We start from the raw sequence: 892,504 nt of genomic DNA, 5'->3' as shown, positions 1-892,504 counted from the left end.
AAGGGGGTGCCGCAAGGTCAGACGGCGAGACCTCCCGGGTTTGGCACTGGTGTCCGTCAGTCAGTCTGCCCGACAGAGGCGACTCGCTCAATGAGACAAAGCAAAATAACTGCAGTTCAACTTCAACTCACTCTCAGATTTCAGGCGGGAGTCTTTTTCCCGCCTGAAACATGAGCGTCTGTTCTTCAAAACGCCATCAGTGTGAAGATGTGATATGTGGCTCTGTTTATTTCCGAGCGGCATAAAATCTTACTTCGAGTCACGTTTGCTGTCTAAAGAGGCCAAATGATTATGTCATCTGACATTTAAAGAAGACTAACCCCTTCGGCAAGCATTTTAACGTGCTCTTTTATAGTGACTTGTGACTTATGCAGACTGCAGTTCACACGTAGGTCTTCTTTTTATAACCAGGTATATTTGGGAGAGTAAATAAAATATCACTGTGACCGTCTGTCTATCGGCGAGGTCGAGTTCTTGGACGGTGTCAGTTCCGATTCTGTCCACCAGAGGGCGGGCTTGATCGCGTGTTCGCTTCTGTTGATCTGTTATCAATTTATTACCCAAAACGAAAGAATTAAGAATAGGGGAGAGTGGGGTGAGTTGTGCCAGTTTTTACTCAAAGTGACTTTAAAGTGAGGCCATGACAGTAATGTCTTCAACTTAAGAATGTACATATATTTCAGGATGTGGTGCATCCCTGAGAACAATAACTTTGGATCTGAAATTAATAGTTTCAGAAATATAGCTTTTGGGAAAAAAGTGGTCTCGTGGCACAACTTGCTCCTGGTGAGGGGTAAGTTGTGCCTTTCGGGAGAATACGTTGGGGTAAATTGTGCCAGTGATTTCTGAAGTAAAACAGAACATTTTAATGTTATGAACTGTAATGCTATATGAAAGCAAGACACATTCAATACAAAATTACTCATTTTAGGTTTATTTAGATATTGTCATCCTATTAAACTGTTGGAATAAGTCATATTTTGTAGTTTTTGGGAAAACCCCAAAAAACTGAATTACACAATATTTGATAATTGTGAATCATTTCAGGCAAAAAGCCTTTGGCAATAAATGCCTGTTGACATACATAGAAAGCTGCCTCTTAATTATGTAACATATAAGAATAAAGTGAGGCTCATTTCTAAACATCCTATTGTGACTTAGGCCTCTTAAAAACGGAATAAAATGTATCTTTATTAACAAAACTGAAATCAGTGTTAGCTAAATTAAACAAATGGCAGCTGAGTCAAACACTGATGAGGCATGCCCATCTCCTCACTTCTCCGGATTATCTCCAGATTAAATTATATAGTATGTAGATCTAGCTGGTCTGGATGGCCCACTACTTAACATCCCACTTGTCAACGCTGCAGGGGCATCTATAAATTTCTGCTCCCTTCTGGCTGTACCACCAAGTTTTTGGGGTATGGGTAGTTTATTGAGCACATCACTTCTAGGGATGACCCCTTCATCGTTTTCTTTCGATGTAAAGATGGGCTTTCCATCCACAGACTTCTTTCAACTTTGGCACAATTTAACCCAGGCCCTTTGGCACAAATCACCCCAGACCCACAAGTTTGAAAAACTAGCATGATCCAGCAGCTAAGAGCTAACATCATGTTAACTGTATAGACTCATTGTGTAGCCTGCTAAAGCACTAAAACATGTGTGAAATGTTTTCAAACTTGTCTATAATTGTTCAGACACTACAATCAAAAAACCTTGATCATAGAAATTTTACTTTGAAAGAAAAAAAAAACAGTTTTTTGAGCTAAAATGTGCTAACCTGTTAGCCTGCACAAGGCCGTAACCAGAGTTTGAAAATGAGTGAGGTCCGGGGTGGGGTGTTAAGAATTGTGCTATAATAATTGTGCACCTTCGGGTGACTATCCGTTTACAGTTTTTTTCAATTGCTAACAAGCATTGTTCAATACTGAAACCACAGTTTCAAAACTTTTCACACATTCAGCGACACACAAGTGTACGGACCAAACTGGGAATAATTTTTCTTTGCTTTCAGACAAAATGCATTCAATCACCACATTTATCAAAATCCAAAAATACTTGTCATTCATACTCCACAAAGTCAAGTCAACTTTATTTATATAGCGCTTTTTACAATGCAGATTGTTTCAAAGCAGCTTCACAGTGTTAAACAGGCAAATAATGCAACAGAATTTTATTCACCTGTACAGCCCATTCAGCTCATTTCAACTATCATACAGTGACAATGTGGGCAGATCTGTAATTTAGTTTATATGGTTAATTTAGTTTATTATTGTTATTATTAGATAATTATTAGATTTATTTGGATATTTAGTAGAACATTTAGTGTCCCCAACTGAGCAATCCAAGCCAAAGGCAACAAACAGCAAAAAATATATATTTGCTGGATATTTTTCATATGCTAACACAGGGGTTTTCAAACTGGGGTCCGGGGACCCCCAGGGGTCCTCCAGATTGTTCTAAGGGGTCCCCAGCAAAGTTCAGAGAATAAAAGACAAAGCAAAAATTGATAAACGTCTACCAAACATTATAACTGTTTCAGTTCTAAATGTTTCTCACCTTTCTTGCCGTATACTTTCCAGAATTGTGTATGTTTGCTTTGTATCTTTCTATTGAGTTTCTCTCAGTCCCCTTCATCTCGCTCACTAGGTTGTAAAGCAGTATTCTTAACGCAGTACGCAAGCTATATACATTTATTGTGTATAAATTATTTTCCAACATTAAGTATAGCCAATTTAAGTTTGGAAACAATATGTTGTATTTAGAATGTCACACTTACTATTTATCTAACAGTTTGAATGTTTTTTCATACATCAAAAATATTAGGAAGGGGGTCCCTCATAAAAGATTCATCATATTTGGGGGTCCTTGGCATCATAAAGTTTGAAAACCCCTGTGCTAATACACTACTTTCAAAACTGATGAAAGCACATTCAAATCAGAATGATGGCAAATTTAAAGCATTTCTGCAGAAATTATTTTGAAATATATAAAAAAATCTAGCTCCCTGTTGTTAGTGTTTTTTAGGTCAGTGTGTTATGAGCGACATGCATGTTTTCTCAAGGAGAATTTGTTGCCAGTGATTGGTGGAACTAGCTTATTTTGAGACATGTATGAAGTGTTTTGTTGGTCTGAGTGAGTTTCGGGGGTTAGATTGTCCAAAATGAATCTTGAAAAATGCAGATTGTATGAAGAGTTTTGAAAATGTGGTTTCAGTATTGAACAATGCTTGTTAGCAATTGAAGAAACCTGTAAGATAGGCTACACAAAAAAAAAATAAAGAATATGACACTGATGATGAATAAACAGTAGGCCTATAAGGTAGCAGTCCCAAACGAGATTTTGTTAATACAATAATGTTAGTTGTAAGTTGGTATGATGAGATACCAAAGTAAAAATAAAATGGCATTTTGGGGTTACAGAAACAACAGTTACCATGGTAAATAAATAGTACACAATATGAACTGTTAATGAAGCATATGATTAGGCTACTGATCCTGAGGATGAATGAACAACATAAACCTGCATGTAAAACATTCGCTAACATACTAAGTGTAATTTACTGGTAGCCTACTTTTTGGTAATTTCATGACTTACTAATTAACATGCATTGTTGCATGCTCGTATTTTGCGCTTTATTTATAATCAAGTGAGATCCACCGTGTTTGCGCGTGCAATTGAAGAGTGCGCGCTACGAGCACAATATGAGAGCACAGGGAAATTCTGTAACCTGCTTGTTGTTATAATACAGATATGTATTATGCCACTGGTTTTGATTGTGTTGATACCTTTCTTACAGATAATAATTATTATCATTGCGTTTGTCTTACCGAATGTGGCATCTTCCTGTCAGCAATTGTCTATGAGATTTTTTTTATTAATGCCGGTGGCGCAGTGTTGCCAGATATTACTACGAAAGACAAGCAAAAACAAATAAACGAACAATATAAATCCGAAATAAATTTAAATAAAGCTTGTGTTTTGGGAAAAAAATAAATATATCACCTAACATGCAACTTACCACTTGATTAACTTCCTAAAGTGTCACGTTAAGTGGGAAAAACGAGTCCAAAACCGCTTATATTAACTGGATCTGGCAACACGGAGGCGGCACCCGGGTCCTCACTTACAAAAAGCTCTCGAGCCCCGTTCACTCTTCTCGCAGCGACATGAATCGCAAGCAGTCATATGAACCTATAGGAGGTGGTTCACACGGCTTATTAGTCATTTAGAGAGCTTGAAATTAAATTTTTTAATATGAAAAAAAATTACAGCTGGCTACGGCCGAGAGCCTGTACCCCCGCTTTTGAAAAAATCCTAAAAAATGGCATAATCAGACTAAAACCGTTGCAGTTAATGATTCCTTTTCACTAAAATCATAAGTATGGCGTCATTTGAAAGCAGACACTTGGCAGTTTACTGTAAATTCAAAATTATAATTATTTTCATGAACAAAAATAGCTATAATAAGCTTCAAAGTTTTGTAAAGTTATTAGAAATCAGGTCCTTCTAAATTCCCGCCACAAGGGGCAACAGAATTTACATAGCCAAGGGTATATAAGACCCTGTCTCACAAGGTTAGTCAGATTAATTCTTCTTCAGCGACTTGCCTTCACTGAGCTCTGGATCGAAGCCTGCCGTCGACACGCACCCAGCGGAACTCTGCAGCCTGAGGACGTCGGATTCTCCGCCTTCAGCCTGCCTTCCAGCTGCGCCATCCGGCATATATCCTTTTATACCATTCTGTGGTTTTTTACACATTCAAAAAGAGCCGAGACATTGTTACAAATGTCTCGTTCCTGCGCCTCGTGCAGAGGTTTTCTCGCGGACGAGGATCGGCACATCATCTGCGTCTCATGTCTTGGACGAGATCACACGCCGGCTGCACTCAACCAGGGCGGCTGCCCGGAGTGCGACGAACTGACGCTGCAGACCCTTCGGGCTCGGCTCGCCAGATTCGACCCGAATCCCGTCCCTTGCTCTCAGCCTCTCGAGCCACGGAAGAAGAAACGTCGCGACCAGAGGCCAGCCTCGCTGGTCGAGCATACGCCTCCGCCGGCCAGGCGGCCTCAGCGCTACACTCGATGGCGGTGCTTCAGGTCTTCCAGGCCAAACTCCTCCGTTCCCTGGATGAGTCTGTCCCTGATAACGAGGCTCTGAAGGATCTGCGCGGCGCCACTGACTTGGCCCTGAGCGCCACCAATGCCAACGCTCAAGCGATCGGCAGATGCATGGCCAGCTTGACGGTGTTGGAGCGCCATTTGTGGCTCAACCTAACCGAGATGAAGGACTCGGACAAGACCACTTTCCTGGACGCGCCCATGTCGCCTTCAGGACTATATGGTCCCTCCGTGGTTGGGTTTACGGAGCACTTCACCGAAGCACAAAAGGCTTCGCAGGCAATGCGACATTTCCTGCCTAAGCGTTCCAGCTCCTCTGCTAGCCGTCACGCTAAAGCTGGACTAGCCCAGCCCACCAAGGCGGCGCCATCAGCTCACCAGCCTCGCGCGGCTTCTAAGCCCGGACAGCATTCCCGCTCTACGAGCCGCAGCAGACCAGCATGTACCCCTACACTCAATCACTCCCCCATGTTCCCCAGCCCCCTGCACTCAGGTGGCTGGAAACACTATTCTCACAGTCAACGAGCCCGTGCTCAAACGCGCTCGCCTGTACACAAGCACCAATATTCTATGTCCCCCGGCCCCCTGCACTCAGGCGGCGGGAAACAATTCCCTCATAAGCGCCAGCTTGGCGCAAAATTATCGGGCCACCGAGTCCCTGTTACTCAGCGACTCGCCCCACAGATTAATTCAGCCCCTGGCTTCGAAGGCCGAGGCCTGGCAGGCCATTCCCGGCATTTCGAGATGGGTGTTGAACATAATAGAACAAGGTTACTCGCTACAGTTTGCTCGCAGACCACTGTGCTTTCGCGCCGTGGAAGAGACAACGGTGAGAAGCGACACAAGTCACGTGCTTCGAACCGAGATATCAAAACTGTTAATAAAAGGGGCGGTGGAAGCCGTACACCCCTCACAGAGCGAGTCGGGCTTTTACAGTCGTTACTTCCTTGTACCAAAAAAGGACGGTGGTCTCAGACCCATCCTAGATCTCAGACATCTGAACAAAGCCCTTATGAAGCGCCCGTTCAGATTGTTGAGAATTAAACAAATCCTTGCGCACATTCGCCCGGGAGATTGGTTTTTCACTGTGGATCTAGGGGATGCCTATTTCCAAATACAAATAGCCCCTCATCACAGGCCATTCTTGAGATTCACCTTCGAGGGGAAAGTATACCAATACAAGGTGCTACCTTTTAGTCTATCTTTGGCTCCCCGCACGTTTACGAAGTGCATGGAAGCAGCGCTAATCCCGCTGAGGCTTCGGGGAATGAGAATTCTCAACTATCTCGACGACTGGCTCATAATAGCTCAGTCAGAGATACAGTTATTAAACCACAGATCTTGGCTTCTCAACCATTTAGAATGCTTGGGACTCAACGTGGCAAAGAGTTCATTGTCTCCCACACAGAAAGTTTTGTTTCTGGGAACAGTATTGGACTCACTGCAGATGAACGCTCGACTGACGTCACAGCGCGCGCTCTCTGTTCAGAACCGAGCGGTTTCCCTCAGGTCCGGTACACTCACTCCTCTCAAACACTTTCAGAGGATGTTGAGTCTCATGGCCTCGGCGGCGCCAGTTCTCAGACTAGGTCTGTTACACATGCGCCCCCTACAGCGCTGGCTGAATCGCCACGTTCCAGCTCACGCATGGCTCTCGGGCCGATTGCAAATCAAGGTAGACCACAGCTGTGTGTTGGCTCTGGCCCCTTGGAAAAATCCCGTCTGGTACCAGACGGGCGTGAGTTTGGGCACTGTTACGAAGTGGAAAGTTATCTCGACAGATGCATCCAACCTAGGTTGGGGAGCCCTTCACGAGGGCAGGCCAGTCTCCGGTCTCTGGTCAGACTCGGAGAGGAGCCTTCACATAAACTGTCTAGAGATGAAAGCGGTCACGCTATCGCTAAGAGCTTTCCTTCCGTACATAAAGCACCACCATGTCCTGGTCCGAACGGACAGCAGGTCGGTGGTAGCCTATATAAATTGCCAGGGTGGTCTGAAATCTATCAATCTGCACACAATTGCGGAAGAAGTCCTAATATGGGCAGAGCACAACCTGAGCTCGCTGAGAGCGACTCATGTGCCAGGCATTCTGAATTTGGGTCCGGACATGCTGTCCAGGGGCAAAGTGTCCCCAGCAGAGTGATCTCTTCACCCACATACGATTCAGACAATTTGGGGCAGGTTTGGAGAGGCAAAAGTAGATCTTTTCGCCTCACAAGACAATGCTCAATGCCGAATATATTTCTCCAAGCACAAGGATTCGTTGGCCCACGAATGGCCCAACCTTCCTCTTTATGCTTTTCCCCCAATCTCAATGTTACCTCAGGTCATAGAGAGGATCAGGGAGAGCAAATGCGCTGTGCTTTTAATAGCCCCGCTTTGGAGAAGTCAACCTTGGTTCTCACTACTGAGTCAGATGTCAGATACAGCTCCGTGGCCGATCCCGCTGAGGAGAGACCTCCTCATGCAGGCGGAACGGCAGATCTGGCATCCCCGTCCCGATCTATGGGCGCTTCATGTCTGGGCCATCAACGGGTACATGAGAACCTCTCTGAAAATGTATTGAATACTATTACTGAAGCTAGAGCCCCCGCGACCAGGCGGCTCTATTCAGGCAAATGGTCAGTCTTTTCGGACTGGTGTAAAGCACGAAGTCTGACCCCACATGATTGTGTAGAGTCAGAAGGGCTCACTTTTTTACAAGAGCTTCTGGACGCGGGTCGTTCCCCTTCCACCCTCAAAGTTTATGTGGCCGCAATAGCAGCGTATCACATTCAAGTGAACAGACTGTCACTGGGAAAGAACGATCTTATTGTTCGCTTCCTTAAAGGGGCTAGAAGGCTTCACCCACCTCGCCCCCCTTCAGTCCCTATATGGGACCTGTCCACGGTCCTGGATGTCATGAAGAGCTCTACATTTGAGCCTCTGCATTCGGTGAGCTTAAAGCTCCTGTCACTAAAGACCGCTTTTCTGTTAGCGATCGCGTCAGTTAAGCGAGTGGGTGATCTGCAACGCGCTCTCAGTGAGCGCCTCTTGTCTGGAATTTGGGCCAAACGACTCCAAAGTCGTCCTCAAACCAAGACATGGATATGTACCTAAAGTGCTTTCAACTCCGTTCAGAGCACAGGTCATTTCACTTTCATCATCGTTAGATGAAGAAGATGCTAATTTGCTCTGTCCTGTCAGAGCGCTGAGGATATACATAGAGCGTTCCGCTGCTTACAGGCAAACTGAACAGCTCTTTGTATGCTTTGGCGGCCGCACCCGAGGGTGCGCGGTTACAAAGCAGACCTTGTCACGATGGATAGTGGATACTATCTCACTGGCTTATGAGTCTAAAGATCTCAGCTGCCTTTTAGGCATCAAAGCCCATTCTACTAGAGGCATGGCCTCTTCGTGGGCTTGGTCTACTGGCATTTCTCTGAATGATATCTGTGCGGCGGCAGGCTGGGCCTCCCCGTCCACTTTTATCAGATTTTATAATTTAGATGTCCCGGCCTTACAGGCTGGGCTTCTTGCTATGTAACAGATTTAACCCCTTAAGGCTCGAAAAATCCGGTCTGGGTTAAATATTTGTATAAGTCATATGCACATTCCTTATACGGCTCGAATTATCTGGCCATTCACTATTCTTGGCCCGACTATGTCTGGTCTATACATATATATTACTACACGTATCTCGTGTGTCATTCACATTAAGGGCCCGACTCAGGTCTGGCTCATATTGGGACTTCATGATATCATATTACGGGCCCACCGAGGTTGGCCTGGGTATGGTGTCTCCGGGCTTTAGAGCCGTTAAGCAAGCACGGCGTTTAACCTGACTAACCTTGCGAGACAGGGTCTTATATACCCTTGGCTATGCAAATTCTGTTGCCCCTTGTGGCGGGAATTTAGAAGGACCTGATTGGTCCGTCCCGCCCGCGGTCTCGCCATAGGTTGCTGCAGTTGCAGCGGCACAGCCAATCAGCACGCAGCTGCTTCCTGCTGAGAGCTGTGCAGCTGCACTGCGTGTATAAGGTATTTTTGGATAAAAATTTGCTTCAATATCTCGAGGAAAGGAATTCCCCCCATAGCGTTTAGCAAACGCAATACTCGTTCCCTCATCTCGTTTTTTATGAAGGAGAGCAGCTGAGGCTCATATTACAATCAAACGGTACCGACGCGGTTTTCATATTCATAACTCCTGACACATATTAACAAATTACTGTCACTATAAGACTTTGAGAATAAAACAGAGGGAAAAAATGGAAGCCTGACTCTTAGATCTTTTAAATGATGTATAGTTTGTCAAGGTAATTACTTACATCTGACAGTCATTTGAGCTAATTTAAACAAATAAAGCTTATGGACGAATTCGCCCTCAATCCGGTTACCTCTCATGCCACATGTCTCTCTTCTTTAGAGGATGAGTAAAATGGATGGCTTTTCAAAATGATGTGGTCACATGACCAATTTATTCTATGGTTTTTTAGAAACAATGGGTGGAACTACTTCCCCCCTGGCACAAATCACCCCACTCTCCCCTATAAGGGTGTCGCACCAAAGGACAACAGAAATATATTTTAATATTTGAACAATTCTGAGACAAAATCTAACCATGTGCACATGTTATGAGCTTCATAACATGGCCATGAATGGGGTCCTTCAACTGACTAAACTTGTCAGTGGAATTGCCTGATTTAAATGGAGTTAACTAAAGTTAACTGAGGTTCGGGAGCGTGGCCATGCCTCAACCAATCACCTGACTTCTCAAAACCTTCTTATATCGCGCCACCCCTTACAGTACTGTTTGTTTAGTTCTCTCGAACCCTCCCTCTCATATATTCAACCACCTTTACCATCCCCTGTTCTCTTCCATTCCAGTATCAGGGGAGTCCCAATCACTCTGCCAACATTTAACTGAAAATGCCCCCACTCTGAGTCTCCCGGTTGCCAACACCAGATGCCCAGATCTGACTGACATCCCTTTCTCTCTTTCTCTTCATCCTCTCCCTATTCATCCCCAACTTCTTCAATAAATAATTCTCCAACATTCATGGTTATGACGTGGTCCTTCCTTGCTCATGAAAATCAGGATATGTCACACCGGAGGACATGGTTTTCAGTAACAAAATGTATCAAGTTCCTACGCTTTTAGAAATATATGGATGACACTTGTAAAATTATGCCTGAGGTATTTATTAAAATGTTTATGCTGTTCTTTTTAATTTATTGAACCATACTCGAGAAAGTCACTCCATAGGACAATTGTGAGATTTGGCAAAAAAAAAAAAATCTAAAGACAAAGCAGTTTTTATATTAAGAGGTCCATGTAAGACAATTTTTTTTAACAATTTACTGCATTTTAAATGATGACAATACTAATTATATAAATTTTTCAACGTAAAGTCCAGGCCTGGTCCCCCTTCAGTAGTGTCGCTCGTCCTTATATAATCATTTGTTACATTTATAAAGCGCTTTTCTAGGCACTCAAAGCGCTTTACATAGAAGGGGGGAATCTCCTCATCCACCACCAATGTGCAGCATCCACCTGGATGATGCGACGGCAGCCATATTGCGCCAGAACGCCCACCACACACCAGCTGATTGGTGGAGAGGAGACCGAGTGATGAAGCCAATCGTAAATGTATATGGGGATGATTAGGAGGCCATGATGAACAGAGGCCAAGGGCAAATTTGGCCAGGATGCCGGGGTTACACCCCTACTCTTTATCGAAGGACATCGATATGGGATTTTTAATGACCACAGAGAGTCAGGACCTCGGTTTAACGTCTCATCCGAAGGACGGTGCTTGTTACAGTATCGTGTCCCCATCACTATATTGGGGTGTCAGGACCCACACAGACCACAGGGTGAGCACCCCCTGCTGGCCTCACTAACACCTCTACCAGCAGCTCCCTAGTTTTCCAAGTTGGTCTCCCATCCAGGTACTGACCAGGCTCAGCCCTGCTTAGCTTCAGCAGTCTTGGGCTACAGGGTGATATGGCTGCTGGCTAATATGCCTCCATGACGCAATGACGCAAGATGTCACAATAGAACACAAAATATTTGGAATTTGGACTTATGGAACCTTATAATAATTGAGATTAAGCATACTGCTTGTGTTGACTTTGTAACTTTGCATTGACCAATGTCTTCTTTTCAAGGGCGTACTTCAAGGATCAATATTTCCATCCTGATTAGAGAGAGCCCATGTGTCAGTTTTAGGAGTCATTGCGAGAGGACCAGGTAAATGGAACAGAACAGACGGCTTCATTCCAGCAGTGAGGGTACACAGAGGTAAACGATGCAGTTCCCATGGCAACAGCCACATTGGGGTCTTGACCTTTGTGACATAAATTTAATCAGCGTTTTCTGTTGGCCTTCTCAGTACTCACCATCTCCACACACACATAGACCACTTCCTTTTTCGCTCGCGCTCTCTCGCTCCCTTTAGCACAATGTCCATTATTATCCGGCAGGTTGTCAGCTTGATGCATAATGTGTTTAGAACAGAAGAGCGTAATATTTTGAATTACTGCATTGTGCCCATGCAGAGACTGAATGGTTTTATGCAGTGTGAAATAACAAATTCACACTATTACATTTGTGACAAAATACATAGCGGTGATGAAAGCATTAGGTATTGCATGCTGAGGAAATCTGCACCAGGCTGTCTCCTAGCAACAGACAGACCATGGTGGTGCACTATAAATATCTTTGTGTGTTTGTGTGGAAAAAAAAGCTGACAGGGACAAGGTCCTGGGATTGAATTTTAGGACATACCAAGAGACTACACTAGCTCATCATTGTGTGGTTACAAGAATGAAATACGTTCAGCATCTCTGCAAACAGCATCGGCTAGTGATGGAACAGAATCCAGTCGTTTGATCTTACAGTTACTCACAGTGTTCATGTAATCATATTAAATAATTAGTGGCAGTTAGTGTGAATGATTGTGCAGCAGCAGCTTAGGTTTAGTAGTTCAAATGTTGGTGGAGACATTTAATTGCTATATTTATTTAAACAATTATCCTAAATTCTTCATGGGGTTCTCTTCTGCAGTAGACCTGTTGGTGGCGCCCATGAGCCTGGCACAATCCAAGCCTGTGGACTTGAGCTTTGAGATTGTGCTCATGGGTGTAAAAGAGACTATGCCTATCACCACCAGAAGAGGGGAAGGACATTTTCCCTAGAGCTATATAAAGCTTCTGTGTTGATTTGGGTGGACAGAGTCGATACCAATTACCTCTGCTGTTTCCCTTCATGGTCTGTATTTCATCCTCTTATCTTAACGCACACAAACTCTTCCTCTAATTTTCTTTCTCTCTCTCCATCCATATGTGAAGCTCTCATTGCAATTATCATTCAATCAGACTGGCACAAAGTGGTGTTTCCTCTTTTGAAGCTGTGGTATAGAGTGACTGAGCATCTCCTTCTTCTTTCTCCAGGACCGTCTGGCTGAAGACACACTTAAAGCGGCACAGAGACATAATTACGTCCCTTGGGATTCAACCGCACTTCCTCCATGTTCCCTGTATTGCATACTATGATGTTGACAGTTTCGATATAAATAACACACATTGTGAATAGGTTGTAGTACTTTATATTGAAATAAGGGTACGTTTACACGACAACGATGTACTAAAAACAGAAAAATCTTTCGACAAGACGACACCATTGTCAAAATGATCCCCGCTCACACCTGAGAATGGTGTACTTGGATGGGGCAGAATAGGTTGGGCTGCAAGTGTCGCCTCACCCCATACCTACTCTGATTGGTAATTGCGAGATATAGGCTAATGTTTTGTTCTTCTGTGCATTATAATGAAGGTTTTGTGAAACTGCACAGCTTCTGGAGGATCTGACACACGGATGGATGTAGCGCTACTACCGCTTTCGTGAGGACACGCCCCCACTGTGCGCTCATTGGTCAGACGCAGAGGTTGAGAGGTTTTCCATCGGTGCACCCGAAATACTGTCTGAGTAGGTCCATTTGAATTTGAACTTACTTCACGACCGTTAAAAAGTATGTTCTATATAGTATGAATGTGCGTAGTATGAATGTAATCCAGATGTACAACATCCGCCATGTTGTCATTATCACATGACCTTGCGTCGCTTCATAAATCCTCTCCCGTGGCCTCATGGGATAGTAAAATGTCCATCGAATGCGCACTTCAGAATCTCGCCGGAAGTAGTAGGTACTATTTGTTGGCATACTATATAGTAGGGAAGTATTTGATTTCGGATGCAGCGTTTATCATATAGATTTGAACGAAATATACTCCATCCTACACCGACTATGAACACATTTCCAATCATGTATGCTTATGAAAGACGGCCGAGCCAATCAGAGTAAGTAAGAGTGAACACGCTTTCACAAATTCGTGTTTTTGTAGTTTACATGGAGACAATAACGGTATTGTTTTTAAAATTGCACACTTTGAAACCCATTTTCAAAAGCTCAGGTGTAATATTTTCATGTAAATGAATGTCCAAAGCGCAAAAAGTTTTACGTTTTTAGTTGAAAACGGTGTCGTGTAAACGGACCCTTAAACAATCACCTTACATTTAATCATGAATACTGTCCTTTTAGCAATGGATGGATGGCAGATACGTTTACCTTAGCTTAACATTCTCACATCATTTAATTCCTACGCTAACTGATCTCTGCTGGTATCCGATCAAGGTAGCAGTGTAATGTAGAAACGACAAAGCAGAAATGAAAAACAATCAAAAGCAAAAAGCTCCAGGTTGTAGTCATGAAAACTGTGGCTTTTAATGTAAACACTACATTCGATTGGTTTTCCAGCACGAACATCCCACATGAAAGAACAACCATTCACTAAAGAAGAGGGAGAAAAAGCAGCACAAAAGCATTCACTTGGAGAGGAAAAAGAAAGGATTTAAAAAAAGAAGGGAAGGAGATCAAAATCAACAGTGTAGGTAATTGTACAGTTTTTTTTTCTCTTTTTCATTGAATTTCAAACTGAGAAGGCAGAGAGGGAGGATAGATACATCTTTCCAAATCTACGTGTGATAGGTGAGAGCTGTGCTTTTCTATGCAGACCTGGAAGGTGTTTGAGTACAATTCTCAAAAAACCAAGAGAAAGCGCATGAATCTGTACAGCCGTGCACAGCCCCGCCCTCTCCAGCACCGGGGGCGGGGCCGTGCCACCAAAAAGTGGTTCGTTCAACAAAAACAAAAAAAACGAAACAAAAAAAATCAATACATATACTGTAATTCAGGCTAAGTAAAGACATTGCAATGCAGGGCGAACAGGCAAAAAGAATCGGTACAGTTCATCAACATCAACATGGGTAAGTCAGTAAGAACGGTTCAAGAGTGGATCACAGGAACCCTTGCAAAATTCTTTTTTTTTAAAAAAAGGGGGAGAGAGGGGAAAAAAAAGTTCTGTAGCTACAAAGCACAAGAAATATACCTTTTAATAATATTACAGAATAATCATTGATATTGGTATTATCATCATCATTGTCGTCGTCATCGTCGTTTGTTGTTATTATCGTCATCCTTTTTTTTTTTGCTTTTTTTCTCAATTATTTCTACTTGTAAAGATTCTAGAATTGGAGGATCTACAGCTTTCTACAAAGACTGACAGCCCAACGACCTTCGTCTGCAAGCCTCCACATCATTTCTCTGAGCCCCACATCTACCCACCCACCCCCTTAACCCCGCCCACACGATGCCCTTTCCTTTTGCTGCGTCTGTCTTTTCGGTTTTCTTTTTTCCTCTTTTTTTGTTCTTTTTATTTCACGTTTTATTCTTTATTTTCGCACCATTAGCTATGTGAAGCAGTTAGCTGTTTCTTTATACAAAGGCTGAGGGGGTCATGCTATCAGTGACGGGGACTCCATTACCCAGCCAACTAAAACAGGAAAAAACCTAGGAAAGAGGAGGAATGAAGAGGGAAGGGCGACAATGGACGAGAGGTAGAAGAATGGACAAGGTGTAGTAAGTACAAAGGAAGTGTGTGGGACAGATGATCAATAAATAAATTAATAAATTAATCAACAACAATACAAAAGTAAAAGTTCCTTACAAGACAAATGTTAATAAGTTCTCATAACAGTGACCTAGTGTTTCTAGTACTACTCCCAGACACGTCATTCTCAGAAGGTTGGCACTGATATGATACTTGCGATCATCGCACTGGTTCGACGGGCCTGGGGTCACGCGCCCAGCCGCCCCGGGACCTTCCCCCAGAGAGCTGACCTACGGAAGTGACGGGGATGGGTAGACGAAACGCAAGAAAAGCCTGGTGGGTTTCCATTCTCTACGATATCGAATGTTACTACAGTGATTACAAATCGGGAGCGGGGAACACGCTACAACTGACTTGAACCATAGTGCTCGAGGCTAGCACAACTGTGGATTTAGCTATCGTCACATTATCGTCAAAGTAAATTCATATAGCCAGGCAAACATGTACATCCCCCCCGACTGATATTCGTGTAATAAATATACATACAATGACATGAAACATAAAAAAATAGTAAAAGAAATACACATATCAAAAAAGGAAATGAGGGTTGTTTAGTTCAAACCATAAAGACACAGTGGAAAACGGGGGTAGAACGAAACGTACGACAGCAAAGGAAAACAAAAACACAAAAAAAGGTCCCAACTTTGTTCTAAAACCATAAAGGCTGGGTTTCTATAAGAAATCAGTTCTGTTGGCAGCTCTTTGAAAGACAAACTAAAAACATTTCATATATATATAATATATTTATATATTTGTATATGCCTATTTTAAAATTATCATTATCATTATTTACCAACTTGCATTTTCAATAATAATCATTTCCAAAGAAGTGGCTCGAGAGGGAGGGGGCGGGCCTCAGTACAAGCCGCAGCCTCGCAGGTTGTTGGCGATGATGATGTCGGTCACGGCATCGAACACCACCTGGATGTTTCCTGTATCCGTGGCACAGGTCATGTGACAGTAGATCTCCTTATTAGGCGAGCGGTTCTTGCTTTCAAATTGTGCTTGGATGTAAGCAGCTGCATCGTCGTAGGTGTTTGGACCTACAGAGGGGGAAGGAGATCAAATGAATATGCGAGAGAAAGTCGTTCTGATATTACGCCAAAATTAAAAACAAATTATCTTGTAATTTGTGCTTGTCACTCCGAACCAAACTCGGTCCTGCAGAGTTTGGCTCCACCTCGCCTCTGGAAGTTTATAGTATGCCTAGTAAGACCTTGATTATCTGGTTCAGGTGTGTTTCATCGGAGTTGGAGCTAAACTCTGCAGGACAGTGGCCCTCCAGGAGCAGGATTGGACACCCCTGCTCCAGACGCTCATTAACCCAATATTTAAAATGACCTCGGTGACTTCTGACATTCTCAAATGTCTCTTCTCTTCTGTTCTCTAACACATAATAGCAATGCACTTTTTTAACGTGGCTCCTTATGAAGCAAGAAAAGCTGCTGAATCAATGTATTATGTATGAGACTAAAAATTATTTGGACAATTCAAGTCACACTTAGAATGTCTGCATTTGTATTGCATTACAAAGAAAATATCAAACCAAGCAGCATCTACAGTACATACAAGTAATACTAGACGATGTTTTCTCAGGTGTCCTTGTAAAGTAACCACTGATGGACTTTATCACATTACGCACATGATCCACTAACGTTTGACAACCACAAAGGGCCATATTTTAATGATCTGAGCGCATGGTCTGAAGTGCATGGCTCAGGTGCACTAAGTCTGAATCCTCTTTTGCTAGTTTAACGACAGACACAGTTGACGCGCCAGGCGCATGGTCCAAAAGGGTTGTACGTAGTCTCTTAATGAGTCATGGGTGTGTTTTGGGCGTAACGTGCAATAAACCAATCAGAGTCTCCTCTCCCATTCCCTTTAAAAGCCAGTTGCGCTCGCACCACACTCCAAAAAAAAAAAAAAAGAGTACAAAATAGTACCTTTTAAGGTACAAGTGGCCGTCACTGGGGTGGTACCCTTAAGGGTACATTTTTGTACCACTAAGTCAGGGGTAGGCAAGTTCGGTCCTAGAGAGCTGATGTCCTGCAGAGTTTAGCTCCAACCCTACTAAGCCATCACAGTATAAAACGTATGGCTCCCAGCATGCATTGCAGCATTAAGTATGTCACCATTGTTGAGATTCATATGCTGATTCTTGATATCTGTGTGTGTCTAAAAGGTTTCCCCCCTAGAATGTATTTAAAAATCAGAATTCAGAATGTCTGATCTGTGGCAAGAAAGTATTGTTGGTGAATATTATTTATTCATAATTTTAGTCAGGGATGAGTTTAGTCAAACATGTTTCTTCATGACAATTTTTGTTTATGGCTTCTTTTGATTTGAACAGATTATGTGTTTTGTTAACACTGTAACAAAAACCACAAACTCGCATAAAAAGCCAAGAGTCAAACTGCCAAACTAAAGGAAACACTGATCACCATAATGGTTTTCAATAAAACATCAACATCAAACCTCTGTTAATTCTCAATAAGAGCTTCTATAGACGTCTTTCAGGGTTGGAGCCAAACTCTGCAGGACAGCGACTCACTAGGACCGAACTTGCCCGCCAATGGTTTAATTGTACCCTAAGGACCAATTGTGTGCCTTTAAAGGTACAGTTATACGTTTTGTTCCCCAAGGAACAAAATTGTACCTCCACTGTACCTTCTTTTCTGAGAGTGCCTGGCGGATTTGCTATTTACAACCTCAAATCAGAAAAAGTTGGGACAGTATGGAAAACGCAAAAAAAAAGAAAAGAAAAAAGTGATTTCTAAATTTACTTTGACTTGTATTTCATTGCAGACAATATGAACAAAAATATTTCATGTTTTGTTGGTCAACTTCATGTCATTTGTAAATATGCATCCTTTCCTGTCATTCAGACCTGCAATACATTTAAAAAAAAGTTGAGACAGTAAAGCATTTACCACTTTGTAATGTTGCCATTCCTTTTCACAACACTTAAAAGATGTTTAGGGACTGAAGACACCAAGTGATGAAGTGTTTCAGGTGTAATTTTGTCCCATTCTTCCTGCAAACAAGTCTTAAGGTGGGCAACAGTATGGGGTCTTCGTTGTCGCATTTTGCACTTCAAAATGTGCCACACATTCTCTATTGGAGACAGGTCGGGACTGCAGGCAGGACTGCAGCCTCTTCCTCCGCAGCCAGGACTTTGTAATGTGTGCAGAATGTGGTTTTGCATTGTCTTGTTGAAATATGCATGGACGTCCCTGGAAAAGATGTCTTCTTGAAGGCAGCATATTATCCTCCAAAATCTCTGTACTTTTCAGCATTAATGGAAAATAATGAAATAATGATAATGAAATAATTCACAGAAGTGCAAGTTACCTTTGCCAAAGGCACTGACACAACCCCATACCATGACAGATCCTGGCTTTTGGACTTGTTGCTGGTAACAGTCTGGATGATCCTTTTCTTCTTTGGTCTGGAGCACACGGCGTCCATTCCTCCCAAAAAATACCTGAAATACTGATTCATCTGACCACAGTACACGTTTCCACTGTGTGATGGTCCATCCCAGATGCCAGATGATTTTAAACATTTCAATAATTTTCTCACATATTTGTTGGCAAACTGGCGATCCTCTGCCCATCTTTGCTCCTAAAGGACATTTCTTGGATGCTGCTTTTGTACCAAATCATAATTACAATGACCTGTTGACATCACCTGTTTCAAATCGCATCATTATTTAACCATTTTACCTCATTACTAGCCCTAAATTGCTCCTGTCCCAATTTTTTTTGAAATGTGTTGCAGGTCTGAATGACAGGAAAGGATGCATATTTACAAATGACATGAAGTTGACCAGACAAAACATGAAATATTTTGTGTTCATATTGTCTGCAATGAAATACAAGACAAAGTAAATTTAGAAATCACTTTTTTTTAATTTGCGTTTTCCATACTGTCCCAACTTTTTCTGATTTGAGGTTGTACGTACATGGCGGAATTTGCTTGCGGAAAGACTGAACAGTTCTCCAGAGAGGAATACTTTTATTTTTAATATTTAAAAATGTTTGTGTGCTCCTGTGTCTGTAATAAGTAGAGTGTACGCACGTTGTGCACCCGCCTATAGGTGCATATTACTAACGCGCCCTTTAAGAAACAAAAAACACTGTGCTATTGACTTTAGACCAGGTTTTTGTTGGTCAATGGTGCAGCCAACAACGCGCCTGAATACACCTCGTTTTCAGACCAGAACATGGGCGAACAGATGGGCATGAATGCATTTGCAATTTAAACAAAATGGCGCTGGATATGAAAATGATAACTGCGTCGGGCTGAAACTACCAAAAAACGCTTCCGTCTCGCCTAGCGTTGCATTGCGCCGGGTGTATGATAGAACCCAATGCGTCCAAAATCTTCATTTTGAACAATATATCAAGATTAAATTACTTAATTTTAATAATTGAATGAACTATTAAATATAAATAATTTTTGTGCCAGGGGGCGTGATTTAGTGAGGTCTGTGACAGGAGAGAGAGTTGGGAGACGAGCGCGGCGTAAGTGAGTCAGGTTCAAATGATGAACACCCGTGTCTTGGTCCAGTAATGATTGCGGAGAGATTGCATAAAACCAGCTGGAAGAGGGCATTCGGGAGAGAGAGACGGACTGGAGATTTGGGCAAACGGAGAGAGTAACAAAGAAAGCGCCAGTGAGCGTGTGAAAGTATTGTTGGATCACGGATCTAAGAAAAATAAACTTTCCTGAGTCTCCTTAAAGCCAAGCCCATCTTCTTCCTTCCTTCACTGAACTGGACTTTGTTACAATTATAAAATTATTTACACATTTCATTTAAATTCATTTACTATTATTGTCCAAATACTTAATTTTTAACAATATATTAAGATATTGAATTAATGTATAATTATATTTAATAATCGATTTATTAAAGTTCATTATAATTTAAACATTTAATTTAATTACATATACTGTCATTGTCCAAATGATTTTGTCTTAATTTTGAACAATGCAAGACATTGTTGACTGTTTAATTATTCATATTATATAGTGTAACTAATTCCTTAATTAATATTTTGTCAAATGTTCTGTTTCAAAAGTGTGCTTTAAAAAAACACAACAATGGAAATACATTTTCACTGCGACTTCAGCGTCCAAATGCTTTTTAAAAAGCAACACTAAGGGTGGAAGGGGTCTAACGGAGGCAGTGAATTGTATTCTGTCGGAAGAGAATTTGACAGACCTGCAGACATCCCTCTGTGCCCACCTTTTACCCATGACCGCACATGCAAGATTCAGCTACTGCTCTCCATCCTTTGCCTCCCATGTTACAGTGACTTCAAAATGTAGGATGGTCTGAGTCTAGTGTTAAACCTGACCAATAAGAAACACCAGAACATCAGAGGGCATTCTTACCTGTGTACTCAGGGAAACAGATACTCAGGGGAGATTTCTTGATCTTTTCAGCGAACAGGTCTTTCTTGTTGAGGAAGAGAATGATGGAAGTGTCAATGAAGAATTTGTTGTTACAGATGGAATCGAACAGCATAAGAGACTCGTGCATGCGATTCTGCGAGAGGAAAAGAAACCAGAAAGGAGGATAGACAGAGAAAAAGAGGCAGAGAGAAAAACCCGAAAAAAAAGTTTAGTGGAGATATATATACAGCAAGAGTCAAGATAAGCAACTAGCTGAAGCCCACAAAAAGCAAAACATCAACTTATCACGAAAAAACATCTTCTTAGAGTCAAAGTATAGTTTCGATTCTCCATTAGCCACATCATGTGATCACAGATGAGTACAGATTATGAATATAAATCTTGGTAACAGTTTGGTGAAATGATTATAATCTGCTCACTCCAATAGTGATAATTAACCACATTTTGCAGAGGAAAAAATCTGTTTATTTGCAGAAGATGCAGGACTCAAAAATGAGTGCCACACACTGGATTTCATGACTACTTTATTCATTCATGTCATATAAATAGACATCAATTGTTCAATAAATAATCACAGCAGTGAGACACACATAAAAACAATAATTACAGGAATTTGACAAAAACAAACAAACCAACAAAAAATGTGATGGCTGGTAGGATTACAGTAAGATGTTTGATGGGAGAATATGGCTCCCGTTTGCTGGGTCCTGCTGTTTTTAATCAGAATCAGATATGAATTAAATACTACAAAGGATTTCATACGCAAGTACCATTTCAAGTGAATTATGCTATATTAGCATTACGTACTACATTTGTCGAAAGGATTCTGGGTACATCACCAACAGCCTATGGCTAAAGGCCAGGGAACAAATTGGCCTTTGTCCCTCAGCGACGGACAGACTCAATTACCCTTGAGTTTCTTTACCTTGGCCACTGAACTAATTACCCATGTGTCTGAGCTGACAATTGATGTACATTAGCCATCTGTCTTGTTACTCGACATTCGTTAAAATAATAATCCAAATTGTATGGCCGATCAATCTGGGATTAGGGTCAAAGGTGTTTACTAAGTGCTTTTTAGGCTCTTTGTTTGGCCTCTAGAATGAAAGTCAATACACGCCAACACATATGCACTGACCAATAATGTCTAAACTGACCAATAATTGACCTGAACAATGACTGAAATGTGCTCAGTACTGACACTGGCCTTAACAGTACACATAACTGCTTATAGTTGGCACAATTCAGCATGTTTTACAGTACACAAGGAAACCCTCATTTGTGATCAAGTTAAATCAAATGTACAATTGGTTACGGTTTTGGCTTGTCTGTATGAAAGGAATCGCTGTCCTTTGGCTCTCTGAGGCAAATGATTAAATTCAATCACATTCATTTCTCATAGATTAACAGTAGCTAATAACTGACTGAGGTTTAAAGGTCATACAAGATGATATTTGACTGAAGTGAGGGTGCAAATTATTAAGCTTGAACCCCCCCCCCAAAGGCAGTCAAAGCAAAAGGCTGAGGAAGTCTCAGTGGGAAAAAAGTGTTCGCACGGTTCGCCATTTAGTCCTGGTCCGCTTAGCGTTCACATTGGCATTTTAACACCGAACCTAAAGGCATAGGGATATATTTTTGCGTATATTGCGCAACGGCACTGACTGAACATCGAAAACAATGATGTGAGCTGGGATAAATGCGCTCATTGTATGTGTGTAGCTTTCAAAGAGGTGCAGGGACAACATAGCTCGTGAACAGCTTATAAAATGAGTAACGGAGTCACAACTGCGGCAGGAATCCCTCCATCATACACACAAATGAAGATCTGCTGCGAGAAGACGCGGTTCTGATGCCTGTACCGAACTGTGATGGGCAACATTGCGAATATGATGAGAAAAAACAGGCATGCTTGAGCGTTCTGTCCTTTTTAGGGTCGCATCTTGTGACATTAAGCTCCATTTTTGGTTCGTTTACATGTCTTTGGTCTGTGTTGCGTTCATATTTCATTTAAGCCGCACCAGAGTTCGCTTGGAAGTGGGCCGGGATCCATCTTTTCAGCGGCCTCGGCCCGCTTGTTTGGTGCACACCAGGGTTCAGATGGCAGCGTTCGCACTTGTTCAAACAAATCGTACTGACAGAGCAATCGCACCAGGGTTCGTTTTAATTGAACCAAACATGCCAAGTGTGAACACACCCTTACTTTAGTCATGCTGTGCCAAATTCCAATTTAGGTAACACTTTATGTAAATGTATTTAACTTTGCAACTGCATGTCAACTAACTCTCATTAGAGTATTTTAGTAGACTGTCTGCTTAATATCTGCTAACACTTTATTTTGATGCTCCTCCAACAGACATTCTACTGACTGTAACTTTGCAAGTACACGTCAACTCTACTGACCTGAACTTTAACACCTAAGCCTAACCTAATAGTCTACTAATTGTCTACTACCAAGTCTACTAATACTTTAATGAGAGTTCGTTGACATGTTGTTGCAAAGTTACAGTTAGTTTAATATCTAAAGTGGACCACCAAAACAAAGTGTTAACATAAAAAAAAACCTTTACGTTTACATTTAATAATTCATCAGACGTGTAAAAAAGGCAAAATTTATTTAAAATGGTCATCCTCCCTGAAAGTCACTGTAAAATTCACACACACTGACTAAAGTGATCGTTTAGAGAGATGAAGATTAAAAGTGCTGTACACACACATCCATAGCAGCAAACATCCAAAGCGTATATATGGCACTGTGAATTATTGTCAATTACAGATCTGTATTGTCACATACTCAAAGCAGGCCTAATGGTCAAGGCCTCAGTTTAATGCAATGCGCATGTCTGCCTATTCTAGAGCAAGCAACAGCTCATCAGCTCATCCGTCTTTTCAGCTCCGGTCCATTCCGTTCCTGTTACAGTCATATTCCTGCAATGACTAATAGCACAGCTTGTTGCTCTTGTTAAAACTGTCTCGCCCCTAGATTTGACAAGCCCTACTGCGTACTGTGACCAGTTAATCGAGCAAGATGGAATAAAACAGACAGAATTACACACAAAATAGCAACGTGTGGTGAGACAGCTCAGTGATTCTATCACTTTAGTCATACTGATATGAAGCACACATCTCAATTTGTTGCATGTGTGCGTGATTCTGGTGTTATTTGCATGTTTGTGTAACGTGTATACTGTTAAAAATGTTGTGGTCAGTAAGAGTTTTTTTTTAAATTTTTAAATAAAAGGAATTAATACTATTATTCAGCATGGATGCATTAAATTGATCAAAAGTGACAGTAGCCTAAAGACTTTTAAATTGTTACACAAAATTTTCAAATAACTGCTGTTCCTTTGAACGGTCTATTCATCAAATTATCCTGAGAAAAATATATATCACGGTTTCCACAAAAAAAAAAGTAATTTTACAAATTGTAGTAATATTTCACATTATTACTGCTTTTACTTTTTATCGACCCTAAATATGAATCTGTGTGTGTATATATATATATATATATATATATATATATATATATATATATATATATATATATATATATATATATATATATATATATATATATATATATATATATATATATATATATATATATATATATATATATATATATATATATATATATATATATTTAAAGGTACAGCTAAATATGACATTTACGGTTTATGTAATAATATTTTTAAAGTCTATTAACGTTCAAAATTGTGACTTTCAATTTTATATATATATATATATATATATATATATATATATATATATATATATATATATATATATATATATATATATATATATATATATATATATATATATATATATATATATATATATATATATATATATATATATATATATATATATATATATATATATTAGTGTATATATACAGTAGAGGCGAAAAGTGATGTTCAGACGGGATTGGTTTGGGGGTTTGTTTTTAATGACCCTACACGTTCAATTAAACCATCAAAATGTGATGAAAATTTGTTATATATTTAAATATTTTAAATGTGAGGGAAGAATAAAACACTAAACTTGTTTAAAGTATTTATCTGACAAAATTATTTGGCAAAAAAACGGGGTAAATTAAAGGTACAGGTTTTATTTTGCTATGCAAAAAAATGCATAGAAACCCCCCCAAAAAGCGTATTGACAACAACGTAGTCAGTTTTGTTGGTTCTCACGTGTTCATAATTATATCTGCACAATTTGGCATGTTTCATTGTGTTATCACAAATAAAACAATTGACTCCATACACAACTACGCAATATGCTTACAAAATCTTTAAATAAATGGTGAAGATATCCATTTTTTTCCTAGGCCAGACATCACTTTTGGCCACTACTGTATATATACATATTATAGTGCGTCATTCAATTTCAGTCAGATAAATGTGATAGGCCTATCGTGATATCATGTGTTTTTTCTCTCCTCATAAATCAGCTTTGTCTGTTCTCAACACAATACAAAAATCTCATAAAAAAGCCATATTTTGTATCTTTGGAATGCCCTGGGTGTCTGGTAAAAAAAGGTCCAAAATCCAATTTTGAAGAGTAACACGTCCTGCTGTTTTTTTTTTTGAATGCTAAAAGGCTAACATTTTTGTGGTTTGGCTCAGGGCATCGGACATTTGCACTCTCTTCTAAATGCCAAGTAAATGTCAAGCCTAGTGTTTCATCAACACTCTGAGATGCCAATCCAGAACACATGTAATATGAGCCAGCTCGTGAATATTCCTGGAATTCATATCCAAAATGCATTAATCTGAAAAAGTGAAATAGTGGCACCTACATAATCACTAGAATGTAAAACATTGCCATATAACCTCTGGTATCATTAATCTGCATAGTGTGCAATAAGGACAAGAGGATAGGGCTGAATTTACAAGTAGAGTTACAATAGGATAAAAGTAGCAAGTAGTGGAGGTTTGGCACCAATGTTCCTCAAAATATCTCCTGACACACCAGGAAGGTGTCGGGAAGGACATTCAAAGTACATTCCTATATTTGTAAAAACGAACCTAAATCAATAGTTGAGTTTAGACCTTCAGTTAAAATTTAGCACACAAATTAAAGAACAGCTTTGTGAGAACTATTACCAGATTTGAGTCAGTTCTCACCTTATAAAAAGATATCAAAAGGCCTGATGAACAACAATGGAGACAATTAAAAGTATAAAACAAAGACAAAATGTCACATATCCGACAACAGTTGCCACTGTATTGTGGGGCTGTAAAAGAGCTAAGCAACACACTGAGTTAGTAAAGACCACAGAAGCGGAGGTTGTTAGCGATGACGACATCAGTGACAGCGTCGAAGACAAACTGAATGTTGTCTGTGTCTGTAGCACAGGTGGTGTGCGAGTAGATCTCCTTGTCAACTGACTTGTTCTTACACTCGTACTGGGACTGAATGTAGTCCACCGCTTCCGTGAACGTGTCCACACCTGCAGCACAGGAAGAGTCAGGTAAGGATGGAAAAGCAGCACATGAAATAAGAGAAAGAGGGAATAAAAGAAAGCAGTGGGAGATACAGAATTTGTTTTAAATGAAAGACAGCAAAAGTGTTGTGGTAAATATAAATTGGAAACGTAACACTTATTATACACTGATCAGGCATAACATTATGACAGGTGAAGTGAATAACACTGATTATCTCTTCATCACGACACCTGTTAGTGGGTGGGATATATTAGGCAGCAAGTGAACATTTTGTCCTCAAAGTTGATGCGTTAGAAGCAGGAAAAATGGGCAAGCGTAAGGATTTGAGGGAGATGGACAAGGGCCAAATTGTGATGGCTAGACTGGGTCAGAGCATCTCCAAAACTGCAGCTCTTGTGGGGTGTTCCCGGTCTGCAGTGGTCAGTATCTATCAAAAGTGGTCCAAGGAAGGAACAGTGGTGAACCAGCGACAGGGTCATGGGCGGCCAAGGCTCATTGATGCACAAGGGGAGCGAAGGCTGGTCCGATAAAACAGACGAGCTACTGTAGCTCAAATTGCTCAAGAAGTTAATACGGATTCTGATAGAAAGGTGTCAGAATACACAGTGCATTGCAGTTTGTTGCGTATGGGGCTGCATAGTCGCAGACCAGTCAGGGTGCCCATGCTGACCCCTGTTCACCACCGATAGCGCCAACAGTGGGCACGTGAGCATCAGAACTGGACCAAGGTATTCCCTGGTGGCTGTGGTCTCTTTCAGCAGGATAATGCACCCTGCCACAAAGCAAAAATGGTTCAGGAATTGTTTGAGGAGCACAACAACGAGTTTGAGATGTTGACTTGGCCTCCAAATCCCCCAGATCACAATCCAATCGAGCATCTGTGGGATGTGCTGAACGAACAAGTCCGATCCGTGGAGGCCCCACCTCGCAACTTACAGGACTTAAAGGATCTGCTGCTAACATCTTGGTGCCAGATACCACAGAACACCTTCAGGGGTCTAGTGGAGTCCATGCCTCGACGGGTCAGGGCTATTATGGCCGCAAAAGGGGGACCAACTAAATATTAGGTCATAATGTTATGCCTGATCTGTGTATGTGCATATTACATTTTACTAAGCAATAAAACAACTGCTTCAAATCTTTATATAGCTGTATATAGTACTATATAATATAGCTTCATAATAATTTTAAATAGTACTAATTCTTTTAGCTGTCTGAAAGTGTTTACAGCAAAGTAACATTATAATCAAATCATTTTGCAATTCCAAATATATTACATAACTAGTGTTACAATTGCCTTTGATCTCACAGCCCAAGGATACAATCTTATAGTTGTGTTTTTAATGAATAAAAAACTTCCTCATGCAGAGAAAAAATGCTTTTTCTGACTACAGTTACTCAGCACATGCTAAGGGAAGTTATTTCTGTTTCTCAAACTTATTTGTGATTGTTTGTGCAGCTTGTCTCCCATATATCATTCAGTATAATGAGTTTAAGAGTTTGATGTTTAAGAGCAGCTATGGAGAAAGCTGGAGAGCTCAGGTGACTGTGTTGGCTGTTTCCCCTCAGTGCTGGAGAATAAAGAAATGCAGGCTGTCCAGATTATGGGTGAGAACACATCCAAAATGAATAAAATAACAGGATGGCTCTTCTCCTGAAGATTTATTGTGCTAATTGGCTTCTGGAGAGAGTGTGTCTTCAATCTCCTCCTCATCAATTATTTTGTCTTTTCATCCTATCTGTCCTTTCTTTCTATTGCTTAACACCAGGGTATAATGAGTTTACCTGTGTACTCAGGGAAGCAGATACTTAAGGGAGATTTCTTAATTTTCTCCTCAAAAATGTCCTTCTTGTTGAGAAAGAGAATGATGGAGGTGTTTGTGAACCATTTGTTGTTGCAGATGCTGTCAAACAGCTTCAAGGACTCGTGCATGCGGTTCTGCAGGAAGAAAAAGAAAACATTAACATCATTTACAGACATGCATCCACAAACACACAAGCATACACGTTTACTTAGCTATATTAGGGGACATACATATTCTATTGCTTTTTTTTTTAATCTAAAGCTTATAATTAGTATACATAATAACATGCATAACACTGCCTTTAAAAAATCTTTTAGCATGTTTAGAATAAAATATATAATAAAATAAAAATAGTTATCTTAAATTAAATATAATTTACTGCATTTATGAATCATAAAGTACACAAAATGTATACGTTTTGTCAGATTTAGCTCACAAAATTGTGCCCAAACTATAGCTAAGTAAACCCACATACACACTCTTTCTGGCGCTCTTATCCACACTCACACTCACACTCACACTCACACACATTCAGGTGTAATCGCACTTTGAGTGCAAAATTAGAATATGAAGTGAGACAGAAACAGAAAAAAAAGAAAGGAAATTTAACAGCCAAGCCAGAAAAGGAAACAAAATTTATTCCGCTAACTAAAGAATTAATTACATCTCGTCATGATGATATACAATGCATCTCATGTTAACAATAAAGGGAAAAGGTTAAAGATATATACTGTCCTTATTTCCATATGTGATTAATAAATTATTATTCTGCTCATTATTTGTTTGTCATCTGAATGGTAATGAATTCAGAGTTGGAAGCAGTGACTCTCTCTTTGATGTGTCCGATCATTTCAGGAGGAAAAGAGGTCAGACAATCAACTTGAACCAATAACAGCCAATTAAAAATTGTGGTTTTGGAAAGATCCAGCAACGCATCTAAATTTAATGACTGAAACTGGCATATTTCAGAAACAAGCACACAAGCAAACACTTAAAGGGATAGCTTGTTCAAATATGAAACATTCTGTCAAACAATTATAAACCTGTATGACCATTTGGGTGCCTCTCCTATTTGTGAGCCTATCTGGTTGCAGCAAATTACAGTTCTGCAGTAGCAATCTATTTGAGGAAGCCACAAAATAAAAGAATAAAAAGCTAATTTCAAGTTTATATTTCACAATTCTGACTTTCCCCTCTCAGAATTGTGATATAAACTCGCAATTAAGAGTTATAAATTCCAAATTGGGAGATATAAACTTGCAGAAAAAGTCAGAAATGTTAGATAAAAACATTATGTTTAAATGTTATCTATGTAAAATGTTATAGGTTTAAAGATTATTTCATGCTGTAACAGTAGGGCTAATCCACTATGTCCCCTACAAACTGCATTTGTGAATATTATGTAGACCTATTGTTAACATCAAATTCATACTTTAAAAGGGATAGTTCAAACATGAAAATTCAGTCATCATTTACTCACCCTCAAGTTGTTTTAAACCTGTATGAATTTCTTTCTTCTGCTGAACACAAAAGAAGACATTTTGAAAACCAAACAGTTGATGGGCCCCATTGACTTCTATAATATATTTTTTTCCATACTATGGAAGTCAATGCGCTCCATCAACTATTCGGATAACCACATTCTTCAAAATGTATTCTTTTGTGTTCAGGAGAAGAAAATTCATACATGTTTAGAACAACTCACAAGGGTGAGTAAATGATGACAGATTTTTCATTTTTGGGTGAACTATCCCTAGATTAATCATCGCAGGTTTCATCATTCCGTTTGTGGCTTGCATCTACGTTTAGCTTCAAATGGCGTTTTCGACGACGGTGGTTTTATTCTGTGGTGTATTCTGACGGTATACCTGTGACGTCTGCTCCCAAATGGTCTATTCTTTCATCTGCGAACTAAAAAAATATTATCTTCTGTTTTCGTCCATACAAAGAAAGTCAAAGAGGTCCAAAACAATATATGACCCCATTGATTTTTACTGTAAGGATGTAGAGAATGTTATAATGATGACAGGATTTCCATTTTTAGGTGACTTATTAAGTTACCGCAAGGCACAACATAAAGCCAACTGCTTCCAACTCTTTTTAGTATGTACTTCAACGGAGTTTGCTGATGATAATTTCATACCTGTAGAAGGGCCGTCTGTAGAGCTGGGCTGGATTGTTTAGCGTTTGGTTAGAGAAGAAAGCCGATGGCGAGAGATGACAGGAGAGCAGCTGAGACGTTTTGAAGGAGAGACACAGATGCAGAGGTAGCCGCTGGAGGCCACAGCAGCAGCCGAGCGGAACCGGACATGCACCAGAACCCAGCACTTCACCATTTCACTCACAATTCCCACCCCCAGATACCACTGCTTTTCAGATTCAGACACACACACACACACACTGAAATGCTAAACAATAGTGGAGCAATGCAGAATCGGTCCATGCTCATGAAGAAAGGAACAGCTCTAAACAGATGAAAAAAGTCTCACACAGGTCAAACTTGAAGGAACGCACAGTGTTTGAAGGACATAAATGCATGTTTGTGTTGAAATGGAGGATGAAAGGCCACAGGGTGCACAGGAGGGAATGTTGGGACAGAATGTCAGACGGCAAATGCGTAAACACTGATAGAGCGCTGAATGGACGGGCACTGACAGTAGACACGTTCTGAGAGTGTGTATTCATAGCATCTGTATGTGTGTTTATCTCTGTCCGTTTGTTTCGCCAGGATTTTCTTACAGAATAATAGAATCTGTCTTCTCTGTTTATCGCTTCCATAGATCAGGTGAATCTGGGCGTGTGAGAGTTGCTGTATTTATGGGCGTCCTCTTTTCTAACCATAAAAGCTCTTCTGTATCCAAAACACATCACCGTAAATCCCTCTGATGTTGTAAAAATTCTCTTATCGGAGTTTGTCGAGAGAGAGTGTGTCTGGGCAGATCTGAGGCCTGTGTCACACAGACGTCCAAACATGACTCATCACACCCGCCATGATTCAATTGCACGGTTGCAAATTCAATCAATAGTGTGAGGATATAAATAATTCTTCTTTTAAAAGGACACTGCAAAAGTGTTCATAGAACTTAAAAATAAGTTAGTATTGCTTTTTGTGTTGAATTTGTCTACTTAAAGGGTTAGTTCACCCAAAAATGAAAATTCTGTCATTAATTACTTATTTTTGGGTGAACTAACCCTTTAATGATTTTATATAAACATGTAATATATTAAGTTGGGACAACATAATTGTTATTTCCTTGATTTAGTTTTTTTAATACTTGTAAAGCATGTATTAATCTTAGTTAATTATATTTCAATACATTGTTGAAAGCAAAACACAAAATTTAACATTATTCAACGGCCTTGAGATAACATGAACTAGCATTAACAAAGATTAATAAACATTGTAACAAATGTATTGTTAATTGTTAGGTAATGTTAGTTGAGGCATTAACTAATGGAAACTAATGGAAACTTGCCTTTAAGAAATGGACATGGTGAGCAAAGTGCTTGTTGTCTTAAACTAATGACAACATCACATGAACACCCAGGAGACAAAACACTCAACTCAACCTACACTGACCTCAACACTTGACTAGGTTAACAATCAAAAAAATTACCATTTCATTTACATGTGTTGGATAAAAAACACACAAAAAAACCCAGAAAAACTGGAAAAATGTTGACCATTTAAAAAACACATTTGAACTCCAGCACTCTGAGAACCCATTATGTGAGCAGCTACTTAGCCCGGGATAAGCATTTGCAACACAGACAAGCTACTCAAAGCTATGCCATTATTAGACTTGTCCAAATAATTACAACACTGTTTTGTTTTTAATTACATTTTGCTTAAATTTGATGGTACAGTGCGTGGGGAATCAAAACATGACCCATTACTGAAACAGTTTAAAGTACATTTGCTAGCAGCTTGTCTCCAACATGCTTACAAAACTGAATAGAAATAATGATTAATATGTTAAATCAAAATGTTAATAATGTATCATCGCTATTGGGCGGAAACATTATATCTCCAAAAACGCTACTTTTCAGGAAATGGAAAAAACACTGTGTTTTTTATTTTATTTTTATCTTTTAACACTGCATTGTCAAAGTTGATATTGTGGCTTTATTCTGTATATGGTCAGACTCTTGAATGTGTCATTATATTATTAACATTTTACTAAAAAACAAGCCCAAATAGAGTTGCTAGCTAAATTCAGAGCATTTCGGGCATACATTCTTACTAGAGTGGCCGCATCTGAGGCAGTAAGTGCATAGCATTACATTTTCATCAACATACAGGTAATGAAGTTTACTGTAGCTGTGTGATTGTTCAGTTATATATAGTTATATATATATATATATAGTGTTTCTTGAGTAAAAAAAACACTGTACTTATTCAAAGAACCAGTTCTTTTTTTATTAATGCATTCCAAACAAGAGAAGATGGACCAAATGGGCCGAAAGTTTGAGGATCCAATGGAGTTAGGTTTAGTCATAAGCACTTTTTAATACTTTTCACTGGTTAAATATTTGTAAAACCCACAGACGGATGTAAAAGGTGACCAATAGTAATGGTTTCCATCCAACAGCGATGACATATTAAAAATTACTTTTACTCTAAATTAATAACACGTAGGACTGAATCAATGTTATACAGATTTTTTCCAGTATAAACCTAGCGTATTTGAACCTATAGTGAAACTTACAGTATATGGTAACAGGTATTCTTATTTTTCCATTATTATTGACTATTTCTAAGAATTTTACAGTATGCACAAGATGACACATACACAGTATAAGCATTACCTAATGTGTCGATTAGTGTGGGAGTTCATAATGGAGGCTGATTTATAAATGCCACTGACCCTAAAAATGTCTAAAAACCAGTTAAATAAAGGTTCTAAAGGTTCTCTCTCTAATTCTTATTTAATTATAAGGCTGTGGATGACAGCACACTATGATCATGGTCACTTGAATGGCAACATGATTGCAATTACAGTGTTCTGATCAACATGCAGATCATTAAGTCTGCACCAAGACGTCATGACCATCAAGATTTGTGATAAGCATCTCCTCTGAGGCAACTTACAAACCCTTTTAAAGCATGAGAAAACATGTTCAAACACCCGTGAACTATTTTTGTTAGTTTGTTAAGTGTGCGCACAGTGTATTTGAAACAGTGCATGTGAATTTTTTTATGAGTCTGTGTGTGTCAGAGCATGAGAACAGAAGTGCTTGTTTGTTTATGGATGCATGCCTGTGTGTGCGAGTGTGTATTTAGTTCTCACCGTGGTCTCGTCTTCATGGAGCACCTGGTCGTATCCACTCAGAGCCACACAGAAGATAATGGCTGTCACGTCCTCAAAGCAGTGGATCCATTTCTTCCTCTCCGACCTCTGACCTCCAACATCAAACAGCCTGAGAGGACACAACCCAACATGAGCTCACCACAATCACAATAATGCACTCCATCACAGTAGCAACATACACTACTGTTTAAAAGTTTGGGGTTAGTAAGATTTGTTTTTTGAATGTTTTTCTTTTCCTTGATGTATTTGTTTGTGCATGTATACAATCTGCAAAGCTCATAGTCTCCCAACACATCGATTTATTTCATATAACAGAGAACACTGATCCAGATCTGCCTAAAACGCCTCGATCGAAGTCCAAATATTACTTCCTAAAACATCCATGTCACAATGTGAAATAATAGCATAAAGCCGACCAAAGGTATACGGAAAAAAAAGTAGTACAGCTTGTTTCAGTGAATTTAAGTGTGTGTTTGGCGAAAGGTTTTGAGCAATGTTGAAGGGCAATGTTGCCGTCAACGGGCAACCAGGTGAGACACAGGGCCCACGACCGATCTAAAGTATCCAGATTGTAGCCCATTCTCAATGGGAAAGTGCCTTAAGCTAGTCCTAAACTAAAATGCCTGTTTGATCTGTTTTAACTGAAAGCAACTTGCAATGAGATATCTTGAAATGTATCAGTGCCATTGTTTGCCTCAAGATAACAATGTTATACATTTTGTTGACTTGTGTACTTACATTATCCCAAATGTTTCCAAGAATTTTTAAATCCAGAGAAATAAGCAAGTTTAACCAGGACACCAGGACACGGACCGTGTCCGTGTGTCGCTTATCAATGACTACGTTTACATGGACAGCAGTAATCTAATTATTGACCTTACTCTGAATAAGGCAATAATCTGATTAAGGTGTTTACATGAGTTGCTTTTAGAATATTACGTTCATGTTCCCGTTTTACATGTTACAGAACATAGTTTGATTAATGGTACGTCATTACGTCCCCATGCCACGCTACGCTGTCCGGGGTCCAATCATAGCGCGACTTTCGTGGGTGTGTTCAAATCAATGGGCTCAGGCAACCCACTGTAACTTTACCTGCGGGTGTCGCTGTTGGAAAGTGTGACTTTATAAAAACGAGTGATTTTTATACTTTTTTTATGATATTCGGATATATATATATATATATATATATATATATATATATATATATATATATATATATATATATAGTTTTATTTTGTGTAATATTAAATATTGTCTTTCAGGTTTTTTTAAGAGACACTGCCCATCTTGCCTCCTTCTTGACAGCCTACATTTCGAATAATAGTTTTGATAAATGATGAAAATGTGATGAAAAGGTTTCAAAATCGTGATTGTTTGGATTGTTTTTTTTCTGCCATCGAGCCACAAGCGTTCACTGAATGGCATATGGCTCGCAAGCCTAGAGGTTCCCGACCGCTGTTGTAAGCAGACAAATATGAATCTGGGATTACAGATACAAAACGATCGTATTTTACTTTTAAAATGAGCATTATTGCAACACAAAGAAAAAAAATATAGAGGAGGCCGTGTCCGAGTGAGCAGAGTTTTTACGGTCTATGAGCAAGACACGCAGTCACGCACCATAGCAACATCATGGCAACGACATTAACATTTCAGACTGAAAGATATTTAAACGGGAATTTAAGCGCATTGTTTTGTACGTGTGGTTATATTAATTATAATTCAAATTCTGTTTTATTTGTCACAATATTATTGATGATTGTTTAGAGGGGCACTTTATATACTTTTGATTCGAGCCCCCAAAGCCCTCCCCTCTGCACTTGCCTGGTGTGTGTGTGTGTGTGTGTGTGTGTGTGACCTGTCACAAAACGCGGCGGAAACTCCTTCACGACGTTAATAGTTAGATTAAGGTGTGTACATGTCTACAATGCACTTAGATAATGCGACTAAAACAGGCATACTCCACATGTCTTAATTCGATTTTTGTTTAATTCGAGTATGGCTTTAACCGGATTAAGGTAATTAGAAATCGCTGTTTACATGGTAGTTTCTTAATCAGAGTATGGTCTTAATCAGATTAATATCGGAGTATTGTTGTCCATGTAAACGTAGTGAGTGACTACATTTACAAGGACAGCAGTAATCTAATTATTGACCTTAATCTGAATAAGACAATATTCTGATTAAGGTGTTTACATGAATTGCTTTTAGAATATCCTGTTCATGTTCCCGTTTTACATATTATATAACATGGATCGATTAATGGCACACGTCATTACGCCCCCATGCCACGTAGTCCGACGTTCCCTCCAGAATTTTACGTATCAACATACAGTTTGTCTTCGTTATGGTACCATTTACAGTTTTGGGTGTTTCATTTTTACATTTTACGAAAGCAGTTGTGTTAAGCAGGAAGTGCAGTTAATTATTTGTCATGACGACGGTGGATACAAATTCTGCAGCAACCCTCTGTCCTCTGCCACCGCGACAAACTCGGAGGTACTGGATGACAGTACAAAGTGAGGACTAGTGGGAGAGAGTTGCTTGAAGCCAAGCTCTCTTGTTCGCCGTCAAATGGTTGACCAATGCCGCGTCCGTATGTGTCCCGTTGCAAAATTCAGCGAAAACTCCTACACAACGTTAATAGTGTGATTAAGGTGTATACATGTCTATAATGCACTTCGATAATGCAACTAAAATAGGAATACTCGTACGTACTGAATGACATCAGACCCGCATTATCCGGTTTTATTTTGTAGAAACCATGGAAACACCAAAGACGCTTTAATATATGATATGTTTTATTAGACATGTGAGCAGCTGTTTGGATACATTAATCGACAGAAAACGAATCATTGTTATATAGCTCAACACAGTTAGTCTTTTCATGTAAATCTTGTTTTCTTGATTTACAGCGAGTACCATGTTTTACCATGCCTAATATCGATCTAGCTTATCTGTGAAACAAGTGTCTCATAGTAGCCGCCGAGCGAATGCACAGAGTACCATTATAAAATAACTTTCAACACACTCAAATGTGTCTAATATGATAAAACAGCACTGCGTTACCCCACTTACACATGACCGGAAAATGCGGAAGTGGCAACTGTGGCATAATAAAAGCTCTGCGAAATCAAGGCGTCATCAATCTACGCCTTTGTTTTGAATAAGTGGCCTCTAGCAGTGGCCTCTGTGAAACCGGGCCTATATGTTCTAACAAACCCTAAATCTTCAATCTGTAATGATTTTCACCAATATAATGAGCGAATGTGTCATTCAGATGCTAGTATCAGATTCAGAACATGTAATTCAGCTGTGCACTGAGGTACTGCCCTTTTCTGTGAAAATGCTAGCTTCTCTCGTAACTGTAGTGTGACGTGATGCTAAATCAGTCTTCTGAATAATGTGGCAGCTCTGTCTGTCTAAACCCCATCAACACTTTTATTTTAGTCTTCTATTTTCACGTGCTATCAGATGAGAGAGTGAGAAAAAAAAACCTGTGAATGAGGAACTGATATGAAGTGAGAGGATGGCAGTGTTTGGAGATATTCATCTGTGTCAATCTCGGCCTATAACCACTCCAGTTGTAATGCGAGAGTTAAAAACCCTTTTTGCTTGAAAGTGTCTGAGTACACATATATTAGATCAGACTATTTTTCATCTAGACCATGGGCTGATTGTGAATCATGAATGAGTGAAAATTATAATAACTGTAGTACTCTAACAGCCAGCGCATGGCTCTGAATTACACGCTGTACCTTCAGATGCATAAATAACACATCAATCATTCTCACCTGAAGTGCAGGTTCTTGAAGGTGAAGTGGGTTTCTACAATCCCGGTGGTCTTCACTCGAGTTCGCAGAATGTCCTGCTCTGTGGGCTGGTAGTCTGGAGCACCGATCCGATCTAAACTGTCTAAGTAGCTGAAGGAAGAATGAAAGAAAGTCCATTAGGACCCACAGTTTCCCACAGAATCTGAGCAACTGTCATTCACATAAAGTAGAAAAGTCTCTTTAGAAATACTAGTAACTTCTCAACCAAAAAGATCCAGCAGTTGTTGTTTTCTCAAACATCATAAAAGCATCATGAATCAGCCTCTTAAGAGATTGTGGGGTGAATTCACTAAACAATGCTGCATTTCAGTGCAAAAACTTCACTAAACAGCCAAAAAATACCTTAAGTATTAATGCACTGAAATAGTGTTATGCTGTATTTAAAGTCAGTAACTGTCATTCTTTTTTTTTACCAAAAAAAGATGTACACATCTTCTCCATGTACATTATAGTTTGTGCCCTATTAAGAAAACTGCTTATATATAATGTTTATTGTGTTTACCATGGCATCAGTAATTCATCAGTAATTAAGGTATTATAATCAGGCATATGCTACCATTCAAAAGTTTAGGGTCAGTAAGATTTGTTTTGAAAGAAATCAATACTTTTATTCAGCAAAGATGCATTAAATTGATCAAAACTGACTGTAAAGAAAGTTACATTGCAAACGATAATAAGAAATAAATAGTACCAAAAAAATGTCTCAACAAAAATATTATGCAGCACTGTTTTCAAATATGATCGTAAGAAATGTTTCTTGAGGACCAATTCAGCATATAAGAATGATTTTTGAAGGATTGTGTACACTCTAAAAAAAAAAAGGTTCTATTTGGCACCAAAAATAGTTCTTGGCTCGTAATCATAGGGGAACCTTTTTTAGTGCTATATAGCACCATTTTTGGTGCTTCAGTGGTTCTTCAGCGGTTCTTCAGAGGTTCTTCAGCGGTTCTTCAGAGGTTCTTTGACTAAGGTGCTATATAGCACCTCTGAAGAACCACTGAAGCACCAAAATTGGTGCTATATAGCACTAAAAAAGGTTCCCTTATGATTATGAGACTTTTTTTTTAGAGTGTAACACTGAAGACTGGAGCTTTGCCATCACAGGAATAAGTTACATTATAAAACACAGACACACACAAAATAAATGTAGCTTTGCTAAGCATAGGAGACTTTATATTCTTAGGGTACGTTTACATGACAACAATATGCTAAAAGCAGTTTTTCCTTTGCGTAAAACGCCTAAGAGCGCTGTAGTATGCATGCCAGGCCAGTAGTCTGCAACTACATTTTTGTAGTTTACAGGGAGTAACATGCACTTTGAAACCCGTTTCAGGCCACCAAAACACCATTGTCATATAAATGAATGACCAACACGCATAAACAGTTTTCAATTTTAGTTGAAAACGGTGTGGTGTAAACGGCCCCTTAGTGAATTCCCCCATCATCTTTTGTTGACATATTCTCTTTTATCTTAGCTCTGACAGAAAAATTATTGCTTTTCATATAATAGTGAGTGTCAAAAAATCAGATGAGAGTCCACCCCACTAAAGACACAATCTTAAACACAGGACAGTCAATCAGACTATAGGACATAAAGCAAAATCAAAATAAAACATGAAACATCCTTCTTGTGCCACTCACAGCTGACATCCATATACACAAGCTATCCTCTTCAAAACACAACAGTGATGCAAGCAGACAGGGCGGACTGAGCCTGCATATCAACAATGTGCGATGTATATTCTCTAAGGCTGTGGATGTCATTTATCTTCCAGATGAAAGAAACAGTGAAATATGTGTGCTTCCAAATTGGATGCCTGTTGAATTGAAGGTTGAGTACCACGAGACGCCGAAACATCCATCAAAGCCTTTGGCTGGCAATACTGGTAGACAGTAGGCAGCTAATGGATGATTACATCAAAAATGCAATTTTACAAATGTTTTGACACATTTAGAGGAAAATTACTGCAATTATTCCTGCTGGAATTTCAGATCAGCTTGATTTTTAATTCTGTGCCTTGTGTAATTGTATCTTGTATACATTCTGCTCTTGCTTTTGATTTTGTTTGCCTCTCTCTCTCTCTTTCTTCTCTTCCTCCTTTTCCTGTCCATCTGTGGCGTTGAGATGCTGCAGCCGAAGGTTTCCTTGGTTGCAACAGAATTCTGCAGTGAAATGTGAACATTCCGCTGTCACTACTGTCTTCAGGGCTCAACTACAGCAAAGTCCCTTTAAGGCAAGTCAGTTCACTCATCTTGAAAATTTCCCCATCCACCTTATTTTTAACGTAAAAGCGAGCAAGGTCATTCGTAAATTGAATTTGTCGGGCTTCTGGTGTCATCCGCTTCCAGTTATTTTTAGCTGTACAAAACAGCTTATGCTGTTTGATATTGCAAACTGGTATTTCTTCCTATATTATTTTAATGTAAAAATGTGAGCACGGCCATTTCTCATGTCTACTTAATTTGGACTGAAATATCTAAAACAGTTTGTCAAGATTATGTGGCAATAATATACAGTATTAGATTCAAATCACGCTTTAAAAACCCAGTATTCTTCAGCTAATGCGCAAAACAAGTCTATCACAATGGCAAATGAAAGAAAAGCGGTACGCCCTACAGATGGAAATGAATTTTTCTACTGCAAGTTATCCATCTTTCCCCCTTTTACTGTCCCTGGCTACACTTACAGCCTTCTGACCTCATAACCTCCCTTCCACCAAATAATTCCACAGACTTACAACATCATGCAGCATCATTAAAAACTAAATCATGATAAACAGCAGTTAAATCTCTGATAATAATGTAAAATGCCCTGTGCCAAGTCTCCACAGATGTAGTGACATGGAGCCAGATTCAGCGGCTGATTCAGGCACAGGCTGAAATTGATATAAGGTCTGAAATAGAGGGAGAGAGAGCAGAAAGAGGACTGAAAAATAAAAAATAGCAATGAATAACACAGGAAGTAAGGGCAAGGTCTATGTCACGAGTCCTGGCACTCAAGTCTCAGACCACTGAGAAGATCTGGGAAACAAAATCTATTTTAAACCTGGAAATAAACAGAACGTTTTACAATTTTGGAGGTGCTGGAATGCTGGAGGTGGACGTAATTCCAACAAGTACAACATGTTCCTGCATCAACATCTTTGTTGATTCTGGAACAACATTCCAATCAACCAATCAGATTTGAGGGACAAGTTTACAGTTTATGTCAAGTTTAGACTTACACCCAGGGTTAGATGTTATTCACCAGTCATTTCCATCTGATTTTTAGGGATACGTTATGGGTAGGGTTAGGGTTAGGACTAAACTTTCAGACAAGAATGTTGTTCCAAGATTAACAAAATATGTTGATCCAGGAACATGTCTTCCTTGGCAAAATCACGGTGACACAGGTTTTTACACAAACCTGCTGTGATAAAACAAAAATCATAAAAAAATAAATAAAAAAGATTCTCAATTGTCTGGACCCACTGTATATTGCCAGCTCTATATGGAAACAATATAAAGAGCTTTTGAAAGAAACCTCAATGTGTATTTTGCATATTTCTCTTCTTATGGTTCACTACACTGACTCTAGGGGGTGCTGTTTGCTGTGACTGTGACTTGCTAAGTTGTATCAATGTTTATGAGTGGCACTTTTGAATTGCAGGATCACTTAGTCAGTGGCACTTAACTCACAGGTTCTTTCAAGTCTACCTGACACAGTATGTACTTAAGTATGAACTGATCTCATAGAGCACAGTCTCAAATGGGACATCACTTGAACAGCAGTAATAAGGATGACTGTAAACTGATGTATTCTCTTCTATTTGATAAGTGTTAGTGCTACCTCTCTCTCTGGGGCACGTTGCTTTGTGACCTGTATCTGCTGGCTGTGCACACACTCCTCTCACCATATTATCACCATATTGTCTATTAACAAATAGCAGATTTAGGGCAGCTATATTAACTGAGGATTTCCATAAGCTTTTTTTAGAAAGCAACTGTCCGCACTGGCCTGATAAAACCACAATAAGCGTCGGTAATCTTTCATTACATTTGACTAAAGGCAAATTTCACTAGAGTCATGGCTCAGAGACAAGTACGAGTGTTGCCTTTTGGTATGTATGCATGTATGTATGTATGTATGTATGTACTGTATGTATTATTGTCTTGTGTACACATAATATTATTATTATGTGTAGGTGTGTGTGTGTGTGTGTGTATGTATGCATGTATATATATATATATATATATATATATATATATATATATATATATATATATATATATATATATATATATATATATATATATATATATATATATATATATATATATATATGTATGCATGTATATATATATATATATATATATATATATATGTATGCATGTATATATATATATATATATATATATATATATATATATATATATGTATGCATGTGTGTATATATATATATATATATATATATATATATATATATATATATATATATATATATATATATATGTGTATATATATGTGTATATATATGTGTATATATATGTGTATATATATATATATATATATATGTGTATATATATATATATATATATATATATATATATATATATATATATATATATATATATATATATATATATATATATATATATATATATATATATATATATATATATATATATATATTGAGAATCATCTTCATCTTCATACAAAGTTTGGTATTGGTGATTTTTCCCATTGTTTTGCCTATTAATGTCTATTCAAGTGTCTATTCATTTCTTTAAATGTATTTATTTTTTAATTTAGTCCTTGTGAGGACATAGCATAACATGAATAAAATAGAATTTTCTGATCTTTCAGGTCAGTTTCTGATCTCATGCTCTAAACAATGTAATGGCACGAAACGATTTAATGATAATTATGTATATTATGTATATATAGTAAGTCCTTGTCTGCTTAGTTGGGTGTAAGTGCAGAAAATATATACAATAAGGAAGAATTGTTGGCTTTTATGTATAAGTACATGTGCGCAAGTGCATTTGGACATTGGCGGCAGCACTAATGTTTTTATCTCCTATGCACTCAATGCCCTGATGGTGTTCTGTGGAGTAGCTGTATGCACTATTGTAAATCTTTTATAAATATGACGTCACTATATGGACTTTACTCTGTCGTTTTAGGCCAAATGGACATGCGGGCGGGGTTGTGCTGTAGGGTTTCTTCACTTCTCTCTCTTTTTAGTATGGGAAGCTCGTATCTCTCTACCACTCAGGCTGCTTGCCAGCTCTGCCCTTCCCCCTGCTCGCTCTCTCTCTTTCATACACCATCTTTCTTTCTTTCTCCCTCCACCCTCCCTCTGTTTCCTGCTGCTGCTTGAGTGCTCTGCCTGGCAACACCTCTCAGTGGCCTGCCTGCTGTATGCTGCTCCCCATCACGGAGAGAGAGAGAGAGAGAGAGAGAGAGAGACAGAAAGATGTGCAGGAAAAGATCTACAGGACATTGGAGACATTGCTACCACATATATTGTGATAACAAAAAAGGTTTGGAAATTCAGGGTGCTGCAAGAATGTCACAATGAGCCAAATATCATGTAAAGTCAGAGAAATAAGGGAGATGCGCCTTCTGGAATTACTGTTCTGTTGCTTAAAGGGATCGTTTACCCCAACATTTTGTCAAATTAACCAGTATCTCTCATTGTTGAGAACGTTTCTTGACAATGACAAATTACCTATTTTGCCAGGATACACGTTATTTAGATTTTGGCAGTAATTTAGTGAAGATACACTATCACACTAAAAAAAAAGAAGGCAAAGCCAATGAAGGTTCATCTGAAAGATGATACATTTTCACAGGATGTCATCATCATACTGTCCAAAACTTAAATAAGAACATAGAGATTTCCTATATTTGCTCTGGAAACATCAAGAATGAAGGTGCTGAACTGAAATACACAAAATCTAGCAACTTTCAGTTCAGGCCAGTGCACTTCCACAAGCAATTATGACTTACAGTCAGAATGCAGCACACCTCTTTTAACCAGAAGTGGAACACGCTTCTCTTTAAAAGAAAGAAATACTTTAAAAAAATTAATTATCAGAACTTCAATTGAAAAGAAGAAGTCAAAAACAAAAATAAAACTGATCAGTAACAAAACTGAGAGGACAAGAGGAACACAACTGGGATGTTTGCGGTGTGAAAAGGGAGGAGCTTTTAAAACAGGATGAGAGTCAGTTAGGCTGGACAAAAGTGAATGGACTCATCCATGGCACCATGAAGTGGATGATATCAGAGTAATATAGAAGAAGGTGGTGAGTGTGAGAGAATGAGAGGAAGGACAGTAATAGTGGAAGACGTTCAGATAATGATAGAAGTTTTCAGATGACTATAAGGGCTGATCCAATCCTGTTACAGCATCTCACTCTGCAAAAGACTACTGCGCCTCAAATGTCTCCTGATATATTCAGCAGTTCACTGGACCCTTAGGGAAGAGAGACACAAGACTATAGCCAAAAGACAAGAGGAAGCCAGTGTGCTTCACACTGTGCACCAGCGGTGTGGATAAACAGCCCAAAGGAAATGATCTTGAATCTCTCTTGAACTCCTTTTCTTACAGTCAGTGATTGATGTGAAGAATGATTTAGACATACAAGTTGTACCTGTCAAGCTGGCCATGTCTTTAGTGTAAACACACACACACACATACATACACATACACGCAAGCTAAGAAACATAAACACTGGTGTAAGGTAGTGTTTCCTGTGAACTGTGCAGCTACAAAAACTAGAGCACAACCACCGGAAATATATTTTGCACTCATTTGTAACAGTCTGTAACAGAGTCAACAGTATGAAATAAATGTGATGGGATAAAAGAGTGTGTACGGCAAAATAAAAACAAAGACACTAAATAGACATGACTTCTTTATATTGGCACACACAAAAAACCTACAGTGTGACCAATATTACAATACATAATAGAATAAAATAAAAAAATAAAACATAATAAATATATACAAAATCAAATATAAAATTATATTAAATGATGTATGCAAGAAGGAAATAGTATTGTTTTAAACAGAATTAGTTAGGAAACACTGCTGAACAGTCGAAAATGTTGCAGACATTGTGACTAAATTGGGTCACCTGGAAAAAAAAGACTGTGTGAACAAATGCAGATTATGAATGGAAAAAGTGTGTGTGTGTGTGTGTGTGTGTGTGTGTGTGTGTGTGTGTGTGTGTGTGTGTGTGTGTGTGTGTGTGTGTGTGTGTGTGTGTGTGTGTGTGTGTGTGTGTGTGTGTGTGTGTGTGCAATCACAGTGTCTACTGAAATTAAATTCTTCCAAAAGAATAAAAACTTTTTAAATATTAGTAAGGTTATTGAATATGAAAAAAATACTACAACTAAATATAGTAATATTAAAAAAAAGCCTGTTAAGCAATGTCATATAGCCATATACTGTAGTTCAGTCGTTCATCTCTTTCAGCTCCTAACAGCAATCTATCACAAAACATACATAAATCCTAAAAATAAATGTATTGTCCTTCCACCATGTGGTATTTCTGTTTTCACCACTGGAAACTGTGTACTGGTCATTCAGGTGATATACTGGCTTGAACAAAAGACAGAACATTTATTTATAACTTGGTCATGTTTATATGCAAATATTGAAGAAAAACGTCTTTCCCTAAACTTATTTTAGGCACCCTAAACATAAGGTAGGCGATTTCAGAGAGGCTAGCAATAGCAAGCTAGCTTTAAAAGCACAAGATCCCACCCTCCCTTCAGAGCGTCTCCAAAGCCACGCCTCCTTCAAAACACATGAACAAACATCATGGGTTGCCATCTCTTAAGTACTGTACTTATGATATGGCGTGAAAGCAGCATAAGCTTGTTTTGGTTCAGGATGAACTGTAAAAGGTGGCTGCTGTTTGTTTGTGGTGCTCGTTTGACTGTCTGTCTACAACTCTGCATTGATGTCTGCGCGAGCCTGTGCGCAGAGGTATGCAAAAACATATGTTGACAGGCAGGTAGGGCATCCTATTATTGCATTCGTCTCAAATGCAATGATTGGACAAACATTTTTTGGTCCTGAGACTAATATCACAGAAGATATGTACATTTTTAATATTTAGACCACTTCTATTATTGATTGCTATCAGGATAAGAAGAAAGTTTCAACCCGTACAGCAAAAAGTGTTTCCAAAAAACACTGCTTACCCTACCCTAAGGTCGCGTGTCCACCAAAGCGTTTTTTCACGCGCCTGGCTGGCGTATTCAATTGTTTTCAATGGGAGCGCCGCGTTTCACTCTCAAGCGCTGAACGCTCAGCATTTTTTACTGGTCGCCGAGAGTTGAAGAATGTTCAACTTTGAGCAAAACGCAGCGCTCATAGTGAAGGAGGGGCGGGACAAATACAACACCGACCAACCGCCACATTCTGCTTTCCTTAGTACCTTAGTCTTTCTCCTCCCCACATGCGCTTCATTGCAACATAAACTATGTTGTCAATCTGTGAGCAAGTAATTTGTCTTCATCTAAACACCACTTGCCACAAGGACCGGCTTCCCAAACTATTACACTAAACCACAAAATACGAAATATAATGCTGACTAAACTCTTTCCATGTTATTACACATGCATACAGAACAAATGCTCAAGACCTTTCATAAGCAGATACTGTAATTGCATCTGTGAATTTATCTTTCAGAGTGACATTTTGCTGAGCTCATGTAATAAACTAAAAAAGTACAAATGGGGAATCCAGCAACACTTCTGGTAAGGGGAACTTTAATCAATTCTAAAAAATTACCAATAATTTGGTTCCCTGAAGAGGGCTCTTAAGCCGAATTGCGTTGGTAATTTTAGGAATGTACTGTATTAAAGTTCCTCTTACCACAACTGTTGCTGGATTCCCCTTTTGTACTTTTTATATTGTCTGCTTAAATGTAACTTGTGAGCAGGTAAAGTCGCTCCAGATTCTACCTTAAAAGTACTCATGTAATATCTAAAAGCGACCTGTTCAAACAAGCATTGAAAATAAAGATTATACATATTATAATAACGTAGACCTACCTAATTTACAGTCCATAAAATATATGCCCCATGCCTCTAAAATGAACTGGACTGCAGTGTGATATATATATAATTATATAATAAAAGATGCATATATTTAGGCAGAATGCTCTTAATGAAGCGTAAAAGCACTAATGGTTCTTCCAGCAGAGAGCCATACTCACTATTGGGCGGAGTCATTGAGCTGGTACTCGCGGGCACGGCTGAAGCACTCTTGGATGCCTGAATCAGACCACAGGCGGATCATGGCGGACAGCAGCTCTGGAGAGTAGGGTTCGGTATCCTCCATACGGCTCACAACATCACAGACCATCTTAGCATCAGCCTGTCAGAAAAAAACACACAAAACATCCATCAGTGTGATGAAGAGACTTGTCTCTAAGTCATAAACTGTGATCCAAATGAATAATTCCATAGTTTGCAATTAAGAGTCAATATGAACTCAAACATTTCACATTTTCAAAGCCCTCTTCAAGATTGTTCACAATGACTATTTTTTTGGCAACAAAGGACATTCATTTTGCAATTTTCCAGTGACATGAGCAACCACAACCGTTGGTAATGAGACAAAGTCAAGCAGAGTTCAACTTTATGCAAATAAGCAGTGATGCGATGTGGGAACGCCTACTAGTAACCGACAGCACTGAGAATCGTGACCTGCAGCTATTTTTTTCACTGCCATTGTGATTGTGGCTTTACTGTGTCAACAATTGACTCATTTGTGTCTATTTTTATTCCTTCCAAAGAAGTTTAGCAGAAACATTCGAGTCAACATTGATACTTGAGTGAAACTATAAAAACACTTACTTTCCAATAAACATGCTTGTTTGCTCACAAAATGGAGGCTTATATTTAAAACTTTTTTTTCTTTTTTCTGGCACTAAATGTTTTATAAAGCCCTCACCATAATCTGGCTCTTGCTAAAAATAAAAAAGACCTCTTTGGTCAGTTATCTTTGCATAACAACATTGGGTTATACAAACTTGTGCAAGGGCAGAATGAGAGAGCATAACGGAAATAAATGAGTTAGCAGAATCATTGACTCTTCTTGTACTAGCAACTGAAAGTGACATATTATTATAATACTTGAATCTTCTGTTCCTCATTTAAATACAGTTGTTCTGTTTGAAAGAGAAGAACTTTAAGGGCACTCTCAAATGTGTTGGATTTTTAGAAGGAGCAACTCAAAGCAGATTTTAAATGATGCTGGCAGTGCTGAGAATATACTGCATTTAAACCCACCAACCTGAGCCAAAAGTGCAAGAAACTGTGACTTCATAAGTAGAGTCTTGATCCCTTTGTTCCAATGTGCATTCTGTGATGATTAGCCTTTATTCTACAGTGAAATCTGATGCAGAGATACTGTCTGAGACACAGAACTCCCAGCTGACACGATTCACCATTTTAAGAGGGGGAAAGTTTATATATGCAGTATATATCAGTCTCACGTCTTTCCAATTCCGAGCCGGTCCGTTTTGTTTCCAGCGGCACAGGCAATAACGTCAACTGCATGTTCTCGCTCTCTTCTCTACGACGGCGAAGTGACACACACCCACCTCCTCTCACTCACGGTGCGTGTCCACTGCCACGGAGCGAGCGAGTATTTTCAGTTCATTCCTATAGAAGTTGAGCTTCACACTCGAGTTGCACGTGAGCATGATGATCAACTTTAATAGGAATGAATTGAAAACGCTCACTCTGCTCCGTGCCCCGGTAAAATAGTGCTTTCTTTCACACAGGTTTCGCGCTCACACCAAAAGCGCTTGCACCACTGACCTATATACCTAAGTGGAGTGAATAAGCCGCTGCTCAGTCTCAAACAGCTTGTGAGTCGAAAAAAAAAAATGAGTGGCTTACTGCACTTAAACGGTCAAATACTTACAAAATTATGTAAAAATGCCCGTCTTGGCGAGTATTCAGTTAAACAGTCCGTTTTGGAAAGTATAGTTGAGAAAGACAAGGCATGTTGTGTAACAGAATCCGTGCAAAAACTCTTAAAGTGACACCAGTCTAATTTTCCTGCTGCTGTCTGTCATGTTAATTCTCTTACTTTCTTTTACAGACTCTCTTTATTGTATTGCATTAGTGCTGGGAATGTTTTTTTTTTTTTTTTTACTCATTAAATCACATTTTCTGTAATTAATCGTGATTAATCGCAAGTTTTTCATATTTTAAGTTTTTAATATTTTGATATTGTAATAATTTCAGTTGCTCTCCAAATTAATGTAGAAACAATTTAAAGACAGTATATTTTAAATAATGTGTTGTAATGGCATCTTTTTATGAATGAAGGACAGTATCACTGATACTAATGTCTCTATGAAACATTAATGACTTTACACTCCCAATTTCGACATTTATTAGGCTTGAAAAAAACTACTTTTAATTTAAGTGAACTTAAAACAATCTTTACATAAACCCAAAATAATAAATGTCATATTTACCTGTGGCCTTCCCTGTTAGACATGTACAGAAATGTAATAGTTATCAAACACCTTTCTTAACTGCATAAATAATAAATGAAATCTAGATTAATCATCATTAAAGCTAAAATTGTCTCTGTTCCCGTTGTTCTTTGATGAACATTAATGACAGGCATCATCAGTGCTCCTGTCGCTTTAAGAACGGCCGCTGACGAACGCGCATCTCATTTCCTCACAACTCTTTAAGTTCATTTAAGACGTTATTTAACTAATTTAAGACTCCTAATATGAGAATACTCTAAATTCTCTGTGTTGTTGTTATTGTTTGTTCAAGAGCAAAAGAGAACTCGATGTGAGCAGGAGACTGATGCGAGTCTGTCTGTGTGTTGAGTGTGTGTGTGTGTGTGTGTGTGTGTCAGAGTGTCCCTCGATTAGCTGACATGAGACGCAGCCACACACACAGGACCTTGACATACAGCGCGTTCTCTTGTGTCTTGTCGCGCTTGGAAGCATTTACATGAACAGGAGCGTGAGCATGAACGCTAGGCCAAAATGGATATAAAAACGGACGCTGCGTTATTTGCGTTAAATATTTTTAATGTGTTAAGCTGAAAAAAATAATCGCCTGTGTTAACGCGTTAATTTGCCCAGCCCTAATATATATATATATATATATATATATATATATATATATATATATATATATATATATATATATATATATATATATATATATAATATATGGGTCTTTAACACAACCTGCTGACAATTCCACCGTTGACAACATGGCACAAGCTGATTGGTTCCTGTTGCATCTGTAGTCAATGAGCTTGCTGCCCAACATTTAAATAGTTGGTCAGTGTTTGCTATAGCGGTTTGCAGCACATTCCTCTGAAACCCTCCACCTGTATTGATCTGCTATGGGTACTTTCATAAGTGCTATTTCTGCAGCAGCAGCATTTCTTACATGCTGATAGCATCATGTGTGTGTATGTATTGGCAGCAGCAAGTCTCTGTACTTGCTCTGAAGTAGCAGCAGCAGCAGCAGTCGTGTAGCAGATCGATTCCGCCAGGACCAAATAAAAAAAAACATAATTGTCATATCCATTACCATGCTAAACTCTTCAGAGAGTTGTCATGATAGAAATGTACCATTATATATTATATACACATTACATTACAACTGACTTCCTGTTTCTCGTTCATTCTTCCCTCCCTCTTCCTCTGTCTTGCTCACTTATGACATCACTCCCTTTTACAAACACATTTAAAAAGCTTGACAGCAATAACGACTTCTGTGAAGAGCGTTTAGTTTCTTTTAAAAGACATCACAATCGAGCTTACAACCCGAAGGGGCTGGGTTCCGCCATCCCGCAAATCCACAACAGAGATGCAACTACGGAAGCCAAAAAAGGAGAGCGTGAGAAATGGACTGGTTGAGTGGAGTGAAAAGAAAAGAGCCATGTTAAATAGAGAGTGGAAGAGAAGATGGGGGTCAGTTCAAGAAGGCTGGTCTTGCACCCTCTCCATTATCTGCTGTGAGAAAGAGTAAAGCGTTCACACACTAAAAGGAGTGAGATGGGGGGGCCTGGGAATGAAAAACGAGGGGGAAAAACAAAACATGATGCCACTAATTAATCCTCAATTAATGCTATTTTGTGAAGTTTTTCTACTGTGAAGATGCAGACATATTCCTCTCAACTGAGAAAAATGGATGCATCTTCCGTATGACTTGTCAATAGGGACATATATTGCATCTCCATGGTGATGCAGCGGGGGCAGCATCAGCAGCAGGAGGCCGTATGATTGGCTGAGGGAGCCTCCCTTTCCTTCTCCCCCAGTGAGTGTGACCTTTGAGAGCAAGTCCTCTGAACTCAGCATGACTGAAACTTCTTGAGCCCTTATAACACACACACATCATACTCTAACTGCATTAAATCCTAATAGATGCTTCCATCAGATTAATTTTTTTACAAATGTAAAATGAATCTACTAATATTAGCAGAACAAAATATCCTATTAATGGTTATAAGAAGTCTAATAATCTATAATAATAATGAATTATTAGAGCTTTACAACACAATATGAACCAGAGGATTACCTCAACATTACCCCTTCCGGGGAATTATGGGACATCAAACTGGCGTCCAGAGGCTCTTTGAGCCTTTAAAGTGACAGATGCCTTGGTCCCAGGGCTGGAGGTTTGCGACGGGAACATTTTTGTCATGCATTTTTCTTTTGATTGAAAAAACTGCAAAAATAAACCCACAAAGCTGACAAGATTCAACAGGCATGCAGCTGTTTCCTGTCTCTCTGCGCATATCTTGCAGGTGGGTCTGTGTCTAATGTCACGACATTGGTCATGCCTCTCATTCTTCGTTCCTCTTTCTACCTCTGTTTTAGATTTATTTTGGGGGGAAGGTGCATGGCACCGAAGGACCATGTGATTCCTGAGTGATTGCCTATTGAATTTAGAACAGGCTCATAGAGACACATAATAGCTATTCATTATGGCCCTTGCGCAGACTAAAGAGAATGGACCAATCTTCATCAGCATTCATTTATTAGAGGAAACAGTGCGAAGAGAGAACTCAACGCACTGTAGATTTGAATCGCAGATCAGTCAGTAGCCCGGCGTGACGGACAGTATCCTTACAGACACCCTGACCCTGCACCTGGTGTAAATGCAATTATTGTAAGAGTGACGCAAGTAGGCACTGTGAACACATATACAATAGAACAGTCATTTTACAGAAAATGTTGGATTCCTCAGAGTATCATTAGGCTTTTGCACTGCTCATGTTGAGTTCTGAGGGCGTCGCTGGTTGACACAACATGATGGTGTCTGTGTCTGGCATTGTTAAGGCAACACAATAATGCTGGCTAGTTCAAACTGGATATCTGCAATTACCTTGTGATACGTTACACATCGCAACACACGTCACAATTAATTATGGGACATCTTATGTGGATCACAGTTGAGATGGACAAAGCGTGTCCAGGAGACAGGATATGGGATCAGTTTCAATGTCTCTCATGTGGCGATAGATGTATAGGTCAGTATATATACAAAGCCAATCAGTATATATGGGGATGTTTAGGAGGCGATGATAGACAGAGGCCAATAGGCAAATTTGTCCAGGATGCCAGGATTACACCCCTACTCTTTTTTTGAAGGACATCTTGGGATTTTTAATGACCACAGAGAGTCAGGACCTCGGATTTACGTCTCATCCAAAGGACGGTGCTTTTTTTGACAGTATAGTGTCCCATCACTATACTTGGTCATTAGGGCCCACACAGACCACAGGGTGAGCGCCCCCTACGGTCCTCACTAACATACCTCTTCCAACAGCAACCTAGTTTTCCCAGGAGCTCTCCCATCCAGCTACCGACCAGACTCAATCCTGCTTAGCTTCAGCGGGCAATGAGTCTTGGGCTACAGGGTGATAGCTGCCGGCTCAGTAGACAGTAGATAGATGAGTGTGCATGGTACTGTATGATGTACAGTGAAGGTCAACTGGAATATGGCATAATCAATCTAGTAATCTAGTTTTGTTGGTGTTCTAGTGATAGTTGTAGGTTGCTTCTAATCTTGCAATGAATAAGAGAGTAACATACAGTCCCTCATCAGCCCCAAGGGCTGTGGTCTAATAATCTATCACTGACAATGGCAACTTTTCCTTTTAAACTAGCACAGAGGAAAGAGAGATGCTCCGCTTTGCTGAAGATGTATAGACCCTGCTCAAGTACTTTATCAAAGTCCATGACACAACTCCCAAGACATGATTTTAAACTACAAATCTGCTTTTCAAGGTTACAACCACTGGCATGGGGTGGACTTAACATAAAAAACAAAACAGATTTTTAGTGTATTTCAATACGGACATGACCGAAAGAGATGCTCCGAGTGGGCGAGTTGCTAATTAATCCATTCGTTTCCACCATTTCTGTGAACATGGACCTTTACAGTCATGCCAAAATGTATCTATGAGAACTCAATGAATTCAAAAGAGCCAAAAGAGATGTTTCATCCTTCGTTATTCGCTAGTGTTTGCTGCTAGACACTAGTATTTGTTTTGGATTTATTTCAGTGTTAACTTAGTCAATTGCCTTCTCTGAGAAAACATCTGGGTTTCCTAAACCTTGTTATGATTTGAGTGTTAACAAAAGTACTCATAAGAAGTTTCAAATCAATTATTACTTTATCTAAATTAAGTTCCATGGCATCTTGTAAGAAATAAGGGAAATGCTACTAGCTGCACTTCCTTCAGTAAGTGTTGGTGATGTTAATGGCACAGAGGTGTGAAAGCCAGAGAAAGTCAAGCATGGAGGCAATGTCCCTTCAGAATGAGCTTTAATTACAAAACAGAATAGCAAGCTATTGATGAAATCTCCAATTCATCTCTCACTGACTCACAAGAGATTCCCTCGTTCATACACTTCATCGATTTATCCTGGTCTCTTCCAGACTGCAAACTGTATACCCCTACAGAGAAAGAACAGTGGATCCTAGAGGATCCCTGGTGTACTGTATGAAATGAGAAAACACTACTACTGTTACTGTATGTACTTCATTAGCTAGAACCACATTGGGTCTTCACCGTGTTTTATCAATCATGATAATGTATCATGCTAATCATGTTAATATATTTAAGTAATTTGGTGTTTGGGTCTATGTCCATGTACACACTGTACAATTTTAGTAGTGACAATCACATTTAAATTACCGAAATTGCATTGACTAACACTGTGGCATAGCAAGGTTCTGGCGTCCTGCAATATTTTGACCAAAGTAATACTAAGTAAAACAAAACTTGAATGCAATTCAAGTCGCTTTAGATAAGCGAATCTGCTAAATGCATAAATATTAACAAATATGAATCTAAACAATATGATCATAATCAGCCTGTATTTAAAACAGAGTGAGAAAAACACAAGCTCAAAAAGAAGGCCAAACTTATAGAGGCAGACCCGCTATTTCATCAAGTGGTTGTTGAGCTGTGTCTGTGGCAGAGAGGGAAACCCATGACAAGAAATTTGATGATGTAGATGAATAATGCTGTATGTTCCACAGAATGTCACGCTATGCAGTGATGACCGTTCATCTCCTGCCTTTATCTTCTTAAGACAGTGAGATGATCGTGTTATCACCAAGACAGACACACACGCAGACCTGCATTATTAAGCAGCTGCTGGGTTTTTCTGGTTCACACACAATGAGAAAGTCACATCAGGAGAGACTGTAGTACAGCACCATGGCATAAAAACACGAGGAGAGAACCAATCAGATGGGTCTGGTCATACTGAGGCCTGCACTGACTAATATTATAGTCCTCTAGGCCTAGGAGACTTAATATGACACCAGAAGGATGACAAACCACTGACTCATAAAGGTGATATGATTTGATTTGATTTGATATACAAGAGGCACACTGTTACTAACAAGCATTCTAGATCTACAACAGTCAGTTGTATTCAAACATCTTTTTAATCATACTAAAGCACATGTAAAGTACTTGATTATAATTTGAACTGTAATGTTTCAAGATTAGTATGTCGACCCTTAATTGCATGTTATTTGTAATTAAATGAAAATTAATTATAGTTTAAATTCATATTAAATGCAATTCGCTAAACTTTAGAGTAATTATTTTGACCCACTAATGTAGGTCTTAAAGGGATACCCAAAAATGAAAATTCTGTAATTTACTCAACCTCAAATTGTTCCAAACCTGGATGAATTAATTTTTTCTGCTGAACACAAACGAAGATATTTTGGAGAATATGGGTAACCAAACAGTTGATGGACCTCATTGACTTGTTCATCCTGGGCAAGACATTTCAAGAAAAGAAATTCATGCAGGTTTAGAATAAAAAATACTATGGAAATCAATGGTGCCCATCAACTGTTTGGTCAACCAACATTCTTCAAAATATCTTTAGGGTGTATCATTTTTGGGGTGAACTATCCCTTTAAACAGGACACAATTACTTCTGTTCTCTTTTGAAAGTGACAAGCATTTATGGTATACTAAAATATACTTGAATGTAATTTCCATTGCAACTAGTATTATATTAAATGTAATATCAAAAAGACAGATTTTTAAATCTTTACTTAAAACTCATTATTTTTCTATTGCTTTTAATGTCCTTTGATGGTCAATTTTTGCATTTGACTTCTGTTGTCTCTGATTTAATTTGTGAATTTATCTTTTTATTTCCTTTGCCTTTATTTTATCTCATTTATTGAAACTTGAAACACTACAGTTAAAATTATAATCAAGTACTTTACATGTCCTTTAGTATAAAAGTTGCATAAAAATAAGTGCACTACAAAAGATTATTTAAATATAATGATTTAAAATGTACTTTAAAGTAAAATTTTAAATTTGACATTATTACAAAAGGCATATTTCTTTAAGCGTGTTAAGAATCATAGTCGGGAATACTAAAAGAAGTAAATATAATTTAATCAATACAATTGCGTGCATATCTTCACAAGGGTAGATAGGCGGCTAACTATCACAGCAAAGTCAGTTCACCTTATAAGCAACTTAAGCCTTGTGAAAGATTCCAGAAGGCACCGCAAACAAACACTAAGGTAAATCGAAGTAGGCAGACATGATTAACATATATTTAATTCAATCTATTGATAAAAATGTGTTCAGTCAAAGTAAACATGCAATATTTTACCTAATATTTGTTTGCTTTGCATTTTTTGGCGTATTAGGGTACTTAGCTATTAGATTAGCATGCTAATATCAAATTGCTAGTTGCTATTTGTGTAGCGCACAAGCTACGGGTCGCTGCCTACACAGAACACTTCAAATCAGTGATTTATGGGGTTTGTATAGTGTATGGTGCCTTTGAAGGCAGCTTCCTATGTAGCCAATTGGCAGCTCACTAGGTTTTGGAATAGAGCTCCAGATTTTACTATATTACACAAATGATATATTGTGAATTATGTAACATGCTTGCCCTGAACATGATGTGTGTGGGAACTTGGATCAAAAACATCTAAATATTGCTAACTGAGTGTGCAGGATATTTCCCACAATTCCAGAGCAGCCTCATCAATACAGTGCTGCCAAGGGGAAAAAATGGAATTGCAACATAAACAGCCTCTTTTTGATGCTTATCTAGCACCACCATGGAAGGTGTTTCATAAAGCTAAATACAATTTGAGCAGAGCAAGGCCACCAAGGCTAACAGAAAATGGTCTTTCTTTGGTAATGCTTAGATGATAGATGCAGGATGAAACAACAAAAGAAAGATCGCGTCTTTGGTTTTCATTTTTTTCCATCCTCTGCCCCCTCCCTCATCCCAGTTCATCAGTCTTAACGTCTCTCTCTTTCTCTTCACAATTGTTATGTCACGCTCATAAGAAAGCAGTCTGGATGATGGGAAGGCTTTTGGCTTCTGCTGACATGAAGCAGAATTGAGGCAACACAGAACTCGACTCAATCTGCTCTCGACTCACTCCGTCCCGTGATTCTCATCTCTCCTCTTCCTTTCATAGGTCCCCTCCCTCTTGCTCCACTCCTCCGCATCATGTGACAGTCATCTCCTGTTACTATGGTTACTGGGCCTTTCTTGGGGAATGTGATTGCAGATTTGGTGTTCTCTCTTTCGTTTTCTCTGTATCTCACCCTCCCCTCCCACTTTCTCACTCTATCTCCTCCCCTCTTTCTCTCATCTCCATCTCTCTCTATTTGCCTCCCATGGCAGCTGTTAAATTATTGATTTGATGAAATATTTAGCTGTTATTCTGCTCTCCTGCTGAAGGCTCCAGTTGTGGCCTAATCGCAGGAGGTCCTCAAAAGCGGAGACCACACCTCTGTCGATCTACTCACCAACACGGACACGCCCTTCTTCGGGGAGGCCACACCCACCTGGCACAGTGACCAATCAAATGCTGTCTCTCTTACTGCTTCAGACATCATTCACATCTGTCATTCTCATAACATCATGCCATGTAGTTATTGAAGAAGGAAATCAATGCTCCTTAAGCAACAAGTCAATTTTAAGATCCATTTTCTCTTTTCTGGCATCCACAAACCCCTAATCCATCTCTGTGACAGGTTAATGTCTGTCTGCTGAGAATGAAAGGCTATTGGACTTTTTGGTACAATATCTTTCTACTACATCACTAACACTGAATACCAAATGCTGTCACTGCACTGTCACCAAAAAGTATGCTAATTAGAATTATAATAAGTAAAATTTGTACTGTAATTTCACACAATAATTGATTTTTTTAAGTATGTTTATTTTTTGAAAAGTCAAGTTCTATTACTTAACTGATTTACTTAATCTTTGTTCTATTGCCAATTAGTTTCTCTGCTTTTTTATTTATCAGGGCATTTTTACACCTGGTCACCATGCGTTTTTACTGATATTTGATATCTGATTTGTTAAAACAGTTCCATTTACACTTGGCCACAAAAATGTGTCTCTACAAAACGGATATAAATCTGATCTTCAATTCCCATGCTATATGCAAATTTAATGGAGTACACATCAACGAAAGCAACATATATGAGCTGCATTTTATTCATCATCAGCTTAACATTTATTATCATCAGAGAAAACGCATGAAGTGACCTGTAGGTGTAAATAGGCCCTTAAATAGGGCCATATATGGCACCCCATAGAGTGCAGAGATGTTAAACCTTCCGCATGTCAGCCTGACCTGTCCAAGATCTCCCAGAGAATAAAACTGAGCTGAAAAGCATTTGAAAGGAAAGGTGTGCAGTTCCATTACTGAGGCAACAACATCAAAATACCTCCATTTATTTTCCTGTCTCTCTTTCCCCTCTGCATCATCAGGGTTCTTCAATGACTCAGAGAAAGTGAGAAATTGACAGGCCACAATTTTTCTTGGGGTCAGACCACCCCTCCCTCTGCTCTCTGACCTGCCCTTACTAAACTCTTCCTGAAGTGGAGCACACCAACGCACTCATCACACGCTGGGGAATTCTCTGTTGGGATTTATGGAGGAATAATTACATTCACATTAATAATTACATTCTAAACCCTGCCCCCCACCTACCATCAGAAGCACTTATTTGATTAATGTCAGGTTGGAGAAAAATGGATTAGTTATGAAAGGGAAAAAAAATGTCTGGTTAAAGGAATAGTTCACCTACTCAAAAATTAAAACTCAGCCATTATTTTCTCACCCCTCATGTTGTTCCAAAGTTGAATGTATATATTATAGTGGAATGTTTTTTTTTCGTTGTCTCGTGTGCTCTATTCAAGTGCTTTAATTTAAGTCATTGTTGACTGATAATCTTCCTCTCTAGTGAGCTGGAGAACCGTTACAATTTGAACCAGTTGAATTTGAACCAAATCTTTTCAATGAACCAGTTGATACTGTTCACAATGAATGATTGAATGATCCGCTCTGGAATCAGACTGAAAATTCCTTTAGGAATCATACTGAAATATTCGTTCATAAATCAGATTGTTGCTCATGAATCAGAGTTTCCCTAGGACCGGTTTCGCGTGCATTCAGCCAACTAACATACACTTACATCACTGGTAGTTCCTATTGTGCTGGGTTAGACTCTACTCTGAAGTAGGAGCTAATTTAGTTCCCCCAAAAGGAGTTCCTAGAACTAAAATCGTTCCCAGGTCCTGCAGTGCGAACATGCGGGTATTTCCGCCAATAATTCTAGGAATTATGAAAAGGTTCCTCCAGTGCGAAAGCCCCTGGTTCTCGAATTCAGAACAGCTTGTTGGAAGACTAAGAATAATGACTTGTATTTTTGTCAGGGTCGCACAGAGCTATCATATGGCTTGAGAAGATTTACTGTATGGTGCACCATTGTATCAGCCACTTTTATAGTGTTCTTTTATTTATTTTTTATTTGTATGGAAAACAGCTACATAGGAGGTACATTGTTCCATAGTCAAAAGTGGTACATTTTTGGTTGAACTATCCCTTTAACAAGCTTATGTTTTCATGTGCTTCTTCTGCTGATTTTCACACTCTCTCTCGTCCACAGAGATACTGACACAGACAAGATGGAACTGTCTCTTTCCGCACCCTCTCTCTCTCTCTCCACAGGCCTGCAGGTTTGTGTGGAGTCTGCTGAGGCCTGGCATTTATTAAAGTGTGCTGTTCTCTCCTCTCTGCTGCATACCTGATCTGCCACCACTGCAGGCCTCTTTCAACTATATTTATTTTTAGCTGCAGGCCAAAAAAAGGCTATCATGATACCAAATACCACACATTTAACACTCTAGACCAAACCCGTAAAGTTTCCATTACACTTTAACCCCCATCAGTGCCCTGATCAACACACAGTCGTCCCCATCAGTAACCCGATTAACACAGGGCCCACTGGTACTCAAAGTTTTTTTTAAAGAAGGCTTTCACATCCATTTACAATGTGGTGGTGGATTTTTTTCAAATAATATTTCACATTGTTAACATAAGAATCTAAAAAATCTTACTGACCGTAAACCTTTAAATGGTAGTGTACATACTGTATATAATATAATATTTTAATAGTCACTTAAATCAACTTTCTTCCCCATTCTGATGCCCAGTTTCAGTTGGAACTTCCACAGATCATGTCTAAATGCTTTGATTTGCTGCCATCTGAATGGGGCCATTTACACGCCACTTTTTTCAACTAAAAACAGAAAACGTTTTACGTGATACCAGAAAACTTTTAAAAACGATTATTATCTCTGTGTAAATGCGAATTTGTGAAAACAGAGACATCATGCGCATGCGTATTGTGTTAAGTCTATAGGTGCGTAGCGTTTCTTTTCAAAGTGACATCAACTACTGCCAGCATAATAGAGCGTTGTTAGTCGTTTTCGTGGATCTGTGTGAACGGGGATAATTTTGACAACGTTGACATCTGCGAGTGAAAAATGCATTTCGTTTTTAATACATCGTCGTCGTGTAAATGCACTCAGTCTTAAAATTTGACAGGTCTGGCCACATCTCAATTATACAGGCCAAGTTCAGGCTTCAATTTAGTCCCAGTGTAGACCTTTGACTCCTTAGTCCCTTTTGCCCACATGTATAACAGCCAACAAGATGCTGAAATCCACTGCAACAGAGTCTGCGTATAACGACAGAATAAGGCATCAGGGTCCAGGCTGCAGTCAGAGCTGTATTGGCTTAGTAATTAGGCTGAGCTCAAGGTGCTCACACAGGAGGAAAAGTAAAGAAGTGTCTGACTTAAGCTGAAGTGAGGCTGACAAATACACAAAGCATATCGCCGCCCTATAGAATCCCTGCGGGTCGGCATGAGACAAGGGAGCAGTGCCACTGTGTGCCTCATTAGCTACGGCCTCACTGGGTCATTAGAGTGGGTTGTGCTAATTGTGGGTGGAATCTCTAAGCTGTCATCAGTTTTGTAAAGGACACTTGGGTGTGTTTGGAGAATTTGGAGGTGTAATGTCAATTACACAGGTGTACTGAAAGATCTTCTTAACGTGGCTTATATTACTATCTTTCAACAAAAACAAGTAAATTAGCAGTATTATTTATCACAAACATGATGCAAGATTATATTTCTTTATCAGCATCAACAAAATGAATACAGAAAAAGAGAGGTACAAGAAAGACAGAGAAAGAAAATGAATGGCATAAATGAAGCCCATAAATGGAGGCTAAAATGGCACATATGCAAACCCAGTCTTCCACTCCAAGTGGCCGATGAGCTGTCTCTAAGGCAACCGGTGGTTTCCTAGCAGCGCAACACAGCTTATGGAAAAATGAATGAAAATCTACCCACTGAGATAGAAAGTCCATGATAGAAAATAAAAGAATGGCAGTACAGAAAACAGAAAGACGATATGTTCCTGTCCATATTTTAAGAGGCAAACAGTATAAAATGACAAACAAAAGAGAAAAAAATAGGATAAAATTACCAGGCAATAATAAATCACATTCACACCCACACGAGTGTGCACAAACAGACACGCTATCATTAGTTGAACAAGAGCGCCTTGTTTGACGGGAGGCCTAAATATAAATGTAGCCCGACTGATTGCATTAGTTTGATAATGATAAGACTCATTAAGATAAGGGTTGTTGAATTAGATTATCGTACTGTCACAGTCAGATGAGAAAGCACACGTTGTGGTGCTACTGTAAGGATGCTAACACTGCTAGCTATAAATAACCAAGCAAAGTGTAGCACTCCATGAAACACTTTTCTGATGAGTATGTGTTGGACAGACAAAAACACAAATATACAAAATAACTTGTGCCTTTTATATTAACATCAGGGTTAAAAGGTTTCAATTTGCATTCATTTGGCATATGCATGCTGCAAAGGAAAATAAATGCAGGGAGGCAAAATAAATTAAATGAGAGGGTATATGAAGAGACTTTTATTTTGAAAGGCTACATTTACTAGACCAAAGAGGAAAAAGCTAACCATATAATTCCCTTTATCCTTAATGTCACTTGCTCGGCCTGCGCCAGACTCCCTAGAAATGCATTTGAAATCGGCATATTTGCTCATGATTGCAGGGTTGTTTTGCTAATATACTCAGTAGGAGTGGTAACCACTGCTCATACAAATATTTCACCCACCTAGGATTATCAAGGTTACAGAGGCCATTGCATCAATCTGTTTATTAATCTTCGATTTATAGCACACTTCGACATCGTACAGTACACTGCATTCTCATTCACATGTCGTTAATTTCCCTCTGCAGAAGCTTCCGAGTGATTAGAGTGGTTTATTTTTGACGTTTACAGTGTGGTCACTGGCTAATCTGCAAATCATTACACAAAATTACTGCAAACTCAGATTATCTATGGCTTTATTGTATTCCATTCAATCTGCATGGTGGCTAGATTAAGATATTTAGGATTAAGGTTTTTTTTTTTTTTACTCATTCGGTGTGACCGTCTGACGTGGTTAAACGGGTGATCTTAAATTCCCCTGGCTGCATTAAGGATTACACTGTGTCTACACCAGATGCGAGCAGCGGCAAAAGCATATACAACCCATTATAACCAGTGATGCTGTCTACACTGGATGTGGCGCGGCTTGTGACAAATTTCTGACAGTAAACTGAAGCTCCGTTCTATTTTTGACGTACTCCAAGCACTTGTGCTACTTCTGATATGAAGGACAAATGGATTTGCAACAGTCGCCTTGTCACGTCCACTGTGGACAGCTTTTATGTCATGTCCAATTTTTTAACATTTTAACGTTTGAGGATCCATTTGCACAAGTGATTGCTGCTATCACTTGGTAGTTATGTGCATCTTAATGTAGATCAAATGTAGTTCAAAATGAGGAAAAAATACTTCATTCATGAAATCAAAATTAAGCAAACTGAATTTCTGTGCAATTCATTCACAAACACACACAGTAGTGGCTAAAAGTGATGTCCGGCCTAGGAAAATTGGCATCTTCACCCCCCCTTATTCAAATCTTGTTAAAAATTTGTAAGCATATCACATAGTTGTGCTTGGAGTCAATTGATTTATTTGTGATAATGCAATGAAACATCCCAAATTATGTGGATATAATTTCTCACCAGGCTGTCATTCAAATCAATTATGAACGTGCAGAAACAAGAGAGACCCAACAAAATATTAACAACTGATTATGTTGTAGTCAATGTATGCTTTTTCCAGTGAGCTTTTTGTTTTTCTATGCATTTTTTTTTTCATAGTAAAAAAAAATTAAAAATCTGTAGCTGTACTTTTTTGACAAATAATTTTATCAGATACATACCTTAACCAAGTTTAGTGTTTTGTTGTTTACTCATATTTGTCATATTTAAATGTATACATAAAAAATGTCCTCAAATTTTTATAATTAAATCAAACTTGTAGTCTCATAAAAAAAAAATATCCCCTCCAGACACCACTTCTGGCCACTTCTTTTATTTAACATTATAAATGTCTTTATTGCCATTTTGGATGACAATTAGGGTTCATTCTTAGTGACCCCAAATTTTGAAAGGTAGTATTTACTTATACTTAATATTTACATTTCTCGCCAAGGGTCCCAAGTAAGCCAAGTCTGTCTCTGGTTCCCCCTCAGACAAAATACAGTACCGGAAAAAAGTTTGAAAACAAATGGTTTTATAATGTTTTTGTAAGTAGTCTCAATCTCACCAAGGTTGCATTTAATGGTTGCACTGAAGACTGAAGTAATGGCTGCTGAAAATTCAGCTTTGCCATCACAGGAATACATTACATTTTAAAATATATTGCAACAGAAGCCAGTTAATTTAAAGTGTAATCATATCTCACAGTATCACGGTTTTTACTGCATTTTTGATCAAATAAACGCAGTCTTGGTGAGAAAACGTAAAAAAACCCGTAATGTTTCCAAACTTTTGACCGGTAGTGTAGGTGCATGACATAACTGGATACCGCCCTTAGTGAAACTCAGATGCAGAGGAAATTATGCAAGATACAGAGAAATAATGATAAAAAGATAGACAGAGCTTGCAAGAAAGGCTGCTTGGCTCACTTCTGCTCTCTGTGTGTTAAATGGCTGGAAAGCAGCAGCTCTGCACCAGCAGTCTCACTGACTGAGCACTTTCAATGCACATCTCCCCCCTTTATATTCTATCCTTTTTCTTTTCTCCCCCTCTCTTCCATCCCCTCCCCCTCCAGCCATTACTGGTATTCAGTGCAGCTCTATTGAGGACCGTAGCCCCCTCTCTCCCTCTCTCCCTCTCTCCCTCTCTCCCTCCCTCCTCTCAATGCATACAGCACTGCTGAGGGCCACAGACACACAGAGATTATGAAGTACATTAACCCAGAGAAATCAACACACACACAAATACATACATGCAGGGCAATGCATTGAAGCATGTAACATGAAGTGATACACGGCGAAGCACATTGTTAGTTGCACACTAAACAAATCAGCCAATGACTTATATTGATTTTAAACAGAGCTACTCATTTTCTATCCCCTATTCCTTAATCTAACCCTCACAGAAACACAATATTTTTTCTACAAGGCAGTTTTCCTCTCAGGGACATTTGGCTGGTTTGTTAAATGTAGGTGAATTCAGTTTTTACTATCCTTGTGGAGATATCTGGTCCTCAAAATATAGGCAAAACCTCACCCACACACACAAAACAACTGAGCCATGAATGCTTATGAATTCTTCATACTTCAAATGGAAAATGATGACGGTCCGCCGTGAAAACACACACACACACACACACACACACACACACACACACACACACACACACACACACACACACACACACACACACACACACACACACACACACACACACACACACACACACACACACACACACACACACACACACACACACACATATATATAAATTAATGCTGAACACATGCAGAGAGCCTGATTACTGTGTGCATGAGAGCACACATACAAGGCTATCTACAAGAAACCCAGCACACTCACACACACACACACACACACACGCATTAAATCCATAGTGGTCTTTGGGTTCAAAAGCACATGCTAACAGAGGCGTTCCAGCAATAATGACGTGTGTTCAGTGAGCCGCTCCGCACATTTTCTCCTGTGCTGATATGGTGTTGGTTCGACCTTAATTTTACAGTCAATGCTCTCAGATAACAATTGACTAATCTAAAATGTAATTTTTGGTTTTAACGATGCATAAGATTGATAGTTAACATGGCCCACTTAGCCCCTGCTGGCAGACGCTGTAAATACACCAGGTTTTCCCTCAACCGGGGAGTGGAGATGATGGAAAACCATTAGGCCAGTGTTTTATATTTTGTTCAGTTGAGTACTTACAATATCCCAAATGTTTCACACTATTTGTTAGTTACCAACTATTAGGTTTCCGTTTTATTTTGCAGAAACGCTTTACTCTTACTGCAGTGTGCAACAAGCGTCATAGCGGCCGCAGAGTGAACACACAGAGTAACGTCATAACATCCTTTTCAACACACTCAGATGCATCTAATATGATAAACAGAGCTGCGTTACCTCATACTCATGACCGGAAAAGCGGAAGTGGCACCGGCGACTGTGGCATAATAAAAGTCCCGCTGCTCACGAGGCGTGTTGAGTTCATCTTATTAACAATCGCTCCAGTGGCCTTGCTCCGCTCCCACAACACTCGGCCCTACTCTGCTTCATACTACAGTAGCGTTAATAATCACATCCATGAACATGATTTCTGCCCGAGTCCTATCTCGATTCTTTTTCTTTTCCACTGTGAGCTGAAGACCACATGTCCCAAGATTCTGCGCTCAAACATGGCGTCATCAAACAATGCCTTTGTTTTGAACAGGTGACCTCTAGCAGACGGAAAAGTTACATAGTGCACCTTTAATACAAGGTAAAATATACTATACTATATTATATACTATACTATACATTATACATATATATATATTGAATTATTTACATTTAAAACACATTTATATATGAATTATTTACATTTAAAATGGGTCCCCCTGTCGATGGAGGGAGATGGGGAGGGGGTATTTGAGTGAGAGGTGGGATCAACTCGTTTATCAGTCCGCCTTGAACACAGATGGCAGGTGTTTTTATTGTACTTGTTTGTATATCGTAAATTTTCCTTGAAATTGAAATTGAAATTAGATTCTATTTAAATATAAATGCTATACACACACACACACACACACACACACACACACACACACACACACACACACACACACACACACACACACACACACACACACACACACACACACACACACACACACACACACACACACACACACACACACACACACACACACATAACATTAGGTTAAACATGTAATCTGACATAATCTGTTTTTATTCAATTTGTTTGCTCAACAACCTTCATAATTTTTATTTAAGCACCAGGGTTTCCATGGTCTTGGAAAACTAGAAATTAAATTGATATTGTAATTTCTAGACTTGGGAAAGTCATGCAAAAGTCTTGAAAATTTCTATAATAAATACGTGTTTCTAGTCAATCTCTAAAATATTGTTTCAGGTAGCAATTTCTGAGTAAAATGATAATTAAAAATAACAAGTTTCAGTTTGGAAATGAATTATTTATTTTGAAATGAATTATTCATATTTTTAAAAAATATATTACCATTCCTAAAAACTGTCAGAAATATCTCAGCCTACATGATCATGGTCACAATATTCTTGAGGCAATGCCGGGCCTTAGAGTCAGAAAGGATGAGAACTACTGAACTCTCTCTCCGTCCACCAACGGTCATTCAAAAGTAACCCTTGAAAAACATTTGATAAATATTTCATTATATTACAGAGACTTTTTTTGCCAGGCAGTGCCTTATTTGTTTTTGAGTTATACAGTATATATGGACTTATAGAACTCCAGTATGTTGCTTTTCACGTCACAGCTCAGAATAGTTGCTAGTGTACGCATTCTTGTGATGCCATTACCCAATCGGTATTGTCATGACATCAATATTCACATGACATTTATGAAACAGATTTTTGGCTGAATGGGGAAGTGTCCAAAAATAATTTATTTCCCGGTTTTCACAAACTGAATTTGTAATGAATGGAAATGCTATTGAATAGTTTCTCCAGATGTCCTTGTCATGTCCCACTGCAAATTAATATTGTGCATTTTTCCTCATGGAAGTCTTGACTATCTTTTTTTCCTACAACTGTGTCCCTATAAGGGGAACCATCTTCCTCTATATTCAATCAGAATGCCTTCACTTTACATCAGCTTCCATGAACTGTGATTTCTTTTTCCCTCTCCCCACTGTCCCCTTGTAAATAATTCAGCATGTGTGAAAAAGTCAACAGAGCAGCTATACTTGAGCTCACACAGATGGAGGTGTAGATATAGGTAGAGATGGATATGTTTGGAGTATGCGGCCTGTTTAAAGCGATGTAAACAGTTTGCGGCCTGGAGACTGTCACAAAACAATAGGAGTGAAAACAGTGAAATGGAGAAGAGGGGGGAGCTGGAGCGAGAGTGCATCGGATCAGTCCATTAGGAGCCCAGACACATTGGGGCCTTCCACTTGCATCGTCTCACAGTATCTCCCACCTCTCTGTTTCTCATCCTCTGCCATCTAATCAATAGATGAGCACTTAGAGTTGGACACAAAGGGAAGCTGGGGCTTCATTATGGGCCTAGCACCACAACAACACACACCTACAGGATTTGCATGTTCTCAAGAACCAAACAGCCGCACAGAAGCGAAGAGCTTTCTTAAAGTCGTCTGAGTGTTCCCAGTTGAGATGTGGATGTGAAGGAGAATTAAGGTGATTGTTAATGGGTGCTCGAAACACAACGCAGGTGGGAGGAGCTTGAAATTATCCAGCCAATCACAACAAAGAAGACAGGTAACAACCTCTTTCCTCAGCTCACTTATCAATTCTACTGGTATTCTCCACCTCAATTCCATATTCAATTTCATAATTAGTTCCGGAGGGAACTTTGAGCTCCAACTCCTGTACCCGTTTGCCCTCATTTCTTACTTAGATAATATGATTATTAATATGTTAATTCCTGCATTAAGTCCATTAAAAACTCAAATCCAACTACATTTAGATGGAAGGGTGTTTTTAATGAGGGTTAACTAAGTATCTTCATTCACAATGTCAAGTAGAGCAGTGGGTCATAACCCAAAAAATGGATCACAAGTGTGATGAACAGCAGGTTAAAATAATGTAAGTGCAAATAATAAAATATAACCAACTTTCAAAAATATGCATAGCTAGGACATCAAAATAAAAAGGATCATAAACTTTTAAAAGGCAAGGAAAATGCTTCCTGTATGATTTGTTGCTGATATCAAAATCCTGCTGTGCATCTAATCAAACTTTATTGCATTTTGGCACAATTTATATATACAAATATTTTTGAAGCTGAAATCTCACTTTTGCTGTTGCTTATGCTTTTATAAGATTTTAAGGACACTGTTTTACAATTAATATAAATTAGTTTTATTGAATGTGTTGGGTCACTACTTAAGAAAAAAATTGTTTGTGTGTGTGTGTGCTTGTATGTATATATATACACACACACACACACACACACACACACACACACACACACACACACACACACACACACACACACACACACACACACACACACACACACACACACACACACACACACACACACACACACACACACACACATATATATAATATTGTATAGCATTTATATTTAAATAGAATATAATTTAAATTTCAATTAGGGAAATTTACGATATACAAACAAGTACAATAAAAACACCTGCCATCTGTGTTCAAGGCGGACTGATAAACGAGTTGATCCCACCTCTCACTCAAATACCCCCTCCCCATCTCCCTCCATCGACAGGGGGACCCATTTTAAATGTAAATAATTCATCCACAGACAGATGCAGCTTTTTATTTGGAGTGAATAATTCAAAATGTGGTCTCTGCACTTCAGAGTGGAGGCCCGCTCCGTGAGTGGAACATTGTAGAAAGCAGGAAAAGAACCGACGCTTCTTTTTGTTCCTCTACGCTCGTAAAAGCTAGAGACAGATGCCACACCTTGCTGCTTAAGCATTGTCTATCTTGATTGGAGTGGGTCGATTTGAGGCGGGAAAGTAAAGTGTACATTCTTGAGCTGAAAAGATTTTCAGTGACCAATTGAGAGAAGAATGCATGTGTGCTTCACACACAGCATCTCCCAACTGGGCTTTGAACTATTCATACCGAGCTTATGCAAATGGAAATGCTTCAGGCATTATGCTGGGAGCCTCACAAATGCATTACCTAGGACACACGCATGCACATGCTCATAAACACGCATACATTTATGTCCACATAAATTCAAATATATACACATCCACAAATGTGTGCCCTTGTGGAGCTGCAGCCCATGATGCAACACCTCACAATGCCTAGACTGCTTGCGGAATATAATAGAGCCTGTCTCATAACAAATGGATTCCATTAAATGAAGACCTGCATTTCCAATCAAAAGACACTTGGTTGTATTTACACAAGCTTTGCTGAAGGGATTACACAAGCACACACAAACACCCTGTTCATCACCTGCTAGCTATCTCATTTTCATTTTTTTTTTTGCAAGGCTTGACATTAAGTTTTTTGCTTAACTTTTCCAAAAATACTAGCCACTCATTTTCACTGGCCACAGTTTTGATATTGATATCATGGGGGCAAAATAAATATTTTTAATATTATCAATCTGGCAGCAGGAATATTAGCCATTTCCCCGTCAGCATTTTTGAAAGAAGTTTTACAAAAGTTTCATGGCCGCCAGAATATTTTGTTCTGAATATGCAATATATCAAAAGAAAGAACAAACCCTTTGCTTTTAAGCAAAAAACATGTTTTATTCTAGTTTCCTTTTTTATCAACACTTGAATGTGGGTAAGTTTCATTAAAATAAATTTTTTCAAAAGAACAAAAGAACAAAAGCTCAGAAAATCACGTTTTTGTCAAAGACTACATCCAGATCATATTCATTATGATAATAACACAGATGGAGTAGATTGAGTCCATCAACACCCCCAAAGCTTCACAGTCCTATAGGTCCAGTGTTTCCCACAGATTAGAAACCAATTTTTGGTGGTGGGAGGGGGCGGGAGCAGGGGTTGGTGATTGGCACAAATATCGATTTCGATCTTGATTCAGTATCAATTCATATGTATATAGCCTACTGTACATATAAGGAAAAAAAATTTAGCACTATTTTAAACTTTTCTTGGGTTAAATTATATTTGCTTGCATTCATTAATATTCTCTTGTGTGTGCTTATATAAGTATCATTAAAAATATTAGGATGTAAATTATTAACGTTTTAAAATTTCACATTTAAAGAAATCTAGTGTTTGATCATGTCTAAATATGTATTCAAATGCAAAACCTTAAAATAAGTAAGTAGTTATAATCTGCAGTACTTTTTTGAGCAACTAGATACATGTATATTTTTTTATTGAGCCATATAGGAACCTAGTGGGTAAACCATGGCATTACAAATTAAATGTATTATTTTTCCAGCCACAAAATTACTCCAATTTGTTTCTTTGTATTGGAATTCTCTATTTAACCTTAATTACTACACTAATTGTAATATAAATAAGAAAAATATTAGAAGAAAAATATTTTAATTCATTAAATGGTCATTATTGGACCATAATTATTGCACAAATAGTAGGCCTATTAAGTAGCAAAAGATTTCCTCAAAACATTCAATAAATATTATTAAACTAAAATACAGAACACTTATTTGATCGAAAAATAGTTAAGGTGTATAGTCACATTTGACCACCAATGAGTATGAGTGTGACCAATTAATAAGGAATACCTGAGGGCTAAATACAAGAAAAACACTAACATTAATGTTAACAATGTTGCATCTCCATCACTCTCCATAATAAAATATTACTGTAAATATGGTTGACGTAACAATGCACACTATGCTGTACTGTTTACCAAAAATTGCTGCAAACATCTGTATAGTGAAACTCGTCTATCCATTCAAATGCATTGACAGCGCGGGTTTGTTTGGAACTATTGAGTGCTCCGTGAACCACGTGACCACGCGCCCCGCGGGAGATGAGAGCATGTCACAATTCGGTTTTTCAACGCCTCTGGCTTTAACTGTTATGCAACATTACATTTACATTTAGTCATTTAGCAGACGCTTTTATCCAAAGCGACTTACAAATGAGAGCAAAAGAAGCAACTAGAACAGTCAAGGGCAACAGTATGCAAGTGCTGTAACAAGTCTCAGTCTCAGAACACACAGGACAGAATTTATTTTCTTTTTTTTATAAATAAATTAGACAGACAGAAAATGAATAGAATGTAAGCGCTATTCTTGATTGGTCAGGTGCTGCTAATCAGACATTAGCACCAAAACACTATTTATTGTTTGAATTTCGTATTAAAACTTTAAAAAATGTAAAAGCTTAGACTTTGTTTCATATCAAAAGCAGGTTTGGCAATTTGAGAGCGAGAGACGCGCGTGAGTGACAGAGAGACGGAGGGAGAGCAGGGAAAGGAAATGCAGCTGAACGAATAAGTTTTAAATAGCATTAAAAAAAAAATAACGACACGCAATATGTGGCGGTCGGTGTTGATTCTGTGGCGCACCGCCAAAAAAGTAGTCTATGTGTGGGAAACACTGAGGTCGTCCTGGGTCAACATTTCATTCAGTAACATTAAAGGTCCCATGGCATGGCATTTTTCTATTATTTTATAGTGTTTTCTGAGGTGTACTTATATTATTAGTATGATTTTTACATCATAAAATGTCATAATTTAGAAATAAAAGGCATTTTTTCTATACTGCTGTTTGCCCTGTGGCTGAATGCCCTGCTTCAAGAGGCGTGTCTGCTGTGAGACTTCAGTAAAAACGCCCACTGTTGTGATTGGCTGACATCTTTGCATTTTAAATGAGCGGTGGGGGCGTGGTTTAACGAGGCACGAGTCTGCCAGAGAGACGGATGGACCTGTGTTCACTTCTCATCAGTTCTCTCAGCATGTCTCAGTTCAGGGTGAACTGTTGTAGTTACTAGCATATACTTCAGGTTATTAGTTTATTTCTAGTCGGAGGGGCTGTCACTCATGTCAGAAAGTTAGTAACTTTAGTAAATTATGGATCAGCGCTGACTCGAGACGCGAACCGTTTAGAACGATTCAGTCCGATTTGGTGAACTGGTTCGGTTCACTAAAAAGAACCGATTCAAAAGAATGATTCGTTCGCGAACCGGACATCACGGAGATGAAGCGATTGCTAACAAAGTTATTTATAGTAACTACTGAGTTATGAGAGCGCTGTCAGTCAGCGCGAGTTTATTGTGTTTGTATCTGAGAGTTCTGAATAAATACGAGTCCCAGTCACACCGAGTCCTCTTCATCATTATTCTACCAACTTTGTAACACATGCAATGTACCATTACAGCGAGATGAACGAGTTAGTAAGTGTTGAGTATTGCATTATTTCTAGATATGTTCCAATCATATGAATAGCGTCATTGACGCGCATTGAGTAACGTTACACAGCGCAAACAAAGACACAACAGCTGTAATCGAATGTAACGTTAATCCAGTTTATTGTGGGGAAAGCTGGCTAGCCTAGCCGGATACCCTCACGCTTACCCCCCTTCTGCTTAATCTCACGCCGCGTTTGGCTCCTCCGCTGTGGGCCAGATGCAGTACTGGGGGTCGGGGATGTTGGAGGCCGAGCTTCGGCGTGCGTGAAGTTTATCTCTAAAGATGTGACTGCTGATGTTAAACAGAAAAGACTGTATGCACATTTTAGAACAGATAAACGCGACAAGGACGTACAAAAACACTGACTCACAAGATAGAAAACATGAAAACACTGTTCTGTCGGGAGAGAGAGAAGCCGCTGCGTGTCCACAAATAATAAATAATAAGCTACACATAAGAAATCAATGATCACAGATCAGAAGGAACTGAAGAAAGACTTCTGTTTTCATTTGTACATCCAAACACTGAGAAACTGCCAGTGTTCACTCGTTCACAAGTAACGTTAATGATCTCGAGTGTTTGCATGGGCGTGCCAGATTCTCTGGGCGGAGGAAAGGGAGGAAACCGTTCCTGCTTGGACGTCAAACCAGGAGACTTCAGGATTGGCTCGTCTGGCCTGTCATTTTCTCAAAGGCAGAGAGAGACAGCCAGAACTCGGGTTTACACCGATCAACATTTCTATCCACTTGGGGACAATATTCAGGCTAGGGGAACTCATATTAATGTTGAAATACCTCATAAAATGAAAATTTCATGCCATGGGACCTTTAAGCAGTTTTGAATTATATGCTGTTTAATGTTGATGATCGCTTAATTTTACAAATGCATCTGCTTGCGTTTGCTATCGCTTGTTTCTACTTCTTCTTTCCTGTGTTTTGATTCAGTACTAGCATTTCAGAAGATGTGTAATAGCACCGTATAACAGTGAAAACACAGAAAGCTAAAAAGTTCTGTCAGTGGCGGGAAAGAGACAGGCTGCTGTCCTTCTAAGACCTGACGCAAAGATCCTTAGATGAGTGTGAGGGTTAGTGTGTATCTCGCTGTCGGAGAGATCATGAGAGAGCGAGAAAGCACAGCTGGTATTGTGAATCTATTCTGCAGAGTATTAGAAGCGTTTCAGATATTTCAGTATCGCTACATACGTTTTAAGAAATTGATATTTTTGATAAAAATGTATAGGCCTATATGATATATAATTTTCAACCAGCCAAGGTGGCTAGTAGAAGTGACTGTGTTACACGCCACTGCTGAAATCCACCCGCATTTGGCAGGTTGGTGAGTGTTAATGCCAAGCCCTGATTGTATGACAGATGGCAAATTGCGAAGAACAAAGGAGAAATACTTAGAACTTTCACAAAGCCTTTTCATTGATCTCTGACCAAGCAACAATGAATTATCTAATTACTCACCTCAAGGTCTGGGTTTCTCAGAATGAACAATTACTCACTTGGCATTTTAATCTTATTTTCAGAAATAACAGTAAGAATTATTCAAAAGAACTTGTTACAGCTTGTCCTTCACTTCCTTCAAATTCTCTCTCTGCAAAATGGTTCTTAGGATTAGCTCTAACATGGGAACATTTTCAAAAAGAGGAAAAAATGGTAAAATAATCTAGATAATCTAATCCAATCCAAACTAATGAAGGAATTATTAAACCTTAAACATAACTTCCACCTCTAGAATCACAAAAATGTATATCAAGTTTAAAAAAAATGTTCTCTGGGATTCTGGCAGAATCAATGTCTACCTTTTTTTTTTGGTTGTTTATTTTTTGCATAAAAGCTCTATTGGAAAAGCACTTTATGCAAGTATGACCAACCCACCCCAGCAGGAGCACTATAAAAGCTTAGGGTAACTTAGCAACAAGTACTTTTTCTGCCACGTAATGTACATTTATTCTGTAATTACCTATTCTCTAAATAGCTTAATGTTTGTATTCTATGATTTAAAGCTTGTGCTGTATGGTAAATATGTTCAGGTACAGTACAGTAGGTGTGGGTGTATTGATTGAGAGAGGGATTTTTAAAGGGCAGAGAAAGAGAGAGGAACGGAGCCTCTCTTCTGCATCAGCGCCATCTCAGGCTCACAGGTCTCTCATCTCTTAACCTTCAATTAGTGGCCACAGGCAGTGCAAGGCATTGATTAAGCGCTAAATGCCAGTGCGACACACACCGGCATACAAACACACACACACTGTACTGGCTCTTCCTCAGTCTCTGCATTATTGAAGAGCAGCCTCGCTAATTACAGCATGGAGGACACACACACAGCAGGAGGAAAACACCTACACACACCTGCGCGACAAGCACACATTTAAATGTGCATAGATACAAGTGATAACGAATAGGAGGATTGTGATTTTTACAGACAAAACCACAGACATGAATAAATTGAAAAACAGACCAATACACAGGCAGTATTTCCTGTAGTGAAAATAATTCATTACACACACAGTTACAAAACAAATGCCCAAACACACTCATATTTAGGCATATTATGGCTCTGTTTTGAAACCTAGTAAGCTGTTTACTGAGACAGCATTTTAAGGCATCATATGAAGGAAAGAACTACAATCCCATGAAGTATTGCAAATTAAATAATCAAATGATTAAATATAGAACTAATTATATCAAAACGTTTATGCTTATGGAACAAAAGTAGTTTGAGAGTGTAAGGAGTGGCCGGGTGCTAAAGAGTTCTTTTGGGTGTCTTTTAATTGGTTATAACTAAGTTAGTATTAAAAAATAAATTCCTTTATGAAAATCCACTGTTAGCTTTACCTCATGCTAACTCCAAACCCTGTTTTCATGAGTCACGTCTCCCGTTCAAAGAGCTATTTTTGTAGTGCGTGGAGTTGCTACCTGTGTAAAGTATTACAAATCAATCACTCATGAGAGTCCATTAGGATTACTGTAGGTTGCCTTAGTAGGCAGCAGCCTATGTAGGGAGCTCGCTAAGTTATGGAAGAGAGCTTGTGTGTATCAGGAGTTATTTGACTCATCGATGCGGTGCAAATAATAGCGATTTAATTAAATATGCTTTGCCTCCTTCCATACTAGCTGTGCTATACTTTACAAGAGCCTCTGTAAATCTGAGCTGCCTGCAAACTACAACAAGAGATTTAGGGGATGCTCTAGGTAGTATCTCACTGTTTACCAGAGCAATAAAGAAACTAAGAGCGCTAGAGAGAAACTAAGAGTGCTAGAGAGAGAGAGAGGGAGAGAGAGAGAGAGAGAGAGAGAGAGAGAGAGAGAGAGAGAGAGAGAGAGATGGAGAGATGGAGAGAGAGAGAGAGAGAGAGAGAGAGAGAGAGAGAGAGAGAGAGAGAGAGAGAGAGAGAGAGAGAGAGAGAGAGAGAGAGAGAGAGAGAGAGAGAGAGAGAGAGAGAGAGAGAGAGAGAGAGAGAGAGAGAGAGAGTGTATTGGACAAAGCACTGACTCAGTTTTTTTTTTTTCATTTCTTGCAACAGCAAAAGACCAAGGACCCTTAAAATTTGCTGAATCAACCACACACAGCAAAATGCCTTAAAGGTAAAGCGGGTAATTTCTAGACTACTATCACTAAAAGAAATTGCAAAAAAATGACAGGTTTTTCAAATACTGTAGGTTTCCAGGAACACTGTTTGCTGTTGACCGATCATTCTGACTTATTGTATAAACCAGTGTTGTTATATCTGGCCAAATCGAGAAACAGACAGTAATTATGTTTGTTGCCACTAGTGGTGCACAAATTACACACTGCGCCTTTAATGTTGGCATGAAACTAATATTGCAATCATCTTTTCTTCTCTGTTGTGTCACATATCATCCGAGTTAAACAGCCTCTCAAATTAGAAAAAATGTAGAGTGGGACTTGATTTTGTCCAGCTGGAATTTATTAGATCATTGGATCATGTTCATTTTTCCAATTATTGTGATCTCATGTGAGTGAGTGACAAGTTGCAGGAAGGAAATGATTATTGTCCCGCCTTTGTGTTGAAGATGTTGTTGCAAGGGGAGGGGAATTTAATATTTTTGATTAAAGATTATGAGGGCACATTTAAAAAAAAAAATGTAATTGTAATTTCTGATTTAATAATAACTTTCAGATAAACACACACTTCACAGAGTTCACGCTCACATTAAAACTGCCCTTTTAGTTGAACTAGCTCATTACACACAGTTTGATAATAATATCTTGCAGATTCTGATTTATCAGTAAATGTGAGAAAGAATATCTCCAAATGTCTGCAAAAAGAAAATGAACGTTCAGTGTTCAGTGCTTGACCTAAAATGGCTAGAGGCAGACAACTCTTCCTTAAAATAGACGGAGGTCGAGCAATACATGAGTAAACACTGAACACGTCATATTGATACATACACACAGGAAGAGACAGCTAACCCCTGACCTATAAACCAAAGAAACAAAGAAAAATCCTTGCTGAAATCAAGTCAGCAAATGTTGAAAAGTACATAAAAGCCATTTTTATTTAAACAATACAAAATAGAAAGATTCCCTAAATATAATAGGCATCCATTAAAGACAAGAGGAAATATATGACGACGTAACACAGAGCAACTGAACGAGAGAGAAGGACGTGACATCAAGTCATTGCTGATCATTTCTGATTCTGTTTTGAAAGGCTAATGTTAACTAAATGGTCACTAAATGTTTTATGCAGTGACAGGGATCAAAGTCACCACCTCTCAGGTGAAATGAACCTCAAAGCCTCCAGAGCTTCCTGGACAGTGGTTTTCTTGGGAGCCACATTTTTTAAAAATCCATTTATCTAGAAAACCCCAGTGAGGTCTTTGAACCTAAATGACTTGAAATAAGATTGAGGGGTATTTTAAAAATCCACAGAGACAAAAAACGTTCTACAGAAGGAATATTCAATCATTCAGAGGGAAAGAGTATTCGTATCTTACACTGCAGTGGCCTAATATTAGGAAACGTTACCATTCTGCTTTGCAAATGAACGCAAACATTTCTAGATATACAAGCTCAACTGTGCATTGTAACGTTCTGAAAGGTGCCAGACCTCAAAGACAAGTACATGAATCATTCTCAGATCAGCAGACTTTAGCATAAACTGCATTAACAGATTAGCATAAGCATATACTTCTATGGCCAGTTTTCAGTTTCAAGTGAACTACTGTCATAGCAGAGCATCAGTTTTAATGGACTCCAGCTAAACAAATTCATTAGTTCTAATTTAATGGCACAAAGAAGTTCTGAGATGTATTATTGTAATAGCACATGCTAACACTGACTACACTGAGTGGAAGACACGTCCAGTCAAAAGCAAACCGATTCCATTATAATTAGTGATGTTGTCTTTACTGGATGTGGCATGACGTGACGCGTTGCCAACAATAAACTTGTGGCCAGTTCTGTCATGCTCCAGGCACTTGCACTACTTCCGACAACAAGACAAATAGATTTGGATCATTCACTTTGAAGCATCCAGTGTAGAGTAGACAGTCTCAAGCTGTTGCGATGCGGTGCAAGGCGACAATGGTCACACCTGGTGTACCACATGTGCAGTTTTGTTCAACAAGAAATTGCACGGGATGCATTTTTAAAAACACTTCTAAGAAAACAGAAGTGTGTTTCTGACTGAGAACGTCACTTACTATCATTAGCTACATTCTTTCATGATTTTCACACAGAATACATGCATATGCAAGTTGCAGACAGAACCAACTTTACCCCAACACATTGAGACTCTTGTCACTATATTGTCTCAGTCTGTTGTGCTCCCTGAACCCCAAGCCCTCCCAGTTCAGTCTTCCCATCATAAAGCCATGCACAGTTCAGTCAAGTCCTATTCCTGCCAAAATCTTCAATTATAAATGCAAAACATGCTGTATTATTCAGAGCTACCAGCAAAATTGTCGTTCTTAGGCAGTTCTGGTGGGACCTGCACTGAGGGAAAAGAGGGGGGAAGTGGGGGTTGGGGATGCACACGTCACAAAACAAAAACTGGGACATGCTTGAGAGTGTGAGCAAAAAAGCTCCTGCGTTAAGAGATGCCCCAAATGCTGCCAGTCCCATCACAAACCAGGCCCATCCACCTCAGGACATGCAGATTGGAGGAGCATGCTGCTCTTAAACTCAATGGGCCAAGCTGCTCTTCTCTCTTTTATCTGCAGTCTCCACTACCTCTCTATCATCTTACTTCTTCATTACCATTCCCACCCTGACTTCCAGTTTTCTTAAAGCCATGGCCTGTGCAAAAAATGTTTTAACGTTTCATCTGTTTCCAACTTTAAATCCCAACATGGCTCCTTTGAGCACACACAAAGACATACACACCTAAAAACTTTAGTTTTAGTTATCTTTGGGGTACTTTGATAAAGCCTGGGGTGTAGACTAATTAATGACACACTCGTTTTATATTTAGCACATACAAGCCAGTGTCAGACTGCTGCATTATATATGCTTGTGCACCACATACACATAAAGAGTCCTCCATTTTGATTTAAAACAAGCGTTGCTAGATATGAAGAAAATAAGACAAATGCCCCACAATCCCTCACCTCCATAATTATAAATACAGATATGTACTAATTAACTTACATAGACAATAAACAAATCTTAAAGATGATGTAATACTTTATAGCTAAAATACTTTCTGTAATTTCTTTTGTTGATTTACCTGAAAAGTATAAAGACTGTGGCTGTGTAGTGTTATCAAAACATTACTCTGTTTGTTTGCAGGTGAAGTGTCCAGAAACCTGTTTGATCTAACTGAATTATATATATATAAATCAGCTTTGCGACAACAGTAAATTGCATATAATTAAGATCCACCAGCTCCAGATTAGACATTCAGACATTCTTTTTAAAAGAAGCCTCTTATCTTCACCAAGACTGCATTTATTTAATTAAAAATACAGAAAACATATTAATATTGTCTATTATTATTACAATTTAAAATGGCCGTTTTAATATATTTTAAATATTTTTTTTGTCTATGATGGCAAAGCTGAATTTTCAGCATCTCTACTCGTCTTCAGTGTCACATGATCCTTCAGAGATTGTTCTAATATGCTGATTTAGTGTTCAAGAAACACTAATATCAATGTTGAAAACAGTTGTGCTGCTTAATATTTTTGTGGAAACCATGATACCTTTTTTTCACGATTCAGAGCTTTCATTTATTTCTTTACTGTGACTGTTGATCTATTGAATGCATCCTTGGTGGGGGGGGGGGGCTTTGAGGGGGCTTACTGACCTCAAACTTTTGAATGATAGTGTATTTCTGTCTTGATAACTCTCTGAGTGTTTGGTATGGTAATGGCTATGACAATGTTGATTTGTTTGGCCTTGGTACACTGCTACTGCTGCCGTTATTGCTGCTATACGGGACTTCCTACTGTCAATACACACGACACGCTGCTGTGAGCAAGTAAGACATGCTGCTGCTGTACAATATAGCATACGTGAATTACCCATTGCAGATACAGGTGGAACTAGGAAAGATGGAGGATTCTTAAGGAAACTGCTACAGCAAATGCTGACCAAGTGTTTGAAAGTTGAGCAGTGAGCTCATAGGCTGCTGATACAGCAGGAACCAATCAGCTGTGCCCTAGAGAGAATGATGCGATTGCAAGCAGATTGAGTTAAGGACCTATCAGCCTTCGCCATCTGTTTCATGATAGAACTTTGTATTTCTTCAAAAACATCTACAGAACAGACTGCAACAATTGAACTTAATATGTTGTCGTAAATGCAATGCTTAAGTCATTGTATTTAAAAATAAATAAATGTTAAAAAATAAATAAAAAAAGTAACACAATGGCCAAAGACAGAATACGTACATAGATCAAAAGACCTACGGATCATGTATTGAAGTTCAACAGTAATCTTGAAATTTATTTTTAATACTATGAATTTGTTACACAAATGTTGCTGATTCAGCATTTTTGCCTCTGCTTTAAGGGGGATCAATATAGAAGCACGACTTCTGAATTTTTCACTGTAATAATAGTACGGGTAGTATGCTAAAATCCCTCTCACAGATGTTGCATCTCTTAATTCATCCATATTTTAGCACTATTGCTAAATGTGTGTGAACCACTGTTATTAAAATATATATATTTTTATATAATTTACACTAGCCAGCCACACTGTAAGGCAACTAGTTGACTCCTCCCTATCCCTCTTTTTTGCTGTTCTCCCCCCTTCCTCACCCCTCTGCAACTCCTAGTTACTCTGTCTGAAGCCCTGCCAGTGCCTTGGTATCCGTGTATGTGTGTGTGTGTGTGTGTGAAGCAAGCAGCTTCAATGAAAGAGCACTGTGGCCCCTTGTCTTGTCAGCTCCGGTTAAGAGCCGGACTGGTGGAGGCTCAGCTGTTTTCTGGCGGGATTAGTCCAGTTCAGCACACAGCGCTGTTTCCCAATGACTTGCCAGCCCTGGTGCAAGGACAAGATGGGAGTGGGGGCGGGGGTGGGTGTGGGTGTGCACTGCTCTTCCAGGCACGCAAAATGCCTTGACTCCACAGAGACACACAGGTCGAGGAGCTTTCATGGCATGGACATTACTGTGAGATGTTAACAGAATGGAGTGACTGACACAATGTGCTCAGGAGGCCCAGGGGAGAAAAGGGAATCTACTCCTGAAGGCATTTGTGAATACATAAGAATCTGTATATGCAAAAGCTGGTATTCAGCTAATATTAATTGAATAAAATAAAATAAAAACAACTCAAAAACAAAATTACATCATGTCAGTAAAATCAAGGCCCATAAGTAAAAAAAACTTCAGCAGTTAGACAAAAAAAAAAAAACACTTTTCCTTCCCTTAAGTGTGCACAGGTGACAGGACCGTGATTACCCTCCTAAAGAACCTCCACTAGAGATTCTGATTGAAATTACACAAGAGGGAACTCAGATTAGATGATTAAATCAGTCTAAAAAACTGAATCTGTTTTTCTCTAAATAATGTTGATATGGCAACTAATAAATACACAAAGTTTTGTCATCCTGGCATGTGTGGAAAGTTTTAAACCATGTGTGTTACAACTAACCCCGCGTTTGGTTGTGCCCCGCTCTCCTCTATGTCAACATTAATCTGAATACATTTCAAAACAGCGTGTCAACATTAGCGGTTTTAAGCATTTTCCAAAAGTTTCTTGTCAACACTGAAACCGCTAAAATCGGAAAAAGCTATATTTTTAAACTAAAACATATTAGTGTGTACAAGGCCAAAGCAACGCTAACAGGCTAGCTTGTAGCTAGCGCTTTATTGCCTATATCCTGCTCTGTACCCCTCAGTTCATTCTCAAGAGCCCATTATCTCAATACAGTATGACTGGGAGTATCAGATGGAGTCAGTGACATTACTTTGTATTCACAATTTACAGCATCAAACCTATCAAGGACACTATCCAGCAGATTCTCATGTCCGCCATTTTGACGCCTTCCTTTCAGTCACAAGAGCCATCAAAGGCCAAGTACGTCAAGTGAAAATCTGAAGCATTCTCACTTCTACCAGGAGCCTCCCAGTGTGAGCTGACAACTGATACAATAACACAAGTATCTGTACATACAGAGCTAGCTTCAGTCGGTACGAATGATAATTCATCTATTTATAATTTCATGTAAAAGCTTTAGTGTCACTGAATTGTCTGTGAGAAAGTGCATAAAGACTGTTCGCAGTGATTTTGTGCCTGGTTAGGTCATGGTATAAGATGATATACAGATAAACATGAAAAACATCTTGTAATTGTCATATATTTCTTTGAAGTTTATACTCCCTTTGTAGGCTTTAGGAAAGCTTGAACAGTGATCCAGCGCAGAAATCTCCTCTGAGCTCCTAACTCACCAAACACATTTTTTGCTTCCTGTTGAACACACTCGTGTTTGAGGTGAAGCCAGCTGATATATCGCAAGCAAATGGTGAAGAGAGTTTGCATTTGCCCTTAATAGGAAAAGCCTCTCTTAACTATCGTAATTCTTCTGAAAGACACAAACATACACACTATATCACTTTCATAAACAGCCGGAGTGAGACTCAGCAGAACAGCACTAGGGCCAGTCACTATCTGTAAAACTCTAAGCTGAGATGCCCGCTAATGCCTTGTTTATCCCTGATCCATCCACTATGAACATTGCGTGCTGCTCATGACGCTCTATAGAGATCATACTTCAGACATTTTCTGTTGCACTATTCTCTGACATGACAGCTGGCGGCAGCAAAGAGAAAATATCAGCTGAACCAGCATGAAGCAGAGGCCAAACCCTACTGAGGTAAAAAAAATATATGTATTATTATTATTATTGTTTAAATAGTAAAATGTTTCAAATGTATATTAATCTTTAACATTTAAAACATTTATTTTACTGTATAAAATAAACCAAAGTTGTTCAAGAACCGTAAATAATTAAAGTACAGTGTATTGTGTTCAAAAGGTACAAGATCTTTCTAAACAAAAAATGATAAGCTGTCTGTATCAAAGTCATCTAGCTTTTTAAATTAATGGTAGTTTTTCTCAACAAGTAATTGATATGCAGACGCATCTATGGAAGGATATCGCGGACAATTTTCAAAAGGAATTGCAAATGGTATTTGCAATTGCGTTTTCAATTTGTGGACGCATAATATGTGACACAATCCAAACGCAATTGCAAATCGCGCATTACCATTTGCATTTTCGTTTACGCAAACGCACAATGACTGCCAAATTTCAAATGGAAAAGCAAAGTCTGTTTGCAATTGCATTTCCAATGTCTTGCAAGTTATGACCCTGCCATTTTGGAATAGCAATAGAAAATCACCTATTTGCTCTTTTATTTCCTCCGTGTCCTGCCACAACCTGCACAAAATTCAAATGGAATCGCAATCCCCTTTGCGTTTGCATTTCCGATGCCTAACACAGTCAACTGTCAATCAGGCTTGAGGGCGGGGTTTATTGATGTAGTCGGAAAGTAGGCCACGCCCTCAAGTGGTAGAAAACCAAGGACTTTTTCATCATTATTCATTCCTAAGAACATGGGGAGAAATATCCAATGTGTCTATTTAGCAAAAACAACAAAAAAAGTCATAAAACTACTGTGTAGTTTTTTGCACTTCAAACAAAGCCAAATACCTGGAAATAGACTATTTATCACCTGCCAACCAAACAAAAAGAAACCAAAAGAAGACTGCTCTGGTTGCAAGCAAATTGTCAAGAAGCAATTAAGATAGGGATGCTTTAACCGTTGACCAAAAGTAAGAATTTTGACGGATTAATATACAGTTAAACGGTTTAAAATGTGTATATATATTTATTTTTTTATTTTTTTAAGGTTTGAAATTTTTATTTAATTTTTTTGCTGCATGGTTAAAGCAAAATATGCTAAATTCGGTTTAAAAATCAGTTTAATATATAATATAGGCCTATAATCTTTTAAAATAGGCCTATCCTTTTATTGAACCTGGGGCAAAAAGACATTTTGAAAGATTTCACCAGCTGGTACTTTCGGTTTTGCCGCGGAGATCCTTGTGATAAATAAATGTGTTGTATTTATGATAATCCGTGTAGATTTCAGTTGACGAAAATAAATAATAAAAGCGTGATAAGTCACGAAAGACAACTGAATTACTGACAGGATGCTGTGCGCGTGTTCCGAGCGCAACACGGACAAGTGTGCCCAAACGGCCAAATAAACACAGAAATAGGCTATATCAAAATGCCAAGTCGAGTATTCACATAAACACAGTAGATGTAAGCACTGTGTGCGTGCACTGCACACACATAAATTTATAACCGGACCTCAAAGTGAAAAATTTTAAATTAATCTGATGAGAAAAAAATGCCGGTTCTTTATAAGATTCAATCTGATTGAGTAGTTTTTCGTTTTGTCATCTTAATGTATTAATTATTTAGAATAAGTGAGAAATAGGCTATTTAGTATTTATTTATTTTATGCTTTTTATTTATATTAGCCTACTTTATTATATATTATTTCAGTTTTTCTCTGTTGTCAGAAACGCTGCAGGTGCGTGAAAATTTGTGTGAATCCAGGTTCTGTTGTTGAGCTGTTCTGTCAAATCTGTTAAATGTCAAAATAAAGATACAAATATAGTTCAATGAATAGGAATAGGCTACATATGATGAAAATAATAATGTTGAATAAAATGAAATGAAGAAGAAAATCAGATCATCAGAGGAGGTAGGCTACGAAACGAACATGAACTGCGATTGAATGTCACTAATGTAGTTTTCTTTTCTTTTTTGATCGCTTGGCTCTTGAGCACAGATATGGACAACACACAACTCACATCATGTCAAGTTTCTATAGATTTTCTGATTTTAACTCATCATGATAATTTACAGTGTCGGGTGCAATATGATGATATTCGTCTGATATAGGCTATAGCCTACCGAATGCAGTCATGTCACTTCTTATTTGCTGTTTTTTTTTTCTGGTTGCAGGTGAACATACAATCAGTTCTGCATTTTGACTTTGTTTGAACTAAAGAGTTTAAACTTGTTTTTTATTACAAAAATAGCCAAATCCCCCGTTTTCCACCACTTGAGGGCGTGGCCTACTTTCCGACTACATCAATAAACCCCGCCCTCAAGCCTGATTGACAGTTGACTGTGTTAGGCATCGGAAATGCAAACGCAAAGAGGATTGCGATTCCATTTGAATTTTGTGCAGGTTGTGGCAGGACACGGAGGAAATAAAAGAGCAAATAGGTGATTTTCTATTGCTATTCCAAAATGGCAGGGTCATAACTTGCAAGACATTGGAAATGCAATTGCAAACAGACTTTGCTTTTCCATTTGAAATTTGGCAGTCGTTGTGCGTTTGCCTAAACGAAAATGCAAATGGTAATGCGCGATTTGCAATTGCGTTTGGATTGTGTCACATATTATGCGTCCACAAATTGAAAACGCAATTGCAAATACCATTTGCAATTCCTTTTGAAAATTGTCCGCGATATCCTTCCATACGCATCTGCGCAGCCAACCTTCCAGCAAATGCAGATTACGATATGGCACGATTCCACTTTTAATTAGTACAGGAACTTTAATAATGAAAGCATTCTAATAAGAGCCTGCTTCAAAATCCACTTCATGGCAAGTCTTTAGTGAACGTAAACAGTTGAGAAAGAAATAGGATGTGTATCATTATATTGGATCCGTGCACGTCTTAAAGTGACAGAAGCCTAATATTCCTGCTGCTATCCGCATCATTATTAATCAAACAACAAAAGAAAATAGAAAAATCACCCACTGCTTGATTGATTAACTTCAATATATTTATTAAGAATCAGTGTACCTACCTGAAAAATTAAAAGCACTGTATATATCATTTGTATCTTTCTTATATTGTTTGTACAAAATAAAACTAAATAACTATATTAAGATATATGATTTTGGTCATATCACCCACCCTTCTCCCGACTTCTTCAGAATTGAAAGGTTACTCACACTGTGGCATGTAATTATTTTTTAAATAAAGGGGAGGGTATGGTCAAAAAGTAGGGAAGGAACACATTGGTCATGGGAGTTTTTTAGTTGTTTTTATTGTTTTACTGTACTGTTCTATTTTTTTGCCGTGGTATCAAGGTATCAGTATGGAGGTATTTTAGTCAGGTATCGTATCGAAGTCCTAATTTTGGTATCATGACAACTCTAATATACAGTATATACAATTTTGCAGTGAGAGAAATAGCAATTGCACAAAAGTATTTAAATCACATTTGATTGTTTTCTCTCATTATTTGTAACTTAGTGGATACAAACCAAAAGATTATTCATGAAGTCTGGCATCAGTGCAAAATAATAAAAAAGCTTCAAAATATATAATACTAAAACAAAAGACTCAAACTTATATCATAAAATGGACAGTTTTGACTAAAATTATGATTGGAAGAGCAGCTATTCTGCAAGATCTACAGTACTATTCAAATGCACAACGGCTTTTTTTGGAAAGTAGATCAAGAGTGTAAAGCATCATCACTGATCTCTCGACCAAACAAGGTGAGCTTAAGTGTAAATGATGTTCCACACTATGACCACAGGAAACCAGGCAATCACAGAGGCCTCACTGCAATATAATGTGCTATTTCTCTTCCAATTTTCCACTGGGTCCTTTCTCGCATCTCCAGTAATCTCACCCCCAAGAGCCATCAAGATCTGGCAAAATCTGTCAATTTTGAGGCTAAGTGCAGGAAATCATTGCTCCATTTGTAATTCGGAGGCTGGGTGCTATTCTAAACCGCATCGCTGCAGGTGCTGTTACATCACCAGAAGCGCCAAATCCCAATCTCCCAGTCCTGTTCCATTTTATTAATGGTGCTGGTAGTACCAGTCGCCAATTATATCTAAATCCAGAGCACTACAGAACCTCATTGCTCTCCAGCTTCAGCACGGTGTTTGTTTAATCTGACTGGGGTTGAGAAGGCTTTAACAAATGGGGAGGGACTGAAGGAAGGGGTGATGAACCTGTTTTTAGCCTGAATGTCCATTTTGGACATGCCGTTCATGAGACGGGTCATATGATGCGAAGGAGTCATTCTTGGTAACAAAGGCAAAGATGTCTCTGAGGGTGCTATGAGGAGAAATTCTGAAAAACAAGTCAAAGCGAATTCAGATCAAAACCAAAAGCCCCGAAGCCCTGGTTGTTATAGGATGAGTGCACAGGCATTTCTGAATGAGGCCAGAACTGAAAAATACTGCCATGTCAATTAGGCTGAAATCCACACACGCATGCGGATACAGGAGTATTACTGGGCCGAGAGTATCCAGCTTTTCTACTGTACATCTGAAACCTCTTCTGCTGCCTTGAACATAGAGTATCTGTATTTAAAAGCTATTATATAAGACCCATATAAGGATCCAAAGCTATATTCTTTTTAAGTATAAGGATGATGGAAAAATTGCTTCCCTATTTTGTTCTCAGCCATTTTATTGATTAGGATAATTATTTGGCTTGAAGATCTATTGTAGTAATGTCATTCTTAGGGTGCCGATCAATTGCTGATTGTTAGCTTGCGAATAAAGCCAGTTTGAATGGCATTCGTGTTTAAATCAGCAATGTGTAAAATATTAAAACAAAATCAAATAAAATCAACGCCAATAAGACCCCCTCAAGCCAAAATTTGTGCCTCCATTAAACAAAATTAGACATTCCTGTTATCCTTGGGGAGCTTTGTGGTTCGGGTTCAAGGCCACCAATCGATTTTATATTACAATTTTATGCTCTCATTCTTCCATTTGTGTCGTTTTTAAAGAGCACTTTCCAGGGTCATTTACTTTAATACAGTGTTACTAAAGAGCTTAACAGTGGTGGACAGTGAAATTTGGTTCTGGCTTAGCCAATAAGAAAAGTAATTGTATATATTTAAAAAAAAAAACAGGAGCTTTATCTCCTGTCTTCACTGTATTCCAGAGGTATATACAATGTGGGTGTCATGATGGGCATGTAAATATTCATGTGTTGGTCATACTTTCAACAAAACCATTATTCCTTTTCATCTGCCCAGAGGCTACAAGCAAAGGAAACCATGAGGAAAACCATCAGTGTTATGGAAATAATAATGAATAGGACAATTATATCATTTTTTACATTGATGGTGATCCTGTAACAATGGCAAAATAAGAAAATGTACTGGCCATAAATATTTCATGCAAGCCATGAAACTGTGTACTGCATGGCTCCAGACTGCAACAAATGGATACATTTTGCGAACTTTTTTCCTGCCAATGTGACTCAATTTTGCTAGAGGTCGCATTCGCATCCCAACTTAAGCTACTGCTACTGTCAGCATAAGTTACAGTCAAATGTACATTTACAAGAGACAAAACATGTAATATTATGACCCCCACCAAATCAGGTGCTGGTGTCACCTTCCATAGAACTGCCACTGCTCTGAAATGTAAGCCCTAATACTGCAATATTTTTACTAAAAAATATTTTGTCTCAATCATAATGGATTATTTATTGGATTTTTCATTCCACACAACTACCACTTTGTCATTACAAAAAGTTCATAAAGAGATCGTAAAAATAATCCATAGCGGTTTGGTCAAAATTTTCTGAAGAGACTCGATCGCTTTATATGATGAACAGATCTAAACCTCTCAAATCAAATGGATTAGTTTTACGATCTCTTCATTAACTTTTTGAAGTGTCAAAGTGATAGTTGTGTGGACTGTCAATGGAGGGACAGAAATCTCAGATTACAATTAAAATAAATTAATTTGTGTTTTGAAGATGAACGAAAGTCTTACCGGTTTGGAACGTCATGAGAGTGAGTAAATGATGACAGAATTTTAATTTCTGAGTGAACTAAACCCTTTAATATTTGACACTTTCTTCTAAGTTTGCAGCAAAAATTCTCTTCTTAATATCTCACACCATGGCAGAGTTTTAAAATGACGACTAATACCAATATTAAAGATATGTTAGGACTCCATACATCCGCCACTCTATGAAATTTAATGAATTGAGTGTAACCTTTGAAACTGCTGAGAGACATTATTCCTTCATGACTCTGCATTAACCATTTTACACTCTGATCTCAGAATGACTAGACTCGCTATGAGGGAATATACCAGCGACTCCATAAAGCAACATTTGTAGTGATTCTAAGGAGCAACAATAAACTCATTTATCCACTTTCTCTTCTTTTCCCATGGTGTCAAACAGCTTGTCAGGAAAGCTCTGATGTTGTAACAGTACTCAAGGGCAAACATCCAGCCTGTCACAATCACACACTCACATGTGCACTCTCATGCTTAAACACTCAAGTACACAAAGACTGATGTGTCTGTTGTAATAAGAGCTGGGCATATGCCGAAGACGTGGCCGGCTCACTAGCCCACTAACGGGGACCATCTGGCTGAGGTGATATTTGTTCCTGATCGCTTTATTTTTGGCTCGCCAATTAAAAACGGGCAGCAAAGATCTGCTAGAGAGTGACAGCAGCACAGTTGGGGCAAGGGCAGCACTGGAGAGACGCATTCATCACACCCCACTTCAATGATTGGCTTTTAGAACTTTGCCAACACATTTCGCTGGAGAAAGTAAAACTCAGATCACTAATGTTGAGCTGATTGCACAAACAACCTTGCTTGAACCAGCTAAAACGTGGACATACTATTCAGCTCAGTAGCATCACACCCATTCAAACACCAACCTCCCCAGATTTTTGAGCTGTGGGTTTTGAATGTGATTTCCGAAAAAAGTATTATAAAATACCCATTTACCCATTATTATTATCATCATTCTCATTTATTATAATTTTTTTTATTAAAGCTAAGCTCAAACTAACTGTAGGGTATGTAAATAGTTTAGGATTGTAAAGGGGTCCTTCGGAAACAATCGTGGGAAACAGCCCGGGAAACACATGTAGGTTCTCTGGTGTAAAGATTGACTGAGGTAAATTGATTAACCCAATACGTAATTAAAATGCGTCAGAAATAATTATATTTGGGATCTGTGTAGATGAGCTGTAAGGCTGGGGAGAAGGGACCCGACATCCTCTTACTGAATCCAAGCACCAGAGACATGACATAAAAGAGTCTCAATTAAAATGGAGGCTACAGTGTAATCTGCTGGGATAGATATCTGTTAATAAATCTGGAGGGCTGTCGTTCTGCCTCACGCAAAATTAATTTACACATCCTATAAATATACGCCTAACCTTCCCCTCTGATTTTTTAGCAATGGTACAGGCTGTCAGCAAACCAAACACCATCAGAAAGAATGTACCAAAATGCAGGGTGACCTGGACCAAAAAAATCTACCAATACCAAAATGCAAATATTTTCACAATCGCAATATTTAAAATGTCAATTTATGACTGTATAATGCTAGAACTACTTCCATGGCCACTGTTAGTCTATAAAATCTATACTAATGTTTTAAGACACTAAATTAAAAGCACTGCACAACATTTTAGAAGGAAACAAATGGAGGACAGGATGTGGGTCTCTCATGCAGTACCAAAATAGTGTGTACGTCAAACTGAGATGTTTTTTTTTCTCCTGAAACATCTCATTTAAAAGACACCATGAAACCAGTATGAACAATTCTTGTTTTTTTATGGAAAATTGCAGTACTTATTATAAATGATCTATCCGTGCACATCATTATTTTTAAAATCTTTAATCAAAATAACGTCCCCTGCTTCTCCGATGACATGTTTATGTGAGGACGGGACAACCTCAGTGACAACGGTCACTCACATGAGATTTTAGGAATAGCAAACGTCAACAATCTAGCAATCCAATCAATTCATGCCGATTTTACGTAAAAGCAAAAGTACTGTCCCTTCTGCATATTTTTCATCTTTTAGAGGTGTAGTTCTTAATATCTTTTATCATTACCAGATGTTTAGCACACAAGTGGGATATGCACCATGTTGACAAAAATAAACCTCTAATGACAATGCACAGTTCTCAAAACATTCATATGCAAAATTGAAATGCAGCACATTTAACCGCATCATTTGCATGTTTTTTTATGGCACCGTATCACTATGAACATCTAAAGGGGCTTTACCTTGAAGTTCTATTTGTAAAGTTCTGCGTCATTAGCCCTATTTGGATGTGACTACAGTTTTCCCGGAGGTAAATGTGTGTTTCACAGAGGTGCTTTGTGAATTAAATCCCACTTAAATAGGAATGTCTGTCATTTGCAGTATTATTATTATTTTACATTTTTCATCATCAAATCTCATAATGCTTGCTTCCAGATGATAGCAGTATGTGAAACAACAGATAGCCTGTGTTAGTAACTGTAACTTAGTAACTGTTGTTTTAATGTTGTCTTCAACATATAAGGTATTTTTCCTTATTTGAATACAGGTATATAAACCAGTTGTTGTTTTTTTCCAGGTCAGCCCTACATAAAGATTATTAGCTGATGATGAGGCTGTTCAGATGGGTTTTCTCTGGATAATAAGTGGGAGCGTGAGCACCACTGGGGCGGTGCCGGGACTGCAGGGAATAATCTGGGGCCAGCACCCTCTCTTCCTTATTCCCCAACTGTTTTCCCTCTATGACACACACACACACTGAAGCTCAGAGACTCTACTACAACTACACACTGAGAATGCTTGCTCACAGATTTATACTAGTTGCAGTAAATAATACAAGCGGCCTCGTAGAGGCTGGCTGTATTACACATTCATTTCAACAGAATATTTAAATGGAGATCTCTAAACTCCAACATACACATTTGTCTTTGGAAATCAGCGTTATTGTTGCAGTGCAGAGAGAACACGAGCACATTTTCAGCAGGTTGGGAAAACAGGTGAAAATGCACCCATTTAAAGGATTAGTTCACCCAAAAATTTAAATTAGCCCATGATTTACTTACCCTCAAGTCATCCTAGGTGTATATGACATTCTTCTTTCAGACGAATACAATCGGAGTTCTATTTAAAAAGTCCTGGCTAATTCAAGCTTTATAATGGCAGTGATGGTTGTTCTGTTTTTGAAGTCCATAAAAGTGCATCTATCCGTCATAGGATGCGCTCCACAAAATGCTTACACTATGCCCCGACAAGCGTAACTGGTGTGCAATGTTGTCAGACGTAGCGTAAGCTTTTTGAACTGCGAGAGGCACTTTCAACACTTTTCCGTAAGATGAATACGGAAGGCGATCGGCTGGAACTTTACTTTATAAAGTTTTAAATATGGATATTTTTCCTACACAAACGCATCGATTCGCTTCAGAAGGCCTTTATTAACCGTGTGGAGCATGTCATATGACGGACAGATGCACTTTTATGGACTTCAAAAACAGAACAACAATCGTTATAAATCTAAAGCTTGGATTGTTTTAATATAACTCCGATTGTATTCGTCTGAAAGAAGAATGTCATATGCACCTAGGATAACTTGAGGGTGAGTAAATCATGAGCTAATTTTCATTTCTGTGTGAACTAACCCTTTAAGTGAAAAGCTCTGATTGGGGGATTTAAATGTGGCAACCCAAAGTATGAAAGCTTTTGGAGGCTTGTTACCAAGGCAAAAAACAAAAAAGCCAATGAAAAAAGAACATTTTAAAATAAATAAACAGCAGGCCAATTATGCTTAATTAATCAAGAGAGGCAGAAATCGTGATCATGATTAAAAAACAATGAATCGTGCAGCCCTACTCAAGCTAAACACAAAGAATGCCAGTTTGCCTCAAGTCATGAACTGCTGCAAAAAGCCACCTATGGGATTTCCATGAAGATTAAAGAAAAAACAAACCATCATTAATGTCTCAATACTTTAAAAGCCACTATTTGTCGACATATTCCCAGTGGCCACAGACAGCAATTCATATGTGTGACTGCTCGCATCCAATCAGTTTTGCCTGAAAGAACAGATTTTTCACACGCTGCAGCACCCCATCCATAAAATCCTTGTATAACCCAGAAAATATATAGTAATTCAACACTTAATATGCATTAAATGGATTCTGCATGCACATATTTATCGTTGTAAGTGAATAAGTAATAGAAATGGCCAGAGAGGAGAGCTCTCACCAGAGTGTCAGCACTAATGCAAGATAAATCGCTTTAAATTTAGAGCTTTTCACTTCCCTCTCTCCCTCAAAGTCGTTCCATGAGCAAACACTCCTAATTCTGACTGCAATCCTATTGCTCAGTTCTATTTTGGGGCAGTTTTTAACAAATTTGCATGAGGTTAGCACGTAGTCTGGTGACACCCTATTGGGTTTGTAAAGTTTTTCACTCGATTCGTCATGATGCTGCCGCCGAAGCAGAGAGCTTGAATGGCAAAGCCCATCTGTGTCCATCTGGGTGCCAGGCACTGGGCTCACGGCCCTTGCCAACCACAGACTGCCATTTATATTATCAGTCGCGTTGTGGCTCAGGATGTGTGGAACCCTGGCAAGGTCACACCAACATGTTGGACCTTATGGAACCCATTCCGCTCCGAGCGGCAGCCATTTTGCTGTAATGTAGAGGACCATAGGCATGGTAGAAATGAGATCAACATCAGATAATGTGTTAAGTTGTGGTGAGCTCTGAATCAAACTAGGATGAATGGACTCTTCCTGCCACAGGCCTTAGCATCATCCACTATTACACTACAAAGCAATATAGAAAAAGGTTCCTGGGTGGTTACCAGGACAGCTGCATGGATAGATGACAAGAATGTACATGCAATATACAGAACATATAAAAATAGACAGCAGCTCCTGAAAATTGACTCCTGTAACAAATTATCACAGAGAGTAGCGCAACATATCTAGATACCGGCATAATTCGATGATGCTGGCAAATGTGTGGCGAGGCCGGACAGGGTGTTTTGTAGAAAAGTGTGTATGGATTTATAGAAAGGCATGAGGAAGATGCATGCTCTTTTCCAAAATGACAGACAGGATTGTAATACAAATACATAATTATAAAAACCCAGAATGCATGTTGAGTTGAGCAGTGTTATTTTAGTATTATTTAGCTACTATTATAGTATTTATTAATATTCTGAGTTAGCTTTTATTTTTTACATTTTTAATTTAAGTTAAATGTGCTTTTTTTATTAGTTCTACTAAGGGTTAGAAATGTATACTTCAACTTGAATTTATTTTATTTCAGTTAAATGCTAAGGCAACCGTTTTTTTATCCGTTTCAGGTTTTTCATCTAATATTTATATTTTATTTTATTTGATCTCAAGAGTATACATATGGACAGTATGTTTACAGTTCTACCACACGTACATTTACTTACATTTCTATAGACACTGAAACTTACAATATTGACGTATTGACAGCACTAAAATGTAAATTATTACGTATAAACAGCTTTACAGACGTACAAATGTGTATGAATCACTAATCATGAATATTAAAATCGTGGCATTGATATTTTGATTCTATTGTATTTGATTGTCATATCAAAGACTATGTTTTCAGACGCATTAATTAAATGCAGTTTACTCATCTACTTAATATGAAATTATAACATTTCGCTCTGTTCCGAGTGACATCTGCTGCAAATTCGTTTCAAAGGACTACATACTGTTAAACAAGACTATAACCGTAAAAATAATATATTTATTTGGTTTGCCATGGAGCGCAAAAGGGTTTTTTTCTCAGTATAGTTGTATGCTGTGACTGACAATAGAACCATAAAATACACCAAAAACGCAACACATTCCAAAATGCAATCAATTGTATTCATACACAGTAATCCACAAATGTGCGGAACAGACCCAAATTCCAGCCTTTATTCAGCGATCTTCATCTCCATTTTCAGTAGCGACCGTAAAATGTCAAATCCCGCCTCAAAAATTGCTGCCTCAAGAAGCTTTACGACACATTTTATGGCAGTAATATCAAATGCTCATTGGCTCTCGCCTGCTTCGTCACAGATTGTGACATTCCGTGTTTCGGTTAATGTACATTTGAATGAGAAATGCATTTCCTTATAAATCTACATATTTTTAAGAAATGGTTATGGGTAGGTTTATAAGTAGGAGTGGGATTAGTGGCTCAAAATATATTTTTAATTCTATATTGTAGTGTTGTAGTACTCGAGACCAGTCTTAAGACCATTTTTTGACGGTCTTGGTCTCGTCTCGGTCTCGACCACATTTGCACCCGGTCTTGTCTTGGTCTCAGACTAAGAGGACTCAGGATTTTGGTCAAGACCACAACTGCTCGGATACTATAAACTTGCCAGTGCATTGTCTGATTTATTTATTAACATCATTAATGTGACTGGATGTAAAACTTACTGCTTCAGATGCAAGCAATAACTTATTTCTAATTTGATTTATTTATTGTGCCGATTCAGAAATTAATTAGGGATTGTGTCAAAAATGTCACCAAAAATGAATACAATTGCTCACAAAATTCAAGATATTGTTGCAAAAAGCTATTGCAGGAAATCTGGATTTATAACTAATTTATAATTAACCAATATCACAAGAGCAAGAGAGCCGTTTTCACAAATTTGAGCATGACTGCAAACCTGATATTGCTTTAACAAACATTCAATAATTTTTTTTTTTAACATTATCCTCAACATTATTTATGCATTTGTAATTTACCAATTCAGATGCATCTTCTGTATCACCTCTGTAGCGCAAAGTGAAATTTTGTTGTCAATGATTTCATTTGATTGGTAACAGCTCTATACAGTGTCTTATTTAAATTATATTTATTATAAGTAATTTATTATAAGTAATGTCATTTAATTTATTATAAGTTATGGTGGTAATGTGGATCTCTATGAATTTAAGGAGTGCTGGTCTGGCCTTGGTCTTGACTCGGTCTCATCCTGCCTTGGTCTTGTTTTGGTCTCAACCCCTCAAAGTCTTGGTCTTGGTCTCAACAGACAATGGTCTTGGTCTTGACTTGGTCTCGGATTAGGCGGACTTGACTACAACACTACTATATTGCTACTAAAATTGTCATTTCCCTACACATTTCTGTCCATTACATTATATATATAATTTTTTTTATATCGATTAGATACGATATACGATAAGATATACTTTATTGTTTTCTCAGGCTCAGTGTATGCTGCATTTTCAAATCACATAAATAAATAAATAAATCACATTCCTCTATAAAATGGTTGTTTAGGTTTGGGGTTAAGGGATCTAAAATGTATCTATAAAATGGTAAAAGGGCAGAAAAAAATAAATATCTATAATATAAAAGATTCATAGATATTTTACGCTTGCTTACCTTTAAATACGTAATAATGTTTATGTTTAATATTGAACGTTTCAGCATATATTCAAACATACAACAATGTATGTTTTGTACCTGTAAATGTACAAATGTACCTACATATTAACAATGAGACCAGGCTGTTTTATTTCGGCTTCATTTCAATAAACAAAAACGATTTTGAATAGTTTTAGTTAACAATAGCAACACTGGATCAGAGTGTAAAAATAAACCCAAGATGGCAGATTATAAAATGGTTACAAAATTGTTTTGCTCAATATTAAAATTTGTGTTAAACATAGACTGGTGTAATATTTTAATATAATAAAATTGTGATTTTACTTTATTATAATGAAGTAATCCAACAAATAATATAATAATTACAAATAAAAATAATACATAATATAATCAAATGTTTCATTTTAATATTAAATTACCTACCCAAAACTATTACATGACAATTTTGCCCAATATTTCTGATTATCTAAGCAACATTATAGCATCAAACTGAAATTAAATGTATTGCAACCCAAGTCTCTCTATATAGAGCTTTTGAGTAGGCAATTCCCTATGTTTTAGGACAGGGCTCCAGCGTTGTACTCTTTGAGGGGCGTGGCCCACTTCTCATTCTAGTCACACATGCTGTGTGTATGGTCACATGAGATTGTTGCCTCTTTGGTGCTGGGCAGAGTGCATGCAAGTGACATTGCCCATGGACACAGACTTGTGGAATGCATTGAGAGAGAGGCGAAACAAGAGGTTGCCATGGCAACAGGGCCAGATTGGTGAGAGAGAAGAGGAGATATGGGAAGGGAGATATGGAGGAGAGAGGGCTGTGCATAGCTGCATACAAAGACGGACAGACAGAAGTGAGAGGGAAAGATGAAAGTGGGAAGCTGAGAAGGTATAAAAGCAAGAAACAGAGACTGAGAGAGAAAGGAAGGCCAAACAGATCTATAGAGGCTAGGTTGTTCCAATAAAAGCTTCACACCTCAGATTAAAAATGTGTGAGCCAGCTGGCCTCCGCAGCCTGGAGGAACAGAGGGCTGAAGAGTTTGTGTGGATGCGTGTGAGTGATCTGTTCTCAGGAATAACGTATACATAATGCATGCATTTACATTTAGTTATTTAGCGATTTACAGTGAGGAAAGTGTCATACAGGATCATCTTTCTATTAGGGCTGTGCAATTAATCGAATTTCGATTTCGATTTTGCCTCCCAACGATCACCAAAATAGTACAATCGAGAAAAAACAATTATTTTGTCTTGCGTTCTGAATGAAACGCGCACGCGCTCATCCGCCCCTCCCGAAGCCACAAACTTTCTCAGATCGTGAGTCTCGTGTGCATATCATCCGGAATTTAAAAACTCTGCGCGAGTAAAGATGGCAGAAGGAGGGCAGTTACAGCAGCGTTTGGTGAGCAAAAAAGGCAAAACCAACTCCGTTGTCTGGGAACAGTTTGGCTTCGAGGAATCAGACGACGAGCAGAAACATGCTACGTGCAAGATTTGCTACATGGTAGTGGCTGCAACGCAAGGGAACACCACGAATTTGTTTAACAACTTGAAAATTAAACAGAGTGACCTATGACAATCTAATAAAGAAACAAAAACTGACGAGAGCAGGGATGCCGTGTAAACGTCATTTTTTCCCCTCATATTTTTCAAATAATTCTCTCTTTGTAAACTTTGTTCAATGCATGCGAGTGCTGCCGTATGTTTGAATATGACAAGTCGTTTTCACCGTCATCACCCGGGTTTAGTGCCACAAGACGCGAATGAGAAGCCGCGCGCGCTGTGAGAAAATGTATCTCTGTGCGCTCATCCAAGAGCGCGCACACGTCTCACAGCGCGCAAATATTGAGTTCTCTTTCAAGTCTTGCTCTTGAACGGACAAACTCACACAAAACGTATGTCAACATGTCCATCTTGATGAGTATCCTAGCAGACATAGTCTGTATATGCCTTAAGTGAACTTTATACAGTCGAGAAAGACGACACATATCCGATCATTAGGTCTTAAAGGGGCAGTAGCCTTTACTGCTGTCGTTTTAATGTCAAACAACAAAAGACAAGGACATCACTCACCGCTCTTGATTGAATAGCTTTTGTAAGTTTAATAGGATTCATCTTTAATTTATGCACTCAAATATGCAATGTTATTTTACATTTGATACATTTCTGTACCTGAAAACTAATGTTAGACGTACCTGAAAAGCATATCTAGCCGAACCATATTGTTGATCTTATTTATTTGTGGTTATCATTTTTACGTGAATACTTTTATACTTTGATTTGAATATATGTTATATTATTTATTTTAATAGTTCAAAAAGTACAACAAATGTTACAATTTCAATTGAATTGTTGAATGGTGTATTTTTAATAAATACAACATTCCCAAAGTCATGTGAAATAATCGTGTTACATAATCGTGATTTCAATATTGACCAAAATAATCGTGATTATGATTTTTTCCATAATCGAGCAGCCCTACTTTCTATATAGCTTTGGTACACTTCACATACTGTATACCTCACATATTCTGATCAATTCCTTCCCTTGGCAATAGACAGAACTAAGCCCACATGGAATTGGTGCACAAAGAACTCTGTGAAGGATCTATGCAGAATTCGCTCAGGGCTGTATAGGAGGAATGTTCGGGGTTCAGTACAAGTTAAGCACAGCTGACAGCATTTGAGTACAATAAAATTTGTCATTCCTTTTCTTTAAAAAAGAAAAATCCGGTTTATGGTGAGGCACTTACGATGGAAATGAATAGGGCCATTCCTTAAACAGTATAGCCACCCACAAGACAAGCAATGTGTGTGTGATAACATGATTTTAGTGTATAAAATGTTCATAAAAAAAAGAAAAAAGATCGCTTAACATTTTTTGTAAAGTTATATCCAATTTCCAGCTTTGTTGCCATTACAACATAATGCTGTTAACCATAAAATCAATGTCATTTTTCTGTAAAATTATTTAACCAGCTTTAAAGCTCAAATAATACACAGGGAATGGTTTTATACACTTTTAAGCTTAAAGGGGGGGGGGGGGGTGCTGTTTCATGCATACTGAGCTTTTTACACTGTTAAAGACTTGGATTCCCATCCTAAACATGGACAAAGTTTTTTTTTTTTAAAGTTGGACGTTTGATGGAGTATTTCTGTGCCAAAAATACTCCTTCCGGTTTCTCATAAGTTTCGGAAAGTTTTTTTCAAGTATGGGTATATGTGACATCAGATGGGGCGGAATGTCCTTGTACGGGCCGTACGGGCTCTTCTCCCGGAAGGGGCGCGCGCGCGACTAGAGCGAGAGGGCAAACGCTTTAGGGAAGCCAGCTGCGCTGCAGTCACAGGACTTCACGAAATCAACAATGTCACCAAATATGTGTGTTTTGGTTGTCATGGCAAGACAATCATGTTTTTCCGGAGCAGCAACGGAGTTGTGCAAGTGTTTGTTTGTTCCCTGAATTTTGGTGACAATGGTTTATAAACAAGGTACAGTTCAACTCCGGATTTGTAGCTCGTCTAAGATGCTGAAAGATGGAGCAATCAAAGCGATTAAGGTTCACGTCGTGTGTTGGTAGCAGGCGGTGAGTAAAACTGCTTCAAATGTCTGTGTGTTGTTAGCTATCGATTCCATTGTTTTTCTATGTAAACATACATAGCTCAACGCAATAGCTGTGCGCGCTCGTCATTCTTTAGCTCCGCCCAAACGATACGCCCCCAGCCGCTCTGCTTTTTTCGGAAAGACTCGGTACAGCGTATCTTTCTTTTAGAAATATAATAAAACTAAAGACTTTTCGGAGCTATGAAAGATGCAATACTACTCTATAGGTACTCAAGAGATTGATAATGAGTGTTTCATTCACTTTCATTGTAATTTCCTTGCTGTAACTTTGGGTTTTGCTTTTTTAAGAAAACAAGGGATGAGTCAAACATTATTACAATCAATTATTTTCTTTCTTTTTTTGGGGGGGGGTCAACATTGTCACAAATGCTGTTGAATGAGCGTAACGTGTACTGAACCCAGAATAATCCCTTAACTGTAATATTCCTTTATCTGTTTAAATCAGAATTATGCCAATTGTGCCCCTCCCCAACAAAAAACAGCATAAATGCAGAAAAGTCTGATTCCATGTAGTCACATTCAAACACACTTACACATTATGCCCCATCGCTATCTGTAGCCTCTCTTAATTAGGTACATAGATCTGATGCCATTTGATTACAATACAATTTATGTCATTCCTTTTCTATGCCCTTCAAGGCCGGCTTCCTGAGATGTAACTCATCCTGTAAATGAAGACGTGTTCTATTTTTCACAAGAGAAAATATCTCAATCGATGGCTGCTAGATATTTCCGATGACTGTTCCCTCTATACTGATAGCTTTGGTTTGATTAAAATTAAACATTGCTTGCTGCTAAAGGTCAATGAGTTCACGGACACTGGCATTATAGTGAGAGAGCTTTTGGGAAAGGGCACAATGGGATTATGAGTCTTATATTGTCACTGATAGAACGCATTAGCAGAGAAATCTTAAACTGAAGCTTCCCATCAGCACCAAACCATTTTACTTATGTATTAGGCAGAGGGAAACGATATCTGCTGTGGCTGGATCGACATTTACCACATCTGTTATACTATAGATTAGATTACTGGTTGTGTCTTTAATGCATCTTTTGTAGAACGATTGTTTCTTATTAAAGGAATATACAATGTTCAGTATAAGTTAATATCAATTGAGACATGATGTTTTTACCACAAATATTAAGTTCTACTTGTCCCAAGCAAAAATATGGGTTCACAGTGAGCCACTAATCTGTACACATCAAAATGCTCAATGTTTCAACAGTATAGCCAAAGATGCAAACTATATGTGTGTTAAAATGATTGGAGTTTGAAAAATAAAACTCACAAACCTGTATAAAACTATATCCAATTTTACAACTTTGTTGCCATGATAATGCAAAACTATAAAAATTATTCTTTTTTTTACCAACAAAAAGCTGAAACAGCTCTACAGCTCAAATATTACAATATGTTTTAACAGATATTAATACTTAACAATTTTACAATAATACAATAAGTTTTAATAATTACTATATTATATAATTTATGAATTAGTTTATATAATCTCCACATTGCATGACCCCATTTACTTCCATTGCTCTATTTTTATACCAAATGTTAAAAGGTTTGAAGGTCTTTTTAAAACCACATGTAACCTACCGATTTCAATTCATTATAGTTCATAGTTGCTAAGGCTACAAGCCAATGTCATTGACCCATGCCATTCGATTTTCCTGAATCATCTTACACTTATATATTTGTCTTGCACAAATGTTCTTGGGTCTCGCTTTAAAGTAAAGTGAAATTACAGCTGACCATGAATGTTTTAATTATAATCCATGAGGTTATAGTCGCAATGGGAATGCCACTCCTTAACAAGGGTTTAAGCTTATCAGGGTGTGTGTTGTACTCACTTTACGCTCCTTGTCTCCATACTCCAGCCCCAGTGTGTCCATGGCACGCACGATAGCAGCCAGAGACTGGATGGTGTTGCTGTAGACCACTGGCTTGTACTGCTTCACATCATCCCCAGAGAAACCATCCTCATGGATAATCCTACACACATAACATAGGCCATGTTAGAGAGCTGCAGTTTGTGTGTGCGTTCGTGTGTGTGTTTGTGTGTGTGTGAGAACATCCCCCTGGCCGGAGGAAGCAAACTCCAGTCAGCAGACAGGGATCATGCCCTATTTCACTAAAATGTTCACCCTGGGCAATGTGGGCATCAGTTCTTCTCAAGATCACAAACCACACAGGACACTTCTTTAAAGCCGCAGTCACACTAGACTGTGAGCATGCGAAATTTCTTCGGCTTGACCTAGCTATGATGTTAATACTAAAGCAGAGGAAGGTTGGGGATGGAGGTAGAAAGCCAACATAGTGATGTTCAAGCATGTACAGATAGTGATGCAATATGTCTTGTTATCTGTGTGTCACGTCTTCAACAGGACTGCCGAGCCCTGCTCTCAATATTGATAAATTTAATTAAAGTTTGCTTTATCCCCATTAAAGTTAATATATGCATAATTTCCAAAGTCAGTGAGTGACAATTAGATGTAACATGATCTAAATCAGAGGCACTCAACTACATGAGACCAAGATGACCAAATACAATGATAGATTATAATCGTTTTAATGCAAAACTGAAAGCTATTCAGACTACATTAGTTTACACAAACATAATTTGTTATTTTAATCTCGTTCAAATCAAACATATTCCAACATTGTGTGTCACGCAACCTCTGTAAAATATTAACAGAGCAAATTCCACAGAGAAATCAAACATTTTGCTTCCCTTCATTGAATATCTTACAGTGACTGCCATAACTAACTAACTTTCAGGGTGAAATATGTAGTGGTTCAAACATTGTTGACATCTCATATAAACACACATTATCGTCCAATAGTTTCTACAACCTATTGGCAACACTCGCTTTCAGAAAACAAACACTCTCTTCTTAGTAATTACAGAGATACTAATACCATCCAGATCAATATATTTGACAGTAGCTGATGTGTCAGCCAGTCAGTAAAATAAATAAAAAACTGTGTTGCACCATTTGTTAAAGGTGCCAATACATTATGTTATGCAAAACAGTTCAAAAAAGCAATCAAGGACCTTTAAAGTCTGGATGACGCATTCACACAGGCATTCTCGTGATAAAAAGCCTACTTCAGATTCACATTGTCAGTGAATGATATTGGTGAGATGTGCAGTAAATTTAAAAGCACACAAACTTTTTCATTAAGTATACATTCATAACTACGCATGTAAAAAAGGCCACATGTTGAGTGCCTTCTAAATGATAGATACAAGAATTAATAATGATTTAACTTCACTAGTCAAATTGTTACATTTGCTGTACCCACATTTGCTGTACCAAATAGCTATTGTTTCCCAATGGTGTAGGTCGTTTATCTTCATTTTTGTGCTATTGAAAAACCAGTGGAAGGTAAAGTTTTGTGATGAGGAGGGGGTTTTGATCATCACTTTCAGTGGATTACAGCAGTAGCTGTGTCTCTATCATCCAAAATTGTGTTGGAGTGCAGCGTGTCCTTTGTTGATATCCAGCTGCGTCCTTGTCCTCCTGATTCATAAGGTATGTTGTATATTGTCGTGGGTCATACCGTCTCTTACTCAGTGCATTTTCCCTCACTGACTCTTCCATTTAATATTTGAACCTCATCGCCCATTATATGCAATAAAATGCTGTTATTTCTGCAATAGACAGCATGCCTGACTTTGATCTGGGGAAAGTAGAGCATTCAAAACAGCAGGGATTGGTTTCTCGCAGAGAATATGACCCTGCTGGAGCCAAACCACAAAAGGGGGCCCCAATGGCACTAGGTTCTTCTGTGGCTAAAACCCCTAATTCAATTGATTTAGCTGAAATTAGGTTTGGACATCTGTCGGTTCTGCAATACTGAAAGATGGCAAGTCATTTTTAGATCACGAGGCTTTGACCCCCTTTTCAAGTAATACGCATGCACATATTATATGCATTTCTTTGATGCATAATGGCATTGTCTGGCCTAAAAGCTAAAGCCAATGAATTATCACATCAGCGCTCGGCTGGTCTTAGTAAATGGTGTTAGCGTGGCATGAGAAAAGCCAGACAGACTGGCAAAGCCTGGCATTATGCAGACCCAGACATCACACTGGTTTATTAGACTGGTGCCAGAGAGAGGTGTGATGAAGCATGTGCTTGGGGATGATATTTTTGACCACTTGTATGCACGCACAAACACAAATACATACACACAAACCCAGATGACCTGAAGGCTGCTACCTGTCTATCATTAGCTCACCATTGCACTTGCTGTGAAATTATAGTTCTAAACCAGTTTATAATTCATTTTATAGAAGCGCCAGTAATATTATTGAATATTTTATTACTTTGTAAAAAATTGTTTTAAGTAATTAATCAAAATAAACGTTTGGAGCTTCCATAATTAATCTTAAGTGCTTAATTTGTTAACTTAATTTGGTGTACAAACTAAGTGTAAAAAACAAAGTGATGTTCAGTTTTAAACCATTTAGTGTCTTTGTTGAGGAATAAACAAATATGTTGTTTTATTAATGCCACTGGTGGTAAAATTCTAAAATAATAAAGAGATGGTTACTTAGACCTTAAAAAAGATCTAGAAAGTTCTGAAATATTAATTTCCTGGTGCTTATATCAAAATAATCTGAATCACAATAACACAAAAAAGATGCAATCAAAATAAAATCCTGAAAATGACCACTTGAAATCAAATGAATCAGACGAAACTGAACTGGGTTATAATAAAATGTTTTGTTTTATAATGATTCATCTGTTAATATGTTTACTTTGGCAGCAGTATAACTGTTCCTTTATTGGTAAAAACATCTTTATATATTTCCATTATGAGCAATTCAAGCTTCTTATCCAACAACAGCTGGTGCTAGCAAACCAATAAAAAACCAATTGAGATTGTATGGCCATTCCCAGAATCTCTCTCTATATACACATATCTGTTTGTCACTCTCACTCTTTCACTTTTCTCAAATGACCACTAAATAATTCAGGTGATTAAAAAAAAACAAATGTTTAGGGTCTTTTGAAAGTCGCAATATAAATAAGGACATCGGTTTTTGATTCCCGCAGGACGATGGAAACATTGATCTGTTTCAAATGTGAGACACTGAAAGTAGACTCTCACTCAGAGGGTTCCTATTCCAGTCGACCTGGCAAAGACCAAGGACCTGACACAAACACACACACACAAACTTGTTGGGTTTCAATGTTTTATGGGCACTTTCCATAGACATAATGATTTTATACTGTGCAAACTGACTATTCTATCCCTTAACCCTAAACCTACCCATCACACTTTTTTACATTTTCAAAAAAAACTCAAAAAACACTTAGTATGATTTATGAGCTGTTTTCCTCATGGGGGCCAAAAAATGTCCCAATTTCGGAAATTGCCATTTTTGTTGGGACATTTTGTCCCCATAACTTAGGGTATACCTGAACCACACATACACACACTGCCAACAGTTTTAGGCCCTGTTTACACCTGGTATTATTAAGATGCACTTTGGTCGATCGGATCACAAGTGCACGACGCTAAATACAGGTGTAAACGGGGTCTAAAATGTTTTGAGCTTGCCCACTTTCGACCACTTCCGATAGCCAAAAACTAATTTGACCATTTTGCTTTCATAGTGTAAACGCTCATGTTGTCGGATGCATTTGAATAACCACAAAAGACCGCCTACTCTCCACCTACTGACCTAATACATAAACATTATGGGAAGTGCACTAGCCAGACGGGATTTAAACTTTGACGGCTGAAGACCCAAATTTGGTTTCTATAATAACATTCGTGATTTCCAACACTCACTCACTTCGATCAGCGTGATCTTGCGACTATAAACAATCTGATATGGAGTTCACATACAAAATTGTTGCAATCTGCCCTGAAACTGAGAGACACAAGCAAATGGGCATGACAAACGACATGACAATGCAGCCAGCATGAATCTGGCAATGAAGATATGTGCGCTTTCGGCTCATCTGTGAGATTCTCTCCAATCACAAAGTCTCTGTGAACACAGTGCTGGACTTGCCAGAACCAACAAAGACCTCTGATGCTGCGTATGCAGAGTCATTTCAAAAAGGGGAATACGAACACGTCAACTAGCGGACTACTTTTCTGGACAGCTATTTGACTAGTAAAAATCAGATGTTGTGCCAGCTCTAGTATGTTTGCATCTCTGTGCTCAGCTCTAAGCTTGAATTTATGGTCAGACAGACACTTAATGTAAGCTATAATGTACTATAATTAGTGCTGTCAGTTAAACGCGTTATTAACGACGTTAACGCAAACCTATTTTAACGGCGTCAATTTTTTTATCGCGAGATTAACGTTCTTTTTGGTCTAACAAACTTTGTAGTTTTTTCACATGCTGTTGCAGCAACTAGTAACGTTAGAAAAACTACAACACCACTCCGGATGTAGCTAGACCGGAAACAAAACATCAGGCACGCTGCGGCTGCCCACACTTGTGGGCCATTAAAAGAGTAGACGTGGATGGCAAGCGTGAGACGCCGAAATGAGAAACGTATTATGCCATGGTTTAACTCAGGGGTCTTCAACTAAAAGTGCTTGTCTTGAGCGCTGCTTTCTGCTCTGGTGGTGCATTCACACCGGACGCGAATGAAGCGTTTTGCGCGAGTGATTTAAGTCAATGCAAAGACGCAAATAGACATTCTGCGGCGCGAATTAAGCGGCGTGCATGTCGCGTCATTCGCGTCCGGTGTGAACGCACCTGCATGCTTGACCGCGCGTCTGGGTCTGAACGTAACAGTGAGCATTGCAACGTTAACTGTTTCATTAGCCTACGTCAAAAGGCTTCGCGGTCCGGATTTGGACCGGAGTCCGCTAGTTGGCGACCCCTGGTTTAACTGCACTATAGGCGGAGTCCTAGTTTACCTTGCATGTGCACTTTGTAATTTTATTTTGTATCACCCTGTTTTGATCCCTTAGAAAGGGCTGTTGAAGGGGCTGTTTGTGCAACAAAGTATTTTTTTTCACCCTTTTATTGATGGACAGTGTTACATTGTGTGAGCGATTATTTGCTCCAAGTGTGAATGACTGCTTCAAGTGAGAATGTTGGTGTGAAATCGAACACTACAGTATGCCAATGTTGTTTTCAATAAAACAAACATTTGAACAAAGCAAGCCGATCCACTTTTCTATGTTGATAAGAGCATTAAAATAAGAAAAAATAATGGGACAAAAAGAAATCAAGGGACATTTAGAATAAAAAAAAATGTGCGATTAATTGTGATTAATTATGAGTTAACTATGGCATTAATGCGATTAATCGCGATTAAATATTTTAATCGTTTGACAGCACTAACTATAATATAAAACTATAATGTAAACAGAACAGCGAGTACTTCCTGATCAGAATACATGCATGTATAGGTAGATAGTCACTTCCTCATGGGTGTCTTTAAATATGTATACAATACATAAAAAGGAACATGAAAAACATGGTTCAGTCTAGGGCTGTTAAAAAAACAGAGATCTTCAACCTTTACAGATCCCGATCCCCAGGGACTGTTTTAGAGAAAAGACTGATTTTCTTGGTAACGCTTTATAATCCATTCAAGGATACCTTATTGAACATATATTACATTATTAAAGGCTTACCTATGTAACAAATGTATACATAAATGTTTGAAATACACTACTGTTGGGGTAGATCTGTACAGGGATAAAGTTTTATAGTTCAGATATAAAAACTGATGTCTACGGTTGGGATCAAAGTAGAGGAAATGACATTTGCACGTAACTTCACACTTCAAATAAAGTTTGGCAACAAGTGACTTAAAGGGGTGTTGAATTGAGAAATCAACTTTCCCTTGAGCCTTTGATATATAAAAGTTCATAGTGATGTAAGAATATCCTGTACGTTTCGGAGATGAAAACTTCCTTGTTAGTCAAAGAAAAGCTTTTATTGACACCAGGCCCAGAAAACGAGAGCTCTCAGAATATGTCGACCATTGACGTCATAGAATGCAGAAACGCCACCCCAACAGATAAATATGTACGCCTGCTTCTGTAGCCCCGCCCACCGACTCGTGGAGCCAAACGGATTGTGCTACCGAGCAATAAACATGCCGGTTCCAGCTCACCTGTGTAAGACATTGCACGTTTGTTCGCTTCATTTCACCGCAGAATCGTTTTTAAACAAGGTACAGGTTGTGACTGGATTTGTAGACATATTGAGATTAAAACACAATGCTGTGCCTTCTATATTGGATCCGAGAGGAATGGTGCAACACGCTTATGTGAGTAAAGCATGTTTTTTTATGTTATAGTATTGCATTGTTACAGATCGTATTGATTATGTGTACATGTCTAATTTAACATAACTTAGCAAGCGGTCACACTCTGGAGAATACTTTATTTGAGATGTTATTGGTTCATTCGTGATCAGACTCGGACTTGTAACGTTATGGACCAAGGCTCGTAAACCCCAACGTCCCGGGCCTATGTGTTTTTCAGACAGGCTACCAAAACGTAAGCCCAGCCTGCCGACGGGCTATCTTAAATAGTGAAATAACATTCCTTTCTTGCGGGTGCGCCGTGTGTGTGTGTACGGTCAGGGCTCCAGAGTGCGACTAAATGGTCGCATTTTGCGACTAAAATTTGAGAGTGTGCGACTGAATTTTAAATCCAGTCACACATGTGCGACCAGTAAATTTGCCTGCTGTCGGTACTGGAGAAATTAAGAAAATACACTTACTAATTATAATTGATAGACTTTATGTCTGGCAAATTCTATCTTTGCCAGCAGTTTCTATATGAGATAATATTAAACCATTTGTCCGTGATGCATTTTTGCTATTCGCAATCCAGAAGAGAGAGAAAGCGAGCTCTCTCACGTGGAGCTTCGGCGAACACAACACCACAGTCAGCTTAATGAGTGACGATGGCCAATAACTAAACTAAAGTTTAGTCTGCTTAAACTTTAGGGATGTGCTGTGATATTAATCTAATTTTATTTTTGATTTTGGCTTCCAAGAATTATAAAATTATATGAGGTAAAACTATTCCTATAGCCGTGTTCAGTCGAGCGCGACATCCTTCCCTTCACAGCCTTGCGCTGTCATTTCTCCTTAAACCTAAACTTAACGTCAGATCAGTGATTGTTGTAAACTGCAGTCTCTACTGTTGCTAAACTGCGGGATGTGTTTGATAATAAAGAGCTATTAAATGCACAATAATCCACGTAAGAGACGCTGTTTCCAACTTCAAGGCGGCGTGTGTGCTGCGAAATGGACCAACTTGTACTTAATATTTTAGGCTTTGTGTGCGCGTCTAAACCATCAAATAAACAAAAAATAGCCGGTGTCAAAATGACCGGATTGGAGAGTAGTTATTTTAACAGTTTATATCTTAAATGGGCGTAAATAGTTTGGAGAAATAGGAGAATATGATATTATTAGTTCTACATTCGATCGGTCTTAAAGGGGCAGCGTCTAATAAACCTGCTGATGATTGAGCCATTAATTCGAATCGAACAAAAGGCAAATAGAAAATATTCACATCTCTTGAATTAATAACTTTAGCTTTTATAAGCATTAATCTATCAATTTATACAGTGAAAACTATGCAACGTTATTTTACATTTCATTACTTTATTAGATTTCTTTGTAGGTTTGTTCTTTACTGTAATATTAATGTTAGCAGACCTTCTGAATGCCTGCACACTGGTCCATTTACAAATAGATGTTTTATATTTTTGTTCAAACTTTGCGGTTTCTTTTGCTATAGATATTTTACTTTTCAGATTATAAAGCCATGTTAATTATGTTCTTAATTATGTTTTTTTTTCCATAAAAAAATAAAAATAAAGTATATTAAAAAGAACCGGTAAGAATACTGTTAAAGTACCGGATCGATAAGCAGTATCAGTAAGAGTAGTAATACCGTTAAAACCTTAACGATACCCATCCCTATTAGTAATACAGTGGAAATTAGTAGATTTGGTTAGCATGTTGATTTACGGTGTGCGCCCCTAAAATTTCTGGTTGTGCCCCTAAAATTTTCAGTTGGGGGCCACTGTGCTCCTAGTGAAAAAGGTTAGTCTGGAGCCCTGACGGTTCAAGGTTATATTCACTGATCGGGCCGGCCAAGTAATACAAATAAAAAAAACATTCCAATCAATTGCAGGTGGATGAGAGTTAAATCATTGTGTTTGTTTGATAAAGGCATTTTGCAAGCCCTGTGAGAGTTTCTCCAGACGCTTTCAAAACAATTTCCACATGTACTGAGGGGAGCTGAAGCTCATTAATAATACAAATCTTATCCAGTCCTAGCCGTGGGCGTTTACTTCCAAGTCTTCAGTGCGGCACGCCCATTAAAACCGAGCGTTTTTCAGAGAGACTCAAAACCATGGCAGAAAATAGCCTATTACTTATTCATTATGATGTTTTTGAATGTTAAAACCACGTGAACGTCATAAGTTTAAACCTCAGACAACAGTATAACATTTTTTAAAAAGCCAGTTCATGATACCTTTAAAAACTAATTCATCATTTAAGAGAATAGCTATGATTGAGTCATTAAATCATTCAAATTTTTCGGTTCAAATTCAACAAATATGTTTTAAATACATTTTCTGTTATGTTATAAATACATTTTTTCTCAGAACATGTCATAAATTGCATGTTGTTTAGATTAGTTGTCTGTTCAGAATTGTGGGAGAATCCTGATCTCTATTTTAAACCGAAAAAAAAATTGTGATTCTTAATTTATCCAGAATTGTGCAGCTCCAGTGTAGGGTCTTTTTTTAAAGAAATTAATACTTTTATTCAGAGAGAATGCATTAAAGGGGCTATATGCGTTTTTCTGAAATTTAAACTCGCGACTGACACCTGTGGCCAAAAAATAGAACTGCTCTTATTTTCTGCTCGCTCTCGCAGCGGTGGTGACATCACATCCGCAGACAGCGCGAGAAAAACCTACCCGCCAGAAAATAGGAAAAATAGGATACAGGCTTATAGGTGCACCCACTGTGAGCGGACAAGGTGTCAGTATGCTCATCAGGAGATGTTTGAGTCATAAATGGTAAAATAAAAAGGCTATTGTTACGTTTATTTTGGGGAAAAAGTTGCATATAGCCCCTTTAAATTGATCAAAAGAGACAGTAAAGACTTTTAGATTGTAACAAAAATAAATGCTGTTCTTTTGAACTTTCTATTCATCACTTTTTAACAAAGATTAAGCAGCACAACTGTTTCCAACATTGATAATACATTTTTCTTGAGCAGCAAATCATCATATTAGAATGATTTCTGAAGGATGAGGTGACAGTAGTGATGCTGAAAATTCAGCTTTGCCATCATAGGAATAAATGTCTTAAAATAAATAACATTATTGATTTCTTTCAAAAACAAACAAAAAAACTTAGTGTATATGTACGGTAGTGTATATAAAACAGTACTGGTTCTAAATTTCATCAGATAAAAATAACATTACTTTATTTAGAGAATGGAGGAAGCTGAAAATGTGGGTAACATTTTTTTTCCTTTGTTAAAGGGTTAATAATGCATACAGTTTTATGAAAGTTTTAATGCAAGCAAATAAACAAATAAAAATATTTCTGATGCATTGCAACAAAGAACAGTATGTATCTTAATATTAAACTAATATAATACAAGCCCAGCAACTTAAATTATGGAACAAAGTTCACCCTAATTTGCAGCAAAAACCACCAGAGAAACTCACAAATATTTGAGAACCCAGTCATGTTCTGGGATCAAGTTCCAGGACCCACATGAAAAAGAGGATGACGAGTTATTACAAGAAGAGAGAAGACGAGAGGGTTTCTTAGAAAGTTTGTGTGAGGTTAACAGTCATTTTCATCTTCTCCACTCCACTGATAAAGGATGATCTCTGGAAGCCAGCATGTGGGCGGAGGACAGACATCATTACAGAAACCTTTCCTTCAGATGAACTTATTATAGAATAGCTCATTAAAGAAGAGAGAGAACAGAGTGAGAGAAAGGATCATCTCAGATTGGAAAACTTATGGCATTCATGCATGAAGACTAATTTCCCACATCTCGCTGCTGTCTGTAAGGTATGTGTTTGTGTGTGTGTGTGTGTGTGTGTGTGTGTGTGTGTCCTGAGAGGTGGAGGATCTGGCCAGCACAAGCTCATGCTGAGGTTATTACACAATCACGCCAACTGCGCTCTGTGACCTGTAACTTGGTTTGAGTACACTCAATCTTATTCGCACAAAGGGACAAATCACCATGGCATTCATCAACGTAAAGAGCATGTGCAGTACAACGGATAGCAGAGTTATTTAAAGGATTAATTCAAAATTCTGTCATCATTTATTCACCCTTGTGTCATTTCAAACCTGTATAGCTTTTCCTCGTGCTGTTCCAAACCCATGTGAACTCCTTACTCCCGTACAACACAAAAATAATGGTTTTGAAGAATTCTGAAGTTCCCCTTTTCCATTTAATGATCGTGACTGTCTTAAATTAAAACTAAAATTATTATTTAAAATAATTTTCGGAAACAAGTGAAACAATAAAATGTATATATTCTATGAAAAGAAGATTGAAGATTGTTAACAGCAATAAATAAGTGTAGAGTAAGTACTAAAATGACTAAAACTAAAATAAAAATACATTTAAAATACATTAAAAAAAAATTAATTAAAATGACAAAAACATTTAAAATAACTAAATTATTGAACTTATTCAATTTTAATTTAACTATAAACTAAACTGAAAATATGACAATAAAAGCAATAATACTAAAATTACACTGAAAGTGAAACATGACATTTGATTTTATTTCCCCAAAAATATTGTAATTTTTTGGGACCACCATCCAGTTTCACTGTATGAAAAAGAGCAGCATGAACATTCTGCTATATGTAAATTCTATAACATGAAAGGAAGTCATATGAGTATGGAATGAAAATATTTTTGGTAAACTAATACTTTAAAGGGGTCATGAACTGGCTTTTTTTATACTGTTGTCTGAGGTGACTTTTGCGTGGTTTTTACATTCAAAAACAGGCTATTTTCTACCCTGGTTTTGAGGCTCTCTCAAGAAACACTGGGTTTTGATGGGCGTGCCACACTGAAGACTTGGAAGTAAACGCCCACGGCTAGGATTGGATAACAGTTTTGCATATTTAATGAGCTTCAGCTCCCCTGTGAGTAGGCTACACGAGGAATTGTTTTGAAAGCACACGGCAAACGAAAAGATTCGTCCCACAGGGCTCGCAAAATATCTTATCAAACAAACACAATGATTTAGCTCTCATCCACCCGAGATTGATTGGAATGTTATTTTTGTATTACTTGGCCCACCCGATCGGTGGATATAAGCGTGACCGTGCATCACACACACACACACGGCAAGTACGTTGCAGACTGCATGATCAAAACTTCCACAATTGTATTTTTCCTTCAAATATAAAGTCAAGAGAGTGAACATACAAAAAGGAATGTTATTTTACTATTTAAGATAGCCAGTCGGCAGGCCAGGCTTACGTTTTTGTAGCCCGTCTGGAAAACACATATTCCCGCGATGTTGGACTTTGCGAGCCCTAGCCCATACATGTCTGAGTCTGATCCCGATTCGCAATGAACCAACAACACCACAAATAAAGGATTCTTCAGCCTTTGACAGCGTGCTAATGTTCAGTTAGACACGTACACATAATCAATAATCAATAGATATCAAACGATCTGTAACAATGCAATACTGTCACATAAAAACATTTTTACTCACATAAGTGTGGTTAATCTCATCCTGTCTGCAAATACAGTCTCTTGTTTACAAACGAATCCGGTGAAATGAAAGAACAGACACGCAATGTCTTCCCCACGTGAGCTGGATATTCATTAAAAATAAAGGTTCATCCATGCATTCATAATATTGGAATCCGAAAGAAGCTTATGCGGTATGTTGAGAAATTTGATGCGGTTTAGCTCTATGTAGGCCTGTGTTATGTTAGTGGCACGAGTCGGTGGGCGGGGTTACAGAATCAGGCGTTGTTCTTCTTCTGTTGAGGCGGTGCTTCACTAGGGGTTGCACAATTCAGAAAACCAACGGTTCGGTTCGTATCACGGTTTTAGGGTCACGGTTTTCGGTTCTGTATGGTTCTTGTTATTGTTTAAGACTACAGAAATGTACTTCAGCATATGATCTATAGCTTAATTATCCACAATTTAGGATACAGTACAGGGCTTTTTTCACTAGGAGCACAGTGGCCCCCAACTAAAAATTTTAGGGGCACAACCAGAAAATGTAGGGGCGCACACCATAAATCAACATGCTAACCAAATCTACTAATTTCCACTGTATTACTAATAGGGATGGGTATCGTTAAAAAAATAAAATAATTAAGGACATAATTAACATGGCTTTATAATCTGAAAAGTAAAATATCTATAGCAAAAGAAACAGCAATGTTTGAACAAAACTATAAAACATCTATTTGTAAATGGACCAGTGTGCAGGCATTCGGAAGGTCTGCTAACATTAATATTACTTAGAAAGAACAAACCTACAAAGAAATCTAATAAAGTAATGAAATGTAAAATAACACTGCATAGTTTTCACTGTATTTTCTATTTGCATTTTGTTCGATTAGAATTAATGGCTCAATCGTCAGCAGGTTTATTAGACGCTGCCCCTTTAAGACCGAATGCAGAACTAATATATCATATTCTCCTATTTCTCCAAACTATTTACGTCCATTTAAGATATAAACTGTTAAAGTAACTACTCTCCAATCCGGTAATTTTGACACAAGCTATTTGTTGTTTATTTGATGGTTTAGACGCGCACACGAAGCCTAAAATATTAAGTGCAAGTCTGTCCATTTCGCAGCACACACACATAAGCTGCCTTGAAGTTGGAAACCCCGTCTCTTGCGCGGATTATTGTGCATTTAATAGCTCTTTATTATCAAACACAACCTGCAGTTTAGCAACAGTAGAGACTGCAGTTTACAACAACCACTGATTCTGACGTTAAGTTTAGGTTTAGGGAGAAATGACAGCGCAAGGCTGTGAAGGGAAGGATGTCGTGCTCGATAGAACATGGCTATAGGAATAGTTTTACCTCATATCATCTTTTTATAATTCTTGGAACCCAAAATCGAAAATAAAATTAATATCACAGCACATCCCTAAAGTTTAAGACTAAACTTTTGTTTAGTTCTTGGCCATCGTCACTCATTAAAGCTGACTGTGGTGTTATGTTCGCTGAAGCTCCACGTGCGAGACCTCGCTCGCTTTCTCTCTCTTCTGGATTGCGAATAGCAAAAATGCATCACAGACAAATGGTTTAATATTATCTCATATAGAAACGGCTGGCAAAGATAGAATTTGCCAGATATAACGTCTATCAATTATAAATAGTTAGTGTATTTTCTTCATTTCTCCAGTACCGACAGCAGGCAAATTTACTGGTCGCACATGTGCGACTGGATGTAAAATTCAGTGGCACACTCAAATTTTAGTCGCAAAATGCGACCATTTGGTCGCAGTCTGGAGCCCTGCAGTATTAAAAAAAATTGTTGTCTCCTGCTTACGCTGTCTACCGAGTCCGACACATTGCCGTAACATTTTTCATGTTAATCATGTCAATTTTGATCAGAACAATGCACTGTGGCTTTAATTCAGCGTGAGCAGCTGACCTGATTAACATGAAGAATAACACATTTCACCATGAAATCATGTAGTGAAGTGTTCCATGTTTCACAATCACCATATGACATCCAGCCTGTTTAAATTATTAAAACTAGAAGTAGGGGTGCACCGATCCGACTTTTTCAGTCCCGATACCGATACCGATGCCTGGGCTTTGTGTATCTGTCGATACCCGATACCGATCCGATATATTGTTGAATTAATAATAAACTGTATATCTTCCACCTTATACCTTCCTTGAAGAGACTAAAGGCACCAGACTTTACTAACTAAACATAACTAAGACAAAATAACAGATGTATGTAAGGTGTTGAATTCTTATTTATTTAAAAAACAATTGTGCATTCAAATCTAAAATAGAATGTAATCTAACTTCTTTAAATAAATAAAATGTAGCAGTGGAAACAAAAAACAGTGTATTGGTCAAACATACAATAGTAATCTGACAGTTACCAAACATTTTTTACACTACAGATAATTGTTTTGGTATATAATCATATCAATATTAAAAAGTAGCATTACAAATTAACAAATAGTCTAATTTTCTACCATATGCAATTTAATAAAAATTTTCAGCTAGCTAATAACAACTTTGTTCTGGTTTCACCTCACTCCAGATTAAATGATTGTAGGCTAGGCCTATTTATTTTACTACACATTGTCAACAGAAATAAGATGAAATACTGTTGATAATTAAAAATAATTCTTACTACCCACTCTTGCTAAAATGGGTAAGCACACTTGTGTTCTCATTTCAGTTGCGTTCTGAGTAAATTAATAAACTGAGTTCATGAGTTCAGTGTTGGACAGATCAGTTGTTCTGGCCAGTCGTTAAAATGATTCGGTTCAAAGGAGTCATTAGGTCACGAATCGGACATTAGCAGACGCGTTGTGTGCGAATCCCGTCTGTTAGAACATCGCGAAAGATGTCAACACACAGAAAACACTTCATAACTGGATATAATTTGTCTCCCGCTTATTGAAAGTATGTTTTATGTCAGCTGGTCAGAGAAGAGTCAATGTTTTTTGAGCGCAATTCACACCCAGTGATAATTCAAGGACAAAATTGTCCGAATGTGTCACGTGCAACATGGTTTCGGTCTTCCGAGCTTTTGATTTGGATTAATATGTGAAATATGAGAGCGAACACTGATTATTTTGAAGACCCAGAGAGCGCGCGCGGGGGAGGAGCTCTCAGATCGGTCTCTCTGTCACTCAGTCACGAGCGCAGCATCTGTTCTACATCACTCGTAAATCACAATAACTCATCAAATTAGGCTTTGGCCGTCAAAAAAATGTCAATGCAGGAAAGACCCTGACTTTGCAGTAATACCCTCGAAACAGCGACGAACTAGTTGGCGTGGCAAGCGTGAAATATCTCCTCCACACAGCCGACTCTCTGGCTCGCTCCCTTCTAGCCTGCGACACACGTGAAGCTGACGAATGACGTAGGTTCTGCTGCGACGGAAAAAAACACATGGATCGGCTTGTGGATCTGTTAATTTTTCCGATCCCCGATCCAGCTATTTTGTCAGTATCGCGGCCGATATCCGATCCTAATATCGGATCGGTGCACCCCTAACTAGAAGCATATCTTAAAGGTCCCGTTTTTCCTGTGTTTTTGAAGCTTTGATTGTGTTTACAGTGTGCAATATAACATGTGTTCATGTTTCGCGTGTAAAAAAAACACAGTATTTTTCACACAATTTACCGCTGTTTTCACTCTCCTAAAAACGGCTTGAGGATTTCCTTATTCTATGAAGTCCCTCCTTTAGAAATATGTAACGAGTTCTGATTGTGCCAGCGGTTCCCGTGTTGAGATTCGACAGCAGCTTAGCGCACGTTGCCCGGAAAGGTCACGCCTCTTACCATAACAGGGAGATGCATGCGCTCAAAGTACAGCCCCTGAAGGCCAAACAAAGGTGATTTGACTCCAGGATGAAAATAACAGCGTCTGGACGACATGGCGACAAACACACTCTACAAACGCAACCGAACGCAACACTTCCTCTTCTCCACGTCGGAGAGCAACAAGACCACGCCCCCTTTTTTGCATATTCTTGTGGGCGGAGGTTAGTCAACAAACTGTTCTACTGACGTCATTAAAGCAGGGAGTACAGGGATGTAGTCCAAACCGGCCGTTCGCTGTAGGCTTTGAAAGGGAACTTCTGTTAAATAAAATATCTCGCTTGGCATTGAACTTTGAGCTTTATAATTTTACAGGTATTATTTATGCTCTAACAGCAACATTACACACTAACTAAAGTTTGAAAAATGGGATCACGAAGAACAGGACCTTTAACTTTAATGTTACATTTATCATGTGAACTACTTCTATACACAACACGTTATATGCATGTGTGTTTGGGACAGAGGGGAACACGGTCGCATTTGCAGCAGATATTTGCTGCCCATCATAAATCAAAGCACGAGACAGACAGGGGTCAGAGGAGAACACCGGAAAATGAGACCGAATGGATAATATTCGTCTGTATTTGCAATACACGAGCCGCGGTTCAGCTGCGCGAGACAAACGCTGCCAGTGTGTGAATGCACAACGGGCGCGCGTGGCTACCGCTCTCCATACGCACTGCTTCAGCCCTGCCAACACACTGCTTGCGCATGCGGTGTGAAGCCGGTGTGAAGCCGGCGTTCGCTGGCACATCGCATCCTCCAACTCCGGGCAGCCTTCCTTATCTCTCCCACTTGCCATTTCTACACGTGACGTGACCTGCAGCACTCCACTTTTACTGTCCACACACACCTCTTATTCGTGCGAAAAGGACACCCACTGTCTGAGGTAACATACGAGGCTACATTGCACATGCGTCAAACCGTACGACGCACACGCTCCGAACCGAGACAAGCGAACCGAATGTTTTTTTTCATGTACCGTGCCACCCCTATGCTTCACTACACTCTGACGTCATAGCCTGGCACATTCTGAGACTGATCGTTTGCTGGGCCTGGTGTCAATAAAAGCTTTTCTTTAACTAACAAGGAAGTTTTCAGCTCTGAAACTTACAGGATATTCTTATATTACCATGACCTTTTATATATCCAAAGCTCAAGGGAAAGTTGATTTCTCAATTCATCACCACTTTAAGGTAAATGTTTTTCGGCTGTCCTAATGGATTTAGAATGGTGGAAGGATGCCACAAAACGTGGCAGACATACATTGTGATTGACAGGACTAAATAAACATGCTCCTCCTGACCTTTGGTTTGGATGGAACTCCGTTTATCAGATCGATGAGATTAAGAAGAGAAGACGATCTAAAGAGCTACTCACCGATCTAAATGGCTACAACGTTGTACTTTAAAGCAGTGAGGTGGAATGTGATTTAAAGGATCTCAAGAGTGCACACCGGTAGCCAAAATAGAAATACAAAGAAAAACTCTCACGCACACACACATACACTCAACAACCCACACTACCTCTTGCTCCTATCTCCCAAAGCTGGCTCATGTCATCTGTAAGAGAATCCTTTGTCCTGATGGAGCTTTTGAGTGCCGTTTCTGTCATCACCCTCCGGACATGGACACTTATCCCACTAAACACCGGGAGGGACATCTATTTATAACAATAATAATCAAGGCTTCGCTTTCTCGATCACACAGAGAGTTCGCAGGTCAACCCTTTCCTGTCAAAGCCTAACATCTGCCCAACATGTACGCTGCCCATCCCTTCCGCTGTGCGCAGATGTATGCGAGTCATATTCTATTGGATCAATTCACAGAAACGCTTGTCAAAGAAAACGGAGGAAAACTACAGGGCGTAATTACAATTAGGAACAAGCTGAGTGTGATGGGTCTGTATATCCCTCCTTCTTTCTCTTCCTTCCTTATCAACTCATTTTCTCTCTCCCCCTTTCTCACAGAGACATGTCAATAGCAAGCTTTAAGAACAATGAAGAAGGGGAAGGTTTTTGAAAAGCAGTAACACAAGGCTCAATATACACTGCAAGGCCAAAAAAAATTATTTAGATTCATGTTTGGCAACAGTTACAATATACAAGATTTTGACCAAATATTGAAATATTGACCAAATATATGCACCTCTTGATGGAAATTACAACATTTACTTTTCAATAAATTTTTGGTCAAGATCTTGTATTGACAATGCAAGTGTTAATCACTCTGTAAAGTCTACTCCAGCACATCCCAAAGAGAATTTTTTATTATTTTATAATGTTTCCTGAGGTGCACTTATAGGGCCCTATTTTAACAATCTGAGCACATGGTCTAAAGTGCATGGCGCAGGTGAATTTAGGGCGTGTCCAAATCCACGTGCGCTAGTTTAACGACGGAAAAAACGGTCGGCGCGCGAGGTACATGGTCCAAAAGGGTTGTCCCTATTCTCTCAATGAGTCATGGGTGTGTTTTAGGCGTAACGTGCAATAAACCAATCAGAGTCTCATCTCCCATTCCCTTTAAAAGCCAGTTGCGCTTGCACCATGGTGGATTTGCTATTTACATGCCGGAATTTGCTTGCGGAAAGACTGAACGCTTCTCCAGAGAGGAATCCTTTTATTTTTTATATTTAAAAATGTTTGTGTGTAATAAACATAGTGTTTGCACATTGTGCACCCGCCTATAGGCGCATATTACTAACGCGCTCTTTAAATAACACAAAAAATACTGCGCTATTGTCTTTAGACCAGGTTTTTGTTGGTCAATGGCGCAGTTGTTTTCAGTGGCCTCAAAATAACAATGCGCCAACAATACGCCTGAACACACCTCGTTTTCAGACCAGCACGCCCATGGGCGAACAGATTGCATTTGCTATTTAAACAACGTGGCGCTGGACGTGAAAATGATAACTGCGTCGTGCTGAAACTACAAAAAAACACTTGCGTTGTGCCTGGCGTCGCATTGCGCATTGTATGATATGGCCTATAATGTTAATAGGATTTTTACATCATATGATTGTCATAATTTAGAAATAAATGGCTATTGTCCATCTTGACTTTAGCCCTCTGATTTGAACACGGTTTAAAGGGGTGTGTCTACTGTGAGACTTCAGTGTAAACACCCACTGCTGTGATTGGCTGACATTGCATATAAAATAAGTATTACATGTTGAACCCTCTCAAATAGTATTACTACATTTTTACTGTAACAGCTATTGAAATGAACGAATCGTGAAAAGTGTTGATTACTGCATTATATTTAGATCTATTCCAATCACATGGATGGTTGCGGTAATGAGCATTGAGCAGATGACAGACAGTCTGTTGATCGCGTGATCTGCAGCCCGTAGTGTCGGTTTCCCTCTTTGAATAACGAATATATCTGCAGAGATAGACTCATTTACACGGAGGCGCAGAACGCGCATGCTAGTTGAGTCACCTGTAGTTCTCTCTGTGTGTTCAAGTGCAGATGTTTTGGCCCGATGCGAGGCAACAACACAGCCTACTTTCATCAGCGCTAGTTCTTTGGTGTCGGTTTGGTGTGTCCCTACCCTTATATGCTTTGATTTTTCTTATGTCATGACCCCTTTAAGGTCTGGACTTGAGGTGCCAATTCATGTGTGAAAATGATTCTTCATGCTCCCTCCCAACCATTCTTTCGCAATTTGAGCCTGATGAATCTTGACATTGTCATCCTGGAATATGGCCGTGATGTGTCTTCCTTCATGGTTGTTTAAGAAGCTACACATTCTATAAATTAGGTTTGGAAAAACTGTTGCCAAACATATATAACATCCTAGAAACATAATAGTCACAGCAATAATGATCCAATCATAAACTCTTAAGCATTTGCCTATTTACATTCAAACAGCAACTTTTTTGGGGGGGCCGGGATATTTGCAATATTTGTGTTGCACAGTGAGTTCTATATTAATTTGATTGACTCGCCTGAAAATGTGACACTTTATACCAACATAATGAGATATTTAGGCCTAATATTACTTATTCCGCACCCACTCATCCTTGGTTATATAAGCAAAAATTAAAAGTTATTTCGTGAGTGGAGAAATTTACATTAACATTTTATTGTAAGCTTTTGAATACGACTCACTGATGAATCATACCAGTCATTTATTAAGAAAGTAAATTAGGTCAGTTTTGATTTCACGTTGCTTAAAAGCAGGAAGAGGTTAATAGTACCAGACAAGCAGATTACTATGGACTGGTTATGAATGCATAACATTACTCACACCCAAAAATGTTTAGCCGTCGCCCTGTACGCTCCCCCTGGCCAACCCCCTGGTTCACTCCCACTTTTCTTCTGATTCACGGTTCACAGTTACTACCCCTCCCCCTTATCTACTCAGGGTCATTTGTCATCGTCTAATTATGGCAGCCATTGTCATCTCCATGGAAACAGAGTGAAGAAAAGAGGGAGGGAATGCACACGGGTAAATGAAATGAGCTAGCACATCCTTAACATTCGCCAGAGGAACATGTACGCAGCAGCTGAACGCACCGAGCGCTTCACACATCATTCACTGTAAGAGTTAAACCGTCAGCTGTTCCTGACGAATGATGCTACGTGTCATTACCGTAAACGATGGGGCAACATCTGTACTTTTCAGTCAGTAAAAAGGAAGCGAACACTGCAAAAGCAGAAATGTTCCACTCCGTGTGTGAACAAAAGGCCACAGGCGGAGTCCCTACTGCATCTGCAATTATACCTTAATTAAAAGTAGCTTGTGTAATACCCAAGCTCCATTTGTGTATCTGTGTGTGTGCGCACGTGTCGGCTCCCGAGGGCCGCAGGTTGCTGGAAACCACCAACAGACAGACCAATTTATACCTACACGTAGTCACCAGGTAAAGGTTACAAGGATGCACACATGGCAAAACACAGTCACAGTAGAATGCAATTAACACTCTTCACCCCACAACACACTTTTCATCAGTATCTCACTAACGCTTGCAAATAAGCAAATTATTTGCACACAGCTAGGTGTGACAGACCAAAGCGTGTGACTTTCTAAAATTTAAAGGTACAGTTCACCTGAAAATTTAAATTCTGTTATCCAACCGTGTCATTTCAAACCTGTATGCTTTTGTTTTTCTGTGGAATACACATAAAACAATTAAATCTTCTAGATCTTAGATCTTCTCCATACAACAACATCAAGTAATTTTTGGCTCTTTTTGCCTCAAACAAAATCTCCTGACACATCTGACAAAAAAAAAAAAAATCATAAGGCGTCGCAAGGTTTGGAATACAGCACACAAGTAGGCCTGTCACGATAACTATTTTTTGTTTCGCGACATATCGTCCCAGAAATAATTGCGATAAACGATATTGTAATTTTAAGACTGTTTTATGCCACTGAATATATAATTCTATTATAACAGAATAATAATGCAAGTAGACCTACACACTTTCAAATGACAACCTTTTAATTCTTTAGATCATGGAAATTAAGGGTAAAAAAATATATCCTAAATAAAAAAAATTAAAAAATTGAATAAAGAGTAAATAAACATTTACCCTTGTAAAACAGCTTTAACACTCGTCATTCTGCGTTGACATTTATATGTTGCCCTGGAACACCGGAGCGGCGTTGAAATCAAGTCCATTTTTGCTTATTCTTCCAAACTGTCAGTAGTTGTCAGGAAAACACAATAACGTCTCAAATGGCGCTTTTTTTTCACCTGTCGATAACCGCTCTGTGTATGAATAAACTGCCCGAGAACCACTTTCGCCTCCGTCACGGAACACATACAAGATGACGAGTAAAATGTTGGTGACATTCATTATCATGTAAACATAATGAGCGATATATTGCATCACAAAAAGTTATTGAGGTCATGTACATATATTGTGCAATATATCGATATATTTATTATTGCGACAGGCCTACACACAATTTGTACAGACTAATTTTATGGTATTTTTATGGTACTTTATTTTCCAGAGCGTGACAGTACGAGCATTGTATGGAATCATTGTATGGAAAAGATAAATGTGAAAATATATAAATTATACAAGTAGTAAGATTCCTTTTTAAAATAAATGCTGTTCTTTTGAACTTTTTATTCATCAAAGAAAAAATCTATCAAGGTTTCTGCAAAAATATTAAGTGGCACAACTGTTTTCAACATTGATAATAACAATAAATAAACTTAAGCACCAAATCGGCATAGCAGAATAATTTAATGCAACACTGAAGACTGGAATAATGGCTAATGAAAATTTGGCTTTGCCATCACTGGAATAAATTACATATTAAAATACATTTAAATAGAAAACAGTTCTTTTCAATTGTAATAATATTTCACAATATTATTGTTTTTCTGTATTTTTGCTCAAATACATATAAACACACAAATCCAACATAATGCTTATGTTGGATTTGCTAACTTGCTAAAACAAGTTAAGGCTTTAAAGCTATTTATATTATAAAAATAAATAATATTTGAATTTAATATTTTATATTTCATCCCTTCTTATTTTGTATATTTTTTATAAACTCCATACCCAACATTGATGGAATTTTCCGGCTTTCATTGTTTTCACTGTTATTTGGTAGGGTCGCTATTACGCATCTTCTGAAAGAGTACTGAATCTCCAGATCAAGAAATAAATGATAAAAGCATTGTTTATGCACGTTGTAGTCCTAACCCTAACACAAAACTGATTCTCAGCTTTTTGTTCAAAATGTTGCTTTTTAATGAAACTTACACACATTGAAGTGTTGATTAAAAATGCATGAAGCTAGAATAAAACGTTTTGTTTAGGCAACTTTTTGAAAAAGTGCTGGAGGGGAAAGAGCTAAGGACTATGCCACAATGTGATCCAGATACACATTATGTAATCCGACCATAAGGGGAGTTCACACTGCACTGCCATGCTGTAAATCAGCTGACCTCAGATCAGATGAGCAGACCCACCCTGACTGCCTCCCCAATAAAGCTCTTTTGTGTTGGCGTTGAAGGGGCTGGCCTAGGACCTGCTTTATGACCCAACACAAACACCTCACTAAGACAAAGGCCTTTTGTGTGATCACCAGCACATGGCTCAGCCAGAACTCTCCCCACGGCAAGTACATATGGACCCACCACAGAGAGACCAAAAGAGATGGAAAGCGTAGAAAAGAAGAACCGGTGGGAGAACAAGGGTCACTGAGGGGTTCAGGGAAGCACTTGACATTCCGGCCCCACTGTTTCCCACTCTCCTGCCCAACTTCAGGCATCAACTCCATAACCATGTCACTGCCGTAAAGAGAAATGTGCTTGGGTGTGTGACTGAGTAAAACAAACAGAGAAAGAGACACTTTTTTGCCTGAGCTGAACACTTCCTCTCTATCGGTGTTTTTTACTCACAACAAGTGAGAATAGAATTACTGCGCAGTATCTTAAGTAGAAACACAGATATAAAGGATATACATTTTAGTTTTCATTACAGCATCAATATTCTCATTTCAATTAGTAGTTACATTAAAGAATACAATAAATTGACAATTATCCTCTTTTTCTCAATGACCAGATCTTCAATTTTCATATCTGGACACCACTTTTGAACAGGTTTCATACTTTTAGAAGACACAAATGTGGGCAAAAGTTTGAATTTAAATCCCCACTGAAGTCATGCTGAATTAAAGCAGCAAATATATATGTACAGTGGGTCAGTTTTTTTTACAATAGAAACCATGGTATACAAGATCTGAATGTTGCATGTTTAACTGAATTTGTGGGTTTGATAACTTTGCATGCCCAGATAGCGTTCACAAATGAGATGCAAAATACGTGCTGCCATGGCACAGGTATAGAAGCAAATATACACATTTAAAAATCCTCTCCAACCCAAAAAGAATTGAGGTGTGCATTGTTGAAAGTCACACTGTGTCTGCGGGCCCGAGCCAGAGGGGATCATGCCAGAGTATTACAGTCAAATCTCTGGGAAATCAACACATGAGAACCGTTTGTTCTCCCTGTGCTCAGTCAACTCCAATCACATCAGCTAGACACATAAAACCCCCTCTATTACAGAGGTACAGAGAGCCAGACAGACAGTCAAAAGATCACAGACAGAGAGAGAAGCAAAAATGGACGGTGAAACTATCATTTGTACTGTTCATTTCACCAGCCTGTGTGTTTCATCAGAGCTCCTTCCCTTTTTATAGTGACTCAGAGCTTCCCCAAACACACACACAAATTATGGTTGGCAAGTGTGTGCACTCAAAGCCCCACCCAAACCCACTGCACTTGAGGCATTCAAATATATAATCTTCCTATAGGAAGATTTCCCAATGGAAAATCAGACGTAAATCTGTAGCGTAAATGGTCTAGCGATCTGCATACTGCACACTATTGCAGTTGCCAATAACAGGGCCAGCAGTACTGCAGTCACAAGCAAGGGTGCTTTGTGTCAATGCTAATTTCCTTTCTTTGCATTAAAACAGCCCTCTCCAACTTACATCTGCGATGAACCTTTCAACAATACAAAATGTGCAGGGAGTTCAGTAAAGGTTCCGGTTAAACACAACGAGGTCAGAGAATACACCTACCACACTTAAAAGGCTAAAAAAGCAAGCAAAACACTGAATCTGTACTATTTTGAACCATATTTTACAAATGTGTATTCAAGTAATGAATTTTCAGGACTTAACTCGACGTTCCCGCACTTCATATTATGAAATATATCATATCCATCACTGATAATTATTTTCATGTTATGGCTGGTAACCAATAAATGGTCATAATTAAATATTTATTTATTTATTTTTATTAGTAAAAAAACAAAAGTTCTTTTAAATGCTACAGGCAAATTTAGGCATCACAATATTATATAATGTTCTCTATGAAAACCATACATTTTGACATTTGCCTAAAATTCAATTTAACAGTAATATTAAATAACACTGAGTGAGGTAATTAAGGTATTCAAAATCATATCAGCCAATAACCAAATATGGCACCGGTATACCGTGTATCCATACTGTGTGTGCGTGCGTGCATATTATATATATATATATATATTTATTTTTATTTTTTTTCCCACGTCATGTGTGGGGCTCCGTACAAAAGTCTTTTACTTTATTAAAAAAAAACTAATTTTCTTAACTCTTGAATTGCGCAATTCAAATTTACAATTACAGGAGAAGTGAAACTCATTTAAGCGTGCCACACTTATAGTAGTATCTTACAGTTTTCTTCATCAAAGTCTTCATCAGATACCAATCACTCATCACATGACGACCTCTAGACACTAGAGACATAATGTTTCATGCTCTGCTACTCGAGTGCGCGGCCACGGTTTAGCTCCATGGACGTACAGATGGAGTAAAACTGAACAGCTGGGTCCTCTGCTTCAACCCTTCAATTAGCCAGCTACAGGACAGCCCGGCATATTGCATGCTGCAGAGATCACTTTAGAAAAAAAACAAACATTTTTAATCCTATCCAGTCTATCCAGCAACAGAAGTCCGCTTTTAAAGGATAATATGACGAGGGGCCTTGGATTACAGATTAGACAATAAACCAGTTGATGATCAGACGGTAAAATACTGTCATTTTTACTAGACGGCTAGTTGTCCAGAAAAATAGTAATCCAGTCCATGTTTACCTTATCGGAGTTACAATATTACAGCGTCAGCGGCTTTTGGAAAATCCAACATTATTCACAAAGAGTTTGTTATTGAGATCACCCATTATTACATTCAGATTGCATTGTCATGTCCCATTCGTTTACAGTTTCTGTCAGTCTATGGATGACACTTGATTTGAATCAGGGTGGTTTGCAAGGATTTTGACTTGTATTTTCACTTCAAATGAACCCGGACCATCGCATATGTCTGCAACATCAGCACGGTTCCCGTTTTGCAGGATTTGTGAATGCAACAGCACTCAAAATTCTTTATATTCACTTCATAATATATTTTGGCGTTACAGTTTACTGCAGCTCTACCATTCAAAAGATTGGGGTCAGTAAGATCTTGTGTTTTTAAACATTTTTACATTAAAAAATATTAAAATATCTGTTTTCAGCTTCAAACATTACAGTGCTCATGATAACTTTTGTCAACTCTACAATGTGTAAATTCACTTCACCAGCCAATTAATACTCTGACAGCGATGCCATAGACAAATACAAAGTTCCCGAAAAAAAATGGAAGTTCAAAGATGTCTGCGCGCTTGTTTCTCTGGCGCGTAAAGTCTAGAGCAGCCAGAGCTTCTAATGGCAGCTGCAGTGACGCGATGACTTTATCAATCAGCGATTGGCTTTTAATTTAGAAGGCGCAACTTATTCCACCATATTACACATTGCACTTTCACCCATTCATAAGTAATATGAGTGCATCTTTCTATAAATAAAGTCCATGATCCTTCAGAAATCTTCTGATTTGGTTCTCACGAAAGTTTTCCTATTATTATCAATGTTGAAAACAGTTGTGCTGCTTAATATTTTTGACTGTGATACAGGATTCTTTAATGAATGGAAATTCATTTAATTATTTTTTTAGTTAAAAGAAAATTTAAAAGAACAGCATACACTCTAAAAAAAAAATGGTGCTATATAGCCGATTCTAGGATTTTGATTTTAGGGGGGCTCAGCCTAGCCTGACAAGCCAGACCCACATTAAAATGTTGGGTCTGGAAACTCACCATTGACAGGGCTCAATCCGAGGGGCGGGATAAACGGTTGTCTTTCTGAATGCTCTGCATGCAATTGGATAGCGCCAACCAACCAGAGCAAAGAAGATGGTGAAGCCGAGCTAATGTTAGTTGATAGACTTTCGCCATTTCCGGTCGGCAAAACTTCAAACATATCTTCTTTTCTTAAGCATGATTTCAGTGCCGTTCTATGTTCTTTTCTCAAAGAAAAGCTTAACTCCAAGTCTTCCAGAGTCACGACTTCCAGAGTCACCCTGTCTGCCGCTAGGGTGCGCCTAGATTTCTAGGCTAAGCTCAGCCCCCAGTGAGGGTATGAAAAAAAAAATTTGGTAAGTCTTTCGTTTAGGGTCCAATTTTCTTATTAGCTTATTAGTATGCATATTAGGATATTGCCTGTTTATTATTTCGTTTCAGGGGCATGGCCCCTCAAGAAAATTGACTTCTATGATCTACATATGTGCACTTTAAGATGTTCTGAACGCCAAAAAATTAGATAATAGCTTGAAAACCATGTCAGTGGGCAGATATGACTGATAAAGTTTTTCCATTTTTGTCAGTGAAGAAAGAAGCCCCCCTAAAAAGGGCCTAGTGATGCCCATGTATATAGCACTAAAAGTGGTTCTCGTAATCATAGGTGAACCACTTTTGGTGCTATATAGCACCATATCTTTAAAGGTGCTCTACAACCCATAAGAGGTGCCATAGCGCATTTTATTTCTTCAACAAAAATGGTGTTAAACAGCACCAACAGTGGTTCTTTGCTTCTTAAAAGGGGCATAACAGGTTCTTTGTACGGCAGTGGTGCTATATAGCACACTGACCATTCCAAAGAACCCCTGAAGAACCATACAGGGGCTTAACAGGTTCTGGAAAAGGGGTATATATGGTAGCGGTGCTATATAGCTCCGCAGTCATCCCAAAGAACCGCTGAAGCATCAAGATTTGGTGCTATACAGCACTTAAAGTGGTTCTCCTGTGATTACGAGCCAAATAACCATTGTTAGTAGTATAGTACAATTTTTTTAGAGTGATTTGAAACTATTTATAATATTATAAATGTCTTTACTGTCACTTTTGATCAATATAATGCATCCTAGCTTAATAAAAATATACATTTTAGGGCTGTCGACGTTAACACGTTAACGCATGCAAATAATTTAAAGTCCTTATTGCGTTAAAATAATTTAACGCAATTAAATTACAGAACTATGTGAAGCTGCATCGTTAACGTAATTTGTCACGCAGTTAGATGTTAGAAGACGGGAGTTTATCACAATCAGTGTGAGCATCAACAAGCACCTGTAACCCTGGTAGGAGGACATTTCCATTCTAACTCTTTAACTCGATTCTCCTTCTCTGTTTGTGATCAGGCCATTTAAAGCCGTTAAACTCTGGGAAAGTGTTCAGTGATCCAGTAATCGAATTCATTCAAACAGTCCAAAACAGCGCTAATGTAAAGAAGGCCAGGCTGATTACATCAGACATATCAGAGAGAATAGAGACTCACATTGCATTTTAGTGAATTATTCATTACAGTGTGTGCTTTGCTTTAAAACACAAGCTCTGTCGAATTCTACGATTGTTTCTGAAGAGCGCAAAGTTGATGATGTACCAGAGTCGTACAGTAAGCACACGACTGTCTGATGCAACAAACCGTGTGTGCGCGCTACAGATCACTGAACTCACGCTGCATTCATGTACAGACACACGGTACATTCACGTTGTTTCCACACACACAGGAAGGATAATGTTTGATTTGTCATATGTACGTTGCTGTGATTAGTAATCGTAGGTTTATTCAGTCAAAAGCGGCTGATTTAGGAGTTGTTTTGTCATCTCCGAGTGGTCCTGCTTGATGTCTAAAATTAAAGCAATCTCGTTGTTGCTCGGTACATATACTATAGTACACTGTGAAAGTGCAAAGTTTTTTTTGTAAAAAATGTTCATGGGTGCTTATGTGTGCTAATGTATTATATAATAGAAGTATATGGACTCCTTATATTTGGTGTCATTTTTGGAGTATCCAATGATCCTTGAAGATTGCAGAAAATACAGTTTTGTGAGAATCACCCTTCAATCTGATTGTTTACTTTGGATATAGCAAATTATGACAAAATGAATGTGTTTAATGAGATAAATGGCGTATGATTAATTTCACGATAAGTGTGCGATAAAAAAAAAAAATCCCATGAAAAAAAAAAAAAAAAACTTACTGACCACAAACTTTTAAATAGCAGAGTACAAAATTAGAATATAAATATTCAACTATAGTCAGTGCAACACCTTATAAACAAGAATCATATCCGGGACCTGACGACATATGGCTTTAATATGCCGCAATGGCATGTAAAGGGTGTTCGGTGCGCACAACTTTTCATATATACATTTTATCTGTTTTCTGAAGGCTTTTGATCATCCATGCATGACACGCGTGGGTGAGGAAGTGACATGCACGATGATGACACACATGGCTCCGTCTCCAGGGTCTCTAAAACGGTTCTCCATCTTCATATACTCAGATTTTGTTCTCTCTCCCCGTGACACACAAAATACATCTTCAATAGCTCATATTTCAATCCCATAGGACTAGGTGCCAGGAAAATGACCGCAGGAACAGAGAAAAAGAGAGAGAGTGCCGTGTATGTGTGATGTGATCAGCTACTGAGAGCAGCCTGCGCACACTTAAACACTCCCCTCTCACACTGAACTAATGAAGCAGATGGAAGCACTGTTGCCTGCCTAGAGGACCACACCATAATCACAGGGTTTACCAACATCTCCCCTCCTCATGCTGTGCCCTCTCTCTCTCACCATCTTTCACACATCTCCCAGTTCCCTGGTTTACTCTGACATGTTAAGTGCACACCTCCTTGTCTCATCCGCCCTTTTCAAGCCATGCAATTCAGAACACTGTTTAACTAAAGGCTAGAAACCATCTAGCACACAGTGGAGGTATTTGTGTAAGTGTCCGATTAGCTTGTTGCATTGTGAATGTTGTCATTCTGTTATGCCTCGTCAAAAAGGCCTGAGCAAAACCACTGATCTAGATTCAACATAGCTCTGCTATTATCGCATACACATAACATTTCCTGAAAAACGGCATGACCCATAAAGGCTTACATGCTTGTATACTTAACCGTTGTCTCTGGGGACACTTGAAGACATAATAAAATCAGCTCTGCCAACTGAATTACAACTTATAGACATATAAGTATGCCACTCAGATTTTAATTAGTTTGTTCTGTATTCTTATAACATATGGTAGAATTGATTTTATTGTACGCACTTTGCAATGCGACATAATTACAAATACATTAAATGCAATACATTATACTGAAGCTGCAATATCCTACAAAGCATTTCAAGTAAGTGACAGTGGCGGAACATTTAATGGTCTAGTTAAGCTCAACTAAAGCCCTGAAAAAGCAACTCATTCATGCCGTATTACAGTAAGAAGCCCAGAGCTGCATACTCCACTCCTTTAGGACCCAAACAGTTTAACTAGCTCCATCATGAGACACTCTTATTACCCAATTAAGCACATCAGAGCAACAATGATTCCTTAGAGAGGAAAGAGTCATCACTCTTTGGATGACTTAGAAATATGCCTGAGGCATTAGCTACAATGGCTTAAAAGCACATGTGGTGAATACAGTCATTAATTTGTTCAGCTGACCAAGCAGTTTGAAATTGAAAAATGACTATTTTGATTTCTCCATATACTCAAACTCAACTTGCAACATATTCCTCAGGGTTGACTTTCATCTTTCTCCCTTTTTGGGGGCATATATTGTTTAATAATAGCAAACTGTACAGTCAGATTTATTAGAAATTCTCAAATCTGAATAATAAGACATCATAACACAGATGTTACTTATGAGGAATTCACTGTGGGGACATTGTCTGCACCCACAAATTTAAATATGTGGGGTACTATTTGCATTTGCCCCGGAAATTTCTGCTTCTGCTCGTCAGCTGATTTTGCTATTGTCCCAAGCTGAGCTTTGTATTTATTGAGTAAAACATTCACACACATATAATACAAAAGAATCGAAGGCGGCAGGTGTTTGGGAAAATATAATAAACCGCATCTCTCCCTGAGCACGTGTGGGAAACGCGAAAGACACACAAATCCATCCCCTGTTTTCTCTCTCGCCGCAGGTTCAAGGCTCTTAACGACGGAGAAACCCGACAATTGCCGAAGAAAGACGATCACAGAAAAAAACTCTGCTGGGCGCTGTCCACCACTGAAACCGCCTGAAATCCTCCGATGCACAATTTCACACCATATCCGTGCTAACCACATGCGTTTTTCCATTTACAATTGCAAAAACACCGTGATATAATAACATAGCCAGCCCAGATATACAATGGTATTTTCCAAGGGCTACAGATTTCGATTCGACAAAGGCAGGGCTCGTGCACACACTTGAGAATGGATGCGTTTCTTCATCGAAAGCTTTGCACTGAGCAATAAACTGCGCTTGCTACAGCTCGACACATTAAAATCTCACTTACATTATAACGCATATTATCAGAAAGCATACATCATTATATGAATAACACACGCCGTGCCCGGATGAAGACAGCGACCATAAAAAAAATGATTATTGCAAAGCGAGTCAAATATAACTACAGGAGCTGCATTTAACATTCAAGTGAGCATATGACATCCAAACCACAAGGTAGATGAACAGATTGTTTTCAATGAAGCGTAAAGAGGACGTCAGTGCATAAAAATGGCCGTGAGGAAGTTGAGCTGGTTGGGTCTCAAACCTTCTCCCCTAACCATGAGCATCAACCCAACACAGACTACAAACGCATGAAGGCCTGTTCATGTTGCACCAACGCCGTGCACACACAGCCGACAGCATTATCTCCAGGCACCATTTGCCATATAAGCTCAGCCTTCACCATTCTCAATCAACAGAAGGCTCTTAACACCCTATTAACTGCATATACAACGACAGATAGTGGAGGGTTAATATATTTTACAGTGCTAAATAAAATATGCAGAACCTTTTTTAATTGTTGTATTCCTGCTTGTTGACACAAATAAAATCATAAATACAACATAACCTGCATAATGAATAAATTAATAGCGTTTATTTTACTATGTAGTTACATTTATGTGAATGTAAATGGCTGCAGAGCTATAAGCTTAAAATGCTACAGGACTATTCTTAATTGAAAATGAATGGTTGATATGTAAAAGCTTGCAAAGAGTGCTTTACTATTAAGGGGACGTCATTTATCAATAGACCCAATAGGCCTACCGAAGAACCTATAACTAGTTAAGTAGAAATGTGTGGATAAAATATATGGGTCAAACCAGTTATCAGTCTGCATATCGTTAAAAGAATTGTGCATCTGAAGCACAACCATTTAATTCTCTGCTAGAGGGTACAGAAGTATAGCCTATGTATGCATGTATACATATACATACATTTAAACACACACACACGTTATGGCCTATATTTGATTGATTTATGACGTTGTCATATCAACAAATGCACAGGAAGACATCCGTAATTGCCCACAGGGTGAAGTGAAATCGGGGTGGAGTGTGTCAGTGGACGCCAATATAGTATTACACTAGGAAATACGGTCCCCCAGTTGACTTTCAGCACCATTTTCGTGAACAGCACATCGAGGGCGCCTCATCTTCCCGAACCCACTAATATACCGACTGCGGATCTGCTACACCTATCATCATCATGTCACGGCTACAATGTATGTAACACGCTAGTGGAGAATGAACTCCTTGAAAATATGGCGGACCTAAGAATTCGCCGTCAAGCAATAGAGGGTGTGTGGGTGGGTGGGTGGTTTCGTGTGTGTCTCACACAGCAGCGCACACTGACTGATGGATGTCATTTAAAACATGCCACTTACTTCATCTGTTTCACGATGGTACTTTTCCCAGATTCCCCGGCCCCTGTGGAGAAGAGACAGACACAAGGGAGTAAGATCGCCTGTCACAATGAAGAGATCCCATATATGTGCATTCATCGGATGAGACACTGCGATGTGTAGGATAGGCTACAGCTAGATTTGAAGGGCTCCACTCCGCATTACCTAGCAGGAGCAATTTCACATCTTTAGCAGCAGTGATTCCGTCCTCTTTGAGGTTTTTCTCGATGGCTTTGCTCCTGTCCAGAGCCGCTCTTTCCTCTGCGCTCAGTGTACATCCCATGGCTAGATGAACCTCGGCTCTTTTTTACCTCCAAAATGGTCCGGGTGAGAAATATCCTCGGTGTTTCTTCCTTATTCCTCTCTATGGCTGTCCCTATCCCTCTCTCTCTCTCACACACACACTCTCTCTCTCCCTGTCGGCGACTAGCTAGAGCATTAAATCCCGCAAAAGACAACGTTGGGCTGGAACATAAGTCTCTGGCGCGCGCTCTCGGTCTGTGTAACGGGGTCGCGGTGCTCGGTCCTCGGGCTGGGAGGTCTCTACTGGGCGGCGGCGGCGACTGCTGCGAGCGCTGGCATCGTTAGCGTGCTCACAATGGAGGGTCAGTATGGAGAGAGAACGCGCTGGGCTCGACGCTCTCAGACAATCTCGCTGACGTCAGGAGCAGAGAAGGAGAGAGACCGCGGGCGCGCGCGCACGAGCGAGCATTCGAATCGCGTACCGCTAACTACAGCTAGATTTATAACGTTATCTGCAGACGGAATAAATGCGCTTCTCTTGGTATTTCACGCGACGTAAACGCTGTTAAACGGTGTGTGCGCGCGACTATATGGGATCAGTGTTGCGTTTCTGTGGGGAGCGGATGATTTAAAGCCGATGAGCGGGCCCTAGCCACAGGAAGAATCATAGAAAGGTGTGGCCATAAGCCTAGTGTTGACAACCTGTAACAGCAACGCCAAATGACTAGAAATCGGATGAGAATGGGAAATGTTTACATTGACACGAAATTAGAAACAAAATATTGCAACTGAAAATTTCAAAAGGCAAGGTTATTTAACAAAGCCAGTAGGCCTAAGTAAATTATATGACTTTCAGGAGAGTCGAATATAGTTACAATAAAGAAACATGTATAGGCTAAAGGTGTGGGCTAATAGCATATACTATATTAGCCTACATTAAATGTTTCTTTATTGTAACTATTTTAATGCTCTATAGCTAGTCGCAATATTCATATTTTCACAGCTGTTTTTAATCATATTTACATATACATACATATATACATTATATATATACACACACATTATATAATATATATATATATATATATATATATATATATATATATATATATATATATATATATATATATATATATATATATATATATATATATATATATATATATATATATATATATATATATATAAAATTGTTGGTACCCTTTGTAATAAATATGATCAAAAAAAGCTGTGAAAATAAATCTGCATTGTTAATCCTTTTGATCTTTCACCAAAAAAAGCTAACCTAAAAAAATTACACTGGGGGAAATCACATTATGAAAAAAAATGATCTAATACACTATGTCCACAATTGATGTTACCCCTAGAAATTCTTAGGAGTAAAAAATCTCTCCATTTCCACCACTGGGGCAATAGGCCTAATTTAGTTATCATCAACAGGAAATGTTACGAATCTGCCTGGAAGAGGAGTTTGAGTGGCCAAAGACTCTCCAAGGATCACAGCTGGAGAATTGCAGAGATTAGTTGAGTCTCTGAGTCAGAAAGCCTTTAAAAAAAACTGCACCTACATCACCACATGTTAGGGAGGATTTCAAGAAAAAACCTCCCCGCTCATCCAAAAACAAACTCCAGCATATTCCGTTGTCCGACACGATAAAATGGGACTGGTTCTATGGTCAGATGAAACAAACAAAAAAAAGAGCTTTTCTGCAGCAAACCCACCAGCTTTGGTGCACACAGGGATAGAAAAGTACCACATGTCCACAGTTAAATATACTGCTGTATCTTTAATGTTGAGGGCCTATTTTTTGCTGGAGGGTCCTAGACTTCAGATACACGGCATCATGTATTCTATCAGATACCAACAGATAAAAAGATATGTATAAATAAAAATAATTTATAACAAAATTAAATAAATCAATATATAAATAAATATATATATTCACTTTCATTTATAGGGATGGCTAGACGACTGGGTCAGAGCATCTCCAAAACTGCTGCTCTTGTGGGGTGTTCCCGGTCTGCAGTGGTCAGTATCTATCAAAATTGGTCCACTGAAGGAACAGTGGTGAACCGGTGACAGGGTCATGGGCGGCCAAGGCTCATTGATGCACATGGGGAGTGAAGGCTGGCCCGTGTGTTTTGATTAAACAGATGAGCTACTGTAGCTCAAATTGCTCAAGTTAATGCTGGTTCTGATAGAAAGGTGTCAGAATGCGTCGCAGTTTGTTGTGTATGTGGCTGCATAGCTGCAGACCAGTCAGGGTGCCCATGCTGACCCCTGTCCACCGCCGACAGCGCCAACAGTGGGCACGTGAGCATCAGAACTGGACCACGGAGCAAAGGAAGAAGGTGGCCTGGTCTGATGAATCATGTTATCTTTTACATCACGTGGATGGCCGGGTGCTTGTGCGTCGCTTACCTGGGGAACACATGGGGAAAACAGCCTGCGGAGGCAGTGTGATGCTTTAGGCAATGTTCTGCTGAAACCTTGAGTCCTGCCATCCATGTGGATGTTACTTTGACACGTACCACCTACCTAAGCATTGTTGCAGACCATGTACACCCTTTCATGGAAACGATACTCCCTGGTGGCCACAAAGCAAAAATGGTTCAGGAATTGTTTGAGGAGCACAACAACGAGTTTGAGGTGTTGACTTGGCCTCCAAATTCCCCAGATCATAATCCAATCGAGCATCTGTGGGATGTGCTGAACAAACAAGTCCGTCCATGAAGGCCCCACCTCGCAACTTACAGGACATAAGGATCTGCTGCTAACATCTTGGTGCAAGATACCACAGAACACCTTCAGGGGTCTAGTGGAGTCCATGCCTCGATGGGTCAGGGCTGTTTTGGCAGCAAAAGGGGGACTGACACAATATTTGGTCATAATGTTATGCCTGATTGGTGTATATATAGATGTCTCGGGTGGTTGCAGGAAAGCAGACGAAGACGATGATTAGAGAATTCCAACACGAAGTTTAATGGTACAAAATAGGGAGACAGTCAGGGCAAAACACACTTAATGTGACCAAACAGAGAATGAATGTGAGGGTTCAATTTATAAAGCAAACACAAACGAGACTAATTAATTACACACAGCTGAAAACCAATGACACGAATGAGGAGCGGGAAAACTGAACAAAGGAACCATGTGACAAATGAAAACAAACTGAAAGTCCATGAAAACAGATACTAACAGAACAAAACAGTGACAATAGGCCTTGTTAATGAGTTATGTTAATGAGTCAATTATCCAATTATCATCACATTTAAAAAAGTTATATTTGTGATATGTTAAACTATAATAAAGTGATGTATTCTTATCATGCTTTAAAGTTACTATGAAATCAAAATTGACAATTATTCTTTATTATTCTTTATTATTTATTTGTGTACATCATTTTCTTTTTTATTGAACCTCCTAATGACCTCCTAATCTCTAATCAAAAACATGAACTTTCCCTCCCTCTTAAAACAACATCTCTTCTCTGATGACGTGTACACCGCTGCAAGGGCCCCTCCAGCAACTGGGGCCTGTACCATGATGGTAGTTTAACAAACTCAGGGTTACAGGATTAGTTTTGAGTTGACAAAACCAAACCAATCTATTCAGGCTTTGTTGGTCCCATGATGCTGATCATCAACTTTCTCTGTCAACTCAGGCTTTGATCCTGAGTTTAGGAGTTTAGCTGTGACATCAGCAGTGAACAGCCAATCACAGGCTGTGGATCAGTGAAACTGAGATTCACTTCTCGCGGGAGAAGCAGTGTGATTAACTTCACTCATATACATGATTGAAAAATATTAAGAATTTAAACAAATTTACACAGAAGAAAAGAGCTGTCGAGGACAACTTTAAGAAAAATCTTATACGTCAATGCAAGTAAAAGTTATGAAGTTAGTATAGTTGATATATAGAGAGAATTGAACATTTATGCTCACATGTAATTTTTTATAGATTTAGTTATTGAATTTAAAGCTTATTTGTATGACCTTTACTGGCTATTTAGTTTAATATTAACAAAATGCCTATTAATGATTGATTTACTCAAATGATACATGTGTAATTGATTAAGGGTATAATAATTACATAAATTGTATTTAAATAATTCCAAATTATTATTATTTTAAATAAGCATTGTTAAAAGCCAGAGGCTTAAGTCTTTAATAGCCATTAGCTAGTGACCTTTAATTTGGAGTAGAAACAGAAGGAGTGTCTTTCCTGCATCAGAGGTGTGTCACTTTGCTCACAGCTGATTGGTCCAATTTCAGTTTGAGATCTCTTATCCAGAACATAACCTGCCCTGGAGCAGGTTAGCTGTGGAGCGTAAGTTACTATGGAGATGAACACTGCTAAAAGCCAAACCACTTTAATGGTACCTAAAACCCAGGATTGGCACAAACTAAGCTTAAACATATCTGGCTAGCTAGCTAGCTAAACCGGCTTCATGGTATAGGCCCCTGGTCACTCACATGAGATCTCAGCAATTAGCAAACAATAACAATCCAATCAATTCCCGATGGAGAAAAATCAAGTCCCGCCCCACAATCGAGAAGCTGTTTCACTCGGATATATGCGTCAAAATATGTATTTTACCATGACTGCTGTTTTATGGGACTCATATCCGAGTTTGTTTCATAAGTGGGCTACATAGGCTACATGAAGCTGGTTATGTGATGCAAACGGCAAGATATTTAGTTTACAAATCATGCACTGGTATAATATTTTGAGGTTATAACATAGTATTGTGCAAGGAACCACGCAAAAATAAGACCTAAAGCTTATTGGTGTTTTACTGCCTCTAGTGTTTATTTTTCCTAGAAAATGTAGCTAATGGCATCTATCAATATGTTTTTGGAGTTTTGCAAACATGTAGGTTTGTTAAAATGTCGTTTTTTTAGCCTACTAACCTGCTAATTTTACATTTGTCGTTACTAACACATTTGAAAACTATGTTGAAACCTATATATACTTAACCTATATTTAGTGCCCTGTTTACACCAAATATTAAAATACATTTTGCTGCATATTTCGCTAAATACAGGTCCATAATGTTTTAAGACCTCCCACTTTCAACCACATTTGGAGAAATTGTATTCAGTGTCAATGGTAAAATGCTTTCAAATAGCTTTGAAGGACCATTGTGGGACGTTACCTTTGTGGGGCGTGTTGTGAGAAAGCATGTCAAAACATGGGATTTAAACTTTACCAGGTGAAAAAAAAGAAGACGGGAAAGAAGAATTAAAGAAACTGGATCTCTGAGTTGGACAGCCAGCCAAACTGGGTGTGCGGCAGCCTTTTGGATCCTCCTGCTAGAATAACAATATACGATATAAGGAAATAAACATTTGTTAAAGGCATTCATGAATATCCAAAACTACTAACCTATTCTAAAACTATAAAACCCATGAGTGTGAGTATAGTCTAGAAATGGTCTGTATAATCTAATGAGCATGGAATTGAGTATGGAAGTCCTATTCCAATATTATTGTCTGCGTATTTCAATTTAACTCCCTCTGTCAGCACTTTCCAAGCCCCTATTATGGATATGAACTTATTTCTAATTGTCTGGGTTGATCAATGCTAAATAAAGTGTTTTTATTACAGGTCCCGGGAATTGTTATTATTATTATTATTAAAACGGAATACTTTAAAAAGCAGAATCTAAACACACCAGCCTCAATTATAAGCCATTAAATTGGCTTGAATCGACCCACTGAACCGTAGAGGAGTGTCTATTCACACATTACACACAAACTCAGTGGTGTGATATTGTTGGTATTGACTGTAATTTGCCATTATGACTTTGTGCTATTGCACTGCTAAAAAATGTGCCCTGGAATTATTCTAAAGGATCATCTTAAAAATAAATTTCCCTGCCACTATTGCTAATAGCAACCATTAAAATGCTTTGCAATAATATCCTATTATTGACAATTAGGCCTGTGAAGCTTTGTTGAATTGATTTGAAAAAAATGGAGGAGAGAGAGAGACCTAAAGAATAAGACTGAAGGGGGTGGATTTACAATCATCCTTCTTGTATTATAATGAATTGGAAATCATACTTTCCTTAAAATCAGATTTATTCTGGTATTTATGGTAGACAATGTTTGTATTTGGTATCTGAGAGGTGACTGAGGGACAAATGTTAGGAACGCAGTCACTGTAAACCCTAACGCTCAAAATACTTAATTGGTTTGTGTAGGAAAAACTCAAATTAAACAAATTTGTTCAGTTAAATTAACTGTTCAGAGTATTTAGAACGTTCTTTTTCTTTTAAGTTCACAGCACTGACATACTTTAAGTAAACTGAACTGTTTCATTGTTTTGAGTTGTATGAACTCATTTCCTTTTATTTAGACTAACTCAAGTTCAACTGGAACTGGGCTGGGATTTTTTATTTCCAAGCATGCTTTGCCCATTGTAAGGGAGAGTAAATGCTAAAGTTAAGTGTTATATAATGTTTTTTTGTTTGTTTGTTGTTGTTGCAAGATTAATGGTAATGGAGATTTGATTAATGTTTTGTTATGCTAGTTTAGAAGAGTTTCTGTTAATGTGGGTTTTTGGAGAGTTACCATCATGTTTTAAGTTGCTGTACTCATTCAGCAAGTGCTATACCATGTTATTGTTAACATGTAAGCAAATTAGCAATTTGGCATTTTCTGAATTAGTTTCTTATAGCTAGCAAAGTATTTATGTTGAGATAACCTGATAATTATAATTTAAATATATAAATTAGTGTACTAAAATATTTCAAGTTAAGAACAATAAAAATGTATGAGTACAAAATAAAAATCCTACTTAAACTTTGAGGGCCCTATTTAAACAATCTAAGCGTATCGTCTAAAGCACACAGCGCAAGTGCACTTAGGGCGGTCGTGTCCGTATCCATTTTTGCTAGTTTAACGACGGGAAAAATGGTCAGCGCTCACAGCGCATGGTCTAAAAGGGTTGTCCCTATTCTCTTAATGAGTAATGGGTGTGTTTTTGGATGTAACGTGCAATAAACCAATCAGAATCTCATTTCCCATTCCCTTTAAAATCCAGTTGCGCTTGTGTCAAGAATTCAAAATAAAAAAGTTAATCAACCAAATATTTTATGTTAATTGCTATCAAAATCTATGAGTTAACTCAAAACTTGACAGTTCTACTTACTTAAAATTGGGAACATTACTCTAACAGATTACTCAACTTATTCAGGTTTACAGTGTAACAGTGTTTACTCATTTAGCCTGGCTTCAAGAGAATAAATATGTACTTGTTTTGTAATTAATTAATTTGCTACAGCCAAATTAATAAAGAGTTATATTTTGCTGTAAGAGAATCAGTTTGAACTTTATTTTGCTCTTGTATGAGACATGTAAGACAACTGTGTCTAAGGTCATAAAGGTCAATACTGTATCTACTAACACAAAGGCATACTTAGCATATGTAATTATTTTTAGGATTTATAGCACCATTTGTCACTACATGTTAAACTATGACAGTTAATCATGTGTTGAAGTTTGTAGCATTGCTCTGTGGATGTAGTTATCATGTTCTGTTCCAGTCCTGACAAAACACAGCCTTGAAGCAAAAATATATCAACAATGTTTAATACAATTTTGCTTGCAAGGGTTGTTTATTATTAGAAGCATGTGACCATGCCAAGGTGTCAGGGTCCTGAGTTAGAGATGAGCAATGACAAGATTTATTGACAGGCAAGGCACAAGAAGGTAATTGAGGAGTGAAAGACTCCAAACAGTAGGGAAAACCAACAGGGAAACAGGCTGGTCGGGGGTGAGACCGCACCAGACATGATGGCCAATGATGGAGACAAGCCAGCAGCTGCGGGAACCAGAGGCTGGAGACTTGGTGATGAGACTTGACGTAGCACCAAACTAGCTGCCAGGCCGCGAGAAATCAACGACCAGGAAGGAACAGAAAGCAGGGCAGGGACCAACACGACAAGACAACAAGAGGGGAAAAAATGACCAGATAGCAACGAAACCAAAAACCCAAAAATAAGGCTTGGGAGAACTAGAGCAAAAATAAAGACTGGAAATTGACAGTTCAAAACAGGAACAAAGAAACACTAGACATGAAGGAAAGGAGCACAATATAGAGGGTATGCACTTCACATCACCATCGGCCGGAGTGACTGCGGTTACACCCACTGAGTGGCAAAAAGACTGAGTGGTAGCATTGTTTTTCAGCACGAATGCCCCGAAAAACATACAAAACACATCTAAAATGGGAAAGAGCTTTGAGATTGACTATATAAATAGATTTGACAAGAAATCTGAGGTATGTTTTAACAGACTGCTGAAAGCTACAGAATAGAGAACAAAACAAAACAGAAACAACTGGAATACATGCAGCGTAACGTGGATTTGCAGTTAATTTTGTGTCATTATCTTTATGATTTTGTGTAAAATCATACCCTATATATTGGCCTGAGGGGGCGTGTCCAGCGGGAAAGTGACGTCAAAGCATACCCTCTATAAAGAGAGCAGAGCACAAGCGGTACAGGTGAACACAATCAAGCAAACAAAGACTAGACAAGGGCTGAATCCGAAATCGCCCCCTAAACCCTCATTCACTATATCCCTATGTTAGTCCACTAATATAGTTCACCTGAAGGAGTGAATGAAAACAAGTGAGTGAATTCGGGCAGCTATTATGTGTACATCGGCTGTACACTCGTTATTGCGGTGCGATGTGGGATTGAATGAGTATACTCAATAACGTCCACAATGGTTTTGGACACTACTAAAAATGGCTTTCCCTTCAAATAATGCCCTATTTGAGGGTATAGGGGGAGATTTCTAGCCTAGGCGATTTCGGATTCAGCCAAGGTTTGGTAACGGGGAAACAAGGAGGCACACATGGACAAACAAAGACAATAGCATATGCTCAAGCACAAGACAAACTCATTAAACAGAGACAGAACAGGAAAGGAACAAAAGGAATAGTCTCCAGGAGAGAAGAGTCCTTCCAGAATTTATAACTCACCTGTGACCCCCAAAGTTTCTTATGTATATAGAACAATGTCTAAGGTAATATCTTAAAATAGCCTCATTTGTGTAAAGATCAGAATACTGAGTTCGGATGCTACTAGAATGATCTGTACTGTTAAACTATCCAAACCTGTAGAAATTACATCAACTGATTATCCATATGATTAAGTATTAGCGTTTTTGTATCCTAAGTTAGTTGGAGGCTGGATCCTCTAACTCATTTTTCTATGGCCTATGGAAGTGTGGAGAACTTTATCTTCGATAAACTGTCAACTGATTCAACTTCAAATTTGACTCCTGGTTTTCATTGAGCATACTGGTCTCTTTATGTGGTCTAAATGTTATTCCCCTACAAGACAGAGAAGAGGTGAGAGAGACAGTAGTAGGAGTGATTGAATCTGTGAATCTGGCAGTGGATATCCACCCACGCACCATTACGAAGCAGTTCGCCCAGGCTTGTTTTCAGCCATCATAAGAATGCACATAACTGCTGACATGCTCAACATCACTACACATACGACTCATAGCTGTTCCTTTGTTTATCTGTTTAAAATAGGGATCGAGAAGGGTTGAAAATTGTAAAGCCAATTATGATTGTTAGTCTAAGACGTGTTAATGTACCAGACACTGACCTGTTATAATATTTGTGTGTCTAAACAAGTCATGAGAAAATATGTAGAGACAGAAGTGAGACAACAGACTAGATTCAGTTCTTCTTATTTCCTATAATCCGTTAACTGAAAGTAAAATCTGTACTAAGCCTGAAATGAAACTACATGTAGGGCTGTAGTATACTAACAAATGTGCAATAGTATGATGTATTCACACTCCAGCTCTAAAAATGAAAAAAAAAAAAAAAATCTTCAGATGCATTTCAAACTTCATGAGTTACTCTGTGAAAACAAGACATATATTGAGTTTTATAGCAGTCAAATACTTTTTTACATTAACGATGAACAATGAAAAATACGATATATGACATATTTTTGTGGCTATTTGAAGCAGACATGCATCTACCACACTGCCATTCATTTCCTAACAACATTTGAATGATCTTACAGTGGGGACGCACCACAAATAACATCAGTATTTTAGGGTATTACTATCACTGCCATTGGAAAAGGATTGTTTCACTAGCATTCATTACAAAATGATGATAAGGAACATTACAAGTGTTCTGTTTTTGATACTGTTCTCAAATAACATGGACATCAGCATCATTAAAGTTCAAATCCATCATCAGAAACACTGATTGGAAGGAATTAGTGAACATCACAACCTTACACAATCAATGCATCTGCAACGCAGGGTGAAGTCAAAAACAAAGGGAGAGCTGGATCCAAATGTGCTATAGTTTAATAACAAAATAAACATAACAAAACCACAGAGATCAGAGAACCAAGGAACAGATAACAGAATGACTAGTGCAAAACAAACATCCGTGTAGGACAAGACCTGACAAAGAACACAGGAAACATAGCGGTTTAAGTACACGGGCAAACAAGCTTATCAAGTTAACAAGACAGGCCTGGGGAAGACTAATCAACACGGAAAACTACAAAACTACAGGAACAGGACACAGGAATGAAAACAGAAACAATGAGAACAGAGAACACTTCAACTTAAATGTTCTTAAGACAGGTAACACAAGACAGGAATCAAGACAGAGCCCCCCTTTTAGGAGCAGATTCCAGATGCTCCTTAACAGACAAACACAAAATTCCAGAAGAGGGGTGGAGCAGAGGCTGAACCGGGGGAGGGATGGAGGGCCAGGCCTGTGTGGTGGAAGGAGTGGTGGCTGAGACAGACAGAGGAACCAGGGTGGAGTAGGCAAAGTAGGTGGCCATGGCAGAGCGGGTTGAGTGGGTGGCCAGGTCAGAGCAGGCTTTGCGGGCATCCAGGGTGACCAGGGCGGAGCAGGCTGGGCAAGAAAGGCTGAAGCGGGCTCTGGAGCCTTCACTAGACTCTGGTCAGGACCATCACGGACGAGTTTGGGTTGGTAGTGGTTATTGAGTCCGTGGCAATAAAAGTCAATGAGGGCGAAGTCTGTGAAGTCTGTGAGGTTGGCAAAACTTTGGTGTGGTCCTCGAGGGAACGGTTGCCTTGTCAGAGCCGAATTAAACTAATTGCTGGATCCATTGTGGTCAGGTCTTCTGTAATGCAGGGTGAACTCAAAAACAAAGGGAGAGCTGGATCCAAACCCACAATATTTTAATAACAAAGTAAACATAACAAAATCACAGAGATCAGAGAACCAAGGAACAGATAACAGAATGAGTGGCACCCAACATACATCCGTGTAGGACAAGACCTGACAAAGATCACAGGAAACATAGGCGTTTAAATACAAAGGGGCGAACAAGCTTAACAAGTTAACAAGACACACCTGGGAAAGACTAATCAACAAGAAAACCTACAAAACTACAAACATGAAAAATGAAAATACATTTTTAAAATGTTAAGTTAACTAAGGGCCCTTTCACACCTACCTTGTTTGGTCCGGATTTTCTGACTTTTCAGTTTCATCCGAAAATCACACAAATTACAGGTGTGAAACCTCCCCCGGACCACGGTCCGGACCAAACAGACAAAATTTGGTCAGATGAAAAGAGGTAGTCTCTGGATTAAACTGAACAAGGTTTGGTTCATTTCTAGTGTGAAAACATTTTCTGTATGGTTCGGACTTTCAGACAATTTACAGGAAGTTCCAGTGGTTCTATTTATAATATTTATTTATAATTTATAATAAAACAATTATAAATCACCCATTACAACTCATCTTTTGAAACAGACAAAGAACAAATTGCGACTCACCTTGGTCTCTCCCAAATGAAGGTGCCAGGGCTCGCAGGATTGCTTGCAGTCTTCTCCTCCTTTCTTGCCGGAGATGATAAAATGTACGCACAACGAAGACATTGGCGGACTTGAACTAGCTTCGAGTATAGTTGGTGCTGCAGGTAGTAATGCCATAACAATAACAGTATAGTGGCAACGATATGCGTCTATTCATTCATTCTTGTCAAAGTTACCCGCCGAATTGACAACACGCTGATGTCAGGCGCAAGTCCCTTTATAAACCAATCAATGTCAAGATGCAGCTCACATAGATGATGACAACAGGACCCAAGTCATGTAAAGTTCTTTAGCGCGCTCGCATAATTGCAATGTGAAGCCAAACCAAAACTAACCGAATGTATAAAATGTATCATCTCACCTTGGTGCTGTTACAAACAGAGGTGACACGGAGAACTGATGGCAGGGTAAACAGAGTTTATTGAACAGAACCAGGAAGGGAGCAGATGAGGTGAGTAACAGAAGAGGTAATCCAGCGGAATGGTAAAGTCAATGGGTAATACTGTACGTCTGGTTGCAGGTGACTGGGTGAACAGGACAATTGGGCGATGGAGCAATGGGGAGATGGAGCGATGGAGACAGGGAGCCAGGAAACAAGACGAGGAGACACTCAGGAGACTGGGAGAACAGGTAGGTAATGCAGGTAAGTCCGTGGAAGCAAGCAGTAGCCAATAAAATCGAATTAGTAAACTAAATTAACCATATAAACTAAATTACTCTTCTGCCCACATTGTCTATTGTGTATGATAATCGAAATGAGCTGATGACTTCACCGTTTTCTCCGGAGCGGCTGTACAGCCGAATCAAATTCTGTTGCATTATTTTCCTGTTTAACACTGTAAAGCTGCTTTGAAACAATCTACATTGTAAAAAGCACTATATAAATAAAGTTGACTTGACTTGACTGTGTAAAAAATAAATTTCTGTTTGGACAGTATGAATAATTTTTGTTGGTATGCTTCGTATAGGGCTGGATTAGAAGAATAAAAATTGTAAATTAAGTACTATAATGTGTTTTTTAGTAAAGAGAGAGACCTGTTAATGTTTAATGTTCAGTTTTATTTGACATTTAAAATTATTTCTCTAATGTCGCTGAAGAGTAGAGCTTGTGTTTGTTGTGTGTGGCGACATAACATACAAAGATGCTGTACTCAATGAGCCATATATGTACTAATGCCAGTGACAAGTAGTTTGTTTACTTGTTTATTCCATTTACTTACTAATTACAGCTCAACTTAAGCATAAACTCATATAATGCACCTTTTTACCAGATGTAAAAGAAGTCTCTGATGTCCCCCGGGTGTGTATGTGAAGTTTTAGCTCAAAATACCCCTCAGATCACTTTTTTATAGCACGTTAAAATTGTCACTTTTGAGGGTGAAAAACGTGTGTCCCTTTGAATGCAAATTAGCTGCTGCTCCCGGCCCCCTTTTCAAGAAGAGGGCAGAGCTTCAAAAAATTGAGTTAGCAGCTCAGATTTCCTCATACAGACATTGCACTGAAAATGTCCAAAACTGTTCAGTCTTTTAAGTTCAAACCGGAGTCGGACAATGATGGAGAGACTCAAGAAGAAGTGACAACATGTAGAATGCAACAAGATGTTTCTGAATGCTTAGTTGATGAATTTATAGCTGATGTGGAGTTAACTATCTTCAAGTCATTGATTAGCATATTCTGTCATGATAATCTATAAATGGTTTGTGTGGAAACTGTTGTAAGATGCCTTCAGAGCCAGAGAATATATGCTGCAAGATGATAGAAAGTATAGTTTAGTTTAATTACGGTTATAGCTTATTAGGCCGAAAGTAAAATGAAAATGGCCACATGGGCATTCATTCACGGCTGCACAGTGCGCACAAATTTATGGCCGCACATGGTGCAAGTCCAGTCTGGCGTGTTTTCAGTTCATGGAAGCTTAACTTTCATAGGAATTCATTGAAAACACTCGCTTTGCTCCACACCGCTCCGTTATGAATGCCAGAGTGGCCGTGCGCATTTTACTTTCGGTTTAAAATGAGCAAATAATTAGCGATCAGTGACCGATTTTATCAATGTTGTGACTGTCAGGGTTCTGTCACTTCTGTCTAGTTTATTCATGGTTTTGTGACAGAGCCCTGACACTCCTGTATTGTTTGTCTTGTCTTGTGTGAGCGCGCAGCTTTGAGCATGCTCGAGCTGTGTGCTCTTCTGTCCTTGTGTTTTGTGTGCGGGGCGTGGTGTTCGGATCCCAGCACTTCGGTCTAGTTTGGGTTTCAGTTTTGTGTTGGGATTCGGACATTCATGCTCCGTGTTTGTTTTTTGTCACGAGCGCACGGAATGAGCATTTGCTCGTTCTCGTGCGCTCTGTCTTGTCATGTGAGCGTTTGGTCTTCTGTCTGTGTGTTGTGTTCTGTGTAGCACACGGTTCATATTTACATCAGCCGTGTGCTTTCATGTAATGTTTTGTGTTGTGTAGCACGTGGTTGGTGTGTTTCACTGGCTGCGTGCTTTCATGTTGTCAAGTTTTGTGTGAACATGCAGCTGATGAGTTTTCATTAGCTGCATGTTCATGTCACGTTTGGTGTGAGCACGTCTTGTCAAGTGTTTCTTTGTGCCATGTGCTCATGTCTATTGTCTAACCCCGCCCACCTTGTTTCCTGATTATTGGTTAATTTGCCCCACCTGTCTTCCCTCGTTACCCTCTTTTGTTTGTTCCCTATTTAATCTCCTTGGCTGCGTCCCAATTCGCCTACTTATACTACGTCCTAAAAGTATGTACTCTTTTTGTGAAGAAAAAGTACATACTTTTGAGTGTGTAGCAGAAGAGTTTGCAAGCTTTGGGACATACTACTTCGTCATCTTTAACGGACTCTGTTACGTGCGTCCCGTCACCGTTTAAACTGCCCTGTCAATCATCGTCACAGTTCAAATCCCCCACTTTCAATTTAATTTCCTACCGTATCGGAGAGAAATGTAGTCGCTCGTTGATCTGCCTTTCGTGGGTCTTTAATGCAGAGACTCCTCTCATGTGTTTGCAAAGTTAATGGCCAAACGTATCATTACAAAAGTTCTCAATGCTGCTGAAGGAGAAATATAATGTGGATAATACTGAATAAATATCTTTTCGTCAAGTTAAATACTGATAATTGCTCACTCAAACCACTTTATCTAATCCTCTCCACTTAACCATCAGACTCGCGTAACCGTCATGTTTGTAGTTTTTTAACACTTTTTATCCGCTTTTGTAGTTCTAATCGAATCCTCGTCCATCTCGCAATGGGTTGTGGGCAATATCAACCGTTAGAGTGCGCATCGATCTGCACTTCGGATTCTGACCGGAAATAGTAAACCATCCGGGAATCTTTGGAATACTTTTTTCAACATACTAAGATTTGGGACATACTAATTCTTTTTTCGAATACTATTTAGTACGGATAGTATGCGAATTGGGACGCAGCCCTTGTGTTTGCAGTCCAGTGTGGAATCGTCGTCTACCTCATGTTTCCCTGCTCAAGTCAAGTCAAGTCAAGTCAAGTCAAGTCAAGTCAAGTCAAGTCAAGTCAAGTCAAGTCAAGTCATTCCCCTTCAGGGTAGTTTGTTTTGTCTTGTTTTGTTTTATTATTATCATTAAAAAGACCATTCCTCTGCATCTCTGAGTCCTCGCTCCTTTCCCTTCAACAAACCCTGACAGTCACATGTCGATTAACCGGTGGAAAAATTTCCTCACCCTCACATTCCTATAACTTATGTTGTCATCTTGCTTTTATGACATGCTATTGCATTTGTGTTACATACTGTATTGCAATAAATATTAAAAGACAGATGTGACAGCTTGAGCAGACTCTCAAATGTACTACAACAACTCTTCCTCTTCTCTAAAGCAGCCCAACATGGCCTCACCCCCTTTGTTGCGTGTTCCTGGGGGCAGGGTTTATGTAAATTTTAGGGTTTGCGATGAGCATCGTAATGTTGTTTATGCTCCTCACCAAAGTTAAAAAAGTAAAATCATAGTCAACCACCCCTTTAAATGTCTAATATAACATTAAACACACAAAAAACTCAGCACAGCACTGGTTAAATCAACAAAGAGTGAATTATGTTAAGGGAATGCTCACAGAATATGCCAGATGAAATTGGTGTGATCTCATTGAATTAAGATGAATTTTACACATCAGTACAACTAGTTGAAGTTCAAATAAATATGTGGAAATGCATGACGTAATTTTATTAAGTTAGACCAACAAGGAGTGGATGTAACAGAGTGGCTTATAAACTGTTTTGTTCGTGCAAAGAGACTACATTCAGGAAAGAAAGAACAAACTGTGATAATAGAAAAAGAAAGAGTGTGAAAGCCAGAGAAATTCCACAATGTGAAACAGAATTGGGATTGCAATAACTTCAATGCTCACATTCTATCATTATCTGTTTCTGTCATAGTGAGTGATGTATGCGGTTAGCTGTAATGGGGTTTGCTTGAGGTTTTTATGCCATGATGACAGTCAGGATGTGGTGGAGAGAGAAGGGAAGAAGGGGAGAAGGGAAGCTCTCAGGCTACAATCTAACACAATATGCTCACTAGTGTAAAAGTCCGAACTGAGTTAACTCATGACATTTGCATTAATGAGGCAGTTTACTTGGTATGTTGCTCCCATACAGTGAACCATATAAATATACTAGTTGTAGAGACACAAAGAGATGAAAGTGTACTGAATGGTTAGACGAAGTGTTCTTTGTGTATTGATTTTGTATGAATTGCATTTCAAGCAAGCTCAATATAGCTACTATATGACTACATACAGTAGACTCTCCAATTTGTACAGGTAAATGGCCTAGGTAGGGGTAAGTGCAAAGGGCTAGAGGTCATCTGAAATGTTTTAGTGTCTCAAGTGCACTGAATGAACAGTAAACAGGAATTGAAAGAGAGAAACTGTTTTTTTTTTTCTTCTTCTGAGCAGTGCTCAAAAGCTGCTGAACAAATAATGCATTGAAGTCCTGTGTCTCCCTTGCACTGACTGACCCCTTTCAGGAGGTGATGAACTTGATGATTGCCTTCTAGAACTGGACCATCAAATCCTGCGCCAAATTGAATCTGCTCAGTTGTAGCCCGAAAGTAAATCCTCCGTTGAGACTTTTCTACAACAGAGTCAGGGTTCGTCTTCCATTTAAGGCCCTGTAAGATTATGGTTTGCAAGACCTTGGAGAAGACAATTTTAGACACAGTCAAGTGACTGACAGAAACTGAAGTTCACAATCATCTCTACAGTCTTCAAAGCACCAGCTTTGATTTGGTGTGACTGAACCAAGAAGGCTTACCATTTAGCTTCCTGTCTGTATGCAAATATGTTCCCATCTTTTGGATACAGCCTGTTGTCTTACACACCATTAAGACTTGTGAATATACAGTGGCACTACAATTATTTAGACACTTTTAGACAAGTTTATGTAAACAAATGATGTAAGAATCTCACTTTTGCAGGATGAAAGGAAAGATGCTTGAACATATGTCAGTAAGTCAGTTCCCATCAAATTACCCTGATGTTTGATAAAAACCTAATCTGTATGTGAAATGTTTTACACGAAAGTGTGTTTGTGGAAAACATTTCGCCCGAAAGTGTCTATTGTTAAAATAAATGCAACTCGGTTTGACATTTAAAGTGTGATTTAAAGGAACATTCCACTTTTTTTGAAAATTGTTAAACAGTTGAGTTTTATCGTTTTCAAATCCATTCTGCCGATCTCCGGGTCTGGTGGTATAGCACTTTTAGCATAGCTTAGCATAGATCATTGGATCTGATTAGACCGTTAGCATTTTGTTCAAAAATGACCAAAGAGTTTTGATATTTCGACCCCTCTGTAGTTACATTGTGAACTAAAGCACCATTTGCACAGGATTAGTATTATCTGGGGAGCTTGTGTGATTTAGAAATTACCTCTCCACATCTGAATTTTGCATGGTGCATTCGCACAGGATAATCAAAGCCTGTGATTTTACTCACACTGCACTAATATGCATTAATTCATGCTTAACTAATGCACAGATAATCATGAGTTAATGTATGACTCATGAAGAACTAAACCATTTATTAATGATTACTGCATCAGCAACTAATGAAGATTCTTAATAGATTAAGTAATATATTAATTGCTATTTATTAAATATGACATCATGTATTAATTCCCTAATAGCATATTATATTAACTAATAATGTAAATTAATGTGTTAATTCCCACAATGGGTCAAAGCCATGCATTTCAACTTCCAGTTGTGCTTTAATTAATCATTAGTTAGCAATTTGCAAAGATATCATTATGTTATGACTTTACTTGTTGAGAAAACGTTACATGACTGTTAACTAATTGTTAAGTAATATGTCATTATGGTTATGAGTTTTGAATTCATTTTTAATTAGTTAATAATAGTCATGTGCCTCAACAAGTAAAGTCATAACATAATGATACCTTTGCAAATCGTTAACTAATGATTAATTAAAGCAGACAACTGGAAGTTGAAATGCATGGCTTCAACCCATTGTGGTAATTAACATATGAATTTACACTATTAGTTAATATAATATGTTATTAGGGAATTAATACAATATTACACATTTACTAATTACAATTTAATGATTACTTAATCTATTAATCATATAGAATCTTCATTAGTTGCTGATGCAGTAATCATTAATAAATGGTTTAGTTCTTCATGAGTCATACATTAACTCATGATTATCTGTGCATTAGTTAAGCATGAATTAATGCATATTAGTGCACCCGTATTGTAAAGTGTTACCGTCTATGGTAATAATCAAGGAACTTTGCTGCCGTACCATGGGTGCACCGGTGAAATGATATTACGCAGCACCTGAAATAGTCCCCAGCACGCTCCCAGTGCAAGCAGGTTGTCACGTTGGTTATGTTGACGGAAGCCTATTTTCAGTTCCTAGCCATATCGACCTAGAAAATCGCAACTTTTAATTTTCCGTCGGTCTTAGTAAACCATATAACTAAATCAAATTTTAAATAGAAAAAATATTGAAACTCTTTGGTCATTTTTTAGCGAGATGCTAAAGGTCTAATCAGATTCAATGATCTATGCTAAAAGTGCTACCGCCAGACCCGCAGATCGCCTGAAAGGATTCGAAAACGGTAAAACTCAACTGTTTAACTCTAGGGGAGTTGTAAAATGAGCCTATTTTCAAAAATAGTGGTGTGTTCCTTTAAGGGGTTAGTTCACCGAAAAATAAAAATTCTGTCATTAATTACTCACCCTCATGTCGTTCCAAACCCGTAAGACCTTCGTTCATCTTCAGAACACAAATTAAGATATTTGTGATGGAATCCAAGAGCTCTTTGACCCCTCATAAACAGCAAAGTAATTTCAACTTGTAAGGCCCAGAAAGTAAAGACATGAAAAATAGTCCATGTGACTCCATGAGTTCAACATTAATGTTATGAAGTGACAAGAATACTTTTTGTGCAAACAAAACAAGCAAAAATAACTACTTTATTCAACAATCTCTTCTCTTCTCTGTCACTCTCTTAAGCTATTATATATTATAGCTAGGCTACTATATAGTAGGGAAGTATGCAATTTCAGATGTAGCCAGCATCTGTTTTCAAGTGCTTGGAAGTTCTCATTTCCCTCCAGGAAGCAATAAAACACTTCAAAATTGTTCACTCTTGCTCTGTGTCACGTGAGTTTGCAGGAAGGCAGATGAAGATGAAGAGCTACAATTCCAAAACTCAAAGTTTGATAATAATATTCAACTAGGCGGGCAAACAGGCAGAAGCAAAACCCACTAAATGTAAATGTGACGGGACAAAGAGTAAGTGAGATGGTACAACATAAATAGCTGAATAGAACAAACTCATAATTACGTGACCATGGTAACAAAGTAGTGGCGGGAAAATCAAACAAAGGAAGACGTGACTAAAAACAAACTGAACGTAACTGTGACACTTTTTTAATTGTATTGTTTACAGTGGCTAGGGCTGATCAGCATGATAACTATTTTACTTATTTGATGAATTATTTTACTGACCTCTTTTATGTAATTGGACCATCTGCGTACCCTTCCATTTATATATACAGTCAGTTTTTCTTTCCCCTATTCTCTCTCTGTAGCACTTGGCTGAAATTATATATTATTAACTTATGTTTAAGAAGCAACCTGAAATTCCAAAAGAATAGCACCCTGTTATGTAGGATGCAATATCTTTCCAGTTATTTCATTTTGTCAAGGGAACAAAAAAAATTTCACTACAGAAACCTTAAAAGACTGAATTCCTGATGTATTTCATGTATAAACCAGCGGTTCTAGAGGAGGCACCAGACTTCTTTTTTTTTTTTTTTACCAGAGCTCCACCAGGTGCCCTTGACAGTGATGAGCACCAGGTGGCAGTTTAACTGGTTGTCTTAGCAATTCTCTGGAGAAGGACTTCTTTATGAGATTTCATCATGCGCTAGCACTCATAATTCCATACATAACACATACACAGACGGATAAATGAAATGGTCTAATCTGAAAGGCAACCCAGTGTGAGATATGTCTCTGTCTCACACTGAGTTGCCTTTCAGATAGTACTGAGGATTGTCAATAGTCAAGAATGGATACTTCATATAAAAGCTGACGTATAGCCAGAAAGTACTCCAGTGAAAAAAAAAAAAAAAAAAAAAAATGTATATATATATATATATATATATATATATATATATATATATATATATATATATATATATATATATATATATTTAAAGTTTCAAAGATTTAAAATGTAAAACATTCTTTCTTTGAAATTGACTGATGAAATGGAGGAGATTAAAGCAATTTTGTTGCACAAACTTTCAAACTTTCTTTTTAAAAGTTACAGTTGCCCATACGGAAATGTAATACATGTACATTTGAAATATCGATATATGGAATATTATGTTCATATAAAATAAAAACATATATGAAAACTATTAGAAATTCGAACGATTCCATATAGTTACATATAAATACTGTTTATGTATGTATAATACATATTTTGACATACACTCACCTAAAGGATTATTAGGAACATTTGTTCAATTTCTCATTAATGCAATCTAATCAGCCAATCACATGGTAGCTGCTTCAATGCATTTAGGGGTGTGGTCCTGGTTAAGACAATCTCCTGAACTCCAAACTGAATGTCAGAATGGGAAAGAAAGGTGATTTAAGCTATTTTGAGCGTGGCATGGTTGTTGGTGCCAGACGGGCCGGTCTGAGTATTTCACAATCTGCTCAGTTACTGGGATTTTCACGCACAACCATTTCTAGGGTTTACAAAGAATGGTGTAAAAAGGGAAAAACATCCAGTATGCAGCAGTCCTGTGGGCGAAAATGCCTTGTTGATGCTAGAGGTCAGAGGAGAATGGGCCGACTGATTCAAGCTGATAGAAGAGCAACTTTGACTGAAATGACCACTCGTTACAACCCAGGTATGCAGCAAAGCATTTGTGAAGCCACAACACGCACAACCTTGAGGCGGATGGGCTACAACAGCAGAAGACCCCACCGGGTACCACTCATCTCCACTACAAATAGGAAAAAGAGGCTACAATTTGCACGAGCTCACCAAAATTGGACAGTTGAAGACTGGAAAAATGTTGCCTGGTCTGATGAGTCTCGATTTCTGTTGAGACATTCAGATGGTAGAGTCAGAATCTGGCGTAAACAGAATGAGAACATGGATCCATCATGCCTTGTTACCACTGTGCAGGCTGGTGGTGGTGTAATGGTGTGGGGGATGTTTCCTTGGCACACTTTAGGCCCCTTAGTGCCAATTGGGCATCGTTTAAATGCCACGGCCTACCTGAGCATTGTTTCTGGCCATGTCCATCCCTTTATGACCACCATGTAACCATCCTCTGATGGCTACTTCCAGCAGGATAATGCACCATGTCACAAAGCTCGAGTCATTTCAAATTGGTTTCTTGAACATGAGAATAAGTTCACTGTACTAAAATGGCCCCCACCAGATCTCAAACCAATAGAGCATCTTTGGGATGTGGTGGAACGGGAGCTTCGTGCCCTGGATGTACATCCCACAAATCTCCATCAACTGCATCAATATGGGCCAACATTTCTAAAGAATGCTTTCAGCACCTTGTTGAATCATTGCCACATAGAATTAAGGCAGTTCTGAAGGCGAAAGGGGGTCAAACACTGTATAAGTATGGTCTTCCTAATGATCCTTTAGTGTATATACAGCTCTGGAAAAAAGTCTCTTAATTTCACACACACACACACACACACACACACACACACACACACACACACACACACACACACACACACACACACACACACACACACACACACACACACACACACACACACACACACACACACACACACACACACACACACACACACACACACACATATATATATACTGTAAAAAAAATCCCCCGTAAAAAACGGCAGCTGTGGTTGCCAGAACTTTACTGTAAAAAATACGGCAGTAACGTTTTAGGTTTTTAGAGACAGCACCATATAATTTAAAGGTTTATAATGTAATAATTACGGTTAAAAAATGTTTTATTTTACAGTTCAAAACCGTATAATTTAAAGGTTTATAATGTAATAATTACGGTTTGAAAAAAAAAAATTGTACAGTTCAAAACCATATAATTTAAAGCTTTAAATTGTAATGATGTTTACAACTAAGAAGAAACAGTTATTGCAATGAAAATACATCAAATGCGAAGTGTCACGCAGGGAATTCTGGGAATGTCAATTTAGGGGTTTTCACTGTAAATTACACAATGACTTGTTCTTTTTCACTTCCAAAAACTGTAAATTTGACGGTATTTTACTGTAAAATTAAATGAAAAATAAGGTTTGATCTATTACAGTTATTCACCGTATATAGTCAGAAACTTTCTGTTAACCAATTAACTGTTTTTTACCGTAGCATTTTTACAGTAAAATACCGTTAAAATCACAATCATTTTTTACAGTGTGTAAACATATATGTACATACATGCACAGCCATATATATGTAACATATTAGAAATTGGAACAATCCCAAATATTGACAGATACATTTATCCCATTTATGTATGTATAATAAATATATTGACATATATCTCATATATGAAATATCCATATATCAAATATTTGCTCATATAGAGTGAAAACATGTATGTACATATATTACATTTCAGTATGAGCGGGAACATAATTTGATTGTCTTGTAAGCGCTGTAAAATGAAGATGAAGTACAGTTTTACTATTGTTTTGTGATTTATGTATGAAACTGAAAGTTCAAGCAGGTAAAGTAAAACTGCCTATCTGACTTTTTTTGAAGTGAGCCTTATAGCATTTGTTCACACTTCAGACTGTGAAACTCAAGAAATCTGTTACTTTAAGAAAACAGATGCATGACATCCTCTAACTGTTGGCTTTCAGTTCCTCCAGTGTAATTCCATCAGAGGACATTCCATCTTCCTGCGTAGCAAAGCCAGATTTCAGTACAAATGTCATGACGGTTAGGACTTTACCAACTAGTTCAGCTTTTACACAAAAACATATCATTTCTTTCATGCACAGGATGTCTCATCCAGAAGGATGGGGGTGGAAAAGGAGCTTATGGTACCAAAAAAGCACATGAAATAGGGAGAGAGACCAAAAAAGGTGTACAGCAACACATCGAAAGATGTGAAAGGATTTAATTCACACTAGCCAGACCCAGTCACACAGCGACTGACAGGCCACATTAAGAGACTTTGTCACTAAACATTATTTCATTTCATTTCAAGAAGGTAGACACTAAGCAAAAGCAATGGAATAACATGAAAACCACCAGAGCACTATTGCAGTGTTTGTTCTTTCTCTAAATATATTGAGAAAAACTTGGGCTCAGACACAAATAAACCAATTTTCAAGCTGTTCAATCATGGCCTATATCTGAAAGAAAATATTGTGTTGAACAGTTGTCTCAAGGTCAGTACAGTATTTCATTGAGAAAAAAAAATATGTTTGGTCTTCTAAAGCATGGGTTTTTTAAAGTGAGGCTGCAAGAAACTATACAGATGCCTTTTAGATTTTAGGATGGGGGTTCCTCGCAGGATGGATGATCATAGCTGGGGGTCTGTGGCATCTAACATTTTGTTTAAACATCTGTAACTCACAGTTTCTTTTGTGATTTGGGTCTCAGACTTGAATATAATATTTCCATATTCACATGCATCAGATTAAAGTTCAAAGTGTAAAGTATTCAAAGTAGCCTATTCCGCTTATCCCTAAACTAAAATAAAAAAATTATAATAAAAAAAACATTTGTGTCAAGTACAAAGTTATTACTAAAAATTCACCTTTTGTGCGCTACAGTTTTCAACTGAAGACTTTATGCGTTTTGGTCATCCATTTACACGACAACTGCGTTTTGGGGGCCTGAAAGCGCAGTTATTGATACTGTTTTTCCTCTTCATGTAAACTACAAAAACGGGAGAAAACAGTGCCACCATGCGTATTATGTGTTCAGTCTATAGATGTAGTGTGAAAACACTCATTTTCAGTCAATCTCATGTCAATCTTGAGTGCCTATAGAGTAGTACTGCATCCTTCATATCTCCAAAAAGTCTTTAGTTTTATTATATTTATAAAAGAAAGATACGCTGTACAGAGTCTTTCCGAAAAAAGCAGAGCGGCTGTGGGCGTATCGTTTCGCTAAAGAATGACGAGCGTGCGCAGCTATTGCGTTGAGCTATGCATGAAAAACAATGGAATCGATAGCTAACAACACAAAGACATTTGAAGCAGTTTTACTCACCGCCTGCTACCAACACACGACCGTGAACCTTAATCGCTGGGATTGCGCCATCTTTTAGCATTAGACGAGCTACAAATCCGGAGTTGAACTGTACCTTGTTTATATACCATTGTCGCCGAAATTCAGGGAACAAACAAACACTTGCACAACTCCGTTGCTGCTCCGGAAAACAATCTCCATCCACTGTCCCATTAACGCTGGGTTCTTTGGGAAGCTGTGCAGGGTTGTGTTGCCATGAGCTCTCTCGTTCTAGTCGCGCGCATGCGCGCGCCCTTCCGGGAGAAGAGCCCGTACGGCCCCTACAAGGACATTCCGCCCCATCTGACGTCACATATACCCATACTCGAAAAAAACCGGAAGGAGTAATTTTGATACACAGAAATACTCCATCAAACGTCCAACTTTTTTTTTTTTTTACTTTATCCATGTTTAGGATGGGAATCCAAGTCTTTAACAGTGTCAAAAGCTCAGTATGCATGAAACAGCATTTCACCCCCCCTTTAAAGAGTGACATCGCCAACTACTGGCCTGGCATGCATAATACTATCAATATTCACTGGAAATAACAGAACCCAAGCGCAGAGATGAGCAGTGAATGGTGATTTATTAACAATAAAGTGTGTAACAGTTGAACAGTTAAAAAACAGTCCCACAACAGAGGTCTAGACAGGAGACTTGGGCACAGGATTGAGCAGCCCAGAGACCAGTTGTCAGTGGAGTCACAGGACAGGATTCGAACACAAAACACAACAGGGGAAAAACAAGACACAAGAACAATACCACTCAAACATTAAATAATATAGTGCAAACACTAGAGTTGTGTGACTGAAAACCCCAAAGCAAACCGTGCAAGGATACAAGAAGCTACAAAGATAACTCTGGACAATCACACCTGGGTATGAACACGATACTAGAGAAAAACACAAAAATCCAGCAAAGACATGAAGCAAGGAAGCGGGAATCTATTATGTGAGAACGAGAAGTTTAAAGCTTACAGGCTTCCGTACGTCGACCACCCGCAGCGTCTTCTGGGATTTCTAATGGTTCGATTCTCTAAAGTCTGCGGCTGCGTCCAAAACCTGGAAAATGCTGCCTTCGGAGGACACATTTCAAGGCAGGAAGGCGCCGAGGCACGTCCGAGTCTAATGTTAGCTTCACTTTCTGTCTCCTGGGATACCTTCATCTGATAGATTTTTGAAGGCAGCATAGATGTATCCTTCGTAGATAAGATGGCGTCCGAGAATTGCGTTTGCTGGTCAGTTTGTTTGTAAATGTAAGTTTTTTTACGTCATTTCTAGCGAGAAATGACTAATGTAGTAATTCAATATTTGTTTAGTTCTCACCAAAGCTCTCTCTATTTTGCTGTAGATCATTAAACTGTTACACTGCCTAAGAAGTCTGTACGACATTAGTTTCGTGAGGTGCCTTCATGCACAAACGCCATTGTCTGATAAGGCAGCGAGGCAACGAGTCAGCTGCCTAGGTTTTCGGATGCAGCCTGGATCCGATGCATCCTCGATATCAAGAACACATCCGGGTACTTTTATGCGTCTGTACTTGCGTTCTTGAGTATTGTAATTGAACTTCGAAAGCTGATGATGACGCAAGAACACAAGGACGCAAGATCGCTGAAGAGCGCATAATGGCCCTGTCCCAAATGGCACCCTGAACCCTCACGGTCCTCCTCTGAGTCCACACTTTCACGACGTAACGCCACTTTGAGTGCCGAGAAGAAGTATATCCCCTGTGTAACCCACATCAGTGCAGGCTCGGCAGAAGTGCGCATCGAGGGCGCATATCGACCTCAAAGGGGGTGCTCGCGAACAGACCTAAAATGACAAATAGGACACCCTGCGGTCTCATGGAGTTAACGGACACATGCACGCAGCGGCCATTGTAAGTCCACAAGACGGAAAGTGCACATTAAGTGTACCATTTTGGACAGGGTCATTGAGAAACAGCCAAGGCCTAAACTAGGGGGCGTGGTAAAAGGAAACAAGGAGGCAAGACAAGGGGAGTACATGGCCAACATAAACAAAGACTAGGGCTGTGTCCGAAATCGCATACTCTCTTGAGTAGTCATTTTTTCACGACCGCTAAAAAAGTATATATATATGAGTGTCTATGTACAGCATGTTGCCCTTACAATGTGACCTACCAGCGTCAGTTGCGTCACAAATTCTCTCCAGTGTCCTCATAGGATAGTCAAGTGTCCATCGTATGCACACTTCAGAATCTTGCCAGAAAAAGTAGGTCATCCGGGTACTTTTGGCCTACTCTTTTATGAATACTGAGAATTCTAACATACTTCTTTTGTCACGTACTGTTTTTCACCCATATATAGTAGGGATGTATGCGATTTCGAATGCAGGCAAAGCCATGTGCTCAAGCACAGAACAAACATGGAAACATTAAACAAAGGCAGAACAGACAAGGATACCAGGGCAGAGCCCTGACAAATTCAAAGTTTTTAATTGTTTTTACAGATCCGTGTGAATGGGAATCATTTTGACAACATTGTCATCTGTGTGCAAAAATCGCGAAAGAAAACTTTTCACATGTTGTCATTTAAACACCCTAAGAAATGAGAATTTTCATTAAAAATCAGTGTTGGGTATGTTACTCTAAAAAAGCAATTAATTACTAATTACATCTTCAACAGTGTAATTAGATTAATGTACTAATTATTCTGTCTAAAAAGTATTGCATTACTTTCTAAATCTCATACCTTGACCATTGAACGATAGACATGCTCTTTTAACGTCAGAAGTAATGGTATTAGTAGGCCCGACTGATAGCATATGAGAATATTATGCATTTAACGTGCATCATGCAGCTCTTGTTTTCTGTTAGATTGATGATCAAACAAAATCGTCATACTTTCTTTTATAATCTCTCAAGCCTTTTAGAAATTACAGGCATTTACACTAAATCCACTCTAATCCTATGAAACACTGGAAGCATATGATTGGACCTTCAGCATTAACACATGACGGCAAATGCGTCCATGCCGCTTATACACTTCAAAGAAATGATTCTATACAACATTCAGCCGTTCCCTTAAACCATTCATTTATTTTGATCAAAAACACACTTTTTCATTTTGGCTGATTCTACATGTTCAAAACCACCCACATGAAGATGCACAGTAATGGCCAGTATCTACTAAAAAGCTCCCAAAAGCTTTAATTGAATAGAGTATTCAGGAAACAAGTGTTTTCCAGTTGAATGCAATGTGTTTTCCATGGTTTTGAGATTCAAGACTGCTTTATAGACAAAACTGACATTAAATTGCACTTTTCTTCAGAGAAGGCCCACTGAAGGCCTTTGATCTGGACAGATCAGGAGACAAGGTGTTGAAACAAGTGTTGTCATGGGCTCTGGTTGCTTTAGTGATCTGGCTTACATGGAATGGCTTATCTCAATCCTCTGTGTTTCCAGGAACACGTTGTCACCATTTAGTCCTTGCTGGGCAACTACTCAGACATAAAGAGAGGAACAAAAAGAGTGCAGTTTAATTTAGATATAAATGTCAATGCAGTTTAATTATGAGTTTATTATTGTTATTTAGCTTTATATATATATAAAAATAGTTTAAAAAAAATTGTGTATAGTATAAAGAAAAGCAGGAACAAGTGGATAATATGCCACAAATCCCAACGAAAGGGCTTAACTTATTGAACCGAGAATGTTCTTTTAAAAGGGCTGTTATTGACAACTAGACTGTTGCTGAAGCCTTCAGGTCTGTACACACATAATTCATTAATTCATTAAAAGGATGGCAATCAATGATCGTCAAAGATATTTAAAGGGTTAGTTCACCCAAAAATGAAAATTCTGTCATTAATTACTCACCCTCATGTCGTTCGACACCCGTAAGACCTCCGTTCATATTCGGAACACAAATTAAGATATTTTTGTTGAAAGCTGATGGCTGAGAAAGGCTTCAGATAGGCCTCCATTGGCATTCAGTACATTTACACTCCCAGGACCCATAAAAGGCACTTTTTGCGGACAAGACCCATCTTGCGGAAGCTCAATCGTGCTGCGGAACACGAGAATTAACCTCATTGGTTCTTGCTGAAACTCAAATGTGCTGCGGAACACAAGAATTAACCTCATTGGTGACCAGGATGCACTATGGGAAGGCAAGCCGGCGGAGGCAGTGTGATGCTTTGGGCAATGTTCTGCTGGGAAACCTTGGGTCCTGCCATCCATATGGATGTTACTTTCACACGTTCCACCTACCAAAGCATTGTTGCAGACCATGTACACCCTGTCAAGTATTCAATGGTGGCTGGGGTTTCTTTCAGCAGGAATATGTGACCTGCCACAAAGCAAAAAGGGTTTGGGAATGGTTTGAGGAGCATAACAACAAGTTTGACTTGTTGACTTGGCCTCCAAATACCCCAGATCTCAATCCTATCGAGCATCTGTGGGATGTGCTGAACAAACAAGTCCGATCCATGGAGGCCCCACCTCGCAACTTAAAGGACTTAAAGGATCTGCTGCTAACATCTTGGTGCAAGATACCACAGCACACCTTCAGGAGTCTAGTGGAGTCCATGCCTTGACGGGTCAGGGCTGTATTGGCAGCAAAAGGGGGACCAACACAATATTAGGTCATAATGTTATGCCTGATTGGTGTATATTAGGTCTTATTAATTGTTACATTTATCATACATTTTATGTATGAATGTAACTAATATAAGTGAATTGAGTCCAATATGATTAAGTAAAACATACTGGTAAAGTCTGATGACAAGTTGACAATGTTTGAGGCATAATTTCAAAGCTTTAAGCTGAACATTTTCTTTAAAAAACAAACAAAAAGAGTGCTATGGTACTTTTGTTTTCCGTTTACACCAGAGAAGGAAACCATCTGTGTTGAAATCCCCAGCAACAGTACTTTTAAAACAAGTCCAGAACCATGATGTTCAGCAGTCCGCCGCTGATATTATGTGTTGCTCCAACTTTTACATTGCCATGAATAAAAAGAGATTAGCTGCTTCAGCCACTGAGCTGTCTGAGAGGCAGCTGTGGTTCAGCAGCAGCTCTGTGGAGCAGAATGAATGTTACTTGGGGGACTTGGCTCTTACCAGCAATGTCTCTGAAATCTGAATAATGCACAGGCCTTGAGAGGAGGGGAGATAGAGCAGACAGGAGGCTTAGGCCACAAAAGTGCCTCTGTCATTCAGTTACCTCCTGAATAAAACACAGCCAGAACCACTTCAGCGAGAAGCAGCTAGCAAGGAAATAAAGAAAGGGAGAGTGAAAAAGTGGACAAAGCTAACTGAACAAAAACACACAGACAACAGCAAGATATAGTGGAGGTCCAATAAATTATTAGCAGAACAATTTGACACAACAAAGATGAACTGTGAAGTTAACAAAAAAAAAATAATGTTCACAACAGTGAATGGAGGAGTAATCTGTTTCAAAACCATAATTATTTTTGCAATTTAATTTTTCAATTCTAGGATGCACACTTCAGCTTTAGCATCAGCCAGATTAATCAATAATCACATCACACAATAATCTGCATTACCCAGGTTAATCAAACACAGCAGACTTGATAAAGGCACATTATGGATGCCTATTACAGTAAATGGATCTAATTTCATGCATTTACTTTTTTCAGACAGAATTATATGAGGTAATTCAAAAAACAGAGGTTTAAAATATTATGTACAATATGTACTAAGTAGAATCAAGGGTTCTGTGTCATCCATTTGAATTTCATTTGCAATCAAGAAATCGTAATCGAGTTGGTTTGTTGAAAACACAGAAGAACTGTTAACCTTACAAACGTGTAAGTGTCCTTTTGACCTGAAGTGGCTGCATTGTTTTTGTTTGCAACATGCCATGTGAGGGCCAGGGAAGTGTCTGAAATCATGTGGAAAGGCAAGCCAACAATCACATAGATGTTTCTACACACTTCTGCTCTGAACACACATGGTAGTATTGAGTGACAGCTGGTTGCATGCTCTCTGAGCCTGCAAGTGCAGAGAATGCGAAAGGGCTTTGCACACTTGTAAACATCACCTTCACTAGTCGGTCTTGCTGTTGGTTTGTGCGAAGGCAACAAACTGTCTTCACCATCTGTTAAACCAGACTATTGTTTGTGTTCATCCTCATTCTTCTTGTTTTATATATATATATATATATATATATATATATATATATATATATATATATATATATATATATATATATATATATATATATATATATATATATATATATATATATATATATATATATATATATATATAACCCTCCTGTTCTGTTCGAACCGCCCGCTCCAAGCGGGACTCGAACCCCGGGTCTGCCGGCATGAGAGCAAGACGCTCTAACAAGAAGGCTAAAGGCTGCAACCTCTAGCGAGGTTTACTCGCACAGCAACTACTAGCTGGCCTCCGTTACATTTATATTAGATTATATTGTTTATTTTACTTTTAGGTTACATTTTTTTTAAACATTTTAACATATGATAAAAGGAGGTAAATGTGTGTAGTGCTTGATGGCAAGAATCACTACTACGATGCATATTATGCTATTTAAAGGTTCACAATTTTGTTTTGGAGGTCTCCTACAATAGGTTGACATGCATCCAAGGTAAATAATAATAATAATAATAATAATAATAATAATAATAATAAAAAAACACTTTAAGTTTCTCATAATAAACATTGCACACATCATCTAATAAACCCCTCGTTTCCACCAGCCTACTCTGCTCTGATTGGTCAGACGGCCCAGTCTGTTGTGATTGGTCTAATGCTTACAGTTCTCACTGCTCATCAAAAACGAAACGCCTATGAACATATCTGAATTCCAGCTCTGAAGGCTTCCTCATTACTTGATACACAGTGATACGAACGGTGTCGTCTTTATCGATTCCAGCGCGAGACCTCATCCTTCTGAAGTGCATGAAAAGTGGATTCGCAGCACTAAAAAAAACACCATCTTCTCGACATGTTGACAACACGATCCATCTTCCAGGCTTCAGCTACAACTACAATTTTGGCATTGGCTGGCATTATGCACATTTGTTACAGTGTTACATAGCAAGGGCATCAATTGGGTATTGCAGCCGTCATACCATGTAAAGTTATATATATATATAACTAATGCTATTTCATGCATTCTGACTTATTAACACTGTTAAAGAGTTGGATTCTCATGCTAAACATGGCCAAAATGTAAAAAAACAAAAAACGAGTTAGGCGTATGACTGTACACTAGTGTTGGGTCCGAGTCCACCTTTGTCGAGTTCGAGTCAAGTCCAAGTCTTAAACAATCAAGTCCGAGTCCAAGTCCGAGTCCAAAAGGGGCCGAGTTGGACTCAAGTCCGAGTTCTTATTGACCGAGTCCGAGTCGAGTCCGCCCGAGTCCAGAGTGTAATTAAATTGAAAAAAGATTAGAAATTGCTATTGTACATTTTTATCTTCTATTAATATTTTAACCTTTCAACCCATTAAACCAATAGCAATATAAAATTTAACAAAAAATACCACTATTATATCTAGCCATTGCCATTTAACATTTTTATTTTATCAACAGATCAACTAGTTTCCAATCAAAAATGTTTCAAACAATAGAATGGACATAGATATATGTAGAACTTTTATTATTACAAGTGCAAGAAAAACACAAATTAACCATTGTATTTAAATTATTTAATGCCTCTGGTATCACCAAATGCTAATGTTTAAGGGTGGGCTATACTAAAATCTTATTTCACGATAATGATATATTTTCTCAACTATTATTCAAGTAAGAATAAATACTATAGAAATTGAATAAAACAATTAAATGTAAAATAAAAAAACTCAACTGTATTACATGTACAGTGATTCTTATTAAATTTACTAAAGTTAGTCAGGAGTGAGTGAGTGATTTTTTCTTTGTCTTTTGTTGTTTTATTAACATTAAAGGAATAGTTCACTCAAAAATGAAAATTCTGTCATCGATTACTCGCGCTCAAGTTGTTTTACACCTGAATAAAGTTCCTTCTTCTGTTGGACATAAAATATATTTTGGAGAATGTCGGAAACCAACCAGTTGGTCCCATTGTAGGAAATAATAATATGGATGTCAATGGCTACCATTCAACTGTTTGTGTTCAACAGAAGAAATGAATACAGGTTTGGAACAAAATTAGAGTGAGTAAATAAACACATCATTTTAGAGTTGAACTGTCCCTTTAAGGACAAGCGGCAGCGTGTTCACTATAGGCTGCGCTGCTGTCAATATAAGACCTCTACACATTTAATATACAGACACACGCAATTTTACTTTCACTTTAGACATAACTGACTGTGTTTATGTTAACCTTGTGTGTATTTGACAGTATTAGTGCAGTAAGACTACTTAGTCCAGTAATCACGTGTGGTTGACAGGCTTTTGTGCGCGCTCAGCGCATGTTAACACAGTGCACAAGTACGCGAATGAAACGTTTAACCAGCAAGGCTTTGAAACGCATGCAAATAATGAACTTTCTCAATTGTGAATAGCTATAGTGTTCCGTGAGTATAACTCTCTGACACCAGCATTGCAAGCGTGGCTAAAAACACCCCCTAACTTTAGTGCATATGATTGGATATTTGCTTATATCAGCGTGTAGACTCACAGGCACACTCAAACAGAGCCAAAATAAACTGAGAAAAATAATTAATTAAATGCAAAAAAAAAAGAAAGAAAAACGCAATTCCCAAGCGTGTATTCAAGATATTCAACCGTGAATGCCGTACCAAACGGTTCAATATTATATTAAGAATTGTGACATCCATAGTATGCACACAAGAATCCGATATATATATCGTCATATCACCGAGCCAAAGTTATTTGGTTTTAAGTTGGTATTAAAAGTTATAATAAGCAACTTACTTTTCTCTAGGTTTTCTTTGAACAAGTCAGAAAGTCGTGCCAGGCACATCAGTTGATTTGCAATCCGCAGAGTGCTTGTTTTTAATGGATTTCTTGCAAATAAATTCTTTATGATTTTCAAAAGCAAAACAAATTATTGCTGACTTTGAAGACATTGTCCTAGCCACGCATTGCGATCTGTGTGATGTGTGTATTGTCTGCAAGCATAAGATGATGCTACTGCTGCCTGCCGGTGTGGTGCAGTAAAATCACAGGCGGGGAGACGTTCATTAATTTCTTATCTTAGTTTTATGCCGGTTTTGTTGTTACACATGACGCAGACTCGACTGCACTCGGGATATTTTCAGAGTCCAAAATGTCCAAGTCCATGTCAAGTCCGAGTACAAATTCACCCGAGTGCGTGACAAGTCCGAGTTCATTCAAAATTGGACTCGAGTCCGAGTCCAAGTCCGAGTACCCCAACTCTACTATACACTCACTCCCGAATAAGTTTCGGAAAGTTTTTTTCGAGTATGGCTCTGTATGAGGTCATAAAGGGCGGAATTCCTTGTATGGTCATCTCTCCCGGATGAGCGTGTGCGCACATCAACCAGAGCGAGAGCAAGAGCGCGCCCATCAACGAGCTTCATTCGGGTTACGGGAGGCGTCGGCAGCGCTGTCATTTTGTTCTTATATCACAAAATCAACAATATCACTAAAGAAGTGTGGTTTTGATTGTGAGGGAAAGATAACCTTGTTCAGCTTCCCAAATAACCCAGCGTTAAGGAAACAAAGGGGTGCAGTTTGTTTTCCGGAGCAGCAACGGAGTTCTGCATTAAATGTCTGTGTTTTGTAGACAATCGTCGCATTAGTGCATTTAATGCAGCGTTACTCAAAGTGTGGGGCGCGCCCCACTGGTGGGGAATAGAGACGCGACAGGTGGGGCGCGACAAACGGGAGGAAATGTGGTCATTTTTGAGCCCATCTTTATTACCCTTTTGAGCGGTCCCACATGTGGGATTTTTATTTCGGTGCACCTGAGATGAGATGTGCTGCGCTGGTGGAAACAACATGAGACCATGACACCGCGACTGTCAAGATGACTCGCTCAGTGTTTAGAGTGCCGCGGGGCTGGCGCTATGCAACGCATCGCCACAAATGAGTAAAGCAAGCCAACACGCAAACGGCCGCAAGTGAAACAGAAAATAGGCTACGTCTTAGATGCTCAAAAACACAATCATCTTCATTAAAACGAATGAGACTAAATGCTCTTACCAGTGCTCAGGTCGCTCTCTCATTTTGTGGTCTTTGATCTTGAAATGAGCTGATGTAATGCAGCTCATCTGTTGCTTTCGTTGACGTGAACTCCGTTAAATGTGCATATAGCTCAGACCGGGAATTGAAGATCGGATTTATAATAATTTTGTAGATAGGTGTAAGGATAGGACAAACAGCATGTGTTTTGTGTGTGTGTGTGTGTGTGTGTGTGTGTGTGTGTGTGTGTTTTTTTTTTTTCTCGATCAGCCCGTTTTGTTTGTGAGCGCCGTTGCGAGCAGCCTGCCTCAGCTTGTAAAAAAATGCCTTTTTTAGGCTAAACGTTTAAATTAACATTGTGATGCTTGAAATGTTTTATATCTATGGATTTTATTATAAGCAAGAGACAAGTCCAGTGTTGATTTGAGAGGCTAAATTAATCAAACATGTGGTTAACTAACTGTCGGCTGCTGGCCGCTTGGTCGTTACTTAAAATAAAAAAAAGATTTAACAAACAAATAAATGCTTCAAACATTTTTCTAAATTAACTTAATAAAGAAACGAAACGAAATATAACTACTTTGACATTAAAAACAAAACCGAACTATTTTAATGGCTGCAACAATGTGTAGGCCTAATAGGGAGGATAAAAAATAGAAGGAAAAAAAACACGGGCTTCAGTCGGACTCAGGCTGAAAATTTTGATAAGCTGTCGGACACGGGCCGGGCTAGGGCCTCAGTGCTTGATAATAAAAGCACTCGCTCAGTGCTTGATAATAAGAATAATAAAAAAACCTACTTTAGCTTTTCTTCTAAAGCAAAATGTAGCCTATTTACGATTAGGCTATCACTAAAGCTTTGAAGCAATCCGTGTTGTAAAATGCGCTAAATAAATGAAGGTGACTTAACATATCATGCACACTGTTTATTTTAGGTTTCAAACATTTAAATACACATAAGTAGGCCTACTAGTAAAACAATACATTTAGAGTTTGTAGAATAGGCCTACACACTGGTGTCACTAGACGCAGCAATAACAATCCATTCAAAAATAATTTGCCTACGTTTTATTCATATCAGATACACGTATAGGTAACTAAAAAGTTTACTATATTCTTCTCCCAGTTCACCGGTCACTTACTTGCATGTATTTCGGGAGAAACTGATAAATTCACGCGAATCCGACTGACAGGACTCTCTGAACTGCGACGCAAACAAACATAGGCACCCATCTCACGTTATAGATCAAAATCAAGATAATTTATGAAGGTTTTTAAATGGCAAAACACACTCACTTGCACATATTTGAGAATTCGATTATTAGATTTTATGACATGGTAAGCAAGTTTGTCAAGTTCGTCTGATATATCGGCTGATATATATATATATATATATATATATATATATATATATATATATATATATATATATATATATATATATATATATATATATATATATATATAAACACAACGCATATAGATTTCCCTTACATTAGTTATTTGTAGTTATTCATGATCCCTCAGCCTCTCTAAAATAATGTGATAAAACAAACAAGTTTATTTTTAAACTGCATTATGGTCAAAACAGAGGAACATAAAAATATATTAAAGTTCTGATAAATAAAATGTATTAAAACTATGAAACACCAACACTCATAATGTGGTTGAGCGGTGTTTCATCCATTTTTATAATTTTGTCAAATATTAATTTATCGGCCATCATAAATACTGATACTGATAGTTTGGAAAAAATTTGTTGGGGCGATTGGGGACAGGTGGGGCTCGGAACCCTTCACTACCTCCAGAGTGGGGAATGGCAGAAAAAGTTTGAGAAACACTGATTTAATGTAAACAACACAAACCTATAGTGAATTGAAAGTTATCCAGGGGTAATGCGATGATGTGTGTGTGTGTGTGTGTGTGTGTGTGTGTGTGTGTGTGTGTGTGTGTGTGTGTGTGTGTGTGTGTGTGTGTGTGTGTGTGTGTGTGTCTGTGTGTGTGTGTGTGTGTGTGTGTGTGTGTGTGTGTGTGTCTGTGTCTGTGTGTGTGTGTGTGTGTGCTCGTGACTCTATAGCTCCGCCCACTGCACGCCTCCACAAGTTCGGCTGTTTTCGGAAAGAATCGGTACTGCGTACCTGTCTTTTATAAATATAAAACTAAAGACTCTTCGGTATGAAGATATGAGGCATTCAATACTACTCTATAGGTACTCAAGATTAACATGAGATTGGCAGAAACTGTGTGTGTCCCTTTAATAAGATAGAAAAGAAAGTCAATTAAAGCAATCTGGTTGTTATAGTCATGTCACGTAACAAGGGCGCTGCAAATGTGTCTATTTACAACGTGATTTTTGCAGCTTTGAGTTTTGTGGCCAATAACAGGCATTTCCATTTAAACATAATAACCAATCATACGTGTTTAAGTTACCGCTAGTGAGAATCTGCTCAGTATCTCTCAAAACGCAAAAGTTTACACCCGCACAAATCCTCTCTTTATAACAAACAGCGGAGACACAATGTATACACAATGTATATATGATTCATCTGGACACACCGCATACACACACTTGTCAGGTTCGAGGGAGTAAGATTTTATGATCAGAGTTCGCCATGCCTTGGCTTTTGATTAATTGACGCCACATGAAGTGAGACTGGAATTGCTGACAACTCGTTTCAGCAGTTCAGAATCACTTCTTTCTTTTTGTAGACAGTAACTTTATTTGTTGTGCACTTTGATCTTTAAAACTTTTGAAGACCTGTTACATTCACAAAAGGCTACTGTACATTACACACTGCATGAAAGGTAATATTCGAAACAGCATAATAGGGCCACTGAACCGCTATGCTATTTAGCATGTTTTCAAGACAGCCAGGAGAAAATCTGACAAGAGAAGTGCACCTGTCTTCTCAACCAGCTGTATAATTAATATGATGGGCCTTTGAAATCTGTGTGTGTATATACACCACCATTCAAAATTTTGAAATCCGTAAGATTTTCAGAAATTAACACTTTTATTTATATGTTATATGACATATGGAAATGATCAAATGTGACAGTCACAGAGACATTTATAATGGTACAAAAGTTTTCTATTTCAAATAAATGCTGTTCTTTTGAACTTTCTATTTACCAAAAAAAACTTGATTTGGTTTTCACACAAATATTCACCACAACTGTTTTTAAAACTGATAATAAGAAATGTTTCTTGAGCAGCAAATCATCATGTGATACTGAAGTCTGGAGTAATGATGCTGAAAGTTCAGCTTTACCATCAAAGGGATACATTTAAAATATTTCACAACCTCACTGTATTTTTGATCAAATTAATGCAGCCTTGATGAGCAAAAGTGACTTCTTTCAAAAAACTTTTCTTTTTTTTTTAAAGCAGCACTAGGTAGGTTTTGCTCTTGGGGTCCCCCTACAGTTGGGAAACAGTATTGACCTCTACTACTGTCGTAAACTCTGTCATCATCCTACATCAGGGGATGCATCACACGTGCATTTATTGACATGACAACCATGATAGCCCTGAACACTGCAGGAGGAGTTCACATGCAGGTGTTCTGCTCATAGATGGTTCTACTTGCGTCGCGTGTGAAATGCCAGGTAACGTTACAGTGGCATGTTTCAGCATGTCATATGAATATAATTTCATGGGTTTTATTTTTTTTCAAACGCCAAATGATCGCGATGCTCACGTTTACAAGCCAGCGTCATTATAGTAGCCTAGCCTATTGGTTCCCGTTTTACAGAATCTATATGATACTTCAATTCAATGTTTGAGTGTTAGGTAATAATAACCATATATCGTCAATATTATAATATCAAGCTACCATAGATGAATCTGCAAATTTGAAAAATCGATTTGCATTATAGTTTGAGGCAAGACAAATAAACAAATATCACAGACATGTTAGGTATCCTAAAATATGATTTAGTACGTCTTATGTATTTACTTGCAAGAATGTAGCCCCTCCTCCTTCAGCTCACGCCAACGAGCAAACGCTGGCCCAATGTTGATCCTCGTCCTGCCTTTAATTCGATCACTTTCTCGTTTCCTCTTTTTGCTTTCCTCCGACAAAACCTTTGCTTTCTTATTTTTCTATGCTGCTTCGGCCATGACTATAACATTCGGCAAACAAATGATAGTTGGGCTCGCACGTCCGAATTTAAGGAAGTGGGGGTGGTGGTGGAAGTGACGTATATGCCGTAAAGCAGTCGAATTTTGTAGTTCTTTTTGTTCTCGGGTTACTACCCGAAGTTTAAAAGTACGATTAAAAACGATACAGACCCCGTCAGGCTATGGCAGACGTGTCATTCAACCTATTGTAAGTCGATGTATCATCACAAGAGTCTTGAAAATATATTATAAAGGTTGAAAAGTTACCTAGTGCTGCTTTAAATCTTACAGACCCCAACATTTTTAAAGGTATAGGCTATATACAGTGTGAAGAATGGTTAAGATGATGCTAAAATAAATGGTAATACTTTAGAATAATGGTCTTTCATTAATAGGTAACTGCAGGAAGTAACGCAGGACTAATGAGTAGTACTACATTAACACTTCAGCTACTACTACTAACTAATATAGAAACAAGCTTAACTAATCAGTAAGTAATATCAAATTTAGGTCTAAGATAGTTCCTTATTAGGTAATCAATAATTACTGAATGGGATTGGCATCACTAAGAACTAATAGGTAACTATGACAAATTATAAAGAATTACTAATGAATTACATTAACGTGTCTGAGATGTGAGTAATTGTCTTTTTTTACTCTCAATGTGGTCATAAAATGCATCACTAATTACTCAAATGTTACCTAGTCACTATGCAGGAACTACTACTTTTAAAGTTTTTCACTTTAAAATAATGGTCCAGATTACTAGTAGTTCTTGAAGATTGTCCTTCTTTACTCTGAATAAAGTCATAAAATGCATCTGTAATCGCACAACTACCTAGTCACTCTTCAAGGACTACTAGTGATCTGGAACATTATTTTAAAAGGGGAAAAAACATATTTTTAACTTTAAAATAATGGTCCAGATCACTAGTAGTTCCTGCATAGTGACTAGGTAACTGTCACGGTTCACCAGTGAGAGTGCCCCTGATTACCACCAGAGGGCACTCCACCCGCGGACCAGAGTCCTGCAATATTGCTGAAACGGGTGAAAAACATCCTAACTGTATCGGATACGGGTGCGGGTCGGACAAGGGAGAAACACAGTTCTGTACACGGGTTTTAAACAGTCACGTGTAAACGAATATATATAAAAAATATATGCATGTATATTGTAGAAGTGTTCCTAAAAAAATATATGCATATTTTTAGGAACACATCTACAAAAATATGCCTTGCCTGTATTTCAAGTTGATAAAATAATTTCAAATCCATATCAGTTTATATGTTGCCGTGCGGCGCGCGCACGCCCTCCCAGGAGAATCACAACCACGTGCGCGCAATCTGCCTGCACTGCAGTCGTCGAGATGGATCCTGAGGAGTTAAAGAAAAGATAGCTGCAAATGTGGAACTTCATCGCTGAGGAAACACGCAGATAACTGTGGTAACAAACCAAGCTCAAGCAGTTCTATCGAACAATATTTTTCAAAAGGGGACAGAACTGAATGTGCCTCGTAGAGATGATAAGGACACATAACCATGTTTGACAGCTTCGGCTGAAGTTGTCCCCTTGTTAATGGTCGTGTAACAACTTCTGTATGCTGGCAATAAACATTTTTGTAAGCGTGTCTATAATGTGATATGCTAAACAGATTTTATTGTGGGTGCGGGTCGGGTTGTCGGTTCTATTTTAAGCGGGTCGGGTCGGGTGATTTTAATTAGTGCTGTTTTTGGAAAACGTGTCAGATGCGGTTTTAAGCACTGTGGGTGCGGGCAGGTGCGGGTTTACAAAATTGGACTTTCATTCCATCAAAGACTACATTACCCAGACTCATAAGCACTCATTGTTTACACCTGTGTCTCATTTACCTCATTACCTCAGCCTATATAAACCATGTTCACTTGTTTGTTGTAACACTGCCTTTCTGAGCATTCTCCCTGGTTTCTTGTCTCTTGGGCTTGGATTACTTGCCTGTTCTGTGGATAACCCTTTTGCCTGTCTCTCCTGCCTTGTTTGCCTGTTTGGACTGCTTGCCTGTGTATGACCTTTTGCCTGTTTTTGACTACGATTGTGGATTATCCCTTAAAAAAGCTGCGTTTGGATTCTCAGCCTTTGTGTCTCGGAGCAGTTACGTTACAGTAACCCTTGAGTAACTAGTGATGGATTTTATGAATTTATTCAGAGTAAAAAAGATGATTGATTACATCTCAGACACGATAATGTTCTTTATAATTTTTCAGTATTTACTAGTTTTTTTTACTAGTTGCCATATCAACATTAGAGAAAAAATTGCACCAAAATTAAAAAATCTCTGGAAGATATTACTGAACATTTATTTAACCATAGCAAAAGTAAATTTCTATAAGTAAATTTTTAATATCTTTTTTTTTTTTTTTTTATTTAAAATAAGACAAATCTGTCATTATTGTAATCTTATCAGTTATTTAACAGTTGAGATAGTTCTTCAATGACAGGAGACAGGAAGCCGCAATTTAAATCCCAATTGCGCTGGTGGGGTGCGTTGTAACACTGCGTTACAATGAGCCCCTATTAGAACTACGCTATTATATTCTATACTTTTATGAATTCTTTTGAGAACCCATGAGAAAAAGGGTGAATAATGACTGAGTTAATGTTCAGAAATGATTCGTTATTATTATGTTTTTAAATATGCTGTTTAGCTGTATTTAGCATAAATTAGTTTTTTTAATGATTAAAAACTACCATTATTTTATTTTAAAAAGTTAACTGCATTTTATTGACAAAATATTTTAGTTTGTCATTGATATTTTTTGATTATATCAGATAATATTTTAAGCTGTCATATGGTCATGTTACAATGTACCCCCCTATGGGGCATGTTGTCACATTTCACTTAAATTCTTTCGGGGTAAATCAAGAAAAAAAGTATACACTGTATTAATGAAACAAAACCACATAATTGTACTAGACGTGTGAAATTAATGTGGGAAAAAATAAATACTCAGAACCCCAAGTGGATTTACACAAACTAAAAAGCGTTAGGTTGTGCCCCACTCTCCCCTACTATTCATTAGTCCTGCATTACTTCCTGCATAGTTACCTATTAATGACGGACCATTATTCGAAAGTGTTACCAAATAATCAACATCATTCTCCTCTTTCATCCCTCACAAACTGAAATGCAAACTCGTTTTAGACATGAATAATTTGTTTCTCTTTTTCAGAGTGTGTGGCTTTGATCTCACTTATGGCTTTAGTTCCACCTGAACTTAAACGTCACAGTCCTAACGCACCAGTCAAACTGAAGTGTGTGTGATTGGATACCCCCTCTCTTGCTCTCGCTCTCTCTCTACACCCTCATATTTCTCATCTCTGTCTTCTATAATCTGTTTTGACAAACCCTCAGGGTCACTACTGCATCTTACAAGTATTTAATTCATTCAGTTATTTCTGTTTGATTATTAACTATTCATTTTCTCTCTAATTTCTGTGTCCAAGTAGATTCTAAAAGGATATGGATGGACATGTGTCCATGGTACAAATTCCTCATAGTGTTCAATCACTAATGGATTATGTGTTTGGTCAGATTAGCATTAGCATAAAGCTGCATAAACGCAGCTGTGTTGCCACTTTGGCTGCTCAAACCGAGGCCACCAGTTCATTCGTTTAATCCTGGCTCTCAACTTTATTAATAACAAGATCATGACTGACCTCGCAGCTGCAGTCACCGATGGCTGTTTTAAATCCTACATCATGTGCTCTTTGACCCTCAGGCCAGTGATGTCACGGCCCTGTGATGCTTACATGATGCACTCTGGCAGATTTGGGATTTGAGTCCAAACTAAAAAAATGTATAAACATTTTATAATGTGATTTGTAAATTATAAATGGATTATGACATTTCACACTTACAAAGTTTTGACGTTTTGAAAACTGATGGCATTTATTTAATAATATATTGACATTATAACTAAGGACAGCTTGACTTTTGTTCTTTATTTTATTATTTTATTTCACAAATTAGGCTTGTGAAACCAATGGTGTTTAAATTAACCACTTAAGGTAAAAAAAAAATTTTTTTTAATTTATAACTTTCGTAACATGATGGGAAAATCTCTGCACTAAGATATGAACAAGCTTCTTCGTACTCTGAAATTTGACTTTGAAAGTACTTTTCCACAAAGTTTTGTATTTTAAAATATATTTCTAACATTTACAACACCAATGGCCTTAAAGAAATCAAGGGAAATCAAGTATTGTTCTTAAATGATTAATTACTTATTTTAATAAGATGGACCCTGCACTTCGGCGTGATGACTCCGATCGTTCGAATATTCCTATTTAATAACTGTTTAATCGATATGTCATCCTCAATAATTCCGTCTTCGGCCTGACGGCTCCGATCTTTCGAATATTGCAATCTAATAATTGTTTAATTGATACCTCATCCTCAATAAACCCGTCTCCGGCGGGATGACTCAGATCTTTCGAATATTGCAATTTAATAATTGTTTAATCAGTACGTCATCCTCAATAAACCTTCTCCGGCGTGTTGCCTCCGATCTTTTGAATATACCGATCTAATATGACCCCTGACCTGTAAAGTTGCCAGAATAATAATCATATGCTGTTTGTTAATTGGCCAGAGGAGAACTGGCACACCCATTGAGCCTGGTTTCTCCAAAGGTTTATTTTCTCCATTATGCCCTGATGGAGTTTTGGTTCCTTGCCACTGTCGCCTTTGGCTTGGTTTGCTCAGTTGAGGACACAAAATTTTCAACTAAATATCAAAATAAATCTCATTAGTAAACTAAATTAACCATATAAACTAAATTACTGATCTGCCCACATTGTCACTGTATGATAATCGAAATGAGCTGATGACATCACCGTTTTCTCCGGAGCAGCTGTATAGCCGAATCAAATTCTGTTGCATTATTTTCCTGTTTAACACTGTGAAGCTGCTTTGAAACAATCTGCATTGTAAAAAGCGCTATATAAATAAAGTTGACTTGACTGTGTAAATTTTAGGGGCATCTAGCATTGAGGTTGCGAATTGCAACCGCCCACCGCTCACCCCTCCCTTTCGAAGCACAGAAGCTATGGTGGCCGACAGGACACAGATGTCGTTGTCTGAGACAGCAGAGAGTAGCTAGCACTCCGTAGAGCAGTTTGTCCGTTTAGGGCTACTGTAGAAACATGGCGGCCAAAATGGTGACTTCACTGTAATTTTGTATTCACACGGGGTGTCAGCGCTTGACGGAGGGCGTGTCTGATGCTGGTGCTGACGCGACCGTCATTGTGACAACAGCCAATCATATTATTATATATATTTCCAGTGTTGCATGAACACAATTGGCTAGCATCTGCGCTAGGGAATTTGCATAGGCGATCTGATTGGCTGACGCCTGCGTTTCAACTTCAACTTCTGCCGTGAGCAATGCAAGTGACGCAACGGAACGGAACCCACAATTCAGTTCAGCAACGAATGACATCACCCATTCAAAGTAAATGAGAAGCAGTGACGCCGACGTCCCGTGTGAATGCAGCATAAGGGGACCCGCGGTTTATATAGATAGAAATGGCTCATTCTAAGGTAATAAAAACATAACGGTTCATTATGTAAGGTCTTAATACACCACTGAAAACATAGTCATAATATTGCATTACAGTCAATAGATCCTCATAAATATTACACACTGCCCTTTTAAACCGACAAAAAATATATATAATTAATAAATAACTGTAAATCTCATAAGTGGTGTACCAGATGATTAATGAGATAAAGACATTTTTAGGCACATGAAAAAAATGGGGGAAAAAGTACAATTTAAACGTGCAAAACAATAGTCAAATTAATTCATATTCTTTTATAGACTGCTAAAATGATGACGTTTTTTGACTAATTTTCATGACTGAAAATTCAAGGGGCAGGTTTGTCACCATATTTTGAGAATGACCTATTTTCATAAATTCAAACTTGGCCACATGACATTAAGAACAGTATATATGTAATTACAGATATGTAAATGCAGTTTGTCCATGCAGGTCGACTAGCAATTCAACTAGCGCTAATGTTAGTAGCCTACTGCCAATATTTTTTGTGGAGTCAATATCTTGACTGTGAAGAAAAGAGTACAATAAATGCTCTTTTGAAGATGTAGGATTACTCCATGGAGAACATTGATACTAAGATGGAAATTGCAGAAAAACAACATAGCCTACGGATTGATCCATAATTGAATCTGTTTAATCTACTCAGAAAATATTAATTTGTATGCCTAGCAACAGCCTTGCCTATCTATAATAACTACTAAATGGACCCTTAACTAGTTATTACCCACTCGTGGGTACACACAAAAACACAGACCTACCTCCCACATGACAACAAACCAGACAGATGCCTGTATCCTCATGCGAATCAAACACTTCCTTCTTCCTGTAGCTCTAATTAAAAAGTGTCTACTGGAATGTGATACATGGGAACAATTACTTACTGCCTCTTATATTGACTCCTGAAATGGATGCTGAATCTTAACTCATTAACTACAGGATGTGCATGGGATGTCTCTTAACGAACCCATTTAAATGACTTGCGGTGACATAATGCTACAGCTCGAAAGTGAGGAAGTAAGTCGTCATGAAGGCCTATGACCTGTTTAACATATACAGATGCTGACCAGTGATTTTAATTTTGCATGCGTCAGCTACTAATCATGTTTAACTGAATCGGGCATTGACCTAAATGACTACGGAAGCAGTTATAATGTCTATGTCACCATGGATTCAATGCCTATAGAGTTGTTTTTCACACGAACTGGTTAATACATGGTTAAAAAATTACATTTAAACCATATAATGCGCCATCTGTTTTCATTTTGAAATGACTATGCTAAGCTTTGCGTCGCCCCAACTTTTTAGTAACCTAGTTAGCTTTTGGATTCCATACCTATTCATGTACATAGTAGTAGCCTATGCTGAATGCTGAGTTTTATTTTATTTATTTATTTATTTTTGCTTGATGCTGAACATTACAGAGTGATCATAAAGAACTGCAAAACGATTGCATAATACATGTGCTGTTTTATTACAACAACAAAAAAGCGAATCTGTTGAAATGATGACTGTTGCATGAGTAATTAATGAGAGATAGAGAGGTAAAAATACTGAAGATATGGATTATAGGTCCCCCTGCTGGTTAGACAAAGGTAGAGCAACTTTGTTTGTTTTATTTTATTTGTATAATTTTTTTATTCTATTCTATTTTTTTTTTTTTTTAAGGAAATAAGATCCCTGCTGGTTAGATAAAGGTAGAACATTTTTGTTTTGTTATTTTTTTTTATTTGAATATGTATGCGTGTTTCTAATAATTTGACAAAGTAAAAATACTTTTTACCATGCCAAAAAAGCTACGGATGGATGGATGGATGGATGGATGGCTGGGTGGATGGATGGATGGATGGAAGGATGGATGGATGGATGCATGGATGGATGGATGGATGGATGCATGGATGGATGCATGGATGGATGGGTGCATGGATGGATGGATGAATATGGTACAAACACTCTAAAAAAATGGTGCTATATGGCACTAAAAGTGGTTCTTGGCTCGTAATCATAGGGGAACCACTTTTGGTGCTGTATAGCACCAAATCTTGGTACTTCACTGGTTCTTCCGCAGTTCTTCACCGGTTCTTTGGGATGACTGAGGTGCTATATAGCACCGTTTACAGAAACTGTTAAGATATGGTGCTATATAGCACCGAAAGTGGTTCCCCTATGATTACGAGCCAAGAACCACTTTTAGTGCCATATAGCACCATTTTTTTTAGAGTGTACATACATACATACATACATACATACATACATACACACATTAGATGTGATAGATAGATAGATAGATAGATAGATAGATAGATAGATAGATAGATAGATAGATAGATAGATAGATAGATAGATAGATAGATAGATAGATAGATAGATAGATAGATAGATAGATAGATAGATAGATAGATAGATAGATAGATAGAAAGAAAGAAAGATAGATAGATAGATAGATAGATAGATAGATAGATAGATAGATAGATAGATAGATAGATAGATAGATAGATAGATAGATAGATAGATAGATAGATAGATAGATAGATAGATAGATAGATGATAGATTTTAAAATTTATTTTAAAAAAATTTAAGTGTACATTCATACGTACGTACATACATAGACAGACGGACAGACCACCTGTTCAGGTGTATAATGTATTTGTAAATATTCCACCTCTTGAAGACAAGCTTTTGTTTTTGTTTTCTAAACAACAACCTTAACATCATGAATGACAATTAAAAATCCACACAAAACCCCACACATCTGCCCAGCACACTCTCCTGTGCAGGTTGTGTTTGGTCATTGTGCTGTTTGGCGTGACAGTGTGGCATTATTCTAGGCTTTTGTGTGAGTCTGTATTGTTCTCCTGTGGGCTCCTTTGTTGAGTGAGAGGGTATAGTGGTGATGCTGCAGGGCATTGCTTTATGCTGACTCTGACCTGTGGGAATGGCAGGGACCAATTTGGCCTTATGACTAGGCCACAAAGAGAGCGAGGAAGAGAAGGAGAGAGGAACAGCATCAGCAACGCACATCCCAAGAGAGCATCGATTTGGAAATGGACTAAAATACTTCTGGATTAAAGACTCATCTGTTCAAGTCCAAGTGTAGTCATGCAGGAGAACCCGGGCTCTTTAGGTGTGGATGGAGGATATGCTAGCAATGTTCCTGCTTTCCTCACTAAACTCTGGACTCTTGTGGAGGACCCAGAGACCAATCATCTGATTTGCTGGAGTACCGTGAGTTCATCTTGATGGCATCTATTTGATTGATATATAGGCCTATATGATGATAAGTTGTGTTGATCTGAAATAGAAAGAAAATCAGGAAGAAAACCAATGTTGCCATTTCATTATGTAAATTCTGTTGGACTGTTGTGAGCCCTTTTAGAGCAACACAATTAAAAGTTTAAATGTAAGTCAGGGATTTTCAAACATTTTAATGGCAAAAACCTCCAAATATGATGATCCCTTGCAATGAAATGGCGGGTATTTATTTGTGTATTCAAAGCTATGCTTTATTGGCATGTATACAGACCCTTTTATATTGTTTGTGAAAAATAGTAATCTTAAACATGTTGTTTACTGAATTAAATAATTGGAAGTTCTCATTTTCTAAGTAAAATATTGGAATAAATTGATTTAGGTAACAGTGGTATATGTTTTAAAATAAATATTTGTAAAAAAAAAAAAAAAAAAAAATAATAATAATAATTGTAATATCAGAGAGACATTATTTAACATTTTCTGAGGACCCCTATATAAGAGGGCTGTAAGAGAGCTCAATGGAAATGTTAAAATAATATTGATATTTAAAAAAAAAAAATATATATATATATATATATATGACATTTTTAAATGTATGAAAACATTTATCTGATATTGAAATTTAGGGTAGAAAAATAATGTAAAAGGAATTTTTGAATTTGAAAAATATTTTGATAATTTGTTTTAGCAGTACATTTGAGATTTTCATATATTTTCATATATAAAGTATATTTACAACATGCATTTTAACAGTTTATATTAACACCTTGTGTAAATAGCATATTATTCTTCGTAATGGAAATTATATGATGAACTTTGAGAAAATGTGTTGATTAAGTTTTAAAATAAAACTGAAGGTGTATTTATTACTATTATTAGTGATGATCTAGCTTAGGTCATCAGAATGATTAATAATAAACACATCAAATTCTCTATATTCATTCTGTTTATACAGGCTATTCAAATTGCATCCATATGAGAATATTTAAAATTCATTTTAAATGAACATCAATGAAAGGTCCAATTAAAGGCCAATAAAAAAATATTGACTGAACTCAGAACCACAAAAATCATTGCCAAACTCTTTAAGATAATTGATTTGCATCAATACTTCATCAAGACTGCATAATGTTCACACTCTTCTGGTGAAAATGCCTTTTTTCCATCTCTACATTTTAATAGTTTAATTGACATAAATTTGGAAATGAATCATTGGTACTTCACACATGAATTAATTTGCTAAAAATCCTGTGTATCAAAAATCATTTTGTGCTTGTGTGTGCAAAAAAGGGCAATAAATAACAACAGGAAGATAGAAAAACTCAATAAGGTTCTCTCTGAGTTACCACAATCCTGTGTCTAATTTTTGCATGTAAACATTGTCTTTCAGAAAAAGCTTGAGGAAGATCATTAAAAGACTTCCCTTCATAAACACATGCAACCTTTTGTGCTTTAAAACCATAATAAAAGCAGAGGCGTGTTTTCCTTTTTGCCTTGTTTTCTCTCATTCTAGACGGGCACCAGCTTCCATGTTTTTGACCAAGGCAGATTTGCTAAGGAGGTTCTGCCCAAATACTTCAAACACAACAACATGGCAAGCTTTGTACGCCAGCTCAACATGTGTAAGTATCAGCCAGCGCTGACAAACATCCCAAAACTATATCACAGACACTCCAGACTGAACAAGTGTTTGTCTTAACCTCTCACTTCTCTCTCAGACGGCTTCAGGAAGGTGGTGAATATTGAGCAGAGCGGGCTGGTGAAGCCAGAGAGAGATGACACCGAGTTCCAGCACCTCTATTTCCTCCAGGGCCATGAGCATCTGCTTGAGCACATTAAGCGCAAGGTGAGACGTTTCATCTTTAAGTGATTCTCCCTCTTGTTTTATTCGCTTTTATCCTCTGAGTCAAAGGCTCTGACACACACACAGAGTAGAAGGATGGAGGTTTGTTTACCCATTACTGCATGATAGTTTGTGTTTGTGTATTCACAGGTGTCAATAGTGAAAAGCGAGGAGACCAAAGTGCGGCAAGAGGACTTGAGTAAGCTGTTGTATGAGGTGCAGGTGTTACGCAGCCAACAAGAGAACATGGAGATGCAGATGCAGGATATGAAACAGTAAGACGTTTAACACACATTAATCCCATGGCATCATTTACTGCCTATCCTCACCGTTAGAAACAAAACAATGGAACCCCAAACAACAACTTGACTTTTCACCTCTACTACCCCTCTAACTTTTCACCTACTTCTGTAGTTGGCTCATTCATTGGCTCCTCTCCATTGTGAATCTCAGTGGTTTAGTGTTTTTGTTTAAACTGCCTCAATAGAACATTCAGTAGCTCACCCAGGGTTGCCAGGTCTGTACAACAAAAGTAGCCCAATGGCCAGTCAAAAGTAGCCCAAAAATAGCCCAATGTGATTTTCTCCATCGAGCGGCCGAATTCTCCACTGAATCCGTTCATCTCGGGGTGTTTTGGGGGTGTTGGAGCGGCAAAATACATAAGGGGGGTGAAAATCAACCCACGGACAAAAATTTACTCGCCAGAAAAAACAGTGGACTTGGCAACGCTGATTGACAAGTGGAGTCCAGCGGCCTGATCAGATGCCCATAGGTAGATATTCAGTTATAGTGAATGAATAGTAATCGTCTATATTAGTAGTTTTAGATATTTTTTGATGGCGGACCAAAGCAACAGTAAAACATAAATTGCATACCCCCTTACACTCGAATCTGGGTGAAATCAACGAATACTTCCTCAAAGAAATTACCTTACAAATTAAAAATTATCCAGGTTTATAGCATATCTTCCTATCTGTCTATATATCTGTCTATCTATCTATCTATCTATCTATCTATCTATCTATCTATCTATCTATCTATCTATCTATCTATCTATCTATCTATCTATCTATCTATCTATCTATCTATCTATCTATCTATCTATCTATCTATCTATCTATCTATCTATCTATCTATCTATCTATCTATCTATCTATCTATCTATCTATCTATCTATCTATCTATCTATCTATCTATCTATCTATCTATCTATCTATCTATCTATCTATCTATCTATCTATCCATCTATCTTGTAGGCAGAATGATGTTCTGTGGAGGGAGGTGGTGTCACTGAGGCAGAATCACACACAGCAGCAGAAGGTCATGAACAAGGTAAGAAATACAGCTCATGCCCACAATGGCCATTGTTGGAATAGATGCTGTTGTGCTGATTTAGTGACTGAGTAATGCTTAATCACTCTCTGTTTCTCTGTTCTATTAATAGCTGATTCAGTTCCTGTTTAGCCAGATGCAGTCCAACACTCCTAGCACTGTGGCAATGAAGAGAAAGCTGTGAGTGTACCCATTCATCTGTAACACACACTTCAACACAAACACTAATCTGAAGCATTTGATCGACACTCACTCACACACACACACACACACACAAAAAGAGCAAACCGAAAAAAGCAATCAACAGCCTGACGCTCCAACACAAACACAGAAGAGGGAACGGCCAACTCAGCTGGAAACAGTCAGCTGATACAATTCACTGCCCTCGTTGGGATGAATGGACCTGAATGCTGAGTCAGACCTCCTGAGCTCTTGCCCTCACATACGCACACACCTGAACTGTAGCGCATGACCCTCTACCTTCTATTAAAAGGTGCACCGTCAGCTAGTGTGACACATGAGAACAAATTGGGTAAGAGGGACCGCAAGAGCCAGAGCTTGTTACCTCGCTGTACCTTTTAAGTGGCTTACTAATAACAACATCATTCCGACGTTTCTTTCACAGTCTTACCACTAGGGTGCAATAGGATTTAAGTTCTCAACAATAGTCATAAGTTCTTTATATTTGCCACTTATTGATGATAATGTGGCTTCTTTCAATTATATGCTGCATATTTCCTCTTCCTCAGTCCTCTAATGCTGGATGATGGCTGCTCCACCCCTCCTGCCTCCAAATTCAGCCATAGCCACTCCATGGAGTCCTTGCAAGAATCTTTCTATATCCAGTCGGTGAGAGTTTTCAAATTAAATATTTCATCCATCTGTATCATCGCTCGTACAACTGGTGTTTTGATGTCTTTCTCAATCAATAAAATATGACAAACACAGAATCTCTTTCATGTTCTACCAGCCATCCACAGAAAGTGCATCCTGTTCTACTAGCAGTGCGATGACAGGAGGGCCAATCATTTCTGATGTCACTGAAATTTCACAGTCTACCACCATGGCTTTACAAATGCAGGCAGAGGAATCAAGGTGAGTGGGACGCCCATTGGGGTTAAAGGATAGTTCACCCAAAAATGAAAACATTACATTAAAATGATACTGTATAGTCATGCCCTTTGCTTTGGACTATGGACACAGTCACACAAACATTCTTCAGAATATCTTCGTCATACAGGTTTGGAACAATTTATTAGGGTAAGAAAACAATGCAAACTATCCCTTTAGCCACTTTGTTTAATAGGGCCCTGATTTCTGCATTGCGGAAAACGTGTATGGATTCACGGAATTAATTCAGTCATAAAAATTGAATTTAATGTATAACTCGGAATGTCAGTGGATAAAATTTGGATAAACAGATCAAAGTAGGGCGGTACACTTAATCAAATCGCGATATCGACTAATGAACTTCATCACCAGAGCTGCTCTGACAAGCTTCTAATTGGATGTGTCCAAAATCGCCCATTATACCCTTAAATAGGGCACTATTTGAGGGGACAGCCATTTGAAGTGGTGTCGAAACCATAGTGGATATTATCGAGTGCACTCATTCAATCCCATAATGCACCGCAATAATGAGTGTACTACCAATATACACTCAACGTCTAGATAATACCCATAATGCACTGTGAGGGTTGTGCCGAATGAATTCCCGCATCTCGCCAGAAGATGGCGCTCGCAGCAGAATCCATTTTTCAAACCGCTGGTCCAATGTGGGTATACAGCATAAAATCATACAGGTGTACATTGATTATTAAATTATTTAATAAAGGTTTGTACATGCTAGTTTCATTGACAGAGTTCAAGATAAATCTTTTCATTACTAATGGAGCTGCCAGTTTGCAAAGTTTCAAATGATTGTTAAACAGCAAGCTACGCAAAAGCGGCAGCCCTTCCGACACTATCCCCCGGTTTCACAGACAATGCTTAAGCTAGTCCTAGACTAAAATGCATGTTTGAGCTGTTTTAACTGAAAGAATCTTGCACTGACAAATCTTAAAATATGTCAGTGGCATTGTTTTGTCTCAAGATGCACACCAGTAATGTTTTTTTCTTGGGCACGTTTATAAAAGTTACTTAAATGTCCTAATTGAACTAAGGCCTAATCCTGGCTTAGTCTAAGCCCTGTCTGTGAAACCGGGCCTATAACTCTCCAAATTCACTAACTCGTTTACATTCACACCTTCAATATTAGTGGAGTAATGTAGGGAATAGTGAAAAAGTGTATAGGTGGTGTGAACAAAGCTACTATCATCAAATACACAACTTGTCAAACTCAAAGATCTTCACTACAACCCACCAAAATAAAAGTTTGGTTTAACTTGAAGAAATTATAACATAAATATATTAGGCTACTATTGTACAGTAGAATGTACTTCTCACAGTAATGATACAAATAATTATAATACAACATTATTTTTTCAGACATATCCCAGTTATTTTGTGATATTGTGTAAGATAAAAAATTTATGGAATTATTCAAATTTCCTTTGATTACATTTCAAAAGATTCATTAAATTGATAATGTTTTATGCCTTCATTTGATTACCACTGGTTTTTTTTAAATAAATTTTGTATTCGATTATAAAAATCCGGAAAAATTAAAGCAGACAACAGAATTTCAAGAAAATCAAGTGGATTTCAGTGGGCATTGCCGCTCTAGTTTTCCTTGTAATAATTACATATAAATAGTTTATATGTGATTTGTTTGTTTAGGGAAAAGTGTCTAATGCTGATTAAGGAAGAGCCGGTGAGTCCTGGGGTGCAGGGACGAGGAGAGGGTGTACCACTCAGCTCCTGTGAGGTGTGCGCTGAACCCCCCGTCCTCCCTGTTGCCATGGTACAGTCCGTCCTAGAAGGCAGAGGATCTAATTTGGGAGAGAGAAGGGCCAAAAGACCCGTGCTGGAGAGGTATAATATATCATCCATGTCAGAGTAACAAATATCTACAACTTGGCACAGTTAAGACTTTTGTTTTAGATAGACAAGCACCCCTAATATTTCAGTTTAACTTGTGTGCATATGTTGAAGACCAGAGATTCCTGATGGTGTGGAGAACGTTGACATGAGCCTGGAGGATTTACAGCTGCTCCTGAGGAGTCATCAGCAGAGCATGGAAAGCAATGCAGCAGCAATGGATGTAAGTATGAATCTATACAGGGCGAGAGAGCAAATCCACTGTTTACACACATACAAGTGAATGAGATTATCATAGACCTTAAAGGGATAGTTCACCCATAAATGAAAATCACCCCATGATTTACTCACCCTCAAGCCATCCTGGGTGTATATGACTTTCTTCTTTCAGACAAATACAATCGGATATATTTAATAATATCCTGGCTCTTCCTAACTTTATAATGGCAGCGAGTCGAGGACGAGATTTTGAAGCCCAAAAAAGCACATCCATCCATCATTAAAGTACTCCACATGGCTCCAGGGGTTAATAAAGGTCTTCTGAAGAGAAGCGATGCGGCTGTGTAAGAAAAATATCCATATTTTAAAAACTAAAATATATGTGAGATGGTGGTCCAGTGGGTTAAACCATGGAACTGATACGCAGAAGGTTGCTGGTTTGATCCCAGCGGTCACAACCATTCACCACCAGTGTGCACTTTACTCCATGTTGCTCCAGGGGGATCGTCCCTGTAATAAGGTCCCTGTAAGTTGCTTTGGATAAAAGCGTCTGCCAAATGCATAAATGTAAAATAACTAGCTTTCGGCTGACGGCCTACGCAAGTTGACTTGCGCCAAAAGAGTAACCCCTGACACTAGCGTAAGCTTTGACACCTCTCGCAAATAGGGTTTATAAAGTTTTAAATACGGATATTTTTCTCACACAAACGCATCGCTTCAGAAGGCCTTTATTTATCCCCCGGAGCCGTGTGGAGCATTTTGTGATGGATGGATGCACTTTTTTGGGCTTCAAAATATCCTCTATTCACTGCCATAAAGCTTGGATTAGCCAGGACATTTTTAATACCCTCTATGGTACGCAATATGATTTCAATGAGGAAAAAAATGTTTGTGGTGTTTTTCCTGTTTAAAATAGGACACTATAACAATAGCAATACAATTTTTCATAATTATTTTATTTATTTATTTTTTTTAAGTTTGTTGCCTCAAGGCAACATTGTACCACAATGGACAAATTTAAACATTTGACATTTTCATGTAGAAGAAAGAAATATATTTATTGAAAACATCGATTTCTTTGACCAGACACCTGAACAAACACATTTATCCAGTTTATAATGTATTACAAATTTCATATTTAATAAAAAGTAACATTTCAAATTCAGCTGTTGCTCTCAGGCGACATTGTACCATCGTGGAACACAAGTATTACCAAACCATCACATCAAGTTATCATGTCCATCGTCATCCTCATCTCCAATCCTCGATCTCTCCCTGCTATGACTATGACCTCATCTTCCTCATCACATGACACCTCATCCTCACCCTCATCGGTTGTGTTTTATACCTTTTTTAAGTGCTATAGAAAACGTGCAGATTATAATATATGCAGTTATAGTATGTGAATTACTAATCTTATACGTGCATTACAAAATCATGCAAAAATGCAAATACATTTCGAGAATTTGAACTCTTTTCCTTACAAATATACTATATTTGTATCCAATCTAGTGTGTCTGGTATGGCCTTTTGCGATTCCATTATGGTACAATGTTGCCTTGAGGCAACACAGTTTTTTGTTATTTACTCTAAAATATTTGATGATATATAATGTAAATTTCTTGAAAATACTTCTTTACTTACCAGTGAAGGTGACTCATATTTTTGTGGGTGATTAACTGGACGGAAACTAGTGAAAAATGCACTATTCATTGGAGAAAATATGGAGCCATGTGACTTGTGCACATGTGCTGAAACAGGATACAAAATGGACCCCTGTGGGTCATGTATCCAATTTATTGCCCTTTCATTGATAAGTATTTGAGTTCTTCTTCCCTAAAATAGGTTTGACCAATAAATTGGTGTTTCATTGTATTAAAAATAAACTAAAATAGACTATGTTGCCTGGAGGCAACACCGTACCATAGAGGGTTAATATAACTGATTGTATTCGTCTGAAAAAAGAAAGTCATATACACCTAGGACGGCTTAAGGGTGAGTAAATCATGGGGTAATTTTCATTTTTGGGTCAACTATCCCTTTAACATACGCACCCTGATTAACCTATAACCTCAACTCTTTCTCACAGCCCTTCACATTTAGTCTGCCTTTGAATGAGTGGAACTTCACAGAAATGGACCCAAACCTGAAATCAGTGAGTTTACTGTCATTTGTAAATGTCAATCAGTCCCATAATGGCTCAAAGTGACATTTTTCAAATTGATAATTGTATAAGTACCCAAGGACTATTTTCTAAACCATTTATTTGTGCATTTGCAGGAGCTGGCTAATGCCCTCATCCCCGCTGCTGTGTCCCAGTACATGTTTCAGGGTCAGGAGGGAGAGACGTACCCGGCCGCTGGCTACGAGGAGCAGTGAAGACCTGATATGACAGCCAGCACAGATCCCTCCTGAGAGATGAACAGGTAATGATCAAGTTACTAACAGCCTGAAGACCCACATCAAGTAGTTGTATGCTATTAAAATCTACCTCACACTTACGGTTGTCTTGTTTATTGTTTCTTTAAGAGGGATCCATTTTGAAAGCATGACACTTGGATTGCATATTATTCCAACATCAGAACAGAAGGCTCAAATTTATCTGACTAGCAGATGAGGAGGTGATATATCAAGTAAACTTGTGCTGACCAGCCCTTCGTGAAGATTTACTTAGTAGGCCATTGGTGGAAGGTGGATTTTTACGAATCACTTGGAGCAATTCAACTTTTTGAAGATGGATTATTTACAAAAACCCTTTCTCGAAGCCTATAAGGAGTTCAGGCTACATCAAGATCGTTTTTTTTGAAGATATTTTCCCATGATAAAAATGCATCCTACGGAAACTTTGAATGCCAAGGAAAGGCAATATTAAGCATTTCCTTCCCCAATGACTACAACACAGATGAACTGTATGCAATACAACATAAATCATTGTGGCCAGAGTTTGAATGCACTTTAGTCTGTGTGTGGGAGTTTCTGCTTTGTAGAGCTGTGATTTCATTTACCCTAAATCTTAACTGTAAAAAAATATATTCATATATTTTGTTCAAATTTACATTATAATGAAGCACATACTTGTATTCCAATATATATATATGCAACATACTTGTATTTCAATATATATTTAAAGGCATATAAAAAGTACTGGTTTAATCATATTATGTATGTATTAGTGTGAGAGGTCTAGGGGTTAAAAATCAGACCTCACAGAAAGAAAACTGAAAGAATGCACTGCTTTTTGCACTATTTAGTGTATTTTTCTCAGTAATATTCTGGAATATATTCCTAAAACATCAAGTATCTTTGTTTCAATTTATCTTTTAGTTGATCGACTAGCCTTGCAGAATTGATGTAGTCGTCTTTGATATGCTTATGATATATTGTGTGATATTTGCCCTCATTTGATACAAACGTATTGACCACATTGGTTGAATTCTTGATTAAGTAGCAAAAGATGACTGAAACAGCAATTGTTAATGCCTTTGAGATGAGCACTATTATGTAATATAAATATATATTTGAATTATTAATATACAATGTAATCTAATTTGACGTTTTCAGTTGACTGTTTTTTAAACCCAACAACAAAATTAGAGACTATCTAACAATGACAGTGCCTTAGGCTTTAGGAAAGAATGTGTTTATTGTTCCTGCCAAACCTCATGTAATGAGGGCAAATGAACACACAACATACAATAACATTTCAGAGGCCATAATGCACTTTGTAATTACAGGGCAGCCATATAGCGACGCAAAATACCCTAGATCTCTTACAAATGTGTTGATTTTTTTAGTGCAATACTGTTGCATTGATTTATATGATTTCCCTAAAAAGCGATCTTGCTGCATTGATTTGTATGATTTCTCAAGGATGAAACATCTAATGACTTAGATGGGAACTATGATGGAATAAAAGAAATTGCACTATGGGTGATAACTGTATTAGATATAGTTTTATTCAGTGTTAGTTTATACTCTTATTTTTTCACTACTCCCTACTAAAGAGCGATAATAAAATGGTTTATTTTGAGAAGGGTGCTTTTAGGTTGCAAGTCTTTCATTGTATACTTTTTTCATAATGTGGTTAATTGCACTGGTAATAAATGAATGTAGATCAACACAGCAAGTCAAAAAAGCACGAAAGCAAGAAAGGAAAACAATGTTGCATATTAATTCTGGATGTGGTCTGTTCCTGACTCCCATCATCATGTTACAAAATATGTACACACAAAAATTGTAAAACAATAAACGTATTTTAAAAGCACGCAGGATATCTCATTTTACTTCTTAAAATACATGAATGAGAGGATCACATCAAAGTTATATAGGCCTATGAAAACGCTACAAAAGGGTGATATGATAACGCTTTATGGTTCATTTTGAAAAGGGTTAAATAATGTTTTCCATTATGTGATTACTTGTAATGGTAAATTAATAAATTAATTTAGATTAAAAGAGCAATAGTTTAGTAATACAATAAAAAACATGTATATAAAACAAAATATAAAAATCAGCTTATTATTTTATTTGCAATTTAAACCAACCAAATAACTCAAAAATTAAATAAACAATAATTTTCTAACTCTTACATACAACAATGAAATACAATGAATGACAGCATAAATAGAAATAAAAATAAAGGAAGACAGTAAAAATACAAATTAAATATGAAGGTACAGTAGAAAAAACAGGAAGTGAATCAAGTTACATAACACTCAACAGATTGTCAAACAGTTGCACAAATTTGACACTTTTTTGTTGTTAATTCTTTTTGGAGTCATAATTAAGTGGTTGAAGTCACAAAGAAAATTATTTAATTTGGGTACTGTTTACAGAAATTACAGTTAAAATGAACATTACTAAATTTAGATGCAATCTTGTTTGTGGGGTATATTATGCAAAATTCTTAAGTGTAGTTCTTTAACCTTGTTGGGGATACAACAGGTAAGAGCCATGCTTTTTTTCCAATGAATCTTTTATAAAAATAAAAAAAAACAATGTAAATATATATATATGTTATTATGTGTATGTATATATATATATATATATATATATATATATATATATATATATATATATATATATATATATATATATATATATATAAACAAAAAACACATCAAATCCAGTGCTTTCAAAGCATTACATGTTTCCATCGCGTTTTTGTTTTTAGTTTGTTCCAAAAAAATTACATAAAATTTTAAGTAATTTACAAAATGTGAAAAACTTGGTTTGCATTGAGCCCACTTCTTTTTATGTAGGCTATATGGCGTTTTAATAAGATCAATTAATGTATATGTTGTTCTTTACATTCGTAATTGTCGTTCTGAGTATAAAAAGCACATCGGATATACACATTTCTATCATACACGTCAGTTTTCTATTAATGAAAATCTACTTATCTTTTTTTATTTATTTTATTTTTTATTTCCAAAGATATAAATTTTACATTTCAGAAGATACATATATTTCACATATTATTCTTTGAAAATGTCCATAACATCATGAAACATAACACAAAATAGTAACAAAAAGGATAACGTATATAAGCCTACATGTGTATTCAAATTAAATAAGAGGAGTTTAATTCTTTGTAAATGTCCATAGTTCGTATTGCTTTGCGGTTTGAGAGTCCTTTGAGAGTTTCGAAATAAATATTCATGTCAGCCTTAAAATGGGTGATATTGGGAATCATATCAGACCATTTACATTTGTGGAAAATCCACTTATCGACATAATATTTATTAGCCTCGCTGACGTATGACAAGAAGCAGACATGTCGTAAAGCTAAACGCATGGTCGTAACACAGGAAGTAGCCCTATGTCCCGGATGTGCTTTTACAACAGAGTGCCGTATTATGGTTTTCATCGAGCGCCAAGGCTGTGCAATTCAATCTCACTAATATCGTAATCAACAGTAAAAAAAAAAAGTGATTAGTGCAAAGATTAAGAAGCGATTATATTATCCGTCATACGATGTCAGTTGTACCTCCGAATCGATCATCTACCGGTTGGCCTCGTGGAGTAAATCAGTTCGGCAATAAATACATTAGCCAGCCGGCTAAACCGCTCACCCTGGAGAGAACAATCAACCTGTGAGTAGAATTCACCAATGAAAACGACGTGCAATTACTTTTATTTCATAACTAATGCTCAGCGATCCCAGTGGTGCATTATAGCTTCTTTTTGAAAGAGCATTAACATTTGAAAACGCTCCGTCCTGCCTATTGCTGTTTGGATGCGTAACAATACACACTGGGTGCGTCTCAATCAGCTTCCTAGTTCAGTAGTCGGGCCACTGATAAGGGAATCGGCCATTTTAAGGGGTTTCTCAATCGCAAAATCCTTCCAAGGCACTGAATGAGACGTTCGCTCCCTAAAAAGTCCCACAATGCACCGTGAAAACCAGGGAGCATCGATGCTCACTAAGTTCTTAAGCGCGAAACAAAAATTAAGTGAGCCAACTCACTAGACATACATAATGGCTCGCGATAGATGTTTTTAAAAATACAAACCATAATTTAATTCGCATTAATTTCAGCATAAGCATACATCGCTATACAGGTAATATAATGCATTTATGGCTGAAATGTTGCACGCATATGTAAAAATCAAAGAATTTATCATAATGTACTTTAAATGACATTTAAAAAACAATATCAGAAAGATACAGTTCTGTTGTTGTTCATTAATACCAGTGATGTTGTCATGTCGCCAGAAGAAGTCATCAGTGTCCCAATGTGTAGTGAGCCAGGGTCCTTACTAGTGTCCGAATATAATGTACAGTACACTATATAGTGATTCTCTAGGAACCTGATTGAGACGCACTCACTGAGTCACATAAACTGATTTCGATTTCATGTATTTCTCAAATCTATACATTTATATTGGCATGCATGCATGCAGGCATGTAGTGATAGTAGGCAAAATAAATGCATTCAAGGCATCTGTTTTTGTTATATTCCATGTGCAGTAGTTGGCACTATTTTCATACTGTTTTGTTTGTAGGGTTGAATAAATCAGGGATTGAAGTGCTCTTCAACACGGGTGCCTATGGTTGTTGCAGTTGTTGTGGTTCTGTATCCTCTTGTTTCTTTTTTTTCTCTCGAATGTGAAACAACAACTCAGGCCAGTGTTGGGTCTGGGTAACTTTTGTATAATTAGTTTTTTGGTTTTTATCTTCAAAACAAAAATCCAAAGGTACGTGGACCAATGTTGTCACATTGCAGACAGAGTAATTAGAGCCAAAAAAATTCAAGGTCCATGTGCGAGCTGCACACAGAGTAGAAAAATGTACTACTGTGGTGATAAAATTTGTGTCATGTGCGCCAGCATACCCATATTTGACACACCCACTTCAGGTCTTGCCGTCTCTAATACTGAGCTCATGAGTTGAATCGTGTGTTAGATGAGGGAGACATACAAAATGTGCAGTGCTGGGGGTCCTCCTGGACAGATTTGAAAACCCCTGCCCTAGCGTACATGTACAAATCGAAGGATACTTTGAGATTCTGCAGCTGATGCTACTAATCTCAAATGGCAGATATTGGCTAATGGTCCTGTATTTCTGTCCTGTGTGCTGATCCTCTAGTGGATCAATAACATTCTATCATATCCTCATTTAAATGATGTGAACGTTACGATGTTTGTTCTTCACAGATACCCTCTAACAAATTACACATTCGGCACCAAGGAGCCGCTCTATGAGAAGGACAGCTCGGTAGCCGCACGCTTTCAGCGGATGCGGGAGGAGTTTGAGAAGATCGGGATGCGGCGGACGGTGGAGGGAGTTCTGATCGTGCACGAGCACAGACTCCCTCACGTGCTGCTTCTGCAGCTGGGAACCACCTTCTTCAAACTGTAAGTGGCCACTGTTTCACTGGAGATTGTGTGGATGTAATCAATAAAATTTTGTCAAAAGGAGAGTGTGTGTATATATATATATATATACAGTGCTCGACATTAACTTGGATTTTTTGAAGGGGCAAGTGAAAAACAATTTTACTTGCCCGACGGACAAGTATCCTGGTTAAAACGTCAAAACAAAAAATAACTAGGGAATCACCAAAGTGCAATAATGATTCTGCATTCAGTTAGTGTAAGTGGAGTGGATATCGATAGTGGATAATAATATAAAACTAACTGACGTTAACAAGGTTGTGCTGTTGAGGCTCGCGCAGCCTCTCGAGGAGAAAATCCAAAACAAATGAGTGCCGCTCATACAGAGAAACTCAGTTAACATACACAGTTAAAATAGTGCAGTTTTTATATTTATAACATATGATACAGTTAAGCAACATTACACTAACAAGAGTGTTGTTTTCCTGAATACCATCACGACTGAAAATGACACTGATTTCATACGCCAGTTCCATAAACAATTATTTAACATTAAGTCACTTACATTTTAGAAGCAATATGGACTGTTTTTGTTCTATTTCAGCAGCGAAAATAGTTCCAAACAAATATCACAGCAACCGTAATGCATCTTACAGCAACAGTGTGTGTTACTGAATGATTCAGCGTTTTAGTGAATCGGTTGAATCAAAGATTCAATGGCCTATTCGTAAACGACCGCCAAATTCTTGAATGATTCAGCCGTTTCACTGAATCGACTCAATGACTCGCTCATTAAGACGGTCACATGCTGCCACCTACTGGTGGTTTAGTTTCATCTTTCCAACATTTCTTATTTGTATATTTAAAATAATCTATAACATTATTTAATGCAGTTGTAATTTTTCAGTGTAAATGATTTAATTTGATTGGTAACAGCCTATAGTGTCTTATTCTAATTTAATTTATTGATCAAATTTAATATAAAAGGAAAGCTGAAGAATACCCTATATTTAATACGATTATGTAAAAATGCCCTTTATAAAAAGGTACAAATATATGACAAATATGGATATTTAAATATGTCAAAGCTGATTAAACACTGGTGAGAATATTGCTTCAGTATAGATTATATTTACAAAAAAAATCCGGACAAGCAAATGTTTTACTCGGACAAGTGAATGACAGATTTACTTGTCCGAAGGACAAGCGTGTGAACAGGCTTAATGTCGAGCCCTATATATATATATATTAGGGATGCACCGAAATGAAAGTTCTTGGCCGAAACCGAAAAAGAGGAAACCAAGGCCGAAACACCGAAAGAAATTATGCCAATTATTAGTACCATTGCATCTATGGCTATGACTGTGTACAAACTTTACTAAAATCAAGGCATTGCAATTGCATAAATTAATATTAAAGTTTCAAAGAATAAATCAATTACAAATTATGCCAATATTTATTTAGCACATTGCAACAATGCACAGTATAAAATAAAATTCTAACTAAAATGTTTAACTTGACCCAACTCATTTGTACATTAAATTATAATGTAAAGGCCTACAGAAAGGTTTTAAAATTAAATGTTCTCTCATAAAAACAAAGTGCATTTAGGTCTAGTGCATTTTAAATTTGTCTCTGTAGGACTACTACAAGAAAGTGCATTCAGAACAAGTGCAACTGCTTAAAGATACAAATATTTTCTCTGTAGGCCTTCAACATAATAGTGTATCAAAACAAAGACTGCCATAGCCCATATGTTAACTGTAGAATAGGGGTGTAACGGTACACAAAACTGACGGTTCGGTACAGCAGTTTTACAAAATGGCTTTTTATTTATTTTTATTGGTTTACTGAAAAAAAAAAGTATCTGTCCTTAAATTAATTAAATTATAACTAAAAGTTTATTGAAGATATTGCTGTAAACTATATAGGGAGCCCTTACTTGCACATTAATATTAAAGGTTAACAACAGAGCCCAAACTATTAGCCTAAATTCAGTGGCTATTTATTTTTAGGTCTAATAATCAACACTCAAATAACAGTACGCAAACATGTAAACTTCACATAAGGCAGTTTTTGCAATAACTTATAAATCTAATTATAAAATAGTTTTTTATCCAATTCGTTGTTGAAATATAATCATTTATACACAGTGTCTGTCATTTTCATGACAGGTTTATTTAAACATGCATGAAATAATCAAGATATCATTAACAGGTTAAGTAGAATATAATGAATATAACGGCTAATATAGGTCATATATTTAGTGAAAGAGTTAATCTCTAGTCAACTCACAGCTGTGGACACTGAATGACTCCTGAGGTAAATGTGATGCTAAAGTTTTGACGTCTTTTCGCCGTTGAAACACTGATTTGGCGATTACACCACATATGATACTTGACAGTAAGTTGTAATGTATCCTCAACAACACACCTTAGATGTTCATTCATGTTTATTCTTAAGGAAGAGATGATCGATCGCGCTCACAGATGATCGCGTTCACGCGTCCGCCGCTTGAACTGTGATGTGATCAGTGATGCCACATTAAAGAGCGTCAAAACGGCATTTATCGTTTGAATTTCGTGATACATGTTGATCGATGTTGGTGTGGGAACTCGTATTGAAGTGTGTTCCGCGCTTAAAACATGCCCACTGTAACTGTTAACTGTTAAAGATAGCATTCGGAAACCGTTCGGTTTCACAGTGAAGTCTGGTCCTCTTCTCATCGAGAACATGAACAGCTGCACTGAACAGCTCTCGCTGTCTGGCTTGTGCATGGAGCAGACGTGGGTGTTTCTCAGATATACGGAAATACGTACACACCGCAGACATCTGTGTTGGCATCTGTTTGCGTCATCACAACATTTCGGCCGTGTTGTTTCGGTGATAAAAGTCTTTCGGCCGAAAATGCACTTTTGGGCCATTTTCGGCCGAAAATTTTCGGTGGCCGAATATTCGGTGCATCCCTAAAATATATATATGTATATATGTGATGTTTTGCTTTTCTTTGCAGTGTTTTGTTTGATCATCCATTGTGCATTTGATGATAATGTGTCTAGTAACATTTTTGTCAGTGGCTGACAGTTTATATATTGTTTTTGCAGTCCTGGTGGTGAGTTGAACCCTGGAGAAGATGAGGTGGAGGGGTTGAAACGACTGATGACAGAGGTATCACTGTTTTTCTGACTGTATTAATATGGTAATTGACGGCATTTACAACCCCAAATCAGAAAAAGTTGGGACAGTATGGAAAACGCAAAAAAAAAAAATTGATTTCTAAATTTACTTTGACTTGTATTTCATTGCAGACAATATGAACAAAAAATATTTCATGGTTTGTCTGATCAGCTTCATGTCATTTGTAAATATGCATCCTTTCCTGTAATTCAGACCTGCAACACATTTCAAAAAAAGTTGGGACAGTAAAGCATTTACCACTTTGTAATGTTGCCATTCCTTTTCACAACACTTAAAAGACGTTTAGGGACTGAAGACACCAAGTGATGAAGTGTTTCAGGTGTCATTTTGTCCCATTCTTCCTGCAAACAAGTCTTAAGGTGGGCAACAGTATGGGGTCTTCGTTGTCGCATTTTGCGCTTCAAAATGCGCCACACATTCTCTATTGGAGACAGGTCGGGACTGCAGGCAGGCCAGTCAAGTACCCGTACCCTCTTCCTCCGCAGCCAGGACTTTGTAATGTGTGCAGAATGTGGTTTTGCATTGTCTTGTTGAAATATGCATGGACGTCCCTGGAAAAGATGTCTTCTTGAAGGCAGCATATTATGCTCCAAAATCTCTGTACTTTTCAGCATTAATGGTGCCTTCACAGAAGGGCAAGTTACCTTTGCCAAGGGCACTGACACAACCCCATACCATGACAGACCCTGGCTTTTGGACTTGTTGCTGGTAACAGTCTGGATGATCCTTTTCTTCTTTGGTCCGGAGCACACGGCGTCCATTCCTCCCAAAAAATACCTGAAATACTGATTCATCTGACCACAGTACACGTTTCCACTGTGTGATGGTCCATCCCAGATGCCTCCGAGCCCAGAGAAGTCGACGGCGCTTCTGGACACCTGTTAACATAGGGCTTCCTTTTGGCACAGTACAGTTTTAACTGGCATTTGTGGATGTAACTACATATTGTGGTTCTTGACAAAGGTTTGCCAAAGTAGTCCTGAGCCCATGTGGTGATATCGCTTCTAGATGAATGACGATTCTTGATGCAGTGCCGCCTGAGGGATCGGAGATCACGGTTGTTCAGCTTAGGCTTGCGCCCTTGTCCTTAACGCACTGAAATTCCTCCAGATTCCTTGAATCTTTTAATTATGTTATGCACTGTTGAATGTGAAATATCCAAATCTCTTCCTATCTTTCTTTGAGGAACATTGTTTTTAAACATTTCAATAATTTTCTCACGTATTTGTTGGCAAACTGGCGATCCTCGGCCCATCTTTGCTCCTAAAGGATTGTTCCAAATCATAATTACAATCACCTGTTGACATCACCTGTTTCAAATCACATCATTATGTAACCTTTTGACCTCATTACTAGCCCTAAATTGCTCCTGTCCCAACTTTTTTTGAAATGTGTTGCAGGTCTGAATGACAGGAAAGGATGCATATTTACAAATGAAGTTGACCAGACAAAACATGAAATATTTTGTGTTCATATTGTCTGCAATGAAATACAAGTCAAAGTAAATTTAGAAAACACTTCTTTTTTCTTTTTTTTGCGTTTTCCATACTGTCCCAACTTTTTCTGATTAGGGATTTGGGGTTGTACAACTACATTTTGTTCAGACAAGTCCAGACAAAAATCCTTCGATCGGAACACATGTAGACAAGGGAGACACATTCCTGTTTACACCTGGTGTCTCTTTGTCCACTTTCAGCCACTTCTGTCCTAAATTCTTCAAGGGGAGGGTAAATCTATGGGCTTTTTCAGATCCTTTGATCTAATGGACAAAATGAGCTTGCACAATTTGCATATGAACGTGACCGGACACAACAGAAAAACATACAGAGAGCAGCAGATTTTGTTTCTGCTCTGATAGCCAGAAGACCACAAGGTGCGCACTTGTTCAGGAAGAAAAGTAACCAGCGCTTTACAACCACCGATTACAATGTCATTAGTTCAATAACATGCATCCAAGGGATGATAATGTTATTGATTTACCTTAGATACGAGCGAGCCTGCAGTGTATTCGCGCATAGTGAGTGCAATCAGGGCAGCAAATGAATGGCAATTCACTGTCTCCTCAAAAGAGTCTGTTTGCAAGCAGCAAAGCCGCCTTCAAGCGACACACATACGGTAAACCCAAGTATTGTTTACTCAGCTGCACATAATGGCACTAAATTATTTATTTTTTTAAAAACTATATATTGACCCGTGTTCTGTTTTCTATCATGCCCGTGCATGTTTGTGATGACGTAAGATGAACGCAAACGCACCAGGGTTCAAGTTGAGTGTGAAACCAGACCACCGCTGCGGAGGCGCAGGGAAGAAGCTTGCTCGGGCCGCAGCAAACGTGCCCAGTATAAAACACCCTGAGAGTTGACTGACAGCTTTTAGGTGCGTTATTGGCAGCGCCGCCCCTCTGGTAACATGAACGCGTCACCACCACATCAGCACCGAAAACATGGGACGATAATCGCACAACCTATTCGATATTCTATAATTAAATCAACTAATCGAATATTTGAAAATCGTGACCCATCCCTAGTTTTCAACCACCTCTGGAATTATTTGAAAGTGAACAAGCTCAAAACGTTTTACACCCCGTTTACACCTGTATTTAGTGTCGTCCACCTGTGAATGGATTGGCAAACACATCTTAATGCCAGGTGTATACAGGGCCAGTGTATCGTAGAATCTTGAATGACATTAAATGCCATGTTATGTAATAAAACTAGCAGAAATAGATTTGAAAACATTGCCGAATAATTCCTAATTTTCTTGTCAAGATTTTGGGGCGTCAGGATGGAGTGAAACAGGACTGGGTGATTGATGACTGTATTGGGAACTGGTGGAGACCAAACTTTGAGCCGCCTCAGGTGGTAACTACTCCGTTCCTTTTTCCTCAGACAAACACGCACTGGATCACCAACAGCATATATTGTTTTGTTCGTTTTCAAGCACACTAAGATTTTGCTTCATGTCTGGTTTCTTTCCACAGTACCCCTATATTCCAGCACACATCACTAAACCTAAAGAACATAAGAAGCTTTTTCTAGTACAGCTGCAAGAGAAAGGTAGGGTGAAATGTGTTTTGTTTATTCAATGCACCTTGTGCAACATGATTATACAGCTTAACTTGTGTGTCGTGTGTCTTTAGCATTGTTTGCTGTGCCAAAGAACTACAAGCTGGTGGCCGCCCCCTTGTTTGAGCTCTATGATAATGCTCCCGGCTACGGCCCGATTATATCCAGTCTTCCACAGCTACTGAGCAGGTGAGATATTACTTTTAATATGAGACTGATAGGATGAGTTATAAAAGCATCTAGTAAATGGGTTTTGCATAATTTAAACAATATTGATAAATGGTGTCTAAATACATGAGCTCTTTCCCCACCATTGACAGAATTTCCAGCTTTCTGTGTTTTCACTGTTGTGCGGTAGGGGGTGCTATTATGCATCTTCTGAAAGAGTACGGAATCTGTGGATCAAAATACAGGTGAAGAAGAAGCTGAGAAAAGTGATAGCATACGTAAGCAGATGGATATGTAAAATAAAGCGATTATCAAACATTAAACCGTATGGAAATAAAAACTGCCAAAGTTACTGAATGAAATGTCGACCCAGGACGAGATAGGACTGTGAAGCTTTAGGGGTGTTGACAGAAGTGATCTTCTCCATCTATGTTTTGATCACTTCTGAATCTCATTCGGATGTACTCTTTAGCCCTATTCGGATGGTGATTGTTTCAAACATCCGTGAAAATACATTTGCATGGCACATCAGTGATACAGGGTTCCCACGCTTCTTGAAAGTACTTGAAAGTTCTTGAATTTCAGACACATGGATTCAAGTTAGAGCATTTTGTTAGAGTAGCATGGTGCTATTACAAAAATTGGCCTTCATGCGCTGCCAGAACAAAACAGCGCTACGGGAAGAAGCATGGAAAACCTGAAAAAATGCTGCGTGAGTGGATGGATCATTTTCACGCAAAGACAGCTCTGCATAAGGCCGGCTACACACTGCAAGCGTGGCGTTTCTGTTGCGCGTTAGCTGCGTGGCGTTTTCTGTGTCTTTGCACACCAGAAACGTGTCTGATGTGACGCTGCTGCTAAGTGACATAGTGGAAGGCCTATACTTAATGTTAAACATAAATATGTAGCCTACTGATACAGCAAAGACAACGTCAGCAGTATTGACCGCCATCTACTGTCAAAAGCCCTATTTGGACGGTAATTGTTTCTGGTGGGGTATGTTCATCATTGACAGGGGCTATAGTGATTTTATTGCCGTCCGAATCCAGAATGTCTGTTTTTCTCCCACCACCGTCGTAAAACCCCCCGGCCGAATGACCCCCTGTTTTTTTACAAACTCCAAAGACGTGTGGTCATTTAATTGCCGTCCGAATCCATATCTCTGCGTTTTCAAGAATATATCACTTTAGAATTCACTGTTTATCCTTTTTGACCTCTGCAGAGAACCGTATGGTTGCGCTTCGCTGTTATTTGGATGCGTTTTAAAGATATGGACTTTTACTACTGAAATGCTGGCAAGTTTTTACAACAGCAATATATTTAGTCACCGCTCAAAAAATAAAAAGAAGAAAAGCACGTAAACATTTGAAATGGGCCGTTATAACTACAACGATTATATATGTTAAATATAATATATGTACAGGTCTTATGTACAGGGGCAGTCGTGGCCTAATGGTTAGAGAGTCGGACTTGTAACCGGAAGGTTGCAGGTTCGAGTCTCAGGTCAGGAATTGTCGGTGGGGGGGAGTGAATAACAGCGCTCTCCAGCACCCTCAATACCACGACTGAGGTGAGACCCTTGAGCAAGGCACCGAACCCCCGACTGCTCCCCGGGCGCCGCAGCAATATGGCTGCCCACTGCTCCGGGTGTGTGTGTGCGTGCACTTGGATGGGTTAAATGCAAAGCACAAACCCCAAGTATGGGTCACCACCAATTTCAAAAGTTTACATGCTTCTCTTCTGTTTCTCCTTTGAGCAACAATTCTTGTAAATAACATTTCAGTAATAAAAGTGTAGTCTTTAAAATGCATCCAAATTACAGCAAAGCTCTAGCCTGGATGCCAGCCGAACTTAGCTCCGCCCACAACATTTTTACTCGGGCAGTTCGGTCTGGAATTGATCGGTAGAGAAGTAATAATGCCCGAACAGAAACTGTTCGGACCAATGAAATTGTCAGGGCGGGCTTTAGACGATGATGGACAGATGATAAACAGTAACGTAATCATCCACGTCATCAAAAGCCGCTTGGGTTGAGTTTGTTCTAATCCTAAACGGAGAACTTGTTCGTATATGCATTCACCTTTACTATTTCTCTCAGAAATGATGATCGTGTTGGTAAGTACTCTGTGTATCCTTAAATTATTTTTTTTACAACACCGGCAAAGATCGTACACTAATCTTGTTCTTCTAACGTTAGGCTACTTATTCCAGCGTGCGTGCAGGTACAGGGTTGCCAAGTTTTTACAACAAAACCCGCCCAATTGCTAACGTTCCTCAAAACTAGCCAAAAACAAGCCCAATAGCTTTCCAGGGGGGGTTCTCCGGGAAAAAAAGGCATTTGGGGGGTAAAATATGTGTTATTTTGGCAGGGCTGGCAGCTAAAAATCGCATTCCTGGGTTTGTATATCACATAATTGGGGTCGCTTCAACCCGCGGACATAGCAACACAGTGCAGTTGAGTCTGTTGACATTTGACAACTAACGTTGTGCGTCGCTCCGTTGCTCTGATTGGTTGTAGGTCTATCCAATTGAGATCTTTCCTGGTTCGGTTGAAACACGCCCCATAATCACAGCCCAACGGAGCGGTCTCACACTCATATTCTGACTAGAATTGAGTATGACGACGTCAGGCTAGCAAAGCTCTGCAGTGGTCAAAAAGGATTTAAACAGTGAATCTTAATTGATCTCCTCTTGTAAACTCAGTGATGTGTATTCATACGGCAATTAAATTACCACACAACCGTGGCGTTGTAAATGTTGAAAAAAATGTGTATAAAAAATGATGGCTTTTTTCAATGCTGGCGGGGAAAGAGTGACTGTTGTAAATCCTTTTTTCACTAACTTGCTTAATCTATTAATTCCCCTTCACAGGTTTAACTTCATCTACAATTGAGAAGCGTGCGGTTTTGTCTCGACTTTGGGCTGTCTCTGTGAGCGCAGTCTGATGGGAAGGAACGGGTGACAGAAAAAGTGCTGGTGTTTTGACGATGCCAAGGTTTTACATTGTGAGGCATTACATTGCGTGGAAATGTGTGCATTTTTTTTCTCCTTTACAGATACATTGCAACTCTTTGTTATTGAACTTTGTCATCCAGTAACTACATTTTTATGTTAGAATAAGTGATGAATACAATGTCTTTAGAAAAAAATGTTTCAGTGAATTTTTTTTTTTAACCTTGTATATTTGTCAGTGCTTTTTATAATAAATTGTTCTCTTGGAGATTATGCAGTTTTCCTTTGTTTTATGTTTGTTGTTGTTAATGTGTTTAAAGGAAATATTTGAATTTGACATTAACAAACTGATATGCTGTATGGCAAATTATGGTACAGTATATGGTATTCTCAAAAAAATAACCGATCACAAAATATTAAAAATATATATTTGATGTTAAATAATATTGAAAAATACATGAAGCTCCTTTAAGGGTGTTTTTTTTCATGTTTCACTAAGGTTTATTTGACCCAAAACAAATATAATTTCAAAACAATTATATAATCTATAGATCTTTCTGTCCTTTGGAACTAAACAGGCTGTTAAATGACTGACATGAATCAGAACATGCATATGCAAAACCACATTTGCTACCCCACAGACAGCACAACATTGAGACATTTTTCCTTAAATGTCATTATTTATTTGTTTGTTTTCTACGACCTTTGTTTTTATTTTACTATGTTTTAAATGACTTTATAATTCTGTGAATTCACAGTTGTTTTATTAAGCATATTGTTTAGTTTATTAATGTATCATTTTTATAATGTATCATTTTACATTTATAATCCTAAACAATGTAAATTTACATGGAATTGTCATTAAATTTTCAATCACATTTTCAAATTTATTTGTTTGTACAGTAACTACTGATCTTTTATCATATGCTATCATATTGCTAATAACTTATTAATGAATGTGCTACAACCTTTGCTTGTGGCTATGATATGCAATTTATTTTTCCAGCTACTGGTGAGCATGCCATTTGGCATATGTTGTTTCGTGGGAGGCGTTCTCTCAATAACTCCTATATTTTGTTTCTAACATTAGAGATTTAAAATATTTGATCATGATGGAGCTCAACGTAAGCTTCAATTCCACATCTAACAGCACTTTTGTGGGTTCAGAACAGATTGCTCCTGCTGTAGTTCTGGGTTTGTGCTGTTTGGTGGGTTTGCCAAGCAACATCGCAGTGATCATCAGCATTGCTCGTGAGTGGAACAACAATTCGAGCTTTACCTTAAGTCTAATGCTAAACCTTGCTGTCTCTGATGCTTTGACCCTTTGCTTGGCTCCTGTCGTGCTGTGTGGAATACTGTTTGGATGGAAACTTGGCCTTTGGTCTTGTAGGATCCTGTTCTTCTTGGGTCACTGGAGTCTGTATGTTGGTGTCCTGACGGTCACCTCCATGAGTGTGCACCGCTATCACAATGTCCTCAAGTCAAGGGTCACTAACAGGAAGCTCCTGCACAGACTGGAAAGACGGCACAGACGCCTTCAGCTGATTGGCATCTGGACTATAGGCTTTGTTTTTTCCCTACCAATAATTTTCATTCAAGGACTCAAAGACAAGAATGGATTGCAAAGATGTCAGAAGACAATGCAGTCACGGTCTGTAGTAGTGTCTGTTTTGCTTCTTGAGACCCTTTTGGGGTTTGTCATTCCGTTTTTGATCATGCTAACATGTTATCTGTGGTTGCACAAAGGCTTGACCAGAGCTCCACAGGACCAGAAACCCAGAAATCAGGGGGCAAACGTTAGGACTTACAAGAAGAGACTCGTGGTCAGCATCGTTGTAGCTTTCTTTCTGTTTTGGACTCCTGTGCACATCATCAATGTGATTGATATAGTTACTATGACTGAAACTTCTCATCCAGATGTATTTTCCCAACTGAAGTCCTTCCGTAGAGTTTACGGTGATACAAGCAAGGCTCTGATTTTGCTAAACTGCTGTCTGGATCCATTTCTCTATGCCGTCTCTTCTGGAAATATTGTAAAATGTATCAGAAAGAAATAATTCAAAATTTCTGATTGGATTATTTACTTCCGTCCAAAAATATGTTTTAAAGACTACCTGTTTCCTCATTGTGGTTTGCAGTAGATGAACGCATGTTAATGGAGAAACAATATTCAACATAGATCTGCATTTCGTATGCATTCGTTCATGATCTAAAATAATTGATTTGGTTATGAGAGACCAGAGTATATGGATTACAAGTCTATATTTTTGTAATATGTCCCTTGGAAAAAGACTAAATAGGTTTCTTGACGTTTGGCTAGTTATTGTTCAAATCGAAGACAAGCACTGGTGTAGTTCAAGATTCAAGAGTTTTATTTGTCACATACACAGTTATATACACAATATACAACTGGCAGTGAAATGTAAACAGGTCCGCTCCATGGACAGTGCAAATAACAGTTACAAGAAATTAAAATAGAAATAGAATAAAATTAGAATAAAAAGTATTAACATAAGTAGAATTATAAATAAATCAAGTAAAAGATAAAAATAGGAAATAAGATAAAAATTAAATATAAAAATTTAAATATAAAAATATAAAAAAAATAAAAAATAAGTGGATATGATAAGTGAGATAAACTGTAGACTTAGAAATAAGTGGTTAACATAAATATATATATATATGTATATATAAAGAAGTATAATGTGCAAGGTTTATTACAGGTTGTTACGCAGTAACAATAGGAAAGTAAAGTGCAGTGCAATGGCAGTATGTGGATGTTAATGTATAAACTGCACTATAAACTAGTGCAGGCTATACGCAGGTATAGGGCGTATACCCACTTCTTTATCAGTCGGCATTGCGTATACCACTTTTAAATCCCCTCTGATGCGCATATTCAGCAGTGTTTTGCATTAGCCATGACAGTCCAGCACATTTATAATTATATGTATATAACGTCGTATCACAAAATTACTGTTCAATTACTATTCTTTATCGATTAACTTGGAGTTAGTGAAGGCGGGATAGGCGGAATCGCGCTGAATGACACACAACAGAAGCGCTTTCTCTCACGTGCGCTCTCTCTCTCTCTCTCTCTCTCTCTCTCTCTCTCTCTCTCTCTGTTGCACGCGCGATCAGTTCTCCTTGCGCCTGAATATTCAAATACACGCGCGCACAGATGTCAAAATATCCATCGTGTGGAGTATCTCACAAGAACACAGTCGGTTATGGCTTAAGTGTACGTAAACAGGTGGGTACCCAGCCAACATTGCCATGTGGGCCCCATGTGGGTTTTTGATGGGCTGTCACTTGGGCCCTACATTGGCAACCCAAGTGGGGCCCATAGAATTTTGTCCATCGGCTCCACATGGGCCCCATGTGTGTTAGCCCATAGGGGCACATGATGGGTCCATAGTGGGCTCTAAGTGGGGCCCATTTGTGTATTCATTATAGGGGCCAATATGGGTCCCATATGGGTTCTAATAAATGGGGCCAAAGTGGGCCACATACAGAACCCTTATGGGGCCCAATTGGTTGATATCACTGGGCCCACAAATGGCCCCTCTATGGGTTTTTTTTGTGGGACCCGAGTGGGTGAGATCTGGGCCCCATTTATATGTCTTTTTATTCCTGTAAGTGAAATTAATGTGCTGATTTGCAAAATAAACTATCAAACCCTGCCAACTTTAAGTTAATCTATGTTTTACTGAACCTGTACCGGACCGTAATAATTTAAATTACATGAAAAAATTTCTACTGTGAAAAAAATGACTTTCAACTCAGAATTTGCAAATCACCTTTTTATTGATCATAAGAAAAAAAAACAAGAAAATAAAAAAAAGTTAAGTCACACAGGACATGAGCATTGAAAATTCTTCAGTCCATCACTCCTGGGATTGGGCAGACCCATCAGTTTCATATCTAAAGAACAGTAATGAAAGAAAAGACAGAAAAGGCAATTTGTCAGGACTTCTGAAATGGAGGACCCAGATGCAGAGTGAACAAAGATAATTTATTGACAGGACAGTTCAACAAGGCACAAGAGGGTAGTGGATGAGTGAGTCCAAACAGCAGGGCCAACGGGGAACAATGACATGACGGATGAGTGTGACTGCTGGAACCAGCTCCAAGATACAGCAGGTTGAAGAACCTCTGAGGACTGACCAGACCAGGTAGATGGTAATGGAGAAGACAGGGCAGGACACAGTGAAGCAGGGATCCGTACTTGCTGCTCACACACTCAGAACCAGTCCAGTTACCAGGCAGAGGGAACCAGCAGGCAGGGAATCCCAGGGAGGCGGCAGGAACTAACACAAGACAACACTCAAGACAACGAAAGAAAACCAATCAAATAAAAACTGACGAAACTATAACACTAGAAACAAACGATAAACTAAATATAACTGGAGCTAGAAAAAGGGGAAAACAAAAGAGAAACCAAAATAAAGCCTGGAGAAAACTAGAGCAAAATAAAGATAGAACCTTGACTAAAAATTCAGGATCAAAGGGAAAAAACTGAAAATAAATAAACTCAAAGCCAAAAATATAGGAGACACTAAATCTCTAACTGACTTGGCAAGATGAACGAGCAAACACTGAATACGTACAACAAACCAAGGAGGGAAAGGAACTCAATATAAAAGGGAAAAGCACATGAGGATCAGGTGAGCACAATTAGTGAAATGAGGACTAGACAAGGACTAAACAAGGGGGCGTGGTAACCGGAAACAAAGAGGTGGGACAAGAGGAACACAAGGCAGACACAAACAAAGACAGACAGAGCCATGTGCTTAGACACAACACAAACATAGAAACATTAAACAAGGACAACACAGACAAGGCTGCCAGGGCAGAACCCTGACACAATTAGTTTAAAATACTATCAAAACATTAACAAGAACACTCTCTTAAAAAGCATACATGATTATGATAAAGCCATGCCTGCACGAGGCAAGTGATTTTAGATTATTTAAAAAAATTATTTTAATGAAGTGTGTGTGTGTGTGTGTGTGTGTGTATGTATATGTATATGTGTATATATATATATATATATATATATATATATATATATATATATATATATATATATATATATATATATATATATATATATATATATATATATATATATATATATATATATATATATATATATATATAAAATAGGGTTAGGCTGTTACCCATAATTGTATAAAAAACAAAACCAACTGCAAACAATAAAACTTTACAATTCTAAATATAGCCCAAATGTGGCCCACATGGGACCCTCAAATAAACAATAATGGGCAACCTAACTGGGCCCCACAACTTTATCCAAGATGGGGCCCACATTCAGCCCATCAAAGTGCCCACTCTGAGCCCATGCCCAGATGACGCCCATATAGCCCAGATAAAAACCACGTGGGGCCCACATGGACATGTTGGCTGGGTAATAACTGGATATGTGTCAGAATATTACGTCGATTTATTCAGCAGCCCAATTAAATACCTGTCATTAATGTTAATCAAACAACTACAGGTGTTAAATGAATGTATACATATTAAATAAACCTTTTTTTTTATTTAGGCTACTATTGTTTTTGTAATTTGCTTATTTGCTTCTTTGTTCTTTTATATAACCTAAAAAATAACTCATATCATATTAAATTTCTCATATTAGCTCATATTGTCCACCCCTTGCCCACCTGCACATACCAGCTGATATGCAATGTAGTCTTGATTTGGGTGGTCACTCTGCATTTTAAAGTTTGAAAGTTTTTTCAACTTTAATTATATAAAATGTAATTTCCAAACAGCAAAATTGTGGCCAGTGAAAATGCTGAGTGGCTTGTAACTTTAGAAAACCACGAGCCACAGTTACTGCTGAGCAAAAAAGTTAATGTCAAACCCTGTATAATAGTTTAACATATTGTTTTGAATATTTTGTTGAATTCTTTGAAAGATGATGATATTTAAAAAAATAAAAACTAATCTCTGACACCATGCTTGCCTCATCTTGAATATTATATTCATTCATTAGGCCTACGTAGGACCAGTGATATTTGCAAATTGCAACTTAAACTTATAATGTTGGCACACTCAGGCCTACACTATCTGTTGCAAATGAGCCATTCCAAGAGATAGTTCACAAAATAAACTACTGGCAGAGACTACTTGCAAGGTGAGAGAATAGTTGTTTGACAGGTTTGAAAACCCCTGGAATAAAGAATAATCATAATGTATAATTATATTGTCTCTATTGTCTGTATGCCAGTATTGATTGCAAAATCTGCACCTCTTCCGTGGCTAATATTAATGTCATAGTGATCGTCAAGCAGCAAAAGTCAAGAGACAATGTGCAAATACTACTGGCTCATTTTCAGGTGAACTAAATATGCAAGACTAGTCTTACATGTCACTGTTTATAACACAGGATGTTCATCTATTGCTTGGCCACTTTAAAAAAAATTGGGGGCATAAATAAGAGTATACCCACTTCTCCAGGCACCACTACACCACTGAAGACAAGTGTACTTACTCTTTTGCATACATGTGCCAAAACACATGCAGTTTGCTTAAATCAATAAGACATTCAAATTTGATGTGAACAAGAAACAACATTTTCAGAGGTCAGAACGTTGTTTTGGGAAAATTTGGTAACACTATTTTAGTGTCATTGTTACATATGCTAGGCTACATGTAGTTACTATACTAATAACTATAAATAAATATGCATAATTACATGCAACTAACATTAAAACAAACCCTAATCCATAGTAAGTACATATTGTTAATTAACATTACTCCGTACTTAAATGTATAGTGAAACAAGGACACCTTAAAGGGTTAGTTCACCCAAAAAAGAACATTCTGTCATTAATTACTTACCCTCATGTCGTTCGACACCCGTAAGACCTCCACAAACTTACAAAGTCCATCTCACTACAGTGGTTCTACAATAACTTTATGAAGCGACAAGAACAGTTTTTGTGAGCAAAAATAACCTAAATAACGACTTGTATAGTGATGACGATTTCAAAACACTACATCATGAAGCTTCGAAGCGTTATGAATCAGTGAGTCAATTCAGCGGTTTGAATCGCCAAAGTCACATAGATATACATAATAAAGGCTAGATGTCTCGTGCGCGCTGCTGGCCAATGGAGGTAGACGTCCGCACCTGGCGGCCATCTTGTCACAGCCAGCTCGCTCACTCGTAACATTGTTTTCAAGGGTGCTTGAACTTTTTAAATAACCATAACTTGCTCGATTTTCTACCGATTTTCAAACTGTTTGATTTGTTATTAACGTCAGAGAAGTAGTTGACACTGCAAAAATTATTCATAATTTATTCAAGCATCCATGATTATAGCCACGTTAATAACGTTTGTAAGAAACCAAACCATTTGACTTTATAACGACGTCTTTAGTGCCTTTATGGTGTAAAGTGTATTGTGCCAATGGAGGCCTTTCTGAGCCATCGGATTTCAACTAAAATATCTTCATTTGTGTTTCCCGAAGATGAACAGAGGTCTTACGGGTGTCAAACGGCATGAGGGTAAGTAATTAATGACAGAATTTTCATTTTTGGGTGAACTAACCGTTTAAAGTAAAATGTAACCAAAAATTCTCATTCGAGAATTCAGCCAAATCGTTTGAGAAACGCTGTAAAACTAAGAATTAAGAACGTCCTATAATATAATACCATGACATTATATATTAGTATGGGCTTAATAAGATGTTTCTTTTTTTTTTTTTTAAATAAGCATATGGGGTAAATGTTTGCAGCTTTCAAATGGGCTACTAATGAGAGAAATGAAAAACGGAAGAGAAAGAAACGTGTGAAAACCACAACCAGAAAAATCCAGCTATTTAAAATAATAATGCAAACAGAAGGCTTTAACAAGTTCATATACCATTGATTAACCTCCAAAAATGTACAGTATGTGAAAATGTTAACCTATTCTATTACACCCAATAAACAAAATAATGCATGTATAAAATAGCATCATATGACCCCATTAAGGGTGAAGTGTGAGCTCATAATGTTGTCTCTCTACCTTTTATTTTAATTTGCATTATGTTTAGTTGAGAAGAAAGTTCATATAGCGAGTCAAAGGGGATCTTTAAATGATTTGTAATCATTTTTTCCCGCTTGATCAAGATGATAGCAAAGCTGTGGCTTTTGTTTACAGAAGTGGGAGGAGTCAACATCGCCCCTGTTCTTCAGCAGTCATAGCTCAGATTCAGCATTTTTCAGACAAAAGCATTTGATGATGGAGCTAACATTAGGCTTCAATTCCACATCTAACAGCACTGCTGTGGGTTCAGAACAGATTGCTCCTGCTGTAGTTCTGGGTTTGTGCTGTTTGGTGGGTTTGCCAAGCAACATCGCAGTGATCATCAGCATTGCTCGTGGGTGGAACAACAATTCGAGCTTTACCTTAAGTCTAATGCTAAACCTTGCTGTCTCTGATGCTTTGACCCTTTGCTTGGCTCCTGTCGTGCTGTGTGGAATACTGTTTGGATGGAAACTTGGCCTTTGGTCTTGTAGGATCCTGTTCTTCTTGGGTCACTGGAGTCTGTATGTTGGTGTCCTGACGGTCACCTCCATGAGTGTGCACCGCTATCACAATGTCCTCAAGTCAAGGGTCACTAACAGGAAGCTCCTGCACAGACTGGAAAGACGGCACAGACGCCTTCAGCTGATTGGCATCTGGATTCTAGCCTTTGTTTTTTCCCTACCAATAATTTTCACTCAAGGACTCAAAGACGAGGATGGATTTCAAAGATGTCAGAGAACAATGAAGTCACGGTCTGTAGTAGTGTCTGTTTTGCTTCTTGAGACCCTTTTGGGGTTTGTCATTCCATTTTTGATCATGCTAACATGTTATCTGTGGTTGCACAAAGGCTTGACCAGAGCTCCGCAGGACCAGAAACCCAGAAATCAGGGGGCAAACGTTAGGACTTACAAGAAGAGACTCGTGGTCAGCATCGTTGTGGCTTTCTTTCTGTTTTGGACTCCTGTGCACATCATCAATGTGATTGATATAGTTACTATGGCTAAAACTTCTCATCCAGATGTTCATGACCAACTGAAGTCCTTCCGTAGAGTTTATGGTGATACAAGCAAGACTCTGGCTTTGCTAAACTGCTGTCTGGATCCTTTTCTCTATGCTGTCTCTTCAACAAATATTCTGAAATGCATCAGAAAGAAATAATTCTAAATTTCTGATTGGATTATTTACGTTTCCTCATTGCTGTTCTGGTGTGGGTTGCTGTTGATGGAGAAACAATATTTCACATTCATCTGACTGCATTTAATACATGCTTTTATTCATATATACTTATCAACATGAATAAAGTATAACATCATTTTAAATAATTTATTTTATTGCTGTCAATAGTATATTAATTGAAACGTTCATAACAGGATTGCAGTTTTTGAGATTGATTGTGGTCTATGGTAACAGTCTAGAAGAACTCTAGGATTTTAATTGATAATTTATGTCAGGGTTTCCAAATTCAAATTTATAAAACCATTGCTAAAATTGCAAAATAAAATGTATATACAAATTTTGTTTAAAAATGTAAAAGGTTTTTTTTTTTCTACTGAATATTGATTTATTCTACAAACTACTGAAAACATTTTTGAGACCATATATATATGGGCTTTGGAAAATACTAAATGAGTTTCGTTTGCTTTGGCTACATGTGTTAGTTCCTGTGTTAACGTCAACATTGCATTTCACTTCTGCATGTTGCGGCACTGTGTGAGATAAAACAGTCACTCATCTCACGGTGTTTGCTAAATTTTGTCACAAGCCTAATCTTTTTTAATTGTTGTGTTACTTTTGCTTTGGTAATCCTCCTCTGCCAGTGTCCTCTTTTGTGCAAAGAAATAGGTTTTCTGACTGTTCTCTCCCACGTGGAGATATTGTAATCTAAAATTTCAAGTAGGATAAATATTTTAGGAAAATGGGCTTTGGGTTTTTTGTCTGGTTCAAATTGTATATGCTGATTTATGTGGTAAATATTTTGCAAAAGGGGCAACATTAAGAGTAAACGGAAGAACAGAAGAGAATGAAACGTGTGAAAACCACAAACCAGAAAGAACAGCAAGAGAAGAATGTTAATTGGCAGCATCGACACACTTGATGCCATGGGACCGAGTTCAAGAGATTTCCTGCAAAGGAGGGCTGGACAGTATGGAGATCACACTGCAAAAGGTGATGTATTTTGCTGGTTGTTGCTTTTTTGAGGTCTGTAAAGGTTAATTTGTTATTGTTAAAAATCTATTTCCGTATGGAGAAAATGAATGGATGTTTTACTTCAGGAACCCAACTGTCTATTTTTTGTAAAAAAACTAAGTATTTTATAAAAGGAAATCACAGACAATATTGTGGCAGGTAGGATTCTGTTTATGGCACTGCTCCTTCATTCAGTGACGTTGAGGCTGTAATGTGATTGGTTATCAAGGCACACGTGAGACACTTTCTCCACCGGTAGAGCCACAGACCCTGGTATCTCTTAATAATAAAACCAGACTCACTAGAAACTTCCAGGAAAGAGTTGGAGCTAAACTCTGCAGGACGTTGACCCTTCATGAGCAGGTTTGAACACCCATGGTCTATTGAGTTTAACAGTAACCACCCACTTTTTTCAGAGGCCTTGGCTCCAAAAGTATGTTTCACATTGAGAGTTTTAAGAAGACTTCTTTAAAGCGTTATAAGTCATAAATCAATCCAATCAGCTATTAGGTGAAACACAACATTAACAACTTTGATTTGAAGCAAAATGTAACGAAGGCTACACTTAAAGATGATAAGGGCTGATTTTGATTGCAGTGAACCAGGTGTGTCGGTCAGAACACCACAGAGAGAAGCATCAATTTGAACTGATTTTATTTTCACTGGTATGGAATATTAACAGGAGAGGGAGTCAGCCTTTACATGAGCCTTAACAAGAAGGGGTTTGAGCTAAACAGTGCAGTGGACTGTGGAGGGCTTCCTTTACGGCCTGCAGAGAGAATTGATCCTAGCTTTGCTTGACCCTGAAGGTGATGGCCAATAAACATGCAAAAGGACAATGACCCAAATGCGTGAGCAGGTTGAGCACATTTAGTGGAGACTTAGATTTAGTAGGTGCACAGTCAGTGAGTCCTGCTTTAATTGACGTAGAACTGGCTCATAAGTGGGCTGAATACTCATTAACAGACGTAGACGTGTTTGGTATGCTCGTAGTTGAGATGTAGATGTACAGTTTTATGAGTGTGTGGTTTCTCTGCAACACACAAAGAGCAATACTCAAATAACAGCAACATCAGTACAAATAATCATCATTCACATACTGACTATAGGCTGCTCCCTTCAGACAATGACAATGATCCATAAACACCTGATATAACATTTCCATCACATTTACTTTCACTATTTATCTACATTATTTACTAAAACATTATTAACATTATAATTCTGAACTTTGAAGATCCACCCATAAGTTATAATAACTGGCACGGATTAGTTAACATTGCCATGTAACATTATACAGCCGATCACTGCCTCATTACAGATAACGAGCATCAATCAACATTGAAGGAGTAAAGTACTCACTCGTTATAGGACGCACACAAACACAAGAAACATCTAATCAGAGTGATGCACGTCTTCAGCCATTCCTGAATGCGGCAAACTGATTTCGGACAGCTGCTGAGGTAATCGTACTCGGTTACTTAACGTAACCTCGGTTCCCTGAGATAAGGGAAGGAGTACTGCGTCTTAAGACGCTGTATGGGTAGGTTCTCCTACTCTCGAATATACTGAAGTAATTGTAAAATCACGCAGTGCTACTGCCCAGTCAAAACAGTGTCGAGACATCTCGCACGCTATTGGCTGGCCAGTGGGAACTGCATGAACCAATGGCAGAACAGCGTAATCTGAGCGAACCAATGGGCACAAAGCCCGCGAAGCTGAGCGCAAGAGCCCGCGAAAGGGGCATATAAAATACGCTGTAACTGTCAAAAACGTCAGGTTAAATCGACTGAAGCGACGATCACCCGAGTCAGCGCCATAGCACGGCCGTCTACGCAGTACTCCTTCCCTTATCTCAGGGAACCGAGGTTACGTTAAGTAACCGAGTACGTTCCCTTTCGAACGGTCAGTTCGTACTGCGTCTTAAGACGCTGTATGGGAACCTGTAAAATCCCGCCGTGCTATGATAAGCGCAGTGACATGTACTCCCTCAAGTTTGAACACTTATTAGAAAGGGCTCAAGACTAGAGTTACTGACACATCATTTATATTAATAATATATATGTACACACGTCTTATACTACTGGGCTCATAGAGGCCGGTAACTATAAGGAATGTGTAAGCATTGAAGCATATGAAGGCCCCAATGCCAACTTATGACGGGGACGGGCTTACAAGGCCATCTGATATTCGTTAGGCCGTCTTAGTATTTTTATACAGCGAAGACTTGTGCCTGAAGTGCAGGGACATCCAGACTGAAGAATCTGGTTAAAGTAGATGGTGAGGACCAACCTGCCGATCTACAAATGTCACCCATAGAAACTCCACTAGACCACGCCCAAGAGGAGGCCATGCCTCTGGTGGAGTGAGCTTTGACACCTATGGGGCATTGGAGGCCCATAGTGTCATATGCTAACGCTATCGCGTCCACTAGCCATCTGGCTAGGTTTTGTTTGGTGACCGGAAGTTCCCTAGTTCGGTCACCAAAACTTACAAAGAGCTGCTCCGACTGTCTAAAGTGGGAGGACCGCTCAATATATGCTCTAAGCGACCTAACAGGGCCGAGCAGGTGTAACTGTCTCTCATCCTCCGAAGTGGGGAGGGCAGAAAGAGTGATTACCTGTGCTTTGAACGGTGTTGAAAGCACTTTAGGTACATAACCATGCCCTGGTTTGAGGATGACTTTAGAATCGCCTGGGCCAATTCTAAACATGACGCGTTCACAGATAACGCTTGAATGTCACTGACACGCTTAACAGATGCCAGTGCTAGTAGCAGGGCAGTTTTCAGCGAAAGTGGCTTTAATTCAGCCGTCTGCAGCGGCTCGAAGGGAGGTCTTTTTAGTGCTCTTAGGACCAATGAAGGTCCCAGGATGGCACCGTAGGAGGGAGAAGGGGGTTAAGCCTCCTGGCTCCTTTTAAGAATTTTATGACCATGGCGTGTCTGCGTACTGATTGGCCAGCTATATGCGTATGAGATGCGGCGATAGCTGCCGTGTAGACTTTGAGTGTGGATGGAGTGTGTCCTGCATCCAACATCTCTTATAGAAAAACAAGAATTTGTGATATCTCGCATGACACTGGGTTATAGTTCCTGACTGAACACCAGTCAGAGAACACTGACCATTTAAGGGCATAGAGACGTCTAGTAGACGGAGCTCTAGCTTCACTGATGGTGCTCAAGACACTCACTGGGAGGTTCTTGAGCCCCCCTTGAGTTGCCAAACATGTAACGCCCACAATTTTGGGGTGGGGGTGCCGGATTGTCCCGTTCGCCTCAGAAAGGAGATCTTTCCTTAGGGGAACTGGCCATGGGGCTGCTGATAGTAACTGAATCAACTCGGGAAACCTGATGTGGGTTCGCCAGAGTGGAGCCACTAGCAGGACTGTGTGCTCGCATTCCCTGATCCTTTTAAAATCTGGGGAATGAGCGGTACTGGTGGAAAAGCATAAAGTATGCAGCTGGGCCATTTGTGGGCCAGCGCATCCTTGTTCTTTGAAAAATAGATTGGGCAATGACAGTTGTCTTCGGAGGCGAAGAGGTCGACCTCTGCCCTCCCAAAAACACTCCATATCATTTGAACCATTTAGGAATGGATGGCCCATTCCCCCGGGGACACGAGGCCCCTGGAGAGCATGTCTGCTCCCTGGTTCAGTCTGCCTGGCACATGCACTGCTTTTAGTGAATGTAATTTGCCTTTTGCCCATAGGAGGAGATGTCTGACCTGTTGGTTGAGCCATCTCGACCTGAGCCCGCCTTGGCGGTTTATGTAGGAGATCACAGTCGTGTTGTCCGTGCGGACTAGAACATGGTGACCTGAGAGACGTGGTAAAAAAGTCTTGAGGGCTAGCACTACTGCCAGCATTTCTAGGCAGTTTATGTGCAACCGTGACTCCGTGCTCGACCATGAGCCGAAGGCCGGTTCGCCCTCGTACAGAGCGCCCCAAACTGAGTTGGAGGTGTCCGTGGTGACCACCATCCGTCTGGAAACTGTTTCCAAGTGACCACGGGGCCAGGGCTTTGACACAGCCGCGGCCCACTTTGATCCAAAGCTGGCCTGAATGCCACGCTTGGGAAGGAACCCGTGATTTCAGCCAGTACTGCAGGGGGCGCATGTGCTTCATACCCAGCGGAAGTACTGGAGAAGCTTTTGCCATTAGGCCTAGCATTCTCTGAAATTTTTTAGGGGTGTGTTGGTTCCCATTTTGAATGAACATGCAAGCTGCTGTGTAGTCAGAGCGCGTTCGTCCAATAGCCACGCCCTCATTTGGGCTGAGTCTAAAATCGTTCCCAGGAAGGAGGTTCTCTGCCTGGGAAGCAATAAGCTCTTGGCTGTATTTATTCTGAGACCCAGGCATTCTAGATGGCTGAGTAGCATAGATTTGTGAGATTTTATTTCTTCCTCTGACTGGGCCAGTATGAGCCAGTCGTCGAGGTAGTTCAGAATGCGCATTCCCGCTTGTCTTAAGGGGGAGAGAGCTGCATCCATGCACTTCGTGAAAGGACAGGCCAAATGGCAGGACTGTGTACTGATAAGCCTTCCCGTCGAACGCGAATCTCAAAAACGGTCTGTGACGTGGGATAATTTGGATATGAGAGTAAGCATCTTTCTGATCCAATGAGAAAAACCAGTCCATCGGGCAGATTTGCGCGATGATCTGTTTTAATGTCGGCATTCTGAAAGGCCTTTTGATAGCGCCTTGTTCAGGTGTCTGAGATCTAAGATGGGCCTGAGGCCGCCATCTTTTTTGGGAACAAGGAAGTAGCGGTTGTAAAAAACCCTGACTCGCTCTGAACTCGCCTTTATGGCGGTAGAATGCAGGGGAGCACGCATTAAAGCGGACTCGTAGTTTACATTCATTGCATGAAAAACATTCAGAACAGTGTTTTTCTCCCTGACCGGAACAAAAACGGGCCGTGGGGAGAGATGTGACACTGTGTGGACAGCACTTATGTGTAGCGGCACACACCTGTAGTGGGCGCGTGCTCTACATATAGAGCGCTCTCGGCATGAGCAGTAATCTGTGAGAACAGTGCTTATGTGCAAGGTGCATGTATTTTAGTAAGGTCGTTGTTAAAACACAGCGTTGATGTGCAGGCGAGCGTGTTTGACAACAGGCTAGTTGACTGCAATATTTACATCTCCAGTCGCCTGAACCGAGGGGATTGAGAGAATGTAAAGTAAGTCTGTAGTGGTAATCCGGCCACAGCAGGACTTTTGAGTGGTTCTATAGCGCTGAATTAACAGTGCTTATATGAAGGGGTACACCCTATGTAGGGGACACACTGCCTGAAGTCGTAACAGAGGAAAGAACTCTTAATTGTTTATTAGGATCACCGTTAATACAGCATTCTGTGTACAGGCGTGCATGTTTTATAACAGGCTCGTTTACTGAGAGAAGTGGTGGAAGGCTTGGCTGCCATTCACTAAATTGAGACTCACTGAGAAACCTGTGAGAGCGGGGCTCGAACCGGCAACCCTGTGTGCGAAGTACACCGTAACAGCAGAGGGCGCGGCTATGACGTAAGTCGCGCTCTTGACGGTGTTTTCAGTGTGTGTGGCGTGCGTGTTTCATAACAGGCTCGTTTACTACACTGTTGAACCTCTCCAGTCGCCTGAATAGGGGACTGAGAGAAGTGGTGGAGGGCTTGGCCGCCATTCACTAAATTGAGACTCACTGAGAAACCTGTGAGAGCGGGGCTCGAACCGGCAACCCTGTGTGCGAAGTACACCGTAACAGCAGAGGGCGTGGCTATGACGTAAGTCGCGCTCTTGACGGTGTTTTCAGTGTGTGTGGCGTGCGTGTTTCATAACAGGCTCGTTTACTACACTGTTGAACCTCTCCAGTCGCCTGAATAGGGGACTGAGAGAAGTGATAGAGTGAAAAGACGCAGGGCTTGGCCGCCATTCACGACGCCATTATGCGCTAGACAGCGAGGCAGCAATGACGTAAGTCGCGCTCTCTATAGTGAGCGCGCTGGGAGAGAGAGGGGCGCACGCGCTGCCGCTGTAGGAAGCGCGAGCTGCAGTGACAACAGCCTGTAACGTAAGGCGCGCTCTCAATATCTCCAGCAGTCTGAGAGAAAGTAATGCAGGAAGCTCCGGCATTAGTTTGCTCGTCCACTCTGGCATTCTGTCTTCTTAGCGCGGCCCGAGTGAGAGAAGAGGAAGAGCGAGACGTTGGTAATCGTGCGGATTCGTCTTCCTCATTGCCGTCGAATGAGACCAAGCCCTCGGCGTCGAGCGGAGGGAGCAGGTCCGATCGAGGGAAAGTCACAGGGGAAACGTCTCTCTGAGGTGAAGACGAGTCACGCGGGCACTGGGCCGACGTGAACTCGCTAGCCTCGGTATACTCAGCCCTCTGGCTCCGCCGTTCTTTTCCCGCCGAGGCTCGGGCGGAAAGGGGAACGGGAGAGCGCGAGGGCCGGGTCGCGCTCTGAAAAGAGCGCTATCCGCGAACGGAGGGAGGAAATGGGCATACCCTCGCAGTGAGATTAGCCGGACCCGGCGAGAGCAGTGCCCGCGTGGGCCTTGCCCAGACAGATCACGCACCCGTCGTGGTTATCCTCCTAGTGCAGGTAAGTACTGCACACAAGTGATATGTTTTTCTCAGTAGTGTACAGAAAGGATACACCATAGTGTTTCACCAAAGAGCGCAGGGGAAAGGCGTGACAGCTCGCGGGATCGCTGGCGATTTGAGCGCGCTGAAAATACAGCAGGCCGCTGACTCTCGCAGGACGTCCGGGCTGGTTAGTTCGCTATTCCGCTGCAGGCTCGTCAATTCACGGTGAAGGTGGTGTAGTTCGAGTTTATCAGCGAGGACCGTAGATCGTCGCTGAAGGAGATTAATCTGACGTTTTTGACAGTTACAGCGTATTTTATATGCCCCTTTCGCGGGCTCTTGCGCTCAGCTTCGCGGGCTTTGTGCCCATTGGTTCGCTCAGATTACGCTGTTCTGCCATTGGTTCATGCAGTTCCCACTGGCCAGCCAATAGCGTGCGAGATGTCTCGACACTGTTTTGACTGGGCAGTAGCACTGCGTGATTTTACAATTACTTCAGTATATTCGAGAGTAGGAGAACCTACCCATACAGCGTCTTAAGACGCAGTACGAACTGACCGTTCGAAAGGGAACTGCTGTTCGCGCCGTACTGAATGAACAGTGTCCCTTCCGGTTGCTCGCGCCACAGACTTTCATAATAAGAGTCTCACTAGAGTAGCGCAATAGTGCTCTGACATTATCATAAGTGGCCTTTTGCACACAAAACATTTTTTGAAAATTGGACAAAAAGACAAAGGTACAAGAACTACAATCCCAGGAAGCACTGCGAATTATATAACTGAATTAAAAACAATTTGAAGTATAGGCAAGGCAAGGCAAGGCAAGTTTATTTGTATAGCACATTTCATACACAGTGGCAATTCAAAGTGCTTTACACAGAAATGAAATAAAAATATTGAAAGATAAAAATAAAGAATATAATTAAAAATAAAAATAAAAACAGGGTTAAATTGAAACATATAAATTAAAATGCAAGCAGTTCGGACAAAGCACGTACAGTGGCACAGTGTTCATTCAGTAAATGCACAGCTAAACAGATGTGTTTTGAGTCTGGATTTTAAAGTGGCTACTGTTGGAGCACATCTGATCTGTTCAGGAAGCTGATTCCAGCTACGGCTGGCATAATAGCTAAAAGCAGACTCTCTTTGCTTTGAGTGAACCCTTGGTATTTCTAACTGACTTGATCCTGATGATCTGAGTGATCTGTTGGGTTTGTATTTAATCAGCATATCTGTGTAAGAGTGGACTCCTGCAGATGGTTCAATTTGCAGGGTTGCCAGAAGACTAAAGAAACGTTATCAGAAAGATGGAAGAAAACTGTAAATTTCTTGTCTATTTCCACCCACTGCAACTTATACCAACGACGGAGATAAGCGCAGTTACAATAACAAAATATGTGGGAGAGCGTTGCTATAAGGTGACTATATTGTATTGCAATAGGGAGCACTTCAAAGTCAATTCCAAATCAAAACTAGTTAACACAGTTTTCGTAATAGTGTAGTGAATGGAGTTTTTCATGGTAACTGTTCCAGCAAACTTTTATTTGTTCAATAATTAAATCGGTTATATAAGTCAAAACAAATACTTTAAACATTTTCAATGCAATTTTTATTTTGCTCTGCAATAGGGAAAATGTGTATTTTTATTTATAATTAACATTTTGAGTTTGTTCCGTGGGTGACGTCATTGATAATGGACCGGTCGCGCCTGCTCTCTCAGAACAGCCTGTGACTGGAGAGAGTCAGGTATGTCCGTACGGTGCTCTTCAATTAAGAGTAAAATATACTGTATAAAGTGATGTTTGAAGTCAATGTTTATCATAGAAATGTCATGAAACCGAAACAAGTTGATATATTCACTTTTCTGAGTACAGTTTGATGCATTTTCGGAGTTTTATGAACGCACGTGTTTGTTTGATGTTGCCGCCCGCGCGCCAAACTAGATTGCGGATTTTTCCCTGTAAAAACGTTTCTTGAAATATAATTTCGGTGGATTGAGTCTGTAGAAATGTTGTTTTGTACATTGAATGTCTGTAACTTCGTTTGGATGCTAGAATGTATGTTTATAGCCATGTGTGTGACCTGTATTAGATGAATTGCAGTTTCTGTAATGGAGGACAGTACTTGATGTGTCTTTTTTCATACATCCTTCAGCTGAGAGAGAGAGTGAACCTGAAGGCGTGTGTGTTAATTGTCTGTCCTCTTGTCAATAAACTGCAGGTATGTTTAACAGCAATAAAAAAAAAAACACTATACGATCTAACAAATTGAGACATTTTGGCTAAAATCTTAATGTAATAATATGTACTTTTAATGGAATTTTATTTCTTTAATTTGATTTTTGTGAATGTGAATTTTCATAAATAAGACAGAGAAATTGATTGTTGTAAAACAAGACTTTATTGTATAAACCAGAGAACAGCCTGTGACTGGAGAGAGTCAGCTGAGAGAGAGAGAGGGAACCTGAAGGCGTGTGTGTTAATTGTCTGTCCTCTTGTCAATAAACTGCAGACGTGGTCCACCGAAGCCAGTGGTGTCGTGGGGGTTTTCTTGTGGTGTGAGACCAGATCCGCTACAATAGAAAGGATTTAATGACAAAATCTGGTTATGGTTACACTTAAAATAGTTTCAAAATGGATGTATGAGATGATAAACGCATACCATTAATCGTACACCGCATGAATAAAATGTTACGAGAGAGAGAGAGAGAGAGAGAGAGAGAGAGAGAGTGGGGGAGAGAGAGAGGAAGAGAGCAAAGAAGAGAAGCCCCCAATGACATCAAGAGCCAGAGAGTAAGAGAGCCAGAGAAAAAGAGAGAAAGCCACAGTTCCAATCTTCTTTTATCTATTCCTTGACCATGTGACTGAAACCAAATGTATTTCTTTCAAACTGACCAATCAGACCAAACTTAAACATAACTTTCAAACTGACCAATCAGACCAAACTCGAACATGACATTCAAACTGACCAATCAGACCAAACTTCCCCCACTGTAAAGGTGGGACCCCATGTGGCCTACAGGCCTGTCTTTTGTCTTCCAGATGGCCCTTCTGATAAGCAAATGTGTTGACAACAGTAAAGCAAATTTCTTTGTTGGATTTCAATTATCAAATATCTTTGATTATTTTCAATTCCTTCAGTCCCCCCTTGGCACATTTTGCCACATTCATAAAATGTCCAGAGGTGACACAGTCCACAAAGACATGCTTTCAGTTGTGTAGATGTCATCTTCAGACTTGTCATCCAGGCATGTTGGAAAAGCAGTTTTTCAGTCCTTACAGCCCTGCTTGAGAACTTCATCAAATGGTGTGGTGCAACCTCTATGATCATTGATATGCAAAACGTCCATTGAATACTTCACACCTCAAGAACAGTCACTGACGATGAGAACAAACGCTTGTCTCTCTTTCTGAGGCAGAACACAGGAGGTGAACTCGAACAGCAGGAATCCTGTAACAAATAGCCCAACAAACAGCAAAATAGCATACACTTTTGTCATTTGTCATTTTGTCATAGGCATTTGTCATTGGTCAGAAGTTTGATATGGTCAGATTAAAATATTCTCTGGCAATAAGCCTTTAAATCGATGTACTTAATAAAGTGGTCAAGGTTTAGAATAAAAGATCTCACAAGCTCTTACATTATTTCTAGAAACATTGAAATAATCTGCATCATAACAAAACAACAATCATTGTTGGGTTTACACCCCTCTTTCATGAAAAGTATCAGCAAAATATTGTGTCACCAAATACAGAAATTTAATTGAATTCATGCCCAAAACCATTGTTATGTAATACTCGGATTTGTAGGTCTTGAGGAATCCGTGCTTACCGAGTATTATGCGTGGGTTCTTGGCTATTCCTGTATCTGTCGTGCCCACTGGATAGAGGAGTCAGACCAAGACTTCTGTGCTCAGAACTCCGTGTTTATTCCAACAATCTTTACTGTGCCTCTACATCGTACCACCCGATTACCTCGTGCGTTATCTCCTCTCCCTCACTCATTTTCCCCGCACTTTCTCTCTCTCCCTCTCTCCTCTCTCGCGATATCTCGCGCACAGTCTAACTTTATTTAAACCTTCCCATCTCACTTCTTACAGTTACATTGTAAAATGGACAAAATACAAAGACTCAGAACTCAAAATCAAAATCAACAAAATTAAAAATCAAATGCATTCTTAAAATCAAATGATAAAATTATATTTTTCACTAGGTAAGGATGAGAAATACCCTTTTGATATTTAAATTGGTGAGACAAATAATACCTGATTTAGTAAATCAAAAGAAAGAAACAAAACAAACAATAACTTGAAGAAATTCACAGTTGTAATACAGTCTAGATGTAAATGTTGACATTTTGTGAGGCAGATAGAGATTTGACTTTGTGTGAAAATCAAATTTATGTGACTGAATTTAGCTGTGGCTATGTGTAAATCATACCCAAACAATGGTGAGGAGGGTTAACAATTGTGATGCAAATTTAGCCCTGTAACACAAAATCAGTACGAGGTGTGGTCTGGCTCAAAATCTTCTCACACCAATGTTTTTGTTAAGGAGCATGATAAAATGCAAAGTTTGGAGTTCTTGAATCCTGCGCTGTGATGAAAACAATCTCATGGTTAATGCAATTGTAATTCACACTGTTCTTTGCCCTTAGAAAGTAATTTCCTATTTTTCTGAAAATAAGGCTGAGGTCGACCCCTTCCCAGCGACCAGCATTTTCCGTCTGAATGGCCTATTTTCTGACAGGAACTGCAAAACCTGTTCTCATTGCCATTGGGTTGTCTGCTATGTTCTCCTGGAATTTGAGGATATTCATGACTCTCGGATGCTTGCAAATCATGCTGCATCACCTTAAGAACTGAAATAGGCACACTTTCTTGTGCATTTTCTGAACTAAACGCTTCAGATTCATTAGAGCAATTCACCTCATCTACGAAGTGAACATGCTTTTTAATCCCATTGCTGTTAAGCATTATGGGAGGCATGCGCTTTTTAGCATTTAGCTTAGCTTTGAGATCTGCAATGGTTTCTTTGTGCTTTTTACACTTTTCAGTCAGGGCTAACTGCGCAGCTAGTAAGTTATCTAGCTGTGTTTGAAGATCTTGAATCTTTGCCTCAGACTTTTCTGCTTCTTCATTTTTAGAATCCACTTCTTTACATTTCGCATCTATATTTGAAAATAGATGTGTTGTCACATCACATAGTCTTTTACAACTTATGAAGTTTAAAGCCTCAATTATTTCACCATGTTTTGATTTCTTTTGATGTTGGCCATTTAATTCCCAATATGTGAACATTTCATCATCTGAACTTTTAATTCCAATGTAAGGATCGGTTTTGCTGCTAAGATAAAATCCTAGATCCACACCCCAGCAATAGAACAATAAAAGTCACTAATCTTGAGAGAAGATCTCACAGAAACTGTGGGACACCACCCTGATGAAACATTTCTCCCCCTTCCCCATTTTGCCCTCTCCTTGCCCTGTTTTCAAGTCAACAAATGCAAATATACCAATGATGATGTATCTTGTAAATCTATTGTTTTATCCCTTTCATGCTTGATGTCTTTTTAAAGGTCTCGTGCGAATGGTAAAATGGTCTCAGTTTCACTGCAGTCACTAGTAGTATTAGAAAGATTGAAAACTAATGAGAATTCAGTTCTCCTTTTGAGGAGTCTCTTCAAAGATATCTGATCCACTCCCCCAAAACCAGGCGTTTGTATTGCAAATATTTACAACCCTTTTGTTCTAGTTGGAGTATTTAAGGGAGGGTAACATAGCTTTCAGTGGGAAAAATTCTGTAGCCAGAACCCCCATGTGGTGCTGTGTCAGTGTCTTTGGGGCACACACACACCGCATGTAGCCTATGAGCCAGACAAGATGGCTCTTTTCAATTATTTTCATATTGCTTTGCAATTGTGTTTTATGTTTTTACGCTGATCAGTTGTGTACCATGGATTCTTGTTTACTTATTTAATTTTCCTGTCTGGCCAAAATAAATGTTAATCTTGATTTATTCTGTATCTTTCTGAAATCATTATTTTAGTAGAGTCACACGAGGAGTAAGTAGGGGCTACCGCAAATCTCTCTGTTGGGACAGATTCAACCCAAGCATGAGAGAAAATCAGATTTCTGACTGTCGCTGGTATTATTAGTTGCAGCTTCCGTGCCTATTAATCAAATTACAGTTTTTGTTATGAGTAAACCTGTGGGACTCACTTAAAGTTAAAATAGCTCACTCTGCAATCCTCTGTAATATCAGGACCGACTAATTTGTGTCGTGAGAGCTAGTGATTCGCGACACTAGCCTCTGTGCGGCTCCGGGTCCCATGGTGGAACGAATATTTGAAAATAAGTGATACTAAGAAAAATCAACGATCTAAATTAAATCGCAACTAATCATAAAATCAGCTTATAAACTCTAAACGTAACACACTTTATGGAGTCACATAAAATTGGAGTCAGATCAAATTATTAATGGAGTCAGATTTAAAATGAGATATCAATAAATTAAGAGAACTTCACCAAAATGCTGAAAAGGCTTACACGCAGATTTCCTTTTGACCAAGCCATTAGCATCCGGTTTTTGGGCTAATGGATGGAAGTTTACATCTGCAATGTATTGAGGTCCTAGGTCATTGAGTGATTTATATACAAGTAATAGCACTTTAAAGGTCCCATGGCATGGCATTTTTCTATTATTTTATAATGTTTCCTGAGCTGTACTTATATTGTTAGTATGACTTTTACATCATAAAATGTCATAATTTAGAAATAAAAGGCATTTTTTCTATACTGCTGTTTGCCCTGTGGCTGAATGCCCTGCTTCAAGAGGCGTGTCTGCTGTGAGACTTCAGTAAAAACACCCACTGTTGTGATTGGCTGACATCTTTGCATTTTATATGAGCGGAGGGGGCGTGGTTTATCGAGGCACGAGCAGGCACGAGTCTGCCAGGGAGACGGATGGACCTGAGTTCACTTCACATCAGTTCTCAGCATGTCTGAACTGTTTTAGTTACAGCATATACTTTAGGTTATTAGTCTATTTCTAGTCGGAGGGACTGTCACTCATGTCAGAAAGTTAGTAACTTTAGTAAATTATGGATCAGCGCTGACTGGAGACGCGAACCGTTTAGAACGATTCAGTCCGATTTGGTGAACTGATTCGGTTCACTAAAAAGAACTGGTTCAAAAGAAAGATCGTTCGCGAACCGGACATCACTAATGTATCAGAGACTGAGCTCAGCGATTGCTAACAAAGTTATTTATAGTAACTACTGAGGTATGAGAGCGCTGTCAGTCAGCGCGAGTTTATTGTGTTTGTATCTGAGAGTTCTGAATAAACAGTCACACCGAGTCCGTCTCTTCATCATTATTCTACCAACTTTGTAACACATGCAAAGTACCATTACAGCTGTCGAGATGAACGAGTTAAAAGTAAGTGTTGATAATAGCATTATTTTTAAAATAAAATAAAAGCGTCAGTGACGCGCGTTGAGTACACAGCGCAAACAAAGACACAACAGCAGTAATCGGATGTAATCCAGTTTATTGTGGGGCTAGGCTGGCTAGCCCGGATATGCTCAAGCTTACCCCCCTTCTGCTTAATCTCACGCCGCGTTTGGTGCCTCCGCTGTGGGCCAGATGCAGTACTGTGGGTCGGGGATGTTGAAGGCCGAGCTTCGGCGTGTGTGAGGTTTATCTCTGCTGATGTTGAGCAGAAACTCATGACTGTATGCACATTTTAGAACCGATAGACGCGACGAGGACGTACAAAAACACTGACTCACAAGATATAAAACACGAAAACACCGTTCTGTCTGGAGAGAGAGAAGCCGCATTGTGTGCACGAATAATAAATAATTAGCTACACATCAGAAATCACTGATCACAGATCAGAAGGAACTGAAAAAAGACTTCTGTTTTCATTTGTACATCCAAACACTGAGAAACTGCCAGCGTTCACTCGTTCACAAGCAATGATGCAATGATCTCTCGACGAGCGTTTGCATGGGCGTGCCAGATTCTCTGGGCGGAGGAAAGGGAGGAAACCGTGCCTGCTTGGACCCTAAGCCTGCCTAACCCTAACCCTAAACCAGGAGACTTCAGGATTGGCTAGTCTGGCCTGTCATTTTCTCAAAGGCAGAGAAAGACAGCCACAACTCGGTTTTACACCGATCAACATTTCTATCCACTTGGGGACAATATTCAGGCTAGGGGAACTCATATTAATGTTGAAAAACCTCATAAAATGAAAATTTCATGCCATGGGACCTTTAAAATCGATCCTAAATGTAATTGGAAGCCAGTGTAAAGACCTGAGGACTGGTGTGATATGATCATATTTTCTGGTTCTGCTCAGAATCCTGGCAGCAGCGTTCTGTATGAGCTGCAGCTGTCTAATGGTCTTTTTGGGAAGGCCGGTGAGGAGACCATTACAATAGTCCACCCTACTGGTGATAAAAGCATGAACGAGTTTCTCTAAGTCTTGCCTGGAAACAAAGCATCTAATTCTTGCAATATTTTTCAGATGATAGTAAGCTGATTTAGTTATTGCTTTGACATGACTACTGAAACTCAGGTCTGACTCCAAAATCAAACCCAGATTCCTGACTTGATTTTTTGATTTCAGACCTTTAGCCTCAAGATATATTTTGTTATTTTTTTCATTATTTGGCTGAGTGGCAGCATATACAGGTTGAATAGGAGTGGTGCAAGAATTGACCCTTGTGGGACTCTGCATGTCATGGATGTCCACTCAGACTTATGGTCACCTATACTCACATAATAGCCTCTCCCTTCTAAGTATGACCTGAACCATTTGAGGACCATTCCAGAAAGCCCAACCCAATTTTCTAGCCTGTCAAGAAGTATGTTGTGGTCAACAGTGTTGAATGTAGCACTGAGGTCGAGTAGTACCAGAATTGATGTTTTGCCTGTATCTGTATTAAGGCGAATATCATTTATTATCTTAAAATGAGAGGTGGTGGTCCAGTGGGTTAAACCACTTAACTGATATGCAGAAGGTTGCTGGTTCTATCCCAGCGGTCACCACCAGTGTGTCCTTGAGCAAGGCACTTTACTCCACGTTGCTCCAGGGGGATTGTCCCTGTAGTAAGTGCACTGTAAGTCGCTTTGGATAAAAGCGTCTGCCAAATGCATAAATGTAAATGTAAATGTATCTTTATGAGTGCTGTCTCTGTGCTGTGATGCGGTCGGAAACCAGATTGAAAATTGTCAAAGTATCCATTTGAGCTTAAGAATTTGTTCAGCTGACTGAAAACAACTTTTTCAATGATCTTGCCTATGAAGGGGAGATTTGAGATTGGTCTGTAGTTGCTCAATATGGAGTTATCCAGATTTCTCTTTTTCAGGAGAGGCTTAACTACTGCGGTTTTAAGGGAGTTTGGAAAAGTCCCAGAAAGAAGTGAGGCGTTTACCACTTCTAGGAGATCTGATTCTATACAGTTAAACACGCTTTTGAAAAAAGAAGTGGGGAGTGTGTCAAGGGCGCAGGTTAATGTTTTAAGGTGCTGTACCGTTTCTTCTAAAATTTTACCGTCAATTGCTTCGAAATCAGTCATAGTAACTTTCTGAGGTTGTGGTCTGATCTGACTCACCCCAGAGCAACTCAAGGATGCACTGATCGCATTTCTGATATTATTGATTTTCTCGGAGAAGAAGAAAGCAAACTCACTACATTTGCTGTCTGAAAGCATTTCACTGGGAATGTGACTACAGTAGCAAAAAGAGTGCGCATGTTGTTTCTGTTTCTGTTTATAATATTTGAAAAGAAGGTCTGTCTAGCTTTGCCTAGTTCCACATTGAAAGCACGAAGACTGTCTTTATAGATCTTAATGGACTACAAGTTTTGTCTTTCGCCACATGCGTTCAGATTTCCTGCATTGTCTTTTCATTAATTGCACTACTGTTGAGTTTCTCCAAGGTGCTTTTTGTTTGCCACTCTTTTTTCTGACTTTCACAGGAGCAATATCATACATTTTTCACATGGAGAGAGAATTATGAACTAACAAATGCTCTTCCCATGTAAAGAGGGTTTCACTCCTACAATGAAACACAGCTCCCCCCAAAGGCAGGGAGAACATATTTCATCTTCCCTACATCCACCCCCTTTTTAAATGATGACGTCCCAGTCACATAAACCCCAAAGACAAAAATAAATTCAGCTTAAAACCCTAAGACTTTCTTTGAAGTTTCTGTGTAGAAACTTCCGTGTTTATGTATATTGCCAGGGCAGTACTTCTTCTTCGCTTTAGCCTTTTCCCACACTTTCCTTCCTCTCTCTACCTTCTCCTTGTCACTTTCACTTTGGAGGACATGTATCTCCAACGAGAGTTTATTGGGTGGACGCCTTTTCCGTTCAGGATATCTCCTCTCTGGCCGCTCTGGTACCTCCAATGGCATCTGCTCCACATGCTTTCCCTTTTCACTCACAGTCTCTTTCAACTGACTCTCATACTGTTCACGTTCACTCTCTTCATCCATAGCATCTGTCAATTCCACACTTGTACACTGTGTAACAGTGCCTCTGACTCTCACTTGTTTCCACTCTCAATTCATCTTCTCCCTCAGAAACAGTTGAGTCCATTTCAGACACTTCCTCCATATCAGAGTCTTCTCTGGCAAGGCACTTGGAACCCACTGAGAAAAACATACACTGTGACAGAAGATTGCGGTGGATGACCCTTTCCCTGCCTCCATCTTCTGGACGAACTACATACACTGGAATTCCTGGCTGTTTTTTCACCACAACATATGGATGTTGTTCCCACTTATCAGCCAACTTCTGTTTCCCCTCGACATGACACACTTTCACCATCACTCTATCACCAGGTTGGAACATGAGGCTTTTGGCTTTCTTGTCGTTGTGCTTTTTCTGAAGACCTTTAGCATGCCTCGACATTCTGTCTGCCTCATCATAAGCATAGGTCTAACATTCACACAGAGTCTGGACATATTCACTGTACTCGCATGGTTCTGGTGCTGTTGAGAGGCCAAAAAGGAGATCAACAGGCAGTCGTGGATGTCTGCCATACATCAAGAAGTATGGGGAGAAACCAGTCGAATCGTGTTGAGTGCAGTTGTAGGCATGTGTCAGTGCGTCAATGTATTCGTGCCACCGGGGCTTTTGATCAGGATCAAGAGTGCCCAACATATCCATGAGAGTTCTGTTGAACCTCTCTGTGGTCCCATTGCCCTGTGGATGGTAGGGGCTGGTATGAGTCCTTGTTATTCCAGTCAGTTTGTACAATTCCTTGACCACGGTACTCTCAAAATGTCTGCCCTGATCTGCATGGAGTCTTGTTGGGAACCCAAATCGACAGAAGAAATTCTTCCACAGCACCCTTGCCACAGGGACAGCCTTCTGGTCTTTCGTGGGGTAAGCCTGGGCGAATCTTGAGAAATGATCGGTGACCACCAGGACATTCTCTATTCCTCCCTTAGACTTCTCCAGGACAAGGAAATCCATGCAGATGAGTTCAATAGGGGCATTAGTGTGAATGCTCACCAGCGGAGCCCTATTTCAAGCTGTGGGAGTTTTCCTCAAACAACATCTTTCACACTGCTCACACCAGGACTTTATTTCACAGTGCATTCTTGGCCAAAAGAATCGTTCCCGGAACATATTCAAGGTACGCTCAAATTCCAAATGACCAGAGTCGTCATGAAGACTTGTTTTAGCCAAAAGTTGCATTTTCTCTGGCAAGACCAGCTGAGCAATGGGCCGTCCCTGCACATCTTTAACTTGTCTGTAAAGAATTCCATCTTTGACCACCAGTCTCCTCTACTCTTTTAAGAGAAGTAGTGCATCTCTACCTTTCCCCAGCCCGAGGAAATCCACTGTGGGCAGGACTGAAGAGTTTTTGTGACCTCTTGACTCGACATCCTTGAGAGTGCGTCAGCGTTAGCGTTGGACTTCCCTTGCCTGTACGCAATTTCAAAGTCAAACATGGCAAGCTGTGACACCCAAAGCTGACCTGTGGCATCCAACTTTGTGGTACTCATCACATACTTCAGTGGGTTGTTGTCAGTCAGCAAAGAAAACTTATGCCCATAGAGGTGGTCATAAAACTTGTCTGTAACAGCCCACTTTAGAGCCAACAACTCTAACTTATGTGCAGGATAGCGGGTTTCGGGTGGTCTCAAACCTCGACTTGCGTAAGCAACTACCTTTTCCACACCATCTTGAACTTGCGCAAGGACTGCCCCAAGACCCTCTCCAGACGCATCTGTTTGCAGTACAAATGGTTAGCTAAAGTTGGGGTACCCCAGAACTGGTGCTGTTGTCAATTTATCCTTCAGTGCTTCAAATGCTTCCTCACATTCTTCTGACCACTCAAACAGCTTTGCAGGTCCAGAAGTTCCTTTCGCTCCTCTTTTCTTCTTCTTAGGGTCTCCAGAGGTAAGCCGATACAGGGGTGCTGCCAGTGTTGCATAGCCCTCAATGAACCGTCTGTAGTACCCGGCGAAACCAACAAACCCCAGCACCTCCTTCACACTTGACGGCTGCTTCCAGTCTCTGACTCGGCTTATCATCTCAGGATCTGTATGAATACCCTCCGCGGACACCACGTGGCCCAGGTACTGAACTTCTTTCCTCAGTAGACTGCACTTTTGAGGCTTCAGCTTCAAACCATGTTTGTGGAGCCGGCCGAATACTACTTCCAACCGCTCAAGGTGCTCTTCAAAAGTCCTAGAAAGAAGTTATGTCATCGAGGTAGATAAGGAGGCTCACCAAAGCAGCAGGTCATCAATCTTTGGAAGGTTGACGGGGCATTCTGCAGCTCAAACGGCATCCTGTTGGCCTCATATAACCCCATGGGAGTGCTGAAAGTTTTGTGTTTGTCGTGTTCAGCCACCTCAACTTGCCAGTAACCAGATGTAAGATCGAGAGTTGAGAAGAACCTTGCCTGTCCCAGTGCCTCCAATGCATCCTCTATTCTTAGCAGCGGAAAAGCGTCTCTGGTGCTGCAGGAATTCAGTATCCTGTAGTCCACGCAGATCCTCAGAGAGCCATCTTTTTTAGCTACAACAACGATAGGGGATTCATAGGGGCTTTTGCTTGGACGAATCTTGCTTCTTCCATCTGTGATATGGCATTCCGTACCTCCTGGTACTGAGACGGGGGTATTTTCCGATAAGGGAGGCGGAAAGGTTTTGGGTCTACCAGAGGTATTTCATGTTTGCACAGTGGTGGTATGTCCATAGTCTATGGAGTGTTTGGAGAAGACATCAGCATTTCTCCTTAACAAATCCTGGAGCAATGTAAACTGCTCCTCACCTTCCACTGCTGCAGCACTGAGATCGACTCCACATGTCATACCATTAAAAGAATCAACACTGGTAGTCTGCTGTTGACTTTGACAAGATGCCGTCACTGAATTCCCACACTGACTCTGATACATGAATTGGTTCTGGAATGATAATTGGCACTTTTCTTCCTCTTCAACGACATTCTGGACTAGGAAAGCATCTGCAAGCAGGGTCCTTGGATTGACAATCACACCCTTCTCAGACAGATTCAAGAGACGGACGGGAACACAACCTTTTTCCACATTAGCAAGCAGCCTGGCAACCATAAGGCCTTCTGGTACCCTTTTGGAGGATTGGCTCTCCACCAGAACTGTGTACCTTGTTCTCTTTGGCCCATCCATAACTCTGCCGATGACATCCTGCTCCTTGCCAGCTGGTATTCTTATTTTGTGGCCAGCATACTGTACTTGACCCACTTTACCCTTAGCTCCATCTGGTTCGCTTTTACTCACAGCCACCAGTGCAGAGTGCCACTCAGGATTAGTCAACTTCACTTTGGCCAGATATTTTCTGCCATATGACGCTTGGAGGTCATTTCTGGAAACTCTTATTACATTAGTCCCAATGAGCAATGGAACACTGGATCGGTACTAAAGGGACAACAAAAGCAGGAACATTTAAGTAGACCCTTCCCAAAAACTTGAGGTTGATACAAAGCACACCAACATAAGATATGGGCTGGGCAGCGGCACTTTCAATGGGGATGTCTGATGGCTGCAATTCCTGAGTACATAGGGCAGTGTGTCGGCACCAGATCTCATCAGTAATTGTGGTTACTTGAGAGCCAGAGTCAATGAGAGCCATACACATCTCTCCATTCACTTCAACCATTCCTTCATTACAGGGACCTACTAGCGGGGTATCAGCTGGTTTAGACTCACCCATTCCATGTTGCTGGGGACTCCGCATGTGCACATATTTATTTGCACGTGCAATATGTCCCGGCTTTCCACAACGATAGCACACTACGCCCCTTACTGCAGTGTCACTACTCTCTTGAGATCTCTGGATCTGAGGAAGCACAGTCCGTGGTGATGATACAACTCTAGCTTCCAGCTATGTCAACCTATATATCTGATCCTCTTGGCTGCTCACCAGTTTCTTTACCATTGCTGTAAGTTCAGTAAGATCTGTGTTCTGTCTATTTCCTTTCTCTGTTCTCTGCTTTTCGTCACTCTGGTTACCACTCGCTTTCATAAACTGAGCCAGGGCATACATCTTTTTGGCCTTTGGCTTTGTCTGAAACTTTGTCTCCCTAGCAAGGTTACGAAGTTCCGCTTGAAGTTCACGAAAGCTTAGAAGTCTAGGCTTCATCAGCGCTATCCTGTGATAAACATCTTCGTCACTCAATACTCTCATGAACTGGCGAGTCAGTTTGTCATCTCGGTCTGGAAAAGGTTGACCTCCGTACTGTGCCTCTTCCACTGAACGCAAAGTGGCCTCCAGAGCAATGTCATATGAACATGCTGATTCTCCAGGGCGCTGGTATCTCTCATAGAAATGAGCTAATGGGTCCAGAGATGTCTGCATATCACTATACTCAGCTCGTAGCTCTTTAAAAGCTCTGCCGGTGGTCTGCTCATTAGGAGGGAGATTCAGAACTAGCCTTCTGGCTTCACCACTCAAATGTCGCACTACAGTAGCAAAGGACAGATTTGCGGGCATTCCTCCAGCATCAAGGAGATACTGCATATCCCGTATCCAGTCTTCAATAAGTACCCTTCAATCAGGACCACCGCAAACTTGTTGTGTCTGTGTTAAGGTGGGTTGTGGCATGGTCATTGCAGAAGCATGAAGGTTTGCATCTTGCTGACAAGCAACATACGTAGGTGCAGTCTGGGGTTGTTGCACAGAACTGGGTTGTCGTGCATAAATATGTGAACCAGAATAAATTGGCACGTGCATGGGAGCATACATAGGAGTTGAGGAGGTTGACACAACATCACAGTTTGAATGTAAGATGTGCTGTCCACCATTGGAATCTCTGTGCGTTTGAACGGTGTCTGCATTTTGCAGAAAGTTTGTTCCAGACAAGACAGAAGGTGCTGGAGGCAGAAGTGAGTTAGGTGGTTTTGAGTACATGGCATTTGGCACACCATAGCAGAAGGATGGAGGAATCTGAACGGCTGTTGGACGACCAGGCAAGTTGGTTTGGGGTGTAATTGTCATTGCAGCAGGAGAGTGCAGGCCATATGGAGAAGTGCACGTAGGTGGCGCAGTCGACGCTGGGGGCAGGCATGGGTTATTTGGAGAAGGTGACATGTCAGTGAGCATTCTTTTGGCCAAGTTTGGTGAAGCCTGAGTGGTAGTTACATTGCCATGCATGTTAGTTTGGGATGAAATAGTTGGCACATTAGATGGGCATGGGCTAACTGAAGAAGGAGTTATATGAGGCTTGGGCATGAGCTAAGGGCTGATGTTGCACAGAAGTACTGGAGAAGGTGTCCAACTGGTGCCAGCTCGCTGCCGAGGGATGCACATTCTCTGTTTGTGCCGCTAGCTGTGCCATCTTTGGCCGGACAGACTGTTGGGGGTTATCGTCTGGCTGGGAGACAGTACTCACATCGACAGGCATGCTTATTTCATACTGTTGGATTTTGTCCTGCTCTTCAGGTAACCATGGGGTGGCCTGAAAGGGCTAACTTAGTAGTACTCGGGGACGAGCAGGTGGTCGATGAGGGGTGGTTTCATGGAGCCCCTGCATTTGTCTTCCACTTCTTTTAATTTTCTTGTCTGTGTAGCACACAATGTGCATGTAGTGTGCAATACACTATGTGTAGTGTTTGCAAATGTAAATATATGAAAAATGTAGCAAGGTGCAGATTAATGCAGTAAATGAATGTGTTATAAATTACTTATGTTTCCTATATTTACCAAAGCACTTTATCAAGAATGAATGCTCAAAAAAAAAAAAAATAGCTCACTCCAAGAGATTTAAATACACTCAAATACTAACCAGGCGCACAAAAAAGGATATGGTTTCAAAAAGCTCTGCAATCACAAATTTGTTACTAAAATCAGCAAATTAACACTCTTATAGCACCATGTCAAAAGGTCAGAAACAGAGAAAAAAAATCCTCCTTAAGCAAAACTCAGTTCAGTCCAACAAAATATTTTACACTGCCACTTTAAGACCAAAGAAAGGATGGGGAATACTGTTCTTTTCCACTTTTTCTTTTTTTCCCTCTTTTTCTTTTCTTGCACTTTTTTTTCCACTCAACGCACACTGCTTATTTGTCAGACAGCTTACTTCCGTTGACATAGAAACCAACAATCCGGGTCGCGGCACCAAAGATGTAACCCTCTTCATTAGTGTGCTCCCCCAAATGTCTCTGCGTTGTGTGATGTATGATGTATGATGAATGAGGAGGACACCAATATCGTTGTCGTCACAGCAGTGAAGCTTTTTTTTATTTGGCTCTGTATCCACATCCACCACTTTTCACAGGGAGAGAGAATTATGTACTGTTAATAGCTGTGGCTGCAGCTAATCAAACGTAGTTGCAAACTCAGATAAACTGCAACATGAATAAAGATAGATGTAAAATATAACCAAAATACAAAGAATAAAAGGCCAAAATACACAAATAAATCTTGAAAAGAATATGATTTACAGCAAAATATAATCCACCACATGGAATCTACAAGACATGAAATAATATAAAAAACACAAAACCATCGAACAAAAAATATATGCACGTACACATTTATAAGCATCATTACAATCAATATATGTCTCCAAATAACATGGATGGACAAAATAATCAAATACATTTAACGGATGACAGAGAACACTTCCTACCTTTTCACAAGGAGAGAGAATTATGAACTAACAAATGCTCTTCCCATGTAAAGAGGGGCTCACTCCTACAATGAAACACAGCTCCCCCCAAAGGCAGGGAGAACATATTACATCTTCCCTACATCTATATATTATTTAGGGGTTTTTTTAGAGCGCAGGGAGACTGTGTTATGTCATCCGCAATGTTTAATGGGAGTGGGAGGGTGCTAAAGATTTATTTTGGTGCAATTCCTTTTTTTTTCTTTCAATTTGTGGGGATTCTTTGCAGAATCATGTAGGTACTGTAGTTTTTCCACAAGGATTTCCTGTTCACTGCTGAACAAAACTTATTTCAAAAATAAGTTAATACGCTGTTCTCTTACCTGGCTCGTGCATTGCGGCAGGCTCAGGCTCTCCGTCTGTGGTGGGATCTGGCGTTAGCTCCGTGCAGCGTGTGGCCGGTTACTGGCTGGGCTCTGGGTCCAGAGTGGAGTGGTGATGTCATCCTCAGCGGGGTAGGTGGTAAATGCCGATTCACTGGCAGATGTGCCTTGGATAGTGGTTAGGCATGCCAGATCTAAAAAGTCCTTAGTGTGGTCCTCCAGCAGGGATGGGCACATCGATATATCAAAAGTACTCAAAAATATCGATACTAAGGTGTGTTTTTTTTTTTACCAGTAATTTGGTTTATTTAATAAGAAATTGAATGTGTACAATATGCATTGAATTGGACGAATAACCTATGTTAGCGAATAATTGTGTAGGATAAAACTATTTTTCTGCATTTACACGCAAATGCATGACAGGACCAAACAATCAAGTTAATATATAAATCATACACTGTCAGAATAAAAAAAAGGTTGCATTTTATGGGTGCAACAGCCTTTCACTGGCATTTCCTTATGAAAATGAACCATGGTTTTACTACAGTGACTGTAGTTCAACTGTAGTATTTGTAGATTTCCATGATTGCCACTACAGTAAATCTCTTTTAACCATGTGGAATCAAAAATATAATATAATAAGTTACAAATAAGGCGTATTGATTTTTAAAATGCCTTTCCGATATAATGTTAAGGGGGCATCACCCATTTTACTCTTAGTAATTTAAAGGGGAAATATTATGCCCCTTTTCACAAGATGTAATATACATCTCTGGTGTCCCCAGAATGTGTCTGTGAAGTTTCAGCTCAAAATACCCCCCAGATCATTTATTATAGCTTGTCAAATTTGTCCCTATTTGGGTGTGAGCAAAAACGTGCCGTTTTGTGTGTGTCCCTTTAAATGCAAATGAGCTGCTGCTCCCCGCCCCCCTTCCAGCAGATTCTTTAAATGAGTTTCGGATACTCCATCAACAACAAAACGAATCTCACTAAGCCTAAATATCAGAAATAACCAGTTGTGGAGTGCAACCTTGCATGTTTGAACCAGAGTCGGACACAGATGAGAGACTCAGGAAGAGGTTGCAACTTTTCGCCTGCACCTGGACGTTTCATATCGAAAGCCAAATGGGTCAGAATTTGCGTGCTTTTCACCACCGTATTAATATTAAAATGCCGTTTTCATAACACCGCCAAACGTTAAATAAGCGCCGTCAGGCATTAAGTTAACGTCTCACACTGCCACGCGTTAAAATAACGCCAATCGCCGAAAGACGCTAAGTTGTCGCCACACGCTACTCAAAATGTTTGTTTTATGAGCTGATCTACATGGGCACACCTCTACTGGGTTTGAGGACTCTACGGCAAGTCGGAGCATCCAGTTTGCAAGAGCACGAAGATGGCAATGTTTTAACACACTGTATATGATATACTGTATATGTGAAGTGAAAATGCACATACATATCAACACCAAACTACACGTTTTCCTGTTTTCTCATGTTATACTGGATAGTGTGTGAAATTAGAATTAAAGTAACACAAGTGAATGCACATTTACTTGTATCTGTTACATATAACAAAGAAACATCAAAATCTTCTTGGAACACTGTTTCCATACAATGGACTAGAGCTGAACCGTAAGTCTGCGGAGTGTCCACGGCTTCACCTGAAGGGGAATCAAGCTGTGCTGGTAAACGAGCTTCACGACCATGAGCCAAGAAGAACGGTGAGTACCCAGTGCTAGAATGAGTTGTAGCATTAAATGACAGTACAACTGCAGACTGTCGGCTGCAGAACTGGTCACACTCGCCATCACTGCGAAAGAGAACCTTAGCTAACTGATCCTTCAAAGTTCTATTGAACCGTTCTACCATTCGGTTACCACGAGGGTGGTAAGGCGTAGTTCTCTTCTTTTTTATTTTTAATCTCTCACAGATGTCCTGCACAATCTCTGACTCGTACTGACGTCCCTGATCAGAGATGAATTCCTCCAGAACCCCATGTTCAGGTATTTACTGTTCACACAACAACCGTGCCACTGTACTGCCTTTTTGGTCCACCATAGGATATGTGTTGACATATTTAGTGAAATGATCTTGCACTACCAACACATACCTATTACCGCTGGATGAGACAGGCAGTTCTGTAATATCAGTACACACAAACTGAAAAGGTCTCACAGCACTAATCGACTGTAGTGGTGCCCTTCGCTGAGGAACAGGCTTTTTCCGAGACTAACAAGCTTCACATGACTCACAATGATGTTCTATGACACTTCTCATTCCTGGCAAGAAACACAAACTCTGAGCTCTTTTCAGTGTGCGTTCAGCACTGTAGTGTCCAGCTACATGATCGACACGCAAGGGATCGCCACGCAAATAATATAAAGTGTCCTGAATAAGAACATCAGGAACGGCCATCTGATAAGTTTGAGGTTTACCTGGAGCACTACAGGCTGTACGACAGTGAAAGTGAAAGTGAAGTGATGTGTGGCCAAGTATAGTGAGTCATACTTGGAATTTGTGCTCTGCATTTAACCCATCCAAGTGCACACACACAGTAGTGAACACTAGTGGTGTCAACAATAATCGATTCAGCGATGCATCGCAATGCGGGGCATGCACGATTCAGCATCGATGCAGCAAAGTGCCATAATCGATTATGTCACCGTTTATTTTCTGGCCTTGAGTTGGACAATAAAGTTGTGAAGTTTCAATTACTTCCAGGGTCATAACAACAACAATCAAGATGGCTGAGGCGGAGGGAGATGACCGCGATAGACGGGTAATTAAAAACGCACCCAAAGCTTGGAAAGCGGACATCTGGGCACATTCGGATTCTGACGCCGGCTACACACCGCACGCATTAGCAGGGCAGGAGCGGTGGGTATGGAGAGCGGGAGCCGCGCCCCCATTGTGGATTCACACTGGCAGCGTTTGTCTCGCGCAGCTCGTATATTGCAAATACAGACAAATATTGTACATTATGTCACATTTTCCAGTCTTCTCCTCCGAGCCCCGTCTGTCTCGTGCTTTGATTTATGATGGGCAGCATATGCTGCAAATGCGACCGTGGTCCCCTCTCTCCCAAACACACATGCATATAACTTGTTGTATATAAGTAGTTCACATGATAAATGTAAGTTAACATTAAAGTGAATATATGCTTCTAGTTTTAATCATTTAAACAGGCTTTTGAAGTTTGGGCAAAAACTTCTGGCAGTGTTGTGTTTTTAATTTTTTTAACAGCTCTGGATGTCATATGGTGATTGTGAAACACACGGGGCACTTCACTACATGATTTCATGGTGAAATTTGTTATTTTCCATGTTAATCTGTTCAGTTTAGATCAAGAACAATCCACTGTGGCTTTAAATCAGCGTGAACAGCGCGGCAAAAATAGACTCGGCGCCGAAGCGATCGCGGCACTGCTGCTTCTGCTTCTGCTCCTGTGATGCGCTGCCGTGCCGCCTCTGCGTGCGATGTGAATGCTCTAATCTGTTAACATGGGCGCCGAAAAAGACGCGCTGCTTACGCCCTGCTAATGCGCCTGCCACACTAAAATCAAGCACGTTGGCAATACAACTAACTTCACGAACCATGTTTATCGTTGGCATCCTGAGTTGGCTTCAACAACAACACCACAAAGTCGACACATCCCATGTGTTGGGAATTGACGAGTCCCTAGTGTCAACGTTACTGTGTGTGTTGCACTGAATATTTCTATTGCTGGGTGCCTGGGTGGTGGTTGTTGTTACAATAGTGTGACTGTAATTACGGATGAATATTTGCCCAGGAGTTCATGAAGTGCCCTGTCTTAGAGCAAAAGAGCAAAGTTAGAGCAAACTTTGGCTTAGTTGGTTATTATTGCTCTATATAATTTAAAATGGTTCTAAAGCAGAGAGAAGAGAAACATGTCTCATTCAAAGCACTGAAAGCAGTGATTTATGTTTTCTTTTTCAGGTTTGAAAATGCCATATCGAATACCCTGTACCATTCAATTTTATTTTATTTAATGACATTTATGTCAAAGATACAGGAGAGTGATAATATAGCAGCCAATACAATCTGTTGTTCAATATCTGACTGCTTGTATTGCCTCATGACTGATTAAAAATTTGCCTTGTTGTGTGCAGTAGAATTTTGATGCATCGCAATGCATCGTAGAATCGAATTGAATCGAATCGTTACCTGGTGAATCGTAATCGAATCGAATTGTGAGGGCAGTGCCAATGCACACCCCTAGTGAACACACACACACCGTGAACACACCCCCGGAGCAGTGGGCAGCCATATTGCTGTGGCGCCCGGGGAGCAGTTGGGGGTTTGGTGCCTTGCTCAAGGGTCTCACCTCAGTTGTGGTATTGAGGGTGGAGTAGGGCACTGGTTATTCACTCCCCCCCACCGATAATTCCTGCCGGACCTGAGACTCGAACCCGCAAACCTTCCAGTTACAAGCCCGACTCTAACCATTAGGCCACGACAGCACTTCACCTTCAACACCATACGTGGAAACTGCCAACAAAGTTGTCTCAATTTCCCTTTTACCTGCCTAAAGGCCTGTACACACCAGGACAAATATCGCGCACGCTTATCGCCAGCGTTTTTCGTGACTTTTTTTCAGTGTGTCTCTAGTGTTCACACCCAATCGATTTTCACTGGTGAAGGAATTGAAAATAATCAAATATATTTGATATTTGAAATCCAACAAAGAAATTTGCTTTACTGTTGTCAACACATTTGCTTATCAGAAGGGCCACCTGGAAGACAAAAGACAGGCCTGTAGGCCACATGGGGTCCCACCTTTACAGTGGGGGAAGTTTGGTCTGATTGGTCAGTTTGAATGTCATGTTCGAGTTTGGTCTGATTGGTCAGTTTGAAAGAAATACATTTGATTTCCGTCACATGGTCAAGGAATAGATAAAAGAGGATTGGAACTGTGGCTTTCTCTCTCTTTTGCTCTGGCTCTCTTACTCTCTGGCTCTCTAAGTCATTGGGGCTTCTCTTCTTTGCTCTCTTCTTCTCTCTCTCCCCTACTCTCTCTCTCTCCCTCTCTTGCTCTCTCTCTCTCTCTCTCTCTCTCAGGTAACATTGTATTCATGCTGTGTACGATTAATGGTATAAGATTATCATCTCATACATCCATACATCCAGAATTTGTCATTAAATCCTTTCTATTATGAAAACTGTGCTAACTAGTTTTGATTTAGTATTGACTTTGAAGTGCTCTCTATTGCAATACAATATAATCACATTATAGCAACGCTCTCCCACATATTTTGCTATTGTAACTGTGCTTATCTCCGTTGTTGGTATAAGTTGCAGTGAGTGGAAATAGACGAGAAATGTACAGTTTTCTTCCATCTTTCTGATAACGTTTCTTTAGTCTTCTGGCAACCCTGCAGATTGAACCATCTGCAGGAGTCCACTCTTACACTGGCGATGCGCCGAGTGAACATGCACATTCAGTAGATAGTGCTCCCGGTACACAAGGTGCTGCTGCGCCACTTTACGCTTCTGACACTCGCTTGTCACACAGAAGAAGAAGAGAGACAGTATTTACGTGCTTGCCAAAACCATAGATATATTATGTCTATGGCCAAAACCATTCACACACTTTTTGCTAACTGGCAAGCAGCATTAGCAGCTCATCTTCTTCTTTGTCTACTTACTACTTCTTTGTTGTATCAATGTGTGCTCGGCAAGACTGTTTTGTGCTTGAGCGCCACCAAGTCTTGTTTTACTGTCACTTCAGCAGCTCCAGGCACGTGGACAAAAGCGCCAATCTCATTGGTCGGCCAGTTTTTAACGCGCTGCATCAAAATAAAAAAATGAACCCGAGACGTTTTTAAAAAAATTATGCTTTTTCGCCTGGCGTTTTGTGCGTTGGTGTGCACACTCACATTGGCGCCCTTTGTTTAGTCACGAGGCGTTAAACGTCGGCGATAAACGTGCGTGAAAATCGTCCCGGTGTGAACAGGCCTTAAGATTAGGTTTCTTTCGATTTTCAACCCAACTGTAGACCTGTGACTCCAATTTAGGCTGACTTTCTGTACTGTTGGCACTAACAAAAACAGCAGTCTGAGAAGTGATAGGCAAGTCATCTGTTTGAATGGATACTGTCTGTGTGAGGGGCTTTGGAGTCAGAGAGGAATCTACAGGAATCCGAGACATGGCATCCGCATTAGTATGGCTCTTGCCATCTTTGTGAATGATCACCCATTCATACGGATCAAGCTCCATAGCCCAGCGACCTCTACGTCCTGTGGGATCAATGTCAAATTTCAATTTCCTCAGGCCAACAAGAGGTTTGTGATCAGTGACAATTGTAAAAGAGCAGTTACTCAAGTAGTGTCGAAAATGCCTGAATGACCAAACTATTGCCCACAGTTCCTAGTCATAAGTGGACCATTTTCATTCAGACGAGGTAAGTACGTGACTAGCATATGCAACAACTCGCTCTTTGCCGTCTTGAATTTGAGACAGGACTGCACCAATCGCTGTATTAGACGCATCTATACTAAGTATAAACGGTTGATCAAAATTAGGGAATGCCATGATAGGAGGAGATGTTAGAGGTTCTTTCAATTGCAGAAAGGCTGCTGAACACTTATCAGTCCACTCAAATTGAACGTCTTTGTGGGTCAGTCTGTGCAAGGGTTGAGCCTTAAAAGAATAGTCTCGAACAAAGCGCCTGTTATAACTACACAAGCCCAAAAATCCTCGTACCTCAGTTTCCGATTTAGGAGTCGGCCAGTCTCTTACTTACTTACTTTTTACTTTTTGGCTATGAGCTGGATCCAGAGACAACCCATTCTTTGAGACAACATGAGCCATGTACGTTACCGATGTCTTGCAAAAATTACACTTAGTAGGATTAAGCTTAAAACCTGCTTCCCTAAACATGGTCAAAATGTCTGTGAGGTTTTTCATGTGATCCTCAAAATCTTTACCCATACAGATGATGTCATCTAAATAAATGACACACTTTGTCCAATGCAAACCTCTCAGGACTAATTCCATTAGCTTTTGGAATGTAGGCGGACTATTTTTCAGGCCCATAGGCATCACCTTAAAGTGATATAGTCCATCTCCAGTGGTAAAGGCCATCTTTTTTCTGTCATCTGGATCTAATTCTACCTGCCAATATCCCAAAGGCATGTCCATGGTAGAAAAATACTGAGACCCAGACAACGCATAAAGACTTTCGTCCACCCGAGGCAACGGGTGTGCATCAGTAATGGTTACGGAATTCAATTTGCGATAGTCAATGCAAAATCTGTAGGTATTGTCTTTCTTCCTCACCATAACTACTGGACTTGACCCAGGACTATCGCTATCCTCTAGTACATCTTGTGCTTTGAGGTTTTCTACCTGATGGTGAATTTCTGCCTTGAGAGCAGATGGTCATCTATGGTCCTGATTTTGTGGGTAACCAAGCTGGTTCTACCGTAGTCCTGAGCATGTTGACTGAACACCTCAGAGAAAGAGGTTAGCAAATCTGTCAGACTCTTTTGCTGTGTCACAGATAACTCAGTGTTAGAGAGATCAGGCAGTACAGGTGACTTGGGCATTGACACTTGGCCAGACGCAACAGTATTTTGAACGCTCACATTATTCACAGTTTTATCAATGATCACAAAACCACCCTGATCACCAGTGGAAAGTATCAAATGGAGTGCCACTGTACAAGGAAATGTCATCTGCAGAAGGATTGACAACTTTCAGATAAATTGACCCCTTATCTGTTTTTGTCACAGTCCATGCAAATCCTACCTTTGAGTCTTCACGATAGTGAGGCTCAAACACACCAGTGTAGCCATTTGGTTGTAACCCTGCTTGATGTGACGCAAGTTTTGCAGAAATTACGGCTTCCGACAGGGCAAGAACAACCGTAGTGGTCGACACTGTAACATCCACAAGTTTAAGGTTATGGTGGTCTACACTTACAAAGGATAAGGAGTCATCACCTATGTCAAAAGACATGTTACACATGTTAATCACAATTTTCTGCACAAAGAGTACAACTGCTTTTGAATAATTTCTGATCACTTGAAATGAATGTGACTGTACGTTTACCCGGTGACATTAGCTGACAAAGTACCCACTGAATCTAAAGTGTCACCAGAAATAGATGTCAGAGGTATGAACTGTTTCACCAAGGGTCTTTGACGTAAAGTGGGAGTAGATATTCTGAAATCTTCACTTATCAGAGAAACATCAGCACCAGTATCGATAAATGCCTGAACTACTGTGTCTTCGATTACAAGTGACACATTTTGTGTCACAACCTGACCAGTGTCTGAAGTCACATGATGTTCAACAACATGGTGTCAGTAGCAGTTGGCAATTGGCCCTGATTGTCAACTACTGGTAGTTTCCCTGGTCCTGATGACCACGTGAACACTGCAAAAATGCTTTTCTTTAGTATTTTTGTCTCGTTTATAGTCTAAATATCTAAAAAAAAATTACTAGATAAGTCAAATGACATAAGATATTTTTTCTTGTTTTCTGAGAAAAAAACCCCAAAGGAAGTGAGTTTTTGCTTGAAGCAAGTACAATTATCTGTCCATGGGGTAAAAAAAAAATAAAAAAAATTGTCTTACCCCATTGTTTCTAGTTGCCAGGAATTTCCTGTAAAATTACAACAAATTTTGAACAGTATATTCAAAACTAGCCGTGAATACAATTTACATTACATTTACATTTTATGCATTTGGCAGACGCTTTTTTCCAAAGCGACTTACATTGCATTCAAGGTTCACATTTTACATTTTGTCAGTTCTTGCTTTCCCTGGGAATCGAACCCATGACCTTGGCGTTGCTAGCACCATACTCTACTGTTTGAGCTACAGGAAAGCTGTAGCTGTAGCTTGCCTGTAGCAACAATACGTTGTTGTAAAATGTATTGTAAAAATGACATCAATTGCTAACAGTGTAGCAATTGGGCGGGTTTTGTTGTGAAAATTTGACAACCCTGTCAGCACGCACGCTGGAAGAAGTGAGTGTAAAAGATGTTTGCTGGTGTTGTAAAAAAGAATTCAAAGCCAACTTTTTGGGACTTTGGCTTATTAACTGTATTCCCCAGAGTTAGATAAGTCCATACATACCATTCTCATTTCCGTGCGTGCCAGAACTCTGCCATAACTCTGTCTGACACCCCAGTCCTGAGAATTACCTCTAGCACCGCTCATTTGTTACTGTGACAGAGCGTGTTTGTGACAACACAATACTAACATTACAGGGGTTACATGGAGCACGGGAAAAACTGCAATACAGTGACCACCCTATTCATGTAACAGTGTCACAAACGTTACATTAAATCTAGCTAATGGCACTGTTACAGTAGGCTAGTCATCTAAAAACATAACGGAACACTTACCGCAGCCACGGGCGATCCGCTTTGTCCCTTCTGTAGCTACTATCGATGGGATGGCAGTATCCTTCAGCACACATTTCATGGTCCGTGTGGCAAATTAAATTTTTTCAAAATAGTCATCCTCTGTGAAATGTTTCAGAGCAAACACGATGGTGCTTGATGATGGCTACAGGTGTGTTTGGATCTATATCCAGAGCAAGTAGCCATCGATTCATCAGGTCAGTGTTTTGGATTGGAATTCTATGAAATATCATGGTATTAGCTGGTCTCCCCTGTTTATTGTCGCAGTTCTTTACAATACAGCGAACACCCGTGATTGTAAACTATCTAGTAATTACAGTCATTTACTGTTACTGTAATTACAATCCAACGCTCTCCATTGACTTGCATTGCGTGAGGCTGCCTCCTTTTCATTTATGACTTATAACAAAAAACAGAACAATGTCTAAAAGCTGATATGTGACAAGGTGTACAGCAAACAAGCTAAAAAACACAGAAATAGGTTTGTATAAGCTGTCGACCCAAAAAACCGAGCATTTAAGGAGAAGAAAGTTGATTCAGGTAATAAGACGTGAAGAATGGGTGAATTTTGGGATCCTGACACTCAGTATGCCTCAGTATGCCCTATGTGTGCAGTAAACATTTTGTCACTGGTAAGTCAAATATCCAAATGTCAGTTTTATATATTATATTTCCTGTCTCTGATTACATTCCCCTCCAGTGGGTGTAGTTCTCAATGTAATATAATGTTGCGCTCTGTCTTAATTGACTGTATTCACTTTTTTGTCCTTAAATGCTCGTTTTTTTGGTCAACAGCTTATAAAAACTTTTGGGTTTTCTCTGGGTTGTTTAGCTTGTTTGCACACCATGTCACATATCAGCTTTTATACATTGTTCTGTTATTTGTTATAAGTCAAAAATGACAAGGAGGCAGCCCTTCACTCGTTAACTTCCCTCCGTCTCATTCACTCGGATGTGCGTCATTGATTACGTTGGATGAGTGTCCACTACTGGAGTAACATTTGCAATGGACTGAACTGGAACGTCCTAAGCCCTTGATCACTTCGAATCCACTATGGAGTTGATTTATTATTTATTTATTTCCTTTACGAAATTGTTTAATGCAGCATATCTATATGTATATAGGTGTATTTGAGTTGTTTTAAATGTTTTTAAAAATAATACAAATATCATAGAGCTGTTTGTGTTGGGGTAAATGAAACGCGATATGCGGTGACGTCACAATCATGTTGCACTGTGGTATATGAAGCTGCCTGAAGTGTACACATGAAGTAGACTCACTCCCTCGGTCAAAATCGAGGGAGCAAGGGTCTGTTCATATAAACTTCCCTTCCCTTGTGGAACGCACTTGAAAATGGCAGCGGGGATTCCCCCGAGGTGAAGTGCTTAGGGAAGTTTGCAAGTGCGTGTCTAAAACTGGAGTGGAACGCAGCACGGATCAAGTCCAGACCGAACAAACCCGAACTCAAATGTTGTCCGGCTGGCCTCCAGGCTATGTGGGGGTGGGGGTTTTGGAACTATGGAAGCTACCAAAGCAGAACAGGGAAAACAGAACCAAAACACAATGAAACCAAACAGACATAGAATCACATGTTACAATAGCGAATCAAATGGAAGTATTAAGCACCTTGTTTTTTCCTTGATTGTGATGATAGCAAAGCTGTGGTTTTGGTTTACAGAAGTGGGAGGAGTCAACATCGTCCCTGTTCTTCAGCAGTCATAGCTCAGATTCAGCATTTTCCAGACACGATCATTTGATGATGGAGCTAATATTAGGCTTCAATTCCACATCTAACAGCACTGCTGTGGGTTCAGAACAGATTGCTCCTGCTGTAGTTCTGGGTTTGTGCTGTTTGGTGGGTTTGCCAAGCAACATCGCAGTGATCATCAGCATTGCTCGTGAGTGGAACAACAATTCGAGCTTTACCTTAAGTCTAATGCTAAACCTTGCTGTCTCTGATGCTTTGACCCTTTGCTTGGCTCCTGTTGTGCTGTGTGGAATACTGTTTGGATGGAAACTTGGCCTTTGGTCTTGTAGGATCCTGTTCTTCTTTGGTCACTGGAGTCTGTATGTTGGTGTCCTGACGGTCACCTCCATGAGTGTGCACCGCTATCACAATGTCCTCAAGTCAAGGGTCACTAACAGGAAGCTCCTGCACAGACTGGAAAGACGGCACAGACGCCTTCAGCTGATTGGCATCTGGATTCTAGCCTTTGTTTTTGCCCTACACATATTTTTCATTCAAGGACTCAAAGACAAGAATGGATTGCAAAGATGTCAGAGGACAATGCAGTCACCGTCTGCAGTAGTGTCTGTTTTGCTTCTTGAGACCCTTTTGGGGTTCGTCATTCCATTTTTGATCATGTTAACATGTTATCTGTGGTTGCACAAAGGCTTGACCAGAGCTCCGCAGGACCAGAAACCCAGAAATCAGGGGGCAAACGTTAGGACTTACAAGAAGAGACTCGTGGTCAGCATCGTTGTGGCTTTCTTTCTGTTTTGGACTCCTGTGCACATCATCAATGTGATTGATATAGTTACTACTCTGGCTAAAACTTCTCATCCAGATGTTTATTCCCAACTGAAGTCCTTCCGTAGAGTTTACGGTGATCCAAGCAAGACTCTGATTTTGCTAAACTGCTGTCTGGATCCATTTCTGTATGTTTTCTTTTCAAGGAATGTCATAAAATGTAATAAGTAGAAACTCCATTGTTTATTTGAAAGTTACAAATTCAAATAATTATTATGTTTAGGTTGTCTGCTAACAAACCTGAGATCAGTTTGCTTTAATAATTCTTTAAAATTATTCCAATGAGTTAGAATTTATTTATTGTGTGCGTGTTTTCCTGTAACGGCATTTTGCATTTCTGGTGTGAAAAAAATAAAAATAAACAATTCAGTCTGTAGAAAGATGTAGAACATTTAAAAGCATTTATAAAAACAATCCTGTTCTGATTTTTTGTAACTGCAGTATTCTTAGATTATATTATTTTAACGAACTCTAAGTATAGACTTGCTCAGACTTGCTTGGCTTGCTCAGTTCGGTACACAATATTTTTCTACTGAATATCCAAATAAATCTAATTATTAAACTAAATTAACCATATAAACTAAATTACTGATCTAAAGCCAACCCTGTCACTGTATGATAATTGAAATGAACTGATGACATAACTGTTTTCTCCAGAATGGCTATACGGCTTAATAAAATTATGTTGCATTATTTTCCTGTTTAACACTGTAAAGCTGCTTTGAAACAATCTGCATTGTTAAAAGCGCTATATAAATAAGGTTGATGATGATGATGATGATGGTGCTATAGATGATGCACAAAGCACCCTGCTTCCATCCTCTCTATTTATGGTGATAGAATCATTTAATTGTCTTAATAAATGCTGTTCCTCTATGATAATGAAAGGCAGAGAGATTTCTGTAGGTCTTTTGTCTCTGTAATGGGACACTGCACACCCTTGCTTCATAAACCTGACGCTAAATGCTCTAACTCAGAACTCAAAACTGCACTGACTGCAGCTGAACAATTAAACTGTTTCCTTTTAGAGCTGCTGTACAGGGACTCTCCCAAACTCTGTTTGCATCACTGAATCATTTTCCTGTTTTCACTGTAGAGCCGCAGACTTGAGAGAAAAAAGAAAGGATAAACTGCGTGGTGGTTTGACCATCTTGATAAGTTTCTCAGAGTACCGGACATGTGGTTGGCATGATGATCGGCTTGCGTCTCTATTAGCTTAAGAACTGCTTGAATGAAAAATGTATGTTTTAAATACACTTGTATCACCAAAAACATGATTAATAGCAAGATAGACTGGAATTTATTTATTTTTTAATGAAAATATATTAAACATATATTTCCAGTTATGCAATTTACAGCAACATATATGTCAATATCATTCAAATCCTTGAACACAGATTTGAAAACAGAATAACAGTACAACATACATCAGGTCACCGTTTGGCTTAAATGCTTCTTTTTTCGTTCTTTTTTTTCTCAACTGGATAAGGATTTTGACTATATGCACAACAACATGTTGCAGTACTTAAAAAAGTTTAATAAGTTTCATTAAACTACTTTTTCTGACATATTCTTAAATTTCGAATACAACCAACAGGGAGCTAGAGGACAAGGCGAGGGAGGTTGAGGCAGGTGGTTCAGATGCAGTGGAGGAAGCTGGTTTTGGATATAGTACATTTGTGCACTGAACGCCTCAGTCTATGTTGGATGTGGTGCGATATCTGACATCCGAGAGACAAAGGGTAGAAACGAAATCAAGGACTCTCAGGACGTTGTTGCCACAATGCACCTGTCCAGCAGGAAGTGGCACTACAGTGGAGGTCAAAAAATGCTGAAGGACTGAATATTGACTCTTGAACATCGGATCTCAAACAATAGCAAGATAAGGTTTCAAACTAGCCTAAAACATGCCGGAAGGGCGCAGCCGTGAGCAGGCATTCGTGGAGCTTACAGGCATGGTCCTGATTCTTCACAACATTTGTTTTCTAAAGTGGTCCAAATTGGATGATGTGTTCTCCACTGCTTTTGTCGCTTTGCGTTGGTACATCTGGGTCATCTCAACTCTCACAGTAAATAAGAAGAATGGCTGCGTTGAACTCCATTTTTAGACATGCGCTCGCAAACTTCCCTAAGCACTTTCCCTCTGGGGAAATCCTGCGTTCAACTTCGTCAAGTGTGCGAGGGAAGATTATTTGGACAGACCCTCACCCCCTCGAGCTTAACCGAGTCTACTCAATATGTTCATGTATGAATATTCATTCATGTTCAAACATGAATGTGACGCCACAGCAGATCACGCTTAATTTACCCCCACCCCACATTGGAGATATTATTGAAGATGTAGCTAACTGTTTTTTACACAGTTTATTGTATTATCATTTAATTCTTTTTATAATTTCTCCAACAGCCCAAGGATACATTGAGGCCTACAGAATGGTCCGTAAAACAAATTCATAAGGAAAAAAAAAAAACCTGTAAATAATAAATCAGCTCTATTGCGGATTCCATGTGATCAAGGGCTTAGGGCGTTCCATTTAAACACATTGCAAGGGTTCTGCCAGTAGAGGGCACTCGTGCAATGTAAGCAATTGTACATCCGAGTGAACGAGACTCAGGGAAGATAGCGAGAGAAGGGCATAAATAAATGGACTAAAACGCAGCCCGTCTGTAAATCAGCTCACTCCCAGCATGCTTTGCGTTCACACTGTCCCAGCCTCTTTGATCAACAGCAAGAGGATAAACATTAAACACCATTTTTGCTTCCAACAGGCACAATTCATTTAAAAAAAATCAGATCTTTGATGGAAATGGTTGTACTTCTACATACACGTTTAAAATTTTAAACACCTTTAGTCAGCATCTCATAATAATAATAATAATAATGATGATGACAATTATAATAATCAGAGCAATAATTACAGTTCAGCTATAATAATGCATAATGTCTTAAATCTACTCTTTAGATATGTTCCATCTCTTTCTCCTCCATTGTTCAAAAAGTTCCTCAAATGTGTCTGTGTCCGTCCCATTACATTGTCCCCGACGTACAGCAACTTAAATATTTACAATGATTCATTTACAACCAATGGCTCTGCCCATTAATCATTTAGTCCTTTTTGGAGATAAAAAGCTCATGGCACAGGGTACGTTTGTCCAGTGAGTTTAAAAGAGGCTCTGTGTGCCTGTACAGTTCCCTGCGCTCAGATGGCCAGTAGCTGATTGAGTGCCATGCGGAACTGCTGGGTGCAGCCCGCGAGCTCCCGCACCCTCTCTGTCATGTCTCTGGCGGCCCCTGGCGAGGGGTACTGCAGGGCCGCGGTCTTGGTGCTCACCACAATGTCTTTGAGCTTGTCGCAGAGCGTGTTGCTGTGCTGAGCCACCCTGGTGCGCACCTCGGGAGACTTGGCTTGCCTGGAGAGCGTGTCTCCGATGAAGACGAGCTTGTGAGCGCTGAGGATGACGAATTTGCTGTGGGCAACAAAGATTTTGGGCGGCTGGTTGTTGTTGATGGAGGAGAAGAACGCGTCGATGGCGTTGGTGAGCGTGGTGATGTTGGCTTCGCACTGTTCCATGTAAAAGAGCAGGAGCTGCCGGTCGCCCATGCACAGCTTACTGCGCGGCGTCTGCGGGTGCTGAGAGGGCGGAGTCCAGCCCGAAATGTCATTGTTGATGGGTCGGGAGACCTCCTGCTCCAGTCGCTCAAACTGATTCAGCTGTTGAGAGTGAATAATATTGCATTTAAAAGATGAACAATACATTGTAAAAATTGCATATATAAATATACAGTCAAACCAAAATGTATTCAGACGCCCTCAACATTTTCTCACATTATCACAGTTTATTTGCTATAGTTTAGAAAATGGTAATAAAATACGTCAAGAACTGTCAGAACAAATTCATCTTGATAATGTCAGATAACTTTGATAGAAAGGTATGTAATGGATTGCAATCAACCAAACAGCTGTTACATTTAAGTACACAATTGGATAATACCAATTTAGCCAATTACCAAGCAATGCTTCATTTTGTTCAGTCGGTGGTGTAAAAGGTTGCATTAGCAATAAAGAAAACAATAAAAAAAACACTTGAAGGGATAGTTCATACAGTAATTCACACAGTGGACTAGCAGTAAAATTGATAAAAAATTTGGGACCAAAATTATTCAGACACTTTGACCTGACCATGTTTTGCTTAAAGGGATAGTTCACCCAAAAATGAAAATTAGCCCATAATTTACTCACCCTCAAGTCATCCTAGGTGTATATGACATTCTTCTTTCAGACGAATAAAATCGGAGTTATATTACAAAAGTCCAGGCTAATCCAAGCATCAGAATTGGATTTATAGAAGTCCATAAAAAGTGCATCTGCCCATCAAATAACGTGTCACTTGTTTGTTGGGGACAATGTAATGGGACGAACACAGACATTTGAGGAACTTTTTGAACAATGGAGGAGAAAGAGATGGAACATATCTAAAGAGTATCTAAAAGTAAACTTTCGGCTGCCCGCCTTCCCTGTTCAATATATGGAAAAATTGTTGAAAGTTCCCCTGCCGATTGAAAGACTAACGCAACCAGGTCCGCTCGTCATGACGTCACGTACGCATCTTGAGTTTCACTTTCAACATTCAACACTTTTCCACAGAAGGTGGTCGGCCGAAAGTTTACTTGATAAAGTTTTAAATATGGATATTTTTCTTACACAAACGCATCGATTCGCTTCAGAAGGCCTTTATTAACCCCCCGGAGCCGCGTGGAGCACGTTATTTGACAGACAGATGCACTTTTTGAAATACAGAGCAACTATAAATCCAATTCTAATGCTTGGATTAGCCTGGACTTTTGTAATATAACTCCGATTTTATTCGTCTGAAAGAAGAATGTTATACACACCTAGGATGACTTGAGGGTGAGTAAATTATGGGCTAATTTTCATTTTTGGGTGAACTATCCCTTTAAGCAAAACATGGTCAGGTCAAAGTGTCTGAATAATTTAGGTCTCAAATTTTTTTTAATCAATTTTACTGCTAGTCCACTGTATGAAGAATTTGTGGGTATAATATGTCAACGTTTACTTTATTTTGCTACCACTAGTAAAAGATTATATCTGGTGTCTGAATAATTGTTGGTTTGACTGTATACATGAATAAACAAATGATTATTTATATAATATGTAATATTTGTGTAGATATAAGTAATGACATTTGTATATACTGTTCTTAAAGGGATAGTTCACCCAAAAAAGGAAATTCTGTCATCATTTACTCGCCCACAAGTTGTTCCAAACCTGTATGACTTTCTTTTTTCTGCCACACACAAAAGAAGAAATGTTGAAGAATGTGGGTAACCAAACAGTTGACGGGCCCCATTGACTTTCTTTGTATTTTTTCCAAACTATGAACGTCAATGGGTCCCATCAAATGTTTGGTTACCAACAATCTTCAAAAGATCTTCTTTTGTGTTTGGCAGAAGAATGAAATTCATACAGGTTTGGAACAACATGATGGTAAGTAAATTATGACAGCATTTTCATTTTTGGCTGAACTTTCCCTTTAAATTATATAAATGTCATAGAATTAAGAAAAGTGGTTGGTATGTGGTATAACAGGGGTTTTTCAACTCTTTCAATTATTGTTTGCTCATACATTCATACAAAAATTCAAACAATGATAATGTTAAAAAGCAGTAGCAAGTAAGCATTAAGTAAATTCATTTTATGCAATACTAAAGAAACTTTGTTTATGATGCCTGTCACATTTCTAAGCATTTGAGGGTTTCAGTGAATTGTTTTCTGAGGCTGTAGAAAATAATATAAATAATAAATAAATATAAATAATAATCATAAAAACTTTCTAGTTCTGCGAATAAGGTGTTATAGTCTCATATACCTGTTGCTGTTCCAGCAGAGTCTTGTTGTGTTTGATGCTCCCTTTTTCCAACAGCTGTCTTTGGTTCTTTTCAAACTCTTCTTTACCCTATAATGTAAAGTGAACATACATTTTCAATGAATAAATAGTTTACAGTCTATGAATAGATGGGTGAATTACAGTTTGTAACGCATGCTCAAAAATGTGTCAACTTGATTTGAGTAAAAGAGTATTAAGATTGTATGAAATTATTTGTGCATAACCTAATTCATATTCATGAGATAAGTCTTTGTTATTATAAATCCCATCCATTCATCCATCCATTCTTTGACTTCAAACAATGTGCACTGAAAAGTTTCCATTCACTCCATTGGGGGGCAGTATAATATCACAGTGAAACTCAGCCATTTTCAGTTCTGTAAAAGACGGAAAGAACTGAAGAATTCATATGTGCCCCCTCTGATTTTTCAGCCAAGTGCATTTTCAAATGCGACTTGCAAAAAAGATATATACTGTATTTATATCTGCACAATTGTAGGTAAAAAAGTGTAGCAGAAATTAGCAAATATGATCAGTCCAATTGAGTCACAGCTTTCACATACCATATTTGCAATGTATTAAATAAAAAAATATTTAAAATAATACTGTTGTACGTTGTTTTTAGAATACTAAATTATCATACAGTTTATAATAAAACTTGTCATTTGCGTGACATCTGAAAGATGAAGAAATATATGTGACTGAACAAATTTAATCTTATCCTCACAGTTTCAGCAAAACATTTGACAGAACCACAAAGCAGACGCATAACAGCTGGTGCTAAAGGAAGATGTATGTGAGCTTTAAGGAAAAGCAGGCCTGCACATGCAATCACAGTGATTGATGAATGGCCTGAGGCTCGACACAGTGGGGATTACAGGCACAGCCCACATAGAGTCGACATGCAGATCTCTGATCATATTGATGGCTGAGAACATACACCCGGATCTTGTTCTCCAAAGGAAACAAATGCACATTTTGTAATGATTTCATTTTTAGCGTACCTGTAAATGGACGTAATCGTAGTCCTCCATCCAACCTTCCTCTGTTGTCTCGTACGGCCTGTCTGGAGTCTCTTCCTCAGCTGAGAATTTAGGAGGGGAGGGTAACGGGCGGGACTGGATGTTGGCCCGTTCAGGTGTGCCTGACTGATATGCTGAGATGTTGTTGTTGTTGGTCAGCTGACCCAGCACGTCACCGGTATGGGGGACGGGTGGCAACGGTAGTTGCTGCTGTTTGTTTGTCCGTTTGAAGAGCAAAGAGGCATTACCATGGAGAAACGATGCTAACTGCTTGGTGTCATCGGGCACGCCGCGGGCACACATGACCAGCCGGTCTAGATCGTCCCCGCCTGTGCCTGTAGATGGTGTCATCAGGGCTGCGGGGGACCAACCCAGAGAGTCCAGCGTCTGACTGTACCTCACCAGACCTTGGAAGGCCTCTTCCATCTTCTGCACCTGCTTTCCGAGCTTGGTCTGCAGTGTGCGGTCAGTGGCCTGGGTGGCGTTGGCCACGGCACCTCTCGCGAACTCCAGCAGGTCCCTGACAGCCACGCGAATGCGCTCCACGGCCTGTCGGATGGCAGGGAGGTTGGACTCCATCTGAGTGGGGCTGCGCCAGTTCCCACTGATGAATGACATTAGGAGGGCCACGGAGCTCTCCACCGACTGTTGATGACGGGACAGACGCTCCATGGCCTGGTCCAGATCCAAGAGCAGCAGGCGACCCGCCCCAGAAGATTCGCGCACTGGCACCATGTCCAGAGAGGACGTGGAGAGGTTACTCCTAGTGCTTCCCGTGCTGGACGCTGACAGGCGTTTGAAGCTGACCGTGAGCTCCTCTGTGGCCGCTGCGTCACGCACCACCAGCGGAGGCACATCGTAGATGTAGTCGCCCGATTCTTCAACTGCCGGCCGTTCACGAGGGAAGTCATACACGTCTCCAGGGTGGTGATCCTGTAGGCCACTCTTTCGTAGGCTGGCAGGGATGTCATAGATCTCCTGACCCTCAGGCTGCCGTTTTCCTACCAGCTGAGGAGGAGGAACATCATACACGTCCTCTGGTATGGGAGGCTCGGGACCGCCAGGGATCTGAGACAGAAAGGCCTGGTTCTGATTCTCTAGGCTCTTCATCTTGGCAAAGTGAGGAGGAACGTCGTACGTTTCCTCCCTGATTGGACCATCTGGAACATCTTTGCTGACAGATGGAGGAATGTCATATACCTGTAAAGAGGAACAATGTGTTTACCAAAACTAGCCTGGTAAAATCATAACTGAGCTCATTAGGGATGTACCGATATTAAAATTGTGGCAGATACTGTTGATAATTAGTCAATCGTTTTAAATGTTACAAGTGAATTTAGGCACCACAGTACAGTGTACAATCTACAGTATGGCTAACTATTATTCAATGATTAGTGTTTTTAAGATATGTAAGATGATAGAAAAGGTTATCTAAATGTAAAAATAAAGGAAATGATCATAAACAATTAAATATCCAATATATGTCCAATATAAACCTCTAATATTTCTATAATAACCAATATGGTAGTGAGATGGCTAGAACTAATTTAAGTTATACACAGCATTTGCTAAATGAACACTAAATATGATTTGCATTAGAACAATGTTCCTATTTTGACAGATATCACATTCTTTCTGCTTATTAATTATTTTACACTAATTGTTTTACTGTCATTTGGTAATCTGAGATGTCAGTAGTGGCCAGTGGGCGGAGTTTTGGTGGGGCGACATGTGTTTTAAGTGGGTGGTAATTTAATTAGCTAAATCTGACTAAAGCTAGCAAAATGATTGAAATTGCTTACAGAGCCTATTCCAAATGCATTCTGTCATTGTTGGACAGTCAGTCGTGTTTTGTATCAGGGAATTCAGGGAACTCTGCAACCTCCATTAATGTGCAGATCAAATGTGCACATAAAACCACAGTGTAATTGATTTGTGTACGTCATGTATGGAGACAAAGAATAATTGTTACCGTTTGTTGGTAGTGCAGCTGGCTCTTGTCCACACTAGGTGGAGTGTCATAGATCTCCTGACCATCTCTACTGGGTGGGCCTTTCATAGCCATTGGAGGAGTATCATAAACCTGTGGCCCAGAGGAAAAAAAAAAACTAATTTACTAGATTGAATAAGTTAATTAATAAATAAATGAATGAAATACACAATGAAGACATAAATCAGTGACTATAAGTAGATCAGACCTGAAAAGGAAGCCATTTAATAAGTTGAATACAGTTTAATACGTCTGCAATGTCGAAGCAAGGCTGGGAGGGGCTGGGCATTTGTTTCTGTCTGTTTCTTTCATTTATTTTACACCCCAGGGGCCCTGATTCCTCTCTACCTTCTCCTACATACTTTTTCCTTTTTTTAGGGGCTTTCGCACCGGAGGAACATTTTCATAGTTCCTATTGGCGGAAATGCCTGCTTTTTGGTGTGCAAGAACTGGGAAGGATTTTAGGGAACGACACATGCCTATACGAATCACCGGCACCCATCATTTTAAAAAAGCAAAATACGGTAAATACAATTTACATGTACTTACTCCGAATTAACTCTACATGGATAGCATTTATGTGTCGCTTTTGTATATGGTCGTTGGCCGGCTTACGTCACTTCAGTTTCTACTGGCAGTGCAAATACAACCAGGAAAATTGCCTGGTTGTATTTGCTGAGTTCCTAGAACTACCCAGTGTGAAAGCTCCTTTGGTCTTTTTCTGCCTTTTCCTGCCGTCCATATTTTTTGTGCATGTCGGAGAGAACACAGGTACACACAATAGAGGACACACTCCCACTGATGTGGAGAGATTACAGGAGCACAATCTCAGACAGGAACAGCTGGGGGAAATCAGCAGTGCTGCAGAGATGCTGACCTCCACCTTCACCCACCATCTCTCTCTTTCTGCTACCTGTCCAGTGGCTCTGTGGTCAGGCTGAGTCGCTGATCATGGCTGATAGATTTTTTTGCGGAAAGCCTTTAGAGGAGGTACATTTTGCAGCGCAACCAAAGACTTCTATGTCTTCATGGTGTTTTCAACACCAAGTAATATATTGAAATACTTTTAGAGTGTTTTCTAATTCAATATATTTAAAAATGTAATTTATTTCGGTGATGACAAAGCTGATTAGCAGCCATTACCCCAATGTCACATGATCCTTCAGAAATCATTCTAATGATGATTTGATGCTCAAGAAACATTTCTCATTAGTATTAATGTTGAAAACAGTTGCACTGCTCAATATTTTTATATATATATATATATATATATATATATATATATATATATATATATATATATATATATATATATATATATATATATATATATATATATATATATATAATTTTTTGATGAATAGAAAGTAAAAAAATAGCATTTATTTGAAATTGAAATCTTAAGAAACATTATAAATGTCTTTACTGCAACTTTATTATATTTTTATTTTAAGCTAATTATAAGTTCTAGTAACTACCCCAAACCCTACCACTACCCCTAAAAGAAAACTTTTTTCATTTTAAAATGATAATATTTTTATTCGGATATCTCCAACCAGAGGTTTTGTCAGATTTACCTAATTTCTGACCCAAGCTATAGTTAAATATATATATATATATATATATATATATATATATATATATATATATATATATATATATATATATATATATATATATATATATATATATATATATATTGTAATAATAAATCTAGGTATTTTATGTATGGATAATTTTTTCCTGTTGAGGGGGCGCCCAAATGTATAATTAAAAACCTACAAACACAGAGCAATGCATGCACTCTCATCAATGCAAAACAGCACTGACTTGAGTTTCAGAATGTGCTATAAATGGAGTGTGACTTCCTGTCCCAATGCTCTGTCAAACCTGTGACGACTGATATAAATATCAAATAATGCCTGCAGCTCAACTGGTACAACACAACAACACACAAACACACACACACACAAAGGCCCACAGCGCTTGAATGTTAGTAAAAGGATTAAAACCAAATAAAAGTTTTATAGCGCCAGCAGTAAAAGTGATTTTTCCACTACTGCATCAGATATGGGTGAAATGAGGTCGAGGGAATTTGGATTAAACTGAAGTCTAATCTTGTCTGAGATAGAGTTAGTGTCACACACACTTAGGGACTGGTACATTTCAATAGTACATTTCAGTTTAATACTTAATATGCATCAATAATTTAAACCAATGGTTCACAAACTGCTCTCTTAGGGTTGTAATGGCAGAAAAAATTATCATTATGAACATAGCTGTTGGACAGATATCTAGATATCATGTACATAATGGAATTGTATGGAAATAAAATGTCACATTTCAAGCATTACCAATACCAAAATACCATTCCAACATCATTTATTACTCTCCTGCTGGCAGCAATAATTGTTGTTTATAACAGAAATATGTTGCATACAAAGTGAAAATGTATTTCAATATTATAGTTCAAAATAATATTGGTTCTCTATGATCAGAGTACTGCGCAACTGTCAAGCATCCGCTGATTTAAACAATTTACAGCTCATGTAAAGAGCACACATTCTCACAGAACAATCCTAATGCATGCCCTTAATGCGTACTAGAGATTTCTGAAGTCATGTCTACTCTATACTTCTATCAATACTGCTCCAATCACACACATACACACACACACATCCTTACACAAACACCATTAGCATTTATAATGCTGGCCAAACAATGGCTCTCAATCTGTTGTGCGCCCCCAGGAGAGCCTGCAGTCAGAGACGGAGGCAGGAGAAACCATGAATACCAAAACCTCTCGCTGAGCATCTAGCAGCCGCTCTGCCAGCTCCATTTGATTAAACGACTGTGTTTTTTCCTCTGAATCGCTCTAATCTGCGAGACGGCGATTTGTTATGAATATTTGGAGCAATTTTGGGAAGAAAGTGTTTTGGCTTGCGGCGTTTTTGTCTGTATGAAAAAAATTGAGAGGGGCAAATTTACAAGCAGTTGCAGCATGGTTATTTTGTGTAAAAACCTGCGGTTTATTTACTAACTTCTGATTAACTGGATTAAGGAGATGCTGGTGTAGAGCTGTGCCATTCAATCATGAATAAATTAAATACCTGATGCTTTCCCCTTTAATCTTGAATATGGCAACATCCTCAATTACTTAACATTCCAAAGTCGGCTTGCAAAAAGGGGGAAATTGCATTCATTGTATTCAGACCTAATTTGCATGATGGGGTTTAAAAGACACTTAATATTCAGTCATATTATGAATTTGACTGCACTGACACTATTGGATGAGATCAAAACTGAACTGAATTGAGCTGGACGATGACACCAATGTTTTGCTTTATAGCTGAATTGACTTTGTTTCATAATTGACGAATTTCGCAACATTGACACTGGTATTGAACTGACACGGCTAAATAATGACACTATTGTTTAGCTGCTTATGGCGGAATTAAACTCATTTCATGATTGATAAACTTTACACAGTTATTGAAATGAATCAACACTGAACAGACTTGAGCTGAATAATGACACCACTGTCTTCTGTAGAGCTGCTTTACACATAGAAAAGATGGACAGCACGTCTCCGCTATCCGAGTACGTCGTTCAGAGTCAGCGCAATCCTGAGGTGGAGCCGCGGCATCATTGTCCCGCCCACACTCAATCGCAAGCATAGCTGTCAATCATGATGTTACAGCCGCCCAAACTTATTGGGAAAACAAACACTTGAACATATTCCTGTGTGATGAGAACTACCTAAAATGCCAGAAACCATCTTTGGAAAAAAATTATTTGAAGTGTAATTGGATTTTTCCGTTCGGCTCGCATCCCTTTCAATTACATAGAGAGGGGGCGTGGTTTATGACCTATACTGCAGTCAGCCACCAGGGGGCGATCAAAATGCTTTGGCTTCACTTTTCAGGACTTGTGCGGCACACTTGGTTTCAGAATTTGATTTTGTCTCATATTTGAGGAAGTTTGATTCATTGATCGTTATTTTTCCTGTTTATTACTGCTTTGAACAATTTGTATTGTATAAAGCACTACATAAATAAAGGTGACTTGACTTGATGAAATAGTTGAGATTAGCGAATTAGATGAATTTATGATTAGTGAACAGGCAGCATGTGCCAATACACAACGTTATCAGCAGCCACAATTAATTCTTAGTTTATGTTTGTTTTACACCATTTGTGTTTGTACATTATTTCTAGCATTGTGTATTGGCCACAAAATGAAGAGTGATGTGCCTTATCTGATCTGTTTAGTCCACCGCTCTGTCATATACAGCATGTGCTCATGTCTTTGCCTTCATCCAAGTTTCTCTCATTCTCTCTACAGTATATGGCTGTGCTGAAGGCTGCATGTGTGTTGGAATTATGTGGTCTGGGTATTTATGGCCTTTGCCGTGAGCCAGGCTTTGTCTGTCTCTCTCTCCCCCCAGGGATGTGTACTGTATGCGTTTGTGTGTGTGTGTGTGTGTGTGTGTGCTGCAGTGTGCTGCATTGAAGGACTGATCTCGCTGACAGCACATTCTCTCTCATATGCACACGTGTGTGTGTGTGTGTGTGAGTGTGTGTGTGCACACAGTGGTCTCAGGATATTCTGCTTCACACACGCACAATGCTGACCTTCTTTTTGAAATGCCTCCAGACACTGAAATATCTACTTCCACTGCAAGTAATGCATGACCTCATCTAAAAATAGGCATGCAATCATCGAGCCAACAGAAATATAAGGATGCAGGAAAAAAGAATGAGCAAAAGAGTGAAGATGAAAGACAGAGAAAAGAAAGACGGCAAGAACTGAAAGCAAGAGTGCAAGAAATAGAAAGTGCTAAAGTAAAACAAAAGATACAGAAAATGAAAAAAAGACATGAATTGAGTGAATTAACAAAACAAAGTGACAAAAACAAAGCAAAATAGTGAAAGAAAGAGAGATAAGAGAGAAAATGAAGACCTGAACAAAAGAGTGTGATAAATAAAACAAAAGAGTGAGCATGTTAAAGAAAGGGGCAAAAATAATAATAATTTTAATTGAAAGCAAAATCAAAAAGATTACATTTAAAACGGTGGAAAAGTGAGGTAAAGTTCAAGCAAGCAAGAAAGAAAGAAAAAAAGAAAGAAAGAACATTTATATTCTCGTTGCTTGTATTATTAATGAGCAAGGAGGTTCTTCGCCAGAGTCTGGCAGTGTGTGATGATCATCTATCACACACACATACACACACACACACACACACACACACACACACACCGCAGACATCTGAGATACACTTAAAGGCTATTATCATCAATAACGATTTTCAACTGGCTCATCCACAAATTACTTGATATCAAATAACCTACAGGATATTAAAGTAAATATGAACCTCAACACATTGACATAATCAGTGCACACAGGAGTCATGTGATGCGTCTGTTCGGAGTTTGATCAGGTGAACTCTTTACCTGTTGATTGTACTGGGTGCGGGTGGGCGGCACGTCATAGATATCCTGGGTGGGTGGAAGGTGTCTGGGGACGTCATACTCATCCTGTTCGTTTTTCCCCGTGTCATACACGTACACTTGACCAACCCGTGTGGGAACAACTACCTGAGACAGAGAAAGAGAAAAGCAACTGCATGAGACTGTGTGAATTAATGACTGGGCACGTAAAAGGAGGATAAAGACGCTGCCCTGATGGCGGCGGCGTTCACACCAGGTTAACACAGACTCTACTACAACCAATCTGGGGTCTCAAAGGTCACCGTGGGAACAGGGGCCACTCTTTTGTCTGCCTGTTTACCTTCTGTCTTACGCTTCGAGGACTGTGTGGATCGCGTGAGCCTGGGAAAAGAAAACAAGCTACGACCCCAAATTTGTACAATGCCTGAGACATAATACCAATCACAACACAGACTCAGACGAGCTGTTCAGGATGTCGAACTCCTTCACAAGGATTGAAGCATAATGCAGCTAACGCATGTCAAGTCAAATTTATTTCACAATACACAGAGTTTCAAAGCAGCTTTACAGAAATTCATGTTCAATATCTTAATCTTTATGCTTTATAGTCGCATTTAGCAGATTAGAGCTGAGCAATGTATGCATATGGACTGCAGGTATGTGGATAAAGTTGGACGTACTTGTATATTCAACTTTATATGATGAGTTGGGTGATAATACAGTTACATTTTATTGCCTAAGCATGCTCTCAGAATATGTAATATTACAAATGTGTGATATTATGGATACCAGCTATATTGGTAACATATGAGTTATCTATGGAAGCTGGTTTCTGCCACTGAATAAAAAATGAAAAAAGGTAATTGCAACTTTTTATCTCGCAAATCTGACTTTTTTTCTTTTTTTTGCGTGATATAAACTCGTAATTTTGACTTTTTCTCAAAACTGAATTATATAAACGTACAATTTTTACTTTTTATTAAGAGTTGCGTGACATAAACTCACAATTTTTACTTTTTCTCAGTATTGCGTGATATAAACTCAAAATTTTGACTTTTTTCTCAGAATTGTGATATAACCTCACAATTTTGACTTTTTCTCTCAGAGTTGTGTAATATAAACTCAGTTTTTCCCTTTTCTCAGAATTGCACAATATAAATTCATAACTTTGCCTTTTTTTCTCAGAAATGTGATATGAACTCACAATTTTGACTTTTTATTAAGAGTTGCGTGATATAAACTGCATGATATAAACACAATTTTGACAGAGTTGCGTGACATAAACTCACGATTTTTACTTTTTCTCAGAATTGCGTGATATAAACTAAAAATGTTGACTGTTTTCTCAGAGTTGTGTGATATAAACTCGCAGTTTTGCCCTTTTCTCAGAACTGTGATATGAACACAATTTTGACTTTACTCAGAGTTGCGATATAACATCGCAACTTTTACTTTTTCTCAGAATTGCATGACAAACTTTCTCAGAATTACGTGATATAACCAGTTTTTACCTTTTTACTTTTGCAGTTTTTACTTTTTTCTCAGAATTGATTCTCAATTTTTTTTCGCAATTGTAAGAAATATATTGCATTTGCAATTGCAATTGCAAAAAAAAAAAATCTGAATTGTGAGATAAAAAGTTGCACTTATTTTTCTATTATTATTATTATTATTAACCATCGGATCAGTATATAATGGATATTTAATTGTGTATTTTTATGTAGATTACCTCTGCAGTCATATAAAGCTCACTTGAAATAAATCTTTATAAACACAAATAATCACTTTGAAATGTAATCTTTAGCAATGCTAAAAATGAATATCCATTGTTTATACTTTACATTATAAAATCTAAAATAGTTTTGTAATGCCTTCAAATATTCGTTTTTAGTGTTTTTATTTTTTATTTTATTTAGACAATAGTAAAATAGTAAAGATTTGTAATATGGTGCATCCCTATGTTTTATAAAACAGATCATTCTGGCTCTAAGTGATTATACCACGGTCAAGAGGTTTTGTTCAGCATGAAGCAGAGCAAAATCACCGTAACAAATGGCCTTACGAGGTTTACTGCTTGAGTATGTTAGTAATGCACTCTGCCCTCTGTGAAACGAAGAATTTGAAATAAAACATGTATGGACGGGGCTGTGCTGGTTTGCGTGCACAGGTGAGGTGTGTACTGTAATGATCTAGGTGGAGTGAGCTTTATGTAGTTTTTATGATTCCCCGCAGGCCAGTTGTACATGATTGCTGGCCTTCACTTATAACACTGAGTTAATGAGATTACTTGCGCTTTCATTCTTGCTCTCTTTCCTCCCTTTATCAGTTCACACCAGCCAGTCTATAAGAACGCACTGTGCCAGCCTTGTGTATGGGCGTCACTTCTCGCATACTAAACAACAGTTACTCACATGCATCATGGATACAGACACAGATTGGTAGAGGACACTCAAGAATACCAGTATGGGGTGAATCTCACATGACCAGGTCATATTCCACCCCCGAATGAAATAAAGTGAATATTTAGGATTTAAGATTGTATGCATTGTGACAGTTTTCATGACAATTAAGTTTTAATTTGTATAAGTATATTTGTATATGAGAATCAACACTGAGAATAGGAATTACAAAAACATTAAAAAGTAAACTGCATTACGTACGTAATGAATATTTAAGGAAGAAATGTGGTAAATTTGCATGAAAATGGAAAAAAAAATCTTGATGGTCCAACAAATATGCTTAATATTTTGTGCAAAATGTAATATTGTATTTTTCTTCAGGTTTAGATCAGCGAGAGTCTTCACTTATTGTGAGGGAGGGCAGAGCAGTGCCGATTAACCACACAGACTCAATGAAGCTTTTCTTTGTGAGGCGTTCATGCTTTGTTAGATTAAATCTAGTGACTATGGTAACCAGGCACGAGCGACGACAAGGCGAGCACAATGGAAAGCACAAGTGCACACGTGTAAAATGCATTTAAAAGGACTATACTGTCTACCAAGCACTTTACAGTGTTGCTTGTCATGCACGGAAAGTGCAACATAAATAAAGAAAGAAGACAGTAGGCAAATGAAAATCCCAGAGATCTTGTATTAATATTTACTCTCCCACTCACACACAGACTGTCACTTTAGATCCCTGCTAACCATCCAATTAAGCCGTTCTCATTAAAGAAAGCTGGCAATCTGTCACTGTTAATTCCCATCCTTCTCTCGCTCTCTCTTCACCCATCTCATCCCTCTGCCTGATTCTTGCCCTTTTTTTCCAAATGGCATTGCAAAATCGATGATAAATTCCTTCAGATTTTTTGTTGGTGAGATAAAAGCATGTTATTGGTGTGATTTATTGGATAAACCCTGTGACCTGTGGACCACCCCATCCCTATATCCAGAACATCCACATATTCACGACCTCTCTCTATGACACCGCTGTGGTAAATGGCTGCATTCTCCACGGTGCTGTACACACTTTCACACACATTAAGATGAACTGCAGGTGTTTTATATGACACTTCCACACGTACACGACCTCCGGTGCTGTCACACTCTGTATTTTCACTTAGCCTGACAGAGGTGAGTTTAGTTAGAATCTATCTATCCAGTTATTTACAGACACTATATTGCCAAAAGTATTGGGACACCCCACCAAATCGGTAGGCCAACTCTGTATTAAACCCTATGGATTAAGAATGGAATATGATTAAAGTTAATGTGCATGTAAAGGCAGGCGTCCCAAAACTTTTGGCAATATAGTGTCTCTATCCATACATTAATCTATCTAGTTGAGTTCAGTTAGTATCTATGTATCTATCCAGTTATTTGCTTATCTACGAAGTTAGTATCTATCTATCCATCCATCCATCACATGAGCCACCTTCAGAGCTGTTGTATAATTCATAAATAAATCACAGTCCTGAATATTGATTGGTCAATACACTGTTCCAACCATGCAAAAATGCACCAGTTATGATGTGAAACACCTGTTTACAGACTGCGTATATCACTGTGCAGCAACCATAGAATAACATTCTGTTATTGCTTACAGGTCACTGTCAGAGACTTTATATACATAAATATTGCCAACACTGTGGTCCTTTAGTACTGTACACCCCGTTTTATTTCAATGCCCTCTCAGACCTGTGCTTTGCTTTAAGTAATAGTCACTCCATCCTGCTGAGAGCCTCTGAAGGGCCGGCCGTAATGACCACCGATCAATAATGTGAATTATCAATGAGCGCTGCTCTGGGGAGCAAAGATGGCACATATGGTGGACTGCCATCTTCCAGCCCTCATCAATATAGCTGAAAGGGTCTGGTCATAGAGAGTGGGTGTGTCCAGGCCTCCAGCTGTCACAACGATCTCTTGGGGGGCGGGGTGAAGTGCCTGTAATGATGATGTCACAAAGAGACAAACACTCCCTGGTGTGGAAGGAAACAATAGGGGAGCGGTGACCGTCTGACTGTTGCCCCGCGCCATGACAGCTGGCCAAGAGTCACAATCACAGCAGCTACATGGCCATTAGGTTCAGCCCTAAAGAGAGGGACAGATTGCAAAGGCTGCTTTACAAAAGCCCCCGTACCCCCTGCTGCATCGACGAGCTGTGACCTCCTTACCCCAGCTGACACAATGACACATGCCACCACTCTAAAGAGTGCAGCCAGGTCCGCTGAAGACATTCCAGCCAGGCCTGGCTCCTTGGACCATGGATGTCACTAATTTGAATCTATGCCTGAAAACCGAATACCTGATGCTGAGGATCCTGGGAGATCTCAGAGGGATCTCATTAAAAATGCATACTTGAAACAAAACAAAAAAACTGTGACAACAAATTAAACAGATATCTTAACTGTTCTGCTTTTTCCTCAATTTTTTGGTCACTCAGCTGTGCACATTTTTGCACTCTTGCTCTTAAAAACATCATGCTGAGATTTTCTTTCAAAGCTCTTCAAATGTATGCTATTTTCCTGTCAGGCTTTCAAATATCGGAGGTCAGTGAATTTCCTCAACTCACAGAAACAAGAATAATCATTTTAATTTAATAATAACACCATAAAAAAAGAATATAACTAAACATGAAATTCTAAGTATATTTTTAACGTTTCAGCAACAAGCCTTTGTCAAGGTACATAAACATAAGTAAAGGTCACAATCTGTGTTCAATAACTGGTTAAAATCTTGAGAAATTAAAACAAAATCAGTCACAGACAAATTTAATGAGATATAAATACATTGTAAAAGACCACTACAACATGAAAAAAGATCTCATAATTTACCAAACACATCCGCAACTATAACGTTTCCCATATCTACATACACATACTATACATTTACATATAACTTCAATTTTAAATGTGTCATAAAAACAACTCAATTCAGAATCCATATTCAAACCATATGGCATTTTTTAATGTAATAACACCAAACAGAAAAAGCGAAATGGTTGTGAATGGACAATCTGATAAACGTAATTCCAGCCAGTCTCACATTCCACACAAGCCATTCATTTCAGTTTCCCCTTTTCAAAAGAGTTTCCCATCCATTTCTAAAACCCATTCACAGAGTCCAATATTATCCCAAAATATTTCTTGATTCAAGGTTTCAATAGTTAGATTTAGCAAAGTTGACCCCAAGCTTGTCTTTGATTCAACGCAGTGCCACAAATAACTGCGTCCAGAGGCCCGGAACATAATGAGGGGTCAAAGTCCAAACGCTGAAGGGCTTCCACATACCTTCACATACGCTATATTCATACTCACTCTTTCTCTATATAAGTGGCTGTGCATAAGCATTTCCCCCATAGCCCCCTACCACCACTCTCTTCATGGCCATCTGTGGAGCAAGCTGTCCTCTTTACTGTGTGCGGAGCGGGGGGTGCAGGTCAGGGTTCTGTGTGTGTTGGCATGATGTACACTTCAGTTTTACCCTCATTTTCCATCGGTCTTGGAATTTATTTAGCTTATTTAAGCCTTGTTCAGACTGTCAGTCCAAATCTGATTTTTATGCATATATGATTTAAATCAGATCAGATTTAGCAAGTGTGAACAGCAAAAAAAACACATTCAATTTTTACAAATCCTTTTCAAGCTACATTCATATGTGAAATCCTATTCAAATTTCTTGAATTCTGTTTCAGTCTGACTGCTCTGATCGGATTTTGCATGGTTTATGTGAATTTTTCACTGCACAGAAAATGTAAACGTCAGATGTTGTTATGGAAAACATGCTGAAAGTCGCTGAAGAAACAAAGCTGTGTTGTTGCAAAGTGCCGGACGAGCAGAAAATGAGAGTTCAACATGTCTTGAGACCGGCGGAGATGACAGCACACAATAAAGCCACTATACCAGCCTCCTATGTTTCTGCTGCTGCCTCATAAGACGCAGTAGTCCAGTGCGGCGGCTACACATGGCCATGTTGTAAATAAGAAAACATCTGTATTGCAAACCCCTCTATTTTGCGGTCGATGTTGTTGTTTTTGGCGTATGCCTACTAAAGCAACGTCATTGCCATAGAAACCAATACAGATATTCCAGAAAACAAAAGAGTGGCACAGGAAACACAAATCTAAATGGTTGCGATACACAATGTAGATGTCAATAATTTTAGATCAGATTCCAATCGGATACACAAATAATCAGATTTGGATTGACAGTGTGAACATAGCCTTAGCCATTTCAGTAGCAAACATTTTCCTTAACGATGTATTGTTTGATTATCTGTTTCACCTGATGTTAATTTTCGTTAATTATATTCAGAGTTCAGAGTTCCTTCTTTAAAAAAATAAAAAAATAAATAAATAGAAAAAAAATAAAAAATATATATATCTATATATATACATATATATGTGTGTTAAATAAAACTGCTGCGTTTAGATCCACTTCTCCTTGTTTTTGCAACCCAGCCGTCACATTATAGGAATATTCAGAGTTCAGAGTTCCTTCTTAAAAAAAAAAAAATTAAATATACATATATATATGGAGGTATACAGATACAGAGAGCCACTTGGCAGTGAATGGGGGCCAATCTTTGGAATGTTTTAAAGCAGAAATGTGAAGTTTATAATTTTATAAAAGCACTGACTGAACATTGAATTCTTCTGTTGTGTATTATTAATATATATTTTTACAGTCAATCAGGGTTTATGGCATTGAAAATTAATTTGGTTGTAAAATTTTATTTAACTACAAGACTCAATTTTTGCAATTTCTCACTAAAATACTAAGCATATTGTTCACATCTTGTGGCTATACAATTGAAACTGTGCCTCAGTGTGACAGGTTTTTTTTTTTCTAAACAAAAAGAGGGACACGTGCAATTTATTAAAAGACGTTTGCAATAATGCCTTTAACTAGAGGTGATGTCATGTCTAACAGTGGTCAACACGTGCCCTAGTGAAAGACGTCCATCACCGGGTTGAGGCGTCTCCAGCTGTGGGCATGTGAGCACGGGCTCAGCTGGGCTCTGTGACTTGTTGTGATGTGGGTGCCAGTGGGGCCTCATCTGGACCATGAACACACACACATTTGCCATCCCCAGAGAACAGCCTCCCTCTGCCACATCTGCAGATGTACTGGATGAATTTTTGCCCAAATCCCTTTGAGTTGGGTTTGAAAGTCCACTTCTGAGTTTTATGTAAACCTTGAGTGAGTCAAGGTTTGACTCTGGTTGTTTTTAAGGGTTTTTTTTTAGCAGAAGTTTAATGTAGGATGTCTTTGAAAGTAGTGTATTTCATTTGAATGCAGTGTTTCCTGCAGTGATATTGAGTGTCAGCACTGCACAGCTGCTGAATCTACAGTTCCATGGCCAAAGAGATTTGCAGTCCGAGTCAAATATGATTAAAAAAAGACAAAGACAAGAAACAGACAAAACATCCTTCTCTTGTATTGTCTTCACTAGTACTGCATGCAAAAACAAACCCACAACCGATTCCATTTGACTCTTAAGAGCAGGTTAGTGAATCAGTCAAGTAAATGGTTTGAATCACAAATCACTGAATCCTTCTGAATTAATCTCACTGACCAGATGTTTATAAGACAGTGCAGTTAAAGACAATTTTATAATAAAGTTTTACTGCTATTAACAGTATTTTAGATGACAAAAACTTGGAAAAATATGCTACAAACAGGGTGACATTAACTTTTTTGCTCACCAGCCACTGTGTCGAGTGGTTTTCCAAAGTTATAGCATATTCACCGGCCACAATTTTGACATCGATAACATGCCAGATAGATATTTTTTTATATTATCTCATAATTTGCAGGTATATTAGGCTGCTGTCACTTTAAAATCTGACACACAGATCCATTATACTGTTATACATGCGTTTTCTTTCTCAACTGTTTACACAACTGACTGTGTCTACATGAATACTCGCCAAGACTGGCATTTTGACATTATTTTGTGTGTATTTTTAAGTGCAATAAGCAGCGAAAAGGAACTCAATTAAGTACTGAGAGGCGGCTTAATGTGCGCACAATTTGGGCGTGAGCACAAAATTAAAAAATGTAATTATGCACAATGCGCGCAATCCTATATATATATATATATATATATATATATATATATATATATATCAAATTAAACCAGTAGGAGTTAAAAAGTTACATTAAATTAAAAAGACTGCGTTACACGCCACTGCTGAAATACACCCGCATTTGACTGTTTGGCGGGTGTTGATGTCAAGCCCTGGTTACAAAAATAATATTGTTTAGTTTATTTTACAGTTTTAAACAATTATGTGGAAAGGGTTTCCCTGCTGCAAAAACATAATTCAGTTGAAGCTAATCCTTCAAATTGGGTCAGTTAAAACTCTTCCTTAAATGGTTTAAGTAAAGATGGCTGTCGGGTGACCCAGATCAGAAGCTTCATCCCTGAAACATTAACAGCCGACCAGAATGGAACAGAAAAAGCAGGGTAGTAGTGAGGATTTATAGCCCATAAACCCAACCTCATCCTTGGGTGTGGAATTAATCAGTGGCTAATTAGCTCAACACTTGTGAATATGAGCTTTGCTTGGGGCCAGTACCATGTGGCATGCGCCACATGTGAGGGTGTGTGACGGGACGGCTGGTGGGGCAAGAGGCCGGAGGGGCTCCTGGAGACAGCGAGGCCCCGAGTACTAATCCACACAGATCTCCAGCAACAGCTCCCCAAAGCCCCCTGACACATGCCCTACATTACTGCCATGACCGCGCTGGGCGTGAAAAGTCCCTTAAAGATATGTTTTAACCATCACTTATTAGTGCTGCTTTGTAGGACACTACGAAATCAGGCAAAACAATCCCTTAAACTTAAACCACGGACCTAGACCTACTACTTAAGCGTTGTGGCAGCAAATTAGCAACAAGCAAGCACCACTTACATTTTCTCATGTTACATTTTATTATAAAGATAGAGGACAGGAATGAGATCAGAAATACAAGGCAGCTTCAAATTTGCTCCTCCCACATGATAACCACATTTCAACATGCATTAACCTCTAACCGTCATCTTCTGGTGTCGAAACACATTGACTGATATTCATTGTTTGATTTCCGTGAGGAAGGATCATTAAGCAAACTGTAAAAACAGTTTTGCTTATTTGTTCCTTTCAGAGCAAATTTCTCGTTTTCTCTTTCTTTCACAAACAATCTAAATGAATGGCATTTATTCAAACCAGCTCAGCAAACACTCTTCATTTCATTATTTTATTTATGTTCATATATGTGCGTACTAGTAGGTTTAAAGGAGGCATGGTGTCAGATCAAACAGTCTTTCTATCTTTCTGTTTTTGCATTTCCTTTCTCGGTTTCATCTCGTTGCGCTTCCTCTCCTTTTCTCTTGTTTCTTACCGATGCTGGTTGCAGTAATGCATATAACTGAGACAGCATATGTGCAGACCTCTGTACACACACACATACACACTTCCTCTCCTCCTGCTGTCCTGGCAACACAACACTCAGGCCTGTCCGTAGCACCTATTAATAAGACCGAGATGAGTGTGTCTCCTTGGAGACCACACCGTCCCTGTGGCCAGTGATCAAAGGTTATTCAGTTCCTGAGACCATTGTGCGTGTTTGAGGAAGTGAAAGACGCTCAAAAGAGATATCATTCAAGATATATTTATTTATATATTTAGATATATATATTTATATTTAGCCATGAAAGAAAGTGCATTTAAAGTGACCTTTCAGCTAAAAAATTATAAACCTTTATGACTTTAGTTCTGCTGAGGAACACAACAGAATTTGTTTGGTACAGTTAACTAAAACTGTATCCATTAAAACAAGTTTTTTTGTCAACTGAAATAAAGCTGTAATAACATAAATATTAGATATTAGAAATTAGAAATTAGAAATGTTGCCTTGGCAACTAACTGAAATAAAATAAAAAATAGAACTAAAATTATTTAAAATAAACAAAAAATACAAATAGACTAAAGCTAAATATAACAGTGACAAAAATATAAAAATGACAAAAGCGCATAAGAAATTTACTAAAACTTACCTGAAATAAAAATGAAAATATAAAAATAAATCTAATTCAAAATATGAATAAATACTAGCAATAGTACATAAATAATAGTATTTAAATAGCTGTTTGGACCCCATTGACTTTGATTATATGGACAAAATCATCTTTTCTGTTCAACATAAGGGTGATTAAATGATGACAGGATTTTTATTTTTGTGGGAACTTTTTGCTTTTTGTGCACTTTTTTTAACAAAAGTGACAATAAATATTAGCTTTTTACACAAGGCAACATTTGGTCTGCATTTCCGAACTAGCTGTAATTTCCTGTATCCTCTGACCTTCAGGGAAAGATGTAAAACATCACAGAGATGGTTTAAATGGTGACCACTGAGTTTAGCCTGTGGTGCTGAAGTTAGCTTTTCACGAGCCAATTAAAATCTGACACCATGCCTCCTTTAAACCTACTAGTATGCACATATATGAACATAAATAAAATTATGAACAACACACAGGGAGCAAAGGTTGTGTGTACTCTCCAGCGGAAGACATACGGCGTGTGTGAAGACGCAGTAAATGAGTTTGCGGCTCCATTAGGCCCCCTGTTCTTCTCTCTGATCTGTGTTTTTTCAGTCCTTTCAACTCCCTGCAGTACAAAGTGAACCCTGTGGCCTCCTGCGATATTCCAGCCCTTTGATGAAGGCCACTGGAGCACAAATAAAGGCTCGCAGTGGTCTGCTGTTTACGCTGAGGGGCCCGCATTGGGCCCCATCTCCCCTCCTCTCCCTCGAGCCGCTGCTGGCTATGTGGGGACGTTAATGACAGGACACAGCGCAAGAGAAGCGAAACCTCGTCCCGCGGCTCCACCCGTCATCACCGCTCAGCCTGCTAATTCTGTCCCACTGATCTCGCCGTTTTCCTCTGCTCCCTTCAGCTGTCAATCTCCCGTCCCCCCGCTCGGCACTCGCTGTCAGAGCAGAAAATGAGACCACAGCAGGTAATGGAGGAGATCCTGCTAGGAAGATTCATATTTTGTCTTTCTTCAGACACCCATGCTGTCTTTTTCACTCTCTATCGTACATGACCTGTGGCTGTGTGGCTGTGTTAACTGATAAAGTGGTGTGCTCAAGGTTACAAAGCACAAAGACCCCCTCACTGCTGCTGACTGACCTAACCAAGATCTCCCGAGGCCTGAAGGTGAAAGCCAAATGGACACATGATGTGTCCAACTGTGATGTGTCCTCGAAGACAGTCACTTAGGTTCAACTACAGTCCATCAAAACTACAAGCTACTAAAAAGTAGCTAACTCCATTAAAGCTATTTAAGAGGGGAATATTTAAACATTTTATAGTAATAATAGATGATTGACAAGTCATATTTGCATTTATCTCAATTGGAGTGACACCATTAAACTTGAAAAGATATACATACACTAAATACAATAAAACAAATACACTAATTTATAGCAGCATTTAATGAAATATATTGCTACATACATAAAATGAAATGCATATGATTACATATAATGCCGAATACATATAAATATACAGAATACATAAAATGCTGTAAAAGTCATGCGCATTACATGCAGAAGAAAAAAATTATATTGTGGCCACAAATTAATAATTACTTCCCACAACTTATTAATTCATGGCCCCATTTGATTAGTTTGTTCCATCATTTTAGTTTAATTTGTTCCCTAATTTCCCATTAACTAAAAATAGGGAACAAAATAATAAGTTGGAACTTAATTCTTGGGAATTTATTCTTAATTCAAGTCCCACAATATCATGTTTTTCCCACCACATCATCTGCTGTAAACGGGACTTGGCGAATCATTTTTGAACCAGAGCATTAACAGGAATGAATGAACCAATTCACTAAAAAGAATCCAACTTCATTACTTATGAGAGTGTGTTTGATTATGGTCTCACGTCATCTATGTACTAAAAACGGAAATGTTTTTCCTTTGTCAAAACGATCCCCATCCGCACGGATCCACAATAACGACTAAAACTGCTATATTATGCATGTCAGGCCAGTTGTTGGCGATGTCACTTTGTAAAGAAACACTACGCACCTATAGACTGAACACGTAATACGCATGCAAGTCACACAACAAATTCACGTTTTTCTAGTTTGCACGAATGCAATAATGGTATCGTTTTCAAAAACTTGCACTTTGAAACATGTTTTCAAAAGTTCACATTTTCAGGACCCCCAAACACTGTTGTGTAAATGAATGGCCAAAACTGTTTTCAATTTTTAGTTGAAAAGGGTGTTGTGTAGGAACTGAAGGAAAATTAAAATTGAAAATTAAAATTGAGCGGAAGTACGTAGGAGGGCGGAGCCAGGCTAGGTCTTAGATGGTTATGAACAGTAAAAACTGCCCAAACCCCTCTAAACCAGCCTGTGAGAACAATTTAAACCAGAAAACCAGCTTAGGCTGGTTTAAGTTTTTTTTTCTTCAGCAGCAGGGAGCTGGGCTACTCTCAAGCTACTGAAAAATGTAGTTAAATAAGTCTCTTTTTTTAGTTTCTTACTCCCCAACCCTGGTCATGAGGATACAATGAGATTTCAACTGAGCTCTGAAGCTCAGGGAATAGTAAATAAAGCACATCGGTGGACCAGATGAGCACCGTGTTCAGAACTGCCCAGTCATCACGCTACTTCCTGCATCTCCTCCAGCTGTAAGGGAAACATTGCATCAGCACTTGCTTTCTCCTTCAGTCGCTCTCTCTTTCCCCATCTTCCACACGAGCTACATCACAAGAAACCTGCAGCCGCTACACTGAGCCCAGACACACTGCTTGTAATGGATGCCATGTTGTCTTCACACACACTCTCTGCATCACATTACTATGTACAGGAGACTACTGGTGGATATGTGCTGATTCAGAGTCAGCGTGTGCAGTCTGAGGAGAGAGTAATGAGGCTACGTGAGGCGCAGTGCCCTGGAGCAGCCAATGCTTCACTCGTGTGCTGTGATGTGAGGCCAATATCAAAGTCCCTCTTAAAAAGCCCACAATGCACTGCAGTGAGGCCCAGAGATACAAACCTAAAATCACACACAGGCTCCTGAGGGGAACCGAGACTATTTAAACAACCATTAAGGGCTCTCTATTCAATATTCTGAGGTACTCACAGTGAAGAAAAGAATCAAAAGGAGAAACAGAAAGACAGAGAAGGATAGAGTGCCTATGACAGAGATGTCCAGGGGCCTCATTTATAAACGTTGCGTACGGACAAAAGAAGGCGTACGCCGCTCTCTAAGCAATAATTGGTAATTATAAAAAGCAAACTTGACGGGAAAATATGCGGTCCTACACGCAAGCTCTGACCCAGGCGTACACACAAAAACAGGTGAAATGAGAAATGGCGACACCGTCGGCAGATGGAAGAAACACGTGAAAGTGTGTGAAACTTTAGACCGTTGTGTAAAAGAAATGGCAATACTGCCTTTCATAAATAACATGAAGACTTCACAAAGCAAGTCAATTAACCGCCTACACAAACACCCATTTGATCGCTCTGCAGTGTAAAACTCAAAAATCAAACAAAAATTACAACAGAAATGCAAATTAACACATTTGCAAAAAGAAAAGTGAAATATGTTCTGCAATAATATTGGCATGTTATGCAAGCATCCTCATAAATAATATGGGAAACAGAACGAAATAATGTACAAAACGAATATCCTCGTCAATGTGTCCGTCTGGCGGAGCAGATATAGATGCAATTAGATAGACAGATAGATAGACAGATAGATAGATAGATAGATAGATAGATAGATAGATAGATAGATAGATAGATAGATAGATAGATAGATAGATAGATAGATAGATAGATAGATAGATAGATAGATAGATAGATAGATAGATAGATAGATAGATAGATAGATAGATAGATAGATAGATAGATAGATAGATAGATAGATAGATAGATAGATAGATAGATAGATAGATAGATAGATAGATAGATAGATAGATAGATAGATAGATAGATAGATGTATTAATTGTCCACTGGGGAAAGTTTTTTTCATAGTAAAAATGTCTTCATCAGCTACGGAATCATGGTATTCATGCATATGCCTTTAGTTTGTTTTATTTTTGCGATGGAGCGCTGGATGCTTTTTTGCCTCGACTTTGATGTCAGACCATTTCTTTTTTATTTCGGCCACGGTCCGAGGTTGTGAGGCTACAGCATCTACAGCGTCTGTAACCTTTTGCCACTCAAGTGCCTTTTTGGCATTAGTAATGCCCACACTGTGCCCTCCAAACACTGTGCCCTCCTCTTTTCCATCTCGCCAACGATAACTTCTACTTCACATTGAGTGAAGTTACGTTTTTTTTATTTCCTCTCTGTGTTTGCCATGATTTCGCAATCGATGAATATTAACTTGTGGGCGTTTCAAAGACTATTTATGGGCAACTATGGGCGTGACATGAAGCCGCATAAGCTGCGCTACCTGTATACCGAATATTTCTGTGCGTACGCACGTCCTATGTTTCATCCGTACGCCACTTCTGACGCTAATCCTTTTTTTAAATCCTTAGTTTAATAAATGAGGCCCCAGATCCTGAATGAATCTTCTATATATCTATATTAATCAATTTGAAGCATCCACTTGAATGTAAGAATCATAAATAATAAACAGTAAAACATTTGACACAATCTATGTAACTTAATGAAAAACAGCGATGATGCCATTTGAATATGAGGTGCTCTTATGGGCCATTTACACAGAATGTGTTTTTGCTTCGAAAAGCAAGGAAGACATTTTTTTTAAACTGCCGTGTCGTGCAAAAGACGCCAACACAATGGTCAAAGACATCCATCCAGCACATGTATATACTGGAAAAACATATTAAGATGCGTTTTGGTCAATCGGATCACATGTAGACGAGGGAGACGCATTTCTGTTTAGATCCTCATTTTAATTCTCGTTTGTCCACTTTCAATCCCTTCTGTCCTGATTTCTTCGAGGGGAGGGTCTATGTAAAATGTATGGACTTTTTCAGATCTTTTGATCTAATAGATGAAATAAGCTCACACAATTTACATATGAACGAGCCCGGAGATGACGGAAAAACGTACAGAGAACAACAGCTTTTGTTGCTGCTCTGATAGCCGCAAGATCATGCCGAACGCTGCGAGTGAGCCTTAGAAATCAGGAATGGTGAGAGAACATTGTGCTTGGTACGTGTTTCCTCTTCAAACCAAACTTGGGTCTTCAGCTGAAAAAGTTTAAATCCCATCTAGCTAGCGTTCTTCCCATAATGTTTACGTGTGAGGTCATTTTGTGGCTGTTTGAAAGCATTCGACCACATGAGCATTTAAACTATGAAAGCAGTCTGGTTGAATGCATTTTCGACTACCTCTGGAAGTGGTAAAAAGTGGACAAGCTCAAAACATTTTAGACCCTGTTTACACCTGTATTTAGCGTTGTCCGCTTGTGATCCGATCAACCAAAACGCATCTTAATACCAGGTGTAAACAGAGTCTTAGGCCGCGTGTCCACCAAAGCATTTTTGCACGCGGCTGGCTGGCGTAGTGTATTCAATTGTTTTCAATGGGAGCGGCGCGTTTTTAGAACGCCATGAATGTAACCAGTGGAGGAGGGGCAGGACAAATACAACACTGACCAACTGTCACATTCTGATTGTACAACGTCAACAGAAGAAGAAGCATATTAACGGAACAAAATAATTTTAAACAAGAGCCAGAGCAAATACTTTACATTGTATCGACATTTCTATATAGAATCAATACAGAAACAAACTATCTGTGTAATGAGATGCTAGTAACACTTCCGCAGATATTCCGTATTATAAAGTCTCAAGTGAAAAAAGCACTGCACTGCTAAAATGCTCTCAAGCACCCACAGCTAGGCGTTTTCAGCAGAGCACCTATAACATTTTCAGCTGGCTACAAACGCTTTGGTGGACACGCGGCCTAAAAGTAGCGCAGTGGAATGCAAAAATGCGTTGTATGAACAGCCCCTAAAGCCTAAAACCATCTTTTCAGTGGAAAATACTGTAATGCATTGGCCTTGAGTGGCTTATTGCCTTTAAACTATATATATTAAATGATATAAAACCGTTATATAATAAAAGATACTGCTATTCAATAAATAGTGACATTTATTGGTCTTTCTCATTACAACGGCTTTGTTTCTAGGTGGACTGTTGAAGAACGCAACGCAACACATTTCCTTCAAATCCTGGAGAATTCAACCAATCAGATGATGACTTTGAAACTCCCGAGGTGTTTCCCATTTTGAATGCCATATGCATCAGACATTTAGCCAACAGTCCATGGGTGTGAAGTCTGAGGCTGAGACTATCTAAAGGCAGGGAGGAGTAGCTCTGGTCTTCAGGAATGTGAGAGGAGAGAGGAGCAGTAGATTACAGATGTGCCAGCCAGTGAGGGAAATTCCCACAAGATGCACACAAGCACCCAGCGGCATTCCCAATTCGCTGTGCACACTTTGCCATGAGATAATAGTGAAAAATACAGCAAAAATGATTTGGTAATGAAGACACAAGATACAACATTCAGCTGATTCCAAATGAAAGTGAGCATCAGTATATGCAGGTTAATATGCGGACCACGCTGGTTGTTTCACAGTCGAAAAGGCACAAGAGCACAACAGTGGTAGACAGCCACGTTGAGGAGCGTTTGTCGGATTAAAAGATACCAACAATTTTTCATCTCTCATAACTTCTGGAGAGAAATAGCACAGACAAGGTAAATACTGTGGCTCTGTAGATTCTTTGAAAATATTTCTGTTTATTTGAGCATCCTAACCAGCCCAAAACAGTCGCTGTGTCTGAAATCACATACTGTCTAGTAGGTACATTAAGTTTAAAACTTACTTTAATTATGACCATTGAAAAAGTAGGTAACTCTTTACTTTAGGATTCAATTCTCGCTATTAACCAGTTGCTTATAAGCATGTATATTACTAGGATATTGGCTGTTTATTAGAACTTATAAAGCACATATTAATGCCTTATTCTGCATGACCTTATTCTACATCCCTTAATCCCACCCAATACCTAAACATAAACGCTACAAAAACTACATTACTAACTATTAATAAGCAGTAAATTAGTTTAGTGAGGCAAAAAGTCATACTAAAGTGCTACCAAAAAGTATCTTCTATATAGTATTAATATGTGTAGTATGAATGAAATTCAGACACACTACATGCTATACACTTATGTTGTCATTGTCACGTTACCTACAAGCTTCAGTTGTGCCATTTCACTGCCATTCACAAATCCTCTCCAGTGGCATCATGGGACAGTAAAGTGTCTATTGTTGGTGGAAATAGTAGGTCAATCCGGGTGCTTTTCGTCTACCGTTTTATAAATAGTACGAATTTGGACATACTACTCTGTGCACATACTATTTTTTGCCTACTAAATAGAATGAAAGTAGGCATATTCTGTCACAGTTGACTCAACCCATAGTGTGAATTTTGGGCAAAACTACCAGTTGGTCAACCAATGGCAGACAAGGGGAGTATTAAAGAAATTATTGATACTTCTTGGGTGCACAGGAGCAAAAGATGGTTTTGATCTAAAGCAAATAACCTCAGGCTTAAGTGAGTAAACAGCACCGTCTTACTCTTTGCTAATATGACATGGCTCACTTTTGCTGGAATGGCCGGGTTATAACATTCCTTCTCAGCAGAGCCCTTCAGTGCGGTAAAAATGGTCCTTGAAATTCACTCATAACATTGCTTAACACATTGATAACATTATGATAGCAGATGTTAAACTAGTGTATTTCTCCATACCGCCGTGGCTCTGTGGATGTGTCAGTGGAGTATGGATCCATGATCCCTCTGGTCTTCCTTTATTCTGTCTCCTCACAATGTTCTCCCCTCCCTCTCCTCTAAACACTGCCTGCCTGGTCCTGTAGATAAGCCAAGCCAACACCTCCTCCCTCTCCCTCCTCTCCCCCTGCCTGATCAGGTGAGCAGCCTCAACTAAGTCTCCAAAGATTACACATTTACTTTCAAAACAGGCAGTGCGGCAAACTAAGAGCAGAATCTCAATCTAGCCCTTGCCATCTCCCCCTTCCTGTTTCCCAGCACACCTTGCCTTAATAAACCCCAGCTATCTGTCCAGCATACCGAACGGCTATAGCAGGGCCTATTAAAGAGATAAGGCCAGACTCTTTCTCCACTTCTGCTGCCCCCTCTTCACTGTCCATTCAACTGTATCCATAATATAACTAAATACCTCACCTACAAACACTCTTTGTGACACGCTCATGTGGACCTAAACCGGAGGAACGAGCTTACGCTCAAATATTTCTTCATCCGTCAGTTTTATTTACTCTAATGGTCAATGTGCAACTTGAGTTGATAGTGTAAGCTCACTTTGGTTAATGTGTAAGCAGGACACCAGGGCGAGTCTTAGCCGCGGTGAGTCACAAACATGTACAAATCTTATTCTTGCAACTGAAGGTCACATCCGGTATTACGGTCATATTTCGTAAGAATCGGTTTTGATTGAAGCATGCCATAATGTTTAGTGTTCATTCTTATGAAATTTTTAGATGTGAGCCACTGAGCTTTTCAGCAAACGACATAGAGGGGAAAACGGCAACAGAGCAAATGGTTATGGAAGCTTGATTCCACCTGGTAGTAAAAAAAAATATGGTAATTGTGACTGTGTTTCTCATAATTTCTCTCAATTATGGCTACTTCTTGTAATATATCACACAATGTGAAATGACTTCCATTAAATAGAATCCATGATGATTCATTCAGACAGGGAAAGTAAAAGGACTTAAACTCCTGCCTGTTGGAGAAGCGTGCAGGGGCTTTGTGGGTCGCGTGCTGACACACCCTGCCTGCGCATGTCTTTGATGTGACACACAGCTCAGTTGTTCCAGCTGCTTTATCACAATCCTTTACTCTTAACCCTGACCCCATCCACAATGATCATATAACTCCTCTTACTGCTGCCACAGTATTGTCTGAGTGTCCATTGTGTCAAAGCATAATCACAAATTATTGAAATTGGGATTCATAACAACATTTCTAAAAACTACCTATGGTCCCAAAGAGAGATATGAGAAGTCGCTTTTACTATGAAAACAGGAATCACTGCATAAGAGTTCAACAGTGACCATCCACTCCCATAATCGAGTCCCATATATCTCTATCAAACAATTTAAATGTCTGAATATATTTGAACAGTTTACTATTTGCGCAATACCTTAAAATGTTTACCATGTACACTACTGTTCCAAATATTGAAGTAGGTAGAATTTTTCACTGTTTTTGATTCCTTATTACATTTACTATTACATTTATTATATTTGATTAATTATTACATTTGAAGCACTTGGGATTTAGGGAAGTGGTTCATCACCTCATAAAAACATTAAGTTCACAGTATTATCCTTTAGTCTTTTTTCATCTATTTATCTATTTTAATGCAATAATGTAGAATAAAAATCACGTTTAAAAATGGACAGCCTCTGTTGCACTCTATTTTACCCCACGCACGCACACACACTGCTGCCATTCATTTAGTTATGCGTGAGCCTTGAGAGAATTAAATGACTGAAGTATTTCTGCCTTGAAATACATTCCTTTATTAAGCAGAGCAAAAGTATAAAAGTGTTTTTTTTAGCGCTCTGTGTGTGTGTGTGTGTGTGTGTGTGTGTGTGTGTATGTGTGTGCGTACGCATGTATCCATCCTCTTCTCTCTCAACAGGAACTCTTATCACATAATGAAAAACTGCTGGTGGTGAAGGGACTGTGGGCACAAGGACAAGTGATCATAATAGAGGACATTAAAAGAAAACACATCAAAACCTCCCCCCATAAACCACATGACAGGAAAACCTCAAGACAAGCATTGCAAATAGAAACATATAACTAATGCTTCTGAGAATGATAACAAAAGTCTTGTTTTCTTTTTCCTAGTTATCTTTCAGTCAACTGCTCTAGCAACAGTGTTCAAAGATGGTGAACTGCAATGACAGAATATTTTGGAAGCAGACATGATGCTGCATTATTTTTGGCTTCATTGCAGCACCAAATCCTGAAGAACGTAAGCACCGCGCTCTTCACTGGAATCCACTCTGGCTTTGACTACTGATCCACACCATCTCTTCCCCCTCACTGTAGTATTCAGGGTATTTAGTACGTTCCTTGGTCACTGCCATCAGTATCAATCCTTCAGCAACAGACTACTGACTGTCAACTACTCATGAGAGGCAGTAAAGTATGTTGTAAAAAACCCGGGACTACTACTACTTTCTGACAGACTCTGTGAAAAGAGAATATGGTAAAGGGAAAAAAACAGGTAGCTTGAAAAACCATGGCTCGGAATAGACAAAAGCATGATGCAAATTGATCAAATCAAAGGTGAGCTAAAGCTGAAACCGCTTGCAAAATGTGAAGAATCAGAAATCTTCTAAGAATTCACATCTTGTTCAGGTATTTCACGTTGATTATTTACAGATTCGCCTTTGAATGCCAAAAATTCCAAGGGCAGGATGGTTGTTAATTTATTTTTCCACCAGTGTCATATCGATTAAAATTCCTGGCTGACAGAACCATTTTACGATAACAACAAAAACCATGCCAACTATTTTACAATAACTACAAAGAGTCAAAAATGACCATGGTCTTACCTTCATTTTGGAATGGTATTCTTTGAGATACCTTGTAAATACCATGGTACATTTTCAGGATTTGCAGGACTGTTCCTATCATTTATTTATGGATTTTTAAAACCCTTTTGTAGCTATTGCACTCACAAAGAACCAAGTAGTGTAATTCGAAACATTTATATTGACTATAGACTTTTAATTACCCCTCGAGATGTTAAATTAGTCTCACACATTCGCATGCTCATGGTTCTCTGATGTTGGTTAAGTGTCACATGAAATGATGGTAAACAAATCAAATATTTCAAAAAATTTTAGTAAGTGTTTTATTTTATTTTTAAAAATGATTTGTTATTTTAATGATTTAAATCATTATTAATATAATTTTTATCAACAAACCCTCTGCAGTTCCCTCACAAATCCCGCTTTGGGATAGCCTGGTCTTACCAGACTCTCTGGCCACTCTCCATTGACAAGCGTTAACTTCCTTGAAGGCGGGTACTCTGTTGAAGTTTAAAACTATTGGATCTGCCCAGAGCCACTCTGGATCTGCCAAAACCAATCGCTAACGTTTGGTTGTGGCGTATGACGTGCCGTTCGCCTCTGTTTCTCACATAAGTCCGTAAAAATAACTGTGCAGATTGTGCACGCCACCTCAGTGATAAATTTCATATTTCTTGTGCTTGGTATGATAAGAATAAATGCTGCCGTAAATAATGGCCCAATTCAAATGTTTACATGCTTTTCTTCTTTTTCTTTTTTGAGCGGTGATATATTGCTCTTGTAAATACTTGCCAGCATTTAAAGAAATACAAGTCTGGAAATGCATCCAAATTACAGCGAAGCGCAACCGCACGGTGCTCTGCAGTGGTCAAAAAGGATATAAACAGTGAATTTTGAAGTGATATATTCTTGAAAACTCAGAGATGTGGATTCAGACAGCAATTAAATTACCACACGACCTTGGTGTTTGTCTAAAACAGTAGGTCATTCGGCCGGGGATTTTTACGCGGATGGTGGGAGACGGACGGCAATAAAATCACTGACTTGCTCCTGTAAATGATGACAATACCCCACAAGAAACAATTACTGTCCGAATAGGGCTTCAGCCAACTCCTTCACCACTAACAGAGCGAGCTGGAAAATTAAACTGTGGGGATGAGGGCCACCAACAAAACTCAGCTAAGATTGTTCTTTAACTTTAACTTCTGGATATTCGGCAGTGGTGCCACAACTGAATGAATGGCTTCGCTCGCATCTTTCTCCGCCGCCATTACTGAACTACAACTCAAACTAGCGCACAACATCAACGTCATCGCTCTCAGCCACTCCCTCTGTTCACTGATTGGACCGGTAAAAATTTGTTCGGAGAAAACCCAAGAATATACCGCAGTCCCAGACAGAGTACTGAAGGAAATTTTTAATTGAGCGGAAGTACGTAGGAGGGCGGAGCCAGGCTAGCTTTGGGAAGCCCTAGACTCTAAAATATACTTGATTAATTTCCAAGACTTTTCCAGACATGTACTGTGGGTACCCCGTATAACCCGATACCTTTACTGTATCAAGGTACTTATTTGCAATGGAAACTTTCCACACAATGAGAATATTAGTCACTGCCTGAACACATTCAGTTTTTTACGAATAGTAATGATCTAACAGCATACCGTTTCATTAGCGTGCTATCGTTTTAATATTTATCTAACCATGTCACAGTGACCAGCCAGTGACACTGAGTCATTTCTCTATCTTTATGGCTGTAGGTGGAACAGATTTGACAGGTGGCTAACATTGAGCAGGTCTGCAGCTGAACCTCTCCTCACTTCAACCTTCCATCTTTACACTTCATTTCCCCCGCCACTGCGGCAGCCGTGGCATATGGCTCAGTGCCCTGAGAGTGGCCTGCAACTCTCTCTCAAGGGACCTTCACTGCCCACAGCTTCAACCTGTAGTTACCACTCAAAAAAAGTGCTTACTCACTCTGTACTACCCACAGTCACCGGCGTTATCAAACTCTGCATTATTTATGACTGTCTTCACCACTCTCCTCCTTCACACACCCCCGTGTCTATATTTCTCTCATCTTTCTGTATGTTTCTCTCTCATCACACATCCTTGTGTATAAACATGGTAAAAATTAAATTCTGTTTCTATTTAACTTATCAAATATACCCCCGGTTTCACAGACAATGCTTAAGCTAATCCTAGACTAAAATGCATGTTTGAGCTGTTTTAACTGAAAGAATCTTGCACTGACAAATCTTAAAATATGTCAGTGGCATTGTTTTGTCTCAAGATGCACACCAGTAATGTTTTTTTCTTGGGCACGTTTATAAAAGTTACTTAAATGTCCTAATTGAACTAAGGCCTAATCCTGGCTTAGTCTAAGCCCTGTCTGTGAAACCGGGCTATGATGTATTATAGAGTGAAAAAGTGGTGGAGAAAGTAATGTATTATATTAAATGTTTTTTACAATACGCACCAATGAATCGTTCATAATAGGATATGGAATACATTTTTAAAAAGTAAATGGAATCATTTTTGATTTCATGTTGATTTCATGTATAAAAAATCCCTTTATTATGAATAGTATATGGGGTGAAATCTTTCAGGTTTTGCTGTTTGTTATGCACATGTCAGAAAACGTGTTAAATGTGTACACAAGACAATCTTTTCCTACCTTTCCCATGGGTTTGGGAGAGTCCCAGCTCCTCTCTATTGATGGCGGAATCTGGTAAATGTCCTGTGTCTGGTTCATAGAGGGTGGCACCTGGTACACGTCCTGCCCGGGACACGGCCCTCCTACAGTGGGTGGCACCTGGTAGATGTCCTGGCCTGGAACATTAATGGAGGGGGGCACCTGGTAGACATCCTGTGGGGTGGGAGGGTACTGTGCCTGGCTTTGCTTTTGTGCCACAGCAGGGGCTTTAGGTTGGGGCTGTGGAGGTTGGGGGCCGGTGGGCACCTGGTAGAGGCTGGAGGGGGCAGGTAGACCGTGGCTGGGGGGGAGCATGTAGACTCCTTCTGGGTTGGTTGAGTTGGCGGAGCTGGGGGAGGCGAAGGCGGGGTGCATGGCCGTGTACTGGGATCCCGGGGGAAGCTTGTTGTAGGCACACTGAGGCAGGTTGAGTTGGCTCTGGGTTGGGCTGGGCTGGCTCGACAACAGCTGTAACTGCTGCTGTTGCTGTTTATCATACATACCCACAAGGATCTTCAACCGGTTGCCAGGAACAATGCCTTGACGGCCGTGTAGCGAACACAGCCACCAGCCGTCCAGGCCTTGCGTGTCCCGCTCCAGGACGGTCATGATGTCGCCCTTCCGAAAGGACAACTCGTCCGGAGACTCCGCCACATTGTCGTACAGGGCCTTTGCCAACACATTCTGCAAGACAGGAAAGAGAAATAGGTTGAGTTTATATTCACAAATGATCACGTATTACACCTGGATCCATTCTTGGCAATATGATCAACAAGTGGACAGCACTAAATACATGCTGATTCAATTTAACAAGCTGCTTTAGCACCACTTGTGATCAGATCACCCAAGATCTTACCAGGTGTAAACAAGGCTTGTGACTATAGTGTAATGCTGCATTGCTTTTTACATTTTGTCTATTTGCTTCAAACCTCTTCCCGGCACATTTACACAACATGGACTCCATCTGTCCTCTCGTTTACAATGCCATCCACAAGTGCGGCTGGTCTTTGACACTAAAACAAATATTTGCAGTTCGGCCCCCTGGACCAATATGCACACCAGCCCCCCCCCCCCCCCCCCCCTTCTCTGGCACAAACCTACTAAAGCCTGCCACAGTGCCAATAGACACGTGTATCACCCATCTTAATGAAGCCACAGTCAACCAATAGCACTCTATCACTGTCCTCTCAACAAATTCACAGCGCTTGATTGGGTGATTGTGATCAGTCATTGTTACAGCAGGAACCCTCTAGAACTGTTAAACTGAAAAAAGAAAGAGAGGAGTTTAGCTTCAATCAAGGCACTCCAGTATTCTGCTGTAAGCCTCCCCTCTCTTATTGAGTGATTCAGCAGAGGGGCATTGTGCAGGAGAATAGGAAGGGATGGCTAATTTCCAACACAGTGCTCTCCATGTACCCCACATACCCCCGTCTACAGCTCTCCTACCGTGAGTTCACTGTGGTTTGCAAGAGTTTTGAGCTCAAGCTAACAGGTGATTGATGCAACACAGCAGATAGCCAGCAGGTGTTTGATTACTAACAGACCTCCCCTGTCAGGACACATGCTGCATTTGAGTCATGTAGGAATGATCGTATTTACGAGATGAGCTCCGCATGAACGCCATCACAAAGTTGAGATTATCAGTGGGAAACTCACTTTGGACTGGAGGCGTCAATTCGTGGATCATGGTGGAAGCAATTTGGTATTTGTTACGCAGTTGTCATTGTGATGTGATGCTGACCTTGTAGTTTGTATTAATTTGGTGTACTGTTAGACACAGGAAGACAGAACACAACGAGTGCAGAGCTGAAAAGGAGCGGGGCTACATAAGGTCTATAGCATAATTCTCTGTGGCGGCATGAAAAAGATAAAATACACAAGTGAAGTATCAGATTTTTGGTCTAGTGCGCAATATGTGGACTTAATCTTCTTGAACTAGTGCTTAGAAGCTTCCTGTCTTTGTCATGGAAATTTTAAAGAGAGAAAGAAATAAGAAAATGCTGAATGCAGAATGTTTTTAGGCAAAATCACTTCATAATTAATGACTTTCAGACTCATGAGTAAGAACTTACCATGAGGTAAACATCTATACTTATTACAAAATTCACACAGCCTGAATCAAAATTTGCATATTTATGTTGTACATTAAAAGTACATTTTGTAAAAATGTTGTTCAATAGTTTGGAGTCAGGATTTTTTAAAGAAAGTAATACTTTTTGTTCAGCAAGGCTGCATTAAATTGATCAAGAATTACAGACATTTGTGACCCTGGACTACAAAACCAGTCATAAGTGTCAATTGAAATGAATAAATAAGCTGAATAAATAAGCTTTCTATTGATGTCTGGTTTGTTAGGATAGGTCAGTATTTGGCCGAGATACAACTTTTTGAAAATCTGGAATCTGAGGGTGCAAAAAAGCCTCTCTCACTCTCTCTCTCTCTCTCTCTCTCTCTCTCTCTCTCTCTCTCTCTCTCTCTCTCTCTCTCTCTCTCTCTCTCTCTCTCTCTCTCTCTCTCTCTATCTATCTATCTAAAAATCGAAAATCGCCTTTAAAGTTGTCCAAATGAAGTCAATGGCAACCATATTACTATTACTAATACATTTTTGATTTATTTACAGTAGGAAATTTACAAAATATCTTTATGGAACATGATCTTTACTTAATATCCTAATGATTTTTGGCAATAAAGAAAAATCGATAATTTTGACCCATACAATGTATTGTTGGCTATTGCTATTGCTTGTGGTCCAGAGTCACATTTACTGTAAAGTTTTTTTTTAACGGCAAATCGACACATTAAGCAGAACAACTGTTTTCAACAAATATAATAAGAAGAAATGTTTCTTGAGCACCAAATCAACATATTAGAATGATTTCTGAAGGACAATGCGAAGACTGGAGTAATGAGGCTCAACATTTAGCTTTGCCATTACAGGAATACATTACTGTATTTTCTACTGTATTTTTGGTGAGCACAAGAGAAAAAACATTAACAAACCTTACCAACCCCAAACTTTCATGTACTTCACTGTTGATGTAAAAATGTATTTTTGAGAATGTAGTCAGAGATTATGCCTTTGGAACATCAGAAAACCTGATATCACAAATTTGGAAAACTCTGTGGACATAGTACATTATCTGAGCACTTTTGACCTTCTGTTTTTAACATAATATCTAGGATAGTAGGTGATGTAAAATGGGATGCAGTCAAAGCCTGCAGCTATGTCTTCCTTTCGGATCCCTGTGGTATAATGCTAATTATGCACCTCTGTACACACTAGAAACTCAGTGCCCACAATATCTAGAAATGTGCCATACAAATTGCATTTAGTGCCAAATTTTTAGTCTTGCTTGCGTCGTTCTGTGGCAAAACAACGTAGACAGCAAAGAAACAACGCTATCAGCGGGCGCAATTCATTCCGCGTGAATCCCTCCCTGTGTGTTTTAAAGGTCTTGTGTGGAGAGTGGCAGTGCTCTGATGAATGGTGTCTCTGTGCTCGGAGCTGGAGGAGAGAGAGGAGAGGCTCACGTAGGGCATATATGACAGATGAATGCCCTGCCTGTGCTGCCCGGGTGAGGGACAGTCCCTGCAGTGTCTCCCTTAAAGCCGGAGGACACCGAGGCTGGACACAATAGCGCCCGAGAGGCTTTACTGCCTGCGAGCAGCTGGTTGAGATGTCACCATGTAGTGCTGGCACACGCATACACACACAGAGCACTGATGCACGCATAGACGGAGGAATGCGTGATTGTACATGCACAAAAGCATGCGTGCATACCTCCACAGCCTCCTCTATCCATTCACACACTCTCACACACAATGCCAAAATAATGAGAAGCACTCAGACCAGCTGAGAGAGCTCTTTAACTCCATGGGCTTATTTTCTCTCCATACAGGCAGTTTAAGCCATTCTTTGCAAAGGAACGAGACATTCTGACTTGGACTGAGCAGTATGAGCAACAGGAGGACTGTGTCAGTTTTGCTACAGAGAGTATATAGATATGTGCAGTAATCAGAACTACTTCATATTATTTAAATAAGAGTAATGTGGAGTAATGCAACAATACAGAGAAGTGTACTAAAAAAGTCAAAATGAGGAACTTGGCCATGAAATCTTTTAGTACGTGTAAGCTTTAAAGCCATACATTTACTTACTCCAAAATTGACGACATTTACTTCAGATAGAATAATTTAAAATGTTTTCTCTTCTAATACAACAGCAAAGATATATTACAGTATCTTAATAAAATATATTATAATATATGGATGGCTGATGCTGCACTCCGCAGATTTTCGTACAATCAAATGCATAATACCAGCAACAAGCAAACTAAAGCCTTAAAAAAATGTCTACGCTTCCTGCTTCAATAGGAAATTATGTCAATACAGGAAAGAACAATGCAGGGTGTTGCTAGGCACAACGCAAAGCAGAGTTTAGTTGTTTACAGGTTGGCAAGCAATGTCACAATTTACCACATTCATATTAAAACCATGTCGATTAGCTATGAATAATCATGTCCTTTGGCTTGCATCCATGAAGGTCCAAACATAAAGAATATTATGAAATTCAGTATGTAATTCAACTGAATTATCCAAAAGTAGTGTTTACTAGTAAAGTAAAATGAATATGTACTGACAAAAATGCTGGAGCTTGATGCCATTCCTCCTTCACAAATGGGATAGTGTTACATCCTGCCTGAATGTGCTGACAATAACGAATAAATTAATTAGGTGATTGACATTGTTGCTGCAATTGGATAAAAAGCTTCAGAAAAGACTTTTCTGTGATGTCTTTGTCTTTCTTCTCCCGTCTTATCTCACTTGCCTGCTCTGCCTTTGAAAAGCAGAAGCAAATTGCAGTAGAAAAGGAGTGCTGTATGCTTTCTGGGCTATTCACCTCTCTTTTTCACGAGAATATTTTCCTGCCAAGCAAAAAGACTCTGGAGGACTGATGACATCATGAGCTGTTGAACTTTGCCTTCATTATAGAAAGCATGCCAAGCCTCTCTGTCTGTCTCTTTCTGTCCCTCTCCCACTTCTCCACAATTCCCTCTCTCTCTGTCTGTCGATCAGGACTGGATGTTTAGGGAGTGATTCACAGGGGTTTATATGTAAGGGCGAGTCGATGACTCTGTGACAGTGAATGTTTTCTCATTTGTTGAAAATGTACACAGGAGAACACAAGCACATGAGCTTTAAGGCAACAGCAGGAGGATAAATGAAGGAAAATAACAGGGATGGGGATATTTGACTATTGATCAATGGATCTATTAGCATCTTCACAGCCCAGGATAAATCGCACCTTCCATCTCCATCAATTATAAAGTAAAACGTTAAAGTGCCGTGCATTAAACAACAACAGAAAATTAGTTGGTTTCTCAAGGGTGTTTTCTGGTGTACATCAGCATTTATCAAGCAGTAATTGGAAGCTGCTTTGAAAATTCTTTAGCTATTTATCACTAAAAGCAGTTAAGCTACAGTCAAACTAAACTTGTGAAAGAAAAAAAAACGTTTGTAAGCAAAAAATATTTCTGCGACAAAAGTATTTCTGCCTGATTCATTCAAAGAAACTTCTCATAAGAGTCAATGATTTCTGAATCAAACTCCACGTGGTATGTTGTCTATTATTTTCATTGTATTAGCAATATCACTGTAGTAACTTATATATAGTACATACATTATATATAGTAGGCTATATATATATATATATATAATTTTTATAATTTAATCATTAATCATCTTAACATTAAAAAGTCAAAAACATAGTGACGAACAGTATTACAAATTATTTTTAAAGGTAATGTGTTACAATATTGTGTTACTCCCTAAAAAAGTAACTAATTGAGTTACTCAGTTACTTTTTATGGAAAGTACTCCTGCTACTCCCGTTTTCTTTCAACAAGGGGACAGGAGTAGCCTGGATGCCACCCGAACTTAGCCCCGCCCACAACATTTTATTTCGGGAAGTTCGGTCTGGACTTGATCCGTTGTGGAATAACTATGCCCGAACAGAAGCTGTTCGGACCAATCAAATTGTCAGGGCGGGCTTTAAATGATGACGGACAGATGATAAACAGTAACGTAAGCATCCACATCACCAAAGGCGCTTGGGTTGAATTTGTTCTAATCCTTAACGGAGAACTTGTTCGTATGTGCATTCACCTTTACTCTTTCTCTCAGAAATGATGATGGTGTTGGTAAGTACTCTATGTATCCTTCTTTATTACAAATTCTTTTTTACAACACCGGCAAACATTGTTTACACTCACTTCTTCCAGCGTGCGTGCACAGGGTTGACAAGTTTTCACAACAAAACCCGCCAAATTGCTACTCAAAACTAGCCCAAAACAAGCCCTATAGCTTTCCGCGGGGAAAAAATGGCATTTGGGGGGTAAAATATGTGTTTTTTTGGCAGGGTTAACTGGGTTCCTGGGTCTAAATATCACATAATTGGGGTCGCTTCAACCCGCGGACATGGAAAAACAACCCGCGGCAAAACCGCAGACTTGGCAACACTGTGTGCAGTTGAGTTATGTTGACGTTTGACAACTAACATTATGCGTCGCTCCGTTGCTCTGATTGGTTGTAGGTCTATCCAATTGAGGTCTTTCCTGGTTTGGTTGAAACACACCCCATAATCACAGCCCAACGGAGAAATATCAGACTCATATTCTGACTAGAATTGAGTATGACATCGTCAGGCTAGGACAGGAGAGGAGTCAGTCAATAAATGGGAAAGTATTTTTCAGGACCACACTTCGAACGAAGGGGTATGGGGAGTTTCCCTCCACCGACTACCGTGCTGCTAGAATGTGTGTATGTTGCCACTCGGAATCGATCACTTGTGTGTCGCCTGGCTGCCAGTTTCTCCGTATTTGAGTGATGTGAACACAAATTAATAATAGTTAATGTGCAACTTTACTAGCTACTTGAAAAAAGTAATCTGATTATGTAACTCACAATATAGCAATGTATTATACCCAACACTGGTAAAAAACAATAGCGTTTAGCAATTTTGCCACATAAAATATGGCATAAATGACTCAAATAATTCAGTGAATAATTTATTAACAAACCAACATTTTAAAACACTACAATGCAACTTTTTGGAAAAAAAACATTTCCTGGATAAGTTTCATTGTTTTGACAATATCTGAGTTACTGTCACGCTACTGTAAGCCAGTTTCTGGACAACATTTAAGCTTGTAGAGGAAAAGTACTTATACAAGAGGCTTGTATAAGATGAGTGGATTATTCATTTCTCGCTGGCGATCATCACCATGGAAATGTCCAGGTCAAACACTTTCCCTGTGGCTAGAGCAGACAGAGACTGATGCTAAACTTTATTATCTCTGGGAAAAAAAAGTCAGAGAGAATGGATGAAAGAGATGGAGAAAGAGAATGGAGAAGAAAAGGAAACTCATCATCCAAAGGACGAAACGTTCCCCCATTTGCATTTAAAAGGGTCATAAGCGCGAGAGCATTTTGTAGGCCACGTGTTAAAGGGACTGTTCACTCAAAAATTATCATTTACTCACGCGTTTGACTTTCAAAAGTGAATTTTTAAAGAATATCCTGGTCACTTTTCAATATAATATACGTGAATGAGGACTAGAATTGTCAAAAAGCACCATAAAAGCTCCATGTGACTTGTTTTATTGTGCTTTTGCATTCTGTTTGAAGCAGCAATAATTAGACTGACATGAAGGTGAGTAAATGATAACAACTTTAATTTTTAGGTGAACTATCTTTTAATATATGGGGCTAAAAGTGACTGAGAAAGAGGAAAAAATTTTAGAATGAAAGAGAATTCCACAGGATGGAGAGGAGAGGAAAGAGGGATGTGGACCTGTGAGAGCGGGAAGGAAGGAAGGGGCTGAGTGCTTCATTCAGACAGAGCAACTGAACAGGAGGTAATGTGGCAGCTGCTGGAGCGCGCTCTGTACAGACAGGTCAATGAGTGTGTGTGTGTGTGTGTGTGTTTGTATTGTTGTGGGGGGTGGGGTCGAAAAGCTTTTGTCTGGTGCCTCTGCATGACCCCATGGGACAAACACTAGTAAAGTTAGCAAGGTGGGGGCAGGTAGTGTTTTTTTGTTTGTTATTGTGAGTGTGTGTGAGCTCATTAGCTTCAAGGACAATTTACGAACACCTCTACAACACTCCTCAAAAACATAAAGCTATAGATCATCTCATGAACAGGAGTTGTTGTAAACTAGGAAATGCACAATATAGCCATAATGGTTGCCACAGTGTTGTTATTATTAACTAAAACTACTAAAAATCATTTTTGGTCACTGAATTAAAGCTCAAATAAAATAAGATGAAAAAATTAAACATACACATATATATATAATTAGGCTACTAACTGAAATAAATAAGTTGAAGTTGAAGTACTAAAACTAATACTAAAACATTTATTTTTTAAGTTATTTAGTATTATAATAAAAATATAAAAAATGACAAAAGTACAAAATTAGTACAATTTAAATTAAAAAGGAAAATAAAAGCTAATTCAAAATATACAACAATAGTATTTACATATTTACATACAATACGAGAATAACACTGATTATAGAGTTTTTTTATTTATTGTATATGCATCAATATTGGAATGTTAATGTAAATTAATATTTTAATTTAATAACAGTTAAATGTAATCTTTAGCAAATCTCAACATTTATTTTATACTGAACATCATAATGTTGTGATGCCTAATTTCACTTGATTTTTTTATTTTTTTATTAAAATGTCAGACATTATAAGTTATCGGCCATAATATGACAATAATTAAATATATAAAAAAATACATACTATAGATAAAACAACTATAGATAAAACTTAACAGCCATAATTTTGATATCAGCGCAGGCGGCCCGATCATAAACTGAAGATAAGCTGTGCACCTGAGCATTGATTGTTCAACTGAAACACTAAAAATCTTTCCACGTTTCTTGAGTGAATGATCGACATTCAGGTACAGTCTGACATATTGAACAGGCTGTACTTCTGTCCCTCATGGCCTGGTTTTCGTTCGCAACAAATTGAAGATAGAGTCTCATCTGTCTCGGGTCTATTCTCATCACACCTCCACCTCCTGAGCTCTGGGAGAAAACGTTCCCTACCTCATCAAAAGTTTTTATTGGTTTAAAAAACAGATGGGCGCTGCAGACAAAACAAGGCCGTCTCTGTCGCACATATTCACATAAGACACCTGAGCCTGACCAAACAAGAACCAAAGCTAGACATTTTATCTGAACTGAGCAGCCAGAACATAGGATATAGTCAACACAGTAAGAGGTTTCTAAATGTTCCCATCTATATAGCGTCTCAGCCTTGGGTGTTATTCTGTGGTCGGGTTGTTATTTTGAGGGGCTTACTGGTTGCATAAGTAGCAGGTTGGCTGGAGTAATTATAAGGTGGGTGAATATAGAAACGGTAAGCTGTTGTAGACACATTTTCAGACATATACACAAGGAGCAGACGCTGTATCAGACAGTAGCGATAGTCATCAGAGCTGAGACCCAGAGATATGACTCAGACAGCCAGACGTGTGTTTGGACGTTTGCCGCTATCAGCTGTGTCAGTCATGTATGACACACAGACACACACATGGAAAGAAAGTCACAAAGAAATAGACCGACTAATAATGCTGTCATCATTTATTAAACCCTTCTTAATTTCGGTCTCAGAAACTGGTACGTAAATGACCACAGAATTTTCAGTTTTAGATGATCTCTTTAAAGTGTTTGTTTCTCCTGAACAGATTTCGTAGATGTATATCAACTGGATGAATGTCTCTTCTAAAAGATTAAATCATGTTGGAAGTATACAACGTAAATGGGGCACACTCCTGCTCTGTTTGCAGGAAGGGACCTGAAAATCTCGACAGAAAGGAAGACAATAACAGAAGGTTGATGGCAGAGACAAACAGTGGGCCAGTGGCCTGCTCTATTTTCACTATATAGGTGAGTTTACAACAGACAAGACCAGACTTGAGCATTAACAACAGGCCTGCAGAGGAAAAGAGCAAAGGCAGAGGCAAATAATTAATCCTTAGTTTTTTAGTGTACCTAAGCAAAAAACAGACAATAACAGATGATGCAGTCATAGTTTACAACATCAGTTTGGAGTAATATGGATTTATATGTCCTCAGACAAAATAATTGATAACTTATTATAGCCTATATATACACACACAATATGTTTTGTTATGTCTCTTATACTGCCAAGACTAGATTTATTTGATTAAAAATACTTTATTTTAAACAAATTAAGTATATATATATATATATATATATATATATATATATATATATATATATATATATATATATATATATAAATATATATGTATATTTAATATATATATATATATATATAAAATATTAAATATATAGTAAACATAAATAATATATTTTAACATGTAATTTATTCCTGTGATGGCAAAAGTTTACCATCATAACTTCAGCCTTCAGTGTCACATGATCATTCAGAAATCATTCTAATATGCTGATTTGGTGCTCAAGAAACATGTCTTATTATTATGAATGTTGAAAACATGTTTTTAAGTTTTTTTTTTGTGGGGGAAAAGAGGTTCAAAAGAGCAGCATTTATTTATAAAATAATTACCATACTGTACTATAATAGAAATCTATGGTATGTCACATTTAGATAGCTCTGTCAATGTGTTTGTAGCATTCTCAATGCAAGACAAGACCCATCCTTTCATTCCTGAAACATTCCACAGCTTCTACTTAACAGAGATATTAGCCCACACTCCATACCTTCAGCCCACCTCACAACACACAGTCACACTTCCATATTGTACACTTTTTTAATTTTATGTCCTCCGTACAGTCAACACTCAGATATGCAGACACCACTGTCATACTCAAAAATCACACGATCGCACCCAAATCCTAAAAACACACAACTCATCCCAGAAACACAACTACACTCCTACGTGAACTTAGCATTCACCATCCATTTCCCTCGTGTTGACTGGAAAAAAACAAAGACACCTCCTCTGCCCCTCCTTTCCTGGCAGGGAGAGGTTGCAACACCCTCTTTAAAAAACAGCTTCTTGTAGCTACAGGCTATGACTGAGTGTTGGTTTACTGCCAATGTTTTTCCACGGCAACACAATGCCGATGTGCTGATCTTTACGCCGTGATTTACAGAGCTGGGACGGTCAAAAAGAGATAAACGTGAGTGTAACAAGGACACGGGGAATTTTCATAAGGACTGCAGCATGTGCTATAAACTCTCTTTTCTCTTCACCCTGAGCGAAGGACCTTCATCACTGCACAAACATGTCCAGAATCCTGCCTATGCCAAAGAATAAATCCAAAAATGACAGACTTCAATAGAACACGATTATTCCTTTCCAGCGCAGAGCGTCACTGCGACCTCAAACAGTCATTCCACAAGTTCAATAACAGAGACGAGGCCATAAACTCATGGAGGCCTGAGATACAAAGACAGGAAGGGGAGCTCTCACATGGAATGTGTACGACTACACAAAGTGTATTGGAAAAATGATTGTATTGGAAACCCTTGTCTCTTTCAAGAGTTCTAAGTCTTTGAAATAAGCTATTGTAGGTTATTTCTCATGCTCAAGGGAGAAACAAAGAATCATATTCACTTTAAACTCTGGCAGCTAACAATATCTGCTGCCCATGTTCAATGAGAGGACGGTCAGCACAATAAAAAGACCCATAGGAAAGAAAAATCACAAATAATTCTCTTAAATGTCGCAACTGCTTCTCTTAGACAGAAATGTGGTTAAACCTTGCTGAAAAAAAACCTTCCTAAGCTGGTTTGCTGGACTTAGAGCCTGGTCAGGATGGTCTGTTGGCTGGTTTTAGGAACTTTCCTAGCTAAAAACCAGAAGACCAGCTTAAACCATTTAAGACAAGCAAACCAGTTGGTTTATGTGGATCTTTTTCAGAAGGGAGAGCAAATTATTGAAGTTCTAATATAACCCAGAAAGGATCAAAACTGTGCTCAGATTTGGAAACTGGAATGAACAGTCAGAGATTTCAACATACTCTCCCAGGACCAAATTATTAAGCTTTGTTATGCGAATTGTATAGCTTTATACAGTATGACAGCAGCTGTTTCAGTTATTTCAAAAGACATTTAGGAGAAACATCTGAGACATTAAATAAATCAGATTTCCTTTGAAGAGATTCTATGACTGTTTTAGGCATAAAAATCATCATATTTTATATAAAATGCTGCCATTCTCTTTTTAAGATGGTTTAATCTGTGTCTAACTGGAAACCATTAACTAACCTAACAGCAAATATGCTATCATTTGGTTAGTGGATATGACATATGAATATAGCCGAATGTCATGCCTCAAATTTGAATCAAAGCACTTCATTCTGGTATTGATCAAAGGTCACACCTGGCAACCTGTTTTATTCTGATCCCACCTTGGTCAAATGTCTGTAAATGGTTTTAGGTACTTTCCCCGCTAAACACCAGCTTGGTCAGACTGGAGGACCAGCTTAAACCAGCTAATTCCAGCTCAAACCATTTAAGACAATCAAACCAGTCGGTTTAAGTGGATCTTTTTCAGAAGGGAAAGCATAGTTGAAGAAATTTTAGGAATCAAAGCACTCCTTCATTCTAGTATTGATCAAAGGTCACACCTGGCAACCTGTTTTGTTCTGATCCCACCTTGGTTAAATGGCTGTATATGTTTTCCTGTAGTGCTTGAATTACTTTGGACCACAATACTTAGGCATCACATGCGTGATGCTACCAAAGGGGTTATTGATGCTGACATTCATGTGTGTATGATTATAAGGATAATGAGGATGAGGAGCAGGTCCTGTCCGTCAGACCCCCCAGGAGAGGGTGGGGAATTCCTCCCTCTCAAACTCCAGAGCCGGAGGGTGAGTCCGGGTTGAGTCAGGGAGGCAATACAGGCGGAGATGGACTCAGGTTACTCAGCTGTCTTCTGAAAAAGGGGTCTTTTTTTTATTTAAAGATCCCTAACACAACATGACTCAACATTCTTAACTTAGCAAGTGATTCAGCCTGGTTACCTCCACTCAAAAGCGATCTCAAGCCCACTCACAAGAGTACGTAGCTCCCCACCTTCATCATGGACCAACCCAGGAGGAACCAATATCTACTGTCTGGCTTCCACAGGATATAAAACAATAAAAATGCAATAAAATAAAATTCATACTCGTACTTCAAACTTCTTAAAAACCCAGTTATCATCTGCTTTCAATTCACAATCTGATATTCAGTGCAGTAATAATTGACCGCAACCATTTCAAGGTCCATTTCTATGGCCGGGGAATATCCCAGCCTCTGCAGGGGGTGAATTCAAGCGTCCAGATTCCTCACAGACGGAAATACAGTACAGCCCAACTCTCACGTCCAAATACCAAAGCACTGTGTCATTCCAAACTCTTACAAGCTGAACGAGCGCCAATACTTTCAAACAATGGCAAGGAACTGATGCTTCGGCCAGTCGCTTCATGCTGTTCTTCTCTCCCTCTCTTTTTTCCTTTCTCCCTCCTTCTTTCCCCTGCTCCTTTCCATAAAACCTTAATCTTTCAGCTTTCTCCTGAGTCAGCAGAGAAGCTCACAGCGGCAGGGCTCCTTTTCCTTCCCTTCATTCTCCGTTACGCCTGCTTTCTCACAGTCTCTCCTAAGCTTTCAAAACTCACTGCTCCTCAAGAAAAGCCATTTTTAAAAACCTCAGATGGTGCCGATATATTCTGATGGTCTCTGTGTGAAGTGCTAAAGCAATTATTGTTGCCTCTTTTCAGAGCTTTTTAAGCTGATAGCCTACTTGTTCTGATCTGTTGCTCCTTAAAAATATAAAATGTTAATAGGACAAAAAGTCTTAAGATCAAGTAGAAAAAGTTACATGCGACTCTTGTTTTTCTTCTGTCCACTATGACTACACTTTCCCATCCACTCTGGATATACTACCCGAGGGCATTTAGCATAACCAACTTAAAGCGTTCACACAACAATGAGAACAGCAAACACACTCACCAGATAATTCATTTTCAGCCCCGCTGTGTGAGTCTCTGGGACTCCAGACAGCACTCAACTGCCTGAGATTTGACCCCCGGTGAAACCACCCTCGGACCGTCCAGCTCTTTGTCAAATCTCTCTGCGTCTCCGACGGGCAGAAAGTCCGGGCAGCTCCTAACACATACTCCAATTCCGTGATGTCAGAGGGCAAGAATGAGATGGTCCCATATACTTCTCTGTCTTGAACTCGCTCGCTCTCTCGGTGTCCGTCCTGTGCTCTTTCTCTCCCTCCCTCTCTGGCAAAAGGAGGAGGGAAGAATGCATAGGGTAACCTGACACCCTCCCAGTTCCTTCTCAAACCTGACATTCCCTCTCCCTGCTGCTGATTGGCTAGGACTCTGTTCTTATGTTAATGAGCCTTGCCCTCTTCCTCCCCCTGCCTGTGAGGAATGTTTAGTGAACCTCTCTGTAGACCTGAGAAAGACACAGACATTTTTTTGGCCATCCGCTGTACCCCTCGCACACAAACACACAGCTTTGTCTAGACCCTTTCCTTCAGCCTCAAACGTTCCCTTTTCTGCTGTTTTTGTTGCTTGTCCTTTTGTTCTAGAAGTAAATCCCCTCACACAACCCTTCTTCTCTACTTCAACAGGAGACAAAAAGCTAAACTCCACTGACATTTGCAGTGTTTTGAAATGTTTAACCACTTATTTTCAGTATATATCTGACCTGAATTATTAAATCACCATCAATTAAAAAAGGAAAGACTGGGTAGATAGAGATAACATATTGCTGAAGCAAAACTTAAATTAGTTAAAACTCTAAATTCAATTAATTGATGCCGTACAAATTATTGGGAAAAGACACTTAGTCTATTTTTCCCATATAAAAGACATAAAATGCAATAAAATAAAAGAAACATTTTAATGTAATACTATAATAATAAATTCAAAATCATCCTGAAAACTAAATGAATTTAAATAATGACCATTAGTTAAGTAAATAAGCTAGGCTAATCCATTCCTGTCTGCTATTGTGTTCAAAATTCACCAGGAATTTCAAAGCATGACATCATTGTCCAATTCTCCCGTGAGGGAGTGACCAGGTCAGGGGGTCAAATTGGAATCCACATTTAAATCAATGTGGTAAACAGGCAAAAGCTGCATGTCCTAAAGGACTGTCTTTTGCAATTTACAAATAACAGATAGAAAGTCCAGTCCTTAGATGTAAGCAAGGCATAAAGTAAGTCACCGTTCCTTCCTAAAAGCTGGAATGTAACAGAGGTGACCGAAGAGAGGCGTGCTGTCCTCAAACTGACATCGTCGGCTGACGCTGAGGTCAGGAGAGAGGTCAGTGAGGTAGGAGAAACCTGCAGACCTCCAAAACCCTGTCCGTCCTGCCAGAGAATATTCTCTCATTTTGACCAGAAGCCAGTCATGTAGTATCACTTGTTGATAGATGATTTGATAGATTACCCTGTGGAGAAAATTTAGTAGAGGCTACCCTTTCAATTTGGGATATATGCTTAAAAATCCTGTGTGTCTTTTTCTGTTTGGAGGAAGAAAGACAGTTATACAGGTTTGGAACGACATGAGGATAGGAGTAAATGATGATTCATTTTCAGATGAACTCCCTTAAAAGCACTAGCTAGGCAATTTCTGCAGTTATCCCATTGTCAAAATCATTCCAGTGCACTTAAAATGTCCACTAGAATTTCCCAGAATGCACTGTTAAAGTCAGAAAAAGGCAGCAAATGCTCACAATTTTGATTTACTGGAAATAATCATGTAAATATACAAAGAGATGTATGAAAAAGAGACGAGAATATGTTTTTTTCTGTCTTTAAAGGGATAATTCTCCCAACAAAAATTACATTCTATAATCATTTGCTTATGTACACATGGCTCCATGTCATTCCAAACCTGAAGGACTTTATTTATTCTGTGGAATCAAATTTTTCTATTTTTAATTATTTTGAAATATTTTTCCCCCCAAAAATAAATGTCAATTAGGTACAAAGCCATTTTGGGCCCCATTAACTTTCATTGTTAATGTATGGAGGAAAAATGCTGATATATTATTCAGTTTTTTTTTTTTTTTTTTGTCATACATTATTACATTTTCTTTAATGTCCATTATGTACAATACAGTTGAAAAGTATGAGGTCAGTAATGCTTATGAAAGAAGTCTCTTCAAAAATACAGTAAAAACTGTAATATTGTGAAATATTATTACAATTTAAAATAAATGTTTTCTATTTGAATATATTTTAAAATGTCATTTATTCCTGTGATGACAAAGCTGAATTTTCAGCATCATTACCCCAGTCTTCAGTGTCACATTATCCTTTAGAAATCATTCTAATATTCTGATTCGTTCATATTTTTGTGGAAACCTTGATAAAAAAAAATTCCGGATCCTTTGATGAGTAGAAAGTTCAAAAGAACAGCATTTCTAATCTTTTGTAAAATGATATTGTAAAGACAAATTTTTGTCTTTACTGACATTTTGATCAATTGAATGCATCCTTGCTGAATAAAAGCATTCATTTCGTAATCTTCTTCTTTTTTAAATCTTACTGACCCCAAACTTTTGAACGGTAGTGCATGTACATTATCTTGCTTAATAATAAAACAATGCAAGACAAGCACATATTTCATAATGCCACTGCAGGTTTGAATAGGTACAACAAAGGAACAAAGAAGTATGACATAGCGATATCAAACCAGTGCCTGACCTTGTAATTGTGTCGCAGGTAATTGAGTCATCATCGGTGTCCCAGTGTTCAGCATATCAAAGCTCTTTTTAGTACCCAAATTCATGCTCAATATACCAATTCACATTCTAGAGAGGCAGAGTGGGAATTGAGACACAGTATCCCCCCTAACAACCCACCCCATACCTAAACGACTACAATCCCCTGAAGCCCATGAATCTGGGGCCATGAATTACACTGGACAACTGGTGTCAAATCAGCAAGATTCTCCCTAATTGAAAGTGCATTAGAATTTGAAGCCCTTATCTTCACGCAGTGGTTGTCTTCTCAGGCCACAAGGTGCCGTGTCTGGTCTCCATGACAATCGAGCAGCACTTTATCTCGCACTACGGGGCGTCTGCTACGCAAGATGGATTTCGATGGTTGAGACGACATTCTCTCCGTCTAACGTTCTCTGGGATGTTTGTTATTTATTTCCGTCAGCTAAGCCTGAGTGACATCAGAGCTGTCATTGAAATTAGCAAGTGTGCATGGATTTTGTCACCATAAAGATTAGGCTATCACATCAGACATCAATTCAATTAGCGCCCCCACCCCCTCACGCTCTTCAGCTAATAAGCCCCCTCCATCAGCGCCAACTAATCACAATCCTGTTATATATCAGAAAGAGGCGGGTGTTGGGCAATGCTCGTCTGGAGGTGAGAGGTCTAACTGGCTGTCAGAAAGCACTGGAGAGGTGAAAATGAGACAATCTTTGCTGTTTGTAACAGACCGCGGCACCCTTTTGTGAAAAGATTGAAATCGTTCTGTATAAAATATTCATTAACTAGAATATATGCGTGACGTCTTCCCTACCTTAGCCTCTGTTGGAGAGTATTATGGCTCAGTGAGTGTGCAACAGTAGGTCCATTGTGTCAGAGCGGCCCGGTCTCGGTTTGGTCAGGCTGTCACACCTACGCACAATGTTGTTCATCTGGCAGCGTTTCGGCCCTGGAACCGCTGCCCCGTGACCTCTGTAACCCCCCGCATGCCGCGCGTGTCATGAGATTCAGGGCAATCTGGCAAGAAAGACTCAGCCAAGTCCAGGACCCGGCCACCCCAGAACAGACCAAGCATTTAGAGATACAGATGTGGGTCAGATAATGTGAAAATGGAAATCCCATTTCCCTCGGGATCGAGGTCTCCAACTCTCTGAACCGTTCCAAGAAGTAAAACATCTCCATCAGGATTTCTCCTCACCGGTCCTCTAAATTCCAGAAGAATCTGCTGGAAAATTCTGGTGAGAAGGTGAACTAGGATATATCTCAAAATAACAGGATGATTTATTTAATAGAACCAAGCTTCAAGAGTAGAATTTCATTGTTGGAAGCGTAGAGTAGAATTTCAAACACTAGGAGCCAGATTTACTAAAAAAGGGCAAATTAGCGAGAGTGCAATTCCAAAAAAGAGCAGATGGGAGTGGAAAGTTCTGTACGTAATCTACTGACGACATGCAAATTAAAGAACACAGATACAGCCGGATCATTTCCATAATGACCAATGCAATCTACCAAGAGCTGCGCAAATTAGAGTCTGGGTTAAGACGTGCTTTTTTGGGAGGTAAGTAATGGCGCAAACACCAGTAAATTGACTAGTGCAACCTTAGCAAATCACCTTGCATGATTCATTTTATATTAAATAATCTCCTCCCATTCATTTTGCGTCTGAAAGGGAAACTCCTACAAACGCATATGCAATAAGGCAGGGATCCTCAAATCTGGCCCACAAGATCCACTTTCCTGCAGAGTTTAGCTCTAATACTGATCAAACACACATGAACATGCTAATCAATGTCTTCAGGATCATTAGAAAATCACAGGTAGGTGAGTTTGATCCAAGGGGGTAATCCAGCACCCAGAAAGCGTACCTTCCATAGGGGCAGCCATTGCTTACCAAGCCATCAGCTGCTGTTAGCATCCCATTGCCCTTATCACTTTGACAGCAAATAACTTTACATCTGAGGCATTTAAAGACTCAATTTGTCCATTGTTTATTTTTAAAGAAACACGACAATGTATAAAAGGCTCCATTACCTTGTATCCATTTCTGTGCTGTGTCCATTTCTTTTATGGTCTATGGTTTGATCAGGGTTGGAGCTATAAAAATAGAGCTAAAAATAACCCTGTTCACACCTTTTCAGAGCAAATTTTTCACTGCGTGTCTTTAATAAATCCTGAAATCCTGTTTTTTAACAGCAAAAGAGGGTTTGCGCTGGTGATAGGTCTGTAGGAATGACACACTATATTATCTTAAGTTTTTTTTACTATTATTATAAATATAAAATGATATAACATACAAATGTATAACATTTTAACTGTTTGTTTTTGTATTCAATGTTCCTCATTGGGTCTGACATAACACAAATGGGTGTTATTTTGACATTAGTTGGAACTTAACCTTTGCTTTACTGTTTTTAATTGGTAGATGCCACACATTCCCATCTTTTTGAAATAACCAACTCATTTTAAATGAACGGTTTTCATTTTGTTTTTAAAGTAAGGATGCACCAACACTAAAATTCTGGCCAGTAATTATTTTCAAGGTATGAATGGTAACTGATAAATGGCCAATAAATTGTATACAACTGTTTTCTAAATGAATGAAAAATAAAACACCACAAACTATTGTTTTAAATGCTAAGTGAACTTAGGTATCACAACATTACAATGTGCAGTATGAAAAATATATATTCATTTAGAGTTTTTAAAGAATAACTTAAAGTGAGTGTCCAATGATGGAAAATGTAGGCTAAACTAAATGTAAAAAAAAGTATATAAAGTATATTGTGGCAAGAGGCCAAGGGCCGTTTTGTTTATGTGTGTGCGGCAGCCGGGCTGCCTGCTTTACTTTCATTTTGTATTTATTTATGTAAGGCTTTGAATGTTTGCCAGTTCCCGCCTCCTTCTTCCCATAATAACGAACTGCGTTACATAAATTCAGAAAAATATTATATTGTCTTATAACCAATATGATACTGATAAATTGTATATTCCCAATTGAATAGAATATTTTGCCTCCGCCCCCATGAAAACCTACAAGCATCAGTTTAAAAAAAAAAACAGATTAAACATTTTATTTTTTTCAAAAGTTTTAGCCTCTCTGATCAACAAGTGTTGCTTCCCTTCTCCAATAATCTGAACCCAACAGATACCGTGACATGACCACAATATGGCAGTGACATTTGACATCTTTATGGCTTGTTATGATGAATTCTTTGAAAAGTCTGGCTAAAATAATCCCCAAGATCACTGTCAAAGTCGAGAGAAACACTCGAAGCATTTCCTGTGTCTGAATGAAGGCTGTATTGGGAGCTTAATTCTTTGGTGCCACATCATCAAGAATTGCTAATGCAGCTCCTGAAAACAACAGCAGCGGCAGCAGCATCCTGCCCATGATGCACTGCTCTAGTCTCTGCTCTGAGAAAAAAACAATGCACATCCTTGTATTGAGACATCCGGCCCCCTGGCCAACAGCAATATTCATGCAGCTTTGAAGGACAAAGGAATAAAGAGTTCCTTTCTTTGTTGGGACTGTCAGGCCCGCTGCGCAGTCTGTCACCAAAGTCTTTTAACTACTTATGACGAAGGAGAGAGAAAATCCTCAGCCACACACTCACGTGAAAACACACACACACTCGCTTCAAAGCACAGGTCTAAATAAGCATGTACTACACAAAAATGACAATGATTTGTCCTACAGGACACTGCAGCAGATGCAGTAAGCGGCGGACAGGCAGCTTTCCAAAATCCCCTCTGGAGTGTTTGTGGTCTTCCCTTATCCACAAACGGAGGATAAGCGTCTGTATTTGTATAGAACAGGAAAAAACAAGACCTAGCCCCTATGAAAATCAATCACAATCTAAGTCACAGCCTTATTTTACACGCTTAACACACAGCAGGAGTAACAGAGTTGATCAGAAATTGAATTTCCATAGATAATTATATTTGTTTATTTTCAGATTTGAGTTCTCATTATTATGTGTCCTCTTATCAGTCATGGTAATACTTTAAGATGATTAAAAACCACAAAGTGAATCAGTCTTCCTCTCTTTTAATCTAAAGTTGCAAGGATGAGACTTATGGCGTGTGCAAAGCAAGCAAAATAAGCACACACACACACAGAACAACATCAGCACTAGACGACTAGCTCACTTTTCTCAGCCTCACTGCAATAAAAAGATTAACATTAATGTGGCAGGAAGTAAATGGCATTAAGTAGAGTTGAGCATAATCAAGGAGTGCTGGGGATATTACTCACAATCTGTGTGAGCGTGTGTGTGTGTGTGTTTGCTTCAAACAGTCTCAAAAACGCAGCGAGCCTTCCAATCAGCACCTCCTCCTTTACTCTCCCACCACACACACACACATTATAAAAGGAGGGGAGAGATTGAGGAGAACAATAAATGAACCTGGGCGCCCGCTGGTTAATTAGATAGTGCTGATTTGATTTTTCATTTTAATCTTTTTTATTTTTTGATGCTCTCTGGTTTCTGGATCCCATTGGAAAGTGCTCTCTCTCCCAAAGCCTTTTACATTTAGTGTATACAGTACGTACAGTAACAAAATAGACAGCATAGAAAAGAAATATGATTCAGTAAACGAAGAGATAAATGAAATAAAGGGGGGAAAGAGGACAATGTCAAAAAAAATTGTAAGTGAAAAAAATTAAATAAAAATAAATAAAAAAGTAAAAAGTAAAAAAAGTAATTAATAATATTGAGTTAACATTTACAATATTGCTGAAGTGTATACTTATACGTACAGTAACAAAACAGCATAGAAAATAAATATTATGTAGTAAATAAATACAGATAAAAGAAATCAATGTAAAAAAATTAAAAAATGTAATAAAAAGGAATAAAAAAGAAAAAAATACATGAAAATAATAAAAAATTCAAAATATAATTAGTAATAAATCAGCCAATAAAATAATAATGTTCATCACACGTGTCTATTGACAAGCTAAATAATAAGCTTACTGTGTCTCCCTTTCCTCCAAATGACTATTTTATATATTTCTAGTTTTTTTGGAAATGTGACTTGTCTGATGTTTTGATATTTTTCCCATTTTAGGTGAAAATATACTTCCACTTCGACTTACAGAATCTTTCATCCTTTGGTTTTCGGGATGTTTAGCACCGTTTTGTGTCTACATTTACCTATCAATCTAAATGAGAACATACCATTGGCTTCTATTGTTTTTACATGAAGTTAACAGACTAACCCTAATCTGAACCTTTACAATGCTCCTAAAAATCATCAAGAACATTATTTCCTTTGTGAATCATTTTTACCTAGAGGACTGCTTTAATGGAATTTATGTATGACTTAGCAAACAGTCAACTCAGACACACTAATCCATTAATCAAGTGAGAACTGCAGCATTCTCAGCAGAAAGAGAGTGACTAAAACAACTATGAAAAGAGAGACCCATCCGATATGCATAGACACAGACACGCAAACACACGCCGTGAGACACTAAAGACCTCCAAACAATCCTACGAGTCTCCTTCAGACGGACACAGACGCAGTATTAGCCGGCCTCCCCTCCCCCTCTCAGTGGAATGCAGGAATGTGGTGCTAACCCTAGCAGAACGCCACTCTCTCCGACCATCACTTCCAGGAAGGGGACCGTTTTCCCATGGGCTGGGTTTCTCCAAGTAGCCCGTTCTGTTTGAACCTCACCTCAAACATGCAACCGAAGTGAATAAGGGTCTCCACAACAACAGCTTTAATTATGCTCCTCCTGTTAAACGATCTGTCTGGAGAATTGTGAGGTAACACTCTTCCCAGACATTAACTGTGTTATTACGCTCTCTTACAAATAGCTTCACTGTCTGAAAGGTTCATTACGAATCACTGCAATTTCCCACTTTCGGAAATGTGCTTCCAAAAAAGAACAAAACGCAGTTATAATCAGAACGCAGCAGCTGTTTGAAGCTATCTGTGGGGAATGAGAAACATTTGAGATAAACTCAATTGCCTGATACACTGCTTCATTCGTTTATTTCTAGTCTACTGCGTTTCACTGAATGTGTGTGAGTGTGTGTATGCATGGCCACGTGTATCCAAGACTTCGCTCTCTGCCCTTGAAAATGAGCGAGTCAGTGTGAGAAACTGAGTCTCTGGGTCCCAGGTGTCTGGATAAGGCAATAAGCGGAGGTCTCGAGGAAATGTTGAGATAAGACCACCACAGCCAGAGCTGACAGGCCATCAGTAACTGCCATCTAATGTAATCTCATTACCAGTCTCTCTGCTATCCGACTCCTGTCTAATTTCATCTGATTAGTCTTCATGCCACTCTTTACTGTCAAATATAGATTTTCAATGATACATTGAGGTATACTAGGGTGAAAAAGTCATGAAAAGGGTGGCCATTTTTTAAAGTACATTTTTTATTAAGATTATAAATACTCTATCACACTTAAACTCTGCGGACAGGGTCCGGAATGACATCAACATGTATATACTTTCAACTTTAAATGTCTGTGGAGGAGCTCTGACCTCATATATGGTACCATTTGAAAGCTAAGAGTCTCTACTTTCTGTGATATGCATCACTTTTTTGGCATTTGTTTTACACAAAGTAACTTATTTACACTAAATTACTCTGGTATATTTTCACCTGGATTTGGATTTGAAGTTACATAAAACACTGCTCTAAGTGATAAACATGTAAGTATATGTTGTCTGAGTTGGTTATAAATTCACTTTTAAAAGTGTGTAACTCAGGCCCCGTGAGCTCTAGCACCCTGCAGACAGTTTGGGCTGTTTCCACTAAATTCCAGAAAATACTGGAAAAAGATTATTGTGTGGATCATGTATGCAAGATTTATTCAAATTAATCTGAATGGAGCAAACACTTTTCCAGCAAACACTGGAAAAAAGAATTGACAATGACACTGGGATATTGCATTTATACCACTGTATGTTGGTAAGGGGGGGGGGGGGGGGTCCTTCCTTCAGATCCATTTGAATAATTCTTGCGTACAACATGCAGACATTGCAGGGTGCTAGAGCTCACAGGGCCTGAGTTACACACTTTCAAAACAAATTTTAAAAAAAAATACAGGTTATTACAGCTTAGACAACATATACTTACATGTTCATCACTTTTAGCAGTGGTTTATGAAACTTCAAAGGGTTTCCTGTAAAATGACACCAACATTTTGAATTTAGACCACTGTATGTGGGTATGGGAAGCTTTTCAATTTGGGTAGAAATCCCAAAAATGGTCCCAGAGCTTAAGAGGTTAATACGTTTTAATAAATCAAGCTAAATTCATATGTTGACTGAGATATCTGTGATTAAGAAGTCTCTTTCTCTGCTCATCAAGGTTGCAGTTATCTGATCAAAAACACAGTAAAAAAAGTAATAATGTGAAATATTATTGGAATTTAAAAGAACTGTTTTCTATTATAATATAGTTTTAAATGTGATTTATTTCTGCCACAGCATCATTTTCTCCAGTTTTCAGTGTCACATGATCCTTCAGAAAGCATTCTAATATGCTCATTTGCTGCTCAAGAAAAAATTCTGAGTAATATTGATTAACTACATGTACTTACTATAGGGTTAGGGTAACATTAGGGTTTGGTTGAGGATTAGTTGCATGCAATTATGCCTAATTTACTGTTATTACTATGGTAAGGACATGTAACATGTAACAAGGACAGTTATAAATGTCTTTACTGTCACTTTGGATCAATTTAATGCAAACATTAATTTCTTTCGAAACAAATCTTTTGAACAGTTATGTGTATAAATATTTCGAAATAAATTATGCATCACATTAAAAGTTAATATGTTTACAATCATTAAAAAACAAATCACTTCATCAAATATTATGGACAAAAATGGAATTTTGTAAGGAATTACATTAGATTTTCTAGTTTGTATTCACTTGTATTCTTGTAACTTTGTTTTGTATTCTGAGGGAAAAGATGGCTTGACATGCTGAAACAACTGATGGCTGAGCGAAACCACAGCAGCAAATAACTAATAATGAAAATAGCTTGAGATGAAGGGGGAGAGGTCAGAGTTCAGTTATGAGGTCTGAAATGCAGTCTCTGGTTTCTCTCAACTCCAAGTTCTGCAGTCCCTTCCATTTCATACGCTGCCACATTCACTCACATCTCAGATCCACAGCCTTTTTACTATCTACATTATAGCTTTTGAGTGACACACTGAGAAAAGTTACATTACTAGCAGTATTGTCTAGTGGCCAAAAGTGATGTCCGGCCTAGGAATGTTCACCATTTATTCAAATTATTAAACATTTTGTAAACATATCTCGTAGTTGTGCTTCTGGGTCAACTGTTTTGTTTGTGATAAAGCTATGAAACATGCCAAATTGTGTGGACATCATTTTGCCCAGGCTGTCAAACAAAGAAATTATGAATGCATACAAGAACCAACAAAATATTAATAACTGATTATGTTGTAGTCAATGTATGCTTTTTCCTGTATACATATATATATATATATATATATATATATATATATATATATATATATATATATATATATATATATATATATATATATATATATATATATATATATATATATATATATATATATATATATATATATATATATATATATATATATATATATATATATATATATATATATATATATATACACACACACACACACACACATTTTCCCCATATTTTAATTGTTTAATTGAACTTAGGGTCATTAAAAACAAATCTCCAAATCATTCCCTTCCGAACATCAATTTTGGCCACTACTGTATTTGTGATATGTCAGACAAATGATAGCTTATCTGCATTTTTATTGTAAACAAATTTTAATTTTAGAAGTTTTGTGTGCATCTCATTTGCTATAATTAAACTGTGTAAGCCTATATAATATACATGGGCATGATATCGGCCATCAGCTCTCCAGTTATTGGTATCATATCTGTTGAAAACCCATAATGTTCATCTATCTGACAGCACTATCCAAAGCCACTCTCAGAAATTCCTCTGAAACATCCTGTGATTAAGCGCTTTGAACTTCAAGGGAACAATGGTAGCTCATGGAACACCCTTATTGCAGAGTTCGGACCTCCAACCTTCTTGTTATCAATCCTTAGCTTTAACCGTTACACCACACCACCCTATAACTTACACAAAGTAGACACTGATGAGGCTCCAGTGAGAACAGAGAGTCATGCATGAGCGCATTTAAAGATCACGCCTGGATCTCAATTCTCAGAACATGAATCAGTGTGTCAGTGTCTTTAAAACAGAGATTATGAAAGCGTTTCATGCTTCAGACACCATTAGACAGCAGCATCATGTAATACATGGACAGTCATGTCAGTGCCGCTGCAGTGCAGTGGTGCTTACAGAGTTCAGACGGGTCAGATGAAATTATTAACTCCACTGACCCACAGATAAACATCACATTGATCTGTGAGAGAGACTGGAGAGCAAGGATTGGCCATGTGACTGTCTCTCCGCCACAGCATATAATCTAACACACCTCATTTAGCTCACAGGAGGAGAGGGCAAACGCTCACGGAGACGGACAGATTTTTTGAGACACCGTGGTGTCTGGGTCTCAAGGGTTGAGGTATTGTCGGTGGGTTAGGGCAGTGCCAGGGTCGGCTGTTCTGACCTCTCCTTCTAGCCGGCCACTGGGCCAGGGGGCACATTCATTACCCCAGCTGAAGTACAGTGCAGTGTGGGGTCGCTGACCCCTGTGCATGCTGGTGAAATACAACACCCATTTATCAAAGGGTCTGGAATGTGACTGAGAAATTAGAAGGGACAGCGGGTGACGGGGCAAAGCCAAATATCGCCTAAATACAAGGCATTTAACAGCAGAGCAAGCAATTTTGCATGAGAGAAAGAGACCTGTTGGATAACAGGGTGCGCTCTTGTTCCCTCATGATGATATCGAGCAGTGCGGTCAGAGGTCACAAAGCGTGTTTGAGCTTGCTCAGTTTCAGCGTATTAGACACATACATTCTAAAGCAGCATTTACCCCAACAGACCCATCAGTAAACTCAGGAATCCCTTTATCGTTTATATTTATCTCATTTATATTTATTAAATTAAATAAATGTATTTAAATTAATAAAATATTTATCTAATATTTGTTTAAAAAAAATGTTTTTAAGTAAATTGTATATATATATATATATATATATATATATATATATATATATATATATATATATATATATATATATATATATATATATATATATATATATATATATATATATATATATATATATATATAAATCTTATGTTAAATACGATTATAATTATAATTTTTACCATTTATAATAATTACAATTATAGTAAAAATATAGATATTACAGTTGTAATATCTCTTTTATGTTCTCAAAATAAAAAGCTTACCCCCAGGGTACACAAACCTCTGGTTGTAATTCACTCCAAAATGTGTCTGGGCATGTCGAAGAGTAGATATAATGGCCTTTAATGAGCAGATCACTATCTGTGCTGCTCTGCAAAGCTCTGTGTGCCATTAACTTAGAGATCATCTCAGAGACCCATCACTTCCTGATATGGCACCTACTCTAATGCTGCCTGTAGCGCTGGAAATAAAGGCCTGACCAGTGGCTAATAACTCATTACAGACCCACTGAGCTGGTGGTTAGATAAATGGAGAGGGGAAAACAAACATGTCATTCAGCTTTGTGCCAAAGCATGCAATACACACAGAAACACACACTTTGCTCTCCAATTTAGTACAGTTATGCCTCCGTTTGACTTTGAGAGGCGCCTGGGCTTCGGTCTAAAAATACAAGAGGCCAAATAAACACGTTTCATACCGTTTTCACGCCCTGTTTAGACATGAGATCAGGCTGTGATGAGCAGCGATCATGCAGACACGACTGCTGGTTGTGTTGTTAATGAGAGTTATGTGTGATGTGCCAACACTGTGCATTCACCGGTCAGCAGGAGGCGCCACTGCTGCCTTGAGAGTCGCTCCTTACCAGCGGCTCTGTAGGAAGTAGGTGATGCCCTTGATGAGCTCCAGATCCTGCAGACGAAGGGTTCAGCGTTCTAGATCCTATCTATCAAAAGATAGATAAAGCAGCGAGACAGAGATAAATGACCACACTGATCTGGAGGAACAAGGACACTATGATGGGCTAGGGAACTTTGACATGGAAATTTGCTTTTTTTTTAAAGCAATTTGTAGAAACACACAAACACACACACACACACACACACACACACACACACACACACACATACACACACACACACACACACACACACACACACACACACACACACACACACACACACACAATTAATAATTCTTCATATTCATGCCAATATCTCATTCCAAACCTTGTATAAAGCAACAACATAACAATTCTGGAAAAAATATAAGATAAGAAAATCTGGAAATAAAAATTCACATACAAAATATACAGTATTTTAAAATGTAATCTATTCCTATGATGGCAAAGCTAATATTAGCCATTACTCTAGTCTTCAGTGTCACATGATCCTTCAGAAATCATTCGGGTATGCTGATTTGGTGCTCAAGAAAGCTTTTTTTCTTTTATTATCAATGTTGAAAACAACTGTGCTGCTTAATATTTTTGTGCCAACTTTGATGCACATTTTTCGGAATTATTCGATGAATAAAGAGTTCAAAAGAACCGCATTTATTTAAAAAATATATCAATTTGAAGCAAATTCTTACTGACCCCAAACTTTTGAATGGCAGCATACAAATATATGTTTGATAGCGTAGGGAGATCGACTAATATTCACACTCTATTCTCAGATCATGAATCTCTGAATGATAAAAATGATAAAAAGTTCTCTGTGAAACTGGATCATAAGGTTCTCTCAAATTTGTAACCACAAATCTTTATGATGTATGTAGTTTGTATTGACCCTTTGATCTGTGTTAAAGGTCCTGATGTACAGTATTTACAGTCAAGTCACATAATTATTATTATTTCTGTCACTTGTGGGTACTCATCCTTAATATACACACTAATATAAATGCATGCATACATATAGTATACACTACTAGCTGCAGAAATTGCAAGAGCACATCAAGGCATTATGGAGAATGAAGATCTGTTTAAGCAGTGAAGAATGCCCTGCTGATGGGCTTCTAATTCCCGTTTCATTAAGAGAGGGGGTTTTCTCACAGCCTGGGCCTCGATTAGAGGGGTAACGGGCCGTAACCAGAGGGAGAATGAAAACCAGAGAGAAGTAGATGGGAAATTAAGAGAAATCAGCTGGAAAGAAGAGTATTCAGAAAGAGGAGAAGGATGTCACTGGTGGTTAATTGTCAAGTATCTATACATCAATATAAAAACAGCACAATGTCATGCACCACACTCTGAGAGACTTCACTGCAAACAAAAGCAAACAGATCCACAGCAGCCATGTGCAACCAGCAGCTGTTAGATCCATCTTATGATCAGTCGTGCTATCAGTAGTCAGCTCTCTCTCTCTATCTCAAACTCCATGCTGCACCTACCTCAGCTGAAGCCCCCTGCAGACAGTCAAACATTTTACAGAACACCTGGAAGGGGAGGGGAGGAGATGAGACGTCCGCTCAGACAAACAACACATCAACCTTAATATGACAGCGCTCTGTGCTTCAGGAAGCACAGCAACACAGAACAACAGACTTCATCGCAGGCTTAAGATTAACCATGTAGTTTGGAGGTGTATCTCACTAATACAAAATATTTAAGTATGAGAGTCTACGCTATAATGTGCTTACATTTTATGTACAATATAGTCTGGCCTCAAGTGCATAGTACTTTTATACAGTTAATAAATAATACAAATAATGCCTTTTGCACATGTCTGAAAATGTGGAAAAAACCTGATCATTTCAAATCTTGTGTAAATGTGCCAGCCTTTTTTTAAATTGACCTCATGACTTGATATTTCAGCAAAACGACTGACTTCTCTCTGGTGACGTATACTGGACTCAATCATTTAGCCCGCCCCTCCACAATCGACCTCAAGCTCGCATTTTTGAGAGCAGCATCTACATCTCATTTACATTTATGCATTTGGCAGACGCTTTTATCCAAAGCGACTTACAGAAGAAGAACAAAGCATTCATCAAAGAGCCAACAATCGCTGTAGTACACAATGCCAGGTTTAGATTACTAGAACTAGATTAGATGCAGAATTTGTGTGTGTATAAGTGGATTTTTATTTGCATTTTTATCCTTTCTATCAACTGTCAAAATCCTTGGATTGTGGGCTATCATCATCAATGCTGCATTGACTGCAGGAAGTTACACAAACATCAGATTCGGACATGCCAGCTATTAGAAAAGGTCTACATTGTGTACTCTAGTGCAGGGGTTTTCAAGCTTTATGATGCTAAGGACCCCCAAATATGATGAACCTTTTATGAGGGACCCCCCTTCCTAAAATCCATCTGTATATTTTTATGTATGAAAAAACATTAAAACGGTTAGATAAATAGTAAATGTGACATTATAAATACAACATATTGTTTCCAAAATTAAATTGGCTATGCTTAATGTTGGATGTATAAACCTGAAGAAGAACATGTTCAGTTAAAAATTATTTGTATAAGCAACTTTCACAAGAAATATATGTAAGCAGCTTACTGCGTTAAGAATATGTTACATTCCCAGTGAGCGAGATAAAGGGACTATAGTGAGAGAAACTCATTGGAAAGACATACAATTCTGGAAAATACATATATACGGCAAGAAAGGAGAGAAACATTTAGAAATTAAACAGTTAGAATGTTTAGTAGACTTAATCCATTTTTGCTTTGTCTTTTTATCCTATGAAATGTTCTGGGGACCCCTTGGAACCTTCTGGAGGACCCCTGGGGGTCTCCAGACCCCAGTTTGAAAACCTCTGCTCTAGTGCAACTGAAATGCTGCATCCGGGACTGAAAGTTTACGAAATTACTAATACTACTAAACTAGGAGAATGTATGTGTGGCGTGTGACGCTGTAAATCTTAGAAGGCTTTTTGACTCAAATCATCTGCTGTGGAGTAATAATGAGGATGCTCTAGTAAAACGGCATTCATATGCAAATATATTCGGCGTGTGTCCAAATACGCGTGCAAGCGTGCGCTCAGAGGCTTCCCTGACGCCGTGGCTCATTCCTGACCTGTTGGATCCTGTTCTGGCTCACTGGAGACACGCTTCGCTCAATCTAATAATTACTATGAGTTTCGAAGACAAAACACATTCCACTTTTTTTTTCTTCTCTGCTCTGGTGTTATTGTACAAGTGTGCATGAAACGTACACCCTATAGCAATAGTCATAGATGTAAGTATTATGCCCAAGGTGGTTCCTGTGCTTTCCATGTTTTCATGCCTGCACTGAGTACTCATCTATGATTGGGGTCGCCGTGGAAACAGGGCAATGGTTCAATGTGGCTCCTGCCCGCACAGGTAAAACACGCGATGTGGCTTTGATGAATCAACCTGTTGTTTACACAGCTGCACATTCTTTCACTCACTCTCTCGTTTTACTCGATAACTCAAAACAATGTAATCACACCGATGATCATGTTCATTTTAAAAGTTTGCCAAGTTACAGCATTGTGAGTGAGTATGGACACTGAAATTTCGGCTGACAAAAATGTTGTCTAGATATGTTTTCACCAAAATGGAGAAAACAGGCTAACACATTGACAACTGAAGATGTCAATGACAATGTTGTTATGCCAAAACTAAGTCCCTGTTTACACCTGATGTCAAGATGCGTTTTGGTCGATCGGATTACAAGTAGATGAGGGAGACGCATTTTACACCTGGTGGTTTAATCCGTCTCTTTTGTCCACTTTCAACCACTTCTGTCCTGATTTCTTCGAGGGGAGGGTCTATGGGCAGGTAAATGTATGGGCTTTTTTAGGTCTTTTGAGCAAATGGACAAAATAAGCTCACGCAATTTACATATGAAACTCTTTGTTTACGCATTAGGTCAGTAGGTGGAGAGCAGGCAGTCTTTTGTGGCTGTTTGAGCGCATTCGACCACATGAAAGCAATCCGGTCGAAAGCGTTTTCGACTGCCTATGGAAGTGGTCGAAAGTGGACAAGCTCAAAACGTTTTAGACCCTGTTTAGACCCTTGTATTTAGCGTCGTCCACTTGTTGTCAGGGTTTGTTGAAGGGATGAGGCGAGGACTCAGATGCAGAGAAAATATGGGCTTTTAATGATAAAAATAAAACAAAAAACAAGACAAAACAAACTACCCCGAGGGGGAAAAACAGACTTGACTAGGCTTGGCTTGACTTGAAGGGAGCAGGGAAACAGGAGGTACATACGACGACGATTAAGCACTGGACTGCAAACACAAGGAGATTAAATAGGGAACAAACAAAGGAGGGTAACGAGGGAAGACAGGTGGGGCAAATTAACCAATAATCAGGAAACAAGGTGGGCGGGGTTAGACAATGGACACGAGCACATGGCACAAAGAAACACTTAACAAGACATGTGCTCACACCAAACATGACATGAACATGCAGCTAATGAGAACTCACCAGCTGCATGTTCACACAAAACATGACAACATGACAACATGACGTAGCACGTAGCCAGTGAAAAACACCAACCACGTGCTACACAACATAAGACAAAACATGAAAGCACACGGCCGATGTAAACATGAACCGTGTGCTACACAGAACACAACACAGACAGAAGAGCACACGCTCACATGACAAAACAAACACGCGGAGCATGAATGTCCGAATCCCAACACAAAACTGAAACCCAAACTAGACCGAAGTGCTGGGATCCGAACACCACGCCCGCACACAAAACACAAGGACAGAAGAGCACACAGCTCGAGCATGCTCAAAGCTGCGCGCTCACACAAGACAAGACAAACAATACAGGAGTGTCAGGGCTCTGTCACAAAACCATGAATAAACTAGACAGAAGTGACAGAACCCTGACACTTGTGATCCGATCGACCAAAACATATCATAATACCAGGTTTAAACAGGGCCTAACTTAAAAAGAATGTAAAATAATATAAAAATATATAAAATACATAGGTGTCATTGTTACAGTGTAATTATATATTTAAGTACTGAGTGATATTAAGTAACAATGTACTTACTATAGGGTTAGGGTAGGATTAGGGTTTGATTGAAGATTAGTTGCATGTAATTATTCATAATTTATTGTTATTACTATGGTAAGTACATGTAACGTGTGACAAGGACACTGTATAATAAAGTGTTACCAATACATATATTGAATAATGTAAACAATTAATAAAATGTATATAATAATTAAAATGAATCAAATGAAATAATTTAATTAAATGGAGTTATTCCAAACAATGTTAAAATATTACTGTAAAACAGAGGTGGACAGTAACTAAGTACATTTACTTGAGTACTGTACTTAAGTACACTTTTTGAGTATCTGTACTTTACTGAAGTATTATTTTTTAGGGATACTTTTACTTTAACTTCACTACATTTGAAAGACAAATATCGTACTTTTTACTCCACTACATTTCTATCAAGATCCTCGAAGTCAAAAGTTGTTTCTGTAGCAGCTTTAAAAGTCTTTAAAAATGATTTTTTTTTCTTCTTAAAAAGTTTTTTTTTTTTTGCAAAATGTAAATGTCTGGGAGAAAGAGAAGCATAGACATATGGATGAATCTGAAAAGGCATGATGAAAGAGCTCAGTTTAGTCTGTTTTTTTGTGCCTCTGAGATGCCAGAGCACGAGTACTGAATAGAACTTTCTTTTGCGGGGGTTTTTTCGCACTTAAACAGACCAATACACCCACAATGTAAATTTTCATTTTGGAAAGTATTCATGTAAACAAAGTTGATTATGTCTTAAGTGAACGTAAACAGTTGGGGGAATATCGGATGTGTATCAGTGTGTAGGATTTGTGTATTCTCCCTTAAAGTGACAGCAGCTTACTTAAGTATTTCAAATAGTTCAAAGTGGTCGTATGCTAGCATGTCGGATGGAGCATCACTGAAGGGCTTAAACCACCGTGCATTTATACAACAATAATAAAATAATGCATTGACAAAAAAAAAGGAAATTTACTTTTGATACTTAAGTACTTTTAAAAGCGAGTACTTCTGTACTTTTACTTAAGTAAAAACTGTTTTTAACTACTTTCACTTGTAACGGAGTAATATTTGACCAGTAGTACTTTTACTTTCACTCAAGTAATGGAGTTGTGTACTTTGTCCACCTCTGCTGTAAAATATGATTAAAACTTGTACAATTACATTCGAAAAACGAACACAAACAGCTGCCATTTTGAGCTTTATCCTGAGGGTAAAGAGCATAAAAGCCCAGATGATGACCACTATATAAAAGGACGGGTGTTCTGCACTTACTGCATCCACAACATTTTACAGCTCCTTCCCCCTACACTGCCAGAGGCCTACGAGCTCGAGTCCAACATCTCCAACATCAAACGCACACATATGCGCACAAACACCACGCTGAGCCTGTACAGCTGATGATGTCATCAGCCTTAGGCCACGCTAAAGCATCATCAACGTGTGTCAGGCTCCGTCCAAAAACGAGACAGCGCACGTCACTAGAGACCGAGACAGGACAGGGAAAGGATAAAAAGGTTGGGACAGGATAGACAAATTAGAGTGTCATTTTACAATCTGTCGTACAATATGTATAATCTAAACAGCTGCTGCCCCACTTCTGATGAATGTAAGTACGATCACACAGGACTGTCTTTGACTGAGGGAGGCTAAAATACACAGATATGGAATGTTTCAACTTTGGAAAATTTGATGTGTAAATATAAAAAATATGAATGAATCACATCAATACTGTAACTATTCAATCTGCAAAATTCCTGCACATACAACCCATACTGACACTGGCCTAAGGGTCAGACTGTGTTTCTATGGTAACCAGCCCCAAAGGACAGCACAAGAGAGAGTAGCAGTGAAGGGAGTGGAGACGGATCGGACTTGTCCAATTCTTCTGATAAGAGACTCGGAGCAGACCGCTCCACATTCTCCTACCACCATCCATCAGCTCAGGTCACACAACGCTGATCCTGCACGTGTCCTCACCTCTGACCCCGCTCATCACTCACGCTAACACAACGTTTATCTGTGCCACACACGGCTCTCCTGAAACACATTCACCCTAATGCCATACCAAAGCTTTTCATTTTCAGAGGATAATGCTTTAAAGTACTTTATCAGGCTGCTGAGCTGATGGTGATGGAAGGGGCCCCTGAGAGGAGCACCGTTCTTTGTGGGGAATAAATGGCTGATCATGCTGCCAAAACAGGTAGGTAAGCATGTCTACTCAGCAGCATGCTATACATTTCAGCCCACTTCAATTAACATCCACAGGAGGCTAGGGCTCAGAGATAGGGCTCATTTGCTACATATTATTAAACATTTTAATAACATTTTCTATTTTTATATTTTATTAAATGAAATTTATTCCTGGGATGCAAAGCTGAATTTTCAGTCTTCAGTGTCACATGATCCTTCAGAAAACATTATATGCTGATTCGGTGCTCAAGTAACAATTCATATTATTATCAATGTTGAAAACAGTTGTGCTGCTTAATATTTTTGTGGAAACCAAGATCATTTGTTTGGGACTCTTTGATAAAAAGAAAGTTCAGAAGAACAGCATATATTTGATACTGAAATATTTTACTGTATAACATAAATGTCTTTTGACCAATTTAATGTATCCTTGCTGAATAAAAACATTGATTTCTTTAAAGGTCCCATGGCATGGCATTTTTCTATTATTTTATAATGTTTCCTGAGGTGTACTTATATTGTTAGTATGACTTTTACATCATAAAATGTCATAATTTAGAAATAAAAGGCATTTTTTTATATACTGCTGTTTGCCCTGTGGCTGAATGCCCTGTTTCAAGAGGCGTGTCTGCTGTGAGACTTCAGTAAAAACGCCCACTGTTGTGATTGGCTGACATCTTTGCATTTTAAATTAGTGGAGGGGGCGTGGTTTAACGAGGTCTACGAGGCAGGAGCAGGCACGAGCTGCTGCCAGAGAGACGGATGGACCTGAGTTCACTTCACATCAGTTCTCAGCATGTCTGAAGAACTGTTGTAGTTACAGCATATACTTCAGTTTATTAGTCTATTTTTAGTCGGAGGGGCTGTCACTCATGTCAGAAAGTTAGTAACTTTAGTAAATTATGGATCAGCGCTGACTGGAGACGCGAACCGTTTAGAACGATTCAGTCCGATTTGGTGAACTGATTCGGTTCAAAACTGAACTGGTTCAAAAGAAAGATCGTTCGCGAACCGGACATCACTAATGTACCAGATACTGAGCGATTGCTAACAAAATTATTTATAGTAACTACTGAGTTATGAGAGCGCTGTCAGTCACAAGAGTTTATTGTGTTTGTATCTGAGAGTTCTGAATAAACACGAGTCCCAGTCACACCGAGTCCGTCTTCATCATTATTACCAACTTTGTAACACATGCAAAGTACCATTACAGCTGTCGAGATGAACGAGTTAAAAGTAAGTGTTGATAATAGCATTATTTTTTAAATAAAATAAAAGCGTCAGTGACGCGCGTTGAGTACACAGCGCAAACAAAGACACAACAGCAGTAATCGAATGTAATCCAGTTTATTGTGGGGCTAGGCTGGCTAGCCTGGATATGCTCACGCTTACCCCCCTTCTGCTTAATCTCACGCCGCGTTTGGTGCCTCCGCTGTGGGCCAGATGCAGTACTGGGGGTCGGGGATGTTGAAGGCCACCGGCCAGTGCAGCCCGAGCTTCGGCGTGTGTGAGGTTTATCTCTAAAGATCTGACTCTGCCATGTTGAGCAGAAACTCATGACTGTATACACATTTTAGAACCGATAGACGCGACGAGGACGTACAAAAACACTGACTCACAAGATAGAAAACACCATTCTGTCGGGAGAGAGAGAAGCCGCATTGTGTGCACGAATAATAAATAATTAGCTACACATCAGAAATCACTGATCACAGATCAGAAGGAACTGAAAAAAGACTTCTGTTTTCATTTGTACATCCAAACACTGAGAAACTGCCAGCATTCACTCGTTCACAACCCATGATCTCTTGAGCGTTTGCATGGGGAGGAAAGGGAGGTAACCGTTCCTGCTTGGACGTCAAACCAGGAGACTTCAGGATTGGCTCGTCTGGGCTGTCATTTTCTCAAAGGCAGAGAAAGACAGCCAGAAATCGGTTTTACAACGATCAACATTTCTATCCACTTGGGGACAATATTCAGGCTAGGGGAACTCATATTAATGTTGAAAAACCTCATAAAATGAAAATTTCATGCCATGGGACCTTTAAAAAAAAAAACTGACCCAAACTTTTGAACAGTAGTGTAGTATAGACTAAAACATTAGTATATGATTTATTCAACACAATTTTTGATATAAAGTGAAGCAATATTTCAATATTTTTAAAATATGATAATTAATTCAGTCCAAAACACCAATTCACTGATTTGATTAAACGTAAAAAATATTCCCAGAAGACCCAGCATTTCATTAAATGTTTTAGCAAAAAAAATGACATTTAAATACTATTTTGATTAAACCTGATTTTTAGTATTTTACATCTTGCATTACACATTTTAAATGTAATATTTCAAAGCAAATACAAAAATATTGAAATAAATCAAATATGATTTTTTTAACACCCAGCCATGTGTAATAAAAAAGCAGTGGCTTCCGTACAGTTGATGGGATTACTACTGGATAATGAAATGCTAATATCTTATCAATAACACAGAGGTCAGAAATCGGTCTGCCGTAGCCTGATTGTGGCACTTCTTGTCAGCCTGTGGCTGTGGAGCAGTGAGTTCTGAGTGGATCTGGGGAATACAGAATAGTGCCATGAGCCAGTGTGTCTGTCTGTGTGTTGTCAGATGCATTGCCTACACACAAATCCACACACACACACACACACACACACACACACACACACACACACACACACACACACACACACACACACACACACACACACACACACACACACACACACGCACACACACGCACACACCCACACAGATTGAGTGAGATAGACAGAGAGAGAGAGAGAGAGAGAGAGAGAGAGAGAGAGAGGGAGAGAGAGTATCTCCTCTCCAGAACATGGAGACTGACAGCTCAGACACTGTCCAGCTATTTGTTCCACTAACTCGCAGACAAGCTCTCCCAGCGGGCAAAAGCAGCTCGAATAACAACATACTCAACTATAAGGATTCACACAAACTCACGAAAACACATGTAGACAGTGGAAATGACAAATGTGAAAATACACAGACATACATACCAATAGTCTCTCACATAGCCTACTCGTTTCCTCAATTATGGGTACACTGATCAGTTGATTACTATTAAAATTATTTGCATTTTTTTACTTTTTTAATACATACACTATTTAAAGCTGCAGTGCGTAACTTTTGGGTTCTAGCGGTTAATAAACAGAACTGCATGCGTCTTGCGGAAGTACATTGCAGCCGAAGCTACTTCTCTATGTTTATCTTGAACACAAAAAAAGTTACGGACTGCAGCTTTAAGTTTTTCAGTAAGATTTAAAGAAATTACTATTTTTATTCTGCAAAGATGCATTAAATTACATAAAACATTTCTTTATTGACAATAAAGACATTTAAAAATGTTACACAAATTTTCGATTTCAAATAAACGCTGTTCTTTTAAATTGATAAAATAATCCTGAAAAATGTATCAGTTACCAAACACAAAAGCTTTAAGCAGCATAAGATAATAATCTTGATTATTAATAATAAGAAATGTTTCTTGAGCAGCACTGAAGAGTGCTACATTGGAGTAATGATGCTGAAAATTCATCACAGCAATAAATTACATTTTCAAATATTTTCAATAATATATTTTCAGTAATAATATTTCACAATATTATATTTCACAATATTACTGTTTGTTCAGTATTTCTAATTAAATAAATGCAGCCTTGGTGAACATAAGAGACTTCTCTCATTCAAAAGAAACAAAGCAAATTTACGAATAACAAACTTTTTAATAGAACTGTAAAGTCTCGGAATATCTTCATTTGTTTTTGCTACTTTTCAAATGTCATTAATATACAATTAAAGAGAACATTTTTGAGATGTAAAATGAGACTTGAAAAAATATATATATATATACAAAAATGTAATGCCTATTTTACAATTATTTGTCTTGACAAAAATACGATTTAATTGTGTGTACTGAGAATACATAAAGAGCAGGCAATGGAATTAGCCTTAGCAAGACAAAATAATAATCTGTCATTTTATTCTAAATTCATAGGTTATTTCCAGCACTGTGAAACAACACAAGCAGACATCCACACATGTTTTTCTGTGATGCCTGCACACACACACACACACACACACACACACATCAGCTGGAATAAGCGTCACTGTGCATGTTGGGAACAGTGAAAAAACGAGGAGAGAAGGAACAGTGTTTCCTCTGAGAGAAGACAAGCTTTTTATACCCTTTCGGAAGTAGAGTAGGCTAATTAGAAAAGCAGGCCTACTTAAATCATATTAATAACAGCCATGCTACCTCACCCAGAGTACAAGCAAGAATGTGTGATATCCACATCCTAACCCTTCAGACACCCCAACTCAGTATAATATACAGAGTTCCTACTAATGCTTTAATCGAGGATGATCAGGAGATATTTGAGATTAACAGTGTTTGCTAAGACAAGCATCACCATTATTCATGCTCATGCTAACCTCACCATTTTTGCTAGAGAGAGACTTCTAATTATATTAATTAATTATATCAAATTGCACAACATGTTGTGGAGAGGTGTGCAATTATTTTTCAAAGCGATCGGATTGAAAGGGTTAGTTCACCCAAAAATGAGAATTATCCCATAATTTACTCACCCTCAAGCCATCCTAGGTGTATATAACTTTCTTCTTTCAGCCAAAGACAAATCGATAAAAATCGTTTCCACCATATTATATAGTCCATCGAGCGGTACGATACAGTACGTTTCGATTGTCAGAAGCTGTGAATGGTACCAAAATCTCAAACTGCACCTTACCACTTTTTTGGGACTCTTACGTTGGGGTACCTAGCACAGCAGTCCGGTAACTAAAGGGTGGAGCTAGACTCACTGCAGAACATTGATTGGTTGACAGAGAATCGTTACTTGCGTGTTTTTCTTTGCAGCCTGCATGCAGCCTTGGCTCAAACAAAGCGTGTCTTCTTCTTGTGACAACAGCCACATGTCGAGAAGCAAGAACAAGATCTGCTCCATGTCCTCCATTGTTGTTTACTGTGTCGCTTTCTTCTTCAAGTGAGAATGACATCCATCGCTACACCACGCCTGGCGGTGGAAACGCAAGCCGGATCAGGGTTTACTGTACTGTACAGTACCGGTCTTGTAAACAAGCCATAGAAAGTGCAAAAAAGCACATCCACCCATCATAAAAGTAATCCATACAGCTCCAGGGGGGTTAATAAAGGCCTTCTGAAGCGAAGTGATACGTTTTTGTAATGAAAAAATATCCACATTCTTAACTTTATAAACTATAATCACTGGCTTCCGGTTCAAGTTGCGGCGGAAGAGTGACCTCTGACCTTCATGTAACCTTCATGTAAACACCTCAACAATGGAGCTCATCCAAATGAAATTCGTTTCAAAGGGGTGGTTTATCGTCGATCAACAGCAAAAAAATAAGCATGTATGCTTGAAACAACTATTTTCTCAATCGGATTCAAAAAATCCCAGTGCCGTTATTTGTACTGTATGTTTAAATACATTATGTCATCAAGACAAAAAACGCAAATTATACTTGCAGTAGCTCCGGTGACATTATCGTTATGGTATTCTCCGGTTCTAAACGTGCGACTGAGTATTACGCAGTTTTGTTTGGAATACATGAAATGCACATGCAAATGAATATGTCAATCGGATTGCAACATTTAAGGATCATATAAACCGAACTTTCAGAATTCCGATGTAAATATAACATGATACAAAAAAAAGACATGTTTTAAAATATCTTCTTTTGTGTTTCATAAAAGAAAGTCATGTAAGTGACGTAAATGATGACAGAATGTTTTTGGATGAACTACCCCTTTAACTAAATGAAGCCGTGTGAGTATTTTTGGAATGATGACTTCACTTATGGAATTGTGGTGAGACTGATTTAGACTCTTAAAACAATTGCCAATCATCTCTAATCCAACTGATGGAGAGCAGAGTGTATTTAAGAGATAGAGAGAGAGAGAGAGAGAGAGAGAGAGAGAGAGAGAGAGAGAGAGAGAGAGAGAGAGAGAGAGAGAGAGAGAGAGAGAGAGAGAGAGAGAGAGAGAGAGAGAGAGAGAGAGAGAGAGAGAGAGAGAGAGAGGGAGAGCACAGTCTGAGACCACAAACTGAGGAAAAACATGGCACGGTACACAACCACAGCCTGGCTATAGAGAAAGGCAGATACAAACAGAGCTGGCTGCCCATAGAGAGCAGGTTATGCCTGTACTGTAGCCAATGAGTAATAGAAACATAGCTACGCTTCCTAACCATCTACCTTAACTATAATGAAATACGAAAACACTTCTTTCCCAAATGAAAAGCTGGAGAATGATGCACAAGCTCAAAATTTACTTGGTGAAAAAAGAGACTGCATTTCACTAGCGGCAAGGTACATCAATGCCTGACACAAAAAGAGGGAAAAGTCGACCAAACAGTGATATGTCCACATACTCACACACACACACAAAGACACGTGAACTCACACAAACTCGTGTACGCACACACATATGCAAACAAACACACCACTCATAGTACATACACTGTACTTTTTGTTCTATTTTTCTACACTTGTTCATCATACAATCTGTTCTGCTTTGTTCATTTTTATTTTTCCTGCTCATATAAATGCTTTGGCAATACAGTGTACAATTTGTCGTGCCAATAAAGCTCATTTAAATTGAACTGAATTGAATTGAACTGAACTGAGAGAGAGAGAGCGCTTGTGAGAGCAAGGGAGGGGGGTGGGTTACTCCTGAGGGTGTGAGACCAACAGCAATTTGAAGGTCACCTCCAGTCAGCTTAAAGAGAGACCAACCCTCCATCCATCACTTCAGATGGCTGTGGACACTTCACTGATGGACAAGAGAGAGAGAGAGAGAGAGAGAGAGAGGGAGAGGGATACACTCAAACAGAGGGATTAAAATCCTTCCCATGATCCCAAACACAAACCTCAACAAGCAGTTCATTTTCTTCGAACCTGGTATTATGCCACCAGCTGCTTGTATCCTTGTTTCAATCAGCTCTTGGACGCAAAACAAATAGTCGGACACGGCTCCCATCGCATACTAGCAGCGGCTTATTGTGTGCAAATCCTTTTCTCAACCCGCCAAACACTTTCTCAATGTAATACCTGTAACATGTCAAATCCTTGCTTGCACAACTTCCGAGTCAGCAACTATGGAAAACACAAACTGAGACTCGAGGGACACGATTTCATTAGGATTCCACCCACCTACGAAAGTACCCCATCTAGACTCCTATCGGCCAATCATGTCACGCTTCGAGGCTGAACTCCACACTCCCCGACAGCGAATAAAAGCATCAATTACACACAATGACGTATCGCTTAATCTAGGCATTGTAGGACAGAATTTTTTCGGTGTATTTTCATTTGTCCACACTTCTCTGCGTCTATCTGACATAATTAGACTTGCAGATGGAGGCAAACACATACAACTTACACTAACACCTACTACTTTCCACTGCCAAATGCCCTTTAGGGCTTGTGTTGGTTGCCACTTAAAGTCTTACATTCATTGATCTTGTTCGTAGAACTCCAAAGCACTGCACAATTTACAACACTGTGGACTATTTTAACAAAGATTTTACTACCTTTCTGAGCCTTAAAAGGGTTCATTACATTGCTGTCTATGGAGGGGTCAGAGAGCTCTCGGATTTCATCAAAAATATCTTCATTTGTGTTCCGAAGATTATTTTTTGGGTGAACTATCCCTTTAAGTTATGTTGAATTCGCAAAAATGGCTTTGAAATTCTTCAGCAAGAATGTGTTGAAAACTAAAAACCAAGTTTTTCATCATATGTCCATGAATTTTTGGAATTTTGGAAAAAAAGTCAAACAGGTTTGGAATGACATGAGGGTGATTAAATGATGACAGCACTCTTAAAGACTGATTAGTTAAGTAGTTGTTCAGGCAAATAGAATATGTAGTTTTGCACATCCCTAAAACCTATTATTTACACAAGCATACCTGCTTCATACACAATAGGGGCTTTCGCACTGGAGGAACCTTTTCATAGTTCCTGGAACTAATAGCGGAAGTACCAGCTTTTTTGGCAGGTTCACACTGCAGGAACTGGGAACAATTTTAGTTCTAGGAACACCTTTTGGGGGAACTAATTTACCTCCTACTTCAGAGTAGAACCTAACCCAGCACAATTGGAACTACCATTGGTGTTAGTGTATGCTGATTGGCCGAATGCACGTGAAGCACCTGCCATTTTTAAAAAAGCCGAGTACACACACAGATTATAGCCTATATATTTACTCCACGAACTAACTCTACAAACATAGGGGACCAAGCGAAACATTATATTCTGACATTGGACATCAACCACACGGGAAACGCTAATACTTTTTCATTTACTGTTTATTTTCTTTGTATAAATATGTCTAATATAACGTATTAGACAGTACTGTAAAACAGATCATAAACTAATGAAAAGGGAGAATGGGAGCGCTGTGTGATCAGGCTCTGGCGTTCTCAGCGCCATCAAAATAAAAGTCACAAAAACAAGCATGGCTTACATCACTTCAGAGTTCCTACTGGTGGTGCGAATGCAACTAATGCATCTAGTTCTCGTGGAACAACCCTGGTGGCTAGTTCCTATAACTAAGTTCCTATTACCTGGTGCGAAAGCCCCTAATGATTTTGCAAATGCAGCGGACAATGAAAGATGTCTGTAAGTACGTCAGAATTTCCTGTCCTGTGCTCCCTCGACAGGCTTCATGTTCCTGTTTCATCTCACACATACATAAACACACTCCCCTTCATACTGTCCGACCGCCTAACCTATACTGACACAAGCTAGAGAAGAACACAAACTAGAGCCTTGATAACACAGCAGGATTTACAACACAAGGACCCAGCGTAACCTCAGGAATTCACCGCCTAAAGCAACATTTTCTTTGATAGTCTGCTTGTCCTGACCTGTTGGCTCGCTGCGAGTGTCAGTCCTCACTGTTCAGCACACGCTCACTGTGTATCAAGACATTTTTAGTCAGGGCTGGCTGCTCTAGTTTTATAGTCCTTAAGGCCTAAGACACACAAACACAAATGCTTCTACTGTATCTACAACGCAAACTTGATTTGATGCAGAGGATAAACGGCCTTCTTTTAAATGTCACGGCAGAGAAATATTAGGGATGCACGATCCAGGGGCGATTCTAGGATTTTCCTTTTAGGGGGGCTCAGCCCCCAGTGAGGGTATGAAAAAATGGTAACACTTTAGTTTAGGGTCCAATTCTCACTATTAACTAATAGCTTATTAGTATGCATATTAGGATATTGGCTGTTTATTATTACACTCTAAAAAATTCTGGGTTAAAAACAACCCAAGTGGGGTTGAAAATGGACTAACCCAGCAATTTAGTTGTTTTAACCCATCAATTGGGTTGTTTTAAGCTGGGTTAAAACAACCCATTCACTGGGTTAAAACAACTCAATTTCTGGGTTAAAACAACCCAATTGCTGGGTTAGTCCATTTTCAACCCAACTTGGGTCGTTTTTAACCCAGCATTTTTTATAGTGTACTTATAAAGCAAATATTAATGCCTTATTCTGCATGACCATATTGTACATCCCTTAATAATACAAAGTAGGCAGGTTTATAATCACTGAAGTCCCAAATGTGAGGTAGTTAGGGGTGTTCGGGGGCTTGCTCCCCCGAGAAAATTATGATTTCCATGATCTACATATGTGCATTTTAAGAATGATAAATGTTCTGAACGCCAAAAAATTTGATAACAATAGCTTGAAAACCATGTCAGTGGGCAGATATGACCGATAAAAGTTTTTCCATGTTCGTCAGTGAAGACAGTAAACATGTTTAACTGATATTTATATGTTTTATGAATCATTTTCGTAGACATGTTAAGGCTAACAGGAAAGCTAGGAAACAAAATATGCACACATTCATTACTATTAATCTTATGCCTAATCTGATGAAAACTGCTTTGTTAATATTTCTTGTTTGTTAATTACATTATGAATCACATTATATATATATTTTCAATTCAAAATGGCGAAATTAGACAAAAGTTTATTAATTTGCCTGAATATTTTTGTCATTTGTTTAACATTTCTGACTTAAAGAAGCAGCTGTCAAATATGAAATGTTTAGTTTAGCTACTTGCATATCTCGCACTTTATGTCGAGTCGTGCTGCTAAAATTCGCTCTCAGCAGCTTCTGTGCGTACATACAGCCCACCTACTCTGATTTGATTGGTTTTCTCAAATATTTTGACATTGACGAGCGGTGACAGAACTATGAGGCTCAGATCAATACACACACACCTCTGCTTCTGACGTGCGCTCTGCTCGGCGCCGCTGCGGATTGAAGAACATGCTGATTAAAAGGCGGGACGAAGCCGAAGCCTCCCGCCAGTTCCATATGTTATAAAGGTTAATCACACATGTTAATCTGAATTAACAATTAGATTACTTTTGCTGAGATCTAATGCTCATTTAAAGTTAATATTAAAAATTTTAATTTTATAGTACTGTTAAATGTAATCTTTAGCATAGAATAGCATAATATCTGCCATTTATCTCTAGTGTGTTTCAGGTTGCCTTAACGATTTGTAGTGTAAGATAATAAACAATGTAAAACAGAGCATAAATAAATATATAAACAAATAAATTTAATTTAAATATGTAAGCCAATGAAGCTGTGAACGTTTATTTGGAGTACGAATGTGCAATTGTTTTTTGCTCTGATGTGAGTAGCATGCCATATACCCCAGAGCAGACCACTCATCCACTGAAAAACAACTTGATTTTGCTGGTGTGATGGACAGATGAGAACACTCAAGTGGACAAGAGAAAAAAAGAGTAAGAGGTCGGTTTGACCACTACACATTTACAAAGTGCAGTGCAACAATAAGTTAAAACTAAATGAATAATGATATAAATCTAAAACTAAATAAAGCTGAAGAAATAAAACACAAATATTTGAAATACAATTGTAAAATGAAAAAAATATATATATATATGTAAAATTATACCTTGGCAACTAACTGAAATAAAATAAGTTTAAGCTGAAGTACGAAAATGACTGAAACTGAAAGAAATTAAAGCCAAGTAGAAATAATTTAACAAAACAAAAAACGAATAAAATGACATGCACATTGAAAAATGACTAAACTCAAATTAAAATGAAAAGTAAAAATATATATATGGTCACACTTTAGTTTAGGATCCAATTCTCACTATTAACTAAATACTATTACTAACTATGACTTTTCCCTCTATAATCTCCTAATTACTGCTTATTAATGGTTAATAAGATAGTTTGGGGTGGGATTAAGGGATGTAGAATATGGTCATGCAGAATAAGGGATTAATATGTGCTTTATAAGTAATAAACAACCAATATACTAGTAACATATATGCTAATAAGCAAATAGTTAATAGTGAGAATTGGACCCTAAACTAAAGTGTTACCAAAATAATATTCAAGCCTCATTCAAAATATTAATACATACTAAAATAGTTTATACATAATACTATAATACCACTGATATAGTAGCCCCAAAATGTATTTAGACAAAAATGTCTGAATGTCACTGCATTACAAATTATGTCAACAAATTATGCTAAATCATCAAATGGTATTTGGTTTAAAATTTTTGGATGATGCAAAGACATTCATACACTTTAAGTGTGGAATAAGTGTCTAAAAATACTTTTTGTACATAGTGAGCACACACATAGAGATCAGGTATGCTTCACCATTTAATCTCAAATCTATATGCAGACATGCTCCACTGACAGCAAAGTGCAGGAGAGCCCCCCACCCCACCCCTTTTCTTCCCAAGTCCACTCAAGGAGAAATAATGGCTGGATGGTGCGACCACCATAGATGAAACCCAATCAAAGCTCCTTCACACATGCAGCTACCTCCGTCTCATTGCTGTCAAGACAGGATGGAAGAAAGAACTGTTCAAACTATATCTGGCCACATGGAAACATCACCGTTCAAATCGTTTATTCCATTTGATGCATCTGTATGTATTAATGCGGACAATTTTTTCCTTTGGCTTTGAGGCTTGAGAGTGGGCGGAGCATGGAAAACATGTCATGGCACATGAGACAACTTCACACCAAAATGACCTACATTTGGGTAATGGATTTAGAGGGTTAAGTGAGGGCAGTGTGAATTGCGCACGCACAAACACAAGCACACAACTTCCCCATCTGTAGGAATCTACTCCTGAAGTTTCTCCATAATGTATTGCTACTGGGGGCATCAGAACAACATCCCTTCGGTCTGAGAATGATGGGTATTCAAGACACAAGCAGATGGAGAATGGAGTCAGCCAACACTCAGAAAGAACAGTTCATCATATCTTTGAAAATAAAAACAGCTCTGATTTATGAGCACAGACCACTGAAGCATTTCATGCCAAGTGAATATGCATACTTGCAAACCAAAAATACTGACAAGACAAGTCTGATGACTAAAACAGGCATCTTGCATCACTTAGAGCAGTTAAATATCTGATATAATGAAGTTGCGAGTCACTGAGTAATAAAGGAATATTCTGGAGTAAATGCTTTCAAGTTTTAAACTTTATTGACAGCATCTTTCCATGATCACCAGAGAAAATAGGACTTTATAAAAACAAACAAAAACATTTTTTGTTGTAACACTTGTTGTAACATACTTACAGGGGATATCTATGGGGCAAGTATTTCAGGTTTTTAAAACTTAAAGGGATAGCTTACGCAATTTGTCAAATTAAATTTAAAAATGTGTAATGATTTGATATAATTTACTCACCCTCATGAGTTTCTTTCTTCCGTTGAGCACAAAATAAGATATTTTAAAGAATGGTGGTAACCAGAGTTGACGGCACCCATTGACTTCCATAGTAGGAAAAATATATATTCTTTCTTTTATGCTATTCTTTTAAAACAGCACAATAACATTTATTCTAGAGCTCAAACATCGTATTATAAGTTTTTCATTGCATCTGCATTACTGAAAACAAGATTATTGGTTGTTTGTACGAACTTTGTAGCCTGACGCATGTCGAACCAGGAAAGAAAATGCCTCTGCACTCAATTGGATAGACCTACAACCAATCAGAGCAACGGAGCGACGCATAGTTGTCAACAGAACTCAACTGCACGCATGCTGGAAGAAGTAGAAGATGAGTGTAAATGCTCTTTGCCGGTGTTGTAAAAAATAATTTAAGGATACACAGACCAACAGATCATCATTTTTGAGAGAAATAGTGAAGGTGAATGCATATACGAACAAGTTCTCCGTTTAGTAAACAAATTCAACCCAAGGTTTGGTGCCCTGCATGATTACATTACTGTTGATCATCTGTTGATCATCTGTCCATCATCGTATAAAGCCCGCCCTGACAATTTGATTGGTCCGAACAGCTCTGGTTCGATCATAGTTGCTTCACAACGGATCAAGTCCAGACCGAACTTCCCAACCTCAAATTATGTGGGCGGGGCTAAGTTCGGCTGGCATCCAAGCTACAAACTTTGGGATGAGTTAAAATAATTTCTTGTGGTAATCGACAGCTTGTCTCATGTTGTCGATAACAGGAAAATCCCTTTAATTATGGTTGTATTTTGATCAAGTATTTTCAGACGTTGAATTAAGCACTCTTTCACTCACTGCATTTGTTTATCTAGCTGTTCTGCAGTCAACATTGCCTACTCTTCTCCCTGTGTCCATTAGTGAGCATGTGATTAGCATTCCAGCAAAACTCCCTTAACAAGCCCTCGTCTGAGCACACACACACATGCATAACTAAACAACACACATACACATAAACAGTATCTCAGAGTTCAGTCTGTTCAGCAGCCAGTCAGGACAAAGGAATGGTCCATTTCCTAACCCATAACACAGAGTTGAGTGAGCATTCCCAGTGCAGGATGGCTGAGAGATGGCGAGATGATGATGATGAAGAACACTCACATCATCATGTCTTGTTCTTAAGACTGCTGCAGGCAGCTCACACAGCCCCAACGATCCTCCTCTAGTCTGACCAGTACAAAAGTAAATCCAGGCCACGAACAGTCTGTAATCATCCTGTGCCGATTACTTAAGTGGAAATATAACCGGAACTGCTCCTTACTGTTCAGCCCGATGGTGGAAAAGTGGCTTTGGAGTTACCACAGTTCTTCCATGAATGTAGGCTGTCTCAATTGACCTATCGGTAAGCCCCGCCCCCTTAGTTACTGTTGCTAACTCGGACAAACAAACGGAGATGCTATATCTTACAATGACAGCGGTCAGTGTGAAAACCTTATCCCAAGATGTTTTTGGACACAGAATGTAGCGTATATCCCGTCTGAATGATGGCCAAACTTTACTGATGGTTTATCAAGTTTATTATGTCCTTTTTCACTCCAAAAAATCATCGTAAGAGCTGAACAAACAAAGCATAAGACGTGTGCATTAACGTCTCATTCACAAACTAGCTCTCTCCGTTGCTCTCTCCGTTGCATTACCATTAACATACACAGCAAATTACACAAATACACTCATACAACTAACAGTAAACAAACATATACACAGAGCTTATTACTTAACGAGTGTATGAAAACCAGAAAATCCTCTCAGGATACCTGGAATCGGTGTTACAGTACCTCAGGCACGACATTTTAGCATTTTTGTAGCATAAACACCATCAAACCGATGAGAGCTTCGGATTTTCCAATGTTTCTCTATGGCGCTGACACCTAAAGATGTCCGAGTTCCGGTCCCAGCGCAACTGATACTCACCTGCTATTGGCTCATCTGCGTTCGAGGGGAGGGGCTTACCGATAGGTCAATTGCTTTTGACCCTTCATGTAACAACCGACTTGATAACGGTGACATTAGATCTCTGTGTGTATCTGTTTTAGGACTCCTTGTTCATATTAAAACCTCACTCGATTATTATAATATTTGCAAAAAGAGGGTTTGGACAACCAAACCTTTTATTTCTAAGTGGCACTCTAAACCAAAACATATAAATAACTGTTGTAAAACATAAAACTTTTACACAGCACTATATTATCCTCCTGGGACCCAAGAATAGACTTTTGTCCACTGTAGTGGACATTATATTTTAGTGAATTTCTCTGACATCATACATGTCACATGTCACAGTCTGGATGTCCAGTAAAGAGCACATTCGGGGCTTTGCAGGGATACCAAATGTTTGGAGGTTTCACCAGGACAACAACTTCTTCTTGGTCTTTAAAAATGGCTGACATTAATGTTGAGCACTCTTATGGAAATATGATCATATTTTTTAATTATAACTTAAATCTGATTAATTTTCAAATTGTTTGTTATAAATCAACATCTCAGGAAAATGTTATGGGGTTTCTAATCAAAATATGACTTTCTGTTACAGAACAGGGCATTGATTTCATAAATGACCACTATAGTGGACACCAGGATTTAAATCATGTTTATCAGGCATTTTGGAGACATAACAAGTGAACAGGGAAAGAAATTACATATCAATATTCCTATGAAATATTAGATATTATTTTGAAAATGTTGCCAATTTTTCCTCCCATTATTACACTTCTTTTTTCATTACATGTTGCACCAAGAACACATTAATATGCAAATTAGATGCAGTGAATAGATACATTGTATTGAATGGGAAAATCCAAGTATTGTCATTTTACCCACATATTTCATAAAGTAAAATGGTATATGAATACATTTCATTATATCTTTCATAACATAGTTCAGAATCATCTTTAAATAAAGTTTGTTTAAAAAAAACCCTGAAACCTAAAAATTGATTGATGAATTAAAAATAAATCCCATTGTTTTTGCCTATACATGCAATTTCATGTCATTTAATTTTTTTAACAACTCAGTCCTGGTGTCAACCACAGAGGACATATCATAACATATGAATAAAATATCATTTTTCAAAAATGTTTTTTTTTCCCATTTGTTTCCTATGCTCTAAACAATGTAATGACATAAAAAAATACTAAATTCAAAAAACTTTTTTTTTCTGGGTCCCAGGAGGATACTGTTCAAAACACTTAGCTCAGTTTGCTTGGTTCGTTTGGTCCGGACCAACAAAAAAAAACATTTAGTCCTGGTCCGCTTAGCATTCATATCGTCATTTTTAACACCCAACCTAAAGATACCGAACCTAAAGGCAGAGGGTGTGAGGGTATGTTCACAACCTGATTGGTTGGCTTTTATGACGTATATATTTTGCAACGGAACTGACTGAACATCCAAAACAATCACAATTGTGTGCTGGGATAAATGCGCTCGTTGTATGTGCGTAGCCTACATATGATGATATTTTGACCAGCTGAGAATTCGTGAAGAGCTTATAAAATGGGTAAATAAGTCAAAACAGTGGCAGGAATCCCATCTTCACACACACAAATGAAGATCTGCTGCGAGGAGACGCGGTTCTGATGCCTGTACTGAACTGTGATGGACAAAATCGCGACTGTGACGAGAAAAAACAGGTGTGTGCAATCTGTCCTTTTTAGGGTCGCATCTTGTGACATCATGTCCCGTTTTTGGTTCATTTACATGTCTTTGGTCCTTATTGCGTTCATCTTTTTTTTTTGTCTCAGTCCACTTGTGTGGTGCGCACCAGGGTTCAGATGCAGCCTTCACACTTATTCAAGTGAACAGCACTAACAGAGCAATCAAACCAAACATGCTAAGTGTGAACACACCCTAAGACTCAATCACATTGTTACCTTAATAACCTCAAGTAAATTCACAGTAGATTCAGGTGTCATTTCCCCACATCTATTCTGTATTATTTTATCTCAGGGTAGACCAGTGTTTGTGTTTGTTCTGCACTGCTGTTTTCCCGCTTTGTCCACATATGAGCAATGAATGACCTCTGAGCAGTAATCCAGCGGAGGAAGATTTCCCTGTGGGCTCCGTCCTAGATAATCGAACTTCTGCTAGACTGTCTAAGGTTTGTCTAACTCCCTCCTTGAGAACAGGAGATAAAATCCTGATAGGGAGCCATATGATGGGAGGACGTTCTGTGAGCCAACCACAAAGCTCAGATCCAAAGTGAAGCTCAGCTCATGATTGAAGTGGATAAATGAGAACACTTGATCAATAATGATATCATGCCAAGGTTGTATGATCAGAGAAACCGCTGATCTGAGAGAAAAACACATATGCACGCAAGGGTGTGCATGTGATCAAAATCATAAATCGGATAATTTTATAATCACGGTAATTGAATATATCACAATATAGCTATTTCAGCTGCATTGATATCTTTTATCAATTTGTATATACTTACAGTATATAATAATATAACCATTTTAATGTATATAGGCCTATACAAAAAATAGCATACATGTATAAAATATTAGATATTATTATATAGTAAAATATTATATATATAGCCGATTCCCAAGATTCTTTCTTGTTCAATCACAAAACGTTTCTTCAAGAACCACTTGGGATCTCGGTACAATCGAGAGACTATCAAGAGTGATGACAGTTTTGTAGCACACAGACAGCGTTTCAGAGCTCTCGCCGCATCCATCGCCAATAAATATTTACAACCCATTTATTTCATCACATACACACACATGACAGAGTGTAAAACGGCCAGCTCAGCGAGCTGGAAGAGGAAACACGGAGGAGACCAGAACAATTCCTCTTCCCAGCTGGTGCCACCACCAGATCCATCAGTGTGTCAACGGCAAACGGATGTATGTGTGTGTGTGACAGCCTTAGCACCTTCACTGACAAACACATCAGTCAGACGTAAAGCACATCCTAACACACACCATCAATCTGCCATCAAACAGACATTAGAACACACACCGGTCAGTCCGCAAACACAGTTCAAAGGCCGTATTCAGCTGGTGAGAGGGACTGCTGGCTAAACAGAGGAGAAAAGGACTGGTCAGCTGCACAAAACCTCTGACAAGATCAATGATAAAGGTATAGTGAAAGAGTAGCGAAACTGAGAGCTATTAAAGTACTGTACGTTTTAAATAGTACTATTTTATGGAGACTTTGATCCATTCAGTCTCACCATGCTTTAATATATAGCCTATATATCGTCTATATACACACACACTCACACATATTTTTTGCATGTGACCTGCGCATATTGTACAATTTAAAATAACTGTTTTCTTCTAATGTAATATATTTAAAAATTGTATTTATTCCTATGATGGCAAAGCTGAATTTGCAGCAACATTAGTCTCCAGTGTCACATGATCCTTTAGAAATCATTCTAATATGCTGATTTGGTGCTCAAGAAACATTTTCTTATTATTATCAATGTTGAAAGCAGTTGTGCTCATATTCTTGAGCAAACCGTGATACACTACCATTTCAAAGTTTGGGGTAAGTAACTAAGTACCTTTATTTAGAAAGGGCACATTAAATTGGTCAAAAATGACAGGTTTTAATGCTACATATTTCAAATAAAAGCTTTCTTTTGAATTATCCTGAAAAAATAACATGATCACAAGGTAACATGATTTGCGCAAAAACTGTGTTCAACATTGATAATAATAAGAACCATAATTGAGTACTAAATCAGAATTTTAGAATTATATCTGAAGGATCATGTGACACTAAAAACTGGCGTTTATGTAAATGAAAACCCTGGCTCTGGTGTATTTAATGAAATCTAACTCATTAGTGAGTCAAGGTGAAGGTAATTAATTAATGGTTCATTTGTTGGCTAATTATATTTAGTGTAAAGCCACAAGTTAAATCCATCATAAAAAGAGGCATAGGGAGGATATACGCTGTGAAAGAATGAGGAATGCTCATTTAATTTTTACTCAACGCCTCTTTCCTTCCTGAGGACAATCCTTTAAGACGTCCCACCGCGTGGAAACAACACTGCTCTACGGGGCATCACATGTGAGCGTAGTGGGCTGCTGTATCTAACCAATTTCAGAGCAATATCTTCTACAGTGCAATCATAAAGGTACAAATAATATCAGAAAAGCCGGTGTCCTTATCCAGCATCACTGATACCAAATGCTGAAGTGGGATGATCTTGTGTTATGAAGCCTTACGGTAGTATAGGAGAATAAGCCAGGAGGCACATATAAACAGCCATCTAAGGTAAACAATAACCAAAAACAACTGTATAGTTATGAAAGCTGGACTCGGGTAGCTCTTCCTTTGCAATACATTTTTTAAGCATGTCAAGAAAGTCAAGTTAAAAATAGTTCAACCATTTCAAGATTCCTGCATTGACTTTTCTAGCTGTTTTTAAATGCAAGAATGCAAGCTGAGTGTTGTCAGCCTCATCTATTCTTTCTGTCTATCTGTTTATCTCTGGACATCTACCAAGGCCGTAGCTGAGGCAAGCCTCTTTTTTTTCTACACTCTGACAAGGCTTTCAAAAATGCCCACAGCCGAAAACTGTAAACATCTAACTTGGAGTAAATATTTTCCAGATTATCCTCTTTTAACGTGTTGCCTGCTGGTACTAATGCTGCGATTTTCATATTATCCTTTACAATTCATGTTATCTCCGGCAAGATACTATCATAGTAAGCTATGCTCTGTACTACTCAAATACTAAAAATAATACAAAGAGAAAGAAAAATCAGTAGACCACAACTGGGATTGTGCCTTGGGAAGCTGATATGTGACACACACGGGAAACTGTTCCATGACACAACAGCTATCCTGAGCGCTGGGGGGAAGCCTGTGGTATTAGGGGCACTTCTGGACGATGAAATGATCGAGTGCAGAGGTGCCTGTGTATATTAGCAGCACAGTGGCTGTTGACAAGACAGCAGTCTAGCCCAGACTCACTTTGGCTTCTGGGAGTTTCCAGGCCCAAAGCTCCTGGACACAGTCTGGAAAAGAAAAGAACTGGGGGAGAGAGCGAAAGTGAGAAAGAGAGGAAAGGAAGCCTGCATTCCAGTGTGGTGGTCCAAAAGTCTGCAGAATAGCTTTCCAACTAAATTCAGGCCCAGAACCTACACACAACATTACGCTAACATTTCACAAACGTACTTTCTGCAGTATGTTTTAGAGGAAATGTCAAAGAAATTATGCGCTATAATAAACAGCTGTTCACTCAAAGGTTGTTTATCCACTCAAAAGAGTATGAAAAGGAATACTGGAAAAACAGTGGGAATCTTGGAACACTCATCTTACACCTGGAACAACCATCATACCAGCTCGTACAAACAGATCCCACTGTCTCACATACTGCTCGACTCTCTTCTTCCTCACAATCCCTCCGTTTCGCTTCATATTTCTCCTACCCGTTCTCTCTTAATGTTTCTCATCTCATCCTCTTTCTATGTTTCTCATCTCATCCTCTATCTTTTACTCTCCATTTCTATCTAATCCATTCTTTTCCTCTTCATCTTCCTCAAACTCACCCCCTTCTTTTTTTCTCATAAGCTGGGGAACGGTCTGCGAATGAGCAGTAAATTGCTTGCCCTCCCAGTTCAAACCTAAATCACATGGCAGTTGAACAGATTACCTGCCCAGCCAATAGGGCAAAGGGGCACAGGACAAGAACAGAAGCTTTTCCTCGGACTCTGAACACTGTATATTGGTTCATCTGTCCATCAACAGTCCCATATACTCAAATTATTATTCATCGGAGTATTCTTAATGCATATCAGTCTGACCAGCCCAAGTTCAAAAAGATTTTATGCTTAAAATGTGACCAAGAGACAATACGTTTTCCAGACTTTTTGGTCAGATCCAGAGCAGACCTCCAGGAACACTAGGAGTCCCTTAGACATGTAGCTAAATTCAGACACCAGGATAAACGCAGGTAGGGGGCCCAGATGGCAAACCTTTCATGTCATGAGGAACAAGGGCTTTTTTTTAGTGTTCTGCAATCAGCCACATTGGTTACCTTCATTTGTTGCCAAGTGCAGCAATGATCCATGAGCCACAGGGAAGAACACGGAGCCTCCACCTGCTACGTAAATTAAAGACCTTGATAAACGCTGCCTCTACCTGAAACACATCATTTTCCTGCTTGAGTGGATAGCAAGATCTACTGGCCACATGTACTGGCGCACATCTATGTAGTCAACATGCTTCGTATCACCTTAGAAACTAATACAATCGGCTCGGTGCAATACAATCGCAGACCTAAGAGACCGGCATTTGAAAAATGACCACTTCACCAAACACCTCCATCTAAGATACTTCCTGTATCTTAGAACTAAAGTATACCTTTGGACCCAGACCAGTCTCACATCAGCACACATGAGCAACTCTAATAAAGATGCATTAGATTAAGTATAAAAGTTTGTATGGAAGCTTTGAGAGAAGAACTAGGCAGTGAGAATATGAATGTCCAGCAGGTATATCTATAAAAGCCGGCTGTGGTTCATTAATGATAACTGATGACTTTGCAGTGGTTGTCTGGAAGCGATCCGGAGATCATGCTGGGATTCTTATACAGGACTCTGAGTACAGGAAGTACAGCATTCCTATAGCACATAAACTGTGTAATAGCAACTCCCTCCTGAGACTAACATAATAAGACATACACACAAGGACCTTATAAAGGAAGAAAAACTTCCGCACATATAAAGTGACTGTATGTACACAATCAAGAAATGGATACCTATAGAAGCCCCTTTCCATCTTAGAGTAAAAAATAAAGCAGCTACTGTAACTGTGAGATAAAATTTTAAATACGAAAGAGCCACAATGAGAAAGAAAAACGCAACTTTGATAAATAGTCACAATTGCAGGAATTAAAGTCGCAATTGTGAAATACAAATAGCAACTGCGAGATATTGAGTTACATTGCAAATGATAAATTGAGTCACATTTTGAGATAAAAAGTTGAAATTATACAAAATTGCATTGCAAGGTATAAATTGACAATTGAGAGGTAAAACGATATCTCACAACTATGAAAATGTTTATTGAGTATTAAAGACCCAATCTGAGATACAAAAAGCAATGAAACAATGAAGTCATGCTGCAAAATAAAGTCACATTTGGAGATATAGTCACAAAACATTGCAAGATATAATCTGACAACTAGAGTTGCACAATTCTGGATAAATTGAGTCACAACATTTTGTTTAAAATAGAGATCACAATTCTCTCACGATTCTGAGTAGACAACTAAATAGTTGATTCAATGATTCAATGACACTCATAAAGACCTTATGAGTTTTTCATTACTGGATGAATCAGCATTTTTTAATAAATCTCCTGAATGAATGATTCAATGACTGTTAAAAAAAATGTAACAGTCACTTGTCTCCACCAACTGGTGTAACAATGTAATTGATACAATCTTTACTTAAAGTGTCAACTTACTTTCAGAACGTGATTTACTCTATTTTGATCACCACCATTGACATTAGCATTTATATATGAACTATACATTTTTATCCCAGTACTTTTGTGATAATCTGAATCAACATAATGATACTGTGTCTTGTGTGGTTGAAAAGACTGTTTGTGAAGCCGTTTCATACCTTAAATGACATCTGCTCTCTTTGAGTCAGCGGCAGGTTTGAATGTTCGCTCTAATCGTACTAGTCAAAAGTTTATTAGACACAGCCGAATCCTTGTTGTGGGTGTTTGAATCGAGATTGCAATCTTTTAATGATTAAACATGAAGCTCTACTGACATCCGAGAGATATAAAGATGCAATGAAGGTGAAATTGTATGATATAGTTGCTATTTCTTTACTCTGAGGCAGAAACGGGTTTCCATAGATGTCAGATTGTTGATCATAAAGGTGGAAACATGCATACATTGTCTTTCAAGTCAGAGAGGGAGTAAATACGTATTATAAATATGCTGTGTTTGGCAATGTATGTGAGCTGCAATGGGACTGTGATTAAGGAACCAATGATAATCTCCAAAACAGTGGCACAAAAGCCGGATCCCAGCTGCCACCGGCCACTCTACGAAACCAAGATCTGCAAATTCCTACGAGAGATCGAAAGCCAATCTTCAAAATCAATTTTCTTTCACATCAAGCTTCTTTGTTGCCCCCAAATTACTTTTTTTTTTTACCGTAAAGCTGCAGTAATAAAGTGCAACGTCCCTTTGTTATCCTTCTGCAGCCATGGCTCACTGTCTTTGGCATTAAAAAGGCAACAAGCGGCTTAAAGGTCGCCCATCTAGCGGAAAAATGGGAGATGCAACATTAGGTTAGCACCATGCTGCTGCTGATGCAACTTAAATCCGACGCACTGCATTGATGAAGGAGAGCGACAACGGTCTGCAGAAAGGTCACATTATAGCAGCTGTGTGAAATGGAGTCACCCACTTCAAAACTGTCTCTCATTTTGTCTCGCTCTCTCCCATCACCTCCTCTCTCTCTCACCTTTCGGTCTCGTGCTCTAGCTCCCTAAATCCCCAATCACACCGCACAAGTTCCCATCATCGAAAAGGTCAACAGGAGCAAGAACACATCCGCTGCGACTTCCAATGAGACGCTTCCTCCAGGAAGACCATGCAAAGGTGGTGCTGGAGGTCAAGCTGAATCAAAGAGGGCACACCTAATCTATTACAGCACCAGAGTGAAATAAATTACATTAATTATGCATTACGCTAGCTGTTTATCCAAGGCATCCTGATTATAATAGCTTCAAGTGTGTTAGCATACACCATACTTTGCATGCCACTAAATGACCCCGAATTGTCCCAGAGGTCGGATATAGAAACCTGGAATGTAGTTAATACGTTGCGAAGTTGATTAATCTGCCTGATCCATCAATTATGAAATTGAGTAGCTGCATTCCAAAGCATACATCCTGTACACTGTTGCTTTAATTTAGGGAATGCGACATACACCGTAGCAGTAACCTTCACATGGATTAGCGGGACTTCAACTACAGATTACAGCCTCTTCATGCTGCAGCAGTGTGGCTTAGGCACATCAAATAAGAGGCATACACTCGCATGCCAGCGCCACACACTCACTCAAGCACGCTCATTAGCATTGAGAGTTCCCAAGTGCATATACAATATGATATTTCACATACACACTCACACGGACACACACACACACACACACACACTGCTGAGAGGATGTGATTGAGGTGCTCTACACTCACACTTCCTTAATGAGGATTCAGACAGGGAGGTTCATTAAAACACAGGCGGATGCTGATGATGTCATGCTCATGCCCTGCGGAGAGGTTTAGGACAGGACCAGCGTTGCTATTGTTTTTATAAAACTATTAATAAACAGTGTAATGGTATAAATAACACAAAAAATATCATTGGACGGGTCAAATAAAAACTCCCCAATTCTTATCAACAGAGAAACGCACATTTGGGAAACATGACACAAATGGATGGTCTTCTGTTCTGTCTGTAGTCAACTTAAAGCATCTTCTATATTCATCCTTCTCTACCTCAAAATGTCCATTTCTCTCCCTGTGCGTTTACTATTTCCTCTGTGTTTACATTCTTTTCCCAGGGATCTTTCCTTCCTCATGTTTTCTTCATGTTGTCCTTCACTGCCACCCTGCTTCTCTTGTTGCTGTTTTGTGTTTCTGCTTATAACTTTCAAATACTTTTCTGGTTTTCTTGACTCTCCCAGTTTTATATATTATCATCTGTGTCTCTTTTTCTTCCATCCCCCTTTCCCTGGCTCCTGCTCTTCACGTGACCATTTCACTTAATCATTCATCAATGCCAAGCTACAAGCTGCATTTCAGAGGCTGGTCAATCTGCAAATGGACTGGCTTTAACTAAAACTGGAATGAACTGGGCTGAGCTGGGCTTAGCTGATACAACTGAACTGGTTATAGCTAAACTAGACTGGGCTAGGATGGGCCATATGAGTACAACTGGACTGGCTTTAGCTTATCTGGACTGAACTCTGCATGCTAAACTGAATCTGACTGGGTTTAGCTAAACTGGACTGGACTGGGCTGGGCTTAGCTGAGTACAACTGAATCGATTATAGCTAATCTGGACTGAACTCTGCATGCTAAACTGAACCTGACTAGGTTTAGCTGCACTGGACTGGACTGGGCTGGGCTTAGCTGAGTACAACTGAACTCTTTATAGCTAAACTGGACTGGGCTAGGATGAGCCTACTGGGTACAACTGGACTGGCTTTAGCTAATCTGGACTGAACTCTGCATGCTAAACTGAACCTGACTGGGGTTTAGCTAAACTGGACTAGACTGGGCTGGGTTTAGCTGAGTACAACTGAAGTGGTTATAGATAATGACTGAACTCTGTATGCTAACCTGACTGGGTTTAGCTGGACTGGACTGGGCTGGGTTTAGCTGAGAACAACAGAACTGGTTATAGCTAAACTGGACTGGGCTAGGATGAGCATACTGAGTACAACTGGACAGGCCTTAGCTAATCTGGACTGAACTCTGCATGCTAAATTGAACCTGACTGGGTTTTAGCTAAACTGGACTAGACTGGGCTGGGTTTAGCTGAGTACAACTGAACTGGTTCTAGCTAATCTGGACTGAACTCTGCATGCTAAACTGAACCTGACTGGGTTTGGCTAAACTGGACTAGACTGGGCTGGGTTTAGCTGAGTACAACTGGACTGGTTATAGATAATGACTGAACTCTGTAGGCTAACCTAACTGGGTTTAGCTGGACTGGACTGGGCTGGGCTTCGCTGAGAACAACTGAACTGGTTATAGCTAAACTGGACTGGGCTAGGATGGACCAACTGAGTACAAATGGACTGGCCATAGCTAATCTGGACTGAACTCTGCATGTTTAACTGAACCTGACTGGATTTAGTTACACTAGACTGGACTGGGATGGGCTTAGCTGAGTACAACTGGACTTTTCTTAGCTAAACTGGAACCAAAGAAGAGGGGCATACTAAACTTTAGGTCAACTGGACTGGACTGCTGGACTGAGTTCATCTGGACTAGTCTAAGCAGATGTTTGTGTCAGGTTCACTTGTAGCTAGAGCTCCCTCCCCCATCCCATCCAGCACACAGTCTAATCTCAGACAGCCTGGTGTGATTGATGATGCTCCATTAATATGACCACCTCGCACATCAGCCAGCAGATTTACGACGATGGCGACGGGACGATTTGGCACAGGCAGTGGCAAAAACACAGATGCATGCACACAACTACGCTCGTTCGCTCTTTCTATCTCCCTTTCACTTTCACAGCTGCACTATAATGAGCATCCACATCAGGATCCACCGTCCACCGAGCTGCAAAACAAATATGCACAACACCATCTCTCTCTTTGTCTACAAGCACAATCACTCAACACAAAACCTGTACACGAGGCATGCAAATTTTACACATACACGCACCCAACATAATCTCCATCCACAGACGCACACACACACACATATATTCTCCCCTCCTCCCCCTTCTAATGCTGACGGAAGAGATTTACAGGGCAGTGGAACAAAAGAGCCGGTTATACCGAGTTCAAATCATCATATGGTGAAAAAGCCCTGCGTTTCATTAGCAACTCAGCACAGCCAAGCCACGTAGACACACATGTAAACGGCTTAAACAGCAGCTTAAACAGAACTCTGGAGAGGGTCCTGTCCATCTGATGCACAGAAAACAAGATGTTACACTTTAAACACCCTGGGGTCAAGAGGGGGAAGTTGTGACTTGTTTAGAAGAGACATGTTTACTGTGACTCTTTTAGGTCCCGTGAGGACCGGCATGTGTCCTCCCAACCAGCTGAGAGCGGTCGTCTGCAGGACAGTCAACGCCAGGGTGAGTAAAACGACACCGGCTTTTGAAATCATAAGGGGCCTACTTGGATTTCACACTGAGTATGTCCCCCGCTGCTGTAAATATAACAGCAAAAGAGCTCTGCAACACAAAAGCAAGCAAGCATACACACACACACGCTGTTAAAAGCAAGGAAACTAAAATTAAATACAAAAAAGAAGCCGTATAAACCTTTAGAGAGACTAAAGATGAAGGTCTAAGAGGAACGGATGCATTTGGTGAGGATGATGAGGCTGGGAGTCTGTGAAGCTATATTCAGACAAACTAGTCAGAGAGTATCTTTTCGGAGATCTATTTGTTTGCTAGTCTGCAGACTTGCACATTATCACTGAAACCACAAATCCCACTCGCTGCATTAGTTTCTTGCACTATATCAGAAAGAGACTCTCTATACTCTGTGTAATATGATATAAAAGCAAATATGTAACAAATAAAATGGAGAATTGCAATTTGAATTTAGATGCTAAGTAGAATGAACATTATTTACAATTCATTAAAAGAAATACATGATTAGCTGTCATTTTTAACCAGAAAAGCAAAGGTTTACAGGCCTAACAGACAGAGAGAACGATAGAACAATAAATCGATGCGATAACAGAACGATAGAAAGAACAATAGAAAAATACAATGAACACTAGTTAAATAAAACAAACGATAGACAGAAACACTCAAGGTTTCAAAAAAACGTACAGCAATGCAATAGAAGAACCATTTTGGATTCCCCCCAAAAAAATCTTTCCGTAAACAGTTCTAAGTAGAATTTTTTTTCTTAGTTTGAAGAATATTTAAACATCTAAAGAACCTTGTTTCACTACAAAGAACCTTTTGTGGAATGGAAAGGTTCCATGGATGTTAAAAGTTCTTCATGGAACTATAGATGAGAGAAAGAACCTTTATTTTTAAGAGAACCAACATGGATGGATGGATGGATGGATGGATGGATGGATGGATGGATGGATGGATAAACAATATAGATAGATAGATAGATAGATAGATAGATAGATAGATAGATAGATAGATAGATAGATAGATAGATAGATAGATAGATAGATAGATAGATAGATAGATAGATAGATAGATAGATAGATAGATAGATAGATAGATAGATAGATAGATAGATAGATAGATAGATAGATAGATAGATAGATAGATAGATAGAAAGATAGATAGATAGATAGATAGATAGATAGATAGATAGATAGATAGATAGATAGATAGATAGATAGATAGATAGATAGATAGATAGATAGATGGATGGATGGATGGATGGATGGATGGATGGATGGATGGATGGATGGATGGATGGATGGATGGATGGATGGATGGGTGGGTGGATGGATGGATGGATGGATGGATGGATGGATGGATGGATGGGTGGATGGATGGGTGGATGGGTGGATGGAAGGAAGGAAAAACAAGATGATAGATAGATAGATAGATAGATAGATAGATAGATAGATAGATAGATAGATAGATAGATAGATAGATAGATAGATAGATAGATAGATAGATAGATAGATAGATAGATAGATAGATAGATAGATAGATAGATAGATAGATAGATAGATAGATAGATAGATAGATAGATAGATAGATAGATAGATAGATAGATAGATGGACAAACACGCAGATCAGCACCAGCATCTGGTGATCAATAAAGATCAACTGGATAACATAATTACATTTTCATGTTTTACAACTGTCCATACCACAGAAAACATTCGTTTTCACAGACACAGCATATATTTATATATATACACAAAGCATGTATAACACAATGCAATTTTCCCTTCATTTGTATTCTTATACAAAAACGTGTGCAACGTACCAAGACATAAACGAGAATGAGGAATATTCACACTATACACATATACTGCATACTGATGCGTATGGTATTTAAATCAGATGAATATGAAGAGCTGTTTGTCAAAAGACTCCTGAGGTGACATAAACGTTAATATTTACATTCATATTCATCATGTGTTCACCTGCAGCCGCTTCTAGAATTCACATTTTTCTCCTGTGTTGACATCAATAAACTAATGAGCGTGTCAGCTGGCTTCTGGATTAAGATGTGTCCGGTATAAGAGTGTATGTGCGTGTGTGTGTGTGTGTACTTGAGAAAAAACGGTCATCCTTAATCACTAAAAACGGATAAAGATGCCTGCCGGGAGTGGCAAAGCAGGGGCCGCTGATGTGTGACTGCGTGTAGGCAAGAATCTCTATGAGAGGAGACACTTACTATGCAAGGACAAGCATGAATGGTGTGATTTCAGAGAGGAATTCATAGCTGCATTCACAAGCGCTTGTCGCAATTCGCCTTTGGAGTCGTGCTTGTCCATGCATGGCATGTGTAGCATTATACGATGTTTACTATGAGTTACGCTGCCAATGAAACTCATATGTGGAAGGCTGGTGGCCTCTAGTTGCCAGGGCAACGCATACAAATACCAAAAGGTCTTTATTGGTTGATTGAAATGCAACCGCTCACCTAAGCCAACATTATTAATATGTATGTGGAGTATCATCTATGACAAGCACCAAATGTCAGGCGTCTGAGAGTGATCTAGCAAGCTCGTTCCCTCCTGCCGTCGCATTTAACCTCTCGCGGCAGAACTCTAAGGGACGGCAGGGGGGAATGAGCACATGTGCGCACTCTGGGAGCCGTCCAGGGAACGGGATAAAGATCTAAAGCCGAGGCAAATGACGTTAACAGCCAAACATTAATACTCATCAATATGTATGACGCTGAGCATGTGTAACTCAAACTTATGAATTTATGTATTAAAGGAAGTATGTATGCATCTATACACGCTTGAAGAATTCAATATGCATTTAGATGCGTCTGGACACGTGTTGGTAAAGGGTCAGTGAATCATTTACGGTAACTGAAATAAAGTTGAAATAAAATATGGTGACACTATTTTGAGGTGACGTAGTTACACGGTACTACATGTACTAACTATAGTAATAACAGTTAAATTATGCATAACTACAAATAACTAACCCTAACCATAACTCTATAGTAAGTAAATGTACAGGGCTCGACATTAACGCTTGTCCGGGACAAGTGGATTTTTTGAAGGGGCAAGTGAAAGGGAATTTTACTTGCCTGACTGCACAAGATGATTAAAACGTCAAAAAGTAACTAGGGAATCACCAAAATGCAAGAATGATTCTGCATTTGTTTAGTGTAAGTGGTGATCCATAGTGGATAATAGTATAATATATAATGAACTGACGGTTGCACTGTTGACGCTCGCGCAGCCTCTCGAGGAGAAATCAAAACAAATGACCGCCGTTTTTATATTTATAACATATGATGGCCTACAGTTAAGCAACATCACAAAACCATGAGTGCTGTTTTCCTGAATACCATCACGACTGAGAATGACACTGATTTCATATGACAGTTCCATAAACTATTAATTAGCATTAAGCCACTTACATTTTAGAAGCAATATTGACCGTTTTTGTTCTAATTCAGAAGCGAAAATATTTCCAAACAAAGATCACAACAGAACCATAACGCACCTCACAGCAACAGTGTGTTACTGAATGATTCCGCGTTTGAATGAATCGGTTGAATCAAAGATTCAATGACGCATTCATAAACGACTGCCTCATTCTTGAATGAATCAACCGTTTGAAAGAATCGTTTGAATGAATGACTCAATGACTCACTCATTAAGACTGTCACCTGCTGCCACCTACTGGTGGTTTAGTTTCATTGTTCCATCATTTCTTGTTTGTATATTTAAACATATTTAAAACAATCTCATAACATTATTTAATGCAGTTGTAATTTTTCAGTGTAAATTATTTAATTTGATTGGTAACAGCCCTATAGTGCCTCATTCTAATTTAATTTCTAGATCAAAAAAGAAAAAAAGAAAGCTAAAGCATAGCCTATATTTAATAAGATTAGGGGAAAAATGCCCTTCATAAAAGGTAAAAATATTCCAAATATGCAGATTTAAATATGTCAAAGTTGATTGAACACTGGTGAGAATATTGCTTCAGAATCAATTATATTTACAACAACAAAACAAAAAAAATTCCGGACAAGCAAATTTTGTACTCGGACAAGTGAGTGACAGATTTACTTGTCCGAAGGACAAGCATGTGAACCAGCTTAATGCCGAGCCCTGAGTTAATTAATAGTATCAGTACTTATTTAAGTAAGTATAATGTAACTACGTCACATTAAAATAAAGGGTTACACTTTATTTTAAGGTGTTATTGTTACAGTGTAATTATATATTGAAGTACTGAGTAATATTAATTAACTACATGTACTTACTATTGGGTTAGGGTTTGGTTGAGGGTTAGTTGCATGTAATTATGCATAATTTACTGTTATTATTTGTATGGTAAGTACATGTAACATATGTATCAAGGACACTGTAAAATAAAGTGTTACCAAATAAAGAGTAACCTAAAATATAAATATAAGATGAAAAACGTAAACTTGAAAAATGAACTTGACAACTAACTGAAATAATTAAGTTTAAGTAATAAAGTTACAAAAATAAATCAAATAAAGCTATATTAATAAAATAATTTTAAAAAAATGTAAAAAGCTAAATTAAAAATAAAAGCTAATTCAAAATATAAATAAAACTATAATAGTATATAAATAATACTAATTCATAATAATAAATAAAACTAATTATTTCAACTCATTAGGCTTTCTGACAGATAGATATGACAGCATAAATAACAGGGCTGGGTAAAAATAATAAGTCATGCTTTGCTTTACCTGTGTTTGTCATCTGAATTAAAAAGTTGGTGTACTGCAAAATAATGGCAAGCAAACAAAAAGCGTGTCTCTATTAAGATGTTGAGCCATAATTTATAAATATATACATTTTGCATAGTAACAGCTACACAAGAAATGCAATTTAAGGTTTACTCAACTACACACAGATCAGATTTTGGTTGTGTTGATTATTATATGTTAAATATATGAAAAACTGCATAGTTTGAGCAAATATTAACATTTTTGTAATACACCCAGTTAGAAGGTTCTCATATGTAATTAGGCTACTTTCACATGAAAAACAAAACATTATTTACTGGAATATGCCCAAATAAATCAGGATAGAATCATATTCTGAAACAATCGGAAAGTCTGTATTGATATCCAGCTCTAATAAACCGATTCAGATTCATCTTACGGAGTAAACACAACAATAAACTGCTTTAAGCATTACACTCGTTTGTTTTTCACTTCTCATGACATCTGTTGGTCTCAGGTAAACTAAATCACACCGGTTGCGTGGAAAACGAGCCACAAGAAAAGCAAAGCGTATACTCTCGTCTTTGTGGTAGAACAGCTGCTGTGATCAAGCTCGATCACTCCGGGGCAAAAACAGCAATCTGGCTTCTGTTTGTTGAAAATGGCATGGGACATCAGCAGTACTCATGCGATGCTGAATCTGAACTAACGCAATTCTTTCCAACGACCATTGAGCGTTAAAGAGTTAAACTGGGCAAGAGACTAGTCCCTCACTCGGGGGCAAAGACCAGAAGTGATTTTATAATTTATTCATAACATCATCAAGATGCCAGTTCTCCTAAAAACAGCAGTGGGGAAATATATAGGTAAGCTGCCAAGACATGCAAATTAACCTCATTCCTCCCACAGGGATCGGCAATGATGTTTTGCAGGGCTGCGCATCCTCCACGGCTCTTTATTAGCAATCCACTGACTTCTTCCACTTAACTTCACCCGTGAGGGCAAACATTAAATCTTGTAGCAGTATGTCGAAATGAGATGCCAAAAGCAGCAGGGAGGCGGAACACAGTTCTCACAGGTTGAGACTCGATGGAGAGCTCTGAGCTGGGCCTCTTTTGGAAGAAGCAGGTCCATGGTGCAAAAAACAGATCTTGCCCCGGGGTCAACAATGTTCAATAGTGAATATGCACAGTGTTATTAATATGTATTTATCGATTCTTGCACCACAGGTTAACACAAGTAACACAATGCATATTTCACAAATAAATCTCAATTGTGACAGGAAGAGTCAATATGGAACAGTCAAATCCATTACTATAATTAAGCCTCCTATAGGTGTTGTGGAAAATGGCTTAAGAGGTAATTAGTTACTTAGCATTGTGTCATAGAAAACATGGGAAAATCTTAGAAAATGTCAAATTTGATTAAATTGTTTGAAAAAATATATAAATAAAAATAAAGCTGCAACAAGTTGAAAGGCCAAAGGTGAAAGGTCATATATTCTTTACATAGAAGTCACTCATTAAGAGATTGAACACTTTTTCAAAAGTTATTTAGCTATTATAAAAAAAAAGTGTTTGTTTAGGTATTCTTGACAAATACAATGTCATAAATCCAGATACAAAAAGCGTATTTTCTCCAAGAAAACGGATAAAAATGACCTGAATAGAAACGTGAAGTATGGAAACCTGTCATGAGGAAATTCTGCATCCTATTTGTGCGCTTATTTTTGCACAGCTCATGGACTCTGAGGTTGTGTGTCAAAACCTCGCGCTGCCTAAATAGACGGCATTTTTGGGCATCATTGGCACGCGCATCATTTCGGGCATCATCGGAACGCGCCTTCGACGCCCAAAACGCTTTTAGGTAGACAGCTCACTCAGGTTTTGACACACAGCTCGTGTATTGTCTTGAGAGAATTAGAAAAATTCAATTCCACTGCCGTCCTGAACAGCTGCTTTGTGGCAAATGACCACGGTGCATCACCACAGCAATATAGCCTACCCAGAGCAAGCTGCCTATTCTTTCAGACCAACATCTGTGCGTCCAACAGAACGCATTTAAGTTCTTATCGAGCAGTTCAGTAACTTTTCAACATCACGATAAATTAGATTAGAGGTTATATCGAAGAACTTACCGGTACAGACATCTTGAGCTCCTTCTTTCAATCCACTACAGAGCTTGATGCTGATTTTAACGGATCAGTGTCTTCCCCTCTAACGGTTTTTCAGCAGAAAACATCAATTTGTGTTGTTGGGATTCTCTCGGAGTCCTTCTATTCCATGTTGTCTGTAGTAAGGGTGCAGTCCGCGTCTCGATGGGGTGAGAAGTTTACAGTGAATGTTTCAGATGTCTCCGCTCCACCTCGCACGAGCAGCGCAGCGCAGTTTCAGCCCTCCTCTCCAGAGAAATGCTGCGGGGGGCTAGATAGTAAAATGGTTGTTTAAATCAAAACGCTTCTCTTCTTCACTCGTTTTTTTCCCGCACAGTAAGGAATGACCTGTCTTTGGTTTGCCTGTATTGCGGTAGTGCACACTGACACTTCATAGCACAGCTCGCGCTCTCTCTCGCGCTCTCTCTCTCTCTCTCCCTATGATGGAATCATCAAGTTCTGTTTAAAGGGATAGTGTCCCGTTACCTTGCTGTGGATAAACACCGTGTATATGCGCTGTGAACGTAGCGTGTATTTACATTCGATGTATTTATGCCTTTGTTTGGACCCGTTTATTGATATTTACACTGCTTTACTGTCCCTTGTCTCGTTGGAAAAAACGACTTTTTCTGGCTTACAAAAAATACTTAGTGCATATATAAATGAATAGGCTACTTGCAAGTATAGGCTACGTAAATTATCATTTACATAATTCAGTTAAAGAGTAGAAATATGTTCAAACTTAACGTTACCATGAAATCAAAATTGACCCTGCGCAAAGACCCGCTCCCCTACTGTTGCTACTTCCGACAATGGTGCTCTCACACCTCACATATTCTCACACAGATACAAAAATACACTGACAACGTGCCGACAAACAAGACAGAGCAGGTTAATTTCGGTATCAAACAATGTCTCAGCTTTCAAATATTGTCGTTCTTTTAAAGAAATTCAAACAATAAATACCGTTTTGTAGCTCTTACAAGCTGAGACTTGACAGTTTGCTGTTGCACCAATCAGTTCAAGTGGCACATGACCTGATCATCTCTTATTTAGCATAAAATTGATAAACATGAATATAAAAACCAGAAGGTATATTGTTTCAACACTGAAGGATGCCAATACACACCATTTTTCAAGTTCAAATCCACCGACAGTTTGTTTGTCGGACAAAATGGCGAATTCGGCATTATGATTGGTCAGATCGCCTGTCAATCAAACTCGGGGAAAGGTTAATTTGCCATTTTAATTTTTTTATGGAATATTGCAGTTTTTATTAGGCTAGATGATTTATCATTCCATATCATTATTTTATTTTTTTTAATCACGTGCCCTCATAATCTTTAATCAAATTAGCTTCCCCTCTCTTTTACAGCGACATCTCTTCTCTTTTCTGATGACGTGTTTACTGGCGGGAGGGCGGGGCAACCTGTCACTCACATGAGATCAGCAACAGAAAAACCACAATCCAATCAATTCCTGATGCCAATTCTAGTCCCGCCCTATATTTTATCTTGCTCGAGAAGCCGTGTCACTTGTACATGCACCACAATAGGGAAGAAAAGACTATTGCGACATCCTTTTCACACTGCCTTACTAATGCCCAAAGTATCTCATGTGAGTTAGGGTGAATTCAGGGAGATTGGGACACTTTTTGCCATTGAGTTGACTTGGAAAAAGTGTCCCAATGACCCTGAATTCATATATAACCCTTGCACCAGTGAACATGTCATCAGAGAAAAAAAGGGATGTCACCACAAGTGGGAAGGGAAGTTATTTTGATTATGAGGGCACATTAATTAAATAATAATAATAATAATAATAATGTGCACAGATAAATCGTTTTTAAATAAAAAGTGCAATATTCCTTAAAAATATCTAATAATTGTTCATTTTGATTTCATGGTGACTTTAGCTATTGACAATGCATGCATCGCTATTACTGCGAACATCCCTTTATTGTTAAAAAAAATGTGGTAACAATCTTTGGAAAATATCTGAAATGTTCTGAAAGCCCTATTCACGCTATCAGCAACAAATTCATACTGAAGCATTTGCTGAACATATGTTTAGAAAAACTACCATATCTGCAGAAATGAGAACGACTACAGAGATCTCTGACAGCAAAAATATATAGTGAAAGTCTATCTTCAGTTATGCCTATAAAAGTAGCAATTACCCATTAACATGATGAAACCGGCTGCAAACATTCTAGCATTTGACTTTACAAGAAAAACCATTAATAATGCAGATTGGCCAAAAGATGCTGATGCCAACAAAATGTTTGGCCTTTCAAATTAGCTGATGCTGTGTGATGTTCTAGGGGTGGGGTTACTAACAAAGATTAAGCATGTCTTCAAAAAAGGTTCTCATCTACAATGAAATTCCCTTTATAAGGAAAAAACCAGTGCGTTATTTGGCAGATAGCAGATAGAAATATGTGTTGTGGCGGACAATTAGTTTATAAACAGTCTCATTCCCAACGCTCTCACTGACAGCTATTCCATGAGCACTGTGACTGGCTTTTAATTATACAGGGCAGCTGCGTGAAGGAAGTCAAAGGTCGTCTTCTTATCTTCAAATGTCTGTTAAATTGGTGTCATGACACTCCCTCCCTTCATCTGCCAACATTAGTCAATGTTGAGAGGGATACAATACAGGAAAGAAGACCTTCAGAAGGAAATCTTTTTGGTGGGCTGCCAAACAGTTACAAGGCTGAGTTTGCTGCAAAGACGGAGAAAAAAAAAGTTCTGCAATTGGATATTGGCCATGAGCAGGTCCTTACATAGCCCTCATTTACCAACTTCTGCTCATTTATTAAATATTTTGTGTAATCGGATAATGTGGTAGTCTCTTTTTAACACGTTTAAAGCACCATTCCACATTTTTCTGCCCCAAAAGACGGCATATCCCATCTAAGCCTATCCACTATCAACGAAAAAAACAAGAATGTTTAAAGGGCATGATCATTCATGATCAAACAAGGGAGGAAAGCATTTTATTGTAGCTTACGCACAGGGAGTAAACACCCAGCAGTGTTTTAAAGCGCCTCTTAACTCTGGTGACCTAGAGGTAAGAGGCATTTGGAACATTTTAGCCAGCTGTTATTTTAGGTTCTCATCACAGTGATTGTTTATAATTGTCCTCTCAACAGCGCAGTCTATTTTTAAGGTTTCTGCCCCTGTTTGAAGTCATGCACTTGGTGACAGACAGATACACATGCCTGGAGGTAAAGTTGTGCTATATATACGCTGCAGGAATTCCAAATGGACACCTAAGGCCCTGTTGCTCCATAAAGGTCTTTTTATATAGAAGGGTCTACACCTCTTTAACAGCATTGGATCTGTGGGTCCATTTGATTGCATCTATTTCGGCCTGCTTGCATTCTATCAAAATAATGCTAATAAATCAGAATTTTTTAGTAGTGTGAAATCACTCAAGAAGTGAAGGTAGATAAGATGAAAGAGAGAGGTGAAATGCAAGTACTGAAATACAGACGTCTTGTGAAGTGGAATTCAAAGTTAATGATAATGGCAGACAATTGCAAAAGGAAAATCAGACTTGTGTCATCAACATGTCTAAGTGTAACGCAAGATGAAAGCGGTGGGAAAATGACAAAAGTGAAAAGAAAGAGGGATGAAAGCATTATTTAGGAGCTAACAGCAGTGTTCAGACCCAAGAGAGAAAGTAAAATCAGGAAATCAGGAGCGGACAGGTGCATTTGAATAAAGATGAGGATGACAGGCTCCACTCCTCAACACCATACACTTACCATTGACTTTGAGTGGGAGGGGGAGGACATGAATAAAAATGAGCGTGGTTACCTCTCTAAACTCCCACTATGCCTAGAGTGTTTATATATTCACGTGGAAAGAGTGTTTAAAGGATTAGTTCATCCAAAAATGAAAATGAAATTATCATACCCTCAGGTTGGTCTAATCCAGGGGCTTTCAAGCTTCAATAAGGACACAAAAGCATCATACAAATGTGCAATGTATTTTTATACATCTCGTATGCTTACATTACAAGTCCTCTGAAGACTGTACAATAGCATTGTGTGAGGAATGTCATCATTCATTGATAATGTTCCCCTCTGGTGAGCTGTTAATCACCGAGTCAGTGACTTGAACTTGAAACAGATTGAAAATCTGTCCAATTTGTGAACAAATTTTTCAGGTTTCATTGAAAAGATCTGACTCAAAAGAATGATTGCGCATGAAACACTGCTTTTCTCGTGGAGTGCAAACTATAGGGCAAGTTTCATCAATAAATAAAAATGTATGTTGCTTTCGTGTCAGAGCAGGGCTCCTCAAATCTTGCCCTGGAGGGCCAATGTCCTGCAGAGATTAGCTCCAAACCTTGGTCAAACACACCTGAGCAAGCTAATCAAGGTCTTCAGGATCACTGGGGCTGCCTTCGGAGGATGCATTCCAAGGTAGGAAGGCATCAAAGCATGTCCGAATCCAATGTTATCTTCACTTCCTGTCTCCTGAGATACCTTCTCATGATCGATTTTTGAAGGCAGCATAGATGTATGGTTCGCAGCCTTTGATATCCCACAATCCTAAGCATTCTATTCGGTGAGAGTTAAGCTAAAGAAAGATGGCGTCTGAAAGTTGCGGTTGCTGGTCAGTTTGTGTGTAATACTTGTAAATGTATTTATGTATCTGATGTAATTTCTAGCGAGAAATTACTATTGTAGTAATTAAACCCTGCGGTGAAAATCAAGTTTTTTAATGTTGTTTATATGTTTATGTGGCGTTTTTAATCAGCTTTCAGACAATCCATGCAAATTTAAGTCAACACCATTGTCGAATATTTTCTCCTTAAAACTTTAGTGAACCGAACACGTTTTGAAATCACTGGTGTTTCTTACGTCACAAACTACCTTGTTCCAATCATGTCAACATGTGGGTGGGCTTTAGCATATCATTAACTGCTGCAAACCTGGGGAGTCTCAAGAGAAGCCGGGTTATCCCAGGATATTTCTCTGTTGATATGAAAAATCGGGTACTTTTACACTGTAAAAAATTTAAGGCCTCTCCAATTGAAAATGTTTCTACTGATCGATAACATCTAAATTTTTCAATTGGCCAAATTGAATTTCTGTGAATTGAATTTTATCCATTGTGGCAACAGTCTGTTAACATGGGCTCAATTAGAAATAATATGTTGAGCCAATGGAAAAATGTAATTTACCAACACTGTAAAAAATGTCAGGCCTCTCCAATTTAAAAATTTCTAGTGTCCGATCACATCTAAATTTTTCCGTTGGCCAAATTGAATTTCAGTGAATTGATACAATTTAATTCACAGAAATTCAATTCGGCCAATTAAAAAATGTAGATGTGATCAGTCACTAGAACATTTTAAATTGGAGAAATGTTTAACAGTGAAACTGTGAGGTACAATTTTAAATTGTAGTAACAATTGTTTATTTCTCACTGTCCCAAAAGACAAAAATGACTAAAAACAAATATATTAAGCAAAATAGAACACTTTTTTTTTTTACAGTGTAGCAGCAATATGTCTTTCTCCACTAACGTTCTATGATGTTCAAAACATTTCTAAGGATACTGACTGATAGTGAAGGCAGACTGAGATGGTGAACAGGAACATGTGAAACATTAGCAACACATTATTGGCAGATTTGATAACGTAGTCAAGCAAAATACTAATCCTATTAATTATTGTTATGTGTCCGATGTTGTAAAGATACCTTTGTGCAGCGTTTACTACAGTAACTTGATTAAAAATTGAGTCTCTGAGCTGGAATGAGTGGGGGCGGGGCTAATATGCATATTCATGGTTTCTGTGTATAGTAAATGAAGCAAGGGTGTAGTTATATTCAAGTTATTTTAAGGCAGAAATACTTTTTTACAGGAAAAAACTTTTAAATATGTCACTTTGGTGATCAAAGATGAGTTTTAAGGGATACAATTATTGACTACTGGGGGCCTTCCATTTTTTGTTTATTTCTCACCAAAGCTTGTTCTATTTTGCTGTAGAACATTAAACTGTTACGCTGCGTTTTGTGAGGTACCTTTGTGCTCAAGCGCTGCCAGCAGAACATCACAGGTAGGTAAGTTTGATCAGGGTTTGAGCTAAACTCTACAGGACAGTAGCCCTTTAGGAATGGATTTGAGGGACCCTGTGTTAGGCCCTGTCCCAAATGCCACCCTAAACCCTCGCGGTCTTCCTACGAGTCCGCACTTTCATGACGTAACACCGTTATGACTGTCGGGAAGAAGTCTGCTGCAGAACTCGGCCAAAGTGACATCGACCGCAAAGGGGACGCTCGCGAGCACCCTTCTGAGACCTAAAATGACAAATGGGGCACTCTACGGTAGCCATTGCAAGTCCACAAGACCAAAAGTGCACATGAAATGTGCCATTTGGGACAGGGCCCTAGAGCCTTTGCAGCAATGCAGCCCCTGCTCATTCATGTTATTGAAAGAGTGGCCAGGAAATTCTTCAAAAAAAATCACCTTTTGTGTTTCACAGAAGAAAGAAATTGATACAAGGTTGAAAAGAACTGAGGGTGAGTAAATAAAGACATCATTTTCATTTTTTGGGGTGAACTGTTCCTTTAAAGGGGCTATATGTAGAATTCAAGAACCCTTGTTATTAGCCACACCTCTGGCCGTTAAGTGAACTGCAGCCAGCAACTTATTGCACATGCTCACACTTGTGTACAGCACACATAACGTACAAGAGACTGTCACAGGACGTGATTCATTGCCCCGAAATACTCATATATTTGAGCCTATAGAATATATAGATCTAGCTATGTGAGACTATAGTTTGAATTAATCCCTTTGCATGAAACAGTGTACACTGAAACATGATACAGAATGGCTCTTTCGGCATTACTGGTAGTGTGTCATAGAATGGAAGAGAGGCTCTCGAGAGCGCACGTAAAGTCCTTCACATAACAATAGACAACCTAAGGTTGTGGAAAATCTCTTTTAAAGTTTTGTTACAAGCGGTTCACACATTGGCAATAATAAAGTGATCAATACATAAAAATTCTTACATACAGCCCCTTTAGGTGTACAGCGATGCATGGAGTGTCTAGAGATTACATGTGCACTGTGATTTAATTGTTTCTGTATGTAGGCACATGTTTCTGTATGCCATGTAGGTGTTTCTTGGTGTAAACCACAAAAACCCACAGTGCTCAGCTTTGAGAACATTGATTAAGTGAGGGAATTATGCCAGTATCATTCAAATTCCCACCTGCAGAGCCTGATGTCTGCACAGGGCAACATCAGAGCACAGCACAGCTACTCATCTCCATTTGGGAAATAAGCAATGCAGCAGTGAGGCAGGGGACTGCTGTGGGGGTCAGCCATTATAGAAATCTGGATAGATGTGTGGAACACACTGAACATTCTTCTAAATGGTTGTGGAGCAGCAGGAAATGGCAGTAAACAAACTTTGTGCATATGCAGGCCTACGCACAGGGAGAGGGACGATTGAATTATGTAAACAAGACCATTATCTTCAAGTGAAAGAATGAAGTTACCGCCCATGCTATCAAAAGACCCAACATGGTTTTTAAGGGGGAAAAAATTAAGAATGAATACATCAAAAACACACAGTAGTGCAAATTAGTCTGAAATATACATAATTCATACTTACAAAGCAATAACTGTTGAGATCATTAGAGTGATACTACTAATATTCCTCTCAATTTACACTACTGTTCAAAAGTTTGGGTCTGTACAATTTTTTTGCGTTTTTAAAAAGGCTCACCAAGGTTTATTTGATGAAAAATACAGTAAAAACTAGGGGCGTAACAATACACTCATGTCACGGCTTGATACATATCACGATACTGAACACACAATAAAATATTATTGCGATACTCCAAGCCATATGGTAAAAGGTTACATACAAAATTATTAGAGATGAATATGCTTGCACTCTGTCATGGACTAGATATATTTAAAATAATGTTGGCCACTTTTTATTGGTAACATACGACATTTGGCATTATCAGGACCCACAAATATTCCGCCCATTGAATTATTATACATTATATTCAACATTATATATAGTAGTTTAATGTAGTACTGACACTAAAACTCAGTAAACTTTTTTTGTCACACAGTAATTTTCATTTTAGGTGAACTATCCACGATACATATTGTTGCATTATTGTATTGCGATATATTGTGACACAACATATTGTTACACCCCTAGTAAAAACAGTGAAATTGTGAAATATTACAATTTAAAATAACTGTTTTCTATTTTAATATATTTTAAAATGTAATTTATTTCAGTGACACAAAGCTGATTTTTATCAGCATCATTACTCCAGTCTTCAGTGTCACATGATCCTTCAGAAATCATTATAATATGCCGCTTTCTTTTTTTAGAATTGGTGCTCAAGAAACATGCTTAATATTTTTGTGGAAACCATGATATTTGTTATCAACATTTATTTGAAATAAAAAATATTTTGTAACTTTATAAATGTCTTTAAATGTCACTTGATTGTTGTCCCATTTATGGCAAAACAGTATTAATAGATGAATTGTCGCAAAACAGTATTAAAAGATGAATTGTCGCAAAACAGTATTAAAAGATCTTGCATATTATTACATTTTTGAAAAGGGGAAGGATTCATGCTCGACTCACTAGTGATTCAGAGATGCGTGACTTAAACCCTGCTGATCCCTTGCCTTGATAGTATATTTTGTTAAAAAAAGCAGTCCAGACAGTGTTGGGGGTGGAGTGTAGGGTATAAAGGGGGGCATAAGCTGGCAAAGTAGGATGGGGAAAAGAAAAGCTAACCCTTAGAGAGGAGGTGGAGTCATTAATTAGTAGGTCAAAGTAATTAACAGCAAGACACGGTTCGTTTAAAAAGAAAGTGTCCAAACCCAATGACATGATTTATTTCTGTCAAACAGTGAAACACGATTAAAATGACGGCAGGGTAATTACCATACAACCACTCTTAGCTAAACAAATTCTCAAGACAGTAGTAAGTATACATGGGGAAAAAACAAAAACAACTGCGCCCTTCCATTTAACCATCAAATAAATGAAGAATGTTCCTGAATGCTTGGGAGTAGACACCATCACTATAGGATGCAACATTGGCCGTTTATATAACAAAAAGCCTCACCGTCGGAACAAAGATATGAATTATGCAAAATAATTCAGTGTAAGCTGAAAACCCTTATCTGAGGATCTTGATGAGGTTTTCTTCCCCATTAACGTCACTCTCACTGAATGGTTAGGTGTGACTTATGCACTTCAGTGGATTGTAAAATGAGGTTTGAGGAAAAAGTCCTTGAGAAGACATTCTCTTTTATGTTGAAGAACACATGCAATATAAGGAATTGTGGAAGAAGAAAAATATGGTGTGGGTGCTGTCTATGAACAAACATTTGATTGTGAAGGCAGACCGGTTTTTGGAGGGCTGTTGGAGGCCAGAGATCTGAAAAAAAAAATTCCTCCTATATGACAATGAAAACTGAGAGGGTGTCCGTGAATCTGGGACAGTCTGTGCTGTGATCAGCGAATGTGTCTGCTCTGTCCTCTTGTCACCGTTTCATGTTGTTCAGACGCACGCTCTTCTCCAGCTCAAACTGCCGCAGGTCTACTCTCTCTAGGAAGTTCTTTCGCTCCACGTACCTACAGACACATGCAGCAGAGAGCAGAGACAGTGAGGACGCGGAGATAATGGTGAAGAAAAATAAAAGCACATGCAAACAAGCACTTGGCATGAATGACAATGACACAAACACTGCATAGTCTACTTTGAATATCATCTTTCCCATTGTGTCTTGGAACGAAGTACAACAACAGTGAGTGGGGGACAGTGGGGTGTTGGTAAATGTCAGCTTTTTTTTAAGGCGCTCAGGTGGTAAAGTGATTTCATACACACGTTTCTTTCTTTTTTAGGCATGCTCGCTTCACAATGCCACTTCCCGTGGTTCGCAACTGTGAACAGAACATTTTGGATGTCTTCCTTATCGGGCATACCCAGTTTGAAATGTATTGTATTGTACTGTATTTATTTATTTATAGAGCACTTTACAAGATACACAATAACTCAAAAGTGCTGTACATTATGTGAATAAAGCAATAATAAAAAAATTAAACCCATTTACTCACCCTGGTGTTGTTCCAAACCTGTATGGCTTTAGTTCTTCTACAGACCACAAAAGAAGATACTTTGAGGAATGTTTCTGTTTTTGTCCATACAATAAAAGTCGATGGGGTCCAATATCTTTTGTGTTCCACAGAAGAAAGAAAGTCATTCAGGCAATGCCATAAAGGCAAGTTCAAAACAATCAAAGGCCAAAATGAGTCTCTGACAGCAAAATAGTGGCTTTAGTGAACCTGTATCCATTAGATGTCAGAGGTTTATACGTGCATGTACTTAGCCTCCCTGTTTATGGTACTCAAGGTAAAAGCAGGTGGTGAGTACTAAGAAAATAAAACAGCCCTTTCAGGCTGACATCATTTGGTTTTGTGGTTTTCCTCATAATAGTCTGGGTTCATGTTCAGCAGAGAAGGGCATCTCCTACACAAAGCTTTATGTGAGGTCTAAATGAATTGTTCTGGAGAGCAGTCTGCACACTAGGAAAACCCTTGGAGCAGCCATGTGATGCTACGGAGCAGAGACTGAACATTTTATTAGATATCATATCGCGCTCCTACCAATGATGAAAAGATGACAGAGAGCAAAAACTGATTGCCTGTGTCTTGTTTGAAGTCCTAATGGGATCTCTGTGAAACACACAAACAACCACATACTCAAAACACAATCTGGTTTGAGCTTTATGGTGGTAGAGCTATACATTTTTTTCAAGTAGGAATTAATTTAAATTTGACCTATTTCTAAATGCTGTTGATCTTATTGTGAACGATTCATCCATACATGTTTTATTAATTTAAAAAAAAATTGTCCTTGTAATCTTTAAATCACAATATCATAACCAGACCTTTCCAGTGAAATGACATATGTGGGACTTCTCCAATCATTTAGTCGGCTTGAACCCTGCCCCTGCAAGCTCATGTTCATATGCCTCCATTTTCTGAATGCAATGGCCAAATCTCCAACTGATGAAAAAATTATATATATGTATATTTCGATATTTGTTTGCTCTCGAATGTACATCACAATACGCAAAAATAGACTCTTGGCTTCTTCAAGTTCATCGAGATATTAATTCCTGGGGGGGTTCACGCCACTATGGTACTTGGTGAACATAATCTTCATGGTCAGTTTTCTGGCATCAAAACCATTTTCCCTTTTCTCACTCTGACAATTCTTTTTCAATAATTGCATTATGCAATTACATTGAGGCAGGATGAAAAAAAAACTATCAAATATTGAAGCAAAAAGTCAAAGGTAAATTATCAGTTACATAATTAATGTCCCTTCCACAATGTTCTTTCCTAAAGTTGGGATTTTTCTATATTATTATTATTTATATTATTATATAAATAATAATAATATTACTATTTATTTATATTTATATACATGTTCTTTCCTAAAGTTGGGATTTATTACAAAAATCTGCAGAGCAGTAGGCGCTACACACAGCCAGGAAAAGCACTTTTCCACATTTCACTCTTATCGTTTGTCCTTCTGGTGTTTATGAATAATAATATGCATCATACGGTTTATGAACACAGAATAGCAATCTCTGAATGGGTAAATTTGTCTTTTTCCACTGAGGAGGAAGTTTTGAATTCTAAGCATTATAATATATGCTTCAATAGTACACTGGATATTTTATAATTATAATTTTTTATAATTAAGAAAGTTTATTTTTCATGGTTTGACCCATTTAAAAGCTATGTTACTTTTAGATTTACCTAATTAATTTCCATAAACATTGTGCTTCCCGCCTGCAATGTTTGACGAGCACAATTTGTCACATGGCTGCTCCACTTCCCCTAAATCCCAGCAGAGGGTCACTCTCCCCAGCGTCTCAATCCCAGAATGCTCTGGAAGCTCTGATGCCAAACCAACCGTTAGCCTCCAGAGACTTGAGACCCTGGGTTTACCAACTGTGTGAGCTCTGACAGATCTGGGTGCATTTGTTGTCCTACATTTTGTGAAAAAAAAAAAAGATAGAGAGATCTGCGACCATCAGTCTCACACTGAAATCAGCCTTCAGTCCTCTGGGCATACAGTTCGGCCTAGCGGCCTGTACACTACGCTCTTTTCCAGCCTGCACCTCCTCCACACCCTTCAGCAGCCCTCCTCCTAAACCACATCCCTCTCAGAGAAACAGAAATATGGAAACAGTGGCAGACCATAATTTCTTCTGCTTTATTTTTAAACCCCCAGGCCAGGTTTTTAATTTAGTAACTGTTCCACTCCCTACAACTGTCTGATGGAGAACACAGTTCTTTTCATCTATATATTATTGAAGAGGAGCATCAGGCCCTTTTAAGACAGCCAGAGCATCAGTGCTGTGTGTGCAGTGGGATTTAAAGGAATAGTTTAAATAGCCAGGTTTCCATTACAGATTTGCGCAAAACTTTTGTAATATATTCTAAATGTCGATAAAAGCTATTACAAAATAACAGCGTTTCCATTAACCAATGTTATGCGACTAAAACTTCATTTTTTCCCTCTCGTGATAAGTCATTTGAAAAATCGTGGCAATGGAGGTTGGTAGGTTTACGAATAAAAATCGCAGCCAGCGCACTCGCCATTATTTTTAATCAAAGGAGACGTTGGCGTGTTATCCAAGCATTAATGGCAAGGAAAGCCCCTTATACTTGGGAGCGGCCACGCATGAGGTGTTTCTCCCTCCTATCTGGCTTCGAGGTCTTGATCAATTGTGGCATTTCTTAATTGTTTAAAACTCTTTTATGAGTTTAATAAAGAACTCGGTCATCTTCTGTCCAAACATACCTCGCCATCTATAAAGAATGTCCGACTTTTACATTCGCCAGGTAACCTCTAAATGCGGGGGAAAAAACGGTTTCCATTGCTGTTTAGCGAAATGTTCCTTTTTCGATTTCCCGAAAAACCACCTCATACGAGTGTAAAACTTTTTTTGCGATAAAAGGGAGTTTTTGCTAAATTGAGGCGTTTCTATTGGGTGTATTTTCAATTTTCAATTTGAAGGGTAATGGAAGCGTGGCTAATGATAATTTTCATTTTTGGGTAATCACTTGATTCAACCCAAATTCTTCAGTTTTGGCACATACAATGAAAGTCAATGGGGTCCAAAACACTGACCCAATTCACTTTCATTGTATCGACCAAAAAAAACGCTTTTGTGTGTGTTCCACAGAAAAAAGGGAAAAGTAATAGAGGTTTGAAGCATCATGCAAACAAGTAAATCATTTTTGTTTGTTTTTGGGTGAACCATCTTTTTATCTCTAGTAAAGCAGAATGGCCAATGGATGCCAAAATGATGTCATTGTATATCATCATCCCCTCAGGACAAGATGCAATGACTCTCCTCCCTCAACTCCCTACTTGTTTTTGCACCAAACGCATCTGGGAGCATTATCCCAGAGGAATGTAGGATAGGTAACTAAGGTGACAGGGTTAGTATAGATGGGTATTCACAACTCAGAGGAAAGCAAGACAACAACAAAGTTGATGCACTACTGAGATGATCTTGAGCATGAAACCCAAAAGAAACCTTGCAATTACTCATCTCCGGAAACGAATGCATTCATTAAAAGCTCTTATTCCGCCAAAAGATTTCACTTCCTTCTAAAACTCACAATGAATGAAATCTAATTATGACTATGGAGCAGAGAAACAAACTGTGTGTGTGCATAGATCTCAATTATGGTCTTCTTTAATTTTCAAAGCCTTCTGTAGTCTAAAAACTGATCTCTAGATTACCGGTACTACAGTCAGTCCTGACAGGGTAAGTATACTTAATCTATGAACTTTATTTTCAATCCCTTAAACATAATAATTTGTATCATAATGTTGTAATTTGCCAGAAAAGACCATGTATTTAGGCTTGTGGTAGTAACCCTGGGGACGAGCAAAAATTAGCTCGCTATGTAAAGAAACGGTCCATACAGAGTACTGTTCCCTCTCAATTATCTCTATATGTACTGTAGCGACTGGACTGATCAAACACACACAATCTTTACAATTTATCTATCCCAGACAGGCTCGGTGATGGTTAGCTGCCCCACTGTGAATTCGCACCCTGATGCGAATTCATGCATTTCAAAGACACTTGGGCTGAGTTCTCAAATGAGAGAACAGTACAACCAACAAAAACTCAATCCCCTATAGAAATGGAATTCTATCCACTAATTCATTGACAATCTGTTTAATGAAGGAACATGCATTCTCCCCAGTACATCATTTCTGTTTTGTCTTTTTTATATTGTATAATGTTATGCATGCTTGATGATAGAACTACTAGTTAATGGTAGCCCATCTAGCTGGTGTCTCCTATCAAAATATTCCTCATTTAATGACTCTCACTTTGGTGGACATCACTTTCTTATAGAATGCAGTGTGTTCATTTTATTTATCAGAATACAAATGAACACACAAATTTTCAACGCGAATGAGGGTGCTTTCACACCGATTGCTCCCCCCTCCCCCTGCCCCCGCTGGACTGTGTTCATATGATATTATTTGGGTCCGAACCGGAGTGTGTTTGCTTCAAAGCAGCAGCGGTTTACCCCGTAGCTTGGTAAAGACAGTGAGCGAAGGCGGAAAAATGCATAACGTTGCTCACCTCACTTTTATTTTTTTGTTTTTGAACCGTTGGTTTTGTTTCCAAAGCTTCAGTACGTAATGGCACTTACATCTATCTGCCGCAAATGTACTGCAAATGCGCTGAAGACGAGCAGAAATGAGATCTACAGCTCTCTGCTTGCAGTATATCAGTCACGCTCGCCAGGAAAATGAGTGAAACACACACAAACACATTTTTATCAAATCATACGTCATCAATAGCAGTTCACTTCCGGGATTTAGTGCTATTGCGTTCACATAAGCAGCGAACCGTACTGGAGTTCACATGAACCGAACCCCAGACCACCTTTTCAAGCGGACTCGGGTACGGTTCAAAGGTGCACACCCGAGTTCAGAAGACAGCGTTCACATCATCCAAACGAACCGAACTCTGACCTCAATCGAACCCGGGTGCGCACCAAAAGTGCTAGTGTGAAAGCACCCTGAGTCAGCCCTTTGTTCAAAACAAAGGAACTCTCCCGCTGAGAAGTGCACCTTCCTCATTGGTCAAGCCAAAACTCAAAGGTGTGGCCTCTGGAACTTAAAAGGCCACCACAAAGTTCCCTCTAGGGTTGGACAGAGTACTCGCTGACATTCCATTCCCGAACGTTGTTCGCGTGAGACCTCATCCGGCGTTGTCCGGCAGCCGCGCCGGCCAGCCACACACGCACCAAGCCATGTGGGCCTTCTTCGCCAAACACAGAGTATCTGCAAGTTCACCGTCATTCCTTCGCACAACACGGAAGGAATCGATTGCAACATCGGACCGAACTATCAAGACTTTCTCCTGCGACTGTATATCTGGACGCCTTTCAAGGCAAATGCAAGTAACGTACGATATACAAATTCGCTGTGTAGTTAGTAAAAGCCAGTGGTTGGCCGTCAGGGCCAGCAAGGCCTTCTCTGCTGGCCTAATCACTATCAGAATCACAGACTTAAATTTTTTAATATTTTTTCCATGAATGTGTTTTAAATTATTCCCAATAGTCTATTTTATTAAATTCATCGCTTTTCTCTTGGTTGCGCTGCTTCCAGTAGTGTTTGTTTATGTTAGAGCTTTTATCCAATCATATTTCAGTCATCATGTGTTGCCAGGTCATAAAAATCTGCCTTGAGGCCTTTCAGAATCAACATCGCGGGCGCCGCTAGCTTAAATGAATGGCAATGAAACTGTGCGCTTTAACCAATCATATAATCACTCCGATTTAATCAGCCAATCAGATTTCGAGTTGGCGACAGCAGGGCCCTCTAGCTGGCGTACAATAACGTCGGCATTTTCATGTCCTTTGATTGGATGATCAGAGAGCGTACTAGTAGCCTAGTCAGAATAACCAGCAAACCGCATCTGTAGTTTTAATAGCGTTTTTTCAAACCCAAATGGCTGACAGAGGAGAGGAAATTAATGTATAAATTGAGATACTTACAAAGCCATTTTCAAAATTCCCGCATATTGCCTTCTCCAGCTTAACGCACAGTCACGGAACGCTATTCGATCTGTCACGGCTAAAAACTAACGTACTGTAATGTATACCATCACTGATTTTGAAGTCCCACGGATCTTGATTTATTTGAGAGGATGGGTAATAGCAGTAAATTTACTGCACACATTGGCTTTCGGTTTTGTGTAATAATCATAGCCTATTTTGGTAAGTTAAGCTATAATGAATTTTATTTAAATTTTTTATATCCTACAGTCAACCCTGGGCTGGCTAATCTGTGCCCCGTTTTTTCCGTGATGAATGCGATTTATTTTTTCTTGTAAATTTATGATCGATTTTTTTAAATTATTATTATTTTCGTTATTAATATATTATTTACAACATTTTCATACTATTAACATATAGTTTTGTGAGGTTTAAATGTAAAAAAAACCTTTGTATTATCTTTGAACCTCACCTGAAGTAAATTAGTCATACTGTTGGTACGATTTTTCAAGAACCATTTTTGCTGTTATGTTTTCTTTCGTGTAAAATATGCACAAAAAAACGCACAATTTGCTTTCGGTGGTCGGAGAACTCAAAAAGTAACATTAGCCTACTACACAAATGCACGGTAAACCCGGAGCGTATCGATGCTTCTGTTAGATATGACTTATGTGGGGCAGCTGTGGCTGCAGTGAAAGGAGACTTGTTGAATTGTGTCAATTGGGTTTCCTGCGTTAATAACTCTTACATAATTTAATCATTTAATATTTCATTCTCGCTCCATGAGAGACGCAACGCCCTGTTATAGCCAACTGCGTTTCTGTATAACGTTAATGGTTTCTATAGCCGTGGCGTCATGATGATTTTATTAAGAGGTGAAATAATTCAGGTAGGATACCACTGAAGGCCTAGGTGTGAAATGCACGGCCCGCTATAAACCCGCTGTAAAAGCTATAAACCCCTTTGTTCAAACAAAGACGCTTGTTGTCTTAACTGGTGGTTCTCTCAGGTTTTAGACTCTTTTCATTGGTTCATTCCTCTGTTCTGATCCGGTTTCTCTGTCACTTCCATTTTCCATTATACCCCATGTTTGTATGATTTTGTGTTGTGCGTTTATGTTAGTTATGTGTTCGTGTTTTAGTTAAACAAACTTGTGTGCACATTCGTACGAGTTGATTTATAAATAAATTGTCACTTTAATGAATCGATCATAGCCACGAGCGAAGAAAGAGTTATTTTTCTGTGGCCACAGAAAATATCCTTCCGTGAAGAGTTGATAGACAATCAATACTGAATGTTCGCTGGATGAACAGATTATTTGATTGTAATATTAATTCTGATACATTAAGCTAATTCGGTTGACTGATCCAAATATTCATAATTAATTGTAACAAGTTATGATGAATTACTAATATTTCCCCTTTGAGCTCATTTGTAACAGTACCTACTCTCCATTACAGCTGGTGTAAACTTTTTCACTGCCGACTTAATTATAAATTTGAGATGAACGTGGTGTGTTAAGGGGATCGATGAAGGGGCATGTCTCTTGGATCAAACTGAAATCCTCTCTCAGAAACCCCATCCTTAACATTAGGGAAGGGAGGGTGAGAACTGCATTTATAAAATGATTTTCCCCTGGCATCTTTTATTTATAACTATGATGGAATGAAAAATGGTCTGTTCATGTGTTCAGAATTGTGTGTTTTTTGTTAGTCTTTTGCATATGTGCTTGTGTAGGAGAGATGTGGGCGAGAATGTGACCTCGCAGTGCAAGTGTCTGCTCGCACACTTCTGATTGGTCGAATTGGGATAAGCCAAAACTCTATGACTATACAGTGGAGTTCAAAAGGGTCCACTTATGACAAAGCTTCTACTTAGCATTTTTATATTTAAATGGGATTTTTCCATTACAAATGATTTTTTTTTCTGCATAAGAATTTGGGTAAAAGTTGAATTGAAAGATAACATGAATTTCAAAATGTTCTAGTATGTAGTTAGTCATTCTTATGGTTTAACGACAGCAGCACTTGAGCTGCATGTACTCTACAACCCTGATGATCATGTTCTCCAGCATGATCTAAGAATGATCCTATTTTGAGCTTCAATGGAAGAACATCTGACTGTCTGTACAAAGAGTCACATGAAATCACAAATATACTTATTTGATTATTGAAAGAATCGTAAATATCTATTAAACATTTTATGGGTTTTACATATTTACTGGTTTTAAACACCACTCAGCTACACCCCGTTTCAATTCCAGCTCAAACAGGAACTATGGTGAAGCTGCTCTAATAAAAGCGAGAAGTCAATATTCCAAAATTGCATTCACTTCCTGTAAATGCTAGTTTAAACGTTTAACCCTTCTTTGTATGAGCTTTTTTGATAAAGCTTTGCATCATCAGCTTTGGAGTAAAGCCGAAATCCTACTCCTCACCTCCTTCTCCTCAAGATAGCCATCGCAGGCAAGATAAGCAGGCTTAAATGAAGTGCTATTGGCTTAGCTCCCACTCCATTCATTCTGCTGATGTACTGAATACTGATCCAAGACCAGTCAGGAGGGCAGTGTTGATCTCAAAATTACAGACAATTTGTTCTTTGCTTTTTGTTTTCATCAACAATATCGAAGATGAGAAAGAAAAAGATGACAATTGCATATTTTTGATTATCATATACTGTTGTTGAAAATATGATGATAATAATTTTGAAGAAGAATAAATGTAGAAAGAATATGACTGTTTCAAATAACCCAATCATAGTCAAAAATGCCGATGTAATGTTGAACTTGAGTTTAAGCTGAACAGTGAATGAACACCAGTAAACCGAAGCCCTTTACTGCCATTTTAGTTAGAGTACAACTGACTAAAATAAATGAATACAAATTTAGTGAATTTAAAAAATATATATACATGACTAAAACAATAGATCAAAAATGATCATCAGGTTTTACACAAACTTGTGCAGCTCAAATCATTAAAGGCCCCCTGTGGTAAAAAAAAAAAAATCTGTTTTTTAAATGTTAATTTTATGTCCATGTGGTGTTGTGCAAATTCATCAGTCAACACCATTGCTGAGGATTTTCTCCTTAAAACTGCAGTGTACCAACAACAATCTAGAAAGCCCAGTTTGAAACCGCGGGGCGCAGCTTTGCTCCACTGACTTTCAATGATGCTCAAAGCTTTTCTAAGGATGCTGATTTTTAGAAGGCAGCTGTCTGATTCTGAGATGGCGAATAGGGAACATGGTTTGTGTAACATTAGCAACACATTATTAGCTGTATGATAACTGTACCTCTGTCAAGCTAAAGGCTAATCATATCAATTAAGGTTATGTGTCAGACGTTTTAAAACATTAAAACGCATTAGCATTCTGATACATCAACTTGTAGACGACCCTGTATAATTCACTCTTCCTCTTTTTCTGGTTAAAACATATATGGCTGAATTAAACTTGGTTTGTGTCGTGTCATAGCTGGGGTGTGGCGTGGGGGAAAACAATCCTTTCACTGGAAAAGCATGGTGTTAACAGTATAGCCTACGTAGAATAACTTCTGCCGCTCAACAGAGCAAGATACATAGAAAAACTGAGCCGTATTGGGCTCAGATGTGGCCAGAGGTGTCATTTCCTCATCAAAATGCATGCTGCTGCTCCCCTAAATATTACACGACATGCTTACTTCATAAATCACCGTCACATCTTTCAATAAAGACGTTTATTCAGTGCTCCTGAATTTAATGGATTTAAAGTATGCATTACATACCTTTAACGTTTTTAAATTATCATAAAACTTGTCTTGTGCTATGAAATTTATATTTTTCTGAATATGCCGTGTGCAACACAAAGGGAGTTTGTTTATATATAAGTTTGGGCTAGAATAGAAACATGACATGCGCGGAGTCTAATGTCAAAACGTTAATTTACCGCAGTACCACGTCTAACAAACATTTGTCAAAAGCCAAATTATATGATGAGCTGTTTGACATCAATGAATACGGGTTTAGATAAAGTTAAGACATCCGTCAGTTTTCTGTTGTCTTGCATGCATGTAGCTTTGTTTATTTATTTGTTTTTTTTCTTGTTAGTACAGCCCTGCACAAATTAAATTCCTAGTTTCTACATTTTACAAAGCAAATTTGGAGTTGACATGTCAGTGTCACAACATTGCCTTCAAATTACTAGCAAAGTTTTTTTTATTTGCTTTTTATAGCAACCGTCTTCATCAAAAGACCAGGTGATTTATGAAGTAGGCTATTATGTCGTGTATTTGGGGGAGCGGCATGCATTTTGACATGTAATGTGACTATATCAGCTTGTAAGCTTGAAGCACAAAGATGAGCCCAGAATCTCTTATTTTTAATCTTTTACAATAATACCAGCATCATGTAGTGCAAATGTTTAATTGTAATGGATGTACTGCACAGACTTTCGGAATTGACAAACGGCTCTGTCTGTTTATTCGGCAGTATAAAACTTCAGATCATGTTTTTTTTTTACTTATTAGAGGTGTAGAACGCCACACAGCAACTTTTCAGCATTGCAACAAGCAAAAATCAATCGTAATCATTACAAAGAGTAAAGATCAAGGTCTATGCGCGTTCATTCCAATAGCTTGTTTTCCCCCACGGCATAAACGGAAATGACGTTTTTGTGGGCGTTCCCAGTAAAGCAGACCAAGTCTATATTTCCATTTGCCATTGTGTAGCTTTCACTACAGTAGACTGAGTTGTTCAAGTAGTTTGAGCCTGTGTTTGTTTGAGTGGAGGCGGGGACTAATTTGCATATTCATTGATCAGCATATACTAAATGAAGCAAGGGTGTAGTTACATTCAAGCATTTAAATGTCATTTTGATTGTCAAAGATTCGCTTTAAGGGATGAAATTATTGAATGCTGGGGGACTTTAAAAAAACCTGAGATATCTTTTGTAATGGAAAAGCCGTTTTAGATTAGAAAATTGTTTTTTTTAACTCCACTGTATATCTCTTCATGGAGTACATTCTCAATCGACCAATGAGAGGTGTGTGAGCAGACCACATATTCGGCACACACATCTCTCCTACACATGAGAACATATGTAGAAAACGAGACAGATTTTTATTTATTTTTTCCCAGAGAAACAGTTATGAACCGTCTTATAATTTGGCCAGAACAGAATATACACACTTTTTCGTACTTGGCAAAAATTCTCTATATGCTCATCCCTAGTCAACCGCAAAGGTCAGCATGTTAATCAAATGCATGTGCAGCTTATGGTTTTACCCCAAATACATTCATTTCACTGTCCAACTAACTTCAGTGAATAATTAATGAATTGTAATGTATGATAAAACCTGTAGTGAAATACTATACGACAGCACGTTGTGGCTTTAAGCACTTAACACACTTAATGATATTTATTCAGCTCTGATGAAAATCTCGGAAGCTAGTGTGAGACACTAATGGGAGATAATATGAGATGATGTGTTTGTCTGGGTCACTAATGAGGCTTAAACATACCCTTCTTTGCCTCGATTATGGATTGCCAGCTCATCTGAAATGCCCTCCTCTGTTTTAAAGGCATCCCAGTCCATCTTAGACTTCTCCAAAGTGCTCATCTTCTGCTTTTTGTTACCGATGCGATTCAGGATGCTCCCCATGCCCACTGGCCTCTTCACACTAGAGGAAGGAAGATAAAACATATTTTGGATCAGGATTTTTAAATATTATAAATGGCTGTTCTAACAGGAGGGGCTGAAATGTGGATTTTAAAGTGGAAACAGATCCTCTGCATCAAAATAATGTTTTCTAATAAACGCAGGAAGATATCCTAAAGGACAGAAATGAAAGAGATAATAAGATGTAACAAAATAAAATATAGCAATAATCAAATTGTAATAAATATCCTTTAGTGCTTCTTCCTGCATTTCTTAAAGTTTTTTGGATTTTAATTTGTACAAAAAAAAAACCAAGAAATAAAATGATGGTCCAAAGTGGGGGTATAGAGGCAATCTTATGCTGGCGATAACATAGCTGGTATGTTTCTCACAACATGCTGCTGGAACAAAGATGTGTTTTGAACGTTACCAAAGTCATCTTGACACTGAGGTTGCGCTTGGCTGCAGTAATGAAATGTTAAACGATCTGTGGAATGAAAGAGCTGAAGAGTCCAGACCTGCGGCCCTCCCTCTCATATGTGGGTGCCAGGGGGAGTGAGTGTAATGGGGGTCTACATGGGGTATAAGGGCCGGCAATAGGACCTTGGGGTGCATTAGAGGGTACCGGGGTGTCCAAGGACAGACGGTTTCACGCTCAGGCGAGTCATAGGAGAAAGTCTGCCATGAGGAACGAGAAGGAAAATTGTGTGGATGTGTACGTGTTGATACAGGAAGATGGTACAATTGTTTTCAGAATACGAAATGAATGAAAGGAGGTGTTGCAATTTCAGTTTAAAAATACAGAATAATCACATTGTCATGTCATTAAAATCCCTTATATAAATCAGTTGCTAACACTGCTTCAAGCTGAAAATGAACGCTGTGAACTTGTATTACTTCACTGCAGGGTAAAAAGGCTTCATTACTTTCTTAATGAACTGCAAGTCACCGTTTCCTCACTGTGATCGAGTCGATTTAGCAGGGCTTGTGTGTTCAACACACACCGTACATGCGCACAGAGAGGAATGAGGCGACCCACAAACAGACACACATGACTAATGTCTAACAGGTCTGACAAAATGCATCTGCCATCTGTGCGAACACTGTCAACATTATTCAAGGAGCAAAACAGGAAGGAGAAAAGGAAACACAGGAATGTTTTAACGCATCTGCAGGTTTAATGGAATGCCAGTTCAATTCCTAGAAGTAAATAGGTGGTCAGGAAATCTTACTTTATCATTACTATTTTTCACATTTTACTATAATAATAAATTTAAACATAAAAGATTATGACCAAACCTGTATTTTACCTTCAATTAGCCAACCTTTGTCAGCTCTTGAACCATTTGCATTCTTTGGCGATTTTTCATCCATAAGATTTTTTATCCAAATTAATTAAATGTATTGTTTCATATAACAGCTGTTTTAGTGCAGTGCTTTTCCTAAGGTTGTCGCCGTCAGGCCAGACAACACAAAAATAATGTTGGGGAGCAAAAAAGGCAGCGAAAAGTAAAAATCAATGATGGCAAAATCAATACTGTAATTATATTCCCTCCATTATAGCTGCATCCACAAACTTCCAAATTTCATATGGGGAGAGCTCACCTGACTGCTGCCCGACTGAAGGCTTATTAAAGTCACAAATATTGGCATAAAAACAAATCACAAAGAGATTTTAATATAACCAAATCAGCAATATAAACTTCACACTGACTCTGAAATGCTGTAGTGTTTATTTATGTGGAGGCTAGGCTCATTTCTTAAACTTGGATGGCATCCAACTGTCTTTTCAGAGACTGATGAAAATTCAATTTGTGTGAAAACTCAAGGTACAAGGTACAAAGTAAATATCCTATTTTTTAAAATGTGTGTTTATTTTTGCCATGTATGTTTAGTTGTATTGGACAGTTTGGTCCAGTGTTGCCCTGTCCATTTTAAAAGTAGCCCTGCCCACAGCGGAATCTCATTGGTCAAATATTCTGCTCCATATATCTGAACAGACAAATTACTGTAGGTCATAACCTGTTGTATCTGGTTAGGATACTGAAATAACTTCAGTTCTAACAGTGAAAGTGTTACTTGCAGCTTAACAGCTTAGTCAACAGAACCAGTACGTACACACAGAGAAACAGGAACCCTGCTTAAACCTATCCTGACAGGGAATCAATATACAATCAGGGCTCAACTGATAGTCAATCCTGTGTGCCATGCAGCAGCGTCGATGTAAGTGGGGAATGTTGGGCCGGGAGCCAGACCAGAGTACACAACGTTGGGGCAGAATGCTAAACGCAGACCCAAGGTTACTGTATCCTGCCTCATCACGCATACTGCTCAAACAGAGAAAGACGAGAGATGATGTAACAGATATACATACAACACACTCACAGGCTAATAGAATTCAATATACTGGATTATACGCCAATACGGGCACCTAAAAAGCAAAAACACACACAAATTGGCACTAAAGTCTAAAGGGAAACAGGATGTACAGGGCAACACAGTAGCCCAGAAGTCTGTGAATTCAGTTGTTTATTTGCAGTCAGAGTTCTCCCATGACAAAAGTCTTGTTATCATCTCATTTAAAGGCACACACACAGAGTAAATGTGTCCCTGCACTTTGTGTAGGCTGGAACATTGCGATTCCTTTCAAGACAGGAAGTAGATTCCCCAACCTCATTATTTTGGTTCATGTCATCGTAAGTTCAGAGGGGCTCATAAACTCACCATTGAACAGCAGTTGGTTGACAAGTCTCTCCATCTCCACTCTGAGTAATTACAGCCTTTGTGACATCATAAGAGAAGACTCAACAGGGCATCATGGGAGATGGACGCCGGCTAACCCCGAGCTCTTCATCTCTATTATCTCAGTAGCCTGCTTGCTCGTACTCATCTAATGGCCTTTTTCCGCCCGAGGCACGGACACTGGCCTAGTTGCAGACCAGCTATTTACGAGCGAGTGCAGGAGTGGGCCTGCGAACCGCAGCTATAAACCCCATGCACACGTCCTCCATGAGACCCCAGCACAGCCTCACTGACCCACATTCTGTCCGACAAGCGGAAACTGGAAGAACAGCCAGAGGAGAGACTGCAGGGTTACACAATACACATCAAATCACACAGCGTTCACACGCACATAACTCCACACGCCATATTTAAACAGCTAATGCTAATGTTTTCACTCGTATCCACACACTCCAAAATTTTTACTATAAAAAGAGTCACTCATGCCCATGTAAATATTAAAAGCTATTTCTCAAACAACACAACTCTCAACATTTAGCTCATCAGGTCTATAATAACTGGAGATCTGTTAGCGTTCTCATTCATCTCAATGGTAACTTACGTGATCTGAAACCAGCCATCTTTGCTCATGGGCAGTCGGAAATACACTAGTCTCTTATGCTCACCAAGGCTGCATTTATTTAAAATAAAATCCCTGTTAAAAATAACTTTTTTTCTATTCAAATGTGTTTTAAAATCTGTTATTCCTGTGATTGCAAAGCTATCCTTCACAAACCATTCTAATAGTTGGTGCTCAAGAAACATTTATTATTATAAATGTTGAAAACTGTTCTGTAGTGTTTTTCCAGGATTATTTGATCAATAGAAAGAACAACAGACATTATAAAATGTCTTTACTGTCACTTTTTACAACATTAAACCACCAATTGTAACATTCACATTCCACATTCAACTAGGGCTGGACCAGAATATTCGTGAGGTGGGTTGGTATTCGATTTTCAATTTTGGGATTCGAATATTCGTTTTTTGTTTTGTTTTTCGCAAACGCGGGATCCCCCTCAAAACGGTTCTCATCACTGTCACATTACAGTGCTTGATAAGCTAAAGCTAAAAAAAAATGGTATTCAGCCCTACATTCACCTACAAATTTCAAGACAAATACTGTCAAGACTTCAATTTAATTCGCAATGTTTCTATTATTACCCACGATCAACAGGTCTCCATTTGTTTGTGAGGACTATGATAGATTTGCATATTATAAAATTATAGTTATTAATGTATTTATTTGTTGAAAAATAGTCAGTTAACATAAAGACAATGTGCTTAGTGCCTGTATAAGAAACTAATTGTATTAATTTAAATCTTAATTTATTTATTTTTACTGGGCAACCAGGGTAGGCTGACAGCCATCATATATCCTGCCATACCCAGCTGATTCGAAGTGAATGTGAATTGATATCTACACAGGAGAAAGCGCTGTCTAGGCTCTGCCCCGGGACGGGTTGTGTCGAGCCATTCGTTAGTCTGATTGTTTTATGAATAAAAGATGAAATGTAGCTGCAATAAACGCGTTAAGAATCCGTAGCAGCGCAGGACTATTATTCTGCTGTGCTGAACTGAGGAAGAACTGATGACGGAACAATTTGATCTTAGGCTGGCCAATCAGCAGAAAGGAGCGTATAATTCCCGCCCACGTCTAGAAATCGAATAGTCAAGCCGTTTATTAATTTTCCACCTCTGAACGAAAAACGAAAAATCAAGCCGAATTCTTGTATTTCGTTTCGTTTAAAAAACGAAAAACGAGCAGTTTTTTGTTTTTTAATACCCATTTCTGTAAGGAAAATCGAATGAACGAAAAAGTACACGGACCTGTTATAAATGTACACCCATTAAAAAAATATATATATTAAAATACGAAAAACATTGCAGGATTTACGATATTATATTGATGACCGTTAAAACAGTCTGTGTAAAGGGTCTTTTATAAAGGATTTCCCTACCACTCACTAGTCAACTAATGAAATCAATCTCTCACAGACAGACAGTTTTACATATCTTGACCCATTATTCATTAACAAAACGAGGAAAATTTGACTTAAGCGAGATAATCTTAGATTCAGGGTACTACTGTGAGGCAAAGACAGAGATATTCAAATGTATGCTTCGCTACAGCATCAAACTGTGTACTGCAGCATAACATCTGGGTGTTCCTTGTGAAGAGCACAACCTAGAGCCAAAAAGGCCCAATTTGTAAAACGAACCAGTGTGGAGTCGACCATGCAAATTCTACACTGTAATTTGCAAAAGCCTCATTTCCTGTGAAGGACGGTCACATACAAATGAAGTATTGCCAGAGAGATCAGGCATCAAGCGCTCTCTTGGTTTGTGTGTTTATTTTAAATATGATATTCTCCCTAATCTATCAAATCCCTCTGGTTTTTATGGTCCCGTTTTTCTTTCTGTTTTTGATCTTCAAAGAGCAGTTTAGGTTGGAATATGAGGCTCTGAGCATCTCTGCTCCGCCCCTAATACGATGAACGACAGATTTACATCCTGTGAACAATGAGCAGCACACCTGCTCATAGACGACTAATGAACATACACTCGTCGTACATGTAAACACACCTGCAGAGCTAAGACCTAGAGTTCAAAGACCTTTTATGCTCTAGGCCCCTGGCCCCTGTGATCAACCACCTGGACTTAGGTGACACTTACAGCCCCGCCTAGCCCCTAAAGCTGTGATTTGTGTCTAACATAAACAAACAAACTTGCAGTGTCTTAATGTTTGCTTAAAACAGTCATTCACATTTCTAAAAAATACTCTAAAGGCTAGAATATACTACACAGATTTTTGTCCTGATTTACAGTCCGGACAAGTCAACGGTAGTTGCCGAAAGCCAGTCTGCAGATTTGACAGAAAATTGTGTAGTGCAAGATAGGCACAGACTAATACAGGATGGACATCAAACATGTTTAATATTTTGAGCCGATTTTACAATGCACATTGTTTTCATTTGTAACGCGTCTTACAGCAATGAGGCATGTGTTGCTGCAAGAGTTTATATTTGGAATGAACTGAAAGTCTGGTAGTGTGTGATTCTCAGTCATTTAGTGTATGATGCAGTTTTTCTGTTCAGATCTTAAAAGTTGTGCAGTCTATTCCAAGCTTAAATTCCCCAAGAAATCAAATCAAAATTGTGTTTTTTGCTTTTAGTATGAATATGTCGTACCGTTATCTACTAGATAGTGTGCTCCAAAACAATGACAAAATGTTCAAAACTACACTCTCTTTTCTGCCAATATGGATCAATGATTTTGATGACATCACCCTGCACTTATGCTGCCTTCACGTGCTCTCGGAATTATCATAAATACGAGTTTCCTAAGTAAAAATTGCACATGAACGCCCTGACATTTTGAAGCTTGAATACAATGAGCTCGTAATCACGACTTCAAAGTCGGAATTATCAAATTTCCGATAGCACGTGAAGGCAGCATTAGCCTCTCATCAGATTTTCTGTCCAATCAAATGCTCTCTAGAATCTAAAGCGTCTCGCACTCTACAATATAAAAAGACCCTGAAGCTGCGGCTTGCTCACACATGTACTATTTTTTACATGGCACATAGTACACTATATAGGGGATATGGAACGATTCAGACAGTGTAAATATGTTTGCCATTGGGGCGAATGAAGTCTGATTTCACATTAGTGTCACACAAACTCTCTGGGAACCACCCTGGTGGTTAGTATAAAGTTCTATATGCGTTTTTGGTTGTTTTAAATATAATTTAGATGTCACAATCGTGTTGCATTGTGGTATATGAAGCAACCTGAAGTGTACATATGACGTAGACTCGCTCCCCCAGTCAAAAATCGAGGGAGCGAGGATCTGTCCAAATACATTTTCCTCGTCCACTTCACTAAGTGGAGCGCACTTCAAAATGGCGAGGGGAAGTGCTTAGGGAAGTTTGCAAGTGCGTGTCTAAGGCCCTGTCCCAAATGGCACACTTCATGTGCACTTACGGTCTTGTGGACTCGCGAGCACCCCTCTTTGAGGTCGATATGCACCCTCGATGCGCACTTCTGCGGGTTACGGAGCAGACTTCTTCCCGGCAGTCCAAGTGGCGTTATGTCGGGAAAGTGCGGACTCAGAGGAAGACCGTGAGGGTTTAGGGTGCCATTTGGGACGGGGCCTAAAAGTGGAGTGGAACTGGTGCCAAACCCCCTATTGTGCACCCATGCTTAAGACAACCAGAGCAGATCTATGTGGCAACGTAGGAAATGATCAATTAAACTTGTCCAATGTTCTTAATCTTAATTTAAATATAAAGATTAACCTAGTTTACAGGGTAAAGTTGAGTCTATGTCCATTTAGATATTGCAAATAATTTTCAGGTGCTTTCATTTAAAATGAGTAAATCAAGAAGGGAAAAAAAAAAATCTAATTTTAAAGTTCAATTAAACATTTTGGCCTCATGTTTTTTTAAACTTAAATAATTATTTGGTGTGCCTTCGAACTCAGTGTGAAATTATGTTAAATCAGTGTTAACTATTAACATTTATTGAACTATTTATTTCAATTGTGAACCCATGAGGAACCATTTCCTCCCTAAAGTAACACTGCAGATATTTTCAGCATAGTTGGACAAAGTGTTGAACCCAACAGTGAATTCAACTGAGCTCTGCAGGAGAAAGATGCAAGGAGACATGTGAAGAGATAATGCCTTACATCTCAAACACACACAGACGGGGCTTATTTTCGCATGTTCAGTAGTTTCTGGGGAAACCGTCTAAGAAACACGTGTGGTTTGTCCTTCGAAGCTTCTCCGAGAGTCTGTGACATTTATGTGCACACAAGACTGGCCTTGAGCTTTTGGAAAATAACCTTTATATTCTGTGGGTCTGAGCATATCAGTGTATACGTGCATGTCATTATCATGGGGCATTATCTCTGTGGAGGCAAAGGAGACGGTGTCTCCTCGAACAAAACTGGATGAAAATATAATCTATTACAAAAATAAAAATGCAAATATTACAAAATGTGACATTAAAAAGCGTAAAAGTCACTAGTTTTTATAAAGTAACACTGTCCAACAGCGACACCCGCAGGTGAAGATACAGCGAGAGGCTTGCCTCCCCTGAGCCCATTGATTTTTAACAGACCCCCAAATCTTGCGGTGGGTTTGGTGGGGGGGAACTGAGAAGTCACGTGTCACGTGAGAGGAGGCAATGCCTCCATCGCGCTATGATTGGATATGATTAGTTGTGGTTGGATATGATTGGTTTGTGCACGCTCACAAATCGCCCAAAATGAAGACAATGATGGGAAAACTAATTAAAAAGTAAGTAAACAACTCAGCCACTAAGATATCACCACTTTATGTCACGTCAAAACCAAACTTGAAATTGCCTGAAAACATGACGACTCTGGGGTTTTTTAGTTAGCAAATCAGCTTGGGGAAATTAAAGGCACATCTTTGTGTCTGTGTCTTAGACAAGATGTGGAACAGACTCAGAGAGACTGAAATGCTGAAAATGCATCCTCGCGATACAAACAAACTGGGCAAGAAGAGACTGTGGTGATTCAGACAAACTCATTTGAGGTCTCTCACACTCCTAGTGCAGAATTAGCGGTCTTTGCAGTGCTCATACACCCAACAGGTAACAGGATGCAACAGGTAATATTATATTTTCACAAACACAGGCAATACACAAAAAAAATGTGAATGCAAGAGCCATGCCAAAACTACTTCCAAGAGGCATGCAGGTGTTCTGGAAGGTTGCCAGGACATTGCTATAATTTTCAAAGCAGTTGCTATTATGTTGCTAGGGGGTTCACTTACTTGTTTTTCTTTTCACAAAAACGTATATAAAATACAGACGAGCATGAAAAAAAGTATTTAAAAAATGGTGCCACAACCTCCAAAAATAGTTGTGTAGAGAACTGTGAAAATGTACATACTAAATGTACAGACACAGAAGCTCAGAATGCAAGATATACAGACTAACAAACTTCAGCAAGATTATTTCAACCTCAAAAGCCCTCAAAGTATCAACCCAGTACCTCGAAACACAATTTTGTTCCCAGAGTTATAAAAAAGGCCAGCCAATCAGATTAGAGCTTGCCAGATCAAGAAAATACTTTCTAATTTTGTCAGCGAATAGGCCGTAGTGTAGGCGATGTGTTGGTTAAATCCATTTTAAGAAGCAATGTTAAAAGAATAATCTAAGATCAAGTCAGCACTGAGTGTGCGGTTTGTAGCCGCCACTCGTCTGTCTCTGCCCTGTGAACACAAGTCTGTCACACTTTGTTCACCTTACAAGTGTTCCAGTTCCAAGCTGTCAGTACATTTCCCATCTTCAGAGCCAACGCCTGCTCCCTGCTTTCCATTTCTTCTCTCACTCACGCACTGCTCCAATCCTTAGTCCACTCACATATTAACATAAGAGGCCAGTTTGGTAGTTGCACAAATCCGTAAAGCTTTCCTTAGCTAATTACGGCCTCATTATATCTGCATAACCGATAAGAGCGAGTTACTATAATCACTTCCCCATTTTGCATCTAACGAGCCTAATTTCCTTCCTGAAAGGGTTTTCTCTTTGTATTTCAAGGGAAACCGGCAGGGGCAGTGAAATGTGGAAGGGGGTCTGGAGTGGCCCCCAAAGTGACTTTCCCCATCTGTTTCCACAATATTTGAGTGGAGAGCATCACCCAACTTTCCCCTCAACATGCAGACAACTGAGGCTCAGCAGCTGCACGTCAGCGAGGACGGAAATACACTTCCTGGCACAAGCAGAGGAGCCGTCACAAACCATGGTTTGAAGATGAGGCCTGACGAGGGCTGAAGTGTTCTAGTTGTGTCTCATTGACAGGCTGAATGGAGGCTGATGGAGCTCTCAAGAACCGCGGAAAAACAGGAGGGAGGTAAAGTGTCTAAACAGCAAGGGCTGATTTGACATTTTAAAAGCGTCTGTGGTGAATTCCACCACTGTGGTGAAACCCAAAAGTTGAGAAGTGCTTTGGATATTGAAGTAAACACTCTTAATATTGCATGTGTGATTATGCATTCAGAGTTGAAGCTTGATTGTAGGTCACAGCAACTGTTTGAACACTTGAGGTGAATATTAAAAAAAAGTTTTAAATAAACATCAGTGGAATGTCTCATGGTGACAACACAGTTTTTGAACGAATCAGCTCTGTAAAATGACCCATTCATAACCATTACTTCACAAGCATTAAAAAAAAAAGTATGTTATATATAGTATGTAGAAATGTGGACGTACATTCGTGAAGTTGTCACTGTCACGTGACCTACCAGTGTCAGTTGCATCGCTTTACTGTCATTCACAATTCCTCTCGGGAAAGTAAATGTCAATCGAACGCACATTTCAGAATCTTTGTGGAAGTAGTAGGTCCTCCAGGGGTTTTTTTCTTATTATTTTTCGGCATATTTAGAACAGAAGCAACATGCGACTCACTTCAATGCTGAATGAATCAGCCATTTAAAGGTCCCGTTTTTCCTGTGTTTTTGAAGCTTTGATTGAACTTCTGTTCAATAAAATATCTCGCTTGGCATTGAACTTTGAGCTTTATAATTTTACATGTATTATTTATGCTCTAACAGCAACATTACACACTAACTAAAGTTTGAAAAATGGCATCACGAAGAAAAGGACCTTTAAACAAAAGGTTGAATAACTCAATGAGTTCCTCATTAGGACAATGAATTGCCACCACCTACTGGTGGTTTTAGTTTTGAATTTAAGATAGTATTCGATTTTTTTAACATTAAAAACACACACAACACTCAGCAAAATATCATCGAATTATTGTTATTGACAAATTCCCAGAAAACGTTGAGCACTGCTTTGGATATTAAAGTAAACGCTCTTAATATTCTGCATTTAGAGCTGAAGCTTGATTATAGGTCATTGCAATGGTTTAAACACTTGGACGGAAATATTAAAAAGGTATAAATAAACATCAGCTGAATGTCTCAAAGTGTCGATACAATACCATCAGGTGCAACCGCAGTTTATTGCCACAGATTTACCGCCTCCCGAGATGATGCCTTTCTGCGATCCCTTGTTTAACATGCAGCCACTTGGGAGGATATCTGTTTTGGCAGGAGCACACACACTGACATACAGGAAACTGTGTGGCCCACTCTCTTTCAGGGCCACGGCACATTTTTAGATGCCAGGGGAGTGAAGAGTGGCCTGGTTTTGTCAGAAGCATTAGCTGGGAGACGGAGCACACAGCAACAGCGCTCTGATGTGACCGGCGGTGAGGGGGGCGTGATATCGAACCCTCACTTCAGTTAACATGCATTCATTAAAGCGTGAGGACCGGCTGCCACAGTGTCCAGCTGTGAGAAGACAGGGAACAGGTCATTTCAGGTCTGCTAATGAAATCCTAAAGCGGCCTTCCCCATTTAGACCAGAACAAGCTTCCCCCTGCTCACTGCGACCTCATTATGGGTGGGTGGAATGGTGAAATATCTGAGCTGGTAACAGAAAGATTGTTAGTTTGAACTCCACACTTAGAGAGTCATTAGCTCAGTTGGTCAAAGCAGGGTTTTCAAACTTTTTGATGCCAAGGACCCCCAAATATGATGATCCTAATGTGAAGTACCCCCTTTGTAAAATATAAATGCAGCTAATAAAAGTTTATAAAGATCCATGTATATTGTGTGACAAAAAAACAAAAACATATTACTCGCCACATTACATGTTTCCAAAATTAAAGGAATAGTTCACCCAAAAATGGAAATTCTGTCATTAATTACTCACCCTTATGTCGTTCCAAACCCATTAGACTTTCGCTCATCTTCAGAACACAAATGAAGATCTTTATCTCTTTTCTGAAGAGACTCGATCCCTTAAGATGATGAACCGATTTAATGTAAGCTTTTATTTCACACATAAACATTGATCAGTGAACATAAACAGAAGCTCAACTGCTTGACGGGCAAGCACAAACCTCTTGTGGAAGCTCAAACGTGCTGCGTAACACATGAGAATTAACCTCATTGATTCTCACACGTCAAGCAAACATGCTTGAGCTTCCATTTACCAACTGATGTGTGAGTTGATGAATGTTTATATGTGAATAAAGGTCTAAATTCAAACTGTTCATCATATAAAAGCGCTCGAGTCTCTTCATAAAGAAAATCTTGGATTAAACCGCTCAGTTCATATGGATTAGTTGTACAATCTTTTACAAAAGTTGCGTAGCCATCTATGGAGGGACAGAAATCTCACAGATTTCATCAAAAAGTCTTACAGGTTTGGAACAACATGAGAATGTTGAAAGAATTACATTTTTTGGGGTGAACTATCCCTTTAAATCATTAGCTTTTATATTGTGCAAATAGTTGCTTTGTATTAGGTTATAATTTTTCTACCCACAATTCATTTTAGATGTATAAAACGTTATAAGAGTTTACACATCTAAGAGGATTTTGGTTCACACACATACACCTATATTATCCATCCATAAATTTCCCAGCCACTTGTCTTGTGTAGGTTCGTACATTAAAAAATTATTAAATATATTTTTTTAAATGTATAACAATAATATATGCATGTACATAAAAATACAATCTCACAAGGCCCCGCTAGCACTCACTGTGGGGGTCCCTCGGGCTCCAGTTTGAAAACTTCTGTGTTAGAGAATGGTGCTAATGATGTCAGGTGGTGGATTTCATCCGGCAATATGATTTTGGTTGTTATGTGGAATAGCTGAGGAGGGCTGGTAATGTTTCTATATAAAGAGAGCATCATGAGCCATCACCACTGTGCCCTTGAGCAAGGCACTTAGCCCAGGTTTCTAAACACAACCCACGACATGAGGCATTGATGGCGTACAGTATGTGACATAAAACTAAAAGAATTATGATGGCTGAGATAACATGGCATTTACCTCACTGCTGTATGAATTATTATGAAACAGCCGAGTTTTACTCATTGGCATCTAAACAGAATCTGAGGAAGTAATTACTCACTCACTCACTATACTGCCCTGTGCGTGGGAAAGACTGAGAACCAGAAAGCACGAAACAAAGAGGTTAGACTCATGCAAGTTGCACACTGCACAAGGGGGGGGGCTATTAATATTACTGCTCGGACAAAAACACTTCTCGCTTTGCTTGTGTGAACTTATACAGTATATAATCGAGAATAACACGTTTTCTAGTCAAGCAAACCGCACAAGAACAGTGGTGGTACAGTTCCCTGCAGTTACGTACACACAAACAAGTGTAAGGGCCGTTTTTTTGCTGTTAAAAAGGCGAGACACAGGTCAGTGGAACGAAAAAAGTACCAGGTCTAGAGACGTGATGTATTTAAAGGTTGAACTTCTTTTAACTTGAGCACTGCATTTTTAGAATGCCGTGTCATGCCAAACTACAAAAGATGCGAGACATTTAGTGTGAATACATTAAAAAAAAAAACAATGGAAAAGTAGCTAAACATAACCCTAAAAACAAATAATAATAAAATAGGTTTAGAGTTAAGGTTTGTCTCTAGTAAATAATTAGCTTTTATATATAATATTTTAAATATATACAATTTAGATTAATGAATATTAATATTGTAAAGATATTTCTAAAAAATTGTTATACAAATTACGTGTGTAAAACACACACACACACACACGGCTGCATTTATTTTATTAAAAATGCAAAAAAACTGTAATATTGTGAAATATAAAAATGTTAAATAATTGTTTATTATTGAAAACATTTTAAAATGTGAATTCATCATTACTCATTACTCGTCTTCATGATCCTTCAGAAATCATTCTAATATGCTGATTTGCTGCTCAAGAAACATTTATGATTATTATCAAATGTTGAAAACAGTTTCTTTGATGAATAGAAAGTTCAAAAGACCAGAATTTATTTGAAATACTAAATGGAATCTTCTGTTAACTGTTAAGTTTTTACTCTATTTATGAATTAAAGGGAGGTTTTAAGTTTGTTCACACACATACACACATGGCTTGACCCGACGAAGACTGTGTGACTGTTCTGTAATAATGAGGAGCAAAGTCCTATTTTTAGGGTCCTAGAAATGAGGATCTATAATTAGAAAAGCAGAGCTGTGACTGGCGCATGTGGAAATCATTAGTATAAGTGGACATACACACAGGTTTCCCAGAACCACTGCATGTTGTGTTACTCACTCACGTACAGCAAGCTGATGGCAAGCCAAATGGAACAGAAACAGGAAGACAGAGGGCAGATTTGTCTCCGACTCCGTTTGAGTGTGTTGTGCTACTGGCACTGAAAAACGTACGTAAATACGCAAGCTTTCATTTCATTTCCGTAAAGTACAGATTTGTTTGTGTGTTTCTGAGTGCTTACATGGAGCTCAGCCTCAACGTCAGTCAAGTTCTGTGATAAGACCACAGAGACACTAGACAATCAATCAAGCCATCACTGGAGCTCAGAACAAGCATCAGTAAATCTGGCTGGTTCTGTGATCGATAGCACTTAGACAACACAGAACTACACAGCGCTGCTCCACACTTGAACCACTAGCAGTGAGGTAACATCAGTCTGTGGTGTCCACATACAAATGGTGCTCACAAATTGTGTGTCCTTAATGTCATCATTCACACATTCATGCAAACTTGCACAGTGTCCAAATATTTTTGCCTGCAATGACGGGTAAATTAAGAAAATGTACAGGTATCTAAATATTTCTTACCAATCATGAAACTACATACAGCATTTTTTCCATATTGTTGCCACATGGAGCTCTGGAAAGAATAAAAAAAAAAAAAACGATGCATCCAGCATAAAGTACAAAGGTAAATATTTCATAAAAAAAAAAAATAGGTCAGACTAACAATTTACAACTGCAATGTTACAGTTCCTAATAAAGTTACCAGCCAACTGGTGAGGAAATACATTTCATTTAGTTGACAAATCCATTTTTCACTTGCATTTGGCACTTGGCAAGAGTACATTTTGAACCCTGCTCACACACACCAATGGGCTGCTGGGAAGAATCAACTGATAGAGGGTCAGTGAGAGAGTGTGTGTGGCGGGAGAAAAAAAACTGAAGAGCTGTTTAAAAACATTTAAATCATGTCAATGGTTGACAAGATTACTGGGGTCTTATACATGTTCTTATATTCTAACATTTTCAACTTTTTTTGGAAACCACTGGGTCTTATTCGTGAAATACAAGCAGAACAAATCGTACATAAATCATTCCATCTAATCTCAATTTAAGCAAGAAGGGCTTTGCAAACAATTTATGCTCAAATTTATCAAATTGATCATACAAATAAATCAACGCAATCGACTAAATTAACTGATTATCAAAATAGTAATCATCAAATAGTAATAAATAGCAGGCTGCATTTATTTGATCAGTAAAAAGTTATTAGTTGCAGCCGTAGTTTGTTGGGTAACACTTTACAATAACATTTAATTCATTAACAATAGTTAGTGCAGTAGGTATCTTGAACTAACAATGTACAATACTTTTTTAGGAATTATTATAAATTATAACAGCATTAAAAAGCTTCAGCGTGTAATATTCATGAGAATCTATTGACAGAAATGCAATATAATATACATAACTATGTTTTCAGTGGTGTATAAAGATCTTGCATAATGAACAGTTATGTTTTTATTACCATCATTCCTCCAGTCTTCAGTCACATGATCCTTCAGAAATCATTCTAATATGTCGATTTTGGTGCTCAAGAAATATTACATACTGTCATCAAATGTTGAAAAAGTGTTTTTGTGGAAACCATGATAGATTTTATTTTGGATTCTTTGATAAATAAATGTTGTTCTTTTAAACTTTGCTAAAAAATAGAAATATCTGTAACAATGCCAGTCTTTCCTGTTAGAATTGACCAATTTAATGTGTCTTTTTTTCAAATAAAATCCTTGGCCAAACTTCTGAATGGTAGTGTATACAAAAAATATTTTTTTTACCTTAGTTAATGTATTATACACAAACATAAATTAACAAGTGAACAATATTATATTTGTTATTAAACATTACCCTAGAATAATAAAAGCTGTAAAAGCCGCTCATTGTTAGTTTGTGGTACCTAATGTATTAAATAATGTTAACACTTACTGTAAAGTCTTGCCATTTTCACAACTGTGCTAACCTTTCTTACAAGAGAAGTAACAAAGTAAGATCTGTCTGCATGGAAAGGGGACAAAAATGCAGGAGAAGGAAGAAGCGTGTGTATTACTACCGTCAGCAGTTCTGTGTTGAGGCGCAGTATGACACTGTTAAGTAGAGAAACAGAGAGCCACTGTGCCTGTGTGTGTGTGTGTGTGTGTGTGTGTGTGTGAGAGAGAGCCACAGTGCTGACTCAAGCCCTCTAACCTCAAATCACACAAAAGAGGCTTAAAGGAAGAGAAGGGAAGCGAGTGAATATTGGAGACAGGTACCCTTTGTGTTTAGGCTCTTCTGTGCCTAGTTTAAGCAGGAGCCCTGCTGTGCTGGAGCAAAACAGCCATTGGAATATGAAGAGGCTTGATTTAAAGTCACACTGACAGAGCAATGATATTCCAGCACTTAAAAGCCATCAAAATCAAAACCAGACAGAGTGAATATAGAGTATTTTTAGCGTGGACATTAAGTGACAGTCGTTTGGATGATAAAGGGATGAGAGAGGTGGGGTTCAAGCTGCTTTCCTGCTGCGCATGCCAACGCCCCATACTGTATATCCTGTGCAGGGAAAAATATGACTTCCTGTTCAGCAAATATTCACAGTCTCAGAGGACATACAAGAGAGTCGGTCCAAAATAAACGTATGTTAGGAGCGGTGAAGACCCAGAGGAAGATCACAACAATGATTAAATCTCCCTTAAACGTACACAAACTCCATAGACGTCCTGTCTAGACTATAATAGACATTTTTGATTGGTTTAGTGGAAAATTAGGGGGAAAACAACTCGTATACACACACATCTGTGCCCACTGCGGCTGAAACGTACTTGTGTGTTGCTGGTTTTCCCTACAGGCAGATATGGAATTAGAGGATCACAGACTCGCTATCACAGCTGTCAGAGATCAATGACACGTCTGACATCCCCTCTAGTCCTGCACGGCAAACACACACGGATGTCTCCATCCATTCACCAGCACAAACCACACTGAAGGAGATCACATCTAATTACTGTAATATAACAACATCAATAACAAAGAATTAATTATAGCCAAGCGCTAATGAGTTATTCACTTCTGCGTGAGTGAAACACAAAACAGAACCATTAAAAACCACTTTGTTTCATTAATTAACTGACACAATGGTTGTAAACTGTAATTTCACATGTACCGAGGAAGATCGGAACAACAAAACGCAGGACTAAAGGGCTGCACTGGGGTGGTACCTGGATCCAGAGGAGAGCGGAAGGGACGGCTGTGGCTCAGATGACACCGACTGCTCTTCCTTCTCTTCCAACGCCTTCTCCTCCTTCAGAAAACTCTTGGCCTCCCGTGAGTCTGCGTCCACCTCTTTGGTGACCCTGCGGACCACAACATGAGATATAATGACTGTTCAAAAGATTGGGGATAGTACATTTTTATTAAAGATATTAATACTTGTATTCAGTAAGGATGCATCAAATTGATCAAACATGACAGTAAAGCCATTTACAATGTTATACAAAATATATATATTTCAAGTTCTTTTGAAACAAATCAGCATATTAGAATCATTTTTGAAGGATCATGTGATACTGAAGACAGGAGTAATGATGCTGAAAATTCAGCTTTGCCATCATAGGAAAATCAGTGCTCGAAGTGGGGCGGTACTCAGTACCTGCACTTTTACTTGTGTCCCGCTATTTCTCGCTTTTATAACGGATCAGTTGTCTGTGCAATATGACTGTGACTGAAGCCCAATTGTTTAATTAAGTGGCACGCGAATCACTGTAGGTGCGTTCACCAGTGCGCTCCAAAAGTGTTGCAGGAGCCGTTCCTATGCAACGCTGATGATAAAATGTGCACCCATTTGAATTGTTTTGAGAATGAAGTAAAACACTACGGAGAAAGTCGAACATGATCTAAAACAGCCACTAAAATGACTAATGAAAAGAGGGGAAAACATCATCCTGCAAGCCTTTTAAACTCATGATGACCACATTTACTAGAATTTATTACGTTCTATTGTATTTATTGTGGTCAATTTTGACTACATGTACAATTTACAATAGATAATCAGTTAAGGGAATAGATTTTTCACTAAAGATGTATATTACACCTGTGGCATGTTGTAGCTATAGTTTCTAACTGTGTTGCTATTTTTCATAAATGCATAAAAAAGTTAACATTGGCCTGTATGGTAATGAGGAGCCGTGCCCTTATTGTAACAAATGCTACAGTTAAACAATTACAAGAACTATATGTTAGTTTTAAGGCTGAGTACAAGTTAGAAAGAGCTTTTAAAATATGGACCTTCTAGAATTCTTGACTAAACAATCCCCCCATAACCACGCAAACAAAGCCCTGCCCCCTTTGGTGAGTACCAGCACTTTATTTTTTCCGCTTCAAGCACTGATTAAAATAGAAAACAGCGTAATAATATTTTCACAATGTTACTGTTTTTACTGTATTTTTTATCAAGCAAGTGCAACATTAGCATAACATATGCTTTATATATAACATATGCTATATATATATATATATATATATATACACAGTAAAACCAAAATGTATTCAGACACCTTCAACATTCTCACATTATCAAATTTTATTCACTATAGTTAAAAAAAATGGTAATAAAATATGACAAGAACTCAAGAGTTAAACTGTGTCAGAACAAATTCATCTGGATAATGTCAGATATCTTTGAAAGAAAGGTATGTTATGGATTATAATCAACCAATCAGCTGTTAAATTTAAGTACACAATTAGATAATACCAGTTTAGGTCAACCAATTACCAATTACACAATTCTGTGGTGTAAAAGGTTGCATTAGCAATAAATAAAAAAAAACACTTAAGCAAAACATGGTCAGATCAAAGTGTCTGAATAATTTTGGTCCCTAATTTGTATCAATTTTGCTGCTAGTCCACTGTATGAAGAATGTTTGGGTATAATACTCCACGTGCAGAATTATTAGGCATGTTGATTTTCTGATCATATTTTTTTTTCCAGGCACATTTTACCAATTCCAAACCACATTTAAGTTAATAAATACGTTTTTTTTGTATTTAATCACTTATAAGTGATATATAATTGTTCATGAAGGCTGGAAATAAAAAAAAAACCTTATATTCAGGTGTGCAGAATTATTAGGCATGTTTTCTTTTACAGATAAAATGAGCCAAAAAAGAGATTTAACTTAAAAGTCAAAAATTATTAAATGCCCATGAGAAGGATGCAATACTAGACATTGCAGTTAAGGCATGACCAATAGACAGGGAAATGCTCATTGGGTCAGCAGGATCAGACAAAAACAGGTGGTGAAGAAAATACACATGTTGACCGCAAAAGAATTAAGAATTAAGGTGAAGAATTAAGTGTGAAACCATCAGGAACCCTTTAGTCTCCATCGCCACCATTTTCCAGAGCTGCAACCTACCTGGAGTCTCCAGAAGTGCAAGGTGTCAGGATCTCAGAGACTTCAGTTAGGTAAAGAATCCTAAAAAATGACCCCCACTAGATAAGAATCACAAGCTGAAGTGAATCAATTTATCTGCAAAAGAAAACATGCCTAATAATTCTGCACACCTGAATATAAGGTGTTTTTCATTTCCAGCCTTCATGAACAATTATATATCACTTATAAATTATTAAATACTAAATTAATAGTAGTTTATTAGGATTACTGTGGTTTGGAATTGGTAAAATGTGCCTGGAAAAAAATATACGTGCCTAATAATTCTGCACACAGTGTATGTCAAAATTTACTTTATTTAGCTATCCTCACTTACATAAATGAACTATAGTGTCCTGACCACACTAGTAAAAGATTATATCTGGTGTCTGAATAATTTTTGGTTTGACTGTATATATTGAAATAACAGTAAATAAAAGCATTAAATAGAATATTTTCTGGTTGTCAAAAACAAGTGATGATCTACATCTGGAATCATTCGTTTTCAGATGCCACTTTGGTTTGATATTTTGTGAATCATGCAGTAAAATGTATACATTTTTAAGTACCAAAAGCGTCCCAATATTTTTGGGGCCACTGTACTCTTTTTATAGAATAAGAAGTCAATATAAATCACGTCTTGCGTTTATCAAATGAGTTCAAAGCTTATCAGTGCTTTGTGCTTGGCGGGATGTGAATATTTTACAGGCTCAGCTTTGCGTGTGTGACTGGCTCATAAATACAATGTACTGGAATTAATTATTAAAAAGCAGCAAGCTAGACAAGCTAAGATGTGATGACAGCATTGTGATTAAATCTGACAGCATTCACTGAAATGACCAAAATATTTCTGAATGTTTTGACTTTATTAATGACATGCACATACAATGAAATGAAACTACCCATCACTATTTTGAAAGGAACATATTTCTGAAGCATTGTTTCTAAAAAAGCAAAAGCAATCACTGCTAGATGTTTAGAACATGGTCAGCTCTCCATCTAATTAATGAATGTATGCTGCCATCTGGTGGCCGTATAATAGACTCACAGTCACACAAAGACCATCTCACTTACCGAACTTCTTCTCCTGCAAAATCAAACACCTTGGTAATTGTGATTTTGGAGGATTCTTTCGGTTTCTCCTCCTGCTTCTGAGGCGCTGTAGAGGGTTTACTGGGCTTATCTGTGCTAGCTGTAGATGTGGACTATCAGAGATACAAAAAATGATGCACATTATTAAATAAAACGAAAGCACAAAATAAATACAATAAAAAAAGGTTTAAAAAACTGACTGTAGAAACAAGGCTATCAAGACACTGAACCACATACAAAACACAATAAGCTAAATGTTTCATCAGCCCAAATTAATACAATTTAAATAAATGGCAAGAAAAAACAAATGTCAGTACAAGAAAATTAAATAAACATGAAATAATAAAATTGTAAAACAGTTTTTTGCAATTCTGAAATATTTTGACAGGCTGATCTGAACTCTTAAAAGGAACACGCCACTTTATTTGCAAAATAAAGCTAATTTTCCAACTCCCTTAGAGTTAAAGAGTTGAGTTTTACCGTTTTCAAATCCTTTCAGCCGATCTCCGGGTCTGGCGGTAGCACTTTTAGGATAGCTTAGCATAGATCATTGAATCTGATTAGACCGTTAGCATCTCGCTCAAAAATGATGAAAAATGGGAAACAAAAGCGAGATGCTAACGGTCTAATCAGATTCAATGATATATGCTAAGCTATGCTAAAAGTGCTACCGCCAGACCCAGAGATCGGCTGAATGGAATTCGAAAATGGTAAAACTCAACTGTTTAACTCTAGGGGAGTCTGAAAATGAGCCTATTTTCAAAAAAAGTGGCGTGTTCCTTTAAAGTCGGCATGGAATTGCATGAAATTCCCTACTCTTATGTGTTTCTGAGTGAAATGGCTTCACAAAAAAAGAAAAAGAAAGTTGGGCAGGAATGGAGTGGAATTTGTCCATCAGGTTTTGATTGGATGGGTGGATGGTTGTGGTTTGCTATTGGTCGATCTCATGTGAGTGACAGGTTGTCCCACCCTCGCGCCAGTAAGCACGTCATCAGAAAAGAGAAAAGATGTTGTAGCAAGAGGAAGGGGAAAGTTATTCTGATTGAAGATTACTAGGGCATATGAATTAAAACAAATGTGCAGAGATAAATAATTTATAATAAATACAAAAAATAAAAAAAGAAATGTAAATTTCGATTTAATGGTAAGACTTACAGGTTTTTCCAACATATCCACATCTTCAGAAGTCTGAAGTCCTTAACAAATGTAAACCTTCTTTATTTTGAGTGTTTTTTACTTAAAGGGATAGTTCACCCAAAAATGTTAATTCTGTCATTTACTCACCCTCAAGTTGTTCCAAACCTGTATGAATGTCTCTCTTCTGCTGAACACAAAGAAGATATTTTGAAGAATATGGGTAACCAAACAGTTGATGGACCCCATTGACTTCCATCAACTGTTTGGTTACAGACAGAAATTATGACAGAATTACATTTTTGGGGTGAACTATCCCTTTAAGTTTCTTAAGTTACCTGCTGAGTGTCTGCACTCGAAGCCGATGTTTTGGGTGGAGCGCCGACATCACTCAAAAAACTAGCCCAAAGATCATCTGCTTTCTTCTTCTGCTGATCTTCATTGTTCCCTCTTGCCTTAGTTACAAAAAGATCTTCTTTTGGCTCATCTTCATCTTTCTGTTGGTCTGTCGAACCTCCCTCACCATCTTCTACCAGTTTGAGGCCTCCTTTTTTCCTTTTTCTTTGGAAATAAGGGGAAAGTGAGAACATTTTACTTACGAATTTAGTTGGGTTTAAAATACACGTCAGTAATATTATACCTCATCGGAATGCCTGCTTTAGTTTTCTTCTTTTTCATCTTCACATCTTCAGACTTCTGCTCGTTGTGATCCTCCCCTTCCAGTGCGTCCTCCTTCACACATTCATTCATGTCATCCTCGCTCAGATTATCATCTGATCAATAAAAGGAAAAAATAAACCAATGGGAATTAATCATATTTATGACCTTGAGATGAAATAAACACATACCAGCTTATGATGCATTTACATTTACTATGCATTGCTGTACTGGTGCATTGTTGTTCGAAAAAGGGAAAAAAATAATACTATTAAAAACAGTCACTTTCAATAACCTAAAAGTATTTTAAAATTCTTTGGAGCAGGAACATCTGAAATGGCAGGTTTTCTAATTCCATTGACCTAAATTAATCTATGAGTGGGAATATTTCTCACTCAATATTTCTCGCTTAAAGGCAGAATGTTCTGTCTTCTGATCCAATTTGTTTTTCCTCTCAGTACCAGCTTGTTTTTAAATATATAGATGCCACCTCTTTATCTCCCATTGTTTATTACATTAATAACAGCCATTTCATTTAGTCCTTTAGCTTCTGCTGTACTCAATTGAAACTACAGTGTCCGGACCTCCACCGATACATAAACACACATAACGCAATACAAAGAATAATAATAAATGGTGCTCGGGCCCTAAAAATTATTTGATAAATATAGAATGGCATATTCTTTCCGAACAGGCTCTCCAGGACTTGAGACATCTTGTCCATACATAAACACACATAACGGGATAACGCAATACAAATAATAATAATAAATGGTGCTCGAGCCCTAAAAATTATTTGATAAATATAGAATGGCATATTCTTTCCGAACAGGCTCTCCAGGACTTTTATATAACATATTGCCTGGATGTACATGAATCTGACCAAGTCACTATGTTCAATGGTTGGATCTCCTCTACCCACTGAAGAGCCTTAATCCAGTGCTTCATGATGCAATTTATGGCACTTCTAAGATCAGGACTGCTGGACAGGACCATGAAAGACCAGCAGGGGTTTGGTGAATTATACCAGTAATTGTTTTCATCCTTGTCATCACTGTCACAGCCAAATAAACATCTTTCAGAAAGGAGTAACATATTAATCGTTGCGTGGATCTGATCACATAAAACACCTGAGATCTTCAAAGAGGGATATGAATTAATATACCATCTAGATAATACTGAGAATACTCATTGTCTAGAATAGATAAGTATGTATGAATCCAAAGTATGAGCATTAGCTAGGATACTTTTTGTGCAATTGTGTTTGCATATCAGATCACTATCATACATGTAAAAAAAATACATATAATGTCAAAAGTGAGGCAGTATATGTGTACATATATAGAGCAAAGACGATTTAGCTACATCTGTGCTCTTGCTCGTGTACCTCCATGTTAACACATCGTGCTAAAATCTCTTACCAGAAGGGACATAGTCTATATCCTCATTTGAGGAATAACCATCCGAGTCGTAGTCCGAATAATTCATCCTTATTTCTCTGTGGTGTGCTGTATCAGCTGCTAAATCGGATAAAGACTCCGAGAACAATCACAAGAAACACTGTGGCTAACCAGCTAGCTTTACTAGAGCCGAGCGTGTTAGCTTGCTAGCATCTGATCTATAAAAGACTCATCAGCCTCCAGAATTGTCGTTTCTTTTCAACTTCAAATTCATTAGGTTGTACTAACCTTGTGCTAAAAACAATGACAGAAATGTACAAATATGTAATAACAACAACAACATAAATAAATAATACTAAACTTGTTTTTTTATTATTATTATTATTAAAGGTAATTAAAGGTACATTTTATTATTATTTTATTATTATTATTATTACGGTCATTATTAAAAAGTAATACAGTAAAAAATGACCACATTTCTGCCCTCCGATTCGATGACAATTTATTTATTTATTTTAACATGTTCATGTACCAACCCAACAGTGACAGAATTAAAATAAAATAAAAACTTAACAACAACAATAATGAACGTGGTAATCAAAGGGGACATTTTATCATACAGGTAAAGATTAAAAGTAATAATAATAAAATATAATTTATAATATTCTGCCTGCCTGGCTATTTCAACACTGCACAACTTAAGATAAGATAAAATAAAATAAAATAAAAACTTGCAAACGACAGTCACATTCTATCCATATGATATGTGAATCATGCTTTATGGATACCGCGAAGGGACAGGCGCTACAACCATACAGGCCCCGCCCTCAAGCCTGTCGCAAATCGCAGGTGACAGCTAGATAATCTCAAGCCGGACATAGTTGTGGTCATTAAAACTATACATTTCCCGGTTTTTCAAAAGTGTTACAGGGCGTCGGTAGTGCTTTTAGTTTAATGAAAGTAAATCCGCGCACTCAGCGCACTTCCGCAGTGGAAGTGAACGTTCATGCAGATGGATGAGCATCTGTGCTAAAAACAAACGCTCTGCTCAAGCCCACATTCATTTTCTAATGCTGTTATTCGGATTTGACACTTTCTTCACGCATGATCGCAGTGTTGATCTTAAGAGAAATGCAGGACGTGGAGATAGGATTCGTCAAGCAGATCCTCAGTTTGAATTTGGTGCCGAGGAAAAATGCCACCAACTGCGGGAAGAACGACACATCTCTGTGCGATTTCTCCGGTGAGTCTTCAGGCAGCAGCCGACATTATTCATCAGTTCAGTCAGCTCATGTTTGTGCTGCTATAAGATACTATTGTCGTGTTGTATGATTTGCATTACAGTAAAAAGGAGCTCACGCTTTCAGGCTGGTGATGGGTTAGCAACTAATGCTAGTTTGTTAGCTTGTCCTGCTAAGGTTACTTATGTTCGGTGTTTGCTGAAATTATAGTGTAACTGATAGATGGACATCTATCTATCTGTCTATCTTTCTATGTGTAGTTTTATCTATCGTCTGTCTGTCTGTCGTTCTATGTGTAATTATATCTATCTATACGTCTGTCTGTCGTTCTATGTGTAGTTCTGTCTGTCTATCTTTCTGACGTTCTTTCTGTATCCGTTAGTATGTCTGTCATTCTTTCTGTCTGTCTGTATCGTTCTGTCTGTCTATCAATCGTTTTTTTCTGAAGTTCTTTCTGTTTATCTGTCGTTATGGCTGTCTTACCTATCTGCATCCGGAATGTATTGACAGCACTTCACTTTCTCCACATTTTATGATGTTACTGCCTTATTCCAAAATTGATTAAATTCATTACTTTCCTCAAAATTCTACAAACAATACCCCATAATGACAACGTGAAAGAAGTTGGTTTGAAATATTTGCAAATTTATTAAAAAATAAAAACCCCAAAAATCACATTCAGTTGATCGGACATGATTTGGAATGGCACACACCTGTCTATATAAGGTCCCACAGGTAACAGTGCATGTCAGAGCACAAAACAAGCCATGAAGTCCAAATAATTGTCTGTAGACCTCCGAAACAGGATTGTATCGAGGCACAGATCTGGGGAACGGTACAGAAACATTTCTGCCTCATTGAAGGTCTCAATGAGCTGTGCTAAGCTGCGATAATTCCTATCGACCAGCTCACTTAGCCCAGCGTTCGTGGCTCGAATATGCGTAATGTTCTGTCTTTATAAAGTATCTTCTTATTAAACTGTTTGTACACTTAAAGTTCTCAATGCTTCGGTTTGCATGTAGGGACCCTTATTATGCTACCGTGTTAGTGTGAGACTATTTTGAGCCTTGTTAGTAGTATTAACTAGCGATTTAATTTTACGTACTCCATGCCCCATAGACTGGCATTATAAGCTAATCTGTTTTTAGAGATAAAACTCTTTACATTCGATTTTCATGAAAACGCATCCCAGAGAACGATCTACTCGGTAACCATGTGTTAATTACCCCTAGGTTCCTTTTTCACCGGAGTTGTCCTTTAATTAGTAGAACAAAATTAGAATAACAAAAAGAACCGATAAGAATACCGTTAAAGTACTGGATTGATAAGCAGTATCGGTAAGCGTAGTAATACTGTTACCTTAACAATACCCATACCTACTAAGCACACAGCCAAGATAACAAAGGAGTGGCTACGGGACAACTCTGTGAATATCCTTGAGTGGCCCAGCCAGAGCCCAGACTTAAACCGGATTGAACATCTCTGGAGAGATTTGAAAATGGCTGTGCACCAACGCTCCCCATCCAACCTGATGGAGCTTGAGAGGTCCTGCAAAGAAGAATGGGAGAAACTGCCCAAAAATAGGTGTGCCAAGCTTGTAGAATCATGCTGCGTTCACACCAAACGCAAATAGAGCTTCAAAATTGCGTCTACCGTGTCTAGTTGGACACGAACATTTTGAATCCATTCGCGCGTCCACAGCGAATTGGACATGCGTATAAATCGTATAAATTTGCCCTCAGTCAAAACGATTTTGCAGACAACAAAAGATAGATTCATGACACCAAAGATCGGCCGTTAGATCCACACAAGATGAACCACTACAGGACATCAGAGCCAGCGGCAAACGTCAGAAGGACTAGCCGAGGAAAGGCTGCTCTCGCCGGGGTTAATGAGCGCTGAGCGCCCGGTGATCGACTGGATCTCAGAACTGGATCTTTTTTAAATAGGCGCTCTCTTTATAAATAAACCACCGATTTGAGCTTTAAACAACTACATTCTCACCTGAAAAAGTCTTAAAACTACATTTTGGGACCAACAGTAGTATTTTTAAAAATGATGCAGGGTTTCTCATCACGTCACTTTACCACATGACAGCAGCAAGCAGGTTCCTGATTGGTTAACACAGTGCAAATTGACGGCAATGTTCAAATTTTTCAACTCTGGCGTCAGACGCGAATTTGCTTCAAACGTGTTTTTTTTTGCTTCGTTCAAATGCACAAAAAGCACCATCCGCGCGTAATGCACGTATCGTGCAAGACGCTCAGTTTGCGTCAAATTCGCCTCATTCGTGCGAACGAGGCGGAATCACGTCCATCGCGCCGCAGGACCTCCAGACGTAGGACCTCAACGCGCCTTTCCATCGACTTAACATGGAAATCACTCGCTCCTGATGCTCTATTCGCGTTTGGTGTGAATGCAGCATGACACTCAAAAAGACTTGAGGCTGTAATTGGTGCCAAAGGTGCTTTAACAAATCTATCTATCTGTCTATCTATCTCATTCTTTCTGTATGTCTATCTGTCGTTATGTCTCTATCTGTCTGTCTATCCATATGTCATTCTATCTATCTCTGTCATTTATCTGTCTATCTGTCTGTCAGTCAGTCTAACCGAATTTCTAGCCATTTGTCTACCATTTCATTCATCCATCTATCTTCCTGTCTGTCTGTCTTCAAGTTGTGTGACAGAAATAATGGAGTTAAATATTTAATTAACAGGACCACAGACTTGTAATATAACAAATGATGCTTTACCACTAACTATCAGTCTTAATTTCCATGATGCCAGTCATTTAGATCTTTTCTTAGATTCTGTGGGAGATGTTTACATCACAGGCGTGGGAAGATTTGATAGACTCTGTTGGCTTTGAATGTGTTTCTTCATGCCACTGTGTGATGTTTTTCTTTTGGCAGAGATGTGGTATGGGGTGTTCCTGTGGGCTGTTGTCTCCTCATTGGTGTTCCACCTGCCTGCCGCCCTCCTTGCTCTGTCAACGCTCCGCAGACATAAGATGGCGCGATTTTTCCCAATCGGCATCCTGCTCATGGCTATCATCGGCCCGCTCTTTGGAGGGGTTCTCACTAGTATGTTGTTTTTTTTGTCTAGTTACATCTGAAAAATGTCATATGCAAAATGCGTAGATTCTTTTGAGATTAAATAGTCATTGAATATTTTACATACAGACTTGGGGCTGGTTAAAAAATATAGATTTTTCTGATTTTAATCGATTCTCAATGAATGAACGGAGCATTGTAGCGCGCCTCCCATTCAATAAATCAAAATAATCTTTGGGCTTTGTTACTACTGATATGACACAAAGTCTCAGATTTCAAATTACGTCCATTTTATTACGAAATTCAAAAACATAAATACCGTGAGATCGTTCTGGCGCAGCTCAGCTCAAGAGAAGCGCCAGCACGGAGCCCACGTGAACTGATCTTCTCTTCCTCCTTAATACCAGTAACAGCACGAAATAAACATGAATGAGCATCTGAAAGTGTGTTAAAAGATACAGTACAACTTACCGAAATCCGTATCATGTCACATGGAATGGCTCAATCAGTGTTTCAACCTTGGAAAGATGTCAATAAGCGAGCAATGTCATGTCACATTTACCTCACAAAAACTAGGGATGGGACTATACACTTAAACTCACGATACGATGCATCTCGATATGCCAGGGTTACGATACGATACGTCACGATACGATATCAAAAAAGAAAATATTACTGTATAACAACAACTTATTTATTTTTGTTTCAGCTGCACACAGGGAAACACAACACTTTTTCTCTCCCATTTCTCGTTGATGACTTCTGCCGTGATGGTTATATAACTCTGTGTTGCACGTGAGGTCCAGCTGTCGTGGTCAGGGCGACACAGTCGGCATTTTTTAGATACTCTTTCACGCTTTGTTTGGTTTCATTGTAAATTTCCGGGATTACCTTCTCTGAAAAATGTCCTCGACATGGCATCTTAAACTTGGGCTCCAGCACATTGAACATTTGGATGAATTTTCTGTTCTCTACCATGTTAAATGGAGCCATATAGTCCGCTATGAATTCGCCAATGAGCCTGGTTATCTGTTTTGCACGCGGACTTGACGGAGGTAGAGTTGGTGTCAGCGCTTGTTTCATGGTCAGCTGTCCCTTCAGTAGGCTCGTTTTCTCCGGGGCCGTCTTCACATTTTTGTGGTGGTTCATGTTTGATGTGTTGGGCGTGTTGTACGGAATGACAGCATGGCATAGCTTACACACAGTCTTAGTCTTGTCAGTTACTCTATTGCCGTCTTTGTCTTTTTTAATGAGAAAGCCAGACAAATGACTTGTATCCAGGCGGAGCGTCCTCAATTTCGACCTCATTTGACTCCATGGTCGGCTGTTTGGGGGCAAGGCAGTTGGTGCTAATGCTAATATTTGTTAGCTCGCTGCAGTGTTGTTGTTGCAACATGCGCTGTCTTGACGTGACGACGTACCGCACCGTTCCCCGGATATAATTTTTTTTTTCATTTAGTTTTTTTACCCTGCTTGATCAGCAGATGGTGCTGCCAGCCTGCCACCATAGACTGTATGTCTTCCCCATATACATACACACACATATAATACACTAAATTATTTATATACTACGCAAATCATGCAGCAGTGCCATCTATCTTTATTTCGCGATCCATTTTTTTCGACCTCGATGCGTTTCGTCACGTTTTGTATCGCGATATTTTGTCAAACGATATTTCGTCCCATCCCTAACAAAAACCATATCCAGTGGCCATAAACTCATTAGTCTGCTAGAAAAATTTACTTTAGAGAGGAGCATTTAGCTAAATATATGCCCCATATCACATAGTCCAGTCATTATATATTTTAATGTTCTTCAATATTTAATTCATGTATGAATAAAAGTTTATGACAGCCACCATTTAAATGTTTATATTTCAAAAAACGATTTGGAGTAGAAATATGATTATGTAATTGCAAAGTTAATATTATAACTTTATTATTATTAAAGAAACTATTGCATGTAATGTTCGTATACACATTTTTACCCTCAATATTATAGTAGGCTAATATAGTCTAATAGGCTACAACTGAATCCCATAGTTTACAGTATTATTTGAGAGATTTGATTTCCTTGAGAAAATTTGTCATGTATTCTAGGAGTGTAACGGTACAGGTATTCGTACCGAACCCTTTCGTTACGGAGCACGTGTGTACCAAACGGTTTTCCTAATGCAATCTTTAACAGTTAACGGTCGGCTTGTTTTACACCGGAACATACTTCAATCCTAGTGCCCACACGAACATATTAAAGGATTAGTTCACTTTTAAATAAACTTTTGCTGATTATTTACTCACCCCATTGCATCCAAGATGTCCATGTCTTTCTTTCTAAAGACAAAAAGAAATTAAGGTTTTGGATGAAAACATTCCAGGGGTTTCCTCCATATAATGCACTTCAATGGACTTCAAACGGTTCAAGGTCCAAATGACAGTTTCAGTGCAGCTTCAAAGGGCTTTAAGCGATACCAAACGATGAATAAGGGTCTTATCTAGCGAAACGATCAGTTTCTGCAAGAAACCGAGCAGTATTTATGCTATTATTATACCTCTTATCAGACGAACGTGATCATCTCTGAGCTCAGCTATAACTTCCGCCAAGTTAGGTCAAATACGATCGTGGTCATAGATATATCGATCGTAGATGCCTCATTCTACTGATCCGTGCAGGCGCTAATGAGGCATCTACGTATACATCTATGACCACGATCGTATTTGACCTCACTTGGCGGAAGTTATGGCTGAGCTCAGCGATGATCACGCAGAAACGGATTGTTTCGCTAGATAAGACCCTTATTCATCGTTTGGTATTGTTTAAAGCCCTTTGAAACTGCACTGAAACTGTCATTTGGACCTTGAACCGTTTGGGGCCCATTGAAGTCCATTATATGGAGGAATGTTTTCATCCAAAACCTTAATTTCTTTTCGACTGCAGAAAGAAAGACATGGACATCTTGGATGACATGGGGGTGAGTAAATTATCAGCAAAAGTTTATTTAAAAGTGAACTAATCCTTTAAGTATTTAGTCCATTTCATCACGAAATTCAAACGATAAATGCCGTTTTGACGCTCTTTAATGTGGCGTGACTGATCACTGTATAGGCGCGCATGTGAATGCGATCATCTCTTCCTAAAGAATAAACATGAATTAATATCTTAAGGTATGTTGAGGATACATTAACACTTACTGAAACGTATCATATGCCGTGTAATCGATTAATCATGATTCGACTCACTGATTCATAACGCTTCGAAGCTTCATGATGCCGTGTTTTGAAATCGTCATCACTAAATAAGTAATTATTTAATATAATATAATATAATAGTTTTTTGCGCACAAAAACTATTCTCGTCACTCCATAAAGTTATTGTAGAACCACTGTAGTAAAAAAAAAAAAACGTTTAACTGATAGTATTAATAGGTCAAAATTCATACTATCGGTTAACGGTTAAACGGTCAAAATGAGCATCCCTAATACAAACTCCTTCATATTCATGACATGTCATGTCCAAGGTGTCATGTCAGTCTTATGCACACCCCTTCAAGTAAAGTGTTACCTAAATAAATAGCAATTTTGTAAAACTGCTGCACCGAACCGGAACTTCAAAACCGAGGTATGTACCGAACCGTCAGTTTTGTGTACCGTTACACCCCAAATTGTACCTGATATATAACCAAAATAATCAATATTGAATCGGAATCGAATCGCAAGCTTGTGAATCGAATGGAATGGGTAAATGTGTGTCAATACCCAGCCCTATACAGACTACATGTATAAATGTAAACGTTTTCTTACAGGTGCAGCTATAGCAGGAGTCTATAAGGCGGCTGGGAAGAGTATGTTCTCCTTGGAGGCGTTGGTGTTTGGAGTGGGACAGTCGTTGTGTATTTTTATCATTTCCTTCTTCAGAGTGCTGGCGACCCTGTAGCACTGAGACATTGGCACACCAGGCTGCCGTCACGAGGAGAGGAAGCTGTTCAGTCACCTGGGCGTCATATGCAAAACATGGAGGCCTTACTTCCCAAACAGTCCCAACAGTTTCCTTTGATACAGAACTATGGTATTTTTTCCCCAGATGGGTGATGAGTGCATCGAGTTACATGGGACTTTTCATTTGAAAATGAAACATTACGAGCTACCTTTAAAGCAGGTGGAGTCATCTTGCACATGTGTTTTATTATTATTTTTTTTATTTTTATTGATCATTATAGAGGACATTTTGTTAGTTTCTTTTCATTTTCCTTTCTTAACACTAAATTAGTCTTTCATAAAGGTAAAGACTCATACAATGTACATATACTAAAGCCCATTCCAGCTTGCTCTTAAATCACGCTTGAGAGGAACAACTTGCATTCACTTTGCACTGATTATATGAATCCTTTAGGCCAAAGGCTAGACATTTCAATTTGTTTCTCTTCTTCACACGGTTTTCTATATTTTTTGCCCTTGATCGTGGGCGTATTTGGAGGGATTACAGTCGGACACACTTGTCTGTGGACTTTGACATTGTAATCGTTTCAAAGCACAAGTGGCTTTTGTTGGTTAAATTTCATATTTGTGACCATTCAAAATCGTTAAGAATTTGTTTTCCAAGTGGGCTCCAAGATTTGGCCTATTTCTGTATATATATATTAGTGATATAACGTTGCTTTGACACTTGTTTGCCCATAAGATTCTGTATGTGGCAGCCTCACCTCTTATGCCTAATATGCGAATGTAAATCATATTTCAGCTAAATCCATAATATAATCACTTAAATCTTCACCAAAGAAATGATAACACTAATCTACAGCTGTTATACGTTTCAGATACTGTTATTTTGAACGACTAAATCAACTAAAATTACTACAGAATGTACAGAATTATAAATAATATCAGAAACCCGCACGTTTATGCGCAGAAGTATATACAATAATATGCTTAAATTGCATATTAAAAAAATGTAGATGTTCTCCCTTATTCTTGTTCAGCAACTGCATTAACAGCAAGAGGTGTTGAAAGGGATATGAATATGAGTCTTTAGACTAATCTGAGGAGTTATCAGCCCGACATCTAAACCAAATTTAGTTTTACATTTCTTCAGTATGAGCATTTTGTAGACTTGTGTTCTCCCATATTACAAGCCCTCAGGAAGTTCTTGTGTTCTGGAAGTTTCTTTAACGGTTGGAGCGCTAACATTCGTGGGACGCACTGAAAGCTATGCTTTATTCGTCTGAGCCTATGGTCTCTCAATTGCACAAATGGATTTATTTTTCTAAAGTCCAATCATTCATGGTGGAGTGACTGCTCATTGTTTTGGTGGTTTGTTTTTGATTGTATGGTCTTCTTGAGAAATTGGATTTGCTCTTTACGACGTGATACTTTCCATTTATTTTTTTTCTGGGCAAGTTTGATTTTCTTACTGTATGATAAGTGCCAATTGCTAGTATTTTCATGAAATAAAATGGTTTAGATTATAATAACTCCACCTTGTTTTGATATCGTAATTTGCAATTCTTCTGTTCGGGGTGTTACGTGTTGGACAGGAGTGTGTGCCGTACATGAAAATTACAGCTGAAATAGTAGTAAAAACGATTAGGTTTCATTCCAAATGGAGGGCGGTTTACTCATGCAACTCTCATCTGTGGTTTAGTGATGCTTCTGTGCTGTCCAGCACTTCCACACTCACAGATGGCTCTCCTGTGTTCCATTAACATTCACCGGCCAAATCTGCACAAGCGCCACTTGCTGTGTACTGAAGAGAGTAATGTGCTGCAGAGCGATGACTCAAATCATGAGGGCTTTTGTGCTAACGGAGGCCCGGTTCTGGATTGGAGTAAAAGGACATTGTAATATGAAGTGAAAACACTATTTTTTTTACACCAGCTGCAGGTTTAGAATTGCTGATTTTGTGTTATCACTTTGCATAATTACCTTAAAGGGATAGTTCACCCAAAAATGGGAATCCCACCTACAGGACTTCAAGGATCTGCTGCTAACATCTTGGTGCCAGATACCACAGCACAACTCTTTAGAGTCTATGCCTCGACATAAAAGTAATCCACACTGCTCCGGGGGGTTTAAAAGGTCTTCTGAGGCGAATCGATGGGTTTGTGTAGCAAAAAAATACATATTTAAAACTTGATAAAGTAAAATATCTAGCTTCCGGCGGACCACCTTCTGTATTCAACTTAAGAAGAAAGTGTAACGCATCTCGACGTTCAAAACGCTTACGCTATGTCCGACGTCATCTGGTCCGCCGGAAGCTAGATATTTAACTTTATAACGTGTTAAATATGGTAATTTATCTTACAAAAACCCAACGATTCGCATCAGAAGGCCTTTATTAACTCCCCTGGAGTGTGGATTACGTTTAAGAATGGGCTGCCATTCACTGTCATTATAAAGCTTGGAAGAGCTCGGATATTTATTAATATATAACTCTGATTGTATTCGTCTGAAAGAAGAATGTCATATACACCTAGGATGGCTTGAGGGCGAGTAAACATGGGGTAATTTTCATTTTTGGGTGAACTATACCTTGAATTTAACATTATGAACACCTGCCTAATATGCTGTTGGTCCTGACCCGTTGAGGCATGGACTCTAAAGACCCCTGAAGGTGTGCTGTGGTATCTGCCACCAAGACGTTAGCAGCAGATCCTTCAAGTCCTGTAGGTTGCAAGGTGGAGCCGCCGTGGATTGAACTTGTTGGTTCAACACATCCCACATCTGTCCCATGGTCAGGGGAACACCTTGAACTCTTTATCCTGTTCCTCAAACCATTCCTGAACAATGTGTGCACTGTGCATTATCCTGCTAAAAGAGGCCATTTCCGCCAGGGAACAGCGTTGTCATGAAGGGGTGCACCTGGTCTACAGCAATGTTTAGGTAGGAGGCATGTGTCCGGACCCAGGGCTTCCCAGCAGAACATAGCCCAGAGCATCACACTCCATCCACCGCTTGTCGTCATCCCACAGTGCGTCCTGGTGCCATCACTTCCCCGGGTCAACGGTGATACATACACAGCCTTCCACGTGATGTGAAAGAAAATGGGACTCATTGGACCAGGTGACCTTCTTCCACTGCTCCAAGGTCCATTTCTGACGCTCACATGCCCATTGGTGGACAGGAGTTATCATAGGCACTCTGACTGGTCTGTGGCTACGCAGCAGAGTGTGATGCACTGTTGTGACACATTCCTCCCCTAACCATCATAAAAATTTTGTGCAACTTGTGCCAGACCAGATGGGATATAGTCTTTATTACCCACGTGCATCGATGAGCCTTGGGCGCCCAACACCATCGCCAATTTGTGGTTTGTCCCTCCTCTGAACACTGTTGGTAAATTCTCACCACTGCTGACCGGGAGCAAACACACAAACATTTGCCGTTTCAGAGATATCCAATCCTTGCCATATCAATTTGGCCATTGTGAACGTCGCTCAGATCTTTATTCCTTCCCATTTCTCCTGCATCCAACATGTTGATGACAAGAACTGATTGTTTGCTTGCCATCTATTCTACCCAGACCTTAAAATGTGGCTTTGTTAGGAGATGATCAACGATATTCGCTTCACCTGGGACTGGTCATAATGTTTTGTAAATTTGGTTGTAATATGCAACCAAAATAAGGGGTCATCTATGATCTCAAAATGTCTCTTGCATGATTTAAAGAACGTGTAGAATGAATTGTAGGATGTGGTTTACATCGCAATATCAGGTTTAGAGACATTTCTACAATGACATCTTGAATATACTTGCAGTGTGTGATGTAATGCGCATGTTAAATCAGATATGCATTTATGCCGATAACAATTCATACAGATAGAGGTGACTGCAGAACGTTTCATACCTTCAGATTCACTCTCTTTTTACATGTTGTAATGCAGGCAAGTATAATCAAATCACTGGCATTGCCAAACGTCCTTTGACTCGAACCAAACTGAAGCTGCGTTGAGAAAGGAAAGAGGGATAAATCCATGAAAAAGCCAGGACTCGTAATGACACAACAGAATTCACTTTTTAATCATTATTAACAAGTATAGGTATTGATTTACTCTTTTGTTTTTTAAACGCATTTGTTCATAATTCATTCTTTTGTACATAATCTGGCGTGCAAGGCAAAGGTACACATAGAAAATAGATTTGCGCAGGGTCAGTCCATGTGTGTCTCAGGTGAGAGGGATTCAGTTCTTTGGTCTGATGTTTCTCCCTGCGTTGTGTGCTCCTCTGAGACTGTCTCCCTCCTCTCCTGGTTGGTCACTTGCTCGCTGGGCCCGGATGGGCTCTGCTCTGATTTGCTGTTTGTGACTGTTGTGCTGTCCATCTGATCAGTGCTGTCCTCCTTCTCCCTAGATTTCGCTGTGAATGCACACGAGGAACACGTAAGTGAGATGTCGAATTGAAGTACTGCACAAACTGTATATATAATGGTGTTGGAGTGGAGGGAATCTCTTCCTCCGCTCACCTTCCTCACCCTCTGGTAAATCCTCTGAGCAGGGCGTCAGTTCCCCCAGGTTCACTCGCTTTCCCCCCGGTGACCTTTGCCTTTTTGGCAGCGCAGCCTTTAGCTCTGAAAGAGGCCATAATAACATTGAAAAGTTACATATAGTCGATTTTTGCTTTCAGAATAAAAAACCCAAATTGCAAATTGAAAAATATGATTTTAAACACCATATGAAATCAAACATTTTTTAGGCTTTGTTAGTCTACAACCTGTAGCTTTGAAGTCATCTACACTACCATCCAAAAGTTTTGGGTCAGCACAATTTTTTTAAAGAAATTAAAACTCAAGCCGCGGTCACACTAGACTTTGAGAATGCGAAATTTCTTCGGACACTGCAACGATCGTAATACGACATCACACTCTGAATTCAACATATAACAATTAGTAATAAACTCAATGTAAAAAATATACAATATACTCGACTTTACTGCAAATATCGTTCTTTTAATTCAGCCAAGAGGTTACGCCATGACATATCGATCTTCTACTGGTCGCACGTCTTCACGTGATGTGAATACGCAGCTAAGAGTTCACCAAACTTGAACTTTGGAACGCAACAAAATGAGCTTGCGTTTCTGGTCTGACGCATTCGTATGCACATTTTACTGTAGTTTTAATCGAATAAATGCAACCTTGGTGAGAATAAGAGACTTATTTCAAAAGCATATATTAGCCTGTTCCTACCAGACTCTCGTACATTTCATTTGTACAGAGTCTGGCCACTCTCCATTGACAAGCGTCAACTTCCTTGAAGGCGGCTACTCTGTTGAAGTTTAAAACTATTGGATCTGCCCAGAGCCACTCTGGATCTGCCATAACCAATCGCTAACGTTTGGTTGTGACGTATGTCATCTCAAACTAGCGCACAACATCAACGTCGGGGAGGGCGACGTAGGAGGGCGGAACCAGGCTAAAGGCTGATTTATACTTCTGCGTCGGACCTACGCCGTATCCTCTACGCCGCAAGTTACACGTTGGTTTTCATTTATACTTCTGCATTTTGTCCGCGTCAATGTGCAGTTACACATGCAGACCACTAGGAGGCAGTGTCCATGGGCATGTTGATGGCTTGTTTACATTAGCTGCGTCTGAAACAAGCGGCAACCTCCCGCAGTTTCTCTTGAAGCCAATACGGAAGTGACATATACTGCAATTCATCGACTGGCCACTAGGGACAGGCTCCAGAAGGGAGCAGAATCTCATTGAGCCCCATGTTAAAATGCCCAACTTTACAGCAGAAAAACACATGTTTACAGCCTGGTACAAATTGTGGTTTTGGTCTATACGGCTAATTTTGCCCTTCATGACAACTGTGAGGGGGTCATTTTTTTTTTATAACTCATTTGTTTACATTATATAAAGCATTAAAGTTCTGCATAATTAAGGGCGTGGCCACTTCGAGTGACAGGTGGATAGCCATTTATCTGCTGTCTGTTAGTCATCGCGTCACTTCAGCTCCGCCCACGTCCCGCCTTTGTGCCCATTTTCTGTTATCCAGGAGATGGCATCGGCCAGCTCGACCCTACTTTGCACTTCAGAACGGCTCATCAGAATCCTATGGGTGACGTCACGGACAATCCGTCCATATTTTTTTTACAGTCTATGGTCCGAAATCAAATACTTCTCTACTATATAGTTTGGGAAAACCGGATGCCAACAGAGTAGTATGTCCTAATTCATAGTATTCGAAAAACAGTAGGCGAAAGGTACCCGGATGACCTACTACTTCCGGCGAGATTCTGAAGTGTGCATATGATGGACACTTTACTATCCCATGAGGCCACGGGAGACGATTTATGAATGGAGGTGATGGGACGCAACTGACGCTGGTAGGTCACATGATCATGACAACATGGCGGTTGTAGTACGTCCGGATTACATTCATACTACATTCATTCATACTATATAGAATAGGGTGACCATATTTTGATTACCGAAAACCAGGACACTCGGCCCGGCAATGAGATACTCAAATGATACTCGAAGTTTACTCAAAGATACCTTATTAATTTCAATACATTTAAAGTATGTCCCCTCTGTATGGATAGAAAATTGTTATATTAGGGCCAGGACAGGACTTGAAAATAGGACATGTCCTGGGAAAACAGGACGTTTGGTCACCCTAAAATAGAACATAAATTAGAACGAAGTTCGTTCAAATTCAAATGTAGTACCAACTCGCATAGTACGCAATTTCGGATGCAGCCCTAGTCATTGCATGCGTCTCAATCAGCTCCCTAGTTCAGTAGTCAGGGCTCTGGTCAGGACATAAGTCCACGGGCTGACTCCCTGATCAGTGCCCTGACTACTGAACAAGGGAGCTGATTGAGACGCACCCGAAGTATCAGCAGCAGTGATGGCGGCAGATTGCGGCTTGAGTTGTTGTATATAATACAAATTAAGCATCTCTAGCTGATTAGTAGAGTTACATAAGAGGCGATCTGGCGCTGGAATGCGTTTTTGAAATCATGCAGTGCTCGTGGCGCTGTTTTCAGTATCGGTAGCTCGTGCACAGACTAGCGCTTCAACCGATTGCTGTTGCGGAGACTTTAGTCGTTCCGTTGAAATCACAAAACGAAATGCACCCATTGTGATGTGTCCCTGTTCTTGATATAGTAATCACTGATTTACATCTTTGGTTTTAATGAGAAAATAATTAAACTATACACAGAGGATCTATGTTTTTATTCACTAACATAAAGAATCTCTGCACTACAACATATTGCGTTATATAGCAGATGTAAGGATGAAACTATATCCCATTTCTGGACACACACACTCCTATCGCAGATAGGTTTTTTATTTATTTATTGACCTGAGGGAGGGGTTCTGGCAGACCAATCACAGTGCTTGGGGTCCGCGTAGAATTGACGCGCTGTTACATTTTTGGAGTGGTGCTCGTCAGGGTACGTCGTAGGGTATGCGCGCATCACACAGCCTACGCCGTAACTACGGCATACACTCGACGCAGAAGTATAAATTGGCCTTAAAGGGATAGTTCACCCAAAAATGAAAATTCTGCCATCATTTACTCACCTTCAAGTTGTTCCAAACCTGTATGAGTTTCTTTGTTCTGCTGAACACAAAAGAAGATATTTTGAAGAATCTTTGTAAACAAGCAGATAGGGCAACCATTGACTACCATAGTAGGGGGGAAAATACTATGGTAGTCAATGGTTGCTCTCTCTGCTTTGTTACAAACATTCTTCAAAATATCTTCATTTGTCATACAGGTTTGGAACAACTTGAGGGTGAGTAAATGATGACAGAATTTTCATTTTTGGGTGAACTATCCCTTTAAGCCTATATGCTAGTTATCTCTAAAAAGTAGTTTGACAGATTCCTCCAAATAATACCTGCAGCTGACTAGCAATAACATCAGCAGATCTTCTTCAATGTGTTTTCAACGTCACATTGACAGTTAAAACAGCATTACATTATTACTCTTCAAACATCTCCCTCGTATTACATGTGTGGAATTATTCCGAAACACAAAGTGAATGCAAGTGACATATTGTGAGTGACAGTTGTGAGACATCAGAGGCTCACCCTCAGGGTCAAGCATGGCGGCGTGTTGGAGGAGAGAATCCTCGTGGACAGACACGGCACGGCGCTGGGGAGAGGGCTTCATGCGGGGCCGTGGAATAGGGAGGGTCTCTACGAGAGGAAATACGGTCAGACTGTGTCCGTTCTTATAAAAGACATTAACACAATACAGCACAATGTCTTTTATGCCTTTGATTATACAGGACAGGGAGGACTGACAGTGGGAATGGGAGGAATTGTGGAACATTACGGTCGGGATTCAAACATGTCATGAGCGTATGAGCCGTCACTGCGCCACAGCTATGAACATCAAAAGGTCGTTTGCAACAGATTCACAAGTGAGAAAAATATCTGCATTAGGATGTATGGATGTAGGGTGGAACTTGAATGAAAATAAAGACAAAAATGACAGGCCGCTCACTGTCCACAGAAAATGCTGACACATACGCAACACTTGACACCGCCAGGGGATGTTCATCTTATCACATTATCACAATATTCATATTCTCACTAATGTGGTTATTGCACTAAGATAACATTTGGAGCTACAAAGAGTATTTTGGACAAACACTCAAAAGAATGAATTCATTTTCATCAGGGCCCATTTGCTTCAGTCTCACAAGCATTGAATTACATGACTGATGGGAGAGGGCTAACTGAATTGTGTTTGGCTGAGCTCTGGAAGAGCCGGCAGACTCTGAGAGCTTTAAGATCAGCAATCGAGGCAATGAAAAATGAGGGAATGGTGTTGAATGAAAACAGACACTAGTCGAGTCATTATGTGGCCCTACTTTATTATTATAAATGAACAGTGATGGATATCATGAAGGCCGAGTGTGAGTGTATACATGAGACAAAGTGAAAAGATTATATCTATCTATCTATCTATCTATCTATCTATCTATCTATCTATCTATCTATCTATCTATCTATCTATCTATCTATCTATCTATCTATCTATGTATCTATCTATCTATCTATCTATCTATCTATCTATCTATCTATCTATCTATCTATCTATCTATCTATCTATCTATCTATCTATCTATCTATGTATCTATCTATCTATCTATCTATCTATCTATCTATCTATCTATCTATCTATCTATCTATCTATCTATCTATCTATCTATCTATCTATCTATCTATCTATCTATCTATCTATCTATCTGTCTGTCTGTCTGTCATGATCTGGAGAGATTCTGTATGAAGGAATGGATTTTTGTGAATTTTATGGATAAAAGATTAAAAGGATAGATAATGCAGATTTATTTTTACAGCCATATTTGATCATATTTTCCAGGGGTTCCAATAATTTTGACCACAACTGTATATATATATACAGTGAGGAAAATAAGTATTTGAACACCCTGCTATTTTGCAAGTTCTCCCACTTAGAAATCATGGAGAGGTCTGAAATTTTCATCGTAGGTGCATGTCCACTGTGAGAGACATAATCTAAAAAAAAAAAGAAATCACAATGTATGATTTTTTAACTATTTATTTGTATGATACAGCTGCAAATAAGTATTTGAACACCTGTCTATCAGCTAGAATTCTGACCCTCAGACCAGGCCTTTAAAATGTCCACCTCCACTCCATTTATTATCCTAAACTAGATGCACCTGTTTGAGGTCGTTAGCTGCATAAAGACACCTGTCCACCCCATACAATCAGTAAGAATCCAACTACTAACATGGCCAAGACCAAAGAGCTGTCCAAAGACACTAGAGACAAAATTTTACACCTCCACAAGGCTGGAAAGGGCTACGGTGAAATTGCCAAGCAGCTTGGTGAAAAAAGGTCCACTGTTGGAGCAATCATTAGAAAATGGAAGAAGCTAAACATGACTGTCAATCTCCCTCGGATTGGGGCTCCATGCAAGATCTCACCTCGTGGGGTCTCAATGATCCTAAGAAAGGTGAGAAATCAGCCCAGAACTACACGGGAGGAGCTGGTCAATGACCTGAAAAGAGATGGGACCACCGTTTCCAAGGTTACTGTTGGTAATACACTAAGATGTCATGGTTTGAAATCATGCATGGCACGGAAGGTTCCCCTGCTTAAACCAGCACATGTCCAGGCCCGTCTTAAGTTTGCCAATGACCATTTGGATGATCCAGAGGAGTCATGGGAGAAAGTCATGTGGTCAGATGAGACCAAAATAGAACTTTTTGGTCATAATTCCACTAAACGTGTTTGGAGGAAGAAGAATGATTAGTACCATCCCAAGAACACCACTCCTACTGTGAAGCATGGGGGTGGTAGCATCATGCTTTGGGGGTGTTTTTCTGCACATGGGACAGGGCGACTGCACTGTATTAAGGAGAGGATGACCGGGGCCATGTATTGCGAGATTTTGGGGAACAACCTCCTTCCCACAGTTAGAGCATTGAAGATGGGTCGAGGCTGGGTCTTCCAACATGACAATGACCCGAAGCACACAGCCAGGATAACCAAGGAGTGGCTCTGTAAGAAGCATATCATGGTTCTGGCGTGGCCTAGCCAGTCTCCAGACCTAAACCCAATAGAGAATCTTTGGAGGGAGCTCAAACTCCGTTTCTCAGCGACAGGCCAGAAACCTGACTGATCTAGAGAAGATCTGTGTGGAGGAGTGGGCCAAAATCCCTCCTGCAGTGTGTGCAAACCTGGTGAAAAACTACAGGAAATGTTTGACCTCTGTAATTGCAAACAAAGGCTAATGTACCAAATATTAACATTGATTTTCTCAGGTGTTCAAATACTTATTTGCAGCTGTATCATACAAATAAATAGTTAAAAATCATACATTGTGATTTCTGGATTTTTTTTTTAGATTATGTCTCTCACAGTGGACATGCACCTACGATGACAATTTCAGACTCCTCCATGATTTCTAAGTGGGAGAATCTATCTATCTATCTATCTATCTATCTATCTATCTATCTATCTATCTATCTATCTATCTATCTATCTATCTATCTATCTATCTATCTATCTACAATTGAGAGTCAAATGGACTCATTTTTTATAGTTATTTTTTGCATAAGGACAGCCCAATAAAAAAAAGACACACACACACACACACACATATATATATATATATATATATATATACACACACAGTGGTGGTCAGAATTATTGGCACCCCTGGTAAGTGTGATCAAAGATGGCTGTAAAAATAAATCTGCATTGTTTATCCTTTTGATCTATTATTCAAAAAAATTGCAAAAACCTAACCTTTCATTGAAGTAAAAGAATGTATTGTCGGGGTGAAATCACATTATGAAATATGTATAATGTCACCCACAATTATTGGCACCCCTAGAATTTTTTATGAGTAACATATCTCTGAAGTATATTCCCATTAATATTAAATTTTTTAGCACACCAGGGTGACTAGGAACATGAAATTGTCTAGCTATGACATCTTGTTTCACAGGAGTATAAATATGAGGAAACACAAAGGCCTAATTCCCTTAATTATTCATCACAATGAGTAAAACCGCAGAATATAGTTCTGATGTGCAGTAAAAGATTGTTGAGCTTCACAAAATAGAAAGTGGCTGTAAGAAAATAGCTAAAGCATTGAAAATTCTCATTTCAACCATCAGGGCAATAATTAAGAAGTTCCAATCAACTAAAGATGTTACGAATCTGACTGGAAGAGGATGTGTGTCTATATCGTCTTAATGCACAGCGAGGAGGAGAGTTTGAGTGGCCAAAGACTCTCCAAGGATCACAGATGGAGAATTGCAGAGATTAGTTGAGTCTTGGGGCCAGAAAGCCTTTTAAAAAAATCAAACAACCCCTACATCGCCACACAGAAAAATCCTCCTCGCTCATCCAGAAACAAACTCCATCATATTCAGTTGTCAGACAGGACTAAAACTTCAAAAGGGACCTGGTTCTGTGGTCAGATGAAACTATAAAAAGAGCTTTTTGGCAGCAAACCACCAGATGTGTTTGGTACAAACAGGGATAAAAAGTACCCCATGACCACAGTTAAGAATACTGCAGGATCTTTAATGTTGTGGGCCTATTTTTTTGCTGGAGGTCCTTGACATCTTGTTCAGATATCATGGATTCTAGCAAATACCAACAGTAAAAAAATCAAAACCTGATGGCCTCTGCTAGAAATCTCATAATGGGCCATGGTTGGATCTTCCATCAGGACAACGATCCAAAACAAACATCAAAATCAACACACAAATGTGTCACTGAGCACAAAATGAAGCTTCTGCCATGGCCTTCCCATTCCCATGACCTGAACCCTATAGAAAACTGAAGAGAAGAAGCACCAACATGGAGCTGGGAATCTGAAGGATTCTGTATGAAGGAATGGCCTCTGATCTCTTGTCAGGTGTTCACTAAACTCATCAGGCATTATAGGAGAAGACTCAGAGCTGTTATCTTGGGAGAAGGAGGTTGCAAAAAGTATTTAGTAAAAGGGTACCAATAATTATGGCCAATGTGTTTTGTAGAAAAAATCATAATGTGATTTCCTCCCAACTTTCAATTGTTTTACTTAAATGAAAGGTTAGATTTTTGTGAATTTTATGAATAAAAGATCAAAAGGATAAACAATACAGATTTATTTTTATAGGCATATTTTTAATCATATTTACCTGGGGTTCCAATAATTCTGACCACAACTGTATGTGTATATATAATTATATTATATATAATTTTTTTTTTTTTTTACTGCATCACATTCGATAAAGGCAGTGAATTTACATTCACAACCAAATATAATTTAATTTCCCATAGCCCTAAACACTGAAAAGTGGTACAGGAATTACAATAAAAGTAGTCGACATTACTTATGTGCAACAATTCAAATAATTTGTGAAGTCACTATTTACTGATAATCTTGCCCTCTCTAAAATAAATTGGAGTTTGACAGACACCTTGAGGGTGAGAAAATATTAAGAGGGTGAGAAAGTAGTAAGAGAATTTTCAGTTTTGGGTGAACTATCCCCCCCCCCTACAACGAGTTTTCAACAGCACATTATGTGAAAACTGGCCATCCAAAGCCTGCATGCTGCATCATCCCCACTAGACTGACAGGGAGGCAAACCTTCAGTGACGGATTGTGCTCTCTCTGCACGCTCTCTGATATCCGTGCTGAGAATCCTCCGTGGCGAGGGGGCTGGAGGCGTCTCTTTGCGGGGAGATGGGGTTGGAGGCTCCTCCTGGGGCTGGGACAGAGAGATGGTCTCGGACACCTCTGCCTGACCATCCTGAGAGGGGCTGGGGAGCTTGGGAGTGACCGTGGCTGTCCGTGCTGCCTCACTAGTGGGAAGAAGAATGGGTTTCATGGCCGGTTTAGGGGGCAACGGGCCTATAGGGCGCTCTGGAAGTAGCGGCCTTTCTGTACGGTGGAAGTCTGTAACACTCTGGGTCACTCGGGTCGGTCGCCTGGTGTCTGGAGAAAGTAGGAGGTTTAAAGTTAACAAATCTATTTCCTGAACAATTAATTCATGTTTTTTTTAATATAATTCATTCATAGGTCGATCTTCTGGTGAAAACTACTAACTTCTCCAATCATTTAGTATGCTTAAACTCTTAAACTTTCCATTCAGATTTGTCAACTAATGGATATGGAATATCCCTGCCCTACATTTTTTCACTCAGATGTACACTCACCTAAAGGATTATTAGGAACACCATACTAATACGGTGTTTGACCCCCTTTCGCCTTCAGAACTGCCTTAATTCTAGGTGGCATTGATTCAACAAGGTGCTGAAAGCATTCTTTAGAAATGTTGGCCCATATTGATAGGACAGCATCTTGCAGTTGATAGAGATTTGTGGGATGCACATCCAGGGCACGAAGCTCCCGTTCCACCACATCCCAAAGATGCTCTATTGGGTTGAGATCTGGTGACTGTGGGGGCCATTTTAGTACAGTGAACTCATTGTCATGTTCAAGAAACCAATTTGAAATGATTCGAGCTTTGTGACATGGTGCATTATCCTGCTGGAAGTAGCCACCAGAGGATGGGTACATGGTGGTCATAAAGGGATGGACATGGTCAGAAACAATTCTCAGGTAGGCCTTGGCATTTAAACGATGCCCAATTGGCACTAAGGGGCCTAAAGTGTGCCAAGAAAACATCCCCCACACCATTACACCACCACCACCAGCCTGCACAGTGGTAACAAGGCATGATGGATCCATGTTCACATTCCGTTTACACCTAATTCTGACTCTACCATCTGAATATCTCAACAGAAATCGAGACTCATCAGACCAGGCAACATTTTTTCCAGTCTTCAACTGTCCAATTTTGGTGAGCTTGTGCAAATTGTAGCCTCTTTTTCCTATTTGTAGTGGAGATGAGTGGTACCCGGTGGGGTCTTCTGCTGTTGTAGCCCATCCGCCTCAAGGTTGTGCGTGTTGTGGCTTCACAAATGCTTTGCTGCATACCTCGGTTGTAACGAGTGGTTATTTCAGTCAAAGTTGCTCTTCTATCAGCTTGAATCAGTCGGCCCATTCTCCTCTGACCTCTAGCATCAACAAGGCATTTTCGCCCACAGGACTGCCGCATACTGGATGTTTTTCCCTTTTCACACCATTCTTTGTAAACCCTAGAAATGGGTGTGAGTGAAAATCCCAGTAACTGAGCAGATTGTGAAATACTCAGACCAGCCCGTCTGGCACCAACAACCATGCCACGCTCAAAATTGCTTAAATCACCTTTCTTTCCCATTCTGACATTCAGTTTGGATTTCAGGAGATTGTCTTGACCAGGACCACACCCCTAAATGCATTGAAGCAACTGCCATGTGATTGGTTGATTAGATAATTGCATTAATGAGAAATTGAACAGGTGTTCCTAATAATCCTTTAGGTGAGTGTACATCACAATACGAAAGAAAAGATGTCGCTACTTCAGTTTTATTGCAACTTTAACAGTCATCACTATGATGAAAATGACTGAAGATGGGTGATTTATTTCTTACCCGATGAGGTGGACATTGTGCGAGGTTTCATAAATGTAGGCGGTGGCTCAGGTTTATCAAGTATGGCCCCTAAAAAGCAAGCAAAGTGTACTGAATAATAGAGGAAATGGCTTGATAGACCCATGCAAAAATGCTTCACATCAACACGAAATACATGCTGAGCTGTGCTAATGCACAAGAATGAAAAGTAGCTTAAGGAAAAGGATTTCAAGGCAGAACCTGCAGAAAATGAAACTGCGTTCAAATTGGATTTTATACAATGCTGCAGTACAGTTATTGCTGTTTGTTTGTTTTAATCATAAGATTATATGCAGACATATGGCCTTTGGCTAGACCAGACAAACACACACACATATAGGTTTATAGATATATAAATGGATTGATCCAAAGGATTTCAAAGAAAACAAAGATTTGCTTCACTATATTTTGCATCTCACAATCAGTGAATGGCCTAACCACGTAAGAATCACACATATGCCACACCGTCATGTGACTCTCCAGCAGTCACACCTGAGATCACCACTGTCAAAACTCAGATGTGCTGATGCAGCACTACCAATGCGGCAAATTCTCACATCCCAGCACAAGGTCTACATACTGGAGCTGAGAAATGTGTCTTACCCTCAGAGTTGGCTTTCCTCAGCTCCTCATCCTTGCTCTGTAAGAGGATAACACTGGTTTAAATCAGATGCCTAGTGAAGTAAGTGTATAATCTCTAATTCACCCACACCCTTCATGTAAGCGATTATTTTGATACTGCGGTTTTAGCAGAGTAAGCGAATGTTACTGGGGGAAAGGTGTTTTTGCTTGATATGAGGCATTTAGGCAGCACCAAATCCAATAACAATAAATTAATTATGACCATTAATAAAGCTTTAAAGGTTTTCAATTAATTCAGTTCAATGGGGTATCTGTTTTCACAATAAAAAGTTGGAAGGATGGAAGCATCCATGAAATAGGCAAACTGACCTGGATCGGCTTGGTGTCGGTAGGAGATGTTTTGGTGACTCCCATGCGGTGAAGCATAACATGGAGACGCTGTTCAAAGCTGGATGAGCTCTCCGATACATGTTTCTACACAGCGACCCGAAAAATTATAAATACATTACAACATTACAAACAGAACAAGAAACATTTCCATAGTTATATATTTAGGAGCTTTCAGAGCACTTTTAAGGAAGTGAGACCAGCCATAGATAGAACAACAGTCGATAGGAACCTCTAAAAATGACCCCTCATCCAGAGGGCTTTTTGGGGTAGGAACCAACATCGACCAATCTATTTAATACCGACTCTCTGTCTTCAGCATTAGCCGACGGAAATCATATTACGAAACAGCATATGCTGCAAGAAAAACAATTTAATGATTGCACTTCTGACACATTTATATAAAGACAGTTTAAAAACAGTTTTACTTCTCAAGTATATTTGTTTTGTTTTAAAGATTGGGTTTTAGTTTTGCTGTGATTATTTTATATCTATTTTACTGCAAAACAAAACTAAAATAGAGATAAGACAATGACATTTTAATCTGATGCCATTAAGGTACCATGGCACTGCCAAAGTACTTTTATTGTAAGATCTTAAAGGGTTAGTTCATCCAAAAATTTTAATTCTGTCATTAATTATTCACCCTATTGTCGTTCATGAAATCTGAGAGCTTTTGGTCCCTCCATTGACAGCCAACACAACTACCATTTTCAAGCCCAAGAACGGTAGTAAAGACATCATTACAGTAATCCATGATGCGACTAGTGATTTAACCTCAATTTTATGAAGCGAAGCGGGTGCTTTGTATGCGCAAAAAAACATAATTTACAGCTTTACTTACAAAATATTAATCTCCAACGGGGCGTTGAAAAGCTCTCGGATTTCATTAAAAGATCTCCATTTGTGTTCTGAAGATGAACTAAGGTCTTACAGGTTTGGAACGACATGAGGATAAGTAATTAATGACAGAATTTACCTTTTTGAGTGAACTAACCCTTTAAATGAACCCTTTTTACACAATACTTACTCAAAATGCACTTTTTTGTGTTATATCTTGACAATGCGATTAGTAGATGTTAATCAGCCAATCAGTTATCAGTCTACTATACAACCTATAAATAACCAAATATTGTCTAAGTAATCGGCCTAGCCAGTGCTCGAAGTGGGGCGGTACTCATCGGTATGCAGTACCGGCACTTCTACATTTTACTCTTAAGTGTACCTGCACTTTTTCTTGTGTCCCGCTACTTCTCGCTTTTATAACGGATCAATAGTCTGTGCAATATGACTGTGACTGAAGCCCAATTGTTTAATTAAGTGGCACGCGAATCACTGTAGGTGCGTTCACCAGCGTGCTTCAAAAGTGTTAAGATTTGCACGAGCTGTTCCGCTGATGATAAAATGTGCGACCCATTTGAATTATTTTGAGAATGTAGTAAAACACCACAGAGAAAGTCGAACATGATCTAAAACAGCCACTAAAATGATTGATGAAAAGAAGGGAAAACATCATCCTGCAAGCCTTTTAAACTCATGATGACCACATTTACTAGAATTTATCACATTCTATTGTATTTATTGTGGTAAATTTTGACTTGTTGTAGATTTTGTAATAGATAATCAGTTAAGGGAATAGATTTTTCACTAAAGATGTATATTACACCTGTGGCATGTTGTAGCTATAGTTTCTAACTGTGTTGCCATTTTTCATAACAAATGCAATAGATAAAAAAAAAAGAAATAAAAAAATTTATATTAGCCTGCATGGTAATGAGGAGCCGTTAATAGTCTTGCTTTGTAAATAAACCCTATACTATATGCTATAGTTAAACAATTACAAGAACTATATGTTAGTTTTAAGGCTGAGTACGAGTTAGAAAGCTTTAAAATATGGACCTTCTTGAATTATTGACTAAACAATACCCCCATAACCACCCCCCCCAACAAAGCCCCGCCACCTTTGGTGAGTACCGGCACTTTATTTTTTCCACTTCAAGCACTGGGCCTAACCAATATTATTGACCTATCACTAAACAATCATCATTCATTTGACAGCTAGTCTAACCTGAGCAGAACCACTGCTCAATTACCTTAGCGTGCGTGGCTGTGCCGTCCTGCTCTGGCAAGACCTCTGAGAGCAGGATGAGGGACTGTGATTTGCCCTCTCTGAGAGAGCGACGGATGGGTTTGGGCCTCCGCTCTCCATCTGGGGTGCGGCTCTTCTCCAGGGTCCGGCTCTTCTCCCGCTCTGAGGGTGACACACCTGGGACCGGGCTGGGGGTTTTGGTGGGAGTAGGAGGTGCAGCAGGGGACAGTATTGGGGCCTCTTCAGTTTTGCATGGGGATGAGGCAGGAGGTATGGGAGTGGATGCAGGTGGGATCAGTGCAGGTGTGGGGGCAGGTGAAGGAGCTCTGGGTGACATTTTGTCCTCATTAATTGGTGAAGTAGTTGTGGAATCTGTGATGGTAAGGATGGTGGTGGTGGCTGTGGTTGTGGCCGCCTTGACTACGTTTTCCTCATCCAGTTTCTCTTTGTCCCTCTCCTTCTCCTTCTCTCGTTCCCTCTCTTTTTCTCTTTCTCTTTCCCTTTCCTTTTCTCGCTCTTTCTCTGCGCGTGCTGCCTCCCGGAGTGGTCGGATGAGATCTGCTATTGAAGTCTTTTTGGCCTTGCCCTCGGGACCGCCGTCACCCTTGGACCCTCGACCTGCACGGACTTTCTTAAAGGCGAAAAAGTCACCAAACTTCTTCTTAATGTTTTTGGAGGGGGCTGTGGTGGGGATGGGGGTTGTAGTGGAGGTGGTAGGAGGGGCAGTTGTGACACACGTGGGCTCTGCAGGTTGTGCTTTAATGAGGGGCTCCTCCCTCTGGTGCTTTCTGAACACGAGGAGAGGAGAGGCATGATGGGAAATGTCTTTTGACAACCGATAAGGATATTTTTTTGTTAGAGATCATGATTTAATCATTTGCCGTCATTAATTCCAGTTCTATGAAAAATATCTGTGCGCTAACATTGTTTTGCATACTGCATACTTGAGTGTTTTTGTATGTGTTGTGTACTCACAAGGGGTCATCGGGGATGATTTTTTTGGTGAAGAACTCTTCTACACCTTCATCAACCCTCCCCATGTTCTCATTGGCCTCATTCTCGTTCTCAGCGGCCTGCTCCTGCACACACAAACAAAAGGTGATTCACACAATTAAAATCTTCTAAATGGTTTATCCGAACATTAAAAACTGTATTTTAGCCTAATGGAATGAAAAGATTAACATGATTTATACAAGACATGACCCTCAGACGGCACACCCACAGATTGATCACAACCGTTCACTGAGCATCTAATGCACATTGCAGACAAAACTTCGAAGCACTCGTAAAAATACCAATCAGACTATAGAGAGCTAGCCAACTTCCAGGAGTATGGGGTGCACAAATTCCATGTCAGTATGCAAAGATGCCAAAACGGTGTCTACAAAGTACTGAGTTGACATTAGGGGAAAAAAATTTGGCTAGATTTGACACATTCAAGGTTCATGCTATCAAAAGTTCTGTTTGAGGCTCTTAGAAACAAACAAACTAGATATTCACAAGCAGAATTGTATATTCCATCATGTTTTCACAATTCAATGATCATCTTTTTAAAAATTTTTACTTTGGATGAACTGAAATTCAGATTCAAATTTAAATTATTTTATTTCACACAGGTCTATTTTTGTAGTATTATTTCAGATTTATCCACCCTAAACATCTCACAAGAACAAAACAAACTTTACATGTCTCAAGACATTCCCTTCCTATCTTACTGGGTTTCCCAAGGCCTGTTCACACCAAGACAAATATTCGTTGTCAAAATTCAATGTGATAAACATTTTAATTAGAATAAATGCCAATTATTGCATCTGTTTAGACTGACATGAACAATTCCCACGCTGTCAATGTGAAGGTGTTCTTATCTCCAACCAATAGGATTTCCGCTTTTGGTCACATGCCCAGTGCCACTGCTGTCACATAAAACCCACGACTCAGTGGTGCTCACAAACAGAGTATTTTACTAAGCGACAGTGAAGAGCAGAGGAAGAATCCGGAACTGACTCTCTTTCTCTGTACTCTTGTATTTGAAAAACACCAAAGCGAATACAAAAATCTGAATGGCTGTTTGAAAAAATTTGAATACTGTTTAACTTAATTTCTTCTCCGAGACAAGTGAGTGTCAGAAACACAGTTACATAGTGCTTAGTGTCCAGAGTTACCAGGTTATTTCAGCTTTTTTTTTTTAAGCGCCATCTACTGTCAGAGAGTGAATCTTTATTTTATTCAGACCACCTGACGTTTTTTACACTTTGGTCTGAACAGACAATTTGCATGCTAAAATCAGACTGAATTCCGTGCTGAACATTCATGTTGGTGTGAACAGGGCTTTAGCCAGGAATGGACCCGACTTTATAACAACAGTTATACACTGAACAAAACTATAAATGTTTTTGCCCCCATTTTTCATGAGCTGGCCTAAAAAAAAAATACACAAAAGGCCTATTTCTCTCAAATATTGTTCCGAAATCTGTCTAAATCTGTGTTAGTGAGCACTTCTCCTTTGCCGAGATAATCCATCCACCTCACAGGTGTGGCATGTCAAGATGCTGATAAGACAGCATGATTATTGACTTTTATAGGCCTTTTATTGTGGCCAGCCTCAGGCACACCTGTGCAATAATCATGCTGTGTAATCAGCATCTTGACACGCCACACCTGTGAGGTGGAGGGATTATCTCGGCAAAGGAGAAGTGCTCACTAACACAGATTTAGACAGATTTGTGAATAATATTTGAGAGAAATAGGTCTTTTGTGTACAAAAGTCTTAGATCTTTGAGTTCAGCTCATGAAAAATGGGGGAAAAAACAAAAGCTGCGTTTATAATTTTGTTCAGAGTAAGTCTGGCTCTGTGAGACTACTACAACAACATGACTATCAACCAATCAGTGCCCTTTGATTTTAGTGTTAGGGTGAATGTTGATAGAAATGGTTGCAGATAACGTTGAGTAGAAAAAGTTCATAGGGGTGAGCTGTAAAGCACTTCTAAGCTTAAACACTAGCAGTTTTTTTTTGTTGCTCTTTTACATTTCCACATTAAACATGGAATGATTCAGACTGTGTAATAAGTTAGAAGGCATTCTGTCTGCAATGGATTTGTGTTTAGGCGAATCTGCCTATAGTGTCCCAAGAGAGAGCCAAACCCTGCCTCAATCTTTCTGTCTGTTCCCCCCCACCAAAATCTAATATAATTACGCCCCTCAGATACAGCCTCATCACACACAGACACACAGACACACAAACACACACACACACTTAAAATGAGAGCATGAGTGCTCATCAGTGGTGACTGGTTTATCTGTCATGTAGCCACAGTAATAACACAATAGCCTAAAATATGGAGGTTGATTGTTGTAAGATTTGCCAATCCTGAGTTTTAATGACATTACACCACACTGTGATTGTGATAAATTGGCAAAATGATTTTCATGAAGGCAATCATTAATCTTTTATTCTAACAATATGTTGCCTGTAAGCTGAAATCGTACTGCTGATCGAAATATGGGTTTTTAAGAAGATTGTGAGGATTAAAATATCTTAATGTACATATCAGAATCTGGAGCATGATTCATTTTAAGTGTGAAAGGGGATTAGGCTCAAAAACAAATCGATACACAAAAAAGCCCTTTGAGCTGTATAATACCGCACATTATGTATATATAGCACAAATATTTAATTAGTATTCATAATGGTCAGACAGTGACAGTCAAGGGATGATTCTTAAGTAATGAACTAGACTAGAAAGCAGCAGTTCTTAAACAGGGGCCGGGGGCTTCAGCATAGTTCCAAAGGGGCCTCGAGATGAACAATAAGTATTTAAAATAATAAATATATTGAATATTAATATACTGAAATAACCAAGCTCTAATATAAACCTAAAAAAAACCTTGAAAATTCAACATAAAACATCATTCATCACAACTCCTTTTGCTTTTCCATAATGTGACATATTTAACTGGATTGTGAAAAGCCGTCTCCAAATAGCATGTGGCTGAAAAGAGAGATTAATGACATCAGTCAAAAAAGTTAAAGGGTTAGTTCACCCAAAAATGAAAATTCTGTCATTAATTACTTACCCTCTTGTCGTTCGACACCCGTAAGACCTCCGTTCGTCGTCGGAACACAAATTAAGATTTTTTAGTTGAAATCTGATGGCTCTGAAAGGCCTCCATTGGCACAATGGCACGGTTCACTCTCAAGACCCTTAAAAGGTACTAAAGACGTCGTTACAAAGTCCATCTCACTACAGTGGTTCTAAAATAACTTTATGAATAGGCGAGAATAGTTTTTGTGCGCAAAAAAACCCTAAATAACGACTTGTATAGTGATGACAATTTCAAAACACGGCCCCATGAAGCTTCGAAGCGTTATGAATCAGTGAGTCGAATCAGCGGTTTGAATCGCCAAATTTCAGCAGTTTGGCGGTTTGACACGCGATCCGAATCATGATTCGACTCACTGATTCATAACGCTTCGAAGCTTCTTGAGGCCGTGTTTTGAAATTGTCATCACTATATAATTCGTTATTTAGGGTTTTTTTGCGCATAAAAACTATTCTCGCCTATTCATAAAGTTATTTTAGAACCACTGTAGTGAGATGGACTTTGTAACGACGTCTTTAGTACCTTTTAAGGATCTTGAGAGTGAACCGTGCATTGTGCCAATGGAGGCCTTTCAGAGCCATCAGATTTCAACTAAAATATCTTAATTTGTGTTCCGAAGATGAACGGAGGTCTTACGGGTGTCAAACGACATGAGGGTAAGTAATTAACGACAGAATTTTCATTTTTGGGTGAACTAACCCTTTAAGTTGTTCAAAGGCGGACCGATTTTCATGAAAGATTACCCCCCAAAAAAGTGTATTTTAGTACTGTATAATATGCAAATATTAATCATTCACATTAAGACCACATATGTGAATTAAGAAAGAAAACTGGGTCAACATTGATTTCATGTTGACCTTTTAACTGTGCCAGATCAGTAGCTTACAAACACTATACACACACAAAAGCACAGGGTGCGCGGTCTGTGTGTTTTGCCTGTTTCCTCCTGCTGCACAGACTGCGAGGCCTTCGGGCAGTTTGGGTACTGCAGAATGAGAAAGAAAGAAATATGGAGGGAGGGAGAGAAAGAGAGAGAGAGAGAGAGAGAGAGAGAGGAGGGAGAGACCACTGCAGAGCTATAGCAACCATATGCAAATGAGGCACCGCACACCACATGAGAAATGGATTATAAATCATTTAGCACCTCTCGGCCAATGAGAAGGCAAAGCACTCATCACTCCATCTTCAAAAAGAGGAGGAGAGCAGGCGCCACGTTGTGTGAGGCGGCACAAGGAGAGGTGTTTCCCACATATCTTAATAACACGCGATCATTTTCTCCAATAAAACACACTGCGTGAACAGTGCAACCATACAGCTCAGGTTTAATCATATGCCAATAACAGAAAACAAAGCTTGTGTGTTGTTCATATGGCCTGCTGGATTTGTTAATGCCTAAACAAGATTCAGGGTTCATATTTTTTCACACACAGCCAACAATTCACTCATTTCACAATTCACATAAATCAGCAGTAATTAATTCCACTAGCAATAAAAAAAACTCTTTCCAACATGAAACCAGATCATGTTAATACCTGACGGGTTAAGCTGGTCTGAGTCTAAGTGACACGTTCGGGTCTGAAGAATCTGTTCCCGGATCAGTGAAGCAGTAGGAAGCTGACACACTGATCAAAGATCAGTCCGACTCACATGTCATGACTTTGTGTACATCACCGCGTACGATTTTCGGTGATGGTTCCCCTTTGAATTTCAGTGGAAAGAAGAAGGGATACAGAGAGATGGAGTGAACGCAGTGTTCTTTACCTCTCAGTTAAACTCTGTGAACTGAGATCAGCGTAAGCTGGAACAGGCCTGTCTAAAGGTGTCAGGTTGAGACAGTGATCCCAGAATTCCACAGGCTTCTGTCTAGGTTTCCCTGGTGGCTAAGCTACAAGCTCTATGGAAGTGATTAAATCCAACATGATAGGCGCTTTCCACAAATAGGGTACAAAATAGGGCCTAAAGACCTTCCAAAACACATGAACACACACAGCAGAGTTTGCAAAGCGTCTCGAGATGAGAGACGACGTTAAACTACCTCTGGTCTCAACGCACATAAAATTACAATAATGATGAACATAAACAACTTAAAGAGCTCTGACCTGTACTGACTGCTGCAGATTCATTTCGGCAAATTCACTTTGAATCACAAACCGCTCCGAGTATAACGTCACAGGTTTCCGTCTGGCGTGAACGCAGCATAAGCTCATTGTTTTGGTTCAGGAGAAACTGTAAAAGGCGGATGTTGTTTGTTTGTGGCGCTCGGTGACTGACGTCTGTCTAACTCTGCACAGCATGAAACGCACTGATGACGTGTGATGTCTGAGTGAGCAGGTGCGCGGAGGTATGGAAATACATATGTAGACAGGCAGGACCGAATATAATGATTGGACAAACATTTTACGCCATTTACAGACGATATACAGATAAATACATTCAGACCACTTAGTGATTGCTATCAGGATGTGAAGACGTATTCAACCAGCATAACAAAAAAATTCTGGAACAAATCGCCTACCCTGCCTTTAAATAAACGTAAAAAAGTACAAAATAAATATATTACAAAAATGGTTGAATAGGGTTGCAAATTTAGACTCAATTAAACTGTTATTCGGCAGAGGCTAGTTAGTTTGTGATCAAATATTAGTTTGTAATTACTGATAAACTTATATGTCCCGCAAATTAAGGGTCAATTTTAGCGGCATCTAGTGGTGAGGTTGCGAATTGCAACCGCTCACCACTCACCCCTTCCTTTCGAAGCACATAGAGAAACTACGGTGGCCGACACAGGACAAACATGTCATCGACAGACAGCAGAGAGTAGCTATCGCTCTGTAGAGCAGTTTGTCCGTTTAGGGCTATTTTAGAAACATGGCGGCGCAAAATGGTGACTTCACAGTAAGGGGACCTGCAGTGTATGTAGAAAGAAATGCTCATTCTAAGGTAATAAAAACATAACGGTTCATTATGTAAGGTCTTTATACACCACTGAAAACATAGTTATGTATATTATATTGCATTTTCCGTCAATAGATCCTCATAAATATTACACACTGCACCTTTAAAGTCCGATCCTTTTTACATTGTATAACAGGGTTGAATGGTTAAAGTCCCAGTGAACCGGAAGTTGCAACTGATTTCATTTCAGTGCTGTGACGTATTTCCAAGTGAAACGGAATATTGAATAGAGGGAGGGTTTTACTTCAGCACTCCTCCTCTCCATCTCTCACTCATAGCAGACTAACGTTTGGAGGGGAGTGGTTAAGGATAGTCAAACCAAGCCTGCAGCGCTCCTGTCAGAAACTGAAGCTTTCGCGCCTCGATCGCCCCCCGGTGGCTGGTCCCAGTATAGCTCCTAAACCCCACCCCTCCATGTATTAGAATGGACGCGAGACACACTAAACAATTCAATTACACTTCAAATAATTGTTTCCTAAAGATGGTTTCTGTCATTTTAGGCAGTTTTTATTACGATGATTTCATTTCAAGTGTTCGTTTTTTAAATAAGTTTAGTTTTAGTGAGTTATGTGATGCTATAAACATGGGGGGGGGGGGGTGACGTCATGATTGACAGCTGAGATTGACGGCTTCTCTGAGTGAAGTTGTCACTGAGACAACTAAGACCTAAGACCTATAATGTGTGCTAACAAACTAAATCAGATCGATTTGGATTTCATGAGGACTTTAAGCTTGATGAGTGCAGTTAACGTTTGTCAGCTTTCCTTTTAGGTAGTCAACCCAAAATGTATTCAGACACCTTCAAATATTTCTCACATCATCACAGTTTATTCGCTATGTTTTAGAAAATGGTAATCAAATATGACAAGAGCTTAGAGTTAAATTGTCAGAACAAATTGTGATGGATTACAATCAACCAATCAGCTGTCAGCTGTTAAATTTAAGTACACAATTAGATAATACCAATTTAGGTCAACCAATTACTAAGCAATGCTTCATTTTGTTCAGTCTGTGGTGTAAAAGGTTGCATTAGCAATTAAAGAAAAAACACTTAAGCAAAACATGGTCAGGTCAAAGTGTCTGAATAATTTTGGTCCCATATTTTTATAAATTGTACTGGTAGTCCACTGTATGGAGAATTTTGGAGTATAATAAATCACAGTTTACTTTATTTTGCTATCCTCACTTACATAAATTAACTATAGTGTCCTGACCCTACTAGTAAAAGTGATATCTGAATAATTTTTTGGTTTGACTGTATGTCATCAAGGCATTATAGCGGTGGCTTTCTCTAGTTCTGAACACGGCTACACATGCGATGAAGTTTTGTTCAGAATACATAAATGCACATGTAAATGAAAATGTGAATTGGATTGCAAAGTTTATGGTTCATATAAACACCTTTCAAAATCTAAAATTGGCTAGGTTTTATTCAGATTGACGAAAATGAGTGCATGTAAACTTAAAATAAATGGAATTGTTCAAATAATCATAAAATTGTTATGGTTGTAATTTTTAAATAGTTAAATACAGTAGAGGTTGTCATGACAGTTCAACACAAAAAAAACATTTTAAAGGGGACATGGATTCTTTATTTTTATTTTAATGTTTAAACTTATACTGTACTTTATAATGCATTATGCAATTTTGAGAAAAAAGTCAGAATTGTGAGATAAATGACAATTACCTTTTTTATTTTTTTTAAGTTTTTAAGTTCTTTTTTTCCAGTTCAACATTTCCAATTTCCAATCTAATTTTCATGGTAGCAGGTCAATTTTATGTTTGCTAATAGTTTATCACTTGGGATCTTTGTATGTAATGTTTTAAAAATAGATAAAAAATGGACACTAAAGTGTACTGTATTTGTGGAAAATGTCATGGAGTTGCCTTCTCCTGAAACACCTTCTTAAGAATTCCATTCCGAGACCGGACATCAAATTGTGGTGTTTATGGGCGTGTAAAACTGTGCAGAGGTAATAAAATAAATGCTTATGCAGCCATCATAAAGGCAGGAGCAGAGAGAATTTAAAAGGGATACAGGGACAGCGCTAAAACTCACAGAGCCCCGGACACATTTTTTTTAGGGTGGGTCGTCTTTCCTTGAGACCAATGAGCAGACAGTACCATAGAAGCACCCCTCATCACAGGGTCTGGTTGTCTCCCACTGCTGAAAGCCCTGCAGGGACATACAGGAAAAAAGCACACACACATACACTGGACCATCAGAGCATTATCTCTTCTCCAGTCACATGAGCTTCTCCCTGAGGCACCACCTGTCATTGGGTTTCCACCAGCCAAGGAGTATGACCGGCCGTCACACAATATGGACACACACCCTCGCCAACAGATCACGCTGACAGGAATAAACATATAACACACATACTCATTCAGGTGATCAGAGGAAATGACAGGAGTGTTTTCATCCCTCCGTGCTCATGTCTGTGATAACAGTGGCGCCAAACTCTCCAGAGAGTGTCTGTTTTGAAAAAAGCTGCCTGCAAAATGACCTCACACATACAACTACACAACGTTAACATAAAGGCCTATAACTATAATGAACCCCCCACCCTTATACATTTATAAGATTTGAGACCACTTTTATGATTTATTTTCACAGGAACGGTCTCTTTGGAATCACTTTCAGAACGTTTTGTTTTAGCTGATGAACGATAAAAACATTGACAACCAATCAGAATCCAGCCTGCTTTAAAGAGTGCTAGCATTTAAAGTGGCAGATGACTGAACTGCAACACACACTCAAATGAAACGTTATCATTCATTAGTGTGGACGCTAATAGCTATCATTTCATTATAGTTATTGTTTTTGGAGTGAACAGGCCTTAACTGTGTGAAAATACACACTCTAAAAACTGTCCATAGTGACAGGTAGGCACACCAGGGTAAAAGGCGCCTTCGATTTTATTTTCCTCTAAACTACTATATGACAGAAAAATTTGCAGCAGAATTTTCTAAAACATGCGCTTTTCAAGATGCACAAGGAAATTTGGCTGATCCTTGATGCGATTGCGGCAGAAGCGCAAAGTGGATTCAGCACTAATTTGATCTAATATTTTATGTTTTTTAAAATGTAGATTTAAGTAGCAACTGAGAATTGCTGAAATTATTGTATATATTTTAGACGAAGGTCTTCTTAATGATTTTCAGTTTTGTTCAAGCTAATTAAAGCAACAGTTTTTTAATAATGGAAGATTATGTAAAAGTATGGTATTTGGGGTAAAAGGCGACCCTGCTGTTGGGGCGAAAGGCACAATAATTAACATGATAATACATATCTGTCTGACTTTTTTCATTTGTTGACATGACATGGTTAGATTCAGATGGTAAATATCATATATTAAGTTGGGTGTCCACCTTAGATATAATCAGCATACAGTATTTAAAAATATGCTATTAATCATATAATATAAAAATATGATGTATTGCTGTTACTACTGTAAATCTATATTAAATTGTTATGGTGTTTCATAACTTAATAACTTTTCATAATGCTTTTTGCATTGGTGTTTTCAAAGCTTTAAAAATCTTCAATGCTTTTAGAATCTTCTCTTTTTTAAATAATTGTTTCTGTATTTTCAAAAAAAATTTTATATCAACATTTTAATGACAGAATATTTATTGAACATAAATTAATTATTTTATTTATCATAATAAACAGAAAATAGTACAAATTTAGCTAAAGTGATTGTTTTGAACAAGTATTAACTTAGACATTATTAAAACACATTATTTTAGCTAAAGTATTTGTATAAATACTGTGTGCTTTTTGCCCCATCCTGGTGAGTCTTTTACCCCGTGTGTGGGGTAAAAGGCCCCCCTCGCCACCCTTATACATTTATTAAATGAAAGACCACTTTTATGATTTATTTTCACACAAAATGTGTTGCTCCATCAATGTTCAATACAAACATATATATATATATATATATATTTTTGTGCAATCATACACTACGGGAGTAGTGAAAAGCAAAGGTTTCTTAAGGTGTGCCTCATTGTACCCTACTCACCAAGAGGCAGTCATGACAACAATTACCAGTCATCATGACAACACAGAAACAGCCACAGGTCTCTTAAGACGATGACATAATATAACAGTAAAGTATATAAAAATGACTACCAAATGACTACATAGATCATCCTATAATTTACCAACCACACATACTAACTACACTAAAATAAGCACACACAAGATTTTTACATATCTAAGGACAGCAGATGTAAGATGCAAATACTATGATATTACCAAGGCTATTTTGGACATTAAAGTGATGGTACTACTGTGGTATTCTCAGACACAACCTGGAGCACAATGGTAAATAATACGGTGATCCACATTTCACAGTACATTGCCATTGTTTATATGGACACTATTATGATGGTAATACCATGTTTTTATTTGCATACCATAGGGTACTATAAAAAATAAAGGTGTAATCATATGTACATTGAATCACAGTACTATGGTATTAGTAATATCATAGTAGTGTGATGCAATGTCCATATGATTACACCTTTATTTATCATAGTATCCCAAGGTATGTCAAAAAATGCGGTGTTATTACCGTATTGCCATCATTTTTGTGGACACTACCGTAATAGAAACACCAAGGCATTTTTTTTACATACCTTGGGATACTATGGTAAATAAAGGTGGTAATCGTATGTATAAGGTAACATAGTACTGTTATATTACCATGATTTGTGTTGACACTACTGCACTATGGAATTGTCAGACACACCTTGGAGCACCATGGTAAATGAATACGGTCAATCACATTACAGTACCATAGTATTATAATTATTTATGTGGACACTTACCATGGTATTTTTGAAATACCTTTGGAATACTACAAATGTTAATAAAGGTGGTAATCATTTGTATATGGTATCATAGTACTGAGGCATTACCATGATTTTTGTGTACACTACGTGACAGCAATACAATGTATTCTTTGGCATGCTTCAAAGTACCATGGTAAATTAATATAGTAATAATCATAAGTGACAGTGTAAGTGTCATTATAGGTTATAAACATTATAAGTGACATTCCTATAATAATAATAATAATAAGATTTCTATTTTTTAAATAAATGCTGTTCTTTTGATCAAAGATTCTTGAACTGTATTACAGTTGCCATAAAAATATTAAGCAGCACAACTGTTTTCAACATTGATAATAAAAAAATGGAAAATATTAAACACCAAATCAGAATATAAGAATGGTCATGTGCCACTGAAATCTGTGAAAAATTGGCTTTGCCATCATAGGAATAAATTACATTTTAAAATATATTAAAATAGAACTAAATATCAGCAATATTTCACAATATTACTGTTTTTACTGTATTTTTGATCTAATAAGATTTTTAAAATCTTACAGATCCCAAACTTTTGAGCAGTAGTGTATATTTCATTGTACCATGGTATTTTTTGTAAGGCACTGTACACTGTGGTATTAATATCTGATACCATCACTGTAGCATTGTACCATCATAACACTTTTTTTGCAATGAAATTAAATGGCAAAAAGAGATAAAATGACCAAAGTTCTGCCGCAAAGAAAGAAAATGGGTAGTTTTAATCATACCTGTGATTATATAATATCTGATTTGCCAATCACAATGTGAGGGCACAATAGCACCTGTATCACCAAGCATTAGAGACGAAAACATCACACCCCACAATGGAGGCATCAATAAACAGGCCACATACCATAGGAGCACATTAGAAACACAACAGCGTAAAGGCATGTGTGTGTGAGCAGCTACAATTGAGAACACTGTAAAGCCCATCACTATGGCAACCATTTATCAAATGGCCATTCTCAGGATGTACAAGTGGATACACACCGATATGAGAAAAAATACATCCTCTGCCTTTCTTTTCTGTCCATCTCACACTCACGTAATGAAGACACCGCAGTGAGGATATAATATCTCATATTAGTCTCGACTCAACAGGAAAGACAGGATGGACTCGACAGAATCGCAGTGTGCCAGTGCAACCACACACGGTTGTTGCAGCATCAGAGGCAGAAATACATCGAATGACACATGCCAACCTAAATCTCACATCTCCTTTAAACGCACAATCAGTTTTTCCTATGTACAATGCCCGGGTGAATCTGTACAACCGAATAGATTGAACAGATTTTGATCCCACACCTTGGGAATGCCACGAACAGAGGGATCCTCCATTCCTGATGACAGAAAAGAGGGTGCGAAAAGAAAGGGAAAAACCCTCCTTGATCTGGGAACATTAATAATTGAGATGCTACAGCAGTCACACCAAGCTCAAACGGCAATAATCAGTGGACAGATACTGTGCCCCTTTCTGACAGCATACACACACCGCCCAGCTGAGCTTCACAAACACGACGGCACACACACTGCCTGAAAATGGCAGTGGAGGATACACACCCAAAAAATCTCAACCCACCACAGCGGCACCCTGTCCCTGAGCGCTGCAAACTGTGAGCGAGAGAAAGGAAAAAATGAGAAGATGTAGTGGAGGAGACGGTGGGAGAGAAAGCCTGGGTTGCTGCGGATGAATCAACCTGAGCAGTGCCGTCAGAAAGCAGCCTCCCTCCCCCTCTCCCTCCACCAGCATCGTCCCCATCTCAGCCTCTCAAAACCCTTCCCATGCTCCTTTCTTCTCGGTCCCCGACCCTCCCGGGCGGCCGTGCTCCCGTCTTACCTGCGGCTTGCTGGGAGGCTTCCTGTTCCGACGGTTGGGTCTGGGCCTGGAGCTGGTGTAGTGCCTCAGTGTGTGGCCTTCGATGGGCAGGTCCATAGGGGGCTGAGGAGGTGCAGGCTCCGAGCGCCGGGGCTCTCTGTTGCTAAGAGCGGCAGCAGCAGCAGCGGGAGCGGCAGCAGCATCCGCCTCTCTCCCTGAGTAGGAGGGGCTTCCTGGCTTCAGCTGGCCTGCCGCGGTGACTGACAGCCCCGTCGCCAACGACAACGACAGGGCCCGCCTCCTCTCCTCCGTTCCTACCCTGGAGACCTGAGGCCCTCCCCCTCCTCTCTCCTCTACCTCCTGCTGGGGATGTGTGGCCGCACGCGCCTGCTGTTCCCCCTCCACATCTAACAAACCTGCAGAGAGAGAGAGGGAGGAAGGAAATAAGGGACAACAGAGGGAGATAGCGAGGGAGGGGTGAGACTGAAGCCTGTATGATGTGTGTATCTACATAGAGAGGAAGAAATAGATCGAGATAGATCGAGAGTGAAGGAGGGACCGATGGATCTGCAGAAATGCAGCAGAGGATACGAGAGGAAGCATAAAAGAACAGCGGAAAAAAGGCAGGAAAAAGCAAGGGGGAAGATAAAGCTAGATAACACGAAAGGTTCAGGATATCCACATGACAGATGCAGGCTGCCCGGGAATCTCACAAAAACATGTCTAGAAAGCCCAAAATCAATAATCAATTAAAAAAGTATCATTTATTTATAATTATAGTTTGCATATAGAAAATCAAGTCTAATTTAAGAGGATTACGGATTTTTGACATTATTTATGTGACAATTAAGCAGTTCCCCCACACATTTTTACTGTAGTACTTTTCGGATTCTTCATTATTCTCAGTGGCGATTTTCATTACTGTAATATTTTTACTGTATTACAATAATAACAGACACTTAAATACATTTATACTCAATTAGCCAGTAAAAAAAAAACAAATACTACCAAACTGTTAACATACAAGTTTAAATATTATATATATATATATATATATATATATATATATATATATATATATATATATATATATATATATATATATATATATATATATATATATATATATATATATATATATATATATATATATATATATATATATATATATATATATATATATATACACACAAAAAAGGTAAGCCTCTTGGCAATGCCGCATTTATTTGATCAGAAATACAGTAAAAAAAATAGAAAAATTGTGATATACTATTAAAATAAAAACTGTTAAAATGCAACTATTTATACCTATGCAGCAGCCATTGACATATGATCCTTCAGAAATCATTGTAATATGCTGATGTGGTGCTCTTGTTAATATTATTGTGGAAACAGTTGTGCTGCTTAATATTTATGTGGAATTTTCTTTTGGGGTTATTTGATGAATCGAAAGTGTAAAAGAACAGAATTTATTTGAAAAATAATTATTTTGTGACATAATAAATGTCTTTGCTGTCACTTTTTATCTTTAAAAAAAACCAAATGCATAAATTAGGTTTTGGTATTACAGTAATGATAGTAAAAATATCACAATACCCCCCCAAAAAATTGTCCTAAAAACAAGCTTCATTTTCTTTAAGCAAATCATAATTTCTTCATCCGATTTATCTTGGGGTTAAATGTGACTGGAATGAGAAAAAGAGGACAGGTACACACAAAAGAGCAGAGGAAAAGAAGGGTGTGGGACTGGGGGAGGGGTTGTGTCATGGTTGTAAGCGGGTGGCCCCCCTCCCTGTCTGAGGGGCTCAGTGGTGTGAGAGTAACAGGGCTATGCTCCAGTTAGCTGCTGCCAGCAGTGTGTTACACAGCTGATTATATATAGTAGAGACAGGGTGGGACCTCCCAAAATCAAACCCCCCGCTGTCTCAGGCTCAAACACACACACCACAGATAGACAACCAATTAGACAGGGAGGGGAAATCCCATGAGAGGGGGATCCCGCTCTCACAGCCAGGACTTCAAACAACAAAGCACGCTTTTGATTTCATGTGCACTATAGTACTCCTACAGTAAATACTGAATCACATACACACTCAATAGCAGTTGATCACACATTGGGCTCATTAAATCAGTTTACAAGTGCTATGGTAAAGGTTGGCATCGAATGAGATCTGCCTGACCATATCCTTTCAACCGTCACCCCCCTTTTTGAGCATAGATGGTTGTAATACATGAATGATTTGGAATAAAGGTCTCTTTTTAAAGAAGACACTCAGCAGGTCATGCAGAAGTGAAAGCACTTTAAAAAAGGGGTTCACTTTAATTTGATGTTCCCTTTAACACATTCTGTTGACTATAAGTAACGTTACACCTACACGACTACTAACTCTCATTAGTGTTAGAGTATTAGTAGACTAGCAGGGGTGTTTGCAAAGTTACTTACAGTCAGTAGAATCCATCATAATAAAGCGTTATCAGATATTAAACAGACAGTCTACTAATACTCTGCTGAGTGTTAGTTGACATGTAGTTGCAAAGTTACTTATATTCAACAGAATGTTCAAAAGGGACCATCAAAATAGTGTTACCAAAAAAAGGGTAAAACAGTTATAGAAGTTTAAGGTTACTGTAAAGCAAACGCTGAACTAAACATAATACTAAACATTTTTTAATTTAATACAAATATATATTTTTCAAAAATAAGTTGTGCATCTAACTAAGTTGTATTCCAAATTTAAAGTTTAAAATTGTGTTAAAGTACCGTTTTCATGGTAGCGCAATGTCCAATTTCATGAACTTTCAGTGTTTAAGCTTTCAAATGATGCCTAATTTATTATGATTACTAAAATATATGATAAGGAAAAGTCAAGTGTCTACCGAGACACTGACAGTACATTTGATTTGGTTTTGTTCAGATAAGAGCAATGACAAGACTTTAACCCCTCCTGTTCTGACATCTTTGATGAATGCATAATTAAACAGACCTCTGACCTCAACAGATGTGGGGTGGGGTGCCAGGTTTTTTTTTTACAGCCAATCAGCTTTTAAGTAACATGCAGCTATGGTGTCACAAGTGTAAGCTACACCCAATCACATTTGATTTAGGAGTGCAAAAGCAAAGACAAATGGGAAAGATGGAAAGAAGCACTTGTCGGCATCAAGACACAAGGGACTTACTTTTGATGGAAGGGGCGGGACGGATGCTACGGGAGTGGAAGCTGTTCCTCCAGATGACGGGGACGTACTATGAAAAGAAAAACGGCAATCAAACTCTCACTTCACATTACAGCAACAACTTGAATTTATAAAGGAGTTCAAATTGTCCTTGAGGGTGGGAAAGGCTCCATATAAATTAAACATATTATTATTATTATTAAATTCTAAAACAGATAAACTCTAAATTCTGATTGGATGAGCTGTGTTGAAAGCACAGCTGATAAAAGCACACCTGTAATTGCACAGCAATTGAATTGCAAAAGTGGGGTCTGAATATTAAATAAAACAAAAACGTTATGAAAAAAAGAAGAAATATTACTAATTCTATTATTTATGTTCAGATGTTCTTGCCTTCAGTGACGCACAACATGCTCTTTGGGTCATTCTCAAATCATGTTGGAGAAGATTATCATAAATTACTAAGAAATTATGAAATTCAAATAAATGGTACTTTTTACTCAAATTGTTATGCTTATATAATTTGTCATTTCAATTAGAAACATACAAAATAAAATACTTTTAATTAGTTGTGTCAGACTTTTAGACCCCACTAAATATTGTGCAGTGCTGTTACTGGGCCATGGTAACTGTAAACACTCAAATATTAACTATAATGTTTTATTATTATTATGCCATTTTCTAAAACAATAATACACACAAGGCTGTGTGTTACTTTGTGATTTTAAAATACTTTGTGCTTTATAATTTACTTGCACTCAGAGATATTTTTATATTTTTAAAAACAAATCTTTTATGCCCCGAGGTTGTATATATTTGATTAAAAAACAGTAAAAACTGTAATATCGTGAAATATTATTTTTATTTTTTAAATTCTTCTATTTTAATATATTTAAAATTAAATGTATTCCTGTGATGACAAAGCTAAATACTAACTAAATAATAACAGGCATTAATCCAGTCTTCAGTGTCGCATTCAGAAATCCTTCTAATATCTTGATGTGGTGCTCAAGAACATTTCGTATAATTATTAATGTTGAAAATGGCTGCTTAATATTTTGTGGAATCTGTCATTTTTTCCAGGATTCTTAGATGAATAGAAAGTTCAAAAGTTCAGCATTTATTTGAAATAAATTACCACCACTTTTGAAAAATGCAATGCATATTTGTTTAAAGGTACACTATGTAACTTTTTTGTTCAAAATTAACTAAATTGATGAGTCAATACATGAATCAATCATTCTTCCAAAACATGTTTTTGTCTTACCCTGATTCACTATGGTAAACCTATTATAAGTGTTTATATTTCACAAGATGGTTTTCACTTGAAATTGAGTGTTTTCATTATATCTATCAATAGAGAAAAGTCTCTCCAGCTACTTTGAGGCATGTCTGGTGTGGGAGACCCATAGGTTAGTTGGTGTGAAGGTTGATAATGGAGCATGTTCAATCTCGAATCTACAGGGAATCACCCGTTTAAAAAAAAAAGAAGAATATACGAGAGTCTGCTGGCAAAATGAGAATGTGACAGAGCTCGTAATAAACCGAGAACCAACATCGGCTTGGCTTTTCAGAGGTAGCAAAAACTGAAGGATTTGAAATTTTGTAAAGGCGACGTGGAGATGCTGTTTTTATTACTCAACAGGTGAGTAATGTATTAACAGATAAATTGCCATATGTAGCTCTCTAATAGAGTTCATTGTAAAGCATTATCTATTGTGAAGGGTCATTTCATTATGATTGTTGTAGCGCAGTGCTGGAATTTATTTTCAAGGACAGTGTCTATTAATGGGTAAAGCTACAGTAATGTCTTCAGCTAGTCAGCTTGAGATCCTTTCCATCTAAACTGGTTATATCTCTTAAGCCTAGTAGTGAATGATTTATGAGCAGAAGATAACCATAATCATCTGCACAGTCACGCAGAGCCGAAGCACAACCAAAATAACGTTCTTCTACAAAAAGCATGCAGTTTTGTTTTGTTTTTACCGCTAGAGGGACAAAAGTTACATAGTGTACCTTAATTTCTTTCAAAAAAGAATTCTGTCCCCAAACTTTTGAGAGTTAGTGTATGTTATAGGCCTGTCGCAATAATCAATATATTGATATATCGCACAATATATGTACATGACCTCAATACATTTTTGTGAAGCAATATATCGCCCATTATGTTTACATGATAATGAATGTCACCAACATTTTACTCGATTGTGCCGTCATCTTGTATGTTTTCCGTGACGGAGACGAAAGTGGTTCTCGGGCACAGAGCGGTTATCGACAGGTGTAAAAAAGATGCCATTTGAGGCGTTATAGTGTTTTCCTGACCACTACTGACAGTTTGGAAGAATAAGCCCAAATGGACTCGATTTCAAAGCCGTAATCCCGTTCTGGTGCACATATAAATGTCAACGCAGAATGACGTGTATTAAAGCCGTTTCACAAGGGAAAATGTTTATTTACTATTTATTCCTTTTTTTATTTGGGATAATATATTTTTTACAATTTCCATGATCTAAATAATTAAAAGGTTGTCATTTGGAAGTGTGTAGGTCTACTTGCCTTATTATGCTGTTATATTAGGATTATATATTCAGTGGCATAAAATAGTCTTAAAATGACAATATCGTTTATCGCAATTATTTCTGGGACGATATATCGCGAAACAAAAAGTAGTTATCGTGACAGGCCTAGTATGTTAGTCATGAATAAGTGGTGGATCAAAATGCTAAAATCAAATCGAGCAGACATGCTCTGTCCTCACATCATCTGTAGGGAATTCATGCTCCATCACTCTGAGCTGAGGAACATTGGCCTTGATATTGGTGGACTGGGAAAACTCCCTCATATGCTTGTCCTGAAAGCAAGAGAGACATATGTTGTATGTCATACATGCACACACACACAATTCCCATGTGCACAATATACACAATCATAAACGCAAACACTCACCAGCTTCTCCTGAGCCACCGACAAATCCTGAAGAACTTCATCAATTATACTTTCCACCAGTGAGACACTGACAGATAGTTTCAGTTCACTGAGAAAGATTGAGAGAGGGGAGCACAGAGTAAAATTTATATTCATATATTAGTTAAGAGTTTATATAGTGATGTGCGTCCCACCTGAGCTTGCTTTTGATGCTGTTCTCTGCCTCTTGCATTGTGTTTTGAATGAAGCGTGCAGCCTGACGCGTCTTCTTGGCCACACGATCTGCCAGCTGTTCGCTGACACTTGACCTCTGGACGACTCTGGGGCAGGTCAGCTGGGAAGACTGCAGCATTGCCGTAGCCAGTTCCTGCACAAACCAACAAAAAAAAAAAATCTGATTTCTACTGCCATTGAATTACAGTGACCTCCACTAAAGCAATCCGCACAACATAGCAGACTCAACAGAGAGTTCTGTATGCAAACACACACCCAAAAAACATGACTAAACTTCACCTGGATTTCCTCAGTGATCTCACTCCTCAGGGCTGTAGCTGCGTCATTGAGGATGCATTTCAGCATGCGACCACTGGAGGGCGCTCTGCCCAATTCATAGAGTCCTGCAAAAGACTGAGAGGCAAGGCCAAATGTCAAACATCACAAGTGAGGGCATCATTACATTGCTATAGAGATGTAAAACAGGAAATATATCGGTCATTACTACTATGCAGTGCATTTTTAATGTCCTCATCACATGTGTCTTTATATTTCATGTTACATATTCTATAACTTTAAGTTGTAAAGCTTAATTCTCAATTTTTTTAATCATATAAATACATGATCACATACATTTCTGAAATCTGGTGTACTTTGTTATAGTACACACATTTTTTAAATAGTTCAAATAGTACTGCATAACAGGAATGACTCGTACACTAACTACTGTTAAAAGCTTGGCGAGAATGTTTTTTTTTTTAAAGAAGAAATTAGGACTGTAAAACTGATCAAAACTGACAGTAAAAACATTTACAATGCTACAAAAGATTTATGTTTCATATCAAACATTTTACTCATTAAAGAATACTGAAATAACTGTATAACTGTTTGAACATTGATTATAGTAAGACACATTTCTTGAGCACCAAATCAGCCTATTAGAATGATTTCTGAAGGATCATGTGACACTGAAGACCGGAGTAACGATGCTGAAAATTCAGCTTTGCCATCACAGGAATGAATTACATTTTAAATATATTCAAATAGAATGCAGTTATTTCAAAAATTAAGAATATTTCATAATATTTCTGTTTTTACTGGAGTTTTGATCAAATAAATGCAGTCTTGGTGAGCACTAAACATTCAAAAACTCTCAGCGATTTCAAGCTTTTGAACAGTAGAGTATAAAATTATCAGATTTTGAATCTGTAATATTGCAAACCATGTAGATGTGTAATCTCATACACTAATGGCTGTCTTTGCATGTTGAAGCGCTTCCTCTGCCAGCAAAATGTCCGACTGCACCTCTTGTATATTATAGCAGGTTAAAGGATGCACACTTTCCTGTAGTTTTTTACAGAGATCCTGCACTAACTGAGCACAAAGAGAAAGAGACAGACACATTCTCATTAGTATGTATTACAGTCTACTATATCACAGGCTGTAATAATTAAAGTGGCATATAGGAAGAATATATCCAGGCAAACCTTTTCAGAGCGAGTGGTCTTCAATCCATGCTGCAGGTGACACATTTCCTCACCCGTTGCACACTGTCTTTGATTGTTCCTGCATAAAAAAGCCTGGATCTACATATACGCATACAAAAAGAGTCAGTTATATCTTATCATCATCTGTTCTCTGCTTTCTATAGTACTGTAAATGAGAACTAACTTTCTGTAAAGCCTCCTCCGTCTTCTCTGGGGTATTTCGACAGGCTTGAAGAATATCACTCACAGGAATGGACATGTTCTGTAGTGTCAAGTTCCTATTTGAACACACAAAGAAACAAGAAATACACATTTTTTAACAAATACAAGTCACTGAAAAAACCCTGTAGGTCTGTGGGTTATTCTCACTTTTCCATGGCATTGGCCACATCCATAAATCCACCAGCAGTCACATTGTTCCGGTCCCAAACCAGCGTTCTGTCAGAAAACAAGGCAGAACAGGGACATTTTATAATAAGGTTTCATTTGTTGACATTACTTCTACAGCATTCATTAGTCTTAGCTAATGTTAATCTTAAGGGGTTAGTTCACCCCAAAAATGATTCCATCATTTACTCACACTCAAGCCATCCTAGGTTAATTTGACTCTCTTCTTTCAGCCAGTTATATTCAAAAAGTGCATCCATCCATCCATCATAAAAGTAATCCATACGGCTCCAGGGGTTAAAAAAGGCCTTCTGAAGCGAGGTGATGCATTTTTGTACGAAAAATATCCATATTTATAACTTCAACTATAACAAGCAGCTATTATCGGGGCCAAGCGCAAAGAAGAAGACAAGACATGCCAAAATGACTGGAAGTTATAGACAAATATGAAAAAAAACGCGTAAAAAATGACTGACACCTGACTTGGATTGGATTTTACTCCCCCTTACTATCAATATTTTGACATTTGGGTATTAGCGTATAGCTATCAACCTATGTTTTTGAACTTCTGACGCTGGTTTTGTCTCGATCGGACTAGCGGTTTTGAAGATATCAGCTAATGTTTTTGAAGCGCTAAATTACAACACTGCACAAACCATATGCCGAAACCTGGCAAGTCTGGTATCGTTGGACTCAGCAAGGATTCAGGAGACAAAAAAAGTTACTCCCATGAAAATAAGTCAATCACACCCAAAGTAATAAGCATTTGAAAAAAAAAATCCAATAGGTGGCGCTGTTTCGAAATTTCTCAGGCTCCTTCAGGGTATCGTGGTGATGACCCATACCGAGTTTCGTAACAATCCGTTCATGCGTTCATAAAATACAGCATTTTAGCACATAATTCAAAATGGCCGACAGCCAATATGGCCGATATGGTAAAATTGGATATCAGGCGACTCTGCATGACGTCCCGAATCTAACGAGACCACTTTTATGGACAAATGGTTCAGAAGTTATAAGCAAAAATAGCAATTTTTCATATCTCCGGACCAGTAGGTGGCGCTGCGACGAAACGCTGCATGTTGCCTCAAGTCATGCTTGTGATGACATGTACCAAGTTTGGTTTGAATACAATAAAGTGTTGCGAAGATATAGTCTTAAGTGCATTTTCGCAACCACTGCATAAAATTTGTTGGCGCGTTTATCGAAAACGATTTGACGAATCAACTTGAATTCCATAACTTTTTGTCAGCATGGTCTGTAGATGATCTGGTTAAATTTGGGTGCAAATCGGACGAACCGTCTAGGACAATTTCGCAAAAGTAGGTTTTTCTGAAAATTCAAAATGGCGGGAAAATTTTCACGACGGAAAATGACGTCATAGGGTGCAATCGAATGGACTTGAGCCAAGGAATAAAAATAATAATCATTTTGTTTCAAAAGTTATTAGCATAAACATGAGTCAAAATTTGGACAGGTGGTGGCGCTAGAGGGATGTTTTAGAGCGTCCAAAATTGGTTTGGTTAATGTTTGGACTGTCCTCTATGAGTGTGCCAAATTTCATAACTTTCCCACAAGCGGTTCTATGGGTTGCCATAGACTTCAATGGCGGAAGAAGAAGAATGCGGGAACGGTTTCAAAAGGTGCCTTCGCACCTTTGGTGCTTGGCCCCCAATTACTGGCTTCCGGTAACAGCTGTATGCGAGTCTTGTTCCGGCGGAAGAGTGACCTCTGACCCGACACATGACGTATTGATGAAGAGCAGAAGATTGATCAAAACAAAACACCGGTCATGAATTAGAAATCTAAAACGAGAAATTTTGGAGGATTTTGATATAAAAGAAGAAGTAACATTAACAAAGGTTAATAAATGCTGTAAAATTACATGTACTCATTGTTAGTTCATGTTAGTTAATGCACTGACTAATGTTAACAAATGAGACCTTATTGTAAAGTGTTAACAGCACAACCTTCATGCGAAATGAAGGCGATCATGATATTGTATAAAACTGATCCTGAAAAAAGATCAGACATAGCCCTAACCCCATCACTAACCTTAACCTAACTATGAATTCTGTCTGGTTGACAAGAACAATGATCCAGGAACATGTCCGATTCTGCAAAAAAGCTGCAAGTCACCATGTGTGCATGTAAAATTACTTTAGCTTGGTGTTGATCATGAGGGCCTTTGCTAGCATCTTTGCTCCTGTGTCTCCTATACAATTTCCGCTGATATCAATCTTGGAAAGGCTGACGTTGCTTCCCAGGCTGTTGATGAGGATGGTGGTACCTGTTTTCAACTTTGAGTCACATACAGAGAGAGACTCCAGTGGCTAAAAAGTGTGAAAAAGAAAGTGAAAGGTCACTATCACACTAAAATTCATATAAGACAGCTATCATACATTTTCTTTATCAAGTTCCATTGAACTTACATTCTCATTTTATGGAGTCATTAACCTTTGGCGGTAAGTCTCATTAAGATCAAGTATTTTCTATCAAGAGCAGGTTGGGCTGTGAGCCTGAGAGGCCAGTGCTGATTCTTTGGAGAGCATAAATGCTCTTATTAATGTGGATGTAGTTATATAAAGTTGAGTTTGTTTTAATGAGTCCTATCTTTGAGTCAGAGCTGCTTGTGTAATTACTGAGCACGGGCGTGCCTTGATGGAGAGGGATTCTGGATAATTAAAATTCAAGGCTTGCTGGAGGAATAAGGTGGGGGGATGTCTCTATGGACCTTCTCTCTTTATTGGTGGTACTAGAATTACAGGCGTAAAACACACAGAAGCACATATTCCAATATCCACTGCGAATTGAGCCAAAGACAGCCTACTCTCAATGTTATGTGAGAGCTGTGGTCCGTAGGTGGACGTTCTGGTGTACGCATCTATAGTGGATGGGGGACATGATCCAATTTTGCAGTAATACCCATATCATTTGGGAGAGGCTGACTGTATATGATATGATATGACTGAGGCCTGATTCTAATTGAATAATGGAAAGTGTGTGTGTGTGTGTTTGTGTGTAGTGTTTCTGATGTTACAAATGATGTACTCACACACTCCTCCTCCTGAATTAGCTGTACAAGGCGGTGTAACACATCTGTAAGAGCTCTGAGAGAAAAGGAAAATATGCCTCATATAAATGAAAAGAAAAGGAGGAATAGGGGGAGAGAGTGACTAAAAGGTGGATCAATAACATTTTTGAATGTGTAATTTCAGCTCCACTATTAGCATAACCATGTAGAAATTGAACAGGTTTCCTAAACAATCCCCTATCAAACAATCACACACATCATCTAAAAAAAACTTGAATAATCAACATCTAAACCACACGGCACTTACCTAGACTTCATGGCAAAATTGCGCCCGATTGAAAGGTGTCGAATAGAGTGACTGCGACCAATGGAGAGAATTAAAGTAACCATATTGCTCTCAAAACCTGAGAGAGAGAAAAATCAAATGATTAATTATTTGTTTTTATTATTGATATTAATTTAGTCATGTTAGCCATTCTATGACTTCCGCAACCAAAGCAAAAGTACATTTCTTACTTAAGTAAATTTTTCATCTCTGTTTTTTGTGTGTATTTAAAATAAGACAAATCTGATATTATTTGAATCTTATATCTGTAAAAGTTGAAATCGTTCTTTAATTTAGATCTAACCAGCAGAAGACACGAGACACGGGTCAATGTTACAATGAGCCACTATTAGAACTACACTATTATATTCTATACATTTATTAATCCTATTGAGAAACCATGAGAAAAAGGTGAATAATGACTGAGAGTCAATGCTCAGAAATGCTTTATTGTTATTATTATTTTTAACTATGCTGTATAACGGTGTCCTGAGGTGTGTAAAACCACAAGTGGATTTACCCAAACTGAGAAAGTCAAAAAGCATTAGGTTGTGCCCCGCTCTCCCCTACTAGTATCTAATGAATAAGTACTAGTATCTACTAACTAGTAGCTAATAAATACATACTTATATCTAATAATAACTAGTATCTAAGGTAAACGTACCTATTAAGCTCAAGTACCCATTAAGCACACTACAATCTTTGAGCTGAGATTATAAAAAGAAAAAAATAATTAATCATCCTACTTGATGTCTTAACCAATTGATGTGTTTGTTATTATATACCTCCTGTCATTTCAAGCTAATCAGACCATTGCACACTGTGATATGGGTATTCATGTGTTCACACTGTATGGCGGCCATTTTGAAAGCTGTCTGAAAACTTTCACCAAAAGAGTAGTAGCCCCTTAAAATGTGCATTTTTTTAGATGTTTAAGCCTTTATTTTCGATAAGTATAACTTCTTACTGCAAAATTAAGAGATTAATATTTAGACATTTGCATATTATAACCTGGAACCTGGATGTGGGAAATAATTACAGTCGATCCAAAAGATAGTTTTAGCAACATAGCACAGGTGCTGCAGAACACTGTTTGTTGGACAGGTGGTGGCGCTAGAGGGATTGTTTTAGAGACTCCAAAATTGGTTTGGTTAATGTTGGGACTGTTCTCTATGAGTGTGCCAAATTTCATAACTTTGCCGCAAGCGGTTCTATGGGCTGCCATAGACTTCAATGGCGGAAGAAGAAGAATGCGGGAACGGTTTCAAAAGGTGCCACTGTTTGAACAATGTTGTTTAAAATAAACAAGAATTTCCCCCAAAAAACATTTTGTGAGATGACAAACATGTACCCATTAAGCACAGCCAGACTTTTTGCATTTAATGATGTATATCTTAATTTAAATGCTTTTGTCATTTAAAATAAAATTAAATAATATTGTGTGAGAGAATCATATTTTATTTTAACATAACTTCTTGTCCTCAAACCAATACCCAGTGCACTAAAAGGTCTCATTGTAGATTTTGATGAGCTTAATAGGTATGTTTACCCTAATTAATAAGTACTTGTATTTAATAAATAAGTACAAGTATCTAATATATACATAATTGTATTTAATAATAAGTACAAGTATCTAATAAATAAGAACTAGTATTTAATGAATAAGTACTAGTATCTATTAAATACTTACTAGTACCTGATTAAGTACTTGTATCTAATAAGTACTAGTACCTAATGAATAAATACTTGTATCTAAAGAATAATTACTAGCATCTAATGAATAAGTACATGTCTCTAATAAACAAGTACTAGTATCTAATCAATAAATACTTTTATCTAATGAATAATTACTAGTATCTAATCAATAAGTACTTGTCTCTAATAAATAAGTACTAGTACCTAACGAATAAATACTTGTATCTAATGAATAATTACAAGTATCTAATCAATAAGTACTTGTCTCTAATAAATAAGTACTAGTTTCTAATCAATAAATACTTGTCTCTAATAAATAAGTACTAGTATCTAATAAGTACTAGTATCTAATCAATAATTAGTTGTCTCTTATAAATAAATACTAGTATCTAATCAATAAGTACTTGTCTCTAATAAATAAGTACTAGTATCTAATCAATAAGTACTTGTCTCTAATAAATAAGTACTAATATCTAATCAATAAGTACTTGTTTCTAATAAATAAGTACTAGTATCTAATCAATAAGTACTTGTCTCTAATAAATAAGTACTAGTATCTAATAAGTACTAGTATCTAAGTAATAATTACTTGTCTCTGATAAATAAATACTAGTATCTAATCAATAAGTACTTGTCTCTAATAAATAAGTACTAGTATCTAATAAGTACTAGTATCTAATAAATAAGTACTAGTATCTAATAAGTACTAGTATCTAATAAGTACTAGTATCTAATCAATAAGTACTTGTCTCTAATAAATAAATACTAGTATCTAATCAATAAGTACTTGTCTCTAATAAATACGTACTAGTATCTAATCAATAAGTACTTGTCTCTAACAAATAAGTACTAGTATATAATAAGTACTAGTATCTAATCAATAAATACTTGTCTCTAATAAATAAATACTAGTATCTAATCAATAAGTACTTGTCTCTAATAAGTACTAGTATCTAATCAATAAGTACTTGTCTCTAATAAATAAGTACTAATATCTAATCAATAAGTACTTGTTTCTAATAAATAAGTACTAGTATCTAATCAATAAGTACTTGTCTGTAATAAATAAGTACTAGTATCTAATAAGTACTAGTATCTAAGTAATAATTACTTGTCTCTGATAAATAAATACTAGTATCTAATCAATAAGTACTTGTCTCTAATAAATAAGTACTAGTATCTAATAAGTACTAGTATCTAATAAATAAGTACTAGTATCTAATAAGTACTAGTATCTAATCAATAAGTACTTGTCTCTAATAAATAAATACTAGTATCTAATCAATAAGTACTTGTCTCTAATAAATACGTACTAGTATCTAATCAATAAGTACTTGTCTCTAACAAATACGTACCAGTATCTAATCAATAAGTACTTGTCTCTAATAAATAAGTACTAGTATATAATAAGTACTAGTATCTAATCAATAAATACTTGTCTCTAATAAATAAATACTAGTATCTAATCAATAAGTACTTGTCTCTAATAAATAAGTACTGGTATATAATAAGTACTAGTATCTAATCAATAAGTACTTGTCTCTAATAAATAAGTACTAGTATCTAATCAATAAGTACTTGTCTCTAATAAATAAGTACTAGTATCTAATAAGTACTAGTATCTAATCAATAATTACTTGTCTCTAATAAATAAGTACTAGTATCTAATCAATAATTACATGTCTCTAATAAATAAGTACTAGTATCTAATCAATAAGTACTTGTCTCTAATAAATACGTACTAGTATATATAATCAATAAGTACTTGTCTCTAATAAATACGTACTAGTATATATAATCAATAATTACTTGTCTCTAATAAATAAGTACTAGTATCTAATCAATAAGTACTTGTCTCTAATAAATACGTACTAGTATATATAATCAATAAGTACTTGTCTCTAATAAATAAGTACTAGTATCTAATCAATAAGTACTTGTCTCTAATAAATAAGTACTAGTATCTAATCAATAAGTACTTGTCTCTAATAAATAAGTACTAGTATCTAATCAATAAGTACTTGTCTCTAATAAATATGTACTAGTATCTAATCAATAAGTACTTGTCTCTAACAAATAAGTACCAGTATCTAATCAATAAGTACTTGTCTCTAATAAATAAGTACTAGTATCTAATAAGTACTAGTATCTGATCAATAAATACTTGTCTCTAATAAATAAGTACTATTATCTAAAAAGTACTAGTATCTTATCAATAATTACTTGTCTCTTATAAATAAGTACTAGTATCTAATCAATAATTACTTGTCTCTAATAAATAAGTACTAGTATCTAATCAATAAGTACTTGTCTCTAATAAATATGTACTAGTATATAATCAATAAGTACTTGTATCTAATGAATAAGTACTAGTATATATTAAATACTTACTACTGCCTAATAAATAAGTACTTGTATTTAATAATACAGGTACTTATAGTAACTACCTAATGAATAAGTACTTGAACCTAATAAATGAGTTCGAACGAATGAGTTCTAGTATCTAATGAATACATTTAAATGTAAATTGAAAATTAAAATTTATTTATTTAACCAGGTAAGTCAGTTGAGAACAAGTTCCCGTTTACAATGACGACCTGGCCAAGAGGCAGTAAAAAGCGGGTGCAGAACAACAAAACATCAAATGAGTACAAATAACACAACATAAAACAATAACATATAAAACACCAAATAACTAAAAACACCTACAGCAGTCTTGTACTATTGACCAAATTGAATAAGTACTTGTATCTAAGAAATAAGTACTAGAAAGTCCATATATGGACTGCTTAACGTAAATACTCGAAATGTATTTCAGAGTGCAAGTGCATTTCAGAACAGTTATTTCAGTTATATATTGAAGGAATTATGATCATTTTATGCATACCATTCCATACAAATTCCATAAATTGTTTATAGAACATTTCATATAATCACTACAAGTGTCAAATGATTTCCAGTGCTCCAGTCATGTGTGTTTTCACCTCTTATAATTAATATATCGCTCTCACTTCTTTCACATTGACACTAGCCTCTCTCTCCCTCCTTTGTGTGCGTGTTTGTATATGTGTTCAGACAGGTGTGATGATAGCCCTGCAGTCACACAGTGTGAGTCCAGTGGGTCATGTGCTATTCTGACTGATGTGTTGAGCCTTTCTCCTCATGAAGCCAATACAACATCGCCTATATTTGCTTCGTCTCCTCTTGGGTTATAAAAATAACATGGCCTGATTCCATCTTCTCCCAGGGTTCAACATTTTCACAAGCTACTGCCTTGAAAAGCAACACTAATTGCTTCGAGAACCGTTGAAAACATCCAAAATAATTTAATTTTCTATTAGGCAGATATCTAGTTCATATTACAAGCATACAATGAACTAAGGAATATTCCTGGTTAAATACAAGATAAGCTCTATCATCAGCATCTGTGGCATGCTGTTGATTACCATAGACAATGAATTTCACTTCTCTCAGTTTAAAAAAAACAAAGGAAAATGTGTACAGTAATAAAAACACTTACAATGGACGTCTATGTGAAACTTGCACTTTTGTTAACACATTTACTTTGAATTATTCATTCAAATATTTAACATTTGATCTGTTAAATTGTCAATATTGTCAGGAAAAATGTGTAGATATTTAATGTACTGCTAAGTTTTCCACTTTTAAATCCATTCCACAGATTTTCCCTAAAGAATCTATGCCAAATGCAGTAAATGTCCGCAAATATTATCAGGTCTTTGTGCAGATGTACACAACGCTCCATTTACTTCTGTCTAATCTTATGAAAAGAAGAGATTTTCTGAAAGGCACAGGACAAATGCACACACACACAGCGAGCCAGATTAATTTATGCCTCCATCTCTCCATGTATCAGTCAGATATGATTTATAACCCGTTGTAAGGAAGCAGAGACCCTGTGACCCCTCTAGTGCTGTTGTGAAAGAGACCGTCAGTGAGAGCAATATAATAAATCTGACAGAAATAAAGAGGTAGGCATAAAGGGGGGTTAATAAAGTGCTGGGCCCGTAAATGAGAATAAAATAGGTTACTGTACCGTTGTCAGACAGATCCAGACTGCGGATGGCCTTGGCCTCGAAGATATGTTCCTGAATCACCTGAGCTCCAGCCGACCTCAGCTACATGTACCACAACATCACACACACAATTTTAAGAAAATATTTATACAATACTTTGATGTGTGTGTCAGTGTGTGTACCTCACAGCAGCTGATGTCAAGCTCCAGCTCAGATAGATGAGTGTTGGTGGCCAAGCCCTGTAGTAACAATCTAAACAACATCAACACTGGGTATTAATAATGATAAAGAAAATACACTACAGACACACACAGACTTGTTGTTCCAGACAAGCTGGCACCTATTCCCGACCTGGAAGGTCACAACGGGCTTAATTCCGAGGTGCAAGCGTCAACAGTTGATCAATGGAGATATGCTTCAGATTATCAGTCCATGTATGGAAATTGACTATGACTATCTATTTTCTCTTAGCCATCAGAATCATTCAACCTGCAGTAATGATGTAGCTAGACCTCGAAAAAAGTATAATTGTGTTATACACAAACTCTTTTTGAGACTTGAAGCTGGCTTCTGCTGATGAAACTGCAAACTATTTTTCAGTAATTTTTTCTTTCAATTAATCGCACCTCTGACTCTGGTCAGGGGTCCTAAACTGTTGTCCCCAACACTTTCTATTCCTCAAAGAATACTGAAAAAATCTGTCATGGTTTCCACAAAAATAGGCAGCACAACTGTTTTCAACATTGATAATAATAAGTAAGGTTTTTTGAAAACCAAATCAGCATATTAGAATGATTTTAAGTTTAGTCCAAAATTTCTGAAGAGACTGGATCATTTTATATGATGAACAGATTGAATTTAGGCTTTTATTCACATTTAAACATTGATCAGCAAACATAAACAGAAGCTCAACTGAACCTGCTTGACGCGCGAGAACAAACCTGGTTCTTGCTGAATCTCAAACGTGCTGCATAACACAAGAATGAACCTCATTGGTTCTTGAGGAAGTGCAAACGTGCTGCGTAACACACAAAAATTTGCCTCATTGGTTCTTGTGGAAATTCAAACGTGCTGCGTAACATGAGAATTAACCTCATTGGTTCTTGTGGAAAATCAAGTGTGCTGCGTAACACAAGAATTAAACTCATTGGTTCTTGTGGAAAATCAAGCATGCTGCGTAACACATGAGAATGAACCTCATTGGTTCTTGTAGAAACTCAAACATGCTGCGTAACACGAGAATTAACCTCATTGGTTCTTGTGGAAAATCAAGCGTGCTGCGTAACACGAGAATTAACCTCATTGGTTCTTGTGGAAACTCAAATGTGTTGCGTAACACGATAATGAACCTCATTGGTTCTTGTGGAAGCTCAAACGTGCTGCATAACACATGAGAATGAACCTCATTGGTTCTTGTTGAAGCTCAAACGTGCTGCATAACATGCGAATGAACCTCATTGGTTCTTGTGGAAACTCGAATGTGCTGCGTAACACATGAGAACGAACCTTATTGGTTCTTGTTGAAGCTCAAACGTGCTGTGTAACACATGAGAATTAACCTCATTGGTTCTTGTGGAAACTCAAACGTGCTGCATAACACATGAGAATTAACCTCATTGGTTCTTGTGGAAACTCAAACGTGCTGTGTAACACATGAGAATGAACCTCATTGGTTCTTGTGGAAGCTCAAATGTGCTGCGTAACACATGAGAATGAACCTCATTGGTTCTTGTGGAAATTCAAATGTGCTGCATAACACGAGAATGAACCTCTTTGGTTCTTGTGGAAACTCAAACGTGCTGCATAACACGAGAATTAACCTCATTGGTTCTTGTGGAAACTCAAACGTGCTGCGTAACACAAGAATTTACCTCATTGGTTCTTGTGGATTATCAAGCGTGCTGCGTAACACAAGAATTAACCTCATTGGTTCTTGTGGAAACTCAAACGTGCTGCATAACACGAGAATTAACCTCATTGGTTCTTGTGGATTATCAAGCGTGCTGCGTAACACGAGAATTAACCTCATTGGTTCTTGTGGAAACTCAAACGTGCTGCGTAACACGAGAATTAACCTCATTGGTTCTTGTGGAAACTCAAATGTGCTGCGTAACACGAGAATTAACCTCATTGGTTCTTGTGGAAACTCAAATGTGCTGCGTAACACATGAGAATGAACCTCATTGGTTCTTGTGGAAACTCAAGCGTGCAGCGTAACACGAGAATTAACCTCATTGGTTCTTGTGGAAAATCAAGCGTGCTGCGTAACACGAGAATTAACCTCATTGGTTCTTGTGGATTATCAAGCGTGCTGCGTAACACGAGAATTAACCTCATTGGTTCTTGTGGAAAATCAAGCGTACTGCGTAACACGAGAATTAACCTCATTGGATCTTTTGGAAATTCAAACGTGCTGCGTAACACGAGAATTAACCTCATTGGTTCTTGTGGAAAATCAAGTGTGCTGCGTAACACAAGAATTAAACTCATTGGTTCTTGTGGAAAATCAAGCATGCTGCGTAACACATGAGAATGAACCTCATTGGTTCTTGTAGAAACTCAAACATGCTGCGTAACACGAGAATTAACCTCATTGGTTCTTGTGGAAAATCAAGCGTGCTGCGTAACACGAGAATTAACCTCATTGGTTCTTGTGGAAACTCAAATGTGTTGCGTAACACGATAATGAACCTCATTGGTTCTTGTGGAAGCTCAAACGTGCTGCATAACACATGAGAATGAACCTCATTGGTTCTTGTTGAAGCTCAAACGTGCTGCATAACATGCGAATTAACCTCATTGGTTCTTGTGGAAACTCGAATGTGCTGCGTAACACATGAGAACGAACCTTATTGGTTCTTGTTGAAGCTCAAACGTGCTGTGTAACACATGAGAATTAACCTCATTGGTTCTTGTGGAAGCTCAAATGTGCTGCGTAACAGATGAGAATGAACCTCATTGGTTCTTGTGGAAACTCAAACGTGCTGTGTAACACATGAGAATGAACCTCATTGGTTCTTGTGGAAGCTCAAATGTGCTGCGTAACACATGAGAATGAACCTCTTTGGTTCTTGTGGAAACTCAAACGTGCTGCGTAACACGAGAATTAACCTCATTGGTTCTTGTGGAAACTCAAACGTGCTGCGTAACACAAGAATTTACCTCATTGGTTCTTGTGGATTATCAAGCGTGCTGCGTAACACGAGAATTAACCTCATTGGTTCTTGTGGAAACTCAAACGTGCTGCATAACACGAGAATTAACCTTATTGGTTCTTGTGGATTATCAAGCGTGCTGCGTAACACGAGAATTAACCTCATTGGTTCTTGTGGAAACTCAAACGTGCTGCGTAACACGAGAATTAACCTCATTGGTTCTTGTGGAAACTCAAACGTGCTGCGTAACACGAGAATTAACCACATTGGTTCTTGTGGAAACTCAAACGTGCTGCGTAACACGAGAATTAACCTCATTGGTTCTTGTGGAAAATCAAGCGTGCTGCGTAACACGAGAATTAACCTCATTGGTTCTTGTGGAAAATCAAGCGTGCTGCGTAACACATGAGAATTAACCTCATTGGTTCTTGTGGAAACTCAAACGTGCTGCGTAACACATGAGAATTAACCTCATTGGTTCTTGTGGAAACTCAAACGTGCTGCATAACACGAGAATTAACCTCATTGGTTCTTGTGGATTATCAAGCGTGCTGCGTAACACGAGAATTAACCTCATTGGTTCTTGTGGAAACTCAAACGTGCTGCGTAACACGAGAATTAACCTCATTGGTTCTTGTGGAAAATCAAGCGTGCTGCGTAACACGAGAATTAACCTCATTGGTTCTTGTGGAAAATCAAGCGTGCTGCGTAACACGAGAATTAACCTCATTGGTTCTTGTGGAAAATCAAGCGTGCTGCGTAACACATGAGAATTAACCTCATTGGTTCTTGTGGAAACTCAAACGTGCTGCGTAACACATGAGAATTAACCTCATTGGTTCTTGTGGAAACTCAAACGTGCTGCGTAACATGAGAATGAACCTCATTGATTCTCGCACATCAAGTGAAGATGCTTGAGCTTCCATTTACCAACTGATGTGTGAGTTGATGAATGTTTATATGTGAATAAAAGCCTCAATTCAATCTTTTCATCAATTTGGACTAAACTGCTCAATTCATATGGATTAGTTTTACGATCTCTTTATCAACTTTTTGAAGCATCAAAGTCGCAGTTACGTAGCTGTCAATGGAGCGACAGAAAGCTCTCAGATTTTGTCAAGAAGATCTTCATTCGTGTTCCAAAGACGAACAAAAGTCTTGTGAGTTAGTAAGGGTGAGTAATTAATGAAAGAATAAAAAATTTTGGCTGTACCATCCCTTTAAGGCCTGTCATAGGAGATGTTTTTAAGCTTATAAAACATACAGTACATTCATGTTAAAATTGGAACAAAGCCCATACCTGAGAGCCTCTGGAGGTAGTTTAGTTCCAGCCAATCCCACGTATTTTAACACAGTGCTCTTGCTAAAGAAATCCCTCACACTGCGAGTGACCTCTCGTACTTTCCTAGAACAGCCACACAGATCAATATGTACATGCTGCCTGTATAGAGATGCTTACACTTCATAAAGTCACTTTTGATGCCTCACCTATGAGAAAAAGTGTTCCTGGAGAGGTTGAGGTAGCTCAAAGTAGTGCAGCAGCCGACGGACAGAGACACGAACAGCTAGAGAGAAATAGAAAGAGAAAGAGAAAGGTCAGGGGTACTTCAGATACTTTACCGAAGTGAAAATTACCCAGCTTTTGGGCACAAACCGTCTTATTCCCAGTCTCATGGGCTAATATTAGATGAATATTATATATGTCAGCATTTAACTTCCCTAATTCATTTTACACCACAAAATGAGCAATCGAATAACATGTAGAATATAACTGATGGGACTCACTGTGTCAAGGGGGCAGTCTGTGTAGCTCAGGTCCAGGTGAGAAACTGCATTTGGAGCAGTCAGGAACTTAAAGAGACTCTAGAAGAAGGACAAGACAAGCATGTGATTTCAAAGCCATCCTGTTCTCCTATTCACTCTTTTTTGCTCAATTTTGCAATGATGGCAATGAATAAAACCTGTGCGACAAAAAACATATGCAGCGATGTGAAACCCCCCTCCAAAAACAAGACATGGCTTTTATACTCACAAATATTTAATGGCAACAGACAACGTTTATAGTCCCTCATAACAAAAAGGTAATGTCCTGAAACAGATCATTAATACAGAAGATAACATCCCACCAGCTCTCTAAAACTCACCACAGCCTCTTCTGTGCCCAGGCAGCCGATGTTTCCGCTCAGATCTAGGTGGGTCAGGGTGTTGCAGAGAGATGTACTTTGATGAAGAACTTGAACCAGAGAGCCGAGGCCTAGGGTAACAGAAAGACCCTCAATAAGCAATCAAAAGGACTTAAAGGACAAAAGGATTACAAAAGGAGTAAAAGATAAAAACTGCACCTTTCGGGGACATGGAGACCTTGGAGAGGTAAAGCTGACTGAGGCCACGGGACAATTTGCCCAAACTCTGACTGAGAGCAATCACACCTGAGCGCAGATAAACAGAGAAATCATCAGAAGAATGTAAAGAGAGCGAAACCTAATCTCAGATTACAGAGAATATGTGCATCAGAACCTTTATCCTCTATAGCATTGACAGACAGGTTGATGACATGAACAATAGAGGAAGAACTCTCCCGAAGAGCGGAGGCCATCTTGACAGCAAAATCCCTGCATTGTGGATTCAAAAAAAGTGAACTTACTCCAAAGTAACGCTCAGAAATTAGTTAAATGTGTTTAACTTTTCATAAGTGCAAGGGCCTTGATTAAGCTCACATTTTGAGTCCGCTGGCCTCCAGGCTGACCTCCTCCAGAGCACAGGACCGGGCGATCATATAGAGGACCTGCTCCTGCACATCAGGGGTCTGAAAACAAAGAGCAGAGGTTCTCAATGCTTTTGGAGGCAAACAGACACACCAAGGGCCCTATCATACACCCGGCTCAGTGCAACACCAGGCACTTGCGACACGCAAATGTTTTTTTTTTGTGCTAATTTCAGCCTAACACAGTTATCATTTTCACTTCCATTTTCACTTCCATTGCTATTTTGAGGCAACTGAAAATGACTGTGCCATTGACAAACAAAAACTTGGTCTAAGTCAACAACAGCGCAGTATTTTTTGTGTTATTTAAAGAGCGCGTTGGTAATATGTGCATATAGGCGGGTGCACAACGCGCGTAACACTGCTTATTACACACACAGGACGCGCCATGTAAATAGTGAATCCGCCATTGGGCAAACGCAACTGGCTTTTAAAGGGAATGGGGAAGGGGATTGGTTTATTGCGCGTTACGCCCAAAACACACCCATGACTCATTAAGAGACTAGGTACAACCTTTTTGGACTATGCCCCTGGTGCCCGGACCGTTTTTTTCATCGTTAAAGGGTTAGTTCACCCAAAAATGAAAATTCTGTCATTAATTACTTACCCTCATGTCGTTCGACACCCGTAAGACCTCCGTTGATCTTCGGAACACAAATGAAGATTTTTTAGTTGAAATCTGATGGCTCTGAAAGGCCTCCATTGGCACAATGCACGGTTCACTCTCAAGACCCTTAAAAGGTACTAAAGATGTCGTTACAAAGTCCATCTCACTACAGTGGTTCTAAAATATCTTTATGAATCGGCGAGAATAGTTTTTGTGCTCAAAAAAACCCTAAATAACGACTTATATAGTGATGACGATTTCAAAACAAGGCATCATGAAGCTTCGAAGCGTTATGAATCAGTGAGTCGAATCATGATTCGGATCGCGTGTCAAACCGCCAAACTGCTGATATTTGGCGATCCAAACTGCTGATTCGACTCACTGATTCATAACGCTTCGAAGCTTCATGATGCCTTGTTTTGAAATCGTCATCACTATATAAGTCGTTATTTAGGGGTTTTTTGTGCACAAAAACTATTCTCGCCGATTCATAAAGTTATTTTAGAACCACTGTAGTGAGATAGACTTTGTAACGACGTCTTTAGTACCTTTTAAGGGTCTTGAGAGTGAACCGTGCATTGTGCCAATGGAGGCCTTTCAGAGCCATCAGATTTCAACTAAAATATATTCATTTGTGTTCCGAAGATCAACGGAGGTCTTACGGGTGTCGAACGACATGAGGGTAAGTAATTAATGACAGAATTTTTATTTTTGGGTGAACTAACCCTTTAAACTAGCAAAAGTGGATTCGCCATGGCGCCACTACGCCATACGCTTCAGACCATACACTCAAATCATTAAAATAGGGCCCCAAGATTGACATTATACACTCTGATAAACATGTTGAGTGGGAAGAAATGTGATCTGTGCAGCCACAAAGTATTGAAAAAATAAATAAAGAATAGTCTTGTTTGATTGATTCGAGAAAGTGGCTTCAGCAACAATTTCTTGTTCTACCCATCCTTCAATCCTCTCTCTGTTTCTCTCCATCTAAATGAGTATACTGTATCAGACAGAGATCAAAGTCACCCTTGAGCATGTCTTCTGTTGTTGTCATGGTCAGACCGCAATTTATTATTTGGGAAGTGGCCTATATCTGACCTTTCCACAGCCAGGAGCGAGAGGAGATGGAGGTCTCGCATCACTGAATAAGCCAAGTCTAAACAAGAGCAACAATTCTGCTCCAAGTTAAAGGTAGGTTAGGCAACGAGAAGTCAGTTAGAAGTCAGGTTATCCGGGTATATTTTTCTGTTGATATGAAAAATAGTGTAGATTTAGCAATATAGAGGGTGAATTGTGTATATTACGATGCTATGATGAACTATATGCCTTTCTCCACTGATGGTCTGAGTTGTTCAAAGCATTTCTAAGGATGCTGATTGTTAGAAGGCAGCTTTCTGAGATGGAGAATGGGGAACATAGTTTGTGTAACATGGGCAACACATTATTTGCTGATAACATAGTCAAGCAAAAGGCTAATCACGTTGTAAAGAGATAACATTGTGAAGCGTTTACTACAGTAAAGTTGACTGACCGAGTGGGTCTCTGCGCCGGTTTGGAGGTGGGGCTAATTAGCATATTCATTGTTCCGCATATACCAAATGAAGCAAGAATGTAGTTTCAATTAAGCCATTTTAAGGCAAAAAAATATATATCATTTTAGTGAGCTTTAAGGGATAAAATTATTGACTACATATCCCTTATGTGGAAGTTTCAGGATCAAACATTTCAATAATTAAAAGATGGCAACCCGTACTCTGATCTTTTCACATCCTTGAACTCGGAATTATGCATTTCTTCAGCAACCCTATCAATGCAGAAATGAATCTACAGCAGTCAGGTGGTACATTATTTACGTTCATTGTAATGTTATATGCTAAGTAATGTAGAGTGCCCCCATTATGCTTTCTCGAATATTACCTTTTATGCAATGTGTAGTGTCTTAGGGTTACATATTATATTTAAATCAAAAATTAGCTCAATAGGGAATTGTGGGTATTAATATTTAGGGATTTATGATCAATCATAAAGGGTTATAATCTAATCACCAATCTCCAAAATCACCCAAAATGGGAATACCTCACCTTGGTATTTATGCAATATAATATATATATATATGGTCAACAACAATTTATTGTAATTAACTACAGATATATCTATATTAAATAATCACAGAATAACCTCAAGGGAGTTGATTCAAAATTCCTCTCCGTTCCGTTTAAAGGACGAGTGGAGACTCCTTATCCACTCACCAGGTCTATTCTTCCTACCCAATTTTCGGGAAGCTTATCCCTCTGGCCACAAAGGACAAACTTTCCGAGTTATGGTATTAATTAAAGCATTCAACGATGCTTATAAGAGCTCGTAGCTTAGATCTGACATTAAAGGGACTCGTGTTCCGTGAGCAAACAATGACAATCAAAACGTGGATATCATGGTTTTAATGAAGACTAATACTACGATTACATATGACTAAATAAAGAATACATGTATTTACAGAATAGTGGAAAGTAAAGCGGAGGATGGAAAGGATAGAAATAGAGGAAGGGCAGAGGAGAAGGGAAAGGAAGCAGGCTAGGATCGTGTCCGATCCGACACCTTCCCGAACCATTAGAGCCAGCAAGAACTATATCACCTTAAACAGGGGTACAATCTTAAAACGCATCTAAATTTCGGTAGAATTGATACTTGCATGGTTTCTTGGTGTTGTGTTAAGCAAGATGCGTGCGTTAGCGTTTCTCAGAGTTTCCGTGCGCTGACGCGCTCTCTCTGTTTGGTTCTTCCGGAGCTTCGTTGGTCCACGGGACTTTTAAAGGTGTTTGGGAAGGGAGCACGTCGATCTTCAAAGGAAACATCAGCTTGGCTGGACCGCGCCGGCTCGCAGGTCGAAGCCCGCGAGCCGCGCTGATGAGATGGGAGGAAAAGGAAATTTGTCTCGTCGGGGTCCTTGGAAGTTGACTGAGCCCCGATATGCTTGTGTTGCTGTCTTTTGAGATCCATTAAACTACGCCCACTTTCCCGGCGGCAACCAATCGTTGGTGTGAATTTCAGGCGGGAGAGAGTTTCTTTGTTCTGACTTTATTACTCAATGGAATGTTCTTGCCGGGAGCCAGAATTAGTAAAGTTTCGCTCAAAAAGGGCTAAACCTACTAAAAGGTACATCTCATAATCATCTACTTTGCACCACTGACTGGGACAAAGAAAGAGAAACCTTTAGACATCAAACATGCCTGTGTTTAAATGCATGAAAGACAGTGTATCTCTTTTACAGAGCCATTTTGAGCATTTAGGATTAACATCACACACACATACAAATATATACTTTGTGGTCAACATACATATAACACAAGGGTCATCACATATTTCTGGGATGGTTAAATTAAAGGCTAATATGAAGAGGAATACTTGTGTGTGTGTGTGTGTGTGTGTCTGTGTGTGTGTGTGTGTCTGTCTGTGTGTGTGATAGGAATCTATTTGAAGTTCCTCACAAGGTGATAACGGCACGGCCTGCGTTGTCTCTGCTGGTCGTAAGGGTGATAGTGCGGCCATTTGGCCAGCCTCAACTGGCACCACTACACTCATTTATATGCTAATACTAATTCATAGGCAGAGCTGTGCAAAAGATCTGCATCTCTGGTGTTTCTCGAACGACCCACCACTTTGATCTCATGTCAAGAGCGACTCCAGACGCTACAGTCCCCCTTTGTCATGTGACGACGTCCGGTTGACCTCGTCGGATGACAGTTGTCGTTTTGATCGGATGGTAGTCGAGTGGGATCATGATGGTCAGATGGCAGGTGGATCATGGTGGTCGAGTGGCAGGTGGTTTCTAATCGTTCCAAGCCTTTGGTTCCTCAGGCTGAGGGTCCATCCTGATGAGGTTTGGCCTTGTCTCTGTCTTGGTACCTCCCTTCCGTGGGTTTCGTTTGAATCCCAGGAGGAGAGAGGCTGTGTTCTTGGTCATGGACTCTCGCATCTCGTGGACCCTCTTGACTAGGATGAAAGCCAGGCCCAGTGTCAGGGTGTGGCATGATGCTGTAGCAAGGTAAAGAGCTGTGTCGATGAGAGTGATGTCAATTGGCTAGGACCCCCTTTCTTAATCTTTAGTTCCAGTTCTGGATCTAGAGTGAAGTTGTGATTCTTGAAGAAGGATGGGGTTTCCAGCTCTGACCAGTACTCTTCACTTGGGAGGTATTACGATGCCAGATCATCAAGGTGGAGGATGGTACCCTTTGGTACGTGAATCCACACACTCTGGTCGTTTGTGTCCCCTGGAGTAATGGTCACTCCACGGCAGATAAGGCAGGCAGCAGCCAAGTTCAGGTCTCTGACCTTGTGCAACAGGTGTCGAGGCAGCAGGTGCCATGACGGTGCGTCACCTGTCATCCTGAAGTCCGTCTGTGTGGCGCAGGTTTCTGCTTGTGGTCTCAGGAAGTGGTAAGGGGTCTATGTGGCCTGAAGAGGGTTTCAGACTGACCTAGTGCTGGTGACAGGAGGGAAGCAGGTAGTTGTTAGCCTCTCAGTCACGAGAAGTCCGAAGGATCGGAGTTCTGCTCTGCTTCTTGTAGCAGTGCTGTTGTGAGCTTGCCTGAGCTGTGTGTGGCAAGGAGTTGGAAGCTTGTCCTTTGCAGTCCTCATCTGGTGAGTCCTGTTTTCAGGGGCTATTTTGCTGGTGTCAGCAGCTCCTGTGACCCTGAGATAGTAGTGTCCAGCTGTCCTTGTGCCGCCTCCGCTTGACAGCTGCGTGAAGGGTTTGGCAGAGGGCGTTGTTGTCGACGGCTGTGGGACATCCTGTGGTGTGCGCAGGGTGGACGCGCTGTCTTCCGTGGCTCCGCCCAGTGGCTTGTCTGGTACTTGGCGTTTGCCATAGTGACAGTTCTGCATGTGTTTGATCTGTCCAGCTGCTCTCATGGTTCAACAGCTGTCTGAGCCACTTCAGGTGTAGTTTGTCAATGTGCTGGTGAGTAGTGTAAGTTCTGACAAAACTAGAGTCTCTTGTTTGATGCAGCAGGGTCGTCTGACACCCAGTCACAAGTTCCAAAGTAGACACATGAGTTGATTCATGCGGGGTGGCTCTGATGGTCATGAGCACCAATGGACGTTTCACATCCCAGTCTTTCTGGTTGGCAGACACATACTTTCTCAGCATGCTGGCCCCAGCTCAATTGGTTCATTCAACTTGGTGTCGTTGGGTGCTCAAAGACATTCTACTCACTTGGAGAACTGGCATACAACTGTGAGGAAGTACTTGTGGTCCCTCGTCGATCTGGGAAGGGATCCCGTCCAGTCTATTTGAAGGTATGACCACGGGACTGTGACTCTTCTGCGTTGCAGGGGCTCTGGGGTTTGGGTTTGCCGGTTAGAATTGTCAGCAAACCAGACACTTCTCTGACATACTCTGACACGACTTGCTGCATGCCAGGCCAATATTTCACTTGCTTCTGTGTCTTGTGGCTCTGGTACCGTGGTGTCCGGCACATGGTGCGTTGTGGGCATACATTTAGCATTACCCCCCTTTTGACACTGTGGCATCACAAGCTTTAGCGCTGTGAGGGCGTCAGAGGCATACCCCAGAATGTTTGTTTTCTCACGCAGCATGTGTTTGCCGTCATGCGGTCGTCTGAGGCCTGTGGTAGCGGTGAAGTCAGACATCGTGACAGGGTGGTTGGAGGGGTCTGAGAGGTGGTTACTCATAGCTTTTATGGCAGTGTCAGAGGCTTGCATGTCAGCTGTGTCATTTATGGAAATTGTAGAGCCAGCGTAAGCGGCTGTGATGTTGGAATCGCCGCAGGAATAGTCAGTTTGCTGCGGGTTATTGCAGCGCCATCACGGGTGGTTGCGTGGGTGGGAGGTGACCATGGATTGCCGTGAAGTGTGCCAGTCTTGGCCAGGGAATCAGTTTGGTCATTCAAGTCTTTGTCAAGGCCGGGTTGCCTTGAGTGTCCTGTCACCTTTTCCCGGTGGACAGTCATGTCGTGTGTTCTTGTGATGTCATCACACGCGTCGAACAGGTGTTGGGCATGCTTCGTTTCGGAAGATGTTAAACTCGGCTGGTGAGTTGGCATAGCCGATTGGGCACCTGGTGAAAGTACGCTGTCGGTTGCAGAAGGTGAAAGACAGCTGGTGCTGCAGTATCCTGTTCGTTGATTAAAGTACAGACTCTTGGGATGGTCTGGCCTGGCAGGAGGTTTTCAGGCTTGGCAGGAACCACAGGGGGCTGTGATGTCAGTGGGGCTCACACTACCTCATTGGTAAAGTCCACATGAGCCTTGAGGCGAATCAAGGGGTCTGCTTCTATGTAGACGTTATGCAGTGGATCTTGAAGGACCAGGATGTGGTGTGTGAGGCACTGATCGTTCCATTTCAAGTTCAAAGTGCAGGTGCCCTTGACAGTTACCATGGTTGTTAGGCAGGAGTCCAACGGGCAGTGGGTGCACTTGCTTGCAGATGGAAGGTTGGATGTGTCTTTCATGAGGGCTTTGAACAGTGCTAGACTGATGGCTGAGTTGTCTGCCCATAGTGAGAGTATGATGTCTGTAGTTGTTACATCATTCAGCTGGAGGTCAGTCATGACCTTGGGGCAGTGAAAGTCAGAGTCTATGGTGAGTTGAAAAGTGCAGAGTAGCGAGCTTGAACTTTGCTCTGGTGCTGAGACAGTGTTCTCGCGGCGGGTTGCAAGATTTCTCGTGACCTCTGTGACCTGACAGTCTGGCTCAGGTGATCTGGGTGGCTGGAGAGGCAGAGGTTCTCGTACTTGAGCCCAAATCTTTAGCTGTATGAAGTCTAGTAGGGGCTCAAAACGATCTAGCAGATCTTTGCCGACGAGAAAGGGGTACGTGTCCATTGGTTAGATGTACACTGGGTGTACCAGACTCATTAGGCCCATCGTTAGCTGGATGGGAGCTATCTGTTCAAGTTGGATCTCATTTTGGCTGTATGACTGCACATTCAACTCACATTTTGGGATTTCAGAGTTCGATTGTTCAGGAAGTGCAGCTGTCAGCTAAGGGAGTTGAGCGACGCTGTCACTTGGTGATGAAGTCTCTGGATCTTTGGACTGTGGTTTGTGCGGTGCTTGGTTCCGTTGGAGAGCAGTCAGGAAGGACGTTGGGTGCCGGTCTTGGTCACAGTCGTAAGCTGTCTGGCCTGTCCTTCTTGTCTCCCTTGCGAGAAGTTCTTTCAGAATCCTCAGGATCTCTGCTGACTCAGATGAAGCTGCACCGTCTGGCTCTGGTGAGTGCTCAGACTTGGGTTCGTTTGGGGCGAGCCGTTCCGCCGCTGGCTGTTTGGGCTAGGGGTGCTGTCATTTCTGGGCTGTCGGCTGGCATCTCACGCGGCTCCACCTTTGGGTGGTTAGACAGACGTGGCTTGTCTCAGAGTCTTTCAGAGTGCTCGGACAGGTGCTTAAGACGGGCACCGTGCCAGTTGCGCTGCTCTCTGCTGGCTTGGAACGGTCTTGCCGGTTACAAAGTCTGTCACTGCGTTGTTGCAGGGCGCCCCCTGGAGCCAGCTCTGAACGGTGATCAGAGACAGGGTAAACCATTAGATTTCTCACAGTCTTTTCAGAAACAGTCTTTTTGGTCGGCAGTCCCGTAGCTGTTGGTAGTCCAGCTTTACGGTCTCATGTTGTAAGTGAAAGTTCATACCCTGCAGGGTTTGGGGTGAAAGTTGAGATGTTTCTGGCCAGCTTGTAGAGTTCTTGGGAAGCCATGATTCTCTGGATTGGCTCCCACCCCCTTTGCTGCTGGTGGGGGCTCGTGGCTGCTGGCTGGTGACAACCTGGGCAGTGGGCTTTCACCCCCCTTTTGAGCTTGGAACTCTTGGCTGGGGGTTTCTTGTCCCACTTGTCAGGGGAAACTGTGTGGTGCGTGTTTCCCCTTGCTGTTCACTGTGCGATGTACATGTGAACTTCAGTTCTCTGTGAACAGTTTCAAGTTCTTTGTCTTGAATAGTTTTTTTTTTTTTTTTTTTTTTTTTAACCAAATCTTGGACCTTGGCATGGTCGTTTGCAAGTGGGTTTCACAAGCTTTGGCCTTGCTGTTTCTTTCTTTCAGTTCAATCTTTGCTCTTGTTAGGAGAGCTTCACCTCGTTGGAGTTTTTCTTTTGGTTCCTCTTCAGATTCTTTCTCCAACTGCTCTCTGTGCTTGTCTCTACACGAAGTTCTGCCAGGGCATTTTGGAGTCTCTCAACTTCCTCCCGAAGTTGTAGGTCCGTTCCGTCCTTCCGTCCGCGTCGGTCCTGGGTCTCGAGGAGTAGCTGATCTAGTCGACTCTGCGCGTGGTCCTGGTGCCTACGGGCCTCCTCAGCATGGAGCTTCAACGCTGCCGTTCTTGGCTCAGGGGCTGCAGGTCACCGTGGCTTTAGGCAGGAACGCAGTCGTCCTGGTGCTCGATCAGGTCTCGACGTGATCCCAGTGGCGGTGGGGCTGGATGAACGGGACACACCGCTTACTGTGGGCAAGAGAGAGACAACACAAAAGAGGCCAATGCAAGTCCGTATAGGGTGTGGTGCTTATAGCCATATGTGACTATTTAATTGTGTGTGCAATTTTGGACTAACTGGTGCAGCCAGTTAGTGGAATCTAGGCCTTGCACCTGTTGTCTTGGCCGTGAGCGGCCAGGTTGGGCCAATTTGTGTGGGTGAGTGCCGGATTTAAATAACAATTTTGACAGTGCGGTAGCCTAGTGGGTCATTTACTGACACTGGCGGCTGATCGTCAATCTATTATTCAGCTTTCCTTGATGGCTCTCATGGGTTCTGTCTTTAGGTGAACTGGAAGAAACTAAACAACAGAACAGTAGAGTAGAAAAGAAAAGGGCGAAATTTCCAAGAATACTAAGACGGCACGAAATAAAACAAAATGAGAACATGAGAAGAGATAGATATGGAAAGGCTCTAAGCTTAATACCAATGCTAGGGTTTATGACAGGGCCAACGAGTGAGGGGGCGCTGTTGAGCTATAAAGCCTAGGGGAAAGGTATGGCTTAAAAAGGGAGAAAGGTGTGGCCAAACACTTAAATGACCGGGAATATGTATATTCTAGGGCTTGCCATAAGTGAATGGGCTTACTTTACTTACTATGCCTGGGGTGAATCGGGGTCGCTTCAGGTGAGAACCGATGGTGAGGTCAATCTCGCCGGCGGTCCCTGGACACTCGACCGCGGTGTTCCCAGATCCTCGTCCCTTGGTACCACGGTGCGCCCACTCAAACAGCGTTTGACCTTTAGCATAACTGGGCAGCACTCAGGTAAGTTTGGTCAACGGCCAGACTGAAGGGTTGAAGTTGGGTTTCCTCTGAAATCCCTTTGGAGTCCAAACGGAGGATCAGAGTAATTAACCAAAATGCCCTTGAGCGGTTCAGTTGGACTCGTTGACTTCTCCCTGGAGTGCCCGAAATGCTTAGTCTGCTGCGTGCCGCCGCCAATGGTACGGAGACAGAGGTGTCTGCGATTCACCCACGACCGGTGTCAGTTACGCAGGCCAGGTGACTCCACTCACCGGAACCCAGCCAGAAGACAACCGGAAATTCACCACAAGCACTAGGGGAGGTACTACCTGTGAATATATAAATGGCTAACAAGGAAAACGTGACATCAGCTTAAGCTTAAACTTGTTTTAACCAAATTCAAATAATTCTGTAAAGTGAGTGAGGTAAAAGACTATTCAATAAATAGTACTAAAACATAAAATGATGATAATGTTGGTAATTATCAGAACAATCATTGAAAAAGGGAGAAGTGGAATTAATTAAATTAATCTATTCGGAAATGGAGCCAAAGGAGAAGAGAGAGAGGAGAGCCAACTTATGAGAGTGCCCAGCAGGGGGCGTGCTACTGATAAGTGGCTGTCGCAGGCTGAAAAGAGAAGGCTTAATTTAAATTCAGGTTCAAACTTGCTTAAACCAAAATTTAAATAAGTGCAGGGTATCAGACTGGTATGAAATGGAAGAAACCAATTGATAAACAAATAACAATAAAAAGGGAAGAAAAGAACAGACAAGCAAAAATAACTCAAATTGAAACAATGAGAAAGAAAGGGAAACTGACTTAGCAGGAGATGTCCCAAAAGGGGTCCATTCCCCTTAGGTAGCATCACTGGCTGAAAGGAGAACTTAATTTAAATTCAAATTCAAACTTTGTTTAAACCAAATTTAAATAAGTGTGAGAAGTCATTGAACCCGAAAGATTGAATGACTTCAAACAATAGCGATAACAGGAAATAAATGAAAATAATTATAATAGTAAACAAATAAAATAACGAGAGTTCGCTTGAGAGAGTTTAATAAGGCAAACATCTGCAGACGTCCACAAGATGGCGTAGTGGAGTCAGGCGTGGGTAATTTGAGAGGTGCAGCACACCTAGCGGGCTGCCCCCTTGTGTTACTAGGAGGTATTACACTACCCAAAATTAGGTGATTATGAAGCTTGAGCGTCCGACAATGGGGAGGGTCCAGCTTCCTAACGCAGCAATTTAACTGCAATCACAAGTGTGAATAGAATTTGTTTTCAAATTTCCTTTGTGCCAATTTTGAAGCACAGAGTGTGTGGACGGATTTATTTACCGCATATACACACAAATGTAGAACAGAGCATTTTCTCTGCAACAAATTTTAACGTGATCAAGGTTAACATAAAATACTCCCATTCACACATCAAGCAGATACTGGCCAGCAGTTTTTTTTCTGGTTGATTTGTGCAAGGTGTGCGTTCTGGTTAGCTATGCCAAAACTCCACCTAAGGGGGTGAGATCGCTAGCGATTTATAAGGCCTTTTACAAAACGAATAAGAGGAATACGCTCAAATCGTCATCACGCTGGGAGAAGATTTCTTCGTTCTAACAGGTGGCATCACGCACAGGTGGCATCACGCACAGGTGGCATCACGTTGAAAGAAGATTTCTTCGTTCTAACAGGTGGCATCACGCACAGGTGGCATCACGCACAGGTGGCATCACGCTGAAAGAAGATTTCTTCGTTCTAACAGGTGGAATTGATAATATTAAAATGTTCTGCAAAATAAGTTTTTTTCCCTTTACAGAGACAGTTTTAATATTATGAACTGCAGTTTCTTTTTAACAATTAACAGTGACCAAAATGTTTGACCAAAATAGACGCTGTTAACATAGGACTAACTGAAATGAGCTTTGGGCTTTTCAGTTACAGATACGTGAGTTCGCGATTGCGACTTGTCTCACTGAAGCGCGCATATAAGACAACAATTAACACAAATGATATACGCATAAAATTGACAAAGTTGCTCACAAAACAGAGTTTAGAATGTGCCCGTATTCTCCACCAAAAATATGTAGTGTCTTAGGGTTACATATTATATTTAAATCAAAAATTAGCTCAATAGGGAATTGTGGGTATTAATATTTAGGGATTTATGATCAATCATAAAGGGTTATAATCTAATCACCAATCTCCAAAATCACCCAAAATGGGAATACCTCACCTTGGTATTTATGCAATATAATATATATATATATGGTCAACAACAATTTATTGTAATTAACTACAGATATATCTATATTAAATAATCACAGAATAACCTCAAGGGAGTTGATTCAAAATTCCTCTCCGTTCCGTTTAAAGGACGAGTGGAGACTCCTTATCCACTCACCAGGTCTATTCTTCCTACCCAATTTTCGGGAAGCTTATCCCTCTGGCCACAAAGGACAAACTTTCCGAGTTATGGTATTAATTAAAGCATTCAACGATGCTTATAAGAGCTCGTAGCTTAGATCTGACATTAAAGGGACTCGTGTTCCGTGAGCAAACAATGACAATCAAAACGTGGATATCATGGTTTTAATGAAGACTAATACTACGATTACATATGACTAAATAAAGAATACATGTATTTACAGAATAGTGGAAAGTAAAGCGGAGGATGGAAAGGATAGAAATAGAGGAAGGGCAGAGGAGAAGGGAAAGGAAGCAGGCTAGGATCGTGTCCGATCCGACACCTTCCCGAACCATTAGAGCCAGCAAGAACTATATCACCTTAAACAGGGGTACAATCTTAAAACGCATCTAAATTTCGGTAGAATTGATACTTGCATGGTTTCTTGGTGTTGTGTTAAGCAAGATGCGTGCGTTAGCGTTTCTCAGAGTTTCCGTGCGCTGACGCGCTCTCTCTGTTTGGTTCTTCCGGAGCTTCGTTGGTCCACGGGACTTTTAAAGGTGTTTGGGAAGGGAGCATCTTGAAAGAGAAAGTTCATCTCGTCCAGCTAGTTCCTCGGTCTGGTGGAGCGCGCCGCTGACTGCGTCGCGGAGCGCGTCGATCTTCAAAGGAAACATCAGCTTGGCTGGACCGCGCCGGCTCGCAGGTCGAAGCCCGCGAGCCGCGCTGATGAGATGGGAGGAAAAGGAAATTTGTCTCGTCGGGGTCCTTGGAAGTTGACTGAGCCCCGATATGCTTGTGTTGCTGTCTTTTGAGATCCATTAAACTACGCCCACTTTCCCGGCGGCAACCAATCGTTGGTGTGAATTTCAGGCGGGAGAGAGTTTCTTTGTTCTGACTTTATTACTCAATGGAATGTTCTTGCCGGGAGCCAGAATTAGTAAAGTTTCGCTCAAAAAGGGCTAAACCTACTAAAAGGTACATCTCATAATCATCTACTTTGCACCACTGACTGGGACAAAGAAAGAGAAACCTTTAGACATCAAACATGCCTGTGTTTAAATGCATGAAAGACAGTGTATCTCTTTTACAGAGCCATTTTGAGCATTTAGGATTAACATCACACACACATACAAATATATACTTTGTGGTCAACATACATATAACACAAGGGTCATCACATATTTCTGGGATGGTTAAATTAAAGGCTAATATGAAGAGGAATACTTGTGTGTGTGTGTGTGTGTGTGTGTCTGTGTGTGTGTGTGTGTCTGTCTGTGTGTGTGATAGGAATCTATTTGAAGTTCCTCACAAGGTGATAACGGCACGGCCTGCGTTGTCTCTGCTGGTCGTAAGGGTGATAGTGCGGCCATTTGGCCAGCCTCAACTGGCACCACTACACTCATTTATATGCTAATACTAATTCATAGGCAGAGCTGTGCAAAAGATCTGCATCTCTGGTGTTTCTCGAACGACCCACCACTTTGATCTCATGTCAAGAGCGACTCCAGACGCTACAAATGTGTAATGTAGCTGTCTGTGAACGTAAACAATCTGCAAAGTTGTGAAGTCGAAAGTGCACGATAAATAAAGTTATTGGTTCCAAAAAGAAAGAATCGACTCTGAAGGAGCCTAAAGGAGTCTACATTGTCCTATGTTCTACATTGTCCACCCGCGAACAACTTGATCTGCCCTCAAATGCTGTGGCTAGCTGCTGGTTCCTGTTGTGTGCATGTCGAGAAGGCGCTTTTTTCTGCTCTGCAAAAGGAAATTCTCTTTGTAAACACTTTCAAAGGATGAGGATGTGAGGAGTCAGTGGTCAAAATTACCACAGTGATACAACATCAGTATAAACTTCTGACGATTGCTTCTCAAATCTCTGTGAGGTCTAAATGGGATTACAAAACGCTTATCCATTACAGATGGGACAGTACGCACTTTATTTGAACCAACTTGCTCCTCAGAATCACTAACCTCCAAATATGACAAATTATCGATGTATATATTTTCTACTGAGTGTTCAAAATACATAGTTTTGTGATGCTGGGTTAAAAATAACCCAAGTTGGGTTAAAAATGGACTAACCCAGCAATTGGGTTGTTTTAACCCAGCAGTTGGGTTAAATGTTTGCTTAAAACAACCCAATAGCTGGTTTAGTCCATTTTCAACCCAACTTGGGTTATTTTTAAACCAGCATTTTAAGAGTGTAATTGTGTATGTGTCCGGCTAACCGGCTAATTCACGTTATTACTGTCTGAAATAGTTCTGCTAATCAGCTGTAGGCCCATTATTACCTAAAACTGTGTCTATTAAAGCAGATTGTCTGTCGTTCTTACAACTTTGAGTAAAGATAAAGGATGGAGCAAGATTTGTTTTACAAACTTTAATGTTACAACAGTCTTTCATCGTTAGTGCTGGGCTAACGTATGCGCTGTTGATACAGTTCCAGCATGTGCACCGCAATAAATTAGAAATATACACATTGGTTTGTTGATGGACGTACACTTGTTAATGCTGATGGTGAGGAATTACAGTTGCAACATCTCATAATCTATGACAAACTGAGTAGTGTATCATTGAGAAACCGTCCTTGCGATGGAGGTTCGGGTTGAACTAGTTCTTCCAATATTCCTTCCTCAATGAACTCATGCTCGGATTGATATGGTAAAATCAACGCCATTTTTACTGTCTTTACAGTGTGTACAATCTCAGAGCTTTAGAAAACCTCCGGCGCTGAAATTCAGTCAGGCCCAGTTCTACGGGGGTGCTAGAGCAAGCACCCTCAAACGAAAGCAAAAGCAACCTCAGTTGATACTGTAATAATATCGGCGAAATATTTGTGCTCTGGAAAGTGTCAAATGCATCTATTTACAGCATGTTTTGCAGCGGTGAGTAATGTAGCCAATCACAGATATAGTTGTTGATCTATTGAACATGAGTTAATGCAGGCTAGCGAAACCTCTCATTAACAAGACACGATGTAAGTAAGAGATTTATTGTTGACAACTTCATTTTTATAACGGAATTTTGTGAGATTGCGATGAACTGACAAAGCAACCGCATTTTAGTGATCGTGATCTTGGCTCGCTTTCGAGGCTAGTCTGTCAAATTCATTGAATAAAACTATTGTTGCTAAGAGGACCGACGGCCAATTGCTTGCTGCAAAGTTTCTGAAGTGATATCTAAATATAAATGCCACTCAGCACGAGACAGATATATCCTCCTGAGACCCAGAATAGAGGTTTTGCCTCTGTAGAGGACATTATATTTTAGCGTTCTTTCTCTTGACAACATGCACAGTTTTAAGTCTGGATATTCTTATGAAATATGAGACTTATGAAAATATTACACGTCTTTTTACATGACATATTGTCCCAAAACACATTAATATGCAAATTAGATACAGTGTATAGATGCATTGCATAGAATGGGAATGGCATATGGCCATGTTTACACACATATTCCATAAAGTAAAATGGTATATCAAATTATTCTGTTATATCTTTCATAACCTTGAGATCCCATTGTTTATGTCCATTCATGTCTTTTAATTTTCTCAATAATTTTGATTCTGGTGTCCTCTAAAGGGCAGAGGATATAGCATATAACATAGGAATTTGTTTTTTAATATCCATTTGTTTTTTTATGCTCCAAACAATGTAATGACCTAAACAAATTCTAAATTTGCAAAACCCTGTTTTTCTGGTTCTCAGGAAGATGACGTGTTAAAATACTAGTAACGCATTAAAGCAATGTAAAGGCAAACCAATAGATTAATAGACAAACATTTGTAGCAAAATATTTTTGAAATTCTAATTACTGGTAAAAGTGAATAGTAAATAAATAATCATACATTTCTCACTGTACACTGCTATGGTGGAGCTGTTGCTTAGCCTATCTGAACTTTACTAGAGCACCCTCCGTAATTTCAGAAGCACCCTCAGTGATTTGATTCTGTAATCCGGCCTGAATTCAGTTAAAGGGTAACTAAACCCTAAACCAACTTTTTTTAGTTAATGATCTGTAATACTGGGGCTTTATTAATGCTGTTCATTGATTCGAGTAAATGTTTTGACATTTGAGTATAAAGTGTTTTAATTCTATAAAATATGGTGTAAAACCGCCAAAGTGCTGCCCTCTTAAGGTTGAATGGTGGCTACTGCAGCTGAGTTTTCCTATTGGACGTTGTGGTACATCGTGACGTAGGATGGTACTTCCAACGGCTCACTATCCGCGCCCCTGGCACGAGCTCACCACGCCCTCAGAAATGTTTCCCCCAATCACATGATGAGAACGGCTTCACTCCAGTATGAACTGTCATATTACACGAAGTAGAAACATTATGAATGAAACTGACTTGACACTTGCTTTAACATTGTATTGAAGAAAATACGGTTAAATAATGCAGTTGCCAGTACACGTCAGGCTTTTCTTGCGATATTATTGCTGCCCGTCATATGTACAGATCATTTTCATACATGAGATGCGCTTTCAAACCCTGACACGCAAGTGGTTGCCGCGGACGCGGTAATGAACAACAATACTGTAACGTGCTGGCGTCTAACTTATTTGAGGAAATCTGTTTATAATAGGCTTTTAGGTCTGAACTTATTGGTCCTGCGCTGCTGCGCTGATTCAGTGAATTTGAATGAAAATACATCGTATGTATATCAGATATCTGATCTATTTTTAGTGGCATTCAGTGTAAAAGGATTTGACTGTTCATAGATTAGGTCAGTTCTCTTGCGCTGCTGCTTCACTTGTCCCCTCTGTCTCCGCTGGGCATTTTTCAAAATTTGCCAGTGGGTGGAGTTAAGCTCTGAGCAGGGGTTTAGCTACCCTTTAAGGTAATGGACATTTTGTTTCCGATGTGCGCTTTAAGTGAGTAGACCAATCACAAAAGACTGGGCCATCTGGCCAATCAGAGCAGAGTAGGCTCGCAGAAAGGAGGGATTTAGAGAGACTGCGCACATTCATGTGTTTTGGAGGAGGCGTGACTTTGGAGAGCGCATTGAAAGGAGGGTGGGATCTTATGCTTTCAAAAAAATTGCCTACCCTACCTTTAACAGCTTTCTTTATCAGTATTCATGATTATTGGCCCAGTAGTATTCATACATACCAGTTTGAAGTCCTTGCTGCATATCTTGGTAAACCACTGGTTGAAGGACAGAGCGCCCACTGCTAAAGCCAAGTCCCTGTTAACGTTTTAACAGATTATTATTAAGATTATTATTATGAAATATAAAAAAACACCAAAAATATGTTTAATATATAAAAAATGTATGAATTAAATAAATTTATATATTTAAAATACTCTATTTCAAAGGTTTGGGGTCAGTAAGGTTTTTTTAATTAATAGTTTATTCAGCAAGGATGCATCAAATGGATCAAAAGTGACAGTAAAGACTTGCATATGGTTACAAAATAATGTCAAATAAATGCTGTCCTTTTTGATCTTCAAAGTATCAATGTTTCCACAAAAAGATATTAAGCAGCACAACTGTTTGCGACATTGAAAATAATAAGAAATGTTTCTTGAGCACCAAATCAGCATATTAGAATGATTTCTGAAGGATCATGTGACGCTTAAGACTGGAGTAATGATGCTGAAAATGCAGCTTTGCCATCACAGGAATGAATTACATCTTATTCATTAAAATGGAAAACAGTTATTTAAATTTGTAATAATAATAATTCACAATATTGCTGTTTAACTGTTTTTGATGCACCCTGGATGAGAATAAGATACTTTTTTTCAAAAACACAAAAATCTTACTGAGCCCAAACGTTTGAAAGGTAGTGTATATTAAAGTTTTATATATTCAAAATTAAATATATATTTAGATATTAGAAATCATGCATCGTTTTTTTAATCTATACTTTTTTTTTCTTAATCAGAGATATAAGTTTCATTGTATACCTGCTGTCTAAATGACTGAAGTCTATGAGGTTGAACACCTGACAGTTCTGAACATGGTAGATATTATCAACATCCTAGAAACAGAAGCAACAGTTCTTAAACCCATCCTTAGTAAACCTTTGACATTTTGATTTGTGTTAGTAGTGACAACCACAGACCCACTGAACTTCCACACAGCATGGGAACTCGTTGAAGTCACACAACGCTGCATAGGTGTCCGAAAAGCCTCCTGTAAGGGACCAAAGAGCACGAAGAAATCAAATGAAAAACTTTGATATTGAAGTAACATCTAGATGTGATTGTCAACAGTCATCTAACCACATGGTCCAACTGATCCATTCACATGTTCTTCAACTCTGGAGGCAAGACTGCACAGCCGCTCTTGAAGATCAGGAGGGACTTTCTTCAGCAACTTCCTGAAAGCAAGAAAAAGATGGAAGGGGATAAAGGAAGTGTAGGATCAGTGTAAGCACATCGGCCAACACAAATTCTTTCTTTAGATTTCCAGTCAGTGATATGATATATGATATCACATTGGCACTTGATGTAATTAAATAACCAGTAGTTTAAAGGTCATGTTCCGTTTGTGGGCAGATAAATCTGTTAAAACTTTCCAGAAGAAGTGAGTCAAATTGGTGAAGACCATACCAGATTTTACACCAGATATTCAATACACAAACTACATTGTGGTCAGCACAAACGTGGAAATAACTGATGCAAGTCAACTCATATTTAATGTAGGCCTACACTTTATGCCAAAAGGGATCTATATTAGGAGAAAGGTCTTAAATGATTGCATAATACTTTCACGTTTAGCAGGTTATTTTTATTTTCTATTGATAAAGAATGTTTACAAGCTATTTAATTCATAAAATTTACTTGAAATTAAAAATCCATAATGTGATCCCACAATGGGAACCCCTAAATTATTCTATATATCTTCGACTGAATCATCGTTTTCAGACTCTTTGAGAAATGAGGTGATGTGCAATGTATATTATGAAAAAATTTAAGTGATTTTTGACCTTGGTTGTATTGTAGGAGACATCCAAAACAAAATTAGGAACCTTTAAATAGCATAATAGGGGTTATATAGAACCTTTTCTTCTAAGAGTGTAGTCTGGGTCATTTAATTTAAATGTATTGGTCAGAGATCAGAGTTGAAAAATTACCTCAACATTCCTTTGTTTCTAAATATATTTACACTATAATAATGTAAACAACTTAAACAGAAAAAGAATCTTAAAATACTACAGCAAAATTGTTAACTTTAAGGTATCTACAGTATTTTAAGAAGACAATATATGTAACTGTATTGTAAACGCTCAAAATGTGTTTATAAGTTAAAAGTATTCACTGTCTTAATTGTCTGTTTTCATTAGAAACAATATGAATTGAATTCAAGACAAAAAAATAAACTGCATAATTTATGGTGAAAAAAAAGGATGATGTCAGATCATGCACCCTATCCATGATTGCATGAGTTGGATTGGACACATTGAATTTGATAGAGTTGGGGTACTCGGACTTGGACTCGGACTCGAGTCCGGACTCGAGTCCAATTTTGAATGAACTCGGACTTGTCACGCACTCGGGTGAATTTGTACTCGGACTTGACACTGACTTGGACATTTTGGACTCGGAAAATATCCCGAGTGCAGTCGAGTCCGAGTCATGTGTAACAACAAAACCGCCATAAAACTTAGATAAGAAATTAATGAACGTCTCCCCGCCTGTGATTTTACTGCACCACACCCGCAGGCAGCATGATGCTACTATCTTATGCTTGCAGACAATACACACATCACACGGATGCAATGCGTGGCTAGGACAATGTCTTCAGAGTCAGCAATAATTTGTTTTGCTTTTGAAAATCATAAAGAATTTTTTTGCAAGAAATCCAGTAAAAAGAAGCACTCTGCGGATTGCAAATCAACTGATGTGTCTGGCACGACTTTCTACCGACATGTTCAATGAAAACCTAGAGAAATGTAAGTTGCTTATTATAATTTTTAATACCAACTTAAATCCAAATAACTTAGGGCTGGGTGATATGACGATATATATCGGATTTTTGTGTGCATACTATGGACGTCACAATTCTTAATATAATATTGAACCGTTCGGCACGGTTGAATATCTTGAATACACGCTTGGGAATTACGGTTTTTTTCTTTTCGTTTTTGCATTTAATTAATTATTTTTTAATTTTTTTCCGTTTGAAATATTTCTCTCAGTTTATTTTGGCTCTGTTTGAGTGTGCCTGTGAGTCTACGTGCTGATATGAGCCTTGCTGGTTAAACGTTTCATTCGCGTGCTTGTGCACTGTGTTAACATGCGCTGAGCGCGCGCACTAAAAGCCTGTCAAACACACGTGATTACTGGACTAAGTAGTCTTACTGCACTAATACTGTCAAATACACACAAGGTTAACATAAACACAGTCAGTTATGTCTAAAGTGAAAGAAAAATCGGCGTGTGTCTGTATATTAGATGTGTAGAGGTCTTAAATTGACAGCAGCGCAGCCTATAGTGAACACGCTGTCGCTTGTCCTTAAAGGGACAGTTCACCTCTAAAATTATGTCATTATTTACACACTCTAATTTTGTTCCAAACCTGTATTCATTTCTTCTGTTGAACACAAACAGTTGAATGGTAGCCATTGACATCCATATTATTATTTCCTACAATGGGACCAACTGGTTGGTTTCCGACATTCTCCAAAATATATTTTGTGTCCAACTGAAGAAAGAACTTTATTCAGGTGTAAAACAACTTGAGCGCGAGTAATCGATGACAGAATTTTAATTTTTGAGTGAACTATCCCTTTAATGTTAATAAAACAACAAAAGACAAAGAGAAAATCACTCTCACTCACTCACTCACTCACTCACTCACTCACTCACTCACTCACTCACTCACTCACTCACTCACTCACTCACTCACTCACTCACTCACTCACTCACTCACTCCTGACTAACTTTAGTAAATTTAATAAGAATCACTGTACATGTAATACAGTGAAGTTTGTTTTATTTTACATGTAATTGTTTTATTCAATTTCTATAGTATTTATTCTTACTTGAATAATCCTACTTGAGAAAATATATCATTATCGTGAAATAAGATTTTAATATCGCCCACCCCTAAACATAAGAAATGATACCAGAGGCATTAAACAATTTAAATACAATAAAACCGGTTAATTTGTGTTTTTCTTGCACTTGTAATTATAAAAGTTATTATAAAAAATGTTTTTTAAATGTCAATGGCTAGATGTAATAGTGGTATTTTTTGTTATATTTTATATTGCCATTGGTTTAATGGGTTGAAAGGTTAAAATATTAATAGAAGATACAAATTTACAATAGTAATTTCTAATCTTTTTTCAATTTAATTACACTCTGGACTCGGGCGGACTCGACTCGGACTCGGTCAATAAGAACTCGGACTTGAGTCCAACTCGGCCCCTTTTGGACTCGGACTTGGACTCGGACTTGGACTCGGACTTGATTGTTTAAGACTTGGACTTGACTCGAACTCAACAAAGGTGGACTCGGACCCAACACTAGAATTTGATGTCAATAGCACCATTTTTAATAAGCCTACTAACTATGCATGGTTATTCGGTCAGCTGCATTGCACTATTTGCATATTAGCATTTTTGAACCACAACGCACGACTGGATTAGATCATATTTTTCCGTAAAAGCATTGAAACCTGTAACGAATGAATGGAGGAATGAAATGTATTCTGTTGGACCAGCTGTGATGTTTCCCAGATCACTCACCCTGGCGATGAATCAGGAAAGATCTTCTTGAGTGAGGCGGTGACATGGCTGACCACAGCTTCCAGGTCTCTCACTGACATCAGGTTAAGAGAGTAGATCTGCCTGTCGGTCTCAATAACCACCTCACAAACACATAAACAAAATGTAAGGCATGATAAGTAATGATAACTAACTGGTTGGCTGATTTAAAGAGGATCTTTCTTTTGAGATAAAACAGTACTGAACCACCATTACGTGCCACCAACCGCTTGACATTTGTAGCAGTTTAAAAACCACAGGCTTTACTCATCCAAAAAAAAAAAAAACATCAGGGTTGAAAAATGACCTCAACTTCCCTGTGTTTTTCGAACTACATGTCTACATTATACTATAAACATGTAAGCAATTTACACAGAAAAAGAACCCAAAAGGCAGCGGCTATTTGCGGCTATAGTGATAGATGCTGTTTGCACTAAGTGGAACTATTCTAGTCTGGCAAATCTAGTCTGGCTATCTCCAGACCAAGCTCAATTTAAGATTGAAAATTGGTCTGGGGAGCAGTGTTGCCAAGTCTGCGGTTTTCCCGCGGAATTGGGCTACTTCAACACTGTTGAAGCGACCCCAATTATGTGATATTTTGCCCTGGGAATGCGAATTTTAGCAGGCAACCCTGCCAAAAAGACATATTTTACCCCCCAAACACAATTTTGCCAGAGAAATGCGATTGGGCTTGTTTAGGGCTAGTTTTGAGTAGCAATTGGGAGGGTTTTGTTGTGACAACCTGGCAACCCTGCTGGGGAGTGTGCTATGTATTTTCTACTGCACAAGAGGAGTGATCAACGAGCATAATTCAAATGACTCTGTACGCAATTGGATAGTCCTTCAACCAATCAGACCACAAGAGGCGTGATAAACGGGCAACGACCCATCACTTCTCTATCCGTCATCGTGTTAAACCTGCCAATAGTGCGCCATGTGGATAAGCCAGTCTGTGATTGGTTCCCGCAAAAGTGTAACAGAAGCAGTAGAAATGAATGCACAGGTTTCCAGACTGAGCTGCAGGGCAAAATCAAATCGCCGGCAGATCAGGCTGGGTTTACCCAGTCTAGCTATTTACGCTATATGCAAACAAAGTCCCTTTAAGACAAGTCAATACACCCGGCGGCCATCTTTGAAACGCCTCTCGGGCATGCAAGTGCAGCTCCTATCTCTTTGAATGGGGAAACATGAAATTCTCCAAAACTGTTCACCAAGCTTACGATTAAATTTCACATTTGAAATCACCAGTGAATTTTCTCCCATGATGAAGGGACATGTTTTTACCAAATTGACCAAATTAAGTGTGTGGATGTATCTTTCACGCTCTATGGCAGGCAGGGTGGACATATAATTACTTGACATGTATAATCTTAGTGATTTCTTAAGTTATTCACGCCTGTCGGCTGTGTACGGACGTTGTTTTGTGCCGCTATTTTGTATTGAAGTCTATGGGAAGTCTAGTTTATTTTCCCCTAAAAAAGGGGCGGTGATGAAATTGACAGTTAAATTCCCAGATAGTCCATATTGGCTTATAGGGAGGTTGCCGCTTGACTGTAAAACACACGTACAGACAGTAGCGTGTAGATCGTGCACACACAAAAACATTCAAAAGCACATAAATGTATAGTCAACACTGTTCTGTGATTTGTCAATAAATCATGGTTTACAAACTGAAAAGTTCAAGCATATATTTCTTAGTAACTAAAACCCACAGCTTCCCTATGAGTAGAGATGCTGCCAGGTAGAATGAATTCACACGCAATCATGGTCCCACTAATGCATTCATAAATGTACTCTTTACTGTACTTTCTTTGTATCTGATTTAGAATGAGCAGAAATCTGTGAGAAATATAATGACCCAAAGACAAAAGAACTAATAAAAATAAGATGTTATGAATGAGCAATAGCCTTGTGGGTAGCGCTGTGTCATATGCCATGTTTGTTCACAAGGCAGCCCGCATTCAGGTTTCAGCTCGAGGTTTAGGCTTATTTGTTCATTAATGATGTCATCAGCGAGTAGTTGACGGCGACTTGACTTTTATCACATAAATGTCGACTTTAAAAAAAATCTGATGTCACTCTGTGAAAAGTTATGTTTATTTTTTTACATGTAATACTTGTATTTGCATTGTACATTTTGAAAATATATTTTTTTATAATTATAAAGTATTATCGTTTACAGAGAAAAATCATATTTAACAATATTACACTTCCATTTAAAACTTTTGTTGTCAGTATGTTTTTTTTTTTTTTTTGGGGGGGATAAATGTATACTTTTTACATGCATTACATTGATCAAAAATGACAGAAAACTTTTGCATTGTTGCAAAAGATCTCTATTTTAAAGAATTGACTTTCTATTCATCAAAGAATATTGAAAAGATGAATTACGGCCTCCACAAAAGCATTAAGCAGCACTGTTTTCAACCTTAATAAATAATAATAAATGCTTATTGAGCACCAAATCAGTATATTAGAGTGATTGAAAATTCAGCTTTGCCAACACAGGAATAAATTAGTATATATATGCCATCATCAAAATATATATATTTTGAAATATGATATATATTGATATATATATATATATATTTTGATGATGGCATATATATATATATATAAATTAAAATAATTAAAAAATAATTAAATAATAATTAAAACAGATTGATTGTAATAATATTTCCTTGGTGAGTATAAGATATTTTTTTTAAATAAATAAATAGCTTACTGCATATTTAGGCAGAATATGTTAAAATATTATTAAACATTTTTTTAATTATAAAAACATTTGGATTGAACTTAAATAATGAATGCATAATTTATGGGGAAAATATATTGGTGTATTTGTATTATATCACAGCTGCCCATACTATATTATAAATTCACATTTACGATTATTAATTTAACAGACGCTTTTACCCAAAGCAACATATACTTATACAGATGTACAGTGTAGATTAACAAGCATCTTTAAATGTCCATTATTCTTAAAGGAACATCATCACTGTGGCGAGTTGTGGCTGTAGATCTCTTACCTTGTCAATACTGTCGATGATGATGGCATAGATCTCTAGATAACTAAAGGAACTCTCCACCTGCAGCAAGAGACAGGACACACGCTCTGACATGTATATGCAGCAAATAACACTGGAAATACGGTGACTCACAAGTTAACACAGAAGAGAATGTGGGGGTCAGGGAGGCTGGGTCATTTATTGAAACTCAAACACAGAAGTTGAGCTTTGGAACGAGTATTTTTTTCCACAGGAACTAGTATCGAGTCATGCACTTTCAGTATCTAACTGCTCTCCATTAAGAGCTAATAGCCCAAGAAATACAATCAGCTCTTAAAGGAGCTCTTCATTCCATGTTTTCCCAAAAAACCTCAGTTATGAACTCACATCAAGCTGTTTGTACTGACAGCGGCAGTCATACGAATGAAACAAATATCACTCAGAGGAAATATTACGTGTAATGGAGCTCTACTAAGAAATATTCCCGCCTACAGCACTTTGAGTTAATACTGGACGTGACCTACTGACCCTCCTGTTTCTAACCTAATGCTTGTTTTTATCTGCTGTGTATTTTCAGGACACAGTATCAATTCACTGTTCAAGGTTATTTGAGGTTTTTTTCTTGCTTTTTTGGCTCTCTGACAATTTCCTTATACTATCAGATTAAATATTTCATTTTAAAATACCTCATAAAATTAGCCTGTTCTGATGCACTGGGCTCAAAACATAGAGGGACACTTAAAGGGATAGTTCAGCCAAAAAATAACATTCTGTTATAATTTACTTAGCCTCAAGTTGTTCCAAACCTGTATGACTTTCATCTGTTTAACACAAATACTATGGAAGTCAATGTCTACCGTCACCTGTTTTTGGGTACTCATATTCTTCAAAATATCTTCTTTTATGCTTAACAGAAGAAAGAAATTCATACAGGTTTGGAACAACTTGAGGGCGAGTAAATGAATTTTCATTTTTGCATGAACTATCGCTTTAAGCCACACTTGAGGATTCAATTAATTTTCATTTGAAAAGAATATCAATAAAGACAAATTTTATTATCCATTTTCTCAAAACTTTATTAAAATTTTATTATTTTATTTAAAATGTATTTATTTCATTACATTTTTATTGTAATTGAATTATTTTTATTTGCTTATTTAATTTATTGTTTGTTTGAGTCTGTTTACAGTAAATCTAATTGTAAATATTTTTGCAAATACTTTATTTATTAACAACTTTATTGGCTATTACTGTTTTCAGGCTACATTTTGAACAATATACACTATATTGCCAAAAGTTTTGGGACGTCTGCCTTTTCATGCACATGAACTTTAATGACATCCCATTCTTAATCCGTAGGGTTTATTATGGAGTTGGCCCACCCTTTGCATCTATAACAGCTTCAACTCTTCTGGGAAGTCTTTCCACAAGGTTTAGGAGTATGTTTATGGGAATTTTTGACCATTCTTCTAGAAGCGCATTTGTGAGGTCAGGCACTGATGTTGGACAAAAAGGCCTGGCTCGCAGTCTCCGCTCGAATTCATCCCAAAGGTGTTCTATCGGGTCGGGGTTCTATCGCTCATCCATGTCTTTATGGAACTTGTGCACTGGTGCGCAGTCATGTTGGAACAGGAAGGGACCAAACTGTTCCCACAGAGTTGGGAGCATGAAATTGTCCAAAATGTCTTGGTATGCTGAAGCATTAAGAGTTCCTTTCACTGGAACTAAGGGGCCAAGCCCAACCCCTGAAAAACAACCCCACACCATAATCCCCCCCTCCACCAAACTTTAAACTTGGCTTAATGCAGTCTGGGAAGTACCGTTCTCCTGGCAACCGCCAAACCAGATTGGCATGATTCGTCAATCCAGAGAACACGTTTCCACTGGCGGCGTGCTTAACACCGCTGCATCCGGCGCTTTGCATTGCACTTGGTGATGTAAGGCTTAGATGCTCGGCCATGGAAACCCATTCCATGAAGCTCTCTACGCACTGTTCTTGAGCTAATTTGAAGGCCACACAAAGTTAGGTCTGTAGCTATTGACTCTGCAGAAATTTGGTGACTTCTGCGCACTGTGCACCTCAGCATACGCTGACCCCACTTGCTTCCACTTTGTTATAATACCACTAACAGTTGATTGGGAATATTTAGTAGTGAGGAAATTTCACAAATGGACTTATTGCACAGGTGGCAACCTATCACAGTACCACACTTGAATTCACTGAGCTCCTGAGAGCGACCCATTCTTTCACAAATGTTTGTAGAAGCGTCTGCATGCCAAGGTGCTTGATTTTATACACCTGTGGCCATGGAAGTGAAAATCATTTAATCGACAGACAGCTATACTTGATTTGATATTTTCTATCTAATGCAATGACATTTAGACACTTTTTAAGTGTGGCTTGAGTGTCCAAATACTTTTTGGGATCACTGTGATCTGAAACTATAAAATCAAAAAAGTGTAAGACAGAAGTGTAGAAACCATTTGATAAGTCTGTATGCATGTATTGGTCTTTGATAACTGCCTATTATATAGAAACAGACATATATCTAAAAGTAGAGGAACGAACGTCTCCCTAGTTAAAATGATTGCTACGGCCCTGGGCCCATATTCATAAAGATTCTAAGAGTCCTCTCAGAAAACTCCTAATTTAGCTTAAAAACTTTTACGTAGGAGTCTTAGCTTAAGAGCTATTCGGGACCAATCTGAGAGCAACTCTGAGCAAGGAAAATACAAAAACTTTTATCTTAGTGAAGAGGCGGGGCTGACCCCGTTGCTACGTATGACACAGTCTTTTGAAGACTGTGATTGGTTGGTTGTCCAAAAAGGGGAAAAAGGAGTGCTTTTAGGTATAGGGTCACTTTGAATTTACAAGCGCAAATTGTCCTATTTTACCGTTCTCTCACTCACTCACACACACACACACACACACACACACACACACACACACACACACACACACACACACACACACACACACACACACACACACACACACACACACACACACACACACACGTTTGTTTTTGTGAAATGTGAGGACATTCCATAGGCGTAATGGTTTTTATACCGTACAAACCGTATTTTCTATCCCCTTACACTGCCCCTGCCCCTAAACCTAGCCCTCACAGGAGACTGTGCAGTTCACTTTCTGTGAAAAAAAAACTTGTTCTGTATGATTTATAAGCATTTTGAAAAGTGAGGACATGGGGAACGTCCTCATATTTCACCCTCTTTTTGTAATACCTGTGTCATACCCATGTCATTATACACATTTGTGTCCTGATATTTCACAAAAACATGCCCACACACACACACACACACACACACACACACACACACACACACACACACACACACACACACACACACACACATTATATATATGTACACTGAAAAATTTAATTAAGCATAAATAATTTGCGCTCGTTTAAATAATGTAAATTTAGTTTTTTATTTTAATTTTAAAAAATGAATTGGTTTTATGGGAATTGCATGTGTTTTTGTTTAAATTGAGATCAAATACATTGATTTCGACCACTTACGATAAATTTTTTTAGTAAATTCAACAAATCATTTTTTTCAGTGTATATAAATCCTTTTATTATTTACCATGCTGTTAATTTCCTATAAGGTATTTGATTGGCTTAGAATTATAAACATTGTTCCACTCTTTCCAATTACACTGATTGCTGGCATGTCTATTTAATTGGTGGTTTGAAAGTTGGGTTTAATGCAACAAACATGATCCCTGCACGATCTAATCTATAGCGTCTTATTAAGTCACTGTCATCCATTGTCTGCAACACATTTCTTTTCCCTCTTCGTCTTTCTGCCATTTTCTCCACTGCTAAAGAAACTCTTAAGCCTCTTAAATGTCCTCATCTGTGCTCTTAACAAATTTGACCTTAAGACCTCTTTTAAGGGTTAAGATGCTTTCTGAATTACTTTTTTCTTTACTAGGATTTTTTAGTTAATTTTAAGAGTAAACGCCCACATTTCTTAGAATTTTGTCACTAGGAGCTACTCTTTGCATTAAGATTCTTTATGACTACGGGCCCTGGTCTGAGATCTGTGTGCTCTGATAGAAGAGCAAATTATACGGTTTCCCACCTTCACTGGCTGCTTGCTGAGGAATACATGAGCTCTCCATTGAGACATCACCTGTCAAAGAACAAACACACAACAGAACAGTGTAAATGAGTCTAGTGCCATCTGCTGGTACACAAAGAGAGCTCATAACAACAGGTTAGCTACTTCCTTTCAGTTGTACTCTCAAATTTCTTTTCAATCTTTGTGGTTTTCAGTTTTATGGCTCAGCAACCTACCGATAAATATTGATTTTGGTCTCAATTTTATAAGAATATTGTTTGGTAAACCAAAAAAATATATATTGTTGCCTTTTCAGTGCTTACTCATTCACATTAAACAGTGAGAAGCACTGTATTGTTCTTTGTAAAACTGTTCATTTATCACTGAAAGGGCTCAATGATAAATTATCAGTTTCACAAATGAACAATGCAGTGCTGACTGTGCAAGCAGATCCGCTGCAGAGCATGAGACATGCATCAGCTCTGCACCATGAGCAGTTTTTTATTGTGTGGAAAAAGATCACAGTCGACAGTCAAGTAATTCGGTATTACTAACTAGACTAGGAGAATCTAGAGCTTTCAAATTAATCTATGGCATTGATCATGTGACTCTCTGTACAGACAAGATGCTCTTTTCATATCCTTCTCAAATCATACTGGAGAACATGATCATCAGGGTTTGAACAAACTTATGGAGTTCATGCAGCTCGAGTGCTGCTGTTATTAAAGCAAAAAGGCGACATTCTGAAATTCAAGTTAATTTTTTCCTCATATTTGTGTTAAATTACAATATAAAATAATAGTTTTCCTTTTGTATATACTTTAAAACACTATTTTTTTCTGTGATGCAAAGCTGAAATTTCGTCTTCAGTGTCACGTGATCCTTCAGAAATCGTTCTAATATGCTGATTTATTATCAACGTTGAAAACAGTTGTGTGCTGCTTAATATTTTTTATAACCTGTGATACTTTTTTCAGGATTCTTTGATTAATAAAAAGTTTTAAAAAGATCAGCATTTATTTCAAATAGAATTTTTTTGTAACACAATACACACTACCGTTCAAAAGTTTGGGGTCAGTCGTTTTTTTCCCTTTTTTTTGAAAGAAATTGATACTTTTATTCAGCAAGGATGTGTTAAATTGATAATATTGACAGTAGAGATTTATATTGTTAGAAAATGTTTCTATTTTGAATACATTTTTAAAACTAATACAATTAACTTTTCATCAATGAATCCTGGAAAAAGAATAAAAATATATTTTAAATTGTAATAATATTTCACAATATTACTGTTTTTTTCTGTATTTTTGATCAAACAAATGCAGGCTTGATGAGAATAAGAGACTTTCAAAAACATAAAACACACACACGTGTGTCTGTAATAAAATTATACATTTCATTTTTTTATATAATATGAAGCAATGTCTTAGTATTTTTTTTCCACAGATATTTGTGTTTATAAGTGATGTGTGGGTGTGTTTATATATATATATATTACACAAACAAATAAAAATAAATATATATTCAATATTACAAAAATTGTGAGGGCGAGAAGCTGACATACCAAAACTCTGCTCTCTGCTCGTCCCTTGCACTGGTTGAGATGCACCAAACTCATGAACTGAACCCTTTGAGGCTTCAGATACTGAGTTATGCCTTCTGTAAATCAAGCACAGAACCATTTCTGCAGAACTGCACATCACTCCAAATCAAACCTACAAGTTATAAACACATTTATGTAGCATGTTCTGAAAGTATTGTACAAGAACCTTACCTTTGAGGCAAAATGGGACCTCTGAGAGCGCCGCCATAATGTCTGTTCACTATGTTGGTGGTAACAAGGTGAAGACAGGCCAGCGCTGGCAGCTCTTGTGTGTGTGAAACACTCTTGTACACACACACATCCTGCTGCTTTATGATTCATGCTTATGGGGGAAAACCACAGTTTGAGAGTATAATCTATGACAGGATGTGACACCTGAACTGCATGAAGAGCATCCTATCGCAGTCACTTCATGTGCAGTTTCACACATAGCACAATCATTTCAACCCCGATATTAATATGTGAAGCTTCAGTCAGTGGTACATGTCATAATGGTGACACCTATTGTTTTGATGTCGGTTTCACACAGTATGTATAAAAAAATCAAATGGTGTTCCTCTAACCTTTACTTTTGAGATCTACTGATGGCTAGACGCTAAAGAAAAACTTTTTTTAAAACAGGACATTTTGTTACTCAGTATCTCCCTCTAGTGGAACAATGTTCACTAAGAAATTGTGATGACCCTTCACACTAAAACTGTATCTGATCTGTAACTAGTTGACATTTAAACAAAAATTTTTTTTTTTTGAAGTGTTACATTTAAGAAGTTTAATAAAAATAAACTCTTTTCAGCAGAATTTATTAACGTTTAATCTGCTTGTCATATATATATATATAAATTAAAAAAAATTTAATGTGGATTTTGACCATTTACCTACAGGTACCAGTCAAAATCATAATTTGAAATCAAATGCAAGATTCCTTATTTTCTCCCATGTTAATAAAATAAAACGATCTGCGATTCTTTCAAGCAGCAAACAATTGCATCAAGTTCTGTTGAAAATCATGCAACTGTTCAGGTGGAATAATAGACGAACATTGAATTAGGACAATATTTTTTTTTATTAGCTGTACAGCAATACATTCTCCACACCATCATACCTTATAGGCCCTCTATAACCCACCCAGCCATAATAAATGTCTTTATAAGGTTGGTTTTCTGATCATTGTAAAATTCAAACAGTAGAGCTAGGTTAAAAAAAAAAAAAAACGAAAAAAAAAAGCATTAACCTAGAATTAAGAGCTTAAAAAAAGAAAGCAATTTAAATGCAATTATGTTGGAGGAAAACTTCATTCTGAAACTGAAAAACAAATCAGAAAAATAAGGACATTGCTCTTTTGAACAAGTGACAACTTTTTACAAATATCCCATCCAAGCTTCCTCTTCTAGAAACATTTCGTATCAAAATAGCTTCCTCGAACACTCATATTAAACTTCTTAAATTAAATGTGGTCTGAAAAACCTATTGTAAACTTTTAAGTCTCCTTCCAGAATCCCATGAAATCAACAACTCGGGTCACATAGTTTAATATTAGGGGGTGGTTGTCAGGAATACGACCACATCAAAACAATTGGAGTCATGCACGTTGCTGTACCAGTCCAGTTCTGTCCCTTTTCCTCCTTTTACAAAAGCTAGAACAAAATCCATCAAGGAAGCCTATTCGTCAGGTGGAACAATATTAAAGCCACTCTCTGATAAGACCAAGCAACCCCTTCGCCAACAAGCGAGTTGAGCAGACTCAAATGCAACGATTCAAGCTACAGAAGGACAGAAAGAAAAGGGGTTATGCAGCCTACATGATTGTTCAGGCTTTTATTTTTCCCCCACAAGTAATTTGTAAGCCTTTAGTGGCATGTTTCCAAACAACTACTGTTAAAAGCCATTGCCCTAGCATTCAAGGTCATCAATTCACTAGAAAAAGATTAAAATGTTCATAATAAAACAAAATAAAAATTATTTACAAGCAAAGACTAGCCAAGATTACCTTTTTTGTACAAATTTATCAACCGCAGGTTTTTTTTTTTAAACATGGATAGATGGATGGATGTCATCGTCCCTGGCTTGATAATTAGGCGGCTACATTTCTACGCTCTCTAACATTATCATCTGTGACCAGTGAAAGAGCACATGAGGAACAAACAGCGAATAGAAGTCATCATAAATGTCAAACATTGAGAGGATTTTCTTGGACAGGGGGTAAAAACACCCATTTCTACAGCAGTGACAGCGATTCTAGATATCAAGGCTTGACCAGGCACAAAATGATATAGTTTCTCAATATTGCCATGGTAATGTCAGATTTGAATTGACAAATGAAGACAGAAGGTTAGCTGGGTATGGAAAAAGAAAAAAAAAAGATAGATGCAGGTATCATATCATGTAATGTCAGAGACATTCCTGCTCTCAAATCATCTGCCTCTCCACGTACAAAGTACACAGCAAAAATAACTCAGCAGTTGAACTACTGGTGTGATAGAAACAGTAGAAAAGCGCAGCTTTGTGATCGTCATGAGAAGACAAGAACTTTAGGACGTTTTTATAGGAAAAGGTAGCGGAACAATAGAGTCTTTAAGAAATTTGATGCAGGACATGAGGATTTAGCATGGAATAAGGAGTCGAGGGGAAAAAATTATGTGAGCGTGTGTGTGTGTAAATATATCTGTATATATATAATGAAGGGACACATATGGGGATGTGCATTTATGCAAGCATGTGTGATCAGCTGTGTGTGCACACGTATCCCCAGATCACCGGTCCATCATGCTAAGGATCATTTCAGGAGTAAGATCACCATTAGGTGCAGCTTCAGGGACAGCTAGCTGCACTGTTTCTACACCAGCCTCGACTGCCTCCACTTCCTCCACCACTGGCTGGGCAGCTATGGTTGCATCTGAGCCCTCGGGCTCCTTCTTCACAATGATGTTCTCAATGGCCCCTGTGCTTTCATCCTCCACCTGGATAATGGCAGCAGCTGCAAGGAGAAGCAGAGAGGGTCATTAAGTTAAACCCCATTAATAGATTTTGAATGGTTTGTCTTCATACGCAGAAACGCACACATTACCTGTGGGGGTTTTGGCGACTAACTTTGTAGGAGAAGCCTTGGGTGCGTTCTTTGGGGGTCTGCCCCGTTTCCTCTTGACAGGAGGTTCAGCTGGTGCAGGGATGGGAACGCTGGGTGGAGCCTGTTCCACATCCATCTGTTCATCATCGAGAAGGTCATCCTCGTCCTCTTCATCAATGTCATCAAGGTCAGGCTCTCCATGCTCATCTGAGATATTCAGGCAACATTTAAAGCTTTCATAAAACCCATTTAGGGTAATGATTTACATTTAGCACAAATCATATGCATTCCATTCTGATAACCCACGTGTTAAAACAAGTTCAGATACTTTGTTCAACTACTAAAGTAACCCCAGCATAGTAACAAAAACTAGAGCCAAGCTACTGACCGCTATCATCGTCATCATCCTTTCTAGAGCGCATCTTCCTCTTTCTGCCACCACGAGCCCTTTTAGGTGGAGATCCGTTCTCTCCTTCACCAGAATCCATACCATTGCAGTTCTCTGCATGCCTGGCCATGGTATTCTGTTAAAAGACATTCAATTTGTTAAACACATTTACTGCATCCAGTGGCACCATGAAATTCATCTAACCTCTTTGAAATGTACCATACCCTGCGTGTGAAGGTCTTGCCGCACTTCGTGCAAACAAACGATGTAGGTACAAAGTTGGGATCATGGTAGCGCCGAAAGTGCATATCCAGGAGCTGTTTCTGCCTGAATGTCTTCTCGCATTGGCTGCAGCCGTATGGCTTCTCCCCAGTATGGGTGCGCTTGTGCATGACCATATGACGCTCCTGTTAGCAAGGAGAACAGAGTAAATTAAATAGAGTTCCAAACACTGTAATTAACAAATGCTTATGCTGAACTATTAAAAAACCATTTCATGAGCTGTCTGACCTGACGGCATGCATAGTCACACTGGTCACACTTGAAGCGTTTCTCATTTTTGTGGGACTTCTGATGCTGGATGAGAGCATAGCGCTCATGGAACACCGCATCACAGTAACGACACTTCCTGCCCTGCTCAATGTAGGAATGCTGCTTACGGAGGTGCACACCTGCAATGGTCACAAAGTAAAACATGTAAACGTCAATACACAAGTATGTACCAAGCTGTCGTTGCTATTAAAAAGCCTGCTATAATTAGCCATCACAAATTATAAAATGGTAAATTAAATTTTACCGAGATCGCTCTTGCGAGCAATAACTGTGTCGCAGTGGGGGCAGTGAAATTTTGCCACATTTTCTGTGTGCTTCTGCAGAATGTGCATCTTCATGGTACCACTCTGGGTAAAACGTGCATGACAGATATAGCACTCATAGGGCTTCTCTCCTGTAGGACAGACAAAAAGAAAAAAGTTTACTAAAATTCAAGTCAATTCTATTTTTATTATTTTTGAAGTCTGCAATAATCTAAGAGAGATGACAAGTGCTGTTGACCTGAGTGGGTCCTCATATGTCTCTTCAGCTTATAGGTATCTCTGCTGGCATAGCTGCACAGACTGCACTGGAACGGACGTTCTCCAGTGTGGGAGCGAATGTGTCGCTTTAGCTTGCTCACCTGAAATGTGTCAAGGCTTAGTTCAATTTGGCAAATCAAGAAGGGCATGCATTTTTCCATAAAATCAAATTATGACACTATCAGACCAACCTCTACACTGGCATAGTCACACATGGAGCACTTGAATGGTTTTTCATGAGTGTGCTTGTAGCGTCTGTGTCGCACCAGCTCTCCACTGGTGACGAAGGCCATGTCACAGTCAGTGCACTTATGTGGTCTGGTGCCTGTCAGAAAGAATAAAAAGGTTGGTTTAATTTCTAATTCACACTAGAGAGTATATATTGTCCTTTCCACTAATTGATTGATTGGAGACCATGTACCTGTGTGGGTGTTGAGATGGTTTCTCAGCAAGGTCACAGTCCTGAAGGCTCGCCCACAAAGATGGCACTTGTGAGGCCTCTCATCTGTGTGGCTCTTCATGTGGCGATCCAGGTTGGAACGGCGCGGACAGGTGTAACTGCACAGCTCACACTGGAATGTTTTCTTAACACCTGTGCACGGTAGTGAAAATCCAGTGATTTAGAAGACAGCACAGATCTGACAATGAGATGATATTTTACCATCATGCAAGAGCCTGTTTATTCTGTATACATATCACATTCTCACCCTTCTTCTTGATTTTGGTTGGTTTAGGTGGCTTCATATTACCCACAACTTTCTCAGCATTGACTTCAGAGAGCAGTCCCTCTTGCTGCTCCTCCTCAAAGTCATACACAGACACGTCCATGTCTTTATCGCCCTCCGTGTTGTAGCGCAACTTGCTTTTCTTAGTCTTCTTAGCCTTTTTAACAGGGGGTGCGTAATCTGGATCTTTGGACCACGTGGGGTCTTCATTTTGGACTTCAGCCATCTCCTCCTCCTCCTGCTGTGGAGGTTGATCATCTTGGGCTTGGAGCTCATCTTGCTCCACAGTTTCCACTTCTCCATTTGCACCCACCTTGACCACCTTTAAGAGAAGATTTAACATTTTAGATTCACCAGATAGTCAGAGCACATTGCATTGAAAACCGTAGTCTGTTCAGAACACAAATTATGGCCAACCTGGAAGCCCTCAGGCAATGGCAGGGTGTGACAGATGACCGGCTCCCCATCTTTAGGCATGGCAGTGGCATCAACCAGTGTCCCTTGCAGCTCTTCCACAGTGGCGGCAGTGACGGGCACAGCAGAAACAGGCACCTGCACTAGCTGCAGCTCTCCCAAGCCCAACTGCTGCTCCTCCATGTTCACCACCTGCAGGGTGATGATCTGAGTGTCATCAACAGTTGTGACTGTGGCCTCATGGGCAGCACCAGCCATGCCAACAGGTGCTCCGACAGCAGCCTCCATGACTTCTGTCTTCATCTGGAGGAGGGCAGGGTCCAGGGAGTCCATCACCATCATCTCCACACTGCTGTTGACGTTGACATTAACTACACTCTCGACCAACTGTTGCTGGGCCTCCACCACAGGCTCTCCTTCAACCTGGGCTTGCTCTAAACCAGCAGCCTGCAGCAATTCAGCTCCCACTTCCTCATCTTCTCGCCGTCTTTGGTATGTCTTGCATTCCTTGGCCTTGAAAGCATCCCCTGCATCTTCCAACACTGCCTCGGTCGGTCCCCCTTCCATGGGTAATACCTATGGCAATTAAAAGTGAGAAGTTAGAACGGAACACTAGATGCAAGATACTAAAGTGTTCCTTCCTGACTGCAATCTGTAGTGTTTACTTACATACACACACTGAGAAAGGCTGCTATCAACCTTGCAAATGGTGAACAAAAGAGTTGAGTTGGCACTTCCATAGGTATCCATGATTTTGGTGTTTGTATAGAGTACTGTGAGATTACCTGCATCAAAAAGGAATACTTCATCTCTCTACCCCTGCCTCCACCACTTTCTGTCTCCGATGAATGTGCTACCTGTCTCAACTCTGCTTCTTACTACCTAGCTCAACCTGTTGGGATGCAAACAAATCAATCCATCAATGTGCAAAACAAAACACACTTTCAGTTTATACTTACAGCTTTCTTTTCTGGATCACTCTTTTGGGTTTTTTATATATATATATATATATATATATATATATATATATATATATATATATATATATATATATATATATATATATATATATATACACACACACACACAACCAAAAGCTTGTTTTCATAACTCATTAACACTAATACCATACACAACCTCAAAAAACTTGCAACTTGAACATGTTTTATTAAACCAAAACCACGTTTTGCACTCTTGATTCGGAGCCAGAAAGCATCATCTGAACCGATTCGCTTCTACTTCCTCATGCTCGCGCGCATTTGGCCACCAACCCATTAAACCGACAAAACGGTGTAAATGTGTCCCACTATCCTTACCTTCACAGCTCACACGTTTTAAAGCACCCTTATGATTTCCCACAGCAAGAGGGCATTCTGCGATGGTTAATCGTGTTTTTGTACCACTACCAGTCGGGTTGTAGAGGGAGCTCTCTACAGTTTTATCCCTTCAGTCGTTTGTTGCTTGAGGTTAGTCTTTCAACAAGAGTGAGCGGTCGCAGCGAGACGACGACTGCGGCGATTCGGCTGTTTTCAGGCGATAAACTCTGGGAATCGAGGCTCGGTCTTGCTTATCGAAAATGGCTATCTGTATAGTTTAGCAACGGCATCTTCCTCGTTTGATTTTAATCTGCGCAATACGTTAGCATCGACGGCAGAACAGATGCTGAATCATCAAAGGCGCAATCTTTTTTTTATGTGCTTTAGGCGTAAACCCGTCATTTTGGATTCCAGGACCAAATAGCGATCTGAGGCCTCCGTAATGGGACTTTATCATCGCCGAACCGGGTCAAGGTTTCAACGTCTCGATTTTGAATTTAACTGCTCGAGGAGGGGCGCGAACAGGGAGATGGGCGCAGGCTAAAATGTGTTTTACAGCTTAAAATAACACACATTACGAGTAAAACCTCGCGGACTTGACGTTTGTGAATTAAGGTGCTTGTTCTGAACTGTTTGGTCCAGGTATTGTTGTAAATTGGTTAACTTTAAGAGGCATATTAGCTGGTTGGCTAAGTGCGCGTGCAGAAACGGCGGGTTTCTAAAGACAGGAAACAAAGAGAAGAAACAGAAAATGGACGCCTGGCCTAAAGATTGAAACAAACATCCTGGTGTTAAATAATGGCATCGTGGTGAAATGCGGTCTGATATAGTTTCAATAGTGCTTAATAATCGGGCTGAAGCCCGAACTTCTGGGTTATAAATGTTTTTTGCTAAATTTTCGATAACGATAGAGGGAGACAAACACCCCCCGCCAGCCGCCTGGACTGGGAGCCCCATCGTGACACCTAGAGGCCGATTAAAGCTCCTGCAAAACTCCCCCCTTTCGGAAAAGTAGCGCTGTTTTACCTGCGTTTGGTGATTTACTCTCGCGTTGAATTCGACAGAAAGCCCAGGGTTTGTTCTTCCTTTAGTACGAGACGGAGTAAAATTGCGTCCTTCACCTCCGGCGGTTTTAATCCTCTCCCGCTTTTGCAGAGTAGGCTCCGCACAAAATGGCGGCCCTTAGCGGCTGTTGCGCGTGCGCGTCACGCAGGGGGGCGGTGGCGAGGGGGAGGGCTGTAAACAAAAGCAGTGTGCCGATTGGCCGTGTGGGGCGCTACTTTTGAATTACGGGATGTGGGCTTTTTTTAGACGTTAAGTCAAATTTGTATGTTTAATGTTGCAGTATCTGATCCTCTTATTACAATATAAGAACTTATTAGAAGATAATGGAATAGCTTAACTGTGTTCCCACACTCCCAAATTGGAAATATCAGCGTGATATTTAAATAAATTAATAAAATATCCTGTGTGTGTGTGTGTGTATATATATCATATCACACACACAACTGGAAAAATTCTACAATAACTCAGTGGTCAGCAAGTCTGGGAACTCTGGTTTAATCAATACACTATTGAAATGGACTCCTCTGTTATGTAATGCTGTGTTTTGATTGGTTGATTCCTTTATTATTGAATTTGTCCATATGATCATGTGTGCATACATGTGGAAAGGCTCCAAATATGTAATCCTTTTATTTTCAAATTTTCTTTCTTTGTGACGGAGTACAAATAGTCAGACACGTTTTGGTGTTCATAATTTTAATAGTTTCCTTTACAGTTGATGTCAACAATATCCTTGTCAGACAATATACATATTTAGAGTAAATAAAAAAAATCAAAAGTAAATCAGTTTTTTAATGCTGCACAATCTGTAGATAATAATGAAAAATATATTTAAATCTGTTCTGCAGTTTGCAATCCTAAACCGCAGTCTTGAGTTTTAAATAAAGTCTATCTATCTCATTCTCTTGCTCCCCATACTAATTTGAGGCACTTATACACTGAAGAGGCGTTCATATTGTCATATTAAAGTCTGGAACAGATTGAACTAGAAAATTATGTTATGTAAAAACAAACAAACCTTCCCTGGTTCCAACCCAGAACCTTTCAGTCTAGCAGCACTGGAGAAATGCTCTGAGTCAAACATGATCTATGGCCATTCTAAAGATCACAAGCACGGAACCCATTGCAAAAGGCAAGATTCACCACCGTTTACAGCTTTCACTCATAATAATGATGACATCTTCAAAAAGTTTATAAAAAATGAACAGCTTCACCACTTTTACAGCAGATATTACATTGCCGGTGGCTTAAATGTGAAGTGCATGGTGAATCAAATCAGATCTGCATTTGCTATTGAGCATTTAAGCTAAATTACAACACAAAACATTAACACTTCCAATGGGATATAGATATATTTTCTGTATCAGTAAAGAAAATGACAGGATGGAATGGCACTGTTACACTTTTATGGCAACACGGTCCCTGTGAAAGTTTGGGATTAAAAAGGAAATACTTCCCATCCTACTTTTTGAGGTGTGACCCCCCTCAGCTATCAACATACATTCTCCAATCAATATGTACACACACATAAGCACTCTTCCCAAAGTGGTCAATCATATTCTCCATGTACTCTGCAGGTAGTCACTGCCTACTTTCATCAGTAAAGTGAAAATGACACTTTATCTCCCATCACTATCAGTCATCACTTGTATTGCTGAATAGTGTCCAGCTTCCATGAATCATGAAGGCAACACCATTGGGCCAAAACTTAAGGCAGCAAAACATTGTTTATAAACCGACGCCCACCTATGTATCTTACCTCATCACTTTACAGTAGTTCATCTTAGGCCATGTCCAAAATATTAATAACATACAGACATTCAAGTCCTCTTGTCTAATGATTGTATAACATTTGCCCATGTCTTTGAGGACAATGCTGACACTCTATCTGTAAGAGTTTGATCACGCTGAATTTCTGTCATTTAAGACTGTCTGATAGTAGTGTGCATTTAATAGTTTGTAATTGGCATGATCATGACTGTGAGGATACTGAGACGCAAGTACATTGTTTTCGACAAGTTGATTGTGTTAGAAAGCCGTACTGGCCATACTGCCGGGTGCAAAAAGGCGGGACATTCCATCTTGTGACGACTCAAGGTGTCGATGGGCCATCTTCCCCTCCTCCCCTGCAATTAAAGCAAAGCAAATGAAATGGAAATAAGATACATTGTCCTCCTCTTTAAAATGTCAATACCCTAATCACAAAATCGTGATCACAAATTATGTTCATAAAATTAAAGAGGGTGGAGGGTGGGTCTAATGCCATTCCATGGATTCTGCCTTATTTACTCTGTTAAAGAGTTGGATTCTCATGCTAAACGGCCAAAAAAACCCACAAAAAAACGAGTTGGACATATTACGGAGTATTTCTGTGCCAAATACACTCCTCAAACAGGATTCTGAAAGTTTTTTAGAGTATGGCCCTGTATGTACTGTATATAAATAAGTGTTTTTTTTGTGAGGGTAAGATAACCTTGTTCAGCTTCCCAAATAACCCAGCATTACGTTTATTTTTCCGGAGCAGCAATGGAGTGATGCAAGTGTGTTTGTTCCCGGTCATGAGTCGAAACCACAGGCGGTGAGTGAAACTACATCAAATGTCTGTTTTGTTGGCAATCGGCACATAAGTGCATATAATGTAAACAACACAAACGTATAGTGAATCGAAAGTTATCCAGGGATAATGCCATGATGTATTTCATGAGTGTGTGTGTGTGTTCGTGACTCTTTAGCTTCGCCAACTGCATGCCTCCACAAGTTCAGCTGTTTTCGGAAAGAAACGGTACAGCGTATCGGTCTTATATAAATATGATAAAACTTAAGACTCTTCAGAGATATGAAGGATGCAATACTACTCTATAGGTACCAGGGATGCAAAGGGGTACGGGGTAAAAAAGGTGAGAACATTGCGTGGATAGAGAAAACCTTCTCTGAGGTCAGGGCACTTTTTTGTTCTTTTTTTTAATTTGTTTACTTTTCATGCTCATTTATTGACACTATTAAGTATCTTTGCAACTACCTGAAAACTAACTCTAACAGGTAAGAGGTAAAAAAGTTTTTGTGTTTTATGTAGGGCAAACACCCTTTATAAAACACAAAAAAAGGATTCAATAGATGTGGGAGCTGAATACATAAACAAAACAAAAACAAGACGACAACAACCAGATAAAATGTAACACTCAAAACTGAAAACTGAAGATCCCACTGGCTACAAATGCATCAATATGGGATACTTTGTACACCAATTCGTAAGTTATGCTGCCTTCACGTGCTATGGGAAATTTGATAATTCCCATTTCTGAAGTCGTAATTACGAGCTTGTTGCATTCAAGTGCTTTGTTGTCGGAATGAACAGGAATCATGGAGGACACGTTTATTCTTGCCTATTAACTAGGAAAATAGTATTAAAACCAAAATTATAGTGTAATAAAATTGTAGTGTCACATGCACTGACAACCATAGCCTAAACATTTCATTACGATGCTATCCAGATTTCTGCCAATTCTGTAATTTCGGTCAAATGCAGGCTTCTTTTTCGCTGTGTATAAAACATACAATACGCTTCAAATGATTACTCGTAGCCTATATATAAATATGCACATTAATGACAAGACAGCGATCTAGCTGTTTTGGGGGAAAAACTAATAAATCATACCCATCACAGCAGTAGTTCTCCCCGCCATCATGTTTAAAGTTTATGGCACGCCCATCTCGGGAATTTGGGTATCAAAATTATTTCCGAACTTCCCAGTGGTAAACACGACATCAGAGGGCGTTCATGTGAAATTTTTACCTGGGAAACTCGTATTTACAATAATTCTAAAAGCAACATAAAACCCCATTTCTTTATGATTATATTTTTGTTCATAATTTTATGGTTTGTACATATAATTGTATGCAGATTCCACAACTTTACCTATTTTTAAAACTATAAGAATGTATTTTTTCTGGACCTGGAATGAAATTCTGATCTTTCCAGTTTTTCCATGGCTCACCGTGGGACCACATTTGGAACACATTAGTTCACATTTGCAGCAGATCCATGCTTTTACTTTCCTTACTGATCTGTTCTTTTATCGATCCATTTCCTGTTGTTTAGTTCATTCACTGCTCACCTAGCACAAGCAGAGCTTGTTTGGCAGCATCCCTCACATCCTCCTTATCTGTCCGGCACAGATACACCAGCTGCTCAATGCTCTCTTTGGCCTGTGATGCACAAACACAGACAGACACTTTACTTAAAGTCCTCCACCAAACACTGAGGTGTGACGCTGTGTTGAATCTGATTCCCACTCAGATCACTACAGCACATCTAACCACCAGGTTCTTGAAGTTACGTAAGCATATATATAAACAGTGTGTAGGAAAAAATAAAAATTGATTGAGTGGCGCTGGATTATAGAGGAGAGATGTTTAGCCATGCATGAACTGACCTTCAGACATGCGAGTGCTTTACATCCACACACTCGCGTCTCAACGCCTTCATCCTCCAGCAACTCTAGACAACTCACCAGTGCCTGAGACAGAACAATAATGAGAGTCACTGAGTGGATTCAATCAAAATCCTTTCTGAATATCAAAGTATCACACATTTTACTTTGCATTTAAAGGTGATGATTAGGGATGCACAAATACTAACATTCTGGCCAATAGCAATGCCCATTATTATTTTCATGCTATGGGGAATAACCAATAAACGGTCAGTATTAAAAATGATATATACTGTTTTGTCCAAAACATTAAATAATACATTAAAATATAACACTAAAAAGGTATCACAACATTGTAAAATGCAGTACAGTATGAAAAATGCATACAATTTCTGAAATTTTCTAACGATTAGATTTAAGTGTTAAATTATTAGTGTTAGATTAACTTTGAGCGTTAGTTATTTTAGTATCGCTGATGTACTACTATAGTGTTTGTTAATATTTTGAATTAAATTTTACTTTTGTTTTCTGTTTTCATTTCAAGTTTTAATCATTTTGTTGTGTGTTTATGTTTATATAGTTTTAAGTTTTCATTTATTTAGTTTTAGTTATTTTAGTACTTCAACATTAACTAAACAGAAAAGAAAAAGTTGCATTAGCAACTTGCTGAAATATCTTTATTTTAATAATTATTTAATTATTATAATATTTTTATTATGCTTATTTCAAGTAATGAAAATGTTTTTATGGTTTTAGTTTTAGTTAATGATAATGATAATAACTATGGCGTTAGATGACAGAAATAGGGGGAATTTAGCATTTAGCATGGAAACATTTGTTTCTCTTAAACTCTGTGGACCCTGTACAGGTAATGACATCATCATGTATATACTTTAAAATTTAAATGTCTGTGGAGGAGCTCTGACCTCATATGTGGTACCATTTGAAAGCTAAGAGTCTCTACTTTCTGAGATATGCATCACTTTGCTTTACACAAAGTAACTTATTTACACTAAATTACTCTGGGGCCATTTCCACCTGGATTTGGCCTACCCAAATTGAACAGCTTCCTATACCCACATACAGAAAAATGTAAAAAGTGATAAATATTATAGTATGTATATATATTGTGTGTGATATAATAAACATATAAAATATATATATTTTAAAACAGACAAACAAAATAGGCGTTTTTTATTTTTTTGGTTATAAATTAATTTTTTTAAGTGTTTATCTCAGGCCCTGTGTGTTCTAGCACCCTGCAGACAGTTTTGGTTGTTTCCAGCATATGTCAGCAAACACTGGAAAAAATAATTTAATGACACTGGGATATTATTGACAGTATGAATTTATAACCAAAAAAATCAGAGGGGGGGTTATTACAGCTCAGACAACATATACTTACATGTTTATCACATTTAGCAGTGGTTTATGTAACTTCAATGGGTTTCCTTTAAAATTACACCAAAATTGTGTATTTAGACCACTGTATGTGGGTATGGGAAGCTTTTCAATTTGGGTAGGCCAAATCCAGGCGAAAATCCCCAAAATGTCCCAGAGCATAAGTAGTTATAAAACATGTGATCTCATAGCTTATACTTCAACCCGTGATATTATTTTTGTAGAAAAAGTAGAAATATTATTTTGTACATAGACTTTGCTTATATTTAAGCCTATACTTGATTATTATGTTTTAAAATGCGGTAGATAGCAGACTAGTGGTGGATAAATAACAATGGATGTGTAAGTTCCTGAAGTTCATTTGACCTGCAAATCTGTTGAAATATTCACCTCCAAATATACAAAAAGCGAGTTTTTGCAGGAGGGTGGTTAAGCACAACTCTTACCCTCTCCCTGTGGCGGGTTTGGTCAGCTAGACTCCGTAGCAGGGAGCTGGCCGCACTGCACACTTTCCCCCTCGGGTCCCTCAGCAGCAGACTGACTGCCCGCAAGCCTTCCCTCTTCAGACTACACTCTGGAGGCTTCTTCAAAGATTTTACCAGAACATCTTGATCTCCAGACTGCAGGCACTGAACTAGCCAGACTGCAAGACAAGGAGAAACGAAAGAGAGACATGGATGAAACAGATACACTGCAGAGAATAAACATGAGGAGGGGGAGGAATGGAAAGATGCGCCAAGAAACCACAACGACTGAGAGGTTGAATGGGGTGTTGGGAGGGGTTGATACTACTTCAGATGTGTTGCACAATCGCTCTTGCTAATGAATGTTGGAGGATATACGGGTATAGTCCATTAACACTTAAGGGCGTTCACACTTCACAACAATCTTCAGCAACACACAGCAGCGATGAAACATGGTTCATGTTCTAGGAAAGTACTCAATTTCTGGTGATGTAATCAAATCAGTGTAAATTGGATTTTGCATTCAATCACATTTCTGATAACTTTTTCTCTCTCAAGCATCCAGCACTCACTCAAGTCTTGTTACATTGACATTATAACGCTGGACAAATTAGGTGTTTTGCTGCTGAATCCCGTAACATTAATGGTGAGCTATAACCTACTTTTTAAAAAACTACCCCTGGTTTCACAGACAAGGCTTAAACCTAGTTTAGGTTTAATTTCCGTTTTTACCAGAAAGCCACTTGCACTGACATATCTTAAAATGTCACTGCCATTGTTTTCTCAGAAGATGCACACCGGTAATGTTTTTTCTAAGGCACATTTATAAAAGTCACTTAAAAGTCGTAATTGAACTAGCGCCTAACCCTGGCTTAATCTAAGCCCTGTCTGTGAAACTAGGCCCAAGGAAAATAAGATTTAATTCTATTTTGAAAACAAATCAGTTTTGCCACTAAAATGTTATAATCTGGAGGCATCTTGTTTGTGATTTTTTTTTCTTACCCGTTTTGTTTTTAAAGGACCATCTTTAAAATATATTGTTAGGTTTAGGCTTTATAATAAAACTCCTCATGCCATAAAAAAAAGTCTTGAATAAGTAATGGATTACTTTATGTTTTTGAAAGAGTCTTATGCTTACAAAGGCTGCATTTATTAAAAAATACAGTTTAAAAAAGAAATATTGTGAAATACTATTACTAATTAAGATAGCTAATTTCTATTTTAAAGTGCCCCTATAGGCTTTATGCTGGACATCACATGTACAAACAGGAAAACAGGTCTGCATCCGCTTGTCGGATAAAGTGTTAACGGACTGACTGCGATATCTATGGTCTTTTAATGTAATCAGCAAGCATAGCTAGTTCTTTTTATTGCTGCTTTTTTATTTGATTTAAATATCTAAATGTTAGGGAAGAAGAAGAATAAAAAACTTCTAGATATCAATCTGCATATACGATGAACATTGGTTATACTCATCTTTGCACGCTCCTTTGAAAGAGGCTCTATAAAATGGCTCTATATTTAATGAAGTACGTACAAAAGACCTCAACCGGAAGCGATGAGACCTGTTTTACAGAATACGGAAGTTTGTTGCGCATAACCCCCATTATGTTTTTTCAAATATTCCTTTCATGCAGTGTGTAATATAGCTTCATGTGAATGTAAAAGGTCTGCAAAGTTTTAAAGATCAAAGTGCACAACAAATAAAGTTATTGTCTCTTAATAGAAATAACTGATTCTGAACCGCTGAAAATTGTCACAGTGTAACAAATGTGCATAATGCATCCTTGACTTCCCATGAACAACATCTACTTTGACCGCCCTCAAACTGTAGTTGTAGCTGAGGCCTGGAAGAGTTAGCTTTGTGTTGTCGACGTGTCGAGGATATGCTGTTTTCAGCGCTGCAAATCCACTTTTCATGCACTTCAAAGGGACTCACGCTGGAATTGATTTGGTAAAACCGACGCTGTAATTCGAGCTGAGGAAGCCTCGGGAGTTGAAATTCAGATATGGTAATGAGCGTTTCGTTTTTTGAGATGTGGTAGACCAGTCACAATGGACTGGACCATCTGACCAATCAGAGCAGGGGGGTTTAGAGAGACTGAATCTTCGAACAAACCGTTTTCAGACTCTTTGAGAAATGAAGAAGCAACCTTGGATGTATTTTAAATGCATATTTTAAATAGCTGTTTTTCGATTTTAATATAGTTTAAAATGCAAGTTAGTCCTCTGATGCAAAGCTGAATTTTAAGCATCATTACTCCAGTCTTCTGTCACATGATCCTTCAGAAATCATTCTAATATGCTGATTTTGTGCTCAAGCAACATTTCTTATTATTATCAAAGATTCTTTGATGAATAGAAAAGAGAAGCATTTTCACTTTTGATCAATTTAAAGGGATAGTTCACCCAAAAATGAAAATTCTGTCATAATTTACTCTTCTAAATATCTTCTTTTGCGTTCAGCAGATCAAAGAAACTCATACAGGTTTGGAACAACTTGAGGGTGAGTAAATTATGACAGAATTTTAGTTTTTGGGTGAACTATCCCTTTAATGTGACCTTGCTGAATAAAAGTATAATAAAAGTAAAATTATATATAATTAATAAGTAAAATTGTATATAATTAAGTTAAATTATATACGATTAGTGCTGTCAATCAATAAAAAAACAACTAATTAATCTAATAAAATTTTTTCTGTAATTAATTGAGATTAATTGTGATTAAAAATTTGTGATTGGAGTTTTTTAATATTTGTATATAGTTAATCTCCAAATTAATGTGAAAACAACTTAAAGACAGTACATTTTAAATATTTGTTTAAGGGCATCTTTTTATGAATGAATGCCAGTATCACTGATACTAATACTGCTATTGAGGTCTCTAAATTAATTTCAACATTTATTAAGTGAACTTTTAAATTAAGTGAATTTATAACAATCCTCACATAAACCCATTATAATAAAGGTCATATTTACCTATGGCCTTCTGTCTAACAGGTAGGAAATATACAGAAATTGAATAGTTATCAAACACTTTACAGTCTTAGCTGCATAAATAATAATTAAAAGATAGAGGAATCCTTATTTAAAGCTACAATGTTACCTTTGTTCTTTGATTAACATTAATGACAGACAATCACAGCAGCTGGTTTATTAGTGCCTTTGACTTTAAGATCTGCCACTGCTGAACATGACGTGGATCTGATGTGCATCTCATTAATTATTTAAGTTAATTTAAGACATGTTTTAACTCATTTAAGACTGCTCTTATAAGAATACTGACGAAAAGGGCATTTTGGCATAATCCTGTGTGTTGTCTTGTTTGTTCAAGCGCAAAAGACAACTCAATACTGGCGATCATCTTTCTGCGCACAAGTCGTGTGTGTCTTGTTGTAACTGAATGGTTTAAAAGCATTTGCGTGGATAAGAGCGTGATCATATAATGTAACGCTAGCCAAATTAAGACTGAAAAAACAGATGCTGGGATAATTGCGTTAAATATTTTTAATGCGTTAACGCGTTAATTTTGACAGCCCTAAAAAGTATATATAGTAAAATTTAAATTACCTTAAAAATCTGACTGACTCTAAACTTTTGAACTGTAGTGCAAGTTTCTCTGAAATCTTACATTTATTTGAGAAGCAAAATTGTGTATTTTTTTGTAAGGATTTTTACATATTTTACTGGTCGATGTGTCGCTGCAAATTGCTGTGCATTTGCACAGGCATTCATATGGCCCTCAAATATACCTTCTTCAGCCAGCTCAGGAATGTGTGTCTCCAAGTCATTCACCCCCTCTGCTTCCAGGTAGCTCCAAAACTGGAAGAGGGTGAGAGTCTCTTTGGATGCACATCCTGCACGCCTGGGCAGCTTCCTCTCCAGGATCCGCTCCAGCAGACGAAGAAACACTAACACACACACACACACACACACACACACACACACACACACACACACACACACACACACACAAAAGTTCAGTGTAACAGAGCGTCAAAAGACAATCTGATTAAGTCTGCTGAAATTTAGACACTTTTAATTACACACTCGGTCTCATCAGAAACAATTATTAGCAGGAAGTTATAGTTAAGGTTGTAATTTATGTTGATTAATGGATTGTACAGCGATTTCCATTTAGAAACCAATCTGCCAATAACTAATTTCCGGTGCCTGTTCTTGCATTAATACACTACACACACACACACACACACACATACCTGTGTCTGTGAAGCCGACTCCTCTCTCTGGGAGTCTGCTGGCGTAAGCATTGCTGAGCGCCTGTAAGAAGGCCTCTGTGGAGGTGCTATACACACTGCAGCCATCCGTGCACTGCCGCCATAGAAACACAGCCCCTTGGCACTGATCTAACTGAGGAACAACTGCAACGACAAACAAAGAGAATGTCAGAAATAGAGGTGGTTGTGAGGAAAAAATAGTGACAAATATGTGAAATAACATTCTGTTGTAAAATGTAAGATCTGCGATGCATGAAAAACAATGTATGAACATTTGCACAGAAATTAGAGTACATAGTTGAAAGAAAACAGAGGTAAGGTAAGGTAACGGTTTGATATAAAAACCTGCGAGACTCACCCTCCTCTGGTTGGATGACTCCGCCCCTCGAGTCCTTCACAACCCATCGTATGAGCTCGAGGACTCTCGCCTCCCTGAGAAGTCGGTCCAGAGCGTACATCTCCCCACAGCGCAGAGGCCCGAATGTGCCTAACCTCTGTTTACAAAAACAAAACACAGAGTATGAATACAGATGCACAGTGAAAACACTTCAAACATAAAAATCCCCAGTAGTGTTAACAGTAGTGGTTTTATATACAGGGCTTGACTTTAACTTGTTTTGCCCACCAGCCACTGTGGCAAGAGTTTTTCCAAAAAGTTACTAGCCACATTTTCATTGGCCACAATTTTGACATTGATACCATAGGTAAAAACTGCCATATAGATATTTTTAATATTATCTCATAATTTGGAGGCATGTATATTAGGCTGCTGTCACTTTAAGACACGGATCCATTATACTGTTACACATAAATTTTCTTACTCAACTGTTTATGTTCACTTAAAACATAACTGACTGTTTACCCAAAAACTCACCAATACCGGAATTTTTGGCATTATTTTGTGTGTATTTGACTGTTTAAGCGCAATAAGCAGCAAAACAGAACTCAATTTTGTAGAGATGTGGGTGCGCTTTATGAGTGCACTTTGGGTGTGAGCACAAAATCTGCGGGAATGAGTACAATTATGCACAATATGCCAAGGCCATTACCATGTCTTAGACATTAGGGGGACCAGTTTTTTTCTCTTATTGGTCTCATTGGTTTATTTGAAAGAATTAAATTATTAAAGGATTAAAAGGGATTTAAGGAAATAAAGAAAAATAACTAAAAATGGTAAAAGTCCAGTTATATTGTAGGCTAGTTATGAAGTAAACTATTTGCAAATAATATATATATATATTAAAATACAGAAAATATTTAAAATATTTTAAAAAGAGTGCACACATTCACTCTTATTTTCATTTGCCCAATATGTAAAAATGCTAAAGGTTTCTTGTCCCGTCAAATTCAGTTATGATTTACATAAATAATGTAGGGGTGACCCTGAATAGTCGTAGATTCGATGCATCGATATGCGGAGCCTGATTCGACCACCGATCTCACAGTCGAATCTTCGTGGGTGTTACGAAACGAGGATCATACCATTTTGGCAATATGGGGGTGCATAATGTCTAATTTCACACAGAACTACTGGTTTTGTATGGTTATATTAAGTTATATACAGCCTTTAATTATGATAATGCTGTAAAAAAAAACAGTGAAAAGAAAGAAGCGTTCAATAAATATTTTTAACGTGTGTGTGTGAATAAATCCAACCACCCCTGTGACAGATTTAAGTTTCACTTTCCCTGATCAGTGACAGACGAGGCGCATCTTGGCGGCAGGGATTACTAAATTTCTGGAATAAGAAACTCTAAAGTGTGGATGCACTTTGAAATAGTAAAAGATGATCCAAAAAAAGTAAAATGCAAGTTGTGCCAACAGCTCCTGTCCTAGCACTCATCAACAACAAACATGGTTTTCTACTTAAAACGGGCAAGTTTAAGAGCGCAATGCTGCCAGCCAACGTTAACAAGTTGGTTTTCCCCGCACACAATTCGAAAAGACTCAAACGCACACAAGCAGAGTGAAAGAATGGATTTTTTTCGATCGGGTAGGGTACAAGTGTTTTCAAACATTTCAGCCGTTTCTAATTTTAATTTGCTGTGAACATGTTTAGCTAAAACAAACTGCCAGTTTAGCGTTTATTGTTGTTTCGGCAGTTAAAAAGAGAAATTTCACAATTCTGGCTAAACTTTCGTTGTTTTAATAATTTATTTATTTTTATTTTATTTATTAGTCACTCAGGGTTACTTAATTTAACTGTGGCTTGTATTTTTTATATATGAAGAGTTCAGATGCTTCAGATGCACTGAGTGAATGCTCTCCGCATATAGTATACGTTCATAAAATACTTTCACTTCAAACCCACTAAATCCCAGCCTCAGCCCATTCAGAAGTACCGGTACTTAGGTACAAACCTATACATAGAAACCTGTCAAAAATGCTTATTTTAAAGAAAGACGTCAGACGGACTTAGAGGCTTTTGCATCTTAAGTCTTCATATGTTCCCCTGCACTTTGGCATTTTGCACACATTTATTATGCTCTCTGTGACTTGATTTCGTTTTTATCTATTTTTTTATTATTAGTAATGTATATTCTTTTCTAATTTAATTCTGTAAATTAATGCTTTTTATTGTTTTTCGTTGTCTCGATGTTGCGCTGCACTGAAAGCATGCTGGCACAGCAATTTTGCCGATTTAATTTAATTTCGCAAAATGTGAAATGCAAATCCTGTCTGCAGTCAGTGTGTTCTTTTCCTCTCTAGGCAGGTATTTTGTTTAGGTTTATTTATCAAAATGTTCTTTTATATATTTGTGTGATGTTTTGTATTTCGATCGTGGCTGTAAAATGTTACGAGAAAACGTTTTACAAATGTTTATCCACCACATTACCTTTTATTTAAACCTAAATAAGAAAGCCATTGTCAGTTCGTCTGTCAATTGGCAGGCAGTTTTGGTCGCTTTATTAAAAGTTGTTGCTGTGTGGAGTGTGTAAAATAAAATAAAAATAGTTTTACCCTCCTGCTGACTGTCGTGCCCCTCCCAGTCCCAACCCTTTCACACACACATAGATGATTCGACTATCGGTCGACTATAGAAAGATTCGACAATTCTGATTCAAATGTGTAAATCATTAGTCGGGGACACCCCTAAAATAATGTCTTATTTTCAATTCAAAATGGTGAAATTTCATTAAAAAATGGCAAGTAGTTTGCATCACTTGATTATTACTGTTGGTCGCTGTTTTTATCGTAAAACAGCTGTCATATATCAAATGTTTAGCTACTTACATCTTACGACACTCTTTCACTGCTATAACTAAAGTGTCATGTTGGGGTTGGAATTTGCACTAACAGTAAGCCCCGCCTTCTTTGACTTGATTGGCCATCTCACTCATTCTGACAGTGATGAGCGTCGTTAGACCGCTTAGGCAGACCAACCTAAAAATGTAGCATTTTACTTTTGTCATCCTATCAACAAACAGAACGGTGTGTAATGGAGTACAGCAGAGCAGCATCAACAATATCAAATATCGAAAGTAATTATTCGGGGGGAATTGTCTCCCTCAATGTCTATGGTGGTTACAACTTACGGCCCTGCAATGCGCGCAAACCCACGCCGAAATTCAAGCCCTTTTACAGCAACAATATTCATCGGGAGCAAATGAGTGAGGGGAGGCGGGTTTGTGTGTCAACTCACTGTCTGAGAGTAGAGAGTGCAAGCGCCGCTGGTATCGTGTATCTATCTATTCTGGGGAAAATGTATGGAAAAATCTATATTGCACTTAGTATTTCAGATGCCTTTTTAAAAGACTACAATTGAAAATTGTACATATAACATATAAAATCCAACCCTTCAAACTGGCTAGTAGGAGTGACTACATTACACGCCACTGCTGAAATATACCCGCTTTACCGAGTTAAAGTCAAGCCCATATATATAGAACTGTGTTTAATATATGTGCTAATTAATCAATTCAATCATTATTAATCACGCACACACACACATACATATATACACACACATTATATATATATATATATATATATATATATATATATATATATATAGACAAACGCTCAAAATGATAATTTAAGACTTATTTTTTACTTTAGACATACTTTATCATTTAAGAAATTATTATTATTATTGAAGATTATCTAAGATTATGTAATCAAGAAGTGAATTCAAGAAGAACATTAATACTTCTGTTGATTATAAAGTATTTACACTTATGCTCAACAACACAATAGAAAAAAAAATCTGCACACATTCAGATTATTTTCATGTTGTTCCCTATATATGTGGAACCAAATGTCCATATGAAGTAATATTAGACTACAGTAACTGACCAGCAGCTGTGAGCTGCAGTTCTTCAGATGAACCAGCAGGGTGTGATCTAGAGACGGGCAGCCTGTGCTGAGAGGACCGGAGGGAGTGTCCCAACATCGCGCCTCACAGCCCTCATCCTCTCCAGCGCTCTCCACAGCTGCTGGCCGTTCCTCTGCACTGTATAAACATACACAAGAACAAACATGTCAGACAACAAGAGAAGAAGAATGGCAACACAACAACATTTTCAGAAAAAGTAAAGAGACTGCATTGAACAGATAAAGTTGATTCACTCAAACTAACAGTTGTTCAAGGCACTAGGTGGCAGTAGTGTCACGTAACATTATAGAAGCAATATGTTTTGATGAAACCTTGGTTGAACTTGGTTTCTTTTTTATATACTACAAAAATACTCCTTGACAGCAGAGAGGTGAGACATTTCTCAAGTTCTGACCTGTCTGTCACACTCTGCCTCTCGCCATCCTCCTCCTCCTCTTCCTCCAAGTCTGATGTATTGAGGAAGTCAAAGCTTCCAAGAGCCGTTTCAACCGTCAAACTGACACTGGATGAGCGACTGCGACTTCGTACCTGCACATACACACATTTGCACACACACACACACAAAAATGCAAACTATAAATCTTTTTATTTTTATAAATAATTACAAGTGAAAAACCCTTGATTTTAAAGTGTAAAATGTTTCAAAAGGTCAATAAAAACTACAATCAAATTATTATTATTAGCAAAAAGAACTCCCAGAATGTAAGGCCTAAAATTAATGTTCGAGGCTCAATTGTTGATTTTATGATATTATTATCAATTACAACAGTGAACATTTTTTACTTGTAAAATCAATTAAAAATCATGTTTATAGCAATAAGCATTTCAATGGAAGTCAGTCCACTGCACAGGAATAAATGTTAAATACACAGTTTTTGAACATGTGGCTTGTATGGTAAAATCGCTAACTAACTTTGTGCAAGTTACATCTTACAATCTGCACATTTACAATGTTTATGGCGACCTATATTCGATGTTAAATTCTTCCGAATACCTTGAACAATATACTTCCATTGAACGTTTTTTTTTCACAAACTGAGGAAAAATTATAGCTGTTCATCGACAAAATGACACAGACACTGTCAATAAAGCTTAACTTATAAAACCTGGAACATTCATAAGGCCAATTCTGGAAAGAGACACATTGTGTTTAGTCTATGACTAAGGTAAGTTGTGCCAGGAAAACCTCCTCTGTAGTCACAGGATGAAGCAGTTAATAGTAAAAGCAAGGGGCGCGTCTTTGATAAACTCTATTGTTCTGTATATGAAGACCAAAGACTCTGAAGCCAAACCCGGATCTGAGACTTTGATGGTTATCGTGGGTCATGGATACAAGGAACACCCAAAGGCTTCTGCACCCAAAACATCGAGAATCAAACATCTCAGTCAGACTCAGCCAGGAAGAGCTACACACTAAGACGCCACTCACACAGAATGTGTTTTTCCATTCCACTGCGTTACTTTGCCACTGTTTTTCAAAGCAAAAGCGCTAGATTTACGTGTTTAACCATTGTGCTGATGTCTCGCGTCTTTTGCAGAATCTTGTGCATGACGCAGTGCACTAAAAATGCAGAATTCAAGTTAAAATAAGTTAAACTTTTAAAAAACACATCTACAGACCTTGCGTTTTTTTCCGCTCCACTAACCATCTTGTGTTTTTACCTTCTCCAAATCATGAAAGATTTCAAATGTTGATCAAGATGGCGATCTAGACACACTGTGATCGGATCTCAGTGTAATGTAAATTATCTAGCCATCGTATCGCACAGGTCAACGTCACACAAAACGCCGCCCACTATCACTTAGCAGGGTGTTATTGGTGTTATTTTATGACAATCAAGGGCAGAGTAGAAAGCAGTAAGTTTGCTTTCGCACCCGAAAGTTGCACAGCCATTTAATGTCTGTAAAGGATGCACAATTTTCCCACCACATCTTGCAACAATCGGACCCATACGTCTTCCTTTTACCATTTCGATCATGGCATCTATGCAATGTATTATTACTTGAAACCTCCTCCTCATTTTATGAGATTTGAAACTAGTCTTAAAAAGAAACCCAGCCACTTTCGGACAACATTTTCCATTATAGACTTGTTTTAAATATTGCGTGGGAAACAGATATCCGATAAGTTATCCAGATACAGAAGCCATTTGATGCTGACAAGTGTAAATGCACCGTGTCCAGGGGCCGGTTGCATAAACCATTAAGACTAGTCTTAAAAGTTAGACATACATTTTTTTCTTTAAGACCGTTCATAACTTTTTAAAATCAGTTACATAAAAACATAGACTGGCCTAATTTGATACGAAAAGTAAGACTGAATGCCACTTGCCTAACTGCTAGTGGCTCATACTAGATCTTAAGACACTGTCTTAACATAATGGCTTAGTTTATGCAACTGGCCCCTGATTGGCTGATGATCCAAACTGCTTGATCAGATCACAGTGATTACAGTTTATATACAATAAAAATAATCAATGTATAATAAAAGAGTTTGTTGCATTGCATGACTTTGTGGACATGTTTTTCTCCAAACCACAACAACAAACCCACAAACAGTAAAAAGGTGCAGCACTCACTGTTAGCGCCTCCTCCAACAGCTTCAGCTCTTGCTCTAAGACCTGCAGTTCTGGGAACTGGCCTCTGTAGTCATCAAGGGAGGACAAAACGGCACTTAGGGCCTCCTCCACATTGCTGTCTGCTGATTGTTCCTCCAAACCACCCATGGATCTGGTGTCTACTAAAGAACCAGACTTCTCTGCCAGCAGGTCGTCCGTTTGTGTCTTTGTGAGGTGTGGCTCATGAGAGGAATCAGTCCTAGGAACACCATTGTCCATCTGCTGGGACAAAGCATTAGCACCGGAGGAAGAGTCTTTGTCTCCACAGGTGGGCCTAGACGTGAGCTCTGTAGCCTTTTCAGCTGAGTCACAAGCCGTGGTTTCAGCAGGAGAGCTGCTTTCTGAACAGTTCAGTGGCTCAGTGGGACAGGACGGCTCACTTGTGGAGGGATCAGGAATGGGACAGTTCTCCTGAGTGTCTGGTACTACAAAACATGGTTCTGCTCGGTGGGGCATATCCATGGCAATGTCACTTACAAATACAGAAGAGGCCATCGAAGTATCTTCAGTGGCCTCCCCGGATTCCCCAGCCAGTCTGTCTGTCAAAACACCATCTGCGCTGTTCTCGCTGATATGGCTAAGGGAGCGAGAATACCGGGGATGGCCATTGGGCACTTCCTGTTTTACAGGAGCCTCGGCGGTGACTGTTATGCTGGCTGCTGGTTTCTTCAGATCCTCCTCTTCTTCTTCCTCCACTTCTTTCTGATTGGCCAGGCGGGTGGGAGTAGAGGTCGCCGATTCACGGGGTGCAAATGAGATTTCAATGGCAGGAGGAACAGTTTGTACCTCAGGCTGTACTAAGTTCTTGTGTGCATGACGCATTCCCAAGGAAAGCTGAGGGCTGGAGGAATCATCTGAGGATTCGGAGGAGTTTGACCACGCCGTTCCGTTCTCCATCTCTTCTTGTCTCCTCAACATATTCTAGTGGGGAAGAAAGAGATTATGAAGATGAAAACAAATGATTTTGATCATTTAAATAAAGACCCTTTCGCATGACTCGCATTACTGGTCCTCAAAGCATCAAACTCTGTGAAGCAAAGCGTTAAGCTGGAACACAGCGCTCAAAGTTTAAAACATTTCAGCTTTCAGATGTCGAAATACACTGAGTTGTACGGACAATGCTGTAGACATTCAACTGCTCAAAAGTTTGGGGTTGGAAAGACTTTTTAATGTTTTTAATAGGGATGCACCGAATGTTCGGCAACTGGAATGATTCGGCCGAAAATAGCAAAAATTGTGTAAGTGAAAAGACTGAATACATTTTACCGAACAATAAAGTTTTTGATGACACGATCAAATATAGCAACCAGCTCATGTGAGAGAGAGAGAGATGCAGCAAACATGTCGGAAGTGTGGAAGCATTAAAGTGTCAGAGAAAAACGCAAAAATGGCCGTTTGCAGACACTGTTCTGCTGAATTGTCTAAGCACCCTCAACTGACATAGTTGCTGATCTCTTGTACGCAATGGCCAATGTGTTTAAAGTTAGTCAGACTCGACTCACTGCTCAAACCGCCAGAGTTTTTATTCAGTGCTGAGTTATACAGGCTTTCAAAACCTCTCATGAACAAACAAAGTGAAGAAACGAATCGACGTAAGTAAGATATTTATTGTGCATTGTTAGCAGCTTCATTGAAATTTGTGAGATCGCGATGAACTGACATATAGACAGCGTTTAGTGATCGCAAATGGAGCGGTCTTGGCTTGCTTTCGAGTCTGCAGTCTATATAATCCATTGAATAAAACTATTGTTTTTCATGTTGCAAAAAGGATTAATGGCCTATTGCACGCTGCAAAGTTCCGTAAGTGACATAGTAATGCATTAAAGCAATGTAAAGGCAGACTAATAGATTAATAGAAAAATATTTGTTGCAAAATAGTTTTGAAATTCGAAATAATCTTAAATATCTCACTCTACACTGTACACCACTGCTGTGGTGGAGCCGTTATTTAGCCTACATCTGCACTTGATTTGATTATGATACATGTAGGCATAATAGGCCAAAGATAAGATAAGATGGCATAAGATGGTCAAATAAAAATATTTCTATTCAAAAAATAAATATAAATTAAAGCTATATTGTGCTTTGTTTGTATAATGTCTGCTGGAATGCAAAAAAAAAAGCTCTGTGTTAAATAAATATTTTAGTTTTGTAAAAAATATTTTAAAAGCAAGACAAAATAGTAAAAAGCTAATTTTTACTATTTAATTTATGCAATGGTGAAAAAATTGGCCAAATAAATGGATTTTTTTTTTTTTTAAACGTGTTTGGTTTTCGGCTTCGGCCAAGAATTTTCATTTCGGTGCATCCCTAGTTTTTAAAAGATGCCTTTATGATCACCAAGGCTGCATTTATTTGATCAAAAACACAGTAAAACTGTAATAATGTGAAATTATTACATTTTAAACTAACTTTTAAAAACTATTTTAATATATTTGTAAATGTAATTTATTCGTGTGATGCAAAGCTGAATTTTCAGCATCATTACTCCACTCTTCAGTGTCACATGATCCTTCAGAAATCATTCTAATATGCTGATTTAGTATATTAAGAAAAATGTCTTATTATTATCAATGTTGATAAAGTGCTGCTTAATATTTACTGTCACTTTTAATCAATTTAATGAATCCTTGCTGAATTAAAACAGTTATTTCTTTAAAAAATCTAACGGACCCCAAACTTTTGAATAATCATGATGTTATACACATTAGATATTCTGTGCAAATAAATACTAGGCAGAAGAAAAATGATTGGGCAAGATCTTAATGGTCAATATAGAAATATAGAAAGACAAAAATGCTTTACTGATACAGCATACACATTAACAAGTTAAACCTAAAAACGTTTTTTAAGAGCATTATTTGCGCTAAAAAAGCGTTGACAGTTTTATTTCTAGATGTCTGCCTTGCCTTATTCAAGTATGTGACTATTGCCTACATAGAAACTAGCGGTCCATGGATGAAGATGTTAAAAAGATGACCACAGAGTGAACTGACTTGTCTTAAAGAGACTTTATACATAGTAAAATAGTAAAAATATCCTTCATCATGCTTGTGTTGAAGCCCTGATGGAGTCATGTGAAAGGCCATAATTTCATATTATAGTGAGGCCTATACGCTAAAACAACACATAACGACTGTGAGCAGACAGCAGGCTAGTTTGTGGAGGGAGATGAGCATACAATAGGACGATAGGAGTGTGTTCTCCATCATTCAGCATTAGCGTGTATCTTTGGACACGGAGCTTCATTATAGTGGAGAGCAGACTGGCGTCAGTCCCAGTGAGCTAAAACACTCCCTGCTCCCTCTAATTAACTTCTGCTGCAGCCGCTCCCTGCCTTGCTGGGCTAATGTGACCACCCTTCAAAACAATAACAGCTTCAATAAAGGCATTATTGACGGCTGCAGATGCTACTATTGTCACTCACAGTCAGACAGACGACGAATAACATGCACGAGAATCCTATTTGCTCTATTTGATTAAAGACAACTGACAGTAACTACAGGACACAGTGGAAATCATCACTACAACAACTATAATTTCCTAGATAGAGGGCAGATACTACTCATTACTAGAAGAACCATACAAACCTGTTTTAGTTACATCTAGGTATGCGCCGAAGCCAAATACTGTGTTCGGAAAGGAAATTACGCATTCTACAGAGCCCCTAAAAGGGACATGGTGATGGGTAAAAATATGAGATGGGAGGAAAAAATGTATTTCAATGCTTTTGCATTCTCTCGCAATTATGTTGTTGGGTAATTATATTGTATATAATTTGGGTATTGAAATCGTCCCAATTTGCCATCATGCGTACTTTGTGTATGGGTAGTGGCGGTACTGACCACACATTTTACAAGATAAGATATTTGACAATGACACTCAGGATCTGTTGCGCACCATATCCTCCGTCATCGTCCTGTCAGTCATCTCTATCTTCAAGTGATAAGTGAAATCTGATGTACTGTAATGTAACCAACTATCGCAGCAAGCCTAACCATGTCCCTTTAAGGGCTCTGTAGAATGCGTTATTCATTTTCCATGCCTTTCCGAATTCAGATTTAGGCTTCGGGCACATCCCTAATCACACCTTTTTAGTTATCTACTGACTACAGATATGCTACTACGGGCCGACCACACTTACATGGCTGGAAAGCAGAGAAGTTCCCAGGCGGACCGAGGTGACGTCGCTGCACGAGCAGCTCTGAGTCAGTTTCTCTGTCAGTGTGTCTCTGAACACGTCCAGTAAGGACCAGCGCTGTTTGGATATCATGCTCTGTGGAGCAGTCTGCAGACTCTGCATGCAGTCGGCGGGAGAGCATGAGCATTTTGAGCAGGCTAAAGCTACATCACTTTTGGCCCAAGGAAATCTGACCCAGTAAGCTATGAGTCTGACCTAGTCAAACTTCTTCCATTTCATCTAACTCATTTGAGCTTATCTGAAATGGAGACACTACTGTGACCTCAAGATGCTTCTGAGAAATGACTACTATTAAGTCTATGTGGAGCCTATTGCACTAATTTAAATCTTAAATTGGTCTGGAGAACTGTGAGACCTCCATTAGGACGGGGGAGAGAGAAGAATGGTATATCGACATTATGGTGGTATGCACTTAGAAAAATTGTTTGGTTTGAACCAATGGAGATCAAATGAAACACCCTGGAGTATATCAGAAGCAAAGTACATGAGTTATGAAAGTAGATATACAGAGGGGTCCAAAAGTCTGAGGCCATATTAGAAATATTGTGTGCAAAATTTCATATATACCTGTAAAGGGTTAAATATACTATAGGAAAATATAAAAACAAAGAAATGTTATATTTATATGTCACAAATTTGTGTCAATGATCATGTGACACCTTTATCACAATCAGATGTTCTTGGTTCTACTGCAGCACAAGATGCTCTTTGGATTATTCTTAAATCATCAGGTTTGACAAGTTCATGCATAAAAATGGTAAACACACACTCAGTTTTTCAATTTTACTATTGTAAATGATAATAACAAAATTAAATAAAACTTACAAATTACTATTTGTACTAAAATACAAATAGTATAATATTATTATTGTATAGTTTATATATATAAATTATTTTAAAGGGGTCATGAACTGCATTTTTAAATTATTTTATAATATGAGGTTGAGGTGCACTTATAATGTTAGTCTGATTTTTGCATCAAACATTGTCAAAATTTTGAAATAAAAGGCCATTTTCAGAGCTTGATTTCAAAAGTTTTTGGACTAAAAAATACGTTTTGAGTTCTGAAACTTGTGTTTTTAATAGTTAAATGGCCTCTTACATGTCAAAAGATTTCTCAATTCATGATCGCTTTAAATTATATTATTTATAATAAAATGAATATAAATGTATAAGTTTAAAAAAATCTTTGTAGATTCAGGTTGTTTTTAAAGAAAAAAAATGTGCACAAAGTTTCAGGCTTTTGGAACACCATTGTGTATATTTACGGGACAATGGAAATTGAATAAAATTGGACAAATGGACAGAGACTCACATAGAAGGCCTGCTCTCGTAGAGAGGGTGTGTCTGGCGGACTCTGGTTGTATGTAGAGAAGCGTTTGTTGACAGTAGGAGCTTTGTTCACAGTGCTAGCTGAGGACGACAGGTCATCTTTGTCGAATGGACTACAGAAGAAAATGGAGAAAGAGTTTCATGACGATGGGGCATTTAAAATAGAATTAAGATCAATTTTATCACTCATTTTCTTTATAAAAATTACACTACATGATCTGACAACATTTTATGTGATCCCTCAAAAGCTGTACTTACTTCCAGACGACCTCAAGACTGAGTTTGATGGTGCCCAAGTCATTGATATCCACAGCTACTGTCTGGGGGAGGGCAGCAAAAAGGTCCTTCGTCTCACACGAGACACTTCCCACCACCACATGATTGGCCAGACTCTTCAGCTCTGTCACCTTGACAATCACATACCAAATGTTTAATTAGGACGAAATCCAATCAGTCCATCAGTTTTAATGACCAGCACAATATGCAAAACATTTTAGGCTATGGCATCATTTATCTTATTTTAAATGCATTTAAAATGTAAAGTTAATTCATTTTTATTATTGTCATATTTTAAAATAAAAATAATTGCATTCTTTAGAATAATCATGCACAATAGGACATGGATTAAGAAAAAAAAAAATCAACTTCTCAACTGTTTACTCTTCTTACTGTAAAAGGCTGTCTGCAAGTCGGGGAAGGCTATTCCATGCTAAGTTGCTTTATATACAGTATTTGTGCAATTCCTGCTAATTTCCTGCCTAGTGATTTGTGATTAAAATGGTTAAAACCATTAAATATTTTGCCATTTTTGGCATAGCCCATTTTTTGTTGCCCATGAGTGTACATTTTACATCTCTCAGGCCAATCTAAAACATGTTGACAAACATCAGCTGCATTCTCTTCATTCTTTCCCTGGAGTCTCTCTATTTTAATATCGCTGTCTTCTGTAAACTTCCCCTCACTCTATCCCATGCAGTCTTCCTCTCTCTATCCCGAAGTGATGTTCCCCTCCCCTCACAAGCAGTTATGTGTCATGGAACCATTGGGAGAAAAAAACAAGTCAAAGTCCAGCTGCTGTGCTGTTATGTGCATTAATGTCTCACAGATTGATGTGACTGTGGTGCACATGTGAATGTGACAGGAAGGAGAGACAGAGATTGATAGTATGTGTGAGAAAACAGAAAGAGGGAGGGAGAAATAGCAGACAATATATGGGTGAATATGACTGTATATTCATGTAAAAACTACCTTTATAGACAGAAACTCTGTGATGAGGGGGAGGAAGACCATCTCCTCACTGTCCCACACTTGCTTGCCATTGATTTCAATCCGACCCCGCAGCTTCCACCGCTGGCGACCGTACTTCATAAAGATCTGTGATATTATTATTATTATTATTATTACATTGTAAACAATTTCTAACGTAAACAAGACAAAAATTAATCAGTCACAACTGGCTTTATAAAGAACTGTGAAGGAATTTAAATGACACCATTCATTCTAACAATCAATTAATAAATTATTTAAATTATTTCTTAATCAGTATAATAATTAGTAATAATAATATAAATTATTATTATTATATTGTAACAACAAAAATACTTAAAGAAATTCTTTATATCCTGTTTTAAGGATTTTTACTGTATTATGTATATTTATTGTATTTTATTTTACTCTCTATATGTTTATAAATAATATATATAAAAATATATTACATATAATATTCCAAATTGCAAGATATTAAGGCTTGATTTCATAGAATAATGCTTACATTTATATTTTCTATCCCATTGGCAAATGTTTTTTTTTTCTTGTATTAAGCAAACATCTAACAAAAGTTTTTCATCATCTTCAAACTTTTAAATAACTTGGTAACACTTTACAAAAAGGTTGTATTAGTTAACATTAGTTAATGCATTAGTTAACATGAACAACACCTCTGTTCAGCATTAGTTCATCTTTGTTAACGTTAGTTCATAAAAATACAGCTGTTCATGGTTTGTTCATGTTAGTTCACAGTGCATTAAATAATGTTAGCACGATTTTAATAATGCATTAGTAAATGTTGAAATTAACATTAAGAAAGATAAATAAATGGTTTGTAAGTGCAGTTCATAATTAGTTCATGTCAATTAATGTAGTTAACTAATGAACCTTATTGTAAAGTGTTACCAATAACTTTAAACTGATTATTTATTCATTCACATGGAGAGGAGGAAGAAAAGCTTGACTTTTGTGTTTTTGTACAGTAAAGGCAATGAGAATAACAGATGGGCCGAATAAAAAGTCCACCCACTCTTTCATCCATTTCTAGATCTTCTCAAGTCAATTTCTTGTTTTTTTTCACACCACCTCCCTTCCTGTCACATCTCTGAGGGCCCTTGCCGAGCAGACTGTGCTGACTCACTGCATTGATTGGCCTGCCATTCACTCTGAAGCTCTTGCATGTTAAACAGGTGGAGGTGAGGCAGACACATTAACATTCGTCCTTCTTTAATTATCCTCCGCCTCCCCAAATCTGTTCTTCACTGCACAGAGCAGATGCCGAGATCTGTCTCTGTCTCTCGTAGCAGTCATTTAGCAGACGCTTTCATCCAAAGCTTGCTTAAGGGCACAATGGTAGTTATAGCTCATTGATTGCCTAGTGCAGTGTTCAAACCAGCCAGATCTTCAAATCACCACTATCTGTCATATCTGCCACTGACAAAATTACAAAGCAATTCATTGATGACATCAAGGCAGCTTTATGAGGACATGATGAATGTAAAAATAGAGGGAAGTCAACAATCTGTTCAACTTAAGTAATGGATCACGAAAAGTGGATTGTGGAGCGGATGAACATTTTTGACCCAGTAATCAGGCCATATTTTTTTGAGCTTCTCAATAAAAGGGAACCAAGATAACAACAATAACTGTGAGGCTGAATGTCAAGCTTCTCAACGTATTTCCCAATTTTAAAAAATGTAATCTTTATTACATGAACTGGCCTTTTTTTATAAAAGATTGTGAAACTATGTGCACTGACGAATTGTGCACAATAAGACTTCGTGCTGGTTATAAATGAAAGAGAAGGTAAATTATTAGCTCACCTCATACTGATCTCCAGCACAAAGTCGTGCAAAACCTGCCAAGCCTGGAACAAAGGCACACTTTGTTATTTAAATACAGCAAGCACACAGTTGGAATAGAAATTAAATCAGATGTGAGATATGAGAAATATGTTTATAACTGTAGGAAACTACTAATTAAAATCACTCTGGAGTTGACTAGTACTCTGGTATATAGAGACTGTCTTACCCTTCATTTTGACATGGAATTCCCCCAGCTGGTTCTCCAACTCACTCTCTAGCATGCACATATTCTGTAGGGACAGAGACAGTGGGTAAATACACAGAGGAAAATAGACGAAGGTGGCAGGAACGAGGGAAATAAACATGCCGTGTGTAGAAACAACAATGTGGCACCCTACAGTTTGAAACGTTTATCGTGGGATAAAGCCTACTGTTTTACTTAACATTTAAAAAAAATTGTAGACCATAACTGTACAATATTTAGTAAGTACTAATAGCCAGAGAGAGAGAGAGAGAGAGAGAGAGAGAGAGAGAGAGAGAGAGAGAGAGAGAGAGAGGAGAATCATGGGGAATACTTTTCCTACAGTTGAAAGCTTGTCTTGCAGCAACCATTAGGGTAATGAAAAGCACTTGACTGGGAAAGGCTGTCCACTTTTAATCAGATTGCCTCCCTGCATTATTACCATGAGCATATCAAATGAGTCTAGTTCTGCCCTGTATCTATCTGGATGCAAAAAAACCTGTGGCTTAAGCCATAATCAGTAGAGAGTACGTCTCAACTTCCTGACAATGTCATAAAACTAATCACATTTTTCAGGGTCACACTTTTACCGGAACCTATACATGACGACATCATTTCCATATTAATCTCTTGATGTTGATCTTACCACTGTAAATAATTCAGTTTGTTGCTTACCCGCAACTCCAGTCCCTTACACCTCACAGTGAATTAAAGTTGTATGTGGAGTCAGTGTAAGTCAGTTTACTATCACTAAACCAAAGTGGATTTCAAATCTGAATTGGTAACTAAAACTGAAGTAAAATTCAGTTCTGAGGTGAATTCAGTTTGCTGATGCTTAAACTGAAGTGAACTTCAGTTGTAAGGTGGATTAAGTTCACTAACACTAAAATGAAGTGAATTTCAGTTCAAAGTGAATTCAGTTCACAAACAAAAAGCTGAAGTGAATTCCAGTTCCAAAGTGAATTTAGTTCACTAACACTAAGCTGAAGTGAATTCCAGTTCCAAAGTGGATTCAGTTCACTAACACTAAGCTGAAGTGAATTCCAGTTCCAAAGTGGATTCAGTTCACTAACACTAAGCTGAAGTGAATTCCAGTTCCAAAGTGGATTCAGTTCACTAACACTAAGCTGAAGTGAATTCCAGTTCCAAAGTGGATTCAGTTCACTAACACTAAGCTGAAGTGAATTCCAGTTCCAAAGTGGATTCAGTTCACTAACACTAAACTAAAGTGAATTCCAGTTCCAAAGTGTATTCAGTTCACTAACACTAAAATGAAGTGAATTTCAGTTCAAAGTGAATTCAGTTCACTAACAAAAAGCTGAAGTGAATTCCAGTTCCAAAGTGTATTCAGTTCACTAACATTAAGCTAAAGTGAACTTCAGTTGTAAAGTGGATTAAGTTCACTAACACTAAAATGAAGTGAATTTCAGTTCAAAGTGAATTCAGTTCACTAACAAAAAGCTGAAGTGAATTCCAGTTCCAAAGTGGATTCAGTTCACTAACACTAAGCTAAAGTGAATTCCAGTTCCAAAGTGGATTCCGTTCATTAACACTGACAGAGGGTCCATAATTCCATACTCTCATCTACCCACACACTCTTACCTCTGTGTATTCTTTGAAGCTCTTGTTAGCTTCAGACAGACTCTCTCTGGCCTCCCTGCTGCCTGGCGAGGCATTGTAAGCCTTCACCATCTTATCGGCTCCGTCTCTTAGTCTGCGCTGCATGCAGTAGGCTTCATAGAGCTCGTCAATCTGCAGTAACACACACACAAAGCGTTTATTATAATCAATCAATGAAATACATTATGAGAAATATTGATGTCAGTGTTCAGAACAAATGTCTTCAATAGCATTTCCTGCTGAAAAATCCATCTTGAGCTGTGTACTGAAACATGGTAGCTGGTTTCTAGATGGTCATTAGCTAGAAATCAATTCTTACCATCTTATAATTTTTTGCTCATCAAAATGTAGACATTTAAATATTTGGAAAAAAAATACTGAGTAAGAATTGTTTGCTTCTACCAGCGACAATCTAGCATGCCATAGCATGTTTAAAATGGTCAGGCTAAATTTTGGAACATGGTGACTGGTCAACCAAATAATGACCAGCTTAGACCAGCTAGGAATAACTACCCTGATCCAAAACACAGCTACTACCTAAGATGGATCTTTCAATAAAGTTCAGTATTTTTATGACTTAATGAGGTAGCCACAGCTTAAGTCTACATCCAGATGGTGACAATGAACCGATTTCACTGCATATGCGCACACATGCACAAACCACAGCATCTTCTTGTTAAAGCTTTTCTTGCCCAAGTACTTCCTGCTGGGCCTCATTGTCTCTAATATAAGTAATTTAGAGTTTATTGATCTATCCGCAACACCTTGAGCAGGTCTGCAAATGTGGAAGCCAGTAATGGAGACAGGAAACTGTTAAATCTCCTCATTATGTCAACTAAAATTTAGGCAGATGCTCGGAGTAAGATACATAATCATTACAAACAGTCATTTAGTAATTATTCACAGCACGAGTCCTGTAATTCAGAGATTAGAAAAAGAATGAGCTGTCTATTGTAAACCAGTATGAATGAATGAGAATCATGCAAACAGTAAGAAAGCTCCATTCACTGGAAGAATGTTTACCAGGAGAGGCATAGGATCATGACATTAAAAAGCAATACCCAACTGAGGAGAATCAGAGAAACACCAGTTTAAGCTGAGCCATGAAAACCAAGAATAAACGGGTATAAACTCTTATATGTGCACCATAATTAAAAGCAATAGAAAGGCTATAAAATAAGAAATGTTATGTACATTTGTGTGTTGGCATGCTTTAAAGCTTGAGTAAAGGAACGTCCTCAAAAGGGAAAAAAGTTAATAATTAAAAGTAAATAATGGATTTTTCTTTCTTGTAGGTATATGGATTGGGTTATGAATTAGAGTTAGTCTGTAGTAAGAATCAACTCTTGAACGGTAGTTTGTTGCCCTTCAGATTGCTAGGCAAAAGTGTGCATGTGGCAAGGCCAAGATGATGAACCAAATCGCCAGAAAGGCATAAGCAGCCATATCCAGCAGGTGTGGGGGAGCCTCATACTGGGAGTAAACGCATATACACACACAATGAGATAAACACGCAAGTCAAGAAACACAAACACACACAATTCCCAAGACTGAAGGCGAGAACAAGGGTTAAACTGTCTGCGGCCCTTAAAAGGTTTCCTGCAATAACCGAAAGAAGGACGAAGGAAAGACATAAAGTGGGAGAAGGAAAATTTTCCTCTCAGTGTGTCCATCTGGAGATGGTTAGGAACCGTCCAGTGAGCGTGTTCCAGCATACTGGCAGGGAGTCAGTGGGACAGTCATAAGTTTCACAGAGTTATGACAGCGCTTCTCTCGCTAATACACACTGCTATAAAAAACTGATAACAATGCGCCTTTTCATTCACATTTGTCACAGACCATAGCCAATACACGAATGCCACCCTCCCTACAAAGCATCTGAAAGTTTGTTGGGACTGTCGTTAGCAAAGCCATTTAATATTACGTTTTGTTGGCATTTTCTCACTTCACCCCTCCTCCATTAATATAGAGGTCCAACATATCTGAACCCAGCCAAAGCATGGAGACTCCCTACAGCGCCCTCTGCTCATAAAACACACACTAATCACACATGCATTGGGGCCGGGGAGGAAGAGGGCGATAGAGGAAGGGTTCTTCCTGTAGTGCAGCTGGCTTGGGTTAGTTTAGGCTGTTAGTTCAGACTCCAACAGGTCCAGTGGAGGGTTTAACCGCTCCCCAAACAAGCCAAGAATGCGAGCAGCCCCTGAAGCTGTCCTCTGCCTGTGACCCGTGTCCCCTGTGTGTGAGCATCCATGTGCGCGTACAGGGGGGAAAAATCTGTCTAAGAATGCGTCCTCAGTGAGGGGGAGGATTAGGCTTTACTATATCCTGTAGGTGACCATCTATCAGGAAAAAAAAGTCACTGTTTAGACACAGATGTACGTGCATGAATGCATGTGCACAGCCATACAGAGGCTGTTATCAGGGCCACGGGGCCATGCAAGAGTTGTCACTAACACAGAGACATTTGAACAAGAACAAGCCTGCTGAGCTACAACACACACGCAACTCTGTTTGACAAGAGTGCCACATCCTATTGTTTGCTCAGAAATAATTCCACGAAAGTATGATGAAAAATGTATATATGTATATGTAAATGTATGTATATATATATATACATACACACACACACACTCACCTAAAGGATTATTAGGAACACCATACTAATACTGTGTTTGACCCCCTTTCGCCTTCAGAACTGCCTTAATTCTACGTGGCATTGATTCAACAAGGTGCTGAAAGCATTCTTTAGAAATGTTGGCCCATATTGATAGGATAGCATCTTGCAGTTGATGGAGATTTGTGGGATGCACATCCAGGGCACGAAGCTCCTGTTCCACCACATCCCAAAGATGCTCTATTGGGGTGAGATCTGGTGACTGTGGGGGCCATTTTAGTTCAGTGAACTCATTGTCATGTACAAGAAACCAATTTGAAATGATTCGAGCTTTGTGACATGGTGCATTATCCTGCTGGAAGTAGTCATCAGAGGATGGGTACATGGTGGTCATAAAGGGATGGACATGGTCAGAAACAATGCTCAGGTAGGCCGTGGCATTTAAACGAAGCCCAATTGGCACTAAGGGGCCTAAAGTGTGCCAAGAAAACATCCCCCACACAATTACACCATCACCACCAGCCTGCACAGTGGTAACAAGTGGATCCATGTTCTCATTCAGTTTACGCCAAATTCTGACTCTACCATCTGAATGTCTCAACAGAAATCGAGACTCATCAGACCAAGCAACATTTTTCCAGTCTTCAACTGTCCAATTTTGGTGAGCTCGTGCAAATTGTAGCCTCTTATTTGTAGTGGAGATGAGTGGTACCCGGTGGGGTCTTCTGCTGTTGTAGCCCATCCGCCTCAAGGTTGTGCGTGTTGTGGCTTCACAAATGCTTTGCTGCATACCTCGGTTGTAACGAGTTGTTATTTCAGTCAAAGTTGCTCTTCTATCAGCTTGAATCAGTCGGCCCATCCTCCTCTGACCTCTAGCATCAACAAGGCATTTTTGCCCACAGGACTGCCGCATACTGGATGTTTTTCCATTTTCACACCATTCTTTGTAAACCCTAGAAATGGTTGTGCGTGAAAATCCCAGTAACTGAGCAGATTGTGAAATACTCAGACCGGCCCGTCTGGCACCAACAACCATGCCACGCTCAAAATTGCTTGAATCACCTTTCTTTCCCATTCTGACATTCAGTTTGGAGTTCAGGAGATTGTCTTGACCAGGACCACACCCCTAAATGCATTGAAGCAACTGCCATGTGATTGGTTGATTAGATAATTGCATTAATGAGAAATTGAACAGGTGTTCCTAATAATCCTTTAGGTGAGTGTATTTGAAAATGTAATTTATTTCTGTGATGGCAAAGCTGAATTTTCACCAGCCATTACTGCAGACTTCAGTGTCACATGATCTTTCAGAAATCATTCTATGATCTCAGAAACCAGTTAATTTAAATTTTAACAATATTTTACAGTATTACTGTTGTTACTGTATTTTTTGATCAAATAAATAAAGTATTGTTGAGAATAAGACTACTTTCAAAAACATTAAAACAAAACTTTTGAATGGTACTTTGACCAGTACTGTAAAATATATATATATATATATATAATGTTGATTTCATATTTATAGTACTTTTTTTAATTTTATTTAAATGTCTCAAAAAACGTTAGTTGGCATGTCTACATCTTCTTCAGTGCAGAAACTGATTTTTCTAATAAAGCCTGCTTTCAACAATTTCATGAATATTAGAGTTGTTTTGTTTATACCACCTGAATATTCATAACGTTTGCATAGCTCCTCTTTACAAATGATTTGCATTTCAGTTAAACGGCACGCTTACCTTACTGAGATGAAACTCCAGCCGCCTCATAAACCTCTCGATCACTTTCACTTGCTGAGAGAACAGAGAATAACATTTATGATGTTCAAACTATTATTAACAGGCATCAGCAAGCCAATAATATGAAACAAGAGTTTATATTGGTACTAGGCTACTTTGGGTGCAGTCTCTATCCCCAAACCAAAGTCAAATGAAAATAACCAAGCATCCACTCACCTTGTCAAGTTCATACAAAAAACCCTACAACAGAGAGAGATTACAAATCAGACATATTCAAATAAAAAAGACAGAAAAGTGTTCAGATTTAAATTGCTTTGTACCATGACACAATTTGAAAGTGCCGAAATGGCTTCACCTTTGAAAATAAATGGGTAAATTAAATTCTTACTTCTTTTTACGTTTAGACTTACCAAGCGAGAGTTTCTCTTAGACTCCTTCATTTGTCTATTCAGACTCTCCAGCTCCATCTGATGGACCTGCAGGTAGGATCTGTAAAAGTATGGGGCAGTATATAAGTACGAGTGTGCGCAAACTGATAACACACTGCTTTACGTGTTTAAAAGTGCAGTAAGCGATTTCTGAGAAACGCTGTTGAAAGAGAATCAGACCGAGCACCACAACACACTTGTAGCCAATCAGCAGTAGAGGGTGTGTCGACTCATGATGGGGGGCGAGAGAGAGTGAGCAAGATAGAGAGTTGAAGAAAGACTGTAGAAAGAGAGATGGCTGAGAGACATTACTAAAGAGAAAAGGTCAGAGGAATATCACTGGAAAAAGAAGTGTTATGATAATGCAAGAGCTTTAGGACCCGCGTTAATATTAGAAAAGCTTAAAAACAGACGCAGAGGTTATGTTGTTTCTGCTCCATATGCAGGTAACATTTGTTTTTCTATGTTTCACAGAAGATATGCTGTTGCTGTAATGTTAGCTAGAGTAACAGGACAGTTTTGTGTGTCATTGTTTGTCTGGAGCTGCTTTGCTGCTGGCGGCTAACAATGAACTCTTGATTGTATATATTGTACTGTATGTTCTTTTTTGTCCTGTCTTGTCATTCGTCATCTTCGCTTTATTTTGCTGCGCTTCAGCTACGATAAAGAGACAACCACTCTTGCATTGTGTGTTCATGCATTTTAAGGGCGTGTGTTTGTTTGGGTTGATTTCAAATATCAAGTGTTTCTCAGAAATGCAGAAAAGTGTGTGTGTGTGTGTGTGTGTGTGTGTGTGTGTGTGTGTGTGTACATACTGCAGTCCTCTCTTTAGGGCCTCGTACACCTCGTCCAGCCTCTCAGGCTGGGGCACCTTTGGGGGAGGTGATTTAGTAGAGAGCGTGAACATCCTGCTTGCTCTGGAGGGAGTCTTCCTCACGCACGCAGGTGTGCTGAACACAGAAAGGTTCCTAGGACACATATCAGGTACATAAAGCTTAAGTATACATTTATAATGTTTAAGGTAATTTTTTTGATAGTTAAACACTTTGCCTAACTCTGGTTTAATGTGAAGAGTCAAGTACAACAGTAATGGCTTTTTCCCGAAAAACATTTAGCTTTTTGCCCCTACTCAAAAAATATTTATTTTTGTCATTTTTAAAATAATATATTAAAATATGTTAATATAAAACAACACATTAATAAAATATATTCATATAAAATAATGTATTAAAGGGTTAGTTCACCCAAAAATGAAAATTCTGTCATTAATTCATGTCGTTCGACACCCGTAAGACCTTTGTTCATCTTCGGAACACAAATTAAAGGGATAGTTCACCCAAAAATGAAAATTCTATAATTTACTCACCCTCAAGTTGTTCCAAACCTGTATGAGTTTCTTTGTTCTGCTGAACACAAAAGAAGATATTTTGAAGAATGTTTGTAACCAAGCAGATAGAGCAACCATTGACTACCATAGTAGGGGGGAAAAATACTATGGTAGTCAATGGTTGCTCTATTTGCTTTGTTACAAACATTCTTCAAAATATCTTCTTTTGTGTTCAGCAGAACAAAGAAACTCATATAGGTTTGGAACAACTTGAGGGTGAGTAGATGATGAAAGAATTTTCATTTTTGGGTGAACTATCCCTTTGAGATATTTTTGTTGAAATCCGATGGCTCAGAAAGGCCTCCATTGGCAGCAATGTAATTTGCACTCATAAGACCTATAAAAGGTACTAAAGACATCGTTACAAAGTCCATCTCACTACAGTGGTTCTACAATCATTTTATGACGCGACGAGAATAGTTTTTGTGCGCAAAAAAAAAAATCTAAATAACAACTTTATTCAACAAGTTCTTTTCTTCCGCCTGGGCCTTTGACGTGAACTCACGAAGCACCACGACGCATGCGCGAGAATATGACTTTCATTTCGTGGCTTTGGTAAGGCACTTTTACGTGCACTTGTTCGTTTCTCATGGTGCGGGCATCCAGGAAATGCACACTTTAGCCCCATTTTGACCAGTACGCCAAGACCTAAAGCACGATCAATGTAGAATTCAACAGCTTAGATACGGCGCGTCTTCCTCTGCTTGTAAACAAAGCTCCTCGCTTCCGGGTCATGTGTCAGAACGCCGGCTCTACGTGATATTCTCGCTCATGCGTCGTGGTGCTTTGTGAGTTCACGTCAAAGGCCCAGGCGGAAGACAAGAACTTGTTGAATAAAGTCGTTATTTTGTTGTTTTTTTTGCACACAAAAACTATTCTCTTCACTTCATAAAATTATTTTAGAACCACTGTAGTGAGATGGACTTTGTAACGACGTCTTTAGTACCTTTTATGGGTCTTGAGAGAGGAAATGTCATTGCTGCCAATGGAGGCCTTTCTGAGCCATCGGATTTCAACAAAAATATCTTCATTTGTGTTCCGAAGATGAACAAAGGTCTTACGGGTGTCGAACGGCATGAGGGTAAGTAATTAATGACAGAATTTTCATCTTTGGGTGAACTAACCCTTTAATAATAGCTGGAATTTATACAATTTATATTAATCAACATAAAAGCTATTCTTATTTTATCATTCAGAATTCGCAACTACAATGTTAAAAACATCACAGGAAACCAAACAGTTGAGTCAGCTTCTGAGTCTACTGAGTCTGTTTGTCCGACCAATGGCACAGGAAGTGTTTGAATGTAGAAAAGTATTATGGTCAACCAGGGAAACAAACAATCTCTTATTTAAATCAATAGTGCTTTAGAACAACACTCATGCTGATCGATTCAAGCAGCAATTGCTCTTCCAAGATGAAAGACAGCTCAAAAAAAGGAGAGAAAGACTGATGTGTCTTGATACAATTTGCTCCAGTAAAGCTGTATGAGGATACAGCAACAATAGACAAATAGACTGTAGAACTAAAAGAAGTCACAGTAACAAAAAGAGTGAATGAAGGGGAAATCTGTCATTTATTCATAGTAGTGCATTATTTGACATTTTTCCTCCATTTAACTGTGAACTGTTTCTGTCTTTTATACTTCTGTTCATTGTGTCTGGATCTCTTGCTCGGTGTTCCTCCATTTTGTCCTGATAGTGGTCGTCTTTAATGTTTTATGCGTTCTCTGTCTCTGCTCTATTTCAACAGCAGGGGTTGAAGAGTGCTACACATGCTTTTGAATCAAATGACATCAACCAGAAGAGTCATCGCTCAAGAGCCACTCTGCTCCTCTGAAAAATTAACATGTTGCCAAATGCTTACCTCTACAACATGGCACACACATACACCTGAACAGAAAACCTGCTTATTTTAATAAACGGATAAAGAGACAAAATATTCAACCACAGATAAAAGTGTGGAGTGTATAAAATCAACTGGCTACAAGATTGACACAGGTTTCTCACAAAAATCTGTCCCGTTTTGTTGGACTGAACCAATAACAAATGTCCATGCTTTCCTGCTGCCTGCATCCATTAGGAAATGTATGTTGGTTCCACAGGACGTCCTGTCAGCTGTGACTTCCCTTTAAAGATATTGAATGCCTTTGGTCATAACCGAAAGGGCTAATGTTACACATTGAGTATGCTTGCTCCAAGTTAACCATTTGTGTTTTGGGTATGCATGGCTAGAGCTGGGTGACATAAGAAAATTATAATAATATTAGTGATATTTATATATTTAATATTTGTATCTAAAAATAATACCAAAAATTATAATTAGCTTTGACATGTATATAATTATACATGCTTAAAAAATACATTTAAATGTATGAACTCAAATTGTGTATATATTAAATGATTTGTATTTATATGAAAGCATGGACATTTGTTATATAACAAAAATAAAGGTTTACTAGCAATATTTTAATGTAACATTTGAATGCATTTATAAATGTATATAATTGAAATACTTGCCTACATTTTAACACATGTGATGATGCAAACAAATCTCTGAATCATCCTCAAACTCACTAAACCTAATGCTGTTTTTGCTATTGAAGTATAAATCATAGACACTATTAAACATTTAAACATGCCATCTATCATAATGCTCTCATACTTGCAAGTCACGAGAAAAGAATGGATTGCCAAAACAGTCTACTGATGGTCTTTAGGAAATTTTATGGCCAGATAAAAAGTGCATTAAAATCATCACTTGCTGAATTGCTGAATGTTAGGGTTAGGGTTATAGACATTATCAATATAACATGAATATTTGATATATCACCCATCCCGAATGCATGCTTGAGAACACTGCTTCTGTTTATCATTTTAAAGTATGCCTTATTTGAGTGTGCATGTGCTCGTGTACAGTAACACTGACCTGTAGGACTTGTCGTAGGAGTTGACTCCGGCGAAGGACTGGCTCCTAGTGATGGATCTGGCGACGACCCTCCGCGAGGGGCGCACAGAAAGGGACATGGTGGATACAGCTTTGGAGGGACTCCCTGCAGACAAACAGAAATATAGGTCAAAAGCTTAATGGGAGGCATAACGAAACCTACAGGTGAATCAGTCACTGAATACAACAGGACATCATTTCTAAACGAAAGTCTTTTCTAGAGGAGCTGTCTTTGAAGTTGCGATTAAATGCAATTGTTTAATATTAAGGCAATAAAATCTCATCATAAGCCTTTGGTGCAGTGTCCCTCAGGCCCTGAATGAATCAGTGCTTAATTTATTTAGGATATTGCGGCTCTCTAAGGACTTTCTGACCTCTCAAGATAAAAGCATTTTAGATTAAAATGACTGTATTTCCAGGAAACTCTGTCAGTGTTTACATATTGAGTCTTGAGGAAAATCCTTGACTCATTTGAGTTTCGTAACTCAAATTTCTTGTGTACCTTCCATCGTGCATCTCAAACAATTTTTATAACACAATGAAAAGACAATTAGTTGACATTATGCAACTAAAATTAAGAAAAGCAAGTGATTCCAACCTAAACAAGCGATGTTTCTCATGAAACACCCAAACCGATTTTACAAATGCATGCTCGTCCTTTAAAAAAAAAAAAATGCCACAGAAATGAAATGCGCCATCAACAAAAAAAGATGTTCAGTTCCTCTTAGTATATCTGTTCCTTTTAAAAATCAACATGAAAAGCCATTCTCAACCAGATGAGATAAATGAAAACAAGTATTTCTAAATGACAGAGACATTGAACGAGAACAACAACAAAAGGTTGATGATTTTATCCATCAGGAATTTAATGTGGATCATAAAAAGCAGCACAGCTAGATAGGCGGTGCGATGAGACGAGTTGAAAAATAAGAGTGCTGGTGACATCATCTGAAAAGGCATTTCAAAGACAATACAGCTAATTACATTTTGAAGAAAGATTACAAAGACAAGGTTTATTCCTTATTTAAATTAATGTTGACCAAAGAATAGTTCAATAAGACCAGAAACAAGTATCAAGAGACTATATAGGGTCCATTTTGATTTTAAATTGGATTTAAAGGTGCAGTGTGTAATATTTATGAGGATCTATTGACGGAAATGCAATATAATATACATAACTATGTTTTCAGTGGTGTATAAAGACCTTACATAATGAACCGTTATGTTTTATTACCTTAGAATGAGCCATTTCTATCTACATACACCGCAGGTCCCCTTACTGTGAAGTCATCATTTAGCGCCGCCATGTTTCTACAGTAGCTTTAAACGGACAAACTACTCTACAGAGCGCTAGCTACTCTCTGCTGTCTTAGATGACATCTTTGTCCTGTGTCGGACACTGTAGCTTCTACAGCTCTGGAAAAAATTAAGAGACCACTTAACATTGAGAAATCAATTGTTGTCCATACAAGGGAAGTCAATGGTAACCAAAACCGATTACTAACATTTTTCAAAATATCATATTTTGTGTTCTGCAGAAGAAAGTCAAACAGTAAATAATGACAGAATTCTCATTTTTGGGTGGACTATCCCTTAAAAGTTTAAAATAGACCATCCTGACTAATGCTAATCATAAATCATGGGCAGAAAATGTCCAGGAAATATGTTCCCTTAAAACTAAACAGATTACATTGTAAAACTTTATTTTAAGGTGATGTAGTTACACGTTACTACACGTACTTAGTATTGTAAATACAAATTATGCATAATTACAAGTAGGGATGGAACGATTGACGGTTTCACGATAAAATGTACTGACGGTTAGTAATATCGTTTAAAATTGAATTATCATTAAAACCGCGTGTGATTATCACGATTTTGAAAACTTGTGGTGAATCCTGTCCAGTAAGGTGCGGGCGTAGCGTGCAATGCTGTTTTTTAAATGAGAACAAATGACAGATGGCAGTGACAGAGCCGGGAGATTGTTCAGCCTTCTAAAAGGACCAAATCTGAGGTGTGGTCATAGTTTGGCTTTTACAATAGTCCTGAGGGAAACTTAATCGAAGATGGTCACCCTGTCTGCAGAACATGCCAGAAGAAAGTCGCTGTAATAGGAGGAAACACTTCAAAACTACGAGCAAGGCAAGTGGACTTTGACCTCAATACCAAAACTACGTCTGGGATATAACGTGAAGCTTGAGCTAAAGACGAACGAACAAGTTCAGACAAGTCTAGGGTGATATTTAAGGGATAATAATCAAGACTCGCCATTTGCGGGTGTATGTTATTTCGGCTGTGGCGTGTGACACAGTCACTCACACTCGCCACTTTGGCGGTTGAACTTATTATAGTCTTCTCAAAAGCCATCTGTTTTAATAGCGTTGCGCATTATAACCAATCCCACGTGTTTCTGTTGAGTTTATGAATGCAATGTCTAATAAGCAGAGGCAGAGTTTTGTTCAGAGCGCGCTCTCACTCACTGAAATCTGCACTCAAAGCAGAGATGAACGTGCGATGTATGCAGGAGATTCATTCGTCATACAGTGGTTGACTGTTTTTGTTTTATTTCAGCAGCGAAAATAGTTTCAAACAAACACAGCAGAACAACAGCGCATCTGATATGACTGGCATAAAGTTGGCTTGATGTTCGATATTCACGAATTTAGGGACTATCTATAAAGTTACATTAGCCTGGATGCCAGCCGAACTTAGCCCCGCCCACAACATTTTTACTCGGGCAGTTCGGTCTGGACTTGATCCATAGAGAAGTAATTATGCCCGAACAGAAATTGTTCGGACCAATGAAATTGTCAGGGCGGGCTTTAGACGATGATGGACAGATGATCAACATTAACGTAATCATCCACGTCATCAAAGGCGCTTGGGTTGAGTTTGTTCTAATCCTAAATGGAGAACTTGTTCGTATATGCATTCGCCTTTACTATTTCTCTCAGAAATGATGATCGTGTTGGTAAGTACTCTGTGTATCCTTAAATGATTTTTTTACAACACCGGCAAAGATCGTTTACACTCATCTTTTTCTTCTAACGTTAGGCTACTTATTCCAGCGTGCGTGCAGGTACAGGGTTGCCAAGTTTTTACAACAAAACCCGCCCAATTGCTAACGTTCCTCAAAACTAGCCAAAAACAAGCCCAATAGCTTTCCAGGGGGGGGTTCTCCGGGAAAAAAAGCATTTGGGGGGTAAAATATGTGTTATTTTGGCAGGGCTGGCAGCTAAAAATCGCATTCCTGGGTCTGTATGTCACATAATTGGGGTCGCTTCAACCCGCGGACATGGCAACCCAGTGCAGTTGAGTTCTGTTGACATTTGATAACTAACGTCATGCGTCGCTCCGTTGCTCTGATTGGTTGTAGGTCTATCCAATTGAGGTCTTTCCTGGTTCGGTTGAAACACGCCCCATAATCACAGCCCAACGGAGCGGCATCAGACTCATATTCTGACTAGAATTGAGTATGACGACGTCAGGCTAAAGTTACATACAACATTGGTAAACATGTTTCTAACTTCAATAGCATTTGAAGAGAATGACTTACAGTCATAAAACTGACTGTAAAGTGTTCATCTAGGTGTCAGGTATTATGCACACCATTTGGAATTTTGATATTTAATAAAATAAACTGTCAAATCATATGAAAATATGGATGTGCATTACTTCACTAGGATACTGTTTGGGCTCTTACACAAAATAAGCTAGATTTAAATGCGTCATAGCTGATAGAACACTGATGAGAATATTGCTGTAGGATATATTTACAGAGATAATATTAGAGATTATATTTACACCAAATTATTATTATTTATGCGTTGCTATTGACCACGGCCATTATAAGGAAGGAAATGCCACAGAATAGAATCTTGCTTAAAAAAGTGCATAGAGCTGCTTGATTTATTTGTTGTTTGTTCATTTTCAAATATAAAACTTCTTGAAATATTTTAAGCATGTGCATCTGTTCTTTTTCATACCGTTTCGTCCGTAACTAACTCTAAAACCAAACCCCTGCTCTATAGTAAGTACATGTAGTTGATTAATATTACTCAGTACTTATTTCAGTAAGTACAATGTAACTAAGTCACCCTAAAATAAAGTGTAACTGATTACATAGATCTCTATGTTGCCAATATGCATGCTACTTTCATTTCTGTGAATCATTTCAATAATTAATTGGCATATTCGCTCTAAATTGATAATAGCTATACATGTTTTAGCTATAACACCCAACCCTGACTGAGAGACATGCTGGAAAGCAGAGAGAGAAAGAAAAACGAATCATGCTCTTAAAGGGTTAGTTCACCCAAAAATGAAAATTCTGTCATTAATTACTCACCCTCATGTTGTTTGACACCCGTAAGACCTCCGTTCATATTCGGAACACAAATGAAGATATTTTTGTTGAAAGCTGATGGCTGAGAAAGGCTTCAGATAGGCCTCCATTGGCATTCAGTACATTTACACTCCCAAGACGCATAAAAGGCACTTAAAACGTTACAAAGTCCATCTCACCACAGTGACTCTACAATAATTTTATGATGCGACGACAATAGTTTTTGTGCGCAAAAAAAAAAATCTAAATAACACCTTTATCCAACTTTTTCTTGTCTTCCGTGTGTGCCTCCACGACGCATGCGCGAGAATTTAGATTTTTTTTTTGCGCACAAAAACTATTGTCGTCGCATCGTAAAATGATTGTAGAGCCACTGTGGTGAGATGGACTTTGTAACGACGTTTTAAGTGCCTTTTATGCGTCTTGGGAGTGTAAATGTACTGAATGCCAATGGAGGCCTATCTGAAGCCTTTCTCAGCCATCAGCTTTCAACAAAAATATCTTCATTTGTGTTCCGAATATGAACGGAGGTCTTACGGGTGTCAAACGACATGAGGGTGAGTAATTAATGACAGAATTTTCATTTTTGGGTGAACTAACCCTTTAAGCATAGAAAAGTTTCTAGATTAGCCATTCGTGGAGTTCCTTGTATATAATCAGTGAAGTCTCATATCATTGACCCTGCCATGGCCTATCAGACATCACCGCCATAAAAACACTCCGTGGACAAAACGTGGGAGGACAGTGCAGTCAAGATTACACTTAACACCACACCAATCATTGAGGATTTTAGCCAGGACAGGAACCATGTGGACCCACTCAGCCCACAGTTGGGACAATGAGCAAGAAACATGACAGGAAAGATGCAAAAGCACACAGAAAAGACACCTAGACCAAAGATACACCAACATAGATTGACAAAGGTAGACTGCTAGTGCAAACAAATTAGTCAGGTTTATCTCTATCAGAAGTCTGAAGTTATCAGCCTAACGGAAAGTCAGTAGCATGTTACGTGAACAAAGAACAACTCGTGCAGTTCACCAAAAAGACCACTTATTCAGCACAAAACAGTGTTATGTAACTGCAGCAGCTTCCCCGTGGCTCTGTGAGTGCAGGTCAAATGCTAGTTTTTTTAAATTGATTTAAGATATAATCTTTCCAGAGAAGAGCAAGAGGAAAGAAACAGGCCTTGAAGTCACATTAGAGAAAGTCTGAGGTGTGAGCCAGCGTATCTGAGCCCGTGAGATCATTTAAGCTATTACGTCAACACAAGTGCGTTTTAGTCACCATAATGACCCTGCCTGGGACAGTCAGCACACGAGTTTTAGTCAACAAAGATGTGCAGTGCCTTGGATACAGCAATGCATCACTGAATTGAGGAAGGAAGCTAGAGTTTATTTTAAACCCAAAGTACTTCTACAAGGAAACAACCCAAGCTTAACTTTTCCACTTTATGAAGATCTTCAGCTTGACATGCCTCACTCTGCACTAATGAGGACCCTAAAGCCCACCTGTGACTCTCTGGACTGACTAAAGTATTTCAGCTATGTGCAATTCATTCAGAGGCCACCAGAGTTGCTGAAGGGAGAATTCTTTGCACTGTGCCCAGCAAGAGAGCGTCATGGCTGGGGTACAGAGACATGTTCTGCCCTCCGGCCTAAAACCTCCACAGAGAGGAAAACTCCAGATCATCTCGCTGGGAAAAAGCATTAAGGCCTGGATTCTGGTTTTTAAGAGAGCTCTGATGGCTTTGTTCATTGGGGAAACTGAATATAAAAGTGGGCTTTGCACTCCGTAGTTTTAATACAACATTTGTCTTCTCTGAATTACAATGTTAAATGCTTTATGAAGTAAATTATTAACTCAATTAGCAAGCCAACTACAACAAATGGGTTTTCTGAGCAAAGTAAGGATGTAAATATTTCAAAGGCATTTCAGATTTGAATTATTCAAGGTTTCTTTGTATGTCTGGTGATCAGTGAAGAGTGTAAACACAGTGAGGTCTGTTGTAGCTGATGGGAAATAAAGACCTTCGTGCTTCCAAGCGTGGAGGAGGGGAAACGGTTTAACACTGAGGGAAGTGGAATTTTTTCATTTCCCGCAGGATATTCAACCGTCTGATAGAGAGAGGAAAGAAAAATAACATCTGCAGCTTCCTATTAGTACAGATAACCCCTATATTTCTCTATTTATTTCTATACTTCTCTTGCTGAGATAACACAATTCATTCAGGGGTGCCCAATCCTGTTCCTGGAGGTATACTGTTAGTGAACATCCCGATGCTGCCCACACTGATGAGAGTGATTTAGATTAATATGTAAATGTGCGCTGCGTGCTTTCCCTTCAGTAACAAAATAAACAGCGGTGAGAAAACAGTTAAGAAAGCATCTGATCATAATGATGTGGACATGTTTGCACAAGCTCTGAAATTTGGAACTCCAGTCAAGTCACGTCACGTTTATTTATATAGCAAAATATTGCTTCAAAGCAGCAGCTTTACAGTATTAAACAAAAACAAAAAACAGTGTCAGTGTTGCTTTTGATTATAATTATAACTTCACTTTCCATTAGCGGCTCTTCAATGTGTTCATGTTTTTACATCCGACCTTGATGAACAGCACATAAAAAAAATCTGAACATTTCATTTTTACATCTTACATAATCGTCATAAACCAAGTACGAAGGTGTTTACAAGTTGGAGCTGCTAGTAAGCTGTTTCGAACTCTTGAAACAAACTCCAAACGAACTTCGTTTTGGCCTGATTTTGCACGAAAGGACAATGTTAGTAGGGATGTGCAAGACTAGTCAACAAGTCGATTAAGGGACATGGCTGCTGCTAGTTGACTTGGAAATACTAGTCATTTTTGCATATGTAATGTTTTGCTTTATATTTTTAGAAAAATGCTAGGTTTAAATTACCGTCATGTAATGCTCAATTTTAAAGGGGTGATGAATAGAGAAATCGACTTTCCTTTGAGCCTTTGGTATAAAAGTTCATTGTGATATAAGAATACCTGTAAGTTTCGGAGCTGAAAACTTCCTTGTTAGTCAAAGAAAAGTTTTTATTGACACCAGGCCCAGAAAATGCTCGATCTCAGAATATGTCCACCCTTGACGTCATCGTATGCTGAAGCGCCGCCTCAAGACTTGTGGAGCTAAACGGATCGCATTACCGAGCAATAAACATGCTGGTTCCAGCTCACGTGCGTAAGACATTGTGCATTTGTTCGCTTCGTTTCACCGCAGAATCGTTTGTTGGCTCTTGTATTTTTTAAAAAGATGACTTAAGCCATACCAAATAAAGGCTTTTTAATTAATTCATTCTCCTCTTTTTACGTCTGACTGAGTGCCTGGGACCTGCCTTTTTTTTGTGTCATTGGATTTTTCCCTACCCCAAGAGCACCTATTATGGACTATTTAACTCTACCTGAGCGCTAGGGCTGTGCTCAAAATATCGATACAACGATACATCGTCATGAACTCCTGAAGATGCGCTTATCGATACAGCAGCTGCCGTATCGATATTGTGTGCTTTTGAATGTAACCAATTGTAGTAAACGTTGTTTGTACGGGAAGGAGGAGGCGGGAACCGGCGGACAATCAAAAGAACTTTTAATAAATAAACACAAAATAATAATGGTGGCGACAGCCCCTCGCGGTCGACTGCCGCCTACATACAAATAAACACAAAATGAAAATAATAAGCTGCAGCCCCTCACGGTCGACTGCAGCGGATAACACAACTACAATAAAACATAACACAAAATCCAGGCCTGGTCCTCTCTCGTCCCTCACTGTCGTCGCTCCTCCTTTATAGTCCCTCACTCCTCCGCGAGGGCCGAGATCGCTGCGGCGCGCAGCTGGCGCTCATCCTCCCTGATGAGCGCCGCCGCGTCCCGCCCTCACGGTCCCTCGGCCTCGCTGTTCGCCACACCAATTATCACGTGAGTCAAGTGGTGCCAATTTTAACAACTCGAGCAGCAGTGCAAGACATTCAAAAATGGATAAGAGGATTTTAAGTTGTTACAGTTTTTGCAGCACGCCTCCCATCCATTAAATCTTTGTGCTTTGTTACTATTGATATGAAATAAAGTCTCAGATTTCAAATTACGTCAATTTTATTCCGAAATCTAAAAACATGAATTAGTTTAGGCGCTAGGTGCGAGATCGCTCTGGCGCAGCTCAGCTCATGAGAAGCGGCAGGCGGCAGCGCGCTGCGCATGTGAACTGATCTTCTCCTCCGGCTAATACCAGATACAGCCCGAAATAAACATGAATGTGCACTTGAAAGTCTGTTAAGAGATAGAGTAAAACTTACCGAAATCCATATCATGTCTCATGTGATCACTCAATTTGTGTTTCAAAGCGGAAAGACATCAGGGGCCTGTACCATGATGGTAGTTTAACAAACTCAGGGTTACAGGATTAGTTTTGAGTTGACAAAACCAAACCAATCTATTCAGGCTTTGTTGGTCCCATGATGCTGATCATCAACTTTCTCTGTCAACTCAGGCTTTGATCCTGAGTTTAGTAGTTTAGCTGTGACATCAGCAGTGAACAGCCAATCACATGCTGTGGATCAGTGAAACTGAGATTCACTTCTCACGAGAGAAGCAGTGTGATTAACTTCACTCTTCTGCAGAATATACATGATTGAAAAATATTAAGAATTGAAACAAATTTACACAGAAGAAAAGAGCTGTCGAGGACAGCTTTAAGAAAAATCTTATACGTCAATGCAAGTAAAAGTTATGAAGTTAGTTTAGTTGATATATAGAGAGAATTGAACATTTATGCTCACATGTAATTTTTTATAGATTTAGTTATTGAATTTAAAGCTTATTTGTATGACCTTTATATATGCTATTTATTTTAATATTAACAAAATGCATATTAATGATTGATTTACTAAAATTATACATGTGTAATTGATTAAGGGTATAATAATTACATAAATTATTTTTAAATAATTCAAAATTATTATTATTATAAATAAGCATTGTTAAAAGCCAGAGGCTTAAGTCTTTAATAGCCATTTGCTATGTAGTGACCTTTAATTTGGAGAAGAAAAAGGGGGAGTGACTTTATTGCATCAGATATGTGTCACTTTGCTCACAGCTGATTGGTCCAATTTCAGTTTGAGATCTCTTATCCAGAACATAACCTGCCCTGGAGCAGGTTAGCTGTGGAGGGTAAGTTACTATGGAGATGAACACAGCTAAAAGCCAAACCACTTTAATGGTACCTTAAACCCAGAATTGGCACAAACTAAGCTTAAACATATCTGGATAGCCAGCTAAACCGGCTTCATGGTATAGGCCCCAGTAAATTAGCTTGTAAACAATGTCACATAACGTCACATTTACCTCAGAAAATCCATATCCAGTGTCCATGAATTAATTAGTGAGCTAGAAAAATTGACTATAGAGAGGAGCATTTTGCTAAATATATGCACCATATTACATATTCATTATATATATATATATATATATATATGTTTTTTCATATATTTAATGCATGTTTGAATTAATCTGGCAAGTTTTTATGACAGCCACCATTTAGATTTAAAGTGAAAGGAGTATAAATATGGTTATGTAATTTCTAAAGCTAATATTATAACTTTATTATTTAAAAAACATAATTATAAATATAATTATAGTAGGCTACAACTGACTCCCATAGTTTACAGCATTAGTTGAGAGATGTGTGTACCTGATACGTATCCAAAATAATCAATATTGAATCGAGCCATTCCAAGCTTTTTTTGTGACAATTTATTTAATTAATTTAACTCTTTGTTTCTGTTGTAACACTGGTTATTCAATAAACAGATATCAACTGTTACAAAATTGATCCATATCGTGATACGTATCGTATCGTGACTTTAGTATCGTGATGCGTATCGTATCGTGACATTGTTGGTGGTGGTTCATTGTTGGTTGTGGTTCAGTGTTGTAAAGAAAATATTGAGAACATTTCACAAAAAAAAACTAAAATTTTGGAAGGAAATTTAAACAATTTTGAGACTAGAATTGAGGAACCAATTAAGCTGATAAAATGAAGGGAAAAAGGCTACCTATTTATTTTAAGAGAATTAGCTCAATTGTGCAGTTTTTTTTTAGAGACACCATTGTTAGTTTTGCATATGGCTGGAAATGGAGAGTTAATATTGAAATTAAGTGTTATTTTATGTGTTTTTTAGTGAAGGAAATATCTGTTCATGTTTAATGTTCAGTTAGGTTTGACATTTGAAAGAGTTTCTGTTGTGTTGAAATTTTGATCGTTACCATTGTGCAGAAGAGTAGATCTTATGGTTAGGATGTGGATAACTGTTTGTATACTAATATTATAAAGCATTTTGCTTTGTTCAATGAGTAATAACTTTGCTAATGCCAGTGCAGTAACAAGTTTTTTTCTGCTTGTGCTGTGCTCGCATACAGTCTATTAATTGCATAACGGAACTCAAAGTCAAATATAAACAGGTAATTTACATTCACTCTAATTTATACCCTTTTTTAAAGTCAACTTAAAAATAAATAAGCACATTTCACTAAAAATATTAAATTAATTGTTTCATAGACTAAATAATTAAAGAGATTTTGATTTATTTAGGTAGATTCCGTTAAAAACAAGCCTTAAAAACTACTCAAAAACATTATGGTGTACTATTGTTACCATCATTTTTTTAAAGGTCCCATGGCATAAAATTTTCATTTTATTAGGTATTTCAACATTAATATGAGTTCCCCTAGCCTGAATATTGTCCCCAAGTGGATAGAAATGTTGATCGGTGTAAAACCGAGTTCTGGCTGTCTTTCTCTGCCTTTGAGAAAATGACAGGCCAGACGAGCCAATCCTGAAGTCTCCTGCTTTGACGTCCAAGCAGGAACGGTTTCCTCCCTTTCCCCCGCCCAGAGAATCTGCCACACCCATGCAAACGCTATATTTGTCCTGGAGAGATCATTGCTTGTGAACGAGTGAATGCTGGCAGTTTCTCAGTGTTTGGATGTACAAATGAAAACAGAAGTCTTTCTTCAGTTCCTTCTGATCTGTGATCATTGATTTCTGATGTGTAGCTAATTATTTATTATTCGTGCAATTATTTATTATACCCGACAGAAAGGTGTTTTTGTGTTTTCTATCTTGTGAGTCAGTGTTTTTGTACGTCCTCGTCGCGTCTATCTGTTCTAAAATGTGCATACAGTCGGGAGTTTCTGCTTAACATCGGCAGAGCCACATCTTTAGAGATAAACTTAGAGAAGTACTGCATCTGGCCCACAGCGGAGGCACCAAATGCGGCGTGAGATTAAGCAGAAGGGGGGTAAGCGTGAGGGTATCCGGCTAGGCTAGCCAGCTTTCCCCACAATAAACTGGATTACATTCGATTACTGCTGTTGTGTCTTTGTTTGCGCTGTGTAACGTTACTCAATGCGCGTCACTGACGCTATTCATATGATTGGAACATATCTAGAAATAATGCTATACTCAACACTTACTAACTCGTTCATCTCGCTGTAATGGTACTTTGCATGTGTTACAAAGTTGGTAGAATAATGATGAAGACGGACTCTGGTGTGACTGGGACTCGTGTTTATTCAGAACTCTCAGATACAAACACAATAAACTCGCGCTGACAGACAGCGCTCTCATAACTCAGTAGTTACTATAAATAACTTTGTTAGCAATCGCTCCGTCTCCGTGATGTCCGGTTCGCGAACGAATCATTCTTTTGAATCGGTTCTTTTTAGTGAACCGAACCAGTTCACCAAATCGGACTGAATCGTAAACGGTTCGCGTCTCGAGTCAGCGCTGATCCATAATTTACTAAAGTTACTAACTTTCTGACATGAGTGACAGCCCCTCCGACTAGAAATAGACTAATAACCTGAAGTATATTCTAGTAACAACAGTTCACCCTGAACTGAGACATGCTGAGAGAACTGATGAGAAGTGAACTCAGGTCCATCGTCTCTGGCAGACTCGTGCCTCGTTAAACCACGCCCCCTCCGCTCATTTAAAATGCAAAGATGTCAGCCAATCACAACATTGGGCGTTTTTACTGAAGTCTCACAGCAGACACGCCTCTTGTAACAGGGCCTTCAGCCACAGGGCAAACAGCAGTATAGAAAAAATGCCTTTTATTTCTAAATTATGACATTTTATGATGTAAAAATCATACTAACAATGTAAGTACACCTCAGGAAACACTATAAAATAATAGAAAAATGCCATGCCATGGGACCTTTAAGTAAATAGCACATAACATTGCAGTGTAGAGGAGTCCCACTTTAATCAATAGCATCAGAATAAACATCAGTATTTAAAGAGAAATCATTTCCAACACAAACCACAACCACACACCTTCTGGTGGGCCTCCTTCTTTTGTGTCACCAGGTAAACAAGGCAAGTGACACATTCTCCCTCTTCACCATAACCCTTGTGGGAATCAAACGTCCACTACATTCCCTTCATACACCGGATCCTTTCACGTAGAACAAATAAACACCATCAAAGCCTCATCCTTCCAATTGTTGCTCTGTGCCGTGTTCCCACCTGTCCAACGCCACTTATGAAATATTTGGACACTCCAACTGCATGTCGATGGTTTTCACAATAATCAAAGCTGGTCAGGCTCTTCTAAAGCCTGTGGATCAGAGTGGCTGTATTGTTCAGGTGGTCTGGATTTGCTCCAGGACTATTCCAGAACAACAAAGCACCTGGGGGCCTCCACACCCCTGATCTGACACAAACCAACTGGAAGCCAACCATTACACACTCTGTGAACCAACCCAAATTAACACAAATGCTTTACCAGACTACATTTTATGAATGCATACTGTTTTTTGAAACTCGATAGACAGTTTTCGAGCTCCATCTAAACATTGCGAGAGGCTGGGGTGAGCACCTGTAAAATAAAAGCAAGCTTTCCGGTGCTTTCTCACAAAGAGAGTCCGTGATGATAGGACATTCATTATGTTGGAGTCGGTAGCCTCGCTGTCTCGGACACATTCCATTCATATCAGAGATTACCAAAGTCTGGTGTCCGTCAAACAAACACTAGTACATAGTCAGAGGGGAAGAAACCTAAAGCTGTGTCCCAAAAAAAAACTCTCTGGGAACAAGCAAAGAGAATCCGGCAGCTCCCAGAACATCGCAGCATGATATCTGGGGTCAGTCCTGGCCTTTCCAATCCAACTGTAACCCTGTAACCTGACCTCCACTTTGAAGAAAACAACAAATAAAGCTGTGTAAATTATTTATACAAATATATTATCAAATATGATTAATATAGTAGCACTATACCATTTTAAGGACTGAATGCTAAAAAGAAGAATAAATGCAATTTGAGATAAAGAATCGAATAACATGTTTGAAATGACAACTTTCAAACATAATATTGAATTACTACATTCAATTTATCCTCAGAACGTGAAAGGAAACATTTAATAAAGGTATTAGTAGCAGTATCCAGCCATTAAATATGTAAAAAAATATCTGTGATTAGTAATGTTTACAACACATACATATACACATTATATATTTTTATGCATGTAGTAAGTGTGTGTATAGTGAGCAATTTAATCATGCAAAAACTATTTATTTATATATATATTATAATATTTATTTATATGTATATATTTTACAGTCTATATACAGTCAGTAGATAGATTTTACAAATGACACTAGGCCGCTTGGTCCAATAACTTGAAAAATCTTAGCCTGGCCAATATTTTGGTATTTCACTATCATCTATGAATATTTTGTAATGAAATGCTGCTGTGGAAATCTTTTTTCAATACCAGGATGTGACAACAAGCACCTTGAGAGTTAATAATAGTCATGTGGCTTTTTGAAATCCCTCACCACTTAACATTTGCCCCACATGGTGTATCCTTCCTTTCATTCTCTGAGCGACCTGGAACAAGAAACCCTTTTCTTCCCTTTTCTTCCCTCCACATCTTTGGATTTAGCAAAAAAGTTCAGATATATCCTTAATAATAAGCCAATACTTTCAATAGTTCCCTACTACATTTGGCCATGCGAGGTCTACAACTGTGAGGATTATGTGAACGAGTGTTTACAGCGTCTGCTTTAACAGGCCTTAAGTAAACCAGAGGTATAGTCCTAAGGGCTAAACTTAAGGACCTCCCTGTGTGTTTGTTCAAGATGACCCTAAGGTGCCACACTGAACCGCGGCCCAAAGTAAACATACTTTGAGTGTCTACTCTCTCTTGCTCCAGCAGAACCGTAACATGGGAACCCAGTGGGACGCCTCTCCCAGGAGGACAACGGTTCCACCACAAAACCCAAAACCATCTGGACATACAAAGTGTTGAACAATGACAAAAACCACTATCATTCCCCTTCCATCTCTCTTCCACCCTTCCAACTCAGGCATGATGTGAAAACATACACAACTCATGTTGTGAGGAACTATATCATGTATCTTTTCAGATTACTTTCACTTCACTATGGCTGGCTGACCAACACCACTGAGAAAATATTAAACATTTTGCATGTTGCGGAATAGCTTCTAATAGGAAACAACTTTTGTGACACGTTATCAGTTTTTGTGCACTTTAGCTAAGGTTGTCAACTTCCTTGGTGAGTCAAAACAAAATTTAGCCATGCAAATGTTGCCGATTTCCAATGCATAGAGAAAAGGAAATCTTTCAACATCATTCTACAATAAAAATGAATTGAATGAACATTTAAAATATTCTAGTCTCAACGCACCTGCCTGTACACATGCCCTAACCTGAACACCATTTACAACATGAATACCAACCTGTAACCCAACAATATTAAAATGACAAATACCTCAAATACCAAGATCATATCTCACAAAATGGTTATTAATAAATCTCAGTACCTCCATATCCACTGTACATTTTGTGGCGTTGTCTCCGAATGAATGCCGAATAAAACAAGTGTGTATTCCTCTTCAAAGTAAATGAGTAGTAGAAAGAACAATCACAGTTCCAGCTGTGGTGGTCTTCATCTCCTACTCATACTCTCACAGCACTGGCAGAAAAAGAAATAGAGGTTGCCAGGAAATGAGAAGGCCGTCGCCCTCTTCGCAGCCCACTCCTCCCCCCCTTTCTGTTTCCCGTTCACTTCCCCGTCTGACATCACACTCTTCCTGCCTCTCCCTTTTCCAGCAAACGGCCTGCAGTTTGTTTCTTAATGATAAACACCCAGTCCAGACGCACTCCAGAAGTTTCCAGTGTTCAAACTGTTAACAATGAATCTGATCCGGTCATATTTAAATAATGTGCCCATGAATAGCATAAAACATGGACTTGAACAGTGGTTTCAAAAGCTAAACTTGATGTAGCCTCAGGTAATGATTGAGTAAAACTTCTAGAAAAGTACAAGAATGTTTTAATCTTACAAATTGCCGCAGTTTCTGACAGTGTTTGTTGATTTTGTTCTTATTAAAAGGATATTTAATTCAAACTTGTTTTAAATCTAAAACACTGGTCCTGATCTCAAGACTTATCAGGGTAATTCCCAATTTCCTGAATCATGTTCCATACGGTAAATCTGATAATTATCTAAAATGTGATATGCAAGCAGAGTTCTGAGACACTTGTTGCACACTGCAGCTAGATTGATATTAGGCAATGTAAAACATGGTAACATTACTCACAGTAAATCATGAAAACGAGAACTGTGTTGAGCTATATAACAATGATTCGTTTTCTGTCGATGAATGTATCCAAAAAGTTGCTCGCCTGTCTAATAAAACACATCATATATTAAAGCGTCTTTAGTGTTTCCATGGAAATCGAGGGTAGCGCGGGTATGATGTCATTGATAGGCGACACAAGGTCCGTGTCCTGGGTAAAATTGCTTATTTCTCTGGATTTATACATTCTTGGAAACATTTGGGATAATGTAAGTATACAACTCCACCAATATATATAACACTGTTCTAGTGTTTTTTTTGATACTTTAATCCAAAAATCTTACATATTGATTAACGGAATTCTAAAATAAGCTGCAAAATTTCATTTCAGTTTCAGTTTACCGTGATCACGAATTTCATCTTGAATGACACGCTGTGGCTTCAAAGCGATGACGGCAGCACAGCTCATCAAAGGAAACAGAAGATTTTCTTTGAGTCAGCGCAGGTCAACTTAACACACAACATATTATTATTAAGTGGCTGAAATGACAGATCAAAACAAGCATGTTTGTGATGTTCAAGAGAGAATAGGAGTAAGGGGAAATGCTTGAGACAGGCAGCTTGCATGACCGGTTTATGTAGAGTAAACCTAGACTTCACCGCTTCCACATATACACTTCTAATGTGCTAGCCCAAATTCCTCTTTGTGCGTTGCCATGGAAGTCGGCGTATACATTTAATTAATTTCCAATCCAAATGCGTCATATGCAAAATGGTTTCGATTCTATATAAGTTGCTGTGGCGATTAGCGGCCTGTCACCATAGGCTAGAGAGGATATTTCTGTCAGCATCAGACCACAGACGGCTGCCTAGGTCACATCAGTCACTCAGCAGTAACTGAAACGCTGTTGTGAAGCGGTCACAAAGCTTGTCTGTTTGCATGTCTGACTGTGTTTGAACATTTGTCAAACAATCAGATCACACGAGATCAGACACAAAGAGACACTTCAATGTACAGTATAAACATACAAACACAAAATATTGTATGAACTAGGGATGAATGATAAATAATATATATATATATGCTAGTTTCACACTAGTGCTCTCATTTTCAGAGCTGATATCAGTACAACATTCTCTATAGTAGATCAGCAGACTGAACCTTATCTTAAGGTGTCTGAATCATTTCCTCACACAATTTATTACTCATACGATGTTATGGATGAGGCCAGCATGACTGCGGTTTATCGGTGTACCACAGCATGTCATCACCATAGTGATACTGCATCTGTTATGGTGACACCAGGGCAATAGATAGTATGAACAGGGCACAGATCATGCACAGTCTGACTAGCTGACTTAAGCGCTGATCATTGCAGAAAGACAAATTAACTGTACATTGTGAATGTGCAATCAAATTCAAACAGGAAGAACAAATAATATTTCAAGAGCTAACATGAGCCTTATAACTTTTCAAAGGCCCTCAATTGGTGAGTCAATTTATGAAAATCGATTAAACTTAACATAATATGACAATGGGCCGTATTTTAATGATCTGAGCGCATGGTTCGAAGTGCATGGTGCAGGTGCACTTAGGGCATGTCCAAATCCACTTTTGATAATTTAACGACGGAAAAAATGGTCGGCACGCCAGGCGCAAAGTCCAAAAGGGTTGTACCTAGTACCTAGTCTTAAGGAGTCATGGGTGTGTTTTGGGCGTAACGTGCAAATTAATCAGAGTCATCTCCCATTCCCTTTTAAAGCCAGTTGCGCTTGCACCATGGCGGAATTTGCAAGCAGAAAGACTGAACGCTTCTCTAGAGAGGAATCCTTATATTTTTAATATTTAAAAATGTTTGTGTGCTGCTGCAGGTCCCTGTGTGTGTAATAAGCTCACCCTCATGTCGTTCCCACCCTGTAAGACCTTCGTTCATCTTCGGAACACAAATAAAGATGTTTTTTTGGAAATCCGAGAGCTCTCTGACCCCTCCATAGACAGCTATTTAATTAACACCTTCAAGGCCCAGAAAGGTAGGAAAGACATCGTTAAAATAGTCCATGTGACTCCAGTGGTTCAACCTTAATGTTATGAAGTGACGAGAATACTTTATTGGGGCAAAAAACAAACAAAAATAGCCACTTTATTCAACAATTTCTTCACGTATGTGTCAGTCTCCTATGCAGTTTATGTTGATCAGCTCCTGCATCAGCATCACACGCATGCGTCGTGGTTCTCATGTGAACAGCATCGGCCAATGGAAAGCCGGCATGCTGACCAACATGACATCATGATTTTGCGTAAACATACACGCCACTTTCTAAAGCCAAATGGCGTGTTATCTGTATGCATTTTGAGCTATCCGCGTGTATGTCTACACCGTGTGATTCCGCGTGTATGTGTACGCCGAAATGAACATCATCTCCGCGTGTATGTGTACGCCGTGTGATTCCGCGTGTATGTATACGCCGTGTGATTCCGCGTGTATGTGTACGCCATGTGATTCCGCGTAAATGTAAATGGATTTATAAACATACTAAATGATGCTTTTTTGAAAATGTAAAAATGCAGAATGTTTCTTGTGATGGGTAGGTTTAGGGGCAGTGTGTGTGTGTATGTGTGTTTGTGTGTGTGATGTGTGGGTTTAGGGGTAGGAGCAGTGTAGGGGATAGAATGAATGAAACGGCGTTGATAAACACGCTAAAAAGTGATTATGTGTCTTGATAGCACGCCAAAATGGCATAGCGAATTGGCGTGTCATACATACGCTATTTCATGAGATCAGTCTGCTCTGACGTAACTCGGAAGCGCTGGACTGTATTTACTGCGGGGTAGCACTAATTAAGAAAAAACAAAACAAACAAAAAAACAGAAAAACTCTCCTGTCAAATTCTATTGTTGCACTCCAAAGCCAAAGAACCCTCAGAAGTTGTTAAATAAATGCTAGTTAAGTACAGTATTTGTATACAGCTACTGGACACTAACAAATGACTAATGACATGCGGCTCATGGTAAGTAGTACATCTCCATAAGGTAATGCCAGATGAAGAGGCTAACAAAGTCATGTAGAAAAGGTGCTTCCGATGATCTTACAATGACTCACAATAAGAGACATCTGGACCAACACACAGTAACACCAGGTGAAATATCCCCTGCTATCTCCGCACACACAAACTAATGGAGGTAGTGAGTTTTGTGATCCACAATAAAATTAGAAAACAGCTATGATTGGTCCATTCTCTTTTATCTAAATTACAATGTCAACACACAACGAGGGTTATGCCTGTCAAATACAGATATAAGTTTGACATCACAACGTTCTTGGTCTGACCCGCATCTTCTAACAATCTCTCTTTCTGTGGCGGCTGATTAATGGTCATCCAATAAGACCTTCATTTCCTCCAGTGCCTGCCTTCAGTCTGATAACAACAAGGGAACGAGGATGTGAGGAAGGCAGAGAATAAATAAATGCTTTTTTATTGGCCATTTGAAGAGTTGTTGTGGCTTTCAGTGGAGGCGTACTGTTGTATGACTGACTCTGCATTCTGAGCAAGAGAGTTATCACTACTGCTGACTCGGCTTTACATCCGCATGCTAAAAAGTCCATACTGCCGCTGTCTGAGAAGTTGTCTTTTCAAAACAAGGAAACGTATAGGATAAGGAAAAAGGCTTTAAGAATGTTTGCACAAATGCAAAAATGAATCCCACTCAAATTCCAAGGAGAAAAATTACTTTTTAAGTACAAAAAAAGAGAGAACTAAACTCACAATTTCACAAATAATTAGCTACAGATGTCAAAACATGCAATTAAACATGACGTTTTTAAGTAGAAAGACTAAATGAGTTTCTTGAAAAATGTACTCCAATAAGCTTTGAGAAAATGTTTTTCAGTGCACTTTTCCTCAGAACTAAAGTTATCTTATAATCTCACGTCGTATCTGTATGATCACACACCCTAGTTATTTAGTGGTAATATAGGAACCTGCATACCATCTTCACACATGACTGAACCTGAACACGGCATGATGAACTTCCATGAACTTATAGCAAATCATTGTAGTAAAGTTCAAGACAAATTCCCACATTATGGATTACACTTTTTCCCACATAGCCATCATCCTGGTACTAACACAATCAAATAATTTCCTCATATACAAGAATGCTTCTGCAAGCCAAGGCATGCTAACACCCATCATAAATGCATCATCTCCACTTTCATATAATCCCCTCACAATTTATGAACTAATTAGTTTATGTACGATGAGAGGAAGTTTATCAATCATCCTGAAGATCGTCCTAACTGCAGGGGTACAGGCACGTTTCTGGACCCAATACTTTCTGGTTAATCACCAACTGGATGTTTAGGTTTACGGGTCACTCTGCAATGTAGAAGTACAGTCAGTCAATGGCTTCTCACACATTTTACACAGTGCTGTAAAAAAACACAATATACTACTAGACAATGGCCTCACATTTTTAAGCACATTAAACAGATAGTTCACCCAAAAAGATAAAAACAAATCTGCCAACATTTACTCACCCTCATGTTGTTCCAAACCTGGATAAGTTTTTTTCTTCTGTTGAGCAAATATTTTGAAGAATGTTGGTAACCAGACAGTTGATGGTAACCATTGACTTCTATAGTATTTTTTTTCCCTACTATGGAAGTCAATGGCTACCATCAACTGTCTGGTTACTAGGGGTGTCCTGGTAGGCTACACAAAACTGACGGTTTCGGTCACGGTTCGGTACGGGTTCAGTGCAGAAGTTTTGCAAAATTGCTTTTTATTTGTTTTTATTCAACAGTGGGTTCCTGAAAAAATAGTGTCTGTCCTTATTTGAATTCAATTATAACTAAAAGTTTCTTAAAGATAAGGCTGTGAACTATTTAGGGAGCCCTTACTTGCACATTACTATAGTATTAAAGGTTAACAACAGAGCCCAAACTATTAGCCTAAATTCAGTTGTTATTTATTTTTAGATATAATAATCAACAGTCATAAGCTTCACATAAGGCAGTTTTTGCATTAACTCCTAAATCCATTTTTTAAAATCTCTAATTCGTTGTTGAAATATAATCATTTCTACACAGTGGCTGTCATTTTCATGACAGATTTATTTGAACATACATTAAATAATCAAGACATCACTAACAGGTTAAGTAGAATATAATGGATTATATAGGCTAATATAGAGCATATATTTAGCAAAAGAGTTTGTTTCATGTGCACCGAACCGAGAGCCCTGTACCGAAACAGTTCGGTACGAATATGTGAAACTTTACACCCCTACTCGCTACCAACATTTATCAAAATATCTTCTTTTGTGTTCAGCAGAAGGAAAAAAACTTGGAACAACATGAGGGTGATGACAAAATGTTCATTTTTGGGTGAACTATCCCTTTAAGTAAATATCTTGCAAAACAAATTCTGTCCATAAAGGAAATATTACTGGTTATAAAAACTGCAATGCACCACAAGGAAAATATCTTGATTATCAATGGTTTGTCGGTAAATCGCATGAACATGAACTTTTATTTTTAAAAAAATATCTTATTTTAAATATAAATGTAAAAATATTATATTATATTATATTATACCCTAAAAATTTAAATTTAATACTTTATTAATATAGTTATACAATCTATTTATATTTCAGGTTTAATTATTTATTTCATTAATACACACATAATATTTCCTATATTAGGTTCAAATGTAGAATATATATTTTTAAATATTCCATGTCAAAGTCACTCAATTCATATGAGGTCATACAAAGAAAAAAAAAATCAGTTTGAAATCATACTTCATTTAGTCTAGAATATCACATTTGACATGTACGGTCAACAACCCAGACGCATTATAGAATTTGAGTTGCTCCAGGCCTCAGTGGAAGTCTGCTTGTGAACAGAATTCTAAAACAAATTTCATGCGTGTTGGCATTGCAATAATGCACCTGCAGGATTCCATCCAAAACCGTTTGGGGGCAGATATTTCAAATATGACAGTTTTTTCTGCATGGCATGTGCCCTCATGATCATCTCAGTAAAGAAAACGCTCTATTAACTATTTAATGACCACTGATATTTATGTAGACTAACTTAACATTTATGTCCTGTCCCATTATGAGCTGTAATCTGAGTGTAATGGGATATGAGAGAGGTCTTCAAGTCTCTGACTTCTCCAAAGATATCATGGTTTAAAATAGATTATGACCCATATGTGGGAGTGTGGGTGTAGTTAAAAAAAAAAAAAAAAAAGAGGTGGTGGTGGGGGGTGGGGTCCTTCCCAGTCTCGTTTCATAAACAAATCAAGGAATCTTCTTAAAGCCACAGGCTTTGAGAGGACCACTGGAGAGGGAAAGAGGATCAGACAAGAAAACCTTCACTTCCTGTTTGTTCAAACCCTTCAGAGACATAGCAGTTGGATTTGTGGTCTGGTCAAGTCTAAAGCCCTTCGCTTAACTGAAAAGAGGATGTTTATTCTTCTGTGTGAATAAACATTTACTGTTTGAGGATGTCACTTTAACACTATGTCCTAACCAGCCACAACGGAAATAAGTGACGATTCTGTTTTAGAAAAGTTTCTATTTCTGTGATGTTGCGCACATGCAAAGTATGCTAATGATAATATCAGATATATAAGCTTTACCTATGATGTAAGCGTCTAATGTAAGTTTGAATAGCATTTTGCGTGACCTTTTTTAGCCATACTTAAAAGTGACAATGGATAATTCACCTCAGACCTTTAAAATAAATTAAGCCAAACAAGAATGTGAACAAACAATGTGTATTCTATGACAAAGATTGTTTCAGTCAGTATGTTTTTTAATCATGTTAAAATGGTGTAATATTTATGAATTTGATTGTGTAATTATTATGGCTGTACTAGAATATTCAAATATTTGTTCGGTGGGTTGCTATTCGATTTTCAAATTTGGGATTTGAATATTCTGGGGAAGGGGGGGGGGGGGTGGGGTTCTCCCTTCCACACACCTGGCATCCCCCTCGAAACAGTTCTCATTCGCACTTGAAATGAACATGTTTATACTATAAAATCTGGCAAAATACAATACTTTTTTTACAATTATCTTATACACTGTAAAAAAAGGTTCTATATGGCATATTTCGAAACGTGGTTCATCATCGTAATCATAGAAGAACCACTTTTGGTGCTATATAGCACCATATCTTAACATGTTCTGTATATGGTAGCGGTGCTATATACCACCTAAGTCATACCATAACATAGTCAAAACATAGAAAATCCAATCCACGAAAACACAGCGAATCCAACACATTCATGTAGCTCGCCGTAATTTGTATAAACGGAGATTACAAACGAGCAGCAGCTGTTAGCTCCATTAGCTGCTATTTCAAAAATGGCGGATCTCGAGTTTTTGTTCGTCTTGTTGACCCCGCCCCCAGCGCCTGACGTAATTGGTTCTTACTTCTAGCCCAGCAATGTTTTGGTGCTACTTAAGAACCACTTTTCCTAGCTCGGAGCTGGTGCTTTGGGTGTGGAAACATAAAGAACCGATTTGAAACTAGGCTCTGGCTCTGAACTAGCACCAGCACTGCCTTGGTGGAAAAGGGGTATCAGTGGTGCTATATAGCACCTTAGCAAAAGAACTGCTTTAGAACCACTGAAACACCAAAATTGGTGCTATACAGCACTTAAAAAGGTTCCCCTATGATTACGAGCCAAGAACCAATTTTAGTGCCATATCGAACCTTTTTTTTAGCCTAGCCAACAGTTGAATAAGAATCCAACCTAGTTATACTTAATAAATATATTTGCTTCTTCTTAGCCTAAGTGTTCCCTGCAAGGCTACAATGGAGCCTTCTCTGTCTAGAGCGCACAACTACACAAGCTTATATGGAAGAAGTGCATGCCTAAGCTTGCATTTTGGGTTAAGCTGCGTTGGTTTGACATTGAAGGAAATGGAATAAGAGAATCGAAATGTATTAGCCTTTTTACCCGTTAGGGATGTGACGGTGAGGAAATTTTCCCTCAGCGTCACATTACAGTGGCGCACTGTGCAGCCGTGAAAGAATGAAAGTGCGGCTGTGCACATTATAGTTTCGGTTTTGAATTAGCGCCAATTCGGCTGCGGGTTGCTTGAATGGTGGGTTCATTAGCCTATTATTATTAAATGAAAAACACAAAAACAAAACAGTACAATGACAAACTCCCTTAAATAGGCGCTTTTACATTTTGCTTTGAAACTAAATATTCCGCGATCATCTTGTCATTCAGCTCTTCACTCTCGTGATGAATGAAATCTGACTCTCGTTCAGCTCATGCTGCACATTCAGTTTTTAATTCTCTAACTGAACTGAATGATTTTTAACTACTATAAAATATAAAAAAAACGATGGGCGCGGTGCCGCGGTGGGCAAGTGTTGTAAACCGGTGTTATGCCTGAAAACCGGTAACACCGACTATCGCAGCAAGCCTAATATTACCCATTATTATCAATCTAAATGAATCTACAGCAAAATATAGGAGCTTGTTACTGGGACGTAACAGACCTGTGTGTTTTGTATCACTAGTGCAGAGTCCGTTCTCGGTGCATTTAAGCCCCGCCCGTGTGAGGCGCGCCACTTCTCGAGATTCCTGCCTTTATTAGAGAAAAGTTAAGAAAATGTTCAGCCCCCTCCCTCTGAAGCTTCGAATATTCGATGTTGATTACTACTGAAGCTTCGAAGCTCAAAAAATGGTATTCAGACCAGCCCTAGTAATTATCCATTTTATTGCGAGTGCAATGCACTTGCAGAAATGGTCCGCCCTAGGGCTGGGCGATAAAACGATAACGGTATGTATCGCGATAGACACGTAATCAATATCAATTAAAAATGCATTCGATAAAACGTTAGATCTTTTTTTTTCTTCATCGGAAGAAACCAGAGAATGCGAAGCAAGTTTGGTTGCATGAACAAAGGCACTCGCCCTGTGGTAACCAAGCAACGTAGGGAGTGACAGGCTAACAGCCAATCAGGTAACTGCAATATGTTTGGTTGCACCATATCGTTGTCTCGTGTTGGATTCATTCTTCAGTAAACAGAACCGGCATGGAGTGATAAGTGGAAAATGAGTGCCGCAGCGAGCAAGGAAATTGTTGATAAAACAGGAAAACAAGTCAGCTCATTTGAGTGTGAGCCTCCGCTGACAGGGCGCGCGCCTCGTTCGTTTGTGCTATTCTTGACTTTGGCTGAATCCGAAATCACCCCCTAAACCCTCAATCACTATTCCCTACTGTAGTCCACTGATACAGTTCACTTGAAGGAGTGAATGAAAACAAGTGAGCGAATTCGGACAGGCGCTGTGTGTACGTCGGCTGTACACTCGTTATTGCGGTGCAAAGTGGGATAGAATGAGTGCACTCAATAACGTCCACTATGGTTTCGGACACCACTACAAATGGCTGGCCCCTCAAATAATGCCCTATTTAAGGGCATGGGGGGGCGATTTCGTATTCAGCCTTTGAAACTACATGGAGAGGTAATGTTACTCTGCATCAGTGCCTTATGACAAAGCATCCTAAACGGTAACTGTTACAAAGAAATAACAGATGCACTGCACCTTAATGTTAAAGGTCCCATGGCATGGCATTTTTCTATTATTTTATAATGTTTCCTGAGGTGTACTTATATTGTTAGTCTGATTTTTACATCATAAAATGTCATCATTTAGAAATAAAAGGCATTTTTTCTATAGTGATGTTTGCACTGTGGCTGAATGCACTGTTTCAAGAGGCGTGTCTGCGGTGAGACTTCAGTAAAAACGGCCACTGTTGTGATTGGCTGACATCTTTACATTTGAAATGAGCGGAGGGGTTCAATGAGGTCTACGACGCACGAGCTGCTGCCAAAGAGACCGATGGACCTGAGTTCACTTCACATTAGTTCTCTCAGCACGTCTCAGTTCAGTGAACTGTTGTAGTTACTAGAATATTCTTCAGGTTATTAGTTTATATCTAGTCGGAGGGGCTGTCACTCATGTCAGAAAGTTAGTAACTTTAGTAAATTATGGATCAGCGCTGACTCGAGACGCGAACCGTTTAGAATGATTCAGTCCGATTTGGTGAACTGGTTCGGTTCACTAAAAAGAACCGATTCAAAAGAATGATTAGTTCGCAAACCGGATATATACTATATTATTTATAGTAACTACTGAGTTGTGAGAGCGCTGTCTGTCAGCGCGAGTTTATGGTGTTTGTATCTGAGAGTTCTGAATAAACACGAGTCCCAGTCACGCCCAGTCCATCTTCATCATTATTCTACCAACTTTGTAACACATGCAATGTACCATTACAGCGAGATGAACGAGTTAGTAAGTGTTGATTATAGCATTATTTTTAGATATGTTCCAATAATATGAAAAGCGTCAGTGACGTGCATTGAGTACACAGCGCAAACAAAGACACAACAGCAGTAATCGAATGTAATCCAGTTTATTGTGGGGAAAGCTGGCTAGCCTAGCCGGATACCCTCACGCTTACCCCCCTTCTGCTTCCCCTTCTGGTGCCTCCGCTGTGGGCCAGATGCAGTACTGGGGGTCGGGGATGTTGAAGGCCGACCGGTCAGTGCAGCCCGAGCCTCGGCGTGCGTGAGGTTTATCTCCAAAGAGATGTAAGTCTGCCGATGTTGAGCAGAAACTCATGACTGTATGCACATTGTAGAACAGATAGACGCGACAAGGACATACAAAAACCCTGACTCACAAGATAGAAAACACAAAAACACCGTTCTGTCGGGAGAGAGAGAAGCCGCAGTGTGTGCACGAATAATAAATAATTAGCTACACATCAGAAATCACTGATCACAGATCAGAAGGAACTGAAAAAAGACTTCTGTTTTCATTTGTACATCCAAACACTGAGAAACTGCCAGCATTCACTCGTTCACAAGCCATGATCTCTCCAGGACAAATATAGCGCTTGCATGGGCGAGCCAGATTCTCTGGGCGGAGGAAAGGGAGGTAACCGTTCCTGTGTGGACGTCAAAACAGGAGACTTCAGGATTGGCTAGTCTGGGCTGTCATTTTCTCAAAGGCAGAGAAAGACAGCCAGAACTCGGTTTTACACCGATCAACATTTCTATCCACTTGGGGATAATATTCAGGCTAGGGGAACTCATATTAATGTTGAAATACCTCATAAAATGAAAATTTCATGCCATGGGACCTTTAAGAGATAATTAAGTGTTCATTGTGATTTTAGACATGTGTTTATATTTTAACTATGTGAGTGTTTTCCATGGTTGTGTTGACATTTCTGTCTTTATAACTAAGGGGATTATAATCAGAGGAAGGTTAAGTTAAAAATAGAAATGACTAAATGTAAAATATTTTTCTCCTGGTCCTTATTTTAAATGGGTCATAAAACATATCAATAATTATCTAAATCGACCGATATGAAACACTTATATCATGATACACTTTTCAGCCATATCGCCCAGCCCTATTCTGATTGGGTGTCATTTTTTATTGTGATTTTGTCACACCTCATAGTCGTGTCACTCATCTGGTGCGGGCAGACATATTGCTTCTCTCTGGAATCTTATCCCATCGCGTCTGGTTAGGACATGGTCTAAAGCCTTATTCATATGTTGCACAGATGTGCTTTGTCATTTTTTAAATTTGTATTTCATTGTGCTCGAATCCAGAGCCCTAACACACATCCAGACAAACACCCCCATTTTTAAAAAAAGCATTTCTCAAGCCCATCTGAATCAGAACATGAAAATCACAGTCGTCCTCTATTAATAACTGAAACTCATTCATTGTTTGGAAAGCAAATCAGAATAGCTCCAATACAATACCTAGCACTATCACACAGCAGTACAAGAATGTGGAGTTTACTGAATACACACACACACACACATATTAGTCCAGCAGGATTTCGGAGATCTTTAGCCAGTGTGACCTTTCTTGAGGTTCTGCCGGCACCACTGGGAGTACATCAAGCAGGATTATTATGCATGAAGACACTCCAGCTCGCTGTGAGTTTCACAGCAACTCTGTACAGCTTTTTCCTACCATATTAGGATCTGTGTAGCAACAAAACTGATTCATGTTTTATGTCACCAAAAAACGCACTTGAACAATGAAATAAATGCTGAAACTAATGACCTATAGCTCTAAGAATCTGACGTGTCAAGCGGCAAAAGGAACTGCTCATGGTACAGTCTGAGATTGATGAGTGATTTATTATAGCCTCAATTAGCCTGAAGCTAACTGAGGCTATAATAAATCTCAGACTGTACCATGAGCAGTTCTTTTTGTTTACAGGAAGAACACTTGTCCCAGGTCACAAGGCGCTGATTCAGAATATTCTTAAAGAGATTCAAGTCTTTTTTTTTTACCATACAGTGAAAGTCAATAGGGTGCAGCGTTGTTATGGACCCCATTGACATAAAGGTTGAAACGTTCTTCAAAATATCTTCAGAAGAAAGACATACAGGTCTGAACTATCCCTTTAAAGCACCGCTTTTGTAACTATTATCAGAGGCAAAAGAATTCAGACTAACGGAAATGGACAATTTGACACCTGTACGGAAGAATTGCATGGAATTTCAGTCTCAACGCATTCCCAGATATCGTGCACCTGTTTGTCAGCGTTTATGCGGGCCTGAGGGAGTTTTGACAGTGTTTGTGGCCTTTGGTACAAATACATCATCGGAGGCAAGCTAATCACAGACACTCAAGGAGTCATTGTGACTTTAAGGTAAAGACGGTCACCGGCTCAGAGAGCAGTGTGTGTGGGGCATTAGGTTTGTACTGTGTGTTTGTGGCAGACCACACAGCTGTCTCTGAGACTGGATGGTGTAAGCTGATTAACAGAGCAGACTGGCAAAGTATAAGTGATCTGTCACAACAGACAGCTCTTTGAACAAGTCAAGAGGATCAAACCATACACACCTGACAAACTAGAAAACAGACTAAATCTCACACAGGTAGGGGTGGTGATCTTGGAAAAAAGTAAGATAAAAACAGCAGACATTCTCAATGGTACTAAGCACCATGATCCACTCCAGCTGCACGGCCGTCATAAACACCCACAACGGTTTTGGAAAGAGAATAATGTTCTTAGTGGTACTGAAACTCCCAGGATGAACTCGCTGTCAGAGAATATTATTTTTCAGAGACTGATGCTGATATAAAGATATCAGAGTGGCGATGGATGGTCAATAAAATAAACAAAAACTATGACTTTATAAAAAATATATACATTTCTGAATGGCGTAACGGCTGCTAAAAATTCAGCTTTGCCATCGCAGAAATAAATTACATTTTAAAATATATTACAACAGAAACCAGTTAATTTAAATTGTAATAATATTTGACAGTATTACTGTTTTACTGTATTCTTGATCAAATAAATGCAGCCATGGTGAGATTAAGAGACTACTTTCAAAATCATTAGAAAGCCTTAAAGGGTTAGTTCACCCAAAAATGAAATTTCTTCCATTAATGACTCACCCCAATGTTGTTCCACACCGTAAGACCTCCGTTCATCCTCGGAACACAGTTTAAGATATTTTAGATTTAGTCCGAGGGCTAACCCTTTAAGGCTTTCTAATGATTTTGAAAGTAGATTTTGAAAGTAGTCTCTTAATCTCACCATGGCTGCATTTATTTGATCAAGAATACAGTAAAACAGTAATACTGTCAAATATTATTACAATTTAAATGAACTGGTTTCTGTTGTAATATATTTTAAAATGTAATTTATTTCTGCGATGGCAAAGCTGAATTTTTAGCAGCCGTTACTCCAGTCTTCAGTGTCACATGATCTTTCAGAAATGTATATATTTTTTATAAAGTCATAGTTTTTGTTTATTTTATTGACCATCCATCGCCACTCTGTTATGTTTATATCACCATCAGTCATTGAAAAATAATATTCTCTGACAGCGAGTTCATCCTGGGAGTTTCAGTACCACTAAGAACATTATTCTCTTTCCAAAACCGTTGTGGGTGTTTATGACGGCCGTGCAGCTGGAGTGGATCATGGTGCTTAGTACCATTGAGAATATCTGCTGTTTTTATCTTACTTTTTTCCAAGATCACCACCACTACCTGTGTGAGATTTAGTCTGTTTTCTAGTTTGTCAGGTGTGTATGGTTTGATCCTTTTGACTTGTTCAAAGAGCTGTCTGTTGTGACGCCACAGTGACACTGCTGACGTAAGACGGTGTGACGTGTTATCTGATATCTGCTATCGTACCAGATAACACGTCACAGCGTCTTACGTCAGCAGCGTCACTGTGGCGTCGTGAACGCGGATTCAAACAAAACCGGAAGTGAAGACAATGCTTAATAAAGTCTTAGTTTTTGTTATTTTTGGACCAAAATGTATTGTCGACGCTTCAAGAGAGTCTAACTAACCAAATTATGTCACATATGGACTACTTGATGTTTTCATTACCTTTCTGGATGTGGACAGCAAAGTGTGCATACACTTACATTCAAAGGACTGAAAGCCCTCGGACTAAATCTAAAATATCTTAAACTGTGTTCCGAGGATGAACAGAGGTCTTACGGGTGTGGAACAACATTGGGGTGAGTCATTAATGGAAGAAATTTCATTTTTGAGTGAACTAACCCTTTAATGTTTCCAAACGTTATAGTTTATTGGCCATCGCCACTCTGCTATCTTCATATCAGCATCAGCTATTGAAAAAAAAAATTCAGCTGACCCTCAGTCTTCATTTTTACTGTCAATACAAATGATCAAATTTGACTCCCATACCTAGCCAGCACTGGGTCACTGTAACCCAATGTTGGGTAGTCAAACCGGTTAAAATTGGATACATTTGTCAACAGTCATGTTGTGTTCTGTACTGAGAAAACTTCCTGAATGAAATTAAGGTTTGTATTACATTGTATGCCCATCAAATTATTACTGTACAAACAGGAAAACGTCTGCGGTCTCGCATTTAACCTTTTTTGTTTACATGAACTTCGCAGCTAATGTCTGCTTGGAATGCTAGCCTTCTACAAACGCAGCGTACACCGGATCTACACTCAAAGTAAACACCATATAAGTTTCCCCTTCCCCTAAACAAACGCGTGACCAGGGCTGCCATGTAGGGGTGGGAATTACAGTGTACCTCATGATACACATTACTGATAATATCATGATACAGCAATTCTGCAATAATCAATATATTGTTAGGTAATCCTATAATTATACATTACGATATCGGTCTAACTATGAAGACAAAATGCCTGTGAAAAGGTTAAGTGCAGGTTTTCCTCCCATCCCCTTAAAAAAATCAGTTTTTCTTAGGCTAGTTATGTTCACGTTTCCCTCATTCATGTGTTGAGCACCACCTCAAGGTGCCATGAAGTAGTGACGCTGGGAGCTGGGAAATCATTTAGAGCAGCTTATTTAATTAATTAAAATGAATGATTGTCACATCGCATGGAGGACAACGATATATTGCCCTATCAATATTTTGTCTCACCCCAACTGCCGTGTGCTCTACTGACTACATTAGCTTCGCACCTATGGTCGCGCTATGCATTTGATGGGTTGAAACCTTAATGATTGACAGTAGGGATGTGCGATATTGAAGAAAAATGCGATATGCGATATCCTTGTTAAATAATGCGATATTCGATAAGCGATACGATATTGCTTTAAGTATGTAAAATCTATTTCTTTCCCCAACTGATATCGTTCACTTAAAGCATAACCGACTGTGTTTACATGAATACTCATCAAGACAGCCATTTTGACATAACTGTGTGTGTATTTGACAGTTCGAGTGTGTTACAGACACGAAAAAAAGAACGGCTTGTGTGCACGTTTCGGTGTGTGTCAGACAGCAGACAGCGCGAGACTGCAAGGAGTTGTTTTTCGCAAGTTATTGCATTTAATAACTCTTTTTAATGTCAAGCAAGTCACATAAGTAACAGTCGTGTGCCCAGACTATTCTCTGCTATATGCGTCGACCTAAAACATACACTTTTCACAATGCTGAAGTACCCTTTTAAAATCATTCAGATATTGCGTGCCCTTGCGATATGCATATTGCGATATGTACATTTGCGATATTTCGATAATTTCGATATATTGCGCAGCCCTACTTGACAGGCAAGATGACACAAGGTAAAGCTGTTTTTGAACATGAATATATAATAAGACTGTCATGTAATGAACTGGAACAGCCTACTGATACCAGTTTTCTTCCCACAGATTCCCATTGGCTGCTCTTGCTGCTCCTGTCACAGCCCAAGCCTGCAGCACTCCTCTCAGAAACTGAAGCCTCCGTGCCTCGATCGCCCCCCGGTGGTTGGTCCCAGTATAGCTCATAACGCCCACCCCTTCGTGGATTCTAATGGGCGCGAGACAAACAAAACAATTAAATTGTCCTAAATATGGTTTCTGTCTTTTTAGGCAGTTATCATCACGATGATTTCATTTCAAGTGTTCGTTTTTTAAATAAGTTTAGTTTTAGTTAGTTATTTGATGCTATAAAAACGGGGGGTGTGACGTCGTGATTGACAGCTGAGATTGACGGCTTCTCTGAGTGAAGTTGTCACTGAGGCACCGACTGACTTTTTCTGGATTTTTGAGAGGAGATTGGAGCTTTAGCTTTAATTTCTGCATTTCCATAACTGTTGAATTGCTAATGAATTGTTCTGCATCTGCGAGAGTGTGGGCGGACTTTTGATATCGCGCGTCTACTTCCTGCTCTCTACCGCGCAGACTCCGGTCCCGAGATCACTACTGCGCAGACTCTGTCCCAAATCTGCGCAAGATGTCAGCGCCGTGTGCGGCCTCCGGAGGCTTCAACTCTCGTCAGCGGAAGCCAATGAAGCGTTTTTTTACGGTCTATGTCACAGCTTTTAGGCTGACATTTACTGAATGTTTTTGAGTATTTTATGATTGTAAAAGACTGACTTGCCATTGAACAAAAAATCCTGTATATGAACTGCTCCTGTCCTATATAGAGTACTTTGCACAATGTCAAACAATATCCCTGCAAATGTAAATATATAATAGCAAATATAAAACCCAAAAACCCATGCACTACTGTCCAATGTTTGTCTTGAGCGAGCACATGAAGGTTATACTGATCTTGAAAACTTTCAGGTATCCTGCGTCACAGTTTGCGAGTCCCGTGCGTGTGAACGCGCCTTGGGGAGAGAGTGAGTCACCCAGTCCAGATGCTCGTCTCCCCTGTACTGACTCAGTAATAACAGTCTTCTCTCTCTCTCTGCGTAATGATACACTCCAGAAATACACAGAGTCCTATAATACACAGCCTACCTAAGAATTACACACTATGCTAGGCCAAATACAACTCGACTATACATTTTTGAAATACACAGAGCCATGATGCATGTTGTGGAAGTTGTTCAATGACACATTGCCATGGCAACCTTATAATGACAGTCAGTTTAAACACATGGACATGCTGGGTCGTACTTAGCACGCCAAGATTAGGCTTTGCTGCAGGTACTACAAGAATGGCACCGCATGCTCATATTGTGAAACATCCAGACATTGCTCGACATTCCAGCATTGTGTAACAACTCACCGCACACTCTCAGGTGTGTTTACTCCCATTTGATGAGTGTGAAAGGAAGCCAAAAATAACAGGTGACTTAGTCAAGAACTTTATCTTTAGCAAACAAGAACTTTAACTCACCTGAAAATTATTTTTCTTGGAATCAGGAACTACTATGTCTTCAGCATATTTGACATTGTTATTGAGACATTTGTTTTAGCTACAAATATATAGCTACACATTCTCTCTCAATTTAAGCCTGACTATTCAGTATACACTCACCTAAAGGATTATTAGGAACACCATACTAATACTGTGTTTGACCCCCTGTCACCTTCAGAACTGCCTTAATTCTATGTGGCATTGATTCTACAAGGTGCTGAAAGCATTCTTTAGAAATGTTGGCCCATATTGATAGGATAGCATCTTGCAGTTGATGGAGATTTGTGGGATGCACATCCAGGGCAGGAAGCTCCCGTTCCACCACATCCCAAAGATGCTCTATTGGGTTGAGATCTGGTGACTGTGGGGGCCATTTTAGTTCAGTGAACTCATTGTCATGTTCAAGAAACCAATTTGAAATGATTCAAGCTTTGTGACATGGTGCATTATCCTGCTGGAAGTAGCCATCAGAGGATGGGTACATGGTGGTCATAAAGGGATGGACATGGTCAGAAACAATGCTCAGGTAGGCCGTGGCATTAAACGATGCCCAATTGGCACTAAGGGGCCTAAAGTGTGCCAAGAAAACATCCCCCACACCATTACACCACCACCACCAGCCTGCACAGTGGTAAAAATGCATGATGGATCCAAGTTCTCATTCTGTTTACGCCAAATTCTGACTCTACCATCTGAATGTCTCAACAGAAATTAAGACTCGTCCGACCATTTTTCCAGTCTTCAACTGTCCAATTTTGGTGAGCTTGTGCAAATTGTAGCCTCTTTTTCCTATTTGTAGTGGAGATGAGTGGTACCCGGTGGGGTCTTCTGCTGTTGTAGCCCATCCGCCTCAAGGTTGTGCGTGTTGTGGCTTCACAAATGCTTTGCTGCATACCTCGGTTGTAACGAGTGGTTATTTCAGTCAAAGTTGCTCTTCTATCAGCTTGAATCAGTCGGCCCATTCTCCTCTGACCTCTAGCATCAACAAGGCATTTTTGCCCACAGGACTGCCGCATATTGGATGTTTTTCCCTTTTCACACCATTCTTTGTAAACCCTAGAAATGGTTGTGCGTGAAAATCCCAGTAACTGTAGCCTAGAAATCTAGACGCACCCTAGCGGCAGAAAATTTATTTTGCCGCGAGTGTAGTCTAGCAACTCTCGGTAAACCTCAGAGCTGGAAAAACCAAACTTTAGTCAGGCCAATCACAGCGTGTGTAGAGTCGGTGGGCGGGCTTAACATAATGACGGAGCGGAGTTGCGGAGATTCTGTGTGCTACAGGTAAACAAAGAAGCTGACGACCAGCGTCTTTCATATCGGTTTTGGCCGCTACTCTGGAAGACTTGGAGTTAAGCTTTTCTTTGAGGAAAGAACAAAGAATGGCACTTAAGTCATTCGTAAGAAAGGAAGATGTAATCGGAGTTTAATCTGTCAACTAATGTTAGCTCCGCCCGGTTGGTTGTGGCGCTATCCAATTGCGTGCAGAGGGAATTTGACAGACAACCGTTTATCCTGCCCCTCGGATTGAGCCCTGTCAATGGTGAGTTTCCAGACCAAACATCTTGATGTGGGTCTGGCTTGTCAGGCTACAGTAACTGAGCAGATTGTGAAATACTCAGACCGGCCCGTCTGGCACCAACAACCATGCCACGCTCAAAATTGCTTAAATCACCTTTCTTTCCCATTCTGACATTCAGTTTGGAGTTCAGGAGATTGTCTTGACCAGGACCACACCCCTAAATGCATTGACGCAACTGCCATGTGATTGGTTGATTAGATAATTGCATTAATGAGAAATTTAACAGGTGTTCCTAATAATCCTTTAGGTGAGTGTATCTCACTATTTATGTATTTGCTCAAATGTCTTAAAACATTTAATATTTACCTACGTTTTTTTATTCTTTTTAATTCATTCAGCCTGGATGCATTAAATAGATAAAAACTGTCAGTAAAGACATTTATAATGTTACAAACTTAAAAATGTACTTTCTATTGATCCTGACAAAGAACCCGGGAAAAATGTATCATGGTTTCCACAAAAATATTAAGCAGCACAACCGTTTTCAACATTGACAATATTAAGAAATGTTTCATATTAGAATGATTTCTGAAGGATCACGTGACACTTAAGACGAGAAATGATAATGAAAATTCAACTTTGCCATCACAGAAATAATTTAATATATTCAAAAACAAAAGAGTTATTTTAATTGTTATAATATTTCACAATATCACTGTTTTTAATTTATTTTAATCAAATAAATGCAGCCTTGGTGCGTATATGGGTGTGTTCACACTTGTAGTTCGGTTCGCTTGGTCTGGACCAAAGTGTTCACATTGGCATTTTAACACCGAACCTAAAAGCATAGGGAGATGATCACAACCTGATTGCTCGTTTTTTTTTTTTTTTTACATATATTTTGTGACGAAACTTACTGAACATCCAAAACAATGCTGTGTGCTGGGTTTATAAAATGTGTAAAGGAGTCAAAACAGGAATCCCTCCGTCACACACATAAATGAAGATCTGCTGCGAGGAGACGCAGTTCTGACGCCTGTACCGAACTGTGATGGGAAACATACTATGACGAGAAAAAACAGGTAGGCTTGAGCATTCTGTCCTTTTAAGGGTCGCATCTTGTGACATCATGCCCCGTTTTTGGTTCGTTTACATGTCTTTGGTCCGTGTTGTATACATATTTCATTTTAACCACACCAGAGTTCGTTGGGAAGAGTCCATCTTTTCAGCTGTCTCGGTCCGCTTGTTTGGTGTGCACCAGGGTTCGGATGGCAGCGTTCACACTTATTCAAATGAACCAAACTACACGTGTTTACACCGGAAGCGAGCGGTGCGACGCAACAAAAGACAACAGAACCCATTATAACCAGTGATGTTTTCTACACTGGATATGGCGGGACGCGAGCGACAAATCTCCGACAGTAAACTGATGTCTCGTTCTAATTATGATGTACTGACACGAAGGACAAATGCTTTGTAATGGATGCTTTCGCATCCAGTATAGACAGCCTTTAGCTGTTGCGACGCGAAACACAACGGTTGTGTCCGGTGTAGACACGGTGTAACAGAGCAAACGTACCAAACGTGATGAACACACACTTTTGAATGATAGTATTAACTAAAACAGTAATGGACCACAAAAAAAGAAAATCACTTTTGAATCGATTCATTGACACAGTGTGAACTGACTCACCAGATGAATTGAGTTTGCAAACTCAATTACCCTTTTAGTGACTAAAGTTATTAATTCTCTCATTTTCAAGAATCACAAAAAAGCAAGGGTTGTGAATATAGTATGAAGGCACATTCTTGGGCACATAAATGGGCAAAGAGTAAATCATCTACAACAATATCATGACCCAGCCCTACTTATAATATTGTGAGGCAGTGAAGTTTTAAAGACTTCTGTTTGTCTCTTCTTCACAATGATATGATATCATCACAAACACCCCCACAATCATTAGGGACTCTAGGAATTCATTTCTCTACTCAGTCAGAAAACAGAATCATATTGCGGGTGTGGGTAGTCAGCCAATCCACACGTGGGGAAAAGAGCTGGGCTAAGGAAGGTTGCTGCACAGACGGATCATGGGTGGGAGCTCTGGACGAGGTAATGAGAGAAAGAAAAGTTAAATGAGGATTTAATGACTAAACCATCCTGAAAAACTTCTCTTGGCTGGAAGATATGCAGTACTGCGTGGTAACTAACTGCACGACATTGCAAAGTTATATGCACGAGTTACTTATTACTTCTCCAGTGCATTAGCCTATTTTTTCACAAAACAAAAAAAAATATCTCTCTTTGAGAAATAAAGAAATATCTTCAACTATGTACAACAGTGTGTGACAGCACTTTGTTTCCAAACACATGAGGTTTAATGTGCATTCGGTTAACTTTAGAGCTAGGCTTTCAAAATGCTGTCATACTTCATAGACATCGTCCCCACTGAACAGCGCTGTAGTTTTAGCAGCTTCCTGTTTATCCAAGAGATAGGACTGACAACTATGCTGGAGTTTCCCGCAGTCACACAGCCAGGGGCAGAGATGTGGGCTGTCTTCTGAAACAGAGCAAACTGAGTTACAGTACCTAAAAATCCTCCAAAAACATTTTTGATGAGTCAGGCCTCCAGACTACAATGATCGCAAATGTGACAAAAAAAATAAAAATGTGCTAGTAATTCAAAACGTAGTCTCCAAACTCGGGAAAACTGCCCATATGTAGTTTTATCATCTTGTTAGAGTGTAACAAACAGCATGGCCTGTGATGATTAGCCAGAAAATTAATATCAAGCACTGGTTCAATTATCAGTCACAAAGATTCATGAAGTCTCAAACTCACCAGTGTTCAGCTGAACTATTCAGACACATGATATTGAGTTCATTACTGACTCTCTCACTGAGCTGCGAGTCATTTATATGACAGAATGATATTTACAACTTAGGCTAGGCTCAAAACATGCCTCAGCTATTTTTGGCAAAAAACTCCAAAAACTTACAAATATACATACAATTCCCTGCAATTTTCAGCTGATATGAACAGATTATCAATTAATAAAGACTTATTTTCTCACAAGACAACAATGAAAACGCATGCAAGTACCAATTTAAGAGGTGAAAGCAAGCCAAAATGGCATTTTATTTTATCGCATGTTTGCTTTTGTTAACACCAAGGCCAAACCATGTCTTAGAATGGGAGGGGGGGGGGTTGTATTGGTCTTATTGGTTTATTAAAAAGGAATTAAATCATTAAAGGATTAAAAGGGATTTAAGGAAATGAAAAAAAAAAAGAAATAAGAATGGGAAAAGTTCCAGTTCTATTGTACTTATGAAGTAAACTATTTGCAAATAATATTTTTTTTAATATGCACACATTCACACTTATTTTCATCTGCCTAATATATAAAAATGGAAAACGTTTCGTCACATCAAATTCAGTTATGATTTACATAAATAATGTCCTATTTTCAATTCAAAATGGTGAAATTTCATAAAAAGAAAAGTAGTTTGCATCACTTGATATTACTGTTGGTTGCTGATTGTTTTTTAGCTACTTGCATCTTACGACGCACTCTTTCACTGCTATAACTAAAGTGTAAACAGTAAGCCCCGCCTTCTTGGATTTGATTGGCCATCTCACTCATTCTGACAGTGACGAGCACTGTTAGACCGCTGAGGCAGACCAACCTAAAAATGTAACATTTTACTTTTGTCATCCTAGCAACAAACAGAGCAGTGTTTAATGGAGTACAGCAGAGCAGCATCAAGAATATCAAATATTGGGGGGGACAATTTGGCCATTTCTAATTATTCGGGTGGACTTGTCTCCCTCAATGTCTATGGTGGTTTACAGCCATGGTCAACACTGCTGGTTAGGTGTAGTGCACTGTAAACCCAAACACTCAAAATAATTAATTGGTTTGAGTAAAGCCAACTCAAATTAAACAAATTAGTTCAAACAAGTGTACTTAGAACTTTCTTTTTCTTTTGAGTTCTCAAAACTGACACATTTTAAGTAATCTAAATTGTTTCATTGTTTTGAGTTTTATGAACTTGTTTCTTTTAATTTAGACTAACTTAAATTGAACCGAAACTGGGTTGGGATTTCTATTTCCCAGCATGCTTTGCCATGACACTCAAAAGGGGCAGTAAATGCCAAAATTAAGTGTTATATTATTTTATTTTTTTGTGCAAGATTAACGTTAAGTGGAGATTTAGTAGTGTTTAATGTTTTGTTAAGTTAGTTTAGAAGAGTTTATGTTGGTTTTTTTGTAGGGTTACCATCATGGTGACGAGTGGAGCAAGAGCTTAGTTTGAGAACAGATATATGTTAAATGCATTACATTGCTGTCCTCATTCAGCAAGTGCTATGCTAATGCAATTATGCTACCAAAGCATTGTGTAACCAATAAACAAGGTGGTATTTATTGAAGTTTACACTACTAAAAATGTGAGATTACATGATATTTTTAAGGGAAGTGTATGAATTAGCGTACTCAAATATTTCAAGTTCAGAGCAATTAAAATAAGACAAACCCTGAAAGTTCTGCTTACTTAACCTTTACATTTCTTAACTTAAATTTTCTTTCTTTGAGTTTTGCCAGCTTATTTCGGGTTTACACATGTGTAGATGGCAAGTCATTTTCAAACACAATAGGGCATTATCCTTTTAGCGCCACCGGACATTTTATTTCCGAACTGCTTTGGTATGTATAACAACAGCCGACGTAATAAAATGTTGCCAGATTCATGTTCATCACCTTTTAGCACCAATCACTGGACATTTCACTTTGAAAGTATCAAGAAACATGATTCAAGAAGCAATAATTTTGCAGAAATGCTTACACAGGCACGTTTTTCCAATGAGCGTTTTTTTGTATGGCACAAATACAGTAGTTAAACCAGAAATAATTTACTAAATACAACTAGAAAAACTAGTTTATATAACTTAAATCGCCATAGTCTGCATCATCACAGGACATAGCAGTTGTTGTTAGAAGCTAAAGTAATAAGCTATGGACATTTCTGAACAACCATCTTTATTGAGTGATTGCCAATGACTATAAAAAAAGTAATTTGGCACTTAAACGTTTGTCTTTTTTTGTCTGGAGCCCTGCGAGTATATTGCCTGGAACATTCACTGGGCCGAGACACTGCTCTGAGCAGGGGTGAGTTGGAAAAAAAGTGTTGTGTAAAAATGAACACCACCCACTGTGCAGGCACACACTGCAATCAAACAAATTAACCATTGATAATAACATGCCACACAAACTACAGGAGGAGGCCTTGCGTGCATGTGCCGTGTGTCTAAAAAAGGAGGACAAGGTATATTATTAGTCTTATGTGCTGAAAGTCTCAAACTAACCACTCCATTTGAACTGGTTAGGAGGAAGAACAATGGAAAAAGTTTCTGTTCTGCAAGAAGAGCATCGCAACTTCAAAGCAGCCTCCACATTACCAGTGAATAACATGCATGCAGGTGCAGAAGACTGGACGAATCATTGGTAACCTCCCACAAAAATCCAGACACTCATTTCAAGAAGCACTGGCTTCCTCTGAAACAAGTGGTTGTCTGACCGACAGGAAGAAAAACTAATGCACTATCTGCTTTCCCAAGGCGGAAGAGAAAGCATTGTAGAAGATAAAAGGCTAAATAGATGCTGGCAGCCAACTTACCTCCATTTCTGAGAAACAGAATCCCACAATTTGTGTGCTCCCAATTCCAAATCACTAACGAGTAAGTAAGGTAACGCAGATTTCATTTCAAGCCAGAAGCGCGATAGGAACTGTAGAGGTTTTTTTTTTTTTTTTTTTAAACAGTCAACTGGTCCTTCCTCAAGGCGTGTCTATTTTCAGAATGGTCAGCCAGGACAGACAGTCTTTCCTCTGGGGGGAGGACGTGCATGTCTTTGTGAGGAAACGGAATGAAATAGAAAATAAGCGGGAGAGAGTTTAAAGAGAGAAAGAGAAGGGAAAAACTGCATGTGCATTGCTTTCTGACTTGGTAAAGAGAGAATTCTGTTGGGTTGTATCATGTAAATATGTAACTCAATAAAGACTTGGAATTACAGTACACATCTCACACACTGTTTGAATGAGCTTATATGATGTGACTTAGAGAAGACGATGCAAACAAAGAAAAAGTAGACCGTCTAAGCAACTATTCAACAAGACAAAATTATTAAAAAGAAAATATGCACTAAACCACTCTAAATATTACATTCAAGTTGATTTACATACTTTAAGGACTGTATTCCTCGTTAAAATAAACAAACAGTATGACAAGCAGCACACTTTTGCTTTATCACATTCATGGCTGTTCTTGATCAAATCATTAGCTAAATTAGGCCCCTTCATGTCGGTCCAGGTCTGCACAAAGGACAGATTGTGTGGCCCGTGGTGCTGCCCACAAGGCTTTGAGTTTTCCAAAAAAGAAGTGTTCCCACACTCTTCACAGAGAGTACGGCTGCTAGTATAGCAACACAGCCTAACGGTTAAGAGAGTCACAAGATTTGCAGCAAATCTCACGTGCAAGTTCATAAATAGCACAGCACACAAAGAACTGGAAGTCAAGACACAGCCACGTCAAAGGAACGAAGACATTTTGCCTATTCCGTTTTTCCATGACATGTGGAGCGGATACTAGGATGCTTATATAAAGTTATAGGACAGGCAAAGGCAGAAGTCCATTGGGGGACCTAAACAAACCTCCAAGTGGGGCACTGATGACTTAAAATTATGGATGCACAGATATTAGGATTTTGTCCAATACTGAAATGTCAATACCATTTTTTAAGCTGTGAATGATAACTGCTAAATGTCTAATTTGTTCCAAACCTGTATGAGTTTCTTTGTTCTGCTGAACACAAAAGAAGATATTTTGAAGAATGTTTTGAAGAATGAAAGCAGAGAGAGCAACCATTGACTACCATAGTAGGGGGGGAAATACTGTGGTAGTCAATGGTTGCTCTATCTGCTCTGTTACAAACATTCTTCAAAATATCTTATTTTGTGTTCAGCAGAACAAAGAAACTCATACAGGTTTGGAACAACTTGAGGGTGAGTAAATGATGACAGAATTTTCATTTTTGGGTGAACTATCCCTTTAAGATTTTATTTAAAAGACTCAAAAAAATCATTTTAAATGCTACAAATGAATTAATGCATCATTATAATGTACAGTATGAGAAATGGATATTCATTTTGAGATTACACTTAATTGTTATTAAATTATTAGTGTTTTAAAAAAATAACTTATCTGAGGTCATCTAAATTTAAAAATAAGGGCAATAAGCCTGCAAAATTAAATATTTGACACATTGAACCTACTTTAAAATATATTTTTTTAAACTTAAAGCCACAATATGTAATGTTTCACCGCTAGAGGTCGCTCATTTAAAACAAAGGCATAGCTTGATGATGCCTGGATTTCACAGGGCTTTTATTATACCGCAGACGAGCACTTCTGCTTTTTCCAGTCATGCGTATGTGGGGTAACACAGCGCTGTTTTATAATATCATTTGATATTATTATTTGAGTGCGTTTGCTCTACGCTACTATGGGACACTTGTTGCACACTGCAGCTAGATGGATATCAGGCATGGTAAAACATGGTACTCATGTTAAATCAAGAAACGAGATTTAAACAATAAGGCTAAATGTTTTGAGCAATATAATTAGTTTTCTGTCGATGAATGTATCCAAACAAGTTGCTCACATGTCTAATAAAACACATCATGTATTAAAGTGTCTTTGGTATTTCCATGGTTTCCACAAAATAAAACCTGCAATCCAGGGTAACATTAGTATGATGTCATTGATAGGCGACGCACGGCCACGGTCCGTGTCCTGGTTAAAATTGCTTATTTCTCTGGATTTAAACATTCTTGGAAAAAATGTGGATAATATAAGTAAACAAGTCAACAAAATATATAACATTGTTCTAGTGGTTTTTGAATATTTAAATTTAAAAAATCTTACATGTGCCTTTAAATGCAGCAGACATAACTGAGAAAATACTGTAGAGTACATAAAGTTAATATATTCATGTATATTGAGGGGTCTTGAAGGCAGGAAGGTTGAGAACCACAGTTTTAGACTATCATAAATTGGTCTCAGTGGGCTCATAAATCCTTCACTCACGTGAAGAACTGACAGCACACATCATGGTGCACATCTCATATTCCACAACAAACTAAATGTGTCAGTTTTCATTGCACAAAGTTGTTTACAAGCATCAATAAACCAAGCAATCCAGAAAAGAGAAACATCCACTCCAAAGTAACAAAAATAGGTTATTAGGGCCAGCATTCCCTAACATGTATAAGGGGAAAACGAATCAGAGGGATTAGATTGTGCAGGATTAGCTTCATAGGATATTCTCTAAAGCAACGGAGTGGCAATGAGCAAGGACGTGCAGAGTGAAAGAAAGACTTCAAAGCAATAACACAAAGTGCCTGACGGTGTCTTTCCGCTATGTAATTCCTGACTATTTATATCCGAGGTTACATCTTTTACACACATATGTCACACAAAGCTTTCTTTGTCATCTGGGCTCTCTCCCAGTCCGCCGTGCCATGTTATGAGAAAGTCTATCACACTGCCCTGCACATCCATTTGCAAAATCACCCCCAAAAACTACAAATACATCAGAATTTATACGGCGTATGCAGTCAGTTTTGCCATGTAGCTCACGATACATTGGCATAGACTCGTTTTGCGTTGGCATTATACTTTACTACCTATTGTATATTTCCATTTAAGATTATTAAGTACACGTGACGCTTAAATAAGCACCGAATATACTCAATACAGGTCTGTGTATATCACATAAACGTCGTTCAAATAAATTAATAAAGAAGGAAACTACATACATGTCTGTCAGGGTTGGTATCATCGATGTGTAAATCCAAATCTTTCAATCCGCGCGCTGATACTTTCAACGCAATGGATGATGGCACGAGTAGCCTAAGTTTCTCGCGCAAGACGTACACAATATATCCACGATTATGCACTGTGTATCCTCAATTCACTGCATACACACGGCGAGCCGTGTCACTTTCTCCCTCTGAAGGAAAGGCTGTAGGCTGGGTCCTGTCGTTATCTCGTAAGGGGTGTGGACAAAACACATGCAAATGAAAAGACGTCCATCCCCGGCGTGTCCACTTCACACCCGGCCAGCGTGGAGGGAGTATCGAGGTACCTTATTTCATGGGCATGAATAATAGGGTGATGAAGCTGCCGAAAAAATATCGCGCAGAGGAAATGTTCAATTTCCTTTAGCCTTTAGAGACTGTACACACGCACTTGGACTAATAAAATACACTTAATGCACAAGCCCCGTTTCAAACGGAAAGGGGGAAGGGACAAGGGGAGGGACAAAGATTTGAGCTTTTCCTGGCCTCTTTCAGTGAAACCCAAAGATGTGAATTACACCCCCTCACCCTCCTCCCAGCAACATCATCACACGGGCAAAACTGACATCAGGGTCTTACTCTCTATTGTTCCCCCTCAGTGTTTATATAGGCTAGATATTGAGTATAAAAAAAATCTTGATATTATGCTAAAATGTATGCTAAAAAAAACAACACTCATGCTTTATGCAGTGTGTTAAACCGTATGCCATGTCATAAAGTCCAAAACTGAGATACTTTTTAATTTGTATTTGTTAAATCTATAAAACATGAACAATAGATAGATCGATCGATAGATAGATCGATAGATAGATAGATAGATAGATAGATAGATAGATAGATAGATAGATAGATAGATAGATAGATAGATAGATAGATAGATAGATAGATAGATAGATAGATAGATAGATAGATAGATAGATAGATAGATAGATTTAAAATGTATATAATTTACTATCACCAAATAAACATACATTTTATCCAACATGTAAACATAGGCAATAGTGGAGAGGCTCCTGATGAGAAGTGCAGCTATAGGTTCAATTATAGGCTAAAGTGACTGCATGGCAATTATAACACCAGTCTATAGATAGAAATGTCGTAAAGGGCAGGGTATGAGAAACAGGAAGCAATGCTTATGAAGGACATTTTTTCTGATTTTTTCTGTTTTAGGGCAAAGTTTAAACCACTACCATGTTAATATTATGCAAAACTTTTTTACTGTGTGACTAGAATTGTCTACCCTTAAAGAAACACTCCACTTTGTTTTGAAATAGGCTAATTGTCCAACTCCCCTAGAGTTAAACAGTTTTACTGTTTTCGAATCCATTCAGCCGATCTCTGGGTCTGGCAGTAGCACTTTTAGCATAGCTAAGCCTAGATCATTGAATCTGATTAGACCGTTAGCATCTAGAGTTTTGATATTTTTCCTACTTAAAACTTGACTCTTCTGTAGTTACATTGTGAACTAAGACCATTGGAAAATGAAAAGTTGTGATTTTCTTGGCCGATATGGCTAGGAACTACACTCTGATTCCTGCGTAATAATCTAAGAACTTTGCTGCCGTTCCATGGGTGCAGCCGGTGCAATGATATTACGCAGCACCTGAAAATAGTCCCCAGCACGCTCCTTGTGCAAGCAGGTTGTCACGTTGGTTATGTTGACGGAAGTTAGCCTATTTTCAGGCGCAGCGTAATATCATTGCGCCGCTGCACCCATGGTACGGCAGCAAAGTTCCTTGATTATTACAACTTTTCATTTTCCTGTCTTAGTACACGATGTAACGTTTTAAATAGGAAAAAATATCGAAACTCCTTGGCCATTTTTGAGCGAGATGCTAACGGTCTAATCAGATTCAATGATCTATGCTAAGCTATCCTAAAAGTGCTACCGCCAGATCCGTAGATGGAATGGATTCAAAAACGGTAAAACTCAACTGTTTAACTCTAGAGGAGTTGGAAAATTTGCCTATTTTTTTTTTTAAAAAGTGGAGTGTTCCTTTAATAAAACGATAGCTAATGCTCCTCGGTGCAACAGCCGGCACCACGATGCTAGAATGAGTGATTGTCAAGCCACTGCTATGGCCAAAGTCAAAAGATCCCTGTGCCTTTAAAAGCATCAAGCATATTAGTTTAAAATGGGAGCTTTGGACTGTATGTGTAACGTGTTGTACCTTGAGACCCCCTCTCAAAGAAGATGTGAATGGTCTCATAGGTCATGACTCATGGCAGTTGTTGCTGCAGCAACATTGCCGGCGATACGAAGGTGATGTCAGCATCTGTTTGAAGAGATGCTTGACGTGGCCACCTGCCAGCAAAAGATAGGCTTGGGACTGAAGAGTGGGATCAATGGTGGCTACCCATTTACCCCTCCCTATCTGCCCCCTATTCAAACCCAGCCGGCCATTATCTACCTAAATTCTGAATTCACTACCCTAAATCAATGTAGATCGCCCCTCTCCCCACTCCAAATCACTCCACTGTGGGTTAGCCCTCGCAAGAGCACTACAAAGTATTCACTGCCCAGGGCTAAAGCGCAGCACCTAAATTATGTAATTAGGCTGCAGAATGTAGAGCGAAATTCAGGCCATGTGCAAAACCAAACAGACTTTAACCCTATAATAATCCCAGAATAAAATTGAGGTGTTTTTTCTCCTTGAGTATGAGCTCCATATTGTCCGATCTCATACTGTATGAGCCATAAAAGCCTGATGTATCAAATTTGATAGTCAACAAAAAACACAAAGCAGGGGTGTCCAATCCTGCTCCTGGAAGGCCAACGTCCTGCAGAGTTTAGCTCCAACCAGCTTAAACAGACTTGCCTGGAAGTTTCTAGTTGCTGCGTCTAAAATTGAATATTTCCCTACTATATGGTATGTGAAAAACAGTACACCAACAGAGTAGTATGTCAGATTGCATATTATTCGAAAAACAGTATGCATAAAGTTGGCGGATGACCTACTACTTCCGGTGCGATTCTTAAAGGAACACTCCACTTAAAAGAAAAAACAAGGCTCATTTTCCAACTCCCCTAGAGTTAAACTGTTGAGTTTTACCATTTTCGAATCCATTCAGCCGATCTCTGGGTCTGGCGGTAGCACTTTTAGCATAGCTTAGCATAGATCATTGAATCTGATTAGACCGTTAGCATCTCGCTCAAAAATGACCAAAGATATTTTTCCTATTTAAAACTTGACTCTACTGTAGTTACATTGTGTACTAAAACCGACGGAAAATGAAAAGTTGTGATTTTCTAGACTTATTTGGCTAGGAACTATTCTCTCATTCCTGCGTAATGATCCAGGAACTTTGCTGCCGTACCATGGGTGCAGCGGCGCAATGATATTACGCAGCGCCTGAAAATAGGCTAACTTCCGTCAACATAACCAACGTGACAACCTGCTTGCACAGAGAGCGTGCTGGGGACTATTTTCAGGCGCACAAAAAAATATTTAATGTATTCTCTCATTTACAGCTATAATATTTAACCCAACAATGACGACTTCCGCTCTGAGAAACCCGGAAATCTATAGTGTTTTGTTCATATCATAGTTTGACTAGAGCCTTTCAGCTCAGTAAAGCCGCAGTTTCCTCCTAATCTCTAACCGTTTCTCACTGAATCTCCTCCATATCGCTTTGAAATAGGCTACAGCATTTTTCGCAGAATTCGAATGGGTCCGATATGTTTTGTGGTATGCACCGACTCTGTGCTCTCGTGTCTCTGGACCGGAGCAGACTGTGTGCACGCTGCGGCGGTGCTCGTGAAACTAACGTGAAACCAGACTTTATTTGCCACAAGTGAAAGCATATCTACACTGTCTGAATCGTTCCCTATCCCCTATATAGTGCACTATGTGGAAAATTCAACACGTAGAAAATAGTAAATGTGTGAACAAGTGGCCAATTTCAGCCGCAGCTTCAATGTCTAATTAGGGGACGGGATGCTTCAGATTCTAAAGAGCATAGACAGAAGATGTGATGAGAAGATGAAGTCTGTGGTGATACAAATCCATGGATTTAGCAGAAGTGAGAGACTGTAAGTTTTGAATGCTTATATCTCCTAAATGCGAATTTTGTCATTGTTTTGGAACACACCAGCTTATTCATAACCTTAAAGGAACTTTAGCTTATTCACTGTGTCCCCCAAAGTTAGATAAGTCCATACATACCATTCTCATCTCCGTGCGTGCCATAACTCTGTCTGACGCACCCACCGCTAGCCTAGCTTAGCACAAAGACTGGAGGTAAACGGCTCCATATAGCCTACTGCTCAATAAGTGACAAAATAACACCAACATTTTCCTATTTACATGTTGTGATGTATATAGTTACATTGTGTACTAAGGTGTGTTTAATTAGGGTTGGAGCTAAACTTTTCAGGACAGTAGCCCTCCAAGAGCAGGTTAGGACACCTGTGGTCTAAAGGTTCAATAAACTGTTTTATTAGATTTTTTTATTTTATTTTTATTTCATATTTCAGGCACCAATTTTGGTGCTTCAGTGGTTCTTCAGCGGTTCTTCAGAGGTTCTTTGACTAAGGTGCTATATAGCACCGCTACCATATACAGAACATCTTAAGATATGGTGCTATATAGCACCAAAAGTGGTTCCTCTATGATTACGACGAAGAACCATTTTTGGTGCCATATAGAACCTTTTTTTTTTTTTAGAGTGTAGTGTTAGATAGAAACTGCTACTAGATGGGTGTAAATTAAGTAGCTGATGTGTTTGTTCTACTTTTCACGGTTTTACTCATATTCCTTTTTCCATTTGTGTTCTTCTGTCAGAGGAGCCTAGAGTTGCTGCTGTCTGGCTGTCAATCACACAAAGCCCCCTCTCTGCCCCATCTTCATGCTCATTAACCCCTGAACCCCAGTGCGTGCAACCTGCCTCTCAGACTCCCTGTGGGAATGTCCACAGTTTAAGAAGGGGGCGACGTTTGATCATCACTTTCAGTCCTTCCTTCCTCTCTTTCTTGCCCTTGCTTGTTTTTTTATAGGCGTGTGAGTTCAATTATTTGGACGTCTCATGACATACAAACTGACCCTGAATTATAATGCGAAACATGTGTCTTTTGAAGCAAGGACGTGCCAAAAGTGGGCATGAATATTTATAAACATGTCAAGTCGCTCTTTCCATTTCTCTGCATCCCCAGTCCTTCGTTTCTCATGTATTTTGGCCTAGGGCTGGCATGTCCGACTGGGAGGGTATGTTTGTGGGATGGTTTTTTGGGGGCAATGGCTGAAAGCAATGCTCATTCTTTTCTAGTACCGCAGCAAGTATAAAAGCAACCAAAAGGATGAAAGGCATACAAGGGTGAAGTACAGCAAACAGCAAAAAAAAAGCTTTAAAATGCCTGCTAAAGTGTTTATTCATCTATTTACTGCTTAGCTCAGACATTGACATTACAGCTCTGGAAGCCACCCCTTCCTTCCCAAACCAAACTCCATTTCTCTGATGTCCATTCCATTCCCGTCTCAGGAAGCTTTTTAGCATTTGTCAGCTATCCTTATAAAGCCCACCCACTCACCCACCATAACATGCTGACCCACACAAAGAAAGAGAAATGCGTGCTAACCCACACACATTACATGCCACCTGTTCACTCCATCTGCTACTCTGGCATTTCATAACATGCACGCACATACAGTATCACAGATAACAAGCACACCAACATATCGCACTTCACGCTAACAAGTCCATAAAATGCACATAGGTTTAATTGCTGAAGGACATCTCAGATTGGAACTGTGTGATAAAATTGGGTCTAATTGGGTCAGGCAAGCTTCATTTTGGGGCAAGAGGACTGTACACTCAGTAGTGTGCGTTTACATGGACTCAAGTAAGAACTAGAGTGGCATAACGGGATTGGTGTTGTTGTTTGAGTCTATTCTCTAGTGCCTAGCTAGCTATTCATCTTTGAAAATAGTGGTACTTTAGTCAAGGCAAAACTTTTGTGCCCCTCTAGTGCAGCTAGTCGTTAAAGTGGTGATGAATTGAGAAATCAACTTTCCCTTGAGCCTTTGACATATAAAAGTTCATCGTGATATAAGAATATCCTGTAAGTTTCGGAGCTGAAAACGTCCTTGTTAGTCAAAGAAAAGCTTTTATAGACACCAGGCCCAACAAATGGCTCGATCTCAGAATGTGCCAGGCTGTGATGTCTGAGTGTGCCTCTGCAGAAGAAGATCAACGCCTACTTCATCACCGCCTGTTAAGCCCCGCCCACCAATTCGTTAGTGTACAGAAACTGAGTTGCAATGACGAGATCACTGCATTCATGCGCTCAGCATGTGTGTGATCGGCTACAATGATCATCACTGCAACCTTTCATGCCATGATCTTAATATAATACCATAGATCTAAATGTAATGCAACACTTTTCACGATTAGTTAACCATGAGAGCTGTAATTGTAAAAATGTGCAAAAAGAGAGAGTAATACTATTTCAAATGAAAAGACGTTAGCCAATCACAGCAGTGGTCTCACAAGTCTCACAGCAGACACGCCCCTTAAAACAGAGCGTTCCGAGCAGAGGGCTAAAATCAGGGTAGGAAAAATGCCTTTTATTTATAAATTATGACCATTTTTGATGTAAAAAGCATTCTAACATTATAAGAGCACCCCAGGAAACATCATAAAACAATAAAAAAAAAAAACGCAGTTCATGACCCCTTTAATAATTGTGTACAATTCATAATATAAATTATAATAATGATATAAATTATAATAAGAAGAAAAGTTTCTTGAGCAAATCAGCATATGATTTCTGAAGGATTATGTGACACTGAAGACTTGAGTAATGATGCTGAAAATTCAGCTTTGCCATCACAGGAATAAATTGTATTTGACTACTTTTAATTGTAATAATATTTCACAAAATTACTGTTTTTACTGTAGTTTTGATCAATGAGACTTCTTTCATTAATCTTAATTATTTCAAACATTTAAGTGGACCTCATTTTAAGTCCCAGAAATTGCAGAGTTGCAACTGGAAGTTGGCCGTCAAACTGCCGTCATCGGAAAGGGAACGCCATTCCGGACCGGAAGTTACTTTTCAGACTTTTTTTCTGTTTATTAAGACCCTAAGACCTGTAAAGTGTGCTAACAAACTAAATAAGATCGATTTTGATTTTGTGACTCCTTTAATAACTAATAAAAGAAAGATCAGTTTGTAACAGTCACTTTACACCGAGTCACTGTTATGGGCAGTTTATTTCAGGCTGTACTCTACAAATGTCTCTCTAAATGACCAACCCCCCACCACTCTTGAGACCTTCAGGCAGGACATAAGACCCAGGGGGTGAATCTTTGACCCTCCAGCCCAGTTAATCTGTCTTTCTAGGCTAAATTCCACTTAGATTAAAGCAGGGTGGGACCCTGCCGACTGGGTCATAATAATATGCTGATTGGTCCCTTCCCCTGGGCATGCTGCTCAGCAGGAGGAGAGGAAGTGTGAGTGATGGCATCTCGTTTGACCTGACCTGTGAGGGCGTAGTGAGCACGTAAACTCACTCAGAGTCGATTTACATGCTCTCCTGGTAGATGTTGTTAAATTCACTTTTTTGTACCCCCTTAGCCACAGTTCGGTTTTGACAAGGACATTTCTGCTTTGAGTTGGACACAGATAGTGTCCAGTGGTGGGCGTGTGGAGTGCAGCCAATGTCCCAAATGCAAGCTCATGGAGCGTGGTCCAGATCCAGGCCCGGTAATTCCATTCAATTCAACTCCAACAAAAGCGTTCTCACTCAGGGCTCATTTTAATGCTCCTATTGATAGCAATGAAAGTCTGCTGAGTGTCTGTTATCCTGAGAAAAGTGATTGTAATGAAAGAGAGAGGGAGAGGGGGGAGGATAGGGAGAAGTGAAGGCAGAAGTGAAAGAGAAAGTGATGAGTGAAAGCAAAGCCCGCATTGGGGATGCAAGGACATGGCTAGCAATGAGCTCATACACATTGTTTCTTTTTGCGTAAGCTGACCCACTTGGTTAGATTCATTCTGAAGAACGAGAAAGGGAAAGAATGAAGCACAAGAGAGATCCTCTGTATATTCAGTTTAAAAATTTAAATCAGCTTTTTCTTCAACTCTTCCCTGGTGTAAATTAAAGCTGAAGTGTGTAAAAAAATGATGTTAAAATACGTTCTACCATTCCAAAAAGCTATCCGAACACTTAAATCACTATTAAAAATGTATGAATATCTTTAAATAATAAGTTCTAGAATCTTTTGTTTGCAGATGCAACTTTGATATTTTGCTATTCCATGGAGGTAATTTGTCCAAAAATGTCCAATTTCCTTTTGGGGCTGCTGTATATGTTATGCTAGTAAATGGATTTTCCTAAAATGTGCATCTCTCTGTGATGCTATAAAAATATTATTTTGACTCTCCTGACCAGCTGGGCTGCATTCATAATAGCGTACTATTAGACATAGCAAGAGTAGTTATTTAGTCACACAAACACACTGGCTCAACCAATGATATCAGTTTAAGATGGCACTATTCGTTTGCTCAACCAATGGCAGACGGGGGGTGTGTTCTTGCTGCCAGCAGCCAATGAGCTCGCTGCTCAACTTTCAAATTCTTGGTCAGCATTTGCAGTTGCAGCGTGCTTTCAGAATCCCTCCACCTCCCCAAGCTCCACCTGTATAGATCTGCTACAGGGAATTCACGTATGCTATATTGTAGAGCAGCACAGCTGCATGTCTTACTTGCTCACAGCAGTGTCTTGTGCATGTATTGGCAGTAGCAAGTCCCGCACTTGCTTTGCAGCAGCAGCCTAACAGATCTATTCCACCAAGACCAAACATATTATTAACATTGTCATATCCATTACCAAGTCAAATACTCATGACAGAATATATATGAAGCCCAGTCTGTTCTTATTAGAGAAATTCATCAGTCTGTTCAGAAGAACACTTCAGGTTGGTGGAGAGTTCCTGCCTCAAGTGGAGGATTTCAGGTATCTCGGGGTCTTGTTCACCAGTGAGGGAAGGATGGAACGGGAGATTGACAGACGGATCGGTGCAGCTTCTGCAGTAATGCGGTCGATGTACCGGTCTGTCGTGGTGGAGAAGGAGCTGAGCTGTAAGGCGAAGCTCTCGATTTACCGGTCGATCTACGTTCCTACTCTCGCCTATGGTCATGAGCTATGGGTCATGACCCGAAAGGACAAGATCCCGGATACAGGCGGCCGAAATGGGCTTTCTCCGCAGGGTGGCTGGGCGCTCCCTTAGAGATAGGGTGAGAAGCTCGGTCACTCGGGAGGAGCTCAGAGTACAGCCGTTGCTCCTCCACATTGAGAGGAGCCAGCTGAGGTGGCTCGGGCATCTATATCGGATGCCTTCTGGACGCCTTCCCAGGGAGGTGCTCCAGGCACGTCCCACCGGGAGGAGGTCCCTGGGAAGACCTAGGACACGCTGGAGGGATTACATCTCCCGGCTGGCCTGGGAACGCCTTGGGGTTCCCCCGGAAGAGCTGGAGGAAGTGGCTAGGGAGAGGGAAGTCTGGGCGTCTCTGCTTAGACTGTTGCCCCAGCGACCCGGCCCCGGATAAACGGAAGATAATGGATGGATGGATGGATGTTCAGAAGAATCAGACCATCAGAAAAATCAGACCATTCCTAACAGAGCATGCAACACAGCTTCTCGTCCAGGCCCTGGTCATTTTTAGGCTTGACTACTGCAATGCGCTTCTGGCAGGACTTCCATCGTGTGCACTCAAAATGCTTCAAATGATTCAGAACGCACCAGGACGTCTTGTCTTCAACGAGCCCAAAAGGGACAATGTCACACCTGTCTTCATCTCTCTGCACTGGCTACCGTTGACGGTTACTTACAGATCCACCACAAACTCAGCACCCGCATACTTCGACTCACTTCTACGAGTCTACACCCTCAACAGCCTTTGCTCAGCTAAGGAGCATCGGCTTGTGGTACCATCAGAGAGAGGCATTAAAATACCTTTCCAGAACATTTTCATTCACCGTTCCCTGCTGGTGGAACGATCTTCCCACCTCCATCCGGATGGCAGAATCACTGACAACATTCAAAAGACAGCTGAAAACTCATCTCTTCCGTGAGCACTTAATCTCATCATAAAAATAAAATCCTATTTCTTTTTCCTCTATTTTCCTCCATTCCCTCCCTATTGTAGCTTATGCTACACAAAGTAATATCCAAAGCTTAGTATTTCAGGCACTTTTTACGTTTCTTCGCCTCTTCATGACGGATCGCTTCCTGTATTCCTCAGTTGTTAGTCGCTTTGGATAAAAGCATCTGCTAAATGTTAACGTTCTTGTAAGAGAACTTCTCCAGTCTGTTCCTGTCCTAGAGTCAGCTCCTGAGAGTGCAGCGCTGACCATTGTGCAGTCCAGTGATGGCTCCAGCCCATGAAGTCACACCAGAGTCCTCTCCAACCCATTAGTCTGCTCCAGAGTCTTCTCCAGCCCATGTTCCAGCCCATTGCTCCTCCCAAGAAACTTTGGGGTGGGTGGGTGGTTGGTGCTATATGTCTCCAGCCATCGTGGCTGAGCCTATTGTCAAGGCCACGGAGCGGAGGCCAATCCTCCCTGCCTCCCCGAACTGCCTAAACCTCACTGGCTTCCGAGCTACGATATATACCTGATACATATATAGAAAATAATTACAAATATGAAAAAAATATATAAAAGCAAATGATAACAAATTAAATTAAATACCAATATTGCATGCAATTTAGAGAGTTTTAATGCATTCCTTGTTTCACCTGCTTTATGCAAAATAACATTTTTCAAAGAACTTTTAAATGCCTCAACTTGGACCAACTTTAACAAATGTGTTTTTGCTTTCCTCTGCTCTGCCTTTTGACCATGGGCATCGTTGACCATTGCGCTGCAACTGTGTGTCGCATTTTTAAAACGCTGTGTCAAGTTAAACTAAGTGATTTTAAAATGTTTCTGTGTTGAATCGTGCATTTTAAAAGGCTGTTTGAAGCTTTAAGACATTTATTTCATTCCTGCAGCCATGTGAAAAGATATTTTCCTCTTTCCACCCTCTGCACGTAGAGCCGCTTCTGTCTAGTGCTCAGGAGTTGCATGACAAGCGTCCTATCAGCCAGGCTCTAAAATAGCTCCAAATAATGCATTTCTGCCCTGTCAACAACAGTAAACAAGGAAGGCTACACAAAGAATGCATTTGTATTTTTTTTATCTCTTATTCTGGGACCATTTCCTAGTGCTGCAGTGTTTCCTGTTCATTCTGAACTGTAATGCCCTAAAAAGCCAGTTAGTCATTTGGCTGGCTGCACTGACAGCCATGTATGGAAGGAAGCTGACGAAACAAATTATAGATGCAGCATCTCTCCACTTTGTTAGAGCGTACATCTAACATCCAGCTTTGCTTGGCTTTTATATCTGTTGAATTGTAAAACTGGTATTTTAACAGATTGTGAAAGAGAATGTCATTGTTATTTTTAGTTTGGTTAATAAATAATATTGTTTCGACTAGATCCTACCTCAAATTTCCCTCGCTGCAACCAGCGCTGACAGTAATATAATTACAAAAACATGGATCAAGTAAATATGTAAGTCTCATACTGATGTGGTGTAGAGTTTATATTGTGTACATATGTCAATTATGTGGTAGATCATTTTTCTTACAGAGATAGAGAATGAGGGATGGTAAAAGTGAGAGAGGTTTCCCTGCAGGCAGGAGCCTATGAATGTTATCTTTCTCTTCCCACAATAGAATGTCTCACTCCCTTCCACAAAGCCTCCATTGTGATCAGTTGTGTTGGCAGGTGTTGTGTTGTTGTAGTTGTTTTCATTTACTAAAGGTGCTTTTTGTCCTAATTGTTTCTCTTTCCACTTACGTCACACATGTCAACAGCTGAGCTTTTCTTGGACTCCACATGACATGCTAGTTACTTTCATCTGCCTCTGAGCGAGGTAGGGAGGATCACATACTGTTTGAATATTATTACAAGTTGTTCCTAAACCAGATTCTCTGTTTTTCACACAAGTAAAAGTGAAAACAGGACAGACTGTCTTGTGCAATGACTACATGAGTGTGTATGTAAATGTTTTACAAATGTATTTAGCGTAGAAGAAAAGCGAAATGGACAAAAAAGGGAGCATATGACAAAAATACGAGGCTCATCATGACCCCTTCTCACAACAGCAGTAACTCCACTTGAAACAGAATCCTGATCCAACACTGCCCTCCACTGGACAATATGACATCCTCAGTGAGAAGCACTGCCTGGTACTAACTATCATGACCCCATAAACCCTGAACAAAGAGATTGGAAACAGCTGTCTGTGTTCCATTGGAACCATATAGGGCCTTGAAAATTAAGATTCCAAAATAAAAACGTTTGTTAAGAACCAGAATTTAAAATCATATTAAGATATACACTGATCAGGCGTAACATTATGACCTAATATTGTGTTGGTCCCCCTTTTGCTGCCAAAACAGCTCTGACCCGTCGAGGCATGGATTTCACTAGACCCCTGAAGGTGTGATGTGGTATCTGGCACCAAGATGTTAGCAGCAGATCCTTTAAGTCCTATAAGTTGCGAGGTGTGGCTTCCATGGATCGGGCTTGTTTGTTCAGCACATCCCACAGATGCTTGATTGGATTGAGATCTGGAGAATTTGGAGGCCAAGTCAACACCTCAAACTCATTGTTGTGCTCCTCAAACCATTCCTGAACCATTTTTGCTTTGCGGCAGGGCGCATTATCCTGCTGAAAGAGACCACAGCCACCAGGGAATACCGTTTCCATGAAAGGGTGTACATGGTCTGCAACAATGCTTAGGTAGGTGGTACGTGTCAAAGTAACATACACATGGACCCAAGGTTTCCCAACATGATTCATCAGACCAGGCCACCTTCTTCCATTGCTCCGTGGTCCAGTTCTGATGCTCACATGCCTACTGTTGCCACTTTCGGTGGTGGACAGGGGTCAGCATGGGCACCCTGACTGGTCTGCGGCTATGCAGCCCCATACGCAACAAACTGTGATGCACTGTGTATTGTGACACCATTCTATCAGAACCAGCATTAACTTCTTGAACAGTCTGAGCTACAGTAGCTCATCTGTTTGATCGGACCACACGGGCCAGCCTTCGCTCCCCACGTGCATCAATGAGCCTTGGCCGCCCATGACCCTGTCACCGGTTCACCACTGTTCCTTCCTTGGACCACTTTTGATAACAACTTTGAGGACAAAATGTTCACTTGCTGCCTAATATATCCCACCCACTAACAGGTGCCGTGATGAAGAGATAATCAGTAATCAGTGTTATTCAATTCACCTGTCATAATGTTATGCCTGATTGGTGTATTTAATACTTTTTGAGTTACAGGCATGCAAACTTTGGAAAAAAACAATATTTATGGCACTCAGGCAGGTATATTCTATGCAATTGTGAAAAAACAAGATACATTTCTAGTTTCAACATTATTTGTTGTTCAGATATTCCTCTTTAAAAGAAAAAAGTATCAGCTGAGTGCAGAGTGACCCACATTTGGTTTTTGACCACTGAAAATGTGTACAAGTTCACTCATGGAGCTGCATTAAGATCTCCATATATCTGGGACTGAACCGTATAGGGCCTTTCAAATGAAAACACCAAAATAAATATTTATTAAAAACCAAAATCTAAAAGGATATTACTTTTTGAGCTACAGGCAAGCAAACTTGGGGTTCATTTTTGAACTGTCACCGTTGGCATATAATGCAACAAATAATGATAAGGTCAACATATTTAACTAATAGACCTACCAATCTCTGTAAAAAATAAAATAATGATGCTGCCATCTTTCTAAAGTCATTCTTAACAGTCATTTGGCTCCAAATCTCATGTGAAAATTGTCATTTTGAACCCCTTGACAAAATGGTGGATTACTCAGTCAATATACATTCATGACATTTAATGTTTTGGCTGTCATCACTATTTATGTCCATCATTCTTCAGAAATAATTTGAGCCGGGGAAGTTTACGAAATTTGGTTGATTTGACATGGAATGTATGGTCACATAAACTCCGGTCACATGACCTCAATAATTAAGCAAATTCAGTTATTTTATTTGTATTATTCAATTTCAATTAAAAACCTCCTAACTCTCTTAACTGGTCAAATAATGATTATATTATCAACAGCTAGTACAGGAGCACTTTGAATATCACATTGAAATGGAATCAAGCTGCAGCATTTATTCATTGTCCACACTGCCCTTTTATCAGGAAGTGTAAGGCCAACAGACATTAATAAACAGAGCAGGGCAGAGGGGAAAATGACCAAACGTTTCCTGTCATTGTACTGCACATATCACTCAAAGCTCTATTCAGTTTCATGTCTCCTATAAAACAACTAGTGTTCAGCGGCGAAAATAAACAGTGCCATGGGATATTTTTATCCCAGAGAAACAAGTTTATGTTCCTGTAGTGGTAAAGTCATCATCAAGTCCTTCTCGGAAAAGACGGAGGGCAAGGCATTGCAACTAGTTAGGCTAACTATTCCTGACTCTTTAAATCCCCAACACTGTAGATAAACTACAACCCCAAATCAGAAAAAGTTGGGACAGTATGGAAAACGCAAAAAAAGAAAAAAAAGAAGTGATTTCTAAATTTACTTTGACTTGTATTTCATTGCAGACAATATGAACACAAAATATTTCATGTTTTGTCTGGTCAACTTCATGTCATTTGTAAATATGCATCCTTTCCTGTAATTCAGACCTGCAACACATTTAAAAAAAAGTTGGGACAGTAAAGCATTTACCACTTTGTAATGTTGCCATTCCTTTTCACAACACTTAAAAGACGTTTAGGGACTGAAGACACCAAGTGATGAAGTGTTTCAGGTGTCATTTTGTCCCATTCTTCCTGCAAACAAGTTTTAAGGTGGGCAACAGTACGGGGTCTTCGTTGTCGCATTTTCGCGCTTCAAAATGCGCCACACATTCTCTATTGGAGACAGGTTGGGACTGCAGGCAGGCCAGTCAAGTACCCGTACCCTCTTCCTCCGCAGCCAGGACTTTGTAATGTGTGCAGAATGTGGTTTTGCATTGTCTTGTTGAAATATGCATGGACGTCCCTGGAAAAGATGTCTTCTTGAAGGCAGCATATTATGCTCCAAAATCTCTATGTACTTTTCAGCATTAATGGTGCCTTCACAGAGGTGCAAGTTACCTTTGCCAAGGGCACTGACACAACCCCATACCATGACAGACCCTGGCTTTTGGACTTGTTGCTGGTAACAGTCTGGATGATCCTTTTCTTCTTTGGTCCGGAGCACACGGCGTCCATTCCTCCCAAAAAATTCCTGAAATACTGATTCATCTGACCACAGTACACGTTTCCACTGTGTGATGGTCCATCCCAGATGCCTCCGAGCCCAGAGAAGTCGACGGCGCTTCTGGACACTGCTAAAATAGGGCTTCCTTTTGGCACAGTACAGTTTTAACTGGCATTTGTGGATGTAACTACGTATTGTGGTACTTGACAAAGGTTTGCCAAAGTAGTCCTGAGCCCATGTGGTGATATCGCTTATAGATGAATGACGATTCTTGATGCAGTGCCGCCTGAGGGATCTGAGATCACGGTTGTTCAGCTTAGGCTTGATTCCTTGTCCTTTACGCACTGAAATTCCTCCAGATTCCTTGAATCTTTTAATTATGTTATGCACTGTTGAATGTGAAATATCCAAATCTCTTTCTTTTTTTGAGGAACATTGTTTTTAAACATTTCAATAATTTTCTCACGTATTTGTTGGCAAACTGGCGATCCTCGGCCCATCTTTGCTCCTAAAGGATTAGACCTTTCTTGATTGCTGCTTTTGTACCAAATCATAATTACAATCACCTGTTGACATCGCCTGTTTCAAATCACATCATTATTTAACCATTTTACCTCATTACTAGCCCTAAATTGCTCCTGTCCCAACTTTTTTTGAAATGTGTTGCAGGTCTGAATGACAGGAAAAGATGCATATTTACAAATGACATGAAGTTGACCAGACAAAACATGAAATATTTTGTGTTCATATTTTCTGCAATGAAATACAAGTAAAAGTAAATTTAGAAATCACTTCTTTTTTTTTTGGCGTTTTCCATACTGTCCCAACTTTTTCTGATTTGGGGTTGTATGTGTTTAGACTGGCAAAGCATGTTTTAATTAAATTAATCATTAGTGTGACAGGTACTCCAACATTTTGAGTTGATATGGAATCTTTTGGCCAAAAAAAAGAAATTATCTCTAGGACAATTGCTGCTTGATTTACAGGTTAATTGCTAATGTACAATGTACAATATAAATGAACAATATTTAAGTTTGTAATGTGTTTCATAACGTGTGTTTGGCAATGTGGAAGGAAGAAGTGCATCACAGGCTGGTGTGACCTCCCCACCTCGATCTGTCACCCTCCACATCTGTACCAATAAACACTTCCTCCTAACCATCGATAGCTATCTCTCTATCTCACCCACACAATGGGGACTTTCCTGCAAACTTTCCTTTCCTGCAAACGTTCCTGGCTTTTGGATTATTGCAGAAAATAAGGTCTGTGACTAAGCTTATGATTCTTATTGTCGTGACAATCTTCACAAATGAACACACCTATGAATTTTGAAGTGTAAGGCAGAAGTCAAAAGGTAAACAAACTAGACCACGGTCACATGACTTCAAATGCACCATCACTAAGCTTCCAACAACTCATTAAGTCTTTGTTTAAAAACATTTCCCCTGAATACGTTTGAGTTATAATAGTTTGCAAGGAACAAAACGAGGCTGTGAAAGCGAACTGTGAGTTGATGAATTTAACTGTTCGGCTAAAGATATTTACTGTCATTGCCAGCAGCCATATCACCCTGTAGCCCAAGACTGGATTCCCACTGAAGCTAAGCAGGGCTGAGCCTGGTCAGTATCTGGATGGGAGATCAACTTGAAAAACTAGGTAGCTGCTGGTAGAGGTGTTAGTGAGGCCAGCAGGAGGTGCTCACCCTGTATAGTGAGGGGGACACGATACTGTAACAAGCGCCGTCCTTCGGATGAGATGTTAAACCGAGGTCTTGACTCTCTGTGGTCATTAAAAATCCCAGGATGTCCTTTGATAAAGAGTAGGGGTGTAACCCCGGCATTCTGGCCAAATTTGCCCATTGGCCCCTGTCCATCATGGCCTCTTAATCATCCCCATATACATATACGATTGGCTTCATCACTCTGTCTCCTCTCCACCAATCAGCTGGTGTGTGGTGGGCGTTCTGGTGCAATATGGCTGCCGATGCATCATCCAGGTAGATGCTGCACATTGGTGGAGGGTGAGGAGATTCCCTTCTATGTAAAGCGCTTTGAGTGCCTAGAAAAGCGCTATATAAATGTACCAAATTATTATAATGTCCTCGACAACCTCTGTAGTCCCATTTAGCCACTTGTTAGCAACCGCCTTTTACAAGACAAGTAAAAGCTTTTTTTTTTTTTTTTAATCACAAGAGGAGGGTATTACTAATGTATTTTATTTCGTAGAATAAAACGTGATCTTGAGCTTGTGTTCACCACAGACCTTATTTCAAGCATTCAACCAAAAACACGTACAAAAAAACTGAACCAGAAGTGCTAAAATGCTAACTTTTGGCCTACAAAACGTAATCCCTGCACCTCTCTATTATGGATAACGTGTATATGATGATTTGTTTTTCGGCATGAGGGCGGGAGAACCTGTCACTCACAATAAAAGTAAATAGCAAGGATACAATGATCCAATCCAAGCTTTTGACTTCTGCCTTTTGTACTTACAAAATCCTTGTTCAAGAAACCGTTTCACTCGGATATACATCACAACGGGGAAGAAAAGACTATCGCAACTTCCGTTTCTTAAACATTTATTCATTGCTGCGTTTCATCCAAGTCAGTTGGACTTGCACTTTCATGCAATGTGTAATACAGCTGTTTGTGAATATAAAAGGTCTGCAAAGTTTTAAACATCAAAGTACACAGCAAATAAATTCACAGAAATTCAATTTGGCCAACTGAAAAATTTAGATGTGATCGGTCACTAGAAAATGTTCAATTGGAGACCTGAATTTTTTTGACAGTGTAGTTTTGTAATAAATTTGCATTGACGTGACATGATGTGTGATGACGAGTAGCCAAGTATGGTGTCCAATACTCAGAATTTGTGCTCTGCATTTCACCCATCCAAGTGCACAAGCACAGCAGTATTGAACACACACACACACACACACACACACACAGAGCAGTGGGCAGCCATTTTTACTGCGGTGCCCGGAGAGCGATTGGGGGTTAGGTGCCTTGCTCAAGGGCACCTCAGTTGTGGGTAATGAGAGTGGAAAAGAGCACTTCATTCACTCCCCCCACCTACATACCGGTACTGAGACTCAAACCCGCGCCCTTCGGGTTACAAGTCTGACTCTCTAACCAATAGGCCACAACTGCCCCCATTAAGGCTGATTTTACTTATACTTCGGACCTGCGCCGTAGCTGCTACGCATCAATTTTCATTTATACTTCTGCATCATTGTCTGTATCAACGTGCAATTACACATAGAGAGGGAGCATGATAACCCCTGAGGGAGGGATTCTGGCAGACCAATCACAGCGCTTGCGGTCCGCGTAGAATTGCCGCGTTTTTACATTTTTGGAGAGGTGCACATCAGGCTACACGTGCTACAAACAGCCTACGACATAGCTACGCCATACACTCGATGCAGAAGTATAAATTGGTCTTTACAACACACGAACAACGTCTACTTAGTACTTTGACCCGCCCTCAAACACTATAGTTGTATCTGAGGAGCAACATGTTGTAGCAACACGTCGTGTTGTCAACATGTTGGGAAGACACCGTTTTCTGTGAAGCAAATCCACTTCAAAAGGATGAGGACGCTGGAATTAATACGCAAAAACCAACGCCATTGTTACTGTTCGTCTCACTTAGGGTTGGGTATTGTTAGAATTTTAATGATTCTGATTCTGCTTATCGAAAAACAATTGAGCAAAGATATCAATTTAGAAAGAAATAAACATTTCCAGGTATTCAGGTCTAGAAACTGTATAATCAAATGTAAAATAACAATGCACTTAATTAATAAAATATAGGCTTTACATTACAAATAGTTCAATTATATTCGGTCTAGAACAGCAAGTGAGTTTTTTCTCATTGTCTTTTGTTTGATTAATGTTGTCATAGAGACAGCATCCGGGAAATCTGCCGTCACTTTAAGAGCTCCATGGATCACACGGATTACACGTATACGTTTTCATCTTTTCTTCTCAACTGTCTTAAGACATAACCAACTGTGTTTACAAGAATATTTAGACATATTTTGTGTGTATTTGTCTGTCCGTGTGCTGTGAAAAAAGACGAGGAAGAGAACTGTCGAGAAGCTGTTCTGTGCGCACGTGTGTGTGTGTCTGCGGCACAGAATGCTTAAAATCACCTTTTCTGTGCGCACGTTTTGGATGTGTGCAGAGCACGGAAAACAGCCCATGAGTCTTTTGCACACACAAGAAACTGTTCGTTTCTTATCTAATCACCGGTTCTGGGGAATTTGGAACCGGTTCTAAAACCGATACCCATCCCTAGTCTCACTGTGTGTGTGTCAAGTGCGGACTGCCTCCAGAGCTGAAATTCAGATATGGTCATGGGCGTTTTGTTTCTGACAAGCACTGTAAACGGTAGACCAATCACAACAGACTGGGTCAGCTGACCAATCAAATCAGAGGAAGCTCTCAGAAAGGAGGGGTTTAGAGAGACTAAATCCTTCATCGAGACATTTCAGACACTGTGAGAAAAGAGTTGATGTGCAATGTATATTATGATTTTATTTTTTTCTTGGATGCATGTAAACCTATCGCAGGAGACCTCCAAAACAAATGAGGAACATTTAAAATAGCATAATAGGGGCCGTTTAAGTTTATTTATCTATTTGTACATCCTTTGCAGACCATTCCTATTAACTCACTCAACTGAAATCTTATTTCAGAGATCAATATGTTGTTTAACGGCACATTACTGTTTGCAAATGCAATCAATACTTTAAGATTAATTTTGATTTAACCATAAAATGAACATTAAAATAAACATGCAAAAAGGAAGTTTTCTAATTTCCTCAGATTTGTTCACCATATGCATGCATGACAGATTCTTTAAAAGCTCACAACACAAAACCATATAGTGCGTAAACTATTGCTTTAAAGCAGCACTAGGTAACTTTTCAACCTTCATGATATATTTTCAAGACTCTTGTGACGATACATCGACTTACAGTAGGTTGAATGACACGTCTGCCATAGCCTGGCGGGGTCTGTATCGTTTTTAATCGTACTTTTAAACTTCGGGTTTCGGGTAGTAACCCGAGAAAAAAAAGAACTACAAAATTCGACTGCTTTACGGCATATACGTCACTTCCACCACCACCCCCACTTCCTTAAATTCAGACGTGCGAGCCCAACTATCATTTGTTTGCCGAATGTTATAGTCATGGCCGAAGCAGCACAGAAAAATAAGAAAGCAAAGGTTTTGTCGGAGGAAAGTAAAAAGAGGAAACGAGAAAGTGATCGAATTAAAGGCAGGACGAGGATCAACATTGGGCCAGCGTTCGCTCGTTGGCGTGAGCTGAAGGAGGAGGGGCTACATTCTTGCAAGTAAATACATATGATAAGACGTACAAAATCATATTTTAGGATACCTAACATGTCTGTGATATTTGTTTATTTGTCTTGCCTCAAGCTATAATGCAAATCGATTTTTCAAATTTGCAGATTCATCTATGGTAGCTTGATATTATAATATTGACGATGTATGGTTATTACCTACCACTCAAACATTGAATTGAAGTATCATATAGATTCTGTAAAACGGGAACCAATAGACTAGGCTACTGTAATGACGCTGGCTTGTAAACGTGAGCATCGCGATCATTTGGCGTTTGAAAAAAAATTCAACCCATGAAATTATATTCATATGACATGCTGAAACATATGCCACTGTACCTGGGATGAAGAAATTTCACACGCGACGCAAGCAGAACCATCTATGAGCAGAACACCTGCATGTGAACTCCATAGACAGGTGAACTCCTCCTGCAGTGTTATCATGGTTGTCATGTCAACAAATGCACTGATGTAAGATGACAAAAGTTTACGACAGTAGTAGAGGACAATACTGTTTCCCAACTGTAGGGGGACCCCGAGAGCAAAAACTACCTAGTGCTGCTTTAAAGTGTAAGTCAATGGAATTTGTGGGACCGTAATAGAGATAAAAAAAGCAAGCAGAGAGCAGATGTGACACAGTCAATAGAAACTGTGGAGGAAACTAGAAACCGTGAGAAAAACAAACTCAAAGAAGAAAAAAAAAATCACTCTACTTCAGCTTCAGAGAGTAAAACATGGCTCAAGCCACGTGTCATACCTCTGTTTCCCCTCTCACGGCTATTTGTTTTCTGCTGACCACTACTAGACTGAGGTCAAAGATAAAGCCTGCCCGAACAGCTGCCAAAAACACTGACACGCAACACAAGCAGTTACAGTAAATGAAGGACGTAATTTAATGTAATATTGCAGCATTAACAAATTTGACAAGGTGCTTCCTAAAACATCAAGGCATGGAAAACAGCTCTTGTGACTCTGTGTGTGTGTGTGTGTGTGTGTGTGTGTGTGTGTGTGTGTGTGTGTGTGTGTGTGTGTGTGTGTGTGTGTGTGTGTGTGTGTGTGTGTGTGTGTGTGTGTGTGTGTGTGTGTGTGTGTGTGTGTGTGTGTGTGTGTGTGTGTGTGTGTATATAGTGAATGAATATGTGTAGCTGACCATTACATAAGAGAGCTAATCCCCAGGGCCAAAACATTTCCTTCTGGTTTGCTTGATCAACAGAGAGAAAAACGGTCAACTGTATCCTCAATTACACACCAATTTATTTGTGGTAATTTGTTCAGTTAATACTTCTGACCAGCGATTTCAATATATACATAAAGAAATATTTGATACTTCTTACCTTGCATGTAAATGTACTCTTGACATTGCTAATGACTACATTTTAGATTTCAGTAAATAGTTGTTATAGTTAATTGTTAACAATCTGTTCTATAAATGGAGTCAACTAAATGCAATCCTCAAACGAAAAATTGAGCCCAAACTGAATAAAACATGCGTGAAAGCAGTCAGGAGGCGGCAGGAGCTGTTGTTCTGGAATGTACATTTTTCTGTGTAAAATTCTTTCATAAGCGATAAGAGTGTAACATGACACATCAGCTGCAGCAATTTCACATTCTGTCGAGGTAATAAATACTCATAGGGCTATGCAATTTGTGAAACATTTTACCATGCCTTTTCAAACGTCTTTATTTGATTCTTTTACTCTTGTAGGCCTAGAATTTCTATGAAATCCTATGAATAATCTGTGAAAATAAATGATAAAATGGTAACGCTTTACAATAAGGTCTCATTTGTTAATATTAGTAATGTATAACATTACTAATAATGAGCAATGCTTTACAGTATTTATTAATCTTTGTTAATATTTGTTAATAAAAAATCCAGCTGTTTGTTCATGTTAGTTCACAGTGCACTAACTAATGATAACAAATACAACTTTGACTTTAATAATGTATTAGTAAATGCTGAAATTAACATTGACTAAGATTAATAAATGCTGTAGAAGTATTGATCATTCTTAGTTCGTGTTAACTAAAGTAAACTAATGTTAACTAATTAAACCTTATTGCCGTTACCGATAAAATTATGAATCATTACTACATAAAGATGAAACAAACCATTTCAATATGTTTTATGTGAAAATGATTTTTAAAAACATGTTTTTCAGAAGGTATTGACAGCCAATATTTTTTAATCGTACGTCATTTCCAATCAAGCTGTAATTTAGTCAAATTATTTGGTAGGTTAATGAAAATTATGCAAGAAGTGTGAAAATATTTACTCCATAACATGATAGCTATGAAATTTGTCTTATTAGCTAGACTAAGGAGTCAGACATTTTATTTAAAAAAAATTGTTTACAATGTCATGTTTATCATCTCATTTGTTGATTGTTTGTACAGAAATGAGAAAAGTGTTTTAAGAGAGTTCAAAGGGCCTAAGTGCCCAAAACTTGATAAGCCATTCTGGTTGATTTATTTACAGAATAGTGCGATGTTGAAATCTAATGGCCAGTTTGGTCACCCCCATTACAAGTTCACAAGTATTTGAAGAGCTCTAGTTCCAGTTATCATAGTCCAAACCCAAGCACGACCCCTTTTCAATTTCCCCTCACGACTTTCACAGGCACCCTCATAGAAGCCAAAAAACTTTCGATTTCCATGACAACCTCTGTTTGAATCTGGGCGTAAAGTGGGAATATCCCAGACTGGCACAAAAATCCTCTCCTGCCGACAAGTGATTAACGTTAACGATGTGAAATGAAGCGCCACAGCTGCCTCACGAGGAAATATTTCAAAGTAGAAATAATCAAAAATGTATTGTTATTGACATACCGAAAACATACCTTTATTAAAAATATACTCTTTTAAAAACAAACATACTCAATTTAAACTTAATTGGTCCACTATGAGGTTCCTACCTGAGGAGTGCTGTCCAAGCGACAATCCCGTGCGAATAAATTAGCGTTAACGTGACGTAAACAAGTAAAGTCTTGTTGTTTGATCTTAACGAACAGCGCGTGAAGCGTGTACTCGCGCTGTCCAGAGGCGTCTGCTTATGCCCACCTCTTTTACTTTCAGAGCCGAGAGAAAAAAATAAACCCTCCTGTGCTTGTTTTCACAGGACCAGAGGAGTAAAGTCTTGAGGCAGCTGATAGTTAATGAAAAATCAACAGTCGGTTAGTTCCTCAACAAATTAACAGCCAAACACAGACACACGTCAATGAATCACTTCACTCACTGCCAAGCTAATCGAAATCTGGAACCTCGTATGATTGATTCTTTTGTCAGACTGATTGATTGGGTTATCTTTAAACAAATGCCATTAGCGTCAATCACAACCCACCCACTAAGAGTAAACTTACAGTTAGCCTTTTAAAACCGAGTTTAAAATTAATAAGTCTTTTGTGTCAAATATTTTGATTGTAAAGCCTAGCCTATTCAGTTGAAGCATAGTAAGGACACTGAGAAAAATGGATGTAGCCTATACAAACTATGTGGTTCATTTATGTTTGTGGGATGTAATTGTGATATGTCAGTTTGTATTTTATTGTTGATGCTGCAGAAATTGTAAAGAGTACTACTATTACAGATTTATCATCCATTATTGATGTCCTGGTTTTGTTTTATTTACGATCTTTTGCTAATATAAAATGTGAAAAAAATATATATTTTTAAGACATAATAGTGTCAATCTTTATGTAATGTTATTGGGTAATCTCACAAAAATATCTGCACAAAAAACTAAATGTGACACTGTCCCTGTGCACATAAATTCCAATAAAGTATTTCAATAAATGTAATTAAAACGCTATTAAAATAGACTCAATATTCTTCATGTAGACTATAATTTCTTATATTTCCGTCTGATTTTCTAAACAAACGAACAATAAATATATACAACATTAAACTATATATATATATATATATATATATATATATATATATATATATATATATATATATATATATATACTTTATTATTATTATTATTATTATTTTTTTTTTTTTTTTTTTTATTACAACAAAAGTATATATCATCTTAAATAGAAGGGCCTTATCTTGGATAAAGGGGGACTTGGTAGTCAAAAGGTTTGTAGCAACTCATAATAACTGCACACAATGTAAGTGTGTATGTAATAATGTAATCATTTTCTCAAAATGTAATAAAATCTTGAGCTCATCATTCACAAAAAAATGTTACATGATGAGAAATGTATTACATTACAAACTCACTAAAAACACGTCATATTTTCATTATTGTAATAGCTTTTAAAACATTAAAAATATTAGTTTTCCCTTTTTTAAAATCAAGATCCAGTCTTAAACTACCTGCGAAATGCAACAGATTTAAATATTCATACTTTTATTATTATTATTAATAATCAAAGCACTGGTATTTTTATAATACCAATGCTTTGTTTAATAAACATATAATGATTTTTTAGAAATTATTACATTATGAGCATTTTATTATACATTGAGTATACTCATTTAACACTAGAGGGCGCACTGTACCCATGCAATTTTGGATGATTGACTAATGTTTACCAAATATTTACTAATTATCAGACCATGGCATGAAGTGCCTCTTACAGCCCATGATTTCTTTGTTATTGTATAACATAACTTTATTGTCCTTGCTGGAAATTTCAATCGAAGAAGGGCATGTTGTGGTTGGCTTTATCACTTTTGGCTCTGCTTTTACTTTTTCCTTATTTCCTTTCTTTACTCATTCTCCCATTGTCTCACCACTAATCTTACTACAATCGCTGATACTGAATTTGGAAAGTCTGTAATACAAATATCAGTTAGGGGAATAACTACAAGGCAAAGGAAACCTGTTTTCATGAAGGTTTTATATGAGATCATCCTCACATGCATTGCACTACGATGACTGCATATTTTTCATTGCAGTATTGGAAACATTGTGAACGGTCAAAAAAGTGTGTCCCAAATTGCACTATTCTGTTACATTTTGTAGTATAAATAGCGTGATTAGTGTGTGCAACTCATGTGTTGCACTAGAATAGTTTCAGGAATATTCTCAAACAAACCGCAGACAGACATAAATGTGGAAGTACATGTCAATGTGCAAACAACACGAGTTATGCAATCACCAGGGGATGTTTTTGCCCTCCCAATCTAAAAGTGTTCCACTGTCTTTCTCAGTGAGGCTTGTGATGACTTTCATCATACCGCTGATGCTCTCAGCTGTCGTCAGGGGAGCCTGAGGGTGACACGGCACGAAAAATGACAAATGTGAGGATGCCAAAGAAAGTAAAGCACTGGGATGAATATAAAAACATATTTGTATTACCTGTGGGCCTCCCATTTCTGTCTGGACCCATCCTGGATGGAGAGACATGACTAGAATGCCATCTTTTTTAAAATCCTCTGCCAAGCAGCGAGATAGCATGTTCAGTGCAGCCTGAAGTAAAGAAAACACGTAGTAGTTTTAAAGGATTAGTTCACTTTTAAATAAACTTTTGCTGATAATTTACTCACCCCCATGTCATCCAAGATGTCCATGTCTTTCTTTCTGCAGTCGAAAAGAAATTTAAGTTTTTTGATGAAAACTTTCCAGGATTGTTCTCCATATAATGGACTTCAATGGGCTCCAAACAGTTCAAGGTCCAAATGACAGTTTCAGTACAGCTTCAAAGGGCTTTAAGCGATACCAGACAATGAATAAGGGTCTTATCTAGCGAAACGATCAGTTTCTGCGAGAAACCGAGCAGTATTTATGCTATTATTTTACCTCTTATCAGACGAACGTGATCATCTCTGAACTCCGCCATAACTTCCACTAATTGAGGTCAAAATACGAGCCTGGTCATAGATATATCGATCTTAGATGCCTCATTCTACTGATCCGTGCAGGCGTGCAAGTGCTAATGAGGCATCTACGTATACATCTATGACAAGGCTCGTATTTTGACCTCACTTAGCGGAAGTTATGGCGGAGCTCAGAGATGATCACGTTCGTCTGATAAGAGGTAAAATAATAGCATAAATACTGCTCGGTTTCTCGCAGAAACTGATCGTTTCGCTAGATAAGACCCTTATTCATTGTCTGGTATCGCTTAAAGCCCTTTGAAGCTGTCCTGAAACTGTTGTTTGGACCTTGAACTGTTTGGAGCCCATTGAAGTCCATTATATGGAGAACAATCCTGGAAAGTTTTCATTAAAAACTTAATTTCTTTTCGACTTTAGAAAGAAAGACATGGGCATCTTGGATAACATGGGGGTGAGCTTTATCTAAGTTTATCTAAAAGTGAACTAATCCTTTAATAGAGTAAAATAAAGTCTGTTCTTAACATTACTTGACTATAGATTACAGTAAAAGGCCTCAAGAGGCACCGTACCTTGCTGACCCGATAGGGGTACATTGGAGAGAATGAGAAATTGTCAGGGCATCTGGTGATGGATGACAGCAGTGTGGAGACATTGACGACAGCCGACTTACTGCAAGACATGCTTGTCTGATGAGGAAACTCAGCTGCAGCCTTGCGCAGGAGCGGATGGAAATTCTGAAAATGAATTAATGTCATTTACTGTAAAAGGAAAGTGTTACCCCATAATTATACAGTTTTCAGAGCAGTTTTCTTACTCAGTATTTTGTCTTGTTTTCCAGTATAAATGTCTTAACATGTGGCCCTTTTATGCGAATATTACCTTTCATGCAGTGTGTAATACAGCTGTTTGTGAGTGTAAAAGGTCTGCAAAGTTTTTAATGTTCAAAGTGTATGACAGATGAAGTTATTGTCTCCTAAAAGAAAGAATCGATTCTGAACTGCTTAGTCATCAGTAATTCCAGTCTCACTTCCTGTTACATACCTACATAACAATGTAACAAATTTGCATACATGAACAACATCTACTTTGACCCGCCCTCAAACACTGTAGTTGTAGCTGAGGCCTGGAATGTCGAGAAGACTCTGTTTTCAGCGCTGCGAATCCACTTAGCATGCACTTCAAAAGGATGAAGACAAGGGTGTCAATTGGGTATGGCAGGGTGTGGCGGCTCCCTACCTTGGCTGCCTGGTCAGGTAGTATGCCTTTAGCTGTTTAGCGCAAATAGCCTACCTTGTTGGCAAATGCTATTTACTCTAAAACTCAGCCCACTGACCAGACACAATTACGGAAGACATTGATTGTTTACAGTAGTAATGGTGTAGAGTTAAGGTGTGTGGCATGAAGTTTTGATACAAATCAATCAGGTTCGAATCCGCCTTTTGCCGAACTCGCTCTACTCCTTTTTCCCATCACATATTAGATCAGAAAGGCATTTAATTTCAATAAAAATGAAGAAAATATTCCAAAAGTGGATATAAGTGTCTAATGTGTGTTTAATAATAGTGTTATCGGCCTTATTGTCCCAATAAGACGGCCTCCATTTAATAATTTTAATACATTTAATCATTTACACTCTGTATTATTGCATACCGTTTAATGTACAACATCACTGTTGTATCTGCCACTATTTATAAGTATAAATATTATCTATTACACTTATTGCAAAGAATAGTTTAAATAGAATATTTCACTTTTTCACTTAGTGTAAATAGCAGATCGCCACGAAATGTTGCTACTTGCACTGTAAATAGCATCTATAGCTAAGAAAACATGCTTATTTCACTTAGTGTAAATAGTATCTATTGCCTTTTTTAGCGCAGGATTAACAGATTAATATTACTAAATGTAACGTAACATAATTGTATTTGTTTAATAAAAGAGCAAAGCAAGTAAATTAAATCTGGTTTTTGTATTCGTTACATGAGTTCAACAGCGCTGCAAATGTGTCTAGAACAGGTTTTTGCAGCGTTGAGTATTGTAGCCAATCACAGGCATTTCTGTTGTAAATGACCAATCAGAGATGTTTAAATTACCGGTAAGAAGAATCCGCAGTATCTCTCAAAAGGCTGAATGAGTTTGTTCAGCGAAATGGTACTAGACAAGTTCTACACAAATTCTACGCACAAATCATCTCATTATAAACAACCAATGTTGAAAATAAAAGATGAATTGTTCAATTTAGTTTTCACACTAAATGAGTTTGCGCTGAACTGACTGGCAGCTTCAGTAATTATACAGGAAGTGTAATTTCATCCATAATTTAAAGAAAGGTTTTGTTTTTTAATGAGACTTTGTGACTTTATTTTATTGTGGCGTTTTTAAAATTAGACTTTAAAGTGGATTTTCCTGTATACTTGTGTACTAAAGTGACAAAAATAAAGATTTTAAACTATAATAGTGATTTGATAATGTCTAAAAATAAATTTGACAATACGTGCTCCTCTGATGCCATCTGGTCAGAGTAGTCATTTTAAATTTTAAAATAAAAGTTTTTGTTCTTCATAAGTGTTCGTTTTCCTACATTGCAAAACGTACTATCAAAGCTGTACGTGATTCATCTTTGAATGAACCACACACTTTCTATTTTAAGGGGGACTGTCATGTTGAGTGAGCAAGATATGATGACGTCATCAGGGTCTGCCATACATTGGCTTTTGGTGAATTGACGCCACTGGATGAGGACTCGCGCTGGAATTGATACAAAACAATCTATTCCATTCTTTCTATCACTGTGTATCAAGCAATGAGGAAGCTTTCGGAGCTGAAATTCAGATATGGCGTTTCGTTTCCAATAAGCACTGTAAGCAGTAGACCAATCACAACAGACTGGGCCATTTGACCAATCAGAGCAGAGTAGGCTGGCGGAAGGGAGGGGTTAAGAGAGACTGAATCTTCGAAAGAACCACTTTTAGACTTTGATGAATGCAAACCTATTGTAAATATACATTGATATATTTTTTTTGTTGATGATATTTGTGATGGAAAACAAGACAAATGTACAAATTAAGAAAATCATTTGTTGCAGTGTTGAAGGTTCACCTACTTTTGCTATGAGCATGGGTCCTACAACATTAGTTGTGAAAACGTCCACCATCTCCCGTTGTCCTGTCTCTGCCAGAGATCCAGGGATGTTCACACCGGCATTGTTGATGATCAGATTCAGGCCTCTGCCATTTAGCTTGGCTTCCACCAGTTTTGAGGCCTCTGTGATACTAGCCAGATTATCGGTGTCTTTTGAAAAATGAGGTAGAACAACATAATATTAGATTAATAGGACTGCCCTAATGAACAGAGTCATGAATCAACCATTCATCAATTGTTTTACTGTGAATCTCTTACCCAGTTGGACAACCGTGACCACACCCTGGTGCTTCTGAGCTAGTTTCTGGAGTTCCTGGAAGATAAGCAGACATACGTGCTTCTCAGGAACTTCTAGGAACAAACATCTTGACAAAATGTCACACGTTATACGTCACAATTCACCCAATATTTGAAGCACAGGAACAGCAGAGTTGCCCAACTTGTTTCAGTGGCACAATGACTCATCTATGGTACGTTGTCACGTTGTAAAACTTGAATAGATGGTACAAAGTACAAAAGAGGGTAAAACTTATCGAAAATATGTTTTTTATATAGCACATAGTACATTGACTGAATTTAATCAATCAAAACAAAACCTTGTAAATGGTAATAATTAAGGGAAAATCTTGACAGCATCTAATTTTTTACAGTTTCAGCAACACTCAATAAGTTTCAATTTGTTGACATTAGCATTTGACATAATCAAATACATTTACGTATTAATCTAAATGAATCTCTAAATGAAGTTGTATATAATTAAAATTATAAAAATGAAATAAATTATATAATATAGTTAAATCAACATTATAAACGAGTGTAACTAAAATGAGTTAAAATATCATAAACAAACATGACTTAACAATGAAGGACAGTATATTTACAAATTAACATTAACTTACCTAATGATCTATCAACCAATTGAACCTTCCTGTATAGAGTTATCATGGCTTCTTACCTGTGCTCTTGGTCCATTTGGGTCTCTACAACCAGCAAAGATCTGAAGTGGAGACGAGGGTGAATCAACCATATGGCGAACCAACTCAAGTCCAATTCCACGGTTTGATCCGGTCACCAGAACACTTTCACACATTCTAGATGCCATTATCAGTCAGAGGCTCGTCTGCGACCTGCACACTGTCAACAATGGAAGGCATGTACATGTAAGTTAGTGTAGTACATGTACTGGACATGTGGGAGTAATCAGTGTTATGGAGTAATGAATGTTTACCGTGTGTCACCGCTTATGCTTCTTAGTCCCTCCCAGGCTACAAAGCCTTCTTCTTCCTGGACAGAGAGAACACATTTACATTTATTTATTTAGCAGGTGTTTTTATGCAAATAATCTTGCAAATGAGACATGCGGTACAAAACTGGTAACATTTCAGCTGTCTTCAGTCAGTGTCTCGTTGTAATTCTGTTACCATATATTCATTTAAAAGCAAAGGAACAAACTGTCTTGACTATCTGATTTTCTCTTGTTTAAGTTTGACTGTAATTTATGGCCAACAACAAAGTACTTTGACTCAGATACATATAGTTTTAGATGCTATATTGATATTAAATTATTGTCTGATGTAATCTGATGTAAAAAAAAAAAAGATGACTGATTAAACAGTGATGATTACACCTCATGCAGTTTCATTTTCAGCACGTTCAGTAGTTCTTCTGAACGAACCACAAACATATCCGCAAACTGATGTGGAAATACATGTTAAACTACTAAAGCTGCTCACTCACATGAAACACACAAGAAATGAGTTGAGTAATCACTGTTGAGTAACCACTTCAAAAGTTGTTAATTAATACATATTTATGTGTGTGTGTGTGTGTGTGTGTGTGTGTGTGTGTGTGTGTGTGTGTGTGTGTGTGTGTGTGTGTGTGTGTCTGTGTATATTTATAATATATATATATATATACCATATATGTACCATATATATACCATTTATATAGTCAAACCAACCAGATATAAACTTTTACTAGTGGGGTCAGGACACTATAGTTCATTTATGTAAGTGAGGATAGAAAAATAAAGTAAACTGTGACATATTATACACAAAAAATCTTCATACAGTGGACTAGCAGTAAAATTGTGGGACCAAAATTATTCAGACACTTTGACCTGACCATGTTTTGCTTAAGTATTTTTTCTTTTATTGCTAATGCGACCTTTTACACCACAGACTGAACAAAATTCAATTCAATTCAATTCAAATTTATTTGTATAGCGCTTTTCACAATACACATTGTTTCAAAGCAGCTTCACAGAAAGTGCATTTCATAAATGTACATTGAAAAATGTTAGAAAAGAGAATGTTAAAGAAAAAATGTTAGGATAAGTTAATCAATCATGTATTATTTTAGGCCATAACAACGCTGGCGTTGAGTCGTCTCTTCACAGGCGTCGAGTCGTCTCATCACAGGTGTCGGGGCATCTGAAGTCTCCATCAGAGGCTGGATACAAACTGGAGCTGACGAACTAGTTACCTCGGGACTAGTGTCCCGAGATAACAACAGAAAAGCAGATGGGAAATAATTAGCATAGCTGCTGTTCAGAATATTAATGCTGTTGGTGCGATTTAACTGTAGTATAAAACTTAATTATAATGTGAATGCTTGGCTAAAGAGATGCGTCTTTAATCTAGTTTTAAACTGGGACAGCGTGTCTGAACCTCGAACAATATCCGGAAGACTATTCCAGAGTTTAGGAGCTAAATGTGAAAAAGCCCTCCCTCCTTTAGTGGACTTAGATATCCTAGGAATGACCAGAAGCCTCGAGTTTAGTGATCTTAAAGAGCGCGATGGATTGTAGGGCGATAAAAGATCAGTTAAATACACTGGAGCTAACCCATTTAAGGCTTTATAGGTCAGTAGCAATACTTTGTAATTGATACGGAACTTAATAGGTAACCAGTGTAGGGATGATAAAATTGGTGTTATATGATCATATTTTCTTGACCTAGTAAGCACTCTAGCAGCTGCGTTTTGGACTAACTGCAGTTTGTTTATCGATGATGCAGGACAACCAGCTAATAAAGCATTACAGTAATCTAGTCTCGAGGTCATGAATGCATGAACTAACTTTTCTGCATCAGAAATAGATAGCATGTTACGTAGCTTGGCAATGTTTCTAAGGTGGAAAAATGCCGTTTTTGTAACATATGAAATATGACTTTCGAAAGATAAGTTGCGGTCTAATATAACACCCAGGTCTTTTACTGTAGTGGATAAAGCGACAGGACATCCTTCCAAGTTAAAGTTGTATTGTGAGAGGTTTTGTGGGCAATTTTTTGGACCAATAAGTAACACCTCCGTTTTATCTGAATTTAATAGCAGAAAATTACACGTCATCCAGTGTTTAATATCATCAACATGAAAAATGAAGCATTGCCTGGTAATTTTTTTACCTAAATTGGTATTATCTAATTGTGTACTTAAATTTAACAGCTGACAGCTGATTGGTTGATTATAATCCATTACATACCTTTCTATCAAAGTTATCTGACATTATCAAGGATAATTTATTTTATAAAACTACCTTTCAAATTTTAAGGGCTAGTACGAGTTATTTTTTATTTGAAAAAAATTAATACTTTTATTCAGCAAGGACACATTAAATTGACCAAAAGTGACAAAGAAAATGTCTATTTCGAATATGATGCTTTTTTTTCTATTCATCAAAGAATCCTGAAAGACTTTTTATCATTGTTTCTACAAAAATATTAAGCACAACTGTTGAACACTGAAACATTTATAAATGTTTCTTGAGCATCAAATCAGCATATTAGAATTGATTTCTGAAGGATCATGTGACACTGAAGACTGGAGGAATGATGCTGAAAAATGAGCTTTGCCTCACAGGAATAAATTACATTTTAAATAAAACAGAAAACAGTTACAATACTGTTTTAGAATATACCGTTTTTACTGTATTTATATAAAATAAATAGAGTCTAGGATAACAGACTTCTTTCAAAAACTTTTTCGGTCTTACACAATTTTACTTTATAAGTGAACCATTCTTCACTTATAAAATGTTTATATGTGTCAGGTTTTTATATATCGACTGAATATGTAAACAATATGAATAGTGACTCATTATTAAAGGAATACTTGAAGGGAAAATTGAAAAGTTTGTCCTCATTTACTCATACAGAAACAAGAAACTCATACAGGTTTGGAACAACGTGAAGGTATGTGAGTAAGTGATGATAAAATTTTCATTTTTGGGTGAACTATCCCTTTAACTATGTAACTAAACATTAGTTATCTTAAGGTATGCTCACCATTGTGATAAGTAGTGATCCTGCAACATTGTACACTTCCAACATCTTCAACAAACCATTGTTGATGATCAGATTCAGGCCTTCGTTTCTCAGCTTGACTTTCAGCTTTGAAGACTTTATAATATTAGCTGGATAATATCAGTGCCTATGATAAATTAGACAGAACATTGTTTCATAAGCAATAATAACAACACCAAACAAGTAACAACACCAAAAGATATAGGATACATAATCACACAGACAGCAACACAATTATTCGGATTTGGGCCGACACTGTGTTGCTGTCTGGGCAACTGCTTATTATAAAAATGTATTTAAGGTGGCATATCAGCCATTCAATTAATAATCAAATTTTCTTGTAAAACTGTGATCATATGCTGGTGCTTCTGAGTTAGTTGCTGAATCAGAAGAATTAGGAGATTTATGTGTGTCTGCATAAATTGTACATGATTTTGCACGTGTGTCTTGTGTCACAATGTGTCACAATGCACCATTTATCTACAGCAGACCTGCTGAAGCAGAACTAGTTTTAGTGTCACAATGACTTGATATGAATGAAATATGATGCATATGCAAGTGCCAGAAATGTAGATAACATCTTGAGATACATCATGCATGAATGTACTAAAGAAAACTAGCAAAACTAAACCAGAACAAGCCTTTATGGGAAAAACCAGAAAATCTTGAAAACATTCTCAAAGGTTTTCCTCTCTGTTTATCTTCAAAGATTTGAATTGGAGATGAGTGTGATTCAAACAACTGGTGAAGCGACTCCAATTGTGTTCCACGCTTTGATCAGGACATCGAAGTCCAGTAAATGTTTAACAAGTGTCGCCACTTACTGAGTCCCTCCCTGAGTCTACAAAAGCCTTTTCTTCTCAAGCTAGACTAACAACTAGCAGCTATTTTCAGAACATGCAGGTGCCGTCAATGTAATGCCACTGCTATGCTGCCCTTTTCTTAGTCAGTATTATAGTCTTGTTTTACAGTAAAAATGTCTACACATCCTTAAAACAAGATAAATTTACTTGAAAGGAGGATACAACATGTTTTCAGAGAAAATATCTAGAATTTTTTAAAAAGCATTTAACCCTCTGGTGCTCTTCGTTTAGGGGTTGCATTGGTTGTCTTCCCGGTCATAAGCAGTGTTGGGGGTAACGCATTACAAGTAACTTGAGTTACGTAATAATATTACTTTTTCAAGTAACTAGTAAAGTAACGCATTACTTTTCAAATTTACAACAAAATATCTGAGTTACTTTTTGAAAAAAGTAACTCAAGTTACATTTTCACATTTATTTGACTGACAGCTCTCCTGCCCCCATGTTGAGAAAAATTGAGAGTAAGTGTAGAGGCGTTGTGTGTAAATGTGTTATTGTAGTTCTAGACTAAATGTGAGCATTTTTTTCATCTCACTTGCACAATAAAGATTCAGTACTCCTCAAAATGAATAAAATCAGTCAAATGCAAAATCAGAATACTATGCAAACCTCAAATATATAAATGTTAAATAAAACAAATATTTGTGTGCATTTAATCTACCTTTATTGACCAATGTCTTGCTACTTACCTTCGATGATTCAGTTAAACCATGAGCAAATATTACTAGATTGTTTGTTTTTATTGGTAAAACTTTTTTGCTCCTGCGTTCTACTCTTCCATTATCCAGAATGGCAGCACATCTTTACCTCAGCCTGAGGCTTATTATTTCAATTTTGGTATGAAGAGGTCTTTACATTTGCACAAAAATATAACTTTTTTTTGCTATTAAAAAACAAAACAAAAAAACAAGCCCAGCCCAGGTGAGAAAAAGTAACGCAAAAGTAACGTAACGCATTACTTTTCTTAAAAAGTAACCAAGTAACTCAATTAGTTACTTTTTAAGGGAGTAACGCAATATTTTAATGCATTACTTTTCAAAGTAACTTTTCCCAACACTGGTCATAAGTGACCGGACACCTAAAAATGTAACTTTTTTAATATTTATGCAATAATTATGGTCAATTATTTTATTATTTCAGGTTAAAATAGAGACTAGGCCTTCAAAATATTTTTTTCTTGAAGGCAGATTAGCGTCCTCTTTTGGAATTATTTAAGAAATCATGCAACCATGGGTGTAATCACTAGAGGTCTCTATGGAGAGGCTTGAGAATTCCCAAGTTCTCTTTTGAACACATTTAATGTTTTTTTATTTTTTTATTTTTTGAATATATATTAAACAAATCTCAAAGACTATTTATTATAAAGTTTTAGATATTTTTTGTTGTTGTTAGAAATATGGATTTTTTTCTGTGAATTTGTGTGTTTGGAGATTTCCCATTAATTTCCTATGATGGCCATTTTTGACTTAGCATGCTTGAATCATGCCCTCGATTTTTTTGTGTGTTTACATACCTAATGCTAGAAAAGTCACCAAGTTTATCATTCTGATGCATATCATCAAATTCAAAATGTGGTTCATAGGTTCAGTTTTTCATAGGTGTGTGTGTGTGTGTGTGTATAAGTGTGCGTGTGTGTGTGTGTGAGTGGATGTGTCAATATCACACTCTTGATGTTTTAGAGTGTCACCCCTGCTGTGTACTTTTTTTCAGCATCTTGGCCGATTTGTAGATTGTACACACAAATATTCGGAGAATTTGTTTACATAAAGAAAGTGTTTACAAAAGTCACCAAGTTTCATATCATTCCGATGAAGCAGTGATTTTTTTTACATTTCAAAACAGAATATTTAGAGCACCAGAGGGTTAAAGTCGTGTCCAAAATAAAAGTTTGTGTTTACTTAATATATGTGTGTGTACTGTGTATAATTATTATGTGTATATAAATAAACACACATGCATGCATGTATATATTTAAGAAAAATATGTTATATTTAATATATATACAGTATATACATGCAAATATTTCTTAAATATATACATGAAGGAGTGTGTGTATATATATATATATATATATATATATATATATATATATATATATATATATATATATATATCATAATTATACACAGCATACACACATATATTATGTAAACACAAAATTTTGGTTGTGATTAATCGATTGCCCAGCACTAATTATTAATTACATTAATTAAATCACTTGAAAACAAGGAATATATTTTGTACATGTGACATGGATAAATCCTATACATTCCCTATTAGAAAATAATAATAATGCACAAAAAAAAAGAACACCGAAGTAGAGTTTAAAATTTAGGGAGATTTTGCCTAAAACAAGGGGGGAAAAACCTTATAAAAACGTTTGTGACATTTGATAATAAAAATGTGTACAAAAAGTTAAAGCAGATTTAAGGAACTGACTATATTATTATAATTTTCATTCAAATCACAGGGTGCTGACAGTTTATTGCTATAAATATAATTAGACATTATGGCCACTAGGTGGCAGAACATAATTACTTACCAGGGTAAGTAAAAATGAAAGAATATGGAAAATAATATGGGGTTGAGTAAACTTTTTTCTTTCTTTTTTTCCAAGTTCAAGGTCATCTGTAAATCCACACTGATCTTTTATCACACTGAACACAAATAAGACACAAGACAGACTATAACTGCCCAGGCGCACTCTCATACCTGTTCACAAGCACTCACAACAGACAAAAACACAAAACAGCCCGTCCTCTCAAACTAGGACAAAGAGCAGCTGATAGAGACACGTAACCATGGTGACCAGGTGACGTCTCACATTCCAGCTTGAGCTCTCAGATTTCAGATGGGAGGCCAGTGGCCAATATTCATGTACCTCCATCATACTGACTAAAACCATGCCAGTCTGGGAAGGTGGCAAGGACTTATTGACCAGAAAGCCAAGAAAAAATTAAAAACAGCTGTAGAGAATTGTGCCTATCTTGGTGTTCAGACCACGCTACAGGTGTGCGTCCTTAAATTCCCTGCAACCAATCCACATGTTTACCATGTCAAGACTAGTGCTTCCCTGTCGCTTGACCTGTTGAGTTGATTGAGTTGTCTGACAGGACAGAGGGCATTAGCCTCAAGCTAGAGGCCGATCGTACCATGCCAGGAATTATTTTTCTTCTTTAAGCTAAAGCCTGTGGAATGCTGGGTAGGCAGCTGAGAGGCTGACGGCTGGCGGCTTGGGTCTGCTAACCTGCTGAGGGATGTGGGAGAGCCAGGGGAATGTAGAGTCCTCAAAGCGGAGTGTACCAGCTAGTCTGGCAGCATTCTTCACACATAAATGCGCACACACCTCGAAAACCCACACAAACATTCCACCTCTCTTCCCTCACAACCTGTACGTCCGAGCGTATCATTGGCGCATGAACAGCTTTAGCATTGCTGAGTGTACGTGTATTAAAAACATCACCAGGCTCTTTCCTCATCAAACATTAATGAAAGCTGGTCTATACTTACCACGTCATTCCCATGTCTGGAGCGCCACAGAAGACTTCATGTTCTCATCCTGCTGTATTGGGAATCTAAACCCAGCAGACAACAAATGATGCTCAAATGGCACTTTAAGCAAATATCCTCCAGCGTATATATCAGGCAAAAGTTTGGAAACTGTACTATTTGGATTGTTTTTGAAAGAAGTCTCTTCTTCGCATCAAGGCTACATTTGTTTGATCCAAAATACAGCAAAAACTGTATTATTGTGAAATATTTTTACAATTTAAAATGACTTTTTTCTATTTGAATATATTTAAAAATGCAATTTATTTCTGTAATGCAAAGCTGAGTTTTCAGCATCATTCCTCCAGTCTTTAGTGTCACATGATCCTTCAGAAATCATTCTAATATGCCGATTTGCTGCTCAAGACACATTTATTATTATTATTAATTGAAAACATCAGTTGAAAACAGTTGTGTACAATTTTTCAGGATTATTTAATGAATAGAAAGTAAAAAAAACAGCATTTATCTGAAATATAAAGTTTTACAACATTATAAATGTCTAAATTGTCACATGATCAATTTAATGCATCGTTGCTGAATAAATGTATTAATTTCTTTAAGCCCCCCCCCCCAAAAAAAAAATCTTACCGACCCAAAACTTTTGAACGATAGTACAATGTAACAAAAGCTTTCCTTTTCAGATAAGTACTGTTCTTTTGAACTTTCTATTCATCAAAGAATCTTAAAAATGTTTTACACAACTGCTTTCATTATTGATAGTAATCATATATGTTTCTTGAGCTGCAAATCAGCATATTAGAATGATTTCTGAAAGATCATGTGACACTGAAGAGACTGGAGTAATGATGCTGAAAATTCCATTACATTAAAATTACATTAAAAAATATATTTAAATAGAAAACAGTTATTTTACATTTTAATAATATTTCACAATAGTACAGCTTTTTTGGATATTTGCTTAAAATGTGCCATTTGAACATTATACAAGTATATACGTATATATATACGTATATACTTGTATAATGTTCAAATGGCACATTTTAAGCAAATATATTATATATATATATATATATATATATATATATATATATATATATATATATATATATTACATACATACATACAGTATATTTATATATATATATTTATATATATAGATAGCTATATTGTACATTTTGACAGACTAAACACGAGACTATAAAATTAAACATTTTATTTGACAAACTACTGAATCACTCATAGTCACACTGATTCTATTATTTATGCCACATCAATGTCAATCTGTTTTCTAAGAATATTTTTGTCTGTCCATATGTTGAACGATCTTAAACTAGATTCAACTCAGTTTATTAAGTCAGTTTAATGTTATTTAAGTTGAAATAACTTAAACACCCAATGTGAATGTTCCTAAAACTTTCTGTCAGCAACTTTTATTTACACGCACTAACCGGGCATTTCAGACAGAGAATCAGAATGAAGGTCATGACACCTTTAAAGGGATAGTTTGAAAATGAAAATTCTGTCATTTACTCACCCTCATGTTGTTCCAAACCTGTCTGAGTTTCTTTCATCTGTTCAATTCATAAGAAGATATTTTGAAAATTTTTTGGTAACCAGATATTTGACGGTATATCCAATGACTTTCCATAGTATTTTTTTCCTACTATGGAAGTCAATGGGTGCCGTCAACTGTTTAATTACCAACATTCTTTAAAATATCTTATTTTGTGTTCAACAGATGAAAGAAACTCATACAGGTTTGGAGCAACTTGAGGGTGATAAAGTGATGACAAAATTAACTATCCCTTTAAGTTTCTGACAACACTTTACAATAAGATCTCATTTGTTAACATTAGTAAATGTATTATGTAACAATATATGTTACAATATTTATTAACCTTTGTTAATAAAAAAAAGACAGTTGTTCATTGTTTGTTCATGTTAGTTCACAGTGCATTAACTAATGTTAACACACGACTTTTGATTTTAATAATGTATTAGTAAATGCTGAAATTAACATTAACAACGATTTATAAATGCTGTAAGTATTGTTCATTGTTAGTTCATGTTAACTAAAGTTTTAACTAATGTTAACTCTGAAACCTTATTGTGAAGTGTTCCCAAGTTTTGAAATTATTTGAATTTGTAAATTATTTGAATTAATTGCAGGCAGAAAAAAATGGCACACACTCTACACCACCTCAGAAGATGATATTCAACAAAAACGCATAGAGATGCACACAAAGTTGATTACATTTTCAATTGTAATTTTAAATTTTAATTTTGTCGCATTTGCAGTCACAAGATATGCACTTATTTGTACAATTTCACCAGGTGTTAGTTGCTTCTGTTCTGACCAGAGAACTCAACACTTGTCGAATGTCACACACTATTGTTCAAAAGATTGGGTCGGTAAGTCTATTTCTACTTGAATATATTTTAAAATGTAATAAAATGTATTCATGTGATGGCAAAGCTGAATTTTCAGCATCATTACTCCAGTCTTCAGTGTCACATGATCCTTCAGAAATCATTCTAATATGCTGATTTGGCGCTCAAGAAACATTTCTTATTATTATCAATGTTGAAAACAGTCAGAATCTTTCATTTAAACTAGTAATTTGATTTAGTTTCACATATTTGGATCACCATCTCTTGTGCTTTGCCATTTAAATGATCATTCTGTTTGAATACACTTTCGAGTTGACTAAACATGGTACAACAGGGATGTAAGGGATGTAACCACCTGAGTTGAAAAATTCAGTGCGTGGTCAGAGAACAAAAAAAAAAAGTGTGATTCAGACAGGTATGACTGGCATGTTTGACTTTCTGCTGACATGACTGTTGTATGAGACATCTATGTCATTTCATGTGAGAGGGCGAGTAGGAACTTCTTTGTTAGGAGGCTGTTTTTTCATATTATCATAAAGTCACCTATTTAAACTGACTGCTCATATCCGGCTTAAAATAGCTCTAAAGGACATACTAAATCCAGACGTCGCATGCTTCATTTGAGATCAAGAAGTGAACTGTGAGCCATTCGCTGACAGATTAGAGAAAATGAGTAAATCATCTGCCACATCATTTTGCCCCCCCAAAATAACAGGTCATGATGACAACAATTCAAGTGCAGTTTCACCTTTTTTCCTCGATTATATGAGGCCTCATGAAGAGCAGAGGTGGGAGTATTACATATCTTATCAGCTTGTACTAACCAGACCTATCTTGAATAGCTCACATTCTTAAGCATCCATCACCTAAGCAACAACAAACTTAAATATACCCTGTTTTAAAGACTAATACTCTGTGGGTGAGTATAACGGACCTGTTCACCTGTTTAAACAGAAAAGCACAGGTTTGCCACCTGTCTCTCTGTATTTTGAAGCTCCATCACCTCCATCTCTGTCCTCCTGCAATGCGTAATACGTGTTTTCCTGTAGTGATATAAGATTTCAGTGAGTCATTTTACAAAGGACGACTTATTCTAAAAAAACTTCTCGGGTTTCTGCTACTCAGGCGAAAAGTCACTCCACGGACCGTAAGCCTCAGCAGGTACTTATCTAACAAACATCTGGTTTGTCAGGTTAAATACTTTAAGTATGAGTACATGGATGAACAAGAGGAGAGAACATTGCTTACTTGGTCAAGCTATTTTGAAAATTCTTCAAGGCATTTCATTTCCTCAATTATAATCAAATAGAGTTTCCAAGAACAAAACAAGACTGTCCAAAACACCCCGCTTTTCCAAATAGCTTATTGGTCAGCTGAGTCACTAATACACATGTATTCCAACTTCATTTCTATGCTATATTCCAGGAAATTGTTGGGTCTAGACCAAATGCAAAGTAGATCAAAGTACTGACCGTTGCGATGAGCAACCAGGATTATCATCTCCCTCCACATTCCGGCATTCTTCTGCTTTCCATCATCATCCGAGCTGGACAGAGGCCCGTGAGGAGGGTGTGCAGAGCAGACACTGGACACACAACAAGGGAAACACAAGAAAGGGAAAGTTTAATTACGACCAGCGGCTGAAAGACTAAAAAAAGAGGGGAGAAATGTACACAAATGGCTTTGTGTTAATAGTTTCTCTATGCAAGATTTAGAATCTGTTGACATTTTAAAACGCTTAAGTGTATTAAGTTTTCTCAGTATTTTCTAAACCTTAAGGTGTGCTCTTCTCGAAAAAGATAAATGGAAATGTACTAATTATATCTGTTCTGGTATAAAATAATTAAATAAGAGAACAGGCAGACACTTTAAACCAGTGGTTTTTAACCAGAGGCCTCAGAAAACTTTCAACGGGACAGCGGGATGATCTAATTATTTAAATGAATGTTACAATCAATAAAATGAATATTATTCATTATTAATTCAGTTTATTTGGGGCTGTGCACATTAATAAACATGGATGTAAATGTGCCAGTATTAGCCAAAAAGGCTGTTGTTCATCTGTAGACAGAAATAAAAAGTCATCCTAAAATAAGAAAAGAAAAGAAAATAAGCATCTAACTATCAAATAAAAGTTCAGGATTCCACACGGAAATCATGCTAAAAATACATGAACAGAAAATTTGATCTAAACATATATTGTGCTACATAACTAAAACATTGCGACAGGAGAAAGCATAGTAAGCAACCATTTTTTGAGATTAAACTTAAAAGAACCATATCCAGTCTTCTTATTGTTGATGGGATGGAGGTCCATTCCCTTGCGGCTTTGACTGAAAATACAGACTGACTAATATTATTATTGATAAATTAAAATGATTTTGGCAAATCATTTCCCCCCTATTGATTCTGTTTGTAAAAAGCAGCTTTTTTTGTTGTAAATTGTGCTAGTTTTCAAAAGGTCAAATTTTATATTGTTGCTACTTGTTTCATGTTTCCTAATTATTTTACTACATTTAAAGCTTATAATTGGGTGTTAAAACGCAGGTTTCGTTGTGACAACTTGCCCCGTATAGTGGGACAACATACCCCACGACTGAATCATGATATTACAAAAGGTGTTTAATATTTCTTTTATGTGCCAATACAGAAATTGAAATGTTTACTGGCGTACAAAATGTGACAACTAGCCCTCGGTCTCCCCTAAGGTTCATGATGCAAGTAACCACATAACAAACCTGATATTTCCTGAGGATCTGGACTCCATTGAATGGGAATTTCGCTGAACCTTCTCTTATTGGTCATGATGTCATTTGATGTCGTTTATTAATATCTTTTAACACAATGAGGTCACTGAGCCATGAGGAATTTTTACATCTCACCCTGAGGGGGTCAAAGGAACGTTAGGCTTGCCTGTGACATTACGCACGACCACGCCTTCTAGCGGCGGTCAGCCTGACGTCAGTGTTATTGAAAGCCACAGGCCCCGCCCACCACCGGTCGAACAGCTCTAACAAATCAGTCCGTGCCTGTGAAGCAGTACTGCGGATCGCGACTGTCAGATCACTCATGCTGCGCACACGATCTCTGGCTGCTGACTCCCGTATCTAGGGGCACCATAGTGCGATACTGCCCGTGGGAATATACACACCGCGAACATGTCACGGCATCACAGGACGCCGCTGAAAAACGAGGAGAGTGTGGTGGAGGTGAAGAGCAAAGTAAGTGAATCCCATAAATGTTGCATTTGACAGCGTGCATATGTAAACATTGCTGTTTACGCAGCCCTCCACGGGCGCGTGCCCGTAACTGGAGGGCTTTCAATCCGGCGCATCAGTGTAGGGGTTTGTGTACTAATCCATCCATAGAGAGAAACGCTGATGGTGCTGGATGTGTCAGACTACGAGGCGCGAGACGAGCGCGTTTTGCTGGGATCATTATGACAGCAGGTCTCTGCTCGGTTCGTGTGATGTGATATGCGGTTCTGGTGCAATGTGAAGGACCCTACCAATAGACAGACAGACGTGCGCAATGAGGCGATTGGGCCCTGTTGATCGATTATGCATGTTACGTATACCAATAACGAAGACCCGCGGTCCAAGAAGAATCAGAACGTAATGATGCTTTTGAGAGGTATTAATCATATTAGCACTCGATACGACGCTGGTTCAGGGTCTTTACCCAAGATTAATTCGTCCATTTTCCTTCAAATAAAATAAGCAGGTATTAATAAGCAATAAAACACGAGCAAAAGTGCAGGTGTTTGGAATTCAGCTGGCACGAGGCCACAGGTAACCATAACCTGGCTGATGTTGAGTGCTACAGCACGATTGCGAGTGATATTGCTCTATACAAATTTAAATATCTCACGTTTCAGACAAATATTAACCAGTTGGTTTGTATATTTCTTCTCTGCTGGTGAAAATAGTTCCAAAAAGAAGCCAAAACATCAAGCTCTGAGTGTCGCCAAGCAACACGCACTAAAAGCCGGACTGGATCGGTGTCTGAGTGGAACGGAATCTGTAAAAGCGTACAATCCGCCGGTGTGTTGACAAATTTGGTCCTCCATCGAAATTGGGTCTCTGTTAGCTCCTGCTCAACTCAAGATTTTTAATTTCGTGCTACATCGGTGAACAGTGAAAATTAATAATTAAATATTAGGGCTGCCTCATAATAGTCGACCAAACTTTAGTCGACGATGAGAAGAGGCTTGGTTCAGTTGGTTGACCAAATTTTAATTGGTCGGTTAGTCGTAAAAAACACATTATTAGGCGCATATCCATCCAAGTGTTTTCGTAAGGAGTGGAAAAACAAGATGTTTAGTTGATTTGGCTTATTTTAAATAATTTTAAGTAATTTTGTGGAAGTTTACTGACGCCCCCTATTTTGCCCCGGATCTGGTTGAGAACCGCTGTTTTAGAAGACCAGCGGTGTGTTGGAAATTGCGTAGCCTACTCTCTGAGTAGGTACTACATTTGAATTTGAACTTCGTGACCGTTAAAAAGTATGACTGTGTGTAGTATGAATATAATCCAGACATGCTACATCCGCCATGTTGTCATTATCACATGACCTACCATCGTCAGTTGCGTCGCTTCACCTCCATTCATAAATCCTTTCCCGTGATCTCGCCGGAAGTAGTAGGTCATCATCCTGGGACTTTTCACCTACTGTTTTTTGAATAATATGAATTCGGACATGCTACTCTTTTGGCTTACTATAGGGAAGTATTTGATTTCGGACACAGCGAAGCTGTTGTTTAATAGTATTTGACAGTTGTCTCAATAAAAATGTCATTGTGATAATGTCTGTTGATCTCAGGCCATACACTCTAAAAAAAAGGCTCGTAATCATAGGGGAACCTTTTTTAGTGCTATATAGCACCAATTTTGGTGCTTCAGTGGTTCTTCAGCGGTTCTTCAGAGGTGCTATATAGCACCTTAGTCAAAGAACCGGTGAAGAACCGCTGAAGAACCTCTGAAGAACCACTGAAGAACCGCTGAAGAACCACTGAAGCACCAAAATTGGTGCTATATAGCACTAAAAAAGGTTCCCCTATGATTACGAGCCAAGAACCATTTTTGGTGCAATATAGAACCTTTTTTTTTTTAGAGTGTACAGATCTGTAAACAAGCCTCATTTATGGGAGGAAACAATCTTTAGTACGTTACATATAATGGTGCATGAATGAATATCAACAGGCAACATGTAAAGAAGAACAACACTAAAGTCGCGCATTTGAGGTTAAAAAGTATATAAATGGTTTTTTTTTTTTTTTAGTAAAGGACAGATAGTTTCGCTAGATAAGACCCTTTCCCCTATTCCTCGGCTGGGATCGTGCAGAGCCTCGGAAGCAGTGTAATAAAGCTACAACTATACTTTTGTATTGATATATACATTTTTTCATTGTTTTATTACTTTCCTCATGACCTCTTATTATTACTAAAGACACATACCACTTATTATTGGCCTCTGGTGTATTGCAGTTGTTTGTTGTCAGTGTGCCCAATACTTATTCAAAAACCTCAACCCCAATCTGCCAAACAGAGTAGGATATGTTTTATTATCCCTCCATCCTTGAGAAATGTTAGGCGGGCTTTGCATAGATGTGTGTGAAAGATGAGAGTAGTAAACACAGCAGGGCCGCTTAGTGGGATTCCAGTAAAGTTCCAGGCCTGAATGCGATAGTGTCTTTTTTATTATTATTTTTGCTTTAACTGGCTAATTGAATCACGTGAAACCCCCTGCATTAGGTTTTGCTTTTCATAACAGGCAGTGCAATGTTATTGGTGACACATTTTCTTCCTAAGAGGAAATTGGTAGGAATTGTTTTCTTTTCTACTTTTCCAGCTCTTGATGGGATCCTGTCTCATATTATCTATCACTTACTCATTGCAAAGGCATTTTCAGTGAACATGTAGTTTGAGGTTTGTATTGAGCAATTCATAGTGATGTCTTTTTTTTCCAAGAGGCTTTTTTTCATTGGTAAAGTATGACAGGTATGACCTTTTTATCTGTATTGCTATGGTTACTGTGGTAATCCCACATAACAGCTCAAATTAATGTTTTTTTGTGACCTCAATTTGTTGAAAAATAAGATTGCTAAAATGTAATTTTGGTACAAAGGCAATTATTTCAAAGGAGTTGATGCTTGTTATAAAGGGGGGAGGTGATGTCAATGTTTTCAAGTGGGATGATGAAAATATTGAAATATGTTATGCAACGTGTATGAGGAACAGTAAAAATAATTGTATTGACAATTGGGAGATTAATATTTGACTTCTCTGTAATCTGATTTATTGCTGAGTGAATCAGGATATTCAACAAGGAAAAAATGTAAGACCTGATTTTATCCATCATGAATTAATTGGACTATGAAAGTATAGACATGACAACCTCAACACAACGTTATAAAAAAGAAAAGAAAAGATGAAAACTATTTAAACATGTATGGAAATTCCAGTTCCTGAGATCACATCTATAAGATGTCTGTGCTTTTCTGTATGGTCAAATTAAACACAACAGCTGCCTGTAAGAAACAATGTCCTTCATTCTTATATTTTAGACCGCAGGAAAAAGCCTGTTTTATTTTTGTGAATGGGAACATGGCCCCGTATGCCCAGTACACATTGTACGGTTTTGGGCTGCCTCAGACGAAGATGACCAATCCTGGCGGTTTCTTTGGTCATGGCTCCTAAATGGAGAGAGATTTAAAGACGGCCATTGTCATGGTCTTCCGACCAAAGATAGCCTGCGATAATTTTCTGACAGTGTCAGCAGGATCATCTCACTGTGTCTACTTACTAGCCAATAAAAATGCAACATGAAATGGCGTATTGATCAACGCGACATGGCGCTAAAACTTAAAACTACTTACCTCAAGCTCCATTTGTAAAATTTGGTTGCCAAGTTTGCCTATGTTCCCTAGCCACCATACTCTCCTCTTCTGCTCCCTATATTTTTCACCGCACACATAAAAACACAATTGCCAAAGTGCGAAGCAGGCATAAAAAAACACCTACTAAATGTCCTATTCAAATGATCTACCAATGTGACCTTACATGTTGTGGACTAGCATTCTCCATCTCCATAAGTAACTTATTCTCTGTGGATATAGGAGAACATTTTTGGCCCAGATGCAATTCCTCCTCATAAACTGAGCAATCTGACAGATTTCATCCAATATGTTCAGCTGAGCTCTTGAGATGAATTCCCCATTCACATTTAGGGTGCGTGTGTGTGTGTGGTCTGGAGAAGCTCAGCTTTTTAATGCCATTGTTCTCATCTTTCTCTTTATCTGTAGCACTTGATTAGATTGACCCTCCCTTTGTTCCTCACTGCTCTGTTTTTTTTTTTTACCTTAATGGCTTCCTCAGAGCTGCAAGTGCACATCAAACAACTCTGCACCACATAACAGAATAACTAAAACTTTAAAGGAATAGTTGTCTAAAAATGAAAATTCTGTCATCATTTACTCACCCTCGCGTTGTTCCAAATCTGAATTTCCTTTCTTCTGCTGAACACAATATGTAAAATTGGTACGAAGAACTGCCACTGAATGTGTGTATGCATGCCTAAGTTAATAAGTGTCAGTGGGAAAATATTTCCAGAAATTGGGATTGTTTTTAATAAAAGTTCTATTATTTAAAAAAAGTATAGAGTTTGCTTTGATATTATTAGCAACAGAAAGGTAAACAATAGGCTATAGTACATTATCATTTACCGTCAACATTCAGCAAATACGCATTTATATCATTAAAACAAATCTCTGAATATCTGATAAACATGTAAGTTCACAAACCTTGCAGATTTAATCGAATCCAGCTGTCAGATATTCTGAAGTGTGCATTTGTAACCTGCATGAACGTGCTACTCTGCGCGTGACGGATGGTCCTTGTGAATTGATCCGAGTTCAGCTTCACTGGAGATGCACAATCGACAAACTTTAACCCCTTGATTTCAAAATATCCTGCGCTATATTCAGTTGCCCACTGTCATATTCATGCCATTTTCACTGTGCTGTATGTAAATCGACAAACTTTAACCCCTTGATTTCAAAATATCCTGCGCTATATTCAGTTGCCCACTGTCATATTCATGCCATTTTCACTGTGCTGTATGTAAAATGAGTGTTACCTCCTTGTCTTTATTTGAAAAAATATGATTACCAGTGCACACAAACTTAGATTACTGAGTGCCCTGTTACAGTGTTTATATCCTTTTTATTCATACACTTTTAAACAAATAGCGAAAAAAAATGTGTGAAAAATCAAGAAGTTGTCATCTAAAGTATAAGCATGTTCATTTTAAAATGTATTTTTATTTTATTTATCTTCATATTTATTTATAATTTATTAAATATTAATGAAAAATGATTGGCCATCGGCCACCCTGCTCTTTAATAAATCGGGATTGGCCATAAAAAAAAACAATATCGGTTGACCAATGGGTTATGATCTGTCATAATTGATCTACCAAGCTAAGTGCTGTGCATTATTAAGAGCCTATTTTGTGTTTTTTTTTTAAATATAATTTAACTTGAATGGTGTTGTCCCGCAGTTTGAGGCGGAGTACCGAAGGTTTGCCCTGAAGAGGAAAGGAGGCGGGGGCTTCCAAGAATTCTACCAACTGCTTCAGACCATTCACCGAATCCCCGGAGTGGACGTGCTGCTGGGATATGCCGACATCCACGGAGATCTTCTTCCAATTAACAATGATGACAACTTCCACAAAGCACTGTCCTCCGCCAATCCGCTGCTTCGAATTATCATTCAAAAGAGAGGTGAGTCGCTAAACTGTATGTACATTGCAAAGAGGTCCTTGGTTGATATTGTTTTGGAGCTTGAAGGCAAAGTGTCAATTCTCAATACACAATTGAAATCGGTTTGTTTGTTTATTTGGCCGATCATAACAAGATTGGTTGAACCAATTGTGTCAGTTTGTGGCGGGGCTACCTGTTTGTCTGACCAGTGAACCTGGACCAATGAACACCTGAATGTGATCATTATGAATGAGTTCAAAAGTTTGTGGTCAGCAGGAACTTTCCTCAGGAACTAGGGACTTTGAGGTGGTACTCGGTGTGTTTCGACCTCAGGAACCAGGGTCTAAATGATTTCCGGGTAAAAAAATTCCCCTCACAAAGTCCCTGCTCGCGAGGTAGTACTTTTTCAAAGTTCACTTGGGCACTAAACATGCTGATTGGTTGAGTTCATGCTGCATTTTATTTCAACCACCATTTTTAAAAGTCTGTTGTGGTTTGTGCAGTAAGAGTTGTTTGCTATTCGTATCAACAATGAAGTATAAAAAATACGACAGATGGTCCGACGACGAGGTTCAGGCTTTATTAAAGGGGTGATGAATTGAGAAATCAACTTTCCCTTGAGCCTTTGGTATATAAAAGTTAATCGTCATATAAGAATATCCTGTAAGTTTCAAAGCTGAAAACGTCCTTGTTAGTCAAAGAAAAGCTTTTATAGACACCAGGCCCAGAAAACGAGAGCTCTCACAATATGTCGACCATTGACGTCATAGGACGCAGAAGCACCGCCTCAAGCCCGCTCACCGACTCGTGGAGCTAAACAATGCTGGTTCTATCTCATGTGCATTTGTTCGCTTCTTTTCACCGCGGAATCGATTGTAAACAAGACACAGGTTGAGACTGGATTTGCAGACATATTGAGATTAAAACACAATGCTGTGCCTTCTATATTGGATCCAACAGGAACGGTGCAACACGCTTATGTGAGTAAAACATGTTTTTATATGTGTTAGTATTGCATTGTTACAGATTGTTTGATATCTATTGATTACACACCTTAGCACGCTGTCACAGGCTGGAGAAGGTGTTATTGGTTCATTCGTGATCAGACTCGGACTTGTAACTCCAGCTCGCAAAGCCCAAAGTCCCGGGGCTATGTTTCAGTCAAAAAACGGGCTGTAGTGAAATAACATTCCTTTCTTGTGCGCGCGCGTGTGTGTGGGTTCGCGGTCATATTCACTGATGATCGGGCGAAATGATACAGAAATAACATTCCAATCAATCGCGGGTGGATGAGAGATGATAAAGACATTTTGTGAGCCCTGGCTGTGGGCTGGGAGATTCATTCCGGTTGACATGGTCTGCTCCCCTGTCAGTGACACACGCTGTCACTGACAGGGGAGCTGAAGCTCATTAAATATGCAACTCTTATCCAATCCTAGCCGTGGGCGTTTACTTCCAAGTCTTCAGTGCGGCACGCCCATCAAAACCGACCGCTTTTCAGAGAGCCTCGAAACCAAGGCAGAAAATTGTCTATTACTTATTCATTGTGTTTTTGAATGTAAAACCCACGCAAACGTCATAAGTTGACCTCAGACAACAGTATAAAAAAATGTAAAAAGCCAGTTCATGACACCTTTAAACTTATATGAGGAGGACAAAATCCAGTGGGAACTGGAAAGACGCGCTCAGTCCTACGTCACGGACTATCGTCACAGTACTTTAGACCGCGATGCAAACACAGACGGCAACGGGTCTGGGGGGAAAATAGTTTCTGGGACAAATTGTTCTGGGTAATTTTGGTGGAAACGGGGCTTAAAGGATTAGTTCACTTCAAAATGAAAATGTCCTGATAACTTACTCACCCCCATCTCATCATCCAAGATGTTCATGTCTTTGACATGAGGCTCTTCAGAGGCTCTGCACGATCCCAGCTGAGGAATAGGGTCTTATCTAGCGAAACCATTGGTCATTTTCTAAATAAAAAATAAACATTTATATACTTTTTAACCTCAAATGCGCAACTTTGGTGTTGTTCTTCTTCACGGCGTATGATGCCATCTTGGTGGAAAGGTCACTCGTGACGTAGGTCGAAGTACCGACCCAGCGCCGGAAAACTCCATCTCATGTTCTCCTCCAACTTTAAAATTGTCCGACATTGTTGTTTTACCTTTATTTTTGTAAAGGGATGTTTGATTTAGTCTTTGCACGTTAGTTTTAACACTAGGTTGGTACTTCCACGTACGTCCTGTGCGCAACATTTCTGACATGATGGCGTCATGCAAAAGCAGAAAACCGAAGTCACGCATTTGAGGTTAAAAAGTATATAAATGTTAAATTTTTTTTGAAAATTAAAGATGGTTTTGCTAGATAAGATCCTTGGTTGGGATCATGCAGAGCCTCTGAAGCGTTTTGAAACAGCACTAATTTGGACTTTTTTGGACCATTTTTCTCAAAAATTTGATTTCTTTTTGACTGAAGAAAGAAAGACATGAACAGCTTGGATGAGATGGGGGTGAGTAAATTATCAGGACATTTTAATTTTGAAGCGAACTAATCCTTTAAGATTTGTAATGTTTTTGAAAGAAGTGCTCACCAAACCTGCATTTATTTGATCAAAAAATAAGAAAAAAGAAAGTTAAATACTAAATATTGTGATGTATTATTAAAATTAAAAAATAAATGTTTTCTATTTTCAAATGTAATTTATTTCTGCTGTTTAATATTTTGGTGGAAAACATAATGAATAGAAAGTTTAGAAAAGAACAGCATTTATTTGAAATAGAAATCTCTTGTTACTCTATGAAAGTCTTTGCTGTCACTTTTGATCAATTGAATGCAACCTTGCAAATCTGTCCAATGGAGTTTGAGTGTTTAAAACTTGTTTGAAAAGATTATTTTTGCAATTTGGTGCTCCAGCGGTGCAGAAATCACACACTCCATCTTTAACTTTCATCTTAACAGGGTCAAACGAGGAAACGGGGAAGTATTTTTGATGAATTTTTATTTATATCGCATTTTGGTATTGCTAAAGGGTTTTTATGATGAAATGCAGGGATGTGTGCAGCATTGCAGATGCATGTTGGTGTTTGTGTGTATGAGAGAGTTAGGCATTAAAGTATTATATATAATTTTTTGCTGTCATATGTCGTTAATAGAAAGTAATTCCAGCAGTGTAATAATGTTGTGCATAAGGATGGGGACAGTTATGGGCTGTGATGAGATGTTATGATGGGTGGGCATCAGCGTTAGATGGTGCCAGTCGGGGCCCATCTCGGTTTCATGGCTGCGATGGCACTGCGCCAGCCCCGAGGTGATGAGTCTGATAGCGGTGCGGAGGAGTGATGAGCCCACACCCTCATCTCTCGCTCTCTCTCTCTCTCTCTCTCTCTCTCTCTCTCTCTCTCTCTCTCTCTCTCTTTCCTGTCCCTCCTTGTCTATATTCTCTTTCTGTCATCTTCACAACCCTCTCGCTCTCCCTCCGGTTTCTTCATCACTCTTAATGCCTCAATGAGTTTTATTAAATTTGAACAGCAGCAATGAGGAAATGGTTCTCTAATGCTATTAGGAATGTTTTTCTCAATGTCAAATCGTTCTTCCGTGATTTCATTGTTCTGTTTGTTTACGCCAACCTTTCTAATCCACTGTGAAAGAAACTGAGCGCCATTTGTTCCTAGTTTTAAAAGGAACTCTTTTATTTAGCAAAGGGATTGAATCAGATTAATGAATCTAAAATGACATGTTCGTTACGTGAAAATTGTATTATTTGAACATCAAGTTTCAACTAGCTCTTAAAGCTATGGATGATATAGGGCCATATGGAATCTGCAGGCTTTTTTTGCAGTTTCTGAAATGATTTTAAGGGAAATCTGTGGGATTATGAGGGTGTAAACATGGTTAAATGTGTTCCATAGATTTAAAAGTACTATTACTCTTATTTGTTAACTAAAATAATTAATCATGTCAAAAACTGATAAGCATGGCAGGAGCACATAACAGAATTACTAAAACTATAAAGGGATAGTTAACCCAACATTGAAAATTCTGTCATCATTTACTCACCCATAAGTTATTCCAAACCTGTATGACTTTCTGTTGTCTGCTGAACACAAAAGAAGATATTTGGAAGAATATGGGTAACCAAATGGTGGGCCGCATTGACTTTCATAATATGGAAAAAAAATACTATGCAAGTCAATGGGGTCTCATCAACATATTCTTCAAAATATCTTCTTTTGTGTTCAGCAGACGAAATAAATTAATTCAGATTTGGAACACGAAGGTGAGTAAATGATGACAGAATTTTCATTTTTGGATTAACCCTTTAATTTAAATAGTATTTATTTAACATTTAATAATAGTAAAATAACACTGTGCCAGACAACTTTGTGTGCAGATTCAATGTGTGCCTATAGATGGATAATGTCGTTTTTGTGGAAGTTATGGTGGAAATTATCTATAAAATGTCACTGCTCAGTTGTGGAGCTGTGGATGTTTGTCTGACAGAATCTAGAGATGTTTTTGACGGCCCGTTGTGTGTGGACTCTAACACCTGAATGGGAACATACACTGTTCAATTTTAAGTTGTAAATAAAAGTATTGAAATATGACAATACTATTTCAGTTTTTCTACTTAAAAGAGTGTGTTAACTTTTGTAGTTTGGTTCTTTTTGTCAGGACCAAAACGCTTAGTCCTGGTTCACACCGTCATTTTTAACACCGAACATAAACACTGGCATAAACATAAATGGCTTTAATGACGTATATTTTGCGATGGAACTTCCGCTTGTTTAGTCCGCACTAGGCAGCGTTCACACTTATTCAAGTGAACTGCAACAGAGCAATCGTGACAGAGTTCGTTTTAATCGAACCAAACCTGTGAACACCCCCAAAATTGTGTTAGTTTGCTGATTCTTTGCAACTATTTGTCAAATTTACAAGCAATTCCTGAGTGAAACTTGTTTCTACACCAATTGTTTTCAATGTATCAATGAACAATATACTATATAGGATATATATACATTTACAATGCACTTGTAAAGCTATTGGACTTTGATGAACGGGTGAATGAGAGCATCAAATATAAAGAGCATAAGTGGAATTGGACTACTTCAGGAGGCAATTTCTTAAGAATGAACTAGTGGACCGAGTGAGTTCTATTTGGACAAGCTAGTTGTTTCAGATTGGAAGCCATCATTATGTGTGTGTGGGAAAGGTTGCCTCTCGTTTGACATGGCAAATGAAAAATCATCTTAAGACATAGAGAGAAAATGTGGAAAGAAAGGATAAGGTGCTTGCTTTCATCCTGCATTGGTTTCTACCACTTTGACTTCTGCAGCCTCTTTAAATGTGATTTGTGAGGGAAAGAGACAGCAATAATAATCCTGTATTATGTAATCATAATTTGCATAACAGATAGACCTCATTATGTGTACATAGCGATAGCTCCATGTTTATTCAGTTGTAAAATGACATGCCTTCATGCACACCCTTGCATGATAAATCAGAGCATGTTGCTATTAATTGGTAATTGTTGATAATTACACTAATACTGCCTTATTGCTGTATACATATGGGGTTATATGTGTGATGTAATTTCTTGAGTTTGAGAACAAATGAATAAAGTTGACATAACCAACCAAATATTTGCGGCTTTTCATTGCGAGCACAGAAATTATAGCCTTAAATTATGTTTGAAACCACATGCATCAACCATGAAAACCATTACAGTACTAGGAGGATAGACCTCTTGTAAGAAAATGACTTTTAGAAATTTCTAGAGGTTTTGGTCTTTCTTCATTGAAGTAGACGGGAGCTTTACTTGTATACCTATTAATTACACTACTGTTCAAAAGTTTGTGGTCGGTCTGTAATATTTTTAGTCTCATATGCTCACCAAGGCTGTATTTATTTGATCAAAAAAACAATAATATTGTGAAATATTATTACAATTTAAAATAACGGTTTTCTATTTTTATATATTTTAAAGTGTAATTAGTTCCTGTGATTCCAAAGCTGAATTTTCAGCATCATTACTCTGTCTTCTGTATCACATGATCTTTTTGGAAATCTTTCTATAATGCTGATATGGTGCTCAAGAAACTATTTTGTCGAAACTTTTTGATCGCCTTCCGGGAGTGGGGAGGGGATGGTGACGGTCCCACCGGTCCGTTCACATTCACCACGGGGCCCGGTGTGGTCAAATCAGTTACACTGCCCTAAGGACGGCCCTGATTCTTTGATAAATAGAAAGTTTAAAAGAACAGCATTTATTTGAAATATAAATGTTTTGCAACATTATAAATGTCTTTACTGTCATTTTAATCAGTGTAATGCATCCTTGCCGAATAAATGTTTTAATTTCTTTCTTTTTTAAAGACTTTTGAACGGTATTGTAGCCTACATAGAAAATAGCTGCATGGAAGTGTTACCAAGATGGACTGACTTGCCTTAAAGTGACTTTGAACACACTAAAAAAACCATGAGCACTGCCATTGAAGAGATATATCTGTCTGAGCCAGTCATCACTCAGAGCCAGAAAGTCCATTATAGGTCCTTCAAGGCCATGCAACACCATTTGCCTTGGAAGCTGCTCAGAAATATCAGTTTGCACCATGTTCCAAAGTGACCAACAATTTAGCACCGCATTCCTGTGTGACTGAGGACAGGAAAGGCAGTTCATCAAAAACTTTATTTCTGATTATTAAGTTAATGAGTTGAATTCTGATTCGAATAGAATCACTCCAGTTTGTGAATAAATCATATGGTGCAATTAATGAACTGGATCTATTGGTTTGTTGAAAACATCTGGAACAAAAACAATTCATTACCTTATCTGGTTCTTGAGTTTAAAGTCAGCCTGGAATGAAAATTCTTTCTATCAATGTTCCAAATGCATGTTATTGTTCATATTGTGAATCATTCATCTATGCATGTTTATTTATTTATTTTTTAATTTTGATTCAAATATCTTCTGGCCAAACCACAGACTTTTCTCAGGCCTAGAACGCTCAAAAAATACTTGCTTGGTTTGAGTTGGACAAACTTAAATTAAACAAATTAGTTCAGTTTTACTGCTCAGAGTAGAACTTTCTTTTTATTTTGAGTTCACAGCACTGACATACTTCAAGTAAACTGAACTGTTTACTTTTTTCAGTTGTATGAACTCATTTCCTTTAATTTAGACTAACTTAAGTTTAACTGAAACTGGGCTGGGATTTTTTATTTCCCAGCATGCTTTGCCCATGGTACTCGAAAGGGAGAGTAAATGCTAAAGTTGAGTGTAATATAATGTTTTTTGCACAAGATTAATGGTAAGTGAGATTTAGTAGTGATTAATGTTTTGTTATGCTAATTTAGAAGAGTTTCTGTTAATGTGGGTTTCTGGAGAATTACCATCATGTTTAAGCTGCTGTACTCATTCAGTAAGTGCTATACCATGCTATTGTTAACATGTTAGTAAATTAACAAGTTGACATTTTCTGAATTAGTTTGTGGTAGTTAGAAAAATATTTAACTAAAAGAACTAAAAAAATTCGACTTTTTTGAGTTCTGACAACGTATTAGGGTTTATAGTGAAGTAAATAACTCATTTGATTTGCGAGAACTCAAAATAAAAAAGTGAATTAACTTAACTTTTTATGTTAATTGCTATCAAAATGTATTGAGTTAGCTAACTCAGTACTTTGCGTTAGGAGCAATTAACATGCATGAGTACAACAAACTCAAAACTTGATAGTTCTGCTTACTTAAAATTAGGAACGTCATAACTCAAAAAAATTATGTAACTCATATTATTTTAGTTAGTCCAACTTATTCGAGTTTACAGTGTGTATGCAGGACTTCACCAATCCTTTCGTCCACTTAAATTCTGCCACAATCGACTGCAAATTCACATTTCATCCAATCAACAACCGACTCTTGCACTACATTTATTTCTTTTTCAATAATTCGTATCACACAGATGCACATCCCAATATGGAAAAAAAAGATCTGTTGCTTTTTCCGTTGAGCATTGAAAGGGAAAATTTTAGATGGTTTATTTTTCATTTTTGGAGCTTAATAGCTGTAGTATGAACTCCCATTGCATAAAATAGAGCCACTTAAAGAATCTTAAATTCTCATTTTGAGCATATTGAGGACATGATGGTAAGAAAATAGGACAGTTTCAATCTAAATGTGAATACTCTGTTATTTGAAGTACACTGCCTCTCAGTTCACATCTTGTTTATGCAGATAAGTGTTTCCCTGTTGTCCTCAGTTTTGTGTCTTGTGCTTGTTCATGCTGACAAGTTTGGTTATGAAATGCTCACTGTTTGCAGCTTAGAGTATTAGCAAATGCCTATTTTTCTATTTAAAGAGTAAGGCGGCTTTAGATTAGCCCCCCTTGTCCTTGTACCAGCTCCCTTCCCGGTACTCAAGAACCCTACTGCAGATTTCTGGTAGCCGGCTTTTCAATGTGGATCCATTTAATCAAGCCCTATTTGAAGTGGGGAGGAGGAAAGCCACATTTCCAGTGAGGGCTTATCGCTGTGGCAGCTGGGGACAGTTTTAGGGGGGCTCAGCTGTCAGTGGGTGATTACAGCTTCATCTTCTCCATGGGAAAAAAAGCTGGGTTTTGCATCACGTTTGCTTCTAGTGTAACAGAGTTCAACTAGTAAACAGCTGTACGAGTAAACCTCACTCCCCTGGCCTTAAGAGGCGGACTAGCAACTGACGCTAGAGGCTGCGGTCTTTAATATCCTTGTTAGCGCACCCGCCTCCTGCGCGATGAAGCTGGTCTGAAGAATCCTGTGGTGCGAGTAGAACCGGAGGGGTTACATTGGGGCCGTGACCTGGTTGGGCTCTGGCCTTGAAAGATGCTGATGGTTTTAATCCTGCAAGGAGCAGTGCGGGTAGAACTGGAGGGGTTACACTAGTATTAATGTGGCTTGGTATGCTAGATTTGTAGAGTACCCACAATTCCCATGTACTGCTGTGTTCATTGTTTTGATCATTAAAGGGGGACCCATTATGCAAAATGCACTTTTATAAGGTGTTTGAACACAGATGTGTGTGTAAACAACCAGCCTATAATGGTAAAAATCCACCCACTTTTTTTAAATAACGACCATTATGCATTCTCTCGAAACGAGCGGTTACAGATTTTCCCCTACTCTTACAGAAGAGTAAGGGGAAGCCACGCCCATGATTGGTGATGATCTGCCCTATTAGCATAGATACCGCTAGTGCTGGGTGGTATACCGGTTCATACCGAATACCGGTATTTATTTTGTTATGATATGAATTTTGATGATACCGCAATACCGGTATGTGTCCGAACGCGGCACAGCGTGTCACTGTTTGAGGGGTCACGTTTCCCTGTTGCACTGTAGTGAGATCGCATCACAGCTTATGGTAAGTCCGAAATCACCCCTTATAGCCTCATTCTCTATTATTCCCTACATTATCCACTTATGTAGTTCACTTGAAGTGAATGAAAACGAGTGAGTGAATTCAGACAGCCGTTGTGTGTACAAATCGGCTGTACACTTGTAATTGCGGTGCATTGTGGAATTGAATGAGTGCACTCAATAACGTCCACTATCGTTTCGGACACCACTACAGATGGCTGTCCCCTCAAATAATGCCCTATTTAAGGTTATAGGCGGCGATTTCGGATTCAGCCCTTGATTACAACGGAGAATTCAAACTACATGCGGCGTGCGAGAGAGAGCGGTTTCTGCGCGGAGCTGAGATTAACGTTCTCCACATGGATCATGTTATAGCACATATAGAGTTTTTTATGGACATATTTCATACATATACTCTAGTGCTCTAAACATAAACCGTCAGCGTGTATGCGCACATATTTAATCAGTTTTAATTTAATTTAGTGCTCTTAAATGCATTGCAAATATCCTTCGACCTTTTAAATGTTCTTCCACGTTTCTCTCGTTTTGTCAGTTTGTTGTTATCATAGACAGTAAAAGAAATGGACACAGCGACCCCATAGACTTCAATGGGGAAAATTGAAGTCAGTTAGAAGCACTCACTTCCTGATGGCTGATGTACTGCGCAGCCTCAGACTGAGCTTGACGACGTAGATGTGACGTGAGCAACCTGTCTGACAGTTGTATGTCTTCTAGTAGTTGTGAATTCTGATGCACCGAATTTTGTAGAGACAGAGAGAGTGAGCAAGAGCAACTTTTGATGAATGAAGCAGGATTTGCGACATCTCTATCAGCGTTTATGCCTCCACGTCCCCCCGATTGCCTCAAAGACAGTAAAAGATTGCCTGCGAGCTTCTCCTCGGGTCTATACAGTACAGCGCGTGGTTATGACGCAATCGTTAGCCTATTTTTTACAAAAAACGGCTTCTTCGGGGCGATAGTGAAAGATACAAATCCACACCCCCACCAGAAGCCTTCGTTCAGCTAAGGAGCGAAGGCTTGTGGTACCATCACAGAGAGGCAAAAAATCCCTTTCCAGAACATTTTCATTCAACGTTCCCAGCTGGTGGAACGATCTTCCCACCGCCATCCGAAATGCTGATTCGTTGACAACATTCAAAAGTCAACTAAAAACTCATCTCTTCCATGAGCACTTAACCTCTTAGAAAAAAAAAAAAAAAAATGATTTCCTTTCCTCTTTCTCCTCCTCTTTCCCTCCCTACTCTAGCCTGTGCTACACTGAGAAATGTACACGGACTAAGTATTTCAGGCACTTGTTGCGCTCACTCGACTCTTCACGACCAATCGCTTATTGTACCCCCAAGTTGTAAGTCGCTTTGGATAAAAGCGTCTGCTAAATGCATAAATGTAAATGTAAATACAAGGTAATGGAGCATTTTATACATTGTCGTGTTTGTTTAGAAATAAACAATGGACAAATGGATTCTTTAAACGCCTCAGATGTAAAGATATTCGCTGTCAAAGTGAGGCCAAAATGAATGGGAGTCAATGGGATGCTAACAGCAGGTGATGGCTTGGTTAGCAATGGCTGCCCCTATGAAAGGTACGCTTTCCGGGGGCTGGATTATCCCCTTGGTTGTTATATAGGGTTAGATTTTTAAAATGCTTAAGGTGCCCTCAAGGTTTTTTTTTTTTTTTTTTTTTTTTTTTTTTTTTCTATCTCCATGGTCATATTTTAAAATGCATGTGTCTGTAATGAGTGTGTTGCATGTGTTTTATTGGTTGTTGTCTCCCCAGAGCATCATTTTGTGGGGCTTTGTAAACCTGTATTAATTCTAGTGTGGAATTTTTCTACAATATTCACTCGTCAAGACCGGAAAATAGGGCATTCTAGTCAATCTACTGCAGTATTTCCTCTCTCAATTAGTAGAAAATGTGGTTAACACCCGGTCATGCATAGGGTTCACACCAAAACCGATATAATTTTGAAAAATACCGTGATATAAAATTTTGGTCATACCGCCCAGCACTAGATACCACCCTAAGTCGCTCCATCAGTGTCTGACTCCGGTTCGAACATGTGGCTGTGACGATTTCTGACATTTTGGCTGTGTGACATTCTCCAGTTTTGTTGTTGCTAAAGTATCCGAAGCACGAGCTGTAAAGGCTCCGTCCTCTCCTGGAAAGGGGTCTGGGAGCAGCAGCTCATTTGCATTTAAAGGGCTACACAAAACGGTGTGTTTTTACTCACTCCCAAATAGGGGCAAATTTGACAAGCCATAATAAATAATCCATGAGGTACTTTGAGCTGAAACTTCACAGACACATTGTGGGGACAACAGAGACTTATATTACATCTTGTGAAAAGGGGCATAATAGGTCCCCTTTAAGCTTGATTTCACTTTCTTAAAGTGAATCATCGCAGCTCTGACTCTCCTCAGATCACGATAAAAGCATCTGGGTGACAAATGCTTACTTCCCTCTGATCAGTGTTAGTAGATAACACCAGTTCTTTTTACTGCCTGGTGCTTCGCATGAACGTCCTCTGTAACTGTGAGTTTATTCAAGAGACTGTGGGATACTGATTTAATTTGATTGTGTAGTGCATTAATTGAGGTATTTTAGCTCGTTATTTTAGGTTAATGTTCATATGACGTCTGATGGTCGACATGTTTGTGTCAGCAAAACAACAGAAACTGGCAGGACATGTTTTTAGGAATGTGTTTTTAAATGCATCTGTGTCATGATGTCTCCGCATTTGTACAGAAAACATTTAATATTGATATCTGCAAATATAAATGACTGTTTTATTTATATGACAAGGAATAGTTCACACAATTCTCATCATTTGAATGTCATGAATGAATAGAAAAATGTACTTAAAGCAACATGACAAAGCATATAGTACTCAATGGTTCTTGTGACCAAATTTGAATTTGCTTTCACTTTCAGTGAGTCATTTTCCTGTTCATCAGAAGACTTGGAATAGAATTCAGTCATATGGACTACTTTTGTTTTTGTCATATTTGTAGCTTGACGGACATGGTCACCATTTATTTTTACTGTACAGAAAAGAGGAACTTTGACCGCAAAACATTTCCTTTTATGGTCTGTAAAAAATATTATGTTTAATTTTATGGTGAACAACAAAACAAAAATAGCCACAACCAGATATCAGGCAATCTGACAAATGTTTGTAAACCAGGTAAATGTAATATATTGCTTTATTTGAACTTCGAGCAAATTAACTACGATATTTGATATGTGTTTACATGTCTAGTCAATGTTTATAATAATCCCAGTAACACAATCACAAGTATAAACGCAGGAACCGAGAACAAACACAGCTGTTTTTAAGGTTTTCTGCTAACCATAAATGTAACGCACTGGTTGTGAACAGATTGATCGACACAAGGATGTGATGTATCCCGTGAGCTGGTGGGATTATCAGAGGTCCCTAATCAGATCTCGACCCCATCCGCATATCTCTGACTGGGGCTTTTAGACTGAGACAGAGATTGATCTGGCTTTTAGTATGAGCTCATCCCACTGAGTGGTCATACACTCATTCATCCCAGCAGATAATGGTGTTCCCTGAGCAGATGGGGACCAGTTACACACAGCAACTTTTGGGGGCCAATAGGGAGAAACATCTTTTTTTTTAATTAAATAATGAAATATTTTGAGTTTAGAGTAGGATATAGAATCTCCCTTGCTATGGTTCTGTCATTTTTTGAGATGAGTCATTCTAATACTTTATCAAGGTTCATTGAGCAGTGTGAAGGAAGTGTTTACCTTCTAGCCAAAAGTGATGATGCATGTGATTGTGGAAACAAACAGGTATGATGGTGAATGGAAAGGACACATTCCTCTGCTGTATTTGTATGACACGTATACTTCAGGACATCTTTTTTTTTTAAAGCAAGTAAATTAGTGAATTAGATGGATTATTATTATTAAGAATGCCTTTTTAAATGTTTTTATATTATAATTTTTTTAAATTAAAAAGTAAACATTTTTGTTGCATTTATTTGAGGAGAGATGGTCCCTTTAAAAGTTATTTTTAAGACATTTCACTCCACTCGGCGGCCATATTTGAAATGCCTCTCAGGCATGCAAATGCAGCTCCTATCTCTGTGAACGGGGAAACATTAAGTTCTCCAAAACTGTTCGCCAAGCTTAAATTTCATATTTGAACTCGCCAATGAATTCTGACAACTGTTTCATAAATTTAGATTCTAAACGCTTAAATCATAATAAAAAACTGCTTTTTTCAGCCTGGATAAAGCTAATGCGCATGCACAATTTTAAAAAACGTGCGTCTCAGAACACTGCATGTTTCTATAGCAACCGGAGCTTCTAACGTCAGATGCAGTGACGCAATTACTTTACTAATCAACGATTGGCTCTTTCATTTATGGCTTATTCGCCATATTGGGCATTGCACTTTCTCCCATTCACAAGTAATCAGAGTGCAATGTCTTCCTATTTATAAAGTCTTTGAGATGGTTTGCAAAAGTGTGTGTGTTTTTTTTTTTTCTATAAAATTGGTTGGGGATGAAAGGTTCCTGTGTTTTTTGAGCTCATCCAATATTGACATTTTAAACGGTATAGCAACATCAAGGTTGTGAGTTCGATTCCCGGCAAACAAACAAACTGAAATTTACTCTTCAAGTCTCTTTGGGGAAAAAAAAGTTTGCAATGCACAAAGTAGTTTCAAAATGACTTACTTGTTGGCATAAAACTTGAGATATGAAAAAATGAATATATATCTATATATCAAGTTTCATGCCAAGAAGATATATATTTTTTTACTATTATTATGCATAATACATCTGAACTGTTGCAGTGTATATGCGAAGATGGTATACTCTCTTTTCAAAGAAGTGGCAGACTTGACAGCAAGAGAAATCAAAAAGAAAAGATAAAGAACAGAAATGTAACAAACTGGGTTTTTCAACTGTCGAGGCTCTCTAGGTTTTCACTCCACGTTGAGAACACATGGCTAATAAGACAGGCACTTCAAGAGAAACCCCTGAGCCTAGAGATGTTTTTTTGTTGTTGGCTGTCACACCTCAAGAGTGCACAGAGGAGGATGTGTGTTCGTGTGTGAGTCTTTATTGAATTCAGGAAAAACGCTGTGTCTTATTAGTAACTGATACTGTCTATAGGCAGAAACTCATTTGAAGCTAAATAACTTTCTGTATCCCCCCTTTCTCAAACATCTTGGTTGAATGAGTCGAGTGTGTGGCAGCGTGTCCTCAGCTAATAAGCGAGGAAGATCATATGTGGCAGGCAGGTGTAAATCCCACTGGCTGTATTGCTGGTTTTGAGCAGGAAGTGAAAGAATGGGAAGGATATTTCCCCACATGCCCATTCTGTGCACAATGATCTGAGGATTCAGCAGCTGTTCTACACCCTAGGGTGTGTGTGTGTGTGTGTGTGTGTGTGTGTGTGTGTGTGTGTGTGTGTGTGTGTGTGTGTGTGTGTGTGTGTGTGTGTGTTCATGCCTGCACTTGCTTATGCTTAATGAGTATGCTATGTATAGTACACAGGGTTATCTAGATGGCATGTCGGTGTAACATGCTCCTTCCATGCTGTTTTTGTTTTGACATCTTGGATGATATGGAAACATCATCCAAACAGTTACTGTCAAAAATAATCCATTTGCACTGTGCTCCTAAAAGAGTCATGGAAAGGGATGAAAGAAAGGGCAAGAAAAAGATCAAGTGGAAAGAAAGATATTGTAACATGTTTTGTATTTTAACACTGTTTCATAATTATCACATTGTCTTGGTTTCCTGTTGAAAGGACAAGGAAGTTCACCCAAATGAAAGTTCTGTCATTTATTTTAGCACCCTCAAGTCGTTCCAAACCTGCATGTTGCTATTTTTTCCATGAAAAACAAAGGGAGAAATGTTGACACTTTTTCCGTTCAAGGACAGTTCATAGTGACCAAAGCTGTCAAGCTTAAAATAGGTCAAAATAACACCATCAAACGGAACATAAAACTAATCCAACTAGCACAAATCATGTGTATTACAAGTCTTTAGGATAGATTTATGTGAAGTGCAGAAAGAAAATGTAAAAAAAAAAATGAATTTAATGTTTCAATTCAAAATGTTGCACCAATGCATTGCACTAGGTTTGATGTCATGGATCAAAAAGCACCATAAATGGTCCATATGAATCATTAGCTATATTCAAAGTCTTCTGTGATTCGAGAGACAAGCTTTGGGAGGCCAAAATTAAAGTTATTTACTGATATACACTACCTTTCAAAAGTTTGGGGTCAGTAATTTTTATTTATTTAAAAAAATTAATACTTTTATTCAGCAGCGAAACGTGACTCTCGCACCTTGGCCCTCAAACCCCCTTCCCTTTTCAGGGAAAAACTAAACTCAGCCTAAAATCAGCCTAGCTTACGTCCTTGTGTCCTCTTCTGTAATACTGCGTTACCTTTGACAAGAAATGCAAAACAGTGCAAACATCAGAGTGATTGTGGGAGTTATAATGTCACCTAAATAAAATGCAAATCATCATTACAAAGAATGATTGCATCAACACATAATCGGTGTGTGCATTTCAGTGGAATATGGTGACAACTGGCCACAAAACCAAAAAAAAAATTATTGTAAGCCAACGCGTCATGACAGTGCTCAGACCAAAGCACATTAGCGACAGACATTTACGCATATGTTGATAATAAATCATATCATTAAACTGGCACAGCAGCATCTTGATTGATGTTGTCAACTAGGGGTATCGCTTATAATTGCTGGGGTTGAGATGCATTAAAAAACGTTGGCCTTCTGCACAAAACCTGCAGAAATTAACCCCTGGTGTAGGTCTTCCTTTGCCGATTAACTATAGATTTTCTTTAAATGTGAATCTTGAAAAGGGCGTGGATAATAAATTAGCTTGCAATTTCCTTTGCGAATAGCAGTAGCTATTTTATCAGCGTTTTTTTCCCCCCATAGTGGGTGGAATTTTGGTCAATTTTTCTGTCATTTGAAATTCATCTCTCATTGACTTTCTATGGCTTGGCCCTCACAGGCCCCCATGTCCACACATCACAGGGCCTGTATCATTTGATGGACCATCATTCACAGAGCTGAAAGCGTTAGATGGAAAAATTCAAATATGGAGAAAATGGGCGTCTACATAACGCAACACACACTGAATATGCAGATTTGAAGGGTTTGTTTCCTCAAAAAGATAAATTCCTAAAGTAACCTTAGAACTGGTGACTTTTTATTTAAAGTTTGTAAATATTATTTTTTACAATAATTTAGTAAAAAAAACCCTGACGGTTCCCCTCTGCTTTTATTCAGCAGGGATACATTATATTAATCAAAAGTGACAGTAAATACTTTCTACATTGTTTCAAATAAATGCTGTTCTTTTGAACGTTCTATTCATCAAAGAATCCTTAAAAAATATTATGTTTTTTACAAAAATATTAAGCAGCACAACTGTTTTTAACATCGATAATACTAATAAATGTGTCTTGAGCACCGAATCAACACATTAGAATGATTTCTGAAGGATCATGTGACACTGAAGACTGGAGTAATGATGCTAAAAATAGAGCTTTTGCCATCACATTTTAAAATATATTCATATAGAAAACAGTTATTTTAAAATCGTAATAACATTTCACAATGTTACTGTTTTTACTAATGCGGGTTAGCATAACCTAAACCTACTAAAATATTTCTTACCCGGTAGTGTACCTCCATGGCAGAGAACTAGATATCAAGACTTTCTTATAAGAGAATAATTAATTAAATTTCAGTCAGTTTCTCCCTCAAAATATTGGAATATAGTCTTATAGACCTTTTTTTTTTTGGAAGCTTGACAGTCGCATTCTCCATTCACTTTTATATTGGAAAGCGAGTTTAATTTTTTTTCAAAAAATCCCCTGTTGTGTTCCACAGAAGAAAAAAACAAGAGGAAGAGGAAGTATTTTGGGTGAATTAGCCCTTTTGAAGAGCAAAATCTACATTTTACCAAAGTTAAACTGCACATACAGTCATGAAATGTGATAAGTCCAAGTTATTTACATATGTTTTATCAGTCCACATCTGCTTTATAGTTACCTGACAGGGCAGTAGCCAGTACAGGTATGTTGCCAAGACAATCAAAGAGCAAGTGAAAGAACAAAGGCAGGTCTGAGTTTGATTGACCGGTCTGTTCCACAGGTGAACTATCATACGGCCAATCACCATGACAACCATACAAATGGAAGGTACTGCATAGTGAAGAACAGAGAGCGAGAGAAACACAGGGGAGATTCCATGACAGAGATGACATTGCTTCCATTTTTAACAGTGGCTAAACTGGTTGTGGCTAATGTTAGACTGGGTTCTGATAGTGGCCTCTGATAGTACGCACCACTCCCTGGATGACACGCATGTTGTTATAGGCTTATTTATAGGGCCATTTGTGAAACAACACTGTGCAAAATTGTTGTCAGAAGGACAAAAATAAGGTTAAAAGCAAGAAACAGCACAGAAATGTGTTAAATAAGGGTGTGTGCTGCGCTTGAGAGGGCCTGTGCGAAATAAAAAGAATGCTTGCTCGACCTGCCAGCTGATGACATGCGGATTATGGAGAGAATGCGTGCTGTTCATATAGTTCCTCTATAGTCAGCGGCGGTGCTGGGAATAGCTGTTTATCATTCTTTCCATTCAGCGCAGCATTTAGCAGTGCAAGCATCACCACACGAATGGTCCAGGAGAACATATGAGAAGAGGATCTTTCTATGTCAGTGTTGTCTCATAAACAGCAAAGGTTGAAAGGGGAAACTGTATTTCCTCCTCATCACCTCAAGGAGGAAGTCAGTATAGGAAGTACTGTTTGTTTGATTGGAAGAACTTCATTTTACTATTTCATTTTTAAACTAAGTGGGAGAAGTAACACAATAACATGTGAATGTAGTAGATGATTTTGTGTATGTGTAGATCTGTAGTGTCATATTTCTGATTATATTGTGAGGGAAGAGCATGTGTTTACCCCATCCCATTGAGGCACACAAAAAAGAACATCCTGCTGTTTTCCATATACAGTGAATGTCAATGGGGACAGATACTGACAAGCAAAAAAGTACACATCTTAACAGGATCAGAAATATATTTGCCCACTTGAGTGTATATTTAGGTGCACGTTGCTTTTTTAGCACTTTTTTTCCTCTTCTAACATATACTTACACAGCAAATACTACAATTAAATCAATTAATTGGCATACATACATTTCTATCAAATCTATATAAAATATGAAAAAAGTACTGTAAACAAAAGTTTGGGATTAGTAAGAAAGAAAGAATTTGATACTTTTATTCAGCAAGGATGCATTAAATTTATCAAAAGTGACAGTGAAGACATTTATAATGTTACAAAAGATTTCTATTTCAATATTTCAAATAAAATCTTTTGAACTTTCAATTCATCAAAGAATCATTTTTAAAAATGTATCACGGTTTCCACAAAAATATTTTGTAAATAAAAAAAATAACAGGACAGCTGTTTTCAACATTAATGATAATAAGAAATATTTCTTTAATTTTTTGTCACTTTCAGTGGCATGTTTGCCCCGGGCCCTGGTTATACACCAGCATAACAGAAGACTTGGAATGTAGTGCATGAGTCATATAGACTACTTTTTGTTACTTACTTTTCTGCCAGCATTTCCTTTTCTGTTCCATGGAAGAAAAAAGATCATACAAGTTTATGTTTATATGTATATATATGTGTGTGTGTGTGTGTTTGTGTGTGTGTGTGTGTGTGTGTGTGTGTATGTATGTATATATATGTATATATATATATATGTGTGTGTGTGTGTATGTATGTGTATATATATATATATATATATATATATACATACATACATACACATAAACTTGTATGATCTTTTTCATACTTTTTCAAGCATTTGTGTGTGTGTCTCAGTATTAATCATTTGGGATTAGCAGCCAGTTCTCATCAGCCTATGATGTAATAAGCCTATTAAAAAAATGACAACTTATCCCATAGTCATTAGTGCCTGATTCGGAGCAAAGGCACACACACACTGTCAAAACACTTTATTGTAGGATATACACTACCATTCAAAAGTTGTAGTTTTTTTTGTTGCAACAAATTAATTCCTTTATTCAGCAAGAAAGTTGATCAAAATTGGCAGTAACATTTATAATGTTACAAAAGATTTCCATTTCAAATAAATGCGTTTTTTTTTCTTCTATTCATCATAGAATCCTGAATCCTGAAATTATAATGGTTTCCACAGCAAATCAGTATATTGGAATGATTTCTGAAGGATCATGTGAGACTGGAGTAATGATCCTGAAAATTCAGCTTTGCCATCACAGGAATAAATTACATTTTAAAATACATTTAAAATAGAAAACCGTTATTTTAAATTGCCATAATATTTCACAATATTACTGTTTTTACTGTAGTCTTTCAAAAGCATTAAAAATAATCTTATCGAGCCCAAACTTTTGAAGGGTAGTGTATGTGAGCATTAAAATTTGCGTCATGAATGCATGATTGTGATGATGTAACGGTTTGTGTGTTTCTCAGAGCGTGCTGAAATCAAATCTAACCGAGTGACTTGATTATTTGTTACTTCATGTTATTATTTGAGATCAAAAACATAATGAATGCACAAGTGTGGCTGTGTCTGTAAGGGGCTCAATGTTCAGTCCTAGGTTTGATCGGATCTTAAACTCTTCTGCACGTGTGGCAGTGGGGATTGCTGTTGTCGTGGCGACCATATGGCTAAGGGTTAGTCTCCAGATGGTGGTAACAGAGGATGAGGTCAGACAGTCAGGACCAGTGTGTGTGTGTGTGAGTGAGCAGTGAACTTCAGACAGCCACACCCAAACAAAGCCATAAGCGCTACTGAATGATGGGGTGGAAGTACATGGGACAGATGCAGAACTAGACAAACATCCTACATCAGACATTCACAGTAGGTGATAACATTTAAGCCTGTTACACAGCGGTTCATTTCAGTGCCCATATTAATAGGTCAAAGTACTCACACTGCCTGCATAAACAGAACAATGTGCTTTGCACAAGCATTGGTACAAGCATAGTTTATTGTGTTGAATCTGAAAGTGTTTTTGTTGTCTGTACTGCAGAAAAATGCACTCTAAGCTTATTTATGAAGCAACTACTCACCTATTATTTTAAATAAGACGCTTGCAAATATATTTACAGCATTAAACGAGTTAACAATCAAAATGCAGATTTTCTTTTTAGCACATACAGAAAGAGGAAACTTCTCAGTCACTAGGACGTTAAGGTAATAAGATCCAGATCCACGTGAACACACCTGTGATGTGGCAGTGTCACCTGCCTTCCTCTGACAGCATCAGGTGTCTGGTCCTCTCAGCTCTCCAGCTGCCACCCTGTTTTATTCATCTTGACAAGCTTGTCCACCTGTGCTTTGTTCCTGCCTGCAGTCTACAGAGAGACTGACAGAGACAACATTGTCCAGAATCCTGGCAAAGGGACGTTGATGAAAACCAGACCACATTTTAGAGGTTTGGTAATGGACAAGCGTCTGTACTTTGGCTGTAAATTTAGTGTTTATTTAGTACAATTAATTACATTCAAAATTATTAATTGTTAAGTAAAAAAAAAATAATAATAATAATATATATATATATATATATATATATATATATATAAAATATATATATATTAAAATATATTATCGCCTATTCTGTGTACCAAATAAAATTAACAAATTAAATAACAATAATAATACTAATAAAACATTAAATTGACAGTTAATTTAATAATTATTCGGCATATCTAATTATATATCTAATTGATATATAATAAATAAAATCAAATAATTATACATTATTTATTATATATAATTGAATATGTGTATATATAGGATTTAATATTAATATATTCAATTATTATATACATTATTGCCATGCTAATTAATTTTTACATATATACACACAGAATTTTGATTATTTAGCAATAATTTTATACAACAAATTAAATAACAATAATAATAATATCAATAAAACATTACATTGAGAGTTCATTTTATATTAATTAATTGGCATATCTAGTATATTCAATGATATATACATTATTGGAATGCTAATTAATTAAAACAAAAATTATACAACAATAATCGTACTAATAATTTAAAACATTTAAATTTAATGTATTAATTGATTTATATATATATATATATATATATATATATATATATATATATATATATATATATATATATATATATATATATATATATATATATATATATATATATATATATATATATATATATATATATATATATATATATATATATATATATAAATATATATATATAAAATATGAATTAATATTATAACAAATATTCAATTAATATATTATGATTTCATTAATTGACATATCATTATTTTGATTAAAACCTTAATCAATTGATAGCCCTACATTTTCATTAAGATAAAAGTTTCTTTCTCTAAAAGAATAAAACATTAAACAATTTAATTCTATTCATATTGTCATACAATGTCTCTCAATGCAGGTCCAATACATCAACACCTCAAACACACAGCAGCCCTTCTCTGCTGGTGAGAGACACTGGCTCCACGGTCAGCATGATATATGACTCTGCTAATAACCTACCAATGCGCTGTGTAGGGTCGCAGTCAATAAGCTGTCCAGCCTTGCCATAACACCACATTATTAGGTGTTAACGCTGGGTAAATAAGCTCCCCTATACAGGCATAACACACGGCCCGGAGGTAGTATTATGAGTCAATAAGCTATCCTGTTCTACAATAATATACTTCACCAAGGAACTGATGAGGACATAATGATGTTCTGATATTGGTCTGAGAAGAATTGAGGTTTTGTTGAACAGTTTTCCTTACAAGACATGAATGTACTATTGGTACCATTGTACATTGTCATGCACTCTTAATCCGGAGTATTATTAAATATAGTGAACAAAAACGCAAAACATAAAAAATACTTTTATATGTCTGTAGTTAGTATGATTAACATATAATATGCTACTTTACTATGGCACTTGGTGAGCTTTATAATACATAGTGACATAAAATGTATTTAGATACTAAGTATCTGTCTTGTCTGCAGACACAGATGTTTCTGTGTGGGGAAAGGCACAACCCTTCCCTAGTGCGCTGTATCTGAGGAAGTCTCTAAAGTCTCTCTGTATCTTTGTAATCCAGAGAGCAATGTTCACAAAGCTCTGCTCAGTCTGTGCCTGGAGGCCTCAGACACCTGGCAGGAGTTTTGATGTTTTTATGGTATTTTTCAGGTGAGTCAGTGCTTGCGAAAAACTTTTGCTGCGGTCTGGTGTTTGGGTTTTGGTTTATGCTTGCACCTTTCAATACACTATGGTTTAGACGTGATTTTTATTCTAAATAAGACATCCATATTGCCTGAGAGAGGAAAATGTCTTTGTCTCCTTCTGTCTAAACTGCACGTGGTTATTTGTAATACTAGCTGCTTTCTCCTTCAGACTAGCATAATCTGATAAATGCTTCAGTAATGCTGTTATTCTTGTCCGACTCTGAGCTGAAAATACATTGCGATCTGAAGCCAACAAACGTATATACACTGTCAAAAAAAGTGTACCTTTTAAGGTACAAGTGGCCGTCACTGGGGTGGTACCCTTTAGGGTACATTTTTGTACCTCTAAGTCAGGGGTGGGCAAGTTCGGTCCTAGAGAGCTGATGTCCTGCAGAGTTTAGCTCCAACCCTACTAAGCCACCACAGTATAAAACTCATGGCTCCCAGCATGCATTGCAGCATTAAGTATGTCACCATTGTTGAGATTCATCTGCTGATTCTTGATATCTGTGTGCGTCTAAACTTTTTCCCACCCTGGAATGTATTTAAATTCAGAATGTCTGATCTGTGGCAAGAAAGTATTGTTGGTGAATATTATTTATTAACATTTTTAGTCAGTGATGAGTTTAGTCAAACATTTTTCTTCATGACAATTTTTGTTTATAGCTTCTTTTGATTTGAACATATGTGTTTTGTTAACACTCTATCAAAAACCACAAACTCACATAAAAAGCCAAGTTAAACTGCCCAACTAAAGGAAACACTGATCACCATAATGGTGACCAAACATTTTCAATAAAACATCAACATCTAAACCTCTGTTAATTCTCAATAAGAGCTTCTATAGATGTATTTCAGGGTTAGAGCCAAACTCTGCAGGACAGTGACTCACTAGGACCGAACTTGCCTACCCTAAGTAGAGGAAAACAATGGTATAATTGTACCCCAAGGACCAATTTTGTACCTTTTTAAAGGTGCAGTTATACGTTTTGTTCCCCAAGGAACAAAATTGTACCTCCACTGTACCTTTTTGTCTGAGAGTGTACAGTATCACAGCAATGCAAGGTTGCTGTGGAAATAGGTTGATGATAAGTAGGGTCATTTGATTACCTGTATTGTGGGTATATTACTTTCAGGTTAAAAGTCTTTCCAAACCTGTAAGACTTTTGTTCATCTTCAGAACACAAATGAAGATCTTTTTGATGTAATCTGAGCGCTTTCTGTCCCTCCTTTGACAGCTACGCAACTGACACTTTCAAGCTTCAAAAAGTTCAAAGAGATCGTAAAACGAATCCAAATGAATTGAGCGGTTTAGTCCAAAATTTCTGAAGAGACTTGACCGCATTATATGATCCCTTTTATTCACATATAAACATTGATCAGCGAACTTTAAGACCCTCTGTGGTGAAAATCAAGTTTTTAATGTTGTTTATATGTCTATGTGGTGCTTTTAATTATCTGTTAAGACAAACCGTGTGCAAATTCATAAGTCAACACCATTGCTGATGCAGAGTATTTTCTACTTAAAGGAACACTCCACTATTTTTGAAAATAGACTCATTTTCCAACTCTCCTAGAGTTAAACAGTTGAGTTTTTCCGTTTTCGAATCCTTTCAGCAGATCTCCGGCTCTTGCACTTTTAGCATAGCTTAGCATAGATCATTGAATCTGATTAGACCGTTAGCATCTCGCTCAAAAATATTCTATATTCTGTTTCGATATTCTATTTAAAACTTGGCTCTTCTGTAGTTACATCGTGTACGAAGACTGACGGAAAATGAAAAGTTGTGATTTTCTAGGCCGATATGGTTAGGAACTATACTCTCATTCCTGCGTATTAATCAAGGAACTTTGCTGCCGTTCCATGGATGGAGCAGGTGCAATGATATTACTCAGCGCCTGAAAATAGTCCCCAGCTAGGTAACTTCCAATGTGACCAGCACTAAGTTTGTGTAGTTGCAGGTATTCCGGTTCAAATAGATACGGTTCAGGATCTGCACCAAAGTAAATATCCTCTGAATCATCTCTCACAAATGTCTCCATGGTTACAAGGCATGCTCTCTGTGCAAGCAGGTTTTCACGTTGGTTATGTTGACGGAGGTTAGCCTATTTTCAGAGTAGGAAAAATATCGAAACTTTTTGGTCATTTTTTTAGCAAGATGCTAACGGTCTAATCAGATTCAATGATGCTAAGCTATGTTAAAAGTGCTACCTCCAGACCCGGAGATCAGCTGAATGGATTTGAAAACAGTAACTCAACTGTTTAACTCTAGGGGAGTTGGAACTTGAGTCTATTTTCAAAAATAGTTGCGTGTTCCTATAAACATGCAGTGAAAAAAAAGACAATTACGAAAACGCTGTTTGAAATCGTCTGTGTTTCTTACGTCACAAACTACCTTGTAACCAATCAATTCAACATGCTGGCGGGCTTTAGCATATCATCAGAGCTGTCGCTCGGTGACAATCACAGGGGCCCTCCTAAATTGAGTAATTATGCTTTATTCCCCTACTGTTATGAATCACTACAGTATATATGCTACAGCGTCAGCTTGTATACCTGAGAGTTTAATGAAAACTACAAAAACTTCTCCAAATATCTCCTGTCTCTCCTCTCTATGAAAATGTTTTAATCCGAGGGCAGCAACAAACCGCAAGTCCCACCAGCTAGTGAAAGCGAGACTGACTGAAAATGTTGGGAAAAAATCTGGATACCAGTAACGTAATGAAAAGGAGAGTGTGGCCAGGAGCTACTTAATCAGTCTTAATTTGCTACGTCCGAAAACCTAGGCAGCTAACTCGTTGCCTCGCGTTTGTGCATGAAGGTACCTCATGAAACTTCCTCATGAGATTTCGGACAGACTTCTGAGGCAGCCTAACTGTTTAATGATCTACAGCAAAATAGAGAGAGCTTTGGTGAGAACTAAACAAATATTGAATTACTACATTAGTAATTTCTCGCTAGAAATGACATCAGAAGTGGAAAATGTTGGTTAAAAACATACATTACACACAAACTGACCAGCAAACGCAACTTTTGGATGCCATCTTTTTTCAGTAATGCTGATCTCAGGAGACAGGTGGTGAAGCTAACATTAGATTTGGACGGGCCTTGATGCCTTCCTACATTGAAATGTGTCCTCCGAATTTTCCAGGTTTCAGACGCAGCCAATGTGATGGGATGCTGGTACGATTACATGCTCAAAGTCCCCATCTTTTGCACTATTATATAGTTTGTTGGTTTGTATAACATGCATAAAAATGTATATTTTCCTGTCAAAAGGATTACAGACCTGCTGACTGTGATGTGAAACGTTTAATGCAACACTATGCAACTTTTGGCACTCTAGCGTTTAAACAAAACTGCTTGCGTTTTGCGGAAGAACATTGTAGCCAGAGCTACTTCTCTCTGTTTATGTCTATGGCAAGTCACTCAGGTACTGTACTACTCCGCAGCGGTGTGACCCGAATCGGACTAAAATAGTCCCAATATAAACACTTATTATAAGTGTACCACAGTGATTCAGGATAAGACAAAAACAGATTGGAAACAGTTTGGAACATGGATTGATGTACTCACTCATTATATAATTTTAACATAATTATTTAAATTTTGAGCACACAAAAGTTACATTGTTCAGCTTAAAGATATCAATACTGTATATTGTCAAGATATTATACACTGTAAAAAAATCAGGTCTCCAATTGAAAATTTTCTAGTGACTCATCACATCTAAATTTTTTAGTTGGCCAAATTGAATTTCTGTGAATTAAATTGCATCAATTCACAGAAATTCAATTTGGCCAACTGAAAAATTTAGATGTGACTAGAAAATGTTCAATTGGAGACCTGAATTTTTTTTACAGTGTACAAATACAACTCACTGCTCTTGAAGGATACATTTCTTTAATGAAATATTATGCAGAAACATTAGACTGCATTCATTAATTTCTGAATGTTTACCTCAGCTGTTTTCTTTTGATTTTATATATATTGCTGGTGGGCCTACTTTTTATATTTTAATTATTTTATTAGTTTGTCTTGAATAATTGCTTGATGACTTGCAATGTTTCACAAGAAGTTATTAATCGCTTATTGCCATTTTGATGTAATATTTATACTTTGTTTATAAATTAATATAAAAGCAATATTTATATGCTATTTATATGCCCATATCTTATACCGTGTATGATACGACTCGAGGGCGGTGGGGGCCCACATCAGTGTTTTTTCAGGGGGCCAAGATTTCCCTAGCTACGGCCTTGCATATCATTAACTATTTTCTGAAGTAGGTGAGTCTCAAGAGAAGCCAGGTTATCCAGGTTTTGGAGGCGGGACTCATTTGCATATTCATACATCCGCATATTCTAAATGAAGCAAGGGTGTAGAGTTACATTCAAGCTATTTTAAGGCATGAATAAAAAAAGTCACAGGAAAAATTTGTAATATGTAATTTTGTTTATGATGTATGTAATACAAATGCATCACGATTTAGCAAGTGTTTACAGACAATATAAGATGTAAATAGCGATAACGTTATGGGGGATGTTCATTTTATTATTAACTTGTGTCAACTTCGCTCAAATAGCGTGCTTGCCAGCTTGACTGTCTCATTAAAAAAGAACCGGCTCATTAGAGTCATTTGTTCACAAATTGAACATCACAGCTCTCACTGTGTTCATAACTAAACCACAGCTCACAAGATGATAACAGACAAACACAAATGCATATGAATGCACACAAGCTTGTACCGACTGTCTAGAATGTAAATTATTGTCACAAAGTGTTCCTTTTTGTCGCATTTCTGAACATTTTAGTCGCAGTCAGGAGCTCTGGACATATTGTTTGTGTGTGGGAGAGAGATTGCAAACGGGATGTTGTCTCTTAATCATTCTTAAGAGCTTGATGCATTAGCTTCTGATCTCTAAGCAATGCATCACGTCATTTCGTTAATTAGTAATGTTTACAAGATTCCACAATTCACGGACCTAATGTACACTCACACACCCACATGAAAATTAGCACTTCAGTTGTACATCTTAACACATAATGTGCAGTTTGGAGGCAGGGCTGGCTGTTAGCGCGGTCTCCGCCTCCACATATTAGCTAAGAGTGTTGTTGGACCTGCTGTAGACCCTCGGGCCAGCCCGTTATCGCCCTCTCTGACCTGCCTGTCTGGCAGGATCCCTCTATGCCTCCCACTCACCCTCTCTGGGTACCCCGTCTGCCTCTCTCTCTCTCTCTCTCTCTCCTGCCCGTGAGCAGGTTTAATAACAGAGGCTATCCTGATCTCTGTGGGGGTCCAGACACCAGACTAATGTAGTGAGACAGGGAGAGGGGCGGCGTGTTGCATACTATATGAGCTACATACAGTCTTCATAAATACAGACACACACAGGCGGTCATGTGCAACGGTCAGGCAAAATATTTACACATTTATGCAGATTAAATATGGGGTCACGCAAACACACATGTTTGTGCAACTCTATTGTTTTTGCCTTCTGTAGAGTGTCATATTCTCCATTTGAGCGCAGGGGTCAGAGTTCACTACCCATCACCCCATCCACATGCAGGCCCCTGGGGCCTGATGGTAATTAATTAGATGTGATCTGATAATCTACTGTTTGTGGCTCTTAAAACAAACCTGGGCCTGTAGTCAAACAGACTAATTAATATAATCCCTATCATGTGATCGCCTCTAGAGGTGCATGCTGGGCCGTTTCTTTCAGATGGCACAGATGGTTTGAAATGGTATTGAAACAAGAAACACATTTTAAGTTGTTGGAGATTGTAGGGTATCCATATATGTTTTTAATGTTCTACTAAGCTTTGTACCGCTATTAAGCGATGCTATTTCTTTCCTAAGTGAATAGATGTATGATTTTTGCCTGGCAGTTGATCAAATGAAGGAAAAACAATCCTACAAACTTGGAACTGGAATGGATCGAAGACCCATATTTTGTAACCAGAATGTAATTTGCCATGGTGTTATTGTTAACTAAAACGGAAACTATTAAAATATGTTTTGTTAATTCAAATAAAGCTGAAATAAAATATAAAATAAACTTAAAAAAACGAAAAAAATAAAATAAAATCGAAACAAAAAAATGGCAAATGTTGCCTTAGCAAATAACTGAAATAAAATGTTTAATTAATAAAATTACTAAAACGAAAATTAAAAAATATATATATATATAAAACTGAAAATAGAAAAATATAAGCTAATAAATACTATAATTGTATATAAATAATACAAAAATAACACTGCCATCCACACATTTTTATGCAAGTTTTGGAATATTGCATGGAAACACCAAGGTATAAATAAAATGTACAAACTGTACATAAAGGAAATATGCTCACTTAAGATAGATAAAAAAAATTTCCTAAGGAGACTTAAGCTGCTTTTTCACTGTCAGGCCAAACCGTTCTCATTGCTTAACTGCTCCATTCCATGCCAATCCGGCCCAGCATACGGATACGGTTTCATTCTCCACTGTCGGACTGATATAACAGGGCGCTTTGGAATGTAATACAACATCAAAACATCGAAGTAAATAATACAATAGATATTGTGTAGACACCATATCTATATAATAGTAGTAATGCGGCACCTGAACACAGAGACCTCAATTCTTGGTACACGATACACAATGACAGTAACATTCGATGGATCGATTAGAGCATGAATATGTCATTTTGAGTAGAACATGAACTTCAGAAGTCACAAAATCGCAAGTTACTAAACCTAACAATAAAAGCGATGATAAAACGGTGTACAGCTGGAAAACAGCAACAACAACAAAAATCGACCTTATTAATTTTTCATGCCCCGGTGCATGATGGGAACACCAGTATTAGAAAAGTTGAGTAGGTTTTACTTCATTTTATATAGTTGATATTTACACTTTAATTTCTACATGCTTGATTTGAGTACTAATATAGCATTTTATTAGCCTGACGACGTCATACTCAATTCTAGTCAGAATATGAGTCTGATACTGCTCCATTGGGCTGTGATTATGGGGCGTGTTTCAACCGAACCAGGAAAGACCACAATTGGATAGACCTACAACCAATCAGAGCAACGGAGCGACGCATAGTTGTCAACAGAACTCAACTGCATGAATGCTGGAAGAAGAAGATGATGAGTGTAAACGATCTTTGCCGGTGTTGTAAAAAAGCATCGTATCAAAACAGGGCAAATACATTAAAGATAATGAGCAAATATGACTATATGTCCAGGTGGAAACTGTCAAAACGACAGAAAAACACATGCATCATTTTCAATGTCAACAGTAAGAATAAGCCAATTTAAGTTGAAAAAGTGCCCAATATAAGAGATCGGAAGAAGCAATGTAAATAACAGGTATTCACACACGGAGTACTTACCAACACGATCATCGTTTCTGAGAGAAATAGTAAAAGTGAATGCATACGAACAAGTTCTCCGTTTAGGATTAGAACGAATTCAACCCAAGCGCTCTTTGGTGACGTGAATGCTTACGTTACTGTTGATCATCTGTCCATCATCGTATAAAGCCCGCCCTGACAATTTCATTGGTCCAAACAGCTCTTGTTCGAGCATAGTTGCTCCACAACGGATCAAGTCCAGACCGAACTTCCCGAACTCAAATGTTGTGGGCAGAGCTAAATTTGGCTGGCATCCAGGCTAGAATTTTATACTTAGATTTTTTTTATTTTTTATTCTTGCCTGAACTTTTTCATGTAGAAATTACATTTGTTTTCTGTAGTATTTACTTCATCACGGAATCATTTTTATCAGTGCAGACATGCTCTGGTGAGCTCTTTTGACTTGGGCCAGTAAGTAACCACCTAGCAACCGTGTAGCAATGCGCTAACAATAGGGCTGTACGATTAATCGAAAAATAACCAAAACCGACATTCAGAACCTCTAACCGACGTATTTTTCCCATGTCGGTTATTTCGGTTTTCACGTGACTCCGCCCCGTCAGTCACATCAAGTGCAGTTTGCAGGCACACAGAGATGCAGGAGCAGTATCTGTGTTTATAGATGCCCAGAATCACTATAGTAACTGCATGTTTTACACAGTTTATATACAGGTCAGTCAATCGCCGTTCTTATAGCCTATACGCGCTGCCACCGACACACACACACGCATACAGACGGTGCGCGCAAGCCGCGAAGCCAGATCGCTTTCACTTTCGTGCTCATAAAGTTTGTCAAGTACATGCGTTTAAAGGCTTGCCAGTTTCAACATTTAAAGCGATTGTGCACTATTCAAAAACAATCTTTCTGTGACAGAGAGTCGAGCTGTGTCGCGTCTCTGACAACGTGCGCGCCCTGAAGGCAGACCTCTTTCACCTGCGTCCTCACAAAGCTTTGTCATTTGTATGTGTTTTAAGCCCTGCCAGTTTGAACATTAAAGCGAGTTTCGACCATCAGATGTGTATTATGTTGAACTAATGCCTGATAAATTGTGACAAACGAACACTCATGCAGTAGCTCGCACATCACGTGAAGATCGCGCGCAGAGAGTAGCGCAGAAACGCAGTGTCAACGCTGTCCTGTGACTAAAGTAAAGTCACTAAAGTAGCTTAGAAACTCAACCGTTATAGCATATATTTTAATACCTTTGAAGTAAGTAGGCTACAAACCACAGCTTCAAAATGAATAGAGACGGTATGAGTAATTCACACACACAATAACTCTCTCATTAATGCATTCAAATAAATGTAATGTAGGCCTACTGTGTCAATTTATCTGTAGCTATCTGATGTACAACAAACAGAAATCTGCCCCATAGACAATAACTGCTGAAAGAGAACTGTTTCCTTAAAGTGTTTTAAAATCACAAAGAAATGCACTTTTTCATTAGAAAAAAAAATTCCACCTTTAATAGTAGAACATATTTACAGTACAAACCTTATCAGGAACTTACTCAAAAACCTTACGAGGGCAAAAAAAAAAAAAAAAAGCAAAATAATCGTTCATTAATCGTAACCGAGGTAAAATGTTCAATTAATCGAGGTTTTTATTTTTGGATAAATCGTTACAGCCCTAGCTAACAACCACTCAGAACACCCCGAAATCTTCAGAAAATGTAACAATCTAGAATGTTGGCCATTAGGCTATAGAGTTAAATGAGCGCAATGCAAAAAACAGGCACACAGTTCAATGTTAGTCAGCAGACTGAGGGGAAGGTGTTGATGGCTTCCTGCTACTTCTACTCCCAGCAGGCTGTGCTCTCATAATCACAAAAAAGAGCATGAAGACCCACGCTCAAAACCCCTGCTGCAGTTTAAAAATAACCAAAAACATTCTCTCTGCTGACGCATGTTACCTCCCACCAGATTCCAGTCAGGAGGGCCCGCTGTTCTCTGTTACCTGCTCGGCTAAAACAAGTCTTGTTTTTTTCCCCCTTTTCTAGTCAGATATGTCAGCTGTGATTGTTTGGATCTTCTGAACAGTGAATATAATGTGTGGGGAGAGAGGCTTTGATTAATCTGCCTTTTAATCTGATTCCATCTCGTGACCCTTGACCTATTGCAAGTGCCTTGGACAGATTTATTGTTTGTTCATCCATCCATTTCTGCCACTCGGTTTTTATTATGATCTGGTTTCTTCTGTGCCAAACCTTATTATTGCTCGATATAAACATTCAGCAATCGATGTCATATTGAGAACAATGAAAATAATAAATCTCACATTGATTTATGGGGATCAATTGTATAAATGAGGTCACAGTGATGCGATACTGGTAGAACAGATGGTGAATAACAGCGAGGCGCTTTGTATCTCCTTGAGTTCATTTATAGTAACAGGGAACGGTATTTTATGCCAGTGATAAACCTGCACTGCAGTGCATACAGTAGATCTTTCTAAATTTAGTAGACAAATGGTGGGTTTTTGTGAAGTTGTGAGGAGGAGAGTCACTTTCTTTATTAGGCCAGTCGACAGGAGGAATTTGATAGGGTGGAGATGAAAGCAGCACGTCTCAGTTTGTCTATAGTTTCAGTCTTTAGCACACCATATATAAATGTGGTTTGGGAAGCAAAATGAGGTCCTCTTTCTATATTCAGTTTCAGTTTATTTCATTTGTGTGTGTGTGTGTGTGTGTGTGTGTGTGTGTGTGTGTGTGTGTGTGTGTGTGTGTGTGTGTGTGTGTGTGTGTGTGTGTGTGTGTGTGTGTGTGTGTGTGTGTGTGTGTATATATATATATATATATATATATATATATATATATATATATATATATATATATATATATAAATAATATAAATGTAATATATATAAATGACTAATACTATTATAATGATTAATACCAGTATATCATATTCGTACTGTACCGGTTTGGAAACATTACTATTTTATTACTCTTATGCTCATCAAGCCTGCATTTATTTGATCAAAAATACAGAAAAAAACAGTAATATTGTGAAATATTATTACAATTTAAAATAACGGTTTTCCATTTTAATATACTTTCAAATAGAATTTATTTCTTTGATGCAAAGCTGAATTTTCAGCATCATTACTCCAGTCTTCAGTGTCACATGATCCTTCAGAAATCATATCTCAGGGCTCCAGACTAACTTTTTTCACTAGGAGCACAGTGGCCCCCAACTGAAAATTTTAGGGGCACAACCAGAAATTTTAGGGGCGCACACCGTAAATCAACATGCTAACCAAATCTACTAATTTCCACTGTATTACTAATAGGGATCTGTATCGTTAAGGTTTTAATGGTATTACTACTCTTACCGATACTGCTTATCGATCCGGTACTTTAACAGTATTCTTACCGGTTCTTTTTTATTATACTTTTTTTTTTTTTTTTTTATAAAAAAAAAAACATAATTAAGAACATAATTAACATGGCTTTATAATCTGAAAAGTAAAATATCTATAGCAAAAGAAACCGCAAAGTTTGAACAAAATATAAAACATCTATTTGTAAATGGACCAGTGTGCAGGCATTCGGAAGGTCTGCTAACATTAATATTACAGTAAAGAACAAACCTGCAAAGAAATCTAATACAGTAATGAAATGTAAAATAACACTGCATAGTTTTCACTGTATAAATTGATAGATTAATGCTTATAAAAGCTAAAGTTATTAATTCAAGAGATGTGAATATTTTCTATTTGCCTTTTGTTCGATTCGAATTAATGGCTCAATCGTCAGCAGGTTTATTAGACGCTGCCCCTTTAAGACCGATTGAATGTATAACTAATATCATATTCTCCTATTTCTCCAAACTATTTATGCCCATTTAAGATATAAACTGTTAAAATAACTACTCTCCAATCCGGTCATTTTGACACCGGCTATTTGTTGTTTATTTGATGGTTTAGACGCGCACACGAAGCCTAAAATATTAAGTGCAAGTCGGTCCATTTCGCAGCACACACACATAAGCCGCCTTGAAGTTGGAAACAGCGTCTCTTGCGCGGATTATTGTGCATTTAATAGCTCTTTATTATCAAACACATTCCACAGTTTAGCAACAGTAGAGACTGCAGTTTACAACAATCACTGAATCTGACGTTTAGTTTAGGTTTAACAAGAAATGACAGCGCAAGGCTGTGAAGGGAAGGATGTCGCGCTCGACTGAACACGGCTATAGGAATAGTTTTACCTCATTCCATCTTTTTATAATTCTTGGAAGCCAAAATCGAAAATAAAATTAGATTAATATCACAGCACATCCCTAAAGTTTAAGCAGACTAAACTTTTGTTTAGTTCTTGGCCATCGTCACTCATTAAAGCTGACTGTGGTGTTGTGTTCGCGTAGCTCCACGTGACATAGCTCGTTCGCTTTCTCTCTCTTCTGGATTGCGAAATGCATCACGGACAAATGGTTTAATATTCTCTCATATAGAAACGGCTGGCAAAGATAGAATTTGCCAGACATAACGTCTATCAATTATAATTAGTAAGTGTATTTTCTTAATTTCTCCAGTACCGACAGCAGGCAAATTTACAGGTCGCACATGTGCGACTGGATGTAAAATTCAGTTGCACACTCTCAAATTTTAGTCGCAAAATGCGACCATTTGGTCGCACTCTGGAGCCCTGTATCTAATATGCTGATTTGATGCTCAGTTACTATCAATGTTGGAAACAGTTGTGCTGCTTAATATTTTTTTGGACCTTTGATACGTTTTTCAGGATTAATTGATGAAGTTAAAAGGAACAGCATTTATTCAAAATAGAAATCTAAGTCTTTATAAGTATTTACTGTCACTTTTTATCAATTTAACACATCCTTGCTGTATAAAATAAGGAATTTCTTTCAAAAAAATAAAAAAAAATACTGACCTTTTAAAGACATTAAAAAACATTAAAAATAGTAATGTTACCACCAAAAAATGTGTGTGTGTGTATACACTCACCTAAAGGATTATTAGGAACACCATACTAATACTGTGTTTGACCCCCTTTCGCCTTCAGAACTGCCTTAATTCTACGTGGCATTGATTCAATAAGGTGCTAAAAGCATTCTTTAGAAATGTTGGCCCATATTGATAGGATAGCATCTTGCAGTTGATGGAGATTTGTGGGATGCACATCCAGGGCACGAAGCTCCCGTTCCACCACATCCCAAAGATGCTCTATTGGGGTGAGATCTGGTGACTGTGGGGGCCATTTTAGTCCAGTGAACTCATTGTCATGTTCAAGAAACTAATTTGAAATGATTCGAGCTTTGTGACATGGTGCATTATCCTGCTGGAAGTAGCCATCAGAGGATGGGTACATGGTGGTCATAAAGGGATGGACATGGTCAGAAACAATGCTCAGGTAGGCCATGGCATTTAAACGATGCCCAATTGGCACAAAGGGGCCTAAAGTGTGCCAAGAAAACATCCCCCACACCATTACACCACCACCACCAGCCTGCACAGTGGTAACAAGGCATGATGGATCCATGTTCTCATTCTGTTTACGCCAAATTCTGACTCTACCATCTGAATGTCTCAACAGAAATCGAGACTCATCAGACCAGGCAACATTTTTCCAGTCTTCAAATGTCCAATTTTGGTGAGCTCGTGCAAATTGTAGCCTCTTTTTCCTATTTGTAGTGGAGATGAGTGGTACCCGGGGGGGTCTTCTGCTGTTGTAGCCCATCCGCCTCAAGGTTGTGCGTGTTGTGGCTTCACAAATGCTTTGCTGCATACCTCGGTTGTAACGAGTGGTTATTTCAGTAAAAGTTGCTCTTCTATCAGCTTGAATCAGTCGCCCCATTCTCCTCTGACCTCTAGCATCATCAAGGTATTCTCGCCCACAGGACTGCCGCATACTGGATGTTTTTCCCTTTTCACACCATTCTTTGTAAACCCTAGAAATGGTTGTGCGTGAAAATCCCAGTAACTGAGCAGATTGTGAAATACTCAGACCGGCCCGTCTGGCACTAACAACCATGCCACGCTCAAAATTGCTTAAATCACCTTTCTTTCCCATTCTGACATTCAGTTTGGAGTTCAGGAGATTGTCTTGACCAGGACCACACCCCTAAATGCATTGAAGCAACTGCCATGTGATTGGTTGATTAGATAATTGCATTAATGAGAAATTGAACAGGTGTTCCTAATAATCCTTTAGGTGAGTGTATGTATGTGTATCCTCGAAGAAGGACACAATAAATTGATCAAAAGTGACAGTAAAGACATTTATAATTCAATTTAATAGCATATCATATGTATACTGTACTTATAACTAGTTTCTCTCTCTCTCTCTCTCTCTCCTCAGACGTAGATGACTCCGTGCCATTCCCCACAGGCTCTCTTCAGAGAAGAAAAAAGGGCCTAGCTGGTCTGCGTCAGGCGCAACAGAAGTCCAAACCAACACTGCTCATCAGCAATCCGCAGGATTTCCGCCAGATCTCTTCTATCATAGATGTGGACATCTTACCCGAGACGCACCTCCGTGTCCGCCTGCACAAGCACGGCACTCACAAACCCCTCGGCTTTTACATCCGTGATGGCGTCAGTGTCCGCGTCACTCCCCAAGGGGTGGAGAAAGTTCCCGGCGTCTTCATCTCCCGCCTCGTGAAAGGCGGTTTGGCAGAGAGCACGGGGTTGCTGGGAGTCAATGACGAGATTCTCGAGGTGAATGGGATTGATGTGGCCGGGAAATCACTGGACCAGGTCACCGACATGATGGTGGCTAACAGCCACAACCTCATCGTGACGGTGAAACCCGCCAATCAGCGCAACAACACTATGCACCGTGCGAGTAAAACATCTGCCGGCAATAGTTCCGCTGGCTCGGGAGGCTCCGCCCTCTCGCATGACTCCGCCCCCAGCCCCGCCTCGCAGAATGCCAGCCAATACAGCAACAGCAACAGCGTGGCTGAGGGCGACAGTGACGATGATACTGACCTCATCATCGAGAACGACAACCTGTACATGCCACACCGTATGACTAATGGCAACGGCAGCCATGGTACCGCCCTGTCGTCGGGTGCATTTGCACACAGGCCCCTCCCACAAAGTGTTTCCTTGCCCAGTAGCAGCTCTTTAAGCTCTCTCACCACTCCTACACACAACGGCAGCCCCACCAAGACAAGCAGTAGCCAAGAAAGCATGAGAGAGGACGGAAACTTCATCACGTTGTGAGCTACAGTAGGATTCACACCAGAGTAGGAGCCCTATGCACATTTATAAGAAAATGAAGGAACTGTTATATGATCAACTATTATTTTTCGGTCACAAACAACAACCTATTCACAATCTTCCCTGTGAATGAGGTCCCCCGCTCCAGATCACACAGGTTGCACTGTATGGAAGTGCCTTATGGCTCTCCATTCCTCTCGCCTTAGTTATTTTTTCTTCTTTTGGGAAAAATCAACCATATTCATCTCTATTGACTCCAAGGAAGCGTGCTAGTTGTTGCTACTGGGATGCCTGACGTTTTCACTCGGAGGACAAATCGAACAAATCGCCTCTGTGGGAATGATGTGTCTTGTTGTGGATTCATCTCACTTTTTAGGATGCCTCTTGCATTGATGATGATGATGATGATGAGGAGGTGGAGATAAATATAAGAGTGTTAAATCGGATCTGATCAGTGTTGATTATGCTTGTTTGCTCATATCATCTCATTCTGATGCTGATCGTAGTTTCTGTTGCTGAAAATGTCCACCAAAATGTGCTCTACATGATGGTTTTGAAGTGGTGTTATTTGCATTAATCTCACTACTTATTCATGCGTTTATTAATCGCATTTTTCAAATCGAAAAACTCAGAAATGTGCGGTACGTGAGAGACTGGAAGTGTAGCATTAAGATCCCATTATGACAATATTTAAAACATGTTTTGGCTTTAAACTTGTTCTTTCACACTCTTGTTTTTTCAAAAGCCATTTTAAAGGGATAGTTCACCCGAAATGACTTACTGACCCTCAAGTTGCTCCAAACCTGTATAGGATTCTGTCTTTTGTTGTTAAAGATATGACCCATTGACTTCTATAGTAGGAAAAAAAAATACTATGGAAGTCAATGACATATCTTAAGCGTTCAGCAGTAGAAAGAAACTTATACAGGTTTGAAACAACATGAGGGTGAGTAAATGATGACAAAATATTCATTTTTGGGTGAACTATCCCTTTAACAAACCCAAGTTGGCTTAAAAAAGCAGTGTTTGAATATATTGGGTTTCGTTCATACATGGAAACGGAAACTTTTTGGGGGGTTTCTCTTCTGTCTTGTTACATTTAAAGGAATAGTTCACCCCAAAAATAAAATTCTTGGAAATTACTCGCCATCATGTTGTTCCAAACATGTATGACTTCTTTCTTCTGTGGAACACACACAGTTTAGGTTGCCATTGTACATCCAATGTATGGATAAAAAACACCTCTTATGTTTCACAAAAGAAAGAAAATCATACAGGATTTGATCAACATGCGGATGAGTGGCCAAATTTGTATTTTTGGGTGTACTATGCCTTTACGGTTTATAAAATGGTTTGAATTTTGAACTTTTTACTGTCGAAAGAAGCAGTCTCGCACAGGTTCTTTCTTTTTGAAGGACGTCAACCCATTTTTCTTGCTTTGTTTTTAGTTTTTTCTCCCCCCCCCCTCCAGAAAAATAGGAATCTATATACTTAACTGGCACCGGTGCGGCGTAACTTCAGAAAGACTCGACCTCTCATTGACTCGGTCTGTTTTTCTGTAAAGAGAAAAAAGGAAATTCCTTTCATGTTTGGAAAGGCCAGAATTCTGCACATTGGGACCTTTTCCACACAAGTCCACTCCTGATGGCCAAAGCTGCGAGGCTTTTTTAGCCATGGTGAGTGTGTGTATGTGTGTGTTCAGTCGTATTTTTAAAGTATAATCTTACAGAAACGGCACTGAGGTGGACACTGTCAGACTCCGAGCCAAATATTGGTTTCTCTAATGTCCAACAGACCCGAGCGCTGCTTTCAGGCAACGAGTTCCCAGGTGAACGCTTGTTTAGGCTGCGGAGATACCTGCCTCGGGACGTCCAGCGCTTCAAAGGCTGTCTATCAAACCTACCGGCATTGATGGAGGAAGGACGGTGAAATGCTAAAACATCCCAGCGCTCGAAGGAACTTCATTCCGGCTGGGATGATGAGCTGATTATATTTGGGGATGAATGAAAACGTTACTAATATGTACTCCGAATGTTTTGAAGGACAGTTTTAAATTCTCAGCTAGAAGCAGGTGTCAGTGGAAAACAATTAGGAAGCCGGTCTTTCCGTGTCATAAGTGAGGGGCGTGATTCATGAAGGTGTAGCCTCATCTGCTGAGCGTTATCTGGTTTAACTCGATCTGCAAAACAAATGACGTGTTACTTCGCAGCAAAACGGACATTTATCAAGGTAGCCTTGAGTCTGAAAGAGAATCTAGTTCATTTGAACAGGTCTAGACGTAACATCTGCACGACTGTCAATCGGTGACTCATTGCCTCGGGTTTTCACAGTGACATTGTTAGTGAAACCCGAGGGTGGTTGGAAACGTATAGACAGCTGGAGAAGCGTGAACTGTCACTTTGTTTTGTTATCTGTATTTAATATGTTTTATTGGCATTCTCTGGCTGGACGTAGTAACGTGATGCGCTGGGTTTTATTAAAAAGAAAGTGATAAACGGCACACAATCGGAGCACCAATAATACCACACGAGCATTATTTTTTTGTGTATGTCAAAATATATGTATAAATAGAATTATGTAATGATGGACACTTTTGTACACTAGGAGCCCTTTTTATAAAAAGAGCATTTTATATATATGTGTAAATTATGGAAAGTATTTTTCTTATTCTTGTACTTTTGTATGTATATTAGAATTCTGGAAAGGAGGTTTCTATTTCTTTTGAGAATCACAAAATTCAACTCTTTAGACGCTTGTGTTTTTATTATAATCAGATGGGTCAAGGTGTACAATACTGTGAATGTTATAAGCTGATTATAAAATGTTCTATCAAGATAATAAAAGTATTTAAAATTTATTTTGGTTACCTGTTTTCTTGGTTAAACTAACTATTTACATTTTTACTTATGTAATGCAACACGATCAGTACAATTTATGTCATGATTAAGTAACCATTTATTTTACGTTGACGTTGTTACACATTACTATATATACTTGCTATAATAATAACAACAACAGTAAATAATGCATAATTACAAGTAACTATCCCTAAACCAAACCTTAACCGTAACTCTATAGTAAGTACATGTAGTTCATTAATATTACTCTGTACTTATTTGAGTAATTACAATGTAACTACGTTGCCTTATGTAGGCTACACATGCTGAAGAAGTCACAAATGACTGACATGTTTACAATTTTGTAGATAAAGTCATTGTACTGTTCAGGTGTTTTGAATGTTATGAACTGTAGTTCATATATTTAATCAAATGATTATTGATGCTCAGAACTAAAGGAACTGTGGTTAATGTTCCTTATTATAAAAGATACCTGGGAAAACCTGGTTATTTACATTTTAACCGGATGTAGTAGCTAGATACACTCTAAAAAAATGCAGGGTTAAAAACAACCCAAGTTGTGTTGAAAATGGACAAACCCAGCGATTGGCTTGTTTTAACCCAGAGATTAGGTTGTTTTAAGCAAACATTTAACCCAACCGCTGGGTTAAAACAACCCAATTGCTGGGTTTGTCCCTTTTCAACACAACTTGGGTTGTTTTTAACCCTGCATTTTTACAGTGTACACTTTAACCACAGTACAAATACACTTCAGCATTATTGCATTACATATAAAGGACACATTAGATTTGCGATACCTTATCTCAGATTGCATCACTGTCAGAAAATCAATGTGATGTAAGCGCACTGACTAGAGCAGTGGTTTCTTGGACAAATTGTATTAGTATTAGGCCTACTTAAGCCGATACAAATGTTTAAAGCCACTGACAAAATTGGCAATTTTGTTAGCCAAGGCTGTACATTTCTTGCAAAGTGCGTGTATTTTCTCCACAATACGAAATATTATGCAATAATTCGCATGTTATTTGGTAGGCTGTATAATAGGTTTACTGAGGCCCTCTAGTGGACTCCGGCCGGTTGAGCACAAGTGTGAATGAAATAAAGGGAATGTGTGCCCTCTGCTGTCTAACGCTGGTAATGACCATTCAAATATGTTTCTTTAGTTACCAAACGGCTCTCGAGATTCTCACCTGCACAATTTCCATAGCAGCTCATTTGAATAAATTGACAGCATAATGAGGAAGTCGTAACAAAGAATACAACCATGGAAAAATACAGTAAACTTCTCAACGACGGATTTTTTGGAAATATTGGCTGTTATCGTTGATGATCCGGGTAACCGATCCTTTCAGGTCTGAAATAGGCAATTCAATATCCTTTCAGGTCTTACATTCACTTATAGACCGTAAGGTGAAGACGTTTTTCGTTTAATCCCGTTCCCATGTATGGGGCACTAAATTATTTTCATTCCAATAAAAAGATCTATTGGTTTTGAGCGAGAAAATAAAAGTTCTCCATATGTAATCCTGCAGTTTATTTTTTATCAGTGTTTAAAGTCGTTCCTCCCTCGCGTAATCATATTTTGATCATGAGTGATGCGGCTTCGCGGAACATATTAAATCATTATGCCCATAGGCTAACACAATGATTTCTGAGCTATGGTTTAAAGGAAAACATGAAAATACAATAACACAATGATAGTAAACATAATTTCACGACAGCATTGTTAAGGAGACAGTCAAACAGCAAGTTCCCGTGTTTATCTGGAAAAGAACGGTGTTTCAGTATGGCAAGCCGATTTAACATTTTAACCTTTAAAACGTACCTACTCGAATCTATTTCATGCTAGGCTACTATTATTTTTTACTTATGTTTACAGACATCCCAACCTGAAAAAAGTCATTTCAGGGAGGTATCTCTTCAACCCCCCCCACACACACACACACACACACACACACAAAAAACATGAAAGGAGGAAAGGTATCCCGAATTTCACCACAGAACATTACTTTACTTGTATAGTATAATATAATATATAATTAATATATCATTTCTATAGGTCTATGCAATTATTTGTTATTTGTTAAATTATGTAAAATTATGTAGATCACTTTTACTATTTACATAAGCTGCTTATACTATATATACTGCTTATATACTTTATACTATTATTACTATTTTTATTTTAAACTGCTTTTATTAATATTTCATTGCAACTTTAAACAGGTCTAAGGAGTTTGTTGTTTTCATGTAGCCTTGGCAACTAGCCGACCTGAAAAAATATGCACATGAAATGAAACTTGTTTAACTCAACCATAACATGTCAGTTACAAACTGTACAGCGTGCAAGATTGTCATTATATTTATACTTAAGTTTTTTGGGGCACTCTCCCTCTGCCATGGCGCTCCAGTTTCTAAATACACTGAACTGATTCATTCGGTTCGGGAGAAGAGATAAAAGCCCGCCCACACTGACAATTGATTGGTTGACTTACCGAAACAAGCCAATCAGGATGCTCTCCGTCTTACATGCGCTTCATTAGGTGCACACTAGCAAGGTCTCTCGCTCTCTCTCGCTCTCTGCCGTGCGCGCGTGCACAGTTAGTGTCTCGCATGCTCGCTCTTGCTCGCTCGCTCTAGATTGCGGGAGAATTTAACTAATTTGCGGGCATCAGGGAGCCGCTATAAATATGTGGGAGACTCCCGGAACTTCCGGGAGACTTGGGATGTCTGTGTTTAGCTAATGTAGGGGGACCAGAATTCTCATGGTGGAATACGGGATGGACAGGTACCCCCACATTTCACATATTTCATATGAAAAAGTTTATTTCATGATAACGATATCATATATAGTTTTTATTTTATATAAAAAAAGAATAAAAAAGCAAATTACAAAAAAAAAGACAAACAGTTACAAATTAAATAAACTGTAATACAATGAATATTTTTCAGGTATAGTAGGTTTATTTAACATGTATACATTTATTTCACATTTGTTGTTTGATTAACATTAATGACACAGACAGGTATTTTAGGCTGCTGTCACTTTAAGACAGAATGCTAGGATCTAATATACTGACACATCCGAGCTGTTTACATTCACTTAAGCCATAACCGACTGTATTTACATTAAATACAGGTACTCCACATGATGGGCATTTTGACAACTGTGTTTGTTTTTGACCATTCAAGCGCAAAGGGAACTGAATTCGCGATTGCATGCTGTCTAGGAGAGCGCTTCTGTAGTGTTTTTGAACTCTTTTTAAAGATCGCATTAAATGTACACACATGCTTCTTTAACATCTTCGAGTCTAACTTGATCTCCTCCACCCTCTCTAATTTTGTTCTCCAAAATATACTATGACGCGATTGGCTACCTTTTATTAGGCTATTCTCATGTGACAGAAGACTACTACTTGATTTTATGCTCACCTAGCAAAGTCAATTTAGTAAAGAAGAAATACGGGACAAAACTTGATTTTCTCATAATAAGTCGGGACACTAAAAATACAGCTGAAATTACGGGACTGTACCGGGGGAAACGGGATGTCTGGTCACCCTAAGGTAGTGAATAAGTACCTAATGGAATGGATACTAGTGTCTAAAAAATAAGCACTGGTAACATGAAAATAGATACTAGTACATCTAAGGATTAAATGTTAAAACGGCTTGCCATAGTTTCTGTAGTACTTTACCTGATTTACACCTTGTGTTGCAGTGGGGTGATGGCGGGTCTGTGGTGGTCAACGGTGAGCTTTATGAGGAGGAACTCAGTAGATGTGACGAACTTTCCACATTAAAGATGGTTAAAGATGTAACAGCTCTCCTTACTTTAATGCTTGCTTATGGCTTTAAGAAAATGGCAAGGTATGCTTTTGCTAAAATTATTTATGAATACCAACAGACAGCAATCTCAAAATATTCCTCTCCTATGGAGGATGTACGGCCTTGAAAATGACTAAGCTGTAATTATATGGTCAAAAGTGATGCCCGGCCTAGGAAAATTAAAATATTATTTAAAATGTGTTTTAAGATTTTATATACGCATATTGCGTAGTGCTTGGAGTCAGCTGTTTTGTTTGTGATAATGCAATGAAACATGCCAAATTGTGTGGACATAATTTTTGGCCAGGCATAATCCATAAAGAAATTATGAACACAAGCAAAAAGAAGAGAGAACCATCTTATGTTGTAGCCAATGTATGCTTTTTCCTGTGAGCTTTTTGTCTTCCTATTGCATTCTTTTTGCATAGTAAAATCTGTAGTTGAAGTTTGATGTTTTACTCTTCCCCCTTTTTAAAAACATTTATAATATGTTTTTAAATATATATAATACAAATATCCCCTCTCCGGACATCACTTTTGGCCACTCCTGTATATTTCCACTAATATAAATATTCATGTTTGCCATGTGAAACTGTTTTTAATGTATAATTCACAGAATGTCCAGGGGTAACATCCATGTATTTCATCATCCAAACTTCTCAATCAAATCAGTCCATCTTAATAAGGATGTTAAGAGAGACTCTGAAGGTGCAGGGTCATCCAGATCCAGAACTCAAAGACAGAAGCCTCTGAGAAAGACTAATAACCAGTGTCTGATGGACTGTCAACCTTCTCCCTCATCAAGCTACCTTTGTACGTTTATTCTCCTGTACATGTGTATTACATTCAATATATTGTAGAATAAATGTTTCTGTTACACTTTATTTTAAGGTGACATAGTTTCATTATACTTACTCTAGTAAGTACTAAGTAATATTAATCAACTAAATGTACTAGAGTTAGGGTTAGTTTCTTGTAATTATGCATAATTTACTGTTATTACTATAATAAGTACACTGCTGGTCAAAAGTTTTTGATTGGTAAGATTTATGTTTTTAGAAGAAGTCTCTTATGCTCACCAAGGCTGCATTTATTTTATATATATAAAAAAGTAATATTGTGAAATATTCAAATGTAAAATAACTTTAATTTTAAAATGTAATTTATTCCTGTGATGGCAAAGCTGAATTTTCAGCATCATTACTCCTTCCGAAATCATTCTAATATGCTGATTTGATGCTCAAGAAACATTCATGATTATTATCAATGTTGAAAACAGGATTCTTTGATGAATTGAAAAGTTCAAAAGAACAGTATTTATCTGAAATAGGAAGCTTGTATTCAGAAATAAAATACATTTATTCAGCAAGGATGCATTAAATTGATAAAAAGTGACAGTAAAGGCATTTATGTTACAAAACATTCCATTTCAAATAAATGCTGTTCTGTTGAACTTTCTATTCATCAAAGAATCCTGAAAAAATGTTGGACACAACAGTTTTCAACATTGACAATAATCATGTGTATTGAGCAGCAAATCAGCATATTAGAATTTCTGAAGGATCATGTGACACTGAAGACTTTGCCATCACGGAATAGATTACATTTGAAAATATATTCAAATAGAAAATTTATTTTACATTTTAATATTATTTCACAATATTACTGTTTTTGTTGTTGTATTTTTAATAAAATAAATGCAGCCTTGGTGAGCATGAGACTTTAAAAAACATTAAAAATGTTACCAATCAAAAACGTTTGAATGGCAGTGTACATGTAGTAATGTGTATATTTGAAACTACATCACCTTAAAATAAAGTGTTACCAATGTTTCTATTATTTTCAATTGCATCCATTAATACCGACCAATCAGCATGACTTTCTTACATGCACATGTTGCATTACTATTATTAAACTAGGGTTTGATTGATTGATCAAAAACAGAGGAATAGCACCTGACTTATACATACTTTATTATTCATTATTGTTAACTATACTATAGAAATTCCTTTGAATAATTTAATAAATATACTAAATGAATTCATGCAAATGTAATAAGGGATATCGGACCCACTTTACATTAGGTGGCCTTAACTATATACTAACATTTGAATTAATAATTTGATACAATGCACTTATTGTGTACATACGTGTTTTTACATTGTACTTACATTTTAAAAATGAACTGCATGTAAGTACATCTGTAATTAATTTACATTTATAATTACACTGTTGACACTTCCCTTAAACTTACCCATACCCTGTCCCTAACTTAATCCGTATCCCATCTCGATATCAGCAAAAGTGTGTGCAATACAATATGAACACAATAAGTACATTGTAGTAAAAGACACATAATACAAAGTCGGGTCCCTACATCTATAGACTTGATCTGAATAAACATAGATAATGCATGACAACACTTCACAATAGAAGCTAATACAGTACTGATGCTCATAGACTGATCTCAACCCATAATGTGTTTCTCTCCACAGTTCCCCCTGCAAAGAGGAGAAATGCCAGGAGCCTGTATCAGTATATAAACAATGAGTTCACGCTTCCAGACGGCCATCGCTCAGAGGAGACACACAAGTCTCAGTCCTCCTCCATCTGGAACAGCAGCCCATAGATCTTCAAACGGCTACATATGATCTTGAGCTGAGCATATGATCTCAATCCTGGTCCTCGAGGGCCACCGTCCTGCAGAGTTTAGCTCCAACCCTAATCAAACACATCTCGACCAGCTATTTAAGTTCTTCAGGATTACTAGAAAGCTACAGGCAAGTGAGTTTGATCAAGGTTTGAGCTAAACTCTGCAGGACGGTGGCCCTCGAGGACCAGGGTTGAGTCTATATACTAAAACATATATGTATATTAATTAATGCAACAAAAAAAAAAACAATAGTAAAATAATACAAAAGACACAATTTGCTCATGGATGTGTATTTTAATAAAAATAATTCTGTCAAAATTAAATGAGTACAATATTTCTTTATGTTTCCAGTACATAGGTATGTCTTTTTTTCTTTTTCTTTTTTTAAATTGTTTTTCTTTTTTATGTCGTTTTAAAGGTTTTTAAAGGTTCATGCTAAGTAGAGGGTAACTCATTTCACAATTGCTAAAAGAAAACGCAAATAAAATTTAAATCATAATAGAAGTAAATTGTGCACAGCTCGCTATACTCCACTCGCCCTGCTCCATTGCAGGAACGTAACACATATTTTGGCTACTTTCTTCCCTTCGATGTATGTACGTAGGTCCCTATTTAAAGCCATTATGACGTTCTATGATGGATTCTTTTAAAATGACAGTATTCATTATAGGTGGTTAGATTATGAGTTCCAAAACATTTGGCATTAAAAAGCCGCCCCGTGACAAAAGATCTACAACGGACAGGTCAGCAGAAGTACGAGTGCTTCAAAAACTGCCGTTTTGTTACTCAAACATAAGTAAATAGTTACACAAGATGTCCCCATGCAACAAGATACCACCATTTAACAATCAAATTGACCCATTTAGTGGAGTAAAATGGTAAAAATAAAAGTCGACCGAGATCATTGGGGATCAGGATGTGTTGACAAAAACACTGCTAAAAGCACATGGTGGGGCTCCAATCGGTTTAACCTGTCATTGCCTATATTCATAATGTCGGGAAGGCTACGTTTATTTTAGATACTGAGGAGCATGTGCAACTTTCCAGTGACCCTGTGACTTCCGCCAGACAACCAAGTCAACCAAAATGGTTACTGCACTACACATACCTTCTGTTAAAATGCCTGACGTGATACAACAAGCTAGACAGCACTGTCCTAAGAGTAAATGAGGTATAAGAACAAAAGCAGGTGTAGATATGGGAATGTAACAATCTCATGACGGCCAGCAGCAAAAAATGTGGGAACTAAAATGGGCTAAGCTACATTCAACACCACAGCGGCGTGCTGGCTGAGTGAAATGATGGGTTGACATGGGATCCGTTGAGGATCAGATTAAAAGAAAGCACGAAAAAGCCTGAGCCAGTTAAAAATCACACTTTTACAAAGGCCAAGAAAAAGATTGTTAGAGGACATCGGGGAGGGATAAAGCAAAGCAACTGCGCTGATTCGCGAGGTCGAGGTGAAGTTCCGGAGCAACAAACACAATTGCAATTGAAGGAGATGTTCTAGATGCTAAATAAATACAGATTTCGTTTGCAAGTTCGTTTTTAGGAACGCTGGGTCAGTCAATTGTCTTGCGTGTGGCAAGTTCATACTCTGTCCCTCCATTACTGAACAGGAGAGGTAGACGGATACAGTAATGCATCGTGTGCATTAATTAAGTACAGTGCATCCAATGGTAACAAAACTTGTACGACAGTACTCGACAGCCAATGAAACAACCAATAACAAAAGCTGAAACGGTGTCAGTCTGAAGTTATTAACCTAACAGGAGAACTATCAACACAGTGACACTATTCACATGGATATAAAACGTACAGACCTAGCATACGAAGTTAGTCCGCAAGCTTCAGTGGAGCTTCTCAGTAATCAAACTTTCGTCATTTTCTTTTTGTCAAAAACGTTGCCTTTTTATTTGGTACAGCCACAAAAATTAGAAAACCACGTCGACTTCAATATACCGAACTTAAAAAAGTGAAGGTTGACAATTTGCATGATACCAACGGCTATAAAGATGGTAAAATATCGGTAAAATAGATCCATTTAGGGCAAAGGTCTACGATTGAAAATATAATAATTCATCTACATTGGACCCAAAGGCAAGTCTGCGTCGTCTCTGTGTGATTGTGTCTAATGAAACTCGTGCTGGTGCCTGAGATACTAAAGTAGCTTAAAAGGTGAGACGCTATAGGAGCCATGCATCATCTCACCGTCATTCGCACACTCACTCCAATGAAAACATCGGAAGGTCGCCAAACGTCTGTATGCGCAACATCAACGTCTGTTTAATTCCTAAAGGGGCAGCTAAGGTGGGCCAAATGATACAAATCTATAGATTTTGCTTGTACATAGAAAAGGACCTGCTTTAAAAGCCACAGTATGGTCTGGTGAAGTGACACCTGTGTCCGCAAATAAAATAACATTAGTCTAAATACCTGAGCTCTGACTGAGAAAAACCAGAGTGCGTAGCTCAAATTTTCAGTAGGAACTTACCCTTATGTATATTGTTGATATGGTACGCTTGAAATACTATGCACTGAATTCACCCATGAAAAAAAAAAAAAGTAGCTTGGGAAGGTGATTTGTTTCAAAATGAGCACAACAAACGGACAAAATATAAACTAAAATAAAAATGACTAGATAAACAGAATAATTAATTATCTTTAAATAGTGTCACACAATTTGTATTTGATAATACTAATTTAAAAAGAAGCCTCTCTTCTCATGTTTCTATTCATTCTGCTCGGCTGCTTCTGGCAAACGGCAAGCGACACACCAATTCAAACGCATGTTCTCGTCATGGCAACCAACTGGAAAGTCCTATTCGTAGCCGTCCTGAACATTGCCTGAAGGGAACACAAAAGGATTATCTATTTAACATGGACAATAGAAATACTTGAATATTTAAAGAAGTAATAATAAATAAAACTAGCAGTGGAAAAAGCTGATTTTGCAAAATAATAAACACTGGCCTAGACTAATAAATGTGCATTAAAACGAACAAAATTCAAAAAATGACAGGAATTAACTTTTGGTTTTGTATTACGTATTAATGTTGGATAGTCTGATTTAATCTCATTAAAATTGCAACTGTCTGATTGACATGTAAAACATTAGTAAACTCATTTACGTCACACAGTTAGATGTTCTTAGAAGCAAAGACTTTATAAATGGGAAGACGGTGCACTCTGATTCAGGGCCGTAACCACCATAGACATTGAGGGTGTCACACAAGTTCCCCCCAATATCTAGAAATGGGCAAATTGCCCCCCCCTCAATATTTGAAATTATTGCACTGCTCTCCTGCACTCCATTTACAATTTTACAGCGCTTTGTATGTTAGGATGACAAAATGTTTTAAAAGTTACATTTTTAGTCTGGTCTGCCTCAGGTCTAACGGCACTCGTCAATGTCAAAATGATTGAGATGGCCAATCAAATCAAAGTAGGCAGGGTTTACGTTCTCCTTTGGCTCGTGCACAGTCTTCACACAGACAAGCGTGTCAATCTATCGCTTAATGCTGTTGCGGAGAGAGACTCTATTCTTTCCGGTGAAATCACAAAACAAAATGCACACAAATGTGTCCATGCTCTTAATATACAATCATTGAACATCTTTGATTTTAATGAAGAAAAAAAACAAAACTATATGAGGGAGGATTAGAACCTGTAACCTTCGACACGGTTCACAAAAACTCTACCACCAGACCACTAAGGAATTCAGATGTTATCAGCGGATTTATGTATTTATTCACTAACGGGGAGAATCTCGAGACTAACTGATTATTTCCCAACTAGAATTAGACCTGGAATTTAGTTCACTGTTCTGTTTTTTTATGCTTTATAAAAATAAAAAAATGGTCCCCCCCAATGCTCAAGATATGGTTACGGCCTTGCTCTGATTACTTATGAATGGGAGAAAGTGCAACACCCAATATGGCGAATAAGCTCCGCCTTCTAAATAAAAGAGCCAATCGTTGATTAGTAAAGTCATCTCGTCACTGCAGCTGCCACTAGAAGCTCCGAACGCAGAAGTGCAGAGGATAGAGCAAAACACCGGTCATGAATTTGTTTTATAGAGTCTTAGGGTGTACTCACACTAGCCAGTTTGAACCGTGCCCGAGTGCGTTTGACCACCAAAGCGCGGTTCGTTTGACTAGTGTGAGTGATCCGAACGTCCCCGGGCGCGGCTCGATTAGCCGGCCCTGGCCCGCTTGGAAGAGGTGGGCCAGAGCGCGGTTCAGTTGGACTCGGGCGCGGTTCGCATGCAGTGTGAGTGCTAACCGTGCTGGAGCACGGAACAGCTGCGCGCTACTATCAACATTACGACAGCAAACACCAAACTATTACTACTTGGATACACTTTCCAATTAAATCAAGTATATTCACGTTTATAACGGTCCTGGTTCTCACCTCATTGATGAACATGAATTGTACTTTGCGAGTAAAGCTGCAAATTCCTCTGTCAAAGTCAGCTGCCTCCGTAATAATATTCTGATATGTGCAGTGCAATCAAGTGAAAATCGCTGCATGGCATAAATGATAAATGTTTTAGGCAGTCTATTAGCGAAAACACTTTTATTCCCGTTTTCTTCAAAACAAAAATTTGCATCATGAATGACGTAAGCGTGCTCCGGTCCGGTATGTTAAGTGCAATGTGAGTGCAGGCCAGCGGGGGAGTGGGGAGGGGGGACAATCGCGCTCGGGCACGGTACAAGGCAACCATGCCTAGTGTGAGTACACCCTTAAATGAGATTTTTTAAAGAGAAATGGCGGAGAATTTCAATATAAGAGAAGAGGGTCTTGAGTTTGTCAGGCCGTAAGTCGAATTGCATGCGGCTTTCCACCAGAAGTTAGTTATTTTAGTCTATACATTTTTAAATATGGATATTTTTCTTACACAAACGCACCACTTTGCTTCAGAAGGCCTTTATTAACCCCCCAGAGCCGTGTGGAGCAGTTGTATGATGGATAGATGCACTTTTATGGACTTCATAAACGAGGCAACAATTCACTGCCATTATAAAGCTTGGATTAGCCAGGACATTTTTTAATATAACTCAGATTTTATTCGACTGAAAGAAGAATGTCATATACACCTAGGATGACTTGAGGGTGAGTAAATCATGGGCTAATTAAAATTTTTGGGTGAACTATGTTTTTTTGAAGTCGGGATGGCACAAGCAGCTGTAACCCTGGTAGGTGGAAATTGCTACTCTAATGGTGCGTTCACACCAGACGCGAATAGAGCGTCTGGAGCGAGTGATTTCAATGTTAAGTCAATGTAAAGACGCGTTTCGCACGGCACGATAGACGCGATTCCGTCCAGTACGCGCGAATGACGCGAATCGACTGTCTTGCGCGATATGCGCAAGTTATTTTATTTGATGCTTTTTGTGCATTCGTGCGTTTGAAGCAAATTCGCGTCTGACGCCTGAGTTGAACAATCTGAACTTTGGTGTCTATTCGCGCCGTGTTAACCAATCAGGAGCCTGCTTGCTGCGGTCACGAGGTAAAGTGACATAATGAGAAACCCCCGCATAATTTAAAAATACTGAGAATGTAGTTGTTTAAAGCTCAAATCTGTGGTTAATTATAAAGATAGCTCCTATTTAAAAAAAAATTATCTTGCGTTTTTGGAATTGTGAGATCCAGGCGATCACCGGGCACTCATCGCTCATTAACCGGCTAGTCCTTCTGACATCTGATGTCTCTGTAGTGGTTAAACATGAGACAGAATTTGTCTTGTGTAGATCTAACGGGCGATCTTTGGTGTCATGAATCTATAATTTGTTGTCTGCCAAATCGTTTTGACAGAGGGCAAAGAGAAGTTTCATAACTTTATTTTTTAGGATATTTAAATATACATGCAATGAAGATAATGTAGGTAGTACGTTGCCTGGACCACATTTGTGCGGATATTAATGTTTAATTTTTTTTTAAATGAAAATAAAAAGAGGCAGAGTGGTGTTTTATGACATATTTCTGCTGGAGCGTGCGTCTATTTCACTTCAAATGCTCGATTTATATACGCGTCCACAGCGAATTGGTGAATGGATTCAAAATGTTCAAGCGTCCAACTAGACGTGGTAGACACGATTTTGACGCTCTATTCGCATTTGGTGTGGTGGACACAGCATCACCTTTAATAAGCCGTTTTCGCTTCTCTGTTTGCAATCAGATCATTTTAAGCCAATAAACTCTGGGAGCGTTTTCAGTCCAATGAGCCAGTAAGCAAATTCATTAAAACAATCAGTGCTAATGTAAAGAAAACCAGGCTGATTACATCATCAGAGATGGCAGAGAAAATAAAGGCTCATGTTGTATATACATTATAGTTTTCTCTGTGACTAGATAACTATACATTATGTTCTTGTGTTATAAGGAATGAAAACGGAAAATTATACTGAATTAAAACAAAACTAACCATTTTCCAAAGATGCAAATAAAATACAAATTGTTTTTTTTTTTTAAACAAACTAAAACTACACTTAAATTTAAAACCAAAATACAGTAAAATGATCCATACCATAATTACCTTGGTGCTCTCACCTGGACTGGTGCTAGTGCAAAAAGTTGTCGACTCTGGCGAAGGAGCAGGAACCAGAGCGCACCCTGGCCATCAGCTGCACGCACTCGGTGGCCTGACCCAGAGCCAGCATGAGAGGAGGCTGTTTGGGCAGATTCTGAGACTCTGAATGACGGAAAGATCACAAATATGAAGCCATTACAACTATTAAATAAATAGCAATGATCATAACAACTTGGCTATGTTACTAGGCCAATACAAGCTCATTTACCTGCCTCATGTTACTGTGGCCACATTTAAATAACGAGGCCTACATAGGCGCTCATGTTCACATAGTGTATTAATGTATGATCTCAGCCAGCCAAGCAGCTTTACCCAGAATAGCGCTGTTGAGAGCGGAGCAGATCGCCTCTCTCTGCATGGGGTCCAACTGCTGGCCCACGGGGCAGTTCCAGGGGTCCGAGTACGCCAGCAGACTGAATGCATCCTGAACACACAAACATACACACTGGCGAGTGGGCACAAAGAATGTAAGAGTATTGCTACCCACAAGGCTAATCAACTTACCACTTCAAATGTGCAACAAACAAGAGGCAGAGGAGTTGAACAGATTACTTTGTATGCACGCAATACGACTGCAAGTCTAAATAAACCACTTCACCAATATTTAATAAAAAATTCAATAATTGCGCAATCACCATAACACCTTTTTTTTCCAATGTGGTCTGTTCAAACATCCATCTATTTATCACATTCTCAAACCCCTTTCCCTCCATACCTGCAGCATCTTTTTGTGAGTGGCGTTCTTGCCGTACTGGCGGCAGAGCTGCTCGCTGAGGGCCTGAAGCTCTCTGCCGAACTGGATCATTCTCTCTGTGGCCGCCTGGTTTCCTCCACACAGCTGTCTGGAGCTGCAGCTGTCATCTAGAGGAGCAAATAAATTGCAATGACACAACAGAAAGCAGACCTGTTTGCAACTATAACTGCACAGCATTTGTAGATATTGTGGTTGAAAAAAAAAAAAAATGCTTCGGTCCCACTTTATATTAGTTGGCCTTAACTACTATGTACTTACATCGAAAAATAAGTACAATGTACTTATTGTGTTCAAATTGTTTTGCAAAACACTTTTTCTGATATTGAGGTAGGATACGGGTAAGGTTAGGGACAGGTGTGGTGGTATGGTTAAGTTTAAGGGTAGGGTTAGGTGTAAGGGAAGTGTCAACAGTGTAATTATAAATGTAATAATTACAGATGTAATTACATGCAGGTAATTTTTTTAATGTAAGTACAACGTAAAAACATGTATTTACACAATAAGTGCATTGTATCAAAAGAGTAATTTCAATGTTAGTACATAGTAGTTAAGGCCACCTAATATAAAGTGGTTCCAATGCTTCAATACAGTACTGCTGGGAAATCTTACCCAGTATTGTTTTATTAATTTGAGGCCTATGTTTAATAAGCCAGTGGAACTATTGGGAATGTACATATTGCTTAATAATATAATATCATTTTAATTACAATTTAAAATAACTGTTTTCTATTTGAATATATTTTCAAATGCAATTTAATCCTGTGATGGCAAAGCTGAATATTATAGAATATAATATAATTAGGGCTGTCAATCGATAAAAAATGTTTTTAATCACGATTAAATCGCACACTTATCGTAAAATTAAGCATATGCCATTAATCTCATTAAACACATTCATTTTGTCATCATTTGCTATATCCAGCAGAGTAAACAATCAGAAAACTGTATTTTCTGCAAGCTTCAAGGATCATTGGAGACTCCAAAAGGACACCAAATAACCAAATATAAGGAGTCCCTATAATTATATTATATAATAAATTTATACACACCTAAGCACCTATGAAAAAAAAAAACATGACAGAAAAAACATGACAGAATTCACAGTGTATAGTATGAGTACAGAGCAACAACAATGTGATTTTTTTTCCATTTTTGACGAGTCAAGCTGCGATACCGAGCAGGACCACACGGAGACGCCAAAAAATTCCTAAATCAACCATTTTGACTGCATAAACCTATGATTACTAATCACAACAACGTTCACATGACAAATCAAACATTATCCTTCCTGAGTGTGTGTGGAAACAAAGCAAATGTACTGTGTGTCTGTACATGAATGCAGCGTGCAATCAGTGATCTAGAGCGCGCACACTCACGGTTTGTTCACGCGCTTACTGTACGACACCAAAATTGCGTTCTTCAGAAACAATCCCAGAATACGACAGAGCTCATGTTTTAAAGCAAAGCACACACTGGAATGAATAATTCACTAAAAACACAATGTGAGTCTCTATTCTCTCTGACGTGTAAAAAGCTATTTAATCCTGTGATGACAGCTGAATTTTCATTATATTATAATTATATTATGTTATATTTCAATATAGTATTATGTAATTTTATTATAATAATTACAATTTAAAATAACTTTTCCATTTGAATATATTTTAAAAAGCAATTTAATCCTGTGATGACAGCTGAATTTTCATTATATTATAATTATATTGTTACGTTATATTATATTATATTTCAATATAGTATAATGTAATTTTATTATAATAATTACAATTTAAAATAACTGTTTACTATTTGAATATATTTTAAAATGCAATTTAATCCTGTGATGACAGCTGAATATTTATATTATAATTATATTATAAATGTAATATAATATAATTTTATATTATCCTATATTTCAATATATAATATAATATAATATAATATAATTAATATAATATAATATAATATAATTAATATAATATAATATAATATAATATAATATAATATAATATAATATAATATAATTAATATAATATAATATAATATAATATAATATGATATAATATGATATAATATAATAAAATATAATATAATATAATATATAATTAATATAATATAATTAATATAATATAATTAATATAATATAATATAATATAATATAATATATAATTAATATAAAAAAGTCTTCCATCTAATAGTGACTAACATTTTTTTTTTATCCATCGGAACTATTTTCTCAAACCAAAGTCAAAATGCCTGAAAGCATCCCAAGAAATAAAAAAAGGTAGAAAACTGCACTGGGTGCTAATAAAAGCTACACACTACCAAAACTTCACAATCACAACGTATTACTTTGTAACCTTGTATATCTTTGTAACCTTGGAGAAAAAAAACATTTAATGGGCTAAATTATAGAGGAGCTCAATTTAGCAGCTCTCAAGGGGGAGAAGGACAGAGCAGAGAAAGAACTAGTCACATCAGAACGAAGAATGAAAAAGGTACAAGAAGAATAAAAAACAAAGCATTTTTAAAAAGGCGTTCTCAGAGCCGGTTGAATATGAAAATCCTACATGCGTGTTGTACCTGCTACTCCATTGCCAACACTGCTGTCATCCGCCTGTAAGATTTCCTGGTGTTTGTATGTGCCATTCATAATGCGAGTTGAGCTTTCTGTCACGCCATTGCTGTAATGTTCTGCCTCAATCTCCATCTCACTATCACTGTCAACACACACACAAAAAAAAATCACAGTCAACAGCGAAGTTGGTCTCTAGACAATGTAAGTACACAACAAATGTATATGCTTGGCCTCAAACCCACAATCACTAACCCAAACACCTCCACCACACACCTAGTCTCCTGGTTGCTGGTGGCACTGTGTGGCTGGGACTTGGTGGAGTCGGTAGAATTGGACTCGGAGTAATTGACGGAGGAGGGAGAGGAGGATGGAGAGGAGGAGGCGGAGCTTACGCCTGTGTATTTGTTGTGGCTCTTATTTTTGTTAGGAGGGGTGACCCCGTTACTGCATGTGGGACTGTCTGCTCCTGAGTCATGAGGAAACAATGAGAACTATCATAAGAAACGGCATGAATGAAAGTGCTTTACTCGAATTATAAGTTACATTATCCAACCAACTGCAGTATAGGTGAAACAAGTGATTTCATAAACCATCTGTTCCACATCATTTATGAATGTGCTCTCTTGAAGATGTTGCTCATGAACAGACCCACACGGAATCTACCCCCACAGAATTCAGAATTTGAACATCTGTTGTACAAAAGTTCTACACATCCCTCGACCCTTGTATTTTGGTTTAACAAATAAACAAAATTCGAACATATTTTAATAAATTAAAACCATACTGCAGAATTATGTAGATTTGCAACCCACATTCAGGACAAAGCAATTCAAAAAGTGTGGGCATGGTGAAGACAATTTAAAGGGATAGTTCACCCAAAAATGAAAAAGGCCCCACTGTAAAATAACTATGGAAGTTTCCGTCCGACATTCTTCAAAATATCTTCTTTTATGTTCAGCAGATGAAAGACATTTATACAGGTTTGGAACAAGTGAGTAAATGATAGAACTTTGATATTTGGGTGAACTATCCCTTTAACAGAAACTTTGTAGATAGAGACTAGATAGAGAGTTAAACTTAGGTAATTTTCAATCTAATCTTGCCGAAGCTGTGGATTTTAGGTAATAATGCTGTAAATAATGTTCGGTTTCTTGCACAGGCCGATCGTTTCGCTTCACAAGACCTCAATGTGTCGTTAGAAGCCACGGGTATTAATTTAGTTTCGGCTGTATATGTTTTTATGACTCCCAAAGTGAAAGTATCTCTTGACTTGCATTATATGAATCGCCAAGGACCACGGTTTCAGCTAAAAATTGTATTTACTGTTCTACTGAAGAAAAGGAGATCTAAGCACTACATCTTGGATGGCCTGAGAGTGGGTAAATTAACAGCGAATTGTCATTTTTGGGTGAACTTTCCCTTTAATGGCTTCGTATACCCAAGTATAATTTCGTATTTTTTCTTTAGATACGAGGATGAAACATGGACATTTTCCCATTAGATTCACCTCAAAAATAGCATTCAAAATATTTTAAGCAACGCTGAAAATGTTAGTGTGTGGAGTGTGTTACCTGTGCTGTGCAAGTGAGCGTTGGTGGCTCCGTGCCGGGGGCTCATGTTGGGGGAGCCGGGATAGCTGTCCTGTGATTTAGGAGAGCGGACACTAAAGCACCGTACCTCACTATCTGTACCATTCACCATCTCCACAAACTGCCGACACCTGAGGGAGGACAACAAAAATCACCGTTACACAAGCAAGATCTCACACACAAATACACAGTCACTTCAGACCTGCCAATCAATTCAAATGTCTGTCAACCACATTTCTCTCATCCATTATGCCTATTGACTGACACCGTCAGCTCAGCAATCCATTAAACTGTCTGCTTGTCATTCAACGGTTATCCATCACAGAGAAAGAGAGAGGAGTCAGCTCTCACTGCTTGCTTCCCACACATCCTGGCACTATTCCCACAGCAGCATCTGACATCTGATGACACCCAACAGCGCAATTATGCACCTCCATGTAAGGCTTTATATAAAAAGTATCATCTTCATGTCAAAACAAAATTCCAGCCAAGAAAAAGTAATAGCGATGGTTTCCAAAGAAAAGTTTGACATCACACAGAGGCAGGGTATGCCCCATAAATGCCAGTAACATGTTGACAAATGGGTTTATTGATATGTAGCGCTTACATTGATTGTCTGAATGCAGTTTTGCTTGTCAATTAAAGAGCAGGGATATCATGTTTCCAATGTATTTAAAGCCTAAGACCAGAAGTCTAACATAATCTATACAGAATTCACAACAAGCTTGAAAAAACGAAATTTTATTTTATACTTATATTTCATTTTGTTTAATAAAACAAAGATCAAAGTTGCCAGAAATCACTCAATACAAGGGATAATTCATTATAATGCTTGACTATTTTGTCCAATAACAGAGATTTTGAACATACACTAAAGTACTAAATTCTCTTTTGCTCATCAAGGCTTGCTTTTTTTTGATCAAAAACACAATAAAAACAGCAATAATGTAAAAATATTATTACGATTTAAAATAAATATTTTATTTTTGAATATATTTTAAAATGTAATTTATTCCTGTGATGGCAAAGCTGAATTTTCAGCATCATTACTCCAGTCACATGATCCTACAGAAATCATTCTAATGTGCTGATTCGCTGCTGAAGAAACATTTTTTTTTATTATCAATGTTGAAAACAGTTGTGCTGCTTAATATTTTTGTGGAAAACTTGATACATTCTTTTAGGATTTTTTGATCATTAGAAAGTAAAAAAAAAAAAACTTTAATTTTAAGACCCTTTTAATTTAATAATTAATCTAAAGTGAAAACCATCTAAACATCAACGGATTGGTTGTTAATTGTTTATATGCACTTTACTATCATTACTTACATTCAACAAAACATTTATTAATACATTTTGGTGACCCTATTGTAAAGTGTACACTATTTCAACATTAACTAATGTGTTACTAACATTTGTAGACTTTTATTAACATGACTTACTATTATGAAGCATGTATAAATGGTTTTTGAGAACCTTATTGTAAAGTGTACACTATTTCAACATTAACTAATGTGCTACTAACATTTGTAGACTCTTTATTAATATGACTTGCCATTAACAAAGCATTTATTATTATTTACTGCTTTGTAATGAACCTACAAAAGTTAACACATCAGTTAATGTTGAAACAGTGTAGACTTGATAATAAGGTTTTCAAAAACCATTAATACATGCTTTGTTTAATAATGTTAATATAGTACGCAACAGCATTTTTACTTTTACCTTTAGAGTAAGATGGTGAGTTAGAAATGTTCATCGTTAGTGTGTGTCAACTGCCAAGTAAACTAATGTATATATGTAGATAACCTTACAAAAACAGGAAAGCTACAGGCATTGTTCATGGTTAGTTCATGTTAACTAATGCATTAACTAATGTTAACTAATTGAACTCTGTTAACGTGAATAGATGCATTAATATATGTGTGAGTTAAGATTAATGCTGAACAGAGGTGTTGTTCATGGTTAGTTCATATTAACTAATGCATTAACTAATGTTAACTAATACAAACTTTTTGTAAAAGTGTTTTTTGTAACATTATAAATGCCTTTACTGCATCTTTTGTACACTAATAGAATGCAACAGTTGAGTTCCCAGAAGTAAAAACTTATTTTACTTAAATATATAAACAATGATTACGAGGTTGTTAATTCATGGTATTTGCTTTTGTTGAAGATGTCAGTCTGTATTATTTCAACTTAGCTTTAAAATAATTATGTTTAACAGCTGAATTTGTGGTGAAAACTACATTACCCATGATGCTGTAAAAAGAAAAGAAAATTCCACCAATCAGTGTCGAAACAAGCAAAATGTGTGAAAAGATTGTGTTTGCTCCGCCCACTCCCATGAAGCACCACAAATGATGTAATCGAGTCGGTTTCCCTACGCTCTAAAAAATTGTCCTGTCTTGTACCTTTATATTTTTGTCGGATTTTCAAATACTTTTTTGGTTCAAATCAAAGTTCATAATGTTATGATTCACCTTGTAGCTGGTTGGCTTTGTTCATTGCTTAAAAACGGTTTAACAAAGCCTTTTTTTTTTTTTTAAACCCTATGGGAGAAATGAATAGAAAACAACAGAAAAGACCAACGCCGCTGGTCTTTTGTCTTTAGCCAGACAAAACCTAAACTAATCATTTTCCTCCATTTACTCGGACTAACTTTTGTCAAGGTAGACAAACAAGCCTTTTCCATTTCTTTAACTTCAGCTCTTATTTGCAACCACTGATTTTAGTAGGTGGATCTTTAATTTGCATGTAGTTTAAAATTCATAGTTTCCCTTAAAAACCTCTCGGGGACATAAATATTCAGAAGTATAGACTGCGTAATGCATTATAAAAAAAAGCATACACAATTCAACAGGGTAGCTGACAGAGGACTTGTAAGCGTTACTAAAAAGAAAAAGTTAAAAGGCAGCTAATTTTCAATCTTATGCAACAGTATGACTAATCATATCAGAAGCAGCTCAGACCAAAGCAAACACGACCCTCTTTCCCCCCCTGTGTGTGTTTTTGCTATGAAGACGCATAACAAAAAAAGAGCCTCATTCGTCAGAATGACCATAGGGCACTATAAAAACCTTCATTCTGTATAACATGGAGTAAAAGATTCCCCTACTCACAGGCTACTTGTTTACTGAATACGTTTGCATTATTAAATCCAGACCAGAAAGCTGTGGATGTTCATATGCTACTGAACTCTACTGACCCCCAGAGAAGAAAACACAACCTTGCTTCAGGTTTTCCTTTCACACAAAGCTGCGCACACATGGTTCTGTGTAGTCTGGTAGACATACTCACTTCAACATGAAGAGTAAATTGGGGTTGTGTTCTAGGAGTCCGGGGTACAACTGCTGTGTTGCGTCAATGGCTTCTCCAACACGTCCTGCCAATACCAGTTTCTGTATTCCTGTAAGCACAAAGAAGCAAATGAGATGAATAAATTACAGGTCCATTTTGCTCTTTCTTTTTGTTGAATTGGTCATATACATTTTTAATCACTCGATCGCTCTCCCTGATGTACACTTAGAATGTTAGTAAAGTGTTTAGACCATTCATAATTTAGTTTCATGATAATTGTTCCTTTTCTCTGACCTTTTAAACAAGTGTTTTATTACTGCTGTGCCTTTAAGACTTCAATGTAATTGCCCTTCTTGCGTGTGAAAGGATAAATGGTGCTTGCACACAAGCTGAGGGGTTTGCTGCCAATATAGTTTTTAAATGCTCCTTTTATCTATAACAGCCTCTTTGCAAAGCCTGAATTACATTGTGACAGGTTCGCAAAACAGTGCACAATGAAATATGTGGCTCAAATCCTTTAAAATATAAACAGCCATTCATGTCTAACATTGGGATCTTTCAGTAGGATATGCAGAGCTGTAGGTGCTACACACACCAGGAAAAGCACAAGGTTTGGAGAACTGTATAGACTTTTTTTTGTTCTAATTTTGTTTAGGAATTATAGTATCAATCCTACTTCTTGTTTCGATTATGATTTTAATCCAAGGGTTTCTGAATGGAGTCATTTTTGCAGCATAGATTCAATATATTTTTTAGATTCAAATGACACTCCCAAGCAAAATTATACGTGATATTTAATGCATCTCACGGCTTATACTGAAAAGCTGCTTTCAACAAGATTTATCAAATTATTGAATTGTTGCCAGTGTTACATAACCAATTATGGTAACATTAAATATTCAGTGTGTTGATTAAAGCTGAAATCAAAGGCACTTTTCTATCATTTTACACTGAGAAATTGATCAAATATTCATAGCCCAGTGTCCAAAAAAGGGATGGTTTTGCTTAATCAGTAAAATGTTAAGTTCCTCATAATCGTAATATTTTCCTACCCAAACCACAAATGACACGGGAAGATCTGTTTAACTCATTGCCAGCGTTACGAATACATTCATTCTGCCACATATTCAAATAATAAATATCCATTTATTTTTAGCTTAACTAGTTGACTTTGATGGAATACTCACTCTGTCTGTTTTTTATTGAGGTTTGGTCCTCTTGGATCATGGTCTCTGTGGTTCTGGCAAAGGCCATCGCTGTGGCACAATACCCATGATGCACCAGGTAGCTGGACACCATACTGCAGATATAAACATAAAAAGGTTGATGTGGGAAACATCATGAATTACGAAATTAGCCATATAAGGCTGATTAGCAGCGTACCATGCATTACAAACTACAGTGAATAGAAATAGATGTTTTTATCAATATTGTGACTGCTGAATTTATTTTCAGATGACTGGCTGCTCACTTCTGCAGAACCGCCTGCCAGTCTCCCAGTCTTTCTCCGATGGGGAAGCGGGCGATCATGCTGTGGATCTTGGCCCTCCATTCGCTCATGTAGTCCTCGATGTCAAACACAAAAGGCTGTTGGCCGAAATTAGCATCTACTATCTCCCCTGGAGTTTGCAGCCCTACTGTGGGGTACAGGTTAGGCTGAAATGACAGACAGAAAAAGAGAAAGATAAAAAGAGAGAGCTGAGAGACTGCACTGAAGGTCTCCACGTTCTCCGTCAATAAATCTCAGCGCAGGGAATCCTTCAGTCACACCTTAACTGGCAAGGGCTCAAATGAAGCTTCAAGCAGAAGCATAAATCATCATCTGTGCTCATGACTGGCCTACGCCACGCTATCAATCTACTGTTACGGGGACTCATTTAGCAGACGCGGAGCTACTTGAGGAATGAGGAAAGCTACAATACAAGCGATTCATTCTAAGAGGAGAGTAACATGTGAAGTGATGCAATACGAAAATCCAAAGTTGGGCAGAAAAGTACAAGCTAGCAGAGATGCAGGCATGACGGAAGACTCGATGTGGAAAGTAAAAAAGATCATGATGAGGAGACAATATAGGCGTAAAGTTACATCCATGTACATACTATGTTCTTATTATAGCAATTACAATAACTGGGTTATTATAACTAGGTACTAACCCTGAACCTACCCCTAAACCTAACCTTAACCCATGAAGTTGCTTTATATTACCAGTACTTTCTTGGGTAAGTACACTATATATACACACATACTGTAAAATAAAGTGTAACCCAACATTTTGAATACAAACATTTTCAAATAAACTTTATTTCCATTCTTAAATTATCCTGATGAGGAGACCCTATATTTTTTATTTCAGTTTTAGCAATTTCCGTACATCAGCTTCAAACTTATTTCATTCAGTTGCCAAGTGTTTCATCTGATAATTATATTTTACATTATTTCAATTCAGATTTTTTTTAAATGTTAATTTTAGATTAAACTGTTTAAGAGAGGTCTGTGTGCTTTACTTACTGGCAGATCTGTGAAAGCCACACCTGGAGGAACACAAAAAATATCAGAACTGCTCAGTATTGTGGATTCAGAGATTAGGTAGGATATTGAGAACTTCAGCCGATACATTGATTTCTAATGATTCAAGCATTAATAAGATTTATGCTTAAATCATTTTCCATTAAACTCTTACCTAAACTGTGCCCGTTCTTGGTGTAAAAGCATGTGTTATTGATGAGGTTCACGCAGCAGCCAATGACGTCACCCGTTGTGAAGGTCGGGCCATACGGTTGGCCAGTCCCTGAGGAACAAAAGGAGTGTCCGTCGTCCCCGTGATATCCATAGGAGTGCTTGTCCCAACCTAAGGTGAGAGACAGAAATTCAGTCATTTAAATCGGCAGCACTTGGATTCAAAAACTGCATTCCCTGTTTTGATGTTTCGGGGGGGATCTGCAGAATCCTGTAAACTAAATTTAAACAAAAAGACTTCTATTGGTAGATGAAAGCATTCTCTGACTTGTCTGGCTATCACCGGACTAAGCTCAATTTAAAATTGAACATTGGTCTGGGGAGTCTGCTATGTATTTTCTACTGCATAATTCAAAATTGGATAGTCTTTCAACCAATCAGAGCACAAGAGGCGTGATCAACGGGCAACGACCCATCGCTTCTCAATCCGTCATCGTGTTAAACCCGCCAATAGCGCTCCAGGTGGATAAGCCAGTCTGTGATTGGTTCCCGCAAAAGTGTAACAGAAGCAGTAGAAATGAATGTACGGGTTTCCAGACTGAGTTGCAGGGCGAAATCAAATCGCCAGCAGATCAGGCTGGGTTTACCCAGTCTATTCTCAGAACAAAATATGTAATAAATCAAAGATGCATGGTATATGTAGAAATTTCCCAAATGTGTTGCACCCATGTAGAAATCTAGTTAGAAGGGCACAGATTTGCGGGTGATAATAAGGAATCTTATTTCTGCCTCTGTACTGACATTCACAGGATGAGTCGGAGCCGATCTTAAGCCTGCAGCGTTTGATATGCCATCTGGTCTACAGCATCATAAAATACTGCTTCTTACATAAATTATAAGCACCCTTCTCATAATTGTGTTGAAAATAATATGTGGTGGGACAAAATTATAAGGGTGCGTCAATAAAAAAATGGTGGTGAATAAAATGTGTAACGTTTCAAAATGTACAACCCAGTAAAGAATCGCTCAAAAGTTGGAAAATTTCTGTTTATTTTTACGCATCTGCCGTCAGACAGTCTGAACGGGGCTTGAGACGTCATTGACATCACACATTGTCTTGCTTTGAACTTGACTGACAGACTGGCATTCTGATACCGCTTGTTTGCGAACCACTATATTCACACATTTTTTTATTTTTGTTAAAAATTAAATATAAAATATACACAAAAAATTATTAAATATATACACATGTATGCGTGTGTATTTATATATACATAATTATACACCGTACACACACACATAATGTAAACACAAACATTTATTTTGGATGCGATTAATCGAGATTAATCGATTTGACAGAACTACTTTTTACAAAAGTATATATAGCTCTCAGTGATTGCTAGTGTGTAGATTCAATTAAAAATTCACATATGTATTTAAAAATATTACATAAGCGAATAATCATCAATGCTGGTTTGTCATGCAAAATGCACCATTGAAATGTGGTGTGGCACAACAAGCTCAAATTTTATTAGACAATGTGAAAAGGAGTGGCAATTTCCCAGTCTTATTCATAATTCGGTTGTAAACCACATAGCCACAGTCTGTTTTCAGTTTTTTAACAAAGGTGAAATAGACAAGACAAGAAAAGACAAGTATAGTCTGTCTCTTCATTTATGTTATTGTATGTTTCTGTATTATTTGAAAATCAATAAAAAAAAGACGAATATAGTTCTTTACAGTCCTTACAGACAAATATTAGCATTTGTGGAGCGATCTGGATCTGTGATTTTGCATTAATGCTTGTGTACAATTTACTCTTATTTATGTATTAATTTCCCGTTTGATGAAACTCTCATGTTGGTTAAATTAAGTCCAAGGGCCATCTACAGGCCTATTATGTGAAATGTAGGCTGTTAGGTCTACCTTTATATATAATTTATAGGACTTAAAGTATCTGCTGCTAACTTCTTGGGTCATGGGCGGCCAAGGCTCATTGATGCATGTGGGGAGCGAAGGTTGGTCCGTGTGGTCTGATCAAACAGATGAGCTACTGTAGCTCAGATTGCTCAAGAAGTTAATGCTGGTTCTGATAGAAAGGTGTCAGAATACACAGTGCATCGCAGTTTGTTGCGTATGGGGCTGCATAGCCGCAGACCAGTCAGGGTGCCCATGCTGACCCCTGTCCACCGCCGAAATCACCAACAGTGGGCACGTGAGCATCAGAACTGGACCACGGAGCAATGGAAGAAGGTGGCCTGGTCTGATGAATCACATTTGGATGGCCGGGTGCATGTGCGCCGCTTACCTGGGGAACACATGGCACTATGGGAAGAAGGCAAGCCGGTGGAGGCAGTGTGATGCTTTGGGCAATGTTCTGCTGGGAAACCTTGGATGTTACGTTGACTCATACCACCTAAGCATTGTTGCAGACCATGTACACCCTTTCATGGAAATGGTATTCCCTGGTGGCTGTGGCCTCTTTCAGCAGGATAATGCGCCCTGCCACAAAGCAAAAATGGTTCAGGAATGGTTTGAGGAGCACAACAATGAGTTTGAGGTGTTGACTTGGCCTCCAAATTCCCCAGATCTCAATCCAATCGAGCATCTGTGGGATGTGCTGAACAAACAAGTCCGATCCATGGAGGCCCCACCTCGCAACTTTCAGGACTTAAAGGATATGCTGCTAATATCTTGGTGCCAAAGACCACAGCACACCTACAGGGGTCTAGTGGAGTCCATGCCTCGATGGGTCAGGGCTGTTTTGGCAGCAAAAGGGGGACCAACACAATATTAGGAAGATGGTCATAATGATATGCCTGATTGGTGTGTATGTGTGTGTGTGTGTGTGTGTGTGTATAGTGGCAGATGCTCCTGCCTCTGAGGAACTCTCTGTACGTCCTTGGGCCCCGGTAAAAATGCATTTATTGCCTCCCGACGATGTTATCTTCCCAGCTGTTCTGAAAAACTGGATTTAGCCCAGTTAGGGGTTTTTATAACAACATGACAAGATTGTCCTTTAAAGGCTTCGTCCACCCTGAAGCTCGCTCAGGGGGCAGCTGGACAAGCTTGTGTGTAAATTTTACAAGACCATTTGAACAATTCAGTAAGCTTCGCACTAGTGCTGGGCGGTATACCGGTTCATACCGAATACCGGTATTAATTTTCTTTATGATATGAATTTTGATGATACCGCAATACCGGTATATGTCGCTTAAACAACGTTCGGAACGCGGCGCAGCGCGTCATTGTTTGAGAGGGGACCCATTTCATTGATGCACTGTAGTAAGAGCAGTCAGAGCACAGTTGAGATCGCATTACAGCACAGCCTATGGCTGTATCCTATACTCTCATTCACTATTCCCTACGTTATCACTTTATTTGAAGGAGTGAATGAAAACGTGCGTGAAGTCGGACAACCGTTGTGTGTACATCGGCTGTACACTCGTTATTGCGGTGCAATGGGATATAATGAGTGCACTCAATAACGTCCCCTAAGGTTTCGGACACCACTACAAAGCGCTGTGCTCTCCAAATAATGCTATATTTGAGGTTATGGGAGCGATGTCGGATTCAGCCCTTGATTATTGTTGAGAATTCAAACTACACGCGGCGCGCGAGAGAGCGCGGTTTCTGCACGGAGCGCTGCGATGAGTTTAACAACGCTCACCACATGGATCATATAGCACTGATATAGACCGGAGCGGGTGCGTTTAAAATTTTTATGGACATATTTCAAAAACTCTAGTGCTCTAGACATGAACCAGAAGTGTGTATGCGCGCATATTTCATCACGTCTTATTAAAATGAAATGTATGCACTGATTACACTGATAACCTATGTCTGATCACGAACGCGCTGACACGATGGATTATTCAAAAGACGATGTAAGTTAATAAATAAACTGACAATTCAAAGAAGAATGGGCCAAAAAGTAACTGCTTTATTCTTTCTGTGTTAAACTGATGTGTGTCATTCGTTCCGAGAGTCCTGTTAAATGTATTGCTAATATCCTCATTTCTCTTCGTTTTGGCAGTTTGTTGTTATAGAGGGTTAGATTTTTAAAATGCTTAAGGTGCCCTCAACTCAACTTTTAATATTCAGGTGTCTGTAAGTATGATTCTAAACGTGTTGCGTTCTGTGTTTTATTGTTTGTGGTCTCTCCACAGCATCATTTTGTAAACCTGTAGACCTATTAACTCTAGTGTGGAATTTTTCTACAATATTCAGTCATCATGACAGTAAAACAGGGCATTCTAGTCAATCTACTGCAGTATTTCCTCTCTCAATCAGTAGAAAATGTGATTAACACCCTGTCATGCATAGGGGAAAAAATACCGTCATATACCGTGAAACCGATATAATTTAGAAAAATACCGTGATATACATTTTTGGTCATACCGCCCAGCACTACTTCGCACTGCCTCAAACCACCAAGAGGAGGAGTCCGTCTACCTCACTGACTGGGCTGAAGTGACTCAAAACTTGTATGCGTGTTGGCAGACCATTATGATTAGTACATGATAAAAATGGTATTGCGTAAGCAATTATATTTATAGTCACTACGTGAAACAGAGTAAACAAGTGCATTCTGTGCAAGTGCATTCTGTGAATGACAGAATAAGCAGATGCAACAAGAATGAAAAAATTAGGAAGTAAGGCAGTGTTGGCTTGTTGTGTGGTATTAGATTAATCTGCAGAGCAGTGCAGGCTGGGACATTAACTCCTAAAGCAGAGCTCAGTGTTCCCTTCATGCTAATGAAATGGGCAGAACTCCAGTGTGGGATCAGAGACACGGAGGTCAGCGGGGCGTGTAAAACCATTACACTCAAACTGCACACATACCAACACACGCAAACATACAATGCACTGTACAGTCTCATAAGAAACCACGCATGACTTGAATTGATTTAAGTGTTTTGGAATCATGGGATATCTAATGAAAAAGCTAATGAACTAAACCGAAGAAAAAAGATAGATGTTAGATAGAAGTGAGCATAAATTAGAAGACATACACACATACACACACATGAATATAATTTGCCAACATAAACTCTAGCACTAATTCAGAAACCTAAACTGAACAGATATTACAGCAGCCAAACTATGGTCAAGGAAGCACCTACAACTAGAAAAAGAATATCATGCTGTTGGCTGTAGGCTCCAAACTAACTGGAAAACCCATTGGCCACCCTACATGCGTTTGTCTATATTTCCACTATATTCCAAAGCGCTCTGACAAAGAGTGGTTTAAGCAGAGAGCACAGGGGTCAATGAACACACAATTTGCAGTCAGCACGCACATGCCGAATTGGCTAGATTGCTCCAAAGCATTTCAAAGGCGTTAGGCACAGTGGAGAAGCTAACAAGCAATTGACAAAGTCTCTTGATTGGTCAGAAGGCTCACAGGAGGGTGACATGAACCCAACGGTGCCCAAAACTTTCTACAGGCCTTTCTATTATACCTCTGTTGTATGAATGGCTGCTCTGTCAGAATGAAATGTTTTTCTGATTAATTTGAGCTTTTAGCTATGAATAATTATGACATGGCTTTGTGATCTCAGAACATTCTGTATGCCAGGTAAAATCCATTGAGGAAAACCAATAATGAGATCTAGGTCTCCTCTCCTTCCTATCCTTCTCTTTGAGGACTCAAGAGAAAAAGAAAAGAAAAACACATCACAAAGTTATTTCCTGAGACTGAGGTGCACAGAAAGAAAATCCTGGATGTCTCTGCATTTGCAAGGTCATTCTCACAGCTGATGTTTTTCAGGACATGCTGAGGCCTGTTCATGGCCTGAATTACAGTCTGACTGTGATGGAAGGATATTAAAAAGTGTACGATGAAGAAAAAGTAGAAGACAAATGATCTACAAGACCGTAATCAAAAGTGAATCGTAATGTCAGCTCTGGCCTTTTCATGAACAGATTCGTCAGTGTACGCTACTGCAAAGAAAACATGTTTTCATAATCTTCGTCAAAATGTAAGTTCTCTTTTAATCTTCAAAGCTCTTCCTCATAAACAACTTTCCTTTTTGGCTCTACGAATCCCTCCCTCCCTTGAATTATAGTTCATTCTGGTATGTAACACCAACTTTTCACAATTCAACAGAGGTGGAAAGAGTATTAAATATTCCACTCAAGTAAAAATACTATTACTTCAATAAAATTTTACTTAAGTACAAGTAAAATTACCGGTGTAAAAATCTACTCAAGTAAAAAGAAGTTCATTTAAAATTTACTCAGAGTAAAAGTTACTGAGTTACTTTTTTTTTAACAGCGGGGGTCGGGGACTCTCCCGTGTAGGGTTGCAATAGAATGAGATTTTCACGATATGAAAACATCAAAGTTTCACAGCATCAGGGTATTAAACAATTATTAAGTATTATTACATTATGTTATTATTATCATCAGTTTAAATTGCTTGTTAAATGAATGAAAACAGGGTTATCTTTTTGGTTGAACAAGTGCTTTATTAAAACAAACTAAACCATTTGTTTGTTTATTAAAATGTCTAATCAACTAAATTCAGTAAATGATTATGAATTAGATAAACAAGTTTATTTTATCATTAATTTATTAAAATGTTTAAGAATAATAGAGACATTCCTATGAAATTTTTCTTTTTCTGATTTAATACAAATATATTATCAAAAAACAGTGGTAATCAAATCAAATGTAACAAACTTTTATCCTTTTATTTTTTGGCAAAGTGCTGCAAAACAGAGATTTACTAAATAAACCATGGATTAAATATATATATTCTTAAATTATGTATTATAATTATTGTTATTATTATTATTTTGACACGTACATTATTGTAGGCCTACAATAGTAATATATTTCTGTCATAATTTCTTCTAGGTAAACCAAACTTTTATTTTGACGGGGTGTGGTTATGACCAGTTTCTGAGTGTATTTGACGATGGTTTTTATTCAAATAAAATGATGAAAATGCTCATTAGGGGTTCGGAAATGTTCATGTCCAAATATGGTTTGTGAGACGTTAAAAACACCACGAGCATCACGCATTCTTGAGTATGTAGTAGACGAAACGGCGCTGCTCATTCACACAGAGACAGAACAAGCAAATCATGTATTTATATAGCAGTGTTTTGCGCTTTAATATTTACAGACACTAGGTGCGTTTACATGGAGCACTGTAATCGGTTTAAAAGTCCAATCCGAATGAAAATGCTCCATATAAACACCTCAATCAGAATAAAAATGGCCAAACAGAATGAAACTGTAATCGGTTTGAGTGGGGTGGGATAAACCTTTTCATGAACCGATCAAACGAGGAAAGTTAATTTGTCTGAGTTATTAAACTTTTTATTTCGCAACATGTTATGAACATGATGTTGGAATAATGACACAGACATAGCCTGGCTACACCATCTCATCTTGACAGCGTTTGTCCGAGGCTTCAACTGCGCCTGACAGAAGAAATAATTGTTCTGAGGTGATTCTTACACTTTACAACAAATAATGAATAGCTTTTATAAAACTGTATAAGTCCTGGTGGCCGTTGAGAGTTGCAACGGGGAACATTCAAGCTGCTGGAGAGGACGTGTCAACATTTTGTTTCTCGTAAGTTAGATATAAAAAAAAAAAGTTAAACAACTGCTTCAAATTGGTTAAGTAACATTACCCACAGTCTACTTTAATTACTTTTGTTAATATTTATACCTTTGTGATTATGGTATCTTTCCTTAATCATCTGAAATAGCTATGCGTTTAGTAGGCTACTAGTATGCGGAGCACGTCTTGAATGCTTTCATTCATGTTGTTTCACCATACATCCTATGTTTTTATTAATAATTTGGGTGCATTTATAGTCAATTTTGTGTTTTTCAAAATAAATGATTTTAATTAATTTTGATTCCGCATTCATCATTCACAGCTGTTGAAATAGCCATTGTATAGGACATAAATTAGTTTAAACTACTGCATGTCCGCCCACAGAAAAATAAATAAATATAAAAATGACCAACACAGAAATATTGATCCACGATACTAACGTTACGAATCTGAGGCGGCAGACAAACTGTGTGCGCATGTCACAAAATGATTACGACTGAAAGTCAGCACATGTAAACACCAGATCGGTTTAGATAACGTCTCATGTAAACAAATGATTTTAATCGGAATGACAAAAAAGTGCGCATGTAAACGTGGCTACTGTCACGATTTGATTTATTTATTTGATTTATCTACTTTTGATTTATTCACTCATCCATCAGTTTGCGTGTTTTACGTGACATCTGCATTATACTGTAAATTCAATTTTCATGACTGGATTCCCTCTGCATCACAGAAATAATTCGGCCTTAAGTTATAAACACACCTTTATCTGCACGGAGAGATGGTGTTCCCGAACATGTTATGCGTGTTTCCTCCTTTTGCACTTTATATCACTTTTGTAAACCCAGCCAGATCTGCTGGCGATTTGATTTTGCCCTGGCTGGAAACCTGTACATTTTTCCCTTTACTCTCCTGTACTATCCTGCTTCCATTAGATATCTGCGGGGACCAATCACAACCTGGCTTATCCACCTGGCGCGCTATTGCCGGGTTTAACACAATGATGGATAGAGACGCGACGGATCGTTGGTCTGATTAGTTGAAGGACTATCTAATTGCGTAGAGAGTCATTTGAACTATGCCCATTGATCACGCCTCTTGTTGTCTGATTGGTTGAAGGACTATCCAATTGCATACAGAGTAATTTGAGCACGCCTCTTGTGCAGTAGAAAATACAGAGCAGACTCCCCAGACTAATGTTCTAATGTCTTAAAAGATTGAGCTTGATAGCCAGACAACTTTGCATCCACATTTTTTGCAAATTGGATATCCTCCAGGACAACCACACGTAAATTTGTCTTTTCTATATCCAAAGTATTTCCATACTAGCCAGGGGTTCACAACGGTTTCGCTTTCAGCTGTGTCTGCATCACTGACAATCCAATAATTTTCAATGGAAGAAATCAAGTCCCCCCCAACCCCACCCAATATTCTGCCAGAACTAAAAATAGGTTATGAAATTTTTTTTTAATACAAAAGTTAACTTTTTTGCAGGCTGCAGAAATGGACTGACTCACCCGTTCTTCAGTCCCCTACAGTTCACCATGACCCATGGTGAGCACATCATCCCTTTAGTGTACATACAAGCACAAACACACACTAACTCACCAGGCAGTCTGTTCATGTTGACCCCCTGGGCAGACAGTCCAATTCCCATGTACCTGTAAACGCCAATAAGAGAGGACAAATGTTAGCTACTAAAAATAAGGACACTGATAATCTCTGAAACTGTATTTAAACCATATATTATGCTCCTGATAAAATTACTAGTCAACTGGTTTTAGTGACAGTTTATTTTAATGGTCTAAATTTAAAGGAATAGTTCACCCAAAAATGAACTGTCATTAATTACTCACCCTCATGTCATTCCAAACCTGTAAGACTTACGTTAATATATTTAGAACACAAATTAAGATTCTTTTTGATGAAATCTGAAAGCTTTCAGTCCCTCCATTGATAGCTACTTAGGGCGTTTTCACACCTACCTTGTTTGGTCCGGATTTTCGGACTTTTCAGTTTGGTCCAAATCAAAATTGCAGGTGTGAAACCTCCCCCGTACCACGGTCCGGACCAAACAGACGAAATTTGGTCAGACGAAAAGAGGTAGTCTCGGTCCGGATCAAACTGAACAAAGGTTTGGTTCGTTTCTAGTGTGAAAGCATTTTCTGTATGGTTCGGACTTTCAGACCATTTACAGGAAGTTCCTGTTTATGTTTAAATATTATAATGTTATTTTTAAATTCAATCTAGGCTACATTGATTATGAAAAGTGAAAATATGCGCAATATGTCAGAAGACAGAAAGTCAGAAATAATTTTGAACGAAATTTTGTATGATTTTGCTTAGAAAGCATTTCTTTAATGGGAATTTCGTTTTGTATAAATTGTATCTTGATTTTAATCAACGTTTAATCAGATAATTGCCTGGATTTAATAAATAAGAAGCAAAAAGAATAGCAGACAATAATCGCGGGAGCGATCATGCTTTACACATGAACTGGAGCGGGTCTCAAATAAACCGAAACTCAGCAGGCTTGCCTCACAAACATGAGAAATATGTGTATATAAAGCTTGAAATGTCCACTTTTAAACGTAACGAATAAAAAAATAGTCAAGCAATGCGCATTGTGGCGGTGATATGCGTCCGTTCATTCATTCTTATCAAAGACGCTGACGTCAGACGCACGTCCGTTTACAAACCAATCAATGTCCAGATGCAGCCCACAAGGATGATGACGAGTGGACGCAAGTGCGTCATGTAAAGTTCTTTAGTGCGCTCGCATGATTGCAATGTGAAACCAAACCAAAACTAACCGAATGTATAAAAAGTATCAAAACATGAACTTCGGTTCGGACCTTGGTGCGGACTTTCAGGTGTGAAAACGCCCTTAGACGCTTCAAAAAGTTCATAAAGAAATCGTAAAACTAATTCAAATGAATTGAGCGGTTTAGTCAAAATTTTCTGAAGAGACTCGATCACATTATCTGATGAACAGATTTAAAGGGGTCATGAATTGAAAAATCTAATTTTCCTTGAGCTTTTGAGATATAAGAGGTCATCATACTATAAGAATATCCTGTACGTTTTAGAACCGAAAACTTCCTTGTTAGTCCAAAAAGAGCTTTTATTGAAACCAAGCCTAGAGGAACTACTCGTTGTGGAATGTGCCTATCGATAGGTGAAAGTCTGCCTCTGCAGAAGAAAATCAAAGCCTACTTCATCATTGCAACTTGGGCCCTGCCCACTGGCGTGGTAGTGAGATGATGAGGAAAGAAGAGCAATACACAGGATCACTGGACTAAAAATAACATTACCTTCCAAAGCATCCCAATGTTAGGAATGTGGTTATTTATTTTCAACAGTGTGAATGTCTCAGTTGAGTATTATTTATTTGTATTCGGTACATTTCACTGTTTATTATTTGGTAAATCAGTCGCAATTTCAGTGCAGGCTTTACAAACTGACTTTTACGATATGAACTCAACAGTTATGCGACAACATGTAAAGAAATGTGTACATTCTAGCGCCTGATCTCTAACCTCTTGCGGAAATTCAATCGTGCTGTGTAACACATGAGAATAAACCTCATTTGTTCTTGCTGAAGCTCAAACGTGCTGCGTAACACATGAGAATGAGCCTCATTGGTTCTTGCTGAAGCTCAAACGTGCTGCGTAACACATGAGAATGAGCCTCATTGGTTCTTGCTGAAGCTCAAACGTGCTGCGTAACACATGAGAATGAGCCTCATTGGTTCTTGCTGAAGCTCAAACGTGCTGCGTAACATGAGAATGAGCCTCATTGGTTCTCGCACATCAAGCAAACATGCTTGAGCTTCCGTTTACTGTATCTGATGTGTGAGTTGATAAAGGTTTATGTGAATAAAAGCCTAAATTCAATCTGTTCATCATATAAAGCAATTGTGTCTTTTCAGAAAATTTGGACTAATCTGCTCAATTCATATGGATTAGTTTTACAATCTCTTTATGAACATTTTGAAGCACCAAAGTGGTAATTGTGTAGCAGCCAATGGAGAGACAGAAATCCCTCAGATTTCATGAAAATATCTTCATTTGTGTTCCGAAGATGAGCTAAAATCCTAAGGGTTTGGAATGACATGGGGTGAGTAATTAATGAAAGAACTTTCATTTTTGGGTGAACTACCGGTATCATAATTATTTACCCTGCATAAATAAACGATACATAAGAAAATAGAATTGACATTAATGCATTGGGTAGATGCTTTTATACGTATAAAGCGACTTACTTTGCATCTAAGGAATACAATTGAAAGAGAAAAGGAATACCTTCATTAGCAAAATTTCAGCTAAATTTTGGTGGCAAAAAAGGTCCATTGTCTATTGTCAATAGTGTTGCTCTGTATAAAGCACAGCTCACACAGAAGTCACTTTCGAACCAAAAATATTTCTGTTGGTCAACTTGAACCTGTTGCAAAACGACTGGATTTCGTTCATGAAAATTAGAGCTGAATAACAGTAAATGTGACCGTACCTTAAAAATAAAATACAAGAACAATCAAAGAATAACATGCTATTGAATAATTAAATTAATTAGGGCTGTTGATTTAACGCGTTAATTAGATTAATTAGTTATGGTAAAAAATAACGCTTTAAAATGATTAACGCATTTAACGAACTTGCCCGGCCCCAGACCTAGTTATGTCATCTTACATTTCATACAGTTGATTAATTAAGAATATGATGCAGGGCAACACTCACTGTGTGATGAAGCCTATAGAATGCAGTTAGAATGTCCACAAAATTCAAGATATGAGGCAAAAACGCCCGTTTTACACTGGGCACGTTTGTTGTGATCCGCGTCAGAACGCGATTGTTCCCGCCAGTGCAATGCACGAAATCACTTGCAGGCTCACTCTCGCTTGTATCCAAGGTAAATCACCAAAGCCGCGTTTCCACCGCAGGAACTTTACCCCGGAACCAGGAACTTTGGGGGGGAACTCGGTGTGTTTCGACCGCAGGAACCAGGGTCTAAATGAAGTTCCGGGTAAATATTTCCCCCTCCAAACGGCCCTGCTTGCGAGGTGGGACTTTTGAAAGGTTCGCGAACTTTCGGGGGTGGGACTTGGGCGCTGAACATGCTGATTGGTTGAGCTCTCGCAGCTATTTTTTTTTTCCACCGCCATATTTACAAGTCTTTTGCGAGGTGAGTTCTGTGGGTTTTGCGTTCAGTAAATATTTTTTTTGCAACAATGGAGTTCAACAATAAATTCGACCGATGGACCGACGACGAGGTTCAGGCTTTATTGAGCATATATGCGGAGGAGGACATCCAGCGGGAACTGGAAACGGCGACCCGCAATGAAAAGGTATAACGTTACCTGAAGATATCGACTCGGTTCCAGTCACACTGGAAAACAGTGCAGAGAGAAATTGAAGAAATTAAGACAAGATTACAAGAAATTAAAGGATCATAACAACCGGAGCGGTTCCGACCGGCGTATCAACAAGTGGTATGACCGCCTGGACGCGTTGTTGGGACAGACCGTACTTTTCTAGGGCAGCGGTAACGAAAGACTCGGCTAGTGCGTTGTTGGAAACCATCCCGGAATCCGAGTGGGTTGAAGGTAAATATATCATCTTGGTATCATCTATTAAACTCGTTGCAGTGTTTAAACACGTTGCAGTAACTTTTTTCAACGTGCTTTTCCAGGTGTAACGAGTGGCCCTGATGAATCGCAGGCAACGGAGACCAGCGTGTTTCCCCCCGCGGTCACCAGTACGTTATAGAGCTGACAAAAATGTGTATATATTTAAAAACTGATGTGTAATCCTTAATGGTTTTGTTGTTTTTAATTGTAAACTTAAATTGCCCATGATAAAATTTGCACACTGGGCATTGTTCAAGCTGGCCAAACAATTGTTCATTATTTGTAGTGAAAACACTTTAAATAATTAATTGATGGTTTCTATTGTTTCATGGTTGCCTTGTGTATTAATTTCCATGTGTTTCTGTGCAATTTTTCTACTTAGAGAAAAGGAAAAAGGACTGTGACTTTTTTGATGCACTGAGGGACATGGAAGATGCTAACCGGCCGTCCTGCAGCATGGACAAGAACAGCGAGACCAATATATTCAGCTGTTACTGGAGAGCCAGGCCGAGGAGAGATGAGGAGGCAAGAGTTGGCATTCCACCAGTCAGAAGCGGAAGAAAGCAGAGGGACTTTCAGACCGGGTTTCTGTCTGTTCTTGGACAGTTTGTCCAGTTGTTCAAGAAGTAGCCACAATGACCAGCCGCTTGAATGAAGCATTTGCACTACCACATTTGTACTTTATATATTGTACATGTTGGCACAGCTCTTGGACAGGTTACTGAAAAATACACTTTTTTTTTATATTGTTGTTTTCACATTTTATATTTTCATTTTATTGTTCTAGTAATTTATTTGTCTTTGCACACTTTTATTTTAATTTTGTAAGAACTAATCTGTCTAAAATAAAGTAAAATGTGTAAAATGTCACTGTGTCTTTAATTTCCACATTCTAACTATATAACCACATTCTAATTGTATTCATATAGTGTAGGAAGCAAATAAAAGGGCTGCTGCTCGCAAGTCTTTCTGAATATGCACATAAACATATCTAGAAAACCCAAATATTATATTTTTAAATGTATAACTATGTGAATGTAGTATAATAACTTATAACCACAACTTAAGTGAAGCCATAAGTGTGGTCCTGCTTCATTTCAAATTTGAGGAAGAAGTCTCTAAAATTATGCATTTAATGAAGCATATTGTAATACTAGTCATGTGAATTTTTTTTTTTTGTGAATGTTAAGAGATGTTATTGTGATAAAAAATAAAATACTTGCAGTCTAGTACCTAATCTTTCAACTGCTTAATTCAGTCTATTGTTTTCATTCAATTAACTTTTCACACATCTGTCATGACTGAAACCTCATTATCCTTTTATAGAAAATGTTTTGTTTTGGAATTGAGCTATTACAACACATTCAGATTTTGGATTGCCCATCATCCCATTTTGCATTAAAATGGTCAAACCAGGTGAAAGTGCACGTTTAAATAATTCAAAAATTGCTTTATTGGCATGAATGTAAATTGTACAATATTGGTAATGTGTGTACATAATCAGCAAAAGCAGCGCTGCTTGCATCTCCTACACTTGTTATTGTTGCAGACAGTATCGCGCAAAAGTGATTACTGTCCGTCGGTAACTGGGAGAAGCAGTCGCGCGCATTCCCACGTCACCGGACTAATTTGCCTAATCTCCCCGGTACTTTAGACCGCGGTGGAAACGCAGATTGTAGCAGGTCTGGGGGAGAAAAAGTTCCTGGGAAAAAAGTTCCTGGTACAAATAGTTCCGGGTAATTTCGGTGGAAACGCGGCACAACACTATCATTCCTTGCATGTGTTTTATTGAACTAAATACATCGTAATCTGATAAAACGCATGCGCAGGTTACTTTTCTTGCGCACCAAGTACGTGTTGCCTTCACATTCACGTGAATCGAGGCTCAGTTGGATCGCAAGTTGCGCAACCGAACTCAGACCTCTTTCAGGCAGACCGGGGTTTGGTACCCCTGACAGCTCACCCTGGTCCGCATGACCGCTTTCACATTACCAATTTTTTGTGTGAACCGTGCCCCGTTTCGAACTAAACTGCCCTCACATTTACATCATGATATACAAGCAATATCACACGAGCAACGAGTGCAATATCACAAGATTTTTGATTTTCTGTCCAGAATGCGATACTGATCTTATACAACAGTTTAATAAAATAAATACGTTAATTTTGTGTTGTTTTAGACACAATATTGTCTGTTTCAATACACAGTGGCGCTTCATTTCACCGCGTTTCGGACGAATCAGGTGAACCAATGATACAATGGACCATAAAGAGAACCATTTACATTTACAATTTTCATAAAGATAATCATTTACTTCACTCCTGAATGAATCAGCCATTTGAACAAATCAAATGAATGAATGACTCAATGACTTATTCAATTAGCGCCACCTACATTTACCGCCACCTACTGGCAGTTTTAGTTTCATTAAAAATAATTTCATATAATAAAAAAACAAACATTAGGTAAGTTATAGTTAAAAAAAAAAAAAAAAAATTCTGAAGCTATTTGTAATGTCTATTTGATTTTTTGATTTAAACAATAATGACTTTAAATGATCTTGTGGGAGTAATTTCTCAGCCAAATTTAATGTGCGATTAATTTGAGATTAATTAGATTAATTAATCACCACATTGTGTAATTAATTGGATTTTTTTAAAAATAGTGATTTCATCGCTTGACAGAAGCTAAAAATAATATTACAAACAATATAATGAAATTGATGGTGATTAAACTGAAGAAAAGCCCCTGTGTACAAGTGCTTTGGGATACATTTTAAACGTGCTAAGTGAGTCTGAGAGAGAGTTCTACAGTGACTAAAGGATGACTCAACACTTTTTAGGCACGACCTGTAAGTTGCAGTTAGATGACCAAGTAGAACAGGAGCAATCCTGCTGGAATATATTTAGTAATCACATTGCAAAGTGGTCACAGGAAAGGGTGGGACTCTTTTCTATTTATTTTTGGACAATGATATCCTCAAACCGAAGGCATGACAAACACCAACTACTGACTCAAGCATGACACAGGGTCATAGATTCAGAGCAATTATCATTCTGAGACTGTGAAAAAAACGCCTTTTCATTCATTTCAGAATATCTTAGCGTTTGGTTTGTGATTTTGCTTTAATGAGCAACCATACGTTTGTGTAAAACCTGATGATCATGTTCCTCATAATGATTTGAGAATGATCTAAAGAGGATCTTGGGCATGGAAGAAAAGAACACCTGAACGTCACATGATCAGCGACACAAATTTACAAGGCGATGTAGAAATAGTGCAGAATAAATATTGCTTATTCATTTGACCTTATGATTGACTTTGTTTTAATTTGTTCAAAGTCCTAAGATTTTCAATGTGCTCTTAGACTTTTGAACCCCACTATGGGCCCTATTTTAACGATCTGAAACGCAACTGTCAAAGCGCGAAGCGCAAGTAACTTTGTGGGCGGGTCTCGGCGGGTCAAATGTATTGCTATTTTCCCGGCGGGATAAATGGCTCTTGCGCCCGGCGCAAATCTAAAATGGGTTGGTCTGAAGTAGCTTCATTATTCATAGGTGTGGTTTGGGCGTAACGTGAATAAACCAATCCGAGCGTCATCCAACATTCCCTTTAAAAGCAGGTGCGCAAGTTCCATTATGGATTGCTATTATTATGGCGTATTTACCAGGCGCACGCCAGGAGCGGTTCACAGCCGAGGAGACTGATATGCTTGTAAGAGCAGTGAAAGACAGAGAAGTGAAGTTGTAATGTTGTACATTATGGTAAAGGTCATTTCACAGTCTTTTTTTTTTCAGTCTTTCAGTTTTTTCAGTTTTTCAGTCGATTTTTTTTCCTGGTTCTTGACGGACAAACCAATTTGTCAGATGTCCTTATATACATATATGTCTTGCCACTATTGGGCAAACAGGTCTTATCCTTAATTATTACAATTAGCCTGAATCATTTGTAAGCTAGATTTATGCCTATTTTTTCACATCTTCGTGGCACACCACAATGATTTCCGTCATCTCATGTGTTAATATTTTTTTGTGTAACAATTTATGATTTGCAAAAATAACTGTTGCATCTGTGTAGATTACATGAGCAAAGTGTATGAGCGTTGTGCACGCTATACATTATGGTCAAGCATGCGCCCTTAAAATAGCTTAATGAACAACGCGCAACGCGCCACTGACTTTAGACTAGGTTTTTTCTGGTCAGTGGCGCAATTGTTTAATGGAACAGCAAAATAGCACCAGGGATTGTTTGCGCCGGAACACGCCTCCTTTTTTGCGCTGAACCGCCCAGGTAGCGCAAGTTCATTCACTAGTTTAGCGACGTGCTTCTGTGGAGGGAAAAGCGCGCTTTGCGCGGGTGCAAAATAAGAATGACACATGCGTCGGTGTACAAAGTCAATTGCGCTGGGTGCAAGATAGGGCCCTATATGTGAATGCATCTTTCCAAATTATAGACAAATCTCAGTAAAACACTGTATACAAATGCCTACAACCAGAAGCTATTTGCACTCACCCATCTCTTCCTTTGCTTACGATCTTCACCTCAAAGTAGTAGATGCCACAAGCAGCGGGGATGGGATGGGTGGCCCGAACAGACGCTGCATCCTTGTGGTTTTTTCCATGGCCTAAAGCAAGATGGAAACATTGAGGGAAATGAATCACTGACCAAACAGACCCTCTGGTAAAGATGACTGTCCACATAAATAACAACAAAGTTCAAAGAAGTTTTTAAGAGCACGTATAGAGGGTTTTCAGCTAGCGATATGTCACCATGGTTGACAACAACAGACTCTCTCCAGTTGTTTTTAAATGCATGAACACATCTTATGGGTGTCCATACAACAGAAGTAAATGGTCACCAAAACTGTTTGGTTACCAACATGAATTAAATATATATATTCTTTTGTGGTCCACAGAGGAAGGAAAATCATGCACATTTTCAGGCACAATATGCACATTAATGGAGTTTAAATAAACCTAAATAGTATGGGCCGGGCCCTAAGTGGGTTTGTCCATGGGTTCCATGTCATCCAATCTGAATTAGATATTGGTGCTAATTCATTTAGGGCCGACATGGAACCAAATATGGGGCTACTGAGTCTAGTTTAGATAGGGCCGACATAGAACTCGTGGGCCCAAACTCAATCCCATATTGAGCCTACATTGGCCCCACCATGAAATGTTAGCTGGGGAATGACATGAGGGTGAGAAAAATACAGAATTGTTTGGGTGAACTAATTATTTTCAAATGTTAAAATACTCTTCAATCTCAATTTGATGTGCAGAGACATCTATAATTAAGCTGAGGTTGTATTCCAACAGTGTGGAAATAAAATATTGCAATGTCTGTTTGAGTGGTCCAACATGCCTTTTGGCTCAACCAATGGCACGAGTTTGTGGTGGGACTACCTGTTTGTGAGCACACTCCCCTTCTACAGTTTGCTAGTAGATGAAGAGTGTTTGGAAAACCTGTTTAGAAGGAATCATTCTCTCTCTTTAGTGCTGTTAGTGTTTCATTTCAAATTATACAATGCACTAGAGCTGCACGATTGGTTCTATGGCAAGACATTTTCATTTTATGAGGTTTTTCAACATTAATATGAGTTCCCCTAGCCTGAATATTGTCCCCAAGTGGCTAGAAATTTTGATCGGTGTAAACCGAGTTCTGGGAGTCTTTCTCTGCCTTTGAGAAAATGACAGCCCATACGAGCGGATCTTGAATTCTCCGGTTACCTCCTTTCCTCCGCCCAGAGAATTTGGCACGCCCAAGCGAGCGCCATATTTGTTTGTCCTTGAGAGATCATGGCTTGTGAACGAGTGAATGCTGGCAGTTTCTCAGTGTTTGGATGTACAAATGAAAACAGAAGTCTTTTTTCAGTTCCTTCTGATCTGTGATCACTGATGTGTAGCTAATTATTCAAGTTCACACAGAACTTTATTATTCGTGCACACGCTGCGGCTTCTCTCTCTCCCGACAGAACAGTGTTTTTGTGTTTTCTATCTTGTGAGTCAGTGTTTTTGTACGTCCTCGTCACGTCTATCTGTTCTAAAAATGTGCATACAGTCGTGAGTTTCTGCTCAACATCGGCAGAGCCACATCTCTTTAGAGATAAACCTCACGCACGCCGAAGCTCGGGCTGCACTGACCGGTCGGCCTTCAACATCCCCAACCCCCAGTACTGCATCTGGCCCACAGCGGAGGCACCAAACGCGGCGCGAGATTAAGCAGAAGGGGGGTAAGCGTGAGGGTATCCGGCTAGGCTAGCCAGCTATCCCCACAATAAACTGGATTACATTTGATTACTGCGCTGTTGTCTTTGTTTGTGCTGTGTACTCAATGCACGTCACTGACACTTTTCATATGATAGGAAAATATCTTAAAATAATGCTATTATCAACACTTACTCGTAACTCGTTCATCTCGACAGCTGTAATGGTACATTACATGTTACAAAGTTGGTAGAATAAGGAGGAATAAGGAAGAACGACTCGTGTTTATTCAGAACTCTCAGATACAAACAAAATAAACTCGCGCTGACAGCGCTCTCACAACTCAGTATTTACAATATATAACTTTGTTAGCAATCGCTCCGTCTCTGGTCCATTGCTGTCCGGTTCGCGAACGAATCGTTCTATTGAACCGGTTCTTGTTAGTGAACCGGTCGAACCAGTTCACCAAATCGGACTGAATCGTTCTAAGCGGTGTAAAAGCTTGCGAGTACAAATTGCGCTGAAATGGTCAGATACACACAAATGTATGTACTAAATAACCGTCTTGACGAGTATGCACTAGACATGTGCCGGTAAACGGTAATGCGATATACCGCAATAATGAACATGCACAATATTGTTTTCGTGGGCACTTCAAAATACCGTGAATAATTATTTATTACGAATTATTCCGATTTTTAGAATGAATTTTAAGAATACTTTACCCATCAACCGTTTAAAATGAAAAACACATCAAAGAGGAACGCGCACTGATGTAAATAGACCGTGCATGAGCTGAGCACATGGAATGAGGAGATGCACTGAAGTGCACATTCATTCTTCGACAGCAGAGGGCGCTGACGGAACAGCAGAAATGCAGCCGTTTCCCCAGTAATCACATAACCTAATACATAATACTTAAAGACTTAAGGCTATTAATTTTCAAACTTGTATTTTATATTTTAATCTGGACTAAATGACATGCCCTAGATATTGTTTGAATATGTTCTGACTGTTGTTCAATCACACACTTTACAAGGCTCCAGTATTTAACATTAGTTCCTTCATTAACAAACTGACAATGAAAAATACTTCTAAAGCATGTATTAATCTTAGTTAAATGTACATTTCAGCATACCTATTGTTCTTTATAATTCTTTTGCACTTTAATCTGTTTTAAATATTTGTTTACTTTATACATTTTTGTGTATTGCTTTATTGTATTTAAATGTTTGGTTCTTTTGTTATAAGAAAGTGATTTAACCTGTTATAGTATGACAACACTTTTTTTGCAACTTATTTCAATATCGTGATAATACCGTATACTAGGGCTGAACGATATGGACAAAATTTCATATCTCGTTTTTCATGCCAGATATCTCGATATCGATACAATACGATATGACTACGTGTTCGGTGAAAACCAGAATCTGAATTAAAATGTGTTTGATTTAAGCCTACATTTCAAAAAATTTGTGTCAAAAAATGTATTGTTTTTAAGCCTTTCGCACGTACGATCACACAGGTGTAATCAGTCTAGATTGGTCCCTGAAGCGTATGATCAAGTGCATCACATGATCAACTGCTAAATTCAAATGTTGAATTTAGCCAGAGACAGGCACGATCAGAGCTGTCATATATCACAACTTTTCAGTGTTTTCAACCACATACGGTTTATTTTAGGCTTCAAACATATAAATTCACATAAGTACTAAAAAAATAATACATTTAGAGTTTGTAAAATACACACTGATGTCTATGGAAGAGGTAATAATAATCCTTTCCATTATAATTCGGCACGTTTTATTCATATCAGATATACATTGTGTAAGTAACTTCAATGTTTACTCTATTCTATTCCCAGTTCACCAGCCACTTACTTTTAAGTATTTCGGGAGAAGTGGATGAATTCACGTGTTGTAAACATAGAGGTTGTAAATCCAACAGATCCGATTCTCTGAACTGCGTCTGCGGCACAAACTAACACGGCGGTGCCCATCGCGCATACAGCTCAACTCACGCGATCGTTATAAAAGGTGTTTAAACAACAATATACTTCCACTTGCACATATTTGACAATCGGAATATCAGATATTTCATGCCATAGCTAACACATTTGTGAATATTCTGAATAAAAAAGGAAAAAATGACATAAAAAAAGCAGATCATCATTCACTCAGCGCTGTTGCTGCTGCGGTGTGTCACGTGACAAGCAATGACGCGTCACCATGGAAACGCTGCCCCCCCCCCCCCTCTCACAATATAGTTCCCACGTCCCTGGTAGTGTGTACGCGCTGGCTTTAGCGGTGCATTCAAGGGCACTCGTAAAACTGATGTTTGTTGTGACTGCCAGAGTTGTATGCAGGGCGAGCGCGGAGAGGGGAAATCTATATCGTCTATATCGTTGCTTTTTTCGATAGTAATATCTTGAAAGTTCATATCTAGATATAGATACGATAACGATATATCGTTCAGCCCTACCGTATACCGTGATAAAAGCTTCAGCAATTAATCGCAACATGAAAATTTGATACCGGCACATGCCTAGTATGCACGTAAACCCCGTCGTGACTCGCGAGTGAACGTTTGTGCAACTGCATGTAACCGTATCCGTGTTCGCTCTTAAAGTGACAGCTGTCGAATAAACTGCTGCTGTCTCTGAGTTTCTCTTTGTCTTGTGGTGTTTGATGAACCTTTATGACACTCACTGCTCTTGAATGACTAACTTTTGCAACCTTAAGTGTAAGGATTAATCTAATTTAAGGGAAGACCAATATTAATTTACATTTGATTTCTTATTAAATGTCTTTAGTATTTCTTACCTCAATACTAATGTTAGACCTACCTGAAAAATTGTTTTTAAAAACAAAAATGCACTGTATGATCAAATATTTAGGTGAGATAATTATATACATTTATTATATACATTTATTTGGGAAAGATGGCCTACAGTAGCCTTAAGTTATCTCATTTTCTAAAATAAACACTTGGTGGTTCTTCAAGATCTTGACTCCGTTAATTTAGAGTTAGTTTCATTTCTACAAATAGTTTCATTTCTACAAATGGTGCAAACTCTGCAAGATTATAGATAAAAGATTGCCATTCCCCTGCCATTCTGTGATCGGCAGTGATCGGCAATCGGCAGATCATGATCTTGGTGATCGCCCCAAAAATGCTGATCGGAGCATCTCTTCTATTTGAAACAAAAAAAGATTCACATTTTATCCAGAAACGTGCAGCTCTACAAGGCACCTTTAAAAAGTTTTATAAAGTCAACAGGAAAAAAATGACCCTGTTTACTTTAAGAGACCTTTCTAGTCTTACACAGTGTCCTAACTACATGCACGATTAAAGGTATCTTTTCCATGTTAATTTGAGTTTTTGTCCTAACCAGCTGTGACAGCGACACTTGATGATATTTTTTAAATGGTTTCTATTTATGCGACGTCACGGCTGGAACAACAACACAAAACATGGCAATGATAATCTCAGGTAGTGTTTATGTGCTTTCTTTAATGTTAAAAGCGTGTAATGTGACTTTGAATACATTTAGTGCCCCCAGTGCAACAAGTATATTCTATGACAAAGATTGTTTTAGTAATTCAGTATGTACTTTTAGTAATGTTTAAATGGTAGCCTGACGTCGTCATACTGAATTCTAGTCAGAATATGAGTCTGATATTGCTCCATATGGGGGCGTGTTTCAACCGAACCAGGAAAGAAAATGCCTCTGCACGCAATTGGATAGACCTACAACCAATCAGAGCAACGGAGCGACGCATAGTCAACAGAACTCAACTGCACGTGTGCTGGAAGAAGAAGATGAGTGTAAACGATCTTTGCCAGTGTTGTAAAAAAGAATTTAAGGATACACGGAGTACTTTACCAACACGATCATCATTTTTGAGAGAAATAGTAAAGATGAATGCATACGAACAAGTTCTCCCTTTAGGATTAGAACGAATTCAACCCAAGCCCTTGTTGGTGACGTGCCTGATTATGTTACTGCGTTGAGCATCTGTCCATCATCGTATAAAGCCCGCCCTGACAATTTGATTGGTCCGAACAGCTCTTGTTCGAGGATTAAGTCCAGACCGAACTTCCCGACCTCAAATGTTGTGGGCGGGGCTAAATTCGTATAAATGGTGTAATATTTGTGAATTTGTTTCATTTCCTTGCGAGTGCTGTCAAGATTAATCTCTGGTGCCGTACACTTGCTGCGAGAGCCCGCCCACACGCTGTTCTGATTGGCTGTGGTTTTTGATTGATTTGTCCCATCTCGTAGTTGCACCTGGTGTGGACAGACAAGTTGCTTGTCGCTGGAATCTTATCGCGTTGCCTGCAGTTAGGACATGGTGTGTTACTGTAATTAATCAGTGATTAATTCAAAAGGGGACTTTTTTTTTTAATCGTTTGTCAAAATGTTACAAATTATTTATTTTTAGCTCCTCCACTTCAACTGCAGACTGCACTGGTCCATTCAGATCACTTTCATGAGACCAAGTTATTCCTGATGCATAAATTAATTCTCATCCCGTTTCACTCAAAAAGTCAAATTACGGGAAGAAAACTGGTTATATGAACAGCATTTCATGTAGTGTTTAAAGTTAACATCTAATACGCTCCGACTTCACCATTTCTGCTCATTTCAATCGTGAGAAGTGGTTGAGAAGTTTGAAGAGTGTCATTGCCGTCTAAGCCTCCATGTACCATAGCAATGTGCTCCAATCTCCTAATCCATTTTCCTGCAGGTTGCTAACACCTGCCAGCATTAATAGACACTCAGTATTAGATTCTGCGGGGCCAGGCCTGCCTCCTGAGCCAATCATTTACTCAAACCTCACTGCACTTCAAGAGTCTCATGTTTAACTTCTCCATGTGAACGTATATGGACGTATCTTTGCGTTTATGTGCCCCGGTCATGTAACTTAACCCACACCTGCAGTCTGATTGCAGAACACCATGTCTCTGTGCTACTGTATGTGGTTTGAAGCACAAGTGTGTAAAAATGGTGTATTAAGTATATATTTATGCTTCATCATCATCATCTCTGATTACTGTAATAATATTAATCACTTTTATTTTTAGCATCCCAAGTTCTGCTACCAAGCCACAATAGGTTTGTCTGCCAAACCCAGACAAGCATTCATAATCAAGAACACACACAAAATCTATTTATATTCGTGGCTCACACAACCAGAGTAAAGGCAGACGACCCTGTATGTGCAAATCCCTAACTCTCTCTTTCAACACACACACACACACACACACTACAAATGCACATACGTGTACACGCTCCTCCCCGCCCCCTGCTCAAACGCTCAATCTATTTATACATCATGCCATGACCACACCATTCTGGGAGCACAGAACAGCGAGAGGACCTTGGGTGATTCTCTCCTTCTTTAGCTGCTTGTCTGTCTGTCCCTCCCTCTATTTCTCTGCCAAACATGTTTAATGCACAAAACACAAACGGCTTTCATACAGAGTCCTCCTCTGCAGTGCATAATCATAGGTCTGCTGCATCTTAAAGCGCTGCTCTAATCCAGCGTAGGACATGTAATTTACATGTAATCTGCACTAGCTCTAGCTGCTTTATACATGCCTCATTTTTTCTCTTATTTTGTAATGGGGTGAGCCAATAATCTGTTAACACCTTTAGGACACATAACCAACTCATTTCCAGTCTTGACTCTTGACACAAGGGTGGGATCTTACACTTATACTTAATAACCCAATAACATGCAAGCGCCTTAAACAGTGTCGTGTCCTTCTTCTAGGTAATGCTCCTTTAAAATATCCCAGAAATCGAGCGAGCGAGAGAGAGAGAATCCCTGTTCCCACCTGGTATTAAGATGTATTTTCGATTATCACAAGTGGCCAGCCAAGACACATTACCGTTTACACCTGCGTTTCAAATGCGTCTCGTGTGACCACTTGCGTTCAGATTTCGTCGAGGCCCTCCGCTGTTATTTCGCCAGACTCTACATTGCTTTCCTTTTTGCCGCACAAATACTATTGAAAGAACCTGGCTTATAATATGAATGCAATGTAATATAAAATAATGCATTGTCTTGCATTTATTAATGGGATACCATCTCCCAGAAATTCGTTTTTGCAGGGTTTTTTTTGCAAAAAATAGTATGCACCATAGTAGTATTTGTTTAATTGAAGCCAATTCATGCCAATTGTATGTTCCAACAGAACATGATCGTTTTCATTACTGCATTACATTCGTGGCTCTGTTTACACCTTGATGCATTTTGGTCGATTGTAACAAGTATATGATGGAGACACATTCCTGTTTACACCTGGTGTTTTAATTCATCAATTTCAACCACTTCAGTCCTGATTTCTTCGAGGGAAGGGGGTGGATAAATGTATGGGCGTTTTCAGATAATTCGATCTAATGGACGAAATAAGCTCATACAATTTACATATGAACGAGCCCGGAGATGATGGAAAAACATATAGCATCAGCTTTAATTTCAGCTCTGATAGCTGCAAGGCCATGTGCGTGTTATATATCAGGAATGGAGAGAGACCATTGTGCTTGGTACGTTTTTCGTCTTCAAACCAAACTTGAGTCTCCAGCCGACAAAGTTTAAATCCCATCTAGCTAGCCCGCTTTCCATAATGTTTATGCATTAGATCATTTGGTGGTCTTTTGTGACTGAGTGTTGCCAACTTAGCAATTTTGTTGCTAGATTTAGCAACATTTTTTTCTCCAAAAAGCACCTAGCAACAAATTTAGCAATTTGTTTTATTTAATTGGCAACTTTTAGCAACTTCTGGAAAGTGACTCTAATGCAAACAACACACGTACAAGCTAGCGCAACAGGCAGAGCCGTTCATTCATAATTCCTTAAGATCGCTGTGGAAATCGCTGTAAAAATCGGAAGATCATTTAGGTAGCATATCTACGGAGCACTGCACATGACATGCAGGAAAAAACTAGTAGGCTAAATCGTGCGCACAATTTATTAATCAAGGGAAAAAATTAGTAAACCATGTGGACGGTTTAACAAATCGAGGGAACTTAATAGTAAATTGTGTGCATGATTTTTAAATAGAGGGAACGAATTAGTCAATTTTGTGCACAATTAACTTTTTTTCTTGCATGTCATGTGCGGGGCTCCGTACATATTAACTAACACATTGCTTTAATTTATTTTACATACAAATCTAAATTAGCATTTCAAATAATATCTACGCATTACATAATTGTGTAGATTTGCCTTGTGATTACGTAATGATGATTACATCATAGCGCAATGATGTCACAACGTCATTTAGCAACTTTTAGCAACAAATCGATCTGCCTTTAGCAACTTCCCCTGAAAATGAGTTGGCAACAGTGATTCGACGACATGAACGTTTACACAAAGAAAGCAATCCGAAACGCATATTAATACTAGGGGTGTGCCAAAAAAAAAATCGATTCACAGAAGAATCTAGATTCTCATTTGCAACGATTCAGAATCGATCTGAAATGTCCAAGAATCGATTTAATAAATTAATAAAATCAGCTGGCTGTTCGCCTCCGTTTTGTAACTAGCCTATATGCGACGTCCGGACGTCACCACGCAGACAGTTTTTGAACGCGAGCGGCAAATCACTAAAACAGAGAGGAAGCAAATATGGATGAGAGGGAGATCCAACCAGCCCCGTCTTCACTTAAAGCTAAAGTTCGGCGTCATTTCGGTTTTTACCGAATGCCTGGAAGCAGTGCGCTGGACATGACACACACAGTGGGCAAGCTTTGCAAAATGAAAACCAAGTATTTCGGCAGCACAACAAATGCGCGGGCTCATATTACTAGGCATCACCCTGAGCTCAGCGACACGGAGCAGAGTCAGCCGCCAGCTGCAGACCAACGCACACTGCAGTGTTTCACGAAACTCCCAGCACTTTATTTTCATAACTTGTTATTCTTTACGTTACTTTGTCTGACTGAGAAATATAGATTTTTTTTTGGTCTTCACCGGTTGTGTTCTACATGATATTTGTGGTAAACTGCAACTTTCCTGGGAAATCCATCTATTTTCAACCATTTTGTATTTTGAAGAAGCACTTTATTTTTGTTCCAACTTATTTTATAGCTAGCTACTAATGAGTAGCAATTGAGAACCAGACAATGTTTTTGATAAAAGGCACTTTCCTGAGAATTGAACTTAATAAATGTGAAAAAGACACTTTAATGTATTCGTTTGTCATTCTGTATAGCAAAGCAGATGAGAGTAGATCATGATCAGAAACCTGATTAGAAATCATTATGGATAAAATCGAATCGTTTTGAATCGAAAATCTTTTTGAATCGAAAATCGATTATGAATCAAATCGTGGCCTCAAGAATCGGAATCGAATTGAATCGTGAGATGGTAAAAGATTCCCACCCCTAATTAATACCAGGTGTAAACAGGGCCAATGAGAACATTATTACTTTACAGTAATGACGATTTTAGGGAACGTGCATAAAGTGAGCATGAAATGGAAATTCACCTATTTTCTAAATGATCGTGTGATTGATTCACCTGCGCTCATTTATTTCAGCTTGTAATTTTTAACCAAAATATGTGACCCGTGCTGACAAAATGAGTTGCAAGATTATTATTTTCACATTCTCCATTAAAAACCTACAAAATGATGTATGATTTGTTGGAATCTGACCAAAAAAGACTTGGGTTTTCTGAAGGTTCCAGAACAAAACCACCTAGCAAGCAACCCAACAACTCTGGGAATAACACCAAATTTGACACACACCAAGTCAGAACCAAATATCTATAGGAAAATACATACACACACACACACACACACACACACACATACATATATATATATATATATTTTATTTTTTTTTCCCCATGATACCACAGTTGTTTGATTAACATTAATGAAACACAACCTATACATTACGCTGTACCGCACGGATCTAAATTAATGTTACACACATCAGATGTTTTTCCCCAACAGTTAACCAAACATTCACTTAAGACATAACAGATAATGTTTGCGTGAATACTCGCCAAGACAGATATTTTGAAATACTATAATTCTGTGTATATCAAACTGTCTGAGGCGTCTTAAATGAGGGCTTAATAAATCTTTTTTTTTTGAAAACTTCAAAATCTACATTTTTTACTTGTTTTGTCTGTAGCTTGAAATTACCCCGTGCGCATTCCAACTCCTTTTGCCAGCATGGGTCACATATCATGCCTAGATATTCCAGTAAAACGTTTGTACATATTCTGATATTCCGGCAAAAACAAACATTTTGTCCCCTTAAACTCACCCATTCTTACAATTGACTGCATGCTCACATTTAGCCGATGTGACTCCATACAATCAAAAACCAATTGAATCAAGTACCCGTCTGCCCTGCATTTTTTTCTCCCAAAAATCTATCCTACTCAAATGTACATTGCAACTTTATATTGTCATGAAAATAATGTCACAATACATCAGGCTGATTCTAGTCTTATGTAGCCAGACCTTCTGATTGACTGCAGTAGGTCTGGACTCCATTGCAGATTTCAATAGCCGATAATTCTTATTTTTGAAAGCCGATAACCGATATATTGGACATTAACCGATAATAAATCAGAATTCAAATTTGTATATAATCTTTGAGAGCCTGATTACAAATACAAAAGTCTCAAAAGCCATGTCCCAACTCCAAGCACACAATTATATAAAGTTCTTGTCATTATAATTTTCTGTAACCATATGATAGACTTGCGCTGCAGATGTTGCACATAACCGTATTTTCCTTTTCAAAGTGATTTCAATCATATTTCAAGAAATTCAAAGCCATCACGGTAAACAGTGCGCATCTGAAGTGTCTTAGCTGAAGGAAATAATCCATTATTTATTGGCTTTAATATATTGGCCAAATTTTCTTATCCAGCTAATAATGATAGCATTAAAAATGAACAAATCTCGCATCGATATGGTGGCCGATACATTGTGCATCCCCACTGATAAGAGCACATTACAAGCTTACATGAGGGGATCTGGATTCAATACAGCTTTGTTTTTAGGCAGACCTTTAAAGGGGTGGTTGATTATGATTTCACTTTTATGATTTCAGTTAGTGTGTAATGTTGCTGTTTGAGCATAAACAATATCTGCAAAGTTACAACGCTCAAAGATCAAAGCAAAGGGAGATATTAGGGAAGAAATTGCTTTTTAAGGACTACAACAAACGGCTGGTAGGGACTACACAAGCTTCCTCCCAGGTTAGTGACATAACTAACCCTGAAATTTACATAAACCCTGCCCCCGGGAACACGCAACAAAGGGGGTGAGATTATCTTGACAGAATATGCTAATCAATGACTTGAAGATAAGTTAACTCCACATCAGCTACATAAATTCATCAACTAACCATTCAGATATGTCCTGTTGCATTCTACATGCTGTCACTTCCCTGAAAACCTGGAAAATGCTGCCTTCGGAGGACACATTCCAAGGTAGGAAGGCATCAAGGCACGTCCGAATCTAATGTTAGCTTCACTTCCTGTCTCCTGAGATACCGTCATCTGATCGATTTTTGAAGGCAGCATAGATGTATCCTTCGCTGCTTTTGATATCCCACAATCGTGTGCTTTCCATTCTGTGACAGTTGAGTTAGGGGAAAAAAAACAGAAAGTTGCGTTTGCTAGTCAGTTTGTGTGTAAATGTACGTTTCCCTTTAACCAACATTTTCCACTTCTGATGTCATTTCTAGCAAGAAATGACTAATGTAGTAATTCAATATTTGTTTAGTTCTCACCAAAGCTCTCTCTATTTTGCTGTAGATCATTAAACGGTTACACTGCCTAAGAAGTCTGTCCGAAATTAGTTTTGTGATGTGCCTTCATGCACAAACGTTGCCTTACAAGCCAATGTCTGATAAGGCAGCGAGGCAACGAGTCAGCTGCCTAGGTTTTCGGATGCAGCCATTGCCTGTCTGCATGATGTAATCAGGTTATCAGCTCCGCCCCTAGCCTAGAAATCTAGACGCACCCTAGCGGCAACAAATCTAATTTGCAGCCAGGGTAGTCTAGCAACTCTCCGTTGGCTTGCGAGCTGAAAAAAACAAACTTTGGTCAGGCCAATCACATCGTGTATAGAGTCGGTGGGCGGGCTTAAAATAATGACAGCAGAGTTGCCGCGGTCCCCCGTGCTACTTGTAAACAAAGAACCTGGCGAACAGCGGTCTTTTGAATCGGCTTTGGTCGCGACTCTGTAAGACTTGTTGTTAAGCTTTTCTTTGAGTAAAGAACAAAGAATGGTACTGAAGTCATTCTTAAGAAATGAAGATGTGTCCGGAGTTTTGCCGACCGGATACAGCGAAAGTTTAATCTATCAACTAGCTCCGCTTCACCTTCTTCACTGCTCTGGTTGGTTGTAGCGCTATCCTATGGCGTGCAGAGGGAATTTGAAAGACAACCGTTTATCCCGCCCCACGGATTGAGCCCTGCCAATGGTGAGTTCCCAGACCCAACATCTTGATGTGGGTCTGGCTTGTCAGGCTACTCCGCCCCATGAGCAGCAGCTCATTTGCATTTAAAGGGACAAACAAAAACGGCACGTTTTTGCTCACCCTCAAAGTGACAATTTTAACATGCTATAAAAAATGATCCGTAGGATTTTTGAGCAAAAACTGCACATACACACTCTGGGGACATCAGAGACTTATTTTACATGCTGTAAAGAACGCAACACATGTCTCCTGGAAATCCTGAACAAATCAACCGTGGCCGTGACGTCTGTGGCTGAGACTAGGCTGATTCTAATTTCATTTACTTGTTGGAATTATTAAATATCATCATGATGGTAGGAAACATAATTTGAAAAAAGGCACAATGCAAAAAATCTAGCTTTAACTTCTTTATACAAAATATGATTTATTTAATTTTTATATGAAGTGAAGTATGACTAATAAAAAAGCGAGAGAAAAAGTATAAACATACGTATACACACTCTCTCATATAAAACAAAAATCAATCAGCATCACAGTATTACACTGCTATCTGGAAAAACTCCTTTTCATAGGGTCTCTCTGACAAAACATCTAAGGGAAACGTGGGAGCTGTACAAGGCTACAGCTGGCACCCATAACAACATCAGCTAAGCAGGCAAAAAAAAAAATCTACAATGTGAGAGAACAAAGACACAGGGAGGGAAGATTTGGGAGTGTTGTGCTAGTGTTAGCAAACAGGGTTTCACAGCTTCACAGAGACACTAGGGGGAAACGAACACAATCTGATGATGTCACCGCACCGACTGAACATGCATGATTGGCTCCTCAGACAGGCAAAACCCCTCTATAGGCAAACATTACAATGAGCTTAAAGGAAACAGAGTCCAGCAGCATGCACACAGGAATTGGACAGCAGTCCACCAGACCTCACAGAAACGAATTTAGGCGCAAGTTCTTTTTCTATCTATTTATCTTGCATTAAACTTCTCACAGGAGGTGGTGTAAAAACAGGGCACTGCAACATCTGCATGGGGTAATGCTGCAAAAGTCACATTTCCTCTTTTCATTAAGGGGCTCACGTCCTTGTCAGTGTGACGATGTGCAAAATTAGGTCCACATTGCGAACAAAGATAGAGCATGTGCCTCTCATGTCTTTTCCACTTGTTTCATCATGCACTTTTTTTAACATGTCCTAAATAAAGACGGAGAGCCACATTATTTAATATAATATTACAGCATAACATTGCATAGATTTTCATCACAATATTTGACAGCACCTGTCTTTACTTGATGGAAACATGATTCAAAGATATTACCTAATATCCAGTCTACAGAAACAGAATCTGGTACACAGGCCAAAATAGCACTGAAGGTTAATAGACTGCAGGTTAAATATATTAAGTGGAGCTGCTTTAAATACATATATTTAAATATATTGCTACAAGATGTATCTAATAGCTCTTTAAAAAAACAGATTACGGTAACAAGCTTTTGTTTGATCTTAATCGAATCACAGCAATCCTCCTTTGAGGATAAACTGACCAAAGTTAGGCTGACAGAACAAAAAGCACAAAGATCCTTAACAATAAGGAAGGAAATCAATATCAGTATATCAATATCATCTGACTGTTAAAAACCAAATACTTGGCAAACATCAGCCCCCATATGAAGTGGTAAACATACCCATAGCCTGAAAGAAGATAGTGGCCAGTGAGGTACAATTTTCCACAGACACAAAGCAGTGTACATTACCAAAATAATGCAGCGTTGTTCATTGTTGGGTCAAAGGGGATGAACTAAACTTTAAGGATAAACTTCCCACTGGGTCTGGACTCTGGGCATTAACACAAACACAGTGTCTGTTTGACTGAACACACATCATGTAAGCAAATGAACAACAGCTATAGTCTACACAAAAGTGACCCTCAAGTGGTAATGTATTGCACAACAGACACACAGCATTGTAATCGGAATTAGGTGAATTATAACAGCATTTGTTTTTCTAAACTAAAAATAACCAGGGTACATGTTGGTAGCATTTCAGTAATCTGTCAGACGACACAATACAGCCATTTTACAAACCTAATAATTCACATAGATGCTACAACAAAAGAGCTCATTGTTATTGAGACATAGAATATCACTAGTTTATTATATGACTTTATTGTGAATTCATAATCATACTAGTAAGCTTAATTGTAATGCACACTTGTGTTTAGCATGCATGTGCCTATTCATTTAGCGTTAGACTAGAAACTATAGTGTTACAACTAACTAAAGAATAAGTAATAATAGTACTTAACAAACTATTACTAGTAAATTGGACACCAGCACCAATACATTCAGCTCAGTAGCATGCAGTGGTGCTCTAAAATGAGGAAGTCCTCACACTTTTTTTGAAATTCATGTCCCAGTTACACTTAATGTTGTCACATTTTCCTGGTTTAAATAAACATTACATCTAAGAAAAAAAGAGAAACCGAATACAATCCTATTTTGTACTCATTAACTATTCTATGTAATAAATGTTCTTTTAATTTTGTTTTTAAGCATTTTTACATTTATTCCAAAATAATAGCTTACTGCAATTTAAAATATAGATTGTTCAGCTGTTCTTTTTATAGTCAACTTATTTTCATCAGTCATCAAGCTTGGCAAACACTGTCACACAGACACGAAGATGTAACTTTAATTTCCCCAAGCTCATGTTTTCAGGACATTTCACGTCTGGTTTTGGCATGACATAGCGGTGATATCTGAGAGGCCAAGTTATTTACTTACTTTTAAATTAATCTTCCCATTAACGGCATCATTTTGTTCATTCAGACCGATTTGCAAACGTGCACGAAAACAAGAGGCGGGATTTATCGCACAAACCAATCATATCCAACCACAGCCAATCATAATGGGATGGAGGCATTGCCTCCTCTCAAATAACTTTCCCCCATCCATTCTCAATTACCCCCCACCAAACCCACCGCATGCTTTAAGGGGGTCTGTTAAAAGTCAATGGGCTCAGGGGAGGCAAGAAATACTCCCACTGTAACTTTGGCCCCATCCACACAGAGACGTGTTTAGCTGTATACGTAAAAATGTTATATCGTATCAGCGTTTCGCCCAGATGGATCCGGCGTTTTGGGAGCCAGAAAACGGGGTCCCAGGGTGGATAAATCTGAAACCCATACCCTTGCGTTTTCGTGTGTACAGCCAATCCGTATATTTTGTGAAACGTGGATGTCATCACACCACGTCTTGTGCATGCTTCAATGCTGCATCCTAATTCGCCTATACTACGACCTAAAAGTATGTACTCTTTTTGTGAAGAAAAAGTACATACTTTTGAGTGTGTAGCAGAAAAGTATGCAAGCTTTGGGACATACTACTTAATTCAATTTAATTTCCTACTGTATTGGACAGAAATGTAGTAGCACGCTGATCTGCCATTCGCGAGTCTTTAATGCAGAGACTCTCCTCATGTGTTTGCAATTTAAATATAATGATACATTGAAATATTAAATGGCCAAACGTATCCTTACAAAAGTTTGCAATGCTGCTGCAGGTGAAATTTAATGAGGATAACATTGAATAAATATATTTTCGTAATTGATCACGCAAGCCTTTTAATCTAAACCTCTCTACTTAACCGTCGGACTCTCACATCCGTCATGTTTGTAGTTTTTTAACACTTTTTATCCGCGTTTGTAGTTCTAATTGAATCCTCGTCCAGCTCGCAATGGGTTGTGGGCAATAGCAGCCGTTAGAGTGTGTGCAAGTCAGCACTTTGAATTCTGACCGGAAATCGTAGACCATCCGGGTATCTGTGGAATACTCTTTTCAACATACTACGATTCGAGACGTACTAATTCTATTTTCGAATATTATTTAGGACGGATAGTATACTTGTGTATACACTAGATACACTATTTTAGTGCATCTCTGTGGCAGAATTACAGAGCCACATACTGGTCTGGCATGTATACTACATTGTTTTGAGTCGGGTTCAGTGGTTTCGTGTGTACGCAGATATTTCTTGAGACGAGGGGGAAAAAAGATCGGATAGGGAAAGCTCTGGCTTTGTGTGGATGTGGGCTTTATCTGCCGGTGCCGCTGTTAGACACCGTTAGAAAAAGGAGTGATTTATACACTTTTTGATGTCACATTGTGTAACAGTTACTTCATCCAATTTTTTGAGGAGGCACTGCCACCCTTGCCCCCTCAGAGGAAACACCCCTGATACAGCTCCAGTCGGGAATTAATAGCTTATATGTGAATCACAGATTCCCATAGAATTCAATGGCAAAAATGTGCAGTTTGTTAACAATAACAATTGAACTTACTTTGCGATGTTAGGAGTGTGACTAAAGGCAAAGTAGGCCTACTAGTAAACAATAAATAAGTACTAGGGACTAAATGAATAGATACTAGTCACTACTGGAATGACGACTAGTTTATTGTATATGTATAATGTCGAACTAGTTAAATTGAGACAGTAGTTACTGTAGTATACAGTAGTAATCAAAAGATAGGTTCTTAAAAAAATAGATAAACAGCTTGCCAAAACAATTGAAAGCATATATATTGCGCTTAGTGGTCGTTCTGAAAATAGACTGCTTTATTACATATCCACTAGAAGCATGTACACAGTTGTTAAACAAAAAAGTACATCTGCACTGGGTAAACTCACAGTCCCCCCTGAGGCGACTGGGTCATTCGAAAAGCCACAACAGTTTAAACAGCGAGTGTTGTGGAATTCGAATTCATCGTCATGGCGAATTCGACCCATTCGTTAAGATTCGAATCAATTCGATATTGTTCGTCACTACAAATGCGCAAATATCTCAGATAGACACACAAAAACACATTTTCAGACATTTGCCTCGTTGAAATGCGCCGTGCGTCCTTATATAAATCACCCAATAGCGGATAACAAATACACTTATGCAATGCGGAGTAAACTAAACAAGCATTTGCAATGGTGTAGCTGCTTAGCTGTCCTTATTGCCCTGCCGTGGCTAGCTAGCCCCAGCATCGACTAATTCAGTTCAAACCATAAGCTTGGCAAACCAATAACACTTGATGTTCTTGACATGTCAATAGGTAAAAGGTAGGTGTCCAAAAAGATAGACTCTCCAGCCGTGCTTATGCCCCCAAGCTACTCTCGCTAGCCGAATTCTGACATGACGGTTTGCTAAATGTCAACCCATTTGGACAGTCCTCTTTCCTACTATGCAACAAAGCAGAAGGGGACGGAAAAACACAGCTCAAACTAGATCGGGGAGATTGCATATATGCGAACCAGACGGGATGGCCGAGGCCTATGGGTTGACAGTTCAGCGTGTGTCACATCTGTATACCTTTGTAATGCACCCGCAGATTATTCTGTGAGAGCCCGATGTAGCTGTACTTATCCTTGGGGCTCCAAGATCGGGGTAAGGGGGTCTCTTCCTCATTCACGGCCGGGTACAGCCGCTTCAAACGCTCGTTTAGCTCATGCTCTTGATAATTAAAAGCAGGATCTCCTGTTAGCAGGCTCCCCGCTCCAAGCTCTGCCATTTTTGCTTATGTTTTTGTATTCCTTCTAGTAATCCTACCCTGTTGTGCCAATCCGCTAAAAAGGAGAGAGCGCTAGACTAAGGAGAAACACAGCAGCGGCGAGATATCCCCGGATAACAGCCGCTCGCACTACAGTGACGGGTGTGGGTACTGTAGTTGAACACAAAGCCATGCGCAGTGCACGCGGCTGACATGAGGGAAGTGCCATCAACTACATGACCCATACCTAATTCAACTGGGGCTGCAAAACGCAGTCTAGGATTTGTAGTTTTTAACGCAACTCATCGTTACTGAGCTTGAGTATGCACTGGATATAGGCTACTTGATTTGTATGAGAGTAAACAATGTTTTGTTGTGGGGTTTTTTTGCATCTCGAATCAGTGACTCCGTAGTTTTACCATTTATTCAAACTACTTGTGTGCTATATACTTCTGTCACTCAGCTATTTATGTAACAGACTTCATGTAATCCTTATCCCAAACTCTTGGTCTGCGAAGCGGTATTTTTAATTGATTAACTTGAATTGTACTGATTGTTTTCCGTGTTAACATGCTAAAATAAATCATTCATATATTAAAAAAATAATGTGTTTTTTTTTATTTATGCTCGTTACAGTTCAAGACAAGTTCGTTATATTCAAAAGCAAGGTCACTTCTTCTAAGCCTACGGTCACTGAACAACACATTTTGTTCAACAAGTTGAGTCTAAAAAACAGACGGCCTTAGAAAAACAAGACACTCGGTGGTGTAATCCAGTAGCCCTGGCGTTTACTGCCGAGAAGAAAAAAGACCGTTGTTAAATCACACCGGCGCATTCACACATTTTAAATATTTAACAAATAACATAATTTATTTTCACACACATAAGTGAATTTAATGCAACACATGCTATGTTTTAGACTACAAGGCGAGTTATCGTTCATAAAGGCACGCTGTGGACAGCTATACGCGGAAGGTCTTTTCAAGGGTCCTTCGGTATCTTGGCAACCACCTCTCAAACAACAACAATGCCACGCCGTTGAAGCTTCAGTTGGAAGTACGCTGATAAATCTGCTGTGGAGTATTATAAAGCTATTTATTCGTCCAAATGTCGCTGAAAGAGCTACAATTGCCACCGCTGTTACATTTTGAAAGGCAAGATATAAGGAGATGTTAGAATCGTTAATGTTGCTTATTTCACTAAAATAGAAATGACTGCCTACAATCCAAACAATGCAGCAGAAGTCAGTAACGTTACAAAAAAACAGCTAGTAAATGACAAATAACATCAAGATATTTGTTTAAAATACATATATACGTCTGAAGAAAATTTTATATATCAATGATTACCATTTCCCCACGTTTTTCTCTATTTTAATCACCCTTTTACCTCTTTTATGAAGTTCAATTAATAGACCCACAGTGTTAATATATGTTATATGTTAATATATTTCATGTAATATCACATTTTTGTTTAAAAATCGTTTGGATGAAGTATCTTCAGTCACTGCTTGACATAATCGACTAGTTGACTGTCTGTCCTCCTATCTATGTCATATCTCATGACAGTAATAGCAGAGGATCGCAGAGGCACTTTACTGGCAGGATATCAAGGTCAACGTTTATAAAAGTAAGTTATAAACCTGCTAGTTTAATTATTTTCATCCAGTCAAATCTATTAACATAAAATAACATAAAAGTATATATTTATGTGTGTGTGTGTGTGTGTGTGTGTGTGTGTGTGTGTGTGTGTGTGTGTGTGTGTGTGTGTGTGTGTGTGTGTGTGTGTGTGTGTGTGTGTGTGTGTTTGTTTGAAATAATTATCTTATGCTCATCAAGCCTGCATTTGTTTGATCAAAATACAGAATATTGTGAAATATTACTACAATTTAAAATTATGGTTTTCTATTTTAATATACTTTAAAATACAATTTATGTATTTGATGCAAAGCTGAATTTACTCCAGTCTTCAGTTTCACATGATCCTTCAGAAATCATTATATTATGCTGATTTGATACTCAGTTATTATCAATGTTGGAAACCATTGTGCTGCTTAATATTTTCTGGGAACTGTGACACTTTTTCCAGGATTCATTGATGAATAAATAGTTTAAAAGAACGGCATTCATTCAAAAGAGAAATCTTTTCTAACAATATAAATCTTTACAATCACTTTTTATCAATTTAACACATCCTTGCTGAAATGAACTATTAATTTCCTTCAAAAAAGAAAGAAAAAAATGACTGACCCCAAACTTTTGAATGGTAGTATATTGTGTTACAAAATATTTCTACTTTAAATAAACGCTGTTCCTTTTTAAACTTTTTATCCATCAATCCTGAAAAAAGTATCACAGGTTATTAAGCAGCACAACTGTTTCCAACACTGATAATAAATCAGCATATTAAAATGATTTCTGAAGGATCACGTGACACTGAAGACGGGAGTAATGGCTGATGAAAATTCAGCTTTTCATCACAGAAATAAATAGTTTGTTCAAAATATATTAACAGACAAAACCATTATTTTAAATTGTAATAATATTTCACAATATTACTGTTTTCACTGTATTTTGATCAAATAAATACAGGCTAGTAATGACCAAACGTTTGACCAGTACTGTATATATACAGTCAAGTCAAGTCACCTTCATTTATATAGCGCTTTTTACAATATAGATTGTTTCAAATCAGCTTTACGGTGATAATAGGAAATTAATGGAAGAGAGATTGTTTTGGTTGTACATCAGCTCTAGAAAAAAGTTATTTAAAAGTAAAAAAAAATATATAAGGTTTTGATTGATTAATTTCCGTTGTAAAAAATCATTAGTTAATAACTTTGTGGCCACTTACATGACACCATTTTCAACCAAAATAAATACAGGATATACACACACACACACACACACACATATTTTATATTTTATATTATTTGATAGTATTCCAGTCATGCACTGATAGATAGCTGACTTACATATGGATCTATACTGTTAAATGTGTACAGTAAATATATACGTAAATAAAGTGTGGCTTGAATTTAGAAGCATATATTTAGCTCATTTGGTTCAGTACTAAAAATAGATATTTATTTTGTATTGTTTGACACCACCATCACATGCCCAATAATGCTGGATCACTCTCGTTTTCCCCCAGACCAAAGGAGGGGAAACCTCCAGTGACCTTTCATCCGGGCCTGCTGAAGTTACCAATCAAATTGTCCAGAAGCCTAGAGAAAAAATACATCATGGGTATAGTACAACACATCGCCTCTCAGTGTTCATTTTACCATTGTAGTAGTTGTAAAACTTTAGAATAGTTTTAAATAAAGTACGGTCTTTTCCATGTCCATTCTAAATACCAGTGTGTTCTGATGTCTACATTTATAATGTGCTGCAGATCTCTTGCCAAGCCTCGTTTCCTAGAGCAACTGGAGTGTCATCTCAAGAGAGAATTGGAAGCTTTAGACACACACGGCCCCAAAGTCCAAGAGCTCAGACTGCAGGTTTATATCCTACTTTTCATTCTCTTATGCTTTAGCACACACTACGGTTTAAAAGTTTGGGATGGTAAGATTTTTTTATGTTTTATGTAAAAAAATGTATGCTAACCAAAGCTGCATGACAAATATTGTGAAATACTGTAAAAATAAAAATAAGTAAAAATAAGTCTTAACCATCACCTCTGTTTAATGCATCCTTTCTGAATAAAGTATGAATTTATTAAAAAAATCGTACTGACCCCACAGCAGACTACAAATATATACACTGATCAGGCATAACATTATGACAGGTGAAGTGAATAACACTGATTATCTCTTCATCACGACACCTGTTAGTGGGTGGGATATATAAGGCAGCAAGTGAACATTTTGTCCTCAAAGTTGATGTGTTAGAAGCAGGGAAAATGGGCAAGCGTAAGGATTTGAGCGAGTTTGACAAGGGCCAAATTGTGATGGCTAGACGACTGGGTCAGAGCATCTCCAAAACTGCAGCTCTTGTGGGGTGTTCCCGTTCTGCAGTGGTCAGTATCTATCAAAAGTGGTCCAAGGAAGGAACAGTGGTGAACCAGTGACAGGGTCATGGGCGGCCAAGGCTCATTGATGCACATGGGGAGCGAAGGCTGGTCCGTGTGGTCCGATCAAACAGACGATCTACTGTAGCTCAAATTGCTCAAGAAATGCATGCTGGTTCTGATAAAAAGGTGTGAGAATACACAGTGCATAGCTGCAGACCAGTAAGGGTGCCCATGCTGACCCCTGTTCATCGCTGAAAGCACCAACAGTGGGCACGTGAGCATCAGAACTGGACCACGGAGCAATGAAGGTGGCCTGGTCTGATGAATCACGTTTTCTTTTACATCACTTGGATGGCCGGGTGCGTGTGCGTCGCTTACCTGGGGAACACATGGCACCAGGATGCACTATGGGAAGAAGGCAAGCCGGCGGAGGCAGTGTGAGGCTTTGGGCAATGTTCTGCTGGGAAACCTTGGGTCCTGTCATCCATGTTGATGTTACTTTGACACGTACCACCTACATAAGCATTGTTGCAGACCATGTACACCCTTTCATGGAAACGGTATTCCCTGGTGGTTGTGGCCTCTTTCAGCAGGATAATGCAACAAAGCAAAAATGGTTCAGGAATGGTTTGAGGAGCACAACAACAAGTTTGAGGTGTTGACTTGGCCTTCATATTCCCCAGATCTCAATCCAATCGAGCATCTGTGGGATGTGCTGAACAAACAAGTCCGATCCATGGAGGTCCCACCTTGCAAATTACAGGACTTAAAGGTCATAATGTTATTCCTGATCGGTGTATATATATGTATATATATATATATATATATATATATATATGTATATATGTATGTATATGTATGTGTGTGTGTTTGTTTATAAAGCATAGTATATTAGAAACATTTTTTCTGCTTTTTAAAGGTTAACCAGGAGGTCTTTGGCTATTTAATTGAAGAATTTAAAACCTATAAGCCTATTTTGTCAGCCATCAAAAATGAGTATGACATCACATTGGGTATGTACAATCTATTTTTCTTTTTATTTAGTTTTTTTTGGGGGGGGGTATTTTCTAGTTTCTATTTCTAGTATTTTATTAAACAAAAAGTTGTAGTTACACAAATGTGTTAAAGTGATGCTGCTCACCCTCAGTACTTTAATCTGCTGCAAAGGTAAAATACAGAAATCGAATTCAGAGATAAAGTAAATAACATAAAAAGAAATGCTAATGGAAGTGATTTGGTCAATAGTGAGTCATGAGGAAAACAGTATTTGAGATGACACTAATCAACTTGTTAATGTCTCTCCCAGCGCATCTTCGTGAACAGATCAGGGATCTGCTACCACTGCGGGCAAAGCTAGTGCTGGTGTCGGAACAGTGTGAGAAGAGGATTCTGGATCTGAAAGTGCAGGAAAGAGATGAGATCCGAGATCTGAAGCAAGAGTGTCAGCGACTGCAGCACGTCATCACGAGTATGAGAAGACAACAGAGTGATCTGCAGACTAAGGTGGAGCTTATTGTAATGTTTTTACAATTTATTACTTCTGGCGTAGAAGCTTTGAAGCTCACTCAGAATCTTTGTATTCTGCGTGTTTTGTTAATATTTTTTGCGAATTAGTTTATATTGAAATATAACAACATTAACACGCATGAACTCTCAATAGGCTACAAGAGTGGAAAGCTTATTTTATTTAGTTGTATTATATCATCCCATTGTCTATGAGCAAACTAAGCATATTATGTTGTGGTTTCTCTTAGCATATTATGGGTATCTTATTAACATTTGAACACAGTTTGAAATTAATTCTAATCTATTAGATGTTTACAGCAGATGCTTGTCAGGGCCAAACGGTGGGTCAGTGATTTACATCTCAAGTGGTGTAGGTCATTCACATACAAATTTGGAAGAGGAGAAGGAGAAAAAATCCCCCGAATCAAAATGAGCCCGTGTTGTTTTAGTATTATTTAAATACGGTTATAATACTCATTAACATTGAGCTAGCTTTTATTTTATATTTTAATCTTAGGTTAATTTTAAGTAATTTTGTTTTGTGCTTTGTAATTTATATCAGTTTATTTAATTTTAGTTTAAGAAATGTAAGTACTTCAACTTCAGTTCGTTTTTAAGGCTACATTTTATTTTAGCTTTGTTTTCAATGACCAAAAACACATTTTACTTTCAGTTAACAATAACAACACTGCTGCTTCCACAAAGCATACATGAAAACATATGAAAATTGTAGATATGATGAAACACAAACTCATGTGTCTCTTATCTTTCTCACAGGTTGATCATCTGAAAGAGGATCTGGCTGCCCAGTATCAGCTATACAGGGATGAACGTGATGCACGAAAGCTGCTCATCATCAGAATCAGCACAATGGACTCTACTCAAGATACTGAACATGATGATAATAATGAAGGTTACACTAGTGGTGATGATGATGATTAGAAGTAGTACAGTCTCAAAAAAATAAACAAACATGGAAACAGAAAATGTAGTACTGGAATTTAGTGTATGAGTTTAACCCTCTGGGGTTCTTCATTTATGGGTCACACTCAGGACCTTCGGGTCAAAAATGACCCGGAGGGCGGGATTAAGATAAAAAAAGTTTTGAGTAAAATCAATTAAATATATTTTTGTTCAATAATATTTTTTCTTTTTTTGGTGTTTTGAGATCATTTTATGATTTATAATTAATATTTATGCAATAATTATGACCCATTTTTTTCCCATTGACTATAATAAAAAATGTATAAATATATAATTTTTTTTTATTAAAGCTGTATTTAATTTTAGAGTCAAGCCTAGGCCGCATGAAAGCAATTTTTTAAATGAGATTGGTGCCATCCGGTGGACACATTGAGCATTTTTATCATGCAATAGCACATTTTTACCACTATAGTGCATCTTTTTTTATTTTTTTATCATAGCTTCATCAGAATGGTCCGAAACTTGGTGACTGTATTGGTACTTGGTATATGAACACCCAAAAAAATTGGGGACAGGATTTGAAAAGTCTAAGTGGTTGTAAAAAAAAAAAATAGCCACACTCAGGACCTTCGGGTCAAAAATGACCCCCATTGGAAATGAATTTTTGGAAAAGGAAAAGTTTTTTTGTGCATACAATCTACAAATCAACCAGGATGCAGAAAAAAGGACTCAACAGTGAAGGGGTGAATCTCTAAAACATCAAGAGTGCAAAACAGACAAAAAAACTCACACACACACACTTATACACACAAAAACGCAATACACACGTTTGCAATTCCAAAAGCTAATTGTGTTTTTGTGTGTGTGTGTGTGTGTGTGTGTGTGTGAGAGTTTTTTGTCTGTTTTGCACTCTTGATGTTTTAGAGATTCACCCCTTCACTGTTGAATCCTTTTTTTCTGCATCCTGGCTGATTTGTAGATTGTATGCACAAAAAAACACTGTATTTTCATATTTTTGCCAATTTCCCATTCATTTCCTATGGGGGTCATTTTTTTACGACCACTTAGACTTTTCCTTAGACCAAGTTTCGGACCATTCCGATGAAGCTACGATTTTTAACATTTTTTTATAAAACGCTTCGGGTCATTTTTGACCCGAAGTACCCCAGAGGGTTAAGAGAATAAGGTGCCACTGGAGGAAACATAGCGGAGTTGTGATGTCAGATTAATGGAAGATGTTGAATATTAGCCGGGCTGGAGCTTTCTGCTGAGGTTTGATTGCCAGGAGTGAGATGCAGTAGTCATGATGAGAGCAGAATAGAGCCAGAACCTGAGTAGCTTTTATGGTAAGAAATGTCTGACTTGAGAGTGTGTTTCATTGGAATCTTGATTTTGGAAGGAGTGAATAGAGTTGGACGGTTGAGTATTGAGGAGGAGGTTTGACAGATATTGTGCTTGTTCCTCTCAGAGGTGGGACCTGAGGATCCTATGGTGGTGAAAATGGCTTTGCAGGTGTGTAGAGAGGATCTTGCCAAAGCTCGGGTTGAACTCAACCGCTTGGAAGTGGAATACAGTGATGTGGTCCCTCGACGGGACTGGGATAACCTGAATCGTATGCATGAAGAGACTCTAATGAAGGTATGGAGACTATATATACACTATATTGCCAAAAGTATTGGGACACCCCTCCAAATCATTGAATTCACTTGTTCCAATCACATCCAGGGCCACAGGTGTATAAAATCAAGCACCTAGGCATGCAGACGCTTCTACAAACATTTGTGAAAGAATTGGTCGCTCTCTGTAGCTCAGTGAATTCAAGCGTGGTACTGTGATAGGTTGCCACCTTTGTCCATTCGTGAAATTTCCTCACTACTAAATATTCTACGGTCAACTGTTAGTGGTATTATAACAAATTGGAAAACAATTGGGAACAACAGCAACTCAGCCACAAAGTGGTAGACCACGTAAAATCACAGAGCGGGGTCAGCGCATGCTGAGGTGCACAGTGCGCAGAAGTCACCACCACAGACCTCCGAAGTCACATGAATTGGCACCTCTCATTCATTCATTGAAAGTCTTTGGAATGTCAAAACGTTTATTTCCATCAAGAGGTGCATTATTTTTTGGTGAAGATCTTGTACTGACAATGCAAGAGTCCAGCACTGTAAAGTCTACTCCAGCACATCCCATAGACTTTCAATGAATTTAAGGTCTAGACCTATCTAGAGGTGCCAATTCATGTGTGAAAATGATTCTTCATGCTCCCTCCCAATCATTCTTTCACAATTTGAGCCTGATGCATCTTGAGATTGTCATCCTGGAATGGAACACACACACATACACATGCAAACACACAACTGAGATAATCAGTCAACCAATTTAGCAAGTATTCATTAAATTGATCAAACGTTTACATTGTTGCAAAATATTTCTGTTTCAAAATAATGCTGTTTCTTCTATTCATCACACATTCCTGCAAATATGTCACGATTTCCACAAATTTTTTAAACAGTATGAATAATAATCAGCACCAAATCAGCATATTAGAATGATTTCTGAAGGATCATGTGACACTGAAGACTGGAGTAATTCAGCTTTGCCATCACAGGAAAAAATTACATTTTAAAATATATTCAAACAGAAAACAGTTATTTTAAATTAAAATAATATTTCACAGTATTACTGTTTTTATTGTATTTTTGGATGGTAGTGTATATTTGTATCTATAGTAACATCCAAAAGAGTCACTCTTAAACATAAATTCTAGAGGTAGAGTGAAGATCACACAATAATGTATTTAATAAGCATTTAACATTCATATTTAATATGATTTCTTTCCTTGTTTCAGCTGGAAACCTTAAACACAGACTTTGACCAGATGAAGTCTGAATATGACACACTGCTTGAGGTTCATCGACAGGTAATTATACAGTTCAGAATGAGCTGGAAGCCTTCGAAAAAGGTCTATAATGATACATTAATAATCATAAACTCATCTGATTACTAAACATTCATCTAATCTACAGTCAGCACCTGCTGTGTTACCCTCTAATCAGTCTGTGCTGCAACATGGCTCAGATAACGAACACATTGTGACAACTCCCAGACCAAACTGGGAACAATGTTCAGGTATAAGTATCGTAATTTTCCATAAGAATTTCACCACGGTTCTTTTCTTTATATAGCAGAGTTGAGCATATGTTTGAGATAATGATTATGTAATATGTGTAATAGAGATACTCGGAGGCAGTGAGCGATGTAAAGAGCTTTTTGAAGGTCAATCCAGCCAAAAGAAGCTGGAGATATTGCTGCAGGCGATGAATGGCCAAAATGAGTTCTTTATTGGGCTTGTAAGTGATACAACATTTGTATAATTCATGCTTTAAGTGTAAATACTCTGATTTACAATATGGTCATTGCAATTAACTTTGGACCCAACTGGACTAACTTTGATAGGCTAAATTAAAGTTGTTTTGACAGGGCACATCCAGTGATGTCCCCGTTTATCTACAATATGATGGGAAAATGAAGAATCTCAAGCTCAACAAAACAGATGTTATCAAAGTTATAAAAGATATCTGGAGGAACAAAACTATAGAGAATGAAAAGGTATGGCATACCTTATCTTGATTTGTTTAAACACTCAATAGTTGAGTATTTATAATTGTATTTCTCCACACATTTCTCTTCAATGAAGAATGATTCCCCCAGAGACCTGCAGGTGTTTCTTCACAGCCATCTTGTGGAACAATACACGGATAAGGCAGGAGACTGGGCTTACAGCTTAATGGAAAGCATCCAAAACAATCTTAAAGAGGATTTTATTTGCCTTTTCAATGACATCTTGACTGGGAAGGTTTGTGCTTAATCTAAGTAACCATTTGCAATACTAAAAAAGTAAGTCCATTGAAAGCAGGTTTTTCAGCTGCTGTATTTATAGGGGCTTTCAAAACAGTCCAAATATTTATTGGGATAATTATATAACCAGGTATGATTTTGTGGCAGGTTGATGAGAGTATCTACCATGGACAGACACAGCTGCTGTCTCACTTGCTCAAGGTTTTAATTCAAAGTGACATAACACAATGCGGATCACTTACTGTCTTAGAATTTAGGTGAGTGAAAACTCATATGTCCTCAGTAGAAATGTATATGATTGTCATGTGATTATTAAAATATGTGTGGGGATTTTCAGTGAGGCATTGAAGAAGGCTTTCCCCCTGAAGTCAGATCAGGACATAGAGGAGCTGCTGGTGGCGGCTCAGACAGAGCTAAGGAGTAACAGAGTGCACATTAGTTATCAGACACTTTATACAGAGGTCAGTTTTAATTTTTTGGCTATGAACATTATTTATGTTGAAAATATGTACACAACCATTCAAAAGTTTGAGGTTGGGAAGCCATCTTATGCTCAAGGCTGCATTTATTTGTTCAAAAATACAGCTTAAACAGTAATATTGTAAAATATAGTGACAATTTAAAATAATGTTTGTATTTTATTATATTATTTATATAATTAATATTTATTCCTGCGAGGGCAAAGCTGAATTTTCAGCATCATTACTCCAGTCTTCAGTGTCACATGATCCTTCAGAAATCATTCTAATATGCGGTGCTCAAGAAACATGTCTTATTATCAGTGTTGAAAACAGTTCTGCTGCTTAATATATATATTTTTTAATTGTGATAATTTTTCTAGGATTCTTTGATGAATAGAAAGTTCAACTTTTGACTGGTACTGTATATATAAATATGTCAGAACATCATGTTTTATGTACTTGTTGTTTCCACTCCAGGACACAGATGGAAGACACAAGGAATTCCTGAATCTAGTTAAAAAACAATCTACCGCTGAGAGACTCCGGTACATCAGCGAGCTGAGAGCGCAACTGGAAGGCAAAGGGTGAGAAATCATCCATCCGCTGTTTACAAAATGATATGGGTTATTAGAGATATCGGAGTAAAGCCACATCAAACTAATCCAGTATTGTCATGGTCCTGTCCTGTTTGGTATGTCATCAATGTAGGGAAGTGGACGCAGAGCACCTCAGGACTGCCTTCAAAACGATCAATCCCTCACTGGATTCTGAAACTCTGGACTGGTATCTCAGTGTAGCTTTTAAGACAAAAGAGTGTGAATTACAAGCTCAAGCTTTGAACACGGAGGTTGTGCTGCAGCGTCTCTCTGTGGCTAATGTAAAAAGGGCAGGGCCAGAGTGATGGCCGTTGTTACGTCAAGCACATTTCCAGTCTTTTTATAGCACGCTACATATAAAAACCATGTACAGCACTAGGGCGTAGAAATACCTCTGTGTTAATAGTTTACAATTGTAATGTAATTGGGAATAAATCACATATCATGAATGATATGATTAGATAATCATAATTAGATTTTTTTAAAATCAGTAGCCTTATGTTTCTGCCTTCTTTTTTTGCTTTCTCTTAAAAAAAGAAAAGAAACTCATGCTTGTTATATTGACATTTTACCTCTAAACCAGCAAAGCTATATTTATTTGTATTGTCTGCATACAGATCACTTGATAATTATGTCAATAAATTGTATATTTATATGTATTCGTTTGTCAAGTTTATTCTGATGATTGTTCGCATTTTAATGTCATTTATTAACAAGAGCTCTATTTTCCAACCTATGGTAAATGCAAAGCACAGCATTTGTGAGACCTATTTATCATTTAAACTAATCATTTCTAAAATAATTCTGGCACATGTAGAAACGCAGAGAAAAAATAGCAGAGAAATTGTACAAATATGGTTTCTAAAGGACAATGCTTGAGTGTATTTAAAGTATTCTATTCTTGGATTCACCTGCTGCTCGAAGCACTAGTTCTAGATTTGGAAAGCAATACATCAACTTAGACTGACTGAGAATCTGTTGACTGACTGTCAAGAACCAAAATTCAAAGCAGTGTGTAAGCGCTTTGCGCATGCTCAAGCTGAAGAGGCCGCTCAACTTCTGTTCACGGCGCGCTGGAATCGCCATAACTGGAACCGGGGGATTCGGTTTAGGGCTCACGGAGGTAAGATGTTGGCCACATATTACTTATAGCCGTTAACGCTGCGTTTACACTGCACATAACTACTTTATAGATACTTTATGCAAAGTATGACCGGGGCTTTTTGCCAAGAATGATCTGAAGCGCTAGCTAATAGGACACGCCTATAGGACAGGAGCGTGTACGGGCCGCGCGAGGGTCTCGCGCCTGCAAGCGGCTCATATGGCTCTGAGGTATTTTTAGAACGGAACGATAGCGCGTTGGGTCCAAGTTGACCGTAACGATTCAAACTCCTAGTCGATATTCAAAAAGTAACGTTCACTTCAACGTAAAGCACAACTTTTTCCTCATCACAGTTTAGCCGGCGAGTTCGCTGTAGACAGTTAGCACGTCGGCTAAAGCTACAATGAATCAGTCTACATCGAGGCCAATGAAAGCTAGCTAATAATCTTAGCATGGTGACTCTTAATGCCTAGTAACATTCTCGATCAAATAGTGATTGCAGGTAGACGGAAATGATTCTAACTACAATTCAGTAGTCATCATATCGACACTGATTCATTTGAATGAGTTACTTGTTAACCAACCTACTAAGTAGAGCTAAAAATCTTTAAAATCCTCTTTAGAATGGCCAGACTGATGTTTTTAAATATATATATTAAGTGTCATTCTAATTTGACAGTAATTGTCAAGTGTTTGTTAAGTGTAGTTATTGTCATTTGTACATTTGTAATTCAAGATAATTGTCATTAACAGCTATAAGTTAACTAACTAAAGGCGCGTTGTAGCCCAGAACTATAAAAGTGACGAGTTTACGTGTTAGATGTCAGAGCAAACTATAGATTTGGAGAAATTGATTGGTTTAACTTTGAAAGACTGCAATGAATTATGGCCCAAGCAAGCACATGATACATTAGCAAGTCAAAGTTGCTGACAACTGTCTTAACAGGGTGGAGCAGGAGTGTGTTAGATTCCACGAGCTTAATTTTTTCAAGGCAAGATTGCCTTGCCTTGCCTTAAGGAAAAGACGTTTATAAAGGCCCGTTCACATAAAGGAGGATAACAAAAAAAGTTTTAAAAAATCATAATAATTCAATGAGAATAGGTAAGTCTAAAACTTACGTTATAACGATAACGCAACAGTGCCGATATCATTACGAATTTTCCTGACTGATAAACGATAAAAACATCGGCAGCCAACCAATCAGAATCCACCGACTTAAAGTTCGAGAATGATACTGCCTTCACGTGTTCTCGGAATTATCGTAAATACGAGTTTCCTGGGTAAAAAATGCACATGAATGCCCTCTGATGTCGTGTTTACCACTGGGAAGTTCGGAAATAATTTTGATACCCAAATTCCCGAGATGGGCGTGCCATAAACTTTAAACATAGAACTACTGCTGTGTCAGGTGTGATTTATTAGGTTTTTCCCACAACAGCTCAATCATCTTGTCATTATGCTGCCTTCACGTGCTATTGGAAATGTCCTAATTCCCACTTTAGAAGTCGTGATTACGAGCTTGTTGCATTCAAGTGCTTTGTTGTCGGAATAAGGAATCATGGTGGACACAAGGTTATTCTTGTCTATTTATTGGGAAAATCGTATTAAAACCAACATATCCAATGACAACCATATAAACATTCCAGATAGTCCGCTTTCTGCCAATTCTGTAATTTCAGTCAAATGCAGGCTATTTTCGCTGTGTACCAAACATACAATACGCTTCAAATTATTACTCGTACATGTAAATATGACAAGACAATCAAGCTGTTTTGGGGAAAAAAAATAATAAAACCTGTCTATGATAAAACCACACCTGCCACAGTACTAGTTAGTTCTCCCCACCTGCATGTTTAAAGTTTATGACGCCCATCTCGGGAATTGGGGTATCAAAATTATTTCCGAACTTCCCAGTGGTAAACGCGACATCAGAGGGCTTTCATGTGCCATTTTTACCTAGGAAACTCGTATTTACGATAATTCCGATAGCACGTGAAGGCAGCATTAATGTAGTGCATATTTACATGTGAATAATCATTTGAAGTTTTTTTGAAGTATGTTTTATACACAGTGAATTAGAGCTGCAACTAACGATTATTTTTTCTGTCGACTAATCTAACGATTATTTTTTCGATTAGTCGACTAATCTAACGATTATTTTTCCGGATTAATCTTATGATTCTTTTTTACTGATTATTGTATTTCGAAGAGGGTAGTGAATTTGTATATTATTTTAACATGAAATCAATGAATGATGACTATATTAATTGTATTTCAGGAAGGGTAGTGTACATAGTATGCCATTTTATAATGAAATATATGAACACAAGAAGCTTTTTAAACATAATATATAATGATACTATTCATCATAAAATGTATACAGAGTAGGCCTAATTAGGAAAAGTTGTTTACTATAGTAGTTGAGTATGATTTACTTATTGATTTGTGTCAATAGTAAACGAAAATGCACTGCAAACGGTTCACATACAGGAGCTTTCAGCATAGTTTTAATATAGTATAACTAGTCGTCTATTTTGAAGATACATGTGCATAAACAACGACTAAAGCTGCCAGAAGTTTTTGCCCAAACTTCAAAGACACATTTAAATGATTAAACCTAGAGGCATATCTTAACTTTAATGTTACTTTAATCATGCAAACTACCTATATACAGCATGTTATTATGCATATGTGTTTGGGACAGAGCGGAACCAGGTCGCATTAACAGGAGATATATGCAGCCCATAATAAATAAAGGCACGAGACGTACTGGGGTTGGAGAAGAACCCCGGAAAATGTGACCGTCTGTTGCAATACATGCGCCACGGTTCAGCTGCGCGAGAGAACCATGGAGAGAACACTGGCAGCAGGGTTGCCAGGTTTTCACAACAAAACCCACCCATTCGTTACTCAAAACTAGCCCAAAACAAGCCCAATCGCGTTTCGGGGAGGTTCTCTGGTTAACATCGCGTTCGGGGGGTTAAATATATGTGCTTTTTTTGCAGGGCTGCCTGTTAAAATTCTCATTCCCGGGGCTAAATATCACATAGTTGGGATCGCTTCAACCCGCGGACATGAGACACAGCCCGCTTTAACGGTGTGAAGTAGCCCAATTCCGCGGAAAAAAACGGGACTTGGCAACACTGATTGGCAGTGTGAAAGCTCCAGCTCTCCACGCGCACAGCTCCTGCTCTGCCACCGCGCGCAGTGTGAAACCGGCATTACAGATTGAACAAAGCACAGTTTTATTCGGCTTCTGTTCAAAGTACTCCCACACTTTTGAATGTCGCGGTCTGGCTTTATATGATAAATGATCATTTTCACTATGCCCAGGAGCAGAAGCCGCCATTATTCTAGATCTTCTGTTCCATTCTAGAACGTAAATAATGTGCCGTCGACGCATTTCACGCACGTCGACGTATTTTCGTAGTCGACATCATCGACGACGTCGACGCGTTGTTGCAGCCCTACAGTGAATATAGCCTGCATTAGTCTGAAATTACAGAATCACCAGCAAGCGGTTGCATCTTAAATGTTTATATGGTTGTCAGTGCATGGGACCCTATACTGTTTATTTTGTATTTATTTTGAAGATTTAATATAGCATTCATTTTTTATTAATTTTAGCATTAATTTTTTAATGCTATTTTCATATTTTTATTCTTAGAATTTGTACTACTATGTTCTTGTTGTGTTTGTATTGTATATGTGCACTGGAAGCTTCAGCACACTTGGCAATAAAGCTCTTTCTGATTCTGATTATGCTGCCTTCGCGTGCTCTCGGAATTATCAGAAATGCGAGTTTCCTGGGTAAAAATTGCACATGAATGGCTCTGATGTTGTGTTTACCACTGGGAAGTTCGGAAATAATTTTGATACCCAAATTCCTGAGATGGGTGTGCCATAAACTTTAAACATAGAACTACTGCTGTGTCAGGTATGATTTATTAGTTTTTACCCCAAAACAGCTAGATCATCTTGTCTTGTCATTAATGTATTGCATATTTACATATACGAGGAATCATTTGAAGCGTATTGTTTATTTTATACACAGCGAAAATAGTCTGCATTTGACAGAAATTACGGAATAAGCAGAAAGCGGACTAAATGGATAGCATCGTAAATAGGGATGCACCGAATATTCGGCCACCGAAAATTTTCGGCCGAAAATGGCCCAAAAGTGCATTTTCGGTTTTCGGCCGAAAGACTTTTATCACCGAAACAACACGGCCGAAATGTTGTGATGACGCAAACAGAAACCGCGACCTGCACATGCTTGTCTGAAGCAGTATATTTGAGAAACACCCACGTCAGCTCCATGCATAAGCACTGACAGCCAGAGCTCATGTTCTCGATGAGAAGATGACCAGACTTCACTGTGAGTTCCCACACAAACATCGATCAACATGTATCACGAAATTCAAACGATAAATGGCGTTTTGACGCTCTTTAATGTGGCATCACTGATCACATCACAGTTCAAGCCGCGGCGCGCGCGCGTGAACGTGAATATCTGTGAGCGCGATCGATCATCTCTTCCTTAAGAATAAACCTGAATGAACATCTAAGGTATGTTGAGGATACATTATCACTCACTGTCACGTATCATATGTGGTGTAATCGCTCAATCAGTGTTTCAGCAGCGAAAAGACGTCAATATAACTGCTTGTAAACTAGCCTAAACAATGTCATGTAACTTTAGCATCACATTTACCTCAGGCAGTCATTCAGTGTCCACAGAATTTTATTCACTAGAGTAAATCAACTCTTTCACTAAATATATGACCTATATTAGCCGTTATATTCATTATATTCTACTTAACCTGTTAATGAGATCTTGATTATCTCCTGTATGTTTAAATAAACCTTTCATGAAAATGACAGACACTTGTGTATAAATGATTATATTTCAACAACGAATTGGAGAAAAAACTATTTTATTATTAGATTATTAGTTATTGCAAAAACTGCCTTATGTGAAGTTTACATGTTTGCGTACTATGTTATTTGAGTGTTGATTATTAGACCTAAAAATAAATAGCAACTGAATTTAGGCTAATAGTTTGGGCTCTGTTGTTAACCTTTAATATTAATGTGCAAGTAAGGGCTCCCCATATAGTTTACAGCAATATCTTCAATACACTTTTAGTTATAATTTAATTCATTTAAGGACAGATACTTTTTTTTTTCTTCAGTAAACCAATAAAAAAAAATAAAGTCATTTTGTAAAACTGCTGTACCGAACCATCAGTTTTGTGTGTCGCTACACCCCTATTCTACAGTTAACATATGGGCTATGGCAGTCTTTGCTTTGATACACTATTATGTTGAAGGCCTACAGAGAAAATAGTTTTATCTTTAAGCAGTTTCACTTGTTCAGAATGCACTTTCTTGTAGTAGTCCTGCAGAGAAAAATTTTAAATGCACTAGACCTAAATGTACTTTTGTTTTTAATTTTAAAACCTTTCTGTAGGCCTGTACATTATTATTTAATGCACAAATGAGTGGGGTCAAGTTAAACATTTTAGTTTGAATTTTATTTTATACTGTGCATTGTTGCAATGTGCTAAATAAATATTGGCATAATTTGTAATTGATTTATTCTTTGAAACTTTAATATTAATTTATGCAATTACAATGCCTTGATTTTAGTAAAGTTAGTAAACAGTCATAGCCATAAATGCAATGGTACTAATAATTGGCATAATTTATTTCGGTGTTTCGGTTTTCGGCCTTGGGTTCCTCTTTTTCGGTTTTCGGTTTCGGCCAAGAATTTTCATTTCGGTGCATCCCTAATCGTAAATGTTTATATGGTTGTCAGTGCACTTGACACTACATATAATATTGGTTTTAGTAAGGCTTCTGAAGTGGGAATTATTAAATTTCCAATAGCACGTGAAGGCAGCAGACTTTGCAGCATGCATTTATAATGAAGATATTGATTCTGATTGGCTGTCAGTGTTTTTTTTTTATAATTAATCAACTGGACAAATTCGTTCTAAATCAAAGTGATTACAATAATATTGTTCGTTCATCTGTGTGGTTATAGTTGTGGTGTGGACTTCCCATACATAGACTGTAAACAAAAAAGATGTCTCTACTTCCTTTCACTGTAGAAAAATTAAGCCAAAATATGCCAGAAACAGTCGTTACCGTTTACGTCATTTGGAGCCAATAATGATCCACAATGTCAAGGTCCTGCCTAGACTGAGAAAACCCAGCCTGATCTGCCGACTTATCCACCTGGCGCGCTATTGGCGGGTTTAACACGATGGCGGATAGAGAAGTGATGGGTCGTTGCCTGTTGATCACGCCTCTTGTGGTCTGATTGGTTGAAGGACTATCCAATTGCATACAGAGTCATTTCATTTATGCTCATTGATCACGCCTCTTGTGCAGTAGAGAATACATAGCAGACTCCCAAGACCAATGTTCAATCTTAAATTGAGCTTCGTCTGCTGATATCCAGACAAGGCCCTTCCCATACTCCTCCTATAGACCCAATAGCTGTGTTCAAAGTGTGCCGCACAAGTCCTGAAAAGTGAAGCCAAAACGTTTCGATCGCCCCCAGGTGGTTGGCCCCAGCATAGGTCATAAACCCCGCCCTCTCCATGTAATCGAATAGGTCGTGACACAATCTAAACAGTCAAATTACACTTCAAAAAAAAAAAATTTTTTTTTTTTCATGATTGACAGCTTCTCTGAGCGAAGTACCGGCGCAAGATGTCACCACCATATTGGGACATTGACGGCTTCACTTTTTTTTTTTTACAGTGGAAGAGAGTGAAGGTGCATCGCCCATATTTTTTTATAGTTTATGGTGTGTTTGACTTGAAGTGGTGCTGCACAGACCGATCAGCCGCTACTTTGATGTCATACACGATTCATCTGTGCTGCGATGTTTCAAGTCAAACACACCTATTCTCAAGCACAGCTGTCAATAATGATGTTACATCCGGCTTTTATAGCATCAAAATCAAATGAACTAAACCCAAACTTATAAAAGCGAACACTTGAACATGCATCAGCGTGATAAGAACTAACTAAAATGACAGAAACTAAAATAAGTGTCTTTTTTTTCTTTCCTTTTTTTTGGCTCGTCCCATTCAGAGGTACTGCAGCCAGCCACCAGGGGGTGATTTAAATGTTTTGGTTACACTTTTCAGGATGTGTGCAGCATATTGGGTCAAATGAAAGCCAGTGCACCTTTAAATGTAGATTCAATTCTCCTTAAATTTCTTTTTGTTGTTTTTTTTTGTACTTATGTTTTGTACTTATGGTTGTCAACTCTTAGTAAGTCATACACATTGAGTCATTTATTCTGTTTCCACCAGTGCCTGTAGAAGGGTGAATCAGAATGGGAGACAAGCCGATTTGGGAACAAATAGGATCCAGCTTTGTGCAACATTACTATCAGCTGTTTGACACAGACAGGACTCAACTTGGATCGATATATGTGAGTATTGTCAAGTTCTTTTGCTCAGGATAGTTCTCTCTTGACTAGTCCTTTAAGGCTGTCCCACACTAAAAGATTAAAAAAATCTTATCATATTTTCAAAATGTGAGGGACCAAAAACATGACGATATAAAATCATAGATTTAACAGTGTTGTTCCTATAGTATGTGGAGTGCAGCGACGTGACCAAGACAGAACACCTCACGCTAACAGATGCCATTCACAAACAACCAGAGCCCCGACTGTGAACACAGGAAATCTTGCAAAATCTCTCGGTGTCAAACGTGACTTAAGAGTACACAAACATGGCAGACGGCGGACAAGAAGAAATGGAAATATTGTTTGGACTGTTTTTTTCTTTTCTTTTTTAAAAAAGAAAAAAACTTCAGTGGCCGGTATCTAAGCACCAGAATGAAAGACCTGTTTCTATTGGTCCCTCTTCCTTGGCGCAATAATTTGGCCACGCCCACTACACGGTCCTGCCAGTCTGACTCTGACAGAGAGCGGGGTTGTGGGAGCCACCTGGTATTACAGGGTGCGTTAGATATAACACAGGGGCTTAATAATGGCATTTGGGAGCACTCTGTCTTTCTCAGTCATGTTTAAGGGAGTGCTAAACATGACCGTGGCTGATGACAAACACTATAATGGCCTAACAACTTATATTTCACTGTATCAACCTTTTGTGAACTCTTGAACTCTACAAAGGGTGACAGTATACAGCTGCTTTATTTCACTTTCTGCCCATTTGGTGCAGGCTTTCTTGGCCAATGTTCTTTTGATCCTATACACATTTCTCATATAACCATCCTTTATTCTTATAATACCCCAAATCGCATGAAAAACACAGCAACAACCATATATTGTTGTAATAGTCTATTAGATTAATGCTTCATCTGTACAAATGTTTCTATCTGTTAGTTATGTACGAAGACAGAACGGAGCTGCCGGTTTTCGTCATAGGAGTGTGGAAGTTATGACGTGTAATATGAGTTACAGATCAGTAGCGAATCATCTGGGATGAGAGTCATAGTCATTTGACCTGGAACAGAGGCAGAGCCAGACGGCACTTATCGGATCTCATAATTTAGTGGAAAATAAATAGAAATGACAACTCCTATATAAAGAAATATTAAGTAATGTTTCCCTAATGTGCACACTTTTGGACTAAAAGTCCTAATGGATGTTGTTAATTGCGATCACAAATAAAATGGAGCAGACATTTGATTGAATATGTCTCACTATTTCATTTGAAATGCCAATAACTGGTATGGTTTTGCTTGTTTGATGTGTATTTCTGACTGAAATTACTGTCATTGTTTTTTATTATAAACAGTGGCCAAAATATTGCGCCACGGGAGAGCGACTAATAGAAACAGGTCTTTCATTCTGGTGCTTAGATACTGCCCACTAAAGTGCAGCTTCACTTGAATTCAAAACTTTTCAACTTGCAAGCAAAGGTTCTAGAGTGGCAAACAATGACAGCAGAAAAGAAAGCAAATAAAAAAAAAAACTGCACAAAGCAAATTAAAACTACACAAAGAAAAACAAAGATTTAGGGTATGTTTAAGCGACAATGATATGCTTAAAACGGAGAAGTTTTTCCTTTGAGTTTTCCGTGTACAGACGACACCATTGTCAAAACTACCCCCCTTCACACGGATCCACGAAAACGATTAAAAATGCTGTGTTCTGCTGCTAGGCCATTAGATGGCAATAAAACACTATAAACTGAACATGTAATACGCATGTGCATAACGTCATTGTTTTCACAGACTTCAAAAACTTTTGTCAAAAACAGTTTGTTTGTTTGCATAAAAGACAGAAAAACTCTATACCCTGACCAAATCTATCACTCTTAACTAGGGCTGTCAAAATTGCTCAAAAATGACGTTCGAATATTCCCTCTAAAAAAAGCACGAATATTCGAACATCTGGTTGCGCATTTTATCAATGACGCGCATTACGTCAATAACAGGACAAATGAATACAAAGACACATAACTACTTATATAGGTAGTCTATTTAAGTTTAAACATATTTGACAACATATTACCTACACAAAAACAAGTAAATCAACTAATGGCTAAGACCGCAGACCTCATCTCTCTCGCCCTCACGCTCTCTGCGCATAACGGTTTAAATGAACACACACATTTTGAGGCTGATCAAGAGTTTTGTGCAAGCAATTTAAGGTCGCGACTCTTGTCCCAAATATAGCAGGCTTCATTCAGTGATTGAAACAAATATTAATATAAGTTTTACAGCATATTATTGAACGCTCCGAGCGAGCTGTGCTGTGGTAAACATGTAACTTTTCCTTGACATGAAACGGTAAATAATCAAACCAGTGGAAGCAGTGCATTTATCCTTCATTCATGCAATATCTATTCAGTCAGTACCTCGGTTCCATTGCTTGACAGAACTCCAGCCTGCCCCATCCACGACACTGATCGCTCTCATGTCCTTACAAATGAACAAAATTAATTTCTCCGTTATGGCCTCTTGTCGTGTTGCAGACAGAGAGCTTGTGGCGCGCGATGCAGAGTAAGGGTGGTCCAGTTAACACACACAAATTAGTTGCTTATATTTACAAAACGAGCCTACAAAAGCATAAAAAAGCCTGTTTAATAAAGAAAAGTTCACGAAACTAAGTGAAAACTCACTAAAGTGTTTAGTGAAATTAGGAAACATTTAGATATCATAAATTGAGTTGTATAAGTTAACGTTACATTTCTACATACATTTTGTTCTCATGTCACAAGTAATATCAAGGTTTATTTTGATCTGTTTTACATGATTCTTTTGTAGCGTGGTTTTCGGTGAAGTGTACTAAAATAAATATCGTCACCTGTGTACATTAGCCCACTTCTTCTCGACGCTTTTCCTGATAGTTTATAGAACAATTACTCCGAGTCGCCATCTGTCGTTTCAATGAAAAGCACAACGGCGAGCGCGTCAAATATAAACACCTCGTCCGTTTGGAGAGGAGCGCGCGCAGTCAGAGGAGACGGGCCACAGTACACAAGGCTTCACTCGCAAAGCAGACAGCCACGCCTCTACTACCGCGGGCGTTTTTTCCCCCCACATTTTTTTATTTATTCGAATATTAATTTTCACCTTCGAAATTCGTTTTTTAAAAACTATTCGAATATATATTCGAATTTAGAATATTCGTTGACAGCCCTACTCTTAACACACGTCACACTAGTGTTGTCAAAAATATCGATATTTCGATATGTATGCTCTCCGACCGACAGCGAGTTGACATGCACCCGCCTCCTCTCATTCAGTCCGGTTAACCCTCTAAACACGGCAAACGCGTGTTCTGCTGGATTTTTCCTTATGACTGCGTGTTAGTGTTGGTTGGTTGGTTAATTCTACTCATTCCCGCAGATTTCGCGCTCGCATCTGAAGCGCACACACACATACCGTAATAAAGCCGCCTCTGACATATATAGGCAAAAATGAGCTTATTAATGGTCAAATACACTCAAAAAATGTCTCAATGTCCATCTTGGTGAGTATTAACGTAAACCCAGTCGTAAACAGTTCAGGAAGAATGTGTCACAGGAGTGTTTGGGATCCATGCATGCGTCGGGTCTTAAAGGGACAGCAGTTATTTATTATTCAAACTACAAAAAGACAAACGATCACCTACTGCTCTTGACTGATTAACTTGTGAAACTCTAATGGATTCACCTGTATTTCCTTTTTTATAATGAAGATTATCCAATGTTATTTGAAATATGATTACTTTGTTTTTTTAAAATTCAGTTTTTTACCTGAATACTGTTAGACCTACCTTAAAAAATAAAGCAGTCTATTTAATTTGTATCTTTATTCTATTGTATTAATTTGTGCTTTTGTTAGTCATTTGTTTATTTGTTCTTATTTTATTACTGTTTACTCGTCTTTTTAAATTCAATTTGAAATCAAGCTTCCTTGTGCTGTAGCTATTGCAACACAATAGTACGCAAATATTTGTGAGATAATTGTAATGGTAATTGATCAACGTTTATATATAAGAAAAACCTTAAAAGATTTATCATATAAAGTGATCTCTTCAGAAGAAACTTTTAATCGCCTAGACTTTCAATAGACGGACAAAAAAATAAATGATATTAAAAATATCTATTTGACAGTATGTGCAGCATTTTTTCCCCGTGGTATCGAAAATGGTATCGAATATCGATACTTTTTTAGGTATCGTATCGAAGTTAGAAATTGCAGTATCGTGACAACACTACGTCACACCACAGGAAAATCTGATAAAATAATCTGTAGAACCATCAAGATAATCTGGACCTTAACTAGGATTGTCGGAATGGGAGAATTTGGCCCAAAATTGGCCCGATTATCTTGTAGTGTGTGGGTGCCTTTAGCTAAGAGAGAGATGTCAATTAGAAATGTTTTTACTGTCTCTCTGTCTTGCCATCACGTTAGTGTTCAAAGCGTCCCTTGGTTTATGTCTTGCAGAGTGACGCTAGATGCCCAGTAACAAACAAGTTTTGTCGTGTGTTCAACTGAAGAGTCTTTTCAGGCCAGAAATGTGGTTCTACACTGGGCCTAAAGTGCTCATACTTGGATCTACATTTTGAGAAACATATAAAAGATGTTAAAAAATACTGATGTTGAATATTTGTTGAGGAAATAAAAAAAAATATATATATATTAGTATAATCTGTGGAATGGATTAAATATATGTGTGATTTTGTTTATCTTCTGTGAGTGCACCTGTCATTTGTTACTGTCACTTGTTAATTTACAAAATTTTCTGCTGTCCATTTAACCAGTGAAAAGTATTAAAAAGAGCTTGTGACTAAACCTCGTAACTCCATTGGATCTTCAAACTGTCGGTAAAACCTTTTAACCTCTTGTGAATGAAGTGCCAGATGCAGTTTGGACCATCTTTGTTTGTTTGCAATGCAAGGGTAAATAAACAACTGGTTGTTTGCAAAAGTCCAGGTGCTGGTCATATAATTAGAATATCATGAAAAAGTTGATTTATTTCACTAATTCCATTCAAAAATTGAAACTTGTATATTACATTCATTCATTACACACAGACCTTAAACCAGGTACTGGTTGCTTTGGCACTGTGTGCAGGTGTAAAGTCCTGTTGGAAAATGAAATCTGCATCTCCATAAAGTTGGTCAGCAGCAGGAAGCATGAAGTGCTCTAAAACTTCCTGGTATACGGCTGCTTTGACCTTGGACCTCATAAAACACAGTGGACCAACACCAGCAGATGACATGGCACCCCAAACCATCACTGACTGTGGAAACTTTACACTGGACCTCAAGCAACGTGGATTGTGTGCCTCTCCTCTCTTTCTCCAGACTCTGGGACCCTGATTTCCAAAGGAAATGCAAAATTTACTCTCATCAGAGAACATGCCTTTGGACCACTCAGCAGCTGCCCAGTCCTTTTTGTCTTTAGCCCAGGCGAGACGCTTCTGACGCTGTCTGTTGTTCAAGAGTGGCTTAACACAAGAAATGCGACAGCTGTAACCCCAGCTGAAAGTCTTGCATACGTCTGTGCGTAGTGGTTCTTGAAGCACTGACTCCAGCTGCAGTCCACTCTGTGAATCTCCCCCACATTTTTGAATGGGTTTTGTTTCACAATCCTCTCCAGGGTGTGGTTATCCCTATTGCTTATACACTTTTTTTCTACCACATCTTTTCCTTCCCTTCGCCTCTCTATTAATGTGCTTGGACACAGCTCTGTGAACAGCCAGCCTCTTTTGCAATGACCTTTTGCGTCTTGCCCTCCTTGTGCAAGGTGTCAATGGTCGTCTTTTGGACAACTGTCAAGTCAGCAGTCTTCCCCATGATTGTGTAGCCTACAGAACTAGACTGAGAGACCATTTAAAGGCCTTTGCAGGTGTTTTGAGTTAATTGGCTGATTCAATATTGAACCTTTTTACAATATTAAAATTTTCTGAGATACTGAATTTGGGATTTTCCTTAGTTGTCAGTTATAATCATCAAAATGAGAAGAAATAAACATTTGAAATATCAGTCTGAGTGTGAAATGAATGAATGTAATATACAAGTTTCACTTTTTGAATGGACTTAGTGAAATAAATCAACTTTTTGATGATATTCTAATTATATATCCAGCACCTGTACAGCGTTTTTTTTACTCAAGAAACACTATATACACTAATCAGGCATAACATTATGACCTAATATTGTGTTGGTCCCCCTTTTGCTGCCAAAACAGCCCTGACCTGTCAAGGCATGGACTCCACTAGACCCCTGAGGGTGTGCTGTTGTATCTGGCACCAAAATGTTAGCAGCAGATCCTTTAAGTCCTGTAAGTTGCGAGATGTGGCTTCTATGGATCGGACTTGTTTGTTTAGCACTTCCCACAGATGCTCGATTGGATTGAGATCTGGTGAAATTGGAGGCCAAGTCAACACCTCAAACTCGTTGTGCTCCTCAAACCATTCCTGAACCATTTTTGCTTTGTGGCAGGGCGCATTATCCTGCTGAAAGAGACCACAGACATAAGGGAATACCGTTTCCATGAAAGGGTGTACAAGGTAGGTAGGTACTTATGTAGGTGGTACGTGTCAAAGTAACATACACATGGTTGGCAGGACCCAAGGTTTCCCAGCAGAACATTGCCCAAAGCATCTCACAGCGTCCGCCGGCTTGCCTTCTTTCTATAGTGCATCCTGGTGCCATGTGTTCCCCAGGTAAGCAACGCACCCGCACCCGGCCATCCACGTGATGTAAAACAAAATACGATTCTTCAGACCAGGCCACCTTCTTCCACTGCTCTATGGTCCAGTTCTGATGCTCACGTGCCCACTGTTGTTGCTTTCAGCAGTGAACAGGGGTCAGCATGGGCACCCTTACTGGTCTGCAGCTATGCAGCCCCATACGCAACAAACTGTGATGCACTGTGTATTCGGACCCCTTTCTATCAGCACCAGCATTAACTTGAGCAATTTGAGCTACAGTAGCTCGTCTGTTTGATCAGACCACACCCAGTCTACGTTCCCCACGTGCATCAATGAGCCTTGACCCTGTCACCAGTTCACCACCGTTTCTTCCTTGGACCACTTTTGATAGATACAAAATATAGATAGATATTGATCAAAAGTCATAACCAATACCGTCATAAATAACCTTTGTGTAGCACTTTGTTTTTAGTACCATAAGATTTTGACCAAATGACAATAAAGTGAGCAACCACATAGTAAACTTTATAACCTGCCAAACATAATGCGATGTACTTACTGCCTCAGATGCGGCCGTTCAATGACGTACAAAACATGCACGTCTGAAATTCTCAGAAATTTGCTGGTCAAAAACTTTGTAACTCCATTTGAGCTTGATTTTGGTAAAATGTTAATAATGCAACGCATGCAACGGTCTGACCATATATAATATAAATAAAACTATAATATGAACTTTGACAATGTGGTGTTTAATTGTTTGTTTAAAAAATTGATTTTTTCCGTTTTCTGAAAAGGAGCGTTTTTGGAGATACAAAGTTTCCACCCGACAGCAAAGATACATAAATAAGACTGGCTTCAGCACTTCTTCACTATCTACATATTGGCTTCTTTAGCTCATCTAAATGATCTTTTTCTCTTAGATTGATGCGTCATGCCTTACGTGGGAGGGTCAGCAATTCCAGGGAAAAGCAGCCATTGTCGAAAAGCTTTCCGTAAGTATTCAGGTGTTTTTTGTTAGAGGTGAAGATTGATTCAAAGTAGATTAATAGGTTGGGGTTCATTTCTTATTTCCTCCATGTATAGGGACTAAAAATATTTTTTGAGGGGAAAAAAGTGAGCGAGAGGTTCTCCACTAAAAATTCTGGCCATTACCTATAAGCTGATAAATTTTTTAATTTTATGGTTGATAACCAATAAATGGCAGGTATGAAATATCTGTATTATTTTGACTGAATTTCAAATAAGTCACTAAAATCTGTCATTTTAAAAAATACTACTGAATTTAGGCATCACAACATTATAGTAGAGTATTTAAAAAAATAGATGTTTGTTTTGAGATTTGCTAAGGTAAGTGCAAAGGTAATCTACATGTAAAAATAGGGGAAATTAGCATGCACAGTTAAATGGCCAATATCGTCCAGTACTGATAAATAAATAAAAAAATCTCTAAAATCAACCAACATTGTACAGATCTATTCCACATCCTCATTTAAATATTGATCAGCTGTTTAAATAAAGTACGTATATGACGTAGTAAGTTATCTTTCCATTTAAACATTGATGATATACTTTTTTGTCTTTATCTTTCAGAGCCTGCCCTTCACAAAAATTGCTCACAGCATAACAGCACAAGACCACCAGCCCACCCCTGATAGCTGCATATTGAGTATGGTAGTAGGCCAACTAAAAGTAAGTACATTTTTGGTTTCTGACAGTTAAGCTTTTGCAGCATCGCTTCAGTTGAACAGTTTTGGTAAATATGTATGTGATAAAGGTCTATTCTTGCCTATTTGAAATGCATATCACCTTAATCCCAGTGGCATTTAAATCAAGAGCAGCCGTGGAAGTTTTAAGCCTCTCTTGATTTCCCTCTCACCTTACGTCACATGGTTGTGCGTAGTCAAAGATTTCATAAGCATTTCAGAGCTGTAGTGTGTGTGTGTTTGTCTATCAGGCGGACGATGACCAGGTGCTGGGCTTCCAGCAGACCTTTCTGTTGAAAAGTATCAACACTGCCTGGGTTTGCACCAATGAAGTCTTCAGGCTTGCGCTGCACAACCTTTGAGCTTAAAGGCTCTCGGTGGTCACATGGCCTTTCCTTCTTCTATTAATGTCTGTAAGGACCAGTGTCCGGTTGGGTTCACACACACCGTACGGGCGTCTCTACTAACGGCTTTAAGCTGTGTTCAGCTCAAGCCTCTGTGTAGATCTAGTATGGTGGGAATGCCATGACATGTCGAATTTGTTGATGCTGATTTGCCTGCTCTGTGTTTGTGGATTTGCTTGCGCCTTTGCAGCAACAAAACAACCTAAAATCATTCATTTTCATTGAGTTGGCCATTTTTGTGACCTTTAACAACATATGTCCAACAACATGAACAAATCTAATTTAAATTAATGAGCACCGACTCTATGTGGTGATTAACAATCAGCTTTTATTTTGACCTCTAAGGGTTTGCAATGAAGACTTCTGCATTTTAGGGATCAGCGGAGTCCGCGTCCAGTGTGTATGACTCAGATTTCATCATAAGAAGAGTATGCGTGTACTGAACGCGCACCGCTGGATTTTTGTTACCGGGAGTACTTAATATGCCCAGGTCACACGTGCGCATGAAATGTTTTTTTTTTTTTCACTATTTACATGGGTTGTAACCCGTGGCAAGTGATTGCTCAAAACTGCGCATGCGTCAAACGCCTGTGTACGCGTACGAGTCAAAAGAAGTATACTTTGCAAGGCTGTGCGTTCGACCGTGCGCATATGCTTGCGAATGCGTAAAAAAAACGAAGTATACTTTCGGCTTACTGTGCTTCTGTGCGTGAGTTATATTGCACAGAAAGCAATTTGAAACCTTTTAACCTTCTTGGAATTTGAGTTACATCAGTGTATAGCGTGTGTGTATTTAAAGATATTGTTCACCCTAAAATGAAAATTAAGTCATTTACTCACCCTGGTGTTATTCTATTGCCGTATGCCCTTTTTTTCTTTCTTTTTCGGACCACAAAAAGAGAATAAAAAAAAAAAAAGACCATATAATGGCAGTGAATTGCTACCAGCATCAAGCTTTTTCAAAAAGGTGTAAAAAGTATCACCAAATGGTCCCATGCAACACACATCATATATTCCAAGTGTTCTGGTGGTATAACCAAAAACTAACCAAAATGTAATGTATTATTTTGACCTTCTGTGCCTGGCTATGCGACGTGAGATGCATTTGTGAGACTCTATTAGCACTGCAGTACACTCCGACTTGCCCAGAAAAAGAACAAGTTGTGTGAAAAATGAAGATTAATAAAAGCACGACATGAAATCCAATGACTAGAAATCACACAACGGCTATATTCACCTTAGAGAAGGTGGTAACACTTTACAATAAGGTTAATTAGTTAACATTAGTTAACTACATTAGTTAACATGAACTAATGATGGACTGCACTTATAAAGCATTTATTTATCTTTGTTAATGTTAATTTCAACATTTACTAATGCATTATTAAAATCTTGTTAACATTAGTTAATGCACTGTGAACTAACATGAACAAACCATGAACAGCTGTATTTTTATGAACTAACGTCAACAAAGATGAACAAATACAGTAACAAATGTACTGCTTATGGTTAGGTCATGTTAGTTAATACATTAACTAATGTTAACAAATGAGACCTTATTGTAAAGTGTTACCGAGAAGGTACATGTATTGTGTTCATGTCGAATTTTTGTTCATCTTGATTTCTCACAACCACGGCGTTAGAGTCTCATGAACGCACAGTCGAGCAAAGAAGACCAATGGCCAAAGTCAGGATTTTCGTAAAATTATACAATAAATTTTGGTTTGTTTTTCACCAAACCCTATTGTATACCCCCCAGAACACTTGGAATATACAACACGCTACATGGGATCATTCTGTGATACTTTTGGTTGTTTTTTTTTTATAAAGCTTGATGCTGGTTGCTATTCACTGCCATTATGAGCATGAGCAGGACAATTGTTTTTTGTGCTCCGAAAAAAAAAGACGGGCATTAGAACAACACCAGGGTGAGTAAATCATGACTTAATTTTCATTTTAGGGTGAACTATCCCTTTAATAAAACCATGGTCACAATAACCTAATAAAGGGTCAGTTTACATGACATGGATGATGCCTTGTATTAGGTTATTTTATTATTTATGTTGATTCATTGCTGAAGATCATTTGAGCCCAAAACTAGGCTCTGTGTTTATGAGAAACTGACCCAGATCGTTTATCACCTTACCATGCATTTGTCTTATATACTGTCATGTTTTTATTTTTATTTCACCTTCACTGAACAACATATCCTTTAAATATATTAATTGAATGAATTCCTTAGTGGGAAACATGGAGAATATTGTGCAAAGAAAACAAACTCTCAGCCTTTAATTTGTCTTGGTTGACAATACAGACAATTCACCCTCCTCCACTTCAGGTGAAGGTGGGGGAGAATGACGCACTGTTGCAAAGCTACTGGCGTCACTCCAGTCATTCCCCATCTTTGCCACTCGCGAGTCAGATAGCTGTCAATCAATCCGTCACTGCGGGTCTCAGGTGCACGCCCTCCGCTCAGTCCCGCCCTCGGTTCATCCTCTCTGTCTCCGCTGGGCTCTGCCCACTTTTCCATCTTTTTTCAAATATTGCCAGTGGCTGAGCTGGGGTTTTGTTACCCTTTAATAAAGCTTTTGTCTTTCTGTAGCTGGATTAATATGCCTTGAAATTTGCCAAACATGTTGCATGTTTTTCATTTAAGTGTAACAGAATTTGAATTTTTAGCTCTGATTGAATTATTCCCCTTCTCTCTAATGAAGTTGCACGGAATGAAATCTTCCGCCTAAGTCTCTGTGTTTCTGCTTTTCCAGGCAGACGATGACCCCATCATGGGATTCCATCAGAGCTTCATCCTGAAGAACATTAACGAGGCGTGGGTTTGCACCAATGACATGTTCCGCCTGGCGCTGCACAATTTTGGTTAAACGCCCCATGGCTAGCAGGAGGGAAGTGGGGGAAGGTGGAGATGACGACTGAACCTGTCAATCAGCCCTTCATCCATCACACTCAAGAGAAACGGCACCGGATTACAGCAGCCAATCACAGAAAACATGCAGGCATATACAGTACTGCCTCTACTCCAGAAATGACATGTTTCTTTGCTGAAAGCCCACACATCCATCAAACTGACCCTTTTCCTTCGCCAACCTGCATGATGATGGGGAGCTTAAAGATCAGAGGACGCCCTGACCAGGACAAATACGTATTAACCTAACCTCGGCTGTTTGATATTTGCATTTTAGTTGCTGATTTTTGAAATAACAACTGTCTGTCTTTCTTTGATTTAGTACAAAGTGTTATCAGCTTGTTTTTAGAATATGCTCCTTGAAGTTAAAATTTTTTTGTTTTGTTGTTGCCCCCCTTGAAAATTGGTGTCTCCGTTCAATCTGATGTCAGGTTGCTCTAGCTATCCAAAGAACACAACCCTAATTTCCCCTTCCCCTCAGACCAGTGTGCTTCCCAATTTCTGCTCACTGCTCTCTGTGACAATAATTACCAAGCCACGATACACAATAAAACCTTTGACTTTTTCTTAACAACGTCATCATCTTGTTCCTCCCCCTGTCTGGTTTTGCGTCTACCTTTTTCCCCTTTTCTATGCTTGCCTGTTCATATTTTTGATACCGTTTCATATTTGAGCAGATCCGAACACAATGGAACCGGTATTTATCTTATTATAGGTGGCCAGTGTTTCCTGAAGGAGATGTTCATACTAAAAATTACTTCTTTTTTTTTTACATTTTATATGTAACCCTAACCTTGTGAATGGTAGAATCATCAATGGACGCTCTCCAATGATTTGCATCCTCCAATGATGCTACATCACATAAAACAAGTTTAGTCATGGATAAAAAGGAGTTTGAGACAAACAGAAAAACCCCAGAAGTGCAGATGAATTTTCATAGGGCTTTTATTCTTTCATTTACTCTTTCTTTTTTAGCTTTGAGGTTTAATTTCCCCGTTTTCCATTTATACAAATCTTGACATAATGGGATGTGGGATGTTATGTTTAATAAGTATGAATGTGAATGCCACTGAGTTTGTACTAGTGTGCCCAAAGCTGTTATTACCTTCTATATTTAGGGTTATTTTTTGACATTACCAGTTTAAGAACCATCACAGACACATAAAGCCTGAAACGAACAGACGAGAAATACTAGTTTGTGGGAATAAGAGGTGATTCTCTTCATTTTCACATGTTTACACTTAAAGGAGTTGTTCATTGTTTAGGATTAGAAAATCATATTCACAAAATATGAAGGCCTTTGTGCCAAGGGATGGTACAGATATTTTAGAGAGATGTTGTAGTTTTTTGCACTGAAATATCTAGACAGATCTGCTAGAACATCATTATAATGAGTCACTTTCTCACATTATATTTTTGCTGGGCAAATACATGTGTTGTACACACTTCATGCTTGCTCGACCCTGCAGGTATACACACTCATTTGTGGTTTGAGGGGAAGAGCAAAAGAAGACTTGATTTTCCCAACAAAAACAACAATGTAAATACAGTAAGAGACTACTTCAGTTGCCTACATGTATGTGGAAATAAAGGAGATCAAAGTAAAGTGTGATGTTATTGTTATTTCTATCGGTGGTGGAAGAACTAGTATATTTAGATGTTTTTCTTCTTAGGTGATTTTCTGACAACTAATATAAAATGTAATAAGCAAAACGCTAATGATGACACGCCAAAAAAATATAAATATGTATTAGTGATCTCTAAAAACAGGTTATCTTATTAAAAATGTAAGTGGTTCAGTCCGGAACTGAAGAAATCCTGCCAGCGGAGGCGGCGGAATGAAATGCAGGGAACGCTCAACGGAAGTTGAGGGACGGTTGCAAGCTTTTATGAGGGGCGAGCTCAGACACAAAATTAAACTATTGAGAATTTGACAGTTTCCAGCGAATTAATCCCCCTTCCCTACTTTATTGCTTCCAGTTCCAATATGGACATAGAGGGCGCGACACAGCACCTTCGGGACATCTTAAAACTGGATCGTCCCGGTAATTCGGCCGGTAAGTTGCCGGGGAAGGGAGCAGCTAGGCCGCGGAGCGATGATGCTGCGCAGCGCTTGATTTCAGCCCGAGCCACCTGACTATAGTTGCTCAAAAACGCGGGATAACGCTAACTAGATTTTATAAGTGCCAAACGTTATTAGTTTGTGTAATATTGTGGTTAACTAATAAGGGGTAACGTGTATAAGGGCTAAACTCCTGCTAGCGCAGCAGCAGCTTTGCTCAGAGAGAAAGTGTTCAGTATTAATTGCGACATGAGTATAAATGTCATTCAAGAGTCGAAAGCACTTCATATTTATCATTATACCGTGACCACAACAAAAAATATATATAATTTGAGCGAAGGCATGTCAAAAAACTTTAGAAACCTACACAACTTTTTGTGCATAATTGCTACAGGGTTTCTGCAGGTCTTAAAAAGTCCTAATTCACCCTTACACAGATGAAGGCCTTAAAAGGTCTTACATCAGAGCAGAAAGCCTTAAATTCATAAAGTCATGGCTTTAAATGTTGCATGCACTGCCAACAAATATTGTTTTTCAGTACAAATATCTAAACGTTCTTAAATACAAGACAAGATGCATTCACTGGAGAATAAAAATGTAAAATGACTTCTTGAAAAAAAAATGCTTAAAGAGTTTATGCTTAAAACAAAGAACAAATATCTGTCAATGAATGATGAAAACCTCCCTTTGAATTAAGTTGTTTTTTCTCACCCTACTGGGAGATATTTTTACTTGTTGTAGTCATAAACTTGCTTCATTTTGATCAGTTTCACAGAAAAACATACTTAATATCTAAAGTAATTTTGTTTCTCCACTAAATGCATCTAAGAATGTTTGTATATTTTTACTGGAAAACAAGAAAAAACACAGATGAAGAACAAAAAACGGTAAAAAGGTACAGTACAACTTATGTCTATATTCTAGTGTTTGGGAGCAGAGTAATTCAAGCTTCTTCTTTTTTTGTAAAATTAATTAATAAGTAATGGAAATATGTTGGAAGTTGTACAACTTGAGTTTCTCCCGAAACACTGAGAATATATTGATGTATAGTATTCCCTTCAATTTATTCCTTGAATATATTCCTCTTCCTTTAAAAATTCTTCAATTTACCTTCATCAAACTTGCAAAAACCCTTTTAACTTGGTTTTGCTTAGAATATATAAAGTCAAACCAAAAATTATTCAGACACTTTGACCTGACCATGTTTTCCTTAAGTGTTTTTTCTTTAATTGCTAATGCGACCTTTTACACCACAGACTGAACAAATTGAAGCATTGCTTGGTGATTGTTTGACCTAAATTGGTATTATCTGATTGTGTACTTAAATTTAACAGCTGACAGCTGATTGGTTGACTGTAATCCATTATATACTTCCCATCAAAGTTATCTGACATTTTCAAGATTAATTTGTTCTGACAAAGTTCTTGTCATATTTTATTACCATTTTCTAAACTACACTGATCATAACATTATGACCACCGTCCTAGTATTGTGCTGGTCCCCCTTTTGCTGCCAAAACAGCCCTGACCCGTTGAGGCATGGACTCAACTACACTGAAGGTGTGCTGTGGTATCTGGCACCAAGATATTAGCAGCAGATCCTTTAAGTCTTGTAAGTTGCGAGGTGGGGCCTCCATGGATCGGACTTGTTTGTTCAGCACATCCCACAAATGCTCGATTGGATTGAGATCTGGGGAATTTGGAGGCCAAGTCAACACCTCAAACTCGTTGTTGTGCTCCTCAAACCATTCCTGAACCATAAGGGAATACCGTTTCCATGAAAGGGTGTACATGGTCTGCAACAATGCTTAGGTAGGTGGTACGTGTCAAAGTAACATACACATGGTTGGCAGGACCTAAGGTTTCCCAGCAGAACATTGCCCAAAGCATCACTGCCTCCACCGGCTTGCCTTCTTCTCATAGTGCATCCTGGTGCCATGTGTTCCCCAAGTAAGTGATGCACCCGGCCATCCACGTGATGTAAAAGAAAATGTGATTCATCAGACCAGGCCACCTTCTTCCATTGCTCCATGGTCCAGTTCTGATGCTCATGTGCGCACCCTGCCTGGTCTGCAGCTATGCAACCCCATACGTGACAAACTGCGATGCACTGTGTATTCTGAGACCTTTCTATCAGAACCAACATTAACTTCTTGAGCAATTTGAGCTACAACCTTCACTCCCACTCCCCACGAGCATTAAAGGGTTAGTTCACCCAAAAATGAAAATTCTGTCATTAATTACTCACCCTCATGTCGTTCGACACCCGTAAGACCTCCGTTCATCTTCGGAACACAAATGAAGATATTTTTGTTGAAAGCTGATGGCTGAGAAAGGCTTCAGATAGGCCTCCATTGGCATTCAGTACATTTACACTCCCAAGACCCATAAAAGGCACTTAAAACGTCGTTACAAAGTCCATCTCACCACAGTGGCTCTACAATAATTTTACGATGCGACGACAATAGTTTTTGTGCTAAAAAAAAATCAGAATAACGACTTTATTCAACCTCTTCTTGTCTTCCGTGTGTGCCTCCACGACGCATGCGCGAGAATATGACAAAGCGCCGGGGTTCTGGAATCCATGAAATGCACACTTTAACCACATTTTGAGAACTACGCCGAGACCTAAAGCACAATCAATGTAGAATTCAACAGCTTAGATACGCGCGTCTTCCTCTGCTTGTAAACAAATCGCTTCTGGGTCATGTATCCGAACGCCGGATCTGCGTCATATTCTCGCGCATGCGTCGTGGAGGCACACACGGAAGACAAGAACAAGTTGGATAAAGGTGTTATTTAGATTTTTTTTGGCGCACAAAAACTATTGTCGTCGCATCGTAAAATTATTGTAGAGTCACTGTGGTGAGATGGACTTTGTAACGACGTTTTAAGTGCCTTTTATGGGTCTTGGGAGTGTAAATGTACTGAATGCCAATGGAGGCCTATCTGAAGCCTTTCTCAGCATCAGCTTTCAACAAAAATATCTTCATTTGTGTTCCGAAGATGAACGGAGGTCTTACGGGTGTCGAACGACATGAGGGTGAGTAAATAATGACAGAATTTTCATTTTTGGGTGAACTAACCCTTTAATGAGCCTTAGCTGACCGGCCAGTTTACCACTGTTCCTTCCTTGGACCACTTTTGATCGACACTGGCCACTGCAGACCGTTACCACCCCACAAGAGCTGCAGTTTTGAGGATAGTCCGACCCAGTCGTCTAGCCATCACAATTTGGCCCTTGTCAAACTCGCTCAAATCCTTACACCTACCTATCCTGCTTCTAGCACATCAACTTTGAGGACAAAATGTTCACTTGCTGCCTAATATATCCCACCCACTAACAGGTGCTGTGATGAAGAGATAATCAGTGTTATTCACTTCACCTGTGAGTTAATATGAGAAATTTGAAGGTGTCTGAATACATTTTGGTTTGACTGTTGTATATACACATGCATAGTACACAATATATGTGTACTAACGGTAGTGGTAATCAAAATGTCTGTTAAGCATAGATGGTAATTCCCTGATATGTTTTCGGAAGTAATTTTAGTAAGTGTCAGAGGATGTACAGGTGCATTTTTAAGACTTGATTTATCAGTCATGTAATTCCACAGAGTCCTCTTTGGTAGAGAGCCAGAGAAATCTGTCTTTCAATGGAGAGTTGAATGGAGTTCTTGGAGCGGATATTATGGGCGCAGGAGGACATGCAGCAATGTTGGAGCCGACTTCTCACAACTCAGACAAACTCAATGGACAGGACACACAGACCATGTATGTATTTGCTGTCATTAACATTAACTGTATATTATTCTCATTCTTTAGCAAAGCATTAATATTATGATGTCATCTTTCTATGAGCTGGAATTTTAAAATGTAAACTTAAACCTAAACTTAAAATGGTTTTATTTGTAATATGTTTACCACCATTCAAAAGGTGGGATGTTTGAGATGTTTTTGAAATAAGCCTCTTATTCTCATGGAGGCTGCATTCATTGGATTAAAATACACAGAAAAACATATATTGTGAACAGTGTTGCCACAGTTACTTTGAAAAAGTAACTTAGTTACTTTACAGATTACTTGATTTTAAAAGTAACCAAGTTACTTTACAGATTACTTGATTTTAAAAGTAACTAAGTTAGATTACAAGTTACATTATTAGTTACATTCATCAGTTGCCGACAACACCTCTGCAGCCTCAACATAAAAATGACAACCGTTTTTGCCAACACTTTATTGGAAAGTGCATTTTTAACAGTAACGTCAACAATGTATCTCCTGAAATTGTATCTCCAAAAAAAAAATCTTCTGACTAATTTTATAAAATCTAAACATGTTAATGAAAAGGTACAAATTACTTTGTGTTCTTATTAAATAAATTTATGAAAAACAATTTATATTTAATTTTTAATTTATATTTATATATGAATGTAAATAATTATATGGGCCTACACAAATAATATAAAATTACAAGATTTATATTTTATTGTAAACGTAATGTGCAGCTCTGTAAAGGGACAACAAATATATGATCGGTACGTGAGAACAATATATTGTTTAATAATCTTTAAGTGCACAAAACTATGAACATATATGAAACGCTTCAAAACAGAGCGGCAACAAAGCGCTTATGCGCATCCCGGGTGCAGAATGATGCGCTTAAAGCAACATGGAATCAGTGTGTGCAGTGCAGCGCGAGTGCACATTGAAAAGTTCACGGCATAAAGAGAAGATGAGCGTTGAGCCCACAAATCCTAGTCTACTATGTAGCCTATATCGGTTTAAACATTCACTGATTATTTGTTTCTTCACAGTTTTAAATTCCGGTTATTGTGCGTGTGACGCTAATTAATAGTCCTTGTGTTGTCACCTGGATAGCGAGCACAACATCTTTCAGAAACCGCTAGATAAACTCCAGGAAGATAAATTATTTTATCAACATATCAAGTATTATAACGGTAATATATCATATTGGAGTGAGCTTTACCGCTGACTGCTGACTGGAACCGAACGCGACGCGCAGTTTGAATGCTGAACGGAGAATGACAGCTACAGCGGAGGAAAGACATTCAGCTATGGAATGGCTTTAGATGACTTTGTAGGCTACTAGCAAATCATAATATACTAATAATGTGACAATATATATTTCTGATGATTATTAAATTATCACGACATGCCTAATCTGAGCAAGTGACTGCCTGTCTTGAGTTTTGTCAACAGACAGAGGCGACGTAATTCTCTATGCCGGAAAACCCACTGCTGAGACTAAACAAGAAAGCAAATATATATACATATTTTACTAAGGAAAATTACAAAAATAGTGTAGTCCAACTCACAGTGACTTGGATAAGTTACTTTAATCTGATTACTGGTTTGGAAATAGTAACGCGTTAGATTACTCGTTACTGGAAAAAGTAGTCAAATTAGAGTGCATCACTGATTGTGAAATATTATTACAATTTGAAATAACTTTTCTATTTTAATATATTTTAATGTAATTTATTCCTGTCTTGGCAAAGCTGAATTTTCAGCATCATTACTCCAGTTTTCATTTTTGACATGCACATAAACTACGATGGAAACACATTTACTGAATAAATCCCTCGATGCACAACAAAAAACTTGCGTGATTTTGCCTCAGGATGTAATTGGATAACTGGACTAACCAGCGGATCAGTTTCATTGTACAGCATCTCAAATGTTGGTTTGATCATTCTGAAATGCCTGAGCCAAAGTCTGTCATCAAAATGATTTGGTTTAATTCCCTCTCAGAAGTGTCTCTCATGATTGCTTTCCCAAAAATCAGACATCCGAACGCAAGATAACATGACAGAGTTTATTGTGCTTCGTCATTTATGACGTAGGGGGAAAAAAGAGCCACAGGGGCTTCCCCGATTGCAGCAACTTCCATTTTTATTCAATATTTTGCGCCAATTTCCAAGGAAGTGACTATTTGGTTCTTCTTACACACACGAAAGGGAAGCGCTGCATTATTTAAAAAAATGTGCATGCGATATTCCATTTTTGTGCACAAGGAAAATGTTCACCTTTGGATGGAAACAATAGCTAATGTGGAAAACCGTTATGTTGCTTAATATGTATGTGGAAAACATGATGAATAAGTTTCAAAGAACAGAATTTATATGAAATTGAAATCTTTTGTAACATTAGAGATAGGATTATATCTGTCTTGTCACTTTTGATCAATTTAATGCATCTTTGCTGAATAAAAATACAATATTTTTATAATTACTGCTCCTGAATGGGCAGTTTTGTTGTTGTTGTTGTTGTTGTTTTTTAAGGGATTTTATTTATTTTTTTAGCTTTTTTATTGTCAATAATTTTATAAGTCTGTTTTGTTTTGTACCAGCTGCCTTTCAGGAGATGATGAGTCCACCTCTGTCTCCATCAGAGCAAACAATGTGGAAATTGTGTCCAGCCGTGACTCTAGTATCGACAGTAAGGCTCGTGGTAGCAACAAGGTGTGTAAATTAATTAACTTGTGCAAAACAGTTTTTCTTATTAGCAGTTCAGGTTTCCACAGGTCATGGAAAACCTGAAAATATAAGGGAATTACCAGGCCTGGGAAAAGTCACTTGAAATTTAATAAAATCTGGAAATTTCTAGTCCATAAATCTTCCTGCCATAAAATATTTACTTGGCTAGAAAATGATTTGTAAAAAACTATAAAATGATATTTAAAAGCTAACTATTGGGAAAGTCACAATTAATAGGTCAAAATATGTAGAAACCCTGGAAATTGTTTTATTCTCTGAATCTTTTCTTCATGACTGTCTTACAGGTTAAAATTCAGCCAGTGGCCAAATATGACTGGGAGCACAAGTACTACTATGGCAATTTAATAGCTGTGTCCAACTCATACTTGGCTTATGCCATCAGAGGTCGGTTTGCACACTTTATCACAGTCTGTCGCTGTCTTTGTGCATGGCTCATTTACCACACTCCTTTGAATAATATGTTGATGGGATTCAAATGAATGGTTTGTAATTGTTTATCGCTCACAGGTGCAAACAATCATTCTATGATCCGTGTCCTGCAACTGGGCTCGACGGAGCGTTCGCTGCTGAAGGGCTTCACCGGTGCAGTCACAGACCTTGCCTTCGCCCACTTGGACTCCAACCTCTTGGGCTGCGTGGATGAGGCTGGAAACATGTTCATTTGGCAGCTCACTAGTCACAGCAGCAAAATACAGTATCCTCTGTAAATGGAAATGTACTAGTTAATTATAATTATTTATTTTAATACAAAAAAATTCTAATTACAAATGAATATCAGCTATATTTATTTAAAAGAATAACATGATCAGTGTCACAAATATACTTATATGAATTGGTGACCTTGAAAGAAATATTAAATATTTCCATGTCATTTTAGATCACAACTTATCCTAAATCTTTTCAGGTTTCTTTAAAAAAAAATCTTGATTCACATGTATTGTAGTATTGCACTTTATTTCGATGGTCCACTTTAGACATTCTACTAACTAAGTAACTTTGCAACTACATGTCAACCAACTCTCATTAGAGTATTAGTAGACTGGTTAGGGTTCGGGTAAGTAGAATAAGTTGACATGTAGTTGCAAAGTTACTTATAATCAGTAGAATGTCTGTTGGGGGAGCAGATATTAAGCAGATAGTCTATTGATACTCTACTGCGAGTTAGCTGACATGTAGGTGCAAAGTTTTTTGTAGTTAGTAGACTCTGTAAAGTGGACCATCAAAATAAAGTGTTATTTGGTAAAATGGTAATAAGCTGGTGAACTGTGACATTTCTCTTTAACATCGATGTCTCTTAGAGATGAAGTGATCGTTCACATCCGTAGGCCCGAGGACACTCCACTTAATTCCAACCGCAGACTCATCTGGTGTCCCTTCATCCCGGAAGACAATGATGATAACCCGGAGGATCCCTGTCAGACATTGGCACTGCTTCATGAAGACAGAGTATGTTTATTGTTTGACAGTTTTATAACTTTCTTTCTGAAATATTATTAGATTTCAAATGTTTTTAACACTATTACTCTCTTAACTGGATTTTTGCGTGTACTTGTAGGCCGAGGTTTGGGACCTTGACATCCTCCGATCCAATAACAGCTCATGGCCTGTGGATGCCACAGAACTGAAAGATGGGTTCATCACCATTAGAGGACACACAGCAGTAAGGCCTGCTATCCTTCAGCCTGCAGTGCTGCATTAACTAATTAAGAAATTAGATTTAATGTAATCACAGTGGGCATAAATTAGTTATGTAGTGTGATGTTTATTATTAAACACATTTCTATTTCTGTGCAGCGCATTAGTGAGGGAGCACTGTCCCCTGATGGCACTGTCTTGGCCACAGCCAGTCATGATGGATATGTAAAATTTTGGCAAATCTACATTGAAGGACAGGACCAACCCAGGTACATGTTCGAGACATGAAATTAAACACACTGTACTGTTCAAAAACATTTAAAGAATTTTCTTTTAAAAGAATTACTACTTGTTTAGCAAGAATGCATTCATTTGATCAAAAGTGACAGTAAAGGCATTTATAATGTTATTTAATATAAAAATATTTAAATGCTGTTATATTAAGCAGTACAATTGTTTTCAACATTGAGGAGAGTCAAAATATAATAAAAATTATGACAATAGATCAGAAATATTTTTTTAGCACCGAATCAGCATATTTGAATGATTTCTGAAGGATCATGTGACACTGAAGACTGGAGTAATGGCTGCTTCAATTAATAAAACATTTATTGCATTGGGGGGGGGTCTACTAATATACATTTTTATAATTAAATGTGTATTTGGTAAACATGACTGATATTTAATATAATCTTACTGTTAATAGTATAAATTAGTGTTACATTTTTTTCTTCCTCTGAAGCCATCCTGCAATTAACCTACAGTCCAGTAATACATGTAAGTAACCTTGCTTCTTTTTTGTAGATGTTTGCATGAATGGCAGCCACATAATGGACGGCCCCTCTCCTGCCTGCTCTTTTGTGACAACCACAAGAAGCAAGACCCGGAGTGAGTATCAAGTTCATTTAGTCTTCAGTGATCGCAATTAAATTTGTCAGCATCTCAAGCCATTGGGGAATCTGACACTGGGCTTTAGCTGTCTTTGCCGTTGTCTTTACTTGTCTTTAAAATTGTGTGTAACGAATGAAACGTAAAATTGTCCTTAGACATGTGCTGTGCATCTTTAAACTTTAAACCATTTTTGTTTTTCTGTAGCGTTCCATTTTGGCGTTTCCTGATCACTGGAGCTGATCAGAACCAGGAGCTAAAGATGTGGTGCACCGTTTCATGGACCTGCTTACAAACCATCAGGTCTGTTCATCTCTTAAGCTAAAATCTGTAATAGAACTTGCATGATCAATAGAGGCACTTATCCTAACTGTTAGATATGCCCGCAGCTATATTCTATTGTGTTTAAGCTCAAAAGGTTAGTTCACCCCAAAATTAATACTCACCCTTGTGTCATTTCAAACCCGGGAGACTTGTTAATCTTAGAAACCCAAATGAATATATTTTAAAGGAAATCTTGAGTTTTCTGTCCCTCCATAGACCGATACGCAACTACCACTTTGTTGCTTCAAAGTGTTCATAAAGAGATCGTAAAACGAATCCATATGAATCGAGTGGTTTAGTACATTTTCTGAATTGACTGGATCACTTTATATGATAAACATATTGAATTTAGGCTTTTATTCATATATAAACATTGATCAGCGAACATAAACCAAACCTGCTTAACGCGAGAGAACAAACCTCACTGGTTCTTGCGGATGCTCAAACGTGCTTGAGCTTCCGTTTACTGTATCTGATGTGGCAGTTGATGAATGTTTATATGTGAATAAAAGTCTAAATTCAATCTTTTCATCATAAAGTGACGGAGTCATCAGAAAATTTGGACTAAAAACTAATCCTTACGAATTAAACGGTTATGATCTCTTTATTAACTTTTTGAAGCATCAAAGTGATTTTAAAAAATAATTTTTGAATGAACTAATCCTATAAGCACTTCCCCTATACATTAAGTCTACGGATATGATCTGAATATGAATTTTAGAAGAACTTTTAATTTGTGTGTTTCAGATTTTCTCCAGATCCATTTAACAGCAGTGTGCTACCCAGCCTGAAGGCCAGTTTGGACCTCTCTGCAGAGTTTCTTATTCTAAGTGATGTTCAGAGGAAGGTCAGTCTCATCATTATTTTATATTTCTTATTTAATGGCTACATTTTGTCTACTCACTCTCATGGCATTCCAAACTTGTATGATTTTCTTTCTTCAGTGGAAACCAAAATTAGTTATCCTGCAGAATATCCATGTTGCTCATTTCCCTAAAAATTAAATTTTAGTTATTAACTATTAAGTTATTTACTGAAACCGATGTTCGGAAAGTGGCAGTTCTGGGCCTGGGTGAACCTGCAGTGGCTGAGAAAGCTCAACGCGCTGCAACTGAAGAAAATGCGCAAAAAAAACAACACATGCTGCAAATACTCACAACGCAACCAAATACAGAAACACGCTGCAAATAGCACAGACCACACTGAAAATGATTCAAGGGCACCCCAACAACTGCCGAACCTGGCTGGGACATGTTTATTGTTCGATGTCTGCTTGTCAGTGGTGTTGACTTTAATGTTGTGACATCATTGCAAAAAAATTATACTTTGGTACAACAAAAATGCTAAAATGTTAAACTGTTGTTATAATGATTTTATGTCTAAACATAAATATTTTAATTTTAAAAGTGTTTGTTTTCCAGGAGATGGCAGCAATCTTCCACTAATCCATGGCACATTATTCATGTTTTTGCCATTGACTGAATCTTTTTTTAATTTAGCTTTTACATAAATGTGTATATATTGAGGGAAATAAAAAAATACCATAAATACCCCCCCAAACTACAGTAAAAAACATTAGTGAGTGATTACATTTGTTATAAATTACATTATGCATGTAAAAAAAAAGAATCTGGTTGCTTAAACTAATTGGACGGAAGTAATTTTGTTGCCCTGTGTAATAGCATATCAAGCAACATTTTAGGTTACAGCGTGTCCCTGTTACAGTGTAATTATACATTTAAGTACTAACATTAATTAACTATATGTACTATGGGGTTAGGGTAGGATTAGGATTTGGTTTAGGGTTAGTTGCATGCCTAATTTATTGTTAATACTATAGTAAATACATGTAACGTGTAATAAGAACACATTAAAATAGTGTTACCACATTTTGTTATATGCATAATATACTCATAATGATATGAGTGATAACTGCATACATACCTTTATTTTTTGCACGTTTCCCCTCTTCATTTTCCTAATTTAGGCTCCTGTCCTGATGGCTTAGACCTTTTTTTACTTATCCGTAATTTCAATTTGTGTTGATATAGAACTTCTCCCGCTCTCCCTACTGACGTCACTTCACTGGAAACCCTGAGGTGACTTAAACCAACCCCTGCTCCTCCTTATTTCTTAGTGAAAGTACTTCTCCGGGCGTGCACAACGAGTCCCGACCAGGGGTGCATTTCCCAAAAGCATCGTCAGCCAACTATGGCCGCAACTTCCATTGAACTCTATTGGTTACAACGGAACTTGCAACCATAGCTGGCTTTGGGAAGCGCATCATAGGTTAATTGATCCGCACTGTGACATGATATCATTGACGTAGTGAAAATGAGTGGTAAAACCCTGATTGCGCGTTCCTTTTTCTTTCTTTTTTTGGCACAGATGCCTCGTGCCACCCCCGTCAAGATGCCGCCCTGGGCTGTTTGCCCATGCCGTCATTGCCTAAATCCACCACTGCACTGAAATACTCTCCCTCTGGTGTAGCACTAAAATCTTATGCATATATTAGTCTTAGCTCATTGTAAGAATGCCTTTTGGACACATTGATGTCAAACCTGATGCAAAACATCAAGCACCAAGTGTAGCTAGGAGATAATCTTCAATCTAATAATTGTCTCACACCAGAAAAGACTAAAAATAGGTCTGTCTGCAAGTCTTTGGAATTTCAGTTATTTTAGGACAGGTAGAAAGACATACAGGAAGTATAAAAGCAAATCAATTAAAAACATGGTCAACTAGCCAACTCCAGCATGTGACCTAATAAATAGGATTCTTGAGTTTAGGTCAGTGTTGCTTTTGCAACAAGCAAACAGTGATATTGTGCAAGTGAATAACTGGTTGTTTATTAGCAGCTGACTCTGGGTTGTGTGTTTGATATGTAGGTGTTGTACGTCATGGAGCTGCAACAGAACCAGGAAAAAGGCAATGCCAGCTTTACTGCCGTTTCCGAGTTTCTGCTTACATACCCTGTGCTCAGCTTCGGCGTACAGGATGTTGCCCGCGCCCGATTGCGCCACACTGAGGTCCTTCCCCCTGATGAGGAAAGTGAAAGCATGACAACAGGTTAGATCCTTCCTTATTTCAGTGGTAGCTTTGCGTGTGCAAATATTTGTAGTCTTGCTGTAAGGTGAGTGAAGATGCGTTCATATGACGCATTTGCATTTTAATGTCTTCTCACAGAAGGAAGCCAGGGACCCTCAGAGTCCAAATCAGGAATCCAGATTAAACTCTACTGTGTGCATACAAAGTGAGTAATTTACACAAAAAACATCTCTCGATGGAGGCATGAAGTGTGCATTCATGTTTGTGGTGTTGTAACTTTCTTATGCCCACAGATCACTACAGGATGTGCAGATCTGGTTCCAGCCCAATCAGGGGGCCTCATCTTCCCTTTTCATGCCTCAGTCTGGATCACAGGATGGCTTTGGTGAGTATGGAAATATATACTTTTATTTTTATACATATGTTTCCAAGACTGTCACTACTAAATCTCCAGTGCTTTGGCAAACGAAATATAGCTTACCCAAGCTATGGTCTGAATTAATTATGGAGAGGAAAAAATATTGCATCGTGTGACTTGTTAATGTATCGAATATTATATTGTATAAATGCTTAACATTTAAATTTTAAAATTAAATATAAGAAATATATTTTTTAACGTTTTAACATTTTTTTTTTGCTTTGTCCCAGGTTTTTCTGACCCGCTGGCTGATCTGAATGTGGAGGCAATGAGCTCTGATAAGGAGTCTGGTGACAGTGGATCACAGAATGACCTGAGTAAAATTCTGCCTCTTCCAAGTCCAGCTGACTTCATGAGTCCAGCCCCATCAGCCTTACCCAAACTCATGACCCCGGACGCCTTTATGACGCCCAGCGCCTCTGTAAGCCTTTTATATTACGTGTTCATCATTAGGTCTCTTCAGTGATGGTATGATCATTTATCCTTGCTCTCTTGTTTTTTCAGATGCCTGCCTCTCCTGGCAGCAGTGCAAGCAGCCTGACCATAGTCACGGCCATGAGCAGCTCAGACAGCGGTGCAAGGTGGGCGATTCAACTTTTATTTTTCTGCCCTCCACGTTTTCTTGAAAGTCTCTTGAGACTTTTGGATTCCACTGTATAAACTACAGTTTACAAAAGTACATGTCAGATTGTAAAATGTGGGGCCCTGTCATGCACTCATAGGCATTGCTCAATTTTCTTTCTTCCAGGGGTGGAGATGATCTAGCCCAAAGCCCTAAAATATCTGTCGAATGTGGCAACAGCAGCTTGACACTGAGTGCCAGTGCAGGCAGTCCAAGATCCAACTCCATCCTTATCTCAGGCCTTGGGGAAAACATCCAGGTATTAATGGACATGGTAAATTGCATATAGTGATATATTGTCTAGTAGTGACTGTGAATGAAAGATGTGACTTTGTAAACAGACTTTAAAGAAAAAGAGAAATGTATACTTTTATTTAGCAAGGATGCATTAAATTTATCAAAAGTGACAAGACATTTATAATGTGATTTTAACATAGTTTAAAGTAGTGTCACATGATCCTTCAGAAATCATTCTAATATGCTGATTTGCTGCTCAAGATTTTTTTTTAAATCAATGTTGAAAACTGTTGTGCTGCTTAATATTTTTGTGGAAACCGTGAAGTATATTTTTTTCTGGATTCTTTAATCAATAGAAAGTTCAAAATTACAGAATTCATTAGAAATTGAAATCTTTACTGTCATTTTTGATCAATTTAATTCTTAATTTGATCCTTAACTTGAATGTTTGTGTAAATGCTTATGTCATTACTGTAGACATAGCGTGGGCAATTATCCATATCAACTGTCCATCTGAACAAACCAGCACTCACAAAATGACAGCTCAGACTGTCAGTCCTTAAGATCTGATTTAAATGAAATGCTCATCTAACAATTCTTCTGTTTATCTGGCATCCCTTCTTCCACTCTTTCATTTAAAATCCCTATCCGGTTAGGGTTTCTCTCCCCCACTGCTTTCTCCATCCTTTCTGCGAGAGGCCTCTCTGCTCTGCGAAGCTGCTCCTTATTCTCACAGACTTCCCCTACCTTATTTCCCATCTCCTCCACAGGTTTCCTCTCCAAACCCTCCTCTCTCCCTGGATCTCCAGGCCCTAGATCCCATGGTTATCCCTCAGGCCTCTCCAACCAGAGCTCGCTCTCCAGATGTAATTTCCTCTGCTTCTACGGCAATGTCCCAGGACATCCCAGAGATCGCCTCGGAGACACTGCAGAGGGGACTGGCCGGTGCCTCTGCTGACTCGGTCCCCGTCCTGCATTCTGACAGCATGGCTTCAGCCGCATCGGTCCTCCACCTGCTGTCTCCGAGAACCCGGAGCAGTGCTGACCACAGTTTGCTACCTCTTGAATTGGGTGCAGCATCTCTGGATGGCGAACAAAGACTCAATAACACACCCTCCCTACTAGAGACGGCTCTGTCACAGGAGAACGCTGTAGCAGCTGTAGGTTCTTGTTCTGACAGCAGTGTGAACCATGCGTGGCCTGCAGCACCCGATATCACACGAGAGACTCGCAACAGCCTGAGAGACAATGGTTTGGGAGACTGGTGAGTTGCCGTTCTATAATATCATATACAGTGATATAATGTAATAAAATATAATGTGCATATGTAGTTTTCATCTGTTTTGTGATTTGTTATGTTTATTTAATATTACCATTTAGTATTGATTTATGTTGTGGGAGTTTTATCATGAATTTTGAGAAAGATACAAGGCTAAAGCATTTGATAACACTCTTTTGACTGTTTAATTCCAGCTCTAGGGAGGAAATAAAGGACAGGCACATTTCTTCCCCCTACCACAGGCGCACCTATCACTTGACTCAGAACGACAGTCAAGATGCAAGTGCAGAGCAGAGGTAAACTTTACATTCTGAAGTATCATCCGCTTCCTCTGTAGCTCAGATCCCATTACTATGCTAATTTTTCATGTTTAATTAGAATTTGTTCAGTTTCTCCCATCTATCCATCTTAACTTTACATTTGCTTGTCATAAAAGCACTTGAAGCTCTAAAATATGCGAGTCTCCGATTGAGTATTATGAGGTGTGTGGCCACATAATATTAACATTAACGCCAGCTGTGAAATAAATGTCTCACCAGTTGGCTGGTAACTTAATTAGGAACTGTAACATTACATGGTTTCATTCAAATTGTCTGAATAAAATCTTACCTTCGCTGACAACAGTGATGTGAGCAATTCAAATCAAGGACATGCAAACCGTCTGCTAAAGAAAACGTTCCTCTGTTGGAGCGGTATTACAAAAACTTCCTGTTTGGTGTTTTAAACGAGTTCTGCACTGAAATCTCAATGGTTACTAAACAGATAGGATGGGATTCAGAATTAGGATGTTTTTGTAATATGAGCCCTATCATGTGGGATATGTAGAATATATATCCAATTAAGCCACCAAGACGTTATTGACATTTTAAAGGTACACTATGTAACTTTTTTTGTTGTTGTTCAAAATTTAAATAATTAGGCCAATACGTCAATCCTTCTTCCAAAATGTTTTTTGTCTTACCCTGATTCACTATGGTAAGCCTATTTTTAAGTGTTTATATTTTAGACCTGATGGGATATAATTTTGTACATGCGTCACGCTCCGTGCAAGTATAGTCATATCTGTAAATAGAGAAAGGGTACTCTGGCTGCTTTGACCAATGTATGTTGTGGGACTGGGAGTGGAATATAGGTTAGTTGTCACAATTAGCAACAAAGGTTGACATGGATCATGCTTCACAATGTCACATATCCTCTGGGTAATCACTAGGGTTGGGTACTGAAACCCAGTGCCAATATGGCACCGGTACCTATATAACCTGTATGTAACCGGACCGAATCAGAACGCAGATATCGGTGCCACTTAAAGGGTTAGTTCACCCAAAAATGAAAATTCTGTCATTAATTACTCACCCTCATGTCGTTGGACACCCGTAAGACCTCCGTTCATATTCGGAACACAAATGAAGATATTTTAGTTGAAAGCTGATGGCTGAGAAAGGCTTCACACAGGCCTCCATTGGCATTCAGTACATTTACACTCCCAAGATCCATGAAAGGCACTTAAAACGTCGTTACAAAGTCTATCTCACCACAGTGGCTCTACAATAATCATACAATGCGACGACAATAGTTTTTGTGCGCAAAAAAAAATCAAAATAACACCTTTATCCAACTTGTTCTTGTCTTCCGTGTGTGCCTCCACGACGCATGCGCGAGAATATGACGTAGCGCCGGTGTTCGGGAATCGATGAAATACACACTTAAGCCCCATTTTGAGCACTACGCCGAGACCTAAAGCACGATCAATGTAGAATCCAACAGCTTAGATACGCGCGTCTTCCTCTGCTCGTAAACAAATCGCTTCTGGGTCATCTGTCCGAACGCCGGATCTGCGTCATATTCTCGCGCATGCGTCGTGGAGGCGCACACGGAAGACAAGAACAAGTTGGATAAAGGTGTTATTTAGATTTTTTTTTGCGCACAAAAACTATTGTCGTCGCATTGTATGATTATTGTAGAGCCACTGTGGTGAGAGAGACTTTGTAACGACGTTTTAAGTGCCTTTCATGGATCTTGGAAGTGTCAATGTACTGAATGCCAATGGAGGCCTGTGTGAAGCCTTTCTCAGCCATCAGCTTTCAACTAAAATATCTTCATTTGTGTTCCGAATATGAACGGAGGTCTTACGGGTGTCCAACGACATGAGGGTGAGTAATTAATGACAGAATTTTCATTTTTGGGTGAACTAACCCTTTAAATTCAAACGTACATTTGTGCTTTGGCTGGCACTGAGCCAGAGACAGATGTGCTCAGCGCTGGTCATATATCACAACTATTCAGTGTTATCAACCACATAATGTTTATTTTAGGTTCCAGACATTTAAATGCACACAAGTACTATCAAAAAATGCACACTGATGTCTATGGAAGCGGCAATAACCATCATTTCAGTTATAAATTGACCACGTGTCTTTATGTCAGATACACAGTATATAGTAACTATATAGTTTACTCTATTCTTCTCCCAGTTCACCGGTCGCTTACTTTCATGTATTTCGTGAGACGTGGATGAATTCACGTGATGTAGATCTGATTCTCTGAATTTCGGCGCCCATCGCGCATCATGCATCAACTAACACACATTCACTTACACATATTTGAAAATCAGAATATCAGATAGTTCATGACATAGTTAACAAGTTTGTGAATATTTTGAATAAAAAAGAAAAAAGCTAAATAAAACCGATACAGCTGTCATACAGCACGAGAAGCATGACGCGTCGCCATGGAAATGATAAGGCGATGCATCCACTGTCATGGCTCTTTTTTGTTGTTGTTAATATTAATTGTATATGCAAATTAAGGGTCGTCAATCTACAGTACCGCAAGAATAATTTTGCTGATTCTCTTTTTCCTGCTGTGATTTGACAGTGATCATGATGATGAGGTTGCCAGTCTGGCCTCCTCCTCGGGGAACTGTGGCCCCCGTTCCTCGCACAGACTTCCCGTAAAGGACTGGAAAACATCACCCCGCAGCTCCCCCAAGCTCAAGAGGAAGAGCAAGAAAGATGAAGGGTGAGTGAGCTGCCCTCTTTACTATGTTAATCTTCCTGATATTAATGTTTATGTTGTTTAATGTGGGATTGAGTTGTGAGCCCCTTTATCCATATAGACTGATTAGATCATCTTTGTTTTTCTCCCTTCCCAGAGAGTCCTCACAGTCTAGACAAATTGAGAACCAGGTAAGTCTGTTGATCCCCCTGCATCAAATTCTGAATGCATTTCCTAGCATTTGTATTGTGTAAACCCAATCAAAATGCATGAAGGCTTGTTTTCTGTCCAGCCGCTGTGAATCATCATATGAATAAAACATTGATGCAATGGAGACGAAACATGAATAACATGGCAAGCTCTGTAGCATGAATGTTCTGCTGTGACTGCTAAGAATCTTGCAACTGTGCCAATGTCAGGGATGTTTGAGTTTCATGTATGAGGAATGAATTGGCAGTTGTGTCCTCAGATGAGCACAGAGGTGCAAGACGAGCTCCTGCAGATGTTGCGGAGCCAGCAGAGGGAGTTGGCAGAGCTGAGACAGAACCAGCTGGACCTTCTGCAGAGAGTTACCAGCCACATGGATTCCATACAGAGCTCCATCATGGCTCATATCGAGCACTCCATGCTGGCTCAGCAGGAGCAAGAACGTATCCTTCCACTAGGGGGAGACTCATAGCTTGATTGAAGATTAGAGCAAACACAAAGAGAGAGAATGAACTAGAGCATCAGTCGTCACCTTAAGCATTTGTTTCTTAATGTTGCATTTTTTTTTAAAGATAATTTAAACGCATGGTCTTTTAATCATCAGCAGTCACCAAGACTATACTGGCTGAGAGGAGTAATATTGATATTGTAGCCTATCATGTTTCATGGCCACCCTCACTTTTCATGTTAAATAAACCAGAAAGATAAAAGTCCCACTCTACGGTAATTCCTACAGAATATGAACTTTGAAATATGTCACATTACAGGAGTTAAATGCATTATGAATGGCACCTCAAACCAAGAAGCTACATTTCTTAGCAACTTAATCTAAGATGAAAATGAAGTAAAAACTAAGCCCACTATCGCAAGAAAGCTAATATGAATATAATATTTCTCTAATGTTCATGATCTTCATGTTTATTCATATGCGTATACACACTAAAGATTAATACCTTTCGTCTTGTCGGGGCCATACAATTCGCTGTTATCTTTAACTAGCTGGTGACAGAGAGAAGAATGGAGCGAATCCTGGCTGAGGGACAAAGCCGGAATCAACTGCTCCAGGACCAGCTGGTTCAGCAGCTTGTCCAGACTCTGAACAACAGTCTGTGCAACCGGCTAGACAAAGTTTTGCGTGAAGAAATGAAGAAGCTCGTCCCACAGAGTGAGTGCTGATGTGCTGAACTCAAGAGCTTAACTGTACTTTTTTCTATCAGTGTTCAATACAAAAAAGAACATTCCGCTCTTGTTTTGTCACTGTGAAATGATTGAAAAGACATTTATTGATTTTTAAGGTTTATGTAGAGCTTTAGGTGACCTTTTTTCTTTTATACAGCCATATCGAAGAGTCTAGATCCTTTGACTAGCCAGATGAGCAGCACCATCGCTGCCAAGTTAACCGCAGTGGAAGGAACACTGAAGGAAAATGTCACCAAAGTTGTAAAGTCCAAGGTCAGTGGATTGATGTTTGAGAATCGCTTTAAAAAAAAAATTTGAATCCAATCTTTACATGGGTTAGGACATTTTTTCCAAAGACTGGGTTAAAAACATTTCTGGCTATAAAGAATGTTTCTCTGAAAGACATACTACAATCTGAGCAGTTCAAAAGTAAAAAGTGCACCAACTTCTATGCATCAGTGTAGCACTGAATAATTCATCACGGCACATGAAACAGGCGCAAACTGGGGAAAACTCTTACTCGTCTAACTTTTTGTCCTATTCTTCCATTCACAGAGCACTACAGATGCCATTGGTCGTGCTGCTGCCGAGGCCATGCAGGGCCCCATTCAGGCAGCCTACAAAGAAACCTTCCAGAGCATTGTGCTTCCCGTGTTTGAGAGAGGCTGCCAGTCCATGTTTCAGCAGATCAATGACAGCTTCAAACAGGGAACCCATGAGTGTAAGAACCATCACAATATACTTCGCTACCAATCTGACATTTTCATTTCTGCTTTTTTACTGTAATAAATGAACATGGAGCATATTAATGAATCTGGCAGGTTGTTGCATGCTTTTTATGTCTGTTTTAAACATCTTGTGTCTGTAGCACCAGCTAATTAATACAACTCTTTTGCGTTCAGCAGTTTTGACTAAATATATAATGATTTAAAATCTCCCACAGACATCCAACAGCTGGAGACGCACATCAAGAACAGGAAACAGCGGGACCAGGATGCACGGGATCCCGTGATTGGCCAGCTGCAACAGATGATTGACACGCTCCAGAATTCTCAAGACCAGCTGGCCACCACTGTAACGGCCAGTGTGTGCTCTGACGTTCAGCATCAGCTCCACATGATCGTGGGAAAGTAAGTCTTACTGTCACATGCATGCAGCACAAAGCCCATCCAATAACTGTCAGAAATCAATAAAGGGAATTCTTTCCCCTTTGTGTGCCTTCCCTTATGGATAACTTTATTGCATGCATAGAGTAACGGAGCTCTGCATTGAATACCTTGCAAATGGATTGGTGTGCGTGGCACTTGGCCTAATCCTGGGTTTAATTCCTGTCAATAAAGCTGGTTTGTTTTCCTCTCACATAAATGCAATTAAGATTATGTAGTATTAAATTCAAGTTGGAGGGATTCAATCCCTGTGGCATTTAAAACTAAAATGCTAAGATAACTTGTAATTTGTCACTAATTATTTTACTTTTTGAGGTTTACACTACAGTCTGATATTCACAATACCAACATTTTAGTAGTCTAAACCAATACTTGTAAAAGTAAAAACTTGTTTAGATTTAATCCTTTATTGTATTTTGATATATTCTTCGCCAATTGCTACGGAATCTGGGTATCAAATTTCAACCAAAAATCTGAAACTTCACTATTCACTACCCATTTTAGTTTTTTTTATTGTTATTAAAAGCTGATAAGTATTTCCGTTTGGCCGAAAAGTGTCGGAAGCTGGACTTTTATTTTGAGTGTGCTGAGAACTAAGTCTGTTCTGTCAAATAAATTTACAGAAATAAAATGAATAGATAAATAGACAGAAATGTTAAAGGAAGTAAATGTATGAAATGTATGAAAAAGTATTATAGCTTTTGCCTTTTTATTATTAGTAATGGAAAGTTAAAACAATATAATACTTTCTCATATACCATTGTTGCATTCAGCAAATATACATTAATATCATTTAAACAAGTCTGTATATCAAATTAATATTTAAATCAATGAACATACTTTTGTAGGATTGCGTAACCAAATAGTTGCTATCTAAAGTTTTTTCATATTGATATTTATTTCTAATTTCGTAAATTATATGCTGCATTGAAGCAGAGCTAAATGATTCTGGATAAGATAAGATTTTTTTTGTGTTAAAAAAAAAGCAATCACGAGTTTTCCACTCTTCAGAGGCAACTAAACAAAATGATGTAATTTATAAAAGGTTAATTGTGGCAGTCTAATTTGTAATATTTTTATTTTTGGTTTGAATTAATGATTTAATGACTTGCTCATTCCCTTGTTTCATTACTGGATGAATCTGTTTTTGAATGTATCTCTTGAATGAATTATCGATGATGACATTTTTAAGTCACTTGTCGCCACCTACTGTTGTAACAGTGTAATTGACCGTCTTTATTTGAAGCATCAAGTTACTTTCAAAAGGCGATTACCTCTATTTTGAACACTTCTGTAGACATTCATTGTTTATCCGAGCTATAAACCTTTATCCCAGTACCCAATAATACTGTGTGGTTGAAAAGACTGTAAAGCTGTTTCATACCTATACATGCGTGGGTGTTTGAATCAAGATCACATTTGTGGTCTTTATAATGATTAATTGTGCAGCTTTACAATGAAGTTCGTATTTATTTATTTGCTTTCTTTATATTAATTTTAAATGTTATTGAACACACTCATTTAAATGAGCTATTACAGGGAGTTGAATCCTGTCTTTGTTGTTGGCATAGTCTAAAGGTGTCTGTCTTCTCTGCAGTCTGCAGGACTCAATCCTGACACAGGTGCAGCGCATAGTGAAGGGAGAGGTGAGTCTGGCCATGAAGGAGCAGCAGGCAGCCGTCACCTCCAGCATCATGCAGGCCATGCGTTCGGCTGCAGGAACGCCCGTCCCCTCCACACATCTGGACTACCAGGCCCAGCAGGCCAGCATACTGCAGTTACTACAGCAGGGCCAGCTCAACGAGGCCTTCCAACAGGTTAGTTACTGATTGCTAGACACACACACATAATTATATATATATAAAATATAAATATAACATACACTGTGTGTGTGTGTGTGTGTGTGTGTGTGTGTGTGTGTGTGTGTGTGTGTGTGTGTGTGTGTGTGTGTGTGTGTGTGTGTGTGTGTGTGTGTGTGTGTGTGTGTGTGTGTGTGTGTGTGTGTGTGTGTGTGTGTGTGTGTGTGTGTGTGTGTGTGTGTGTGTGTGTGTGTGTGTGTGTGTGTATCTATATCATGCTTCTGTGATCACGTTTTATGGGCTTTTTTGTGGTCATTAGGAGTGCAATGATTAGATAAACTGCTGTCATGTCAGTAACCCTTTTAACACACTTTTACATGCATTAAGCCAGTGGTTCTAAACCAAGCTTTCAAGGGGCGGACAGGATAACTTAATTATATATATTTTTTTAAATTCAATTAAAATGCTAAATACATGTAAACTGAAATTATTTCCTCCTTTTCACCTCAATAACTATTATTTTTGTTTAAAAAAACACCAAGAACACTGAGAATTTTAAATAAATAAACCAGTTGAGATTTATTTAAACTGGTTTATATACATAAATTAATGTATTAATACTCCTGGTTTCTGTTAATACATTTGTGAACAAGTATGATTGTCATAAATACGGCATCTTTCTTTGAGTCAAAAAGGTTGAGAACCACTGCATTAAGCCATTATGCTGCTGCAAAATGTGCCATGCCACATTGTAACCGCTTGCATATTTACTGTATTTTAACTCTTTCCCCGCCAGCGATTTTGAAAAAAAGTTCCCAGCCAGAACCAGCATTTTGACCATTTTAACAAGTTTCATGGCTCCCAGAATATTGTTGTATGAATATCTGAACATGCATCAAAAGAATATATCAATATTCACATATATACTGTGTGCTGTATCTAAGAAAGAACAGACCCTTTGCTTTTAAACAAAAATGCATTATTTTTCATCAACACTTGAATCATTAAAAAAAAACCAAATCATCAACACCCCCAAAGCTTCACAGTCCTATAGCTCGTCCTGCGTTGACATTTTATTCAGAATATTAGGACGTTTGGATTTTATATGCTGTTAATGTTGAGGATAGCGTTATTTTACATATGCATTTGCATACATATGATATTGCTTGTTTCTGCTTCTTTGCATCTCTTTTGATCTGGATATTCTGTACTCATTCAGAAGATGAGTAATGGTGCCCCCTACCGTATAACGGTGAAAACATGGATGCATGGCTGGGAAGCGTGGGCTCATAAATAACGGAAATTTCCGTTAAGGGAACATTTTACAAAACTTCTTCACAAAACCCTCTTTACTAACACTTCTCTATGGAGGAAATCTGTAGCATTTATGGTTACCCTCTGTAGGGTTTTTTGTTCAAGTTAAATAATGCAAATCACTAATAGCCTAATTAAACTTATGGGAGGAGACGTCTTAACATAAGTGCTGACAGTCAGACTACAATAACTAAGTATTCTCTTGATTTGTATTCATCACTTGTTAATTTATTACATTAATTAGCATTTTGCGGTCAATTTAGTGGTTGTAGAGAATCACTATAATTAGTCTGAACTGTAAGATGAAATTGAACCCTGACAGTTTAATACTTATTTCCACAGGTAACATGATATGAGATATGACCTTTTACTATCCTCTCTCTATATGTGTGTTCATCTTTCATAATAACATGGTATTGTATTAGTCCTCTCCAGGTTTTCTCCTGACAGCTTGCTGTGATTTATTTATTTTTTTCTGCAGGCTTTAACCGCAGCAGACCTGAATCTGGTGTTGTACGTGTGCGAGACCATCGACTCTCAGCAAGTGTTCAGCCAGCAGCCCTGTCCACTCCATCAGGCTGTCCTCCTGTCCCTCATCCAGCAGCTATCCACCAACCTGAGCACACGCACAGAACTCAAGATCAGGTTTGTTCCCTTCAGCTCTATCAGTCAGTGTAGTCATCTCAAAATGTCCTTTATATGTTATTCCTTCAGCACCCCCTCGCCGTTTCAATGAGTATGCAAAAGCATGCAGGGCACTGTGTTTTTAATGATTAAACACTTAAGTATTTATTTATAGTCCTCCTGTATGTCGTATGTGATCAAGGGCAAAATGTGGTTTCATATCACAAGACATTAATGCTTTAAGATTCGAGACATCGTATCTTTCTCCTCTTTAATTCCTCTGTGAATGACCTTGTGCTGAAGGGGACATCCGCTTCTGTGGCAGTGCTGCATTGGGCTGCAGTTATTAAAGTGCTGTACAGTCTGGGCTGCATTAGAGTTCTCTGCTGGGGGAAAGGGACTAACTCTTGTGAATCACAGAGTAATGCTCTTCCTGTGTGCTGCCAAGTCCCTTTACTGCTATAAACTGCCCTGTCTGCCAGTCCTATCTCCGAATTGCACTCTAAAATACTAGTGTTTCATACTGTCCATATGTGCATGGACATTACCATCTGTAAGTCTGTGTCCGTTTTCTGCTTGGACATAAGGATGTTATGTTAAGCAGGAAGACGTTTATATAGATTTGTATCTTTTATATACAGGGAGTGCAGAATTATTAGGCACGTTGATTTTCTGATCATATTTTTTTTCCAGGCACATTTGACCAATTCCAAACCACAGTAATCCTAATAACTACTATTGATTTAGTATTTAATAATGTATAAGTGATATATAATTGTTCATGAAGGCTGGAAATGAAAATCACCTTATATTCAGGTGTGCAGAATTATTAGGCATGTTTTCTTTTACAGATAAATTGAGCAAAAAAAGAGATTTAACTCAGACTGAAAAGTCAAAAAGTATTAAATGCCCATGAGAAGGATGCAATACTAATGCAATACTAGACATTGCAGTTAAGGCATGACCATTGGACAGTGAAATGCTCGTTGGGTCAGCAGGGTCAGACAAAAACAGGTGGTGAAGAAAAGACACCTGTTAACTGCAAAAGAATTAAGAATTAAGGTGAAGAATTAAGGGTGAAACCATCAGGAACCCTTTAGTCTCCAGCGCCACCATTTTCCAAAGCTGCAACCTACCTGGAGTCTCCAGAAGTGCAAGGTGTCAGGATCTCAGAGACTTCAGTTAGGTAAAGAATCCTAAAAAATGACCCCCACTAGATAAGAATCACAAGCTGAAGTGTTGTAAAATACATGAAGAAGGTTTTTTTTATAGGCTTTATGGACAGATAGGTTGAGAGTGACTCTTGAAGGACCAGCACCACATCCTCTAGTACCACTGTTTGAAGAATTCATCTTCCAGAATCTGGCAGTACGTTTTGGGAGTTCATTTTTAGTCCATCTCTGCAAAACGGACTTCAGGATGGACTAAAATGAACTCCCAAAACGTACTGCCAGATTCTGGAAGATGAATTCTTCAAACAGTGGTACTAGAGGATGTGGTGCTGGTCCTTCAAGAGTCACTCTCAACCTATCTGTCCATAAAGCCTATATAAAAAACCTTCTTCATGTATTTTACAACACTTCAGCTTGTGATTCTTATCTAGTGGGGGTCATTTTTTAGGATTCTTTACCTAACTGAAGTCTCTGAGATCCTGACACCTTGCACTTCTGGAGACTCCAGGTAGGTTGCAGCTTTGGAAAATGGTGGCGCTGGAGACTAAAGGGTTCCTGATGGTTTCACCCTTAATTCTTCACCTTAATTCTTAATTCTTTTGCAGTTAACAGGTGTCTTTTCTTCACCACCTGTTTTTGTCAGATCCTGCTGACCCAACGAGCATTTCACTGTCCAATGGTCATGCCTTAACTGCAATGTCTAGTATTGCATTAGTATTGCATCCTACTCATGGGCATTTAATACTTTTTGACTTTTCAGTCTGAGTTAAATCTCTTTTTTGGCTCAATTTATCTGTAAAAGAAAACATGCCTAATAATTCTGCACACCTGAATATAAGGTGATTTTCATTTCCAGCCTTCATGAACAATTATATATCACTTATACATTATTAAATACTAAATCAATAGTAGTTATTAGGATTACTGTGGTTTGGAATTGGTCAAATGTGCCTGGAAAAAAAATATGATCAGAAAATCAACGTGCCTAATAATTCTGCACTCCCTGTAGTGCCTGATTTAATATTTACAGGAGTCTACACTTTTATGACCGAAACCATTAAACGCCTTCATATTCAAATAATTATTAATGAAAGAAATTTAAATTTGGTATTCATATGTATTTAATTGAGACTTTCGTTTTATGAATAACATTTGATAATAATATGAAATGTTACATGAGCTGAACTGAAGTTATTTAGAATTTCTAATGATATTAGCATTTTTGCTGTATTTTTCTATTCAATAAATGCAATGAGAAATTAGTAAAAATGAATTTAATTATTATTCCAAACCTTTTACAGGTAGTGTGTTAATATTAAATTATAATTAAAGAATTGTTTTATATAATATTATTATTTTAAATTGGAATCTTGACTATTAAATATGAATAGCATTGTGGCATTCACCCAGTAGGCCTAACTTATTGCCTGAAAGGAACATGTTGTATGTGCTAGTCCAGTCCTGTAAAGTAATTTGATTGGATGCTCCTGATGGCTACCAGACAACACTATCATGACCCAATTAATATTCAAACTCTTCACCTTAATTCCATATTGGGCTTTCATTACGTAAGAGACATTTTTTTAAAATTAAATAACAGCTAGCCGAGTGCAACGAAATGGAACGAGTCAGGGTCTTGAGGCATTTATAAAAATTCAAATGTGCATTTATTTATTTATTGTACCTGAACGCTGTGTAACATGGCGCTCATGGCACGTGATACTGAAAGCAAGTCTGGCATTAGCACAACAGCTGCTTCGCATTATGTAACACTTGAGTAAAAAACAGCAGTGAGCAGTAAAACTAATAATAAAGTGGATGGTTCTGGCTTTACATTTTTTTTTTTTTTTTGGTGTGCCAGGCCTGTGCATTTTGTTTATTTATTTTTTGTTGCTACAAACAGTACAGCAAAACCTCAACTGGTTGACTTGTTTTTAACATCACATGGTCATGCCGCCAAGCTTTTTGTGTCATGCTCCTCAGCTTTTACCTTCGCAAATAAAGGTTAGCAGAATACAAGATGTAAACCGTGATTTCTCTGCACCGGGAATGTAATATCTCTCCGGGCCAATAGATTATAGTTGAGATAACCGTACTGAGGGCTTAAATGAATTGAAATAGGGCCTACACATGTGAAAATAGAGCAAACTGCCATGAGGCATGAAAGCTTAGCCATCTGGACAGGACTACACCGCAAAGTCCTGGGGATATTAAGGTCATTGTATTCCATTTCCTTTTTTTTCCTAATCAGAAGCTTTAACTTAATGATCGCTTGTAAGGTAATTAAGATGACCTCTGTGCAACATGCCGCTCAAGTCTCTTGTGTATCATACAGCAATGTCTATTAATTTTAAAGACAGATGGAGAGATTTCCCACATAGTTTTCCAGACAGGTGGCGTTTTACTAATCCTTGATGGACTTTATAAAAATAAAGCAGCCTGGAGAGAAGACCAAAAAAGCTTTACCCTTGAATAGCTTAAAGAAATAACAAATATGTTCTGTTAGTACAGCTGTCAAAAAAACACCAGATATGTGTTTGACGATTGAATGAATGACTAGGGCTGGCCACATACAAATGTCATTCAAATGTTTGGGGGTTTTGAATTTTATGGATGCATTAAATTGATAAAGTGACAGACATTTTATAATTTGAAGTTTTTGTATTTCAAATAAATGTTTTTATTTTAAACTTTTCTCAAAGAAGCCTGAAATCATCTTGAGCAAATGTTTCTTCAGCACCAAATCGGCATGTTGAAATGATTTCTGAAGGACACTGAAGACTGGACTAATGGCTGTTGAAAATTCAGCTATGAAAAGCTCAGACCTCTTGCACTTTTTGAATTTAATATTAATACATTGTTAGAGGTTTGGCCCAGTGCAAAGTGCTTCCAATATTAATGAGATTTGGCTTCAAAGCAAGCTGGTGATCGTAACAGGACAGATTAAAGGAACTTAGCCTTCCTGCAAAAACACTTTGATAAAATAAATGATGTAAACGGTGCCTCCAGTTGAATCAAAGCCTTATATGAGAGAAAACATTTGCTCCTTCATGACGCAGATGATAGCATGATGGTTGTGATGATGTTAGCAGGTATTTTTCAGTTGTAAGCCGAGGAGCTCTTAAAATACCTGGAGAAAGCTATTTTTTGGCGGTTCCCATTTATTTCAAAGGTACTTGTTCGGAAGTACGCAATTTGAAATGTGCCATTTTTGCTCATGAAGACTTGGAGGCTCATCCAGGTTGTTTTGTGTGAATTGCCTGAGTTGTTAAATGCCATTTGACTCAATTCTCTGATGCCACGGGGAAAATAAAAACACTGACGGCAACACAAACCCTTCTCTAGTGGCGTAAGAAAAGCTTTAGAAAGGGGAAAATGTCAGTTTCGTGTTCTTAAGATCCCTGGCAAAACCTCTGCAATTATATAAAATATATAAATGTTACTTGCAAAAATCTATATCATCACAATAAGCAGCAATTAGGGATGCACTGAAATGAAAGTTCTGGTCCGAAACCGAAAATTCTGGATACACTTGGTCGAAAAACCGAAAATGACTTAAAAAAAAAATAATAATAATAATTTCTTATTTTAAATTAGTTTTTTGTATAATTGTATTAGGCTTTTTAAATTTAAATAAAATAATTTGACTGAATCTGAATTAAAAAAAAAAAAGCAAATTAGGGATGTCACAAGTACCGGTACTTCGGTACCAAGTCGGTACTGAAATTATAAAAATGTGACGATACCAGCATTTCTGTAGTACATACTCCCGAGTATATTCGGTACCCGCAGCTGTGTTCAGTGGCTTCCGTGTTTATCTAAGCGCAGGGCTCAAGACTGTAGCTGAATATATACTAGTGTCTGTGAATATTAAACTGCGAAATACTATTTGAATATTACTCCTGCATGGTCTGTGTGAATGTCGGGCGATGCGCGCACACGTGTGACACTCCCTCGCAGTCTTTGTAGTCTCTGCCGTGTGTCACTGAGGACACGAATGCATAAACCATCACTTCATGAGAATTTACCGTTTCATTTGAGAAAACGGTCATATCATGAACACACACACTCAAATGTCTTCATGGCAACCCATAAAACGTCAAAAAAGTTTGCTTTAATTTTTTTAAAATTGGCAATATATTAGGCTACTGTTGTAGCCTACAGTAGATTTAGCTACGTCGCTATGTAATAATACGTCTCTACTCTATCATCATAAATAATAAACTTAATACATTTAATAATTTTTTTAAATAGTAAAAAAAAAAAAAAACATTTAGCTGTGATTCCGAGTACCGTAAAATTTTGATGATATTGGTACCGACCACTGGAATTTTGGTACAGTGACATCCCTAAAGCCAATAAAGTAAAATAAGCACACTTTTAACACACAATAATTTGACAGAAAATAGGCCTATATTAAAATATCAATATATTCTTCTTTATTCAGTTCTATGCAACAGAATCACCAATCACCAATTATCAAAATAAAGTATGTCCAAAAAAACTATAGCGAGGAGCGGGTCAATGAATGAGAGGGTAGTGTCATTTTACCCCAGCACAGCTATACCATACCATATTGCAAACAGAAACAAGTCTAGAGACATTTCATGTCGGCATGCTGCGCAAACACACGGAGGAGAACACTGAGCAGAGAGCAAGATACACACACTGAGCAGAGAGCACGATACACACACTGAGCAGAGAGCACAATACACACACGGAGCAGAGGGCGCAGAGCGCGCACACACATGGCACAGAACACTGAGCAGTTGTTTCAAAGCTGTGCATCTTCGGAAGTTGAGCCGCTCGCAAACTTACAAAACATGCTGTGTGAGAGTGAAACTGGATCACTGAACACGGAGGGGGCAGGGTGGCATATTTTTTGGTGTTTCGGTGGATCCCAAGTTTAAATGGCAAGATTTTTAACCCCTCTCTCTCATTTTATGTGTAGCTATCTAGAAGATGCTGTGATGAACCTGGACCATGGAGATCCAGTCACCAGAGACCACATGTCTGCAGTGCTGACCCAGGTACGACAGAAGCTCTTCCACTTCCTGCAGCAGGATGCCCACAGCCCTCTGAGCAAGCGTGCACGGCGCCTCATGATGATGCTGCAGGGCCTGGTCAATCACTAGAGCCCCTCCGGATGGCACGGCTGACGTCTTCACAACCCCTCAGTCGTCAGCGTTTTGTCTTGACCTCATACCACCCTGCTGTTTGGTTGCTTATCTGTGCTCTGCAGCTTATTGGCTCTCTCAGAAGCACTGTTGGGAGTTGTAGTCCGGACTTGGACGTGAGATATATTGGTGGGTTCGGACTACATCTCCCCTCCTTTCAGGCTATTTTTGTTTTAATTTCTCCGCACGTGTGAAAAATCCTCGGTTTGTATGCGGCACCATCATCAATGCAGAACAGGACATGGGATGCTTCAGTTCAGGAGGCTGTTAATTTCATTGTGCGTTCAATACCGTGAGATGACATCATGGTGTTTTTGTTTTTTTTCCATCCTTGACAAGGAATCAGGAACAAGACTGTGGAGCGCATAAGAACGAAACTATAACATGAACACTCCAGAGTTTCTGCTGAACGGATGGTTTTCTGGCTGCTCTGCTTTTCTGTTTCTTTTGGTGAAGCGCCATTAAATGCTGCAGACATGGAGACATTATCATCACCTCATGAACATTAGCCCTGTTGGTTATTGATAAAGCTGGTTTAGGCCACTGACCCTTATCTGACTCGTCTGTTTTGCTGAAAATAATTTGGCCAACATGCTGCTTTCTCATGTCAAGTGGAGCATCAGACATTTTTTGTTTGTTAATGCCATCAGGATACGAAAAGGTCAAAGCGAGATTTGTGTTCCAACAGTTTAACTTCTGGACTATTGCGAAATTCAGTTGATACCAATACACGGAGCCCTGTAAAATACGTAAGAGGGCTTATATTGCTAACCACATAGTTATTTAGAATTTCTTCCAAATGAACCTCGAGTCTGTAACTTGCAGTACAGCTGTAAGTCTCTAGAGGGCAGGCATTTATGTATCTTCTTTCTAATTTTATATACTGGCTTCTGTGAATTTTTCGGCGAAATTACACTACAGCGAATGCCACAAGTCTCTTCTCTTTTTCTTTTCTGTTTCTTTCTGTATCGTTGCCCCCAAATATTAGAAAGTGTTGGAGAAAGTGGCTGAAACGAGCTGGGATGCCCATTTTCTGCTCTGTTCTAGTCAGCCGGTTGCATTTGATTTAGACTGAGATTGCCAACACTTGTTATTCATCAGGAGGGACTATTTGGTCATGCCCTCTGATAGAGGAAGAACAAAAAAGAAAGTGCCTTATCAGACTATTGCGTATCAGATACTGGTAATCATGTCCTGAGACCCTGCGATGGGCGCCACATTGATGTGCATGTGTGTGTGGCCTATCTTCAAGCTAACTTTCCCACGTTAACACAGAATTGAAGTTAGGAATGGACAGGTTTGTTACTGAAACATTTTCTTAAATGTTCTGTAAACTGTGATCTTTTTTGTTTAGTTTCAGCCATTATTTCCTCACAAGTTTCATGCTGATGCAACAAGGGAGTGCCGGCCCCGTTGATTGTGTTTGTGTTAACACATTATTCGTTCCCCGTCATCTTTATTTTTAGAGCCGTGCATATTATATCAATAGCCATTTGCAGCAGTCTGTGTAGCTCATTAAGACACTTTTACAGGGTGTAGGCAATGTGCCCTCTTTTGCTTTATTTTCTTATGTAAAAAAATAAAATAAAGAAGCTCTTTAACAGACATGAGCCTGCTGTGCAATTGAGGATAAATCTGAGGCTCTAATTAGGATATATTAAACTCAGCATGCTTGCATGCTACTGGTGAGAGCCGTGTATTCAAACAATAGAGTTAACCGGTTTTTACGAATTTAAAACCCCATTTTGTTCAAGCTCTGTAAACCTGTATTAATCCCTTTTCATCTTCATTTCTCTTTCTTAAATAGTATAGTGTCCAGCAAAGATGACCTGCGATCGGATAGACAGTTTTATGTTACGTCAGGTTGAAATGCTAAACATCTTGTCAGTTTTAAGGTTTTGTTGCATTGCGAGTAATTGGTTTCGATGCCGTTTTAGACACGTCTGATGATGTTGGGGGTTACTATACTCATATGCAATGCCTTCAGTGTTTGAGGCTTACACAAACTTTTTTTTTTCTTTCTCCCCTCTCAAGAGATTTGCATTGCAGGCTGTGTACGACAATTTAATTGTTTGTAATTTTTTCCATTTGTGTTCTGATTTTTGATCCTTTATGTTTGGAATTATGTTGTATATTTTACACTTGTTTCTGTCATCCTAGCCATTTTGGAATAAAAAAGGAAAACATTGTTCAATGTTCAGTTAAGACTGTGTGTGTGTTTTCTTTTCCGTAGACCAGCAGTGGCACCTCCTTACTTCTTTCAATAGGAATAAAACTTACTTTTATGAAAGTTTTAAGATATTCATGTTGTTTCACAGACAGGGCTTGGATTAAGCCAGGATTAGGCCTTAGTTCAGTTAGGACATTTATGTAGCTGTTATAAACGTGCCTTAGAGTTTTTATTATTTTACTGGTGTGCCTCTTGAGACAAAAACAATTACACTGACATATTTTAAGACATGTCAGTGCATGTTTCTTTTAGTTAAAACAGCTCAAACATGCATTTTAGTCTGGGGCTAACTTAAGCCTCGTCTCTGAAACCAGGGGTGAATGTTTTAATGAAAAATGATAAAACATTCATAAAAAAAAATAAGAATGCATTCATGAGGTGAGAAAAACATCAATGTTTAAGGTTATAACTAAATATTTAAGATATGTGAACTTAAATTGATCATTTTTGTTAAACAAGATTTATTTGTATAAACTAGTAATTTGCCTTGGTGTGAGTTGTTTTAAAAATCTTGAACATGGTATAGCCTGTTATGGAAATTTTTAATGCATGCTTTAACATAAATTTTTATTAACCATTGTCTTAAGTGAAGCTTCATAGAACATTATGTTCTGCTTGGTTTGATGCATTATTAAAATACGTTTCAGAGAACATTAAGTTCCGCTTGATTTCGCCGAAGCTAGATAACCGGAAAAGGGGTCTAATTCAGAGAAACGATAAAAGAAGAAACTTCTGCCCTGCAACAGGCAAATAGAATGTATTAAAGGTCCCCTTCTTCGCGATTCCATTGTTCAAACTTTAGTTAGTGTGTAATGTTGCTGTTAGAGCATAAATAATACCTGTAAAATTATAAAGCTCAAAGTTCAATGCCAAGCGAGATATTTTATTTAACAGAAGTTCCCTTTCAAAGCCTACAGCGAACGGCTGGCTTGGACTACATCCTGGTACTTCCTTCTTTAATTACGTCAGTAGAGCAGTAGAACAGACTAACCTCCGCCCACAAAGAAACGCGAAAAAGGGGGCGCGGTCTTGTTGCTGTCCCACGTGGAGAAGCGGACGGTCGCGTGGAGAAAAGGAACTGTTGAGTGTGTTTATCACCATGTCATCGAGACGCTGTTATTTTCATCCAGGAGTCAAATCACTTTTGTTTGGCTTTCCCAGGGACGCTGTAGAGATTATTGAAGGCATACATCTCTCCGTTAAGAGGCGTGACCTTTCCAACGTGCGCTAAGCTGCTGTCAAATTACAACACAGGAACCGCTTTCACGTGCGCTAAGCTGTGGTCGAATCACAGCACAGGAACCGCTTGCACAATCAGAACTCGTTACGTGTTTCTGAAGGAGGGACTTCATAGCACAAGGAAATCACCAGCCGTTTTTAGGACAGTGGAAACAGCGGTATACAGATAAGTAAATAGTGTGAAAAATACTGTGTTTTTTTACACGCGAAACATGAACACACGTTATATTGCACACTGTTAAACACAATCAAAGCTTCAAAAAAACACGAAGAACGGGACCTTTAATACAACCCCAAATCAGAAAAAGTTGGGACAGTAAGGAAAACGCCAAAAAAAAAAAAAAAGTGATTTCTAAATTTACTTTGACTTGTATTTCATTGCAGACAATATGAACACAACCTATTTTATGTTTTGTCTGGTCAACTTCATGTCATTTGTAAATATGCATCTTTTCCTGTCATTCAGACCTGCAACACATTTCAAAAAAAGTTGGGACAGGAGCAATTTAGGGCTAGTAATGAGGTAAAATGGTTACATAATGATGTGATTTGAAACAGGTGATGTCAACAGGTGATTGTAATTATGATTTGGTACAAAAGCAGCATCCAAGAAAGGTCTAATCCTTTAGGAGCAAAGATGGGCCGAAAAGGAATGGCAACATTACAAAGTGGTAAATGCTTTACTGTCCCAACTTTTTTTTGAAATGTGTTGCAGGTCTGAATGACAGGAAAGGATGCATATTTACAAATGACATGAAGTTGACCAGACAAAACATGAAATATTTTTGTTCATATTGTCGGCAATGAAATACAAGTCAAAGTAAATTTAGAAATCACTTTTTTCTTTTTTTTTTGCGTTTTCCATACTGTCCCAGCTTTTTCTGATTTGGGGTTGTATTAAGGTTGTTTGTGGTTTTAATACGTGGCTTTTGTAAACTTTCTACACCGTAGCAGACAATTAAAAAGAGTAAGTAAGTACAGTTGTGTGCAGGAGGGCGGGGGCGAGTATACGTTTTCGGAAACGGGAAGTTTGCCTTCGCCCTCTGACAGCTCAGAGTGATAAATGCCTTTCTTGCAAGAAATAAACAATTGTTAAACCTTTCAATGCATCTTTGAATCCTAATTACTTTGAAAATATAAAATACTATATGTGCAGACTGGACTTACCTGTTTTCAATTTTGGAACACAAGTGAATATGCAGTTACAGTTGCAAGAAAGACGTGTGAACTGTGAAATGTGCAGAAAATGTGAGTCATACAATTTTTTTTTATTTAGTAATGTCCTGAATATGATATTTTACATGATGTTTACATATAGTCCACAAGACAAAAAAAATAGCTGGGTTTATTAAAATGACCCTGTTCAAAAGTTTACGAACCATTGATTCTCAATACTGTGTGTCTGTTTTTGTTTTGTTTTGTGATGGTTGTTCATGAGTCCCTTGTTTGTCCTGAGCAGTTAAACTGCCCAAAGTTCTTCAGAAAGATCCTCCAGGTCCTGCACATTCTTCAGGTTTCCAGCATCTTTTGCACATTTGAACCCTCTCCTGCAGGGACTGTATGACTTTGAGATCCATCTTTTCACACTGAGGACAATTGAGGGACTCAAACACAACTATTAAAAAAGGTTCAAGGAAGGTTCATAGGATATTTTACATTTTGTTTAAATATATATTTTTTTCATTTAGTACTGCCCTTCGGAAGCAACAGAAGATACTTCATTTACCTTGATCTTCAAATTCAAAACGTTTTCACCCCCAGCTTAATGCATCGTGTGTCCTTCTGGAGCATCAGTGAATGTTTCAACCTTTTTTTTCATTAGTCACTATACGCTCAAGTACTTAAAATAACATAAAAAATAGATTTTCTTCTGTGTGTGTATATACACCGATCAGGCATAACATTATGACAGGTGAAGTGAATAACACTGATTATCTGTTCATCACAGCACCTGTTAGTGGGTGGGATAAATTAGGCAGCAAGTGAACATTTTGTCCTCAAAGTTGATGTGTTAGAAGCAGGAAAAATGGGCAAGCATAAGGATTTGAGCGAGTTTGACAAGGGCCAAACTGTGCTGGTTAGACGACTGGGTCAGAGCATCTCCAAAACTGCAGCTCTTGTGGGGTGTTCCCGTTCTGCAGTGGTCAGTATCTATCAAAAGTGGTCCAAGGAAGGAACAGTGGTGAACCGGCTCGTTGAAACACGTGGGGAGCGAAGGCCATGTTGATGTTACTTTGACACGTACCTCATACCTAAGCTTTGTTGCAGACCATGTACAGCCACCTTTCACGGAAATAGTATTCCCTTACGGCTGTGGTCTCTTTCAGCAGGATAATGCACCCTGCCGCAAAGCAAAAATGGTTCAGGAATGGTTTGAGGAGCACAACAACGAGTTTAAGGTGTTGACTTGGCCTTCAAATTCCCCAGATCTCAATCCAATCGAGCATCTGTGGGATGTGCTGAACAAACAAGTCCGATCCATGGAGGCCCCACCTCGCAATTTACAGGACTTAAAGGATCTGCTGCTAACATCTTGGTGCCAGATACCACAGCATATATATATATATATATATATATATAATTCATATCTGTATGTACGTTGGTAACTGACGTTACCATTATGTAATGTTTGCTGATGACTTATTAATGATAGTGTATGTAGACCAGCGTGTAGTAATGCGTGAGTGAAATGAAAAGTTGTGCTCGAGACAAAACCTCCGTTGAGCAGCCGTGTTCCCGCAGCCTCCTCCCCTTTACTACAAGATACGCGCGCTAGTGAATCATTCATCACTCCAGCGCAATGCGAGCGGATGCTCAGAGTTTCTGTTAAATGAACACACATCTGACTGAACTACCTTCAGTTTCTGTGCACTGGGATCTGTTCAGGATGACACCTCTCCTCTGCAACGCCTGTCTCATCTTGCCTGTTGCTTTGCATCTGCGTGAGTTGATTTTAATACATTTTCTCAATTGTTTCAACCTGTTTTCTTGGTCAAATCGTATGTTAAATTGTGGGGTTGCTCGCTCTTTTTTTTACCAGGTTACACCTGAGTCAAATCGCTGAATTTTGTGGTTTATTTAGTCTGCTATGAATTAGCGTCAGAGATATTGTGAATACAATATATCGAAAGGGGTTACCTTAGCGGATTATGTTACTGTTCACGGGGTGTTTTCCCATTTTAAACGAGAAACACACTGCCGCATATAAAGCGTCTATCTGTCCAAAAGTGCTGCAGAGTTCCGGCTCCATCTCTCGAGGAGTTGAGTCGAGCTCTGGATGTTGCCGGGGCACCGCTGACGTTTCGCTGTGTCTTTGGAGTCAATGCAACTGTTCATGTGACATTTATTTCCCCTGAGGATTTAGTCTGTGTGGGGAAAACACGACGATAGGAACAAATCGTGAATGAAAGCATCTGTTCATTCCCTCACAGCTTCTCTCCGGAGAGTATAACCCCTTTTGCCAATTTACGAAACAAGATGTTATCAGTCATCACGAATGTTTAGGAGGAAAATGTGTTTAACCCGTGTTTAGGACTTAAAATCATGACCGTGTTGTGATTCTGATTCTTCTTAATGATTCAGGTTCTTTAATAGTTCCATTGGCGATTATTTTTGTAGGCTACTTTTGAGGAATGAAAGAAGGGATATTTAAAAAGATAGGTATCAACGGAACAGATTCAACAAATTAGAAATAGCCAGACTAAATGTAGGCTAATGCCATTCTTTAAACCGTTTAAATAGGCTATTTTACAAATACTTTTTAGAGGCTAAAATGAGGACTTTTTAGAGTCCAAATTTAATTGGTCCAAAATGAATTGGTTACATAATTGGTAACTTTCTTTCTTTCTTTCAAAATGTCAAACTAACAATGTGTAGGCTACTTTACAAAGTTGTTATATGAACAATTAGTCCCGAGCTTTAACAGTTGGATAATTTCGAGACAGGTTCAGTAAATGAGTCAGATTACATCAGCAAAGTGATTTTGATTCACTAAAAAAAGAATCGATCATAAGAATCATTCAGTCGTTTATGAATCGAACTGTTCTTGTAGCACTCTTGGCTGAATCCGAAATCGCCCCCTAAACACTCATTAGCTGTGTCCCAATTCAAGGGCTGCGTCCTTTGAAGGCCGTGTCCTTTGAAGTGCGCGGCCGACGCAGCCTTCAAAGGACGCACCGAGACTCGTTTACAGTGGAAGGTATAGCGGATTGCGTCACCGCAGCGCGACGAAGGCCGTCCCAATTCGTAGGTCCTTCGAAGGCTCCTTCAAAATATGGCCTGCAAATGCGTCCTTCTTTTCCCATGAAATGAAGGATAGTTGGATGGATGCTTCGCAGCCTTGCCTAACCCAGAATTCATTGCGCGCCGCGACGTCAGATTTTTTAAGAGAAATTGCCAGATTACACTTTTAAATGCAAGTATTGGGTTTCAATTTACTCCAGTAATCTAATGTATCTACTGATAAAAATAAAACGTTGACTAATATGTTACCAACATATGATTTTATATAGTTTTTACTCTTTATTATGCACATAAATGGGCCGAGGTAAACATCTTTAGCTGTTTTGTTTTTAGGCAGTTGAATATAACTTTAAAGTCCAGTATAAATGTTCATTTCAGTTCTCTTCAACGTCAGCTGTCAACAGTTGCTAAATATTACAAATAATGTAACGAAATACATTTACTCTGTATTTGAGTATAATTGTGAAGTACCTCAGATTTTTATTCAACTTCATCTCAGAGGCAAATATTGTGGTTTTATGAAAAACTGACTTTTAACACATGGATATTACATTTTGATATAAGTTATCGTTTAAAAAAGAATCTAAAAATAAAATACACTAGAAATATGTCTTATAGATCAGGGATAGGCACCGTTGGTCTTGGAGGGCCGCTGTCCTGCAGAGTTCAGCTCATAGAACAGTTATGCATGTTAAAATATTTTGTTGTTTGCTTTGAGGATGTGAGTTAATTTAATTTATTCTTCCCTCTTTCTGAAAACATCTTAGCGACATGGCAGCCGTCGAATAAGTCAGCACTGCAAACCTGTTGGTAGACAGTGGAAAATGCACTGATCCAGATGATGTCCCGCTGACAGAGGCTTCACCAGGGTCAATAAAGCCCAGCTCAATAAAAGACTACAGAAAAACATTTTCTTCCATCTGTTATGTACAGTTAATTTTAAAATGTATTTAGTTTTTCTAATCTTAAACATAACTTATGTAAATAGTTGTAAAAAGTACTGTAAATAAAAATGTATAGAACAATTTATTTTTTCATTTACAAATTAATTGACATGACAAAAATAAATGTACAGAATTATTTATTTTATTAACAAATTATAACTTGCATAACAAAAATAATGTGTAGAACGGTAATATTTCATTTACACATTTTAATTTACAAAACCAAAATTTTAGTTCTCAACAATCTCTCAAGAAGAGAAAACAATCAGTCCATTCTCTCCCTGCTGTCCTCTGTCTCTCGCTGAAACTTCCTGTCCTCCCTCAGTCTCTCCATCAGCTCATCCTCTCGTCTCGTCTCCTCTTGGCTAGAGTTGCTCCTCATCTTGGTCATCCACTGCTGAACTTGGCCCTGGTGTGTCCTCAGGGATGGAGGCAATGAGGACAGTGGGGTTGTCCCAACACCTCAATCATGAAGACAAACCATGGCCAAGTTTCCCACTCCCTCACCTGTCCCAGGACACTTTCAATCCTAAGGCAGAGAAAACAAACATGTCTGTCAACAACAAACACAACAGCACAATACATTTCAGAAAAGATGTGTCTATTAACTTGCATACTTTTTATTTATTTTTTAAGTTGTAATAAGTTTACTTTTTTTACCTGCAAGGCAGGGGTGCAATCTTAAGAAAAATTAAAAATATGATGCATCAGTAGCCTACAAACATACAAAATACTCCAGAAATCATATTTATAGATACTCAAATTCTATATTCTCGATTTTTCCGGCCTGGTAAATAAATACTAATTTGCTGCCTCATTTTAATAAAGCTGCTAAAAGTAACTTGATCCATAACAAAACGAAATATTACATCAGATCACCTAACGAATAAAGCTGTGCCGTGGTAACACAGAAATAAAGACCACCGGCTTTTAAAACGTTTCGTTGGTTATTTTAGTAAATTAAAACACAACAGGCTACTTACATGTATAAGTGTTCCTCGGCCGCGGGATGGGCAGAGGAATACACTGCGAAGGATCCACTTGTTCTGGTTGGTTCTATCCTTCGCGGCCGGGGAGAAAGACGGTGGGTAGGGTTGCCAGGTCTCTGCAACAAAAGTAGTCCAAAACTCCCAATGCGATTTTCTCCATCGAGCGGCCGAATTCTCCACTGCAGTTGTACGTTTGGGGGTGTTGGAGCGGCGAAATCGTACTTATGGGGTAGAAACAAACCCGCGGAAATAATTTTTCACCCGCGGCAACAACTTAAAAGTGGTCTAATTCGGCTGAAAAAACGGGGACTTGGCAACAGGGACGGCAGGCTGCATTTGAAGGCTCCTTCGAATTGAGACAGCCTTCGTCGCGCTGCGGTGACGCAATCGGCCTTCAAATGCGGCCTTTGAAGGATGCAGCCCCCGAATTGGGACACAGCTATTCACTATTCCCCTACGTTAGTTTCCTAATACAGTTCACTTGAAGGAGTGAATGAAAACAAGTGAGTGAATTCGGATTGTGGCCGATTCACTAAAAAGAACCGGTTCATTAGAATCATTCGTTCTGACTTCTGTGCTCTGGACTGCGCGTGTATGCGTGTTCAAAGAAGACCTTTCAGTCAATGGAACGGAATAGATTATTTGTCGATATCTTTTCTCATAAAAATTACCAATAAGCATTATAAGAATTATATTTTCACGTGATGACTTTTGTTTAGTGGCTCCACTCCACAACACGCCGCCACAATTGTTTATTTATGAGCTTGTTGTGCCTTTATTAAACAGGACAGTAGAGAGAGACGGGTTGGAACTTTTGTATATTGATGTTCTCTTCAGAATAGCACCAGAAGAAACTTTACATAAGATATACGAAAATATATGTGTTGCTGCACTGCTTTATGATACAAACTTGCTTACTACTGCTGCACCACAGCTCCTGCCAAGCCACTCTATATTTCATTAATTTATAATGCCATAAAATATGAGCTAAATATACTTATATGAAATATCAAACATATGTAGGAGGTCCAGTATGCTAGAATTAGTGTCCACGTGATCAAAAACAATCATTAGTCTGCATGCACCCACATTTTAACTAGTTAAAAAACGTATTTGGCAACATATAAAAAAGTATTTGGCAACTCATAGCTTTTGAGAAAAACATTCCCACATTCTCACAAAATGTGCAATTATTAGCAGGTGCTTTTTAAAAAAAAAACATAATGTACAGTAACTTAGAATCAAATAAGTTTAATGGGGCGAATATTTAGCTGAAAATATACAGTGCATGATCAGAGACCAAAAATAAACCCATGATAATTGCTATAATACAATGTACATCTATTTTTAGCACGTCTGTCACATTGCCACACTGTAGAAGGACATACAGATGAGTTGAGACAGTGAACATAAGGGACTTGTAGACCAAGTGTGGAAGTGGTTATTTATATATACACAAGTGAATCAATGTTCAGTGTGAGATCTAGAGTTAAATGAATATTGAAGGGGAGTGTCTTTGTTGGAATATGACTGCAGAGTCAGCTGTATTGACAGTTTTTGTGAGTTCACTCCAGCACTGAGGATAGACAAGGTCATGGTTTCGATTCTCAGAGAATACATAATCGTTGTGGATAAAAGTCTCTCTCTCACTATTAAGGGTAAAAAAAACTGCATGGAAATAATAGACATTGACATTCACATACAATTATCCTTCATGTAGCTTCCAGTGGTATAAGTAATACTTGCAAACCAAAGCACTGTTCAGTCCCAAAGTGCTATTTACGGGACGTACAATTCAGTAGTATATGGAAAAGACAGATTTTTAGTTTAGATGTTGTAGTATAAGCAGTTCCTGAACTCTTTTAAATACCTCACACTGGGTGGTGGAAGTTTTTGATTTAGTTTAAATAGAATAATTTATATTTTGGTTGATTTTAGGGGAAGAAGAGAAAATCCTCTCAATCTTTTTGCGCTCTCGTTCTCACCCCACATCACTTTCATATTCATACGCTTTTGGTTTGAAAATTTAAAGCGTGCTCTGTAGACAGTTCTCTGCATTGAAAGGAGCAGACACGACTTCTGAGTAAAGATAGTTTTAAGACTCCTTGAAAACTAGGACACTAATGTTTACCGCCAAGGATATCATTCTATCTAATGTTCGTTTCTGCACCATTAATTACTCAGTAAATAGGATGTGGTCTGATTTGCAGGATAGACAGAAAGAATACTGTCGGTGTACTGTAAAGTGCCAAGGTCTTTCCCACCCATGCTTTTCACAGTGTCTGATGGCAACTTCTGAAGTGTTTGAGACATCAGGACTTGCTTTTAATTATTAATAATGCATATACACACACATCGAGCGGGGCATAACATCTGAGGCCTCATTGGAAATCTGGGATTCAAAACTGAATTTAAACCTGTAAACAGAAAGGTTCATAATCAAGGCATAATCTGTAATGTAAATGTGTTTTTTACAATACAGTAATGTTTTCGGCTGTACAGCAGCTCTAGAAGAAAATAGTGTCATTGTCCAGCTTATGTAAGTTCAGTGTTGATTCATTTTGGTTGTAAAAATCATTAGTTATTAATTTAGTTCATTTATCTGAACTAAATTGCAAGAATGCAAGATGGCGCAAGATGGCGCCGCCGTGCTCGGTCGCCGTTCAGGTCGCTCCGCTAAGACTTTGCTTTTATTTATTATTCTACTCTCTTTTACTCTCTATTTTTTCCAACGGATCATCTGCTTTGATCTGTTACGACAGCAAAACACTTCTGGAAATTGGTTACCGCTACACTGACCTGTTTCAGGACACTTTCTCCAATCTTCCATCTGAGATTCGCCGGGACGCCGAGTTGAACAATGGCCACTCGAGTCGACGGCGAAGATTCAAAAAACACCGCGGGAAACGCGCTGGGATCCGCAACAGACTGAGAAAAAGAGCATTCAGTCCTCCTCTCCCGAGCATTTTGCTCGCAAATGTCCAATCCTTGGAGAATAAGATGGACGATCTTAGAGCCAGGATAAGTTTTCAACGGGACATGAGAGACTGCAACATCTATTGTCTGTCCGAAACATGGCTCACGCCAGCGGTCCCGGATACAGCTGTGACGCCGTCCGAGAACTTCTCTGTTTTTCGGATGGACAGAACAGCCGAGGCCGGGAAATCTAAAGGCGGTGGAGTGTGTTTCATGATAAACAAGAAATGGTGCGATCCTAGGAACATCTCCATTCTTTCGCGATCCTGCTCGCCTCACTTGGAACATTTAACTATCATTTGCCGGCCTTTCTACCTGCCGAGGGAGTTTTCCTCGGTCATCGCCACTGCCGTTTATATTCCACCACAAGCAGACACGGGGCTGGCTTTATCTGCCCTCCATGATGTGACCAGCGGCTTCATAAACAAACACCCCGACGCTGCTTTCATCGTCGCGGGTGATTTTAACAAAGCTAACCTAAAGAAAGTATTGCCAAACTTTCACCAGCATGTCTCCTGTCCCACACGAGGAGCAAACACACTGGATCATTGCTACTCTCCGTTTAAGAACGCCTACAAAGCTCGTTCACAGCCAGCTTTTGGCAAATCGGACCATGCCGCCATTTTCCTCACACCGGAATATAAACAAAGGCTCGTTCAAGAGCCCCCGGTGAGGAGGGAAGTCAAACGCTGGTCATCCCATTCAGAGATCACGCTACAGGCAGCTCTCGATGACGTCGACTGGGACATGTTCCGCTCGAGTTCTGAAGACGTCAGCGAGTTCACAGAAGTGGCGCTCTGCTTTATCAACACACTGACAGAGCAAGCCACACAAACATTAACTATAACGTCCTTCCCTAATCAGAAACCGTGGGTGGACAGTTCAATTCGCACTGCAGTAAACTCGCGCACCACCGCTTACAATGCCGGTCTCCTAACGGGGGATATGAGGGAGTACAAAGCTTCATGTTACGCCCTCCGGCGCGCCGTTAAAGCCGCAAAACTCCGCTATAAAGACAGAGTGGAATCTCATTTCCAACTCAACGACTCCCGGCGGATGTGGCAGGGACTGAGAACCATCTGTGCTTTTGGAACTAAATCCTCTGCAGAGGTGAGAGCTGATCCGTTGCTGGTGAACGAGTTAAACTCTTTCTACGCTCGCTTTGATGGTAATCGCGGCAGCGCGACTCCGGCGAGTGACGCGTCAGAGAGAGTCCCTCAGAGCAGCAACGGTCACGTGATCTCTGTCTCGGAGGACGAGGTTCGGAGGGCACTCAAACGTGTGGATGTCAGGAAAGCTGCTGGGCCGGATGGTATTTCAGGTCGTGTTCTGCGGTCCTGTGCTGATCAGCTCGCAGGGCTCTTTACATCCATATTCAACGAGTCCCTTGCTACATCTGTTGTCCCCACCTCCTTCAAACGATCCTCCATCATCCCTGTACCTAAGATCAGTAAACCCTCTTGCCTAAATGACTATCGTCCAGTGGCTCTCACATCTTTAGTCATGAAGGTCTTTGAGAGACTCATTAAAAACAACATTTGCTCCTCCATTCCTGACACTTTGGACCCTCTTCAGTTTGCCTATCGTCCCAATAGATCGACTGAAGATGCCATTTCTCACGTCCTTCACTCCTGCCTCACTCACATCGACAGCAAAAGTGGGAACTATGTCAGGTTGCTATTTATTGACTATAGCTCAGCCTTTAACACCATAGTTCCCATTAAGCTAACACAAAAACTCCTGGATCTAGGCCTGAATTCTTCTCTCTGCCTCTGGATTGAAAATTTCCTCACTGGCAGACCCCAGGCGGTGAGAGTAGGCCAGTTCACCTCCACCTCCATCACCCTGAGTGTTGGAGCTCCACAGGGCTGTGTGCTGAGTCCCCTGCTCTACTCTCTCTACACCCATGACTGTTTGTCCACACACAGCTCCACCTCTATCATCAAGTTTGCTGATGATACTGTTGTCCTGGGTCTCATCTCCAACAACAATGAGACGGCATACTTGGACGAAGTGGAGCAACTGACATCATGGTGCCAGGACAACTGTCTCTCTCTGAATGTTAACAAGACCAAAGAACTGATTGTGGACTTCAGGAAGAGACAGCATCGGTCATACTCCCCTCTCATGATCAGCGGGACACCGGTAGAGAGAGTGAGCAGCTTCAAATACCTGGGTGTGAACATCTCCGAGGATCTGACCTGGACTACACACATCCAGACACGGGTGAAAAAAGCCAGGCAAAGACTGTACCACCTGCGCCAGCTGAGGAAATTCAGGGTTTCACCAGCCATCCTGAAAACTTTCTATCGAGGGGCGATAGAAAGTGTCCTGACTCAGTGCATCACAGCGTGGTACGGGAACAGCACCAGTCATGATGGCAAAGCCCTGCAAAGAGTGGTGCGCTTATCCGAGCGCATCTCAGGCTCAGCTCTCCCGTCTCTGCAGGACATCTACACCAAACGCTGCAGAGGTAGAGCTACCAAAATCATCAGAGACATTAATCACCCTGCAAACTCTCACTTCACCCTGCTGCCATCTGGTAAGCGCTTCCGTAGCCTGATGGCAAAGACTGAAAGACTCAGGAGGAGTTTCTTCCCCCAGGCCATCAGACTCCTGAACTCAGTCACGTGACTTCACTTCACCCCGCACACGCATAAACATACGGTTTTTTAACATTAACATCCACATACTGCAATTGCACTGCACTTTACTTTCCTATTGTTACTGCGTAACAACCTGTAATAAACCTTGCACATTATACTTCTTTATATATACATATATATATATTTTATGTTAACCACTTATTTTTAAGTCTACAGTTTATCTCACTTATCATATCCACATATTTTTTATATTTTTATTTATCTTATTTCCTATTTTTATCTTTTACTTGATTTATTTATAATTCTACTTATGTTAATACTTTTTATTCTAATTTTATTCTATTTCTATTTTAATTTCTTGTAACTGTTATTTGCACTGTCCATGGAGCGGACCTGTTTACATTTCACTGCCAGTTGTATATTGTGTATATAACTGTGTATGTGACAAATAAAACTCTTGAATCTTGAATCTCTATCTATACAGCAGCTCTGGAGAAAACAGTGATCGTTCAAACAAACGTTCAAATGTCATCGTTGAGCTCAGTTCAGTTCTCATGCAATGGTGTCAATGCAGCCAGATCAATAATATTGTCCCCAACTAAGCAAACCAGAGGCGACAGTGGTAGGGAACCCAAACTGCATCAGATGACAGAATGGAGAAAAAAAACCTTGGGAGAAACCAGGCTCAGTCGGGGAGGGCCAACAAACGAACAGTGCATGATTATGATACAGATCAGAAGTCAGATTGGGATGGGAACATTCAAAATATTTAATCCAGTTCCATCTGGTTGAAGTCATCACGCCAGAGATGGGTTTGTTGAGGATCAGTGCCGCTGGCTTCACAGGGGATAGTCTAGTTGGCACAATCTCTGCTGACACTTCAGGTCTGCGTTGTGGTCGTGTCTAGGCGCAGGTCCTCCATCTGGTCAGGATACGGCCCAGATATGGCTGACTACGGTAGCCTCGGGATAAACAAAGAGACCAATTAGCATAGATGCCATTCTTCTTATGATGTAAAAGTACATTGGGTGTTATAGGAAGTGTTTCCGGTCACGGCTGGTTCCGGCTTAGGTGTTAGGGTTCTGCAGTGCCGGTCCTCCCTGTACGCGAAGTAAGTTGCGTAGGCCCCCGAACCACCAGGGTCTCAAGATGAATGATTTAGGACTGTGTTTTAGATTTGTTTTTGAATTTGGCTTCCAATGATTATGAAAATATGATGCCATTTTCCATTCCTTTCCTTTAAAGCGGTGCGCTGTCATCCATACGTAACATCCAAATCAGTCGAGTAATGTACCGTCATGTGTAAAAGTAGCCTAGAAATCTAGACACACCCTAGCGCAGCAAATGTAATTTGCAGCCATGGTCGTCTAGCAACTCTGTTGGCTTGCGAGCTTGAAAAACCAAACTACTCAGGCCAATCACATCGTGTCGGTGGGCGGGCTTAACATAATGACGGCAGAGTTGCGACGGTTCCGCGTGAATTCCCTGCTACTTCCCTGCTAACAAAGAACGGCACTGAAGTCATTCTTAAAAAAGGAAGATGTGTTCGGAGTTTTGCAGAGCGGATACAGCAAAAGTTTAATCTATCAACTAGCTCTGCTGGTGGGAAAACGCATTGGGACTCAGCCACAACCCGCTTGTGATTGTTGTCTCCACTGATAGCGCTCTGGTTGGTTGTAGCGCTATCCTATTGCGTGCAGAGGGAATTTGAAAGACAACCATTTATCCCGCCCCTCGGATTGAGCCCTGCCAATGGTGAGTTCCCAGACCCAACATCTTGATGTGGGTCTGGATTGTCAGGCTAGTGTAAAAGCGTATTGAGCTACGAAAGAGACACTGTTCAACAGGCGGCTTTCTATCCACGCTATTTGAGATGGAGAGAAACATGGACAAGTACAGGCTACTTTGGGCTTCGGTTCTGCGTTTAAACCAAGCGGCAACCTCCCGCAGTTTCTCTGGAAGCCAATATGGAAGTGACTTAAACTGCAATTCCTCGACTGGCCGCTAGGGACAGGCTCCAGAAGGGAGCAGAATCTCATTGAGCTCCGTGTTAAAATGCTCAACTTTACAGCAGAAAAACACATGTTTACAGCCTGGTAAAATTGTGGTTTTGGTCTATACGGCTAATTTTGCCCTTCATGACAACTGTGAGGGGGGTGAATTTTTTTAGAACTCATTCGTTTACATTATATAGAGCATTAAACTTCTGCATAATTAAGGGCGTGGCCACTTTGAGTGACTGGTGGATAGCCATTTATCTGCTGTCAATTAGTCATCGCGTCACCTCAGCTCCACCCATGTCCCACCTCTTTGCCCATTTTCTATTATCCGGGAGTGATGCGCGATGACGCGCTGACAAGATGGTAACGGCCAGCTCGTCCCTACTTTGTGCTTTAAAACGGCTCTTCAGAATCCTATGGGTGACGTCACGGACAATACGTCCATATTTTTTTACAGTCTATGGTTTAAACAGACAAATACACGCAAACGTAAAAAGGTCAGTCTTGGGGACTTTTTAACTTAAACACATTCAGTTGTCTTCAGTGAACAAAGAGTTGGGAAAATAATTGAATGCTTGTTAGTGTATTATGTCTGTGCATTTTGTCTTAACGGGACAGCAGCCTAATAAACGTACCGCTGCTCTCTCTGTCATTTAATGTCAATCAAAGAGAATCATTCCCTGCTCTTTACTGAATAACATTAACTCTAATAAGAATCAATGTATATTTAATTCATACCATGAAGACTATGCAATTATTTATTTATTTTTACATTTTATTACTTTATTCAATTTCTGTATAGGCTATTATTAGTAGTAGGCTAAATTGTTCATTTCATGCATATATTCTGTTTTATTTGCCCTATTGTTTTTATTATATTCCTGAACGTTTCAACTGGTTGACAGTGAAACTCTGAAAGAACAGATTAAGTGGTTATGGGGTCATTTTTTTATTTTTATGAATGCACTGACAGGGGCCCCCAGACAAAGTTTTGCTTAGGGCCCCCAGAAGTCTAAGACCGGCACTGGCGTTTGGGTTAGTAAAATAAGTTGACATGTAGTGTCAGTAGAATGTCCGTTGGGGGAGCATCAAAATAAATTGTTGGCAGGTATTAAGCAGACAGTCTACTAATGAGAGTTATTTGACATGTAGTTGCAAAATTAGAAGAATGTCTAAGTGGCCCATTGAAATAAAGTATTACCCAAAATTGAATTCGATCAAATATGAGGCTTGAGCCTTTTGAGCTGTTTTAACTGTCATCCAAAAGTATAGACTAACATTGTTTTTTTTTCTCATATTAAAGTAGAAAAATGCAAAACAGAACCATTTTAAATACTCTCAGACTTTTGAGCCTCACTATATACAATCAGCCTTGTCTGAGTGAGTCTCTGGTCTTTCGTATATGGCTTAGTCCCCAAATAAGCGCTGTGAAATGAACCAGCAGCTGAGGCATGACATCCCCTCGACTCCCCACCCCTGTGACACTGAGAATGAATATTCATGAGAAAAGTGACTTACTTCTATTGAAGTTACAGGAACTTGTGTCCTCTAGAACTAATGAATCCTGAGTGATTCAGTGGTGTGAGCATTTGTGTGTATGTGGTTAGTGTGCATGTACTGGGGAGAGAAAGAGATGGAGGGAAAGACAATGACACAACTTGCAGGGGTAATTAAAGGCAGCTGAATTGGACGCAGACTCTGCAGTGCATAAGGATCATGTCTTTTTAACTGAATATCCAAGGTCACTGCAGTCCATCTCCCAGGTGGTACATTTTGTGTGGGTTGCATATCTGCATCGGAGGTAAGACGCTCACTGAGTCCCTCGGGACATATGGAGGCTAAATGTGCAGCCAAATACGGCCATCAACTTTTGTTTTTGCATTCACAACTAAAAGAGACTTTGGGAAGACTACTATAGTACTATATAAAGTACATATCAAGGTGGTTGTGATTATTCTAACATCATAATGTTGCAATACAAACAGATTTTTCCTGTCACACATTCTGACTTTGGATTTGTCTCCTGTAACTTTAATGGAAAAAAGTGCACTGGCCAAATTAAATCGGCATGAAATGGAAGTTGCGATAGGCTTTTCTTACCTATTGTGATGTATATATGAGTGAAACGTTGTCTGGCTATCACCAGACCAAGCCCAATTTAAGATTGAACATTGGTCTGGGGAGTCTGGTATGTATTTTCTACTGCACAAGAGGCGTGATAAACAAGCATAATTCAAATGACTCTGTACGCAATTAGCCCCTCCCCTCGAACGCAGATGAGCCAATAGCAGTTGAGTATCAGTTGCGCTGGGACCGGAACTCGGACATCTTTAGGCTTCAGCGTCATAGAGATGCATTGGAAAATCCGAAGCTCTAATCGGTTTGATGGTGTTTATGCTACAAAAATGCTAAAATGTCGTGCCTGGGGTACTGTAACACTGAATCCAGGTATCCTGAGAGGATTTTCTGTTTTTCATACTCTCGTTAAGTTACGATTAAAGTCCCTGCTAACATACAAACCGAAATAACGAACTGTTCTCACATCATGTAACACTGTAGGTCAAAAACACGAAGGTCTACATTTCAGTGCCTCTCCATATTAAACTGGTTATATGTCAATTAATTTCATTTTAGATATGTTTAAGGTCTACATTATCTGTCCTACTAAGGAGGACTCCTATTTTGATGGGTATTATAGTCTCCGGGTAACGAAATGAAGAGATCGCATGCAATTTATCGGAGTTGTTTTGCAGATACAAAGTTTACCAGTTATTAACTGCACCCTCGAAAAGGCATAAGGTCTGCGTGTATCTTTGTTTACTGTTAGTTGTATGAGTGTTTTTGTGTAATTTGCTGTGTATGTTAATGGTAATGCAACGGAGAGAGATAGTTTGTGAATGAGACGTTAATGCGCACTTCTTATGCTTTGTTTGATCAGCTCTTACGATGATTTTTTGGAGTAAATAACGATGCAATAAACTTGATAAACCATCAGTTAAGTTTGGCCATCATTTGGATGGGATATACGCTACAATCTGTGTCCAAAAACATCTTGGGATAAGGTTTTCACACTGACAGCTGTACATTGTAAGATATAGCAACTCCGTTTGTTTGTCCGAGTTAGCAACAGTAACTAAGGGGGGCGGGGCTTACCGATAGGTCAATTGGATAGTCCTTCAACCAATCAGACCACAAGAGGCGTGATCAACGGGCAACGACCCATCGGTTCTCTATCCGTCATCAGCGCACCAATAGCGCACCAGGTGGATAAGCCAGTCTGTGATTGGTTCCCGCAAAAAGTGTAACAGAAGCAGTAGAAATGAACACAGGTTTCCAGACTGAGCTGCAGGATGAAATCAAATCGCCGGCAGATCAGGCTGGGTTTACCCAGTCTAAGTGAAACGGCTTCTTGAACAAGATAAATGTAGGGTGGGACTTTGTCCAACAGGAATTCATTGGAAGGTTATGGTTTGCTATTGGTCGATCTCACATGAGTGACAGGTTGTCCCGCCCTCGCACCAGTAAACATGTCATCAGAGATTAGAAGAGATGTTGCTGCAAGAGGGAGGGGAAGTTATTTTGGTTAAAGATTACGAGGGCACATAAATTAAAAATATATATGTAAGGATAAACCATTTATAATAAATACTGAAATGTTTTATCAATTTTGATTTAATGGTGAATTTAAGCCAGTTGAGCTGTTTATTTGTATTATTATTATAGAGAGTTAGAAAGAGATACGCTAGTGAAAAGGCCAAACAGTCTTTTAGGTTTGTTTTTTTTCTGTTCCAGTGGCTCTGTGGAGGTGGACATAAAGAAAGATTAATATGGCTGTCAGGTTTGTTTGATCACGGTTGACTGACTGCTCCCTCAATGGCTAACCCTTTGAACCAGTTGAGCTGAGACACGTCCACTCACTGTGGTTTTCTGTAATTTCAGCCATTATGTGACAAGCATGGATAGTTTGACAGAGATGATCTGAAGAGAGAGGAACACCATAAAAACAGGTCTCACCTGATTGGGAAAACAGCACACAGGATGGACAGAGAGGAAGTGAAGGGAGCTTAGTTGTGAACAAAATACAAAAAAGAAAAGAAAACAAAATAAGAGATGACACGAGAGACGGAATAAGGAGATAAGAAGAAAGAAGAAGAGGTGAGACAAGACATTACAAGGCAAAAGGAGAAGATATTAGATGGAAAGAGACAAAATGAGAGAAGAAATTAAATGTCAAGATGAGATGAGTAATGATGAGACCATGAAACGAGATGGGAGAAGTGAAGAGATGAGGAGACAAGACCAGGCAAAACGAGAAGAGATGAGATGAAAAGAGATGAGACACTGAGATAAGATGAGAGAAAAAAAGGAAATGAGATGAGATGAGACAAGACGAAATGAGAAGTGTAAATGAGTAGGCAAAAAGGGAAGTGAAGAGATGTGGGATACAAAAGAATATGTGAGATGAGACAAAACTCCACAGAATGAAAAGAGATGAGACAAGAGATGAGATGAAAAGAGATGAGACAAGATGAGAGAAGTGAAGAGATGAGATGAGATAACAAGACATAAGACAAGGAGACAAGATGAGAGAAGAAATGAGATGAGTCAAGATGAGGAGACATGAATAATGATGGAGAAGACAGAAGGAGAGAAGTGAAGAGATGAGATGAGACCAGAGAATACATAAGACGAGACTAAACTAGGCAAAGTTAAAAGAGATTAGACAAGAGACGAGGAAAAAGAGAATAGTGCGGAGAACAAGATGAGAGAAGGGAAGAGATGGGGAGACAAGAAGATAGAAGTGAAGAGATGAGGAGATAAGAAGATAGAAGTGAAGAGATGAGGAGACGAGACCAGAGAATACAGACGAGACAAGACTAGGCAAAATGAAAAGAGATGAGACAAGAGATGAGATGAAAAGAGATGAGACAAGACATGAGAAGAAAAGAGATGAGCTAAGACATGAGAAGAAAAGAGATGAGACAAGATGAGAGAAATGAAGAGATGAAATGAGATGAGATTACAAGACATGAGACAAGGAGACAAGATGAGAGAAGAAATTAGATGAGTCAAGATGAGGAGACATGAATAATGATGGAGAAGACAAAAGGAGAGAAGAGAAGAAATGAGGAGACCAGAGAACACATAAGACGAGACTAAACTAGGCAAAATTAAAAGAGATTAGACAAGAGATGAGGAAAAAGAGAAGAGTGCGGAGAACAAGAAGAGAGAAGAGACAAGATGAGAGAAGGGAAGAGATGAGGAGACGAGACCAGAGAATACATAAGACGAGACAAGACTAGGCAAAATTAAAAGAGATGAGACAAGAGACAAGGAAAAAGAGAAGAGTGCAGAGAACAAGAAGAGAGAAGAGGCAAGATGAGAGAAGGGAAGTGATGAGACAAGAAGATAGAAGTGAAGAGACAAGATGAGAGAAGTGAAGAAATGATGAGACAGGATGAGATGAAAAGACATGAGAGAAGAAATTAGATGAGTCAAGATGAGAAGACATTAATAATGATAGAGAAGACAGAAGGAGAGAAGCGAAGAGATGAGGAGACGAGACCAGAGAATACATAAGACGAGACAAGACTAGGCAAAATTAAAAGAGATGAGACAAGAGACGAGGAAAAAGAGAAGAGTGCGGAGAACAAGAAGAGAGAAGAGACAAGATGAGAGAAGGGAAGAGATGAGGAGACCAGACCAGAGAATACATAAGACGAGACAAGACTAGGCAAAATTAAAAGAGATGAGACAAGAGACGAGGAAAAAGAGAAGAGTGCGGAGAACAAGAAGAGAGAAGAGACAAGATGAGAGAAGGGAAGAGATGAGGAGACCAGACCAGAGAATACATAAGACGAGACAAGACTAGGCAAAATTAAAAGAGATGAGACAAGAGACGAGGAAAAAGAGAAGAGTGCGGAGAACAAGAAGAGAGAAGAGACAAGATGAGAGAAGGGAAGATATGAGGAGACGAGACCAGAGAATACATAAGACGAGACAAGACTAGGCAAAATTAAAAGAGATGAGACAAGAGACAAGGAAAAAGAGAAGAGTGCGGAGAACAAGAGAGAAGAGAAGGGAAATGATGAGACAAGAAGATAGAAGTGAAGAGACAAGATGAGAGAAGTGAAGAAACGATGAGACGGGATGAGATGAAAAGACACGAGACAAGACGAGAGAAGAAACTAAATGAGATTAGTCAAGATGAGGAGAAATGAGTAATGAGAAAAGAAGAAGAGTGAAGAGATGAGGAGACGACAAAACAAGGGAAGAGATGAGAAAAGAGAGAAGGAGAGAAGTGAAGAAATGAGGAGACAAGACAAGAGAATACATGAGAAGAGGCAAGATTATGCAAAATTAAAAGAGATGAGACAAGAGACAAGGAAAAAAAGAAAAGTGCGGAGAACAAGAAGAGAGAAGAGACAAGACGAAGAGAAGGGAAGAGATGAGGAGGAAAGAAGTGAAGAGACAAGATAAGAGAAGGGAAGAGTTGAGATGAGACAAGACGAGAGAATGAGAATGAGGAGACGAGAAGAAAAGGAGAAGAGTGCGGAGAACAATAAGAGAGAACAGACAAGGCAAAAGAACGGAAGAGATGAGATGAAAGGAGACGAGACGAGAAGAAATGAGATTAGTTATGACAAGCTGAATGAGCAATGATGAGACAAGGAGATGAGAGAGATAAAAGAAAAAGAACAGATGAGAAGACCAAAAAAAGAGAACAGAACAGAACAAATGGATAAGAATCCTGCGGACAAGAAGAGAAGAATGCTGCAGCCTTTGGAGAGAAGATTGCCGCAATTGGAAGCGGCCCAGCCTGTATGCCTGGAAGCATGCACTAACCCTGATAAGTTACAGCTGGGAACTTCAATGTTGCAGTCGATAAAAACTCATTAGAGCAGGACTGGGTCACTGTGTTAGTGTCCAGTGCAATGAACCTCGCATTTACTCTCCATCAGAGAGGATGAGAGGAGCGTGTATTGATCTTAGCAGTAAGCTTCTTTATTTGCCGGATGGAAAATGGTTTCAGCATGGCCTCAATGCTCACCTCAGCTCAGGTCCACAGTCTCCAGGCCGAGGCCATGCACTCGAGGGAAGGAGAAATACAGAGAAAGAGTAGAGAACAGGACATTCGTCCTTACAGCGAGTGTACATTTAGAAACCCTTCGGCTTTTCTCCTGTGTGAAGTCTTAAGTCAGGGGTTTGAGTGCTACTTTTGTTTAGCACTGGTCCGTTGCCAGAACATACAGCCTTACAGCTCCAATTCTGTCATTATTGTAGAACACAATCTACTTCCAGGAAATCTGCTTCTGTTCCTCTGACACTGCTTGGGAGGAGAGAACTATCCACTGCCCAGAATAGCATCTCCACCTGTTTGAGTCTCCCTGAAAGCCTTCCCTTGATTCCAACCCCAAATAGTTAGTTAGAAGGGCTGAATTAATTGCCTCAGAGTCTTATTAGAACTTGTGAGGTTAAAGCGTGTTAAAAAAAATTAAGTTGGCATCTGATTCCCTGCTCTGCAACAGAAAGAAAAAAAACATTTTCAAAGGCAGACTTGACAGACCACTCTGGTGGGCTTGTTCTTCTTTGTTTTCCAATGTTTCAAGTGATGGTGTCAGACACTAGTTCTTTAATTGCAGGAGACCTATTTACACTTATAAATTGCCTTACATAAGATCTGTATATAAACTATCCCTTTAAAAAAAGAAGTACACTTCAAGTTAATTTTATGAAGTATACTTAAGTAAAGTCAATAAATCAATGTAGTAGTAGTAGTAAACTTGTAAGTGCACATTTCAATACTACTTAGTTGGAACTAAACTGGCCCTCTTTTTAGTATATCGAAGTATACATTTAAGTGTACTATAAGTGTAACAGTAGTGCACAGCTAGTTCACAACTACATTTCGAGAAAGTACAAGTATAATAGTAGTTTACTATTTTAATACTTGTAGCACATTTGTTAGTTTATGAAAGTAGACTTTACTCAGTAAGCTACTATATAGTAGTTTTATACCGCAAGTGTATTTGTTTTCTTTAAGTGAACATAAAATCATACTTATAGTTTACTATTTATATATTAGTTTTGCACTTTACTACTATGTTCCTATTCAGGTATTATTTTTTTATACTTGAAATATACCTTTAACTGTACTTAAACTCTGTCCATTTAAAAGAAAAAAATATTCTAGATTCATGCATCCTTTTATCAACAAAAGCAACATAGACAAATATGCGATTTTCTCAGCTTTTTGTTTAAAAAGACTACATCCGGATCGGATTCAGAATGATGATCAAAACACAGATGGAGTAGATTGAGTCATCAATTTCCATTGTTTCCTCTTCATGGGTCGACATTTCAATTGGTAACGTTAGGCAGTTTTGATTTATATGCTGTTTAATATTTGATGATCGTTTTTTTTTTACATTTACGTAAGGAGATTCTCTACTCTTACAGAGGATGCGTAATAGCGCCCCCTACCATACAACTGTGAAAACATGGATAGCCGGAAAATTCAGTCAGTGACGAGGAAAGCATTAAAGGGATAGTTCACCCAAAAAAGGGATAATCAATCTTCAAGCCATCCTTAGACGAATACAATCAGAGTTATTTAAAAAAAATATCCTGGTTCTTCCAAGCTTAATAATGTCAGTGAATGGCAGCCCAAAATTTGAAGCCCAAAAAGTGCATCCATCCATTATAAAAGTAATCCACACGGCTCCGGGGGTTAATAAAGGCCTTCTGAAGCAAATCGATGGGTTTTTGTAAGAAAAATATCCATATTTAAAACTTTTTAAAGTAAAATATCTAGCTTTCATCAGACCGCCTTCCGTATTCAACTTACAAAGAAAGTGTAACGCCTCTCGCAGTTCAAAACGCTTAAGCTACGTCCGACGTCATCGTTCTCACCAGTTACGCTTTTTCTGTAAGTTGAATACGGAAGGCGGTCCGCCGGAAGCTAGATATTTTACTTTATAACATGTTATATATGGATTTTTTTCTTACACAAACCCATCGATTCGTGTCAGAAGGCCTTTATTAACCCCCAGAGCCGTGTGGAGTACTTTTATAATGGATGGATACACTTTTTTTGACTTCAAATTTTGGGCTGCCATTCACTGCCATTATAAAGCTTGGAAGAACCAGGATATTTTTTTTATATAACTCCCATTGTATTCGTCTGAAAGAAGAATGTCATATACCTAGGATGGCTTGAGGGTGAGTAAATCATTGGGTAATTAGTATAAGTTACTATAGTCTAAATTTACTTAGACCTTTCAGTTAGTAAAAGTCAAGTATACTTGTGCAATTTTAAGTATATTTTCTGAGAAGTGCGTAAAAACTAGACTAAAAAGTATACTTTTTTATTTTTAGTTTAAAAGAAGCATACAAATAGCACACTTGAATAAACTTCTTTTTCATAAGGGATATCATGCCATGAATCTTTAATGGTGTAGCTATGTGGATTCCCCTGTCAAGTTTCAATTGTAAATAATGTAAAGCTGCTTCACCAGATGCTTCTGTAGGTCCTTCAAAAAGACCTTGACTGCATTCATTCTCTAGCCCGTTCTCTGCTTATTCTGTGCACTGAAAATCCCATTTGTGTTACCAGTGAGTCATAATGTTTACAAAAATTGAAATGGTTATTCAAGTGTATGTCAGAAGTCATCTTTGCTAATTTAGCTTTCAAATATATCCATTTTTACATATTTTAAAAATACATAAAAATACATATTTTTATGATACTTTCTGATTTTTTTTTTCAAATTAGATGTAAGATTAAGATTAGATATTAGTTGCTCACATAATGTAGAGCTATAGTTTACCAGTAGTTATAAGAAGCAAAGCCAAAACAATCTGATTAGCATAATTTCCAAACAAAATCAGTTGATACATTCTTAGCGCTAATTTCTGTTATTACACTGTTCTCTGGAATACTTGATTCTGATTGGTCAATCATGGCAATTTTCTGTCAGGACCACTATCATCAAACTCATCCATGCAGACCCCCCACCCCCACCCCCCCACCCCCTTAGTAGCGTCTAGCAACTCTCCGTTGGCTTGCAAGCTGGAAAAAACGAACTCTAGTCAGGCCAATCACATCGTGTATAGAGTCGGTGGGCGGGCTTAACATAATGTTGGCAGAGTTGCGGCTGTTCCACATGCTACTTGAAAACAAGGAAGCTGGCGAACAGCGGTCTTTCGAATTGGCTTTGGCTGCAACTTTGGAAGGTTGTGAGTTAAGCTTTTCTTTGAGAAAAGAACAAAGAACGGGACTGAAGTCGTTCTTAAAAAAGGAAGATGTGTTCAGAGTTTTGCCGACCGGATACGGCAAAAGTTTAATCTATCAACTAGCTCCACTTCACCTTCTTCGTTGCTCTGGTTGGTTGTAGCGCTATCCTATTGCGTGCAGAGGGAATTTGAAAAACAACCGTTTACCCCCCCCCTCGGATTGAGCCCTGCCAATGGTGAGTTCCCAGACCCAACATCTTGATGTGGGTCTGGCTTGTCAGGCTACCCCCTTAGGGTAAACAGAACAGAAAACCAACATAATGAATTGCAGATATCATTAATGTCGAATTTAGTCTGATTCAAGGGGAATCAGAATACCAAATCCTGACTGGACGAGAGGAGGAGCTGGGGATGGAGGAGGGTAAATGAGCTCTGGAGAACGCGAAAGCTGCTGATAGTACTGAAGGAGTTTATATATGCATGCTGTGATAGACGTCGTATTCCTATAGGCAGATGTGATCAGCTGACAGTCAGCTGACTAACATGACCTGTCAGCTTGATATCTCATGTCTTATTTGATTGTTTTTATTTTTTATTTTAAATTACTCTCATATAGCTGAAGTGTTTGTCTTGTTCCTTGGCCGATTGTTTTGTAGCCTATACTTTTCTTATAGTTAATGTTTTAAAACTATACAGATAATTATTAATCTCAAATTCATATTTAATGTCCACATATTTATTTATTGATTGATTTATTTGGTGTCTAGATAATAGGTCTTTATTTGGCGATAATGATCAGCTAAAGCACATTTTCCATTATTTACCCAAAATATCACAATCTAGCTGTTGTATTAGGTGTGCCATTTACAGCAATCACCATTTCAAATGGCCATGTTTATCATTTTATCAATATTTATCATCATTTTCTTTGATCATCCTAGAATAAAGCAATCTGCTGATTAGATTTTGTACTGTCCCTGCTATGAATCTGTTCAATAACATAATTGCTTTTTCTGTCCTTGTCCACAGTGTATGCCAATGCCAAGTGGTCACCAAAAGTGGTTCAATTATTATGTGGCCTACTTCAGAACAGCGTTGCAGATTTCTATGAAAGATAAAAAAAAATGTTCTGGCTCTTTCCTAGTAAATAGCATTGAAAAACATTATGACTCACTGGCTTGTATAGTATGGAGCTCTTAGTATGTAGCCTTGCTGCCTCTTTCCCTGGCTGAACAACCATTCAGAGTTTTTAATTTTCTAAATTTAATCCCAGTGTTTCTATAGTTTCTAAATCTATAACCTCAACAATATGAGAACACCGGGAGAGAAAAGTTCAAGGGCAGGTGCATTTATGTTACAGTGATAACAAGAGTGCATCATAGGTCAAATTAGTATGAATGAAGATTCATATTAACATATAATGTGAATAGAGCACAACAGTAACATCCCATTTTTCAATGGCCTTGGCTCCAGATGTACAGTACGTTTCCTATTCATTTACTTCATAGAGATTCACAATATTCTTCTTCAGTAAAGCTTTCAAAGCCTTGAACAAACCAAAAAGCTCTGAAAGAAATCACAACATCTGATTCCAACCATGGTACAAAGATTATGTAAAGTGTACATTTATTAGCTAGATTTAGTTTCTGTTTTCATGGACTTTAAGTTTGTATATTTCCCTAAGTTTCTTATAGTTCTATGGTTACTAATTATGCATTTACAAAAATTAAATATACTAGAAGTTCATTTGGTTAAAGGGTTAGTTCACCCAAAAATGCAAATTCTGTCATTAATAACTTACCCTCATTTCGTTCGACACCCGTAAGACCTCCGTTCATCTTCGGAACACAAATGAAGATATTTTAGTTGAAATCCGATGGCTCAGAAAGGCATCCATTGGCACAATGCACTTTACACTCTCAAGACCCATAAAAGGTACTAAAGACGTCGTTACAAAGTCCATCTCACTACAGTGGTTCTACAATAACTTTACGAAGCGACAAGAATAGTTTTTGTGCGCAAAAAAAACCCCTAAATAATGACTTGTATAGTGATGACCGATTGCAAACACTGCATCATGAAGCTTCGAAGCATTATGAATCAGCGAGTCGAATCATGATTCGGATCGCGTGTGTCAAACCGCCAAACTGCTGAAATCACGTGACTTTGGCGTTCCAAACCGCTGAATTGACTGAAAATTAAGTGAACATCATATTTATAGTTTACTATTTATATATTATTTTTGCACTTTTAAGCATACTAAGTATACTACTATGTTTCTATTTAGGTATTATTTTTTATACTTGAAATATACTGTATCTTTAACTGTATATTTGAAGTAAGTTTCCTATGTAAACTTCCAGTGGACTACGCAAAAATTGAGAATTAGGAACATACTGTATCTGTTTTCTTTATAAATCAGTATTTTAAAAAAAGTAAGTTTATAAGAAAATATGTAAAACTAAGTGAAAAAAAATGGTTCATAGGCGACTCAACTAGCCAAGTATACTAAGAATGCCTACTTTTAAGTATATCTTGATCAAAAGATTGCGTACAAGTACACTTAAGTCATACTTAAGTGTAATTTTAAAGGGGTGGTTCCGTGTTTTTTTTCTAGGCTTGGTTGTGTTTATGGGGCGCAGTATAACATGTCTTGATACTTATTTTTCTCATATTTTACCTTTATTCCACACCGCTGTCTCCACTGTCCTTTGAACGGCTCGTTTGCTTCCTGCTCCTGTGAAGCCCATCCCTCCGAAAAACGCAATGGTCTTAGATTGGTTAGATGGCCAAATGTAGTTTGTAGTTCTGCAACAGCTCTCTCTCTTTCGTAATGACTGCGACGTGGCCTCGCCCACTTTGTTGCGTGTTCGCGGGGGCAGTTTATGATGTCACCAACCCGGGAAGAAGCTTGTTGTAGTCCAAACTGGCCGCTTTTGTAGGCAATAAACTGCCATAACTTTAAAAGACAATATCTCTGTTTGCATTGAACTTTCAGCGCTGTAACTTTGCACATACTGTTTATGCTCAAGCAGCAACATTATACACTAACTAAAGTTAAAAAAGTGAAATCACATGCAACCACCCCTTTAAGTATATTTCGGAGAAGTACATAAAAAGTATAGACTGAAAGTATTCTTCACGTGTCCTGTTTAGTTGCTTGTTTGCTCTGGTATATTTCCCTGTGTTTCTATCTTGAGTTGTCAGTTATTGTCTTTGTTTAGCAAAGCTTTGGATTTGATTTAGCAGTTGCACTTTATTTTACACGTGTACACTGTAAAAAATAAAAAACGGAAATCTACTGGTCATTTTCTGCCAGGACATTATCCAGTAATTTTATGGAAATTTCCATTAACCCTTAAAACACAAACTGATGCAATGTGTAATTCAAAATAAAGGTAAAACACCTGTAAAATAAAACAAGACGCTAAATTTCTTCATGTTTATACAGTACATTGTGCCCTATTTTTACTAACTTTTTTTTACAGTGTATTTACAGTGTACTTACCTAAGAAAATACTTGGTAATATAAGGTAACTATATGGGTTAAGGTTAGGTTTAGGGGTAGGTTCACGGTTAGTCCCTTGTCATTACCCATTCATTATAATAACTATACAAATTAAATAGTATGTACAAGGGGAACAGAACTGTAAAATAAAGCGCTACGGATTTACCTGTATTGTCTTTATTCATTAAAACTGCTGCAAAAGATCCTCTACTCAACTCTCCTTACTGCACTATGTGACAGTCATTGGTTTGTTGGGCTCTCTTCTGGATTATGGACAGTGGTGTTATTATCCTGAGATGGGAATTTAAGTGGGTAATATGAGAACAAATAAAATTAAAATGGAGGCAGCAGCGGTTCCAGACAGTGATATACTGTATATGATAGCCAATACTACAACAAAATAGACAAAATGAAGCTATAAAAACAGAAAGAATAATAAAGATATAACAATTTTATTAAACGGTCAAGTATGTTTTGTTTATCAAATCCAATCGAAGCCCAAACTTCAGTTTTACGACTGGCTAGACAGAGAGCACTTCTGGATGCCCACCCCTCTGTCCAATTAAGTTTTTTTCTTTAAAAAAATAAATACATTTATTTTTAAGTTAATTAAACTGACTTATGGCTTGTACATAAAGATATATATCATCAATTACCAACCTTGGAGCTCACGGTAGGTCAGGTCGGTGTAGAAAGGTTTATGATTTAACATTAAAAATCAATTTCTCTATGGAGAAAATAAATGGGATCTCACTTCCTGAACCCTACTGTTGCGCTCTATTGTAATGTAATTGAGAACCACTTATCCCCTGCTCACGGATCATGCTAATCCCTGGCCTGTTGATTTATTTATTTTATTCCTTGTCTATACACCACTGCAGAAATGCTCTCATCAGCATCATATAATCTGTGGCTGGAAATCACAATGATTATTTTTGGTGCAATTTTTTGCTGTGTGTTTACTTTACATTCCAGACTCCTCCTTAATAAAGTAAGTGAGGGTTTCATGTTCAGTGTAAAGAAAGCTGACTTCACAACATGGCCAGATGAAAGAATATTTAAAAAACAAAATTTGCATATCATCAAAAGACTCTCGGGAATCTTTTCCTCCTTCGGATTGGGAGTGCAGGGAGAGATGGATATTAAGGCCTAATATCAGAGCTTTAATGCAGTCATAATTTTTCACCCTTTGACTGAAATGTATGTGAGAGCATCAAAGGTTCAGTTAAACATGACTGATGCATTCAAGTTTCGCATCCTAATTGTGTTTTGCTGCTTCTAGACGATACCCCACCCCAGTGCCCCCGCAGACTGCTCCTTTTGATTGTTTGAATATTGTCTTGTTTAATCACCACCCTATTTCTTGCTTTACAAAAGAGATTAGATGTTGGAATATTACATACTGGTTTGTTTATTCACAGCTTTTGGAGGATTTCTCAGTGTAGTTATTAGACTCGGGTGAAATAGAGACCAGGGAAATCACACCAACCTGTCAAAGGGTTTTTGATTTAGCATAAAAACTATTATTCTTTGTTCTCTCTTCCTCTGTCACTGCATAAAGACAGCTCCTTTAGCTTCTTACAGAGACTACATTTAAAATAGCCGGGAATCAAAGGAAATTTTCCGTCTTGAAGACACTTCTAAGACTTTCATGTGAATACATGATCTGTTCATGTATATGGGGCTGGAAGTATGATGAACTGCACAGTTTGAGTTCTTTGAAGCCAAAACATCCCAAATAAAATGAAAATAAAAAAATGAAAATAAAATTTCACGGCAGGTTAGGTGATTTTATCCAAAAAAAAAAATTTGTTATGCTGGTTGAAAGTCTCTTCTCATCCTGATCAATCACTAAGTTAAGTGGTCTAAATGTATTTATATGTACAGTATATAAATATATATATATCGTCTGTGGATAGTATATAGGACTCAAGCGGCAACCTCCCTATAGACAGTAAAAGAAATGGACACATCGACCCCATAGACTTCAACGGAGAAAATTGAAGTCAGTTAGAAGCACTCACTTCCTGATGGCTGATGTACTGCGCAGCCTCAGACTGAGCTTGATGGCGTAGATGTGACGTGAGCAACCTGTCTGACAGTTGTAAGTCTTCTAGTAGTTGTGCAAAGTGAATTCTGAATCACCGAATCTTGTAGAGACAGAGAGAGTGAGCAGGAGCAACTTTTGATGAATGAAGCAGGATTTGCGACATCTCTATCGGCGTTTATGCCTCCACCTCCCCCCGATTGCCTCAAAGACAGTAAAAGATTGCCTACGAGCTTCTCCTCGGGTCTATACGGTACAGCGTGATGGAGTCGCGTGGTTATGACGCAATCGTTAGCCTATTTTTTACAAAAACGGCTTCTACGGGGCGATCGTGTAAGATACAAAGTAATGGAGGATTTTATACATTGTAGTGTTTGTTTAGAAATAAACAATGGACAAATGGAGTCTTTAAATGCCCCAGATGTAAAGATATTCGCTGTCAAAGTGAGGCCAAAATGAATAGGAGTCAATGGGATGCTAACAGCAGGTGATGGCTTGGTTGGCAATGGCTGCCCCTATGGGGGCTGGATTACCCCCTTGAACCTCCTCCAGTTTCTCTTGAAGCCAATTCGGAAGTGACTTAAACTGCAATTCATCGACTGGCCGCTAGGGACAGGCTACAAAAGGGAGCAGAATCTCATTGAGCTCTATGTTAAAATGCCCAACTTTACAGCAGAAAAAAACATGGTAACAGCCTGGTACAAATTGTGGTTTTGGTCTATAATAGCTAATTTTGCCCTTCATGACAACTGTGATGGGGGTGATTTTTTTTTTTATAACTCATTCGTTTACATTATATAAAGCTTTAAAGTCCTGCATAATTAAGGGCGTGGCCACTTTGAGTAACAGGTGGATTGTCGTTTATCTGCTGTCATCACGTCACCTCAGCTTCAGCCACGTCCCGCCTCTTTGCCCATTTTCAGTTATCTGGGTGTGACGTGCGGTGTCGCGCTGCCAAGATGGCACGAGCCAGCTACTTTATGCTAAAAAACGGCTCTTCGGAATCCTATGGGTGGCGTCACTGCCCTACCTTTAACCTGTTAACGTGTATAATGTAGGTTCCTGGTCTGTGAATGATTCATCCAAAACATTTTTTAATCTTTTATCTCAATGATCTACACACCAACTGCACCAACTACTCCACTACAATGGACAATAACATTTTCAATTATTCATGCTCAAGCTCTTTAAAAGTCGAGTGGAATCTGATTGATCAATGTTGGTCAACGAATGTCAGTTGGTCAAAACATTCATTCTGAAAGTGATTTTATAGTAGCCTGACGTCGTCATACTCAGATTCTAGTCAGAATATGAGTCTGATACTACTCCATTGGGCTGTGATTATGGGGGCGTGTTTCAGCCAAACCAGGGAAGAAAATGCCTCTGCACTCAATGGGATAGACCTACAACCAATCAGAGCAACAGAGTAAGTGACGTGTTGATCGACGCATAGTTGTCAACAGAACTCAACTGCACACACGCTGGAAGAAGTAGAAAAAGAAAATGAGTGTAAACGATCTTTGCCGGTGTTGTAAAAAGAATTTAATGATACACGGAGTACTTACCAACACGATCATCATTTTTGAGAGAAATAGTTAAGGTGAATGCATACGAACAAGTTCTCTGTTTAGGATTAGAACGAATTCAACCCACGTGCTCTTTGGTGACGTGGATGGTTACGTTACTGTTGATCACCTGTCCATCATCGTATAAAGCCCGCCCTGACAATTTGATTGGTCCGAACAGCCCTGGTTCGAGCATAGTTGCTCCACAACGGATCAAATCCAGACCGAACTTCCCGACCTCAAATGTTGTGGGCGGGGCTAAATTCGGCTGGCATCCAGGCTAATTTTTTAGTCGAATATCCCTAGGAAATTAGTTACAGTACAGAAATAAAATTGCAATGCTTAATTACAATACACCTGAAGTCAAATGCAGACCCCCTTTTTTTCCACAGTAAAATTTTTTGACAGATTAATTGAAACGCTGCTGTGGTGGTTTTAACAGATTAAAGTTGTATTTGATGTGGAAATTATTTTAATTGGGTCTTTACTGCTATGCTCCTCCAGCAAACCCAAATCTGAATCTAATTTATACTGCATTTAAGGGAGAGTCTCGGTGAAGGAGCTCCTCCATCTATGGAGGTTTATCTGTGACCTTGTTCTGGACAGATAGCAGCTGTCAAATTAATGCCAGTGAAAGTATGATATCTCTTTTTCTGGCCTTTTTTGAGCAGCTAAGAGTCTCACTTTTATCACATAAAATCAATGAACCCTTGTATCTTCTCCATTCCATGAGAGATAATAAAGAGATAAAATCGAAAGCAGGTCTTGTCTCATGTGGTCAGTTACTCCTCTCCCTTCCACTTTTTAAAGTCACACACGACTGCACGTGTGAGTGATTGTGTTATTGTGGGAGTCACATCACCTTCTCATGATCAAAGCCAGTGTTGTGCACATTAGCGATGGGAAAGACGTCTGCCTTCCTTTCTCTCATCCCTCCCCAACTTCCTCCCGTCTCCAAATGAAACCACGGTCCCATGGGGCTTGCAAAATTTTGTAAACTCTTCTGGGAATTGCGCATGTTTATATGTGTTGCATCTCTCTGAGTATTTGAGGGCATGTGTGTGAGAAAAACATCCATTAGAGCAAAATAAAAAGGTTCCTTTTAAGATGTGTCTTTCCGTCTTTGGCTTTTTCCCCATCCCAGCTTGCAAGAATAGGTTTTATTTCTTTTAGGTTGTGCTGCTGCTCTTGTGTCACACAAAGAGTAAAATGAAGTGAGCTTTGGTGTTGCAGTGGATATAACTCAGTGCTGGTCTGTACTAACAAGCAGAAAACACATCTAACACCTCTTTTGAGCTCGATTTTGTTCCAATTATTCCTCCTCACCTGGAGGATGACCTGAGCTATGAAAGCTGCCTCATAGTGCGGGTTATGTCACAGAGTTAGGCGCGATTTTACATCCTCATTAAAGAAGATTAAGTTTCTCTTTCCCTCTCAGTTTTCTTAACGTCTCTTAACATCATGTGCGACAAAAATTCAAAAGCAAAATGTTCTTGTGTCAATTTACAGTGCATATCTATGCAGCGCATCCAGTCTTTTCCCTTCTCGATTTCATGAAAGAAATTAACAGCTGGCAAATGCACTTCTTCTCATCCCCCGCAGCCTCCCTCCATTCAGTGTTCTGGGAGTGAAGGTGTGAATGGAAAACCGGAGAGGTTAACCAATCACTTGGAAAGGGGACTTTGCTGGCATGAGCTAATTATCAGAATTTGTTTGTGCTATTGCAGGCGGCTTCACTGGAAGCCCTGTTTTAGAGTTAGCTCAGGGAATAGAGGCTCTCCTCGCCCTTTTGCACGCTATGCTGTCACTGCTAGGCTTATTAGCCTGTCGCCCCTAACAATGCTACGCAAGAGAGGGCCACAGTTACCATAGAAAAAGTTGCCATAGTGCAGCAAAAATCTGCCCCCACTCCCTCTGATTTTAAACAAAGTAACAGTTCACTAGTTCTTTCATTCTGCAGAGTGGAGTTGCTATTATGCATGTGCCTAATGTGGCCAATTGAAACATTGTGAATGTGTACATTTTATTTTAGGTTAAATTTGTACCAAACTGGAAGATTTGCTTTCCTGTCGCAAAATCTGTGTTTTTCTCCAATTTTGAGATTTGGGGCTTTTTTACTCAACATGCCTTCTTTCAGACCAGTGGAAAGAAAACGTGTTTATTTTATTAGGCTACTCTTTATTTGTTTGCATGTGTTGCCAGAAATTGCCACTTCAGTAGCACTTGCATACACCACATTTTCTAGTTTTATTCCTATTTTATTCCTATTTTGAAGGTTTTTACAGAGCCAGAGGGGTTTCTTCTAGGGGTTGAACATTTCAGGGAAAAAAATCGAACCGTACAGTTTTCCACCCACGGTTCGGCACGCACTTGCACGGTGGTTCATTTCAAATCTGACGACGCATCTATAATATGGTTTGTTGAATAACAATGTGTAAAACAGACAGACAGAGCTAATGTATGTTTCTGTCGATGGATACACACTCTGGCTGTTTGGCAGTTAATCAAACTACAAATGACTAAATTACTCACTGCTATTGACTGAATAGCTTTTGTAACTTCAATAATGATTCATTTTTATTTCATTTATACAGTGAAGATTATAATATGCAATGTTATTTATATTTGATTACAAACCGAACCGTGAGTAATTTGAACCGTTCCACCCCTAGATACACTGTATTGCCAAAGGTTTTGGGACGCCTGCCTTTACATGCACATGAACTTTAATGACATCCCATTCTTAATCCGTAGGGTTTATTATGGAGTTGGCCCACCCTTTGCAGCTATAACAGCTTCAACTCTTTTGGGAAGTCTTTCCACAATGTTTAGGAGTGTATTTATGGGAATTTTGGACCATTCTTCTAGAAGCGCATTTCTCGAAGCGCCAAACTCGCTCATCCATGTCTTTATGGCCCTTGCTTTGTGCACTGGTGCGCAATCATGTTAGAACAGGAAGGGGCCATCCCTAAGCTGTTCCCACAAAGTTGGGAGCATGAAATTGTCCAAAATGTCTTGGTATGCTGAAGCATTGAGAGTTCCTTTCACTGGAACTAAGGGGCCATACCCAACCGCTGAAAAACAACCCCACACCATAATCCTCCCCTCCACCAAGCTTTACACTTGGCTCAATGCAGTCAGGCAAGTACCGTTCTCCTGGCAACCGTCAAACCCAGATTCGTCCATCGGATTGCTGTCACTCCAGAGAACACGTCTCCACTGCTCTAGAGTCCAGTGGTGGCGTGCTTTACACCACTGCATCCGATGCTTTGCATTGCACTTGGTGATGTAAGGCTTGGATGCAGCTGCTCAGCCATGGAAACCCATTCCATAAAGCTCTCTATGCACTGTTTTTGAGCTATTCTGAAGGCCAAACGAAGTTTGGAGGTCTGTAGCTATTGACTCTGCAGAAAGTTGGGGACTTCTGAGCGCTGTGCGCCTCAGCATGCGCTGACCCCGCTGCAAAGTGTGTATATTTAATTAGATAATGTCTCGTTTGCATATAAACATAACATTTCAGAAAACTTGTAACAGATGTGTTAATGTACTGTGATTGATCAACTGGAGAAGTGTGGTGATATATATTCGATACAATTTGTATGCTATTAACCTGCTTCAAATAATACAAGTATATTGTATATCCTCCAAAAAGGCATTTTTATAACCCCAAATATATAACCACCCATACACTGCATATAATAAAGTGTCTGTCTAGATTTGTACTGCTAGTGCTTTTGATTGAGCTCTGCTCCCAGCAGGCACTGAGGTAAAGTCTTAATGAGTTCTGCCCAATGCGGTCTCTTACATCACACAAAGAATCAGTATTGCCTGTCTTCGAGATTTTTCCTGATACCTCTAGTATGAGTCTTTATTTTATTTTATTTTTTTATTTTATTTTTGTCAGGGCAATTATATAAGCATGTGTAAGTATCTTTGCCCCCCTCGAAAAAATGTATTACAGTTTTTCTCCATTGGTTTGGCTCATTTCTTGAAACAGAAATTACATTCTCAAAATTGTAAGATAATTTGGCAAAACAGTCTTACAGTTCAGCACAACACTATAGCTCACTTGCAAAAGCTAATATCTCTCCCAAAACTGTTCACTCATGCTTCAGAACTAAATTCCTTTCCCATATAGATGGTCAGTGCCACCAAAATAGCAAAGATCCTTCTCAATTGATTTGGCTCATTTCTTGCAACAGACCGGACGTTCTCAACTCTCTTTGTGCTTTTGCCAAAATAACGTGGATGGTTTGGCACAACACCATGGTTCACCTGCAAAAGCTCATACCTCTCCCAAAACAGTTCACTCATGTGTCAAAACTAAATTTCCTTCTCATTTAAACAGTCAGTGCCCGCAAAATGCTTTGTCCCTTTGGCATTGTGTAAGCACTGCAAGTCAAAATGTTTAGATGTTTTGTCACTATGGCAGAGGACCATTGAAATATCCCTGATGTCCACCTTTCAGTCTTAGCCCAGACCCTCATTTTTGTCTAGCTAACAGAATACAATTGTGTATAAAACTGAAAAAAAGAAATAGGATTTTAGGGTAAGAGTAGCCTCCAAGGAAATTGTAACCATTATCATTCACACACATAAAGTAACTTCCATACATCAGAGTAAAAAGAAAATGTATACAGCATAATATACTGTAATATAACACACAAACAAAAAAACTATGAAAATTACCGTCCTCACCCTCCTGGCCATCCACACGCTGCTGTTCTCAATCTTACTGTAAACACTTGTAAAATCTCTACTTTTCTAATGATATAATCTGGGTTAGATTTTTTTTTCTGAGATATTGTTAGAGTAAAGTATATGAATATATTGACCAAACAGTACACACAAGACCAGTACTGCATGCATATTGATGAAAATATTTATTTCTCTCCACATTTGTAAAATCATTCGATTCATTCATGCGTTTTCAAAGGTTTGTTTTTTATATCTGCTGAGGTTGGGCTGAAGTCTCTGTCCAGCCTCTCTCTATAGTCAACCCATGGGTACTCAGTAGAATCGCATCTGATAACTTTGGTCCCTGTCTTCTTTGGCCACATCCTACTCCAGGTCTACCTCTTCCTACCCCCCTTACCCTCTCTTCCTCTCTCTATCTCTTCCTCTCTCTATCCCTTCCCCTCTCTTCCCCTCTCTACCCCTCTCTACCCAACTTCCCCTCTCTTCCCCTCTCTACCCCTCTCTACCCCTCTCTACCCAACTTCCCCTCTCTTCCCCTCTCATCCCCCCTTCCCCTCTCTACCCCTCTCATCCCCCCTTCCCCTCTCTTCCCCTCTTTACCCCTCTCTACCCCCTTCCCCTCTCTTCCCCTCTCTACCCCTCTCTACCCCTCTCTACCCAACTTCCCCTCTCTTCCCCTCTCTACCCCTCTCTACCCCTCTCTACCCAACTTCCCCTCTCTTCCCCTCTCTACACCTCTCATCCCCCCTTCCCCTCTCTACACCTCTCATCCCCCCTTCCCCTCTCTACCCCTCTCATCCCCCCTTCCCCTCTCTTCCCCTCTTTACCCCTCTCTACTCTCTACCCCTCTCTACCCACTTCCCCTCTCTCCCCCTTCCCCTCTCATCCCCCTTCCCCTCTCTTCCCCTCTCTACCCCTCTCTACCCAACTTCCCCTCTCTACCCCTCTCTACCCAACTTCCCCTCTCTTCCCCTCTAATCCCCGTTTCCCCTCTCTTCCCCTCTCATCCCCCTTCCCCTCTCTACCCCTCTCTACCCACTTCCCCATATCATCCCCCTTCCCCTCTCTTCCCCTCTTTACCCCTCTTTACCCACTTCCCCTCTCATCCCCCTTCCCCTCTCTTCCCCTCTTTACCCCTCTTTACCCACTTCCCCTCTCATCCCCCTTCCCCTCTCTTCCCCTCTTTACCCCTCTCTACCCACTTCCCCTCTCATCCCCCTTCCCCTCTCTTCCCCTCTCTACCCCTCTCTACCCAACTTCCCCTCTCTTCCCCTCTCATCCCCTTCCCCTCTCTACCCCTCTCATCCCCCTTCCCCTCTCTACCCCTCTCTACCCACTTCCCCTCTCATCCCCCCTTCCCCTCTCTTCTGCTCTCTACCCACTTCCCCTCTCATCCCCCCTTCCCCTCTCTACCCCTCTCATCCCCCCTTCCCCTCTCTACCCCTCTCTACCCACTTCCCCTCTCATCCCCCTTCCCCTCTCTTCCCCTCTTTACCCCTCTCTACCCACTTCCCCTCTCATCCCCCTTCCCCTCTCTTCCCCTCTCTACCCCTCTCTACCCAACTTCCCCTCTCTTCCCCTCTCATCCCCCTTCCCCTCTCTACCCCTCTCATCCCCCTTCCCCTCTCTACCCCTCTCTACCCACTTCCCCTCTCACCCCCCCTTCCCCTCTCTTCCGCTCTCTACCCACTTCCCCTCTCATCCCCCCTTCCCCTCTCTACCCCTCTCTACCCACTTCCCCTCTCTTCCGCTCTCTACCCACTTCCCTTCTCATCCCCCCTTCCCCTCTCTTCCACTCTCTACCCACTTCCCCTCTCATCCCCCCTTCCCCTCTCTTCCCCTCTCTTGTTCATTTACTTGGCCAGGTGCCTCCATGTTCAGAAATTGTACTGGTCCTGCATGGTCAAGCTCTTTACATATATGTTTGACAGCTTTCACAGTCACCTGACTGTCAATTGCTGTAATAAATTTATCAAATGTTCCAAGGGATTCATGGTATTCATGGTATTATGTTCTTGACTAATTTTGACAATTGAACAGACTATTGTGCATGTGATGACTTATACAATGAAATGATGCTGATACGTTTTGGAGCGAACGACCATTAGACTGAGAATCACACAATCAGTTTAGATCAACAAGATCTAATCACTTGCAAACTGTGCTAAATGTAGGCTACCTGTACTTAATCCATTGCAAAGATGTACTGAGACATTGAGACATGTACTGAGACATTTGCAATTTGATGAAATTAATGAGAAATGCTATTCTGTTGTGAACAATTGCCAAGTGGTTTGGAGATTTGTCCATGTTGTTTTGAGAATGTAATTTCTGTTTCAAGAAATGAGCCAAACCAATGGAGAAAAACTGTAATTAAAAAAAAAATTAAATTATCACTGATAACTAATACAGAAGTATCATTCTCATTCTATAGCGTGTTGGTTCCTGTTGCATCAGTAGCCTTTGAGCTTGCCTATTGGTCAATGTTTGCTGTAGAAGTTTGCAGCGCACTTTCAAGGTTCCTCTGAAACCCTTCACCTTCCCCAGTTCCACCTGTATAAATCTGCTATGAGTAATTTCATATATGCTATTTCTGCAGTGGCAGCATGTCTTACATGCTCATGAGTATGTATTGGCAGTAGCAAGTCTCTGTACTTGCTCTGAAGCAGCAGCAGCAATAATAACAACAGAAGCGTAGCAGATCTATTCTGCCAAAACCAAATACATTTACATATGTCATATCCGTTACCATACCATGTCATGATAGAAATATATAGGCTACATATATAATTTATGTTTTGATATTTGTGTATTGAATTTTCCACATGGATTTGATCTGGAAATTGCACATATACCCACTTTGGCAACTTGCCTACATGTCTACTCACACCACTGAACCTTATTTACATGCACCACTGTGTTAGTGAATGCAAATCTTCAGAAACCGACAAATAAAAATGGTTTTCATTTATTTTGATGTTCTCCCCATGGGATGTCTGCAAGAGCCACGTGTAGCAAAGCTCAGCAGCAAATGTGCCTGCTCAGCTCTGGTCTGGATAAAGCTTGCATATTCAACCTCATGAATAGGAGATGGGCACGTATGGGGCCTACAGCTCCATCATCACTTGCCCATCTCATGCCCCAGAGGTCATGTGAATTCAGTCTGTAATGAGTTTAAGGTTTGATGTCTGTCAAAGTAGATAGATAGATAGATAGATAGATAGATAGATAGACAGACAGACAGACAGACAGACAGACAGACAGACAGACAGACAGACAGACAGACAGACAGACAGACAGACAGACAGACAGACAGATAGATAGATAGATAGATAGATAGATAGATAGATAGATAGATAGATAGATAGATAGATAGATAGATAGATAGATAGATAGATAGATAGATAGATAGATAGATAGATAGATAGATAGATAGATTCATGATAGATAGATTTGTGGACAGACAGACTAGATAGATAGATAGATAGATAGATAGACAGACAGACAGACAGACAGACTAGATAGACCGACCGACAGACAGACAGACTAGACAGACAGACAGACTAGATAGATAGACAGACAGACAGACAGACAGACAGACTAGATAGATAGATAGATAGATAGATAGATAGATAGATAGACAGACAGACAGACAGACAGACTAGATAGACAGACAGACAGACAGACTAGATAGACAGACAGACAGACTAGATAGATAGATAGATAGATAGATAGATAGATAGATAGATAGATAGATAGATAGATAGATAGATAGATAGATAGATAGATAGATAGATAGATAGATAGATAGATAGATAGATAGATAGATAGATAGATAGATAGATAGATAGATAGATAGATAGATAGATAGATAGATAGATAGATAGATAGATAGATAGATAGATAGATAGATAGATAGATAGATGTATAGATAGATTCATGATAGATAGATTTGTGGACAGACAGACTAGATAGATAGATAGATAGACAGACAGACAGACAGACAGACAGACAGACAGACTAGATAGACCGACCGACAGACAGACAGACTAGACAGACAGACAGACTAGATAGATAGACAGACAGACAGACAGACAGACAGACTAGATAGATAGATAGACAGACAGACAGACAGACAGACAGACAGACAGACAGACAGACAGACAGACAGACAGACAGATAGATAGATAGATAGATAGATAGATAGATAGATAGATAGATAGATAGATAGATAGATAGATAGATAGATAGATAGATAGATAGATAGATAGATAGATAGATAGATAGATAGATAGATAGATAGATAGATAGATAGATAGATAGATAGATTCATGATAGATAGATTTGTGGACAGACAGACTAGATAGATAGATAGATAGACAGACAGACAGACAGACAGACAGACAGACTAGACAGACAGACAGACTAGATAGATAGACAGACAGACAGACAGACAGACAGACAGACTAGATAGATAGATAGATAGATAGATAGACAGACAGACAGACAGACAGACTAGATAGACAGACAGACAGACAGACTAGATAGACAGACAGACAGACTAGATAGATAGATAGATAGATAGATAGATAGATAGATAGATAGATAGATAGATAGATAGATAGATAGATAGATAGATAGATAGATAGATAGATAGATAGATAGATAGATAGATAGATAGATAGATAGATAGATAGATAGATAGATAGATAGATAGATAGATAGATAGATGTATAGATAGATTCATGATAGATAGATTTGTGGACAGACAGACTAGATAGATAGATAGATAGACAGACAGACAGACAGACAGACAGACAGACAGACAGACAGACAGACAGACAGACAGACTAGATAGACCGACCGACAGACAGACAGACTAGACAGACAGACAGACTAGATAGATAGACAGACAGACAGACAGACAGACTAGATAGATAGACAGACAGACAGACAGACAGACAGACAGACAGACAGACAGACAGACAGACAGACAGACAGATAGATAGATAGATAGATAGATAGATAGATAGATAGATAGATAGATAGATAGATAGATAGATAGATAGATATAAATTATGCAGCTGTTTTGCTCTAAGTGCTCTATGATGCTTAACATACCTCATTATTTATGACGTTTTTGTTTCATAACATGCTCCTTAAAAGGATGATGTCAAAATGCTTCATCATGAATTGTGTAATGGTCTGAGTACCTGTATTGTAATCTATGGTTATTTCTACAGCAGTGAACTATTCATGTTGCATGAGAAACGTAGTGCTAATCTCAGAGTATGTTAAATGAATTTTGCAGCTTTAGATAGATCTTAATTATTTCTTGTAATGGCATGTTTATACAATACTTTATAATACTGGCGTTATTTATTTTATTTTAATAATATTTTAGTAATTCATTTATTTTAGAGTATATTTTATATGAATGTAATTATTCATATAAAATTGAATTTTTATATACAAATAATTTATTTTGTATAGATTTTAAATGATTAATATTAGCATGTTTAATTAAAAACATTTGATTGCTTAAACATTATGGAGCCTTGGTTACACCAGAACATTCAAACGCTGCCTATTTGTCTTTCATTTTCATTCCCTTTTCTCAGTTTCTCTTTTCTTTCTCATTCACTCTCTGCAGTCCCCTCTCATGCCAGTGCCCTGTTTTATCTAATTTATTTATTCAGAAACCCCATGGACTCCCCGTGGATCTCTGGCACCACACATTAAAAATTAATGTTGTGGTTCAAATAAGCCATGTGTCTGCCGCCTAGGTCATAGCGGCTCGCTGAGCTGAATGGACCAGGCCAGATCACGCTGCGTGTGGGTGGACAGCACTCCGACATATCAGAGCTTGGATTACACAACATCAGTAATAACATTACTAATGCAGGCAGTGGTTCAGACTACGCTTCAATCCGCTTGAGCTTCGGCCAGAGATACAAATTCAGAGATATGTAATTGGACGCTGTACGCTCTTGTCTCCGTTTTGATCCGATGACACTTTTTGGGGCATATCCACTTCTTAGATGATTTCTTTTTCCTCCCAGGCTGTTTGTATGTGGTGTGGTCTTTACTGCATGTGAATGTTTCTGGAATGGTTCATCATTTTATCGTTAGTTAATGCATTAAATAACATTAACTAACAACGAACAGTACATTGTTTATTAATCAGTTAGTGTAAATGGTAACACTTTATTTTAAGGTGACGTAGTTATACCTTACTACATGTACTTTTATGCATACATGTAAATTATGCATAATTACAAGTAACTAACTCTAAACCAAACCATAACCGTAACTCTACAGTAAGTACATGTTAATTAATATTACTCAGTACTTATTTGTCACCTTAAAATAAAGGGTAACACATTGTCAGTTACATATGTTACATGTAGTTACTATAGTAACAACTATAAATTATGCATAATTACATGCTACTAGCCCTGAACCAAACCCTAATCCTAACCCTATAGTAAAAAGTGCATGTAGTTACTTAATATTACTCAGTACTTAAATGTATAATTACAGTGTAACAAAGACACCTTAAAATAAAGTGTAACCAAATAAATTGTAACCATAAAAATCGAACTGTTCTGGTGTCAGTTTGTCTATTAAATAAATAATATTAACAGATACAACTTTTTTGATTTTTAATAATGTATTAACTAAGATTACTAAATGCTTTAGAAGTGTTTTTCTCGTTAACCAATTAATTAACTAATGTTAACAAATGGAACCTTCTTGCAAAGTGTTATCAGTTCATTTTTATGTGTGTGTGTGTGTGTGTGTGTGTGTGTGTGTGTGTGTGTGTGTGTGTGTGTGTGTGTGTGTGTGTTTGTGATTTATGAGGACATAAATTTGTATAATCACACGGGTATTACACTGGTATTACGATGTAAACATGAAATATGTGGACATTTCAGATGTCCAAATATTTAAAATAGCTTTAAAAACATACTAAACAATCTTTTATTAAAAATGTAAAAATGCAGAATGTTTCCTGTGATGGGTTTATGGGTAGGGTTAGTGTAGGGGGATAGAATGTACAGTTTGTACAGTATAAAACCATTACGCCTATGGCATGTCCTTACTTAGATAGCAAAACAAACCTGTGTGTAGCCTATATACTGTACATATACGTGGCTCTCTGTAATACTTGATTCTGATTGGTCAGTCGCATCATTCAGGGGTTTGATTTTTCCAAATACTCACCGTAGTTTGTATATTCAAATTCAGTAGATTACTGTACTATTTGTCTACATTACACTGTTTGTCTTTTTGCCAATTTTTGTACATTGTAATGGATAATTTTTTTAGTGTAAGCTTTTTTATTTATTTATTTGGGTAGAAACCTCACATCTTCCTTTTTTAAGAATGACTTCAGTGCCGTTCTTTGTTTGCAGGGAAGTAGCAGGTAATTCACACGGAACTGTCGCAACTCTGCCGTCATTATGTTAAGCCCGCCCACCGACTCTATACATGATGGGATTGGCCTGACCAGAGTTTGGTTTTTCAAGCTCGCAAGCCAACGGAGAGTTGCTAGACGACCCTGGCTGCAAATTACATTTGCTGCCGCTAGGGTGCATCTAGATTTCTATGCTAGTAGTAACCTTGAAAGCTGGATAAACTTTTTTCTTTGCATTATCTCTTATAATTTTAGTATTGATAGTGGTATTGAGTCTTGTATTATTGAGTGACAGTTATCTGAATTTCCCCTTGGCATTATTAAAAGTACTTCCATATTTCTGATTTCTTCAGTCATTTCCATTTACGTGCAGTGCCTCAGTGATTGTGAAGGAGTTCTTTGTCTTCTCCTCCTCTAATGTATGACTTGGTTTTCTCTCCTTCTCCATATCTTCATTAAATGTTGATGGGGATGAGTGAAACCAATAATCCTCAGACCCCACTGCAAAAACATAGCTGAAAATCAATAGGTTTGCAGCAGTGTGGGAAGAGAAAGAGAGGGAAAATTCTCTCCTATCAAATATTAATCATTCATTTCCTCAAGGGAATTAGGAGAGTGCTGGTGATTTGCTGTCTGACCCAATTAAGATCCTCCTGCATATCTCACTTAGGTTCACTGTTACTTACATCTGTGGTTTTATTGTCAATCGGTATAGGCTTTAGTGATTGAGAGACAACACGGCGCAATGGATGCTGGGAGAACACCGGCACATGCACAGAGAAGCAAACTTAGGTACCTTGAAAAAGAATAAGCAATTGTCTTTTTGACGCTTTAGCTGGAGCTCCTAACACATTAGAGCATTTCTATTGAATTTTGCTCCCATATCCTCAAGGTTAGATATGTATTATCCCGTGTTCAGTTCTAACAATGAAGCATAGATTTATACTTTTTATAATCAGGTTACAAATACCCAAGAACCCCACACAACCTTTGTGTACGGCTGTGAGTGTTTTTCCTCGGGTCTGTGAAGGATGTAGTGAAAGCCATTCAATGTCACCCTGCTGCTCTGTTGATGAACTTGTCTATTTCTTTAGAAGAAATCTATTTCGTATTTGAGCTTTTGGAAATAAATGAACAGGCTCGAAGGCTTGGCAACCTGAAATGGGAAAATATTTGTATTATTATTCTTGAGCTAAGTTACATCATGAAGGTTATTGTTCTGTGCATTGGGCTCAGATTACCCACGCTTTTACATTACTGAATTTATTTTTAAGTTTGAGTTTACATGAATTTTGCAGCCTGACACATTTCTATAGGTCGTCAGAGTAACTATTCTTTCCAAGTGTTTTATCTCATCTTCATCTCTAATGAGTGTTTAAATGAGGGTTATATTATATTGTTATATTATTGTGTGTCTCTGTTTGTTCTAGTGCTTGTCCCCAGTCCATGTTCGGCTGCAGCCACAAAGAAATGCAGCTCCATCTATAAAGGGTTTGCCCAGTGTCTGCTCGCCCTGGGAGACAGTCTCTCTGTTGCCCAAAAAGATGAGGATACGCAGGAGATCGACTCTATTTGCAAGTAAGGAAAAAACCTGGTCCAACACAAACATAAGCATGAATCTAACCAATGTTGATTTCAAATCACCAAAACAAACACACCCCTATTTTGATAGCTCCGCCCCACACATACGTAACCCAGGCAACGACTATGGCGGAATCGGCTGTGCTAGCCGACCGAGGGTATGATGTCATCAATAAGTGAACGCAATGTGTGGTACTATTGTAATCCAGGTCGAATGTTCAGTGAAAAAGTCATCCCTTCCATCCCAAAACCACAAACACAGTTCTCATGAACAACTCGATAGCAAGAGTGCGACAGTCCAACTAACAAAAATATTACAATTATGATAAGATTAGAGGGTTATATTGATCACGAAAAGAGGAACCAAACATATATTAGGAGTATATTATCTTACTTTTCGGACACACTTCGGGAGCTGACGCTTGAAACAGACAGTGGAGGAGGTTTAAACGCTCCAGGTTTATACAGTGTGGAAATGACACTGAGAGCTGTCTTCTCCCCGTCATTAGTAGACACGCCCCTTTCCGCTGATTGGCTATACGTTTGTTTTGGTACTCGGCCGAGACACTTTTCTAAAGCAGTTTTGAAATACCACTTTCCCCATCTTTAAGCAATACATTGATCAATAGTGACAGTAAAGACTTTTACTTCATATTCATCAAAGTATTCGGAATAAAGTGTATCCACAGAAATATAAAGCAGCACAACTGTTTTCAACATTGATAATTAAATTACTGTATTTTTGAGCAAATAAATCCAGCTTTGTTGAGCATAAGAGACTTTCAAAAAGATTTTAAAATCTTACCGACCCCAAACATTTGAACAGTAGTGTATATGTCCACACGAATACTATAATATTTTTTATTATTCATTATAAAATAATTTAAATATTTTTATTCATCACATTTTTTAAATTATGGAAGTCATAATTGTCTTTTATCACAATATCACAACAGTGAACAAACATAGGGGTGAATTTATAATAATTTATTTTGGCTTCCATCTTGTGACAAAAACATATTTTCTCAAAATATTGCTTTAATTGATCATTTAAAGCAATTTTTAAATCACCCCCCCCCCCCCCCCCCCCACATAAATATTTATCCTGTTAGTCTTTTGTAATATCCCTATGACAAAAAAAGCCTTAATTACATAATCTACTAGGAAAGGACATTTTAGTGGTAAAACAACAACACATGATTTAGTATTAATAATAGATTTGATATTTAATGAATTATAACTAACTCCCAAAGGCTAAATATAGTTCTTTATTTCCATTATATTAGATTCAATTCTGTTCATTTCAATTTTCATTGTGTTAATAATGAAGTTATAATTGATGACATTTCAGTGTTTATGCTTTTCCAGAGCATATTTCGGAAAGTCTGCCATACCTTTTTATATATATATATATATATATTTTGACCGTTCTGATGTTGGACGAGAAGGCCTGGCTCACAGTACTAGAAGCGCAGTCCCAATACTTTTGCCAATATAGTGTAGATATAGCCTGTCTCGGCCCTCCTACGTACTTCCACTGAATTTTAATTTTCCTTCAGTACTCTGTCTGGGATTGCGGTGTATTCTCTGGGTTTCTCCGGTCAAATTTTCACCGGTCCAATCAGCGAACAGAGGGAGTGGCTGAGAGCGATGACGTTGATGTTGTGCGCTAGTTTGAGATGACATAAGTCACGACCAAACGTTAGCGATTGGTTAAGGCAGATCCAGAGTGGCTATCTCCAATAGTTTTAAACTTCAACAGAGTACCCGCCTCCAAGGAAGTTAACGCTTGTGAATGGCGAGTGGCCAGACTCTCTGTACTAATAAAATGTGCGAGAGTCTAGGACCAGGCTAGTGTTTATATACTGTAAAAAAAACAAAAGACATTTTTAAAGGGAAAAAATGCAGCTGTGGTTGCCAGAATAAATTAAATAAAAATACAGTAAAATGTAAACATGTTTACAGAACAACCTGTAAACTTTACAGTTTAAAACTGTAATTTACAACAACAAACAAACTGTAAATCCAATAGCCATTTTCTGCTGAATTAGCAAGGCCATGTTGCTGCTTAAAGGGTTAGTTCACCCAAAAATGAAAATTCTGTCATTATTTACTCACCCTCATGTCGTTCGACACCCGTAAGACCTCCGTTCATATTCGGAACACAAATGACGATATTTTTGTTGAAAGCTGATGGCTGAGAAAGGCTTCAGATAGGCCTCCATTGGCATTCAGTACATTTACACTCCCAAGACCCATAAAAGGCACTTAAAACGTTGTTACAAAGTCCATCTCACCACAGTGACTCTACAATAATTTTACGATGCAACGACAATAGTTTTTGTGCGCAAAAAAAATCAAAATAGCACCTTTATCCAACTTGTTCTTGTCTTCCGTGTGTGCCTCCACGACGCATGCACGAGAATATGACGCAGATCCGGCGTTCGGACACATGACCCAGAAGCGATTTGTTTACAAGCAGAGGAAGACGCGCGTATCTAAGCTGTTGAATTCTACATTGATCGTGCTTTAGGTCTCGGCGTAGTTCTCAAAATAGAGTTAAAGGGCCCTATCTTGCACCCAGCGCAATTGACTTTGTACACCGACGCATGTGTCATTCCTATTTTGCACCCGCGCAAAGCGCGCTTTTCCCTCCACAGAAGCACGTCGCTAAACTAGTGAATGAACTTGCGCTCCCTGGGCGGTTCAGCGCAAAAAAGGAGGCGTGTTCCGGCGCAAACAATCCCTGGTGCTATTTTGCTGTTCCATTAAACAATTGCGCCACTGACCAGAAAAAACCTAGTCTAAAGTCAGTGGCGCGCTGCGCGTTGTTCATTATGCTATTTTAAGGGCGCATGCTTGACCATAATGTATAGCGTGCACAACGCGCATACACTTTGCTCATGTAATCTACACAGATGCAACAGTTATTTTTGCAAATCATAAATTGTTACACTAAAAATATTAACACATGAGATGACGGAAATCATTGTGGTGTGCCACGAAGATGTGAAAAAATAGGCATAAATCTAGCTTACAAATTATTCAGGCTAATTGTAATAATTAAGGATAAGACCTGTTTGCCCAATAGTGGCAAGACAAATATGTATATAAGGACATCTGACAAATTGGTTTGTCCGTCAAGAACCAGGAAAAAAAATCGACTGAAAAACTGAAAAAAACTGAAAGACTGAAAAAAAAAGACTGTGAAATCACCTTTACCATAATGTACAACATTACAACTTCACTTCTCTGTCTTTCACTGCTCTTACAAGAACATCAGTCTCCTCGGCTGTGAACCGCTCCTGGCGTGCGCCTGGTAAATACGCCATAATAATAGCAATCCATAATGGAACTTGCGCACCTGCTTTTAAAGGGAATGTTGGATGACGCTCTGATGGGTTTATTCACGTTACGCCCAAACCACACCTATGAATAATGAAGCTACTTCAGACCAACCCATTTTAGATTTGCGCCGTGCGCAAGAGCCATTTATCCCGCCGGGAAAATAGCAACAGCGCCGAGACCCGCCCACAAAGTTACTTGCGCTTCGCGCTTTGACACTTGCGTTTCAGATCGTTAGAATAGGGCCCAAAGTGTGCATTTCATGGATTCCCGAACGCTGGCGCTACGTAATATTCTCGCGCATGCGTCATGGAGGCACACACGGAAGACAATAACAAATTGGATAAAGGTGTTATTCTGATTTTTTTTTTGCGCACAAAAACTATTGTCGTCGCATCGTAAAATTATTGTAGAGCCATTGTGGTGAGATGGACTTTGTAACGACGTTTTAAGTGCCTTTTATGCGTCTTGGGAGTGTAAATGTACTGAATGCCAATGGAGGCCTATCTGAAGCCTTTCTCAGCCATCAGCTTTCAACAAAAATATCGTCATTTGTGTTCCGAATATGAACGGAGGTCTTACGGATGTCGAACGACATGAGGGTGAGTAATTAATGACAGAATTTTCATTTTTGGGTGAACTAACCCTTTAAATCTGTTTTGTACTTTTAACATATACTGACATTCACCATAGGTTCATCACAAGGAGCTTTTCCACAGGTTGAGGTAAATACTAATATATAGAAGGTGCACACAGTCATGCAAAAAAACACAAAACCCTATCATGACAGTCAAATAAAGCAATAAACATTCACTTAACAACATAAGATGTAATATAAAACCCTAATATATAACTGATTACAAAAACAATCAAATGTGAAGTGTCACCCAGGGACAAGCATATTCATATTTTTTGAAAGTTAGTCAGATCAAAAGGTCAAGCCGAACAGGAATGACCCAGCAGCACATTTACTTCTCTGTACAGCCACATAAAATGCCTTGCTCACACCACAGGAATAATTGCTATACGCCGTTCATTGTGTTGTCACAGGAGGAATGTGATATAGAGTATCACAGTTCACTGATATGACACCTCATTCATTCTCTGACTCCCTACATTGCATTTCATCTCATTTTCTGTTGCTCCCTTCCACTCTTTTCTCCATTTCTTCCTCTGCTCACTCATCTTTCTCCTCCTCCCAAGTGCTGGATATTCTAATTAAAGACTAGGTCTCTCTATTTCCCTGTCTGTCTCTTTCCGTCTGCCCCTCCATAGATCATGCCTCTATGATATGACTTGATATTATGTCACACTCTGTAGCTGCAGGAACTCTTTAAGTATTCATTGTGTAGCAGCATGATGTTGTTTAAGAACAGCCTCCTGTATATCCTCCAGTCAGGCTCAATCCGTGACACTTTACCGTTTACGCCACTGACTGAATGAATCGTGATCCACGACGGCATTATATGGTCCTGCATTCAGCACTCGCAGGAAATGAAGAGAGCGCTTTCTTTAACGCAGCTATTTAAGTGTTATTCCTCCAGGTGCCAATTAATCGTGCCACTGAGCTCACTGATCGCGTGCACACTCGCATAAACACATGCACGCACGCACATGTACACATTCACATGCGGGTTCGCAGGAAGTGTGTGTGATCTTTTGTCAGGGGATCTTTTGCAACAGTAACATTCTCCCACCAGACTGCAAAGTGTCAGGTTTGGGCCAAGACTGCTCTGTCTCAGAGATCTGAGAGGGACGTTTAAGAAAAGGATTGGTGGTGAAAGACATTTGAGGTGTTGAAGGACAGACTTCCACTACGAACTGCACACGAGACATCACTGTTTAATAGGGAACAGTCTCTGTGTGCTTCACATAATGTGTCGTTTTAACATAAAAGGGTGTTTCTTCACTGGGAACTTCTATGGTCCCTAGGGGTTGAGTTTTATCAAAACTAACTGAATATTTTTGTTCTAATTTTTTTATTATGTGAAGGTCACATTTAAACTTGTGAAACTCTTGGGAACTTTTACTTTTTGTCTTTATCGTTTATTTCTGCTACTTTTCAAATGCCTTTTTTTGTGTGTGTGTTCTTGTTCCAGACCCAGACTTTCAATGTTAAAATATGTTTAAAAAAATCCATCATAAGAATATTAATATTACAAAAAAAATCACATGATAAAAACTATGATATTTTAGTGAACAGTAAAATAATCATAAATCAATTTAAAATGTATTTAGGTGATCAGTTTTTATGTTATTTTTACCATAATCAATTATTTTGACATGAAGGTTTATCAAAAATTAGTGTGTTTTGTTACCAAGGAGGCAACAGGGAAGAGCATGCCTAAGATGAAATATGAGTATATGTGTAATATGAAATATGTGTACAGAACCATCACTTGTGAACAGAATATTAGTATTCATCTTAATTTTTGATCTAATTATGAAAAAAAGTCATGTTTGTTGTGTTTTTAAGGTACATAATATGTCTATATTTGTATTTCCACCACAATCATTTGCTTCACAGAATGCTATTGTTGAGAAAAACACAAAAAAGACAATATTGCATATCCTTGCATCAACCTTTTTGCTCTGATGAAAATATTTTCACTCTAATGTTTTACCTGTTTATCACTATTGCTCTAAAAATCTCTAAAGATTCAACAAATCCTGAAAGCCTTGCTTACTAAAAATAAACATTAGTTCAGTTCTTGATGTATGATCATTTTAGACTATAGATCAACCAAAAATGCAGAGTTTTTTTAATCTAAAACTTGATATTAGGTATGAAGTGTCTAAATGTAATATATAAATATCTTAAATTAAATGTAAAAAGCCCCATATCTCACTGTAGTGCTACCTTGTCCTTTATTTTAAACTATAGCTACATGAGGGATGTTTCAGGTTTATTTTTTATCAAATTCTTGCTCATTAGTTTGTAGATTAGGTATTAATTATTCAGGACATTTAACCTCAAGCTTGTGTCTGTTGCAGATCCTGGGATGATTTCCATGACTGTGCAAATGTGGCCATGGCCGGCTGCCCTGAGGAGGCTGCTACAGTGTGGGAGTCTCTGAGACAAGAATCCAAAAAGATGCAGTTTTCCGGAAACCTATATGAGATGTGCTCCAGTCGTAGCCAATCAGCAGCTGCCTCTGATTCCCAAAGCCGCGATGAGACCAATCAGGAGTCGTTAAAGGGACGCGCTAGTCATAAAAGTCTGACCTTTCTGACCTTTTGTTTTCCTGTGCTACTACTGTTTCCATGGATATAATGGCATCTCAAGACTCACCTCAGAGTTCAAATATCCAGCACATATAGAGAACGATACTGACTGCTTTTGTTCTGATATTTTCATACCAATCTCATGTAGTACGATAAGATTCATTTTATGCTTCAAATGAAGCCGTTCGAAGAAAAAAAAGAATGTCATTTTCACCCAAAGAACGTTTTCAGGTCCAAAAACGCGTACATTTATTATTTATTTATTGTTTAATTATGTCCCTCCCCCAAAAACTCTTTTTAAAATCTTAAAGGTAGGGTAGGCAATGTTGTTCAAAAACACTTTTTGTTATACTGGTTGAAACTCTCTTCACATCCCGATAGCAGTCAATAGTAGAAGTGTACGTAGATCTTCTGTGGAAGTCTCAGGACAAAAAATGTCCAAATTCAGTCCGAATGCAATGATAGGTTGTCCTACCATCCTGCCAACCTATGTTTTGGCATACCTTCGCACACCCTGCTCGCACAGACATCACACGCCATCAGCCCGTTCCATGAGGCTATGCAGAGTTGTAGACGCAAACAAAAAGCGGCCACCTTTTACAGTTCAAGCTTAGGCTGCATTCACGCCATAACTACCGTAATTAAGAGATGGCAACCCGTGACATTCTACTCAGAGATGTTCACCTCCTCAGACTCAGATTTATGCGTTTCTATGGCAACACTATCAACGGCGAAATGAAACTGCAGCAGTCAGGTGGTACAAGTCAGAGCTCTTTAAGTTATTTGCATTCATTATCATTGTAATGTTATGTGCATTGAGACATGAGGTAATTTAACGCCGCCTCTCTTGACGACTCTGACTGTGCGCGATCATGTGTTTGTGGCTTTGGAGACGCTCTGAAGGGAGGGATCTTATGATTTCAAAGCTAACTTGCTAGTTCTAGCCCATAGACTGTAAAAAAATATGGACGTAGTCAGTGTTGGGGGTAACGTATTACAAGTAACTTGAGTTATGTAATAATATTACTTTTTCCAAGTAACTAGTAAAGTAACGCATTACTTTTCAAATATACAACAAAATATCTGAGTTACTTTTAAAAAAAAGTAACGAAAGTTACTTTTTCACATTAATTTTACTAACAGCTCTCCTGCCCCCATGTTGAGAAAAATAAGTGCAGAGGCGTTGTGTGTAAACATGATGATTGTAGTTCTAGACTAAATGTGAGCATTTATTTATCTCACTTGCACAAAAAAGATTCTGTACTCCTCCAAATGAATAAAATCAGTCAAATGCAAAATCAGAATACTATGCAAACCTCCAATAATTAAATGTTAAATAAAACAACTATTTTTATGCATAATCTACCTTTTATATTTAATTTACCAATGCTGACCTTTGATGATGAAAATGACTAGATTTTTTGTTTTTATTTGTAAAACTTTATTCTCCTGCATCCTATTCTACCATTATCCAGAATACTGTTCATGCGTGAATTTGCATTTTTACCTCAGCCTCGGGCTTATTATTTCAATTTTGGTATGAAGAGGTCTTTACCGTTGCACAAAAATATAACTTTTTTGTTATAAAAAAACCGAAAACAAAAACAAGCCCAGCCCAGGTGAGAAAAAGTAACGCAAAAGTAACGTAACATTACTTTTCTTAAAAAGTAACTAAGTAACTCAATTAGTTACTTTTTAAGGGAACAACGCAATATTGTAATGCATTACTTTTCAAAATAACTTTCCCCAACACTGGACGTAGTGACCGTGACGTCACCCGTAGGTTTCTGAAGAGCATTTTTGAAGCCTAAAGTCGACCGTTGCCATCTTGGCAGCGCGTCACTGCCGAATAACAGAAAATGAGCAAAGAGACGGGATGTGGGAGAAGCTGAGGTGACGTGATGACTAACAGACAGCAGACAAATCGCAATCCATCTGCCACTCAAAGTGGCCACGCCCTTAATTATGCAGAACTTTAAGGCTTAAAGGTCCCATGGCATGGCATTTTTCTATTATTTTATAATGTTTCCTGAGGTGTACTTATATTGTTAGTATGATTTTTACATCATAAAATGTCATAATTTAGAAATAAAAGGCATTTTTTCTATACTGCTGTTTGCCCTGTGGCTGAATGTCCTGTTTCAAGAGGCGTGTCTGCTGTGAGACTTCAGTAAAAACGCCCACTGTTGTGATTGGCTGACATCTTTGCATTTGAAATGAGCAGAGGGGGCGTGGTTTAACGAGGTCTACGAGGCACGAGCTGCTGCCAGAGAGACGGATGGACCGGAGTTCACTTCACATCAGTTCTCATATCACGTCTCAGTTCAGTGAACTGTTGTAGATACAGCATATACTTCAGGTTATTAGTCTATTTCTAGTCGGAGGGGCTGTCACTCATGTCAGAAAGTTAGTAACTTTAGTAAATTATGGATCAGCGTTGACTCGAGACGCGAACCGTTTAGAACGATTCAGTCCGATTTGGTGAACGGATTCGGTTCACTAAAAAGAACCGATTCAAAAGAATGATTCGTTCGCGAACCGGACATCACGGAGACGGAGCGATTGCTAACAAAGTTATTTATAGTAACTACTGAGTTATGAGAGCGATGTCTGTCAGCGCGAGTTTATTGTGTTTGTATCTGAGTAAAATACTGAATAAACACGAGTCCCAGTCACACCGAGTCCGTCTTCATCATTATTACCAACTTTGTAACACATGCAAAGTACCATTACAGCTGTCGAGATGAACAAGTTACGAGTAAGTGTTGATTATAGCATTAATTTTCGAAATTTTCCTATCATATGAAAAGCGTCAGTGACGCACATTGAGTGCACAGCGCAAACAAAGACACAGCAGTAATCAGCAGTAATCGAATGTAATCCAGTTTATTGTGGTGATAGCTGGCTAGCCCGGATACCCTCACGCTTACCCCCCTTCTGCTTAATCTCGTGCCGCGTTTGGTGCCTCCGCTGTGGGCCAGATGCAGTACTGGGGGTCGGGGATGATGAAGGCCGACCGGTCAGCCCGAGCTTCGGCGTGCGTGAGGTTTATCTCTGAAGATGTGGCTCTGCTGATGTTGAGCAGAAACGACTGTATGCACATTTTAGAACCGATAGACGCGACGAGGACGTACAAAAACACTGACTCACAAGACAGTAAACACCGTTCTGTCGGGAGAGAGAGAAGCCGCTGCGTGTGCACGAATAATAAATAATTAGCTACACATCAGAAATCACTGATCACAGATCAGAAGGAACTGAAAAAAGACTTCTGTTTTCATTTGTACATCCAAACACTGAGAAACTGCCAGCGTTCACTCGTTCACAAGCCATGATCTCTCGAGCGTTTGCATGGGCGTGACAGATTCTCTGGGTGGAGGAAAGGGAGGTAACCGCTCCTGCTTGGACGTCAAACCAGGAGACTTCAGGATTGGCTCGTCTAGCCTGTCATTTTCTCAAAGGCAGAGAAAGACACCCAGAACTCGGGGTTACACCGATCAACATTTCTATCCACTTGGGGACAATATTCAGGCTAGGGGAACTCATATTAATGTTGAAAAACCTCATAAAATGAAAATTTCATGCCATGGGACCTTTAATATAATTTAAATGAAGTTATGAAAAAATTCACCCCCCTCACAGTTTTCATGAAGGGCAAAATTAGCTCTATAGACTAAAACCACAATTTGTACCAGGCTGTTAACATGTTTTTTTTTTTCTGCTGTAAAGTTGGGCATTTTAACATGGAGGGCTCCCTTCAGGAGTCGATGAATTGCGGTTTAAGTCACTTCAGTATTGGCTTCAAGAGAAACGGGGGGAGGTTGCCGCTTGTTTTATCCTCTCCGAAATTGCCTACCCTAGCTTTAAAATGGCAAACTTAATTTTAAGCACAATCATGGCACAATTCAAATGTTCATTGGAGGACCAAAATGCACCTCAAATGACTCCAAGCCCGCTGAGGACAAATGGAAGATGCCGAAAGACATTTCCAAACATTCGAACCCCTTCATCTAAATGAAGGTACACTGCAATACATTATTACACTGGTGAGCTATGAGTATCAAAGCAATGTAAAGAGTCCTAAAAATTGTTATTATTTCACTCTGTAGTGTAATCATCTTTTGTAGGATCCTAAGAGGATTAAGTTTAAGGATTACACCAAATAAAAGTAAATCTAAGCAACACGGCTCACCTACAGGCTTTGCCTGGGGACAGTGTGTAGTCTGAATGCCTTTGGGTGACAGTTTAAACCCAACTTATTATTGTCGGGTTCATTGATTCAGTTTAACGAATAGCACAGCATAATTCTTCAAGGTGTTTTTGTACTAGTCTGTATCTGTATGGAACTGCTGTTCATTTGATGTTGGTCAGAGTACTGTGTATATATTGTATAGTCTTACATTATACATTCCTCATAGCTACTTTTTTTTTCAGGTATGTGAATTTGTAAAGACACAAAATGATGGATAAGCTTTAAAAAAATCACTTCATGATGGTAATATGTAAATATGACCGATATGCTGTAAAGAAGAGCTTATTTGAATGAGTATATTATATGAAACACATTATCATTAAGTGCATAGTGAACAGATGCGGCAAATCAATGGAGGTGAACGTATTAACATCAATAAGATCAAATGAATATGAGCATACAGTGTGTTTCTGTGGATACATGACTTTAAAGTGATGGAGGTTTTTCCCCGGATCAGCTTTCATTACCTCCACTCAACGCTGTGCTCTGCTCCGCTCAGCGGATTCCTCAGTCAATGTGATTTATGTTTAATTTTTAGGCTTAATTGGCAATCAATCATGTTTGCCAATGCAGTGAACTTATTAAGGAGGGCAAAAGCCATTTATTTAGTCTGAAAAAAAAAAAAAAAAAAATCATTTTCATGGGGGAGGATTGCCACTTTTGTCTCAAATTTTGCTTTTGTGTAGTAAACTGACTATCGGCACATGCTTTTCTTTGTTTTAAGTCTAATTCCACTATGTATTGAATGTAGAACAATCTAATGAAACTATGTCTAAATAATATAGTAAGGGCTAATATCTACAGATTTTATGTGTACATCACTCCTTGCTACATAGTTCTCATTAAATTAATGCCTCCCTTATTTATAATCTTTGGCGTTATATATCCAATTTTTGGAGGCAGTTATAATTTGCCTTGGAAGATGCATGTTAAAAAAAGAAGTGTTTTCTCCTTTTGTTTTAAAATCTTATTATATATTGCTGATCGCTCACTCATTTTAAGATGTGATCTGCTCACTACAAAACTTTTAATTGTCTTTTTAAAACATGATCTCACATTGGTTGAAGGTGTCTGAAAGATAACTTTTTCTGTCTGTCCACACAATTATTTGCTACATATGTTCTATACATTATATAAATAAAACTATTGCTGTTACATAATTAAAATGTGCCGGTCAACTAGTTGAAAGTAACAGATTTTTCCCTGCTTTATACTAAGAAACATAGCAACTATATCTGAGGGCTCTTCGGCAGAATGTGTGTAAATCTCTCGTTCTCACTTTGGGTGGCATTTTTTATTCCTCTGCCTCTTCCAGATATTAATATTTCATGCATCACAGATGCCTCTGTAAACGCAGACACACCTTCAGTTAGCAAGACTGAGATTACCTCCCAACACAGCTGAATACTGCTTAAAACATACATATAAATATTCGTATATGTATGAAAACAACCATTTTTATAGGCATAACATTTCTCTCGACATCATGAATTATGTATGTTTGTTTATTGGCGATCCAATATAGTATACGGTCCTTTTGGCTTGTGTTGTAGTAAGGGAGAGAATACTTATCGATGTTGTCTGTGTACTCTGTGGTGTGCTGATGATAATCCAGTAACAGTTTAAAGAGTTATGATGATGCGCCATGGTTTTATTGTTCGTAATGTGTTATGTTTATGTGGCCGTTTTAATTGCAAGAACGCTAACTATTTCTCTGCTTCCTTTAGGTACATTTTAATAGGCTATCCGTGGCAGCATACAGCATCATTTCGTGACACTGTGGTTCTTAAGAATAGCTTTACAAAAATCTCCCTAATGAAATTAACATACGTTTTTGGAAAATGCGTCCACCCAAAAATGAAAATTTGTACTTGTATGCTTCTGTGGCACAGAAAAGAAGATATTTTGAAGAATGTTGGTAAGTCTAAGTTTCAGTTCCCGTTGACTTCCATTGTATTTTTGTCTATACAATGTATGTCAGTGGCCACATTCACACAGCAGCAGAATATAGTTAGTCAGTCCTTAAAGGGTTAGTTCACCCAAAAATGAAAATTCTGTCATCAGTTTCTCACCCTCATTTCGTTCCAAACCCGTAAGACCTTCATTCATCTTTGGAACACAAATGAAGATATTTTTGATGAAATCCAAGAACTTTCTCACCCCCGATATGCAATGTTATTAACACTTTCAAGGCCCAGAAAGGTAGTAAAGACATCGATAAAATAGTCCATGTGACTACAGTGGTTCAACCTTAATGTTATAAAGCGACAAGAATACTTTTGGTGTGCAAAAAACAAACAAAAATAACGTCTTTATTCAACAATTTCTTCTAGTAAGTAAACAGTGCAGCGCTTCTGGGTTCTACATCAGAACACCGGCTCCCTTTTGGCCAACACCAGGGGCAATTCTAGGATTTTCATTTTAGGGGGGCTCAGCCACCAGTGAGGGTATGAAAAAAAAATGGTAACACTTTAGTTTATGGTCCAATTCTCACTATTAAAGGATTAGTTCACTTTCAAATAAACTTTTGCTTATGATATACTCACCCCCTTGTCATCCAAGATATCCATGTCTTTCTGTCTTCAGTCGAAAAGAAATGAAGATTTTTGAGGAAAAGATTTCAGGATATTTCTCCATATAATGGAAGTCAATAGACCCCATACGGTTCAAGGTCCAAATAATGAGAGGTTCAGTACAGCTTCAAAAGGGCTTTAAACCACATCAAACGGTACCAGACAATCAATAAGGGTCTTATCTAGCGAAACGATCAGTCTTTTTTTTTTTAAATAAATACATTTTACGTTTTATAAGCATAAATGCTCGCCTTGCTCTGTTCATTGATACGAGCTCGTGACGTCGCGTAAAACGCAATTACGTTGAAAAGGTCACGCTAGACGCAGGCGCAAAGATGTTTGAATATGTGGATACGGTCCTCCTTCCGCTCATTTGTAAACACTGGCTGCGTCCCAATTTGCCTACTTATACTACGTCCTAAAAGTATGTACTCTTTTTGTGAAGAAAAAGTACATACTTTTGAGTGTGTAGCAGTAGAGTATGCAAGCTTTGGGACATACTACTTCGCCATCTTTAACGGACTCTGTTACGTGCGTCCCGTCACCGTTTAAACTGTCAATCATCGTCACAGTTAAAATCTAGTAAACCATCCGGGAAATAGTAAACCATCCGGGAATCTTTGGAATACTCTTTTCAACATACTACGATTTGGGACATACTAATTATTTTTTCGAATGCTATTTAGTACGGATAGTATGCGAATTGGGACGCAGCAACTGACTCGGTACTTCCGCCTGCGTCTAGCGTGACCTTTTCAACGTAATTGTGTGTTAAGTGACGTCACAAGCGCGCATCTCTGAACAGAGCACGGCGAGCATTTGTGCTTATAAAACTTAAACTTTATTTATTTTAGAAAAAAATTACAGATCGTTTCGCTAGATTAGACCCTTATTGATCGTCTGGTACCGTTTGATGTGGTTTAAAGTCCTTTTGAAGCTGTACTGAACCTCTCATTTGGACCTTGAACAGTATGGGGTCTATTGACTTATATGGAAAAATATCCTGAAATCTTTTCATCAAAAATCTTCATTTCTTTTCGACTGAAGACAGAAAGACATGGATATCTTGGATGACAAGGGGGTGAGTAAATTATAAGCAAAAGTTTATTTGAAAGTGAACTAATCCTTTAACTAGTAGCTTATTAGTATGCATATTAGGATATTGGCTGTTTATTATTACGTATACTTATAAAGCAAATATTAATGCCTTATTCTGCATGACCATATTGTACATACAATGTAGGCAGGGGTTTGGGGGGCATGGCCCCTCGAGAAAATTTTCTAAATCTACATGTGTGCATTTTAAGATATTCTGAACGCCAAAAAATTAATTAACAATAGCTTGAAAACCATGTCAGTGGGCAGATATGACATAACGTTTTTCCATTTTTGTCAGTGAAGAAAGTAAACATGTTTAACTGATATTTATGTTTTATGAATCATTTTTGTAGACATGTTAATTTACTGAAGGCTAACAGGAAAGCTAGGTAACTAAATGTATTAAATTAATTCACAATATGCACACATTCATTACTTTTCTTATGCCCAATACAGGCTGAAAAATGTTGAGCTTTTTTATTTACTGAGAGCTACTCATGTAATTAATTATTTACAATATTCACACATTTATTACTAATATTACTTTTAATATTTCTTGTTTGTTGGTTATATTTTAAATTACATTACATAGGCCTATTTCAAATCAAAATGGCGAAATTAGGCAAGTTTATTGATTTTCGTGAATATTTTTGTCATTTGTATAACATTTCTGACTTGAAGCAGCTGTCAAATTTGAATTGTTTAGTTTATCTACTTACATATCTCACACTTGACGTCGAGTCGCGGTGCTAAAATTCGCGCTAAACCTCAGCAGCTTCTGTGCGTACACAAAGCCCGCCTACTCTGATTTGATTGGTTTTCTCAAATATTTTGACATTGACGAGCGGTGACAGACCAATGAGGCTCAGATCAACGCACACACCTCTGCTTCTGATGTGCGCTCTGCTCGGTGCCACCGTGGATTGAAGAACACGCTGATTAATGCAGATTAAAAGACGGGACGAAGCAGAAGCCTCCTGCCATTTTCATATGTTTGAAAGGTTAATCACAATTATTTTAGGGGGGCTGGACAGAAGTTTAGGGGGGCCGAAGCCTCCCTAAAAAGGGCCTAGTAACCATAGATATCCATAATAAAGGCTAGATGTCTCGTGCGCGCTGCTGGCCAATGGAGGTAGACGTCCGCACCTGGCGGCCATCTTGTCACAGGCAGCTCGCTCACTCGTAACATTGTTTTCATGGAGCTTGCACTTTTTAAATAACCATAACTTGCTAAATTTTCTACCGATTTTCAAACTGTTTGGTTTGTTATAAACGTCAGATATGTAGTTATGACACTGCATACTTATGAAAAATTATTCATAATTTGTCAAGCATCCATAATTATAGCCACGTTAATAACATTTGTAAGAAACCAAACCATTTTTAAATCCGTCAAGATTTCAGTGAGATAAGAGTATATGGATATGGATATCTATGCTAGTGACGCCCATGGCCGACACTGTTCACGTGAGCACAACGACGTATGCGCGTGAGGCTGTGATGCAGGAGCTGGCCAATCAGTGACCAAATACTGAGCCGGCGTTCTGATGTTGAACCTGGAAACGCTTCACTGTGTTTACTACATGAACAGCATAGGAGACTGACACGGCAGAGAAGAAATTGTTGAATAAAGTTGTTATTTTTGGGGAGTTTCTCACAAAAAGTATTCTTGTCGCTTCGTAACATTAAGGTTGAACCACTGGAGTCACATGGACTATTTTAACAATGTCTTTACTACCTTTCTGGACCTTGGAAGTGGTAATAACGTTGCTGTCTATGGAGGGGTCAGCTCTCGGATTTCATCAAAAATATCTTCATTTGTGTTCCGAAGATGAATGAAGGTCTTACGGGTTTGGAACGACATGAGGGTGAGTAATTAATGACAGAATATTTTGTGTGAACTAACCCTTTAATACGGTTACATTTATTTAGGTGACACAGTTCAGTTATTTAGGTGAAATTTTCAAGACTCACAACTGCATTCTCTGAAAACCGCGCTGTTTTAACGGATCCAGACAGGACAACTAGTTGTCTGTCACATGATACAGTGCAAGAGAGCCGCTCTGCGCTGCACAAAACACGTGTCTACCATGTGTTGTGATGTGTGGTTTTGGTAACTTAGAGCGACAAATATATGTGTGTGTCATTTGAAGGTTCTAGATCAAGTCACTGTTCTCCACCGGAGCTGCTCCCATCAGTTTTGTGTTCAACAAGTGTCACTCCGCTCTCCACACACATATAAAAGCTGATGTCGGTCATTACTTTGGTCATTGTCTCTATGGCTACTGGCAAGAGAATACAGGCTTGACTTGCTGTGTGAACAGGACATCACACCTGTAAGTAAATGCGGTTGTTAATCCCAAAAACGGATATTATGAATGTAGCCACTGGAAACCGAAACTGTTCGGCTACCAACATTCTTCAACAAAAAAAAAATTCACATTCGACAGAAAAAAAGAAAGAACTTTAGAATGACATAAGGGTGAAATTATGACAGCATTTTCATTTTTGGGTGGACTATCCCTTTAAAATGGTAAATAGTTTCTAGCTCATAGAACCAGCAACAAAATGAATTTAGGAAAGACATGAGGGTGTGTAAATGATGACAGTTTCTATTAGGTGAACTGTCCCTTTAAGTTTGATTTTCCCAAAAAAGAGACTGCACTAACTAATGAACCGCAAACATAATTTGATTATAAAACAGAGCTTGATCACATTTTAATGAATTCAACTATATATGATGCCATTCGGTATGATTTTGTGAGCATTCACATCTCAGTGGTGATGTCCTGACCATTAATCAACTCCTGGTGCAGCAGACAGTCTGTGCTTGATTTAGGTAAGAGATCTGCTGGGACAGTTGCCCTCTGTGCAGATGTTGCATAGTCACACAAAGCTCGGAGAAACAAACTAAGACACACACACCTAAAACTCAAGCCAAACTATAACACTCCTTGCATTAATCAGGCCCTTTCCTGATTGATCGGGGGAGGATGAGCTGTTTGATCACATCCCGCCCTTCACTTCACCATCCTCTCTCCTCTGCTTTTGGCAGCTGTTCTAATCGGACACATTGCCACTTTAGGGAGGGCCAGGTGATATTTAAAGGGATAGTTCACCCAAAAATAAAAATTAGCCCATAATTTACTCACCCTCAAGTCATCCTAGGTGTATATGACATTCTTCTTTCAGACGAATATAATCTGAGTTATATTACAAAAGTCCAGGCTAATCCAAGCATTAGAATCGGATTTATAGCTGCTCTTTTTTGGAAGTCCATAAAAAGTGCATCTGTCCGTCAAATAACATGCTCCACGCGGCTCCGGGGTGTTAATAAAGGCCTTCTGAAGCGAATCGATGCGTTTGTGTAAGAAAAATATCCATATTTAAAACTTTATCAAGTAATCTTTCAGCCGACCGCCTTCTGTGGAAAAGTGTTGAATGTTGAAAGTGAAACTCAAGATGCGTACGTGACGTCATGAAGAGCGGACCTGGTAGCGTTAGTCTTCCGATTGGCAGGGGAACTTTCAACAATTTTTCCATAAATTGAACAAGGAAGGCGGTCGGCCGAAAGTTTACTTCATAAAGTTTTAAATATGGATATTTTTCTTACACAAACGCATCGATTTGCTTCAGAAGGCCTTTATTAACACCCCAGAGCCGCGTGGAGCATGTTATTTGATGGGCAGATGCACTTTTTATGGACTTCAAAAACAGAGCAAGTATAAATCCAATTCTAATGCTTGAATTAGCCTAGACTTTTGTAGCATAACTCAGATTATATTCGTCTGAAAGAAGAATGTCATATACACCTAGGATGACTTGAGGGTGAATAAATTATGGGCTAATTTTCATTTTTGGGTGAACTATCCCTTTAATGAATCTTCTGAAGAAGAGTGCAAAGAAGTGAGGAATAAAGTTCACCAGGCACGTGCAGAGGGGGGGGGCTTTGGGTGCTCGAGCCCCTGCCCTTTTTCAAAATGAATCAAAAGTGCCCTTTCTCAGACAAATATCAATGATAATATCGTGGTCAATAAAACTAAATAAATTTGATTATTATAACATGACATTGATGACAATGTATACAATAGTAACAAACGGCTCAAAAGTCGGACAATTTCTGTTGAGGCGTTGCCATAACGCGTTGCTATGGGTTGCGTGCGTTTTGATTGATTGCTGATTTTCCTCTGTTCGGAAGCGGCTCTCGAGCCAAATATGGTCCTTTCAGAGAGTGTGTGGCCTCGCGGGAAAAAAAGTAAACCAATGTTTTTTTTCATTCATAATCAGAGCTAATGTGTTGATTTTATTACAAATCTATATATTATATATTTTAAAGTATTACACAATTCACCAATGCGCGTTTGTCATGTATATACACCAACCAATCGTGATCTGGCAAAGCAAGTTCAAATTCCATTGGGCATGTGAAGTGGCGGTAATTTTCTGTTCTTATTCATAAATCGGTTGAAAATTACATGGACAGACGAACTAACGTTTCGGGCTTTCGGTATGGTGCGCGCGTGTACCGAACGGCTATGAATGCAATCTATAACAGTTAACAGTCGGCTTGTTTAAAGCGCGGAACACACTTCAATCCGAGTTCCCACACGAACATATTAAGTATTCAGTCCATTTTATCACGAAATTCAAACGATAAATGCCGTTTTAACGCTCTATTATGTGACGTGACAGATAGACGCGTATCAGTTCAACTTCAAGCGGCAGCGCGAGTGAACGCGATCATCTCTTCCTAAAGAAATGAATATCTAAAGGTATGTTGAGGATACATTACAACTTATTGAAACGTATCATATGTTGTGTAATCGCTCCATCGGTGTTTCAACCGCGGAAAGACAATACAACAGCTTGTAAACAATGTCATGTAGAATCACATTTACCTCAGAAGTCATTCAGTGTCCACAGCTGTGAGTTCACTAGATTAACTCTTTCACTGAATGCATGCACTATATTAGCCTATAGGCTATATTCATTATATTAGCCTATATATATTCATTATATTCCACTTAGCCTGTTAGTGATGTCTTGTTTATTTAATGTATGTTTAAATAAACCTGTCATGAAAATTACAGCCACTAAATTATTATATTTCAACAACGAGTTGGAGAAAAAAATAATAATAATTAGATTTAGATATTGATGCAAAAACTGCCTTATGTGAAGCTTATGAGTGTTGATTTTTATATCTAAAAATAAATAGCAAATGAATTTAGGCTAATAGTTTGGGCTCTGTTGTTAATCTTTAATAGCAATATGTAGCCTAAGGGCTCCCGATATAGTTTACAGCATTATCTTTAAGAAACTTTTAGTTATAACTGAATTAATTTAAGGACAGACACAATTTTTTTTTTCATTAAACCACTGTTGAATAAAAATTAATAAAAAGCAATTTTGTAAAACTGCTGTACCGAATCCGTAGCAAACCGTGACTTCAAAACCGAGGTACGTACCGAACCGTCAGTTTTGTGTACCGTTACACCCCTAATATATATATATTATATTATATATATATATATATATATATATATATATATATATATATATATATTTACATATTGCCCCTTTTTTACATTTGAGCCCCTGCCTCTGAAGAACTCTCTGCACGGCCCTGAAGTTCACTCAAATTCTGCCCTGACTCCAACTTAGTACAATTCTATTCCATCCTTAATTTACGTGATTTTCCTTCAATAGCTGAACTGTTATTTCAGATCCTGAATTAGATTTTCTAGTGACTCTTTCAGACTTGCGGTCTTCTCGTCCACTTGAACACTTGGGACAAATGCAGAAAATACGAGTAGACAAGTGGTCAAGAGCAAAAATCGCAAGTGTTTAATTTCACTTTTAGACATACACTCGCAAACTTCCCAAAGCACTTCCCCATGGGGGAATCCCCGCCACCATTTTGAAGTGCGTTCAACTTCATCAAGTAGGTGAGGAAAGTTTATGTGGACCCCTTGATTTTGACAGAGGGAGCGAGTCTACTCAACATGAATACTTCAGGCAGATCCATAGACCACAATGCAACATGATTGTGATGTCACAACAGATTGCACTTAATTTACCCCCACCCCACACAATCTAGTGTATGAAATTGGAGTTATTTTCACATTTAACCACATAATACTTGTAGCACATCCACCAGTAGTGGGTACTCGTGCAACGTAAGCAATGATGTACATCCGAGTGAACGAGGCGAAGGGATGTTAGTGAGGGAAGGGCATAAAAAATTGTATTTAAACGCAGCCTTGGTAGTGATTCACTGAATCCTTCATTCAACCCCTTCGAACAAAACACTTCATTTAGAGGCTATGACCGCCAGACAGAGTCGCTGTGGCAAAAAGACTGAGCGGCAACATTGGTTTGCAGCGTGAATGCCATGTAAAACACAGCTAAAACAGGAAACAGCTTTGAGACTGACTGTACAAACAGATTTGACAAGACATCTGAGGTATATTTTTACAGACTGCTGAAATCTACAGAAAAGAGAGGCAAATGGATCACTGCAATTCACAGAAACAACTGGAATCCAGGCAGCAAAATGTGGATTTGCTCAATCATACCCTATAAATTGTATTGGTATATACACTCACCTAAAGGATTATTAGGAACACCTGTTCAATTTCTCATTAATGCAATTATCTAATCAACCAATCACATGGCAGTTGCTTCAATGCATTTAGGGGTGTGGTCCTGGTCAAGACAATCTCCTGAACTCCAAACTGAATGTCAGAATGGGAAAGAAAGGTGATTTAAGCAATTTTGAGAGTGGCATTGTTGTTGGTGCCAGACGGGCCGGTCTGAGTATTTCACAATCTGCTCAGTTACTGGGATTTTCATGCACAACCATTTCTAGGGTTTACAAAGAATGGTGTGAAAAGGGAAAAACATCCAGTATGCGGCAGTCCTGTGGGCGAAAATGCCTGGTTGATGCTAGAGGTCAGAGGAGAATGGGCCGACTGATTCAAGCTGATAGAAGAGCAACTTTGACTGAAATAACCACTCGTTACAACCGAGGTATGCAGCAAAGCATTTGTGAAGCCACAACGTGCACAACCTTGAGGGCGGATGGGCTACAACAGCAGAAGACCCCACCGGGTACCACTCATCTCCACTAGAAATAGGAAAAAGAGGCTACAATTTGCACGAGCTCACCAAAATTGGACAGTTGAAGACTGGAAAAATGTTGCCTGGTCTGATGAGTCTCGGTTTCTGTTGAGACATTCAGATGGTAGAGTCAGAATTTGGCGTAAACAGAATGAGAACATGGATCCATCATGCCTTGTTACCACTGTGCAGGCTGGTGGTGGTGGTGTAATTGTGTGGGGGATGTTTTTTTGCCACACTTTAGGCCCCTTAGTGCCAATTGGGCATCGTTTAAATGCCACGGCCTACCTGAGCATTGCTTCTGACCATGTCCATCCCTTTATGACCACCATGTACCCATCCTCTGATGGCTACTTCCAGCAGGATAATGCACCATGTCACAAAGCTCGAATCATTTCAAATTAGTTTCTTGAACATGACAATGAGTTCACTGGACTAAAATGGCCCCCACCAGATCTCAACCCAATAGAGCATCTTTGGGATGTGGTGGAACGGGAGCTTCGTGCCCTGGATGTGCATCCCACAAATCTCCATCAACTGCAAGATGCTATCCTATCAATATGGGCCAACATTTCTAAAGAATGCTTTCAGCACCTTGTTGAATCAATGCCACGTAGAATTAAGGCAGTTCTGAAGGCGAAAGGGGGTCAAACACAGTATTAGTATGGTGTTCCTAATAATCCTTTAGGTGAGTGTATTGTATTGACAACTCATTAATTATATAATTACCAACATTGTATATTCTGCCTAATTTGATGTTTTTAAATAAATACTGACAAAAACTACAAGTTTTAGGGCTGGACGATATGACTATTGATATACAGTGAGTGATCACCGTAATTTAGACATACCTATATTGTATTTATATAAAGCGTTCACAGGCAAATTTGCTTTAGCCTATGTATTTCCCCGACGTCGAAATCAGGCTCATATAAATATCAGGAAACATGATTTCTGACTGCATGTCAATATCCGTTGATCACTGGATCTTTGGTAAGTTGGAACACTTGAGTCCAACCTTTAGTTTAAACTGATAATCGTTTTCGCAGTTTCCCCTATCCACCTTTTTAACAATTTTTTTTTATCAGATGGTGCCACAAGGGTTAAGTGAAGGTTACAGTGAAGCAACATTTGCAACATGAATGACACACACTAAACATTTCAGTTTAGTACATTTATTAGTTACTTAATAAAATCACAATACAAAAAACAATACAATTTCCGTGCCCTTAATTGTCCTTACTTTACTGATGTAACGGAGGCCAGCTAGTAGTTGCTGTGCGAGGAAATCTCACTCCCCTGATCTCAAGAGACGCTCTAGCGACTGACACTAGTGGTTGCAACCTTTAGCCTCATTGTTAGAGCGTCCGACTCTCATGCCGGCAGACCCGGGTTCGAATCTCGCTTGGTGCGGGTGGTTTGAACGGGAGGGGTTACACTGACCTTCCACAAAAGCTGCTGCATGACTACAATAAGGTCCTGGCCCTAATACATGAACAACCCGCTGTCTGTACTTCACCTGTCACTGATGCTAGCACCCATGCCTTGTAATGGGATATGTGTAGGCTCAGGCTCGCCTCAATGTCCATTTTTAGATCGTTTCCGACAGATATACGCCTCTGAGCTTTTCAAATTGCTCATCGCCTTACCATCACAGGCTACTGAATCTAGAAAATAGCTAAAAATGCTACCGTATGTGATACGATGCCACTTCTTCACGTCATCCTCCCAACCAACTACCGCGGAGGGTAAAGGTACTGTTGTTTCACCCTTTTGAAAGTTCGTTGAGGTTGTGTTCCCACATCGTTAGCAAATTTGGATAGCTTGAATGACTGTCAACTGTGTTAAATGTCAATAAGCTATGTTTCCATCCACCTATTTTTATGCGCATTTTGGGATATCGCATCAAAAAAGGCTGAATGGAAACGCCAAGATGTGCATTCATTCTATAAATGCGCATAAAAAACGTATGTGCTCGTTTGAGTCGGATACATTTTCTATCCGATACGAAAACGTGCGCATAAACTACATTGGAAATGCATAAAGTCGGAAGACGCTCCCACTTTTGACGCAAAGCTTCATGGGGCGTAGGAAACTTGTGGATTAAATCCAGTCATGCAACAGCACTTTTGCCACCCAGTCCGGCTGAGGGGGCATGTTGACAAAAAAAGTGACATCAATGCATACCCTATTAAGGAAAGATTCAATGAATCATACGCTGCTTTTTCCACCGCAGGAATTTTCCCCATGATCTAGGGACTTTGGGGTGGTACTCTGTGTGTTTCAACCGCTGGGACCAGGGTCTAAATGAAGTCCCAGGTAAAAATATCCCCCTCAAAACGTCCCAGGTCGCAAACTTTTGGGGATGGGACTTAGGCACTGAACATGCTGATTGGTTGAGTTCACACAGAATTTTTTTTCAACCACCATTTTTAAAAGTCTGTTGCGGTGTGTGCAGTAAGAGTTAATTGCTATTCAATCCAACAATGGATTTTAAAAAATACGACCGATGGACCAACAACGAGGTTCAGGCTTTATTTAAGCTTATGAGGAGGACGAAATCCAGCGGAAACTTGAAAGTCGCGCAGACTATCTACACAGTACTTCCAGACCGCAATGGAAACGCAGAGAGCAACGGGTCTGGGGGGGAAAAAGTTCCTGGGACAGGGCTATATACTCAATCGATTCACTAAAAACTTTAATTTAGGATCAAAACAAGTGAGTAATTGGATCATTCGCTCAAATGGTTTGTTCAAAAACTCTGATTCATTGAATCATTGAGGCAACCACTTCACTCAAAACACTTCATTAATTTAGGAACCATTCATTGAATTATATACTCAACTGATTTGTTCAAAAACAATAATTCATACAGGAACACAACTGCTATGTTATGCTCTGACAGAGGTGCACAGAGGTAATCTTGCTAACCAACTAATATTGTGTTGAAAATGTAACATAGACCCTGTTGTCACAGTACACATGATGTTCACATGGCAGATGCTTTTATGCAATGCGACTTATACATTTCATCAGTTGAAGCACAGCACATCTGTCTTCAATGGTGTGTAAAATAGTGAATTATTTCAGTCTCACTTAAGATATTGTTACATCAGCAGCTCTTCCCTCACCCAGAAACAAATGTGGCATGATAGATAATAGCCCTTAAATTCCTTCTCCATGTTCACTCATTAAATTCAGGAAGACAAAAGGTAATTTATCACTCAGGAAATCCTGATATTGCCCATTCCTGCTCCAAGCTAAAATTGCACACTCTCCCTTATTAAAACTCTGCCCAAGGGGCTGAATCTAGTTTACTTTCTGGAATTCTCTTTCTCTTCACGCAGATTGCTAGAGAGAGAAAATGTATATTAGCTTCTTTCTCTCGCATTCCGGCATTTTTCTTCGGCCCTCTCTCTCTCCTTTTCCCTCTCTCTCTGTAATAGATTCATCAGAAATGAATCGAAGGTAAATCTGATGTGTTGAGGTAGATACTATGAAATGTGAGACAACATGGGCGAGGGGACTGATGGAAAAGGAAATAGTTTAAAGAGATAAAGAGGAAATTTATATGGAAAGAGGGTGAATGGATAGATATGTTTGAAACTGTTGTAAAAAAAGAAAAGAAAAAAAGAGGCAGATTTCTTTTTAAATCGATGTATCAGCAGAAAATACTAGCACAAGAAAACTTGCACATTAAAAATTCAGTGAAACTTCATAAGTTAAACACATCAATTGGTAAGAGAACGGCATGTGAAATGTACATTTGCAGCAAATGTATGCATGTATCAGATGCAAATAGCCAGGATTTGTTTATTTATTACACTGTACAAATCATTCTTAGACTATTGTCACAGGGTGTTTTGGTGTTGGTTCATGTTCATTGTTCATTGTTCTTGGTTCTGTTTTCAGTTTATGTTCACAGTCTTGTCGTGCACTTCCTGGTCTTGTCACGTGATTCCCATGCCCTCATGTGTTGTCATGTCATTGGTTCATTGTCTCATCACTGTTCACAGGTGTCACTTGTCTTGTCATTAGTCTGTGTGTGTATTTAAGCCCTCATGTTTGCCATGTGTCTTTGTCAAGTATTGAATGTTGTAACCCGCTGTTGGTGAGTTTTGTTATAGTTAATGCCAAGTCCTTGTTTTGATTTATGTTAAGACTTATGTTTAAGTTTTGTTAATAAAGCTGCACTTGGGTCCTTCAACTTGCCTCCAGTGGAGTAACTCGTTACAACTATAATGCTGAAAATGCTGAAACATGTTTACACTAATATAGTTGATCTTTTATAATAAAATGTCCCTTTAATTATAATATTCACTTAACATTATTTCCCATGTGTTTTAAGGTATTTTTTTAATCTTATTTTGGCTATGTGACTTTTTTCACCAGTTCCTTTGTGACCCTGGACCATAAAAGCAGTCATAAATCGCACAGGTAGCCTATTTGTGGCAATACATTGTATGGGTCGAAATTATCTAGTTTTCTTTTATGCCAAAAATCATTAAGATATTAAGTAAAGATTATGTTCCATGAAGATATTGTGTAAACTTCCAACTGTAAATATATCAAATTTATTAGTAGTAGTCATATGCATTGCTAAGCCAGTCCCACATCAAGATGTTGTTGGGTCTGGAAACACTCAGTTTCAGTCAGTCTCATGTCAATCTTGAGTACCTATAGAGTAGCACTGCATCCTGCATATCTCCGAAATGTCTTTATTTTTATTATAATTATAAAAGAAAGATGCGCTGTTCCGAGTCTTTCCGGAAAAAGCCGTGCGGCTGGGGGCGTATCGTGTGGGCGGAGCTAAAGAATGTCGAGCGCGCGCCGCTGTTATGCTGCGTTCACACCAAACGCGAATTGAGCGTCAGGCGCGAGTGATTTCAATGTTAAGTCAATGGAAAGGCGCGTTGACGCGCGTCTGGAGGTCCCGCGGCGCGGAAGGCGCGTTACGCGCGGCGCGAAGGACGCGAATCCGCTTCATTCGCGCGTCCAGTTCGCGCGAATGGCGCGAATTGGACGCGAATTGAGCGTCTTGCGCGATACGCGCGTTACACGCGAATGGTGCTTTTGTGCATTCACGCGTTTGAAGCGAATTCGCGTCTGACGCCCGAGTTGAAAAATTTGAACTTTGGCGTCAATTCGCGCCGCGTTAACCAATCAGGAGCCTGCTCGCTGCTGTCACGTGGTAAAGTGACGTGTCTGAGAAACCCTGCATAAATTAAAAACAGTACTATTGTGTCACAAAATGTAGTTTTAAGACGTTTTCAGGTGGGAATGTAGTTTTTTAAAGCTCAAATCTGTGGTTTATTTATAAAGAGAGCGCCTATTTAAAAAAAATAATCTTGTGTTTTTGGAGTTGTGAGATCCAGGCGATCACCGGGCAATCACTGCTCATAACCCCGGCGAAGGCAGCCTTTCCTCGGCCAGTCCTTCTGGCGTCTGCCGCTGGCTCTGATGTCCTGTAGTGGTTCGTTTTGTGTAGATCTAACGGCCGAGCTTTGCTCTCATGAATCTATAATTTGTTGTCTGCCAAATCGTTTTGACTGAGGGCAAAGAGAATGTAGTAAAGGTTGTTTGTACGGGAAGAAGGAGGCGGGAACCGGCGAACATTAAACAAAATTTTAATCAAAAATAAAATGGCGGCGACAGCCCCTCACGGTCGACTGCCGCCTACATACAAACAAACACAATGAAAATAAAAAGCTGCAGCCCCTCACGGTCGACTGCAGCAACACATAACAAAACATAAATAAAACTCAACATAAAATCCAGGCCTGGTCCTCTCCCGTCCCTCACTGTTGTCGCTCCTCCTTTATAGTCCCTCACTCCTCCGCAAGGGCCGAGATCGCTGCGGCGCGCAGCTGGCGCTCATCCTCCCTGATGAGCGCCGCCTCGTCCCGCCCTCACGGTCCCTCGGCCTCGCTGCCCGCCACATACCCCCAACGGCCTTCGCAGGCCGGGGGGCACTCCCGAGTCTGCGCTCTACTCCCCCCCCCCCCCCCTCCCCGGGGGGGCCGATCACGGCGGCCGCGGGACCTGGGGGTAAGAACAGCGAGGTGAGAGAACGGAGCGAGGAACCTGAGGAGCGACAGGGACGAGAGAGTGGAGAGAGGAGAAAAGAGAGAAAGAAAAAAAAAAAATTCTGGTCCGGTTCCCAGACACACTGCCGCTCGGTCCTCAGCCAGCCAAGAGGTTCTTCTTCGCGGTGCCATGCGGTGGTACTGGACGGCCGGTGGACGGCTCGACGCTCCTCCGCCCCCTGGCGGCCGGCGGTGGCTCCTCCTGTCGAGGACAGCCGGCAGCGAGTCCCGCGCGCTCCCTGCCCCTCCCCTACACGGCGGAGGGATACAGGCTCCGGCCCACGGCGAACGCCGGTGACTCCTCCGCGCTCCCTCTAGGACGGCAGCCACCCCACCTCGACCCAGGGGCACGGCAGCGAGCTCTCCGTCCCACCGACCTTCATCCGCTCCAGCACCACCGCTTCGGGCAGCCGCTCGCGGACTTCTCTCCTCCGCGCTGCCCGAACTCCGCGGCACCGCGATCCCCCTCAGCTGCGAGGGCTCTTCGACAGCGCGTCCCTCCTTCCTCCCGGGTTTCGGCACCACTGTAGTAAATGTTGTTTGTACGGGAAGAAGGAGGCGGGAACCGGCGAACAGTCAAAACATTTAATCAAAATAAAATGGCGGCGACAGCCCCTCACGGTCGACTGCCGCCTACATACAAACAAACACAATGAAAATAAAAAGCTGCAGCCCCTCACGGTCGACTGCAGCAACACAAAACAAAACATAAATAAAACTCAACATAAAATCCAGGCCTGGTCCTCTCTCGTCCCTCACTGTTGTCGCTCCTCCTTTATAGTCCCTCACTCCTCCGCAAGGGCCGAGATCGCTGCGGCGCGCAGCTGGCGCTCATCCTCCCTGATGAGCGCCGCCTCGTCCCGCCCTCACGGTCCCTCGGCCTCGCTGCCCGCCACAGAGAAGTTTAATAACTTTATATTTTAAGGATATTTAAATATACATGTACTGAAGATGATGTAGGAGTTGCCTGGACCACATTTGTGTGGCTATTAATGCTTAATATATATGTTTAATGAAAATGAAAAGAGGCAGAGTGGTGTTTTATGACATATTTCTCCTGGAGTGCCTTGAACGCGCGTCAATTTCGCTTCAAACGCTCGATTTCTACGCGCGTCCAATTCTCTGCAGACGCGCGAATGCATTCAAAATGTTCGCGCGTGAAACTAGACGCGGTAGACGCGATTTTGACGCTCAATTCGCGTTTGGTGTGAACGCAGCATTATGCTGCGTTCACACCAAACGCGAATTGAGCGTCTGGCGCGAGTGATTTCAATGTTAAGTCAATGGAAAGGCGCGTTGACGCGCGTCTGGAGGTCCCGCGGCGCGGGAGGCGCGGGAGGCGCGTTACGCGCGGCGCGAAGGACGCGAATCCGCCTCATTCGCGCGTCCAGTTCGCGCGAATGGCGCGAATTGGACGCGAATTGAGCGTCTTGCGCGATATGCTGCGTTCACACCAAACGCGAATTGAGCGTCAGGCGCGAGTGATTTCAATGTTAAGTCAATGGAAAGGCGCGTTGACGCGCGTCTGGAGGTCCCGCGGCGCGGAAGGCGCGTTACGCGCGGCGCGAAGGACGCGAATCCGCTTCATTCGCGCGTCCAGTTCGCGCGAATGGCGCGAATTGGACGCGAATTGAGTGTCTTGCGCGATACGCGCGTTACACGCGAATGGTGCTTTTGTGCATTCACGCGTTTGAAGCGAATTCGCGTCTGACGCCCGAGTTGAAAAATTTGAACTTTGGCGTCAATTCGCGCCGCGTTAACCAATCAGGAGCCTGCTCGCTGCTGTCACGTGGTAAAGTGACGTGTCTGAGAAACCCTGCATAAATTAAAAACAGTACTATTGTGTCACAAAATGTAGTTTTAAGACGTTTTCAGGTGGGAATGTAGTTTTTTAAAGCTCAAATCTGTGGTTTATTTATAAAGAGAGCGCCTATTTAAAAAAAATAATCTTGTGTTTTTGGAGTTGTGAGATCCAGGCGATCACCGGGCAATCACTGCTCATAACCCCGGCGAAGGCAGCCTTTCCTCGGCCAGTCCTTCTGGCGTCTGCCGCTGGCTCTGATGTCCTGTAGTGGTTCGTTTTGTGTAGATCTAACGGCCGAGCTTTGCTCTCATGAATCTATAATTTGTTGTCTGCCAAATCGTTTTGACTGAGGGCAAAGAGAAGTTTAATAACTTTATATTTTAAGGATATTTAAATATACATGTACTGAAGATGATGTAGGAGTTGCCTGGACCACATTTGTGTGGCTATTAATGCTTAATATATATGTTTAATGAAAATGAAAAGAGGCAGAGTGGTGTTTTATGACATATTTCTCCTGGAGTGCCTTGAACGCGCGTCAATTTCGCTTCAAACGCTCGATTTCTACGCGCGTCCAATTCTCTGCAGACGCGCGAATGCATTCAAAATGTTCGCGCGTGAAACTAGACGCGGTAGACGCGATTTTGACGCTCAATTCGCGTTTGGTGTGAACGCAGCATTATGCTGCGTTCACACCAAACGCGAATTGAGCGTCTGGCGCGAGTGATTTCAATGTTAAGTCAATGGAAAGGCGCGTTGACGCGCGTCTGGAGGTCCCGCGGCGCGGGAGGCGCGTTACGCGCGGCGCGAAGGACGAGAATCCGCCTCATTCGCGCGTCCAGTTCGCGCGAATGGCGCGAATTGGACGCGAATTGAGCGTCTTGCGCGATACGCGCGTTACACGCGAATGGTGCTTTTGTGCATTCACGCGTTTGAAGCGAATTCGCGTCTGACGCCCGAGTTGAAAAATTTGAACTTTGGCGTCAATTCGCGCCGCGTTAACCAATCAGGAGCCTGCTTGCTGCTGTCACGTGGTAAAGTGACGTGTATGAGAAACCCTGCATAAATTAAAAACAGTAGTATTGTGTCACAAAATGTAGTTTTAAGACGTTTTCAGGTGGGAATGTAGTTGTTTAAAGCTCAAATCTGTGGTTTATTTATAAAGAGAGCGCCTATTTAAAAAAAATAATCTTGTGTTTTTGGAGTTGTGAGATCCAGGCGATCACCGCGGGCAATCACTGCTCATAACCCCGGCGAAGGCAGCCTTTCCTCGGCCAGTCCTTCTGGCGTCTGCCGCTGGCTCTGATGTCCTGTAGTGGTTCGTCATGTGTGGATCTAACGGGCGATCTTTGCTCTCATGAATATATAATTTGTTGTTTGCCAAATCGTTTTGACTGAGGGCAAACAGAAGTTTCATAACTTTATATTTTAAGGATATTTAAACATACATGCAGTGAAGATAATGTAGGAGTTGCCTGGACCACATTTGTGTGGCTATTAATGCTTAATATATATTTTTTATGAAAATGAAAAGAGGCAGAGTGGTGTTTTATGACATATTTCTCCTGGAGTGCCTTGAACGCGCGTCAATTTCGCTTCCAGCGCTCGATTTCTACGCGCGTCCAATTCTCTGCTGACGCGCGAATGCATTCAAAATGTACGCGCGTGAAACTAGACGCGGTAGACGCGATTTTGACGCTCAATTCGCGTTTGGTGTGAACGCAGCATTACTGTGTTGAGTGCGTCTGAAAGCTGCGTCATCCCTAAAAGCGGGGAAAAACTTTATTCAACATAAAAAATGGCTTTTAATCAGATACAGCCATACATCTATGATCCGGAATCAGACCCAGAGGCTGAAGTTGAACAGGAGCAGCAGCAAAAACGACTAGAGCAGGACGTCAACTATGTGGCATAAGTTACACTAACTATATAATATGTTTAGGCTTGTGTTATTTAGAACACCATGTCAAGCGCGAGTGTTACAGTGTGTGTGTGTGTGTGTTTACGCGTGGTTTGTGAAGACATGATTTGTAGTAAGCGGACTGGTTTTGCGCGTCAGGCTAGTGTTTACATAGAAAGACATGGAATAGTAGCGCATTTGAATGAAGAACCGCGCTTATTTAGTTCAACATATTTCCCCACTCTTTGTGTATTGTTGTTTGGAGTGCTTTTACAATACACAAACATACACATATAGTGGCCAGCTAAACAAATGTACACACACTATACATCGCATGCTCCATTGATCAATACGTGATCATGTTTGGGCTACTTGATGGGCATAGGCAAAAACAGACATTTGAAGCAGTCAAACCTGCGGTTCCAACGTTGGGACCTTTATCGTTGGGACCGCTCCATCCTTCAGTATTAGGCGATCTGAAAATCCGGCGTCGAACTGGGCCTTGTTTATAAAACAATCGGCACCGAAATGCAGGGAACAGACATAAATATTTGCGCAACTCAGTTGTTGATCCGGAAAAGCAAATTCCATCTGTACGAGCCAGCGCTTTGATGGGCGTAGTGTTGTTTTCGTCAACGAAAAGTATGACTAAATATCTTCGTCAACGAACCTTTATAACGTGACGAAAACGAGACGAGACGCAACGTAAATGCTGGTCATGTGACGATGACGAATAAAAACGAGACTAAATGTGGTTCACAAAATAAAAACTATGCTAAAATGTCTCTTCATTTTCGTTGACGAAAATGAGACGAGACGAAAAGTCGTGTTTTTATTTTGCAGTATTTCTGTGCGTCTCAGACGCAGGTGACATCACTCTCTTCAAACCCCACTCGCGCGGCGTCTCCGGTGAGTGAACGGGTCCTATGGCCGGCCAGTCGGGGTTCGTAAGCCCTATTCGGACGGTAATTGTCTGTCCTGCGGTCGTAAGGTGTCTTCATCATTTACAGGGGCTAGTCAGTGATTTTATTGTCGTCTTAATGCAGAATATCAGTGTTTTTCTCCCACCACCCGTGTAAAAATCTTCGGCCGAATTACCTAACTGAATTACTGTTTGACAAACACCAAGGTCGTGGGGTGCCGTCTGAATCCACATCTCTGAGTTTTCAATCACTTCAGAATTCACGGTTTATATCCTTTTTGGCCACTGCAGAGCACCGTGCGGTTGTGCTTCGCTGTTATCTGGATGCATTTTAAAGATCTAGACTTGTATTACTGAAATATTGGTAAGTATTTACAAGAGCAAGATATTTCATCACCGCTCAAAAAAAGAAAGAAAGAAAAGCACGTAAACATTTGAAATGTGCCGTTATAACGGCAGCAATTATATATGTTAAAATAACCGCAGCATTATGAATACCTCATAAGCGAATAAGAGGCTATATTCACTTATTTCCGCTCATTTCCATGTGGAATAAAATTACATCATTTATTTTGAGATACAAGACAGAAAAACATTTTAACTATAATGTGGGTCTAATTTTAAACATATTTAAATAATTAAATAATAATTTGGATATTATTTTCCTATTATTAAATTAAATATGCATTTATTCTTATTAAGACATTTGGAAAAACTTTTATTACATTGAAGTGGAAAATAAAACGGGTGTTGTGGAAAAAGATGGGGAAAAATGTGGCCACAAAAATCACAGGAAAAAACACCACAAACCTTAAGAGACATCTCAATGTTTTTATTTATTTTATTTAAATGTATGTGTGTGTACTTTAAACATGTTTAGTTGGTAAAATAAATATGTTGTAACTTCAAATCAGAGCGTCTTCCGTGTCTGGAATGGATGTATTCTTGAGTCTAAGGTAACAATAATATAATAAGATAACCTTGTTTGAAATGGGTTTGGCTAAAAGAAGATTTTGGTTTTGTCTATAATACGTACTTATACTACATTGACTGGGTTAAATAGAATTGCATTACTAAAAAGAGACTAAAATACAATTTGCATTGACTAAAACTTGACTAAAATGTCATCAGTTTTCGTCGACTAAAACTAGACGAAAATAGTCATAGATAATTCTGACTAAAATAAGACTAAAATGCTCAGACTTTTAGTCGACTAAAACTTGACTAGACTAAAAAGAGTATGACTATGACTAAAACTAATAAAAACTAAAATGACAGCTTGACACAAAGACTAGACTAAAACTAAAATGAAAACAGGCCGCCAAAAACAACACTAGATGGGCGTAGCCTATTGCTTTCACGCTCTCTCTCTCTCGCGCGCGCTCTTCCGGTAGAATTGTCCGTACGGCCCATACAAGGAAATTCCGCCCTGTTGACGTCAAGCGGACCCATGATCGAAAAAAACTTTCCGAAACTTATGACTAACAGGAAGTACTAATTTTGGCAAAGAAATACTCCCATCAAACGTCCACCTTAGCTTATGAAACGGTGTCCATGTTTAGCATGGGAATCCAAGTCTTTAACAGTGCCAAAAGATCAGTATGCATGAAACAGCATTTCACCCCCCCTTTAAGAATGACTTCGATGCCATTCTTTGTTCTTTTCTCAAAGAAAAGCTTAACTCCAAGTCTTCCAGAGTCGCGGCCAAAGTCCGCTGTCCGTCAGCTTCTTTGTTTACGAGTAGCACGCAGAACCTCTGCAACTCTACCGTGAGTCTGTGACGTGCTGTCAATATGTTAATCAATCAGTCAATCAATCATCATTTATTTATACAGCCCTTTAAAACACACAAGGTGAACCAAAGTGCTTTCCAATAATAAAAATAATAAAACAACTAAAAAAACTAAACATTTTAAAGAAAAACCAACAGCAATAGAATACGGAATGCCACAGCAACTGCTAAATATTGAAAGCCAGTCTAAATAAATGAGTTTTAAGTTTAGCCTTAAAGAGGCCCAGGTCAGTGATTGTACGTATATAAGCAGGGAGCTTGTTCCAGAGTCTGGGCCCAGCTACGGAAAAAGCCTGGTCATCCCAGTGTTTGTACTGTGTCCTTGGGACTTCCAGCAAAAGTTGATTTGCTGATCTAAGAGTCCTATTTGGCTGACGCAAAGCCAGCATCTCAGTTATGTACGGTGGTGCAAGGCCATTGAGAGCATATTTGCCCGTGTTAGTTAAAAGACGAGCTGCCGCATTCTGCACCAGCTTAAAGCGTCTGGCTTATGTTAAGCCTGCCCACCGACTCTATACACGATGTGATTGGTCTGACCAGAGTTTGGGTTTTCCAGCTCGCAGGTCTACCGATAGTTGCTACACTACACTCGCGGCTAATTAGATTTGCTGCCGCTAGGGTGCATCTAGATTTCTAGGCTATTGCTAAGGACAACTTTAAAGGCGATTTTCTTTCCAGATTTTCAAATAGTTGTATCTCGGCTAAAAATTGTGTGATACCCCTATAAACCATACATTACGGAAAGCTGCTTTCAGATGATGTATCAATTTGACCCCAAAAAAATTACCCGTATGACTCATTTTGTGGTTCAGGCTCATATTTAGACAATTTTGGCCATTTGAAATGATGGTGTTTATTATGGGGGGCGTTCACTGCGGGGCCCCCTAAAGCACAGGGCCCGGTGCGGTTGCACAAGCTGCACCGTCCTAAGGACGGCCCTGGTTGAGGCCTTGCATGCATCATAAAAAACATGAAATGAAATGCATTTTTTTGAATTATTTAAATGGAACACTGCATAGAACTCTGTATACAAACTCAAGAAATCTTAGAATTATTTACTCTTAATTGGTAATTGCAAACGATCCCATCTTTCTTTCTTTCCTTGCTATGTCGTTATCAGACCTACATGCATGAATCTTTTCACAATCTGTGCATCGTCCTTAAGGAATATTTCATGAGTTGTTAGTAAAGATGGGTTTCTCTTTACAGCGATTGACTTGCCACTATATCTTAAATCAATACTTGCTTACACACATGGCTCTGTATCTCCCTATGGGCCCGTTCTCCTGGCCAGATGAGAGTCATTTCATGATGATTAAAGGTACATGTCTTAATAATTATGAAATATAATGATCACCAAAGTGAAAATTATTTTATAGGCCTATATGGCATCCCTTGTCGGGTATACCTTTACCAAAAATGTACATGCATACTGCTGATATTTTGCTCTTAAATTTGATTTAGAAAACCATAAACTGGTAGCATTCTCTGAAATAATTTTTATAACAGTCTTTTTAAAAAAGAGCAAAGTGTTTTGGTTATCTCTCCTGGATATCTTACCTATCAAAAATAAATAATGACTGCATAACACACATCAGTATCATGTTAAACGTATAGTTTTTGCTTTTATGGATCTCATAAAATGCCACACTTCAACAGATTAAACAGTAGAGCTATCGTTTTAGGAGGACAGGGATTGCTATACTGTTTGTGTGTGTATGTGTGTGTTTGTGCTCTTACAAAGCTGTGATTCATTTTTCACTGCTGCCATATTTTAATTCCCTGCTGAGATAAGAATGGTCCCTGAAAGAGTCCCTGTGGAAATCACAGGAGGCAGTGGTGGGCTTGCAATTGCTTTGCACTCAGGAAAAGAGTAATGAATAATCTATTGGCACTACAGGAGGGGTGGGTTAAACGGATATTGGTTAGGGGGGAGAACATGGAGACGATCACCACACACTGAAGTGTGATTCCTACACATTTCACATATGATACTTATCACTGACATTGCTTTATAATTACTTGTTTTGTACACACATTGGATCCCGATGGTATTAACCTACTTTTTACAGCTCTATTTGTCACTAGACGTAATTTTTAGCTTCCACAACGCTCAAAACAATACTTTTTTTTTTTTACAATAAACTTATGTTATTGTAATGTACATAATCCTCTGAGGAAATGTTAATTAAAAGGCCAGACCATTTTTTAAAGGCCAGACCATTTTTGTTTTGTTTTGTGGGCGGAGCCTACCTGTTGGCAGAAAATTACAGTTCTGCAGTAGCAGTTTTTAAAAATAAAAACTGGGGAACACATGGCACCAGGATTTTGTGAGGCAGTGTGATGGTTTGGCCAGTGTTCTTTGTGGAACATCCATGTGGATGTTACTTTGACACATACCACCTACCTAAGCATTGTTGCAGACCATGTACACCCAATCATGGAAGTGGTATTCCCTGGTGGCTGTGGTCTCTATCAGCAGGATAATGCGCCCTGCCACAAAGCAAAAATGGTTCAGGAATGGTTTGAGGAGCACAACATTGAGTTTGAGGTGTTGACTTGGCCTCCAAATTCCCCAGATCTCAATCCAATCGAGCATCTGTGGGATGTGCTGAACAAACAAGTCCGATCCATGGAGGTCCCACCTCGCAACTTACAGGATTTAAAGGATCTGCTGCTAACATCTTGGTGCCAGATACCACAGCACACCTTCAGGGGTCTGATGGAATACATGCCTTGACGGCTCTGGGCTGTTTTGGCAGCAAAAGGGGGACCAACTGAATATTAGGTTAGGTTATGTTATGCTTGATCGGTGTAAATATTATAATTAAACATTATTTGGAGTAGGCCCACTTCTTTTTTGCATGATGCACATTAGTTAATAATAAGCCTAAAATGTGTTTTAATATCACTATTAGTAAGGATATATGATCTCTGTATAATATAGTATAAAAGCTTTAAATGCAAGATATTTATAGTATACCTAAAGTATACTTTATTGTTCCATTTTAGCACAATCAAATACACTTAAGTATATCTTTAGTTGGACCTCAGCACTATTTCTGGGTAACTAAAGTGCATTAAGTAGAATATTAGTTAGCAGACTTTAAGTATACCAATTTAGTATACCAAAGGTACAATTGCAGGGTACATATAGTAATGTTCTTTATGTGAAAAACTTAGTTCAGAAGGAATAGAGAATACTAATGTATCTGGACTCAAAACCTTAGAGTTACTAAAATAAAGCCATTGTTATTTGTGACAACTAGCCCCGAACTCCCTTACATTAATCCACAGAAATGAGGTTCAGCTGAAAAGAATTGTATTCTATAAATAGCAAGTAGCTTTTGAATGGTTATAGTCAATGTGGAGGAAAGATTCTTCATGTTTAATAGCCTGTCCTTTGAGGCATTCACCTTTAATAAGCCCGGAAATAGTATGTGGTTGGTATGAGAAGAATGTCTCAGATAAAATCCTCTGCACTTGTAATAAAAATTGACTCATATCTGTGGAATTAAATTTTTGAGAGTGTATAATGAAGAGAGACATTTCAATTAATATATAAAACTCCTTTTCATTCATTAGTTATTAAAGTCGTCAGATTTATTTCATGTTTAAATTTGTGGCAAGAAAATAACATTTATTTTATAAAGGCCACGAGGATCCTGTCATGTTCACATTTATCAGCCATAATATTTTCAGGGAAACACAATCTGTAGGAATAAACCACAGTTTCACTCTTCAAGCTCGTCAACTGAATGTCCCGAACGTCTACAGAATGTTCTCTAAACTCAGGGTAGGTCATGGATTTCAGTGCCAAATACTGAAATTAGATTTTTCTTGCTCCCATCAAACAGTTATTGAATTACTTTGACGACTTCACTGTATCCCATTAGTGCCTGAAAGCAAAACCAAGGCAGGGAGGTTTCCTTCCCAAAGAATCTTTTCTTCTGAAAGCTCCTCCGTGTCTCTGTTTGACTCTCTTGTCTGGGGAGCCACCCAGGCCACCTTAGAAGATGAGAAATATGAGTGTGAACCAAGAATAGCTTATATGCAAGAAAATGTGTCTAGAATGTAATGTCTTTCTAACAACAGATTATGTAGCAAAACCACTGCATGGGTCTTCTGTGTAAAGTTTAAGGTTTCAAACAGACTGTAATGGAAAGCTAAATCCTGGGTCTGGTCAAGATGTTCTTTCACAATCCTCCAAATATTTGGACACTCAATAATCTCCATGCGTAATAAGCTAAGGGAATTAAAGAATCGAGGATGTCCCCTATCAACAAACCAAAGGATGTTTAACGTCCTGGACAAACTCAGACTGGACTTTGCACTCAGATGACTGCCAAATGTAGTGCTCATATTGCCTGTTCTGGCGCTCCAGCCCTGACAGCCCCACAGGGTAAGACTGATTATCATGAGAATAATTGAGAGAGAGGAAGAGTCAGTGCTGCTTTTAATAGAGCTGTTTCTATCTTCATACTGATAAATAATGCACAGCAGTCAGCATATTTGGATTTAACGGATGATATTGACCTTTTTGTGCAGATAGTGAGTGGGGTGTGATACTAGGAGAGAGAGAGAGAGAGAGAGAGAGAGAGAGAGAGAGAGAGAGAGAGAGAGAGAATGAACGAAAGAATGAGAATGAATTAAGAGTGAGAGAGGGGTGGAGAGAGACAGCCTTGAAGGCCAAGCAATCAATCATGCTGATATTGTTGATTTGCTTTGCATATTGTTATGAAAATAACAGACAAACATAGATTATAGAGTGACAAAGTCAATTTAACATTGAAGAAATCAGTCATTGTTTACTTGGAAGCCTTAATCCATCATTTTGCACCACGCTACATGTGACATCACGTGAAATACAGGTTTGATGCTTTCTAGCAAGTAAACCACCATTATTGTGTCACTGTGAAATACAGCATGTTATGCAACCGTTTGGTCATTCGGCGTTCCATGAGTGCTGATTTATAATATAACGTTCCACGACAGTGACTCTTTCAGGTTACATTGTTACGCCAATACAGTGCATCCGGAAAGTATTCACAGCGCTTCACTTTTTTGTAAAGTATTTTCACTTTTTTTTTAACGTATTTTGTTACGTTACAGCCTTATTCCAAAATGGATTAAATTCATTATTTTCCTCAAAATTCTACAAACAATACCCCTTAAAGGGTTAGTTCACCCAAAAATGAAAATTCTGTCATTAATTACTCACCCTCATGTCGTTCGACACCCGTAAGACCTCCGTTCATCTTCGGAACACAAATGAAGATATTTTTGTTGAAAGCTGATGGCTGAGAAAGGCTTCAGATAGGCCTCCATTGGCATTCAGTACATTTACACTCCCAAGACCCATAAAAGGCACTTAAAACGTTGTTACAAAGTCCATCTCACCACAGTGACTCTACAGTTTTTGTGCACAAAAAAAAATCAAAATAACGACTTAATTCAACCTCTTCTTGTCTTCCGTGTGTGCCTCCACGACGCATGAGCGAGAATATGACGTAGCGCCGGGGTTCTGGAATCCATGAAATGCACACTTTAACCCCATTTTTAGAACTACGCCGAGACCTAAAGCACGATCAATGTAGAATTCAACAGCTTAGATAAGCGCGTCTTCCTCTGCTTGTAAACAAATCGCTTCTGGGTCATGTATCCGAACGCCGGATCTGCGTCATATTCTCGCGCATGCGTCGTGGAGACACACGGAAGACAAGAACAAGTTGGATAAAGGTGTTATTTAGATTTTTTTTTGCGCACAAAAACTATTGTCGTCGCATCGTAAAATTATTGTAGAGCCACTGTGGTGAGATGGACTTTGTAACGACGTTTTAAGTGCCTTTTATGGGTCTTGGGAGTGTAAATGTACTGAATGCCAATGGAGGCCTATCTGAAGCCTTTCTCAGCCATCAGCTTTCAACAAAAATATCTTCATTTGTGTTCCGAAGATGAACGGAGGTCTTACGGGTGTCGAACGACATGAGGGTGAGTAATTAGTGACATAATTTTCATTTTTGGGTGAACTAACCCTTTCATGACAATGTGAAAGAAGTTTGTTTGAAATCTTTGCAAATGTATTAAATCACATGTAGCCTACATAAGTATTCACAGCCTTTGAGCTCTGATGCATCCTGTTTTCACTGATCATCCTTGAGATGTTTGATTGGACATGATTTGGAAAGGCACACACCTGTCTATATAAGGTCCCACAGTTAACAGTGCAAGTCAGGGCACAAACCAAGCCATGAAGTCCAAGGAATTGTCTATAGACAGCCGAGACAGGATTGTATCGAGGCACAGATCTGGGGAAGGGTACAGAAACATTTCTGCAGCATTGAAGGTCCCAATGAGCACAGTGGCGTCAATCATCCATAAATGGAAGAAGTTTGGAACCACCAGGACTCTTCCTAAAGCTGGCCGCCCGGCCAAACTGAGCAATCAGGGGAGAAGGGCCTTAGTCAGCGAGGTGACCAAGAAACTGATGGTCACTCAGAGCTCCAGTGTTTCTCTGTGGAGAGAGGAGAACCTTCCAGAAGAACAACCATCTCTGCAGCACTCCACCAATCAGGCCTGTATGGTAGAGTGGCCAGGATTGAGGGAAAGATGAATGCAGCAATGTACAGAGACATCCTTTATGAAAACCTGAGCGCTCTGGACCTCAGACTGGGGTGAAGTTCTTTTTCCAACAGGACAACGACCCTAAGCACACAGCCTAGACAACAAAGGAGTGGCTACGGGACAACTCTGTGAATGTCCTTGAGTGGACCAGCCAGAGCCCAGACTTGAACCTGATTGAACATCTCTGGAGAGATCTGAAAATGGCTGCGCACTGACGCTCCCCATCCAACCTGATGGAGCTTGAGAGGTCCTGCAAAGAAGAATAGGAGTAACCTGGCCAAAAATAGGTGTGCCAAGCTTGTAGCATCATACTCAAAAAGACTTGAGGCTGTAATTGGTGCCAAAGGTGCTTCAACAAAGTGTTAAGCAAAGGCTGGGAATACTTATGTACTTGGAATTTTTTCGTTTTTTATATTTTTAAGAAATTTGCAAAGATTTCAAAAACTTCTTTCACGCTGTCATTATGGGGTATTGTTTGTAGAATTGAGGAAAATAATGAATTTAATACATTTTGGAATAAGGCTATAACATAATAAAATCTGGAAAAAGTGAAGCGCTGTGAATACTTTCTGTATTCACTGTAGGTGACAAGTACCTGTGTTTTTTAACGAATTATTGAATCATTTAACCAATTTGTTAAAGCTACACTGTGTAACTTTTTTAGTTTATTCTTAGCTAAAAACACTTAGTTCTTTAAAAAAATAAATGTGCTCATTAATGTATATTAATTTCTTTCAAGTAATAAAGTATTCTCGTAAGTTTATAATATGCCATTGAAAATACATACGGGTGAGGGGTTCGAATGCGGGTTGCCATGTTGCCATGCTCCATCTTGAAAGTACATTAGCCAAAGAGGGACATACCCGTAAATTCAAGCTTCGCCTTTCGCGTTTTAACACTCAATGGCACCGTGTCGAATGTGGACGAGGTCGAACTGGAAGCCATGTTAATCTAGGGCTAAATCGGCCACCGTAGGAGTTCAAACGAAATCGGAATTGAGAGGAACAGAAACTAATATTCACTGGATGGTCATATACCTTTTCACCGCTAGATGGGGGAAAATATCACACAGTGTAGCTTTAAAATCACTTATACCATGGTCTGTCTGAATACTCTATTCTTATTGGCTGGAAGGTGTGCAATAAAATCGTTTAATGCACAGGTAGTGCCAAGGCAGTTGAATCAGCGTTCTATATATTCATTGAAGCATACATCCATCACTCGCACATAGAGCGGAGATTGCGCTGCGCCCACACAAAAACATTCTGGAGCACAAACTTGTCAATGCTGCCCCGCGACTTTTAGTAATAAAATAGCTATGCTACTGAATTGCTACATGCCATACACTTACCTAAAGGATTATTAGGAACACCTGTTCAATTTCTTATTAATGCAATTATCTAATCAACCAATCATATGGCAGTTGCTTCAATGCATTTAGGGGTGTGGTCCTGGTCAAGACAATCTCCTGAACTCCAAACTGAATGTCAGAATGGGAAAGAAAGGTGATTAAAGCAATTTTGAGCGTGGCATGGTTGTTGGTGCCAGACGAGCCGGTCAGAGTATTTCACAATCTGCTCAGTTACTGGGATTTTCACGCACAACCATTTCTAAGGTTTACAAAGAATGGTGTGAAAAGGGAAAAACATCCAGTATGCGGCAGTCCTGTGGGCGAAAATGCCTGGTTGATGCTAGAGGTCAGAGGAAAATGATTCAAGCTGATAGAAGAGCAACTTTGACTGAAATAACCACTAGTTACAACCGAGGTATGCAGCAAAGCATTTGTGAAGCCACAACACGCACAACCTTGAGGCGGATGGGCTACAACAGCAGAAGACCCCACCGGGTACCACTCTAGTGGAGATGAGTGAAAAAAGTAGGAAAAAGAGGCTACAATTTGCAAAAGCTCACCAAAATTGGACAGTTGAAGACTGGAAAAATGTTGCCTGGTCTGATGCGTCTCGATTTCTGTTGAGACATTCAGATGGTAGAGTCAGAATTTGGCGTAAACAGAATGAGAACATGGATCCATCATGCATTGTTACCACTGTGCAGGCTGGTGGTGGTGGTGTAATGGTGTGGGGGATGTTTTTTTGGCACACTTTAGGCCCCTTAGTGCCAATTGGGCATCGTTTAAATGCCACGGCCTACCTGAGCATTGTTTCTGAACATGTCCATCCCTTTATGACCACCATGTACCCATCCTCTGATGGCTACTTCCAGCAGGATAATGCACCATGTCACAAAGCTCGAATCATTTCAAATTGGTTTCTTGAACATGACAATGAGTTCACTGGACTAAAATGGCCCCCACAGTCACCAGATCTCAACCCAATAGAGCATCTTTGGGATTTGGTGGAACGGGAGCTTCGTGCCCTGGATGTGCATCCCACAAATCTCCATCAACTGCAAGATGCTATCCTATCAATATGGGCCAACATTTCTAAAGAATGCTTTCAGCACCTTATAGAATCAATGCCACATAGAATTAAGGCAGTTCTGAAGGCGAAAGGGGGTCAAACACAGTATTAGTATGGTGTTCCTAATAATCCTTTAGGTGAGTGTATTTCTCAGAAACTAGGGGTTACATCGTTATTTTGAAGTAATTAAATTAATGCAGCTTGAGTGGTGCAGGTATGATGTCACTTTGTAGGCCAATCGGCAGTTAGCATCACACTGGTTCCCTCGATAAAAACCCAATTTGGATTTTCCCATAGGCTTTTGGACTATTGCAAAAAACAAGCTCTGTGATTAATAAAAGTTTATGATGCTTTGTCCATCAAGATAATTATCACAGATGAATTAACACAACTTTTATGAATTCTGAAGCCGAAATGCAGTCGCTAGAAGTAAAAGGCTTGAAAGGTAGGCTTACTAGGCTATTACTACACCAAGGTCGCTCGACTTCAACGTCACCATCACTAAGCGGCTGACAACCTTTCAGTTTTTATCTAAAAACATTTTCCCAGAATGTTTCTGTTAGAATAATTCATAAGGGCACAATTATGAGCATAATGAGGCTGTAAAAACCTTTTCTGAGTGATGACGTTTAATCTCCTTGACTGCCTCTGTAGTCCTATTTAGCCACTTGTTAGTAACTGCCTTTTTTAAGACACATAACAGCTTCAAAAAAATCACGAGTGCATTCAGCCCTAATATATAGAAGTAGCCTACGTTAAAAGAGAAGTGTACTTTG

At 38.7% G+C, this 892,504-nt stretch overlaps 19 protein-coding genes across 40 annotated transcripts; 11 read left to right on the top strand and 8 right to left on the bottom strand.

Moving 5' to 3' along the window:
- Positions 1 to 15,879: 15,879 nt before the first annotated feature.
- gnao1a (guanine nucleotide binding protein (G protein), alpha activating activity polypeptide O, a) lies at positions 15,880 to 133,770 on the bottom strand. Of its 2 annotated transcripts, none has more exons than XM_079825173.1 (8): positions 132,994 to 133,749; positions 132,811 to 132,853; positions 100,515 to 100,656; positions 46,160 to 46,320; positions 36,899 to 37,027; positions 33,081 to 33,210; positions 20,514 to 20,667; positions 15,880 to 16,156 (listed from the first exon to the last, which is right to left on the bottom strand). In XM_079825173.1, exons 1-8 carry the CDS (start codon positions 133,109 to 133,111, stop codon positions 15,969 to 15,971), a joined length of 1,065 nt encoding a protein of 354 aa, XP_079681299.1. In that variant the 5' UTR covers positions 133,112 to 133,749; the 3' UTR covers positions 15,880 to 15,968. The 2 variants fall into 2 exon arrangements, with proteins under 2 accessions (XP_079681299.1, XP_079681300.1); XM_079825174.1 differs by lacking the exons at positions 15,880 to 16,156; positions 20,514 to 20,667 and adding exons at positions 25,125 to 25,989; positions 27,770 to 27,923 and having other exon boundaries at positions 132,994 to 133,770.
- A 46,880-nt stretch (positions 133,771 to 180,650) lies between these two features.
- hsf4 (heat shock transcription factor 4) lies at positions 180,651 to 189,555 on the top strand (the record flags this gene model as incomplete). The annotated part of the gene is made up of 12 exons (XM_079824892.1): positions 180,651 to 180,776; positions 182,317 to 182,425; positions 182,522 to 182,649; positions 182,797 to 182,921; positions 183,903 to 183,978; positions 184,091 to 184,158; positions 184,728 to 184,827; positions 184,949 to 185,073; positions 186,757 to 186,951; positions 187,072 to 187,180; positions 189,266 to 189,331; positions 189,457 to 189,555. 12 exons carry the CDS (start codon positions 180,651 to 180,653, stop codon positions 189,553 to 189,555), a joined length of 1,326 nt encoding a protein of 441 aa, XP_079681018.1.
- Positions 189,556 to 192,997: 3,442 nt separating this feature from the next.
- Positions 192,998 to 204,666, top strand: nudt21 (nudix hydrolase 21). Of its 2 annotated transcripts, none has more exons than XM_079824825.1 (7): positions 192,998 to 193,271; positions 194,836 to 195,036; positions 198,120 to 198,183; positions 200,982 to 201,071; positions 201,194 to 201,269; positions 201,353 to 201,467; positions 204,318 to 204,666. In XM_079824825.1, the coding sequence occupies exons 1-7, from the start codon at positions 193,153 to 193,155 to the stop codon at positions 204,337 to 204,339; spliced, it is 687 nt and encodes a 228-aa protein (XP_079680951.1). In that variant the 5' UTR covers positions 192,998 to 193,152; the 3' UTR covers positions 204,340 to 204,666. The 2 variants fall into 2 exon arrangements, with proteins under 2 accessions (XP_079680951.1, XP_079680950.1); XM_079824824.1 differs by having other exon boundaries at positions 193,005 to 193,271; positions 200,982 to 201,074.
- An 844-nt stretch (positions 204,667 to 205,510) lies between these two features.
- On the top strand, positions 205,511 to 206,455 carry LOC307132032 (leukotriene B4 receptor 1-like; the record flags this gene model as incomplete). Its single annotated transcript, XM_079826166.1, has 1 exon — positions 205,511 to 206,455. The coding sequence occupies one exon, from the start codon at positions 205,511 to 205,513 to the stop codon at positions 206,453 to 206,455; it is 945 nt and encodes a 314-aa protein (XP_079682292.1).
- Positions 206,456 to 212,644: 6,189 nt separating this feature from the next.
- On the top strand, positions 212,645 to 213,957 carry LOC307131521 (C-C chemokine receptor type 7-like). Its single transcript, XM_079825224.1, has one exon. It carries the CDS (start codon positions 212,654 to 212,656, stop codon positions 213,599 to 213,601), a length of 948 nt encoding a protein of 315 aa, XP_079681350.1. The 5' UTR covers positions 212,645 to 212,653; the 3' UTR covers positions 213,602 to 213,957.
- A 35,891-nt stretch (positions 213,958 to 249,848) lies between these two features.
- On the top strand, positions 249,849 to 252,307 carry LOC307132031 (leukotriene B4 receptor 1-like; the record flags this gene model as incomplete). The annotated part of the gene is made up of 2 exons (XM_079826165.1): positions 249,849 to 250,747; positions 252,217 to 252,307. The coding sequence occupies 2 exons, from the start codon at positions 249,849 to 249,851 to the stop codon at positions 252,305 to 252,307; spliced, it is 990 nt and encodes a 329-aa protein (XP_079682291.1).
- On the bottom strand, positions 251,899 to 357,853 carry bcar1 (BCAR1 scaffold protein, Cas family member). Of its 4 annotated transcripts, XM_079824865.1 has the most exons (9): positions 357,397 to 357,853; positions 318,046 to 318,090; positions 316,526 to 316,606; positions 288,757 to 289,458; positions 264,992 to 265,135; positions 259,521 to 259,631; positions 257,531 to 258,748; positions 256,509 to 256,595; positions 251,899 to 254,332 (listed from the first exon to the last, which is right to left on the bottom strand). In XM_079824865.1, exons 1-9 carry the CDS (start codon positions 357,406 to 357,408, stop codon positions 253,820 to 253,822), a joined length of 2,913 nt encoding a protein of 970 aa, XP_079680991.1. In that variant the 5' UTR covers positions 357,409 to 357,853; the 3' UTR covers positions 251,899 to 253,819. The 4 variants fall into 4 exon arrangements, with proteins under 4 accessions (XP_079680991.1, XP_079680992.1, XP_079680994.1 ...); XM_079824866.1 differs by lacking the exon at positions 318,046 to 318,090 and having other exon boundaries at positions 357,397 to 357,786; XM_079824868.1 differs by lacking the exons at positions 316,526 to 316,606; positions 318,046 to 318,090 and having other exon boundaries at positions 357,397 to 357,848.
- A 7,999-nt stretch (positions 357,854 to 365,852) lies between these two features.
- On the bottom strand, positions 365,853 to 403,016 carry cfdp1 (craniofacial development protein 1). 2 transcript variants are annotated; one of them, XM_079825927.1, is made up of 9 exons: positions 402,818 to 403,016; positions 401,380 to 401,512; positions 401,078 to 401,300; positions 400,890 to 400,926; positions 400,761 to 400,801; positions 399,588 to 399,718; positions 396,303 to 396,437; positions 379,041 to 379,199; positions 365,853 to 367,062 (listed from the first exon to the last, which is right to left on the bottom strand). In XM_079825927.1, the coding sequence occupies exons 1-9, from the start codon at positions 402,882 to 402,884 to the stop codon at positions 366,972 to 366,974; spliced, it is 1,017 nt and encodes a 338-aa protein (XP_079682053.1). In that variant the 5' UTR covers positions 402,885 to 403,016; the 3' UTR covers positions 365,853 to 366,971. The 2 variants fall into 2 exon arrangements, with proteins under 2 accessions (XP_079682053.1, XP_079682054.1); XM_079825928.1 differs by lacking the exons at positions 400,761 to 400,801; positions 400,890 to 400,926.
- A 600-nt stretch (positions 403,017 to 403,616) lies between these two features.
- On the top strand, positions 403,617 to 412,561 carry tmem170a (transmembrane protein 170A). Its single transcript, XM_079825093.1, has 3 exons — positions 403,617 to 404,039; positions 406,952 to 407,122; positions 410,893 to 412,561. The coding sequence occupies exons 1-3, from the start codon at positions 403,901 to 403,903 to the stop codon at positions 411,021 to 411,023; spliced, it is 441 nt and encodes a 146-aa protein (XP_079681219.1). The 5' UTR covers positions 403,617 to 403,900; the 3' UTR covers positions 411,024 to 412,561.
- A 2,512-nt stretch (positions 412,562 to 415,073) lies between these two features.
- Positions 415,074 to 496,993, bottom strand: carmil2 (capping protein regulator and myosin 1 linker 2). Its single transcript, XM_079826095.1, has 40 exons — positions 496,940 to 496,993; positions 496,730 to 496,824; positions 495,187 to 495,237; positions 491,095 to 491,154; positions 488,045 to 488,166; positions 484,572 to 484,669; positions 484,412 to 484,482; positions 484,254 to 484,327; positions 483,453 to 483,528; positions 466,055 to 466,143; positions 465,855 to 465,949; positions 465,680 to 465,766; positions 465,482 to 465,591; positions 465,123 to 465,200; positions 464,826 to 464,902; positions 464,638 to 464,742; positions 460,365 to 460,434; positions 460,203 to 460,284; positions 454,433 to 454,529; positions 454,147 to 454,201; positions 453,252 to 453,424; positions 451,074 to 451,142; positions 450,889 to 450,982; positions 450,705 to 450,803; positions 450,463 to 450,591; positions 449,518 to 449,631; positions 449,199 to 449,371; positions 449,026 to 449,113; positions 448,838 to 448,930; positions 446,083 to 446,149; positions 442,927 to 443,321; positions 430,129 to 430,232; positions 429,158 to 429,941; positions 427,047 to 427,151; positions 426,699 to 426,735; positions 426,078 to 426,146; positions 424,189 to 424,536; positions 419,133 to 419,240; positions 415,545 to 415,649; positions 415,074 to 415,438 (listed from the first exon to the last, which is right to left on the bottom strand). Exons 1-40 carry the CDS (start codon positions 496,974 to 496,976, stop codon positions 415,233 to 415,235), a joined length of 4,989 nt encoding a protein of 1,662 aa, XP_079682221.1. The 5' UTR covers positions 496,977 to 496,993; the 3' UTR covers positions 415,074 to 415,232.
- Positions 496,994 to 497,809: 816 nt separating this feature from the next.
- Positions 497,810 to 504,959, bottom strand: ctcf (CCCTC-binding factor (zinc finger protein)). Of its 4 annotated transcripts, XM_079825168.1 has the most exons (13): positions 503,218 to 503,358; positions 503,102 to 503,131; positions 502,436 to 503,008; positions 502,001 to 502,340; positions 501,715 to 501,885; positions 501,485 to 501,618; positions 501,274 to 501,394; positions 501,017 to 501,166; positions 500,731 to 500,891; positions 500,445 to 500,627; positions 500,221 to 500,356; positions 499,833 to 500,039; positions 497,810 to 499,742 (listed from the first exon to the last, which is right to left on the bottom strand). In XM_079825168.1, the coding sequence occupies exons 1-13, from the start codon at positions 503,239 to 503,241 to the stop codon at positions 499,519 to 499,521; spliced, it is 2,454 nt and encodes an 817-aa protein (XP_079681294.1). In that variant the 5' UTR covers positions 503,242 to 503,358; the 3' UTR covers positions 497,810 to 499,518. The 4 variants fall into 4 exon arrangements, with proteins under 4 accessions (XP_079681294.1, XP_079681295.1, XP_079681296.1 ...); XM_079825169.1 differs by lacking the exons at positions 503,102 to 503,131; positions 503,218 to 503,358 and adding an exon at positions 504,775 to 504,959; XM_079825170.1 differs by lacking the exons at positions 503,102 to 503,131; positions 503,218 to 503,358 and adding an exon at positions 503,749 to 504,069.
- A 512-nt stretch (positions 504,960 to 505,471) lies between these two features.
- ripor1 (RHO family interacting cell polarization regulator 1) lies at positions 505,472 to 609,707 on the bottom strand. 6 transcript variants are annotated; one of them, XM_079825163.1, is made up of 23 exons: positions 609,539 to 609,665; positions 541,860 to 541,983; positions 538,362 to 538,514; positions 537,529 to 537,607; positions 537,335 to 537,358; positions 537,119 to 537,172; positions 532,748 to 532,897; positions 531,131 to 531,194; positions 530,923 to 530,966; positions 529,082 to 529,207; positions 528,092 to 528,240; positions 527,817 to 527,946; positions 526,445 to 526,597; positions 522,262 to 523,221; positions 520,077 to 520,210; positions 519,643 to 519,799; positions 515,705 to 515,840; positions 515,329 to 515,490; positions 514,861 to 515,019; positions 511,091 to 511,287; positions 509,247 to 509,330; positions 508,929 to 509,019; positions 505,472 to 506,939 (listed from the first exon to the last, which is right to left on the bottom strand). In XM_079825163.1, the coding sequence occupies exons 2-23, from the start codon at positions 541,955 to 541,957 to the stop codon at positions 506,842 to 506,844; spliced, it is 3,402 nt and encodes a 1,133-aa protein (XP_079681289.1). In that variant the 5' UTR covers positions 541,958 to 541,983; positions 609,539 to 609,665; the 3' UTR covers positions 505,472 to 506,841. The 6 variants fall into 6 exon arrangements, with proteins under 6 accessions (XP_079681289.1, XP_079681288.1, XP_079681287.1 ...); XM_079825162.1 differs by lacking the exon at positions 609,539 to 609,665 and adding an exon at positions 585,931 to 586,373; XM_079825161.1 differs by lacking the exon at positions 609,539 to 609,665 and adding an exon at positions 557,096 to 557,225.
- A 931-nt stretch (positions 609,708 to 610,638) lies between these two features.
- Positions 610,639 to 616,841, bottom strand: LOC307131656 (C-signal-like). 2 transcript variants are annotated; one of them, XM_079825417.1, is made up of 7 exons: positions 616,786 to 616,841; positions 616,513 to 616,691; positions 615,816 to 615,870; positions 615,520 to 615,707; positions 612,986 to 613,150; positions 611,938 to 612,048; positions 610,639 to 611,847 (listed from the first exon to the last, which is right to left on the bottom strand). In XM_079825417.1, the coding sequence occupies exons 2-7, from the start codon at positions 616,657 to 616,659 to the stop codon at positions 611,734 to 611,736; spliced, it is 780 nt and encodes a 259-aa protein (XP_079681543.1). In that variant the 5' UTR covers positions 616,660 to 616,691; positions 616,786 to 616,841; the 3' UTR covers positions 610,639 to 611,733. The 2 variants fall into 2 exon arrangements, with proteins under 2 accessions (XP_079681543.1, XP_079681542.1); XM_079825416.1 differs by lacking the exon at positions 616,786 to 616,841 and having other exon boundaries at positions 616,513 to 616,783.
- Positions 616,842 to 629,623: 12,782 nt separating this feature from the next.
- Positions 629,624 to 675,594, top strand: pard6a (par-6 family cell polarity regulator alpha). Its single transcript, XM_079825321.1, has 3 exons — positions 629,624 to 629,846; positions 635,185 to 635,407; positions 671,872 to 675,594. Exons 1-3 carry the CDS (start codon positions 629,784 to 629,786, stop codon positions 672,738 to 672,740), a joined length of 1,155 nt encoding a protein of 384 aa, XP_079681447.1. The 5' UTR covers positions 629,624 to 629,783; the 3' UTR covers positions 672,741 to 675,594.
- A 6,756-nt stretch (positions 675,595 to 682,350) lies between these two features.
- On the bottom strand, positions 682,351 to 736,236 carry ranbp10 (RAN binding protein 10). Of its 4 annotated transcripts, none has more exons than XM_079825074.1 (15): positions 735,801 to 736,236; positions 717,283 to 717,394; positions 708,752 to 708,804; positions 699,564 to 699,731; positions 699,392 to 699,414; positions 698,355 to 698,539; positions 698,071 to 698,183; positions 696,884 to 696,992; positions 693,566 to 693,714; positions 692,268 to 692,460; positions 692,000 to 692,136; positions 689,381 to 689,526; positions 688,978 to 689,089; positions 688,612 to 688,767; positions 682,351 to 684,920 (listed from the first exon to the last, which is right to left on the bottom strand). In XM_079825074.1, exons 1-14 carry the CDS (start codon positions 735,997 to 735,999, stop codon positions 688,637 to 688,639), a joined length of 1,830 nt encoding a protein of 609 aa, XP_079681200.1. In that variant the 5' UTR covers positions 736,000 to 736,236; the 3' UTR covers positions 682,351 to 684,920; positions 688,612 to 688,636. The 4 variants fall into 4 exon arrangements, with proteins under 4 accessions (XP_079681200.1, XP_079681199.1, XP_079681197.1 ...); XM_079825073.1 differs by having other exon boundaries at positions 688,626 to 688,767; positions 735,801 to 736,232; XM_079825071.1 differs by having other exon boundaries at positions 692,247 to 692,460; positions 735,801 to 736,173.
- A 751-nt stretch (positions 736,237 to 736,987) lies between these two features.
- Positions 736,988 to 747,998, top strand: tsnaxip1 (translin-associated factor X interacting protein 1). Its single transcript, XM_079825406.1, has 17 exons — positions 736,988 to 737,132; positions 737,547 to 737,607; positions 739,132 to 739,226; positions 739,375 to 739,480; positions 740,912 to 741,005; positions 741,299 to 741,495; positions 742,276 to 742,411; positions 743,891 to 744,060; positions 745,274 to 745,345; positions 745,452 to 745,554; positions 745,660 to 745,775; positions 745,906 to 746,034; positions 746,123 to 746,281; positions 746,431 to 746,540; positions 746,621 to 746,744; positions 747,222 to 747,328; positions 747,453 to 747,998. The coding sequence occupies exons 1-17, from the start codon at positions 737,086 to 737,088 to the stop codon at positions 747,643 to 747,645; spliced, it is 2,019 nt and encodes a 672-aa protein (XP_079681532.1). The 5' UTR covers positions 736,988 to 737,085; the 3' UTR covers positions 747,646 to 747,998.
- A 363-nt stretch (positions 747,999 to 748,361) lies between these two features.
- nutf2 (nuclear transport factor 2) lies at positions 748,362 to 769,222 on the top strand. Of its 2 annotated transcripts, XR_013817184.1 has the most exons (6): positions 748,362 to 748,463; positions 755,778 to 755,899; positions 763,513 to 763,584; positions 764,183 to 764,281; positions 764,547 to 764,708; positions 767,465 to 769,222. XR_013817184.1 is itself a non-coding variant. In XM_079825316.1 (5 exons), exons 2-5 carry the CDS (start codon positions 755,801 to 755,803, stop codon positions 767,576 to 767,578), a joined length of 384 nt encoding a protein of 127 aa, XP_079681442.1. In that variant the 5' UTR covers positions 748,362 to 748,463; positions 755,778 to 755,800; the 3' UTR covers positions 767,579 to 769,222. The 2 variants fall into 2 exon arrangements, 1 of the variants encoding a protein (XP_079681442.1); XM_079825316.1 differs by lacking the exon at positions 764,547 to 764,708.
- Positions 769,223 to 769,439: 217 nt separating this feature from the next.
- On the top strand, positions 769,440 to 802,487 carry edc4 (enhancer of mRNA decapping 4). 3 transcript variants are annotated; one of them, XM_079826091.1, is made up of 29 exons: positions 769,440 to 769,676; positions 773,298 to 773,454; positions 776,054 to 776,165; positions 776,486 to 776,585; positions 776,709 to 776,895; positions 777,500 to 777,647; positions 777,757 to 777,861; positions 777,996 to 778,105; positions 778,641 to 778,724; positions 778,932 to 779,027; positions 779,796 to 779,895; positions 781,937 to 782,117; positions 782,235 to 782,301; positions 782,390 to 782,481; positions 782,745 to 782,935; positions 783,019 to 783,095; positions 783,263 to 783,395; positions 784,144 to 784,637; positions 784,847 to 784,948; positions 787,527 to 787,670; positions 787,804 to 787,837; positions 788,116 to 788,296; positions 788,863 to 789,018; positions 789,190 to 789,305; positions 789,588 to 789,753; positions 789,976 to 790,162; positions 791,796 to 792,015; positions 793,793 to 793,956; positions 800,059 to 802,487. In XM_079826091.1, exons 1-29 carry the CDS (start codon positions 769,607 to 769,609, stop codon positions 800,240 to 800,242), a joined length of 4,158 nt encoding a protein of 1,385 aa, XP_079682217.1. In that variant the 5' UTR covers positions 769,440 to 769,606; the 3' UTR covers positions 800,243 to 802,487. The 3 variants fall into 3 exon arrangements, with proteins under 3 accessions (XP_079682217.1, XP_079682216.1, XP_079682218.1); XM_079826090.1 differs by having other exon boundaries at positions 783,263 to 783,410; XM_079826092.1 differs by lacking the exon at positions 769,440 to 769,676 and adding an exon at positions 773,180 to 773,198 and having other exon boundaries at positions 783,263 to 783,410.
- Positions 802,488 to 806,622: 4,135 nt separating this feature from the next.
- nrn1la (neuritin 1-like a) lies at positions 806,623 to 855,184 on the top strand (the record flags this gene model as incomplete). The annotated part of the gene is made up of 3 exons (XM_079825160.1): positions 806,623 to 806,695; positions 848,415 to 848,562; positions 854,905 to 855,184. Exons 1-3 carry the CDS (start codon positions 806,641 to 806,643, stop codon positions 855,182 to 855,184), a joined length of 483 nt encoding a protein of 160 aa, XP_079681286.1. The 5' UTR covers positions 806,623 to 806,640.
- Positions 855,185 to 892,504: the final 37,320 nt, after the last annotated feature.

The sequence above is a fragment of the Gobio gobio genome, assembly GCF_949357685.1.
Source record: "Gobio gobio genome assembly, chromosome: 9".
Classification (NCBI taxonomy): Eukaryota; Metazoa; Chordata; class Actinopteri; order Cypriniformes; family Gobionidae; genus Gobio; species Gobio gobio.
The sequence above is the reverse complement of the archived record's forward strand: the minus strand, read 5'-3'. Positions and strand labels throughout refer to the sequence as shown.

Bases quoted from the DNA above. Each gene is read 5' to 3' on its own strand.
- nudt21 (XM_079824824.1), top strand. From the start codon at position 193,153: ATGTCAGTTGTACCTCCGAATCGATCATCTACCGGTTGGCCTCGTGGA. The intron at 201,075-201,193 runs GTAACTACTCCG...TTCTTTCCACAG, and splicing joins ACTTTGAGCCGCCTCAGGTG to TACCCCTATATTCCAGCACA. The intron at 201,270-201,352 runs GTAGGGTGAAAT...GTGTGTCTTTAG, and splicing joins AGTACAGCTGCAAGAGAAAG to CATTGTTTGCTGTGCCAAAG.
- ctcf (XM_079825167.1), bottom strand. From the start codon at position 503,182: ATGGATACCTATGGAAGTGCCAACTCAACTCTTTTGTTCACCATTTGC. The intron at 501,886-502,000 runs GTGAGAATGTGA...TACCGTGCACAG, and splicing joins AACCAAAATCAAGAAGAAGG to GTGTTAAGAAAACATTCCAG. The intron at 501,619-501,714 runs GTACATGGTCTC...TCTTTCTGACAG, and splicing joins CCATCTCAACACCCACACAG to GCACCAGACCACATAAGTGC.
- nutf2 (XM_079825316.1), top strand. From the start codon at position 755,801: ATGGGAGACAAGCCGATTTGGGAACAAATAGGATCCAGCTTTGTGCAA. The intron at 755,900-763,512 runs GTGAGTATTGTC...TTTTTCTCTTAG, and splicing joins CTCAACTTGGATCGATATAT to ATTGATGCGTCATGCCTTAC. The intron at 764,282-767,464 runs GTAAGTACATTT...CTGCTTTTCCAG, and splicing joins TGGTAGTAGGCCAACTAAAA to GCAGACGATGACCCCATCAT.
- LOC307131656 (XM_079825417.1), bottom strand. From the start codon at position 616,659: ATGGCATCTAGAATGTGTGAAAGTGTTCTGGTGACCGGATCAAACCGT. The intron at 613,151-615,519 runs GTAGGTGAACCT...ATTCATTTTCAG, and splicing joins GACCCATGCTCATAGCAAAA to AATTTCCATCCGCTCCTGCG. The intron at 612,049-612,985 runs GTACGGTGCCTC...TCTTTACTTCAG, and splicing joins ACCCCTATCGGGTCAGCAAG to GCTGCACTGAACATGCTATC.
- tmem170a (XM_079825093.1), top strand. From the start codon at position 403,901: ATGATCGCAGTGTTGATCTTAAGAGAAATGCAGGACGTGGAGATAGGA. The intron at 404,040-406,951 runs GTGAGTCTTCAG...TTCTTTTGGCAG, and splicing joins ATCTCTGTGCGATTTCTCCG to AGATGTGGTATGGGGTGTTC. The intron at 407,123-410,892 runs GTATGTTGTTTT...GTTTTCTTACAG, and splicing joins CTTTGGAGGGGTTCTCACTA to GTGCAGCTATAGCAGGAGTC.
- ripor1 (XM_079825161.1), bottom strand. The intron at 529,208-530,922 runs GTGAGCTAATAA...ATAATATCACAG, and splicing joins GTGCTGGAGATCAGTATGAG to ATCTTTATGAAGTACGGTCG. The intron at 528,241-529,081 runs GTAGTTTTTACA...GTGATTGTCAAG, and splicing joins CAGAGTTTCTGTCTATAAAG to GTGACAGAGCTGAAGAGTCT.
- tsnaxip1 (XM_079825406.1), top strand. From the start codon at position 737,086: ATGTCGCTGAAAGAGCTACAATTGCCACCGCTGTTACATTTTGAAAG. The intron at 742,412-743,890 runs GTTACACTAGTG...TGTTCCTCTCAG, and splicing joins ACATGATGATAATAATGAAG to AGGTGGGACCTGAGGATCCT. The intron at 746,541-746,620 runs GTGAGTGAAAAC...GGGGATTTTCAG, and splicing joins CTTACTGTCTTAGAATTTAG to TGAGGCATTGAAGAAGGCTT.
- bcar1 (XM_079824865.1), bottom strand. The intron at 265,136-288,756 runs GTAGGAAAAGAT...TCTCTGTCTCAG, and splicing joins CTCCCAAACCCATGGGAAAG to GTAGTTGTTCCCACACGGGT. The intron at 258,749-259,520 runs GTAACAATTATT...TCCTCTTTACAG, and splicing joins AGCTGCACTACCAACAAACG to GTATATGACATTCCTCCATC.
- edc4 (XM_079826090.1), top strand. From the start codon at position 769,607: ATGGACATAGAGGGCGCGACACAGCACCTTCGGGACATCTTAAAACTG. The intron at 782,118-782,234 runs GTTAGATCCTTC...GTCTTCTCACAG, and splicing joins AAGTGAAAGCATGACAACAG to AAGGAAGCCAGGGACCCTCA. The intron at 787,838-788,115 runs GTAAGTCTGTTG...TTGTGTCCTCAG, and splicing joins CTAGACAAATTGAGAACCAG to ATGAGCACAGAGGTGCAAGA.
- pard6a (XM_079825321.1), top strand. From the start codon at position 629,784: ATGTCACGGCATCACAGGACGCCGCTGAAAAACGAGGAGAGTGTGGTG. The intron at 629,847-635,184 runs GTAAGTGAATCC...GTTGTCCCGCAG, and splicing joins TGGTGGAGGTGAAGAGCAAA to TTTGAGGCGGAGTACCGAAG. The intron at 635,408-671,871 runs GTGAGTCGCTAA...CTCTCTCCTCAG, and splicing joins AATTATCATTCAAAAGAGAG to ACGTAGATGACTCCGTGCCA.
- gnao1a (XM_079825174.1), bottom strand. From the start codon at position 133,111: ATGGGATGTACACTGAGCGCAGAGGAAAGAGCGGCTCTGGACAGGAGC. The intron at 37,028-46,159 runs GTGAGTATGGCT...TTCTTCCTTCAG, and splicing joins CTCAATGACTCCGCCCAATA to CTACTTAGACAGTTTAGATC. The intron at 33,211-36,898 runs GTGAGAATGATT...GTGTCCTCTCAG, and splicing joins TTCAAGAACCTGCACTTCAG to GCTGTTTGATGTTGGAGGTC.
- LOC307131521 (XM_079825224.1), top strand. From the start codon at position 212,654: ATGATGGAGCTAACATTAGGCTTCAATTCCACATCTAACAGCACTGCT.
- ranbp10 (XM_079825071.1), bottom strand. From the start codon at position 735,999: ATGGCAGAGCTTGGAGCGGGGAGCCTGCTAACAGGAGATCCTGCTTTT. The intron at 698,540-699,391 runs GTAAGTAAAGCA...CTGTCATTTCAG, and splicing joins TGGCTTTCACAGATCTGCCA to CCTAACCTGTACCCCACAGT. The intron at 689,090-689,380 runs GTATGGAGGGAA...TTGTGTGTTCAG, and splicing joins CTCACAAAAAGATGCTGCAG to GATGCATTCAGTCTGCTGGC.
- cfdp1 (XM_079825927.1), bottom strand. From the start codon at position 402,884: ATGAATTATTCGGACTACGACTCGGATGGTTATTCCTCAAATGAGGAT. The intron at 379,200-396,302 runs GTACCACCCCAG...TCCTTCCTCTAG, and splicing joins CCGCTCTCCTCTGGATCCAG to TGTGAAGAGGCCAGTGGGCA. The intron at 367,063-379,040 runs GTATGTTTAAGC...ATGTGTCTGTAG, and splicing joins CATAATCGAGGCAAAGAAGG to GTACGTGGAGCGAAAGAACT.
- carmil2 (XM_079826095.1), bottom strand. From the start codon at position 496,976: ATGGCGGCGCTCTCAGAGGTCCCATTTTGCCTCAAAG. The intron at 450,804-450,888 runs GTTAGTTCTCAT...GCGTATATGTAG, and splicing joins CGGAGGAGGCTTTACAGAAA to ATCCAGGCTTTTTTATGCAG. The intron at 426,147-426,698 runs GTAAGACACATT...CTTGCTTTTTAG, and splicing joins GAGGAAAGCCAACTCTGAGG to GGGCCATACTTGATAAACCT.